A 1153433-nucleotide genomic window follows, 5' to 3' on the forward strand; every position below is an offset into this window, starting at 1 on the left:
GAAGGTTCCCTATGAGAGCACCCCAGCCCACCCCAATTTCACCCCATTCCAGCAAATTGTTACGGAGTTATAGCTTCCAAGCCACCTTTCTCCTTCCCTAGGCACTTCCCTGCAACCAATGACAGGCTTCTCTGTTCCTTTGATCCCGCAAACATGGTAGATTGCTACTGTGATTAAGCCCTTATGTGCATAAGGGCCTATGCCCTTAAGCCCTTCTTGCAAGCATCACAGAAAAGCAAAGTTATGAGACATCAGAAAGGGAACTTCACACAAAATCAGAGACACGACTTCACAGAAGTTAAGTAACGCAAACATCAGAGAAGTGCATAAACATGGAAACTACTTACTCCCACTGGCAAAAAGGAAGTGCAGCGGAGTTCTGAAGGCTCGAAAGAGTGCTCTAGCACTTCGATGTGTTGGAAAGGCAGGCTAGTTATTTTAGTTACCAAGGTTACTGAGGGCACGGCCAGGTGGAAGCCACATCCCTAGGAATGTCCTGATTATACCAAAGTTAAAGCAGAGAGATGGGCACACAGGAGCTGAACCGCAGGGGAGCTGAATTAAAGAGAAAAAAAAACCTTAAGTAAAAATATTCTTCAAAAATGCAGCTTCCCCACAGGTAAACTCCAGGGTGCTTGCAGAGTGGCCATAATGTCATCTATAATGACTTTAAGCCACAGCAGCATCTAAGTAAACCTCCCATGTAGATGGTCCCCTGGTCACAGTCTTCCCTGCTACGGTGAGAGATACTGTGTTTCTATTTAAATTATAGTAACTAGGTCATGTTCAGAGCAGACCCACTGGAATCTGTGGGACTTAACTCAATCCTGATTAACCTAAGTCCCATTGATTTCAATGGCTTTACTCTAAGTATGACTAAGTCTGGATCCAACCCATTATTTTTAAATTTGCATCTATTCACATACATCTGTCCCCTTGTATGTCCTCTTTTTTTTTTTTTTTTGGTAATGTGTAAGTGGCCACCTTGTTCTTGAAAACCCGGGGCTATTTTTGCATGTTCTACTAAAAAAGTTCACTTTATCCTGTCTCATAGTATTTGCATCACATTTGGATGTTGTTTTCAGGACAGAATGCAGAAGAGAAAGTAAATATATATTCTAGGCAATGAATCTTTTGCATTTACATTATAGACCAATAGAAGCACAAACAAATGTAAACCTCAGAAATGCTATTATTATTATTATTATTATTATTATTAACAACAACAACAACAACATTAATATTAACATTTCTATGCCGCCCTGTAGCTGAAGCTCTCTGGGTGGTTTACAAAGATCTCTCTCTTAGAGAGATCATATGTCTTTGCCCTATTGTTATAACTTCTGAATATTGACCTACACATTTCCATTTCTTCCTCTTTTGGAAATGTGGGATCCTGCAGCAGAAATCTCACCTGAAGTCTGACATTGTACTGTCCAGTAACAGATACATGTGTGATATGGGGATGCCGATAGTGTGTCAGATTTCACAGCTAAGTGGGCTTTGCTACGGAAACACAGCAAAGTACCTGGATTATGCACCAGTTACAGAAAGAAAGAAAAAATACCTGGCTCTCCTGCCACCATTCGATGTTAGCTTGTTTAATAGTTATAACTTTATCCATCTTAAAGAAGTCAGAGAATTTTAAACACAAAGCTATCCTTCCTGGGAGGGAATGGAGATACTTTTTGTAGTGTCAATATGGCACAAGACTGGGAAAACCTGCAAAAATATATCTGATGAGTGGTTTTTCTATTTTTGAAAGGAAGCAACCTCCATTACTATCCTTTGCCAAAACAGGTTTGTGTAACATGAAATGTTATCGCATGCACCTAATGCAGGTTAAGTACTTGGTAAGCTCACATACCAGGAAGTTCCACTGAACTCTGCAGGAATTATATTTGGCTCTGTTCTTCTGTGTTTGAGATGTTGCCCTGTTATTGGAAAAGAGTCATATTTTGTCTGGGATATGTTTTTAGGTTCAGTATGTACCACAATAAGATACATGGCTTTATAACTGATGAATTGAAGTTTATCTATTTATTATTTTAATATTTTTGACATTTATATACTGCCATTCTGCCAAAGCACTCATGGTGGTTTACAGCTTAAAATAATTGCTTGGAACTCTAAGAGACATGACACAAGAAGAAACAGGAGCAGGGAGGGAAAAGGGAAATAAGCAAATTCAGATATCAACTTTTACATAATGATCAGGTTGAATGGTCACTGCAAAAGACATTCTGGGAGGTTGGGGAAACCAAATAGCAGTTGGTTCCAGCTGAGCTGATGGAGGAAGACTTGCCACCTCCCCTCTCCCTAAGATACAGAGCTTCTTCACACAGAGCTTTTATCCTGCTATTGAGACTGGTTACTCACAGAAGTTTGAGGGCCCTTTAGATGATGTGAACCTCCAGGGTGTCTCCTGCACTAAATGACCATTATTCCATTTTTTAAAATGTTCAGAGATAATGAGCTATCAAATTACCCCACTTGAGTTCCCTCCGTGAAAAAGGAAAAGCCGCAATAAGGGGAGCTAGACCGATGAAACATATGGAAGATTCAGATAAGGGGGGAAGGAAGCATGTGTAAAGGGAGTCCATTGTGATCCTGCATTTAAAGAGGAAGCAGAAAGCCCCCTTTTAAATGCGGGATTTTAGGCTGGTGTAGAGATGCTCACAGCCAGGTGGAATAGCTTACCTTCAAACTGATTTAGCCGGAACAGACCAAAGAAATGTCACATCATCTCTTTTGCTGCCCCGGTAACCCACTTTGTACGTGAGATACGTCTTCCAGAACTGCTGAAGGGATGAGAGTTCCAAGTAACCTTAAGAAAATAACGTTAAGAAAACCCATGCTGAATCAGACCAAGGGTCCATCTAGTCCAGCATTCTGCACACGCAGTGGTTAACCAGCTGCCTGTGGGAAGCTCACAAGCAGGACATGAGTGCAATAGTACCCTTCCCAGGAAATGGGCCTTCTGTGATTGCAATTAGCTATGACCAAAAAAATCCTTTGGTATTTGTACTGCCTTTGGCTAAACTTAAACAAATATTTATGGATTTCCATGTCCTGTATTATAGGCAATTGTTGATATTTCTGCCAATCTGTTTGTGCCATAAGGCAGTGGGTTATGGGAGAGCAAAAGAAGTAATATGGCATCTCCTCAATGTCTCCAAAACCACAAACGTCACACTGTGCTCCAGAATCGGTCATCTAAAACTGCTGAAATCTGCGGAGTACAAAGACTTCCCTCAGTTTTAAACTTGGTAATGAAAATTAAATCGTTCTTTAACCCATGTTTGTATTTAATCATTGAGGACCAAGGTACAATCTTTGTCGAGCAAAGCTGACAACTCTTTATGGATATATGCTTCCTTCAATCTACTCCCAAATTCCACTTTGGTTGCATTACAGTAGACATTGGAAAAGTAATTAACTGGAGAACCCTAAGACTGTATCACCTGAAGTCTTCTGGTACTGCAATCATGTGACAATCATATGTACATACAGTGAAACATGCCTATTTGTAATATGTCATGATGATCTATCCCCAGGAGATCCGTTTACTTTCCTAGATGAATATTACTTCTGTGCAGGCATGTTTAATGGTTGCAGAAGCCCTAAACAATTGTGCTCTTTTGCCACTGCTGCTGAACATTTTCTTTTTTTACAACTGAGTCCAGCCAGGCACATGGTTTGTTTACTCCATTTGTTGTACAAAAATTTCACATTACTTATATAACCACACCTCAGGGCTCCAAAACAATTAAACTATGCTGCTGAAATTATACCAAATGTAAGATTTTCACTTCAGAACCTAACACGATTTGCATAGAAGAACACAACATTTCAAAGAAGTACAGCTGCGTTTTTTAATGAGGCAGAGTTATGTGATGATTTTTCTTCACAATAAATTCACATTTTATTGTTGTTCTTATTACAAGTGGGGACCTGAAAAATAAATAAATCATGATTTGTGTATTTTTGGACCTCTCACCTAACTTTTGCTATATGTGAAGTGTGTGAGATCTTCTTCTAATCTGGGATTTCTGCTTACAGTCCTTTCAGCCTTAACTGTGTTGGGATGAGTATATAGTTTCAAATCAGAGATTTTTGAAAACTGACAGTCAGTTTAGGATGTTTGTTTACAACAGGTGTTTGGAGAGAATTGTTTAGTCTTCCATCTTTTATTTATTTCATACAATTGCTTTTCTTTCACTTTATTTTGTTGCATTTGTAAATCACAGAATTTCTAAGTTTGCATGCACAATACTATTTTCATTTCTCACTTAAGTTCCTACAATTTATTTCTTAACTTTTGACAGTTGCTTCTCTCTGAATGTATACACACCTTGGGTTGGATCCAGAGGAGTATCCACACTTGGAGGAATGTGCTTCCTCTGATGCCTAATAATTGGAGGAATCTAGCCCCTTACATATGGTTTTCCAACTTATAAAGCTTTATTTTCTTCCCTTTATTCTTTCTTTAGATGTACAATGTTTCCATCTTTTTCCATTTATAATTTTTTCTCTGAATGATTTTTCATTCTTTCCTGTGGACAATTTTCTGACTTATATCACTCTGGTATATTTTTTTTCTCAGTCTCAGAAATTGGTCTGTGGTTCATTCTGATTTGGAGCCAACATCACCTGAGTGGAAGTCCACGCAATGGCACTGCTGCTTGCGCAACAGGACTTCTCCGTCCTCTCCTCCCCCCTGCAGCACCCCACGTGCCCCCTAAATCAGCTCCAGAGGGGGCCCCAACCCTAGGGGGCTTTAACTGGGAGGGGAACATCTGTTCCGCCAGAGGTCTCCCTTCTGCTGGCCGAATGGCACTATTGGATGCAACCTTCTGTTCCAACCTTCCTCTCACAAAGTCCACCATGGTTCTGAACCGTTAGTGGCATGTTTCCAAATCAACTGTCATGTTCAGCTGCCACCACCTGTCTCTAACTGTCATTTGCCTTGTTGTTTGCCTCTCACCAACATATGTTGATTCTGAGTTGAATGCTCCATTTCCTTGCATTCTGCTTGGCTTTTCTTCACCACTCCCTTGTCTTTATGGAGGGCTGCTCCCCCCAACCCCATTTCCCACTTCTTATCACCACAGTTTTGCTGCATAGCTCCAAGGTTCCCCGCTCCCCTTTCACCAAGTACCTACTCCTCTTTCCCTTTGTCTATTTTGGCATCCAGGCTGTCCAGATAAGGAGTACTCACCTTACTAATTGGAGGAATGATTATTTCTTATTATTCTTAGTAGTAGTACTAGTATTAGTATTATTTAGGAGCTCCAGATAATTATAATTTAAAACAAAGGAATAGTACAATTGCAAACATAATAAAAGAGAGGCTTTATCCACGTGATGTCTTGTCAGAAAATAAAGCAAGTCTTGAATTACAGGTGTCACCTTCCTATCTCCACTAAGCCAGGGGATAGCAGATTAATGTTCTTTGTAAAAACAGAGGACCCGGGGGGGGGGGTATGCTTAATTAATTATGCTTCTTCTTGGAGGATGCCAGAACTGATTAATGGACAGGATAAATAGCAGAACGATTCACCTCCTGCAGGTGAAAGTGGCTGCACAAAGCTGAAATCAACATTTTTGACGCTGGCTTGACTCAGCAGTTATCCCATTTCAGAAGAAAGTACGGTTGAAGATGTCAGACACCCACAGCTGTGTAAGGAGATTGTTGCCAGCCCTTTCTCCCAGTAGTGGACAAAATTCCACATTTTTGTATTTTCTCATTCAGTGTTCTCTTTTATTGTTTCAAGTTTCATTTTAAAACACGGGCTTATACGTATTCAGCCACAAGGTTTAGTGGATAAGTTGTATTCCGGTCTAAAACATCTAGATTCAAATCTCAGCTCAGCCATGGACTAGCTGCATGGCTTTGGGCAAGTTACTAGTTCTCTGCCTCATTTCCTTACCGTAACAATGGAAATTAAGGCAACAGAATTGGGGCGGGGGGGGGGGGGAGACCAAAAAAAAAAAACCCTTACACAGAAGATACTGATAGCATTTTGTAGTCCAAGACAGAGTTGTGAGTAGATCCAAGCTGTGCAATGCCCAGCTGTGGATCTCTTGCAGCTCTGATCATTACATACATTACCAGGAAGATGTAGAAGGAGCATCACATAAATCCTGAGATTAGCAGGGGAAAATGATTCTCCAGTGAGAATACTGCTTTTGTTCAATAGCTTAATACATGCAGAGCTGCAAAGCATGCTAGTCTGCAAGCCAATAATCTGGGAATGCTCAGCTTCCCAAACCTCAGAACGTACAGTCTATGCATGTGTCACCCACCAAGATATTGCCTTGTTAAAATTGTATGTCATCTGCTGGTAGATCTAAAATACAAGAGGTGTGGTAAATGAGGCATACACTGTACACACTGGCTTAGCCCAGGCCTTGACTGAGGAGGAGGAGGAGGAGGAGGAGCTGGCTGAGCCTGTGTCATGACCCCCAGCTCTTGTACCTTCCAAAGTGCAGCAAAGGATTCTGATGCAAACAAGGCACAAGCTACTTCCTTGGGGGTAGGACAGTCACTACCTTATTCATGTCCTCTGCCCCCCCCCCCGGCCAGAGGACACAGCCCTGCCATTGTTCTCTGATTCAAAGGATCAGTCCCTGGCAGAATCTCCATCTCCCCAGCCACACAGAAGTCTCAAGCTATAAAATCAGGTGAGGGCCTTTTAACAGTCCAGTAAACTCCTCCAGGAGGGGCAGAGCTGACCATACTACTTGGCAGCCTACATAAGAGCTCAGTTGACTTTAGTTCTCTGCTGAGACAACATCCTTCTATTGTTGTAATAGGAAATTGTTGTAGTTCCAGCCAGGAACCACTTGGAACTATCCAAGGTCCTACTTTTTTCCTGCCCTGATCTTGCTAACAGCTTTTGCTGAACGTCTGAAGGGACCACAGAATGGGACAGTCTGTGGCTGCTGCACTGCTGGCTGGGGAACTGGGTCCATATGATGGGTCTGAGAATGGTGGCTGGGAGCCCACTGAGCTTGGAGCTTGTATGCAGGAGAACCCAGAACCAGGGCCCTCAGAAGCACTTTCTCCTGCGCCTGAACAGTCAAGTGCCTCTAGCACTACCACTCGTGCCCAATGGCACAAGGAATGCACCAGGAGAGAGGTCATAGAGAGAACTGCACCTCTTTATTTCAGGGGGTTGGATTTTAAGAATGTCCAGTCTTCAAGCAAGGGGGTCGAGCTTGGGAGAGGTGGACTGGAAAAGAGGCTCATAAGGTCTCAGTTTACCTGCCATCTTTGCTGGCGCAGGTTGTATATTAGGAGCTGTTCACAGGGCTGCAAGCACTGCTTTCTTTTGTCTGACTTGGGTGACCATGCCTTGTGGGTACCAGCTGTAGACCACTTACCACTTACACTAAAATCAACCATGAAGGTCCACTCCGGGTTTGCCGTATTTATGAAAATTAGATCTCTAGTTTCGCATTGTTGTGGAATACGTTTCTTCTTCCCAACTAACTCCTCCACTGTCTGAACCTGTGGAAATTTCAAAAGGCTTTGCAAGGCTTTTCCTATCTAACAGACCTTTTCATTTGCTTCCCAGTCTGCACATTGTTCTGCTAAATTGATACATTTGTGAGAGTTTATCTTACGCTGTATGATGACCGTGCACGATGTTTTATATCCTTCACTTTCAGTTGCTTTGTACATAAAGTGGGTTAGGAATCCATTAAACAAATACATTTGAACATGTGACTGTTCCCTTCTTAAATGCCACCTTTCTGCTCACACCCTGCTCCTTCCATGGATCACTACCCTAAGTCATATGGCCCGTCTAGTTAATTCCTACTAGGGAGACCACAAAAGACTGTTATCATCGCATAGGAACATGGAAAACCAGCAAAATGCTCCGGGAATGTGAATGGCTCTATCATAGGCTGGATGTATAAATGTCCTCTCTAGGATTAGGATTGGGCACTTCTCATATCTTGCAGTATTCACCAAGTCATAGCTGCTAGCTGTCTACATCACTCTCGAGACAGGCTTCAGTTAGCCTGTGGTAGAGTTGTGCGTACCTCAGATGAATCTAGCTGCTGCTTGGAACTTAGTAGGCTAAGCTGCTTGTAGCTACCTTGAGATAAATGCAACTCTTTCCTCTTGGTCCTGCTACTACAGGTTTGAAAACTTAGTGCAGACACAAGGACTGCGAAACTGCTTCCTTTTAACAATATTATACTCAGAGTGAATATGACTACTCTGGAATATATAAATAAACATAATAAGTAGGAGTGAAAAGCATTAAACAAATGTGAGATAAATATGTCTGAAGGATCAAGATCTCCATATCAGGTTTTAGACATTGTCAGATTTGAAGCTGAAGTCAAATCCAGGACAGCAGGAGAATAGAGTAATCAGATGGCAGAGTACTAACGAGTTTAAGAAGCCATATTTTTAACTTGTTTCTTGTCATTTCACCCCACTCCATCTCCTCCTACTCAGTGCATTTGTCACAAATAGCTTCCCTTTCCTCTCCCCCCTTCCCAACTCAACAGTATTATACGGGCATATTTTTAATCCCCTCGTTTTTCCTCCTCTTAGGCTTCTATGACACCATCTCAAATTATTCTGAAGAAACACATCACTTGATCTCATGACAGCAGCAGTAAGCAAGCTGATATTTCTGAAGAAAGCCCCTGCAGTAAAATGCTGAACTGCTGTGGGTGACAATCTGGTGCCTTTCAAGAGAATTTACATTAGAAAAGAGAAAGCGGAAGCCCTAAAATAGCAGGAATACAATATAGCGCACACCATTTACACGTTACTCTTATCACTATGTTGATCCTTTCAGTTGCCAGTACTGAAGCTTTAACATATCCCTATCCATTCTGACTACAGGATGTTGCTATAAATCATGCCTTGAACATTATATTATTTAAAAACTATTTATTGTTATTTTATCCTGATTTCCAGACAAATACTGTCTCCTCAAGTAGCTTGGGTCAATTACAAAGAGAGAGAGAGAGAGAGAGGCGCTGTTCTTAGGCCTGCAAACTGAAGAGTGCTTCCAGATGGAGGGCTCCTGGCGCTACCAATTAGAAGGCCCTGTGCACCTACTCTGTCTCTTCTTAATGGATTTCCTGTGGTAAGAGAAGGATTGGGAAAACACAGGAGGGTTACAAGTTGAACATGACAGTGTCTGGACCCTGCATAAAATTCTGTGAATGGGGCAGGGTGATGGTGCCATAAAAGCCTCATCTGGAAGCACCCAAAGGCAAGACACAAAAGGAAAGGGAAGTGGAGGGAAAAGGTAGAGGAGCCAGATTGGTCTGACAATGCCAGAATGAAGCAGTAAGTTGTAAACCAGCCTAAGGAGCCTTTCTACACCAGGCATTTATTGTGCACTCATGATTCCTACTCACGGTAATTTGTGGGTGCTTTACATGACATCCTCCTCCTCCACGACCTCTCCCATTCTTTGCAACCATCTTAGTGGAGGGTTTGATCGGGAAAGTCCAGTACATTGGGGAATGGCGGAATGAAACCCTAGTGTAGTTCTGCAATTCCGCTATACCACAGCGGCACCTAGAGGTTGTGTAATGGAACATATAGAAAGGCAGAGAAGGAAAAAAAACTCAGGAAAAAACCATGGGTAGAAGATCTGATCTTAATCCCACAAAGAATCCAGAAGCAGGAGCTTCAGTAAAGTGGCTGGTTAAAAGCCTGATGTAGAAAAGCCCTTCTATCCAGTTGGGACGAGGCTGAACTTCCCTTGCTGGTGGTCTTGCTTGGACAGAGCTGCTGCAACTGACCCAGCAGCCCTCATGCCTTTGGCTGGTGTGGCAGAAGCCAGAATATGCTTCCCTTTGGTTTTCTTTGGCTGGTGGATGGGGCCAAGCTGGTCTCCCATTTGCTGTTACATTTTTCCTGGGAGGCAGGGGGTGCAACCTCCCAATGTCCCTCGCTTCCATGGTCAAGAGATGGGTCCATCCCTCCCTCATCTGTTTAAGTTGCTGCTCAAGATGAGTGAATGTTTCCACCTAAGTGAGACTGTAGGCAACTTGCCCAAATCCATTGGGCTTTTGTTTTGTTCTATCTTTATTGATTTTTAAAACCAAAATTTCCAAAGGAATAATGTTTAACAACAATAGCAGCACATAAAAATTATATCAACATTTCCTCTTTCTTATATCAACAAGAATGACAGGACAAAACTCCTTTTGTTGGATCAACAAGAATGGGTTGCCAATCATTATAATTTGTTGACTATTCCCAAATTATTTAAACCTCTTCTGTTGTTGCTCAAACTTAGCATAAGATCTCCCTCCCTGACTAGTTCTAACAATCCAGGTTAATTTATCTAGAACTGTAAAATCCTATAACTTAATATACCCTTCCCTAATTCTTGGGACTTGATTAGACTTCCAATGCTTTGCATATACTATGCTAGCGGTGACAATCGTGCAGTGAAGGAGTGTTTCCTTATCCTTATTTATCAACCCACTGGGCTTTTGAAAGGATGACAGATGGGTGTCTGAGTACTGGTAAATGGTCAGAAGTATACAGAATTCATAGGGTTGGTTGTCTCTTTGCATGCAGGCCATGTGGGGCAGCCTTCAGCATTGCCTCCAAGGTCTGGACAGGATGCTTTTGCACTACCTTAATGGAAGGAATCTACAACACTACAATTCCTACAACAAAGTCTCTCTGAGGGAAGTACTCCCCAGTGGAAGACCCAAAGAGTAGCCCATCCCTCCTTGTGCAGCGAGCTCAGTAGAGTTCTTTTGCTCTTTAGCCAGTGGAGGAGGATGAGTTCCCACCCTACTCCACATCTCTCTCTCCACGAGATGTCAGTGGCAGCAGTGTAGCTGACGCAGAGCACCAGAGCCATATCTTGTGCCTCAGCTCCATTGCTTAGGTGCCTTTGCATCAGGCTGTGGACAACAGCATGCATGAGTGATGTTATTCCTGCACACTGCAGGCCATGGACCTGTGGGGTGCAGTTGTGACTGAGGAGCAGGAAGACATGCAAAAAACAACTGCTTCCAGGTTCGGATCTCTTAATCTTGTCTTAGTTGGCCACAACATCCTGGAAATTTTTTTTAACCTCTTGAGTTTAAGAAGTTTCTTGTGGCATGCTGTTTAAAATCTTTGCTTTTAGGTCCCTGGTTGGCAACTCATTTAACAGAGACTACATTCTGAATTAAGCAAAGGCTTGAAGGACAACAGCCATTGGCTTCAGTCACTGACTTGCTCCTTCTTGAAAAGCGAAACAAGCAAAGGGCTCTTTAAACCCTTTATTTCCCATTTAAACAGCAGCAGATACTTTGGCAATGTTTTCCTTTTATGTACCTCAGTTGCTCACTTCCATTTGTCTTTGCCTGGACTTGAGCATGGCATTCCCCAGCTGACATGCAAAAGGGCAGAGGTGGCAGGGGTGGGGACACTTGAACAATGGCTCTGTTACTGTTCTCATATGGGATCCAGGGGTTTAAAGAACTCTCTGCCTACATGTGGGCTTGGGTGTGTGAGGAACATAGGTTGTATCCAATGTTAGGCTAACTTAAGCCCCATTTATTTCAATAGGTGTACTCTAGGACTAACACTGGACACAACCCACAATGTTTAGGGGTGGAGGTGTCCTTAGGATTAGGAGCTATGCATGGATCCAGATCAGAAGCCCCCCGCCCCCCCGAGCTATCAGTTGCCTGTTGCATCTTTAGACCCAACCATTCCAACTTGCTTTGCCTAATTAAGGTACCAATAGTTAACTAATTCCAACTATGATCTATTAGAAAATGGAGGGTACTTTGGGGAATGAGTCTCATAGGAATATGCAGACACGTAAAAACATTTCTTCAGAATGCTGCATCGTCATCACCAGTTCAGCTTGCTGCAAGATAATCTTATGAGCTAAAGCTGGAAAAATCCAGCTCTCACACCTTCTTGAACTAAGCTGAATTGAAGGCATATTCCAAGGACATATTTTCACATGTTTGTACCCACCACAACAAACAACCTAGCTTGTGCATTCAGAATACTATATCCAGAGCATGCATATACTTCATAGCTGCGAGCACTAAACCCTCTTTCCAGTTCTCTTTTTCTAATAGCTATGCATGAACACAATGCTGACGTATTACCACCAAAGAATAATTTTCACAATTGCTGCCTTTGGAGATAATGTTTCCAAAATAAGAAGCCTAGCACAGAGAAGGACAGACTGCAGATGCCAGATATTGCCTTCTCAATGAATGACAATTACCTAACATTATTTTTCTCAAGCAGGCATTCATGATGACACAAGCAGATTACTATATACGGTGACTTGAGGACAATGGGAACTAAGCTGTCAGTGGGACGTTCTTGCTCAGGCAGGTTTTTGGATATGGTCCCTACTCCGAGAGAGCACATTATCTTGCAAGATAATTGTAGGCACTTCACATTTTGACTCCCATATGGGCCTATTGGCTGTAGACAGAACCTTTTAAAAAAAACACCTTAACAGTGAAGAAGGAACAGTGCTTGCCTGAGAAACCACTTTAAACGCAGCTTCTCAGCATTGTCAGCCTCCTACGGTGAGCTACGTTGAAGAACAGCAGGTTGTGAATCTCAGACAAATGCAGAAAGCAAACGGTCTTTTTTATCTGTTATGCCTCATGCCTATTAAAAGCAGCTTAGCAGGTCAGGGAGGAACAGTGAGCAATGGCAGAGAAGTTGGTGGGGGGAAAAGACTCTATGAGGAGTGCTACCCGCAGCCAGTGATGTTTAGGACCTACCACAGAAGCTAATGGGGAATGGTAGGGATGGAAGTCACTTTGGGAGCTCAGGCTGCAAAGTGGGTGATAACCTGGAGAAATAAATAAAATGCAGGTGCAACGTAGCAGTTTCAGACAGTGTCAAGTATTCTCTGGAAAACTGCAAGTGTTCAGAGCTGCTGCTTGCTTCCTCCGTCAGCTCTTCTCTGATTTTACTGATGCAAAAATGCATATGCGTGGGGAAGGGTTGTTGAAGCAGAGGGAAGACAGCCTTTGCCCCAACCTCTGTACATTCATTTGTAAGGTGTGAAAATGCCTAAATGCATACAATTGTGGCTTTCACCACAGGGGCCAAATGTCCATTGTAGGTATGCGATCATAATGTCTGGAAAGGGTGGTGTCTGAAAGAAGCACCTTGCAAATGATGGTCCAGGCACTGTGGCCCTTCAGTTGCTGAGGAAGCACTTAACTATACCAGCCCCGGAAGACCTAACCTTATAGTAGCAATGGCAGGCAGTAGGGAGGTGACATTTCTATTCAACCTCTCTGCCTAAGCCATCTGGAGGGACAAACTTGTGGCCCTCCAGATGTTTTGGCCTACAACTCCCATGATCCCTCACCATTGGCTATGCTGGCTAGAGCTGATGGGAGTTGTAGGCCAAAACATCTGGTTGCCCACCCCTGGACTAGGCAAAGAATGTGAATTGACTATTGGAATCTTGTAAACTGGTAGCTGCAACCTCCTCACCTTATCACATGGCCCAAATCTGTAATAAGATTCCCTAACCACTAGATGGGAAATGTATAATGTGACTGTGCTTGTGGGTGATACATCATTTTATGCCATCTTCTAATAAAACTGTAGGATCATCTCCTGAATTCCTGGGCTTCATTCCTGGTCCTAATTCTCTGGTTCAAGATCAAACTCAATATGAGATTAATAACAAAACCTCACAGTTCAAATTTGGCAACCCTGTTTTCAGCACCCAGTCTTGCCAGTTCTATTCCTTTAGCTAAAAATGGTTCCAGTATCTAGGTCTTCTTGCCTTGTTCTCCTAACACCTTTTTCTAACCCACAAACCTCACTTTTCCCTTGCTGTATCATATGCTGCCATTTCCCTGCCCATTCATTTATCTGGTACTATCCTTATTGTGATCTGTGAGCAGGAAACTGAAAATCTGAGACTTCTAATATGTAAGGTGAAAAGAACTGTCTAGGGTCAAAGATGGGGAGCATGGAAAGGTGTGTGTGTGAGGGTGTGTGTGGGTGGGGGGCGATAAAAAAGGCCAGAGTCTGATAGGAAATTTCCATGAAATAATTACATCCTTGTAGTACAATATCAAGACAATTGAGAAATCTATTTATACTTTCATTTAAATAAAATAATAATACATGAAGTAAATGTCTAGTAGAGTGCATTGGACCACATTTGAAGCATAGTACTGGACTATGATTTCTGAAGTGAATGACATGTTTTGAACACATAGTTAGTGTTATATTTTTGAAACACTTTGAGTTCAGTTTTTTTTGGGTATTAAATGTTCTTACATTATTATTGGAAAATTACCACACTCTGGCAGATCTCTCTCTCTTCATACTTTTCAGTGTCCCATTGTTAGCTTTTTGTGTCTCCCCACTCCATTTTCAAGAAAATTGAGCAATAAATAATGCATTTGATGAAGGCATTTAATGTTTTCTGAGTTTTATTGATAATTGTCAAGAATATTATTTTACTAGGCTTGTTTTGGCTATTTGCCACTGACATTTACCAGTAAATGAGGTGAAATTTGGTTATTGACAAAAAGTGATTGATTAGCTTTGAGTTTTATAGTAAATGTCAGATGTCACAAGGATTGTTTAAATATTTATCAACCTGCTGTGATAAATATAATGACTTACTGGAAAATGTTGGAAGTGAGGATGAAACTTGGTCAGTAACTCTTGAGATTTACCAGCAAATGAGAAAATTTACCATGTGTGACCAAATTTGGGGAAGCTGCATAAGGGAGCAATCTGCCTGGGAATCAGGGTTCCTGCATTGAGCAGGGGGTTGGACTCGATGGTCTTGTAGGCCCCTTTCAACCCTGTGATTCTACGATTCTAGATGGCGATAGGATACGTTGGTTTCCAGGAACAGACCTTCCCCCCTCTTGCGTTGCCTTGCAGGCAGCTCAGAATGGCCCCGTGCTTGGAAGAGGAGTGCGGAGCAGCGAAAATAGGGCACTCCAGGGTGGAGAAGGCAGAAATGCCAGTACAACACATCCAACGTGTCATCTGGCATCTGCTTCCCCCATTCCGCCTTCCTGTGGCTAGGCACCCGAAATCAGCTGTCTAGGCGCAAATGCAGGGCGGCTGAAGTGTGGAGGGGATGATCCCCTCTGTGCTTCTCCAGCCCTGCATTGGATAGGCGGTCACCTCCGAGTTCACAGGTGGCTGCCTATCCCAGTAGGATTGCTCCCTAAGTTAGATACTGCCCCATCTACTTTAGTTAGCAAGCTCTTCCCAGGCAACACAATACAGATAATTTCCTGATGTTTCTCACTAGCTTCCTGAAATGTCAACATTCACGGGGTTTCTGTCACTTATTGTAATACATATATTATGGTAAATATCAGAATCTTGGTTAATACTGACATTTACAGGTAATTCATAAGATTTTAGGAGATCCAAGGAATTTTTTCCACCAATAGGATTTTGTTTTCTTTGTACAGATCCTTATGTCATATAACAAAGAACTTTTGAGGATAGCTGCTATGTAGCATAGGGGATTGCTGTTTGAGAAACACATGTCCAAAGGGCTCCCAGGAGTGTCTCATGGAACTTAAATGCTTTGGCCAGTATCCAAAGTGCTAGTTTGCCAAAATCACTTTGAAGATGATGGTACTTAGAAATTGTAATCTGAGGGGGGTGGGGGTCCTTAAATGGAATTGGACAGAGGAGATCAGCCAAAATGGAACTGTGATCTGTTTAAATATGAAAAACCTGCTATGAAAAATATAGCAAATATTTATGTTAGAAGATGAACTGACAACTTTATAAAAGAAACACACAAGAGTCCCTGAATCTAAAATGCAGTAACTTTTAAAAACAAAATCAAACTTCTAATTATATATTTTTATTTTTTATTATTATTATTAAATTTATTAATTGCCCATCTGGCTGGTCACCCAGCCACTCTGGGCGATGTACAACATACAATTAAAACAGTTTAAAACAATAAAATTCTACAATAAAAACATTTTCTAAAATACCCTAACCCACCCCAAATGCCTGCCTGAACAACAACGTTTTTAATGCATGACGGAAGCTCATTAAAGAGGGGGCATGACAGAGTTCCCTAGGGAGGGAGTTCCACAGAGTGGGGACCACCACAGAAAAGGCCCTCTCCTTCATCCCCACCAGTCTAGCTGTCCTGGCTGATGGGACAGAGAGAAGGCCATCCGAGGCTGATCTTGTTAAGCGGCCTGTCTGGTGCTGCTGGAGGCGCTTCTTAAGATAGGCTGGGCCGGAACCATATAGGGTTTTAAAGGTCAAAACCAACAATATATTTTAAACGCTCATACTTGCCAACAAGGATGGTATGTCAAAAATGTATGTTCTTCTATTGATGAAGGCTTTGAATTAAGCAATAATCACTGTGAAGGTCTGAGGCCTACAGAGGCAAGGAAAAGAAAAAAGGTCAGGCCCAGAGGTGTGGAGTTTTTGTTGGGAGGGGGTATCCCTGAGAGGGGCAGTTTCATTCCTCCGGTTAAGTTTCGGTTTCATTTCCCCAGTTAAGTTTCATTTCTTCAGGTTTTAAACAGTACTTTTGGTTTTGAGGGACTAGGGTAGAAAAGAGAGAGTCAGAAAGCCCAAAGGAGTAACAGCAGAGTCAGGAAGAGGGAGCAGAAAGAAGCCACCTGGAAAAGTCTAAGTACAGCTAGGGTAAAGGAACTTGGGTTTTGCAACTTTTATTTTTCTTAAAGCCTTTTGTATCATTCAGCTCTGTTGTGCAAATACCTTTAGGGCGCAATCCTATCGCTGCTAGAGAGCGGCTAGATGGCCATAGGATTTTTCAGTTTTCAGGAACCAACCTCTGAGCCCACGCTCCGAGGTCGATTCCCAGAAAACTGCCTCCCCTCCCCCACCCCCTTATAAGAGGCATGGTTCATTCTGGGCTCCGCGCTTGTAAGAGCAGTGTGGAGCAGGGGGAAAGGGGGCATTCCCTGGGGCAGGGATGGCAGAAACGTCATTACGAGGCTTCCTATGTGCCAGCCAGCTCCCCTCCCCGCTGCGCCACTCAGAAGTGCTGCAGCTAGACAGCCAAAATTGGCCATCTAGCCTCTAATGCAGGGCGGCCAGAACACGGAGGAGAAGATCCCCTCTGTGCTCTGCCCATCCTGTATTGGTACGATCCAATACAGTATCTATCCAATACAGTTCGAAGGTGGCCACCCATCCCCATAGGACTGCTCCCTCCATAAACAGTTTACTAGTAAACTGTTGTGGTTAAACCTGGTGTCTAGAGTGTCAATCACCCCACACCTACAGCCTAAACCCCACATTACTAAGAAGGGGAAGGTAAAAGAAAGAAGGTGGGACTCTTACGGGGGCGAGAGAGCTTTAAGGAGTTTTTCAGGGGGTCCAGATCATAAGGGGAACCCTAACAATCACATTTTATCTAAAATCCCTCTTTCTTGCTGTTTGACTGCTTTCTACTCCTGGCTACTTACTGCTTGACTTTTACATCAGATAACTTGAGTTGATAGAAAAAAATATTTTATTACATCTTAAATTTGGAGTACCAAGATTTTGAACTGTAGAAGTTTCTGTGTTAACAAACAACAACAACAACATGAAGACATCAAACCTCATAAAATTGGAGTGCTTGGGGACCTTGATGTGTCTGCTAAGCCTGAGAACTGCACTCAGACTCTGACACATTTATAGGCCTCCTCATAAAAGGCAGCTCACAATAATAAATAAAAATGTAAAATACAATAAAATCAAGTCCTGTAGAACGAGAAGGTGGCACAAAATTCAGTTATAAAACCATAAGTTAGTTTTAAAAAATAGCATTTTAAAACCAATAGCAGTGCCCAAACCTTTAAGCAGCTCATTAATTTTAAAAACTACTTACAAGAAAGCAACCTGGAATAAATGGGTTTTAAAAACTCATTAAAAAAACTGGCAGTGTTGAAGCTGTATGTACCCCGTTAGAGAGGGAGCTCCATAAGCTGAGGGCTACCACTGAAAAAGGCCTGTCTCTTGTGCCCACCAACTGAACAGACGTTACTGGTAGGTCTAGGAGCAGGGCCTCTTAATGCCCAGGCAGGTTCTTATGGGTGTAGACCAGTTTTCCTCAACCTGGTGCTTTCTATAGAGTTATACTTCAACTCCCATCAGCCTGAGCCAGCACAAGCAATTGTTGGAGTGATGGGAGTTGTAGTCCAAACATTTTGTCAAATAGCCGCTTTAAGTCACCTCTGAGCTTTGTGGATTCCGGAGAAGCTGTCCACATATTTTCAATAGTTTATTTGCAACAACAAGGCTAAAAACCAAATGCCAAAACCAAAGTTAAACTCAGAATCTTGATTCTTAGGCATTTTTAATTTTTAAAAATAGTTACAGTTGGTTGTAGTAAAATGTGGTATAGTGATTGAAAATGTTTAATGGCACCATGCAAAACCAAAATGATATATTCCTTGGTGGGGGAAGTGCCAAAATGTTTTATTAGATTTTCTGATTTAAATGTCACAGGGGAAATGGTTTTCTTTGAATATAATAACCTTTTACTCCTTACATTTTATAATAGTCAAATCAGCAAAGGCTTGCAAAAAAAACACAGTTGCAGAGAACGTAGCAACAGGGTGCACGAGGATTCACAATAACATTTTCTTGAACTTTCCAGAGTAGTTTATTGTAGCAGTGGCAAGGCAAGGAGGACATATACAGCCTCCTTTGAATAGCTGAAAATGGGTGTGTGTGTGTGTGTGTGTGTGTGTGTGCGTGTGTGTGTATTTTAAAAGTCATACTGATAGGACCTAGTCTGTTATGTAAAGGTTGTACCCAGAGAGAAGAAAAATGAGGCAACCTGTGTACATAAGGATGACCTTGTTATGTTGGGTGTAGTAACAATACGTCAGAAGGTAGAGATGCTGGAAGATGTAGAAATAAACAAGCTGGATGTATTAACTCTTGTGAACCCTGCTTAGTTCTTCAGGTTTCCCAGTGAAATTTGCATTGATTAAGGCTGCAATATGAAATAGAGTCTTTTTGGTTGGCTCTGGGTTGCAAAGGGGGTAATATTATAAATTAAGCAGCACTTGCTCTGAAAATATCCATGTCTGTAAACTCAAAAGTTCCTCCCTCCCCCAGAGCCTGCAAGGGAAATAGAAGCAGCATTTTGGATCCTAGCCCAGACAAAGGATATGAGGTAAATGATCACTGATAAATTACTAAGAAGTGAGAAAGGTAAATATTCTGAAGGTAACATTAAAGAAAGATGTTGTAGGGGAGCATAACATAATACTGTTTTCTGCTGTCCTGTTTCTCTGGTCTTCTGAATTATGCTTAATTATTTTGTTTATACATATGCCTATGGTTGTCACCTTTTAAAGAAGATGAGCAGAGATGCATAGTAGGCAGAAATCAACCAATGACATTTTTCCTGTCCTGGAGAGAGACAGCTTCACCTGTTGCATTTCTACCTGTGATGGAGATCTTAAATGTATAGAATCTCTGTCGGGAGCAGCGAGGGGATGATGACAATTGGCAATTTGATTTCACAGTTCAGGATAAACAGCCCAGGATGTTTCTGGCTTGGTGCTGTGACAAACAAGAAATAATCCTGGGAAAAGATATGCACCGCAGGGCAGGGCGGGGACACACACACAATATCCACAGCTACCAGCACAAACATTGCCACCAAGCAAATACTGCCTTAGCATTACTTACGAACTGGGCCAATGCCTGCAGACTGTCCGGAAGGAAGGTATTCAAAGAGTCTAGTAAATCTGTGTGTGTGTGTGTGTGTGTGTGTGTGTTTGTACAAGTTATGTCACCTGTGAAATGGTGGTTTGAGCTTAATGATCTACAGTGCACTGCACCAAAAAAGGCTCTCAATTCTGGACAAAATTAACTAAAAAGCAATCTAAACCTCTGGGTAATAAAAAAGGGAGTTGCTGTCAGAAGTTGAAGAATCTGCCACAGCTATTTCAGTTTGCAAGAATATCATATAGCACATGATCTCAGAGATGTGGACTTCTCAGGGGTGTCTAGAATCAAATGCCTAAGAATTAAGACCTATAACAACCTGTTGATCAAAGAAGACCTTGAAAATTCACACAGGGTTCATTTTACATCTATATAGCAGGAAAGGGAAAAGGTTTCTTTCCCCTTTTCCTTTCCGTCCGGAGTATTGTGCATGGGGGGGGGGGAGATTTTTTTTAACCTCAGGGCACCCTCTTCCCTGCAACTCTAATCTGCTCTACCAGGGTGCTTTACTATAAGCTGTTAGGAGCTGTAGAGGATTTCTACACGAGACTTTTATTGCACCGTCCTGACAGGTCATTCATGGAAGTTTGCAGGTCCTTCTATGACATCATCAACCTCCAGGGTGTCTCTCACACTTTCTAACATTTAACCTGGGTTTTCAAAGATTGGCGATAACCCCTATAAAGAAGATTAATCTGCTATATTGTCCATGTGTAATTACACAGTCCTGCTATACAACAGCACCATCTAATGGCTGTTTAATGAACCATATAGAACTTGCAGACAAATGAACTCCCCAAATCAAAGCACATTTCCACCCATGTAAAGGAGCCAATCTTAATCCCACAAAGAATTGGGAAACAAAAGCCCCAGTAAATTGTGGGATAAAAAGCCTGGTGCAGTAAAGCCCTGAGTGGGCTAATTCTTTCTTCTCTCCCGCACCTCTAGTTTTCTTTTCTTTTTTCTCAACTGATTCCTCAGCATTCTGTACATTTTGGAAGCTCCATGATTTGTTAGGCCATTTTCAAAGTTATTTGTCCTTTTAATTTACAAACTTATATGCTACTGCATACCTAAGGAGTTCCCAAGTGTGTAGAAACCACTTTATTTTTGGACACACCTGTTTTGTTTCCACACTGATAGGCACTCAAGCAACCAAGTTTGCTGTTAAATAGATGGATGAAATGCATATAGCTTGAACTCTGAAACAAGGATATCTGCTGCTCATTAGATATTGAACTAGATAAGATATTCTAGAGATGTGAAGACACAGTGATGAACAGGATAGTTTACAGGTAGAAAATAAACCAGATGATTGGCAGATTATAAGCGCAAAGGAAAAGATTTTTAAAAGACAAAGGCAAAACCAAGCACAGTTGCATATATTGATTATTTATCAGTAAAAATAAAATAATTGCCAGTCCTTCAGTCTGGAACTGGAAATGGCAGTGTTGATCAAGGAATAGGTGAATTTAGACACTACAGATTTAGGGTGGTTCAAAAGGTAATAATTGATAATAATTTGCAACTGTAAATATGGCACGCTGGAAGTAAACAGTTTTGAGAATCACTGTAGCTTCTCTGTGGCTCCGTTTGCATGTAAATGTGGCAAATTGCAGATTAATTAATCAACCTCCGATCAGCCCGACTGTAGGTTGATGCATGATGTGTGAACCTGGATGCTTTGTGTTGTTTCTGGATGAAAGAATCCAAAGTTAACCTAAGAACTAATCATGGGTTAATTATGCAAAGTGGAAGCAGCCTGCACGCGACATACAACCCAGCAAATTGTAAGTTAATGACCTGGTTTGCACATAACACTTAACCGATGGTTTATTTAGTCCACAGTTAACCCATGAGTTGTTGCCCTACACAGTGTTTATCTGGCAGATGATCAAACAAACCATAGTTTATTTTCTCATTTCTTGGGTTCTTTTGTCTCCCTCCTCCTTCACCCACTCCCTCCCTGTATCCAAAATGCCTTTGTGAAACTGTAGCACTGGCATGTAATGCGGCTGGATTTTTTTACTACTCTTGCCCGCTGCCTCTGGAGCCTGGTAAAACAACCCATGAACAACTCACGGTTCTGGGTTCACATGTAGTGACAACCCATGGTTAACAACCCAGAGTTCATAACCCAACAACATACCATGGATTCTTTTTCTGGGTTGTTCTTCATTAACAAACCATAGTTTGTTATGGTGGCTGGGTTCACACATCACAACAACCTAGAATTCAACAACCCATGGGTTAAATAAACCATGGCATTACATGCAAACCAGGAGGCTTCTGGAATGAAGGGAGGGAAAAATAGAGCAACAGAATATGATTGACCTCATCATACATAGTTTATAACTCTGATTGTTGTAATTCTTCTAGGTTTAGTAGCAATATTTGCTTAACTTTTCTGGAAATTACAGTTGGAAATGAGTATTTACTTTTCTGAAAGGTATAAACATGGCTGGACCTAAGTTTAGACTTCTGACAAAAGGCTTAAACAATATTATAAAGTTTTAAAAATGCACTCATGTCTTCAAAGGAAAAGCTGCAGATATAATGCTTCCTCAAGAAACCCATTTTAGATCTGTGATGGAGAAAATATTTAAAGATTCATGGATTGGACAACATATATGTGGTTAAAAGCAAAAGCAGAACCTTATTTTCAGAAAACATCTATTTGTTTTACATTAAACATTACTGATGACAAAATTAAATTTCCTTTAAGAGAAATCATTAATGGAAAAGAATGGATTCTTGGTTCTGAATATGCTCCCAATGAAAATCAAGCATCAGTTCACAAGCAGTTGTTGTTGTTTTAACTCAGTGGAACAATTTCAAGAGGGAACAGTCATAAATGGAGCAGAATTCATGATGGTGATACAACCTGAAAAACACAAAACAGGCAAAAAATGTGGGCTAACTGTTAATAGAAAGGTTAAAGCACTTAATAAATTTATAACTTGGAGTTAATAATGACCTTTAATAATGACCTTTAAAACCCTATATGGTTCCGGCCCAGCCTATCTTAAGGAGCACCTCCAGCAACACCAGACAGGCCGCTTAACAAGATCAGCCTCGTATGGCCTTCTCTCTGTCCCATCAGCCAGGATAGCTAGACTGGTGGGGATGAGGGAGAGGGCCTTTTCTGTGGTGGCCCCCACTCTGTGGAACTCCCACCCTAGGGAACTCCACCATGCCCCCTCTTTAATGAGCTTCCGCCGTGCATTAAAAACGTGATTGTTCAGGCAGGCATTTGGGGTGGGTTAGGGTATTTTAGAAAATGTTTTTATTGTAGAATTTTATTGTTTTAAACTGTTTTATTATATATTCTGTACATCGCCCAGAGTGGCTGGGTGACCAGCCAGATGGGCGATTAATAAATTTAATAAATTAATAAATATGGCATTATGGATAAATTCATTAGCTCAAGACTTCTTATTATGTACATGAATGCTTAAACCATTTCCCCATATTACATTTTAATGTCAAAAAATCTCATGGATAATCTGATCATTTCTCCCTCAGGGTAAGAACTTGATCTGATCATGCCCCTGTGGTTTGCAAATTTAAAATTGGGACTGGATGACAGATAGCTTTATTGTTATACCTTAATTATGCTGGGGCAAAGATACACCGCTGCTACACAGGTGAATTGGCCACTGTATCATGTGTGTGCTCAGCCCAGGATGAGAGGGGGGAAACCCACAACTTGTGAACCTTGAGAGGTCTGCCCCACTGGTGCATCTTTTGTGCCAGCGGCATATGTTGAGTTCTGCTGGTGTAGTAGGGCTTCTGCCAAACCCTAAAGCTGCTCAGCTGGTAACTAAAATATAGTATTGTGTCCTAAGTTGTCTTTTATTGCATGGTGCCCAAGCAAAGCTGGTGGGAGACGCAGAAAGTAACACTTAAAAAAAACACAACAGAATGCTGGACCTTTGGAAAACAGTGTTAGAAAAAAAATGTAGCATTACAGGCATAAGAGTAAATCAGCAGGGATACAAAACAGAACTTTATTGTGATTCTTATGTATATCACAAATCCATGACATGCTTTTAGAAGTACTACAAGAACTCAAAGATTATGGTTCAGTAGCTGTAGTTACAATGAAATATAATAAATCAGACATTGTGCCAATAATGGCACCTCCTGTCTCATTACAACAATTCAACAATAATTTAAATAGGTAAGGACCCTTAAATATTTAAGAATATCCATCCTAAGGAATTTGGAGGGAGCAACCCTGTGGCTCCTAGACATTGTCTCAGGGGCCATAGGATACTGGGGATTCCCCCCACCTCCAAGGTCAGAGACAGCTACTCCTGTCTACCATCATGGAAAGATTGCAGGAAGTGGTGCAAGACCCTATACACAATAACACCTGAATCATTTATCATATTTTTGTTAGACAGTTCAAGAACTTACTTGGCCATTGAAGAACATCCCACTTCTTTGCCTGGAGAAACTCTTGAGTAGCTTTTGCTGTAAGTTTTGGGTCATTATCCATCTGCAATATGAAGCGGAATCCTATCAGTTTGGAAGCATTCGGCTGAACCTGAGCAGAAAGTATAGCCCTATACACTTCAGAATTCATCCTGCTGCTTTTATCAGCAGTCAGGTCATCAAGAAACACCAGTGACCCAGTTCCATCAGCGGCCATACATGCCCATGCCATCACACTGTCTCCACCATGTTTGACAGATGATGTGGTATGCTTTGGATCATGAGCTGGTCCTTTCCTTCTCCATACTTTTCTCTTCCCACCATTCTGGTACAAGTTAATCTTGGTTTCATCAGTCCAAAGAATCTTATTCCAGAACTGGGCAGGCTTTTTTTAGGTGTTTGCTGGCAAAGGCTAACCTGGCTTTTCTGTTCTTGAGTGTTACCAGTGGTTTGCACCTTGTTGTGAAGCCTCTGTATTTACATTCATAAAGCCGTCTCTTGACTGTAGATGTTGACAACGACATGCCTACCTCCGCAAGAGCATTCTTGACCTAGCTAGATGTTGTGAAAGGGTTCTTCACCCCGAGCAGAATTCTGCTATTATCTACTTTAGCTGTCTTCCATGGTCTTCCAGGCCTTTTGCTGTTGCTGAGCTTGCCGGTTAATTCCTTCTTCTTCAGGATGTTCCAAACCATTGTGTTGGCCACTCCCACTGTTTTTCCTATCTCTCTGATGGGTTTATTTTGTTTCCTCAGCCTAATGATGGCCTCCTTCACTCGCATGGACACCTCTTTGGACCTCATGCTGGGAGTTCCAGTGAACAGCTACCAAATGCAAATGTAACTCTCAGAACCACCTCCAGGCCTTTTATCTGCTTGATTGGTCATGGGCTACCCAGGAAACAGGCCACACCTGGCCATGCAGCTGCTTGTCAGCCATTCATTCCATTACTTATGAGTCCCCAACGATGGGGGGGTGTATGCCACTGGCTGTACTTCCTGAATGGTTAGTGCCCCACTTTTGTCAAACCCCTTGAATTATAGCTGAAACTCCTGACTTCGCTTCCATCTGGGTGTGTTACCAGATTTTTATACAACCCATAACTATGTTACTGGGAATATATTGATGAGAATGAGGTTTCTGTCCTTCTAATTCATAATGTATTTCTTGCTGCATGAACACTCACACAACACAGCAATGGAAATCACCTTGTCCACAAAGAGGCAAAATGAATATACTATATGGATGAACTATATGGATGTCCTAATAATGGATAAACTAATGCAATAAATGTGGTCCAACAAGACAACTTTTTGAGAAAAAGGTAGCTTTTGATCATATATTTGGAGAACACTCAAACACGCATTAAGAGACCCGAGTGCTTATAGGAGATATACTTATTATTTATATTTCATTATTTGCTTTGAACAACTGGATCAATTAATATTACTAGGGATGTGCACGAGATTCAGTGAAAGCCTGAGCTGAATTTGGCCCCTTCAGACCATTTCTGGAGCTTCCCAAGGCAAAGTGGGCTTTCCTCCAAAGTGACCAGAACTGAAGCTAGACCCTTCACCAGGCTTCATTTATGATTCAGGCTTCAGAAAGGCAGACAAAAATAGTGTCTTTTGTTTTTGTTTCTCTAAATGCGGATGGGTGTGGAGGTGGTGGTGGAGGGAGTATGGTTGAGTGACTGATAGGTCCATGTTCTAATCATAGGGCACATTTTACTAAGGACTTTCCAATCACTGTGCTCTAGGAGAGGGCAAAGATGGGGCCGTGAAATGGCCATTCTCCCAATACCACCAGGCTTCACTATGAAAAAAGCCTTTCACTGGTTTTCAATCATGATGACTTGCTAGCTTCTGCAGCTATCGTTCTGAAACTTTGCAGGCTTCTTTCCCGGAGATATCTCTATGACGTGTGCCATTTTCATATAAATTGCTAATAAAACCATGGGCTTTCAAAATGTAAAGGCTGCCCTTGCACAAAAAATCCCTGCACCTATTCATCTGAATGAGCTTTTGAGGCTCAAAGCCCTTCGTATCCCTGCAAATTATATCCACTTCTGCCAAGAAATAAAAACATTAATGGCAGTTCCCTTTAAAAGACTAATAATACAAATAATATTAAGATGGGTTTGAGGTCAGCAGCATTCTACATTCTACTTGATTTACAGTACCTATTGTGCAAAACTACAAGTTGGCAAGGGAGTGGGTTGTTGCCTGGCACTGTTGCTGCGTCTGTGGTTGTGAGTTTGAATTCTGCCTCTCTCTTTTTTTAATCATGGGTTATGCAATTGGGGCCCCATCTACATGAGCCATTTACTCCAGGGCTGCTGCGATTCGAGGTCCTTCGGGACATATGACATAGTTGCCACTTCACAGCCTGACCATGGTTTTCACCAGGAAAATGCGGATTTCCAAAGATGCATTTTGCTGCAATGTCTTTTGTTTGCTGCAGGTTTCCTGCGGTTGCGAGCTGTCTGTCCCTTCCCCAAACCAACTCTGCATTTTGTGGTGGGCATATGGTAGGCATGCCTGGAGCCTGTGTCACTCTGTGATGCCCCTTCACTCCTCCCCATTCCTTCGTGGCTGCGCAGTTACAGAGGCATGGAGAAGCGTGCTCATTTCTTCAACCACTCTTTCACACACCTTCACAGCTTCGTATCCTCACAGTGGCTGCTTTGGAGTCAGTGGCCAAGGGCCAGGGGGGTCTTCAGGGAGCAGAAGGTCCAGGGCCAATTTCACTCCAGCCATCATTTTGGATTGATGGGTAGACATGTACCTCTCATGGGCACACACCTTGGCGTGTGCGAATCATTGCGAGAGTCTTGGGCTGGAGAACTGCCAAACAGTTGGCATGGTAACGAAGGAGCAGACCACCCACATTTTACCTAATGAGGAACGGACAGACACAAAAGAATCCCTAAAATAAAAAAAAGCCACTAAAACCTCAAGTGTCACACTTCCAACCTCACGTGCCTGTGCAGCTGCACATTTAAATATAATGGTTAAAAAAGGGGGGCAGTGCACTTCGCTTCAATGGCTATGTGTCAGGGCACAGTGGATTTACCCAGTGGAGAAATCCATAGTAAATTGCGCGTGTACCGCAGCAGAAGCTAATTCACAGCTGCAAAGCTGTGCAGTTACGATGGAGTGAAGGTTGAAAGCAGTGCCATGTAGATGGCCCCTGGGTCAGCCTTCCAGATGTGTTTGGCATTCCAGACATTGGCAATGTAAGTGCTGCTTTCCAGGTAGTGCCATGGACAGCTAGTGCACGTTCCCCCACCCCTCACCCCAGCATTTCCTGAGAAGATTTCAACTCCTATCATTATAGTCAGTGGTTCTGTTGATGAATATATAACCTAGTTTAAATGACTCATGGAGGAACAGAAATCCTCCTGGCAAGATAATCTCATTTGCATAATGAGTGTCAATACACTCATTATGTGAATGAGACACACAGAAATAAAGGCAAACAGGAGAACAGATAGTAAAAACTCCTTCAATTTAGCTCTCCATCTTTTGTTTTAATGGCTTCTCCCATTCCACTCTTGCAGGCTCAGTATTCCATTTCATAGGATTTAACAGCAGAATGGTCCAAGCTTAAATTCTCTGGAGTAGCGTAACACTTCAATATTTCTGGTATATACATTACTTGTTGGAAAGTAACGCTGATGATGATGATGATGATGATAAGAAGCAGCAGAGATACAACAACTTATGTAGCATAGTGGCTAAGAGATCAAGGTATAAATTTAAAAAGTCCTTGGCTTGAATCTTCCTCCTACCATTAACCCATAGCTCAGTGGCATAGCACTTCCTTTCAGTGCTATGCCACTGGGTTCACTCCTTGGGATCTCCTGGTAGGGCTGGGAAAGATCCCTGCCTGAAACCTCAGAGATCCTCTGCCATTCAGTGCAGACAATTCTGAGCTAGATGGCCTAACCAGGATCGGTCAGGATCGGTCAGCTTCCTACATTCCTAAGATGGTTTGAAGGAAGCCATGTTCCATCTTCCCCCACCGCCACTGCCACTGCCCTTTTGTAATATGGAGATAATAATACTGCTTTAACCTTGCTAGTTGGTGGTAAGGATAACAAGAATTTAATTTTTGTGAGCTGCCCAGAGAGCTTCGGCTATTGGGTGGTATAGAAATGAAATAAATAAATAAAAAAGATAGTGTGTGTGAAGTCCTTCGCATACTCAGAAGTGCTGTATAAACCTTAAGTATTAATCATTTAAGAAGTAGCAAAGAGGTGTTATGTATATAACCACCTTAATGAATAGTAAAGCAATGGTTAAGAGCACATAATTGAAACCCACAATGCTAAGAGACTATTTTTTTTCTTTTGGGGGAGGGGAAGCATTGGGTTGTATCCAATGTTAATTTAACTTAGGTCACATACTTTTCAATGGGTCTAATCTAAGAATGGCTAACACTGGATACAGCCCTATGCTTCTCTCAGAGGAAAAGCTTTTTTTTCCTCCTGGGAAGCAGAGTGACTGATTTTTAATTTCACAACCCAAATCTGAGTGTCTTTTTCATGTGACCAATACCTTTGAATTCAGGACACATGAATCCATGAAACATATTGAATTATATTAACAGTAATGCACGCTAATACTGCATACTCATACTAGCCCCTGGCAGGGGGTAACCCTCCCCCACCCCCATCTGGATTGGGTTCCCCATACCTGCATCAGGAGGAAAGCTCCCATCTGGCTTGGGCCCCCTGTGCTTACTATTTTCTCTCTTTTAAAAAACCGTCCGGGGGATTGCTAATTGCATGAAAGGTGTCAGGCTGAGTTTGTTAAAACAATCCCACCTGTGACAGATTTGATCTTTGCCCAGGGAATTTAAGAGATGAAATTTCTGTATTTAGCTTGATCATGGATCAGCAGGTAATGTATCCCATGCCATTTCCCAAGAACAATGTGGTGCCAGGAATGCAGGCTTTTCTGACTTCTGGAATGGGCTCACACACAGATAATTCAAAAGGACTCTGAGATCAAGTGCATCTTTTTATACTTTCCTTTAAAATCTCAAGTAGTTTTACATTTTTTTTTAAGAAAACATGATATAAAAGCACAGACCAAATACAAAGTGGCTGCAAGCAAAAGACATTTCAAAAACATTTAAAGTTTATTTCCAGGGGCATGCCTATTTTAGAGATCTTACCTAGTGACATTTCTTAGCTGAAGTAAATGTAGAGGTCAAGCTGAGACAGGTGTTTTGGTCCCAGTGAGGACAGATGTTGTATGTTGAAGTTCATTTGGAGTGATATATTCACTTCATATCCTTATCAGCTTTGCTGAGACACATTTCTGTAAGTTCCCAGCAACAGGATGCCATCTGGTTGTCTTCCACAGGTTTGTGGTCTTCCCAAAATATCTTATGTCATCTTTCACTTTTTTGCATCATAAGCCGAACAAGCAGTTATCCTTCCTTCCTTCTCATCGAATGCACATGTCTCCTGACTTTAGGTGGGAAACTTTGCTTTTCTCAGATTCTTTTAACTAGAGCAGTCTCCTAGGTCAGTGAAAAGTCAAAGCATGTCAGCATGAATATCTTAATATAGGAACACATTTCTCAATATTCCATTTGTGTTTTTATGAAAGTTATAAAATTATGATATGTAGAAGACCAAAATCTTCATTTAGGATTTTTTTTTTTTTTTTTGCAATGTAGCCTCTTATGCAGGTTGGTGCAAGAGCTTTGCAAGATGAGTACAAAGACTTCTGGGGAGTCAACGGAGAGCCTCATACACAACACAGGATGTAAGTCCAACTAACTCTGCAGCCAAATCGTGGTACACCAGATCAGGAGTAAATAAGTCCCAGCAAAGGAATAGATATCCTGCACAGCAAGTGTGAAACAGGATTCTATCACTCTGTCCCCACCCTCTAACTATGAGCATATGTGGGGATTTTGCCTCACAACCAGGGCAGAGGGGAAAAAATGAATAACGGGTTGTCTTCTCAGAATCCTTACAGACTTTGTACAAAGTGTTGGACAGTGGCAGAATGGCAAAGAGGGTCTGGGGACAAACCCATGTTGTGCTATGTCTGAGGGTAATCATCCTAGCACAGCAGTGCCATCCCTGTTCTAGTGGTTAGAGTGCTGGACTAGGATCAAAGAAACTCAGGTTCACATCCTCACTCAGCCATATTTCTCCATGAGTCCCTGTTCCAATGGTGCAACTCCTGATGGCAAAGACGAGACGGGCAGCTTCTTCTGAGGGTGGGCAATTCTACTGCAACTTTGCACTGAGAATAATTTGATGAGAATAACTAGTGCAGCCCAATGAGCCACCCCCAACAGAAGCTGGTTGGAAAGAGTGTAGACTGGAGCTTCCATTGAGGATCATTTGTTCAGCTGCCTCTCCCTGTCAGGCATGATTGCACTGGGTATAACTGAATGATCCAAAGATGGATTAGAATTTCCCATCCACAGAAGAAGTGGTCTGTTAGAAAAGGGGGTGCGGCTCAGTGGTCAAGTACATATTTTATATGCAGAAGACTACATGTTCACTCTCTGGCATCTCCAGGTAGAACTGGAAATACTCCTGCCTTGAAACTCTGGAGAGTAGCTGCAAGTCAGTGTCAACAATATTGGGCTAGATGGACCAATGTTCTGATTCAGTATATAAGGCAGCTTCCTATGTTCCAATGCTCCATCTTTTCATTAGGAGACACACAATCAGAACAGTGACTCAAATCTCCCCTGAGAGGAGATGGGTCATTCTTAGTGTTGCAAATGCTAAAAATAAACCTGTCCAGGTGTAAGAATAAAGTGTACCTTCAATTTTTTAAAAAATATGCTTCACCTAAATTTAGGAAACATTGCCAGTCATCTGCTGTCCCCACAGTTGATTGGGCCCTGCTTCAGTGCACACTTAGGGTTGCTTCCAAATGGATTTTCATAATGGATTTACTGTGGTAAGAAAAAAGATGGAAGAAGTTGTGGGGAAACATGGAAGGGTTATGAATGGAAGATTACATCATCTGGATCTTCATACAATTTCATGAATGAGGCAGGGTGAGAAAAGCCTTGTATTCATTTACGTATACAATGAATGAATGATGTACCCTGCATATGTAAACAAAAACATGATCACATGCATCTTACATTCAGTGTACCAAGTTTAGAAAGTAAGAAACAGTAAACCCATGGACTAAGGTGAAAAACAATTGTACACAGTCTGAATAACAATGCACAATAAACCCAGGACAAAAGAGGAAATTCAATTATACACAGTGGAGGGAGCAATCCTATGGCCGCTAGACAGCGGCTAGCTGGCCATAGGATATGCCATTTTCCGGGAACTGACTTCCCCCCAATTCTGTGCTGCCTCGTTCTCCCCATCCTCCACACTCAGAGGTGTGGCTGGGGGCATTCTGGGGTGGGGAGGGCATAGCTGCCTGTATGACACATCCAATGTGTCGTACAGCAGCCTCCCTCCCCGCTCCATGCTCCCACGGTTAGACAGCTGCAGTCGGCTGTCTAGCCAGAAAAGCAGGGCAGGAGAAGTGTGGAGGGAACGATCCCCTCCATGCTTCTCCTGCCCTGCTTTGGATAGGCGGTCGCCTCCGAGTTTGGAGGCAGCCGCCTATCTAGATAGGATTACGCCCTTAGATACCAATTCACAATCAGCCCATAGAATGGGCATCTGGTAATATACCCATTTCATAAATCTTCATCAGAAGTTGCCAAGTGATGATACAAATTCTTCTGCCATGAACTTTAAGAACAATGATAACAAATACCCATACAAAGGTTTAAGTATTGAATGACAGATACATGAATGATTGCAAGGCCAATTAAAACATATCCCCATATAAGGATTCAAAACGTTTGTACAGATGGAAATTGTGTACCTTTAAAAATTACTCCTCAAAACAAGTTTTATTAAACCAATTTCACATTGAAACTGATCAATATAAAGAAGATATCCTCCAAGGATAGTTCGAGAGTAAGTGGGCTGTGAAGAATCTGTGACTGCCTGGTATCCTAACCTTTCGTTTGTGGATGGACATCCCATTTAAATCCTTTGTTTTCAGGGTGGGAGGTTAGCACCACTGATAGGTTAGCACCACTGTTTTCATCTGTGTATTCAGGGTAGGAGGTTAGCACCACTGATACTGACCATGTGGACACCTAATTATTTACATGCTCTTGAATGTTTTCCTCCACTTACTTTTAGAGAAAGAACCATCATAAGACCATCATATAGCAACAACCAGAAGAAAAGGAGGGCTTATGGGAAGAGGAAAGCCAGGGAGGGAGGCAAGGGGGTGGCAATTCACCTTGGACTAGTGGCAAGCAGGGAGCCTCAGGCTCCTGGCCTGCTGACAGGGCTGGCCTGCCATGTGCAGCGTTTGGGAGGAGGATGGTGAGCGCTTCATGCAAAGCAGCAATCAAATTGCTGTGATTCAGTCACCAAAATTTACCGGATTAAGGCTGCAAATACTTACCTGGGAGTAAGCCCACTGAACTCAATGGAGTTGACTTCTGAGTAGACACACATGGGATTGCACTGGAAGAGCCTTTTTATTTTTTTGAATGAAGCCTCTTGAATTTTGCCAAGGAAATTAATTTATCAAGACAAAGAACAGCTTTTAACCTTTCTCATGGAAATGGACTCTTCAGCTTAGAAATGCCGGCCTGATCTGAACAAATGTATGTCAGGGTGTTACTTTCTCTCCCTCTAGTCCTCACCCACACAGCCCTCTAACCTGGGGAAAATTGTAGCCACCGTTTCCAAACATGGACTGTGTTCACAAGTATCTATCACCCTTTTCTGCCCCCCCAACCCTGTTTCTTCCAAATCTCAATAATATAGTATATAAAGCAACATATGAGGATGTCACCAGTAGATCTAGTACAACAAAGGTGAGGAAAATCCAAAATGGCAATATTCGCTATTAAATCCTGTTGCAATTTGAGCAGAAGGCTCTTCTTCAGTGAAATAATTTCAGTCATAGGAACTTAGGATGCTGTCTTATACTGAGTACCATTATACCATTGGTCCATCTAGCCTAGTATTGTCAGCACTGACTGGCAGTGGCTCTCCAGGGTTTCAGGCAAGGGTTTTTCCAGCCCTACCTGAAGATGCTGGGGACTGAACCTGGGACCTTTGGCATGCAAAGCTACAGCCCTCTCCCTGAGTCACACACACATAACCCTGAGTCACAATCCCCCCATTTTTTTCTAGGCATGTAGTTTCTGGTGAGAAAATGGGGTTTGCGTCATTTGTTAGGGTTGAAGTAGACACGATATAATCATGTTATATCCGGGTGAATGACTGGCTACGAATGACATGTTATATCCGGGTGAATGACTGGCTACGAAGGTGGTGCCGACGAGAGAGATTTGGATTCTGGGACCACGGGCTATACTTCCTGGAAGATGGGCTGTTGGCTAGGGATGGGTTGCACCTCACAAAGGCTGGGAAGAATGTGTTTGGCCACAGCATGAAGAACTTCATCAGGAGGGCTTTAAACTGAATCCTACGGGGAAGGGAGATGTAATGTTGGGGGTAACAATGGACGTAGGCGCATGCACTGCAATGGAGAGAACAGCGGTCTTCAGACACATGTAGGAAGAAAGCCAGACTATGAAGCACATGGTCTTCGATGTCTATATACTAATGCCCAGAGTATGGGAAACAAACAGAACGAACTTGAACTCTTAATACAGGAGGGAAATTATGACTTGATAGGTATAACTGAGACTTGGTGGGATGACTCTCATGACTGGAATACAGCAGTTGAAGGATATAACTTGTTCAAAAAGAACAGGAGGAACAGAAAGGGAGGCGGGGTTGCACTGTATGTGAAAAATACATATCTCTGCACAGAAATACAGGAGGAGGAGCTTGGTAGCCCCATCGAGAGCATCTGGGTTGAAATAAATGGAGCAAAGAATAAAAGGAACCTGGTGGTCGGAGTCTACTACCGGCCACCCAATCAAGGAGAAGCCAAGGATGAAACTTTTGAAAAGCAAATAGCCAATGTTTTAAGGAAGCATGATGTAGTAGTAATGGGGGACTTCAATTTCCCCGATATTTGTTGGGAGACAAATTCTGCAAAACATGGCCCCTCCAGGAAATTCCTGACTTGTGTGGCGGATAACTTCCTCCTACAGAAAGTAGAGGAAGGAACTAGAGGATCGGCTATCCTTGACTTGATCCTAACCAACAGAGATGACTTAGTGGATAAAGTAGCAGTTACAGGAACTCTGGGGGAAAGCGACCATGTTGTACTTGAGTTCTTGGTTCTAAGGGAAGCAAAAGCCGAGTGTACTCAAACGCGTACCCTGGATTTTAGGAAAGCTGATTTTAATAAACTCAGAACAATGATCAGTAAGGTCCCATGGCAAACAATGCTAGCGAGAAAAGGAGTCCAAGATGGGTGGGAACTTTTAAAAAAGGAAATTCTCAAGGCACAATCACAAACAATTCCAACAAGAAGAAAAGGTGGAAGACAACAGAAGAAGCCAATGTGGCTTCACAAAAAGCTTAGGGATGACCTGAAAACAAAAAAGGACACATATAGGAAGTGGAAAGAAGGCCAAGTAACAAAGGAAGAGTACAGGCAGGTAGCACAGAATTGCAGGGATGGCGTCAGGAAGGCTAAAGCGGAGAACGAGGTGAGGTTAGCGAGGGATGCTAAAAACAACAAAAAGGCTTTCTTCAGCTATGTGCATAGTAAAAGGCAGAGGAAAGAAATGGTTGTTCAGCTATTAAATAAGGATGGCAAAATGATAACAGATGACAAAGAAAAGGCAGAGGTGCTCAATTCCTACTTTGGCTCAGTCTTCTCCCAAAAGAGGGTCTATGACCCCCCTGGCAAAGGCGAAGTACAGGCTGAAGGGGCAGGATTGCAGCTTGAGATCGACAGGCATATGGTCAAGGAACACCTCATTACTTTGAATGAGTTCAAATCTCCAGGGCCAGATGAACTGCATCCTAGAGTAATAAAGGAACTGGCAGAAGAACTCTCAGAACCGCTGTCTATTCTCTTTGAGAAATCATGGAGGACCGGGGAAGTGCCAGATGACTGGAGGAGGGCTAACGTTGTCCCTATCTTCAAAAAGGGTAAAAAGGAGGAACCTGGGAACTACAGACCAGTCAGTCTGACATCAATCCCTGGGAAAATTCTGGAGCAGATGATAAAGGAATCCATCTGGAAGCACCTTGACAACAATGCTGTGATTACTCGAAGCCAACATGGATTTGTCAAAAACAAGTCCTGCCAGACAAATCTGATCTCATTTTTTGATCAAGTCACCTCCTTTGTAGACCGTGGGAATGCTGTAGACATCATATACCTCGACTTCAGCAAAGCTTTCGACAAAGTGCCCCATGATATCCTGATGAGCAAACTTGCTCGAAGTGGGCTAGATGAAACAATGATCTGGTGGATCCACAGTTGGCTACAGAATCGGACTCAAAGAGTGCTTATCAATGGGACCTTCTCAAGCTGGGGAGAGGTAACGAGTGGGGTACCGCAGGGCTCAGTCCTGGGCCCAGTGCTCTTCAACATTTTTATTAATGACTTGGAGGAGGAGGTGCAGGGAATGCTGATCAAATTTGCAGATGACACAAAATTGGGAGGGATAGCTAATACTTTGGAAGACAGAAACAAAATTCAAAGTGATCTGGATAGACTGGAGTGCTGGGCAGAAAACAACAGAATGGCATTTAATAGGGACAAATGCCAAGTTCTGCACCTAGGAAAAAGAAACCAAATGCACAGTTACAAGATGGGGGATACGTGGCTCAACCACACTACGAGCGAGAAGGATCTTGGAATTGTCGTCGATCACAAGCTGAATATGAGCCAACAATGTGATGTGGCTGCAAAAAAGGCAAATGCTATTTTGGGCTGCATTAATAGAAGCATCGCTTCCAAATCCCGGGAAGTACTAGTTCCCCTCTACTCAGCACTGGTTAGGCCTCATCTGGAGTACTGTGTCCAGTTCTGGGCACCACACTTTAAGAAGGATGCAGACAAGCTGGAGAGGGTTCAAAGGAGGGCAACAAAGATGATCAGGGGACTGGAAACAAAGCCCTATGAAGAGAGACTGAAATAACTGGGCATATTTAGCCTTGAGAAGAGAAGACTGAGGGGAGATATGATAGCACTCTTCAAGTACTTGAAAGGTTGTCACAGAGAAGAAGGCCAGGATCTCTTCTTGATCATCCCAGAGTGCAGGACACGGAATAATGGGCTCAAGTTACAGGAAGCCAGATTCCGGCTGAACATCAGGAAAAACTTCCTGAGTGTCAGAGCAATACGGCAATGGAACCAATTACCTGGGGAGGTGGTGGGCTCTCCCACACTGGAGGCCTTTAAGACGAGGCTGGACAGCCATTTGTCAGGGATGCTCTGACTTGGATTCCTGCATTGAGCAGGGGGTTGGACTCGATGGCCTTGTAGGCCCCTTCCAACCCTACTATTCTATGATTCTATGATTCTATGTAAGCATCCCTTGTTTGGGTTTTCTTTACTCAACAGCAGCTGCAGGGCCACCTGAGCTGAACTGGGACCCTGGTGGGGTAAAAGGTTAATGCCACCTCTCCCCACACCATGGCCCATATCTGGATTGCTCCTCTCCACATCTGCAATTTATTAAATAAAAAACAAGCGCATATGGGCCAATCGCATGATTAATGTCATGTCTAGTTTGGCCCTTACTCTCCTGAAAAAGAAGCTTGTGCTTGAAAATGTGTTGGCATTTTCCAATAAATATTGGTTTTCACCAGTTTGGTACCATGTTGGCTTGCAAACTTAAAAAAAAAAAAAACTGTTTTCTTTCAGATTCAGTTTTCTTGTGAGACTAGGGGGGAGTCTACATGGAAACAGAATGAGAAGCACTTCCGGTATTATCCAGATTTTCATGAAATCGCTTTTGGACCGTGCCAGGCACATGAAGCAAAAAATGTGGAGTAAATTACCTTAAAACCCACTACCTTAAAACCCACTTTTCACAGGTCAAACTGCAATTTAATCCACCTTAGTTTGCAGTTGGATGGGTGGAACTAGTAGAAGTGAATGACATCAACCCCACAGACGCTGCTCAGCCAATGAGAGAGGCTTGCTCCCGCCCCTCTCCATGCTCCATTGCTCAGGGAAGTTTAATGGAAGAGATGAGTAATGTTGGACAGTTTACACTACACCTCTCCCGGTCACACCCACTGACTGTGAACCGGCAATATTGAAGCCCAGGGACAGACCGACGGGTGGGCAGACAGAAGGCACCTACATCCTGCATGGAGGGAAAGGGCTGGAATTGCCTCCCTCTGCTAGCTCTCTGGAATCAGCAGTGGCAGCTTCCACTTCCCCAACCTGAACTAAGTCTCCTCCCCACAAACACACAGGAAAATCACACACATGGGGGACTGTTCTGAAGGGGAGACATGAATGAATCAGTGGCTACTATCTGTGAACGGAAAAAGCAAACGGCTGCGTTACTCTGAAGTGGCAACCCAGCGCGATTGTGTGATTGGGGAGGTTTGTTCCCAGCCCTGTCCATGCTCCCTTGCTGTATTGGCCATCCTTTCTCCTTCCCTTCTGGGTATTCCTCAGTTGTAGGTGTTCTGGACCCTGTGAAGTTGTAGGTGTATCGCAGTAATGCAACTGTGAAATACTGTGGCTGCAGGCTCCTGCTACTGGCTGTCCTTTCTCCTTCAGCTCTGTGTATTCTTTATTGTGCACTACATATAAAAGGGCTACTCCACTACTGTGAATGAAATAGCACTACTGCTATTATGAATGGGAAAAGGAGGCTACTCATTGTGAAAGCAGCCCTACTGTAAATGGGGGAAAAGAGGGAATGGGGCGGGGGAGTGGCCCCATCCCATGTCCACATCACACCAGGTCACACCCAGGATTTAATGTGGGCGGACGGAGCACGCTGCCGCAGAACCGGGACAGATGCTGCGGGATGGTGGCAGACTGGTGACAGCATCATTTGTTGCAAACAACCCCAATGCACTCTACCAACGCATCAAATCAGCCATGTAGATTGGCCCTGGATCATATGGCAAATTTATCCTTTTTAAATCAAACTTGCAAATTAAGTTACACAGCAAACAGTGTGTACTTCAAAAAATATCTAGGAATTCCCCTGAAGAGGCTCCACTGAACTGCACATGCTGTGAGCATTTGTTCATGCCTCCCCACCCACCCCAAAAATCAAACAAGTGGGTAAGGTGCTTGAGAGCATAGTGGCTCTGCAGTTGCATATGTTCATAGAGGATACCAATAACTTTGACCCATTTCGCTCTAGGTTCAGGCCTGGTTTTGGGGCAGAACTGAATTTGGTCACCAGGATAGATGACTTCCTGCAGGAGAGAGACAGAGGCAGTGTGACTCATTTGATCCCACTTGATCTTGCACTGGCTTTTGGTACTGTTGGCCATGGTATTATTCTGGCTTGTCTCCACAAGTTGGGAGCTGGTGCACTGTTTTACAGTGGCTATGATCTTACTTTGAGACAATTCCAGAAAGAAGCACTGGGTGATTGTACCTCACCACCCTGGCAGCTATGCCACAGGGTACCAGCTTGACACCATGCTATTTAGCATCTATATGAAACCACTGAGGGAAGTCATTAGGAGATTTGGGGCAGTTCTAGTTCTATGTCACATCTGAATCAGCTCAGCAGAGGCTGTGCATATTCTGAACTGGTGCCTGGATGTGGTGATAAGTTGGATGGGGGCCAACAAACAGACTCAGTCCCAACAAGACAGAGACTCTTTGGGTGGGTGGTTCCTGGGTACAGGAATTGGGGAGTTTGCCTATTCTAGATGGGGCTGCACTCTCTCTAAAAGAAAAGGTATGAAGTCTGGGGATGCTCCTGGACTCATTGTTGTCATTATAAGCCCAAGTGGCTTCTGTGACAAAGAGCTCCTTTTATCAGCTTAGGTTGGTATGCAACTACGCCCTGTTCTGGACAGGGATAGCCTGGCCATGATAGTCTATGCATTAGTAACCTCACGTTTAGATTAGTGTAAAGTGCTTCATGTGGGGCTGCTTTTGTGCTTGGTCCGGAAACTGCAGCTGGTGCAGAATGCCATGGCTAGGATGCTGAGTGGGGCACCTGGCCACATACATATTACATCAGTGTTGAAGCAACTGCACTGGGTACCTGTTAGTTACTGAGCCAGGTTCAAGGTTTGTTGCTACCATATAAAGCCCTGAACAACTTGGGACCAGATTACCTGGCAGATCACCTTTCTTGATATAGCCCCATGCAATCACTAAGATCACTGGAGTAGGCCTTGCTGGTTTAATATGACCTGAAAATTGCCATCTGGTGAGAATCTGGAACCAAGCCTCCTCTGTTGTCCTCCCCTGATATTCAGGAGGCACCAATGGTGGTGTGCTATCTCTTTATCCAGGCCTCCCCTGACTAATTCTGCTGCTAGGCTGGACACCTATGAATGTATTTATTTATTTATTTATTTATTTATTTATTCATTTCATTTCATTTCATTTCATTTCTATACCACCCAATAGCCAAAGCTCTCTGGGCAGTTCACAAAAATTAAAACCACAAAGCACAGCATAAAATAATATAAAATATGAAAGTTTAAAACCACAATATAACAGTACAACCAGATTAAAACTTAGTGGCAATGCAGAGATTTTAAATACAGATTTAAACCATCAAAGCTAAAAGACTAGGAAGTTAAAATGCTAAAATACTGGGAGAATACAAAGGTATTCAAAATTGTCAAAAAAAGAGGCAATGCATCACCAAAAGGGGGGATAAAAGAGTGGTTTGCATAAAATGTGCATATACTAATTAATATGCATAGATACAATTTAGGAATAATTAATATATTTTAAATAGAAACACAGTACTGTAGTATGGAAGTAGTCTTCCATACTGTAGTATGGAAGACTGTGACCAGGTGACTTGTGTGCCTGCTTGTTCAGTCTGTTGTTTAGGTGATAACTATTGATGGGCAAAAGTTCTTAAGGTTCTTTATTTTTAACCTGGAATTGGACAGGACAGCCCTTCAAACAGGGGATGCCTTCAGTCAATCAGTCACTCTTTATTATGATTGAATGATCAAAGTAGCACAATAATCAACATAAAATACGTTGACCAATAAAAGGAAATTATATATATATATATATATATATATATATAAAAATAAACAAACACCAAAAGATTATTGAAGTTCTAGACATTTCAGAAAAGATATATATATATATATGTGTGTGTGTGTGTGTGTGTGTGTATACACGGCGTGAATTGAGCAAATTCTTGACGGATTTTGCTTGCTGCTGCAAAAAATTGGCAACAATAAGGGTAGTGGATGCTTTTTTATCAGAGAGAAATAAAAGGACATAAAATGCATCCAAACGTCCTAGCAGTTTAGATAAAATGGGTTCAATAAAAGTTTTACGAATGTCACAATAGAAAAGACAGTACAGAAGAGGAGGGGTCACTGTTTCAGTCTCTCCTGAGTTACAGGGACACTTCCGTTCGTAGTAGGGGGTTTTACGGAAACTGCCCTCCAACGTAAAAGCTCTGTGGTACTTCTGGATTGAGAGTGCATATAAGTAATTTGCTGGTTTGTGAAGTCGAAGTGCAGTATCAATTAAAATGGAATTTGAAGTTAAACTGAAGTCAACTTGATATTCAATATCTGCTAGGATGCCTTCAACTAGAGGACTATACAGAACAGAAAAGATAAGGTTCCCAGTAACAAATCCAAAACAAACCATGTGTGAGAAATCTGACAAACTGCACTGGGACCAGTTAATTTTTTTTTTTTTTTGCAAAGTTTATAATACCTGGAAAGGGTGAGCTGAAAAAATTAGGTGAAAATAAAATGTCATTTTTGATATGGTTTTGTTAGCAAAATTTGGGGAAACATTTAACATTATACATGCAATTATTTTTTCCTTTGCAGAGGGATTATCTCACTCTTAACCCACAAATTTAGTGGGCTATTTTGCCTTTACCATCCAGTAGACTACTGAAAGAATTCAGTCACTCAGGAAACTACTTCTCAACATTATCAGTCTATGTGAACTGTTATTACAATGTGTTATGTCTACAGGAGCACCTGAGATAGACTTTTCATAATTGAAAGGGAATCACACTGAGGGTCTTTAGGCTGCTAGATATAACTTTTCTGTAGAATTGACTGCCTGATATAACTGATATTGTTGTTTTTGAAAAATTGACTGTCTACAATTGATATGGCTCTTTTGAAAAATCATTTAGCATAACTGAACCATCAAGTATTCGAAACTTTGCAAAAAATAATAATTAACTGGTCCAGTGCAGTGTTGTCAGGCTTCTTACACTTGGAGTGTTTGTTCTGAATTTAATTCATGTAGAAGATGCCTTCAAATAGAAGGCTGTCCTCTGTAAAAGAGGACACAGGGCAACCCTATCTGCTGCCCAGTTTGTTGATTGTTAGTTTTATTATTTTAAACGTTCAACTGTTTTGTATTTTAATCTTGTATTATAAACCACTATGAGATATCTTTTTAGATATGGTAAGCAGTCTAAAAATCAATTGATTAACTAACTAACTAACTAACTAACTAACTAACTAAATGCCAGTGTCAGCTGTTACCACAGATGGAATGCCAGAAAGGTTAATATTCATTTATATGCTGTCCCCATTGATAACGAAAGTACTACCCACTAACATATGTGCTTCATTTGGAAGATAATTGAAAGTATTTGAAAGTTACCCAAGTTTAAATGACTTTCTTATTGTTATTGTCCTTCAGTTTTTGTTTTGGGTTGAAACCCAACTGGTTGCAGTGAGTACATTAACCCACTTCATGAAAGATGTCTCTTATATGATTTATAAAACTGTTTCCTTCCATACTCAAAAATAAAGTGATCATGATCTTCCAAGGCCAAACAACTTGAGAATGTCTAACAATTTATCAGTGCTGAGGAAAGGGGGTGACTTTGCTAGTGGTGATCACCAGGAGATACTTTCAAGGTTGACAGGAATCTAAGGACCAAAATGTCACTAGTAGTGCAATCCAATACATGTCTACTCAGAAATAAGAAGAGTTCAATGGGTTGGGTAGAATAGATCACAGAGTACCAAAAGTAAATGGAGAGCTGTACATTTTGGGTAAGATAATAAAGGGAGAGAAGTCTCCCCCACCCCTTTCAGGACAAAACAAAAGACCATTACTGTCCAGAATGACAGCCTGCTTTTTCACCATAAGAGTAGGCCGGGGTTGCACATCCAAGGCAACCACCTGGAGTGTTGACTGAAGGCTTTTCGGCCCTGCTGCTCAAGGCCAGGCTCAGTCCTTGTTAACTGGGAAATAGATAACAGCTGAGTTGGTGGGAAAATCCTGCCTCCTCTGGGACAAGGATGGTCCACCTTGGGGCTGAGCTAGGGACTGGACAAGGGAAATCTGCCCTGAGTTGCTAGGGCTGGGCCTTAAATGAAGTTTGGGGGAGAGGCGTGGGGTTATGGACCTGCTGTCAGCTGGAAGCTGTCCTGGGAGGCCCATACCTAGGTATATGGAAGGATAGGCTAGCTAGTTCTGTTATTTTGCTTGGGGGTGCCGTACAAAGACTCTCTGTGTGTTTGGTGTTTTCTTACAGTACTCAGCTTGTAATCCCCTGTACATCCTAGTACTTCTAATTCTTCTTCTCCCCTTAACCCCTATTCCCTTTTCCTTAATAAACATTTATTCACTTCCAAGTGGGTGTGAGTCCTTCTGAGTAACCTCAGTGCTAATTTCAGTGCCTCTTGGCCAGAGACAGTGGCTACTGGGTGTCTTTTGGGGATTTGAGGCTAGGTTTGGCCAGTCCTACCTTGCATGGTCATTGGGATTAATTCCAATGATCCTTCACAATTACTTTCAAAATGAAACACATAATTCAACCATAAGAAGTCAATCCTATGCAAAGACAGAAGTTAAGCCTTGCTGGAACAGTTCCATCTCGTCCAACATTCCATTTCCTACAATGACTAGCCAGGTGCTTCTGGAAACGTTATAAATGAGATTTCAAACTACTGCTGTTTTTAGTGTTTGTAACTGGGTTATTTTATTTGAATTTTCAAAATGGTTTTAATTCTTTTGCAGGCTGCCACCTGAGTACATGAATGAATGCATGCAACAACCTTCTCATATTGCTGGTCCTCAGCATCCGATATGTAATGGTATCCTGCTTCCATGGATGTTCAGTGTAGTTATCATAGCTAATAAGTCATTGATAGGCCAATTCTCAAAAATGTATTTGTCCAATTCTTTTTTTGTTTTGTTTTAAAGGCATTTAACCTTTTTGCAGGTCACCACATGCAAATTCTATAAATGCTGTGTTGCATGAAGAAGTACTTGCATGTGGCATCACCAAGAGATATGTTAACATTGCATCATTGGCCAATGTTAACTATGGAAAAATTCATGTGACAGGAATACTGGAAATACCAGTAAGAGAGAGAGAGAGAATAAAACACTCTCTGCAGAAGAATTAATTCCGAAGAGAACGTCTCTGGTGATTTGGCATATAATCCAGTTAGGCTGTTGCTGTTGTATTTTATGAGCAGAGGCTGAAACCATTTCTTTGGTGCTGAAACAAATTAGCAAGTGTACTTACAGTTTTAACAAACTCTCCAATAATGGGAAGAGAGTCTTCCGTTCAGGAGGAGGGGCTAGATGCCATCTGTTGCTGTGCTATTTCAAGACACTACAACCCACCCAACGTATCGGTGGGTGGAAAAAACAAAACTAGCAGCCTTGCGATACTCAGCTTTTGAGAGTCTATGTTAAGCCCTCAACATATTGTCCTATTTTTATCTAGACCAGAGGTGAGCAACATGCAGCCCATGGGTGCATACAGCCCCCACCGCCCCCCAAAATATTTTTTAACCCCCAAAATGGCATCTGTAGCAGCTATGGAACACCCAGTCAAATTTAGCTTGTTTACCATAGTAGTGTTCTGTAGCACTATGGAGTAGTTTGTAGCACAGAATTTAACTTTTTTTAGGGGGGCACCCCCATGGAGTGCCCCACAAGCTTCAACTCACAGGAGGTATCTGGGGGGGGGGCAAAATCCCCCCCACCTCCTGAAGTTGCTCACTCGTTCTAGATAGAGCAGTTGTTTTACAAATTGTGTCACAGGGACCCTTATCAAGGGTTCAGTGGAATGGGAAGATTAATAATGGAGATCAAGCTTCCCTGAGACACAATTGCCCACTACTACTGATCATCCCATGGAATGCACAGCAGTAGCAGAGAGTTCTGGGGTGTTTTATATAGTGGACCAAAGGGGCTTGGGCAGTGCAAGACTCAGTCACGTCCAAGTGGGTGTATGAACTGAGAGTACACTGTAGGGGGTGTTTCCACCAGCAGTTTACTCCAAGCTGGCTGTGTGTTGAGGTCGTTAGAGATACATGACCTTGTAGCCATCCAGCAGCCACCCCGGAGCCTAACTATCAGGGAAAACCCAGATTTCCTGAGACTGCTTAAAGTCAAATTCTTTTCCTTAAGTCAGGTTCTCCTTGGTATAGTTGTTGCTTTCCCCAACCCCCACATTTTCCTCAGGTATGCGAGCCCCGCCCAGGGGTGTGCCTTTCACCATGACCCTGGTCAAGGGGTGTTTCCTGTGTGTTCCCGTCCCTACACAAACCAATTAGTGTCTCCTCAGAAGTAACTCCCACTGTGCTGAATGAGGCTTGCCCTCTGAATGCCCACATCAGATCCCCCTCAATTGACATGGCACAGTTTAAAGCCCAGTTCCCTAAGTGTGGTAAAGTGCAATCTTGAGGCTCCAATTCTCCTTTGTTCAGTTTATTGCTTTAGGAAGTAACTACTTTGACCCTTCATTATAGAGATCCTGTGGGTTCAAATGGGGGCTGATTTCCCGTCTTTGTGTTCTTCCCTCACCCCTTTTCCCAGCACAAGCATATGTGTGTCTACTCAAAAGTAACTCCCATTGGGCTCAATGAGGCTTGCTCCTGAAATGCAGGTGCATCTGGACTTTCAGGGGAAAGGAGAAAGGGGGGGAGAGGGGGTAGCCTCTCTTTTGGTTGAGCAGCCCCTGCCAGTCAGATGATGTTCACTCCAACCCTCACCAGGAGGTATGTTCTGTGAAGCGATTTTTACTGCTCTGGAGAACCTGCTCATGGAGCCCTGCACAGCAAAGATGATTCCTTTTTTAAAAATCTGGTAATCCTCCATTCACTTCTCCTTCCATTGTTGTGGAAACACAGCCTAGAACAGGTAGAACTGTTCAGAAGGTAGAACTCCAGATGTTTTGGATTTCAACTCCCATAAGTCCCTGCTAGGATGGCCAATGGTCAGGAACGCTGGAAGTTAAAGCCCAAAGTATCTGGAGATCTATCTTCTGCCCCAACGCTGCTCTAGAACATTACTCAGGTTATCTGAAAGACTGTACTCTCCCCTATGAACCTGCTCATGCCCTTCAGAGGAGGTGCTTCTCATGGTCCTGCCACCATCACAGGCTTGCCTGGTAAGAACACAGGGGAGGGCCTTCGCAGTGGCTGCCCAAGGCTCTGGAACTCCCTTCCCATGGCACCCTCCATGGTATGCTTTCGCAGGCAGGCAAAAACTTTTTTTGTTCTGGCAGGCTTTTGGGGATAGGTAGTCTGGACCTGTGAGAATATGATGGATTGATACTATTGTTTATATTGTTGCTGGCTTTTTTAAATTCTAAAATTTTATACAATTTTAATATTATTGAAGATTTAATTATATTTTTAACTTTTGTATATTTCTATACAAAAAACTGTGCAAGTTTTTAATGTTATAAAGCTGCCTTGAGTCCCAGTATTGGGGAAAAGGCGGGATATAAATAAATAAATAAACAAACAAACAAAATAATACTCAGAATTCTCAGCAACAGGCAAGGGTTGTCTGACAGATGCACAAGAGTTCCTTGGCAAACAAAGAGGTCTGTGAAAAGTGTTTCCAGAAGATAGAAAGTTTGATAATTAGAGCATTTGTAGTTGACTAATATAAACTCAGTGCAAAAAGATCTCATATGTGAACTGCTACAACACCATGATGGTCCAAAGTAAAGGTCTCAGCATCCCTATTACAGTCTTTGAGTTTCCCCCAAACAGCTGGAGAATCCATTTATTCATGCCACAAATAAATGCAAAGACATGCTTTAAGGCAGAATAATACATTTAAGACTCTGAAGCAGGAATCTCCAGCAAGGTCTGCTTGGAAGACCTTAAATATGAATGAACTATGTGGCAAACTGGTGCACATGAAATGGCTTTCAGTACTGAGCAGCCATCATACTGAGGCCTTTTAAAGTAGTTTCTGTGTGCTGGCTATAGAGTGAGCCATAGGGCCAAACTAGATGGGATGGGAGTGGCCTGTGATCGGGATCTCCCATGGTTTTGGTTTGTTTACCAATTAACAGCTCTGCATTAATTTGAGCACTGGGGAAGAGGCACTCTGGAAAAAGGTGGCTATACCGGTCTTCCTCCCCCCCGCCTTTTTTTTTGCTTTTGGAGGGGCAGATTTAAATTGGGGAACCTGATGGCAAGGAAGGAAAGAGTTAAATGCCCCCTGCCAGAACACCATCCCTCTGATCTTTAAAAGAAGCTGCCCTGGTGCTTCTAATTAGTAAAACACACACACACACACCATGACAGATCCTAATCATGGATCTCCTGTGTCATGTCTAGTTTGAATCATAGTTTGATGCAATGGTGAGTGGGATGGAAATTAATATACCTGTTAGGGTGGCAAGTGTAAGTAAGGATATTGCTATTCCCTTGATGGACAGCTGTTGTGTAGAATGGGCAGTATCTATGGCAGAAAATGCATTAGTCACGAGTCAGTTTTGTCCTCATCTCCAATTATTCATTCAGAAATTGTTTATGATGGCCAAGTTCATACTGAGAACCATGATACTGTCTTATACACACAATTAAAAATTGACTATAGCTATTATTTCACTCATGTATATTTTACCCAGAGCAACGAGCTCTGTAAGAAACGTTTTTCTTGGTTTCAAGATTTAATCAAAGATATGAAACAAATTAAATTTGACTTCTGTCATTCCTACCATCAGTCTAAATGAAAAGCTCCTCAAGATACTTTCTAAAGCACTAGACAAAATAATGTGTAATTAATTTATTATAAACGGTTAGCATATTTTTGCATCACCTTCGCATCCTTAGTGCAGCTGTGCTGATCACACACCATCCAAGACCATTGCCCTTAATGCAGGGGCCACATGTCTGCAGTGGGCAGGACCAGAGCCATCCCCCCACCATACTCCCTTTCTCTCTCTTAAGATCACCACCACCCACAGTCTCTCTTGAGATTCTTAACAGAGAAATAATACCTTGTTTTAAATGAAAATGATGGTGATGATGATCTCGAAAGTGAGGGAGGGAGGGTGGTGGTGATCTTAAAAGAAAGAGAGAGAAAGAGAGTGGAGGAAGGTGTGATGATGATCTTAAAAGATTAAGGGTTGATCCTAAAAGATAGTGACTGGGTATGCATGACATGACAACCCATCGTGGGTTGTTGCATGATACAATGGGTTGTCATGTTGTCTGAACCCAGACCGCTTTCTGCAGGGTGGCTTATTTTTGGCCAATAAGCCACCCTGACAACTCATGGCTTATTCTTAGGGTTAACCCACAATGGGTTGGTGTGTCACCCAAACCCGGCAGAGCCAGCACATCATGGGTTGCAATGATTGGGCAGTGAGCCACACTTTCTGAGCGATCTCACTCATGCCGCAGTGGCAACCCTCCACTGATGCCCAAATGGCACTTTGGAGGGGCTGTCACTCATTCACCAACCTCTTAAAAAAATGCAACAATTTTGCAGATGGGGCTGGAATACATACATACATACATACGTATTTCAGCCCCAGGAATTTGTGCATTTGCAGCACTGGAGCCTCAAAAAGAGGGGGGGGGAGCACAGATCTCCCTTAAAAGAACTTGCTGGAGACTCAGACTCAGAGAAATGTGGAATGGAAGCAGGGCACCCCCAAGTGTCAGCTCAACACTTAAAACCCCGGGGATTACCTTGCTAAGGGGGTGATCTGGCCCCCTTTTCCCGTCCTGCCAATGGCTGTCAAATTAGCCTACATGCAGTGCTGTCTTGTCAATTACCTTGTCTGTTTCATATTGCAGTTTGGTCCCTTTGACAGCTGAAACATACAAGGCAATAGGCAAGGCAGGGCTATATATATTTTTGACAGCTGCACGTGCACACCTGTACAACTATGAAAAACTGACAAAATATATAAATATAATGAAGACATTTGCACAAATTCCTGGGCCCCCCCGAAATCTAAAATATATATATTCTGGTCCCATTTGCAAAAAAAGTTGGGACCCGGAAAAATAATAATGAAAATCCAGGGAACAAAAACGGGGTCGTGATCAGAGCAGGGAGGGGGATAGGATAGGCAGACAAGACAGGTTCTGGCACAAAATCCCCTGGCATATGGAGGACCAAGGGGGAAGAAGGGGGAGAGCAACCCATGGTAAACCCAATCATCTGTTGGGATCACCATGGGTTGTTCTGTGAACAACCCACATTGCATAGCTTGGTCACCAGGGTGGGTTATCATATAATGCAAACTCACCCAGGCAGTGAGAGAGAGTGGGGTGGTGATGAGCTCCCTTTCTCATTCACACACAAATCTCTCTCTCTCTCTCTCTCTCTCTCTGTCAGTCACTCTCTCTCTCATGCGCGCGCACACACACACACCTTATCAAGGTGTTTGTCATTCTGTAACCCTATAGTTTTCCAGCATATTAATAATGAAAGTACTTATGCCAGCAAGTTGCAGATTGCTGGCATCAACAAAAAAGATACTTGTTCTTCCTCAAAATACTGTTTTCACTGGATGGTATTATTAAAATAAATAGAAATAGGAACCACTGCTTGGTATTGTGAAGGGGGAAGGAAAGTCCTTTTCCAAGCAAAGCATGCTGCAGTAGCAGTGAAGGAAAGAAAAAGCAAGGCAGGAGATTTGCCTAGGAGATTTGCCTAATAGTTGCTCTTCCTTTGTAAATCAGATCATTGCATAAATCACTTAGCTTAATAGTCACTGGGGATTTTATTTGGCTGTATGCCTTTGAGTTTTATGGAATTAACTGCCCAATCAGGGAGGTTTTCCATTCTAATTCAACTTCCTTCATAACTGCATTTTAAAAAGAGGGTGAATATGTTGCCCATAAGTGGATGATGGGTGAGGTAGATATCCTCTAATACGGGCTGTTGCATCTAGACTAGGATCTTCCGTATCTAGGATATATATTTTTAATTCCCACCACCAGTAACAATTGCCTACTTCACAGAAAACTTATGTCCTATGTCTGTTTTATTCAGACAAGCTAAGACTGATGGTGAGGCCATGTCACAATTACACTACAATTCTCCTCCCTGTTCCTGATGCACGTTTGCTCACTGTTACCCATTCCACGCACCTTCCCTTTCCCTCTGTAGCCCACCATTGACTTCCTGTCATCGTTGCTTCCCACATTACTCATACACACTCTTTCTCACATTGTGCACTCTCTGTCTCCCATCTACATTCTCTCTTGCCCATAATTCCCTCTCCTCCCACCCCATCCTCTGATACATGTGCTATTCATGGTAAATCTTCATTGCAACAATGTAATACAATATAGGATGTGTTCTTTAGCTGTCTCTCTGGTATGTTTACTAAGCAGGGGATCTTTTAATTTGCCCAGCTTTAAGAACCACCTTAGAGAAGATTTATGGAGTTGATGTTCATATTTTTGGTTGTCCATAATCAGTGAAATTCATGAGCATGAGGAATGCCAGTTTACAGTTAATTATTGAGTTGTCCTCCTTCTGCAGTGCTCTTTTAGAAGCCAAATGTATGCACCTGACACTTAGGAATTGTTTTGCAAACATTTATTAGAAGTCAGCATGTTTCTAGTCCTTACAGTTGTGGAGAAAAAACTAGAAAAGGAAACTTATATCTGTGTGTGTGGTTGTGGAGAGAGGGTGTCTGTCTTTCAGGGGAAATCATGTGTGTGTGCATGCACGCACATGCAGCCCCCAACTTTTGCCCTTTGGGGCAAAAGGTCCAATAATGTATTTGTTGTTGTTGTTGTTGTTCAGTCGTTCAGTCGTGTCCGACTCTTCGTGACCCCATGGACCATAGCACGCCAGGCCTTCCTGTCCTGCGCTCTCTCCCGGAGCGTGCTCAAGTTCATATTCATTGCATCCGTGATGCTATCTAGCCATCTCATCCTCTGCCGTCCCCTTCTCCTTTTGCCTTCAGTCTTTCCCAGCATCAGGGTCTTTTCCAGGGAGTTTTCTCTTCGCATTAGGTGGCCAAAATATTGGAGCTTCAGCTTCATTATCTGTCCTTCCAATGAGCACTCAGGGTTGATTTCCTTTAGGATGGACTGATTTGACCTCCTTGCAGTCCAGGGGACTCGTAAGAGTCTTCTCCAGCACCACAGTTCGAAAGCATCAATTCTTCGGCGCTCAGCCTTCCTTATAGTCCAGCTCTCACAGCCATACATTACTACTGGGAAAACCATAGCTTTGATTAGACGGACCTTTGTCGGCAAGGTGATGTCTCTGCTTCTTACTATGCTGTCTAGGTTTGCCATAGCTTTCCTCCCAAGGAGCAAGCGTCTTTTAATTTCATGGCTACAGTCACCGTCTGCAGTGATCTTGGATCCCAAGAAAGTAAAATCTGTCACTGCTTCCATTTCTTCCCCTTCTATATACCAGGAAGTGATGGGGCCAGATGCCATGATCTTCATTTTTTTAAAGTTGAGTTTCAAACCAGCTTTTGCACTCTCCTCTTTCACCCTCAACAAGAGGCTCTTGAGATCCTCTTCGCTTTCTGCCATTAGGGTGGTATCGTCTGCATATCGGAGGTTGTTGATAATTCTCCCGGCAATCTTAATTCCGACCTCTGATTCATCCAACCCGGCATTTCTCATGATGTACTCTGCATATAAGTTAAATAAGCAGGGTGACAATATGCAGCCTTGTCGTACTCCTTTCCCAATTTTGAACCACTCAGTTGTTCCATGTCTGGTTCTTACTGTTGCTTCTTGACCCTCGTACAGGTTTCTCAGGAGACAGGTCAGGTGGTCTGGTACTCCCATCACTTTAAGAATTTGCCACAGTTTGTTGTGATCCACACAATCAAAGGCTTTAGCGTAGTCAATGAAGCAGAAATAGACGTTTTTCTGGAATTCTCTTGCTTTCTCCATGATGCAGCGAATGTTGGCGATTTGATCTCTAGTTCCTCTGCCTCTTCTAAACCCAGCTTGTACTTCCGGTAGTTCTTGGTTCGCATACTGCTGAAGCCTAGCTTGTAGGATTTTGAGCATCACCTTGCTGGCATGTGAAATGAGCGCAATTGTGCGGTAGTTTGAACACTCTTTGGCGTTGCCCTTCTTTGGAATTGGAATGTAAACTGACCTTTTCCAGTCTTGTGGCCACTGTTGAGTGTTCCAGATTTGTTGGCATATTGAATGCAGCACTTTAACAGCATCATCTTTTAGGATTTTAAATAGCTCAGCTGGAATACTGTCATCTCCGCTAGCTTTGTTGTTACTAATGCTTCCTAAGGCCCACTTGACTTCACTCTCGAGGATGTCCGGCTCAAGTTCAGTGACCGCACTATCATTGCTATCAGAGACATTCAGATCTTTCCTGTATAGTTCTTCTGTGTATTCCTGCCACCTCTTCTTAATCTCATTTGCTTCTGTTAGGTCCCTGCCTTCTTTGTCCTTTATCATGCCCGTCTTTGCACAAAACGTTCCCTTGAGATCTCCAATTTTCTTGAAAAGATCTCTAGTCTTTCCCATTCTGTTGTTTTCCTCGATTTCTTTGCATTGTTCATTTAAGAAGGCCTTCTTGTCTCTCCTTGCTATTCTCTGGAACTCTGCATTCAGTTGGATATATCTTCCCCTTTCTCCCTTGCTTTTCGCTTCCCTTCTTTCGTGAGCTACTTGTAAAGCCTCATCAGACAGCCACTTGGCTTTCTTGCATTTCTTTTTCTTTGGGACGGATTTCGTTGCTGCCTCCTGAACAATGTTACGGACCTCCGTCCATAGTTCCTCAGGCACTCTGTCTATCAGGTCTAATCCCTGAAATCTATTCCTCACCTCCACTGTATATTCATCAGGGATATGATTTAGGTCATACCTGAACGGTTTAGTGGTTTTCCCGACGTTCTTCAATTTAAGCCGAAATTTTGCAAGAAGCAGCTCATGATCTGAGCCACAGTCAGCTCCAGGTCTTGTTTTTACTGACTGTATGGAGCTTCTCCATCTTTGGCTGCAAAGGACATAATCAATTTGATTTCGATATTGACCATCTGGTGATGTCCATGTGTAGAGTCGCCTCTTGTGCTGTTGGAAAAGAGTGTTTGCTATGATCAGCATGTTCTCTTGGCAAAACTCTATTAGCTTTTGTCCTGCTTCATTTTGTACACCAAGGCCATGCCTGCCTGTTATCCCGGTGATTTCTTGACTTCCTACTTTAGCATTCCAATCCCCTATGATGAAGAGGACATCTTTTTTTGGTGTTAGTTCTAGAAGGTGTTGTAGGTCTTCATAGAACCGATCAACCTCAGCTTCTTCGGCCTCAGTAGTTGGGGCATAGACTTGAATTACTGTGATGTTGAATGGTTTGCCTTGGATTCGTACTGAGATCATTCTATCATTTTTAAGATTGTACCCCAGTACTGCTTTTCCCACCCTTTTGTTGACTATGAGTGCTACTCCATTTCTTCTAAGGGATTCTTGCCCACAATAGTAGATATGATGGTCACCTGAATTAAATTCGCCCATGCCTGTCCATTTTAGTTCGCTGATTCCCAAGATGTCGATGTTCAATCTTGCCATCTCATGTTTGACCACCTCCAGCTTACCTTGATTCATTGATCTGACATTCCAGGTTCCTAAACAATATTGTTCTTTACAGCATCGGATTTTCTTTTCACCGCCAGACACATCCACAGCTGAGTGTCCTTTCGGGTTTGGCCCAGCCGCTTCACTCTTTCTGGCGCTACTTGGAAATACCCTCTGCTCTTCCCCAGTAGCATATTGGACACCTTCCGACCTGAGGGGCTCATCTTCCGGCGTCATCTCTTTTAGCCTTGTGATACGTTCCATGGGGTTTTCTTGGCAAGAATACTGGAGTGGGTTGCCATTTCCTTCTCCAGTGGACCACATTTTGTCAGAACTCTCTGCCATGACCTGTCCGTCTTGGGTGGCCCTGCACGGCATAGCTTATGGCTTCACTGAGTTACGCAAGCCCCTTCGCCACAACAAGGCAGTGATCCATGAAGGGGATAATGTATTTAGCCTTGACTAAATGTCATGGTGGCCAGGTCACATGATCAAACACCTGGGTTGTGGTGCATGTGTGCAGCCATTTTGAATATTCAAGCGGTGGCTTGTCATGTCATCCAAACCCAGGGACCATGGGTTCTGTGAGGATTGCCTAATCTTCACATAACCCACAGTCCCTGGGTTTGGACAACACAACAAGACACAATCCTGGTTTGAATATTCAGGATGGTTTCCATGGGTGCTGTAGCTTGTCAAGGGTTAAATAAGCCATGACAAGCCACAGTAATCATGCCAACCTGGTCTGTGTCACAAGGACACTAACCCCTAACAAGATATAACTGCCTGCCTGAGAAGAGTGTTTGTTTTGCTCTGGGAGCATGCTCCAGAAGGACAGAAAGGATGCTTACATATGTAGGGCTCCTAGTGTCAGCAGGCATTGAGTAGCTATTCTGTCTATTCTTCCTTAATGGATTTTTTTTTTTTTTTTTTTGTGGAAAGAAAAAGGATGGAAGAAGTGGGAAAACACAGGAGGACTATAAATAGAAGACAACATCATCTGTCCACCCCCCACCCCCAGTAAAATTCCATGAATGCGGCAGGGCAGTTGCACAATAAAAGCCTCATCCAGAAACACCCCAAAACACACACTTCATATAACAGAGCAACCTATGACCTTAAACCATTCCCATTGTTACAAGACACTGAAATATCCAAAGTATTATTCAGCAGTGCAGATTGCTTCTGAAATGTAAATCATATTACTGAACATATACATATATGGTGGAAAGTACTAAGCAGAACAGAGAGCTCTTAATCAGATATGATTGGATTATAAGGTAAGAGATAGTACCGAAGAGCTTGATGCAAAGGATGTTGTTCTCTTGGGATATTAGCTTACTTAGAAGCAAAATATTTTCTATATTTTGCTAATTCTTCACTTCGGATAAACTGTGGTTTAGATAAGTAAGAATGGCTAAGGAGTTCAACAGAGATGCACTGATATGCAGCTGAAAATGAGGTTTTTAGAGCTTCATAGTTGTGTGGCTATGTGTATGCTTCAGTTCTCTGCAAGACCTGAAAATAGTGCAGGTGTTACTCTTAGCCAGCTGCAACAAAAACAACTGTTGACTACTGGAACATCCTGAAAAGGATGCTTCTAAACAGGACTCTTAGGCTACAATCCTACGCACACTTACCTGGGAGTAAATCCCATTTAACTGCAAGGGGCTTACTTCTGAGTAGACATGTATAGGATTGCACCTTCAGACAGGGCTGGCCCAAGACATTTTGCTACCTGAGGCAAAGGGCAAATGGCACCCCCTTCCCTACCCCATGGGTGGCTAAATTGCTTTGGCATCTGAGATAGAATATCCCGCAAGCAATTCTTCCTGGGAGTAAAAATACAATCAATCAACCAATAAATAAATAATAACAATTTGCTGTCCTTTCATGACACCCTAAATCAGCTGCCCAAAGAGCCACCATATATGCAGCCACCAGTGCTGCATATTGATAGGGTTTGCACTGCATTCTTAAAGCGGGGAACTTTGGACAATCCTGAATTGCTACCCCAGAAGTCTGAAATGGTTGCTGTTGTTCAGTCGTTAAGTCATGTCCGACTCTTCGTGACCCTATGGACCATAGCACGCCAGGCCTTCCTGTCCTCTGCTCTCTCCCGGAGTGTGCTCAAGTTCATATTCATTGCATCGGTGATGCTATCTAGCCATCTCATCCTCTGCCGTCCCCTTCTCCTTTTGCCTTCAGTCTTTCCCAGCATCAGGGTCTTTTCCAGGGAGTTTTCTCTTCGCACTAGGTGGCCAAAATATTTGAGCTTCAGCTTCAGTATCTGTCCTTCCAATGAGCACTCAGGGTTGATTTCCTTTAGGATGGACTGATTTGACCTCCGTGCAGTCCAGGGGACTCGTAAGAGTCTTCTCCAGCACCATAGTTCGAAGGCATCAATTCTTGGGCGCTCAGCCTTCCTTATAGTCCAGCTCTCACAGCCATACATTACTACTGGAAAAACCATAGCTTTGATTACATGGACCTTATACCGCAAGGTGATGTCTCTGCTTCTTACTATGCTGTCTAGGTTTGCCATAGCTTTCCTCCCAAGGAGCAAGCGTCTTTTAATTTCATGGCTACAGTCACCGTCTGCGGTTATCTTGGAGCCCAAGAAAGTAAAATCTGTCACTGCTTCCATTTCTTCCCCTTCTATATGCCAGGAAGTGATGGGGCCAGATGCCATGATTTTCATTTTTTTTATGTTGAGTTTCAAACCAGCTTTTGCACTCTCCTCTTTCACCCTCAACAGGAGGCTCTTTAGATCTGCTTCGCTTTCTGCCATTAGGGTGGTATCGTCTGCGTATCTGAGGTTGTCGATAATTCTGACCTGTGATTCATCCAACCCGGCATTCTGTCTATCAGGTCTAATCCCTGAAATCTATTCCTCACCTCCACTAATTCATAAGGGATATGATTTAGGTCAAACCTGAATGGTTTAGTGGTTTCCCCGATGTTCTTCAATTTAAGCCAAAATTTTGCAATAAGAAGCTCATGATCTGAGCCACAGTCAGCTCCAGGTCTTGTTTTTACTGACTGTATAGAGCCTCTCCATCTTTGGCTGCAAAGTACATAATCAATCTGATTTCGATATTGACCATTTGGTGATGTCCATGTGTAGAGTTGCCTCTTCTGCTGTTGGAAAAGAGTGTTTGTTATGATCAGCGTGTTCTCTTGGCAAAACTCTATTAGCCTTTGGTGAAATGGTACCCATAACTATTTCCTGTAGTATATAACTACAGCAGGGGTTAAAACCTGCTCCTGCCTTCCAATGCCATGCCCAGAGAATGCAAAGTGACTGGAAAACGGATGGAAACTTATTTTTAAATGTCATAAAACTATTTTGTTGTATTAATATTTAACTTAAATATGCTGGTATTTGATTTATATCACCACTTTTAAAATAAAAGATTTTAAAACCTATTGGGCTATCCGTTTTCAAGCTCTTTTGCATTGATACTGCCCCCCTGCAAACCCCAAATCCTGCGGTCCTTGTGACTCCCAAACTGCAATCCTACACCCACTTACCTGGGAGTAAGCACCATTTAACTCAATGAGACTTACTTCTGAGTAGATACGTACAAGATGGACTTGGCTAGAGCATGAGTTCTCAGTGAATACTTGGACTTCGGCTCCTGCACAGCAGGAGACCTGCCTCAGCCTCTTTGCAAAGTCTTCACAAGTTTCAGGGTTGCCAGTGGGGAGCGGGTGATCCTTCAGTATAAGTCCTAAATTGTCCCTGTGTAGGATAGGAAGAACACACCTTTCAAGAGTGTTTCATCTTAGAGGAACTTACACACCACGGGAAAGATACGTGCTAGTTTCTAGGAGACATGAGAGGGGAAAGCAAACATCTCCTTAGGCCCCCTGACGTTTCCTTCCTACCCTTTGCTCTCCTGACAGCTTGCAGGGATGGCGCAGGGAACTAGAACATGAGATAAAAGGTGCAAGAAAGGCCTTTGCTGCACAGTTTGCAAACGGAGCAGAGAAAGAGGACAAGCTCGCCCGCGCCACTTCTGCCTCCTCCTCCATCCCATGAAGCGGCACCAGCAGCAAGGGGAGGTGGGGGAAACTAACAGGGCTTTCGGGCCCTGGGGAGCTTCCTCGCAGCTCTTCAGAGAAGGCCGGGGAAGGGAACGGGAGCCTGAAGCCCAGGGGAGAGGCGTGGGGGCGGCTTTTCACCCCGCCTCGGAGCCCTTCTTCCCTCCTGGAGCAGCCGGAAGCAGCGCCAGAGCCCCAGGCCCCGCTAAGGGCACAGCGCAAGGGCGGGCCCGGAGCAGGAGGGCGGCGGAGGCGGGCCCAACCCGCCGCTCCTTTCAGCGCACCGCCTCCCCCGGGCGCCTCAGTCCGCGCCACGGCAGGGCCGGCGGTGCCTTCGGAAGTTTATGGCGGCGTCGAGGTCGTGAGCTTATGAAAGTTTCTGGCAAGGGTGGGCAACCGCCACCGCTCGGGTGGGCACCCCCGCCCCCGGACCCAGCCGGGCCTGCGCCCGCCCCGGAATTGCCGCTGCTGCTTTATTTATTTATTTATTTTATTTATTTTATTTCATTTCTATACCGCCCAATAGCCGAAGCTCTCCGGGCGGTTCACAAAAATTAAAACCAAACAACACACAATAAAACAATTTAAAATATATAGAACATTAAAACCAAACTTACCAGTGCAAGATGGGACGTTGTTGTTCAGCAAGGCGCGTGGGGCGCATGTGCCTTGTTTTAAAGCGAAATGACACGCTCGGAGCCTCTGGAGAGCGCAATCTTGGTTTAAAACAAGGTATGCGTTCCCCCCCGCGCGCCTTGTTTAACAATGCAACCACGGCTGCTTCTTTTTTGCTGGTTTTGCCATATTTCGGCAGCACATTTGACAGGTGTGGCAGCGGGGGCTGCATGTAGCCCACCCCTGGGTTAAGGTTAAAGGTAAAGGTGTCCCCAACCAGTCGTGTCCGACTCTAGGATGCGGTGCTCATCCCCGTTTCTAAGCCGAAGAGCCAGTGCTTCCGTGGTCCTGTGGCCGGCATGACTGAACACCGAGGTGCACGGAACACTGTTACCTTTCCCACCGAGGCGGTGCCTATTTATCTACTTGCAATTTCTTGCTTTCGAACTGCTAGGTTGGCAGGAGCTGGGACTGAAGACGGCAGCTCACTCCGTCACGCAGCACTCGGGTCTTGAACTGCTGACCAGTCTGCAGTTCAGCGTCTTAACCACTAAGCCACTGCGGCCCCGGGTTAAGGTTACCCGGATTTAAACCAAATACCTGATATTTGCGGAGCTGAGGCTTACTGCCCTCTCACTGTGTTTAACTTCCCAGACAAATGCTAATGTTTTTAATACCATATAATGACTGCCTAATGCCCAGAAACTTGCTTTTAAATTTCAAATCAATATAACCTCAGGTTTCATATCTGGGTAAGAATGAAGGTAACCAGGCAGTGGAATTGCGATGAGTTTTCATTACAGGGTAACATGTTGCTGATCATTTCTAACATATTATTCTGAAATATTTATTAGATTTTAATTTCCTTATAATTTTCTCTCCAGTTTCCATTAGAGAAAGCTGCCTGGGGCATTTTGAGAAGCCATTTTGCCTAATGAAAGGTTAGCCGCACAAACTTAAACTTCCAACAGAGGTTGGTATTTGTTTTAGATATTAATTATCCTCAGGGGTGTGTGGTTTTTGTTTTGTTTTTCAAAAAGAAAGCAACTGACAAGTTGCACGACATGAATCTTAGTAATATTCATCCTGGATATAATTCACATTAGGAGAAAGGACATGGTCCCTATGGACTGACATTAGTAGAAATGAAAGAGTGTTGTGACGGTCTGTTGTCAGAATGAGATGCAGATGTAGTAGTTGGATTCAAAATTGCACCTGCAGTTTACATAATGTTTAGTTGTGAACACTCTATTTTGTCTTAAAGAGCTGAAAAAAATTGTTGTGAACTGCCCGGAGAGCTTCAGCTATTGGGCAATATAAAAATGTAATAAAAGAAAGAAAGAAAAACAAATAAAGTAGAATCTTCTAAGATCGATTTCCAGATTCCGACAGAACAGGGTGGTCATTTGCACATTGCCAAAAAAAAAGGAGGAAATAGGATACCAATTTGCATAGACTTAGCATTGCTAATTTATACATATAGAGGCAAATATTGGAAATAATGACTATAATTTAAATGGAAAATGCAGTTGTGACCAAGTAATCTGCATGCCTGCTCAGTCTGCTGTTCCAGTGCAGTTGATGGGCAACTTTAAGGTGTGTGTGTGTGTGTGTGTGTGTGTGAGAGAGAGAGAGAGAGAGAGTGGGTTTGCTTGATCATGGCATGGTTAACAAGCCATGGGGGCTTTTTAACCCTGCTGCATGAGATGGTTGCATGCTGGCTGGATTTCCATAATTACCCTCACTGATGTAGTCAGCAACCTTCCAATAACCCATGGACTATTGTTGGGTTATTTGAGAGTTGCTGCCCCCTCCCCACCAAACAGCAAGCCATGCCACCCAGATTTGAGCAACACAGCAAGCCACACCAGTGAGGGTAATTAGGGAAATCTTGCCAGTTCGTGACCAGCCCACACAGTGGGGGAAATAAGCCAGAGAACATAAGACTGATACATGCAACGGGGAAAGCTCTTTCAAGTTGGCCCTCAAATATCTTTTGTCCAATATTTTATTTTAAAATACAATAAAATATAAGAGGTATGCCTGTAATTACATATAAAATATGATTAGTCGCAGTGTTCTTTGTATCTAGAAATACCCCCCCCCCCCGGGTCTTGGACAATATAAGACTTGAGGAGAGAGCCTTCACCACGCCCTTAAGGCATGTAGTACGATGGTGGTTCTCTGCTCAGGGGCTGGGGTTGCAACACTGGGGCTGTTCTAGAAGCTTCCAAAATGCTTCTCTGTTTAGGTGCAAATCCCATGTGTATATCTGCACAAAAACTGTGAAGTACACACAAGCTACACAGTCCATGTACACACACTAGGCTTTTTCCTTGGCTGATAAATAAGCAACATACTCAAAAAATAAAACTCATTCCTGAGTGGGTGATTTGAAACAGTGGCTCCAAACAGCTAAAGTTAGTTATGACAGCATGGCCCTATCCCTAATTTCCACCCACTGGGTGGAATATGATTACTCCTAGCTCCCCTTGGCTTGGCACAATACAGTATTAGGCTGGGGATGGGGAGGGGTGGATTGCACCAATGGAATGATATCCTTGGGAGGCTGAAATGGGTGGGACATTTATGGTGGCAAGACTTCACTAGCACAAGGTGGGGGTGGGATAAATGGAGTCAATCCCATGCTGGGAGAACTGGGTATAGCTGGAATCTTATGCTTACTCAAGGGTTGATCACACCTCAAATGGCAGAAACCCATTACATCTGGAGAAGAGGGGGAGGTGTTTAGAAAGCCGTCCCATTGAAGTCAATGGAGAGCTGGAGCAAATCAGATCATAGGACTCTGACTACGTATGCAGCCAATTATAGCACACCCTAAAGCTATAGCTAGAGAATAGGGATCATACTGTATATCCGGATGCATGGCATGGAACTCTATTGTTCACTCACCCCACACTCCTGAGATATGAGGAGTTTGAAGGGTGCAGCACTTATCCAGGTTTAGTTTCCTTTGGGTCACCAGTAGCTTATGATTGTATGTAATATTTGATTTACAAATATGCAGGATAAGCATAAATGCTGATATTGTAAATAATATTTATTTACAAATATGCAGGATAAGCATAAATGGAGGCAGATTGCTTAAATACTCCAGCACACAGCCAGAACTCCTGCTCCATATCACATCTCCAGAGAGGCAGCTAGAATACTTCCAGAGCTTACAGCTCAGCTTCTGCACCCACCCACTTCCCTCCAGACTGTCTTACTCTCTGACCGCAAACTGCAGTTGCTGTTTAAAAAACAACGGAAGCCATGCTGGACATAAGGAAAATGCCAAAATTCATGTTAGGATAATACCTTTATTAGGACAACTCAAAGGTCACAAAGTACTGTGCAAGCTTTCGAGATCTCCCGATCTCTTCATTAGGCAAGATCTTATAAAACTGGATGGGGTGGGGAGAGGAGCAGGAAAAAGGCTGATGATGTTGAAGTCCTGAAGTCTATATGATCCTGGGAACAGACTGGCAGCTGACAAAGCACTAGCATAATTGCCACAGAACAGAGCGCTATTCCCCAGCACCACCTTTTGGAAACAGCCATCCAAGTAGCAATGGAACCACTGCAAAACATGGCCCTCAACCCATAACTCAGGCAGCTGATCCAGAAGGATACCATGGCTGGTGGTACTGAAAGCTACTGAGAGGTCTCAGAGAAGCAATAGCGTTGTACACTGTCTCTTTCTCTCAGCAAAGGTAATCCCTCAGGAAGACCAAGGCAGTTTCTGTCCCAACATCAGGACTAAAGCTGGATTTAGAAAATCAACTTCATCCAAGAGTGAGTTGATTGGTAACCACTCACTTGAGCACCTGGTCAACAAAGGGGGTATTAGCAAGTGGTCTATAGTTATCCTCCACTTAGGATAGGTTTCTTCAGGAGCAGGCTTTTATTTTGTATCTCTTCATTAGCTTTTTTTCTTCTGGCATTGTTGTGCTTTTGACTCTGTTGTGATGAGTGCATAAGACCATAACTATGTTACCCCAATATAAGTGCTGGAGTAGCAGCTGTCTGGTTAGTGGGACCCTAGAATTGCCCCATAAGTCCAATCGGAAGCTGTGTGGGACTTAACTTGAAAGCACAGTAATTTTACAGTTAACAACAGAGAGAAATTATTCTGTAACCATGGATGTTTCACATTTCAAGTGTGATACATTGCAATGTATTCCTGCTAAAATAAACAAGGGAGATTATTTCAAACACTATCCTTCCATTAAGAATGATAGATTATTTAACCAATATAACAGAAAAACAAAAAGGGTGCAGCAGGCTTGTCTGATATGGTTAGGTTAAAGTATTTCAGATGGCCTCCTGTTTTTCTGTAGAATAAAGCCTGCTTGTATTAACACATGCCAAGAGCAACTTCAGAATGTGTAGGTTTTGACATTTATATTTTTAAGATAAATAGTATTACATTTCCATATATTTTCCACTAATTTTTATTTATTTAAAATATTTATATTCCAATTCAGTACAAATCAAAGTGGCTAACAACAAGAAACAATTACTGCACCCAACAACCAGTGAATAAATAAATCCATCATAAGCTTGGACATGAAACAAATAACTAAAGCTGCCACTTTTCAACATCTGCCTAAATAAGAAAACCAAGATAGTCATGCCGATCCATGAGAAAGAAACCCCACATCCCAGTTGGGCAATACCTTTATTAATGTTGGAGGGACTCGGGCCATGAGTCACTTAACTTGAACTTGAAGGGTTAATATGTACCTGAGTCAAGTGGGAGGGGATCTCTGGGAGATGGGATTGCCTTTTCCTTGTCTCCTCCCCCTGTTCTCTATTCCTTCTTCCTACTTCCTCCCTCAAGGGGTGCTGATCATGAGGCTGACCTCAGCCAACTTACCTCGAGATTTAAGCTTGTTATATCTCAAGTAAAGTCTGTTCCTAACCCACCACTCGAGTGTGTTTTGTCTAAATCCATGGCTACTGGTTGGGGGTTGATTTGGACTACAATTAAGCCCAACTCAATGCCAGCCTTTCCCAATGTGATGCCCTCCAGATGTTTTGGACTTCACCTCCCATCAACCTCAGCCATCATGGCCAAAGGTGATGGGTGATGGGGCTTGTAATCTGAAACAACTGGAGAGCACTAGGTTGGGGAAGGTTGGTGTAGACAATCATAAAATCACTGGTCTGACAAATGATTGTTTTCACCCCTAGAAAGAGTGTTTCCCCAAAGATGGTCAGTGGAGTAACACACTCATCATTTAGATAGTAGTGGGTACTGAAGACAAATGCCCTGATCTAGACAGGAAAATCTGCATGTGGAAGCAGGTGTCCGTATGCACAGCTGATTTGCATTGGCCCCATTGAACTGGGCTGGGATATGTCTGTTGATATTGATGGATCTGTTCATCCCCACTTGGGCAACATGTTGTGGTGGATTGCTAGTTCCCTGCGACTGGAGTGCATTGAAATCTAGCACTGTAATCCTACTCACCAGAGAGTATGCCCCATTGAATTCAGTGGGGCTGACTTTCAAGTAAACACATGTATCATCATGCAATGAGAGCCAATGTACCTGATCGTACTTATATCACATGAGAACTGCCATTATCATGACGGTGTGGAACAGCCACTAATAGATCAGCTCTGGTGGATAGAATTTTCTCCTAAATTATTTATTATTTATACTGTAATTGATATATTTATTTAATTATGGGTATTTCTGTACTGCCATTTAATAAATTTCTCATGGCCATTTACAATAAAACCAATTAAAATATAATTTAGTTAAATTAACTATAAATGCCTATAAAATAACAGCTTATAAGGCAGTAAAACTCAAGCAACATAAACAGTAGCAAAATATATGTAAGAATAAAAAGCTTGGGAATTTTTTAAAAGAGTCTTTGCCTGGTGTTGAAATGATAGAAGAGTGAGTGCAAGGTGAGCCGCTCTTGGGAGAATGTTCCATAATTGTGGTGCCACCATTGAGAAAACCCTTGCCCAGTAGCTCTTCCCCTTGCCTCAGCTGGCAGGAACAGCCACAGAAGGCCTGCTACTGAATATTTTAAGTTACGGGAAGGGATGGAAACGGGAGGTTTTTCACATATTCTGGTCCTAAGCTCTGAACATCTTTAGAGGTCAAAACCAGCTCTTTGAATTGGGCCTGGAAACAATGTTTACAGAATTTCATAAGTGACACATAGACATGTCTCTCTGCCTGTAAGGAGTTTTACAGTCTAAAACCATGTCATTTCTCACTAGAGGCAACCAGATCAAGTTATGAACTTGATAACTATTATTCTCCACAGAGAGATATAGCCACATTCGGGTATAAGAGCCTTCAACCCTCAGCATACTAAATGTATTTGCATATGTGTAGCCATTGCCTTCCTCTCATCTGTTCCTGGTGATTCCAGCTATGAGGGAAATCTTTCCCCTCCTTCCACTGCACAATATGTTGCTGTGAACACAAAACCAATTTTAGAATTGGGATATTTCCCCCCTTCCAATCCTGAGTCTGTTGCTAGTTCCTTCAGTTGCCATGGTGAATGGGGTGTAAGCTACCCTTCCAGTCCAGGGAGGGAGGGGGCTGCATGAAGTGAATACTAATGTGGAAGAAACAGACAATACATTGTTTTTAACTCAATGCTGATTTGGAAATAAAAATTACTCTACCTCAGCCATTAATGAGACAAAGCAGAAAAAGTATGTTCCTAAAAGATGGAAGCCACAAAACCAAACAAACAAACAAACATCCTTGACACTTGATTAGTGATCAAAAGAAACTGAAATTGAGGGAAAGGGGTATGTGGCTAGGATAGGGAACTCAGAATCATGTGTCATGGGTTATAATTCTGCCTCTGACTTTCAGTACTATCATCAGACACACCAAAACAGGGCAAACCTCTAGAAATGTGTAAGAACATCAACAACTCAAATAGAAGCTTGTGGAGATGCAGAGAACCTAGCTGAAAATCAGGGATGCAGAGAGCCTAGCTGTTCTTATTGAGCAGAACAGTCCACCTTCTTGCTTGGCCATTTTATTTATTTGTTTTGAAGACTTATACCTTGCATTTCAGTCAAATGCTTCAGAAGGCACCTTACAGCAGGTTATAACTATACCAGCCCCTCCCCAACCCACGCCAAGCTCACATACAAGTCAGCAGACCTCTGTCCCCTGGCTGATGGCAGAGGCCAGAGTGTACTCTCCTTCTGTTCTCCAGTCCCAGGACAACTGGCATTTGGAGACAAGTTCTTTTGTGACAGGGAGGAGAAGCAAAGTTCCTTGCAGCTGCTCCTTCTCAGGCTCGTGATGGGGCCAGGCTGGTCTTCCCCTTGCTTCTCATGATATTCTTCCTCGCGGGGGTCGGGGGTCAGGGGATTCAGCCTCCCGGTGGTCTTTGGTCCTGGGCCAAAGTTAGGTACTAGAGGCCACCCCACTATTCCCCCCACCCTGATTTCAACAGCACAGTCCAAAGTGAAATGGATTTGATTGCTGTGATAGGGAATGTCCTCCTTATTGTTTATGAAGAATCGCAGCGGTAGTTAAGGCTGTGTTTGCATGGGCACAGGCATGATACAGCAACCTTGCTGAAGCTGAGCAGGTCTGAGACTGTCTGGGAACCCCTAACATAGGCTACCTTGAGTTCCATGGAAGAAAGGCAGGTTATAAATGTAATAAATAAATAATATTGCTGTACCGTGTTTGGTTTGTGCATAAATGACAAAAAGAGAGGGCCTGTTCGGAGAGGAATTAAAACAACAGTAGAATTTCTGTGACTTGTATGCTGGTCCCAGGAAAAGATTCCTTGCATCTTTGTTGGGAGGAATGTCTGACAGCAACTTGCTTGAGCAAATCTGTGCACTACCCTTATGTAAGCAATCAAGCAGCTTTATTTGCTGTGGCTGTTAAAACGATTAAAGTAAAGGTCCTAAAAACTGTCACTGTGCACATGATGAATTGATTTGATTGGCTTGCTGAGTTTCTTTGAAAAATGAATAGAGTTCACAACTACATGCAGTTAACAAAGCCTTCCCCAACATGGTGCCCTTCAGATGTTGTAGAATTCCCAGAATTCCTCACCATCAGTCATGCTGGCTAGGGCTTATGGGAGGAAGTCCAAAATATCCAGGGGATACCAGGTTGGGGAAGGCTGGCTTACATGTTACAAAAAGCAGAGGATTAGGGAACCACAACAAAAAATACAAACATTAGGCCTGATGTTTTATACTTTATATAATGCATTTTAATGGTGTTTTAATTTTTGTGAACCTCCTAGAAAGCTTCAGCGGTGGGGCAGAATGGAAATATAATGAATGAATGAAAATGAATGAATGATACTGTGGTCAAGATTAGGGCCCAAGGTTGGGGTCAGGTTGAGTAAACCTATGAAGAGACAGAGCAGGTGGGTTCTAATAAAGTAGTGGTGGAGAGCCTGTTGTTGGACTACAGCTCCCATCTTCAATGACCATTGACGTGGCTGGCTGGAGTTGGTGGAGCACAGGTTCCCCATGCCTGTATTAAAAAAATAGAAGTGAAGAGCAGAAATGGCTCCACTTTTGAGTGGGGGCGGGGGGGCTGGCAAGGTACCCTTCTCAAGTAGGCTTCCTGGCCACAGGTTTATATAGTGGCAGCAGCTGGGTCTAGAAAGCTACCCGCCATTTTATTTTCCCACAGTGCCCCAGAGTGATGCTCCATCAAGTGCTTCAGGATACTGTGGGAAATTTGAAATGGTGGGTGGCTTGCCAGACCCAGCCACTGCCATCAGATAAGCCTGGGGCTGGAGGAACAGGCAGCAGGAAAGAACAAACTAGCAGTCATAACTGGTGGGGCCAAGGGAGGTGTCAGCCAGGAGCCGCCTGTGGGTGTTGGGTGCTGATGCTGGGCTTAGGGGGAGGAACGAGGAAGACAGTAGGTTGATTCCACAGTACAGTTGGAGAAGAGAGATGTTTTTGCACCAACTTATTCCTTTCTTGGAGGAAAGGCAATCTAACTCTCCTTGCATGTCCTTATTTCTCAGATCATTGTTATACAGTTTTTGGTGGGTGTGCATACTGCTAGAAAATGTACAAGATGCTCTCACTGTCATTGTGGACTATTTGGGAAATTACCTTGTACTCTAAATGTCACATTGGGGGCCTGACATCCACTTTCCCAACAACCTTCACTAAAGTCCTGTATATGTCTGATTGCCTTCCCAATGACTGGGATTCCCCCATGTAAACTATTCTAAAAAGAAAGAGTGGTCTTTAATAGATTATTATAAATATAAACAATGTGGACTGTACCCAGCCAATGTCTTAGCTGTGTGCTTTATAGGAATTATATATTGAACACTGGAACCACAAGAGCAGAAGAATTAGAGCCATAAATTTGTTTTTCTACCTCTCCATTTGCTATAACTAGATTAATTCCCTGTTCCTTATTATAAATGCTTTGCTTATTTAAGGAAGGAAAAGAAAATTGTCTACATGGTTTATGTGACTGGTTGCAATAAATTTTCACAGCATAAATTTTCAATGTGGACATTTTTAGTATCTAGTATGAACTTGTTAACCACACACACACCCTCACATAACATTTCTTGTGTATCCATTCAATCATGTGAATGTATTTTTATGTTGAATAAAGCACTGGATATAGGAAGAATCCTTTTTATACAGAGTAGGCAAAATGTAAACTATTTGCAATCCTGCTTTTAAGATACAATCTTATTGTCAGTTATGCAATGATTTAAATGGAACCTTTCAATTAACACAAGGGTAAAGTGGCATAACCCCTTCATGGATCACTGCCTTGTTGTGGCAAAGGGGCTTGCATAACTCAGTGAAGCCATAAGCTATGCCATGCAGGGCCACCCAAGACGGACAGGTCATGGTGGAGAGTTCTGACAAAATGTGGTCCACTGGAGAAGGAAATGGCAACCCACCCCAGTATTCTTGCCAAGAAAACCCCATGGAACGTATCAGAAGGCTAAAAGATATGACGCCGGAAGATGAGCCCCTCAGGTTGGAAGGTGTCCAATATACTACTGGGGAAAAGCAGAGGGAATTTCCAAGTAGCGCCAGAAGGAGTGAAGCGGCTGGGCCAAAGCTGAAAGGACACTCAGCTGTGAATGTGTCCGGTGGTGAAAAGAAAGTCCGATGCTGTAAAGAACAATATTGTTTAGGAACCTGGAATGTCAGATCAATGAATCAAGGTAAGCTGGTGATGGTCAAACATGAGATGGCAAGACTGAACATCGACATCTTGGGAATCAGCAAACTAAAATGGACAAGCATGGGCGAATTTAATTCAGGTGACCATTATATCTACTACTGTGGGCAAGAATCCCTTAGAAGAAATGGAGGAACACTCATAGCCAACAAAAGGGTGGGAAAAGCAGTACTGGGGTACAATCTCAAAAACGATCTCAGAATGGTCTCAGTACGAATCCAAGGCAAACCATTCAACATCACAGTAATTCAAGTCTATGCCCCAACTACTGAGGCTGAAGAAGCTGAGGTTGATTGGTTCTATGAAGACCTACAACACCTTCTAGAACTAACACCAAAAAAAGATGTCCTCTTCATCATAGGGGATTGGAATGCTAAAGTAGGAAGTCAAGAAATCACCGGGATAACAGGCAGGCATGGCCTTGGTGTACAAAATGAAGCAGGACAAAAGCTAATAGAGTTTTGCCAAGAGAACATGCTGATCATAGCAAACACTCTTTTCCAACAGCACAAGAGGCGACTCTACACATGGACATCACCAGATGGTCAATATTGAAATCAGATTGATTATGTCCTTTGCAGCCAAAGATGGAGAAGCTCCATACAGTCAGTAAAAACAAGACCTGGAGCTGACTGTGGCTCAAAAAAAACAAATTTGCAACCTTCTTGTTGCGAAATTTCGGCTTAAATTGAAGAACGTCGGGAAAACCACTAAACCATTCAGGTATGACCTAAATCCTATCCTTTATGAATGTACAGTGGAGGTGAGGAATAGATTTCAGGGATTAGACCTGATAGACAGAGTGCCTGAGGAACTATGGATGGAGGTCTGTAACATTGTTCAGGAGGCAGCAACTCAATCCATCCCAAAGAAAAAGAAATGCAAGAAAGCCAAGTGGCTGTGTGATGAGCTTTACAAGTAGCTGAGGAAACAAGGGAAGCAAAAAGCAAGGGAGAAAGGGGAAGATATATCCAACTGAATGCAGAGTTCCAGAGAATAGCAAGGAGAGACAAGAAGGCCTTCTTAAATGAACAATGCAAAGAAATAGAGGAAAAGAATAGAATGGGAAAGACTAGAGATCTTTTCAAGAAAATTGGAGATCTCAAGGGAACGTTTTGTGCAAAGACAGGCATGATAAAGGACAAAGAAGACAGGGACCTAACAGAAGCAGATGAGATTAAGAAGAGGTGGAAAGAATACACAGAAGAACTATACAGGAAAGATCTGAATGTCCTTGATAGCCATGATAGTGTGGTCACTGAACTTGAGCCGGACATCCTAGAGAGTGAAGTCAAGTGGGCCTTAGGAAGCATGACTAACAACAAACCTAGCAGAGATGACAGTATTCCAGCCGAGCTATTTAAAATCCTAAAAGATGATGGTGTTGAAGTGCTGCACTCAATATGCCAACACATTTGGACCACTCAACAGTGGCCACAAGACTGGAAAAGGTCAGTTTACATCCCAATTCCAAAGAAGGGCAATGCCAAAGAGTGTTCAAACTACCATACAGTTGCGCTCATTTCACATGCCAGCAAGGTGATGCTCAAAATCCTACAAGCTAGGCTTCAGTAGCATGTGAACCGAGAACTACTGGAAGTAGAAGCTGGGTTCCCAAGAGGCAGAGGAACTAGAGATCAAATCGCCAACATTCGCTGCATCATGGAGAAAGCAAGAGAATTCCAGAAAAACGTCTATTTCTGCTTCATTGACTACGCTAAAGCCTTTGATTGTGTGGATCACAACAAACTCTGGTAAATTCTGAAAGAGATGGGAGTACTGGACCACCTTACCTGTCTCCTGAGAAACCTGTACGAGGGTCAAGAAGCAACAGTAAGAACCGGACATGGAACAACCGATTGCTTCAAAACTGGGAAAGGAGTACGACAAGGCTGTATATTGTCGCCCTGCTTATTTAATTTATATGCAGAGCACATCATGAGAAATGCTGGGGTGGATGAATCACAGGTTGGAATTAAGATTGCTGGGAGAATTATCAACAACCTCAGATACGCAGATGATACCACCCTAATGGCAGAAAGCGAAGAGGATCTAAAGAGCCTCTTATTGAGGGTGAAAGTGGAGAGTGCAAAAGCTGGTTTGAAACTCAACATTAAAAAAACTAAGATGATGGCATCTGGCCCCATCACTTCCTGGCATATAGAAGGGGAAGAAATGGAAGCAGTGACAGATTTTATTTTCTTGGGCTGCAAGATCACTGCAGATGGTGACTGTAGCCATGAAATTAAAAGACGCTTGTTCCTTGGGAGGAAAGCTATGGTAAACCTAGACAGCACAGTAAGAAGCAGAGACATCACCTTGCGGTATAAGGTCCATATAATCAAAGCTATGGTTTTCCCAGTAGTAATGTATGGCTGTGAGAGCTGAATTATAAGGAAGGCTGAGCGCCGAAGAATTGATGCTTTCGAAGTGTGGTGCTGGAGAAGACTCTTACGAGTCCCCTGGACTGCAAGGAGGTCCAATCAGTCCATCCTAAAGGAAATCAACCCTGACTGTTCATTGGAAGGACAGATACTGAAGCTGAAGCTCAAATATTTTGGCCACCTAATGCGAAGAGTGAACTCCCTGGAAAAGACCCTGATGCTGGGAAAGATTGAAGGCAAAAGGAGAAGGGGATGGCAGAGGATGAGATGGCTAGATAGCATCACCGATGCAATGAATATGAATTTGAGCACACTCCAGGAGAGTGCGGAGGACAGGAAGGCCTGGCGTGCTATGGTCCATGGGGTCACGAACAGTCAGACGTGACTTAATGACTGAACAACAAAAGTGGCATAAACTGGCATAGGATTGCAATCCTTCCTTGTCTACTCTTAAAAATGATGATTAACTGAAAAGGATGTAGTATCCTGTATCAAGTCCTACAGAAAAAGATACGTAAATAGGGGTGCCTTGTTTCAAAATAAACTTGTAGCATCTTCAGGCAGTGGAGTGCACAAGAAATGATTTTCTAGATAAAAAGTGACTAATAATACTTCACACACTCTGTAGTGCAGCAAATTCTCAAACCAAGCATTCTGGCTTGGGGGCATTTCAGCTGCTACTGTAAACAGCATGATTCATTATATCCTGCAACTCACAGCCCTCTCCTTATTTCTTTTCACCATAACTAGTCACCACCTGTATTTACTTCTCTGTCTGTCTGTCTGTCTGTCTGTCTATCTATCTATCTATCTATCTATCTATCTATCTATCTATCTTCAAATATCCATTATATTGTAAAGGAGGTACATATGAACAATAGTTCATTTAAAATGAAAATTGATGGGTTAGATCCAGGTATATGCTCACAGAATAGCTATAGTATCAGTGCCATTCTATAAAATCATCATGCACGCAGTAGGGCAGTATGCATAGATTGAAGTCTGGCCTTGAAGTAACAGTACACATATTGGTCAAAGAATGTTGCATGATACATTACACAACACTGTGCAAGAGCCTAGTGCTCATGGAACCCAGTATGCTGGATCAGGATCCCAGGATTTGTACAACATCACGCAATGGGAAAAAAGGTTGTGCTTGAGCTCAGTTAGGACAGAATCTAGAACCAACCCATTGTTATTATCTATGTCGGTCAGTAGGTATATAGCACCATCATTTGCAATAGTGCTTTATAATAGTGAAGAGGACAAGCTGCCTTGAGGAACTTATTATCTAGTATTCAGCGACAGAGGAAAGGGAGGAAAATGGAGGGATATGCAGGAAAGGAATATGCAGTTGTTTCAGTTACATATGTTGGCTGGTTATAAGCATAGTTGCATTACGGTATGGGAACTAAGGGGGTTGAGCCAAAGGCTTCATAGAAAATGCTGAACACTTAATGATTTTGCATGATCTTATACATCAGTGCTCCTACCAGACTCTACTTGGGTCTGGGGGGGGGGGGATATCCACACATGGTGTTTCTGTATGTTACATCCCTAAGTGGAACCAGTGCCATGCAGAAGCTTTTCCTGTTATATTCCCCAACCTCAGTCCCCACCCTTCTGAAGAGGACTTCTCCCATTAATCCATTCCAGGCCAGAAGATATGGCTCTACCTAGCTCCCCAGATTCAGAAGATAGTCCCCATTACAGCCTTCATCATCCCCACGCTATTGGAACCAGTGGCTACAAAACTGGGCAATGCCCCTTTAAGAAACAAACAGCTTCTCTTAGGGGTGGGGCTAGATCTACTGGCCTTTATAAGGCTTCAGAAAGCCATTGACTGTTGCTGGGTTACTCAGCTTTCACTGCTTGAGCCCTAGCTAGACTGGAGTTGTCCACGGTCCTGAAAGACCCTGCCTGGTCTAACTTTACTTCTGATTCTGTGTACCAGATCTGAGGAGACCTGATTTGACTGGACTGGATTTGAGTGATTTAACCCAACATGAACTGATGTCACTGACTTGCCTCAAGTGTGCTTTCTCACACGTAGCCCTGCCTTGTTGGTTTTGGTACCTCTGAGTGCCTTTAACTGAGCCTGACAGGACAATTCCTGGTGGCTAATGTTACATGTAAACAGGCCCCTGAATCGCATATTCATCCCTTGAATTACATAGAAAGGCTCCATTCCACTACCAGCTATACCAGACTTCACATTATTTGGGTGATCCACATAGTAAGCATATCTGTTTCTCATGCCTCCAGCATCTCCAGCTGTCACACAGGACCATTCCTTAGTGATATCCACCATCTGGTGTAACATCTCACAGCTATTAAACTTGTAGTATTGCAACATGCCTTGATAAAAACACACCAGTACTGTATAAAATACTATTTTATAGCATTCTTAAAGCCTGTAATTCTACTTAGGTTTTATTTCTTTTAAATACTTTTTGCTTTTAAATACCACTATTCTTACAATATTTTCAGTAAAATGAAATGTGAATATGAAAATATGTCATTATAGAAGGCATAATAAAATATACATTTAAACAAAAAAATCAGAATTGGAGTCAACAGAAACTGAAAGTTTGGGAATGGCCTGAAATGGAGTAGCCTTGGCTATTGGATGATATAGAATGGATGGATGGATGGATGGATGGATGGATGAATGAATGAATGAAAATCCAGTGTATGCCCAGCCACTGAGACAGCATATGCCAGGCTTCCTCATCCTCATTATTTCACTCTCCAGATGTTTTGGACTACAACTCCCATCAGCCCCAGCCAGCAGGGCTAATGGTCAGGGATGAGGGGAGTTTTGCAGGGAACCACAGTGGGGAAGCCTGGCATATGTCAAGTATACCAGATCTAATTAATCTCCATTAACTCATATAGAGAGAGATTTGTGGTTGTTGTAATCATGTTTCTTGATTATGTAAAATTATCTCTTTAGCTCATTGTGTAGCATGATTAATGTCTATCACATCCCACCTCTCTGAAAAGCTTTTTTTATTTGCAGTTTGAATATCAAAAGGAGAGGAGGCTAGTCTACATCTTGTCTTATGTGGAAGGTAAAAAATAGATAGCTTTTCCCCCTTACTCCCTCCATTACTGTATGCTGGGGTGTTGAACCTCAGGCCTATGGGCCAAATCTGGCCCATCTGAGGTCCCAATTTGGCCCTTTGGGGTTCCTCAGATGGCCATGCCCCCTTCCCCCACACCCTTTCCCGGGACCACCAATAGTTGGGTTACCCAGGAGGTCACACACACACACACCCTCCTAAAAGATGTGTGTGTGACCTCCTGGGTAACCCAGCTTTTAACACCCTCCTAAAACCACTTCTAAGGTTTAGTTACCAGCAGTAAGACCTTTAAGCTAAAATATGCTGGTATTTTAGCTCCACCCACTTTTGCTTTCAGCCAAACCCACCATTGGAATGTTACCCTCAAGAGCTTTCCAAAAGTGGATGCGGCTCTCAGGTGAATGAGGTTCAATAACCCTGTTGTACGTGATCTATAGTTTCCAGGATTATCTTTGGGGTATATTTGACAAACCCGTATTAAATAGCTTTGGGACCCTGGAATGGTCGAGGGTGTAGTTAGGTCACTTTAGACACAGGACTTAGTGGTCTCAAGCCTTCTTCCCTTTAGATGTAATGTATATTATGTCACTTGATTTATAATGTGTTAAGCCAACCCTGCCATGTTTGGGAGCCCTCCAGCTCACTTTGCTGAGTTGGGACCCTGGGCTTGTGCCCCAAAGTCCTGCTCTGATGGGACTAGGGAGGACACTTGCACATTGCTAACAAGAACAAATGCACCCTGGAATTTCCAGGTATATGAGTATGAGAGGGCAATGTTTGTGTGCACGCGCGTGCATATATCTATATGTATGTATACTGTGCACAATATCCATCCATCCATCTTATTTCCTTGTAAGTGTGTTTATGATTGCAGCCTTCCTGCTATGACCACAAATAAGAATAATACTGTGTACTTTCCTCAGATCAAGCCCCATTTAATATAGTGTGAGTTGCTTCCAAGTAAACATATGTAGGATCAGGGTGTAAATAAAATATTGCAAAGCTGAAGTCTTGTCAAAGTCAGTTTGTTCCAGGGTGAAGAATACCGTGGCTATAGAACATCAGTTCCTACATACTGTGAAATACAGATAATTGATGTCTCTAGCCCAGCCTACTTGTCTTTGACTTTTTCAACAAAGACTGCAACCTTATGCACATCTATCTGGGAATAAATGCTATTGAATACAGTGGGACTTCCTTCGCATTAAACATGACTAAGATTGGACTGTAAATATAATTAATGCTGTTTGAAGATATTTATATTAAGGGTTGTCAAATCCAGATTTCTGCATGGAAACAGTTTTTTGTACCTTAACCGATCCCAATAAACATCAAGATCCTCACAAATCTATTAAGGACATTCCACAACTTCTTTCTTTCATTGCTCAATTTCTAGGAGAGTTAACTTGCGATCGTATACCCTCTAACCTGGGAGTAAACGCCACTGAACATAATGGGACTTACTCTTGAGTAGACCTGTATAAGATCATGTTAAAACTGCAATCCTAAACACACTTACTAGGAAATAAGCCACATTGGACACAGTGGAACTTACATCTAAGTAAATATGTGCAGAATTGCACTTTTAGGAAGTTTTTGCTAGCATTTAAGCCTGTTCTGCAAGGCCGTTTAACATTTTTGGCCTTGCAGAACAGCAACAAGATATAGATGTTCCAGGATGCTGAAGTGGATTTACCTAATGGTAGACTTTTCAGAGGGATCTATATGATTCTGGAGTGAGAACCCTGATAAATAATCATTAATTTCTGTACTATCCATGGTTCCATATCATTTTAGAAAACCTGTGTTCTGAAGTAATGTAGGTAATCCTGATTGTTCGATTTTCCAAACAGGCCAGGTAAATAACTAAACATGGTGATGAATTATGGAGTGAATATGAGAAAAATAAATGGTGGCTCTTTATTCAGTACAAATATTGATAAACATGCACAAAATCAGGTAGTGGTACAGGAACAGGACATCACATTTTCTCTTCTCTTGCAAGTTTTATGTGCAAGTTGAGAATCACCCTGTCCATAATCTTTAGGGATAAATCTGCGCATTCCCTAGTTCCACTGAAGTGTTTCTTTTCAAATCCAACATATCAAATGGAAGATATGCCCATCCACTATGTAATGATTCTGTTCTTCAATAGAAATGATCTTTTGTTAGCAGTTGGCAGTGTAGCCAAACTAGTATGTTCCAGTTCTGTGGGAGAATATGCAAGATTGATAAGTCTTCATCCATGCATTGCTGATGCTCCTTGGGGTTTGAGGAGTCTGCCTTGTTGTGATTGGTATAAGCAATCAAAAGTGCTAGGAAATAGCCAAGGCATTTGGCTTCTGAGTGCTGGCACACACTCATACCAATCCTTTTGAAAAGACTCTGTTGACAGAAAACAAAGAAGAGGCATTATCTTCCAAATTCAGGGGATGATGAGGGTATAGAATAGTAGCAGGAGAGCTGCAGAGACAACAGATTGCATCATGATGTTACTGTCCAAGAGGGATTATTTAGTAGGTGTACTTGGATCATGTTCTTCATTAAGTCTAATTACAAATAGTAAGATCCACATATCCCTCCTTTTACCATGGATAAAATGTTGCATTCTTGTGTTCTTAGCTCTGGTACTGTTAGGAATTAGTTAACAGGACTTCATCAGGGATACAATCTTTAATGAACATGACAATAAACCGGTGACAATATAAATTGCAGTGATGATAGATGGATAACACAGTTTAGACTCTGTGTAATCAGAACTTTGTTTAGTGGGAGCAAGGCCAAAGAAATACCGTCCCAAGGCCAAATTAAAGTTAGTGAGCAGCCCAGCACTATAATAAGTATTGGGGTCCATTGACCCCTTACAGTTCAAATACAACTAGTACATTTGAATTAATTGTACTGGAATAAAGTCTGTCAAAGTACATTGTATAGTTTTTTTCTTAACTCCCAGCAAGTGATGCTATAACTGAACTCTGTTGTAAGGCTCCCAAAATATTCAGCAGGAAGGGAAGAGTTGTGCCAGTATGCTGTTAATTTAGTTCTTACCCCAGCTCCTGGGCTGAACTAAGTATCCTGTAGGACAGGACTCCCTGGAGATGGCTTAAGGATTTTGCAAGCAATAGGAAGAAAATAGTTTAAGCAAACAAACAAACCCAGAGGTAAGGCAACAAATGATGCTCTTCCTCATTTCTGCCCTACCGGGGTGAATCCAGCAGGATGTTGGATATGTTGGGTTAGGGTTAGGAGCACTCTGACTTCAATGGCAGGCTTGCCCTGCTCATGTATTTTGTGGATTTCTTTCTCTCCCTGTGAAAGAGGCATTGTTTTTCTGCCTCTTTTGCAGGGAGGGAAAAAATTTCAAAACAATGTCACCTTGGGGAGGGGGACTGGGTTTCTACATACCTTTTTAAGTTTGGGAGGTGGCTGAAGGATCACAGCAGTAATATATGGTTACCTCTCTGGGATTGGTTACCTAGGTTCGGGTTCATACTGCTGTTTAAACGTGTGTCCATTTTGGACAAGAATACATGGCTGCCTCTTCCACTTTGGCTATTATATTAAATATATTTTATAAAACTTGTATTTGATCATTAGGTGTTACTGCGGTGCTTGTTATATCACTATAATAGTATCTAGAGACACAGGGCAGAATCCAATGGGGTGTTTATACCCCTGTCGATTCCTTTCCACCCTCATGATTCCCTTCTGCAAGCGGTGGGTCCCGCTGATTACATTGTACTAGCGGGACCCACCACTCACACAAGGGAGATTTAGATCTTCCTAGAGGAAGCCCTGAAATGAGCTGAAATGCTTGTTCCTGGAAGGAAGCAGGTTGGTGAAGCTCCCTTATGTGAGCTCCACCAATTTGCCTTCTTCCAGAAATGAGCATTTCTGCTTGTTTTGGGTTGCCCCAGAAGTGTTAAATTGCTGCTGCAAAAGTGGTGGGGGCCACTTGTACAATTGAATTGACAGGACAAAAGAGAACTGGTGGGAGCGGATGCACCCAGTTGGATTCTGCCCATTCAAAGAAACATCAGCCATAGAACAAAGAGAGATAATGTACACTTCTGGTTCTTTTAAAATCCATTCAAGTGGTAGGGACATGTCTCTCCTGCAGGGGTGGGCAAATCTGTCAAATGCGATCTCATTCAGGTTCACTGTTGTCCAGTGCTAGGCTCATTCTGTCTGTTCCACGTTGCTGTTTTTCCTCAGTGCAGAAATGTGTATGTATTTTCATTCGCATTTTTCAAACGTATGCATTTTTTGTATGCATGTATACACTGACTAATGTGAACTTGTGCACATTTTTTGAAATGTACATATTTTTATGTGCATCTTCCCAATGTGCACATTTTCTGAATGTTTTTATTTTGTTTTGTGAAATGCATCGCAAGCTTAGCAAAGTACGGATTTCTGGCTGCATGGTGTATTTGGTTACAGGAGGTGTGGACCAGGTAATCCTGAATTACAGTTTGAACCCAATGAATCTCATCTAGCTTTCCTCCATAGTAGCTTGTTCAGGTAAAACGCCAAGCAACCATAAAGAAAACCCAGAGCAGTCCAACCATGTGAGTTCCTCATTTCACTGGGAAAGGGCTGGTCCAAAAGGTAGCAGAAGGCACTTTCAAAGATGTGAATCTGAATACAGAGGATTAAAGATCTGTGTGGAATACAACACAGACAAAACCACCTGGGTATTTTGTGTCTTGTACATTTTTACTTATAGGCACTTTTATTTAGGAACAAGGATGCATGTCTGCTATGAGGCAAGCATTTATGTATTAGACTTTCCAGATGTGTGTGCCTGTTTAGGGAGATGGCAGGTATTCTTGTTATGATTTCTTAACATGATCTTTCCCATATTAAAAGTGTGAGGTCAGTTAACTCAATAACACGGATACAATTTACAATAATAAACAAATGCAAATATGAAAATGTATGAGGTGGCACTGAAGAAGTGTGGAAAAGCCCTAGGGACAAGAAGTTACTTAAGAATACCCACAGTGAATAACCTCAAATCTATTTTGCATTGCTCATATTATAAATCATTTTCAAGAGCTCTGCACAGACTGGAAGCTTTTATCTAAGGGTTTGCATTTGTGTTCCCAGAGCTATATACACATTTCTAAGCGGAGAGAATGACATGGAAAAATGCTCAGTCTTTAGGTTTGAAATGCAATGATTAATATAAACAAGGGCTGGGTTTAGAGTCAGTTGTTCCATTAGGGTTGCCATGCATCCTACTTTATGGAGGACAGTCCCTTATTAGGACTATCAGAGGACAGTCTGCTTTTTGAAGGAATTCTCTGTTTGAAGGGCTATCCAGTCCAAGTCTGCTATAAAAATAAAGAACTATAAGAATGGAGGAAGAGCAGGACCCTTGAAGTTACCTGTCCACAGATAGCACCTGGACAGCAGACTGAGCTGGCACACAGGACACCTGGTCACAGTCTTCCCCATTATGGGGAGATGCATTGTATTTCCATTTAAATTATAGTAATGATTTCTAAATTTGCATCTATACATACAAAAATCAGCATATGCAGGTCTTATGCAAACCTGTGTCCTTTTTTGATGGTGCATTTCCTCTTCTTTTTTGAAATGCCTAAGTGGCCTCCCTAATGCCACCAGGGCAGGACTTTGGAGCTGAAGTCCAGGGCCCTATTCAACAGAATTTGCAGGATGGCTTCCAAATGCAGCAAGACCAGCTTGCTTTATTTGAAATAACTGAAGTAATACACATTATGATCTAAAGACGGGTCCCTGTAAGACCATTAAATCCAGAGTCTAAAATTACCTAACTGCATCACTATTCAGATGGCTGAACTTCGAAGCTCTGTCCACTTAAATGATTTGCCTCTGCTTTGTGTTTGTAGTGTATGCACAGATCTGTCAAAATACGATGAGGGAGAACACTGCATTGAACCAAGACACTGTGCATACTTTATCCTGTTGGCTTTTGCACTAAGACAAAATGTTTAATAAATCAGCCATATTGTGCACTGTGAGCCATAGAATTAAATGCACACCAGCTTTTTAATTGCCTGGCTCTCTGCTGAAGGCACTGCATGGCAGAACTATCTTACCACAGACATCATACTATGGAACATCTGCTGACCCTGCCTACTATGGAGGAAGACTTGCAGGAGTTCCTTTGTCTTGCCAATCTTTGTCAAGCAAAGAGTAATAAATACATTTAACAAGGGATGTCATTTTACAGTGGAGTTGGTACTAGAAAGCAGCAACATTATTTGAAACAGAAAAAACAGACACAAGTGGTATATGTTATGGGGGCAGCAATCCTATGGCCACTAGTCATCGGCCATAGGATATCTGGTTTTCCGGGAACTGACCTCAGAGCCCACGCTCCAAGGTCAGTTCCTGGAGAACTGACCTTCTTCACTTCAGCACTGCCTTGGAGGCAATGCGGAACAGCCCGGAGCTCCTCACTCTGAAGCACAGAGTGGCCAAAACGGGGTGTTCCGGGGGGCGTTCTGGGCAGGTAAGGCAGAAATGCCAGTATGACACATTGGATGTGTGATCCAGCAGCTTCCTCACCTGCTCCGCCTTCGCACAGCTAGACAGCTGCAATCGGCTGCCTAGCTGCAAATGCAGGGCAGGAGAAGCGCAGAGGGAACGATCCCCTCCATGCTTCTCCTGCCCTGCATTGGATAGGTGGTCGCCTCCAAGTTTGGAGGCAGCTGCTTATCCCCATAGGATTGCGCTCTCATATTATTTAAAGTATGGATCATGGTGTCTGACTTAAACAAGGAGTAGATCAGGGTCCCCAAACTTTTTGGACCTGTGGGAACATTTCGGAATTTGAAAAACTGCTGTGAGCATCACCACAAAAAGTCTCCCATGGAGGATGTGACATGATGGCTGCTGTGAGGGCCTGGCTAGTAAAGAGGTGTGGGGGGGAGGGGGAGGGGGAGACATAGCCAGGCTATGGGAGGTAGGGGGAAATGGAAAGAGTTGCTTCCTGGCCTGGCCAGTTTTCTTCTGTCCACAAAGACCTTTCCCCTCTGCTCTCTCTCTTGATTTCTCTCTCCACTCCCAGTCTCAAGCCTTCTTTCCCTTCCCCATCCCTTGCCTTCTTCTTTCTCTCCCTTCCTAGCTCCTAGCCTTGCTCTTTCTCTCCCACTCACCCTTTACCTTGCTGTTTCTCCTCACTTCCAGGCTCTGGCCTTGCTATTTCTCTCCATCTCTTTACCCCACTGTTTCTTCCCCTCCTAGCCTCTAGCCTCATTCTTTCTCTCCTCTCTGCCCCTTTGCCTTGCTTTCTCTTCCTGCCTACTGATCAGCAGCAGGTTCAGGAACAGGAAGAAGAACCTGGCATCCTAACATTTTTCAGTTTTTTTTATTTTTTCGAAAGGGGCAGGGAGTGAAGAGTCCTGTGGGCACCACATTGGGAACCCCGGAAGTAGACAAACTCCTGGAAGGTCAACAGGACACCTGTTAGATAATATACTGTAGTGAAGGGTGTCTCCTTAACAGCCATACTGTGCTCTAAGACCATTTACTTGGGAATATGTCCAGGTTCTTTCCATAAAAATTGTTTTCAAGTTCACATGCTTAGGACTGTGGCCTTAAAATTTATTTATTTCTTTGTTTGTTATTTGTTACACTTATATCCCATCTTTCCTCCAAGTAGTCCAAGGCAGCATGCACATAATCCTCCTCTCCTCCATTTTATCCTCACAGCAACCCTTTGAGGTAGGCTAGACTGAGAGTCAGTGACTGGCCCAAAGTCATCTAGTGGGCTTCATGGCTAATTGCGGAATAGAATCCAGGTCTCCCTAGTCTCAATCCAACACTCTAACCACTACACCACACTGGCTTTATTCATTTATTTCAGAGTGGCCAGGTGATGATCCACTACACCACACTGGCTCACATTGGTAAAGAACCTGTGGCCTTCCAGATGTTGTTGGACTTCAGCTCCCATCACCTCTAACCATTGGCCATGCTGGCTAGGGCTGATGGGAGTTGGCAAGAATGTAACAACTCTGATTCTCCAATTAAAGTAACCATAAATCGTTCTAGTGCAGGTTTAATTTCCATTAGGCAAATTCCTCCACAGAATGGCAAATTCCACTGGGCAAATTCCTCCACCCCCAGAACCTGCTGCCCAAGGGCTCTGGTTCATATGGCTGCCTGCCATACTTCAGATGGCAAAATATGAGGGTGGGGATATATGGGAGAAGGTGTGTCTTCAGGTATGCTGGCTCCAGGCCCTGCTGGGCCTTAAAAGATCAAGACCAGCACTATGAAGTGTGCCCAGAAAACAGCTAGTAGCCAGTGCAGCTCTTTGTAGATAGTCCTGATGTGCTCCCTACATCTAAGCCCCAGTCAGAACTATGGCCACAGCATTCTGGCTCAACTGTACTTTCGAAGCTATCTTCAGAGGCAGCCTCATATGAAGAATGTTTCAAGTACTGGTAGGCTATTGACCTACACATGGAGTAAGAGAGTCTCCTAATGTTAATAGTTACTGAGCACAGATACATATGAAAGAGACAGGTATCTCTGGGCCTAAGAGAACATGTGAGGTGCAATGCAGGGTGTGCGGAATCTACTTTGTTTTCTACTAGAGGTTTAGAACCTCAAGATATACCAACTGAAGCCTGGTGCAAAAGATATACACTTACAAGGGAAGTGAGGAACTTATTTATTTAGGGGTGTTTTTACTCCACTCTTCAGCTGAAAAAGGCTCCCAGGGTGGCTTACAAAGATGAATATTAAGACAGTCCCTGCCCTTGGGCTTACAATCTAAAAGACATGACACAAAAGGAAAAGGGATTGGGAGGAAGGGGGGAAGGAAAGCAAATACACCAATGGCTGATGTATAGGATCAGGTTGGTCTCCCTCCTGCGATGATGTTCATCCTGGGAGACAGGAGGTGCAGCCCCCCAGTGGCCCTTAGTTCTCTAGCTGAGGGATGAGGCCAGAGTCTGCAGTCCCAGGGAACTGTCAGTTGGAGCTGCTCAAATTAAATTGACTTAAATTAGGTGGGGGGCTGGATGACAACCTCAAGCAGCCTGCTGTAGGCTAGATGATATCAGGGTGTGTGACCTCATTCCCTGATGTCAAGGGTAGGGCCAAGACCCCCTGACATCACTTGGTCCACAGCTGAAGTGCCTGCTGGAGCTCCTCCAATTTGTACTTTGGTCAGAAAAATGGCTTTGCCTGCAATAGGGAGGCCACAGGGCAGGGCAGGCCACCGCAACCAAGATGATGGATGGATGAGCAACTGGTATTTCTATGGGGGAACCTGACTTAAACTACGGAATTTGCTACCGCAGGATGTAGTGATGGCCACCGATTTGGATGGCTTTTAAAAGGGGGTTGGACAAGTTCCTGGAGGAAAAGGCTATCAGTGGCTACTAGTCTTGATGGCTATGTGCTACCTCCAGAACCAGAGGCAGTGAGCCTGTGTACACCAGTTGCTGGGGAACATGGGTGGGAGGGTGCTGTTGAGCTCATGCCCTGCTTGTGGGTTCCTGGCTGACAGCTGGTTGGCCACTGTGTGAGCAGAATGCTGGACTGGATGGACCCTTGGTCTGATCCAGCATGGCTCTTCTTATGTTTTTATGACTTCCCAGCTAGGGAAAGCCTGTATTCAGCAAAGCCACCCTGGCTGAGGACCTGGGTGGAGGAGCTCTCCACCACCTGGAGCCTCAGCCTGCCCTGCACCTTCCCTTATTAGTGAGGACATGAAGCTGGTGAATGTGGAATGACCTCCCCTCTGAGGTACATTGGGTCTCAACACTGGCACGTTTTACGTGCTTACTGAAAATGTATCTGTTTACTTTAGCATGAACTCTTTTTGTACCAGCCTCATGATATTATTTTGTGTGTCTGTATGTTTACTTTTTGTTTGTTTGGTTAGTTTTTATTGTTCTGTACACCACTTTGGGATTTGTTTCAAACGAGAAGCGGTATATAAATATTGCTAATAAATAAAATACTGACTGACTATTGAGAGGGGGGGGGGAAGGAAGTGGAACATTCTGGAAGATGGCACAGCTGATGGCATGGTGGCTCAAACCTTCAATAGCAGCATACTACACTGCAACATGTGGTTGCAGGTGTCGCTTGTGTTTACTAATAGTTATCTCAGTTCTCTGAATGGTACTCCTTATGTAGCCAAAAGGGCACCATCTACACACAACGGCTCAAGAGGACCCAAACGTTTCAGAAGTACAAAAACAACCTTTAGAAAAGAAATCCCTTAGGAGGGACCCCCCCTCCCCGTTCCCGGCTGCCAAACAGTCTAATGAAGACTGAGCATGCTCAGTGGGCATGGAATGCTGACTGACTGTTTTTGTGGAGGGGGGGGGGAATGGAATGGAATGGCTGGAAAGCTCAGCAGAAGCTCCCACACTGCAACATTTCATTGCCAGTTCAATTTGTTAAAAAAAGAGAGTAACACTCAGCCAGATGAACCACGGATCAGACCCACTATCAGAAGGGTACTTAGGATGCTTCCTGTTTTTATAACTAAATCGTGCTGTGACATTATAGGACACAAAACTGTAATAATGGTGACCAGAAGGACAGTTAGGCAGTTATTTTATGTGTATGACAATGTTTTATTCCATACTGCCGATCCACTCTCCTTCCCCATTATGTAAATCTCAATACCCACCTCCATCCCCTCATTGTGTCACTGAGGATTCCCTTGCACTCCGAGGCCTAACACTAGGGGGCATCAGATACCTGAAATGCAGCTGTTCAGAAGAAACTGTCTGCTGGCTTGCCTGCAGTCCAGAAATCAGTGATGCCCTTGTTAGAAAGTATTTACTGTGGAGAAGAGCTCTGGGACATTTTAGATATTTACAGGAGACAAAACACTACAGCAACACAGAGCATTACCCGGTGTACAGATCCTGCCCTATGTGTGTGTGTGGAGTACAGATGGTAAGAGCTTTGCTACTGTTTTCCCATCACCTTTTGCTACCTAGTGTCCATTGAGCAATCACATTCTGTGAAATGTTGTTGCACTGTATTATACAAACCACTGAGAAAATCACATCATGAATGAAGGCTTGTATTTAATGTCACAGGCAGCTATCAATGGAGAGGTAATTCTATCACACATCCACATATGGAGACATTCATCCTTATCATTTAATTAATTGTCATATCATTTTACTCTCCAGGCCATATATTTTCCTCACAAACGGGTTCAAGCATATGTAGTTTGTGTTTCTCTCCTTTCAGATTCCTCTGCTTAGAGAAATATTATTTTAACTTCCTATCTGTATGCAAAAGCAAACAAAAATCCAACATAAGCATACATTTCTAACAGTTAATAGCGTATGACAGCCTTCTCAACCTGGTGTTATCCAGATGTTTCAGATGACAACTCCCAGCATTGTGACCATTGGCCATGCCAGCTGGAGATGATGAGAGCTGAAGTCCAAACCATCTTGTAGGGACCAGGTTGGGGGAGGCTGGCAAAAGAGCTCCTGTGCTGAATCACACCAGTTGTACAGCTACCAGGATTCTGATAGTGTCCAGCCAAGGAAATTCATGGGCAAGGCAGGATGGTGACAGAGAGATAAGTAGACAAGAGATATTTTGTCCTCCCTCTTGTATAATACTATGTGTAATACTAGAACTTGATGGCCACTTACTTAGATGACTTTAAAATGAGATTAAATAAATGGATGGATGATCATCCATTGGATGATCAATGGCCCTTAATTATGGTAAGTGGGACCTGCAACAAAATGTTGGAGTGTGGGATGCTCCAGTTCAGTGTTTGCTTCTGAAATACAGCTGTGCAACGCTGCAAATTTGACTGGCGCAGCACTGCAGTTGCAGGTGTATGTGCATGTGTGTGCACGCAGCACTGCAGTTGCAGGTGTATGTGCATGTGTGTGCACGCATAACTCTTTCCTCATGGGCCATTTTTTCCAGTCAAAATCACCTTCCAGCCGCTCTCTCATCCATGGGGGAAAACATGGGATCCCTGACCCCACGAAGCTTGGGGAAGGTGATTTTAATAGAAGAAAAGGCTCATAGGGAAAGGATTAATCATCCTCCTGCATTGCTGCTCCAGTCAAATTCATAGCTCCCTGTGGCTGCATTTCAATTTTAAAAAAAGAAAGAAAACCCACCAGGAAAGTGGAAACTATGGGACCTCCCACCTCACATCTACTTTGGCCCTAACTGGATCCTGCATGAATAAGTTTTTGTTGTTCATCTTATACTTGCTTTCTGTCAGTTTCACAGAATGACCATTTCTGACATAACCCACTGAACTGTATTCAAGCACTGCAACTTCATCTTGACACATCTGTACTGCACCTGTCTAAACCTGCAAAATTTCCAAGATATGCAAGGGTAAACTGAGAGTAAACTCTGATAAGGCCTGATCTTGAAAATATTTTGTTTCCCATTCACTGCAGCTCTGTTGCCTATAAAAAGTCAGCATTACTGTTCTAGTTGTATTATAAATCTTCACATGGCAACCTAGCACATTCCAGTGCAGAAATGCTGCAAGGGTGGAGCAGATGCCTGTAACACATCCGGCAAGTTTTAACCTTAACCATGAGAAATAACCATATTCTAAGCTGAGGAATATTGTGCAATAGATATGGTGATTATCTCATGACTTCTCTTGGAATATTAAAATGAATCTCTCTACCTTTCAATTAGTCTTATCAAAATAAAAATTTATGTGTGACATATGGAACTTAATTAATGCATTATGCTTCCCATCTGCTAGGCAATAACTTAATGACAAACCATAGAAGGGATGTATTGGGAATAAAATAAGATCAGGTCAAACTTGGCAATGTAGTGTGTGTGTGTGTGTTGGAAGGAACTGATCACTAGCATAGTTTAGCATATGAAATGTGTGGTGGAGGTGAGGAAGACCAGAATTCTTTAAAATAAAAATTTCTTCTTTTTCCAATTTGATCTGAGAAGAATGCAAGAGTTTAAAAGTTGGTTGTCTGAGTAGATGTATTATTGGTCCAATAGAGATTTGGGCCAAGCTCTGTCTCTTTAATGCTAAAATGATTAATGTTATGCATCATGACCTCCAGAAGTCCATAAAAATATTGCACTTCTGTAATCAATATAGAAAATAAATAATAACCTGATATGACAAAACTGTGTTGTTGTTTTTTAAATTGCAAATATAGTCTGCTTTGGGGGCTCTTGAATAATTTATGCTGCAATCCTATGCTGCAATCCTATTACTTGGAAGTACAACCTATCACACTCATTGGCATTTGCTTCTCGGTAAACATGCATAAGATTGGGCTGCATCCTGCTCGCTGCCAATTCTCAGCTGAACATTGCCAGATTCAGCTTGTGAATATCCTTTCTGTGATGCTGGTTCCGTTGCCTCCACATGGGCTGGAAGGTTGGAAAGCTGCTCACTACAAAAATAGTATGAAGATGGAGAATGACCACACTAGACCTAGAAGCATGTGAAGGGTTTATATGAAGACTGTGCATGTGACTGGGGGCATCTACACAGCGAGCAGCTTTCAAATGCTACGTAGTCTTCACATGTAACCACTATCAGGCATCAGATCCAGTGGCTTGCCACACAGGAACTGTGAAGTGAGATGGATCCTGGGAGAAATTGTATATGTTCAGAAGTAGAGTATAAAAGCTGTACATCAGCTGGTTTAATCAGAAGTGAACTACAATGTAATTAACAAGTACCCGCCCTCCTGGTCCCAAAGACAGGTAGACATGATCTCAAATGGTTCACATCATTCTATTTATGGGTTTGGGCAGAGCAGGACAGTAAGCTTCTGAGCTGCACAACTGGGCCAGTTTGCATGATTGCAACAAGGGAAATAAGCCACCATGGCTTATTTTCCCTCCTGCACATGCCGGCTGGATTTCCCTAATTACCCTTGCTGGTGCAGCTTGCCATGTAGTCTGAACCCAGGCGCCACAGCTTGTTTGGGGTGAGTGGGCAACAACCCTCAAATAATCCAACCACAGCTTGTTAACCACACTGCGATTGTGTGAACTGGGTCACTTTCTTCAGCAAAAAATCTGAGTTCAGGCAGGAAAAAGTGACGTGTTACTCCAACACTTGTGCCCAATGTAGATAACAGGTTCAATAAAAAGATCATTTCTATGTTTCTAGTAATCTGACTGGGTTGCTGGGCCAGATTCAGGTTCACCCTCTCCTCCACTCCTCCCTTGGATATCATCCAAGGAAAACATGAGGAGTGTGTTGTCAGTTCCCCCTGACAACGCAATTTACATTCCCCCGCCCCCCTGCCCCCAACATGCCCATATAACTCTGCCAATTGGAGGTCAACACTTCAAGCATCTGATGAATTGGGCAGCGTCCACGAAAGTTTATGCCAGAATAAATTCGTTAGTCTTTAAGATGCCACAAGACACTTTGCTGCTATTGCATTCCTGTGGACTGGCGTACGGGCTGAAGAGATTTTCTCCGGATCTAGAGAAAAATAGCTCGGTCTGTTTAATCAAACAGAAAAGCGCAGGTGGGCTGAAAAGACTGATGGGTGTGAGACTGGCCCCCCTTCCCAGCGGGAAGAAAAGCAGTGCGGGAAGGGGCCCCGCGCCCCCCTCGCCCCTCACAGCTCTCCGACGGTGCGCCACTCAGGACTGCAGGCTTTCGCGGCTGCGTTTCCCTCACAAATAAAGAATACACCGGGTGAAAGTCACACGCGACTACGCGGAACGTGCTCGTTTGGCTCCGAAGCCGCCGGCCGCATCCCGCGCCATGAACCAGGCTTGGCTGCTTCGGAGTTGGCGGGCGCCGGTGTGACTGAGATGGCAAGCCGACGCGCTCTAGGCTGGAGCCGGGCACGGAGGGAGAGGGGCGCGCGGCGGCACTGGTGGCCGAGCGGGGACAGGGCCATCGGCTCGCGACCCCTGCAACCCAGCGAGGCGCCCGCCGAAGGCACTCGCTCGCCCACCCTGCGGCTCCCCCGGCCCGCTCACCCCCCTGGACTGTGGAGGAGAGCCAAGGCTGAGGAGGAGATTTCCCCCTCGCGCCAGAATGCCGGGGGCTGGGGATCCTCGAAGCCGGGCGAGCGAGAACGAGGCAGAGCGTGGCAGGCGATCCCCCAAACGCCTCCCCCCCCTCTCCCTCCGCCCCCCCCCCGCAGCCGAGAGAAGGCAGAGCACGCCGCCGCCGCCGCCAATGCGCCAGGCTGGCGGCGCGGGAGGAGATGACGCAAAGGGCCGTGCGCTCCCCCCAAAAAAGTGCTTCTCCCGGACGAAGATGGCGGCAACTTAGCGCAGGGCCCCAAGATGAGGGTGGCCCCCGGGCGGCAGGAGGCAGCCAAATCCGCGCCGCGAGCCGGGGGGGCCCGTGCCCGGCGGGAGCCTCAGCAGCAGCCGCAGCAGCCGCAGGGCAGCGGCACCAGCGGTGCTAGCGGCAGCAGCGGCAGCAGCGAGAGCAGAGGCAGCCGCAGCGAGAGCCGCAGCAGCAGAAGCCGCCACCTCCAAAGCGGCGGCGGCGGCGGCGGCAGTAGCCGCGGCGCTCCGGCATCTCCTCGGCAGCCCCGGCGAGCCGACCAGCAGCAGCCAGCCAGGCGCCAGCGGCTCGTCTTGGGCTAGGGGGCACGGCGATCGCCCCCCCCGGCTGGCTCTCCAGGGCGCCGGGGTGGGCGGCGGAGCGCGGCATGAGGCGAAGGGCGGGAAGCGGGGGGCTGGTCGCGTTGGCGCCAAAATGGGGGCCCGCGCTCTGACCATGCCCGGGTGACAGGCAAGGAGAGGGAGGCAGGGGACGGCTACCGGCCCGGCCCGGCCCGGCCCAGCCCAGCCCAGCCCAGCCCGACGCGCAGGAGCACCACCACCATTAGCGCCGCCGCCGCCGCCGCCCCCGTCGTCGCCCTTCGCCGAGGGGGGAGCCTGGCGCCCCGCCGCCTCGTGTCCATGCCCGTGGGGCCGTCGAGCCCGGCTGCGGAGCCCCCCTCGCCGTGGAGCCGGCCGGGGCTGCGCGCTCCCGAAATATGAGCAGCTGCCCCACGGGAGGACCCGGCTCGGGCGTGTGCTTCGGCCCGCGGGAGCCCGACAAGCCCTTCGCGGACTCGGAGCGGGCACAGAAATGGCGCCTGTCGTTGGCCTCGCTGCTCTTCTTCACCGTGCTGCTCTCCGACCACCTGTGGCTCTGCGTTGAGGCCAGGCAGGTCGCTGCCGGGCGCTACCGGGACCAAGAGCGCGCGGGGCCAGGCATGGGGGGCGACGAGGGGGCGGCGGTGGCCCCCAGCAGCAGCAGCAGCAGCCCCGCGGCGTCGGCAGCCGGCCAGTGCTTCAGCCTGCTGGGCGACGCCGAGGCTGCCTGTCGCCGCCTGCAGCCCGGCGGCTCGGCCCAGGCGGAGCTCTACCTTCCCTTTTGTAATTCCTACACGCTGCGCGAGCTCTTCTCTGGGCTTTCCCGCCCGGACACTCTGAACTGCACTCTGGACCAAGGCGGCGGCGGCGGCGGCGGGGGCGCTGGGGATGGGGATCGGCTCGGCAGGGCGGAGGATTGGCTCCGTTCTTGCCGCCGCTGCGTCCTGGCTTACCAGAAGTACGATCAGCAAGCTCAGGACCGCTACCGAGAGTTCGAGCTTGTGCTCCAGAAATACCTGCAAGCGGAGGAGTACTCGGTGAAATCCGGGCCTGAAGATTGTAAGGTAGGAGCCCTGCCATGAACGTATGTGGTTGTTTTCACTTTGTTTCTGACACCACCAGCGTCACCCCCTTGGATTTACTGCTGGGATCCTTGGCCGCGGTGGTGATGCCAAGATAGATTTGACTTGGCTTTGGGGCTTTGCACGGGCTGCGATCTTCGTGGTTTGTTTTCCCCTTTCCGCCTTGGGCGCGCGGTGGGAGAGACGATCGAGGAAGGCGATCCTCCGTCCCTTGGGAGGGCAGAGCTCGCTTCGCCTCCACATGCATAAGCGGTGGACTCCTGGCTCCGCTGGCCCGCTCTGCCAGGGGCTGGAATGCGGCTTTGGCACGGGGACGTGGCTGCGTGCCAATGAGCAGGACCCGGGATGGCAAGAGGACGCGTGGGCTGGTTCTCGGGGTGGTGGTGATGGCGGGGAGAGCAGGGCAGGGCAGGGCAGGCAGAGCCATGGTAGGGAACGGGCCTCGCTCGCTTGTTTCCCGGACCTGGGAAGAGCGGCGTCATGAGTCTGGCGGCGCGCCGGTTTGCTTGCTTTGCGGGGCGAATTATCTTCAGAGTTCCTGGCCCAGAAGGGTTGATGTTACGGGGTTGGGCCATTAACTTTGGAGGCACAGCTTCTCTTGGGCTATGTGCGTGTGCGCATTGAAGAAGAGCGATCCGAAATCCTCTGTGTAATCAATGATACCCGCTTGGTTTTGCTCCCCTCCCCCGGGCCCATTTCTGGCTAACCAGCATGAACGACAAAGGACAGCTACTTAGTTGGCCGAGAACTTTCAGAACCTCTCCGAAGGACAGCCTTGTCGGCCATTTACCGTGAAAGCCCTGCATGCCGGGTTTTAAAGTGTTTCTTGGAACATAGGGAATCAAAGCTCGGTAATTATCTGGGGAGTCCTAGAGAGTGTGCTAATTGAGTCATAGAGGAAAGGAAGTGGTCCCGGGTGGCTCTTCCTCTGTACATGAGGATATTTCAAGTCAGCTGTGTTAAATCTCTGGAGTTGGGATTAGCTCCAGGCTTATTAGTTGCAGGTGGACTCTGCAGTGGACTGCGTAGGGAAAGCAGTGATGGCAGGGTCTGTCTTGCTGCTTTGTGTGTGGCTACTTTCTCATTTTGCCCTAGACACAGTTGTTTGACCTTTACACAAAGTGTTATCCCGTTGTAGTTGTTGCTGTCATGACATGTTGCTAAGTCCTATGCCCATTTATGTGGGAATAAGCCCCACTGACACCAGTGGGACTTACTTCAGAGTAAACATACAGAAATAGGGTCTGGCTTTGCAGAAAATGCTTAAAATCCAAGCAGCAGTTAAAAGACCCTGATTGTGGACACATGAAGTACATCAGATTGGTTTTAACAGGACCTACTTCCAAACAGGTGTGCTTGGGATAGTTAATTTCCTTCTGAACTGGAATCACTGCATTTTCTTTAGGGCTTATTACCCTGATTTTTTAAAAACCCAAAGAAAATCTAAAGTTTATGTGGACTGAATTTACTTTCCTAAAAAAATTAAGAGTAGTGCTTGGCAGGAGTAATTGCATATCAAGAAAACTAGTTCCACAAAGGTTTTTTTTTAACAGCAAAAAAAAAACCTTTAATTTGTTTTCAATTTTAAAAGTTTGCATTGAGTATATTACATTTATTTATAAGTAGAGTGGTCAGAATTCCAAAGCTTTTAGAACACAAAAGCATCGGTTCAGCCTTGCAATGCCTCAAATAGTACCTTTAAGAGTTTGGAAGCTTACAAGTGCTGCTTATTCAAGCAACAGGAGGAGCTGCTTAGTGTTCTGAGTCATTTTTTTTTTTCAACCACAGGCATTTTATTTGATTGGGCTATAAAGTGTGTAAAGCAGATTTTTGCAGTTGAACTGCAGCCCATAGTGTTGCTGTCCATGGTGCTGCAGATTCTTGGTGCTATCCATGGTGCTTGGTGTTATAAGAAATATAATGTAAATGCCTTCTCTGGGTCTAATGCATTAGTTATAACAATTAACCCAATTTGATATAATAACTGAGCACTTTAACATTTAATAAGATTGATGGTAACTCTGAATTGCTTAGCATGTTGGAAAGTACAAACTATAGTATCCTGACTGTATCCAGATAGATAACTATGAGATTTTGATGCCTTTGTAGTTTGAAATGTTTATCTTAGGGAAAGCATATATTATACATGGTATCATGCTATTTTACAATGTTTAGATATGATGGAATATCATTTTATTATAAAATGAACACTTAGCTATTTATTGCTGTGTCTATATCTACACATAACTTCTGGAATAATGTAAATATATTTTGGCCTTGGTGACAGTTAAGGATACATTAAATTTTGGTTCAGCTTTAGGCCTTAGTTTAGCTAGAATTTCACATCCAGTCCTATTATGCTTCATTTAATATTCAATGTGTCATAGGCTACCTTTTACTGCACATTAAAAGAGACAAACATATTGAATTTAGCCAGTCAGCATGCATTGAAACAGCAAAGCTGTTAAAGCTGTCTGTTTCTATTTCAGAGAAGAGAGCATTTCTTCCAGTTTACAATTTGTATTTGATGACAAAATCAATGATACTTACTATGCATGTTGTCTCTTGTAGCATTTGTCTTCTGTCATGTCTTTACCCCCCCACACCCCTTTTCAAGTAGCTTCAAAGAAGAATTGGTTAGCATATTAGAGAGTAGAAGTTACGGTTTACCTGTTGTCTGTCTGAACCTTTACATATATGCCTAGAATAATATTGGCTATAATAATTGGTAAAGGTAATGAATATTGGACAGTTCTGATATTATATCATTCTTACATGCAAGTCTAATTTTTCCTTTTTGTTTTTATATTGCACAATTTTTTGAATTCATGATCACTCCTTTCTTTGTGTTAAGAAATCTATGCAAAACTTTATACTGCATTAGTTACTTCATACTAGAACAGTATTTTTGCAGTCATATCTCACAGTTCCCTTCAATTAGAAATACGTTATGGATTACAGAGTATGAGTCTGCATTTTTAATTTTATGGATTTGATTAACGTAACAGTTATGTTGAAATTACTTGGATTTAGCATATGTACTGGCTTGACCAGATGATTTAAAATAGAAAAAAAATCACATGATAATATTATAGATTTTGCATTTGTACTGGATGCAAAATTATTTGGATGGATCAAAGTAACAACATAATGAGGCTTATTGTTGTTGGTTCAATTCTATTTGTCATTTTTATGAGTCTGATTGGATCTCCCAGTAGCCTGTGTGCTGATTTAAAGCCATGTGTTGTTGCTAATTCTGGCTAGCTTTGTACAGTTGTAATTGCAGTTGGACAATTTAATGTCATGCACTCATGGATTTAGTAAAGGTGAAGCATGAGAACAATTACTTGACAATTACAATTATAGTTAAGTGTAATTTAATTGAATGCCAATGGCTCTGACTTCAGTGGAAGGATGTCTTTGTAACAGCTGAGAAACTATGTTTTAATGTTTAGTATAAACACCTTTCTTAGTATTTATACATTCCATATGCTTGTAAACAAATCAGACATTTTCATATTTTCAAAACATAGTATATATATATTCAGTTTTGTTTGATTATTGAACTCACCAGTTAATGCGTACTATAGTATATAAAAGTTATTAGGCTGAGGCTAGAAAACATGGGTGAGTGGAAAATGAAGGAAGTGGAATCTAAAGACTCATTCGTGCCTTTTGAATATCTTCAGATGATATATTCAAGTCTTTCTTAAGTGAATTGTCCATATAGCAATATAGTTGTTCTGGAATAAAGCAACCTGGAAGTTTCTAAGAGAGAATTGGGTCAACTAAAGCACATGTAAGCATGTATGCTTTCAAAAAGATTTTAGTGAAGCCAGATATTTGAATATATGACTTTGAGAATTATTGCAGACATAATTTTACTTTTCTACTTTTAAAGCAGGTTTTAAGTGGTCATTTTCAATGCAATGTACTATCAGGAATGAAGATCTACTTTGGCAACATATTTGTTGTTATATTGGCCTGGTTCACACAATCGTGGCATGGTTAACAAGCCATGGGCTGTTGTTGGGTTATCTGAGGGTTGGAAATCCAGCTGGCAGGCAACTGGCACATGCAACAGGAGAAATAAGCCATGTGGCTTATTTCCCTCACTGCAGTTGTGTGAACTGGCCCAGTTGTCATGCACTATGGATTGACATCAGGTGTCCTGTGGATCCCTGCTCCTTGTGCAACTGCTAGTCAGAGAAAGGAACTGTAGACAGTTCAGCTGGAGCATTCTCACCAGAGTCCAGAGTTCTCTTGGCCTGAGAAATCAGATGATGCCAGTTGGCCAGTCTGGTAAAATAGGCTGATATAAGGTACCCAAGGCTGCTCCTTTCCTAAACTTTGGGCAACTTGTTACTGTTGGAAGCTGTGGTGCATTCGGGGCAAGACTTTGGGGCAGATGTTTAGGCCCTCACTTGGCAGAATGGGCAGGGTTGGCTTTCCACATTTGAAGTAGGTGAAATATTATCTAAAGAGGGTGCCCCCCTGTAAGACACTTAAGTCCAGAGTTTAAAATGACATAACTGAACCAGTGGATGGATGCCATCAAGTCCTCCCTATGTATCAACAGACTATTAGTCTTCTGCCAGATATTGCCCTTAAGCTATCAGCCTTCATACTTCTGCCTTCAGCCTACTAGCCTGCTTGCCTCCTGCTCAAGGTATTGAATGTGCCTTTGGGCCTGAGCACATGACATATTACAATAATCACATCTAGAAGTTTTGTTTTATGCTAACATATCAGTGTGAGAAAAATATGAAGACATTCCATTGTTTTACATTGCACCTAAAGACATTGGGCAAAGGCTCACAATGATTTTTCTTTTAATTTATTTATTGCATTTCTAATCTGCCCAATAACTAATGTTCTCTAGGTGATAAACTGTAACATGAGTTTGCCGATCGGCAGGTGGGACTAATGAGTAGTGGGTAATTTATCTAGGGAGGTAGTGGGCTCTCCTACACTGGAGGCATTCAAGATGAAGCTGGACAGCCACTTGTCAGGGATGCTCTGGCTTGGATTCCTGCACTGAGCAGGGGGTTGGACTCAATGGTCTTATAGGCCCCTTCCAACCCTACTATTCTATGATTCTAGGAGTCTCTTTTAACGTACCTTAACATTGTCCAATGTTTAAGCTGTTTCACTCCCAAATGCTTATCTCTACAATGTTTCAACGCCAGTTAGGTGACTTAACTGCTTTGCATATTTGATCTGTCTTTTTTCTTAGCACTTACCCTTGGGTACCACAGAAACAGGGGTGGGCTACTGTTTGATTGTTTGAGGAGCATACCACTAATTTTAAACAGGCTTGTGTGCCACATCCAGCAATATACCTGTGCACTAACTTGACAATATGAATTATTACCTTCAGGTATGTGAGATTTCCTCTGTCACTCTCTCTCTTTGCACATACTTATGCATGCACATTGCTTTTCTCTTGGTCAGCACTGACCTGGTTGTGACCTACACCTGAACATATGAAGCAGCGTTACATTGTCAGGTCACTGGTCACTTAGTCCAGTATAATCTTCTCAGACTGGCAATGGCTTTCCAGGGTCTCAGGTTTGAAGCTTTTCCCAGCCTTGTTACTTGAGGTACCAGGGATTAAGCCTTGGATGTTTTGTATGCAAAGCACATGCTTTGCTACTGAGTTATGGCCCCTTTTTGATGTGGATCAACTTCAAAGTGAAAGCTGCAATAGGAATTGATAGGAGAAAGATCTTCTTTGTTTACCCACTATGCTTTTACTCCTGAGAGGTAAAATCTTTTAGCAGGTCCATCCCATTTTCATTGGAAACCCTGCAGTCAACTGACATGATGTGCAGAGATGAAAGTAAATGAAAAGCAAGAATGGGTCATATTAATACAGGTTGTGAGGAAAATTCAAATGTTGAGATAGAAGGAGGCTGATTTGATTCACATGTTTGACCTTTAACTCTTTGACCCACCATTAAGATTTCTCATAGAACATAGTGAGCAATAAATCAAATTCTTAGAGAACAGCATGAGCAATTAATCAAATCCTTAAGCACAACAAGCAAATACGCTGAGATGGCAAAATGTTATTAATATCCAAGTGCAAAACACCCTTAGATCTAAGGAAAAATTTGTGATCGTTTTACTGATGAGCATTTTATTAGGATTGGTGCTGTAACACATTGGATTAATCACCTGGATTAAACAAAGCATATAGAAATAGAATTCAGTTTAAGTTAAAAATGTCAGTGCCAATGTTTTTATTTATAAACCATTGTGTCACAGTACAACCGGAATACAGTACTGATATCTTGAAAGACATATGTCACAGTTTATGTAAGGAAAGGAAAAGACTTATGATATTGTCAGATCATAGTAAAGAGAATGTAGATCTCTGGAACTTATCATTGCAGACATTGTAAACTTTGACCACCCTTGTATGAAGTGGTTATTTGGGGTTGGGGAGAAATTGGTTTGATTCACATTTTGATGCAAGCCTACCTAATTTGCATTTCCCTTACTAATATGCAAACTGTAATGCAGTTATCCTTCAGTATTCACACCTGTTAAAATTTTGTGATACAGGTCTCCAATCAAAAAATGCATAGCAAAATGTGTGTATTAGGAAAAAGTACACAAAAATATGTATATTAGTGAAAATAATGTATAAAAATGCATTAGGGGAAATTACTTTCAAAAATGCATATATTAGGCAAAATTACGTAAAACAATATGTATATTGAGAGAAATGTGCATGAAGACACATATGAATTTTCATGTGGACTTTAAAAAAATCCACAAAATGATGCAGCAACTGGACACAACAAATGTAAGACTGGAAACATGAGAGACATAAGCCCTATTTATACATTCGAAAAATGTGAGGGCTCATATAGTTCCTTCAGAACACACGAATTAGGCTTCAGAAAAAACCAAAATGTTCAGATTCATCCATCCCCTGGTTATTGATGGTGCATCCTTCCTGAAGTTACATAAAATAAGCTAGCCTCAACCAGGGTCCACAAATATTGTCAGCAGTGATGGACATCAATTTAATCCTGGCAACCAGCAGGGAAAGCCTCTAATGTACTCCACCAAAGCAGCAATGAGGCTGAAACCCATATACACTTACCTTCAAAGGAACTGGAAATAAGTCCCTTTGAATTCAGTGGGCCTTACTTCTGAGTAGACCTGCATAGGATTGCACCGGAAGTGTTTCAAAAAGCAGCTGGTAACACAGGGAGACAAAGAAGGTTTCTTCCAGAGTGGTGCCAGAAATACACTGAGTTTCAAGCTTAAGTTGATTGGTGTATTTATGCACTTTTGATCAAGTAATAGTGTTTCTTATTTGAGAAAGTATTCATTCTATTTCATTGCTTTTTCTGGGAAATTAAAAATGTATTTCTAGCAGAAGTCTAGCTGAAGTTCACTTTTGGTTCTTTTCTAAGAAAGTGTAGTGCTAAACATAGTATTAAGAAAGGCTTCCCTTTTCTTAAGTTTTAGTCATCCAAACTATGGCAACAGAAAGGTTTACTTTGCAAGCCTCCTTTGGAGCAGGGGGCATAGTCTGGATGCATGAACTTAGAAGTTCCAGTTATACTCCTTTATTTTAAAAAGGAATAGCTTGGGACTTGATAGAATGAATACCTTAATTATACCAGAAGAACTGCTATGTGTTCAGAAACAGGTATAAATGCTAACAGCTGTGCTACTGCCTGATGAGGAAGTATTGACATGTGCCTTCTGCATAAAAAGAAGGCCTTGCTTTTAAAAAAAAACGGCACATGCAAATATATTGAATTAATGAGGATGTACAATATATTGGTTGTGTTTGCATGTAACACAAAGCCAGAGGTGTTGAATCTCAGGCCCATGGACCAAATCTGGCCTGCCTGGTGTCCCAATCTGACCGTTTGGGGCTGTCTAGAAGACTATGCCCTCTTCATCTGACACCACCTGCTTTCCCCTGACTGCTCTGCTGGTCATTTGGTGGTTTCCTGGATTTTGTGTGGTTTTTTCCCATCCAAAAAGGTTGAAATTCCTCTCTGTTACTGTCAGTAAGAGCTTTAAGCTAAAACACACTGGTATGTATGGGATGGCCCTGCATCTGCAGGCTTCAGCCCTGCCCAGCAATGGAATGCAGTCCCGGAGAGCTTCTCCGAAATTGAATCTGGCCCTCAGGCTGAAAGAGGCTCATCACCCTTGCCCTAAACCATGGATTATATTAACCATGGTTTGCTGCTTTAACCATGAATATTTTGCAGACAAGCACACAAGCCACAGCTTGTTTTGCCTATTTCTGGTTTGTTTCTCTCCTGCCCATGTTACCTTCAGAGTGGTTTCATTTCCAAGTTGCTCTTGCTGGCTGCCTCTCATTCAGGGTGGGTAGCAGAACAAACAAGCTAGGGTTAAGCAATGGCTCTGGTATCAGATATTGTGACAAGCCATTAAACAAGCCACACTTCATATGCCAATAATGAACCATGGCTTCTATTTGTGGTTTGTAGCTGGTTGGATGGGTTCAGTCACAATAGCCCAATTTGCATGCAATGAGAAGCTACCATGAGTGAATTTTCCCACTGGACTTCTCATTGTGATGGTGGTCACCATTTTGAGTATTCAAGGCATGCTGTAGCTTCTCGTTACATGTGAACCCAATGAAGGTGGATTGTTGAGATGCTTGACAAGCCACCCACAACCTTAAAATAGCCCATGGCTTTTAGGTAGCTTGTCAACCACTCCGACAATCCACCCTCACTGAGCACACGTGTAGCAAGAAGCAGTGGTGTGCACTGCCACACCCTGCATATTCAAAATGGCCACCGCCGCCATGACAAGAAACCCCACAACGGAATTCATCAACAGTGGTTTCTCATCATGTGCGAACCAGGTCAGAGACAAACCAGATTTTAAACAAACTACACCATGGCTAAGTGTTATGTGCAAATGAGGCCACTGACTATGTAATATGCATTTCTTACATCTTTAGAATTTATGTAAAATATTTTTTATTTTATTTTTTAACTATAACTAGAAAAAAACCACTCACTACAAAACACCCTCACTGAAAGTAGACATTTTGAAATGTCTACATGTAAAGTCTAGTCAAGGCACATGCTTGCCTGTGTATTACATTATGGTTAGATTTCCAGATTCCTGCTTTCCTTTTTTTTTCTTAGCTACTTCAAAATAATCAAATTTAGGCCACAGCTAAGCACTTCTGAAAGTCTCATACATGAAATGCTGTACTGGTACTTGTTAATCTCATAATGCCTATTTAAAAAGTGCAATTGCACGCTAAGTAAACTATTTCAATAAAAATTGATAATAACTCATATTTATTTAATGCAGCTTAAAGAAACAACAGCCCACAATACTCGGTTAATAAAAAATGCATGAGAGGTATTTATGATCCAAGGGGAAATGAGAAATATTTTTTCACCAAGCAGTAAGCTCTAATTATAGTCATCATAATCATAAAAAGATTTTTAAAAATGCTTCCTGAATTTGGATTGTATTTTGGCTTCTTTTCAATTCTGTATGATGCATCCTGATACAAGGATTGTTTTTAGAAAATTCAGCCCAACACACCAAAGGAATATTGAGCATGCCCTCGTTGGCAGCTGTTTTTAGAGGTAGATCACTTTGAATATGTCATGTTCACCAGCCTTGACCTGCTCTGAAGAGGACTCAAAGGCAGAGGAGACTCCCCCACTTAACCTAACTCCTGCTATGCCTGTGCTTTCCAGGCCAGAGGATGTGCCCCTACCTGACTCCTCAGATGCAGAGTACACTTTCCCATTACAGCCTTCACTACCCTCACCCCGTAGGAGCCAGAGGCTACAAATCAAGTAGTAGCCCTTTAAGAAACAAACTGCTTATCTGAGTGGGTGGACCTCTTGAACTGCTGGCCTTTATAAGGCTTCAGAAAGCCTTTGACTGTTCCTGAGTCAGCAGCTTACTTTGATTGAGTCTAAGCTAACTTGGAGCTGGTCAAGGTTCTGAAGGACCCTGCCTAGTCTAACCTTGCCTCGCCATTCAGCACACCAAACCTGACCACCATCCCTTGACCTGACCTGATTGGACATGACCCGACTTACCCCGATGGAGATCTTGTGTTGACCCTCCTTTCTTGCACATGCCTTGCTGGTTTCAGCACCTCTGGGTGCCTTGAATCAAGTTGGACAGGACAGAATGGGATAGCAATTGGAAGTTCAAATCTATGCCTTGTTAATGGCTTACTAGCAAACTCATCTGCTTCTCCCCTGTCTCTTTAATGAGGAGTTATGAAGACACCAGGGCACAGGATAGGAGGGGCAGTCTGTGTAAAGTCAGTGTGCACTCCAAAATCTCTCAGGGTCAGTACCTGTGTTTGGTGTCCCTCTGTCACTGAAGTAGTTACTCTACCCATTGCCCCCCTGCATTACATAGTTGTTTGCATAGCACATTGGTCTACTTCTCTTCCTTTTTTCTTTCTCTGCACATGTCTTGCCTGTCAGGCCAAAAGGGAGTGTTCATAGGTTTTTGCAAATCACACTGGCCACTGAGAGTGGGGTGAAACCCCTCTATGACAGAAACTTGATAGGTTGACTAAGGGCCAAAGCAGACATTACTTCAAATCCATATCTAGAGGTTGTCATTTCATTTTTGCTCTAGAGTAGGCACAGGGGGCCCAATTAGGAGCCTAGCGCAGGGGGTAGGATCTAGATCAGGCCCACTGTGCCTACTCTAGAGTAAAAACGGGCAGGGAAGACTGAGCTGCTAAATATGAATTTATAGTAATATGTATTTTGGCCCTAATTGCCACACCTCTAAGATAACCTCACGTATAAATCTGTACTCACAATAAAAGACCACATATGAAAACATAGGTGAAAACTAAGATTTTTTTGTTGCTATGGCTGTGTAGCAACATCTAAAATTGCAGAGTGATGAGATGTGCATGTGAACAGGAATGCTGTGTGAATTGTCACCTCACTAGTGTATTGTGAATACTGGCTCTCATCCTGCATGGGGTAGCTGGCCTAGTGGCAATTTCCATGCAAAGTTACTAGTGTGCTGCAGTTAGTTTTGCCACTGTCATGTTTAACAAGATTGCTTTTGATCTGGTGAGTGCTACTTCTTGCCTAGTGTGAGAGTAAATTCACATTCTTATTTTTCCTGGGGTGTAGTGCTAACGGGGGGGGGGAAGCAGCTAGTAAGAGACTCATCAGGTCTGACCTGGCTAGCCGCCCTGTGAGAAGTGAGTGTGTACCACAATCTATTGTGAAAGCATCATGCACAGACGAGGGCTCTCTGAGACCCAAATGACATGATACTTTGAAAACATAGCTAGCTCTTTCTTTCTTTCTTTCTTTCTTTCTTTCTTTCTTTCTTTCTGTAAAGTAAGTGCAGGACCCCCCAATATGGACTGAGATCCTGGCATGGGGAGTAGGGGACTTTAACCTTCACCTGCCCTGATGTGGTCCCAGTCTTGATCCCCCCCCCCCGCACTTGTAATTCTCATTTCCAAAAGGTGATGCACATTTTCATTTAAGCAATGAAGCTTATTGGTGCAGGGCCCCTAGATATGGATGGGGACCACAGTGTGGAGCAAAAGGGTTAAAGCTTCCTACTCCCACAGTAGGGTCCTGATCTGAATCAGAGTAAGTAAGTAAAAAAGAAAGATGTAGCTACATCTTCAAAGTAATGTGTAGGTTGGCCATGAGGTGCAGTCTCACTTTGTGCTCTCTACCCTACTTTGCCCTTCACTTCCTTACCTCCATCATCTGCTGTCCCTTATGAAGAGAGAGAGAGAGTGGTGGCCGTGCTTGGCAGCAGGTCACTGATAGCACGTAGTGGGAGTGACAGCCAGTTTGTATGACACGACAGCCCACCATGGGTTAGTTAACCCATGTTAAGGCTGTGGTGTGTGGGGGGCATGTGCAGCTACCTTTTTGCTCCCGCTCGGGGGTTGTTGTGTCATGTGAACACAGCAATCCTCGCATAACACTAGAGCAAACCATGGGTTATAAGAGGGTTGTTTAAGCCTTGCGTAACCCATGCTCACCACGTTCACATGACATGACAACACCCAAGCAGGGGTTGGATATGCAAAATGGTGGCTGTGGGCACTGTGGCTTGTTGTGGGCTATATGGGTTATCACTCTGAACCAAGGTCAAAGTGCTTTCTTCTACTGGTAGGGCTTTCTTCTACTGTCTTTTCATCATACTACCAGTTTCTCATTAAAGATGCAAAATGTATATCTTGATGATGATCTTCATCAGTTTGCTTCATAGTCTATGATCTTAAACACATTTACCCTGGCAGCAAGTAGTTAAGAATCTATAGGACTCACTTCCAAGTAACGTGTTTAGGATCAAGGCCAGATGCAAGCCATAATTTATTAACTCGATATCAGTGCTATTAAAGTCAATGAGAAATCATAAGACACTAAAATGTTCCCAAATGTAATAGTTATTATTCTGGTTGTATTTTGGATGTTCTGCAGCAAGTTGTTTATGATAAGTATAACTTCCAGGATAAGATGTTCCTTTGAAACAAGAGTCAAAATTTAATTTGTATCTGTTATGCATTCACTTAGGAAACAAATTTTGATGTCGAGTTTCATTTTATAAGGAAGGTTTTGAACAACTAATATGTATTAAAGCAAATTAGAAATGTTAATTAAATTACTTCCCAGATTACTATGCTGGAATAATTGTGTTCTAAATATGAAACTACAAACCACCAACCTTAAATAAATGTGTTATTACAATTATCTTCCTTAAGTAGGAACTGGGGCTTGCTAATATATTCATATGACTGACTGACTGACAAAATAGCCTCTTCTGTTTATATTTTGTTTCTAAAGCAAAAACAATTAAGGGGAAGCAACAGGATTTGTTTTTCCAATTTCTATTGATGCTACTCTTTTATGGCAACTATGTTTGAGAGTTGTGAAAACTTAGTTAATGAAAAATTTGGATGGAAAGAGTGCTAAGTGGCTTGATAAAGCATTTGCTCAAAAAGGGCTCATATGCAGGAAGGCATAGTGGCAAACAAATTTTATTCACTGTTAGTGCTCATAAGCCCATATTTGGAGATTTTTTTACATTGCAAAAAGAAATAATTGTAGATCGATGTGTATCTTAGATTATCTTGGACTAAGAGTAAAAGCCTTCAGAGAATATAAATAATGACCAGATCCTAGGGTTATATCCATTGGTTGTGGAAGTGGAAGGATGCTCATGCTACTGATCTTTCTTTTCCCCTCCTTCATCCTGCAGCCCTTGTACCTCCCAAGAACCATTTCCAGAGGGTCAGGGAAAGCTTCTGGACAGTGGTGGCTGTGTCATATGGGGCTGCAGTGTGACCGGGAAATGGCCTGAAAGCGGGCAGAGAGATCTTGCTCCAGCAGGAGCTTTGGTGGCACAAGATTTCTCTGCCCAATATCAGGTGGTTTCCACTTTTCTACTATAGTCCCATACAATATAGCTCCCATTGTTCAGGAGCCCCTAAACTCTCTGGAGAGAGTTTTCAGGAGGTACAGGGGGAAGGAGGGGAAGAGAAATATCAGGTGTGAAAACTGTCTCCTCCTTGCCCAAGCATTGGATATGGTCCAAATTTACTGCACCACTATGAATGGTGGTTTCATAAGGGGTGTAACAGTATTACCCTGAGGTTCCATTATGGAATTGGGAGTCCTGGGTAGTATCCAACTGTGTCCACAAACTCAAGTAGCTCTAGCGGAGTTCCACTGAATCTTTCTGTTGTGCGAGCGGTTATCCATTATGCTTACAGGTTGTGCAAGTGGAATGCACAGCATGTTACACAAGAGCTGTGCAGAACTTGTTGCACAATGGGTTGTGCAAGCATAATGCACAACTGCTTGCACAACTACTTGCACAAGCCTAACTTTAAGCTGGATTCTCCTCTTGCACATAGTTTGGAACCTAGTTTCTATTAGCACAATAGAAATGGAATGACACAGTTGGATATTGCCCATAAAGCTGCAAACTTCTGATTCATTCAAGCCGTGCATGAGAGTTTGACCTTCATGCGAAATGTGATATTGGATGAGATTTATAGCCTGCTCCTAAGCATATTTACTCAGAAATAAGTCTCTCTGAATTCAGTGGGGCTTACTCCCAACTAATGTTCATATGTCTGGAATTGCTTCTTAACCTTACACTGTCTTGGAATGCAAATATAACTGATACCAACAGACGTTTTCTGTTGCCTTTGACACCAGCTTGCCACCAGCTGTTATAGAAAGGGAGAAGGAAAGAGCATCTAGTAGGCTGGTCAACAGTTTGTTTAGTGCTATTCAGTTGAATCCCTCCTGTGCTTCTATTCCTGAACTGGACTGCTTCATCTACCTTATCCTGTCCTTCAGTTAACTCTTTATCCAAATCTGTTGTTTACTTTGCAACCTGAACTGCCCAGTCTGCATAAGCTAGCTTCTTCGTTATTCTGCACATATGTACCTTCTTTCTCTTGATTGTTCTATGTAGGGATGTATGGATTGTTGAAAATCCATTCCATCTGTGCTTTGATGGGTTGTTAAACACCTTTCATTCTGTTGTTCGCCCATTTTTTGTTTCTGAATTTGCACAAATGCACCTTTGCACAAACACAAATGCACACATGCGAAAATGCACAAATCCCCCAAACTGCGCATTTTCACCCTTTAGCGTATGGGGGAAATGCACATTTTTGGCCATTTTAAGAAATTATTTTGTATATTTTCCTATGACAAAATTTGTGCAAAATTCAGGAAAGTTAGAAAACTGGTCCACAAGTCTGCAGAATCCACCTGACAGAGGGAAAGCTGGTTCACTGCGGAATCTGTGGGTTGGATTCATGAAAATCTGAACTCATTTGGTTCTGTTGCAGATTTCTCCAACATCCCTATATCTATGCCACCCTGCCACATTCCAGCTTATCCATTGTCATCATAAATTGCAGCTTTAATGAGATTACATGGGTTAGGGTGCAATCCTATTAAGATAGGTGGCCACCTCCAAACTTGGAGGCGACCGCCTATCCAAAGCAAGGCAGGGGATTGTTCCCTCCATGCTCCTCCTGCCCTGCTTTTTCTGCTAGACAGCTGATTGTGGCTGTCTAGCTGCAGGAGCACAGAGTGGGGAAGGAGGCTGCGGTATGACACATTGAATGTGTCGTACTGGCAGCTACGCTCTCCCCGCCCCGGAATGCCCCCAGCAACGCCCCTTTCCAGCTGCTCCATGCTCCTCTTGTGAGCACGGAGGATGGGGCTGTTCCACACTGCCTCCAAGCGTGGAAGTGGGGTGAGGTTGGTTCTCCGGGAACCGACCTCGGAGTGCAGGCTCCAAGGTCATTTCCCGGATAACAGCATATCTTATGGCTGTCTACCCACTGTCTAGTGGCCATAGGATTGCTCCCTCCCTCAGATACAAAGGAGAAAAATATAATGTATACTCATTATTTGGTGATAGTGGGTTAAAACATCACAAGAATGGAGTTGACATAAGAATATATAGTGTTTGTTGATACAAGTATGACAAAAATCAAAGCATCCTGGATCAGGGTAAACAACAGATCAACATAAAAGCTTGCATATTTCAGTATTGTCAGAGTTTTTCAGAGCAAGATTTTAATTTTGCCAGAACTGCAAATATTTAACGTGAATAATAATAACAATAACAACAACAACAACAACAATTAAATAAACAAATTTGCTTTTTGTGAATGTTGGTAGAAATTGTAATTCAAAGCAAATGAACCACAAATGAATTTCTCTACTTCTGTGTTTTATATCCACAAGAAATGATATGTACTTACTGGTGAATGTGCCCAGCAATCCTATTAATGTTTACTCAGATCTAGGTCCTATTAATTGCAATGGGACTTACTCCCAGGTAAATGCATGTAGGACTGCAGCCTGAACCAGTGAAAAGCAGGAGCTTGTTTATATCAGTACTTTATTGTAGTGTTACTATAAGCAGGACAAGAATTAAGTTTACAATATATTTTATATGCTTGTAAAGTGAAGAGCTAATGACAGGGTATGCTGATTGAGTGGAACTTTGCCACATAAAGAAAACATTCCTAGTTGAAAGCTCACAGTTTTCTGATTCTTGACCAGTGATAGTAATTTACTGTTGTCAGATTAAATGCAGTTCCTGCTCTTTGCTGCCATGTATAACCTTGGTCCTTCCCTTTTAGACTATTGATTTTTTTTCAGACATTTAATGACAAACTGTGATGCACCTCATTTGTTAAAGACATGATGGGAAATATTTATGAGGTCACAAGAATGAATTCTTCTCTTTCAAATATTGGTAGAGCTCAGAAATATGCACAGGTGGGAACACTATTTTTTAAAAGGCAAGCAAGGATATCATATCTAGAAATGGACTTGGGTGGGCACTGAAATCAGAAGTGCTCTGTATAAATCATACTTGTCCCCATTTCTCTTGTACTACATTAGATTTAACATGAAGGATAAATGTTAAATTTAATATTTCATGTTTGTTTTTTAAAACACACACCGATTATATGGATTCATGTTAAGCATTTAAAGGCAGCCAGAGATCAAAGTGAATACAGTCTCCGCTTGTTAACATATTTTAACATCCTTCTCATTTAGTAACCCCTTACAAATAAGCCACCCTTGCAGAGGTTGCTAGTTACATGGGCTTTTCCATTCAGTTGTTGAAACAAAGATGGCTGGAATAAAATTGACAGGTGGTATGACATTAACAAAGCCTTAATATCCTTTCTGACCAGATGTCAGCCTAGCAAGCTAATTACTACACTTCAACACATGGTAAAGTACAATATATGGAATATAAAAGTGGCAAGTAGTTTGAAGAACAGAGAAAACATTACATGTTAAAAGCAAGCAATTAAACCTGCTTGGAAGGAAAACCATATTACTCAAAGTACAACAATAATTTCTTAAAGTGCAGTAGTGAGCAGTTAGCTAAGTAACTCATGTAAAAGAGATCACAACAAGAAAGACAGAAGGCAATTACAGCCCCATCACAAGTCAATATTTATCTGCCAAGCTGAGGGAGCAGGTATGGATGACATAAGGAATGTTCTCAGGAAAATATTGCCCATGATCAAAGTGTTGGCTAGTTGTATTTTAATATAGCAGGGGTCTTTGGACCTGAAGTTACTTTGGGTATTCAAGTTTGTGGGGTCTACAGTTCTCCTTAGCTTTGTACAAGCCATAATTGTTAATATGGACAGGTGACAATGGAATGATTCCTCTGTAGTGCTGGTGAACGGGGATATATCTCAGTTCTTTGAGACTGATGTGGGGAGCTGCAGTTGAGTCTCTCCTTATGATGCATGCCAGATGGATTAAGAGTACACTTATACTGAAAACCTATTAAGATCTTCTGCTCTGGCCTTCCTCCAAATTTCCCCATTATCAGATATGGGTGACCAGCCAGATGGGTGATTAATAAATTATATATTTTTATATATATATATATATGACCGATGGTAATCAGGGATGGGCTTTTCATCTGTGGTGCCCCAGTTATTGAATGTGCTTCCCCCAAGAAGAATGCTTGGCACCCACTCTATTACCTTTTAGGTGCCAGCTGAAGATGTTTCTATGATTTCAGGCATTTTAATGGGTTTTTTAAAACATTTTATTAAGCAGTGGTATTTTTTAGTGAGTACCCAGTCTGCTCTTTTAATCAATTTTAATATTTTTGCTTTTATATCGTATGTTTTAAATTTCTCTGTAAACTTCCTGGGGATACATTTTATGAAGGGTGGTATACAACTAGCCTGTGTTCAATAAATAAAAAATACATAAATTTATTTAATTTTTACCCAGCTTCCTAGCAGTACTCCAGAAGCAGCTTAATTAGGGTGCAATCCTATGAATGTTTAGACAGGAAAAAAGGCTTCAGCCCCCAGCACCCCCCAATGAGCATATCTGGCTGGGGCATGCTGGGAGTTGTACGAGTTTTCTCTGTCTAAACATGCATAGGATTGCACCCTAAGAAAAGGTAAAACCAATACCCATCTTACTTCGGTATCCCTAGATGATCTTAGATCATTTTGGGAAGGGGGGAGGGAATGTTAGAAGGCATTCCTTCTCAGACCAAAGACCCTGGTCTTTTAGGACACAATCCTATGTATGTTTAGACAGAAAAAAGTCCTACAACATGGATGTTTTCCTAGGCATGTTTTCTGTCTAAACAGGCATAAGATTGTGGTCTTAGAGCTTAAGGTTAAAACGCAACACTGGCAACCAATGCAGCTGCTTTAGGACCAGTATGATACGGACCATTTGGCTTATTGTTGCAAACAACCTGAGTTATGTATTTTGGACCAGCTGAAGTTTCTGAATAATTTTCAAAGGCAGCCCACAGAAAGCTCATCACAGCAATATACTTCAGAGTTTGCTAGGGAGTACTTGATAAGAAGCAAGGACTTGGTCTTCCAGAAAAGCATGTATCTGATGCAGCAGGTATAGCTGGAAAAAAATACTCCTCGACCCAGCTGCTACTTGCATATTAAGCAGCTTTCTGGGTTGTGGAAAACTTCCAGTCTGCCTTCGAGAGGGTATCGTCATCTTCCTACTAAACTGACTGATCCACCTACCAGAAACATTTCTACTTTGTTTAGAGTGAGCTTGAATGCTCATTGCTCGCTACGAAGATTAACAGGTTCTCAGGATACAAAAAAAATTATTGTAGGAAGCCCAATGTGTTTCAGCCTTTTTCTTATTTTTAGGCCTTCTTCAGCGGAATGTAACATTAATGGTAATAAACATTACGAATAGGACAACACACATAATTAAAACATTACTAAAACACAATTTGCCACAGGGACTTATGCATGTATAACATTCTTATACACCTGCTTATATACTAAAAAAATAACGTATTAGTTCATACTTACTAGAGAAAAAAGTCTGCAGAATTTCTTCGCAAAAGATTGTCTCCTGTGTCAACCTACTGGCGACTGGAAAAGATGTTTCTCAAATCTTATCTTATACTCTTTTGTCCATTTTTCTCTGGCTGTGTCAGGTGTTTCCATGTTGATGTAATCCAGCCAAAGTCTCAAAAGTGAACTGGACTGTGGTAGCTAGGGAGTGTGTATAAATCACCCACATGTCATAAGAGTGGTAAACATTCAAAGTCTTCACTTAAACCACATGGAGAGAGTGTTCAGTCTCAAAATCCACTCATCTTCTCTCCTCAACAGATATTTTTCCTCCTTAATGTCAAGGTTATCTAGTGCCCAGAATTTTAGATCTGTGGGAGAATGCTTTTGTTGTGCAAAATGGCTTACAAGTGGGGCACCGTCTGTTGTTCTTAATGTTACCTGGTTGTTCGCTATCTTTTACAAGGTTTTACTGTTTTTCCCACATAAAGCTAAGGGCATTTACACTGGACAGCATAAACTACAAAGGCACTACTGCAGGTAGTGAAATGCTTCAAATTGTATATCTGTTGGTTGGTGGGTTTTTCAAATTCTACGATTTTGGATGTGTAGTTACAGTAGCTGCAGTGCCCACATGGGTGATGTCCCCTAAGCATGGAAGCACCTGGCAAGACATTGACTAAACTTCTGTTGGGTTCTTTACACCTACTTCTTATCAGAAAATTTCTGATATTCCTGGTTCTTTTAAAGGAAATCAGCGGATTCTCTTGGCAACCTGTGAAATATGTTGTATTATATGCCAGTATCTTTTTATGCTGCCTTGCAATTTGTTGGTAATATGGTCAAATGTTAAAGCACAGTTGACTTGGTCTGAGGATGTTCTGTTTGTATCTACTAACAGCACAGCCCATGGTCTTTTTTCTGCCTTTTTAAAGCCCCATGTTATGAGTCACAGAAACTGTCCATATGGGAAGTTATTCCTTAGGGAGCTGGGGTGTGAGTTTTAAATACGCACAAATGTCAGTGGGCTTTCTATAAGTTGTGGTGGCAAGTTGTTCCCCCTCCTTTCTCACCTTGAGATCTAAAAAGTGAACTTCCAGGGTATTAGAATGAATATCATGTTTGATGTTTTCATCCCCGGTATTTACTCACATTATGAATTGTTGTAACTCCTCCTCGCTCCCTCTCCAAATGGTAAATATATCATCAGTATACCTCAGCCATGTCAAAAGTTTTGTTGTATATTGGCCTTCAGGTGAAAAAAGTTATTTTTCATATTCTGCCATATATAAGTTGGCCACCCATAAAGCTGCCCATGGCAACCCCCTTAATTTGCCAGTAAAACCTATTATCGAATTGAAAATAATTTTGGCAAAGTGCTGTTTCTGCAAGGGAGAGAAGAAAGTGGGTAGGAGGACAGTTTTCTGTTCTCCTGTCCAATGTTTGTTGTATAACTTTTAGGGCATCTTTTTGAGGTATGTTGGTGTATAACTCCACCATTACTACTTTGTGGAATCTACTCGTCAGGAGTGGAACCACTGCAAAACAGTGCACCAACCCGCAACACTGAAAGGTGATCCACAGTACCATGAGTGGCGATATTGAAGGCCACCAAGAGATTCAGGAGAATCTATAGGGATACACATCTCTTTCTGTCTCTTCATTAATATTGCCTACTAACACAAACAAGGTAGTTTCAGTCCCAAACCCAGGCTGAAGCTGCATTGAAATGAGTCTCATGGAACTGAGGAGACAGGTAGTTAACCAGACAGCTTTAAGAAGTGAACTTCCAGCTGTTCATGTCCTCAGGATGTACTACCTGCAACTTATCCAAACAATTGGATTGACAGAGGCCAATAATCCCTTAGCTACAGATACTGTAGATACAGGCACAACTAACCTGACAGAACTGTGAGAGATCTCATCTGTAAAGTTTTTGCAAACAGGACACAGTCAGCCACCATGTTCTCTAGAAAATCTGAGTTGTCATGAGGCCACAAACTGCCCAGAACAGTTCCTCTGGATGATACTGCACATATGATTTTATATCAATTTAACTGTCAAAACTTCAAAGAATCATTGAACTCTAGTTGGGTGAAAATTCTTTGTTAGAAACCCTAGTCCCTCATCACAGAACTAGATGCAACTTTCTGTGGGGCACCATAGTCGCTGACATTTTTCAGAAACCCCTTTTCAGTGCAAATCAGGGAGAACCACTCATTGTCAATCAGCTGCTGATGGGAGATAAGAGCGTTTCCCTGAAGGGCAAAGGGGGTGGGGTGGGGCAAGAAGCCCCCAGGTCAGACTGGGGAGTTCCCATGGGTGGGAACTCCCATGGGTGGGAGTTATCTATGTGGATACAAAAATGGAAAGATGCATGACACCTGAGAGAGATAAGGGCTACTATCTTTGGAACTGTCCCTAAGAGTAGTTTGATCTACAGGAATTAGTAGCTGGTAGGGAAAGGGCTGTAGCTCAGTGGTGGAGCATATGCTTTTCTTGCAGAAGGTCCCAGGTTAAATTCCTGGCATGTCCAAATAGGGCTGGGAAATCTTGGAGAGCCACTGCCAGTCAGTGCAGATGCTAGTGATAGGTGGGGCTACTCCACTCTTTTGATATTTCAGCTTTTATCTCTCTCCTGTCTGACTCTTTCCCCCCTTCTCTCTGTCTTTGCACCACTTCCCTGCATAGGAATTAGGCTTTTTAAAAAGGTTCCATTGGCACCAGTGGAAGCTTTTTAAAGAGTCTAATGGCTGCTGGAGTGGGTGGGGACAGGGGTGAGGAGGGGACCCCACAGGCTGAATGAGGAGGCTCCATGGGCTGCAGATGGTCTGGCAGAATTTCCCCACCTATTACATAGACAATACTGGGCTATATAGACCGATAGTCTGACTTGGTATAAGGCAGCATTCTGTGTTGCCATGATGATGTTAAGTTCTGTGCCATGAAAAGCTTCACGTCCTGTTTTCTGCACAGTAACGTCTGTTAAAGGGACAAGAACGGGTTTTCTCTGGCCTGTCAGTAACACTACATAGGGGCATAGAATGAGCAGGCATGGAAAAGCGAACACACAAAATGTAATAAGGAAATCTGACAACACAGACATAGCCTAAATGTACTGTATGCACATTTACAGTCCAATGTACTGTAGCTAAATCATTTTAAACCCAGGTTCTTTGGTTGGGGACCGTTCTGTCATACTTTCAAACTGAATTATCAATTTACAGATATAGCAAATCTAGCATTTCTTTTGTTTGGGGAGTGCAGAAAAAAAATATAAAAGCAGTTTTGGAAATGACGTTGATTTAGAAAAAAAAATCCAGGCAAAGTATAACTTCTGACCTCCGTTACTGAATTTCTTCCATACCTCCCTGCTTGCGTGCTTACTTGTCTTTAAACTAACGGGGGGGGGGGGGGAGAAAGGAAAGGATACTAGATGCTACTAGGTATATCTTCAAAATAACCACAGTGTTGAGAACCAAAAACTGAAGGAAAATTTGGATGGGACTGAGGGTGGTAGAATAGATGTTGTTTGGACTGGCAGTGGTTCAAAACCCTGCTTAGCCAGAAACCTCATTCATGAGCTTACATTAGAAACTGTATCTCAGGCTGTTTTTTTTTTAAATATATGTTGTAGCCTTTAAGTGGAATTTAAGTAGAATTCACTTCATGAAGTGAAACCACTTAGCATGATGACACTTTTTGTTCAGAAACTGGATACAATTTCAATCTATTTCATGAAAATGGATTGACCAAATCTCTCCACTTAATACAACTCTTAGAACCTGCAGCAAGTGGAAGAAGTTCCCATCTCCCCTCTGTTTTAAAAATGTTTGTTGCTAATCTGGGGGTTGTTTTTTATGCAGACTGGACAGTACAGGTCATCCATTTCACAAAATGGAAGAATGGGGTTATCCACTTTAGACAAACGTGCCTTCCACTTTTTGCAATTTCTGAGAGTTGCATTAAGTTGAAACATGCTCACTTCTACACTGTACTTTACAAGCTTTGCAAGTAGGGATGTACGGATTCCCCACTATCCGTTCCAGTAGGGAATCCATGGGGGGGGAGGTGATCTGTTCCTCCCCCCAGAATCCTCACAGAGCGGCTCTGCTCCGCGAGGATTCCGCAGAGCTGAGGGCCGCCCTGTTCCGCCATCCGCATGCCCCGGATTCCCTAGTTTTTTTTGGCTCCCCAAACTTATGTAAATAATTCCGTAAGTAGCGTTGAAAAATCCTTTTCACGTGCCTGCCGTCCGTCTCCATAAGCCTCGGGTCATAGGAAAAATGCCTATTTATTTTCATTAAAAGGGTAAAGCCCTTTGCGGGGATTCTCCACATAACTTCTGGTCACCTGACCTCACCGGACCTGTCCTGACCTCACCTCACCTGAACTCACTGGACCTGACCTGACCTGACCTCCACAGACAATAAACAGAAAAGATGGAGGATTTCCATGGACTTCGCGACTCAGCCCCAGTGAAGAAAGCCTTGGGTCACAGGGAAAATGCCTATTTATTATCGTAAAAAGGGTAAAGGCGTTCGCATTCTTCTTCCATTTCCAATTTACAGATTTCTTTTCGTGATTGTTTTCATAAAATCTGCCATTTGGCAGACAAAAAAAAAAGGGGGGTCCGCGTGAGCTCTGGGCCGGGTTGACCGGGCCGCCCCATTCTGAGGAGGATTCCGAGGAGGATTTGTCAGAATTTGATCCCATTTAAAATTAGTGCGGAATTCTCCGACATCCCTATTTGCAAGCATGCTTAGTAGACCCTTGTCCTCCTGAAATGTGGGAGATTGTATTATGCCAATAAATCAATCTATTTTTCCTAACCTGTGCAATTTAAAAAAAAAACTCTGATGATAACTTCTTTAAACCAAGCCACCCTTTAATAATACTGTACTCAGTTCCAGCTTGGATCCAATACTGTACTCAGTTCCAATCTATTTTTCTGGTCCACAATTATACAAACTATGTTAGGTGAATCTTCATAGCAACTTTTGGTCCTTGTAGCAACTTTTGGAACAAAGAGGAGGTAGGAACCTCTGTCTACTTGCTACAATTTCTAAGAGTAGCATTAAATGGGGAGACATGGTCTCCCTTTCATGAAATGGACAGGAACCTCTGTCCACTTGCTAAAATTTCTGATAGTTGCATTATGTGGAGAAAAGTGGCCTTTTAATGAAATTGATTGACATTTTGTCCAGTTACTGAAATTTTGTCCAGTGTCATTATGCTAAATTAGGGGTCCCTGTGGGCACCTACAGTGGCACCCACAAAGAGGTCCCTAATGTGCTGCCCAAAGGCACCCAATTTTAAAAAAAATGTTTACATTTTTTTAAAAATCTTTTTTTATATATATGTACATTGATTTGTATGACATGCATACAACTTTCTGGCATACATAGGATTCAATAAAAGCAGACCAAATACTCAAGTATCCATTTGACGGTGGTGCCTATATGCAACCCATTCAAATATTAAAAGCGTTGTAAGGTCCTCAATCCATTGCATTATAGGAGGTGAATGTTTATCCTTCCAATGTTGTAATGTCAGTCTTTTAGCTGTCAAAAGGGCAAGAAGAATGCAGTTATGCTGACCATTTCTTAATTTCCATGAAGCGCGTAAATAATCTAAAAGATTGTGTACATCAGTGAATATTAAAGACTGTTCCAGTACAAAACATATCTGTGTAATAACCTCCCCACAAAAAGAAGCAACTACTGGACATTGCCAAAACATGTTTAAAAGAAGCATTAGCTGTATTGCATTGCCAGTAATTAGCTGAATTAGACAATCCCTTATTAAAGAGATGTTGTGGTGTCCAGTATACATGAATCGAAAGTTTTTGTTGAATAAGATGCAGCCTAAGGTCCATAGACATGACAGGTAGATGCCAAAGTGGTGATCCACTGATTAGGCATTTTGTATTGGTGCCCACAGCAGTTTCTCAAATTCCCAAATGTGCACATGGGTCCAAAAAGGTTTGGGGACCCCTGTGCTAAGTCAACCTTCCCCATCCTGCTTCTGGACTACAACTCCCATAATCTCAACACAAGCAAATGGCCATACTGGTTGGGGATGATGGGAGCTATGCTAAGTGGTTTCACAACATAAAATGGATACCTTTGGCATATATATTGCACTGTATCCTGTGTCTTTAGAACAGGGGTGGGGAACCTCAGGTTTGGGGGCCAAATCCAGCCCTCCTGTGGTCCCATTCTGGCTCCCTATGGGTCCCCAGATGGCCATGCCTACTTCCCCCCAACCTCCCCGCCCAGTTGTTTGGCTTTTGTGCAGTTTTTCCCCCCATTCTAAAGGGTTGGCATGCCTCTCCAAAGGCTTTCCTGCATTAGGATAAGTTTAGGGTAATGCAGGAAGGACATCTACATAAAAACAGTGACCAATTATTTTCATACGGTTCTATTCTGTTGATGAAGGTTTCCTTGTAGTTAGATATAATCAGCTACTAGTTTCAGTGGTTGTGGTTTATTTTGTCCCTTCCTGTTCTCATAGACCTTTACCAGTGAATTACATATTGCTGTGCAGCCTGATCCTATGCATGTTTATTCTGAAGTATGTCCCAGTATGTTCTGTAGAGTTTAGTCCCAAGTAAGTGCACTTAGGTTTGCAGGCTTATTCCTGACAAAGGATTATAAAAATTCCTTCCTGGCCTTCAAAATGATGACCAGCTAAAGCCTTGGGTAGTGATGTTCTATCAAGGGTAGATGGGGTGAATAGCCTGTCACCTGCAACTGAGTCCAGGCAATATGGGGAGAGGCCTTATATAGGCCCTTCCTATGTCTCACATGGCCAAGATATCATGGTAACCAGGATATCTTATTGCTGAAGGAGGTGGGTGGACAGCACCACCTTTCTCCAGGCCCCAAGATTATCCATTGCCCCAGCAGGCTTCTGTCCCAGGGATCGGGGAAGGAGCTCTCTTCTAGTATGTTACTCTTTTAGGCTGCTGTATTTTCCAGTTTTCATCATGAGGAACTTGTCTGTTCTCTCTCTGTCTCTCTCTCTCTCTCTCTCTCTCTCTCTCTCTCTCTTTCTCTGAACATTCCAACATTTTTATAAAATATAGTTTTTCCTTACCATAGTTTTGGGACTACAAAAGGATTATCTACCTTGAATAATGAAATGGAAGAAATTTCTGATATTGTAGTGACTAATTGTTTTGTTTATGCACAAATGGTATTTATCTCAGTTATGCTGGAAATTTCAGTGCCTTTCTATGTATAGAATAGAATTCTCCCCTGGTACTTTTATCATCTTTTTGGTGCCAGGAGAAGACCCTTTACCTTGGCCATTTAACATGAGCTATTTTGTGTTGCTGTTTTGTTTGTTGTTTTATTATGTGTTTATTGTCAACATATTTTTTCATGTGAACTATCCTGAAAAGACTTACGGAAGGGTGATATACAAATTCATTAAATAAAATGAATGAAAGAAGCAGCATATAAACCTGGTTCACACAATTAAAATAGCCCGCTGTGGGCTATTTTAAGCCATGGTGGGCTGCAGCACATACCGGCATGTGCCAGGTGGAATTTGCATATTCAGTGCCCAGCTGTGGCTTGTCATGTTGTGTGAATCTCAGCAGCGGGTCTTAACCCTTGCATAATCTGCAGCCAGCCATTGGGTTATGTGAGGATTGTTTAACCCTTGCACATGACACAACAAGCTGCGGCTGAGCGCTGAGTATTCAAAATGGCTACCTGCATGCACTGCTGCCCATCATGGCTTAAATAAGCCATGGTGGGCTGGTCGATCATGCAAATCAGGTCATAGAATCAAATCAGTGATTGAGCATCTTCTGTCTCATTGTGAATAATGAAACAAAGAATGTGAAATGAAAGATGTTGGGAGAGAGTCGGGGAAGTGTGACCCTGTTGATTCTCCTTGATCTCTCAGCAGCTTTTGATACCATCAGCCATTGTATCCTTCTGGGGCGAATATCTGAGTTGGAAGTGGGGGAATACTGTATTGCAATGGTTTCACTCCTACTTGGATGGTCAGCTCCAGAAGGTGGTACAATGCAGTACCCCCTCGACTCCCAACTCAGACATTCTCCCCAGAAGGATATGATGGTTGATGGTATCAAAAGCTGCTGAGAGATCAAGGATATTGCTCAGCCTCATGGATTTTTCAGTTTGGGTTCTGCAGGGATTGGTTCTGTCCCCCATGCTATTTAACATTTACATGAAACCACTGCATGGGGTCATCAGGAGATTTGGAGTGCATTGTTATTAGTATGCTGATAACAAGCCGCTCTGTTTGTCCTTTTCATCTTCATCAGGTGAGGCTGTGGATTGCTAGACTGGTGCCTGACTGCAACAATGGACTAGATGAGGGCTAATAAACTGAAATTCAATCCAGACAAGACTGACATGCTGTTAATAGATGGTACTTCTGACCTGCTGGAAGGTGTTCATCTTGTTCTGGATGGGGTTGCACTCCCGCTGAAAGAGCAGTTTTGTATTTTGGAGGTTCTGAAGTCATTATTGACATTTGAGGCTCAGGTGCCTTCTACCAGTTTCAGTTGGTGGCCCAGCTATGCCCTTATCTGGACAAGGATAACCTGGCTTCAGTAGCCTATGCTCTGGTAACCTCCAAGCTAGATTACGGCAGTGTGCTCTATATGTGGCTCCCCTTGAAAATTATTTGGAAGCAGCAGCTTGTGCAAAATGTGGCGGCCAGATTGATAGCATGGGCCAGAAGGTCTGAGCATATAACATAGGAACCTGCACATTTCTGATCCAAATTCAAGGTGCTGGTTTTGCCTTACTTGGCTTGGGATGAAAATATCTGATGAAGCGCCTCTCCCGGTATGAACCTATCGATACACTATGACCCTCCTCTGAGATCCTCCTCCAAGGGTGGTTCAGAGAATTGGTGACAAAGGAGAAGGTCTTCTTGGTGGTGCTCTCCCCATTGAGGACCACCTGGCAACAACATTATCATCTTTTCAGTGCTAGGTTAAGACTTTCCTCTACTGCCAGGCATTTGATGGCATATGATGGCTTTTAAAAGATGTTTATTGGGTCCTGTTATTTGTATTGTTGATTGTTTTTAACTGTTTCAAACTGTTTTAAATATTGGTATGTTAAAGGTTTTGTATAATTTCAAGAATGAAGGCCTGCTCTCTACCATGAGAATAGGCCAGGCTGTCACATCTGAGGTAACCACCTGGAGGTGTTTGTCAGCCCTGTGGTTCAAGGCCAAGCTCAGTCTGTGTTATTGGGAAAGAGATAACAGCTGTGTCTGGTGGGAAGAGCGGGCTTCTTCTGAAGTGAGGATGGTCCACCCTGGGGCTGAGCTTTGATTGGTTACATGAAGTCTGCCCTGAGTTGCTAGGGCCAGGCCTTAAATTCACATTTAAGGGATTTAAATAAGGGACTGAGGAAGAGGCAGGTCATCTTTCTTTTCTCTGGTGGCTTTTGGATGTGTTAATGCTGGAAACTATCCTGGAAGGCCCATACTATGGTATGTACAGGATAGTCTAGCTATCTCTGATATTTTGCTTGGGGGAGTGTATAAAGGCTCTCACCATTCCTGGGTGTTCTGTTTGTGCTAATCTTGTTTGTAATTTCCTGTACAACCTATCATCTCTCCCCTTCCCCAATTGTTCCTTTTCCTTCAATGAACTTTCCCCAACTTCCAAGTTGTTCTGGTGTGTTCTGCATAACTTCAGTGCCAATTTCAGTGTCTATTGGCCTGGATGGAAGGCTACTGGGTTATTGCAGGGATTGGTGGCCAGGCTTGGCCTGTCCTACCTTGCAAGATTGTTGGGACTAGTCTCAGCAATCCTTCACAATTATGTTTTAATATGTTGTGAACTTCCCAGATAGCTTTAGCTATTTGGTAGTATAAAATGGTAATAATGAAATGAAGATGCTCCCTACAAAGTTTTTTACACAGAAACAGGGCAACATATTGTCATTCCCTTATGCCAATCATCCCCTAACTGGTGCCCTCCAAATGTGTCAGACTACAACTCCTATCATCCCCAACCAGCACATCTGGAAGGCATCAGGTCAGAGAAGGTTGTCTTATGCTCTGAATTGAAAGAATTTAACCTCGTAATTGTATTTTTCCTTATATGATGTAGATATGCATGTTCTTGTTACATAATAAGAGTATTTTTAAAAGAACTCTCCTATTTGGAAAACTAGCAGGTCATGGAAAAGGTTATGCCACAGGGGCTAGCTTTCTGTGTGCAGTGAATTTTTGATGTGTGGAAGCATTCAAACATATAATCCAGCTTCTGGGGACTACACATTTTTCTTGAATGTTGGAATTGGTATTTATGCATAAGTAGTATTTCATATCATATCATTCCATGGGCCTTTGTTGAATTTTTAACATGTGCATATTTATCCCTCATTATTGTACTCACTCATGTTGGTCCCTCAGGAAGTTTTCTGTCCCTTATGTTTTGTTAACCAAAACAAAATTGAGTTATTTGTAAAAATTTCATCATCTTCCTGTTCAGCTCTTGCTTTGCAGTCCATGAGTAAGCCCTAGTACAGAGCTTGAAGGTTTGCAGCAATTACCTTGAGCTGTGCTCAGAATTGACCATTTATTTTGGTTCTTTGGTTTATTGTTATTACAGTTTGATTCTCCAAGTGAATGGAGCTCAAAGTGAATGGAGATAGTGGTAGTTGACAAGTGGCAGGCCTGGAATCATTCAGCCTCATCAGCTAAGGTTGCTTAGCTACAGCAGCTGAATCAGTGGCTTGTTCTATCCCATCTAAAGCAGGATCCTGCACTTGCTAAGTAGGACAGAGCCACCCACCTCTGCCTCACTTACTATGCAAATGTGTATTGCAGAAGACTCTAGCCTTCTAAATAAAATAGGCACAGGGTGGCATAGCCTTGATTACTGAAATTCCTGCATTGCCCTTTAGGATGCTTGGAGGAGGCCTTTCATCCTACAGTATTGTTGATAGCTTCTTCCATGCCACTGCAGGTTCTGGGGTTACATCTTTTCACTGGCAAGGTGTAAAAGTACAGGATTAAACTTTTAACAAGTTTTCACTTAAACAATAATGCCAGACCTTACATATGTAGAGAGCTGGTGTATCATAGTGGCTAAAAGACTGAGCTGTGAACTCGGAAGTTCCCAAATAAAATCTCACCTCTGCTATGAACTCATTGGGAGATTCCAGGCAAGCCTTTGTCTCTCAACTATGCCATCTAAATCTGAGGATAACAATACTGACCTATTTTGTGGGATTGTTGTAAGATAATGTCAGTGAAGTGCCTTGAACATTGTACAGTACTATGCTAAGTATTGCATAGCATATACATGCTAAGTATTGCTGTGTAACAGGCCTGGAAAAACAATATAGCATTTCTTGTGATGGGGAATGCCTCTAAGGAATGTTTAATTACACACATGCAAGTCCATCAACGCACTATTTAACTGCTGTTTGTTGTCAAATGCTAGAAAGTGTGCTTTTAAGTAGTGTTTTTCCTTTCTCTATGAGGCCCAGTTCAAATAAGCAAGCTCATGGTGAACCATTCGTATGGAACCTCTTTCAGTGTGTATCTATGTTTCTTTCATCACAGCCCTGCGACTACTTTTTGTGATCACTTTGTAGTCATATGGTGAGTTACTGGCAGATCCTATGGTGAGTGGCTATACACAATTGCAGTTTAAGTGACTTTAAAAAAAAATCATGAAGGAAAAAAGAGAAAAAGGGGGGAACCAAGAAATTACATACATTTAAAAATATAAATATTCCATGAAATACAACCATCTAACCCCCCACCCCCGGAATAACCATCTTCCAAGGAAGATGGAATTCCTTATTACCCCAAGGAATTATGCATAAGCTTCAAGAAAAGCAGACCAAATATCCGTATTTACCCATATATTTATCCATTTGTGAGTGGTGCCGATATATCACCTGTTCGAATGTTGATAACATTAGGTCATCAATCCATTGTATTATAAGACATTTGTTGTAATTATTGGAGGCACAGTAGTGCCTCCAATAGATAAGGCGTTCAGTCAAAAAAGGATTCCACCATGTTAAATGAAAATTGCGGGGGGAGTTATTCTAACTTTAATAAAATTGAAAGGGTTTCACCAATCTTCCTGAAAATCATACATGTCAGACAGAAAAGTCTATTTTACATAACCTGAAAATTTCAGGATGATTGGTTGAAGACTGAGGGAGAAAGGCTACATAACAGAAAAAATAAAATAAATACTTGATCTTACAGTTTTGGCACTGAAAACATGTGTTGGCAATGTTTTTTTGCCCATCATTTCCCAAGGGGCTGAGGTCTGTTTATGAAAACCATACATGTTTTCCTATTCCTTTTGTGCTGTAGGTGGTGGAATGGAATTTCTTTTTAAAAAATTCAGTTTACTTATTTTTAAAATAATTTTTATTGGTACAATGAATCCCTATTTCATAAGCCAGCACTTAGAACGTTGAGGATTGGGTGTGTGTGTGTGGAATAATTGCCATGTAGAGAAAAAGCAGCAGCAGCAGCTAACTGAGTCTTTGGGTAGTGTGTGTGTGTACACAGACAAGCAATCCCCTCAGTGTGACCAGATCCCACTGCTTCTGTTTACTGGACCGCATTCCCAGCTGTTTCCCAGTTCTTCCTCTGCTCCCTCCTTTCCCCTTAATAGTTTGTGTTACTAAGGCCCTTTTCTGGATTCAAGTGCTGGGAAGAGAGGCCTGAGAAGGAAGCTATGGCATAGAATGGGAGTGAAACTTTGCTTCATAAGCAGGCCTGTCTTTCCTTGAGGGTAGAAAGTTTTGTTGCCTGAAGTTTGAGAAGCAGGCAGTCATGCTGACAAAGCTGTGGTCAAGCCATGGAACTGTAAGGCCTCAGGCCTGAACCAAGCTACCAGTAGCTTTAGAGGGGCTTAGATGATGCATAATCCTCACAGGCCTCTTGATTTAACAGGATGAGTCAAAGGTCGATAGTGGCCTCAGCACATTCCATATTAATGAGCTAGAGTGTCTTATTAGGATGTGCGTGGGAAGTGAAGCTTGTTTGCCTTAAAGCTGCAGGTGTCTGTGCTGGGAAAGCTCTGGTTGTTTCCCTTCTGACCAAGCACTGTCAGCTTATGCTGGGAAAGTTGTAGATGAATGCTAAATAATGCTTGCTGTTGTCATGCTGCCCCACTGTTAACATGTATGGTATAAAACCCATTTTACCCCATGGCTCTGGGTTCAGAGAAGCTGTCTGATCCAACCATTGGGTATGCCTGTGTGCTGATAGAATTCAATAAAGTACTCCTTGTAAGTAAACCTGGATCTGATTTATCACTATCTTGGCTCCTCTAAATTAAGAGGCCTACTGCAGGGGCAATACAGGAACAATGGAGCAGTATGAGAAAAGGTTATGTTTGTTACTCCCTGTAGCGTTACTTGGGCCTACTAACATAGTGGTTTTTTTTAATAGGCCTTAGCAAGAGTTAAACTGTAGTGAAGTGGCCATGAACAGTGAAGTGGCCAAGTTTGCAGATGACACCAAATTATTTAGGGTTGTTAAAACAAAAAGGGATTGTGAAGAGCTCCAAAAGGATCTCTCCAAACTGGGAGAATGGGCATCTAAATGGCAAATGCACTTCAATGTAAACAAGTGTAAAGTGATGCATGTTGGGGCAAAAAATCCCAACTTCAAGTATAGCCAGATGGGATCTGAACTAGCAGTGACTGACCAGGAAAGAGATCTTGGGGTTGTGGTGGACACTTCAATGAAGATGTCAACCCAGTGTGCAGCCACTGTAAAAAAAAAAAAAAAAAGCAAACTCCATATTAGGCATAATTAGAAAAGGGACTGAGACTGAAACTGCCAACATCATACTGCCCCTGTACAATCTATGGTGCGACCACAGTTGGAATACTGCATCCAGTTCTGGTCACCACACCTAAAAAAAAGATATTGTAGAGCTGGAAAAGGTGCAGAAAAGGGCAACCAAAATGATCAAGGGGCTGCAGCATCTCCCCTATGAGAGAAGGTTACAACAGCTGGGATTGTTTAGCTTGGAAAAAAGGAGGGTAAGGGGAGAGATGATAGAAGTCTACAAAATTATGCATGGTATGGAGAATGTGGATAGGGAGGCATTTTTCTCCCTCTCTCAAAATACTAGAACCCAGGGTCATCCTATGAAGCTGATTGGTGGGAGAAGTAAAGGAAGTACTTCTTCTCACAGCGCATAACTAAATTATGGAATTTGCTACCATAGGAAGTAGTGATGGCCACCAGTTTGGGTAGCTTTAAAAGGGAGTTAGACAAATTCCTGGAGGAAATGGCTATCAATGGCTTCTAGTGTGGATGACTATGTGCTACCTCCAGTACCAGAGGCAGTGAGCCTATGTGCACCAGTTGCTGGGGAACATGGGTGGGAGAGTGCTGTTGCGCTCATGTCCTGCTTATGGGTTGCTGGTCAACAGCTGGTTGGCCGCTGTGTGAACAGAATGTTGGACTAGATGGACCCTTGGTCTGATCCAGCATGGCTCTTCGTATGTTCTTATATAGTGTACACATGTATTTTCTTTGTAATCTTTGCATGTTTCACATTTTACTTCTGTATAATGTTCTTATGCATTTCATTTTCTTTATAAACCATTCATATCTTAAGACTTCTCATGTGGCATAATTTCATTTATTTAACAACTTAAAAGTGTATTCACTGTTTTCCTGCTTAAGTTTTAAAATATATTTTCAAACATATTGCACTTTTAGATAGCAAGGATCTGTATTGGGACCAATGCTTTTCAACTTGGTCATAAAGAAAGTGTGGTATAGTGGTTAGAGTGTTGGACTGGAACCTGGGAGAGCTGGGTTCTAGTCCCCACTCAGCCACTCAGTGACTCTGAGCCTAGCCTACCTCACATGGTTGTTGTGAAGATGAAATGGAAGAGGAGGATGCCCATGGAAGCTGCCTTGAGTTACTTGTAAGAGGAAAAAAGGCAGGATATAAATGTAATAGTAATAATTATAAATGACCTGGAACCAGGATTAAGCAGCAAGGTGGCCAAGTTTGCTGATCACACCACATTATTTGGGGCAGTTAAAACAAAGAGGGATTGCGAAGAGCTCCAAAATAGTCATCACAGTGACAAATCCAGTTCTATGTAAACAAGTGTAAAGTGATGCACACCTGGGGCGGGGGGGATCCCGACTTCACTTGTATGCTTGTGACTGACCAAACCAGAGATCTTGGGCTTATGGTTGACAGTCTGAAGACAATGTCAACCCAGTGTGCAGCTGCTATGAAAAAAGGCATATTTCATTTATTCCAAGGCATAATTAGGAAAGAAATCGACTTGGCCGAGGGGATGGGAAAATGCTGCAAGGCACTGATGTTTCTGTAAATTCGGTCCTGTTTAAATCTCAGAACCTGCACCAAATGGATCCGAAGCACGCCAGTGGGTAACCAAGCTTAATCCCAACAGACAAACTTCACTACAGACAAAACTGTAAATTGAAATCTATTTCAGAAAAATATAAAATATAAAGAAAGTGGCATGGTGGTTATACGGACATTAGAATCTTTCTCTATAATTACAGGGAAAGAGAATGCAACAAAAATAGAAGATTAATCAAAAGAATTGCAATTGCCAAAGCTGATATTATGAACTTGGCCAATAAGATAAACGGCTTGAGCTTCTAACATTGTTATGACTCCTCCTTCCAACTTTCTCTAGTTTACTACTTGCAGTCCAAAGCTAAACTAAAACAATGTAAACTAAGAGTTAACCCTCCCATTACCTCCTCCTGCTTTCTTAAATACAAAAGCTGTGCTAAAGCATTACTAAGTTCCTGTAGGCATATGAAGAGTAGAGGTAGGAGTTAGAGTGAAAAGAAAACCCAAGACCTGGAAATAATTCTATTAACCCCCAAATCTCAAGCTTAGAAAGCACTCTATGTCCTAAACTCAGAAATAATTCTGAGTTCTATTTTCAGAAAATATCCTAAGCTCCAAAGTCTAAGTCTAAAGAGGTCCATAGTTACCCAAATCCTTGGGTCTGGTGGCACGGCAGAAAGAGTGAAGTGAAGCAGCAGCAGCAGGAACAAGAGCAACAAGAACAAGAGCAGCAAGGACCTCCCATTCCCTGGGCTTTTATACCCCTGCTCTGGTCAAAGGTGGGACCCCAAGGAGCAATGAGACAATCATCTTCCAATCAAAATGGGGTGCATGTGGTTAGAGCATTTGCTCACCAATCAGAAGCAAGGTGTCTCATCTATGATATCTCCCACAATTTCATATGTCTGGGGAACGTGTCTGACACTATTACAAACAGGTTACTTTGAAATGTCCCAAAATATGACCCAGAGTCTGCCACCTGAGCATGTTAACTTGATTGACGCATTTCTCCCTGGCATATCTTCTTTGAACTCCCGGTCATCTTTGGCCATTTTTGGTCATATCCACCTGAACACCTCCTCCCAGTTGTCGCTCATGCTCAGGGCTACACTTCCCCACCCAACTAGCATCGAGTAAGGACATTCTCTTATCAGCATGTGTACACCACGAGATGTCAAACAGTACTTTTCCTCCTCTTAGTAGGCATCTGATCATGCTTAGTTCTGCTGTTCATCTCACTTAGACACTCTGCCAGCACGTCATGGCCTTGAGCAAGCTCTGTGAAGCTGCTTGTAAAGACAGCTGCATTTCCCCCCCCCCTTTCTTCAAAGACAGCCCTGCAAAATCTTAGAGTCTCAGTGAAATAATATCATTTTAGCATAGAATCAAACTTCAAGGTCTTCTCGCCCAGGGGTCAAGAGTCTGGAATATAAAACTGGTTACGAGTCTGGGGTCTTCTATGGGCTCTTCTTGTAGGTCTCCCCAAAACACTCACTCAGGTCCTTCTACCATTCCAGATCAAATCAGCCATCTTTACTCTTTGTTAACCCTTTTAGTACCAGATTAACAGTTTCAACATACTCTTAAAGTCCCCCCCTCCCCCTGATCCATGACTTTCTGGTTCAAGTCAGGCAGATACTGTATAAGGACAGTAATTTCACGTCTTCTCAGGGCAATTTCGGCAGATTCAAACAAAGTGCAAACTTCCCAGTTACACAGGATTCTTTTTAAAGCAGAATCAGAAATATGCTGTATCATGCACTCAGAAAAAAATTCATTAATTTTTATCATAGAAGCTTCCACACTGCCAGTCACTTTTTCAAAACCACTTTTTGAGTGAGAGATATAGATTGAAATTGTATGCAAGCCTATTTATTTTTGTATTATTATTATATTATACACCACCTTTTTCCCAGTACCGGGACACAAGGCAGCTTACAAACATTAAAACATATACAATTAAAATATATGAAAATATACAAAAGTTAAAATATAATTAAACAATTAAAATTATATTAAACATTAAAATAGCATTTTAAAACAGCATTTTAGCAGCTTACCCCCAGGTTCCAACTATGTCCCAAAGGCCTGCTGGAATAAGAATTTTTTAGCCTGCCTCTGGAAACACATCAAGGAGGGAGCCATCCTAGCCTCCCTGGGAAGGGCATTCCACAGCCGTGGGGCAGCCACTGAGAAGGCTGTCTCTCGGGTCCCCACCAAACATGCCTGTGACAGTGGTGGGATTGAAAGAAGAGCCTTCCCAGAGGATCTCAGGACATGGGCAGGTTCATACGGGAGGATATGGTCTTTCAGATAACCTGGACCGGAGCCGTATAGGGCGTTATAGGTCATAGCCAGCACTCTGAATTGAGCCCAGAAACACACTGGAAGCCAATGAAGTTGTTTTAACAAGGGAGTTGTATGTATTGCAATTTATTCTGCCATTTAGCTCAAAAGTCTCTGAAGGTGACTTATAAAGATAGGAAATAAGACAGCCCCTGTCCACAGGCTTACATTATAAAAGACATAAAAGGACAGGGGATTGGGAGGGAGGAGGAAACACAGAGCCAAGATGGAGAAGCCATGTGGCATAGCTGTTTCTCATTACACATTGCATGGTGCATACAAGAACAGAATGCAAAAGGAGGACCATCAAATCAAACGTGCTATAAAGGCTTTGGACAAGTCAAGTTTACAACCCGACAAACCACATGCACACTGAACTCAAACATTAAGTGAAGATACTTCCTGCCTGCAGGCTTACAACCTAAAAAGACATGACACACAAATAAAAAAAAGTAGGGAGGGATGGGAGGGTGGAAATAGGATGCAATCCTAGACACGTTTAGGCAGAAATAAGTTCTACAGCTCCCAGCATTCCCCAGCCAGCCTATCAATAGGAATGGTGCTGCTTCTCACTCTCATCTCCCTCAGCACAACCTGCTGGAATGGATTTTTTAGGCCGCCTTTAAGGGTAGAACTTATAAGGGTAGAACTTACAGGACAAAAAATACAAAACTATAGACAATAACATTTTTTCAAAAAAATATTTTTTTATTTTTGAAATAGATTATCTTTTTCTACAAGAAAATGGTGCTGATTCTGAAGTAAATGTATTCAGCATCAGGATAGCAGAAGCAAGCTCCATTTCATTTCTGTAGTCATAGTTATGATATAATTTAAGTGAGTTTAACACTTAAGTGAGTTTAACACTGAACACATGCTCAGATTACTATTATTTTTTTAATCAGGGTTGGCAAACAGTTGTTCACCATGGATTGGTGAGGCAGGGGTGTGAACTTGTTCCTGTATTCCAAAGGCTGCTTTTCTGTGTGATTCTGAGAATATCATGTGTTATTTTAATTATGATCACTATCATTGATGTTATGGTTTGGGGTGTTTCTGTGTATGTGTGAAACGGGGGTGGGGGGGCTTGCAAAGGGTTCCTGCTGGCCTCCAAGGGATATAATTGTCATTATCATCATCACATGCAAAGGGATGCCTATACTTTCTCCTGAGCAGTACAATCCTTACTTCTTACAAGATATGCATAATCTGGAGAGCTTTAGCTATTGGGCAGCACAGAAATAAATAAATAAATAAATAATTTTGTGCTGTGCTGCTTCTGCATAGGCTTGCTCTGGTGGATGCTTTGTGATGGATTTTTGGATGCTTTCAGAACAAAAGCATGGATGTTGGGAAGCTTTCAGAACTTGTTCCTTTGTTCCAAAGGCTGCTTTTCTACGTAGCTCTGAGAGTATCACATCTTATTTTAATTATTTTCATTGTTATTACGGCTGTGTGGACTCTCTGCTCCCATTCATCATCTTAAAGCCACCTGACTCTCTGTGAAATAGGAGTTATTGCTAGAACAGGAGAATGCAGATGCAAAGGAGTACTTTTGTGTGCTTATGTGATCCCCCCACATTGCATGTTTTGTGCCTCAGTTTTCTTCTGTGGTATGGGTTGGGGATTCAAAGACTGATCCTTATCCACTGATCCCCCTTGGCTCTGCCTCTCATGACCCCTTGGCTATGCCTTTGCTGACCTGCGCTCCATCCCACCATTCAGACTGGCCACCGGCCTCCACTGTATGATAGTGGTGTTTAAAATTATGCATGGTTAGAGAAAATGGATAGGGAGACATTTTCTCTCTTTCTCATAATAGTAGAACCCAGGGTCATCCCATGAAGCTGATTGGTGGGAGATGAAGGACAGGTAAAAGAAAGTACTTCTTCGCACAGCGCATAGTTAAGCTACGGAATTCAGTGCCACAAGATATAGTGATGGTCACTAATTTGGATGGCTTTAAAGGGGCATTGGACAAATTCATGGAAGATAAGGGTATCAAGGGCTACTAGTCATGATGGCTATACCTACCTCCAGTATCAGAGTCAGTATGCCTATTTATACCAGTTGCTGGGGAACCTGGGCAGGAGGGTGCTGTTGCACTGATGTCCTGCTTGTGAGTTCCCATGGGCAGCTGGTTGGCCACTGTGTGAACAGAATGCTAGACCCTTGGTCTTATCCAGCATGGATCTTTTTATATTCATATTAGAGATAAGACCTCAATGTTCAGCATCACTATACCTCTAATTGCAGAGACAGAGAGAGAGAGAGTCAGAGAGAGAGAGACAGAGCGGTATGTGTGTGTACCTTGGGGAGACATTTGCTTTTCAAAAATCAAGGAAATTCAATCATCAAAAAACCTTGCTGGTTTAAAAAACCAGACGATAAGGCTATCTCATGTTGGTCCAAACTACAAAGCCTGGAAATTGGAAGCTAAGGCTGATGCCTTATCTGACGTGCCCCCTGACCAGTCATGATGTTGTACAATGTCGCAAACTCTGCTTGCTTACAGTTTATCCTCCATGCACCCACACTTTTCCTGGGTCTTTGAGTCCCAAATCCAGATTGGGAGGATGGTGTGCCTGGGACCAGCAAAGATGTTCCACATTGTCCTGATCCTGTATTTCCTTATGAAGCATCTGAGCCTTACTGTATTGCTAGAGGAATCGTACTGTGAGGTGACCCATTCGTGTTTGTTGCTTACACCAGTGGCTTGCAGGATGGGTTGAACAGTGAGAGGGAGCCCTCTTCTTGCACCCCTCACAATCCTTGTATTATTTTTGTGTGTCACTACAAGGTAAGCCTGTATTACATTGTAATTCGAGTTTTTTATTCTGGTTTTTCTTTGCACCACTAGGAATTACACAAAAAATCATTCAACACCACACTGAGATTTCCAGGAGCAGGCATGCTGCAAGATTTTTTGAGTTACTTTCTAATACGACATGATTGGTTGCAACAGAATAGGTTTGGAGTCTGAAAGGAAAATATTCATTCTCTAACATATTGAGATTTCCACTAGCATGCATACTGCAGGATGTACCCATGGTTGCTTTGGATCTTGAGATGCTTGGTGAAGATAAAACAATGTGGTGGTATGGTGTTGCAGATTAAAACAAGTGAGTAGTGGAAGGCTTAAACACCCTCTTCCAGCACACTACTTACTTGTTTCAGACAGCATCTTCCCAATATCACTTCACCCCAGAAAAGATGTATATGTTCAGGTTTGTCAGTTCAGTTGCCTAACTTCATATTTTATGTAAGTGTCTGTGAGTACCGTTTAGTAGGGAGAAGGCACTGTTCTACAAACATACTTCAATTTAATAAATGTAGCAACTGATTTCTGCTCAAAATCATTACGTTCCTCACCCCCACACTACCAAGTTCCACTTTTTCTTGGTGCCTCCTAATAATCTTTGAAAGAATTTCCCCCACCCTCCACCCCAACCTGCTTTGACATTTCTCACTATTACTGGCAACATCATCAGTCATTCTGTTGCTAGGAAATACAGCTACATGTACCACACCCCATTATTAGCAGTAGTACTGCTCTCAGCCCAGCTACATTTAAGGAGACACCAATCTCTCACTATAAACTCACCTAGTAAAGATTCACAGTGAGTCAACCAGACTCACAGACTAAAGGTGTGAATCACCTCACAATAGGATTCCTCTAGCAATACAGTAAGGCTCAGATTCTTCATAAGGCAATAGAGGGTCAGGACAACGTGTAGCAGCTTTGCTAGTCCTAGGCACTCCATCCTTCCAATCTGGATTTGGGACTGAAAGACCCAGGAAAAGTGTGGGTGCATGGAGGGTAAGTTGTAAGCAAGCACAATTTGTGACATTGCACAACATCATGACTGATCAGGGGGCATGTCAGATAAGGCGTTAGCCTTAGCTTCTAATTTCCCAGCTTTGTGGAGTTTGGACCAACATAATATAGGCTTATCGTCTGGTCTTTTAAACCGACAGGTTTTTTTGATGATTGAACATTAGTCTTTGGGCTATCAAAAGGGCTCAGAAAATACATTTGCACTGACCATAAGTTAACTTCCAAAAAACAGGTAAATAGTTTGAGGACGTGTACATAATTTAGTATTAAAGAGTGGTCCAATACAAAGTTCATCCATATTATGACCTCCTCCCCAAAGGAGGTGACTATTGGACATTGCCAAAACATATGGATTAAAGAAACATTAGGTGCAATACATCTCCAACAATTATGTGGATTACTCTTATTAAAAAGACATTGTGGAGTCCAGTAAACCCGAAATAAGATTTTTTGCTGAATAAGGTGTAGACTAAGATCCATAGATACTTCAGATACAGATGCCAAAATAACAATTCATTGATTAGGTAAAATAGGGCAATCCAATTCTCTATTCCATTCCTGTCTCAAACCCTGAATATCGTATTTATTTACAGATAACAAGTATTTATATCCATGAATCGTGGGGTCGATATGACTGATCAGCCTCTAGAAATGTTTCCAGTAACAATGAAGACTCTGAAGCTGTAAAAGCAGCCGGACCAAACCTAGATTCCAACAAGTGTTGCAATTGCAAATATTGCCATTCAGCCATAGCAGATAAATCATATTTAGCCTGCAAATCAGAAAATGACAAACTCATCATCTGGACCCAATAATTGATCCAGGGTAAAAATCAACTTGTCCATGTCCGCCACAAAAACATTTTCTTTCCGATTTTTAAATCTGGATTTCCCCATAAAATCAATTGAGCATGAGAAAATGGATCAAAGTGTAACTGATGTGATGTTATATGCCACATCTCTGTAACAGCCAGAACTGGGTGTGTGTGTGTATGGCCAAGATGCCAAGAACCTAATGCCATCCATTTGGAAAGAGTTCAAACAAAAGGATTTCAGAACTGACCAAGGTGGAAAATCTAATTGGACTGGAAAAAACCAAAATTTAGTACAGGACAACAGATGGGCCTGATGGCATAAAGCAAGGTCTGGAAAGTCAAACCCATCTTCTTTAGTTGGAAGTTGTATCCGTTTTAGAGATATCCATGGTGCAAAGCCCCCACCCCCATTTACAAAACAAAGCATTGAGTTTTTGGAAATATTTGCTAGGTATAAGTAAAGGAATCCCATGTAAAACATAAACAATCTGAAGTATGATATTCATCTTTAGTGTGTTAGCTTTACCCCACTAACTCAACTTTAATGATGCTCACCTATCTAAATCTCATGAAATCTCATTAATCAACTTATTCAAATTTAGTTGAAGCAATTAGGATATATCTCTGGGAATAAGTATTCCCAAACAGGTAATAAAACCTGGGAACCATTGAAATTGCTTACTAGCCAACACAGCAAAAGATGTATTATCTCCAATTGGCACCAATTAATAGTATCACCAGATAGTTCACCAAAAATATTAATCAATTTTATCAAAGCTGGAATAGATGACTCTTTTGAAATAAACAATAAAAGCTCATCCGCATAAAGAACAATTTTGAATTCTAAACCAGCATGCACAAAACTGTGAATGCTACTATTCTGTCTAATCGCACACGCCAGGGGTTCCAGACATAAATCAAATATCAACAGGGAAAGTGGACATCCTTGTCTAGTGCCTTGCCCAAGTCAAAAACCAACCATTAATCATAACTCTAGCTCTTGGGATTGAATATAATATTTTAACCCATTTCAAAAATTCTACTGGAAAACCAAAATTACCAAAACCAGTGTAGCAAGCATGCATTTCTAATGAATTTTGTCAAAGTGCCATTGCTTTCAGTGGGTGTACTCTTCGAGATCACCTTCATGCCTTACTTATGTCCTCCCAGAGGTATTTTGCTGGCCACTGTTAGACACACTACAATGGGCAAGATAAACCTTGTTCAGATCCAGGAAGGCAGTTATATTCTTCAGCTGTGTGACTGTATGTTTTTATGTCTTGAAAGGGTCCTGAATGGTCCTGGGGGAAAAAAGTCCATCCTGCCTTAGTCACTTTCCATTACACAGGCTTCTTGCCCAATGCTTGACTATAACTACAACTCTTATCATCCCTGACCATTGGCCATGCTGGTTGGTGCTCATGGGAGTTGAAGGCCAAAATATCTTGAGGGCACCAGGTGTGGGAAGGTTGAACTAGAGTGACAGCAACAGCAAGTTACTGACAAAGAATTTGTATTGTATAAATGGAGGGTTGTGTGTTGTTGGTGCATGCTTGTGTCCTCATATATTTTCATGAAAGATTAATTAAGTAAAACATTCACCTCTTTCTAGGACACTATATTCTTATCAAATCTGAGATATCTGCCCAGGTGTGCATTTGGTTCCCTGAATGATCCCACTTTTTACTTTGCAGAAAATGCAAGCCATGTATTTTCCTTTATTTCTTAGGATGTGAGTCTGCCATCCATCATCACTGGCCATATTTTTAAAAAATCAAAGCAGCTTTTATTATAAACATTGTCCAAAACACTGTCACATTTGGGTGATGTAAACCACAAACCTCGGAATGCTTTGATATGTTTTTAGAGCAGAAAAGTCTCATGGTTATAATGCATCAGCAAAATATATTTTGCCTAATAATCAATTATTATCGAAGTCTCTTACACCTCAGTATCAGTCCTCCTTCTATCAGATGAAAGGTTTTGCTGTCAGAAGAAGAATGGAGATAGTGTAATATCTACAGGTGTATCACAGTCAGCTGGCTCCTAAAGTTTGAGAGTCTTGGTGGGTTCGCACAACCATGGAGCTAAAATAAGCCCTGGTGGCTTATTTTCTCTCCCCGTGTGTGCCGGTTAGACTTTCATAGAATCATAGGGTTGGAAGGGGCCTACAAGACCACTAAGTCCAACCCCCTGCTCAGTGCAGGAAGCCTGACGCCCACGCGGTCTCCCATCCAAGTACTAACCAGGGCTGACCCTGCTTAGCTTCCGAGATCAGACGAGATCGGGTGCATCCAGCCCTTTGCTCTTTGTGAGCCACCTAATTAGCATAATTACCCTCACCAGGGTAAGGTGTCATGGCATCCAAACCTGGTGAGGGTAAGTGGCTGGGGTGGTTTACAAACCATCCTGAAACCTATGGTTTATAAACCACCCTAGCCACCCACCCTTGCTGGGTTTGGACATCATGACAACCCACACCTGGCAAGGGTAATTATGCTAATTAGGCAGCTTGAGATGGGCATGCACAGGGAGAGGCCATGGAGACTTATTTTCCCTATGTGATCATGCAAACTTGGTGTCTCTGTCCTAATATGTGGGGGACTAATCTTGGGACTACTGTGGAACAAGCAGACTGTGGATTGCAGATGGGGCTTTGAATGTCCCCACATGGATGCTAGTCCTAGGTTACCATATGTGGAGAGATTTTAGGATCAAATAAGATCCTTAAATGAGCATGGAACTAGAAATTATGACAAACATGGGGTTGCTTTTGAAAACAGCAGTGCCATATTGGATTTCTGCACCTCTGCCCATAATGCATAATTATGGAAATGTATGGTGTGATATTACCACAACTAGGTTTTTCTTTCTCTTATGACAGCCGTTAACATGGAGTGAGGGTGGGAGAAGTCATAAAGTGGTTATGTCATGTCATTTGCTTCTATCACTACAGATTATGGACTGAGGAGGTGGTAGCCATTGGGGGAAAGGGGCTGGGGTGAGAACAAGAACATTTTGGAGAGCCATTTATTATGTCTAGTTCTTTCCTGAGGTTGGAATGATAAAATGTTATCAAAGATGTATTTTTTTCTGAATAATTATTTTTCTCAAAAGTGTTTTACCAGACTCTTGTTCACCCCCCCCCACATCCCTTTCCCCCCAAATATCTTCTGCTTTTGAAACTCAATGAAAAACATTTAATACTTTTATTTTTCAAGTTGCTTTAGAGGTTTAATTTAAGGCTAATGCTTCAGGCTATTGAGGATGTCTCAGCTTCTTCTGCTTGTTCCAAAACCATGAGTCAGAGCCTGCACCAACTGCTCTGTTAGTGTCAGCTTCCAGCTCCAAACTGAAGCTGGGAGCGGTTAGTCACATATAAAAAATTCATGGGAATGGATGAGTATCCATATGGCACCTTGGAGATGTTGGGCATCTCTTTAGGCTCCAGTGCATCTGACTGAGACATTTGTAGCTCCCAGACTTTGGATGATTTTATTCTATCAAGTGTGTGTGTGTGTTTACATAGCCAGTTTACTATAACTTAATTCCCTTCATTCTTCTGAAGTCCTGGAACCCAGCTTAATTCCCAATCTGCAACATGGGTAACTTTTTAATGTTTTTGCTGTATATGTCACTCTTTCTCTTTTCAATAAATGTATAGTAGAGCAAATTTTGGCAGAGGCACTCTCGAACAACCCAGTTTGGCTTATTTACAAATTATTTAAACCACAGCGGATTACAGTGTGTGCTGGTATGTGCCAGTGGCCATTTTGAATATTCAGCACCTGTCCATAGCTTGTCATGTTGTATGAACCTGGGTGGTGAGGGTTGTGCAAGGGTTAAACAACCCTTGCATAACCCAACAACAGACTGTGGGTTATGCAAGGGTTGTTTAATCCCCACAGGCTGGGTTCATGCAACACAACAAGCCACAGCCAGCTGTTGAATATTCAGATCCCGCCTGCCATGCGGGCAGCCCAGCATAGATTAAATAAGCCATGGTGGGCTATTTTGATCGTGAGAACTGGATCACTGTGTGGTGAGAAGAGCTTTACCTACTGAAATTTGCTTCCCAATACAGCTGTTAATGGTAAAGGATCTTCCCCCTACTCTTTGTTTTCTCCTTTGTTTTACTTACTCATTTTTCCTCTTATCTCTTTGTTTCTCTCTTCCTCTTAAATATATATATATATATATATATATATATAATAATAAGAGAAAAGAATATGGTGATGGTGCCACTGGCATGACACACCTTAAGCTGAAGTACAAAACATATGTAGATTCTGAGTCAAAAACCAATGCTGTACCTCAAACCCATGCAGTAGTGGTTTTCAGGACTTTATAGTAGAGATGGGTGAGCTCTCTAAAGGTCTCCTTGGATTTTGTTGTTAATGATCTGAATTCTCCTTTAAAAATGGGAAGAAATTGGATCCATTTTTCTGAGCAAATCTGAAAGCTTGAAAAAATGCCCATCAGCTCATATCCACCAGCCCTCACTGTCCCCCAAAGCCCTCCCTGCTAGCCTCCATCTCCAAAACATCTCTCCACCGTCACTTTCCTTCCTGTCAAGCTGCAGTGGTGGCATTCAGGGAGAGGAGAGGAGGGAGATTATTCTTTTCCCTTCCCTCTCCATCACTGTGACACAGTGGGCAACAGTGTACTGGGGTATGTAAGATAACTATCTCTGTCATGGTCCTCTGACCTTTGTGTTCTGGCATGCTGCTTCCCAGCATGTCACAATGACAGAGGGTGGAAGGGAAGGGAAAAATACCTCTCCTTTCCTCTCCCTGTACTGTGCTGTGCTGACACTGCTGTTGGTGAACAGATAAGTGAAGTGAAGGTTGGCTGATGTTCTGGGGCTGGTGGGGAGGACTTTTGGGGATGGGGAAGTCTGTTGGAGAGGGCAGGAGAAAAATGCAAGGGATTTACAATTGTCCCTCTCATTTGATATGGGCTTTTGCGAACCCTTGAAGTTCTTGTCTGAGCTTGGGTTGGGAAAAATTCTCTAGCATATTTTCTGTATAGTTCATTATGTTCCCTGCTTCGAAATTATAAGTGTACTCTCTATTTACACTACAGTGGTCTATACTGTATAAAACTTATTTCCTCAGCATTTTGATAGTGTTGTTTGTCTGCAGTTCCTTATGGTCACAGGTAATATAAAAGTCTAAAGTACATTGCTCAGAGTGGATCCAAATGTTCTGGTACTGTTATTGCAGTACCTCAGTATGCAGTTGAGCTGTCCAGTGTTTTGGAGATTTTGATGGGAGAACAGTTTCAAACAAGCAATCTCTAGGTGGCTTTTGAGGGAGCACAGTCGCATGGTGAATCATTTCCCTTCTGAACATACTGTATGCATTGGCTCAAGTTTAGGCAATGCAACAGCCACCATTTCCTGCTGCAAACTGAGGGGAGCATGTGCTTTCCTAGTATTATGACCACCTTTTATTCCAGGAATGATCAATGACAGTGAGACAGAGACATGGGAGGGTACAACAAATAGGCAAGCCATGGCAACCATGGTGGGTGGCCAAATTCAGATTTAATTTAGCTGTCTGTTTCAGCACATATTTATACCTTGTGACATTTCAACAGAAAAATGTGATCTTCTTCAAAAGTGAGAGAACTTAAAACACAAACATCACATATGCTGATTTCACAGAGGTTTTCTGTGTGTTTGTTTCAGCTCAGTTGTCAGTGAAATGAACTTCTTCAGCTGAGTACTGGCACTGAAGCACATGCATTAAAGGATAACTGTAGACAAGGTACATCTGTGTGTGAAAGATAAAATGGCAGCCATGGAAGGGGGCTCATGTTTTAAGATTTATTTATTTTTTGGAGTTCAGTTATGACATTGAGCATCACTGTGCTGGCAACTGACTTGAAGTGAAAAAGGTTGAATCTCTGTAATTCATTTGAGAGTATCTTAATTCCATTGTCAAATGTCTGAGTGGTTGTTGGATTTCATAAAAGCATGATTCATATAATTACTGTATTATGATTAGCTTTATTAAAGGACTGAACATATTTTAAAGGTTTGTGACAAATGAAAAGAAAATGGAATGTGAAGAAATTGTTTTCAAGCAGAACTGCTACATTCAATATTTAAATGAACACAGACATTGTTGGGCATTCTCTCACACAAGATTAGCTCTCAATGGAAGGGTTTTCTGACTGCACTAATTCACTTGAACCACAGAATAACTGAAACTGGTATTACAAGCTAATTCCTCCCAACAAATATAGGCGGTACCTTACTATTAACTATTATACAAATTCAGAAGCCTGCCAGTTCCTCCGGCATATTTTCACTTACTTTCCACTCTGGAAATAAACATGAGACAATGCACTTTATTTTAAGAACCACTGGTAGGTAAAGTACTGGCCTTGGATTATGTCCTACTTTACACTGGCAAAAATGTGTGATGGGATTGGGTTGCAACTTGGGGTATTGCACCACAATCACCATCATCATTGGGTTCCTACAATTATAATGTAGGATTAAATATGTAGCCCAATATAGTATTGAGTTAATATTACAATATTATAATAATAGTATGGGCCATCATCATTAAGTGCAGAGTAACTGTGATTCATAGACATGTTTTTGTGGTTCAAAAATGTCCCTACTGGGATTGGATATTACTGATTTACTTGCCATCTAAAGGATATTTCACTGAGCTAGCTAATATTTGTGTAAGCCTAGGTACCTAATATTTTATATATTGGGATCTGGCATTTGACCCTGCATAGCTGGACATACTTTCTATTTTCTGTATAGCATGCTGGACAGTGTGCTAGTGCAAGCTACATATGTATAGGATCAAATATTAGGTTCAGATTCCAGCCTAACCAAGGATAGAAGTCACCTTCTGTCTGATGGAATTCCATAGCTGCTAAAGAAAAGACAAAAAAGAAGATGCTTAATTCAGTCAAGATGGAAGTGGTGTGGGTGATCAATCTGGGTGGAGATTTGTGACTAGTCTTTGATAGGATTGCACTCCCTCTGAAGGACCACATTCATAGCTTGGGGTTTTCCCTGAAGTCAGCTCTGTCTGTGGAAGCACACGTGGCGGTGGTACCTAGGACTGCCTTTTACCAGCTTAGGCTAGTACATCAGCTGCCACCATATCTGGAGAAGAAGGACCTTTTCCCAGTTACCATGCACTAGTGACATCCAAGATAGACCACATTACAGTAGTCTATGTGGGGCTGCCTTTGAAGGCATTTTGGAGACTTTAGCTGGCGCAAAATGTGGCTGCTAGAACATTGGTCTGGGGAGGTCAGTCAGAGTGTTTTACACCAATGTTGCACCAATGGCACTCATTGCTGGTGCGTTTCTGGGCTCAATTCAAAGTACTGGTGTTGACCTTTAAAGCTCTAAATGGTTGGGGCTGGATTATTTACAACTTCACCTGTTCAGACCTGCCTGCACTTTGAAATCAGTCTCAGAGGGTCTGCTTTTGTGCCTGTTGGTGAGAGCAAATAGGTTGGCAGGAAGAAGGGACAAGGTCTTTTCGGCTGTGGCCTCATGTTAGTGAAGCTCTACCCTTACCGAGATATGGTCCCATCAATTTAGGCCTTCAGTCTTTAAAGATCCATTTGTTTTAAGTTGCTTTCCTAGACAAATATTGAGCACAGCTGTTTTAAATTGCCTCTAAATTTTTTAAAAAATAATTTTAAACTATTTTAACAGAGCAGAATATTATGTTATTATTGTTACTATATAATAATAATACTTTAGTTGCTAATTTTATTATTTTGACAGACACTACTGCTGTTTTATGGTGTTTTGATAAGCTCTGAGTTTGATGATGTGTTGCATTTTATATATTGGAAACTGCCTTGTTGGAAGCTGCCTAAAAGATGGGCTAAACATTTCTTAAATAAATGAAATTATAAATATAGCTTAGTTAGCACATTAAGGGTGCAATCCTATGCATGTTTAGTCAGAAAAATGTCCTACAGCTCCCGGCATTCCCCAGTAAGCCATATTTGGACTTGTAGGAGTATTTTCTGTCTAAATATGTATAAGATTGCACTCTAAACTTGTTTCCTTAAAACGAATAATAACATATACCCGATGTCAGAGTTGGTGCTGCAAGCTGATGTATCCTAAGGTACCTGAGTATATCTTAGCATTTGCCAGTTGGAAAAATAGGAAAAAATATAAAAGTTGAAAATAGAAACCATCAAAATAGTGTAAACAAAGGGAAGATTTAATTATCTGGGGTTAGAGATAGTATGTAAACCTCAGTAGTATGTAAACCTCAGTGTTGTGTAGAAGCAGAAGAAACTAATGTTTCGAAAAAAGCTTGGAAAGTAAACACTGCTTCAATTTGTAACCAAGCATGTAACCAAGCTATAAATTTGGACATTCAATTAGACTTCATAGTAACAACTCACCAATAGTATATCATTATATTCAGTGATTGACATCTCATGCACACTGAACAAGCCCCACTGAATTCAATGGGACTTGCATAGGATTAGCCTGCATGTCATAGAAACTGTAGACCATATTATCCTGAACCCATATTTACTTATATCCTGCTCCATCCCAGTAAATAATAGATCCTCTAAAATACTAGCACCTCAAGTTTTTTCTCTAATCAGAATCAGTGTTTGAAAGAGCCATAGCTTTACATGTACATTAGTACTACAATCCAAATTCTCTAATTTCAGTGCTGTATATATTTGCCTGCTACATTTCAATACAATTGCAGTAATATATAGAAAGATATGCAGATGAAAGATGCAACGAGGAGAATAACATGAATCCCTATCATTATACTGATCATGTAAATTTCATTAAGCAGTCAGTGCTTTATCACAAGAAATCCATGAGACTAGTAATTATGTAGAGATATAAGAATGGAGAAATTTTGATATTTAGGAAGCAATATATAGAATAATAAGTAGGTTGTGTTCTCTTGGCCTCTAGGTAAATATAGGTGTTTTAATTATATTGCAGAACTATGTAACAAACTAAAAAAGGAATATTGCTGGAAGTAGTAATAATATATAAAAAAAGATCTTGGACAGTAAATAAAGTGGGCTATTACAGCCAGCCTTCTCCATTAGGTTACATTATGACTCCAGTGGCTTTTGATGGTGCCTTCCATGCTATACACTTGCCCTGGTTCCTAAATAAATCCTAAGAGATCTGCTCCTCACCACTCCTCCCACCCTGCACTGGATAGGTAGTCGCCCCCAGACTCGGAGGCGACCGCTGATCTGCATAGGATTGCTCCCTCCAAGAACAGTGTCCTTTTACTTCTTTGGAAAAAAAATCTATAAAGAAATAAACAAACAAAAATCTAACCGCCCGTGAAAGCTCCCAAAAGCTTATAATGTAGTAGAGGGCTCTCATCTATTTTATATTGCATGCACTTAATATTTATATAACTACAAAAATAAAATGTTCTGAAAGTAGTTTTCTCACTGATACCTCTATTGAATTTTAGAGTTGCACCTGCTGATGTTAATGTTCTCTCTTAATTTTAAATATGGATTCTGATTTTTGGGGGTTTCATTAAAGCCCTGGCAATGATCTCAGACAATTTTTTTCCAACTTGTAATTTGGTTAAGTTGGCTTTTCCATGTTTAGATTGTAGGGAGCCAGGTTAAATTAAAAGTTATTATCCTTTGTACTCTTGTCTAGCTGTGAACATATCGGATGCAATCCACTAAGTGATGCTGTAGTGCATTTTTCATTAATTCCAATAGGATTCTGGGGAAACCCTACTTGAAATGAACTGTGCTTGCACATCAGCCATGCCCAATGGACTGTATCCATCCTTCTCTGTTAACTGGCATAAATCATCACAGTTGTAGTGAGTGAACCAAACTTCAGCCACAAAATGTTACTGTAATGTATCTCCATCTCTGTTCCACGCCTTCTGAAAAACAAAACAACCTCAATCCAGACAATATATTACAAACTCACTGAATTATGGTTGATGTAATAACTCTACTTGGCTGTTTTAAATTATGCACATGTTTACAGATAATCCTCCTTAGACACAATGTAGTGGGAAGTTCTCCTGTGAAAGCCCATTGAAGTGAATGGAAGCTATGCAAGAGCACGACCATGTTCCTGTGTGGCTGCCATTCATTTCAGTGTGGCTTGCATAGGAGTTTTTGTGACTGGACTGAACTGCTTTAGTTCTTCACCACAATCCCTTTGTTCTTGTTTTTAGGAGGAAAATTCTTAACAGTGGAATCATATACATGTCTTCTTAGACATAAGCCCCTTCAAGTGTGTACAGGATTGCACCCTGGATGAGAAACTATGGAGCCAATTATCTGACAGTAACTTGGGGCCTCTCTTCACAGATAATTTGCTATGGATTGAGCCCATTTGGAGGTCCTTTGTGGCACATGATGTTGTGGCCAGTCCACAGCCACCCCAGAGCTTACGTGTGGGGAAGCCACATTTTTGCAGAGTATTTTTACACAGTTGTTTTTCTTTAATTTGGCTCCCCTGCAGTTCAGGTGCTGTGCTGCCCAACCCTCCACTTTAAATTTGGTATGATCGGGGATTCCTAGGAGTGTCCTTCCACCTGGCTGTGACCTCGGTGACTAGACTAACTAGCCTGCCTTTCCAGTTCAGCAAAGTGCTAGAGTGCTCTTCTGTGCCTTCAGAATTGCACTGTACTTCCTTTTCTTCCGTGGGAGTAACTAGCCTCCATTTCCAGCCTGTCCCCACTGAGAGCTGTGTTTATGCGCTTCTCTGATGCTTGTGTTGCTTCCCCACTTCTCTGATGCTTGCGTTAGTTCGCTGCTTCTCTGCATGGAGGGAAAGGGCTGGCTGGAGTTGCCTCCCTCTGCTAGCGCTGCCGCTGCCTCTGCTGGCTGCATTCTGTCCTCCCTTTCCTGCATTCTTCAGTTTTCACTGTATCGTAGTATACAGTGAAATACTGGGACTGCAGGCTCCCACTCTTGGCCGCCTCCTCTCACTAGATAGTGAGTACTTGAAACAGTGTGGCTCCAATTTTCTCAGTGGGAAAAGATGCTACAGATTCTCAAGGGAGGGGGAGCAGGCAACAGAGGCTGCAGACTGAGAAGAGGTGAAGCAGCTAGATTGCGGTATTTACTCTCCAGAAGTGCACAACTGGAGTTTTATGACTGGGCAACACAGGCTGCAGACTGTCAATGGATGAAGTGGCTAGATCCCTGCATTTACTCTCTGGAAAAGGAGAAAGGGGGTGGGAGCTGGAATGGGGCAAAATTGCGCTGATGGAGTGCTCTCATGGGGAGCCTTCAGATACTGTTGGGGATAATAACGTGGTAGCTGGGCAGGGGCAGGAAGCAAGCTCTCTTACTGGTTGAGCAGCACCTGCCGGGTTTATGACATTCAGCTTTACTCCCCCCCACCCAGCCCAGAAGTATGTTCCTTTCAAATGCTGTGTGACCCATGAAAAGCGGATTTTAAAGGTACGGCACATTTGGCTTTCCTTGCTTCATGTGTCCCTGACGGACCAAAGCCAATTCCATAAAAATCTGGATAATGCTCCGATGCGCTTCTCATTCCATTGTCGTGAAGATCCCCACTTTCGCGAGCTACAACTTTTCCTCTTCATGGGTCTCAATTAGCTTATGGCAACAAACGGATGAAGGAATTTAATAATATGGCTACATAGTGAGCCAGCTGCGTTTCAGAACTGTTATTCACTAGGAAATTGCCATTTCGACTATTGGGCGGTATAGAAATGGAATGAATGAATGAATGAATAAATAAATAAATAAAATTTTAGATCGAGGAAATTGTTAATATCTGCAGGCACAATGAAACATATTAGCATTACAGCAATTTTGAACATAAAAAGAAAAAAAAAACAGATTTATATTTTAGGTACACATCTATTTTATGTGCTTGTGCATATCACTCACAGAGCCTCCTTCAACAGACAGCACCCCCTTGCTTCATTAACTTCTCCATCCTGGCTTTCTTCAACTCTTTCTTCATTCCCGCAGTAAGCCTCCTTAGCCATACTCCTGGAATTCGTAATGTGTCATCTCATTCACATACACACAAGCACTGTTGTATGCAGAGGCTGGGATCTACCCCTCTCTCCATGATTTGCTAGGGAAAACCTCTTCTGTGTGCATGCATGGGGCAATCTTTCCTGCTAGCAACAGCTGCTTTTATCTCAGGAAGTGCTGATCTCGAGCCCCCCACCCAGATTTGAGGGGCTGCTGTCAAAATGGGTGAGTAGGAAAATCTCTGTGCATTAGCAGAATAGCACTCGTGGTGCTTTGGATCCTGGCGTACTTCTCCTGCTTAGTACTGACCAACATGCATCACTCTGATTGTATAAGTGTTAAGTGAATGGCAGCATGGGTGGGTGTAGTAGTAAAAAATGTGATTACAATGTCCTTTTCAACCTTTTAACAGCCTTCTCAAAAGTGTGGTGATTTTAGGAAAGCATTCTTCTTCTGAGGAATAGACCCTTTCCAAGAAAGTGGGGAATTATCCCTGCTAAACCTGCAGTTGCCACAGAGCCAGCATAATGTAGAGCTGCTACAATATTAATTAAGGGGAGCTAGAAGGCCAGGTCAAAGAGGATTAGGTAGTTAAGGCAGCACAGAGAGGAGAGAGCATCTGAAAGAGACCATGGGAATGGAATAGCTAGAAGGAGGGGTATTTTTCTGTAATACCTTGTATAATATGGTTGTGGTATGTTGCAATAGCATGCAGTAAATGTGTGTTTAGGATTGGGTTTGTCACACCCTGCCTGCAAATTTAAAGAGAAAAGTATCTTGAATAAAGATGTGACTTTCTTTTTAGGCCAGGGACCAGTTTTCTGTTTCTTGGCAGGCATGCAGAAACCTTATTGACTTTCTCAGCAGGATCCAATAAATCACTGAGCCTCCCTCTTGAAGGTGGTTTGCTAAATAGGAAGATTCACTTTTGGCAAGTGGAGATTGAGCAGTTTGGGGTTTCATCTTGTGGAAGAGGAGGCAAACGCAGGAAATTTATTTCTCAGCAGGGTTTAGCTAAACAACACCAGGTTGCCTCTGCAGCAGGAAAATTGTTTCTGTTTCAGCAGAAAGGCATAAATACACACAAGTGTCTACATTCTTAGCATTGCACTGCTGAGTCAATTAGGAGACCTTAGTCCCTGGCTGGTTACCCCAATATTCAAACAAGTCAGCCCAGGAAGCACGTAGAACAAACAGGCAAAAGTCAAGGTGATGGAGGTTAAACAGGCCTGTGATGAATACCTTGAACAATGGACTAATAAGGAAAGGAAATGATGTAAAGTGATTGGATGAAACTTGCTAGCTGACAGCAGTTCCAAGCAAAAAACTGTGGCTAGGATGGTGTAACAGTAGTTTTTTGTCTGGCCTATGAGGATTATGGTATAGCAACTTCTTGCAATGCTAGAGAGGGAGGAAATGTTGCTGAGATGCTATGGTTTCCATGTTTTGCTGTGACACTTCAAGAAGACACCTAATGCTGCCAGAGGGTGAGCAAGAACGTGAGTGGTGATGGCCCAGAAAGAGGGCTGGAAGAGGACTCTCTGGCTGACTGTAGCAATTGCCAGATCTAATAGGTGTTGGTGGTGGCCAGGAGTACCTTTGCACAACTTAGGCACGTGAGCCAGCTGCGCCTGATCCTGGATACTGCCGATCTCGCTATGGTGATAAATGTCTTGGTTATATCACATCTAGATTACTACAATGTGCTCTGCATAGAGCTGCCTATAAAGAGAATCTGGAAGCTGTGATTGGTCCAGAATGTGCAGGCCAGGCTGTTAATAGAGGTGGCGTAGTGGGAGCATGTGACTCCCTTTTTGAAACAACTGCACTACCTTTCAGCTTGTTTCGGGACCCAATTCAAAGTGCTGCTAATGGCTTTTAAAGACCTTCAGAGTTTGGAACCAGGTTATTTGGAAAACCACTTTCTCCTGTATGAGCCTGCCCACCTACTGAGATCTTCCATGGAGGTCCTCCTGAGCGTTCCAACATCCCAAGGAGTATGTTTAGATGGGAGAAGGAAGGGAGCCTTTTCTCTGGCTGTGCTCAGTGTTTGGAACTGCTTTCTGAGAGAGGTTTGTCTTGCTCCCTTTTTAATGGCCTTCCACGGTTGTTAAATCTGCCCTTTTTAGGAAGGCTTTAAAGCCATGATTGTTTTTCACAAAATTATTTTTAAGGTGTTGGAAGCCATCTTGTTTTCATGGCTATTTCTTAAAAACATCTTCGTATTCTTCTTGTTTTTATGGTGCTTTATTGTTGTCATTGTTTTAATTTATTGTTGTTAGCTGCCTTGAGTTCCATTTTGGAAAGGTGGGACAGAAATGTTTTAAAGAAATCAGAGCTCCTACAGCCAGTGGAAGCTTTTAAAGGCTTTTTAATTTATTCAATCAATAGTTTGAAGAATCAGGAATATGCCATGGATACATGTGCTCCGTTTCTTATTCCCTCCCTTCACCTCTTTTGAATCTTCCTTCTTCTGGTTTGTTCTAACTGTAGTTTGCCACGTTATTCAGTTTGGGTGAACTGAAATTAGTGCTAGTATGGCATTGTCTCAAAACTCTGGCCTAAAACAGTGGTTTCAAGTAGGTTTGCAAACCATGGTTTGGAATCAGTCCTGGTTAGCCTGGTGCAGATACCCTGACAAACCAGAAAGGGAGGATAGAATCCATATATGAGAGGGGAAAGAGAGTTTGAGAGGCTGTAGTACATTTTGCTCTTCCAAAGCATTATTTGGTGTCTGAATCATGCCACAGAATTGGACGTTTATGCAAGGTATAAATGCAATCTAGTTCATATTAGAATCTCATTTATAAATTGACCTTGTTTCTGAACGAGTTCTTGTTTTTCAGGCCATGAATCTCAAAATAGCAGGCATCTGATTCAACACCCACTGTTTTTTACTCCTTTTCCTTTCTTCCCTCTAAATACCCATCAAGATTTATGAGTAAATGTCTTTCAGACACATAATGAAGGCTCTATTTGTGCTGCTAAGATGTTAGCATGTGATAACAGCCTTCATAGGTAACTTCAGTAATATGACCCTTTTTCTTTTATATTTATCTTCATTCTGCATCAAAATGAGAGTGCCTGAAGGTACAAATGCCATTTTACATATCAATGATTTATTGAATAACAATGATAACCAAAAGGTAGTGAATAAAAGTAAATGATCGTAAAAGAGAAAGTTTAGCTTTTTGGATTTTAGCTGTTTTAGAACAGGAATTTTCAGCAATTCAGTGTCTGCCTACCACTGGAAAGCCTTAATACTTGTTAGAGAAAGCTTGTAAATAGCAACTTGTATTTTAGGAATCGTAAAAATATTTTCCAGGAGATAAGCTTTTTGAAATTGGGAAAGAGTTGGTTCCCCCTTGCTGTTGATGAATAAACAAAGCCCTAAACATCCTGGGACCTTCTCCCATATGACTGTGCCCATTTATTGAGGTCATTGACAGAGGCCCTACTCCGGGTGCCCCAACCAGGCACAGGGCTCTTTGTTGGTGCCATGTTTATGGAACACCCTTCCCAAACGTATTTGCTTAGTGCCATCTTTTTTTAAAACACCAGGCCAAAGTGGTGCTATTTATCAAAGTTATTGGTTGGGCTTAAATTCTTAATCTGTGGCTGTTTAATGCTCTGGTGAAGGGGTGGGCATCCTGCAGTCTGTGGCGTGAGCAGGTTTCAGAAAAAGTAAGAAAAGTGGGTTGCAAAGCAAGAGAGTGAAAAAAGGGGGTGGCAAAAAAACAGAGTTTACATTACTTGAGTTGATAGCCAGGAGTCCTAAGCGTTATTTGGAAGTTCTGAAGAAATCAGTTGCCCTTGATAAAGAGCAGAATCTCAAAATGTATTGGGAATATAAATGGTAGAGAGAGTATGAGAAAAGGGGGTGGCAGAAAGAGGGAGAGAAAAAGAGTGGCTCCACTTACTTCAGACTCTGTCACCTCTAACATGTGGCCCTCGACACATTACTTTTGAAAGAATGCAGCTTTTGACAGAAAAAAGGTCTCCCACTCCTGCTCTGGTGTTTTAAGTTAAGCTTTTTATATTTTTTTCTGTTGCTTTAATTGTACTGATTTTTGCATCCACTGTGGACACTTTATGATGGAAAGGTGGGATATAAATCTTTCAAATAAATAAATAACATTGGCACGTTTAGCAAATATTTCTGTGGGCTTATTTGCAAGACTCTATTAAACTGCATCATGGAATATTAGGAATAGAACTATCTTTTTGCTGAGATTACTGAGGAAGTTTGGTTGCTTTGATTTTTTTGAGATAATTAGGAAAGAGAAGGGGGAATCCACCCCCACTAGATAATTATCTATAAACTACAGGTTTATTTAGCAAAAGGATCAAGTAAGCAAATAATGATAATCTGAATTAGCATCTCTCAAACCTAGTTCAACTACAAGTGACTTGCATGTTTTCCTCTCTTATAGCCAGTCCTACATCATATTTGTCTTGGTGGGGCCATTGATGCCCCAGCAAAAAAGAGGACAGATATAATTAAGTAGAAATACAATAAATCTCAACATCATGGGGAAGACTGTGACCAGGTAATCGTGGGAGATTTTATGTCTGAAATGTTTATCTTTTCATTGTATTTTTTAAATATCATTGTATTTTTTAAAGAATAAATCTATCCTCAGGAGCTGTCAGGAATCTTGGAATCTGCTCATAAATCATTCGTGAAAAGTTCTACATGGACAGTGAATTCTGATAGAAAGTTTTCCACTCACATACCTTATTGGACATCATTGTAGATGTATTCTTGTGGAGAAAAATAATTTAATATGAGAGTCCCTTAGAAGGCAGGGACCTAACAGAAGCAGATGAGATTAAGAAGAGGTGGATATATACACAGAAGAACTATACAGGAAAGATCTTAATGTCCCTGATAGCCATGATAGTGCAGTCACTGAACTTGAGCCGGACATCCTCGAGAGTGAAGTCAAGTGGGCCTTAGGAAGCATGACTAACAACAAAGCTAGCGGAGATGACAGTATTCCAGCTGAGCTATTTACAATCCTAAAAGATGATGCTGTTAAAGTGCTGCACTCAATATGCCAACAAATTTGGAACACTCAACAGTGGCCACAAGACTGGAAAAGGTCAGTTTACATCCCAATTCCAAAGAAGGGCAATGCCAAAGAGTGTTCAAACTACCGTACAATTGCGCTCATTTCATATGCCAACAAGGTTATGCTCAAAATCCTACAAGCTAGGCTTCAGCAGCATGTGAACTGAGAACTACTGGAAGTACAAGCGGGGTTTCAAAGAGGCAGAGGAACTACAGATCAAATCGCCAACATTCACTGGATCATGGAGAAAGCAAGAGAATTCCAGAAAAATGTCTATTTCTGCTTCATTGACTACGCTAAAGCCTTTGATTGTGTGGATCACAACAAACTGTGGCAAATTCTTAAAGAGATGGGAGTACCAGACCACCTGACCTGTCTCCTGAGAAACCTGTACGAGGGTCAAGAAGCAGCAGTAGGAACCGGACATGGAATAACCGATTGGTTCAAAATTGGGAAAGGAGTACGACAAGGCTGTATATTGTCGCCCTGCTTATTTAACTTATATGCAGAGTACATCATGAAAAACGCTGGGTTGGATGAATCACAGGTCAGAATTAAGATTGCCAGGAGAATTATCAACAACCTCAGATACGCAGACGACACCACCCTAATGGCAGAAAGTGAAGAGGATCTCAAGAGCCTCTTGTTGAGGGTGAAAGTGGAGAGTGCAAAAGCTGGTTTGAAACTCAACATTAAAAAAACTAAGATGATGGCATCTGGCCCCATCACTTCCTGGCATATGGAAGGGGAAGAAATGGAAGCAGTGACAGATTTTATTTTCTTAGGCGCCAAGATCACTGCAGATGGTGACTGCAGCCATGAAATTAAAAGATGCTTGCTCCTTGGGAGGAAAGCTATGGCAAACCTAGACAGCATAGTAAGAAGCAGAGACATCACCTTGCCGACAAAGGTTCGTATAATCAAAGCTATGGTTTTCCCAGTAGCAACATATGGCTGTGAGAGCTGGACTATAAGGAAGGCTGAGCGCTGAGGAATTGATGCTTTCGAACTGTGGTGCTGGAGAATATGAACTTGAGCACACTCTGGGAGAGAGCGCAGGACAGAAAGGCCTGCCGTGCTATGGTCCATGGGGTCACGAAGAGTCAGACATGACTTAAGATGCTTGCTCCTTGGGAGGAAAGCTATGGCAAACCTAGACAGCATAGTAAGAAGCAGAGACATCAGCTTGCCGACAAAGGTTCGTATAATCAAAGCAGCAGGACAGGAAGCACAGGACAGGAAGGCCTGGCGTGCTATGGTCCATGGGGTCACGAAGAGTCAGACACGACTTAACGACTGAACAACAACAACCCTTAGCAAGGGCACTTTTAGAGTGCAGAAGTGAGTGGAAACCTTGACAATATAGCAACACTTCACTAGGCAAGAAAGTGACCAGTGGCACCTTCCATACTATAGCTACATAGTGCAGGAGGGTGTTCGCTGCACAGCCTAGTTTTATTTCACAAGACGGTAAAACTAACTGCATGGCATTTAGTCATGGTGGTGGGCAGGTGGGAGTTGATCTTGGAGCACCATTATACATGATCCCTTCAGCCTGTGCCTAGGTGTAGGCATGAACTGTACCCTGACAGTCTGGAGTCCAAGGGGCTGTTCACATGCTGCTCCGGTGGTGTGGCTGATTCAGGTTGACTCTGCAGCAGACAGTGCAGTGTTTGGAACCACGGCCTTTTAGATTGTTTTTGCTTTCCTGACATTTATGTGTTACATCTAATGTTCTTAGGCTTCACTGATATGCATGACATACTTTTCTCAGTTACTCAAGATAAAAACTCAAACTAAGAAAAGTGTGTGTGTGATTTCCTTTAGAAGTCAGCTTTTAAAGGGAGATTTTAGACATTTTTATTTTCAGCCCCTGCCTCTTGAAAATTTAGCTACTACCAATCTCCCTTTGAGGCTTTTGCTATCACATATATCCTGATATTAGTTTGGTGTGTTTGCCTTGTCTCCTTAGAAACCTTTCTGAATGATTTCCTGTAAAGGAAATTTATCATCCTACATTTTGGAAGATATAGCTACAGATGAATAATATTTTGACAGAATTAATCAAAAATTAAATTGCACACCTCATCTTAGTATCGCAATCTGAGTTAACCTAATATTTACTTACACTTCCTAAATACCTTTATTGCAATTATGCATTAAGTTGAGAAGGTATCAGGATTCAAGCCTGAAGCAATATGCGGGACACATTGGAGATGTCAGGGAGAGATTCAGTTTGTGCACTGTTGGAAGTCACAGCTCTACAAGAACACTAGCCGTATCAGCATGACCCTCCTGAATGCAGTTAGGATAGAACATGCCATGTGCCAAGGCTTGATATTTATAAAAGATTCTACAACAGGCCTGAGCAAGCAACAAAGTCTGAGCAACAAAGGGACTCACTTGCTCCAACTTGCCTTACCCAACCTTTGCTTTGTTTGCATTTGCTGCCAGTCTGAGCAAACATTGGCATGGCATCCACTTAACTCTGAACAGATTTGGACTGATGGACAAACTGCTTCTTGCTAGTACAAAACTGCCACCACCACCCCCATTTGAAACTTCTGTGGAGGAAGATCTTTATTTTTAGATATATGGATTCTACAAGGGATATACAAGGGATTTGTAACCGGAAAATGTAGGTTACAGATTTTGCATACAGAGCCTACACCCATTCAGCTTGTGCCTGCCTAGGCTCTGCACAGAAAGTCAGATAAACCACCTATTCCAGCACTCTGTTCACATAGTATCCAACCAGCACAGCTGCCTCTGGGAAGCCCACAGGTAGCATAAGAGTGCAGTAGCAGCATCCCACTCATGTTCCCCAGCAACTGGTATACAACTCCCCGCCCCCAACTCCACATGTTCATTCTCCTTGAACAAATTATCTATCTGTACAGAGCTTTTGAAAAAGGCATATAGTACTACTGACAGGGAAGGATGGTGTGATACTGGAGAAAAAGGAAGTGGAAATCATACACCTGGCTTTCTTCCATCTATACATACATAACTAAAGTGAGTAGAGATTAGGGAGAATTGAAAAGGCGGTCCCAATTACCTCTTATTATCCCTTGTTAAAAGGAGGAGTGGCTGGTCCCTAATTTATATTTTCATTACTTATAATTTCCTCTTGTTTTACATTGACATAGATACCTGTTAAACATGCAGACGCACATGGGAATTATAGCAATAAATGTGTGAATTTTTTTACGCATCTATTCTATTATTTCACAAGCCATGGGACTACAGACTCTGTTGCATTTCAGTGACTATCCATGGGCCTGGAAGCCAAGGGTGCTCACACTTGAAACTCTACACTTCATACTCCCTCGAGCTGGATCCATGTTTGAGAACATTGTATACTGTTTCTATAGGGGCAGTGTGTGGTTACCAGCTCTGGGTATTTCCTCACTTTTCTATCACCCTGGGAGTGAAGGTTTTAAGCAGCAGATGACATCCTAGCTGGGTGTGTGATTTGAATTTTTTCTTTTTCATTTTGTTAAATCACATTCTGGAGTTAGAACTAAACACAGATTCGTTTTACTAAGTGAATTGTACTGAATGAATGCAATACAAGTATTTGCAAATTTGAACACCAAATTCAAGACTGATGGTTTGAATTCAAAGTCTTGAAGAACCAATATTTTTAAAAATTAAATAATTAAAGAAAGGGGAAATAGTGGTACTTCATTTCCTGATTTTTAAACTGGTTCGAAGGATATTGAATGTGAAAGAGTATATTGGATATTGGAGAGAAACAGCTTTCCAGTAAACTACTCATGAAAGTGTGCTATCCCTATTGCTGTTTGCTTCCTTTTACATGAAGGGAAACTGTGGTACCTGATTTAACAGCCCAGAGTGATCTAAAGTTTTTGCATTAACACAAATGAATCCCGTTAGGGTTGCTGTCTTTCACTCATATAACTGTCAAAGAGGGAAATAATTTGCCCCAAATACAAGCACTTTTGCATGACAAAGAAAGGACCATCAGAAAATAACTACAGATGAATTGACCTGTGGCACTTTGAGTTATTAGGCTGTCACAGATGCAATTGAATCAAGATGCCTAAATGTGCTGTGTACTTTGCCCCTCCTTTCTCTTTGTTTCCTTACTATTTTCCCTTCCATCTTAAAGATGAAACTTATTTGCCTCTAATTTCCTGTATCCTTTTCCTGTCCTTCTGCTATGCTTTAAAAAACAACTGCTTCTTCTTGGAATTTCTTTTCCATTTGGCTCATTAAATGTTTTTATCTGATGCCTCATAATTCCTATAACTAGTTAACAGCAAGTGGGGGTGTAGGGGGAGAATTACCTGTACAGGCTTCTTAACAGCTGCACCTATTTTCCTATAACAAGTAAGAATAGCTTTAAGGCAGCAGAGGCTTTTGGTGATATCAATAGCTCTCTCTGGAGCTTGCCACCTTTGCCAGAGGGTGGCAGAACACTTGCCATGGCAAGCAAAAATGTGGATCCCTAATAGTGATAAAGTGAATTTACATCGGCATAACATTATTTATCAGATGTGTATACACCCTTCAATATACAATTATTAGGGCTGTTTATAAAAAAAGTTGAAAATAATATAAACTATAATAAAACATGAGCAAAGAGCAACAGTAAAATCTTTGATTAAATACTCCTTCAGCATGGAAGGCTGGGAAATGCTTGGAGTTGTAGGACTTTCTTTTGGTCTAAACATGCATAGAACTGCACCCTAAGAGCACAATCCCATGTCCCCTAGACATTGTCTGAGGGACCATGGGAATCTGCAGATGTCCCACTCCAAGGCCAGGGACAGAGCCCTGATCTTGGAGGAGGAGATCCGACTGTGGATCTCCTACCCACCCCAAGCCCTACCCAGATGCTGTGGAAAGCTCTGTGGTGGTTCCCTCTCCTGAGATCAGGACTTTGATCTTGGGAAGGGAAGAAATGGGTGTGTTAGACCAGGCCAGTAGGTGCAGAGGAGAGAGGATGTGGACCTGCTGGATCCAACGGCCTCTCAGCTTCCATCCCCATGCCCACCCCTGGCAGAGCGAGTGCATTAGCTGAGTTCTGAGGCCTGTGTAATAAAAAAATGCTCATATGGAGGACGGAGAGGTAAAAAAGGTCTCCATTGCTCCCCTCACGCTGCCAGCAAGAGCCTGGCAGGGCTTTGGTTGGACAGAGGGCTCTGAAATAGCAGCTCTCCATCATTTGGGCTGGATGCCTATAGAACTGCTCTCCAAAGTAGATACCTAGGAAGCTTCACTGGATAAGGGAGTTTACAGACAGAGCATCACAGAAGTGAATGTTCTATCGCCATTTGCCATCCTCCTAATCTCGGGATACTCAATGGAGTCCCTCTGAAGATAATCTCAGTATGTGGGCAGGTTGATGGGGATATGGACCAGTGGCTATATACAATTTCAGCATCATTGTTATGCTGGTGTTACATCACTAGTGCAGGGCATGAAAAATAGGCAGTGTTGTGGGTTTGGCAGGGGAGGAGTAAATCTTAGTGTGTGTGTGTGTATACACACACATGCACACATTTCTTACTGTAAGATTGTGCTGTAAGTCTGCAACCCTTGGCACACTTATGTGGGAGTAAACCGCATTGAACTCAGTGGGACAACAACTGAAAATAAATGCCCACAGCAGGCAGACACAGCGGTTTCTTCCACTAGTGGAGAATTTCACGGGGAGGTCATGGCGCTCCTGTTCCGTGGGCTGGAAAAAATACCACATTTTCTGCGTTTGGGGAAAACATGAGATAGGCTGGAAGAAATGGCGGGAGGTGCCTTAGACATTAATGGCATCATGTAAAGAGCCTGCAAACTTCAGAGAGAGAGAGCCATCTCAATAGCAGGATAAAAACTCCATGTGATGAACCTGTTAGTTGGACCATAGGATTGCTCTGCTTATATCTTACCCTGTAAATAAAGTAATTGCATTTCTGTTCTTTAATACATTTTTCTTAGATTTTCCTCTCATATTGTTTTCAACTATGCATTGTTACGTACTGATTGGTGCCTTCTATGCTAATTATTAGAAGTAACATTGCGATTGGTGGGTGGTGATAGAGTTGCAAGGGTCACTGTAGGAGTGGCCATCATTGTTGCTGTATTGCCACTTTTTTCTGTATTAATGTGCTTTTTATGTTTCTGGGAGGGCATAGATTCCAACACTAGGCTGGTGTATCCCTGATATATCTTACTTGGGCCATAGACTTGCTCTACTCATGTCTTACCTTGTAAATAAAGTAATTGAATTTCTCTTATTTAATACATTTTTTCTCTTAGATTTTCCTCTCAAGTGGTAGTGGTTCTCAACTAACCGGCATAATTTAGATGTACAGCTTGCACTGAAGATTTGTTTCCGATTTTTTTTTATAGCGAGCTGTAATGGAAAATTGAAGCAAAAACTAACGAGATGGATATTGGTCATACATTGTGCATCACTGAACCACCATGTGCCATGAACACTTTTGTCATTTGACTTGTTTAATGGTTTATGGAAAGGTGCTAGTAATTTTCTGGCAGAAAAGAAACATTGATGAGGATTTTTACAAATTAAGTTCTGTGTAACTAAATGAGGTGGATTACTACAATGGAGAGTATTTATTGTTTGCATTTAGGAATAAACTACAGGCAGTTTGCAGGATATAGACTTAAAAAAAGGTTTAGACTGTTGAGACATTTAGAGATCATTGCTTTATATTTTCTATTTGTGAAGATGCTGGTGTCCAGAAGAGGAAGGATTCTACAGCAAGGTTCAGTCTGTATATTCTGTGGTATTTCAAGTATGTCTAGCATCCTAATAGCAAACAAAATCTCTGAGTGTGGCTGCTAACATAGATAAAACAGCTTGAGGGAACCACAGTTTCCAGATGCATATTAAAAATATTAGAAACAAATAAAGGGAGACACCTCCCCCCGAAACAGCTCAATGAAGACTGAGCATGCTATTTTAATTTTTTTTTAATGGATAGATACTGTATTGCTTAAAGCCATAGGGCACCACAATGTACATTAGAAAAGAGGGAAAGAAAAAAACAGTCAAACAATACAATACAGTCACATGTTTGTATATACATAAATTCACACATCCAACAGAATCATCCCTACTAGGCCGTTTGGGCTTTGGCATGTGTTTTCCTTGCTGCCAAGGCAAATTTTGCTACTTGGGCAGTGGTAAAAACATCAGTGCCCAGGTAGTTAATATATTTTTTATGTATGAAGATATTTTAAAATGTTTTCAGAGGCAGAAATGAAAGCTGTCCATAGAAATTAACGGAGAAATCTAAGACTTTAATGTAGCCAGGACTGGGTACCAGTGTGTTCACCCCTACCCTCTAAAACAAAATAAAAAGTGAAACCTTATTTGTTTAAAGCCGTGCTAGTTTAAAGAAAGAAAAAACCTTTTAAAATGACCATGCTGCTCCAGGACCAGTTTGCCAGTTTAAGGCCATGTACATATATTTAAGACCACGGTGGCTTAGTGGTTAAGATGCTGAACTGCAGACTGGAAGGTCGGCAGGACAGCAGTTCAAGACCCGAGTGCTGCGTGATGGAGTGAGCTCCCGTCTTCAGTCCCAGCTCTTGCCAGCCTAGCAGTTCAAAAGCAAGACATTGCAAGTAGATAAATAGGTACCGCTTCGGTGGGAAAGGTAATAGCGTTCCGCGCACCTCAGTGTTCAGTCATGCCGGCCACATGACCACGGAAACGTCTTCGGACAGCGCTGGCTCTTCGGCTTAGAAATGGAGATGAGCACCACCCCCCAGAGTCGGACACGACTGGCTGGGGACACCTTTACCTTTACATATATTTCTATAAAGCCCCTTTTAATACCTAGGACTCTGTTCTCTGAGTACAGATGATGTCTCATTAGAAAATGATCCACGCTTAGTTCACCCAGATGTCCATTGGTTGTAGTGTAAAATGCTGATGCCAATGGAAGAAATAGAAGTTTTGTCCTTGACCTCAATAAAACAGAGCTCGCCTCATCTTTTGAGTCTTATTCCAATCATATGTCATGTTTGTTTATGCCAGCAGAGTCCCTGTTGACCTCTTCAACTTCAGAGTTGTAGAAGCAGACACATTTCTAATTTTAAACATTAATCATATTTGACATTTGATGTAGATTACGTGGGAAGCAGCATGCAAGTGCAACCCACCAAACACAGCTGCGGTGCAACCATTTATTTAAAATAATAAACTGCAATCCTTGGTTCTCTGCACTGAAATGAATGCAGTGGTTAGGTTTGCATATTCACTTCTTTGGAAGGTAAACACTAATGCAGCCTTCCCCAATCAGTTAGACTACAGCTCCCATCACCCTGACTGACATGGTCATTTGGCATGCAGGCAGGAGGTGATGGGAGTTGTAGTCCAACACTTCTGAAGGGCACCAGGTTGGGGAAGGCTGCTCTAATGAGGGAATGTTTCTTAAGATGGATGGTTCAATTGTCAGAATTTTCCTAGATCATGTTGCTTTTATAGGCACTTGCACATTTCAACTTCCATTCAGTAAGAGAAGCTGTGTCGGGTCCAGTTTACACAATTCCCTGGCACAGTTGGGCTTGCATGGTTCTCCCATTACGTATAGGAACTTTTGTGTGAAATGGTTCCTACATACTTAAACACTACTGTCAGGGACTCCAGGGCTAGAACTGGGGAATCTCATAGTCTGGGACCTAACTTAGTGAACTACTTCAAGTGTGCACAGGCCTTGGAGTCCTCTTCAAATGCAGAAGGGAATAGGTGTGTGCAGTGTCAGCCCTTGTGATTGGCAGGTAGTATGAAGCTTCTGGATTGGGCAGACCTGGAAGAAATATTAGGACTCTGGCTGCAATTCAGTCTCCAGTCTCCCAATGCTTCTGGATCATCAGCTTCCAGCTTCTTCACATCCCTCAGGCCTAATTTGGGTATGGCCATCCCTGTCCTCAGCCATGTCCTCATAGTACGTATGGATAGATCAATTGTGCAGCAGGGTTCATTTGATTCACATTCAAGGTGATCGTGTGAAGAGGAGGAGAGGTGTGTAATTTTCAGAAGGACTCATGAATATTGAGTGTTTGCAAAAACACATTTCCTGCTTAAAAAGACCAACTTTAACCATGGATCCACCACCAAAGCCTTCCTTAATACCTATGTGCATATTCTGATAACATTGTTTTATATGCCTCTCAGTCAATTTCATTTGATAGGGTGTGGGGGGAAATCTAATAAAGTATTGATGTGTTTCTCTTCCTGCCAGAATTTGTATTTTGAAATAGGCCCGCGCAGTTGATTTAAACTAGCTTTGCCTAGGAGCCTAGTGGAATAGTCTTGCAGTAGCCGTAGATAAGACAATCTGTTTGAAATAGGAAGCCAAATAATTACAAACAGAAATATATAAATTTTATTATGTAGTAAAAGAGGGAATAATGACAGAAGCAAGTTACCAATACCAACAGTGACTGATTTTCTTGATCAGTAGAGCAACCATTATTTTCCTTCCAGTTTTCATTTCATCTGCTGTTCAGCTTGAAGTGTGCACAGGAGAAATTAATACAACAGGCAGATGAAGGCAGTTTTAAAAACTACTTGTAGGCAAGGCATTTTAACTCTATTTGCCTGTGTCTGGATGCATGTACGCATGATGTGTGCACGTGCTCCATGTCATGCATATCACCCCCTAATGAGCCTTAATTGGTTTCATGAATGAGAGGAGAAAACCAGCCTTCTGGTTCTTACAGAGTTTTGCGTTATCAAGGTGCAGAAGCAGCAGCTTTCCCCAGGCCACCCTCCCCTTTCCTGAAAAGCTTTCAGGCAAAAATTGAAATATGTGAAATGGGCAATATAAAGTAATAATAGTTTGCCATTTTGAAATGCTTTATTTTAAGATTACAAGATGGTGAAACCATTGTTTTGTTTTCCTGCCCCAGCATGTCTGCTCCCCTAACAAAATCCATACTTTTCTAGTACTTAGGCCTTCTGGGTTCTTCCCTGCTCCCCCCTGTCCCAGGTGTTGTCAGTTACTCTCAAGGTAGCAGGCAATGGGTTCACACAACACTACAACCCATACCCAAGGCTGAGTATGGGTTGAGTGTGGGTTGTCGTTGAATGCTGAATTGTGGGTTGTTGTGTTGTGTGAACCCATCTGCGCTTCCAAAACATGGTTTGTAAACCATAAACAACCCACAGTTCACAACCCAACAACAATTCATGTGTTCTCTTCATGGGTTGTTTGTGGTTAATAAACCATGATTTGTCAGCATGCCTGAGTTCACACAACACAACAATCCATGGTTCAACGACAACTCACACTCAACCCATACTCAACCTTGAGTGTGAGTTGTTGTGGTGTGTGAACCCAGCCAGTGGCTGATTTCTGTGGCGTTTGATTTCACCAACCTCTGTTCTCAGGGCAGTAGAATTGCAATTCAGAACTCAGTTTGGAAGACCAGAGAAAATAAATGTATAGGGCCTGTTTCTAACACTTGCGGGATTCTGGGGCATAGTGGTGCAGAATGCTATTTCTCACTGCTTAAACTGGGAATGTGTGTGCATGCGTGTGTCTGTGTGTGCACGTGTGTGTAACAGCATGTTTTGCCCATCCCTCATGTTGGTGTGATGATTATTATAACAACGGTGGGACCTCAGAATTCTCCATTTTAAAGGATCCCATGTACCTTATTGCCCATTCAGAGGTCCTTGGGAACTTATTGGGGCTAGTTGTAATTATCTGGTGATGCTCTTCACATGCTTAAGCGCTCTCTGTTCTTACATTTTCTGTGTTCCCTACATGTTTTAGGACAATCTTTTAAAAAGAAACTGGGGCAAGGCTTAAATTGAATGTTGCTTATAACTCACAAGCACATTCATAAACATCTTTCAGAGAGGCTGCAGTATGTTACATGGGGAAATATTGGAATTTGCATGCAGAAAATTCTGAGTCCTATATCTGGGATATAGGGTGCTTCCAGATGGAAAGCTCCTAGCACTACCAATGAGAAGGCATTGTAGAACTATTCCATCTTTTCTTTCTTAACATCCTTTCTGCAGTAGGATAAAAGACAGAAGAAGTAGTGGGAAAATATGCCAGGGTTGCGAGTGGAAGCTGACATCACCAGGAACCGCCTGTAAAATTCCCTGAATAAGTCAGGGTGTTGGCACAATTAAAGCCTTATCTGGAAGAACCCACTGAATCACTGCTGGTGCCTCTCCAGAACAAAGCCAGTCTTATTAAACATCATAACCCAAGTGCTGGCATTATCAGTGTAATGGAACACAAGCTTTACCACTGGGGAAAAGCTTGTGTTCCAGCTGAATTATATTCCCTTTTCTGCCTCCACTTTCTGTTCTTGCCAGACACCCACTGTGTGAGAACTCCCAGTATTGAAGAATAAGCACTGTTTGGAGATTACTGACAGGTTGGTCAGTTCTGGGATCCTTTCCTCTTGGCAATACTGGAATCATAAAACATCATAGGTCAAGTTAGATGCTGATATTAACGGGCTTTTCTACATAGGGCTTTTAACCCACCACTATACTGAGGTGTCTACTTCCAGATTCTTTGTGGGATTAAGGTCAGGTCCTTTGCACATGTTTTTTTTCCAGGGTTTTTCTTTTTCTTTCTATATGTTCCATTACACAAACACTAGGTGGCCCTGTGGTATAGCGGAATTGCAAATACACCAGGGTCTCATGCTGCCATTCATGGAAATACCAGACTTTCCTTGTTAGAAAAACAAACACTATAATGGTTGCAAAGAACAGGAGAGGCCCTGGAGGATGACGGCGTTGTGTGAAGCACCCGCAAACTACCGTGAGTGAGGAATCACAACAGCACACAATAAATGCCTCACGTATTCTGAATATGATACTTTAACAAACATAACATAAAATTTTGTGAATGTATTGTTTCACATGGATAAAATATATGAATGAAAAGTTAATAGCAAATAGAAGATTTGGGAATGGGTTTGCTAAGTTAAAAAAAAATACAAAGTGAGCAAAACATGGCCCACATTTGGATGTCACAGTAAACAAATAAACCACAATAAGCCATGGTTTATTGTGGTGGGAATGAGCCTAGCCTTTCCCTGGCTTCACATGTTTTGCCTCCCCCTTCCTTTGGTGCAGCTGCATGGAGGAGTTCAGAACAACTGCAGCTTGTTGTTGCAGCTAAACCTGACCAACTGTGATTAATCTTACCTATGGTTTGTTTGAAACAAGCCAACCTTAAACCATGGTTTATGAAGCTGCCTTGATTCAACAATGATTGTTAAGATTAACCACCATTTGCAGTTTGGGCATAACAGTAAACTGTGGTTAATCGAAACTGGAAGCAAAAGCTTCCGATTTCCTCCTTGTGGCTGCATCGGAAGAGATGGAGGGAGGGGAGGGAGCACACAAGCATGAGGCTTGTATATGTAATGATAAACCATTATTTATCATTATGTCTGAATGCAGCACTGGAACAATATTCAGGCATCTGGAAATTACTACAACTGGCTGCAGATTAATTTCCCTGTGCTTTGAGATTTCTGAGCAGTTTTGCAACTCTTAGCCTGTGGTTTATGTTGCTGTTGCTCTGGGGGATTCTGCAGTTCACCAGTGCTTTCATTGATTAGTTTGGCCTGTTGCTGAGCTGGAGTTCTTGTGACCACCTGGGGCTGATATGGTGCAGGACAAAGCCAATTACAATTGGCCTGCCAGAAGCAGCAGATAGTCCAAATGCCTGGGTGTCATTTGGAATGTCATTTGGTGTTTTGTTTTTATTATGATCAGAACAAAAATGTTAACCTCTCCACTGTCCCACACTTACTTACACGGGATGCTTTATTGATCTACTTGTGCCTGAGCTCATTAAGCATTGCTGAACTCAATGATTAGGAGGAAAGGAGCCAAAAGCAATGAGAAGAGTAACCCATCTGACAGTAGCAAAGTGTAATAACTGCTCTGTGCCCATTCTCTGCTGCTCCCTGGAAAAAGCAACTGTTTTCTGATTGATGCCTCACAGCAAAATGAAACAACCACAGAAAATAATGGGAAGCAGGGATAAACACACTTTTTTGTGTACTAAATGTTGCATTAGAAACTTGCTCAGTATTGAGATGGTCTGAACTTTCAGAAATATTAATCAGACAGTGTGCAATTCTCTGGCAAGTTTTCCTGCATAAGACTCACTGAAATTAATGGGAGATGTGGAAGAGCACTATTTGTTTGTCTGTCTAAAAATGTCTAGACCTCCTTTACCCACAAAGCCAGATAGAGCTTTCGGTGGGGATGACTGTGGTGAGTTTTAGGGATACAAATCTAACTGAATGAATATCTAAGAGCAATATATATCTTACAGTACAATTCTGTCCATGTCTACTCAGAAGTAATTCCAACTGAGTTTAATGGGACTTACTCCCAGGAAAATGTATATAGGATTGCAGCCTTAAACACCACAGACAGAATGATGGATCTGATACCATCTGCACCCATTAACTACTATGTTGTCCATAAGAATGGTAGCGCCCTCCAGTTGTTTTGGACTTCAGCTCCCATCACCCTCAGCTAGCATGGCCAATGCTCAGGAAAGCTGGGAGTCCAAAACTTCTAGAGGCCACCAGATTGGGGAAGGCTATGATGGATAGTTGATAATGTATTTCAGAGCCAAGTCAGCAGCCTTAAGGTATCTTTGGAGTTTAGTGGGTTATAAATCTTAAATACATGTAAATAATGAAATAATGGTATACTATGTATTTTAATATATGCTTATTTATAAATATAACATTAAATAATGCAGTAAATAACACATATGGGTTAACACTATCCTGTAATTTTGCATTCCAGTACAGACTACTATAGACCATTTTTCTAAGAACATATTCTCAATCTGTCTTTCCTTAGATCCATGCCTTTCAAATCTTCTACCTTCCAAAAACACGTACCATGTCAGTTTGTCTACTGAGGAACTTTTCTATTTGCCACAAAACCCTAGTACATTGCAGAGGAATCTGGGGCATAGTCTAAGGTACATAGGACCACACTACCCCGTACTTTAATCATGCTTTTTAAAAAGTATTCATAAGTTGCCACTTTTATTTTGGATTGGGCCCTGTGCCCATTACCCTCCCCCTAGCAGCTATTTGTCCCTGAAGCTGCTGCTTTCAATAAAGGGGCAAATAGGAGTGTGTGTGTGTGTGTGTGTGTGTGGTGGCAGGACTGGTGAGTGGGGTGGGGGAAAACAATTTTTGGCAAGAAACCGATGTGATTGAAATCACATGGGGCCCCTCTGTGCAGTTGCTTTTCCTTCAGAAGAAAAGTGGCAATATTCACAGTTGTGTTTTTTTTAATGTTGAATAATGTAACATGAAGTCTGGACCTGATGTGAAGAACTGGCTGGGTTTGTTGGACCTCACCTTCATCCTGTGAATACTAAGATGTGCCCCTAGAACAAAACACAACAGTGTGGGTGTACATTGTGGGTATTATTGGTAGCAATGGACAAGCTGTCTTTTAAGGATGTGTTTTGACATTACTGATCATCTTATTGATGAACCTCTGATTAACCTCTGTGGAAACCTGGGATTCCCCAACACACATTTTGAAAACCACTGTCTTAGATGGATGAAGTTAGTCAGTTTCAGCACAGTTCCTATGTTTGTGTCCTAGTCCTTAGGTCTCTATAAAAACATTCCTCCAAAGCAGGGATTGTGGGTTTTTTTTTAAGGTTTTTTTTTGTGATTTTCAGTCTGGCTGCAATTAAAAGGCAAGTAATCAGCTCCCCATAAATTCTTCGGTTATTTAGGCTGGATAACCAGAAACACAACAAATCAGATGCCATAGCAGAATTTCTTGTCTGCTTCATAATATACATTTTCCAGTACTTCTCTAACTAAAAAGGTAAAGGTGTTGTGTCCAACTCTAGGGTGTGCTGCTCATCTCCATTTCTAAGCTGAAGAGCCAGCGCTGTTCGAAGACGCACGGTCATGTGGCCGGCATGACTGAAAACCGAGGTGCACTGGGTAGTACCAAAAGATCAGAGGTGCATTTTGGGGAGGACCTTAATGCAGAAATCAAACGCCCCACTCAGGAGAATAAGCAGAAGGGCCCCCAAATGTAGCAGGATTGGCTTGCCATATTTTAAAGTGAGTGAAGTAAAGTCCAGAGCCTAAAATTACTTAACTGTACAACTGAAAATGTTACAAAAAAGATCTTAAAGAATTGCGTCTCCAGCAAAGAAAATGATGTAGATAATGATCTGGTTAATTAACCCACGATTTGCCATGGCACATACCGGATGCGTTCCTTGGCCATTTTGAATATTCAGCTCCCAATCAGGGTGATTGGGGGTTGCTATGTGAAATTCGAACTTGGACACTATAGGTTAAACATGGGTTAAACAGCCCACAGTTAACTCACAATCATTAGGTTAAACAGCATTCTGGTTTTTTAGCTCTGTGGTTTTAAATCTGCTATTGCATTTTTAAATCTCTGCATTGCTGCTAGGTTTTATTCTGGTTGTACTTTTATACTGTAGTTTGACGTTATTATATTTTATATTGTATTTTATACTGTATTTTGTGGTTTTAATATTTGTGAACTGCTCAGAGAGCTTTGCGTACTGGGCAGTATAGAAATGTAATAAATGAATAAATAAATGATCGATCATAATCATTTATTTATTCGTTGTAAATAAACAACGATCCGGTGGATCCACAGTTGGCTACAGAATTGGACTCAAAGAGTGCTTATCAATGGAACCTTCTCCAACTGGGGAGAGGTAACGAGTGGGGTACTGCAGGGCTCAGTCCTGGGCCCAGTGGTCTTCAACATTTTTATTAATGACTTGGAGGAAGAGGTACAGGGAGTGCTGATCACATTTGCAGATGACACCAAATTGGACGGGATAGCTAATACTTTGGAAGACAGAAACAAAATTCAAAGTGGTCTGGATAGACTGGAGCACTGGGCAGAAAACAACAGATTGACATTTAATAGGGATAAATGCCAAGGTCTGCACCTAGGAAAAAGAAACCAAATGGACAGTTACAAGATGGGGGATACGTGGCTCAACAACACTACAAGCGAGAAAGATCTTGGAATTGTTGTCGATCACATGCTGAATATGAGCCAACAATGTGATGTGGCTGCAAAAAAGGCAAATGCTATTTTGGGCAGCATTAATAGAAGCATAGCTTCCAAATCCCGGGAAGTACTGGTTCCCCTCTACTCAGCACTGGTTAGGCCTAATCTGGAGTACTGTGTCCAGTTCTGGGCGCCACACTTTAAGAAGGATGCAGACAAACTGGAGAGGGTTCAGAGGAGGGCATCAAAGATGATCAGGTGACTGGAAACAAAGCCCTATGAAGAGAGACTGAAAGAACTGGGCATGTTTAGCCTTGGGAAGAGAAGACTGAGGGGAGATATGATAGCACTCTTCAAGTACTTGAAAGGTTGTCACAGAGAAAAAGGCCAGGATCTCTTCTTGATCATCCCAGAGTGCAGGACACGGAATAATGGGCTCAAGTGATAGGAAGCCAGATTCCGGCTGAACATCAGGAAATGATTAACCCATAGCATTCGGGTTCAGACATCACATAGCAGTTCCTGATCGGGGGTTATTCAAAAAGGGTGAGGAATGTGCCCGGCACACATCACGGCAAATTGTTCCACTGTTATAGGCAAACAGCCTGTGTATATCCATTTCAGTTTATAAGGGGTTAAGTGCTACTGATAGTGAATTTTTAAGAAGTCTGATACTGAATTTTGTAAGTGTGATAAAGCATCACAGTTATTGCTGGGTACATTGATCTTCAAGCCTTGAAAAATGCTAGCAGACTAACTGGCATTGAAAAGCTGTACTTAGGGCAGATGTGTTAAGTCTATTTATCATGACCAATACTGAAGGAGATCCCTTGGTGGAGTTTTCATACACTGAATTGTGGAGTAGAGTGAATAGGGTAGAGAAAGGTGGTGGTGATGCTTTATACTATCACATTGCAGTTATTCATGACTATATTTAGTCAGCAAGCTGAGTAGCAGAGATCTGCAAGTGAAAATGCCATGCAATTACTGCCTTTCAGTGTTAATTAGGGTAGGAAATTAAAATCCATGAGGATTCAAGTGAATGTTAGGTTGGCAACACAGTCTGCACTTTTACTTACCCTTTGACACAGTGCTCAATAACAGCCTCCCACTTTAAGGACAATATCTCCTGAGGACTGGGAACGACTAAACTAATGTTCTTAATTGCCTAGTGTACCACTAGTCCCAACTACCTTTTTATCTCCCCTTTGCTGCAGCTTTTTGGTATTCTTTGTTCCTTATAACCTAAGTGAAGAGCAAAGCATTCCCTGTGACTTGCCTTAATAATTGCAGCTTGTTAGTAAGTGCTTATTCATTTAAAACTTTGCTGCAATATTTTGAAACAAATTGCCAGCATTCTGGTACTGCAATTAATCTGCTTTTCAAAAAAATGTAGTAGAGAGAAGTCTTATTGCTGTGCAAAAGTACTTGAGAAGTCAAATTAGCTTTGGGATCTGACTTTGAATATGTTCTTAAAACCGTATTCCTAAGAGAACATTATTTGTTGATATCTGTGTGATACCAAAAGTCCCCTTTTTGGAACACATTATGTGTGTTTTGTCTTTTACTTTCCAATGAAAACTGTGTCTTCATTAAACTAACAAAGAATTGAAATGTTATATAGGGGGGCCGAAACTTGTACCAACAATGCATTTTGCAAACCAGTTCACTTGAAATGAAATGGTGAGATTTGTGTGGGTTAGCTTCTCTGCTGATGTCTGGGGAATCATAGGAACTGCTTGGATTAAACAGGAGTTAATGCATAATTCTCCCTTGATAGCAGGGCCCTTTTCAAAATGCTAGACCCTGAGTATATGTAAGACACTAGTTTGAAATGTTACACTACATGAGGAGCTGGGAAGAGTTTGGCTTCATCTTGTTATTTAGAAGCAATAAAAGTGTTTGACAGAAAAACACCTGACTTGAATGATAGCATTTTAACGTCTTGCTTAAGTGTAAACAGTGGAATAATGACTGACAAATGAAAATGAATGCTAATTTCCCTGGCAATGTATACAGCATTCTTACAGGAAGGATTCAAAAACACATCTGTCACCATATAGTCATATTAATGTCCAGGCAATTTGAACAGAGAATTCTTCTTGACTTAGCTGAATTCTCTGACACTAAATATATAGTGCGTTTTGTATGATAAGAGACAGTGATTCTTTTTTCTACTTCTTACATGCCTGGAAAGACTCTGGGTTCAGGGCAAATACTGCTGTGTTTCCCAAGGGAACAGAGGGAAGCATGAAAGGAGCTTAGTTGAAGCTTGGTCAGCCTGGGGACAGAGGACCAATACCCAGCAGAGAGCAAGTGGGAGATTTCATGCCTCTAGAGATGTGAATGCCTGGAAAAAACCTGAAAATATTTTGGGGGAAACCCCAGAATTTCCCCCTAAGGACTTTTAAAAAATTCTTCCAGGGGGAAAACTGGGCATTTTGGGGAAATATGATATTTTGGAGTGAGTGAAATGCTTTTTAAGATAAGGTTTTACTTACTCAGAATTCATATAAAGGTTTTATGTAAGGTATTCTCAGCACTTCTGCTGTCTGAGGCACGTGCCCCCCCGCCATTGCTGCTGCTGCATAACCCACTCACCCCCGCCCGCACCCACACACTCCTACTGCCTGCCCTCTGGCTCCAAGTATCCTCTAAGGATCTTCCAGAAGGTGGGAGGGCTCTTGAGAGAGCAGCGTTGGCTGGAGAAAGCATCCTGCACAGCTCTTCCGACAGCCACCCAGTCCCAAATGCCTGGCTCTAAAGGGTTCCTTCCTTAGAGCCTGGCATTGTGGGAGTATTGTCTCAGGATATCATGTGCAGAACAGCCAATCTCCTGGGACAACTCTCCCACATTCCCTCAGGGGAATGGAGTGGAGAAACCTCTCCAGCATTTTCAGTCACCAAGGGCAGACTTCCCTAACAAGTGCATAGTTTAGCAATCAATACAGTTTGAAGCCAGGGGAGATTAGTAGGCAGAGAGAGAGAGTTATATGCCTGCCACCTCTCTCCCCAGCTGTAGGACAGCCCCCCTCAGAGGAAAGGAGTGGGAAGCCCTCTCCCTCAGGGGACTGTAGGGGTGTACCATATAGTCCCCTGAGGGACAAGCCTAAGGGTGCCAGTGAGTATGGCTTCACTCAGACAAGGTGAGTACACTGTGCCCAACTCTGACAGCTGTTTAAGTTTGCTTGCGGCCTATCAATGTTAGAGCTAATCCCACCAGCGCAAAGCTGGGTCTGTTTGCTATCTTTGAAAATAAAATAAATACATAAATTACGCGTGGTCTTCTCTTCATCAGTCTTCTATCATTGTGGCTTGGGTAAAGCAATGCCTGGTCAGTGGGATGAACAGCTAACAGCTAAACTGAATGTCAGCACTGTGAGTCTCCTGCTCTGCTTGCAATGTGTCAATTTCCCCATGCTTAGAGTTTACCTTAGTGGTTGGGATCATGTCTAAATCTGGCAAGAGGAAGAAGATACTGGCTAAATTGTGCAATAAAGCTAATTCATAGCTTAGTGCTATGGGAACATGCCTGGGTGAGCCTGAGGCACATGCTGTCCCCTTTCCCTCTCTTCTTCTGGTAAGTCTGTGATGAGGAAACTTCACTTCCATTTACAAGTAACAGTAGTTACTCCTTTTGTCTGAACCAAGTACTGTGATTAGTGTTAGCTATGGTTTAGAGCAGGGGTGGGGAACCATTGCCCTGTCAGACCCTCCCACAGGCTGGATTATGTCAGTGGGTGAGTCCCTGTGTGTGACATCAGGAGCAGGGCTCTGCTCCTGACAGGGACTTCGGGTCCCTGGCCCAAGTGCCAGCTGGATTTTCCCCAGTAAGCACCTCAGGGAACTTGTTTCACTCTGCAGGAGGTTTTCTCAGGTGGGGAAAGTCCAGGCGGAGCAAAGCTGGCTTACAGATCCAATAATTAACCCACCGACTCCAAAAACCAAACATCCTTTCCCACAAAAGTGTTATGTTAGTAGTGTGTTTGTTTTCTTTCATGAGTAGTTGGATGCCTACATATGTATAGGTGTGAGTGCTTGATTATCTCAAGTTCCAATAAAAACTGGTATGGATTAATTAACTTCTGTTCTGATGTAATGCAAATAAAATATTTGACGCAATGGGGTGGGTGGAAATAATATGTGCAACAACACTGAAATTGTAATTTGTTTTTGCAGAAGCAGAGATGATGATTAAGATACAAAAGCAGAGAATGCAGAAAGGAGTTAAGTGCATGTTCAAAACTACTAATTTAACCCTCTTTCCTTTGTATAATTAGGAATGATTGATGTGACTCGGGGTCACATTCATCTTCATTGCAATATCTCTGGCATACTGTGTATATTTTTCCTTCATTGTGGCCTCATTTGCAAGTTGGTGTAGGCTGTGCCCAACTTTCTTGAAGCATGCCAGGTGCAATTTGGAAGCCAAGACTTTATTCTGTTTGGTGGGAAATGGATAGGGTTTTAGCATATATCAGTGTTAGTATGAATTGATTCTAGGCTCACATCTGGTGTGAGCAAGCCCAAATAGTGCTTGAAAATGAGCATTGGCTGTTGCTTGCCTTGTGTAAATTGATAAATGCATCTCTCATTGAAGAGTATGGATTAGTCTTTTTGTGTATTTGCATGCCCTTTCCAACTTACCTTATTTTCATTATGTTAAAAAATGAGCTACATGCTTTCTGGTCTCACTAAGCAAGCTCTGGCTGGTTCACTAAAGGAGATCATTAAAATGCCCTACTGGGCTCTTTATCACAAGACTCTCACAAATGTGACTGTTCAGTATGAAATCTTATTATAAACCCTGTCTGAGCACGTTCAGTGCAGTGATTAGCAGACAACAAGGAGCCTCCCTTATAGGAGTTTAATATACTTAAGCAGTGCTTTTAAAATGACAACCCCCTCCCACAGCCAAGATTTGGAAACCAACGTACAATGAACCCTGGAATTTGTTTGTATGGTTAGTTACTAACTAGTGCATGCTTGAGTGGCCACACTACAGTTTAACTGATCTTCTGTACTGTCATTTCATCAAGAATGTGAAGGAATAATGTCGTATTTAGTGTCACATTCTGTGGTGGATATCATATTTAAGGCACCTGCAACATATGCTTAGAGCTGCAGAGAGTTCAAATAAATTAGGCTTGAACATGGGAAGACATGACAGAAGTGTACAAAATTATGCATATGTGGAGAAAGTGGATGGGGAGACATTTTTCTCATAATACTAGAACCTAGGGTCATCCAATGAACCTGAATGGTGAAAGATTCAGGACAGATGAAAGGAAGTACTTCTTCAAGCAGTGCATAGTTAAGCAATGGAAGTCACTTCCACAAGATGTAGTGATGGCCACCAATTTGGATGGCTTTAAAAGGGGATTAGACCCCTGCTTGGGTGTGGGTCCTCGGTAGGTGCCCAACCATGCCTACCCTTGATGCCAGCCCTGCATTTAGCTCTCCCATGTGATGTAGCACATTGAAGTGGGCCTGTAAACACATTGGAAATGAAGCCATTTAAAACACTATTCCACTTAAAAACCACCACCACCACCACCGTGCAAACAAAAATCTAACCCTGTAAAACTGAAGTTGTGTCTATATAATGTAGCATTTGCAACAAAGCCAGTCTTCTGCAAAACAGGTGTTTAAGTACCATGGTGACTGGCATGAGGTAAATGCTGGAAGAGATACCACTGAAAAAGAAAGTCTCTACTCTTGTTTCATATACCTTTTCCAAGGTTGCTGTGATATTATGCTGTTCCCTTAAGGTATAAAGCTAATTCCTCATTCAGAACAAGTGGAAACTGGGTATGAAGAGCAGATAAATATAATTCATTCTTTGTTTGACATAGCTTCCTGAATGGAAGAAGCCAACAAAGACTATAGCTATATTTTTTCCTAGCTGTATAACCATATCATTCAGTGGAGTGGGGGAGTTGCAGTTGTTCATAAATGCTGAAAACTGTGGCCTTCCCCCCACCAGCCCTGGTTAGAATGTGCTAGTTGTAAGAATATTGAATTCAGGACCTCAGTGTTAAGGAAGAAGGTTATTTGGCAGGCTTTATATGAGTCTCTCCTAGCACAGCAGAAATCCATCTTTTCAAAAAGCATACATGGCTGTTTAAAGTGTACAATGGGAGAAAGAGAGGGCACTAAGGACCAAAAAGAAATGGAAAAGGAATGCTGAATAAAGGTTAGAATGCTTTTGTGGAAGGAACAAGTTTTAAATAACAGAAAGTTTGGGGCATCATTTGATGCACACAAAAGAAATAAGCCTAACAATTTCAATGAATGATAAACTCTGTATAGAGCACTGGTGGGTGACTTGTGGCCTTCCAGGTGTTTTGGCCTACACCTCCCAGCAGCCCCAGCCAGCATAGCCAATGGTGACAGATGATGACAGCTGTAGGCCAAAACATCTGGACAGCCACAAGTTGCCTACCCCTGTTGTAGAGTAGAGACTGGCTCTCTGTGGGACTTGATGATGATGAAATTGAGAAGTCTTTCTAGGTCAACAATCTAAATCCCAAATAAGCAGAACAGCATGGGGACAGGGTAGGGAAATACTTCAGCAACACTGAAGGCCTGACGTGCTATGGTCCATGGGGTCACAAAGAGTCGGACATGACGTAATGACTGAACAACAACAAGCGGTGTAGAACTAGTTGGCCCCATTTTGGGTAGATATAAAAATGGTCTTATGATTTTTCAGCTTTCTGTGTGACAGTCAAAATCATCATACTGGGGCCTGTTTTCCCTTTTCTATCAGTGTTCGCTAGCAAAATCTGTTGATGGTTACATATTAAATTTGACTTGGGATGGACTTGAGCCTATGTTGGTTAAGATTATTAGCATCAGGTCAGCTAATTATTGGATTTAGGATTTAGACAGCCTCTAGGGAGGGGCTGTTGAATTTCCTGTTGCCTTTTCCTTCCTGCTAGGTTTGCAATTAAAATATTAATAGGCATTGTTAACTGGAGGATGTGTGATTACCTGCCTCCTGTGCCTGATGAATAATACTTTGAATGGCACATCACCACCAGCAAGTGATAATCGAACAAACTGGCAAAACTGCCATTGGTTTTAATTGATTTAGTAATGCATCTTCTCAGAGGTGGTGCAGACCATGGTTACCAGATAAGAAATGGGCCACAGGACTGTGTCCTCCTTATCCTGCACCCCCAACTCCTTTCTATTTTGAATTCAGTATTATTACTATTTGTTGTTGTTGTCATTACTATTTTTATTCCTCACCAGGCTTAACCATGGTTAGATATTACTTTTGCAACAATGCTAGTCACTGACAGCAGTTAAGGTTACTTGTTTTGATATATTATTTATTAATTTTAATTAAAATAGTCACTGTTGTATTTCAAAACAGGTAAGAGTAAAATCAACCCCCGAAGCCTTACCTGCATCTCAATATACAACAATACATCAATAAAGAACTGATTAATGTAAACCACCACCGTTTTTGGAGGAGAAAAAGTTACACATCTCCAACAGAAATAGAAACAGAATCACATCAAACACAGTTCACACACACATAAAATACAGTGAGAGCCAAATATGCAACAAATCAATCAGAATTAGGATGCATTAACAAGATGCCCATTTACCCAGTATTTAAAACAAAAATGTGAAGCTACTTAACATTAACTGTATGTTATGTTTTATTAATGTGGCTAACGGTGCAATCCTATGCATATCTAGTTAGAAGAAAGCCCTGTAGGGCTTACTCCCAAGTAAGTGGGTGTAGGCTGCAATCCTATACTCACTTATATGGGAGTAAGTCCTATTGAACTCAGTGAGGCTTACTTCTGAATAGACATGTATAGGATTGTATTGTGAGAACACTATGCTTTCACCTCATTTTTGAGGTACATTGCAGTTCAGTTTCAGATGATACATTTACCCATATTAGCAGCATTCTGACAAAAAAGGGACCACATTTCTGGAAATCTTATGGAAATATTAAATCAGATGGATTTAAATAACTTTCAATAAAGCAATTACATGAGAAAACTAATAATTTTGTCAGAATTATTCTAATTTCTGCATGCGGGCACAAATCTTTTATGGAATTAATTGTTTCAGATCTTCTAAATCTTTACATTAATTTATTTGTTAGTAAGCAAAATATTGAAAGCTCCCCAACATACGTTAATTTGTACAAAGACACAAGCTGAATAATAAAAAGTCTGTGTACAGTGAGAGGAGAGCCTCCGCCCAATGCCAGTGCTGCATCTGGGTCCCCAGCGGTGCCAGGCAAAAAAACCTGAGGCAAGAGCAAGCAGAGAGATAAGACCAAAAACACAAACAAAACACAAACAAGACCTAAGCTATTCTAATAAAAATGGCAAAAAATCCATATATTTTTGGAAAGATCCCATGTTTCAGCTATTCCATTCTATTTCCTTCCCTCCATTTTCTTCTTATTTTTTTCCTCTGAGAGTCAATCAGCATTCTTTGCCCACTGAGCATGGTCAGTCCTCATCAGGCTGTTTTGGGATTTTCCCCACCATTTTGGTTTCCCTCCTCCATTTTGGTATATTTTTACGTGGGTGTCTGGGTAGACACATTTGTGCAACCCAGCAACATTATTATTGTTAGAGTCATCACTGATGCCTATTGGCAGCTTTCACTTTTGTCCCTGGGCACAAAACTATTTTAATAGTTCCCCAGAATGAATCATGAAGTGACCTATCTGTACATTGACCCAGTTTGCAAGTGTGGGAGTGAGCGAGAGTGCTGGTTCTCACCCACTCCCATTTTCAGTTGTTTTGTGACATGCAAACCCAGAAATTCTGGGTTGTTTAGGGGTTAATCCTGGCTTATTGATCATTGTTCTTGGCTTGTTAACTGGAAGTTGAACTGGCAAGTGGGTAGGAGGCAGCGTGCTTGCTCACCCATGTCCCCGCCAATTTCTGGGTTAAACAACCCAGGAATTGGCTGCGACATGCAAACCAAGGAGATGGTTCTTTCTACACTTTATATCTGTGTGTCTCTTTCTCCCTTTCTAGCCACCCCATTCCATTCCCACCCCCAATCAATCAATAGAATAGAATCATAGGGTTGGAAGGGGCCTACAAGACCATCGAGTCCAACCCCCTGCTCAGTGCAGGAAGCCTGACTCCCAAGCCGTCACCCATCCAAGTACTAATCAGGGCTGACCCTGCTTAGCTTCCAAGATCAGATGAGATCAGGCATGTCCAGCCCTATCTCCAATCAACAAACATTCCATCCAATTGAATCCTTATTGGGCGGCTTTTGGGGTTCCCCTTATGTGTTTTTCCCCCGTTTTGGGGGGGCATCTGAAAATTTCTGGGTCACCCTGAGTCTGCTGATACTACCCTCTTAAGTGTGTGTGGTTGCTGTTTTGCCTACAGCTCCACCAGCACAGAAAGACTTAAACCAGAAATAGAGGAAATAATATAAACTGCTAAAGATTCTAATAGTGAAGTATACTCTGTGTGACACACATTACAGCTTGGATAATTTAGATATGCTGCACAATTCTTTTACCTGAAAAAATATTTTTACTACTACAATGAATGTACCATGCAACTTTTAAAATTGATGCTTGGAGTTTGGGATAGTGTCCTATGTAAGATACTGCACCTTGGATTCTGAGCATTGAATCATCTTTTCCAAGAAGACACATAAAAGTCTACCAGCATCTGATATGCAAAAGTCTTGGAAGGGGTGGAGGAAGAAAGTCAGAGCCAAAAACAAATAGCATATATCCATTTCAGGCTACTTAATGAGCTGAGGTCAACCTCCAGGTTGAGGGCAGCACTGGCAACTGAGCAGGTGGCAAAAAATTTAAATGTTGTTGAATCTTTTAGACCTGTTATGATTGCCACTTGTTAGTTTGTTACCCTGTATAATCAGTTTTATTGAGGCTGTGATTTGTATTTTGTGTTAATGGTTGGTAGATCATAATAAATGTATTACTACTACCGATACTCATATGTGGCCAGTTCTCACATAATTTCATTATCATGATGTTATTTTGTCATTGACATGATGAAGCTAATTTGGTAATAGCAATACTATTTGAAATAATATATACAAACAGACCAAATCTAAAATGAGTAATTCTGGTGCTTGCTTCTGAAAGTGCAAATGTTTAACAATCAAGCAAACCCCAAACCCTGTTCCGATTTTTCAAACTCTTCATGAATTAAAAAAAACATGATTCCCCATTAATGAAACATTTTGATCTGATGTACATGGTTTTCCTTTTATTAATATATTGATTGACATCATTTCACTAAATATGAGCTATATTTTCACAAGAACATATTTCAAGTTTACTGGAAACGAAGTTCTGAAAATAGCATTATTAAAAACTTCATAGATCTGTGACAAAATTTAAATAGAAAAATTCTAGAGAGAACAAAAAGAGACTTGAATGAGACAAAAACAAGTTAAAAATATGGGTTGACTGGGTGTAAGGTCACACTTGTCCTTTTTCAATTGTTTTGTGATGTGCAAACCCAGAAATTCTGGGTTGTTCAAGGGTTAATTCCTGGGTTATTGATCATTGTTCCTGGGTTGCTATTTGAAAGTTGAAGTGGCAAGTGGGTGGGAGGCAGTGCACTTGCTCACTCCCATCCCCCCCAGTTTCTGGGTTAAACAACCCAGGAATTGGTCATGACATGCAAACCAGGAAGATGGTTCTTTCTACACTTTATATCTGTGTGTCTGTTTTCTCCCTTTCCAGCCACCACTTTCCATTCCAACCATCAGTCAATCAATCATCCTTTTTTGTAGTCCCTTAAGGCTTGTGGGGGAAGCTGGTAGCATTGGCAGTCAGAACCAGTCAATAAAAAATAGGACTTTGGATAGCTCCAGGTGGGTCTTGCTGGCTGGAATTTTCTCCTACTACAACAATAGAAAGCTGTCCCAGCAGGGACCTAAAACCAACTGAAGTCTTATGTAGGTTGACAAGTTCTGTAGTGTGGTCTGTTCCACCCCACTTGGAGGAGCTGACTGGACTGTTAAAGGGCCCTTGCCAGATTTTTTTAGTCTGAGATATCTGCAAAGCTGAGGAGATGGAGGCTCTCCTGGGGACTGATTCTTTGAGCCAGAGAATGATGGCAGGGCTGTGTCCTCTGTTCAGGAGGGGCTTCAATAAGACTCTGTTTTCCCCCCAAGGAAGTAGCCTGTGTCTCAGCCTTATCAGAATCCTCTGCTACATGGAAGAAGAAATCACATTCTTCTGTGGAGCATAAAACAGTGTACATGTGGGTTCCTAAGCAGTCTCCCCTCCACGCAGTGACCATCCACAGATAGGCTCAATCAATAAGGTTGCTGCAGTCAGGCCATGTACTAGGACCTATGTAGTACCTATATAGAACAGATCCTAAGTAATAATCACATGCGGTATGAAACATGATGATTGTGAAACATGAGAAAGGGAATTGTCCTCCTGAAATGGCACTCTTTGGGCAGTGTGGCAGCACTGACAGGTGGCTGCACCAGTGCTAAGTTTGAACTGGGCTGCTGGTGCCAAGGTAACAGCACAACTTGTAGCTACTCCTAGGCGCTTTGTACCAATCAATATGATTGAGTACAGACCTGCACAAAGGGCCAAGTGGTATAGTCTTCACAGTATACTTTTATCTGTTTAAGCATTTTTATCCCACTCTTCAGTCAGAAGGCTGCCAGAGGGGCTTATGAGAGTAATTAGACAGTCCCTGCCCTCAGGTTTACAATCTAAAAAGACATGAGATATAAGGAAAGGGATTGGGAGGGAGGAGGAAAAAAGTATGATGGTGATGCTTGATTCAGTTGCCCAGATGGATGGGAATATACCTATTTTGGAACCAATTGTACTCAGGTTTGCATTGCATCAATTGTCCTACTGGGCTGGTCTGTTTTCTTTCTTCTCTTCTGCAGTTTCTCTTCTTTGGAATTCAAGCTTAAACCATTTCCTCTCCCATCCCTCAGGGCAAGACGTTTCCTCAGATGCCCTTCTGTTGGCAGTTGGGGGAGGGAGGGGCCATGGCTGGCAGGTTGATGGTGGCTGCTCACCAAGTCACCTCTGCTGTTTCATCTGTCTTGGTACATACTATTGTATATATCACAACAGTATTGGTGGAAGCCAGAGATTTATACCAGGCATATGGGCCCACACAGGTCCAGATAAGGCAGTGGGTTAACCTATAAGTTCTGATCCAGAAATGCAAAACAGGCCTCCTCCTATCCCAAGAATAGCAACCTATTATGCATTACAAGTTGCTTTTTAAATTCCTCTAGCTTTAAACCATCCAGCTTGGATTTTTAACATATAGTGTGTGAAGCTGGTCTTTAGAAAAAAGTATTTGCAGATGTAAACATGCATCCATGTAAGGCACTTATGGACTGAATCTATAGTGTATTTCTGAAAAACTTATCTGAACATTTTATATGGAATGTTAACTTGTACAACCTATAAGCTCCTGGAGCTCCTACTACTGTAGACAAACCGAGGGGCAAAAGTGTGAACTTTATTAATTAAATGGATCATTTTAATATTTGTTAATCTATGTTTAGATGAAACACACATGCAAACACTTAGCTAAAAGTGTTTGCCATCTGACAAGCAAAGCTCTAAAAACTGTGGAGAATATAAAGATAAGTGACTCATAAGGTCTTTGAAAAGTCAAAGAAAATTGATATAGAAATGAAACCACAAAAGAAACGAAAATACTAAATGCCAAAGGCAATGATGAGATTGTAGGGAGGAGAAAGTTAATAAAAAGTATGAAGGATCAAAGCATAGAGAGATCAATTACAGTTTTACTCATGCAATAGTTAACTGAATTATAGTCTCAAGAAGGTGGATTCTCTTATTAACATTTTAAAATATAGTTTTATAGGTAGTAATTCTGATATGGAAACTGAAGATAAAAATGAAGATAGATCTTTACTGACAGTATATACTTGAAAAAATTCGACCTAGATATGTGTATTCTTCTAGAAAATGCATGGCCCATTTGTGGAGAAAAGTCCTCATGATTAGGTATAAGAGTCTCTATTTCTTTTACTAACTCCATTTTTGCCCAGTTGGAAATGGCTGGAACCACAGGAGGCCAGCCTTCTTGCCATTTACCAAGAATCCAGTTATAAGTTTCCCCAAGCTATCTTCTTAGGAAGATTCATCCCCCAGGTCTTGTCTGGCATGGTGGGTGGGTGGAAAACTTCCTGAGGGGGGGGGACTTCATATGCTTGCTTGGTCCCTCCCTCTAAATCTAATAGTTCCTGTCAAAAGCTGTTATGAGCTGACAAGCATGACATGGCTTTGCCCATGTGCATAGTACATACCCAGGGAGCAGTCTCTCTACCCACCTGAACATAAGAAAATCTACTCAAGTCAGTTAAAGGCAACACACCTTTCTCCATAGGAACTGATTGGTGAGCCAAACTTCAACACACACACCCTCCCCGCTCAAGCACAGGGTTCAAATTGAGGTGAATGCTGGTAGGATATCTGAGTTCTGGAATTCGGAGAGCTTTCCATCATGTCAGAATGTGAGTATGATGCTTCCTTAGTCCACCATATCATCAAGTACATGGCAAGTTTAGGTAGAACATGTTTCCTTTATGTTGTGTTTTGAACCTTCTTTTTCCCTTCCATAAGAACATAAGAGACATACTGAATCAGATCAAAGGGCTAGCTAGTCCAGAATTCTATTCACACAGTTGGGAAGCCCACAAGTAGAATGTGACTGCAATAGCACCTTCCTGCTTGTGTTGCATAGCAACTGGTATGCAGAGGCATAGTGCCTCTTATACCGGAGGTCATATATAGCCACAATGATTAGTAGCCTATCCTCCATGAATTTGTCTAATCCAATTTTAAGGCCATCAAAGTTGGTGGCCATCACTACATCTTGTACTAGCGAATTCCATAGTTTGACTATGTGCTGTGGGAAGCACTGCTTCCTTTTATCTGTCCTGAATCTCCCACCAATCAGCTTCATGGGATGACTCTGGATTCTAGTATTATGAGAGAGGGAGAAAAATGTCACCCTATCCACTTTCTCCATACTGTGCATAATTTTGTACACTTCTATCATGTTCCTCCTTTCTCGCCTTTTTTCTAAGCTAAATGGTCCTAGATGTTGTAATATTTCCTTAGAGGGGAGTTGTTCCAGCCCGTTGATTATTTTGGTTGCCCTTTTCTGTACCTCCATTGCCTTTTGTTTCCTTAATCCTAAAATAAACCATTTATTTTGAAGGGGCTTTAACTAGTGAACTTCTGTAACACTTTCTACATGGTCTCTAAAGGGGCTCACAGCAAAGGCCTTATACAGGGACAAATAACACGTATCATTTAATTTCTTAATTATCAACAATAATAATATACATATAAGAATTTTTACATAAACAACCATTCACATATCACAAAACAATAAAACAGAGCACAACCTTCCCAAAGTTCTGTCTTCCAGATTGGGTCCACAACAAAAAAAACCTCTCTGAAGCTTGATTTTTCTGCTGGCCAAAGAGGGAAATCACCCTCTTTTCATTTCACCTCAGTGTGCAGCAGACTTCTCAAAGTGGATCAGAGTCCAGGAACAAACTTTACAGACAGCCTTTTATATAATGTAAAAGAACACAGACAAGGAACTCATGGTGTTTGTGAAAATCATGACTCTTTAAAAATTTTAAAGGAAACCTCACTACTAGCCTGTCTCAAGGGTTCAGGGCCTTCCAGAGAAGAAGAAGCAAGCTTCTTCCAAACTGCATTGAGGTAACTGCCCATAATGGTGGCCACTCCTTATCTCACTCCCTTGCTGAGCATGTGCAGGAATATCCCCCCTCCAGAATTCTTAAAGGGAAATATACCAGTGGGTTACACTTGCACACTCAGGAGCTTTGCTTCCCACAAGATTAGCATTTATTCATTCTATATGGTTTTGCTGCAGGAAGAAACAGGGAGACAAGGAAAACATCTCTTGACAGTGGTGGCTGGTGGGGGTGATCATGAGGGCCAAATGAAGGCCATGATGGGACCTGGGATTTGTAGGCTGTAATGGGTCCCCTCTGCCTTCAACAGTGAACTCACACACAACATTTTTGCACACTTACTGACACGCACACATACTCAAAGAAAGCTACTTATGTACAGTGACAATACAAAAACTTTTTTTTTAACTACACTTCATAGCGGAAATTATATTCCATGCTTTCTGGGAAGCAAAAGATGAATACTTTGTGCCTGGTAGAGAATTCAAATTGTGTAAGACAATTATGTTTTTCAGGTATTTTTAAACTTTATTTTACTACATTTATATGCTGCCTCTTCAGGAGGTAAATTTCTCCCCATTTTTATCCTTATAACCATCCCCCCTTAAGCAGTTTTAAATTTAAAAAATCCAATGTGATTAAAAAACAAAACAAAAATATTTTTAATTTTTTTTAAAAAAAACTTGGATTTTTATCCACCCTTCCTGCCTGCTCTTACATTTAGGATTAACAAGCCCTAATTCCTCTTTTCCTATTCCTGTCTTTGTTTACATCCCTTTTCCTGTTCTTCTCTTTAGTTTTGATTTTAACCACTACTTTTACACTTCAGTCTGATCAAGCATGACTGCTGTTTTTTACTTTAGATTAGTACTTGGACTGAAAAAGGCCAAAGTACAGTGTCAAGGCATGGCTGTCAATGCTTGTTTCAGACAGTAAGCCTGGTCTCCATACTTCTGACCATGCTCTCTGGTATCACTTGACTCTGTAGGCATTGTTGGATGCTGCTTGGAAAACTCTGCTTTATCAACTCTGATAAAATGACATAACTTTTTCAATTCTAGCATGGCTGTGATGGAGGACAGAAGGGGGAGGGAGCAATAGATATTTCAATTCTTCTGGCAGATGTCTCTACATCCTCTCACTTTTTAGAAGGAAAGAAAGGATGGTGTTACTTTGCGGGAAGTTCTTGTGATCGGTCATTCTTGGATCAGTATGTACCGTTTTCTGGGTTTCCTTGTATTTTTAGATTTGGGTTCCATGCACCAGAACAAATTGCAGGAATCACCAGAAAACTCCCCTGCCTAGAAAAGTCAGTCTGGCACTTTAATATTCCCTTTGCAATCACAGATGAACTGAACCCAAGACAGACAGCAGCAGAACAGCTGGAGGAACATGTGGCATAATGAAACATACTGTCAGTTACCACAATTTCTTGGGAAACAGAGAGTAGAAGAAATATTGGGGGGTGTCAATAATAATTTCTATCTATGCCATCCTGTAGATAAATCTGGAACAGGCAATTTTTTAAAATAATAAAAGATGAATGCTAAATGCTATTATCTTCTGACAGCAGCTCTTGCCCATGGTGTATTAGGACAGATCTACAGTCAGGGCCAGAAATATTGGAACAAGGATAACTGTTTTGGCAGTTGGCCTCCGTACACCACCACATTGAAGTTGAAAGGAAACACACCCAGATGGGAGCGAAGTCAAGACTTTCAGCTGTAATTCAAGGGGTTGGACAAAAGTGGGGCACTAACCATTCAGGAAGTACAGCCAGTGGCATACACACACTCCCATCGTTGGTGGTTCATAAGTAATGGAACAAATGGCTGACAAGCAGCTGCATGGCCAGGTGTGGCCTGTTTCCTGGGTACCCCATGACCAATCAAGCAAATAAAAAGCCTGGAGGTGGTTCTGAGTGTGACATTTGCATTTGCTAGCTGTTCACTGGAACTCCCAACATGAGGTCCAAAGAGGTGTCCATGCGAGTGAAGGAGGCCATCATTAGGCTGAGGAAACAAAATAAACCCATCAGAGAGATAGGAAAAACAGTGGGAGTGGCCAGTACAACAGTTTGGAACATCCTGAAAAAGAAGGAATTAACTGGCAACCTCAGCAACAGCAAAAAGGCCTGGAAGACCACGGAAGACAACTAAAGTGGATGACCGCAGAATTCTGCTCATAGTGAAGAGGAACCCTTTCACAACATCTAGCCAGGTCAAGAATGCTCTTGAGGAGGTAGGCATGTCATTGTCAGCATCTATAGTCAAGAAACAGCTTTATGAATGTACAGAGGCTTCACAACAACATGCAAACCACTGGTAATGCTCAAGAACAGAAAGGCCAGATTAGCCTTTGCCAGCAAATACCTAAAAAAGCCTGCCCAGTTCTGGAATAAGATTCTTTGGACTGATGAAACCAAGATTACCTTGTACCAGAATGATGGGAAGAGAAAAGTATGGAGAAGGAAAGGACCAGCTCATGATCCAAAGCATACCACATCATCTGTCAAACATGGTGGAAGCAATGTGATGGCATGGGCATGTCTGGCTGCCAATGGAACCGGGTCACTGGTGTCTCTTGATGACCTGACTGCTGATAAAAGCAGCAGGATGAATTCTGAAGTGTATAGGGCTATACCTTCTGCTCAGATTCAGCCGAATACTGCCAAACTGATAGGACGCCGCTTCATATTGCAGATGGATCATGACCCGAAACATACAGCAAAAGCTACCCAAGAGGTTCTCAAGGCAAAGAAGTGGGATGTTCTTCAATGGCCAAGTCAGTCACCTGATCTCAACCCAATAGAGCATGCTTCTCACTTACTGAAGACAAGACTGAAGGCAGAAAGATCCACAAACAAGCAGCAGCTGAAGGCAGCTGCAGTAAATGCCTGGCAAAGCATCTTGAGGGAGGAAACTCAGCATTTGGGCATGTCCATGGGTTCCAGACTTCAGGCAGTCATTGACTGCAAAGGATTTTCATCCAGGTATTAAAGGCGATCCTTAAGTTTGAAATTATGTTGGTTTGTTCCATTACTTATGAGCCACCAAGGATGGGTGTGTGTGTATGCCACTGGCTTTCCTTCCTGAATGGTTAGTGCCCCACTTTTGTCAAAACCCTTGAATTACAGCTGAAAGTCCTGACTTCGCTCCCATCTGGGTGTGTTTCCTTTCAACTTCGATGTGGTGGTGTACAGAGGCCAACTGCCAAAACAGTTATCCTTGTTCCAGTATTTCTGGCCCTGACTGTATGTATTATGAGAAATACTGATAATGGACTGGATGAGGGCCAATAAAGTAAAACTTAGTCCAGATATAACAGAGGTAGTGGGTGGTTCTTCTGCCTGGATGAGTGAAGTTTGACCTGTTCTGGAGATGGGTGCACTCCCCCTAATGATCAGATTCTTAGTTGGGGGTACTTTTGGATCCAGCATTGTCACTGGAGGCACAGGTGGCCTTTGTGGCATGGAGCACTTCAGCTGATGTAAAATAGGGCAGTGAGATTGTTAACAGGGACTGGTCAATATGATCATATTATACCAGCGTTTTGTGATTTTCTCTGGCTTTCTCTCCATTTCTGGGCCCAGTTCAAAGTACTGGTATTAATTTTCAAAGCCCTAAACGACTTAGGGTTAAATTACCAGAAGGATCAACTCCTCCCATTTATAGGTGCCTGGATTATAGGGTCTACTTCAGAGGCCCTTTTCTGGGTCCTCCCCACCAAATTAGGTGAGATGGGTGTCACTAAGGTGAGGGCCTTTTCCACCATGGCATCCCAGCTTTAGAATGTCATCTCCAGAGAGGCTCACCTGGCACCTAAGTTGTGGTCTTTTCATTGCCAGGTGAAGACCTTTTTATTTTTTGTCTTTTAGTGTGCAATCATAACTAGATTGGCGGCCACCTCCGAACTCGAAGGCGACTGCCTATCCAAAGCAGGGCAGGAGAAGCACAGAGGGGATCGTTCCCTCCGCGCTTCTCCTGCCCTGCTTTTTTGGCTAGACATCCGATTGCGGCTGTGTAGTTGCTGGAGAACGGAGCGGGGAAGGAGGCTGCTGTATGACACATTGGATGTGTCATACACACAGCTACACTCTTCCCCACCCCGGAGTGCCCCCAATCATGCCTCTTTCTGCCTGCTCCACACTCCTCGTGCGAGTGCTGAGGACAGGGCTGTTCCGTGCTGCCTCTGAGGAAGCGCGGAAGTGGTGGGAGGTCAGTTCTCTGGGAACCAAACTTGGAGCGCGGGCTCTGAGGTCGGTTCCTGGAAAACACCATACCCTATGGCCATCTAGCCACTGTCTAGTGGCCATAGGATTGCTCCATCTGTTTTTTTTAAAATGTGTTCAACTGTTTCTTGCTCTGCTGCTGGCTTTTACTTTGTTTGTTTTAACTCTAGTTTTATGCTGTCTAAAACATTTAATGTTTTTATATTATGTTTTATTGTATTATGCTATTATATTTTATGGTTTAAAGTTTTGTTATGTCCAGACAACTTTGTCTATTGGGTGGTATAGAAATGTAATAAACAAACGATAGGACTACTTCTGAAAATGGCAGCCCTGCTCTAGGTTCTCCTCTTCTGTAATGTGTAGTTAAGCTTTCCCCATGTCCTGATGGCGTCATGTTGTATATTTCCCTGGAAGCCAGTGATAATGGATTTGAATGGCATGCAAGTATTCCCTCCCAGCCAGGACAGTCCCCCTGCAGCACTCCTCTCCATAATGTTTGACCAGATGTTAAGCTATGGCTACATAATGGTAGTACGCAAGGGAAGCTGCTGCCATCACTCCTAAAGTGAAATCCTCTGTACACAGCCTAAAGAGCGTGCACTAATATCCCCTTTAAAATAAAACGAAGCGGCTTGCACTAATGCAAGTTATTTGTCAGGCACTGTATCCTCTCAGAATATTTACAGAGATTCAGCTCTGAGCACCTTTCAAATACTTATGTGTCCTATAAGTAACTTTATGTTGTATGCAATATTTATTAGGCAACTAGGCTTAAATAAACTAAAGCAGTACTTTAGAACTTTTTTGAGTCTGGTTGAGGATTTTCAAATAATGTAGGCAAGTATTCCTTTCTAGTTCATTAATCTCTCTATGCAACTCAAGGAGGAGATTTTTAAAAAAACTTTTTTGTTAACTCAGTAAGTGAGAGATCCAACTTACATTTAACTTTGCTGTTCTTAAAATATGCCTCCTATTTGATCACATGCAATCAAAAAGCAAATTAGTAGGAATTTGTTTGAATTGCCTCATTAGATTCCAGTGTCTAGCTGTAGAAAGCATAGTTGTTTATATTGCTGCACAGTGTTCATTCAAGGTGCATTGCTGTTCAGTGCAGTTCTCAGCAATTCTCTATATGGAAAATATATGTATCAACTTCCTGCTGTTTTTATCTAGTATTAGGATTTTAAAATATGTTATTGCTAGGGAAACGTACACATCATATTGAATATATCTTTATACCAGCTACATGCATTGGTATTCAGTCAGAGATATTTATGAACAAGCTAATCTTGTAGTGTGGTAGAAATCTGCAAATTCTGATTAAACAAAACTGGAATACGTAAGGGCTGGAAAAAGGAATCATTTACTTTAGTTTCTCATTTTCAGAGTATCCTTTAAAAAGTGAATCGAACTGATCTTGATAAGGTCTTAAGCTTATTTTTCATCAATGTTTGCAAAAGTCTGGTATGTTTGCTGGAATGCAATGTTCACTTACCCTTATATTGGTTTCTTTTTGTATTTATTTTCCCAGCCTTTGAATCTGAGGTACCAGCAAAATTATGATTGGCATGGAATATATCAATTATAATGAAGTTACTGTAATAATAACACTGTGTTCATAACACTGCATACATTTCCAGTTAATGATATTGCACTGGCATTAAAGGGACATTACACTGGAGTTACAGGTAGGTAAAATGAGACAAATAAATGTGAACTCCCCAGGGTAGGAACCATTTTTAGTGCCTGTAAAGTATCATGAATGGTTACAGCGCTATAGAAGTAATTAATTATGATTATTGCTAAGTGAGTGTAGTTTGCTGAATATTTTAATGGCAGTTCAACACTCAGATAATGTTTCTGGTTAGACAAAACTTCTGAATAGCCATATTTGAAGTGCTCAGAGAACCAGTAACAATGAAGAAACCATATTCAGAATAACATTTGTTATGAGAAACTTCTCTAATAAGCAATTGTACTAGTTTCTATTTCCGATTCACAATTTTAAGAAGTCCAGTTGCTTTGGTGCCTTATTAATAAGGTACCACATCATTGTTTCCATGTTAGAGACAGGACAGTTAGGAGAGAGGAGTGTATTGGTTCATATGTAGCTGGGTTGGCTTTGTGGATGAGGCACGCCACAGAAATCCCTGATTGGCCAGCCACTCAATCAGGGAGTGATGGTGGGTAATCACATGACTAACATCCTCTGAATGACTGGCTTTTCTTATGGAGTGTCCAGCTAACAAATGATATTATCTTTGTGGTGAAGGGGACCGCTATTCAAGTCATACCTCCAGTATGTAGAAACTTTTGCTATCCCAAGTGCATATCAATAGTGATTTCCTCAAAGTTTTTTAGTTATCCCAATTTCAAGAGCATCTCCTTTAACAAAAAGCTGCTCTAGCTTTCTGTTACATACTATTATAATCAAGATTGGGGGTAATCTGTGAAAGGCCTGTGAGCCAGATCCATCTTGTTAATATTTTCTGCCTGTGCCAAATCTTTGTCCCTGTGGTTACTTATCCAGACGTTGGTTATTCCCGAGGAAGTGAGATATGCCCCCCCCCCCCCCCCCGCTTGGGGAAAAAGACTTGACAGACTGGATACACTCTGGATTTTACATTGCACAGTCCTACTCAAAATGGCTAAGTAGTATTATAGTCAATTGTTTCTGGTTGCTTCAGTCATTTCTGGTTGCTTATGGGTACACTACTTTTGCTTTTGGATACACCAACATTCTTAAGCCATCTTTCAAACTTTACACCAAATGTTTTAAAGTACTGCTTTAAAAGCACTGTATGGTTTTGGCTTAATCCTTTTCACATTTAGGAAATCTGGAAAGTATGTTTTTTGTATAGAGTTGTGGTTTAATCAGTGGAGCACCATCACAAAGAATACATTACTTCTCATCACCATGTAACTTTACTCTGGAATTTCAGGCTGATGTTTTTAAAAATTTTCATTGATTTTCTAAGATATTTTAGGGCTTACATCATTTTTATATCATTGACTTTTCCCCCCTGATTCCTTTAGGGTGAGACAAGTTCTGAAATCTCCACCTGCTCCATTATTTTTTGTAGCCAGTCGTAGGTGTTTCCCTTAGGGCCCTTGGTTGCTGACTGCATTCTGTTCTCCTGTTCAAACTGTTGGCAGGTTAAGTTCCAGAATATAAGAGAAGCAAAGTAGGCAGGAAATCAAAGTGCTACAGCACCTTTGAGATTAACTGGTTCCCTGGGACATTCACCTCATGAACAGCAGACTTGTGGCAAAGTAAACCAGTTAATCTCTAAGACGCCATAGCGCTGTTTACTGTGACAGACTAAGGGTCAAACATCATGTATTTTAGATGTACATACAGTAAAAAAGTAAAATGTGAATACAGTAAATACATAACCTCTATGTAGGAGTTGCAATCACAGGTAACCTCTACACAGGAGGAGAGGGAGCAGGGAGGGCTCTGCTAGTCCCACTCCCTATGTTGCCATTCTTTTCACCCTCTGCATATGGAGGTTGACTGGGTGAAGGGGAGAGCTGCCTCTGTCTGTGGAGGCACTCCCTGTGATTTAGAAAATTGAAGAATCAGGGTTCTATATCACAGGATGAGCTTCTGTGGAGGCTCTTTCCTGCACATAGTTGCCCTCCACATGTAGAAAGTGACGAGAACAATAATGGAGTGTGTGTTTATGTGTGGGGGGCGGATGACACACATGTACCATGTAAGTACACTAATCAGGAGCCAGGATTGCTGGTACCAGTACAGTAATCAGAAACCAGGGTTGCTACTGTGCAATATGTGAAACAGCCCTAAAACAATAGCTTTTCTGAAAATATTACAAGGTGGTACTTTTTACTGAGCTAGTGCCTTGGACCTTGAGGGAAAGAGTGGTATCGGCTGGGGACCAGTGCGGAGAGTTTGTTTCTGCCCCTCTTTCTGCAGATATATCAAGCCTCCAGCTTGCTGGAAGTGCATGCCTGCAGCACAAGCCAGAGGGCAAGAGCCAAAGGGATTATGCTGGTGTACCGCCCAACCTGCTACCGAGCAGTCACCCTGCCCAAGGTGACAGAGATAGTCTCAGACTTGGTGCTGAGGACTCCCAGGACGGTTAACCTAGGAGACCTAAACATCCATGCCACCTAAACATTGTCTAATCTGGTATAGCTCAGGACTTCATGGATGCCATGGGGCTGTCTCAACATTTCATTGGCCAAACACATGCAGCAGGTCACACTCCGGATATGGTTTTCTCAGCTGGGCAGGAAAATGGTGATACAAAAGTGGGAGATTTAACATTTACTTCATTGTCATGGTTGGATCACTACCTGTTGAGGTTTAGATTTTCAGAAGCTTTCCCCTTCTGCAAGGGGAAAGCCTAGTGGCTTCCAAAGGGCTCTGGGTTTTTTCCAGTTGGTATGACTGGTGCTGCTGTTGAAAACCTGATCACTCTATGGCAGCGGTCCCCAACCTTTTTGGCGCCAGGGACCAGTCCAATTTTTCCACGGACCAGAGATTTTTTTTTCCGCTGGTGGACTTCCAGCTGCTGGGATGCAAATGGCATCCGCATAGCGGATGCCATTTGCATCCCTATTCTTTGCAGTAATCGGCTACGTAAAGATTTACGTAGCCTATTACTTGTAGAACAGGGATGCAAATGGCATCTGCATAGTGGACGCCATTTGCGTCCCAGCGGCCGGAAGTCTGCCAGCGGCCGGAGCCAGCCGGCAGCTCCGCGGTCTTGCTGCAGAGGGGAGCTGACCGGGGCCAGCGAGGATTCCGTGGTGGGGCGGGCGGACGGACGGATGGATCCAAGGTGAGTGGGTTTTGCACACCCTGCAGCCCGGTTGCTGACAGGCCACGGACCAGTCCCAGTCCACGGCCCGGGGGTTGGGGACCCCTGCTCTATGGGATATGGAATTGACTAGGACAGTTGACATGATCATGCCCAAGCATCCTCTCCCCCTTGGCAAATCCAGATTAGCTCCTTGATACACCTTGGGACTGAGGGCAATGAAGCAGGTGGGATGTCAGCTGGAATGTAAGTGGAGATGGACTCATGTTGAATCTGACCAAACACTGGTTAGAGGTCATTATTGAGCCTATTATGTGGTGGTGAGGGTTTCAAAGAAGAAGTTATTTTTCACCTCCATTGCATCTTCACAGTGTCATTCAGCAGAACTGTTTCATGTGGTGTGGTTATTACAATCTGATCCTGAGAGGGAATTGGTCACAGCCTCAAAGCTTGCTGTGATAAATTTGCATGACACTTTTAAGATAAAATTGCTCATATTCAGCATGACTTGGTCTCCTCAATTACTGCTGTTCCATTAAATGAAGGTTTCCAGAGCACCGTCTGGTCTAGCTGTATTGGATGAGTTTCAGTTGCTGAGGCATGAGGATGCAGACAAGGTGCTTGGACACGTTTGACTGACCACTTGTATGCTCAACCCTTGCCCATCTTGGCTGGTTGGTTCTGGGATGTTGTAAATTCCTCCTTGAGAGAGGGGAGGGTATCAGCCTCCTTAAAAGAGGCAGTAATCAGGAGCAGCCTCCTTCAGGCGGCTCTTGAAGAAACCTAGAACCAGAAGTGGAGAACAACTGTAGGCCGGTTGCTAACATCCCGTTCTTGGGCAAGGTGCTCGAGCACATGGTTGCTGATCAGCTCTAGACATTCTTGGATGAAGTTGATTTTTTAGATCCATTTCCATTCCACTTTAGGCCTGGTTTGGAACAGAAACTGCCTTGAACACCATGTGGGATAACCTTTGCTGAGACAGAGATAGGGTGTGTGTGACCCTCTTGGCTCCCTCTCAGCAGCTTTTGATACCATTGACCATGATATCCTTCTGGTGTGGCTGTCTGTGTTGGGAGTTGGGGGCACTGTTTTACAGTGGTTCCATTCCTGCTTGGATGGTATCCTCCAAAAGGTGGTGCTGGGGAAGTATTGCTCTGTTCCATGGCAATTATGGAATTATTATTTCATAATTCCATAATTATTATGCCCCATGCTATTTAACATCTACATGAAACTGCTGGGGGAGGTTATCCGTGGATGTGGACTGAGATATGATTAACATGTGGATGAAAGCCAGCTGTTTCATCAAACCCAGGTGAGGCAGCAGATGTCCTAAAATATCTGAGCAGGGTAATGGACTGGATGAGGGCCAGCAAACTGAAGCTCAAACCAGACAAAATAGAGGTACGTTAGCAGGTGGTTTGTCTGCCTGGCAGACAACCTGCCCTGGAGGAGGTTGCACTCCCCCTGAAAAATCAGGTGCACAGCTTGGGGGTGCTCCTGGATCCATCACTGTCACTTGAGGCCCAGGTAGCCTCAATGGCGCCTTTCATCAGCTTAGGTTGATATACCAGCTGCGACCCTATCTGGACAGAGATAGCCTGGCAACAGTTAATCCATGCCCTGGTAACCTCCCGGTTGGATTACTGCAATTTGTTGTATGTGGGGCTACCTTTGAAGATGGTTCAGAAACTTCATTTAGTTTACTAACTAAGTTTAGTTTACTAGCTTACTAAATGGCATATGATCATGTGATGGCAGTACTTTGTCAGCTGCACCGGTTTCCAATCCATTTCCGAGCCCAATTCAGTGTTGACCTTTAAAGCTCTAAACGGTTTGGGACCAGAGTATCTGGTCCCAAAGGCATGTCTCCTCCTGCATGTATCTGCTCAGACCATTAGGTCATCTTTAGAGGCCCTCCTCTGGGTGCCGCTGCCAAAGGAAGCTAGGCAGGTGGCTGTAAGAGAGAGGGCCTTCTCAGTGATGGCACCCCATTTATGGAATACACTCTTCAAAGAGGTTCGCCTGGCACCTACGTTGTTACCTTTGTGACAGCAGGCAAAGATCTTTTTTTCTCCCAGGCATTTTAGAGACCTAGTCCTATGTTATTATGGCTGTTTTATTGATTCCTGTGCTGTTTATTGTTTTGCATTATATTGTATTTTATTCTTTTAAACATGTGCATTGTATTTTATATTTTAACTGTTCTATGGCATTTTAGTTTTTTTAACTCTTTGTAATCCACCCAGAGAACATTAGTCTTGGGTGGATTAGAAATGTAATACATAAATAAATACATGTTGGTATTGCAGGACACAAAGTAGGAGAAAGCCTTTATCCCTCCATTGCCTGTTGTTAGAATAAGTGAATATTCACACCACAGGCTGAAATATAATGTGTCCCTTAAGACACTGAACAGTGCCACTCATCATGTTTCAGCAGGACAATCAATTGCCACTTTTAATTTTAGCTGGGTATGCTATATTAATTATCTGAGTATTATTGCTGTAATGAGATAACCACAAGGTTAATCTATGTCGTGTTCAGGATAAATGCTTGATACCTACTGGTAAATGGTGGTACAAAGGCCTGAATTATTGGATGGAATGACTCAGGGCTGCTGTCTAATTACCAAGATGCTTTGCTGCAGACTTCCCCAACCTGGTGCCCTCCAGCTGTGTTGGAATACAACTCCCATCATCCCAGTGCTGGCTGGGGAGGATGACAGTCCAAGTTGTAGTCCAGCACAGCTGGAGGGCACCAGGTTGGGGAAGGCTACTTTACACCTTGCTCACTATTCCTGTCATTACACATGTTTTCCTACAATTGGGAGAAAGGGAGGACAAATATGTTTGTTACAGATGCTTGAAATGGAGATGTTGTTCTTATCCTCATGCCTTGCCAGGAATTTTCAAACTCTCTGAGACTCCTGGCATTGGCTTGGTTCAGACATAGTGCTAAATCATGGTTTAACGTTATGAGAAGGATGAGCAGGTGCAAGCATCAGGACCCTGTGTTCATCTTCCGCTTCCCATATGCGAAAGACAGTGTAAATTTCCAGTTGCAGCTTGAAAAAATAAAGTAGCTTCCCATTGTGTCGGAATGACACAGCAGTAGCTTTGTAACCATGCAGTCCTTTACCCGGAGAAGAGTTTTAGTGAGAAATTCCATTTTTAAAACAATGTAGCCACATATCCAAATATTTGCAAGCATATTGGTGGGACAGGAGGGAAAACAACAATCATACACACAGAATTCCATAGAAATCCAATAAAGTCAATCTAGCTTAGCAAGATACATATAACCTACTTGAGTAGAGTCTTGGGTTTCAGTGTATATGTAGAGCTCCTTCAAGACAGGACAGTCTGAGAGAGAGAGAGAGAGAGAGAGAGAGAGAGAGCGCACATCTGGGACTCCTGATTAAATGTTATTAGGAAGATAACAAGGAATGAGCAAACCCCCACTTTTATGGGAATCAGTAAAAGCCACCTCCTTAGCGGAGACTAACTGTTGTTTTTGTCCCAATAGTGTGTTACCCTCCATTTCTGATGTCAACTATTTAGCCGGAAAATCAGAAAATTACTTAGTGGTTGGATCCACCTTCATAATGACCCTACACTTGAATATAAAAGATCTGTCTGGTTCTAACTGGACAAACCATTGTGTGAAAAAGCTTATATTTTGGATGCATATTGTGGAACAAAAAAGTGAGATCTGGCCTATTCAGGTGTCCTGGAATGGTGCCAACTTACCAGTCACTCTAGGAGGCACTGTTGAGCTGCATCACAAGTAGGGGTTTGTTCCTGGGTGTAAACTGTAAGCTTCTTCTCCTTGCACATGAAGGAAGACGGAATCTGAGGGAGAAGCACATGAGTGTGTTGTTCTTACCTGATAGTCCTCATAATGATAAACCATGGTTTAGTGATACATCTGGACTAGTTGTTATATCAAGGTTTTATCCATACTTCTTACTGTTAGATGTCATAGATAAGAGTGAAAACAGAACCTGTAATTCAAACTCAGCCTGTATTCCATTTTCTTTGCAGAGAAGAGTGAATAGAATAGATATTCTCACATATGGAGTTCTGTTGTCTTACAGCAAGAGATGCATTACAGTGAGATAGCTGACAGATGGTATACATTAAATTTTTGATACTGACTACTTGCTGTGCATTTTTGTTGGTTTTGTTGGGGTACATTGTTTCTATTATAATATATTGTGTAGTATGATATATTGACCCATCCTGGGAATCATTCTGTGATTAAAGGGTGGGGTTGTTGTTGTTGTTGTTGTTGTTTATTCGTTCAGTCGCTTCCCACTCTTCGTGACTTCATGGACCAGCCCACGCCAGAGCTTCCTGTCGGCCATCGCCACCCCCAGCTCCCCCAAGGTCGAGTCTGTCACCTCCAGAATATCATCCATCCATCTTGTCCTTGGTCGGCCCCTCTTCCGAGGTATTTGGAAGGTGGAAGGTATTTGGCCTTCCACTTTCCCCAGCATCAGCATCTTGTCCAGGGTGTCCTGTCTTCTCATTATGTGGCCAAAGTACTTCAGTTTTGCCTTTAATATCATTCCCTCAAGTGAGCAGTCTGGCTTTATTTCCTGGAGTATGGACTGGTTTGATCTTGCAGTCCAAGGCACTCTCAGAATTTTCCTCCAGCACCACAGTTCAAAAGCATCTATCTTCCTTCGCTCAGCCTTCCTTATGTTCCAGCTCTCGCAGCCACAGGTTACTATGGGGAATACCATCGCTTTAACTATGCAGACCTTTGTTGACAGTGTGATGTCTCTGCTCTTAACTATTTTATCAAGATTTGTCATTGCTGTCCTCCCAAGAAGTAAAGGTCTTCTGATTTCCTGGCTGTAGTCAGCGTCTGAAGTAATCTTTGCGCCTAGAAATACAAAGTCTGTCACTGCCACCACTTTTTCTCCCTCTACTTGCCAGTTATCAATCCAGCTGGTTGCCATAATCCTGGTTTTTTTGAGGTTTAACTGCAACCCAGCTTTTGCACTTTCTTCTTTCACCTTCATCATAAGGTTCATCAGCTCCTCCTCCTTTCAGCCATCAAAGTGGTATCATCTGCATATCTGAGACTGTTAATGTTTCTTCCAGCGATTTTAACTCCAGCCTTGGATTCATCAAGCCCAGCATGTCACATGATGTGTTCTGCGTACGGGTTGAATAGGTAGGGTGAGAGTATACAACCCTGCCATACTCCTTTCCCAATCTTAAGCCAGTCCGTTGTTCTGTGGTCTGTTCTTACCGTTGCTACTTGGTCGTTATACAGATTCCTCAGGAGGCAGCTGATTTGGTATCCTTATACCACCAAGAACTTGCCACATTTGTTATGATTCACACAGTCAAAGACTTTAGAATAGTCGATAAAACAGAAATAGATGTTTTTCTGAAACTCCCTGGCTTTCTCCATTATCCAGCGGATATTGGCAATTTGGTCTCTAGTTCCTCTGCCTTTTCTAAACCCAGCTTGTACATGACAGTTCTTGTTCCATGAATTGCTGGAGTCTACCTTGCAAGATCTTGAGCATTACCTAACTGGCATGTGAAATAAGTGCCACTGTTCGATAGTTTGAACATTCTTTAGTGTTTCCCTTTTTTGGTATGGGGATATAAGTTGACAACTCTTTAAATAAACAAACAAACAAACATATTGTTTTATCTATATTGGAGCACTAAGGGCCAAATCAATCATGCCTTAGGCAAAATGTTTACTCATGCAAGTGTTCCAGACGCTCACCATCACATTTTAATGCGCATACCATGTACATTGGCTCATTTGTGTGCAGCATTAGCATTCCAGTGTTCATTAGCCCAGGAAGATGCATTGCCAGTGTGCTAATGCTACATGAATCGCTAATACATATGGAAATTGCATTTAAACATGACTGGACATTCATTGAATATTTACAGAGACATTGCATCATGTCTTCTTTGGTTGTAAGAGAGAAAGCATTTATAAAGCTATGTTTATCCAAGCATTTAGGGATGGTGTTTCCTTATAAAACCTTCATTGTTGTCTTGTTCACATATTTGTTAGACCCTATGTGATTGCTCCCCTGGCTATGAAAAGGCTGATTGTGATGATTGTGTAGACTTGCAGAGGTGTTGTTTTGTCCAGATGTTTTGGCCTATGACTCCTATCAGCTGTAGTCAGCATAGCCAAAGGTGAGGGATGATGGAAACTGTAGGCCAAAATATCTGAAGGGCCACTAGATGCCCAGCCCTGGTATAGAGGAATGAGTTCTATGAATGACTGTCTCCTGGTGTGTGTGTGTGTGTGTGTGTGTGTGTACCCAAGGCTGCCACAATTTGCATGCTTAAGTAAGTTTGAATGATGGCTCGTACAATAATGTAAACTATGGTGGGTATGTGCCAACAATTGGCACCTCCATGCAATCCTAGCTGGGTTGTGAGCCTTCTGGAAGTCCCACGTGCTCCTGCAGGCAATTGTGTGGAGTCCAAAAGTTGTCTGAAACAGGCCGGCATGAAAGTTCTACAAGAAAACACTCTCCCAAAACTCAAACCCGTGGATAAGCGTAGTTTTGAAATAAAGTACAGATAGCATAAAATGAGTCCTGCCTTTAAAATGCTCCATTCATGTCATTTTCTGATTTTAACAGTCATCACAAGATAGATTTTCCTTGTGTTTTATTCTCTCTTGAAATCATATTGATGGTGTGTTGATGACTTAGCTTTGCCTGGAAATAAATCATGTTACTCTTCTGGTCTATGGGAGCTCAAGAAGAAAAAGATTTTTCACATAGGATTATACTCTCAGCTGGGAAATAAACTGAAGTTTCAGGTTGGCACTGGAAAATACATTTTTTCTTTACTCGAGTGATAAAGAAATGGCATCATCCTAGTGGAGTTTTAAATGAGTTAAAACTTTTTTTCGTACAATTGCAGAAAATCAATTTCTGTCCAAGCATTTTTTGTTTATTTCTACAAGGATTTAGTTCTTTAAAACCATCAGTTCTATTTTTTTAAATGTTGTCTTAAGTAAATAAAGGGGGCCATTAATGGTTTCCACAGAAATGTCTGTCTTTTTCATTCAAGGGGTTGGGGGTGGGGTTACCAAATATTGTTTATAAAACAAGGGGCTGTGACAATTTGGCCCAGCAGACAATCATTGCAGATAGGTGAACCATTAGTGATTTTGCTGTTGTCATACATACATACTTTGAGATCTGATATATTTGAGCATTAAGGAGAACCAGTGAACTTGGACTGGACTTGGGAGAGCAAGGTTTAAATTCCTGCTCAGTTCTTAGTTTCATTGGGTGGCCTTGGCCAAGTCAGCCTCTCAACCTAGCCTACCTCAAAGGGATATATGATGATAAAGTGAGATTATCTGATTCACATATTAACATCTCCCCCATATGTATTTTATCAAATCTATATTCCCAATCTGTGTCTGGGAGATTGGGACAGAGGAATGAAAGAATATAGATTTGATAAGATAAATAAGGGGGTGTTGCAAACATGTGAAATAACTGCACAATGTTTGCCTTGAATTAGCAATATTATGTAGTTTCTACCACATGTAATTCTTATTGGGAATGCTTACAGAATACTGCCTCAAAGAACTCGTCCAGAGTGCTTTGTTTAGTTGCATCTACTAAATACAGTAGCCATAATTTTAGATAGACTAGATCATCGATCTGTAAAAGACCATCTGCTCTAACTACAGTCTGTATTCCAATGGGAGCATGAAAGTAGGGGTGGAGTTACATGTCATTAGGCAAACACCAGATTCCCAGCCCTCTTTTTGCCTTGTAATGCTACTGAGATGGGGTCATTTGCAGGGGGGGGGGTGCTTTACTGTTCCCATGTCTGTCCCCTCCAAATGACCCCCTGCTGTTTTTTTTTTAATGCTTGCCCCCTTTCAGACCAGAAGAAGCCCAGGTGTAGGGAAGAACAGCTAGGGCTATGTCCAGGAGAGAACTGACAGGCATGGGTTAAGAACCCTTGTCATGGCTGCTTATTCTCCATTGCAAATCCCTCTGCCCTTTAATTCACATTGACCAGCCAACAGGTGCTTGGAAAACATGTATTTGCTGGTATAATGTATAATTTCCTCCCTCTGTATATAACCCCCCCCCCCATCAGTTGCACAGCATTTCAGAGTCTATGATGCCCTAGGGTAACATGACACTGAAATGGTTGTTTGTTTTTAAGAGTTAATTGGTTTTGTAAAATTCCCAGTGATGATGACACCAGATCTCTTCAGGACTGCTGTTGACCCATGACGTGTTTGTGAAAATTGATATTCACAGTGTGCAGGCCAAGAGGAATAAATTAGAGCAGAGTAAGGTCCCTAGAGATTATGGTTACTGTTCAGGCATGATGAATTCTTAAGAGAATGAGGAAATGACATATTTAAAAGTACAAGGATAACCTAAGGCACTGATCTAAGTGTTCAGCGATTAGTGCTTGAGTTATGTCAGTAAACAATGACATCGCTGCACATTGCAGTATTACTGGCCAGGAGTCAGGCCACGTTTTGACATGCTATTCTTCCCATAAGAAAACTGCTTAAGGTATTATATTTGTGGTGTGGTAGCCTCCTGAAAAAATGGAACTCTGTATGTGCTGTTCCCTGTGGCTGGCCACAACCCCAAGATCTCTTTCCTGGTCAGTCACTGCTAGCTCGGATCCCATTAGGCTATACTTGAAGTTGGGATTTTTTGCCCCAACTTGCATCACTTTACACCTGCTTACATTGAACTGCATTTTCAAGCCGGATGCCCATTCTCCCAGTTTGAAGAGATCCTTTTGGAGCTCCTCACAGTCCCTTTCTGTTTTAACCAAATAATTTGGTGTCATCAGCAAACTTCGCCACCTCACTGCTCAGTCCTACTTCCAGATCATTTATGAACAGGTTGAAAAGCATTGGTCCTAATACAGATCCCTGTGGGACCCCACAATTTACTTCCCTCCATTGGGAGAATTTCCCATTTATTCCTGCTCTCTGCTTTCTGTTCTTTAACTAGTTACTGATCCGTAAGAGGGCCTGTCCTCTTAGTCCAAGACTGCTAAGTTTGCTCAGGAGTCTTTGGTGAGGGTAAAGCTCTCAAGTTAACTTCACACCAAATAAAATGCAAATACAACACAGTTTGATACATTCACAATACAGATAGTATTCCAACATCCCCTCTCTCTTAACAAAACAAGGCCCATGAGCAAATGAAAGCAGAAACACTGATACTTTGGTTGCTTGTTTGTTCTTCCCCAGATAACATGACTATGTTGTACCAAAATGTTCTGTTAATTCCAAATTTTCCAGGCCTCAAATTCTGTCTTTTTTTTTAGGTCAATCAGTTTGTTGAGGCTCAGTTTCATCTGTGGGGGTTTAATACAATTTGAGGGGTTCTCATAGCTTTAAACTGGCTTCCAGACATATGGCCATATCCTATTTTGTTTAATTCCAGAAGGGTAGCTGTGTTAGTCTGTTGCAACAAAAGAGTCTTGTTGGAACCTGAAAGATTGGTAATATAGCCAGACTAGTTTTCAAAAGTCCATGAATTATTTAGTCTTTATTCATGTTTTCATCAATCACTCAAGTGGTCTTAAACAATCATGCTACTCTTTATAGAAGAAAGTAGGAAAATGTTTAAGGTCAGCAGTCACCTTACCTCGGGGGACATAATTTTCTAACAACCCAGTATGGTCATCAACTCAGTTGACTATGAAGCATGAATTCAGTTCTTTTTCAGAGAAGTTCAACTCTACTGTTTGCTTCATCTAAACCAGTTTTTTTTTTTGGATGCATCTTTAGATTGGCTTATTGTCATTATTGTTAATTTCGTTATTACATTTCTATACTGCCCCATAGCTGAAGCTCTCTGGGTGGTTTACAGACGTTAAAACATTAAAATACCATATACAAAGTTTAAAAGCCATTTACATAAAAGCACAGAGACAATATACACAAACAACATATAACTATGTTATCGGAGAGACCGTATCCTTCCCTATGAGCCTACTCCCCTATGTGCCCTGAGATCTTCAGGAGAGGCCCTTCTCGCCTTCTTGCCACCATCACAGGCACATCTGGTGGGAATGTAGGAGAGGGCCTTCTCAGTGGCTGCTCCAAGGCTCTGAAACTCCTTTTCCAGGGAGGCGAGAGTGGCACCCTCCTTGATATGCTTTCGCGGGCATGTAAAAACTTTTTTGTTCGAGCAGGCCTTTGGGGATAACTAGTTTGGACCTGTGAGAATGTGACAGATGGATACTATATTTCTTGTTGTCTTTTAATGTTTTGATATTTTATACAATTTTGATATTATTGATGATTTAATTTTATTTTAACTTTTGTATACTTCTATTTATAGTTTTATTTATAGGTTTTAATTGTACAAGTTTTAATGTAAAGCCGCCTTGAGCCCCAGTATTGGGAAAAAGGCGGGATATAAATATAATAACAATAACAATAGAAATAGAAATAATAATAACAACAACAACAACTAAAAACAACAGTCAGTCATAACCAAAGACATATCCAGGACCGATTAACAGTCAGTTTGAACAGTCAGTCATAACTAAAGACATATCCAGGACCGATTAAAACTCATCATGAGCTGCAAAATGCCTGGGAAAAGGGATAGGTGCCGAAAACCTGGTGCCGAGAAGATAACAATGTTGGCGCCAGGCGGACCTCACTGGGGAAATCATCACTATTAACTTGCTTAACTTGGAAAATTTTCAGTTTACATCAAAAAAAATTCAGTTACCTTAGAGCAGGAGTGGGCAGAAAGTAGATCTCTAGATATTTTGAACTTCAACTCCCACCATTCCTGACTATTAGCCATGGTGGCAGGAGCTTCTGGGAGTTGAAGTTCAAAGCACCTGGAGATCTACCTTCTGTCCACCCCTGCCCTAGAGAGTGATCTAATTTAGCATCTTCATTTTACTTGTATGTAGTAAACAACAGAGTACCTCATGTTGATTTATTGACCAAATGCATCTCATGTATTTGACTTGAAATATTTGAGGTGGAAAAAATTAAAGCACATTTACAGCACAATCCTATTGAGATAGGCGGCAGCTGCCGAACTCTCCGAACTGCTTTGAACTCCTATCCAAAGCAGGGCAGGACAAGCACAGAGGGGATCGTTCCCTCCACACTTCACCCGCCCTGCTTTTTCTGCTAGACAGCCAATTGCGGCTGTCTAGTCGTGGGAGCACGGAGCGGGGAGGGAGGCTGCTGTATGACACATTGGATGTGTCGTACAGCCAGCTACGCTCTCCCTGCACGGAACGCCCCCAGCCACTCCCTTTTCCAGCTGCTCTGCGCTCCTCTTACGAGTGTGGAGGATGGGGCTGTTCTGCGCTGCCTCCAAGGCAGCGTGGAAGTTGGGGGAAGTCAGGTCTCTGGGAACCGACCTTGGAGCTCATACTCCGAGGTCGGTTCCCAGAAAACAGCATATCCTATGGCCATCTAACCGCTGTCTAGCGGCCATAGGACTGCTCCCTCCATGTGATTTAAATGTTATATGATGTCGAGATTTCTATTAGAATGCTTGTAAAAATTTTAAGACAATAGCATGTACTTCCCATACATCAAGAGTATGAAACATCAGGCCCTGGGGCCAAATCTGACCCTTTCGGGGTCCCATTCTGGCCCTCTGGGGTTCCTCAAATGCCCCTGCCCCTTCCCTCAACCCCGCACCCCTTTTTCATGACCACCATTTTTTTGGTGGTTTCTAGGCTTTTGTGCAGTTTTTCCCCATTCTAAAAACTTGAAATGCCTCTCCAAAGGCTTAGTGACTTACTGGCAGGAAGAGCTTTAAGCTACAATATGCTGGTATTTTTTGTATTTTGGCTCTGCTCCTTTTGTCTTTGGCCGCACCTCCTTTGCCTTCAGCCCCACCCACCACTGGATGTATTATTATTAGTATTATTTCATTTCTATACCACCCAATTACTGAGGCTCTTTGGGTGGTTCACAACAAAGCATCAAAATAAATACAAAATAAATACAAAAATTACAACATTCTCAACAGTATAATAAAATGTGGTCTACATTTTTTAAAGATAACAAAATTTAAAACAATTAAATAGCTGAAAACAATTTTAATTCACTATTTCAATAACAGAACTGTTCAAGACAGCTGACATAAGTGCCCCATCATATGTCATTAAATGCCTGGGTGTAGCCCCTTGGAGGAGGGGCTCAAAGGAAGGCCCCAGATGTTGATCATAGTGTCAGGGTAGGTTCATGTTGGGAGAGGCGCTCTGTTAGCTACTGTGGTCCTGAGCCATGTAAGGCTGTCTAGGTTAAAACCAGCACCTTGAATAGGGCTTGGAAGCATACAGGCAGCCAATGCTAGTGGGCCAGAATTGGTCTTACATGCTCAGACCTTCTGGCCCCAGTTATTAATCTGGCTGCCACATTTTGCTCAAGTTGCAGTGTCTGAGCAGTCTCCACATAGAGTGCATTGCAGTAATCTAATTTGGGAGATTATCAGAGCATAGATGACTGAAACTAGATTATCCTTGTCCAGATAGAGGTGTAGCTGGGCCACCAGTCGAAGCTGGGAGAAGGCACTGCGAGCCAATGTGGCCAACTGAGCCTCAAATGATAGAGATGGCTCAAGGAGGACCCCCAAGCTATGAATCTGGTCCTTCAGGGGGAGTGCAACCCCATCCAGAACAGGTTGAGCACCCTCCATCTGGTCAGATGAACCACCCACTAACACTAACAGCATCTCAGTCTTGTCTGGATTGCGCTTCTGTTAATTAGCCCTCATCCAGTCCATTGTCACAGCCAGGCACTGATTCAGCACATCCACAGCCTCACCCAATGAGGAAGAAAAGAAGTATATTTGCATATCATCAGCATACTGATGGCAACACACTCCAAAACTCTGGATGACCACACTCAGTGGCTTCATACAGATGTTAGATAGCATGGGGGACAAAATCGACTCCTGAGGAACCCCATTCTGGAGGATCCACAGGGCTGAGCAATACTCCCCAAGCACCACCTTCTGGAACCAACCATCCAAGTAGGAGTGGAGCTGCTGCAATGCAATGCCCCCTACTCCCAGCTCAGACAGTTGCCCCCAAAGGATACCATGGTCAATGGTACTGATAGCTGCTGAAAGATCCAGGAGTATCAACAGGGTCACACTCCCCTGTCTCTCTTCTGATATCATACAGGACGACCAAGGCTGTTTCCATGCCAAAACCTGGGCTGAACCCTGACTGAAATGGATCCAGATAATTGATCTCATCCAAGCGTATCTGAAGCTGGTTGGCCACTGCCTGCTCAAAGACCTTGCCTAGGAAAGGAACATTTGCCACTGGCCTAAAATTGTGAAGATCTTCCGGGTCCAGAGAGGATTTCTTCAGGAGTGGTCTCACTGCCCCTGGATGTGGCCCCGAAAGCGTCTCAAAAATTGAATTTGGCCCTTGGGATTTCCCCACCCCTGCCTTACATTGTTTAAATTTTAGGGAGGGGGAAACAGAGCTACTGTAAAACTGTTGATGTGCTAATTAATTTTAGCAACCCAAAAAGCTGTGCTTGATATGCTGACAACCAGTTATGTATTTCAACAGAGCTCAACTCTCTTCCACTATGGTTGTTGGAGCACCTTCAGTTTTGCTGTCACTACTTACTACTCCCATTTCACACTCAGGCATATATGTATTTCAGTTACATATATGTATTCTCTCACAAACTTGCTAGGGATAATCACCTGAAAAACATTAATTACAACTTTGAAACTGCTAAGCCTGACCAATACTGTATTTGTAATTGGCATCCATTCATTATTATGGAGGTGGGCTCTCCCACACTGGAGGCAAACAAGGTGAAGCTGTACAGCCATCTGTCAGGGATGCTTTGACTTCGACTCGATTGTCTAATAGGTCCCTTCCAACCCTATGATTCTATGATTACTAATGAACTTATGAAATGGAAAATTTTCAGTAAAAAAATAAAGAACTGGAAAATTTTCCACCCCTCCGTCATTTGTCTCAGAACTAGTTTACACAGAAAGCTAGCCCATGGTTTATTTAACCCATTGGTTGTTGAATTCTGTGTTATTGTGATGTTTGAACCCAGCCATGCTAACATACCATGGTTTGTTTACCATGAACGACCCAGAAAGAAAACCTATAGTTTGTTGTTGGGTTGTAAACTCTGAATTGTTTAAACCTTGGGTTGTTGTTATGTGTGAACCCAGAACCATGGGTCATTTCACCAGGCTACAGAGGCAGCAGGTAAGAGCAGTAAAATAAAAATAAAAATCCAGACACTTTACATGTCAGTACTACAGTGCTGCAAAGGCATTTGGGAAACAGGGAGGGATGGGGCAAAGGAGGAGAGGAGGGAAACAAACAACTCAGGAATTGAAAAAACAAATGATTGCTTGTTTGATTGTCTGCCAGACAAACCCTGGGCAGGGTAACACACCATGGGTTAGTGTTATGTGCAAACCGGGCCTGTGTGTGTGACAATTTTTATTAACGGTACTTGCCACCTTTGGTCTCATGCTATGCCTGAAAGAACTTGTGTTGACATTTTATATTGCAGATGCTGTTTGTTTCCTCCATTTCTCAAGGTCTTGTTAAAAAAAAAAACCATAACTGTGTTGGCTTTAAAAATATTTCCATTACTAAGTGCTAAATGATGAGAATGGTAAACTTTACAAGAATTTTCAATCAGTGTGGTTGCTTCTTTGCATTTGTTTGACCACATTGCTCTGTTTAGTCCTCTGTACTATTATATTTCATCTAAAAAAAGAGAGAAAGTTATGTATGTAGTGATGATGGCCACCAAGCTGGATGGGTTTAAAAGAAGATTAGAGAAATTCATGGAAGGCATGATATATAGTCATGATGGCTATATATTACCTCCATTATTGGAGGCAGTATGCTTCTGTATAACAGTTGCTGGGGAACACAAGCAGAAGGTGCTATTACATTTGTGGCCTGCTGTGGGCTTCCCATAGACATCTCTTTGGCCACACTGGGAAGAGAATGCAGGACTAAATAGGCCTTTGGTCTGATTCAGCGCAGCTCTTCTTACGTTCTTATTTCATCACAATTGCTTGTGGGCTTCATGGAAGCATCTCTCTGGCCACTATTAAATCCATCATAAAATTATATTAAGAGCATACTGGACTCCTGACAGATAACATCAAGCAGGAATTACGAGTAATGTTTGCTGGTGGAGATGTTCACTCACAGGTGCAATGCTCACATGTGCCATGTCATGAAAACCTTTTAGAGAAATATTTTAGAGGATTGATTTTGTGTTGAACGCTGCATGTGACTTCACAACATTACACTTGTTATTAGGATGCTTACATGCAGAACTGAATTTGGAGAGAAACCAGGAACTTTGGGTCCTCGGAGCACCAACTGTAGCCAAGCACCTGTTTCTCAGAAACTAGGAGTCCTCTCACTGTCTACATGTAGAAAAATGGATAGAAGACCAGTTCTGCCTGGAAGTTAAAGGGAAGAATTAGTCAGTGAGAGCCTATAGGTCAACCTTTCCCAACCTGTGCCCCCCAGATGTGTTGAACTACAACTCCCACAATTCCCAGCAGGCATGGCCAATACATCTGGGGGGCACCAGGTTGGGGAGGGCTGCTACAGGACAATTTATAAGCATCTAGAGCCCATTTTTATATTCTTTTGTGATTAAGAGCACAGTTCTGTACATATCTACTCAGAAGTGCCTTTGTATTCAGTGGGACTTAATCCCAGGAAAGTGGGTATAGGATTACAGCCTAAATTGTATTCATGATTCTCTTGGATAGGTGAGCTTGGAGCTCCATCCACCACCTCGCTACCTGTACTTACTCCCAGTTAGTTCTCCTTTTTTCTCCCTTCTTCCTTTTTGTCCTATCTGGTCTGTTTTTGTGTCTATTAAATTGGGGGGGGGGAATGCAATTATATGTGTTGGGATGATGGCTATGTGGGGCAGAGAGGGTGAAGGTTAAGGGCCCCCTAATAAAATACAAATAGTAAATCAAATGAAATGCTGCATTAGACAGATTTTATGTGATGGCTTACTTGTTCTTAGCAGAAGACAAAAGACCCATTTAAAGGAAAATGGGTCAGCAGCAGGTACTAGCTAGAGCTGTAAAGATACCCAGAGTCAGTGCAAAAGAAGAAGGCATTTTGAGGTTTCTGGGAGAATGTGTCAGGGTCCTTTAAAGCCCCCTCCTTTTTGTGCTGAAAGTGTTAATTTATTTACTTTTTCTTGGTGTTACTTTACATATCTTAGCTCAAGTAGTGAGGGCAGGGGTGCAGACTTTAAGTTCAGGATGGAAGAATTAAAATATCCCACTTTAGTATGTTCAAAAGTTAGTAGATGTGTAGCTCTTGACTACCAGCAGAGCAGACACAAGTAGATGCTGATACATCTCAATCAGAGGTGATGTTATGCCTATTAAAAAAAATGAAAATAGCTTAGCAGAAGTACATGGAAATATATGCCCCTAGATATAATGTCTGAATGTAAGAAGACATGGCAAAGATGGTATGTTGCTATTCTCAAGTGCTCTAATCTGTATTTGAAGCTATCACATTCTTAAGGGTGAATAGGGACCAAAATAGACATTACTTGAAATCCAAATGTAGCAGCTATCTCCCCCCACCCCCATAGACTAGGTGCAGGGACTTCTTTCCAGATCTTAAAAGCCCTCCTACCCCTCATGCTAGGGTCTTGATCTAGATCCAGCTCCCTGTATCTGCTCTGGAGTAAAAATAAAAAAAAATCCATAGCTGCTAATACAGATTTAAAGTAATTCTGTTTTGGCCCTAAGACAGTCTTTCCCAACATGGTGTCCTCCAGATGTTTTGGACGATAACTCCCAGCATTCCTGACCATTGACCACGCTGGCTGGGCTAACGGGAGTTGAAGTCCTAAACATCTGGAGGGCACCGGGTTGGGGAAGTCTGCCCTAAGAGTACCCACAGTCATCATTGCAGAACTACCTGATATCATGGTGCCATTTCCCTATGGATAAATCTCCTTTTGGCCTTAATTTTCATCTAATTGAGATAATTAAGCTGATTATTTTATGGAGAATATAACTCTTGGTAATGCTAAGGCTCAGTTTCTTTTAAAATGAGTTATCGCTTTGGAATGTTTTAATATCTTAATCTGCTGAGCTGTGATTCTCCTGATCACTCTGTTTCTGGGATATTTTATCACTCAGTCAAATTGTTTCCAAAATTAGGTTTTCCCACCTATCAAGTTTTCACCCGATCATTATATCAGGATTTGTTTTTAGTCCTGTGCTGAAAGTCAGGCTGAAGATTGCATTATTCTATCTTTCCTCCCTCTTTTCATTTTTTTTAAAAAACAAACAAAAAATAAACAAAGAACTTAAACAGATCCAGAACTGAAAGCTTCATCTTGGGTTGGATCCAAACTTAGTCATGCTTAGAGCAAACTATCAAGTTCAATGATATAAGTCAGTCATAACTAATTTAAGCCCCATTGATTTCAGTGGGTCTACTTTATGTCTTAAATATTCTTTAATGTTTATGGCCATGATCCAAAGAGCTACTGTAGGCTAGGCTTATGTTAACTTAATGGGATTTCTTACCCCTCCCCCTCCCGCCTTTGAATGGTAAACTCCCAGACCTCACCAAATTTTCTTTTGCAGCATTCTCTAGTTTTAAAAGTCTTTTGCAACAAAGGCCAGTGAGCATACCTTTTGGTGTATGGAACTTAGAGCCAAAACATTATTTTAAATGTGTGTCTAGCAGCTATGTGATCTTTACATTTTTACTCAACAGTAGTAAATCTGGATCAGCCCGTAGCATAGAGGATAGGGTGGGCTTTTAAGATCTGGATTGGGCCGCCCAGTATGGGGGGCATAGGGGGGCTTTTAAGATCTGGATCAGGCTTCCTGCACCTACTCTAGAGTAAAAATGAAAAGAAGGCATACCTGCTAGATACACATTTAAAGTAATGTCTTTTTTGGCCCTTAGGGCCAGAATACATAGGATTTTTTCCCAATTTGCCAGGAAGGGACCACTGATCTGGATTAGGATTCTAGCATGGGGATTGGGGCGTTAACCTTCTGCCTCCTGCTGTGGTACCGATCTGGATTGGGCCTCTGAAGCCTCCTGTTTTTCTGTGGTGGCAGAAGAGAAAAGCTCCACTGAAGCTAATGTACTTCTGCGAAGTGGTTTTGATAGCCGGTGTGGTGCAGTGGCTGGGGACGGGTCCATCGGAACGCGTAATGCAGCTCTGCTGCCTTCCTGTCTGTTTCAGGCCAAATTCAGTGTGCTGGTTTCAACTTTTAAAACCCTCTATGGTTCTCAAGCCACTTTCAAATATCTGAAGAAGTCTGTCCATCCTCAATGGCCAACTGTGAACATATGAGTTAGCCTTAAAAACATAAGCCTTATTCAGGTTTTCTGTATCTGAGGCTAATAAATACGTGAGGAGAGGGAGTGCAGTAGCCCTGCCCATATCGTTGTTGCATCTGTTGTCCTCTATTCATGGAGGGCAACTTTCTGAAGTGGAGAGCCTCCTATATCTGTGGAGGCACTCCATGCAATCTTGAATGCTGGAAAATCAGGGATTGAGATGGTGTGGAGAGCCTCCATAGATACAGGAGCCTATTGTCTTCAGAAAGTCCCTCTCTATGAGTAGAGGATGACAAATATGATGACTGAGAGGGGCGGGACTAGTGCACTCCCTCTCCTCACATGTTTATTAGTCCCAGATTTGTTTGTTTGTTTGTTTATTACACTTTTATACTCCCCAATAGCTGAAGCTGTCGGAGCAATCCATATAGAACACCAGAGTAGGGCTACAGTAACACTGAAATGCCACGTTTGCCACAGAAACAAACATGCTAAAGTGGACATTCTGCTAATCACATAACTGTAGTTAAGCCTCATATTTTTCTTTAGTCCAGTGTAACTGTGCATGGTCCTGATTTGGATTGGGACCAGCACACTTGGGGAGGTAAGAATTAAACTTTGCTACCACCACTGTTTGCTTCCCAAAATGCCTCTCCCCCAACCGGGGGGGTAAAAAAAGAAAGAAAGAAGTCTCAACTGGAGTCTGTGGACGCTTTTTCTTTCTTTTCTTAAACTTCCCCATAGTGGTGGGTTGGAGTGGTGGTGGAAGTCTGAGAAAAAATGGGTGGTTGTGGGGAAAAGTTTAATCTTCCCTCCCTGAGTGCAGTGGTCCCAGTTCGAACAAGGACTACTGCGCATAGTTACACTGGACTAAAGAAAACTATCAGGCTCAGCTATACCTATCCAATTAGCAGAACATGTAGTTTGGCCCCTAGATGCCTTGTCATAGAGTGCCTTCCAATTTAATAAGTGGCTAGGCATTAGGTTTTTCAGCTTTACTCAAGAGAACAGTTATCCATGATCTAATTAAGTTCTTGTCTGGATTACTGCAATGCATTATATGTGGGCTTGCCTTTGAAAATGGCCCAGAAACTTCAGCTGGTCCAACACAGGGCAGTGAGATTGTTAATGGTGACTGGCCAATGAGATCACATTACGCCAGTGCTTTTCCAGCTGCACTGACTGCCAGTCCATGTCCATGCTGGATTCAAAGTGCTGGTATTAATATTCAGAGCCCTAAACCGCTTGGGGCCAGGTGGAGGATTGGCTCCTTCCATATATACCTGTCCGGACTCTAGGTTTATCTTCAGGGGTCCTTCTCCAAGAGCCCCTGCCAAAGAAAACGAGGTGGGGCTTTTTCTGCTCTGGCACCCCGGCTGTGGAATGAGCTCCCTAGAGAGGTTTGCCCGGCACCTACATTGTACTCCTTTCGGCGCCAGGTGAAACCCTTTTTATTTTCCCAGCATTTTAGCACTCTAGTCTTTTAGCGTTGGTGTTTTAAGTCTGTATTTTAAATCCCTGAATTGCTGGTAGGTTTTATTATGGTTGTACTTTTATATTGTAGTTTTAAGTGTTCATATCTTATATTGTTTTATGCTGTACTTTGTGGTTTTAATTTTTGCGAGCTTCAGCTATTGGGTGATATAGAAATAAACACATAAAAGAGTAGTAGTTAAAGTTATGATGCTAGCAGTTAAGAATTTGAGATATCTTTTCCCAGCCTTGCTTAAAAGCACTTCATTTGCCACTTTAAACTCCTCACATTAAAGTGGAATCCTCTTGCAATAGTATGAGTGGGCACTTTTTCACGTTATGATGGCTTCAATTTAACTCGTTCCTTGGTGTTAGGGATTAAGATGGTACAATTTTTGTCCCTAAGAACAACAGGCAAAAGGCTACCATTGTTCACCCAGTCAAGATACACAGGTAGTTCTTTCATTATCATTATGCCCAGATTATGAATTTGCAGTGACAGCTTAGCCTTCATGGGCAAGGCCTTTCAGGTCATACTCACTTAATGACGATTATGGGATCATCCCTCACTTCACAGATTATGAACTTCCTATATGGGAGTCACTTCTGTGTTGGAAATTGCATGACTATAGTGCAGAAGTGGAGCTCATGTTTTGCATGCAGTAGATCCCAGGTTCCATCCCTGGCATCTCCAGTTAATGCAATCAGGTGACATATGATGTGAAAGACCTCTCCCTGAGACCCTGGGAAGCCACTTCTAGTCAGAGTAGACAATTCTGGGCTAAATGGATATAGTCTGACCTGATATAAAGCAGCTAACTATGTTCTTATGACTCCCATAAGTGTAATAATGTAAGTCAGTGCATGTGCACAAGGTATTGTCAGGGTGGAAACTGAGCCCATAGAACCCCAGAGCAGTTCTGATTCTGAGGAATCCGTGGGAGAGGAGCTCGCTCATCTCTCACAAGCACAGCAGCTGGCAGAGATTCCTCCTGCCAGCATTCCTGGGATAGATAGTGACCAGTGAAAGAGTGCTGGAGGGGGGCTTGCTGGATGCTCGGTGCAGATGCAGGGAGCGACGACAGATGGAGGGTGCCAAAAGGAGGCGCTCTGCTCATTTGGCACTCAAGCAACGGTCATGTCCCGAGGACCCAGGGAAAGAGGGAGGATCTCTCCCTAGCCCATAAGTTCAGGGTCTTCCCATGGTTCTCCTTCAAATGGGGACCAACTGCCTTACCTGGAGCTTAGGCTACTCTTTCCCCAGTGCTGTTCCTTGCTTAGTTACTAGTGATTAGTATCTGAAAGAGTCATAAAGGAATAAAGCCTTCGAAAGAACCCTTGTCGTCTGTGTCCTGAGTTGGCTTTTGGAGGGGACTGCAAGAGGTAGCTAGGGCGCTCCTGACAGCTTGGTCCCTGTTCCTCTTTTTTTCCCTCTCTCTCTGCTCCTACTGCCTCTGGAGGCTGCCATGGACTCGGCGGTGCAAGCTCTCACGCAAGAGAACCAGGCTGTTCGTGATCAAGTGGCTCAACTGACGACTGCCGTACAGAGTCTGCAAGCTGCGGTTCAACCTCCCCCACCTCCGATTCCCCCCCACCGCAAGTGCCCAGTGGCTCTGCCAGAGAAGTTTTCTGGTGAGAAAGGACTTTTTCAGATTTTCCGTGCCCAATCGGAGCTGTACATGTGCCTACGACCTGAGGATTTCCTGACAGAACAGGTTCGTGTGGGCTTTATCATTAACCTACTTTCAGGCATGGCAGCTAAACGGGCTTTGGGACTTCTTCTCGCTAATGACCCCCTGCTCCGGGACTATCAAGGTTTCATGACAGTGATGGCCAGATTTTTCGGTGACCCCCTGCACATGCAGACGGCTTCTCGGGAGATTTGCCGCCTCAGGCAGGGCAAGCACTCAGTTTCCAGGTACGCGACAACTTTTCTCTTGCTGATGCAGGATTTACAGTGGAATAATGCCACGCTGGTGGCTCAGGTTTTGGACAGTTTGAATGCACGCCTAGCCCACCTACTTTGGAGGACCTCATCCAGACCTGCCTCCAGATAGATAGTCGGCTGGAGGGGCGCCGGGAGCCGAGATTTCCCTCCTCCCATTCCCCCACGTTTCCTGCCCCCTCCCCCACCCCTGCGGTGGGGGCGGAGGAGACCTTGATGTAGCTGGGAGCTACCTGAGCCCTGCTGCCGCTGGAGGAACTAGAGTGGTGGCGCGTGGAGCACCGATGCTTTCGATGTGGAAAGCTGGGACATTTCGCCAAAACCTGCCATGCCAGACCTGCAGCCCCACTGCGTCCCCCTCCTCTCCTTCCTCCTCCTCCTCGTTCCCAGGCCTGACTAGGCTGCCCCCTAAGCCTGTTGAGGGTTTCCAGTGTGGGGGTCAGTTCCCCACCAGGTGGGTGCCTTCTGCAACCCCCCCACCCTCCCATTTGCTATTGCATGTTCACCTCCGCTCTTCCCAATGGGGTGGGGTGGAGGCCCTAGCTTTAGTAGATTCTGGGGCTATGACCAGTTTCATAGATGAAACATTTGCTCACTTCCACAAGATTCCTACCCTGCCTCTTCCTGCCCCCTTGGCAGTGGAGACCATCAATGGATGTCCTCTTTCTTCAGGCACGGTGACCCGGATTATAGCTCCGCATACTCTGCGTGCCCAGTCCCATGTTGAGCAGATTCAGTTTCACTTGGCCAAGGTTCCCCAATACCCAATCATGCTGGGTGTTTCCTGGCTCTCTAAGCATAATCCTCAGATTTCTTCGGGGCTTCAGCAGTAGGGAGCATTGCCTTCCAACTGAGGCACCAGTCCCAGCCCAGGCCTTAACCCTTTCCTCCCCCTCCTCGTCTGCTTCTGGCAGTTCTTCAGCTACCGTGATCCTCCCAGAGAAGTATGCGGCTTTTCTGGATGTTTTTGACAAGAAGGAGGCCGACCAGCCAGGTCTGCAGACCGGCGGCGCCAGCTGGGTCCGTCTCTGCAACTGGGGGACTGGGTTTGGTTGTCCACCCAGTACCTCCCCTCTCACTCGCCCAAAAAGAAGCTTGCGCCTCGCCGCATGGGGCCTTTCCAGATTACGGCCCAGATTAACCCTGTTGCTTTTTGCCTGGCTCTCCCCTCCCTCCAGGAAGATCCATCCTGTTTTTCATCGGTCCTTGCTGTCCCCCCTGGTTTCTGGCTACCCTCATCGCTCGGCTGGCTCCCCCCTGCTGCCAGTGCTGGTGGAGAGGGAGGAGGAGTTTGAGGTCGCAGAGATTCTGGACTCCCGCCTTTCTCGCGGCCGCCTGCAATATCTGTGGACTGGAAGTGGTACGGGCCAGATGAGTGATCCTGGGAACCCACGGAAAATGTGCATACTCCATTGCTGCTGAGGCATTTCCACCAGCTGTACCCCCACAAACCCGGGGCCCCAGGGGAGGAGCACGAGGGGGGGGGCCTCATGGGAGCGGGGATGATGTCAGAGTGGAAACTGAGCCCATAGAGCCCCAGAGCAGTTCTGATCCTGAGGAAGAACAGCAATCCATGGGAGAGGAGCTCACTCATCTCTCACTAGCACAGCAGCTGGCAGAGATTCCTCCTGCCAGCATTCCTGGGATAGATAGTGACCCTGTCAGTGAGAGAGTGCTGGAGGCTCGGCGCAGATGCAGGGAGTGACGACAGATGGAGGGCGCTGAAAGGAGGCACTCTGCTCGTTTGGCGCTCAAACAATGGTCGCATCCCAAGGACCCAAGGGAAAGAGGGAGGATCTCTCCTTAGCCCATAAGTTCAAAGTCTTCCCGTGGTTCTCCTTCAAACGGGCACCAACTGCCTTACCTGCAGCTTAGGCTACTCTGCTATCTTTCCCCAGTGCTGTTCCTTGCTTAGTCGCTAGTGGTTAGTATCTGAAAGAGTCATAAAGGAATAAAGCCTTGGAAAGAATCCTTGTTGTCTGTGTCCTGAGTTGGCTATTGGAGGGGACTGCAAGAGGCAGCTAGGGCGCTCCTGACAGGTGTACACACATTAAAAAACTGCAGACAAGTGTGACTTCTCCTTCTTTCCCCCCTTCCCATCTGTTTATTTTTTTGTAACATCTTGCCTGTTGAAGAGATCTGAAGATTTCAAAACCTTGCACATTTATGGTGATCTTTGGTTGGCCCAATGAAAGTGTTATACTGATCTAGATTTGTGAATTTTTCTCATTGCTACCACGGCTAACTTTGCTTTATATATGTGTGTTGGTTCATCATCACATATGAAAGTTGTATATTGCATTCACACAACTTCCTTCATAGACGCAAATTCCATGGAAGAATTTAGTATGGATCATCCCTGTATTTCCCTGCTATTTGTGATCACATATTACAACATGAAGAAACTTCTCTTCCAGCTCAGTTTAACCTTTGATTCACCCTCGAAATATGTAAGCTGATCAGAGACAGAAAAGTATTAAGAGGTTGTTATCCATGGAAAATAGATATTGTTAACATCCCTTGATCTCTAGTGGTTGCCTATTGTGAATTGTTTTTACTTACAGCCATTCCGATTTATTACCTTGTGATAAGTTTTAAACAAGAAAGGTTAATTTTTGTTCAGTTTCTTAATATAATGAACAGCCATCTGTCAAAGTACCTGTTGTAGTTCAGTTAACAACATCAGCACCTATTTTGCCTTACTGCTAGAGCTCTGCCATTATAACATTTAGATTTATAAACAGTATTGCCTTAAGTAACTAGCTCCCTTCCTCACATCAGCATTCACAACATGAATGAGATACAAAATCATTCTTAGAAATAAGCTGTTGATTGTATACAGAAAAACAAATCAGCAATGATTAAACATTGGATGCTATGCTCCCTCAGAATCACAGTGGGAAGCCATATGTGTTTGCTAAAGAAAAAAAATCTCCAAAGTGAATAATTTGCTTATGATGGCTAACTAGTACCATTTATAGCAGCTCTTTATTTCTAGTTCAAAATACGCAGTATTCATCACTCTATATCATGTATGGACAGCTCTTATTTCACAGGGGAAAACTGCAATGGCAATGTCTTAGGATACTAGGTCCATCATCTGTGTTTTGAAAATAATAAATATACCAATGCACTTGATATAATATGACTCGAACATACTGTTACTAATGGATATACGCAGAATTAATGGCTTCCAATAGTTTGTCAATAGTGGTATGACAAAAAAGTTTTCTCACTGTGAAACTTTAAGACAGGTGTTTAGTGATTGAAGCCAAGTCTGACTCTAGGTGACAGGTCCCTTGGCAATCACACACTCCAAGGCACCAGGCTAACTACTTTTTTAGTTAGCTACCAGGTTCCTTACAAATGCAAATCCTCGGAGACTGTCAGACTACAAAGGAAAACAGCTACTCCACACAATTACAAATATCAATAGAGGAGCCAAGTGGGAATCAGAGATGTTGCTGGCAGCTTGAACAAGAACTTGCCACCAGAATAACTTAGGGGGGGATGCCTCTCCCTTACAGTTGTGCCCCCCTGTGTAAGCTATCACGCATAGCCAAGTGGTGGAATGTCTGAGCTCTGCCTCTAACTTTCCCCACTTTGCTCTGCGCCGGACTCTAGCATCCCTCAGGTCACACCCTGCACTCTCCTCCTCCTCTTCCTCCTCCTCCAAGACCTGGGTTCTCACGGGGGAGGAAAGGGGAGGGCCTTCAAGGTCGAGCCATCTGCAAGCCAAGTTCCTAAGAAGAATGCCTACCTGGCCATATCTGAGCTCACTAGGGAGGAAAACTCCCCCAGTTTTGACTGTTCCCAATCTGAATCTGAGCTGCTAACTATCTCCATATGCTCAGAATAATTCCTGACATCAGATTCTTGTGAGTCCCCAAACAAGAGGTTTGCCTCTCCTAAGGCAAAGAACCTGTTCTTTCCCTGCAACTATGTGCGCTCACTTGCTTCCATGATCCTTAATCCAATATGCCCACTGGTCTCCTGAACACCAGGAAAACAATAAGAAGTGTGCATTAAGGATCATAGTGGAACAGAAGTGACTGAGGGCTTTTCTACATGAGTCATTTATTGTGTGCTCATCATTCCCTACTCACAGTTGTTTGTGGGTTCTTTAGACAGCATCGTCACTCTCCAGTTTTGCTTCTGTGTCTAAAGAGCACTTTCTGCAAGTTTTTTTTAGATCAGGGAAAGTGTGGTATTTAATTGTAAAACTGAAAGAAAACACTCTTTTTACTTGTGTATTTGCACTACTCTGCTATACTATAGTGCCACATGGAGGTTATCTAGCAGAAAAGGAAATGCTCTCCATGTAGCACTTGGATCTCAATTCTTCAATGAAACTGAAAGTAGATACAGCAAATTAACTGCCAATTAACAAACTCGATACACACTCACTGGCACCCTTCTATAGAATAATACTTGTACTTGCATTACCACAGTCCTTAATCCATCCTCCTGGGTTGTCTTTCAAGTGCTGGGAGAATAACAGTGAGAGTCGATTAGGAATTGTGCTGGGTTTGGGATTTCATTTATGGAGCTCTTCAGATTTTCATGGGCCCTAGGCAGCTGCCTGATTTTGATGGGTGTGAAGCACTACCAGTTTACTGCATGACGAAATTCATTCCACATTCATTCAAGTCATGATTCACTTTACAGCCATTTTTCAATCTCCAGTGTATTGGTTGGAACGAATATTGTTTGGTGATAACTCCCATTCATCCTGTTGTTGATAGTATCATGATTGTGCTTTTGTTCAGTGCAAGGGAAGAAAGCATCACAGCGTCTTTGGCCCCTTTAATATGTGTATAATTACCTACGCATTACGAGTTCATTATAGCTTCCAACCTCTCCTCACCTTCACCCTCCAGAGTTGGGTCCTACATTGCAGTGGGAATGTTTAGATCCTCTTTATTTGTCACTGCGATTGCTCTAGGAAAGAGGAATACCTTTGGAGGAGGTAGGTCATAGGAAGTGTATTTGAGTGTATCTAGTCTGGAGGACAAGGACTAGGCCTAGGTTAGGCTGGCTAATTTACTTATGTTGAGCAGCTGCTTTGGAAGTGAAGTGCTGCTAGCAGCCTATCTTGTTTACTTCACAGCAGGGACATAAATGTAGTTTGCTTGAAACCTTTGCTTGAAACCTTTGATATTGCCAAGGTTTTAAAAGAGATTACTTGTAGCTGCTGGTAATTACATTTGCCAGCAGTTTCCCACCTGACAATGGATTTGGGCCAGATTAAGGTTTTATCTAAATGATCTGGTCATCACAATGGGTCCTACTGCATTTAAGTTTTGCAAGATAGTCCTGCAAGTCCCAGTTCAAAGGCAATTATGTGCTATTCAGTCCACATATAAAGGCATGGTAGGAAAATAAGCATTTTGTTGTCTGCCTCTTCATTGTTTTAAAATATAAACTCCTATGTATGAGAGGCAGGATATCAAGAGAACAGGGGAACAGAATCTGACTAGTAAGCAAAGTCTAGAGAAGCCTTTTGTTAGCTGAACTTGGGCAGGGTAAAATTTTGAGGCAAATTTTGAGATAAAATGTTGAGGCAAATTCTGAAGACTTGTTGCTGGGAGTACTTGGACTATTGGACTCCTCCAGTGTTGTTGCTTTGAGACTAGTCAATTTTGGCTCCCATGTGAGTCCTTTTTTAAACACTGGCGTTAGGGAAACAACATGGTATAGGGTGAGGATAGATATGTCAAATTTCCAGAAATGTTGAAGGTGTGAAAAAAGCCCCCCACACCTGGGAGGTTTTGGGTGGCGGCGGGTTGGGGGCAAATGGTAAATGTTGCGGAAAATTTAAAAATATGTGATACTTATTTTTTACTAATCTTTACAGATCTAAAGTCACTTTGTTACTTTAGGAACCTAAGATTTATGTATAGCATGATTTGCTCGTAACATCATCATTAAAATTAAAAACTTTTAAAAGTCAACTCTGTAAATTTGAAAGTGTCTGAATAAACTATACTTTTAAATTTAATATAACAAACTTAATGACTTGGAGGAGGAGGTGCAGGGAATGCTGATCAAAATTGCAGATGGCACAAAATTGGGCGGGATAGCTAATACTTTGGAAGACAGAAACAAAATTCAAAGTGATCTGGATAGACTGGAGCGCTGGGCAGAAAACAACAGAATGACATTTAATAGGGATAAATGCCAAGTTCTGCACCTAGGAAAAAGAAACCAAATGCACAGTTACAAGATGGGGGATACGTGGCTCAACAACACTACAAGCGAGAAGGATCTTGGAATTGTTGTCGATCACAAGCTGAATATAAGCCAACAATCTGATATGGGAGGCTAGGGTTGGAATTGACTCCACCATTAGATTCATATTCCTCACAACAGTATATTGCATTTTGAATGTTGAGAAAATATTATATCCTTGCAACAGAAGTGCTTTCTTGAGGGAAGACATCTGGAATCCATACAAGAAATTCCCATTTTGTGCTGTAAATTGATAACTTTGAAAGACCACAATTATAAATTCATAATTCAGGTAGCAATCGAACATTTACCTGGAGTAAGTCGTGTTGAACTCGGTGAGTCTTACTTCTGAGTAGACATGGAAAGGATTGCCACTCCTTTATGGCAAAGGCTTCTGACACTCATTTCTATTAAAATCCTTATGTATGCTAACTTTAAGTTGTCCTGCAGAAAATAAGGGCGTCTTTATTTTAGAGAAATCAAAACTTTAATATACTTCGCAAAAATTGACCTAAATTGTGAGTGAGAACCCTGAGCTTTGGGGACAATTTCAGATGAGCTTTCTGTTTTCATTTGCCACTTTGTTGCCCCGATCCACCCGCCAACAGCATTACTTTTTTATGTGGAGCAGTTCGGCTATTTGAATTACCACAGTGAACTTGAAGCATATGTACTCTAAGACAAAAAGCATGTATGTGTCCATAAAATAAGTGATGTAAAATGAACATGCTGCATTACAACAATATTTCCTTAGATATGATTCAAATAGTTTTTTCAAGCCTCAACAGGATGCATTTGGTAAATTATCCCCAATACTTCTCTATAGCAATGTAGCTGCAGATAAAGAGCAGAAATCACACACTTATGGCATGATTATTGTTTATATTGAATATATTCTGTGAATTCCAATATTATCCTCTTTTCATCAAGATAGAATTCTCCCTTCTCCACACCCTGCTTCTTCTTTTTATAATTTTATGTTGTACAACAGTAGTGGAATCATAATTGGCTTCTAGTCTTTTGAAGCATAATTTGCTTCTAATGCAGTGATTAAAATGAAACAAACTTCAGATCAAATCTGGTTTACTAAATATAAATATAAAACAACTCGATTGTGTACTAATAAACCTTTGTCCACCACTGGATCTCTTGTTTCACAAGTAATTATCACCCATTTTTATTTCTGGCTCTAAAATAACCAACACTCTTAATTCAGGGGGTGGTAGACTTTAGACTTCTGGGATCTACTTTGTTTTTCACTAGAATACTGAGATCCATCAGGTAGAGCCAGGTGCAAAATAGTGGCTCAGGAAGGCAGACATAGAATTGTAGACTGAACTGCCTCTGAGCACACATTCAGCTCAGGGATTTCTTTGCAGTATCAGAACTGGAGCTGGCACACAAATCGTTTCACGCACAAATCTACTCCTATCCCCCCCCCCGAAGCTTTCTTGATTTCAGCAGCCTAATTCAGGGGGGAAATAAGGCTTTTTTGTTGTTGCTTTTGTTCAACCATCGGGACTCAGAATCCTTGCTGATCTGCAAATCCCCTGGAGTTCTACCTGGAGGTCCTGATCTACCTTCTGCCCATCTTTACTCTAATATGAGCCTGTTCATATTGTTCAGCAAGGATCTTGCTTTAGATACTACCTACTTATTTGTACTGTAAAATCATCTAGGCAGAGCTTAGGCCTTTTGGAGCTTGCCCTATGGGTTTTTAGAAGAATGTGCTTTTTTCATTTTGTTTGAAATATTTTCAGCTACCACCTCATTGCTATTTAATTATTAAAATGTTATATATTAAAACCATTACAAACAATTTCATGTTTGTTTCATAAGTGTGCAAAGGTTTGCTGATTTTGACTGGGTTTGGTAGTCAGCTATTGCTTTTAGTAGCCAACAAGGCCTGGCTTTCATGTTTCTTGCTCAATAGAAACAATGTAAATCTTCACAGATATTATGTTCCAACACCCCCTATCATATTTGTTGCCCTTTTCTGCATCTTTCCTGCCTCTACAGTATACTTTTTGAGATGGGGCAACCAGATCTATACACAGTGGGTTGGATCTAGACTTAATCATAGCTAGAATAGACCCAATGAGTAGATTTCAGTGGGTCTGCTCTAAGTATGACTGAATCTGACCCTGTACTTTCAATGTGGCATTCTCTAGATTTATATAAAAACATTATAACAGCTATTTATTTTCAGTCTCTTCCTTAAAAATCCATAGCATGGATTTCCACTCCCACCCCCCAAACTCCACTGTTGCTACATACTGAGTTGATATTTTTATAAAGTTGGGATTTTTTTGGGCATCACTTTACACCTGTATTGAATTTCATTTTTCATTTTGTTGCCCATTCACCCAGTTGTGGACTGTGATGCACTTCTGGAGGTCTTCACTGAGTTTTTTGCCATTCCAAATAATTTGGAGTTATCTTAAAACCTGGCTGCTGCACTGACGAGTCCTGACTCTAGATAATTTATGAATAAATTGAATAGATCCATTCATAATACAGATCCTTGGGGGACCCGATCACTTACTGCTCTTTATTGCAAAAATGCTATCTTTATTACTATCTTCTCGTTCCTGTTCTGCGAAGAGGGAGTTTGTCAGAAGCTTTTTCTAGTCCAGGCATATAACATGAACTGGATTACTTCAGTCTACATTTTGTCAACATTTCCAAAGAATTCTAAAAACGTGAGGCAGCAGGTTTTGCAAAAGCCATGTTGTTTCTTCCTCATCAGGGCTTGTCCTTATAAAGTTTAATCATTCTAGGTTTAATAATGCTTTCCACCAATTTAGCTGGGATAGAAATTAGGATAATGGGTCTGTAATTTTCTGGACCTACACCTTGTCCCTCTGGGACCCTTTAAAAAAAATAGTGTTATGCTGGCTACCCTCAGGTTCTCCAGTATGGAGAGTAGCAAGTTGCATTTTTTTGTTAGAAGATCAATAATTTTACATTTGATTTCTTGAAAAACTCTCAGGTGCATGCTGTCTGAATATGGGGTTATATCCAATGTTAGTCTGACTTAAAGTAGACCCACTGAAATGAATGGAACTTAAGTTAGATTAACATTGGATATAACCCATAGTAACCTTTCATCTACAATTTTTGTCAATTAGCCCTAGAATGTCATGTCTCATCTCCTCTATCTGGTTTAGTTCTTCAGAGGTCTTCCTCTTCCCTAAAAACGAAAAGAAAAGAAAAGCCATTCAGAGGCTGATGGTAATGCCTGTATGTCTGTGTATTAAACTGGAAAGACTCTAAGGTGGGATGGTTACCCTTTGTAGAGGAAAAGGAAACAAAACACTGCACAATGTGTAGGGCTCTGCTGTCAGTGTTATGCAGATTCCCAGCCAAAATATGTGATTCAGAATAATACATTGTGTGTTTGAAGCCAAAATTTTAATATCAGAAATAGTTAATTCTTTACTTACAGTATTAGAAGCCCATGTTTTCGTGCAAAGAAAACCTACAGAGGCCTTGGCAGACTGACACTTTTTATAGCGCCACTGATCCTTTCAGTTAAAAATGATCAAAAGGAAAGTATGACATATCTGCATTTTCTGGCATGGAAATACTGTACATTTGATTCTACTGTAGGTATTCCAGCTGGAAGATGTCTAGGTTGTGGTCGCCTGCCAGCTTACAGGTGGTATAATTCACACTCCTAATCAGCTTGGAGGAAATAACCAGGCTGCACTTTATGCTTTCAAGCAAACAAAGATGTTAAAGAAAATTGTTTTGGCTTTTTACTGCTTGTTTTACATTTATTTAAATTTATAGCCTGCCGACACTCAAAAATTGCAGTAAACTTGAAAACCATGTGAGCTTGTTCTTCTGATATGTCAACTGAGGAAAGAAATCCCAGGCTTTTTTGGCATAATAAATTGAATCACTGATCTTTGGGGGTGGAGATGGGGAGGAGACAAGTATAAATCATCCGTGCCTTGAAATGATAAATGCGGCATCCACTGTAAACATGAGATTGTACTTATTTGGGCAATTAAAAAGCTACTTAGCTTTGAGTCCCAAAATTTGCAAGTATGATAAACATAAAAACTGCTGTTATTGGATTAAACCAGTGATTGCACCTGATCCATCCTCCTGTCTCTGATAACAGTTTCATAAAAAAAGGGCCAGATAGAGAGGTAACTGTGGAGTAATTTATTCCTTCTCATTTATCTGCCATTTCTGGTAGCCAGAGGTTAGCAACACCTATATAATGCATTCCCTAAAGATTGATGAAGCTAAGCTGCACTATAAGACCTGTGATAAAGAGGCAAGAATGAACAAACTCATACTGAAAAGAAAGGATTCTGTTGTAGTATTTGACATTTTATTTCATCTATTGTTGTTTTTAAAGTACCACTGAAATATCCTAAACGTCACAGAAGTGGGTGGGCAATTGAAAGGCCTATCCCATATAATATGCAACCCTGAGGTATGACTTGAAATGACTGTTTATTTAAATCTCACCATATCATAATCAATACATTTTAACTTACCATGATGCAGTTAATCATTCCCTCTATTTCTGATGTTCAGGCTAGAGTGACAATGATTATGTAGCAAAAGTGGCACCACCCACACTCAAAAGGGGAAGTATCAGCATACTTGGGAATCCCAGAGGTTTCCAGAAGTAGAAAGGTTTTTTTAAAGGGGTAAAAAACAACAACAAGAAAACGACATATTCATGTGCTTCTTTGCAGGGGAGAGGGAAGGAGCATGGAGAAAACAAAGACAAAACCATTATTTCCTCAGGCAGAAAGGCTTTCCTGCATAAACACCCTCCCTCCTGATAAGGGAGGGCTTTGAAGGCATGTTGTGGCGAAGGGGCTTGCGTAACTCAGTGAAGCCATAAGCTATGCCGTGCAGGGCCACCCAAGACGGACAGGTCATGGCAGAGAGTTCTGACAAAATGTGGTCCACTGGAGAAGGAAATGGCAACCCACTCCAGTATTCTTGCCAAGAAAACCCCATGGAACGTATCACAAGGCTAAAAGAGATGACGCCAGAAGATGAGCCCCTCAGGTCGGAAGGTGTCCAATATGCTACTGGGGAAGAGCAGAGGGTATTTCCAAGTAGCGCCAGAAAGAGTGAAGCGGCTGGGCCAAACCTGAAAGGACACTCAGCTGTGGATGTGTCTGGCGGTGAAAAGAAAATCCGATGCTGTAAAGAACAATATTGTTTAGGAACCTGGAATGTCAGATCAATGAATCAAGGTAAGCTGGAGGTGGTCAAACATGAGATGGCAAGATTGAACATCGACATCTTGGGAATCAGCGAACTAAAATGGACAGGCATGGGCGAATTTAATTCAGGTGACCATCATATCTACTATTGTGGGCAAGAATCCCTTAGAAGAAATGGAGTAGCACTCATAGTCAACAAAAGGGTGGGAAAAGCAGTACTGGGGTACAATCTTAAAAATGATAGAATGATCTCAGTACGAATCCAAGGCAAACCATTCAACATCACAGTAATTCAAGTCTATGCCCCAACCACTGAGGCCGAAGAAGCTGAGGTTGATCGGTTCTATGAAGACCTACAACACCTTCTAGAACTAACACCAAAAAAAGATGTCCTCTTCATCATAGGGGATTGGAATGCTAAAGTAGGAAGTCAAGAAATCACCGGGATAACAGGCAGGCATGGCCTTGGTGTACAAAATGAAGCAGGACAAAAGCTAATAGAGTTTTGCCAAGAGAACATGCTGATCATAGCAAACACTCTTTTCCAACAGCACAAGAGGCGACTCTACACATGGACATCACCAGATGGTCAATATTGAAATCAAATTGATTATGTCCTTTGCAGCCAAAGATGGAGAAGCTCCATACAGTCAGTAAAAACAAGACCTGGAGCTGACTGTGGCTCAGATCATGAGCTGCTTCTTGCAAAATTTCGGCTTAAATTGAAGAACGTCGGGAAAACCACTAAACCGTTCAGGTATGACCTAAATCATATCCCTGATGAATATACAGTGGAGGTGAGGAATAGATTTCAGGGATTAGACCTGATAGACAGAGTGCCTGAGGAACTATGGACGGAGGTCCGTAACATCGTTCAGGAGGCAGCAACGAAATCCGTCCCAAAGAAAAAGAAATGCAAGAAAGCCAAGTGGCTGTCTGATGAGGCTTTACAAGTAGCTCACGAAAGAAGGGAAGCGAAAAGCAAGGGAGAAAGGGGAAGATATATCCAACTGAATGCAGAGTTCCAGAGAATAGCAAGGAGAGACAAGAAGGCCTTCTTAAATGAACAATGCAAAGAAATCGAGGAAAACAACAGAATGGGAAAGACTAGAGATCTCTTCAAGAAAATTGGAGATCTCAAGGGAACGTTTTGTGCAAAGACGGGCATGATAAAGGACAAAGAAGGCAGGGACCTAACAGAAGCAAATGAGATTAAGAAGAGGTGGCAAGAATACACAGAAGAACTATACAGGAAAGATCTGAATGTCCCTGATAGCCATGATAGTGCGGTCACTGAACTTGAGCCGGACATCCTCGAGAGTGAAGTCAAGTGGGCCTTAGGAAGCATTAGTAACAACAAAGCTAGCGGAGATGACAGTATTCCAGCCGAGCTATTTAAAATCCTAAAAGATGATGCTGTTAAAGTGCTGCATTCAATATGCCAACAAATCTGGAACACTCAACAGTGGCCACAAGACTGGAAAAGGTCAGTTTACATTCCAATTCCAAAGAAGGGCAACGCCAAAGAGTGTTCAAACTACCGCACAATTGCGCTCATTTCACATGCCAGCAAGGTGATGCTCAAAATCCTACAAGCTAGGCTTCAGCAGTATGCGAACCAAGAACTACCGGAAGTACAAGCTGGGTTTAGAAGAGGCAGAGGAACTAGAGATCAAATCGCCAAAATTCGCTGCATCATGGAGAAAGCAAGAGAATTCCAGAAAAACGTCTATTTCTGCTTCATTGACTACGCTAAAGCCTTTGATTGTGTGGATCACAACAAACTGTGGCAAATTCTTAAAGTGATGGGAGTACCAGACCACCTGACCTGTCTCCTGAGAAACCTGTACGAGGGTCAAGAAGCAACAGTAAGAACCAGACATGGAACAACCGATTGGTTCAAAATTGGGAAAGGAGTACGACAAGGCTGCATATTGTCACCCTGCTTATTTAACTTATATGCAGAGTACATCATGAGAAATGCCGGGTTGGATGAATCAGAGGTCGGAATTAAGATTGCTGGGAGAATTATCAACAACCTCCGATATGCAGACGATACCACCCTAATGGCAGAAAGCGAAGAGGATCTCAAGAGCCTCTTGTTGAGGGTGAAAGAGGAGAGTGCAAAAGCTGGTTTGAAACTCAACATTAAAAAAACGAAGATCATGGCATCTGGCCCCATCACTTCCTGGCATATAGAAGGGGAAGAAATGGAAGCAGTGACAGATTTTACTTTCTTGGGATCCAAGATCACTGCAGACGGTGACTGTAGCCATGAAATTAAAAGATGCTTGCTCTGTGGGAGGAAAGCTATGGCAAACCTAGACAGCATAGTAAGAAGCAGAGACATCACCTTGCCGACAAAGGTCCGTCTAATCAAAGCTATGGTTTTCCCAGTAGTAATGTATGGCTGTGAGAGCTGGACTATAAGGAAGGCTGAGCGCCGAAGAATTGATGCTTTCGAACTGTGGTGCTGGAGAAGACTCTTACGAGTCCCCTGGACTGCAAGGAGGTCAAATCAGTCCATCCTAAAGGAAATCAACCCTGACTGCTCATTGGAAGGACAGATAATGAAGCTGAAGCTCCAATATTTTGGCCACCTAATGCGAAGAGAAAACTCCCTGGAAAAGACCCTGATGCTGGGAAAGACTGAAGGCAAAAGGAGAAGGGGACGGCAGAGGATGAGATGGCTAGATAGCATCACGGATGCAATGAATATGAACTTGAGCACGCTCCGGGAGAGAGCGCAGGACAGGAAGGCCTGGCGTGCTATGGTCCATGGGGTCACGAAGAGTCGGATACGACTGAACAACAACAACAACAACAACAACTGATACAGTGTGAATGTACCACAAGCAATGCCTTTTCACTTGGTGTCAAAGGCATTAGAGAATGCATGTGACAGTGCAGTGGCATAGATGAATCCCTCTTTGGCTGGGGAAAGAGCAGTTTAACAGTGCTTTAGATAAAAATTAGGCTCTGTGCAGGCATGTGGGAGGGATATGCATGAACATGCATGAAACTTTCTAAGAGCTTAGTCATAGTCAGCAGCTCCCCCAAACAAAGTAAAACCTCAAAAAAAGTAAAAAACAATTATTTGCAAATTCACTCCAATTTTTCATTGAGCCTACTGTGTTTCGAATATAACATACTTTTCATCTGAGGAAGCTAAAACCAAGTAAGCGAGTATAATTTCGTCAGTCATGGGCTCCAGTCCAGCTAAAGTTAGCTGTGACTAAAGGTACGCTATATGTAGCTCTGGGATTCTTTTTTTAGATTTCTTATTTTTACACAATGCAGTTGCTGAGTTGGTTATGGGTACTGGTACCGTGTGTGTGTGTGTGTGTGTGTGTGTGTGTGTGTAAAAAGCAGCTGGCGGGCAATTCTCAGCAGAAAAATGGCAGATGGGGAAAGGCTTAGGGTGGCCACTTATGAACTGTCACAAAAGAGGAACTGCATCACCCCCCCCAAAGAACAAACGAAGACATTGGTCTGCATAATTTGCTGATACGCTGATTTATATAGGAAGGAAAGGAAAGGTTCCTCCTGTGCAAGCACCGAGTCACTGCTGACTCCTAGAGGGACACCACTTTCACTGGCAGACTATAGTGGGGTGGTTTGCCACTGCCTTCCCCAGTCATGACTAACTTTCCCCCAGGAAGCTGGGTACTCATTTTACCGACCTCGGGAGAATGGAGGGCTGAGTCGACCTGAGCCAGCTACCCGAGACCTGGCTTCCGCTGGGATCGAACTCAGGTCGTGGGGAAAGTTTGCAATACTGCTGCCTACCACTCTGCACCACATGAGGCTCTTATATTGATTTATATAGAAAGAGATGCAAATTTAGAAATAATTATTATAATTTGAATAGACATACAATACATCTCACCATGGTGTGGAAGACCTTGGCCAGGTGACCTGTGTCCTGTCTGTTCAGCCTGCTGTTTAGGTGCTGACTGCTCATGAGCAACAGTTCTTAGGGTTCTTTATCATTAAACTGGAATTGGACAGAACGACTGTAAAAGGAGGACAGTAAAAGAAGACACCTGGCCACCCTAGAAGATGGCCCTCTTTTCCTTTTGCTTGTCTTTTAAATCAAATTGCACCCTCAGCAGCTGCATTGCAGTTTGTTTTTAAACTCCTTCCTAAATGTTTAGATCCACCCTAAATCCCATTTGGTCTTTAAGTTAGTCTGAATTAACTTGTTCTTGGTTTCAATTGTCCTTAGTCATTACTAACTGTAGCTGGATCAGGGTGTGAAAGTCATATTAGAGTATTTTGGCTTGAAATGCAAAAATCCACAGATGTTTATATCATTTCTACCTCTGTTTTCTTCATTTCTATTTTATTTAAACCCACTTTGGTAGGAATTGAATTCTTGCCATCTGTTTTCAGCACAGTGGTATCTAAAATCCAGCCTTTCCAAGAGACTTCATAATAAGACTGAATCAATAATATTTATTACAATGAAATAATAGGGAGGAACACAGTTATAAGCAGTCTGTGGAGGAGGGGGAAAAAGGAAGCCATGGGAAAGAAAAGAAAGAGGAAGTCCACTCATTTCTGTAATTAATATTACATTAACTAATTTCTGAATTATGAAAGTGCAGCTGCTGCTGCAATGAACTGTAGATCAGTTAGGTGCTTCATTAGTTTCTCATGATTACTGTTATTAAAGTGAATATTAAATGAATCAGTAATGAGTGGCCCAGCCCATGTAGGCTTCCTGTACCCAGCAAACTACAGAAGGAAAAAGTTGGCATTAAATGGATGAAGTTCTAAATGGTGATAATAGTAAAATGACTTCTCAGGAAGCTGAGGAAAGCTATTCTTTCCTCAAACAACCAAAGCACATGAGAGGAAATAATGTCCCCCCCCCCCCCGGATCCATATGACAGAAAAGGGCAAGCCCTGAAAGAGAATGTCATAAGAAACCCCTTCTCAAAAGCACTGGTGAGAAGATGGATATTAATGAATTGGCAGGAAGAGGAAAAAGAACTCTTGCATGTACTCTAAAAAAAGCTTTTTGAAAATGAGACTTCATGACATGCAGTTCTAACATCTATGCATGTCAAACAGGCAAGTTTCATTTCCAACAAGAGTGTTCATGAGTAAGAGTCAAGGCAGGTGCCCCACTTCTTGGAACCATCCATCTGGGCTTTAAGCCTTGGCAGGGGAGAACTTAATGCTCTGTGCAAGTACATAGGGAACTCTGCTTGGAACATTTCCCTGTTTTCCTTTCCTATTATAACAGGAATTAGATCCTCCCACAGACTCTTGCACACTGGTGGTCCAATTTACCTGGTGCTTAGAGAGGGCCCGGTTGGTCACTCCAAAGGCTATTGTGCTGGCAGGTTGTCCTCTGTAATTTGTAGGAGCCTCAGCCTGGCTGTTGCACAGTCTCATGTGACTTGGTTCAACATAGTGGCAGTGCAGTGAAAAACTTCCTCCTTCTCTGGCTTCTTGGGAGGAGCCTATGAGGAGGAAACAGATGGAAAAATAATTTGTTGGCCTGTGAAAACTCATTGCCTCTTATTGGTTTTCAGTGGAGTTTGTATGTTAGAGCCAAAGCAGGCTACAGAGAACCCAGCTGGAGTTGGTGGAGGGGAACCATAGCAGTGGATGAGCAGATGACTAGCCTGGACTCTAAAATATTTTAGCCAGTAGCTGAAAATCAAAAGGCTTTAGCTAACTTGGAACTTTGCCAGCAGGGATAAGCCTTAAAGGCAGCACAAAGATCTGCATGAAGTAGAAAGTGCTGGGAAAAGAGACTGCAGTGGATGAAGCAAGAATGGCAGCCTACACTGGAACTAAGTGGTTTGGAGGGTAACCAGCTGCACCCTGGGTGTATGTGTAAGGAAAGCCTCCTGTAGACTTTTCTGCCCCATGTGTATCCTATAATTGCCTTAGTGGAAGAGGGTATGCCTAGAGTTGTGAACAAATGACCTCTTTAAATTCTCTATCTTACTTGTGGGTAGGGAAATTTGGGAGACAATTTCACAGAATTGATCCAGGAGGAGGAGGAATTCTCAACAGTTTCTTACAGGTAGGGCTTCCCATTGGCAGGGCTTGTAGCCCAGCTTCTTTCTTTTTTTAGTAAAGGGTTGGGAGCGGGGGGTGTTCTGTGCTGCAACAGAACTGTTCTGCAACAGTCTTGGCAGGCTGGCCCCCAATTTGCATCCACCTCAATGCCGATGGGGCAGTATTGTGTCTAGCTCCAGAGATGAGGTGGAGTTAGTGCTCTGCCAAAATCTGTGGTGTTTTTTGACCACACCTAATCACAGCTAGCCTTCCAGGCTGCCTACATGTCCTGATCTGAAAAAGCCCTGTGGGAGGAATTACCTCATGGTGCCTTAAACTGGGCTTTAGTTGAAGTGTAGGAAGCTGAGAAGGCTATAGGCTGCCAGAGAGATGATTATGCAATGAAAAATGGGACATTTGCACTCACTCCTCTGCCACTTCCTAAGTAAGGTAAGCCTAAGAAACCCAAACCCAACCCATGAGAATTTCTCTGAAATTTCTTCACCATTGAATTTCTTTTTGAAAGCAATTTCACTTCTATAAAACTGAATGAGAATGGTTAAAAAAACCCATAGAATAGTAGGGTTGGAAGGAGCCTAGAAGGCCATGGAGTCCAACCTGCTCACAGGAGATATTTTTGGCACAGCATTAGGTATGCCCATTCAGCTGACATAAACAGGAAGCCCACTATTTACAAAGGCAAAATAACATGGGAGGTCTCCCTCTCCCCGTCTGAGATAATCTCATATACATTCTCAATTTGATTGCATAGTGGAGAGGTTCAATACACATTTGGGGATATAGCTAGCTCATTTTGTGCAGCAGCATCAAAAGACTGGGATTAGCTAAGACTGTGCTAAAACTTCATCCCTCCTCCCCAAATTTCATCCTAAATTGGGGTGTTTAAGCCAGTGGAAATAAAAAGCCACTGAAGAGGGGTGCAAAATCCCTTACTCACTTTTCACTTTCCCCCAGTGCTATCACCTGTATTTTATGATAGCAGCAGCAATTGTCAGTGGCTGCCAGCTAGCAGCTGTCATCTCCCCTGAATGCTCCTTCTATGCAATGCTAGCCTATTACAGAGAGGGCTTCTGTACAGAAATGGAAACACCCATTGGTTGCACCCAGCAAGTGGTGGCTTTTGTGCTCCCCCCACACCTTTATTTCACACCTTCCTGAAAAATAGCTGCAAATGGCTCCCTCATTTTGTCTTGGTACTAGAGTGAGCATAGCCCACTTCTTCTGATGCACAGGATAAATGCAGAAAATGTATCCGAGGCCTCCTCAAGTTCAGGCATGAGCTGAGGACCACTGTTATGAAGTGACAGGAGATGGATAGAGTAATGTGGATCATTTGGATTATGTTACAGTCTAAGATGTTAGTTTATTACATTTTACGGTTAGTCCAAGATGGAGAAGGTGCATGCATTTGCAAGAGGAAAGACTAAATGAAAAGTTTGAATGGGGTGATCATATGTAAGAGGAAATCTCTTTACAGCCCTAAGTGATAGAAGAGAGGAGTTCTAAGCTGAATACACCTTGGGAGGAGCTAAAATTGTGCAAGTTTTCAAGATCCTCAGATCTCAATTTCAAACAAGATGTTATAAAAAGCAAGTGGGGTGGGGGGAAGGTGACTAGATGGTGAAATCACATTTTCTGCAAGTTTGTTGTTCAGTCGTTAAGTCGTGTCCGACTCTTCGTGACCCCATGGACCATAGCACACCAGGCCTTCCTGTCCTCCGCTCTCTCCCGGAGTGTGGAACTTTCTGCAACTCTGCAAGTTTAGACTACTCCAAAGGTGTAGTGTGGATGGAGGAGTCAGCAGGTCATTTGATGGTTACTGGAAGGTTATGCTGACCCTAGTTGCACTGGAGAAAAAGGAGGGGGGGAATCTTGGATCCTCCGTTTTGAGGAAATGAAGCCAGAAGTGCCGTTTGAAGTGCACAGGCTCCTTTTGCTAGTGGATCACAGAGAGAAATTAGTAGATGCTGTTTTAGGTAATAAAAGTCTATTGAAGCCAAATTGCGTAGCATTAGCTAGTAGCTGGAGGGGATGAACCTCAGAGATTAAAGTCCTGGCTTCTGGTGGTATAAAATCCTCTGCCTCCATTATGGAGTCCTGCTGTTGAATGGCTAAACAGATTACTCTCCAAGTCTTACCCCCCCAATGGTAGCCATGCTGACTGTAAGAAAATGTTAAAAATCCATGTTGCTGCAATACCTTTATTAGGCCAACCAAAAGATTGTGAACTGTTGGTTGGCCTAATGAAGATATTACAGTAACATGGATCTTGGAGAAATCCTTATAGCTAACATGAACTGCTTTGCTTTTTAAAAAAATAAAACATAAATGAAATCATATATGGTAAAGAAAGTCGTATATCGAGATTCAGTACGGCCCTAGACATAAACTCAAAGCTATTCATAAGAACCATCTAAGGAGACAGCAAGGAAGCAAAACCTGTGAATTATCCCATCGAATGTCAGGATCTGGAACCTGAGCCAGACAGTTTAGGGTGCAGTCCTAGGCATGGCTGGGACATTCTGGGAACTGTCGGACTTTCTCTGTCTAAACATGCATAGGATTGCACTTGTAGTAACAAGAGACTTTTTGCTCCATCTGAGCAAGATGGCCCTGATGAAACTACAGTCACTGAAATAAATACGATGCATCTGCATTAATCAAGACTGGAGATAAATACAGATGACCAACTTACTATGTGGTCAGTGTGAGGAAATGTACCTCCGTAAATGGGGTGGCCAGGTGCAAAAGCAGACAGGGCTTCTGCACATTTAATAGCCGTGTAGAAGAGAGAATTCCATGCAAACTGCACCTCCTGAAATTCCCCTTTTTACACTATTGAAGGTGCCAGAGCTCCTCTCCTCTTTTGCAGTGGGCCACCCTATTCTTGAATGTGTGGTAGAGTGCAGCAGAGAAGACAACTGTGGCTGGCTTTATAATATCCTGTGGAGGTTCTTGCTCTGTCCTTTAGTACTGACTAGTTGTCTTGCTATGGCATGAAGACCTCTCCCCACTTGCATTGCTCTGAATTTTTGTCTCTACTTTCTGGTTTTTTATTTAGGGAAGCAGTTGGTTTAATACGCTCTCGCTATCTTAAAAAGTTTATTCATGCTGATAACAGCGTTGTTACAAAGAGGTCAATCACCCCCCCCCCCTTTCGGAGTCATTCTGTTTCTCCTAGGGGGAAAATCAGGCTTAAAAAAGAAGATTCCCTTGCTTTTAAACCTCTTGTGTTTTGCTGTTAAGCCTCTGAAGCCTCTATTGTGTGCTATTTTGGATAATCCACATGTATTTTGTGCTTCTTTTTTTAGGGTTTCTGCATGTGCAACAAAAAAGTTGAACCCCCCCCCCCTAAAATAATGCTGAGTTTACACTTCGAAACCAAAGTTAATCACAGGAAGATATTCCCCACTCAGCCCCCTTACCACACAACACACAAAGAAACATAATGTAAAGGTGGTGAGGCCAAAATGCCAGCATATTTTACCTTCAAGTCCTTACTGCCAGTAACTAAGCCTTAGGAGAGGCATTTTAACCTTTTGGAATGGGGGGAAAACTGGGGAAAAGTGAGAAAGCACCGAACGATCTGCCTTTGTGGGGAAAGGGGGGCAGGGTGTGCCTGTGTGCCACAACAGAGTGTGCCACAACAGAGTGTGGCCTGTTTGAGAAGCTCTGATTCCAGTGGTGGGTGGGGCCAAAAGCAAAAAGGGGGGATACAAAAAACACCAGCATATTTTAGCTTACATCTCTTACTGCCAGTATTTAAGCCTTACAAGAGAGTGTTTTAACCTTTTATAATGGGGAAAATGTACAAAAGCTGGGAAAGCACCAAATGATCAGCATTTGGGGGAAAGGAGGGTGGGGTGCGGAGTGGCCTGTTTGGGAATCTAGGAGACTTGATTGGGCCACTAGGCGGGCCAGATTTGGCCCAAAGGCCTGAGGTTTGACACCCCTGTCTCAAAGAAACACCCCACTTAGGTAAGTGGTTAAAGGCTCAGCTCTGATTTTTGTTTTGTTAGTGATGAATGCTGTCCATGATGGTGTGAATGGGAATATGTAGCCTGAAAATGGATTGTTTTGCCTAACTGGAAAGACAAACAAACCCAAAACATTTATTGGTAATGGGGAAGAAATACTTTAGTTGAAAACAGCTACGTATCACATTGCATGTTCTTAGTATGAATGGGCCTGTGCTATAAATTTGCTTCACAAATTTGATGAGTACTCACAGACTTGATAAAAGGTCTTCAATAGTCTTCGGTATCCTGGAATATCTACCCTTGGGAATGTAGCACTCTGGAGTCTCGAAGAGGGACAGAAAGATAGGAGCAAATGCAAATTGTATTGGACAGAGATGGACAGAGTCAGGCAGAGAAAGAGCAAGTGAGTGAACTGAGGATTGACTGAAGCTGAAAAACCAGAGGTCCTGTTTCTTTCTTTTGGAATCTGATGTAGGATTAGAAATTGTGCAGTCTATTGCAGGAGACTGTTTGTTCCTGATATGTTCTGAATGTATATTTATAAATAAAATGAATATTCTAAAAAGACAATAAATGTCTCTAGTACACCCTCTCAACTAAAGGAAACTACTAGCACAGTCCTATGTATATTTACTCAGAGGTAAGCCTTACTGCGTCCATAAGAACATAAGATCAGACCAAAGGCCCACCTAGTCTAGCATCCAGTTTCCCACAGTGGACAACCAGATGCTTATGGAAAGCCCACAAGTAGGACATGAGTGTAATAGCACTCTTCCAGTGTTGTTCTCCAGCAACTGCTATGCAACATACTGCCTCTGATCTTGGAGGCAGTATATAGCCATCATGACTAATAGCCATTGATAGCCTTGTCCTCCATGAATTTGCCTAATCCCCCAATGAAGCCAGGTTGATGATCATCACTACAGCTTATGGAAGTGAATTCCATAGTTTCACTGCAGTGTTTGAAGAAGTACCTACTTTAGTCTGTCCTGAATCTCCCATCAATCAGCTTTACTGGATGACCCGGAGTCCTAGTGTTACGGGAGAATGAGAAAAACTTTGCCCCCTCCACTTTCTCCACACCATGCATACTTTTATATAACTCTACCATGTCTCCACCTTTTTTCAAAGTCCCAAACATCCTACCTTTTTATTTATATTACTAATAGTTTCTTCATCCCTCTGAAACAACTGGCCATCCTGCCCTGGTTGCTATTTTTTGCACTTTTCCAGCTCTGCAATAGCTTTTTTCAAGTGTGGCCATCACAACTGCACACAGTATTCAAAATATGGTCACACCATAAATTTGTATAAAGCAATTACAATTAGTATTCATCAATTATACTAATAATGTTTTCTGCGCCTCCTGAAGATGTTGCTATTTCGAGAGGCCTTCCCTGAGTGACTAGCTGTCGTTTATTAAGTTCAGAATCTGTTCTTTTGAAATGTTTTAATTGTTTTAATTATGGGGTTTTATTCTTTTATCTTGCCATTCACTGCTCCAAAATTTTTGATATGGAGCAATATATAAATATTATAAATAAATAAAAATAAACAAATAAATTACAATATTGGCAGTTTTATTGTATATCCTTTTCCTAATGATCCCTAACATGGAATTTGCCTTTATGTCAGCTGGGTCAATGTTTCTGTTGACCTATCTAATTGCAAGATCCCTGAGGTTATGTCCTTGTAACCATGCTTAGGACAGCAGCCTAAATCCTGTAGTGCTGCCCCCAACTTCTCATGGGTTGGGGAAGTGGGAGAGCCCTTAATAGGCATTTAAACTTAAAACATATACTACATAAAAATGCTGATTCATTGCAATGTTTTATCTCTTTAATTTTTAATGATCATTTGAAATAACTACATATTTGATGACAGTAATACTTTAAATGATATTATTAAATAAAATAATTTTAAACAAATAACATCACTTAGAGCAGTTGTCCATATATCAGTTATAATGAAGTAGAAGTGATTCATGCTGTTGTGTGTTTAAAGTACTCCTTCAATATAGAGAAATAGCCCATGGGCCTGGGGTCGGGGTGTGGGAGCCTTTTCAGTGACCAAAGATAATTTTATTTTAAGTTTAGACACAAATGTTTAACTCTAACTGATAACCAATGTTTTTGCATAAAAAGCATGTTAAATTATCAGTTCATATCTCTCTTTTACTTCATATCCATAGTTTGAAAAAGATCATATTCATAAAATTCAATTTTTTGGCAACTATCTTCAGATTCAAGCATTTATTCAACTCAGGAATTATATTACTCGGGAAAGAAAAATGGAACTTTTCTCTGCAATGTATACAGAGGCAGTGCTCAGGAAAGGATCTGGTCCTTGTTTCTATGTGTATTGCAGATGAAAGATGACATTTACATGTATGCCATTCGTAGGTCAAACGTGTATTATGTACTCTAGTAAGCTGAAAAAAATGGCTAAATGTAATAATCACCGAAACATTGATTGAATTATATAATCAGATTTAGTCGAATCAACTATATTTAATATTATTTTAAATAATATTTATGTATTTTAAAATATGTAGTGTTTGTTAATAATAAAGACAGTTGATTAGTCTGTTGGATAACTAGATCAGACTTTTGGTGATTATTATGTATCCACGCCTGAGAACAGCAAAGAAACTGTGAAACGACCCTGAACTGAAGATGATCACCCTCTAGAAACATGAAGTAATGGATTGTCTCTCTCTCTCTTTCCTTTGTCTTGTCCTTGAACAAGTCAGAAAGATCATGATGTGACTTGTGTGAGAAATATTTTATGGTTCCTCAGGGGCAGTTGTTGCTGTCAAATTCACATTTGTATTTGCAGTATGACCAGTTGGTGAAGCAAGTATTGTAAGATGCCCCAGTACTTAATAGTTTTGGGTTTCAGACAGCAAGAGAACTGGGGGCTACTCTGTGTGGTTGGTGAGTGTGTTGGACGAATTCAAAGATTATGTTTCCAGTGAGTTATTTTTTCATATGCCCAACTGAAATAAATGTTAATCTGCTCCTTCCCTTTTTCCAGTACTTGCAAATTAGAAGTTATATTGAAGGACAACTAGGGGAATATACATAGCTAGGCCTCATACTTCTTTCAATAAGTTATTGAGCTTGAACATACAGAAAGGATGATTGTCCAAAGTATATAAAATAATATTTATTAACATAGCAATCTTGGAAGAGCAGTGTAATTATATCTGTTCAAAAATTTGTAGGAATGTACTAGATGTGACTTGTAGAGAAAACTTCTATAAAATAATATATATGGGGTATTATACGCCAGCCAGAATCTCTCAGATGTCCCCAGTGGTAATACATAGGTGCTGGAGGTGTAATGGTAGAGGAACTTTTGCCCATATATGATGGCATTGTAATCCTGGTAAGGAATATTAGAAGAAGATAATAAACAGCATCAGAGAAAGTACAGGCTATGAGTTGCAATTACTCCCAACAACGATACTCCTGGGTGAGATTAAAGTTTAGATCCCTAGAGATTTAGTGGTGATGGTGAGTTATATGTTACTAGCGGAAAGGATCCTCTTAGCAAAAGCTTGGTGATCAAGATACATACTGTCTCTGGTACAATGGAAGGAGGAGATTTGGACTCCCATGGTGATGAATGAAATAACAAGTTAGATGTTGCTATGGGAGGGAAGAATGAATTCCATCCAGACTTTCCAAAAAAGTTGGATACCCTTTATCAATTATTGGAATACGTTCTGGCCAGGTGATTTAGCAATTAAAGATATACTATATATGTGTTAAGTTGAAGTATTGTAACTGGCTTGAATTAACTGTATTGGGAAACAGAATAACAAAATATGTAATGGCAGGGGGAAGCAAGTATGATAAAAGTTTGAGGAGGGAACTATGTATAGGAATCTGGTGTGCAGGATGGGCAGCACAGCTTGGATTATAACATGATTAGTGGACAGATCTTGCCACTAATAGGTCTTGAACCAGGTCTTGAACAAGGTACACTGAGTGGCTGAGGCAGAATTAATTCACCGCTACTACTCTGCTGGGTTGACCAGTTGTGAATAATGCAGACTGATCAGTCCTGACTGCCATAGCCTCAAACTGGCTGAAGGTAAACCATGATAGGATTGGCTCTCACCTTCTATATAACTTTCCAGGTTACTCTGTGGACCCAGAAGACCTCAGCTGATGCAATAACTTATTTCTAGTCCTCCCATGCTCTTCTTCCTTGCCCAATAATTGCATCTCATGAACAGCTTATTCCCTTGCCTGCTGTCAGCTTCTCTTAAAATCGTTAAATTCTGTAACGAAGTACAAAAACAAACAAACCTTGCCTTGAGTACAAATTCAGGCTAGCCCTTGAAGTCACTAACTGAACTTCTACCATCTTTCAGTTTAGATGTCTTCTGTGGTTTCAGTACAAAGTCATAAACTGACAGTATCCTAGATTCCGTTTTGGCTGTGCTTTCCTAAATTTTATATTGACCCTTGATCACACATTTTGGCTCTGATAAAATCCATCACTAATTTGCATTTATGGTTCACACAGGTATACTGCATTGCATTGTTTTGCCTTACATTCATGATGGAAGCAAGGTCATGATTGCCTTGAAAAAGCAGTTCAACCATGATTACGAGCTTTTTAACAGCTCCCTGTATTATCCTGGACTGTGTTTCCATGACAATGGAAGGAGAAGCTAATGGAGGAGTATCGGATTTTTAAAAAGGAATCAGCTTTGCTGTGAGCAGGGTTCCATGAGCAGATTCTCTGGACCAGTAAAAATCGCTTCACAGAACTTATTTCCTGGTGGGGGTGGGGGTTGGGCTGAATGTCATCTGACTGGCAGGGGCTGCTCAACCAATAAGAGAGGCTTCCCCCCTCTCCCCTCCTTTCTCCTTTCCCCCGAAAGTCCAAATGTACCTGCATTTCAGGAGTAAGCCTCATTCAACACAATGGGAGTTACTTCTGAGTAGACACACATATGCTTGTGCTGGGAAAGGGGTGAACACAAAGACGGAAACCAGCCCCCATTTTAACCCTCAGGACCTTATTGACCACAATGGGAGTTACTTCTGAGGAAGCGCTAATTGGTTTGTTGTGGGAAAGAGATGGAAACCAGCCCCCATGTTAATGCACAGGATCTCTATAAGGAAGCTGTGAAGTAGTTACTTCCTAAGGCAATGAATTGGAACCTCAAGATTGTGCTTAATTGCACTTAAGAAATTGGGCTTTAAAATGTGCCCTGTCAATTGAGGGGCTTCTCTGTAAGTTCTGTGGGCATTCAGAAGGCAAGCCTCATTCAGCACAGTGGAAGGAAACACCCCTTGACTGGGGTCATGGTGAAAAGCACATCCCTGAGCAGGGCTAGCATACCTGAGCTAAATGCGGGGGTTGGGGCACACAGCAACTAAACCGGGGAGAACCTGATGAGGAAAAGAATCAGACTTTAAACAGTCTCAGGAAATTCAGGTTTTCCCTGATAAGGGTGGCTGCTGGATGGCCATGACATCATGTAGCCCTAATGACCTCAACATGCAGCTGGCTCAGAGTAAATCGCTGGTGGAAACACTGTCCTTATGTATAAGGGTTTTTTCTCTCTCTCGGTCTTATGTACTTTAATTACTGCAGACGACTGCCTCCTTAATTTCTATGACTCGTTGCCACCCTCTCTCTCTTTCTCTCTCCCCATCAGTATGATCCCTTCCTGATCCCTTTAAATCCAGAGCAGACATGCTGTTCATTTCTGTAGTGCCTCATGGGTTAAATCTCTGGGTATGGTGTTAGGTTAATGTCTGACAAACTCCTTCAGTGCACAGAACCACTGCACCACCACGTGGGGCTTTTGTTGTTGTTGTTGTTGTTGTTGCAAACATCCGCAGTCTGTAGCAGGTGGAACAATAACCAAGCAACTCCTTTTCCCTCCCCCTCCCTCTGCTGCAGAACTGCTATCCAAATATAACCTCTTGCTGGAAAAACCACCTGACAAGTCTTCAACAGCAGTTTTGCATCTAAAGTGGCTGTTTATGTCTTCTGTATCTGTGCTTTCAGATTACAGGATGTGCAGGTTTTTACTGCTGCTCCTGCTGTTGTTCACTGCAGAAGTTGCAGCTGCTAATTCTCCCATTTGTCACATTATAGAACGGGTTCCCTACAGAGGTTTTAAACACAGATTAACTTCTCTATAGTTCCTTTTTTAATGCTCTGTCTTTTAAATAGTGCTTGAAAGACATTTTTCAAATCAGCTGTGTTGGCTGGTTGTTGGGTGTTGTTCTTTTAGGGTTTTGTCCCCTTTTTTGTTAAGGTTGATCTTAAATCTTTCCTAACATTATGAAGGTTCAGTCTGGTTTTGTTTTAATTGAAGCATATCTATTGAGGCACATTCCAGCTTTAAAAGGAGTGTAAGAAGAGCAGACCACCAAAGTGAAATGGGGTGCCTTGTGTGCATCGAGTGTGACTGTCAGAACTATGGTATCCAGCTGGCAAGAGTCAAGGGCAGCAAACACCTCTTGCTGCATAGTGGAAATCAGAATATATATTTTAATGGATGCCTTCCCTTGTCCTCAATGTAACTGATTATAAAACAAATATAAAGTATCTGAATACAACAAAACCCAATGAAATGGCTAAAATAACAACAGAAAAAAACCACCAATCCTGCAAAGTAGCTTGAGTTTTACAGCATTTATGGAGGATGCTCAAGCGTGGACTATATGGCCTGATACATTCATGCAGCTACACATAGGAGTGGCAGCTTGAAATGGAACCATGTGGGTACATGTGGTAAGCTGTAGTATAAAGTATTTTCCTGTGGTGTTTGGCCAATTTCAGCCATACCTTTGCAAATATTCTCCTTACAAAAGAGGTCCTATGTTGGCATGCTAAATCTTTTCCCAGCTGTGGTGACAGCCAATGAAATACTATTGTTTACCATGTAGAGTTTTGCCACATATAGTTCTTTTTCAAATGGCCAGCCACATATCAATTGGATCCGTATTAACTGATGTGTTTACCACATGCTTTTAAAAATATTTCTTAATGTATGACATTATATATGATTTTTCATCCCAAAAAGGGCCCCCAAGGTGACTTATGATTTAAAACATTAATTCAGAATTTTTAAACAATATTATATCAAATAGATAAAGAAAATCCATCTTTAAAAAACAGAGAGCAGAATGAATTACATTTAAAATACTTGGAAAATCACCCTGGGGCCCTTTTAAAAAATTGTTCAATGGCTTGCCAAAAACTAAACCAAGATGAAGTCAGCCTAACCACCCTAGATAGGCAGTTGCACTGTCAGGGTGCTGCCACAGAAAAGTCACTGTCCCATATTCCCACCAGCCTAGTTTCCCTTAGTGGACATAGAGCAGGGCCTCTGATGCAGATCTTAAACTACAGGTAGGTTCATATGGGAGGAGGCCATCTTTCAGGTATCTTGGGCCCAAGCCATTTAGGTCTTTAAAGTAAGAACCAGCACCTTGAATTGCACCTGGAAGCAAATGGGAAATGAGTTCAGTTGGTGCAAGACTGGTGTAATATGGTCAACAAAAGCACACACCCAGAAAGCAATCTGGCTGTTACATTTTACAGTAGCTGCAGTTTTTGAAAGCTCTTCAGGAGCAGACCAACACAGAGCGTATTGCATCAGTCTAAAGAGGAGGTGATTAAGGTGTCGGCACTGTGGCTAGATATACTTTTTCCAGGAAGGAGTACAGCTAGCGTACCAACTAAAACTAGGCAAAGGTGCTCCTTGTCATAGTGGCTACCTGGCTTTCCAGGAGCAATGTTGGATCCAGAAGCACCCCCAAGCTGCAAATCATATCCGTCAGAGGGAGAACAATCCCATCTGGAACAGGTTGTACCCCCAGTCCTGGATTAGCTTGTCTACTTGCCAACAACAGGCAACAGTACTGGATTGAGCCTCAGTTTATTTGCCCACATCCAGTGAAATGGCACCTTCGGGTTAAATATTAACTGTGATGGGGAAAGAGTGCAGGGGGAAAGGATTGACCCCCTCCACACATGCCACAGTCCCAAACTGGATTGGGGCTTCTATGACTGCTGTTTGTTTTCATATTTTTTTTAGAAAGCCTGGGAGAAATGGTTACATGGTAAATATGTCATCTTGTCTGGGTCTGAGGCCTTCGCAGGGTCTCCAAGGAAAGGAAGGTTAGGCCTGTGCATGCGAGAGACTGAGGTGGTACAGTGGATTTCATAATATAGGCGTGGGACTCCACTTTGACTCTCTTCCCCCACACCCATTATACAAATAGAAACATAGCACATCAGAGTTTTGGCTCTGCCATAGCCTTTTACCCACTGTGTTGGTTTTCTATCTGCAGGTAGTTTTTGAGATAAGGGAATATTCAAAAATAAAATCACTCCACATGCAGTTTGGAATGCTACAGTCCATTTTACCTCTTCATTTTGCTGCAGCCTTCCCCTTCAGAGATTTAGCAAATGCCTGATACACATCTAAGATTTGACCATTTGGGAGGTGAATGGGTGGGTGGGTGAGAGGAAGACTTAGACTGAAGCCTAAGTTTGGTTAGCAGCTATAGAGGCCAACAGACCACCTGTGGTGCTGAATTGCTGCACAGGTTAACAGAATTATTCTTCCCCAGTGGGGTTATTCAGAGGCCAATCTTATCTTCAGGTTCTATGCAGAGTGTAATTTGATATTATGATTCACTTGATTCAAAATTCTTTGGTGTCAAATCACAGAGCCCTCAATTTTTACATTATTAATCTTATTTGTGAAAAGTCTAATCAGAGGAGGATTAAGTTTGTAATACTAGGGGGAAGAAATACAAAAAAAAGTTGGAAAAGATGAGGAAAAATGATGTGTGTGCGTGTGTGTGTGTGTGTGAGAGAGAGAGAGAGAGTCAGTCATTTTAGTTAAAAGTAATGTCACTTCTTTAGCTTCTCATCAAAACTTGAACAACTGGTGAGCAACTCTTTATTACACCTGAGACTTCTTATGGGAAGGACTGATATGATAATTTCATCTATTTCTTTTGCACTGATATTTCACCTGTCAGAGTGAGAATGTAGCTCACTTCTCAGTGGCAAAAGATGTATCAATTCAATGAGGTGACTGCTAGAAGGCAGCAAGTAGAATCCTGTTTTCCCCAAAGTATCTGTCAATCTATCAAGTATCTCTCTCCCACTCTTGTATTCTGATATTCTATATCAGACTTCAGACTGCAAGTGGGAGATAACGTCTTAAAAATGCTCCTCCCCCCATTAAAAACTTCCCAGAAGTAAGGAAAAAGAAAAGAGAACCAGAAGAACAGGAAGAAAGATCTAGTCTAGCCCTCTTCCTGCTGTGAGAGTTTTCTGCTTTTTTGCTCTTAAAGGGGAATGTTCAAAAATTTGATTTTCCTCAGTTCTAGTCTGAAGGTGGTACAGGCCATTCTACAATCTCTGGAGTCTACCACCTTATTATGCTATGTGTGTATTGGTCCAACTTAAGATGAATTTTAAAAAGTGTTAGCAAATTCCAGTTCAAGAGGTCTAATAATTTTCATATACAGAGACAAGACCTATCTCTGTACACAAGATGATAGGAAAAAGCAACAGGAGGAATAGCTATAACCTTGTATTTGATGTGCAAACTTCCCAGAGGCGTTTTACTAGCCATTCCTGGAAACAAAATTTTGGACTAGATGAACCTGGCTGTGCTCCACAAGGCAATTCTTATGTTCTTAAGCACTGTATCGGGTAAATGCATGTGATAGCTGTGGATATCAGTGCTGCATTCAAAAACTCCCTACTCAGGATAAGGGATAGATTTAATGTAGTAATTAGCATTCTAGGCACAAATTCCCGGAAGGCTGAAAAATGGAAGTCATATACAGAATAGTTATACTTTATTAATTATTCTAACAATAAAGAATCTTTATGCTTTTCAGTGCTCTTTTCTTTTTCAGCAGAACTATAGAAGGAGGAACAAGTCACATCAGTAGTAAGAATATATTTTGTATTCAACTGATGAAGTTTTCACATAATAGTACAGTAGAAGCTACAGTCAGCCTTCAGAAAGAAGAGGACCTGTGTTGTCATTACAAAGATGCTTGGTTACGTTAAAACAAAGCACCAACAATAACAACCAACAGCACAATCCTATACATGTCTACTCAGAAGTAAACTCCATTGAGTTCAGTGAGGCTGACTCCCAGGTAAGTGGGTATAGGATTGCAGCCTAAGGGTCCTGTGGCACCTCAAAGCCTAACATTTAGGTTGTAATCCTATGTGCATTTTCCTGCGAGTAAGTTCCACTGAAGGCAGGCAGAGCAACCCTGAGTGGGCAGTGACAGGGCAGACCTACCACTTCATCCCCAGCCCTGTTGGCTTGCTCTGGCCATGGCAGAAGCGGGGGATTTGTGGTTTTGCTGGGGTTTTCAGCCTGGCGGATCTGTGTATTTACAATTTGCCCCCATTGACAGCATTGGAGGGGATTTGTTATGCCAACTCTAGGGCTGACATTGCTTACAGGTCCAAATTGGGCCTATTTGGAAGAACAGAGTGGCTTGGAATTCAACAAATCCAAAGCCAGTTCCTCCCTGTGTCACCAGTAGAATACCCTGTTTTGAGGATTTCCACAATCTGAACTGATCCATTATGAGTTTATGACTGGAGCACATATGAAATTTCTATTAGTTTGCTTTTAAGTTCAGTCTGGAAGTGTTATTCATTGCAGAAAAAGTTTGGGGTTTGTAGGCTTTCAGATTAAGAGCCTGGATCATCCCTAAATAACACCAGATTTTTGTGTTTGGTTATTAAGAAATTTCAGATTTCAAATCTACCAGAACCTAAGCTTGTAGATTGCAAGCTTGCTGTACAGTGTGAAGTTTAACGTACTACTATTAATGATAAATAGTGGCTGTAGTTCTTCACAGTCTCTGTGCATCACACATATATGGATTCTGCACCTGTAGAACTGATAAAGTTCCACTGGAACTTTCTAGAGCTGAGGTTTTTAGGCGGGAAGGCTGTCCTCCCCATCTCCTGCGCATGTCTTGGGTGGTGCTCTTACACCCCCTCCCCAAGCCACAGCATTAGAGTTTTCTCTGCAAATTGCTTTAGTAAAACAAAAGTGACTGAGCTAAGTGTCTACTTTTATTACTTCTTTGCTTATTTTTCTTTGTCTTAAATCTTTAAAATGTTTGTTGAATGTTTTCTTCATGATCTATTTGAAACCGCTCTTAACGGTGTTCAAAATGTGGCCTATGGCCCTTCAGGCCCTGTTCCGTAACTGTGCAGATTGCAGAAGCAAACTACCACTGCACTGACTGATGGGGGCAATCTTCGCCTCTTTTGTCTGGGTGAGGCCCATGTAGTAGAACATCAAGGTTCTACTAAAATAAGCAAGAAAAAATTGCTCCTCTTACCTTAATGCAGTACTTTGGGAACGAGTGTTACAGGCAACGGGCCCAGTAAAACAATCACAAGCTCATCTGGTCTCAATCTTATCAAAGCCATTCCTTATGATGGCGCTTGCAACTCCATCAAAATCAGCACCAGATCTTCCAGGCCTGTCCTGTGTAAGTTTGCTTGAAAGCTTCACTACTAAATTAAGGGCTATTCCAACCCATGAGAAGCCATGTCCATTTGCTAGTATGGGAATAAAATGTATCCTATTTTAATAGAATCTATAGAATTGCTTTTTTCTTGTAGCTCTTGCAGGTTTTTAAGTTTATGATTATTCAGGTGGATTCATTGTACCACTGCTGTACAGCAAATTAGAGATGTGGCATAATGGCTTATAAAATGTAAATGGAAAAGATAATTTTATTTGAACTTCTGAAAACCAAGTTCACCTTACACAATATTTTTTTCATATGCTTGTTCCTTTCTTAAAAACCCATTAAATAATCAGAATCAGTATTACTGTGCAGGGGGTGGTTTTCAATAAATTTCTTCCTTGTCATATTTTTTGGGATGTAGTTAATGATACACAACCATTGACTGGGGTGTATATAAGTCATGAAAGATGACAATGTTTTCTCAAAGTATGGGACTGGAGGTATTTACTACACAATGTATGTGATGGAAATTAAGTTAGGAAAAACTTTTCCTATGTGGTAATGTCTGTTTGAAACAGACATTATCAAAAAAATGTCTGTTTGAAAATCAGAGAGATTGACGAATCCTGATGATGGCTAGCTGCTAGCTCAGTCCACAGGCTACATATGGACTCTGCCATGGTTCGTCTGGCCCTCTACTGCCCTCCCCATGCCAAAAGGTGTCACTTCTTAAGTTGTAGGTACACATCCCATTGGAAATAGCTCTGGAGCCCTTATTTCCTAGTGGGAGTAGCACCTCCTAGGTTCTTCATCTTGGGGAGGGGGCCTCTCTCCAGTAAAGCTGTGTTGGGAAGGGAGTGATAATGTTATGTGGCCCCTGAGCACCTTGTTTGGAAGCACACTGTTCCCTAGGGAGACTATGGCTGGATTCGTATGATCGCGGAGGTAAACAACACACCCGTTATTTACATAATTACCTGCCCTGCAGTGTGTTGTCTGAACCTGGGGCAGGGCATGGCGGGGGTGGGTTTATACCCACCCTACAACTCATGATGTGCAGTAGGGGTTATAGGGTGGGTACAAAGCTACCCCTGCCATGCTGGATTTGCATGACATGCCAACTTGTGCTGCATTGTGGGGGATTAAGTAAACAGTGGGGTGGGGGAAGAAGCCATGATTACTTCTTTTACTACTGCAATCATGCAAACCCAGTCAATGTGTCCTACATTACAAAGGCCAGTCCTTTATTTGAAGGGTTGTCAGAGAACAGGCATCTGTTTGAAAATGTCCTCTATTTGAAGGGCTGACTGGTCCATGTCCATGTCAAGGGCTCCTTGGAGGGCTCTCAGACTAATCCAGTAGCCAAGTCCAGACACAGACAAAGGGATTCTTTTCAAAGCTTTATTCTTCTTTTACAACTTAACAGCTCTACAGGTAGCAACTAGATCTGAGCAGCAGCATCCCTATGCCCTAAGTTAGAACAGTTGGTCCCCGTTTGAAAAGCAATTACTGGCAGACCCCTGAATATAAGGACTAGGGAGAATCCCTCCCCTTTTCCCTTGGATCCTCTGGGCGCAACCGTTCTTTGAGCGCCAACCGGGCGCTACGCCTCCTTTCCGCGCTCTCCATTTGGCGCCGCTCTCTGCATCTGCGCCGCGCATCCAACCAGTCTGCTATCGGTGCTGGGTCACTCCCTGGACTGCTTTCTAATCTAGGAATGTGGGTGGGAGGAATCTCTGTCAGCTGCGGGCCCTGGGAAAAAGGGGCGCGCTCCTCTCCCAGGAGCAACTGCTCTTCCTCTGAATCAGAACTACTCTGGGATTCTATGGGCTCAGTGTCCACCCTGACAGTCCAGTTTAAAGATTGGAAGGGAGAGCATCCTAATGTGACTAAATCTGGATCCAACCCTAAATTAAGTTATTATAATTTTATGCAAATTTGTGTCCTCTTTTTTGGTGATACATAAATGGCCACTGTACTGCCCCCTCAGGCAGATGGCCATCACGGATCTAATTGAAACACTGGGCAGGTCTGCATGATCACAAAGGGAAAATAAGTCATGGTGGCTTATTTTCTTTCCCAAAACATGTTGATCACGACCTGTCTAATTAGCATAATGACCCTCTCTGGGGGCAGGTTTTCATGATGTCCAATCATGGTGAAGGTGGCTGGCTGGGATGGTTTACAAACTACCCTAAAACCCTAGAACAAGCCATGGGTTAGATGTTGGGAACTAATGGGTCTTGGTTGCAGAAAGAAGAACATTTTATCTATGACCCGAATGGAAAGTTAGGACAGTTGCTTGGAACATTATCTTCCATGTCTCTGTGCCAATAAGCCCCTCCTCCTGTGTACTTACCTACATAAAAGTTAATATGTTAAAGGTAGATGTTTGTGTTAAATCAAGTGTTTCTAATTAAACATGCAGCCACTTTCTCAGGTTTATGTATGAATCTTGCATATCCTTTTGTGTTTTGTCAGGTTTATGGAATGAATAGGCATATCGCTGTTTAGTCATCCATTCACAGTGTAACCTGCAGACACCATTAAGATTCTAGTCTCTGTTTCATCACTTGAACATTCAAAATATTAATGTGATAGTGTGGCTGTCGGGATTGTAAACCTTCAAGGCACTTTAAGATGCTTGTAGTACAAAGAAATGGAAAGCATACCAGACCACAAGGTACAGGCCTCATTACATTGCCAGAAGTCTTAGGAACATTTAGAGATAAGACTGTTCTTAACTGACTATTTGCTTTCTAACGCCCATCTATTTCCAAGTGGGGTTCAAGGCTGGACCATTCATTGATAAAGTGTGTCATTTATCCCTGGCAGGAGTATTTAGCAGCAAGATACTGTGCGCTGTCCTTATTGATGTTGCTGTAGGTCGGTTTCAATTTGGACTGGCTGGCTTTTTTATTATGTCAGGGAAAGAGATGAGATGAAAATCCAAGGCAGTTCGGAAGGGGGAAAAGCTGGTTCTCTGGAATCAAGTGTAACACATATAGAAAAGAAGTGTGTGTGTACACACGTACACACATAATGCAGATTTTCCCAGAAAGTGGAATGTCAAGATGTCATTGCCTACACTGCGCCTGTGTAATCTACTGGTATATTTTTCTTTAAGATTTCTGAGGGAATATTCTGCACATGCTCAGTAAAGGAGTGAGTTAGGGGGTGGCCATCATTTTAAGCAGTTACCAGAATTGCAGACTTGAAGATGCTTGTTTTCTCCTCCCTTAAGACAGGTTAGGAGGAAGGTTTCCTTTTGAATTTTTTTTTAAAGAGTTATGATTTTTTTTCAAACACTATGAGTTCTCCCTTGTTTGTTTATTTTATATTGTATAAAGGGCTGTTTAAGTTGTTGCTGCATTGCTGGATCCTGATCCAATTTTGAGAAGATTGTTGTGGAGCTGGAGTGAATGGAATAGCGGCTGTTTTCTTTCTTTGGCCAGAAGAAAAAAATCAAGCTTCAGAGAGAGGTTTTATTTATATTTTTGTTGTGGACTCAAGCTGGAAAAAAAAGACAGAACTTTGGGTGGGCTGTGCTCTGTTTTATTGTTCTGGTAATAAGTGTATAGTTATGCATATAAAACTATTACATGTGCATTATGATTATTTTAATTAAGATAATTAAAATATATGTTAATTGTCCCTGTACAAAGCCTTTGCTGTGAATCCCTTTAGAGACCCTGAAGAAAAAGTGTTACACCTGCACAGCTTGTGACCCATGAAACTGAACACAGACAATAGCACATACTCTTCAGTCTGCTAGTTGCTTGACAACCACATTGTTTTTTTTGCAGTAAAGCAGACAGGCAGGGTTGTGAAGCCCCTAACGGGCTGCCATACATTGGCTTGGTGGTCACAAACTGTGTAGGCCTGGGTAGAATGGTGCACCTCAGTTCACTGAAAAGTATCAACAAATTACATAGTGAAGGAATGTTTATGCAGCAGTCAGCTGTTCCGTTCTTTTGTTTTGTTAGATCAGGAGACCTCCGTGGTTTTGGAGTGAATTCCTGTTAGCTGTGGAGGTTTATAAGTATTACTTGTTGTTTTTAACAGATAACAGACTTGGCCTGGGTAGATTCAGTTTGTTGCATTTTGGGAAGCTTAAACTGCCAATGCTGATAATATTTTATTGTCTAGGCTGGCTGGCTTCTCTGGATGGGTTTGGGCCAGTTGTCTGAAAACAATTTCACAGGGGGAAAAAACTGAACACAGACATTGGTTCAAGCAGACATTCAAAATTATCATAGAAAGCCCATTTGCCAAACCTTTCAGAATCAAGTTAGAGAAGCATAACAAATCTTCCAGTGCTCAGTGGCTTGCTGCTGACGTAATGCTGAACTTTGCTTAAAGCTGGCAAGAGAGGCGACTGGGGGCATCTGAGCCCAGGAGAGGAGAGGGAGTATGCAGGCTTGTTGCCTGCTCTTGATCTCTTATCCCTGGTTGAGATTGGCAGTTTTATATCTGCACTGAACTGGCATATCAAAGAAGGGAGTAGCTTGCATCCACGCATACCCCATTTCCACTTGCTTAGTAAATAGGATTGGGCGGGGGTCAGCTGCAAGGTGTTCTTCTAATCCCCACCCAATCCCAGCCCAGTCAAAGTAGTCAGCATAGCATTACATACACTGAAGCAGCAGCTGAAACCTAGTGGGTAGCTATAGCCAGGCACCTACCTTATTTGGTGATTACCGATCAATTCCTGGCCATTGGCTAAATTGTATTCATTACTTTTATTATGCAGTATATCAGGAAGCTTATTGTCAGATCCACTACGACTATACTTGTACTGTAAAACTTGCAAGGATCAAACTTCCTCACTTAGCTAAACCTCAGTAGAGCATGATCTGACCATGACAATGGATCCAGTGTTAGGTTCCCCACTTCTGGATCACCATCCTCCTGCCCAGTAGCGAAGACCAAATCAAGAGTATGTCCTGCCACATGCATTGGTGCCAATGGCATGTTGGGAGAGACCCATGAACATAAGAACATAAGAGCCATCCTGGATCAGACCAAGGGTCCATCTAGTCCAGCATTCTGTTCACACAGTGGCCAACCAGCTGTTGACTAGGAACCCACAAGCAGGACACAAGCGCAACAGCACTTTCCTGCCCATGTTCCTCAGGAACTGGTGCACATAGGCATACTGCCTCTGGTACTAGAGTTACTGCCATGGTTGTCATGGCAGCCCTGAAGTCCTGATCTACTCCAGAAATCGTAGCCTCAGTGTGGAAGTTGAGATCACCCAGGAACAACAGCCTGTCTCAACATCAAATCTGAGACAACTTCCATCAGGTCAAGCAGGGAGACAGTTGGGCAGCCAGCTGGGTGGTGCACCAACTAAACTATCTCAAGAGTCCAACAGGCATCACCCAGACAGGAAGTCTAGAGAAGGGGATGGAACTCTTATAGATTATGGCAACTCCTCCTCTCTGAACCTCAAGTCTGTGGTAGTGTTATACCAGATACGTGAGTGGGCAAAGCTAATCCCACCCGACTCTCCCACCCGACTCTCCCACCCAGGTCTTGGTAATGCACATCAGCTTTCCTATCCATGCTCAGTTCATGGATGATAGAGATCTTATTGTGATCTGACCTGGCATTGATTAATAGCACCAGCAGACCTGAGGGCATGCTGATAGGATAACTAGACTTCGCCCAGTTGGGAGGAGGAAAACCAGATGTAGGTACAGATACTAATTGTCTGTTTCCACATATCCTTAGCTGGCCTGTTGACCCCCCAGTGCCACATCTCCCCCTGTTCATAAAGCAGTGGTGGGGAACTTCAGGTCCTGGGACAAAACTGCCCCTCCTAGGCTCCCAATACGGCCCATAGGGTTCCCCAGATGGCCACACCCCCTTTCCCTGCCCTCAGCCCCCTTTCCCCAACCACCAGTTGTTTGGTGGTTTCCCAGCTTTTGTGCAGTTTTTTCCCCATTCTAAAAGGTTGAAATGCCTCTCCTAAGGCTTCGTTACTGGCAGTAGGAGCTTAAAACTGCAATGTCTTTTTAGGTGTTTTGTATTTTTGTCCTTTTGCCTTTGGCTCTGCCCATCACTGGAATATGGCCCTGAGAGCTTCTCCAAAATTGAATTTGGCCTTCAAGCTGAAAGAGGTTCCCTACCCTGCCATAAAGCAAAGGATATAAGTTCAGTTACTTTATCGATGCAGGTGCCTAAAGCTTTAGAAAAAGAAAAGATGCCACAAGAAGCAATGTTTCTTTTACCCTTTGACATTCTTCCCTCAAGGGCTTGTTTATTGTGTTTGTAAGGTCAGAAAAAGTGATGCACAATGGGATATAACAAAGCAGAAAGCCACTCATTTCTGTTATTAGTATTTGGAATATTACTCATTATCCTCACCGCCCACCCCTGGCCCCCATGAAACAATTCTTACAGTTTTCATCAAAGATTGCAGATAACAAACAAAGCACCCTGATACAGTTAGGGGTCATGCACTTGAATGAATGAACTGAGTACAGCACATGTAGGTTCTTCCCCCATCTAGTAGGAAGCTCATGAATGGTTCCTGCCTGAAAACTAGTGATAGCATTGATGAGCTATTCCAGAAATGGAGCAGTTGGAAATGGGTTCTAGAGTCAGTCCCAGCTTTCCCTGCTTCCCAGTGAATAGCTGCTTTTCCTGTAAATCAGAGTTAGATAAATTGTGTCCTATAGGATAACATGATACTAGAGACACTTTCCTGCAGTTCACAAGCTTCCTTTGGCATCAAGAGAATCTCAGCTTTTGTATAACAGTGAAAAAGGAGTAAGTTTATAGCTATACTGACTGCAGGGATAACTTTAAATCTGTTCTGAAGAAATGTTCAAATGTCGCCCTTGCTGCCAAGTAAGGGCACCTCTGATATTCACATCAGTAATATAAAGTTTAAGGAAATTATTAAGGGAACAACTTGTTTATTGGTCTAGGAATTGAGATTCTTAAAAAGTGTATATAATGTACTAGTCCCAAGTAGTTTTGATTGTAAGAGGTGTTTTCCTTTCCAAGACACTTTCTTATACTGGTAAAAATGATTTTTTTAAATTACTTTTTTCTGAGTAAGAAATGGGTGGAATGAAGAACTCTGTCCCCCCCCCCCGATGCTTTTTTGTTGAATGAAGTATGGAAATACCTTCAGTACAAAAAGGGAAAATGGGTTTTCTGTAGTATCCTGGCTTATAGGCAATTAAGCAGTGAATCTGGAAACTATTCTAATGTATTTATTATAAGGTGCCAGATTCTGTGCATTTTAATATTAGCAGAAAACCAAAGTAGGATTGAGAACTAAGTAACAGTGGTATTAATGGTGGTTTGAGTGTGTGTAACACACTTGGGGTCTCACATAGTTTTGTTCCTTTGTTATTTTATATGTAATCTATCACTAGGAACGTAAAATTGCTGTTAGTTTAATTGGTCTGTTAGCAAAAGATTGAATCTGATACAATTGTCCATGAGTGGTTAGAGTTTTAATTTCCCCCCAAGATGTAATTTCTCAGATGGAAATTAAAGTGGTGGCCCCCACTCTGTGGAACTCCCTCCCTAGGGAACTCCGCCATGCCCCCTCTTTAGTGAGCTTCCGCCGTGCATTAAAAACGTGGTTGTTCAGGCAGGCATTTGGGGTGGGTTAGGGTATTTTAGAAAATGTTTTTATTGTAGAATTTTATTGTTTTAAACTGTTTTATTATATGCTGTACATCGCCCAGAGTGGCTGGGTGACCAGCCAGATGGGTGATTAATAAATTTAATAAATAAAATAAAAAATAAAAAATAAATAAAGCCAAATCACTGGTTTCCTTGTGGAAATAAGGGTGAAAGTATAATGTATTTCAAGAGTAAGCCATTTGTAACATTTATTAACATCTTGATATTGTTCTCTTTTTTATAAAGCCAGTTTGGGGCTTTCCTGATTGAATTTCTAAGAATATTTAACGCATGGGCATTCTAACATATGCTTGTTATATTAATGTATATGCTTGCATTGTTAGGTGTAACCAAGGTGAGTTAGGGTTAAAATAATATTTGGGAGTGAGTGAAAGGTAGGAGGAGTGTGTGTGTGTGTGTGTGTGTGCACGTGCATTCTGAGGTTTTAAAAGGAGAGAGGTGACAATTAGTGAGATAGGGCCTTAGGGATAGAGGAAACTACATCTAGTGAGTGGGGTTTGCAGAATAGGATTTAGAACGAGTATGGTAGGTAGGTTAGGGCCAAGCATAGATTGATTAATAATATATAACTCTTCTTGTATTAAATAATTTTTATTTGTTTTATTTTTAACTACAAAATCCTATTTGTTGGTTTGTCTAATTGCGGTACCATTAGAAAAACATATTTCCTTGTTACTTCTCCTGTATTGGGTAGAGGGAACCAATTAGGCATACTGGGTGTCTCGTTAACCCAGCGAGTAAAAGGGGCTGAAGCTGTGTGTGTCAGTGAGGACAATTGATCCAGCAGAGACCGACGTTCTGAGGGGGTTTTCTTCTCAGTTTTATCAGGTGTAAGCTAGAGAAGGTAGAACCCAGGGCAGGAGTACCACAGGCACCAATCTAAAGCTCCTGATGTTGAAATCTCCATGGGATATTTCCCAGCGTCTAAGGGTTATTTTATACAAAATGTAATATCTTACATAGAAGTCACTTCTGTATTAGAACAATGAGGCAAGGAGGTTGTTGCCAAGCATGTGATGGGCTGCTATACATGGCTGATGGGCTATGTTAGGGTTGGTGCTTCACAAGTTGTAGAGGACTGGTCTGCTCTATAAATTGTTACTTGACCTCTTCCTTTGTCAATTGTTGTCATCAACTCCTGTGGAACAGGCTCTGTGCTGTTGCCTCCATGGTCTTTGCCATGGAAGAAGAATAAGAGGTTAACAGTGCTAATGATGCACTCATTGGCACTAACATAGGGTGCTTGTAGATGGGCAGCTCCTTGCTTTATCAATCAAGAAGCATTGTGCAGCTGTTCTGTCTTTCCCTCCTTAATAGATTTTCTATAGTAAGAAAAAAGATGGAAGAAGCAGTGGGAAAGGGCTTGTAACAGGAGGGTTACAAACAGAGGACTGGATCCCAATAAATTCATGAACGAGGCAGGGTGATTGCATGATAAAAACCTCATCTATCTGGTAGCACTAGAGATATGAAGGCCCAGAAAAAAACTGGAAAAATTAAGAAAAAATGTTTTTTTTTTCCCTGAGGACTGTTTTTGTTTATTCCCGAAAAATTGGAAAAATTAAAAAGTTTTGGATTATGAAATATTTTCTTCTAGAATTTAAGACAAAGTATTTATATATTGTTACCCAACCTTTACTCCCCCTAAAATGATTCCTAAAAACTATTTAATAAGAACATTTTTATAAATGTTCTTATTAAATAATTATAAATTTATAATTATAAATTTTTATAAAAAGACTAGAAATGTAAGTTGTCTGGAAATAATGATACCATGGGGAAAATATGTTTTAATCCTCTTTGTAAAATTCCCAGCATAGTTAGTTATTTCATTCCTTATTAAAATTATAGATCTAAAGTATATTTTACTGATAGACATTTATGCTCAGTTTCCCAACATGTGAGTCACCATTGTGCATTCTTGACTGTAAATGTGCATTCTTGACAGCTTGAGTTTTGTTCTATAGAGTCCTGTGTTTCTGAAGCTGTAGCTATCACTTAATGTAGTTCTAATCTGTTCAGACAATAGTTACAAATTTACTGAGTTTACTTTTAAAATATAATGATAATTTTATGAGCAAACTAAGTCATACATAAAATAACATCAGGCACAGAAAGGCTGCTTTATGTTCCTAAAGCAGCCCTCCTCAACCTGATGCCCTCTGGATGTTTTGTACTACAGTGCCCAGACTTCATGACCATTGGCCATGCTGCCTGAGGCTGATGGAAGCTGACATCCAAAATATCTGGAGGGCACCAGGTTGGGGAAGGCTGTCTTAAAGCAACAACTGACTTTAAATCTGTAAAGAGTGCTAAAAAAGAAGAAGTATTGCTTATATTTAAATTTTTCCAAAATTTCCAATTCCCTCCCTCCCATTACACATTTTTTTTCCATGGCCTCAAAATTTAGGAAATTTTACATCTCTAAGTAGTACCTGTAAGTGATAGAGCTCTCACTATAATGTCATCTTTGTTGCCAAAGGATGCTGTCTTTTTGTAGTTAGTACCCAAGATTTCCCTTCCTTTGATCTCTGTGTAAATGAAGGGCAAATACCCATTCACCCACTTCCTCCCCACACACCTACTTGTGACAGTCTTTAAGAGTTTCATGAAAATGTTCATTTTTAAGGACTTGCCTTCAGCTGAGATGTGTTTAGATTTCTGAGTCAGCCTGTCACCTTTCAGGTTTTTTCCTGCCTCCCTGAAAGGTAGCTTTGTAATAAATTCTCACGGTGTGGATAAGAAAACGGTGTCAACAGAGAGTGAAAATGATTTCCCCAAGATTTCACATAAGAGAGTTAGTGAATGGTTATTGCTTCATGTAATGTTAGAACTTAAATGCAGAACATTTTTTTAAATTACATGTCAAACAGACAACCTTTGTTTCCATCACCACTGGAAGCTGTGTTGACCAGCAATCTTACCTGGTATAAAAAGAAACCTGGATACATTTATGGAAGATGGCAATATTTTGCAAAGATGGTTAGGGGTGGGCAATGCATCAACATACTTATGATGCCACTGCTTAAGAAAATAAGAGCTGTGCTGGATCAGGTGAAAAGCCTATCTAGTCCAGCATTCTGTTTCTACAATGGCTAAGCAGATGCCTATGGGAAGCCCACAAGCAGATCATGTTCCCTAGCAACCGGTATACAGAGGAATACTGCTTCTGGTAATGGAGGTAATAAATAACCATCATGACTACTAGTAGCCATAGCTAGTCTTTTCCTTCATGAATCTTTGTATATAAATGCTTCTTCACTGAAGTGTTTGTATAAAGTCATTCTTGGAGACAGAATTTTAAGGCATGATAGACTTTGGACGGTGTCAAGCTTACTTCCATTTTGCACCATTTCATTGTTGCCAGAGCAGAGATAGCCCTTCTAATGCAAGCCCTGTGTGCTGACCACTTTTCCCTTGTATGCTGATCACTCCCCCCGCCCCCCACCCTGCTCTTCTCTTGGTATCATTACAGTAGGTCTTCCCCATGTTTCAACCTCTATAAAATCACACTTACTACCTACACTAGGCTTCAACCTGTCATGAATAAGGCTTACACAATTAATGTCAAAGTGTTGCAACCTCAGGTTGTTAGCATTTCCAGAAGATATTGTGGGATTATGATTTAATATTCTATATCAGAAGTTCTATTATATAAGAGCCCTATTCCGGCATTCTCTGTCTGTGTACAGTAAATGCATGAGGAGGGGGGCATTCTAGCTCCATTGCCCCCTCATGCGTTTCCATTGCCTGATTTTCTAGTGTTCTTATCCATGTGGGGAACCCCCAAGAACAGTTTGATGGAAATACATGAGAGGGTGGAGTGCAGCACTCCCACTCCTCACATGATTACTGTACACAGAAACAAAATGCTTGAACAGGGTTAAAGTCTTTTTCAGTTAAGGATTCTGAAACCAAAATAATAATGGTGTATTTAAATGGTGCCATAGGCTTACAATGAATGCTGCATGCAATGCATCACTGGGCTTGTGCTTTCCTTATAGGCTTGATACTTGGATTCCCCACACCCGCCCAAAGCAAACAGGTTATTGAGCATCAATGAAGTTTAGCATTGCATCTGCTTGGTCTGGTGTTTGATCTGACTTGCACATTTTCCTGCTATCCTGTTTGCTTCTGATTGTAATGCTTCCCTTTTTCAAAAGCCATTTACTACCATCATCTTCATAGTATTTAAAATGAATGCAGAGCCAGTGTGGTGAAGTTGATACAGGGTTCTTGTTTTTCCTTTGGCCTGGGCTCAAATCCTCAGCCAGCCATGAATCCCACTGGATGTCCTTGGGCAAGTCATTGTCTCTCAGCCTAATCCTTTTGCCATGGCTGATGTGAGAATAAAATGAGGCAATTCTATGCGTGCTGGAAGAAGGGATACAGGATACAGCTGTACTAACTAAATAAGCATAATGGGCAAGGGACCAGACTGTTGAGCCATATTATTAGTATTGCAGGTGAGTTGTAGTGAAGATTGATGTTTGCTGTGGAAGTTTCCATAAGGGGGCGGGATGACAGTATTTCCAACCCCCCTGTTTTCCACTCTTATGTACAGTTTTCATATCTGCACTCAGCCCTTATCATCCGATATGGTGCTGCTTCGGCAGTGGGGAGGGGAATAGGGAACTGGCCACTTCACTGGGTCAGCTGGGTGAGAAAAATGCTGAAGACGGCTTCAGTTCACAGTGGGAGATAATGTGCGTGAATGAGCCTCCCATTCTGGATCAGCACTATATGTTATGTCTGTCTGCTTCCCTGAGAGATTACCACTTCACTAAGTCCTGCCAGATCCCTAGGATAGGGACTTCTGCCTTGGGGAAGGTAATGCCATCTGTAAGTCGATAACTATTGAGTTGTGTAATGGGAGATTCATAAAAGCAAACAGAAGGATCTAGCCCAGCCCACTATGGTTCAACTGCATTACAGTTTCAATCCAGTTTGTAATGGACTCACCCTGGTTCCAGTCTCCATACCACAGCCACTCCTTTCCATTTCTCACACAAACTTTACCTGGCAGTGAGTGAAGTAACATTAAGAAGACTTTGTGACTGACACTGCTGCAGCAGTTTGCCTGGCAAAAGGAACCGGGGAAACAACAACATTTTCTGTGGGTTCTTGTGTCCAGGATGTAGCCATGGCAGCACTAAAGACCTAATGGAGGCCCTGTTGCAAGGCCTCCATATTGTATGTTTTGGTGAAAGGGAAGGGGGCAGTGGGAGGGGATGTTGGGAAAGGGTTGTGCGGAGGCCTCCAGGCACCATCATGCCTTTAATGATGTCATCCAGAGAATGATAGATTCAAGTGTTGGAATTTGCTCCAGAGAATGATGGATTTTCCTTTTTTTTTTCCTTCCAAATTGAGCTGCACAAGCCACATCCATCATTAATAAAACAATGGTCCCACTCACTTTATTTGGAGCAGCATAGTTGTTCCCATGCCTCTCTGGATAATGTCTTCATCATCTGACCCCATGGTTAGCGCAGATGGTGTGTTTATGCATCATGCTCATGATGCATGCCTCTTTCAGGGGGTGTTGCCAGGAAGCAGTCACCAGCTGACATGTAAACAAGGCATTCTGGGGGGGGGATTCTCAGTTGCTACCCCCATTTATGGAACTCTTTCAGAAAGGAATTACCAGACATTATACTGGGAGTGCAGGGCTAGGAGGCTATCTGGCTAATAAAGCTCCACAAAGCTGATAAAACCTATGACCAGAATAGACAGAGAATTTTGTCTAATATAAAATTTGAAGGCAAAACTGGAATGTCCTGCTTGGGAGGAACATCTGAGGCACTTCGATAGAGGCAAAAAATGTTTCATTAAGACTAGTGACATTTCTTAGGGGAGTTCTGCACAATCCTAAAATTCTAACATTTTTATTAGTCAAGAAATAAACCAACCACACATTTAACTGGGTGAAATGAGAACCATTTCTCATTTCATTCTTATTCATGATATTAAGATACAACACTTTTCCTTAACTACTATTGAAATAATACTAAAATGTATCATTTTTTGTTTTGGGGGGGGAGAGAAGGTGAGTTGAGAATACTTGAGAGTCAAAGAGGACGAGAGATCATCAAAGAGAAGCTTTGGAGGAACAGTGGGTTAGAGTGGGCGTAAGCAGAGATGTTTCAGAAGGGAACACAACCTAAAAATAGAGATTGCAATCTTTTTTCCAATGAGCCCTGCTATGGGATAAAAAAAATACTGTGACAATAAAACAATTTGGTTTGTTTCAGACATGAAAATGTAAAAAAGTAACAGTAGGTGGACTTCAATAAAACTCATTTCCTGTTGTTTATTATTTTCCAGCCAAAGCCCATTGAAAAGTGGATTCAAACAACCATGACTTTAATTTTAAATCTTACCTGAAAGTGCTTGCAAGAGTGTGGGGAGGTGGTTAAGCCCAATGTTATTACTCCTCCACTTCCTTTCAGTGCCTCCAAATATGCCACTGCTCAAACAATGTATCCAGGGTAGGTCAGAATGGGAAACACTTTTGGTCTGAGATACCCAATGCCAATTTGAAACTGGCCAGTGGTTAGTACTGAAAATGCACTTGATGAACCTTCTCTCCCCCCTCTCTACTTGCATGCATATGCACACACATCCTATAGATACTAATGAAACTGCATACAGAGGCATGACTACTCTGTCGTGCACACACAGATGCATGGATACTGTCTTTCATTCTCTGTCACAACCACAGAGGTAACAGAATCCCAATTCCTTCTTCAGCAGGGATCTGCCCAAATGGCCCCCAGTAGGGCAGCTCTCTAGGTTCACCATTCATCCAGCCTCACCACTACACAAATCATGCTCACATTATGGTTTTACCCAGTGGAGTGACCTGTGAGAGTAATAAAGAGGGAATAATCTCCGTGATAAATGCTTCTCATGCTGAGTTCAAAATGAAACTCCTTTACAGGGAATACAAAAGGAACTTTCCTCTAAAGCTAATGATCTTTGAACTTCAATTTTTCTCTAACTGTCCAGCTTCCTGCTTATATCCCCAGAGTTTTGGTGAAATGCTGCTTTGGATTTGAAGGAGATGGTGATGGAAAACTACCAAAACTGTGACAATATAAAAGGCTAAGTACTGAACCAAGATATGCAGAAGCCCTATGTAATATATAGTGCTGACCGGTACTATTTCAAATTGCACATGAGGCATCAAATAAGTCCTACACATATAAAAGTAGCATGTCATGAAAAAGGTTCTAGGATAGCGTATCCCCTGACATATTTGTGTTACATGTATCAGAAGGGCAGCTTTTGTTGCTGGGTTTTTGTTTGGCTTTGTTTTTTCATAGGGGAGCACACAGATCTCGAGTTGTTCACTTTCAGTCTGAAATATTATATAGGCCAGCAGCAGATAACATAATCTGTTGTTTTCGGTTTGCCATGTTTAGCTAAAGATTTGGGGTTTTTAAAAATTTCTTTATATTTTTCCTCCAAGGAGCTCAGAAGTTAGCTGTATAAGAAGAGCTTGCAGGGTCAGACTGTGAGTCCGTCTAATCCTTTTCCCAACAGCGGTCTGCCAGTAGAATTTGGGAAGTCTGCAAAGCCAGCCTGCTTCTTCTGCTACTGTTGTATTGAGTGGCATATTGCCACTGAGTCTGGAGCTTTATTTAGCAATTATGGCTAATAACTGTTGAGAAATGTATCCTCTGTGACTTTGTCTAATCTTTCAAATTCATCTAAGAGCTCAGGTAGCAATAAAGACTGGTCGCCTGCCAGTCTTCATTGGTATATGAGCTCTTCCTAGTGTGTGTCCCATTGCAGCCTGGGACTGTGAATATGCACAGATTTTTCTTGTTTATTTCCTTTGGCCTTGATACGGGGATGATAGCAGTTTTTACGTGGTGGCACCACTGTTCTACTGTTGTTGTTTTACAATGGGTTGGCTCGTAATGATACGATTATTGTTTTGTAAGCGCTGCCTGATCACTCCCACCGCAAGCGGAAGTGGCTAAACAAACATTCCAGTCCATGGTTTGCTTAGCATTTCTTGTGAAACTTGAACTCTGGCTTGTGTCTCCCCAGAAAGGGCAGCATCATAAGCTGACAACAAACCATGTCAGGGGAGAGACAAGCTGGAGCTCCCCTTTCAGACATAATGCTAAGGCAGCCTGCATGAGCATGCTGCTTATAAATGCTAACCCTGTGTGGAGGAACACCCCTTCTTACTAGGCAATCCCACCACTACAGCCATCAATTGGGGAGGATCACCCCTCAACACTGGGTGGTCCCACCATTCTTTTCCACCACCACCATAAATCCACACACTTTTATTTAATATACCCCTTTTTCCTGATGTAGCTGGTCATTAGGCATGAGACAAACAGATCGGAGTTAAAGATATGAGAAACAAAGATAAGGAATATTCTATTAAAAAGGGATAAAACAAGAAGCTTATTATTTATGATTGCTGTTACTTGAAAAGCAGTGTTTGTGAAATTCATTTATTTCCGTTGTTGACATTACTATAGGATATTATATATCCTAACTTGATTGTTGATCATTTATTGGTTTTGTTGTCCAGTTTCCTTTTGGCCCCCCCCCCCCCCCGGTCTCCAGATCACTCCATGAGTTTCATAGCTGAGCAGAGATCTTGAACCAGGACTCCACAGTCTCATTCTAACCACTAAGCCATACTGTCTCTTCTCACTTTCATCTTTAACCCTTTGTCTTCAAAATGCATCTTCTCACTTGCTTTATAATGGCCAGAATATAGCTGAGTTCCTTTTTATTCATGATTTGGCTTCTGGGTCAAAAATACTTTGTTGCAATGGCTATTTTTTGTAACTCACCTGAAAGGGAGATACTTAGTTACATTTTTATTATTTGTATTTATTTTTGTTTCTTTTATCCAAATTATAGTTTCTCTTTTGATGGAGCTTCCAGCTGCACTAATCTGTGGACAAAGCCTACCATCAGAGCTCCTATAACTTTCCACCCACTGCATCTTCCAGCCTCAAAATAATATCTTTGTTACTTAATGTGACTCATTTTTATGCTAGTCTGTCCTTGCTGTAAACAAAATTGCTTAACCTTTGAATTAAACATCAGTTCATATTCACTGCACAAAAAACACATACATACATTTAGCAAAATGGTGAACAGTAAGGTAATAAAAATATTTTGTAACATTAGTAATACCAAGGTAAAAGCCTGTCCAGAATAAATGAAGTTTTTATTTTTTGTGATTATGTATTTGCATATTGGTTACCCTTCCTTTTCTGCCTCTGAAAGAAAACACGCATGCAGACATGCCAAAAAGTTGTTTTTCAAACTGAAAGTAATAAGTGGGCTGACTAGATAAAGCCGAGGGAAAGCAGTAGCTAATTTTATTGCAAAATTGGGCTTGTAATAACACGGGTCTTTGCAGAATAGTGAACAGTATTTTAGAATAGTGTTCAGCAAGTTTATATGTTGTTGGAAGGAAAATATTCCACAGACAAAATGGTCATTTCTGGCTGCAGACCTCTATACAAATATTCCCAATCCACTTTAGAGTGACAATGATGGGGTCAACTGTACAGTGTAACCACTGAGGGTGGGAGCCTATAGAATCCTGGCATTTTCCTTTTTTCTGCATGAGGGACACCCCTGCAATTCGTCAATCCCTGTCAGATAACATTATTTAATCTGAATGGATGGTTACATTATTACATTTTACCATGTTTTATTTTTTTAATCAATTTATTTCCTATGTTGAAGCCCTTCAACCTTTTGATCAAATTACAACCAAGTACAGTTGCCTATATTTTTTCTGACTAATAAACACGCGCACGCACACACACACACACTCATACACACTCTTTATATATGCTGTATAACTTGTATGTGCATTCTTTCATTAGATAGCGAGCAAAAGTACATGTTCTTCCAAACATGCACTGCAGTGCTATGTGTGATTGGATTAATTACCTCCGTGAAAGTTCACATGGCCCCAGTTCAGATCAGGACCATAAGTGCTCCAGAGTGGGGATTTAAGCTTCCCCTCCTTCTGTTTTCAGGGGGGTGGAATTTTGGGATGAAAATAGGAAGGGGGAAGCTGAAATCCCCCCTCCCAGAGCACCATGGTCCTGATCTGAATTGGGGCTGTGTGCACTTACATGGAGGTAATTAATCCAATTGTGCATAGCTCAGATATGTGTAATTGGAAGAACATATAGTTTGGCCCTTACTGTAGATGTTGCACAAACATATTGCTGATATACTAAGGATTTTAATGAGTGAATTTCTTTAGTGTTCTTCTTATATTAATATATATGTTCTTTTTGTTGCCTTTAACAAAAACCTTTACTTCAAAATAAAATTTCATTAAAAAATCTTAATAACTGCTTCAGTCAGACATTTGAAAGACCAGTTCACATATCACAGGTACTATGTGGAAGCCATTTTAGATTACTCACATGGCAGCTGTTTCTCCATATAACATGCTGTTCATGTGTAGCAGCTTGCCAAATGGATCAAGTGATTTTCACCACATTATCCCCACACACACACTCTACCCCCCTAAATCTTCCAATTGGCGTGTCACAAAGTGCTACACACTATTGGTGAGATATAAAGTGGCCTTCATATGGTTGCTGTAACTTGTATATCAGCCACAAGAAACATCATTTGTTTTATCCCCATCTCCTGAGGGTTGCCAAGCATTTTTATTGATTCTGCTGTTCTTGCTTCTATTTGGTAGCATTGAAATTGGATCACACAGGTGATCTGCTGGAGGTTTCTTGTATTTAAATGTTCTATAGTCACCTGAGCATCAGGTGGCTGAAGCAGATATATTTCCGTAATGGAGTTAGGACCAATAACTCTACTAGTCTGTTGCCTTGTATACTGCAAGGCCTCTTGTATGTCAAGTGTGTGGTAGGGATACCACTTCCTCACTGCACCGGAGACTCCAAAGCACAGCCATACGATGCCTCTTTGCTTATGCTTGGAATTGATTGGATTCTACAATCCACACTGGACTTTGGGTGGAGTGAGGGTAACAAGCATAATTGTTAATTCAGAAAGTATAAAGTAAGAGGGTCTATGATAAAGATTTAAATATAAGAATATCCAAAGCCCCATTCATGCTCCTATCAATTTTTTTTCTCACTTACATAAAATGAGTGTAAATGTCCTATAATGAAAGTTCTTTTTCTTTTTACAGATTTGTAACAAACATCTGAAGTTGTCCTTTCAGGGCGAGAATTACAGGAGAAGTCAGTCTGCAGGCTTGAGAGCAAATGCCGCATACAGATGACCTTCCAGCATTGGTCTTGGTGTTACATTTACTTGTCATGGCTTTGAATCTTTTGTAGGCCATCTCAGAGTGGCTATGGATATAACATTTGTTTGTTCCATTTAATTCCATTTCCTCTAGGCAGTTTGGTATGTATCTCCATTAGTGACAGAATAAGCATTTAGTTTTCTTTTTCCATCTAAGCTACTTCAATTAAACTATAACCCTAGCTTGTCAAAATTATCTTGGATTGTGGGGAAATGGTTACATATGTACTTCTTCCCCTGAAAGTATCTTCCCCTGAAAGTATCTTCCCCTGAAAGTATCTTCCCCTGAAATTCTTTTTGTCCAGCTTTTAATCAAATGAGTTAGTTGCTTTCCTCCTGCCACCTCAGTTTTCTTTTATGACAGAATTAGACAGCATCAAGGTTTCTGAATGATTCAGATACTAAAAGTTCAAATGTATCCACTGTGGTTACTATAGCTCGGAATGGCAGCCATTGTACACCGGAACATGAAATCTGATGGCTTACTTGGGGATAGGCTTTCTTCATTCTGAATACCTTCTGGATGCTGCCTTGGAGCCTCATCCTGTTCCTTCTGTCATCAAACATGATTTCCCCTCAAAGTCCCCATGTATCTATTGCTGTCTTTGGTCCCCTGGTCTTGTCCTAAACTTTTTGAATTCTGTAAAAATCCATATTTGGGAAATGTGAAATGAGCAAACTGAAGTGTAATACACTTATATTTTTATAATTTATCACAAGAGAGTAGAATCTTTATTTTCAGATATGCAAAATTTGATTCAGCACAAAATCTAGAGTTCCTGGTTTGTGGGTTCTCATGTATGTGTGTATGTATGATTTTTAACATTTATATAGTACACATTATTTGCTAAAAAGCCATCAAACTGGTACACAACAATTTAAAATAATAAAACCTTAAAACAACAAGAACATTAAAAACAATAAAACATTACAACATCAACTACATAATTTAAAAGGCTAAATTACAAGTCTTCACACCCTTGCTAAAAGCCAAGAAATTAGGAGTTTGTGACTTGATTCTCTGCAACTTGCAGTAGTGCATAACATTATGAGTTCTTCAGAGGCTAGGCTTTGTTCTTGCACTAAAAGATGTGCCTTACATTTTGTATTTCCAAACTAAGTTGAAGGGATTACTTTGTATTTTTGTGGAATGCTTTACCAGTATTCTGTTAATGTTTAGTGCCTCAAATATATGAATGCAGCTTGAGTCAGTCAGGAAGGTGAACAAGATAATTTTGAATGCAAATATTAAGGTGCATCATGGGGCAAGCATTTATTTATGGCATTAAAGTTTCATAGATAAATGTTTCTTCATGCTTATTTTTATAGTGTGATTGATCTATATATTTCACTCATGACTGGTTGAAGCAATTTTACTGAATCTGCCTTGATAATGATCCATGACTCTAAACATGTAATCCAGAACAACAGATTTAATGCATGCACAATGGAATAGATATTGCAAAAGAGTATGGTTGCTTTAGAGTTCATATAAGGAATCTATCTTGCTCTTGTGTTGTTTTCAAAGCCAACATAACAATAGTATTTGGTGCATAGCAGAAGTTACTTGTACAAAAGTATGACTATTTTGGAATTGGTCTATTCATGTATTATATTTGTATCCCACCCTTTCTTCAAGGAACTCAGGGCACTGTATATGCTTCTTCCTGCCCTTCCATTTTATCCTCTGTCAGCTTAGTGAGCTAGGTTAGGCTGAGAGATAGTGATTGGTCCAAGGTCACTCAAGAAGACATTCATGGCTAAATAGAGTTTTGAAACTGGGTCTCTCTATTTATTATCTGACACTCTTACTAGCTACACTGTACTGAGTTGTCATAGTGAAATATGTATTATTTATTCAGTTACATGATTTCTGAACCATGCTTCAGTATAAAGGATTGTATCCAATGGTGTCATTCCACTAGTGCAAAGCTTCTACCACTTGTAGAAACCAAAGTTCAGCCTTGCAAAAGTGTTAAATCCAATAATTTGAATACCCATTGCACAAGCCATTCTACAACCCCATTGCACAACACATTAGGATTCCATTTGGCTAGGTTTGCTCTAATCATGCTAATTGTTCCACTAGTGCTTGTAGAAGCACTAGCTCTCCTGCTGCATCATCCCAGCAAGGTCACACCTTAGGTGACAGGACACAAGGTAAGGCAGCTAACTGGTGCAGATCTGTCATAGAGCAGGTTCAGGACCCTGGACAGTGCAGCCTCAGGACCCTGGACAGTGCAGCAGGTTTTGCCCCAGATATTCTTGACTTGGATTCTAGACCATGGCCAGCAATCCTGAAACTAAGGCCAGATCTAAGTTACCCCAGCATTCACCTGAAGCAAGTGCCAGGGTTTTATGGGCTGTCCAGAGAGTTCTTCTGGAAGCTCTACCCCCTCTAGTGCTGCATCTGGCTTTTAAAGGACTAGTACCTTTTCCTGCAGTGACAGGCTTCTTCTGGGTGGTGAGGAGTGAGGATTCTGGTTGTGGAATGCCCCCCAGGGCCTTCCAAGGTCCATTCTTCAGAGTCAGGGTGCAGTGATACTTACCCAGGATTTAGTGGATGGGGTATGGAATCCAAGGTGGAGGGACTTGAGAAGCACTGGGTCTCACTCATCCTTGGAACTTGGGCTTCTCAGTCCTGGGCCATAACACTAGTGAAGCAATACTACTTCTTGGATTTTTTTTTTTTTGCAAGTATAATGTTGGATGCAACCCAAAACTCCCAGGTGGGATAACATTGATAATAAAATTACAGTTAAAACGTATTTTAAAAATCAAAGATAAAAGCAGGAAATGGTAGCCATAAAAGCAATTAAATTCAGCATAGGATCTATCACTTATGAAACATGCTGAAATTTTGGGCCAACTTTTTAAAAAGTATTTTGCTGATACCAACAGGGCACCATGACAAAAAAAGGCACTCTCTCTGGTCACCAACTGTCTAATTTTGCATATCAGGGGTGGGAGATCCAGAGGTCATCAGATGAAGAAAAGCTTTACAGCAAGGGTCCTCGGAGTGGTGTCCGTAAATGTGGTGCTCCAACATGGTGCCCATGGGCACCCGTTTTATTATTATTACTTTGTTTTTTTAATATACATACATTGATTGTATGACATGCATACAGCTTTCTAACATACATACATAGGCTTCAACGAAAGGGAACCAAATGTCCAAATAAGTATCCACTTGAAGGTGGCATCTATATCCCACCCATTCAAATACTGAAAAAGTTATAAGGTCCTCAGTCCATTGCATTATACATTCTAATGTTGTAATATCAGTCTTTTAGCTGTCAAAAGGGTGCAGAGAATCCATTCACACTGACCATTTGTTAATTTCCATGAAACAGGAAAATAGTTTAAAAGTCAGCAAATATTAAAGATTGTTCCAGTACAAAACCTATAACCTCCCCACAAAAAGAAGCAACTACTGGTCATTGCCAAAACATGTTTAAAAGAACCACTTTTAGGAGTTACCTTTTCCATCATAGTTCCCATCACCAAAATTCCCACTTCGGTGTTCTAAATTTGTTGTACGGACCATGCTATGTGCCCTGTTATGTGAGGTGTGTTCCCCATGACTGGAACTTATATACTACTACAGCATTAGCTGAAATGCTATCCAGAAAGCTATTTTCCACTGTGGCTGGAAAGGCAAAGTAGGAGGAGGTTGAAGGAGCAGTCATTTTGGGTTCTCTCTCGAGTTCAGTCAGCCTTAAATCACCTCTTTTGCCAGCATAAAATACCAGCATTCCCCCAACCTGGTGCTCTCCAGATGTGTGGGGCTAAAACTCCCATCATCTCCCAACCAGCATGGTCAATATACCCTGTATTATCAGGCCTTTCACTGTATCTCCATCCTTACTAAAACGTCCTCCAGCCCGCTGGGCTTTAAGCATCCTAAGCCATCCTATGTTTCCTAGCTAAGGTAGAAAGCATTTTAACGTTGTTCAGAAAAATTAATAGCTTCCAATCCAGTGGATGGTCAGCAGTTCTAAGGATCCTTCCTTCTCCAGCAGAACAGAAACAGAGGGGAGGGAGGAACAGAGATGGGACAAAACCTTTACACCATCTTAGAAATGACCATGGAGATTTTTGAATAATACTATTTTTATCATCCTTGTTATGCTAAAGTCTCATATCGACAGCCTGTTTGTCTCAGCAAACATCTGCTTTGACTATCAGCTTCTCTTGTCTTCAGAGAGATTTGCGTAGAGCTGGACTTTTCCACTGTTGCCTTCCATTTTAATCTATCATGGCTGCTCTGGGGTTTGCAAACTACAAAGGTCCTTTGCCACCAAACAAGGTCAATGAGATCTTCTTATCAACTAATGAGGCCTTTCTCATCCTTGTATCAATCCAGATCCCAAGGTCTCATACACAAATATCTTCTGTGTACATAAAAAAAATTGATCAGCCAGGATCTCAGCTATACAGTTTCTTTGTCTCATCAAATGTCACTCTGACCCATAGGCAGCTTTTCTGCAGGCTAATGTTATAGAGAGCCAAAGCTTTCCGCTGCTGACATCTATTCTGGTCCATCATGACTGCTCTGAGGTTTGTTAAATCTAGTGGTTGTTTGGGTCTGATAGGACCAGATCAGCCAAGTTTTGTGTATTTTAAGGGATCCTTTGGAATGATTGTATAAGTGGATATCAACTGTGGCTGCCATTAAGAATTGATATCTTACCATAAATTACATTTTATCTTGTTTAGCCAAAGTAAAATGGGATTTAAGTTGAAACATTTCCAGAGGAGGATTAACCTTCTGTCTATGAATATTTCAGGTCTGCAAAATTCTTTGTTTTTGTTTGTAGGGTAGTATAATTCAGAAACATGTCCTTGAAGCATTTCCACCATCTCTGCTTGTCTTTCAGTGAATGGCACAAGAATTTAAGTAGGAAACCACTATACCAGGAATTTATCGAGTACCAGGAATTTATAGAGCAGTCTGCAGAATAAACTCCCACAAGACTAAGAACTTCTTTAATGAAGTACTTTCTGTTGCACTTCCTGTTTGAGGGCTATTGGAACAACATGGGGAAATTCCCCTGGAAACAAAACCAGGAAGAGGCATTTTCAGTAAGAGTAAAATAATATGCAAAGTTTGTGTTTGATAAATCAAACAAGAGAAGCTGTACTGGGGACATTGTCCAGTTCTAAGCTGTCAATCAGGGTAACCTTATGAGGCTTTCATTTTTTATTTTTTTTTGGCCAGGATTCATCTTCCTGGGAACCTGAACAGAGCAAGGCAGTAACGTAGGAGTCATCAAGCCTTGCCAATAAGAACATCCAAAATATATCTAGTTTTGAAGGACTTATTAGTTCCATGATTTGAAGGACTTATACGTTCAATATGCAGGCTTTAAAAAAATGGAATCTGTGTCAGTTCCTAAGGGCTCACCACCTTCAGCATCTACTTTTGGAAATGCTGTTCTCCCTTTCTGTCTCCCTTATAAGTGTCCTTTGATTACCAGGCAGAGAAGAGGATCCCAGCCACCACTGGCAAAGACTTCTCCACCCTTCAGAAGTAAGTTTAGCCTTGTAAGCATTATGTCTTGAAAGCAATAACTCTGTAAAAACAACAACAAACCACATAGATGCTGTTGGGTTACATCAGTTGAAGTGTGCATTTGTTTAAATTTAAAGGATGTTCTCCATCTGCTGGCTATGTATGTACCAGTAGCGATTTTCCTCTTAACAACAGAGCCACATGCTGTCACTGGAAAGTCCCTGGACATTAAGGCTTTTTGAGCAGGCTGGAAGAGAGAGAGAGAGAGAGAGAGAGAGCGCACATGGCAACAGCTTCTCTCTAAGAAGTTCAGTAAAGCAGAGAGAAAGCAGTGAAGTGGAAACCTCATTTGGATCTGAAATAACTTTCCCCCCTCTTCATTGTCCATCTAGCTTCATCTCAGACTGATTGGCCTGTTCCTTCAGTAGTCTCAGATGCACAAAAGAGAGTAATAAATATACAGAGTCCTTCTCTGGTGGTGGTGGATTTGAGCTGAGGCATAGAACACATACAAAGTCAACATGCAAAGGGAAAAAGAGGAAGAAAACCTTTCCAAAAGACAATTCCCAAGGCCTGACATAATGAATAATACATCTCTTTTCTTCTTATGGAAGCTCCTAGTCAAACCTTTATTCTCTAGAATAGATCCTGTAATACTAGTGGCAGAAGAATATTTATTTCATTTCATTTCTATACTGCTCAATAGTCAAAGTTCTCCAGCAGTTCACAAAAATTAAAACCAAGAAGCACAGGATAAAACAATATAAAATATAAAAGCATTAAAACCACAGTATAACAGTACAACCAGAATAAAACCTAGCAGCAATGCAGAAGTTTAAAATACAGATTTAAAACACAAAAGCTAAAAGACTTGGAAGCTAAAATGCTAAAATGTCTGGGAGAATAAAAAAGGTCTTCACCTGGTGCTGGAAGGAGTACAACGTAGGTGCCAGGCAAACCTCTCTAGGGAGCTCATTCCACAGCTGGGGTGCCACAGCAGAAAAGGCCCTCTTCCTGGTAGCCACTTGCCTCACTTCCTTTGGCAGGGGCTCATGAAGAAGGACTGCTGAGGATGATCTTAAGGTCCGGGCAGGCACATATGGGAGGAGGCGATCCTTCAGATAACCTGGCCCCAAGCCGTTAAGGGCTTTGAATGTTAATACTGGCACTTTGAATTGGGCCTGGAAATGGACTGGCAGCCAGTGCAGCTGGGAAAATACTGACGTAATGTGATCTCATTAGCCAGTCCCTGTAAACAACCTTGCTGCCCTATTTTGGACTAGCTGAAGTTTCTGGACCATTTTCAAAGGCAGCCCCATGTATAACGCATTGCAGTAATCCAGACGGGAAGTTATCAGAGCATGGATAACTATAGCTAGGCTATCTCTGTCCAGATAAGGGCACAGTTGGTATACCAGCCTAAGATGATAAAAAGTGCTCTGTGCCAGTGAGTTCACCTGTGCCTCAAGTGGCAATTCTGGGTCCAAGACCACCCGCAAACTATGAATCTGATCCTGTAGGGGGAGTGCAACCCCCTCCAGAACAGGTTGAATATCACCTAGCCAGGCAGACAAACCACCCGCTAACAGTACCTCCGTCTTGTCTGGATTGAGTTTCAGTTTGTTGGCCCTCATCCAGTCCATTACTGTGCCCAGGCCCTGATTCAGAACAGCCACTGGGTTTGATGAGAAAGGTAGATGTCAGGGTGGAAACTGAGCCCATAGAGCCCCAGAGCTGTTCTGATTCTGAGGAGGAACAGCAATCTGTGGGAGAGGAGCTCGCTCATCTCTCACAAGCACAGCAGCTGGCAGAGATTCCTCCTGCCAGCATTCCTGGGCTAGATAGTGACCCTGGCAGTGAGAGAGCGCTGGAGGGGGGCTTGCTGGATGCTTGGTGCAGACTCAGGGAGCGACGACAGATGGAGGGCGCAGAAAGGAGGCGTAGCACTCATTTGGCGTGCAAACAGCGGTGGCTTCCCAAGGACCCAAGGGAAAGAGGGAGGATCTCTCCCTAGCCCATAAGTTCAGGGTCTTCCCGTGGTTCTCCTTCAAACGGGGACCAACTGCCTTACCTGGAGCTTAGGCTACTCTGCTATCTTTCCCCAGTGCTGTTCCTTGCTTTGGCGCTAGTGATTAGTATCTGAAAGAGTCATAAAGGAATAAAGTCTCAGAAAGAATTCCTTGTCATCTGTGTCCTGAGTTGGTTATTGGTGGGGACTGCAAGAGGCAGCTAGGGCACTCCTGACAGCAGAGTTGTGTGTCATTCGTATATTATGGCACCTCAGCCTACACCTCTGGATAACCTCCCCCAGTGGTTTCAAGTAGATATTGAACAGCATGGGGGATAAAATAGAGCCCTGTGGAACCCCATCGCACCTAGTGGTCCTCAACACCAAGTCTGAGACCACCTCCATCAGCTCAGGGTACCTTAATCTGTCCCGGGTACCCAACACAAGGTACAGACACTGAAGATCTGCACTCGAATGAGCAGGAAGCCTAGAGAGGGAGATCAAATTCCTATAGACCATGGCAGTCCTGTTCCCCCCCCCCCGATCCTTGAGTCGGTGTTGCACTGAGTACTAGGAGGGCACAGCTGGGAGAGAGTAACCCCTCCCAGTTCTGCCACCCAGGTCTCAGTAATACATACCAGGTTGGTCCCCTCATCCACAATCAAATCATGGATGAGGGAGATTTTATTTTGGACTGACCCGCCATTCAGCATCAGCACCACCAGACCCGAGGGCAAACTGGTAAGGTTGCCAAGAACCATCTGGTTGGGGGAAGAACCAGAAGAGGGGACAGCTGTAAGGCATCCTCAGCTGCCTGTTAATCCCCCAACGCCCTACCTCCCCCTACCTGTGACCACAGTTATGGTGGCACCCCCCCCCAACCCCCTGAGTTACTCAATGGACTTCCCAGGTACATATTAAAAATGTTAAAATATTAAATATAAAGCAATATAAAAGAGCAGCAGCTAGGAAGGAGCAAGTGAAGATCTGCTTGTTCTTTGAAGCTGCTGCCCTCTGCTGCTGCTATTTGCTGCTATTTGCTGGTTGTAGGTATCTCTGGAGAGGCGGTGGGTGGGTCTTCCTTGTGCTCCTCAGTGCGTCTCCAGGTGTGACACTAAGTGCACACTTAGCATCGCATTTTGCGTGATGCCGAGGCGTGTTCAGAGGCGCTGCCTCTGGCAGCCCCTGCTCTTAAATACCTGTGGAGTAGAAGAGTGGCTGGTCAGCTGATGGCAGTAGCCAGTGGGAGAGGCCTTAGCAAACAGGCTGCGAGGACAGTTCCCACCCCAAACACACAGAAGAAGGTTAACCATGGCTGTCCGAAGACATTTTTCTGGCTGAAAATACTGCCCCCTGCCCCCCGCCCAGAAATGCTCTTCAGCTAATCTCACATAGTGGAACTATGCATGATTGTTATATTTATCTCCATGTAAAGCATGCATGGTCCTAATTTGGATCAGGACCACATCACTTCAGGAGTGGGGGATCTTCTTCATTGTCTCTGTGCATCACACATATGGGTTCTGCACTTCTAGAGCTGAGACTTCAAGGCAGGAAGCCTGCCCTTCCCCACTCCTGCGCATGCTTAGGAGCAGCGCTCCTGAATTTCTCCTCATTTTTTCCACTGCCACAGCAGCTGCATCACTGAGCGCCTTCTTCTACTAAATTTCTTACCGTCTGGCTATTGAGCTTAGCTTGATGTACTTACTGGTATTGTTTCTTCTTTTCTCTATTTTGTTATCTTCTCTCTTTACAATGCTTAGCTTTTTTCTTTCTTGTAGCCTGTTACCGCCCCTGCAGCCCCTGCAGCCTATGGCCCTTTGGGCCCCTTTCCCATGTGTGGACCATGGGAGTAAGCTACCGCCAACAGACCGCCACAGTCTCTCCCTGTTTTGCTTGGGCAAAGGGCATGTGGTAGAGTCGTGTACAGATTGTCGAGAATCTGCTAAATAAACAAGCTGGAACTGCACTTCTCACCTTTGTGGGAACCCACTTCACAAACACCAGGCCCAGTAAAGCAGTCTGGAGCAGTCCCAATCCAGACTGGATCTAAGGTATTTCTCACAATGGCTCTGGCGGTCTTGGTACCCTCCTCGACAGTCCTGTCCCAGCCATAGGTTCCTACTGCCCCATCGGTGTTACCACAATCGGTATCTGCTCCTTGAGACCCATCACTGGTTCTGGGCTGCTCTGTACTGAAGAAGTCTAAATCCAAGTGCTCTTTAGCCACTGATTCAGCAGCTGAGCTGAACAAGAAGAAAAGTCAATGGTGGCCGACAGGGATGCACAGTCACAGACACCCATGCTTTCCACTGTTTCACAGGGTGATGTTGCCATTCCCAAGCAGGAATCATTTCTGTGGTGATTCCTGTGGAGAGCCAGTGTGGTGTAGTGGCTAGAGTGTTGGACTAGGAGTTGGGAGATCCGGGTTCTAGTCCCCACTCAGACAGGGAAGCTCACTGGGTGACTTTGGGCCAGTCACAGACTCTCAGCCCAACCCACCTCACAGGGTTGTTGTTGTTGTTGTGAGGATGAACTGGAGGATTGTGTAAGCCACCTTGGGTTCCTTTAGGAGGAAAAAAGGCGGGATATAAATGTAATAAATAAATAAATAAATTTCAGCCACTCGCACTACCGCTCTTGCTTTCTCCCTTCCCCATGTTGCACTTGCAACACCCCCCCATGGGTATCTCCAATGGCATCAATCCACATTAATGTTCTACACCAGAAGGAGAGATTAGGGATTAGCCCTGGTACACATCAAGAGCCACCTCAGGTTGCACCCCATCCATGACCATTATGGTACAGTTGCTCACCAGGCTCCAGAAGGGACTCACCTGACTCATACTACTCAAGACACTTTGACCTATTCCACCTGGAAAGAATGGAATGGCAAGTCTTATAGCAGGTGATACTCTCGCTCTCCATCTCACACTTTTTTGGTACAGGATAAAGGAGGTCACCAAGGAGACATTCCCCACCGAGACACTATAGAGAGCATTCATGGTACTTGAACCATACCCCACCTGGGCTCAAGGTGTTTTGCCAGACTCTGAAAGCCTCCACAACATAGACCAGTTGCCACACATGACCACAGCTCCATCACTGCAACTCTGTCCAAGCCCCTGATATTGGCAATGATAGTATCAGTGCCTTGGGCTCCAGTAGTCTCAACCACCACACTCCCAACTAGATCTCTAGTTCATGCAGTTCCTGGACAGGAAGTGACTATCCCTGGCTCACTGCCTATTCCTTGAACAGCTCCTGTCCCTCCAGCCACAACTAGTTACTGGTTCCACCAATACAAGTAGAATCCAATCCTTATGACTATTAAAATCAGAATCAGCTCCACCCTAAGACTCATCTCTGGACCAAGAAGTCAGAGGTCATTCACCACCATCACCAACAGAGGATAATTGCTTCTATACAGAACAGCTAATCTGTATGGCTACATCTTTAGGACTGTATGTCAAATGTGCAGATACCTCAGTTGATGATCCAGTAATGGATTTTGTCCAGGTTGAAACTACTGGACCTGTTGCAAAACTGATCCTTATTTCCTTTCTCAGAGCAGCAAAGGAGTCCTGGAAGTAGCCTTCCTCTGCCAATCCCCTAATGCATGGAGAATCTTTACTGCATTCAACATAATGATTGTAGTTTCCTATTTCAGCACCCACCACCGACATCTATATTACCATCACATCTGGTCATAATAAGGCCTCCTCAAAGGCTCATTCAGCCCTGACAGATGGGAAGGATGCGAACTAGATGCAATAAGATGAAAATTATTCTACCACTGCTCTGTCATTCTGCATTGCAAGGTACCAAGCCAGCATGGCCCCAAACCAGTTCTTTTTGTGGCAGAAGATGGCCTCTCTATTTGAACATCTGCCAAAAGACGAGAAAGAAATTGCCAGTCCCTTCAAGAACAAAGCTGCCGCCTTAGCCAAACAATAAGCTAACATGGCTAAACACAAAGCAGATTGCAGGGCAAAGTCTAAGGCGGTGGCCACTGCTCTATGGAGACACAAATGGCTATGATTGGCAGGCCTCACCCAAGAAGCTTGATCCTGTATACAAGTTATACTCTTTGATGAATAGCATCTATTAAAGTTAAGAACAGATGATACTATAGACCATGACTGTAAGATTCAGTGAAGAAGATGGGTGTTGGGACAGCACAACAACCTTACAACAACCATCTTGAGTACCATTTCTCTTGGTAGAGGGACGGGGTACAAATCAAATAACTAAATAAATAATAATCAAGCACTTGACCCTGGAATAGGGCTCAGTGCCAGTGTCAACTGGCTTATTCTTCTACTGACCACTTCTTTCGAAAGGCTGGATCCCAGCAGTCCAAATTATCCTTCTCTTCTACTCGATAGAGACAACAGTTGCATTGGAAACAGGATTAAGGATAGAAACAGTATCTTTGACCTGCAGAGTACTGACCCTCTGGTCTTTGGCACCAATTTAAAGAGGTATTATGACACATGGTGACACATCACTACGGACAAATATATCATTGCTATTGTACAGTATAGTTACATGATCAAATTCCATTCACCTTCCAGCTTAGGGTTCCTATGTTGTCCAGGCCCACGATGTTTGTTAAACATTACTGTCTTGACATTCAAGCAAGAATGCCTCCTTTGGACAAGCAGTGCTTTCTTCTAAACTGAGTTGGCCACCCGTTCCCTTCTCCTTCTGGTAAGTCAGCTTGTTAATCACCCATATGTGTGAGGCACAGACCTGGAAGAAAAAGGACAGGTTGCTTACCTGTAACTGTAGTTCTTCATGTGGTCATCTATGCAGTCACACAACATCCCCTCCTATTACACTACCGATGTTTCTGGTATGTAATATAATATCCTCTTGCTTTGGGGATGTTGCTGCGGCATTGCCAGAGAAACCAAGGGGAAAGGCAGAAGTGCCACCCCTAGGCATGGGCAGGAGGGGGGTATGGTGAGCTCAGCTCTGGAAGGTTCTGATGGAAGTTCTGTGCAAGCTCAGGACACCTATGCAGATGACCACTTGAAGAACTACAGTTACAGGTAAGCAACTTGTCTTTAAACTTTTTCCCCAATGGTTTTTTCCTTGGAATCTAAGGGGGTGTGTGTGTGTGTGTGTGTGTGTGTGTGTGTGTGAAAAGAAGACAAAAGTCTCAATTGAAGTCAATGGAGGCTTTTTTCCCCATTTAACCCCCCTGGGGGAAAAGTCACTCCTTCCAAAGTGCCAAGGTTCTGATCTGAACTGGGGCCATGTGTGTTTACATGAAGGTAAATAAAATGATCATGCATAGCGGAGCTATGCATGATTAGCTTAATGTCTAGATTAGTCCTTAGCACAGATTTTGACCTGAGAAAACTCTCTAGGTTTGTTGCTGTAGGATGTATGTAGGACCTGCACTCTTCACATCCACCAAGGCAGCCTCTGTCTTATTATTACAACTTGATGTCTTTTCTAAGCACAGTGGTTGCAAGCAAGAATCTAGTGTAATGTCTCTAGCATAATGAGGGGACAGCTGACACTTACCCCAGGTAAATTGCAGCTGGAGCATTTTACACACAAAAGTCTAGCACAACAGGGAAGTAGTGGTTTCTTAAAGCAACTGGAAATGAGCAGAAATGCACCTTTCCAGAACGGGGCAGGTCAGTGGAACATGCAGAAGGGAGCTCTGCTGACCTCTCCCAAACCACAAATGAGCATTTCTGCTTGTTTCTGGAGTTACTTTAGGAAGCACTAACTTCCTGTTGTGCTAGCAGTAAGTTTTGCTGGCACAATGGAATGAGTGGGAGTGCAATGGCAGTATTAGATACTGCTCTTCGTTTATTAGCAATTAGTAGTCTCATGAAACTTCTGATATTCTGTTGCACACTTGTAACCGATAGGGGCATTAATAATACAAGTAAATGCTTAAGATAAATTCAAGATTTAACCCAACACTGTGATTCCTTGTCATTATTCTTTATTTTGGTGTATTCTTGTTTTCTATAATAGAGCATCCTAAAGGGCTAAATAAGGCTTTGGGCTCTTTTTAAATATTAAAGGTTATGCTGTCAAATATCATTTGTTTTTCTTTTTGTGATGGTGAGCTACAAGTTTATAACTTAAACGGTAGGGAAATAAAGATTGCAAAGAGTTGTTCTGATATTTCTGTCAGGTATTCAGTACTAAATTATCCAAAATACATGCAAACAGAGTTAGGTCCCTGGATGCCTCTAGAAATAGTCTTTCCCCAGTGCTTAAGTGTATGAAGGGAAGAACCTCCTCCTCATTCTGTTGCATCTATGGCCTGTCTCATTTTTAGACTTACTTTACTGGTTGCCACTGTAAATCTCTTCTCCCTGAATCAGAGGCTGATGAAGACAGATCATCGCAATATATATATATATATATATATATATATATATATATATATATATTTATATATACACACACACACACACACAATACAAACATACAACTGAGAAGATAGAATTGCAAAATTAACAATTATAACAAATTAAGCCTCAAAACATTATAGAGAATAATCTCTTAATAACACCTGCTACAACTTTGCTGATTTCCATGTGTAGAGGGTGATGAAGGATGTGAAGGATGAACTTTTACATCCCTGTATTTTCTAATATGTAACTTGGCTTGTTTTCTGCTAGAGGTATGGCTGCTGTTATAAAGCAAACGTCATGTCTCTGTCCTCGCATTATTCTTTCTCCTCTGTTTCTGTCCCCTGTCAAACTTAAATTGTAAGTTCCTTGAGGACAAGGAGATGTCTCTTTTGTTTATGCTTTAAGGCATGCTGTATGGTTAAAAACCCTATATTTTCCAGACAGGCACATTTCTAAATCTGGTAAATGTGCCTTATTTTTGGTTGTATGATAGAGAGCAGTTTGCTGCTTTTCAATGGCTGTAAATATGCAGTTGAAAATGAGTCCATGCAAAATGAACATGAAAATCTACCATTAGTTCCATTAAAAAAAGAAAAGAAAAAAAGAAACATGGGGGATAACAAAACATGAGCAATTATCATCATCATGGATACTCTGCTTATGGCTTTATGGGAAAATATGTGGGAAGGGTAAATTGTTTCATAGCATAAAAATGTCTCATCATTTAAGTATCACTTTTTGACATGCTAAGGATGTGATTTTATTTTATTTTCTTGGGCTCCAAGATCACCGCAGACGGTGACTGTAGCCATGAAATTAAAAGACGCTTGCTCCTTGGAAGGAAAGCTATGGCAAACCTAGACAGCATAGTAAGAAGCAGAGACATCACCTTGCCAACAAAGGTTCATATAATCAAAGCTATGGTTTTCCCAGTAGCAATGTATGGCTGTGAGAGCTGGACTATAAGGAAGGCTGAGCGCCAAAGAACTGATGCTTTTGAACTGTGGAGCTGGAGAAGACTCTTACGAGTCCCCTGGACTGCAAGGAGGTCAAATCAGTCCATCCTAAAGGAAATCAACCCTGACTGCTCATTGGAAGGACAGATACTGAAGCTGAAGCTCAAATATTTTGGCCACCTAATGCGAAGAGAAAACTCCCTGGAAAAGACCCTGATGCTGGGAAAGATTGAAGGCAAAAGGAGAAGGGGACAGCAGAGGATGAGATGGCTAGATAGCATCACCGATGCAATGAATATGAACTTGAGCACACTCCAGGAGAGAGTGGAGGACAGGAAGGCCTGGTGTGCTATGGTCCATGGGGTCACGAGTCAGACACAACTTAACAACTGAACAGCAACAAGGATGTGATACAGTCTTAGAGCAGTCAGTTTTTAACAGGAAAGCAAAATTAGGTCAGCTCTGAAACTTTGGCGTATTATACATGAGCTTTTGCAGAATGGGTGGGTTTCTCTCAGCACAGAAGATTTGGTGGTATGTGGGCATAGGGAACGGTTGGGTTCTCTTCTGTTTTGGCTCCTGTGAAAATGTGAACTGCTTCTGAATCAGGCACACAATTAGTAGAGTTCTCTACCTTAATTTGATTGTCAGCAAGGATACGTGTGGGAGTAGCAGAGACCATAGAAACTAACTACTTTCCCTGCTTAACAACTTGGCAAGATTATGCAATGAAGAAATTAGGGGAAGTAGGAAGGTAATTTTATTTTCACTGGCTGTCCAATGTTTTAACACATTCTTTATGCAGCATACTATTTGAAATCTCTAAAGGACTTCGTGTCAAGAAATCTGTATGCCTAATAAGCTCTGAAGATGATATTGTTATTTTACTTGATTGTCTTAGAATATATTGTATAACCACAAATGGGCTCTAATATTGGAATAATGGGATGAGTGATTCCCTGCTGTGAGGTGTATAAAGCATGAGATAAATCCAGGATCTGTAACTTTATCTATCTTTTGCACTCCAAAAGGAAACAAACACATACTTTACTTTTCTCAATAGTTATTTATTAAGTGGACTCTTCTGATGTCTAAGGTAGACATTGTAGGTATGTTTTATTTCATCTGTAGTTCTTTGAAAATCAGATTTTACTTCTGCAACCCTACACACTAACCCTATGGATTGTGGTTCCTGATATCAGGTGCTGGAGGAAGAGTAAGAATGGAACTTGAATCTGCAGAAATCTTGTCTCTTATGTACATCCCTTAACAGCCAAATGTGCACCCAAAGAGTTGGCCACCATTCATTCTAACTCCATGACATGTTGAGAGGAGCAATAGGTCCTTGACCTCATGCTGCATCTAAGCAAAACTTGAGCTCTTTGGGGCTCATGTGTTTTTTCCTGCACATTTTCCCAAATGTACACGTTTTTAATTTATGCATTTTCCTCCCATTGATTAAAACATGTGCATATTTCGAAAGTACATATTCTTTCATGCACGTTATTTCAAATGTACACATTTTTCACACATTTTGTTCCATGAACCACACCGCAAGCTTGGAAATGTACAGACTTCAAATGCAAATTGCATTTGGGTCTGGCTTCCAATCTGGGCAATGTGAAATCGGTAAGTTGTGGATAAACCCCCCAAACTGGAATTAATTTCTCATACATCCCTAGCTACATCTTTAAAATTTAGCATGAGCTTAGGGACAAACAGAAGCACGTTTGACATTTTTCCCTTCTAGCTTGGAGCTTGTGAGGGGTGGTAGAACCATGCAGGCTTTCTGTCTCTGTGTTTGGCAGGCAAACGGAGCTCTGATCACCTGGCAAGCACAGAGACAAGCCAATATACCTCTGCACTCTGCCACCAGCTCAGAGTGGGCAGAAGTGTGCTAGCTTTCTCTACTGCTGCTGGACAGTTGGAGCCCCAGCAGGCACAGAGAGACGCTTCCATGCCCATGTGATTACCCTCCACCTTGGAGCTAGCTAGGGGAGGCAGAAGCTCTCTGCTCACATCCAGCAAGTGCAGAGCTAAAACCAGGGCTGACCCTACCATTAGGCAGACTGAGGTGGTTGCTTCAGGCGGCAGATGCTGGGAGGCGGCAGCAAGGTGTTGGAGGAGAGAGCTGAGTGCCAAGTGGCCTGCCCTGTGCCCCCTAAGCTAACCTCCTGCCTTCAGGGGCAGTGGAAGATGCTGTTCCATTGTCAGTGTTAAAGAAACAGTCTAACCGGCTTCTTGCGTAGAATGGGAGAGGGTGCCATCTTGTTCTTCACCTCAGTTAGCAAAATGTCTTGGGTTGGCCCTGGCTAAAACAAATCACAAGCTTTTACCCATGTCTGAGGCTGCGGGAGGGGGTGAAGATCATTTCTCCCCCTCTGCAGTACAAACAAGGCATTTTAAAACATATAAAGTGTGGGGGAAATCCCCCCCAGTCCTCACGAATGGAATCAAAATCCCCCACACTCTAAATGCCCTTTTAATTTGGCTCATCCCTGGTTTACATTTGGGGAAAACAACATGCAGATTTAGATCCTGTTTGTATTCTCTAGACTCTGTGATTTAGGATTTGCCATCCTGTCTTAAGCAAAACGTGTCCCTGTGTAACCCATATAGCTTCATTAGACCTATTACTCTGAGGAGATTCAAGGCTTTCAAGCGCTTGTGTGCAGTCTGAGGCGGGAAGCTGGGGAGGCACATGGGAGGAGAAAAAGGTTTCCAGGGCCTTTGAAGCTGTTTTGACTAAGCTGCAGGAATGGAATTCAGGGCAGCTCGGCCCACCTAGTTATTTTAAAGGGTGAGCCCTACTTACCTAGTTATTATCTTCCATTCTCTCTAATCCATATAGAGGGAGGAGCATACTTATAATTAAAAACACTCACAAATTTAGTTTAACTGCTGTTTCTAGAGTATAATACAGCTGTGAGTCAGGAACAATGTTTCCTTTAAGGCTGCCCTGCTGGGACTCTTCCCCATTCCCAGCAGTTGTGCCTTTTGAAGTAGGAGGGTTGAAGAAGCAAATGGAGGTTCAAGGTCCTGATGGAAGAAGACTTTGGCTTGGGGAAATCTATTGTCCTTTTGGACTCTCCATTTAGAGCTTTAAAAGCATGCAATCATTTGAAGGAAGCTTGAAATTTTGATCCCAGGTAGGCTTGCTACTTCTTGTAAAGTCCAAGCCAGGGGATTGGAAGCCCAGTTGGGTGGGTGGTGATGGTGAGGCCTGACACTTTACTTAATCAACAATATTAGAGCTGATTAAGGACCACATCAGACATAGGACACTAGTACTTTCCCATAGGGAAATCACGGAAGGAACCTAGTGCTGGGTCACGTCTGGCATGGTGCAAAAATGTCTGGCAGAAATCACAGTTCATTCACTACACTCAATACAAACTGAAAGGATTGTGTCCATGCATAATCTTATAGTAGATGTCACATGAACAAGTATGACAACACAGACAGTTAATGCATGGCTAAACATAGCTCTGAATGGGATATGAACAGCCTATTATGTTCCCCAGTCTGCTATTGTCTATTTTCCTTCCACAGGAGACGTCAGCCTGTTCCAGAGATTTATGCTGAGAGGGAATTTGTAAAACATTATTTCATAGTTCTAGACACTTTAGTTAAATTTTAAATGCCAAGTTTCTTTAAATTGTAATAATTTACTATTAAAATATATGTTTCATGACATCATTTTATTTATATAAATGTGTTTATTTAAAATAAAGCTTAAAATGCCCCTTTGCATTATTTTAAAACACCTTTTTTAAACACTGAGTTTAAAACACTGAGGTGGGGTGTTTCATTCCCACCTCAGTGAAAATTCTTTTTAAAAGCCCTGAGTTCTAGTATTGGGAAGAAGCCCAGCCTACCTCTTGCCATTGCATGGTGGTCTTTATACATCAGAAGAGAGGTGAATTTAATATATTTGTTTCTTCAAAATATATTAAGATCATAAATGTATACTTATACATCAAAAGAAATATTTATTTTGTTTGTTTTCCACCTGACCCTCCATCTTCCGTATGTATGAACTATGTTTCCAAACCAAACCATGAGTAAGGTTTACTATATCTTAGATTTATTTTATTTTTTTTAAAAAAATTCTTGGCCACCTTTCAGGGCAGAAGCCCTCCCAAAGCAGCTCACAGCAATAAAATACATAAAAACAGTTAAAATATTAAAAGCGATAAAAGATAATCACAATAAAAGAGTGATAAAAGCAACAATAAAAGCCGACAATAAAACCAGCAACAGTTAACAGCAGTAACGGCAACAACAGCAATCATATTAAGAGAAGGCCACAGTAAAATAATATGTTTTCAAGGCCTTTTTAAAATCCTGCAATGATGGAGCATGGCGGACCTCTGATGGCAACTTGTTCTAAAGGTGTGGGGCCACTGCAGAGAATGCCCTCCCACGTGTGGTCACCCACCTAACTACTCTCATGGGTGGGCAGATGAGAAGGGCCTCTCTGTCTGATCTTAAAGTGCAGGCAGGCTGATATGGGTGAAGACGGTCCTTCAAGTAATTTGTTTAAGGCGTTTAAACTGTTGCTTGCGAGCTGTTGCTTGTGCTGTGTATTTTTTGTAAAATTTGCAAAATGACATTATGAATTTAGGAAAGGGGTTATTTCCTCCAATGAGATACCTTGAAGGGATATTCTGATTATTAAATAATATGTCTCAAAATACTTTCTGAAATAGCCTTGCATAAGAGATTTCCAAAATGTTCCTATTGGAAACTATCTAACAACAATAACTTCAACCAATTCCAAAAGCATATTACCTCTGATATGCAAAATCTGTTGGAAATTATATTTAACTAATTATCTCAATTTGCCATGTTTTTGGAAATGTTTTCTTTCTTCTGGATACACAGTTTAGTATTGTGAAACACATTTATAAGTTGTAACGACTCCAAAGCCTTTTTGCAAGCTTTCACAATACAAAGGCAGGGGAAAAAAGTAAAGGCCATGGAGGCTACAGTGAAAATCTGTTAGCTATAAGAAAATATTAGTGACCTAATTGGGACTAACAAAGTAGCAAGAGATAAATTAGCATATCCACTTGACGTTCTGTTGGCAAGAAAACATACATACGTAAAGGGATGGCTCTAATGAGAGATGGTGAAAGAAAATAATAATAAGGAAAAAATTAAGCCAAAAACAAACATAGCTTGAGGAAGAAAGTCTGAAGTTGGCCTTGAATGTTTAAGTCTTTACAGCAGCAAAGTGCATGTAAGGCAATGCATAAACTGAGATGATTTATTATACTAAATGACCAGTGGATGAATCCGGGAGGTCTTTTTAAAAATGAAATGTCATACATGGGGAAGATGTCAGTTTCCCGTTAGGAAGCTAATAGATTTTCATAAATTTTACATGAAAAATAGCTATTCTTGGTCAGGAAAGCAGCCTTAGTAAGGCATGCAATTACTGCTTTGCCCTGTGTTTCTTAACGAATAGCAATCTACTTTTGGATACAGTCAGGGTTTCAAGATATAATGGCACTATGATTAGAGCCAAGTAAAAGCATGGAGCACAGTATCAGAGTATGAATTACCAGAGTATCATCTCCTGACCTTTACGTCATTCTGTCTTGCAAGCCTTTTAAAGCTGTGGAGGCAGAAGCATGTCTGTATGCTAACAGAGCAACAGCAATGTGCGTTGAGACATTTTAGACGTGTGCAAAATGGATCGGATTGTTAGAACTCTGTTAGAAATGGATTGGATTGTTAGAACATGTCTTGGACTATGTTAGGGGTAGGCAATATATGGTGAGGGATCATGGGAGTTGTAGGCCAAAACTACTGAAGAAGGGCCACAAGTTGCCTACCCCAGACTATATTGTTCCTGTTGCTGACACATCTGGAATGGGAAACGGTATGTTCCCGTGCATTCCTGTCACGTAACAACTGCAGTATCAAGTGGTGACATTAATGTTTAAATGAACTATCACAGATCAAAAACCACAGACAGAGCTTTCACCTCCCTTCAAAACATAGTACTTTTCAATGGAATCACTTTGCACGCTCGGCTGCAAATTATCAGATACTGACCAATCAATGGAAGAGAAACATAGTGATGCCCATGCATGAGTGCACCAGTACTTACTGGTGGACAGGCAGTGGCTTGGCTTGCATTGCTACAGATTTCACGCTGACCCATGCCAACAATATTTTAAAGCAATAGTTCATCAGCAGTCAGTGAATGAGGCTTTGGGTAAAATATTGACTTTGGATTCTTTGCTGATAAATACCCAATAATAGCAATACAATCTTTTGGATTTATCATATGCCCTTTGTATTATTAAAACTTTCCAGGTCCTGTTTGATAGTTGTAATAGGCATAACTTTAATTTTTTAAAAAAACTACAATATTCTTTTCATGACACAGCTTTGGTAAAATTATTGATTAGCACAGTACCATTTGCAGAAAAAGGATTCTCAAGCAGTCAGATTATGTAAGAAATGCCTTCAAAACATATTATGCTAATATGTATTATATTAGTATGCCAAAGCCTGAGTCACTCTGTAGACTTGGGCTGTTGACACAACTGCTCCTAAGTGTCCTTTCTAACAAGACAGGGCTCAATCAGCTTCTGGTTTACCAGGCAGCTGGGAGTGATGAAGCAGGCAGGAAGATGGCTAGAATGCTGGTGGTGTAAAACTCAATGTGAATACGACCAAACATAGGTAAGACCATACTAGCAGTGATGGTGTCAGGAGGTGCCCTAGCGGCCTCTTTCAGTAGGCTCCAATAGCCAACTCAAGACACAGACAAAAGGATTCTTTTCAAGGCTTTAATCCCTTTACAACTTAATGACTTTTTCAGATGCTAATCAGCAGCGACTAAGCAAGGAACACCAGAGTGGCCTATGCTCCAAGTAGGCAGTTGATCCTCGTTTGAAGGAGAGTCACTTGAAGACCCTGAAGTTATGGGCTAGGGAGTGATCCTCCCTCTTTCCCTTGGGTCCACGGGAGGTGGCCGTTGCTTGCGTGCCAAACAGGCGCTACGCCTCCTTTCCGCGCCCTCCATCACTCGTTGCTCTTTGCATCTGCGTCGAGCATCCAGCAAGCCCCCCTCCTGCACTTTCTCACTGCTAGGATCACTATCTCAGGAATGCTGGCAGGAGGAATCTCTGCCAGCTGCTGTGCCTGTGAGGGATGAGCTGGCTCCTCTCCCACAGATTGCTGATCCTCCTCAGAATCAGAACTGCTCTGGGGTTCTATCGGCTCAGTTTCCACCCTGACAGATGGCAACGTGGGGGTAAAGTCTTTTCTGCCATAATTGTATCCTCAGGGTGTCATCCAGCAGAACTTTTCCAAGTGGCTTGGGGCTTTCTCAAGCTTGGCGTGCAGGGTGATCACGGGACTATGCTGTGACGTGTTTGCTAAGACACTTCAAGAATGTAATTACTCACATGGGTTGCAACTTGGATGCCACAAGTTCTATTTGTGCAGTCAGTCAATGTGTCCAGTCCACTGGCTAGTCTTAGTTTGTAGGGTGGCTTTCAGTTATTGCAGCCTAAGCACATAGACAAAGTGCTTGGAGGGGATTGGCCTACCATTTCTTTGCTCGATTTTTGTCCTTCACGGTTACTGCAAGTAGGAGGGGATTGACCAGCTGGATCCTGACAGCTATTAATGCCTCTGAGAGAGAAAAGGTAGCTCTGGATGCCTTGAAAAAGCAGTCATGAGGCTGCTCTGAAAGAAAACCTCTCTGGACCCCCAGGACTGTAACAATTATCAGTTGGTCACTAATGTCCCTTTCTTGGGCAAGGCATCCGAGTAGGTGGTGGCTGCACAATTCCAGGTGGTCTTGAATGAGATTATCTGGATCCATTTCAATCTAGCTGACTTACCGGTGGTGGTCCACAATGGCAACAGAGAGGCTGCAGAATTCTGCAGATCCTGACCTCTCCCCATCCACTGGCCCGCCCCCTTTTCATCCTCCCCAACCTCCTCTGAGGTTGCTGTTGCAGCCTCGGGGGAGCAGCCCCTGTGGGTGCTTTTTGCAGCAGCTGTGAGGGGCTGGACTCAGGAGGAGGGGGAATGGCCTGATGTCAGATTCTCCCTTCCAAGGCTGTAGGAATGTCTACAGTCTTGGGAGGGGGAATCTGACATATTCTATGGTCTCTGGAATGCCCAAGGGCTATAGAATTGCTCTGCCCAGAACCTTGGAAAAAGCTGTACTTTTTCAAGAACAGAGATATATGTGGTACTCTGAGTTTTACTGTTTTCTTTCACTGATGTGTTCAAAGTCTGAAATATTTTATCTACCTATACATCTATCAACCGACTACGTAATCAATCAGTCAGTCAATATTTGTATCCCATAATGAGGAACATTACAATAAAAAATAAAAATAAAATGAAATCAGAATTAAAAAGAGAAATTCACATCTGTACTATATGTTACTGGATGAGAAGAACATCAGCAAAATATTAACAAAGAGCAGAATATAGAAAGAAAAGAGCAGAAATAAAGAAACTAAATGAATTCTTATTCCATCTTAATTTAGGTAGATGAGGAGTGGCTATATTTTATAGTAAAGATATGTATACGCCTTCAAGATTTTGCTTTTATCTACAAATCATCTTCCTTTTTTCATGTATTTTTGTATTTATGCCCAGAACTGACCTTTAAGTATGTAGTTGCTTAGAAACTATGAGAAGTGCACAAAGTTATCTTGAATATTATTGGCCTAAAGTCTAAGCCCTGACCTCACCTTTCTGAATGAACAATGTCATGAACCTTGTATAATTGCCTACAGTGCTTACAGATGAAAGTGGAGTTGATTTTAAGAAAGATATATAGCAGTAGATACCAAAGTGTCAGAGGCCATGACTGATGCTCAGAGACTGTTAATCGTAAATCTCACAGGTATTTATAACAAGATCATAAAGCATTTTGACAATAGCTCTTATTCTTTCGAGGAGTACAAACAGCCAGTATTAAGTACTTACTTGACATCTATTTAAGATATCAAAATACCTTCTTCATTGTGTTTTGAAAATTATTCTATGCTGATTGAGATTTCTTTTAAAATTCACTGTGTATTTGGATTAGGGTGGAGCTGAAAGTATACACTAAGAACATAAGAAAAGCCATGCTGAATCAGATCAAAGGTTTATGTAATCCAGCATTCAGTTCCCACAGCAGAGAACTAGATCCCCCAATGGGAAGCCAACAAGCAGTACATGAGCACAATAGCTTCCTCCTGCTTGTGTTCCCAAGCAACTGGTAATTATTATTATTATTATTATCATCATCATCATCATCATCATCATCATTTATATCCTGTCTTTCCTCCAAGGAGTCCTAGGAGGCATACACGATCTTCTTCCTCTCCAATATACCCTCACAATATCCCAGTGAGGTAAGTTAGGATGAGAGTCAGTGACTGATCCAAAGTCACCCAGTGCGTTTCATGGCTGAGTGGGGACTAGAACTTGAATCTCTCAAGTCTCAGTCCAACACACACTAATCCAGGGGTCTGCAACCTTTTTGGACCCGTAGGTACATTTGGGAATTTGAGAAAGTGCTATGGGCACCACCACAAAATGGCTCCCATGGAGGATGTGGCTAGTCACATAATAGCTGCCATGGGGGCCTGGATAGTCAAAAGTGAGCTAAAGAGGAGCAGATGAGAGAAATAGTGAGACCAGAGGCTGAAAGGGAGGAGGAAATAACAATGCAAAGTGGTAGAGAGGAAGAGCAAGGCTAGAGGTTGGGAGGGGGCAGAAAGAGAAAGTGAAGAGGTGGGGAGATAAACAGTGACTGTAGAAACTGGGAGGGAGGGGGACACAGCAAGGCAATGGGGTAGATGGGAGAGAAAGAACAAGGGAGAGAAAGGTGACTGTCTTAACATTTTCAAAGATTTTTTCTTAAAACATTTTTTTTGAAGGGGGCAGGGAAGGAAGAGCTTCATAGGTGCCATTAGAGGTCCCCTGTGGGCACCATGCTGGAGCCCTTCGTCTAAGGGCTCCAACATGTAGTGATGGGCACCACACCATAGTATGCCACACTAGCTCTGTTTGTTTATTCAGAGGGATACTGCCTCTGATACTTGAGGTAATATATAGCCCTCATGAATAGTAGCCATTGACAGCCTCATCCTCCATGGATTTATCGAACTCCCTTTTAAAGTTGTCCAGGCTGGTGCCCATCACTACATTTTCTGATAGCAAATTGCACATTTAACTATGCGCTCTGTGAAGAAGTGCTTCTGTTATCCATCCTGAATCATCACTATTCAGCTTCACTGGATGACCCCAGGTTCTAGTATTATGAGAGAAGGTGAGAAACTTCTTCCTATTCAGTTTTTCCACACCGTGCATAATTTTGAACACCTCTATCATGGCTCCCCTTACTCCCCTTTTTCTAAGCTAAAACGCCCCCAATGTTGTAATATTTTCTCATAAGGGAGTCACCACACTTCAAAAGGATATTGTAGAGCAGGAAACTTTGCAGAAAAAGGCAACCAAAATGATCAAGGGGCTCAGTTTCCAGAACTTTACACAGTATTCCAAGTGTGATCACACAACAGATTTGTACAAGGGCATCATTGATATATATAAAGACATTGTGATATTGGCTGTTTTAGTTTCAATTTCTTCCTTAATGATCTCCATCACGGAATTTGCCTTTTTCACAGCTGCCATTCACTGGATTGACATTTTCATTGAGCTATCCACCAGAACTCCAGGATCCCTTGCCTGGTAAGAAGTGCTGGCTCTAGCTTTTTGAAGGCCCTTGGGCAAGAGAGGGGCCCTTCATGGGGCCCCTCTCTGTGAGTCCACCTTCTCACCAACATTGTCAACACCTGCTATTGCTCCTCACTCTCTTTCTCATCATTGCTACCACCTGCTTGCTTGACAGGCAGAGAGCCAGCGAGCAAGTAGGCAGTGGCATCTGCTGCTCCTTCTCATCACCACTGTTTTCTGGGCCAGAGTGGGAGGCAGGTGAAGAAGCAGGTTGCAAGGGTGAAGAGAAGGAATGACTCCAGGGGCTCATGTCCATGGACCCCTGCTGGGATGTGGGCCCTTGGCAGGTGCCCAACTATGGCTACCCTTGACACTGGCCCTGCTGGTTAGTCAACACTATCTCATACCCCATCATTATATATGTGAAGTTGCAATTTCCCCCCAAATGTAAAGCAAACTTTACATTTCCTTATGTTGTATTTGCCATTTTGTTGCCCCTTTCCCCAATTTGGAGAGATCCTTTTGAAGCTCTTCGCTGTCCCTTTTTGTTTTAACCACCCTAAATGATTTGGTGTCATCAGTGAACATGGCTACCTCACTGCTCACCCATAACTCCAGATAATTTATGAGCAAGTTAAAAATCACTGGTCCCAGGACAGAATCTTTGGGGATCCAACTGTTTATATCCCTTCATTGCAAGAACTGATAATTTACTCTTATTCGCTGCTTTCTGTTCTTTAACCAGTTACCAATCCATAAGAGAACCTCTCCTCTTTTCCCATGACTGCTAAATTTGCTCAGGAGTTTTGGTGAGGGACTTCATCAAAAAGAATTTTGGAAGTCTGAGTAAACAATGTCTACTGGATTACCCTTATCCACATGCTTCCTGACACTATGAGGAAATGCCATGTGTATATCTGTTGTTGTTCTGTAATGTCTACTTTCTGTGGCCTCTGAGAATCTATAACATATCCAGGTAGGCCTGATGCCTTGCTTTGTTACTGTCAAAGGCATGTGTAGTAGTTGGTTGGTGATTTTCTGAAGTAGAAGAGAGAGAGAATAGCTTTGAATATGTTAGTTGGGGCCTGAATCAGGTAAACGTAGTTTTGATTTGCTGGGGATTCTAGCTAGTTGGAAAACAGCGGTTGGGAAATGACAGTTGAGGAGTTGACAATTAAGGAGTCAATCTGTTGAGAGTGAGGCAGAAGGTCTGCTGGTTGGTGGGTGGTGTTATAGAAGGACTAGGAGAAAGCTGAGGAGAAAGTAAATATTAGTTATCCCCTCTCTGTGGGATAACCATACGTGACTGGTGAAGGTCAGGAGTAGGAAGCAGGTGGCTGTGTTCTGCCAGGAGGCTGCCCTAAGATCTTGCCAGAAGAATGTTACACAAGCAGGCAGTAAAAACCTGGATAAACTGTCCAAGCAGTCAGCAATACAAGAGGAGGAGCTTTGGGAGTCAGAGGATGCCCAAGAGCTGAACCTGGCTATGAGTGTATTTGGCTGGGGTGGAGGTTTAGGGAATTTGGCATGAGATAAAAGAAGTCATTAAGGGCGCAATCCTATCTAGATAGGTGGCTGCCTCTGAACTTGGAGGCGACCGCCTTTCCAAACCAGGGAAGGAGAAGCACGGAGGGGATCGTTCCCTCCGCGCTTCTCTTGCCCTGCTTTTTCGGCCAGACAGCTGATTGCAGCTGTGTAGCCTCAGGAGGATGGAGCAGGGGAGGAGGCTGCTGTATGACATAGGACGTGTCATACAGGCAGCTATGCTCCCCTCGCCCCAGAACGCCCCCAACTACGCCCCTTTCTGGCCACTACACACTCCTCTTGTGAGCACGGAGGACAGGGCTGTTTCCCGTTGCCTTGGAGGCAGCGCGGAAGTCGGGGGAGGTCAGTTTTCCAGGAAACAACCTTAGTTCCCAGAAAACAGCATATCCTATGGCGCTGTCTAGCGGCCATAGGATCACTCCCTCCGAGGCTTGGAGTAGCAGCAGAAGTAGTATCTCTTGAGTCCTTAAGAATGGTCAGTAAGCAGTCTTTTGAAAATCCCAAAGTAAATATTAGTATTCTCTTACGCACAAAATATCCCTTTAATAAATTAACTTGTTTCATAGTTCATCTTGTCTGTAGTGTTGGTGGCCATCTCATGCCTAAGCCTCTTATACCAAACCACTAGAAGATTTTAAAGTATTCTAAAGGTGCAATCCTATGCAAATTTAGACAGGAAAAAGTCCCACAGCTTCCTGCATAGGATTTTTCTGTCTAAACATTCTGTTTTGTGCCCTAAGAGAATTGGTGCCAATGACAAAGGGTCAGCTTGTGGAACTCTGACTTACACTGGTAGAGGATAAGGCCCAGAAATATAAGCATTTGCTCTAAATAAGAAGCCCCATAGATGGGATTGCCCAGTGAAGGAGCAGTTTCCCCATAGATGGTGGCAATGCAGAAGAGAAAACCCCTATAGATACTCTCAACTCTTAAAAGGTTAGTGAAACAGGACTTACTTTTGCAGTAGCCATGTTGATTCTTCTTCTGCATGTAACATATCCCAAAGATTGGCCTTGGTACCAGAAGACTGGAAGGTCGCCAACATAGGCTATTTGTTAAAAAAACAGAGGAAATTGCACACCAGTTAGCTTAATGTCTGTTCCTGGAAAATTGGTGGAAATCATTATTAATGCCTTATTAATGCTTTCCACATATTTACCCGGAACAGACGTTAAGCTAACTAGCCTATAATTTCCTGTATCCTCCCTGGCTACCTTCTTTTTAAAAAAATGGCATCCCTCTGGTACATGTTTTAGGGACATGTTATTTTTCTTTTCTAGAAAAAAATTCTAGCAGCTTCAAGAAATGTCTCCACTTTTGAAAATTTCTCAGTGATTGCTTTGAACAGTTCTGCTTATTCAGGAGGAATTTTCCCACCTCTGAATTGACTTTATTTTCTCTCAGTAATGTCAGCACATAGCTATATCTGACTGGCTATGTAGTATTATGATATCCCGCTATTCTCCAGTTGGCTAGCATTACCCTCATGACTTGCCCTTGTTTTAGTCAGCTTAATTTTCCATCAATGATATTCTCACATAGACAAATTAGATTGGCTGTATAGGGTTATATAATCCCATTCATTACAGGACCTCCAGTTGACTGGGATCAACAGTGGCCACAAGACTGGAAAAGGTCAGTTTACATTCCAATCCCAAAGAAGGGCAATGCCAAAGAGTGTTCAAACTACTGTACAATTGCGCTCATTTCACATGCCAGCAAGGTGATGCTCAAAATCCTACAAGCTAGGATTCAGCAGTATGTGAACCAAGAACTACTGGAAGTACAAGCTGGGTTTCGAAGAGGCAGAGGAACTAGAGATCAAATTGCCAACATTCGCTGGATCATGAAGAAAGCAAGAGAATTCCAGAAAAACGTCTATTTCTGCTTCATTAACTACACGAAAGCCTTTGATTGTGTGGATCACAACAAACTGTGGCAAATTCTTAAAGAGATGGGAGTACCAGACCACTTTACCTGTCTCCTGAGAAACCTGTACAAGGGTCAAGAAGCAACAGTAAGAACCGGACATGGAACAACCGATTGGTTCAAAATTGGGAAAGGAGTATGACAAGGCTGCATATAGTCGCCCTGCTTATTTAACTTATATGCAGAGTACATCATGAGAAATGCCGGGTTGGATGAATCACAGGTCGGAATTAAGATTGCCGGGAGAATTATCAACAACCTCCGATATGCAGACGATACCACCCTAATGGCAGAAAGCGAAGAGGATCTAAAGAGCCTCTTGTTGAGGGTGAAAGTGGAGAGTGCAAAAGCTGGTCTGAAACTCAGCGTTAAAAAAACTAAGATCATGGCATTTGGCCCCATCACTTCCTGGCGTATAGAAGGGGAAGAAATGGAAGCAGTGACAGATCTTATTTTCTTGGGCTCCAAGTTCACCGCAGATGGTGACTGTAGCCATGAAATTAAAAGATGCTTGCTCCTTGGGAGAAAAGCTATGGCAAACCTAGACAGCATAGTAAGAAGCAGAGACATCACCTTGCCGACAAAGGTCCATCTAATCAAAGCTATGGTTCTCCCAGTAGTAACGTATGGCTGTGAGAGCTAGACTATAAGGAAGGTTGAGCACCGACGAATTGATGCTTTCGAACTGTGGTGCTGGAGAAGACTCTTACGAGTCCCCTGGACTGCAAGGAGGTCAAATCAGTCCATCCTAAAGGAAATCAACCCGGAGTGCTCATTGGAAGGACCGATACTGAAGCTGAAGCTCAAATATTTTGGCCACCTAATGCGAAGAGAAAACTCCCTGGAAAAGACCCTGATGCTGGGAAAGATTGAAGGCAAAAGGAGAAGGGGACGGCAGAGGATGAGATGGCTAGATAGCATCACCGATACAATGAATATGAACTTGAGCACACTCTGGGAGAGAGCGGAGGACAGGAAGGCCTGGCGTGCTATGGTCCATGGGGTCACGAAGAGTCGGACACAACTTAATGACTGAACAACAACAACAATTAGATAGAAAAACATAAAACATCTATATTAGAGGCAGTAGGGGGTATTACAAGAGTATGCAAAGTTTATAAAAGGTTATAAAATAAATTTTGTAAAATCAGAATGGATGGGTATCAATATGGCAAAGCTAACAAGGGACAGGATAGCCAAAGAATATAATTTCCCAGGGAAAACACCTGAAATTAAGTATCTGGGTATTAGATAATGGATGGGATGGTTGAATCGTAGGTAGTTGTTTTTAGATTGTAATGGAAAATCTTAATCAATGATCCAAGATTAACTGAACTTTTTACAGTTAAAATGAATGTCCTTCAATGCGTTTTTTCTTTCTTTACTAATTAATATCCCTTTGAATATCAGAAGAGCTACACTAAAATTCTGGCAAGATTTGCATATGGACTTTATCTGGCGAAGGAAATTACATTCTATGTGTAACCCTTGTAAGAAGGGAAAGGTACGTGTACCAATTTTTTTGTGGCATTATCATGCATGCAGACTTGCAAATTTGTCAGATGGATTAAATTCTGAAGGAGTGGAGGAATATGGACAAACTAGAACTTATCTCTGTTTGAAGGACATTGTTTGCTATCTTATAAAGGACACGCTATGCTAGAATACAGTATTCTAGAATCAATGTGTGCTGGCAATATTTGCTGTATGGGAAACATATAGAGCCAAACTCTGTCCAGGACTGTCTCCATTTACATCATACATATATAATGAGCAGATCAATCAGAAGGGAAAATTAAGGGTATGTTGTCTTGTGGGGCTCATGGATTTCATTGGTTGAAAGATTTCTGGGAAATTAATATGATTGTATCTTTTGAGTTTACAGATGTTTCTGAACTGTATACGTTCTTTCAAATATGACACATCATGGCTGAATTAGTTAGAAAATATGGTGCTTTAGAGATCCAGCAGCAATGGAGGAATTGTTCTATGCATTAGTAAAGAAAGGATTAGTTAGGAACATATATAAAACTTCTTAGTCAAGTGCAAAGTAAAGAACCTATGAATTATCAAAAGAAATGGGGAAAAGGATCTGGGTGTTCGATCACAGAAAATGTGTGGTGTTGACTAGGAGAAAACATAGGCAAACTATTAATTGCAGTAAGTTTGAAAGAGACTTGCTAGAACTTCTTTCAGCCAGAAGGCCAAATTCAATTTCAGAGAATCATTCGGGGTGTGTGTGTGTGTGTGTGTGTGTGTGTGAAAGGCACAATGTGGTGTGGCCAAAATACCAGATTATTTTGGCTTAAACCCCTTGCTGCCAGTAACTGAGCCTTAGGAGAGACATTTCAACCTTTTAAACTGGAAAAAAAAGTGCAAAAGCCAGTAAACCAGTAAATGCTCAGTAGTTGGAGGGAAAGGGGCATGGTCATCTGGATAACTCCAGAGGGCTGGACTGGGTCCCCAGGTTGCTGTATTTGACCCATGGGCCTGACGTTCTGCACCCCTGCCATAGTAAGTGTGTTTAGGGCTGCAGTCTAAATTCATGTGGCCAGAATCTGTCATGCAGTTGCTTGTTTCATCAAGGAAAAATGTACAATAGTGCTGATCTCAATTTGTGTTCCGATAGAAAAAGAAGACAAGCACTGTCTGCTTAGAGGCATGAGTTGCTCGTTATATGAGTTCAACAGCAGGTCAGTCTTGTCTCTGTAGGTTTTGCAGCAGTCAGTGTCAACTACTACAGGTTTTATTGGGCTCCTTTTCTCCTAGAGTAATAGGAATGGTTCTTGTAGCCAAACCTCTGATTAAATTTTAAAAAAGATCTATCCTGAGCTATCCATGCTTTTCAGGGTTAGACAGTAGTGGAACTGGTGGCAGAATTATGGAGGGTGTGTGTGTAAATATATTACATGAAATACAATCTAGGTATTCTCACAGCAATTTACTGTATTCTATTTTACTTAAAACTGTAGTGGGCTCTTTGGTCAGACTATGTTAGTGTAGTGAAAGCCCATGGAGAAGGTGGCATTTCAGTATTGGTTTTTACATACTTTAAGAATTACACAGAACTACATATATTGGTAAATCAAAGGAAAAAGAAACATACAATAGAAACCAAAACCAAAAATAGCCTTGTAAAATTCCAGGACCAATGAGAATTCGGTATCCATGAAATGTTGAGGATATAGACATAAAAAAATTATAGAGTAACTCATTTTATTGTCTGAAGAGGGAATTTCTGGTTTCACATTGAATGCAAATACAGGAACCTCTGTCTTTGCTACCTTTGGTTTGAGGGGACATGCTGCTATGCTAATAGCCTGGATTTTCCCACTGTTTTCTATGGCAGATCTCATCTTTGTGCTGTATGGGTCTATGAGACTGTATGACTGTAGCAATCTGTATATCTGTGGTTGAGGACGGCTGAACCGTGGAATGTTGATGGTTGACCTGCTTAACCCTGTAACAGTTTAAAGCAGGGGTGCACAACCTCTTTCAGCCAGAGGGCCAAATTCCCTTTCAGAGAATCTATCAGGGGCTGTATTCCAGTGGTGGAATGGCAGTGGCAGAAGTCAAAAGGGGAAGGACGAAACCAACAAAACATGCCATCATATTTTAGCTTAAAGCTCTTAGTGACAATACCTAGGAGAAGCATTTCAGCATTTTATAATGGGGAAAAAAACTGCACAAAAACCAGGAAACCACCAAATGATCAGTGGTTGTAGGAAAGGGGGTGGGGCCAGGGGAAGGTCAGAACCTGACTAGAAGGTCAGATTTGACCCCCTGGCTCGAGGTTCTGCTTTCCTGGTTTATATTATCATAGATGTTAGTGTGAGGGTTGAGTGGATGCGTGCCATGTGGTTAAAAATTAATGCCCAGACATTCTTGGGGTGAGGGAGTGGGGACACTGAAAGATGAAAGTGAAAAATACTCCCCCACGATTGGGGACAGGCAAATAATAAAAAAAACTTTCAGCGGGGAGGGCTTGCTGCAAAAGGTGAGGCAGCTGAAGTTTTCCCCATTTTTCTTCCCCCCCCCCAAAAAAAAGGTAAAAGGAGGGATTTCCATTACTGAAGTGGCGGCTTAACTGCCCTGAGAAGCCTGGCAGATTCCTTTGTAATTTTGGATGGTCATGATATAGCATCATTCCCTTTGGGGCATCCTGTCCCAAATTACAAAGCAATGCTGGCAGGCTGCTGAGTGCAATCAAACAAGGCCCCCCACCCTCTCTCTCTGGTAGAGAAAACTGGAGAAACCTTCAGCCACCCCATCTTTAATGTATAAAACCCACCTCCCACCTGAAAGTTTTTCAGATTTTCCCACCCCCTGAAACTTGCCAATATTCTCCCCTATTTTCACAGGGAATGAATGGTGCCAAGACAACGTGCTCGTGGGGATATTCAGGTCAGCCTTATTAAATCTCTCTTTCTCCATGCTATAATTCCCTGTCTCAGCTATATAGCACTTAAGTGTTCAGGGTCAGGGTAGGCCAATTAGTACTACATTTCAAAGCAGGGGGAAGGTTTGGGGCTGTAGAAACACTAACATTTTTGTTGCGAGTCCCCACTTATGCATATGCCAGTTCGCCAGCCTTCCATCCCAGTCCCCCAGTAGTACATATTAATCTGAAAAAGAAACAGAACCCAGAATGGGACTATGCAGATAGGAGCAGGTTTGATTTTAAATGGCCCCATCCAGGCCCAGCCCACAGTATATTGCCACCTCAAGTGAGGCGGCGCTGCTGCCACGTGCCCCCCGTCCTGCCTGCGCTTGCTCGCTCACTCGTTTTGCCAGCCAGTTGGCCCTCACTTGCTTACTTGCTCGCTTCCTCCCTGTTTCAGCTGCTGCCGCTCCCCCACCCAAGTCTCTCCTCACCCTGCCCATGCACGCCTGCCTTGGTGACTGCTTCAAGAAGCTTCAGCAAACTGCCCTTTCGCATGCTAGGTGGGAGACAGGCTGGCTTGGAGCCAGGGCCTCTCTTCCACAGAGTGGTGCCCCCCTTTCTGTTGCTGGGGGGGGGGACCTCTCATAGGAGCTCTTCAGCTGAGGCACAATGCAAGAGTGACTGGGCAGGCAGGAGTAAGTGGTCAGCTAGGCTGCTGGCTGATCGAGCAAGTGAGGGAGGCCAAGCGAGCGAGCAACCGGGAAGGCAGCAGCTGTGGCCACAGCTGAGATGGCAGAGAGGCAACGGCGAGCCCTCTTGGCTGCGGGGGGGGGGGGGAGCAGCACAATTCACCGCTCTTCCCGCTCCGCCACTGCATGACCCCATGTAATGGTATTGCTGGCCCTGGCCCCATCCTACTAGTGTATGCTTACAATAAACTGGATTGGTTGGATTCACTTTATTGAGTTGGATTCAGACTTAGTCATACTTCAAGTAGACCCTTTGAAATCAATGGGGCTTCACTTAGTTATCTAACATATATCGCACTGATTTCAATGGGTCTACTCAAAGTATGACTAAGTCTAAATCCAACCCAATAAACTGAAAGTCAGTAAACTGAATCTCAATCTAGAAAAGACACAGGTATTGTTAGTAGTTGGTTTGTCCAGATGAGTGGTATTTAACCTATTCTGGAAGGAGTTTCACTCACTCTGAAAGATCATGTTCATCGTTTGGGTATGCTCATGGATCCATCGCTGTCAGCTAGAGGCACAAGTGTGCTCAGTGGGCATGGAGTACCTTCTATGAGCTTAGGCTAGTACTCCAGCTACAACCCTACTTGGGCTAAGATAGCCTGGCTTCAGTGATCCATGCCTGGGTAACCTTCCACTAGATAACTGCAATGGATTGTGCATGGGGCTGCCTTTGAAGATAGTCCGGAAATGTTAGCTACTACAAAATATGGAGGCAAGAGTACTGACTGGAACCGAGTGCTATGATCATATTAGCTAGTATTGTATCATCTTTACTGGCTCCTGGCCCATTTTTGGCCCAATTCAAAGTGTTGGTTTTAAACTATAAAGTCCTTCATGGCTTCAAAATCCACAGTATTTGAAGGACCACCTCTTCCCATATATCCCTAACCAAGCTCTGAGATTATCTACAGAGGCTCTGCTGTGAGTGCCCTCACATGCTGAGATTTGGCAGGTGGATCGTTCGGAGTGCCTTCTCAGCATGAACCACTCTGTTGTGGAATCCCTTCCCCAGAGACGTCTACCTGGTGTCTATTTTAATGGTTTTTTGGTGCTAGGCAAAGGCCTTTTTGTTCTCACAGGCTTTCAAAATATTGTATAGGTGTGTATTGCCATGCTATGTTTTAAGGTGGTTTTAACTCTGTGCCTGTTTAAAAAAAATATAAAAAAATCTCTGCATTGCATAATGCCAGTTACAATTCTAGCTTCTGCTTTGTTTTTAAATTTATTGTTTTATTGTTATGCTGCTTTTTAATTTTAAGTATGTGGTTGTTGTTTTCATTTTATTTGTGGTGTTGTATTTTATATGTCAGCCTGGAAACAATTTGTCATAGGTTGCCTAACAAACTGAATGAAGGATGAATGAATGCGCTTTGTTCCACATGATTGCCACTTATCAAATGGGAAAAAGAAAAGCACAGCATGTGTGGACAACTTGCAGTAAGGGCAAAACCTGTCCTCCATCTCTGACAGTGTGTAGCTCAGCTCTCACTGACAAGGATCCATCTAGGATTATATTCCTAGGAGTTTTTGCAATACGCAAGGCCTCCCTCCCTTTACGCATATCTCACCTATCATAATGATGGACAGTTTTTCTAGTAATATATAACTGTTTGGACAGTTTTATAATACTGCAGGCCTTCTGACATTTTAAAGGCTATACACCAAGGTAAAGATTCCTAGAGAAACCTGGGGGCTTATGGGGTGCTAGGCATCTCTGATTTAATGGACTAATAAACTGTGTAATTATTTTCAATATGATAACTGATCTTATATAATCCAAATTAACAGAAAAATAATTGCCATCCGGTTAGGACCTTCTTTTGCTTCTCCTAATACTTTTCACTTTGTTTCAACACCACATATTTTGGAATAATAACTGGAGACATGTAGGGGTTTAAAACCAACTCCAGTCTACTTTGCTTGGCAACATCCAGCATCTTAAAAGTACATGAAGGTTTCCCTGTTATCACTCAAATCAATAATCTGGGGTGACAGCTGGAGTTGGGATATTTGGATGCTCAGAAAATTATCTCTTCCTTGAAGGGAAGACAGGCATGAACTGAAAGGATTGTTTTTTTCTTTATACTTTAGAGGGAAATTACACCAAGGTTACAATGTTTGTAATATGCATGGCTTGCTTGCCTCAACCACCTGAAGAGATAACATTTCCCTGAATAAATATAATATTTGACATGTTCTTTGTCTGACAAGCAATGTATTTTCACTGTGGTGATGTGGTATGCCTTTATCCTTCATGTGTGTTTGTGTGTTTGTTTATATGTGTGCGTGCTCGCCACAGTATAAATCTGGAAAATAAGGGACTTATCCATTAGCAGTGCTAGGTATAGGTGATCTTGCCTCAGTATAGAAGAGCGGGCTAGGTGTGATGGTGAGAGACATTCTACTTGTTTTAAAAATACTGTTTTCTACAGTCTCCTCACTTGTTTTCCAAAGTGCTGCCTGCATTATATCAGTCAAAGCCCCTCCCCTCAACCTCTTTGCGTTTAGAGACCAGGCAGAACTTTTTCTCACTGGAAAATGTTCCTCACAAAGTGTTCCTCACAGAAAAGATGGAGCTGGAATACCAGGAGGCCAGCAACGTTGTTTTAAAGCTATCACCTAGCTTGTGACCTGGAAGATTCTCTCTGGCAGTTACTGTCTTGTTTGGATTCGAAGTGAGTATCTAAGTCCAACCATGCAAGGTACCACTTTCCTTCTCATTTGGGGCAATGATCCACCTGGCAGATGGCACTTGCTTGCCCACCTGATGTGCTGTGCTTCCAGGATGTGACAACACTTTGGTAGTTATTCTTACAGCTCTCTCCGTCTTCAGTCTGTAATCTTTTAAAGACAAATAAAATCCTTAAGACAGCAACCATGGTACTGCACTGTGTTTCCTTAGCTGGGAAAATACAGCAATGGTAATGCAGCACACACTCTCGATCTCTTTCCTAGTGATGGGAGAGATGGGACAAGGGAAGGAGGAAGAGAAGGCAAGGAAGAAAGAAGTAGCATTCAGATAGGCAAGAAGAGTGGAAAGTACCATCCCCCAATCTAGAACAGTATGTGCAAGGGTGATTCAGTCTATATGCTGGGAAGCTTAACCTTCCAGTGTCTGTGTATGTGTGTGTGGGGGGGGTTGCTTGCTTTAAACCAAATAGTTTAATAAGGAAAAATAGCATGGTCTGAGCTTTGGCAACACAATAAACTGATTTTAAGGTAGCTTTTATTTTGTTGGAGATCACTAATGAAAGGCTTTTGCTTGAAATTTGGTAACACATTTTACAAAGTTTGTGTTTACCAAAGTTGTTAACTGTTAGTCAGGGCCCCTTTGGTCCCCAGACAAATATACAGTCAGGGCCAAAAATATTGGAACAAGGATAACTCTTTTGGCAGTTGGCCTCCATACACCACCACATTGAAGTTGAAAGGAAACACACCCAGATGGGAGCCAAGTCAGGACTTTCAGCTGTAATTCAAAGGGTTTGACAAAAGTGGGGCACTAACCATTCAGGAAGGAAAGCCAGTGGCATACACACACACCCATCCTTGGTGGCTCATAAGTACTGGAACAAACCAACATCATTTCAAACTTAAGGATCGCCTTTAATACCTGGATGAAAATCCTTTGAAGTCAATGACTGCCTGAAGTCTGGAACCCATGGACATGACCAAATGCTGAGTTTCCTCCCTCGAGATGCTTTGCCAGGCCTTTACTGCAGCTGCCTTCAGCTGCTGCTTGTTTGTGGGTCTTTCTGCCTTCAGTCTTGTCTTCAGTAAGTGAAAAGCATGTTCTATGGGGTTGAGATCAGGTGACTGACTTGGCCATTGAAGAACATCCCACTTCTTTGCCTTGAGAAACTCTTGGGTAGCTTTTGCTGTATGGTTTGGGTCATGATGCATCTGCAATATGAAGCGGCGTCCTATCAGTTTGGCAGCATTCGGCTGAATCTGAGCAGAAGGTATAGCCCTATACACTTCAGAATTCATCCTGCTGCTTTTATCAGCAGTCAGGTCATCAATAAACACCAGTGACGCGGTTCCATTGGCAGCCAGACATGCCCATGCCGTAACACTGCCTCCACCATGTTTGACAGATGATGTGGTATGCTTTGGATCATGAGCTGTTCCTTTCCTTCTCCATACTTTTCTCTTCCCATCATTCTGGTACAAGGTAATCTTGGTTTCATCACTCCAAAGAATCTTATTGAAGAACTGGGCAGGCTTTTTTAGGTGTTTGCTGGCAAATCTGGCCTTTCTGTTCTTGAGCGTTACCAGTGGTTTGCACCTTGTTGTGAAGCCTCTGTATTTACATTCATAAAGCCGTCTCTTGACTGTAGATGTTGACAACGACATGCCTACCTCCGCAAGAGCATTCTTGACCTGGCTAGATGTTGTGAAAGGGTTCCTCTTCACCATGAGCAGCATTCTGTGGTCATCCCCTTTAGTTGTCTTCCATGGTCTTCCAGGCCTATTGCTGTTGCTGAGCTGGCCAGCTGTTGTTGTTGTTGTTCAGTCGTTCAGTCGTGTCCAACTCTTCGTGACCCCATGGACCATAACACGCCAGGCCTTCCTGTCCTGCTCTCTCTCCCGGAGTGTGCTCAAGTTCATATTCATGGCATCGGTGATGCTATCTAGCCATCTCATCCTCTGTCGTCCCCTTCTCCTTTTGCCTTCAGTCTTTCCCAGCATCAGGGTCTTTTCCAGAGAGTTTTCTCTTCGCATTAGGTGGCCAAAATATTTGAGCTTCAGCTTCAGTATCTGTCCTTCCAATGAGCACTCCGGGTTGATTTCCTTTAGGATGGACTGATTTGACCTCCTTGCAGTCCAGGGGACTCGTAAGAGCCTTCTCCAGCACCACAGTTCGAAAGCATCAATTCTTCGGCACTCAGCCTTCCTTATAGTCCAGCTCTCACAGCCATACATTACTACTGGGAAAACCATAGCTTTGATTGAGCTGGCCAGTTAATTCCTTCTTTTTCAGGATGTTTCATAGTGTTGTGTTGGCCACTCCCAATGTTTTTGCTATCTCTCTGATGGGTTTATTTTGTTTCCTCAGCCTAATGATGGCCTCCTTCACTCACATGGACACCTCTTTGGACCTCATGCTGGGAGTTCCAGTGAACAGCTACCAAATGCAAATGTAACACTCAGAACCCCCTCCAGGCCTTTTATGTGCTTGATTGGTCATGGGGAACCCAGGACACAGGCCACTCCTGGCCATGCAGCTGCTTGTCAGCCATTCGTTCCATTACTTATGAACCACCAACGATGGGTGTGTGTGTATGCCACTGGCTGTCCTTTCTGAATGGTTAGTGCCCCACTTTTGTCAAACCCCTTGAATTACAGCTGAAAGTCCTGACTTCGCTCCCATCTGTGTGTGTTTCCTTTCAACTTCAATGTGGTGGTGTACAGAGGCCAACTGCCAAAACAGTTATCCTTGTTCCAATATTTCTGGCTCTGACTGTATATCTACCTCTAGAACAAGGGTGGGGAACCTTAGGCCTGGCAGCCAAATCTGGCCCTCCTGCAGTCCCGGTGTGGCTTTCTGGTGTTCCCCAGATGGTCTTGCCCCCTTCCCCTTTCCCCCACTAACCAATAATTTGGGGGGGTTTCTTGGCTTTTGTGCAGTTTTTTTTTTGCCCATTCTAAAAGGTTGAAACGCCTCTCCTAAGGCTTAGTTATTGGCAATGAAAGGTTTAAGCTAAAATACGCTGGTATTTCTTTTGCATTTTTGGCCTCACCCTTTTGCCCTTGGCTTCACCCGCTACTGGAATGGGGCCCCTGGGAGTTTCTCTGAAATTGAATTTAGCCCTCAAGCTGAAAAAGGTTCCCCACCCCTGCTCTACAACGTAGTCTATATAAAGCTTGATATGAAGCTCTATACCCAATGACTTGTAATTCCGCTACAACAAAGTTAATTTGTGGATACATTTGATGGGTATAGTTGAAGTTGTTTTGCTGGATACATTAGTTTTCCATGGACCGATTTCTCACTCTGTCTTTCACTGGATGCTGTCAGTAGGGGAAACAGAAGAACTTGGATGAAAGAAAAGAGACAAGCTGCAACTTTAGCTTTCCTGTAGCATCAGTCAAATGAGAAAATGACAGTGGCCTGTACAGATTATATTTATAATGCAGTTGTTAAAAGTACGGTAAATTGGCAGTTTAAACTATAGTATTTGGACCAAATCCCTGAATATAAGCTAATTATTTCTTTAGTGTTTCTTTTGCTCGAAGGCAGAACACTTGTGTAGAAATATTTTGTAGTAGGACTTTATTCATACTTGTTTTGTTACATAAACAGTCACAGCCATATTGCTTGGAAAAATTATGTTTTATTGGGCAAAATGTGGGCTAGGCTTATTCTGATGTCTAGCAAATACACAGAGGGACTGGAAGTATCTTGAATGAAATCCCCTTGACTTGTGTTTTCACCCTGGGCTTTCTCCCTGCAATGTTTAATTAGTTCTTCTTTCTCCTCTTCATGGGCATTTGCCAAAAAGAAAACACACCATTTGCATTAATACAGTGTGTATTTTTCAAAGTAAGGACATCCTCTTAATCTCATAATTCTCTTTTAAAACATTTTTATTAAAGTATTTTTAATATAGTTCTGGCTTCTCCATGTACTCAATAGGAATGTAAACCCCCCTATTTTCTCCTTTTGCATTGGGGTTTGCAAGGATGAATTATTCAATGTTTCTTCCAGAGTTCTGAAGGTGCTGAACACCACCCATGTGTTAATTAATGTGATTATTATTAGCTGTATGTCATTTGCACTGTCTGGAAATCTCTACCTTAATACATAGTGCTTGAGGTCTGTTTAATGCACTGATACATACCTCTCAAGCAAGGACTAGTTTAACAAATAGAGAAGTGTGTGCTGGAACTGATGTTTGCCCATGAGAGCCCATTTTTTTACCTTGTGAAAAACAAAATAATAATACTGCAATTCATTTTTAATTCTTCAAGCAGCCATGCAGACTCAGGCCACACATTGTAGATTGTCAGTTTTTAGTGAAAAGGAGAAACTATATAGAAAGCACATCTTTTGAGGAAATGCAAAGTAGTCATCATCAAGTGGATTTTATGAAATAATTTCACATGATTGGTCACAAAGCACATTCTCCCAAGAAATTGGAAGTTATTTATATTTAGAAACCTGAAGGCCACAAAGAGAAACACTTTTAACTTCCTCAAATGTCTGTTCATTAAGTAAGAGGCAAACTTAACAATGTTTTCTCAGCTAAATAATACTAATAGAGGTAGTGTGTTTGGTTAACAACATTGGCTTCCACAGCAACATGCCAAATACTGTCATTCACTTCTTGTAACACTTCCCCACACCCTGCCCTGCCCCAATACTTACATTTTCATGTTCTGTGGCATGAAATAGTAATCAAAATTACTGAGTAGTTTCACAGGTAAAAATAGGGTTACTCACAGTGAGAAATCTTCAACCTGATAAGAGGGATTCTTATGTGCCCTGCTTTCTCCCTAATGCTTTACTGTCCGGAAAAAGTAACTCATGGGCTGGGCAATACTGCATTTATTTGAACACAGCATCACACTTAAGCACATATGTAGGTTATGGTGCAAATTCTGAATATTTTCTAGTCAGCTATTTAGTGTTTTAAAGTCTCCAGAAAAGTTTACCAGATAGTTCTGCCACTCATCTGATCAGTATTCATTCTGTTACATCAAATTGAGCTGAACAGGGATGCATTTTCAACAACTCCAAAACACGGGGGTAGAATAATGAGTCAGGCCCAGGGCTTTTTGAAAGAAGAGCAGGACATCCTATGATAGGGATATCTGAGAAATTTGCTTTACTGAGTTTTTTTTTTAATTGATTTACCCAATTTGCACCTTGCAGACCTGAATGCAGGCCTGAACACAATTTGTGCTCAGAAATCCGTTCTCGTGGGCATTCTGAGGTCTGTTTCTACTTATTCCAGCACAGTAAGAAGAAATCTGTTTCTGGTGGCTGTTTTAATAAGGACTTCAATATTTTTCCCTTAGTGTAAATGAATAATCCAACCCCAAGCCAGGCAGAAAGAAAAAGCAGCAGGCTGTTTCACTCTCTAGGAGTCTACGGATCAGCAAAAGCTGGCCTGCTGTGCTGTGTTGCTAAAATATACCAGGAGTGCTTGAATTGGAATGTCAGAGCTGTTGGTTTTCCAGAGTTTGTTTACTGCTCATCTGCCAGAGGCCTATAATTTAAGTTCATTCTATCCAACTGGATACCCTGGAGGGAAGTTACAATTAAACACACTCACACTGTTGTAGCCTTCTGCAAAGTCCGTCATTGGACCCTGGCAGAAGGTATAATCTTCTGTGCTTGTTTTTGTCATGATTATTTGCATCATGAAATGGTAAAACATTCAGATTTTTACAGATGTCTTAAAAAGTCATGACTGCTTAATTTGTATGTTTTAAAAATGTTATAGGCTGAGTACAGAGATGCATCAGAAAAATACATTCTGGCGGTAATGCTATTCCTTGAAATGTGGTGCAAGAACTAACAAAAGACATGAGATCGACTGCAATGCTGAGTGTTGTACAAGACCTGTGGAATGCCTTGCACAAACAAAAACACGTCTCTGGATTTCAGTTTTCTTTTTCTGTTGTACCACGTCAGAAAAAAAAAAAGTACACAGAAGGGGCCTTGGGCTTGTGGAAGAGCATCACTGGATCCCACTCTATGTATATATTCTCCAGCTTCATAAAATTTTCAATTTTTAATAGCAATACAATTAATACATAAAGAAAAGTTAGGAACAAATGAAAACTGAAGTTGCTGATATTTTTTATTTGGGTTTATCAAAGATGTATATTTTTAGTTTAGAAGGGATATATAATTTAAAGCTCCCTAGGGTGTAATCAGTGTTACTTATTTCAGATTACTTTGGAGTGTCTTTTATTGTAAAATAAATGTATCTGTCAGTCCTAAATTTATGCTGGTCATTTCAGTGCAGTGATCCTGAAAACACTTACTGACATGACTCATCTATTTGAAATCAATAGATGAGTTGTCCCATTGAATTCAGATAACACTATACATGAGTACAGAGTTATTCATCAGTACAGTATGTTCTTCCCAGTTGTTGGAACCTAATTGTTTATATTTCTGAGCAACAGGTAAATTGATAAGGATGGTTAGGAATATGGCATTTCATGTGGTTATTTAGTTAGCATTATTTATTTCCCTTTTCTGCCCCTGTTTTCCTATCTTGCCATGTAGTTTGCGATTCTGTGTCCTCCCAAAGATGATTTATAACTGTAGTTACATCAGCTATGAGCTAACAGGATTTAGTACCCACATTTATCCTCTGAGGAGTCAATTTGTATGGGATATTAGATTTGTAATGATGCTGCATCTTAAAATGAAGGGGTTATACCTGGGGATGTGGTTCCTTTGCTTTTGATTGATTTCAGAGCCTACTCCATAAGCTATAAATAGGAAGGATGATGTTGGACATAGGAATATATATTTGCTTCCTGTAATAACAACAGAAAAGTGTGGGCTTGTTTTGTAATAGTGCTTTAGCAGCTTTCAGATAAATGGCCCAGGTTCAGGTGGGGTCAGCCTACAGAACATGTATTCTGTATATTTTTATGCCTAGCCAGGGAACATTACTGCTTTAAAGGACAACCTTTAAAATTAGATAGCAATGCTCAGTAGTTAAAATCATTTCACAGACTTTTATTTATTATGCTTTTAGCCCACCATTCCTCCAAGTTGCTCTGAGTGGCATTTGTGCATTCCCTATTTTATCTTGACAACAACCCTGAAAGGTAGGTTAGGGTGAGGAATAGTGACTGCCCTGAGGTCACTTTGTGAGTGAGCTTCATGGTTACTCAGGGATTTGAACCAGGTCCTAGTACAATGCTCTTAACTGCTGCACCATACTAGCTTTCCGAAATGCTAACATATGTTAAGACCGGCCCAAATCAGCAGACAGAGTCCATGAAAACTTATGCAATAATAAATTTGCCATTGTCTTTAAGGTGCCACAATACTCTTGTTCTCATTCTTCTGTAGTTTATAGCCACACTACTCAATGATCTGCTTTGGACGTACTGCTAAAACTGTAGTTAGTGTTATGTGCATGATTCCTGGCTCATGCTGTCCTCCTTCCCTCCCCTGGCGCAGCTACAAGGAGGAAATCAGAAGCTTTCATTTCTGTTTTCAATTAACCACATTTTATCATTACACCCAAAACCAAAACTGTCATATGCATCTTTCCTCTGAAGATTTTAAATAAACAAAAAACAAACCAACCAACCTTGGGAGACTGCTGAAGAATGGTGGTAGAGGTGGCTGCTTTTCTTCTCAAAATCCACCGCTCCCCCATTCTGCTTTTATCTCCATAGGAAAAGGATATGAGTACCTATCTCACATGATAGTTGTGAGAATAAAGTAGAATAACCCCATGTGTGCCATCCTGAGTTCTTTGGAAGAGGGATTGGATACTAATGTGTGGATTCATATTTTTTTAATTTTATGTTTTGTTCTTCAGCAACGCATAATTAAATTATTATTACGCAAACAAAATGCTGCTTAACTAATTGGAAGGGTGCATTTTTCCTCCCAGAAGGAAAAAAAAAAGCCTCCTTCTGCCTTATACAGGGTTACAGATGCTTAAAAGGATTTGCTTAGTCACATTTCATTCCAAATCTTGCAGGCCAGAAATGCTGCAAGAAATGTCAGCTTACGTTACCTTCCTGAACCCACTACTGTCACAGCTGATGCTTTTGTCAATATATGATAGCTGAATTGCTTTAGGAGATTATGGCCAAGGGTGAGAAAAATAAAGTCTTGTAATATTTTGCATAACTGTCTGTCATGAACTGTTTGTAACTTAGGGTAGTTGCTGCCTCTATTATTGCCTGAACTTGTTCCATTCATTTCAATAGGTGCTTAAGCACTGCTAACTTTTCTAAAGTTAGCAGTGCTTAAGCACCTATTGAAATGAATGGAACAAGTTAGCTGCAACTAAATTGTCCTACTAATCTCTATAAGACTTTAGCATGGTTTGGGGTTCTAGGACCCCCTGCATATGAAACCTGAGCAGTTTTGCCAAGCTAGGGCTTCTCCTGCAGGCACTGTGTGCCTGGCATATTCAACTTGGTCTTGATGTTGGTGGTGAGGGTGAGACCATGGTGTTATAGGCCCCTTCCAACCCTACTATTCTATGACCCCATGATGTTCTGATTCCTCTCTGCTGAACTGTGGCTGAATAGTTAGAGATATGCTCTGTGGTATGATTTGAGTTCTGGGAATTTCCTCTCTTTTGTCTCTGGCGTGACTGTTTGGGGGCCTTTTCCCCCTCCCCAGTGGTGAGGTCCAAACTCATGTTTCCTACATCCCAACTCCTTGCTTTATGGCATGAGCCAATGGAAGCTCTGTCTGGGTGTGTCCTTTTGAGTGCCTTGGCCCTTCCCGTTGGCTGCTTGTAAAAAAAAAAGTATTTCCCTCCTTGGGTGGGTCTTGATTTGAACCCTTGTCCCAAGGAGAGCTGTGTGTGCTCTCTGCAGCCATCCTGCCCAGGGAGCAAAGTGGGAGCTGTATTGTGTGGGTTCTCCTTCCTTCATGTGTTCTATTTCAAAATAGAGCTTGTAAGTAGCACCAGAGGCCTTGAACCTCTACCTGTAGGGATTCCTGCAGTCCCTGTAGGAGACTGCTGGCAGTAGCAGGCTTACTGCTGGCTGTGCCACTAAGGCTGACAGATAGAGGGCACTGTGGAGTTAGTTTGTGTGTTGTCTGGGCTGTGATGCAGGGAGGTATCCTAGAAGTATCTCCTCATTGATCTGAGTTCATTGGGGCAGGATGTGGGTATCATCAGCACAGGCCTTGACTGGTGGGGTTTGGTGATATTGCCATGCATAGGGAGGCATCCCCGCTATTTCCCTCACTGTTGGAGTTTCCTGACAGGTTGTTTTCCTTTCCCCTCCCACTGTTGGAGTTTCCTGAGCAGTGTGTTTTCCCCTTTCCCTCCCAGGCTGAGCACATGTAGGACATGGTGTCTATTCCCCCAGTGTAACGATGGGAGCTCTCACCCTCCAGTGTAATTTGTGCATGGGATTGCTCTGTGAATTACTGATTAATGGTTAATTATTTTTCTCTCCTGCATTTGCATGAAGATAATTTATTGTCCTGGCAAAAAGCATTAGTCAAGGAGTGAGGACTCCTGCATTTGCTATGGATATGCTACTGTATGAATGAGAGTGAAATACTACTGACAGAATAAGATATTCCTGTTGCAAGAGCATGCACAAATATTTATTTATGACATTTGCATTCCAAATAAATAAATGTTAAAAATGAATAAATACAATGATGCTTCCTTTTGCCCATTTCTTTTTCTGTTGCTCCCTCGCACTAAATATTGGCATCACTTGATAAACTCTAGAGATTAGGGTGGGGGAAACGAGCCACAGCCATAGTTTAGAAAGCTAGAGAAATGTAAGTTTTTTGGTAGGTATGTGTAATATACAGTGATGCAGTGTAAATTTTGAAATGTGGGTGCTTATCATGACAGTCTCCATAGCCATGCCTAAAGGAGCATCCAAAAAATGCAGGCAACAGCCATAGAACAGTGAGCTGGCAAAGGCAGTGTAATGGCTAGCATGTTGGACTTTGGCTGGAGAGAAAAGAAATTGCACCAGAAAGGAAATGACAGGGATACAACGTGGTCCCAAATAGGGATGTCAGAGAATTCCACCATGGATCTCGGTGAGGCTGAATGCCAGTGCATTCGGCCCCCCAAAATCTGTGGTGGAACGAAGGGCCCCCCCCATGAAAGGCATGCGAAATGGAGCACTTACCATTCGCTTCTTCATTATAGCCGTGGTAGGCTATGTAAATAATTATGTAGCCTATCACAGCTAATGCAGGGACGGCATTTGTGTCCCTGCAGAGGCTGTGATAGGCTACGTAAATATTTACGTAGCCTATCACTGCAAAAGATAGGGGAGCAAATGGCGTAGTGGCCGCCATTTGCGCTCCTGTCTTTTGCCGTAATATGAGCCTCGTGTGGCGCAGAGTGGTAGGTGGCAGTATTGCAACCGAAACTCTCCCCACGACCTGAGTTCGATCCCAGCGGAAGCTGGGTCCTGGGTAGCCGGCTCAGGTCGACTCAGCCTTCCATCCTTCCGAGGTCGGTAAAATGAGTACCCAGCTTGCTGGGGGAAAGGTAGTCACGACTGGGAAAGGCAATGGCAAACCACCCCACTATAGTCTGCCATGAAAACGCCAGCGAGAGCGGTGTCCCTCTAGGAGTCAGCAGTGACTTGGTGCTTGCACAGGAGGAACCTTTCCTTTCCTTTTGCCGTAATAGGCTACATAAATATTTACGTAGCCTATCACGACAAAATACAGGGACACAAATGGTGGCAGCTACGGCCACTTGTGTCCCTGTACAGCCCAGCGGTCGGATGTCTGGCTGTGGGCGGCCCCGGCTGGCGGCTCCACGGAGTCGCTGCGGAGCGGAGCCGGCCGGGGAGAATTTCGGGGGGAGGGACGGAGTGCCTCCCCCCCACTGCGAATGTCACCCTTTGAAAAGGTGACTTTCGTACATCCCTAGTCCCAAACATCATAGGACCGCCAGCACAAGATTTTCTAGATGGTTCTTTTTCCAGCATGGGGGAGAAACATTTTGGGTTGGATCCAACACTTCAGTTCTGTGGATGGAAATAGTACTATCAGTGGACACAAGAAGGGGGTAATTCCTGCCCCCCATCCCACAGCCACCTGTGTGCTCCCAAAATCTGTTGTGGGTGGCTGGAAAACCCTCCAGAGTAGATTTTCTGGTAATATGCAAGGCTGCAGGGAGGAGAAGAGAGGGAGAAAGTCCCATCGTGCTAGTGGAAGTTGACCAGTGCTGTGTTGGATCTAACCCTTTCTCTCAAAATCAGCAAACCATTTCTAGCCATTTTCATCTCCATAACAAGAAGGTCTTTTGTAGAGCTAACAGATCTTAGTTGCCAATTCTAGATCAAGCCACCCCAAAATACTTTGCATTACCCTAGGAATAGCTCACAACAAAATGTTGTTGATGAGAAAATCCTCCCCTCCGCCCCGGTATTGTGAGGATTTCAGTTAAGCTCAGAGAGAAGTCTCGGGCAGTGGGGGGTGGGGAGATTATGTCATTGTCCCTGCTAATCAAAAAGTCCCAGTGCTTCCACCCTGTGAGTTCTGGCTCCATGACACTTCTGGTAATATACAGTCAGGGCCAGAAATATTGGAACAAGGATAACTGTTTTGGCAGTTGGCCTCTGTACACCACCACATTGAAGTTGAAAGGAAACACACCCAGATGGGAGCCAAGTCAGGACTTTCAGCTGTAATTCAAGGGGTTTGACAAAAGTGGGGCACTAACTATTCAGGAAGGACAGCCAGTGGCATACACACGCCCCCCATCATTGGTGGCTAATAAGTACTGGAACAAACCAACATCATTTCAAACTTAAGGATCACCTTTAATACCTGGATGAAAATCCTTTGCAGTCAATGACTGCCTGAAGTCTGGAACCAATGGACATGACCAAATGCTGAGTTTCCTCCCTCGAGATGCTTTGCCAGGCCTTTACTGCAGCTGCCTTCAGCTGCTGCTTGTTTGTGGGTCTTTCTGCCTTCAGTCTTGTCTTCAGTAAGTGAAAAGCATGTTCTATGGGGTTGAGATCAGGTGACTGACTTGGCCATTGAAGAACATCCCACTTCTTTGCCTTGAGAAACTCTTGGGTAGCTTTTGCTGTATATTTTGGGTCATGATCCATCTGCAATATGAAGTGGCGTCCTATCAGTTTGGCAGCATTTGGCTGAATCTGAGCAGAAGGTATAGCCCTATACACTTCAGAATTCATCCTGCTGCTTTTATCAGCAGTCAGGTCATCAATAAACACCAGTGACCCGGTTCCATTGGCAGCCAGACATGCCCACGCCATAACACTGCCTCCACCATGTTTGACAGATGATGTGGTATGCTTTGGATCATGAACTGTTCCTTTCCTTCTCCATACTTTTCTCTTCCCATCATTCTGGTACAAGGTAATCTTGGTTTCATCACTCCAAAGAATCTTATTGAAGAACTGGGCAGGCTTTTTTAGGTGTTTGCTGGCAAAGGCTACTCTGGCCTTTCTGTTCTTGAACATTACCAGTGGTTTGCACCTTGTTGTGAAGCCTCTGTATTTACATTCATAAAGCCGTCTCTTGACTGTAGATGTTGACAACGACATGCCTACCTCCTCAAGAGCATTCTTGACCTGGCTAGATGACGTTGTGAAAGGGTTCCTCTTCACCATGAGCAGCATTCTGTGGTCATCCCCTTTAGATGTCTTCCGTGGTCTTCCAGGCCTTTTGCTGTTGCTGAGCTGGCCAGTTAATTCCTTCTTTTTCAGGATGTTCCAAACCATTGTGTTGGCCACTCCCACTGTTTTTGCTATCTCTCTGATGGGTCTATGTTTCCTCAGCCTAATGATGGCCTCCTTCACTCGCATGGACACCTCTTTGGACCTCATGTTGGGAGTTCCGCTGAACAGCTGCCAAATGCAAATGTAACACTCAGAACCCCCTCCAGGCCTTTTATTTGCTTGATTGGTCATGGGGTACCCAGGACACAAGCCACATCTGGCCATGCAGCTGCTTGTCAGCCATTCGTTCCATTACTTATGAACCACCAACGATGTGTATGTGTGTATGCCACTGGCTGTCCTTCCTGAATGGTTAGTGCCCCACTTTTGTCAAACCCCTTGAATTACAGCTGAAAGTCCTGACTTCGCTCCCATCTGTGTGTGTTTCCTTTCAACTTCAATGTGGTGGTGTACAGAGGCCAACTGCTAAAACAGTTATCGTTGTTCCAATATTTCTGGCCCTGATTGTATATGTTCCAATGTTTCTTGGCAGAAAAAGTGAGGATTTTATTACCGAATACACAGGGGCTCATTGTGCTTCCACTGATATATTGTCAAGAAAGCCTTATCAGAGTCCATTGCCAGACACTGACAGCCTAGGATTTTTATTTAAATAAATAAATAAATAGGACTCTGATAAGGCTTTCTTGACAATATATCAATGGAAGCACAATGAGACCCTGTGTATTCGGTAATACAATCCTCACTTTTTCTGCCAAGAAATGTTGGAACATATACAATCAGGGCCAGAAATATTGGAACAAGGATAACTGTGTCTGTGTATGTATATATATATATATATATATATGTGTGTGTGTGTGTGTGTGTATGTATGTATGTGTGTATATATGTGTGTGTGTGTATGTGTGTGTATATGTGTGTGTGTGTGTGTATATATATATATATTTTGGAGAAGTGGTTTAAATTCCAAGCCTGTAACTTGCTACTCATATTTCAGGGCTGCAAAGTAACAATGCATTATCATCCATTCGGAATGGAAATCCCATCTGCCATCATCATCATCATCATTTTATTCCCACTCAGCTCTAGCACTGATATTTTTGATTTCTGAAGAGTGGGGCTTGCACTTGTACAGCTGGAGGCCTAGATATTAGTGGGGGCCAGTCATTTTGGCAAGTGTGCCATAAATTCTAAGTATGAGACAGTGCTGCCTGCAGTGCCTTTGTGTGACTTTGCTTTTAATCAAGTGAGCTGGGGAGCAGGAAGCAGTGCAGTACAAGAGTGGTAAGCAGGAGTTCAGTTTGACCATAGGCGATAGGCTCTGGGCCTGTCTTTCCCTGTCTGGGGATGCTACAGACCCTCACCGCCTGTGGCAGTTGTGGTGCCCTCACCACAGGCTGGCCACCAGTGCAGTGCATGGTCTTTTCAGGCATTCTGATGATCACCCTTTTAGTCAAACCATCAAACATATTTATGGCCACTGGTGAAATAATACCAGAGTCACCCCTATATTTTTAAACTTTATACTGTAGCTCTTCCCATCTTCTCACATCCAGATTCTGGTGGGGAGCATCCAGACACACATGCATACAGATGACCAATGTCTGCTTTGCTTGAGCAAGTTTGAGAGAAATAAAGGCTTTGACCTGTAAATGTTGTCTGTCTTACCTTAAATGCCTTGATTTGATCCAAAGTGGATCTTGGTGGCTCGCCAACTCACTGAGAAGGACATATGGCGTCTGGTCAGGATTGGACAGATGGCCTGCCATGCATGGCCATGTCTATGGATTTCATGCTGTAAGGCCTCGGGCCTGAACCAAGCTATCAGTAGTTTTAGAGGGGCTTAGAAGATCCATAATGCTCTCTGACTTTGGTCAGTTGGCTGCTGTTTTCCCTAACAGGCCTCTTGATTTACCAGGATGAGTCAAAGGTTGATAGTAGCAGCCTCAGCACATTCCAGACTAATGAGCTAGAGAGCCTTATCAGGATGCACCTAGGAAGGGAAGTTTGTTTACCTTAAAGCCTCAGGTGTCTGTGGTGGGAAAGTTTCTGGTTGTTTTTCTTCTGAACAAGCACTGCTAGTCTATGATGGGAAAGTTGTAAACGAATGCTAATTAATGCTTGATGCTGTCATGCTGCCTCACGGCTAACGTGTATGGTATGAAACCCATTTTACCCCATGGCTCTGGGTTCAGAGAAGCTGTCTGATCCAACCATTGGCTACACCTGTGTGCTGATTGTACTCAATAAAGTATCTCCTTGTAAGTAAACCTGGATCTGATTTATCACTATCTTGGCACCTCTAAATTAAGAGTTCGAAGCCTACTGCAGGGGCAATACACATGCCTCCTGACTTTGTCAATGTAGTCATCTCTGTTCTCCCATCCATGGTTTCACTGGCACTCTGTCTTCTTCCATTGCCTTTCAATAACTGCTGGGGTTTCTATTCCATGCCTCCCATTCCTACTCAAATCCACCAGCACTCAGGACCATTTCAATATAAAGAGATAATCTCCACGTATGAAAATACATTTTTTCTACAACATGTGAAAGGCAAAGGGAGTGATACTTAGTACATGTATGCAGTGGCTACCATATCAGCTTACTTGCGATGCAAAAAAAGAAATCTTTGTCGCTTTTTATATAGTATTACCTAAAATTCATATATTCCATGGAGATTATCTAGTGGACATTGGATCCCTTGAGAAGGGCAGAGGAGGATTTCTTGGGCCTCCCTTTCAGTGGTTAGAGGTCTTGCTTACTGAGTAGTTTAACTGGGAAACTCAAAGGGAAAGTGATTGTTTTCGCACTGGTCATGCTTTAGTTAGCCAAAACAGAACAGGGACACTTTACTTCAGGCTTTTTGCCCTCTCAAGTACAGATCCCAAGAAAGGGGAAGCTGACAGGAAATTTCCAGCTGTGAAAGAAAATAAACTGGTTTTCCCAGGAGCCAAAATGTGTCTCAAGGAGGTTGTCTGAATTAGCTTCGGCCTACATATCCTGCAGCATCCTGGTTCTTCCTCCATCAAATGCCAGCCTGCTAGGACTACATACTAACTGGAAGTAGCTCCTGCTTTAATCATATTTATCCATTTAATGCTTTCTCACATCATGAGATTTGTTTCAAGGCCACCACTAGTTACCACCAGAAATGCCTGACAGAGGTGTAGGGCACTGCATGCTGAGTTGGTATACATATGGGTAGGCTGTCCTGTGGAGACAGTTTCATAGAAACATCAGTGTGGCTGCTGTATTGTGAAAATAATGGTGGCCCATAAGAGAGGGACATTTTGTTGTTTAGAGGCATTTGTTGTCCTTGACTAATATCCAATAGCAGATGGAAGGGCAGGGAGGTTATTAAGGGCCCTGCAAGGAAGGAGAAGAAGATGATAAATGATAGGTAATTTCCCACAGTAGAAAAATCATCCAAAGGGCTAAACTGTTAAGTCTATGCCTGCAATACTGTCTGAAGGATCTTTTAAGATTTCTTCTTCATTTTTTCAGTCGAGTTTAAAAATGTAGTGATATTGGCTTTTACCTCTATGATATCTCCTTTTTGTGAAGCAGTAGCATTTCACTTTCCCATTCTTATGAAAAATGTTCCCTCAAGCTTCTACTAAAAACCAATACATACATTTCAGGTGGGGTAATAGTTGCCCCCATCCCCTCAGCAATGGTTGGCAGTGCAATCTTATATATTCATATCATTTAATATATTTCTGTACCACCTCATAGCCAAAGCTATCTGAATGGTTCACAAAGATTAAAAACCATTGAAAATATATTATACAAAGTCCAAAACCTTTTACATAAAAACATATAAGCAGACAGCACATAGACAGACAACATGTATCTAAAAACAATTTTTATACATGGCTACTTAGAAGTAAGACCCATTGAGGTAATGGGGCCTACTCCAAAGTAAGTGCATATAGGGCTGTAGCCCTCCTCATAGAAACAAACCTTTTAGACTTGTTTCCTGGGGAGCCCAATAAAAAAGAGACAGGGGCACTACAGTCTGTCTCTTTATCTTTGATGATAAACACCCTGAATATGTACTTAGGATGACAGTTTTTACAGTAGAAAAATCTTTGATCACAGAGTGATATGGTTTGAGGAATAGAAGATGTGGTTCTTCTTTCTGATTTTGGCATTAAAGATGGGTTTAATCAGATTAAATCCTTGTCACTGGGTTTCCTCCTAACCTTTCTTTGATCATCTTGTGGGTGCTGAAGTATATTAGCCAAGACATGTTCTTTGAACCTAAAATGGCTTCTTCCCAAAATCATTCACTGTGCTCCTTGACAGGTCCCATTGACAAACCTAGATCTCAGTGAATGTTATGGGACGTTGAGATCTATGATTCTGCTCTGAACATCCATGTTTCAAGATTGTAGCTGGTTGGACAATAACCCTAGAGCTACATAAATTGAAGATAACTGAATGGTGTTATGAGTTTGGCAGTTTTGATTATTGATAATAGGCCTATCAATAATCAGTTAATGGATGGTCTGGAACTTCTTTTTAATGAGCACTAATATTCCTTTATTTCTATCAATCATTTTCACTGTCTTTGGAATATGATTCTCATCAGAGTTGGGGGAGGGACAAAGATACGGCTAGAAACAAGTGGCAGTCCAAGTTTGGTTGCAGAAAGTGACAGATACCAGTACGTTTAGCTATAGTGGACACAGCCTGAGAGGTCCACATTGTTACTGTCTGGGAATCTGATGCCGGATCAGCTGTTTTGCTGCCTCCTGTAAGAGTGTATTTATTTCCCTAAGTCACCAGTGCACTTGCTAATCTGTAGGAAAGTATACCCCATCATGCGGCCCCTGGACTTCTCACTGCTTAAGGAAGGGTTGTAGCTCAGTAGTAGGGCACATTCTTTGTATGCAAAAGGTCACAGATCCAAACGCTGGTTCATATTTAAAACTCTGGAGAGCTGCAGCCTGTCAGAAGGTGGAGACTGGTGGCTCCAATTTTGGTGGGGCTCTAAAGGAGCTATCCAAGGTGTTGAACCCTAGCCCCCAAATAGGTTCAGCAGCCTGGATAGCTCTTTCAGGTTTCTGGCTGGTTCTGACTAAAACCCACAATGGGTTTGCTGTCAGGGTAGACAATACTGAGCTAGATGACCAAGTGGCCTGACTTGGTATAAGGCAGTTCCCTATGTCGCTACGTGGGTGGCACTTAATAATATCACTGGTATTTATATTGCATCCATTTCCCAAGGAGCTTTATCCACATAACAGCCTTGTGGAAGTACGTTAGCCTAAAGGGATGGTGACTCCTTGATTGAGTTTTGTTGTGTGTGAGGATTTAAACTTAGGTGTGCCTGGTCCATCCATCTCAGTATACCACATTTGTTCTCTGCCATATTGACAGAATATGACATTACACTGATGTTAGTGTTTCAGCGGCATTGCTGGTGCAAATGTTTATCATCTAAGCCCTGGTCATAACTTCTGAGCTGGATGTGTGTGACCTACAAATGGACCAAGGCCTGACCTACAGTAGGCTGAGCAGTGGTTCCTTCACCATTTTTTTTTTTGTGCACTCAGCACTTATGCAGTAGAAACAGCTGATGCAAAACTCCCGGCTAGACTTCATTAGCAGGCAAATGGCAGAAAGCCAGAGAGAAAGAGAAGGAAAAAAATAAATACAAATTATAGAAGGCTGAATTTAACAGTGGGAAAACTTCTCCAGCGATGCAAGCTATCCTAAATCTAAGGATTAGGTTTTGTTATTGTATTGCTTAAATGTTTATGTGAATAAGGAGCCTAAGTACACATTGATTAACAAAGTAAATGTGAGTATTGGCCACAACCACTCTCTTTTCCTTATGGTGTTGAAAACACTCCCCTTCCCCCTTTATCATCCGTATTTCTTCATTCTCAAAATTAATTAATGATTCAGTAATTGGATAGCAACCGCATCTCAAACCTCTAGAGCTAGATAGTGGCACTCTTAGCTCTCAGCATGATTTCCCTGTGTACTAAACTACTGAGCCTGCAGCTTAAAGCTTATCTGGGCTGCAAGGTGTTCTAATGGTCCAGGCAGCTCATTGACACCCATCCCCAGCCTCTCGAAAGAGATATAGAGGTTTCTTGGTCAGGATGGTGCCAGGCCAACAGCAGGGGTAACTGTGCCTGCCTGCCTGGCACTGGCAAGAGAAAAAAGTCCTACAAGTCCCAGAGTTGTAGGACTTGTTTCTGTCTAAACATGCATTGGATTAAGCCCTTAGAAAGGGAAAAAGAAAGGGGGAATAAATGTATACCCATAATATATCTAATAGAAACCCTTTCATTTTGGTTTTTATTGTTCTAATTGTAATTTTGCCTTCGTTGGCACTTATTATTTTACGTTTTGGGTTGCCAACTAAATACAAGATTTTGTTTTTGGAGGGGGAGTATTTTGTCAGCATCTAAAATTATACTCTTGTGGTCATTTCCTCCTCCCATGTAAAGACATGGTTGAATCATAGAATAGTAGGGTTGGAAGGGGCCTATAAGACAATTGAGTCCAACCCCCTGCTCAGTGCAGGAATCCAAGTCAAAGCATCCCTGACAGATGGCTGCCACATTTCATCTTGAATGCCTCCAGTGTGGGAGAGCCCACCACCCCTCTAGGTAATTGGTTTCATTGTCGTATTGCTCTAACAGTCAGTACATTTTTCCTGATGTTCAGCTGGAATCTGGCTTCCTGTAATTTGAGCCCATTATTCCATGTTCTGCACTCTGGGATGATCAAGAAGAAATCCTGGCCTTCCTCTCTGTGACAACCTTTCAAATACTTGAAGAGTGCTATCATATGTCCTCTCAGTCTTCTCTTCTCAAGGCTAAACATGCCCAGTTCTTTCAGTCTCTCCTCATAGGGCTTTGTTCTCCTCATAGGGCTTTCCTTCCAGTCCCCTGATCATCTCTGTTGCCCCCCTCTGAACCTTTTCCAGTTTGTCTGCATCCTTCCTAAAGTGTGGTGCTTAGAACTGGACACAGTACTCAAGATGAGGTTATCCAGTGCTGAGTAGAAGGGAACTAGTACTTCACATGATTTAGAAGCTGTACGTCTATTAATGCAGCCCAAAATAGCATTTGCCTTTTTTGCAGCCACATCATATTGTTGGCTCATATTCAGCTTGTGATCGACAACAATTCCAAGATCCTTCTCGCTTGTAGTATTGTTGAGCGAAGGATTCCCCATCTTGTAACTGTACATTTGATTTCTTTTTCCTAGGTGCAGAACTTAGCATTTATCCCTATTGAATTTCATCAAGATCACTTTGAATTTTGTTTCCGCTTTCCAGGGTATTAGCTATCTAAGCATTCCCTGCACCTCCTCCTCCAAGTCCTTAATAAAAATGTTGAGGAGCACTGGGCCCAGGACTGAGCCCTGTGGTACCCTGCTTGTTACCTCTCCCCAGTTTGGGAAGATCCCATTGATAAGCACTCTTGGAGTCCAATTCTCCAACTGTGGATCCGCCTGATCGTTGTTTCATCTAGCCCACTTTGACCTAGTTTGCTCATCAGGGTATCATGGGGCACTTTGTCGAAAACTTTGCTGAAGTCAAGGTATATTATGTCCACAGCATTCCCACAGTCCACAAGGGAGGTGACTTGATCAAAAAATGAGATCAGATTCGTCTGGCAGGATTTGTTCTTGACAAATCCATGTTGGCTTCAAGTAATCACTGCACTGTTTTCAAGGTGCTTACGGATGGATTGCTTTATTAACTGCTCCAGAATTTTCCCAGGGATTGATGTCAGACTGACTGGTCCCAGGTTCCTCCTTTTTGCCCTTTTTGAAGATAGGGACAACATTAACCTTCCTCCATTCATCTGACATTTCACCCGTCCTCCATGATTTCTCAAAGATAATAGACAGTGGTTCTGTGAGTTCTTCTGCTAGTTCCTTTATTGCTTTAAGATGCAGTTCATCTGGCCCTGGAGGTTTGAACTCATTCAAAATAATTAGGTATTCCTTAATAATATGCCTATCAATCTCAAGCTGCAATTCTGCCACTTCAGCCTGTATTTCTCCTTTGCGCAGGGGGTGTGTGTGTGTCATAGACCCTCTTTCGGGAGAAGACTGAGCCAAATTGAGCACCTCTGCCTTTTCTTTGTCATTTCTTATCATTTTGCCATCCTCATTTAATAGTTGAACCACCATTTCTTTCCTCTGTCCTTTACTATGCACATATCTGAAGAAAGCCTTTTTGTTGCTTTTAGCATCCCTCACTAACCTCAGCTTGTTCTCAGCTTTAGCATTCCTGACGCCTCCCTGCAATTCTGTGCTACCTGCCATTGTACCTTGGCTTTCCTTCCACTTCCTATATGTGTTGTTTTTTGTTTTCGGGTCATCTTTAAGCTTTTTGTGAAGCCACATTGGCTTCTTCTGTTGTCTTCCACCTTTTTTTCTTGTTGGAATTGTTTGTAATTGTGCCTTGAGAATTTTCTTTCTAAAACTCCCACCCATCTTGGACTCCTTTTCTCATTAAAGTTGCTTGCCATGGGACCTTACCTATCACTGTTCGGAGTTTATTAAAATCAAGCTTTCTTAAAATCCAGGTTACGCATTTGGCTACACTCAGCTTTTGCTTCCTTTAGAACCAAGAACTCGACTATAACATGGTCACTTTCCCCCAGAGTTCCTGGTACTTTGTCCACTAAGTCATCTCTGTTGGTTAGGATCAAGTCAAGGATAGCCGATCCTCTAGTTCCTTCCTCCACTTTCTGTAGGAGGAAGTTATCAGCAACAGAAGTCGGGAATTTCTTGGGCCATATTTTGCAGAATTTGTCTCCCAACAGATATCAGGGAAATTGAAGTCCCCCATTACTAGTACATCATGCTTCCTTGAAACATTGGCTATTTGCTTTTCAAAAGTTTCATCCTCGTCCTCTCCTTGATTGGATGGTCAGGAGTACTGACCATCGTGTTCCTTTTATTCTTTGCTCCATTTATTTTAACCCAGATGCTCTCGATGGGGTTACCAAGCTCATCCTCCTGTATTTCTGTGTGGAGATATGTATTTTTAACATATAGTGTGACTCCACCTCCCTTTCCTTTCCTTCTGCTCTTTCTGAACACGTTATATCTTTCAGTTGCTGTATTCTAGTAATGGGAGTCATCCCACCAAGTTTCAGTTACACCTATCAAGTCGTAATTTCCCTCCTGTATTAAGAGTTCAAGTTCGTTCTGTTTGTTTCCCATACTCTGGGCATTAGTATATTGACATCGAAGACCATGTGCTTTATAGTCGGCCTTGCTTCCTACATGTCTTTGAAGACTGTCCTTGGGCACTATTACAGCTGTTCTCTTGTGGCGCATAAGCCTTTGGCCATTGTTACTCCCAACTTCACATCTCCTTCCCCCATAGGATTCAGTTTAAAGCCCTCCTGATGAAGTTCTTCATGCTGTGGCCAGACATGTTCTTCCCAGCCCTTATGAAGTGCAACCCATCCCTTGCCAACAGCCCATCTTCCAGGAAGTATAGCCCGTGGTCCCAGAATCCAAATCTCTTGTGTTGGCACCACCTTTGTAGCCAGTCATTCACCCAGAGTATTTTTCTTTCCCTTGCTATCCCTCTTCTAACTACTGGAAGGGTGGATGAGAAAACTATCTGGGCCCCAAAGTTCTTGAGTTTCCTTCCCAAAGCTTAAAAGTCTGGTGGGATTTCTTCATAGCTCCGTTCCCACATGGATGAGAAGGGATACCTGTCAGTGGGCTTTATGAGTATAGGCAACCCTTGAGTCATGTCTCTAATCCGTCCTCCTGGGAGACAGCATACATGGTGATTCCATGGGTCTTCGCGACATACTTGGGTTTCAATTCCACACAGCAAGGTGTCTCCCACTACTACTACTACTACTACTACTACTCTTTTCTTGTTGTTGTAGGCCTTGGTTTCATTGCCTCTGCTTGACTGACCTTCAGCCTCTTGCTCGCTTTCCTGTGGGGTCCCCTGTAATTCTTCCTCTGCAGGCTGTCCTCCAGTCTCATCCTCAAGTACGTGGAAACAGTTCCATAGTTCCACTGCCTCCACTGGTGCGGAGTGACTTCTAGTTCTTCTGCTCCTAACTGTCACTGTTTTCCAGGGAGTATCCTCTACTTCATTTTTCCTCGCCTCAGCATTTTCCTCTTCTGCCTCAGCTTGCTGTTGCTCTTCTAGCTCCTGTACTTCACTTTGCTGCTGTAGTCCCACCATTCTGTCCAAGAACTCTTCATCTTCTCTTATTCCCTTGAGAGTCGACACTCACTGCTCCAGTCCTCTTACTTTTTCTTCCAGCAGTGTAATCAACTTGCACTTGTTGCACAGGTAGGCTATGTTGATCTCAGGCAAGAAAACAAGCATTGCACACACCTTGCAGGTCACCACAACTGGAGAGTCTTTTCCTTCTGTAGCCTCTATTCTCTTTTTGTTTCTCGCTTTCTGATTGTACTGGAATAGCCTGTGCTTTGTCCTCTATTCACTGGAGGTTAACAACAGAGTCCCACTGGTATAGAAGTGTATGTTTCAAGAAAAAGAATGAGCTATAATATTATCTCAATTAGCTATATTCAGTATATATTTAATATGTGGGTTTTCTTGTTTTTTTTTTTTTTTTAAGTAAAATCGGAATGGGTAAAGGGACCAGAACTAAATTATTTTGAAGTGGTGTTTCCAGCCTTCTAGTAGCAGGAAATCATTTTAGAACATTATACAACAGCTGTTACTGCTGGTGACTAGTATGTTAATGTTTTCTTTGTGTCTCTCATGTTGCTGTCAAGCTTCTTTCACAGCATCATGTCCAAGGACCTCTGCAGTGAAAAGGAAGCAGAGTTAAGGGTTATGCAACTTCAGCCTGTTTACAAGCAAAAATGTAATTGGTAACTCAGTTCGGAATGGTCCTGTTATCCTGACCCAGAAATGTCATTGCAGAGCAGCATTTACTGCCACGGTGGAGTGGAAGTTTTGTTTTTGTTTTTTAATTTATTAAGGAGTAGACATAATTGATTGTCCTTATGGCAACTGATTAATCCCACATGCAGTGTAAAAACTGCTTGAGTTGTTGGACAAGACCACTTAAGGCCCTTATAGCTGTAACATGAAGCTTTAAAGTCAGGTTTGACTTTTGCTAATTTTAGTAAATACAATGATAGCAATTTCAGTCTTCTGTAATTAGTCAGTATAGCAAAAACTGAAGATCCCTGCTAATCAATCCCCCACCTCCCTATCCTTGTAACAAGTGAAGCAGAATATGTTGTGCAAAGCCATATATTCCTTATATTCATGAGCAGTAAATTGGTCATTTTTTTTACTGGCCACTTGTACTCATGGTTAAGGAATATTCTGCAGTATGTAATCTTAATGCTGTTTCAACCCAGTAAAGCAGACTTCTCCAACCTGGTGGCCTCCAGATGTGTTAGTCAACAGCTCCCATAACTGGCTCGGGAATTATGGGAGTTGTAGTCCAATACATCTGGAGGCTGCCTGGTTGGGGAAGGTTGCAGTAAAGAATGACTGCTTTCCACAATTGGCAGATAACCTGTATTAGATTAAATATTTTATTTTATTTAAAACATTTTTATACCACCCTTCATTCTATTTAGAATTTTAGGATGGAATACAATCAAGCTTGACCTGTTCTTAGCATGAACTGAAGATGTCCTTTTGCTGAAAGTACATTATACAAGCAACTTATTTCAGAGCTAGCATCGGAATCTTAATGAAACCACTCCAGCACAAGTGGTTTAAGCTGCAATCCTGTACCCACTTACCTGGGAGTAAGCTCCAGGCAACTAAATGGGACTTACTTCTGAGTTGATATGCATAGGATAGTGTTGCATATTGAATAATTAAGGGCGCAATCATAGAATAGTAGGGTTGGAAGGGGCCTATAAGACCATCGAGTCCAACCCCCTGCTCAATGCAGGAATTTTGCCATTAATTACAATTTTGCCATTAATTTCATGTACAGATAAATCCCATTGGCTTCAATGGGAATTACCCAGGAGTTACTAAGTAGAGAATAGAAAATGTGCGGAAAGAATGTACGTTTGTTCCATCTCTTTCTCCTTATCCAAGACTTCTTTTCCATTCTGCCTAACAATGATTTCTGTATACCTCTTACACTGTAATCCTACACCCACTTGCCTGGGAATTAAGTCCCATTGAATTCTTTGGGGCTTACTTCCAAGTAGATATCTTTAGAATCATAGAATCACAGAATAGTAGGGTTGGAAGGGGCCTACAAGGCCATCGAGTCCAACCCCTTGCTCAGTGCAGGAATCCAAGTAAGAGCTTCCCGACAGATGGCTGTCCAGCATCATCTTGAATGCCTCTAGTGTGGGAGAGCCCACCACCTCCCTACATCATTGGTTCCATTGTCATATTGCTCTAACAGTCAGGAGGTTTTTCCTGATGTTCAGCTGGAATCTGGCTTCCTGTCACTTGAGCCCATTATTCCATGTCCTGCACTCTGGGATGATCGAGAAGAGATCCTGGCCTTCCTCTCTGTGACAACCTTTCAAGTACTTGAAGAGCGCTATCATATCTCCCCTCAGTCTTCTCAAGGCTAAACATGCCCAGTTCTTTCAGTCTCTCTTCATAGGGCTTTGTTTCCAGTCCCCTGATCATCTTTGTTGCCCTCCTCTGAACCCTCTCCAGTTTGTCTGCATCCTTCTTAAAATGTGGTGCCCAGAAATGGACACAGTACTCCAGATGAGGCCTAACCAGTGCTGAGTATTGATTGCGCCGTTGATGATCATAAGCCCCTAAACTCAGAGGCTTCCAATCATCCAATGGAGGGTGGGAGCAGCTGAGGCAATATTTGTCTCCCTGTCTGCCTGCCCTGCATATTTCATTAGATGGGCTTTTTTGCCTGTCTAGTGACCGCATTTCAGAGGAGGAGTGAAAGAAGCTGACAGAGGTTCAGAATAGCTAGTATCCTGGCTTATCTGGTTTTCTCCCCTCCCTGCCTACCAGAGTGATCCCTTTTCTCCCTCTCCAAGGTTGATTTCCAACCTCGGAGGGCAGCAGTGAGGCTTTTTCCATGCTGGGTGCAAGGGAGCAGGGTGGTTCTCTGACTCCCCCTTCTGAGGTGAGAGTGTTGTCTCCAACTTCAGAGGATGGAATCCCCAGTATCCTATGGCCCCTCTGACAATGTCTAGAGGCCAAAGGATTGCTGCCTAACACAGGAATCCTGTGGTCTCCAGATGTTGTTGGATTACAGCTCCCCATAACTCTGACCATTGGCAGTACTGGCTGAGTCTAATGGAGTTCTATAATATCTGGAGGACCTGGGTTTCCCACCCATGAGTTAATGGTTTCAAATCTTCCCTGTTCTCAATGTTTGGTAGTAAATTAAAACTGATAGTGTCAGAACACAGTAAGAAGTTTATTTCACCATCTGTACTATTGTTGTTGAATAGCTTTTCAGTCTTTTGTTTTTTGAATTACTGCTCCCTTATTATACTCCATACTGTTTTAACTTTGTTGAAACCAGTACTTATGGCAAAGCAATGGAAGGACATTCTTTTGGTTTGATTAGTCCAGCTAAACATCAGAAGATTTCACTACATGGTAAGATAACTTGATTGGCCTTTCACTGTACCCAAAGCTATGTGAAGGAAATTATCATGGCATAATTACTACATTTCTGGCTTTCTTATTAGAATTTTTGAGTTGCTCATAACAGAATTTTGTGTTCTCCACACATTCAGTGCTTGTTGACTTCAGTGTGAAAGGCAGACTGGCTTGAACAGTCTGAAAGTGGATGGGATTACCAGTATATTTAGAGATCTCATTTCAAATCCTGTTCAGTTTGCAGCTCTCTGGCTCGTTTATCCTGAGTGAGAAGAATGGCATGCTATTTAATACTTTTAACTTTGCCTTCAGAAAGTTGGACATCCTTTTCTCCACTTATCTCACTCTGCAAATGGAAATTCCACTTTGACATCAGTCTTCTGCTCCTCTTTAGGTTGGCCATAATTTTGGTAACCTTGGTAACAGCAACACACTGAATTAAGAGGGCATTAGAACAAACACTTATAGCAACGAATGATTCTGTTGCTTTATATATCAGCAGATTGCACCAAAATGCCATGATATTTCCAGGAGACTGTAAAGGATTTTGAATGATCCTCTGCAAAGGATCAAGGCAAAGCCTGTCTGTTTACTTGCTCATATGTTGCTATTTCTTGCAAACATATTGTCTTGGCAGCCTTACCAAATAAAATGGAATTGTTACATTTCCTTCCCAAATTTCATTATTTTATACCATTCATTGTTGGCAAACCCCACCCGAGGGAAGGGGAGGGGATTTCCACCAACTCCCTCCTCTGTCTGCAGCCTCCCACAACATATCCCACACCATTCCCAAGGCCCACTGAATCTTCAGGAACAGATTTTGAGGGGAGTGTGGGGCTGCAGAGGGAAAGGCAAGGTAGGGAAGGTTCTGTTCCATTCGCAGAAGGGAAGTTCAAATCCAAGCCACAATGTGTGAATAAATAGATGTGTATGGAACAAATTTGTATTTGAACACATCTTACCGGGAGCTGGGATTGGTTGCAGCTCCATATTAGGTAAACATTCAGCAAAACCAGGTTTGATGCTATATAAGGTATGAAACAGTTCTGAGTTCCTCCCTGTTGTTGGCTCATGCAGTAGTGAATGGATGGGGAACCTCAGGCCTAGGAGCCAAATCTGGTCTTCTCAGGGCCCAAATCTAGCCCCTTGGGTTCCGCAGGTGGCCATGATCCCTCCCCCTGGCCCCATTTCTTTCCCCCCAGCCATGGATTGTTTGGTGGTTTCCTGGCTTTTGTACAGTTTTCCTCCCATCCTACAAGGCTGAAATGCCCCTCCAAAGGGCTACTGGTAATAAGAGCTTTCAGCTACAAAATGCTGGGGTGTTTTTTGTTTGTATTTTTGGCCCTGCCCCCCTTGCATTTGCCCCCACCTGCCACTGGAATGTGGTCCCCAAGAGCTTCCCCAAAATGGAATTCAGCCTTCAGGCCGAAAGAGGTTCCCCACACCTGCAGCGGTGGTTGTGAGGCTTTTCTTTTTCTCCCCCCGTTGTCACAAAACATTGTAGCGCAGCCTTCAGAGACAGCGTGCTCAATTTGAGTTCTTGATGTGTTTGCTCCTGCATTTTGCACAGTCAGCATATCTCAACCACATGTCTGAAAAATGAAAATGGCAGTTGCCTGCTTTAACAGATTCCTGTGAACTCAGAAGTGATTAAATGTACTGATAATCTATCCTGGCCCTTTAGCATTTAGGTGCAATATAAATAAAGAGTTTCTCCACAAGAAGCATTTTAGGCTGGAGATGGACAATATTGTTTTCGCCCCATGCCAGCCTTCCCCAAGCTGGTACCCTCCTGACATTTTTGACTTCAGCTCCCATCAGCTCAACATGTGGAGGGCACTAAGTTGGGAAACGCTGCTCTTGATGGTTAAAAGCAGTTTGAAAGACCAATAACTGCTTGCAGTGTGTACACTCATCCGACTTTTGCCTTTCATTTCAGTTGAACAGAGGTGACAGTGGGATAAAAGCCTCTTTCACACCACTTTCAACCCTCTTAACAATGATTGTCGATTTCCAGCCTTACATGGGACATTTTGTTAAAACTGCCAAAAATAAACTATGGTCTAGGTTTTTTGATCTTGTCATCCACAACTGTCATGCAGACATTATACACACACCACCCAAGGATTAAAGCATAAAGTGTGACTAATGCTAACTGGACTATTGCTAATTAATATCTATGTGCTGGCTTCTGAAAGTTTTGTGTTTCATTTTAACTAGTTCTACATCTCATCTTTTGCTGTACAATATACATACTTGTGGTTTCCATCACACTGATTTCCACCACCCCGCTCCCAAACCAGCTTTTTTTATTCAGAAAGATCACACAGCTGGCATTTTCCCAGGTGCACAGCACCTTCCAGCTTTAAGATTCAGAAAGAAAACATTGATATTCATATTCTGTTTCATTTCTCTCAGCTGGGTATTTATTTCTCCCAGATTCAATGAGATCCACAGAGAAAGGTGATGGGGAGACTGCCAGCCCACTATCCCACTCAATTCAGCAATTTCTGAGTCTGACACACACAGGCCAGCTCTAAGCTTTGTGCTTTTCCTGCCCTCCGCCAGTGTGTGCTCTCTTCCTTTGTGGTCCCCAAATGTGGCCTCCTTTTCTCTGCAGCCTGGCTGCTTCTCTTATTTCAGCCTCCCCAGTGAAGGATTCTGTTTCTTTCTTGTCATCTGTGCATTTCCTTCACTGCCCCAGATCCAGCCGTGATTATGACACCTGAGTTCTGGCCTAGTTGGCACATACAAAAAGGATAAGCACACTGCATTTCCTGGGCTATGCTCTGTGAACAGCTCTAGGCTAATAAAAGAGTCAAAACTGTGGTAAAAGCATTCAGTTGCTGGCTCCTCAGCATAATATGGTCTGGGATATTAATTAACACAAGAGAAGACACCACAAACTACATAAAAGCCTACTGCAAACTTTAAAGGGGGAGAAGACAGATAAATACTTGATATAATGCTGAGAATTTCCCCTTATTTGTACAAACATTAATCATATTTCATGTTCTTATCTTCAGTCCAGATGAATAACAGTTTGATAAGGCATATACACATAGTTTGATAACACTTCTAATAAGAGGATGGAAGAAATTGACATCTTTTTCAAGGTCACCTTTAAAACCATTTTGAAATTCTATTTCAATGCAGTAAATGCAATATAATAAATAATTTTACTGTCTCCTCCCTTCTTGCATTAAACATTAGAGGTGAATTATTTCTACAGAGTCAAAATATTCACTATTCTCTTTATCTTCAGATATGGGGGAAACTTTGTACATTTTGTAAGCAACAAAATTAAAAAGTTAGTAGTGTCCAAACTTTATAGAGCATTTTTTTCAAGATGTTATGGTTGATGGCTTCTTCAGTTTCTTTCAATGTCATTATTATTGTGTGTGTTTGTGTATCATACACACACAACATGCTCACTTATTTATTTGATTTATAGCCTACCCGTCCTCATAAAGAGCCCAGGGCAGCTAACAACCCCTATAAAAGACAGTATACCACATAAACAACAATATATACCAGTTCTGGGATCCTGTTTGTCCTATACAGCTTTGAGAAACTAGAAATATACTATTAAAAAAAAATAAATCTTACAATTGTCATGGGCATCCAGATAAAATGTTCAGATTCCCAGGGCTGATAGACATCTTGTTGTTCAAATGTGGGAATAAATCTGAAATTATCACTGGATGTGCTAATTATAAAAATAAATGCTGGCAGACACGGGGCTGTAGTGTACTGCCTTTCCAGAGCTTAGGTTTTGGGTGTAAGTAGCAGAAATCAGAGCTACCCAAGTAAGGATAGCAAAAGATTGTTACCATGCTAATAAGGGCTTTTGTGACATGTCATTCTTTGAGGATAGTCAGTTTTGAGATTTTAAAAAAATTGGTAACATTTAAGCTGTGTGTGTGTGTATGTGTGTGTGTGTATATATATATATTGTTGTTGTTGTTCAGTCGGGTCCAACTCTTCGTGACCCCATGGACCATAGCATGCCAGGCCTTCCTGTCCTGCGTTCTCTCCCAGAGCGTGCTCAAGTCCATATTCATTGCATTGGTGATGCTATCTAGCCATCTCATCCTCTGCCGTCCCCTTCTCCTTTTGCCTTCATTCTTTCCCAGCATCAGGGTCTTTTCCAGTGACTTTTCTAGTGCCTTTAGATACTAAGGGCCATGTGCAGAATTCTATGTGAACTGGAAAACTTAACTTCCCTCCTTCCAGATGTATGCTGTACACTGCACAACAATATCCAAAACCCAGGACAGTTTCAGAAATAACCAGGGCCAGCCCTACCCTAGTCAGGGTGAGGTGGCTGCCTCAGGTGGCAGATGTTGGGGGTGGTTGGGAGTGGCAGCAAGGTGTTGGAGGGCAGAGCTGTGCATGTGATATGGCCTGCCCTATACCCCCTAAGCTAGCCCTCTGTCCTCAGGTTTGGTGGAGGATGCTATCCTGTTACCAGCATTGATGTAAGATTCAACTGCTGTAATGAGTTAGAAGTTCATATGAAGGTCCCACCAAACAAGAAGCAATTAGTATGACTTTGTTTGTTTGTATATTTATTTATTTATTTCATTTCTATACCGCCCAATAGCTGAAGCTCTCTGGGTGGCTCACAAAAATTAAAACCAAACAGCACACAATAAAACAATTTAAAATATATAGAGCATTAAAACCACAATATAACAATACAACCACAATAAAACCTAGCAGCTGTGCAGGAGTTTAAAATACAGATTTAAAACAGCAAAGTTAAATGTTTAGAAAGCTAAAATGCTAAAATGCCTGGGAAAATAAAAAAGGTCTTCACCTGGCGCCGAAAGGAATACAATGTAGGTGCCAGGCGATCCTCACTAGGGAGCACATTCCAGAGCCAGGGTGCCACAGCAGAAAAAGCCCTCCTCCTAATAGCCACCTGCCTCACTTCCTTTGGCAGGGGCTCACAGAGAAGGGCTGCTGACGATGATCTTAAGGTCCAGGCAGGCACATATGGGAAGAGGCGATCCTTCAGATAACCTGGCCCCAAGCCGTCAGGGGCTTTAAATGTTAATACTACCACTTTGATTGGGCGCGGAAATGGACTGGCAGCCAGTGCAGCTGAAAAAATACCAGCGTAATATTAGCTCACAGGCCAGTCCCTGTTAACAATCTTGCTGCCCTATTTTGGACCAGCTGAAATTTCCGGACCGTTTTCAAAGGCAGCCCCACGTATAACGCATTGCAGCAATCCAGATGAGAAGTTATCAGAGCATGGATAACTGTAGCTAGGCATTACTGTGCCCAGGCCCTGATTCAGAGCAGCCACTGCCTCACCTGGTTTTGATGAGGAAGAGAGGTAGAGCTGGGTGTCATCCGCATATTGATGGCACCTCAGCCCACACCTCTGGATAACCTCCCCCAGCGGTTTCATGTAGATGTTAAACAACATAGAGGATAAAATAGAGCCCTGTGGAACCCCATGGCACAGTTGCCATGGCACAGAGCAATAATCCCCCAGCACCACCTTCTGGAGTCGGCCATCCAAGTAGGAGCGGAACCACTGCAGTGCAGTGCCTCCAACTCCTAACCCAGACAACCTATCCAGAAGGATACCATGGTCGATGGTATCGAAAGCTGTTGAGAGGTCCAGGAGAATCAACAGGGTTGCACTCCCCTGTCCCTCTCCCGGCAGCGGTCATCCCACAGGGCGACCAAGGCAGTTTCCATTCCAAAACCAGGCCTGAAGCCTGACTGAAATGGATCTAGATAATCCGTTTCATTCAACAGTGCCTGGAGCTGCCCTACAACCACCTGCTCAAGCACCTTGCCCAGGAAGGGGATGTTGGCCACTGGCCTATAATTGTTAACATCTTCTGGGTCCAGGTTAGGCTTTTTCAGGAGTGGTCTAATTACCGCCTCTTTTAAAGTGGCAGGCACCACTCCCTCTCTCAAGGAGGAATTTACAACCTCCTGGACCCAGCCGGACATCCCCTCCTTGTTTGATTTAATAAGCCATGAAGGGCAAGGGTCAAGCACACAAGTGGTCGATCGGACTTGGCCAAGCACCTTGTCCGCATCCTCAGGCCTCAGTAACTGAAACTCATCCAATAAAACCGGACCAGACGGTGCTCTGAATGCCTCTACCAATGGAACTGCATTAATCGTGGTGTCCAATTCATGACAAATCTGAGCAACTTTATCTTCAAAGCACCTTGCAAACTTATCACAGCATGCCACCGAGGGTTCCATTGTCTCTCTCCCTGGCCCAGAATGTAACAGGCCACAAACCACTCGGAAAATCTCCACTGGACGACACTGAGAAGATGCAATGCTGGTGGAAAAGAACTGTCTCTTTGCCACCCTCACCACCACAGAGTAGGCTTGATAGTGGGCTCTTACCTGTGTTTGGTCAGACTCAGCACAAGTTTTCCTCCACCTGCGTTCTAGCCATCTCCTCTGTTGCTTCATTGCCCTCAGCTCAGGTGTATACCAAGGAGCTGGCCGGGCTCTGCTCAAAGTGAGAGGGCGCTTGGGCACAATCGTGTCAACCGCCCGAGTCATCTCTGCATTCCACAGAGCGACCTGGGCTTCGACAGGAGCACCAGCCATACCAGCAGGAAAATCCCCCAGAGCCCTCTGGAATCCATTGGAATCCATTAATATCCAGGGGTGGACCATTTTAATAGGTCCCCCAAACTTGGAGAGGGGGAAGGCTGCCAGGAGTCTAAACCTCAGCAGGAAGTGAAGTGATCTGACCATGACAAAGGGACAGATGTTAATTCCTCCACTTTTTGGAGGAATTTGCCAAACATATCTTTGTAGGAACAGCTTCTGTTGGAGGCCCTTTTCCTGTTTCTTCCTGGCTCTGCCCCTTCTTCCACAGATCATCTACACACACACACCAATGTTACCTTTGTCTCTAAACTACAACGATCACTTGAACTGCCAGTCTGGTTGGCATCTGTACATGGAATGGGAGGGAGGGTGCCATCTAGTCCTTTGCCTCAGCCTCTGGCAAGAAGTGAGAAGCCTTGGTGCACATGCCCTAGCCTTTAGATGAGTCTACTCTAGAGGCTGTTGTCTTTTTCATGAAATGTTGACTCCCTTATTGAATTTCTTTCCTCTCTCTTGCTCCTGTGTATGAAACAAAGTTTAACAAAGGCATCCTCTGAAAGCAGCTGCTAACACTGTCTTCTCACAACACTGTATGTCAGTGGTTAGAAAGTGTGCACTATTAAATAATTATGTAATCAGTTAAATGATCAATTGGTTGCTCTCATTGCTGCCAAATGAGGTAATTATAGCATAGCACAATCACTCAAAATAAATTGATTGTTTTTCAGGCTTTCCTCAAGCTTCATGTACCTATAGTATTAGAACAAACCTTGCTAATTATCTTCTGCCAGTAGATACTATCTGCTGTGCACCTTTCTGAATAACGATGTGTATACCTAAGCATTTTATAATGCATATTAAAATTTTGAAACCAAGATTCTTGACATTCCTCCTGTCTTAATGTTTTAGTTACTGCCTTACTTAGGTATTCCACATAAAGCTCCATGAGTAAATTGAAATTCCAGCCCTAAGACCAGACTGATTTTGCATTCTGCAAAAGACAGGACCTTCACTCCATTGCACAAATGGCAGTATTTTTCACACTGCATGCAGCCGGAAAGGAAGAATCACCCAAGAGCCATGTAAAACAGTGGGCAATAATTAGGCCTATACAGCTTCTACTAAAGACCATGAAAAATCCATAAAAGCACTGCAAGACCCAGAACAAAATGCCATGACCATAACATTGCCTGTTGGCAGTGGTAACATTGTAGCTGTGGAGATGATTGGGGATGAAGTAAAAGATGAGATACAAAAGGAAGCTGGATTGTTGTTGTTTGTCTTTTTGAATACATTTCTGTATTTGGCTGAATCACAGTCCAGTCCACAAGACTGGTGAACTGCAAACCAGAGGAAATCAAGCAATTAATGGTAATTAATGGTATTAAATTTAGGGTTTTCCCTAAAAGGGGGCTTATACATATTTAAAATTTAAAGAAGGACACTATTAAGGACTTAGTCCCAATGCTTTTAGCGAAATTTGAGCATGTTTAACTTTTTCTGGATTGTATTTCTGTTGTGGCTTCTTTTACCCAAACTAGTGGCATAAAGGCTGCTTGAATTATCTCTGCTAGTGGCTGCTTTACAAGGGGGATTGATTTGGGCAGCATCTCACCATGGAGATCATCTGCTTCCACCACCATCATTGACATAATTTTAGGGATGTCAGAGAATTCCGCCACGGATCTTGGTGAGGCCGAATGCCAGTGCATTCGGCCCTCCGAACTCCATGGCGGAATGGTCTGCCCCCCCGCCCCCCCACGGATCCCCCCCAGGACGAGACTTACCCGGGGCGGATGTTCCGGATGGCGGCGGCGGCGGCGGCTGGTCTTCCGACTGGCTGCCGCCGCCGCCATTTGTAGTCTGTTTCCCCCCCCCCCATTCGTGATAGGCTACATAAAGACTTACATAGCCTATCACGTCTGGGTTAAAAAAACAAAACGCGTACGCAAATGGCGGCAGCTACGGCCACCGCCATTTGCGTTCCTTAGGGTAGTCATGTTAGTCTGTTGCAGCAAAAACAACAAAGAGTCCTGTTGCACCTTAAAGACTAACAATTTTATTCTGGTATGACCTTTCGTCTAAAGCAAAGCTTGGATCGTGTTCAGTGGCAGGCTTCCAGGACTTTGTTTCACCTGGACACAAAAATATTTTTACCTGATGCAATTAAAAGGTGGAATAGACAATACATTTATCCATTCAATAAGAGCTCTTGGAAGAAGGAAGTTGTTAATGATTTAAATAATTTAAATTGGGGAATTATTGTTCATGAGAAATTTGACACATCACCTAAGACTTTCAAAAAGTCCAGGCAAGTTTGGAAAATCTTTAAACTAAGTGTTTTAAAAAGGAAGTGTGCAGGGGACACAATTCTTTTGAATTTAAAATTATTAATAGGGTATTTTGAACAATCCTGTTTGATTTCAATTAACAGCTTTTGGATTGGGTACTTAAGAAGTGTTTATATTTTTTGTGGTAGTCGTAGCAGAAGTCTTACTGTTATATTATTAGATGCTATCTTTTATCCTATTATATTTCTATGTTCGTCATCTGATATTGTGTCACAGTATTAGCTTATTATTTTCTATTAAAGGATTTTTTAAAAAAAGTTTAAACGCCTTTGCTATCCTGCAACTATCAACAGTGGGGATCTTTAGCAGCCTTCAAGCATACACTTTCCATTTGTTTTTATTATTTTTCCAGTCATTCTTGTACACGCTTCTGAGACCTCCTATTCTAAATTAGAACTAGATAATAAATGTGAACCATTTTGAACACTTGAAAGCACTATAGAGCTATTATTAACTGTAGAACTATTATTAACAGTATGGCTGGCAGGGGAATGTTGGGAGCTGTACGACTTTTTTCTGTCTAAACAAGCATAGGATTGCACCCTAAGTTGTTATTATATTCTCCATTCTTGACTTGTAGAATCTTATTGCCTAATCACATGCTTTGTTAATGTCTTTGTTATTAGAATGTTACTCACCTGTAATTTTAGTTGTTTACGTGTTTGTGGGTCCAAAATTGCCTTAATTGTTCCCTCACTTGGAAATCTTGGGGAGAAACCTGGATGTTTTCTTGTGTAGAACTCCAAAGGGCTTGTGATGATGAGATAATACTTCTGTCTGGGCATTGACACAATTGCAGTAGGAAATGTAGGTTATACACAGTATCAAATCCATTGTGAATCTCTGGAGCTTGGAAGATATGTAGCATGCAAACGGAACCTGTGTATAAATCTTATTTTACATGAATGAGACTTGGCAGAACTGTGCCTTAGCAACCACCCGAGCAACAACTGGATGATCTGACACCAGGGGACTCAGCATCATATTAACATCTTGCTAGCAATGTAGGTCTGATTATTTGTAATGTATGAGAGATGGTATAACTCTTAAATATAACAATAATCAAAGCATAAGCTATTTACTTATTATGGCTTTAGGAGGATATACCCCTTGCCCAAATCTTAGCCCAGCTTACAGTTCAAAATCCTTGAAAAGTAGGAACATTTCTTAATAAATAGCCTCTTCGATCTTATTTCTGCAATTCAATAACAGAACAGTGGGAATTTGCTTTCGATTCTTCTGTCCTTCTTTCAACTTTCGTCATGAATATACAGCAGTGGGGCTCTTGAAGGCACCATAATCACAGCACTGTTCACAAACATGAAGAAGCAGATACTTTTGAATCATTCTAAGAGAATATTGTATCAGGATACAGACAAAACATGGCTTGAAATTATGATTAGAGCTTGATTTGAACTATGGCTTGTCAGGACCTTATTCTGAATGTAAGGGTTCAAGGTGGCTAACAACAGTAAAACAAAAATTACAATATAATCAAATTGCAATAGAATTTTTTTAAAAAAAGTCATAATAAGAAATACTTTTGAGCAAGTCCAGAGTGCCATTTTCCGATAACCGAGAAACTAAAGTCTATCTCCACACATTATTGAGAATGTCAGAAGGGTGTACCTTCCAAGGAGATTGGAACAACAGCACCTCCTTTTTCTTTTTTAGAATTCAACAGTCGATATGTTGCACAATTCTGAGAATACTCATGCTTGACACATGGCATAGTTGCCAGTCTTTTAACCCTCATTTCCACTTCCACTTCTTTCTACGAATAACAGAGGGAGGAAAATATGTGTTATGATGAACTCCAAGACAGACCTTCATTTTGTATTATCAGCATGTTCATCTCTAGACAGACTTGCTTTTCTGTCACACTGCAGTGAAATTTCCATTAAAGCCCACTCCTACACACTCAAGAAACTTCATGTTAATTCCTTTTGCCTTCCTAAACATTTCTAATGTATGCACATTACAAAACAAGTTTTCCTTGCAGTCGCTATTATTTCCAGCAGAATTGTGTCCAACCTGTCATCTTTTATCCAGCAGAATAGAATAATAGCACACATTTTTAAAAGTAAGCAGAGTTTCAGAGACAACAAATTATCATTGTTCAGGAGCTAAAATGATCTCTTATATGCATTGAGGTTAAAAAGAAATTTTATGATCAGTCTATTTTATTACCAATTGAAGAATTGTTTCTTTATATTCTTTACCACCTAGGCGAATGAAAAACCACCTTCATTCTTAAGTGAAAATGATCTGATTTCAACACTGTGACACTATGTAATAATAAAAGTAGTACATTCATTAAGAAACTAAACATAATCTCCTTGATAAAGAATGTATGAGATATGGGAAATATCATTTGATAGGCTGAACAAGAGAAAAGTTGCTGGAGAAATGTAGACTGGTGGGGGAGGGAAGACAAATATGGAAGGGCAAGAGAGTGAAGACATCTGAAGTTAAACAAGGTAGTATAAAGAAAGGGGAAAAACCCCCAATGAAAATAACTAAAGCAGCTAGAACACGTATGCAAAGGAGCTAAAAACAGAAGTTGAGTAGTTTTAAGAGAAGAAACAGAAGGCCAAGAAAAATGTTGCAATACTTAATGGAAGAGATAATGAACAAGAACTTTAACAGCAGAAGGAGGAAAGGTACAAATTATTAAACAATGACAAAGATGAAAACAAGATTTAGCAAGTGAAAGAATGAGGGCAATGAAAATACTCAGGTTGCAATCTTTACCTGGGAGTAAGTCCAATTGAGCCCAATGGCACTTATTTCTAAGAAGACACTCATAGGAATGTAAGCAGTCTTTCCCACCTCCTGAAGCAGCTTTGCTTTTTAAACTTTTTTTTTAAGTCATTGGGGAACTGTCAAATGCATCGGAGGAAAGAAAGCCTGGGTGATGGAGGTGGCTTTTGACCAATGTTTATAAAGCCATGTGTGCTAAGGAAGTAGTTAATAGGAAACATCATCCACTCCCAAATTAAAAGTACTTTGAGATCATCCAGTGAGAAAGAGCAAGCTTAATATGTACTGAAAGAAGTACTTCTTCACACAAAAGATAATCCTTGGAATGAATTGGCATAGATGCAAGGCCTAAATAAGACCTTACTTTAAATCTGCATATAGCAGCTACTTATTTTTCATTTTTATTCTAAGAGTAGGTATCTGTGTGCTGATCTGTGTCAGGGCCCTGTGCCCACTCTAGAGTAAAAATGATATCGCTACTAGATACAGATTTAAAGTAACATCTGTTTTGGCTTTCAGTCTAGCTCAATTCTGTGTAAAGTTAGGCACACCTAGGACTGTTGAAAGTAATGAACCTAGGTGTGCCTCATTCTTCATAGGACTGAGCTGTTGGATAAACTCACATAGGTTGTGTCGATGAGTGATTGTCCTAGTGTTAAATCTAGTGGTGGATAGACATGATTAACCTCTATTACAACATCAGCAACACAAGCCATCATGTGGAGTCAGTGTCCAGTGTCACCTGTATGATAGAATTAATGTGCAGACTGGCCCTTTGGCATCTGGCTAGCCATTGCTTTTGACAGGATGCAGAGGGATAATTTGACCAATACTAGACCCAGTAAAGCAAGTCTTGACTCTTGTGTAGTTTCTGACACTAATCTCACGTGGTGTATCTGGCAGATGGCAGTGAATATGACCAGGAAGTTAAAAGCATTTTAAGAATCATTCAAGAGTGAGTGTGTGAGAAAGACTGGAACAGGGATCAGGAAAAAGTGCGTTGCATTTGTTCTGTGCACAAATGAAGTGTTATCAGTCAGGGCTGAAGATGTGGAAGTTCCCACTTTGTGAGGAGTTTAATTAAAAGTTGGCCACTGCTGTGTTTTATTTTCTGAAAAGACCAGCCTGCTTGTGATGTGAATTAATGTCTTGTTCCAAAAGCAACCCAGCACAGTACTTTCCTTTATCAAGAACAATTAATCTTCTGGCAGCCTTTGGGGCTGGTGGTGAGATGATCAGGGGTCAATATTTTGCCATGCTAGGAAACTGGGGAGTGACAGAGCTGAATGCAGAAGGGTGCAAAGAGAAGTTGTAATAGCAGGGTAATGTGCGGGTTCTAGGAAAGAAATATAAGTAACAAGGTTTGCCTTCCTTGGATGTTTTATAAAAACAGTGCAAATCATCTGGTGGACAAAATTATAACTAATAATTCAGTCTCCTGGTATTCCATTATTTTTTAAACTGAAGGACACAGTTTTTACATATATTATTGAGCTTACTAGGATGACACTTTATGTCAGGCCTACATACTTTGTAACCCAGCAAGCAAAATGCAGCCTACTGTGTTTGGTGGTCCACCACAGGCTCAATATGCCACTCTCCCTCTGTCTCTTTTACTGCTTGCGAGGTCTGCAAAAACAGTGAACTTGCCAAGCACCTAGCAGGCCACAGTATATAGCTGGTGGGTGGCCTTGGTATGGTGCGTTACAAATTGTAGTGGCCTCCTTTATTGCTTTCTCAGGAGTGGTAGTCAGGTATCTGATACTATTCCACTCTAATTGCAAGATACAGTGCTCATAATTCCTTTCAGCATTTAATTATGGGCACACCATTGTAGCTGCAAGCATTGGGAACTGCACTGAATCCAATTAAAACAATAAATCAAAGCTAGAGTTTCTAATTGACCAGAAAGAAACACAGCATTGTCTGTTCCTGTGCCTTTAAAAGGAGTTTGATGGTGAGACATTAGCAGGTGATACTGTTTATCTCCATGCTAGGAAAGTGCTTTTAGAGGCATAGGAGCAGGCTAGGCTGGTGAAAAGAACAGTTACAGTGGCCTGTTGAAAAGTTGGCAACCCTAGGCAAAGCATCATGTAGATCACTTAGATCAGGGATATAATCTGTGCCATGGAGGCTCCTCATCTGTGCCATGGAGGCTTGAGCTCCCTCTGTGGCCCCTGCCCACTCCCCTCCCCAAGCTCCACCCCCTGGCCTAGACACTACCTGGGGAGGAGGCAAGGTGAGGAATCTCTTTGTTATCTCCAGTCACAGAACAGATTTCCCTGAGCACTACTCCCAGTGAGAGGGCAAATGCTGCACCGTGGAATTCCCTTGTTATCTCCTGTCACAGATCAGAGATAACAAGGGGATTTCCCTACTTAGCATGCCAGTTGGGAGGGGGAGTGGCGCACTAAGTGCTGCCCTTCCCGCATCATCCCCAATTGGGGGAAGGCACAGGGTGGGGGGAAGCCAGTCTCCTTCCACTATCAGATTACTGCAAAGAGGTAGAACAGGGAAATGGTATGCTGAAGAAAGGCACACATTTGCCTCTAAAGCCAATTAGCTGCAGCTGTGCTGCCTATAACGTTTCTCCATCAAACGTCAGTGTCTGTCAGTGTTCTCTATGATCATGCTTGGCTGAATTCATATAATGCAATTACTTTGGGTCATTCAATAGATTAACTCCTGTGCCAGATGTAGAATGCAGCCGTTCTTCCAGGATGATGTCTGGGTGAATATGTCTCCCTGCATGTGGATCTCCTTGTCCTAGCAAAATTATCAAGAACTTTTCTTTTCAGCCTGTCATTCACTTGCCTCTGGATGTCAGGGTGGCCAGATGTAAAAGAGGATGGGGCTGCTATACCTTTAGTAGTTGTTTAGAAGATGGAATTTCAGCAGGTGTCATTTTCAGGACAAGCTACATCTGCTGAACTGAGATTTCCCTGTTCTATACAACTGTTAAAGGTGTATCAGCCAGGGGCATTGCTAGCTTCATAAAAGTTCTGGGGCACAGGCCCATAAGACAAATTTGCATGCATATATATCCAAGTCTAAGCACACCTATATTATATATAATATGTGTGTGTGGGGTGTGTGTGTATACATGTAGTGTTCTTGCGTGTGCGTGTGTATAGATTACATACATACATAAGAAGTGTGCACTGACCCCGCCCACACACTTCAACTCAGACCCCGATTCAGCATTTTGGAAAACATCCCGCTTCTGCTTGGGCCAATTTGTAGTCGGACCACTTCAGCTAAGCACCAAACCTGAGTCAGTGTTTGGAAAAATGAGTCTTTATGCTTCCTGTTGACTACCATGGGAAATTAGAAAAAAAAAACACCTGTAACTTTTTTCTCTTGGTCAGAACTGGATGATAATTTCAGGCATAGTAGGTCCCTAGAAGGGGATTACACCTGCCCAATGTCAGAAAAATAGGTGCAGGGTTTATATTTATTACTTGGAAGAATTGAATAAAAATTTCAGGATTCATTAGGGATGTCAGAGAATTTCTCCACGAATCTCAGGAAGGCCAAATGCCAGTGCATTCGGCCCCCTGAAATTGGTGGAGAAACGGTCTGCCCCCCCCCCCCAGGACGGGACTTACCTTGCTCGAATGTCCCTGGTGGCAGTGCGGCGGCGGTGCGGCGGCGGCGGCCAGTCTTCCGACCGGCTGCTGCCGCCGCCGCCATTTCCAAGTAAAACAAACAAACAAACAAACGTGATAGGCTACGTAAAGATTTACATAGCCTATCACAGCTAGATTTTTAAAAAACACCGTGATAGGCTATGTAAATGTTTACATAGCCTATCACGGCTGACTTTGGGGGGGGGGAAGCATGTACGCAAATGGCGGCGCCCATGGGCGCCGCCATTTGCATACGTGCTTTTTTTTTTTTAAAGTCAGCCGTGATAGGCTACGTAAACATTTACGTAGCCTATCACGGCTGACTGCAGGGACGCAAATGGCGGCGGCTATGGCCGCCGCCATTTGCGTCCCGGCAGGAGACGAGGTTTCGCGGCTGGAGGGACGGGGCGCCTCCCCCCCAGCCAGAATTTCGGTGGGGAGGGACGGGGCGCCTCCCCCCCGGCCAGAATTTCAGGGGGAGGGACGGAGCGCCTCCCCCCCACCGCGAAGCAAGCTTCGGGATCAGGTAAGGGACTTTCGTCCATCCCAAGGATTCATTGCCCCATCAGAGGAGATCATGTCTGCCAAATTTCAGAATGATAGCCACAAGGGTTTTTGTGCAAGGGTGGCCTTGACATTTTGAGGTCTCCAAAATAGGGCATACTTATCTCCCTATTTTCCTTGTGGACCATAGTTCTGAAAATTACAGACAGCATAGAGTGGTTCCTAAGTAAGCAACCAGCAAAGTTTCAGAAGGATAGGTGCAGCAGTTCATGTGGAAGGGGAGTTCCCCATTTTGGGGGAGGAAATTATTTGCTTTCCCTTCCCTTCACCCCTTCCCCAATAGTGGTTTGGGTAAATTTGTATGAAAATGCACAGGTCATTATAGGTGTTCCCCAGGCAAGAAACCTGCAAAGTTTCTGAAGGATATACATGCATGCAAATTTCGAATCACTAGAATTTATTTACATTTCACCAATGTTAGTAGCAGGGGACCATGGGTGGGAAGTGCTATTGCACTTATGTCCCACTTGTGGGTTTCCTATGGGCATCTGGTTGGCCACTGTGTGAACAGAATGCTGGACTGGATGGACCTTGGTCTGATGCAGCATGGCTCTTCTTATGTTCTTAAATAGAGAGTGCCTCTGAGCATATGCAGAATGCTTTTCTTTCACTACTGAGCACTTACATTCTCCCCCTACCAATTCTGTTCCCCTCCACGCAACCATCCCTCCTCATCCTACCACCTTCCAGTAACTCTTCATAAAAACAGATGCTTTGCTTTGTGCAACTCTCCTCTACCTTCTCCTTGTTATGCACATGTTCTCATTGTATATTTCTCCCCATAACTTCATTTGTGCCAAGACTTCACCAGGATTCAGCCAATGAGTCTGTTTTCAAAACTAGGGCTAAGTTATGGAGAAACTCTGAGCATGTACTAAGTGCCTTTCCCTCACCACTGAAACTAGAGTTCATGCAACCCCCCCACACACACACACACATGACAAAACATGCATAGGACTGAGCTGAAAGGGTAGTCAAATCATTAGACAGAATTGGGTAGGCACCATATTAAGCCTGCAGTTCTATGCTCACAACTCAGGACTTATTTCTGAATAAACATGCAGAACATCAAGGTGCAAACCTCCCTGCAAAAGTAACTCATGCTGGAATCCTAGGCACACTATCCTGAGGGTAAGCCTCATTGAACATAATGGGACTTCTGTGTAGGCATACATAGGATTGCATCAATTAGCAATATTTATCTCCACTTAAAAAACAAAGCAAAACCTATTTTTATTAAAGCTTTCTGTTCCCAGGAACATAGGAAGCTGCCTTATAGATGGACCCTGGGTCCATCTAGCTCAGTATTGTTGACACTGACTGGCAGCAGCGGCTCTCCAGGGTTTCAGGGAGGATTCTTTCCTAGCCCTACCTGGAGATGCTGGAGATTGAACCCGGGACCTTCTGCATGCCAAGCATGTGCTCTACCACTGAACTACAGCCCTTCCTATTGCTGGATAATAGCAACTGACAAAACAGCCCCAGATTTGTTTCTCTGCAACCACGTGAACCCACTTTTCTCAAATACTTGAGTGAGGAGAAGGAGAAAAACAAACATTCTTGTCTGTTTGTATAAAGTCAAATACAGTTCAGAACTTCTCTTGCCACCAAAGAGAATTCTCTCTAAGAATTCCCCAAGAAGTGCTCTAGGTGGAATAAAGAAGAGAAAGAAAGAACAAGGTGATTGAAAATGCAAGTGGGATATAGAGAGAAGCCAAGTGGCTCCTTTCAGAGAGGTAGTACTTCAGAGGAATTTAGGAGGCTGTGGAGAGTTTATACGGATTGCACATACTTAAATTAACTTTATGAGGTGAAGGGGCTGAGGGCTTTCTCTAGCTTTCTTAAAACTGTAGAACCTGTTTAAAAGCCTCCGCAGTTCCTCAGTCATGATGCCACATAGTCCTAACCCTCCCTTTGGAATAATTTGAGTCCTACAGCTATTTAGGAGAAATTAAAGTGGAGGGGGAGAAAGAAGTTTGTGGAGGCTGATTGGATCCTTTGCTGTACTGAAGCTGCTGAAGTTCTGTAGAAACCAAAGGTTCCAGTAAAATCAGATGCTGTGTAAAATACCATTATTTTACATGGAGCTCTTTCTTCCCTTCCTTCTCCCTCTTCAAAATGTCATTGCAAGCAAGGTCCCAACAGTGGGCATGTAAGAGCAGAAAAGTAGGGGGAAAGAGGTTTTTTGCACCTCAAAAAAACCCTACACCAGAGATTAGGGATAGTGACCTCCTAATGGTCACTTTTAAATACCTCCTGATTAGGATCTCTAATGCCCTGTCTGGTTTACTTTTTGTTTTAGTCTTTGAGAAAAGGAAACTTTACACATGGCTAGCACAAAAGCTACTAGGCCTAACTGTCTGAAATTTGGCAGGTTCAATTAGCTTCATGGGGGCTGCCATGTCTCCAAACTCTATGCAGTTATGTGGAAACACAAAAAAATCATAGGTCTTTGCTTTGACAGATTTTCTTGAAAATAGCAAATTTTACCTGTGACTAGGGATGTATGAAACTGACTTACATTTTTTGCGGATTCTGTTCATGGTGGGGGGGAGGCATTCCGTCCCACCCCCCGGAATCCTCGATGGCAGGGGGAGGCGATCTGGTCCTCCCCCCCCCCGGAATCCTTGATGGCCGGCTGTGCTCTGCGGCGGCTCCACGGAGCAGCCGGACAGGCCCAGGCCCAGGCCAGGGCTGTCTGCAGCTGGATTTCTGGCTGTGGAGGGCTCTGGGTAACAACAACAAAAAATAACGCGTACACAAATGGCGGTGGTTATGGCCGCCGCCATTTGCGTTCCTTATTTTTTGCCGTCTTAGTCTACGTCAATATTTACGTAGACTAAGACAAAGAAAAGAAAGGGGAACGCAAATAGTGTAGTGGGCGCTATTTGCGTTCCCCTTTATTTTCTTCGTCTTAGTCTACGTAAATATTGATGTAGACTAAGACGGCGAAAAATAAGGAACGCAAATGGCGGCGGCCATAGCCACCGCCATTTGTGTACGCCGTTTTTTTAAAAAGCCAGACGTGATAGGCTACGTAAGTCTTTACGTAGCCTATCACGTCTGGGGGGGGGGAGACACAGACTGCAAATGGCAGCGGCGGTGGCCGTTTGGAAGACGAGCTGCCGCCGCCGAAGCCGCTGCTGGAGCTGCTGCCGTCCGGAACATCCGCCCCAGGTAAGTCTCATCCTGGGGAGGATCCGCAGGGGGCGGGGGGTGGCAGGCCATTCTGCGATGGATTTTGAGGGGCCGAATGCACTGGCATTCGGCCTCACCGAGATCCGTCGTGGAATTCTCTGACATCCCTACCTGTGAGTAGCACAAAAGTCACTGTACCTAATTGCCTGAAATTTGGCAGCTTCAATCAGCTCCATGGGGGCTACCAGGTCTTCAAATTTCATGTATTTGTCATACAAACTAAAAAAGGTATGGCCGTTTCTGTTTTCCAATGCAAGTCAATGGTAAAATGTTAAAAAATGGCGATTAGGACAGCTCAAAAAGATCTGGGGCCCATGCCCAGGTGCTCACCTCCATGACACCCCTGGTATCAGCCCTGTTCTCTTTTTTACCTAATGGATGCACAGTTATAGCTATAAGAACACTATCAGTTATGAGATTAATCATTTCTCAGTACAGGGAACCTGTAGCAGTTGCTAGTCTATCTGACTAATTTTTCTAGAACATGAGTCATACATGTAGCCAGTGCTGCCAACTTTTTTTCCTTCTGTCTCTGTAACAGATGCATGACAGACAGAAAGGCGGCAGGTGAAACTTCTGATTATTATATCTATGTTAGGAAAAGCTCCATCTGTTGAATTTCTAGGTGATGCAGCTGTTGAAGGAACAGGAGCCAGGGGGAGAAAAAACAGCCCTATTCTATCTTCCTAATTGAACACCATCCTGAAACAAACCAATGTAAAACTTTGGGCCTGTTCAGACATCACGCTACGCCATGATGGTTGTGGAATTTCCACTAACCATGGCATAGTGTGTCATATGGGTGGAGAAAACCATGTTCTCCATGATTAGTAAGCCTCTATCATTAATCACCACCCCTGCAAAAGGGTTAAGGAACCCCAGGGTGGCTTATTGTGTCATCTGGCGGGCTCCTTGGTGATTAAAACGGTCTCTGGAGGACTTCCAGGCCACAACCTTAGAGTCTGTTGGCTAAAGCGTCCACACTGCGGGCGATGTTCCAGCTGCTGCGGACTTACTCTATGGCTGCATGGGCATTTTGGACGCCGGAGTGGCTGCTGGGAGCCTGTTTGCACCATGGAGGATGAAAGGATGCTTGGTAACCACACCGGGAAGGTCGCCAGGTAATTAATTACAGGGGGGGGTTTACCAGAACCATTTGGAACCGCATGGTTCCTGGTCATGTGATGGGCATATGTGTTGTTGTTTCATTACCCCCCCTGTAGTTACCCTAATCACCCTCCCCCTGTCCATGTCTGAACAGGCCTTTGACTTTTCACTAGGTCATATCCTTTCCTGGAAGACTAGTGACCACTAAAGGTCATTTAGTCCACTACACCACTCGCAGCTGTATCCATTTGCCAGGCCAGCGATATGGAACCAGCCTGTGGCTCCGTGGAATTGCCGCAGAGAGAGACCGGCTTTGTAGGATTCTGGAGGGAGGCGGAGGTAAGTGGTGCCACTCCACCGCGGACTCCGGAGGCCGGATTCCTTTGAATCCAGCCTCATTGGGGTCCATGGCAGATTTCTCCGCCATCCGTACCTGTACTGTGTATTGCACTGTGCTTAACCTCAACAAAAGGCATGCTTGTTAAGGGTTGGTTACCACATGTCCTAATCAATATTGTAATCCAGAGTTAACCCAACAATTGCCCGTGGCTGCTTTTATGTGCTTTGCTATTTTCTTTGAGTTCTTTGTATATATTTAGAATGCCATTGTGTGCACACTTACCTGAGAGTAAATTCCACTAAATTCAGTTGGAGCTTACTTCAGAGTAAACAAGTTGAGGATTTATCTCTGCCCTTCAGTGTAAAAAACCCAAACATTTTAAGTGTTTTGGTTTGTGTACCACATAAAACGCAAGAAAGCATTTTTTAAATAACTATTCTAAACAAATGATAAGGCAATCCTATACATATCTACTTAGATGAAAGTCCTTAGATGAAAGAGTTCAGTGGGACTTCTGAGTAGACAAACATAGGATTGCATTATTAATAGTCTTGCATACTAGCTATATTCATTTATTTGGGGAGCAAACCTATTTCCCTTCAACAGTGTCTGAGGGGCCATAGGATATTTTGGATTGCCAAATCTGAGGCTGGAGACAGTCCTCTAGTCTAGGGGCGGGGGGGGGGGAGAATCTGCACTCCAACCCACCCGTCCCTCACAGCTGGCATGGAAAGAACCACGCAGCTGCTCTCCGAGGTTGGGAACTCAACCTTGGAGGATGAGGAAAGAGGCATTTCAGTGGGTGTGGAGGAGAGGAGTCAGGAGAGGCTAGGATACAAGGTATTCTGAGTAGGGATGTATGAAAATCCCTTACCTGAACCTGAAGCTTGATTTGCAGTGGGGGGGAGGCGCTCCGTCCCTCCCCCCGAAATTCTGGCCAAGGGGGAGGCGCCCCGTCCCTCCGGCCGCGAATCCTCCTGTCCTGCCGGGACACAAATGGCGGCGGCCATAGCCGCCGCCGTTTGCGTCCCTGCATTCAGCCGTGATAGGCTACGTAAATGTTTACGTAGCCTATCACGGTGTTTTTTAAAAATCTAGCTGTGATAGGCTACGTAAATCTTTATGTAGCCTATCATGTTTGTTTGTTGTTTTTTTAACTTGGAAATGGCGGTGGCGGCAGCTGGTCAGAAGACTGGCTTCTGCAGCCGCTGCTGCCAGGCACATTCGCACAAGGTAAGTCCCGTCCCGGGAGGGTGGCTAGGGATGGGCGAAAGTCCCTTACCTGTTCTCGTAGCTTGCTTCGCAGTGGGGGGGAGGCGCTTCGGTTCTCCCCCCGAAGTTCAGGCGAGGGGGGGGAGGCGCTCTGCCTCGCCCGGCCGAAATTCAGGCCGGGTGGGAGGCGCCCCATCCCTTGCCAGTGAAATTCAGGCCGGGTAGGAGCGCCCCGTCTACCCGGCCATGAAAAAAAAACGTAAAACACACACACACACCCGTGATAGGCTACGTAACGATTTACGCAGCCTATCATGGCTAGATTTCCAAAGTCAGCTGTGATAGGCTACGTAAATCGTTACGTAGCCTATCACGGGTGACTTTGAAAAAAAAAAGCGCATACACAAATGGCGGCTCCCATGGGAGCCGCCATTTGCATACGCGCTTCTTTTTTTTCCCCCCAAAGTCAGCCGTGATAGGCTACGTGACAATTTACGTAGCCTATCACGGCTGACTTTGGCGATCTAGCCGTGATAGGCTACGTAAATTGTTACGTAGCCTATCACGGGTGGTTTTTTTTTTTTAACGCACTTTTTTTTTTTGCAATGGCGGCGGCGGCAGCCAGTTGGGAGACCGGCCGCTGCCCCCGCCGAACCGCCGCCGGGACCCGCCGCCAAGAGGGACATTCAGCCACGGTAAGTCCCATCCCGGGGGGGGGGGCGTGGGGCTGGCGGAGAATTTCCCCAACACTTTCGGGGGGCCAAATGCCTCAGCGCTCGGCTTCCCGAAGATTCAGGGAGAAATTCTCCGCCATCCCTAGTTCTGAGGCCTCTCCAGCCTCCTTCACTCTACCTCCAAGGGCTGGAAACAATATGATTGCACCGTTATTTATTGATTAGATTTGATTTGTACTCCAGCTTTCTACCAAAAAGTGGGACTCAGTGTGGCTTACACAATTTAAATTGATTAAAACAATAAAACAATACATTAAAATTCAATAAAAACATAACAATTATAGGGGGGAAATTAATAATTAAAAACAGCACCCAACCCAACACACCCATTTACAGGCCAAAGGCCTTCTTAAGTGAAGTAATCTTTGCCTGCTGGCGGAAGGACAGCAGGTAGGGTGCAAAACTAGCTTCCCATGGGAAAGAGTTCCACAGTCTGGGAATGGCCACTGAAAAGGTACATTCTGGTTTACATTCTGAAGACACAGATCAATTCCCTTTATATACAAAAAGGGTGATTATTTTGACTTGTATCGATAACATTCCTGTGGTTATTGTGAAGTATTGAGAAGAATTTAAAAAATGCTTTTAAAAAATACGCTGCCTTTTTTCTTTTTTTCTTTTGGACAATTTGACCTTAAAGAGTTCGTCTTTGAAACTTCTCCTGGTCAATGATAAAATCTCTTCCTCCTCACACGATGAAATTTAAGACAGTGCCCTTGACTAAACTCTTCTTAAATTAGGAAATATAAAAATGTGATTGCTTTGTAAGAACCCCTGAAGGACAGAGGATAACAAAGGCAGTGTAAGCAATAGGTAATCTGTTATAAGAGGAAGTCTCCTTGATGCTGCGTAAAGGCCTCTCCCTGTTTAATCTTTGATGCAGGAGTAATTACATAACACATTTGCAAAGCTATTGAGAGGCATAAATCTTGCAGTTCATTCCCTTGTATAGCAGAATAATGACTGTCCAGTGTTTAATTTATTCAATATTTTTATTAATAACAATGTTGAATTAAGAAGTCCTTAATGGTAATTCAGCAGGGGGAAATCCTAATGGGCTGCTTTTGGAATTGTTTTGTAATGCAAATGATGTAAGTTCTTTATACCTTCCTAATCTGATCTTACTGCAGAAGTTAATGTATCCTGTTAAAGGGCCAGATTCGCTAAGCATGGGTCTTCTCTTCTGTGGATCCCCACAGTAAGTGTTGGGTATCAAGAGCCAAGTGCTATGGTAGACCATGCCTTGAAGTCTATAGAATGAGTATGTGCGTCACTGTGTGGCTTTCCTATTGATTGTGAACTGAATTGTGGGGGACTCTATAGTATATTGCATAATGCCACAAAGTGCCCATTTCCTTCAGATGAGTAAGCTGTTAAAATGGATTTATTTTGAATAATTGTTCACATTTACACATTGCTTTGGTGTTCAAAGCACTTCATATATGTGATCTCAATAATCCTTAACTGCCGGTAGGGTAAATGAGATGTATTTATTTTGAATGATGCTGTTACCCCTCAGTTTTGCTACTCCCAGAGTGGCTTACAAACATAAACATCTTGATAAAATAACAAAAAATAAACCCTATAAAAATAGCAGGCAGTAAAAAATATAAACACTTCCTTAAAACCTCGGCCAAAATATGACAGGGCTGGGAAAACAAAAAGGAGATTGGTTCCAAAAAGAAATAAGAAGAAGCGCTAGACAAAGGCATGTGTCACCCACTCCCTCCAACAGAGAAAGCTCTCCTCTTTGTTGATACATTTTAAGGTAGAGGAACCTGAAGAAGGGCTTCTTTTAGTGTGCAGGCAAGTTCAAGTGTAAGAAGGTGGCTTCTTCAAATACCCAGCACACAAACCATTGAAACACAGTGCTGCCAGTTCAAGGGAGGTTGATATATTGAATACACTGCTCTTGAGCAGTCTCAGTGAAATAAATCCATTTCAGAATAAATGGATTAAGCAACTTAATTCTAAATATCTGTGCTTCGGCTTGGAGTGTTAGGAATAATGCCTGCATGAAACTCACCCAATGTCACTTTGAGGACCAAGTCATTAATAGGAAAGACAGAGAAGAGAAAGACTTGCCCTGCACCTATTTGAAGCGATCTCTGCCATTGTTTCTGCCAGTCTTACAGTGTGGTTTTCATGCACCATTGCTTAGTGTGACTGAATAATTTATAGGCATGTCTCACTTCACTGTGTAATTCAGACTGTTGCAAGACGTCAGACTTGTGTAGATGGTTTACTAAAGGAGAACCCTGCTTGCAGCTTTCTTCTCCCCCACCCTGAAAAAAGATCTACAAAGGGAAAAAAGACAAAGGCAATATTGTACTCTCACTATATTCTGCTGCCGCCAACAAAACATGGCCTATAGTAGGCCTGTTTCAACTTCAGTGCAATGTGCCAGACGCAGGTGCTAAGCACCAGCTGCTTTAGGGTTATCTTTGGCCTACTCATTCCCTCCAGGTTTGCTTATTTAATCTGAGAAACAATAGCACTTCTACAGCGAAATGAGCCATTCACTTGCATAAATTAAACAGCATGGGAGGAAAAAAATGTGATTTATTGTACCTTGTCACATAATTCAGAACTCATTGTGATCTGTTCACAGCCACTTCATTATCCTCCTGGGATACTTAAGGAATCCCAACTTGTATATTAAAATATGAGTGTCAATCACCCAACAGTTTGATAAACATGATCTTCAGAGTGGTTAGACCCAGTTTTATTGCTTGCATTATTAATTTGTACTGCATTCTTCATACGTGTAATTAGCTTGATTGCTGAAAGGAATAGGGTAGTGAATTGTTTGAATTGTTGGGAGCTTTATTGACACAGTGTTATGCGGATGTACTGAAGAGGCTTAATCTTGTGGTTCTTGTTTTGTATTAAAGCAAATGGCTACTTATTCAAATAAGAATCTGTATTAATGTGTTTCAGTTGTAAACACAGAAAGGTTTACATCCTAGTTCTGTTGACACATGAGCTGCATTTGGGCCATGTCCAACAGCACCCAATCCTGGTAAATTTAGGCTGGAGTTCTGCTCCTTTTAAGAGTTGGGTCCTACATAGAATTAGACATCGGTCTTAACCTTACTTTGCATGAGATTGGGCTGTATAACATTTAGGGGTTCTGCCTTCAGTAGGAACAAGATTGCACCCTGAAGATAGGTTGCTTACTGTATGTGTTGGACCCTGGGAGTAAGAGCCATTGAAGTCAGTGAAGCCTGCTTCTGAGTAGACGTGTATAGGATTGCACTGTTAGTTTTTAGTGGAAATTCTGCCTAGAGCAAGAGTAGGCAACTTGAAGCCCTCCAGATGTTTTGGCCTACAACTCCCATGATCCTTCACCATTGGCTATGCTAGCTAGAGCTAATGGGAGTGGTAGGCAAAAACATCTGGAGGGTTTGAATCTAGGGTACAACCCCACACTAGGAACGGTGAGATTCCCCTGGCACAACTGAACCAATAAGCTGGAGTGTACTATGGACTAATAGCTTGGTTCCTGCATGGGCCAACCAGCCATTTTGGCCCACTCATTTCCCACCAGACCTAAATGCCCATCTCCCTCCTCCTCTTCATTCTTCCTTCATCAAGAAGTATACTATGGTTTTCATTTATTAGCTTAACAATCCTTAAGATTTTACTTTTACTTACTATATTAGAACATTTATTCTGCAATATTAGATTGTGTATAAAGGTTATAATCAATTGTTATATCTTCTTTTAATTTTTTTGGTTTTGAATTATTGTGTTTCTAGATGATTCATACATACCTGAAACACATTGGGCTTGCCACATAAACAGTCATCTTTGATCTCACTGCAGTTACTCTCTTTTTCATACTCCCCCCCCCTCTATTTTTGGTGATGCCCTTGTGCAGGGTGGTGTTGTTGTTGCCAAAGTATTCAGGCAAATTGTTTCTAATAGGATCATAAATAAAATGTGTGAAAGAAGTCATGTTTGTTGAGATACTTTTTAAAAATGAGCTGATTACTACTTTAATAACTGCTTCTTCAGGGAAGCAATGAGGTTTGAATAATGAGGTTTTCTGCCTTTTACATGGAACCATCCTCAAAGTGAATGGTGATTTGTGTTCTTGGCAAGGATATTCTCATCAGCACAATAGTTCTATTAATAAACACTTAATAAAATATACAGCTCAATATACAACATGTGTATGGTGCGTCATGTTCAACAGTTTCTCAGCTCTCAGTTCTCTGAAAATGTAATTGTAGACAACCCAAAATGGACAAGAACAGAGTCAATATCAGATACTGTGAGGCTGTCTGGAACCATTGGGTCTAGAACCAGGAACTCTCAAGCTCTGTGGGCAGCTTCCCTGGGTGATATTCTATTAGAGCTGCAAATTGGGGCATCTTCTAGAACAGTGAAGTATTCTTAGGCTCCAGACTTGCCCCATCCACTCAGGTTGGCTATTGGGCCCCCCTCCAGAGGAAAGGCTATAAAGTGCTTCCTGTTGGGTCTTAAGGGCTTCAGTTAGGAGTCCTGTAGATCATGCTCTGGCTCTTTGCTCCAGAGGGGCAGCTTGTCAGGGGAGGGAACTACAAGTAATTACAGCTGAGGAATTTACGTGCTAGTAAAAAAAAAATCTAGGGCTCGGCTAAAATTTCTCGAAGGAATTTTCTGTTAAATGTTTGAAAAAAATAATTTTTTAGCTCCTCCTGAACTGTTGGAGAATATGAGTCCTTGTCTGGTAATAGTCATCAAAATGCCCCCCCCTTCACCATCTGTGAATAGTTGGAGTATTTTGGGTGGAACTGTGGATCCAGTTTTAGAATTGTTCAGTAAGACCAAAATAATATTAAAGGAAGCAATGCACTTCACACCCCTTCCCCTTCCAGTCCTCTTCTTTGAGCCCATCACTTCTTATATTGATGAATGCGAATTAACAATAGAGTTTTGTTCCGCATTAAGTTTTCTGGCAATTCCCCTCTTTGTCCCCTTTCATGCCCACCCAGACTTTTAGTCAAAATACTTGCCACAAATTTTGCAACCTACAAATAGTATGGAAGATTTGGAGAGCCAGTTTTGCTCAACTCTAAAAAAAAAAATCCTTTGCTGGGTGACTGTCTTGGACCTGCTCAGTTGAAGACTGTAGGATCTGCTGACTTTCCTCAAACTGCGCAACATCTCTCGCTGAGGAAGGCCCTTCCTTGCACCCCCAGATATGGGCCTTCTACCTGATGTCAGCTGGCCTGCCTGCCCTCTGGCCTGAGTACCTGACAGCCCATCAGCCAATCATCGTATAGTTTTTAGGGCGTAATCCTAAGTAGATACACGGCCGCCTCCAACCTCGGAGGCAACCACCTATCCAAAGCCAGGCAGGAGAGGCACGGGTCGGATCGTTCCCTCCGCGCCTCTCCTGCCTTGCTCTTTTTCTCTAGACAGCCATTTTTGGCTGTCTAGTGGTGGTGGTGGGGGCGACTGGGAGAGGAAGCTTCTGTACAACACATAGGATGTCTTGTACATGCAGCTCTGTTCTCCCCACCCTCGAATACCCCCAGCCCCACCCCTTTTCAGTCCCTCCGCACTTGTCTTCTGAGTGCGGAGGACAGGGCTTCTCCATGTTGCCTCAGAGGCAGTGCAGACAAGGGAGGAGGTCAGATTTCCGGGAATTGATCTCAGATCGCGGGCTCCGAGATCGGTTCCCAGAAAGGAGCATATCCTATGGCCCTCTAGACAGTGTGTAGTGGCCATAGTATTGCTCCCTCCGAGCAGTTGAAAGAGTATTTGCAGTTGAAATTTAAAACAAACAACATTTCCAAAACGTCTCAATTAAAATGCTGACCTGTAGATTGTTTCAAAAGATTGGTTCGTTTGTTGTTTCTGTTCACTGGATTTTGTTATTTAGTAGGTATAAATTATGTTTTGTGTGATATTTTCTGATGATGATGATGTTTTTACTTGTTGTGTGTCTGTAAGTCACCTCGAGATGACATTGATCTGTAAGCAGCCTAAAAATCTTTTAAATAAATAAAACATTCCTTTTTTCAATCTATTTTTATTTTATTTTTATAAATGAAATAAACACTACCAACAATATAATCAGAATCTTCACTTTCCAACATTACAGTATTCTGAGAAAAAGGGAGGATAGAAAATAAATAAAACATTACTGAAGTTAACATTCAGATTAACCAATTCTGATGTGGGTTAGCACTTGCAAATGAGACTGCATTTGCAACCAAGCTCTTGGCCAAGATTCATGGAGGGCAGGTTGCAGATGCCTTTCCGTACCAAAATACTGTGGGAGTCTTAATACATGGTGTGAACAGCACACATTCCAGCTCTCCCCTGCATAACAAGATGTGTCACATATACCAGAACTTCTGGTAATAATAAATTTGGAAGCTTTTTATGTCCTCATGCTAGGAATTCTTGCTGAGGATATCCCATGCCAGGAAAGGTGTTTTTGTTTGTTTTTTTAAATGGTGGAGTGTGTGTATGTGTTTGTATGGGGGGCTGAAGCTAAGGACAGAATCCAATGGGGTGTTCTCACCCGCCCCAATTCTCTTACATCCCAGCCGATTCTCTTAACACCCTGTCAATTCCGTTGTGCAGGTCCACATAAAGGAGCTTCGTCAACCTGTCTCCTTTCAGAAACAAGCATTTCTGCTCATTTTGTGGCTTCCTCTAGGAAGCGCTACATTTCCCTTGCATAAGCAGTGGGTCCTGCTGGTGCAACAGAATTGGCAGGACCCACCCCTGGCGGAAGGTAATTGGCAGGGTGGAAGGGAATTGGTGGGGGCAGAAGTGTCCTGTTGGATTCTGCCCGAAATGCATGGCCACTGTTTTTGACAGCAGCTGTATTTTTAGCATACAGAGAGAATGCCAAAATACTTTCTTTGACAGGCTGTTTATCTCTCAAGAAAAGAAGTGGTGCACCAAATGTAAATTTTTCCTATTTTTTAAGTGGGTTTTATAGGACGTTCTCAGGAATACCCTGGAACCAAGCTTTTTGTGTAGCGTTTTTAAGTATTGCTATCACTGAACCATAATAATGACGAGAATATACAAGGAATATTCATGAATAGATTGCATGCAAGAAGTTATGCACATTTGTGGGGGGAGGGTTGTTAGTTTTTCTGTACATACAATCATAGGGTTGGAAGGGGCCTACAAGACCATTGAGTCCAACCCCCTGCTCAATGCAGGAAGCCTGATTCCCAGGCGGTCCACCATCCAAGTACTAACCAGAGCTGACCCTGCTTAGCTTTGGAGATCAGACAAGATCAAATGTCTCAGTGTGTAGGGCTTAAGTGCTTTCAATATATTTCAGTATAATGCTCAACGTGACTAAAACAAAGCAAAATAATATAACACCATTTGGTTTCGGAATTCAGCTCACTATTGGATTGCTTTCTCTATATGAATATATCTTATGAACGAATTCCCTAAGATCAGTGTGACACTGGATTTGTTTCAGCCACAAATTGTTATTTTAGCTTGTTGTCCACTAGAAAAACTGGAACGCTTAAGTGTGGCTTGGACTGTGTGTATTCTTCAGAAGTGGTCATTGTGAATGCAGCTTTGATCAGAGCACAGCCAATTAGCAGTAGCACTAGGAAACTCACAAAGAACCCTTTTAATTTCACACAAACTCTTTGTTTGAGGGTATATTTCTAAATATCCTCTTTTAAGCATAAATGGTAGAAATAGTGAGTGTAAAAAATGTATATGCACTGAGCATGCAGTGGTGTGAAAAGGGGTTTCTCTCCTGCTTTGTCTTCTAAAGACGTTACACAGCCTAAACATTGAGGGATTTCTTTTAATAATCTTGTAAATTTCTAAGCACAGGCTTGCTCTGAAATCCTTGTTAGCATTCATACTTAGTTAGACAGATGTGGTACTGTTTTTCATACCTAATATGATCAGCAGTATGGGTGGTGTGATATCAAAGGCAGCAGCAGATTATATTAATTTGTTCAGTTTAGCTTCACCTAGTGGCTTTACTATCTGGAAAGATGAATACCTGATTAAAGTTAACATTAAGGAGATCAAATGCCTTAGGATGGAATCCTATTTCTTAAAATATACTGTTAGCTAAAAATTAAATCAGCCATAGTGCATTACATTTTTGTGATTATTTAGGTTCAGAAGAAAGGATCCTCTTTTTCCCAGATGAGATCCTCTTCTTCTCACACTTTTTACTTTATAGCATGCTTTATAGCTTAGCACACTTATTCCTGTGTATTGCATAGCAAAATCTATTGTTTGGGAAGGGTTTATTGGATAAATAAACAGACAAAGTTTGCTTTTTGTTAAAGGTCTGTAACCCTTCTCCGCAAATTTTCATTAGGAGCCTCAGTAAACGCTAACTCACTTTCTACTGCACAAGATCTCATTTTCTTTTCCATTTCATTCACTTTGTGTGGGTATAGGTGAGACTTCACAGCTATCAACAGCCTAATGACACAATTAAAAAGGAGCCATATAAGTAGCTAAGGTATTTTGGCTTGGATACATAAAATCCAGGTTTGGAACTCTGCTCAGTTATGAAGTTTACTGGTTATTGTTGGGAAGGTCACTTCCTCTCACCCTAAGCTACCCCATGGAGCTGTTGTGAGACCATGTTTATTTATTTAAAATGTATGACCTGCTTTTTTTCTTTCAAAAAGATACTCAAAGCAGCTTACAACATTAAAACATACATAAATTAAAACCAAATCAATATAAGGCATTAAAAAACCATCAAAAGATATCAACATCATAAAATTGAAAAATTACATGAACAACAAACAGCGACTCAAACAACCTGAAAGTGAAGGCATAGATAAAGGAAAACAGTGTTATACTACAGGACTTAAAGCTGCTCCTTAGCTTCCATCTACCTGGTTTATTGGAACAAGACCTTCTTATTCATCAGTAGTGATCATTGCGAAGCACCCTGTTTTCTGGCTGCCCTGTGAATCTTATGGTAAGCAACTGGTTCTGCCAGAAGACAACTCAGAAATGAGGGGATGGATTAAGGTCCACATATCTATCCACTAAAGTGGTCTGTCCTACATCTGGCACTTGCTTTCTTCCTTTATTTCACATGGGTTGGGTCCTAGAGTGTCATGAAGTATTCATCTGTGGCCCAGACATGGCTGAGAGACGTACAGTTGCCAAACCTGTACCATGTTCTACCATACTACTTCCATATTGACTGGGTTCACACAATACAATAACCCACACTCAAGATTGACTAGCTGCCACAAAGTTCTACTGGTTGTAATTGAGTTGGGGAATGAATACAGAGGAAACTCTTTTGCTGTTTACAGTGGAGGATTAATCTTTCTCTAATTTTAACTTGGGAAAGCACATGCAATGAAGTTTGAATATTATCAGTAGAGCTAGTCAAAATTTGACTGCAGTTAAATTGAGCAGAAAAAAATCATGTTAAACTTAAATATTTCTTGACATAGATGGTATCCGGAGCCAGTGGATTCTGAAGTTCTGTTCCAGCTCATTCAATGACAAAATGATCTTTAAGCTATCAAATTAACTATATTATATGGTTACAGTAACAATCCTATTAGGAGTACATTGCTGCCCCAGTAAATTATACTGATGCCTGTTGGTGTTGTCATGGCTGTAATGATGATTTGGTTCACAGGTTATGCAGGTACCTTAAAGTTATACAGTGGGCAGTTATGTTGGGGGTTAGGGTTATTCTTACTTTTTCACATATAACCTTACTTTCCTTAATGTTGTATATATGCATTTCCTTTGAGTGCTCTTTAAACATCAGGTACTTTAGATTCACAGAGCTGCTTTGGTAGCCAAAAGGATCATCTTGTAATAGTGGAAGTCCTTTATTCCCCTCTCTGTGGACTCCTGAGCTAAGTGATACAATGACTCTTTTTGTGCTAATGGGGAAAAAATCAACTAATGGGAAAAATGAACATCCAACGGACCATTGGATGACAATGGAGTTAAAGGAGTACTAAAAAGAAGGACAAAGAGATTGCGGAGAAGCTGAATGAATTCTTTTCATTGGTCTTCACTGCAGAAGATATAGGCCAGATACCTCTGCTTGAACTGATGTTTTCAGGAAGGGAGTCTGAGGAACTGAGGCAAATAGCAGTGACAAAAGATGACGTTCTCAACCTTACTGATCAACTGAAAACAAATAAATCACCGGGCCCAGATGGTATCCATTGTAGAGTTCTCAAAGAACTCAAATAAGAAATTGCTGATCATCTAACTAAAATATGCAACATGTCCCTAAGATCAGCCTCTGTAGCAGAGGACTGGAAGATGGCCAATGTAACACCAGTTTTTTTAAAAGGGATCCAGGGAGCATCTGGGAAAATACAGGCCAGTCAGCTTAACATCTGTACTGCATAAATTGGTTGAAAGCATTATTAAAGTTAAAATTAGTAAGCATATAGAAGGACAAGCCCTGCTGAAAAAGAATCAGCACGGCTTCTGCAAAGGTAAGTCCCATCTCACTACCTTTTAGAGTTCTTTGAGAGTGTCAGTAGACATGTAGACAGGGATGATCTGGTAGACACTGTTTACTTGGACTTCCAAAGGCCTTTTGACGAAGACCCCTGAGCAGACTTGGCAATCATGGAATAAGAGGAGAGATTCTTCTATGGATTAGTAACTGGTTAAAGAACAGAAAGCAGAGAGTAGGAATAAATGGTAAATTCTCTCAATGGAGGTAAGTACATAGTGGGGTCCCACAGGGATCTGTATTGGGACTACTGCTTTTTAACTTGTTCATAAATGATCTGGAATTAGGAGTGAGCAGTGAAGTGGCCAAGTTTGCGGATGACACCAAATTATTTAGGGTGGTTAAAACAAAAAGGGATTGTGAAGAGCCCCAAAAGGATCTCTCCAAACTGGGAGAATGGGCATCCAAATGGCAAATGCGCTTCAATGTAAGCAAGTGTAAAGTGATGCACATTGGGGCAAAAAATCCCAACTTCAAGTATAGCCTGATGAGATCTCAGCTAGTGGTGACTGACAAAGAAAGAGATCTTGGTGGACAGCTCGATGAAAATGTTGACCCAGGGTGCAGCCACTGTAAAAAAGGCAAACTCTATGTTAGGCATAATTAGAAAAGGAACTGAGAATAAAACTGCCAATATCATACTGCCCTTATACACATCTATGGTGTGACCATACTTGGAATACTGTGTACAGTTCTGGTCACCGCACCTAAAAATGGGATAGAGCTGGAAAAATTACAGAAAAGGGCGACTAAAATGATCAAGAGGTTGGAGCATCTCCCCTATGAGGGAAGGTTACAACAGCTGGGCTTGTGTAGCTTAGAAAAAAGGAAGATAAGGGGAGATATGATTGAGGTGTACAAAATTATGCATGGTATAGAGAATGTGGATAGGGAGACTTTTTCCTCCCTCTCTCAAACTACTAGAACCTAGGGTCATCCTATGAAGCTGATTGGTGGGATATTCAGGACAGATAAAAGGAAGTACTTCTTCACACAGTACATAGTTAATTAATTACCACATGATGTAGTGATGGCCACCAACTTGGATGGCTTTAAAAGCGGGGTTAGACAAATTCCTGGAGGAGAAGGCTATTAATGGCTATTAGCCTTGATGGCTATGTGCTACCTCCAGTACCTGTACGCCAGTTGCTGGGGAACATGGGCGGGAGGGTGCTGTTGCACTTGTGTCCTGTTTGTGGTTTCCTGGTCAACAGATGGTTGGCCACTAAACTAGACACACCCAACATCTTCATATGGCAAAATATCCATCTTTACGAGCAATGACACCATCAGTTGCCTGGGTTCTCTGCTGCTGCACTTTTCCTATATCTTGTTTTATTCCGCATATACTCACCCCTTTTTTGTCTTTTTTAGCTCATATATGTCTGGCTTCTCTGGTTGCTTATTCTCTTTTTAATTCTCCCCTGATCTCTTTAAAAATTCTTAGGCCTGCCAACGACTTCTCCTTCCATAACAGTGAGGTGGGCAATCAGTGTAGTCCATGAACTTTTCCTGAATACACAAAAGGTTCTGGCAGAGAGGGAACAGGGCCATCTCCTCCAGTTTACACTTCCTAAAGCTTCTTAACAATAGTGCTAAACACTGTTTACATGTTGGATCTGGAGCGCCCCACGACCTGATTGGACGGTTCCATGCACCTTGGCATGTATAAGGATGCTATGCTTTATTTGAGTCACTGAGACTAATTTAGAAATTGTATATATGTAAGGTTAACTAGAAATTACTATATTTTTTTTTCTTTTCATGTAATTTTCTTATTTCTCCAATATGCTTCTCCTAAACGCTTTAATAAATACCTTGAATTAGAAGCCTGGAAGTGATTGAATAATTTTGCTAATGCAGGATCAGTCTGTACCATGTCTAAAGCTGCTTGGTTTCTTATAAGGAGCTGGAAGATCTAACCCTCCTCTCCCAAATCCCTCCCAGTGGGTCAGAATTCCCACATGTTCAGAGTAAGATTAATTGACGTGGGTGATAGACGATGGCAGTTCTTGATTTCAGCCTCTTCTACCTTGCAAGGAAGGTATGAGTGTATGTCTCTTCATTACATGCTCTTTTCCTCTATTAAGTGTGCTATATGGGGCAAGAGGCATAGGTGGGCCATCTCTTATTATCTATTTCTATTTTTAATAAAATCTTAATAATAAATATACTTTAAAGAAAGCATAAATTCTCTTTCTTCACAAAATCACTAAACATAAATAGAATAATGGAGATGAACCTCAGGATTGTCTCTTTAATTCCCAAACAAACCACTTTAAAGATTTTGTATCATTCTCTCCAGTTATTGGAAAACTGGGAAATGACCTCCTATAAAATGTTGGGGGGAGGGGCGGTTAAAGAGAGAATGAAAGCACATCATTCAGAAAGCAGCACATATTTCCTATTCAACCATCAAAATGACTTTTTTCTTCCACCTCTTTTTCTTAAAGAGTTACATGAAATTGGAATCATTTAAAGAAAAATCCTTGAAACAGGAAACACTTTGAAGAAAAGTGATAGTTTTCAAATAGGCTCTTGTGCTTTTGGTCTGCAAGGGAGAGAAGGGGGGGGAGCTCTTCATTTGCAATTGAAAATAAACAAAAGACAACAGCAGCTTTTCAAGTTGTAGACTGAAGGCCTGCTTAACACAAAAGGGAGCAGGCACCAAGAAAGGTGGCTGGGGACACATTGGTGCCTGTGGGCACTATGTTGTCTACCCCTGCTGTATACATTGCCCCACTTAGCAGACCTAAGTTTCATAGAAAGTATCAAGAATCAGGAGAGAAGGCTTTATTTGCTCTTCTCCAAACAGATCATTTAGAGCTGTGTTTTCAGGCTGTGTTCCAGGGAACCATGAAAAAGATTATTAGGTGTTCCTTGATAAGAATATCACTATGACCAATAAACTTCAATAGGACAATAGCCCTATTGTTGTTGTTGTCGTTCAGTCGTGTCTGACTCTTCGTGACCCCATGGACCATAGCACGCCAGGCCTTCCTGTCCTGCGCTCTCTCCCGGAGTGTGCTCAAGTTCATATTCATTGCATCGGTGATGCTATCTAGCCATCTCATCCTCTGCCGTCCCCTTCTCCTTTTGCCTTCAGTCTTTCCCAGCATCAGGGTCTTTTCCAGAGAGTTTTCTCTTCGCATTAGGTGGCCAAAATATTTGAGCTTCAGCTTCAGTATCTGTCCTTCCAATGAGCACTCAGGGTTGATTTCCTTTAGGATGGACTGATTTGACCTCCTTGCAGTCCAGGGACTCGTAAGAGTCTTCTCCAGCACCACACTTCGAAAGCATCAATTCTTCGGCGCTCAGCCTTCCTTATAGTCCAGCTTTCACAGCCATATATTACTACTGGGAAAACCATAGCTTTGATTATACGAACCTTTGTCGGCAAGGTGATGTCTCTGCTTCTTACTATGCTGTCTAGGTTGGCCATAGCTTTCCTCCCAAGGAGCAAGCGTCTTTTAATTTCATGGCTACAGTCACCGTCTGCGGTGATCTTGGAGCCCAAGAAAGTAAAATCTGTCACTGCTTCCATTTCTTCCCCTTCTATATGGCAGGAAGTAATGGGGCCAGATGCCATGATCTTAGTTTTTTTAATGTTGAGTTTCAAACCAGCTTTAATAGCCCTATTAAGTAGTTCTAAAAAATAGTAAAAGCAACATGCAAATGAGAAATGGAACTGTGCTGAATACCTCCATCCCCAATGTCCCAGGTGCCAAAGCCCCTCCCCTGGCATCCATGTGTACAGCAGGAACATCTGCAGAGAAGGGCCTACAAGCATTCAGCTGTATGCAAGGAAGCTTCCATGTAACCCTGATAGTGCAGAGTTCTAGGTTACACAGTAGCTTCTGCATGTACAACTGTATGCATGAAGACTCCCTTTCTGCAGATGTTCACACTGCATGAACAGATGATAGGATGAGGGGCTAATCTCCATACACTGGGGACAAAACTGTTTGGTGTGCCCCATTCATGTGTTGCTTTTACCACTTTTTATTTGGTGAACCGCTTTGGTAAAAGTGGTATATACATTTTATTAAATAAATAAATAAATGACTGAATAGAGCTAGAGCACTAAGTGTGCTCTAGAGCAGGGGTGAGCAGAAAGTAGATCTCCAGCTATTTTGAATGTCAGTTCCCAGCATAATGTACCATTGGCCATGTTGGCAGGGTCTTCTTGGAGTCCAAACCATCTGGAGATCTACCTTCTGCCCACACCTGCTCTAAAGCTCACTGTCATTTTGCATTGGGAAATGGAGAGGCCCACATGAACTGAGTGTGCTCCCTAGAATTTGACCAGAATCCTCACCAGTGTGCAGGGACAGGTTGTCTTTCAGGATCCTCTGACAGAAACTGGACAGAGCATCTCTACACCAGCCTAAAATCCCACCTTTAAAATGGTGGGATTTTGTGATCCGTTTTAAATGCAGGATCACAATGGACTCCCTTTACACATGCTTCCTTCCCCCCCTTCCCCCCTCCTTCTCCCCTTTATCTGAGTCTTCTGTATGTTTCATTGGTCTAGCTCCTCTTCTTGTGGCTTTTCTTTTTTGACGGAGGGAACTCGATCAGAACACAAGTGGGGTAATTCGATAGCTCATTATCTCCAATCTATTTAAAAATGGAATAAAGCTCATGGAAGTTAACAGAGTCATCTAGAGGGCCTGCAAACTTTGTGAGTGAGCTATCTCAATAGCAGGATAAAAGCTCTGTGTGAAGAAGCTCAGAGTCTCAGGATTTTCAGCCAAGTCAATGTGGAAAGTGTTCCCTGAATGAGAAATGTGAATGTGAAAGCCACTGATCCAGGGAAAAGACTTGAAAATTTGCCTTTGCATTCAAAAGTTTCATTCAGCACATTATAGATATAAATGCTATAGAAAGTAGTAAAGGCATATTTTCAAGATGTGAAAATATAAGAAAGTAGAGTATCCTCCCCAAGTGAGGTATTTCAAAAACTGAAGAGATTTTGGAATTTCTACAGAAATCACGCAGTTGTCTTCTGAGATGCTAGCTCAAAAGTTCTGCTGCCATTTGTGCTGTTCTAGTTGTCATACGAGTTTCCACTCTAGCAGCTGTGTGTCCTTGATTTAGTCATTAGGCTGCCAGCAGACAACAAGAAGGAAGGAAAAAGCAAAGGCATATTTGAAACGGTTTCATCTGTTTATGCCAAAGATCAGTCAAAATATCTATGCCTTTTGCATTGTGTTTGTGTATGATGACTGTTGGTGCTTCTGTACCAGAGCTCTTAAGCTCAGCTGGGGCATTGTGTTTTTCACAATTCACTGGAAATGAAATTAAAGCAGAGGTTTCATAAAGCACTTAATATACTGCTATTATATATTATATATATTATATCCAGCAATTCATTTCTCTGTAGCCAAGATCCTTCTATAATATCTATCAACAATTTAAGTTCCGTTTAGAAAAGGTTCTTTCTAATGCTAACTGAAAGCCTTTTGTTTAAAGTTTTAGTCCAGAGATAGGCAACATAGTGTCCTCAGACATCAGTGCACCTCTGGACGCCTTTCTTAGTGCCCACCTAGATGACCTAGCCCTCTCACTTTTTAAAAAACTAACACATTTTCTTACTGGTAGCTAGGATTGCTGTGAAATAGGTTTCTGTTGGTGCTGAAAACTGTGGATTCCAAGGAATTGTTTATTGTGCTGGGGCTCAGACCCCCATGTCTGCCTCGTACGCAGTCTTTTGGGCAGATTACTTGTCCTTTGCCATGCTTCTCATGTCTCCCATTTTGTGGGGGTGTCCAGGACAGTTTCTCAAATTGCCACATGTGGCCACAGCCCCCAAAAGGATTGCCTATCTCTGCTTTAGCCCATTATATTACTTTCTGTTGATTTAGATTGGAGGATTAGTGATGAACGACCATTGAATATTTATTTATTTATGGTATTTGTTATGCTGCCTTTAAAGAGAAAACACGCTTAAAGCAGCTTCCAAAACATAAAATAATATTTAAAAACTTGTATAAAAGCCAGCCAAAACTGAAAACATACTGGATCCAAATTTAGGTATGTGTAACTAGGTTGGCTGAAGCAGATTCCCTGCCTTCTCCTCCCCTTGGCAGCCCCTCTAGTGCCAAATATACTACACAGAGGGTTGATGGACCCTGCTGAATGGGGTAGACTGAAGTGCAGGGATAAGGGGAGGATCCCTGAAAATTAGGTGGAGTCATGCCGCACAACAGCCTACCCCATTCAGCAGGGTCCCTAACCTTCTATGTAGCATTTTGGGGGAACTAAAAGGACTACCATGGGGACAAAGGAGTGGAAAAGTCTGCTTCAGCCAACTTAGTTGCCCGTGCCTCAATCTGGATCCAACCCACAGTTAAGTAAAACACAAAACTCCAATATATATTTAGACAATAGTAGGTAAAACTATTTCAATTCAACAGCCCATAAAAACCTATCTTAAGGAAACACCAGGCAAAACAAGTCTTAAGAGCTCCTCTAAAGGCCTCTAGTGATGGGACCAGACTCACCCCAGTTGTGTTCCGCAACCATGGGACCACAGCTGAAACAGCTCACTTCCTAATGCACATCAGAATGGCCTGAGTGTGCATCAGTGTAGTGTCCTGGAATTGCCTCGTTACTTCATCTTCCCAGGAGTGTGTGTGGGGGGCACTTTAATTAATTACTTTGCTATTGATCACTAATCCCCCAGCCTTATCAACAGGAAGTAATAACCTGGATCAACAGGAAGTAATAAATCAGCTTGAACTGGAAAAGAAGTGTCAAATTAAAGGCACAGGAGCCCTAATAAGAGTGTTTGGGGCACTTTGGCTAGTTTTGGGGAAGAATAAGGGAGGCTGTTCACTGGAGAAGACTGAGGAGGAGAAGGTTTGAAAGAGGAGTTAGATATAAGAAGAAAAGAGTAGGATATTTGGAAGGGGGGATTGTGGAATGAGTTCTCAAGAACAGGGAGTGAAAAGAGCTCATCTTCTAATAATAAAAGCCATAGCAAAAGATATCAGACTTGGAGATGTTAACCCTTTGAAGATGGCTGCATGGATTAAAAGACCAGTTCGAGCTATAGTAGGCTAGGCATATGCAAGGGGACGGATTTATTAGTTGAATGTAAGAATAAAGGGCAGATGGAGAAATTACTTTTTCTCACCTCTCTAGGAAAGCAAACTCTGTAAGAAAGCTTGCCTGTCAGTGTCCGTGTTTTATGGTTGAAAAGAAGGGAGTGGTTTGGGGATTCCTTTGGTACTTCCTGAGAATGATATTAAGAGATCTTTGGAGGAGGTTCAGGTTTTGGTGGTTAGGCATCTAACTGCTAAATGTGGTAGTGAACCATGCCCCTCTCTTGCCGTTTTCTTTCACTTTAGGGGGCAGGTGCTTCCTGAGCATGTGGTTATCAGTTTTCAATTATTTAGATACAGTCCAGCATTATATTTTCCTGCACTTTGTTGTTTTCCTTGCCAAAATTTAGGTCATGTGGCAGCAGTGTGTCGAAGCCATGTGTACTGTGGAAAGTGTAGTGGAAAATATTATTTTGACCAATGTAATGGATCTCAGTCTCCAGTTTGTTGTAACTGTGGGGTTAAAACCATGTTAAGGGGTTGTAGTGTGGCTAGACAGGCTTGGGGCATTCAATCTGAGTAAATCAGAGGGTTTCTTACAAAGCTGTGGTTAGACAATATAGGACTCAGGATAAGGTGTCTGATCCTCTTGTTTTGGACTCTACTCCATCTTCTGTTCAAGAGGGAGTGGTGAGAAGAAGTGGCTAGTTGCTGACTGGATGGCTGGGAAGGTGTGGTGTAGTGGTTAGAGTGTTGGACTGAGCGCTGGGATATCCAGGTTCTGGTCCCCATTTGGCCATGAAGCTCACTGGGTGACTTTGGGCCAGTTACAGACTCTCAGCCCAACCTACCTCACAGGGTTGTTGTTGTGAGAATAAAATGGAGAGGAGGCGGATTATGTATGCTGCCTTGGGTTCCTTGGAGGAAAAAAAGTGGGATATAAATGCAATAAATAAATAAATGAGAAATAACATTTTTGTGGCATTTATGATAGAGGTTATACCTTGTACTGCCCAGACTGAAAGGAAATCAGAAAAATGGTGATCATTCTGAAAGCAGCTTAGAAATATTTAGATGTAGGCAACTTATCTATGGAGAAAATTTGTAGACTCTTAGGGCATCCTGAGGCCGTTTGTTTAGGGATTTTGAGTTGTATTGCACATAGTTTGGTGGCTCATGGCCAAGAATTAAAGTCTTTTTTATTACATTGTCAGAGTTACCTTCTATTGTCTGTATTCAGGAAACATGGCTTGTGAATGAACTGAATTTTGTGATCCCAGATTATGTTGCTATTCATAAAGATAGAGATATTGGAAGGGGTGGAGGTGTTGCACTTTTCATTAGAGAATATTTCAACTTTATGGAGTTGGAGAACCAGGAAACTTTCTTTGAATATCTCTCAGTAGATATTCCGATAACTGGTTCTGACTAAATGTTGTGGGTTTTTAATATATGTAATTCTTGTCTCCCTCATGACATTGACAGATTGGGCCATTTATTGACATCTGTGAGGGGCGCCTTTTTGTTTTGTGGGGATTTTTTATTTGGGGTAGCTTTATTTGGGGTAGCCAGAAGACTGACAGGAATGGGGTATTTCTAGAACAATTTTGTGATTAGAATGATGTGGGGGTTTTCTTAATGATGGAACTCCTTCTCAGTTTGATTTGTATAATGCCACTTTATCCTGAACAACAGAATGGGAAAGACTAGAGATCTCTTCAAGAAAATTGGAGATCTCAAGGGAACGTTTTGTGCAAAGACGGGCATGATAAAGGACAAAGAAGGCAGGGACCTAACAGAAGCAGATGAGATTAAGAAGAGGTGGCAAGAATACACAGAAGAACTATACAGGAAAGATCTGAATGTCCCTGATAGCCATGATAGTGCGGTCACTGAACTTGAGCCGGACATCCTAGAGAGTGAAGTCAAGTGGGCCTTAGGAAGCATTAGTAACAACAAAGCTAGCGGAGATGACAGTATTCCAGCCGAGCTATTTAAAATCCTAAAAGATGATGCTGTTAAAGTGCTGCATTCAATATGCCAACAAATCTGGAACACTCAACAGTGGCCACAAGACTGGAAAAGGTCAGTTTACATTCCAATTCCAAAGAAGGGCAACGCCAAAGAGTGTTCAAACTACCGCACCATTGCGCTCATTTCACATGCCAGCAAGGTGATGCTCAAAATCCTACAAGCTAGGCTTCAGCAGTATGCGAACCGAGAACTACCGGAAGTACAAGCTGGGTTTCGAAGAGGCAGAGGAACTAGAGATCAAATCGCCAACATTCGCTGCATCATGGAGAAAGCAGGAGAATTCCAGAAAAACGTCTATTTCTGCTTCATTGACTACGCTAAAGCCTTTGATTGTGTGGATCACAACAAATTGTGGCAAATTCTTAAAGTGATGGGAGTACCAGACCACCTTACCTGTCTCCTGAGAAACCTGTACGAGGGTCAAGAAGCAACAGTAAGAACCAGACATGGGACAACCGATTGGTTCAAAATTGGGAAAGGAGTACGACAAGGCTGCATATTGTCACCCTGCTTATTTAACTTATATGCAGAGTACATCATGAGAAATGCTGGGTTGGATGAATCAGAGGTCGGAATTAAGATTGCTGGGAGAATTATCAACAACCTCCGATATGCAGACGATACCACCCTAATGGCAGAAAGCGAAGAGGATCTCAAGAGCCTCTTGTTGAGGGTGAAAGAGGAGAGTGCCAAAGCTGGTTTGAAACTCAACATTAAAAAAACTAAGATCATGGCATCTGGCCCCATCACTTCCTGGCATATAGAAGGGGAAGAAATGGAAGCAGTGACAGTTTTTACTTTCTTGGGCTCCAAGATCACCGCAGACGGTGAGTGTAGCCATGAAATTAAAAGACGCTTGCTCCTTGGGAGGAAAGCTATGGCCAACCTAGACAGCATAGTAAGAAGCAGGGACTTCACCTTGCCGACAAAGGTCCGTCTAATCAAAGCTATGGTTTTCCCAGTAGTAATGTATGGCTGTGAGAGCTGGACTATAAGGAAGGCTGAGCGCCGAAGAATTGATGCTTTCGAACTGTGGTGCTGGAGAAGACTCTTACGAGTCCCCTGGACTGCAAGGAGGTCAAATCAGTCCATCCTAAAGGAAATCAACCCTGAGTGCTCAATGGAAGGACAGATACTGAAGCTGAAGCTCCAATATTTTGGCCACCTAATGCGAAGAGAAAACTCTCTGGAAAAGACCCTGATGCTGGGAAAGACTGAAGGCAAAAGGAGAAGGGGACGGCAGAGGATGAGATGGCTAGATAGCATCACCGATGCAACGAATATGAACTTGAGCACGCTCCGGGAGAGAGCGCAGGACAGGAAGGCCTGGCGTGCTATGGTCCATGGGGTCACGAAGAGTCGGACACGACTGAACGACTGAACAACAACAACAACAACTTTATCCTGTCTTGATTTAGGGATTGTGTCTAAAACCATAGCTGCTAGATGTGCTTAGATGGTGATTCAAGACACTACTATAGGTAGTGATCATTTCCCAATATTTATTTCTTACAGAACCAATATTGTTTCTGATGCTATGGATTTACCTTCCCAGAGGAATTTTCTAAAGGCTAACTGGACCAATTATGTACAGATTTTGACCAATTGTGTACAGATTTGGTCATTCCTGGGTACATAGTTCTGATGTTGAGGAATTTTCTGGTAATTTGATGTGTGGAATTATGGGAGCAGCTTTGCAGGCTATCCCCAAGAGGAATCAGCTGCAGAAAGATTGGAAAATGATTCCATGGTGAACGACTAAGTGCAGTGGGGCAGTCTGGGCAAGAAATATGGTCTTCCAGAAAGTTCAGTGTACTGCAACAGGGGAAGATTTGGCATTGTATAAACAATGTAGGGCTGTTATTGAAAAAGTGTTTTCGAATGCTAAATAGAAGAGTTAGAGGGAGCTCTGTGGGAGCCTTACTGCAGATACCTTGATTTCTTCAGTGTATAGACAGTTTAAGAAGATGAGCAGCGTACATTCCCATCAGAGAGGTATACTGGCTCTGGTGTCTGATGTTGATAAGTTCCTCACTACCAATATGGACAGAATTGAGCTTCTGGCAGATGTATTTCAGAGGATGAGTAATGAATAGAATTGGACTTTAGATTTTAGATCATTCTGGGCTAGTTTTTTTTTCCTGCATGGTACATTATTGGAAGGTTGGAGTTTGGGAGATGAAGATGCATTGAATGTATATTTTACGGACTTCCGGTTGGAACCAATGTTGCCCTCGCAGCATCCCGTGGACTCTCAAACAGCTTTTTAAAAGGTTGAAAAACCTTTTCATCTCCCACTGGAATTAAAAGGGGGGGGCAAGGCAGCATCTGGATAACATCTTGGAGAAAAGTATTCCACACGAGGCAGCGGGGCGGGGGGCTGGATTCCAAGATTATCTCCCCAGAGCTTAACCATCTCAAAAAGCTGTTCTGAAACTCCTATATAATAGGAGAAAACAGGGCTGACGTGTTCCATTGTAATATATGGATTAAGAAATATCAACAATACATGAGGGATGGTTTAAGAAATATCAACAATATTTGAGAACCTCTGAGGACCTGCAAGATTTGTTTGAGGAGAAACATGGCTATGACGAAGAGAAGAAGGGGGATTGCATCACCGCCCACTCCTCCCGTACCTCCTTGGCCAAAAGCTCCGAAAACAGGAGATATAGGGGAATTATTTACTTTGATAAAAACTTTATCTTTGCAATTTGCAGAGCAAGCCAAAAGGTTGGATTTAATCCAAAATTCCATCACCGCCCTGCAAGGAACTGTGGACTTAATTAACGCTTCCTGGCAAAAAATGGAGATGAAGGTTAACGAGCTACAAGAGCAGGTGGCAGGGAATGAAACTATGATACAAGCTTTTTTCAAAAATGTCTCCGACAGAATTTCCCAACTGGAGGCCTTCATGCGCAGTTACAATGTACGTATGATTGGGATTAAAAATCTGCCTAGTGATGTAAATTTGCCTACTTCTGTGGACAAGCTTTTGCTTGAGATACTCCCTGTGTTCTCTGATTATTTACTTGATATTGAGCAAGCATTTCATATGCCAAATGCTAAAGGGACTGACTATACGATCATAGTCCAATTTGCAAGAGTCTCCACAAAGAATTATATCCTGCATTTGGCAAGAGAGGGTGGAAGTGTTTTTTGGATACAAGATAAAGTTATGTAATTTCCAGATTACATCAAAGAGGTGGCGAATAAAAGAAGGCAATTCATCTTTGGCAAAAAATATGGCAAAACAAATATGTTTTTGTTTTGGCAAAACAAATGAAAATATGGCAAAACAAATGAACTTACAATATCACCTAAAATATCCTGCTACATTTTGCATTGTGTCTGAAGGTCAGATGAAGTTTCTACATCATGAAATGGCGGAGGCATGGCTGAACGTAAAAATGCAGGAGATCTCTGTTACAGCCCCATGAATTGGAATCTTTAAACAAGTTTTGTTAACTGCTTATGTTTAGTCTACATGATTCAGGTTAGGTCAGAAGATATCTGATTATACATATATTCATTTATTTTCTTTCATTTTTCTTCTCTTTTTTATTTTTCTTTAAATTCTTATTTTCCAAAATAGATAGATATGATATGTTGTATTTAAATATATTGTTTGATGGTGCATTGTGTGCACACATTTATATATCTAGTATAAAATATATTACTGATTGTTGTAAGGTTGCTTTTAAGCTTTATTATTATATAACATTATAATTTCACCCTTTTAAAATTATTATTACTATTATTATTATTATTATTATCATCATCATTACTATAAGATTACTTAGTAAGATTTTTGGTTGGTTGAATTGTTAAGCTTTATATTACTATTATATTTTAATTTAAGGGCAAGATATGGTTACTGGGAGTGAATTGTAGGCTTGTTGCCTTGTTATAAGATTGATGATATGATATTGAAATATAAGATTGATTATCAAACTGTAATATTGCTAATGTTATAGGTATAGTTTTTAAAATACATGGCATTTGAGGCCCGTGGGTATTGGAGTTTAAATTTAACCCTTTAAAGAGGAAGGGGAAGAGAGAAGAAAAGAGAAAAGAAAATTCTTTTCTTTTTTTCTCTTTTCCCCCCTCTTCTTTTCTTTTCTTTTCTTTTCCTTTCTTTTTCTTTTTGTCACTGTTGTGTCCTCATAAGAATATTGTATTGCTGTAAAATTGTAGTTATTTATCAGGTTGTTGGTATTGTTTATTTCACTTATAAAGACAAAATAATTAAAAAGTATTACAAAAAAAAAAAGAATGTATATTTTACTTTGTGGGAGTTGGAGAAAGCTTTGGGTTGTTGTAAGGATACTTTCCAGGTGGGGTGGGGTGAGTTACAAAATGCTAAAGCTCTTTCCTACAGAATGCTTATGTTTATTGCTTGATCTGTTTAATCTTATATAGAAGTCAGATGTTTTGCTGAAATCCTGGAAGCATACTATTGCTGTCTGCATAGGAAAGTCTGGAAACATTTTATATGCTCCTTCTTCCTATAGGCCAATAGCATTAACAGGCGTGTTCATGGCTCACTTCACACCTGGCATTTTATTCCACTACAAACCATTCCTTTTGATTCCTGATCCTTTCCGGGATTTAGACTGGCCCTGTAAACAGGCATCTCTCATAGTGCATCCCTCCACTCTATACCTTTTCTTGGATGAGCCGAGCTGCATGGAACAATCAGGACAGAAGGGAGCTGCTGGCTCCATGCCCCCTCCCTTCCCCTCATCATTGGTTCCTGTAACATGATTGATGGCTCCGTCCCATCCCTCTACTCCTCCTCAGAAGGAGGGAAGTCGGAAGTGATCTGGATAGCAGGCTATGGGACCTGATCCCCTCCTTCCTCCAAGGGAGAGTGATTCTTCTCGGTGACTTACCCCGAGGTTGCTAGCGCTGCTAGTCCTTCTCTGCTAAATATGTCACTGAGTGGTGGAATTAAATGCAGTATATTGCTTACACTACTGAGCTTGAAGGGTATACCGATTTCTGAGTTCCCAACTACAGAAGTAAGAAATCCACAAACAGGCTTGTATACAGTCAATGCACCAAGCCATCCCTAGCAGCCCCCCGCCCCAGGCGACTGCTTCATGGGAGACATCTTCATTAGAACCAACTTGCTTCCCTCCCCCCACACTGTTGTTGCTCTTCCTCCTTATTCTGGCTTCCCAACGAAAGGTTGGGCTAGGAGGTGGGCTAGGAGAAGAGAGAGTGGCTGGCTAGGTGGAAGGAAGTACTATAGAAAACCACCTCAGCATTACTGCCTCATCTAAAACAACTCCACACCCAAAAAGGAAACCATTAAAAATTACCATTCCAAGCTCTGCATGATGAATTTATTAAGGGGAGGAGAAAAGGCACTTTTAACACCCATTGAAATCCTAACTGTTGAGCCCTTCTCCTTGGCTGAGAAAGGAGACTTCCCCCAACCACCCTGGGAGGAAAAAAGCCCATCAATCTGGTGAGCAAAAGGCAGAAGAAGCAGTCAGTGAAGGCAATGGGAGGGAGAAGTTTGAAGTAAATGCATTGAAAGGGATGCACGTCTGTGCATGCTTACTCAGAAGCAAGCCACACAGATTTCAATGGCACTTACTCCCAGGAAAGGAAAGCCTTACAGCCAATGAGTTTACTCAGAAGTAAGCATTGCTGTGTTCAAGGGATCTCGGAGCCCATAGTGGAATGGGAGAGAGACAGAAATGGTCACTGGAAGCCCGGTCAGTGACCTGCCCCCCCTTCCCACCAATTTGCTGTCATGACAATGTTATTCAACACCACCCAGCAACACCCCCCTAGCACATGCCCATACAAAGCAGGACAAAGTGCTAAAGGGGAAATAAAGAACAGGGGGGAAATGGTGATTTCAGTTGCAAGCACAGAAAATGCCAGGTTTTCCCCATTCTCAGATAACATGGAAAGAGGGAGTGGAAGTTGTGAAAAAGCAGCAGGAGAACAGTGGCGTCATCTAAAGCTCCCGTGAAAACCAGTGATTAAAAAAGAATGATCCTGCTAAAAAAAACCTCAGGTGTGAAGAGAGCCCACATGGAGCTTATATCCTGCTATTGAGATTGGTTACTCACAGAAGTTTGCAGGTGCTTTAGGGGACGTCACTAACCTCCAGGATGTCTCCCACACTAAATGACCTTTATTCCATTTTTTAAAAAATCAGAGATAATGAGCTATCAAATTACAGTGCTTGAGTTCTGCTTGAGTTCCCTTGTGAAAAGAGGAAAACCCGCAATAAGAGGAGCTAGACCAATGAAACATATGGAAGACTTAGATAAGGGGGAAAGCAGGGGCGGGGGGAGAGGAAGCACGTGTAAAGGGAGTCCTCATGATCCTGCATTTATAACAGAAGCAGAAAGTCCTGTTTAAATGCAGGATTTTAGGCTGGTGTAGAGATGCTCAACATCTTGCATATGTACACTTTTGAAACAGATGTTGAATGCATGATGGTTACTCTTTTAGAGAAACATCAGTTCCTCGTGTCTGTTCAGAGTGCATTTCGTAGAGGGTGGAACACTTTTGATCATATTTTACGTTTGGAGACTGCTGTGTGGAAGAGGTTATCTTTGAAGGAATATTTAGTTTCTAACATGGATATTGAGAAGGCTTATGACATTGTATGGAAGGAAGATTGTTATATAAGTTGCATCAAGTAGGTGTATAAGGTAGGATGTTTTGGTGGATTCGTGATTTTTTTAAGAGGCAACACTCATTTTGTGTTCAGGTGGGTTCAATTTTATCTGCTTCTCATTTAGTATAGTGTAATGAGCCCTATCCTCTTTAATATAATGATTAATAATTTGCCAACAATTATTCCACCTGGTGTGGAGGTGAACTTATATGCTGATGATTGTGCCATCTGGGCACATGGAAGAAATGTTACCATGGTGGTGGTTGTTGTTCAGCCGTTTAGTCGTGTCCGACTCTTCGTGACCCCATGGACCATAGCATGCCAGGCCTTCCTGTCCTGCTCTCTCTCCCAGAGTGTGCTCAAGTCCATATTCATTGCATCGGTGATGCTATCTAGCCATCTCATCCTCTGCCGTCCCCTTCTCCTTTTGCCTTCAATCTTTCCCAGCATCAGGGTCTTTTCCAGGGAGTTTTCTCTTCGCATTAGGTGGCCAGAATATTGGAGCTTCAGCTTCAGTATCTGTCCTTCGAATGAGCAGTCAGGGTTGATTTCCTTTAGGACTGACTGATTGGACCTCCTTGCAGTCCAGGGGGACCACAGTTCGAAAGCATCGATTCTTCAGCGCTCAGCCTTCCTTATAGTCCAGCTCTCACAGCCATACGTTGCTACTGGGAAAACCATAGCTTTGATTATACGAACCTTTGTCGGCAAGGTGATGTCTCTGCTTCTTACTATGCTGTCTAGGTTTGCCATAGCTTTCCTCCCAAGGAGCAAGCATCTTTTAATTGCATGGCTACAGTCACCGTCTGTGGTGATCTTGGAGCCCAAGAAAATAAAATCTGTCACTGCTTCCATTTCTTTCCCTTCTATATGCCAGGAAGTGATGGGGCCAGATGCCATGATTTTAGTTTTTTAATGTTGAGTTTCAAACCAGCTTTTGCACTCTCCTCTTTCACCCTCAACAAGAGGCTCTTTAGATCCTCTTTGCTTTCTGCCATTAGGGTGGTATCGTCTGCATATCTGAGGTTGCTGATAATTCTCCTGGCAATCTTAATTCCGACCTGTGATTCATCCAACCCGGCGTTTCTCATGATGACCACTGCATATAAATTAAATAAGCAGGGCAACAATATACAGCCTTGTCATACTCCTTTCCCAATTTTGAACCAATCGGTTGTTCCATGTCCGGTTCTTACTGTTGCTTCTTGACCCTCGTACAGGTTTCTCAGGAGACAGGTAAGGTGGTCTGGTACTCCCATCTCTTTCAGAATTTGCCACAGTTTGTTGTGATCCACACCATCAAAGGCTTTAGCGTAGTCAATGAAGCAGAAATAGACGTTTTTCTGGAATTCTCTTGCTTTCTCCATGATCCAGCAAATGTTGGCGATTTGATCTCCAGTTGCTCTGCCTCTTTGGAACCCAGCTTGTACTTCCGGTAGTTCTCGGTTCACATACTGCTGAAGCCTAGCTTGTAGGATTTTGAGCATAACCTTACTGGCATGTGAAATGAGCGCAATTGTACGGTAGTTTGAACACTCTTTGGCATTGCCCTTCTTTGGGATTGGAATGTAAACTGACCTTTTCCAGTCTTGTGGCCATTGTTGAGTGTTCCAAATGTGTTGGCATATTGAGTGCAGTGCTTTAACAGAATCATCTTTTAGGATCTTAAAATAGCTCAGCTGGAATACTGTCATCTCCGCTAGCTTTGTTGTTAGTAATGCTTCCTAAGGCCCACTTGACTTCACTCTCGAGGATGTCTGGCTCAAGTTCAGTGACCACACTATCATGGCTATCAGGGACATTCAGACCTTTCCTGCATAGTTCTTCTGTGTATTCTTTCCACCTCTTCTTAATCTCATCTGCTTCTGTTAGGTCCCTGCCTTCTTTGTCCTTTATCATGCCCGTCTTTGCACAAAACATTCCCTCGATATCTCCGATTTTCTTGAAGAGATCTCTAGTCTTTCCCATTCTATTGTTTTCTTCAATTTCTTTGCATTGTTCATTTAAGAAGGCCTTCTTGTCTCTCCTTGCTATTCTCCAGAACTCTGCATTCAGTTGGGTATATCTTCCCCTTTCTCCCTTGCTTTTTGCTTCCCTTCTTTCCTCAGCTACTTGTAAAGCCTCCTCAGACAGCCACTTGGCTTTCTTGCATTTCTTTTTCTTTGGGATGGATTTCGTTGCTGCCTCCTGAACAATGTTACGGACCTCCGTCCATAGTTCCTCAGGCACTCTGTCTATCAGGTCTAATCCCTGAAATCTATTCCTCACCTCCACTGTACATTCATCAGGGATATGATTTAGGTCATACCTGAATGGTTTAGTGGTTTTCCCGACGTTCTTCAATTTAAGCCGAAATTTTGCAACAAGAAGATCATGATCTGAGCCACAGTCAGCTCCAGGTCTTATTTTTAGTGACTGTATAGAGCTTCTCCATCTTTGGCTGCAAAGGACATAATCAATCTGATTTTGATATTGACCATCTGGTGATGTCCCTCTGTAGAGTCGCTCGGCTGCCTTCTCCTCTCACGGACCTCCTTAAGGGCAAGAAATCTCCTTTTCATTGGACGGCATCTGCCCAACAGGCTTTCGAGGAACTTAAGAAGCTTTTCAGTTCTGAGCCAATCCTGTTACATCCCGACCCGAGGAAGCCTTTTGTAGTGCAAACTGATGCCTCTGACTTCGCGGTGGGGGCGGTGCTCTTTCAGCCAGATCAAGAGGGCGGCGGGCTGCTTCCCGCGCTCTGTCACCCCCTGGACTGCTATCTAAGCTAGGAGTGCTGGTGGGAGGAATCTCCGTCAGCTGTTGGCCCTGGGAAAGAGGAGCGCGCTCCTCTCCCAGGAGCGACTGCTCTTCCTCAGAATCAGAACTACTCTGGGATTCTATGGGCTCAGTGTCCACCCTGACAATATGCTACCTCCAGTGTCAGAGACAGTATGCCTGTGTACACCAGTTGCTGTGTAGCATGGGTGGGAGGGTGCTGTTGCACTCTTGTCCTGCTTGTGGTTTCCTGGTTGACACAATGAACTCAATGCAGGACTGGATGGACCCTTGATGTGATCCAGCAGGGCTCTTCTTATGTTGGCTGTATCTGCCCTATCGTTCATTTGTGGAAGGAATGGATCTTGATTTGACCACTTTATTATTCTTTAGAGATTGGGTATTAAAGCAAAGACCATTAGTTTTCTTTCCTATCCTGATCATCCTGGCAATGTATTTGTGGTGTGTTCGATTTGAACTCAGTTGTGCTGCATGTTGCAAAAAGGAGAACCACTGCAGAGAAGGCAAGAGAGAAGGGATTAAAATAGTACTCCCTCAAGCCACTGTATGTTATGCAGACGGAAGTGAAGTGAAGAGCTATTAATTTCACCAAAGAGTGACTTTGTCTTCTGCAGACCTTCTAATGAGCTTTGGAGATGATCCAGCTCCACAGCAGGAATCCTGAAATTGTGCCTGATGTCAGCAGAGGTTTGAAGTTTGGGAAAATAAGATCCTCCTTCTACTGCCACAGTACAATCCATGGTTGGGAAGTTATCCCACACAAAGCTATTAAAAAGTTTGGGAGATATGCTCGAGAAGCCTTCCCAACCTGGTGTCTTCCAGATGTCTTGGGCTTCGAGTCCCATCAGTCCCTGCCAGCATAGCCAATAGACAGGAATGTTGGGAGTTATAAGCCAATACATTAGGAGGCACCAAGTTGGGGGAGGCTGTGCTAGACCTCACCCAGGAGAATGTCCTGGTGGCTTCTGCCCATAAGGGCAATGTGATAATTTTCCTTAATTTCAGTAGGGCATGTGCATAATAATTTTTCTATTTGATAAGCATAATATTATACTGTCCTTGAATTGCATTTGTTAATTTCTGCCTTACTAGCTGTACTGTATGGCCAGTGATCCAAGAATTTGGAAGATTGGAAGTTTAAAGTATCAAGGGGGCTTTTGATGTTGGGTGTAGAGTGAATTTGGATTCATATTGTATACCGAATGCTATTGTGTGAGGAACTGATATAAGATGCTCAGTATTGCCCTGCTTTAAAGGTCCTATTTAAAATTTATGTGTTTAGGCCCTTCTTGATTTTTGTCTGTTTAAAAGAAACACAAGTAGAGTGATACTGTCTCCAATCCAAATAAAGTTAAATTTAGGCTTTTGAATAGAAACTCAACTTTTAAGGCCATCTGTGAAAACCTACATGCGTACACACATGGACTATATCTTCAGGACATCTTGTTTTGCAGTTATGATCTCTTAAAACTTAAGGCTACAATCCTGGGCAGCTATATGTGTTAGAGAAGTATGCATGGCAGTACTTTGACATTTTGACTGCAGCTGATCGCACAAGGCAAAACAGCTAAGCTGCTTTTCTGTTTAAAACTAGCTTGCCAAAGAGGACATAAGAAGAGACTATCTGCTTTAGACCAAAAGCCCGTCTGGCCGCGCATCTTGCTTCTCATAGTGGCCAGCCAGATGCCTTTGGAAAGCCTATAAACAGGGCATGAAGTCAGCAGCCCCCACCACCACTGCAGCAACTGACATCATCCAGCTTCCCTATAGCCAGTGTGGACAATAGTCATTGGGAAGTATCCAACACTGCCCATTGCACCTGCTTACACTATTGCCGTAGCACTAGAGGTTGCTTATGCTAGTGGCTAGTGGTACATCAATAGCATAAGTGAAGTGGCAGTGTTGGATACTGTCCATTAATAAATTATCAATTAATTTGCACAATCCCCTATAGTAGTGAACTCTATAATTTAACTCCATACCATCTATAATAGTTTTATTGACTTGTATCATGCCCCAGGCCTTAGACATCTTCTTCTTGTTGTTGTTGTTGTTAAGCACAAATGCTTAAGTCTTTCCCTTTTTTGCACCTTTTCCAGCTCTACAGTATCCTCTACAATATCCTTGAGATGGGATACCAGAACTGTACATAGTAGTCCAAATGTATCAACACCATACATATTATAAAGGCATTATGTTACTGGTAGTTTTATCTTCAGTCTTTTCCTAACATGGATTTTGCCTTTTTCACAGCTGCCTTACACTGAGTTCATAGAATCATAGAATAATAGAATAGTAGGGTTGGAAGGGGCCTACAAGGCCATCGAGTCCAACCCCCTGCTCAATGCAGGAATCCAAGTCAGAGCATCCCTGACAGATGGCTGTCCAGCCTCGTCTTGAATGCCTCCAGTGCGGGAGAGCCCACCACCTCCCTAGGTAATTGGTGCCATTGTTGTATTGCTCTAACAGTCAGGAAGTTTTTCCTGAAGTTCAGCCGGACTCTGGCTTCCTGTAACTTGAGCCCATTATTCCATGTCCTGCACTCTGGGATGATTGAGAAGAGATCCTGGCCTTCCTCTCTATGACAACCTTTCAAGTACTTGAACAGCGCTATCATATCTCCCCTCAGTCTTCTCTTCTCAAGGCTAAACATGCCCAGTTCTTTCAGTCTCTCTTCATAGGGCTTTGTTTCCAGTCCCCTGATCATCTTTGTTGCCCTCCTCTGAACCCTCTCCAGTTTGTCTGCATCCTTCTTAAAATGTGGTGCCCAGAACTGGACATAGTACTCCAGATGAGGCCTAACCAGTGCTGAGTAGAGGGGAACTAGTACTTCCCAGGATTTGGAAGCTATGCTTCTGTTAATGCTGCCCAAAAGAGCAATTGCCTTTTTTGCAGCCACATCACATTGTTGGTTCATATTCAGCTTGTGATCGACAACAATTCCAAGATCTTTCTCGCTTGTAGTGTTTTTGAGCCACGTATCCCCCATCTTGTAACTGTGCATTTGGTTTCTTTTTCCTAGGTGCAGAACTTGGCCTTTATCCCTATTAAATGTCATTCTGTAGTTTTCTGCCCAGTGCTCCTGTCTATCCACATCACTTTGAATTTTGTTTCTGTCTTCCAAAGGCTATCCCGCCCAATTTTGTGTCATCTGCAAATTTGATCAGCATTCCCTGCACCTCCTCCTCCAAGTCATTAATAAAAAGGTTGAAGAGCACTGGGCCCAGGACTGAGCCCTGCGGTACCCCACTCGTTACCTCTCCCCAGCTTGAGAAGGTCCCATTGATAAGCACTCTTTGAGTCTGATTCTGGAGCCAACTGTGGATCCACCGGATCTTTGTTTCATCTAGCCCACTTTGAGCTAGTTTGCTCATCAAGATATCATGGGGCACTTTGTCGAAAGCTTTGCTGAAGTCGAGGTATATGATGTCTACAGCATTCCCACGTTCTACAAGGGAGGTTACTTGATAAAAAAATGAGATCAGATTTGTCTGGCAGGACTTGTTTTTGACAAATCCATATTGGCTTCGAGTAATCACAGCATTGTTTTCAAGGTGCTTCCAGATGGATTGCTTTATCATCTGCTCCAGAATTTTCCCAGGGACTGATGTCAGACTGACTGGTTTGTAGTTCCCAGTTTCCTCCTTTTTAACCCTTTGTGAAGATAGGGACAACATTAGCCCTCCTCCAGTCATCTGGCACTTCCCCCATCCTCCATGATTTCTCAAAGACAATAGACAGCAGTTCTGAGAGTTCTTCTGCCAGTTCCTTTATTACTCTAGGATGCAGTTCATCTGGCCCTGGAGATTTGAACTCATTCAAAGTAATTAGGTGTTCCTTGACCATATGCCTATCGATCTCAAGCTGCAATCCTGCCCCTTCAGCCTGTACTTCGCCTTTGCCAGGGGGGTCATAGACCCTCTTTTGGGAGAAGACTGAGCCAAAGTAGGAATTGAGCACCTCTGCCTTTTCTTTGTCATCTGTTATCGTTTTGCCATCCTTATTTAACAGCTGAACAACCATTTCTTTCCTCTGCCTTTTACTATGCACGTAGCTGAAGAAAGCCTTTTTGTTGTTTTTAGCATACCCCGCTAACCTCAGCTCGTTCTCAGCTTTAGCCTTCCTGACGCCATCCCTGCAATTCTGTGCTACCTGCCTATACTCTTCCTTTGTTACTTGGCCTTCTTTCCACTTCCTATATGTGTCCTTTTTTGTTTTCAGGTCATCTCTAAGCTTCTTCTGTTGTCTTCCACCTTTTTTTCTTGTTGGAATTGTTTGTGATTGTGCCTTGAGAATTTCCTTTTTTAAAAGCTCCCACCTACCTTGGACTCCTTTTCTCGTTAGCGTCACTTGCCATGGGACCTTACTGATCATTGTTCTGAGTTTATAAAATCAGCTTTCCTAAAATCCAGGGTACGCGTTTGACTACACTCAGCTTTTGCTTCCCTTAGAACCAAGAACTCAAGTACAACATGGTTGCTTTCCCCCAGAGTTCCTGTAACTGCTACTTTATCCACTAAGTCATCTCTGTTGCTTAGGATCAAGTCAAGGATAGCTGATCCTCTAGTTCCTTCCTCTACTTTCTGTAGGAGGAAGTTATATGCCACACAAGTCAGGAATTTCCTGGAGGGGCCATGTTTTGCAGAATTTGTCTCCCAACAAATATCGGGGAAATTGAAGTCCCCCATTACTACTACATCATGCTTCCTTAAAACATTGGCTATTTGCTTTTCAAAAGTTTCATCCTCGTCTTCTCCTTGGTTGGGTGGCCGGTAGTAGACTCCGAGTTGATTGTTTTCATTGAGCTATCCATCACAATCCAAGATCTCTTCCCTTGTTAGTCACCTCCAGTCCAGACACTATCAGTGTAAAAGTAAAGGTAGGATTCCTCACCTCTCCCCTAGCATGCATTACTTTACACTTATATTGAAACTCATTTGCCATTATATTGGGCTTTTACCCAATTTGGATAGATCCTTTGCGAGCTCCTTGTTGTCTGCTTGGATTCCCACTAGTTCTGTGCCAAAAAATTCTTCCACATTTTTTTGACCATTCTCATTTAATTTGATAGAAAAGAAATTGCTTTTGAAAAGAAATTCAATGGTGAAGAAATTTCAGAGAAATTCTCATGGGTTGGGTTTGGGTTTCTTTGGCTTACCTTACTTAGGAGGTGGCCGAGGAGTGAGTGCAAATGTCCTGTTTTTCATTGTACAGTCATCTCTCTGGCAGCCTGTAGCCTGCTCATCTTCCTTCACTTCTATTAAAGCCCAGTGGAAGGCATCATGAGGTAATTTCTCCCATAGGGCCTTTTCAGATCGGGAGGTGCAGGCAGCCTGGGATGGGAGGCTGGCAGTGATCAGGTAAGCTCAAAAATGTACCTAATTAGGTAAGCACAAAAACAGAATTATAAAACACCCTGAGAATGAGACAGAACAATGGAAGCGTCTTTTATGGGTGAAGAAAACTTTCAGGAAACTGGAGGACAGATTTTGGCTCCGCACTAACTCTACCTCTTCCCTTCAGCTAGATACAGCCTGCCCCCCCTGCACGCACACACACACTTGCATTGCGGTGAATGCAAAATGGGGGCCAGTCTGCTAACACAGTTGATGCTGTTTCAATATTAAAAACATAACCCCCCTTATGATAAACTAAAGAAGCTGTGCTATAGCACCTGCCAATGGGGATCCCTACCTGTGAGAAACCGTTGAGAATTTCTCCTCCCCCTGGAGAAATTCAGTAAAATTGTCTCCCAAATTTCTCTGCCCACAGATAAGGTGGAGAATTTTGAGAGGCCGTTTGCACACAGCTCTAGTTTTTCCCATCCTGAATAATTTTGTGTCATTTAAGAACTTTGCCACCTCATTGCTCACCTTTAACCCCAGATCATTTATATACAAATTAAATAGCAGTTACATAGCCTGTTCAACTGAATGATCCAGCTGCAGTAAAAACTTTCAAAACTTATCTGGCTGTGCTCATGTGTGCTCCCCTCACCCCCTCTAACATATGGCTGTCTAGAAGTGTGACCATAATGTCTGGTAAATTGTAACATAGCATATAGACATTTGACTGTACTTCTGTATGGATATCAGTCATGACTTATGAATGAAAATAGTCTCCATTTACATTAATCTGCTGGAAACTTTCACATCCAAGGAGGATAAGGTGGTGACATGTATCACCAAATGTGAAATGTTCTTTTCTTATTCCATCTAGATCAGAGGCTCTTTAGATATTCAAGGCTTCAGGTGTCTTCTATAAATCAAATAGAATTTGAACCTCTCAAAATGAATAAAAACAGCCAACACTGCTTTCTCTTGTCTTGGGCCTGGAGTGATCAAACTTGAGAAATTGCAAAGTTTGGGAAGATGGGGAAAACCCAATCCAAGAAATTGTTAACAAATAAACACTGGCATTTGCACTGATAAGGAACAACCATGGTGAGTTCTATCAAGATCTGTGTTACTCTGCTGAGATCTGTTTTACAACTTTGAGAACAGTTGGCATAGAAGATAGAATGCCACAATGTGAACTGTGTTGAAAACACGTTGTTGTCCTGCTGCTCTTCTTTGGAAATCCTGTTGGTATGGCTTCGAATCTGACAGTGGTCTAATACAGAAGGTTACATCCTTCAGGCAATGGATCTCCACGTCGTAATCCCTTCTGCCCAGCTTTTTCATAATTCATGAAGTGAAAGAGACTAGAGCTACAATTTCTGCATTTTTGCATTGCTGCTAGGTTCTATTTGGTTATGATTTTATTTTATAGTTTTTAAACTTTTAAACTTTTAAACTTCTATATTGTATTTTATTGTGTTGTTTTTTATGGTTTTAATTGTGGTTAACCACTCAAAGGGTTTCAGCTATTGGGCAGTATAGAAATGTAATTAATTAATTAATTGCTTTAGGGCACAATCCTATGCAGATAGGCGGTCGCTTCCAAACTTGGAGGTGACCGCCTATCCAATCCAGAGCAGGAAAAGCATGGAGGGGATCGTTCCCTCCACGATCCTCCTGCTCTGCATTTTTGGCTAGACAGGAGGGCTGAGTGAGGGAGGAGGCTGCTGTATAACACATTGGATGTGTTGTACAGGCATTTCCGCCCTCCTCTGTGCTCCTCTTGTGCGTGTGGAGCACGGGGCTTTTCCATGCTGCCTCCGAGGCAGCGTGGAGGTGGGGGGCAGGTCGGTTCTCTGGGAACTGACCTTGGAGTGTGGTCTTCGAGGTCGGTTCCTGGAAAACCAGATATCCTATGGCCATCTAGCCACCATAGGATTGCTCTTTAAAGCTAGTGCTTGCCATATGCCCCAACCAGCATGGCAAATGGTCAGGAATGCTAGGAGTTATAGTCCAAAACATCTGAAGGGTACCAGGTTTGGAAAGGCTGCTATAGAGACATCTGAACTTCTTATGCCATTCTTGAATGCTCTAATTGTTCTGCACATTCCAGTCCCAGATATACTTTTGAAAAACAGACTCTAAAAGACCAGGAAGGGGGGAAAAACCAAGAATTCAGTACTCCCAAATTTTGTAGAGAATGCTGTTTGCATAGTCTGGTTGCATAGTCTGGTTCTAGTGATTCTTCCCTCTGTTTACAACCTGCTGTGTATTTAATTGGATTCACTCACTGTGAGATGGTTCCCACATAAAGTTTGTCTCCATAGGTATCCTTTTGGAAAACATTATGTTGGAATTGGTCTTCCAGGAGTATAATTCAAGAAGGCTGTTCAAGCATGACACAAAATTCCTGCTGGCTTTTGTTCACACAGTTATTCCAGATAAATCCACGTGGGTGTCCAATTTCAGGAGAAAGCTTCCCATATATATGGCCACAGAAATTATTCCAAAAATACTCACAGGAAAGTGCAGTGTATTGAGCTCATAGACTATGAATTGGAAAGGAAAGAAGACTTATCTTCTTGCTCAGCTTCAGCATTACTAAGAGAGCACCATTGCTCTTACAGATTAGGGATAATTTAACTGCGTATTTCTCCAAAGCTGCCTTTAAAAAGCCAAACTGTATTTCTAAGGCTGGAGACAGACAATAGTGTTCTCAGAGACTTAAAGGCAGTTTAAACGAGGAATCACTACTCATGGTGTGGATGCTCATCTCACTTTCACCTCTGGAAACATGTTTTTATCTTGTTTAGAAAAAAACTGTTTGAACAGAGGTGATGGAGAGACAAAAGAAATATGTGCACACCATGGCAAGTGATGCCTATCTTAAAAACAATTGTCTAGCCCTAGCCTTAAAAAGCATCAGTGGTTTTCTTAAGACATCAGATGTGTCCCCTGTAGAACTTTATATATAAAGCACCTAAATTTTCTGGGTACTGTACAAAAATGAAAAACAACAACAACACATCCATTGCCCTCACACATCCAATCTAATAGACATATACAAAAGGAAAAAGGTATGGGAAGGGAAGAAGAAAAATTAGCACATAATATGACAGTGTTCACAAGACATGCTGTTTGCTTCTTGTTCCATAACTATAGTGGGATTTTAGCCTCTCAAAACCTAAAATATAAGACATTCAGTAATCTACCTGAATTTTGCTTGGGTTGTTTGTTTTTTGTTTGTTGCTTGTTTCTTTTTTTCTTCTGGAGCAGTTTTCTCCCATTCATTCCAACAACTAATCTGACAGCCAGACCTAATCAATTATGTACCAGATAAAAGGTACATAATTGATTAGGAAATCCCAGTTGTTTTTCTCACTAGCAGCCCCATGGAGTGAGTGAGTGGGTTGAAGATCAGGGAAATTCTGCCCTTTTCTCCACTGTTGTTTCCTTAAATCTCACCACCTCCCAGTTCCTATTCTGTTCTGGAGGGTGGTGGCAGGAACAACATCTGTGCCCATGTTTTTCTCCCTGCAAAGCTAATAGGAAAGTTAAGAGGATGGGTGGATTTACATCAGGAAAGGATATGGGAGGTAATCACCCTTTCCTTGTGCACCATATCCCTGATCTTCAAAGCAGCCCTCTGTGGCTACTAATTAGCAAAACAAACCGTGGGAGAGCCTAATCATGAATTTCCCATGTCGTGACTGTTTGGTCCTGAAAAACACCTATGGGGAGAATAATTAAATGCTGACAAATGTGGTTATCAGTTTTATATCATTAATTATTGGAACTGATGTCTTAATTATAAGTCCAGCATTTCATGTGCTGCTATTTCATTGTCTCCAAAGAGTTAGGCAGAAAGTTATTAAACAATTAAAAATCTTCTATTGAATTAAAACAGACTGCATTCTCATAGGATGGAGAATGTCTACATTAGCTCAACACAACTTTGCCAAGTGCCTGACAACCCAGTTTTTGCAGTCCCAGGCAGGTAGGAAATCCAAGAGTCTTATTGAACTCCTTATAAGCTAGCATACATGCCAAGCCAAACATAGTTATGTACTGTGCTGTGTTTTTGTGAGTCACACATTGACCCAGTTCGGGTCCTGCATTCCCCACTCTTCCCCCTCTGGTGTGGCTAGGAGGCTAGGAAGCTTTTGCTTCCAATTTCAATTAAAGATAGTTTAGCATTACATCCAAACCTTAAACTGTGGTCGAACAATGGTTAGTTGAAACCAGCCAGCTTCATAACCCAGGATTTGAAGTTGGCTTGTTTCAACTACCCATAGTTCAGACTAACCACATTTTGTCAAGGTTCAGACATAGTAAGCTAGTAGTAGTAAGCTATGTTTGGTCTAAAGCAGAAGCAAAAGCTCCTGAACTTGTCCTCCCAGCTATGCCAGAGAAGGAGGGGGAGAGGTGTGCAAGTCTCAGGCTTGCCTTGGCTCATTCTTATAATGATAAACCATTGTTTATTGTTACATCCAATGTGGCCATTGTGCAGGCCTCATCTAGAAGAATTCTGCTGAAAAAAGACACCATTTCTGAAAACTAAAAATGTAGAAGGTTAAATTATTTTGAGTGGATTGCCAAGTTCTCTCCTGAGGGGCAAGTATTTCAAAAGAACAAAACATCAGACAATTAGCAATATTTTTCAAGTGGGTTTCCCAAATGCTACCCTTATACTAAAATTCAAGTTCAACATGATTTTGGAACTGATGTTTCAACATCAAGGCTTATCTCAGAGTTGAGGATTCACCATAGAGCGTGAGTCCAGCCACTTGAGGGATAATTGACTTTTAAGAACATAAGAAGAGCCCTTCTGGATCGGACCAAGAGTCTATCTAGTCCAGCATTCTGTTCACACAGTAGTCAACCAGCTGCCCATGGGAAACCCACAAGCAGGACGTGAGTGCAACAGCACCGTCGTGCCCATATTCTCCAGCAACTGGTATACATACTGGTTCTGTTACTGGCATATAGCCATCAGGACTAGTAGTACTCATCAATAGCTATATGCTACCTCCAGTATCAGAGGCAGTATGTCGATGTACCTTTAATTCCTATCGGTGTGTGTGTGTTTCCACCAGTGATTTAATCCAAGCTGGCTGTGTGTTGAGGTCGTTAGGGTGGGATACATGGCGTTGTGGCCATCCAGCAGCCTACCCGGAGGTTATTGGAAAAAATAGGTTTCCTGAGACTGCTTAAAGTCTGATTCTTTTCCTTAAGTCAGGTTCTCCTCGGTTCTCTGCATTTAGCTCGGGTATATGTTAGCCCTGCTCAGGGGTGTACCTTTCACCGTGACCGCAGTCAAATGACCACAAGCCCTCTCAATGACCACAGAAACAACAGAGAAGCCCCTCAATTGACACAGCACATTTTAAAGCCCAATTCCATAAGTGCGATTAAGTGCTATCTTAAGGCTCCGATTAATTGCCTTAGGAAGTAACTACTTCACAGCTTCCTTACAGACATCCTGTGCATTAAAATGGGGGCTGGTTTCCATCTCTGTTCCACAACAAACCCATTAGTGTCTCCTCAGAAGTAACTCCCATTGTGGTCAATGAGGTCCTGTGGATTAAAATGGGGGCTGGATTCCATCTTTGTGTTCTCCACCCCCCCCCCTTTCCTAGCACAAGCATATGTGTGTCTACTCAGAAGTAATGCCCATTATGGTCAATGAGGCTTGATCCTGAAATGTAGGTGCATCTGGGCTTTCAGGGGAAAGGAGAAGGGGGGGAAGCCTCTCTTATTTGTTGAGCAGCCCCTGCTAGTCAGATGATGTTCACTCCACCCCCCACCCCCACCAGGAAGTATGTTGCGAGCGGAGAGGGGTAGTAAAGAGACGGACGCAAGTGCTTGGATTGAAATTAGGCCACATTTATTGAAATATCTGCAAAGGGGAAAACCTAGGATGGGCACTGAACTGTGCCAGCTGCTGCTGGCACTACAATGGGTGAAAACATATACAGCCTGAGGAGTAGCGTGACAGCATCACCACCCCTCAGGCCTACCCATTATGGGGGAGGTAGACCTTCCCCTGTCACCCCCTCCTGGGCTGCAAAGCTCCTGGGTAAGTGAGGTGAGTCGGTCTCACAGCCAACCATTATCCCCCTGCCGAGCTGCAAAACCTGTTCGGGAGGCCTCAGGTGTCACCTGTCACCATAAGGCGCCTCTGAATGCTCACCATCCCTAAGCTCATTCTCCTTTGCCCGTCCTAGCCGCCACCGGGCGTGACAAGCCTATTGCTTATCAAACTCCCCCCACCTGCGCAGAAGAACTTCCAGCAGGCCCCTTTGCAGATCTGACAAAATTATGTCGATCCCAACATGAGGCAGGTGCTCACCATTCTGTCTGTAAAGCTCCCTCCTTGTCCAGATGATTTCCTGGTGAGTGATGATCCCATCACTGTACTTGTATAGCCCCAAGGCTATTCCCCATCCACTTTCTGACAGGCCCTTTCCATGGCCTTCTGGGTCAGAACATTCCACACTTCATTCTTGTGAACACACAAAATCAAATTATAGCTATCCCCAGCTCACGGTGCTGGATAACTCGGAATTGGCTAAGGCCTGCAGGATGAGGTCCTTACCTTCACGCAACCAGGCCATTTCCCCCTAAATGCAGCACCAAGACCTGTGGGGGGACATGCACCTCACATAGATGGAATAGAGTGGGGAGGGTACTCTCACTGCATACCACATCTGCGAAGCCCCCGAATATGGGCACATTGGGACAGTTGGAGCTGGGATCTACAGCTTGACCTAAGACCTTCGACCATCCCTCAACACCATGCTGTGACCACATGAGCACATGCACAGGTTCACATCCATTCCATTGATCTAAAGGAGATAAAGGAGAACAGTAAGTAACAGAAAAGAAGAGGCAATTCCCTGGCATCAAGGAAAAGCCCACACCTAAGTCCTGAAGGCCTTAGAGCGCTACCTGTCCCTGCCTTCACTTGATCCGGTGAAAAAACCAAAAGACGCAGCCGTAGGAGCAGCCCCGATGCTGAAAGAATGTGTCCTAAATCGGATTTCCTAGACTGAGAGTGCTCAATGCCAGCTTAGTAACAGTCCAAAATTGATATAGTTAAATGGGGGGAAACCATCCGAGGAAAAAGACTGGGCTATCCATCATCCCCTTTAGATGCAGGAAAGCAGCTAATGCCCTGATGGGGCATAATTCCGCTATCAGCGTAGGGAGAAAGAACACCTCTGTGCCCCTAGCTAATTAGTCAGTTTTTAAGTTTCCTGAGCCAAATCTTGACAATATCATATTGTGCTTGGGTGTCAAGTATCTCAGGGCCCAATCCATTGCATCACATCTGGATGCCCAGCCCAGCTTGGAGATTCTGAGGGCCCCAAAGAAAGCCATTAAGGCAGCCACATAAAACAATGATGCCTCGGAAGGAGAGGTGCAAATTAATGGCCATAACCTCCAGAGTCATAAAGGATATCTGGGGAAAGGGGATGCCTGGAGGCCGCAGTTGCAGGTGACATCCTGTCCCAGCCCTGGATGGCATGTAACACGCAGAAGCCTGTATCCTAGCAGCCACCAGGAGTGACAAGCCTAATGCTTAGTCACACTCCCCCCTCCTGTGCTGAAGGACTTCTCGCAGGCCCCTTAGCCAATCTAACAAAGGTTGTTGTTGCCAAATCCTGCCTATAAGGTTCCCCCCATGTCATAATAATTTCCAGATGAGAGATGATCCCATCGCTATTCTGATATAGCCCAATGCCATCTCCCAGTTCACTTTCCGATGGGCCCTTTCCATGGCCCTCAAATTCCAAACATTCCTCCAATTAATTTGAGGAAGCAAGCAGGACCAATGATCATTATCCCTGGCCAACTGTGCCGTATGACCTGGAATTGGCCAAGGCACACAGGATGAGGTCCTTGCCTTTCACACCAACCGGTCATTCCCTCCTAAATGCAGCACCAGAACCTGCAGGGGGAACATGCACCAAACCATGCTGGAATGAAGTAGGAAGGAAGCACTCTCACTGCATGCTGCGTCTGTCAAACCACTAACACATGCACACTGGAACACTCTGCTCTGGGATCTGCAGCCTGACCTATAAGCCCTCCGACCAGCCCAACACCATGCTGTGTCCAGATATGAGCACGTACGCACACGCGGGTTCACGTCCATTCCATTGATCTTACCTAAATACATGATACTCAACGAGAACCTCTTAGCATGGTCTCTGGAAGTGCCGGCATCTGGGTATTAGACGAAACGTTGGCATTGACGTTCTACCTGTCATTTATATGCCTCATAAGAAAACAGATATTACGCAAGAGGCAGTGCAAATTCAAAACTACTACCCAATCCATAACGTTCGGATTACAAGAGGACTATGTTTTAATGACATGAACAGAGGCCTGCCCTTCACACACAAGGAATTTGAGAATGGACATTAACCCTTTAATCAGCCCGCTTAAGCGATGCCATGTATATAGGGGTGTACAAGCCACACTTACCAGTCTACTCCAGGGTCTGCTGGGGGCGGGGAGGCGATCCCTCCCTCCCCCCGGAATCTTTCCTGGCCGGTTCTGCCCTGCAGTGAGTCTGCAGAGCTGCTGGCCGGGGCCGTCCACAGCCAGACTTCTGTCCACTGCCAGGCTGCGGCCGCAAATGGCGTCCGGCGTAGGGGACGCCATTTGCGTCCCTGCCCTTTGCCGTGATTGGCTATGTAAATATTTATGTAGCCTATCACAGCAAAGAGCAGGGACACAAATGGTGTAGTGGATGCCATTCGCGTCCCTGCTCTTTTTGTGATTGGCTACGTAAATATTTACGACAATCACAACAAAGGGCAGGGACGCAAAAGAACCCCCCAACCCCACAAGGCTACCGGTCTCCCTACACAGGGTTGACAATGGCTCTACCTGGGTGTCGGGCAAGATTCTCACCATGCCCTGGGAGGAAAGGTTGTCCAGAGCCCCTGAGTGGGCAGTCCACCTCCTGGTACCCCCAGGAAAGGGACCTCCTAATTTGGCAAGTATGCACAAGTGATAAAATCATAGGGTTGGAAAGGGCCTACAAGACCATTGGGTCCAAGCCCCTGCTCAGTGCAGGAAGCCTGATTCCCAGGCAGTCACCCATCCAAGTACTAACCAGGGCTGACCCTGCTTAGCTTCCAAGATTGATTCATCACATAGCTACATTGTCATTATGTAGGAGCTGACAAAAAGGCCAGACTCCCCAGGAGAGAGCCCACTGGGATTACCCTCCCTGGGGCCCTTGCATCAAACCTTAGGCCAAATGGCCCCGGAAGACTGGGCATCGGCACCGGATGTGAGACTGTGTCTGTGACAGACTCCCCAAGGGAGATCCAAGAATGGGGCTGCCATTAAAGCGGTCGGCCCTACTCCAGCCGGCGGCGTGTGAAGGAGCAGTCGCTCCTGACGAAGGACCAGCTGCAGCTGGCTCCTGAATGCTGCCGCTGTTGTTCCTATTCGCAGCTGCCGCTGCAGCAGAAACCCAGGCCAATCCCAGCCTCAGGAAGAACAGGGCTGGCTCAGTAGACAGCATCCCACTTGACCGCCGGCAGCGTGCAAAGGAGCGATCGGGCCGTCGCTGCTGCCACCCCTCCTCCCCAAGCCAATCAGGCTGTCACCGCCACTGCCCCTCCTCATCAGGCTGGAGAGCGCGTGCTAGCTGCACTTCCTCCAGCCACGCAAGCTCCCGAAAGCTGCTGCCACCAATTGCAACATGCTGCTGCGGCAGCAGTGGGAACCCTGGCCGATCCCGGCCAAAGACGAGAAGTGCCATCGATCGGGCTGTCGCCACTGCTGCCCCTCCTCTCTGAGGCAGTTGGGAGGGGCGTGGAGAGTAAAAAGGCTTCTCCGACCCTCCCCTCCCCAGAGGCGCCATGGGGGCTCTGCCAGTGGTGGCCCAGCACGTCCCCTAACCCCACCTACCTGCAATGCCCCCCCCTATGGCCAGGCAAGCTGGACATGGAGGTAGGGCATTTCTGTGAAGCAGTTTTTACTGGTCCTGAGAATCTGCTCAGGGCAAAGCCAATTCCTTTTCCGGTACTCCTCCATTAGCTTCTCCTTCTGTTGTCGTGGAAACCCAGCCCAGGTGTAGCAAGTTGTGACTTATCCTCCGCTACCCACTTCATTGAATTATTTGCTGAACTGGATGCCTGAGCTTTCCATTCTGGTTTCCCTGTATTAGAGAGCTACAGATGAAATTCATTGCCGTACTGTGAGCATTAATGTATGACTATGTCAGCTGCAATTCACTTCTCATTTCCTGCCATCCTCATCTGATAAGGCAGCTTTTACTGCAGAGGTGCAAAGGGTGACTCTCATCACCACAGGTGAAGGCTCTCCCCATCCAGAACAACTATAAGAGATGCCTGTTAAAGCATTGCAAGCACTTGGTAATGGTGAGAGAGACTGAAAGGGCTTTTAGCTGGGTTAATGAGCAATCTAATTGAGACATTGAGAAAAATGCTATCTGGAAAACTATCATGCACATGTATATGAGTCCAAATCTAAGTGGTGACATCAGCCTTGATGAGACTCGATAAACTATGAATTCGTAGTGTGAGAATCTGCAAGACTTTGACACCAAAGTGTATTGGAATTAGACCAGTACCTAATCTTTCTGTTTCATATGCAGTGGTAAGAAACACCAAGTGGCAAAAAATGTTGTGTCACAGCTCTTGGTGACCTTTTGCCAAGAATTACCTAACCTCTATAACTGTTACAATTTTTTGCTTTGTTTATTTAATGTAAAGCTAGGGCTGAGTGTTCTGACAGGGTGGCATTTCAGATTTGGGGGGAGGCAGCAAAGAGATTTTCAGCAAGTTTCAAAGGCCCACTCTTGGATATATTTAAGATTAAAATTTTAATGTAATGTATTTTAAGACCATTTGTTGTGGTTCCTTTTTGTACCCAATAATAACTATCAACACTAATTGATAGTTATTACTAGTTGTATCCCATGGTGTCATTCCATTAATACAAAACTTCTGCCACTTGCACAAACCCCATTTTCATCCTTGTTGAAGTATCAAATGCAATACTTTGATTTTGCTTGCACAAGCTGTTACACAGACTGTTGCACAAGGTGTTACACTACTCACTATTTTTCTAATTCATTATTATATTAATATCTTATGTTTTTTTCCTCTTTCAACTTTATTATGACTTCATTAAGCTAGGTGGTATTTGTGCTAGATGTTCTAGCACTTGTGAAACTGCTAGCAGAACAATGCCAACCCTTGTAATTTTTCCATTAGCATAACACCGGATATCACTCATGGTGAATTAAGAATACTTACTCTTTTTTTAATGAAATAAAGGTATGTTTGGCCTTGGCACCTATGTATGCTACATCACTCTCAGCTTAACTGTAAATGATAATAGCCACCTAGTGTGTAGAAACAGTGAATAGATCAGAAATACAGGGTTGGATCCAGATTAAGTTAGTTGAACTTAGTTCCCATTGAAATCAATTGAACATATTAATAATGGTTTAACATGAGTCCCATTGATTTAAGTGGAAACTAAGTTCAACCAAGTCTGGCTCAAATCCAAGGGTACCCTGATGCATCGTCCCATGTGGCTGGGAACTGGGGTGGATAGGGGCAAGACTGCTGCCTTTTCCACCTAACTGGCAGGCCCACATTCTGAGTTGAAAGCTAAACAAATGCAGCAGAATTCTGCATTTCTGCTGAGCTAAACAAATGCAGCAGAATTTAATTTTGTATTTGCATTTTTAAGTGTTCTGATCTAGAAGAATTATGGGCACAAACCTGGTCAAAGCTAAGTACTTCCAAGTACAATTGATCTTAACTGGAAAGATAAACACACACTTATCATACACTGAGATGGCGTTTGAATGATCCAACACCCTACCCTGGTTTATTTAAGCCAGGGTAGGTTGTAGCACATGTGTGCTGCTATTTTGAATATTCAAGCTGTGGCCACAGCATGTCATGTCATCTGAACAGGCCATGGCTTATGGTTAAACAACCCTCACACAACCCCCATGAACTTAATTCAGATGATACAACAAGCCACTGCTGCAGCTTGAGTATTCAAAAACTGCCTAGCATATACCGTTGTTCACTGTAGCTTAAACAACCCACGGTGGGCAATGATGATTGTGCGAACCAGGTCAAAATCAATGGGACATAAAAGCACTTAACTTCAGCTGGATCATGTCTCTTCTCTTCACAGCTGCAAAGCCAAATGCTTTACTGGATAAATCCTCAATAGGAAGCTAACTTCAGTATCTAGTATAAATGGTGTACAAAGTCCAATTTGTGTAAAATTGACATTGGATATATTTAAATTGTGTGCAGCACTGCTCAGATTGTTCTGCAAGAAAGGTCTAAATTGGTCTTGTGAAATCCTTTGTCTGATCTTTGCTTTAGTCCAAACCCGGGGATTATAAGTACAAAGGCTTCCATCATATTCCTTCTTTTCTCTCTCTCTCTCTCTCTCTCTCTCTCTCTCTCTCTCCCCCCATCCCCCTCGCTCTCCTTCCTCTTTGACTAGCTCATTTTCACAAAGCCTTGGCTTTCTCAGCATCTTAGACCTTAGCTACTATCTTTATGAAGGGATGTGACCGTAAATGTTAGTAATAACAAGATCTTTTAACAATGAGAGAAAATGAGAAGGGGAAAAAAGATTCACTGACCATTCTAAAATGGTTCTTTCAGGTAATAAAATATGGGGAGAATCTGTATTACTCATGCTGCTAGGAAACTGTGACCTTTGTTCGCAGCCAATATATAATCCCAATAATTGATAACCAGACTTTAGTGGCTTACCCAATCACTAATTTTCCTTTGTAGTTCTGGTGAACAATGTAGTGCTGGTGGACCATTGTGTTAGTTGTTAAAAAAAAGAGAGCAAAAGTAGCTGTGTTGGCCATAAGAAAAAGAATCCATCTTCGTGTAATACCTTTATTAGGCTGACTCAAAGGTTACAAAAAATGTGCAAGCTTTTGAGATATTGAGATGTCTTAATCAGGTAGGATGTTACAAAAAGGAATTGGGGAAAATAGGGGGAGAAAAGCTGATTTGAAATCATGGTTTGCATGGTCAGAGTCTTAAGATGAAATGCTTGAGGAGGGTTTGCAGACATTGAAAATGGACTCTACCAAGTGACGTGATCATTACAGGTTTGTTGTTGCAGTACTAATTTTATAACATTAAATTATGGTCAATGGAGACATCTTGTCTATTGTCTGTGTGAGGGAGGAGGGAATGAGAAGAAATGGTTACCAAAAGAAATGGAACAAATGGACAAAATTGATTTTATTTCTTAATAAGAACAAAACGTAGTTTAGGCTTTTTAATAGTATAGATGCAAGTAGTACTGTATCATTGCATTGTATTATGTTCAGAGCAGTGCTGAAAACAAATATTTCAATTCATATCCTTAAAAAGAAGAAGACCATTCTACAGTTTGTAGGTAGTTTCCTATAGATTAAGGAGCGAGAGATATAAATAGGGTCTGTTAATGACTGCAACAGGAAATAATAAACTTCTACACATCCCTGGCACCCTAATAAATTATCTTAATTAGGATATTTTATAAATAGAGCTGTAAAAGATATTCAGAACAGAACCAAAATTGCAGCCAGCATATGATAAGAATTGGCAATACTTTTACCTCAAAGAGGTAATTAAAGATGTACTTCTTTTAACATGTATTTGAAAATATACAGACTTGGGTATACTTATATCCCCTTATTGTCAGTCATTTCCATATTTAGGCATGTTTGTTAAACCTTTTAAAATTATCTGCTCTAGGTTTGCAATTGTTTAATTTTTGTTGGAAGTGTTTGAGAAGCAAATGAATTTCAGGAGCGTAATGGCAAGTCTGCCTCATGAGGATAGATTTAAGTATGCCACAGTTTCTGGTCCTAGTAAAAACAAAGAAACCCAGTCTCCTTAAGGTTGGCCTTTTGTGAATGAGATAGGGTTTTGGGGATGGCAGACTATCTTATGCTATCATTACAGAGAGTGAACCCAGATATCTTGTGTAGATGTCTTTAAGGGTGTGTCGTGTTAAGACAGAACATCTCTGATTTATCATGGTTAATTTTTAAACTTGCAATCTGTCCATATTCCCTTTACAACTGTAAGAGTACTGTGACAGCTATGATTGTTAACATAAGAAAAATACCGACAAATAAATCTATACTTTGGATTAGGTCAATAGCTGGATTGGCATGGATAATATTAGCTGAAGGCTCTACTGAAATTGCTGTCTTGCTTCATGCGCCCGGATAGCTTGAAGAATGATAAATCACATATACCCATCCAAGTGTGGCACCACAACAAAATGTTGCTGGGGTGGGGTGGGGGAGAGCAAATCAGGTTGGCTGTCAGCTGGTCTGATCTGCACCTTTTAAGTTTCCCTTTATAAGTCAGGAAGGCTGCTCAGAGTGGGAAAGTCTCCCCATCTTAGGAGAGCAGTTGTGCCTATATTCTCTCTCTCTGCTCCTTCCCCCCACCCATTCTTCAGCACACCTGCAATAATATGCAGTTATTTTTTCATGTTTTGGGGAGAGGGTTGCCCCCTAATTGTTTCCTGAAAAATTACTGCAAATGTTGGGGGGTCCCCCAAGCCTACTGATACATACTCTGCGTGGGTGTTGCCATTTTGACACTCATCCCTGAAGTAGGAAAATAGAGGGAACATGAGACCTGAATCAAAATGTTGCCATTTAGAGTTTTCTTGCTCACTGTTCCAGCCAGCTCCATGTCATTCTCCATGATTCTCTATACCATTCTGTTCCCACATGGTTTCCCCCCTCTCCCCCAACAGTGAGTCAGCATTCCATTCCCACTGAGCAGAGCATGTTCATTCTTCATAGGGCTATTTTGGTTCCCCCTGTGTAGGATTTTCTCTCTCTCTCAATTTCTTTCTGTATTTCTACAAACTTTGAGGTTTTCCAAAGCGTGCTGATACTCCCCTCTTGTGTGTGGATGGTGCCATTTTGAATACATAAGGACTGGCACTCACTTCTGAGCTTCCAAAATAAAGGGAATGACTATGGTTGTGCTAAGTATCAATTTATCAAAAGCCTTGTGAGTAGCAAAGGACAGGATGGTAACAGGGATCATAGTTGTACTGCTATAGTAGAAGCATTTAGCCGTCTATACTGTAGACTCTACAAACTAAATCAGAGTTGTCTATGCAGCACAAATGCAGTTTGCTCTTTTTTGATACAAAGGTTATTTCAATGTTTAATCAAGCACCCTGGTTTACTATCCTGGTTTAAGAGCGCAATAGAAAAGTATGGTGTTGAACACCTAGAGCCTTTGCCTGGAATGACAATCAGTATATTCTGGTGTTGTCTGTTTAGGATTGAGCCCACACCGTAGATGCTATTAAAAATGCTGTTAGGTGCAGGAACAGTAATAGACTGTTAAATCCTCTTAGCAATAGACAATGTCAGGATGACTTCCAACTTCAAGCTGACAAGGTTTGGTTGAGCATATTGCACACACAGATATGTAGCATTGACCTGGTTCGCACATAACGACAGCCAAGAGTATGGGTTGAGTATGGGTTCAGTATGGGTTGTTGTTGAATCATGGGTTGTCATTATGTATGAACTATTGGAAGTATCCTATAGGGGCCGTACACGCGTGGCCATCTCTGCTGGGCTTCAGTCCATGTACATGTACAACTGCAATATAGAACTTCCAGGGGCAAGCCCTGACGCAAACGAAAATGAACTGCCCCTTCCATGAACATGAGCATTTTCGTTCATGTTGGGGCTTGTCCTTGGAAGCGCTATATCACAGCCACCCATGGACATGGGCTGGTGGGGCTGTGCACACAGACCAGTAGGGCTGGCCATGCACACACAGGCCTCTATTGGATACTACCCCCCATGCTATAGTTTAACTATGAACAGCCCATAGTTCACAACCCAACAACAAACAATGGGCTCTCTTCCTTGTCTTAAATTTAAAGGTAAACCTGTGCCTGCCCCCCATATTACCTGTAAAGTTTTGAGTTTATTTCCATAGCTATATGGAATTACTGTACTGTAATTAAACAGAATTACTGCCATTCCTGCCCTAATCTAAGTAAAGACTGAGTCTCTGAGCAGTGACATTTATCATCATTCACATTTGTAGGTTTATTTATAAATAACATTGTGCCAAGCCTTCTATCCAATATATATCAGTGAAACGGTTTAGTCAAGCTGTCCAGTGTGCACTTTCATGCTGATAAAGTTCACTCAACTATGCCTTTTATAATCTGGCTGTAAGATATTTACCATAAATGGACTTCAGATCTGATTACTTTCCTTTCCAATTAGGGGCATTTTAAATGAAACACCTTGATTTCCAATTTAGGGAATGTGTTAGTTGGAAAATGCCAGCTCTCCTGTTAAAGCATCTTTGCAGGGATGGGAAATGGCTTTAACAAGTGGCATACTACAAACTCAGTTTGGAATTAAAGAAAGCAAGTAGGGACCTGCAAAACTTTGCTGAAGAGATATTTTTATTTCCAGATGCACAGTACTCAGAGTATGTCCTGTTCCCCTCCTCCCAGATCTTCTTTAAATTGTAGGAAGTAGAGATGGGTTTGCTGGAATTTCCAGATGGGGAAAAGGAATAGAGGTGAGCAGAGAGGGGCTTAATCCCTCCCCAGAATATTGGAAACTTCAAGAGGTGGGAATGACATTCCCTGTTCTCAGTCCTTGTATTCTCCACTGTGCTTTAAACATCAGGGATCTTCTGTCCCTAGTCTACCACCCAATAGCTGCAGTGCCTGACGCAAACATCCTTTCCTCCCTAAATGTGTGTGGGATGATGACCAAAAGAGACATTACTTTAAATTGTATCTAGCAGCTATGTCTTTTCCCCACCTTCCATTTTATTCTAGAGTAGACACAGGGGTCCTGATCCAGATTGGGACTCTAGACTGGGGGTAGAGGGTCTTTTAAGATTTTTTTTAAAAATTTAGAGTAAGCGCATTTATACACCCGGCTAAAATCATGCAACTTTACCAGGGCTTTCTGCTTCCGGATTCTTTGCAGGATTATGATGGGGTCCTTTACATGGTGGGCATGTGATTTGAGCTGAAAACTTTGTTTCTCAGCAATTTTCTATATGTTCCAATTATACAGTGCCATCTAGTAGCTGTATTTTAGTGCCATGACACGATTTCACACTGCCAATTTTTGCCAATAATGCCCCTTATCGCTTTATCTCCAATCTTTTTGAAAGCAGGATAAAGCTAAAAAAGCGCAGGAGATGTCCTGGAGGTTGACGATGTCTTGTAAAGGTCCTGCAAACTTCTGTAAGCAACCAATCTTGATCACGCAATATAAGTCCCATGTGGAAATAAGCTAAGTGTGGATGGCCCTGATTCAAACCGAGACCAGCATGCAATGGGAGGGGAGAATTAAACCTTTCCCTTCCACCTGTTTCCTTCCTGAAATCCCCCCACCCCACCCCCCAAAAAACCATAGGGATTTTTAAAAAATAAGCCTCCATTGACACCAATAGAGACTTTTTTTTTCTTTTTTTAATCCCTGCAAATTTGGGGAAGCAAGTGTGAGAGGAGATTTAACTCTCTTTTTCCAGTACATGCTGGACCTGATCGAAATTTGGGCTGTGTGCACTTACTCTAAGTGAAAAGAATAGGCTCAGTTATATGCTGTGCAATTAACATAACATGCAGTTTAACCCAGAGTAATCTCCTCAGAGTAATAGGTAAGCAGGGCAAGAAACAGAAACATGAAGGTTCTGGTGGTCAACACTGATGGGGAGAAGAAGCCTCCTTGCTGTTTTGGGGGAACATGTTATTCTCCTGCTTGGCCCAAATCAGAAACTTTTTATAAGAAAGGGGATAACTACAGTTTGTTCTAGGGCTATTTGCTGAATACTCTTTTAGCTAACCTTATTTTGCTTATTTGTGTTATCTGCTGAAATGTATCTAAAATTGTTGTGAACTGATCAGAGAGCTTTGGTCAGTGGGCGGAATAGAAATGTAATAAATAAATAAATAAATACCTGAAAATAACAAAGATATCCCCTCAATTTATATCATTAATGTATATCGTTCTCTATCATGACTATGAAATCCCAAAGGTTCGATCTTACTTGAGAGAAAGAGTCATTTGGAATGGAATACACGTAAAACCTGATGCGAGGACAGAGTCAACATAGTTAATTGGCTCAGCCTTCCTCCTTCTATACTAATATTTCCTCATAGATGTAATTCTAAAAAAATCAAGGCTTCTAAAATGAAGTTAAGACCAGGAAGCCCTTGTAATTATGTTCTTAACTATTGAGTGATCACTTAATTGAGTAGGAGCAATAGTATCCTGAGGATTAAATTAAAGAATGGTTGACTATTAATTATATAAACCGATTTCATGTTTATTATATTGTTTGTGAAAGGACATAGATACTTTAGGGTTCACCATTCCTATCATCACAGGTTGATTACAGTGAGAAGGCCAATTCTGACATATTATCCATATTTCTCTACCTTCTTTACACTTTGTACATGTGAATAAGCCATTCCTCTTTTTACATTTTGTACATGCAAATAAGCCATTCCTCCAACAAAAGCAGTACACAAATGAGATTATACAAAGGTGTGTGTGTGTTTTAAACCAAAACTAACAGATATGGACTAGAATCAGAATTGTAAGAAATACCTTGTGCTCACCCAGGCATCGCTGTGTGCACATTGGAGCTCCATCCATTTGTCATTATGATTTCAGCTCATTATGCCACCTTGGAAGGCACTTGAACTTTGCTGCTGGAAACAGGAATGTGTTAGAACCATGCAAAATTCAGAAAGCAGTCCTTTATTCCCAATTCCTTTATCCTCAGTTCAAATTGAGGATAATGCTTTCTCAAGGGACATGCATATTACAATTTTAAAATTAACAAAAATAAAGATATTGTTATTACCAATATAGGGTTGTATCCAATTATGTCCTCCTGCCAGCAGAATGGACATCACTGGTTCGTATTTCCACTCCCCCCTGCATGCCTGCCAAATCTGATCCTCCAGGGATCCTCCAGAGAAAATCTGGGGGATGGGATGGGGAGGAACTGCAGTGAGGTGAAGAGGGGGAGGGAAGTGCGTAATGTTGTATTTAGTCCATAATCTTGGTTGTTCTTAGATACATGTTATAACTCTTTGATACCCCTTGATGGTTATATCCAGGAGTTGTCCCTACTAACTGACATCCTTGCACATCATTTTATAACCCTTTCAGGTCTGCCTCCCAGAGTAGGGACAGCATGCCATCATGGCTCATAGTTTCTATCTTGGGGTTGTGGTGGACAGCTTGATGAAAATGCAAACCCAGTGTGCAGCCGCTGTAAAAAAGGCAAACTCCATGTTAGGCATAATTAGAAAAGGAACTGAGAATAAAACTGCCAATATCATACTGCCATTATACAAATCTGTGGTGAAGAATAAGAATACTGTGTACAGTTCTGGTCACCACACCTAAAAAAAAATATTGTAGAGCTGGAAAAGGTGCAGAGGAAGGCAACTAAAATGGTCAAGGGGCTGGAGCATCTCCCCTATGAGGGAAAGTTACAACAGCTGGGATTGTTTAGCTTGGAAAAAAGGAGGGTAAGGGGAGACATGGTAGAGGTGTACAAAATTATTCACTATGTGGAGAATGTGGATAGGGACACATTTTTCTCCCTCTGTCATAATGCTAGAACCCAGGGTCATCCCATGAAGCTGACTGGTGGGAGATTCAGGACAGATAAAAGGAAGTACTTCTTCACACAGCGCACAGTTAAGCTATGGAATTCACTACCATAAGCTGTAGTGATGGCCACCAACGTGGATGGCTTTCAAAGCGGGTTTGACAAATTCCTGGAGGAAAAGGCTATCAATGGCTACTAGTCCTGATGGCTATGTGCTGCCTCCAGTATCTGAGGCCGTATGCCTACGTACACCATTTGCTGGGGAACATGGGCAGGAGGGTGCTGTTGCACTTATGTCCTGCTTGTGGGTGCCCGATTGACAGTTGGTTGGCCACTGTATGAACAGAATGCTGGACTAGATGGACCCTTGGTCTGATCCAGCATAGCTTTTCTTATGTGCTTATGTTGTAAGCCCGTTTTGTATATTATATTATTCTGTATTAAATATATTAGGTGGTGTCTTTTTGCAGGTATGTTAAGCATTGGTATTTATGTCCTAGTGGAAAAAAAACATGGAATGAATTAATAATATCCAATTACTGAGCATACTGCTGTTCCAACCAGGAGTGCTATTAAAGTGTCTAATTAATTTTTACTAATTGGCAATCACCAGGAAAGGGAGAGCAGAAATTCACAATTTTTCATTGCCACTCTGAAAGCAGCCAGGCACAGCACCTCAGATAAAGTTTTAATTTCATAAAGGTGGCAATTATCCCTGATACTGTATGTAATATAATTCCTGATATCACAGCTGCACACTTGGTGTTCTGTTGCAGAAAACTAATGTTTACAGACACATTTTATTTTTTAAAAAGCTTTCTGATAGAAAGGTAACATTTTTATTGAACGGTTATAAGAAAAGTTGATTCTGGATTTTAAATTGTGGAAACGACTGGTGCTGCTGTTTTTATAATGTATTGCTTGTTCACTGTATGTGGAAGCTGAAAACTGTACCCTAATCTCACAACTGAAAATATGTTCCACTGGAATCCGTGAGATTTACATTCAAGTAAATCTGTTAAGATCAAGCTAGGGTGCTAGTAGATTTTGGAATTTGAGTGAAAAATTACTTGACTGTTGTTTCCATTCCAAAAGCTATCCATTCAAGAGGGGAGAATGGAAAATTCCTATTCTTCTTTGCTTTCTGTTCCGCATAAACAAAAAGAAGCAAGAAAAGTATTTTTGACATCTTTATTATAAAAGCAGTTTTAGAAATACGGTATAGATATTCTAAACAACTGTCACTGGAGATCTCTCCTGTAGCACTAGTCACTAGAGATTAAAATTTTAATTTAACTCAGCAGGATGGAAACTTTCAGCTCATGGAAACCCATAAAAATGACAGATACAAGGACTCTGATAATTAATGACAGCATGAAATTATTTGCAGAGATTACGGGGTGTATCCAGTGTTAAAGTCCTATTTATTTTAATGGATCTACTCTAAGTAGGACTAACAGTAGATACAACCCTATACAGCTGTTATCACAAGCAAGGGCTAACTTATACCAATGCGCCCCCCCCAATAATATTTTAAACAGATTTAAAAGTTATAATCTATGCTGTGTATATACACAATTTGAAAAATTGACATATGGCCATCAGAAAAGATACTTTCCAGCATATCATTTACTGTTAAATTTAAATGAAGACTATCACAGTGGCTATATAGAGAAATGGACAAAAGATGTCAATCAATTCATCCTTCATGATGTATGAAGCTTTTAGTACATGATGTATAAAGCTTTTAGTAAGCTTTAGTAAGCTTTTAGTAAGTGATAATTTTTCATGTTAGACTTACACTGTAAATAGAAGATGTTGGTTTTGTTGAAATGATAGAGGTGGTTTTATGCACATTTGGTGGTGGTGTGTAAGAGTTCAATAGTGGTAGGCATGATTATTTTGAAAACAAATCATGAAATGTTGCCTCTTTACCTAATGACCCACTAGTATTTTTTACTGAAGTATATCAAGAATATTACCCTGGCTGATTGTTGTGAAGCATTGGAAGTCACATTGGGATAGAATCATAGAATAGTAGGGTTGGAAGGGGCCTATAAGACAATCGAATCCAACCCCCTGTTCAGTGCAGGAATCCAAGTCAGAGCATCCCTAACAGATCGCTGCCCAGCTTCATCTTGAATGCCTCCAGTGTGGGAGAGCCCACTACCTCCCTAGGTAATCGGTGCCATTGTCATATTGCTCTAACAGTCAGTAAGTTTTTCCTGATGTTCAACCGGAATCTGGCTTCCTGTAACTTGAGCCTATTATTCTGTGTCCTGCACTCTGAGATGATGGAGAAGGGATCCTGGCCTTCCTCTCTGCAACAGCCTTTCAAGTACTTGAAGAGTGCTGTCATATCTTCCCTCAGTCTTCTGTTCTCAAGGGTTGTATCCAATGTTAGTCTAACTTAAGTTCCATTAATTTTAATTGGTCTACTTTAAGTAGGACTAACATTAGATGCAGCCCATATAAAACAGAATGGCTATGAGTTTATTGTAATCATTGAAGGTTTCCTTTTTAAAATTATCCAAGCTTAGCTGTAGATTTGTAGAATGCCACTCATAATATGGAAATATTTGTCTATGTCTTGTCTATCATTCTTCATACCTTTTTAATGTCACTATTATTTTTAATTGAATTGTCAAGACCAATGTATGCCACCATGGTTGATGCTTGTAGATGGCCATTGCAGCAGTAAACACTGCAAAGTGTAAAGGGAAGATTAGCATAAACATGCAGGAACACATATCTGAATAGGCCACCAGCACTTCATTTTTATTACTATGAGTTTTACTGACATAAATCAGTTAATGATGACTCCTGCAAACAATACGGAGCAAATGTACTTACCATATAAAGTGTGAACTGGCCCTTAAATGATGGAGTGCCTACAGTTTTTCCTCCTTCATCTGTCTGTTACTATATCTCATGATTACTCACATACTTTCCCTGCCAAGAAGATACTTTTCCTTACATTTGCCTCAAATGCTGTAGTGCTCTTGCACTAAGCATTTGTAATAGACCATATGCTATGTTTTATACTTACAATATGCATAAATCTTCCCAACTAAATAGTGTAAACTGTGAGATATGATATGTAATATGATTGTATTGGATTATAATCTAATGAAAAGTACAAATGATGACCCAGCAATAAACACAGCACCTGCCTGTGTGTGTATGTGTGATTGTCAAACACATCAGCAATAAATAGTATTAGCAATAAATAGTATTAGAGACCTGAGTGACTACCTTTAGAACATTAGCTCATGGGTTTATAATTCATATGAACTGTATATTCTATGGTGGCTCCATAGCTCTGTTAGTTCACAGACTAATGCTACTCCAACTTTTCTAAAGAGCCTAAAATGTTACAGCAGCACTAGACTGAAAGTTAGCATGTGTCATGATCCTGACCAGTAGTTGAGATTATTGACACAGATCCAGCTGGATTAGGAAGCCCAGTGAGCCAACCCACACAGCTGCTGAACCCAGGCTCCAAACGAGAGCATTACCACTCTTAAGACTCTCCACTGTTCAGAAAAGGGGCATAGTGTGGGAGGAGGATTCTGACTCGAGAGGGATAAAAGGCATCTGTTTAGGCCTTGGCAGAGCAAGTTATCTGCCTGGAGCTGTCCAAAGTCCTGCACTCCAACCCACCTAAGCCATGCCCTTGGGCATTCTTCGTACCCCATGAGGTCCCAGTCATGGTCTGAACAGGACAGGACTTTGTTCAAAGGTTCTATGGGGACTCTATCCATTCAAACCTGTTTGTATTTACTTGTGGGAGGGCCCACATTTAGCAAGTCAGAAACAATTTTAAAAACAGATTGGTTTCATTTTTCACCTAGTTTTACTTTACAAGCAGCACTAGATAGTTTATGAAACCTGATAAAAGAGTGCAATTTAGTGCCATTGAAATTTGAGTTTTGTCATTGACTCCAGGGAAACTGAATTGTACCCTAAAGTAACTGCGTGAAAGACAGAGAAATCATGTTACATTTGTGAAAAGCTTTCTACTTCAAGCCAAAAAGTAACTTCTGGGAGAGGGTTCCCAGCAAAAGGGCCAGCTAAAAAGAATGGACAGAATCTTTCAAGTGAGCAGGAGACCTTTGGGCATCAGAGTGTACTCATATAGTAAGATGAAAAATTCTTGGGCAACTATATGTATTGTAAGGAAGTTCTGTATTTCAAATAGTTCCCTTTTATGTAGGGAAATAAAATAATTCTTCTGTTTTACTTAGAGTTTGAAAGGAAGAAAGGGAATCCCTTATGATTAAATCAGTTTAGATATACTAGTGATTTATTAATTGCTGGGCAGTTCACATCCAGTTTCAGGGAGTAGCAGGTTCACACTCTTACAAAAGAAATGACATCATAATAGTTATTCATTTAAGTATTGGAAGGATTTTTTTTTTGGTTACTCTTGATTATGCAAACATTAAAACATTAAAATGCAATTGCAATCCAACAGAGCTTATCAAGCTCTTAACAGGCAATCATAAGATATGTTTTCCAGATGGGTTTAAAAGTAGTTAACAAACTATATAAATACAGCCTTTGGCTTGAAGTTGGTAGATGCTTTTTTTCGGAAGCCTTCAGATGATCATAACGTGTAGTCAATTTTTGGCCTTGATGTTTCTTGCCGATGTCAAGATATTTCTTCGAAGGTTTTCTTTAGGCTGCAATCATATATCCACTTCCCTGAGAGTAACTCCCATTGAACTCAATGGGATTCACTTCTGAACAGACATGTATAGGATTGTGCTGTCAGAAATGCAAAAGAAAAAAAGAAGGCGACCACTGTGTATTTAATGGATGTAAACATAAGTAAATCAGAAATTTGCAACATATAATTTCAAAGTGTAAGAGTGCATAATTAACTATCTACAGAAAACTTATCTTTATGTAGTTCCTAATGGATTTTATCAAAAACAACTTTCTATGTTGAATTTTCCTTCTACTTCGTCTAACTTTCCTAGTACTATGGAGTTTGGCTTTTGTGAGCCTTTTTAGTGGTCATATGTATATTTCTTCATTTATAGAAAAGTACATCCTTGCCTACCCAGGAACTGGGTTGAGGAGATGTATATGTGTGTTGTGGGGTGGGAGGGGGTGCCTCTCCTTCCTTCTCTTTTCTGTAAGATATGTGGGTGGAGGGAGATTGGTGAATTTTACTATGCATTCTTCTCTAGACCCCAGTTGTTTTATAACTTACTGGTCTTTATTGCCTGTGACAAATGTATACCTTCTATATCAGGGAATGAGAAACAGGAGAGAAGAGAGCTGGGCAGGGGAGGGGGGGAATCAGTAAGGGAAATTTCATGGTGTACATTCCAAAACAGCCTTTCCCAACTGATGCCCTTCAGATGTGTTGGACTGTGCTGGCTGGGGATGATTGTAGTTGTAGTCCAACATATCTGGCAGGCACTTGGTTGGGGAAATCTGCTGTAAAACAAATGAAAGGTATATAAAAAAAGAGGGAAGACATCAGGAACAAGAAGACAGAAAACTTCTAGGTTCACAAAATAATGATTTACTAGGTCCAGCATATTTTGACTGAAATCTTCCTCAAGGACACTGTTAAAGAAAATGGCTTGTGTTCTCCAGATGCTCTTTTACAAAGTAATATCTCATGTTTCCATAATGTTGTGCTAGAGTGATACTTAAGTAAACATTATGCCACCTCCATTGTTTGATCTCCTTCTCCCCCATCATGATACCAACTCTTCCTGTTTTCTTCCTATCCCTTGTTGGAATAAGGATTTTACTGGCACCATAATAGTATTGTTACACTGGTGTAAGTTCAGTATACGGTGTATCACTTTGCTGCCCTGCCACAAGAGTATTTAATAATGATCCTGTCCTGCCCAGTGAACATAATTCATGGATAGAATCACTCTGTAAGTTGTTAAGTTGGACTGAAATGCCATCTGACTCATTAGCAAATTGATGAATATTGATTTAACAAGATAGAACTTCAGAAATCATTATCATTAGTATGTAAGGCATTCTTCAAAATCCCGTTCTTCAAACAGGGTGGGAATGGTATTGCTTTTATTGCTTATTGTTTTTTATTATTTAAATTTCCTTCTTCTAGAGACTTTCAGATTACATGGTAAATTGCCATTTTGGCATATATGAACAAAGTCATATGATCATTTTTTCCTGTGTGAACATTACAAGGCAGACCAACACACCTGAACTGGTGCTCGGTTAACAGGATTTTGTACATTTTGATGCTGTTCCAAAAAGTAAACTCTTCAGTGCAGCTACTGCAATTGAAATAAACTGCTCAGTAGTTCCATTTCATTATTATAATGTAATGAGCTGAAAGCTAATATTATACAATTCTAGAGCTCATTTTTAATTTCTTATATATGAATTCATAGTCATACATTTTGTCAGGGAGGAGAACTGGGCCGAAGCAACCTATAAACACCATTAATTTAAAATAATTAATTTCAAATGCCTTTAAATATAATTGAAAAGAAAAAAATATTCCAGAGGTATTAGTTTGCTGTTCAGAAAATAAATCTTTGGTGATGATTCTATTTTTGAAAAGTTGTTATCTGTAGTATTTGTTTGAAGGAGCCATAAAGACTCAAAGGGCCAGTTCACATGGCACGACAGTCCATTGTGGGTTAACTTACTGTGAGGCGCAGTAAGTCACATCCATGCTGCCATGAAGAATATTTAAGCCAAGGCCAGCAGTTGCTGTGGCTTGTTGTGCGAACCCGGCTGGCAATGGTTATTTGAGGGTTAAAGAACCCTAACCCTAAAACAGACCATGGGTTCTACAAGGTTTGTTTAACCCTCAGCCCCTGCCAGCCAGGTCTGCATAACACAACAAGCTATAGCAAGCCCCAGCTGGGGCTTGCATATTCATAATGGTGGGTGGCATGCACCATGGCACCCCATGAGTTAATTAACTGCCATGTCATTTGAACCAGGTCAAAGTCTAGGGAAAGTATGCTTGAATTGGGTTGACTATCCATAACTGTGAATTGAATGATGGGTTCAAATATTATTGAACTCAACTTCAACAGTCCCACAGCAATATTTTTAAGACATCAGCCTCTCATTCATTAGAACAAGACTCTATTAAATGTCCTCTTTCATCTACATCTGTATGATTTTTGTCTTATTCCTCTTCCCCATTAGCAGTGTGTAACACCCCACCCCCCACCCCAAGAAGTTTCGATAGTTCTTTTGTCTTCCCTTGAAATTCTTCAGTTGTTTTGCCTGAGAAAAAACCCTCAAATGTTGCTGTAGGTGAAATTTCAGTGGCAACTCTATCCCTTGTAATATTCATACAACTCTATGAGGCAAGTTGAGATGCCTTTGTATAAGACTCAGAGCTTCACTACATGGAGCTAATGTGGGCTAAATCCCACATCCTTACCAGGGCTTCTGCTTCTGGATTTTTTGTTGGAATTATCAGTTCCTTTACATGGGCAGTCCTGTGCTTTGAAGCAGGGAATTCCTTTCTCAGCAAGTTCTATATGTTTCATTTTAGTCACTAGATGGTGCTGTAGTTATAGCGGATTTATATTTATTACTGCATTATCGCCAATCTTTTTTTTAAAAGCAGGATATAGGTCAGAAAGAGCAGGTGACCCCCTGGAAGTTGACAACATCATGTAAAGGACCCGTAGACTTCTGTGAGTGACCAATCACGAGCCTGCAATAAAAGCCTTGTGTAGAAATGCTCTCATGGTGTGAGTTCATCTTGCCCTACTGCATTCTGTTCTGACCACATTCATGCATATGCTTAGCCCTCTTCATAGCTTTTCATGTGCAAAGACTATGTATGGAGGAGAAGTAGTACCAGGTTCCCTGCTGTCACATGCCCCATTACTCATCCTGATGTCCATCTGTTGAGTGGATCATCTGCAGATTGGCACCTACACACATACCGCTGTACATACATAGGCACTCCATGTGATTGAGACCCACAATTACACAATGGTCCTGATCATGTAGAGTGAGATATCCTCCTTAATACATGGACATATGTGGGTCAGGGCCAGCAGGGCACATGATATCAGAAGCAAGTCTAACATGTGTTGACCTGCTCCCCTTCCATATGTATAACTACATGTGGAGATCAACCTGTGAAGATGGCTGCTGAAAAAGAGTAAACCAAAAAAGGTAAAAGTTCTGAGATATCATGGTGAGAAGATTTTTGACGGTTTAGGGCTGCTTAGTACAGATGAGGCTAATAACAATCGACAAGGTAAATAAAATCTATAGTGAAATATGTAAAAGCTGAGCAGGAACACTTTAGTCTTCCCTGACTAAATCTAAGGCCAAGGAGACCACTTAATATCAAATTTAAATCTGGTTATATCCTTTTCCCACACAGAGATTTACTATCCAGAGGCATTTCCCGCCATAAAGGGTCATTGAGATCAGGATTAGAACTGAAAATTAAAACTGATGGAATCCTTCAGGGCACAAACTGGCTATTGACTAGATGGATTTAAGAAGAAATGTTCTTCCTGGAAGCTAATACAATTACTATCCATTAATGGGAATCTCTCTCCTTAAGCCCTGGCCACAGTCGGAAACAGTCAGAACTCTGTGATGCTCAATGTAATGATGACTATGAACAGTTAATGTCTCCAGTCATTGTGATATGATTGTTTCATCAGTCTTAACGTTCTATATAATATGAGTTGCTGCCTAGAAGCTCTTCATAACATTGAAAGTCAAGCGCAGATTGTAAATTATTTTCCTTGATGGGAACAAGAGACTTTGTAGCATATTTGTGTATGACTTTGTATTTTCTGCACATTAAACTTGGGCTGTCAAAAGTTAGAGGTGTACCAAATGACTGTCAGGTTCATGTATATAATTTATACTGTAGAAAGTTCCCAGAGTTCACAGGGGCTTACTACCAAATTAATGTGCATCAGATTACAACCATAGTTTGCAGGAATAATCTCCTCCCCTTTTATCTCTAAGTCTAACTACCTCATTTTATCTCCTGTGTTACTATCGATCCATGTAGGTTGTTGTATTTTCAGACCTAACCACCAGGGGTTTTTTTGGGTTTTTTTTTTTTTTTACAGAACTACCTTCTTTCCATCAACAGCTGCTAAAATTAGGGGAAAGCTATGTGAACTGTTTTCTGCTTGAAAAAAATCAGCCTGTAATCCTCTCTCTCAAATATAGCTCTACAAGTGCCTCTAGTGTTCTATACATATAGCCCTTGTGCAGTGAAACAAAATGCCCTGTACAAGGAAGGAATCATAAACTAATAGTGCTGTTTAACCAGTCCTTTGTTGCAAGCCGCAATAGAGCACTTTAATTAAAGGATTAATTTTCATCCTCGCAACTGCAATTATATGCATGTTACCAATGGTCCAGGGCTAGAATTAGCTCTAGTTGCCTAAAAGAGGAAAAGCTGCACATCCAAAGTTTATTATTTATTTATTTATTTCATTTATATCCTGCCTTTTTTCCTCCTGCAAGGAACCCAAAGTTTGCATTGGGGAAAGCACCTCCTTTTCCAAACCTCCCTTCAGGTTTGTATTCTTGGTTCCCTGCATTTCCCTCTGTGCACTTTCTCCTTGGGTGACCTCATCAAATCCCATGGCTTCCAATATCACCTGTATCATAAACTGATGATACCCAGCTGTCTTTCTCTACCCCAAACCTCTTGCTCTCAATCCGATCCTACATCTCCGCTTGTCTGCCAGATATATCCATGGGGATGTTTCATTGCCATCTTTAACAACATGGCCAAGGCCAAACAACTTTCTTCCCAAGCCTCCCTCTCCTCAGTCTCTCTTCATATTCAACAACATCACCATACATCCTGTTGAACAGACATGTGGTCTTGGCTTAATCTTGCTTTCTTCTCTGTCACTCCCCACATTCAATTGCTTGCCCAGTTGGGCCTTTTCTCCCTCTGCAATAATGCAAAACCCCTCCCATTCCTCTCCAACCCCATAAATTCAGGTTCATCCTCTGGTATTTTCCTGTCTGGACTACTGTAGCCTTCTCCTCTCTGGAGTTAAGAAATTCCTTTCTCATAATGAGAACTCTGGCAGCTCACAATGCTCACCTTCAATATGAAAGTGAGCATTACACTCCCCGAGTGCTTATCTGGCTGAAGATTTAATCCAAGCTGGAGAAGAACTGCTCCCTCGCACTACCCACCTGCCACTCTTGCTGCCATGCCAGTGGTGGGGCAGGGGGAAGAGGGAAGGAAGTCTCATTTGCCTTTCCTCTCTCAGTCTGTGTTCTTCTTTCCCTCTCCTGGCATGTGGAATGCTCCAAGGGCAACATGTGCAAGTGCTCCAGGCCTCCCTGCTCATGCTGCCTTTGAAATGTGGAATGCTCTCTAGTGGTGGGAGATAAATTGAGAGAGACTCATCCTTCCACCTCACTGCAGCTGTTGGAGAAGCAGAGGGAGCAGAAGCATCACAAGAGTCCCTGCAGCATCAGGCACTGGAGGAGCATACCATCATCCATAAACGTAGAACTCTCAAGGGAAAAATATCCTCTCTCCCCTTGCCCCCCACTCCCGAGCATTCTGATTAGAGAACGTGAAGCTAGGGGAAAGACAAGTTGCCATTCAGAAGTAAATCCTCCATCATGACTGCATGTTGCTCTGACCAAAGATATCTTATAAATGGTTGAGTAACTAGTATTGCATTTTCATTAAGAAAAACTGTCCCTTTGTAAGGTTGTTTTTTTAATGGTTTCCACACCTGCAGTAGCCAAATGATTCAAATATCCATTTTGGTCAAGCCCCTGGGAAGCAAGCACCATAACACATTTTGCTGAATTAGCAGTGCAAAGCCATTCTAACAACACCACTTTTCTCTTAGAAGATATCCTTAATTGATTACACTTAAAGACCTGCAGGCATCCCAATTAAATGAATCGCCATACCAATTAAGCAGCAGTTCTTCTGATAAGTGTCATTAGGTTTATTACAGTTCTCTGAGAAATGCCCTTATTAAGACAGTTCCCCCTTTTTCTATGGTGTAAGTGTATTTGTTAAGGAGCAAAGGAGATGGTCATAACCAAGCTGGCTTGAGAGAAACTGAGTTCAGTGGACAGAAGTTTTATATGGGCTAATTGTTTTGAGAACTGGTGGTAGTTGACAAAGAAAGAAAGATAGAACACATTGGTTGCATTTGAAAGAATATAAAGTATTCAACATAGTAGGACAACATTTCAGATCCACACATGGTTTTCTTTCTTTAACCACAAGGTTATTTTTCCAGTCCTGATAGCCATGTGTTTGTGAATGATGGAGCATGGGTTCAGGTAACAGTGTAATACATATTTGGAAGCCTTGACTTTTGAAAACTTCAGTACAGACTTTGGCCTGAGAGCTGAATACTAAAGAAGGCCATCTCAGCTTCATATCAGAGTTTCTCACTTAAACTATGTCAAATGTTCAAACTAGTGATGTATGTTATATGTGAAGATTGTTCAATATTCATCTCATTTCAATCCTGTCTGGAACCACTGTTTCCTCAGGTTGCTTCTTCCTGGATTAGTCACATGGGTGATTCCACTCAATCAAGTATCATGTAATGGATGGGACGACATCATGATTTGACTATGTGATGTCACTGAGAGGCAATGGAGGCAATTGAGAATGTGAGCAACTGAGGATTAGTTAAACAGCTAAGCAAATATTTTAGCAAGGAATCCTAAAAAAACACTGAAAAAGAGAAATGACTTTCAGCATTGCAGAACAGTTTGCAAAAAATAATGTAATTTTGGCTCAGCTCTACTTACATATAAATTTGTTAACTTTTTCCAACTGTATTGTATTTTCACTGTGATTGTCAGAGCTGAACATTTTTCCCTATTCTCTGCAAAATCAATCTGGATCATGAAATGGAGAAGGGTCTATAATGCTAAAAGCTTTTGTTTCGTAGTCCTTTTTTTTTTTTTTACACTTTGAGCTTGAAGTTTTGTGATCAATATACACACTGTATTTTTTAAAAAAACAGAGTTGCAAGAGCTGAGTCCAACTCTTCTTAACCAGATCTCTGGTGTGTTGCTATAACTTATATAAATGATGCCAAATGTTATATAAGAAATGAAGCACTTTACCCTGCCAAAAACACATTGTTCAGTACATGAGTATGACTAGTACTAGTAATACAAAATGTGAAAGGGCTGCCTGAAAGAACTAGATCCTCTGGTCTTAGGGAACATAAAGAATCATAATTTTCCAATGAACAATTATGGCAAGAGAGAAAAAGTGTTTCCTTGGATACAGTGAAGGTTGGTGGCTCCAATTTCAGTGGGATTCATTGTGGATTCACAATGAATATGAATCCATTCCGGGCTTTAGTCAGAACCAGCCAGAACTCTAAAGGATCTATCCAAGGTGCTGAACCTATTTTGGTGATAGGATTTAGCACCTTGGATAGCTCCTCTAGAGTTCTGGCTTGTTCTGGCTGAAACCCACAGGATTTATGGCCTCACTGAAATTGGAGCCACCAGCCTCCACTGCTTGAATGTATCAAATCATATAGTGTGCTATATATGTAACAAAGATCCCTCATTATACAAGCTTTATATTCTTCTATGTTTAGGAAGTATATGTTCAACTGATATCTGGATGAGAATTGCTGGCTATGTAAGGAAATATGTATGGCCAAGGTTCCTCTAAACACCATGATAATTTATAAAGCTGCTATTGTTCAGATTTGAGCTTACTGCTACTATAACTTGCTGGTTTGGGAATGTTTAGAAGAACGACCATCTCATATCATTGATAATCGATCGTTACTCTTTTTCAAATACCTGCCTTCCCACTGTAATATTTCCTGGAGAGCCACTTCATTTATGATGCAAGTGACATGGTTGTAGCTTTGACAACCACTTCCATATTGTGAGAGCTCCTCATGAGGCCTGTAAAATTTGTGAATGGCTTCCCACATAGAAAGATCAGTCTTGATCACATGCAGATTCTCCAGGCTAGGAGCAGCAGCCACAGGAAGTCATGATGGTTGTGTAAAAACTGTTTACATAGTTAGACCACTTTACATTGGAAACTGATTATAAATATATTGGTGGAGGTCTTTAGGGAGTAGCTGGATAGCCATCTGTGGGGAAGCTCCTGCTCTGGATTTCCTGCATCAAGCATGGGATTTGACCAAATGGCCTACAACAGCCATCCCCAATCTGGTGACCATCAGATGTTTTGGACTACAATTCCCATAATTCCTGACCATTGGCCATGCTGGCTGGGGAGTTGAAGTCCAAAACATCTGGAGGGCACCTGGTTGAGGAAGTCTGGCCTAGAAGGCCCTCCCCAACTCTATGATTATTGGCCTAGCACCCATCCATCACACAGAAGTGAATTTCAGTGTTAGCCACACCACACACGTAACATATCGCTTAAAGATGGAGAAAAGTGAAGCTGTAAAAATGCATCTACAATTGTAATGCTTAATTTATTATTTATTATGGCAAGTTTTATTTATGTTATTTATTTACAACATTTATATACCTCTCCACATCTAAACAGATCTGGAGGGGTGAATAATAAGAGATAAGAAGAATAAAACAACATATTAGAGTTCTGTGTGCACCATTGCCTCCTAGGTGTGGACAAATATGTCAATTTTGGTTTCTCTCAGTTTCTCATTAGAAGCGCAGTCCTATGGGGATAGTGGGCTGACTCCAAACTCGGAGGTGGCCGACTATCCGATGCAGAGCGGATGGAGCACAGAGGGGATCGCCTCCTCCTCGCTCCAGCTGCCCAGCATTTGTGGTTAGACAGCTGATTCCGGCTGTCTAACTGGGGAGCTTCAGAGTGGGGGGAGGGGAGGCCAGACAGTACATAGGAAGCGTTGTAACAGCGCTTTCATGGCCTTCGTCCTTCCCCACCCCCGGGAACCCCCCCTTTTCGGCTGCTCTTCCAAGCACAGGGCCAGGGACGAGCCACACCTCTTACAAGGTGGCCAGGGTGGGGGTGGGGAGCCAGATTTCTGGGAACCAAAAAATCCAGTGGCCATCTAGATGCCATAGGAGTGCGCCCTAGTTCAATCTTAGGTTTGGTTCCTACCAAACTCTGAGAATTTTTCCAATATTAAGTTTGGTTTGTCCCAAATGTTGATTTTTTTTTAAAGTTTGCATTAAAATTTGTATGCATGTTCGTGTGCATTTCTCCTAATACATGCATTTTTGTATACATTTTGAACTAATATATGCATTTTTTGCAAGCAATTTTCCTAATATAATGTATTTTTGCATTTATTTTAACTAAGGCAGCTTGTGTGTATTTTTATTGGTGAACTTTGTTGCAAATTTCAAGGAATAACTGTTCATTTGCTATTGGTTTGAATGTGCAAAATTAGAGAAATTTGTATTAAAATGTGAACCAAGCAGTGGTGAGTAGGGATGTGAAGGCCTGGGGGCAAAAAGTTTTTTTTCCATGTTTTTCTGTGGACTGTTTTTGGGTTGTTGTTTTTTTTAAAAAATGAAGAGCTTTAGATTATGAAATATTTTCTTTTAGAATATGAGACAAAGTATTTATATATTGCTACCAAGCCTTTACTCCCCTCAAAATGATTTCTAAAAACTATGTAATAAGAACACTTTTGTAGAAAGACTAGAGATATAAAATGTCTGGAAATAATGAAGCCATGAGGAATGTTTTTTAAAAAAACACCTCTCTGTAAGATCCCCAGCATAGTTAGTTCTTTCATTCCTTATTAAAATTATTGATCTAAAGTATATTTTACTGATATACTTTTATGCTCAGTTTCCCAGCATGTGAGTAGAGTCACCATTGGGCATTCTTAACTGTAAATGTGCCTTCTTGACAGCTTGGGTTTTGTTCTATAGAGTCTTGTGTTTCTGATACTGTTTGCTATCACTTAATGTAGTTCTAATCTATTCAGACAATAATTACAAATGTACTGAGTTTACTTTTAAAAAGTTTTAAAATATAATAATAATTGTATGAGCCAACTTAGTTATATAAAAAATAACTTTAGGAACAGGAAGGCTGCTTTATGTTCCTAAAGCAGCCCTCCCTAACCTGATGTCCTCTGGATATTTTGTATTACAGTGCCCAGCCTTTCTGACCATTGGCCATGCTGCCTGAGGCTGATGGGAGTTGAAGTCCAAAATATTTGGAGGGCACCAGGTTGGGGAAGGCTGTCCTAAAGCAACAAAGTGATTTTACGTCTGTAAAGAGTGCTAAAAAAATAAATATGGCTTATTTTTCAATTCCCCCCCAAATTTCCATCCCCCCACCAAACTTCCAAACAAACAGGGGGGGTTCCCCCCCCCCATGGCCTCAAAATTTCCAGAAATTGTACATCTCTAGAGGTGAGCATTGTTTTTTCTTGAGTTATACAGCTATGTTGGAGAGCCGCCTTCTTTTTATTTGAAGTAAGGCCCTCCCATTTTTTAAATAAATTATATTTTGCAACTGTTGATTCTGTTCTTCTTGATCCCTGTTCACATGGTGTTACCCTCCTGGTTTTTGCTACTAGTAGGACATGCCTACAATTATTTTATTGTGAAGAATCTGATTAGAATGAATAATCATGCCTAGAGTAGACCCATTGATAAGTCTATTTGATTTCAGTGGGTCTACTCTAAGCATGACTAAATCTGGATCCAGTCCAGTGCATCCTGGTGTATCACCAGTTTGTGTTTATCACTTTTGTTTTGAACTTCTATTTTTTGGCTAAGAGTTGCAAACAATTCTTTTTGTAACACTGGTTGTGGCACTGCTTTTCCTTTTACTTCTTTCCTGATAAAGCAGCTTCCCCTTTACAGAAGATGCCTTTTTGGTATCAATAGGGTCCTCTAATTGCTTCCCTTTGGATTTTTCCTTTTGCAGGCAGGGGAAGAATTTAAAGTGTGTGCATGTGCAGGGCAATATTGCTTCCTGTGCTAGATGAAAACAACAAGATTTTAAAAGTATTTTTACTGTGGTTTCCATGCCATGCTGAATACATAGAGTAAAATTAGGAACAGAAGTAGTGTCTCTAGAGGAGAGTAAATTGAAAATATAATGCTAATTCTTAGTACCTTGAAGGATTTTAGAAGCCATGTTATGAAATGTTAACTATAGTATGTCACATTCAAAGATGTTATCTTTTTGCAATTTAAAACCCAGCTATATTTTTGCAATTTAAAACTCTGCTTTTCCACATCTTCGACTAGTATGTCAGCTGTACCTTTCCCTGAAGAAAGCAGGTCTGGCTACTGTCAAACTTTCCTGGTTATATACAGATTATATAAAAATATAACCAAGCTATATTTTTGCAATTTAAAACTCTGCTTTTCCACATCTTCGACTAGTATGTCAGCTGCACCTTTCCCTGAAGAAAGCAGGTCTGGCTACTGTCAAACTTTCCTTGGTTATATACAGATTAGACACATCAATTTAATGATAACTGCAGAATGTTTCAATAACTGTAAATGTTTTCTCATGATGTTAGAGTGAGCTGGGGCAGGGTGGGAAAGGGAAAGGAGAGATTGGCTGTTTGAGTCCTTTGTTAGCTTACCTAGTTTTTGAAATAAATGAAGGAGAAAAAAAGCACTCAAAAAGAAATAGCCTGCTATTTTCCATTTAAGAATGTAATAAAGGCATATTTTGAAGATGCAAAGGTACTTCAGCACGCTTTTAAAAAAAATCTCCCCATGAATCAAGTGCAGCAAAACATTTTTCATGGAGTTGTTTCCAGAAGGACTTTAAAACCAAGTAAAACAACAAAATATTAACCATAAAACAGCACAGCATCCAGCCATGACCTATGATGGTAGCCGTGACCACTGAAAGTGTGTGGAGTATTTTTAATTTGTTCTGAACTAAAATCACAGAATCGGCTTCCTGGTACCTGAAACTAACTAGATCATCTGCCTCATAGGGAATATTGTCATTACATTTGTAGCACAGGATTAGACATCTAAAAGCCTGATATGCAAGCAATTGTTCCTGATAGCCTTGGAACATGAATGTAGTTCATCATCGGGAAAGTTGCTGGCAACACACTCCAACCTTTGTCAGATGTGCTTATTTTTCATTACTTGTGACACTATGGGGTAACCTGAAGAACAAGCAGTGTGAGTACACTGGCATAATCACTGAAGAATTCTAGAAATCCTTACTTTTAATGTAGATTTCCTAACATATAGAAAAAATTAAGAAAACAAAACAGATCTTCTTATCCACTACTGTAATTATAGAAGGCTTACAACTCAGTGCATATCAGAACAGCATGATCTGGAACTCATGGGAGCAAGTAACCTAGTGATTCTCTCTAGTAGCTACAGTTAAATCAGCATTCCCCACCTTATGCCCTCCAGATGCTTTTGACTACAACTCCCAGGTGAGGTTCACCGTCCCATGAGGCAGAGTGAACCCCACCTCAGGTGGTAGAGTAGGAGGAGTGGCAAATTACGGGCTCCCCCTCCCCCACCAGGAACCCCCACACACATGGGTGTTGCTAGGTGAGTGCCATGGGGCAGGCGGGTACTCTGGAGAGCCCTGCTGGCCTCTCCCCCAGTGGCATTTGCCATGGCGGGAGAGCTGCCACTTGTCAGCACTACAGCAGGTGCTCCTGAGAACCCTGCCGGCCCCATTCTTTTGCTGTGGTAAATCCACAATGGAAGAGTGGGGCTAGCAAGGCGCTCTGGAGCAGCCACCACCCGTCCCCTGGCTCACTCTGAGAATTCTCTCAGAGCGAGCCAGCAGGCAGGGAGGCAGGCGGTCTCACTCTCTGAAGAGGTATGTCAGCTGTAAGAAACAGCTGGTGCATCTCTGCATTGGGCTGGCCAGGCCAGGCCCAAATGCCTGACTCTGATGGGACTTTCCTTGGAGCCAGGCACTGTGGAAAGGGATGTCCCTGGAGATGTCCCTGGCAATTTCCAGGGACACCTGACAAACTCCCATCATTCCTTGACTGCATAACCAGGTTGGGGAAGGCTGATGTATAGGACTGCAGTCTAACTTGCCTGGCTGCTTTCCATGTTTCCATGAGGCAGGATGTGATACAAATAAATATATAGCCAAGTATTTGAACCAATAAATATAGGTAAATGTTGGGAGGAGAGGAAAAAAGAACTAATATAAGCCCAAATGGCCAGTAGGAAAAGGGATATTTTAAAGTAGCCTTCCCCAACCTAGCACCCTCCAGATGTTTTGGCCTATAATTCCTAGGGTTCTTGACTATTGGGCATGCTAGCTGAGGATGATGGGAATTGTAATCCAAGACATCTAGTGGGCACCAAGTTGGGCAAGGCTGCATTAGATGATGTGCTCAAGCACTGCTCACTATTACTACATGCAAATATACACACAAAAAATACTGTAACAATTAAATTCATATAGATGTTAGAGTTAAATTCAAAGAGTTAAAGTCATAAGAAAGTAAGAAGAGCCTTGCTTGATCAGAACAGAGGCCTCTCTAGTTGGCCTTCCTGTTTTCCACAGTGGCCAACCAGATGCCCCAATGGGAAGCCCACAAGCAAGAAGTGAGCGCAATAGTACCCTCCTGCTCAGATTCCCCAGCACCTGGTAGGCAGAGGCATACCACCTTAGAGATAGTATTTAACCATCATGACTAGTAGCCATGATAGCCTTGTTCTCCATGAATTTGTTTAATCCCCTTTGAAAGCTGCCCAAGTTTGTAGCCATCAGTACATCACTTTATCTATGCGCTGTGTGAAGTTCTTCCTTTTACCTGTCCTGAATCTCCCACTATTCAGCTTCATGGAATGATCGCAAGTTCTGGTATGATGAGAGATGGGGGAAATCCCAGTATCTCCCCACCATTTAATATTTGTTTTGTGTCCAAAAAACACAGTTCTTTTGAGACAGAAGATAAGGGGGAGCAGAGTTCTTATTACAAAAAACAAAGATGAGCTCTAATTGCAATTACAAAGTCTAGAGTGTGTTCCTGTATTTGGGGGGTCTTCTCCAGACTCATTTCAATACAACAGTCTGGCCCCCAGGCGAAGCCTGCCCCAAACCCCTTCCTTCACAGCTGTGCTCCATTTAAAATCTCTCACCACGCTTGCAGTGCTAGCACAAACTCCTTGTCTATTATTAAAGCAATGTATTCAGTAAGGAGTATTGAAACCTTATACCCAGCACTTGAAAGATCACCATGGGGAAAGGAATATTATCAGCCTTCACGTGTTACCTTTAAATTGCATTTTAATTTCTATCATAAGAGTTCGCCTCGAAACCATTCTTTAATGTCACATGACATTGAAATCTTTTCTGTGTGCAACTCCTCCAGAGAGGCTCTGTCATTAGCAGGGGAGGATTCCCTTCAGTTATTTAGCTCAACTTTTCTTATATTAGCCTTGCTCTACTTACTTTCAGTACAATACTAACTCAGAATAGAATGTATTTATTTTGATGGTATTTTCCCAAAAAAGAGAAAAGCTTACATTCATGTTTATTACATGATTTACCCAGGGGTGTGTGTTTATGTGTGAATTAGTTACATAAGTCTTTGTTGGAGAAAAATAAAATGACTTACTAAGCATATTAGGAGTACTGGATTAATATCAGACCATTGGTCCATCTAGCTCAGGATTGTCTACCACTTCCATCATATATTGCAGAAGTGGGTTCTATTGGGTTGGATGCTGTTTTTATTGCTAGTTGTGTTTTTTAATTGTGTGTTTAATCTATTTGTTTTTATCATTGTTTTAACTAAGTTTACATTAATCTTCATTTTATTATTGCTAGCCACCTTGAGCACCATATTTTGGGTGGAAAGGTGAGTATAAATGAAATTAAATAAATAATATTTGACCATTGGCTGTGCTGGCTTTGGCTGATGGCAGTTGGAGTCCAGCAACATCTGGAGGGTTCCCCATCCCTGGTCTAGACTGTCAGTGGCTCTTCATGTTTTTAGATGGGGATCTTTCCCAGGGACTGAACCTGGAATTGTTTGCATGCAGAGCATGTGCTCTACCACTGAGCTACAACCCTTTCCCACAGAGATAAATGAAAACAACAACAACCCTGATGCTGTCCTTATTGGGTTCCATCACCATCACATTCTTCCCCATTCATCCCAAAAGGATTAAAAGTCAGGAGGTGGAATTTTTTAAGCAAGCCATTTGACACCTATTTTGGTTTCCTAGGAAAATGTTTGCCAAGATTTTCACCAGTTAGCTTTTTATTTATGCTACTTTTCTTTTTATCCAACCAATAAAGAAAAATGAAATAGTCATATTGGGCTGACTGAAAAGCTATTCTAAGGGTCAGGCATCCTGATGTGCTGTGTGTGTGTGTGTGTGTGTGTGTTTAAATGATACCACTGATCTGGTCTAATTCTTGGCATTGCTACTTTAGTGCTCTTCATTACTGATGATATTTAACTTTTTGTAATTTTATAGTGGATACGTTTTTATGTATTGTCTGATGTCATTATCCTATAGAGCTGCACTCATATACTAACTTACATGGGAGTAAGGCCCATTCAGTTAACAGGGGCTTGCTTCTAAATAGATCCTGCACTGTAATCTGCTTTGACTTTGTTTGTGAAAAAAAGGGCAGGATATTATTGTCATGCCCCTGCTGGAGGAATTCTCATCCGAGGAGTAGCTGGACCACCCAAGACAGACAATGCCAAGGAGCAACCTATGTCAGGAGATCTGGAGGAGCCAGAGGAGATCACTGCTAGTCTATCCCTGCAGGAGGAGGGAGTTCTGCCTCTGAGGAAGAGGCTGGGCAACCACCTAGCTCCCAAGAACATTGTCTCCTTAAGAGACAGGCCAATAGGGATCCTCTGAGTAGGAGTGCTTGATTACAAAGGAGGACTTCTCAGAAAGAAAGGACTGCTTGGGAGCAAGGCCATCCTCCCAAGTAGGACTTTTTGCTAGAGGGCCTTTAATGCACTGCAGCTGAGCCTGGGTGGGACTCAGAAAGCTCCAGCTCTATAAGCTTTAAGTTCTAAGGTTTATCTTAGAAAGCACTGGAACAACATTGTTCGATCAGCTCCAGTGCTCTGTTTTCTGGACCTTGCCTTGTGATTGAAATTCTTTGCTACTGATTCTTGGACTCCTCCTTGACTGTGCTTCTGGACTGTGTATTGTATCTTACTGTTTAACTGTGCTTTGACCTTTGCTTTTATCTTGACTACTCCTGCCTTTGCCTGATCCCATACTGGAATGAAACCTTTGTGCTTGACCATTTCCTTGGTTTGTTGCCTTGCCTTTTGGATTGCCCCATCATTTGCCATAGCAGGACAGTTATATAAATTAATAAAATAACTATGGATATATATTAAAGGAAATATTCCACTAAGGTAATATTTACCCTATACCTTTATAAAGTAATATAATATTTTTTGTATCAGATAATGTGAAATAAACCCATAGATAGCCTGTAGGATTAATTTATATTGGTAAGCATACAGAAGAATAAGTTAAGGAGTCATTGACTGTAGGAGAGTGTGATAGAATGGTAGGTGGAGTTAAAGTAAATGACAGGTAGGATAATCAGTTGAGAAACTCTGTTAGATAAGGGAATAAAAACAGAAAAATTAGTGGAGGTGAGGAGTTAGTGGGATATGGGGAAGAGAGAAAGGATGAGGTAAAATATGGTTAGTGGTTAGGATAGCTCTTAAAGAAGGAAGTCAGTTATATTGGACTAGGTTATCAGATATAACTATTTCTTATTCTTTTCTCAAATGATTATTTATGTTCCATAAATATTTACTGATTTAATTACTTGCCTCCTGGTCTATGCAGATTCTAGGAATAATATACACAGTTAAGCACATAGAAGGAGTGCCCTACTATGCTCTGTACCTCAGTGGTGGTGGTAGCAGTTTATTTTGGTTGTGGTTAAGGGGTCATGACTTGTTGGACAGGCTGAGTAATCTACCCACTGACTTCTAGGGCCTGGGTCTTTGTAGGAGATTCCTGGAATGTTGAGAAAAGCTTCACTATCATGAATAGAGCTGGAAAGTGTTAACTGTATTACATGAAAAAAGTCAGTGATAGTATTAGAACATAAAGTTACGGGAACATAATAAACCAGTTATTACGGAAATTAAAATACAACATCCAGAATCTAAAATAGCATCATTAAGAACATACCATTACTCATGCTACAGGTGAACAAGTCTTGTTAAGCATGCAATGTAGTTGCAAGTGATACTATAATTACACTTAGTCCAATGAATAAGTGAACCCTTTGTAACCTCAAATAGAAGTTAGGACATTCAGAAATTTGAGATTTTGAGAATGGGCTTCTACTATACTGCTATGCATACACAAAATTCTTAGAGAACAGTTCTGTTTAAGTGAAAATGCTATCTTCTATGACTGAATATATGTGTTAACTCTTTAGCATCATCCAAGGGAGTAAGAGAGAAGAGTTTTAAGATCATCAGAGGTGTAGCTCAGTAATTTTAGACCCTGGACTTAATGGTCTTGTGGGCCCTACCTTTAGATGTCCCTGTGTATTACTTCAGTTGTGAAGAACATAGCTAAAATTTCTCTTCTTTCCCCCCTCTCCAGTGCCATTCCATAGTTTACAACTGCTTCTACATTCCTGACTTGTTAGAACAGCAGCAACATCAGCAGCTACGAAACTGTTTGCCAACCCTGATTAATAAATATGAGCATGTGCAGTTTTGTATTTTAAACTCACTTAAATCATAGCATCATCTTGACCACAGGAATAAAATGGAGTTTGCTTCTGTTGCCGTCATCAACGGCCACTGTCCCGTTAGTCATTTGAGGGGCCTCTGGTCTCAAGGTTAGACTGGATGGCAATTACTTTGATAAGTAACATACAAACTCCTTTTAAGTTTACAAAAGTGAATTGGATAACAAAAAGTATGAAGTTAATCTGACTAAAAAACTATGATTTTAAATTCCTTGGGAAACCTAAAGCAAAATCCTGGAATTGTATCTTCATCCTGAAATCTTTTATCTGAGTACAAAAATATTTATTGAGTTGCTATAGTGTTACCACAAAAGGAGATCTCAAGTAGGTTAAGTTATTTTTGTCAAAGGAATGACTCTTGGGAAGGACGATGCAACTCTTGAAAAACATTTCATCTTGTCAATGGGTGCTATTGCTTTGTTTTAATACTGTGTGCAACTGGGGTTTGCACCCATTGGGGTTTATTACATCAAGATAAGACAGCTAAACAGTCAGCCATGTGTAACGGTCAATTCAATTAATTTCAGTTAATTTTACCTGCTGGGATGTTTGGTAGCAATTAAGTAAACACAGTTTAGAACTACCTCCTGCCTTGTTTGTTCTTATTATTGCTACACAGCAACCTTTTGTGACTGAGAACGCAGACTAGAGATTGTGCAACAGGGACACCTTTTTGCTCATAAGCTCAAGACAACCCCTGGATATAAATGCTGCTCCTTTTTGTAAGCAAAAACACAGAAAAGAGGATTTTGGAGGAACAGTCAGACTCCTAGTCCATGTAGCTCAGAATTATCTAGATGGAATGACAGAAGCTCTCTGAGGTTTCAGGCAGCATCCTTCCCAGACCACCTCAAGATGTCGGGGATTGAACCTGGGACTTTCTGCTTGCAAAGCATGTGCTCTACCACTGAGCCATGGTCCTTTCCCACGAAGGGATGGGAAATAAGTGATTTGGCAATGAGTATAATAGTTATTTGTGAAGGGCTGGACTGCACATGTATTTGTATATGTGGTCTTATACATGCCACTATCGTTTTCTATTCCCCACCATCTCTATAACAGCCAGTTTCCAACATTCTGTCATGCTCCAGCATTGGCAAAAAACAGTCCCAGGGTAGCGGTGTGGGGAGGGGGCCATGATGCAGCCTCTTTGCTGAAATTGAGGTCTACTTCTGGTCAGTGCCTGGATGGGAGGCCACCCTGAGACTAGACAGATAGATAGATAGATAGATAGATAGGCACACTACATTGATTTCCAAAATGGAAGAAAAGCAGGATATAAATGCACTCAACAAATAAACTAAAATATAGGAACAGCCTTGAATCTAAATGGGTAGAGTCAAAGAGGGCTGGGAGCAGGTTTACCCCAACATAGTGCTGCTAAGTGTGCATATTTTTCATTTCTGCCTTGTAAATCAATGCATTTCATCCACACCTATGGAGAAAAATAATGCAGTGCATTTAGGGGAGACAAAACCTGCCCTCCATCCCTGACAATGGGTGGCTCCTAAGCAATGACAGGGATGCTGTGGGGAAGTTCGAAGTGTGCCTGCATGCTGAGTACACAGAGATGCACAGCATTCCCTGCGGGTCACTGCAATGTGTTCACTCTTGCATATAATTCCACTTCAGCTGCTAGCCTTACTAAGGTTCTTTTCTCATTGCTGGTTGTAATCCTGAGCTCTGTAGCACTAACAGGAGTGCGACAGCTTTTGGGTTTGGGTCATGGCTAAACTGCCAGCTCCAGACCTGAGTGCTCTAGTGTGTATCAGTTTTTCAGGAAAGACAAACATGAGTCATTGTGGTGTGTGAACCCAGCCATGCTAACAAACCATGGCTTGTTAACCATGAACAACCCACCATTCACAACTCAACAACAAACCACGGGTTCTCAGCAATTAAACCACAAAATACAACATGATAAAATACAGTATAAAAGTTCAAAACTACAGTATAAAATAAAAATATAAAACCTAGAAGCAGTGCAAAGATTTAAAATACAGTAACAGATGTAAAACAACAAACTGAAAAACTAAAATGCCTGGGAAAATAAGAACGTCTTTACCTGGTGCCAAGAAAAAGCATGGTGTAGGTGCCAGGCGAGCCTCTCTGGGAAGCTCATTCTATGACCGGGCTGCCACAACAGAATAGTCTGTCTTCTTAGTAGCCACCCACTTCACTTTCTTTGATGGGGGCTCCCAGAGAAGGACCACTGAAGACAATCCTAGGGTTCAGGCAGGTTTATATGGGAGGAGATGATCCTTCAGGTAACCTGGCCCCAAGTCATTCAGGGCTTTGAACATTGGAACCAGCACTTTGAATTGGGTGGGCCGGGAAATGGACTGGCAGCTATTTGATTACAACAAATAGGTGCTTTTACATTTCAGCTAATGTGCACAGTGGTAAAAATGAATTAAAAAAATACGTTAAAGCCTTTTGGTTGTTGCTTATGTTTTCCTCTTGATATTTTTTCCTCTTGATATTTTTATGTCCAATTATCTTACATTACCTAATTCAGGGGCCCCCAACAAACTGCCCACAGGTATCATGGTGCCTGTGGGGACCTCCAACAGTGCCCATGAAGCTCACCACTCCCTGTCCCCTTCAAAAGTTTATTTTTAATTTTTAAAAACCTTGAAAAATGTTATGGCACCAGCTTCTTCTTCCTTTTCCTGAACCTGCTTTTGATTAGCCATTCAGTGGGCAAGAAAGAAAGAGTTGCTTCCTGGCCCCACCCAATCTTCCATCCACACAGACCTTTCCCCTTTGCATTCTCTCTTATCTCTCCACCCCAGCCTCTAGCCTTGCTATTTTTCTTCACCCAAGCCCTTCCCTTGCTATTTCTCTCCTTTCCTCATCCCTAGCCTTCTTTCTCTCCCTTCCTAGCCCCTAGCCTTGCTCTTTTTCTCCTCCTCCCCCTTTACATCACTGTTTCTCTCCACTCCCAGCTTCTAGTCTCACTTTTTCTCTCCCCTCTCACTTCTTTACTTTGCTATTCCCCCCCCACACACATGTGCTATTCCCCACCTCTAGCCTCACTCTTTCTCTTGCTTCTACCCCTTTGCCTTGCTATTTCCCCTCCTTCCCAGACTCAGGCCTTGTTATTTTTCTTCCTCCCACCCCCAACCTCTTTTGACTAGCTAGGCCCCCACTAGCCACATCCTCCATGGGAGCCATTTTGTGGTTGTCCCCACAGCAGTTTTTCAAATTCCCAAATGTGCCCATGGGTCCAGAAAAGTTGGGGATCCTTGGCCTAACTCATAGGCAAATAGCACAAAGAACTAAGGAAGTACTTTATGTCCCCTTAGTTGTCTGCATTGGATACAGTTAGGATCCATCCCTATAGATACATCTGTATGCCTGTCTGGGTATAAATAAATGTGTTTACAATCTGTAAATTGAATAGTGGATATGTGAGATGAATTGAACATTTCCTTAATCTACCAGTTTCCTCTCCAACGTCATTCATCTATAGTGCCAAACTTGCAGGACCGTCTGTTTGGTTGTCAAGATCGTCATCATAATTCTGAGAGCCCCCACCCTTTGAAACAAGATGGATGGCTTCCAGGGAAAGGTCCTTTCCTGTAGTGGTGCCTCTTTGATGGAACCCCCTCCCCTCTGCTTTATTCTGTTTGCTTGGCACCAGATCTAATGTTTTTTAAGTGACAGGTTAAAAAATGTTTTCCCAGGCTTTGAGTAGCCAAAGGTTTTACTGCTGCTTTTAAATCACTGGTGTGTTGCTGTTATTTTTATTGCATTTTATTTTACTTTAAAATAATGTTTTAAGCAGCCTTGGGAATTGTACATTGAAAGGGAGGGTAGAAATGTGTTAAATGAATAAAATGATCCTGACATGTTCAAAACTTTCAGAATCTAGCACACAAGATCCTTTAGGATGCATAAAATGTCCTGTGTACATAACAGGTTTTGCCCCTTTCCTTCTGAGCAAACAGCAACCCCTCCACAAACTTCTCAGAATAGTTGTAAATTTTCCCCCAAGTGTAATGTGACACAGGGGAGTTTATATATTTGGGGACAAGCCCATATATCCAGCTCTATGCTACTTAGCCCTCATCCCTAACAGAAATGATAGCTAACTATTGATAGGCATATGCATTCCTGTGCTGTTACACTTGCCTCTCCCTATACTGACTCTCCACTTTTGAAATGTAGATTGCAGGATCTCAGGGCAGGGATCTGTCTTTTCTTGCTTATATCATTCTGTAAAACAGTAGAATAATGCTTCTCTGGATTGTAGTCAAGATGAAGTAAATGAAGCCTATACTGGTAAAGTCCGGGCAAGATTCTGTCAAGTGATTTTGCTGAATATGAAGTTTGGCTTTTTGATGTGCAACTAGCAAGTATGTTTTAGGCAACCTGTGACTTACATGCCCTGTGAAACCAGGTCATGTTAATTGGATATCGGCTCTTCCATTAGCAACCAAAATCATTCATACTGATCTGCAATAATGTTCCCAAATTATCTTGGGAAATGGCAGAAAATCACTCTAACCATCTCTTTATAAGGTAATTGGGCTCCAGTGTTGATGAGTGAGTAATGGCAGAGTGCCTTTCACACTAATGCTGCCCTGTCCAGATTTCTGAGGAGCCATACATCTCCAGGCACAATTATGGAGCCATTTCATGGGACTAAGAAAAGATGGTGATGCTGTCCACTAGGTTAATGCCCTCTGAAGATGTGGATTCAAAGGAGTCACAAGAAAATTATTTGTGAAGGTTTTGAACAGTTTCTGTTTATGCACTACCATCGAATTGCTGTGTGTTTTTTCCATGACTGGTCGCTTTGGCCTCTGGAGAGATCCAAGGTGTGAAAGAGGAAGTTTGTATGTATCTCAAGATTAAAAGAGGGAGTGAATGATCTAGGACTACGTCTTTGGCATTTGCCACATTTGCTTTAGTTAATGCTGATGGTAGCATTCCTGGCTGGATTGCCCAGTAGGGTCAGCAAACATAGAATGGAAATATCTATATAGTTGGCTATTCTTAAGTAGGGATGTCATGAACGTTCGTTTCTAGCTTCGTGTTCGACAATTGTCTTGCAGTTCGGTCTCTTGAACAGGAGTTCGCGAACCCTCCCTCTCATGCGGCACTGCTTGGCTGCAGTCGAGCAATCTCCTGAAGTCTCAGGTGCTATGGCGATCCTGTTCACATGCTTTCCCTGGCTCTCGAGCGGCTCCGGCGGCTATCCCTTCTTTTTTGCACATTTGCCCCCCGATGTGCGCATCTGGATATATGCACATTTTCTGTGCCTAAAAAAAAATAAAAAATTGCGCAGTAGCCAGGGTCCTTTTGATTTTGCGCATTTACTTGATTCCATATATGTGCATTTTCTGGGCAAAAATTAATAGTGCAGCTGACAGGTCCCTTCTGTTTTTGTGCATTCAATGAATTGAAAAATGCCACAGCCACAGAGAGATCCAACATCCAGGTGTTGTGGGGGGTGGGGAGACCTCAAGGAGGGGAATAGAAAAATACCTTAACACATGCAAGTTGATAGCCACCGAGCAAGGAGGTGAGTGCTATTATGGGGCAAATCTCTCCTAGAATTTAGAATTTTACTCCAACATTTGAGAGAATATGTTCACAAGCAGAAAATACAGAAAGAAAAAGATAGTTCCTTCATTCATAAATCAATATATGCACGCATATCTTTGGGCAGTGCTTTTCAATAGGGAAATAAATAATTGTTTTACTGTGTGCTTTTTGGTTGCAATGTTCATGAACGGCAGCCCAGAGAGCTTCAGCTATTGGGAAGAACAGAAATGAAATACCTAAAAAAATAAAAACATAAATAAATAATAAAAAGGGCAGTGTGGTCTTGGTCTCTTGGTTGTGGTGGCATTTTGTGTTTGTGTTTCGGCTTGGCTGGGGTGACCACTGGGCTGTGAGAGAACCAAAAGGACAGCCCAAGAAATATGCCCATAATGGTGATACCACTGTCAGACTAGTGGGAATTATATATTATATATATCTGGAGAAATGCGAAGTTCCCTTTCCAGCTGCAGCAGGCATGGTGCTAGGCTAGGCTTTGCAGCAGGAGCCAGTGCCTCCTTCCCAGTCACGCAGACTGGAAATGCGCACAAACCTCATTTTCCGCAGTTAAGCTTCCAGCAGTTCTGTCAGTCGTGGTGAAATGAGCACAAACCTCATTTTCTATATTTCTGCTTCTTGCATTTCTGTGTGTCTGTCACAGTGTGGAAGCCATCAGAACCCCCCCCCCCAAAAAAAAAACACAAGGGTCCCGATGTCTCATAGGAAACAGCTGGAAGACCTTCATGAGTAGGAAGAATTGCCGAGCATGGCTGGAGTTTCTTGTGGCCCACTGAATGTGCAGTGCATTTTTTAAAAGCTCTCCTTTTTTTCTCATTTCTCGTTATGATTTAACTGGAGCTGTACATATCAGAGTACCATTGTGTGAGGAATTTAACCAACAACACATCCCAATTTGATAAGAGAAGACAGAAATGTGCCTTTTCTGCACAGCAAGAATTACTCCAACTCTCCTACCTATATGTTCTGAAAAGTATTCTCCTCGCCAATAACAAATAGATTGCTGCTGGAATGGGTATTTGGGTACCATGGCATCTCATAAACACACAATGCATTCCTGAAAGAAGGAAGAGTACAGGGGGCCTATGGCATTTTATCTCTCAACATGCTCTGAGAGGCAGCACTTCCAACTACCTATATTTTTACTAGGGGCAATTCCTCCACGTTTGCATGAAAAATACACTATACAATGGAGAGTGTGCATGTCTGTGTGTGTGGGGACATGCTACTTGAACACCAGTTTCCCTTGTATGGCTGGCTCTGTGATGACATCCCAGTGTAGACAGGAAAGATCGCAGGTGTGGAAAGAGAGTCCAGGACAAACCAAGGAGCACAGTTATACTAATATGGAAATAGTTCCAACCTGGCTCTTATTGCACTGGGATGAATGCAGTGACTTACACTGTACACCAGTCCCATGAAACCTGTGTCAGAAGGGGTACAGTTTAACATTCTCAAGCAGAGGTATTGCTTGCTAGGTATAGAAAAGGAAATGCACCTCTTCCATTCAGACACAGCAGCATGCACCTAAATCAGTCCCCCTCCCCCCTGCCCTTTCTACAACCAGGCATGTGAATGAATATCTGACTGATGTAGTCGATAGGCATTCAGTTGTATCCCCAGGCAGTCAGCTAAAGAGAATGAATGAGGCACTCAGTCACCTGCCCTGGCCTGTCCTTTACCATGGAAATGCATTTTTAAAACAAGGGAGAGGTGATTTTGCTTGTTGCCCTCAGTTACCAGATGAACAGTATTGCTGATTTCTGAGCGAGTGGGTCTTCCCACATTCAACCCTGTGAGGTCGGTTGGGCTGAGAGTCTGTGATTGGCCCAAACCAAAGTCACCCAGTGAGCTTCCATGGCTGAGTGGGGACTAGAAGTTCTAGAACCCGGGTCTCCTGATCCCTAGTCCAACACTCTAGCCGCTACACCACACCGGCTCTCCAAGTGATGGAGAGGAGCATGGACGTGGTGGAGGAGGCTGTGCCAGGCGAACCCAGATGAATCAGCTCTTGATGCTGCTGCTGCCCCAGGCAGCCTGAGAGATGATCGAGGCCAACTGCACCCTGAGTTTGGAAAGGGGCAAAATGAGCCCACAGAGTTATTACAGGCCAGGAGACCTCTCTCTCTCTCTCTCTCTGCACCATCAACATCATTTCTACCAGAGATCAGCTTTTAATTTCAGCAAGCCTCCTCCTAGCAGAAGCCAATGTGGCTTCATAAAAAGTTTAGAGATGACCTGAAAACAAAAAAGTACACGTATAGGAAGTGGAAGGTAAGCAAGAAAGGAAGAGTACAGGCAGGTAGCACAGAATTGCAGGGATGGTGTCAGGAAGGCTAAAGCTGAGAACGAGCTGAGGTTTTAGTTTTTGTGAACAGCGGCCCAGACATTTTCGGCTATTGGATGGAATAGAAATGAAATACCCAAATAAATAAATAAATAAATAAATAAATGGGCAGTGTGGTCTTGGTTGTGGCGGCATTTTGTGTGTTTGTGTTTCGGCTTGGCCGGGGTGACCACTGGGCTGTGAGAGAACCAAAAGGACAGCCCAAGAAATATGCCAGGAGCAGACCGACAAACCTACGTAATTCTTTCCTCCAGTGCCTCCTTCCAGTCATGCAGAATAGAAATGCGCACAAACCTCATTTTCCGCAACTATGCTTCCTGCATTTCTGTCAGTCGTGGTGAAATGCGCACAAACCTCGTTTTCCGTATTTCTGCTTCTTGCATTTCTGTGTGTCTGTTGCAGTGTGGAAACCATCAGAACCCCACCCCCCCAAACAAGGGTCCAGATATTTTATAGGAAACAGCTGGAAAACCTTCATGAGTAGGAAGAATCAGTCCCCTGCCCCCACAGCCAGGCATGAATGAATATCTGGATGTGAGTGTGACTGACGGTAGTCATAGAGATTCAGTTATCCCCAGGCAATCAGCAAAAGAGAATGAATGAGATACTCAGTCACCTGCTCCAGCCTGTCCTTTATCATGGAAATGCACTCTTAAAACAAGGGAGAGAGGTGATTTTGCTTATTGCCCTCAGTTAGCAGGTGAATACTATTGCTGATTTCTGAGCGAGGATTGAGAGAAGTGGTCAAACTGTTAGTTCAGAATTGCAGGGATGGCGTCAGGAAGGCTAAAGCTGAGAACAAACTGAGGTTAGCAAGGGATGCTAAAAGCAACAAAAAAGCTTTCTTCAGCTATGGGAATAGTAAAAGACAGAGGAAAGAAACTGTGGTTCAGCTATTAAATAAGGATGGCAAAATGATAACAGATGATGACAAAGAAAAGGCAGAGGTGCTCAATTCCTACTTTGGCTCAGTCTTCTCCCAAAAGAGGGTCTATGACCCCCCTGGCAAAGGTGAAGTACAGGCTGAAGGGGCAGGATTGCAGCTCGAGATCGATAGGCAGATGGTCAAGAAACACCTAATGACTTTGAATGAGTTCAAGGGCTGGATGAACTGCACCCTAGAGTAATAAAAGGACTGGCAGAAGAACGTCAGAACCACTGTCTATTATTTTTGAGAAATCCTGGAGGATGGGGGAATGCTGATCAAATTTGCAGGTGACAAAAATTGGGCAGGATAGCTAATACTTTGGAAGACAGAAAACAACAGAATGAAATTTAATAGGGATAAAAAGCCAAGTTCTGTAGCCTGAAGCCTACACACACACACACACACACACACACACATACACACACAAGGAAAAGTAGGGGTGGGTGGAGAGGAAGCAACAATTTGCAAGCGCCTCCTCCCAACAAACAAAAGCAATATATTTTCTTGGCTGAAGCCCTCTTGTGCAGACAGGAGTTAGTGCGCATTGCAACCCACACCTGTTATGGACCAGAAGTATTCTGTTTTCAGACACAGCAGCGCCAGCATGCACCTAAATCAGTTTGCCTCCCCGCTGCCCTTTCCACAGCCAGGCATGTGAATGAATATCTGACTGATTGTAGTCAATAGACATTCAGTTATATCCCCAGGGAGTCAGATAAAGAGAATGAATGAGGTACTCAGTCACCTGCCCCGGCCTGTCCTCTATCATGGAAATGCATTCTTAAAACAAGGGAGAGGTGATTTTGCTTGTTGCCCTCAGTTAGCAGATGAACAGTATTGCTGATTTCTGAGCAAGTGGGTCTTCCCACGTTCTACCTAATTAACCTCCTCCTCTCCATTTTATCCTCACAACAACAACCCTGTGAGGTCAGTTGGGCTGAGAGTCTGTGACTGGCCCTAAGTCACCCAGTGAGCTTCATTCCAAAAATTCCCATGTCTGCTAATCTGCGATAGCACTGAACTGACCTGACCCCTGACCCCCTTGCCCCCAGCATCTAATCGTGCATATTCTCAGACAACAAAAGCCTGAAGTGCCCCGTGCCCCGGAGGCTCCTTGTCAAATGTCAATGCATTGGCAAAACAAAGGAGAGGAGAGGTGCAGCAGGCAGAATCAATGAGTGAGTTGTAGAGATGACTCATCATGCTAATGGCTTATAGAATGAAAAAATGGTCGGATTCATTCACTACATGGAAAGATCATTGTTCAACTGGGAAGCGCAGGGACCTGCCTCATATCATCCTTCCAATTGGGAAAACGAATTAGCACATCGCAGCAATAACTCAACACTCCTCATGTTCCCTCCTCCCCAAAATCACTGCAATGGCGAACAGATGATTGAGCAATACTGTATACAAATGTTGCACAGATGTAGCTGAAAGTGCGCATTTCAGAGATTTAATTTCAGAGAAGTGCGCAAATTTGAGGGTTTGTGTGAATACATCCCCTTTTTTGCACATATGAATCACAGAGACAAAAAAAAATTGGTGAAGGCATGATTGGTTCATGGGGCAATCAACAGTGATCGTCCATCGTTTGAGTGCTTCAACGAACAGGAGGAGAGGCGAGCAGCGGGGAGTTCTCACATCCCTATTCTTAAGCTAATAAAGTAGCATTCCCCAACCTGGTGCCCTCCACATGTTTTGGACTACAACTCGCAGCATTCCTGGCCATTGGCTATGCTGGCTGGGGCTGATGGGAGTTGACATACAAAACATCTGTATGGTGCCAGGGTGGGAAAGGTTGTAATGAATATTTGAAGTTCATAAATATTACTCTGTAGAACAACTAAAATCTTTGATATTTTCTACTAATCTTCCCTTCTCATTATACAAAGACTTTTCTGGGGAAATAGATGTTTATGGCTTCATGGGGTGTGACTCACTACTGATAGCAGCTTGAAAAATGTTTTGCTATATTGATTAAGATTTATATAGATAGAGCAAGTTATATTATGTTTCTGTGTTGCTGAGGATGACATAAATCGAAGACAACACAGGCAGACATTTAGTTAGAATCTTCCATGCTCCATGATGGCTGAAAGGAGCACAAAGAAAATAAAATGGTAAAGGGCTGATCTACACATTCAGCAAAAGTGCGTTTTAGAGTTCTTTCTGTACCACATTAAAATGGATATGGGGATATACACATATTTTAATGCAGCCTGAAAATTCTCTGCACTTAGAAAATAAGCACATCAGGGAGAGGGCTAAGTTAGAACTCTTCTCCCTGATATCCAATCTTCTACATGTATAGGGTTTTTAAAAAAATTGTATTGGTGCCTTTGGCATAATACAAGTGTTTATTTTATTATGTATGGGCCATTCAAAATGTGATTCCTGAATCTACATGCTGAAGTGGTACAGTCCAGAAAGGATTTTGTTGTTGTTGTTGAGTCGTTCAGTCGTGTCCAACTCTTCGTGACCCCATGGACCATAGCACGCCAGGCCTTCCCGTCCTGCGCTCTCTCCTGGAGCATGCTCAAGTCCATATTCATTGCATCAGTGATGCTATCTAGCCATCTCATCCTCTGCCGTCCCCTTCTCCTTTTGCCTTCAATCTTTCCCAGCATCAGGGTCTTTTCCAGAGAGTTTTCTCTTCGCATTAGGTGGCCAAAATATTTGAGCTTCAGCTTCAGTATCTGTCCTTCCAATGAGCACTCAGGGTTGATTTCCTTTAAGAGTGATTTGACCTCCTTGCAGTCCAGGGGACTCGTAAGAGTCTTCTCCAGCACCACAGTTCGAAAGCATCCATTCTTCGGCGCTCAGCCTTCCTCATAGTCCAGTTCTCACAGCCATACGTTATTACTGGGAAAACCATAGCTTTGATTAGACGGACCTTTGTCGGCAAGGTGATGTCTCTGCTTCTTACTATGCTGTCTAGGTTTGCCATAGCTTTCCTCCCAAGGAGTAAGCGTCTTTTAATTTCATGGCTACAGTCACCATCTGCGGTGATCTTGGAGCCCAAGAAAATAAAATCTGTCACTGCTTCCATTTCTTCCCCTTCCATATGCCAGGAAGTGATGGGGCCAGATGCCATGATCTTCATTTTTTTAATGTTGAGTTTCAAACCAGCTTTTGCACTCTCCACTTTCACCCTCAACAAGAGGCTCTTTAGATCCTCTTCGCTTTCTGCCATTAGGGTGGTATCGTCTGCGTATCTGAGGTTGTTGATAATTCTCCCGGCAATCTTAATTCCGACCTGTGATTCATCCAACCCGGCGTTTCTCATGATATACTCTGCATATAAGTTAAATAAGCAGGGCGACAATATGCAGCCTTGTCGTACTCCTTTCCCAATTTGGAACCAATCAGTTGTTCCATGTCTGGTTCTTACTGTTGCTTCTTGACCCTCGTACAGGTTTCTCAGGAGACAGGTAAGGTGGTCTGGTACCCCCATCTCTTTCAGAATTTGCCACAGTTTGTTGTGATCCACACAATCAAAGGCTTTAGCATAGTCAATGAAGCAGAAATAGACGTTTTTCTGGAATTCTCTTGCTTTCTCCATGATTTTTATTTATTATTATTTATTATTAAATTTATTAATCGCCCATCTGGCTGGTCACACAGCCACTCTGGGCGATGTACAGCATACAATAAAACAGTTTAAAACAATAAAATTCTACAATAAAAACATTTTCTAAAATACCCTAACCCACCCCAAATGCCTGCCTGAACAACCACGTTTTTAATGCACGACAGAATCTCATTAAAGAGGGGGCATGGCGGAGTTCCCTCGGGAGGGAGTTCCACAGAGTGGGGGCCACCACAGAAAAGGCCCTCTCCCTCGTCCCCACCAGTCTAGCTGTCCTGGTTGATGGGACAGAGAGAAGGCCATCCGAGGCTGATCTTGTTAAGCGGCCTGTCTGGTGTTGCTGGAGGCGCTCCTTAAGATAGGCTGGGCAGGAACCATATAGGGTTTTAAAGGTCAAAACCAACACCTTGAATTTGGCCTGGAAAACGACTGGTAACCAGTGCAACTCCTTCAGCACTGGAGTGATGTGATCTCGCCGGCAGCTGCCTTTAATCAGGCGAGCCGCCGCGTTCTGTACCAGCTGCAGCTTCCGAACCATCTTCAAGGGTAGCCCCATGTAGAGCGCATTACAATAGTCTAAACGAGAGGAGACCAGGGAGCAGATGGTCGGGAAGGAAGGGGCGCAGCCGCCATATCAGATGGAGTTGATGCAGCGCTGTCCGGCTCACAGCTGACACCTGAGCCTCCGTGGACAGCTGGGAGTCCAAAATGACCCCCAGGCTGCGGACCTGGTCTTTCAAGGGTAGCCGTACCCCATTCAGCACCAGGTCAGCATCCCCCAGCCTCCTCTTGTCTCCCACCAAAAGTACCTCGGTCTTGTCAGGGTTCAGCTTCAGCTTATTCCTCCCCATCCAGCCACTCACCATCTCCAGACATTTGGACGGGGATTCTACGGCCAACCTTGGTGAAGATTTGAATGAGACGTAGAGCTGCGTGTCATCTGCATATTGATGACACTGCACCCCAAACCTCCTGATGATAGCCCCCAGCGGCTTCATATAGATGTTAAATAGCATCGGGGAGAGGATGGAACCCTGTGGCACCCCACAAGTGAGTGGCCACGGGTTCGAAACCTCCTGTCCCAGTGCTACCCTCTGGTACCTGCCGGAGAGGAAGGACCAGAACCACCTCAATATGGTGTCTCCAATGCCCAACCCCTCCAGGCGGTCCAGGAGGATACCGTGGTCAACGGTATCAAAAGCCGCTGAGAGGTCGAGGAGAACAAGGAAGGAGCATTCACCCCTATCCAGAGCCCTCCTCATATCATCTACCAAGGCGACCAAGGCCGCTTCTGTCCCATGCCCAAGCCTGAAGCCCGACTGAAATGGGTCTAGATAATCAGTTTCTTCCAAGTGTGCCTTCAACTGCATCACCACCACCCGCTCAATCACCTTGCCCCAAAATGGCAGATTTGAGACTGGGCGAAAGTTGTTCAGAACTTGGGGATCCAAGGAGGGCTTCTTTAAGAGCGGTCTTATCACTGCCTCCTTGAGGGCTGATGGCATCACTCCCTCCTCAAGGGAGGCGTTCACCACCGCCCTGATCCCCTCACCCAGTGATCCAGCGAATGTTGGCGATTTGATCTCTAGTTCCTCTGCCTCTTGGGAACCCAGCTTCTACTTCCGGTAGTTCTCGGTTCACATGCTACTGAAGCCTAGCTTGTAGAATTTTGAGCATAACCTTGCTGGCATGTGAAATGAGCACAATTGTACGGTAGTTCCAACACTCTTTGGCGTTGCCCTTCTTTGGAATTGGAATGTAAACTGACCTTTTCCAGTCTTGTGGCCACTGTTTAGTGTTCCAAATTTGTTGGCATATTGAGTCCAGCACTTTAACAGCATCATCTTTTAGGATTTTAAATAGCTCAGCTGGAATACTGTCATCTCCGCTAGCTTTGTTGTTAGTAATGCTTCCTAAGGCCCACTTGACTTCAATTTCGAGGATGTCCTGCTTAAGTTCAGTGACCGCACTAGCATGGCTATCAGGGACATTCAGATCTTTCCTATATAGTTCTTCTGTGTATTCTTTCCACCTCTTCTTAATCTCATCTGCTTCTGTTAGGTCCCTGCCTTCTTTGTCCTTTATCATGCCCGTCTTTGCACAAAACGTTCCCTTGAGATCTCTGATTTTCTTGAAAAGATCTCTAGTCTTTCCCATTCTATTGTTTTCCTCGATTTCTTTGCATTGTTCATTTAAGAAGGCCTTCTTGTCTCTCCTTGCTATTCTCTGGAACTCTGCATTCAGTTGGATATATCTTCCCCTTTCTCCCTTGCTTTTCGCTTCCCTTCTTTCCTCAGCTACTTGTAAAGCCTCCTCAGACCGCCACTTTGCTTGGTACAAACATCCAGGTTTTCCGTGCTAAGTTATTTGAACTCCTTACTAGCCTTGACATTGCTTTGAAGCTACATGGGTGTAGGAATAGGCTTTGGCTTTGGAATAAGGTATAGCAGTGTTATTGAGTGCGGTGCCATATGCCCTGATCTTTGGAAGAGTATTTTGCTCTCTCACATAAGTAAAATATTGGATCATTCTCCATCACAATGCCTATCAGCAAAGAAAGGCAGGGTAGATTGGGAAGACTTCACACATTATTAAAGCATTGAGTTGGATCCAGATTTAGTCATGCTTAGGGTAAGCCATTGAAATCAATTGATCTTTAGTTCCCATTGATTTCAGTGAGTTTATTTTAAACATGACTAACTCTGGATCCAACCCATGGTGATTATGATGATGTTGGCATATGTATCGCTGTGTTTTATTCTGATGGAGAATGATGCATTGCAATTGCTTTACACTACTAATTCTATTACTTTTTATGTTGTAAAATGTAGCATTTACCACTGGCTTGTCCAAAAGTGGATTTCCCAGGGGGATTGCTATTTGGTAACCCTGGTTGAAAATGTGCAAATGTGCACTTGATTTCTTAGCATTTATTTGAACTCTTTAGATCATTTGCATTTGCTGCTGGAAACCAGTCCTTGATTTGCCTGAGCTGAATACAGCCTATTCACTGAGTTTTCGATGGGCAACTACATTTGTTTCCATTCTGTCTCCTAGGAGTATTGGGTATAGATTTTTTCTATCTCAGTACAATGGATCAATTAGAAGGAATGAGCTTTCTGATCCTCCCTTTCCTTCTTTGATTCTAAGGGATGAATCAGATGTGTAATACATTCAGCACCAGGTCAACATCCCCCAGCCTCCTCTTGTCTCCCACCAAAAGTACCTCGGTCTTGTCAGGGTTCAGCTTCAGCTTATTCCTCCCCATCCAGCCACTCACCGTCTCCAGACATTTAGACAGGGATTCTACGGCCAACAATCAGATGTGTAATACATCTGATTGCCAAATTCCCTCCAAAGTTACCTTTGGGGTGGGTGTTTCTGCATGACAAGAGTACCATATGAACTATAGTTACCTGTATATACATGGGATTGCAGCAGTCCTACAGTCTCTCTGCAGCACTTGTTGGACTCATCAAGATTGCAGGAGTATTGAAATCCCAAGTAGAGATGTATGCATCCATTCATCCAGAATATCTCCATATGGGATCTAGGATGATCGCACGGAAGGAATCAGTAACATGTCTGAGCCAAGCTTATGGTTTATGTGTACATGTGAGTGTGGTGGACAATAATAGAATGTTAGTATAGCACAAGCAACTGATTTACTTGTTCTGTGGCTACATGCAGACACAAATAGAAACTTAAATGGGGAATGAAGCTGGGGCAACATTGTTTTGCAGTAATTAGCATCAGACACTGCAATGCACATTAAAGACATGGGGTTATTTTCTACTGGCAACAATATCATTTGTGTTTGATCCAAAAAGCTGCTTGCGGGAAAGATGTGTTCTATTTAATCCACTCAAATCTTTATAATACACAGTTACGCTACTAAGATTGGATATTTCTAAAACCCCAATGCTGAATATGCTGAACATAATTCACCCAAATGTAAGCACTTTTGTAACTCTCTCATTGAAATCAAGGGACATATAAATACTTAACTTTGTATTTTGCCCATTATGTGGAAGAAAACCACACTGATTTCATATAATCCTGAACCAAGATATTACAATTCCAGACTTGGGATCACTTTATTTAAGCGACTTATAAATAATAATACCAACTAATAGTACCCAAATAACATATTAATATCAATGGTAGTATAGCCAAGTTAAATAATTTTGTCATGTAGGTGAATAATTTAATGTGACGTTATGTTACTTTTAACTTCAAGAATTCTTTTTATGAAAAGTAAGAGTCTAATCCTTTGAATGAGAATCCAAGAATCTTTGGACCAAAGTCTGACAAAAAACAAAAAAGCAAAACTGAAAAAGAATTGGCTTACTGTGTACACATATAGCTTGACATACTTGCATTATTAAGTACTCATTTGGATAAAATTCAGAGAACCTTTCCACTGATTCCAGATCACTCTTTTGAATGTATTTATTTATTTGCTACATTTCTATACTGCCCAATAGCTGGAGCTGTCATACCTGAACTGAGCAGCAAGATGTAAAAAAAAGCAATTTATTTTTACACATATTGATAAGTTAGTTTTCTGCAAGCATATTGAACATGTCCACAGTGGAAATGTTTATTTATTTACATTACCATTACCTGCCATGATGCATCAGGATGGAATGAGTTTAAAAGCAAAAGAAATTAGCAGTTGTTTTTCTTGCACCTTAGAGCTGGGCTATATACCTACCAGAAAAACTCCCCTGTACACATAATGGAAGAGTGTGATGGACTGTGCAACCCCACTACATCTACAACATGATTTGTGGTATGGGTCTTACGCTCATGGAATTCATGTGATCCTTCTTTTCAACAAATAAGAGGTATAACTGTGCAAACATGTGCACTTACAGACTCACAAGTGTTGCAATGCACAAATTTTCAGATTCCCCCATCATACTAACCAAGGGCCCATTCCAATAATTGTGTTAGCTGGTCCTCATTCCTAAACATCATGGATATACACAACTCCATTCATTTTAATGAAACTTACTTGAATGTGGCATAGTGGTTTTAACCTATAAAGCCCTACATGGCTTGTGTCAGGGTGGAAACTGAGCCAATACAGCCCCAGAGCAGTTCTGATTCTGAGGAGGAACAGCAATCTGTGGGAGAGGAGCTCGCTCATCTCTCACAAGCACAGCAGCTGGCAGAGATTCCTCCTGCCAGCATTCCTGGGATAGGTAGTGACCCTGGCAGTGAGAGAGTGCTGGAGGGGGGCTTTCTGGACGCTCGGCGCAAACGCAGGGAACGACAACAGATGGAGGGTGCCGAAAGGAGGCGCTCCGCTTGTTTGGCGCTCACACAATGGTCGCGTCCCGAGGACCCAAGGAAGGATCTCTCCGTAGCCCATAAGTTCAGAGTCTTCCCGTGGTTCTCCTTCAAATGGGGACCAACTGCCTTACCTGCAGCTTAGGCTACTCTCCTAACTTTCCCCAGTGCTGTTCCTTGCTTTGGCGCTAGCGACTAGTATTCTGAAAGAGTCATAAAGGAATAAAGGAATAAAGTCTTGGAAAGAATTCCTCGTCATCTGTGTCCTGAGTTGGCTATTGGTGGGGACTGCAAGAGGCAGCTAGGGCACTCTTGACAGCTTGGTCCGCATTCCTCTTTCTTTTTCTCTCTGCTCCTACTGCCTCTGGAGGCTGCCATGGACCTGGCGGTGCAAGCTCTCGCGCAAGAGAACCAGGCTGTTCGTGATCAAGTGGCTCAACTGACGACTGCCGTACAGAGTCTGCAAGCTGCGGTTCAACCCCCACCACCTCCGATTCCCCCCCACCACAAGTGCCCGGTGGCTCTACCAGAGAAGTTTTCTGGTGAGAAAGGACTTTTTCAGATTTTCCAGGCCCAATCGGAACTGTACATGTGCCTACGACCTGAGGATTTCCTGACAGAACAGGTTCGTGTGGGCTTCTTCATTAACTGCCCAGAGAGCTTCGGCTATTGGGCAGTATAGAAATGAAATAAATAAATAAAAATAAAATAAAATAAACCTACTTTCAGGCGTGGCAGCTAAATGGGCTTTGGGACTTCTTCTCGCTAATGACTAGGGATGGCGGAGAATTTCTCCCCGAAACTTCGGGGGGCCGAGCGCCAACGTGTTCAGCCCCCCGAACAGGTTTCGGGGAGAAATTCTCCGCACCCCCCTGCCCCCCGCACCCCCCCCGGGACGGGACTTACCATTGGTGAATGTCCCTCCCGGCGGTGGGTCTGGCCAGCGGTTCGGCAGGTGTGCGTGCGGGGTGGGAGCAGCAGCCGGTCTTTTGACCGGCTGCCGCCGCCGCCATTCCAATGAAAGAAAAAGAAAAAACACGCCCCCGTGATAGGCTACGTGACGATTAACATAGCCTATCACGGCTAGATTTGCAAAGTCAGCCATGATAGGCTACGTAAATCGTCACGTAGCCTATCACGGGTGACTTAAAAAAAAAAAAAAGCACGTACGGATAATGGTGGCCCCCATAGGGAGCCGCCATTCCCATTCCTTATTTGGTCGCTGTAGTCTACGTAAAGATTTACGTAGACTACGGCGAAAATAAGGGCAACGCTATTTGATAGGCCACGTGACAATTAATGTAGCCTATCACGGCTGACTTTGCAGATCTAGCCGTGATAGGCTACGTTAATCGTCACATAGCCTATCACGGGGGCATTTTTTTTAAAAAAAACTTTGGAGTTCGCGGCCGAACGAGGCGGGAAGCCTCCCCCCTGGCCTGAATTTCGGCCGGGCGAGGCGGGAAGCCTCCCCCCTGGCCTGAATTTCGGCCGGGGCGAGGCGGGAAGCCTCCCCCCCCGGCCTGAACTTCGTGGGGGGAGCAGCGAAGCGCCTCCCCCACACCGCGAACAACCTTCGATGACAGGTAAGTGACTTTCGTCCACCCCTACTAATGACCCCCTGCTCGGGGACTATCAAGGTTTCATGACAGCGATGGCCTGTTTTTTCGGTGACCCTCTGCACACGCAGATGGCTTCTCGGGAGATTCGCCGCCTCAGGCAGGGCAAGGACTCAGTTTCCAGCTACGTGACAACTTTTTGCTTGCTGATGCAGGATTTACAGTGGAATGATGATTCAGTTCTTGTGCACAAACATGGTAGGGGCGCAGGCGGGGGAGGAGGAAGGGCGAATGAAACCACGTCTGAGGTTTGTGTCCAAAAACTCCCGCAGAGCTCGAAGCTCGGGCTCTGACATCGAATACAGCCAGCCAGCGGGGATGGTCGCCCCAGGAATGAGGTTAATGGCACAGTCAAAAGGGCGGTGGAGGGGGGAGCTGGTCAGCCTCCTTCTTGTCGAAAACATCCCGAAAAGCCGCATACTTCTCTGGGAGGATCATGGTAGCTGAAGAACTGCCAGAAGCAGATGAAAAAGCAGATTACAGTGGAATGATGACTCAGACTCAGAATGGTGGCTCAGTTTTTGGACGGTTTGAACAACGAGATCTTGGATGAGTTGGCATGCATGCCTAGCCCGCCTACTTTGGAGGACTTCATCCAGACCTGCCTCCGGATAGATAGTCAGCTGGAGGGGCGCCGGCAGACCCAGCGGGGTGCCAGGGGCTGAGATTTCCCTCCTCCCATTCCCCCCCGTTTCTTGCCCCCTCCCCCACCCCCTGCCCCTGCGGTGGGGGTGGAGGAGACCCTGATGCAGCTGGGAGCTACCCGAGCCCCACTGCCGCTGGAGGAACTAGAGCGGCAGCGCATGGAGCGCCGATGCTTTTGGTGTGGAAAGCTGGGACATTTCGCCAAAACCTGCTGTGCTAGACCCGCAGCCCCACTGCCTCCTCCTCCTCTCCTTCCTCCTCCTCCTCCTTGTCCCCAGGTCTGACTAGGCTGCCCCCCAAGCCTGTTGAGGCTCTCCAGTGTGGGGGTCGGTTCCCCACCAGGGGGGTGCCTTCCGCAACCCCGCCACCCTCCCATCTGCTATTGCATGTTCACCTCCGCTCCTTCCAGTGGGGTGAGGTGGAGGCCCTAGTTTTAGTGGACTCTGGGGCTACAACCAGTTTCATGGATGAGACGTTTGCTCTCTTCCAGAAGATTCGTACCCTGCCTTTTCCTGCCCCCTTGGCAGTGGAGACCATCGATGGGTGTCCTCTTTCTTCAGGCGTGGTGACCGGGATTACAGCTCCACTCACTCTGCGCGCCCGGTCCCACGTTGAGCAGATTCAGTTTCACTTGGCCAAGGTTCCCCAATACCCAATCATGCTAGGTGTTTCCTGGCTCTGTAAGCATAATCCTCAGATTTCTTGGGGGCTTCAGCAAGTGGAGTTTGCGTCTCCCTACTGCTGGGAGCACTGCCTCCCGACCGAGGCGCCAGTCCCAGTCCAGGCCTTAACCCTTTCTTCCCCCTCCTCATCTGCTTCTGGCAGTTCTTCAGCTACCGTGATCCTCCCAGAGAAGTATGTGGCTTTTCGGGATGTTTTCGACAAGAAGGAGGCTGACCAGCTCCCCCACCACCACCCTTTTGACTGTGCCATTAACCTCATTCCTGAGGCGACCATCCCCACTGGCCGACTGTATTTGATGTCGGAGCCTGAGCTTTGAACTCTGCGGGAGTTTTTGGACACAAACCTCAGACATGGCTTCATTCGCCCCTCCTCCTCCCCCACCTGCGCCCCTACCATGTTTGTGCGCAAGAAATTGGGCGAACTCCACCCGATGCATGACTTTGGAGCGTTGAATTTGGTCTCGATCCCCAAAAAGTACCCCCTCCCCCTCATACCAGAGATGCTGGAGCGCCTGGTGCGAGCCAGCCAGGATTTTCACAAAGTTGGACCTGCGTGGCGCCTACAATCTGATTCGCATCCGGGAGGGGGATGAGTGGAAGACCTGTTTCGGCACCCGGTACGGAGCGTATGAATACCTAGTGATGCCGTTTAGGCTCACCTGCACCCCTCCCATGTTTTTGCGTTTTATGAATGCCACCTTCCGGGACTATTTGGACACTTTCCTCATTGTGTATCTCGATGATTTACTTACATTTTCTGAGGACCCCCACGCCCATGAGCACCATGTCTCCGCCATCCTCCAGCACCTCCGCAAGCACCACCTTTATGCCAACCTGGAGAAATGTGCATTTGACCTAACCTCTTTGGACTATCTTGGCTACATTATCTCAGCTGACGGTATCAGGATAGATCCTGCAAAGGTCCAGGCTGTCCTCTCCTGGCGGGCTCCATCCACCAAGAAGGACTTGCAACGTTTTCTGGGGTTTGCTAATTTTTACAGAAAGTTCCTGCCCAGCTTTGCTCAGCTGACATCTCCTCTCACGGACCTCCTTAAGGGCAGGAAATCTCCTTTTCATTGGACGGCATCTGCCCAACAGACTTTCGAGGAACTTAAGAAGCTTTTTAGTTCTGAGCCAGTCCTGTTACATCCCAACCCGAGGAAGCCTTTTGTAGTGCAAACTGATGCCTCTGACTTTGCAGTGGGGCAGTGCTTTTTCAGCCAGATCGGGTGGGCGGCAGGCTGCAATCCTGTGCCTACCACTCCAGGAAGCTGAACATGTCTGAGAGGAATTATACCATCTGGGAGAAGGAACTGTTGGCCATCAAGTCCGCTTTGGAGACCTGGCGTCATCTTCTGGAGGGGGCACAGCACCCAGTCGAAGTTAGAACCAACCATCGCAACCTGGAACATCTTCAGACAGCCCGTGCCTTAAACCAGCGGCAGATTAGGTGGTCGCTTTTTTCCCGCCGGTTCCACCTTAAGATTTGCCATGTGAAGGCCTCCGACAACCTACAAGCAGATGCTCTTTCTCGTAAGCCGGACCTCCAGCCAGGGGGTGAGGGAAATCCCCCCCTCTGATTCTTCCCCCCCGCAGAGCCTGGTGGCAGCTGCAGTACCTCACTCTTGGGAGGAACTTATTCACTCTGAACAGGCTCAGGATGCTTTTGTCCGCACAAAAATGGAGGAATTGGGGCCTCCCCCACTCTACCCCCTTCTCTTTGTGAGGTGGCCTGCTTTACCATTCCGGCCAGGTCTATGTGCCTGCTAGACCCCTCCATGAGAAGGTCCTCCATCAGTGCCACGACTCCCCCACCACTGGGCATTTTGGCTTCACCAAGACCCTGCATGGAGTGACGCAGGATTTTTGGTGGCCTCGTGTGTGTCGGGACATCAACACCTATATCACCTCCTGCCCAACCTGCCAGCGGGTGAAGACCCCCTCAGGCAAGCCCACAGGCTTGTTTCACCCCCTGCCTACCCCCTCAGGACCTTGGAAACTGCTCTCCCTTGACTTCATCATTGACTTGCCTTGCTCACACGGTAAGACCACTATTCTGGTGGTGGTGGATTTGTTTTCTAAGATGGCCCATTTCATCCCCTGCTCTGGATTGCCCACAGCCAGGGAGATGGCAGAGCTTTTTTTGACGCATGTTTTCCAGCTCCACGAATGGCCCGAAGATCTCATTTCGGATAGGGGGGCCCAATTCACTGCCTATTTCTGGAGGGAGCTACTTGGGCTTCTCCACGTGACGCTCTGTCTTTCCTCCGCCCACCATCCACAGATGGATGGTCAGACTGAGCGCACCAATGTGACTCTGGAGCAATATTTGCATAAATATTTGCACTGTTATGTCAATTACCAGCAAGATGACTGGTTTTCCTTGCTGCCTCTCACAGAATTTGCTTATAACAATGCCTGCCATGCTTCCACCCGCCAAACTCCATTTTTTGCCAATTTTGGTTACCACCCCAAGGCTTTCCCATCCACCCTAGCTCCCTCTTCAGTGCCGGCGGCCCATGAGTTTTTAGAGGAGTTGCGAGTGGTACACCACCTCTTATGGGACTCCCTCGAGCAAGCCAAGACAGCCTACAAGGCCTCTGCGGACCGGCAGCACCAGCCAGGTCCGTCTCTGCAACTGGGGGACTGGGTTTGGTTGTCCACCCAATACCTCCCCTCTCACTCACCTGCAAAGAAGCTTGCGCCTCGCCGCACGGGGCCTTTCCAGATTACGGCCCAGATTAACCCTGTTGCTTTTTGCCTGGCTCTGCCCCCCTCCAGGAAGATCCATCCTGTTTTTCATCGGTCCTTGCTGTCCCCCCTGGTTTCTGGTGACCCTCATTGCTTGGCTGGCTCCCCCCCGCGGCCAGTGCTGGTGGAGGGGGAGGAGGAGTTTGAGGTCGTGGAGATTCTGGACTCCCACCTTTCTCGCGGCCGCCTGCAATATCTGGTAGACTGGAAGGGGTACGGGCCAGATGAGCGATCCTGGAAACCCGCGGAAAATGTGCATGCTCCGTTGCTCCTGAGGCGTTTCCACCAGCTGTACCCCCACAAACCCAGGGCCCCAGGGGAGGAGCACAAGGGGGGCCCTCATGGGAGCAGGGATGATGTCAGGGTGGAAACTGAGCCCGTAGAGCCCCAGAGCAGTTCTGAGGAAGAACAGCAATCCATGGGAGAGGAGCTCACTCATCTCTCACTAGCACAGCAGCTGGCAGGGATTCCTCCTGCCAGCATTCCTGGGATAGATAGTGACCCTGTCAGTGAGAGAGTGCTGGAGGCTCGGCGCAGACGCAGGGAGCGACAACAGATGGAGGGCGCTGAAAGGAGGCGCTCTGCTCAAACAACGGCACTCAAAGAACGGTCGCATCCCAAGGACCCAAGGGAAAGAGGGAGGATCTCTCCATAGCCCATAAGTTCAGGGTCTTCCCGTGATTCTCCTTCAAATGGGGACCAACTGCCTTACCTGGAGTTTAGGCTACTCTGCTATCTTTCCCCAGTGCTGTTCCTTGCTTTGGCGCTAGCGACTAGTATTCTGAAAGACTCATAAAGTAATAAAGGAATAAAGTCTCGGAAAGAATTCCTTGTTGTCCGTGTCCTGAGTTGGCTATTGGTGGGGACTGCAAGAGGCAGCTAGGGTTCTCCTGACAGCTTGGGACCGCAATACCTGATGGCACACCTCTCCTGAAATGAACTGGCCCATACACTACGCTCTGCATCTAAGGGCCTCCTCCAGATGCCTCCTCCAAGGGAAGCTCAGAAGGTGGCAATGAGGGAGAGAGCCTTCTCAGTGGTGGCCCCCCATATGTGGAACGAGCTCCCCAATGAGGTCCACCTGGCACCAACATTATTATCTTTTCGGCACCAGATTAAGACCTACCCCTTTTCCCAGGCATTTGGCAGCTCATGATGAGTTTTAATTGGTCCTGGATGTGTCTCTAGTTATGATTGACAGTTCAAAGTTGGTTTTAGTTATATATCATTTGTATATATTGTCTGTGTGCTTTTATGTAAATGGCTTTTAAATTTGTATATTATATTTTAATGTTTTAACTTTTGTAAACCACCCAGAAAAAGAGCTTTGGCTATGGGACCGTATAGAAATGTTAATTCTTCTTCTTCTTCTTCTTCTTATTATTATTATTATTATTATTATTATTATTATTATTATTATTCAGTTTGGGACTTTGCTCAGACAAAACCATAATAAAGAAGTAACTAGTAAAGAAGTTAGTCTGCTAAAGGATGAGTCAGAAGCAACATTTGTTCTTTCCTACATGAAGAAAACGCCAATGCCCTGGTGATGGTTCCTGGCAGCACACTTCTTGGGTGGGGTCTGTTTCCCCTAAGCAAACTGCTTGCCCTGTAAGAACAACAAAAGTGGAGCAAGAATACCAGAGACCTGAGAAGAGGATAGCAGCAGCATTTCTCTTCCCACCCCACCACCAAAAGATGAGTTACTCTCATAATCTGTTTTAAGCTTCCTCAGAGACAAACAGCACAGTATAAATCTTTACAGTAAATAAACAAGTATATGAAAGGTATGGAAGTTTGTGTTATTTTTACATCACCAGCCTATAGAAAGCATTCATAACTTTTTGCTTGTGTGCATCTGCTTGCATATCTAGTTTCTCCTCCTGAGTTGCTTCGTAGGCATGAGTTGGAAAATGCAATGGGTAGGGTGGAGTGGGGGGTGGCTACATAGACAATTATGGGGAGTTGCAACAAGGTAAACTAAGAGGATGGTGAATAGTTGAGGACTAGAATGGTGGAAGAGAATAATGGCATGGTAGAAAGGGATGATTATGCCTAGTGGGGCTATCATGGGGGAAGAGTCATCGTTCTGAGAAAAGTTATTCAAGGCAACTGCTAGCACTAGGAAAAATACTCATTAAGCAAGGACTCACCTCTTCTGTTCCCACACATTCCTACCAATCGACAAGCCTCTAATTCCAAAATAATGGCTGCATTATTTTGGAATATCATATCAGACATCATGTTTGGCAATCCTTGAGACCATGGCTTGAAGGATAGGGAGCAAACTGTCTATGCATGTCCTCCTCTCATACAGTCAACTTAGTAGAGCACTTCCTACTTTGTAAAATCAGCAAACTGTGGTTTCAGTAATCCCTCCAAACCAGGATTGCAAACTATGGATAATTTGAACAAAAAATCATAATATTGTTTTATTGTTGTCTTTGCTGTCATGTTTATAATTATTCTATACTGTGTTTATATTATATATGCATTTTAGTGTGATCCGCTTAGAGTTTTTGGTATATTAAGCAGTATAGAAATAGTATAAATAAATAATATACATAATAGGCTAACAAAGAAAACTGGATAAGTACGTTCCTTTCTGTCATATACTTCTATCAAATAGTATATTAGGAATATGACCTCTCCTCTCAGATGTCTTGTCATCTCTTTTTCCTTCCCCCAGGGGATCTTTCTCCTTTATAGTCTGAGGTGCCTTTTGAAGTTAAAGTTGTGAAGGAAAGCATTATTATAATGAGCTTGTTAGATCAAAGTGACATCCACAGTTCAGTAGCATAGCATTTGATCAGGAATACCACAAATTCACAGAAATGTTGGGTTGGGACATTCTCCAGAGAACCTAACAGCCTTAGGCTGCAATCCTATACACCCTTACCTGAGAGTAAGTCCCATTGAACTGAATGGTATTTATGTGTACATAGACATGTATAGACTAGCACTCTTGATTATGGGATTCTGTACAGATACATGCCCTGGGATAAATCCTCTCCAACTGTTTGTTCACTTGCAAGCTATTGCCTCTTCTTCCTGAGCCAGGTGCCTCAGATGGGATGGTTGTCTCGCATTTCCACCTAAATTCAAATAAGCTGTTCAAGTTCTGAATCAGTGCCTGATGTCAATAATGGACTGAATAAGGGCAAAAAAAGTAAGCATAATTCAGACAAGAAAGAAGTGCTCCTGGTTAGTTGAAAGGCAGATCAGAGAATAGGGATGCAACCTGTCTTGGGTGGAGTTATACTCCCCTTGAAACTCAGGTTTGCACCTTGGGTGTACACATAGATTCAGCCTTGAACCTGGATGCCCATTTTCAGCAATGGCCAGGAGTGCATTTGTACAGCTAAGGATAGTATACCAACTGCATCCACTCCTGGATATGTCAAACCTGGCCACAGTGACACATGCCTTAATTACATCCCATTTGGACTACTATAATGTGCTCTGTGTAAAGCTGCCTTTGGAAACTTCAAATGCTGTCATCCAAAATGCTGTGGTCAGACTGTTGACCAGGGAAGGTTAAAGGGAGCATGTGATAACCCTCATTACAACAGTTTCAGTTGACTACCGGTCCACCTCTGGACACAATTCAAAGTGCTGGTAATGATGTTTCAAGTACTACATGGCTTGAAACTAGGCTATTTGAAAGACCACATTCTCCCATATGAGCCTACCCACCCAGGTTTTAAGACCCTTGGGAGAGGCCCTTCTCTCTGTCCCACCACTATCAGAGGCATGTTTGGCAGGAGCACAAGACAGAGCCTTCTCAGTGGCTGCTCCCAGGCTCTGGAATGTTTTGCCGAGGGCTCCATCTCTGTTGTCCTTTTGCTGGCAGGCACAGGCACTTTTATTTAGGTAAGCATCTAAGCTGGTTTGTGGCTTAAATAGGTTTTAATCTGGTGAGTGCTGTTATTCCTCAATGTGTTTTACTGGATGCTTTAATGTTTTAATTATAGCTTGGTTATTTTTCCTGTATTGTATTGTTAGCCACCTTGAGCACAATTTTAGTGGACGCGTGAGATATAAATGTAACAAATAACTAAACTATACAGCTGTATGACTTCAGTCTCAGGCATCTGACTGCAGGGTGCTTCTCAGGCATCTGGCTGCAGAGTGCTTTGTTAACTTCCCCCTGTCAGAGATGGCAGTGGTAGCAAACGAGAGCATGAGAAAGCAGGAGGGTAAGATTTACAGGCTTGATTCAGCCTAACCTGCCTCCCATCCTGCTTTTTGTACTATCTGGCCTGAGAACACAAAAGCTTGCACACTCTTTTGGTTGGTCCAAATAAAGGTATTGCCTAACTGGAGTTTGGATCAATATAGTGGCTACTTGTAGTTTCACCCACACTGGCCATTAGCTATATAGTAAACACTGGTATTTTAAAGTCCTGCTAATATTAAAACCCTTCATTACCAAAAGTGTTTTATTGCTTAGTAGTCATTAGACTAGAACCTAATTTGTTTCATTTCCAGGTCTGAAGGAAACTTTGAATTAAGCCAGTGTTGAGTGCTGCAAGGAGATTAGGGCTTTGAAAGATGAATATACAAAGTGAGTAGAAAAATGTGCTTGGAACATCATAATCCTCTTTTGAAATAAGCATAATTCAGTAAATAATGGCATATGCTGTGCTCATTGCAATTTAAACCCCAATAGCAGCATATAGAATTGCTTAAATCACAGGTCTTTCAGGTTTTATACAAGTCTTTATGCATAAGAGAATGGATATATTCAGTTCTTCAAACCAATTACAATTAATACTCCTGAATTAAATTTAAAGATAGTTTGTTATTGTCAGTGGATTCTTCCTTTAGGTATTCAGCATATTGCTTTAATGGTTGAATTAAAAACACTCTGTATGAATACAAAGATTTGCCTGAATTAAGTCCTGAAGATTCTCCAAGCTAGATGATTGTGCCTTCCCACTCTGTCCTCTTGGCATGACTGTCCTGCCCCTGGTTGTCCATACATGGGCGTAATGTTTGAATAGAATGCAAATATTTCAGTGTGTGTAGGTTTTAATAGCATGATCAATGTCCCATTTATAAACTGGAGATTTTCAGTGTGATTTGGACCTATATTAGATTTTTAGTCTGAGTAGTATATATCCTATTCAAACATTACATCTATGCAACAGGTGTTGGAGTCAGCATCAGCATGGGGTAGGAAGGCACACAATCATTTCCCTGCCATGTATAGGAACAAGATCTGGGAGTGTATTATTGTTCTGGGTCATTGACCAGGTTTGCATAATCACTGCAGCCCACCATGGCTTATTTAAGCCATGGTGGGTTGCAGTGCATGCCGGTGAGCACTGTGAATATTCAAGCCACAGCGGGCAGTCGCTGTGGCTTATGACTTCTGAACCTATCAGGGGTGGGTTGTTGGCATGGTTAAACTACCCTGAATCCATGGGCTATTTTACATTGTGGGTGGTTTATTAACCACACCAGCAACCCACCTGCACTGTGGTTGGTTGCGGCGATTATGCACCAGCCTATTCTCTTTTTCTTTGCAAAGGTGGTGCTTCCCCCTTTAATTTTCCCAGCATTCTGTATTCCAAGGAAATATTACTTAAGGGTGAATCTAAAGACAAGTAGTACCTCTACATTATATCATGTAGTTGCTGTATTTCAAATATATCTGATTATAAGCTGTATTGAGGGGGTGGTGTGATGTACATTTAAGAAAGAGTTCAGTATGTTTTGCCAAAAGTACAATAATTTTGCATTTTAGATAGATAGACAGACAGATAGACCATTATAGACCCTTATTACCAGTCAAGTCACTTATGAGTTCCCTTAACCCATAATCCTGGTTGGCATATGCCTGTTATATTAATGTATGTGTTTTCATTGTTAAATGTGACACAGGTAAGATAGGGTTAACTGTGAGGATTCTGAGGTTATAAAAGGAATGAGATGACAGTTACTCAGACAGGGATTTAGGGACTGTGGAAGCAACATCTAGTTATTAAAGGGGTTTGTGTATAGGAATTTAGAAGGGGTAGAGTAGGTAGAGAAGTAAGGACCAAGAATTAATGAATAATAATAACATATAACTCTGCTTCGTGATACAAATACATCTCTTTTTTTTTTAAATACAGACTCCCATGTGTTATTTGAATTGTTATGCTACCATTATTAAATCTGTTTCCTTGTTAATTCTCCTGTAGAGGGTTGAGAGAACCAATTGAGCATACTGAGTTTCTCTGGAACCCACACAGAGAAAAAGGGCTGAAGTTTGGGTGTCAGTCGGAACAATCCAGATGATGATCCAGATGAAAGCAGGCGTTTTCTGAGGGGTTTCTTTCTCAGTTTCAAAGGTGGAGGCTTGGGGAAAAGGTGGAACCCAGGCAGGAACATCACAGCTTGCGATTCTGCATATGGGATTCCTGGAGACATTTGGCTGCTAGTTACTGCTGCAAATTGGATAGTCTGATCCAGCTAGGCTCTTCTTATGTCTTTATTCAAAGTCATTTATTCATTGCTCTGAAAATATAAATTCAGTGGTACTGCCTTGAAATAGATTGGTCAGCTGTCATAATTTAATCCTGACATTCATTTCTGAGGCATTTATCTGGCTAGTAGAAAACACTGTGTTACAGAATGTCCTTGGGTTTTTGTTTTTTTTAGCCTACCAAGACTGTACTGAAGCATCCTTCAAGCAGCACCTTTAGATCTGAAAAGCCAACAGCTTGCTTTTACACTGGCAGAATAAGGTATCCTCCATTTTTTTTTTTAAGTATCTGCACACAGAAAACTAGATATCAGGCAGAGAAGGCTAGCTCTTCTGCCTGTCACCCTGACATCTAGTTTTCGATGTAAGGAGAACTCTTTTTTTTTGGCATGGAGAGGCATTCAGCTATATCAGGACTGGATAACCTGTGGCCCTCCTGATGTTGTTGGATTCCAACTTCCATCAGCTCCAGCCAGTATAGCTGAGGGCTAGGGGTGATGGGAGTTGTAGTCTAGCAATATCTGGATTGTTGTAGTAACAGCAACACTGGCTATTAGTCATGATGGCTATATGCAATCTCCAGGATCAGATGCAGTATGCTTCTCAATACAGTTGCTGGGGAACATGAACAGGAGGGTGCTATCATGCTCTTGTCCTGCTATAGGTTTTCCATTGGCCACTGTGCAAACAGAATGGTGGACTAAATAGGCCAGAGGTAGGGAACCTGTGGCCCTCCAGATGTTTGAGACTATAACTCCCATCAGCCCCAACCAACATGGCTAATGCTCAGGGATTATGGGAGTTGTAGTCTGAAACATCTGGAGGTCCCCAGGCCTACCAGTGAGATAGGTCTTTGATCTAGCACAGCTTTTATGGAAGGCCACAGTTTCTACTATGTGAACTCCCTTCCACTGTGGCATAGTTCAAACACAGATCTACCACTCAATAAAAACTAGGTCTCAGATAGGTAAACACCAACTAATATGAATCAGTTTATTTATGTATCTACAACACATGTTATAATCAATTAGCCCCTCCTCCATGATATATCTGAGTTGTCATCTGCTGTGATCATTCTCATAACTCTTTGCATTACATTTGCCAATTGGAAATAGATGTCTTAGAAAGTTTCTTTGTAGAAAAGGAGAGTTATGGAGAAGTAGTACTTCCATGAGCAATGCAACATCAGAGCAACTAACTCTCCCTCTCACACACACACTCACCCCCCCCCCCCGAGGGAAGAGAGAGATCTTCTCTTCTGCGAATTGCAACTAGTTTGCAAAAGAGGATCACAATCTCATCTGACATCGCGCTACTCATAACAGCATAAGAAAAGACCTGCTGGATCAAAGGTTCAGCATCCTTTTTCCAACAGTGGCCAACCAGACACTTGTGGGAAGCCCACAGCGTGGCATGAAGGGAACAACCCTCTCCTGGAGTTTGCTTTCTCCCCAAACAAGCAACTGTTATTCAGAGAAATACTCTGGAATCATCTTCTGGGAGGGGTTGTCAGGTCCCTTCTTTGCAGGTCTTCAGAAAAGCTCTGAAGACCCACCTGTTTTTGCTAGCTTACCCATAATCTGTGGGCTGCAGGTTTTATTCATGTAATTTGTTTTTATAGTGTTTTATGGTATTTTATTGTATATTTATATACTTTTGTTTTTTATCCTGAACAACACCTTGAGTGGGTTTTACCCTTAAAAGTAATTCTAAATAAAACAAATAAATACTTCCTCTGAACCTGGAGGCTCTAGTTAACTATTATGGCTAATACACATTAATAGATCTGCCCTACAAAAATCCGTCTAATCCCATTTTAAAAGCTTCCAAGCCTGTGGCAGCAAGGCCCTTGCATTAAATATGCAGTTTTGTCTATTCTGAATATACAACCAATCAGTTTTACCAGAGGATGCAGTGTAGAGCACCAGATAGCCCCTACATCCCTGCTGGCTTTCTACCTGCATAACCTGGCACCGTTTTTAAGGATATATTTTTTAATCAAAAGTTAAGATTTTTATTACATGAGTTGCAAGTTTGGTAAGGATTGTTTTTAAGCTTACTGTATTGCAGCCTTCCGCTAGCTCCAGATGTGCCCTTCAAATGTGTTGGACTACAACTCCCAGCATCCCTCAGCCAACATAGGGGTAGGTGAGGACTTTACTGACTTAGCCTCCTCACCCTGTTGCCGAACTTGCAAAGTTGCTTAATAGAGTAATCCTATCCATATCTACTCAGATGTAAACCCTATTATGTTCAATGAAACTTACTTCCATGTAACCTGTGTAGATGCTTTCCCCAACCTGATGCCTTCCAGATGTGTTGGACTGCAACTTCCATCACTCCTAGCCAGCATGTGCTCTCACAAGCTACCCCTACATATATACCTCTCAACATTCCAGTCACGTAAGCAGGTTTGGTTTTGTTTTGTTTGCAAATTGCAGCTGCTTGCAAATGATAGGTGTGTTGTCAGAACTGACTATATAATTTCAGAAGGCAAACTTGCTTATTTTGGCAGTATTCTCAAAAACGGATGAGGCATTTAGCTTGAATATAACAAGAATATAAGTTGTGCTTCCTTCTAACCCCAAATAGTAGAGAGGTTGAAATGTATTTAAGGTTTATTATACTAAAATAACTATTTGTGTCAAAAACTCATAACTTAGTGAAAAAGCCAGCCATAAATAGTCCTTTCTCAGTGTATTTCACTAATAAGGAATTCAGCAGTTGTCTAGTTAATGTTTGGTTAGGAAAGCCCTGCAGTTTTCAAGAACTTGCATACTATTAATGTATCTGAACACATCTCAGTGATGGACAACCTATGGCCTTCCCGATGTTGTTGGACTACAACCACCATCATCCCTGACAATTTGCCATGCTGGGTAGGGATGATGGGAGTTGAAGACCAACATCATCTGGAAGATCACAAGTTGCCCGCCCTGGCCATATATTATAAATAATGAAATTTGATACATGAATTTGAAATATAGCAGCACAATGCACGTCCAATGGGATATATCCAATGGTGACTTTGCCTTAGGAGAAAGTACTTCCACTTATACAAGTTGAACCACTTGATTTTCGCAAATCCTCCCGCTACCCTCCAAAAGCTGCTCCTGAGAGCTTGGGGACCTTTTGGAACAGATATGGCATAAAGGACTGCAATAGGTAAACATGATGGGGAAAAAATCTCATGCCCCAGCTTGTGGAAGTGCTTTCTACCACCACTCTTGCACTGCTAAAATTTCTGGCAGCAGCAGCAGCAGCAAAAAAAAAAAAAAAAAAGGTTACCAGGAAACTACTACGGAAAGCTAAAATGGCCAAATTTAGCTTGTTTTCAAGGCAAATATGGCCATTTAGCCTTCTATAGTGGTTTGCTTCTGAAAATTGGCAGTAAATCACCAATTTTTGGCCACTGCCAAATTTGGCAGCACAATGGCAGCAGGAATGCAGCCCATGGGGTGATCCAGGGGTGGAAATGGACCCCCCGATGTTGCCCACCCTTGGCACTAAGGCAAAGCCACCATTGGACACAACCCAAATTTTAAACATTATAATTTATAATGCAATATGTGTATTATACTTCTATACCACTCAACGTAATAAAATAGAAATCAAGACTATACTGAAATTTAGTGATTTATAAATTTGGCTTATATCCAAGTTCTTGGATTTTAGTTGTGCTGTAAATCAGTCTGTTAGTCTTTACCCAATTCTGCACTGAAAATTGCCACTCTGAAATTTGTTCATTCATCTGAACGAGGGATAAGTCCAAGAGCGCTCTCTCTCTCTCTCTCTACATACACACACACACACACACACACACTACAATTAACATTACTGAGGATGATTATATCACTGGAATATCAATGCTGAAAAATTACCAACAGAAGAACTGAGTGAAAAAATGCTACTTGTTAGATCCTATAGATCGTAATTGATGGTTTTCAAGCAGTTGTGTGGGTCAGTTCCTCTAGATAAGTTCATGGCCACTTTTATATCCTGAGGCACCAGAGACAGGAATTCAAAAAGGTGGTGAAAGAGGACATGGATTTGCATATCATTTGCATATGCTAACATATGTATAGATGCAAATTTAGACATAATTACTATAATTTAAATAGAAATAGGATACATCTCAACATAGTAGGGAAGATTGTGACCAGATAACCTGTTCACCCGCTCAGTCTGCTGTCCAGGTGCTAACTGTTGGTGGGCAACTTTAAGAACCATAAGGTTCTTTATATTTAAATGTAACTTGGACAGGACAGATCTTCAAATAGAGGATGCCTTCAAATGAGGACTGTCCTCTACCGTCTCTCCAAAATAGAGGACTGTCCTCTGTACAGTAAGACACATGGCCACACTAGGAGTGCAACATGAAGAAAAGGCCCATCTATCCTTTGACACATCTGTAGGCAGGCCCAACTATAATGAAACTGTTAACTATTCTGATGTAGATTGCCTGCAGACACATGATGCCTCTGACAGCCCTTCAAATACACATGACCAACCTAGTTAGGGGTGGGTTGGATTAGGAGGAGAGGAAGCATTTGAGGTGAAATACATTGTCTATCTTTTGTTTGAAAGCACACAAGTGAATGATCAGTCTTCAAATTATCAGTGTGTTGTATATAGGGATATGCAGATTGTGTAAAATCTACTCCATCTGTGTTTTGCAGGTGGTCAGGTGTCTTGAGTTCTGTTGTCTGCCCACAACAGAGTTAGATTTTTTGTTTCTGAATTTGCGTAAATTCACATTTTACAATATGTGTATTTGCAAAAATTCACAGATGCGAAAATGCGCAAATCCCCCGAAAATGCACATTTCTACACTTTAGACTATGGGGGAAATGTCCATTTTTGGCTGGGTTTTTAAAAATGTTGTGTATTTTTGTATGAAGAAATTTGCGCAAAATTCAGGAAAATTAGAAAGACGGTCCGTGGAATCTGCCTGACAGGGGAAAAGCCAGTCAGCTGCAGAATCTGCAGGTGGATTCATGAAAATCTGAACTTATTTGATTCCATTGCAGGTTTCTCTGACATCTGTAGTTGTGTACAGAAACTGTGAGTTAACTGCACTGTTTCCTTACCTGCAGCCCTGCCTCCAGATTCCTCCCTCTCCTTCTTCTTCCATTGGTGTAGGAAAAGCCCTTGCCTGAGATCTGTGTTTTAGAACACTTCTAGGGAGCTGTAATTAATCTTGTTACATTGCCAATACTTGTGTGGAGCCAGAACCAGTAATTGAGGTTCAACAGACAACACAATGCAACACATCAGCTAGGTCTTTACGTGTGCTCCTCCTTTCACAGGACACAACTATCTGGGAGTAGGGCAGCACTGATATATTTGGGTCCATAGTGGTCCTGCAGGTGATGATAGTGACACTTTGGCTTTCAGGTGTGGTTTTAGCATGTGGAAAGACAGAAGGTCTACAACATATAATCACCTTTTTCAAGTACTAGGCCAGCCTTCCCCAATGTGGTGCCTTCCAGATGTTTTGGATTACAACTCCTATCATACCTGGCCATTGGCCATGCTGGCTGGAACTCATGGGAGTTGTAATACAAAACATCTAGATAGCATCCAGAGAGGTTGGAGGAGGTGGCACTAAGCAAAGCGCTCAAGACATTTACTTGCCTGAAGCGAAGGACAAGGTGGTATGCTTTCCCATTCCATGTATGAAAGCCAACTGAACAGGCAGTTAAATCTACCTTCAACACTGGAGGCAGAACAACACCCTCCACCATACTAGCAGGCAACAGGCTGTAGGTCATGTGACATACACACAGGTCTGTCCTCCAGCACTCTGCGGCTATTCCTCACCGTCAGCATCTGTCACTGACACAGCAGACTCACTCTGCGTCACGGTAGGGACTGGCTAGGGAGGGCGAGAAAGTGGGAGCCTTCCTCCTGCCACTTCCCCATCAACTGAGGGTCGCATTGCTGTTGCTGCTTTTTTGCTTTGGTGTGATTTCACCAAGGTTCCACTCGGGCCCCAATTCACTCATCCTTACATGCAGCAACAGGCTACACAACTGTGTGTGTGACCACCAATGTGCACTTGACTAGTGGAACAGATGGTGGTTGGTGGAAGGCGAGAAGGAAGAATAAGTTTAATCTTAAATTATACAGGAAAATGTTTTCAATAGAGATGTTGTCTTCCTGGCCCTAATGGACAGGGTATTATGTATTACTGCACAAAAGTCACTGTCTATTGTAAATGACAGAAAATGGTGAATTTATATGCAACTTAGCTCTTCCTATGTAGCTCCTTTACCTTGTACCTGAGGGAAAGTTCTCTGTAACACAAAAGCTTGCATTCTCCTCCCTAAATAAAGGTTCACTTAATAAAAGAGAGAATCTTGCCTGTTTTGTAGTTTTACATTCTTGTGATGCTCTGTACAGCACTAGTGATTATCCTTTTTTCTTCGTTGGTTATTTAAATATCTCACTGTCGCAGATAGTTTGAGAAAGTTGCAGTTCTATATCTGAGACCAGCTGATGTGATGCTACTGATGATTTGTAATTGCATTTTCATACTTTTTCTTCCCATCCTCTCATGGTTTCTTGTGGTGATAATAGAGTTCACTTGTGCACTTAAAGGGAAAGACCCTGAGCCTTGCAACAGGCTTGCCATTGCAAAAGTAGTTTGGATAGAAGTTCATTTGTCTGCTGAGTACTTGATACCATGGAACAGGAAAGGCTGTTGAACATAAATGGGACCATTTCCACACTGCCCTTTATCAGTTTCTTGCTGTATATGGATTTTGCTGTAATTATAACATGCGCTGGGTTTTAATGCATAATTAGTCTCATTAATCACTGTATTGAACCTGGTAGGCAATTTTGTGAGTTACAACAAAAATTAATCATTTCTTGCATGCATAACCGAGCTTTGAGCCTTAATGGGATCATGCAGCAGCAATCCCAAAAGCACTAATGCATTCATGGCTCAAAAGGCAGAAAAATCAGGTAGAACAAGGGAACTTTACTGCATCTGTGTAATGCATGTAAGAGAGCAGGCTAAAAGCATTACCATCTAAAATTATTCCCAAAATTCTTCATTTTATTCCCCTCCCGCCCATACTACTTAATTTTCTCAATATTCATTCTCTCGGTGATCCTTCTTTTTTCCACCCTTTCACAGCTGAGTGAAAAGGTGACAGTGTTTGGGGCCTTTTGGCTTAGTAAAAGGGCAAGTAAGTGGGGGGGATATGATATAGGTGTATAAAGTTTGTTTATTTATTGAATTTATTAAACACCTCATAAAATTTTCTCTAAGTGTTTTATAATAATAATGCTACAAATAAAATCACAATAAAATCAACAATATAAAACTAATAAACATGCCAACATAGCATAAAATATAATATCAGGTATAGGAAGTCAAACCACATTGCAGGGACTAGGATAATAAAACACACAAATACTAAAAGGTTTTAAAATACTTTAAAGATTTTAAACGTCTGGAAGAACAGGAAAGCCCTTTCTACTTAAGCATTTAAGGGAAGTTTGGCTAATATAACGATATACTTTAAAGAAGGGGTGGGTGCAGAACTTCAGATCCAGGGGCCAAATCCAAATGACAACACCCACTTCCCCTGGCCCCACCCACTTTAACTGTTTGATTGTTTCCCAGCTTTTGTACAGCCTTTTCCCCATTGTCAAGGTTGAAATACCTCTCCTAAGGCTTAATCTGAAACAGTAAGAGCTTAAGATAAAATATGCGGGGGGGGGGGTGTATTTTTGCCCCCTCTCCTTTTGTCTATGGCTTTGCCCTCTTTTGCTTATGGCCCCTTCTTCACTGGAATGCACCCCTCCACACACCCCAGAGCTTTTCTGAGATGGAGTTCAGCCCTTGGGCTGAAAGAGGTTCAACACCCTGCTTTAAATACTAGAGTATCTTTATAGAAAAACAGTTCAAATTACTTGCAGTGGCACTTTTTAAGTGTTGTTCAAGAGATCTTCCAAGCAGAACCATTTTTCTTTCTGTCATGGTTGACACCATGCTTCTCCCAGGACCTATTTTTAACCAAATAATATATACAGGAAAGTCGCTTCATTATCACGAAATTTTGTGTGCCCATACATTGTAAAAGTGACACACAGAAGGAACTGGGACACTGAAACAATAGAAGAATAGCAGCAGAAGAAAAGGGTAGGAAGAAAAGGATTAACATTCTAGGATTTGCTTGGCAACACTTTTCTGGTTGTTGTTTTCAACTATGAATTTATTCAACATGAAAACTATGATCCATATTCAACTGAAGTTAGCTGTGTACATTTAGTTGGGAGTAAGTCCTTTTGAGCTTAGTGGGACTTTCTTCCTAGCACATTTGCATATTTATTTACTTATTCATTTGGGAAAAAAATTATCCCATCCTTGCACAGCAAAACAGTGCACAGGAAGTTTGCATCATTTAAAAACAACATATTAAAAAAGTTTGAAAGTAACAATAAGAGATAACAACAACAGATAAAACCTAACTAAAATGTCAACCAGCTAAAGTAACTAGGCCGATTAAAAGCTTGTCTGAGTCTCGTGTGGCGCAGAGTGGTAGGCGGCAGTATTGCAACCGAAACTCTCCCCACAACCTGAGTTCGATCCCAGTGGATGCTGGGTCCCAGGTAGCCAGCTCAGGTCGACTCAGCCTTCTATCTTCCCGAGGTCGGTAAAATGAGTACCCAGCATGCTGGGGGAAAGGTAGTCACGACTGGGGAAGGCAATGGCAAACCACCCCGCTATAGTCTGCCATGAAAATGCCAATGCAAGCAGTGTCCCTCTAGGAGTCAGTAATGACTCGGTGCTTGCACAGAAGGAACCTTTCCTTTTTCCTGAATAAAAATGTCTTACCCAGGCAGCAGAAGACAGGAAGTTCCACCTTCTGAATGCTGCCCTCTTCAGGTGTTACTCATGTGAAGGTGGCATCATGGGGGGGATTGCTCCTTGGCCTGCCCCTAGCATCAGGCACACTGCCTGGCCTCTCCTGCAGTGAAGAAACCTATGTGCCAGCCCATATGCTTCATAATTGCAGACAAACATGTTAATGTTTGGATGAGAGGCCAGGCAGTGTCTCCAGTGCTGGTGAGGCAGGATCCCTGCTCCCCAGTCATTGACCTGGCTTGCATGACTTAAGGGTGCTTAATAAGTCATGGTGGCTTCCTAACTACCCTGCACATGTCAATTATGTGCCTACCCATATAATTCACATAATTTACATAATTATTCCTGTCAGGTGTGGCTTGTTGTGATGTCTGAACCCAGAGAGAGTGGTTGGTTGGGACAGTTAATAAACCACCCAGAAACCCTACAACAGGCGATGGGTTCTGGTTGGTTTGTTAACCATCCCAACCATGCACCCTGGCCATTTCTGGACATCCCAACAAGCTGCCCAGCGAGGGTAAATATGTCAATCGGCCAGCACACAACCAGCATGTGCTGGGCTGGGGAACCGGTGGCCCTCCAGATGTTGTTAGACTCCCATCAGCCTCAGCCAGCCTGGCCAAAGGTAAGGCATGATGAAAGTAGTTGTTCATCAACATCTCAAGGGCTGCAGGTTCTCCATCCCTGGACTAGGGAAAGTGGGGGAAGAAGGAACTTCTGTGGTACTGAGAAGGGACTCTCACCCTTAGTGAGTAGATGAGTGGATGCATGTTTAGACTCAGAAAGTCAGGGACACAAGTATTAGTGCAAGACTAACAATGGCGGAAGCTGCTGCTGCTGCACTGACATGATGTCATCTTTAAAGCACCTAGTTGTGCCCTTAATCCAGATCCAAACACTGAAGAAACTGTTAGCATAGGGATATCTTGCTCTGCTAGAAATATGTAATTAGGATTACTGATTATACCAATTAGTAATTATTAGTAGTAATATGTATACTTTTTAAAAAATATATGTATACTTGGGGGGCACGGTGGCTTAGTGGTTAAGACGCTGAACTGCAGACCGGAAGGTCGGCAGGACAGCAGTTCGAGACCCGAGTGCTGTGTGACGGAGTGAGCTCCCATCTTCAGTCCCAGCTTCTGCCAACCTAGCAGTTCGAAAGCAAGAAATTGCAAGTAGATAAATAGGTACCGCTTCAGCGGGAAAGATAACAGCGTTCCGTGCACCTCAGTGTTCAATCATGCTGGCCACATGACCACGGAAGCGTCTTCGGACAGCGCTGGCTCTTCGGCTTAGAAATGGAGATAAGCACCACACCCTAGAGTTGGACACGACTGGTTGGGGACACCTTTACCTTTACCTTTAATATATATACTTAGGATGGCTGTACCAGTGGACTGGAATAGAATGTGGTGCTAAGGATGTTCTTCTGCTGATATTACAGGCAGATGAGGCATGGTCAATATATAGAATTAGAATTACAGGCCTCTGAGTCGGAGGTTGTAGAACTCCCTCCCAAGGGAGGGTTCACTCCCTCTCTGCTGTCCTTCCATTGGCAGGCAAAGACCACTTCATTCAAGAAGGCCTTTGGCCTGGATCTGCCCGATCTCATCTGATCTCGGAAGCTAAGCAGGGTCAGCCCTGGTTACTGCTTGGATGGGAGATCGCTTCGGAATCAGGCTTCCTGCACTGAGCAGGGGGTTGGACTCAATGGTCTTGTAGGCCTCTTCCAACCCTAGGATTCTGTGATTCTGTAAGTGGGCCTGTTGGGTTGGATGCTGTTTTTATTTTTTATTCTGTGTTTCTTATGTTTTTATTGCATTTTAATCTATTTTATTGTTTTAATCAATTTTAAATTGTGCCTGTAAGCCACCTTGAGTGCCATTTTTTTGTAGAAAGGTGGGGCACAAATAAAAAAAGAATAAATATGAAGTCAGTGAAATTAAATTGGTTAAAAATCAAGACACTTTACCTTAAAAGGATTATGAGCTTGGACTCCTGACCATGTTAATCAAATCTGCCATTCCTTTAGGCAGAAATGCTTACAAGTAAAAGTTAACATTAAAACCCTTCTTCTTTCTGTCATATTAATCATGAATTCCTGTATTGTATGTGTAAGTCGCTTCAAGACTGCTTTTTGCAGTGGAAACCAATCCATAAATTTAATTAATAAGAAGAACATAAGAAGAGCCATGCTGGATCAGACCAAGGGTCTATCTTGTCCAGCATTCTGTTCACACAGTGGCCAACCAGCTGCCTATGGGAAGCCCACAAGTAGAGTGCAGTAGCTCATGTTCCCCAGCAACTGGTGTACATAGGCATACCATCTCTGATACTGGAGGTAGTGTATAGCCATCAAGACTAATAGTCATTGATGACCTTATCCTCCATGAATTTGTCTAACCCAATTTTAAAGCCATCCAGATTGATGGCTATCACTTTATCTTGTGGTAGCAAATTCCATAGTTTAATCAGCTTCATGGGATGACCCTGGGTTCTAGTACTATGAAGGTGTACTTTCTCCACACCATACGTAATTTTGTACAACCCTATCATGTCTCCCCTTACTAATTTTTTTTTGGTAAGCTAAAACAGTCCTAGACATTCTAACCTTTCTTCATAGGGGAATTTCTCCAGACCCTTTTAGTTGCCCTTTTTCCAACTCTACAATATCTATCTTTAGGTCTGGTGACCAGAACTGTACTCAGTATTCCATGTGTGGTCACACAAAAGATTTGTATGAGGGCAGTATAATATTGGCAGTTATATTTTCCTTTCCTTTCCTAATTATGCCTAGCATGGAGCATGTCTTTTTTTTTTTTACAGGAGCCACACAGTGAGTTGACATTTCCACCAAGCTGTCCACCACAACCCCAAGATCTCTTTCTTGGTCAGTCACCATTAGCTCAGATCCCATCAGCATATACATGAACTTGGGATTTTTTGCCCTACTGTGCATCACTTTAATACTTGATTACACTGAACCAGTGTAATTGATGCCCATTCTCCCAGTATGGAGAGATCCATTTGGAGCTCTTTGTAATCCTTTTTTGTTTTAACTGCCTTAAATAATTTGGTGTCATCGGCAAACTTGGCCACTTCACTGCTCATTCCCAATTCCAGATCAAAGCATTGGTCCCAATACAAATCACTGTTGGATCCCACTATTTACATCCCTCCATTAGGAGAATTTACTATCTATTCCTACTCTCTGCTTTCTGTTCTTTAACCAGTTACTTATCCATAACTGGGCCTCTCCTATTATTCCATAAGTGCTAAGTTTGCTCAGGAGTCTTTGGTGAGGGACTTTGTTAAAAGCCCACTGGAAGTCCAAGTAAACAGGATCACCCCTTTACACATGTTTATTGACCGTTTAGAACTCTAAAAGGTTAGTAAGACAGGACTTACCTTTGTGGAAGCCATGATGATTCTTTTTCAGCAGGACTTGGTTCTATTTGCTTATAATTGTATTTTTTATAATGCTTTCCACCAATTTACCCAGAACAGATGTTAAGCTAACTGGCATGTATTTTTCTGGGTCCCCTCTGGATCCCTTTTTAAAAATTGGCATTACATTGACCATTCTCCAGTCATCTGGTACAGAGACTGATCTTAGGGACATTTAACATATTTTTGTTTGAAGATCAGCAATTTCACATTTCAGTTCTTTAAGAACTCTAGGATAGATACCATCTTGGCCTGATGATTTATTAGCTTTCAGTTTGTCAATAAGGTCAAGAATGTCATCTTTTGTCATCACTATTTGTCTTGGTTCCTCAGACTCCCTTCCTATAAACATCCATTCAGGCACAAATATCTGCCCTACATCTTCTATAGTGAAGACAGATTAAAATAATTCATTCAGCTTCTCCACAACCTCCTTATCCTCCTTTAGTATTCCCTCAAGTCTGATGTCATCCAACGGTCCCAACTGCCACCCTAGCTGGTTTTCAGCTTCTGATATATTTAAAGAATTCTTTATTGTTGGCCATGATGTTATTAGTGTTGTGCTCCTTTTTTGCATCTCTTATTGTCTGCTTTCATTTCCTTTATATTCCTTTTTTTCTCCTTATTTGGCAAAGACATCCATTTTCTGAAGGAAGCATTCTTTTCTCTAATAACTTCCTTGACACTGCTCGTTAACCTTGCTGATGACCTCTTGGACTTGGTGCTACCCTTCCTGACCTGCAGGAATGCTACTATTGTGGTTTTGAGTAACCTCCAAGAATTTTGGAGAAATTTAACCCTCTTGACTTCCCCTTTCACCTTCCTTTTTACCACTCCCTTCATTTTAGAGAGGTTTCCTCTTTTGACGTCAAATATGACCATGTTGGACTTACTTGGGAAGTAGGAGAACACAAGTTGAATCGAATACTAGCATACACAGGTATGAGCTTCCAGTATCATGTTTCATTCCTTGAGTTTCTAGCCTACCTCTTCCTAAGACCTTGAGATAAGTAACAACAGTTTATGGACTGCAAACGTTAATATATGAATTAAAATTAGACCCCTAGTGGGTTAACCCTGGCTGTAAGGGTTAACCCTGTAAGCCAGCTCAAAGAGGAAAGTCTTACTAAATTTGCAAAGATATTCAGAAGGCAGAAGGCTTCTGTTCTGATGAACTTCTACTGAGAAGTAGAACACCCACTGAGAATGCCTTCTCTTTTATCCCCTTGCTGTTTGACCTTGGTGCACAGATGATATACTCAAGATGTCATATATGGCTAATCTTGAAGATCATGATGGAGCACAGGAGAGAAAGCAGTCTTTGTATTATGTAGCTCTCAAGAGGGTTATTTTATCAGTACATACTAAGTTTTGAATATGTGTGGAAAGCAATCCAAAAGGAAGGTGAACACAGTGGGAGGAAGCCCTTAAATATCCATGAAACGCTTTGGAAACTCTTCTGTGGAAATAATTAATACTGTTTGTTTTATATAGTAGTACTTTTTGATTACTTTTTTTTTAAGAGATGGGGACATGTTATGACTACAGTCCTTATTCCCATGATGTCATACTGAGTTCAGTGGGATTACTTCAAAGTAAGTGGTTTGAGGATTTTATGCCCAAGGTATGAAGCGGGGAGTTGAGACTTTATAAGAATTCTTCAGATCCAAACAGGAAGTTAGTAGCATAATAAGATCCCCTGCCTTGTGTTGAATCCACTATACTGCAGCTACCCTGTTATCACAGAGAAACATTTCCCTGCATTTAAATATTAAGATGTGTTGTCTTGCTTCTGTTTACAGTTTATTTTCAAGGCAAAATAAAAAAATGACTTTGTTCTACTTCTCTTATAAAGTTATCCTCAAGTTGTTTTCAGTAAGTACAGTATGATACATACATACATACATACCTCCCAGCTATGTATATAGTATGTAGTCCATAACAAAAATTGGAATAGTGTTATAGAGGATTAGGATCAGAAGCTGAAAGGAAAATGAACTTTAGGCAGAGATCTTAACAACACAGACTAGGTGTTTGATCATGGACATTCTAGTTATAAGGGATGGGTTCACACAACATGACAACCCACACTCAACCCATCCTCGAGGCTCAGTGTGGGTTCTCATTGAATCATAGATTGTTGTGTTGTGTGAAACAAGCCATGCTATTGTACCAGGTCAGTAAGGACAAACAGGTGAAGTCCTCTGAAGGATTAAAAAATCTAGGGTGAATGAATGAGTTTGAGAATATCATTGCTGGTGATAAGATAAAAGAGAATAGCATGGTGATAAAAGAGATAAAATAGTAGGATGAGACATGCTGGTGGGATGGGATTACCTGCTGTCTCTGAAGCAGATCAAAAAATTCCAGAATATCCTCACATATTATGGTGGGTTTTTTTTTTAATTTGTTACCTTTATATCGCACCTTTCCTCCAAGGCAGCACACGTGATCTTCCTCCTTCCATTTTATCCTCATAACAGTGCTGTGAGGTAGGTTAGGCTGAGCATCAGTGACTGGCCCAAAGTCACCCAGTGAGCTTCATGGCCAAGTGGGGACTAGAACCCCAGTCTCATGAGTCCCAGACCAACACTCTAACCACTACACCACACTAGCTCATATGCTGATCCACCTGGAAGGCAAAGGCTACATTTTATATACTCCTTTTCTTAGCATATCTGTGAATAGTATAGCAGTATGCCCTCCAAAGGGCTACCACACATTACCTTGTTTAGGTATACACCCAAGATGCTTTAAGTGCCCACTGAAATGTGAAGTTTGAATGTGGCAACATGTGTGTCATACAGGTACACTCATCAGACTGCAGTTTCCTGTTGAGTTTATGCATGGTGACAAACCTGGGTTTGTCCCTGTGTAATGTATGAAATATACTTGAGGGAATCCTTCAAAAGTGCTTAACATAATTTTGCTTATCATCATTTGAAAATACAGCCTAAGCTTCCTTAACAACAAAGAAAACTGAATAAGATTTTTCAACTGCCTTTCGTCAGCAAAGACAGCATTGTAGAACTATGGATCTGAACAGAACTCACTTCCCCAGTCATGGTCCCAGCTGTGAAATAACTTACAGAAATATGGAGAGATTCTACAAAGCTGTCATTTTGTCCTTTGCCTTCTCCCCCCTTTTTCTTTTTTGGCCTGTTAGGAAATCAAGGCCTTTTCATACTCCCATCGTAATGTATTGTGACACTAGTGTGCCAGAACAGGAAGCCCACCCGTCAGCCGTTATCATCAGACATTCACCAGCTACGTAATAATGTTTCCAGTTTGAAAAGAAGAGATTTTATTTCAACTCAGTGGGAATTGTAGGACTACAAAAGCAAGCAGAGCAGAGGTCTCATTTCATTGACAGCTGTGGGAGAGTTTTAGAGCAAACATTTTCTAACAAAAACTTATCATTGCTCAGGACTCTGTTGTGAATTGGCCTGCAAATGTCACCAGTAGTCAGCTGTTCTTTTAGACTGAACAGCATTTCAGATTGCTTTATGCTAGGAGCTAGTATGGTGTAGCGGACAAAGTATTGAACTTTGATTGGAGAGACCTGGGTTCAAATTCCCACTCTGTCAAGATGCCCACTGGCTGGCCTTGGGCAAGACACTATGCCTTAGCTGAGAGGATAATTGGGTTAATTTCCTAAACATGTGGTGATAAAGGAAATAATATGAAACTATATCAAACTGTGCCTACCATGTTGCTAATTGAATGCAAAAATAGGTAAAGTGATGGTTTATGTTAAACAAAAACCAGAAGGAAGGCACTCAAATGGAATGAAATGCAAAAAGAAAATATATTCTCAAAGGTGCTAAAGGGAAACGTCTTTAACTGAACCTAATGCATTTCAGAGACATAAGCTCTTTCATCAGGAGCAATCTACAGAAAACAATTATACAATGACCTCAGTGAATAACTCTGCATAGAAGTTTAAATGAATAAAATATTATAAATGCTTCAGAGAATAAAAGCATCATTTTATAAAAATAATAGTAAAAGTACAAACATAAAGACAGGAGGAAGGGACAACAAAAATATCATAAAAATAAACATTTATAATATTGTATTCATTTAACTTTTATGCAAAGTTATTCATAGAGGTCATTGTATGATGGCTGTTTTCTGTAGATTGCCCCTGATGAAGGAGATTTTGTCTCTGAAACACTCTTTGGGTTCAAATAAAGCAGTTTCCCTTTGGCACTTTTGAGAATACATTCTCTTTTTGCATTTCAGTGTTTTATGTTACCCTTATACAACCTTGCCCAACATGGAGCCCTCCAGATGTTTTGGACTACAACTCCCATCAGCACCAGCCTGCATAGTCAGTTGTCAAGGATAATGGAAATGATAGTATAAAGCATCTGATGGACACCAGACTGAGGAAGGCTAGCCTAATAGGATGAGGATAAACTGGATAAATTAGAACAAGGGTGAAGATGAATTGTTGACACTTGTATGGTGACAACTTCCAGAGCAGTAACCATGTAGTATCAGTATGTAACAGCAAAAAACAGCAGAGTGTCTTGGGGCACCTTAAAACTAACAAATAATGTGCTAGTCTTAAAAGGTGTCTTAAGACTCTTTGCTGAGTCATGACTGGTATGCACAAGGCTTGGAATAGTTATGCCACAAAGTTTGATGTTTTTGGAACGGCTACTGGTCTTATGAATGTGAACAAAAGGACTCTGACATGTGCTGATCTTGTTGTTCACTACCTCTTGAAAGGCCTTTGAATGGTGGGATTGAGCTAATAGGTTGTGAACTTGACTTGGAGTGTTAAAGCAATCGCAAGGAAAAACAGCAACCCCAAAAATGTCATTATGTGGTGGCTTTACCCCCCTGCTGCTATATCAAAGTGATAATTTAAATTGTCTGGCTATAGTGATCCAGGAGTCTGCTAATTGTTTCAAAAACTTGTAGGCATTAATCTGTTTGAGGAATGCCTTAAATGGGGAGGGATTTGGCATGTGAGCCAGCCCCAAGAGTTCTACATAACTCTCAAGTTTATGTATCAGTACACCAACATATATTGGTGCAAACAGACATTTCATCTTAGGAATTGTGTAGTATCTCCTTCCTGGAATCAAGAAAATAACGTCTGTAAACACTTTTCTCTAATTTATGAAAATGTTTGGTTAAATCAGTAATGGGAAAGAAAGAATTTCTTATAACATTTAAATATTTTAAAATATTAAGATAATTGTACACTGGTACTTTGGTTTATATTCCCTTCATTGAAATTTAATTCCCAATCTCTGTGGTTCACATAGTCTCCAAAGGGTCATATAAAGTTAGTGGGTTGTTAATGTTTCTAATCAAGGCAGCATTGGCTGGAGTTCTAAACTCTACTAAATGCCTCAGCCAACTTTTATTTCTCTGAGAGAGGTCAACTTCATAATGGATTCATGCTTGCATCCCTAAGTTTCTGAAAGCTGTAGTCATTCACAAAATGCTCATCAGGTAACCTCCTTTAAAATTTGAGTTGTTTGTTAAGGCTTCTAAACTTACCACCAAGTACCCTGAACAGTGCAAAATGAAATTTAAACATGAGGGTTTTTCATTCCCACCCTGCAGGTTTCACCGCTAACATTGCAAAGCATTGGCTACACAGAAAGGCAGCAGAAAGCAGTAATAGGACCTGTACAGTAAGGCTGAAACCTCAGCTCACCACGCTATTAAAGATACCAGTTTTGATGTTTGTGGAGCAAGATAAGAAATATTAGTTTCTTTCTCTATTGGACAACAAAAATATGGCGTTTCTACCATCAGGTGTAGATGATCTCGTGTAGCGCAGGGTGGTAGGCGGCAGTATTGCAACCAAAACTCTCCCCACAACCTGAGTTCGATCCCAGCAGAAGCTGGTTTTCAGGTAGCCGGCTCAGGTCGACTCAGCCTTCCATCCTTCCGAGGTCAGTAAAATGAGTACCCAGCTTGCTGGGGGAAAGGTAGTCATGACTGGGGAAGGCAATGGCAAACCACCCCGCTATAGTCTGCCATGAAAACACCAGCGAAAGCGGCGTCCCTCTAGGAGTCATTAATGACCCGGTGCTTGCACAGGAGGAACCTTTCCTTTCCGTACATGATCTAACAACAAGGCATTGCATTAGCAGGGTGACTCCTAAATGCCAGGCTTGTCTCCTGTATAAGTGTACAAACAGGCCGTTCTTTCTCCCAAAATATATTGCCATGACTTATTCAGTGTACAGATATAAACAAGTGCTTGGAGCTTATTTGTCTTGATAGCCATAGTCCAGGGGAAGAAAATGTTAGTCAATCAGGAAAGGGCTGCACTTGGCAGCATGATTTTCTGAAGACAAGTGCCCCTAGTCAGAATAGCCAACGTGCAGACAAAAAGATGGTAGTGGATGCCGAGACCAATCCTTATAACAAGGATTCTGCCAGTAGCAGATAAAACAAAACAGAAGCCTTTCCACTCCTGATGGTGGCTTATCCTGCATTGTTTTCTGCTTCTTTTTTTTGTAGATGCCTCTCGGCGGCCTCCATGATAGTGTTGGTGAGTATGCTTGTTCAATTCCAAAAGTCCTGATAATCACTGAATACTGAATCAAAGCAAGTCTTACTATTCAGCTCCTTACAAGCCTCACCATATTCCTTTTAATTCAGACACCACAACCTGCCAGAAAAGAGATCCCCTACACACACACACACACACACACATGCACAGCCTCTCTCATTCTACTGTTTTATGGCCAGAGGAGGGTGTGGGGAAAGTTTATTTCTTGACTTATCCTCATCACATTGTAAGGTCACTATAGGACGTCCTGTTGCTATTTTAGCCAAGCAGATTTTTACAAACTGTGGATTGAAGTAAACAAAAAGGCTGTTGTGTTTGAGTAGTACAAATGAAAGTATTCTAAAGCAGATGCCTTGAGCAGACTAAATCAAGACAGGGAAAGTTGCTTAATGAATACTGAGCTGAAATGGCGATGGGGTATGTGCATTTTGTGAACATTTTCACCCTCCTTTTTGGTGTCCCGTTTTGGGCTGTTTTTCCTCACCCCTTTTGCAAAAGAGTACGAAATTGTTCACAAGGGGAAAAGTATCGGGAGGAAGGGGAAATACATCCTCATTGTCAAGGCAACTAAGCCACTGTTCCCTTGCTCTGATCCAGTTGGGGCAAAATTTGGATGGAGATGTGCTTCCCAGTTCAAACACAAGGTAACAGTGAAAATTTGGATGCTATACTTCTGTCCTGCATTAGTTTCAGTGCCTCACAATGCACAGTTTTGCATGACTACACCTGGATCGTGGTGAAAGTGTTGTAGCTTAGCACTGGAAAGCAATAAAATTGCCCTCTCGGTTTTATGAGACAAGGAGAATAAACCTAGTTCTCTGGGCTGACCAAAAGTATTTCCTCTGTTTACTCTCTCTTGGAGAGAGGGCAATGGGAGGGCTTTGTTTGTCCTCGGTCTTGCATCATGAGACTAGATCAGATTGACTCTGTCGCATCGTGATATTATTCACTATGTGATCCCTGGTTGGCAGGGAGCATTAGCACTAGTGTAAATTATGGTACCCTGGTGTAAACTACCTCCAGCACAAAATAGTGTTTGCTAGTGTGACAGAAAACCCATCATGCCAGAAAACACTATTGGCATTGTACTAGACGTCACTTACACTAGTGCAATGTAATTTATGTTAACCCTAGTGCTGAATAGGATACTGCCCATTGTGAAAATTGAAAGACTATTAGAAATTGTGCTGAAGTGGCAGAAAATTAGGAAAACAGTGACTTTAAACAGGTGCACAAAGGTGTGCAAGATAGGGTTGTCATCAACCCTTTCACCACCAAACCTGAAATGGCAACTTTTGCACTGAAAATTGAATATCATAATTTCAGTGCCCCAGTAGTATTAATATGTATTGTAGAAGCGTTAATTTGTTCAGTACAGCTTAACTGCAGCATGATCAGTCTTGTCATTCCTGTGGGGCCAATTCTTTCTAAAAGCTTCAAGAAACTAGCACTTCTGTTATATGTGTGAAGCAAAATTTCAGTCAAAGCTTTTCATACATCTCATTCATTCCCTACCGCATTTTTTCTTGATTTTTTTTTTTTTATAGTGTTCAGACTAACATCATGTCTTACTAATTCCCTAGCAGCTATATTTGTCTAAAGTTACGTCATAGCAATCTCAGGGGACAGATTTACCCTTTTATCTGTTGGGTGAAGAAAGGAACCTTTCTTTTCTGTATGCTAGGGCCCAGGCAACAACTAGTTAGTTGTAGCTATTGTATTCAGATCTTCTAACGGTTCTCAGCGTGAATGTTTTTTCTTTTCTTCTGATATATAGGAGGTACAATGAAATATGAATAAAAAATTCAGACTACCATTTCCCAATGAGCAGAAAACCTGAACTTTGCTATTCTGTTTATTATTACTGCTGTTAGAGTTATCACCATTGATATTGCACAGTGATGCCCATCTAGCTGCCTATGGCCAGATCCAACCCCATCCTGAGGTTTTTGCCACCCTCCCGCCCATCTGAGAGGGGTGCCAGGCAACTGGTAGGGATGCCAGCCAGCAGCCTGGTTGGTGCCACTCTTGGACTTCCCTCCCAGTGCACCAGCAGACACACACACCCATCACATTAGGACTGGATGCTTCAGAGTCTTGGAGACTGTCATGCAGTGAAGGGCGCTTGCTAGTTATCAAGTAACTCTTTGGGTGCTGCTTCTGAATCTGATACAGCTACATGAAATGATGGGATGCCAAAGAGACCTCTGTCATATCACAGAGGCCTCTTATTATATGGCATCTGTATTTGTGTGCTGGCCAGGCAAAAGGCAGCGATGTTCTTCGGCTTCTGTCTTACCTGGCTAGAAGAGGGTGATAGAGCTAGAGGAGCAAAGGTTATGGTCAGGGATATATTAGGAAACAAGATAATCAATGTAAGTACAAGAAGTTTGTGTTGGATGGAGATAAATCCCTTTTAAAGGATATGTTTTAATTGTGTTGATGTATAATTTATAATAGTGCAACCAAATATCAAGGAAATTTTTCATAAAATCAAAGTATATATAGGTTAATTACAAGAGCCAGTGTGGTGTAGTGGCTAGAGTGTTGGGCTGGGAGCCGGGAGATCCGGGTTCTAGTCCTCACTCAGCCATGGAAACTCACTGGGTGACTTTGGGCCAGTCACAGACTCTCAGCCCAACCTACCACACAGGGTTGTTGTTGTGAGGATAAAATGGAGAGGAGGAGGATAATGTAAGCCACCTTGGGTTCCTTGCAAGAGGGAAAAAGGCGGGATATAAATGCAATAAATACATAATAATTCATTTAAGAGTAATCACCAATATCATAAGTTAATGATCTTTACAGTGTGCAATACATTAGAATATAGTACAATACAATACTGTTTATTCAGTTTTTAATAGGATAAATTGCTGCTGAGCTGCAGACTAATTTACCCAAGGTATGTTGTCCATAACACTCTTTAGTATAGGATCCAAAAGTCTTAGCCATAGTGTGTGCATGCGTGCGTGCGTGTGTGTGACTGAACAAGCCAGAACTGTTACTACTGAGATATATTTTTGGCTTTAAAATGAACAAATAGAGGCTGACAAAAGACCATATGGCTTTGTTTTTTGTGCATGTGCTTCTTGGTGTATCTGTTATAGTTCATAAATATGGAAAGCTGGTTTGAGGTCTCTAGTCAAAAAGTGGGATATACATCTAAATAAATACATAAATCTGTACCGGTTTATTCCTTTTTCTTCTCAGACTTCATGTAACCAAAGCAAATATAAGCAAAATCTAAAGTGATATGGAGAAATCGTTTAGGAAACTGTAAGTGATTTGCCATAAAAAAAATAATAAAGTAAAAAGCTTTTTCATTTTCAAGAAAATAAGAAGTAATTCAGAGTTGAAAATGTTCTAAATCAAATGGGATTTCACCTATAAAACCAATTAACTCCAGTCTCAATAGCAATGAAGCTTTTTAACAGGGCCCGTCATTTTCAGATAGGTGCTAATATACATCATGTATTTACATGTAGCACTATTTCCAACTTTCCACACTCCTGTCACTGTATTCCATTTCCCTTCCTATTCCTTCTTTGTCACAGCAATAGTGGAAACAGATGCACACCCAATCGGATTTGTAATTAATCTGAAAAAAAATGGTTTAATTGCAAACTGGCCTCTAAGCCCCTCTGAATATCCAATGATACTGAGATCTTGAAAGGTCCTTGATGCCCTTGGGCACCTTATACCCATCCCAACTTGAATCAGGCTTGTTACCAAAGAAGGGGACCAGTAGAGAGCATCTGCTTCACACTACAAAGGGCTCAGAAGGCCTTTTACTCTGAAACGGGATCTCAAAAAATGGAACTCCTGTAAATACAGTGCAGACCTGTGGATTCCTGAGTTCTGCTTTATCAAGAGAAGAGGCAAGTGTTGACTTGCAACCATCACATAACTGTATTGTGTTTTGAAATGATTTTAAAAGTTTGTAAGTTACTTTGAGCATTTTTATGGTCAGGCAATTGATAAATACAGTAAGTAAATAAGAATAATAGTTCAGGGTCAACATGCCATAGGGAATCGCCAAATCAAGGAGGGCTTATCACTACGTCTTTCAACTTTGCCTCCATTATTGATCATGGGATAACAGATTATAGGAGTTTCACACATGGTCAATAATGTGAGAAAGCTCAAGAGTGATGGGTAATAACTGCAATTATCACCTGGCTAGCTTGACTTGTGAATGCACATTGAATTCCTCAGAAACATAGTGGAACTACAATCCCTTTTAGAGAAAGAACTTTGATTTGATTCATAGCAGGAATTGAGGTAGAAATGGAGCAGAATGTTGGCTGCAAAATTTGGGAGAATTTCTGAAAAATGCCACCTCTCTTCATAATAGTCCAAAATATAGCACATTTCAGTTTGAGCATTAGCAAAGGATATGAGTGTTTTGTTTCACATATGCAGGATGAAGGCCGAATAGGCCTGTTAAGCCCATTTAGCTGAAGAGGTGAAAGCAGGGATTAGTACCCCTGCAGCTAAAAGTACTTCCTATTCCTAGGCCTTAGGGTAGAGCCATGTAGTGCCCGAATAGTGCAACACACACACACACACACACACACTCCTGCACTTGTCATAAGAAATACATTGCACAGGATTACATGTATTTTCCTTCATCCCTAACTATGATGCTTCATGGTAGAGTGGGTTCTTGTCTTTGCCAGTGCCGTTGTAGGACTTTGTCACTGTAGCAGTCCTAACAAGCATCTGGAGTGGAATCTAGGTTAGCTTTGGCTGCTGCTACAATGCCACTATTTGTATGAGTTGCTTTGTGTCCACTTCTGGACGTTCTGGGGAAAAACATTCACCTAGACAATAGACACTGTTCTACACTGGATTAAATTCTTCTACAGCACCATGCCCATTACAAAAAGAATGAGTTGTTGACAGAAATGGAGGGTAGGTCCAGAAAGGTCCTTACAATTTTCCCAATTAACAGGCACCTTCACCGCATCAGATAAGCCAGTTCTAACAATTTGGTTCACCCTGATGGCCGGAAAATGGGGAATCACATCAGTGATAATTACTATGGATAAACCTGAACCTCCCACAAGCCTCTAATCACATCTAACTTTAAACTAGATAGCACGACCTGTACAATTACAATTACAACATCAAACTGTTGGAAACACACAGACTGTTTTGTAACCATAAGGGCTCTTTATTTAGGGCACCATAGCAGAAAACAAAGCAAAATATTTTGCTTTCTGAAAATAACAGTACTAAAACAGGCAAAGGACTTGCATCCACTCAGAAACAGTGTGAAGGAATTACCATATAAGCAGATGCAACATAAGGATGCAGGGTATGCAGCTCTCCCATGCACAGGTGGTAGTGAGGTGGAGAAGGGGATGACTGTTACCTCAAGACAGATTTATTTTATTTAGCTTATTTCTAATCCACCCAATAACTAATGTTCTCTGGGCAGATTACAACCAGTTGAAAAACTAAAATGCCATTTGAAAACAGTTAAAAATATAAAATACAATACAAATATTTAAAAGAATGCAATATAATTTTCTAAGGAAATGGGGAAGAGGTGGCAGGAATTATTATCCCCAGAAACAAGCACATTTCACAAAAGTCAACAGGAAGGAGGAAATTTACCTAAGTACATTTCCCCCTATTAAATTTAATTTATATCCTACCTTTCTTCCATGTAGCTCATGGTGGTATACATAGGGCATCCAGGTGGTCTCACAGCTAGATACTGACCAGACTCAGACTTACTTAGCTTCAGAAATATTACCGTGTCATGTGCCTGCCTAATGGGTTGGGTATTGGAATATCTATGTTTTCAGTCCTGGCTGATGAAATACAAAGGGCATCACAGGAATCCATATTTAATCCAAACCCCAATAATATTGTTAGTGCGATTCCTCCTGCATCACTGTCCGTGAAAGAAGGTTTGTGCTTAAATTCTGCATCTTTGCATTTTACCTGTGAACACATTTTCCTCAAAACATCCAAGAAAGATAAAACATTAATCTTTAGGTGGTTGTTGCTATTTTCAGTGGTACACCTACTAGATTAGAAGCATTTCCATTGACAATAGGATTTATGTGCTTAATCCACCCCCATGAGAGGCCGCCAATTGAATCCAAATTCTCAGACCTGTAAATTGTCACTTTCTAGATTTGTATCAGACCACTGGATTGCTCATTAATCCATGTGAACAAAACAAAATCCCCTCCCTCACATTTGGGCCACTTTTCTGGTAGCAGTGTATATAAATGGAACATACTGATTAAAGATGCAATGCAGGAAAAAGCTGCAGCTAAACTTCACAAGATAGCTAGTATTTCATAGAGATGCACAGAATATTCTCCAATGTCAATGTTTGAAGTAGCACATTTGATGTGTTGTCCCCCTCGCAACAAATTAGCAAAATATAATCACCTTCCGAAGCATTCAGCTATTCACCTTGTTTTGATGCTGTTTGATACCTTTTTTTGTACACTTAGCTGGTACCATTTTGCTTTTTCTTCTTTGCCCTCACTGCTCTCAGACACATCCGTCCACACTCTTATCTTATTCAGTTGGCTGTGATAACCTATATGATTTTGTTTGGGTGTCCATGATATGATCAACAAAATCACACGAGTCACCACATATAACAGGATTAAAGAGCAATGTTCAACAAATGAGGCCAAAGACACTGAGGGCAAAGAAGAAAAGGAAAAGTGGCACCTAGAAGAACAGCATTGTGAATCTTCTTGTCAGGAATGCTGAAAATGAAAATCGCACACAACGTAAATGTGAGGTGCTGTCTGACATTCGTGAAAACCAACATGGAACAAGGCAAAAGCTTCCAGAGAATTAGCCACGTTACTCTGTTTTGCAGCAAAAACAACTTCTGATGAAACAGACACAAAAGCTTATGCTGTAATACATTTGTTAGTCTTTAAATTGTTACAAGACTCCTGGTTGGTTTGGGCTGAGTTCACATGTAACGCTAAGCCAAAAATTCTAGCTTAAATAAACTAGGAGATGCATGAGCAGGATCATGTAGCCCCTTCACTCCTCCTCCACTCCTTCTTTTGCACGAGCAGGGAAACTAACCAGAAAGCTTCAATTAACCAAAACTTTGTGCATACCAGAATTATGGTTAATTGCTTCCAAACAAATCGTAATTTGGAAGTCAAATTCAAACAGTGGTTTAAAGCTAGCTTACAATCCTAGCTTATTTGGAGGCAATTAAACATAGTTTCCTCTTCGCATGTAACTGGAAGCTATTTGGCTTCTTGGCTAGTTTCCCTGCTTGTGCAAAAAGAGGAGAAAAGCCAGAGAAAGGCGGCTGCATGCATCTGCATGCTACTCATGCATATCCTGGTTTAGCATTACATGTGAAAGTGGCCTTTAGGTAACAAGGTGAGTTACAAGGTAAGCTACCAGAGAAATAATTATAGAAGAACTGATGATAATGTCACTGAAGCATTATCATGAGGAAACAGAAGTTTCCTAATAGTTTTAGAGAAGAAGTTCAGAAAATAAATATCTCTATAATATGAGCAGCAATACATTTGGATATTCAGTTACACTTTAGTACTTATGCATTGCAATTCTGTGCATGTATATTAAGGAATATTATGCTGCCTCTATTGCGTCTGCAGCGTGCTGTCCCAGGAGGCTGTTCCAAGTGGTCCGGAGCCTGGTCGGTCCTGTGGCTCCGGAACCACTGGAGCATTCTAAGGCCTCCTGTGAGGCCTTGGCAAGGCACTTTGCAGATAAAATAGATCAGATTGGGTGTGTTACTCTGCACGCTGTGGATACAGTTAGTGAGCAAGAGGCGGCCTGTGGCAAACCGGTTTTGTGGGATCGGTTCCAGCTTCTTCCTCCTGATGAAGTGGACAAGGTGCTTTCATCTGTAAGGCCGACCACCTGCTTACTTGATCCTTGCCCATCGTGGCTCATTATGGGCTGCAGAGAGAGACTGGGTGAAGGGATCAGGGTGGTGGTGAATGCCTCCCTTGAGGAGGGAGTGATGCCATCAGCCCTCAAGGAGGCAGTGATAAGACCGCTCTTAAAGAAGCCCTCCTTGGATCCTCAAGTTCTGAACAACTTTTGCCCAGTCTCAAATCTGCCATTTTTGGGCAAGGTGATTGAGCGGGTGGTGGCGATGCAGTTAAAGGCACACTTGGAAGAAACTGATTATCTAGACCCATTTCAGTCGGGCTTCAGGCTTGGGCATGGGACAGAAACGGCCTTGGTCGCCTTGGTAGATGATATGAGGAGGGCTCTGGATAGGGGTGAATGCTCCTTCCTTGTTCTCCTCGACCTCTCAGCGGCTTTTGATACCATTGACCATGGTATCCTCCTGGACCGCCTGGAGGGTTTGGGCATTGGAGACACAGTATTGCGGTGGTTCCGGTCCTTCCTCTCCGGCAGGCACCAGAGGGTAGCACTGGGATAGGAGGTTTCGGACCCGTGGCCACTCACTTGTGGGGTGCCACAGGGTTCCATCCTCTCCCCGATGCTATTTAATATCTATGTGAAGCTGCTGGGGGCTATCGTCAGGAGGTTTGGGGTGCGGTGTCATCAATATGCGGATGACACGCAGCTCTACCTCTCATTCAAATCTTCACCAAGGTTGGCCATAGAATCCCTTTCCAAATGTCTGGAGATGGTGAGTGGCTGGATGGGGAGGAATAAGCTGAAGCTGAACCCTGACAAGACCGAGGTACTTTTGGTGGGAGACAAGAGGAGGCTGGGGGATGTTGACCTGGTGTTGAATGGAGTACGGCTACCCTTGAAAGACCAGGTCCGCAGCCTGGGGGTCATTTTGGACTCCCAGCTGTCCATGGAGGCTCAGGTGTCAGCTGTGAGCCGGACAGCACTGTATCAACTCCATCTGATACGGTGGCTGTGCCCCTTCCTTCCCGACCATCTGCTCCCATCGGTAGTACATGCCCTGGTCTCCTCTTGTTTAGACTACTGTAATGCGCTCTACGTGGGGTTACCCTTGAAGACGGTTCAGAAGCTGCAGCTGGTACAGAACACAGCAGCTCACCTGATTAAAGGCAGCCGCCGGCGAGATCACATCACTCCAGTGCTGAAGGAGTTGCACTGGTTACCAGTTGTTTTCCGGGCCAAATTCAGGGTGTTGGTTTTGACCTTTAAAACCCTATATGGTTCTGGCCCAGCCTATCTTAAGGAGCGCCTCCAGCAGCACCAGACAGGCCACTTAACAAGATCAGCCTCGGATGGCCTTCTCTCTGTCCCATCAGCCAGGACAGCTAGACTGGTGGGGACGAGGGAGAGGGCCTTTTCTGTGGTGGCCCCCACTCTGTGGAACTTCCTCCCTAGGGAACTCTGCCATGCCCCCTCTTTAATGAGCTTCCGTCGTGCATTAAAAACGTGGTTGTTCAGGCAGGCATTTGGGGTGGGTTAGGGTATTTAAAAAATGTTTTTACTGTAGAATTTTATTGTTTTAAACTGTTTTATTGTGTGTTGTACATCGCCCAGAGTGGCTGGGTGACCAGCCAGATGGGTGATTAATAAATTTAATAATAAATAATAAAATAAATGTCTTCTCAGAAGTAAGTTCTATTGAGTTCAGTGGAACTTACTCCCAGGTAAGTTGTACAGCTTTGGTACTTTTTTTTTTTTTTACATAAAAAGAGCATAAATATGGGCATTAACAAAAAATAAAATAATTACATTCCATACATAAAATAAGCAGGGAACAAAATTTGCAACAAAGACAATACATTCAATGATGAATAAGGCATAGCTTTGGATAATGACAGTAGAATGTAGAGCTAAGCAAGAGGATGAAATTGCAAGGCTTCAGTATATGTATATATTTTTCATACCCAGCAAGTGCCATACTGTAATTGTAGATTTAAATGTAAATGCTGCTCCATCTAATAAGAAGAGCCCTGCTGGAACAGACAAATGGTCCAGCATCCTGTTTCCCACAGTAGCTACAAGATGGTTGTTGTTGTTTATTCGGTCAGTCGCTTCCAACTCTTCATGACCTCATGGACCAGCCCACGCCAGAGCTTCCTGTTGGCCATCGCCACCCCCAGCTCCCCCAAGGTCAAGTCCGTCACCTCCAGAATACCATCCATCCACCTTGCCCTTGGTCAGCCCCTCTTCCTTTTGCCTTCCACTTTCCCTAGCATCAGCATCTTCTCCAGGGTATCCTGTCTTCTCATTATGTGGCCAAAGTACTTCAGTTTTGCCTTTAATATCCTTCCCTCAAGTGAGCAGTCTGGCTTTATTTCCTGGAGTATGGACTGGTTTGATCTTCTTGCAGTCCAAGGCACTCTCAGAATTTTCCTTCAGCACCACAGTTCACAAGCATCTATCTTCCTTCGCTCAGCCTTCCTTATGGTCCAGCTCTCGCAGCCACAGGTACTACAGGGAATACCATTGCTTTAACTATGCGGACCTTTGTCTACAAGATGGACATGATGACAATAGTTCATCAACCGATGGAATTCAGAGGCCTCTAAACCTGGAAGTTGCATATATTGGCTATTATGACTAGAAGCCATCGGTAGCCCTATCCTCTATTAATTTGTCTAATCTCCCTTTAAAGCCATCTAAGCTAGTGGCCATCACCATACCTTGTGGCAGGGAGTTCCACAAATTAATGATGGGGCTGTGTGAAGAAATGCTTCCTTATGTCTGTTCTGAATTGGAATCTTCTGCCAATTCCAAGTTCTAGTAGAGAATGGGAGAGAGACTCCTTCCAGCTGGACATGCCAGGGGGTTAGACACGGGACCTTCTGTGTGTAAGGCATGTGCTCTGCCATGGTCCCTAACTATGGTTGCTCCTCTTTCATTTGTACAATACATTAGAGTGATACCCTGACACACACACACACCCAATGTTGATGGGTGGAGGGGATTAGGATGGTGCACTAGGGTCCCTCTGCTATCCTTTAGTGGTAGAGAGGAGCACCACCCGGATGTGTGGTGGAGGATGTCCACCAGGGTGGAGGACCCTGCTGTGTCCAGGCAGGTGGACAGCTGCTGCCAACAGTTCTCCCAAAACAGGGCATTCCATGAGCAGGGTGGGCAGAAGACAGCTTTGGATTCATGGATCCAAAGTCACTCCATTCCTTCAGATAGGCCTGATCTGAACCATCAGCCAAATCAGCCCTGGAGCTGGCATAGTTAATTTCTTTCACATGGTTGTCGATGGGGGGCATGGGAGATTGGAAATGCACATCTTCTGCCCTGGCCCGCAGGGCTAACAGGGCTGGGGATGAGATGGTAGATCCACTACTCTACTCCTTCTCAGCCCTGTTTAGGATTATTTTGCTTGTTGTGTTATAGTATATTTTTATATAATGATCTGTTTCTAAACAGATGAGGTCTGGGAGTTAAGCTTACTTGGAAGAAATGATACATTTTGCCCTGTAAGACTTTATGCCTTATGTGTCTGTGAGTATGGGCTGGTATGGCTGCCAAATGGTCATGAAAAAAAACCTTGATCCTGTACGGAGGTGCTTCCAGGCAGATGGCTCCTAATGCTAATATATCAGTGTTCTTCTGCTGTAAGCTACAAGCAGAATTGCAATTGACTTGCCACACTATTGGGGGATACTGTGCATTTTCTGTGTGTATATTCCACTATATTCCATTCACACCAGTACCCTTAGCACTACTCTTCTATCTTTTTTAAGGGGCATGGTTTTGACACAGGCAATTAATTCACCAGCAGCTGAACCTATTACAGCTCAGCACACATCTACTATATCCTTTGTAGTGGGCTCCATTTTTACTGCCCATTTATTTATTTTTAATCAGTATTTTATTTAGCACTAAAGCACTTTTCCAGCTATATGAAATTAAATTACAAAAATACCATATACCCCTAATATGCTGGAGGGAGGGAGGGAGGGGAATAACCATTTCTAGTCACTGCCATCTGAGCAAGATGGTTAATGGTTGTAACCAGAAAGGGTTTTTAAATTAGCATCATAGGGGTATGGTACTATAATACCTTTTCTTTCAAGTAGCGTTATAGGTTTGTACAGAACTATCACTATACCCATATAATGCAATATAGTTTTGTTTTTGTTTTTAATTATCAAAAAAAAATCCCTTTCCAGTCACCACCATTTTAGTGATGTGGTTAATGAAAAGGTCCATTTTTAATGATTTTTTTAAAAAAATGTCAGTCTATAGGTATAGCACTAGATAACAAGTGCACTTTAACTGGTTTCGAAGGAAACCCTAGAGCACCTCCAGTAGCAGGAGCTAAACTTCACATACCTTAACTTGATTACAGGCTTAGAAGGCGTTAATTAGATTGAGCTAGGTAATTAAGCATAATCGCATTTTAAGATCTTGAAATGAATGTTTTGACATGAGTTTGACATTCAGTTTGTAACAGAATGAAGTAAAAAAAAATCTTTAAAACATTTAAAAAGCAACTGTGTAGTCTCCTAACTTGAAAGGTATTATCAGAGTGAGAACAGTGTTGCGTTTCCTGTCTGTGTACTAGTGCCACTGGGCACTGTCCTCACACTTCTTGATCTGGAGTTGCTTGCCTTGAAGTAAACTCCTCTAGCTTCATTAAAGGCTTGCAAGTAAATGGCCTAAAGTTAATCATAAACTTTGACAGTCTCTGATCCACAGACTTAAATTCTGAGAATATGGCCAGATTCAGAGAATGACAGTATGTAGGAAAGGCACTTCAGCGGATAAAATTTATCATCCAGGGGTGATAAAAATTGCATTTGCTGAAGTTCAGCACAGCCATTCTGTCACATTCCATCTTGAGGATCAGGTTCACAGTTTGGGGGAGCTCCTAGATTGCTATCGTACATGGAATTTCAGAAGTAAGTCAGTCCCTGCCTGCAAGCTTACAATTGAAAAGTCATGACACAAAAGGAAAGGGGAGTGGGAGGGAGGAAGAGAAAAACAAATTAAGGCACTAGATTCTTAGCTGCAAAGTTCAACAGGTCATGGAGCTGGATCTAAATGCAATGGAAGGGCTGCTGCTTCCTCTGAAGTCCTCAGCAGTGACAATTGGTAGCAGGAAGGTGTGTGTGGAGCGGGGGGGGGGGGGGCTCTCTGTCAGAGCTGTATCCAGACAAAATGGAGCATGCCTGAGTGCTGCTTCCTTTCCCTTGAAACTGGATACATTTGAAATGTGCTCTTGGAAAATAATGTGAAGTGTGGTTTGGATAGAAGACAAAATGAATGGAATATTAGATAGGAGTTAAGAGGGATGAGGGCTGATCCGAAGTGTGAAGAAGAGGTGATCAAATATGATAGGACACATTCTATAAAATGGTGGACTAATCCAAGATATAATTAAATGGAAGAAGGAGAAGGAGAAGAGCAAAACCTATACAGAAGTAAATTAAAGATGCTATTGTACTCATGTCCTCCTTGTGGTTTCCCACAAGTTGGTTATGTATGAATAGAATGCTGGACTGGATAGGCCTCTGGTCTGATTCAGCGTGGCTGTTCTTAAATATGGGAAAAGCATGGAGACATATTCAGATCTTAAGATGCTTGGCAAGACACAAAAGAGTGGGGATTTGTCAAAGACCAATCTATGCACTGAAACCCACAAGGAGGATTATTACAGTAAAATTGTTCTATGAGGGTTTTTTAAAGGAGGCAATTTAATTCATTTGTATGTTATCTTAATTGTCTGCTTAAGGGTATTTTTCATGGCAAAAGGCAACCTGGACATTGAAATGAGTATTAGTATTAGCATTAGTATTATTCCTCCCGAAGCAGCAAGTGCAGTGTTTGAACTGTTTTATTGTACTAAACAAATGTATGTGACAGAAAGTCCTGACATAGTTTTCCACTATAAGCTGTTAAAACATGTACACGCTTTCAGAGTCAGTGGTATGGTATGTACCATTGAAAAGAAGCACAGTACCTACTCCCTGCCAATCAATATAACCTATATAGACTGGGTTTCTTTCTGGTTCAGTTGACAAGATTTCTGGCAACTGTGTGGTCTTTTAATGTTGAATGATGACGGTGACTGCCTGAACGTTTCCAGAGAAACTTGGGACAGTTCTTGAGACTAGTTCATACATTAGACAGACTGAATGAAGACGCACAAGGGGCTTGGCACTTCTTTTTGGTCACTGTTGCTCTCAACCTAACCTCCCACACAGGTTTGTAGTGAAGATAAAATGGAGAGGAGGATCATGTATGCCACTTTGGGCTCCTTGGAGGAAAAGGCAGGATATAAATGTAACAAGCAAATAAAATAAATATGAGCAGCAGGATTTACAGCTCACACCACGAATCCCACACAATTTGTAGAGTTCATGGGTATGACCATAGGTGACGTCCCATTTCCCACAGCAAACACGACGTGCAAGTCAATCTCACTAGTTCTTGGTGATTCAGAAAAGGAAAGCTCCCTGGATTTCCACCACTTAGAGCAGGTAGAAGAGATCCTCTTATACTTTTTTGTGGCAACTCCTTTTTAAAAAAGCTGTTTCAGAAAAAAAGGAAAAAATGTGCGCAGAAGGTGAATTGGCTACTGTACACCAGGAGTCCAATCTGGATGTAACAAATTCTGTGTGTGTTATCACTGGTGAGGAGGATGCATTACTTCTGAAAGGCAGTGATATTGCCACCACACACCAAAAAATTCAATGAGTTGCATGGTAACAAGCTATCTTTCCCTTAAAAAAAAAAGTTTTTTCCCTAAACTTTTCCACATGTAAACACTGATTGACAGCAATTTGCAAGTAGTGCAGCTTTTGTATAACCAGAGCATGGGTCAGATTAAATACTCCTACTGATAAGCAACCTTATTAAAATATGTGTTCCATTTCGTTAGCTGTTGTTCTCACCAAATCCTGTCTGGGCTTGCTCCATGCTTAACACTTCCAAATCTCAAGTGGCCAAGGACTGACAACAGGAGAGCTAGATGGGCACAACAGAAAGAAAGCCACCCAGTAGCAAGCAAATTCTGTAACAATCTACAGGCACAGCAAAAGGCCCTGCTGAATCCTACACTGACTTTAATAGGAGAGCCAATATAATTGGTGAATGAATCCTTTAGGGTGCAATCCTATAGATACTTCCCTAGGAGTAGGCTCCATTGAACACAATAGGATTTACTTCTGAGTAGACCTGTATGGGATTGCACTGATATTCAATAAAGACTTGGCATTAATCAAGTCCTCAAGCCTTGAGCACAAGTGTGGTGGAGTGGGTAGTTTGTGATGAACTGGGATGGAAGAGACCCCGGGTTCTAGTCTCCACTCAGCCATGAAGCTCAGTGGTTGATTTTGGGCCAGTCACTGATTCACAGTCTAACCTAGCTGACAGGACTACTGTGAGGATAAAATGGAGAGGGGGAGGCTCATGTATACCACCTTAGGCTCCTTGGAGGAAAGCCAGAATATAAATGTAGCAAGCAAATAATAAGCAGAAGAATTCTGAACTGCTTGCTCCCCCTTAGTTACCTGTTATTTTTCACAGGGGACTGAAAGCATTGAGGACAGAATTCATTTGGCCATTCCCTCGGATCAACCTGGCTGTCTCCCGACAACTATCTTAATACAGCTTCTCTTATCAATACAGACATCCCCCATTGGCATGATGGAGTCATCTTCCATTCACATTAACTCAAAATTGGTAAAACTGGCAAACACAGAGTTCAGATATCTCACCCTCTACCATACTGTGTCCATGACGCAGCAAACAAAACAACAGAGTTGGTGGTACCCTCTCTCACTGTTTTTCAACACTTGACAACTATTTATTCTAACCAAATAATAAAATGAGAAAGCCCTCTTACTGTCCATAAAACTTAATTTACCATAACACTTAATTAAAAGGAAACTATTCAAAACATGGACCACTTATATATAGCTGTGAGGAAAGGGAAATATTTTTTTTTTAAATGAAATTGCCATCACATAGGCATTGATGGCTATCCAGGCCAGCACTCTGCAGCATGGATCGTCAGAAGTCACTTGAGTATATGTTGAGGAAATGCCTTCTTGAAAGTAGCTGATAAACAGATGGTAAAGAGAGGCACAGTGGTAAGGAATGTGTTATTGTAATTGATGATGTAGTGATGGCCACCAATTTGGATGGCTTTAAAAGGGGGTTAGACAAATTCCTGGAGGAAAAGGCTATCAATGGCAACTAGTCCTGATGGCTATGAACTACCTCCAGTACCAGAGGCAGTGAGCCTATGCACACCAGTTGCTGGGGGACATGGGTGGGAAGGTGCTGTTGTGCTCATGTCCTGCTTGTGCTTCCTGGTCGAGAGCTGGTTGGCCACTGTGTGAGCAGAATGCTGGACTAGATGGACCTTTGGTCTGATCCAACATGGCTCTTCTTATGTTCTTATATTCCTATGAGCTGAGATACATTCTTGCTTTTGTATTGCTGTGCTTACGTTGGGAGCCACTTTGAGCACATTGTGTGGAAAAGCAACTTACAAATTCAAGTGAAGTGGTGGAAGAGTGGCTGCATAGTACCCCTTTTACTTCCAGGAAGTCTTGCAATGACTAAAATAATATTGTCCTTATTTCTTGTTAGCATGCTACTGAATTTGCAGATCATTTCTTTTTAAGTCATTCTAACGTTTATCTTTCTTTTGGATGGATTCAATAAAGTATGGGTTGAATCCATACCAAATTATTTGTACTTTGGTCCTATTTAAAACAACTGTACTCAAAGATACGTAAGTTTTACTCACTTGGTCCAGCTCTAACCCTATGAAATTCAAAGTGGACAGCATGTTTATCCATCCTAGTTCAGTTATGGGCCTGCAAAAGACCTGTGTGTTGAATTCCAATATCTGATTTCAATTGATCATTCCATGCATGTAGACTTCTATGACTGGCTAATATGTTGTTAGCCTCTTGTAGACTTAATCTGTTTTGTGTGTTTTTTAAAATGTACTTTTTACATTAAACGTGCTAAAGAGAAGGGCTTGCACCAACTTGTGCCTCACTTTTCTTAGATAACTCAAAGTGGAGGTAAGTGTTGGTGGCATGAAAAACAGGGACAGCATCTGGCAGGATTACCCTCTTGTGGACGATAATGAATACTGAGACAAAAGGCCTTATATGGTGATTTTTGTTGATGTGTAGAATTTGACTAAAACATTGGGCAGGATCCACCAGGGGCTCTCCGTGTGTGGCCAGCCCTGGTACATATGTGGCCCCTACCACTGGTGGCTGCAATATAGCAAGCCCCAAAATGAGCAGAAATGCTCGTTTCTGGAAGGGGCAGGTCACATCCCTTCCAGAAATGAGCATTTTTGCTCGTCTGGGGGCTTGCCTCCGGAAGCGCCACATCATGGCCGCCAGCGGTAGAGGCCACGCATGCACCAGGGCCAGCAGAGCTGGCTTCATGTGCACCAGGACTGACGGGGCTAGCTGCATGTGGAAGGCCCCTATTGGATCCTGCCCATTGTTCCCCAGCAGAAAAATATTATCTTTCACATAAATTACTAGGATATGCTTAAAAAACTTTGCTGAAACGTAAGGAAATGAAATTTAACACAGCAAGCTTCATCCTGCAGTCCTTGTGCACTGAAGACTCTTTATAGGTACACACTTTCGTTAATGTTAGCCATCTTCTGAGGAAGAGAAGGGTCTGGAGACATGCTTTTCAAAATAATGTCTTAATGGTAATGCATAATTTCCTGTAACCTTAAAGAAACATGTTTATAACTTTAAAAAAAAATGAATTGTAAGGAGAAGGGAAGTATCCAGAAGTGGCAAGGAAGACTCTGCCTGGGAACCAGGTGTGTGTGTGTGTGTGTGTGTGTGTGTGTTTGTGCACAAAGTCCAGAGGTAGACAGTGAAGGTGGTGGAAGGTATGACTGATAGGGCCTGGTACTTGACTTGGGGGGATCTCCTCAACAACGGAAGGAGAAGTGAATGGAGCATTACCCGGATTTTTCAAGAAATCGGCTTTGGTGTGCACAGGAACCCATGAACAAGTGCACCATACCTTTAGAGATGTCAGAGAATTCCGCCACGGATCTCGGGGAGGCCGAATGCCAGTGCATTCGGCTCCCCAAAATCGGTGGTGGAATGGTCTGCCCCCCCCGCACCCCCCCCCGGGCCGAGACTTACCTGGGGCGGATCTTCCTGGCGGTGGCGGCTCCGGTGGCAATTCGGCGGTGGCAGCTGCGGCGGCCGGTCTTCCGACCGCCTGCCGCCGCCGCCATTTCCAGTTAAAAAAAAAAAAAAGATGGGATAGGCTACGTAAATGTAAAAGTGATAGGCTATGGCCGCCGCCATTTGCATCCTTGCTAGCCAGCAGCCGGATGTCCGGCTGCTGGCGGAGCCGGCCGGCGGCTCCGCAGAATCCCTGCGGAGCACAGCTGGCCGGCCAGGATTCCGGGGGGGGGGAGGAACAGAGTGCCTCCCCCCCGTCCAGGATTCCGGGGGGAGGGACAGAGCGCCTCCCCTCCCACCATCAACATAATCCACGAAAGGTAAGTGACTTTTGTACATCCCTACATACCTTTATAATTTGCTTGAGAGGAACATACTTCTGGGTGGGGTGGGGGATTGGAACTGAACATCATAGACTAGCAGGGGCTGCTCAACCAATGAGAGAGGCTTCCCTGCCCCCCGTCCAGGCTCTACACCCCTTTCTCCTTCCCCATGAAGCTCCCATTATAGGATGCTGCAAAGGATTGAAGCTGTGCATTAATTACTTCCTAACAGCAATACACCAAACATAAAAGAAATGCAGCTTCGAGATAGCGGAGTTACTCCACTTTAGGGGAGTTACTCCAATCAGCCTTTAACCCTATCAATACTTGATTTAGTTAGTTCTTTAAGGCTCCTGGAGTGCGCATTTAAGGAACAAGCCTCATTGACCACAATGGAGGTTACTTCTGAGTAGACACACAGAGGTTTGTGCTGGGAAACACAGGGGCAGGAAACATCCCTTGACCAGAGGCACAGTGAAAGACACACCCCTGGGCAGGGTGAGAATACCCAAGGTCAATGCGGAGGTTGGGGCACACAGCATCTATATTGGGGAGAACCCAACTTGAGGAAAAGAATGGGACTTTAAGCAGTCTCAGGAAATCCGGTTTTTCCACATTAAGCACCAGGGTGGCTGTGGGATGGCCACAATGTCATGTACCCTGAATTACCTCCAAACCTAGCCAGCTCACAGCAGTTCGCCCATGGAGACATCCTCTTGGATAATGGTCCTTTCTAAAACAGAAAGAGCTAGAGATCATTTCAGGCTGCTGCTGGTTTTAAAAGGAGTTTTTCATTTTGTTATTGTGGATTATGGCTGTATTTATTGTGGATCCACTGCACATTGCCCTGGCCACTTGGATAAGTGGAAGGGAAATTTATACATTTGAACAGTAAATAAAATAAAATAAAAATAGTTCCAGTCTGCTAACGGTTTGGAAAATTTGCAGAATGAGATCAAATGCATTTACCAGAAAGCTTTAGTCCTCTTCAGAAGAACCTCTTACATACTGAATAAACACGTACTGACTAGTCCAACCCCTGATGTTGCTCGGGTGACTCCATAACCACTTTGAAGTAATTTTGCTCCAAACATTTTAAAGATCATTTATGTATTTTAACAATTCAAATACGGAACATCACCAGGATATTAAGCCGGTCCTTGTAACTGCGGCATCAGCCCTTTTCAAAAGTAGGATTTAACGGAGAGTGACTCATCTTCTTTCCTCAAGTTTAACCTGAATGGCGTGTGACTAAAATCCTTAGCTTGTATGTGTGTTGTTTTTTTTTAAAGACTGGTAAACAAGACTTCACATCCTGTTTTCTGTTACTGCTGGCCTAGTCAATTTGATTGGAATATAACTGGCATTAGAAGGCCAAAGATCAAAACTCTGCAATTATTAACTCTTTTTGATTTGCACAGAATACTTTAGAAAAAGCTAACAGGTGGGGGCACTCCATCTAACATTCACTTGGCTTCAAATGTTTCTCTAAAGACTGACACTTTTATGGCCATTTTTCTGACAAAGTAACAGGATTCCATATTGTAGGGCAGGGTTATAAATCTAATATCTTGAAGCAAAAAAGAGGACTCAGTAAGACAAAATTGTTTTATCTTCTGAAATTAAATCAACTAAGGGTGCAATCCTATGTATGTTTAGACAGAAAAAAGTCCTACTGCATGGCTGACTGGGGAAACAACAAAAGCATGGCTGACTGGGGAATGCTGGGAGTTATAGGACTTTTTCTGTCTAAGCAAACATAGGATTGCACCCTAATGCAGTAAGATACTAATAAAAAATGCAGAGCAAATGAGGCAATGACTTGGTTCACATGACACAATGGCCCAACGTGGCTTAATTTATCTGTGGGGTCTGTCACATCTGGGCGCCATTTTTGCATAGTGCCCGTGAGCACCTGGCTTGCTATGGCTTGTTGTGTCATGTGAACTCAGGTATCAGGGGTTGTTTGAGGGTTAGACAACCCTCAAATAACCCTAAAACAAGCCATGGGTTATTTGAGGGTTGTCTAACCCTCAGACAACCCCTGCCTCCTGGGTTCGCAAGACATGATAGTCCCCTTGGCTAAATTAAGCCATGGTGGGTTGTCATGTTGTGTGAACCAGGTCAATGTCTTTTATTTAGCCAACAGCTTTTGAGTACACAAACTCTTCAGGTATACATTTTAAGAGCAGCATTTTAAAAAATTAGGGTCACAATCCTATGCATGTTTCAACAGAAAAAGAAGTCCTACAGCTCCCATGCTGGCTGGGGAATGCTGGGAGTTGTAGGACTTTTTTTCTGTCTAAACATTCATAGGATTGCACCTTAAGTGTACATCTTTAATAAACTCTTTAGACAATGAGATAATATGCCTGCTGTTGTTTACATCCATAGCTTTCAGACTTTGTATGTTGAGGAAGCCCTTTCCTCCTTCATCTGTATTTCTACCATGGAATCCCTGGGGTGCACAGTTGGTTCTCATTGGGCACTGACTAGGTTTCTTGTTGTATTCACTATCAGCCTGCATGAACCAAGTTCATTCTAGAACATACATTAAACTCCCCTGCAGTTGCACATTGAAAGGGAAGATTATTAGCAATCCACAGGGATGTTTTTACACTGTTACTGCTCTTCTAATTGAGAAACCACTTTGGAACCTGAGATTCCTCAGAATGGTGGCCATTCAAGCATTGCCAAAAAAGAGACGAAATGCATTACCAAAAAAAAAGGCAAAAGCAGACAGCAATTTGCATAAGATTCGCACATGCTAATTTATATGTATAGATGCACATTTAGAAATAGTTACCATCATTTAAATAGAGATACAATGCATAACACTATAGTGAGGAAGACTGTGACCACGTAACCTGTGTGCCTGATGGGTCTGCTATCCAAGTGCTAACTGGTGATGGGCAACTTCAAGGCCCCTGCTGCTCTCCGTCCTTTGATAGCCCTTCAAACAGAGGATGGCTTCAAGCAGAAGAATATCCTTTGACACCCTATCAAATATAGGGCTTTCCTCTGTAAAGTAGGACAGTGTGATGACCCCCAACCTTTCCGTACCCCCCTACTTTCTAGAAATGTCTCTGAACAAAGACCACACATAACCAGGCACCTAGAGCAGCAAATCTGCATTACTACACATCCAAGACTGATTTTTTTTCTCCCCCTTCCCCACTTTATTACCTAGCCTTATGTTAAATAGGTGCATGCAGCCTTTTGCTAAATAAGTTACCTGTATGCTTGGAAGACACAGGTGACCAACTGGCATTGATTGATCAGTTTGAATTTCCTTATCTGGCAGTTCACAAGCCCCCATAGAAATATTTTGTTTGTGAAAATTTCCTTTGTCTTTGAGCAGCTGAAAATGAGTCAAAACAAGACTAGGCTATGCTGTGAGGTCCCAGGTGGGCCTCATTCCTTCCCCACCTGCAAACTGCTTTGGTGAGTTAAGTAAGTTTTAGTTAGCTAATTCTATGTTCCATTTTATTTTAACAGTGACTGACCATTTCTGAACTTCTCTCTGCTTGGTTCTTGAATAAATATACCCAACTGGAAGCTGGACAACTCTGGAAAGGGGGCCTAACCCTTCTCCATAAGTGTAAAAGCTTAGATTGTCACATGTCCAGGATATGACTTATTAATTACATCGATGGTAGCAGTCTACCTCTGAAAAATACAACAATTGGTGCCTTGTAGCCTGTCTTACTTCACAGGGTTGGAGGTGCAGACTCCCATAAGAACATAAGAAGAGCTGTACTGGATGAGACCAAGGGTCCATCTAGCCCAGCTTTGCGTTCCCACCATGGCCAACCAGATGCCTGTGGGAAGCCCACAAGCAGGGCATGAGTCCAATAACACCCTCCCATGTATGTTCCCCAGCAACTGGCATACAGAGGCATACTGCTGCTGATACTGGAAGTAATATATAGCCATCATGATTAGAAGCCATTGATAGCCTGTCTTCCATTAATTTCTCTAATCCATTTTTAAAGCTATCCAATTTGGTGACCATCACTATATGTTGTGGTAGTGAATTCCATAGTTTAACTATGCACTGTGTGAAGAAGTACTTCCTGTTATCTGTCCTGAATCTCTCACCATTCAGCTTCATGAGATGGCCCTAGGTTCTAGTATTATGAAAGACAGAGAAAAACCTCTCCTCATCCACTTTCGCCACACCATACATAATTTTATCCACTTCTGTTTTATACACCCCATTAGTCACAGTCACCCTACGCAAAATTTTGTTCAAAAACTACTGGCTTACATGCTCTATTCAGTGTGGTGTGACCCTACACTAAAAGAATGTGCATATGAATAGCATGAGCACATGGGCAGAGCTGCAGGTGTGGGTCTTTCTCACAGAACTGGCACCCACTGAGTTCTGTAGAAAAGACCCGTGTGACTGGCCTCAACCATGTAGATGTGCTATCCTCACACATGACCTTTCGGTGCGGGATCACACAACGTTGAAACAGCTCCTGTACTGCAAGGCTTATGTGTGAAGGAGGCAGTAGTTAGTAGTCTGCAAATGTCTTTTTAACTGATTCCAGAATCTTATTCACCACTTGGATATGTAAATAAAAGGCTGAAGTGAGGTAAGGGCCTATTACTCTAGAATAATGTTATATGTAAGCAAGCCCTGTACTAATGGTATGCATTTTTATGAGAATGGGCAGCATTTTATTGTGCTGTTTTTAATAAAACCACTTCTCAGGATTGAGGATTCCTATATTACAGAAGCCGCCTGTAGGCCTACAAGAAATGTTTTGTGTATGGTGGCAACTCCATCTAGGGTTTTTTCGTTATGTCATTGCCTCATTGTGTAAGTTACTATGGAACCTATCACGTGGGAAATCTCTACATTAATGCAGCAAATTTCTAGCTGTGGCTCTCCATGTGTTAGCTAATCCATGTGGCAAGCAGCTGCTGAATGTTACAGCCTTGTAATGATTGCCCATGCTCCTGTGATCTGGGGAATCTATTATTGTAATCCACCATATGTAGGGCTGCCATTGAAGAATAAGCATCAGTTGCTGCTTGGGCAAAATGCTGTTTTCATCTGTTGGCAAAGATAGATATAGATAGATATAGGTACACACATTCCTAGGAAGCATATAATACTGATTTTAATTCAGTTGCACTGGCTGTCAGTGAGTTTTCAAGCACAACTCAAGGTGTTGCTCTTGACTTTTAAAGCATAACATGGCCTGGACACAGAGTAGTTTAGGGAGGGTCTCCCCATCCTTTAAGATTTTCTGAGGAGGCCCTGTTCTATGTCCATGGTCTGTGGGAAGGGAACTTTTGGCTACATAGAACAGGGCTTTCTCAGTGGTAAGTAAAGTAGAAAGGGTTGACCGGATGTTCAGCTATAGAAATAGTTGATGTCTTCGGGAAGGGATAGTTTTGTTTGTGAAGTTAGTTGAAGTAAAGCACTTTGTTCAGTTAATAATGCCACAGTTTACAACTCCGGAATGATTGCTTCAAGGAGGCTCACGTAGCATCATCTTTTTAATTTTAGTTTTGGTGCCAAGTTCAGTCCTTTCTTGTTCTGTATGCTGTTTCATGTTTGCAGTCTAGCTCTTGGGTTAACTTTGGCATCCTTTTTCTATTTTGGTTTTTATGACCGTGGCCATAGGAGCTTTTAGTTGCTCCCAGTTTTGAATAGTAACTGTTGTGTTTGTTATTCTTATATGGTATATGTTTTTTTATTTTTAATGGTTCTGATAGTTGTACAACACAATTGATATCAGAAAGGAAGGATAAAAAGTTAAAAATTATTATTCATTCATGTGGTATGGATGCGCATGTGCAAGCAGTGAAAAGAATAATTGCAGGGAATGGGAGGACCGTGCGTGCTTCCCATATCCCCATCAAATCCACCGTCTGTAAGCCATGTAGGTTACAGAGTCAATGAGGTGTAGACTATAGCATGTCAGACTAGGGCTAGTAGGTTCAAATTCCTACTTGCCCATAAAACTAGGTCCAAAGGCAGCCGGTAAATTTTATGGCCAAGTGGGGATTTGAACCTACTAGTCCAAGTCTGACATGCTATACTCTACACCTCTTTGACTCTGTACCTTACATGTATCAGTCTAATCTACCTTACAAGAATATTGCTAGGAAGGGGCTATGCATGTTTGGGGAAGGGCAGAATAGAAATGTAATAAGTCAACTTTGTGCTGTAGAGCAAAAGTAACTTCCATGTAGTGGGGGCTGCATGGAAACAAGGGGAGAGGCCACGTATTTCATGTGCACCAGTCCACTTGTGTTTGCAGAGGGATGAGAAAAACTGGGTTCTATTGAGACTTCCACTTGACTGGATCAAGTCCAAATTAAATAAATAATAATGCCACCTGAATGGAAACACACACATATACACCATGTGCAAGTGTTTTCTGTGGCTGCTGTCTGTGAATGTCTGAAATTGGCTTAAGGAAATGGTTGCTTTTCTCAAGCAGCCCATCTCCTTCAGCTGCCTTGCACAAGTGCCCTCACCTCGTGCCCGGCGTGGTTGGCAGGGGGGGGGGGCTGTTGCGGGGGGGAGGACGGGACAAGGGTGAAGGCGATTGGCCTTCGCCCCTGGCGTCATCAGGGGGCGGGTCGAGCTGGCCGCTATTTAGGCTGCCGCCTCTTCATTCCAGCCATTCGAGCTGGATTTTTTTGCGCCTTTTTCTGCGGCGGCAGCGGCAGCAGTCCTCGACCTACTCACCAGACCAACTTTCAGCAGTGGTGGCGGCGGCATGTGGCGGCGGCATCCAAGGGACGAGGCGGCTCCTCCTCTCGGCGGCAGCATCCTCAGCAGCGTGGTTTGTTCCTCTCCCCCATGGCACAAGCACGAGGCTTCCCCCTCGCCTCCTGCCCTTTCTCTTGACCTGCTGGTTTACGCAGCACTCCAGCCCTCCTCGGCTGTTTCGGGGCGGGAAGTCTTTTGTTCCTTGCCTGCCCCTTTTGCGCTTTCTTCCTCCCAAGGGGTGTTTTACCTTGCTGGCGCTGAGCAGCTAGGAGCTGCATTTGCCCGCCGCATAGCTGGCCAGTTTTGTGCGGGTGGGGGTCTCTGTGTGGCTTCCCGGCGCTTCCAGGTAGCCTTTAGTAAAGGGAGGGAAGGGAAAGTCTTTCCATCCCCTGGGCTTGCCTCCCCCGTTTGCCTCCCATGCCTGGGCTTGCCAACCCCCATCGGCTGTCCATTCGCTGCTACCCACAGTGGGTCACCAGCTGCTTTCTGTTTTTCCTCCAGGAGGGCACCGGGGATTTTCCCACGCACTTGAGCGCTCTGCCACCACCTGGTGGCCCATTGTGCCTGGCAGCCCCTTTGCCTTTATAAGGAAAGGGGAGGGGAAGGAAAAGGAGGGGAAAAAACAGAAAAAAAGAAAAAAAGGGTGTGTGTGAGAGGAGCTACTGAAAGGTACTTGACATTGCCTTGTGTGTTAGTAAGGTGTGATAAGATATATAATAAATAAATAATAACAATATATTGAATACTACTACCACTAATAAAAAATAATAATAATAAATTTATGATAACGTTCGGTTAGCGCATTTCTATCCCAGGGTTCCCTTCCAAGTTGGTTAGCGCATTCCAATATACAGCAATGCCGCCCAAGAAGGGTTTGGGAGGGAAAAAAGGCAAGGGCAAAGCCGCTTGCCCCCCAGCTAAAGCCCCCTGTCCCCCAGCTAAGTGCCACTTCCGTAGGGCCAATTCTTCCTCATCCGAAGATGAGGATCATGACATGGCCCTCATTCTATCCAGGCTGGAGGCTGCTGAGCGGGACTTAGGGATCCCTACATTAGCCACCCCTGCCAGGCTGGCTCCCAGGACTTCTGGTTCTAAGGTTACTAGAGGGCAAGCTCACAAAGATCTATTGCTTTCTATTTCAGAGAGGCTGGAAGCAATCAAGGCTTCCAGAGAGGTTGTCACTGGGCAAACAGCATCCACACTGGCCTCAATGCCCGTATGCTCGCTTTCGGAGCAGCCCCTGCCCGTGCAAGGGTCACCGGCACCCGTCTCACCAGCTCCAGCAGTATTGGACCACAGCCAGATCCCTGACACTGCAAACAGCCTTGGTTCAGGTGAGGTTCCAGGATCCGGGGGGTTATTGCCACCGACCGGCTGGAACCAGTTCCTGCCATATGGGTGGTTCCCCTTTACGGCAGGGATGACTTGGCCTTTTCACACACCAGCAAGGGGTATCCCGGGGTTTCCTTCACCAGGTGTACTGCCCAACTGTTTCGGCCCAGGTTACACACTCCCGGCTCAAAGCCAGGCCGCCCTGGGTGGGGCCGCCCTTGCGGTTGGCATCCCTGCATCTGCCCGACTCCACGGGGCCCCTGTCCCTGCTCCAACACCCGCTGGTGGGGTTGATGGGGAGGGAATGCCCTTGGCTCCTCCAGTTGCTGAGCCTCTTACGGGCGGCGACAGGGGGGCTCCCCAGCACGCCCCATCCGCCAATGCTGCTTGTGCAGCAGTGTGGTGTGGCCCCATATGTGAGAGCTCCGAGGAGCTGGGGGCGAGCGGCAAGGACCCTTATGCCCACGCAGAGAAAGGAGCAATCCTGACCGGGGGGACATCTACCCCCCTGGGATATCACCTATTACCTGCAACAAGAGAGAAAATACTTCGGGGAGAATTCATTGACGTCTTTTACCTGTTATTCCGAGAGACAGAAACAAAGGAGGGAGAGAAATCTAGTGATAAGGATCAGGAGAGGGTAGGGATGTATGAATCCCTTACCTTGCTCTGCTGAGGGGCATCCGCGGTGGAGGGGAGGCGCTCCATCCCTCCCCCCGGAATCTCGACAGGGGGGAGGCATTCTGTCCCTCCCCCCGGAATCCTGCCCGGCCGGCTCTGCTCAGCGGCCAAGCCACGGAGCTGCCAGCCAGCTCCGGACGCCCGCGACCGACTGGAAAAACAGGGGGAAAAACATGGCAGGGGGAAAAACCGGACGGACATCCAGCTGCTGGGCAGCCCTGCCGGGACGCAAATGGCAGCTGTCGTAGCCGCCGCCATTTGCGTCCCTGTATTGAGCCGTGATAGGCTACGTAAATATTTGCGTAGCCTATCACGGCAGGGGGAAAAACCCCAGCGTACACAAATGGCGGCAGCTACCGCCATTTGCGTATGCTGGGGTTTCCCCCCCCTGCCATGATAGGTTACGTAAATACTTATGTAGCCTATCATGGCATCCACAGGGATGCAAATGGTGTCCCTGCGTTAGCTGTGATAGGCTACATAAGTATTTACATAGCCTATCACGGCTTGAAGAGGAGGAAGTGAATGGCGGCCGCAGGATGGCCGCCATTTGCAAAGCAGCGCAGATGGGAGCAGGTAAGTGCTTCGTTTCACATGCCTTTCATGGGGTGGGGGCGGTGGGGACTTCGTCCTGCGCGCCTTTCGTGGGTTGGAGGGGCAGGGGCTTCGTTCCGCGATGGATTTCGGGGGGCCGAATGCACTGGCATTTGGCCTCACCGAGATCCATCGCGGAATTCTCTAACATCCCTAGGAGTGGGTCAGGCGTAGGAAGATGTCACTCACTTGGGCAACCTGGCTGCCCGGCTTCTTAATCTATATGGATGTCATTCAGCAAAAGCACCCAGACCGTGGTTGGGTCCTCACTAAGTATTTGGATATCATATATAGGGCCTATACTGAATATGAGGGTGGAGCTTGGCTGGCTTATGACGAATCTTTTCATATGCAGGCGGCATTTGACCCCACTTTGCGCTGGGACACCAAGGATCAGGATCTTTGGCTGCAGTTTATGACCCCTGCCAGGCCGGGTTTCAGCGATTGATCCGATAGTGGGCACTAAGCCAACGCCCGCCTCAGCCCCTAAGGCTGGAGCGGGACAGGCGGTTCAACACTGCGCTCTCTGTTGGGAGTTTGGCTCCAAGGGCGTTTGCTTCAAGAACCCATGCCGATTTTGCCATGCATGCTCCATTTGTGGGGGACAGCATGCCTTCATTGGTTGCCCAAAGGCCAAAAGTCAGCGGGGCCCAAATCGGGAATGGCAGGGCAGTAAGAAGTCCGGTGGTGGCCCACAACCTTCGCCTAAAGGGGCCCAGTCCAATTAAATTGGGGCCGCTACAGTGCCTTTTGAAGCGCTGCCCACTTTGGGATGATGCCCGCTACTTAGATGAAAGATTTTCCCTGGGTTTCAGGATTCCGTTCCTGGGCCAATGCCAGGCCCAAATTTCCCAGAATCAGAAATCTATTGCAGGTTTCGAACAGATAGTCTTAGATAAGATCAATAAGGAGGTGGCCGCAGGGTGAGTCATTGGTCCATTTGACTCCCCCCCTTTCACAGACCTCAGGGTCTTCCGTTTTGGCATTGTGCCTAAAAAGGCTGCAGGTGAATACCGGTTGATCCACAACCTGTCTTTCCCCAAGGGGGGGTCAGTGAATGACGCCATTCCAGAGCACCTATGCTCTGTTCACTACACACCGTTTGACATGGCAGTATCCATGGTGAAGGCACTGGGCCCTGGGGCCCTCATGGGGAAATGTGACATTAAATCCGCATTCCGCCTCTTGCCTATCTGCCCTGATGACTTCGACCTCTTGGGATTCTGTTTTTCTGGTCAGTTTTATGTCGACAGGGCCCTACCCATGGGATGTTCAGTGTCCTGTGCTATGTTTGAGAAGTTCAGTTCCTTCTTGGAATGGGCTCTGATTGAGAAAACTGGGTCCCATAGCGTCGTGCACTACCTTGACAACTTCCTATTTGTGGGTTCCCCTGGCATCCCACACTGCGTGTGGCTAATGCGGTAATTTTCCACCCTTGCAAATGAGCTGGGTGTACCTTTGGTGGAGGATAAGACCGAGGGCCCTTCCCCCACTATTAAGTTTTTGGGCATAGAATTAGACTCTGTGAATCAGCTGTGTAGGCTCCCGGCCGACAAACTACAGGCCCTAAAGGACAGGATTCTGCACATGTTTCATTCTAAGAAAGTCACGTTGTTGGCATTGCAGGAAGTAGTCAGGCATCTTAATTTTGCCTGTTGGGTCGTAGCCCCTGGCAGGGCCTTCCTTAGACGCCTTTGTAATGCCATGTGGGGCCTATGCTTGCCGCACCATCGCATTCGGGTATCATCAGCCATGAAAGAGGATCTTTTTGTTTGGCTGCATTTCCTTAACACATTCAGTGGTGTTTCCTTCTGGAGGAATGAGTCACTTTTGGAAGCAGAACTACAGATATATTCCGATTCATCTGGGGCCCTAGGCTTTGGGGTTGTGTTTCAGGATCGATGGTGCCACGCACGTTGGCCAGCGGAGTCGTTTGTGCTAGGTGTGGGAAAAGACCTTACCTTCTTAGAGCTCTTTCTGATATATGTTGCTGCGCACCTTGCTAATTCTGTCGTGCATTTCTGGTGCGATAACCAAGCCACTGTCCAGGTCATTAATTCTTTGTCACTGTGCAACAATAGGGTCATGGCCTTGCTTCGGGCTTTCACTCTGCAGTGCCTCTGTTTTAATATTTTATTCCGTGCACGACACATTCCCGGCATGGCTAATGCCTTGGCTGATGCATTGTAATGAAACCAGATGCAACGTTTCCAACAACTGGCCCCTTGGGCACGTGCTATTCCGGACACCATGCCAGCCGCTCTGTGGGAAGTTGGCTGGAAGAGGCAAAGAGCAGCTTACACCAGGTCAGGTAGGGAGTTTTTTTCATTCCGGGCGGCTGCACATCTTCCACAGTGCTGGCCAATACCGGTTGATCACCTACTGCAGTTTTGCGTGGATGCCCACATGTGGGGTCTAGCGGCCCGGACCATCGGAGGGAGGCTTGCTGCGCTTGCCTTCTGGTCTAAAATCAGGGGTGTGGCGGACAACACTGTGGACACCGTGTCCGGCGGATGCTTCAGGGCTGGTCCAGGGGGTCCCTGGTGCCTCCTGACCCTAGACACCCTCTGTCACCAGACATATTGATGGGCTTGTGGGATCTGTGGCCTTCCTTGTGTTAATCTTCTCATGAAGCCACTTTGTTTCATGCTGCGGCTCTTACAGCATTCTTTGGGGCATTCAAGATATCGGAGTTGGTGGTGTCTGCTAGGGGCGACCTGTCGGGACGAGCCTTGCAGTTTAATGACTTACAGTTTTCTCAGCAGGGGGCCCTTATTCAGCTTAGGAAGTCCAAGACTGACCAGGCGGGGAGGGGTGTCAGTGTGTCCCTGTTTCCAGCCCCCATGCTAGACCTCTGTCCAGTCACTGCACTGAGGGACGTTCTCAAGGTTCAAGGAAATCTGCCCAGCCCCCTTTTTTGCCATAGCGACTCCTCTCCTTTAACCAAATATTTTGGGCAGTCACACAGCGAGCATTAAAGGCATTGGGTTTGGGTGCTCTTCGCTTCAGCACACATTCCTTCTGGATTGGGACCGCCTCCACCGCTGCATCTCTGGGGTTCACATCAGACAAAGTGCAGTCGGTCAGCAGGTGGCTCTCCAAGGCGTATCGGGCATACGTGAGGCCAATGCTGGGCCTTTAGCCTGGGAGGACATTTCTGTTCATTGCTTTTGCTTGTTCTTCTAGATGGCTGGAGCGCAAGTGAACCACTAAAGGTGCTCATCTGCGGGCACAGTATGGTTTTCTGGGCTGGTTGGAGGGCCTCCTCCAGCTGCGGATCCCAGCTAGGGCTCAGCCGCTATGCCACCATTCAGTGGTTGGGCAGACGTGGGATGCGTTGGGAGCGCCTCCTGCCCACGTTATTCCAGCAAGGGCTGGTGAAGGTTCCCCCACAGATTCTAGTGCTGCACTTAGGGGGGAACGATCTAGGCCTCCTGAAAGGCAAGGCCCTGATTCTTCAAGCCTGGGAGGACTTGCGGCTGATTCAGCGTCGCTGGCTGGGAATCGCCATTATTTGGTCCAACCTGCTACCCAGAGTGGCTTGGAGGGATGGCTTGGATCCTTGTGCCATGGATAGGGCCCGTAAGAAGGTCAACAGGGAGATTGGGAACTTTCTAATCAAACAGGGTGACTGGACCATCATCCACCCTGACATTTCTCCTGCTCGGGGGATGCTCTACAGGGCGGATGGTGTTCACCTCACCGAACTAGGCAATGATGTCTTTTTGGCCGATCTGCGAAGGGGCATTTGGGAGTGTTTACTGCACAGGTGGGGGGAGAGCGAGTAAACAGAGGCTTGTCGCCCTTCTGTGGCAGCTCCGGGCGGGCACTCCGCTGGGGGAGAGGACAGGTGAGCATTCGTAGGCACCGTTTCAGGTGACTGGTAAGGCCCGAGGCTTCCAGCTCTGGGTTTTGTGGCCCCAGTCGGTAGATGCACCTCTGAGGCCAATCCTCCTCACCCACGCAGGTTCTGTGGCTCGAGGGGGGGTGACAGGGGAAGGCCTCCCAGCCCAGAACTGGGTATGTCTGATTGGCAGGCGAGGATGGAAGCCTCGTCCCAGACAATGAATGCCTCACTCTACCTGACATTTTGGTCTTTTGGTGGTGTGCCCGCTGGTGCTTTCTTCGCAGATTGTAATCTATCAATAAATGTGGACCTGTTTAATCCCAAATCAATTTGTGTCGTCTCGTCATTTCTCCCCCCCTTTCCACTCGCAACACGCAGCTGCCTATCAAAAATGAGCTGCAACTTTAACTTGAATGCCAGTGGTAAAGGGCCAACAAGCTTACTATAAATAAACAAAAGCTTTTCCTATCAAATATTGATGGGAATTGTTCCATAGGGAAGAAGAAATAGAAGGAAGACTATTTTTGTTCATCTCAAGAGTTACCTAGAGGCATGTCACTAGAAATTATTGCCTCTTCTCTTGCCTAACTGATTCCTTCAAACAGATTTACTGATGGCAGTCTTCTCAGAACTGTTAGGAGGTGTGATAACTTCCTTCTTTGTTTCTAAGAAACAAAGTTTGTTTGTTTCTTTGTTTGCCTGAGGCAGTCTGAAAAGTGGGAGAGCTATTTCCCTTGATTTCATCTTTGGCCATTGTGGACAGCTCGAATGTTAACATTCGCACATCTGGCACTTGCTGCCCTACAACATAGGTTGGTCCTCACATTTCAAGCATAAATCTTGTATTTGAACTAGGGATGGCGGAGAATTTCTCCCCGAAACTTTGGGGGGCCGAGCGCCAACGTGTTCGGCCCCCCGAACAAGTTTCAGGGAGAAATCCTCCAAACCCCCGCACCCCCCCCCCCGGGACGGGACTTACCTTCGCCAAATGTCCCTCCCGGCGGCGGGTCCGGCCAGCGGTTCGGCGGGTGTTCGAGCGGGGCGGGAGCGGCAGCCGGTCTTTCGACCGGCTGCTGCCGCCGCCATTGCAATCAAAGAAAAAAACAACAACATGCCCCCTGATAGGCTACGTGACGATTCACATAGCCTATCACGGCTAGATCTGCAAAGTCAGCCGTGATAGGCTATGTCAGTCGTCACGTAGCCTATCATGGGTGACTTAAAAAAAAAAAAATAGCACGTACGGATAATGGCGGCCCCCATAGGGAGCTGCCATTCCTGTTCCTTATTTGGTCGCTGTAGTCTACGTAAAGATTTACGTAGACTACAGCGACTAAATAAGGAACGCGAATGGCGGCTCCCTATGGGGGCCACCATTAGCGTACGCGCTTTTTTTTTTTTTTTTAAAGTCACCCGTGATAGGCTACGTGATGATTGACGTAGCCTATCACGGCTGACTTTGCAGATCTAGCCGTGATAGGCTACGTGAATCGTCACGTAGCCTATCAGGGGTGTTTTTTTTTAAAAAAAAACTTTCGCGTTCGCGGCCGGGCAAGGCGGGAAGCCTCCCCCCCGGCCTGAATTTCGGCCGGGGCGAGGCGGGAAGCCTCCCCCCCCGGCCTGAACTTTGCGGGGGGAGCAGCGAAGCGCCTCCCCCCCACTGCGAACGTCCTTCGACGACAGGTAAGGGACTTTCGTCCACCCCTAATTTGAACTACAATTCAAATACAGAATCCCCACCTGCTCCAATCTGAAGTGGCACGTCTCAGCAAGAACTGTACCACATGACACTTCTGATCATGCATTTCATCTCTCAGGGCAGTATCCAATGGTGTTATTCCACAAACTCAATAGCGCTAGCGAAGCTCCGCCAAATCTTTCCATTGTGCAAGTACACATTATTCTTGCACTAATGGCTACACAAACAGTTGTATAACTGCACTTGTGCAAAAGTAACTTTAGTTGGATTCTTCTCTTGGGCGTAGTTTGAAGCCTAGTTTCTGCTAGCGCAACAACATTTTAGTTTTTGTGAACTGCCCAGAGAGCTTCGGCTATTGGGCGGTATAGAAACAAACAAACAAACAAACAAACATTTGCGCAAGGAGAACAACAGTTGGATACTGCCCTCAGTTTTGCATTAAATGTGAAAATTGTCTTCTCTTTATGTCAGCCTTATTTTCAGATTCAAGATCTAATAAGAGCTTTTAAAAAATCATCATCATCATACTGGGCTGGTGCTGATCTAACAGGAAATATCTCTTATCCGTGCTGAAAGCATTGGAAGCAGGCACAAATATCACACACAATTTCCCACAGCCCTTCTCTTGATGGTTAAAAATCTTAGTTAAGTTGGGATGGGTTAGTCTCAAATGTTGTTAATGTTGATGCTGATTTATCCTTTAACTATAGTGTTGTTTGGAGGAGAAGTGAGCTGCAGGGAGGGAGTGTGCCATCTCAATACACACACACACCCATCTCTTAGTTGTGGTTATAAGATAAGGCCTTTACCTCTATACCAGCCCACTTACATGTGTAAACATATTACTATAATTGTTTTTTATATGTACTGCAGCTACTCCCACTTAACGCTGATGCTTCATCAAACCCAAGGAAAATATTAATCACATCCAATAATGTTACCAACATTCCTGATTCCCTGAAGTATAAACCTCATTTATTTTGTATGCTCATGATGTGAGCATTACAGTCCCCAGAGTTCTTCTCCAGCTCAGATGTCAAACCAAGGTAGATAATTACTCCTCCCACCTCCACATTCATCTGTCTCCCCTTACCCAGCAGCTGTGGGGACAGAGAGGGACATCTCTCTCCCTTGGTACCCAGAACATTGCTACTGCAGTGACCCAGATGGCATGAAAGAAGGGAGAGATATCCCTCTCTGCTTCTGCCACCACAGCTGCAGCCACTTCAGCCATGCAAGGAGATGGGGGATGCAGCCGCCAGCTACCGCAGTAGCAAGAGGTATCTTGCGTCTGGAGCAGTGCTGAGGGATCACCAGGGTTGGGATATGAAACAGACTCCATTGCACTCCTAATGAAATAATTGGGAGCACAGCAGGGTGCAAATTGGGCTTATATTGGACTCAGAAATAACTAAGTCATACTGAGTGTTTTTCCATCATTACTCATTCTTTTAAATATTTGAATTGTATTTTATATTTTTAACTGTTTGTATGGCATTTTAATCTCTTAACTGTTTGTAATCCACCCAGAGAACATTAGTTATTGGGAAGATTACAAATGTAATAAATAAATAAAAATCATGCCTTAGTCAAATGCCCTTAGTCAAAGGTAAAAGTCTAATGGATATGAGCACTGAGCTGGTATCATTGAAGTAGCTTGAGAACTGGAACTTGGATTTAACTATCTACCAGTTTCAACATGTCTCTATCCCTCATCATTATATCAATATAACCACCCTTTTCTTCCAATCAGAAAGGGGCACATTAATTCTTCACTGCAACCCTTTTGGGGCCTTTAGTGTAAAACAAAACCTGGATCCCAGATTTTCTTCTAGGCTCTTACCATAGTCAGTAATGATACAGTATCCTGGATTTTGAAAGATCAGAAGAATGTTTTAAGAACTGGATTAGGCCCTCCCTGTGACTTGATCTAATACTTCAGAAGTTAAGCTCCATCTCCAGCTTCTATTAATGGTAGATCTAATTTTCTTGTCAATATAACAATTCCCTTGATTACTTTTATGAGCATGTTCCATATTGATCTACAATAACAAGCAAGAGTCATCTCCTAATAGCTCAACATTTTCTTTTAGCAAGTAGCCTTTCTTTGTATTTGGGTTATTTCTTCTTTCTCTGCTCCAGTAACATAGGAACATAGGAGAGCACCTTATACTGGGTCTGGCCATTGGTCCATCTAGTATTGTTAATACTGAATGGCAGCAGCTCTTCAGGCAAGACATTTTCCAGCCTTACCTGGAGATAACAGGGATTGAACCTGGGACCTTCTGCATACAAATCATGTGCTCTACCACTGAGCTACAGCCATTCCCTGCCAGAGACATATCAGTGCTACAGTATTATGAGCAAGCAGGTAATTATATTCACAAAAAACACAACATTCCTGTCCAAAGTCACCTCAATCTAAGCTGGTAAAACCAGATACCAAAAAATGGCTGCATAGAAATTCATAGATTTTTTTTGCAAAATTGCATATGATTTCTCAAGAGGTGCAAAGCAAACACCTACTTAAAGCTGATACCATGTACTATCAGAAACTTCACCTGGAATGGATAGTTATGTTTACAATTGTATCAGTTCCAGGATACTGTGCTTTCACTGAAATTGTGCAGATGCTGACCGCCTGGTGTCCAAGAGAACTGCCTTTAATCTTGAAACATGGATTTCAATTGAACAAGACAGCAGTAGACAAGCAAGCAGTGAAACCAAATCAGCTGAGGTTGACATCGACCCATTAAAGGTGTTAAAGATAAGTCAGGTCCTATTCTGAAGGACTGAGTGCTCCTGGATAACAAAAGGAGGCAAGCTCAGCTTTGGCTCAAAAGGGAAAAGGCAGGACAAAATGCTGTCATCTCTCCTACAACCTCAAATTTTTTGGAAACAGAGTAGAACCTTACAAAATAGTATGGTTTGTCTATCACTACTAAATCTGAAAGTGTTTACATGGAGACTGGGGAGAGGATCAGAAGCAACCCTTCTTTAGTTTCTGAGACTTCAACAGCTCAGAATATCAAGTGTGCATGCTTCTGAAACTTCACCTATTGCACACTTTTATACCTAGTGCATTTGAAGTGAACACTTTAAAGCATAAAGTATGAGTACAACAAATACATGTCTAAATTCACATGTACACAGGCACTCTAATCTAAATACACAGGCACGCTCATCAGGGATCCAGGATTGGCTACTGTTCTTTATTGAGTGTAGCATTGTAGCAAACCTAGGATTGCTGCCTTATAATGCATGAAATGAGCCTATTTCTATGATAATAAGAATTGTGTTACTTTTTATCTATTAAAGAAGATTCTTAGGAAGCCAAAGTCTGAAACGAAGACAAGATTCTGTAGGGGGTTTACACATGTGGATAAAGAAAAGGTTCATCGTTCAGGATCTATTCTTCCACCACTACCCTAGTCAGCAACACTATTTCTGCAGTACTTTTTTTTTAGGAAACAGAAAGTTTCTATGTGACTGTTTCACTATGTGCATGTAAAATGAAAATGGTTTCTGTTAAATTCCTCACTATTAAGAGAAATCAGAATCTACTCACTTTTGTAGGCCCAACCTCAAGTGAACTTAACTGAGTAGGAAAATGAAATAAAAACACAATATAGTGAAGACTTAAAACTAACCCTTAAAATTTACCCATTACTACAGGTTCATTAGCTAGTTGTGAATCTGGAAGTACTTTATTGATCCCAGCATAGAAACTCAAAATTGCAAACATTGGGCCAGTTCGGATGACACAACAGCCTGTTGTGGTTTAATTTATGCGTGAGGCGCTGCCTGTGGCTCATGCTGTCTGCCATTATGAATATCCAAGCCCTGGCCAGGGGTTGCCATGGCTTGTCATGTTGTCTGAATCCAGGTGGCAGGGGTTATTTGAGGGTTAAACAACCCCCACATTACCCTAAAACAGACCATGGTTGGCTGTTGTGTCGTTCTAATCAGGTCATTTCCTAGTTTCTGAGTCCATAGTACTGGAGAAAATTGGGTACAACCTAAGTTTAGCTTTCCCATTGGAATCAATGGGACTTGAAAGGGTTTATCTTTTGGTGGATCATGCTTATTATTTCTTGACTGAACAAAGGAAGGCCCCCAAAATGGAACATTTGGACTTTCACTGCATCAGTTCTGCACCACTTCCTGCAATTGTCCTCCTGCAATTTGCCAATTTCCAGTTGTTCATCTCCATGTAAAATCCATGTGGATTTATTCCTGCTAACATATGGGGCTATTACCAACATTTCCTGTTTGCTGTGCTCCTGAGATGTAGACCCTGTTGTTGCCTCTGTGGATGGTGAAGAGGGTGTATTTTAGTTCTGTTCTTAAGAGCTGCAAAGCTCCCCTCTGAGTTCAGTAGGACATCTCCATGGGAACAGTCTCCTGGGTGAGGTCTTTTATTGAAAACTGTTTCTCTGCTTTTTGTTCTTTATATTTCCTTACTTCAAATCTCACCATAATGCTTACTTTAATCTATGCTAGGCTGCTTCCAGATGGTGGCTCCTAGCGCTACCCAATGATTGCTCTTCCAGTGTAAACTACAAGCAGAATTGCAATTGACTTTCCAAGCTATCAAGCATATTGCACTTTATCTATCCAGGCATCCCACGGTGTCCACACCAGTGGGTGGGATATAGCTGCTGTGGGTGGGGCATTTGAAGCTCAGCACACATTCATGATAGCCTTTGTGGTTCATGCCATTAAATATAAGGACAGTTCTGAATTTGCTAACAGTGATCCACTTTAACGGTCCTCGCTGAACAATACTGAGGTAGAACTCAGATTAATTTTTCAGCATTAATGCTTTGAAAAGATAATATGCAATGTCCAAAAGTTAAAAATGCATGAGCCCAAGTGGGGCTCATGGGCTCTGGTAGCATTTATATGTCTGTGTGATTCTGATTTTGGCATTTTTATTCTATAAAAAGACAGCACAGTCCTTCCAAGATTCATATATTTCCTTTTTTCCAGCCTTTCCACTAGTCTCTCTTGCTGAATACATCTATAGATTGTGAGGGGTTTTTTTGGCAGGGATGGATCTATTTTATTATTGTGTTTAGTATAATGTAGATCAGTTAATAAATTATTGTAACTTGCTATTATTGTTGATTAGCAGAGATACTACCAGTTATTATTAATACTATTAACTATTTGTATCTCTGTTAATATGTGAATCCAAGGTCTTGTCAGTTCATTAAAGACTAGGTAGATGATGAGGAAGGTCTCTGCTGTGAATATTTCTGGGGTTTCTGAAATCCTCTTAATCAACTGCTTAATCAGGCATAGAAAAATCTGTATTCATAACTAAAGGCTGAAGTCCTGTAACCAACTGCATGATTTCAGTGTGATTTAAGCATGCAGAATTGGGTGCAGGATACCAGCCAAAATGAGAGGCACATCTTTCAGAAACTGAACACTGGCATTCATGAACAAAATAACATGTTTGAGAGAAATCAAATTATTCCATTTATTTATATTATCACAGTTAGCTTTTATGATAATATAAATTATCATAAATATTTTAAATATTAAATATAAATCATAAAGAATTAGCACACATTTCTAAAATACCTACCCATAGCAATACATTACTTCCAATATTTCCAATAATTTGAAACCATTTATTAAATTTTATTCCATTATTCAGACAGTGTAAAACTAAAATTAACATGGTTTCACAGAAAAGCAGCCACAAAAATAGCGGCTCTTGCAACCGTGGAGGAGGGTCAGGGCAGGAAGAAAGGGAGCGCGGCGGTGGTCAGAGACGGGAGAACAGAGGAGAGACATGGATCTGTTAGATCAAGGTAGGCAACATGGTGCCTGTGGGAACCAATGTGCCTTTGGACACCTAGTACTTAGTGCTTGCCAAGGTGCCTGACTTCTCCCACCTATTTTTTAAATTAACGCAATTTCTTACTGGCAGCTGGGATTGCTATGAAATAGCTTTCTGCTGGTGCTGAAAACTGGGCTCAAAGGAGTTGTTCAGTGTGCCAGTGCTCAGACCCCACCTCTGCCTTTTACTTTACCTTACCTTTGAGAAGGTTAATTGTCCTTTGCCACACCTCCCATGGCAGTCATTTTGTGGTGTTGCCCAGAACAGTTTATCACATTGCCAAATGTGCCCATGGCACCAAAGGTTGCCAACCCCTGCACTAGATCCATGAGTGCCGCCCATCTCACTCACAGCAAGGTAAGTCAGCAAGTTGGGCTGAGAGGCCTATCTAGCCGGAAGTGATTTTAAAGGTGGAATGGGAGGTGAAAATGTGTCTGTTGTTCCACCTGTCCTGCCTCAATCTTCCTGGCAGGACTTATATTTACTACAGTGTTAACCTGAAATCTTGGAGGAACTGTAATGAAAATAGCATTTATCTCCATATTTGATAGAACTGTGAAATAGCAAAACAATTCTGGATAAAATGTTCAAAGGAGCTGGCAAGATTACAAGACAACAAATTGAGCCATCACCTGCTCATAGTTTCCTATCAATATTTGAACAAAAGAATAAAACATTGATATATAAAGAATTACTAGTGTGTGTGTGTGTGTGTGTGTGTGTGTGTTGGGGGGGGGAGGTGCAGCTTGGCTGGAAATCTCCAAAAGCTGAAAATCTAAAAATAAAATGGTCTATCAGAAACTGGAGACAAAAGCTATGGACATTAGTTCTTATGGAGAAATTCACAAGGTAAGTCAGAGCCTTGAGAAAACAAATACAAACAGATGAGTTATGATACATGGCACAGATGTATGTATGCAATAGATAGATGCAACCTGCTTGGTTGCTGCGTTTATCAGGAGTTACCTTACTGGTGGTATCCTAGATTTTGAAGGTTTGCTTCATCATGGCTTGGAATAGGGCCTTTAGTGTTGTAGTGCACTGGAACTCCCTATCACTACAAATTGGCACCAACGCTTCTGGGTTTTTGGAGGCTACTGAAAGCATACCTTTTCCAACAGGTATTCCCAGGATGGTAATCTTGTCCTATGTATGAAGACTTGTTTTGTAAAACTTGGCTTAGAAATTTCTTTAATATAAGTGATTCATAAAAATAAATAAATAAATAAATAAATAAATAAATAAATATGCACAACTAATAGATCCACAATCCTATCAGGATAGGTGGCCCCCTCCAAACTCGGAAGTGACCGCCTATCCAATGCAGGGCAGGAGAAGTGCAGAGGGGATCATCCCCTCCGCACTTCAGCTGCCCTGCATTCGTGGCTAAACAGCCAAATTCGGCTGTCTAGCCATGGGAAGTCAGAGCGGGGGCGGGCAGGCACCGGATGATGCATAGGAAGCACTGGAACGGCACTTCCACCCGCCCCAGCACACCCCCAGGAACACCATGCTTTTGCTGCTTCGCGCTCCTCTTCCGAGTGCAGAGCACAGAGCCGTTCCATGCAGCCTATGAGGCAGTGCAGGAGGGGGTGGAGGTCAGTTCTCAGGGAACCGACCTCGGAGCACAGGCTCCGAGGTTGGTTCCCAGAAACTGACCTATCCTATGGCCGTCTAGCCACTGACTAGCGGCCACAGGATTGCGCCCTAAGTTATGTTAACCTGAACAAAGATGCATTATACCTAGCACAATCACATGGAAAACTGTGAGGAGAATTATTGGATTGAATGATATGAACAAAAACTGTTCTATGAAGTTTGATATAATATAGCACTGTATATGAAAAAAAAAAAAAAAAGCTTCCTGCAAGTATGCATAATATAGTTTGCTCCCATGTTGCTGAAATTGTTAGTTTATTTAGAATTGCTAAATGTGACTTTATGGCTTTATAAAATAAAAAATAAATTTAAAGAAGGTATCATCTGTAAGATTTTGTAATATGCTACAGCCTGTACTAGAACATGCTGGAGACTCTTCAGATTAAATCTGTAAGAAAAATTCAAATTACATAGAACATGTCCCACCAGTAAAGTGAAAATGAAACAAGCTTCTTAGCTCATTTTGGATCTCGAGCACAAAGTAGTAGCAGGAGAGTACTTTTTATTCCAAAAAACATAATTCATGAGATCAAGATTTTGAAATCAATGCCTTGAAAGTACCAACTGGGAATACAGTGCAAAAGTACAACTGTTAAGGGCACTATCCTATTCGTGTTCAGACAGAAAAAAAGTCCTACAAATCCTAGCATTCCCCATCCAGCAATGCCAATACAGAATTTCTGGCCCACGCATTTTTGAGCCACATGCAAGCATCCAGACAGGGAGCACACTCTCTCTGTGTGTAACATGCCCCATAATCCTCTGCAGTGCATTGGTGTTTCTGAGCAGAAGAGTTAACCTGCATATCTTTCAGAAGTTAGAAAGTTTGAAAAACACTGTTCTAGTGCATTTGCATGAGATGATTAAAGAACTCCACTGCTGGGCGTGTTTGGGGGATGAATTTGAAGTAAGTCACGTTGACTTTGAAACTAATTTCCATCTAAGGGTACTTCCATTCACAGCCTTGAGTGTTGCAATAAATGTGCCTTGTTTTTTATTTGCAGAGCACAGTTCAAACATCTTGCCTGAAGGTTGCTATTCTGCTGCAGAAATATGTTACTACAGAGATAGCCACAATATTTTGCTCTTCCCTCGATAGCACATTCACTGCTGTTAGAATCTGAATATCCACTTACTGCAGCTTCTCTTTATAATGCTCTGATGGGTACAGTGACCTCAATATTCTCCTAATGCATGGCAGAATGTTTTTCAACAAGACTAGTCTCTCTCTATTTAACTTACCTCTTCTGAAAATATTGCATTGTTGGAACAGATGCTTCAACAATCACTTTGTAGCACTCCATCAGTATTTTGGCACCAAGGAAGCCATTAATCTATATTATGTCAAAAGCATAGCTATTTTTACATATGACACAATGTTCCCTTTGTTGTCACAAATTAGTGACTGTATATTTTGATGGTGTGTCATTTTCAAGGTGTTTCAAGCTTTAGCAAACTGAAGCACTTAAAAAGCATACTCTGATGGAAAAGCCTGCAAGCAAGCTGAAAAACACCATAATGAAGCAGTTGCCCCTTTCTTTTTCAAATATAGGCATAAATTATTAGCTTTGATCAAAGCGACAGTCTAATATAACTGGTGTGGGCCTTGCAATATCCTTCTATCAGACATTGCTCAAGCTTCTGCCAGTTCCTCTGCCCATGTAACTAATTTGCAACTTTTCCCCTGAGAAACGGGATAAAAGATGTATCCCTTACTTTCTGTCATTGTGCTGCTTCACTTGGAATGATTGTATTGTTCCAGTTTGCCAAATCAAACCCACTCTTCTTTAAACTTTTTCCTGATAAAGATCAATCACTGAGGTTGCAGTTACTAGTTTGAACAGGGAACTTAATTGATGTGGGATTATTTCTCCTTTTACAGAGATAATTTTTCTTTTTGATGAGAACTCAGTCAATGACTGGGTTCGCACAACACGATAACCCACACTCAGTGGTCGAGTATGGGTTGAGTGTGGATTGATGTTGAAGCGTGGGTTATCATATTGTCTGAACCCAGCCATGCTAACAAACCATGGCTTGTTAACTACAAACAACCCATAGTTCACAACTCAACAACAAACCATGGATTCTCAGGATTGCTTGTTCGCGAAAAATAAACCACCCTGTGGAAAACGCACTGGGTCAAAGTCAAACACATAATAGAACTGGTTCAGAGCGTGTCCCACAGCTGTAAGCTCTTCTGTTTTCACTAGCTGTTTTGTTTGATAAAGTGCTTGTGAAAAGAGAGAGAGAGATCTGAGACTGGCAGTTGTGGGCAATCCCTTCTGAATAGTTATGTGCAAGGCCAATTTAAATTTATGCTTAACATTCTGCATGACAATTCATTTGTTATAAAAGTGATTATTCTAGTGCTTCGCCAAAGTATTCCACATAGCTTTTTTCACCATTGGGGCACTGGGGGTGGTGTAGGGGTGGAAAAACATCACCTGAAGGTTGAAACAATCTTCAGGGTGTGTGTGAAATTCAAATGCGGGGGGGGGGGGCTTACCTTAATACAAGTTGGACAAGGCTTTTGTTTCTCCTCCAACTTTCTTTTACTGGGGAAAAAGCCTTTCCACAGCTTCAAGCAGGGGCCCTGAGCCACTGGGAATAATGCTGCATCATGACCTAGGACACTGGGGGTTGGAAAGCTGACAGCCACATGTGCTAAAATGATGCCCAGATTTTACAAATGTAAGCACCTTTGTATTATTTTATTTAAAAATTCCCTACCGTTTCCCTGTTAGCCAAGCCAGTGGGGGTGGGGATGCAGACAGATAGAACCATTACTACATCTGACTTGCTGCATAGCACCTCCCTAAAGGAAAGGATTCTGCCTCATGGGCAGCATGAGCAACAAAGAACACAACCCAGCGGCCCCCTAGGCAGATCCCAGAGGGATAGGATGCCATGGATCTCCTTCTCCAGATTCCCACCCCCTCCTAGACCCTCCCAGCCACCATGGAAACCTCCATGGAAACCTCCCGTTCCCAAAGTTGGGCCTCTGTTCTAACCTAGGGAAAGGGGAGAAAGGGCATGATGGGGGGGGCGTCATGGATCTACTGGATTTGGTGGCCTCTCAGTCCCTGCCCTGCTCCCAGCACAGGTGTTGTTTCAGGCTGCTCTGAGGCCTGTCTAACAAAAAACCCTTTAGGGGAGGATGGAGACACAAAAAATGCCTCCGCTGTTCCTCCTGCCCTGCCAGCAAGAGCAGGGCATTGGATACATGGTGAGCCCGTAGGACTGCGCTCAAAGTCACATTGCACTTTAGCCACTGAAAACAGCACAGCCATGCTGAAGTGTCAGCTCATCAATAAGTTTCCCATAAGAATAGCCATCTCTCCCAAGGCTATGGCAAGGGACAGACAAAACACATAAATGCACCTCAGCCAGTTACTGCGTTGTCTTGTACTGCATACTTTAAATCATATGGTATGACAATCTTGTGAAGATATGTGTTTTCTTTTCATAGATGCTGATGGTAGTTTCTCTAGAAGGTGAAACATTACATAATTTGAGGGGAATGATATATATATTTACACTATATTTACAGTGTGCACTATACTTACAGCGTACATCACTATGTTTTTTTCTTTTTTCCATGGTACCAAAAGATGCTACAATTTAATAAGTTTCTCCTGTCATGGTTATATGTAGGCTATCACTCAGCTGTTATTCATTTTAAATGAAATCCTTTTATGAAAAGAAAGCAGATGGTGCCCTTTTGCACTGTTGTCTTCTTTGACAAAACTATTATTTCTTATCAGAACTTCCTTCCCTCTATTCGCTATTTCTGTCACACATGCAAATGTATTTACAAGAAATTGCTGCCTCTGCTCAGTTTGGTCTTGAGAAAAAATGGCAACCGTACTTTATGAGGCCTGAACCTTGCATCTGTATGCAAAATGTTGAAGTCTTCTGAAACTCAGCGTCCTTGTATCATTGGGAACATGGTATTCAGTAACTGCCATGCTGAGGCTGCAATCCTTCCCCAACCTGCTGTTTTGGACTACAGTTCCCTGTATTGCTGAACACTGGCCATGCTGGCTGGGAGCTGATGTCCAAGACATTGGGAAGGCACCAGCTTGAGAAAGCCTGGTTTAAAGGTTCCATAAAGCTTGGATTTGAAGGGCTCAGATTCAAACACCTGGCTCACCTATGTTTGCTGCATGTCTTTGGGCAAGACACCATCACCTAGGGTTCATACAAATGTAACATGCCCCATCCTTTAACTCACTTCCATCCCACACCTCAACAGGCAGCCAAGCCCTTCCAACTTTAAGTGTAAATCCAACCTGAGCTTTAATCTTGATCTCAGTTATATAGGTACTAGCATTACTCAGGGGGCCCTGTTAGTCAGGGTTTGAAGCTGGTTTCAAAACCCTGGTTACCAGAAATCCTGATAAGTGTTAGCCAATTATGGTGCTGACATAAGGAGCCAAGGTGTGTGGGTGAGATTTTGGGCCTGAGAGAAAAGGGGCTGGAGTGAGGCTGTGTGCAACCCCTCAGTGCAACCCAGTCATGAAACTACCATTAAGGAATTGGCTGCATTATGTCTGAACCAGCCTATAATCTTACCTCACTCACACAGCTCAGTCTGAGGGTGCATGAGATGAGGATATCTTGTTACTAATACTGAGAACTTTGAATAAAACTGTAGAGAATACCAAATAAACAGTTATAAAGCAATTGCCCAGCCACATGTAATTTTTTTTTACTTAGGCTGTTGGCAATCCCTTTATAATAAAGGTCACAAGCCTGGGTAACAAAAGGGGGGGGGGAATTAATTCTTTGAGCACGATCTTCTGTCACAAAAGTAATCTGTTTCAGAAGTCTTCAAAAGAGGTATTTCCACTCAACTAAAAAACTTCCATTATAAAATGAAAATGTTCTTGTTTGCAGGTTCTGTCACATTATTAGATGCTTGCAATGGTTTGTTAGAGGTTATCACCAGGAATTCCTACATGTGAAGATTTGTAGCTAAATTAACTGTACCTTAGAACAGCTCAGCAACATGGTTATCACTATGAATAAACCTTTACAGGATAAGGTTTAGAATTATCATGGGGGATGGTGCAGAAATCCTCAGTACTCACAGAGTGAGCCTTGGCGTGTTGGGATTGAGCTAGGAGTTTGCATGCTAGGAGTTGGGCTAGGAATATTGGGAGTAGTGCCTTGGGGTTCTGGGCTTTCAGTCACGCAGAACCCAAGGAGAAAGCTGTGGCCTTCAGAAGCATTGGACTGCAATCCCCACCTTTCCTAGTCAGTATGGCAATGATGGGAGTTGCAGTCCAACACATCTGGATGGCACCAGGTTGGGGAAGGCTGAGCTAAATTCATACCTAACTTCTGAACTGTGTGTGGAGGGAGAGGAGGTGCCTTGGAGGTACTTCAGTCTAAATGACTGCATCTCACTTCACTCTGGCTCTGAGATTTCACTTGTCATCACCAACCCAATGTTTCAGTCCACGGGTAAAATCCAACATAGATCCTACTTATAGTTGACTCATTGAAATGAATGGGACTGAAGTTAGTCATTTGGATTTTATCCTATCTTTACAGACTAAGAACTAGAAACATTATTTTCCTTTTATTGGGGTGGTAGTGGCAGGCTATTCCTAGCTGTGCAGCAGTGCAACTCTATAATGTATATTCAGAAGTAAGTTCCATTGAGTTCAATGGGGTTACTCCCAGATAACTAGGTACTGTATATAGCCCTGATGGCTTTCAATAGAATATTATTTCTTGTTTGGAATATTGCTTCTTGTTTTACATGGAATGTTCTTTCTTATTTTATGTAATTTTAGTCTGTATTGAGATTGCTGTTTGTAACTTCCATTAGCTCCTTTGAGTGGTCCATGTTGGCTAGAAAAGCGGGAGAGAAATAGTACAAATAAAATAATCACATCAATAATGACCATAATAAAACTTGAGTTTAGAAAAGAAGTATGAAGGAAAAAAAATAACTTAATAATATTAAGTGATGGGAAGTAGAGAAGGATATGGAATATGGATTATCACCTACACTTCAAAATTTACCACTGCACTACCGTTCATGGAGATTAGGTTCCACCTGGCCTTTGGGCACCGATGATCAGGGGGAAGGGGGACAGGACTAGCGGTTTGGTGGTGGGACTTTCTTCTTGGGTTCTGCTTGGCTAGACTGTGTTTGCCTCTGACATGCTTAGCAGGCATGAAAGGATGCTTAATTCTTCCTCCTTCTGCCTGTCTGCCAGTGCTTTTCCTATGCGTCGCCTGGCCACTTTTCTCCTTGGATGGCTCCAAGGGCAGGTTTCCAAATGACGTGGTGAAAAGCAGCTAGAACCTCCTGGGGCAGGGGTATTGCAGAAGCGTAGCTGTGAGATCAAACATGCTCACTCACAACTGCTGCTTCTCCCCTGCCTTCCTGGCTCTGCTTTTGCAGTTCAGAAGCAAACAAAGGATAGTGAATCCATTTCCAACTATATCAGTATCGGTATTAATTTTATTAATAGACCACAGGCCTTAAAATTCCAAAGAGAAATACTTGATCCCATGCAATAAGGGAGAAAGAAACTCAGAATACAAGAAAGCCTGATTGAACATGTAGTGCAGCCTTCCCCAACTTGGTGCCCTCAAGATGTTTTGGATGTCAGCTCCCATCAGTCCCAGCCAGGCAGCATGGCCAGTGGCCAGGAATCCTCTGTGTTGTAGTCCAAAACATCTATAAGGAACCAGGTTGGGGAAGGCTGATCTAATTCCATCCTCAGAGCATTCCCCCCTTGTCACCTGACCCTCCCGTGAGAATAATCTCCATTCACTGTGGTACTGAATGGGAAAGGAACCAAGTAGGGAAGTCCATTTACCAGATATTAGGAATTAAAGATGGGAATAAAGTATTTGTACTTCGTATTTTTATTTATTCATTAGAGGATTTTTATTCTGTCTTCCCATCCTACAGTGCCCAAAGTAGCTTACAATAGAATCTACCCTAAAGGGCAGCAGTTCTCTTGCCTCCCAGGCCAGGGTCTTTCCTAAACCTGCTACCTAAGGTTCTTTAACTGTAGACACCAGGGCTGTGTTTCCACCAGTGATTTACTTCAACCTGGCTGCGTGGTGAGGTCTCTGTGTTTCGATGATGTCGTGGCCATTCAGCACCAGCCCTGTATTTTATCATTGAAAAGCCGCTTCTTCTGAGACTGGTTATAGTCCGACTTTTCCTGCTTACTTTGGCTCCATTCCTGACCTGTTTCCACAACCACACCAGGTCCAGTATCATAGTCCTGCCCATGGGTCATGTAGCCCAGCTCACCTGCCTGTGACCTCACCAGAAGCAGTGTGTGAAGGAGACGGGGAGATGATACTGGAGGGAGCAGTCAGGCAGAGATGAAGAGATGCACACATAAGCACCCCTGACATACCAGTGCAGTGTCCGCCCACCCTGGGTATCCCTATGAAGTTCCCAGTCAAGGTGGTAGCAAGGAAATCAGGACAGCCACAAAGACTGCTTTAAGGAGAGTCATTAAGTTAAGTCATTAAGGCACGTCCCTGGTTTAGGGGAAGAAAGGGTTTAAAGGGGGGGATGCTGCACACACAATGTTGCTTTTATGCTCCTCTTTGTTAAGGCGAAAGTGTGCTTTAAGTCTCCATTGGGGGGGTAAAAGGGGGGGGATGCTGCACACACAGCTTTGCTTTTTCGCTCCTTTGTTAAAGCAAAAGTGCACTTTATAACTCACTTCAAAGGGAAAAAAACAAAAGGGCTGGAGCAGAGCAGAAGGGGGCGAGGGAAGAGATGCACAACTAGTATATCATCCACTGGCTCTCTTCTCCAGTTGCTCCCTGTGTATTTCCCCTTTAGCGCTTTGTCCTGCTTTATGTGGGTGTATGCTAGGGGGTGTTACTTCTGAGAAAACTCATTAGCTATAAGGCTTTCCTTTCCTGGAAGTAAGTGCCATTGAAATCTGTGTGGCTTGCTTCTGAGTAGGCATGCATAGGAGTGCATTGTAAGTCTACTTAGAGTAGCAGTCTTACCCATCCCCTTCAATGCATTTACTTGGAACTTCCCCTTCCCACTGACTTCACTTACTGTTTCTTCTCCCTTTGCTCACCAGTTTGATGGGCTTTTTTCCTCCCAGGTGATGGGGAAGACTCCCTTCTCAGCCATGCAGGAGAAAGGCTTGACAGTTAGGATTTCAATGGGTATTAAAAGTGCCTTCAATTGGGAAGCCAGCCAGCCACTACTTCTTCTTCTAGCCCACCTTGCAGGGTCATTTATTCCAAAGCCAGATAAGGCTACAAAGCCTTATTCTGGCCAGAATTGGAAGCCAGAATAAGGGGGAAGAGCAACAACAGCATGGGGGGGGGGGAGCAAGCCGGGTCTAATGAAGGTGTCTCCCTGCAGCGGTCGCCTGGGGGAGTGGGGCGCTAGTGATGGGGATGCTGCAGACACGACTTTGCTTTTTCACTCCTTCATTAAAGTGAAATTGCACTTTAAGTCCTGTTTGGGGGGGGGGGTTAAAAGGGGGGAAGGCTGCACACACGGCTTTGCTTACAGGAAAAAACAAAAGGCTTGGAAGGCATGAAGAGACTGGCCAGAGTGGGAAACCGGAGTGGAGCAGAAGGGGGCGAGGGAGGGGGGAACACTGATGAGGTAATCAGACCCAACTGAGACTCCACCCAGCCATGAAGAAAATAATTTGATTAGAGCTCAGTGGAAACACCACAGAGCCCCAGGCTACAGTGATGATAAGCCCAGTCTTTAAGGGCTATGGAAACAGGAAAAGGAGAAGATGCGGTTGGGAAAACATCGTATCAAAGTTGCATTCAAAGTGAAGCTGATAGCCTGGAAACACACCCCAGGAATTTAACCTGGAAGTTCAGAAAATACTGCCCCAGGTCATTTCAGTTGTGTCCCTTCTTTGCCCATGAGATTTCAGATGACACCACTCAGAAAATCTCAGATTTCTCTCTCCAACCATAGGTTTTAGAAATGCTTTGGGATCCAAGTTCTGTACCATATGCCATATTTTGTGCTGAATAAGATCAACAGGGAATAAACAGAGATAACTAATTAGATTAGTGCAAATAATGATTAGAACCTGCCTATCCACTCATATCTAGCGCAGAAGTAGGGATGTCAGAGAATTCCACCACGGACTGAATGGGATCGAATTCCCTTCAGTCTGTGCCACGGAATCCTCTGTGGAACGGCACCACGAGGTCCTGTGGAGCTAGCAGTCATGCGGCTTTTTTTCATTGTCCACAAAGAGTCGCAAAATTTTTGTAAATAAAAACACAGTGTAGTATATTCCAATAATAAATATGTAAGTTTTTTTTTTAAATGAATTGTGCTCACTGCCTTGTTTGTGGGTGTTCTTTTAAAATTGAAATGCTCCATCTCCGTTTACTTTCAGCCAGAAAACTTCCTCTTCTTAGGGGCTTCCCAAAAGAAGGCTGTCTTAGGCATGCCTGAGCGATAAACTACTTGTTTAAAGCAGCGCTGTTTTAAAGAAAGAAAAAACCTTTTAAAATAACCATGCCAGTCCTGGAGCTTTATCTTCCTTATTTTCGGAGCGGAAAAAAGGAGGAGAATTCCGGGGGCTTGTGAACAGCGGAACGGAGCACTGGCCACAAACTGTGCAAGTCAAGCGGCATGGAAGGTACACAATTCATATATCCCTATGCAGAAGCAAAATACATTAAGCACATTGGCTCCATAGTAGATAGGCTTGTGACAAAAAGAGGGGCTGCAGCTTTCAGACATATTTTACTGTTTTTCAACCCTGGCTTAATAGATTGTCTCAAAGTGGCCTTCAGTTTTGCATGCTGACACTGAGCAAGAATCTGTGGCCGTGTTTCCAAAATTACCGGACCTGGCAGATACTCAGATCAATTTAGTACAGTCTGGTGTAGCAATTCCTTTTCTTTCAGGTCCATGATGACTATTCTTTGAAACAACTGAACCAAAAATACAGACTACAAAGTGCAGTACGTATTGGACACTGCACATGTTATTTGGAAACAAAAGTCATTAAGTGGCTGCCAGTTGTTGGCTAGATGTAAACAAAGCAAAATAAGAGCCAATGTAGCAGAAGCTAGAAAGCTAAATTTTCAGACTTCACCAAAACGTACAGTGCCATTCCGAACTGTGGTCCAGCAGCTGGAAGACTTTGTTCTAATCTTATTTTCCTATTTCAAGTGCACACTTTTGAAAATACATTCTTTAATCATATTCATTATAAATGTGAAAGCTGCACTTGACATTTCCACTTCACTAAGCCAATGCAGACAAATTGAATAGCTTCGTTACATCCCCCTTGTCTCAAGAGGGCTACTGCAGGAACAGCAAGCATGATTTGATTCATAAGAATGCTAATTGTGCAAATAACAGTTATGGGTTTGTTTGTTTGCTTTAAAAAACAAAGCAAAGCAAAATGCAGCTAAACACAGTGGACAAAATTACCATTTCATAGATTATTCTAAACCAGGAATTCCCCAGTTTTGTCACAGAGAACCTATCCATGTCAAGAAAGAAAGATACCTAAGGATAACTCTGAAAGATTCTAGCATGGAGTCATAGCCTGCTATCTCTTCCTGTTTCACCCAGACCCAAGTCTGAAGGGTGAGAGGGAACACTTACTTAACCTGCTGTTTCACACTCATTTTTACCATGCTGGGTAGGCCAAAGTCACAACCTCTTCTTCATTGGTCTTTCCATATGTTGAATAGCTTCAAAGGACCACCAGAATTTACTCCTGTTTCCACAGTCTATCTTAGATGTCCCCATATTTTTTTTCCTGCCACAGCCTCTACATGTGTACTTGTACATTCTTCAACTGTTTCTGCAATTGCAAGTGCTGCCACTACCAAGGATGGGGGGTGAACTCCTTTTGGCTGCAATTCCTTCCACCTTTCTGAGCTGCAATGCCTTTCCTCTGCAGCTCTTCTCCATCTTCCATCTTTCTTAGGTATTCCTCAAAGTATCTAAAGCAAAACAAGCATCCAGTAGAGCTCAGTCTTGTGGTAGCCATGGGGCCAGGTCAAGGCAGAGGGGAAGAATCAGGGCTACATAGACCCAATGCCCGAAGAAGAGTACAAATAATCTGGAAAAAGTCATCGTACCTTTGCATTTTTAGCCAGCAACAAATGTGAGGGAAGCCAATCTTATTAGAAGATAAGGAGTTGTGGGGAAAGTCCATCCTGGAAAATGCTCCACAGCACAATCATATTAATTTTCTATAGTCATGCTTTTTTATATACCCTGTGGAACAACCATTGACTTGTCAAATGCACCGTGGAAGAAGATAAAACAGAAATATACGATCAGATCAGGAAGGTGCCTTACGCTGAACCAGACCATTGTTCCATCTATCTCAGTACTGTCTACACCACTGATCTTCAAGTGGTGGGTCAGAATCCAATACTGGGTCGCAGCCTGATCTAAGGTGTGTCACAGCAGCAGCAGTACCATCAAAGAAATCTATAGTAGAAAGTTAAGAAGCGAGTCCCCAAATGCATGTTTAGGCTAAAGGTGGGAACCAGATCAGAAAAAGTTAAAGATTACTGGTCTATACTGACTGGCAGCAGCACTCCAGGGTCTCAGACAAGAGTCTTCTCCCAGCCAGCGATTGCAACTTGGATCTTCTGCATGCAAAGCTACAGCGGGGTCAAAAGAAAAATGTAAGTTAGGGTAAACGGGCCCCTTTTGCCTCCCTTGGCATTTATTTGTGTCTTGTTGAGGTATTCTGCCCCACACTTTAAGAATCTAGTTTCTAAACCATGGATATTTCTGTTGTATCCAAAGTGTATTCAGTCCAATACTTTTTTTTTTCTAATATAAAGATAAGTGGCAAATTTTAGGTCCTCTGTGGATTATTTAAATCCTCCCATCTTGAAATTATTGTGATATATTTCAAAAATAAGTCTCATCTTAACCAACTTCTCAGGAACAAATAATCCCCCCTCCATATTTTAAATCAATAATTTACTAAAATTTGTCATTAGCCATCACAATGATGATGATAATGAAAAATATGGAGAAAATATATAACCAAAATCTGAAGTGAAACAATGCTTTGAGAATAGATATATCATATCTTTTGGTACTATATAATTATCAGGTACATCAGGAAGAAAAACCATTTCCATTGTTACCATCTCGGCCTTCTGCAGAATTATTGAAAATCCTGTCTTTGCGCTTTCAAATGTGCAGGAAGGTAAGGAACAAGGTAGAAGAAGATATAAGGGAAGCAAGAAGTGGGAAGGAAGGGATGAGGTCAGGTTGTGTGTCAGCTGGTAAGGAGCCTGATTAACAGGTCACAGCACTTTTGTCAAAGCACTGTAGAAAGTCATGTCACAACCCACTAAATTTGTGGAAGGTATCCTTCCGTACTTGTATCACTTGCTTTCAAGGTGCCAACGCTAGGAGTTTTGCTACCCACTCATCAATGTCAGGTGGAGAGTAGGGTTTCCAGAATGTTTACGGGGAAAATATGGGAGACTTGGAGGAACTGATTTTATGGCTAGAACTGACTTTATCATCGTCATCATCACTATTGCCCAGCATTGCCTAAGTTCAATGAATAAAAACTGACATTTCTCTGAAGGTATGCAAGTTAAAATGAAGACAGCCTCTTTCACGATAGAGGAGATTTCAGTCTTGGCTAAATAAAACTGCACTATTTACAGCAACTATTTACAATTTCTACGGTTGAAATCTTTGGTGAAATCTAAGAACCATACAGATTTATTTCCCCACCCCATCCCCTGAGCGGCCTGGGTTATTAGACATTTACTAATTTTTCTTTCCACTTTATTAACAAGTTTTAAAGCTACAATGAATAGAGTAGGACCAAATTCATCCACTGTACTTTATCAAATCACTTTGCGGCGGGTGAGAAAATTGGGGAAAGAGTCTGATATATTCCCTGAAGAACTTCTGAAAAGTTTTCAAACGCCATCTCATCAAAATCGCCACTGAATTGAAACCTCAGATTTCTTGACTGAAGTTTAGGGTAGTTCTGTGTTCCTAGAAGTGAACAAGAATTAGTCTGTTGCAACACTATTGCATTATATCTCTGACATCCTGATATCACGAGGTAAGGCTGATTATACCAGTCTGGGAGTGTTTCCTCATATGGTTCTTAAAAGTAATGTAAGATCTCTCAGAAGCTACATTCATGCCAAAGTTGTAATGTCAGAATTGTAGCAGATGCATTTCATTTGTGAATTCTAGAGGTACTTCCAGAGTTTTCCCTTTTCTCCATAATGTACAAATGCTTTACTGTAAATCTCCAGGCTCTCAAGAGTATATATCTGTTTGTATAAAATGTAATATTAAAAATAGTCAGTAGTTTGGCATCAACAGATAAGTAGTCAATGGTGATTCAGGCAGAGGTGACACTGGAGGTCGTGGGAGACAGTTTTGAGAAGCTCGAGAGTGGATATTTCACTGCTCCTACTGTATCCTTCTAATATCTCCCATATCTTTCTTTTAGCAACAAAGAAACAGTCACATCATAACCTAACAAAGTTAAGGGTTTTTTCAAAGCATTTAACAATAACCTTAATACCAGCACTACGTGAATACCATAGGAGATAAAGTTGCTAATTTTAGAAAAATCTGCATTAAATAAATGTCATGCAATTTTCAGTCCCAAAGTGTCTCCACATTTCAGGAAGATTAAGTTTACATGTAACATTTTCCTGAACTGAATGAAGCTATATAGTTGCTGGATCAAAATTCCTGAATTATGGATTTGAACTATAGTACCATAACAGTCTGAAATAAGAAGCATCCATTATATTGTATAGGACTTGTGCTCAAAGCACAATTGCCTGGAAACTGTGATATTAATCAAAATGATGGACATCTGACAACCTTAACAGAAACCATCTTCTGCAGGCCTTTACAAAGTTTTCTTTTTTATTAATACAAAGAGCTGTGGGATGTGAACCTATCCAGAGACACAGAACTCTGGCATGTACTTCTTGGCCACAGTCTTTTTTCCCCCTGAGCTAACAGGAAAAAAAGCTAATACTTTTGCGCTTAGATGATGTGTAAAGCACATAAAGCATGTGGTTCCTTTTCTTTCACCAAAAAACAAAAAAACCCAGCAGCCATCAAAGCAATTATTGCTTTTTACCACATGCTTAATGCTACCTGCTTTTTGGATGTCACTACAAGCATTTTGAACATCTCTGAACTATGCAATACATAGTAGATATTTGCAGCTGTCAACCTAAAATCACTTCCCTTTGCGCCCATATTGTAGCTGATTACAGGTTACATAAATGCAAGTTTTATGGCAGCAGAGCAGAACTGATGCTGAATACTAATTTATTCATTAAAGTGTAAATGAGTAAATTATGATAGGAGATGGTTGCATGGTTTGCTCCTACTATTATTGTAAACTACACATGTATAACCCAGACTTGGTGACTACTGAAAAGTTTTGTGTAGTGTAGTTCGACCTGCCCTTACTGGCACAGTGATTAGAATAGAGCACTGAAGAAGCATCATATTATATTGTGTTGATTTCCAATCATGATCTGAGGATCAGATTGTTACCACTGAGGGTTGCTTGGAAATGAATCTGCTAAGTGAATAAGCTGTTGGGCAATATCTTGTTGATTTACATACACTATGATTCCTGAACGAATGGAATGCTGCATACAAATGAATGAGTATACAGCATACAGAGCTCATTAGGAACCTGCTTATAGGACCATCTTGTAATGCCATCTTTGATTAGTTCCATAATCAAAGTACATGTAATGCAATTGCTTTGCATGCGGTTCCAAAAGTATAAGATAGCTGTAATAGATTATCTGCTCTGTTAGATTCCATTCTTTTTTTCCCTTTTTTAAAAATACATCTCTAATTGCTTTAGAGAGTTACTTGGAATGTTATCAGGAAAAGCCCATTCTTGTGGGGTTTGTTTTTAATCCATTCATTACATTGGTCAAAAATCATGGAGTAACCTGTGGGAATATTAACCATCAATTAATGCCAATAAAGCTCTCCTTTTTTACACACAGGAACGAAGCAAGGAACAGCATGCTTTTGAGAGTGAGGAGAAGGGAATTGGGGGGGGGGGGGCAGTGGCCTTCCCTAAGCGTTTTCCTGCAGACCTAGTAAATTTTACTAAGGGTGAGGCATAATTATGAATGTAGATTCCAGAACTTTATATGAAGTTTAATACTCGTTGAATCTGGGACGCTTGTGTTGAGCCATCTCAAAGTTTTTTCCTGTGTGCCAGGTTTGTAGATGAAACCAACTTATTTGACATGGTAAAATTCAATGTAGAGTGAAAAACTTCAGAAGGACCTCTCCAAACTGCACGAATGGACAATAAATTTGCAAATAAGGTTCAGTGTAACTGTGTAAAGATGCATACGTTTGGACAGGCAAATCAGATCACTGCTTGACAAGTTTTGCACATAATGCTAATTCATTGTTTATTAGCCCATAGTTTGTTGCCCTACAAATTTGGTGTGATTTGGATCAATGACATGGGGGAAAAGGGTGTATACTTCATCCATGTCATGCCCCAATCCAAATTGCATGCTCCCACAGTGGGAGTTAGCTTCAACACAGAGCCAGACAGATTTTCTCATCCCCTCTATGTTTTCGCCTCTATGGCTAATAGTAGCTCCTGGGGGTGATTTGTATTGGGGCCACGGGGCGGGCAACAGTGTTAACTCTGTCCCCTTTGCTATCACCCTGTTCCAAATCCCTTGCCCTGCATGGCTGCTTTTAGCACACACACAAAAAGACATCCGAAATTCATTCACTCATCTCCAACCTTATGCCTAATTTAGCCCTTAGATTATTATTTTAAAGGTTAGACAAATTCATAGATGATAGGTCAGTCAAAGGCTATTATCCATGATAGGAAAATGGAATCTCCATATTATTCAGGGTCAGGGGGAATGATACAAGTTGCTGGAGGACATACAAAGAGCAGGGGAGGAGGGCTGTTGCCTTCATGCTGTTCCTGTAGGCTTCCAAGAGAGATCTGGGTGGCCATGACTGGAGACTGGATACTAGATCAGATGGACCTTTGCTTAAAACAAGGCCTTAATTAAATTCTAGGGGTTGGATCCAGACCCCATCATTCTTAATGTAAACCCATTGACTAGTCCAGCCTTAGGGATTTTTGCATCTTTCTACTAGCTGCTTCCTCTTCGCTGGGTTACAGATTTCAAAAGCAAGTTTCTGACCCCAGAGATTTGTTCACCTATCACTTATTTTTAAATTGAACTCTGCTCATTGTACCTCATGTCTTTCTGTTGCCTCCCATCAAATCCTACTTTGTCTCATCATATTCATGGGTGATGGGCACTCAAGTTGCTTAATTGTAGTGCTTTTTTCTGGTGGAACTCACTGGAACTGAGTTTTCTAATTTAAGTTCCATTTATTTCAATGGGTCTCCTCTAAGTAGGACTAACATTGGATACAACCCCCTGGATACAACAATTTTGTGGCCTACTTTGTGGCCAAAGATTGCAGATCTCCTGTACAGATTCGGCATTATATACTTTAAATGTGTGTTCTCCTCTGTCAGCTGTTTGCACTTCTAAAGTGGGAGAAAAAGAGATGTTCTCTGGCCCAGGTTTATTTAATTTTAACTCTCCACTATTTGGTGGTCAACAACATATTGCTCATATATAACAACCTGCCTGTGCATTAAGATCATCATCATCGGAAGCTCTTCTCTGTACTCCTTCCATAAGAGAAGTACATGTAACATCTTCAAAAGATAAGGCCTTCCCTATGGACTGCCGTCCTATGGGAGATCCACATGCTACCAACGATGTATTGTTTTGATGCTGGGTAAAAATCTTTTTTTCTTTTTGCACAGGCATTTTTAAAAAGACTTCCAAAATTTTTACATTTTTAGATTCAAGTTCATATCTTTTTTAGCTGGTTGATCTAGTTTTATGTGTCTCAATGTTACTTTTTGAAGTTTAGATTTCAGATTGTTTTTATTGGACTATGTTGTACTGAGTTGTATTGCTTTTAGGTTGTTTTGTGTACACCACCCTGAAATCCTTTTTGAGATGTAGGTGCAGTTTAGAACTCTAAGTAGGACTAACGTTAGATATAACCCAGGATGTCCAGCCCAATCTCATCCATGTATACTCAAAAGCAAGCCCTTCTGTGTTCAGTGGATCTTATTCATAAGTAAGTGTGCATAGGAGGGTGTCTCCACAGTTGATTTGCTATGGGCTGGCACCGTTTCAGGGTCGTTTGGGGCACATGCTGTCATGGCCATCCCGCAGCCACCCTGGAGCTTTTCAAGGAAAAACTGGATTTCCTAAGACTACTTTAAGTCCGATTCTTTTCATTAAGTTAGGTTCTCCATGGTATAGTTGTTGTATGCCCCAACCCCTACATTTACCTCTGGTATGCTAGTCCTGCCCAGGGGTCTGCCTTTCACCGTGACCCAGGTCAAAGGGTGTTTCCTGTCCCTGTGTTTCCCGTCCCTGTGTTTCCAGCACAAACCAATTAGTGTCTACTCAGATGTAACTCCCATTGTGATCAATGAGGTTTGTCTCCTGAATGCACACTTCAGAATTTACAGAGATCCCCCTCAATTGAAATAGCACATTTTAAAGCACTAATTCCCTAAAGGCTGTAAAGCGCTATCTCAAAGCTGTGATTTTCCGTTGTTTCGTTTATTGCTGTTTGGAGGTAAATTGCACCTTCAACCCTGTGCTGCATCGGGTTAGAAAGGGGGCTGGTTTCCCATCCCTGTGTTTCCCTTCCCTGTCTTTCCCAGCACAAACATATGTGTATCTGCTCAGAAGTAACTCCCATTGTGGTCAATGAGGCTTGTTCCCAAAATACACATTCCAGAAGTTAACGAGATTCCCATGCATCCAAAGAACACATATAGGAGCCTTAATGTTGAAGCTACATGTCTTTGGTGTTTGCTTCCTTGCTTTTGGGAAGTAATTAATTCACAGCTTCGATCCTTTGCAGCATCAGAAGCTTCAGCGGAAAGGAGAAAGGGGATCAGAAAGGGGGCTGGTTGGAGCCACAATGAGGGTTAACTTTCCTAAAGGCTGTGAAATGCTATGTCGAAGCTTCTTTCTCAGCTGTAAGGGAGTAATTAATGCAAAGTTTTGAAGCTTTGATGGTTTGCAGCTTTGTCAGCTGTAAAGGAGGATGGGGGGAAGTCTCTCGCATTGGGGGGGGGAGCCTCTCACATTGGTTGATCATCCCCTGCCAGATGGATGACGTTCACTCCAATCACCCCACCCAAAAGTATGCTCCTGTGAAGGACTTAGAATGGTGCAGTGTACTCATTCATGGAGCCCTGTGCGGACCAAAGCTGGTTCCTTGAAAAATCCGGGTAAGCCACCATTGGCTTCTCCTTCCATTGTCATTGAGAAACCCCCTAGGATTGCAACCTTAGTTTGGGAAAAGGCATACTGCAGCTTAAGCCCCAGAATCTGACATGCCAGAGCTCTGCTCTGGAGCTTGTGGAATTATAATATTTCACAACAACAGCAAGAACAATAATGCTTTTGAGCATATGCAGAGTGCCTTTAGTGTACCAGTAAGAAGCCAAAGCCCCTGCATGCTGTCCAGATCAGAAGGTGTGGCTTCTGGAGAATGCTAGGATTTTTAGGATTGTTTTCTGTCTAAACATGCATAGGATTGCACCCTTAGACATTTGTTTTAATCCAGGGATTCATACAGAGAACCTTCCCCATTGACATCCATAAAGAAAAAAGGTGTAACTGTCAACACTACATGAATTCTTCATGTAGAACTCAGATGGTTGACTCAGATGGAATAGAAGCCTTTGAAATGTGTGTAGCAGTCTGTTCTGCACACTTACAGCCACCCATTGCTAGGATAAATTTAGACACCTGCATCCAATGGATTATAAGAGCAATGACTTCACTGAGTTTCTGCCCCTAAAACAATTTCTAGCAGCCTTTCTTTAATAGTCAAATTATGTCCCTTTTTCTTAAACAAAATAAAAAGAGATATTCTAATCTGAAAAGAAACTTCATATGAAAATTAAATGCCAGTTAATCCTTTATAATATGCAAGAATCAAAAACTAATTTCTAAACCCGTTTACAGGAGATACCATTAAAAATTGCTGCATATAGTCATTTAAGTTAGGGCACTATTGGAATATGAGATGTCCCCGAACACCTTTAAACATCAATTTTCTACAAGTGCAGAATGCTGATGTATAGTGCGATAGTGAGATTTAACACAAAGGCTGTGATCCTGTGTAGAGCCTACTGGCGTGTATATGTAAGCTTCCTTGATTTCAGCTGAACTTATGTGTGATTCATTGTGTGTAGGATCACAGGCTGCTGCTTCTGAAGGGCATACTTCGGAAGGAGCTATGTCTGTTTGACCTGTTTTCTTTAGAACAGCATGCAGCAGGAAAGTCTTTCTTTTTGATGTGGCGTCTTACAAGCAAGTAGAAAATGAAATCTGGTGACAGTGTAGCCAAAACTGAGATGTTTTCAAAAAATGGGGGAATAGACCCATTTGTCCCAGAAGCCCTGGGCGCATCCTGCAGTCTTATCTCGTATCTACTGAGGCTAATGCAGTGATGTCTGCCTGATTCCTCCTACACTCCATCATAAGACTGTTATAAACTGCACAACCTTGTTGAAGGTTTTTAAGCAGGCATTAAAGACTATTATTCTGGCAGTTCTTCCCTTTTTAGAACTCTTGTTCCTTTTGCTGACTTTTGTATACTATTTTTAAGCAGTGTTGTTTAAAGCTGTGTTTTTTTGTTGGATTTAAAAAAAAAATGTTTTTAGTCCAAAGTTGCTTTTAGTTATATGTTGTTTGTATATATTGTCCATATGTTTTTATGTAAATGGTTTTTAAACTCTGTATATTGTATTTTAATGTTTTAACTTTTGTAAACCATCCAGAGAGCTTCAGCTATGGGGCGGTATAGAGATGATGATGATGATAATTTTAAAAAATACTTTACAGAAAACAGTCCTCTGTTTGAAGGGCTGCCCACTCTGGTTCCAATTTATTATTATTTATTACATTTATATCCCATCTTTTTTCCTCCTCAGGAACCCAAGGCATCATACATAATCCTCCTCCTCTCCATTTTATCCTCACAACAACAACCCTGTGAGGTAGGTTGGGTTAAGAGTCTGTGACTGGCCCAAAGTCACCCAGTGAGCTTCCATGGCTGGGTGGGGACTAGAACCCAGATCTTCCGGCTCCCAGTCCAAGACTCTAGCCACTACACCACACTAGCTCTCACTATGAAGAAAGAAAGAATTTTTTTTCAATTTAAAGAAAGAACCTTAAGAACTGTTGCCCATCAACAGTTAGCACCTGAAGAGCAGACTGAACAGGCAGGCACACACACAGGCCACGTGGTCACACTATGGTGAGATGTACTATATTTTTATTTAAATTACCATAATTATTTTTACATTTGCATCTATAACTATACTTTAGCTCATTCAAATTTTATGCAATGCACTGTTCACTTTTGTCCTCTCTTTTTTTTTTGATGTTGCTTTTCCTCTTTTTTGGTGATTCATGAGTGCCTACCTAGCAACAGAGCATTCCAAACTCTTGAACAGCCGAAAAATAAGTCCAATTCATGCAGGATTTTTTTGGCTGTTATTTAAATAGGTTTCCTATGTATAGCCTTCATGTAATAACTATCTTTCAGCCTACATAGTGAATCAAGACAACTGCATAACACAGGATAGTACTATATGAAGGACACTGAGGGCCAAAAGGACATAGGGAGTGACTTTGTGCATGCCAGGAAAGAAGGCGAATGCCTCTACACTATCCTCAATAAGCATGCATTAATGTTCAATTAATGTACAGACGTTTGATGAACTGCAGAAATTTTGAGAAGTATTTTCCCTCGTAGAGTGAACAAAGTCAAGGCAGATAAAGCCACATCCCTTGCCAATGATCTTCTTTTCTCTGGCAATGCAAACATTTTGCAGCAAGCATCTGCAGTGCAGCTGAGAGGCCCCTACCGTTGATCTTGACCATGGCAGGGACCTCTTTTTCTGCTTGCTGAAAGGTAATTTGAGTATTTGTGCTTGCTTACTTCAGAGCATTTCCGGAGGGAAGCTCTAGTCTATCAATAGGACCTGCAGCCTACTACATTATGGAACAGGGTCAGCAGTAGCAAAATGTAGCTCTGACTCCAGCTGGCTAGGATTTTATGGATTTTTTTTAACAGTGAGAAACTGGGCACCAATATCCAAGCACATAGCCAAAATGTGAATATTCGATCTGTGCAGTAGCTAAAGGAAAATGCTATTCAAACTGCAATGTACAAAGGTACACCAGGCCAAGAAGGCCCTTGTATCCATTTAATAAAGAATTAGAATCCTTATACCTGTCTAGATTGTGGACTGCAACATTCAGAATGCCTTACACGGTATGAAACTGCAATTTGACGGGCCCTTACCTGGGAGAAGCACAGTAAACAATCATATTGTGCTGTAATTCAGGTCCCATGAATTGGCTTCCTTTAGGGGAAGTCAGTGGATGCATGCAGCCAATAATTACTGGAGGTCCATGAATAAACACTTGGTAGGCCCGGGGTGCTGAACCTTTTTCAGCCCAAGGGCCTAATTCAATTTCAGAGAAACTCTCAGGGGCCGCATTCCAGTGGCGAGCAGGGCCAAAGGCAAAAGGAGGCAGAGCCAAAACAACAGCATATTTTAGCTTAAAGCCAGAATTAAGCCTTAGGAGAGGCATTTCAAGCTGTTAGAAGGGGGGGGGGATGACCATGTAAAAGATGGGAAACCACGAGATGATCAATTGTCAGGTGAAAGGGGATGGGGGGAAGGAGGTGGGCTTAGGGGAAGGGGGTATGGCTATCTGGAGAACCCTGGAGGGCCAGATTGGGACACCAGGTTGGGCAGACCGGGCCCATGGGCCTGAGGTTCGACACCCATGGGGTAGTCAGTAAGCTTGGTCCAAAATGACACTGTTTTGATGGCCAAAACAGCCATTGAAATGGAAGGCAATTTGCGGGGGGGGGGGGGATCAGATTGTTTCAGGGGTTTCAGCTACTTAGCTTGCCTTCTTTTCTTTCTTTTTTAAATGTTCAAGTGCAGACACATTTGTTTTTTGTTTTTTAAAGGAGGCACGGTAAGCAGAAGTCTGCCCCCCAAAAACAATTCACTGACACCTCCTCCAAAGAATGGCCCTCCCTGTTTTTTGCATCAAACTAGGGTAAGCTGGTGTTTTATATCTTCTGCATATCTAACGTTTCATAGCATAACGGTGTTCAGGAGATGTATTTATTTATCTTAGGTATTTTAGAATATTTTTGACCACCATTTATCAGGATCTCACAGCAGTTTACAAATTTAAAACAAGATCAGCACGATCAACCAATCAAGTAATAATATAGAATAATTAATAATGCAATAAGCAATCAAACACTAACCCATAAAACAGGAGCAGGGTCTAAAACATAAGAACAAAGCATGTGCACAGCAGTTAATTAGCAACAGTTCCCAAAGGCTTTCTGAAAAATAAAAGTTGTTACCAATCCCTGGAAGGACAGCAAGGAGGAGGTTGAGTGAGCCTTTCCCAGAAGGGGGTTCTAGAGAGCAAGCTGACTAGACCCTGTTTCTGGAAGGGGCGGGGGCTAGTTTAGCCTCCCCTCAAAATAGTATCTTATGCTTGGAAAGAAAGGGAAATCTTTATTAATGGAAATTATATTCCATCAAACAGAGACTGCTTCCTCAAGAAACCAGTATTCCAGCTCATCATGGGAATCTGCAAGCACCCGACAGCACATTTATTTATTTATTTATTTATTTTGTTTATTAAATTTCGTAATCACCCATCTGGCCAGTCACCCGGCTACTCTGGGCGATGCACAGCAATACAACATTTTTAAAACAATACATTAAAACATATTTCTAAAAATGCCCTAACCCACCCCAAATACCTGCCTGAACAACCACATTTTTAATGCATGGTGGAAGCTCATTAAAGAAGGGGCATGGCGAAGTTCCCTAGGGAGGGAGTTCCACAGAGTGGGGGCCACCACAGAGAATGCCCTCTCCCTCGTCCTCACCAGCCTAGCTGCCCTGGCTGATGGGAGAGAGAGAAGGCCATCCAAGGCTGATCTTGTTAAGCGGCCTGTCTGGTGTTGGTGGTGTTTTAAAGAAGAACAGGTTCAAATAAGTGTTGACTAGGCCTGATACTACATTTAATAGAAATAAATAGAGTTATTGTATTCTAAAATGAACAGTATAGAATCAGAACAAAAAAAATGTGGATTCACACCCAACTACCACCAGCTTAAGACTGCAGTAATATGTGCGCTATTCTGGGAATAAACCCCACTGAAAAACACTGGGATTTACTTTGAGTAAATAGGCATGTGACTTTCAGAGGGGGATAGATGAACTGTACAAAAAAATTAACAATGTGATGCTATGCATGTCTACTCAGAATTCAATAAGACTTAGTCCCAGGTAAATGTATAAAGGACTGAAACCCTAATCTTCTAAGATCAATAAGTACCATGGCAATGATGAGCAAGTTTGTGGTAATGAAATTGTCTATGTCTAGCTGGTTGATGAAGGAAAATGAAAGAAATCTGTATTATAGGGCCACAGTTGTGACCCTAAGGGTGAATCAGATGAATTGCATTCTACCATTATAACCAGAAACTGGAGTGGCAAAAGGTTCTACAGCTTTTACTCAGAAAATGGCTCAACAGATTGATCTGAAACTTGGCAGTGTAGTAGGAGAAGTTGGTTTGAGGATGGTCCCTGCTGATTTCGAGATAGAAAGGGTAAGAAATGGTGTGTATATAGGAGTTTAAAGTTTGATGAGTGACCTCCAGCAGTTTGACAGGTACTGTCTGTTTTCTTTCTCATAGACTTTGCGTGGGTTAAACAGCCAATTTCTCAATTTAAACAGCATATTTTGGAAAATACTTTGTTGTGTTTCATCAGGGGAAGGTCTAGAACATGCTGTGCCTGAGCAGTAGTGTAACATGTTTGTATTTTTTTTTTATTAAAAATATATATTTTCAGTGCCCATTTTATCCTACAGGACTTCATAGGGTCTGCCCCTGGGAATTGTTAAAAGCCCTAAGTTACTAAGGGCACAATCCTATGCATGTTTAGACAGAAAAAGTCCTACTGCTCCTTGTATTCCCCAGCTATCATTGCTAGGTGGGGAATGCTGGGAGTTGTAGAACTTTTTTCTATCTAACCATGCATAGGATTGTACCCTAAATTACTAAATCAGTTAAGGTTAAGAAGCTGGGAGAGAGTACGGAGCTTTATTCTACTTTAAACATAGTACTTATTTATGCAGTTATTATTATACTGCAGTGCGGGGGGGGACTTTTGGGGCCAAATTGTTTCTTGGCAAGCACACTGGGGAACATATGCCAGCAGTGGGTGGGGGCTACATCCAACTGCTGACATTTAGCCCCCTGATGTGATTACCCAAACCACATTCACACACATACACAAACCCACAATCCGCACACAAACACAACCGCAGCCCCAAACATACACACACAACCGCACACACAATGCGCAGCTGGATAGTAGAACAGCCACGTTCAGGTGCAGTCCACCACTAAAAACATGTTTGCATGGCTGACTGTGACTGAACATAAAGGTTCTGTTTTCCGCTCATGGCTTCTCTCTTTTGAGACTTCCTCCACCCCAAGAGGTAAAAAACACAATCCTGAAATGGGATACAGAATAATTCAGTGTGTGTGTGTGTGTGTGTGTGTGTGCGTGGGCACAGCTGGAGAAATACCACAAGAGAAAAGCTATGACAGCCAGATAGAACCTTCATCTTCAGATGCAAGTCTGCCTCCAAATATGATAGATTGCATCTGAATATAGAGTTTCTTTCTACTGCATAGCTGTCTTGGCTTCTGTCTGGTGGTGGCCTTCTATTAAAAAAAGAAAGAAAAAGGAATAATTGATATGTATCAAGAGGATTTACTCAAGAAGAGTCCTGCTAGATCATATTGAATTGGGTCCATGTAGTCCAGCATCCTGTTTTCCAACAGTGGGTGAGCAGATGTTTCCTGAAAGCCCTTTCACTGACCCCTCACTCCAATCAGGTGTATGATAGGCAGGTGTAGCTATACCTAGTATATGAGTAAATATACTATATATGAGGATAGTGGCAGGACCTGTGGATTCGACTGGCATTATGAGGTAAACTGAATCTGAACATGAGATTCTTCTATCTAGCTATAATTGGGACTTTAAGAAATTGCCTGGCTGGATCACACCAAAGGTCCATCAGCCAGATGCCTCTGGGAAGTCCACAAGCAGCAGGGCCTGCCTTCCCATGAAGCAGGGTGAAGTCCCTGCCTCAGGTGGCAGAGCAGGAGGAACAGCAATTTGTGCCGCTCCCCCCACCCCCACCAGGAGGGCCTGCCACTTCTGCCTCCAGCAAATGCTCCAAAGAGCCCTGCGAACTGCCCCCCCCATGGAATTTGGCACAGCAAGGAGCAGCCAACAGGACTTTCCAGAGCAGCTGTCCTCTGGAGGGCCGTGTCAGCTGAGGAAGCAGGCAGTGTGGCTCTGTACAGGCCATCTCCTGGGACACCTCTCCGATGCCTAGCTCTGAGGAAGGACACCTCATCTCAAAGCCAGGCATGGCTAGCTAGGGAATGCTGGGAGTTGTAGGACTTACTGTGTAAAAATGCATAGGATTGTCCCCAGAATCTCATGAAATGGCCTAAGTCCCACTCCTGTTAAGGTCAGAACCCAAAGTAGTCCTTAATGCTACTGCCACCAACACTCATATTCCTCTCCTGTATTCTCTTAGTTCTCCCCCTTCTATAGGGCATTTTCCATCTCATCAATTGGGGGGAGGGCTATATCGTTCCCTGAGTGTTAACCCTGTATTATACATCTCACACGTGTGAAATAGGATATCTGTATTTATATCTATCTACATCAGCCTACCCCAACATGGCGCCCTCCTGGTGTGTTGGACTACAACTCCCATCATCCCCAGCCAGCATGGCAATGACCGATCTACATCCATACTTTAGTAGAATCTCTCTTTCTCTCAGTCTGACACATTGATAATTTCAGCATTTGGACTTAGTCAGTAAAAAGTGCAAGACACGCAAATGTTAATGGTGCCAGAGTTGAAAACTTTCACATGCAAAATTAAATATGACCAAAAATCATAGAAAAAAACATTTTAACTGAAAGCATAGATTCCTAGGGGGTGTCTCCACCAGCAATTTACTCTGAGCCGGCTGGGTGTTGAGGTTATTAGGGATACATGATGTCGTGGCCATCCAGCAGCCACCCCGGAAAACTGCATTTCCTGAGTTGCTGTGTGCCCTAGCTCAGGTATGCTACCCCTGCCCAGAGGTGTGCCTTTCACCATGACCCCAATCCAGGGTGTTTCCTCCCATTGTGCTGAATGGGGCTTGCCCTCTCAATGACCACAGAAATAACAGAGAAGCCCCTCAATTGACATGGCACATATCATGTGTGATTAAGCACAGTCTCGAGGATCCAATTCATTGCCTTAGGAAGTAACTATTTCACAGCTTCCTTATAGAGATCCTGTGCATTAAAATGGAGGCTGGTTTCCATCTCTTTCCCACAACGAACCCATTAGTTTCTCCTCAGAAGTAACTCCCATTGTGGTCAATGAGGTCCTGCGGGTGAAAATGGGGGCTGGTTTCTGTCTTTGTGGTCTCTCCCCATCCTTTCCCAGCACAAGCATATGTGTGTCTACTTGGAAGTAACTCCTCAGTGAGGCTTGCTCTGAAATGCAGGAGCATTTGGACTTCCAGGGGAAAGGAGAAAGGGAGGGAGAGGGGGAGAAGTCTCTTATTGGTTGAGCAGCCCCTGCCAGTCAGATGATGTTCACTCTAACCCCCACCCCCACCAGGAAGTATGTTCTGTGAAGCGATTTTTACTGATCCAGAGAATCTGCTTGTGGATCCCTGCTCACAGCAAAGCCGATTCCTTTTAAAAAATCCGGTACTCTGCCATTAGCTTCTCCTTCCATTGTCATGGAAACACAGCCCTAGTATCTGTATCTACAACTGTGGAAGTTTTCTATAACGAGGAGGGCAGATAATCACATGGGCAAGATTTCTTAAAATAGCCGCTTTTCAGTCACACTCACAGATATGGATGGCCAAATAGGTTGACTTCTTGCTGAATAGGTTGGCCCTAACTCTTATAATAGTATCAAGCACTGTTGTGAAGACTCTTCCACTTAGCAGAGGTTACTACCAATGGCCTACTTTACAGGATTGGTGTAAGAATTACTGAACTAATGTATGCAAAATAAGGATGTACGAAAGTCACTTACCTTTTCGCAGGGGTGATTTGCGGTGGGGGGAAGGCGCTCCGCACCTCCCCCCAAAATCCTAACCTGGCTGGCTCTGCTCCGTGGCAACTCTGCGGAGCCACCGGCTGGGTACATTCGCAGGCATGTGGAGCCTCTGGATGCAAATGGCGGCGGCTCCGGCGGCTACCATTTGCGTTCCTGTTTTTGGCCGTGATAGGCTACATAAATATTTATGTAGCCTATCGCAGCGAAAGACAGGGGCGCAAATGGCAGCCGCTACCCCATTTGCCCCCCTGTTTTTTTACTGTGATAGGCTATGTAAATATTTACGTAGCCTATCACGGCAAAAAAACAGGAACGCAAATGGTAGCCGCCGGAGCCGCCGCCATTTGCATCCAGAGGCTCCACATGCCTGCGAATGTACCCAGCCGGTGGCTCCGCAGAGTTGCCACGGAGCAGAGCCAGCCAGGTTAGGATTTTGGGGGGAGGTGCGGAGCGCCTTCCCCCCACCGCAAATCACCCCTGCAAAAAGGTAAGTGACTTTCGTACATCCTTATTTTGCATACATTAGTTCAGTAATTCTTACACCACTCCTGTAATTCACGGGGTGGTGGGGCGGGGGGCTTCATTCCGCCATGGATTTCGGGGGGCTGAATGCACTAGCATTCAGCCTCACTGAGATCCATGGCGGAATTCTCTGACATCCCTAATGCAAAACACTTCAAAGACCTCAGACATAAGGCATCACAGCTCCAATTCTTCAACAGGGTTAAACGTGTCACATTAAGTGTGTCACAGAGTCCCAATTGCTCAAAAACTAGCCATAGACATATCACAGTCCACTGTCTACCTGGATGATGGCAGATAATCCAGTTCTATCAATTTGCCCTAGAAATGTTGGAAGCCCTTTCTGAGTTGGTTGTAGGCAACTCTGATGGAGGATAAGACCTGCAAAACTCCATATCATCTGATGAACATGACAAAGCTGATCTTAAAAAGCACCTCATGAAGAATGGACAGGTTGCCTTGCTTGATAGATTGTGTCTGGAGAAGCAACTCCCAGCAAGCAATAAGAAAAGGAAAGAAGTTAGGAGGAATTAGAATGGGTGGGGAACCTCAGGCCTGAGGGCCAAATCCAACCCTACTGGAGTCCCAATCCAATCCTCCAGGATTTCCCAGATGGCTACACCCCGTTTCTCCAAAGCACTGATCATCTGGTGCAGTTTTCTCCCCCATTCTGACAGGCTGAAATGCTTAGGCCAAGTTACTGGCAGTAAGAGATTTAAGCTACAGAACATTGGTATTTTTTTGTGTTTTGGTGCCACCCCTTTTGTCTTTTCGGCCCCACTCCTTTGGTCTTTGGCCCACCCACCACTGGAATGCGCCCCCAAGGGCTTCTCTGAAATTTAATTCAGCCCTTACTTTGAAAGAGGTTGCCTACCTCTGAACTAGAAGATGAAAAGGTCGTCTCGAATGGATGCTTAGGCTGACTTCTTAGCATCAATGCCCTCATGGACAGCTGTGACATCCTGGCAAAAGGTGGGACCAGAAGCCTAAGTTTTCATGACTTCCATAGATAGTCCTGTGTCTTTGTTGCCTTGCGGGAGACATTGGTAACTGCACTGGAAGCTGTGAGCAAGCTGCCTTACGAAATTGGCCAAATTAGGACTTCCCGTATTTGCAGAACAATCGTGCTCAACCTCTCTTGTTTTCTTAGCATAACTTTCTATGAGGATGCTGGCAAGCAAAAGTTCTTCCATGCTGGCCTTCAGTCCCTGGTTTAAGCTGCTAATATAAAACTCAAGCTCAAGTACACAAAAAACCATCTTTCTGGTGCCTAGTAAAGTGCTTTTTTCCCAGGCTTCTTTGCTTTTTAATGTTTTAACTTTAGTTGCTCTGTTTTATTTGGATGCTGCTTTTATCGAGTTGCTACTTTTAGTTTATTTTAATCATCTGTTGTTTGCTGTAGCTGGGCTTTAACACAACAGTCTTTTGGTTTGTTCTAGAGTGGGGTTAACTTGCCTATTGAATAACACTCTAGAGGTTTACTAGCTCTTTCCTGTATAGTCACTGGCAATGATAAAAGCTACTGGGACCCTCCCTATGACCTTTACATGTATGGCCTGAAATGCTTGCCACTTCTAGCAACTTGTAGCAACACTGAAAGGGGAGTTATGTGTACCTACCATTAACTGGGTTCCAACGATCATGGGGGTAGAAGAAGCCATCGTTCTTGGCTTCTCTGCCTGCGTGTGTGACAGTGATTTGCATAATTACCCATGATGCAATGTGGGTTGCCATGTTGTCTGGACCTGGCACAGTGCCTGGCGGGGGTAGCTTTTTACCCACACCACATGGCTTGTAGTAGGGGTCATGGCTTTGGTAAGAAGCCACTCCCACCATGCACTGCACCAGGTTCAGATGACATGGCAACCCATGCTGCATCACAATTATGCAAATTGCAGGGGCAGGGGAGAAGCCACAATGACGTCTTTTACCCCCATGATCATCTGAACACAGTCACTGTGGCTGGGTTGTGAATTGGGGAGGGAAAGTCTTCAGTACCTCTGGCTGGCACTAGATAGAAGCAGTAAGCAACTTCGTTTTTCATTCAGTTAAAGTTTTCATGGAATGTTTTGTTCCTTTTGTGTGGGATATAAATGAGGATAGTGAGTGAACTGAGAGAGTTTCTCACAATGCAGGAGAGAGCTGTAAGAGGGAGTAATTTTATTGTAGCTGAAATGGAAGAAAAGATTATTGCCCTGTAGGTTTGGGGGTATTACTCATTTATCATGTTAGAACTTTTATGTAGCTTTCTGACTTGCTGAATTGTGTACTGTGCTTTGCAAGTGCTTTGATATTGATAAAGGCAATATCAAACTGTTTTTATTGAATTTATATACATAGGTAGAAGGATCAAGTGTTGTGGCTTTTTGCTAACCCTCTTGTATCATTTGTCATGATGGAGCATGACAAATAAATCCCAGGTGGCTAGAGTCTTTGGAGCCTTCTGTAACATTGATTTGCAATGTATGGGTCCTGAATGATCCAACCATAGCTTTGGGCAATATTTGACATTCACTATAACACATCAGGGTGGCATGAAATTAGAGAAAAGGGTAAACTGCAATCTTAAACCAAAAAGCCTCAACAGAGCTTATGAAAGCAACCTGAGTGTCTTCTCCTCTTCCCAGACAAAATACATCAATTTTAAAAAGACCAGAGTATTGAAACTTTGCAACTTCTTTTGTAGGGAGAATGAAAAAGTTATTTAAATGAAAATAATGGCTCATCCATTTCATAACTTCTTTCTCCCCTGTTCTGTTGTTCTTTGTTATTATGGTAATATTCACATAGCCTATGGCTGCTTATCTGTTTTTCACACCAAGCCTCAAGACTGCAACTATTACCATCCCAAACAGAAATGTTACAAAGGACATGCTACACTTCCAAAGAACTTATGTTATAAACTCTTCTGAATCTCAAAATCAGTTCACCATTTCGCTTGAAGTTGAACGGGTATTGTTCTGCTAATATGAGTCCCAGCCCAACTTCAATTATGATGTGGTGATGGCAACAAGCTGGCCCTACCATTAGGCAGAGTGAGGCAGCTGCCTCAGGAAGCAGATCTGAGGTCTCATGAAAGGGCAGAAAATAGTTATTTAATTTGTTATTGTATTTTTACTGTCAGGGATGGAGGAGAGGTGCTTGTGGGATTTTCTGCATTATGTGCCAAAATACCTTGCCTGGCTTTGGGTACTATGTACCTTAATTTGGGTGGGTTGATCACTGCTTGCTGCTCTGCCTTAAGCAGCAAAATGTCTTGGAATTCATGGGGAATAATATCAATGGGCATTAACTATGATAGCTAAATGGATCCTCATGTACAGAGGCACTATACATCTCAATATCAGATGCTGGGGTCCAACAGCATCTTCATGCCCTGTGCATGAGCTTCCAAGGGTAACTGGCTAGCCAGCATTGGCAGAATGCTGGTCTTTATGGAAATTCATCTTAAAGCCGTGTTTATTCAATGATCAGAAAGCCTACCAGTTTAAGACCAGAGTGAAGGCTACGTCATGTTGGCTCAAGGTCCACAAAGCCAGGAAATTTGAAGCTAAGTTTGATGCCTTAATTGACATGCCCCACAATTAGTGATGAATGTCACATATTGTACTTGATTACAACTTACCCTCCTTGCACCCACACTTTTTCTTCATCTTTCAGGCCTAAATCCAGATGGGGAGAGGGAGTGCCTGGGAACAGTGAAGATGTCTCATGTTGTCGTGGCCTTATGAAGCATCTGCGGTTTACTGTATTGCTAAAGTTGAGCTTTAAAGTTGAGCCTCCTGTGAGTTGACCCATGTCAACTTACTCTGTTTTTACATCAGTAGCTGGCAGAATGGGTTAAACAGTGAAAGGGAGCCCATTTCTAGCACTATGACTAGATGCTTCATGAGGCAGTACAGGACCAGGATGATGTGGGGAGTCTTTGCTGATCAAAGAAAAGTGTGGGTTCATGGAGGGTATGTTGTAAGCAAGTGCTTGTGGCTTAATGTTCAAGTATAGCCCTGTTTTCCTTCTTCCCTCCCTTCTTTATAAAAATCTTTGCTTAAATTACTTGAAATGGTTCCATAGAAGGAAATATTGTAAACTAGTAAGTTTTCAATATCCAAATCAAATCACCACACCAAATTTACACCATATTTAAATATTTATTCCAGATCTTTGTCCAGCTGAGTTATCAGCTGTGTTACCAGTTTGAATATTCTATTTTTTTGTGGAGGAGGAAGGGAGTTTCCACCATAATATATTTAGCCATATTATATTAAGAGGAATCAAATCATCATCATCATCATGCAAACAACTGTGTTTCTCTTTCTCAAAGTCTGGTGTGACTTGTGCAGTTCCAGAATTGGTTACCAGATAGCCAACACATGCAGAATACTTGCACACCAAATGTGAAGGTGTGTGTGTGGTGGTCGTGGTGGTGGGGATGTCCATCAGTGACTAGGAGGAAAAGTGGTTCGCTTCCATGCTCATTTCACCAGATGTGTTTCAATGGTTAGTCCAGGAGTTCATACAAGATTTCCAGTGACCATTACAATAAGTTAACATTCCTTGCTTAGCACCAGTGGTGTATTGTTGTGTGCTGTTACAGTGTAAAAAGTAACAGTGATGTGCTCTGTGTTCAGAAGGTTTTGACTTTGTACTAAATGTGTCTTAAGCCTATCGCTTGGTGGTTTTGATGCAATGGCATTTGTTGGGAAGAGCGATTTCAAGCATAAATCGTCAATTAACTTTTTTGGCAGTTTATCAACATCCTAAAAGGAAGTACTATCTAGGGAATTACTTGCAGGGGCGAGGGGAATGAAAGGGGAGTTAATAATAAATTCCTTTTCCTGATCCTTTCAGATCTATTACTAGCAGGCAGACTGGAGTTGTTACAATTTATGCCTTAGTTCTGTCTCTAGAATCATTACTATGAGTGGCAGGACCAATATTTGTATTCTAGTGAGACAGGCCAATGGCCTCCAGCAATGGAGTGGGCCTTTCTTCATAATGCCATAGCTGTGAGGAATGCCATCTGCCACAGCGGGGGTGGCGGGAGAGATGTCCTCTGGCTATATATATATATATATATATATCCCTTGCTACTGCTCTGTAGAATTTGCCTCCCCACAAAAATTGATGCATTTTTCTTCTGTGTTTCCATTCTCCAGAAATTTTCTTGTGTATATTGAAAAAGGGAGTGAAAAAGTAATGGTTGGATCCTGGCAGGGTGCGTGGGTTTGGGACAACACCAGGAGCTCAGCGTCTTGCATCTTGGGCATGTTGATTTCATATATTTCAAAATTAGCTAGCACATTTTCTTCCCCAGTCCCCATTTAAGAAAAATATGTATTATAAGTATTGCAATATTCTTTTTTGTGAAAGGATTGATGGTGCTGCCACTGGGAATCCTGAGAGAAGAATCAGCTGGGCTCAAATGCCAGTCAGCCATAGAGCCCACTGGGTGAACTTGGGCCAGTCATTATCTTACAGCCTAACTTATCTCACAGGGTCACTGTGGATAAAATGTGGGGAGAGAGAGGATAACCATGTACAACACTATGAGATCCAGGAAGTGCAGAATAAAAGCAAAATAAAAACAGTAAATAGATCTGAATGTACCAGACATGCTAAGACCTGAGCCAGACATTTCTTGTTGTAAAAAACAATATTGGGGCGATTTGTTCATGATTGGATTAGATATGCTATTTTGATGTAAAGTGGTGGGAGCAGTTTTGCCATATGAAACTGACCTGGCGAAATCATTTTATGGTGACTTCAATGCCACATATTGAAGAATTGGCCATTAGGCCGTAGCAGATAAAGACAATGGGGACACTGTGATACAATTTTTGCCTTCCTTTTGTGTGTTCATTAGACATGCTTTAAAAAACACACACACCATATAATATCTGCATGCAGAAGAATAACTGAGAAGGATCACAACTCACATATGCTTTGCATGCAGAAAGTCCCAGGTTCAATTTTCATGTTGGCTGTCATGTTGGAGAGTGGGGGAAGAACTCTGCCTAAGAACATGGCAAGTCACTTCCATTCAGAGTAGACAGTACTTAGCTAAGTGGAACAATGGTCTCATAAGAAAGCATCATATTTTGCTGATATAAACAGTGATTACATAGGGCAGTATCTAATTTGACACTACCGCTGGTGTGACGGGTTTTCCAAGGAAACCCATTATGCCAACAAATGCTATTGCCATTGCTCTAGAGGTTACTTATGATAGCGCAATGTAATTTACATTAGCAGTAGTATCAAATTTGATGCTGCCCATGTAGTGTAGCTTATTTATTTAGCCATAGCTTCTGGGTAGTTCACAAAAATTAAAACCACAAAGTGTGGCATAAAACAATATAAAATATGAAAGCTATAGCAGGTGTAGGTAACACACACACCCCCTGCCACCCCTCATTGGCCCCACCATGCCTATTTTTTTTTTAGCCAGGAAAAAAGTTGAAAAGTCATGGGTTGCCACCCAAATTCAACAGCAAACCCCTACAGGGACTTACAGTGGACAAATTTTGCTTGCATTCAAGCTATATTTGCCCACTGTAAACCCCTGTAGCAGTTTGCTGCTGTGTTTTAGTTAGTGACAAACCATGACTTATTTTTAAGTCTGCCTTTTCCCCCCAAAATGCACAGTGGGATTGTGCCCTGCAGCAGGTCCAGCATGGAGAAATTGGTCCCCAGACTGCCCCAAGTTGCCTACCCCGACCGATAATGTAGTACTTATATTTATTGTAAAATAAATTACACCTTTTATATAGTAAATTGCACTTCTAATTTATAACGTAAGCTACAACCTTTTGACAAACTTGCAGGGTCCTATTTTACATATTGGGAGCCAAGGCAGGGAGAGTGACTTGCTCAAAGACACATATCCACTTTCATACCAACACAAAACAACAGGGAATCCATTCCAAACTGAATCTGCAAACCATTCAAGAGAAGTGGCAAACTGCCAACAATAATAATATTCTGCAGTGTTGTGATGAAATCCTCCTGAAGAGCCACTAGACACAAATGGCGTTCTGTTGTGGAGGCAACAGATTCAGTTCAAGCAATCTCCACCTTGCCGCTTGTCCCTGTGAAGCTGAAGTTGTATCCAACACTGGATATGGTCCCGTGTTTCTTAAATCCAAGATCCACTTTCTATCTACTGAACCTAACAGACTCCTAGTAATTTTGTGTTTGTCAACCAACCGAGGTCCATAGATGATGGAACGTATTATAGCAAATACTTCCCGGCTGAACTATTAGGCACAATCTTTTTAAAAAAATTATAAATGTGGCAATTTAGCATTCTTGTGTTAATTTCATATTTTAAAATTGCCTTAATTAGGATAATTTGTCCCTTGTAAATTGTATGCAGCATAACCCATTGTTTAGGGGATCAAAACCCACACTGCAGCTTAACAGAAGAAGAGGACTGCATTTGCAGGCTCATTCTGTGAACTAGCAGAAAGAAAAGCAGATGGTACAAAGGAGTAAGCTCCTGCAAGAAGTCTCTTCATGTGCTTTGGAGAATTATGTTAGCATATATCTGATTCCCCCCGCCCCTGTTTTAGGCATTATATCGGTCTCCCTGTCACAGGTTTTGAATGCAGAGCAGCCTCCTGCTCAAATTGAAAGATGCAGTTCAGCAGTTTGTATACACATTTCCCGTAATTATTCCAAGACCAAATACATTTTAGACTGCCAGTGTTACCATAGCTACAAATAACCTCGATGCTTTAAAGTAGAAAGAGCAGGAATCACCCAACTAGAAGAAGGCATTCCCACTAAGGATTTGTTTTAATATTTCTTGGCGCATTCAAAAGTCATATTTGCCCTTGGTTTCATCAGCCATTATCATTCATTTTACGTTAAGTAATTGGGTTTTGTCTGCCGCCTTCCCATTACCTTTTCAGATGTCTGATTAATCTTTCACTACACGTATCCTGCTGACCTTCTCAGTGCCTTGAGATTTTAGCATTGAACAAATGCAGACCTTCAGGGCTTTTGAGTTCCCTCCCCCACAAATGCTTTTAAGGTGCAATCCTATGATGTTTAGACAGAAAAAAGCCCTACAGTTCCCAGCATGCCCCAGCAAACATGGCTGGGTCAAGGGACGCTGGGAGCCGTAGGACTTTTTTCTGTCTAAACATACATAGGATTGCACCCTTAGACTGCCTTCTTTGGTCGGGTCACATGAAGAAGTGCCCCATTAATTTTTGTAGGGGTTTTTTAAACCCTGGAAAGCAAATCTTATGGCAGAGTTGAGCACTATTATAACATAAACCTGACTCCTCTAAACAATGTGACGTTCTAGGGGCATATCTACCACTTTTATTTTCCTTTGGATGAGAAAGTACTGGGGATTGATGGTATCTTTGTGCTATTTGCTTATTTAAAAATATACAAGCTGAACATAAGTGGAAGCAAACAAGCACTTCTATAAGACAGCAGATCCAGTTCTTCAGAGAGAAATCCTGCATCCCAAAGGTGCTTTTCCTTCCCCCAACTCACACCTGTTTCCACTCACACCCCTGTCTCTGTCCCCCTCCCCACCCCAAATGCCATCGGTTGTTTCTCATACATGATCTCCAAAGAACTTATCTCAGATGGATCCCCTACAGCTGAGTTGCCCATTCATTAAATATCCACAGCTACCAGAAAACATTACAGTTCTGTTGTGTCATATCTCTGGCTCCCATCTGAAGGCACCATAATGTGACGCACCTGTGTTCCCAGTAATCAGATTCAGATTGGGTTTTTTTTCCATTGCTGGAGTCAAAGTTAGTAGGAAAATACTTTTATTTTCCATATTATTATTAAACTTCACGCAAAACAGTGTTAACAGCTTTGCTACTTTGAATAATATGGTTACAGAGAGCCATAAAGAAAACATGCAGGCTGAACCTTCAGAGTCAAGAATCATCCTGTGTAAACATGTGTACTTAAGCAGACTGAACCTCTTGTACCTTGTGATCTGTGAAAGAGTATTTGGAAGACAGTGCTAAGAAACACTGCCAACCTCTTAACAATCCAGCTAAGCAAGTGATTGTCATTCTTTTTCAGAAGCTGTAGTGTGACCTGCTTTCACCTAAAAGAAAACTGCCATTCACTTGATGATTTCTGCTTATGTATCTATGCTCCTGTCCTCTGCTTTCCATTTCCATTTTGTAACTACCTTCAGCACTTAAATTTTCAGGCATGTTTCTTCTGCTCTGGAAGGTCCAGGAAGCTGGAATATCCTCCAGCTCCATTCCCTGGATTTTCACTCCCTTCCCCAACCTGGTGCTTTCCAGGTATTTTGGATTACAACTCCCAGCATTCCTGAACATTGGCTATGCTGGCTGGGGCTGATGGGAGCTAAAGCAGAAAATATCTGGAGGGCACCAGGTTGGGGAAAGCTACCCTAAGGGGCTCTATCCCTCCACGTGGTGTCCATGTGTTCTAAACCTTTAAATTCAGTAGTGTTATTATTTCATTACAAATTTCATTACTTGAGTGCATCATGTAATATATGAGTACATTATAAACTAAGGAACCACATGTAATGTGCTGCTCAAGCTTACACAAATTGAATATTTCAAAGTCATTAGTACATGACTAACTGCTTTTGCTGTTTGTCCTTTTGTCCTTATTATGAGCTTTCTGAAGATTTTGGTTGAAAGACCAATAAAACACATATTGAAAAAGGCAACTTATGTAGACTTTGACACATTAAAAAGGGGACATGAGAACTCACTGAGATTCAGGTAAAACATTAGCCCATTTTATTCTATATTTCAGAAAATCTGTGTATTATGCTTCTTAGCCAAACCTGAGAAAAATAGCCACATTAGTCTGGTTTAGCAAAGCTAATACCATTCTGATTTTTTGCTCCTAAACATTTGCATATGGAAAGGTATGCTTTAAGGAGGCTAAAAGGAGCATATTTTGTTTTTCTCACCCCTGGTCTGTGGCCATTTCTTCCTTCCTTGGCATTCTTCATTATTTATTCTGTAATCCTAGCCAAACAGGGATCCCACAAGGAAATCAATGAAAATACATAGCAAATCTGATTTTGCTAACAAAATAGCAAACAAAGCCCTCACAATTCCTTCACTCAGAATGGAGGGTGGGAACAGAAGTAATTGTTGTTGCCAAAACAGGCACCGACACTCTGTCTTGCCATGCTGCATGGGCAGTTTCATTGTCCACCAGCGCAGCATGGCAAGACAGGAAATGTAGACCCAGTTGCTGTGGCAACAGAGACATCCTCCTGGATCGCCTGGAGGGGTTGGGCTTTGGAGACACCGTATTGCGGTGGTTCCAGTCCTTCCTCTCAGGCAGGTACCAGAGGGTAGCACTGGAAGAGGAGGTTTTGGACCCGTGGCCACTCACTTGTGGGGTGCCACAGGGTTCCATCCTCTCCCCGATGCTTTTTAACATCTATGTGAAGCCGCTGGGGGCTATCATCAGGAGGTTGGGGTGCAGTGTCATCAGTATGCGGATGACACGCAGCTCTACCTCTCGTTCAAATCTTCACCAAGGTTGGCCGTAGAATCCCTGTCCAAATGTCTGGAGACGGTGAGTGGCTGGATGGGGAGGAATAAGCTGAAGCTGAACCCTGACAAGACTGAGGTACTTTTGGTGGGAGACAAGAGGAGGCTGGGGGATGTTGACCTGGTATTGAATGGGGTACGGCTACCCTTGAAAGACCAGGTCCGCAGCCTGGGGGTCATTTTGGACTCCCAGCTGTCCACGGAGTCTCAGGTGTCAGCTGTGAGCCGGAAAGCGCTGTATCAACTCCATCTGATACGGCGGCTGCGCCCCTTCCTTCCCGACCATCTGCTCCCATCGGTAGTACATGCCCCAGTCTCCTCTCGTTTAGACTACTGTAATGCGCTCTACGTGGGGTTACCCTTGAAGACGGTTCGGAAGCTGGAGCTGGTATAGAACGCGGCGGCTTGCCTGATTAAAGGCAGCCGCTGGCGAGATCACATCACTCCAGTGTTGAAGGAGTTGCACTGGTTACCAGTTGTTTTCCAGGCCAAATTCAAGGTGTTGGTTTTGACTTTTAAAACCCTATATGGTTCCGGCCCAGCCTATCTTAAGGAGCGCCTCCAGCAACACCAGACAGGCCGCTTAACAAGATCAGCCTCGGATGGCCTTCTCTCTGTCCCATCAGCCAGGACAGCTAGACTGGTGGGGACGAGGGAGAGGGCCTTTTCTGTGGTTGCCCCCACTCTGTGGAACTCCCTCCCTAAGGAACTCCGCCATGCCCCCTCTTTAATGAGCTTCCGCCGTGCATTAAAAATGTGGTTGTTCAGGCAGGCATTTGGGGTGGGTTAGGGTATTTTAGAACCCCTTCATGGATCACTGCCTTGTTGTGGCAAAGGGGCTTGCGTAACTCAGTGACGCCATAAGCTATGCCGTGCAGGGCCACCCAAGACGGACAGGTCATGGCAGAGAGTTCTGACAAAATATGGTCTACTGGAGAAGGAAATGGCAACCCACTCCAGTATTCTTGCCAAGAAAACCCCATGGAACGTATCACAAGGCTAAAAGAGATGACGCCGGAAGATGAGCCCCTCAGGTCGGAAGGTGTCCAATATACTACTGGGGAAGAGCACCGGGTATTTCCAAGTAGCGCCAGAAAGAGTGAAGCGGCTGGGCCAAAGCCGAAAGGACACTCAGCTGTGGATGTGTCTGGTGGTGAAAAGAAAATCCGATGCTGTAAAGAACAATATTGTTTAGGAACCTGGAATGTCAGATCAATGAATCAAGGTAAGCTGGAGGTGGTCAAACATGAGATGGCAAGATTGAACATCGACATCTTGGGAATCAGTGAACTCAAATGGACAGGCATGGGCGAATTTAATTCAGGTGACCATTATATCTACTACTGTGGGCAAGAATCCCTTAGAAGAAATGCAGTAGCACTCATAGTCAACAAAAGGGTGGGAAAAGCAGTACTGGGGTACAATCTCAAAAATGATAGAATGATCTCAGTACGAATCCAAGGCAAACCATTCAACATCACAGTAATTCAAGTCTATGCCCCAACCACTGAGGCTGAGAAAGCTGAGGTTGATCGGTTCTATGAAGACCTACAACACCTTCTAGAACTAACACCAAAAAAAGATGTCCTCTTCATCATAGGGGATTAGAATGCTAAAGTAGGAAGTCAAGAAATCACCGGGATAACAGGCAGGCATGGCCTTGGTGTACAAAATGAAGCAGGACAAAGGCTAATAGAGTTTTGCCAAGAGAACACGCTGATCATAGCAAACCCTCTTTTCCAACAGCACAAGAGGCGACTCTACACATGGACATCACCAAATGGTCAATATAGAAATCAGATTGATTATGTCCTTTGCAGCCAAAGATGGAGAAGCTCTATACAGTCAGTCAAAACAAGACCTGGAGCTGACTGTGGCTCAGATCATGAGCTTCTTGTTGCAAAATTTCAGCTTAAATTGAAGAATGTCAGGAAAACCACTAAACCATTCAGGTATGACCTAAATCATATCCTTTATGAATATACAGTGGAGGTGAGGAATAGATTTAAGGGATTAGACCTGTTAGACAGTGTGCCTGAGGAACTATGGACGGAGGTCCGTAACAGTGTAGTGTAGTGGTGAGAGTGATGGACTGGGAGCCGGGAGATCCGGGTTCTAGTCCCCACTTGGCCATGGAAGCTCATTGGGTGACTTTGGGCCAGTCATAGACTCTCAGCCCAACCTACCTCACAGGGTTGTTGTTGTGAGGATACAACAGAGAGGAGGAGGATAATGTAAGCCGCCTTGGGTTCCTTGCAAGAGGAAAAAAGGCGGGATATAAATGCAATAATAAATAAATAAATAAATAAAATTGTTCAGGAGGCAGCAACTCAATCCATCCCAAAGAAAAAGAAAGGCAAGAAAGCCAAGTGGCTGTATGATGAGGCTTTACAAGTAGCTGAGGAAAGAAGGGAAGCGAAAAGCAAGGGAGAAAGGGGAAGATATACCCAACTGAATGCAGAGTTCCAGAGAATAGCAAGGAGAGACAAGAAGGCCTTCTTAAATGAACACTGCAAAGAAATCGAGGAAAGCAACAGAATGGGAAAGACTAGAGATCTCTTCAAGAAAATCGGAGATCTCAAGGGAACGTTTTGTGCAAAGACGGGCATGATAAAGGACAAAGAAGGCAGGGACCTAACAGAAGCAGATGAGATTAAGAAGAGGTGGAAAGAATACACAGAAGAACTATACAGGAAAGATCTGAATGTCCCTGATAGCCATGATAGTGTGGTCACTGAACTTGAGCCGGACATCCTCGAGGGTGAAGTCAAGTGGGCCTTAGAAAGCATCACTAACAACAAAGCTAGCGGAGATGACAGTATTCCACCTGAGCTATTTAAAATCCTAAAAGATGATGCTGTTAAAGTGCTGCACACAATATGCCAACAAATTTGGAACACTCAACAATGGCTGCAAGACTGGAAAAGGTCAGTTTACATTCCAATTCCAAAGAAGGGCAACGCCAAAGAGTGTTCAAACTACCGCACAATTGCGCTCATTTCACATGCCAGCAAGGTGATGCTCAAAATCCTACAAGCTAGGCTTCAGCAGTATGTGAACCGAGAACTACCAGAAGTACAAGCTGGGTTTCAAAGAGGCAGAGGAACTAGCGATCAGATCACCAACATTCGCTGGATCATGGAGAAAGCAAGAGAATTCCAGAAAAACGTCTATTTCTGCTTCATTGACTACGCTAAAGCCTTTGATTGTGTGGATCACAACAAACTGTGGCAAATTCTTAAAGTGATGGGAGTACCAGACCATCTTACCTGTCTCCTGAGAAACCTGTATGAGGGTCAAGAAGCAACAGTAAGAACCAGACACGGAACAACTGAGTGGTTCAAAATTGGGAAAGGAGTACGACAAGGCTGCATACTGTCACCCTGCTTATTTAACTTATATGCAGAGTACATCATGAGAAACGCCGGGTTGGATGAATCACAGGTCAGAATTAAGATTGCTGGGAGAATTATCAACAACATCCGATATGCAGACGATACCACCCTAATGGCAGAAAGCGAAGAGGATCTCAAGAGCCTCTTGTTGAGGGTGAAAGTGGAGAGTGCAAAAGCTGGTTTGAAACTCAACATTAAAAAAAAGGAAGATCATGGCATCTGTCCCCATCACTTCCTGGCATATAGAAGGGGAAGAAATGGAAGCAGTGACAGATTTTACTTTCTTGGGCTCCAAGATCACCGCAGACGGTGACTGTAGCCATGAAATTAAAAGATGCTTGCTCCTTGGGAGGAAAGCTATGGCAAACCTAGACAGCATAATAAGAAGCAGAGACATCACCTTGCCGACAAAGGTCCGTCTAATCAAAGCTATGGTTTTCCCAGTAGTAATGTATGGCTGTGAGAGCTGGACTATAAGGAAGGCTGAGCGCCAAAGAATTGATGCTTTCGAACTGTGGTGCTGGAGAAGACTCTTACGAGTCCCCTGGACTGCACGGAGGTCAAATCAGTCCATCCTACAGGAAATCAAACCTGAGTGCTCATTGGAAGGACAGATACTGAAGCTGAAGCTCAAATATTTTGGCCACCTAATGCGAAGAGAAAACTCCCTGGAAAAGACCCTGATGCTGGGAAAGACTGAAGGCAAAAGGAGAAGGGGACAGCAGAGGATGAGATGGCTAGATAGCATCACCGATGCAATGAATATGAACTTGAGCACACTCCGGGAGAGAGCGCAGGACAGGAAGGCCTGGCGTGCTATGGTCCATGGGGTCACGAAGAGTCGGACACGACTGAACGACTGAACAACAAGAAGGGTATTTTAGAAAATGTTTTTATTGTAGAATTTTATTGTTTTAAACTGTTTTATTATATGTTGTACATCACCCAGAGTGGCTGAGTGACCAGCCAGATGGGCGATTAATAAATTTAATAAGTAAATAAATAAATAAATAAATGTTCACACTCCCTCTGACACCCAGTTCCTTACAGCGTATGAAGGAACACAAAATACACTAGAACAGCAGTATTTCATGTGGAGCAAAAGGGTTTTCAAAAAGAACCCTCTGTTTTGGCTTGGCACACTGCAAAACCAACAAAGAGTGCTGTGGTATCATAAATACTGACAGATGCATTGTGGCACGAGCTTTTGTAGGTAAGGGCCTGTTTCATTAGATGTCTGAAGTAGAGTTGTCGGCAGAAGCTCATGCCCCACAATAAACAATCTCAAATGTGCCATAGGACTCTTTTTGTCTAGGGGAAGAATTTGCATGGGATTAAATGTTGTGAATTTGAGATCCATGGATTTTCTTTGGGGCATAATTTCCTATTGGCCACTAATGAAAATACTCTTTCAGCAGTTAGCCAAAACGCTGGCAGTTTGGCAGGCAAAGTAAAACCTCCTGCCCATTCCCTACCTCCTTGTCAACCTGCTTTCACTTGCTTCCGTAGGACAAGACACAGACACTCAGACAGGCGGGCATAGACACACATTCAGCCTTATCTGTCAGTACAGGGAAAACAGCAGGTGTAAAATGTAGACAGCTTACAAACTATATAATGTCAAGCTAGCTGGTGCCAAAGACCTGTACTGCCACACTTAAGAACTGTTTCTGTACAACAGATATTCCAAAATAAAACCTTGGAAGAAAATGTAAGGTAGGGTATTAGAGAAAAATATAAAAGAGAACAAGAGGATATAATTATAAACTCCCCCAAAATTGATTCAGTGAATTATAAAGGCCTGTGATTTGATGGCACGATTGGCAAATCGTCATAATTACATACTGAATATATTTCAGTCTGTGATTATACGTCCTGCCTATGTTGTTTCTGCTGGTGGTGAATAGTTGTGTGCATTGGCTGCCATAAGCTCAACTGCTGATTAGCAAACTAAAAGTGGTGTGGATCTTTTTAGGCAGTGAAGCTTGCTAGGTTTTCCTGGAGTCTCTTTAAATTTCAAAGTGCTTACTGCTAGTAACTAAGCCTTAGGAAAGGCATTTCAACCTTTCAGAATGGGGGGGGGGACCTGCAAAAGCTGGAGAACTGCCAAAGGATCAGCAGTCAGGGGAAATGGGTTTGGCCAGGAAAAGCGTATGTGGACATCTGGGGATCCCTGGAGGGCCGAATTTGGCCCATGGGCCTGAAGTTCCCCACCCCTGCTTTGAAAGTTCCACAGGAGAACTGAGAGATTACGCAGCCAATCCCAGTGCCTTATCCAGTAGTAAGTAGCACAAGAAGGTGGGTGATCGCATTATCAGAATAAGCATGGGTGTGCCAGGACAATACACCCTCTGTTTCTGTGATAGCTGAAACAAAGCTATAAGTTACAGTATATCGGATCCTAAGATGTGAATGCACTGCTTCTCTTAGTTCCTGAAATTCAGCAAATGGGTGTGTAAATGATTCACATCCATTGAGGTTGACTGGGCAAGGCTATGTATAGATTTGCAGGCTCTGTGCCTTCCATCAGTAGATAGCACCATTTTGGCGTCTGTTGTTTATTGAAGTCTGACATATTTACATTATACACTGTCAGGACCATATTACACCTGTCCTGAAAGACCTGCATTGGTTGGGAATTACTTTCTGGACACAATTCAAAGTGTTGGTGTGAGCGGGTCTGGGGGTAAAGGCACCTCAAAACCTCCTTGGTCCATGGAATTCATCAAGACACAGCAGCTAGAAATATGCTTTAACTCGAAAGTTTAATAAGAAAGTCGCTCCTAGTTACAACACTGGTAGCCTTCCAACAGAAAGTAAAACAATTGGGGAATCGCTCATTCATTAGTAGAATTCTCTCCACCTTCACCTATGGCAGGGACTGACGCCAGGCAGATAAAGAATCCTCCCACAGTTTGTCTGCAAAATGCAGCACCCACAGCTGCTAAATCTTTCTCTGTTACATTCCAGTACCTTTCCCGGAAAATGCTGACTCCTCCAGTTTTGAGTGGGAAAGTCTAGTGCAGCCTTTTGGTAGCTTGCTCTTAAAGTGGCAATGAAGGCGGGGGCGGGGGAGAGCTCTTCTCTCCCTGATAGATTAGGCCACCCCTGAGGAGCAGAATTTGGCATTTGCAGGTATGCTGTTCCTCACTCTTGGCTTGCATCTCTCTCTCTGCTGTCAGGGTCTCTGTTCATCCTGCTTTTTATCCAGTGTCCGCCTGCTTCTCCCCCCCCCCATCATCCTCTTCCCCTCCTCCCACTTTCAGGTGAATCTTATCACAGTTGTTAGCCCAGGCCTTGGGCATGTGCTGGCTGGCGTTGCTATTCCTTTGGACTGCCACTGCTTGCCACTGCCCTGGCATAGCCACCAGTCTCGGGAAGGGTGAAAGGCACCTTGGCAATGCTGTGATGGGCCTGCAGGATTCTGGGTAAGAGATGGTGAGCCCCGCCAATCCCTCACAGTTGGTTTTAAGTTCCTTTAAAGGTCCTAAGTAGCTTAGCACCTGGCTATCTCAGAGACTGTCTGTCTCCCTATGAACCTGTCCGAGTACTAAAATCTGCAGGAGGGTGAGTTTTGAGGGCACTATTACCCATAAAGGCCCATTTGTTGGGCATGTGTGAAAGGGCTTTCTCCTGTATTGCTCCCAAACTATGGAATGTGCTCCCTCAAAAATTACGATTGCTCCCCCCCCCACTATCTTAGCTTTTAGAAAGGGTGTAAAGCTGCATCTTTTCAATTTAGCCCTTTAAAATGTGTAGTTCAATATTTTAACCTTTAAAAAACAATTTTTAATGTTCTTGTTTTTACTGTTTTACAGTTTTATTGTTTTAAAATGTTGTACACCACTTTGATGGCTTTTTAGCAAATAAAGCATTATATAAACACTAAAAATAAACAAAAAAACAAACAAATAATCAATCTGTTAAGCTAGGGATCAAACAAATTTTGTAAGAATGTCCCCAATCCAGCTATAGGTGCGTGTAACCAAAGTGGTAATAAATCAATTGCTGTGAATGTCCCATTCAAAACAATGGAGTACAGATAGACTGAATCCTCATCCTGATGTACATTCAGATGCTCATCTGAATGCACATCCAAATTATAGACATGGTTTCCAGTTCAGCAAATAACATATACACATAAGGCTGTGATCGCTCACGAAACTCCGTAGCAGAGTATGTTTTCTTTTTCTGGTCAGTATGTACAGTATAAATGTACATGCCATTTTTTATCCCAGACAGAAATGCATGAAAAGAAAGGCACTGTATTACACATTTTTATGACATCGAGCTTTATATTTCATTTTTGAATGACAGGTTTAGAAAGAATGCCCTGTGCAATCACAGATGGTTTGTTGTTGTTTTTAATGACCTGGGCTGGGTACACAGCAAAAAGTGGAGCTTAGTGATGGTTTTATGTATATCACTAAAAACATTTTAGAAGGCTGAAACATTTCAAGATGTTTTCTGCTCTTTAAAGTCTCACTGTGAACTCAGTGATTTTACAAAACGATTCTGCACTTTTCTAGTGAATATATGTATTTACTGTTCCAACTTCCAATATTATTTTAGTTAAGACAGCACCTTGACTTTTTAATGTTTTGAAATATATGCCATGATCCAGTTAAAGTTTAGCTGAGTCCCTCTAATTTCAGTGGGAGAGTTAAGGAATGCTTAAATCTTGCACATTGAAACCAATCACTGATGGTACCAGAAAGAAAATGATTGGAGGGCAGAGAAGAAGCAAAGTGCATTTGCGGGGGATGGGATGAGCTTTGCCCCACATGTTAGATTTCTGAAAAAGTGGAACAACATTGGGAATGAGAGTGAGCCACTTGTTGAGGGAGAAACTTGCTCCCTCTTGCTCCCCTCCCTGCCCCTTTGGGGCTACTTATGAAAGCAATAGGACTTAAAAGTGCTTACATTTGTCTAGATTGTGCCCATAATATTTAAGTCAGGAATCGGGAACCACTGGTGTACAGGCCAGATCCAGTCTGCAAGCCCTTTCCTTCCAGCCCTCCCTCTTCTCCTCAGCCCCTCACGGCCATCTCCTACCAGTAGTGTAGTGGCAAATTCAGAAGTGCAGAGTCCCTTCGTGACAGTCACAGCCACATCCCCTCACAGTCACACCCCCTTCTAAGATTATACAACTTTGTAAGATATACAGCCTTCAACTGGGATCCAAAAACAGTGCAACTGAGAGTAAGGAAGTGGTATTTCAGTTGGACTTCTGAGAAAAAAATGCAGGGGTGTTCAAATCTTTTTCACTCACTCACTCACAAACGTTTTAGGTTTTCAAAATATGATACTCTATGGAAGCTTGACCCTCTCAACTCAGCCTTCATGGACAGATCCCTTCTCATTTAAACAGCTCACTTGCACCCTCCCTTAGCGCCCCAACATTACCCATTAGCCTTCCCTAAGCTCCTTCATTATATCTTCCCCTCCCCCTCCAACAGAAAACATCCACACACCCAGCTGGATTGAACTACACACACACACACACACACACACACACACAGTGGTGTGTGTTGTAAATTTGGAAATGCAAGAGCTCATTGTGACAGTCTCCAAGGGCAGTCCAAAAATTTCAGGCGGCTGTGTCGATCCATATTAACAAACCAGTTCTAGGAGTTTTCATCTCCACCAGGGGCATGTCTTTGGTAAAGCGAATAGGTCTTAATTGCCCATTCCAGACCAAGGCATCCCAAATACTTTGCATTCCAACATGGAACAATATATTGTAGCTTGGAAAATTCATTCCCCCCACAGCTACAGTGAGGATCACAGTTAAGCTCAGAGGGAACAGGGAATTCTGAGGGGGGTGGCAGATGACATCAGAGTCCCTGCTAATGAAAAAGGGCTGGGGCTGCGTCCCTGACAGCCCTGCCTCCTACTATGTTCTACCACCATGGCTTCCCTTTCCATCTATCTTCTCCTCTACCATCTCTGCCCCACTGCAATGATCCAACAGCAGCCATGAGACACAAGCAGCAGGAGCTTAGATGCCTGATCACCATGTAACATGGCAACTAGAACATTTTTCTAAAGGACGACATGCTATGCCAGCCACCACACATTGTGGTCAGGCCTCTGAGCTCAAAGTCCCTGACTCCTGCACTCTCTCTTTCTATCTCCTGTCTTGTTCTGTCTGAGGTGGCAGCTGGATCGTTGCCCAGACAAGGCAGGCAGAGAAGGAACTGGGCGGAGAGAGCATGGGAGGCAAGCAGTGTGAGTTCAGATATCCAACCACCATGGACCATGGCAGCTAGAGCATCTTTCCAAAGACACTATGCTGCTCTAGTCACCATGCTCTATTGTCAGACCTTGTGAGTTAAACAACCCACAGTTAACCTAAGAACTAATCATAGGTTAACTGTGGGTTGATTAACCCACAGTATCCAGGTTTGCACATCACAAATCAACCTCCAATTGGACTGATTATGCGAAGTGGAAGCGGCATGTGCCACAGCAAATTGTAGATTAATTAACCCATGATTTCCCACCATTACATGCTAACCGGGTCAGTGTGTGTGTGTGTGTGTGTGTGTGCGCGCGCGCGTGAAGATCTTAACTTAAGATCATCACCACCTCATACCCTTTCTCAAAAGAGAGGAAGAGTTTGAGATGGTAATGATCTTAAGAAAGGAAGAATTTGGCGTAGCTCTGGCCATGCCCACTGCTGGCTCTTACCCAACTTGCTACCACCTTCAGCCTTGCCCACCGTGGCATGTGGCCAACAGATTAGCTTTGGGGAAATGCAGCCCTCGAGTGGGGAAATGTTCCCTACTGCCTTGTTTAAGCTAATGGTAATATTGGCATTACTGAAAATGTATCGGCAATTTCTCATTCAACATTAAGGTATATAATGAAAGTGATACTTGGAAGAATTCATTTCTATTTTAGTTCTTTCGTATCTGATGTTATTTTTCTGTGTGATCTATTTAGCATTTCTGAACCAAAGACCACTTTCTTGTCTGCTTTGTAATAGACTTATTATTAATGAGAAATCTGTTAAGTTTAAAGATAGTGTATTTTTTTCAAAGTGTTGAAGTTTCCAGATCAGTTAGTTGGTAGTGCTGATTACTTGATTTTAGGGGAAGTTGTTTTAAAATGGATACAACGTTTGAACTGAAATCTAAACAGGCACCATAGATCAGTGTTTAGTTTCACACAACAACAATATGGAAAGAAATGTAAACAAGCTTATTTAAGAACTAATGGACACTAAAGCCCTATTCATGTGTTACTCATGTGTACGGCACTTAGAGTTGAAAAAGGAGTGGGGTGCTGCTGCAGCCTCTGCCCTTGACATCACATCCCTGGGTTAGCCACACCCCTAACAATGACGTGTGAGCAGCTGCAAACTCCACACAAACAGGACACCTCAATGCATGGGTGCCCCAATCATTTAGAGCCCCAGCGTGCGAACAACTGCTCACATGTAGGGGCTCTTTTTCAAATGTCCATGCTCAGGAGTAGTGCTAGCCTGGATGTGTGATGCTGGGGTGAGGCAGCAGTATGGCCCTGCTCCTATGTCAACTCATGAGTGTCCTACATGCCACTAGCGTGTGAAGAAGGATAAGATTAAATTATTAACTCCTTAGAACTCACCACCAGGCAAGATAACCTGTGGTCCTGCTTTGCAACTTTCCAGTAAATAACTTCCTTAATTCTTGTTGTTGTGATGTATTATAATGGTATGAAAATAACTTTGCTTGTCTAGGAATCCAGCAGACAATGATGAATGTTCAGAGTACAATGAAAACCTCCATGCTCATCCCAGTTATACTCCAAGATATAATTGGAATGAGAGTGTTTGTTGACAAGATGTTTTATGTAAGGTTTAGTGTCTGTCTCTCTGGGGGGGGGGGTGTACATCTCTGTGTTTGTGCATATGTGTGTTCATAATATTAAAAGCCACCAACCTATATGATGGTCTTTTCTTTAAAAAGAAACTAAGCAATAACCATCCACAAGTATGGACAATGATTACTGCCCTATTTAGTGTTTAACTGTATTTTAATCGCATTGTTAACTATAAATTGTATTTGTAAAGATATGCAACTTGCTTGTAGAAATAAGTGGATTATGAAAAAATGCAGTATAAAGTGGAATCTTTGAGGGATCCGTTCTGGGTGCTTCTTCTTTGTTGACATAGGCAGAGGAGGCAAGAGCTGGATTATTCTCTACAGATGTAATGGAGTGTTGGGGTGCCAGGAGTAAGAGGAAACCCACACACACACCTCAGTCCCTCCAAGTTCAATGGGACTTACTCTAGATCATTGCATAGGATTGCAGACGTAGGCTGTCATGTCATGTGTTGATCACTCTGTGCAGCAATTTGTTAGGAGAGCGAGCAATCTTTAAGTTAAATTTCTTCCAACTGGTTTCCTTTATTATGCATCATCTACATTAGAATGGGGAACACTTCATTAAAGCTATTTAAAGCTATCTGTCTTACATGCACCATCTAAATTGATGAGAACAGTTTGGTTATGAATGGATGTCAGGTGCCTGAAAAAGCCTCTGAAACAAAACCACATGCTCAATTAGTAGGCTGCAGAATTAAGTGCTTGAAATGGACATCTCCTCTCCTGTTTTCTGGTCATCATTTCCTTTCACACATACTGTATACATTGACAAAAATAAATAAAATATCACAATAGGAATTAACAGCTCCGGAAGGATTCCGCTCTGGGAGGATTCCGTGGAGCCGCACACCGGCTCTGGAGCACTGGTGATACGGTAATGGCAGCTGCCTATCGCGGGAAAAAACGGCCGCAAATGGTGTAGGGGATGCCACTTGCCGCTGTAAAGCACAGAGTTTAACATAAATGCAGCCGTAAACGGCTGCATTTAGGTTAAACTCTGCACTTTACGGCCACAAGTGGCATCCCCTACGCCTTTTGCAGCTGTGTGTCTCCCAGCAATATGGTAATGGTGGCATGTGGTAATGCCGATATGGTAATGGCAGTAAGTGATCCATTCTGCCGTGGATTCCGTGGATTGCATTTGAGTCCGCAGCGGAATTCTCCAACATCCCTAATTCAGTTCCTTGCCTGGCCTGAGTTTTGAGTGCTTTGATTTCTGCACAGATACAGAAAGTGAATGAAGGTGGAAGGCAAATCCCCTTTACAGTCAGGGAGTGGCCTCCATACTGCGGTATCCACTCCACACCTCTATGCATTTGTTTCAACCCCCGAAGCAAGCCTATGCTTTTATACATGCTCATATTCAGCTTTTTTCTGCCTCAATTCTCATTGGCCCTCCTTGAAGGGAATGAGGAAATGTGCTGATCTCCTTTCATACATCTTTTTCAATTATCAGAAAGATGTGGCAGGGGATGTGAAGCAGTGGCAACCCCTCCCAGCACATACATACACACACACACACACACACACACTTGATCTCTGCTTTACTATTTTCATATTGTACATGTATAATTATTGTTGATTTTGTTGTATGTTTTAACATATTTATGTATGCTGTCAAATGTTGGTTTATTATGGAGCAGCACAGAAATGCTCTAACTAAGGGAGCAATCCTATGGCCCCTAGACAGAGTCTGGGGAGCTATAGGATATTTTGGGTTCCTGGATCTGAGGTCAGAGACAGTGCTCCGACCTCGGACCCAGGAATCTGAGCTCTCCGCCCCTCTCCCTCGCAGCCAACTCAGACAGAACTGCACAGGCTTCCTCTCTGAGCTCACAAAAGCAACCTCGAAGAGGAGGGAAAGGGGGTGTGCCGGTGGGCAGGAAGGGGAGTCCCGCTTATAATGTATCCTCAGGCCTCCACAGCCTCCTTTCCTCCTGCTCCGATGCACCCCAGCTAGATAGATGAAAATACCCATCTAGCCAGAATGCAAAGCGGGAGCAGCAGCAAGGCAAAGATCGCCTCTGATGCTCCACCTACTCTGCACTGGATGGCCGTAAGTCTCCTGAGTGTGGGGGCTTATGCCCATCCCAATAGAATTGTGCCCTAACCAATTTTGCATGGTTTGGCCTTTATTGATTCTGCCTCATCCATGACTGCCTGAACAGCTTCCATAATTCCTCTTGCTAGTTCTCTAGGGACAAGTACCCTGACAGATAGCAGGGCTGGTCCTACCATTAGGAGAGTGAAGCAGTTGCCTCAGGCAACAGATGCTGGAGGTTGCAGCAAGGTGTCAGAGGAGAGAGCTATGTCTCACAGCCGGCCCTATGCTCCCTAAGCTAGCCTGCTGCCTTCAGGTGTGGTGGAGGATGCTGTCCCATCGCCAGAGCTGAAGAAACAGTCCAGTCAGCTTTTGTACATGGAATGGGAGAGAATGCCATCTTGTTCTTTGACTCAGGCAGCAAAATGCCCTGGGCCAATCTTGATGGGGAGGGCTCCAAGCAGCCTTCAACAGACTCTCTACATTATAGTTTGGAGAAAAAGAAGCGTTAGGAGTTTCATCTGATGTTTCTTCTGCATCTCGAGTGAGAAAAAACTAATCTGTCAGAAGGCTCTTGGGGAAAGGTGGAGTCTTGTCTCGCTTGCGAAAAAGGTTTGGATAAGACTCAGGCACAGCAACTCCTGCTGCTGTTTCCCTTCTCCAAACCTCTGGAAAAGTGAAAGAAGACTCCTGTTCCATCCTTTGAGAAGAGTGGTGCTGATTTTTCTTGATTACACAGAGGTTTGGTAAGAAAAACAGAGAGAATCTCTCCCATGGTGTTCTTCCCTTTTCCAGAGCTCCACACAAGCGAGACAAAACTCCGTCTCTTTCAAACTCTCAGCGCTTGCTGGGGAGCATGGGAGAGAGGCGGAGTTTGTTGGTTTTTCCTTGTGCAATGCAGTTTGGAGAAGTTTGCTGCTATTTCTTGCCTTTTCCATCCTGCTATGCAAATGAGAAAAATCCCTGCCTCTCCCCTAAGAACCTCTGCTCATGCCAGAGGATGTGGGCATTGTTGAAGGGGGCGGTTGCTAGCTGGCTGGCTAGTAAGCCAAGCTGGTATTTGTGGACCCCCTGCTGCCTGACACATAAGACAGCAGAATAAGATTTTCCAGTCATTTGGGTATTCAAAAGTGTCAAGGCTGTTCCTGTTTATTGTGTCGCCTTTGCAGTTAATGCAGATCAAAATTTTCTTCTACAAAATCTCGCCTTCCACAAAATCTCGTTTCACTTTCTGCTTCTGAGACCAGTTTGTAAAACTCAGTCTTCCTCCCGTTATTTATTTTCCTTTGGTAAGATGTTCTTTTCTTTTAACATGTCTTGTTTTGGTAATCTTGAGTTCTTGCCTTCATGTCTGAGCACACGCTTGCCTCAGCAACAATAACTGAACTGCTTTTAATTTGCCAGTGCCTTCACACATCATGAAGGCCATGGGGAAGCATTTTTTCTGACAGAGATTAAGTTAAATAAATTATTCAGTCAGGCACACATGCTCATGTGATTGAAAGTCTCTGCAATCGCTGCAGTGCTTATGTGTGGTGGCGGTGGTGGTGGTATCCTGTTGACAATCAACACATTGCTAAGTGCACCTTTCTGTGTCCATTGTCAGTTGTTTTGACTGCCTGCTGTTACAAGACACATGCTCTTCTTTGCCATTAGATATGTTTTTAGAGTTTCCTGTAGACACTCTGTTCATTCACCGAGCAGACAGAAGCAGTGCATTTGGTTTATCCCCCCCCCAATACATTTGCCAACATAATATGGTAAAACCTAGGTAAATTTCAATGGTAATCCCGTTTTCCTCTCGATACACTTGATTTTTCCCCTTCCTGACTGCGTTACATTTCTTATTCTATTTTATTGTCTGTTATGTTTTATTTTGTGTTTTCTTTTCTCGTACTATTTACTTTGTGTTCTCTTCATACATACCAACAAATGCTTTATACAGAATAAACAGAATAAACAGAACAACCACATAATTGTTTGGATGTATTTACAATTGCACGTACTTAGTTTATGTTAACAATAAAAGTTTGAACCTTATTTTTGGATGTATGTTTCCAGGCATTTGCAGGTAATCCAGAGCTCCTCTGATGGCTTTCTGGATTTCACGCATAGGGCTGTCAGTGGCTCTGCCTCCTGTTTGATGGGATGGGCCATAGGATGGTGAACCTGGCCTTTAATTCCCACTTCTTTGGTTAAAGCAGGAGTGCACAACTTACAGCCCTCCAAGGCCTTTACTGTGGCCCACAAGTAGGAATGTATGTATTTTGTTGAATCCGTTCTGTGTGTCTTTCACAGATTGTCCGGCACCTTTCATTCTATTATCTGTTCATTGACGGAATCGGATTTCTTTTCCCCATTCAGAAAAGTACACAAAAAACTCAGCTGCGATTTATATAACCTTTGCTGGCACGTAACATTTTGCCTATTTTTCTTAGCTCAGCATACAATCAGCGAACAGAGTGCACAAAAAAAGAGTGCTACACAGCAGAGGCTGTGATCAGAGATGTATAAAATAGTGCGGATTTTTTTTAAGGCATATATATTTGCATGCTTTCCAGTAACTTCCACATTTTCGTATGACTAAGTTTGCGCACAATTCCAGAAAGTTAAAAAAAGAAGTCTGCAGAATCTGCGCAACTTGGAAGATGGAAGTCTTCTGCAGAATCTGCAGGTCAAATGCATAAAAAACATTTGAGTCCATTTTGGATTTCTCCAACATCCCTCCCCCTCCCCGCCAAGGGAACCCTGACACACACTCCACCAAATGCCTTCACTAATTTCCCCACTGTCTGTACTCTCCACTACCTCTTCCAGAGATCCTGATACATATCGCTCTCTCCTTGCCACTGCTACTAGTAGTTAGGAAAAGCAATCTTTATCAGGATCACTAGTGTTTTTATTAAGTGTTATTAGTGATTGTAAGCCCCCTTGAGTGCCATTTTTGAAGACAGGTGGGGTACAACTCAAATAAATAGGGCGTGCGCGTGTGTGCATGCTGTCCCTGATCCATGAGCCAGCACTACAGGCGGCTCTTGAGGCCAAAAAGGTTGTGCACCCTTGAGTTAAAGTATCTTAGGCACCATGGTTGGGAAATTTGGACCCACATGAGTGGCACAGAAGGCTTCCAAGTACCGCATACAGGATGCGGTTTGGCCGCATGTAATTTAGAAGGATGGACTACATGATTTGCTTGCAAAAGCTCCCTGGTTCAGTCCCTGATTCCTCTATGTAGGGCTAGGAAAGACCCTGCCTGAAACCCCAGAGAGTTTACTGAGACAATACTAAACTAGAAGGACCCTATAGTCTGGCTTAAGGCAGCTTCTTATGGCCTTTTTATTTGGAATGGTTTTTTCCAGCTGCTGAATTATCCTTTGGTCATAGAGCCGTGACTTTAATGTGCTGCATTGCTTTTACCCCCTTGTTACTGGTTTTATTTCATGCTTTTTTATCATTGTCCTTGGCGTAGTGGTAAATTATGAAGTACAGGAGGAGCTCATTACTTATTACATTTCTATACCACCCAATAGCCAAAGCAATCTGGGCAGTTCACAACAAATGAAATGACACTGTGTATACACAAACACATGCACATCTCAAAGAGCAGCAGTACATAGCGTAATTCCCAATTTATTTGCATCAGCATAGTTGCAATCTTCTGCATAGTTACCTGGGAGGCAGGTCCATTGAACTTAGTGGTATTTACTTCTGACTGCATAGGTTCAACTTCAACAAAAGCTTTTACAAAAGATCTTCAGCCAGCTGAAATGCAACCTTTACGTTTTAATTAGAACTGCAAACAATCTTGCAAAGAAGTGTTACCATTTAAACTTTTAGAGTGAAGTAGGAACCACAAAAAAGGAAAGAAGTATCTACCCTCTGCTAAATTATCTTCCTTTTTCTCTTGACTTCCTCTATGCTATTGGGCTGATTTGCATGTCACAGTAAGCCACCATGAGTTAATTAATGCATAGGGCTCATTTTGAATATGCAAGCGGTGTGTGTGTGTGTGTGTGTGTGTGCGCGCGCATGCGTGCACCACTGCTTGTTCTGTCATGTGAACCCAGGCATTATGGGTTATTTGATGGTTTGAACAACCCTGAGATAGCCCTAAAACAACCCATGACATGGGAACTGACTCAATCTGTCACAAAGAATATTAAAACTTGAAAGCCTCTTTTTCACCTCATTCACTTGTCAGCGCAAGAAGAGTCCATCAGTTACATTGGCTGTTCAGTTACAATGGATAACATCACCACTTGCTCTGAAAACAAAGCCCAAGAGCTGCACTCCATTTCTAGTATTGTTATATAGTGATTTTGTATTTTATGTTTTTAATTTACCTGTATATTACACAGAGAAATTCAGTTACTGGGCGGTCTAAAAGCATAATACATAAATAAATCAACTAACGAACAGAAAGGTAGACTGGAGGTTAGTCTTGCCTTCAGACAGGGCTGGGCGACCTGTAGCCCTCCAGATGTTGTTGGATTATAACCATTGACCATGCTGGCTGGACTGTTAAAAGTTGTTAATCCAAAATATTTGGAGAGAGCCACAGGCTCTCTGCCCCTGCCTTAAGGTCTCATTATCCCTCAGCCATCATGTATAATTAGCAGTGAGAATGATGCCCTTCAAATTTGACCTTGTCCTGTTCTTCTAAAGAGAAGAATCAAGGGGATTAATAAACTCTGGATGTACTGGCATCTTGTGCATGCTGCTCGGTTCCGTGTGCTTAAGTACTTCCCAGCCATTGGCAACATGTGCAGTGCTTGACTTGATTTTTACATTTTCATAATGGCAGAAACAAATTAATCTCGTTAGAATTAATTGGAAACTCCCATAATTTTACAGGCAAAGCTGTCAGGGAGTTGGTACTGATGAAGCTGTGTAGGAAAGTTCATTCCATGAAATGGTAAAAAAATAAAAATCCCATTTAATAATTTTTGTAGCTTATTAACATTATGAAGACAAAATGAACTGTCTTAGGCCCTTGTCTTTTGCATAGTGAAATAGCACTTCTATTTCCTGGGCTGCAATCCTATACACACTTAACCTGGGAGTAAGTCCCATTGAACTCAGTGGGGTATTCTTCTGAGTAGATGTGTATAGGAGTGCTCTGTTAGTCACTGCATCAAACAGTTGCCTTATAGTCGGTAATGAAACAGGCAGGGTTAGTGTTACTGCAGGAGGATATACAGTCAGGGCCAAAAATATTGGAATAAGGATAACTGTTTTGACAGTTGGACTCTGTACACCTCCACATTGAAATTGAAAGGAAACATACCCAGAAGATAGGAGCAAAGTCAGGACTGTCAGCTGTAATTCAAGGGGTTTGACAAAAGTGGGGCACTAACCATTCAGGAAGGACAGCCAGTGGCATACGCACACACATCGTTGGTGGCTCATAAGTAATGGAACGAATGGCTGACAAGCAGCTGCATGGCCAGGTGTGGCCTGTTTCCTGGGTACCCCATGACCAATCAAGCACATAAAAGGCCTGGAGGTGGTTCTGAGTGTTACATTTGCATTTGGCAGCTGTTCACTGGAACTCCCAACATGAGGTCCAAAGAGGTGTCCAAGTGAGTGAAGGAGGCCATCATTAGGCTGAGGAAACAAAATAAACCCATCAGAGAGATAACAAAACCAGTGGGAGTGGCCAACACAACATTTTGGAACATCCTGAAAAAGAAGGAATTAATTGGCCAGCTCAGCAACAGCAAAAGGCCTGGAAGACCATGGAAGACAACTAAAGTGGATGACGGCAGAATGCTGCTCATGGTGAAGAGGAACCCTTTCACAACATCTAGCCAGGTCAAGAACGCTCTTGCGGAGGTAGGCATGTCATTGTCAACATCTACAGTCGAGACGGCTTTATGAATGTAAATACAGAGGCTTCACAACAAGGTGCAAAACACTGGTAACACTCAAGAACAGACAGGCCAGAGTAGCTGTTGCCAGCAAACACCTAAAAAAGCCTGCCTGGTTCTGGAATAAGATTCTTTGGACTGATGAAACTTGTACCAGAATGATGGGAAGAGAAAAGTATGGAGAAGGAAAGGAACAGCTCATGATCCAAAGCATACCACATCATCATCTGTCAAACATGGTGGAGGAAGTGTTATGCCATGGGCATGTCTGGCTGCCAATTAGGGATGTACGAAAGTAACTTACCTTTTTGCAGATGTGATTCGCGGTGGGGGGGAGGTGCTCCATCCCTCCCCCCAGAATCCTTGATGGGCGGGGAGGCGATCCGGTCCTCCCCCCCAGAATCCTGCCCGGCTGGCTTCGCTCTGCAGCGGCTCCACAGAGCAGCCAGCCAGGACCATCCGCAGCTGGAGTTCCGGCCACGGACAGGCTGCTGCGGACACAAATGGCGACCGTCGTAGCGGCCACCATTTGCGTCCAGCCAGGCCGCCATGATAGATTACGTAAGTATTTACATAGCCTATCATGGCAAGCAAAAAAAACCAAAAAAAAAAAAAACAGTGTACGCAAATGGCGGCTGCTACAGTGGCCGCCATTTGCGTTCCCTATTTTTCGACGTTTTATCCTACGTAAATATTTACGTAGGCTATTACGGCGAAAAAAAAGGGAACGCAAATAGCGGCCACCATTTGCGTCCAGCCAGGCCGCCATGATAGATTACGTAAGTATTTACATAGCCTATCATGGCAAGCAAAAAAAACCAAAAAAAAAAAAAAACCCAGTGTACGCAAATGGCGGCTGCTACAGCGGCCGCCATTTGCGTTCCCTATTTTTCGACGTTTTATCCTATGTAAATATTTACGTAGGCTATTACGGCGAAAAAAAAGGGAACGCAAATAGCGCCCACTACGCTATTTGCATTCCCCTTTTCTTTTTGCCGTAATAGCTTACGTAAATATTTACGTAGGCTAAAACAGCAAAAAATAGGGAACGCAAATGGCGGCTGCTGTAGCCACCGCCATTTGCGTATGCTGGTTTTTGTTTTTGTTTTGCTTGCTGTGATAGGCTACGTAAATACTTACGTAGCCTATCACGGCAAACAGCAGATGCAAATGGCGGCTGTGGCAGCCGGTCAAAAGACCAGCCGCCACTGGAGCCACCTCTGGAGCCGCCTCCAGAACATCCGCCCCAGGTAAGCTTCATCCCGGGGGGGAATCCGTGGGGGGTGGGAGGCCGTTCCACCACGGGTTTCGGGCCGAATGCCAGTGCTTTCGGCCTCACTGAAATCTGTGGCGGAATTCTCCACCATCCCTACTGCCAATGGAACCTGGTCACTGGTGTTTATTGATGACCTGACTGCTGATAAAAGCAGCAGGATGAATTCTGAAGTGTATAGGGCTATACCTTCTGCTCATATTCAGCCGAATGCTGCCAAACTGATAGGATGCCGCTTCATATTGCAGATGAATAATGACCCAAACCATACAGCAAAAGCTACCCAAGAGTTTCTCCAGGCAAAGAAGTGGGATGTTCTTCAATGACCAAGTCAGTCACCAGATCTCAACCCAATAGAGCATGCTTTTCACTTACTGAAGACAAGACTGAAGGCAGAAAGACCCACAAACAAGCAGCAGCTGAAGGCAGCTGCAGTTAGGGGTGCACGAAAGCCACTTACCTGGTCTCGCAGCTTGCTTCGCGGTGGGGGGGAGGCGCTTCGCTGCTCCCCCCGAAGTTTGGGCCGGGGGGGGAGGCTTCCCGCCTCGCCCGGCCGAAATTCAGGCCGGGGAGGAGGCGCCTTGCCTTGCCCGGGCGCGAAATAAAAAGTTAAAAAAAAAAACGCCCCCGTGATAGGCTACGTGACGATTAACGTAGCCTATCACGGCTGACTTTGCAGATCTAGCCGTGATAGGCTACATTAATCGTCACGTAGCCTATCACAGGGGCGTGGGTTTTTTTTTTGTTTTATTGGAATGGCGGCGGTGGCAGCCGGTCGAAAGATCGGCTGCCGCCCCCTCCCCTGACGAAGACCCGACAAACCGCCGCCGGGACCCGCCGCCGGGAGGGACATTCGGGAAAGGTAAGTCCCGTCCCGGGGGGGGGGTGCGGGTGGCGGGGGGGTGCAGAGAATTTCTCCCCGAAACTTCTTCGGGGGGCCGAACACGTTGGCGCTCGGCCCCCCGAAGTTTCGGGGAGAAATTCTCCGCCAACCCTAGCTGCAGTAAAGACCTGGCAAAGCATCTTGAGGGAGGAAACTCAGCATTTGGTCATGTCCATGGGTTCCAGACTTCAGGCAGTCATTGACTGCAAAGGATTTTCATCCAGGTATTAAAGTCGATCCTTAAGTTTGAAATGATGTTGGTTTGTTCCATTACTTATGAGCCACCAATGATTGGGGGCATGTGTATGCCACTGGCTGTCCTTCCTGAATAGTTAGTGCCCCACTTTTGTCAAACCCCTTGAATTACAGCTGAAAGTCCTGACTTTGCTCCCATCTGGGTGTGTTTCCTTCCAACTTCAATGTGGTGGTGTACAGAGGCCAACTGCCCAAACAGTTATCCTTGTTCCAGTATTTCTGGCCCTGACTGTAACATGAGACATGTACTTCAGAGCCAGTATATTGTAGTGAAATAGTAGGCGACCTGTGGTCTTCTAGATGTTGGAACCCAGCTTCCATCATCCCCAACCATTGGCCATGCTGTCTGGCTGATAGAAGTTAAGAGTCCAAAACATATGGATGGCCCTAGTTTGCCACCCCTGTAGTCACTAGAATAGAGAGGTTTCCAATCTTTTTGGGTCTGTGGAAACTTGAGAGTGTCATTGGTGCTCTCACAAAATGGTTGCCATGGGGGCTTTCCCATCCATAAAATGGCTGCCATGATGTGCATGACCAATCACAAAGCAGTTTTGCAGCATGCAAACTGGTGAGACTAAAGAAAAGTAACTTTTTCACAAACCTAAGTAAAACTCATAGGTGGGATCTGAGCTCCAAAACACAAAGCCACTCTTTCAAACCCCAGTAAAGACAACACTGGAGGGCAGCCCTTCACTGTCCTGTATGCCAGCCTCCCAGGTATTTTTTTAGGCAATTTAAAAAATCTTAAGAAATAAAATAAAATTCGGTACAAGCAGGGAGCCTGGCAGGCACCAAGAGAAGGTTACATTGGAGCCCCCAGGTCTAGAATGTTGGGTTGGTTTGCTCTTCATCCCTTTACCCTATATCCCTTAGTCACAAATGAATATCTTTGTTTCACTCTCTCTCTCATTGGAGCTGAAGCATTGGTCCAGTATCTGAACCTCAGATGTAGCAACCCCAGCTACCTGGTAAAAGTCTGAGAGCATTCCAGAGGAGGCCAAGTATAAACTTACTCATGCTGGCTTGGAAAGGAACAGGGCTCATTCAGATGGCGTATAGGAGGACTGTGTATTACCTTGTGATTTCTTCCCACCCCCAGATTACTGGCCATAAGGCCTGTTCTTACACACCTCATCTATTTGTACAAATGTGCTCACAGAGTAGAAAATATGATTTATCTGAAAATAAGACCATTTCTTAGAATTTGTATGGATAAAATGTAACTGTAAAAATAAATTAAAGTAATTAAATTCAAATTACAAGTCACATTTCACTCTTATTCTTTTATGGAGAGATTGCATGGGGCTTACTATTGACTGCTTACTAAACACGCACACACACACACACACACACACACACGGATTCCTTTATTTTCAATTATTAAAGCCTGATTTTTTTCTTGCTAAAAGGATGTAATACATCCAGAAGTTAGAGGTTTGGGCAAAGTCGGATCACCTATTTGGAATTCCTTGTTCCATTTTATGCCAGAGAGGTCAGATGAGATGGTCCCTTTTGTCTTTAATATCTCTGAATTATATCCACTTCAGTCCAGAAATCATTCTCTCTTTTTGGCCTATTAGATTTCCTTTATAGGTTTTGAGACAATAGGTTCAGAAAGTAAGTACAGATGCAGGACTAGCAGTTGACTGAGGCAGACAACTTCTAGTCCAGGTTTGGGTCAACAGGTTCATTCCTCTCCGTTGGAACCTGATTAGATGGCATATCTTCTTCAGCAGAGATTGACAGCTTTTAGTCTGCTCTGTCAGAAGGATCGTAAGCCCGATGAATGAGTCTCAGTTGTTACAATAATGGCTTTTTTCCCTGTAGAGGAGAGAAAGCTGAGAGAAATTTTTGTTTAGAGCATATTATTTAAGATTGTGCTCAGAATTCCAGCATTAGGATGATCTTCCAATATTAGGATGAGTTCATACGTTCTCTATCAGTATATGGTGTCTACCAAAAGTCCAACTTCCTATAGAAAAAGTAAAGTGTGGCAGTCGGAGCCCCTTTTCAGTGACTGCCCATTCCTAACCCTGACATGAGGCAGCGTAGCGCCCACTGAGAGGCATTGTTCCCTGTCCTAGAAGATCCTGCAATATACAGGGCCTTTCTCTGGCCATCTACATAATGACAGGTATTCTACTAGAATGCTGTAACACTTGCTTAGAGAAATAAATGTTACCAACCACTTGCAAGTTATCTAAGCAACACAAGCTTAGATCTGAACTTTTCAGGGACTTTTCCAGGATGGCACAACAAGAGCAATATAAGACAGAGCTAAGCACTCAGTACATAGAATAGTATTACCTATTGGTTGTCAGGATTGCTTGTATAATCAGTGCTGTGCAGTATTTATAATGCCTTATCCTTTTCTTATGCCGCAGCACCTAGGCTGTAAACACATTTGGGAAAGAATGGATGACTACTTTAGGTTTGTTCATTACTTAAAACTTGTGGCCCTCCAAAAGTTTTGGGGTACAAATCCTATCAGCTCTAGCCAACATAGCCAATGGTGAGGGATGATGGGAGTTGTAGGTAAAAACATTTGGAGGGCCACAAGTTATCCAACCCTGGCCTAAAGGGATGGGGTTCATAGGAACATAGGAAGCTGCCTTATACTGCGTCAGTCCCTTGGTCCATCTAGCCCAGGGTTGTTGGCACTGACTGGCAGCGGCTCTCCAGGGTTTCAGGCAAGATTCTTTCCTAGCCCTACCTGGAGTTGCTGGGGATCGATCCTGGGACCTTCTGCATGCAAACTATGTGCTCTGCCACTGAACTACAGTCCCCCCCTTCAAAGTCCAAAATATAATTCACCCTTACATGGTGTTAAAGTTGTCTGCAGAAAACCTTTGCAGCAGCCTTTTCCTCCTCCTCCGCTTTTCTATTGGTGCTTTCTGTGAATGGTTATGTGATCTAGTAATTATAGTGCTGCATTGGAAGACTGGAGATTCCAGGACCTGGAATGAAGTTTTACCTCTTTCATAGACACACTGGGCCAGTTCTCACAATCACCACAGCCCACTGTGGCCTATTTAAGCCATGGCGGGTTGTGGAGCATGATAGTGGCCATTTTGAATATTCAAGCTACAGCGGGCAGGTGGTCGCTGTGGCTTATCACGCCAGGTGAACAGCCCATGGGTGATCTGAGGGTTGTTTAACTCTCGCATAAGCCACTCTCACCAGGTTCACATGATACAATAAGGCACAGTGACCAACTGGCATAGCTTGAATATTCAGAAGGGCAGGTGGCAAGCACCGCCACCCACCATGGCTTAAATAAGCCATGGTGAGTTGTGGTGAATATGTGAACCCAGTTATTGTGTGGCTTTGGGCAAATAATAGGCTCAATTTGTCATGTGTAAATTGGGCATAGCCTTCACAGAGCTATTATAAAGGCTAATGCCATCAAAGTTGTAATGCTTGTGAAGCATAGCACCAATTCTTGCCTTTGATACATTGGAGGAGCGCAGTCGCAGTGAAGCTTGATCTGTTTTCCTTATATAGGGAAGCTCACTGTGATAAAGTTTGTGAACTCTTGGCCTGGGAAATCTTGTCTCCACTCTTGCGATCTCACACAGAAAACTAAAAAAAGGAAGAAATTGAGGCTATTTTTGTGGACCCCTTTTTTTAAAGTGTAAAGACACCTCTAACACTACTGCAGCCTAGAATAGCATATTCTTTTCTTACTCACTTGTAATGGTAGAGACAAAAATAATAAAGGTGATAATTTGGCAGGATAAGCAATATTTTTGTCAGCCACATATGGAGGCTATTAGAACAAGGACACTGACTATAATGGGCAAAAAAAGGAATATGGTTACCTTATCCACCCTATGCAAGAAATTAACTTGACATATAACATATGTTCTGTCTCAGTAAATTAACTTGCAATAAATCTGACCGCTGGGAAATCATTCCTGAAAATCCTTCATAGCTCAAGTATAAATAGATTGATAGGCTGATGGAAAGGTTCAGTCAGAAGGAAATGAAGTTTCCTAATGCCAGTCAGCAGGCATGGCTTGCTGAATCCCAGAGAAACTGGACAGATAAGCATAGTGGAAATCTTTAGGGTGCAGGAATCTAACATGGTTCCCTATAGCACGCTTTGTCATAGTTGTGTTCTCTCGCCTGAATTAATTCATACCCAGAAAACATGCGTTTGAATACATCAGTCATTTGGAAGTGCAGTAAATATTTTACTTTGAATTTTCACAACCTCCCCGTTGAAGGCTAATTATGAATATTTTTGCAGTGTATTTTTCTTTCACATTGATTCCCTGGGACTGCCCCTTTTTACATCCTGGTGTGTGGTAGCCACCTACCTGTGGATAAACCCACATTGCTCTGATAACATTTGGATGTCTGAAATCATGTAAGTTCCACATCCACTCCCTTCCCAAGTGGCCCACTGAGTTGAAAAGAAGAGGAAAAGAGAGGGAGGGAGATAGGATAGCAGAAAGAGAGAAAACAGGGTGGCCCCACCCACATTTGGTCTGGCCCTAGCCAACACTCGCTTTGGCCCTGGGGCCCACTGCCATGTGGCCCCCAACAGATTACTCCCAAGGGAATGTGGCCCTCAACAAAAAATACATTGTCTACCCATGTTCTAGCTTATTCACCCCCACCACACATTGATTTCCAATGATTTCCAGAGTGGAGTGGTATCAGTCCACTGGAGAGCAGCGATCATACTACTTCAGTAACTCAGTAATGAGTTCTTAGGACAGAATAACCTTTGCAGCAATATGGGGTACAAATCCAACCCACTGTACGCTGGACATTGTTGATGGAGAAAGATGCTACAAAGGTTCAGAGCAATATTGGTTTTTATTTGGGGGGGGGGTTAAGTGTAAAGCCCTAGTTTTACTTAAATAATTCAGTAATTTTATCAATTCATTATTTTGTCATAAGGTTATCTTTGTTTTCAAGTAAAACTGAGCATGCATCAGTCTTTGTGTAGAAATAATATTAAAGCTTCTTAACAAAATATATGTCAGTTTTATTGACACACCATTAGTATTCAAGCAAAATGCAGAAGCGCAGTGGAAGACTGGTATAACAAAAGCAAATTGATACCCTGGTCTCACAGTTGGCCAAATATGCAGCAGGGGTGGAATCAAATTTAAGTTAAGACACAAAACATATCTGCAAAAGGAAGGTGGAGAGAGACTAAATATTTAACTGTTGAAGATAATACACATGCATTTTTAAATAACAGGAACAAAGTACTGTAACTATTCAATTTATTCCAGCTGCTTTAACTATACCTATGATTGTACAGAAATGGAAAACAATGTTTATGTAGTGCCTCTGTGTGTAAAAACTGCTTCCTTGCGGTTGTTGGACTTACTTTATTTTCATTTTCATGTAATGCAAGTCTGAGTGGTATCTTAACGGAAAAGATACCAAAGTTCTTTAGTGTTAGCAATGGCTATTCAGGCAAACATTTTGCAACTCCTTCTGTCTCTGACCTTGTCCCACTCCACCTCTTCTATGTTTATCACCCCCCTTCTTTTTTAATATTTAAATCTGATTGTGCACATATCCAGCTGTTGGCCGGTCTATACTGAGGCTCCTTTTTAGCTTTCCTTTTTTACATTCACCTGCCTCCTTCACATGATACCACCCACTGACAGCTTTTGAAGGGTTCTCCCTCCTTTTTCCAATTTTGCAGATTCAAATGAAAAGGAACATGAGCCTGACAGCAAAAATGTGGCATGAGTTAATGCTGATACCACACCAACAAATGTATAGAACAGTCCAGGAAGAGGGAAGCATGTATGTGCTGTAAACAACATGCAGTCCCCAAAGCTCTGGAAGTTTTATACACAGGGACAAAAAAGGACAATGCATTAAAAAAAAAGGTAAGCAGTTGAATAGAGCAGCATTAGTACAGCCTAACAAACCATACTATTGCCTCCCTGCAATTAACAATGGCTACTTAACACTCTTTTCCTCTGCTGCTAATCCCATGGTGTATAGTATAACATCATGGAGTATAATTACTAGCATGCATAGCCATTCTGTACATTATACTATAGGTTACATTGTGCTGAAAGAGGGAATATGGGCACAGCTTCCCAAGAACAGCTGTTCTTTGGAATTTTTCCAGAAGAACTTGGAACAGGAAGGAAAGGCCCACACTTCACACAAAAGTAAGTAATTGTGCTACCACACAGGCCTAACTTTGGATCACACCCCATCTGATAGAATGCTTAGTACAATACTTAATCCTGGTCTGCAAAGAATCCTCTGCTATTCCAGCAATACCTTGTCTTTCAATCAAGCAGTGATTGATTGTGAGCTGAAATAATAGATGTCCTTTCAGAGTAGAGACTAACTGAGTCCACATACTGGTGATGGTAACAGAAACATTTAACTGAAGCACCACTGAGTCCCATTTTACTGATTCTATTTGTTTTCAAAGAGCTGTAAAATAATAAGAAATTATGGAGTGCAACGTGGGAACTAGTTTATAAATCACAATACGTTTTAAAAAATAGATGTTTAGAGGAACGTTGTACAGGGAAGCAAGATTTGTTCTATGGTTGCCCCAACAGTGAATTACCCCATCATTCAAAGAACCTCAAGGCTGCATATACATTAATTATGAAGCATAAAATAAAAGTTTTACTGAAGAGAATATAGAAAATCTGTTTTTCCTCTAAGTCAAAAAGTCGCTCAGAGCATCTGAATACACAGGGAGAGAAACAGTGTATGCAAAATTATAGAGGCTGCAAGTTTAAGCATTCAGGTTATCTGATTTGAACTGATTGGCTAAGTGCTACATTAAGTCATTTTTATGAATTTACATGTTTCACTAGTGTAGCTTAAACTCTGCTTGAGGCAACTCTGTAATTACACATTTGACCCTTACTAATAGGAAATGAATGTAAAATTACATTATTTATAACTGTAGCAGCACTGTAGATAGAAAGACAATCAGTATTACACTTTATATGGAAGGTGTTCCGTAGTTCCAAGTTATTAGTGGGCAATATCAGAAGCTCAAGTTTTCTGCAATCAAGAATTTATGGGAAGAAGTGTTTGCCCAGGGTAGATTCATCTGGCAATGCTTTATTATGGTGACTGCAATTATTGTCTGAACCTGTATTGTGAATCTTCCACCACATGTAGGCTGCATCCATGATAGACATTTTAATATGTGCTGGGAGTACTTCAGGCAATTATGGGGGAAGGGGAGTCTGCCCCATGGTAACCATAAAAAAAGATAAACCACCTATGAACCTTAAATTTACCACCTGTGGGCCAAGTTAGCACTTTCTTGTAGAGAGGTGTTCGTACTGACTCTACCACAGCTATTGCATACATCTTCACTGAAGACTCACCAAAGCCTAGGCCAGATTGCTGATTCAAAACATTCTGGACAAAATGAGCTGAAGTGCTACCAGGAGTACCTCAGAATGTAGGTGGGAGAATGATAAGTTTCACCTACCTGTTAGTGAAAATATCAGGGAAAAGGACTGCCCCTTTCAAACATGTTTGTTAGAGAGCCAGACCTTATCTCCTACTTGCAAAGGTGTTCTGGGCTGATTTTTTAAATCTGCCTGTGCTTTGTATGCCTCCTTCACTAGATTTGTATGCCTCCTTCACTTGAACAGTTCCTTCAAGTCCTTTTGTACAGCTTGTAGTACATCCAGGAAAGCATCTGCTGCCAGCATATCAGTACAAGGGCATGGGTCAGGAAAATATTGAGAGTGAAACCCGTAATTTGCAAAAAAGGGAGAATGCTGCATAGAAGTGGGTTTTTTGTTTTTTGTTTTTTAGCATTGTTGTAAGTAAACTTGGCCAATGGCAACAAGGAGGGCCAATTGTCTTGTTGATAAGTGATATAACATCACAAATATTGTTCCAGGGTCTGATTTATTTGTTCTGTCTTTCTGTCTGTTTGAGGGTGATGTGCTGAGGACAGATGTACTCCAGCGTCTAAGGCCTGAAACATTGCTTTCCAGAAGTGTGCCACAAATTGGGGACCCCAGTCGGAAATGAACCGATCTGGAAGCCCATGTAATCAAAAAATTTCATGAAGTAAACACTGTCTTTCCTGCCATTGGGAGGCCAGCACAAGGTATGATGTGTGCCATTTTGGTGAAGATATCCACAGCTGCTAATATAGTAGTGTACTGTTGTGAAGATGGTAACTCTGCAATAAAGTTCAGGCTTACTGTTTCCCAAGGTCCCTCAGGTATAGGCAGGTTCTGGTTTTCCTGTGCAGTTTTTTTACCCGTAAACAGGTCTCGCAGGAGCTCAGTAACATCAAGTGTCTTCCCTCATATGTGGTCACCAGAAGTGTCTGCCTAACTGGTTGAGTGCTTTGAATAGTTCGAATTGTTCCACCGGAGGAATATCGTGACAAAGATGAAGAACATGGTAGTGATCTAAGCCCACAGGGACATATAGGCAAGAGTGTAGATCCAAAAGTCCATTTGATACATAATTTCCTTGAGGCAGGTTGTCTTCCTTTGCCAGCAGTTGGCTCTGCATTTGTACATATGCATCTTTTTGCTGATGTTGGTGGAAAATAAGCTAATCAGGGTTCTGGAGGGTAGCCGCAAAAACTCTCAGATGTAGGAGATATGTCTGGGGTGCTTGCCCCATGTCCTGTGAGTATTCAGGCTTGCAAAAAAAAGCATCAGCCAGTCAGTTTTGACTATGGGAAATATGCATAATCTGAATTGGGTGAAAAACAGGGACCACCGGATTTGGCACTGATTTAACTTCTTGGCAGTTTGAAGGTGTTGAAGATTGTGGTGGTCCTTTTGCAGCATCACAGCATACCGTGTCCCTTCCAATTAATGCTGCCAATTTTCAAAAACAGCTTTAATAGCTAGTAGCTCTTTCTCCCAGATAGTATTATTGCACTCTGAAGCAGCCAGTTTTCAGGAGAATAAGCATATGGATGGAGAGCAGGAATTTTGTCCGTGTTGATGTAAGACTGCTCCAGTAGCCACAATCAAAGCATCAGCTTCCACAATAAAAGGTTTCCTCGGGTCCAGGTACAGAAGTACTAGGACCATAGTGAACTGAGTTTTAAGCTGTTCAAAGGCAGCCTGAGTCTCAGAGGTCCACTTGAAGACCACCTGATTCCACAACAGATGTGTCAATAGAACAAGTAAGGTGGAGAAGTGGGTGATGAAGCAACAGTAGTAATTTGCAAACCCCAAGAAACATTGTACATCCTTCATGGTTTTCAGAAGAGACCATTCAAGTACATTTTGGATTTTGCCTGGATCCATCTGGATACCTTGTGGAGTGATGATGTGCCCTAGGAATTCAACTTTGATCAAGTCAAATGTGCACTTCCCCAATTTTGCATAAAGTCAGTTTTCCCAGGCCACTGCAGGACAGGATGCACGTGCTGTGTAGGAAAGTCTGGAGTAGCAGAATACACTAAGATATCCTTTAAGCAGATAAGATATGCTTTAAGCAGAATACACTAAGATATCCTTTAAGCAGATAATGACAAAGTGATACAGGATATCCCTAAAAATGTCATTCATGAGATGCTGAAATACTGCATGTGTGTTGTGAAGTTATGCAACTTCAGTTGCATAAACTGAAGGGCATGACCAGGTACTCAAGGTGCCCACAGCATATTTGGAAAGCAATTTTCCATTCATTCCCTGCCTTAATTCACACCAGGTTGTAAGCTCCGCAAAGGTCCAATTTGGTGTATACAGTGGCAGTTCTTAACCAGTCGAATAATTCTGGGATAAAGGGCCAGGGATACTGGTTCAAGATGGTGATCTTGTTGAGGGCTCTATAGTCAATACACAACTGTAACTCCAGACATTTCTTTTTGACAAATAAAACAGGTACCCAAGCACGAGAGGTGGGAGGTCAAATGAACCCACATTTTAGGTTCTTCTCCAGGAAATGCTTATGGGCTGCCAGTTCTGGTTCAGGCATGACTCTGGGACCATGACAGTGGGAGCCCCTAGTGCAATAGCTTTATCCTTTTGACCTCCATGTAAGCTTTTTCACTGCTATTTCCGTTGCCACAGTGAGCCGAAAGGGAATCGGTGACACAGTGCTCACTCAGCAGTGCCTATACAGAAGATGGCATAAAACCAGTATTCCCTCTAACCCCTCATAGCTTTGCCAGAATTTAGGACAGAACCACAGCTTCCATGGAGGCAGAAGCATCTCTGGAGCAGGTCCAGAACTTGCTACTATCCAGCTGTTTCTGGGCCAGCTCCAGAAATAAATGGAGGCCTCTTGTTTATGGTGCCTCCCTTTTTCTGCTTCAGAGGCCTTGGGTCATGCAAGTGGGAGTCTTTCGCTGGTTGCTCAGGGAGGACCCCTAGACTTCACTAGACCCTGGCCTTGCATGCTTCAGAACCCTCCAATATAGCAAGAAGGCAGAGATTTATTCCCCCTCATTGGATCAGAGAACTTGGCATCAGAGCTTAGTTGGAGAGAAGGTTTTGTATCCCATCCCCAGAGTAAAGCCCCCCCCCCAGTCTCTCTCTCTCTTTCTCTCTCTCTCTGTGTGTGTGTGTGTGTGTGTGTGGCTTCAGCAGGATCTAGATAATTGGGGTGGGTGTGGGGAATTGTATAACATTTGGGTGACCTGGGCCTGCAAATTAATTTAAGAATTTGGGGGTCTGGGTGATTTGGATTGGGAATTAACTTGTCTTGTTTTAAGTTCAAATTCTAGTAATTATTTCCAAATGTGCATATATACATATACATTAACATACAGAAATCTAATGCACATTCGCACCCTCTTTTGTCCTAGTTTCATAGAAGCGTAGAGTAGTAGGGTTGGAAGGGGCCTATAGGACCATCGAGTCCAACCCCCTGCTCAGTGCGAATCCAAGTCAAAGCATCCCTGACAGATGGCTGTCCAGCTTCATCTTGAATGCCTCTAGTGTGGGATAGCCCACTTTGTTGTTGTTCAGTCATTCAGTCGTGTCTGACTCTTCGTGACCCCATGGACCATAGCACCCTGTCCTCCGCTCTCTTGCAGAGTGTGCTCAAGTTCATATTCATTGCATCGGTGATACTATCTAGCCATCTCATCCTCTGCCGTCCCCTTCTCCTTTTGCCTTCAGTCTTTCCCAGCATCAGGGTCTTTTCCAGTGGGGATAGCCCACTACCCCCTAGGTAATTGGATCCATTGTCATATTGCTCTAACAGTCAGGAAGTTTTTCTGATGTTCAGCTGGAATCTGGCTTCCTGCAACTTGAGCCCATTATCCCATGTCCTGCACTCTGGGATGATCAAGAAGAGATCCTGGCCTTCCTCTTTGTGACAACCTTTCAAGTACTTGAAGACTGCTATCATATCTCCCCTCAGTCTTCTCTTCTCAAGGCTAAACATGCCCAGTTCTTGCAATATCTCCTTGTAGGGCTTTCTTTCCAGTCCCATGATCTTCATTGCCCTCCTCTGAACCCTCTCCAGTTTGTCTGCGTCCTTCTTAAAGTGTGGTGCCCAGAACTGGACACAGTACTCAAGAGGCCTAACCAGCGCTGAGTAGAGGGGAACTAGTACTTCCTGGGATTTGGAAGCTATGCTTCTATGAATACAGCCCAAATGAGCATTTGCCTTTTTTGCAGCCACATCACATTATTGGCTCATATTCAGCTTGTGATGGACAACAATTCCAAGATCCTTCTCGCTTGTAGTATTGTTGAGCCAAGTATCCCCCATCTTGTAACTGTGCATTTGGTTTGTTTTTCCAAGGTGCAGAACTTGGCATTTATCCCTATTAAATGTCATTCTGTTGTTTTCAGCTCAGCGCTCCAGTCTATCAAGATGACTCTGAATTTTGTTTCTGTCTTCCAAGGTATTAGCTATCCCGCCACTTTTGTTTCATCTGCAGATTTGATCAGCATTCCCTGCACCTCCTGCTCCAAGTCATTAATAAAAACGTTGAAGAGCACTGGGCCCAGGACTGAGCCCTGCAGTACCCCGCTCATTACCTCTCCCCAGTTTGAGAAGATCTCATTGATAAGCACTCTTTGAGTCTGATTCTGTAGCCAACTGTGGATCCACCGGATCGTTGTTTCATCTAGCCCACTTTGACCTAGTTTGCTCATCAGGATATCATGGGGCACTTTGTCGAAAGCTTTGCTGAGATCGAGGCATATTATGCATTCCCACAGTCCACAAAGGAGGTGACCTGATCAAAAAATGAGATCAGATTCGTCTGGCAGGATTTGTTCTTGACAAATCCATGTTGCCTTCGAGTAGTCATTTAATTGTTTTCAAGGTGCTTACAGATGGATTGCTTTTGTCAGGAGCACCCTAGCTACCTCTTGCAGTCCCCACCAATAGCCAACTCAGGACACAGATGACAAGGATTATTTCCAAGGCTTTATTCCTTTATTACTTTATGACTCTTACAGATACTAATCACTAGCGACTAAGCAAGGAACTGCACTGGGGTAGATAGCAGAGTAGCCTAAGCTCCAGGTAAGGCAGTTGGTCCCCGTTTGAAGGAGAACTGCGGGAAGACTCTGAACTTATGGGCTATGGAGAGATCCTCCCTCTAACCCTTGGGTCCTTGGGACGCGACGGTTGTTTTAGCGCCAAACGAGCTGAGTGCCTCCTTTCGGTGCCCTCCATCTGTCGCTGCTCCCTGCGTCTGCGCCGAGCATCCAGCAAGCCCCCCTCCAGCGCTCTCTCACTGCCAGGGTCACTATCTATCCCAGGAATGCTGGCAGGAGGAATCTCTGCCAGCTGCTGTGCCTGTGAGAGATGAGCGAGCTCCTCTCCCACGGATTGCTGTTCTTCCTCAGAATCAGAACTGCTCTGGGGCTCTATGGGCTCAGTTTCCACCCTGACAGCTTTATCATCTGCTCCAGAATTTTCCCAGGGATTAATGTCAGACTAACTGGTCTGTAGTTCCCAGGTTCCTCCTTTTTACTGTTTTTAAAGATAGGGACAACATTAGCCCACCTCCAGTCATCTGCCAGTTCATGTTTCAGTGGTGCATGCCTTCTCTTTTGGCAATGCATAAGTGGCCACCCTAGACATACACTCCTATCTAGTTAAGAATATGAGAACATAAGAAGAGCCATGCTGGATCAGATCAAGGGTCCACCTTGTCCAACTTTCTGTTCACACAGTGGTCAACTAGCTGACAACAGGAGACCCACAACCAAGACATGAGTGCCGCAGCATCCTCCTGCCCATGTTCTCCAGCAACTAGTGTACACAGGCATCCTGCCTGTGATACTGAAAGTAGCATATTGCTATCAGGATTAGTAGCCATTGATAGCCTTGTCTTCCATGAATTTGGCCAACCCCTTTTAAAGCCATCCAAATTGTTGGCCATCACTGCATCTTGCGGCAGTGAATTCCATAGTTTAACTATATGTGCTGTGTGAAGATGTGCTTCCTTTTATCTGTCCTGAATCTCCCACCAATCAGCTTCATGGGATGACCCAGGGTTCTAGTATTTTGAAAGAGGGAGAAAAATGTCTCCCTGTCCGCATTCTCCTAGTGTATATCATCTACCAAGGTGTCCAAAGCAGTCTTGGTGCCAAATCCATGCCTGAAGTCAAACTGAAATTAGTCTAAAACAGGGATGGAGAACTTTATTTGGGGGGCAGTGGTTGGATGATCCCCCTGATGACATTGGTCCCTGGCCAAAGCCCCTGTGGAAGCTTCTCCAACCAGCATTTTTGTCAAGGACCTGGCTTCACTGCCTGCAGGCTTTCCCCAACTGGAAGTACCAAGTGGAGGAGTGTTCCTCCACTCAGCACCTCAGTGGGGCCAGCTTTGCCTGCCCCATGCCTTCCCCTATTGGCAAGGACATGGGGTGGGCAAAGCACTTATCACATTGCTTTTATCTTTGATCAGTGATAGGAGACAACAGCAGAAATTCCTCTCCTCTGCTAGGAGGGATGGGCTTGGGGAGAGGATGGGGCAGCTACTGAGGCTCCATGGGCCATAGGTCCACAGACCTAGTCCAGAGGATCCCCACCCCTGGACTAGGTCATCTATTTGATCCCAGAACCCCTTTAGCTGAGATGTTGCAGATATTGCAATATTGCCAGCCTGCAGAATATGCTTTCAAACGTAATTGCTGAGAGAACAAACATTCTAAGAACATACTCCCATAATCAATTTAATTCTCTTCCACTTAATATAGTTCAATGTATTTATTAAAAATCAATAATTTTAATCAATACCAGTTTACTAACATTTCCTGCTGAGATATAATTTGAGTTGTATTAGTTCTGGTATACTTTTTTTTTTAAGCATGTGTTATTTACTTCAGACACACACACGCGCACGCGCGCCAATTATATAACATTACATGGTGATCAAGACTTCTTCTCAGTGCCAAATCCAAGCATTTGAGGGCCCTTGGGCAAGGCACCCTCCATGGACCCCCTCCATCAGTGAACCTCTCTTCTCAGCACCATTGTGACTAGCTGCTACTGCTCCTCATCCTCCGTCTCATCATTGTTACCACCTGCTTGCTTGGCAGGCAGAGAGCCAATGAGCAAGTAGGCAGTGGCATCTCCTGCTCCTCCTTCTCACCTCCATCATTATCTGGGCCAAAGTGAGAGGCAGGTGAACAAGCAGGCTGCAATGATGAAGACAAAGAGCAACTCCAGGGAGCTCATGCCCATGGGTCCTTGGCAGGTACCCAGCCCATGTCTACCCTTGACACCAGCCCTGCTTCCATTATTATTCATTCAGACTTGAAATGTGTACCCTATCTTGAGTCATTTTTATTTCCAGGTGAAGTTTTGTTATGTTTAGGTGTTGTTGTTTTTTAAGACAGTGTTATTGTTGTCTTATTTAGCTGAGTATTACAAAAGGATTATAGCAAAAGATGGAATGGCATCCTTGAGTTTTGTCATAGAAATTATTTGGAACAGGCTCCATCAGAAAGCTGCTTAATCCATTGCACCTAGCATCACTGCGGTTTTTCTTTTCCTCCTGCAATGTTATCCTGTCACTTAGCAATGTGCCAAGTAGCTATTTGGTCCTAGCAGGTGCCTGGCACTTCTAGCCACTGATGTACTGTCACAGCTTGGCTCCACTTTGCCGTACATTCCATCCGGACTTCACCTATCCTCTTCACAAGAGCAGTTCTGGGACTTCAAGCTGTAACTCAGACTTCTGCTATGGTCACATTTTAAAACCTCTCTATAGCAGATGCAGGTGGCAACCATCATTTTAATAGCACATCTCAAAATAGTGGACAGATGTGCAGGTGCTACAAAGAGTCAAAGCAATACAAATACAACCCTGGTTATCCAAGCCTTTAAGAGCCCCACAGACGACTGTAAATAGTCCCAAGAATACAGCACGAAGAAACTAAATTCTGTGTTCAGAAAAAAAGAACCAATTGTGTGATAGGGATGGATTTTGTAAAGCAGGCAAACTAAAGCACAGTCCGTACCACTCCTCATGAATGGTAGAAAAGTTCTTCCAAAACACATGAGACAAACGTCCTGAATGGTTTACGTTGTGTCTTCTCAAAATTATTGTAAAGGGCAGGGAGAACTGTTTAAGTGGTTTATTGAATTCTTTCCTCCAAAACATTTGTAGCTGGTATGCTGGGCATATCCTGCTCTGTATTTTTCATATTCTATAATTTACCAAGTTGTTGTCAAAGAATTGTTTAGTACAGAATTACAAGCATGGCCCAAAACAAAATGTCACGGGCTGTCCCTAGTGTGTATGTGTTAACCTGAGCCTGTGGCTGAGACAGACTGAAAAAAACGGAAGTTAGTATTAAAGAAATGGGAGCCCCTGGTCGAATGTCATGTGGAAATATTTGGTTTTTTACATTTAAAAGTGCAACCCGTCTGCATGCAAGTCAGCAGAGCATGAGACTTCTGCATGCAATGGAGCACTTGATTTGGCCTAGGAAGAGGTCTGAGCAGGCAAGTTAAGTAAATTGGCATTTGCTGCAATCTGGGGGATTTTTTGTTTGTTTATTTTGTTTTGTTTGTTTAACTGGCAGAAGAACTCTCAGAGCTACTGTCTATTATCTTTGAGAAATCATGGAGGATGGGTGAAGTGCCAGATGACTGGAGGAGGGCTAATGTTGTCCCTATCTTCAAAAGGGTAAAAAGGGGAAATCTGGGAACTACAGACCAGTCAGTCTGACATCAATCCCTGGGAAAATTCAGGAGCAGATGATAAAGCAATCCATCTGGAAGCACCTTGAAAACAATGCAGTGATTACTCAAAGCCAACATGGAATTGTCAAGAACAAATCCTGCCAGATGAATCTGATCTCATTTTTTGATCAAGTAGCCTCCCTTGTGGACCGTGGGAATGCTGTGGACATAATATACCTCGACTTCAGCAAAGCTTTCGACAAAGTGCCCCATGACATCTTGATGAGCAAACTAGCTCAAAGTGGGCTAGATGAAACAATGATCAGGTGGATTCACAGTTGGCTACAGAATATAAGATATGAGGCAGCAGTTCTCTTCTGCTAATGTTTCTATATACATGAACATGCAAAGGAAGCTTTACATATAATTTCTAACCATTATTAATTGCAGTTCTGAGCCAAAGCTTTCAGTGATGTAATTTTGATAAGGAACCCCAGGAATTAATTGGTCAAAGTAGCTTTAAAGGAATTACCTGTGGTATGCCTATCCAAGGGGGAAAATAGTTGTGTTGATTTATCACTGCCCTTGCTTTATTAGGCTACAGGAGAAAGAGGGAGATGTTTTCCCTGATGTGTTACTGTTGTAGAAAGGAAGGGGGGACTTCTTTTGAGATCCATGATCATTGTTGCTTTAGGACATGACCACAAAGCACTACCTCAGGGAAAACAAAGATGCTCACAGAAGCAACAGTGAAATTAGATAATATTTTAATCCATTAAATTAAGTGCCCACAGTTCCCTTTCAAGGTAACGTTGAACCCAGAAAATAAACCCACACCCCAGGATTGTATTAAATAAAGAGCAGACAGAAATTGGGGTAAGCTCTTCAGCGCCTGCCAACGCTTATGAAGACATCTGAGTGCTGAAATTAAAAACCACCATAAAAAGCTCACAGAGCAGCTCAATGTTTTCTCCTGATGTGTGTGTGCACACGTGCTGTTCTGTAGTGCAGGGAAATGAAGATTAATATTTCAGATCCTTAGAACCAGGGAACTGCAGTCTATGTCATAAATAAGAGAGTAGTTCTTCTTCAGGCATGATGAGGTTCTTTTCAAGAATCTATCTGCCTTTCCTGAAGTACCTTTTCAACAGCTGAGGGATGATCAGTGTTTGCCTTTACACCTCATAGAGAATATGAGAAGAGATTTATTCTGCACATGTTATTCTTTGCCACATGAAACATTTGCTGGGACTCTGCAAATATTCTTCATTGCTAATTTATTCCTTTCTAACCCAAATTCCAAACAGATTCATTAGGAGAACACAGAATGCAAACATCACAACTAAAGCTTCAGAACTCAAACCTGGATTTTAAAAAATCACATTGAAATCAGAGGGTGTTAATTGGCATGGAAGAGATTAAAATAAGGGGAAGTCTGTGCAAGACAGCAGATGCCACTGAATTCCTAGAACAAGCATATAGGGCATAAAATAGGAAGTCCCACAATTTGCAAGATCTATATAAAATGTATACATTTTGCCATGGGGATTTTTACTGATATGTTTCCCTGTAAATTTTGTCCCTGGACTTTAGCTGCAGGTTACCATCCTGTCCCCAATGTTGTTTAACATCTATATGAAGCTGCTGGGAGCGGTCATTAGGGGATTTGGAGCTAAATGCCATCAGTATGCTGATGACACGCAGCTCTATCTCCCTATGACAACTGAATCAGGAGAGGCTGTGCAATTCCTGAATCAGTGCCTAGACTCAGTGATGGGCTGGATGAGGGCCAATAAACTGAAGCTGAATCCTAGCAAGACGGAAGCCCTGTGGGTGAGTGGTTCCCGGGTCCGGGAGATAGGCTCATTGCCTGTTCTGGATGGGGTTGCACTCCCTCTGAAAGATCAGGTCCGTAGTCTGGGGGTACTCCTAGATCCATCATTGTCGCTGGAGGCCCAAGTGGTCGCGGCAGCTCGGAGTGCCTTTTACCAGCTTTGGCTGGTTCGCCAGCTACGGCCTCTCCTGGACAGGGATAGCTTGACCACGGTGGTACAGGCATTAGTAACCTCAAGACTGGATTACTGCAATGCGCTCTATGTGGGGCTGCCCTTAAGGCTGGTCCGGAAGCTGGAGCTAGTGCAGAATGCAGCAACTCGTAGGGATGGCGGAGAATTTCTCCACGAATCTTCGGGAGGCCGAGCGCCGAGGCATTCACCCCCCCGAAAGTGTTGGGGAAATTCTGCACCGGCCCCCTGCCCCCCCCCCCGGGATGGGACTTACCTTCAGCAAATGTCCCTCTCGGCGGTGGGTCCCAGCGGCGGTTCGGCAGCGGTTCGGCGGCGGTTCAGCGGGGGCGGGGGCGGTGGCCGGTCTCCCAACCGGCTGCCGCCGCTGCTGCCATTACAAAATTAAAAAGTAAAAAACAAAACAAAAACACACACCCATGATAGGCTACGTGACGATTTACGTAGCCTATCATGGCTAGATTTCCAAAGTCAGCCGTGACAGGCTACGTAAATTGTCACGTAGCCTATCACGGCTGACTTTGGAAATCTAGCCATGATAGGCTATGTAAATCGTTACGTAGCCTATGCACGGGTGTGTGTGTTTTTTTTTTACTTTAGGTTTTTTTTTTTGCAATGACCAGCTGCCGCCCGCACCGAACCGCTGCCGAACCGCCGCCGGGACCCGCTGCCCTGGTAGGGACATTCGCCAAAGGTAAGTCCCGTCCCGGGGGGGCGGAGAATTTCACCGCCGATTTCGGGGGGCCAAATGCGTTGGAGCTCGGCCCCCCGAAGATTCGGGGAGAAATTCTCCGCCATCCCTAGCTGGAATACTGTCATCTCCGCTAGGTTTGTTGTTAATAATGCTTCCTAAGGCCCACTTGACTTCACTCTCGAGGATGTCCGGCTCAAGTTCAGTGACCGCACTATCATGGCTATCAGGGACATTTAGATCTTTCCTGTATAGTTCTTTGGTGTATTCTTTCCACCTCTTCTTAATCTCATCTGCTGCTGTTAGGTCCCTGCCTTCTTTGTCCTTTATCATGCCCATCTTTGCACAAAACGTTCCCTTGAGATCTCCGATTTTCTTGAAAAGATCTCTAGTCTTTCCCATTCTATTCTTTTCCTCGATTTCTTTGCATTGTTCATTTAAGAAGGCCTTCTTGTTTCTCCTTGCTCTTCTCTGGAACTCTGCATTCAGTTGGATATATCTTCCCCTTTCTCCCTTGCTTTTCACTTCCCTTCTTTCCTCAGCTACTGGGGTGGATGTTCCGGGCGGTGGCGGCTCCGGCAGTGGCTTCGGTGGCAGTGGCTGCAGTGGCTGCAGCGGCTGGTCTTCCGACCAGCTGCCGCCGCCGCCATTTGCAGTCTTGTCGTGTTTTGTTGTTGTTGTTGTTGTTGTTTTTACAAGACGTGATAGGCTACGTAAAGATTTACATAGCCTATCATGGCTGGGTAAACAAACAAACACCAAAACCATGTATGCGAATGGCGGCGGCTACAGCCGCTGCCATTTGCATTCCTTATTTTTGGTCGTCTTAGTCTACGTAAATATTTATGTAGACTATGACGGCGAAAATAAAGGGGAACACAAATAGCGTAGCGGGCGCTATTTGCGTCCCTTTTTGATTCCCCATTTTAGCCTACATAAATATTTACGTAGGCTAAAACGGTGAATCAAAAAGGGATGCAAATAGCGCCCGCTACGCTATTTGCGTTCCCCTTTATTTTAAATATTTATGCAGACTAAGACGGCCAAAAAGAAGGAACGCAAATGGCGGCGGCCGTAGCCGCTGCCATTTGCGTACGTGGTTTTTTTCTGTTTTTTTACCCAGAGCCCTCCGCGGCCGGAAATCTGGCTGCGGACGGCTCTGGCCTGGGCCTGGCTGGCTGCTCCACGGAGCTGCTGCAGAGCACAGCCAGCCGTGGAGGATTCCAGGGGGGAGGAACAGATCACCTCCCCCCCGTCGAGGATTCCAGGGGGAGGGATGGAATGCCTCCCCCCCCCACCATCAACATAATCCACGGAAAGGTAAGTGACTTTCGTACATCCCTATTTACAGCATCGGATTTTCTTTTCACCTCCAGACACATCCACAGCTGAGTGTCCTTTTGGCTTTGGCCCAGCCGCTTCACTCTTTCTGGTGCTACTTGGAAATACCCTCTGCTCTTCCCCAGTAGTATATTGGACACCTTCCGACCTGAGGGCCTCATCTTCCAGCGTCATCTCTTTTAGCCTTGTGATACGTTCCATGGGATTTTCTTGGCAAGAATACTGGAGTGGGTTGCCATTTCCTTCTCCAGTGGACCACATTTTGTCAGAACTCTCTGCCATGACCTGTCTGTCTTGGGTGCCCCTGCATGGCATAGCTTATGGCTTCACTGAGTTACGCAAGCCTCTTCGCCACAACAAGGCAGTGATCAATGAAGGGGATACAGCTATGTAATGTTTGACCCTGGACTTAATGGTTTTACGGGAGCAGGGGGGCTTTAGGCGACTATGTGTATTACTTCAGTTTTGAAGATCTATAAGGAGCCACTGGGGGTCACCGTACAACCCCTCAGGTTTCCTGGGTTGCCCAGCAACAGTAGTCAGTCATAGGTAGGACTGGGTAAACAGAAAGAAAGGGCATCAGGACAAGGGCTCTTGAAATGATTCAAAGATTCTGAGGGAGGAGGAAGATGTTGTGCAGAAGCACAGGATAAAAGTCTGAAGGCTGAAAGCACAGGGAAGGAAAAAAGACAAAGCAGGACCAAAGAGGCTCATGAGGTGTGGCTGGAAAGAGCACCAGGCAAGGAACAAAGACCAGAAATTACAAAAAGGGGTAGCAGGAAGGGAAAGGGACCAACAAGCTTATTAGAAAATCAAGGAGCTGAGTCAGAAGACTGGCTGCTAGGAAAAGTAAAAGAGACCTTCCAGTACAGACAGCAACAGACAGGACAATACAAGATCAAAAGGACAAGCAAAGCCTTTCCCACTTCCACAGCAAACTCAGTACCAGATCATCCTGCCCTGACAGCTACTTACCTACAGCTTGCACCACTATGTAGGTATTCATTCTGATCCTGCAGCTACTTACCTATTTTGCTGTGTTGGCATTACCCATTCTGTGGGCATTTGCTCTGATTCTGCAGTTACTTAGCCATATCACCCCATGAGCCTTCATCCTGGTTCTGTATCTACTTACCAGTATTACTCTGGAGACATTCCAACTTATCCTGCAACTACTAACTTGGATGATCCTGTGCTGTAACAAGGATGAATGAAGTCTAGAGCTGTTGTACTTATATTCTCACATTGCTTCTTCTGGTGGAAAACAGAGGTGACATGTCCCCCCTGATGGAGGGGTCACCCTTTGTGACACACATACACCTAACATTTCTCCCCGCTCCCGGCCTAAGCCCCAGTGCGACCTGGCATGATCATGCCAGCTCAGATGCTGACGCTGAGCCCGTTTGTTGCTGCTCCCTTCACCTGCTGATCTCTGAATGGTCACTTGGAGGCCCTAGGCTGCGGGGCTCTGAACTTTGTCCCCGAGGTCCAGCCCTAACTGCACCACTGTCAAACTTGCTGTCAAATACACAGTCTAGGAAAGACTGTGCCATATACTATTTCTGAAAGCCCAGGTCTGTTACCTCCTTTTGTAAGGCAACACAGTTTTTGGGATTCTCTTTGAGGAAGAAAGAAAAGGAAGTCTTTGTGTTAATTCACAGTAACTTTTATTTTATAATTACCGCTTGAAGATGAGATGTATGAGATTTGAGAGGCTGCACTGAATTTTACAAACATCGACAAATTGAATTTATCCCTTCCCTGGTTTGTGTGTCTTGAGAAAGTTTGTTGCTAATGCCATTCTCTGCTGTTAATAAAGTACAAAATAGATATTCCTTTCAATGATACAAATTCGAGTGGTGTAGAAGTGTACAAGCTTTCAGGTTAGAAAGAACTCTTCATCAGGAAGAATAGAAAGAGGCACTTAAGGAAGAATGAAAAGCTAGGAGAGAGACAGCACATAAAGACACTCAAGGCAGAGACTAGAGAAGAATTAGAGAGGAATTTGGCACGTCTCCAAGACATTTATGGCTGAACACTAGAATTCTACAAATATTTGAGAAATAAAGACTACAATGAGAAAGGATAGTCATTTAAGTTATGATGTCCCTGTCTAATATAAAAATATCTCACAATATAGGAAATCAAACAGCTGTTTGGGGGGAAAGAGGAAACAAAGTAAGGCATTCAACATTTAAAAGATAGTAAAATCATTGCCCTAGAGGCATTTTAGTTGTTTAAATGGTAAGCAGCCCTTGTATTCCTTAGGCAGCTTCTTTTATATAATTTGGACCCATCTTTTCCCATTGCCTTTGTTTACAAATTTCTACCGTTCTACTGTGACTGGCAGCTAGACGTTAAACATAAATGGATATCTCTTCTAGGATGGGGACAGATGCATAGTCATCACATCTAATTGGCATTCATACTTCCTTTTTCTCATTCTTTATAAAAAGAATGTGGTGGGGGAACAGAAAGTATGAATCAACTTATTTTCCTTATAACCTTTGTCAACATGTTAAAATTTATATTGATGTATTTTAAATTAAAAAGAAATAGACTGACATTAAGATACAGCACTTGAATGTAACAACATATGCCTGAGTGGGTCATCATTCATTGGCACAAACTGAATATGTTACTCAGGCATCCTCCTTAGAAATTGGTGTAATTGCTCAAGGTTGGGATCCAAAAGTGCTCTTCCACACATGGAAGGTATCTTCCATGCACAGAAGGGCTATTTAAGAGCTCAACTATACATTATGCTAATAAAACAATTTCCCCTGAAATCCCCACCGGGGGTGGGGGGTGTTTAAAAAAGACGAACGGTTTTCATTGGTCTTTTCTGCTTAGATCAGATTTTCCACCTTGGTCACTTCTGGAATCTTCTTGTCTGGATCCTCTCTCTAAATAGATGGCATTAGGTCCTATGCATATTAGAACAGATAGGGTTCCTCCCACAATTACAGCTGTTAGAGACATGTGGAATATAATGTCACATCGTTTTGATCCATTTTTCTCATGCTAAATTGACTATATGGGGAAACCCAGATTTAAAAATGGGTAAGAAAATGTTTTTGTGGTGGACTTGGATGGATAAGTTGTTTTTACCTTGGATCTACAAGTGGGTGATGATGATGATTTTTTTTCTTTCTCAGCTTTGTATGCCAAAATATGACTTGCCTGCTACAGCTGAATGGCAGTACTTGCAACTGCGACATTTGTTAGAATCTAAGTTTGGCCCTGCTGCTTTAACAGCTTCAGAGTCTCCTTCACTATTGGAAGCACTTATCAAGGTTGATCAGTTATATCAACCCATGATCCATGTTTATAAATATTTATTATTGGTGAACAAATATGATATACAATGTCAAAAACTCTTGTTCTATGTTTATTAGACACTACAACGTCCCTGTAATAAGGGTTTATCTGAGTTGGCTAATTGTTGGAGGTGTAACACAGCTAATGCTTCTTTTAACTACATGCTTTGGCAGTGTCCAATAGCTGCCTCTTTTGGGGAGCAGGTTATTATATGGATACACTTCATATTGGAACACTCTTTAATATTTACTGATGCCCATGTCCTTTTAAACTATCTACCTGCTTCCTGAAAGTTAATGCATGGTCAGCACAAATGGATTCTCCATGTCCTTTTGATAGTTAAAAGACTGATATCGCAACATTGGAAGGATAAACACTTACCTCCTATAACGCAATGGATTGAAGACCTTACAATGCTTTCAACATTTGAGTGGGTGGTGAATAGATGCCACCTGCAAATGGACACTTACTTGAATATTTGGTCTGCTTTTGTTGAAGTTTATGTATAACGTTTAGAAAGCCATATATTCATATATACTCTCTCTCTCTCTCTCTCTCTCTCTCCATAGGCATGTATTGAAATTGATATATTCAAATTTATGTAGCTACAATCATTTTCTTTTCCTTGTTTTTGTTTTGTTTTGTTGAAATTTCACAATAAAACATTAATTTTAAAAAGTTTCCATTGGTGTCAATGGAGACTTCTTTCTTTTTTTAACCCCCTTAATGGGGTGAGATTTCAGGGAGAAAATAGGGTGGAAGGTTTAACCCTCCCATATCTTTTTCTTTCTTTTTTACTCTAGTGTAAAAGTGCACAGCCCTGATTCAGATTTAGACCACCCTCCCAGAATGCAGTGGTCTCAGTCTGAATCAGGGCCACACACTCTTACACTAAAGCTAACAACAACAACAACAACAACAACAACAACAACATGCCTCAGCTAATTAGCACAATGTGCAGTTTTGCTCTGAGGTGTTGTGCTAGAGGATTGAAGATGAAATGTTAGATTAAATCCGAAGATGTTCTTCTACTTGTGCAAGAACGTGTGCAACATGTTGCATAAGCAGAAGCCCGAGAATTGCTATTAAATGTACAGGTTGCAGAACTACTTGAACCCTTGTGGCTGCATTTATGGAACAGCAACAGTGGTTATTTTCCTTCCACTTATAGTTCTTTCAATTCCTTAATCTTTAAATTTCAAACAAATGCTGCTCTGCTTTTGATATTTGTGGTTCTGCTGCAAGTGAACAAATGTGGGCTGCTAAACTATTCAGTGCAGCATTATTACTCTAAGTTGGTTTAGATTTTGGTCAATTTATTGCATGCTCATGATTGGCCATCCACGGAGGTTTCTGGGTCCGTTACATGATGTGGTCGACATCCAGGGCCCCTCCCTCACTTTTTCAAGTTTATCCTGCTGTAAAAAACACTGGACTTAATTCAGGTCTTTTAAAAAAAATATGCAGAATCAGTAGCGTCTAATGCCACCATAGTGCTATATTTCAGCCACTAGATGGCACTGTCTAAAGGAAAACACAGGAAAAGTACTGAAACAGAAGGTTTCCATTCAAACCAAGCGGTCGCCCATGTCTGCCCATGCAATGGAGCCGATAATAATCTTGCAAAGAATCTGGGAGCAGAAAGCCCTGGTAAGGCAGCGGGATTTTCCATTAATGTGGAGAAGCCCTTAGGCAGGTACAAATATGATGGCAAAGTAGACTATAAATTACTCCGTGCAAATGGTTTACACATTTCTATCTTCAAGGAACCTAATCTGCATCAGGTTTTCTGTTGAGCATATGCCATCAATCACACAGGACTGGGACAGACCCCCTCCCCCAGTTTTGCAGGCTGTGAACGTTGGGGGAGCTATTCAGGGATTTTAGAGCATGGAAATGAAATTTGGGTTGGGGGCAAAAATCATCACTGCCACCAGGGGCTTCTCTTAGTAGCTGGTGGCCACCATTTCCCCCCAAAGCCTCAAGACAACAGTAGATGTCATTGTGAACAACTTTTGTAAACTGCTCAGAGGGCTTCAGCTGTGGGGTGGTATAGAAATGTTAATAATAATAATAATAATAATAATGGAAAACAAGAGGTTGCTCCAGTTATACTCCTCTTTCAGTCCTTTGAATTGTTCCAGTTCAGTAGGCTCAACCAACAGCTTTGGCTATTGGGAAGTAAAGAAATGTAATCAGTAAGTAAGCAAACAAACATACTGCATCATTACTTAAGTAATAAATCAATGTGCTCTACTTGCTAACCCATCTCTGTAGTTACTGGAAGAAATGCTCTCCCAGTGGGGCAGACACCACTTTATAAGTATTACATTCAGAAGGCCAATGACTACCATAACCCATAATTGACTAGCTTACCCTGGGTGTGATATACAAACCTGCCAAGGTTGACTTGGGGAGCAATCCTATGGCCGCTAGGCACTGGCTAGACAGCCATAGGACATCGTGTTGTCTGGGAACCGACCTTGGAGCCTGAGCTCCAAGGTCGGTTCCCAGAGAACTGACTAGCCACCACTTCTGCACTGCCTCAGAGGCAGCACGGAACAGCCTTGTTCTCCACGCTCGCAAGAGGAGCACGGAGCAGCCCGTCTTCTGCACTCGCAAGAGGAGTGCGGAGCGGCCAGAAAGGGGCGTAGTTGGGGATGTTCCGGGGCAGGAAGGGTGGAAATGCCTGTATGACACATCCTATTTGTTGTACAGCAGCCTTCTTCCCCACTCCGTCCTCCCGCGGCTAGACAGCCGCAGTCGGCTGTCTAGCCAAAAATGCAGGGCAGGAGAAGCACGGAGTGAACAATCTCCTCTGTGCTTCTCCTGCCCTGCTTTGGATAGGCAGTCGCCTCCAAGGTTGGAGGTGGCCACCTATCTGGATAGGATTGTGCCCTTAATCTGCTATGCCAAGGTAGGCACATCTCTGCCCCACCTTAGATACTACATTCCAGTTGGCCACTGGTACTGAAAGAAATATACCCAGGCTGCCGCTCACCAAATGCCCTCAGCTGGTAGCACCTATTGTCCTGCATCCAGATGTCTACCCTACTTGGATCTGGTTTCAATAGAAGTATAGTAGCACCTGCTGAAATGCTTGGCATCCTGACCTCCAGATGATCCAGTATATTCAAAAATTCTGAAACAACTGAAGCAGAACTTCCTGCCTTCCATTTTCTGCATCTCCAGGCTCCTCCCTGACCATGGACCATGGTGCAGGCAAAGGTAGAGGATTATCAACCCCCATACACCAGAGCTGAGGTTCATAATTATCAATCTATCTTCCAGTGTCCATTTGCAGCCACACAATGTTTCAACCACCCAAAATAACAAATGCATCACCTCTGGATTTCACTCTTTCCCAGCACTGTCTCCATAGGCCAAACCAATCAAGGAAATCAGAGGCAACCTCAACATCACTAAACACCTGTAAGACCAACTGGAAACAAGGCTGACCATCCAGGATTTTTATAGTCCATCTTCTACCTCCCTTCCACTATTTTTATTTTATTTTATTGTTTTGTTGTTGTTACACAAGTCCTACAAAATAAGGGACATTGCTCCTGCAGGTTCTGTGAAAGAAGGCTGCAGCTATTAGACTGACAGACACCTCAAGAGTGTTGGACTGGGAGCTGGGAGATCCAGGTTCTAGTCCCCACTCGGCCATGGAAGCTCACTGGGTGACTCTGGGCCAGTCACTGCCTCTCAACCCAACCTACCTCACAGGGTTGTTGTAGTGAGGATAAAATGGAGAGGAGGAGGATCATGTAAGCCGCCTTGGGTGCCTTGCAAGAGGAAAAAAGACAGGATATAAATGCAAAATAATAATAATAAATAAATAAATAAATAAATAAATAAATAAAATAGAGGAAGGGAACACACCTATTAAGTAGTTCCCCCAAAGTGGAGCTCAGCTCCACCCACATCTGCAAATAGCCCTTAACTGGGACAAAATAAGTGGGGCAACCAAGGTCACAGAACAAGCAAAGTAGCAACCAAGCTACAATGCCTGCCAGCGAGAAACCAACCACCCCAGCACCATTGTGGCCAATCAAGCCACAACTTTTGGTCCAGTCATCTACAGTCTACAGGCTCAGCAGTCTGGTTGGGTGAGGGAAGTACTGTAGCTGTGAGAGAGGTACTGTACCTAGAAGCAGAGCAAGAGAACCAGGACAAAATACAGCACATATTTAACTTGATGGGCCAAGTCAAACATATGTTTTAACTCGGCCTGCCAGTCATCCCCAGAGCATCTCTGCTCCACATCTCCACTCTAGTCTTGCTGCTTACTTGCTCTAAATGGCACTTACGGAAGTTAGGACACACATACACACACACACATAATCTCTTCCTTCCAGGCTGACAGGCGATACCCGGGGGCAGGGCTGGCCCTAGGATTAATAGCGCCCTGGGTGAGGACTGCCTTTGGTGCCCCACCCCCACAGTCAGCTTTACAGGGCCACCCAGACATTTTTTGTGGCCTGGTGCAGGTGTGATGTTGGAGGCCCTGCAGCTGCTCCCTACAAGAACCCATCCATATGTGTACAAAGCTGGGGGCTACGTATGAGAATTATTGCATGCATGGACTACATCTGCAGCTCCTCCTTTTCTTGGGAACAGATGTGCTTCATTTTTTTCTTACATGGGGATAAGAGAATAGGGATCGGGTTGTACTTCTCCCGAGTACCTCCTCCAAATTCCAAACACCTTCTGGCAGAGCTTCTTTCTGCTTCCTGGAGCTCAGTCTCACAGGTCTTCTGGTTGTGGTCTGCTTCTGGTCTTTTCCACTACTCACTCAGGAAGGATTCCTCACTTAACACCTGGCCTTACACCACTCCTATGTCTTTTTAATTTTATGATTATTTATATAGTGCTTATAGTGTTTACAGTATTTGAAGTGCTAAGTGCTCAGTAATATTACCTCAAAGTAAAGCTGCGTTCCACTGATTTTTACCTGGCACAAATGACATCAAAGTGGAAACTGAAAAGAAACATTATTTAAACCTAATTGAAGGAAGATCATTTTGTAGTTAGTACCCGAACAACCTGTAGAACCTTGGAAAAAAAGTTACAGATAGGGATGTATGAATCCCCTTACCTGCCATCCGCGGGGGGTCTGCCGGGGGTGGGGAGGTGATCCGTTACCCCCCCCCCGGAATCCTCGACGGGGGGGAAGCGATCTGTTCTGCCCCCTGGAATCCATCCAAGCTGGCTCCGCGTCGAACCTGCGGAGCCGGCCACCAGCTACACAGGGCTGGAGAAAGTTGATATGGCTGGAAGCCATTGCCATGCTGTATCTCTGTCTAAGTCAGTCCCCCAGATGCAAATGGCATAGTGGGTGCCATTTGCAGCTGTAAAGCTGGTCAATTAGCAAATGCATCCCTGTTCACGCGATAGGCTACGCAAATATTTGTGTAGCCTATCACAGCCAAAAACAGGGACACAAATGGCAGAGTGGACGCCATTTGCGGCCGTAAAGCTGGTCAATTAGCAAATGCATCCCTATTTACGCGATAGGCTACGCAAATATTTGTGTAGCCTATCACAGCTAAAAACAGGGACACAAATGGCAGAGCGGACGCCATTTGCGGCCGTAAAGCTGGTCAATTAGCTTAAATGCAGCCATAAATGGCTGCATTTAGGCTAATCGACCAGCTTTACGGCTGCAGATAGCACCCACTACACCATTTGCGTCTGTGGGACTGACTTAGACAGAGATACGGCATGGCAATGGCTGTCGGCCGTATCGACTTTCTCCAGCCTTGCAGAGCTGGCGGCTGGCTCCGCAGGTTCGACGTGGACAGGGATCCAACCCGGATGGATCCTGCGGGGAGGCAGAGGTGAGTGGTCCGTTCCGCCATGGACTCTGGGGGGCTGAATTCTAAGAATCCGGCCTCATTGGAGTCCGTGGCGGAATTCTCTGCCATCACTAGTTACAGACAGTTGCTTTTTGCCACCCTAGCTCATTGCAGACTGCACAAAAACCACTACTGAGCTCAGCTTGGTGCTCTGGGCGACCACCCAGCTTGCCCACCCCTAAGGCTGGCCCTGGCCAGAGGTCCCCAACATGGCACTCACAGGCACCTCCAATGGCACTCGTGAAGGGGTTCCCAATGTGATGCCCATGGCCACCCGCAAAACTCCCCCCTTTTTTTAATATACATGGATTTGAATATACCCATAGCGATGAATACATATGAAATGCATACAACTTTCTAGCAATTATACATAGGCTTCAGCAAAAGCAGACCAAATATCCAAATAAGTATCCAGATAAGTCTATATGCCTCTTGTTCAAATACTGAAAGTGATGTAAGGTCCTCAATCCATTGCATTATAGGTGGCGAGTATTGATCCTTCCAGTATAGTAATATCAATTACTACACTGTCAAAAAGGTGCTGAGAATCTATTTACGCTGACCATTTGTTAATTTCCATGAAGCAGGTAAATAAAAGAGTGTGTACATCAGTGAATATTAAAGACTGTTCCAGTACAAAATTAGCCAAATTAGACAATCCCTTATTAAAGAGACATTGTGGTGTCCAAAAGACACAAAAGAAAAGTTTTGCTGAATAAGTCGTAGCCTAAGACCCATAGACATGACAGATAGATGCCAAAGCATCAGTCCACTGATGAGGCATTTTCTGGTGGTGCCCACAGCAGTTTCTCAAATTCTCAAATGTGTCTATGGGTCTAAAAAAGGTTGGGGACAGTTGCCAAGAGGCTATGGTTCTTTTTTTAGGATTCAGAAACAATGAACACACTGATGGGTGAAAGCTAAATAGTTTATTAAGCAGAAACAAGCTAATAAAACAAAAAAGCAACACAAAACTGAATAATGATGGCAGCAAGAAACCACAAAGCAGGATTATAATAGTTATGCCCCTACGGTTGCTGGCAGTCTCCTTAAAAACAGCAATGAGTGCAACTCCAGTAATGGCCTGATCTCGCACAGCACCTTCGCGATTGGCCTACACGGAGATTCTACCTTCAAACTGTCTCAGCGATCTATATAGCATTGTGCTCTCATCTATCTGGCTGTACTCCAATAGCTTCCGGAATGCTTATACATACTTACAAACTAAGAAAATTATCCCTAACAATTTGCAAGCAGCCAGCCCAGTTAACCATACGGCAGACCCTGAGCTCTAGCTGAAAGTAAATAATAGCCTTTTCTCAGACAGATAGCCCGTGCTGGGGAAATAATTAATTATTATTATTATTATTAATACTAATAATAATAATAGCAGCAGCAGCTTAGAGGGCTCAGGCCCAACAGGAAGTTGAGGCATAACATGAACAATTGTTCACTTGGTGTCTAGTTTATTATCCTTCAGTTGCCAGGCAAAAGTTTTTATTGTCCAGGTCTTTTAAGTCTTTTAAATCTCACAATGCTGTTTTAGTTATTATGTGACTATATTCTTGTTTTTATCTTGTTTGTTTATATGTTTTTACTATTAACAGCTTTTTATGAAGGTTAAAAGTATTTAGGTATATACTTTGCCTAAATAAAATAAATGGCAGATGAGTCTCTTTCTCTCTTTTGGTTGGTCTTGTCCTCTAACCAAAGATAAACCCTATTTACATTGTTCCTTTTACTTGGTTTCTTCTTCTTCTTCTTCTTCTTCTTCTTCTTCTTCTTCTTCTTCTTCTTCAATTTGCCCTCGAAATTCTCTTATTCTTTGTCCAAACTATTGATTCTCTCATAGATCTGAGAGACTGTACTGCTGAATTCACAACATACAATTGTTGAAACAAAGTGCAATAAAATGAAATGTAGTTAAAGAACCAAAAACTCTATCCTGTTAAAGCTATGGAAAAGTCTTGATAGTAAAATGTATCAGTGGTAATAGAGGTTTTAGGGCGCAATCCTAACTCAGAGGCAACTGCCTATCCAATGCAGGACAGGAGAAGCACAGAGGGGATCGTTCCCTCTGCACTTCTCCTGCCCTGCATTTGCGGCTAGACAGCCAACTTCGGCTGTCTAGCCACAGGAAGGTGGAGCAGGGGAGGAGGCTGCCAGATGACACATAGGATGTGTCATACCGGCATTTCCACCTTCCCTGCCCCAGAACACCCCCCAGAATGCCCTGTTTGGCCACTCCGTGCTCCTCTGCCAAGCATGGAGCACGGGGCTGTTCCATGCTGCCTGCAAGGCAATGCGGAAGGGGGGGAAGGTTGGTTCTCTGGGAACTGACCTTGGAGCGCAGTCTCTGAGGTCGGTTCCTGGAAAACCACATATCTTATAGCCATCTCGCCGTCGACTAGCGGCCATAGGATTGCTCTCTTAAAAGTTAATTACAAAAGACATCCAGTGCACTTATTGGAGGCATAAAGGTAACTCTGGAAACAAAACATTCCTCAAAGCTGGAGGAAATGCTTGTTGAAGAATGGCATCAGGTGAATCCTTCCTTCATTGTTCTATAATGGGCGGTATCCAATGCTAACCGTATGCCTTCGCTCATTCTGTTGTGCCCATGGGACCAACCAGCCGTACAGCAAGAAGCTAGCGCTTCCTAAAGCAATCCTGGAAATGAGCTGAAATGTTAGTTTCTGGAGCAAGACAGGTTAGCGGAGCTTCCTTCTATAAGTTCCACTGCCTTGCCCATTCCACAAACGAGCATGTTGGCTTGGTTTTGGTTGCTTTAGGAACCACTAGCTTCACGTTGCAGTAGCACTGGGTGCTGCTGTAGTGCAGGCAGCGTTGGGTACTGCCTCTTGAGTTTCAATCAGGATAGCTTTAAACTGGCACACTATTTGTGTGTGCGTGTTTTGTTATTGCTAGGTAGTCTGCATGTATTTGAATGAGTAAATCCGTATGAGCAATGGCTAACTTATTTATCTCAGAGAATTAGCACTCCTAGCCTCTCACCAGCACTATTTCACCACACAGCTAATTTTCTTTCTGTAAAATATTTCCAGCCTCCTAAAATGATTGAATCCCTAGCTCCACTAGTTACAACCAAGAAAGCAGTTCCAATCCTTGCAGAGTGAACTCTTAGCATTTGTTTTGCAAGCTTCTTTCACAAACAGGATCCTGAAGGATTAACAAAGCCCTTGTTAATATTCTCTTGGCAACAGTCTTCACATAGCTTCACATTAGAGCCTGCTTTATTGACAGATAATGTTTTGAAGAACACTGAGGTTAAATAGCTATTCTTTCTTGGAGACTTTCATGGGACTTCCTCCTTGACAGCAGCAGTGCTGTGTCAAAAAAAGGTCTATAGATATTTGTTTAAAGGTTTATCATGTTTAATATGAAGAATGTTGAACTGGCACCCTGGGCATCCACATAATATTGTGTCAGCATTATGCATCCAATTTTTGATGGTACATGGACCTCTTCTTCCATCTGTCATATGGTCACCTTTCTCCCTGCACGCACACCCCTCAAATAATTCTACTTTGCTTCGTGTATCTTAGCTTACACTGCCCAGTTTGAGCTATAGGGTGCTTCCAGACAAGGTTTTTGTTTGAAATCAGTGTAAAATTCATAGATTTGTAGGGGGTTCAGATGACATTGTCTTCCACTTGTAACCCTCTCATGTTTTCCCACCACTTCCAACCTTTTTCTTTCCACAAAAAAATCTGTTAAGGAGGAAAAGATGGAATAGCTGCACAATGCCTTTGAGGTACCCTCTGTCTTGAATTGGTGCTGGAGAAGACTCTTACGAGTCCCCTGGACTGCAAGGAGGTCAAATCAGGCAATCCTAAAGGAAATCAACCCTGTGTGCTCATTGGAAGGACAGATATTGAAGCTGAAGCTCAAATATTTTGGCCACCTAATGCGAAGAGAAAACTCTCTGGAAAAGACCCTGATGCTGGGAAAGACTGAAGGCAAAAGGAGAAGGGGATGGCAGAGGATGAGATGGCTAGATAGCATCACTGATGCAATGAATATGGACTTGAGCATGCTCCGGGAGAGAGCGCAGGATAGGAAGGCCTGGCGTGCTATGGTCCATGGGGTCACGAAGAGTCGGACATGACTGAATGACTGAACAACAACAACTGTCTTGAAAGGGAGACCAGTGTGGTGTAGTTAGGGATGTCCACGGAATCCGCCATGGACTCAAATGAGGCCGAATTCCATTGAATTCGGCCCCCCAGAGTCCATGGCGGAATGGATATACTCACCTCCGCCTCTCGGACCCATGCGGACCAAATCCTCCCTCCCAGCAGCTCTGTTCGGGAAGTGATCCAGATGCAAATGGTGTCATGGACGCCATTTGCATCCCTGTATTTTTTCATGATAGGCTACGCGTTTGAATTTGCATAGATAGTTACGTAGCCTATTGTGTGAAAAAGCAGAGAGGCAAATGGTGTAGTGGACGCCATTTGCGTCCCTGCTTTTTCACACGATAGGCTACGCAACTATCTATGCAAATTCAAATGCGTAGCCTATCACGAGAAGATACAGGGATGCAAACAGCATCGCGGACGCCATTTGCGTCCAGATCACTTCCTGTTTCTGCCCAGCAGCGGTACGTATGGCAATGGCAGCCATATCGCTGGCGGAATGGAGCTGGCTGGTGGCTCTGCAGAGTCAGTGCGGAGCAGAGCCGGCTGGCAAGGATTCTAGGGGGGAGGAACGGATCCCCCCCCCCCGGGCAGACCTCCCGCAGACGGCAAGATAAGGGATTCATACATCCCTAGGTGTAGTAGTTAAAGTGTTGGACTGAGGCTCGGGAGATCCAAGTTCTAGTCCCCACTCAGCCATGATGCTCACTGGGTGAATGGGCCAGTCACCTACTCTCAGCCTAACCTACCTCACAGGATTGTTGTGATGATAAAACGGAGGAGGATAATGTAAGCTGTCTGGGGGGTTTTGGAGGGAAAATATGGATATAAATTTAGTAATAAATAAATAAATATAAATGAATGAATGAAAATTGTAAAAAAACAAAACAAAACAAAAACACCCTATGCTCCCTGCTATTCAACTCCTGGATTTTCTTGTGCTGTTCTCTAAACATTGTCTATTAAATCAGGCAATACACAGCTATTCTTATTAGGGCCAAGCTTTTCCATAAACCACTTGGCCCCCATAGAAAGGGACATCCCATTTTGGTGCTCTTTCAGAGTGATACCCAAACAGGGGAGCAACACAACTACTGTAAGGGATAGAACCTGCCACGCAATATTTGGTGAGCAAGATCCATCTCCTCTCTTGCAAAGAGAGGGAAAAGATGAGATTAGGCTTCACAGGTGGTTGCATTTGCCTCTCTTAAAGAAGTCACCATATTAAAAGAAGCAATATGAAAAACCCCATCCAATCCTCTCCCTCCCTTGGCCTCTGAGAAACAACAGGTGGTTCCTATGGTTCCATGGTTCCATCTGGCCTCTGGCGCAGCCCTCATACATATCTGTACATCCTGCCACCTCACACATTATGCAGTTAACCCACCTTACCTTATACAAGTTGTGATGCAGGCATACGGCTCTCAAACTCACTCCTCCCTCGCGTGAACAGCAACCAAAGCTCCATCAGTGCTCTTTCCTTATACACCTCATGTGCCAACTCCAGCACATGGGCTGTGACACAGGCACGAGAGTGTAAGCAGCTGAGGTGCCTCAGGTGAGAGTGCTGCCATGTCTCCCTTCTTGCTAACGCTAAGGAAAAGCCCTTTGCCCACGGGTTGTCTCTTGTGGGAGTGCATCGGTAAGTGGACCCAATGTTGCTGGCCTCTGCTCAGTTACAAACCTTTGTTGTTCAGTCGTTCAGTCATGTCCGACTCTTCGTGACCCCATGGACCATAGCACGCCAGGCCTTCCTGTCCTCCGCTCTCTCCCGGAGTGTGCTCAAGTTCATATTCATTGCATCGGTGATGCTATCTAGCCATCTCATCCTCTGCCGTCCCCTTCTCCTTTTGCCTTCAGTCTTTCCCAGCATCACGGTCTTTTCCAGAGAGTTTTCTCTTCGCATTAGGTGGCCAAAATATTTGAGCTTCAGCTTCAGTATCTGTCCTTCCAATGAGCACTCAGGGTTGATTTCCTTTAGGATTGCCTGATTTGACCTCCTTGCAGTCCAGGGGACTCGTAAGAGTCTTCTCCAGCACCACAGTTTGAAAGCATCAATTCTTCAGCGCTCAGCCTTCCTTATAGTCCAGCTCTCACAGCCATATGTTACTACTGGGAAAACCATAGCTTTGATTAGACGGACCTTTGTCGGCAAGGTGATGTCTCTGCTTCTTATTATGCTGTCTAGGTTTGCCATAGCTTTCCTCCCAAGGAGCAAGCATCTTTTAATTTCATGGGTACAGTCACCGTCTGCAGTGATCTTGGAGCCCAAGAAAGTAAAATCTGTCACTGCTTCCATTTCTTCCCCTTCTATATGCCAGGAAGTGATGGGGCCAGATGCCATGATCTTAGTTTTTTTAATGTTGAGTTTCAAACCAGCTTTTGCACTCTCCTCTTTCACCCTCAACAAGAGGCTCTTTAGATCCTCTTCGCTTTCTGCCATTAGGGTGGTATCGTCTGCATATCGGAGGTTGTTGATAATTCTCCCAGCAATGTTAATTCCGACCTGTGATTCATCCAACCCGGCGTTTCTCATGATGTACTCTGCATATAAGTTAAATAAGCAGGGTGACAATATGCAGCCTTGTCGTACTCCTTTCCCAATTTTGAACCACTCAGTTGTTCCATGTCTGGTTCTTACTGTTGCTTCTTGACCCTCGTACATGTTTCTCAGGAGACAGGTAAGGTGGTCTGGTACTCCCATCACTTTAAGAATTTGCCACAGTTTGTTGTGATCCACACAATCAAAGGCTTTAGCGTAGTCAATGAAGCAGAAATAGACGTTTTTCTGGAATTCTCTTGCTTTCTCCATGATGCAGCGAATGTTGGCGATTTGATCTCTAGTTCCTCTGCCTCTTCGAAACCCAGCTTGTACTTCCGGTAGTTCTCGGTTCGCATACTGCTGAAGCCTAGCTTTTTGAGCATCACCTTGCTGGCATGTGAAATGAACGCAATTGTGCGGTAGTTTGAACACTCTTTGGCGTTGCCCTTCTTTGGAATTGGAATGTAAACTGACTTTTTCCAGTCTTGTGGCCATTGTTGAGTGTTCCAAATTTGTTGGCATATTGAATGCAGCACTTTAACAGCATCATCTTTTAGGATTTTAAACAGCTCAGCTGGAATACTGTCATCTCCGCTAGCTTTGTTGTTACTAATGCTTCCTAAGGCCCACTTGACTTCACTCTCAAGGATGTCCGGCTCAAGTTCAGTGACCGCACTATCATGGCTATCAGAGACATTAAGATCTTTCCTGTATAGTTCTTCTGTGTATTCTTTCCACCTCTTCTTAATTTCATCTGCTTCTGTTAGGTCACTGCCTTCATTGTCCTTTATCATGCCCGTCTTTGCACAAAACGTTCCCGTGAGATCTCCGATTTTCTTGAAGAGATCTCTAGTCTTTCCCATTCTGTTGTTTTCCTCGATTTCTTTGCATTGTTCATTTAAGAAGGCCTTCTTGTCTCTCCTTGCTATTCTCTGGAACTCTGCATTCAGTTGGGTATATCTTCCCCTTTCTCCCTTGCTTTTCTCTTCCCTTCTTTCCTCAGCTACTTGTAAAGCCTCATCAGACAGCCACTTGGCTTTCTTGCTTTTCTTTTTCTTTGGGATGGATTGAGTTGCTGCCTCCTGAACAATGTTACGGACCTCTGTCCATAGTTCCTCAGGCACTCTGTCTATCAGGTCTAATCCCTGAAATCTATTCCTCACCTCCACTGTATATTCAAAAGGGATATGATTTAGGTCATACCTGAATGGTTTAGTGGTTTTCCCTACGTTCTTCAATTTCAGCTGAAATTTTGCAACAAGAAGCTCATGATCTGAGCCACAGTCAGCTCCAGGTCTTGTTTTTACTGACTGTATAGAGCTTCTCCATCTTTGGCTGCAAAGGACATAATCAATCTGATTTCGATATTGACCATCTGGTGATGTCCATGTGTAGAGTCGTCTCTTGTGCTGTTGGAAAAGAGTGTTTGCTATGATCAGCGTGTTCTCTTGGCAAAACTCTATTAGCTTTTGTCCTGCTTCATTTTGTACACCAAGGCCATGCCTGTCTGTTATCCCGGTGATTTCTTGACTTCCTACTTTAGCATTCCAATCCCCTATGATGAAGAGGACATCTTTTTTTGGTGTTAGTTCTAGAAGGTGTTGTAGGTCTTCATAGAACCGATCAACCCTAGCTTCTTCGGCATCAGTGGTTGGGGCATAGACTTGAATTACTGCGATGTTGAATGGTTTGCCTTGGATTCGTACTGAGATCATTCTGTCGTTTTTAAGATTGTACCCCAGTACTGCTTTTCCCACCCTTTTGTTGACTATGAGTGCTACTCCATTTCTTCTAAGGGATTCTTGCCCACAGTAGTAGATATGATGGTCACCTGAATTAAATTCGCCCATGCCTGTCCATTTTAGTTCGCTGATTCCCAAGATGTCGATGTTCAATCTTGCCATCTCATGTTTGACCACCTCCAGCTTACCTTGATTCATTGATCTTACATTCCAGGTTCCTAAACAATATTGTTCTTTACAGCATCAGATTTTCTTTTCACCACCAGACACATCCACAGCTGAGTGTCCTTTCGGCTTTGGCCCAGCTGCTTCACTCTTTCTGGCGCTACTTGGAAATACCCGGTGCTCTTCCCCAGTAGTATATTGGACACCTTCCGACCTGAGGGGCTCATCTTCCGGCATCATCTCTTTTAGCCTTGTGATACGTTCCATGGGGTTTTCTTGGCAAGAATACTGGAGTGGGTTGCCATTTCCTTCTCCAGTGGACCACATTTTGTCAGAACTCTCTGCCATGACCTGTCCGTCTTGGGTGGCCCTGCACAGCATAGCTTATGGCTTCACTGAGTTACGCAAGCCCCTTCGCCACAACAAGGCAGTGATCCATGAAGGGGAGTTACAAACCTGGACCCTGCTAAAAATGAATTGTGGCCAGGACAGTAATAATAGCAGAAGTTGTATTAGCACTGCTAATGAACAGCGATACTAACACTTGGCAATTTTTCAATAAGAAGCCCCAAAGGAATAAAAAGCCTTAGAATTCCTTCCACTCAAGCAGTACTAGCTGGGAAGTGCTTCATGCATCAAATATTCATTAGGAAGGAAGTGAAAAAAGAAAGGGGGAGGAGGTGAGTGAGTTTTCTTGCTGTGTATTAACATTCACATGCTCTGATCATTAGGAATTAGCATGTCACCTAGCTAGTTCCCAGCCTAGACAACGGGGATTCTGCCCGTCAATCACCTGTCCCTATAAGCACCCCAAATAACAGCATTTGAGAATCGTTTCCTAGATTAGCTGAGCTTGAAAGAATTTGGAACCTGAGCGGAAATAAGCATTGAAACACAACATCGTCTTTCCCAGTTCAGTGTATACCTGGAGAGAACTATTTCCTAAGTAGGTGTGCAGGAGTTTGCCAGCGTTAAGTCATTATTGGTAAGGGAGAGAGGAGGGCTACCAAACAGCTGATCTTAAAAGAAAATAAACTTGACTTTTTGCTTTCTCCTCCCCACCTACTGTCGTAGCATGTGGTTTCTGCAGATACAGCTGACAGCTTATTGCTGTGCTGAGTATCACAGGCCTGTCAGCACTAGATCTCTCAGCTGGCTTTGAGGCTTACAGAGATGGCACCCTCTCCACTTAAAAACAAACAAACAAACAAAAACAGCCCAAAATAGCTGCTGCCACAAGGAGAAGCAGCTCTGAGTAAAAACAAAGAGACCATCCACAGCCGCAAAAAAACAAACAGCCAACTAAGATCCGGTTACTAGATCAAAGATAGGCTGAGATTCTTCTGTGCATATTGCACAGTATTCAATACATCCTACAGCTATAAGGCTCCTTTTGTGAAGATCAATCACAAAAATAGTACATTAAGACTATAAAACCAGAACATTATTCAAAAAACTAACAGCATGATGAAAGAAGCCCACCATTGAAGCTCAATCTGTAATGTCAGTGCAATTAAACAAAGCGCTTCAGGAAAACCTGAAAAAAACCCATCATTTGTTTATGTTAACCTGGGCTACAATTAATACATATTTCTGGATGTCTCTTCCATTGTTTTGTGTTCCTAGGGTGGTAATACCATGATTGCTTAGCACTGCTGTAGCCCCATTGACTCAGCAAGTGATGAGTGACTCATTTCCTAAGACAGATTTTCAGGAAGGAGAAATTGCGTTCTATGTGATGTTCTTGTTCTGTGCCCAATAAGAAATTTTAGTCTCCAAGAATAGGCCATAGCTGGTGGGAATCAAAACAATTCAAACAGAGGCATATTCTTGCAGGTCTGCAGATGGTCCCAGGGGGAGAGGGGATTGTGCCAGTGTTAGTACACAGATACAGAACACTTTGAACGTCTTAACAAGTCAACACGTAAGCTTTACTGAATCGTCATATTCCCAAACTGGGAGTGTACTGTGTGTTCACACACTTCCTCCTTTCCTTTCTCTGCTGTTCATGTGCCCTGCTTAACACAAGACTTCCCGGATTTTCAAATCAGTTTGCTCTGATGTCATAACTGGGGTTCCCCATAAGCTAGAATTAGAAACCAGGATCAAACTGTGGTTTGTAATCTTGGTTTGTTGGGCATGCTCAAAACACAGTTGCCTAGTTTGGATGTCACATAGAAACAGTGGTTTAACAAAACAGAAAGGTTTGAGTTAAGTTAATCACGCAACAGGAGAAGGAAAATGGAGGCCAGTATGTGGGCACATGACACATTCTTGATTTGATCTCAACCCTGGCAATTTGGTCCCTTTTCCAAAATGGAAAGTTGAACTTAATGGCTTGCTCAAGATAATCCATATAATGTTTGTAGCCTCTGTGGAAAAGTCTCACAACAACAGGAAGTACTTCCTCACCTTACACATAAAATGGAATTTGCCACCACAAGCAGATGGCTTTAATTTTACATATTCATGGAGGCTTGTAGCCATGATAACAAAATGGAACTTCCATGTGCAGATATAGTGTACCTCTGATTATGAGATGCTTGGTACCAACAAAGGGATAGTAATCATCACCTTACTGTATTTGCAAGCACCCAGAGTTATCTATCCAGCTGCTATTAGGAACTGAAATTCTGGAAAAGATGGACCCTAGCCTGCTGCAGAAGGGCAATTCATAGCTTCTTATTTTTACTCTGTCAATGGCCTTTGAATCAATATGAAACAAGTACTGGATTCGGCCTAAGTGGGTTGTGCTTCCTGGAAGGAACCAGGAAGTGGTTGAGGGCAACACCAACTGTTTCTGGCCTGAGGACAGAGAGGCCACTGCCTGAGAGAGCTCAGTGGGAACTGGAAAGGCTTTGTTTAAATAAAATGACTGTTTGGAAGACAGAGGGCATTTCTACACCAGTCTAAATCCTGCATTTAAAATGGGACTTTCTGCTTCCATTTTAAATGCAGGATCACCACAGGCTCCCTTTACATGCACTTCCTTCCCCGCCCCCTTTCCCAGTATGTGTGTCTTCCATTGCCTTTCATCCATCTCACTCCTCTTCTTGCTGCTTTAACTCTTTTGATGGAGGAAACTGAAGCAGAACACAATGGGGTAATTTGATAGCTCATCTGCGATCTATTTAAAAATGGAACAAAGGCATTTAGTGCAGGAGGGTCACAGCAGAGTCACTGCATCATGTAAATAGCCCACAAACGTCCATGAAGGAGCAATTTCAATCACAGGATAAAAGCCCGATGAGAAGGAGCCCAGAGTCTGTGTGAGTCTGTGGGATGCAGTACACCAACTTTGAAATGTGATGGCAGCAGTGACTGAATCCTAGACAGAAGAATTAACAAACTGTGAGCTGACCCCGCCCCCCCAAAAACCAAGAAAGAAAGAAAATGGAGGGCCTGAAGCCACCAAGCATATTAAGCCTGTAAACTCAGAACTCCGCCCAGGCATGGAAAACCTGGAAGGAGTTTAATCTCTATGTGGACATTGTAATGGCAGATAAAGAGGAGTCTGTGAAAATGAAACTGTTTCTATATTTGATTGGAGAGACACTGTGTGCAAACATTCCCCAAGCACAACCACATAAAGAATGAAACAGTGGAAATATATACCGTTTTCATGTAGGACAAGCAATAGGGGAAGGCACTGAGGAATATTGCACGAGTTTAAGGATGCTAGCAGCCATTTGCGCTTTTGGAGATATCCAAGAGTCCTTGACAAGGGACCAGATACAGGGTGGAATACAGGATGCTCAAGTATGAGAGATTGCTGAGAGAAGCAGAGTCGACCTTAGAGAAAAGCTGGAAGATTTGCAGGGCAGCTGAGTTGTCCAAAGACAGGATTAGAGCCCTGGAATGGAACCTGTCCATATAGTACAGAAGAAAGAGAGGGAGAAATCCGATGTAAGGAAAACAGTGAACGCCATAGAGCAATGCAATACTGTGAGGGAAAACACCAAAGACAAAAGCAGAGTTGCCCAACTTATGGGGAAAAATGCCACAACTGTGACAAACTTATTTGCAATACTTTTTGGAATGGAGGAATTTCACCAGTACACATATAAAGACACAGTAGATGTCCAGACTGACTATAAACCTCTGGAAAATATGTGGAAAAAACCCTTAGTCAGTGCACCAAAGCATCTACAGTACATAATGATGCATCAGCAGAAGTATGTTTACAAATCAACTACTGCCTTGGCAGAAACCTAGCGTTAGCAGATACCCTGAGATAGGCATACCTACTAGAAGCTGCCATGGAGGGATCAGTAGAAGCTGAAGTAGAAACCATCAATATGGTACAGTACTTACCCATATCTGAGGAAAGACTGAGAGAGATTCAGCGACGAACAGAGGAAGACAAAGAACAGTTATACCTGAACCACAGAGTACATTCATCACATCTGGGAACTGAAGGATTCTATAACAGGCCAGGGAAGCACTGTACTGGCCAGGAATGAATGAGCAACTGAAGACATTCATGGGGAAATGTGAATTGTTCAAATCCTGAGAAGAATGCCAACCTAAAGAGACACTATTGTGGCATGACATTCCAGACAAACCTTGGGCAGAAGTAGTTGTGGATTTGCTTAGCTGGGCAAATAAGGAATACATGATCATTTTAGATTACTTTTCAAATTTGGGGGTGATAGACTAATCAGATATCTCTGCCAGGACAGTCATATGCAAGATAAAAGCACACTTTGCATGTTATGGGATAAGAGATACTGTGTGTTCAGATAATGGACTCCAGTTAGTTGCAGCAGAATTCCAGAATTCAGCATGGACTGGGATTTTGAACACACCACTTCATCACTTCGGTATTCTCAAAGTAATGGCAAAGAATTTGCAGTAGGAACAGCTAGTAAACTCTTGAAAAAAGCAAAAGTGGAAGGGGCAGACACATATCTAGCACTTCTAAGAACACTCCATTCTAAGGCATAACTCAAGTCAAGCGCAAAGGTTAATGAGTCAAAGAACAAAGACACTTTTACCAACAAGTAGGGGGCTTTTAGAGTCAGGGGTTACAGGAGCATCCCTTTGTGAAGAAAGGAGATAGCAGAAACACAGATAGACCCTGTATTACAGCCAACCAGAGATTTTCCAGACCTAGAGCCAGGCGACACAGCAAGACTCCAGCCCTTAATAAAACAGGACAAAGTCTGGCACAAGGCAACCGTATTTCAGCATGATAACCCATAATTGTATAAGGTACAGATGGACAGAAGACTAATACTGAGACATAACAGAAGACATCTGAGGAAAACAATAGAAGAATCAGGTGATGCCATGAATTTGAATGAGGGACAAGCATGTAACTAGCATAGGATCCTGTGGGATGAGACAAGCAGGGAATCCTTGTCATGTGCTGACCAGGGCAGAGACACACTTGAGGACAGTCCAGGGGAGATGACTTGCAGAAAAAGAGACTGAAGCAAGGGCATACCCTGCCTCTACAGGATAAATAATGAAAGCTGAAGGATGTCATCACTGAACCCAGACACACTTGAAGTGAGCAAGTTATTAAGAGACCTGAAAGATTATGTGTAAAGTTCCACTTTATTTTTCTATTTTGTTTTTTCCTTTCTCAACAGAGAAGGGATGTTGTTTCACAATATGAAAGAAGTACCCGACTCAACTTGAGTGGGTTGTGCTTACTGAGAGGAATCTGGAAGTCGTTGAGGGCAACACCAACTGTTTCTGGCCTGAGGACAGAGATGCCACTGCCTGAGAGAGCTCAATGGAAAGGGTGTTTTTAAATAAAACTTAAAACTTAGGTTTGTTTAGAGTCTGTGGGAGTGCAGTAGACCACCTTTGAAACACCTTTTATGAGCTCAAATGTGCATAGGAGGCTGTTAATGCAATTGTGAACTTCTTTGCTCTGGCACAGTCCAGTGTTATTGAAATAAATGTCCTGAAGAGAACTTAGAGGTCTTTTCCCTTTACATAGCAGCTAGTTATTTAAGGTGCAATCCTATGCATGTTTAGACAGAAAAAAAAGTTTGTAGAACTCTTTTCAGTCTAAACATGCATAGGATTGCACCCTTGGTTGGTTAATTCTGTTTCTAAGCTTGGAGTCAACTTCCTGATTTAACTCAGAACAGACTTTTCCTACTTGTGACCTATCCAGCCCACCAACCACATGTGGCAGCTCAACATGTTCTTGCTGCCTGCCTGAGCTTGCAGAAATGGTGGCTGGGGTTGTCATGCCTGTGGAAGGCTACATGGCATGGCTGATAATCATTTGGTGAACTGCAAGAGCCCTCATTCAGTCTAGCATGCCACATTTGGGCACCATTGGATGGCTGGGAAAGAACAGATCATATAACAATGAAAATCCCGAAGGAAGCTGCTCTGAGGAGCCACCAATTCAAATATTTTTAATCAGTCCAATTTGAGTTGGGGGGTGCTCACCCATCACTAAAAAGAACAGTGCTTGTTTACTGCAATAGGTAAGGCACTTCTTGTTTATTGCTCCAAACTCATATGTCTTACCAATTCTTCCTCTTACTAATTCTGCCCACCTGCAGCACCCAGATATGGCTGAACTTTGGACATAAATGTTAGATTTGTCAAGATGAAAGGAAATGTAGTTTTCATAGACAGCTACAATAGGTATTCACACATCTGTAGAATCCAGCTCTGTTACCTTCTGAGAGGAGAAATTGATCTTAGCTCCAATTTGAAGTGTGATAAAACTTTTAACATTACTTTGGCCAGAGACTGCTGCAGGACCAAAAAAGATGAATGGGCTGTACAGCAGGTGATGATAGCTCTATCATACAGTCCCCATTGCTCTAAAAATGTTGTTTCTGCCCATAGCCTCAGTGAAAGCCAATGACAGACAATAGCATAAACTTCTAATTTTACAGCAGTCTGTGAAAGACACCAAAATTTATTACACATAAGAGCATGTAGGCAATTACCTTTACTTCTATGAAGACCTTTTCAGTACTAGTTTATATTTAATGGCCCTGGCTAGCCTGAAACATGTCAATAACTGAACTATGTGGGATGGCAATGGTGGTGACAAGGAAACATCACCTATGACCTTTCTGTCCTGTGTGATTCAGTTACTGAATCACTCTGTTAACTCAGATGAACATTCTAGATCTACCATGAGATGACTTTTTTTCCATAGTCATGTCACATCTCGACCCAAACAGAACTGTGTTCTTACAAATGTTCAACTTATATTGGAATAGAGTGAATCCCAAATGTTCGTGTGAAGCCATAGTTTAACAGGGGAAGGAAAATAAAATCATATTTATTTAATGCACTTTTAGCCTCCTTTCAAGACTGCAGTCTTCCCAAGGTGGTTTACAATCTACACTTTACAATCTACACTTTAATGAAAATGCGTTCTGAAGTACTTAATGGTAATGGTAGTTATTACTAACAATGAACATTGCACCAAGCATGTGCATTCATGTGAGAAATATAATTTAATGTACTTTTTCTACTGCACCATTAGAAAGCAGTGCATCCATTTTGCAATAGCACTGTAGCTTTACCAGATAATATTCTTTTGTTTTATATCTCCACCCATGCTTTCCCTTAATGTTTAGTTTTGCAACATTTTAGCAAATTATGCACAGAGAGAGAGAAAGAGAGCTTGATCCCCACAAATGGCACCATACTGTGTGATTGTATTTGTCTATCTTGTCTTTGAAAACACCACAGAAGCAGCTAGCATTGGATATTCAAGAACTGGAGCATACAGCATTGCTATGAGAATCTCTCACACATACATACAAAACAGTTGCAGGGATACATCAACAGAAGGCTTCCTAAGATGTTCTGTTAGCCATCAGAATGGAGTGTCAGTTCCTCCTTACATCTTCATCATTCAGGCACCTCTGCATAGTATGGCTGAGTGACAAAAAATGCAGAGAGACATGAGAGGATTTGGTTCCAGTTTTGGTACAAACAGTGCATGCCTATGAAGGTTTACTCAGAAGTAAGCCTTACAGTAAGACTTATTTCTCAATTAATTTAGGACTGCAGCCAAAGACCCATTTCAGTCGGGTTTCAGGCTTGGGCGTGGGACAGAAACGGCCTTGGTCGCCTTGGTGGATGATATGAGGAGGGCTCTAGATAGGGGTGAATGCTCCTTCCTTGTTCTCCTCGACCTCTCAGCAGCTTTTGATACCGTTGACCACGGTATCCTCCTGGACCGCCTGGAGGGGTTGGACATTGGAGACACCATATTGTGGTGGTTCTGGTCCTTCCTCTCCAGCAGGTACCAGAGGGTAGCACTGGGAGAGGCAGTTTTGGACCCGTGGCCGCTCACTTGTGGGGTGCCACAGGGTTCCATCCTCTCCCCGATGCTATTTAACATCTATGTGAAGCCTCTGGGGGCTATCATCAGGAGGTTTGGGGTGCGGTGTCATCAATATGCGGATGACACGCAGCTCTACCTCTCGTTCAAATCTTCACCAAGGTTGGCCATAGAATCCCTGTCCAAATGTCTGGAGATGGTGAGTGGCTGGATGGGGAGGAATAAGCTGAAGCTGAACCCTGACAAGACTGAGGTACCTTTGGTGGGAGACAAGAGGAGGCTGGGGGATGTTGACCTGGTGTTGAATGGGGTACGGCTACCCTTGAAAGACCAGGTCCGCAGCCTGGGGGTCATTTTGGACTCCCAGCTGTCCAAGGAGGCTCAGGCGTCAGCTGTGAGCCGGACAGCGCTGTATCAACTCCATCTGATACGGCGGCTGCGCCCCTTCCTTCCCAACCATCTGCTCCCGTCGGTAGTACATGCCCTGGTTTCCTCTCGTTTAGACTACTGTAATGCACTCTACGTGGGGTTACCCTTGAAGACGGTTCAGAAGCTGCAGCTTGTACAGAACGCAGCGGCTCGCCTGATTAAAGGCAGCCGCCGGCGAGATCACATCACTCCAATGCTGAAGGAGTTGCACTGGTTACTAGTCGTTTTCCAGGCCAAATTCAAGGTGTTGGTTTTGACTTTTAAAACCCTATATGGTTCCGGCCCAGCCTATCTTAAGGAGCGCCTCCAGCAACACCAGACAGGCCGCTTAACAAGATCAGCCTTTGATGGCCTTCTCTCTGTCCCATCAGCCAGGACAGCTAGACTGGTGGGGACAAAGGAGAGGGCCTTTTCTGTGGTGGCCCCCACTCCGTGGAACTCCCTCCCTAGGGAACTCCGCCATGCCCCCTCTTTAATGAGCTTCCGCCGTGCATTAAAAACGTGGTTGTACAGGCAGACATTTGTGGTTGGTCAGGGTATTTTAGAAAACATTTTTTATTGTAGAATTTTATTGTTTAAAACTGTTTTATTATATGCTGTACATCACCCAGAGTGGCTGGGTGGCCAGCCAGATGGACGATTAATAAATTTAATAAATAAATAATAAATAAAAGGCACCAGTGACTGCAGATTCTGGCTACAGCACACTGAACTTTACAGCAGCTGGTTTGTATTTTCACTGAGAAATGTAATTTCAGTGATCAGGCTAATTAGTATGTGAATGATTCAGTGGTGATTGTCTGTGAGACCTCTAGCCCCACTGCCTTCCTAAGTCACCTACAGGACATCTTGTTTCCACATGATGTCTGTTTCCTCCATTATGTGAGCTCCATCAACCTGCCCCATTCCGGAAACTAGCGTTTCCGCTTGTTTCCGGTAGCTATCCAAAGTGCTAGATGCCAGGGAGACAATAGCCCTGTTCCAGCATTCACCAGAACGCAGGAGGGCTTAAAGTAGGTAGAGCGACAGCCCTGCCCCTACATCTCCTGGCGTGCCGGCCCCACCCCCTCAGTTCTGACCTTGTTGTATTAAATCGGCAAGAGTTGTGCGCCATTTCTTTTGTGTCACCCCTTTGGAGGCAAACCCGCCGCCCAGGGCAGCATCTCTCCCCTCTCTCTGTCCTCTTATGTCCTAATAGCCCCTGAGTCCAATGGGGCTAAAGCTGCTGGAAAAATGCTGAGTCACTGCTTCTCAGGGAAGCAGAAATTCTCTGTACAACCAAGCCTCCTGAATCAGGTCTACTCGAAGGAAGGTTCCCCAGGCACGCAGGCAAGGTGGTAAAAATTTACTCACTGTTGAGCCTAGGGCAGTTGGTCTTCCTTCTTCCCCCTCTGGCTACAGGACTGACTGCTGCTGTTGCTGCTATCCCCACCTTTATTTCTAATTTCTGCTTACGGGCAGTATTCAGTGGTGGCATCGTGCTCCTGTTGATTCTGTTGGGCAAGCAGGGTGCACTGCGTGTGCAACGGAACTTAGTGCTTCAAAAAGCAAGCCCTGAAATGAGTGGAAATGCTCACTTTCAGATTGGTACAGGTTGGTGGAGCTCCATTATGCAAGCTCCGCTGACCTGCCCTGTTCCGGAAACGAGCACTTCCGCTTGTTTCCAGTAGCTATCCAAAGCGCTCAATGTCCATTGTGCAAGTGGTGGGTCCCCATGCTGCTCGGGCAGTGTTGGATACTGCCCTTTATTTCCCTGTCTGGCAGTAGACGGGGAAAAAAAGGGATGTACAGGCTGCCCGATTATATTGGGATGTTTTCTTTTTATTTCAGCGCTCTTTTATTCCCCATGAAATTTTCTTTTATTTTGAAGTAAAGTTAAAAAAAGGCAACAAAAAGGACGTACATAATAATATAACAAGATCACGAAAGATATGAAAAAAATCCGTAATTATAATTCTTATAATAATGTTATAATTATAATTTCAGTGGTCTTATAAAAATATGAACTATGCCACCATGGCATCATTAATCACTTAAAAAAATATCATGGCAAAGATGAAGTGTTTCATAGGATTAATATGTTTTAAACCCACAGTTGTGACATTTTCAAGGTTATAGCTATATACTTACATTCTCAGTATATACCCTTAGTATCATTTATTTCTATGTTGTATCCTCATCCGTTCTGCCCTCCAAATAGAAAGGTTAACCCATTTCATAAGTCCAAGATCACTCCAACCTGAAAGTTTCTGGTTTTTCCAGGCCGTAGCACAGCCCCCCTATCTTCTTTGCAGCTATCAAGTAGAAATAGAGCAGGAAGAGAGAAATGAATCTCCCCAAACTAGAATCGTATCAGTTCGTAGAGGAAAAACACCAGGATTAGGGCAAAGGTGTCCACCCAGCCCTTATGGCAGGAGTGGATAACCTCTTTTAGCCAGAGAGCCAAATTCAATTTCAGAGAAGCTGGGCACATTCCAGTGGTGGGCGGGGCTGAAGGCCAAAGGTTGGAGCCAAAGGCATGGTCTGAAGGCACATGAGGCAGCCACCTTGCTGAAGCTAAGCAGGTCTGGGTCTGGTCAGTGCTTGGAGGGGAGACCACCTGAGGACCACATGTAGCCACCTTGAGTTCCACGATGGAAGAAAGGTGGGATATAAATGAAATTACTGCAATGCACTCTACATGGGGCTGCCTTTGAAGATGTTTCAGAGGCTGCAGCTCGTGCAAAATGCAGCCAGATTGGTAACAGGAACCAGAAGGTCTGAACATATAAGACCAACTCTGGCCCACTTGCACTGGCTGCTTGTATGTTTCCAAGCCCAATTCAAGGTGCTGGTTTTAACCTACAAAGCTTTACATGGCTTGGGATCACAATACCTGCTGGAGCACCTCTCCCGACACAAACCTACCCATACACTACGCTCAGTATCTAAGGCCCTCCTCCAGCTGCCAACTATGAGGGAAGCTTGGAAGATGGCAACAAGGGAGAGGGCCTTCTCGTGGTGGCCCCCAAATTATGGAATGATCTCCCCAACGAGGCCTGCCTGTCGCCAACATTGTTATTTTTCAGCACCAGATTAAGACCTTTGTCTTCTCCCAGGCATTTGGTAGCATATGATAAGTTTTAATCGATCCTGGAATGTCTTATGGTTATAGTTGTTTGCTTGGAGATTGTTTGTTTGAAGTTGTTTTAGATATATGTTCTTCTGTGTGTATTGTCTGTTTGTGTATTTTTTGTGTAAATGGCTTTTAATCTCTGTATATTGTATTTTTAAAATATTTTTAATCTTTGTAAACTGCCCAGAGAGCTTGGCTATTGGAAGGTATAGAAATGTAATAAATAAATAAATAATGGCAAAGGGGTGAGGATAAAAAAAAAAAACCCAGCCTATTGTAGTTCAATGCTCTAACTTCCAGTAACTAAGCCTTAGAGGGAGGGGGTGGGGACAGGGAAAAGGGGATGGTAATTTGGGGAACCCCTGGAGGACCAGAATGGGACCCTGGGCCTGAGGCTCCCCACTCCCACCTTATGGTGTGAACCAACGATATCATACACATTCTAGAGGCAGCCAGAGGCAGGGCTTGTGAAAACCAAACTGGGGAGTTTGTGAGCTTTCTGTTCTCTGTGCTAATCAAGGTTGATAGATGTCACTTACGTACCCGTGCAGTACAATCCTATACATCCTATATATGTCTACTCTGTAAGCTCCATTGAATTGTACAGGATTTACTCCCAGGTAAGCATGAATAGGATTAAACCATTTTCTAAGAAGAAGGAAATCCATATTTACACCCTGGAGTGCACCATGCCTGCTCAGGTCCAGAGTATTCCTGTTTCTGATATTTACACCCTGGAGTGCACCATGCCTGCTCAGGTCCAGAGTATTCCTGTTTCTGATATTTACACCCTGGAGTGCACCATGCCTGCTCAGGTCCAGAGTATTCCTGTTTCTGATATTTATACCCTGGAGTGCACCATGCCTGCTCAGGTCCAGAGTATTCCTGTTTCTGATATTTACACCCTGGAGTGCACCATGCCTGCTCAGGTCCAGAGTATTCCTGTTTCTGATATTTACACCCTGGAGTGCACCATGCCTGCTCAGGTCCAGAGTATTCCTGTTTCTGATATTTACACCCTGGAGTGCACCATGCCTGCTCAGGTCCAGAGTATTCCTGTTTCTGATATTTACACCCTGGAGTGCACCATGCCTGCTCAGGTCCAGAGTATTCCTGTTTCTGATATTTACACCCTGGAGTGCACCATGCCTGCTCAGGTCCAGAGTATTCCTGTTTCTGATATTTACACCCTGGAGTGCACCATGCCTGCTCAGGCCCAGAGTATTCCTGTTTCTGATATTTACACCCTGGAGTGCACCATGCCTGCTCAGGTCCAGAGGATTCCTGTTTCTGATATTTACACCCTGGAGTGCACCATGCCTGCTCAGGTCCAGAGTATTCCTGTTTCTGATATTTACACCCTGGAGTGCACCATGCCTGCTCAGGTCCAGAGTATTCCTGTTTCTGATATTTACACCCTGGAGTGCACCATGCCTGCTCAGGTCCAGAGTATTCCTGTTTCTGATATTTACACCCTGGAGTGCACCATGCCTGCTCAGGTCCAGAGTATTCCTGTTTCTGATATTTACACCCTGGAGTGCACCATGCCTGCTCAGGTCCAGAGTATTCCTGTTTCTGATCTCATCTTCCACATTTGTGAAATGGCACAAGCAAAAGACAATGGCAAAACACTTTAAGCTTGACTCTTTTTCCTAGGCAGCATCGTGGTTTTAAGCAGGAGGTGCAGAACTGCAGCACCAGGGACCAAATCTGGCCCTCCTGGGGTCCCAAAATGGCCATACACCCTTCCCTTGTATATTCCAAACAACATAATGTGCCTTTTGAAAATGAAGGTGTCTTTTAAAAAATTATTTGGATTACGAATGCATTTCCTACCTACACTTAATGCTTCAAGTCAAATACTTTCCATTTGATGTTCTTGGTCTGTATGCAGAAAGTGAATTCATGTTGGTTGGAGTTGGAATTCATTTAATATAAAATAGAGAAGTTAATACTGGTTGTCCCTAGAGAGTCCTTGGTGAGTGAATTCTTTGTAGAAGTGTCTCAGCTGCCCCTGATAAAAATAAAAGCTGCTGCAAATTGAAAAAGAGTTGTGAATGGCTGTTTTAAGTTTGTCTATATTTTATCAGGTTCTTATTGCAATAATTAATCAATGTTTCCCCTCCTGACTTTAAAAATGTGTTTTAGACAGCAATCCTATAGCCCTTAGACTACTTATGAGGGTCCATAAGATGCAGCGGATCTCACCCTCATAAGCCCCTCCCAGGTGCTGCAAAAAGCTCCGTGGCAGCTCCCTTTCCCAAGGTTGGAACTCCAACCTCAGGAAGGGAGGAAATGGTTGTGTTGGGGGCAGGGCAGTGGAGAGGAGTGGGGAGGCTGTGGATCCACTGGCCTGTCAACCCCTGTTCCCAGCAGAGAGAGCAAGTTCGGCAGGCTCAAACAGAGGACGGAGAGGCAAGAATAGCTCCTCCTGCTCGCCAGCAAGAACCTAGCAGTGCACAGGATGGATGGAGGCCTCTGATCTCGGAAGCTTCCATCCCTTGTGAGTCTATCCCATAGGATGGTTTCCTAGTCCTCAGCTTTCTTCAGCGCCCTCTTGTTTCCTAGTCCTCAGCTTTCTTCAGCACCCTCTTGTTTCCTAGTCCTCAGCTTTCTTCAGCGCCCTCTTGTTTGTATCTGTTCTTGATGTTTCCGCTATCTAGAGCAGGTATGGGGGAACGTCTAGCCCACAGGCAGGATGCAGTCCTTCGGGGGTCCCTATCCAGTTGACAGTTCACCACTCCTCCTGCTCCGCTGCCTGAGGTGGGGGACTTCACCCCACTTTGTGGGAGAGACAGCCCTGGTCAGAGCACATCATTCCAATTCTATGTCAGCTCCATTGGCTTCCCAGCTCAATTCAAAGTAGTGGCTCAGACCTAGCCTTTGAAGCTCTAAATGGCTAATGACCAGGTTACCTTATGGGCTGTCTGCTCTGCTATAGGCCTCTCTGGATATTATGATCAATTTCAGTGCCTTACTCTTAGTGCCTTCTTGAGACATTAGTTAAGGAAGCACAAGGGTCGGGACCCTTTTTGTCTCTGAAATGCTCTTCTATTTGAATATCTAGAGACTCCCTCTTTATATCTCTTTCACCAGAATGTGAAGACACTTTGGTGGACTTTTAAAGTCTATCTATAGCCACTTACCAGGGAGTATGGGAACAGACATGCATAAACATGTATAGGGGTACACATGCATACAATAGTATCTGAGTAGACATGTATAGGATTGTTCTGTTAGTTTTATTGCTGCCAGTTTTAATGTGTAATGTCTTTTAGCCTTGCTCCTTTTAGTTTCTTAGTATTGGTATTATATGTTCTTTGTTTCTTCATATCGGTATTATATGTTCTTTGTTCCTGCTTTTAAAAATTGCTAGTTGTGTTTTTATTATGTTGCTGTTTTTGTTTTGTTTTGCTGCAAGCTGCTGTGGGTCCATTGCACAAAAGGGAAAAGTGATTGATCAAATGAGATCTTGAGATTGTTTATTATTTATTTATTTACAACATTTGTATACCATTCCACATCTAAACAGATTCTGGAGTAGTGAACAACAAGAAATAAAATGAACAAAAACCAAAAAGAATGAAACATGGTATTAAAATTATTCTTTAAAAAACAGAGTGCCAATAAAATCGAGGCTGGTTAACCAAGGAAGGCTTCCTGGAAAAGAGCTGTTTTCAGGAGGTGCCAAAAACAACCCCGTGTTTGCACTTGCCTGACCTCCAGAGACAGGGAAGTTCCATAGGAAGGGAGCCACCGTACTGAACGCTCTCCTCCGGGTGGACTCCTGTCAGGCCATAGGTCCATGTGGAGCCACCAGAAACATGCTCTCTGATGAGCTCAGTAATCGGGCAGGTTGGTAAGGGAGAAGGTGCTCTCTCAGGTATCCCAGTCCCAAGTTGTTTAGGGCTTTGTACACTAGTACCAAAACCTTAAACCTGGCCTCATCGTGAATAGGCAGCCAGTGCAGTGTCCTCAGCAAAGGAGTTGCATGCTGAAAAGGGGCAGCTCCCGACAACAGCCGCGCTGCTGCATTCTGCACTAACTCCAGCTTCTAGAGCAGCCCCACATAGAGTGCATTGCAGTAATCCAGTCTTGAGGTTACTAGCACCCATTCCACTGTGGGCAAGCTATCCCTGTTCAGGAGAGGCTGTAGCTAGCGAACCAATCGAAGCCCATAAAATGCAGGTGTTCTGAAAAAGGATTTCCTCTTCCAGGGTGAGATCCCAGTTTTAAGTAATCTCAAATGCTCTTTGGTGTCTATTGTTTCTATATAATTCAAACCTATTATGATTTTATCAGAAATTATTTTATATGTAATATTGTAAGTCAATCTTGTAAATGCACTGACAGTAGTACTAGCGGGCTCTGCCCCTCTTCTAGCAGCCTAGTTTCTATGCTGGGAGAAGAGGAGGAACGGAGCACTCTGCCCTTTGTGAGCTCACTCACTCACCTGCACTGCATGCAATTCCATGCACTTACCTGCATGCTATTCCTTGTCACCTATGGCTACCAAGTGAATGCTTAAGATAAGGCTGAAATAAAACAAACACATGACACTTAGAATGATATAAGCAAAAAAGATGGCTTCCCTACCCCAAGTAGTGTGAAATAAACTTTTCCATGTTGGAGAAAGGGAGACAACCAAGAAAGAGGAGAATGGGAGAAGCAAGAATAATAAAAGATGAAGGTAGCAATTATGGCATCTTGCTTAGGTCAATCACAGAACTGTTTGTTTCTTTGCTAGCAACCACATAAGATACTCAAGGTAAGTATCACATGGGCCCCCCAAAGTTGTGAGCAAGTGGTAATATTTGTGACATACAAGTACTAACAGAGTTCACTCAACCGTTAGTCAATTCATATGCCATCTTTGTGTGTCTGGTAACTAACTATCCGGAACCTGGAATGTCAGATCAATGAATCAAGGTAAGCTGGAGGTGGTCAAACATGAGATGGCAAGATTGAACATCGACATCTTGGGAATCAGCGAACTAAAATGGACAGGCATGGGCGAATTTAATTCAGGTGACCATCATATCTACTATTGTGGGCAAGAATCCCTTAGAAGAAATGGAGTAGCACTCATAGTCAACAAAAGGGTGGGAAAAGCAGTACTGGGGTACAATCTTAAAAATGATAGAATGATCTCAGTACGAATCCAAGGCAAACCATTCAACATCACAGTAATTCAAGTCTATGCCCCAACCACTGAGGCCGAAGAAGCTGAGGTTGATCGGTTCTATGAAGACCTACAACACCTTCTAGAACTAACACCAAAAAAAGATGTCCTCTTCATCATAGGGGATTGGAATGCTAAAGTAGGAAGTCAAGAAATCACCGGGATAACAAGCAGGCATGGCCTTGGTGTACAAAATGAAGCAGGACAAAAGCTAATAGAGTTTTGCCAAGAGAACATGCTGATCATAGCAAACACTCTTTTCCAACAGCACAAGAGGCGACTCTACACATGGACATCACCAGATGGTCAATATCGAAATCAGATTGATTATGTCCTTTGCAGCCAAAGATGGAGAAGCTCCATACAGTCAGTAAAAACAAGACCTGGAGCTGACTGTGGCTCAGATCATGAGCTGCTTCTTGCAAAATTTCGGCTTAAATTGAAGAACATAGGGAAAACCACTAAACCTTTCAGGTATGACCTAAATCATATCCCTTTTGAATATACAGTGGAGGTGAGGAATAGATTTCAGTGATTAGACCTGATAGACAGAGTGCCTGAGGAACTATGGACGGAGGTCCGTAACATTGTTCAGGAGGCAGCAACGAAATCCGTCCCAAAGAAAAAGAAATGCAAGAAAGCCAAGTGGCTGTCTGATGAGGCTTTACAAGTAGCTCACGAAAGAAGGGAAGCGAAAAGCAAAGGGGAAAGGGGAAGATATACCCAACTGAATGCAGAGTTCCAGAGAATAGCAAGGAGAGACAAGAAGGCCTTCTTAAATGAAGAATGCAAAGAAATCGAGGAAAACAACAGAATGGGAAAGACTAGAGATCTCTTCAAGAAAATTGGAGATCTCAAGGGAACGTTTTGTGCAAAGATGGGCATGATAAAGGACAAAGAAGGCAGGGACCTAACAGAAGCAGATGAGATTAAGAAGAGGTGGCAAGAATACACAGAAGAACTATACAGGAAAGATCTGAATGTCCCTGATAGCCATGATAGTGTGGTCACTGAACTTGAGCCGGACATCCTCGAGAGTGAAGTCAAGTGGGCCTTAGGAAGCATTACTAACAACAAAGCTAGCGGAGATGACAGTATTCCAGCCGAGCTATTTAAAATCCTAAAAGATGATGCTGTTAAAGTGCTGCATTCAATATGCCAACAAATCTGGAACACTCAACAGTGGCCACAAGACTGGAAAAGGTCAGTTTACATTCCAATTCCAAAGAAGGGCAACGCCAAAGAGTGTTCAAACTACCGCACAATTGCACTCATTTCACATGCCAGCAAGGTGATGCTCAAAATCCTACAAGCTAGGCTTCAGCAGTATGCGAACCAAGAACTACCGGAAGTACAAGCTGGGTTTCGAAGAGGCAGAGGAACTAGAGATCAAATCGCCAACATTCGCTGCATCATGGAAAAAGCAAGAGAATTCCAGAAAAACGTCTATTTCTGCTTCATTGACTACGCTAAAGCCTTTGATTGTGTGGATCACAACAAACTGTGGCAAATTCTTAAAGTGATGGGAGTACCAATCCACCTTACCTGTCTCCTGAGAAACCTGTACGAGGGTCAAGAAGTAACAGTAAGAACCAGACATGGAACAACCGATTGGTTCAAAATTGGGAAAGGAGTACGACAAGGCTGCATATTATCAACAACCTCCGATATGCAGACAATACCACCCTAATGGCAGAAAGCGAAGAGGATCTCAAGAGCCTCTTGTTGAGGGTGAAAGAGGAGAGTGCAAAAGCTGGTTTGAAACTCAACATTAAAAAAACTAAGATCATGTCATCTGGCCCTATCACTTCCTGGCATATAGAAGGGGAAGAAATGGAAGCAGTGACAGATTTTACTTTCTTGGGCTCCAAGATCACCGCAGACGGTGACTGTAGCCATGAAATTAAAAGACGCTTGCTCCTTGGGAGGAAAGCTATGGCAAACCTAGACAGCATAGTAAGAAGCAGAGACATCACCTTGCCGACAAAGGTCCGTCTAATCAAAGCTATGGTTTTCCCAGTAGTAATGTATGGCTGTGAGAGCTGGACTATAAGGAAGGCTGAGCGCTGAAGAATTGATGCTTTCGAACTGTGGTGCTGGAGAAGACTCTTACGAGTCCTCTGGACTGCAAGGAGGTCAAATCAGTCCATCCTAAAGGAAATCAACCCTGAGTGTTCATTGGAAGGACAGATAATGAAGCTGAAGCGCCAATATTTTGGCCACCTAATGCGAAGAGAAAACTCCCTGGAAAAGACCCTGATGCTGGGAAAGACTGAAGGCAAAAGGAGAAGGGGACGGCAGAGGATGAGATGGCTAGATAGCATCACGGATGCAATGAATATGAACTTGAGCACGCTCCTGGAGAGAGCGCTGGACAGGAAGGCCTGGCGTGCTATGGTCCATGGGGTCACGAAGAGTCGGACACGACTGAACGACTGAACAACAACAACTAACTATCCACAATACAAAACTGATCTCCATGATAATCAACTGTGGTTGTGATTTCACTGGCACTGTGGCTCAAAATGCTGGTATTTATTGCTGATGTGCAAACATTCTTCGATGAAATTTTAGCAAATGCCAAACACTGATGAGATAGTGTTAAGTTAGGGTGGTTGTGATGTACTATTCTACTTTCTCTATCGTCCTTTTAACAGATCATACAATCTACTGATTAGTTTCATTATTGTATCTCATAAACCAACTGGTAAATATTTATGATCTTCAAGAAATATGCAGTAAAACTGAACAGCTCTGTTATAATCCTAAACATTCTTGTACATAACAAATAATAGGCTATCATAAAACATAGGATACTCTCAATCTCAATGGAAGCTCTGCAGACATAACATATTCCTTATAATAGCTTGATTTAATTTGGCAGATAGGAGTTAATGCAATAAATTCATCAGAGTTTAATCTTACTTGGAGACTGCAAAAATGACAGCAGAGAAACACAGATGCAATCTTTAGTTTTCCTCTTTTTTGCTTCTTCTTAAATTCAAGCTACTGTACCTGTTCTGAGGGATGGCATTTCAGTATTTTTTTTCTAGATGTCTCTGTAATACCTAAACCAAAGAGAGAAGTATAGAAGAGCACAGGAGAGTAGGGCATAGACATGTTAAATTCATAATATTAGTACCTTTTCTTGTTGTTTTAAACTCTTACCTGGGAAGGAAAATAGATAAAATACTTGGAAATGAATCTCAAAATCAGGTATCCTTAAAGCCTCATTGAAACCAGGGTAGCTCAAGCATCTAACTACACTTAAGTACCATTGATTTCATTGGGCTTCAAATATACCTGTTGTATAAAATGTGTCTAGGCACTGTGCCTTAGAAAATGCACTCTACAGCTGGAAGAAGACATATTAACCAGCACTGCCTGGTGTCCAAATACCTGCTAAACAGGAAACAAAATACCATATCCAGCTATTTAGTCAGATATATGGTAGTTATACTTGGTCAGATGTATATGTAATACAGAACCCTATTCAGGTGTGTTTACTGCTATATAAGCATGTAGTAATAAACTCTGTATCTACAATGGCCATTGCTACCTGTGTCATTTGTAGCATTCATGTTGCAGGTTGTCCACCCATTGGCTAGCCCATGGGCTTGTGTTCAGTCCATGGGCTATTTACTTCTTTTTTAAATATATCACTAAGGGTGCAACCCTATGCAGGGTTAGGCAGAAAAAGTCCTAAAACTCCCACCATTTCGCAGCATTACAGCTTTTGCAGGTCCCCATAGTATGAAACCCTGTTGCTAGGCAATGCCAGGGGCAGGGGGTGTCTGTTCAAGTAATACATAGCTGAAGAACTCTTGGCCATCTACAATAATGTATGGATCCATTCATTTTCTCTTCTGCCTTTCTCCAAACACTCAAGGCAGGTTAAAAAACAAATAAAACAGTATCACGATTTATTTTTTTAAAATAACAATCCAACAATATAAGATAAGCACATTAAAGCACATTCTGTTCCATAATGTTTTCTAAGCAACTGAATTAGGCAGCCTTTACACCGGAGAGAGATCCACAAAGTAGCACTGTTAGAGAGTTCTTGGGATTCTGGTTATAATAGAAAGAAAGTCAGGGTACACCTAAGTCCCATTAATATCAATGATATTAAAAACTATATGAAAGTGCTCAAGTTTGCAGTCCCCAATTCTATATCCTCTGGGAGTAAACATCTGAGTAGATATGCATAGGATTGCACTTTAAATCTTTGGTTATGTAAATCTGTTTTTAGATTGCACCTGTAAAATTACGGACCATTACAGTAAATGCATTTTTGGTTAACCAAAAATTGCTGCAATCCACGGGCTCTAATAATGTGTGTGGAGCCCTATGCGCATATGGGCTTCCCCACTCTCTGTTATGGGAATGGAAATATTCAGCACATGCCTTGGGAAATACAGGCATGAAGCTTTTCCCTTCCCACAGGAGAGAATAAGCACTCCATTCAGCTCTGGAACATTGTCATAGAGTTCATCTAATGTGTATTTCTTTTCACTTCCTTCGAGTCTAAGCATATGGGCAAGACTAACCCCTGCAAAACTTTCCTCAAAGACAGAAAAGATTATCAGAGCTCAAACGTCAAATTTGCTATACATAATTCAAGCTCTAGCTGAAGGCAACAACTAGTGTCCTCCGATGGAGTCTACACATCCATATACGCACCAAAAGATGCATCCAGCCAGTTCAGTAGTGACTGGATGAGAACTGTCATGTGGATGGGAATGTGCATCTGCATTGGCATGGGGCTCATGCATGGAGGCGGCCCCATGCAAATCCCACTTGCCAGATCATCTATGACTTGAATGATGATAATGATGAAGATGATGATGATGATTAACAATACAGCTTCAACCACATGTATGTTTGTTTCATGTTCTCCCCCCTCCCTCTAGAACCATGTGGTAGTTTTCAGTATATCACAGTATACAGCTTCTTTGCCTTGTTTAAAGAACCCAATTTATTTTTTGCTAAAAATCTGTCAGGCTTCTCTGCTCTGGAATCCATAAAAAACTGATTTTCTACCACTTCCACAGCCTTCCTTGGCTTTCATGGGCCGTAAGCCAAGACATATGTTTTATTGAATCGCACCCTTAGACAGTACACATTTTGGATAGGCAACAATTCTGCACTAGAGACCTATACTCAATGTGAATTCTCGAGAGGATTCTCTCTGCCCAGTGATTTGACATATAGTCCCTTTTACTGCTTTGCTTTGTCATGTTTAACAGCTAGAAATAGAGAAGAGGAGATTGTAAAAGGAGAAGGAAAATGAAAAGGAGACACGGGAGGAAAAAAAGAGTCTGAATCTTTGTATTTGGAATGTGGGTGAATTATCCTTTGAATGTTCAGTCAGTCTGATGTACAGTCGGTATACTAGATGGTCATGTTTGTATTTCAGAATCAGTTCTTGGAAGGGCTAAAAAAAAAGATGATGATGATAGAGAGGAGACAGAAAAACTGTGAACACAACATATTAATCAAGGAGCGTATCTTAATAGAAACCTAAGAGCATTGTTCCTCACATTCTCTGGGATGACTGCAATACATCATATACATTCTAATGACATTTATGTAATTTCCAGTTCTGGCTGCATTACTTAATCAGAGTTGACATTATTGCAATGTAGATCTGTAGCTAGAATAAGGACCATTTCCTTATTTTCTCATAAAGGGGCTTTCAGTATGAGTCTTAGCAATAACACAAGGATTATACTCTTCCAAAAAGGAGATGGATCTGCTCCTGGCACGGTGTAATCATAAAGCGGTACTTTGCATTAACATAGAATTTGCTATTTATGCACCAGATGATGATCCAGCCTCTTTTAAAAATAAAATATAATGTGCAGACTTTCTATCCTGCCACCACCACAGCAGTGTAATAGCCATACCTGCAATTAAGTGGTTTTCTTATTTTCCCTCTCATTTCTAATTCTTAGTAATAATTTTTCAGACCTACACAGTGACTCAAAGTTGTTATCTCGCCCCCCAGCAATACTGTGAAACAAGCTAGTATTGGCTGTAAACAGTCTTCACAGGAGTCATTTTAGGTAGAGATGGAAAGTTTCCAGAAATTTTGAAACCGTGGGGAAAAATATGTATTGTATTGTTACATTTATATCCTACCTATCTCTGGACACACACACCCCAACATATTCCTCTCCCCTGAACTTCTCATCTTCTTCCTCTCTTCAGTCTCTTGGAGTTTCAGAACTACTTAGTCTTTCCAGGCGCCTTGTTCTCCTTTGCTGCGGCTTCAAAGCAGAAGGAGCTATTCATTGCTTTTAACCTGCTTTTAACCTCTGACCTTCTCCTCCTCCCCTTTCCCCTAAAAACCACCATATTCTCCCTTTTCTGTTTTGCAGAAAGCATTCTCCAACACCCCCTGCCAAACCAACAGGAAAGCCAAATCCTCCTCCGGCCCCATGCTGTGGTAAACCAATATTTATGCCTCAAGTGCAACTTCATACCCACTTACTTGGGAGTAAACACCACCGAAATCAATGGGACATGCTTTGGAGTAGATCTATGATTGCATTGTCAGTTTCCTAGTTGTTTTTTGAGGGAGAGGAATGAAAGAGAAGGGTGGGAACTGGAAAGACCTGAAGAGACATTCCAAACTTTATGTCCTTGAATGGAGGACGGTTGGGGAGGGGGAAAGAAAAACTGATTTAACACTTTGATGTGTCACACGAAATCATCCTCACAGACATTACAGCAGTTGTACACAGTTGTGCAACTATGCAGCTGCAGTTCTTTACTGAAAATTAAAGGAACATGCTGCATTTATTCACAGCTGTGCATTTTGTAGGTATGCATTTCAAAGTAGCATCCAAAAAAGAAAAATTAATGGATTGCCATCCAGCCTGGTTGAGGACATATGGAGGACAGGTCCTATTTCCTGCCCATATAGAGCCATTCCCCGGCATGTCCCCAAGATGAAATATAAAGGCAGGGAAAAAAGGTTGTCAAAGGTCAGTGTGCAACCACTCTCAGCAATACCATTTGGAACAGCATGCTGCCTATGCACACTGAAATCAATAGTGCAGGAACACTGCGATAGACAAAAATGCCATTATGAAATGGGCCTTTGAAATACCAAAATATAGAGGTAGAAATCATGGAAGAGTTACAGTTTGGTGAGTGTGTCATGTGGTGTGCATGTGAGCCAGATGTTGCAGTAACAGGGGAAAACCCTAGGGTAGATTTGCAAGAATGTTTCTTTAATCACTATCAGCATCTGAAAGAGCCATAGCTTCTTCTTTTGGAGGGGTTTGGAAGAAGATCTTTCAACCCAAGTTTCACAAGCAGCATGCTTCGCAGACTCCCAGGTTACACTCCTGTTCCAAATATCCAAAGATGTTCTGTATTCTGTAACATTTGAAATTACTTTTCCAACATCAGGTTCTAAGAGTGTTCATTTTTGTAGGCATTCATTCAAACACAGTAGCAATGTCATCAGCTATCATCAGTATTACTGCATTTCAAGTCTTAGATCTAGATTCCCAGCAGTGTGAATTGGATAAAACTATCTTAAAATACAGCTTTCAAAAGGATTCTGCTCATTCTAAAAGAGAATATATTTCACACATTTTATTTTAATAACCCTCCCCCATTTTAATGGGAATATATATATATATATATTTCCCAGGCCTTCATCTATTTAAACTTAGGGGCTGTGTAGTGGTTAGAGTGTTGGACTGTGACTGGCTTCAAATCCCCGCTTGGCCATGAAACTCATTGGGTAACCTTGAGCCATGTTACTGTGAGCCTAAGCTACCTCACAGGACTGTTGTAAAGAGAAAATGGGGCCAGGTACACTGCCTTGAGCTCCTTGGAGGAAAGTCAGGATATAAATGTAATAAATAAATAGTGAATAAAATGAATGATGATCTCTTTGTCTATTTGTGAATCAAAATGAGTACGGCAAGAAATGCAGAAACAGTTCAGCATACCCATGTCTAGTTCATAGGAGCCTGAAAAAGGGAGGGGGGTGTACTTCTTTTGTCACAAATTCTAGTGATCAAGTGTATAAGGAAGGTATATGGAATATATGTATATATATGTATGTAATGCATGTATATGGAAGGTAACAGAACACAACTGGGAGAGAAGGGATTCTGGAGGGTAGTAAGGTAGGCTGGACTCAATATAAGCTTGCAGGAAGAAAAGGGGACAAGAGAATAAAAAGGAAAAAAATGTTACCCCTCTCTTCTCTCCCCTGCCCCCTAACACTTTGGGCCATAGTTCACTTTTGCTACATTAGTAAAATAAATGGTTTTTCGCGCCCACAGCACGTCATAGTTTATGAGCTAGGTGCCTTTGCTGCAGCAGTGAAAATACTTACGTAAGACATTTACACTCCCACACATACAGAATTCATTCCACAATTGCACTCCAGCTGATACACTCAAAAATACATGTATCTGTGAACAATCTTAGCTATAAAATGTAACTATTCATACCAGAAGATACATGTTTTTTAAACTGCAAAAAATAACAGTAAGAAAATCTACGGTGAGAAAAATATAGCTTGCCCACTCCACTTTCTAAAGACTAAAGAGCTGACTGGCAGTGCCACAGCTCCAGTAGAACATTGCATGGAGCCGGCCTGGTATCTGATCCGAGGTCATGTCTTCAGTATGCAGTCTTTCTTAGGGCTGCATCAAATGTGCCTAAAAGCTCAATCCTATGCATGTTTAGACATGCTGCGAGTTGTAGGACATGCATAGGATTGTGCCCTAGATTGTGCTGGTTTAGTCTTTGTTTGGTGACTGTTGCATCTCAGGGCTTCCTCTGAAGAGTCAATTTGTTCAAAAATTTGTTCAAAAGCTTCCCATTTTTTATTATCACATTGACTATAATGGGGTGGTTCAATTTGTTCAAAAATTTGTTCAAAAGCTTCCCATTTTTTATTATCACATTGACTGTAATGGGGTGGTTCAGTTTGTTCAAAAATTTGTTCAAAAGCTTCCCATTTTTTATTATCACATTGACTGTAATGGGGTGGTTCAATTTGTTCAAAAGCTTCCCATTTTTTATTATCACATTGACTGTAATGGGGTGGTTTTTCTTTTCATTTTAATGTTCAGAATGTTTCAGTGACTGGATGATTAATCATTTGTCTTTTCAGTTCATTTCTGAAGTGATAATGATGTGTATATACTGGATATTTTGATTCATTTAATAAAACCCTGTAGTCACATGAAAGTAGGGCAGGGAAGTTTCTCCATATGAAAATGGTGCTATTACTTATGGTAAGATGCATGCAAAACAACATGGTAGTAGATGTAGAACTCTTCTGTCTCCTATTCATTTTGTTCACGTGGTTAGTGCCAATCAGATGACTGTTGATCTTTTTAGCGGAGATGGAGAGGACTGTATGGTTGATTAAAATGGAAGCTTTGAAACCTCATAACTCAACCTTCCCCAATCTGGTGCCCTCCAGATGTTTTGGACATCAATTCCCATCAGCCCCAGCTAACACAGCCAATGGTCAAGAATGCTGGGAGTTGTAGTACAAAAAATTGCTGCTAGGTTTTACTCTGGTTTTATTCTGGTTATATTGTTATATTGTGGTTTTAATATTTTATATTGTTTTACTGTGTGCTTTTTGGTTTTAATTTTTGTGAACTGCCCAGAGAGCTTCAGCAATTGGGTGGTATAGACAATAAATAAATAAATAGATAGATAGATAGGGAACCAAGTTGGTGAAGGTTGTTGTAACTTTAGGAATACAAAGCAGATTTTTCAATGAAGGGCACATCCTTGAAATAGCTGTGAATTTTGAGGTAATCTAAACTGGCAAACTGGAAACAAAATACATACATTTTGGGTAGGAACAAAAATTATTGCAAACAGTAGGAGTTGTGTATATAAAGCCAAATATTTAAAGCTATTATAGCCAAGTTATATCCATTTTTTATTTAATGTTCCTGAAATTTGCTCAGATTACACCCCTCACTGGGATCGTTCTCCTTTCCAAATATTGTACTGATAGGCAAATAATCTATTTGCTCCCCACCCTGCCCACCTCGAAGCTTTAGCCCTCTTCAGGTGTTCAGTATGAATGCTTGAAGCGGCTCTCTTGCATGAGCGGGCAAACTCCACCCCCACTACACACTGGCAGGTGTTGACCATGTCCCGCAGCCGACATGCATCTGGTGTCAATCAGAAGAGACCCTACACACATATGGGCGCAGAGCTCCCTCCATGAGGATACAAACTCTGTCCAGGGTTTGCATGCAACCATTCCCATCTAGGGCCTCCTTCAGACTGACACCAATCACGTGTCAGCAACTAGGGCAGATCAGGCCCACTTGTGCATGAGAGCACCTTGTAAACTTAGGTTGAAAATTATGCCTGTTTGGCACTGCCAGACACCTGAAGCCAGTCTGATTCACATATTCTGGGAATGCCTCAAATTGCTCACTTCTCGCAGGACATTGTAACTCGTATCAACATCGGATGTTGGGCTGGTTTGCACAATTGCCACAGCCAAGCGTGGCTTACTTATGCCATTGTGAGTTGTGGCGCATGGTGGCCGCCCTTTGAATATTCAAGCCACAGCAGGCGGTCACCATGGCTTATTGTGTCTTGCAAGCCCCGCGAGGGTGGCTTATACGAAGACTAAGCAACCCTCGCATAACCCTAAATAGCCCATGGGTTACGCGAGGGTTGTTTAACCCTCGCATAAGCCACCCTTGTCAGGTTCACATGACATGATAAGCCATGGTGACAGCCCACCACGGCTTGAATATTCAAAATGGCTGCTGGCATGCACCATCACCCACTGTGACTTAAATAAGCCACAGTGGGCTGTGGTGGTCAGGTGAACCCAGTCATTATCTACTTCACTGACCTTTACAGCTAGTAATTTAATCCTGGGTTATATACCAGCTCTATGGGCACTCCCTAAGCATCAAGTAGAATGGAACCAGCGGGCAGCTCTGGTTGCCAAGAGGATTGTTTTTGTGAGTCTCCCTCTGTGGATGACTGGCTCAGTGACATGTTGGATCTTTGTACAAAGGAGAGGATTGCATTCAACAGATGAGCTACTCCTAACACCTTCACTTCCAGTTGGCAAGACCCTATGTCTTTGAACAATGACTCCTCACCATCTTCATCCAATTCTTAGCCTGATCTCACTGTTGCCTTTTGTCCCCTCCTTCGCCCTTCCCTGTTTCCTCTTCCTCCTCCTCCTCCTCTTCTTCATCTTCTTCTCTCATTTCCATTTCCCCCTTTTTTTTCCTTCTTAAAAGAAAAACTGCCAGGACTGGTAGCATTTTATTATTGATATTTTTATTCTATTCAGGAGTGGGGCAAAGGGCTATAAGTACTCTTTATTTGTTGTTATATACTCAGTGTTTTGTTTAGAAAATGATAACAATCCTAATGATAAAGGAAAAGGCCAGCTGTCTTATCTATTTAGCAACTCCCACCACTAATATATTGTATAATATATTGGGATCACTCAACAAAGCTGATGGGCAGCAGGACTGACAAAAGAAGTACTTTTTCACCCAGTGCTCAATCAGGTGATGGAATCCATTGCCTCAAGATGAGGTCATGGCTGCTAGTGTTTAAACATATGAAGTTGCTTTCTGTGACCCACTTCCCATGATCACCACAGCCCACCATGGCTTATTTAAGCCACGGTGGGTTGTGGTGCATACCGGTGGCCATTTTGAATATTCAAACCATGCCAGGAAGTCGCCATGGCTTATTGTGTTGCCCAAACCTGGCAAGGATGGGCTGTTGACATGGTTAACAAATCACCCATAATCTACGGGCTGTTTTAGGTTTGTGGGTATTTTGTTAACCACGCCAACAACCCACCCTCACTGGGTTGGGACGACACCATAAGCAACGGCAACAGGCCTCTGTGGCTTGAATATTCAGAATGGCCACCAACACACACCGCAACCCACCATGGCCTAAATAAGCTATGGTGGGCTACTGCAATTGTGTGAACCAGCCCTATTAGTCAGACCAACAGTTCCTCTAGACCAGGCTTCTCCAACCTGGTTCCTACTAGATGTGTTGGACTACAGTTACCATTATCACCATTCAGAAAGGTCATTGCTGACTGGGGGTGATGAAAGTTATAGTCCAGCATACCTGGAGGTTGGGGAAGGCTGGTCTAGACCCCTATTGCCTATTCTGACTAAGCAGCTCCATGTTTCAGAGACAGGGATGGGGAATGTGTGTCCCTCCAGATGTTGTTGGACTGCCTCTCCCATCCTCACCGTTGACTCTGCCAGCTAGGGCTGATGGAGTTGTAGTCCAACACCATCTGAAGGGGCACACATCCCACTCCCCTGCAGGTGTGACTCTGCACCATCTGCTAGACAGCAACATTGGGAAAGGGCTATTACCTTCATGTCCTCTTTATGGGCTTCCCAGAGACATTGTTTAGCCACTTTGGGAAATGGGATGCCTTCATGTCCTGCTTCTGGGCTTCGTAGGGGCTTCTGGCTGGCCACTGCTGGAAACAAAATGCCGGAGTGGATGGACTAACCCAGCAAGGCAATTCTCTTGTTCTCACATTGGTGCCATCTGTGCAGGGTACCAATCCAGTTTCTCCTTAGTTAGACAGAAATATGTAACATCTGCTCAGCAATGGTTACTCTTCAATAAGAATCCTGAGCAGTGGAAACATAACATGTAAACAAGGCCTCTATTGCTAGTTAGAAGGTGGAAATCCACTTCTAGGGTGGGTGAAATCATCAGCTCTCCAGTTCACATTTGTAAGTCCTTGAGAGCTAGTAACCCCCTTCCTTTGCTCCTGTACAGTCAAATTTAACAGGAATAATTCATTCAATATTTGTATTTTACCAACAGGGGAAGCATAAGAAATAAGATCAACCCAAGCACTGAAACTACAAGAGACTACATAGTTATCTGTTTCGGAAGCCTGCACAATTTTTTAAAAAAGCTTCTTTCAAAACAAAACAGTAGAAGTTTCACCTAGACTTCTGTCTTGTAAATAATTAAACATAATAACATGGAAACTCTCCTTCCGCAATTAATACTGCATTTGTAATGAGAATATTGTTTCCCTTCAAGGTACAATGACTGAAATCCAACTGAAAGTGGTAATCATAAACCACAGATTAGCAATAATGTTTTTTTCATTTTTTAGCTGGTCACCTAGCAACTTTGCCACTACCTGCTGCCTTTGCAAATAAGCTGAAGATAACGGCTTTGTGGGTAATTATAGAAATTAAACTTTTACTGACACAAATTAAAACTAGAACAGATAAAATAAAATAGGTTTAAATTGAACCAAGTTCTCTAGGAAATTACCCCCTTTCAAGCTTCCAGCTGTTGAATTTTAAGCTTTTATTCTTTTTCCTCCTCCTTTAAATTCTCATTGTGCTTTTGATGAAAGCCAGGTATGGGGGGGGGGGGAGGAAATAATCAGTTATTCTATATTGCTTTTTACAATTGCTGGTGGAAGAAATGTACTTACTAATCCCCTCAGAAATGCTTAAGTGACCATTATCCAGCAGCCTAGATAAGAATAATAATATTAAGAAATTGTAGCAGGTAATTATTTTTTCTCAGATTCTTTATTTAAATGTGCATCCTGCCCATTTCTAAAGTCTTTGGGCAGGTGAGGCATTTCAAAATAGACAAAAAACATCTTTTAAAAAATCAAATAAAATCTGCATTTTTAAATCTACAAGAATATATGTTCTATTGGCTTCATCCCCAGCTAGAAAATTCATTGGTTCATTTTATTTATTTTGAAACTTATATCCCACTTTAAAAATAAAAATAAATTCAAAGCAGCTTACCACATAAAAAGTATATAAAACACATCAAATGTAAAAAGAAATTGAAACAAAGCAACCCATTTTGAGAATGGTCTCACAAAGCTTCTGGAAAATGATCAGGCTTGGCCTTTACCAAAGCCTCCAAGGGAAGAGCATTTTGTATAGATTTCCCAAGAAGTATGCTGGGGTGTAAAGTTGTGCCTGGCAGAATATAGTGGGTCACAGAGACCCTGGCAGCAGAATATGGTGGATAATGAGAGGAGCTATGCCACAACCTGGCAAGTCAAAGAGACAGCCAGGATGGAATCTGGTCCATAAGCAATAGAATCAGATGAAAAATGGCTTGTCATAGATGCATTCACAGTTGTGAGAAGCAACTGAGACCTCCTCTCTACATACCTGTGTTTGTCAAACACAGTGGTATGCAGATGAATTATTAAAAGGGCTCCTTGGTCAATCATAAACAAGATGGTCTCAAAGGTGTATAAAAACCAAGCTATTTATGAATACAAGTATGAAGATCGACTCATACATAGGGCAAATCTGTGCATGAAAGCTTGTTATTAAAATACCAGATCAATATACTCTTGAACTGCACCATCAGAAATATTGGGTGTTGATGGGTTAGATATGGAACGCTAAACTGTTTCTAGACAACTGTTTCTAGACATGTCCTTTAAGCTTGAGAGCTGGATGTTCAAGTAATAATAATAATAATAATAATAATAATAATTTATTTATATATCATGTTTCCTAAGTAATCAAAGCATTTATTTTTAACTGCTGTAGCCTGGATTTGATCTTTAGTTGCAGGGAACCAGCACCACCTGCTGTGAATTCATAAAACTGGAACAGGCAAACCGATAACCTCTGGAAGCTCTTTCTTGTATTTTGTTCCCACTATTCAAGTATATGTATATTTTCCCAGCTTACTGATGGATTTTGCATTTTGTATTCACTTTGTTATGGAACAAGACTTTTCAAGCATAGGCGTAGCCAGAGCTGCAAAATCCTCGGCAGACAGAAATCGCAGATGCCTAAACAGGGCCTGGTGACTGGCTCAAGGACTGTAGAAGTGGGAAGAAAAAGGGTTTCTCCTCCTGCATCTGCTGTTACTTATATAGGACATGACTGCAGCATTTTCTTACTTTCCACTCCCTTCGTTTTCCAGTTACTAGTTGTGTCACAGTTCCAGTTTGGCTTGCCTTACAGCACTGTTAAGCTGAAATGGAGATAGTGGTGGCACCGAACTTCATAATAGGTTTATGGGACACAGAATATGAGTTTGCATATTCTGCCCCTGATTGATTCTAGATCTGGGTTCAGCTCCCCCCACCCCCAAACTTCAGGTCTCAGAGGCTATCCATCCACCCCACCACCACTTTTGGCCCCCTTCATTTTCCATCCAAACTCAACAGACAGTGGCCTGGTTCACACAATCACGGCAGCTGAAACAAGCCACCATGGCTTGTTGCAGCTGCCACCATGCATGCTGGGTGCGTGCCAGCCAGATTTCCCTAATTATCTACACCGGCACAGCTTGCCATATTGTCCGAACCTGGGCAGTCATGCGGACCAGGTCTTTGTCTTCTGTGAAATAGGTTTCCTTTGATGCTGAAAACTGTTGTTTCAAAAAGTTGTCTTTTCTTAGGGAGATTGGCTGATTGCTCTTAATAGCTGGCCTTCTGAATGGCTCGGAAATACCCCAAATGGGGATACCTCCACCCCCCACACATACCCCTGGCTAGAGATGTTGTAATCTAGGTTCTGTGAAGGAAACAAAGGCTGGGCTGCAGTTTGAGACAGAGGCGGAGAGAGTCAAGGAGCTGAGTTTGCACTCTGTAAGCATCTTAGGGTGCTAGCAGTCTCCCTGGAGATCTGAAGCAGGAACAGTGGGCTTTGGCTATCTGTTGGAGTATTTAAGCTGTACCTCCACCTATGCTCATCCTGTGTATTTGTGAATAAACACAAATATCACAATATGCCAGTAAGCCTGCAAGAGCCACCTTCCAAACCGGGGCAAGTGCTGCATCCCTGGAGTTTCTCACCGCTCAGCTGAGTGGGGTGCGGATAACGCTATGGGCTAGTTTGCACGATTGCCAGGCAGTTAACAAGCCATGGTGGCTTGTTAACCACGCTGCATGTGCTGGTCACATGCCAGCCAGATTTGCTTAATTACCATCACCAGCGCAGCTTACCATGAGGGTAGGTTGTTGCCGTGGTTAACAGACCACGCAGAACTAGGATTCTGGGGTTGTTTGTTAACCATGGCAGTAATGCACTCTCACCGGGTTCAGACCACATGGTAAGCCACAGCAGCGAGGGTAATTAAGTAAATCAGGCCAGCATGTGACCGGCAAGCACATTGTGGTTAACAAGTAACCATGGCTTGTTGATTGCATTGGTGATTGTGCGAACTGAGTCTATATCTTTCCTGCCGAAAGAACTGGAATTAATGGAACTATGACTGAATAAACAGTAATAGAAGGCATTTTGGAAGATAGTTTTCAGGAAATGGAAGAAAGGCAATATCCTGGCTTTACCTTAGTGACAGTCTCTTAGAATTTTATGCTGTATATTATATATATATTGATAATCCTGGCACTGTTGCTTTGGCTTGTCTTTATGTCTGATTCTTTTCTCTTCTTTCCTCCCCCCCCCCCACTTCTTCCTCTTAGACTGTCTACAAAGCCTGGCTCTGTTCCCAGTATTTTGAAGTCACACAGTCTCACTGCAACAACACAATTCCTTGCAAGCAATACTGTTTGGAGGTTCAGACAAGGTGTCCATTTATATTACCAGACAATGATGATGTCATCTATGGAGGATTATCCAGTTTCATCTGTACAGGTATGGCTGATTTCAGCTGCTGCTACTAACATCCCTTTCTGAACACAGCACTGTATGATGGGTCTAACTATATCTTCATTCCACATTCATTTCAATTACCAGAGCCCAAAGGCTTTCAAAGGTTTTAAAGCAGGTGTAGCCAAAGTATCAAAATGTAAGGGCTAAATATGGCTGAGCATCACCTTCCACCACCACCACCATGGCAGTGCTTCTACTTCTCCATCTCCATCTTTCTACAGCCCTCACAGCTGACACTGCTATTCTCTCACCATCAGAATCCACAGAAACCCCTCACTTCTTCCTCTGTATCCATGAGTCCTCCTGCACCACCACCAACTAGTCCAGAGCCCTGCAGCTAAACACGCACCACTTTCTTCTCTGTCCCAGCTAGGGATGCTGGAGAAATTTGAGATGGACCAAAATGAGTTCAGATTTTTAAGAATCCAGCCTGCGGAATCCGCTGCAGACAAGCCTCCTCAGGCTGTGCAAAGTCCATGGACTTTGGGATCTTTTCTTTTACTTTCCCAGAATTTACACAAATTTATTCATAGGAAAATACACAAGTTTCCATCCTGGAAAATATATGCAGGGAAAAGTTAAATGGAATTGGGGACAATATGCTAAATGTTATGTACTAACATAAATTATGTAAATTGTTGCGAACCCTCTTACGGAATTGTTTGCGTATTTTTCTGCATAACAGAAAAACCCCAAATCTGTGAACAGACCCCAGAGCAAACAACACCACACAATCCATGAAATACATGGGGTGGATTTCGCAAATCCAGACATCCCTAGTTCCAGCATGACTGGGAATTTTCAGAAACAAGTACATGACAAGTTTGTTCCATTTCTCCACTTTCCATGTTGTTTCTTGGGTCTAATTCCATTTTAATCCTTATATGCTCCTCCTGTCCATATTGCCTGCTCAAAAGCCATAGCTTGGCCAATACTCTTTCGGGTCCTGTCTAGACAGAGCTTCCCATGCTATTGCTTGAGCTCTGGGGTGCTAAATCATATATGCAGAATGCAAAGAAACGAGATACACTGCTGGAACAAGTACCTATTGAACGAGCTCGTCATTGTCCACCACTTGCTGCATAGCCCAATGCTGTAATCGCAGGCAGCTCCCAGCCCCTGTAGGGGAGTCATTCCTGCTCATATTGGTAGGCAGGGGTAACTATTGAATGAGTATTAGGCTCAACAGCTGATACGGCCATTAGTGTACTACTGGCTCACCAAATGAAGGTACCTACTTTTTTGAAAGTGCCACCTACCTTTACATTCTGCACTTTGAGCACACACTGCTAAAAAGGGGGGTAGATGGATCGTGTGGTTGGGGCCTTTTCACTTAAGACAGTACACCATAAGACCATAAGTTTCAAATCACACCTCACCAAGTGGGGTATACATGTGAGTCAGATCTAAACCGTACCTGTTCCACATGTAGAACGCATAGACTGCCCCCCTGTGTAACCTTGCCCAACCTACATTTCTATGATGCAACCAAAACAACTGTCCGAAAAAATCATAGAATCATAGGGTTGGAAGGGGCCTGCAAGACCATCGAGTTCAACCCCCTGCTTAATGCAGGAAGCCTGACTCCCACGCGGTCTCCCATCCAAGTACTGACCAGGGCTGACCCTGCTTAGCTTCTGAGATCAGACGAGAACAAGGGGCTCTGGTCATTTGTTCATCATCATAACATAATTAGAGAGGAGAAATTCGAGCTTTTGTAATACTGCAGGGAGACTAATTAATTATTGAATCGGAACAATCCTTTATCATACCTGCTTTTGACACTGCTATTAACTCTAATGCATGCATACAGTGTCATGGCTAATTAAATCTGTTGAATACACAGGGCAGAAGAGCTTATTCTTCACTTTTAAAGATACATAGCTAAGGTTTTAAAAAGATAGGAAGTCTCATATGCCTATACTGAGCCCAGAAAAGCCTGCATTGTCTGTGACGTAGTAGCAAGTCTTGGAATCAGCACGAACGCCACAGTCATAATACCATCCCCACCCTGAGCTACCTCAGGACTACCTCAAAAGGACTACTTCAAAAGAGATGGAAGGGGGACACACCGAGAAATCTGCTTTCCAAGGCTGGGCCCTCTTTCCCTTGTGGCTGTTTTCCTCTGTCTGACAAGAATGTCCATGTGCCTAGAACGGACTTGCCAACTGGGCAGGCAGAGTAAAGGGAAGGCAGGGAGAGTCTCACAGACCAACTTGGGTAAGCAGCCTAGATTAGAAATGATAGCTGTATCAAAGGCGAACGCATGCTAACACACAGGGCCAGCGTCAATGGTCGGCACGGACTGGCACCTGCTGAGGGCCCACACCTGGTCCTGAAGCCAGCTGACAGGAGCCTCTCAGCCTGCTCTTCCTCTTCATCATCGCAACCTGCTTCATTACCCACCTCTCACTCTAGCCCAGAGGGAGTGAGCGAGCAAGCCAGCAAACAGCAATGGTGAGAAGTAGTGGTAGCTGAACACGAGAACGTAAGAAGAGCCCTGCTGGATCAGACCAAGGGCCCATCTAGTCCAGCGTTCTGTCCACACAGCGGCCAGCCAGCTGCCCACAGGAAACCTACAAGTGGAACGTGAATGCAACAGCACCGCCCCGCCCGTGTCCCCCAGCAACTGGTGTACACAGGCGTACTGCCTCAGACACTGGAGGTAGTGTTTAGCCATCAGGACTGGCACTCCGCTTGGCAAGCAAGCCGGAAGAATGCGGAAGAGGAGCCGCTGCCACCGCCAGCGACAGTGGCAGAGAGGGAGGAGGCTGACTGAGGGAGGGGGCCCCACTGAGGGTGTCTTGCCCAACAGCTCCCAAAACCTGGAGCTGACACCGCTAATGCTTATGGTTATTTATTTATTTATTTATTTATTAAATTTATGTCCAGTTTTTCTACTACAAATGGTGTTCAAGGCAGCTAACAAGAATAAAATACAAATACAAAATGATAATCAAAAGACAAAAACCATTCAATTAAAAATGTCAATAAAATTAAAAATAAACATTAAAAAGTTGATTCTGAACAGGCATTTATTTATTTATTTGTTTGTTGCATTTATATCCCCGCCTTCCCCCCCCCAGTAACCCAAAGCAGCATACATGAACAATCCTCCTCCTCTCCATTTTATCCTCACAACAACAGCCCTGTGAGGTAGGTTGGGTTGAGAGTTTGCAACTGGCCCAAAGTCACCCAGTGAGCTTCATGGCCGAGAGAGCGGGGACTAGAACCTGGGTGTCCCAAGTCCCAGTTCAACACTCGAACCATTACACCACACTGGCATATGCTCTGAAATAATGCAAAGGTGGAAAGGGGTAAAAACCCAAAGGCACAAAAAGTAGAAGAACCTTCAGAGTGCTTTCCCTCTGGGGAAATTCTAAAATTGAAGGATACAATTTTGAAGTTACTCCTAAATTCTTAAATAAAAAACATAAGGCATGATCCAGCAGGAACGTCCTTTGTGGGAAATCACTGCCCCTACCCCGTTTTTCAGACCATGTGTGATTATACCTCAGGAACATCTGCTTCCCTTTTTTATTATTCACTTTAATATTAACATATCAACAGAACAAGTAACAATAAAAGAGGTTCTCTGATAATAAAATCAGCAGGACCCTGGTACATATAAGTGTAACTCGTAACAATTTACAGATTACTGTTGACCCTTAGTCTTTAGATATAGACATCTCCCAGGGTGATATGTTTTGCAGTTCTGATGTATGAAAGAGCCTGAAATGGTAGACTGTAGTTCTGTGTGGCTGGTCAGCAGCTGCTTTCTCTTCTTCATTCCTGCAGGTCTGAAACAGCAAAATGTGGGGCTTCTTGAACAGGCCTCAGGTCACTCTGGTTGTGCTGCTCCCTGAGAGGAACTCTCTTCGCTCTGGCTAGAATAGCCACCTGAATAAGGAAGGGGGGGGTCCTTTTGTAACTGCGCCCCCTTTTTCCTTATATGGCAACTCCATTTAAGTGAGTTGTCTGCTTTTTAACAGAGTAACAGTTAATGCCTTGAACTTTGGTGTGGGGGTTACACAAAAGTAGAACACTCTTTGTTTAACAAAAGAAGGGAGATGTCTGTTTGAAAGTAACTGCAACAATTACTCTTAAAATTCACTAGTTTTGTTTTGTGCAATCTTGGCCCCACTTATGGAAATATAAAATGGTGTCCCCATGCACCCTAACACTAGACCACCCCTTCAATAAAAACTCTTTTAACGGCCATGGATTTCAGTTTAGAGTTAAGCATAATCCTGAATCCAGCACATTTAAACTCATGGAACTTAAAAGTGCTTCTTATAACTTGGGTTGTGCCCCTATACTGTTAAGGCCACATTATTTAAACTTTTAATATATAAGCAAAGGCTAGATCTTATTTTATGCTTTGAAGTGAACATGCTTCCTAAGCGTGGTTTGCTTTCTCAAGAGTGCTGAAGGATTTAACGTGCAATCCTATGCCTGTTTACACAGAGAAATGGCCTACAACTCCCAGCATTCCCCAGCCAGCCATGCAATCTAGCCAAGGATTGCACCCTTCATGGCATGTATATGACAGCCAATGAAACACCAATGGTGATAATAATGCTGGCAAATCGAAGAAAGAGAGAGTTGTGAAGTAAAAAGCCCTCAAGCAAAATATGAGGACGCCTCATTAGCCCTACCTAGCTACTCAGGCTTTCCACACATACAAAATAATATATAAACCTAGGTCCCTATCCAGAATGTTTGTGACACTGGGGTTTAAAGGACATGGAGAATAGCTAGGGTGGCCGCTTACGCATTGCCAAAAAAGAGGAATTGCATCACCAAAAAGAGGACAAGAGGGCACCAGTTTACATAATTGTAAATTGCATATAAGTTACATTTGCATATAAGTTGAATAGAAATACACCTGTCCATGGGGGGAAGACTGTGACCAGGTGACCTGCGTGCCTGCTCAGTCTGCTGCCCAGGTGCCAACTAGTGGTGGGCCACTTCAAGGCCCCTGCTCGCCCTGGTTCTTTATCTTTGGTTCTTCTTATGGTTCTTTATCTTTGTAGCAGGCTTGGACTGGACAGCCCATCAAATAGTGGACACCCTAAAATAGAGGATTGTGCTCTGTAAAGTAGGACACCTGGCCACCCTATCCTCAAATTTTGTGAAATTGCAAAACACAAGAAACCCCTAAATGCACATAATGCATGATATTTAAAATAATTTAGGCTGCAAACACACTTCCCAGGGAGTAAATCTCATTGTTAATGTACTAAATAAATGTTAAATTTATTAAATAAATCCCCATGTTAAATTGTAACTGAAAAATAATAATTGTCATGTGTTTGTGAATCTGTTTATGGCCTTCATCCTCACTGACCAGGAGAAGAAAAATCTGGGAGCAGGTTTATCTCATACTGAGCAACTGAATAGGATACTATCCATATTTTTCCTTGCGTTCCCATAAATAAAATCCAGTCTTTGAATCTTCCCCAGCCCGCCCGTGTGTACTGATCTGCATCTGGAAGTTTCTCCCCATTCTCTCCTGTGAGAAGAGAGTTCTACTTCTTGAGCAGCTGTAATGTGCCTAATTGACCCCAGAAGGGTCCAAATGAATCAGGCCTGTGACTCAGATCAAGGCACGTACTCTTTCAATTAATCTGAAAAATCAAGAAGGTAGTCTGGAGACTTTGCTACAGTGATATGCCTGCAGCCCAGGCAATCCAAATACTGAATGAATACCAAACCAAAAAGAAGATACGAAGGAGATCACACTTTCGTTCCCTAATAATGGCACAGGTTCATCAGATGTTTTGAGAAAGAGACCTATAAAGGGCTTTTAAGGTTGAACTCCAGTCCTGGAATTTTAGCCAGTAGATTGCAGAGCAAAGGTGTCACATGTTCCTTAAAGCCAACGATCAAGACGACACAGCACGTGTGATGTACAAAGGGTTATGGAGATTTTCATTGTTGTGTTTTAAATTCTGAGAACTCTACATGGCTTACCAACTGCTTTGCTATCCTTTTGTAATTTGGAATAGGTGACTGGGGACACCTAGTGGAGAACGATGGACACTTCAAACCACGTTAAATGCAGTTATTCACGCTGGAAGCGGAACGTATATCTCTCCCACACTATAGCCGTAGCTGCTTTAACACTCATTCCCTTTCTCCAGGAAACAGTTATACTCGTATAAAAGCAATATGAGCACTGCATGTAGTGTTAATGCAGCTCAGTTAACAGTAAGAAGAATATCCCTAGTTATACGGCTTAGAAAGTCAGCTCAACCACACCAGCATTCCACATGCTTGCCTGAGGTGGGACATTCTTAAGACTCATTATGTGTCCATTTATTAAGAGGTGGCTGATGAAAGTAGCTCACCTGACACTCATCCTTGATTATATCACGGCAAGGGGAAGGTGGGTCCCAGGATTCCTTGCAAAATTGCAAGGGATGGTGGGACATACGGCTTGAGTAACACACTTGGTCTTCCTTGGATGAGGAAAAGGAGAGGAAATCCTCCTGTGCAGTGTTTAAGATTCCCTTGATAAAGACTTTTCTCAAAATATGTTGGGAACCTACCAACTGGTGAAGCTGTCTTTTTGTTTGTTTTAGACGCAGCATGCCTCAGTTTGTCCATTCATTTAGCTCCCCAACCACCTTTGCATTGCTGATCTCCCACACTGGAGGCCTTCAAGACGAGGCTGGACAGCCATTTGTCAGGGATGCTCTGACTTGGATTCCTGCATTGAGCAGGGGGTTGGACTCGATGGCCTTGTAGGCCCCTTCCAACCCTACTATTCTATGATTCTATGATTCTAAGTGCGCATTCATAAAACACAGCAGAAAACTCTTGCGTGGTCCATGAATAATCCTATCAAGATTGCCTGCTTCCAGTATCATTCCCCCCCTCCCCACATGTGTATATGAGTATTATCATATCATACTTTTAATATTGTTTTAATATTTTTAACCTTATTGACCTCTTCAAAGAGACGTGAAAGCATTACCCTGGTAAGAAGCTAGGGTCGAATGAGAGGTAATTCTTTATACCCTTTGCTTGAACAAAACAAAAATGGCAAAAGGCTTCCTATTGTTCATGTATCGCTTGCTTTTCAACAGGGATTTATCTGAGTCAGGGTTCACCAGGAATGTGCCCAAGAGAGCAATCCTAATTTGGGGAGTGGAGGGGAGGGAAACGTGAAGTGGCAGATAGTTGAGACTTGTCTTTTTTATAGGGATGGGGGAGAATTTCTCCCCGAAACTTTGGGGGGCCGAGCACCAACGCATTCGGTCCTCCAAAGGTTGTTCGGGGAGAACTTCTCCGCCCCCCCCGCCCCCCGCCCCCGGGATGGGACTTACCTTTCACGAATGTCCCTCCTGGCGGCGGGTTCCGGCGGCGGTTCGGCAGGTCGTCAGGGGTGGGGGAGGCAGCTGTTCTTTCGACCGGCTGCCGCCGCTGCCATTACAAGCAAAGTAAAAAAAAAAAAAAGCCCCTGTGATAGGCTACGTAACGATTAACGTAGCCTATCACGGCTAGATTTGCAAAGTCAGCCGTGATAGGCTACGTTAATCGTCACGTAGCCTATCACGGGTGACTTTAAAAAAAAAAAAAAAGCGCGTACGGCTAATGGCGGCCCCCATAGGGAGCCACCATTCGCGTTCCTTATTTGGTCCCTGTAGTCTACGTAAAGATTTACGTAGACTACGGCAAAAATAAGGACAACGCAAATAGCGTTGCCCTTATTTTCGCCGTAGTCTACGTAAAGATTTACGTAGACTACAGGGACCAAATAAGGAATGCGAATGGTGGCTCCCTATAGGGGCCGCCATTTGCGTATGCGCTTTTTTTTTTTCCAAAGTCACCCGTGATAGGCTACGTGACGATTAACGTAGCCTATCACAGCTGACTTTGCAGATCTAGCCGTGATAGGCTACGTTAATTGTTACGTAGCCTATCACAGGGGCGTGTTTTGTTTGTTTTTTCTTTTGAAGTTCGCGGCCGGGGAGACGGGGCGCTTCTCCCCGGCCTGAATTTCGGCCGGGCGAGGCGGGAAGCCTCCCCCCTGGCCTGAATTTCGGCCGGGCGAGGAGGGAAGCCTCCCCCCCTCAGCCTGAACTTCGGGGGGAGCAGCGAAGCGCCTCCCCCCCACCGCGAAGCAAGCTGCGAGACCAGGTAAGTGACTTTCATGCACCCCTACTTTTTTAGCCCCAGCGGACAGTAAAAAAACAAACAAAAACCACCCATTAAAACTAATTGTGGGGACTTAGCTCCAAGCTGGTGTAGCTGAGGGGTCCAATTCTAAGGCCCCTCAGGGGAACGGAGGGACTTTGGATCCAGTGGCTTCAAAGTATCCTCTGCCCTGCTCCCAGAATGCCCCCTTTTTGAGCCTACCACTGGCAGTAGAGTTTCACCTGCAGAGCTCTCCACAGGAACAGCTGGGACCCCTGGGATGAACATGCCATGCTTCCTCCCCCTTCTGCCTGCTGGCAGAGCTCCTCTCTGCCAGCAGAGGGACTTGTATGCCCTGTCCTAAACCCCACCAGTAAGCAGATTCAATTATTAGGGTTGCTCTGCCCAAGTCTGTACACATCTTGTGCATCAGAGGAATGATATCTATACAGACATGAAACTAGCAGATCCCTTTAGAAATTGGCCAGGATTTTAATATTAACAAAATAATGGAGAAGCAGAGATCATGGGAAATGTTCCAGGTTGTAGTCTCAACATTGCAATGGATGTGGATATCTGTAGGTAATCCCATTTCTCATGAAGCAAAGAGACTATATGAGAAATGAGGACTAGCACATTACAGAGTTGAAAACATGGCCTTGGAAAATGTTTTAAGAAAATGTTTTTAAGATAATAGTTTATTTGCCTTTCCAATATTTCCTGAAGGCAAAGTAGAATGTTAAAAGTACACAGCAATAAATCTAAATATCCAATTGAAATTATTTCTTAAAACGGTAAAAACAAATAACAAACAAATATAAAACAGAGCAAGCAATGTCAGGCAGTGGTGGAAAACTAACTAAAATTAAAGCTGAGCTAAAACTAAAACTTTTTGCAAACTCTTCCACCCCCTGTGAAAAGTACCCTCCCCCTTTCAGTGTCTTTTGTGGTAGCTATGTGAACATGGGCAAAAGTATTCACCCATTCAGAGGGAGGGCATTGCTTCCTACCCTCACTCTGCTTTGGCTTCCTACCTTCACTCTGCAGTTTTGCTTAGCTATGTGGCATTATCATGAAAACAGTTTAGCGGAAAGGGCAGGAAAGATTGCCCTAAATTTCAATGGCCTTTGAGATGTTACCATGTAGCCAAATATGAATGGTTATGTGTGTTTCATGGTATTATCATGCTGGCTATATGATTGGCTGGGATCACACAGTCAGCAAGATGATGATAGCATTTTAAAAAGAAAATTATGTCAAAGCAGCTGCTGAGAGAAGCTTCAAACAGGCATAAAAAAACATGAAAAAATTGCACTTGGGGAAAAGGGAACATCCCCACCGCCCTGCCACCAAAAGTCCTCCTTTCACAGAAAAAATGTTTGCTAGGAAAATTTACACATAGCACTAGTTAAATACATTTTTAAAAAAGAAAGGTTCTTAATAGATAAATGCATATGCAGATGGTTCAATACAGGCATCCCTGGGGAGAGTAGTTCATAAACTGGGTACCACAACAGAGCAGGCCCTACTAGCTGATCTCCCCTCACATATGGATGGCACCCAGAGCAGAGCCTTCCCTGCAATTCATAAGAGGATTCATTTTATTTTATGAGTTCTTGCATAATTCTCTTCCTTTTATGTACTGACCATTGACAATTTAAAAATCCCTAAACAACTTGGGACCAGGATATCTGAGAGAGTGCCTCCTTCCTTACCAACCTGCCCATTCACTGAGGTCATCAGAGGCCATGTTCCTGATGTTTTCACGTGGACATATGGCCCGAATGGAGTCCACCAGATGAACAGCCTTCTGTGTGGTGGCCCCCTTCCTCTGGAATTCCCTGCCTTTGGAGGTCAGGCAGGTGTCAACATTGTGTTGCTTCCAGCGGCTCCTGAAAACATTGTTATTTCAGGAAGCTTTCCTTGAGTGACTGGCTGCAGTTTTATCAGAACTTGGTTTATCAATACTCTGTTTCTTTTTCAAAACAGTAGGTATTTTAACATGGTTTTTATTCTTTTATCCTACCTGCTGTTCACCGCTCCAAAATCTTTGGATGTGGAGTAATATACAAATATTGTAAATAAATAAATACACACACACACACACACACACATATTTTTTAGAAATTAAAATGGGGAATATCGGGAACATGATTTAGGTGGCTTAGGGTGCAATCCTATGCATGTTTAGACAGAGAAAAGTCCTACAACTCCTAGGACTTTACTACTTGACTCTTGAACCAGGGCATGTTGCTGCATTCAGAAGATTGCTTTACCATGTAAACACGCTAATGGGAATTAACTTTCTGCTGTTTTCACCCCCTCCCCCTTTTGCAGGGCTCTATGACAACTATCCAACCAATGCAGAACCAGAATGCTGTGATGTCAGATGGGGACTCTTATCAGATAACCAATCCAAAGGGACTATAAAAACAAGTGACTCAATGTGTCACCGGACATCACTCACAGTTTCATCAGCATCAAGACTGTGTAACAGCAGACTTAAACTGTGTGTTCTTGTATTAATTCTCTTACATACAGTACTCACCGTCTCAGCAGCACAGAACTCAACAGAACTGGGCTTTGGAGGCATAACAAATTTGGAAGAAAATTCAACCAATGAGGAATAAAAGACCTGATCCATCTCCTCCCATAGGCACACAGCAGGCCCATGCATACTGCAGTCAGACACAAGAGACTGGGTCCTTTTGGCCTCTGTTCACTCCTCCAAAGGTCTTCTGAGTAAAACTCAACAGATGGCCACAATCCAAACAAGGACACATCGTATACAGCTTTTTATTGACTAAAAGGCTGTCTGGTGACTTAAATTTCTCACACCATTTTATACACTGTGTTTTAATGTTTGGAGTTTCTTTTTTTGGTTTGTTTTTGCACTTGTTAATACAGGATTTTATTTTTCGGACAGTTTCTCAGAGCTAAACTACGTCTTTTCACTGTCTTATCTATTTCTAGTCATTGTGTGTGTTCATCTGATAGTTCTGTCTTTTACGTCTTGTCAATTTCTATTAGAGGAAAGAACTGCTATGGTTCCATGGCATAACTAACTAACAGTTTTAAAAACAAAACCAGCCCCCTAAATGATTTACCCACAAAAACTGTTCTCCTTCTCCCCTCACACCTTCCCTGTCCCCCCCCCCCGTGCCCCAAAGCAGACAATGCCCGCTTGCTTTCCATCTGTGTAATCACAATGAATGGGTGCATGAATCAGATGAGCCTCTGCCACTGTTGCACAAGTCACCTGACTGGATAAACCCAAAGCGAGGAGGCTGGGGGAGGCTAGCAGAACAAAGAAGTGCTCTCCTTATAAGGTGGAATCAGACAGTGAAATTTTAATGTAAAGAAACCTATAACAAACTGTTGCTCCAATTCCCATTTTCAAAGAAGCCCAGTCCTTTCTCACTGGTCAGTTGAACAGGAGCAGCCTGATATAGAACACAGTGTGTGAAACCAGATTAAGAGCTCAGTGAGTTGACTAGATGAGAGGCCTTCACAGTGATGGTAAACGTCTGGCATTCATTGTGAATTACGATATTAATTCCTCTGCAGTCACATAACTGGCACATGTCGATATAATCTATGGGGCAAAGAGATTCAGAAAAAAACAAAGATTCCTTTTTCCTGACAAATCTAAAGAGAAAGACCTACAAGTATTTGATCCTGAGGACATCGCCTCACATTATGACTGCTGTGAGAAACACCAGTTTTCCTACAGAAAACATGTAATCTGTGGACATCACACATTATTATTCACACATTTAGCTGAAACAGCAGTGTACACCCATCTTGGAATCCCTAGCCCAACAAAGGTTCCTGGATGCATGTTTGCAGTTATTTTAAGATGTATGTACACTTGTGAATTGTGTCCACGTGGGTCTCTCCTGCAGCAATCCGATTTTGTGAAGCTGTCCTCTATCCAATAAGGGTGCTTCCAGCTGGAGGGCTCCTATTGCTAACACTCAAATGGTACTGCAAAGCTATTCCATTTTTCCTTAATGGATTATTTTCTGGTAAGAAAAAAGGTGGAAGAAGAGATGGGAAAACACAGGAAGGCTATAAATCGAAGGTTACATTGTCTGGATGCTCCGTCAAACAAGGCAGTGCAATTGTACAATGAAAAGCTTTGTCTGGAAGCACCCCCAAATGATACATGTTGTCAAAACTATCATTGGAACAAAAGGCAGACAGGGGCATGGGGGGCTGGAGTAGGAGATAGATTGATATGTTAGCACAGCTGGGGGGGGGAAACATCTCTTTTTTTTAATATAGATAAACCATTTTCATGAGTGTGCAATAAAACTTCACATATCGGGCTATGAGTAGTCAAATGGGGGGAGGGGATAATCAAATTGCCTTTTTCATTGCTTTTTGTTGTTGTTGATAGGTTCATATCACCTGCTGAGTGTATGAGAACTTGCTTTTTAAAAAGGCTTTTTAGAGTTTACACTAGAATAAATGGAAGGAAAAGTTAATAAGGGCTGTTTTTTAAAAAAAAACTTTTCATTCCTTCCTGTTCTCTAACTACACTTGGAAAGTGCACTTTAGAGCTGTTTGCTGTGTAGCTGAGAGATGAAGGAAAAAAGATAGGAAATATTCTCTTAGCTAACCAATTACCTACTTCCTAGCTATGAAAATCCATCCTCCCTGCCCTCTTTCAAGAAACATTTCTGTTCATCACTGCGGTGTTGATATGCATTTTTATTCATGTTTTATGGTTTGTGAAGTTCTGCAAAAAAAGGAAAATCCCTACTGCTTTAGGTTAAACTAATGCATTTGTTAAGATGTATAAGCTCAACTATTTTGCAAGACTTCTTGTTTTGATAGTGTTTTGCTATGACTGAGAATGAGGATCTTAAAATGACCTGTGCAAATACAAAAAAAAAAAAGCACGTAAAATACAGAATTCTTCAGCTTCAGTTTATTTCCTTACCCTTTCCCTTTCTGCCCTCCCCACTGCACATGCGCACACACAGGTATTCTATCTATGGGGCATAAAATATGGTGCTTTTTTCATGGAAGAGCACATCTTATGAATTATGCTGTACTGTGGAAATGTTCTGAAAATTGCGGGGGGCGGGAAGGAGTGAGAGAAAGCTTTAATCAATGGTAGAATGTAGATTTCAAAGTATATTGGGTCTATTGCTAAAAGTAATGCAGCAATAACTGGGCTGGCCTGCGACACTGGAGGGATAAGCTAGCATCACATGAGTAAGCAAGCACTTAGGTGAGCTCTTGTTCAACTGACCTCTTCTCTTGATCTTAAATGTAAATGGTCAGTAAACAGTTTGTTATAAACCTTGATCTACCTCTGCTGTGCAAAGGCCATTCGGCAACATCCATTTCTGTGGCATTCATCGCATCATTTTGGTTCACCCCATGAACGTAACACTCATCATTTTTCTTTTTTTGCACTGCCCCAATACAGTAGTGAGTTCTGTTCATCCCACAGTTAAAGTAGCGTCTAAAGAAGAGATGCTGGCTGTACTCAATGTGACCCTATTTTGCCTCATGACGACATGCTGGGCCAGTTTGCACATCACGATATGCCACCATGGGTTAATTAACCCATGAGACTCCGAGATGAGCATCAGCCACCATTTTGAATGTGCAAGCTGTGGTGGGCAGGCACCTTGGCTTGTTATATCGTGCAAACCCAGGTACTATAGGTTATTTGAGGGTTAAACAACCCATAGATAAGGTTATTCTAGGGTTATCCGAGGGTTGTTTAACCCTGAAATAACCCATGGTGCCCAGGTTCTCATGACAAACCACAATGCACACCTGCTACAGCTTGCATATTCAAAATGGCTGCTGGCACACGTCTTGGAGCCTTGCAGGTTAATTAACCCACCATGGCTTATCATGATGTGTGAACCGACTCAGTGCAGAAAATATCTGTCAAGAAATGATTATTTCTTCCTCCCCTTCTGTAGTTTTTAAAAAATTACTAGTGTTTTGTCAGGGGGAGATAAACACAGCTCTACCACTCCTTGGCTTCAGGCAATGGCATAAAAAGAAGAGAGCTGAGGAAAAACAGTGGAAACATTATTCACATGCTTTAAAAAGAAAAGCAAAACAATGAGTAAAACGAAACAGGAAGCACAAACCATTTTAATTAAAGATGTAATAAAATATTCCCTTCCTTTCCAAATAGGTGCCTGCAGTTACATGGTCTGTGAATTCTCTGTCACTATTTTTTTCCCTTTTCAGTCTATTTCTTTCATGGATTTTTTTAAAGGAATATCATGTTCCTGGGGAGACTGCTGCTGTGATGTATATTATCGTTTGAGCAGGGTATTTCTATTCCAGCAGTGTGGTCTGTATTTTTTCTTAGTGGCAGCTAGGAAATCACATAGACAAAAAGACTCTTTTTATGAAGTTCAGAGAAACGTAATCATGTATGATGCAAAAACCTCATCCCATCCATTCCTCATCGTAACAGTTCCTTGGCACAAACCTGAGCATGCTTGATATTGTGCACCTATTACTTTTGCTGGAATAAATTTGCATCTTGCCACTGTAACTGCCATCTTGTTCCATTTCTCCTTGTACTGTGACTTGGACATACATGATGAAGAACTGGCTTCAGAGAGATGATGCTCAAATATTTTAGCATAGTAAATGGAAAAAAAAAGATATCTATTTCGCAGTCATATAGAGCAAACTTTTCCCCAATGTGTTTATTGTTTTATTTCTGAAACAGAGAAAATTCCGGAGTTTGTGCAATATATGAATACTGCTAATCCAAATGTCATAGATCACAATCAGAGCTATATGTTATTTCCTTATTGCATTTACATTTGAGAATACATTATACTGACTTTTCCTTTCATTAAAGAGATAGAATACTTTTTTTTTGGTGCAAATACAGCTACTGAAGGCTGTCCTTCCGCACACAATTATCTATTCAGCAAAGAAGTGGGATAAAAGCTGAGAAACATAAGCAGCACAAGAGAGCTGGCAACTTAAAATGAGTCTCTGGAAGAATGAAGATGGACTTAGAGATTACCAAGAAGTATCATCATGTATAGTTTCTTAAAAGCATAGAACTACTGAAAGGTAACAGAAGCTGTTCACCCCAAAGAAGAGATGGCAAATGTAACTGGCTATATTGTGTGGTATAGCCTAATGTAGTCATATTAGAATAACAAAGGACAAATACATGTCTACCTTTTTCTCTATTTAACATGAGAGATCCTAGGAAAGTAACCTCTTCACTACATTCAGCAAGGTGGGTGGAGTTCAAAAGTGAAAAAGAACCACTAGTTCTTTAACCACTAGTTAAAATTAGGGTCTCCTGACTTACACTTTTCATGGGGTCAAGTAAGAGATCACATAAACTGGTAAGAAGAGCTACTACGCTTGATCTTAGCCAATAAGCCAAGAAGTGATAGGAATCACATAAACAAAAGCAGGTTGTAATTTCTGATTTACCAATGTTGGTGGAGTACAAGGCTCTTGCAAACAAAAGTAACCACTGAATGACTTGAAGGACTGAAAAAGGCAATGTGGTCAAAGCACCCTGGAGTTCCTGGTCTGTAATTCAGAGGTTGCTATTTCAGCATAAAAACTCTGAGTTAACAGTTTCTGAATCCTTCACTGTGTAAACAAAGCCTATTATATATCTGTAGCTTTATCCTGCATACGTTTGAGTGATAGATTGTTCTGTTGAAGTGGAATACAAAGATTCATTGCAGGTAAGGGCCAGGATCCAAAGTGTCATGAACCCAAAAGGGCTTTAGACCTGTATTTGTTGAATAGGAACACACACATCATATACAGTCAGGGCCAGAAATATTGGAACAAGGATAACTGTTTTGGCAGTTGGCCTCTGTACACCACCACATTGAAGTCGAAAGGAAGGAAACACACCCAGATGGGAGCAAAGTCAGGACTTTCAGCTGTAATTCAAGGGGTGTGACAAAAGTGGGGCACTAACCATTCAGGAAGGACAGCCAGTGGCATGCACACACCCCTATCATTGGTGTCTCATAAGTAATGGTAGGAGTGGCTGACAAGCAGCTGCATGGCCAGGTGTGGCCTGTTTTCTGGGTACCCCATGACCAATCAAGCACATAAAAGGCCTGGAGGTGTTACATTTGCATTTGGTAGCTGTTCACTGGAACTCCCAACATGAGATCCAAAGTGGTGTCCATGCAAGTGAAGGAGGCCATCATTAGGCTGAGGAAACAAAATAAACCCGTCAGAGAGATAGCAAAAACAGTGGGAGTGGCCAATATGACAGTTTGGAACATCCTGAAAAAGAAGGAATTAACTGGCCAGCTCAGCAACAGCAAAAGGCCTGGAAGACCACGGAAGACAACTAAAGTGGATGACCGCAGAATTCTGCTCATGGTGAAGAGGAACCTTTTCACAACATCTAGCCAGGTCAAGAATGCTCTTGCGGAGGTTAGCATGTCATTGTCAACATCTACAGTCAAGAGATGGCTGTATGAATGTAAATACAGAGGCTTCACAACAAGGTGCAAACCACTGGTAACGCTCAAGAACAGAAAGGCCAGATTAACCTTTGCCTGCAAACACCTAAAAAAGCCTGCCCAGTTCTGGAATAAGATTCTTTGGACTGATGAAACCAAGATTAACTTGTACCAGAATGATGGGAAGAGAAAAGTATGGAGAAGGAAAGGAACAGCTCATGATCCAAAGCATCCACATCATCTGTCAAACATGGTGGAGGCAGTGTGATGGCATGGGCATGTATGGCTGCCAATGGAACCCAGGTCACTGGTGTTTATTGATGACCTGACTGCTGATAAAAGCAGCAGGATGAATTCTGAAGTGTATAGGACTATACTTTCTGCTCAGATTCAGCCGAATGCTGCCAAACTGATAGGACGCCACTTCATATTGCAGATGGATCATGACCCAAAACATACAGCAAAAGCTACCCAAGAGGTTCTCAAGGCAAAGAAGTCGGATGTTCTTCATTGACCATGTCAGTCACCTGATCTCAACCCAATAGAGCATGCTTTTCACTTACTGAAGACAAGACTGAAGGCAGAAAGATTCACAAACAAGCAGCAGCTGAAAGCAGCTGCAGTAAAGGCCTGGCAAAGCATCTTGAGGGAGGAAACTCAGCATTTGGTCATGTCCATGGGTTCCAGACTTCAGGCAGTCATTGACTTCAAAGGATTTTCATCCAGGTATTAAAGGTGATCCTTCAGTTTGAAATGATGTTGGTTTGTTCCATTACTTATGAGCCACCAACAATGGGTGTGTGTGTATGCCACTGGCTGTACTTCCTGAATGGTTAGTGCCCCACTTTTGTCAAACCCCTTGAATTACAGCTGAAAGTCCTGACTTCACTCCCATCTGGGTGTATTTCCTTTCAACGTCAATGTGGTGGTGTACGGAGGCCAACTGCCAAAACAGTTATCCTTGTTCCAATATTTCTGGCCCTGACTGTAGTATGTTTCAAACTGATATGACATAGGGGCCTGCTGTTCAAAGGGACCATACAAAAAGGTCCTTGGGTACATCTGAAGTAGCTCCTTGAATCCTGGCCAAGTACTAATAGTGCCATTAAATGAATACAGGTACTACAACCTGCAATATGGACCCAGAGGTATGAATATGGTGAAGCTATATTAAGTAGTTACTCGCAAAAACTGCTAACATAGTCCTTAAAGGATTTTAAACAAAATGCTACTAGAACATGCAAGAGACTATTTCAGTAGTTTGAGTTTGCATACTAGTATCTTTCCCACTTACCTTTATTCAATCCCAAATGAACTGGATTCTTCTGAGTCCCACATCAGTCTATCGCACCATTGTATTGTATCTCTGGGCCAAGCCACATGACTTAACAGCAAGCCCAAGTTCTGATGATCCAGTACATACAGAGTTTCTTCTGTACCCCTGCAAAATATTTCCCATCACTGCTCATTTTTTAAAAAAATATATTTTTCTTGTAACACACACTTCCATACCAGTGGGACTCTGCTTTTAACCTCCAGTGAGTAGAGGAGCAGGCACAGGCTAGTCTAGAACAATCAGAAAGCTAGACACAAAAGGGGAAAAGAAGCTATGGAAGGACACGACTCTCCAGTGGTGGTGACCTGCAAGATGTGTGCAATGTTTGTTTTCTTGCCTGAGAACAACATGGCCTACACCTGCAACAAGTGCAAGTTCATTACGCGGCTGGAAGAAAAAGTAAGAGGACTGGAGTGGTAACTTCGACTCTCCGGGGAATAAGAGAACACGAAGTGTTCTTGGACGGAATGGTGGAACTACAACAGCAAAGTGAAGACCAGAAGCTTGAAGAGCAACAGCAAGCTGAGGCAGAAGTGGGAAATGCTGAGGTGGGGAAAAATGCAGTAGAGGATACGCCTTGGAAAAGTGTGACAGTTAGGAGAAGAAGAACTAGACGCCACTGGCACCAGTGGAGGCAGTGGAACTATGGAACCGTTTCCAGGTAGTTGAGGATGAGACTGGAGGGCAGCCTGCAGAGGAAGAATTACAAGAGAACCTGCATGAGAGCGAGCAAGAGTCTGAAGGTCAGTCAAGCAGAGGCGATAAAACCCAGGCCTACAACAACAAGAAGAGAAGAGTAGTAGTAGTAGTAGGAGGAGGAGAGTCCTTGCTGTGTGGGATCGAAACCCAAGTATGTCGTGAAGACCTGTGGACTCGCCAGGTATGCTGTCTCCCAGGAGGACGGATTAGAGATGTGACTGAAGGGTTGCCTGCACTCATAAAGCCCACTGACAGGTATCCCTTTCTTCTCATCCATGTGGGAACAAATGATACCGCCAAGCGGAGCTATGAAGAAAACACAACAGACTTTGAAGCTTTGGGAAGGAAACTCAAGAACTTTGGGGCCCAGATAGTTTTCTCATCCTTCCTTCCAGTAGTTAGAAGAGGGATAGAAAGGGAAAGAAAAATACTCCGGGTAAATGACTGGCTACGAAGGTGGTGCCGGTGCGAGAGATTTGGATTCTGGGACCATGGGCTATACTTCCTGGACGATGGGCTGTTGGCAAGGGACAGGTTGCACCTCACAAAGGCTGGTAAGAATGTGTTTGGCCACAGTATGAAGAACTTCATCAGAAGGGCTTTAAACTGAATCCTACAGGGAAGGGAGATGTAAAGTTGGGGATAACAATGGACAAAGGCTCATGCACCGCAACGGAGAGAACAGCTCTAATAGCGCCCAATAATAGTCTTCACAAACATGTAGGAAGAAAGCCAGACTATGAAGCACATGGTCTTTGATGTCTATATACTAATGCCCAGAGTATGGGAAACAAACAGAATGAACTTGAACTCTTAATATAAGAGGGAAATTATGACTTGATAGGTGTAACTGAGACTTAGTGGGATGATTCTCATGACTGCAATACAGCAATTGAAAGATATAACTTGTTCAAAAAGAACAGAAGGAACAGAAAGGGATGTGGGGTTACACTATATGTGAAAAATACATATCTCTGCACAGAAACACAGGAGGATGAGCTTGGTAGCCCCATCGAGAGCATCTGGATCAAAATAAATGGGGCAAAGAATAAAAGGAACCTGGTGGTCAGAGTCTACTACCGGCGGCCCAGTCAAGGAGAAGACAAGGATGAAACTTCTGAAAAGCAACTAGCCAATGTTTCAAGGAAGCATGATGTAGCAGTAATGGGGGACTTCAATTTCCCCAATATTTGTTGGGAGACAAATTCTGCAAAACATGGCCCCTCCAGGAAATTCCTGACTTGTGTGGCGGATAACGTCCTCCTACAGAAAGTTGAGGAAGGAACTAGAGGATTGGTTATCCTTGACTTGATCCTAACCAACAGAGATGACTTAGTGGATAAAGTGGCAGAAACTCTGGGGGAAAGCGACCATGTTATACTTGAGTTCTTGGTTCTAAGGGAAGCAAAAGGCGAGTGTAGTCAAACGCGTACCCTGGATTTTAGGAAAGCTGATTTTAACAAATTCAGGACAATGATAGGTAAGGTCCCATAGCAAGCGACTCTAATGAGAAAAGGAGTCCAAGAGTTTTTTTAAAAAGAAGTTTTTTAAAAAAGAAATTCTCAAGGCACAATTACGAACAATTCAAACAAGAAGAAAAGGTGGAAGACAACAGAAGAAGCTCATGTGGCTTCACAAAAAGCTTAGAGATGACCTGAAAACAAAAAAGGACACATATAGGAAGTGGAAGGAAGGCCAAGCAACAACGGAAGAGTACAGACAGGTAGCACAGAATTGCAGGGATGGCGTCAGGAAGGCTAAAGCTGAGAATGAGCTGAAATTAGCAAGGGATGCTAAAAGCAACAAAAAGGCTTTCTTCAGATACGTGCATAGTAAAGGACAGAGGAAAGAAATGGTGGTTCAGCTATTAAATAAGGATGGCAAAATGAGAACAGATGACAAAGAAAAGGCAGAGGTGCTCAATTCCTACTTTGGCTCAGTCTTCTCCTAAAAGTGGGTCTATGACCCCCTGGCAAAGGCGAAGTACAGGCTGAAGGGGCAGGATTGCAGCTTGAGATCGATAGGCATATGGTCAAGCAACACCTAATTACTTTGAATGAGTTCAAATCTCCAGGGCCAGATGAACTGCATCCTAGAGTAATAAAGGAACTGGCAGAAGAACTCTCAGAACCGCTGTCTATTCTCTTTGAGAAATCATGGAGGACGGGTGAAGTGCCAGATGACTGGAGGATTATTACAGTTGTGCAATATCCTTCCTTCAAGGAGCTCAGGGTAGCATCCATGAAGTCATTCAATTTTTCCTCTCAACAACTCTGGGAGATAGGTTAGGCTGAGAGATAGTAGTGGGACACTTGGGACCAAGCAGCAGTGTTTACCAACCTCTTAGACTTGCACCCCCAGACAGTTTCCAGGTTCAAAATGTTTTAAAATTACAATACTCTAGTTATCACTGCAACCACTTCAAAGAGGTGCTTAAAAATTAATACTCAATAATCAATACTTTCCCTTCTGCACTCTATGCATATATTGCTCTAGGTATAGGAGACTGAAATATCAATTTATCAGCAATATGTAGTACTAGTGTCCTACACAGCATTTAAAGTTGGTGGGTAAGTAGGTACAAAGGGTTTAAATTCATAGGCACATTTTTAAAAATTATTTTTATTTATTTATTTTATTTAATATCCTGACCTTCATCCCACAATGCACAATATGTCGGTATAAAGCCAATAAAAATGCACAACAACCAGTCAGTATCGAACATTTAATAAACATCCCCTATCAACTATCTTGTAATAATACATAGGCACACCCATCTAATCAAAAAGCCTGTTGAAAAGGATTGTTTCCACCTGACACCAAAAGCCTACCAATGTTGGTGCCGACGTTGGTCTAATCTCCAAGGGGAGAGCGTTCCACAGCCAGGGTACCCTCCGGATGTTTTGGACTACAACTCCAAGCATTCTTGACCATTGGCCGTGCTGGCTGAGGTTGATGGGTGGGCACCGGGTTGTGGATGGATGTTATAACCAAAAGTCCCCAGCAGATCTCAATTCATATGCAAGGTGATACAGGGAGAGGCCAGGTTCTAGGCCATTTAGGGCTTTATACATCAAAACCGGCACCTTGAATTGGGCTCGGTGACAAATAGGTAGCCAGTGCAACTTTTTAAGGACTGGTGTTATATAGTCTCACACAGCCAACCCATCAATAGTGAAGTGGCTGCATTTTGCACAAGTTCTAACCTCTTGACTGTCTTCAAGGGCATCCTATAGAGAACACATTACAATAGTCTAACCAGGAAGTTACCAGGGCATGAATTACTGTGGCCAGGCTATCCCTGTCCAGCAACGTAGCTGATGAGTGAGCTGTAGCTGGACAATGGCACTCTACACCACTTCAGCCACTTAGGCCTCCAGTGATGAGGTGGAATCAAGGAGTGCCCCCCAGACTATGCACCTGCTCCTTCAAGGGTTGTGGAACCCCATCCAGAGTAGGCGAGTCTCCTAATTCCCAGACCCAAGAACCACCAATCCACAGTACCTCTATGCTGCTGGAATTCAAGTTGTTTATTGGCTGTCATCCAACCCATCACTACCTCAAAGCAGTGATCAAGCACCTGCACAGTTTCACCTTGTTCCAATGGGAAGGAGAGATAGAGCTGAATGTCATCAGCATACTGACTGCACCTTGCCCCAAATCCCCTGATGTCCTCTCCCAACAGTTTCATATAGATGTTAAATAACATGGGAACAAGATGCAACCCTGCAAATGGGTTGGCTGTGGGACTCCACAGCATAACTTACAAGGGGCTATGGAAGTCCCCCGTCACTACTTTCTGAGATCGGTCCCAAAGGTAGGACCAGAACCACTGTAATATTATGCCTCTCTCTCTCAACCCACAGGGTCACTGAAGAAGTATACCATGGTCGATGGTATCAAAGGCTCCCAAGAGATCAAGGAGAATAAATAGGGTCACACTTCTCCTGTCCCTCTTACAATACAAGTTATCAAGCAATGTGACCAAAGCCATTTCAGTTCTGAAGCCAGGTTGAACTGGGTCTAGCTAATCAGCTTCTTCCAAGTACATCCAGAGTTGGCCCGCCATCACCTTCTCAAGTTCCTTGCCCCAAAAGGGGATATTTGCAACTGGGCAGAAGTTGTCACACATATTTTAACTATCAGGAAACTAAGAATTTAAACATTTTTTAAAGTTTCTAAAAGCTCTCTAGGCAGTGGTTCTCAAACTTTGTCTCTGGTGGACACTTAAATTGCTGGTGTTCTCAAAGGATCTCTTAAGAAATGTTGTTTTGTTCTACAAATGAAAGTACATACAAAACTCATATTTTAATAACCACAGGGTGGGATCCAGACTTAGGGCACAATCCTATGCATGTTTAGCCAGAAAAAGTCCTATAACTCCTAGTATTCCCCAGCCAGCCATGCTGGGAGTTGTAGGACTTTTTTTCTGTCTAAACATGCATAGGATTGCACCCTTAGTCATGCTTAGAGTAGACCTATTGGAATTAATGAGACCTAATTTAGTCATGACTAACAAGTCCCATTGATTTCAATGGGTCTACTCTAACGATGATTAAGTCTGGATCCAGCCCATAGTTCTGCATTTCTAATGTGATGGATATGCCTGTTTGGGCTACATTGTTTGTCAGTTCTAGCCACAGGACATGTTTAGCAAAGTTACCTTTAACTGATACAATTTTAGGGACAATTTAATAGACTGCGCAGTGCTGTACTATGAAAATCACAGGCCTTACACCAGGGTCTTCTTAGCCTGTTCAGTAATCCAGCCCTGATCAACACAGCCTTGATCTCTGTCATCAGAAAAAAAAAATCAAGTACAGGTATTCTTGACTGTTCCTAACCTTTCTGCAGACCCCCTGAATGGAGTTCACAGACCACCAGTGGTCTGTGGACCACAGGTAGAGAACCTCTGCTCTAGGGTCAGTACTTGTGTGAGGACTGTGAGACTGTTTCCCAGGGCCAGATTCCAGGTTTCAGGAGGCAGGCAGCTGCCCTGAGCCCATTATCCAAGAACAAAGAAAAAGAACCTGGAAATGCCTCCCAACGCAGCAGACAGCCCTAAAGGAAGCCCAGTTAACCCAATTCTCCACCCACAGAAGACTGGGGTCCTACACTTTCAGAGGAGGGGAAAAAACATGCTTCAAGCCTAGGAAAGGAATAATTCTCACCCCCTATTTCATGGGACAATAGATATTGCATGAGGAAGACAATTAAAACTGAACCAGATATGAAGGGCAGGCACTTGAGCTGGGTAACTGCATCTCGGTTTGGCAACATTATTACCTTCTAAACTGCGCATAAATGAGGGCAGGCAGGCAGACAATATTTAAAATACTTCTTTAAATGACTTGCTGGGAGGAGGGGAGGTATGACAGGCCCCTCATAGTGTGTGGCAGCACAGATATGACAAAGACAAGGCAAGACACAGCCGGTTAGAACTGTCTTCTTTGCAAGTCATACTGACAAATGCCCCACAAATGAGGTTCAGGGCAAGTTTAAATGGCATTTGTAATTTCAAGCAAACCCATGAATAGGGATTAATTAGCTTTATGGTCAAATGGAATTGGAACCCAGTTCTTCCAGAGGTAAGTCCAACACTATACCATGCTAGAACTACGTACCATCAGCTTATATTCAAGCACATCTCCAGAATCTCGTTCATTTACTCTCAGGCCCAGTTCGCTTGCAACGAGAAGCCACTGTGGTTGAATTTCTCTGCGGGGCTTCTTGATGCAGCAGTGGTTGTCATTTCAAATATTTGGGGTACAGCAGGGGAGCGCCATGGCCTCACTATGTGCGAACCCAGTGAGGATGGGTTGTTGGGGTGGTTGACGAGTCACCCATAACCCTAAAACAGCCCAAGGGTTCTCGGTGGCTCATCAACCACCCACCCTTACAGGGTTCCCACTTAATGAGGAGCCGCAGTGGCGGGGGCTCGGATTGCCAATCTGGCAGCCGTGGTTGCCTCCACCCACCGAGGCTACAGTAGCCTGTGGTGATTGGGTTGGACTCGATGGCCTTGTAGGCCCCTTCTAACCCTACTATACTATTCTATAATTGTGCAAACCAGGTGTCAGTGTCAGCGGAGAGAGTGCCCACAGGGCATGAAAGCTGGTTTTTATATCCTTTGTTGGGCACTATTCATATGTAAAGCTTTTACACATGAAAGTGCCAGTAAATAGCATGCATCAAATGTTGTTACTTCAAACCTCACTTTTGTCCACACAGGACAAATTAAGAAAAATCCTTTATTGTTCAAGATATTTTGCAAAATATTTGCGGCAACAAGCTTCATGATATGACAAAAACTTGTATGGGAAGTTACAAGCATTTGGATTTGTTCAAGAGTAGTCATTGAGTACTGGGTATTAAACCTCCCTATGAGAGTTTGAGAACAAGCCTAAAGCAGGCATGGTATCGTTGGCCAAACTGTCACCCAATATCTGAGGAAGGTGTCAGGTTCTGTGTGTGAGAGATGACTGAGGTTTCTAACTTTCCTTGTGTAAGATCTCCAAGCAGGCGTGGTATCGTTGGCCAAACTGCCACCCAATATCTGAGGAAGGTGTCAGGTTCTGTGTGTGAGAGATGACTGAGATTTCTAACTTTCCTTGTGTACAATCTCCAAGCAGGCGTGGTATCATTGGCCAAACTGCCACCCAATATCTGAGGAAGGTGTCAGGTTCTGTGTGTGAGAGATGACTGAGGTTTCTAACTTCCCTTGTGTAAGATCTCCCCGTGCTAGTACAACCTCCTGCTTAAAAATGGGGCCAAGAACTCACTCCAACAATCCAAAGAGGGATGTGTGGATTCAGTCTTGTGAACAGCACCATCCCACTTTATTTCCCTGTCACTCAGAAGCAATGAATAAGCTTTAAAACAAGAACAAGACAAGAATGAACACATATATTTACACTTAAAATTTGTTCTCTTTACATAAAACGTATTGAAAATATGTCTTTAGATCCACCGTAAAAAGTAACGGGACTATCTCCACATACTGTCCAACATACGTACTAAATACACTGAGTTCTCCATTTTCGTAGCACCATATGTGGATATTATCTATCGGTGCTACATTATTTTTGATTGGATGTGCAGCCAAACATGCATCACCTTTCACATTCTGGAGTTGGACTGGGTGGGTAGCCTTCTCCATTCAGAGTCTCATCCTGTAATAATAATGTAAGATGTATGCTTATAAAATTAGGTCCAGTTCTGCTGTTTTCCCCGAGGCAACCCCTCTTATCTCAGTCAGGCTGTGATAACAAACCTTTCCAAGGCACTTTAACAATTGCACAGTTCTGATGCCAGTGTTAAGGCTGTAATCCTATGCAAACTTTACTTGAGAGTAAGGCCCCTTGAATTTAGTGGGATGTACTTCTGAGTAAACATGCATAAAATTGTGCTGCATAATTGTTGTAATTACATTCAGTTACATAATTATCCCTCTACTATACAATAGCATTGTATTGCACACTCTTTCCTAATTTTAGAAGAGCCGCTATATATTAAGGAAGCCACCATGGCGTAGTGGTTACAGTATCTGATTAAAGCCCTATTCAGGGATTCTGAACCTGAACATGGCAAATGAGTGAGGAGAAGGAGTGCTCCTCGCATTTGTCACCCTCAACTTGTGGAGGGCAACAGTCTGACGAGGAGAGATGCCTCTATCTGTGGAGGCTTTCCACATGAGTCAGAATGCTGGAAAAACTGTTCTGGCTCATGTAGAGAGCCTCCACAGATACAGGAGGTTCTCCTCTTCAGTCTGATGTCCTGTACCTGTTGAGGGTGTCAAATATAATGAGGGAGAGGGGTGGGGCTGGATCGCTCCTTCTCCTCACATGTTTGTCCTATTCAGGTTCAAAATGACTAAATAGGGCATTGGACTGGAGAGACTGAAGTTCAAATCCCCACTCAGCCATGAAGCTTACTATGTGAACTTGGACCAGCTGCTATCTCTAAACTGCATTGACTTTCTTGGAGGAAAGGCAGGCTATAAATGCTATATTTTTTGCATTTATGGATCTGAGGTGGTTTACAATTTAAAATACTTTAAAAAATGTTATTAAAGATTTATAAAACTAGTTGTCCCAGGTCACTGGTAGAGACCCAGAGCTCCCTTGCCTGGACTTCTCTTCTTCTGCCTTCTCAGGGCACATACGTTTTTAAATCGCCTCTAAGAAAAGGCTGAGTCAACAGTTCTCTAAGGCCACTGGAGATCTCCTCAAGATCCAATGATTCAAGAGTTCCCTGGCCTGCGCTATTGTTCTGCCTTCTCCTCAAGGTCACACGGGTCTTAAGTATCAGTCTTAAAGAGCGATGCAGATAATATGGATCCCTGCAGGACCCCACAGCTCTCATGCTGTGCAGTCCAGCAGAAGCCTCCCAGTGCAGCCGACCTTGCAGGTAAAACTAGAAACACTATATTACTGTACCTCCAACACCCAAACCACAGAGCCAATCCAGTGACATACCATGGTATCAAAAGCTGTTGATCAAAGAGTATCAACAGGGTCACACTCCCCCATCTCTCTCCTGACTGGCCATCTGTTACAGTGACCAAGGCAGTTTAAGTAACAAAACCAGTCCTGGAGCTGGATTGAAATGGGTCTAGATAATCTGCTTCCTCCAAATGTACTGAGAGTTGAGCCAGCACACACTGTACAAGACCTTGCCCCAAAAGGGGTTATTAGCAATTGGGGGATAGTTAAAATCTCCCAGGTTCAAAGAGTATTTCTGAAGAAGTGGGTGCACAATAGCCTCTCTCAAGGCTATTGCTGGCACCAGCCCCTCTCACAAGGAGCCATTTAATGACCTCTTGGACTCACCCACTTGATCTCCCAGCCAGGATGAGCAAGGATGAAGAATACAGGTGGTTGGCCGCACCTCTCCAAGCATTCTGTCCACATTCTCAACTGAAATTGATCCTATGCAAGCAGACTAGATGGAGTGCTGAACACCTTCACTGGAACTGTATCAATGAAGGCATCAAGTTTATTGTAAATATGAGCAATTTTATCCTCAGAGTGCCTAACAAACTTGTCACAACAGACCTCTCAGGGTTCCACCACATCCCCATGTAGGTCTGATTTTAACAACCTATTCACCACCCAGAAACACTTTGCTGGATAGCTCCTTGAAATGTAATGGAGGTAGAAAAGTATGACTGCTTTTCTGTCAATACTGCCACAAAGTAGGCACAGTAATGTGCTCTCACTTGTATTTGGTCATAGAATCATAGAATAGTAGGGTTGGAAGGGGCCTACAAGGCCATCAAGTCCAACCCCCTGCTCAATGCAGGAATCCAAGTCAGAGCATCCCTGACGGATGGCTGTCCAGCCTCATCTTGAATGCCTCCAGTGTAGGAGAGCCCACCACCTCCCGAGGGAATTGGTGCCATTGTCGTATTGCTCTAACAGTCAGGAAGTTTTTCCTGATGTTCAGCCGGAATCTGGCTTCCTGTCACTTCAGCCCATTATTCCATGTCCTGCACTCTGGGATGATCAAGAAGAGATCCTGGCCTTCTTCTCTGTGACAACCTTTCAAGTACTTGAAGAGCGCTATCATATCTCCCCTCAGTCTTCTCTTCTCAAGGCTAAACATGCCCAGTTCTTTCAGTCTCTCTTCATAGGGCTTTGTTTCCAGTCCCCTGATCATCTTTGTTGCCCTCCTCTGAACCCTCTCCAGCTTGTCTGCATCCTTCTTAAAATGTGGTGCCCAGAACTGGACACAGTACTCCAGATGAGGCCTAACCAGTGCTGAGTAGAGGGGAACTAGTACTTCCCGGGATTTGGAAGCGATGCTTCTATGAATGCAGCCCAAAAGAGCATTTGCCTTTTTTGCAGCCACATCACATTGTTGGCTCATATTCAGCTTGTGATCTACAACAATTCCAAGATCCTTCTTGCTTGTAGTACGTATCCCCCATCTTGTAACTGTGCATTTGGTTTCCTTTTCCTAGGTGCAGAACTTGGCATTTATCCCTATTAAATGTCATTCTGTTGTTTTCTGCCTAGCCCTCCAGTCTATCCAGATCACTTTGAATTTTGTTTCTGTCTTCCGAAGTATTAGCTATCCCGCCCGATTTTGTGTCATCTGCAAATGTGATCAGCATTCCCTGCACCTCCTCCTCCAAGTTATTAATAAAAATGTTGAAGAGAACTGGGCCCAGAACTGAGCCCTGCAGTACCCCACTCATTACCTCTCCCTAGTTGGAGACGATCCCATTGATAAGCACTTTTTGAGTCCGATTCTGTAGCCAACTGTGGATCCACTGGACTGTTGTTTCATCTAGCCCACTTTGAGCTAGTTTGTTCATCAGGATATCATGGGGCACTTTGTCAAAAGCTTTGCTTTAGTCGAGGTATATTATGTCTACAGCATTCCCACAGTCCACAAGGGAGGTGACTTGATCAAAAAATGAGATCAGATTCGTCTGGCAGGATTTGTTCTTGACAAATCCATGTTGGCTTCAAGTAATCACTGCATTGTTTTCAAGGTGCTTACAGATGGATTGCTTTATCATCTGCTCCTGAATTTTCCCAGGGACTGAGATCAGACTGACTGGTCTGTAGTTCCCAGGTTCCTCCTTTTTGCCCTTTTTGAAGATAGGGACAACATTAGCCCTCCTCCAATCATCTGGCACTTCCCCCATCCTCCATGATTTCTCAAAGAGAATAGACAGCAGTTCTGAGAGTTCTTCTGCCAGTTCCTTTATTACTCTAGAGTGCAGTTCATTTGGCCCTGGAGATTTGAACTCATTCAAAGTAATTAGGTGTTCCTTGAGCCTATCGATCTCAAGCTCCAATCCTGCCCCTTCAGCCTGTACTTCACCTTTGCCAGGGGGCTCATAGACCCTCTTTTGGGAGAAGACTGAGCCAAAGTAGGAATTGAGCACCTCTGCCTTTTCTTTGTCATGTTCACTATTAAATTTACATCACCTACATTCTAGACATTATCCTGTTTCATGGCCTTAGATCTTCAGTAAAACAGGGAGTTGGTATGTCTCAATGTCACCGAGGAGGATGCTTGGGAGTGACTGTATCGATAGTTCATTCCATCTCACTATATAATAGTGAGACCTGGACCTCAACAGGAGCGCCAGGCATGTTAACCAGAAACTACCCAAGAATCCCTTGTATCCAATAAGTTTGCTGAGGTGAACCATCTTATTCAATCTATCACCCCTGCAAAGGGGAATGGCCACTATCAACCTAAGCTTCACCAGGAAGAGCCAACCATGACAAGAGGGTCACAGAGAACCCCCTTAATACCAGACCCACAGCTTCACACTCACTTGAGAACACTAGGCTGAGAGTATGCTCTGCCAAATGTATTAGGCTGATAATGTAACAGACAGCCATATGGTTGTCATGGCTGCCATGGAGTCCTGAACATCTTAAGGCATCTCCAACATGAATGCTGAAATCCCCCAAGCCAACTGCCCTGGGATTTTCCAAAAGGACATCAGAAACTACCTCAGCCAATTCGGTCTGGGAGACTGATGGACAGCAAGCTGGTTAGTACACCAACAGAATCCCTAAAGTTACAGAGGAGAAAAAACCTGTTTTTTAAGGACTTGCATTCCGGGGGAATTGAAATGCTAGACATTTTATGACTAGGCTAGGTAAGAGGATAGGATAGGTGGAGTGTAGAAGTCCTTCTTTCCATGGTACAAATAGAGAAAAGACTCAGCATTCTCTGAAGACTTACAATCCAGAATATAACCAGAAGAGAACTGCCTCTTGCCTTCTGCATGTGCATATATGCATGCACATTCAAACCATCTCTAGACACCTTCCCAAGCACTTTATATCAACACTCCCCTGAGCTGATGGGATTTTTATTCCTCTCTCACTTCCTCACATACACTGCACCAGTCATTGCTGACTGGTATCTGGTTTGGTCTTTGGGCCTATAATCAGGGATGAGTGTATTTCATGAAAAATTCAGTGTTGTAGGAATCATATTGTTTCTTTTCAAAAACCAAGAATATAGTGCACAATAACTATACTACAATGTTTTACTGCAGAAGTAGGCAAGGGAGGTTTTCCTTCTCTGTCCAGTCTTACTGCTTGGACGTCTGCTTTTCAAGGACAATAGCAGAAGGAAGTCTAGAAGCACTAACGTTTCAGAGAGTGGGGAAGGACCAGGTGACAAGTAACTGATCTTAGTACCAGTGGGCAGGAAGTCACAGGCCTACCATCCTGTATTAAATGACAGTGCAGGATTGGATGATGAAGGGCCCTGGGACAAGCAGCTCTAGATCCAATACTGTGGAAGAAGCTGTAGAGTACATGGAACCACATTGGGAGTCAATTAATCAGCACTGGGGAAATGATTCCATGTGGAAGAATGCAATGTTTCATCACATCCTTACAAATGTTTGGGAATGTGGGGTAGTAAACTGACATCTGTAGCCATTCATTCATTTACGTTTACCAAAGATGTCATGGATTTAATTCATTGAGTAGCCACCTCCTGCCTACAAACTCTGTTTCTGATTCTCTTTAGGAATGGTGAGTGGCAGACAAAGCACAGTAGCAGGTGTACCACCTACATGATGTCCAAGTTCTCCTTGTGATACACACTTTCCTTTTCTACATATGTCAAAGCATCTGTGACATGTGAGAAAGCTGATAGGAGTGCATCCTCAGTCACATGCAGGAATTCCCACCAATATGCTGAGTGATGGCAAGGAACTTCCCAACCTCCACATTTTAACTATTTTAACTACTGTAAGCAAGAGAGATGGAAGTTGTATTTTGATATTTAGTTCAAGTTCAGAAGGGCTACACAGATAACAGTAGGTTTAATTTGAAATTTCAAGATCTGATACTGTGATATTACCACCAGTAGTACAAGTCCAATGAACTGTTTAATTTTTAAAATATTTTTGGTATATTCTTATTCTGACAACAGACTCCATAAGCTGGTTTCAGGCTGGAAATATTATATTGCCAATATATGGTATTCATAGAAATCCCATTTCAAGTAACAACTTCAAACTTCCTCTCCATTAAGTTTTCTGAGTGCTATGTTGCTCAACTGAGGTCCTAAGCTTTAGCACTGACTACATTGAAAAATGGGTAAATTCCTGCTGATTTTTTCATCTTTATTACAGTATTAAATAATAATAATTGGTATTATTACTGCAGTAACATTAAGGCTGCAAACCTTGCACAGTTAACAAATTAATCAGATAAACTGATTTAAAATATTTATTCAACTAATAAGATGCCCCAATTAATCAAACAGAAGACTACTATATATGTCAATTTTTTTTTAAAAAAAATGTCAGTTTAAGACCAGGTAAGGCTATCTCATGTTGGCTCAAGCTCAATAAAGCCAGGAAACTGCTAAGGCTGATGCCTAACTGATGCGCCCCATCATCGGTGATGTTGTGCAACATCACAAATCGTGCTTGCTTACAAATTACCCTCCATGCATCCACACTTTTCCTGGGTCTTTTAGGCCCAAATCCAGATGGGCAGGATACAGTGCCTACAACCAACAAAGATACCCCACATTGTCCTGGCCCTGTTTTGCCTTATGACGCATATGAGCCTTACTGTATTGCTAGAGGAATTCCCCTGTGAATCAACCCATGTCAGTTTGTTGCTTACATCAGTAGCTGGCAGGATGAGTTAAACTGAGAGGAGCCCCCTTCTAGCACTAATGCTAGATGCTTCATAAGATAATGTTGTTTTGGAAACTGTTCTTTTAATGTAAACCATATTTTGGTCTTTTCTGTCATCATAATCAACTATGCAGCCAACAAGTTCTGTACTTGTGAATTAAAGGATTTGCACTTTTACTGTTATTCAGAAACTCTGTGAAACTGAAAGCTCACATTAGGGTGGTTTTAACAGTGGTGGTCACAGCAGTTTCTATATCTGCATTGTGAGGTGTCATCCCTGGTGCTCAACCTGCCTTGCAAACATGCATGCCATCAAACAACAGTTCAGCTCAGTAATCTTGCCCCTTATCATATATCAGATGGACAGTGAATCTTTCAAAAATATGTCAAAAGTGGCACAATTATATACACCCTTTTATATGTTCATCCTAGAGAAAAAAGTACATTTATTTTGGCACTTCCATACTGAACCCACTGCTTTACAAATGTTACATGCACCTAGGGATGTTGGAAAAATCCGCAACGGAATCAAATGAGTTTGGATTTCTATGAATCTGACCCATGTATTCCACTGTGGACTGGCTTTTCCTGAGTTTTAAGGATTCCGTGGACTTACAGACTTTTTTTTAACTTTCCGGAATTTTACACAAATTTAGTCATAGAAAAATACATAAAATAAAAAAACACCGGCTGAACATGTGCATCCCCCCCATACGCTAAAGCATAAAAATGCACATTTGGGGGGAATTTGCTTATTTGGGGGAGGATTTGAGTATTTTCTCAAGTGCAAATTTGTGCAAATGCGAATTTCTGCAAATTCAGAAAACTGGAAAAAAATCTGATTCTGTCAATGAGCAGACAACGGAACAAAAGGCGCCTGACAATCAGCAAAATGCAAATGGATCAGATTTTACAAAATCCGTACATCCCTACATGTGCCTTCACCCTTAAAATGCATATTTACTTAACAGTATTTCTCTTCTCCTCCCCACTACCCCATGGCATTCCATGCTTTACAATGTCTTCCACATTCCTGGTATGTTACAGCAAAACAAAACACACACAAAATGTTTGCCTCTCCTCATAAACCAAAAAAGAAATACTCCAGGCACATGCAGTTTCACATTTTAAACTCACTTAAATCATAGCACCATCATGACTACAGAAATAAAATAGAGTTGGCTTCTGCTGCTGCTGCTCTCATGGTAAACATACCTATTTGGGAATGAGCACCATTTTGTTGTAGAAAAGGATAATATATATTACAGTAAAAATAATAAAAAGAGCATCTGTAACCATGTAAATGCCTGGCCAGCTAGCCCCCAACTATTAAAGAAAATAAAAAGAATGCTGTGGTGACTAGTGTCAGCCCTGGTGGGCCCTGGCATGTCCATGCGGGCTCAGGTGCTGATGCAGGATCTGTCTGCCACTGTCCCCATCACCTGCTGCTTTCTAGATCATCATTTGGGGGTCGGGGGCTGCAGGACCCTGGACTTTGGCCCTGAGGTCCAGCCCTAGCTGCACCACTGAAAGACAGAAGGGGGTGTCAGAAAGAGAGAGAAATGGAAAGGGGTAGTAGAAGGAGGTTCTTTAGTTATAAAAACTTGCCTCTGAAATTGACATAATAAAAAAGCCCTATTTCTGGATATTAGGCAGGGTGAAACGAAGGCCAACATATACCATGGCCCCTTCAGGAAGAAAGGAACACTGGGAAAAGAGCATTGGGGTCTGGGTAGAAAGGTCAAATGTATACACATTTTCTACCATTTATCCCCTAACTTGCCAGCTTTCTGTGACATGGTAGCGAAAGCCCTTCTCTCTTCTCCCAGCCTATGTTCCCTCAAAAGGGGGTTCACTTTTACTTCAGCCTGAGCAGGTTGTCCCCACCCACCTCAGGCATCTGCCTTTAACAACCTTTAAGGTACTCTTACATTCTTTTAAGAGTAGTGGAGCATGTGAGATGGGCCCTTTCAGTTTTTACTTCAGTTATGTATGAGTAGCGTGATACAGACTCTGTGTAAAATAACCCAAACCATTTATTTAGTTTAAAATAAATATTTAAATTATAAAAGATTTCCTTAATATGAAGGTCTTGTTCTTGGTTACATTATGATTTAACCTCCTAACCTAGCCTAAGGCCTAAGGCCACCATCCACGACCCCCCCGCCCCATCCCCAGGAGATGCTGCTGCTAATCAAGCCAAACCCTATCTGGACTACCTACTGTCAACTGTCCCCTTTAATCGACACTCCTTCACTCCAGGAGCCCCTCCCATCCAACATTCTCAGTGACCAGTCACCCGGCACCAGGCACTCAACCAGCCATACGGTCCCATACACACTCTCCAGGCAACCTCAAATGTATGGAGAAACTATTAAACCATAAACATAGAGTTTAAATAAATAAAACCATGGGGCAGTTTCACCACAGACACCAAGTATCATATCCAAGTGTGCCAACACAATCTGCCTTCCTAAGACACAAGGAAATATGATAGTTGGATTCTCCAAAGTCCTGCAGGTCAGTATCCTTAACATCATTTATTTAATTTATTTATTTAAAATATTTCTTGGCTGCCTTTCAGGGCAGAAGCCCTCCCAAGGTGGCTTACAACAATAAAATACATTAAAAGAGTTAAAACATTAAAAGTGATAAAAACATAAAAACAGTAAAAGCCAACAATTAAAACCAACAATAAAACCAACAATGATGTTAACAGCAGCAGTAGCAGTCATATTAATAGAAGGCCAAGGTAAAATAATATGTTTTCAAGGCCTTCTTAAAAGTCTGCAGTGACGGGGCATGGGGGTCCACCGACGGCAGCTTGTTCCAAAGATGTGGGGCCACTGCAGAGAAGGCCCTCTCACGTGTGTTCACCCACCTGACTGCTCTCACAGGTGGGCAAATGAGAAGAGCCTCTCTTTCTGATCTTAAAGTGTGGGCAGGCTGATATGGGTGTAGGCGGTTCTTCAAGTAACTTGGTCCCAAACATCATCATGTTCTCCAATTCAGAACGATATGATAGTGATGTTGCCGACATTTGCATTTACCTGGCAAAGAATATGAACTTGTCCTGTGTGTCACGTTCAAGTGCATTACAAAGAAAGCAGCATTTTCAACAATAGTCAGTTGAGTGCCACGCATTAGTTAAACTTTAAATCCAACTATCTATTGTGAATATTTTCAAATATGCATGTCCTAACATTAATCATACGTAAGGCTGCAGCCCTATACATACTTACCTGGGAGTAAGTCCCAGTGAAGTCTATGGGGCTTACTTGTGAGTAAATAATCATAAGATTACATTGTTAGCCTCAGTGATGGGAAAATTAAAAATGTTCTTTACCTCTCAAGGGCACCTAAGGCTGCAATCCTATAAACACTTACCTGGGAGTAAGCCCTACTGAACTCTGTGAGTCTTACTTCTGAGGAGAGATGTATAGGATTACACTATAAAAGTCCTTAATTTTGGCTGGATCTTGACCTAGGAAAAAACGGGTTGAACTGGTACACAAGTTTTGTTGCTGCTGCTGTTGTGTTTAGAATGTCAGAGAACAAGACCCTTTTCTGGAAATACTAAAAATCACTAATTAGCAAAATAAACCTTGAGACCAGTTACCACCCCAGCTTTCCTGTGTTTTCAATAATCAGGAACAGCAACACAGAAAACAGGAAAACAAGACACACTAGTTGTGTAGACTGTCAGGAATCATATACTGATTTTGTACAACTGCACAAAGTATAATTAAGAAAAGAAAAATAAATTCTGCAGGCCTCACCTTTTGCCCAAGGGATGTTCAAAGGAACAGGGAAAGGGAGAAAAAACATAATAGGGTGTTTCCAGTAGCAGCCGTTGCAATATCCAATGTTTTGTACACAAACATTTCCCCAGAAGGTAAGCTGAAGCAGGCAAAGCACTCCGACACAGCACCTCCACCATTTCCGATGGCTTTGTAGGCCCCTTCCAACCCTACTACTCTGTGATTCCCCTGAATTAAACACAGGCCAATGCAGACATATCCCAAGCAAAGGAGTACTGATATATGACAGACTTTTCTCGCAAAGTCTGAGACTGGCCACTAGATGGCAATGCTGTTCTACCTTTCAGGCAAAAGTGCTTTCTCAGAATTAATTTGAATTTAAGTCCCGTCAACCACTTAAAAGAAACCTACCTATTAGGAAGGGGAGGCTGGTGGATCCGATTTCAGTGGGGCTAAGATTCCATTCTGGGTTTTACTTACAACCAGCCAGGAGTCTAAAGGAGCTATCCAAGCTGCTGGACCCTTTTGGGGGATAGTGCAAAGACCTGAAGTGTTAGTTTTCTATTTGCAGGATTTCTTTCTTTCTTTAAACATAGCATTCACCAGTGGTATCCCGCATGCATAGTCTTTAGTGGCATTGTCCGTTCTGCTGTATGTCTAACACAAGTCCAAGGGCAAAAGAACATGTTGCTTTTAAAGACATAGGGTGTTATTCAACGGTGTTATTCTGCAAACTCAAATAGCCCTAGTGGAGCTCTGCTGAATCAGTCTGTTGCGCAAACAGTTGCCCATTCCGCTCGCACAACCAGTTGTAAAAGCAGTTGCACTGCACAACAGATTGCCCAAGCAAAGGCACAGCTGGTTGCACAACAGGTTTTACAAGAATTATGTGCAATGGGTTGTGCAACAGCTTGCCCAAGCATAATGCACAACTGCTTGGGCAACCAGGCTTACACAAACATAAATTTAGTTGGATTCTTCTCTTGCACATAGTTCAGAACTTACTTTCCGCTTGCGCAACATCATTTGCGCTACTGCCCATCGCTAGCAGCTACATCTATTTTTACTCTAGAGCAGGGCTGCACAATCTGCAATCCAAGGGCAACATGCAGCCCTCCAGGGAAATTACTGCACCCCATCCCAGGGTGCTCCAACCTCTGCCACCACCTCCCACTACACTCCACTCCTTCCCTCAGAGATCTTAATTTCCCCATCATGGCTAATAAAGAGTGATCAGTATTAGGATTGCCAAGATGTGTGTGTCTGTGCATGTGCACATCTGTCTGTGCATGTGTGTCCATGCATATGGGGTCCTTGAGCGAGCATGACATGTAGCCCTTGGAGCCAAAAAGGTTGTGCATCCCTGTTCTAGAATAACCCTTCCCCTTCCCCCCACTGCAATCCCAATTTGTATTCTCCCCCACCCCCAACTCACCCTGTACCTATGGTATATGTATTGGATCACTATTTGGCAATATAAATTGGGGGGGGGGAATCTGGATTAGAACTGCAGTAGGGCAGAAGGGTTAAAGCCCTCCCATCTTTCTGAACTTGCTCTAAGGGGGGGGGGACATTGCTGCTAGCTACATCTTCAAAGAAATGTGTAGAGGACTTTCAGTGGGCTGATTCAAACACTGAACATGCAATCAGGTAAAGCTTTATTTCTCCTGTGTGCGACAGCTGAATCAGAGCCCATGTGTTTACTAAACGAATGCAAACAACATAAATGAATGGCTTCAAAACCTACAAGGCTATCTTCATCTGGACATTTAAAACTCTGTGTGTGCGTGTGTGCGTGTGTGCACGCGCACATAAACTTTCTTTTCTGGCAGCTGGTGTTGCTGGCTTGGCTCAAATTCTGCTGAATACTAACTGACCTTAGTATTCAATTGACTATGAATTTTATGTGGGGTTGTGCTTAATAACTGGATACTTCACATGGGCTTCGAATAGCTGAGAGCACATTATACTGGTCCTCCTCTATCCTTCATGCCTTTCTAGTGGGAACACGGACACAGTGTTGCACTGCTGCTCCCAGGCCCAGGGGTGATAGTCGACCCTCAAGAGACCACTTAACGGGGGATGCTACCACCCCATGCCATTACAGGCTGCCCATATGATGTAGCTGCACCATGCAAGGGTCAGGAAAGGCTGCTGATTCAGCAGCACTGATCATTACTACTTTGCTGGTTCTTGAGTTGTAGTCGGATTCCTGCTCCAGGATGATCAATGCCAGCTCCAGAAGGTGGTGAGGTCAGGAATTTGCTTAGGCCTTTGGATCAGCTAAAGGCCAACTCCCAAACAGCACCGCCGTTCTCATTTTGCATGGAGCACACAAGATAGTGACAGGCACCATGAGAAAATTCTGTTTGCTTGTCCTGGCTCTTTAAAGGGGTCAACTGAAGTGGCATTGACAGAGGAGCCACAAAATCCTAGGGCGGGCACTCTAGGTGGCATCGACACCACGTTTGAATGGATACTTAGTTATTTGGATATCCGGTCTGCTTTTGTTGACGCTTATGTATAATTGCTAGAAAGTTGTATTTTCACATATGTGCATTTCATATATATTCATTGTTATGGATATATACAAATCAATGAATGTATATAATTTCCGCCCCTTTTCCTTTTTTTCCTCTTCGTTCTAAAAAATAGTTTTTTGTTTTTGTTGGAATGAGCTGGCAATGAGCACAATCAGTAAGTAGATCAAGCAGCAAGTAGTTGATCTCACCATACCAAGACACTATACCAGATGAAAGGGATACATCCCAACAGGACCAGAAGGTGCCAAAAGACATCCCTAGGGTCTGCCGCAAGCATGGCATCAAAGCAGAAGCAGAGACAGACAGGACAGGCTGCAGAGTCCTCTTCTCTCAGTCTCTCTGGCTTTGATGTAACAGACCTTTCTTCATAACAGCTCCGCTCGATGAATCTGCATAGATGCAATGTTGACGAGAAAGTATTATTTCCTTGCCACTATCATCATCACAATAGCCTGCGTCCAGCTGGCTTTCTTTTGAGTCTCCCTCCATTGTCCCTCTGGCTGGGCAGCCTGCTGCTTCATTGCCCCGAGTTCCCTGGAAATCCATTGCCCCAGCAGCACGCAGAAGCCACTCACAAGCAGTTGTGTCATCTCCCAAGTCATTTTCCTACCCCAGAGATCAACCAGAGCTCTAACAGAATCACCTTCTCCCCACACTTTTGTCCCCCTTCCTCATTTTGCTTAACATCCAGCTTGATCAGAACAGAAGTCTGAAGAATTCAAAAGTTTGCTCACTATTTTGTGACACTTTTTGTTGGTCCTAACAAAGGTATTACCCTACTGTAGATTTAGTATTACCTTAGGCAGCCCTCAGCAGTGCATTATCTTAGAAGGGGAAGGCGGGAGAAAGAAAGTGCTTGCTAACTTACAAGCCAACTAAGATAAGTATTTCATGTCTATGACTTTGCTTGCCTCAGGAAAAATGTTTTATATCCCTCTTCTAATTCCAAGGTAAGGTGCTTTGAAGAATAACATTATGGCCTCCAAATCTCCCATTTGCCAAGGCCACAATTTCCCTAAAGCAAAACTTCAGAAGGAATACAGGCAGCAAGTGAGTGGAATTTAGAGAGAATGAGATAATGTCTTAAATATGATCACCTAAAGGGAACAGGAGAAATCACAATATTTCTCACATCTTCACAACGTCTAGCATGCTTCAAAAACAAATGATAGACGTTTCTCTGTCTGCCTCACTAATCTGCAATGTTAAAGGCTCGATTACAAGTGACATTATTCTTTTTTTAATTAAAAAAAAACATGCGTATGCCAGCCTCTTTAGGTTCAAAGGCAAAATGTCTGTGCAAGGACCTAATCAGGACTGGGGCTTGCCCACTCTGGTTTCCTGTCAACACTCTCCCCACTTACCGCATAGCTGCGGTTTCCCCCAAAGGTACTGTTTATGCAAACAGCCAGACAAATAAATAAAAAAGCATGCTTCATCTCCCCTCTTTTATTTGGGGTGGGTGGGGGTGCGAATAAAGTAACATGATCCCCATATGTTACGATTTTAGAAGCTTTATGTGTATCTTGATCCAACTACACACATTACGTGAGTCCAAATCAATGCATCCTTTCCCATTTTGCTTTCCTTTCAGGTTCATCACGGTCCCAAGACTTGCAAGAACAAGAAAAGTCTTTATCCATGCTGTTGTGCCCTTGGTCACGCCACTGTACTCACTGTTTGTATATTGGTGACCTGCCTGAGGAGGTGCATGTTGTCCTCATGCGTTTTCCTATAGCTGGACGGTGTCTCTTTCCGCATGTGGAGCATATTCAGTCAATAAGGCAATTGACTGGAAGCATCTCTCATTGATTTCAAGGGTCTTGCTGCCAAGCAGCTTGTTTAAGATCTTTCCTTAAAAAACACAGAGCTGGTTCATCTCTTACTTTAACGATATAGTTTGGTGAAGTGTGAGTGCCTTGAACTTCTGATTTCCTGAAATAAATGTTTGAAGTGTGATTCACATGTCTCTGCCACTGTGAGGCCCAATTCATCTGTTGCCATGAGCGTAGCAAGGAGCCAGATCCCTTGGTGCACTTGTAATGTTTTGCTGAAATAGTTCTGTGGGATTGACAGGCCCCATGGGAAGTAACTACATAAATGTACTGGCCCCCAGGGAGGTGCAGCATTGATATGGCTACTTCTCATGTGATCCATGTGATTCCTTCATCCAATGTTATAGGAGCGGTGAGGGATCCAGCTATCAGACAGCAACTCTCCCACTGCAGTATAACATACATATGGGGTCAGTGACCCCTGAGAGCCAAGTGACCACTAGAATTCGCAGACCTTATCACAGGAAATATCTAATGGTGAGCAAACTCCTCCAGACTTGATTCTGACTGGGACCAGCAGTTACAAGCAACAGTATAATGTGTTCAGAAAAGCTATTTCCTCCCCAAGATCAATAAATGGTGCCCCCCTGTCAGTCCCTAAACTCTTTCCACATGACCCCCATCTGCCCTGGTGGCTGGTGCTGCTAGGTGACAGCAGCAAGGGAGAAATACTTTCCTCTCGGCTCCCTCCATCTCCATGGTGGATCTGTGATGGTGGTGGCAAGGAGGGAGGGATATCTCTACACCCCTCCTCCTTCTCACTCTCCTGTGATAGCAGCAGGAAGAAAAGCCATTCTCTCTCTCTCTCTTTGGGCCTGTTCACACATGTATGGGAGGGAGGGTGGTTAGGGTAACTATGGCGGGGAGGTAGCAAAACCAAGACACGTGGGACTGTCACACAACCGGGAACCATGTGACACCACGTGGCTCCACTATCCCCCCCCCGCCCGGTAGTTACTTGGTGATCTTGCAGGAATGGTTAGCACATATCCTGACATCCTCGACGGCACAAATGGGCTACCAGTGGCCACTCCAGCATCCCAAATGGCTGTGCAACCATAGAGAAAGCCTGTGACAGCTAGAGCATCTCCTGCAGTGGCAGATGCTTCAGCCGGCGGACTCTATGGTTGCAGCCTAGAAGTCCTCCAGAGCCCGTTTAAAACAGCAGGGAGCCTGCCAGAGGACATGCTAAGCCACCGTAGTAAGCAAAAACAAGCCTAACCACCATAGCTTAATGTTACATGTGAGAAGGGCCTCTGTCTCAGTCTCTACCCTCCCACCTCCCTGGTGCATGCAAAACCTAATTTTCCCAGGGCACCCCATGTCCATACAAATATCAGGTGTCCTGGGAAAATTACATGTCCCAGAGTCACTTGTGCTGTGGATGGTGTGACAGCAGTGTTCCAGGCACCAGGGAGGGGGAGAATGGGAGGAGAAAGAGAGACTTCCTTCCAGTCATCTTATGATATCAAGTAGTATATAAGTAGTTTAAATAAATAAATAAATTGCACTAGCACTGCAGTCATGAGATGAGTGTGTGGGCATGTGAGTAGGAGGAAGGGAGGAGTTCTCGAGCATTACGGGTTGCTGTGATTTGTATTCCAAACCAAGGAATTATAAATGTTGGTGACATCACTAGTAATGTCCATGACTCCCACTTCATATATTATCAGAAGCGTGAGGCACTGGTTCTTCTTCTTCTAGCTGTGCAGTTAAAGTAACACATGAACTAGCTTTCAGATTTCAATTGAAAAATTCACCTTTAAAGTAATAGGCTTAGATGTTTATTTCAACTAGTCAGGCTTAGCCCTTTCCTAGCATATTAACAAACACGATTCACTAAGCTGCCCATCTTTCTGCAAGTAGATGGAGAGGAACTGGTTCCATTACATTTCATTCTAGTTTAATCCCTTGTTGTTAGGAGAAGTGGAAAATGCAATTAAATGCACTTCTAAAACTCTTCCCTGGAGTGCTGTTTACCATTTTGCCTACATTAAACAGTCTGGGTAGCATTTTGCATTCCCCTGACACCTTCACCCCCACTTATATGCTAGCTATGCGGAACCACAGAAAGAACCATTTTCAAAAGCAAAGAATCCAGCTAGCTGCACTTTATACACACACACATACAGACACACAAAGAGAGAGAGAGAGAGAGAGAGAGAGAGGCCATTAACCCATCCTCAGTGGTGGAGGGTGGGTTGTTTTGAACCATAGGTTGTTTGTAGAACCATGGGTTATTATGTTATCTGAACACAGCCAGAGTGGCTTGTTAACCATGCAGTGTTGCTTATTTTCTTGAACAAGCCACCTTGAGAAGCCATTGTTTGTTGTTGGGTTGTTCAGGTTAATTAGAAGCCACACCGCATGGTTTACAAGCCACCCTGCATTCAGACAACATGATAACCCACCCTGAGGGAAATGTGCTGCATTCAGACAACCCACAGTTCAACAAACAACCCATGGTTCAAAACAACCCACACTGAACCACTGAATGTGGGTTAGCATGTTGTGTGAATGGCCCCAATGAGAGAGACAGAGAGACAGAGAGCCATGGACTTGGTTTAGGCATAACAGCAACCCAGAGTATGGGTTGAGCATGGGTTGTTGCTGAATCATGGATAGTTGTTACATGTGAACTCTGAACTATGGTTTAACTATAGGTTGTTAACTATGAACAACCCAGAGTTCACAACCCAACAACAAGCCATGTTTTACTGTGTGCTTTTTGGTTTTAATTTTTGTGAACCGCACAGAAAGCGTCGGCTATTGGACAGTATAGTAAATAAATAAATACCCATGGGTTCTCTTCCTGGGTTGTTTGTGGTTAGCAACCCACAGTCAAACCATAGTGCAGGGTATGCAACCTATCTGGGCCCTTCCCTATTGGCTTTTTAAGCAACTGACATAGACAGTGCTAACTCATTGGCCCTTTCAGACTGAATACTTGTCCTCCCCCATGTTAGATTGCTGCTGTGATGCTGTGTGCTACTGTTAATGCAGTATGTTCTTTTAATTTATGTTTCAGATAATGAATTTTTCTATTATAATGTTTTATTTCCTGATGTTATTTTGTGTTAAATGGTTTTTAATTTGGTTGTAAGCTGCTTTGGGAGGCTTTGGGCAAAAAAAGAAGAAGCCCTGTACATTCAAATTTAAACCAATGAACAAGCTCATCTCATTGCTTGCCACAGTCCCCCTCAGCTTCCCCTTCGCTTCAGTTGGCTTTCAGAGCATGCACACTGCATTACTGTACACCTGATGACCTGCAGCTGAATACGTGAACTGACTCCACTGAAAAGCATTATGTGCGTGAGGAGATATGAACTGTGAAGTGGTATGAATGCTGTATTGTTTTCATTCTTATATGTGATGACAGCCCATTCACACATGCACATTTATCCCTTAGTGTTACAATCAACAAGTGATGCACCTGCATGTGTAAACAAGACTAATGCTAACATTAGTATTAGATAAAATAAAATTTGAAAAATGTGAGTTTGTCATGTTATTCGGGACAGGACCATCTGTTTTGCTGTGAACATGTCCCAGCTGACGGATACCTTCTCTGTTGCATATCAACAGATGCTCATTATATGGTCCAACCAGAAGATGTGTATTACAATGTCCTTGCCATTTTGAAGTTCCTCTAATAACAGTCTGAGATAAAGCACATGTTTTCTACATTTAACTAAGATCAAACAGTAATCTTCCAGGGTCTAGAAAATCTCATGGCAATGCAGAGTAGCCACTTCTATTTCTTGTTCTAATCTTTGAATATTGTAGCTCAGTCTGCCATCCCCAAGCCATCTGCTGCCATGTCGCCATGGATTTTGTCTGTCAGGTTGCCAAGCAACTCATACAGTCTGCCCACCTGATAGACTTTATTTTAATTCAGGGTTACCATTTAATCCCTTGCTTTTAGAAGATGTGAAAAATCACATTCAGTTCAACTCAGTTCTGAAAACCAGTTTCTTCTCATCATTCTCAGAAGAGGATGGGTTGAGAGGAACAAGGAGTTATTCTGAATCACAGTAGAAAAAACATTGAGGTTTAATATTGCTCTTTCTGACTTGTCTCAGCTTCCTTATTCTTGCAATAGCTTACCACACATCACTATTATATGGGGCAGAGACCTATGGGCCATTGTTTCCCCCTTTAAACTCAAAAGGCCTCATTCACATATAATGCTAAACTATGGCTTAGGTTTATAAGAAGAAGACATATTGAATGCCAGGCTAGCCAATGGAAAGGTGTGCAACATCTTTAACTTATCCTGGAAGAAGAACATGCCAATCTAGCTTGTATCACTGAGACCTGGTTGGATGAAGGAGGAACAGTGAATCTCTCCCAGATGTGTCCACCAGGTTACTGAGTACAGCACCAAGCATGGCATGAGTGACGGGGAGGGAGGGAGCCACAGGGACTCTCTGTCCCTGGCCAGACCCCCTTTCCAACAGGCTGCTGGTTCTGAGAGTCTGTACCTTGTGTTGGGAACCTGAGACAGGATTGATGTACCATCCGCTCCACTGCCCAATAGCCTCCCTACCCAAGCTGATGGAGTGGTCTTGGGTGTGATGTTCAAGACCTCAAGGCTGTTAGTCTCGGGTGACTTCAACATTCATGCCAAGGCCACCTTGTCTGGGGTGGCTTACAACTTCATGGCATCCATGACAACCATAGGCCTGTCTCATATTGGGCCCAGTGCATGTGGCAGGGCACACACTGGGCTGGTCTTCAGTTCTGGATTAGGGGATAATGATCTGTGTGTGGGGGAGCCAGTGATTACTCCATTGTCATGGACAGATCATTACCTGATGAAGTTTGACCTTCAGGCTGCCTGTAAGCTCTGCAGGGCTGGAGGACCGGTTTCCATGGCCCCCTCCTGGAGACTGGTTCAGATGATTTTCTGACATCTCTAGGATGCCAGCAATTCTGCCAGGGCCCAGGTTGCTGCTTGGAATGAGGGGATTACCCAGGCCATCAATATAATTGCTCCTAAACATTCTGGACCAAATACAAGAGCTGTATCAGCTCCTTCGTATACTGAAAAGTTGAAGGTGATGAGATGATTTGGTTGACAGCTACAGGGCAAACGGCAGAAGACTGAACACAAGTGAGAACCCATCTTCAGGCCCTATTTGTGGTGGTGACAGTGGCAAAGAAACCCTACTTCTCTGCCACCATTGTGTCCACATAGTGTCATTCAGCAGGGCTCTTTCAGGTAGTAAGGCGCATATGGGTGCAGAAGGTGGAACCATCTTGCTGTGAACAATGTGTTACATTTTGCAGATAAAATTGCTCACATCCATGCCAGTTTGTATGCCACAGTTGGAACAAGGTCAGAGATGGATGTAGCTAGGATACGGTCTAGTCCTGTTATTATGAATAGGTTTCAGCTTGTGCAACTTGAGGGTGTGGACTACTACCTGGAGCATTGAGGCCTTCTGCATGCATTCTCAATCTTTTCCCTTCTTGGCTATTGAAATCTGCTAGGGATGGGTTAGAAATATGGACCTCAGAAGTGGCAAATGCCTCTCTGAGAAAGGGCGTTGTTCCAATTGCCCTTAAGGAGGCGGAGGTTAGGCCCTTTGGGGGGGGGGAAGCAAACCTAGATTCCATGAATTGGGAACCAGTTCCCAACCTTTCCTTTCTGGGCAAGGTATTAGAGGGAGTAGTGACCTCTCAACTCCAGGTGGTCTTGGAGAGTACTAAGTATTTGGATCCATTTTAATCTAGTTTCAAGGCATGGTTTTAGGATGGAAACAGCCTTGGTCATTCTAGTGGATGACTTATGCCGGGGAATGGTTCTCCTGGACCTCTCAACAGTGTTCAATACCATCGATCATGGTATCCTTCTGGGTCACCCGGCTGGATTGGGTTTAGGAGGTACAGTATTGTAGTGGCTCTGGTTCTTCCTGGAGGGACAGTCCCAAAAGGTGGTGCTGAGGGACATTTGCTCTGCGTGGTGGCCTTTAGCATATGGGGATGCTGCAGGGCTCTATTCTGTACCCTGTGCTATTTAATATCTACATGAAACCACTGTGGAAAGTCATCCGAAGGTTTGGGCTGCAGTGTCATCAATACGCTCTCTTTTCCACCTACAAATCCCAGGGATGCTGTGGAACTTCTGAATTCCCAAGCTTGGGAATTCTCCTGGACTGGATGCTGACTGATGGTGATGGATTAGGGGTACTTTTTTACCAGCTTAGGCTGGTATGCTGGTTGTGCCACTATCTAGAGGGAGAGGACCTTATCCCAGTCATGCATGTAACATCCAAACTAGACTACTGGGACTGCCTTTGAAGATGACTCAGAAAATTCAACTGGTACAGAATGTGGCTGCTTGGGTGCTTGTTGAGGCTAGAACATCATCTCTTACTACACTGACACTGTACCAGTTGGACTGGTTATCTGTGCATTTCCAGGCCCAGTTCAAACGGCTGATTCTGACCTTTAAGGCCCTAAACAGTTTGGGACCAGATTATCTGAAGGACCGCCTTCCCCCATATGTATCTGCTCTCAACTTAAGTTTGACTTTGGAGGCTCTGCTCATTGGCCATCCACTAAGTACAGTTATATTGGCAGATAATATTTATTTATTTCTAAAATGTATAAACTGCCCCTCCTCCACAAGGAATCCCAGGGTGGTAATAGAGACAGGGCCTTTTCAGCGGTGGTCTCTAGCTTATGGAACTCCCTTCCAAGGGATGTCTGGCTGGCCCCATCAGTTCCAGCCTTCAAAAAGACCTTAGTGACCATTTGTTTCAGCTGGCTTTTAATTAAGATTTGAATTGTTACTGCTTTTAAAGTTTGGGGTTTTATTCTGCTTGTTATTTGGTTTTATAGCTATTTTTATATAACTTTACTAATGATCCAATCCTATACAAGTCCACTCAGAGGTACATTCTGTTGTGTTCAATGGAGCTTACTCCCAGGTAAATGTATAGAGGGTTGCAGCCTAAAATGCTAAGGATGCAAATAACCATATTGATCAAAATACATCAAGGGTAAATTGATTTCTTACAAACAAAAGTTTATCATATAAATGAGAACAATTAAGTTCAAATGAAGAAAGACAAATATTATGTAACAAAATGCATGAATTCCAGAACCAGAAATAAACCGTCTTAGCTAAATTAGTGTACTTCAGTTAGCAGTTAGAATTAATTTTTAAAGTTAAATTTGAATATTAGACTTGAGTTCATAATTTACCACACAGTCCTGTACATTTCTACTGACAAGTAAGTCCAGTTGAGTTCAATGGGGCCTACCCCTGTGTATGGGATTCCAGCCTTAAAGTCTTGGTTTGGCCGGAGGATGCAATGACTGGGCTTGGATGAGGCATGATGCCCATGGATGCCAGATTGCATATCTAACGCCCACTGGGGTGTTATCATTTCATGCAAACCTGCCAAGTGTGGGTAATGCGAGGATTGTTAAACAGCCCTTGCATAACCCACACTTGTAGGGGTTGCATATTCAAAATTGTAACCACACGCACCCCGTATGCACTACAGCTTCACCGTGGGTTAAATAAACCATGGTGGGCTGCTGTGTCATGCAATCAACCCCACTGTATGGGTTCCAGTATTCAGATGTATTTTTAAGCGAAGGTTCACAGAAGTAGTTGCCCGACTCTTGTCCTGTTCACTCTTTATAAGCAAACGTCACCATTTTAGTATATTACAGCAGTGCTTATTGCTGGTGGAAGAGATGGAGGGCTCAGGCCCCTTTACTTTTTATGGCAGACCTCCATAACTACTGTTTTTAGAAGTCTACAGAGGGGCCATGATTTGGCTAAAATTAAGGGGAGGGGAAATGCGAAATTTGTAGATTCATTAAACACCCTCTATCTTCTCCCCACCATATCGTGAGCACTTTATTAAACTATTCTAACTGCTGCCAATGAGCCAGAACTGGTTTCAGAACTATCTCACAGTTCTCCGAGGCTCTCAGGGTCAAACTAAATGTTATGTTAATTATGTAGCATGCCGCTCCCTGCATTTTTATATACTTGAAGGTACTGTAAGTACATGAGTCCCCAATCTAGATCAGGATTGCTGCAGGCCGAAAGGTTTAAATCCTCCCTTCCCTGCCACTTTCCTCCCCAAATCCCCACCACCACAACTGTAAAAAAAGAAGCAAAACACCTCCACTGACAAATTTCAGGAGGGAATTTCACCTCCCTACACACATGGCCATTATTCAGACCAGGGCCTCAAACACTTACTTTCAAGTCAACAAAAACAATGCAGGAGGCTGCATGTGACGCAATTAACGTAACGTATAATTTGATGGGCAAATAATTTTTGAAAGAGGTTAAAATCCCCCCCCCCCCAATTCAAGCATGTTGTTTGAAGATGTCCCATGTATAGATCTTGCTGCATACAAAGAGCTAACACATCAGGGAGAAGGCTCTTGGTGTGAAAGCTTTAGCTATATATAATTCAGCATTACCTACTGTAAGCAGATTCACGCTTATTGGCAGCGGTGTGGGAGCCTTTCCCTGTGGCTTCTCTCACTCCATTTCGGTCACCTGTGAATAAAGGAACTACATGTGAATGGGCCAATGATGTGTTTCTTTCCCCCATGGATATTATGGGGGGGAGGAATTGGCTTTAAGTGACCACTACATCACTGCCGCATCATGCATTTTAAGCCATATTCTATGCAATGGTTAACTTTTTCAGAAGGAGGGGGATTGGCAGGACTAAAGTCAACCTGAAACCCTTCTCTTCCAGGTATCCCTGCACCTTAATTCCAGATAGTGGTAGCAGTGGTGGTGGTGGTAGTAATCTAAAGGCACTCTATATATACTCAGAAGCACTGTCTCCTTCATTATAACTTCAAACCTTTTCTAAAGCTGGGCCCAAGGAAGCCCTGGTTCAGATGAAGCACTGGCTCTAAGACAGGAAAGTGGTCATCTTAACACAGAAGAAAGCTCCTGTAAAATTCTTCAGAAACCCAGGACAATGCAGAGAAGTGGACTAAGGAAAGCGAGGATTAACAACAACAACAACAACAACAACAACTTTAGTTTCAAACAAATATTGAAACTGAGACCTACCAGAATCTTTCTGGGCTGCCTGACCAAGCCTACCTTGTGTAGAAAGAAAGTGTGAGTCCTAAATACAACCTGGAATGGAGCTACTCCACATTCTAGCATGCTAGAACTTCTAGGAAATCATGGAGTGGATTTTAAAACATATAGTACCTTGTACAAACTCTTGTAGAGTCAGAATCTTGATGCTGGAACATTCACAAAACTACCAGGCCATTCACCTTTCCAAAATCCCCAGAGAAAGTCAATATACCACACCTCTGTAAAAAGGGTTTTATGACATTGGCCTATGTAAGATGTCACAGAGCTGCCTTTTTGAAAGCAAATAAATATACAGAATTTGCTCATGTCTTTATTTTTATATTTTTGTTTACAAAGATAGTGCGGAAAATATTTGCAATATCTGAAACAACAATGTGATACTATAACTCAGAGGTTTGAAGGCCGCCTTCCTATTAAGAGTTAACTTATGAACTGTTTAAGTTATTACAACCGAGAGTTGGTGTAGAAGAAGGCCCCTCTGAAAATCAATTTTTGGAGGGAAAAGAAAATGAAAGCCTGTTTGGATCAACACCCTCTTGACCTGTAATGGAAATCCTACTATATTCTTCTGTTCAGTTCTCTGCCAGTTGTATGGCTCTCGGTTATCATTCTTCCTCATGCAAGACAGCGTATAGCCAACCTGCTTGAAGGCTACCAGACAATACCATTAGGAATTCAGTCCTGTTTTTCCACAATTATTTCTACCAGTAAAAGATTCTGAAGGGTTTTTCTTAGGAGTTGGGGTGGGGGGTGTTTTTAGCAGGGAGGAGTAATGCCTGCAGTTATACTATGTTTGATTGCATTGGGAATGGCTGTGGGCTCTTTGATTACAACTTTTCACTTTCACATTGTCACAAAATGAAAAACAATGATTGAAGGATCTTGCCCCTTCAGTTTTGCTCAATATTCTCTCTTTTTTTATGTGATAGCGCCACATCTTGTTTCTTTAAAAAGCAGGGGAAGTAAGACTGGCCTTACAATGAATCAAATCAAGAGTGTTTATTTCAGACAGAAGATTCCTGAAAGGTCATCACTTTCCCACTTCCAATCCCTTTCTCTCTGTGCCATTAAAAAAATTAGCTTCAGTCCAGGGCAATGGGCCAGCTTCACTTTACCTCTTCACATCAGGTGCAAAAATATCTGTGGCAAACACCGAGGAGATGTAATGTGGATTTCTGGGCCTACCTCTTGAAGAGGCCCAGTGAGGTGTATAAACATAAAGCCTAACTGACAGACAAGAACGGTGACTATTCCTTGCTCTTCTAAAGAAGCTGAACAGTGAGAAAGAAACTGGCAAGAGCCAAAAGGTGGACAAAACAGTGATCAAGGTGGTAGGAAATGAAGACATTGCCTTTCACAGGACTGTGCACAGTGGTAGCTGTTTCCAAGGAAAACAGAGTAGTTTGCAGATGTAAAAACAAAAAACTGTCTCTGGCCCTGATTAATTGAACAAGATCCTCTTGATAACTTTGCCGGAAGACAAATACATAAATATAGAAGTGAATCACAAACATCCTTCGCCCACTTCTAATACGGGCCACGGAGTCTGTTTTACTTGCCAAGAAACATTCTAACAGCAGATATACTTGTTACGAATAGTTCTCAACACAACTAGATAGGGTGCTCTTATATATACTAAATGTTGTCTGTACGCATGTTTAAGGGGCCAAAGACTTGGCCAAAGTCTTGCTGACATTTGCAAAAATACTACAACAAACTCCTCAGTTATTATTAGCTGGGGCTGGGAGGAGAAAAGACCGTAGGAAGGTTCACACACACAAACCACCCCAGTACATTGAAAGAATGCATGAGGGGGTCATGGGCAATGGAGGCTGGTGAATCCTATTTCAGTGAGGCTGTGAATCCACTCTGGGTTTCAGTCAGAACTCTAAAGGAGCCATCCAAGGTGCTAACCCTATTTGGGGGATAGGGTTCAGCACTGGGCTCACCACCTTAGATAGCTCCTTTAGTGTTCTGATAGGTTCTGACTGAAACCCAGAGTGGATTCACAGCCCCACTGATATTGGAGCCACCAGTCTCCACTGGTCATAGGTCTGCACAGCCAAGTGCAGCCATACTCCTCAGCCACTGTTAGCTGTAGCAGAAATGTTTCCCTGCCATCCATGTGTTCAGACAGCATGGGAAAGGCCTCTCCACATGTACTGATGAATGTGTGTAGAGCTCCTCCATGTAAGGAAGAACCCTGGGACAATTAGGGTCTTCCTGACATGGAGGAGCTCTACGCATATACATTAGTACTCGTAAAGAGCCCTTTTTCACACTCACAGAATGCATGTATGGTGGGGAAGCATTTCCGCTGCAGGCGATAGCAGCTGGTGGCCACTCTTCATGGCCCCGCAACCCACCAATGCATTCTTTCAACACCGGGGGTATGTGTATGGGGTTTTTGTGTGATCCCCCTATTAACAGTGCAATCCTATGGGGCTTACTCCCAGGTAATTGGGTATAGGAATGCAGTCTGAGGATGCAATCCTATACCAACTTACCTGAGAGTAATCATCACTGAACTCAGTGGGACTTACTTCTGAATAAGACTTTATAGGATTGTCCTGTTAATGGCCAAAATGCATCTTTTTGCAGATGACAGATATTAACAGCTTATTTTTAAAATCGTCTTCATTTAAATTTCTTTTTTTGGTTTCATATAGTTGTGAATTCGTTATCGACCTGGGTTCCAAAAATACATATTTTTCCTAGCCGGTCTCCTTCTTAACAACATTAAGGTATTATTTATGCAGAAAAGTGAGATATCTTTACACTCAGTAGGATTTCATAAATTTAGCTCTCACATTTCAGAGCATCTAAAAGCTAGGATAATTCACACACAAGCAACCGAGATATTCCAAAAACATATATATATAATCACTGAATAAGAAGGGAGCAATTGTCTTTAGAAGTGGTCATCTTTCTTTTGGTAATAGCCCATGTGTCTCCAGAGGAGTTCCATTGGCTTTAATTGGAATATTTTGTAATTAAGACTGCAAGCCTTAATTACATACTGACTAGAGTATAAGCTCCATTGAATTCAATAGAAATTACTTCTGAGTAAACATGTTTAGAATTGCATCATTATGGCAGGCCTGCACAAGCCAAACATTCACAAGACTGCCAAACCACATATGGCGGCCCAACAGGAGTTCAATTAATTGTCCTGCTTTTCCTGCCTGCAAGAAGAGAGAGATTGGCAAGCACCTGGTAGGACGCAATAATGGCTGGTAGGATGCACTTGCTGTGGTGGGTTACAAATTGTACCGCCATGAATTATTCCTTGATCTTTTCCTCCATATTCTCTTTTCCGCCTCATTCCATCCTCCTCTTTCTTTATAAATCTCATTATTTCATCTGCAGTAGGCTTCTGGCATTACTCCACAGAGGGCCCAACATGACTGTGATTTTCAGTGACCCAGAACACAGCACCCACAAGCAAAAATGCAATGATTATTATTCTCACAGATGTATTTATGAAAGCAGGATTTCTGGCTCTCTTTGGTGTATTATTTTCTCAGCTGGCTCATCATGTATTTCCAAAAGAGAGGGGAAATACCCTTATCTTGTAAAGAATTACTCAAGGGTAACAGTATATTATTTTAAGGAAAGACAGTTAATTTGCACAACCAACATGAAGCAAATCTTACGAAGGGTGTTCAGAATCTATTTCCTATCCCCAGATTTTTGCCAATAACTTATTGACACTGTTTGACTTAGTCCTGTTTGTCTAAGCAGTGAGCCAACACTTTCCCCCTTTTTAACAAACTTGTGTTGCAAATCAGATGGATTACATATGTTTATTAGTTGCACCCCTTCAGAATGTGGCTACTTTAAAAAGAAGAAGCAGAACGTACTTCAGTCCCAGCAGTGTTTGAATTAGCCCAGATCAGGAAAGCATCCAAACTAGTAGCTCTGTCATGAATCCTGATTAGTTGGCAACCTACCAAGCAGAATTCATGACAAATCCTCTAGTTTTGATGCTTCCCTTGTCTGCAATAGGAATGTATAGGATATTTTTCCTCTTGATAATATGCAGAGCTTTTCCAAGGTGAGAGAATGGATGTGTATCAGGGCTGGTACTACCATTAGGCAGAGTGAAACGGCTGCCAGGCCTCAGGCGGTGGATGCTGGGGAGACAGCAGCCCACCCCCACGCCATTTGCCTGCTCCTGAGCTAGTGCCCAGCGGGGCTAATGCTTGCTTGTTGCTGATCTGGGTAGGCGGGCTGTCTCACCTAGTCACCGTCTCCCAGTACAGCACAGACACTACTGTTGGGAGAGATCCCTGACTGGGCAAGCAGACAGAGAAGCAGCCAGTCCAGGCCATGCATCATGTCATCATGCATGCATATGCATTGTTCTGGTCATGTGATGCATGCTGTGTGGCTGCTGAATTGCAGCATTTGAGAAGGTATCAAGAGTGGTCCCAAGCAAAGTGGTGATCAAGCATTCACAAAATGCTGAGGGACAGAGCTGTGTATGTCATGTGGCCTGTCCTGAGTAAGCTACTCTGCTGCCCTAAAGTGCTGTGGAGGACACTGACTTGTCATGACCTAAGATTCAATTTCCAGTCCCATCGACTACTGTACATGAAAAGGGGAGGGCGCCACTTGTCCCCCTCAGGCAACAGCATGTCTTGGTCCTGTACAAGATGGAAACCAAGATGCCAAGGAAAATATTACTGAGAATTATTGGGTTTTCCTACAGACACCATGGGCAAAACTGCAATTGCTGTCCAGCATTCTCAGAATTTCACAACTTGTATTTGGCAGTAGTCCTTTGAGGGAGAATCAATACATCAGATTGACTGTTGCTCCTGTAGTGCCCCTAGGGTGCAGTTTCATGCTGTGCATGATCCTCTACTCCACCCTCGTCCTTGTTCCCTGACAGGTCCCCAAGGGAGCTCAGCCGAGCTGGGGCCTTCTCCCTTCACCAAGGAAGATTTAGTATGCACATATTTTAAATATTTACACTGGGCCCAGAAATAACAGAATATGGATGTGAAACCTTGTGGATGCTGAGCACATTTGTTTTGTATGAAGATATTCCTGGTGTTTCTATGGCCAGAGTTTGGGATGGTTTGGACTTGCCAACAGCCCCTATGTGTGAGTGCCTTGAGAATACACAGGGCCTCCTTTCTTGCATCTGGACTGGGCTGCATTCAATGGAGGTGTCATTTGTGCAACCTGGTGCCTCCAGACCCTACAATCATGCAGCAGACACAAACAGAGGGCACACAAATACTATTTATATAAACAATAAATGCTGATGGCACTGTGCACTCCATAGCTGTTCACGGGAGGACCATTGGCAAGTGAGAATTGACCACAGAAGTGGTAAACATGGTGTGTTTTATTGGACCAAATAGTGTTCCAAGATTTCAAACAAACATATTGCAAGTATTCTGACATGTCCAGTTTTAAGTGTTGATCAGCTGGCCCTGTCTGAGAACAAAGGGATTCAAATGAGTATGTGCACATGGGCAAAAAAGTTAGGACTTCCAATATGCAGGATGATAGGGGTACCAATAGCTACAGACCCAATACATGGATGTTACACCACCATTGTAGGGCTGTTCAGACTATCTTATCTCAACATAATAAGCCAAGTTATGAGGAAACCTTTTTCCTGCACACATAGTCTCATTGTTCCTCCCTTCGTGGCATGAGCAATCAAACCAGGAAGCAATTTACCAAAATTTCCCATTAGGTCCAACCAGGAAACTATGCTTACCAGCTCTGGAACAAGCCAGGGTATTAAACCATAGTTTGAATGTTATTTGGTTAACATGCTTCCACCTTTGTAATAGATCAGCAGGCAGAGAGCTCAACGTTCAATTTAAGGGAAACCAGCTCAATCATAACATACATCCCAAATATCTTGGGGTCACACTGGATAGGACACTTTCTTATAAAGAACACCTGATGAAGACTGCTGCCAAACTGAGAAGTAGAAATAACATTCTACACAAATTATGCGGCACTAGCTGGGGCTCGACAGCGGATACGCTGAGAATGACCGCACTCAGTCTGGTTTACACAGCAGCAGAGTATTGTGCCCCAGTGTGGCTTAATAGTCCGTACTCCGTACACGAGAAAGACTGATACGCAACTACATGAGTCAATGCGCATCGTTAGTGGGACAATACGACCTACTCCCACATACCAGCTGCCTGTTTTGAACCACATACCACCTCCGGATGTAAGACAAAAGAGTGCCCTTCTTCAAGAATATCGGAAGATTACTGACAATCTCCAGCTACCAATATTAAATGACGTAACCTACTTGGAGCAAAACAGGCTAAGATCAAGACATCGAACCATTTCTACCGCTAAGGCAATTATAGAAGATGATTTTAATATCCACAACATGTGGAAACAACATTGGCTAGGAAACTGTCCTCCACAATGCCAAAGCTTGCCCTGCATCTTGGAAAAACCACCTGGATTTGACCAGCCCCATGCAATATGGACAACCTTGAACCGAATTCGCACGGGTCATGATAGATGTGCAGATGCCCTTTATAAATGGGACAAAATGACATTATCAAATTGTGATTGTGGGGCTGAAAAACAAACTATCCAACACATAATGGCAGAGTGTCAAAACCAAGCCTACAGTGGAGACTTTGCTGATTTGTAAATCTATTAGGGGGGCTTGTCTCCTTCTCTTCACACCTTTTGGCAAAACAATTATGATCTCACCACCATTACTTATGGACATGTTTGTGTGCCTTTGTCAACATGCAAAATGGTAACACACACACGGCGCACACGTAATATCAAAGGGGTGAAACTCAAAACTTTGCAAGTGCTTGAACCCAATTTGCACGGATCATGGTAGATGTGCAGATGCCCTTTATAAATGGGACAAAATAACATCATCAAATTGTGATTGTGGGGCTGAAAAACAAACTCTCCAACACATAATGACAAGAGTGTCAAAACCGAGCCTACAATGGAGACTTTGCTGATTTCCTGGCTGTGACAACTGAAGCAAAAAACTATATCTGTAACCTAGACATATGTTTGTGATCTTCCTGTCTATATTTTATATTTTATATTTATTATGCTCTATGTCTTTATTGTAACGCGATGTGAATGTGCCATTAGATAGACAGACAGACAGATAGATAGATAGATAGATAGATAGATAGATAGACAGACAGACAGATGGTTTAATAGCCTAGCTTGTTCCAAATCTGGTAGCGATAATTTCCTGGTTTGGACAAATAGGACATTATGTTATTTAGGGCACTATCCTAGGCAGGAAAATGTCCTACAACTCCCAACATTCCGCAGCTAGCTGGAGTTGTAGGTCTTTCTTTGTCTAAACATGCATAGGATGACTTATAATCATCCAAATGTGGCCACTGTCTCCTAGTGCCCGTAACACAGGTTGGCCAATTGTGGAAATCACGTTTAGTCAGTTTTAAAATTAGCCAAATTCAGAAGTATAGGATGCAGAAATTACTGTATCAGCCTTGTGATACCTTTATTCTCTTTATTCTCTGAAGCTGAGAATAGTACTACTTGTTCATCTATCACCTTATCTGTTTTCCCTACACAGTGTGCAGTAAATTCAGTAATTTATTATGGCAGTGTTTCTAAGACACAGCAAGTTCGTCATTTCATTCACCTGCAAATGATCATTCAGAGGACAGAAGACCTCAGAGATATAGTAAGGTTTGCTGTAACAAATGGTGTTCAAGAACAAAGCATAAATCATGTTTTTAGGTAGGAAAAAGTTCAGTGGTGAATCTAAACATCATATATCCTGAGGTGGAGAAAATGTTGTCACAAACTACAACTTGATGTATATGCACAAAATATTTTTACATCAAACTATTTACAGGGTTTTGTGAAACAGAGTGATCATTTCTGCAGGCCAGAATCATGCCTGCATCTGCAACCTAGTTAAACTTTGAAACTTGGCATTAAAATTTAGAATGGATTAACACAATGCAAAAGTCAAGTTATGTCTATAAAAAGTACAGTGTGAGGCCCTACCAGTAAAGATACATGTCAAAGGGGGAAACTACACATTAATACAGATGTGTGTATTGATGGACTTTTAAAATGCAAACAAACTCCAGGGGCCTGCAATTTGGCATGGATTTGAAATTTGGCATGGATTTGAAATTTGGCTGTCCAGTAAAGGTCTGAAAACACATAACATTACGTGTTTTATTTGAAGGATGATTTGGATGTGGATTTCAACATAAAGCTTAGTGCCTCTGATCACATTTTGAAATAATCTTATGAAAACACACATCAGAATTGGCTATACAGGTAATCTGGAAGTGTGCGTCTGTCCGAGAGAGATGCTAGATTCTTGCAAGGTCTTGTTCCTGCATTAATCCCATTACCTATCTGACATAGTTATTTACACCCGTGTGAGGTTACAGGGTCACCCTGCAAAAATTATTGCAAACATTGTTTCTGTAAGCATAATTGCTGTCCATGGACTACTCTATATTTAATGAGTTCTGAATGTATTATCTATCTATGTATTTATTTACTTAATGCATTTCTTAGCTGCCTTTCAAGAAATTTAGACACAAGATAGATATTAAACTCTCATTTACAGGATATAACATTGGCCCAAATTACTTACCTCTTGCTAAACTTGGAATGAGTTGAAGTACTTGTTTCCCAATAATCTTTTTTTCCAGCATAATTTCCACATCCCCATCCTAACATTCTAGAAGTGCTGTGATTCTGCCGTGGTGCTTGGATTCTGTACACAAATTCAACCTCACAATTTGTGAAAAGTATGTTTTATTCAGGTTGAGAGTTAAAGCCTGAGTTGGGCTGAGTTGAGTTAAAGCCTGAGAAATATAAAGTTGTAGTTGACTGTAGCTGATTCCCCCCCCCCACACACACAGAAAAGTTAAGGGTTTTTTTTTAGGTGCCCTTTTGAAAATGTTGCCAATTCAAAACTCCTTTTAATACTGTCAGCCCCACCACACAGATGCTAATTTTTAAAACAAATCACTGACGTTTTCAAAAGCGCTGAAAAGCCTTCTTAATTGGCTATTATAAGCAGTGATATTTTAATGAAATATCTCTGGCTTTCCATCCATTACTGGGCTTAAAAAAATCATGTACATGTCATCTGGCATGTCATCTGGTGGAGTTTTTATATTTCTCTGGCCAAATTTAGGTAAGGATATTTTCTAAAAACTTCTCTGACATTTGAAAGCCTCCCTTCCCCACATAAGCAGAATACTTTATAATGTTAGAAAGATAAGAGGGATTTAAAAACCAAGAGCCATGCCTGAAGAGTGGCTAAAAAAATACTTTGCCAAATAAATACATAAAAATTTATTAGAACCATAGCCCAAATTTTAGAAAGCTGGCAAACCTGACTCTGTTGCCATTTTTGAATATGTGTTTTGACCTGTTATCTGGTTCAAGCCCACTGTTTTATTAAAAATTGTCATCTGAAGTATGTCTAACAATCAACTGTAGCTCCAAGTACATCTGTAACATTCATTTCAAACCGTCCCTGGGTTGATAAAAGGTCTCAGTAGACCACTGTACCTTGTTGTTGTTGTGTTTTTTTTTAAACTAACGGCATAGCTTTATTCCCACTCTGCATTTGCAATTTATGTTGAGAGAAAGCGGTAGCATTTTGACAAACACCCAGTGGCACCACCTTATTACAATAAATGTTTCCTGATGGAGAATTGCTGTTACAGGTTATTATATTGCCATTTACTATTCCACTACCTTTGAAAGCACCGTAATAGAGGCAGACATGTTTTGCATGTTTATAGATATTAAACTTATACCGTTAAATCCAGCAGATCTGCTTCCTGATCTGTGCTAGACATGCACACACTAATTAGATTGATTCATTTGCCAACCTTGGTAGGATACTGCCAGTTGGGAGAGTTTCTGCTTTCCACTTCAGCAACACCAGAGTAAATTATTTCCTTGCATTTCTGTTGATCTTCAAGTAGTTCAAGTAGTTCTAAACTTTGCATCTCTGTAGGGCTTTGGCTCCCTGAATGCCTGGGATTTGAATGAGCTAGCTCCTTTGTTCCTCCTTTATTGTTATTCACTCACAAGTATGAAGGGGTCTCTCTCAATGAAGTGGGTTTTTCAGTACTGAGGTTTTAGTTGAGATAACCCATCCATTCAAGGGCATGCCCTTTGGAGAAGCCCTTCAGATTGTTTAACGAAGCAAAGAAATGGAAAAGGACTTTGTTCTTCTTATCCACATTTCAGATCCATAGCATTTAGCCACACACTAATGAATCTGATGTGCTGGGTGGGAAATACTGTAGGAGTAGCGAATGTAGCCAAGGGACAAGAGGCAATTTCTTAAATTCAGAATAGCTACTGTGTGCTCGATTTTATTTTTAAGGAATGATATGGAGTAGACTTAACAGATCTACTCCAGTTGCTTCTCCACAGTGGGGGTTTTTTGGTTTTTTTTTTGCTTTTAAAAGAAATCCAGATAGTATTGTAGGATTAATACAATTTGGGATGATTCTATATGGCTTAAAAGTTAGTCTATAAATATTTAACTCAATATAATGTATTTTCTTTACAGAAGTCCCTATCAGCCCAGGCAGTGCTGTGTACACATGGAGCTCCTACATGTGTGGTCCTGCCCCTATTGATTTAAATGGAGCATGCCAAGAAATGCATGTGGAAGACGACTGCCCCACTCAGCTAAATAAAGGGGAGAAGCTCTAGCAAGCAAGAGAATCCAAGGCACATTAGAGTTCAGACACCTGCTGGACCAGGACAGCCCAGATGCATACATACAAGCAGCACCGTGGTGGATGCGTGAAAATAACGTAGATAGAGGCTGCTTCATTCCGCAAACTGCTAGTTGTCAGTGGCTCAGGAGGGCACAGATCTAGCCATTTTTACAATGGCACCTCAACTCCCTTTTTCCAGTTTGTGTTTGCGGTGACAATCAGCACACCTGTATGTGGTATCGCCTGACTCCTATACAGTCTTGCCACCTTGCCTCTGCTTCCCCACCCCCAGCCTTGCTTTGCTTGCTTCTAGGCCCGCTCCACAAGCTGAAGCGTTACGTGTACTGGGACAGTGTGTGTGTGGCGTATTGCAGCTCCTGTTGTTGGTTTTGTGCAATGATTGTACATTTGGATGAGCAGTGATCAGCACGAGAATCAATTCAGTTAGCATCTGGCGTGTGGGTATCTCCTGTGCAGGCATGTCAGTATGCTGGTCACCTGGAAAAAGAACTTCAGCTCATAAGGAACACCTAGAATAAGGGGTGGCACTGTGGTGCCCACAGGCGCAAAGGCACCCACCAAGACCCCCACATGTGTCCGCAATCAGGAAGCGTTTCCCTACTTCTATTAAAGTCAATAGAACAAAGTCCTCTGCCCAAAAATGGTGTGTGTGTGTGTGTGTGTGTGTGTGTAGAAAAGCAAAAATCCAGAGAAGGAAAGTGAAAATCCAGAGAAGGGGGGGGGGGTCAAGAAAAGCAAAAATCCAGAGAAGGGGAGGTCAAGAAAAGTGAAAATCTAGAGAGGGGGGTCAAGAAAAGTCAACACCTAGAGGAGGGGGGGGTCAAGAAAAGCAAGAATCCAAATAAAGAGGGGTCAAGAAAAGCAAAAATTCCGAGAAGGGGGGCCAAGAAAAGCAAGAATCCAAAGAAGCGAGGTCAAGAAAAGCAAGAATCCAGGGAAGGGGGGGTCAGGGAAAATGAAAATCCAGAGGGGGGGTCAAGAAATGCAAGAATCCAGAAAAATTAAAATCCAGAGGGGGGGTCAAGAAAATTTAAAATCTAGAGAAGGGAGGCTCAAGAAAAGCAAGAATCCAAAGAAGGGGGGTCAAGAAAAGTCAACACCTAGAGAAGGGGGGGTCAAGAAAAGCAGAAATCTAGAAAGAGGGCAAGTAACCTGAGAATCCAGAAACAGGGATGATTCCAAACATTTTAACCACCACAGCAATTTGTGGCAGTGCCTGGGACACTTTTTCAAAACATCAAATGTGCCCACAGGCCTGAAAAGCTTGCCCCTGATCTAGAAGAATCCTAATCACTGATATTGTAGATGGAATGCGACGTGTGCTCCCTTCTTTTTTATTCTTTTCTGTTGTCTTGAGAATATTGGTGCTCATGAAAAATGGGAATTTCACCTATTGGTGCCCTGAATGTTAATTAGAACATATGAAAGACAAACCTCTTGACTCTGGTCCTGGAAAAGGTTCATTTTGCTTCTTCAACACATTCCTTCCCTTTTTTCATGTAGTTAAGAAGCGTTCACATAAAGTACGACAAGGTTTTGGCTTGTAACAATGACTTTGACCTATGTGTAATAAATCTCAAAGAGAAAGCCTGGTTTGGAAGGGTTTGCTGTTATAGCTGAAATGATGCTGAAGCACAGTGCTCTGAATCAGTGATAATGTAATCAGTACTCAGGTGTAAAAAGGGTTGCTACATTTAGACAAATAGCAGTTACAAACGCAGAGGAAAGAGAATATTAAGATATCCAGGCTTGAATGATAAGAAGTGCAGAGGAAGATATAAGCAAGAAATCTAAGATTTAAAAAAAAGCCATTCGAGCTCATGAGAGACAAAGAAAAATTGATTTGATATTGTGACCAAGCTGCAAGCTCAGCAGAGCAAAATTTCTATGCCTACAAATCACCGATTCAGCTGTTACTATTGCAAATGTAATGTGGGGTGCAGGAGGCAGACTCCACGTCTACCAACATACATAGGTCTGCACAGTTGAGTTAAGTCAGTACAGGAGGAGTTTCTGCTGATGAATTGATCAGTACACAAACTCAGATCAGCAAATCTGAGGTTAAAGAAATAGTTGTAACCCTATCCTATGAATGTTTCCTCAGATGTAAATACCACTGAGTATGATGCACAGTCCTATGCATGTTTACGTGGAAGTGAGAACATGTCTACTCAGAGGTAGGCCCCAGAAAATTAAATGGAACTTTCTCCCAGTCTTGAGTATGTACAGGATTGTAGTGTTAATTAGCTTAGTAAAATCAGTTCTGTCTCGAAAACATTGGTGTACATACTATATATACAACCATAGCATTCTACAGGACCTTTGTAACAGGCAACTCCACACATGGATGGGGCAAAGCTATGGTAAACATAAGGGAAAAGCTGAAGTAAGGAGTTTCTGCCACAATGGAAATATGCTCTACATCAGAGGTAGGCAGAAAGTAGATCTCCAGATGTTTTATACTTCAGCTCTCAGAAATCCCTGCCAGCATGGCCAGTGGTCAGGAATGGCCTGAATCTAGTGCTGGGAGCTAGAAGTCCGTAACCTCTGGAGATCTACTTTCTGCCCACCCCCGTTCTACATAATTCGGGGGGTCATGATGATGTTGCATTGTTAAAGCTAAGCATGTTTTGACCAGGTGAGAAGCTAAATGGAAAATCACCTGAGAATCCTATGTAAGCTGTGCTTCCTGAACAAAAGAAAATAAGATCTAAGTGTGATTAATAAAGAACAAATAATAAGCTCTGGCAAAACAAGCCACATTATTCATATGCTTTGGCATTCCTGTGACCAATGTGGATAGTTTTATCCTCCTATCAAAAAAACATTTGGAAACTGACTCCTTGAACAGAGTAGTCCAGTGGTCCCACTAGACTGGCGCAATGTCAGCATAGCATGGTCAAGATCCTGTGCTCCATGATACCTGTATTGGTGGAGCTGCAGGAGGATGTGCAATGCTTGGTGGCACATCATTGACGCCACCACTTTTGATAGCAGAATGACATGCCCCTCTGCAATCCATTTTTGGCCGCTCTGCTGGTGGAGTTATGCTGATGGTGGCTTCTCCCAGTGTAAACCTAGGCCAGCAGATATGCCTGACAATATACCAGCACAGTTCTAAGTATCTTCAAGATCTGCCAGTGCAGAATACTTAGTTGGGATCCTAAGGCTTTTTTGTTGAGCTAAACCTTCCAACCCTTTTCTGTTGAGCTACTTTTGCAACCGAAATCACCCTCCAAAGCTGCCAGTAGCTTCGGGGGCCAGGCGAGGAAGGGGGGAGACTGGCACAATACAGGTAGCTGCATTTTTACTCCAGCAAGCCTAATAGCAGCGGAGGGCAGGGGGAGAGATTTCGACTGGGGACATGGCACAGGAAAAGGGTTAAGCCCCTCACCACCACCACTTCCTCAAGCCAAGAGATTGGAGCTCCTGTCTCTCTTATAGTTTGGCTCTGTATTGTTCTGCCAAGTAGGGAGGAAATGTAGTGTGAAAAAAGCAAATGCATCTCATGAGTACTGCAGAAAGCAGGAAAGTGGTATGATGTGAAGGCAAGACAATAGAGATGACCAGCTTATCAAGTGAGCAATAAGTTAGCATTTAGCAAACCATTGTCTCTATTAACTAATTCCGATAAATGGAAAAGAGAAATCAACATTCTCCAATGGACCAAAATGACCCAAGGAGAAAAAAAACTGCATTCCTTCCTTGATAAAGCCTACTTTAACACACACACACACACACACACACAGAGAGAGAGAGAGAGAGAGAATTTTTTAAATTGCAGAGAGAAAAAACAGAGGTCAAGGAAGAAGCGAAGGCATAAGCTTTACAACCACAGATTCCATTTGCCAAATAAAGTGTTCTCATTTTAGAATGGTAGTGCACTTGTTCTCCCCCCGAAAAAAGGATTTCTTTATACTGCACATTTGTAGTTGTTTTTGTTTTTTTAAGAATCTCAGCTTTGATGCCACAGTAGCAATCTTGGATTGATTTTTTTTTTTTCCTTGTTATGGTGGCAGGCTAGATATCACCCCACCACCAACCAGGTTAATATCCTCTTATTTTGTTTATGTCTTCCTTTTAAGCTCACACTTGTAGTTACAGATCTAAAGTGATAATTTGCTTTTGTCTGTAGGCAGTACAGTCTCTTTGATAACAACAGCCAGCTGGTCTGACTCCATCTCCATCTCCTTGGATGCTCCCCCCTTCCACACACACCACTGTCAACAATTGCATGAGTATGTCTTTGAGGAGTTAATCAATAACGATGACCTTACTGAACAAATATCCCCATGTCTTGAGCTATGACTGACCAAGGATGATTATTCATTTACAAGTATCATAACTTGGTTGTTCTGAAGAACAAAAGATAGGGATTCCAATACAAAGTCAGCTCAGCATGCCTTGCTGCAACCTGAGATCTTTATTTAAAGTTTGATCATTGAACATTTCATATTTTCCACATTTTAGAACATCCACAATTCTATAAGCAGTGCATGCTTATGATGAATGTAAATAGTTTTGATAAATAGTGGAAGGAAGGAAGGAAGGAAGGAAGGAAGGAAGGAAGGAAGGAAGGAGAGGTAATTCTTGAGATATATCTATATCTAGATGTAGATAAAGATATATTGTTAGATATATATAGATATATACTAGATAGATAGATAGATAGATAGATAGATGAGAAACAGTGGCACAGTACTTTTACAAGTAAGTGTTTGTGCTTTCCCATAACAGAGATTGTGAGCAAGTATGTTGGATCAGTTGAAGATTTCAATGTATGGGTCCCGAATCAGATAGTAAAGTAGTACTCTTTTTATTTCTTTACATATATAGATTTTTCTACCGTTAGGGTAAATCGTTCTGTTATCCAAGTGTCAATTGAAAGCAAGTGTGATGACTTCCAACCCTGAAGCACCAATCAGCCAGGACTGCACGTCAGATCCACATGGCCTAACCTTCAAACAGGTCCCAGGCCAGCTAGTTGGGGTAAAAGCAATGTGTGGCCAAACAAAGGAGAAGTAGGCTACAGGATCAAATTTATGGGTATGTTTATCTCAATCCACAACTTGGACACAGCTGGACAAGTCCGCAATCTTTCTGCACAAGGCACGGCCTAATCTAAATCAGTCCTCCATTCCATCTTAAACCGTCACAAACTGCAGATGTACGTGTTTAATCATGCTGAGAAACACCTTTTTCTGTTCTCCTTCCCCTATTTATTTATTTATTTGTTACATTTATATCCCGCTTTTCCTCCAAGGAGCCCAAGGCAGTGTACATGATCCGCCTTCTCTCCATTTTATCCTCACAACAACCCTGTGAGGTAGGTTAGGCTGAGAGTCAGTGACTGGCTTCATAGCCATGCGGGGACTAGAATCTGGGTCTCCAAAGTCCCAGTCCAACACTCTAACCAATACACCACACTGACTCTCCCGTACCCTCCCCACCGAAGTAGTGTTCTGTGAACTCAAAAGTTTGCTTGCCACTCTGACATTTCAGTTGGCCCAAAGAAAAGTATTGACCTTCTGTTGCTGCTTGGATCCCTCAGAGAGTAATCACAACAAGGTGTTTGTCAAGGAAGGTGCGTGGTGTGCAAATTTAACCCTGGGTGACATTCTCAGCGACCCTGGGTCATTACAAACAGCCTCATTCCAAGTAGTTTGAAGGTTTATATCCCTTATTAATTTTTTAAAAATGTATCCGAGGTAGGAAGGTTCTCATCATCTGTATAAATATTTCATTACATTCTTATTTGAATGTCACAAAGCTTGTGTTCTCATAGATATTTGAGAGGGGATATGTAGAAGTGAAAGGAAAGTTAAGAGACAGAATGGAACGATAGGCAACACTCTTAAAATCTTTCTAGTCCCCACCCACCGACCCCACAGACACAATGAAGACATATAGAAGTTGTCAAACAACTGAAGCAATTATAATCTAAACAAATCTTTTGCCTGTATTGATTTAATATCTGAAACATAAAATAGTAAGTTTAGTTATACCCTTACTGTTATGAGGATGAAATAGGATGACCGCCACATACACCACTCTGTGCTCCCTGGAGGGAAGAAAGGCAAGTTATGTGTGTTTGTATTCTATCAGTAGACTACCTTTGCTTTATGAAAAAAGAACATTCCACCTCATTAACAATTTTGATGGGCAAAATGAGTTGAGGTCACTGCAAAAGACAAAAATTACCTGGCAATATAACATAAGAATCCTGGGGCCTAGAATGTATTGCCTTACTGTGCAGTCCTATGGTACAATTATACCAGCTATACAATGACAGTCCCTGTACTGGTAGATCTTGAAAATACATTAGTATCAGGGATGCTACATGAGTGGAGCAACAGGGTACCAAAGTAACCCTGATGTGATGCAAGTAACCCTAATGTGATGCAACCTGTCCAGTACAGGGGGCCAGAAATGGGTTGGATGTCTGCGGGGGAGCAGGAGCTAGTCAGGATCCTAAGCTTCCATAGGCCTTGGTTCCACCCCCTGACCATGCTTCATTATTACACCTGCAAAAGAGGTGGTGTAGGTTAAAACACATAGGAACCTGACTACACTATACTGACATTACTCCACTGTTAGGGTGACCGAGACAGAGCTATCATTGCCTATGGAGTACTGCCTACACACATTTTGCTTTGCAACCCACCCAGTACCAGACATTGATCTACATGAGGCAAGAGCTGAACTCTAGTATCCCTGGTCCAAGTGCCACCCTGGCCCCCTTTTTTTTTCACATAGCTATCAAAGGCTCTATCTGGATTCAAGAACTGTCTATTCATTTACTTCACCAATACTGAATAGTTATTATTGACAACATATGTCCATGATATAACAATTGATAGCTCTTGTTCCACTAGCATTCGTCCTGTTAGTATATAAAATAGTTGAGTTACAATTTTGCCATTAATTTCATGTACAGATAAATCCCATTGGCTTCAATGGGAATTATCCAGGAGTTACTAAGTAGAGAATAGAAAATGTGCAGAAAGAATGTACGTTTGTTACATCTCTTTCTCCTTATCCAAGACTTCTTTTCCATTCTGCCTAATGATGATTTCTGTATAACTCTTACACTGTAATCCTACACCCACTTGCCTGGGAATAAGTCCCATTGAATTCTTTGGGGCTCACTTCCACGTAGGTATCTTTAGAATCATAGAATCACAGAATAGTAGTGTTGGAATGGGCCTACAAGACCATCAAGTCCAACCCCCTGCTCAATGCAGGAATCCAAGTCAGAGCATCCCTGACAGATGGCTGTCCAGCATCATCTTGAATGCCTCCAGTGTGGGAGAGCCCACCACCTGCCTACGTCATTGGTTCCATTGTCGTATTGCTCTAACAGTCAGGAGGTTTTTCCTGATGTTCAGATGGAATCTGAATTCCTGTCACTTGAGCCCATTACTCCATGTCCTGCTCTCTGGGATGATTGAGAAGAGATCCTGGCCTTCCTCTCTGTGACAACCTTTCAAGTACTTGAAGAGCGCTGTCATATCTCCCCTCAGTCTTCTCTTCTCAAGGCTAAACATGCCCAGTCCTTTCAGTCTCTCTTCATAGGGCTTTGTTTCCAGTCACCTGATCATCTTTGTTGTCCTCCTCTGAACCCTCTCCAGTTTGTCTACATCCTTCTTAAAGTGCGGTGCCCAGAACTGGAGGCAGTACTCCAGATGAGGCCTAACCAGTACTGAGTAGAAAGGAGCTAGTAGTTCCCGGGATTTGGAAGCTATGCTCCTATTAATGCAGCCCCAAATAGCCTTTGACTTTTTTGCAGCCATATCACATTGTTGGCTCATATTCAGCTTGTGATCTACAACAATTCCAAGATTCTTCTCGCTTGTAGTGTTGTTGAGCCACATAACCCCCATCTTGTAACTGTGCATTTGGTTTCTTTTTCCTAGGTGCAGAACTTGGCATATTTGTTGTTGTTGTTCAGTAGTTAAGTCGTGTCCGACTCTTCGTGACCCCATGGACCATAGTACGCCAGGCCTTCCTGTCCTCCGCTCTCTCCCGGAGCGTGCTTGAGTTCATATTCATTGCATCGGTGATGCTACCTAGCCATCCCATCCTCTGCCATCCCCTTCTCCTTTTGCCTTCAATCTTTCCCAGCATCAAGGTCTTTTCCAGTAACTTTTCTCTTGGCGTTAGGTGGCCAAAATAGTTCAGCTTCAGTTACACTATCTGTCCTTCCAATGAGCACTCAGGGTTGATTTCCTTTAGGATTGACTGATTTGACCTCCTTGCAGTCCAGTGGACTCGTAAGAGTCTTCTCCAGCACCACAGTTCAAAAGCATCAATTCTTCGGCGCTCAGCCTTCCTTACAGTCCAGCTCTCACAGCCATACATTACTACTGGGAAAACCATAGCTTTGATTAGACGGACCTTTGTCGGCAAGGTGATGTCTCTGCTTCTTACTATGCTGTCTAGGTTTGCCATAGCTTTCCTCCCAAGGAGCAAGCGTCTTTTAAATTCATGGCTACAGCCACCGTCTGCGGTGGTCTTGGAGCCCAAGAAAATAAAATCTGTCACTGCTTCCATTTCTTCCCCTCCCATATGCCAGGAAGGGATGGGGCCAGATGCCATGATCTTCATTTTTTTAATGTGGAGTTTCAAACCAGCTTTTGCAGTCTCCTCTTTCACCCTCAACAAGAGGCTCTTTAGATCCTCTTCGCTTTCTGCCATTAGGGTGGTATCATTAGGCTGCGTATCTGAGGTTGTTGGTAATTCCCCTGGCAATCTTAATTCTGACCTGTGATTCATCCAACCCGGCGTTTCTCATGATGTACTCTGCATATAAATTAAATAAGCAGGGTGACAATATGCAGCCTTGTCTTACTCCTTTCCCAATTTTGAATCAATCGGTTGTTCCATGTCCGGTTCTTACTGTTGCTTCTTGACCCTCATACAGGTTTCTCAGAAGACAGGTAAGGTGGTCTGGTACTCCCATCTCTTTCAGAATTTGCCACAGTTTGTTGTGATCCACACAATCAAAGGCTTTAGCATAGTCAATGAAGCAGAAATAGACGTTTTTCTGGAATTCTCTCTGCTTTCCCCATGATCCAGCAAATGTTGGCGATTTGATCTCCAGTTTCTCTGCCTCTTCGGAACCCAGCTTGTACTTCCGGTAGTTCTCAGTTCGCATACTGCTGAAGCCTAGCTTGTAGGATTTTGAGCATAACCATGCTGGCATGTGAAATGAGCGCAATTGTATGGTAGTTTGAACACTCTTTGGCATTGCCCTTCTTTGGAATTGGAATGTAAACTGACCTTTTCCAGTCTTGTGGCCACTGCTGAGTGTTCCAAATTTGTTGGCATATTGAGTGCAGCACTTTAACAGCATCATCTTTTAGGATTTTAAATAGCTCAGCTGGAAGACTGTCATCTCCGCTAGCTTTGTTGTTAGTAATGCTTCCTAAGGCCCACTTGACTTCACTCTCTAGGATGTCCGGCTCAAGTTCAGTGACCGCACTATCATGGCTATCAGGGACATTCAGATCTTTCCTGTTCTTCTGTGTATTCTTTCCACCTCTTCTTAATCTCATCTGCTTCTGTTAGGTCCCTGCCTTCTTTGTCCTTTATTATGCCCGTCTTTGCACAAAACGTTCCCTTGAGATCTCCGATTTTCTTGAAAAGATCTCTAGTCTTTCCCATTCTATTCTTTTCCTCGATTTCTTTGCATTGTTCATTTAAGAAGGCCTTCTTGTCTCTCCTTGCTATTCTCTGGAACTCTGCATTCAGTTGGATATATCGTCCTCTTTCTCCCTTGCTTTTTGCTTCCCTTCTTTCCTCAGCTACTTGTAAAGCCTCATCAGACAGCCACTTGGCTTTCTTGCATTTCTTTTTCTTTGGGATGGATTGAGTTGCTGCCTCCTGAACAATGTTACGGACCTCCGTCCATAGTTCCTCAGGCACTCTGTCTATCAGGTCTAATCCCTTAAATCTATTCCTCACCTCCACTGTATATTCATCAGGGATATGATTTAGGTCATACCTGAATGGTTTAGTGGTTTTCCCTACATTCTTCAATTGAAGCCGAAATTTTGCAACAAGAAGCTCATGAACTGAGCCACAGTCAGCTCCAGGTCTTGTTTTTACTGACTGTATAGAGCTTCTCCATCTTTGGCTGCAAAGGACATAATCAATCTGATTTCTATATTAACCATATGGTGATGTCCATGTGTAGAGTCGCCTCTTGTGCTGTTGGAAAAGGGTGCTTGCTATGATCAGTGTGTTCTCTTGGCAAAACTCTATTAGCCTTTGTCCTGCTTCATTTTGTACACCAAGGCCATGCTTGCCTGTTATCCCAGTTATTTCTTGACTTCCTACATTGGCATTCCAATCCCCTATGATGAAAAGGGGAAAAGGACATCTTTTTTTGGTGTTAGTTCTAGAAGGTGTTGTAGGTCTTCATAGAACTGATCAACCTCAGCTTCTTCAGCTTCAGTGGTTGGGGCATAGACTTGAATTACTGTGATGTTGAATGGTTTGCCTTGGATTCATACTGAGATCATTCTATCGTTTTTGAGATTGTACCCCAGTATCGCTTTTCCCACCCTTTTATTGACTATGAGTGCTACTCCATTTCTTCTCAGGGATTCTTGCCCACATTAGTAGATATAATGGCCAACTGAATTAAATTTGCCTATGCTTGTCCATTTTAGTTCGCTGATTCCCAAGATGTCGATGTTCAATCTTGCCTTCTCATCTTTGACCACCTCCAGCTTACCTTGATTCATTGATCTTACATTCCAGGTTCCTAAACAATATTGTTGTTTACAGCATCGGACTTTCTTTTACCACCAGACACATCCACAGCTGAGTGTCCTTTCAGCTTTGGCCCAGCTGCTTCACTCTTTCTGGCGCTACTTGGAAATTCCCTCTGCTCTTCCCCAGTATTATATTGGACACCTTCCGACCTGAGGGCTCATCTTCCGGCGTCATCTCTTTTAGCCTTGTGATACGTTCCATGGGGTTTTCTTGGCAAGAATACTGGAGTGGGTTGCCATTTCCTTCTCGAGTGGACCACATCTTGTCAGAACTCTCAGCCATGACCTGTCCGTCTTGGGTGGCCCTGCACAGCATAGCTTATGGCTTCACTGAGTTATGCAAGCCCCTTCGCCACAACAAGGCAGTGATCCATGAAGGGGTGCAGAACTTGGCATATATCCCTATTAAATGTCATTATGTTGTTTTCTGCCCCGCGCTCCAGTCTATCAAGATCACTTTATATTTAGTTTCTGACTTCCAACGTATTAGCTATCCCGCCCAATTTTGTGTCATCTGCAAATTTGATCAGCATTCCCTCTACCTCATCCTCCAAGTTATTAATAAAAATGTTGAAGAGCACTGGTCCCGGGACTGAGCCTTGTGGTACCCCACTCGTTACTTCTCCCCAGTTGGAGAATGTCCCATTGATAAGCACTCTTTGAGTCTGATTCTGGAGCCAACTGTGGATCCACCTGATCGTTGTTTCATCTAGCCCACTTTGACCTAGTTTGCTCATCAGGATATCATGGGGCACTTTGTTGGAAGCTTTGCTGAAGTCGAGGTATATTATGTCCACAGCATTCCCACAGTCCACAAGGGAGGCTACTTGATCAAAAAATGAGATCAGATTCATCTGGCAGGATTTGTTCCTGACAAATCCATGTTGGCTTCGAGTAATCACTGCACTGTTTTCAAGGTGCTTACAGATAGATTGCTTTATAATCTGCTCCAGAATTTCCCCAGGGATTGATGTCAGGTTGACTGGTCTGTAGTTCCCAGGTTCCTCCTTTTTACCCTTTTTGAAGATAGGGACAATATTAGCCCTCCTCCAGTTATCTGGCACTTCACCTATCCTCCATGGTTTCTCAAAGAAAATAGACAGTGGCCCTGAGAGTTCTTCTGCCAGTTCCTTTATTTCTCTAGGGGACTGAGCCTTGTGGTACCCCACTCGTTACTTCTCCCCAGTTGGAGAATGTCCCATTGATAAGCACTCTTTGAGTCTGATTCTGGAGCCAACTGTGGATCCACCTGATCGTTGTTTCATCTAGCCCACTTTGACCTAGTTTGCTCATCAGGATATCATGGGGCACTTTGTTGGAAGCTTTGCTGAAGTCGAGGTATATTATGTCCACAGCATTCCCACAGTCCACAAGGGAGGCTACTTGATCAAAAAATGAGATCAGATTCATCTGGCAGGATTTGTTCCTGACAAATCCATGTTGGCTTCGAGTAATCACTGCACTGTTTTCAAGGTGCTTACAGATAGATTGCTTTATAATCTGCTCCAGAATTTCCCCAGGGATTGATGTCAGGTTGACTGGTCTGTAGTTCCCAGGTTCCTCCTTTTTACCCTTTTTGAAGATAGGGACAATATTAGCCCTCCTCCAGTTATCTGGCACTTCACCTATCCTCCATGGTTTCTCAAAGAAAATAGACAGTGGCCCTGAGAGTTCTTCTGCCAGTTCCTTTATTTCTCTAGGGTGTAGTTCATCTGGCTCTGGAGATTTGAACTCATTCAAAGTAGTACTGAGGTGTTCCTTGACCATCTGCCTATCGATCTCAAGCTGCAATCCTGCCCCTTCAGCCTGTACTTCGCCTTTGCCAGGGGGCTCATAGACCCTCTTTTGGGAGAGGACTGAGCCAAAGTAGGAATTGAGCACCTCTGCCTTTTCTTTGTCATCTGTTCTCATTTTGCCATCCTTATTTAATAGATGAACCACCATTTCTTTCCTCTGTCTTTTACTATGCACATAGCTGAAGAAAGCCTTTTTGTTGCTTTTAGCATCCCTCGCTAACCTCAGCTCGTTCTCAGCTTTAGTCTTCCTGACGCCATCCCTGCAATTCTGTGCTACCTGCCTGTACTCTTCCTTTGTTGCTTGGCTTTCTCTCCACTTCCTTTTCTCCTTTTCTCGTTAGAGTCACTTGTTATGGGACCTTACTTATCATTGTTCTGGTTTTATTAAAATCAGCTTTCCTAAAAGCCTGGGAACACATTTGGCTACACTCGGCTTTTGCTTCCTTCAGAACCAAGAACTCAAGTATAAGATGGTCACTTTCCCTCAGAGTTCCTGTAACTGCTGCTTTATCCACTAAGTCATCACTGTGGATTAGGATCAAGTCAAGGATAGCCAATCCCCTAGTTCCTTCCTCTACTTTCTGTAGGAGGAAGTTATCCGCCACACAAGTCAGGAATTTCCTGGAGGGGCCATGTTTTGCAGAATTTGTCTCCCAACAAATATCAGGGAAATTGAAGTCCCCCATTACTACTGTATCATGCTTCCTTGAAACATTGGCTAGTTCCTTTTCAAAAGTTTCATCCTCATCTTCTCCTTGATTGAGTGGCCGCCGGTAGTAGACTCTGACCACCAGGTTCCTTTTATTCTTTGCTCCATTTATTTTAACCCAGATGCTCACGATGGGGCTACCAAGCTCATCCTCCTGTATTTCTGTGCAGAGATATATTTTTTTCACATATAGTGCAACCCCACTTCCCTTTCTGTTCCTCCTGTTCTTTTTGAACAAGTTATATTCTTCAGTTGCTGTATTCCAGTCATGAGTGTCACCCCACTAAGTCTCAGTTACACCTATCAAGTCAAAATTTCCCTCCTGTGTTAAGAGTTCAAGTTCATTCTGTTTGTTTCTCATACTCTGAACATTAGTATATAGACATCGAAGAACATGTGCTTCATAGTCTGGCTTTCTTCCTACATGTTTGTGAAGACTATTATTGGGCGCTATTAGAGCTGTTCTCTCCGTTGCGGTGCATGAGCCTTCGTCCATTGTTACTCCCAACTTTACATCTCCCTTCCCCGTAGGATTCAGTTTAAAGCCCTCCTGATGCAGTTCTTCATGCTGTGGCCAAACGCATTCTTCCCAGCCTTTGTGAGGTGCAACCCGTCCCTTGCCAACAGTCCATCTTCCAGGAAGTATAGCCCATGGTCCCAGAATCCAAATCTCTCTCGTCAGCACCACCTTCGTAGCCAGTCATTCACCCAGAGTATTTTTCTTTCCCTTTCTATCCCTCTTCTGATTACTGGAAGGATGGATGAGAAAACTATCTGGGCCCCAAAGTTCTTGAGTTTCCTTCCCAAAGCTTCAAAGTCTGTTGTGTTTTCTTCGTAGCTCCGCTTGGCGGTATCATTTGTTCCCACATGGATGAGAAGAAAGGGATACCTGTCAGTAGGCTTTATGAGTGCAGGCAACCCTTCAGTCACATCTCTAATCCGTCCTCACAGGAGACAGCATATCTGGCAAGTCCACGGGTCTTCATGACATACTTGGGTTTCGATCCCACGTAGCAAGGAGTGTCCCACTACTACTACTCTTTTCTTGTTGTTGTAGGCCTTTGTTTCATCACCTCTGCTTGACTACCTTCAGCCTCTTGCTCACTCTCATGCAGGTTCCCCTGTAATTCTTCCTTTGCAGGCTGCCCTCCAGTCTCATCCTCAAGTACCTGGAAACGGTTCCCTAGTTCCACTGCCTCCACTGGTGCAGAATGGCTTCTAGTTCTTCTGCTCCTAACTGTCACCCTTTTCCAAGGAGTAGCCTCTACTTCATTACCTCAGGTTTGTGTTGTGAAGCATGCATGCAACCAGAAGAGCTGATGCAACTCAAATTTTTATACTTGTAAATACTTATTTTTATATTTGTTATAGGGATGAACAGAGCAGTCTATTTCTGGTCCATGGATTGGATCCAGAATTAATCATACTTGGAAAAGACCCATTGAAATCTAACTTCCCATTGATTTCAATGTGTCTAACTCTAAATATGACGATGCCTGAATCCAGCCCAATGTCAGTTTCACATGTGTTCATTCATAAGTCTATTCCTTCCCATTTCAGCATCACCCTGTGATATTCCCACCCACTGCCCAAAACCCCTGCATGAAAATCTGCATTGTTCTTGAACATATTTTTCATAAAACTAAGAATTTCTTATGCATTTTACCCCAAAATATGAATTTCTGTATGCATTTTAATGAAAAAAGCATGTTTCTAAAATGCATTTAGCTACAGTTTTTCAGTCAAGAACTGTATTACAAAATTTTAGACATGTGAAAACCGAAGGATAATTGTACTCCAATCACATATTAGTCTGGAAAGTACAAATCAGTTGGTTCACGGGGACAGCAATTCTATGGCCCCTAGACAGCATCTGGGTGGGCCATAGGATATTTTGGATTCCTGGATCTGAGACAGTGCTCTGAGCTATGAGCTGAGAATCCGCTCTCCCCTCCCCTCCCCCCCAGTGCAGAAATAGCGGTGCTGGCTGTCTCTCCGAAGTTACAAAACCGACCTTGGAGAGGGGGCAAAGGGGGCATTCTGGTGGGCGGGGAGGGGAATGGACTGGAGAAGCCAGGTTAAACTGTATCCCCAGGCCTCTCCATCCTCTCTCCCTTCTCCTACTACATGCCCCAGCTAGACAGCCAAAAAAAACATGATCTAGCTAAAATACAGAGCGGGAGGACTTCGGAGGGTAAGATTGCCTCTGCCACTCCTCCCGCTTTGCACTGGAGGGCTGTAAACTTCCATCTGCATAGGATTGCACCCTTAATCCTTAACTTCCCAAATGTATTATAAAAATAGGGATACACTGAAGGACCTTTCAATAACCCTCAGCTTTCTAACACTAGCCAGCTTTTTAAAGATAGATATATGAGACCCGAATTTCTTTGGGACTGATAACCTGTTTGGCAAAATAGGTAAACTCTTTTCTTTAGAAAAGAGTGTTTTTTAAAAAACCGAGAACATAATTCAGCCAAAATGATTTTTCAGACAATCACATTGATTTCAATGGGAGATCTTTAAATATATGTGTTACTGTCCCATGGAAATCAATCAGATTTAAAAATTGTTTATTTTGCTTGGAGCATACCCAAAGTTTCCTGTCCATTTGAAGAGCTTTTTAAAAATTACGCTTGATTTTGTTTCCCCTCTCCAAGCTGGAAATTGGACTACTTCATTTTCAAAACTGAAATAAAACAAAATTTAGAGCAATTATTATCTGTGATGGAAAATGAATTATGCATGTATGCAATCTAGTATATGTATTATATACAGAAAGAGACATTAATAATGAAAACCTCATTTCTACAAAGGGCAGATATTTTGGAGTGACAGGTTCTGCAATGGGAAAGTAATTACAACTTGTTTTTTTACCCCAAACTCATAAAAATCTAGTACTATGTAGATACCTATACACTGAACTTTGAATGGACTGAAAACCCTCTTCCAAGGCCTAAAACCATACTTTTGAGTTTTGACCGATAATGTTATGTTTTCATTACCAAAGAATATAATGGCAGTCTGCTAACGAGAAACATTTCAAATGCATATAATATCACATTTTTAATTTTTTTTTTTTAAAGTTACAATTTACCTAGATTAGATTGATGATTTAAGGGCAGAAATAATGTCCAGTTTGTATACATTTTGTATACATTTGTATACATTTCAGTGTAACTTCACTTCAAACGCAATTGGCTGGGATAAGTCATACGAAACATATTAAAACCATACTGAACAGACTTCAGCAGCTTCAATTTCTTTTATGGACACAGGTGGCTAGTTTTGAGCTATGCAGTGCAATCCTGAAGCTGGTTACTCAGGTGTAAGTTCCATGAGTTCAATGGGACAATCTCAGGTAGGGGTGCGTAGGGCCGCAGCTGCGCAACGTAGCCCTGGCATGTTTCCTTGGAAGTAAGGCCCTCTGACTTCAATGGGGCTTACTCCTGTGTAAGTGTGCACGTGGAAGTAGACATGAAGATTGAATTGCCTGGGTTCCTGGGTAACTTATTGCATGCCTTTCTGTCTACAAGTGTCTTGACTCACTATCTGCAAATGAGAAATTTCATGGCAGGTCCAGGGAATGGTCCCTGTTCTTCCAGGTAAGTGCAGGGAGGGACTGATCCCCTCTGTCATTTAGCTTGATTACTGACAGAAGGCTTCCAACTGCTTCTTCCAAGTAGCTAAGGCAGATCCTCCACAATGCTTGACCTGAATGGCAGGAGATCCATCTGATCAGGCCACTGAAGTCCCTGACATAACATTCATGTGGCACTACCTGTAGCCATAGGTTTGGTGGCTACAGTATTGCAGCCTTCCCCAACCTGATGCCTTCCAGACATGCTTGAATACAAATCCCATCATCTCCAGCCAGCACAGCAGCAAGTCATTCTGGCTGGGAATGATGGGAGTTGTAGGCCAACACATCTGAAGGTCACCAGGTTGTGGAAGACTGCTGTACTCGAACCTCCATGTGCTCCTTTGAGAGAGATTTGATTAACGGCCACATGGAACAAGGCCTTTTCACACATGACTGTGGAACTCTCCCCCAATGCAGGCCTACCAGTTTTGGAGTGACCATCGGGATTACAACGGGCAGTATCCAATGCAGCCTGCTCACAAGCAGGTCCAACACCACTTCCATTCTGCAGGTGGCCAGCCCTGCTAATTCCATTCTGCAAGCGGCACCCATCACTTGCGCAATGGAGATTTAGCACTTCCATAGGCAACCCAAAATGAGTGGAAAAGCTCATTTCTGGTCAGTGGAGCTCACATAAGGAGCTCCGCTGCCCCACCCTGTTCCAGAAACGAGCGTTCTGCTTGTTTGGGGGCTTGCCCTCAGAAGCGCTAAATCTCCGCTGCACAAGCAGTGGGTGCCGCTCATGCAATGGAATAGGTGGGGCTGGCCACTCATGGAACGGAAGCGGCGGTGGGTCCCAGTCACAGATGGGCAGCATTGGGTGTTGTCCAGTGTATTTATTCCACTAAGTCTCAGGGCAGATCAAAGTATATCTTATTCCTGCTACTGTTTAATTTGTATTCATTTTCTGATATTCTCTAATAGCATTGTTGTCTTGTTTGCATATTTCAGTTTTAAAGACTTATAGGCCTTTATCCGACTATGCAGAGGTGCAGCTGCTGGTGCTTTGCCATACAATTGGCAATTGCATCAGTCAGTGAGGTGGAAGGAAGAAGTTAGGTGGAACTGAATCCAGACCCCCTTACTCCCTCGTCCACACAGTTGGCCTGCGCTGCACTACCACCAGTTTTCTTCCAGGGTTAGACAGGAGCAACCCTAGTGGCTAAAGCAGGGGAGAAACCACATGCACAGCAGCTGTTTCTGCAGGCAGTTCCTCATTCATCCAGCCACAGTTCAGTTTGCATAAGCCTGCTTCTGTAGAGGTAGTCTTCCTAGCAGGATCAGGGCAAAAGTCTGAAATAGGGTCAGAACTCGGAAGGTGGCTTGTGAGAAAAAGGAAGTCCCATTAATTCTTACCAGAACCAACACCTTGAGCAGGCTACGTTCACACCAATGCGTAAGGTACTGCTGTTGTCTACATTTCAGGAGTATGTATGTCACTGCTGTGCAGGAAGGAGGATAATGGATGAGCCACAACTCTCCTTTCCAACCTTGCTCCTCACTACTGCTGTCTGTCATAGGCACCAAAGCCTGGCTCTTGTTCTCACCTTCCCGGTGAGTGTGGGGACTGATCGCCTGTGTCGTTTATCTTGAATACTGGAGAAGACAGCCAGCTGCTTCTTCCAAACAGTTCAGACAGATTCTCCACATTGCCTGTCATGGATGGCAGAAAGCCTGATGAGGCAACTGCCTTCCCAGATACAATTCTTGCCTTCACGTGGCACTCCTGCACTACATCAGAAACAACGGGCCACCATAGGTTTGGTTACTGTAGGGTCATTGCAACATTCCTTCCTGTTGGCAGGGAGTTCCATCAGGCCTCTGGAACTCCCTGCCAACGGAGGCCAGGTTGGTGCCCTCTTTGTTGTACTTCCACTGACAGGCCAAGAAGTTCTTATCCAGGCAGGCTTTTGGCATGTCAGCTGGTACGTTGCTGAAGCAGATTGTAACTGGCTGGGTGCTTTTCATTTCTTCTATCGGTGTTTTTTTAGTTGTTTTGTTTTATGTTATATTTTAATTAACATTCTGTTTTTAATCTGTATTGTATTATTGTTACGTACCCTGAGTGCCATTTTTGGTGGAAGGGCAGGATATAAATTTAATAAATAAACAAAATCATAAGTAAGGGCACTTGCAGAAGTTAAGTGTCCCTCCCTGCTCAAATGCTCACAAGCAAGGTCAAAGCGAGCATAGCTCTGCTTGCAGAGTTCATCATGCTCACCTCAACCCTGCCAACTTCTGTCACTTTTCTTTCTCTGCCCCAAGGGCCTGGTCAAGGGAAGGTAGGACAGCTGTGGCAGTGGTGTTGGGTACTCCTCAAGCCCAGCATTTTTTCCTGATATCAGCTAGGGTATCAAGGGATTTTCGGGACAGTACCCAATGGGGCCACTCCACCTCACTGGTTCCTTTGCAGGACCCACTGCTTGCTTAACAGGGCTTTGGTGCTTCTAAAAAATAACTCAAAATGAAAGGAAACACTCGTTTCTAGAATGGGGCAGGTCAACAGAGCTCCCACAAGGGAGCTCCGCTGACCTGTCCTGTTCCAGAAACAAGTGTTTCTGCTTGTTTTCAGGGTGGGTCCCACAAGCACACAGGTAAAATAGGATACTACCCACTGATTGGAAACTTCATCCTAAGAGGGCTTCATCACATGGATTGATGAATATCCTGTGATTGAGATTGCTCCTTCACAGAAGTTTGCGGGCTCTTTACATGACGCCGTGACCCTCCAGGGCGTCTCTTGTACTAGATGCCCTTTGTTCCATTTTTAAATAGATCGCAGATAATGAGCTATCAAATTACCACTGTGTTCCACTTCAGTTTCCTCCCTCAAAAGAGTTAAAGCGGGAAGAAGAGGAATGAGATCAATGAATGAAAGATAATGGAAGACTCAGATACGAGGAGAAAGAGCAGGGAAGCGGAGGGAGGGAAGGATGCATATGTAATGTAAAGGGAGTTAGTGGTGATCCTGCATTTAAAATGGAAGCAGAAAGCCCTGGTTTAAATGCAGGATTTTAGGCTGGTATAGAAATGCCCAGAGTGAAGACATGCCCTGCCAAATGAGGCAAGGCAGGTGGCTACAAGAGAAAGGGACTTTTCATCGGTGGCATCTCACTTGTGGAATGTCCTCCCCAGAGAAACTCACCTGGCACCTACATTGTGGTCTTTCCAGAACCAGGTAAAGACCTTTTTGTTCTCCCAGGCATTTTAAGAACTCTTTGTAGTGCTTTTTAGTATTGCATTTTGCTGCTGGTTTTAATTTGGTTATATGTGCTGAGATGGCTTTATGCTTTGCTTCTAGTTTTATCTTGTTTTCTTCTGAGCTCTTTTTATTTTTTTGTGTTAATACTTATTTGTATGTTTTTCATGTACTCTACACCATCCAGAGAAGTGGGGTAACTGGGGAGTGCCCACTGCCCCAGCCTCCCCCTGATCTGCTCCAAGGTCAGTTACTGAGTTGGAGCAGGCGAAGGGGGAGGCAGTAGCAGCGGAAGGAACTTTGTGAGTGCCTTTGAGCTTTGTGTGACTATTCACACTGAGCACTTGCAAAAAGGTTGAGCTTTGTGAGCATTTAGCTGCAAAACTTGCAAAAGCTCAGTTCCTTTCAGGGTGAGCAGAAGGATACTCACCCCTACTAGAGTCAGTACAGGCACAAAGGCATCAGTTTGGGGGTTGTGCAAGCATTGAGCATGCTGGATCAGAGGGTTAAGCCCTAAATATTTTCAACATTGCAGCAGTCACAGGGTATTTCCCCCTGTCTTCCTCTAGGTGAGTGGACATAAGTTTGAGAAACTGTTCCACTAAGGTCAATGCTGGCAGTGGCATTTCATAAGCAACATATAATCCAGTCAGAACTCCTTGAAATAGTTCTCTTCAGAGGAATTGGTTGAAAGTCATTCGTAATATATAGGGTCATTGCGAATGTTTTATTATTCAAAACTTTCTTAACTCCATGCTTTATTTTCTAGAGCATTTCTGCACTATTTTTCAGAGGAAGACAACAAATAACTCACTCCTGCAGAATTTCTGTCAATTTTCACAGCTATTTTATGCAATGAGCCAACACTTAATTGCGCTGGATGTTTGCAATATTCAAATTATTTTAAAGTGTCATTTGGTGGCAAAATAAAAAAGAGTAATGTCCTCCAGAGAAAATGTTTTCAGTTTAAGTGACATGTTTAGTGTTATCCTCTTAGTACCATTTCACACAATAATTTTTTTAAAAAATAAATCCCATTTTCTATATTTTCCCCTCAGCAAAAAATAAATGTTTAATAAATGGGAATAAAGTTAAGTCTGACTAGGGCACCTGCAACCATAAATTTTCAGTAACCAGAGAATGGTAGATTATTGGAAAATGTAATACTGCTATATCATTAAAGGAAAAAAAATCAGAGTTTTCAATTTTTCATACTGTTTCACAATATTGGTGTGAACTGATTGCATCTAAAATATGTGTTTTGACAAAAGTAATTAAAGACTGGACATTTTGAGTTACTCTAAGATTTGAAACTAACACTTGTCTCCTTTATTACTTCTCATCCATCAACTGTTTCCCACTTGGATGACCTTAAAGCTACTCCAGTGCAGTCACCTTGAAGGCAAATTCTAAAACTCTCATTAGAAGCCAGTTCTTTATTTCCTCCACAGCTTTCTTTGGCTAGAACAAGCACAGGTGAACGGACTGGGCTTTTCCCCACACCCTTCTTCATTTTTAGAGAAAGGGCTGAAGGGTCTAGCAGAAATTGGGCTCTCTAATCAATTCCATGCCTCTCAGGTGCATAATATAAGCAAATCCAAAGGCAGATTAAAAAATGCTTTACCAAGTAATTGTGATTTTCTTTAGCTACAAGAAATCACTGGGATTTGAAAGCATTGCAAAATAAGTTTTGAGCTGAATGTAATATTTAAGGGTTCACTCAAGACCCTGGAGCACTCTTGATAGTGTCCCAGTATCATGGACTAGTGACACTTTTTTCCATGTGTAGAAAAGAACCCAGGCAAAATAGTGTGCCTCACTCCTTTTCCCCCTTCCCTTGCTGTGGCCTTTTCCTCTGCTACCATGTAGAATCTTTTCTCCCTGCTCCTGTGGCTGCCTCCACCAAACCAGCCTCAAAACTCCCTGGGACACCACAAGTATCCACTTTTAGGTACGGGGATCGACTTTTAAATGTGGGTTGGGTAACCCAACAAGAAAAGAGACCACAGAGCTTCATACAACAAAGTTTAACAGTTTACTGAAAAAAAATTGTTAGAGGGGAACATTTTAACCTCTGAATGGATATACGCATACAAAAAACTGTAAAACCAATGGGGTAATATAATGAACAGGGACAAACACATCCTGCTAACCTAACTGGACTGTGTCCCTATTTTATCCAATGCCTTTCACAGCAATATCTTACTGTTATAATTCCAGCATTCTCTACAGTTCCAGCAGCTCTTTCCTTTCTCTAAAGGTTTTTTTTCTGTGTTCTTTCTGTCTAATTTTCTCTTCTGGTCATTCCAATTCTCCTCTTGGAATTTCTGCCCTTCTGTCTCAAGCTTTTATATCTAGGGACGTACGAAACCCCGCTTACCTGGCTCCGCCGGATTCCGCTGGGGGGGGGAGGCACTCTGTTCCTCCCCCCGGAATCCTCGCCGGGGGGGAGGCACTCTGTGCCTCCCCCCGGAATCCTGGCTAGCCGGTTCCGCTCCGCGGGGATTCCGCAGAGCCGCCGGCCGGCTCCGCCAGCAGCCGGACATCCGGCCGCTGGCTAGCAGGGATGCAAATGGCAGCAGCCGTAGCTGCCACCATTTGTGTCCCTGAATTCAGCTGTGATAGGCTATGTAAAGACTTACATAGCCTATCACGTCTGGGTTAAAAAAAAAAAAGCGTACGCAAATGGCGGCGGCTACAGCTGCCGCCATTTGCATTCCTTATTTTTGGCCGTCTTAATCTACATAAATATTTATGTAGACTAAGACGAAGACAAGAAACGGGAACGCAAATAGCGTAGCGGACGCTATTTGCGTTCCCCTTTATTTTCACCGTCTTAGTCTACGTAAATATTTACGTAGACTAAGACGGCGAAAATAAGGGGGAACGCAAATAGCGTCCGCTACGCTATTTGTGTTCCCCTTTCTTGTCTTCGTCTTAGTCTACGTAAATATTTATGTAGACTAAGATGGCCAAAAATAAGGAACGCAAATGGCGGCGGCCATAGCCGCCGCCATTTGCATACGCATTTGTTTTTTTAACCCAGACGTGATATGCTACACAAGTCTTTACGTAGCCTATCACGAATGGGGGGGGGGGACAGACTGCAAATGGTGGCGGGGGCAGCAGCCGATTGGAAGATCAGCTGCCGCCACAGCCGCCGCTGGAGCTGCTGCCATCCAGAACATCCGCCCCAGGTAAGTCTCGTCCCGGGGAGGATCTGTGGGGGGGCGGGGGGGCAGGCCGTTCCGCCATGGAGTTCGGGGGGCCGAATGCACTGGCATTCGGCCTCACCGAGATCCATGGAAGAATTCTCTGACATCCCTATTTATATCTTAAAAATATTCTGTTCTTCCTCTCTCCAACCAATCAGGAGGGTTGTTTCGTTATCACCTTTATCCTACATTCCTATCCCTTCCTCTGACCTCCTATTCAACCTCCTGCAACTCTCATTGTGTTGCCTTCTGTGCAGACATCATGACTCCTAAACCACATTAATGGGTGGCTAATTAATCTAATAAATAAATAAATTACCTTCTCTGTCCTTTGGTTGAACTTCCTGCCCACTTCCTTATCCCCTCTTCTTCTGCAGACACCCTGGCTCGTCGAACCTTCTGCAAATCTTTGGATTCCTGAACTAACATTCTGACTAATAATCTTTAACTAAACTTTTGACTGATACTGACCAGTATACATAGCAAAAAAGTTTTTAACCACACAGTACTTCCCACAGCATCCAAAAAACAAACTATATACAAAAATGGAAAACAGTTTTGTTCCTTCACACCCAGCTTTCTCTATCCCCCTCCCCACATGCTTCCCCTATCTATCTATCTATCTATCTATCTATCTATCTATCTACGCTTAATATCCTATGTTTCTTTATATTTTTCTTTAATTCTCTCTTTCTGGATCTATACAAAGACATGTTTTGTGCTTTATGACTAAGGCTGCAATCCTATACCCAATTACCTCTGAGTTAGCCCCACTGAGCTCAATGGGACTTCCTTCTGAGTAGACATGTATAGGATTGTGTTTTAAAGCTGTATGTTTATGAATATAATAGTTTCCAAGAAATATTGATCTCAGAAAACTATTATTCTAAATTATATGTGTAATTCTGAGTTTTAACATGTATACTTTGTTTAATCAAGACATTGCAGTAGCTGATGCAAATGCGATTAAGGCTTCTTTTAAAAACTAAAATTGCCCAAGCATGTCACTGTGGTTCAAATCAACAATGAAAATGAGATTATAAAAATGTTGCCTGAGGAATCTCCACATGTAGATCTAATGAAGTCTGAATGAACTGAAGTCAGAGTATTTGGGTGGAGTCACCATGGCTAAAGAGTGTGCCTTAAGCTCACGAAGCACAGCATATTCAGATCTGTCTGTCTCCTCTGTGTGTTTTTCTTTAGAAATTCTATAGTCCAGAGTGGATATAAACCTTTTTTTCTAAAGAAACCTAATTTCTTAACAGATCATGTTTGAGGGTGTTCCCTTCCCTCCACACCTTCAGCACAAAAGTTGGTTGGATTAATAGATGCTTTTATAGTCTCTCTTTTTCTATTGGTTTATTTCTTTAGCCAGCACTTACCTAGGAAATTGTAGGTCCTTTATACAGTAAATATAATTGCAGTTGCCCCCACATTTTCAAACAGGAATTAATATTAGGCAAGTCACGCTGTCAAGCTACAGTATGCAGTTCATCAGAATTGCTTGGTGATGGAACCTCTCCATCACCAGCTCCTGACACCTCTTTGTCTGGGCTGTACCACATTAGACTACAGGTGAGTCTCATCTGACCGAATGCTCTTCCATGCCACAAATCCCTTCTCATTAAAAACTAGAGCTCTCTTCAGACATTCTAACCATGCAGATCATATCCACAGTGGCAATCACCCTGTTTGGCACATCCAAAACAAACCTATATATATATATGCAGAGGTGTATGCATGTAGGCTTATTTGAGGTGCTGAAATGAATGCACATAGGTCAGCAGGGTGGACACTTCTGCTGTAATGACATCCCCTGCATACGTGAACGTCCATTCTACATAGCTAGAATGACTGAATAGGGCAGGGATCGGGAGCCTGTGGCCTTCTGGGTGTTGTTGGACTCAACTCCCATCAGCCCCAGCCAGCATGGGCAATGATCAGAGATGATGGGAGTTGTGGTCCAACAACATCTGGAGGGCTACAGGTTCCACACCACTGGAACAGGGCTTAGATGTCAAGGAGGACACCACCCAACTTCCGAAAAGGAAGTCATGTGAACATGCAAAGCTGCCTTATATGGAGTCAGACCGTTAATCCATCTAGATGGATGGCAGAAGCTTCTTGAATTGGCAGAAGCTTCCTAGGCTCTTTCCCAGCCATGCTTAGCAACTAAAGTTGCTGGGGGTTGAACATGGGATTGTCTGGAAGCATTCCACCATTGAGCTATGGGCCTTCGCCTGAGTAGGTCCTTCCTCAACTACCAAATGAGGAGAAGAAGAATCATGTTTCACATGTAGTCATGCTTTACATGGCATTTCATATTTGGTTCATAAAAGTGTATATATCCCAGGAGTTCTTCTGTTGCAGTTTGGCAGTTCCACCATTGAGCAAGCAGAACTATACTTAATAAATAGCTCCTTGGCTAAAACATGGAAGGACAAGGTGAGCTACTTCGTAATCCCAATGTGTTTAAAAGCTAATGAAACAGACCTTTGTATAGGCATTTCTTATGAAGAAAGGCCATCTGCAGCCAAAATACTATTAACTCACCCGTATGAATTTCTGTAAGTGCACATTATAAGCTTTTGGGAAATAGAGATGAAGTAAATTCATTTTGCTGAAAATTATTCCATACTGTGAACTACTGTTCTCGTGTGTGTGTGTGTGTGTGTGTGTGTGTAGAATTGTATCCCAATTGCTTGCAGAAATGCAGGTCATACGGTCAGTACCTGAATTAATTATCTCATCGTGACTGATTGGGGTTAGACCAAATAATGGCTTGTTAGCATTCAGCACCACCAGCAAGCTGTATTTGGCATGCCAGAGCATGGCCTGCCTTTTTGCATTTAACTCTCTCTCCCTCTCCCTCCCTCTCTCCCCCCCCCTCTCTCTCTTCTGCATGACTAGGGAATGAAATTAAAAACAGGGGGAAATGAAGATTCAGAAAATAACAGCTGTCCAGACTTTGTACATGAACACGCATCTCTCTGACTTACTAAATTTATCAGTTTTGGAGGAAGATTTCCTAGTTCATATCTAAAGTTTACTTACTGACATCAGGGATCAATTATCAAATGCCAAACTACACATTACACAGAATATCCATGATGGAACTCCTGACATCTTCATTTTATAGTAGCTGACTTTGATGAAAGCAGAAGGCTTGTGGGAAGGTCCTTTCTTCCTGTGCTGTTTTCCCAATCTAAGTTGTTGGTGTCCACCTCTAAACTACTATTATACCTGCAGTGGGAAAGACTGTACCATTTTCCTCCAATGAATGGGACTAACAACAGCTTTGGAGGGGGAGGGGATTATTTAGATGGGGAAAACAGCACAGAGGGAAACACTACATCTATCCCCTCCCCCAGTACCAACCAAATTTGAAGCCCTCCATAGCTGCTTTAAAGTAAAATAAAAATTAGTGGATCTAAGCATGAATCTATTGCATAACATATAGTTTGGACCTAAGTTTTAAAAATGCCAACCTTCACATTTTTGTCCTGTAGATCAGAAAATGCCCATAAATGGTTTGGTGTCTTGCTGACGTTTCTTACACACTAGTTTATTCATGCATTCCTCTATTTTAAATTCTTCCTATATGAAATCCTATCCAATGTAAGCTTTCTGTCAGCATCGCTAAAGTTCAGGTATGTTGGAGCCCAAGTATAGGTTATGTTAAATGCAAAGTCTGACATTGCATGATTCTTTTTAAAACTTTAAATAGCTGTGGCTCGGGCCCAATCAGGATCATGATAATGGTGAAGGGAGAGAGTTTTTTAAAATCCTTTTCTCCCACACCATCATCCTGGCTAAATAAATAAAATAAAATACCCACCCACCCCCGAAGCTGCTATTTGGCATGGGAGAGAAGCTGCCCCTTCCTTCCCATGCCGCATAGCAACTGGAGGGCAGGGATGGCAGGAAGTATTGTGCAGTGTGATGTCTGCTCTAGAGCTAACCATGATTAATGCTAACCATGATTACCTTTAATCAGGGGTTGGATACCCTGTTTCCTGGCCCTGGTTTAAAAATCAAGAATGGTTAGCACTGGTTCAGACGTAATACTGCACCATAGTTCACATTAACCAGGGAAGCATGTCCTCATTTGATAATAGGGGATGTCTAGCATTAAGTGTATACCGAGCCACAATGGGGAGAGAATGTGCCCCTGTCTTCTGTACATGAAATCTAGGGGGATAGTACACTATAATACAATACAGTGCAAAATGTATGCAGTTTGGCTTTGTTTGTATGAATAGTAATGATTCTGAAATCCATATCACTTTTTTGGTACTGAAACATGGATTAAAATGAAACAACACTAAGGCCTAATTAACTTAAATAACCAAAATCAATTTCTGTGGTGAAGCAGGGTGAGGAAAATGCCATTCCTGCCTCCACTGTCTTTGTAACAGCGTGCTTCTCTCTGCCTAATCTGTCACAGGTGGCCAGAGATCAGCACCTCCTTCTTTGTATAAACTCTTGCTGTGAAACATGATTTATTTCCGCCCAGGTTCCACAGGAACTTTTTGAAGTAGTATGTTTTACAGGGGTGTGTTTCTAAAGGTTAAATGGAAACCAGTGCTGACCATTAAACTCTTAAAACATCCCCTCTAATTATAAAGTGTGCTGGCTCGGCTGTCGCATATCCACACATTTAATAGGAGCTAAGGGAGTCTAAATTGAAAGCTACATACACTTTAGAGTGGGCTTGTATACAGCATTCTTCAGAGGAAAAAAGAGACGCTATTGATTTATTTGTATTACGCTTTTATCCTGTACGTCTTCTGAGAGGCTCAGGGTGGTGTGTATAGTTTTCCCCTACTCACTTTTTATCCTCTCACCGCAATGCTCTGAGATGGATTCAGCCTGGGCTGGCCCTACCATTAGGCAGAGTGAGGCAGCTGCCTCAGGCAGCAGATGCTGGGAGGAGAGAGCAGTGGTGAGGTTCTGGAGGACAGAGCTGTATGTACGAAGCAGTCTGCCCACACCACCTAAGTTAGCCTGCTGACCTCACGTGTGCTGGACAATGCTGTGCCATCACCAGCATTGAATTAAGATTCAGCTCCCAGGTTAGCTTCTCTATGTGGAACGGAGCGTGTGTGTCATTTTGTCCTTTGCCTCAGGCAGCAAAATGTCTTGGACCCGCCTTGAGTTGAGTGAGGCTTAGAGGTGGTAACTGACCCAAGGTCACCCAGTGAATTTTGCGGCTGAGTGGGTCTTTGAACCCATTTCTTCCTGTTTCTAATTAAACTGCAAGCTATCCTGGTCCCCTAAAGCATTTGCTACTTTTATATTACACAATCTGGATTCTGTTACCCTAAATCAATGAACTTGTCATGTGAAATAGATCCCAAAATAACATTCAGTGTATTGAGTGGAAAAGCCAGCATGGTGTAGTGGTGACAGTGTTGGACTGGGAGTCGGGAGATCTGGGTTCTAGTCCCCACTCGGCCATGGAAGGTCACTGGGTGACTTTGGCCCAATCATAGACTCTCAGCCCAACTAACCTCACAGGGTTGTTGTTGTGAGGATAAAATGGGGAGGAGGAGGATACTGGAAGCCACCTTGAGTCTCACTTCCTTGCAAGAGGAAAAAAGTAGGGATGGCGGAGAATTTCTCCCCGAAACTTCGGGGGGCCGAGTGCCAACGTGTTCGGCCCCCCGAACAAGTTTCGGGGAGAAATCCTCCGCCCCCCCCGCCCCCCGCCCCCCCCCGGGACAGGACTTACCTTCCCTGAATGTCCCTCCCGGCGGCAGGTCCGGCTGGTGGTTCGTCCGGTGTTCGAGCGGGGCGGGAGCGGCAGCCGGTCTTTCGACCGGCTGCCACCCCCACCATTGCAATGAAAGAAAAGAAAAAAAAGTCCCCTGATAGGCTACGTGACGATTCACGTAGCCTATCACGGCAAGATTTGCAAAGTCAGCCGTGATAGGCTACGTGAATCGTCACGTAGCCTATCACGGGTGACTTTAAAAAAAAAAAAAAAGCGCGTACGCGAATGGCGGCCCCCATAGGGAGCCGCCATTCGCGTTCCTTATTTAGTTGCTGTAGTCTACGTCAATGTTTACGTAGACTATGGCAAAAATAAGGGCAACGCAATAGCGTTGCCCTTATTTTCGCCGTAGTCTACGTAACCATTGACGTAGACTACAGCAACTAAATAAGGAACGCGAATGGCGGCTCCCTATGGGGGCCGCCATTCACGTACGTGCTTTTTTTTTTTTTTTAAAGTCACTCGTGATAGGCTACGTGACGATTCACGTAGCCTATCACGGCTGACTTTCCAGATCTAGCCGTGATAGGCTACGTGAATTGTCACGTAGCCTATCAGGGGACTTTTTTTTTTTTACTTTCGTGTTCGCGGCCGGGCGAGGCGGGAAGCCTCCTCCCCGGCCTGAATTTCGGCCGGGTGAGGCGGGAAGCCTCCCCCCCGGCCTGAATTTCGGCCGGGCGAGGCGGGAAGCCTCCCCCCCGGCCTGAACTTCGCGGGGGGAGCAGCGAAGCGCTCCCCCCACCGCAAAAAAGCTGCGAGAAAAGGTAAGCGACTTTCGTTCACCCCTAGAAAAGGTGGGATATAAATGCAATTAATAAATAAATAGACAAAATCTTTACTCCTACACATCAAACAGTTGTGTATTAAATAACAACACAAATAGGCATTCAAGGATTATTTTATGCATTAAAATTTTCATGCTTAAAAATGTACTGGCTGGGTTGATGCAGCACGCTAACCAACCCAATCTGGTTTGTTGAATTGTAGGTTATCATGTTGTCTGAACAGAGAACTTCTTCCACAGGGTAGGTTATCATGTCTGAATACAGCATGTTTTCTGTGGGGTTGCTTGTTAACCATGCAGTGTGGCTTGTTAACTACCCTAAACAACCCAACAACAAGTCATAGGTTCTTAAGGTGGCTTATTTGAGAAACAGAAATCACATTGCATGGCTAACAAGCTACCCTATAGAAAATGCGCTGCATTCAGACAACACAATAACCCAACCTGCGGAAAATGCACTGCATTCAGACAACACATTAGCCCAACCTGTGAAAAACATGCTGCGTTCATACAACAGAGTAACCCATGGTGGGTTACTGTGTTGTGTGAACCCAGACAGTATTTCTCCACAAACAGAAGCAACAGTAAAAAGCAAGTACTAATATAAAGAGAGAGCTGGATACATATCCAAGAAAGCCAAAGTCTATTGCAACTCAATGTCATGCAAGTTTACATGGAAGCAAGTCCCAGTGAATTAAAAAAAGACTTACTCCCAAGTACGTTTTGCAAAATTTGCACAGTGTTGCACAGTTTGGTTTTGGGAGCTGGCTTTCAATGAAACATTTGGAATTGTATATGTTGGGGCAGGGGGACTGAGAAAGATGGTGTGCAATTGGTAGAACAGAATGAGGGAAGATGAACAGGTCTGTAAGAGCAGGGAGATGTTAATGGGATCAATAGGAGCTATCAGTTGTTCAATAATAATATATTTTCAGTTCCTGGCTGTACAGATCTTGTTTTGTTTTCTGTGTGTGTGTGTGTGTGTGTGTGTGTGTGTTTAATGGAAACTGACAACTGCCTCAGACATTCAAGGAGCAACAGCCTCCCTCACCAACAACACTAAGCTACATCAGATGAGTAGGCTTTTGCACATGCATGATGCAGCCTGTAATATCAGAAGTCTCTGAAGCTGTCAGAATCATATTCTGATATTTTCACACGCAAAAGTGGTGCATTTGTAATCTCTCTTTTAAATTTTGGAACAGGAAGCCAGAATATAGTCTGAAGAGAGATGACCACTCTGTAGCTTGTCATTCTTAATAACTTGACTCCCCTCCCCCTACCCCACCCAATGCACCCACAACTTTCCCTCCTGCATCTAAAATACATTGAGTCAGAACTCTGACTTAAACCAGTCTTTCAAGTCAATAGATTAGATCCAAGCTAAGACATACTTAAAGTAGACTCAGTGAAATAAGTGGGACTGAAGTTAGTCATGTCTAACTGAAGTCCCATTAATTTTCATGGGTCTACTCTAGCCTTTCTACACAAGGCTTTTATTGTGCATTCATGATTGCTCACTCACAGTAGTGTGCAGGTCCTTACATGACATCGACATCCTCCAGGGCCTGTTCTGTGCTTTGCAATTTTTATTGCGTTTTTTTTCTTAACGGGAAAAGTTCGTTAACACCATAGAAATCTCATGCAATTGCACAATTCTGCTATACCACAGCACCACCTAGTGGCTTTATAGCGGAACATATAGCAAGGGTGAGAAAGAAAAAGCCCTGGGGGAAAAGAAGTGTAAAGGAGTCAATCTTAATCCCGCAAAGAATCCGAAAGCAGAAACCTCAGTAAAGGTGCAGGTTAAAAGCCTCATGTAGAAAAGCCCTAAGTATGACTAAGTCTGAAGCAATAATTTTTACTCTGATAATCCTTCTTCTTTAAAGTATTTAGAATTTAGACTAATGCAGGGAGCAACCGTATGGTCCCTACTCAGAGTCTGGGATGCCATAGGATAATTTGGATTCTTGGATCCAAGGTCAGAGACAGTGCTCCGACTGCAGATCCAGGAATCTGCACTCACTGCTCCCTCCTCCCACAGCCAGCATGGAAAGAATCATGTTGGCTGCCTCTCCCAGGTCACAAAGGCAACCTTGGAGAGTGGGTAAAGGATGTGTGCTGGTGGGTGGGGAGGGGAGGCAACTGAGCACACTGGGATAAAACATATCCCGAAGCTTCCCCAGCCTTCTTCCCCTCTGACAGCCCCAGCAAGATGGGCAAAAAAGCCTGTCTAGCCAAAATACAGAGTGGAAGGAGCGCGGAGGTGAAGATCCTGCTCTGCATGGGATGCCCATAAGACTCTGAGTTCAGAGGCTTATGGGCATCACCATAGGACTGTGCCCTTAGAGCAGTGCAGGGTGCTTTTACTGTGCCATCTCCCTGCCTCATTTACGGAATTTTCCAAGAGGTCCAGATGGCGTTATCTTCCAGTCATGACACTCCTGTGTCTTCTGACTGCTTCTTCTACCTTTTTCTTTACAGCAGAAAATCCACTAACGAAGGAAAGACAGAATAGCTGCACAGTGTCTTTTGAGTGGTAGAGCTAGGAACCTGCTGCCTGGAAGTATCCTTGGAGTATTTAGAATATGGAATATTTATTGTTTTAGAAACGTCTCTTTTATACAGTGTGACCACTACCCTTGAGACAAGAGACAACTCTTTACTCTGATAATCCTTCTTCTTTAGAGCAGTGTTGGATGGTGAAAATAATGAAATGTTTTATCTCCTGCTTGGTGCCCTAATGCCAGAAGACCTGGCCTACAGCAGAGATTTCACTCATCAGAAGAACAGGGGGAGGAAGGGAGAATGTGTAGGTGGGATCTCTCTTGTCTTTCCAGCACTGTAGTGGGCAGCACTCTCAGTCATAGTTTAACAGGCATTGAACCACTACCAGCAGGAGCAGTCTGAGAAGGGGGCAAGGGAACTTCCTGGCTTATTCATTCAAGGCACCATGCCAGGAGCTGGGCACTACAGTATAGGAGGAAGATGCGGGTGGGGAAAGACAGTTAACGATGAGATTTCTATCTGTTGTCTGAATCAAGCACTGTGCCATGCAATTCTGCTGATGGTATGGCTTTGTTTTCAGAGCCTCTCACAGCCAATTTCTCACTGATTTAAATGGAATTTATGCCCAGGTAAATGTATGTAGGGTTGCAGCCCAACAGTGCACTCCTATGGATGTCTACTCAGAGTTCAATGGGGCTTACGTTCCCACTGGGTAAAGGCTTACAGACTTAAGAGCCAATCTACATTACAACTTTAACTAGTTTCAAACCGGTTTATCTAAAGGGATCCTGCAGTTTCATGAGGGTACTGAGAATTCTTTGCTAGAGACCCCTGTCCCCCGCCCAAGCGGCCCCTCTTCCTAGAGCTACAGTTCCCAGAATTCCTGTATTTGGTAGCCGTAATCACTAAAAACAGGTTTGAAACCAGTTTAAAGTTGTAATGTAGATTGCCCCTTATAAATGTAGGACAGTACTTCTTTTGTAGTAGTAACAGAGTTTCCTCCTCTTGTAGGGGGGGGGGAAGCTGAACGAATTTGGCTTGTAGAAGCAGGAAAGGTCTAGGTGCTCTAAAAAGACAGGTGGCAGCCACTTTGGGAAAAGATCTTGCACACTACATGGAGGAATAATGAGCTGTGTTGGAATTGCCCTTCTTAAATTATGCGCAGTAGCACCACAAGAAAACAGAAGACCTAAGTAGAGCGAGAAAAATTAGAAAGATGCATGGACACATCAGAAGGCTTAGAAATCATGAAGGTAGGAGATGCCCTTTTACACAGAGCTTCATCTTGTCTAGACCACACACTAATCTGGATCCTATGATCCTGTGAGTAGAGTTTTACTTACAGAAAGAGTGCTCCTCTCACCCACTACTGGAAGGGATGGCGGGGATAAAGAAGTTTTTGTCAATTCTTCCAACTCACTGAGCACCCCCCCCCCATCCTCTCTTCCAGAACATTGGAGGACCTCTGGAATAGTGGTGGTGCAAGGGGCTGCAGAGAGAAGGGGGAAATCTGCAAAAAATCACCACCTCCCCCTTCTATGTGTGGGACCCTCTGCTGCAAGGATTTCTTATGTTCGCCACTTTCAGCATAGTACATCATCACCATCAGCCTTAGTACTTACTGACATAGTGTATTAGAGTGCTCAAAGCATTTCACATACTTTATCTCAGTAACTTGTAAAACAACAAATTACTCAGTGATTTGTAAAGACTGAAGCATGTGCTTAACTTTCACCAAAATCAATGGGACTTAAAGGTATTTAACTTTGGCTGGATTGCATCCAATATAATTAAATACACTGTAGTGCAAGAAGATCCTTTATTTCTGCTGTAAGCTGCATTTATTCCCCCTTGACATGGGTCCAGGTCAAGTATTATGAAATTAAGCCTTTTACAATTATCTGATGTTTATCTTTCAAGATCTCCTTAATAATTTCTGAAGGAAGTGAATGAGGTCAGTGCTGCTAAGAGAAGTGCCATGTAGGACACTATTATATCATATGCCATATAAGGGAATTGGGGTCTTATTATCAACATCAGAGAGACAATTTGGGGGTTTTTAAAAGAGGCAAAAATAAATCAATTATTAAGCCTTGAGGCATCCTTAGGGAGAAATAGTAATAAATCAGAATGATAGCCTAAACACTCAATGATTCTGCCTATTAACCAAATAAGATCAGAACCAGGCCATCATTCCTGATGAAAAGCAAAATTTAATTAGCTAATCTACCAGTGTCATTTAGTGAACCAAAAGCTTTTGAGGGGTCAATGAATCTTGCCCTCATCAGCTCATTATCTTCCATCACTAACAAGATATCATTAAGCAACTTCACAGGAGCTGCTAATGTATGATAGTGCAGGCTACTGCCACCATCATTACAGGGAAGCCACTATTTATTTTCAATTAGAAGCTTTAAAAAAATATTACATCAAAATGTACATACATGTGTATAAAGCACCCTGCTCTTTGAAGGCACATCATTTGCACTTTCACATCAGCTCATTTTTATGTTCAACTTTAGTCTTGTAAGAGCCATTAGATTCTAATCACATGAACAGAAGACAACAATAGCCTTATTCAGGCGTTTGTCAAGTGTAGCTGTGGAAGCTGGGGGCGGGCACACATACTGGCTCCACTCCCCCCCCCCCCAACATTCCCACATTGAGCAGGGAGGTCTGAAGGGCACTTGTAAGTGCAATCAAGGTTCCCAGTCATGGGAAGGGGTGTAACCATGTTCAGACCTCTCTAGACAACGTGGAAAGGTCAGGGTGGAGGGGCGGCAGTGTGTACCCTCAACGGATACAGTTACAGAACACCTGAATAGGGCTACTATTAAGTACTTTTGTAGGTATTATGTAGAAATATGTGCCTTACTCCTGTACTTTAAAAAACAACAGCACCGTTTAATTTATGGAGGCATGTAACCCAATTTTTCCTATGAATAGGATTAGGGAAGTCATCAAAGGCTATCTGAGAAGCCTCTTCTGCTTTGATTTCTAGAGAAGACAGAATTGATTTCTCTACATTACAATGATGTCATCAGGTGTCCCACAATTTTAAAGTTGTCACTTTAAAAATGTCCTGCATAGTGGCTCTGTTGTCCAAGTGCGCATTAAAAAAAAAATACAGATGGACTTCATGATAAGTACTTCAGGGTGCAGTTAGGAGACTGCATGACTGAATGCTCATCCACATCAGCAAGTCCCTGCTGTGGAAAGTTGCATGTCAGGGAGAAGAATTCTTGCCTAGCATATAGAACAGAAGGTCTGGGAATTAAGACGAATCCTTTAAAGATGGTATTTAAAAAAATATATTTTCTCCATACATTTAACAAACAGTACATCTCTGATCCTAACATCCCTGCTAACAATGGGATTGTCCAGTTCCATTCTTAAAATGAGGATAGCTCCCCTGCTACATCAGCCATCTCCAAAAATACAAAGAACTTCAGAGGAGCCCATGTTGTTCACCCTGCCCACACTGGTATCCAGTTGCCCAGGACCTCTGCTTCTGCAAACCTACTAATTGAGCCCCTAACACCCCTGGCCACATGCACAGCTCTGTTCCAGACCATGACAACAGGAAGCCATCCATACTCTCCAGTGGTGTAAGCACCACCAAATAGCTGTGGACCAATTTCCCCATTTAATCGTGACTACAAAATATGCAGTTCTTTTCCACTCATTATAATGTGTTGCCTTATGACAGGCAAATGCTAAGACAGATGTTCCATTTAGCATTTTATTTGCATGCACATTGATCTGGGTCTACAGTGTGTGAGAGTGGCAAAATAAGAGGAAAACTCAAAGGCAATTCTGCAAAGATAATTTAAAAATTAAAAATTAAATGATAATGAAACAGGATCACTGTGAAATTACAAGCCGTAATGGCATGTCTTTATATATTTTTTCATACATAAAAAGACTATCCATCACCTATGGTTAATGATTGCTGAGCATATTCTACTATGATAGCTGAACATATCAGCCCACAACAGTGCTAGAGGAAGTTTAATGACCAATTGTGGCAACAATCCACAAATTAAAGGTCCTTAATAACACATAGTGCCAGGATAAACTGTGAGGGCTCTGGAAAAAAAACCCTTTCATTCTATCATGCCAAATGATCCATGGCTTAAAGGCTCATATTTATATAGCCTATTCTAATGGGTCTGAGGGAACGATCATGGTCCCTCATGTCAATGATCCATGAATAATAGGAGTGTTGTTGGAGGAGTGTCATCTGAGGAGTGTCTGAGTCCATGCGGCACTGCTTCAGGGATGAATCGGAGCGTGTTTAGGTTTAGCAAGCATTAACGTTCCTCAGTTAGGATCTTAAACTATTTACACATTTTAAAACCACCAACTGAAGTTTATTACAATGACTAAATGGAGGGGGGGGGATGGTTTTAAAAGGCACAGATTTATTTGCTTCCATTTTGAGACAAAGTTTAGCTCTCTCAACTTTGGCCAAGTGGTCTAGAACTTATAAGCTAGGCCAATATATCTCAGTGACTGGTGATGGCTAGATGGATATTTTTAGGCCCAGTGACAGGTAGTACAGACAACTAACTGCTGTCTTCAGTATGGTAAATCTGCAGTGACAGGGCAGATCCAGGCCAAGAGTAGATCCTCCCATAAAATGTGGACGGGTCCACATTTTGGCCATATTTTAGAATCTGTATAAAAACCAGTCTCCAAAACATGCAGACATCATCTGGAAGCCTCATGTGGCTCCAGTGACGTAATCAGACATCTTCACTGGACCTAGAGCAGAGGCAGGCAACATATGGCCCCCACTGCACTACTGAATTTGGTGGCAAATTTGTGATTATTTTATGGTGGCTGTAGTGCAATGAAGCACAGTCTAATTTAGCTTGTTTGCAAGCTAAATCTGATCCTTTTGGTGCTTTGTAGCCACTAATTTAAAAATAAATAAATGTCCAGGGTCCTGCAGAATGCCGCCTGCATGGGGTGAAAATACCCAGTTGCTCACCCCTGGCTAAGACCGACCTGAACCACTCCTGACTTCAAAGTAGGGTGGCCATTTGTCCTCTTTTACATGGGACAGTCCCCTACTTGACAAGCTACCAGAGGACTGTCTTCTATCCTGAAGGTGTCCTCTGTTTGAAAGGCTGTCCACCAGTAGAACCACCAGAAAGAAGAGTTGCCCCTCAACAGCACCTGGACAGCAGACTGAGCAAGGCACACAGGTCACCTGGTCACAGTCTTCCACACTATGGTGAGATGTACAGTGTTTCTATTTAATTGTAATAATTATTTCTAAATTTGCAGCTATATATATAAATTAGCATATGCAAATGTTATGCAAATCAGTGTCCCTTTTTGTCCTCTTTTTTAGTGATGCATGTCTTCTTTGGGGGCTATTTATTTATTTATTTCTATACCGCCCAATAGCTGAAGCTCTCTGGGCAGTTCACAAAATTTACAAGTGCCTACCCTACTTCGAAGGGACCCGCTATGCCACCACCAGCACACTGTCTGTTCCTTACACTAGCGAGTAAGTAATAGAGGGTGGCAGGGAGAGTAAAATCCAGAGCAAGAGGGGTGCCAACTATAGAGAGGCCTCAGACACTGCTGCATATATGAGGTAATGTAATGTATCTGAGGTAATGTATCTGAGGTAACTGTATAATATATCTGAGGTAATGGAGCATCATGGAAACAGGGCCGTTTCTTTGAGGGGGACAAACAGGGCTTTAAAAAAATTCAACGGTGAAAATTATGAAAATCTGGTTTTGCCACCTGAAAGAATGGTGGCAGCTGCAGCAGCAGTGGGTCTCTTCTTCACAGTGGTTCCCGCCCCTGCAGATACCTGGAATGACGCCACAGGCAGCTGCAAAAACACACTTTTTTCACAACTGACTTCTTTTTAATGGGGTAACCACCATTGATCACTGCCACAGCAAGCATCCCAAAAACCATTTGGAACATTTTGACCCAACCCCCGAAATCAACAAATCCCCCCCTAATTTGGCCACACTCCTGAAAATGAGATGGTGAATTTGGGAGGGCATTCCATTTCAGACATACTTAAAGTACATCTGTATATTACCCCAGCGTTAAATAGAGCTTTGGCTATTGCGTGGTATCAAAATGTAATTAATTCATTAATCAAATAAATAATCTTAGAGACTAGGAAGACTGAATAAAAGCTACCATGTATTGCTAAAAAGCCACTGTTTATAGTTTCTTTTTTAATCCTGTAATATAGTAACATACTAGATCCACAAATAACTTCAAAAATAAACACATGTGCCCAGAAGAAGGTAGTAAGGGGGAAATCCAAGATGAAGAGAAGCAAGGGAAATGAACTTCAATACCTCCATGGAGTTTGAAATTTTAGCGAGAATATGATGCACTTAGGCTCCCTACCCTTCATTTCTGAACACATCTGATCATTGCCCACATGTACCTGTTGTTATAAAATGTATTAGAATATTTGAAAAATAACCACAACTGTTGATGTTAAAAAAGAATTTTGCCACACATCATTCTTTGATATTGGGTTGGATCCAGGATTTGATGTCTGTGGACTGAAGCTCTCCACTCAAAGAAGGTGCTTCTGCCTAATTTTCAGGCCTCCACCCACTCCCATGCACCACAGCTCACCCCATTCAGCAGGGTCCTGCAACCTTCTGGGTAGCATTTTCAGGGCATTGAGGGGGTTGGGTTGCCATGGGGGGGGGGGATATCCAATTGTGCCAGCCCTAAATCTGGATCCAACCCAAAGTGTCCCAACTTTGAAATTTGAATTAACTGCAAAACTTCATTCATTCATTCATTCATTCATTCATTCATTCATTCATTCCATTTCTATGCTGCCTAATAGCCAAAGCTCTCTGGGCAGTTTACTAAGATTAAAAACCTTTAAAATACATTATTGTGCATAAAATAAAAATAGTTTAGCTACAAACATATAAACAGAGCAGACAAACATACACACACAGATATCCAAACAATATCCCATATCCTGGTTAAAAACCTGCCAAATGCTGCGAAATGCCTGGGAGTACATATGCTGCCAAATGCATGAGAGTAGGGGAAGGTCTTAACCTGGCTCCAAAATGATAACAATGTTGGTACAAGCCAGGCCTTGCTGGGGAGTTCATTCCATAATTGTGGGGCTGCCACCAAGAAGGCCCTCTCCCTTGTTGCCACCTTCCAGCCTCCCTTTGAGGAAGCACCCGGGTGAGAGCCTTAGACGATGAGTGTAGTATATGGGGGTAGCGTCATGCCAGGAGAGGTGCTCCGTCAGGTATTGCAGTCCCAAGCCATGAAAGAGTTTATAGGTCAAAAACAGCAGCTTGAATCGGGCTCAGAAACAGACAGGCAGCCAGTGCAAGCAGGCCAGGATTGCTGCTAAGATATTGAACTTAATCAAATTGCTAGGAACTTGACTTTTACATAATTCATTCCTACTGCAAAAATTGAATATTCTCAATGCAGAATGGAGTTTTTAGTGAAACTATTTATACTCCCCGGGCATAAACTACAGTTACAGTTTATAGCTAGGGAGCATAACCCCTGATTCCAAATCAGGATTAATAAAAGGATTGTTTTGGTCCACCTTACAAATTAAAACTTTCAGATCACAAAACAAAACAAACAAACAGATCTTAGGAGCTGGGAGGTCTTTAAAGAATTTGTTCTAGTATGTATGTAGATACTGTACGAGCTTCAGTCAGATTTCTTTTCCATTTGTCACTACATTGCCTAACATTTCATAAAAATGAAAGGTTACCCAGTAACAAAAGTATTCCGGTTCACTGCATAGAAAAATGAGTGAGTATAGTTTCTTCATGAGCTAATTATAGGAAAACATTAACTCTCTCCAACAGCTTGGTGAGCTTTCAAAGTAGACCTTATTGTATGATATCAAGCTGGTAAAAATACTTGTGGATTATGTACTTTGAAAAGCCAAGGGAACTGAGCCATTTCCTGCTTGAATACAGCTGCTAATATTTCAGGTGTTCTTAAACAATGCAGTGAAATGATCCTTTCTTTTCATTACAAGAACTATAGCTCAACTTGGAGAATTTTGTTCACTGGAATGATCCTTTCTCAAATATCTAATTCTCCTATCATGCACAATTATAGAAGATTGGAAGGGAGGCTCAGGCAACCCACATTTGACTGGTGAATGGAACACATGCTATTAGCCATTGCTGTACAGTATACATGCTGCTCATGATTCAACGGCATCCTTATGTGACTACACATAAGGCCATATTTCTAATCATTTGTGGGACAAAGACAGCCCCAGATTGCAGGTTATGTGGTTGGATCTGCAAAGAAAAAAAAACCCTGATCAGGCTTTTCTGAAGAAGGGTTTTAAAGCATGAGAGAGAACATTGCTGCAAGTCACATCATGTTCAAAGAGTCATATCGAGCACTTCTTTTTTTAAAAAAATATGGATACATACATCTACAGCTTGATATTTGGCTTGGGACTTGGCTATATGAAAGACCTGCCTTCTCCCACATGAGCCTACCTGGTTTTTAAGATCTTCAGGGGCACATTTGGGGAGACAAGAGAGGGTTTTCTTGGTGCCTGCATTCAGGCTTTGGAACTCCCATCTGAGGGAAGCTAGGCTGGCTGCAAAGATTTTTATTGAGGCAGGCCTTTGGCATGTAAGCTGGTCTGTTGCTCAAAGGATTTTTAATTGTTTGGTGCTGTTTATTTCTTTGATTGACATGTTTTTAACAGTGTGTTTAATTTATTTGTTTTTATGCTATGTTTTAATTAAGTTTTTGTTAATCTGGATTTTATTGTTAGCTGCCTTGAGCACCATTTCTTGGCAGAAAGGTGGGATAGAAAATAAATGGAAAAGATAAATGGTACATCTGAGCCATTTCCAAAATTGTTTCTTTGCAACCTTTTATTAGGCTTGGCTTAGTTCCGTTTAGTCTGCGGTGGACTGTGCCAAAAGCAGCTCACTATAAACATTACATAAATATTTTAAAAATGATACTGGGGGTGGGTTGAGGAAGTATTCTCATTCCACCAAGGATGCTTCCAAATGAGGCTTTTATCATGCCATTACCTTGCTTCATTCATGGAATTTTATAAGGCATCCATATTGTCACCTTCTAATTGTAACCCTCCCGTTTTTTTTCAATGCTTATTCCAACTTCTTCCTTACCATAGAAAATCTGCGAAGGAGGAAAAGATGGAATAGCTGCACAATGCCTTCTGAGTGGTAGTGCTAGGAGTCTTCCGTCTGGAAGCACCCTAACTATTGGAAGCAGCTGTTGGCACCACCCTTGAAGCTTCCTATCTACTTTCCTTATTAATAAAGGGTTGGATTCTCCTCCTGTCTTGCTTCTGTAGTGTAAGAGTAGATGAAATACTTATTTGGCACTCCTTTGCCCACTCTGCAATGCATCCAGGAACAGTTAACAACCTGTGAGTGGTAGACAGCTGTTTCAGCATCTTGCTACTTCCCTTGTATTCTGCAACCTTGTAAGAAGACTGACGGGGGGTGGGGTGGGGTGTCATTGGCATTGCTTTAGCTGGCAGCCATACTCAAAGCAAGGGACAAGCGTCTGAAGATTTAGGATTATTGCCAGCGACATCTGGCATTATCCATATAAGGCATTTAGCTATGTTGCACCAATCAGCAAGTGTTAAAACAGACCAAATAAGGATTTGATACGGTTTGTGTTAGCAAGTTGTAGATATGGGGGGGGGGGGGGCTCTGTCTTTGAGTGGCATCACGGAACACAGAAGCTGAATGGATTTTTCAGATGTTATTTCCCTCCCCAAATTTATTTGGGGGTTCTGGGTTTGAGTGCTCCCTACCCCATAGAGAGATTAAACCTTCATAAAGAATGGGCTGGAGACCTACTCCTATTCTCTCCCCAGGTATGATCCTGGGGGAAAGTAACAACTGAACCGCCCACAGGAGTAGACCATAAATGAAATATCTAGGGCTGATGCCAAACTATTCCCTGTTTTTCAGGAACATTTTTGACAGTCTCAAAAAGAAGAGATGACAGTGAAATCCTTGGGCTTGGAAATGAACCTCAGGGCTGCGAAGTCCCTCTCAGAATCTGCCCCACAGAAGAATACCTGGCTGCCTACTCATCTCTGCTGTCTTCCCCTGCCTCAAGGGGCCATCTCACACCAGCCCCCAAATACACTCCCGCCGCCTTTCCTTTTCTCACCTTAAAGCTGGGTCAGTGAGAGCAGGAGCATAGGAGTGCAGGAAGAAGGAATGCCGCATCACACTGGCTAATAGTATGCTGGACACAGGATGCAAATCAGTGGAGACTGTGAATCCATCCTACGCTCCAGCCAGAACTTTAAAGGAGCTATTGAAGATGTTTAACCTATTTGGGGGATATGATTCAGCACCTTGGATAGCTCCTTTAGAGTTCTGCCTGGTTCTGACTGAAACCCAAATGGATTTACAGCCCCACAAAAATCAGAACCGCCAGCCCCCACTGATCCAAATGGAGATGTGGTTTTCCCAAAGTCTCCCGGAATCAAAAACACCTCGGCACAATCATCTTTGGCTGGACTGTGAACAACAGGCTTCCCATCATTTTGACTGGAAAAGACCCTGATGCTGGGAAAGACTGGAGGCAAAAGGAGACGGGGACGGCAGAGGATGAGATGGCTAGATAGCATCACCGATGCAATGAATATGGACTTGAGCACACTCCGGGAGAGAACGCAGGACAGGAAGGCCTGTCGTGCTATGGTCCATGGGGTCACGAAGAGTCGGACACGACTGAACGACTGAACAACAACAACAAGCTAAGCAAACCTTAACTTTTTTTAAAAAAAAAAAACTGTGCTCAGTTTCTGCCTTATTTTGCAGTCAATGATCCAGAAATATTAACTGGGTAGCTGATCATTTTGGCTACATCTATGATCTAGTTGTTCTTCTGAAAGCGTTCAATAAATAAACCACTTGCTGTTTTTATTAGCAAGCTACAAACATCCTCTCACAATTACCTCTGGGCAAATCAAACCAATTTTCAAATAAAACCTGTTAGTTTTTAATTGTTCAGGAAGTGAAGATTTCCACACTGGTAAATCATCATTATGCATATAAATGCCCTAGCTCCATTTGGCCAAACAATTAAATGAGTAATTATTTAAAAATGCAATGGCAAAGCTAAAGAGCTATGCATTCTATCAAAGCTAAGGACTATTTCTCTTTCACTTGGGTGCAAGGGTAAAATAGCACTTTTGAAAAATAGCATATCAGTTTCAGACTAGAGCTGCAGGAATGTTTGAATGTTTTCTCTAAATTAAAGAACAAAAACAAAACTCTTTGCATAGACCAGCATCAAGGTCCTAGCTTACTAACATGCTAATTTTGAATGTGCAGGAATTTTCTACATGAAGGAGCATTCAAACATACGATCCTCCATCTGAAGTCCGAAATGGCACAGTCCAACAACAGTTATTATAATACTTGCTTAAAGGAACATACTTTGTTAGAGATCTGGAAGTTAAACCAAAGATCTGCTCTTTCCCCAAACTTCCCCAAGACAAAACAACGGTAAATCAAGGCACAGAACCTTAGCCAAGCATTAAGGACCTTGAATAGCACCACCTAGTGGTTGGCGGGATGGCTTATATAAGAATTAAATGTCAACTTTCCCTTTCTAAGAGCTTTTCTACAAAAGGCTATTAATCCACTCTATCTACTTTTGGTTTTGTTGCAGAATTAAGATCCAAGCACTATACAAAGTGCATTTCCTTTCTTGCTTTTCTGCTATTTAACATGTAGGTGGCACTGTGCTATAGTGGAGTAGTGCAAATACACACATGAAAAAGTGTTTTCTTTTGCTTTTAGAAATACATACCACATTCTCCCTGCTCTAAAACCTCACCAAAAGTGCTCTTTAGTCACAGAAGTGAAACTGGAGGGTCACAACATCATCTAAACAACCAGTAAACAACTGTGAGTAGGGAATGATGAACACACAATAACTATCTTGTGTAGGAGAGCCCTACATTAAGCAACCAATCACATCTTTCGGAAGGTATATAATCTACCAACCAAAAAGAGGGGGAGCATATGTCACTGGTTTATGCTAGGTCAGTACTCTCTGTTGTGGGCATGTTCAGTACACATAGATGTGTGTGATGCTTGTTTATGAGCAAATTGCTGTGCATATTGGACAGTCATCTCCATGCCACTGAAAACCAAATGGCTGTTTCATATACATATATACATATTTCTTCAGACAGACAGTCAAGGAGGAGCTCATGAATTCTAGAGAAACCTCAGATTCAGTGCACATCTGCTAACTGTAGTTTGATATACAGGAATTTCATACCGGTAACATACATGGTACGTAATTTTCTTTCCCAAAGGTATATTTCCAAGATCCAAACCAGGACATAGCATGAAGAAAAGTTCAATGCTCCTGTAGTTTTCAAACATCTGTTTGAAGCAGCTTCACAAGTGAATGGCTTGATACATTGTTCAAATCTGAACTCTCTGTTATCCAAGCATCGAACCAATTTTGCTTTCAGGTGCCAGCCCTGTTTCCTGTGAAGGGAGATGGAATAAGTTGCACTTAAACTGAGATGCTAAACATGTAGCCTGCTTAATAGTTCTTGGCAATGGAATACCAGTATTATGTTTTGTGTCAGAAGAATATATGAATTAGTAAGATGATACCTGTTCTTCACTTGAGGCATTATAGGACATAGATACCTTCCTAAGCCCCTTCATGAATCGCTGCCTTGTTGTGGCGAAGGGGCTTGCGTAACTCAGTGAGGAATAGACTTAAGGGATTAGACCTGATAGATAGAGTGCCTGAGGAACTATGGATGGAGGTCCGTAACATTGTTCAGGAGGCAGCAACTCAATCCATCCCAAAGAAAAAGAAATGCAAGAAAGCAAAGTGGCTGTCTGATGAGGCTTTACAAGTAGCTGAGGAAAGAAGGGAAGTGAAAAGCAAGGGAGAAAGGGGAAGATATACCCAACTGAATGCAGAGTTCCAGAGAATAGCAAGGAGAGACAAGAAGGCCTTCTTAAATGAACAATGCAAAGAAATCGAGGAAAACAACAGAATGGGAAAGATTAGATATTGCTTCAAGAAAATCGGAGATCTCAAGGGAACGTTTTGTGCAAAGACAGGCATGATAAAGGACAAAGAAGGCAGGGACCTAACAGAAGCAGATGAGATTAAGAAGAGGTGGAAAGAATACACAGAAGAACTATACAGGAAAGATCTTAATGGCCCTGATAGCCATGATATTGCGGTCACTGAACTTGAGCCGGACATCCTAGAGAGTGAAGTCAAGTGGGCCTTAGAAAGCATTACTAACAAAAAAGCTAGCAGAGATGACAGTCTTCCAGCTGAGCTATTTGAAATCCTAAAAGATGATGCTGTTAAAGTGCTGCACTCAATATGCCAGCACATTTGGAACACTCAACAGTGGCCACAAGACTGGAAAAGGTCAGTTTACATTCCAATTCCAAAGAAGGGCAACACCAAAGAGTGTTCAAAATACCATACAATTGTGCTCATTTCACATGCCAGCATGGTTATGCTCAAAATCCTACAAGCTAGGCTTCAGCAATATGCGAACTGAGAACTACCGGAAGTACAAGCTGGGTTTTGAAGAGGCAGAGGAACTAGAGATCAAATCGCCAACTTTCGCTGGATCATGGAGAAAGCAAGAGAATTCCAGAAAAACGTCTATTTCTGCTTCATTGACTATGCTAAAGCCTTTGATGGTGTGGATCACAAAAAACTGTGGCAAATTCTGAAAGAGATGGGGGTACCAGACCACCTTACCTGTCTCCTGAGAAACATGTATGAGGGTCAAGAAGCAACAGTAAGAACCAGACATGGAACAACTGATTGGTTCAAAATTGGGAAAGGAGTACGACAAGGCTGCATATTGTCGCCCTGCTTATTTAACTTATATACAGAGTACATCATGAGAAATGCCGGGTTGGATGAATCACAGGTCAGAATTAAGATTGCCAGGAGAATTATCAACAACCTCAGATACGCAGATGATACCATCCTAATGGCAGAAAGTGAAGAGGATATAAAGAACCTCTTGCTGAGGGTGAAAGAGGAGAGTGCAAAGGCTGGTTTGAAACTCAACATTAAAAAAACAAAGATCATGGCATCTGGCCCCATCCCTTCCTGGCATATGGAAGGGGAAGAAATGGAAGCAGTGACAGATTTTATTTTCTTGGGCTCCAAGATCACCGCAGACGGTGGCTGTAGCCATGAAATTCAAAGACGCTTGCTCCTTGGGAGGAAAGCTATGGCAAACCTAGACAGCATAGTAAGAAGCAGAGACATCACCTTGCCGACAAAGGTCCATCTCATCAAAGCTATGGTTTTCCTAGTAGTAACGTATGGCTGTGAGAACTGGACTATAAGGAAGGCTGAGCGCCGAAGAATTGATGCTTTTGAACTGTGGTGCTGGAGAAGACTCTTACGGGTCCCCTGGACTGCAAGGAGGTCAAATCAGTCCATCCTAAAGGAAATCAACCCTGAGTGCTCATTGGAAGGACAGATACTGAAGCTGAAATTGAAATATTTTGGCCACCTAATGCGAAGAGAAAACTCCCTGGAAAAGACCCTGATGCTGGGAAAGACTGAAGGCAAAAGGAGAAGGGGACGGCAGAGGATGAGATGGCTAGATAGCATCACTGATGCAATGAATATGGACTTGAGCACGCTCCGGGAGAGAGCGCAGGACAGGTCAGGAAGGCCTGACGTGCTATGGTCCATGGGGTCATGAAGAGTCGGACATGACTGAACGACTGAACAACAACAACACCTCCTTAAGTCACCATTCTATTTCTGGGCCTCCTGACTTGTTGAATTCTTTTATGGCTTATATATTTGCAAAACACTATACATAGAACTGACCATTATTTAACAGCCACAGTGATTATTTTATTTTTTTACTTACAACATTTATATACCACTCCACATCAAGGCAGATTCCAGAGCAGGGAACAATAAAAGATAAAAAGATTTTTTTAAAATTATCATCTAGTCCCAGTCCTCATATCTAGTTCCCTTCTTAAACTGGACTTTTATCCTGCTCAGTTAATATTTTCAAAAAGGTGCTTTCTGCCCCAGGGGGATCTGTAACAATATTTGTTTTTTTAGATTGGTTATTAATACTATGGACTAGTCAATTCATCTTTTTCTCTGAATACATACTGGGCACAATTCTGAAACCATTTGTTTATGGGAAACCAATTCTTCCAATGTTCAACAACTTTTCCCTCCCAGAAAGTGTATGTATGTATAAAAATAAAAGCACAAATGTTACGGAGCCATGTTGACCTTCATGCATTCTTGTCACTGCTTATGGGAGAAGATTCCAAATTACAAATGCAGATGTGTAAAACTGAAGGATACATCATAAGTGTTCCCACCATTTTCCCACGTCACATTTCTAAGGCTACAATCCTAAACAGTATTACAATGAATTGAGTATAGCAGTGGGTTTTAAAGCATAGGCAGCTTGCTGTTCCTTTACAAATTGTATTATATTCAGGCATTGTGCCCTAATAAAACCTACTCTGGTAACCTCTATTGTATACAATTCATGGCAAGACCTCCCACTCTTGACTAAAACATTTTTGGGTGGTTCAGTACAAAAAACAATACTGGAATATGGGAAGATGGCCCAAATCAGTACAGTTAACTAATGCATTAAATCATGACTCCGTTGTAGTTGGGAAGCCCTTGCTGTATATGTAAAAAACAGACAAATACGGGATGGATGGATGATGTGGTTCCAATACGTGCCACCTCTCCTTGCCATTAACAGAGTCATAGTTAAAACACGTTTTTAATTTAAAAAGCTTATAGCCTGCCTACTTTTCCCAAAAGGAACTCAAGTGAAGCATATCAGTGCATATCCAATGGGGGTTGACAGAAAATTCCAACTGATCCTAGAAAAAAGGCTATTTTGCTATAGCAAACAAAATGAGTTAATGATATGTCCATTGGGGAAAAATGTAGTACTGTAATTCTAATTTCAGCAAAGCAATCTTGTAATATTTATAAGAGTTTTTAAGCTATAGAAGAGTTATGTGCAAAGATTTTCCAATAAATTTTGGTATACAAAAGCTAGAGTTATTGTACAAATCTTTTCAATTTCTGATACTTTCAAATACAATATATATACATTCTAATAATTAATATTTTGCCCTGCCTTGTATTTTATGTACATTGTTCTGAAATATGTGTGCTACATTTTACAAAATATTTCCCACATATTTTCACATTTTTTATAAATAAGCATTCAGAATAAAAATTGCAATGAGGTACAATAGGTTGGGGGAGGGTTTGTTCCGTGATCGCAGTATTTGATTTCACAGAAGGTAAATTCTATCAATCATCTTGTCCTTTGCTGTCAGGAAAACAGCTTCAAGTTTAATTCTATAAAGCAGGTAATAATAGAATGGGCAAAGAGTCAAAGCAGATCAATTAAATTAACAGCCAAAAAGAAGAAATATTTCAATGTGGATTATTCACATTAAAAAAAAGTCAGGCTCAATGTGTGCAGTGCTCTTGGTGAGAAATAATAATAATTAAAAAAATAGTCAGGGAAGTGTAGATGTGGATTAAAAGATCAACCCTGCCATTTATCATTGTGCACCCATTAATGCCAGTAGCACATGACATATTTGTCATGATCACACAACCATTGCTGCTATGCTAAATCCATTCATTTCAACAGGGCTTGCATAATCTGTTCTGTAAGCTCCATTGAAATGAATGGAGGCAGCAGTGCCTGGAAGGCTGAATAATTAGGCTAATCAGATTGCCTTGTGGTGGGTAAGAAGGTTCTAAATTTCATATTGTTACACTTCCTCCACTTCTACAAACAGTGAGAAATTCCAAGTTTGATTCCCTTTGGAAGAAGGTCACTGGACACTTATTGGCATTTTGTAATATTTGCATTTATTCACATGTTGAGCAGAAGAGGAAGTGCAGCTTAAACATTCCAACAAACAGCCAAAGTTCAACGCTCCCACATCAGCTCTTTAGAGAGCGACAGCCAGCACCCCCAAAATGCTGTTAGCTTACAATGCCCCAAACTCAGCTATCTCTGTCTTTCTCAGAGCTTTTCTGCAGGAGTCTGTTAATTGGTGGTACCTACTTTCAGTTTCGTTGCAGAACTGAGATCTGAACACTACACAAAGAGCTTTTCCTTTCCTGCTTTTCCACTACATAATCTCTAGGTGGCACTGTGGTATAGCGGAACAGCACAAATATGAAAGACGAAACCATACTTCCTTTGCTTTCACAATTAAATGCCACATTTTCCCTGTTCTAAAAAAAAAAAACTTGCTGAAAGTGCTGGTTAGACACAGAAGTGAAACTGGGTGGTCACAACATTGTCTACAGAACCTGTATACAACCGTGTGTAGAGAATGACAAGCACATAATAAATGCCTCATGTAGAAAAGCCTAATAACATTGCTAATGACAAGGCAGCAGGAGATGACGGTATCCCAGCTGAATTGTTTAAAATCTTGCAAGATGATGCTGTCAAGGTGATGCATGCCATATGCCAGCAAATTTGGAAAACACAAGAATGGCCAACAAATTGGAAAAAATCAACCTATATCCCCATACCAAAAAAGGGAAGCACCAAAGAATGTTCAAACTATCGAACAGTGGCACTTATTTCACATGCCAGTAAGGTAATGCTCAAGATCTTGCAAGGTAGACTCCAGCAATTCATGGAACGAGAACTGCCAGATGTACAAGCTGGGTTTAGAAAAGGCAGAGGAACTAGAGACCAAATTGCCAATATCCGCTGGATAATGGAGAAAGACAGGGAGTTTCAGAAAAACATCTATTTCTGTTTTATTGACTATTCTAAAGCCTTTGACTGTGTGAATCATAACAAATTGTGGCATGTTCTTGGTGGTATGGGGATACCAAGTCATCTTGTCTGCCTCCTGAGGAATCTGTATAATGACCAAGTAGGAACGGTAAGAACAGACCACGGAACAACGGACTGGTTTAAGATTGGGAAAGGAGTACGGCAGGGTTGTATACTCTCACCCTACCTATTCAACCTGTACGCAGAACACATCATGCGACGTGCTGGGCTTGATGAAGCCAAGGCTGGAGTTAAAATCGCTGGAAGAAACATTAACAATCTCAGATATGCAGATGATACCACTTTGATGGCTGAAAGCGAGGAGGAGCTGAGGAACCTCATGACGAAGATAAAAGAAGAAAGTGGAAAAGCTGGGTTGCAGTTCAACCTCAAAAAAACCAAGATTATGGCAACCAGCTTAATTGATAACTAGCAAATAGAGGGAGAAAACATGGAGGCAGTGACAGACTTTGTCTTTCTAGGCGCAAAGATTACTGCAGACGCTGACTGCAGCCAGGAAATCAGAAGACGTTTACTTCTTGGGAGGACAGCAATGACAAATCTTAATAAAATAGTTAAGAGCAGAGACATCACACTGACAACAAAGGTCTGCATAGTGAAAGCAATGGTATTCCCCATAGTAACCTATGGCTGCGAGAGCTGGACCATAAGGAAGGCTGAGGGAAAGAAGATAGATGCTTTTGAACTGTGGTGCTGGAGGAAAATTCTGAGAGTGCCTTGGACTGCAAGATCACCAGTCCATACTCCAGGAAATAAAGCCAGACTGTTCACTTGAGGGAATGATATTAAAGGCAAAACTGAAGTACTTTGGCCACATAATGAGAAGACAGGATACCCTGGAGAAGATGCTGATGCTAGGGAAAGTGGAAGGCAAAAGGAAGAGGGGCCGACCAAGGGCAAGGTGGATGGATGATATTCTGGAGGTGACGGACTCGACCTTGGGGGAGATGGGGGTGGTGACGGCCGACAGGAAGCTCTGGCGTGGGCTGGTCCATGAAGTCACAAAGAGTTAGAAGCGACTGACCGAATAAACAACAACAACAAGAAAAGCCCTCAGTCTCTCTCTAACTGCAGTCTGTCATATGGGATAACATTCCCCCAGAAACCCTATGTTTAAATGTAAAGGAGAGTGCCTATAAACTCATCTTAAGATGGTACCTAACACCTAAAAGACTGAGTTGTACATATAGAGGTAGAGATGATACATCATGGGTTATTTAGATCTAATGTTGTGAATATAATTAAGTGTGTATAGATCCATCAAGGGAAGTGAAATGAAAATCCTTATGCCATGGAGTGGTGGGACAGAAAAAAGGATACTCTTTTTCAAGATCAGATTGAATACTAGCAGAAACATCTCAACCCATAATTGTTTAGGCAGCTTAAACTTTGCATGCACAAAGGACTAACAACAATACTTTTGTGTGAAGTTTTAAAGCCCTTACAAAAGTGGTTACATTGCCTGGAGAATCATTAAATTGTACGTGAAGTATTGCCTGGGGAGCGGGGGTGGGGGGTGAGTTTAAACGTTGATTGTTGACCATCTTTTTAAAAAGAAAAATAATTTATTCTCCCCATATGGATATGTGCACGCACGCACGCGCGCGCACACACACACACACACACACACTCAGTGTAGATCAGCATCTGTCTTTCAGGCAAGCCCTGAAGCTGTGCTACATCAAGGCTTTTAAAACATAAGGTCAAGCAACTCATGTCAGGTCACATAGCCAGTGAATTCCACAGTGTTTATTTTGAATCCACACCAGGACTTTTCAGGAGGACTTGCTGTCACTGCTGGACCACAGCATCTCACTTGACTAATTCCTGAGAAATGGAACCTCCCAAATAAAGATAGAGAATATATTATGAAGCAAGCAAAAGGAACTTCACAAAACATTACCCAAAAATTCTCAGAGCTAGGATAATACATACACAATATATTTGTTAAATCAAACAATGCGAGGGCAATGAAATGACATATCCAATCTTGTCTTACTATAACGTTCTTAAAACCTACTGCTTTATAACAATAATCTGCTTCTTCAAAATGAAAAAAAAAAGCTTGTATGTGCACAGTCAATGAACTCAGCTCAGTTCACAGTCTTGGTTCTTGTGTTACCTGGGGCCTTTGCCTGGTAAATGAACAGCAAGCCTTATCCTCTCACACCGCAAGATAATGTACTGTGTGAACCAGGGTCTTGATGGAAACACCCATCTTCCAATTTCTCACCACCACACTTTACTGAGTGAGAGAAATTGCACCAATGGGCTTCAGGCGGCTGGGCATTTGTGTGGAGGCTTCAACCCATATCTTACATCTATGTGGCGTAAGGAAGGGCATGTGCTGCTCTACCATCATGTGAGGGCCCAAGGTAACATATGAACTACTAGGACATACAGGGTAGTATCCTGTTGTGCCTGTGCACTCGCGGGATCCACCATTTGTGCAACAGGGCCTTGGTGCTTCGAATAACAACAACAACAGCAAAAATAACAACAACAATAGTAATAATAATAATTTATGTAGCGCCATAAATGCACATGTCACTGTACAGAATCAAGCAATAAAACAACAAATCCCTACCACAAAGGCATACATTCTAATAATAAACAACACAAAATGAGCAAAAATGCTAGTTTGTGGAATGGGCCAGGTCAACGGAGCTCGCAGAAATGAGCACCACTGACCTGTCTTGATCTCGAAACAAGCATTTCCTCTTGTTTCTAGGGTTATTTTTAGAAGTGCCAAAGCCCCATTGTGCTAATGGTGGTCCTGCCAACACGACAGAACCAGCAAAGGCACAGCAGCCCCATTGGATACTGTCCACAATCTTCTTCAGCAGCTTATCTGACTTAGGACAGTTTCCACGTCCAGACCACGCTTGGCAATCCCCCATTTTAGAAATAATAGCTGTCAGTTTCCCCCAAAGTCTCCAAAGAGATCCATCGCCATAAGAGTAACCCTTCAGTATGGATGTATGTAAGGCCAGCCCAAGACATTTGCTGCTTGAGGCAAAGGACAAGATGGTGCAGCTGGTTCAGGCCTGACAACAGGACAGCATCCTCCACCAGGAAACAGGCTACTTTTGGGGGTGCAAGACAGGCCACCATGTGGCACCCACAGGTCTGCCCTCCAACATCTTGCTGCTGCTTTCCATGCGGCGCCCCAAGCAACTTCTGCCTAGGGCAGCTGTCTCACTCAGCCTAATGGTCGGTCTGGTTTTGGATGGATGCATAGATGGTGTCTGGTCCAGGATGGGTCTCTACTTTTTCTAAAAGCCACTCTAATAATTTTGTCTCAGTAAAGCACTGTTAATATTGTTAGGAAGCTCTATGGATCTGTTTTTTCCCTTCTGTGAAGCAAAAGTGTTTCCTGACATCTGCTCTCAATTTGTTTTTCTTCAGTTTTTGTTTGTGCCTCCTTTCTTTACAAACTGCTCTGGAATACTTGACTATTTACAGAAAGGTTATTCGCCTTTTACCTACTAAGAGATTTCAGCTTTGACCAGCAGCTGACATATTCCTCATTTCTATGTATGACAGCCTTTCTACATGAAGCATTTATTGTGCGTTTGTGATTCCTCACTCACTGTAGTTTGTTGGTGGTTTACATGATGCCATTGTCTTCTAGGGCCTCTCCTGTTCTTTGCAACCATTATAGCATATATATTTTTTCTAACAAGGAATTCTGGTATATCTGTTAATGGCAGCATGAAACTCTAGTGCATTTGCACAATTCTGCTATACCACAGTGCCACCTAGTGGTTCTGTAGTGCAACATATAGAAAGGCAGAGAAAGAAATCCTCCTCGAAAAAAACATGTGTAAAAGACCTGATCTTAATCCCACAAAGAATCTGGAAATAGAACCCTTGGTAAAGTGTCAGGTTAAAAGCCTCATGTAGAAAAGCCCATAGTTGGCATACGCCACTTAGAATACACAATCGTTTGCATAACAAGAAATCTAGGGCTAAAGCTGCAAAAGGATTATAGAAATGCAGAATGTTTTGTCCAACAAACATTTAAATAGGTAGGACACACAACTAGAAATGGGTGGGGGAGTATGGTATCTCCAAGTGTAGGGTTAAGAATTGGGTTAAGATTTGACAGATTGTTTGAAAAGATGGGGAATGTCTCGTAGCTTCTTGGAAACAAGGAGGATCCATTATTTCTGTGATTTTATTTCATTTTCTAAAATGATACCACTTTAAAAAGAAAGATGTTTCCAAATGGTGCACAAAACAAGAAAGTTAAAATACATAAAATCTGTTAAAAAATCAAAGTACAAAAGGAAAGCAGGACAGCAGTAGAATCAGTACATGAGCAGTCAAAAGCTATTTGAAATTATTCAGACACTTTGGGAAGGCTACACAGAATGTGACAAATTCCCACAAAAGGTGGGGTTGGGGAGGGCAGGGGCGGCCCTATTATTCGGTAGAGTGAGGCAGCTGCCACAGGGAGCAGATGCTGAGGGATAATCAGCAGACAGAACTGTGTGTGCCACATAGCCTGCCCTGTGCCCCCTAAACTAGCCTCCTAGCTTAGGGGCAGTGGAGGATTGTGTACCATGGCCAGCATTAAAGTAAGATGTGTCATGGCAGCAGCTCAGCTGGACTTTCAAGGACCACAGTGACACAGTCTGTACTCGCAAAAGCTTTATTCAAGACCAAGTATTGACATCGTGATGGGTCACTCCTCAACAACTGAGTGACTCTAAGTGGAGTTTCCAGCTCCCTAATATATAGGCAGTGGTAAATAACTTATGCCAAACTACATTCTTCCATGCTCCCCCCACCTGTATCTGCTATTCATCATTGTGGTTTCTCATAGAAAGCAATAATGTGTTACGCTTCTCTACTTGAAGCCTAGACATAAATTCATAAATGTGACGATGACAGACAGGAAAATGCTAGCTTGACCACAAGCTCTACAGGAAACTACAGAAACCCACAAATTACATCTTGTTATTGTCTACCTTCTCTCCAAGCAAAAGCCTTTCAAGAAGTATTCTGCCTTGCATTCTTGCCCTAATCTTATTATGGCTGAAAACTTAAAATGGAGTCTCTTTGGCCAAGACTGAATGTCCATTTCAGCCATGACAGATGTAACTGCCAGTCCAGTTGGCTTTTGCAACTCCATGTTGCCATCATGAGGCAAGAGGTGCCATCTTGTCCTTTGCCTCAGGCAGAAAAAAAGTCAGGGGTCAGCCCTGGGGTTGGGGTGAGGGTGAAGGGGAAAGCCTTTGGAACAAAACAGTCTTGATCTGATTTTTTAAAAATTGCAGCCCTGTTTTGTGCAAAAATGGGCCTGTAATTTTTTTTAAGTACCCCGTGCCCTGGAGAGATCTCTTCATCACTTAGATAATTACAGTAGGTAAGGGAGGGACAGTATTATATTCAAACCCCATGTCCTTTACATCTTCTCATGCACTCTGATTGTTGTCAATGTTGTTATTAAAATACCTATAATTTAGCTATACAGGGCCTGTTTGCATAATCACGGAGGAGGGAAATAAGCCACAGTGACTTATTTCCCCCACTGTGTATGCAGGTCATGTGCTGGGGGAATTTTCACAATTACTCTCACTGGCGCAGCTTGACGTGAGGGTGGCTTATTGCTGTGGATAACAAGCCACCCCAGAACCCTAAAACAGCACATGGGTTCTGGGTAGAGAGTATGGGAAACTCCCTCGAAAACATGTCCCGAGTGACAAACATTATAGTTAAAATGAGGCACTGGCTCCAATGTTTAGAACCAGGTGTGCAGCCTCCTGATCCACAGAGAAATGTGAACTAAGCTACTTCAGGCCTACATGTAGGGAATCCAACTTCCCTGTAAACTTTGATGGGACATTCTCCATTCTGGAAGTGAAAGGGAAATCTCACCACACACTGATTACCAATGTAAGCATGGAGCACGTACATACCAGCAATATACCGTTATGTATAATTTAACCTTCGATGTCCAGTTCCAGTTCAAAATCATAACCCTGCAACCCAGACTTTTGTCACTACACTCTATTATCACCTCGAGGCAGGGAAGCGACTGTAACATCAAGGACAGAGTGTTTCCATCTGCTCTGCCCCACCCTCCTGACTTTGGAAGCCTGAAAAACAGCTGCTGGCTGAAAGAGTTCACTGCAGGTTATTGCGTTATTGCTCTGCCCCATGCTTTTCAAAATGCACATGGAGCTAATGGGAGAGGTCATCTAGGGATGTGGTGTGGGCTGAGGTGTCACCAACATATGGATGACACCCAGCTCTCTCTCTCCTTTCCATCTAATACACATGAGGCAGTTGATGTTCTGAACCAGTGCTTGGGCAGGGTAGTGGACTTGATGAGGGTTAATAAACTGAGACTCAAACTAGATAAGAAGGAAATTGTTCGTGGGTGGTTGATCTGTCCAATTAAGGGATACTCAGCCTGTTCTGGGCCAGGTGGGAGAACCTCCAGAGGCCAGGTTAGACCTACAGGCTGGAGGTCCCCCAGCTTAGCCTGATAAAGCAACTACTCTACATAGACAAAGATAGGCTTGTGACTGTTATTCTTGTTCTGGTAACTTCTCATCTGGATTATTACAATGTATTATACATGGGGCTGCCCTTGAAAATGGTCAGGAAACTCAGTTACTTCAAAACAGGGTGGCTAGATCATTAACTGAGACTGGCCAATACAATTATATTATGCCAGTACTTTGCCATCTGATCCGGCTTCTAGTCCATTTCCAGACCCAATTCAAAGTGCTGGTTTTAAAGCCCTAAATGTCTTGGGGCCAGGTTATCTGAAGAAGCATCTCCTCCCATATTCACCTATCCAGACCCTAAGGTCGGTGTCTGAGGCCTTCCTCCAGGTGCCCCCACCTCATGAAGTGACATAGGTGGCTACAAAAGAGAGGGCTTTCTCAGTGGTGGTGCCCTGCATGTGGATGGCCCTTCTGTTTGAGTGCTTTTAGATCTTTGAACTGTTTTATTTTTGCTGCTTTTTTTACTTTACTTTATTTTACTTTACTTACCACTACAGACAAGATTGTAACTTGAAACCATATTTATGGCTTTATTGCTGAAAATTCAGGAGAAATACAAAATAAAAGAAATAGCATGGTGGTTATATAAGCATTAGAAATTCTCTCTCCAATTACAGGGAAAGAGAATGCAACAAAAACAGAAGATAAATCAAAAGAATTGTATTTGCCAAAGCTGGTACTATGAACTTGGCCAATAAGATAACGGCTTGAGCTTCTGACATTTGCTATGACTCCTCTTTCCAACCTACTCCTGTTTACTACTTGCTGTTCAAAGCTAAACGAAAACAATTCAACCTATGTGTTAACCCGCCTGTGGCCTCCTCCTGCTTCTTACTTGAATACAAAACTTATGCTGAAGCATTACTAAGTTCCTCTAGGCATAGGAAGAGTAGAGGAAGGCGTTGGAGTGAACAGAAAACTCAAAACTTGGAAATAATTCTAGTTGTCACTTCTGAAGATGGGATTCCAAATCCCCTCCTCAGATACAACCTCTAAGTCTCAAGCTTAGAAAACACTCCAAGTCCCAAACCCAGAAATCACTCCAAGTCTAAAACTCAGAAATCATTCTAAGTGCCACTCGCAGAAATCATTCTAAGTCCCAAACTCAGAAATCACTCTAAGTACCAAAGTCTAAGAATCTAAAAAGGTCCATAGTTACCTAAGTCCGTAGGTCTGGTGGCACGGCAGAAAGAAGGGAAGTGGAGCAACAGCAGTAACAAAAGACACCAACCACCCCAGAGTTCCCATTCCCTGGGCTTTTATACCCCTGCTCTGGTCAAAGGTGGGGCCCAAGGAGCAATGAGACAATCAGCCTCCAATAGGAAATGGGGTGGATGTGGTTAGAGCATTTGCTCACCAATCAGAAACAAGGTGTCCCATCTATCTCCCACAATTTCATGTGTCTGGGGAACGTGTTTGGCACTATGACAAATGGGCTACTTTGAAATGTCTCAACATATGACCCAAAGTCTGCCATCTGGGCATGCTATCTTGATTGACACATTGCTCTTTGGTATATCTTCTTTGAACTCCCGGTCATCTTTGGCCATTTTTGGTCATATCTGCCCAAACACCTCCTCCTAGTTGTTGCTCGTGCTCAGGGCTATACTTCCCCATCCAACTCGCTTTGAGTAGGGACATTCTCTTATCAGCAGGTGTATACCACAATAAGTCAAAACAGTACTTTTCCTCCTCTCAGTAGGCATCTGAGTATGCTCAGTTCTGCTGTTCATCTCATTTAGACACTCTGCCACCACGTCGTGGCCTTCAGCAAGCTCTGTGAAGCCGCTTGTAAAGACTGCTGCATTTTTTTTCCTTCTTCAAAAACAGTCCTGAAAAATCTCAGTTAGAGTCTCAGCTGGTGAAATAACATCATTTAGTATAGAATCAAACTTCATGGTCTTCTCGTCCAGAGGTCAAGACTCTGGAATACAAAGCTGCTTATGAGTCTGGGGTCTTCTAGGGGTTCTTCTTGTAGGCCTCTCCCAGATTAAATCAGCCATCTTTACTCTTTGTTAACCCTTTTCAGTACCATATTAACAGGTCTTATTTTGTACTGCCTGTTTTTCACTCTTACTGCTGCTGGTTCTATATTGTGTGGTTTTATTATCATTGTTTTATTGTGATTTTGTATCTTATGTTTTTAATTTCCCTGTACACTTCCCAGAGAACTTCAGTTATTGGGTGGTCTAAAAGTCAAACAAACAAACAAACAAACAAATGTGATAAAGTGGTGTAGAAATCCTACAATTTGTTAATTAAATTGAAAAAGCATGGTAAAAATAGTCAAGACTCCTGATGATGGTGATGGCAATATCCTTTCGAGAAAGCTAAAATTTGTCTTTGAAGGGCTCTGGAATTTACAGTGCTCAGTCTTGTATAGCTTTAGGTAGAATCAGCAACAGTGCAGGATTGTTGTTGTTGCTGTAGCTGTTGCTGTTGTTGAGTGTTAAGATGAACTTAAGTATCATGCAGCACCTAGATTGGATTGAGGGTTTTTTCCCCATCAGGGGATGTTGGAGACAGAATTTTTCTTGCAGGTTCTTGGCAGTTGCTGCTGTTTTGCACAGGACAGAACGAAGGAAGAAAAACTTTGGCTGTTTAGTATGTTCTATGTCTAAATGCCACTGCCTTCTTCAACCATCCATGGCTGAGAAAGATGAAGCGGTAGATTGGACTCCATTAAATCCGTGTGGCAGTAGAAAACACAAGATCTTCCCATGTGTCAAAGGGAAACTCCTTGGCTTCTGGGGTTGGGGGTTGAGTACGCATTGACATATCCCATTTTGCACTGTTCCTGAACCCTATGTGACAGGCAGTCTACAATTGGAAATGACATGGAGTTTTAAACTTGAGCTACAGAGTGTGAAAGATCCATGACATCTCTGCTTAGGGCAACCTATGTTTTATCTTGGAAGTTTCCAGCAGTTCCATCCCATTACTACTTTGCTTATGAGATCTGACAAGACCACTGCTTGAGGTGGTTTTGCTATAATCTTATGTACTTTAACTCAGTCTATACTGAAACCCTATATTTGCTGAGCAGTGAAGAATAGCATTGTTTAACTATTAGTAAAAACAATCTAGTTCACTTAACACGATTTCTGGTTATATGTCTTTGTTTTACATTGAGATTTTGAGCAGTAATGCTGCTTGTTTGGAACCACCACCAACTTGAGACACATGAGTAGATCTCACGTTGGCCTACCACTGCATGGTATGGCGCACCCATTTCTGTCCTATAACGTGCATTCAAACTGTATAATCTGCCCTTCCAACATACAGGAACTGGTGTCGGAACAGTGACAAAAACTTCTCAATTATTGAACTGTGCATGTGGGAGGAACAGAGGCGCTATAATTTTGACTGCCAGATACCAATGACAGGAAATACTTATTAACACCTTGCATGCGAGCTTCCTTGAAATACTTGGCTGGCCACTGTTGGAGACAGAGAAGCACAACTGATGCACCTCTGACCTGACCCAACATGGCAAGCAGTTTTTGTAACATGGTGAAATATCCAAATATGTATCTTTGAAGAGCGGCAAACCTGTCACATTTCAAAAGCCTTTCAAAATTCAACACAACCAATATCCTATCATTCTTATTCCACACCTTTGATTCAAAATAAGAGGTCCGTGAGCCTCTCACCTACCTTTTCCACTACTATGCTGCACGTAATGGCACAACTGTGGTTCCAATACTTTCCATAATAATAAAAAAATAACAGATTTTAGCTTTTGTATCCACTGCACCTGCCCTATTCTTGCCAGAAATTTTATAAAAGGGTGGCTCTTAAGTTAAACATGACTAACTGATGTCCCATTGATTTCAGTGGGTCTACTCTAAATATGGGTGTTCCTACGTTAAGCAAACCCCCCGCAAAAACACACATTCTTTCTAGAGCGTCCTGCTTTCGGTTTGTTTGTGGGATTAGGGAGGGCTTCTTTACACAGCAGCCACGTGGGTTTGAACTTAGGGAGTGCCTCCCTCCCTCTCTGGCATGTGTGCAAAGGGCGGGGGGAGTCTTGTTTTCGTAGCTTAACTTCTGCTGTACTGAAACCTCTGACTTACTTCTGAGTAGACATAAAACATAAGGCTGGGCTGTAAGTCTGCAACCCTTGGCACACATGTGGACGCAAGCCACACTGAACTCAATGGGATTTACTTCTGAGTAGACATAAGATCACCCTGTAAGTCTGCAACCCTCAGGACATTTACTTGGGAGTAAGCCCCACTGAACTTAATAGGGTGCTCTGAAACAACAGAGGATGTTGCTTCTGAGCTTGGTGGGGTGAGGGATCATATGTGTCTCCCTTCGTTGCAGGGAGGCATTTTACCCTCTTCTCCCTCCAACTGAGAAATGCAGAGGCAGGAGACGCAGTCAGCAGGCAATTCTTGCCCTCGCTCCTGTCAAGTCTTATCCTGACCGCGCCCCCAACAACTGAAAACAAACGCCCACAGCAGGCAGACACAGCGATTTCTTCCACTATTGGAGAATTTCACAGGGAGGTCATGGCGCTCCTGTTCCGTGGCCTGGAAAAAAATACCCAATTTTTTGCATTTGGGGAAAACGCAAGATAGGGTGGAGGAAATGGCGGGAGACGCCCTGGTGGGTAACAGCATCAGCTAAAGAGTCTGCAAACTTCTGAGAGAGAGCCATCTCAGTAGCAGGATAAAAGCTCCATGTGATGAACCCTATGACTAAGCCTGGATCCAACCCCCAGTCTTTAGGAAACAATATTCAACTCATTGAGAGCAAGATTAAACATGTGAATCCCAAAGTATAACCTTGAACATGTTCAGAGAAATTGCCAATTCTGGTAGTTTCTAACTAGTAAGAATCTTGAGAGGTATATGTGTGTGTTTTAGATAATGGGAAGACATTTTTTAAAAAAGGGAAGAAAAGGAAGCCAGTCTGCTGAGAAAAGCTATTTCCTGATGTGACATTTGTCTTCTCAGTGTAACTTTCTTAAGGAAAACATTTACCATAACAGCTCTCTTGCAGACCTTCTGCATGCAATCAAAAAAACACTGACAGAGCTGTACACATCAGGGATGGAATCGAAGGATTGCTGTCAAAGATGTGAAGAGCATTGTATCTCAAGTCAGATGTGTGAATGTTCTCTACCAGGAGATATTTTCATATACATCAACTGTCATCAGCCTTCCTCTACCTTTTTAGCCTTTCACCAATTTAAGGAAAGCTTATATGCCTTTTTAGGATACAAGTACATTTGGAAATGTTAATGATATAGATTCAGAGCTTGTTTGATATTGATTCAGAGCAGACCTGAGCTGCCTTTATCTGTTTGATATGGGGACCAGATAAGGCTTTGGCTAAATATTTCAAACATATGTCAGATTTGGGTCAGGCCAGGCTGCTCTTTTCACTAAGCTTGAGCCAGGCTGTGGTAAATTTCAGCTCAGTACAGAATCCTGCTCTCCAAATCACTTCTTGAAGAAACAGAGCCGAGTAATAGGAGAGTGGTTCAAAGAGAGCAGGGTAGAGGGGTGCAACTTTCAAGCTGTGCTTTGTAAGTTTCATTTTAAGTGTAGCCTCCATGTATCTTTGGGGAATGACATATGGCATGTGCTACAGATGGATAGATAATGATACATGTACAGCTGGATGTCTCTGGCATAGGTGGTCCAGCTTGTATGATGCCAGCTGGCTAGCAGCAGCTAGGTCTGTAGAATGATTTGATTACCCACAGCTGTTGCACAAAGCGGGGGGGGGGGCGGGGGAGAGGTGGAAGATGCTGTGACAAGAGGAAGCCAGAAGGGGATTGCACACTAACCCATACCTCTAGGAGGGGCCGAGTACTCATCAAGCGGTGATACATCTCGCTAGACAGGAACTTCCTTAATAAGCCGAGTCCTCATTTAAAATGATGCGTTTAAGATGAAGGTTAAGACTGGGTCTGTTTGAGCAACTTTGTGGAATAATTCACTGCAGCCAGTTCTGAATAATGTATGAAGTGAATTGTCAGCCCGCCCCCCCCCCCCGACACACACACACCTCCCCACCCTTTGAGTGGTACACAGAGCACAGCTGGCTTTTGCTTTGTGCTGTATACCATCCCTGGCTGAAACAAAGCCTAAGGATGTATAACTGCATTTATGACTTGCATTCATCCCTTTTACACTTGCCGCTCCCATTCCTCTGGTCTCTCTTGGTTTGTTATTCTTGCCTGTCTCTCTGCCCTGTCCTCCACTCTCCAAATTTAGATTGTAAGTTCCTTGGGGCATGGACCTGTCTTTTGCTGGTGTTACTGCTATCTAACTACTGTATATAGAGCTGTGGACAAATGGCCTCTCAAAATTCTCTACCCTATTTGTGGGCAGAGAAATTGGGAGGACAATTTCCCTGGATTTCTACAGCAGGAGGAGGAATTCTCAACAGTTTCTCACAGGTAGGGCTCACTGTTGGCAGGGGATGTAGCACAGCTTCTTCTTCTTTTCCTAAGCGTTTATTTTGTTTGTTTTGCGCTGCCATTGCAAAATGGCAACAGCATCAAGTGTGCTGGCAGCCCCACATTTTGCATCCTCCACAATGAAGGTGTGAGGGGAGCTGTGTTTTGTTCAGCTCCCAGGAAGTGGTGGAGCTAGTACTGTGCCAAAATCTGTCCTCCAATTTCCTGAAAGTTTTCTTCCTCCATGAAAGTTTTCTTCTGTTGCTCTGCCTCATTTTCAGGGTGTTTTATAATTTACTTTTGTGATGTTTTTGAGCTTACCTAATCACTTTGAGGTGGCCAAGGGTGCTGTGTGTGTCTTTTCTTTCTATTACACATCTCTCCATTGCTCTGTAGCCTCCCAGGCTGCCTGCAGTTCCTGATCTCAAAAAAAAAACAGTAGGAGGAAGGAATTACCTCATAATAACTTCCCCTGAGCTTTAACTGAAGTGGGGGAAGCCAAGGAGGCTACAGGCTGCCAGAGAGATGATCATACAATGAAAAGCAGGATAGCCACACGCACTCCTCGGCCATCTCAGAAGTAAGGTAAGTACAAGAACTCTGAATCCATGAGGTTTTCTCCAAAATTGTGTTCTCTTACAAATTTCTTTTTGAAATTTGAACTTCTTTTCTGTCAAATCAAATGGGAATGGTCGAAAAAAATTGTAGGAGAATTTTTTGGCACAGCACTACTATATACCATTATATAAACAATGCCACCTTCAACCAGGAATGGCCAAGATCTTCTTCCTATAGCCATGATATCTGCTCCTACCACAAGGCACATGGGTTAGTGGGATTAGGGCCTTCCTAGTGCTAAATAAGAGGTCATCCTAAAGGCTTCTGTTATAATAATGCTAAAACCTCGCAGGCATCTTCTCATGAGCAAGATGCTAGCTAGCTAGGTCTGGGAGCGGTAATGATCAGTGCCAGGATAAGACATTTTGCTGCTGGGATCGGAGTCCAAATAGACTCCATCTGGAGTCCACCCCTTACCCCTGCTAGAGCCAAGAATTTTAAAATTCTTGCTGTATCATGCCTCGCTGCCTTCATCTATTCTCCACACTTATGGTGCCACCTGAAGCAGATGACTTCAACCTCCCGCACAGGAGGCATAGAAATGCCTTTTGCCTGGCCAGCACCAATTTTGAGCTTCCATCCCAATTTTGAACTTCCCAGATGGCTGGTTCCCCTCCCTGGTATGGTGGGAGTTGCAAACACCAGAGCCGGATGCAGCTTATGGACCACCAGTTGGTCATCTCTGCCGTAGACCTTCTTTGCTTGTCTGTCAGCAGAAAGCAAAGACGATGGGAGGTTGATATCCTGTTAGCTCTGTAGGCATTTGACACATTGAGACTCAGAGGAATTTGGGATGGTTCCCAGATGCTTTGGCCACTCTGGTGAACCTGTTCCAGACTTCTCATTAGATTTTATCCCTTCAGCAAAAGAAAAAAGGTTTTCTAATGAAACCAATAAAGCAGTAAACTCCAAAATGAATTCTCTGACGGCTTGGCCACTGGGGCAACAGCTTTGCTGCGTTAACATGGTGCTGACCTAGCTAGCTGGCACAAAGTATCACTCTGAAATTCCATTAAAGAGGGAGCTGGAGGACATGAACTCAGACTGACGTTAAAGCTGCATGTGTGTCATTTAAAAGTACATTTATTCAACTCATGTATTTATTAGGGAGAACACATTTGTAAATCTATTAGGGGGGCTCGTCTCCATCTCTTCATACCTTTCGGCAAAACAATTATGATCTCACCACCATTACTTATGGCCATGTTTGTGTGCCTTTGTCAACATGCAAAATGGTAACACACACACGGCGCACACGTAATATCAAAGGGGTGAAACTCAAAACTTTGCAAGTGCTTAAGGCAGAAGCAGAGTGCTGCTGAGGAAAACATTAACTCTCCTGCATGCAAAGAGTGATGTAAAGAGGACTGGCAGACTTGATTTTGATCCTGCTATTCAGTCAGCACTAATTTAATTTGAAGGCACTGGCAGCAAGAATAATCTTTGGTCACAATGAAATTAAGTGCTTACTGACACAGTTTCAAGTACGAGGTTGATCTTTTACGGAATAATATAGTATAAAATGGACAAATTCTGGCCCTTTATTCCTGCCCCTACTCAATGGCTGATGCAAATGACAAAGGCTGCAATCTTCTTCACACTTTCTTTGGAATAAATCCAATTGAACTCAGTGAAACTTACTTCTGAGTAACCCTGCATAAGGTTGCACTGTAAGTGAGAGAAGATCTACATACAATACATACTACGGAGCTTCATGTGTGCTGTCAATTCTTTCACAGCGGGAGACATGAGGTGGGATCCAGATTTAGTCATACTTAGAGTAGGCCCATTAAAATAAATGGGACATAAGTTAATTTCAGTCCTATTGCTTTCAATAGGTCTACTCTAAGTATGACTGAGTCTGGATTCAATGCAGTACTTTTATTGTGCAATCGCCCTGCCTCATTCATAGAATTTTATAGGGAGTCCAGACAAGGTTTTATTTATTTACTTGATTTGTACCCCACCTTTCTACCAAAAATAGCACTTAATTGTGCACAGTTAAAATTGATTAAAACAATACAATAAAATACTGTAAAAATATAACAATTACAGGAAAATATTTTTTAAAAAATTAAACTTAAAACTACCACCCAACCCAATAGACCCACTGATAGGCCAAAGGCCTTCTTGAATAAAGTGGTCTTCGCTGCTGGCAGAAAAACAGTTGTCTTCCATTTATACCCCCCCCCCTCCATGTTTTCCCACCACTTCCATGCTTTTCATACCAGAAAAATTCTGTTAAGGAGGGAAAGATGGAATAGTGGCACCTGTATACACAAGAATAGTTGCTTCCATTGGTGCACTTTGGGGATGGCCACAGGCCTCAGAACTCAGAGGCTTATTGCCATCCAAAGCAGAGCAGGAGGAATGGTGGAGGTGATCTTTGCCTCTGCACCCTTCTTGCTCTGTATTTTCACCAGATGTTTTTCACCATCTAGCTGAGACATCGGAGAGGGGAAGGGAAGGACACTGAGGAGGCCTGGGGGTATGGCGTAAGCCATCCCCTCCCCTCCTTGCCCACCAGTATGCCCCCATTTCCCTTCCCTCTGAAGTTGCCTTTGTGACCTTGGAGAGGCAGCTGGCGCTGTTCTCTCCGTGCTGGCTACAAGGGGGAGGGGTGCTCAGACTCCTGGGTCCAAGCTTCAAATTTTCGAAGATCATGCCTGAATTAGAAAAAAAAACACATCACGGAGAAGCCACAATTCTTCAAAGATAACGCTTTAATTTAAAAAAAAATCCGAAGCGGGGGATAGGAGGGGGTAAAACTTAGTCTCATTTGAAGGGATAGAACAACCCCCTGCTCAGTGCAGGAAGCCTGATTCCCAGGCGGTCGCCCATCCAACTACTGATCAGGGCCGACCCTGCTTAGCTTTCGAGATCAGACAAGTGTGCGCACATCCAGCCCTTTGCTTGCTGCTGAGGAAACATTGAGTGCTGAGGAAGCTATGTGTGATCAGTAGCCGGAAGACGACATGGGGCCATAGAGAGCTGTGATTGGACAGGAGGGAAATACAAACACCACCGTATATGGACAGGCAGGGGAGGGGACTATGACCAGATACGGTAGCGAAGGTGGAAAATCAGAGCACATTAAGGGGAAACAGAAATACTGGGATATCAGGGTATTGAAAGCGGGAGCACAGAAACGGGAAATTCTGGTTCCAATTCGAGGCAGGTACTGCGTAGTGTGAAAGACGGGCGATGAAAGCTCATTGGAAGCAAAAAAACCCATAAGTGTAGATCGGCCCCAAGTCTAGCTTAAAGCTAAAGAACCATCAGAAGGAATTGCTGGGCCTTGAAGCTGCACATCAACAGGCCCTGGACAGCAGACAGAACAAGGAACCACTGGCCACCTGGTCACAATCCTCCACACTACATTGAGTTATACTAGATTTGGAAATGTTATTATATTCAGCAGTGTATAAATATTCTTAATGCAACTAAATATGTAAAGTTCTATTTAAATTATAATAATCCTTTCTAAATTTGCATATATACTTATCACTTAGCATATGATCATTATATGCAAATTATTATTATATGAGCACCCTCTTTTGTCTTCTTTTTTGGTGATATGTTTCCTATTTCTTGGTGATTCTTAAGTGGCTACTGCATTCCCAGCCCTCCTTGGGCCTGGCAACCAGACACTGCAGAGTGCCAGACATCAGAGAGGAAAGGAACTGCTCGCCTTTTCTTCATTCTGCTACTACTAGCATAGTAAGAAATGTAAGGTGGAACGGTTTAAGGTATCTCCTGTAGAAAACAACTGGGTATGCTTTTTCCCTGTTGAGGTTTGCTTATCAACTGGGCTTTTCTTTTGGTTATGGGTCAGGTGCCTGGAATGCAAAGGCCATGGCCTTTCCCTCGTCCATCCCCTCAGACGTGTTTTCAAAGCCGTGCCCACCAAAAGCCTTTAACTGCAGCCTTGAACCCACCCTGGGTTCTGCCTCCTGACTTGGAGGACTCCTCCCCTTAGGTAGCCACCCAAGAAATAGATTCGATCCCCACCCCCAGCCTTGCCAGATGTTCTTCTTTAGCTGCTCAAGCTTCAGGAAGAAAAAGAAAATCTGAGCACAGAGTCAAGGATAAACGTTCCTTAGCCTTGAAGCTCTTCTCCTTGAGGGGATCCACCTTCAGAAAATTTAGAAACTAAAATGTGTAATTCTCCACATAAGCATTTATCTCTTGTGAGTTTTTTTTTAAATGATGATGGAAGAGAAGATGAGGTGCACAGTGGATTTTTATTTGGTAGTGTTGTTTGTTTTTTGGGGGGGTTGCTTCTGAGTTGCAGCTTGCTTTATTTATAGAGACTTCAGTCTAAAAGCTGTTAAAAGTAATAAACCCTGTCTTTTTGAAGAATACAATTGTATAATTTAATCATGCCTACAGGCAGCAAAGACACAAGCAAATAATTGTGTTCATGTCATTCAAGTGTGAAATCACCAGCATGGCTTGAAATCTAATTTGAACAACCTTCTAGTGCTTGGTCCAATTTTGGACAGCTACAATTTCATTTCTCACTCCCCTACAAACAGAGTTTAATGAACTGTCCCAGAATCAGAAAACCTGTATGCTTCCCTGTTGTCATGTTTCACATTGTCTATCTTTTTACAAAACCACAAGTGTATTAATATTCCAGCAATCCTACAAGATCTGCACTCTTGTAATTGTTATATGCCTTCAGCAGATAGGTTACTTCACACTGTGGAAACTGCAGTTGAAGACACAGGGACAACAATGTGTCCTTCTGTTAAACATCCAGTAAGGGAGCAATCCTTTGGCTGCTAGTCAGTGGCTAGATGGCCAGAGGATACGTCGGTTTCTGGGAACCGACCTCAGAGCCCACACTCCAAAGTCGGTTCCCTGAAAACCGACCTTCCCCCCCGCCCACACTGCCTCATAGGCAGTGCGGAACGGCCCCACGTTTCACACTCGTAAGAGCAGCATGGAGCGGTGTAAAAGGGGCGTTCCTGGGGGCAGGGCAAGGAGTGTGAAAATGCTGGTACGACACATCCTATGTGTCGTTTGGCTGCTGCTGCCCCTGCTCTGACTTCCTGCAGCTAGACAGCTGAAATCAGCTGTCTAGCCACGAATGCAGGGCAGGAGAAGCTCAGAGGAGATGATTCCCTCCATGCTTCTCCTGTCCAGCATTGGATAGGCAGTCACCTTTGGGTTCAGAGGCGGCCGCCTATCCCCATAGGATTGTGCTCTAAAAATCAGCAGGAAAACCAGAAATGTTTTGGTATTTCGACACCCCAGTGGTACATCTGGTCCCTATGGAAATCCACACCAGTGCAAGCTAAGAATTATTACTGACTGGAGAGGAGAACTAGATTTAATGGGCTTAAGTTTCAGGAAGGTAGATCAGCTTAACATTTGGAGAAACTTCATGATGCATTTCTAAAGATGAAATAGTTACCTGGAGGAGTTATGGTCTCTCTCTCACTGAAGGTCTTTAAGTGAGGGCTGGATAGCCATCAACTGGGGATGCTTTAGCTCTGGGTTTTCTGCAGGAAGTCATTGAAGGCCTACAAAAGACCACTTCCAACTTTTATTCTTTGGGCTCCTTCACACGGATTTTTTGTGTGCGTGCATGCATGCAAGTGTCATTCTTCATTCATGGTATTTCCCACGTATAATACATGATGTAGTTGTCCTGCAACAGCTGTCCCACACCTTCCCCCTGTTTTCTCCATGATATTTCTATATGTGGAAAATGTGGTATTAATTGCAGCCACGCAACGGATCCGCTATCACCTCCCCGTGTATTGCTGACATGCTTTGCGTAGGCTGGTGTTGGGTGGTGTGGTGTTGATGTCAACTACTGACAACGATCAGGTCGGAATGTCACCCTCCCATGCCTCCCTTGATCTCTAACCTCTTTGCTGTTCCACTCCTGGGAACAACACTGGGAACTTAGGAAGTGCAGCATACCAGGGTTTCCCTAGTACAGTATGGCAGAGACTGTTCCTGCTCCAAATGCCCACAATGTTGCAACCCCTTTGCACTCAATCCCCTCTCCCAGTGTATACTCAAATGAGAGAAGTGTTACTGCTTGCTTTTGCAAGGACAATACTCACTTGAGCACATGGAGGAGGGGAGAGCAGACTTCTGAAGTTGCTAATGTACTGTGGATTGTACTGTATATAGAAATTGCTGAGGTAGGGGTTGGAAGTAGTGGAAGTGAAAAGGGGAGGCAAAGAAGTTGAAATGGAAACATTCATGCTGAGAGTGGGGAGGGGCTACCCCAGAGGGGGTGTACAATGCTGCTGATATCCAATAACATCTAGGGATGTTGGAGAAATCCTCCACGGACCCCTGAAGTCCATGGAGGATCAGATCTCCTACCTTGTCTTCCAGCGCGAAGTCCTCACCAGCAGATCCTCCCTGCCACCGGCTCCGAAGACCCAGCAATACGGCCACCATGGCCGTATCGCCGGACTGAAGACGCAAATGGCGTCTGCTATGCCATTTGCGTCCCTGCTCTTTAACGTGATAGGCTACATAAAGATTTCCCCGACAAATTGGGAGATTGGGAAATTTGTTGGGAGACAAATTCTGCAAAACATGGCCCCTCCAGGAAATTCCTGACTTGTGTGGTGGATAAATTCCTCCTACAGAAAATAGAGGAAGGAACTAGCGGATCGGCTATCCTTGACTTGATCCTAACCAACAGAGATGACTTAGTGGATAAAGTAGCAGTTACAGGAACTCTGGGGGAAAGCGACCATGTTGTACTTCAGTTCTTGGTTCTAAGGGAAGCAAAAGCCGAGTGTAGTCAAACGCATACTCTGGATTTTAGGAAAGCTGATTTTAATAAACTCAGAACAATGATCAATAAGGTCCCATGGCAAGCAACTCTAACGAGAAAAGGAGTCCAAGATAGGTGGGAGCTTTTAAAAAAGGAAATTCTCAAGGCACAATTACAAACAATTCGAACAAGAAGAAAAGGTGGAAGACAACAGAAGAAGCCCATGTGGCTTCACAAAAAGCTTAGAGATGACCTGAAAACAAAAAAGGACACATATAGGAAGTGGAAAGAAGGCCAAGCAACAACGGAAGAGTACAGGCAGGTAGCACAGAATTGCAGGGATGGCGTCAGGAAGGCTAAAGCTGAGAACGAGCTGAGGTTAGCGAGGGATGCTAAAAGCAACAAAAAGGCTTTCTTCAGCTACATGCATAGTAAAAGGCAGAGGAAAGAAATGGTGGTTCAGCTATTAAATAAGGATGGCAAAATGAGAACAGATGACAAAGAAAAGGCAGAGGTGCTCAATTCCTAATTTGGCTCAGTCTTCTCCCAAAAGAGGGTCTATGAGCCCCCTAGCAAAGGTGAAGTACAGGCTGAAGGGGCAGGATTGCAGCTTGAGATTGATAGGCAGATGGTCAAGGAACACCTAACTACTTTGAATGAGTTCAGATCTCCAGGGCCAGATGAATTGCATCCTAGGGTAATAAAGGAACTGGCAGAAGAACTCTCAGAACCACTGTCTATTCTCTTTGAGAAATCATGGAGGACGGGTGAAGTGCCAGATGACTGGAGGACAGCTAATGTTTAGGGATGTACGAAAGTCACTTACCTTTCCGCAGATTATGTTGATGGTGGGGGGGAGGCGTTCCGTCCCTCCCCCTGGAATCCTCAACAGGGGGAGAGGTGATCCATTCCTCCCCCCCACAATCCTCCACGGCCGGATGTGCTCCACGGCACCTCCACGGAGCAGCCGGCCAGGCCCAGCCCAGGCCAGAGCCGTCCACAGCCAGTTTTCTGGCTGCGGAGGGCTCTGGGAAAAAAATAACAACCGCGTACGCAATGGCGGCGGCTACAGCTGCCATTTGCGTTCCTTATTTTTGGCCGTCTTAGTCTACGTAAATATTTACGTAGACTATGAAGGCGAAAATAAAGGGAAACGCAAATAGTGTAGCGGGCGCTATTTGTGTCCCTTTTTGATTCACCATTTTAGTCTACGTAAATATTTACGTAGGCTAAAATGGCGAATCAAAAAGGGATGCAAATAGCACCCACTACGCTATTTGCATTCCCCTTTATTTTTGCCTACGTAAATATTTACGTAGACTAAGACGGCCAAAAATAAGGAACGCAAATGGCGGCGGCCGACGGCCGTAGCTGCCGCCATTTGCGTACGTGTTTTGTTTGTTTTTTACCCAGCCATGATAGGCTACATAAATCTTTACATAGCCTATCACATCTTGTAAAAAAAAAACAAAAACCACAAGACTGCAAATGGTGGCGGTGGCAGCCGGTGGGAAGACCAGCCGCCGCCGCCACCGAAGCTGCTGCCGAAGCCGCCGCTGGAGCCACCGCCACCTGGACCATCCGCCCCAGGTAAGTCTCATCCCGGGGGGGATCCGCAGGGGGGCAGGGGGCTGGCAGGCCGTTCTGCCACGGAGTTCGGGGGGCCGAATGCACTGGCATTCGGCCTCACCGAGATCCATGGCAGAATTCTCTGACATCCCTACTAATGTCCCTATCTTCAAAAAGGGCAAAAAGGAGGAACCTGGGAACTACAGACCAGTCAGTCTGACATCAATCCCTGGGATTCTGGGATTGGTGATAAAGCAATCCATCTGTAAGCACCTTGAAAACAATTCTGGAGCAGATGATAAAGCAATCCATCTGTAAGCACCTTGAAAACAATGCAGTGATTACTCGAAGCCAACATGGATTTGTCAAGAACAAATCCTGCCAGACTAATCTGATCTAATTTTTTGATCAAGTCACCTCCCTTGTGGACCATGGGAACGCTGTAGACATAATATACCTCAACTTCAGCAAACCTTTCGACAAAGTGCCCCATGATAACCTGATGAGCAAACTAGCTCAAAGTGGGCTAGATGAAACAACGATCCGGTGGATCCACAGTTGGCTACAGAATCGGACTCAAAGAGTGCTTATCAATGGGATCGTCTCCAACTAGGGAAAGTGGGGTGCCGCAGGGCTCAGTCCTGGGCCCAGTGCTCTTCAACATTTTTATTAATGATGTGGAGGAGGAGGTGCAGGGAATGCTGATCAGATTTGCAGATGACACAAAATTGGGTGGGATATAGGGGTGGATGAAAGTCACTTACCTGTCGTCGAAGCTTGTTCGCGGTGGGGGGGAGGCGCTTCGCTGCTCCCCCCGTGAAGTTCATGCCGGGGGGAGGAGGCTTCCCGCCTCACCCAGCTGAAATTCAGGCCAGGGGGGAAGCTTCCCGCCTCGCCCGGCCGCGAACTCCAAAGCTAAAAAAAAAAAAAAACGCCCCCGTGATAGGCTACGCAACGATTAACGTAGCCTATCACGGCTAGATCTGCAAAGTCAGCCGTGATAGGCTACGTTAATCGACACGTAGCCTATCACGGGTGACTTTAAAAAAAAAAGCGCGTACGCTAATGGCGGCCCCCATAGGGAGCCGCCATTCGCGTTCCTTATTTGGTCACTGTAGTCTACGTAAATCTTTACGCAGAGTACGGCGAAAATAAGGGCAACGCAAATAGCGTTGCCCTTATTTTCGCCGTAGTCTACGTAAATCTTTACGTAGACTACAGCGACCAAATAAGGAATGGGAATGGCGGCTCCCTATGGGGGCCGCCATTACCCATACGCGCTTTTTTTTTTTTTTAAAGTCACCCGTGATAGGCTACGTGTCGATTTACGTAGCCTATCACGGCTGACTTTGCAAATCTAGCCGTGATAGGCTACGTTAATCGTCACGTAGCCTATCACGGGGGCGTTTTTGTTTTTTTTTCTTTTATTGGAATGGCGGCGGCAGCAGCCGGTCGAAAGACCGGCTGCCGCTCCCGCCCCGCACGAACACCCGCCAAACCGCCGGCCAGACCCACCGCCGGGAGGGACATTCGGCAAAGGTAAGTCCCATCCCGGGGGGGGGGTGCGGGGGGGTACGGAGAATTTCTCCCCGAAACTTGTTCGGGGGGCCGAACACGTTGGCGCTCGGCCCCCCGAAGTTTTGGGGAGAAATTCTCCGCCATCCCTAGTGGGATAGCTAATACTTTGGAAGACAGAAACAAAATTCAAAGTGATCTTGATAGACTGGAGCACTAGGCAGAAAACAACAGAATGACATTTAATAGGGATAAATGCCAAGTTCTGCACCTAGGAAAAAGAAACCAAATGCACAGTTACATGGCTCAACAACACTACAAGCGAGAAGGATCTTGGAACTGTTGTTGATCACAAGCTGAATATGAGCCAACAATGTGATGTGGCTGCAAAAAAGGCAAATACTATTTGGGGCTGCATTAATAGAAGCATAGCTTCCAAATCCCGGAAGTCTGAAAGAACTGGGCATGTTTAGCCTTGAGAAGAGAAGACTGAGGGGAGATATGATAGCGCTCTTCAAGTACTTGAAAGGTTGTCACAGAGAGGAAGGCCAGGATCTCTTCTCGATCATGCCAGAGTGCAGGACGCGGAATAATGGGCTCAAGTGACAGGAAGCCAGATTCCAGCTGAACATCAGAAGAAACTCCCTGATTGTTAGAGCAATACGACAATGGCACCAATTCCTTAGGGAAGTAGTGGGCTTTCCCACACTGGAAGCATTCAAGATGAGGCTGGACAGCCATCTGTCAGGGATGCTCTGACTTGGATTCCTGCATTGAGCAGAGGGTTGGACTTGATGGCCTTGTAGGCCCCTTCCAAACCTACTATTCTATGATTCTATGACTTGAATGGCATCCACTATGCCATTTGCGTCCCTGCACTTTACCATGATAGGCTACATAAAGATTTATGTAGCCTATCATGGTAAAGTACAGGACGCAAATGTGTCGCCATTTGTGGACGAAGACCAGCTGTGGCCAGAAGTCCGGCAGCGGCTGGCCCTGGCCGGCGGCTCCGCGGACTTGCCGCAGAGTGGAGCCAGCCAGGGAGGATTCTGGGGGGAGGACCAGATTGGGTCCCCCCCTGCAGATCCCCCAGCAGACCCAGGTAAGTGGGGTTCATACACCCCCTAATAACATCCCTCCAGGCTCCACCCACCAGTGTAAATGACAGGTAGCATTATGCAGTGAAAGAAAAATAGCTGTGTAAAGAACCGATTTAAATATCGCAAAGCATCCAGAAGCAGAAGCCCTGGTGAGTTGTGGGGTAAAAAGCCTGGTGTGGTGAAGCCCTTTAAGGATGTGCCAGCTTAAATTCAAAGTTATTCCTGCTCAGACATTGTTGCTGCCATTCAATGTCTTTCATTTTCTCTTTCCCCAACAGCAGTTTTTAAATGTTTGGATGTACCATAGTTAAAACACCAATAAGAATCTGCAGTAGTACCATTGCCATACCTACTTCCTGCACCAAGCCTCTGAGAAAGCTACCCTTTCCTTTACCACCTTGAAAGCATGCTTAATTATGATGAGATTGTTTGGTATTGCTGCCTCCTGGTAGAAAAGCAATTAGCAGAGAAAAACAAAAAAAGGCTAAGCAGAATAAGCATTTACCACTCCCACATGCACACAAGGCTATCTTAGAGGGAAAAGGAGACCATACCCTTCTTTAGGGAAGAAAAGGTTAAATGATTTACTCACAAATAATCTTGTATATAAAATGCAGATACAGCATAGAGTTTCAAAAATAGTTTGTTCAGGCTAATTTGTGTTCCATTACACAAGCAGGAGTGAGAGAGAAAACATAAGCGCTCCCAGTAGTGGAAGAGGTCAGAGAGAGCGAAGGGGGGGGGGAGTAAGGGGAGGAGCAAAAGGAAGAAATCACAGGAAACCACATTTAAGGATATAGAGATCCTGAGACTAGCTGTGGTCAGAATTCCCATGAATTAACTAATTGCAACACTGCCCACTTCCAGTAGCTTGCAGATGAGGTTCCAATATTCCCAACAAATTATTCTATATACCAAACACATTATATAAATGTAAGAACTGCACATATATTATAATCTCAGTTAGTGCCCATTTTGCTCACCTGTCCAGATGGTGTCTATGGAAGGTAACTCTATCACCCCACCCTATTTAAATGCTAGATAGGAGCATATGTGCTACCGTGACCTTTTAAGAGAGCATTCCTAGTTTCTCTTATGTATACCATGTATGCACCAAATTAGGGCTGCAAAGGCCCACAGAGAAGCGCTTCCAGAGGACACCCTTTGAGTTTTGAATATTTTATCCTGCACACTTATCAAAGCCAGGCCTGTACATCTTCCACAAGTAGTGTAATATGTTTTTATTCAAGTTTGCTTTAGGTGGCTAAGGACAGAATAAAAACAAATATTTCAATGTTGCTGTTATCTGTCCAAAGCCCTTGGGACAGACTGGGCTATAATTTCAATCAATCAATCAGTCAGTCAGTCAATCAATCAAAGAAAAAGTCTGCAATCCTAAACTTGCTATTTGAAAGCAAGTTCAGCTGAAATCAGAGTGAGTTTCTCCTAAATAAATGTGTTGAGAATCTACCCTTTGCATTAATCACTGCTTTACTGTATCTACTACAGTATCATAGGGTGTACGAAACCCACTTACCATTCCGGTTGGGGGCATCTGCGGTGGGGGGGGCGATCGGTCCCTCCCCCCGGAATCCTGTCCGGCCGGCTCCGCTCCGTGGCGAGTCCACAGAGCCGCCAGCCGGGCCCATCCGCAGCCAGACTTGCGTCTGCTGCTGGGCTGCGGCCGCAAATGGCGTCCGGAATCCTCCTTGGACCGGCTCTGTGGAGCCGCCAGCTGGGGCCAGCCATAGCCAGAGTTCTGGCAGCTGCTGGGCTGCTGTGGCTGCAAATGGTGGCTGTCGTAGCGGCCACCATTTGCATGCTTGCAGGCAGCCATGATAGGCTACATATGTATTTATGTAGCCTATCACGGCAAAGAGCAGGGGAGCAAATGGCGTAGCGGCCGCCATTTGTGTCCCTGCTCTTGTGGGTGATAGGCTACATAAATATTTATGTAGCCTATCTAAAGATGTCAGAGAATTCTGCCATGGACTCCAGTGAGGCCGGATTCTAAAGAATCCGTGGCAGAACAGCCTCCCACCCCCCCCCACCCCACGGAATCCCCCTGGGATGGAGCTTACCTGGGGCTCCGGCGGCAGCGGCTGGTCTCCCAGCCGGCTGCAGCCGGGCTGCTGCGGCCGCAAATGGTGGCCATCATAGCGGCCACCATTTGCGTGTTTGCAGGCAGCCATGATAGGCTACATAAGTATTTATATAGCCTATCACGGCAAAGAGCAGGGACGCAAATGGCGGCCGCTACGCCATTTGCTCCCCTGCTCTTTGCCATGATAGGCTACGTAAATACTTATGTAGCCTATCACGGCTGCCTGCAAGCATGCAAATGGTGGCCACTACGACGGCCTCTATTTGCAGCCGCAGCAGCCCAGCAGCTGCCAGAACTCTGGCTATGGCTGGCCCCAGCTGGCGGCTCCACGGAGCCGGTCCAAGGAGGATTCCAGGGGGAGGGACGGAGCAACTCCCCCCCACCGCCGGAATGGACGGTTGAGTAAGATTCGTACTTCCCTAAGCCTATCACGAAAAGAGCAGGGACACAAATGGTGTCCCCTACACCGGATGCAATTTGCTGCCACAGTCCAGGGCAGCAGATGGACGGCAGCAGCGGATGGACCTGGACCGGTTGGCAGCAGGTAGAGTCCATCCGGGGAGGATTGGGGGGGGGAGTAGTCCGTTCCGCCATGGACTCCAGGGGGGCAGATTTTAAAGAATCTGGCCTCATTGGAGTCCATGGCGGATTTTTCCGCTATCCCTACAGGATCATAAAAAAGAAATTCAGATAACAGATTCTACATTGACTGCCAATATGAACTCTGAATGATTATTGCTTAGTGACTGTCTGGAGGAACATGATTGCTAGATTCAGAGAAGGATAAAGACGAGAACTATTTGTTCTGACATATCATTCTGACCCCTTCATGGATCACTGCCTTGTTGTGGCGAAGGGGCTTGCGTAACTCAGTGAAGCCATAAGCTATGCCGTGCAGGGCCACCCAAGACGGACAGGTCATGGCAGAGAGTTCTGACAAAATGTGGTCCACTGGAGAAGGAAATGGCAACCCACTCCAGTATTCTTGCCAAGAAAACCCCATGGAACGTATCACAAGGCTAAAAGATATGACGCCAGAAGATGAGCCCCTCAGGTCGGAAGGTGTCCAATATACTACTGGGGAAGAGCAGAGGGTATTTCCAAGTAGCGCCAGAAAGAGTGAAGTGGCTGGGCCAAGGCCAAAAGGACACTCAGCTGTGGATGTGTCTGGTAGTGAAAAGAAAATTCGATGCTGTAAAGAACAATATTGTTTAGGAACCTGGAACGTAAGATCAATGAATCAAGGTAAGCTGGGGGTGGTCAAACATGAGATGGCAAGATTGAACATTGACATCTTGGGAATCAGCAAACTAAAATGGGCAAGCATGGGCAAATTTAACTCAGGTGACCATTATATCTACTACTGTGGGCAAGAATCCCTTGGAAGAAATGGAGTAGCACTCATAGTCAATAAAAGGGTGGGAAAAGCAGTACTGGGGTACAATCTCAAAAATGATAGAATGATCTCGGTACGAATCCAAGGCAAACCATTCAACATCACAGTAATTCAAGTCTATGCCCCAACTACTGAGGCCGAAGAAGCTGAGATTGATCAGTTCTATGAAGACCTACAACACCTTCTAGAACTAACACCAAAAAAGGATGTCCTCTTCATCATAGGGGATTGGAATGCTAAAGCAGGAAGTCAAGAAATAACTGGGATAACAGGCAAGCATGGCCTTGATGTACAAAATGAAGCAGGACAAAGGCTAATAGAGTTTTGCCAAGAGAACACACTGATCATAGCAAACACTCTTTTCCAACAGCACAAGAGGCGACTGTACACATGGACATCACCAGATGGTCAATATCGAAATCAGATTGATTATGTACTTTGCAGCCAAAGATGGAGAAGCTCTATACAGTCAGTAAAAACAAGACCTGGAGTTGACTGTGGCTCAGATCATGAGCTTCGTGTTGCAAAATTTCAGCTTAAATTGAAGAACGTCAGGAAAACCACTAAACGATTCAGGTATGACCTAAATCATATCCCTGATGAATATACAGTGGAGGTGAGGAATAGATTTCAGGGATTAAACCTGATAGACAGAGTGCCTGAGGAACTATGGATGGAGGTCCGTAACACTGTTCAGGAAGCAGCAACTCAATCCATCCCAAAGAAAAAGAAATGCAAGAAAGCAAAGTGGCTGTCTGATGAGGCTTTACAAGTAGCTGAGGAAAGAAGGGAAGCGAAAAGCAAGGGAGAAAGGGGAAGATATACCCAACTGAATGCAGAGTTCCAGAGAATAGCAAGGAGAGACAAGAAGGCCTTCTTAAATGAACAATGCAAAGAAATCGAGGAAAAGAATAGAATGGGTATTCTAGAGATCTCTTCTAGAGATCTTCTCAAGAAAATTGGAGATCTCAAGGGAACGTTTTGTGCAGAGACGGGCATGATAAAGGACAAAGAAGGCAGGGACCTAACAGAAGCAGATGAGATTAAGAAGAGGTGGAAAGAATACACAGAAGAACTATACAGGAAAGATCTGAATGTCCCTGATAGCCATGATAGTGCGGTCACTGAACTTGAGCCAGACATCCTCGAGAGTGAAGTCAAGTGGGCCTTAGGAAGCATTACTAACAACAAAGCTAGCGGAGATGACAGTATTCCAGCTGAGCTATTTAAAATCCTAAAAGATGATGCTGTTAAAGTGCTGCATTCAATATGCCAACAAATTTGGAACACTCAACAGTGGCCACAAGACTGGAAAAGGGCAGTTTACATTCCAATTCCAAAGAAGGGCAATGCCAAAGAGTGTTCAAACTACCGTACAATTGCGCTCATTTCACATGCCAGCAGGGTTATGCTCAAAATCCTACAAGCTAGGCTTCAGCAGTATGTGAACCAAGAACTACCGGAAGTACAAGCGGGGTTTCGAAGACGCAGAGGAACTAGAGATCAAATCTAGGGATGGCGGAGAATTTCTCCCCAAAACTTCGGGGGGCCGAGCGCAACGTGTTCGGCCCCCCGAAGAAGTTTCGGGGAGAAATTCTCCGCACCCCCCCGCACCCCGCACCCCTCCCCCCAGGATGGGACTTACCTTTCCCGAATGTCCCTCCCGGCGGCGGGTCCCGGCGGCGGTTCATCGGGTCTTCATCAGGGGCGGTGGCGGCAGCCGGTCTTTTGACCGGCTGCCGCCGCCGCCATTCCAATAAAAGTAAAAAAAAAAAAAACGCCCCCGTGATAGGCTATGTGACGATTAACGTAGCCTATCATGGCTAGATTTGCAAAGTCAGCCGTGATAGGCTACGTAAATCGTCACGTAGCCTATCACGGGTGACTTTAAAAAAAAAAAGCCCGTACAGCTAATGGCGGCCCCCATAGGGAGCTGTCATTCACGTTCCTTATTTGGTCGCTGTAGTCTACGTAAAGATTACGTAGACTACGGCGAAAATAAGGGCAACGCTATTTGCGTTGCCCTTATTTTCGCCGTAGTCTACATAAAGATTTACGTAGACTACAGCGACCAAATAAGGAACGCGAATGGCGGCTCCCTATGGGAGCCGCCATTTGCGTACGCGCTTTTTTTTTTTTAAGTCACCCGTGATAGGCTACGTGACGATTTACGTAGCCTATCATGGCTGACTTTGCAGATCTAGCCGTGATAGGCTACGTTAATCGTCACGTAGCCTATCACGGGGGCGTTTTTTTTTTTAACTTTTTATTTTGCGGCCGGGCGAGGCAAGGCGCCTCCTCCCCGGCCTGAATTTCGGCCGGGCGAGGCGGGAAGCCTCCCCCCCAGCCTGAATTTCGGCCGGGCGAGGCGGGAAGCCTCCCCCCCCGGCCTGAACTTCGGAGGGAGAGCAGCGAAGCGCCTCGCCCCCACCGCGAAAAGCTGCGAGACCAGGTAAGTGGCTTTCGTGCACTCCTAATCAAATCGCCAACATTTGCTGGATCATGGGGAAAGCAAGAGAATTCCAGAAAAACGTCTATTTCTGCTTCATTGACTACGCTAAAGCCTTTGATTGTGTGGATCACAACAAACTGTGGCAAATTCTTAAAGAGATGGGAGTACCAGACCACCTTACCTGTCTCCTGAGAAACCTGTACGAGGGTCAAGAAGCAACAGTAAGAACCGGACATGGAACAACCGATTGGTTCCAAATTGGGAAAGGAGTACGACAAGGCTGCATATTGTCGCCCTGCTTATTTAACTTATATGCAGAGTACATCATGAGAAATGCCGGGCTGGATGAATCACAGGTCGGAATTAAGATTGCCGGGAGAATTATCAACAACCTCAGATACGCAGACGATACCACCCTAATGGCAGAAAGCAAAGAGGATCTAAAGAGCCTCTTGTTGAGGGTGAAAGTGGAGAGTGCAAAAACTCAACATTAACAAAACTAAGATCATGGCATCTGGCCCCATCACTTCCTGGCATATAGAAGGGGAAGAAATGGAAGCAGTGACAGATTTTATTTTCTTGGGCTCCAAGATCACCGCAGACGGTGACTGTAGCATAGCCATGAAATTCAAAGACGCTTGCTCCTTGGGAGGAAAGCTATGGCAAACCTAGACAGCATAGTAAGAAGCAGAGACATCACCTTGGCAACAAAGGTCCGTCTATTCAAAGCTATGGTTTTCCCAGTAGTAATGTATGGCTGTGAGAGCTGGACTATAAGGAAGGCTGAGCGCCGAAGAATGGATGCTTTCGAACTGTGGTGCTGGAGAAGACTCTTACGAGTCCCCTGGACTGCAAGGAGGTCCAATCAGTCAATCCTAAAGGAAATCAACCCTGAGTGCTCACTGGAAGGACAGATACTGAAACTGAAGCTCAAATATTTTGGCCACCTAATGCGAAGAGAAAACTCTCTGGAAAAGACCCTGATGCTGGGAAAGACTGAAGGCAAAAGGAGAAGGGGACGGCAGAGGATGAGATGGCTAGATAGCATCACCGATGCAATGAATATGGACTTGAGCACGCTCCGGGGGAGAGCGCAGGACAGGAAGGCCTGGCGTGCTATGGTCCATGGGGTCACGAAGAGTCGGACACGACTTAACGACTGAACAACAACAACAATCTTTCTGAGGAAATTGAATTCTTTCCCTGTCCCCATAGCAGTGAAATTATACTTAAACCAGTGAGATGTAAAAACTCTATAAAATACACTTTTACAGGAGCACTGGGGTCACCAGGTTATGGAAAGGGAACAGCATTCTTAATGGAAGATAAACGGCTGCTTGGATGTATTTTTTCCCCACATGTCAGATTAATCTCAGAAAGCATCTCTAAAACTAAAGTTTAAAAAGAATGTTAAGGGCAGCTTCACCTCTCAGAAACTAATAGCTATGGTTTACCACCTATGCCCTACACATGTGAACTGTTTAAAATTTTTGGCAGGAAATTTTCTTCCCGCATTTGGCAAGGTTTACTCAGTGAACCCAATGTGAGATAATCCAAAACAATTCAGGTTCAGCAAAGGTTCGGAAAATATTATAGCAAATAGAAAGCTTTGTTGGAAAGTTTCTTTTATCTTCAGATTATCAAACACACAGTTTCTAATTTGACAAATTTTTAGTGGCAAAGCATAATATCTAAACATTCCTCTTTTGTCATAACAGTTTAATCCCTTAAGAATGTGATTTAAAAGCACGGAGGAGCAAAGGTTACCACAAGATTTGCAGAAAAAGGAAACCTGCCTCAGACACCTCGCTTATAGAAGGCCATTAGATTATATAACTAAATGCTCTATATGGATTGGCACTGCCAGGTCATACGCAGTTCAGGTTCTATCAAACATGCATTGACTTCAAAGAGAATCATGCAGTAGATGGAATATAAAAGCTGCAATGTTTCATAAAAACACACACACGCAAACATTCAGCTTCTATTTTAAATCACCCAGATGGCATGGCAAGATATATAATATCTGTAGTAACAGGATGTAATTAAAGCCTATTTAATTCATATAAGCCAGCAAAATACTTTTAAGAAGTATTTACCAAAAACGTTGGAAAGAAAATGAAAGCAAAGTTAGAATGGCAAGAACAAAAGAAATGTAATTCCATACTATCTATCTATAAGCAGCCAAGGCAAAAAGGACCTAGGCCTGAACCATTTATTGCAACCACTGATAATAGGAACCAAAGTATTTCTCATCCCATTATACAAAAAAATGGGAAATCTCAGTGTTCGGGAGGAGATGCTGCTGTGGTCTATCATGATTCCAATTCCCTCTACAGCAATCTTCCAATACTGTGTGCATGTACCATGTCTTTGACTCCTGAGCTAGGAAAGGGATTCTGTCAGTGTGGCTCCCACCCTGCTGCCCAAGAGTCTGCTTAACTGAGTTGTCCTTGGAGGTTCATTGTCCTGGGGAGCTTCAATATCTATGCCAAGGCTTCTTTGTCTAGAGGACTGCATGGCCTCCAATGACAACCATGGGATATTTAGGCTTCCAGTGGCATTACAGCTTTGTGGAGGTAGGAGACTTACTAGAATGGTCCATTCCCAGAGACAGACAGATCCTACTGATGTGGCTGGGATCCCTGCTGATGCGGTGGTTGATCTCTGGAATGTGGCAATAACCTAGGTGGTGGTGTACACAGTTGCCCTGAGATGACATCACTGACCCAATAGAGTCCAGTCAGCTCCTTGGTTTACTGAGGAATTAAAAACAATGAAACAGCTTGGACAACAGCTAGAATGACAACGGCAGAAGAGTCATGATGACTTCAATTGACTGCAGGCTAGAATGAGAGTGACCACATATGAATCGCTAAGAAAGAGAAAATTATCACCACATAAATAGGACAGTGATTTGTACTATACTTGCATATGCTAATGTATAGGTATAGATGCAAATTTAGAAATTATTATTATAATTTAAATAGAAATACAACACATCTCACCACAGTGTGGAAGACAGTGACTAGGAGGCCTGTGTCCCAGCCTGGTGAACCATGCTTTCATTGATGGACGACAGTTCTTATGGTTCATTATCTTTATCTGGAATTCAACTGCACAACCCTTCAAACATCTTCACATAGAGGATGGTCCTCTGGTAGCCCTTCAAATAAAGGACTGCCCTCTGTAAAAGAGCACAATGTCCATCCCAGAACCCCTTTTAGAATCTACATTAGAGCAGTGATGGTGGCAATGTGGGCCAAGGATGGTGAGGGAGGGCTACTGGGACCTGTCCAAGTGGCAACCCCATTACCATGAAGAAAAATGGCAGCTAAATAAATTAGAGGTCATGCTTAAAGATATTGATGGAAACTTATTTCTCTATATCTACATACCTATTGTAGTGTCAATGGAGTCTTTTTTTAAAGCCACACCCCCTTCCTGGGGTGTGTGTGTGGAGGGGGCGATTTCAAGGGGGGAAAAACCCAGTGGTGGTGTGTGGTTAAACTCAACCCTCCCCTCCTGGAGTGTAATGGGCCCAGTCCAAATTGGGCTGCATGTGCTTACACTAGAGTAAAGAAAAAATAAAGAAAAATGAAAAGCTTCAGCTACACAGTACGTGGTCAGTGCAACATGTAGTTTAGCTCTTAGAAGCAGGGTCAGAGCAGGACAACAAACATTCTAAACAGTGAATTTCTGTACCAGGTACTTCTTAAGATCAGCGAGTGTGTGCTTGTGCACTTAACATAGGTGTTGTATTTGAGAGTGGAGAGATCTGCACTGACTTACATGACACACTCTTTCAAGAACTACCATTCCCAGATTTCTTTGTGACAGGATTATTTGGTACTGATGCCTCCTGTTAAAAAGGTGGTTAGCAGAGAAAAAACAAAAGCCAAACAGAATGAGCATTTACTAGTCACACATGCACACTAAAGCCTAAGAAGGGGACCACACCTTTCTTTAGTGAAGAAAGAAAACAGCTTTGCTCATAAGTATTCTTGAATATAAGATGCAGGTACACCATACGGTTTTAAACGGAGTTTGTTCAGTCTATTTTGTGCACCTTTACACAGGAAGGAACGCTAGAGCAAGACATGTGCTCCCAGCAAAGGAGGGGGGGGAAGAGGGGGAGGAAACTGTAGGTTACAGATATCCTAAGGCTAACTATACCCATGCATTAAATGCAGCACTCCTCCCTTCCTGTAACTTGCAGATGAGGTTGCAATATTCCAACACCTTGTGCCTAGGGAGAGGGAGGGATAGTTAATGGTAGGGCCAAAGTACCATATAATTGATTCAAGAGACAGTGGGAGCCAGTGGCTGCTGGTAAGATTTAGAGGTCCGGGATATATTTGAGTATATGCCTAATTTTCTCTCTCCCCACTCCCCACCCCCCACACCCAGTGCACTAGTTTTGAACCGCAAATATAGCTTGGAGGCAAGGTTTCAAGGATCATCTGCTCCCATATAAAACTGCCTATTTGTTGAGGCTCTGCTTCATTCTAATGTTCAGTGGTTAGAGGTTAGCGACTGGGACAGGGCCTTTTCTGTGGTGGTGCCTCATCAGGGCCACTCTCAGGGTACCTGCTTTATTTACCTTAAGGCACCAAGTCAAGACAACTATTGTTTTCCCAAGCTTTTGATGGATGATGATGTTTGAATCCATTTTACTATCCTCTGCTATTTTGATACTTTGGTAATGTGTTATTGTTGTCTGTATTAGATTCTTACATCTATTTTTTTAGATGTCTGCGTTTTGTATGGTGTCTTGGAGTGCAATCCTATGGGTTGCACACTCAATAGACAGAGGCCTCCAAGTTTGGAGCCTTGCCTATTCTGTGCCCTGCTGGCAAGAGCTGGGTGGGAAGAGGGTAGAGGCGATTTTGCCTCTGTTCCTCCATTTAAATTTTAAAATGCAGTTAGACAGACCTCTAGCTGACTTACCTTTCTGTGGGTGGGGTGGGGACTGGAGAGGCCATAGCATTATGCATATCCTGGCCTCTCCTGTCCCCTTCCCTCCCTGCCCACCAGCACGCCCCCTTTTCTCATCTCCAACTTCTCTTACGAGGTCACAGTTGCAACCTCGTAAGAGAAGCTTTCTGTGGAGGGCGGACAGAAGGAGGAAAGATCCACGATCGGATCTCCTCTACGCTCATAGTTCTGTCTACTGGCATAGAGAAGATCTGCACAGTATCCTATGGTGCCCAGACACTGTCTAGGGGCCATAGGATTGCTCTTGCTGAGGTTTTGTTTTTTTAATCAAAAGGTGGGGTATAAACATTTAAAATAAATATTTAAATGAGCCTGAGTTGGCTGGGGGGGGGATACACCTTTTCAGGTAGCAACCATGATGCCATTTATAACTTCGCTCCATTGATTGTGGAACAAGAGGTAAATGTGTGGCATATGGATTGTTCCCTGTGAAGCAATGACAGCTTCACCTCTTGGAGTACTTCCATATGGATCCTTTTTGCTGGAATTGCCATCCATTATCCACTCAGGTTATTTTTATGGAGTATCCAGATGACATAATTGCAAGTCCATTACATTCCAGAGTATTCTGTGTTTGTCTGCCATGTTGTTTTTTTTCAGACCTGATTTGTGGTAATTTGATTTGGGGGTTGTAGTAAAACACAACTGCAGCACTACTGAGGCTTTTAAGGGCTCCTTTGCCCTTAATAAAACATTACTGAAGAATATCCTGTGATTGGTGGGAGATTCAGGACCGATAAAATTCACACAGTGCATAGTTAACCTGTATCTGCAGAGACTCTCCACACAAGCCAGAACTCTGAAAAATCAGAAAAATGCAGGCGGGGGTGGGGGCAGTGAGTTGAAATGGAATAAGCAGCAGAGTAAAATATGCAGCCTGCTTCTGCAATAATCAGTTCGCCACCACACAGAAAGTTCACCTCAGAATCCCCTTCAACAACACTGCAAAAGATTCTGGTGTGTATGTGTGTCACAATTTCAGTTTACGTTGGGAGTAAACATGCAGAATGTATGGTTATCAAGCTAGTGAGGCAGGATGAAAGCTAGTGTCCCCAGTACAATAAGAGGGAAGGGAAATAATTCCTTGGCCTCCACAGAAATAATTTGAATACAGTTGTGTACTTCGATCCTATGTTTACTTGGAAGTAAGCCCCAATGAGTTCAATGGGGGCTTATTCCCAAGTAAGCCCCATAGAGCCTAAATTCCAAGTAAACATGCATATGTTGAGGATGTACCTGTTTGAAAACACTGAAGGTATTTCCCCCTTCCCCTTTCTATGTAAAGTCGACCACAAAGGGTATTATCCCAAAGCACCTTTAAAAATAAATTGGAGTTTAGAATTTTAACCACAAAATGGCTTGCAAAGCCTTCTTGGTATGGATTTATGCAAACCTTAATCTATAAGCACCTAATCTCCTTTAGAATCAAACAGTGGTCAAAGGGGGGAATCAAGAGGATAAACATGGCTCAGAGAGAACATTTAAGCAGAGGTAAGCTACACACGCACACATGGACGCGCGCACAGAGAGAGAGAAAGAGACCTGTCCCCAAAGCATTCCAAATGGTGCCAACACAGCTGCTTTTGCAGTCAGCCAAACCACCACCCTCCGCTGCCAAAGAGAACATTAGGGGAAGCAGCTTAGTCTTTGGGTGCTGCAATTACTCAGCCACGGTTCCAGATCTATTGTTTTCCTTTTTTTAGGCTATTCTTTCTGGAACAGATGTTTTGTTTCTGAGTTATCAGCATGGCACTGTCTCTGGAATATTAATGACTGCCAACAGCAAAAGCAAACTCCCTTCATTCTACCCTCTGCCAACATTGGCTGTCCTAAGTTCTGTTCAGTGGGATGTTTCATGTACACACACCCCTCCCACAAATGCAAAGACCTCTCCTGATTTTCCTTTGCTCTGTATGTGTCTAGAATGGGTCACTTGCATGCAGACACACTGTATGCACAGATGGGGGAAGAGGGGATATTATGGACTATCCATATATGAAAGTAACTCTGCTCTGCCGGCCTGTCCCAAAAGAAACCCTCCAAAGTCAAGGGATTGTGCATGCTTCTGCCATAGAATGGCAGAGGGCAGCACTCAGGCAGTAGCCCTGAACTGGGATGAAGACGGTTAATTGTGTTGGTTGAGGGAATTTATTTATTTACAATATTTGTATACCGCTCCATATCTAAAACAGACTTTGGAGCGGTGAACACAAAAGATAAAACAGTTAAAGTATAAAAAGATTAAAACACCACCTTAAAATCGTGCTTTTTTCAAAACAGAATAGAAACCGTGGCTGGTCAATTAAGGAATGCCTCCTGGAACAGTGCTGTTTTCGGGAGGTGCCGGAAACAACACAATGTTGGTGCCTGCCTGACCTCCAAGGGCAGGGAGTTCCAAAGAAAGGGGGCCACCACACTGAAGGCTCTTTTCCTGGTGGAGTCCAGTTGAGCCATAGGTCCATGTGGAACCACCAGGAGCACTTGCTTTCCTCAGTCAACACAAGGAGCTGCAGAGCTCTCAGTTGAATGATTGCTTCAGGAATAAAGAAAGGCCTAGTACCCCTTTCTCTACAAAACCATCATGGGATGAAATGGGAAATTTGGGCTTAGAGGCAGTGCACCCTTTGGCATGCTGATTCAGAGCCAAATCCCCCCAATGACTGGTCTGGCGTGATTGTGGCTGTATTGTTGGGAGGGGGAGAGATTTCCCCTGCACATTTTTGCAGGGTCTACACACAGTACTTTCACACAGCAGGCCCCAACGTTTTACTAAAACAACCCACTAAGAGCACTTTGCCTGTTCTTTGGGGCTCACCTTCTGAAAATGAAGCCCATCCATTCCATTCTACTCCTCTCCATTCCACTCCTGCCGGAAATGCCAAGAGACAGATTAAAAACCAAACAGATGTAGTTTCCTTTTGTCTTGGGAGAATAAATGCTGGAGCTGAATCTGTTCCAGCACTTTATATTTCTGTAAGCAAGCAATCTAATTATAAAGAAAGTTAATGCCAACATTAGTCTAGTTACCAAGAGCCTGAGCTGTAGCAAATGCCAGCAAGTGTTAGCTTTCAAATAAAGTAGTTTGCATGTTTATTTAAATTTTTAGCCCATTCCATTCTGAATGCTTAGAGCAGGTCAAGTAACCAATTTAAATACAAAAATCTGTGTAAAATAACTGTTGAGATTGGACTAAAATGAATTTTTAAAAGCCATAAAACCCAACCCCATCAAGTTAGCCCTGAGAGTAGCTACTAAAAGCCAGACCAAATAAGACATCCTTCTGAGAAGGAGAGGGAAAGCACTCAGGGGTTTTTTTTGGCGAACACGTATTATCTGCCCTCATAATCACCAGAGTAGAGGATTTCCAGTAAATCTTAGACCTCATAATGGAATATAGAGGAGGTGATAGTTACTCAGGCAATATCAGCACAATATCAGCATTTTGATTTAACAGCCATGGTGTAGTGGTAAACCAGCCTTCCCCAACCTGGTGCCCTCCAGATGTTTTGGACTATAACTCCCAGCTTCCCTGAATATTGGCTATGCTGGCTGGTGCTCATGGGAGTTGAAATCTGGGGGGCTCCAGATTGGAGAAGTCTGCATTATTATATGCACACCCAGAAACTAAAGAGCAGAGGCACACAACAAACATAATACTCCATGTATTGGAATCATAGAATAGTATACTAGGGTTGGAAGGGGCCTATAGTATCAGCTGACAGTCATAGCATAGTGAGCTGGCAAAAGGTAGCATAATGGTGAGCGTGTTGGACTTTGGAGAGACCTGGGCTCACATCATCCTGATCAACCATGAAGATCACTTGGAGCATCTCTACACCAGCCTAAAGTCCTGCATTTAAAAGAGGGCTTTCTGCTTCCGTTTTAAATGCAGGATCATAATGGACTCCCTTTACATGTGCTTCCTTCCCCCACTCCCCTTTCCCCCTCCTTCTCCCCCTTATCTGAGTCTTCCATATGTTTCATTGATCTCAATCTCTTCTTGCGGCTTTTCCTTTTTTACGGAGGGAACTCAGGCAGAACACATGCGCGGTAATTTGATACCTCATTATGTCTGATCTATTTAAAAATGGAATTAAGGTCATTTAGTGCAGGAGATGCCCTGGAGGTTAACGGCGTCATCTAAAGGACCCACAAACCTCTGTGAGTGAGCAATCTCTATAGCAGGATAAAAGCTCTTTGTGAAGAAGCCCTCAGTAACCTTGTACCTGTCACCATCTGACCCGAGCTTACCTAACAGGGTTATTTTGAGGATAAAGTGGGATAACCCATGCCCATGTATGGCACCCTGAGCTCAATAGAGGAAGGGTGGGGATAAAAATGTGAACAATATTAAAGTATCAGTGTGAGAGCCAGTGTGGCGTAGTGGCGAGAGTGTTGGACTGGGAGCCGGGAGATCCGGGTTCTAGTCCTCACTCGGTCACGGAAGCTCACTGGGTGACTTTGGGCCAGTCACAGACTCTCAGCCCAAGCTACCACACAGGGTTGTTGTTGTGAGGCTAAAATGGAGAGGAGGAGGATAATGTAAGCTGCCTTGGGTTCCTTGCGAGAGGAAAAAAAGGCGGGGTATAAATATAATAAATAAATAAATAATAAGTACCAGGCAAGGGTGTTGCTTGGCACTTAAAAGATGTGGGGCCCATTGGTATCAGTTGAATTCTTTTTTAGCTTAATTGACATGTGGAAGGGGGATTGGGGAGACCACAGGGCACAGGGAAGGGAGGATAAACCTTCCCTCCGCCACTGTGATCCCCCTGGAGATCCCTCCCTCTGCATAGCAGCTGGGCTTAAGAAAAATCTCCCATTAGCACCAACAGAAAGATATTTTGTAAGTTTAAATACCATGTTCAGTGGGGTGAGGGGCATTGCAGCATGTGGGAGGTGGAGTAAACCCTTCCCTCCCCAACTGCAATTCCCCTTGAAGATCTCCCCCCCCCCCCGCATGGCAATAAGCTGAGAAAAAACCTTCCATTTATATCAATGGAGACTTCTGTCCCTGGGGAATAGATTTGGGGCCAAGGGAAATAGATTTGGGACCAGGTCATGAAGCATCTGGCCCCATCACTTCCTGGCATATAGAAGGGGAAGAAATGGAAGCAGTGACAGATTTTACTTTCTAGGGCTCCAAGATCACCGCAGACGGTGACTGTAGCCATGAAATTAAAAGACGCTTGCTCCTTGGGAGGAAAGCTATGGCCAACCTAGACAGCATAGTAAGAAGCAGAGACATCACCTTGCCGACAAAGGTCCGTCTAATCAAAGCTATGTTTTCCCAGTAGTAATGTATGGCTGTGAGAGCTGGACTATAAGGAAGGCTGAGCGCCGAAGAATTGATGCTTTTGAACTGTGGTGCTGGAGAAGACTCTTACGGGTCCCCTGGACTGCAAGGAGGTCAAATCAGTCCATCCTAAAGGAAATCAACCCTGACTGCTCATTGGAAGGACAGATACTGAAGCTGAAGCTCAAATATTTTGGCCACCTAATGCGAAGAGAAAACTCCCTGGAAAAGACCCTGATGCTGGGAAAGAGGAGGCAAAAGGAGAAGGGGATGGCAGAGGATGAGATGGCTAGATAGCATCACCGATGCCATGAATATGAACTTGAGCATGCTCCGGGAGAGAGCGGAGGACAGGAAGGCCTGGCATGCTATGGTCCATGTGGTCACAGAGTCGGACACAACTTAACGACTGAACAACGAACATGAAGCCTAGCAATGCCCCTGGTACCAAGCAGTTCACAGCCTGTGATTTCACATGCTGGTGAGGTTCATTCTGAGCTGTGTATAGTAAAAGACTGTAGGGCAATTACATTTCTTTCTAACATATATGCAATGTAAACAGCAAACACCTTCTTGTCATTTAAAACGACACTGGAAAGGCTCTTGCCAGGTAAATGAATTAAATGGGCATGTGCGGTATTCCAACCCTCCACACTTGCAGAACTGGCAGATACTGCTCCTGAAGATAACACCATTGCTCTTGCTGTGAAAAAAGTACAGGAACTGCAAGTCCAGCAGGTGCAGCTTCCACAACATATTCCAGGTGGATGTTTTGGTGAACATCTACCTGCCAAGAGTAGGGATGGACGGAACACTTACCTTCCGTTCCGTTCTGTTTTCGCTGGGGGGGGAGGCACTCCGTCCCTCCCCCCAGAATCCTCGACGGGGGGGGAGGTGATCCGGTCCTCCCCCCCGGAATCCTGCCCGGCTGGCTCCACTCCACGGCCAAGCCACGTAGCCGCCGACCAGCTCCAGCCACCCGCAGCCCTTCAGGGACGCAAATGGCGGCTGTCATAGCCACCGCCATTTGCGTCCCTTTAGTTAGCCGTGATAGGCTACATAAATATTTATGTAGCCTATCACGGCAGGGGGGGAAAAACACCCAGCGTACGCAAATGGCAGCGGCTACGCATCCCTGCGTTAGCCGTGATAGGCTACGTAAGTATTATGTAGCCTATCACAGCTATGAAGAGGAAGCGAATGGCGGCCTCAGGATGGCCGCCATTCGCAAAGCAGCGTGGACGGGAGCAGGTAAGTGCTCCGTTTCACACGCCTTTTGTGGGTTGGTGGCGGTGGGGACTTCGTCCCGCGTGCCTTTCGTGGGTTGGGGGGGGCGGGGTCTTCGTTCCACGACAGATTTCAGGGGGCGGAATGCACTGGCATTCGGCCTCACCGAGATCCGTTGCGGAATTCTTTGACATCCCTAGCCATGAGGCTACTAAAAGCTCAGAATCTTTGCCAGGAAATATTAAACTGGCAATCCTATCACATACTTGATGAGAAAACTTAGCAAGCACACCCCCCACTCCCAGAATCATACCATAAAGATCAGGTCCCTTTCAGAAAATACAGGCTGAACAAACAGCAATGTACCAGAGAAGAGAGCGCAGCAAAACCAGCAGCTGGAATGTTTTCTAAACTGGAGTGTCCTTCCATAGCTTAAAATAAAGTGCTTGTTGTTACCAGGCAAGAATACCTCCTGCGTTCCTCATAACATTAAGATCAACTCAACCCCACACCCAGCGGGGATAGACTAATCACGGTTCTCGCTTCTGGGCAAGTGAAGCTTTTGACAGCATCATAACTTCTATCACTTGGCAGTAAGTGACTGGAAAGCAGACAAGGCTGTAAAGGAAGAGTTCAGAACTTCTCTCTCTAGTTTCTTGATACTGGAACAAGAAGGTTTCACATTTAGTGATGTGTATTTGAGTGAGAATGTGTGTGTGAGAGAAGAACATACTTCTGACACAGAATGCCATTTTTGTTGTTGTTCAGTCATTAAGTCGTGTCCAACTCTTCATGACCCCATGGACCATAGCACTCCAGGCCTTCCTGTCTTTCGCTCTCTCCCAGAGTGTGCTCAAGTTCATATTCATTGTATCGGAATGCCATTTTTACCACACATCTAACACTTTGGTTGTTTGTATCATCCTGTAAAGTGGTAAGCAGAATTTCACAACACACTGGATGTGTGTAATATAGTAATTATTAAGAATTATTTACTACAGGTACTGCTACTTTCCCCAGCAAAGTATCTCAGGTGGCCCCAGCCTTATATGACTTAGAGAAGGCAAGCTCAGGGTTGATTGGAAAACTGAAGAATAGGGGAACTCAGGGCTTCTTCACATGGGGCTTTTATCCTGCTATTGAGATTGCTCACTCACAGAGGTTTGCAGGTCCTTTTCATGATGTCATCAACCTCCAGGGCACATCCAGAAGTATTTCCTGGTTATTCCATGTTAAAAAGATCCAAGCAAAAAGGACGCATCAAAAAAACCTCGGATTGTTATGCTATTAAAACAGCCACTAGATGGCACTGTTTCATTGAGTTCTATGGAACCTTGAAAATTAAAAGCTTCCCCTCTCAGCAATCACCGGGTCGCTGTCTGGGAGCCCGCTGTAAATGTGGAAAGGCTCCACAGTGGTGGGGCTGTGGGTTTTTTCTTTACTGTAAAGGCAGCCTCAGTCTTCAGGACTGCTACTTTACCTAGCCAAATTATTTATATACCTATGCAGCCCAAACCCAAGCATATTTACTCAAAGGTGCTTCCCATAAATACTCTGATTACTATACCTTTTAGAAAGAGAAACATTTTCAAGACTCTTCCTAGAAGCAGCCGGGGGGGGGGGGGGAGAGATACACCCCCTCTAAATGGTTATGGCACTGTCAGGATACCCACACATCTGAAATATGGTGTGCATATAGCCCAGGAGAAAGTGATCACTAGAAAAGTCTAAGAATGGGATATTTTTGCACCCAACAGTGTCGACATTTGAGGCATGACATTTACCTCAAAACAGAGGCCAGCTTCCAGCACGGAGCAATGAAAATCATGTGTGGGGAAGAAGGATAGGTGGTGTAAGTTCTCTTGCCACCTCAGGCTTGGATTCAGGGGTGGGGCACTTCTAAAAGAGCCAGGAAGACATATATCTATGCTTGTAGAATGTATGCTTCATTAACTAGCATACATAAAATTGCCAACTGGCTTCTGACATTCTTCAATATAATAGGCAAGTTATCCGTTTGTTTCTTCAAGGAGCTAATCAAGACTCATAAGCTGATGATTATGTTTCAGATGCAACTTGCACTATGCAGATACCTAATAATGCTGCATTTGATCACTGTCAGCATTGGTGTCTCCAACAAGGCTGCTGGCAGGGGAGCAGATTCTGACATGCTGCCATCTGGTCCTCATGGAATCAAGTTTTCGACAAGTATCTTGTATGTTTCCAACAACTTGTTTATATCTTGATAAATTCTCCATATACTCCATCCTCCTGCCCAATAACCAAAATATAGTTGTGTTTAGGCTTGCCAAATTATTACTATCTTTATTGCTGTTTCTGAACCAACTTTCTTTTCTTTCTTTTTTGCTTAATAAAAGAACCATGAGCGGTATGAATAGTGAAACAAGTGGTTCCAAATAACTGTGTAACCTGCATCCTTGGAGTTTTAGATTAGATAAGCGTCTGTTGAATATCTATCTGCTAATGTTGCTTTTGGTAGATGAGTTCCTGCCTTAGTACAGAGAGATGGTTAAGATGATTAACTTAGGGCACCGGACCTACTGGCCTGAAATTACTCTCCATAACAGCCTTCCCCAACCTGATGCTCACCAAATGTTTTGGACTCCAGCTCTCATCACCCCCAACCAGCACAGCCAATGGGATAATGGGAGATGTAGTCCAAAACATTTGGTGGGCCAGATTGGGGAAGGAAGCTCAATAAGACGGGTTGGGAACATGAGGCCCTCAAGGCTACATGATGGACTATAACCTCCATCATCCCTGACCTTGCTGGCTAGGGATGATGGGAGCTGGAGTCTAACAACAGCTGGAGAGCCACAGGCAGTGCTGGTTCCAGGTTCTTGAGGGCCCTTGGGCAAGACACTCTCAATGGCCCCCCTACCTCAGTGTGTCTGCCTTCTGGATGCCATTGTCACAGCCCCTCCTCCCCCTCATTGCTGCCGCCTGCTTGATATGCAGAGAGCTAGTGAGCCCATGGGCAGTGTCATTTGCTGTTCCTCCTTCTCACCACCACTGCTGTCTGGGACTGAGTGAAAGGCAAGCAAACAAGCAAGTTGCAGTAGTGAAGAGAAAGAGCAAGTCCAGGGGGCTCTTGTCAGTGGGCCCCTGCTGCGGTGTGGGGCCTCAGCAGGTGTCCAACCATGCCTACCTTTTATGCCAGCCCTGTATGCAGCTATCCCACTTGATCTTTAGCAAGCCCTGTGAAGTCGGGAAGTGTGCTGTGTGCAGTGCTGGCTCCAGGTTTTGAGGGCCCTTGGGAAAGATACCGTCAATCATCCCTCTCTCTCAGTGAGTCCACTTTCTCAACACCATCGTCACCAGCTACTATTGCTCCTTATCCTTTTTTTCATCATTGCTACCACTTGCTTGCTTGACAGGTAGAGGACCAGTGAACAAGTAGGCAGTGGTTTCTACTGCTCCTCCATCTCAAGGTTGCCTGGACCAGGGCAAGAGGCAGGTAAGCAAGCAGGTTGCAGTGGTAAAGAGGAGGAGAAAGTCCAGGATGCTCTTCAGTGGGCCCCTGCTGGGCCTTCGCCAGGTGCGCAGCCATAACTACCCTTGATGTCGGCCCTGGCCACAGTTTCCCCACTCAAATAAAATGAGCTGTTAGAGAAACTATCTGCAAATTCTGTAAAAGTGGTATCTTGTATCTATGCAAGTGCTGTCCACTATAATGGTAAGTCCCAGGGAGTAGCAAAAGAGGCACTATTTTTTTTTCTTCTTGGCAGCCATTTTGAATTTCCCAAAATTCAAAAGCACCTCAGGAGGACTTTCTGGGAAGAAACAAAATGCTGGCTGCTCCTATTCTCTTCCTTCCAGAAGTTTCTTTTGCTAACCCCCAAACTACAGCCAAAACAAAACAACGTATTTTGAGGTGGGTAAAGTGGATGAGAAATGGCCCTTGACAATTCAGTACCGCCTTGCGTACATGTATGAGAAATTTGTCTTCATATATTCAGTACCTTTCTGGAAATGGCTGAGGAGATTGCTTGATTAGACCTTTATAATTACTACAGTATCTCATTTCAAATAAATCAATGTTCCTGCTAAAATTCAACACCCTGTAGGGCGTGATCACAAATGGATGTAAAATTGCAAACAAAGCTAGATTAGAAATACATGATATTTTTGTTAAGGGGATTGAAAGTATTTTGAAAGAGGGATGCTACTCATCCTGAATGTGCTCATTCTATTGTCACCTCTGCTAAAGAGGATCTTTGTTTTGTTTTAAATACCTGAACAATCGGACCAGAGACAAATGTGTGTGTGTGTGTGTGGTCATATATATCTGCAATATGACATTCAAAGCCTCTCTCAAGCCACTTTCAATTGTCTTAAAAGCTACTTGTCTGCAGACATACTTTGTAGTCCTCACTTTTATATCTGCATCTTACTTTAACTTCTCCACTTTTAGTCTTTGTTCGGTCCATTTAGAGCTGCTAGCAGAAGAATGTTTCATATCTTTGAAAACGGAGGAAATAGTTTACAAAGAAGTTAGCAGCACCTGCACAAGACTATTTTAATTATCAAAAGGCTGTCAGTCTCTTCTGAAAGGATCTCTAGTTTTGGTAGGTTTTTATACACTCACATATTGCAAATGCCTAATTTATAAGTGAAGAAGCTTCTTCTAATATGCATATTTATACAGTCAGCTTTAATCATACCACCTCCAGAAGCACAATTAGGCACGAACCTGCATGTCTAAACCCCTTCTTACTAATAACACATATCCAAATTAGGAACAAGTGATTTGGAGCCAGCATGAGCCTTCATTTTTTTTCCCAACACCTCTGTTGAATATTTTTCTATAATCAAGCATATTTTTGGTATTTTTTTCCTTGTTACTTTTTATTTTCTCACCTCTGTAATTTCAGGTTCTACCCACTTTCAGAATTAAACCGAAGAGAAATCATGTGTACTCTTCTTCTTTTACTATATTTATGACCAAGACCGCTACTAATGCAACTGAAATGCAGACACTTTCTGTACAAAAATATATCACCTCTGTTCCAGAGTTGGAAATAAACTGAATTCCCTTCTTCTGTTTCCCTGTGAGTTTTGTTATCAAAGCAAAGCTTTCCCTTCCTCATCCTGTCCATTCCTATTGTGCTTTGCTCAATGATTGGAATTCAGGATCAAATAGATAGGGACAAATGCAGCTGTTACTTGCTTGACAGAGCCAGACAAGTGCAAGTGGCTGCAGGGCCACACATTTAGCCCTGTGTCTGAGGCTGCATTGCTTTTCCCAGCCCCTCATGTGCTGAGGAATAACTTCTGCAGTGGGGGAGGGTTTTCTATCTGTGGATGTTCCGCACATGATTTAGAACCGTGGAGAATTAGGGCTATGTGGAGTTGCCATGTTCTTTTACGTCAGGAGGGGGCAACATACAGCCCCTGGGCTACATGTGCCTCCCCCACCTGATTTTGCAGCTCCCGCTGCCTCATTTCATTTGCTTCTGAAATTCAGCATCATGGTGGGAGAAAACCTGCTGTTTCCCTTTAAAACAAGATGCACGGAGAATGTGTGCCTTCTTTCAAAGCAAAGTAATGCTCCCAGAAGAGTTCATAAGTATGATTTTGTGTAAAAACAAGGTGCATCCTCCCTGCTGCGGCTGTGCTGCTGAATTCTGGCAGCAAATCTAATGGTGGGCTGGCAGGGTGCAGCCCCCAGTGGATTCCTGGTGGTGGTCGGGGAATTGGCCCTGCAAGGGTGCCGAGTCCTGCTTTAAGCGATGGTAAATGTGCACTAGGCTTCTCTCAGTGAGTGCTCAATCTGGAGAGACAGAGGGGGTCTAGCTCTTTAACCTTTTGTGTTGTCCCTTTATCGATGGTTTTTAGAAGGCTACAGAATTTATTTATGTATTATTTCATTTCATTTCATTTCATTTCTGTGCTGCCCAATAGCTGAAGTTCTCTAGGCGGTTCACAAAAATTAAAACCAAAAAGTGCAGGATAAAACAATATAAAACATGAAAGCATTACAACCACAATATAACAATACAACCAGAATATAACCCAGCAGCACTGCAGAGGTTTAAAATACAGATTTAAAACAACAAAACTAAAAGACTAGGAAGCTAAAATGCCTGGGAGAATAAAAAGGTCTTCACCTGGCGCCGGAAGGAACACAACGTAGGTGCCAGGTGAACCTCTCTAGGGAGCTTATTCCACAGCGGGGTGCCACAGCAGAAAAGGCCCCTTTCCTGGTAGCCACCCATCTCACTTCCTTTGGCAGGGACTCATGGAGAAGGACTGCTGAGGATGACCTTAGGGTCCTGGCAGGCACTTATGGGAGGAGACGATCCTTCAGATAACCTGGCCCCAAGCCATTAAGGACTTTGAATGTTAATACCGGCACTTTGAATGGGGCCTGGAAATGGACTAGCAGCCAGTGCAGCTGCAAAAGTACTGGTGTAATGTGATCTTATTGGCCGGTTCCAATCTTGCTGCCCTATTTTGGACTAGCTGAAATTTCCGGACCGTTTTCAAAGGCAGTCCCACATATAATGCATTGCAGTAATTCAGATGAGAAGTTATCAGAGCATGGATAACTGTAGCTAGGCTATCTCTGTCCAGATAAGGGCATAGTTGGTATACCAGCCTAAACTGATAAAAAAGTGCTCTATGACACTGAGTTCACTTGCGCCTCAAGTGACAGTTCTGAGTCCAAGAGCACCCCCAAACTATGAACCTGATCCTTTAGGGGGAGTGAAACCCCCTCCAGAACAGGTTGAACATTGCCTGGCTGGGCAGATGAACCACCCAAAAACAGTACCTCCATCTTGTCTGGATTGAGTTTCAGTTTATTGGCCCTCATCGAGTCCATTACCATGCCCAAGCACTGATTCAGAACAGCCACTGCCTCAGCTGGGTTTGATGAGAAAGAAAGGTAGAGCTGGGTGTCATCCGCATATTGATGGCACCTCAGCCCACACCTCCGGATAACCTCCCCCAGCGGTTTCATGTAAATGTTAAACAGCATGGGGGTTAAAATAGAGCCCTGTGGAACCCCATGGCATAATTGCCATGGCACAGAGCAATAATCCCCCAGCACCACCTTCTGGAGTCGGCCATCCAAGTAGGAGTGGAACCACTGTAGTACAGTGCCTCCAACTCCCAACCCAGACAACCTATCCAGAAGATACCATGGTCAATGGTATCGAAAGCTGCTGAAAGGTCCAGGAGAATCAACAGGGTCACACTCCCCCTGTCCCTCTTCCAGCAGAGGTCATCCCATAGGAAGACAAGACAGCTTCCGTTCCAAAACCAGGGCTGAAGCCCTATTGAAATGGCTTTAGATAATCTGTTTCATTCAAGGGTGCCTGTAGTTGTCCCTGCAACCACCTGGTCAAGCACCTTGACCAGGAAGGGGTGTTGGCCACCGGCCCATAGTTGTTAACATCCTCTGGATCCCAGTTAGGCTTTTTCAGAAGTGGGCTGATTACCGCCTCTTTTAAAGAGGCCAATACCACTCCCTCTCTCAAGGAGGAATTTACAACCTCCTGGACCCAGCCAGACATCCCCTTGTTTGATGTAATAAGCCATGAAGGGCAAGGGTCAAGCACACAAATGGTTGACTGGACTTGGCCAAGCACCTTGTCCACATCCTTGGGCCACAATAACCGAAACTCATCCAATAAAACTGGACCAGACATGCTCCAGACACCTCTGCCAGTGGAACTGCATTAGTCATGGTGTCCAATTCATGATGAATCTGAGTGGCTTTATCTTCAGAGTGCTGTGCAAACTCATTACAGTGCGCTACTGAGGGTTCGACAGTCTGTCTCCCTGGCCCAGAACATAACAGGCCATGAACCACTTGGAAAAGCTCTGCTGGACAACACTGAGAGTATGCAATGCTGGTGGGAAAGAACCATCTCTTTGCCACCCTCACTGCTACAGAGTAGGCTCGATAATGAGCTCTAACCCATGTCCAATCAGACTCAGCACAAGTTTTCCTCCATCTGCATTCTAGCCATCTCCCCTCTTGCACCATTGCCCTCAGCTCAGGAGTATACCAAGGAGTTGGCGTGGCTCTGCTCAGAGGGAGAGAGCACTTCTGCATGATCATGTCAACCACCTCATGTCATCTCTGCATTCATGTCATCTCTGCATTCCACAGAGCGACCTGGGCTTCAACAGGAGCACCAGCCATACCAGCAGGAAAATCCCTCAGAGGCCCCTCTGGAATCCACCAGAAGCCACTAGCTTCTGGGGGCGGACCATTTTAATAGGCCCCCCACCCTTGCAGAGGGGGAAGGCTGCTGAGAGTCTAAACCTCAGCAGGAAGTGATGTGACCATGACAAGGAGACGGATGTTAATTTCCCCACTTTCAGATCACCATCCTCCTGCCTAGTAGAGAAAACCAGATCAAGTGTGTGTCCTTTTACATGTGTTGGGTTGATGACATGTTGGGACAGCCCCATGGTTGTCATGGCAGCCATGAAGTCCTGAGCCGCCCCAGATACAGTGGCCTCGGCATGGAAGTTGAGATCCCCCAAGACCATCATCCTAGGGGCCCTCAACACCAAGTCGAAGACCACCTCTGTCAGCTCAGGCAGGGAGTCTGATGGGCAGCGGGGTGGGCGGTACACCAGCAGAATCCCTAATCTGTCCTGGGTACTCAACACAAGGTACAGACACTCAAGATCTGCACTCGAATGAGCAGGAAGGCTAGAGAGGGGGATTGAATTCCTATAGACCACGGCAGCCCCCCCCATCCCCAACCCTCGAGTCAGTGTTGGTGCTGCACTGAGTACCCAGGAGGGCACAGCTGGGAGAGAGTAACCCCCCTCCCAGTTCCCCCACCCAGGTCTCAGTAATACATATCAGGTCACCCCCCCTCCCATCCACAATCAAATAATGGATAAGGGAGATTTTATTTTGGACCGACCTGTCATTCAGCAGCACCACCACCAGACCCAAGGGCAAGAATGACCTCGATGTGGCTAATATTTGGAGGAATCCAGGTTAGACTGGATGAAAGCACTGCTCTCAATTGACCTGCCTTTCAGACTAATCCTAAAGTTTAGCCAGCCATAAACCCTACTGACTGTAGTGGAGCTGAAGACTATGAGCCTATACACACTAATGGGAAGTAAACCCCATTGAACTCTGTAAACATGCTTAGGAACATGTGATTAGTAAACATGCTTATGATCATGGTAAGCAAGGAAGTAGTTTAATGTTATAAGAGACAGGGGATTGGATCCAGACTGAACAACCCACAATTAACCTATGAACAATGGGTTAACTGTTATGTGTGAACTGGGTCATCTAGTATCTGGCTCTGACCACCCCATTGTGGGATTAACACATCTGTGAGGGGGGGGGAGGAGGAGAAAACTTAAAGGAAAAAGAAAACTAAGAAAAAGGAGTGAGAAAGTGACAGAGCATAACTTTCAGAAAAACTGAAAAACTCTGAAAAGGCACTATGCTATTGCAACCTCTGGTTAAAAAAGAGGTCTAGAAAGATAAGGAGTTGAGGAAGCTGCACTTGGCAGATGTAGTTATAAAATATGATATTTCTTGTAGCAATTCCCAGGAGAAAAGGGAATCCATCCAGGTTATTGTTTGTTGGGAGAGTAATCTTCTCTAAGATGAATGTTTCTCTTGGAGGCTCCCATAGATACAGAAGCATATCCATTTTAACAGCTATCAAGCAAGCGCAAAAATGAGGTTTTCATTTAAAATAACAACAATAAAAGGTTAAGAAAACCCATTGTCTCCTGGTCAGGCATATTTCCTTGACCTTGCAAGTGTTGTTAATTATGTTTAATTAACTCAGGCACTTTACCCTGATGCAATCAGTCCCAACTGCTTGGGACTTCTTTCTTGTGCCCCAGAGGAGGAAGGCAACCAGTCAATTTACTCATCTGCTCAGGGGGCAAAACACATCATGCTTCCCTGAAAAAGTTTCAAGTGTTATGTTTCCTGATGTTATGTTTCCAACAGCATTTCCATCGGAAGAGTCCTAAGGCTACACTGTGTGTGTGTGAGAGAAAGATTTTTTATTTTTATTTTACTACCATCCAGGAGCTAAAATTAAATCCACTTTCATTTAACTGAGAACAGTAAAACTTTGCTCTCCAAAACCTACTAAATATCACCCTCCCTTATTCTGAACACTTCATATAGTCCTCATTGGTGCAGTGGACATGGAGTACAGCTCTGGCATCCTTTTCAAAGAAGCCATGATGTCATTTGCTGGAGCATCAGGGTAACTGATGAACCTTCCTTGTTCAGGCAAGTAAATGAGGTGATAACAAGGCTTTCAAGTTTTATTATTGCTTGTGACAGATCAGCATAGAGGAAGTCAGAAAAGGAGGAAAATAATCAAATAGGCTGGATACATCTTTCCTTTTCTTTGATGGGATTCTTACTTCATGTTAGCAGTTTTAATGCGAACACTTCTGTGTTTGCACTTATAATTAAAAGCTAAAGGTTATTTTTCAGCTGGCTGATGTTCTTTTGTTAAAGCTCAAGTGTTTTACAAGTCGAAATTATGCAGTCAGAAGTAAACACTATTGAGTTTGATGAAGCTTACTCCCAAATAACTATGCACAGAATTGCAGATTGCTTTTTGATGCAGTGTTTAACCAGAATATTGGCACCTTTCGGAATAACTAAGAGATGGATGGATCCACCCTGCTTATCTATCTATCTATCTATCTATCTATCTATCATCTATCTTTCTATTGTCCTGGGTGTGTCAGTATGGTTTCTTTGTCAGGGGATGGCTATGAGGTCTCTCACGAAAGTAACCACTACAGTACTGATGGTCCTACAGTTGCCAAGTTAGAGCCCAGGCACCCACAGCTTTTCCTATCCATTCTGTCCCTGGTACTGTTTCCACCTCCTCCCTAGTGTTGTAGATGATGAAAAGAGTGGCAGACAATGGGGCCAGGGATGGAACAAGTGGCAGCAACTACAGTTGTTCAGACTTCAGATGGAGCTGCAATGTTAACAGAAAAAGAGGTCTTCCTGGGTTGTAACCTGGCAAACCTATATGTCTCTCCTTACATAGTGCTTTTATTAGAGCTCTGCACAAATGGCCTCTCAAAATTCCCCAGCCTGTTTGTGGGCAGAGAAACTGGGGGGACAACTTTGCTGAATTTCTCCTAGGGGAGGAGAAATTTTCCAGGGCTCGCTATTGGCAAGGGTTGTAGCGGAGCTTCTTCCTTTTTTCCTCAGGGTTTTTGGTTTACTGTACTGCTCCTGAAAGTGGCAACAGCATCCACTTTTCTGAGGCAGAATTTTGTTGCCACAGAGATTACTACATAATGACAGACAGGACACTCATGCACACTCCTCAGCCACCTCATAAGTAAGGTAAGCACAAGAACCCCAAACCCAACCCATGAGAATTTCTCCAAAATTTATCCTCCTTTGGATTTATTTTTGAAAATAATTTCTTTTCTATCAAATTGAATGAGAATGGTCAAAAAGAATGTGGGAGAAATTTTCAGCACAGTGCTAATTTTTATTACTAGTTGGACTTCTGTGCCTTTAATAAAGACAGGACAGACCTTGCATCACTTAGCCACACACTAGTCATGTCCAGGCTGGACTACTATAATGCGCTATATGTGGGGATGCCTTTGAAGATGGTTCAGAAACTCCAGCTTGTGCAGAATGCGGCCGCCCAAGTACTGATGGGGGTGAGGCAATTCAATCATATAACGCCAATACTGCACCAGCTGCACTGGTTACTGGTGCATTTCCAAGCCCAATTCAAAGTGCTGGTTTTGGGACCAAGTTACTCGGTGCACCTGGTGAATTTTTGCCTTGTGCTGTTAAATGCACAGAAAATCTACAATAAGAAAATATCCTCAAAAGGTACCTTTCTAGCAGCCAGCCCACATGGCATCGAACTCAGGGCTTGTATAACCTGTATCTCTATGTCAGTGTAATCGCTGGTTTTACAGCACTACTAGCTGAAATGAGGTCTATGCCTGCCACTTTAAGAGCTACGTTTCCCAGAAGAGAGATTGCCACTTGGCTCCTACATTAAAGACTGCTCTTCCCAATCTATAAATGGTTATTTAATTAAAGTGGAGCTAGTATGAATGTCTCTATACTTCTCACTTCAGGTACCTGAACTGTGGACTACGGACAAACCTCCACCACAGTTCCGTGATCAGTCTGGCAATCCGAGTAGATTTACATGGGCCCCAATTGGAATTTGCCTGGGCATATTTGTGTCAGACAGTGACACTGGGGCGATGGGATGGTTACCTAAATGCACGCACGCACACAGACACCCCCCCCCCCCACAAGCTTCCCAGATTGCGGCTTCTATGCTGCTGCTGCTAGCGTGAAAGCAGCAATGCTCACGGGGGTTGCTCAGGAAGGGGGAGGTTTTAGCAGTAGCAGCATGGAAGCAGTAATGCTGACCGTGTTGAGTCATGGAGGGGGGAGGAAGAGGCATAGCTTTTCCTCTTCTTCTCAACCCATGGGGATTGCTGCTTTTGCACCCCTGCTAATGGTGCAGAAACATCAATCCTGGCTGCTTCGGGGTGGATAGGGAGCTCAAGCCACCCCAACTGCTGCTTTTACCACTATCATTAGCCACTTTTCCACTGCTGGCAGCTGAGGGTCTTAGGGTGACACCAAGAAAGGTCTTGGGGGAAGCACCTATGGCCTATGGGCTGTGAGCTGTGCACCCCTGGTCTAGACCACGAGGAGCAGGCATTTAAACAAGGTGGGAGCTGTATGAAATGTTTGCAGGGTAAATGCTTTACCCGTGGTTTGTGCCATGTTGCAGTCAGTCCTACACTGATGTATGAGAAATGCACTGAGCACTTGAAATGTGCTAAGTATGATTATTATTTATGTTATTAAGCACTTTGCTGGCACAATGACAGTAGAAGTCCTGGAAATCCAGAAACACAGGCAGGGGAATGGAAGAGTTGTCAGCACTAGATTAGGGACATTTATCATGTATTACAGTTTCCTTTCCTAATGTGTTCTACAGTTTAATTCTCAATGTGCCAAGTGTTGAAGTTCACTGATATGGCTGAATACGTGCCTTCCAGTAGGGGCTTTCTGAAAGTAAAGTAACTTGTTAACATTTCTAGATCATGTTGAATCACCTCTTCCCTCCTTTCAAATTACACAGAAGCCTTGATAAACATAATGCTCTGACTGCATTTTCCCCAATTCATTCCTTTCTACGGCCTTGAAACAGCAGCATTCTCATCAGAGGCTGGAAATAATAAACACAGTAAACAACTGCAAGGAGAGCAATGATGACTCCACACTCAGATAAGGGCAAGATTTTCCCAGGGGTTACGTGGGAGAGCTTGCTGTGGGTGCAGACAGGACTGGACCACTGTCTGAGCTGCACCGGGTACTAGGAAGGAAGTCTCCAAATGGTGAGTTTACTGTGCTTCTTAAGCAGTCACATTACAAAGCAGACAGGAGAGGGCTGGTCCCTCGAAGAGCCTGCAAGAATCAATCGGAGGAAGCCTGATGCCATAGAGCTGTTTCCTGTAGACTGTGTGGGAAAACTAGCCTGAGTGCAAAGTACAGCCAACAATTAGACAATAAATTACGATAAACAGGAAAAATAGCATTTAGCTCCTGAAATCAATGGCTGGAGCTCCCAGCATTGACAAGTGAATAAAAATTTTAACAAAAAGCATTGGATTTGGGAAAGAATGGGCACGTCTTATGTGCATGGAAAAGTTTCTTTTTAGCATGAAATCAATGCTGCTACTAAGTCAAAAGATTACCCATAAACACCAGGGGGAGGAGAAGGAGAAGGAGAAGAAGAAGAGAGAAAAACTTCAAAGTAAAATTTTCTAAGTTGGTGGATAAATTATCTCCACCATAATTTGCAGTAGGGAATGGCCTACCGGGTCAAAAGAGCTTACATTTCATCTGGTGTCTTGTTAAAGATTTTCTACCAGAATAAGGACTTTGAGAAAGATAGGGAGGGGAGAGGTTCTACAATTGCCTTGATTTAAATCATTCCATTCTGTACTCCTTTTATGGGCCTGATCCCCCACATAATCTGATTCGCCCCATTGTCTAAAGAATCTTTTCTAAAACTAGAAGGATGGGCAGGTAAACCACTAGTGCTTGGGTTATAATTTAATGGGGCCAACATAACAGGTAATATTGCCTAGAGAATCACTGTGTCCTGCCAGTACAAGGAACTCAGCTGTCATAAATGCCGGCATTATGTTCAGGTATGGACCAAGCTTGCAATGCTGGACACACGCAAATGTTGCTTCTGAATGCCCTGGGCTGGCAAGGAAATTATCCAGATGAGATGAGTTCTAATGAACATCTACTTCAATGATTCATAACATTTATTTATTTAACATTTTATTATTATAAACTGTTCTATTATATACTTGTACATCTCCCAGAGTGGATGGGCGATTAATAAATTTAATAAAATAATAAATAAATAAATTTAGAGAACTCCTGGACTTTGGTATAGTTAGTTGAAGCCAATGGGACTGTATCAATGTGAAGCACCAGTGAAGCATCCCCGACCCTTTGTTTCTCTCAGTGCAATAAGCCAGCAGGTAATGAACATAAGCAAAAGGCTCCCTTAAAGCAATCTGATATTTTATAGAAAACAGATACTAGAAGCCTGCCTCTCACAGGAGTGTCAGATTAATCCACAATAAGACCAATGGCAGGACCGTTTGTGGATCCTGGGCTGTCATCCCTCGGGAAAGCCTTGTTGACAACTCATATTGATGTAAGCACTTAATAAAATTCAATTGGGGAGTAGACAGTAAGCAGCAAAATCAATGAGTGCCTATTGCACTCAGAGCTTTGTAGGAATTGCATTGATGTTGTGAAAGACTGGAAGATATACAAACACAAAAGGTGGGTTTCCCTGGTGTCTTATGGATTCTGTATAATGCTCTCCTCCATGCAGAGAAGCACTTGTACAAGCACATACTCCGTCTTTTTTTATTATTTTTTACCAAGCCTCTTTCACTTTATAAGCACCAGCAAAACCCCCAAAATGAACAGATTCGAGGGTTTTCCTTTCTTTTTTTGCTCATAAGTTATGCAGAACACGTTAGTAAAAAAAGATGTGTCACATTTTGTCCAGGGAACTCTCTTCATGGTGGAGGAACACCATACAGAGGGGGCGGGGGGAAGCCCAAATTTTAATATGTGAAGATGCAGTCCACGCATGCTTGTCAAAATTTATATCCTTGGTATAGCTCTTCTTTCAGTGAAGCATTTGAAGCACATGTTGAATTCGGAGCTGTTTGGCTATACCAAAGAGATAATGAAAGCGGAGGCATAAGTAAGTTGCACTTGTCCGATCTTGACACTCTCTGTTTTCATTTGAAAAGGGGGGGGGGAGATTTATTTAAATGTATTTATTACATTTCTATACCACCCAACAGCCGAAGCTCTCTGGGCAGTTCACAACAATTAAAATCCATTAAATGCAGCATGATAAAATACAATTTAAAAGTTTTAAAACAAAGTATAAAATAAAAACAAAAAACAAACTAAAACCTAGCAGCAGTGCAAAGATTTAAAATACAGTAACAGATTTAAAGCTGAAATATTTTGGCCACCTAATGTGAAGAGAAAACTCTCTGGAAAAGACCCTGATGCTGGGAAAGACTGAAGGCAAAAGGAGAAGGGGACAGCAGAGGATGAGATGGCTAGATAGCATCACCGATGCAATTAATATGGACCTGAGCACGCTCCGGGAGAGAGTGCAGGACAGGAAGGCCTGGTGTGCTATGGTCCACGAGGTCACGAAGAGTCGGACAAGAGTGAACGACTGAACAACAACAGATTTAAAACAACAGAAACTGAAAGACTAAAATGCCTGGGAAAATAAGATGGACTTCACCTGGCACTGGAAAGAGCACAATGTAGGTACCAGACAAGCCTCTCCGGGTAGCTCATTCCACAAAACAGAATAGTCTCTCTTCTTAGTAGCCACCAACCTTGCTTGCTTTGGTGGGGGCTCCTGAAGAAGGGCTGCTGAAGACGAATTTATAGCCCAGGCCAGTATATATAGGAGGAAATGATCCTTCAGGTAACCTGGCCCCAACCGTTTAGTGCTTTGAATGTTAGTACCAGCACTTTGAATCAGGCCCAGAAATGGACCAGCAGCCAGTGCAGATGAAAAGGTACTAGTATAATGTGATCTTATTGGCCAGACTCTGTTAGCAATCTCACTGTCCTGTTTTGGACCGGCTGAAGTTTTTGGACTGTTTTCAAAGGCAGCCTCATGTATAACGCATTACAGTAATCCAGACGAGAGGTTACCAGAGTGTGGATAACTGTGGCTAGGCTGTCTCTGTCCAGATAAGGGCGTAGTTGGTATATCAGCCAAAGCTGATAAAAGGGGCTCTGTGCCACTGAGTCCACCTGTGCCAATGCTGGATCCAAGATCACCCCCAATCTATGAACATGATCCTTTCACAGGTGCGTGTGTGTTTCCCCGGCATGGACATGTGCATTTTTTCAGAGTGGGAAAAGAGTGACCTTTGGATGAGGTTTGAAAGTGTGAGGAGAGGAAATGTAAGTCACTTGCACTTCCTCTTTCACATCTTCTTTGGAATATCCAAAATAGGTCCCTGATTAGGCAATGAATTCCTTTGCAGCAGAGACTCTAGAAGGGTTTTTAACTGGGCGGATGGGGAGTTCAAGGTCATCCATTATGAAAGTCAAACTTAAATTCAAAAAGGATCCCTATTGCACTGAAAAGACACAGTTTGTTCATATTATAGAATGAATGGTAGAAGAACTAGAAGCTCACTGTGCAGGGCTTAGCCTCTTCACTCTCAACCTCAGTGCTCTCTCCATGCATTAACGTTCAGCTCAGCTTGGCTTCTCCCTCCACTGCAAAGCTCTGCTCCAGAGGCACAGCAACAACATGCCACATTCAGTTGCTGGAATGTAGAAAATAGGGTCTGCCCTTCTCCCTCTTCTTTATCAATTAAGGGCACGATCCTATGCATGTTTAGGCAGTAAAAAAGTCCTACAACTCCCAGCATGCCCCAGCCAGCAATGCTGGCTGGGGCATGCTGGGAGATGTAGGACTTCTTTTTCTGTCTAAACATGTATAGCCTTGCACTCTAAGCCTTGATAAGCCAATTTCTCTGCCTCTGCCACACCATTCCAGGATTTCTGCTTTGGAAGAAAGGTTGTTCCTTTGCTCCATCAAAATTAAATTATTTGCTGGGTTAGATGAGCAGACTGTTAACCTAAACTGTAAACAATACAATTATATCGTCCATATATTATTTCACAAGTACTGAACCTACTTTTTCACTATAGTGGTGCGTAGTGAACTAAGACAGGCTGAAGTTTACTTTAAGTAGGGCTGTATTAGGCCGCATGTGTGTAGCATATCAGATTCCAGACCCTTGCTCATTTTTAGCCCTGCTCGTCATACTGTGCGGTGTGTTCCTCCTTAGGTCCTGGTTTGGTAAGGACCAAACTCAAAGGACAGGCTGACAAGATTACTTGTAAGAATCTATACCACTGGGATGGAGCAGGCAAAGCAAATACTTAGATGTTTGAAAAGCAATCTTGACACACAATGTTTTGTTTTAACACATGGTAGTGGTATGGTGCTAAATCCCCTGTGGACATGCTGCTGGAGGAAAGAGGGAGGCTGTACCTTTAAAATGGGAGAGAGGCCGTTGCGTGCCTTGCATGAAGACGGACCCCAGTTCCTGGCATTTTGCAGTTCAAGATATTTCAAGTATCAGGTGATGGGAAAGGACCTCTACCTGACCCAGACAGGAATATAAGGAAACACAACATGCTGAAATGCCTCAACCACCTACTGGATTTAAAGCAATATAAATACATACACATACCTCTACACTGGTGTGCTGCTCTGACATACTGAGGTCAGTAAGACTTATTCTCAAACTGGTGTGCATAGAGTTAGAACGATACAATTTGGCAATACGAGTACATGGGCACAATTTAATTTAGTTCGATCCAGAATTAGAGGCCATTGATTTCTATGGGACTTCAGTGGACATAACTGGATAGTGGCCATTAGCTTTAATTTCAACTACAACTGTTTTAAACAAAGAATGCAAATAATTTTTCAATATCTATATGGACTTACAATTTAGGTTGTTGGGTAGGAACCTTGTTGTTACTCCAATTCTGTATAGCACCTAGCACAGGGTTGGTACTAAATAATGCTTAATAATAAATATATGATCCAGTACAGTAATACTGTGATTTTTTTTTAAAAAAATAGAAATTATACTGATATTTTCAATATTTGTACAATGTCTGCTTATTGATTATGTGCACATAATTTTATTTATTTACTGAAACAATTTATATCCCATCCTTCTGATGCAAAAGAGTGACTTGCAAGTTACAATGTTTAAAAATTTCAGTTCCATAAAAACAGCAGTATAAAACAATTAACGAAGGGGATATGGTCAGCAGTGTAAACCAAGATATAAGAATGTTATTTACCACATTCAACAAAAGCTGAAATAAAACAGTATCCCGACGACTGATGAAAAACAGCGAGGGAGAAGGCAAGGCAACCCACAACAGGAGAAACCGGTGCAATGCCTCGTAGGAGCATCTCTGTTTCGGCGGCAAACACTAGCGCAGTCCCTTGTCAGAAGAGGGCAGCAAACGCCAGTGCAGGGCTGACTGAAGGGAAGGCTGCGGCCGGGCATTTGTGCAATCAGACCCTGCAAACGAAAACCTTCGAAGGAAAAAGAAATCTCGATCTGTGAAGTGGAGCCCTTGGTTCCCACTGTTTAAAATATAGTTCTCTGCATTCCTGAAAATCTATGGCAAAAGGTATTTGCATTGTGTGAATAGATAAACCAGTTCAATATTTTCAGAGACTATTTGTTAGGTAGGTTTTATTCCCACTTCCCTAGAAATATTAGATGTGTTGTTCTGGCCAGAAAGAAATCTTCACTCTTTTATACCACTGACTCTAGAGTCTGCACACGAAACAAGAGGATGTAACATCCTACCTGCTCATCGTCAAAAGGTATTGTATGTGAGTGACTGTCCCTCTTGCCTCCCGTTTCTTTATGCCTTGGCTGCAATGGGAATTGGACCAGAACTCCTCCCTCCTCTTATCCCATCCCAGCCTTCTGTCTCTAGGAGTCAATATCTGAAGCTGCAGCAAGAGAGCCAGAAAACGAAGGGAAGTGGCACAGAATACAAATCTCATTTGCCAGGTGCTGCTGCTGTTGTCATCTCCTCAGCTTTACTCCTGCTTTTACTCCAGTTTCTCTTTGCAGGTGGAGAATATGAGAGCTGTGCTGGAATCCTGCCTGCTGAGGCTGCCTCCTTCTGCTATATTTCTTGTTTTACGTTCCTTATGAGTCTCACTTGTGTTCTGACTGATCTTCCTTCCCTTTAATACAGAATGGTTTTGAGAGTCAAATCTCCTGCCTATTGTTTAATGTCCCTCAAACCTTCTTCTTTCTCTCCATCAGCTCAGCAGTGTAGTATTACCTTTATTGATCCAGCTTGTCATTATCTCTTCTTTAAATTTCTATGCATGTGGGTCAAAATGCACACATATGTTACTCCTCCACATTGTCTCCTGAGCAAAATATATGTGGCTTTTGTATAATTTTTTTTTAATATATATATATATATATAAAAAAGGACCAGAGGACCAGAAAAAAACCCAAAAAATGGAGGTTCTGGTTTTACACAGAGTGCTTAGGAATTACCCCCTTTCTCCCAGATTTGCAGTTTCAATGTACTGGACAGTGTTCCTTCCCTAAAGGACGTATGGATAAGTGTTGGGGTGATGATTTTTCCAATTATCCTGTCCTTTTTGTGGACCACTTGTTTTTCCAAGAGATTTTGGTGCATCTGAATAAAGTATTTCTTTATTCTTAAGCACACTCTGAACCAGAGGGGTCCTACTTTCTCCCTTTTCTCATTTGATGAAGCTCTTTAGTAAAGAAAAAAAATGGTTAACTTTCATCACTTTGGTAATTGTAGTTCTACCATGTTTTGTCCTTAAGGTTGATGTTGTTGTTGCATTTTCACTTTTGCCCCCACCTTTTCATTGAGTGCCATTTTTTTGTCATTGAGTGAAGACTTGTCATATGACGTGCATATGCACGTACCCTTCCAGTGATATCATTAGTCTTATCAAACTCTATCCCCCCGTCCCCAATCTTTTCTCAAAATTGCTTGGGTACTTGTCCTGAGCACGAATCTCCAAATTCTCCTTAGAATTTCATTTTAAGCAAAACTCACATCTTTGGGGATATTTACTACTTAGGGATGTCTATGTTCCCACCATAAGTAATTTCATACACTTATAGCAACTATGTTTGATTCTCTCAAAATTCCCCAAAAGTTTAATTTGAGCAGGAGCCTCAGAACTTGCCCTGAAATTTTGGCTTTGGTGAAATTCTGTGGCAACAATATTTTAAACTTTCTGCAGATAATGTATTATTGCTGTAAGTGCAATAAAAATAGTAAATATTTCAAAATAAAACAGATTCAGAAGGATTTGGTTATGTTGTTTAATGAAAGCATGTAGCATGATTGGAGGAGAGAGTGTTTAAGGGAAAATCCCTTCTGTCATGGAATGGTTTTTGTTTTTGGTACAAGGATAAACAGAAAAGTTTCTCTTTTGCTAATAAAATGTACTCAAAAAGGGGAACAATAAACACATATAACTTTTTTGGCATACTACACACAGTATTTGCATTTATTTATTTAATTTATATCCTGCCTTTCTGCCAGAAATGGTGCTCAATAGTCAAATGGTGACTAACAATAATAAGATACATATTAAAAACAAAATCTTAACTAAAACCTAAAATAAAAACAGATCCATTAAAACACAATAAAAAATGCAACAATACAAGAAATAGTCAGCACCCAACTAACTAAAAACCCTATCAGCAACAGACCAGCTTACATGCCAATGGCCTGCCTGAATAAAAATGTTTTTGCTTGCTGATGGAGGGACAACAGAGAGGGGCCAGCCTAACTTCTCTTGGAAGGGAGTTTCAGAGCCTGGGAGTTGCCATTGAGAAACCCGCTTTCACATTCCCAGTAAAAGTGCCTCTGATGGTGGCAGGACCAAAAGAAGGGTCTCCCCCAAAGATCTTATGTAAATGTAAATCTATTACATTTCAACAAAATCTAGTTGATATGAACAAAGTGTTCAATCTCTTAGTTGCAATGAACTGAATACTTTGTCTTTCTAATATCAAATATACAGAGCTATATAACCATTACAGCTCAACAGGAATTTTTGGTGTGTTTTTCTCCTTCCAAAGACTGTAATTCCCCACGCCTGCTGTAGTAGAAAGGCACTTTTAAGACTTCAGCTTTTACTGGGAAAACCTAGCTGGACACCTCCTGTTCTAAAAGAGCTGTGGGCATCTGTTCTATAGGAAGCTGAAATGATGGCTGCCCCCTCCCCTCAATAAAGAAAACAGCGATTCCTCATTTGCATGCATTAATGGACTTAAACCATTTATATTTAAAGTTGCCCATTGTCCAGCCTTGAGGCACTACTTTAAAAAAAAGCAGGGTTGACTGGCAAAAAGCAGGTCAGATGGCAACCCTAATTGGAGTGGAGGATATTAGTCATTGGGGTGCCTATAGATGCATTTCAAAACTTTGCCTTTGTTTTATGCATAGTAGGTTCTGTTTCGTAAAAGAAGATTTGCAACTTTGAACGTTCATACATACTTGACAAAGGAGTAAGCCTAATTAATCTTGCATCTAAATCTGCAGAGAGCTACAGCATTTATTAACTCTACAAAATGGCCATTTTCAATATAAAGTTTGGAAAATATATATAAAAGTACACACACACACACACACACACACACTTTTCATTCTATGGAAGGAAAACATGTTGCATTGAGATCAGCTCTGAATTTATGGATATCTGTTTTCAGCATAAGACCCTTGTTGTACATACTTCTCATGCAGCCCTTCTTTTCAGAGCTGTGCTACATTCCTTCGTTGGTGTTGCAAAGGCATGTCTATTCATATCTGTCAGCAATCTCCAAATCTAAGCATTCTAGATGCGTCCGGGAGTTCGCCAAATTGATGAGGGATATTTGAGAGTTATATTTTTGTGCATTTCAGGAAATGTCAAGGAACCCACATGAAGTTTCATTCTGTTTCTTGAACGTGCAAATCTGTAGACAAATCTTCTCATGCTACTATGTAGAAAGAATTTAAAACTAATCTAGGGAAATATCCTATGCACCAGCGAAACTCCTGAAGAAAGAGCATTCAATTCATCTTTACTTATGTTTTTCATTGAACAGTTTTCCCCATTATTACAGAAAGACTTGTAATCAATGAACTACTCAATACAACCAAGGGTTACACTAATTCACCAGTCCAATGTAAATATGTCTGAAGCTGAAATATATAATATACATTGAATTCAGTTACTTCTGAGTACACATGCATAGAATTGTGCTGTACATGAACTATATTAAAACTATACACAAAGCATCAGCACAATAAAAAGAGTTACATTATACTATAGACAAATCAATAACAAATTATAAGCTCCATTCTCTTCATTTTTTTTCTCCAGCAAAGTAAACATGTTTACTGAGCATGTTACAGTGGGATTAAAATTTGTCACTGCCACTACCCTGAATTGAATTATTTTCTTTCTTTCTTTTTTTTCCTATTTAGAGTTCAAAGGACATGTAGGACACCAAGCAGGTGATGGGAAGGGGCCTAGATTTAAGTGGCCTTAAAATAATTATTAGTTCTTGATATGTTTTCAGAACACTTGTGCTCCTCTTGGAGCTGGCAAACTCACCTTTCTTTTGTTTCTATAGCACTCCCATCACAACCAAACCTGTTTTCCAGGGTGTGTACGTGTGTCTGTTTTTGTAGTACTTGAAGAGGTATCTGCTGAAAGCCACTACAAAGGGCTTCTCCACACCAGGCTTTTTATTCTGCAACTTACCTGGGCTTCTGTTTCCGGATTCTTTGCAGGATTCAGATCAGTTCCTTACACGAGCTGACATGGGTTTTTTTTTCCTTTGTCTGCAATTCTACATGTTTCATTATACAGCCACTAGATGGCATTGTGTTATAGCAGAACTGTGCAATTTCACATGGCCATTAAAGCGGATTAACATTATTATTGCATTATCCCCGATCTTCTAAAAACTGGGATAAAGGTCAGAAAGCATGGGAGACACCCTGGAGGTTGATGATGTCATGTAAAGGACCTGCAAACTTCCATGAGTGACCAATCACAAGTGTGCAATAAAAGCCTCATGTAGAAACCCTCAAAGTCTCCAGAAAGGCAACCCAGGTTACTGAATCAAAATGTATGTTGTTGTGCCACTGTCACAGATTAGTACTGGACAGTGCAGTTGTGACATCACTATTGATACCTCCTTCCTCCTCCATGCAAGTCTGAAAAAGACATCTTAAATCATAAAGTATAGGAAAAGCTGACTAAATGAATACTTCACGTGGCCTTTTTGGAAGGGGAAAAAGTGCAAGCAAAGAGAGGCTGTAGCTCAGAAGTAGAGCACCTGCTTTGCAAGCAGAAGGTCGCAGGTTCTATCCCCAGCATCTCCAAGTAGGGCAAAGAAAGAGTCCTGCCTGAAACCCTGGAGAGCCGCTGCCAATCAGTGTTGACAATACTGGGCTAGCTGGACCAATGGTCTGACTCAGTATAAGGCAGCTTCCTGTGTTCCTAATGATATCCATTCAGCTCAGTCAGCAATGTACCACCACAGCTATTGTAGTGTGAGGAAAGAAGCCACCATTGCTCTAAAAACATGATCAAGAACCGTACAAGGTCTTAGAATCATACAAAGTTCTTCAAGAAATTATGGAGTATTACGAAGGTGCTGAGAGCAAACAAGAGACTAAAACTAATTCCACCCACCACAGAGGCTACAAGCAAACTGTGTAGGTCCCCAGAGAACCACCAGTGACACTGGAGCTGCAGGGTCTCACAGCAATAAATTGCACACAATAAGAAAAAAGGCTGCAATTCTAGCTGACAGTCGGAGGCTACCAAGAAGTTCAACAGTGACAGACAAGTGCTGCAATAACCAAGTCAACCCAGGGCAGGGCAGAACGTCCTCTCTCCTCCAACTAAATAAGAGAAAATATCTGCAGATTTACGGTTGTCCAAGGAGAGGGCAGTCTTTCAGACATTTTTTGTAGTTCTTAGCATATTTTCTATAAATAATTTACAAGCCCATCACTTCTAAATTATAGTGACCGGAATAGTTTTCTACAAAAAAAATTCCATAGTTTTCTACTATGGAATCATAGGTTTAGAAGAAATCTGAATATGTCAGGGACTCTTACACAGATCACCAGTCCAATGCCCCTGCACAATTCCAGGTGTACCAAACATAAAATTAATAGTTTTAATAGTTTTAAAAAATAAAATGTGCAGCGTTTTCCTGTTTCCTGGATATGGCTGCCTTGAAAAAGATGAAATTCCTTATACAAAATCAGGGCAGCAATCCTATATAGTCCAAGGGTGGGCAACTTGTGACCCTCCAGATGTTTTGGCCTACAACTCCCATGATCCCTAACCAACGTACCAATGGAAGGGATCATGGGAATTGTAAGCCACAAGTTGCCCACTGCTGCTATACTCACTAACATGGAATAAGTCCCACTGAAGTCAGTGGGTCTTACTTCTGAGTAGATATGTATGGGATTGTGCTGTAAGAAGAAAGGAGTCCCCCTCCCCCGCTCAAATGTTCAAAAGATACAGGCATAATTTCAAATCAATTTAGAATAAATTAACTACTATTCAGGTTCTACATTTCACAACCAGAGAGGCTGTTAAAAATTTACAAAATTTATTGAAATTATGAGATATATTCTGTATGTGCTCTATAAGGAGATTGATTCATACATTAATGCAACAGTGTAGGGCCTGGTATGGTATGGCTGCTTCCTTGTAACCTATAAAGGGAAGTTACTGTGTTTGGGCAGGTGGTCATACTTATTATTTCCCATGCCAGCAGTGTCCGGTTTGTGACTCTGAATCAAGTGCTTTTCAATAAAAGAGAATTAAATGCAATGTTGAAATGATGAATTGAAATTCATTTTTTAAGAGTGACTCACACTCTTAATTAAAAAAAAAAAAACCCACTGAACTACCTTTCAATCAACAGTTTAAAAAATCATTCTGCGACTGCTATAAAAGTGACTATTGGCTCCAATATTGTGTCTCCTTTTAATTTTAGGGTCAAACTAAATGTTCAGTAAACCCCAGTGGAGCTACTTTTTCTACTTTCCTGTAAGCATGCGTGGCCCTGATTTGGACTGGGACTATGACACTCTGTGAGAGGAGGATTTAACCACCCACCCACCTGTTTTTCACAAAATTATACACATACACACACATACACACACACACCATGTGTGAGAAAAGGGGGAAAGCCTTCACTGATGGTGGAATTTCATGAAAAAAATGAGGTGGGAAGCAACTTCAATTTTCCTCTCCCAGAGTGCCCTGGTCCCAATCCAAACTGCATAGCTCCATTCTGTGTGTTTTAATGAATGTTTAGGTTGGCCCTTAAATGATTGTTCAGTTTGCAGGGATTCTTGGTATTGACAGTGCAATCCAATACATGTCTACTCAGAAGTATGTCCCATTGAACTTTCAGTGCTGATCATGCACCTTAACTCTATTGTGCACTGCTGGTGTGAGAATCAGAGGCTTGATGTAAGTATTTCTGAGAAGCAGCTCTTCACACCAAGATACTACTGGGTATTCACTCAGTCAAATGCAATACTTGATGTCAGGGTTGGATCGGAGCCCATAGAACCCCAAAGCAGTTCTGATTCTGAGAAAGAGATAGAAACCATGGGAGAGGAACCCGCACAGTGTTCAGAGGCACCGCCGGAGGGAGAGCCCCTCCCTGATCACATTCCTGAGAGTGGTAGCTACCCTGGCGAGCAGGGGGAGGGACAACTGGAGCTTCGGCATGCTAGGCACCAGTGTAGGGACAAGCAGGAGATGGAGAGTGCCGAGAGAAGGCACTCAGCCCGCTTGGTGCGACGTCAACAGCTGCGCCCCGATTCCCCACGGGAAAGAGGTGGACTTTCGCCTCCTAGCCCTTAAGTTCAGAAGCTTCCCGCCTTTACCTCTAAATGGAGATCAACTGATTCACTAAGGTTAGAAACCCCAAGTAGGCAGCTCTCTTAAGTTTCCCTCATTAGGCTCATGCAATTAGCATCTGTAACATCATTAGGTTGAATGGAAATGAAAGCCTTGGAAAAGAGCCCTATCGTCTGTGTGTTGATTCTGGCTACTTGAAGATTTCAGAAGGCAGCAAGGGCGCTCCTGACACTTAGCATATGTGTAGTGCTGTAGAGTGTTCAAAGCTGGTGCGGCATTATAACATGGCATGGCCAGGCAAATGCCCCAATATGGCCACCACGGCTGATGCCTACCTCCACTGGGCTGGGTGGGTCCCTTTACACTTTTTCCAGTTCTGAAAGACATGCCAGGTAGCCACTGCTGCTTACAAAGAACTGCCCCACAATTTCCCCACAATGGCCATCAGCCCCAGCTCCAATGTAGTGGGATGCTGAGTTGAAGCCAATTTTGGAGGTATTCAAAGTTCAAACACCTGCCGATATCAAGAGCAGCTAATGAAGAGTTCTGGAGAACTCAAAAACATATTCACAATTTTGTGGCACTTTGGTTTGTCCCAATGCTTTTGGATTACATCCTCCAAGGAGCCCTGCCCTGAACAAATCCTTGCTTCTGCATATAGTTCTCCCCTGCTATAATGACAGGCATTTTACTACTGCTGCTGCTGCTGCTACTACTACTAGTCCAATACTAGCCACTGAGTACTCTCCTTATCTTACTCAGCTCTGCCCATTTAAAAGTTGGGAAACGAATGTCACCTCCTCTGGAGGAAATTGTATAAGTTTGACACAGTTTTTATTTCCCACCACATTTTGGCCTGACTAATAATGAAACATCAGTATTCACAGAAACATTTCTACTGCCAAATTGATCAGCCACATTGAAGAAATACATATTTTACACACAAAGGAAAATCACGTTCTTTTTCATAATTAGAGGTGCTTTCCATGCTTTAAAAAAAATTAAACCATATTTTAAAACAATTCTTAATCCTGCATCACTGAAGCCAATGGGATGATGGCTGTTACTTTAATGGGGTCAGAATTAGGTCTAACATCAGCTTCTGTCAATCGTATTCAATGTACATAATATAAGCAAGCCTCACATGAGTGATACAAATGGGCCCTGACAGTTCTATTATGCTACGAGAAGCTATGCTTGAAATATTGTACAAGATACTGACTGACAGTTGGATGGACTTCTTGAACGTTTATAGGTACACAATTAAAAAAGTCATCATTGCTTATTTCCAAATGCACTCAAGTCACATGGTTTTCATTTAATTTAGACTGGCTTTCACATGGTGGACATTCAGCGTCTGAACCAGCCCACTCGAGAAACCTAGAATCATAGAATAGTAGGGTTGGAAGGGGCCTACAAGGCCATCGAGTCCAACCCCCTGCTCAATGCAGGAATCCAAGTCAGAGCATCCCTGACAGATGGCTGTCCAGCCTAGGGATGTCAGAGAATTCCACCACAGATCTCGGTGAGGCCGAATGCCAGTGCATTCAGCCCCCTGAAATCTGTGGCGGAACGGCCTGCGCCCCCCGCCCCCCCGCAGATCCCACCCCGGGATGAGACTTACCTGGGGCGGATATTCCAGGCAGCGGCAGCTCCGGCGGCGGCGGCGGCTGGTCTTCCGACCGGCTGCCACTGCTGCCATTTGCATTCTGGAGGGTTTTTTTTGTTTTTCTTTACAAAGATGTGATAGGCTATGTAAAGATTTACATAGCCTATCATGGCTGGGTTAAAAAAAAAACAACGTGTATGCAAATGGCGGCGGCTACAGCCGCCACCATTTGTGTTTCTTATTTTTGGCTGTCTTAGTCTACGTAAATATTTACGTAGACAATTACGGTGAAAATAAAGGGGAACGCAAATAGCGTAGCGGGCGCTATTTGCGTTCCCCTTTATTTTCGCCATAATAGTCTACATAAATATTTATGTAGACTAAGACGGCCAAAAATAAGGAACGCAAATGGTGGCAGCCGTAGCTGCCGTCATTTGCGTACGTGGATTTTTTTTGTTTTACCCAGAGCCCTCCGTGGCCGGAAATCTGGCTGTGGACGGCTCTGGCCTGGGCCTGGCCAGCTGTTCCGCGGAGCTGCCGTGGAGCACAGCCGGCCGTTCAAGGAGGAACGGATCACCTCCCCCCCCTCGAGGATTCCTGGGGGAGGGATGGAACGCCTCCCCCCCACCATAAACATAATCCGCAGAAAGGTGACTTTTGTACATCCCTAGTCCAGCCTTGTCCTGAACGCCTCCAGTGTGGGAGAGCCCACCACCTCCCTAGGTAATTGGTTCCATTGTCGTATTGCTCTAACAGTCAGGAAGTTTTTCCTGATGTTCAGCCAGAATCTGGCTTCCTGTAACTTCAGCCCATTATTCCGTGTCCTGCACTCCGGGATGATCAAGAAGAGATCTGGGCCTTCCTCTCTGTGACAGCCTTTCAAGTACTTGAAGAGCACTATCGTATCTCCCTGCAGTCTTCTCTTCTCAAGGCTCAACATGCCCAGTTCTTTCAGTCTCTCCTCATAGGGCTTTGTTTCCAGTCCCCTGATCATCTTTGTTGCCCTCCTCTGAATCCTCTCCAGCTTGTCTGCATCCTTCTTAAAATGTGGTGCCCAGAACTGGACACAGTACTCCAGATGAGGCCTAACCAGTGCTGAGTAGAAGGGAACTAGTACTTCATGGGATTTGGAAGCTATACTTCCATTGATGCAGCCCAAAATAGCATTTGCCTTTTGCAGCCACATCACATTGTTGGCTCATATTCAGCTTGTGATCTACAATGATTACAAGATCCCTCTCACTTGTAGTATTGTTGAGCCAAGTATCACCCATCTTGTAACTGTGCATTTGGTTTCTTTTTCCTACATGCATAACTTGGCATTTACCCCTTTTAATATCATTCTGTTGTTTTTTGCCCAGCACTCCAGCCTATCAAGATGACTTTGAATTTTGTTTCTGTCTTCCGAGGAATTAGCTATCCCATCCAATTTTGTGTCATCTGCAAATTTGATCAGCATTCCCTGCACCTCCTCCTCCAAGTCATTAATACAAATGTTGAAGAACACTGGGCCCAGGACTGAGCCCTGCAGTACCCCACGTGTTACCTCCCCCCAGTTTGAGAAGATCCCATTCATAAGCACTCTTTGAGTCCAATTCTGTAGCCGACTGTGGATCCACCTGATCATTGTTTCAGGTAGCCCACTTTGAGCTAGTTTGCTAATCAGGCTGTCATGGGGCACTTTGTCGAAAGCTTTGCTGAAGTCGAGGTATATGATGTCTACAGCATTCCCACAGTCCACAAGGGAGGTGACTTGATCAAAAAATGAGATCAGATTCATCTGGCAGGATTTGTTCTTGACAAATCCATGTTGGCTTCGAGTAATCATCACAGCATTGTTTTCAAGGTGCTTCCAGATAGATTGCTTTATCATCTGCTCCTGAATTTTCCCAGGGATTGAGGTCAGGTTGACTGGTCTGTAGTTCCCAGGTTCCTCCTTTTGGCCCTTTTTGAAGATAGGGACAACGTTAGCCCTCCTCTAGTCATCTGGCACTTCACTCGTCCTCCATGATTTCTCAAAGAGAATACACAGTGGTTCTGAGAGTTCTTCTGTCAGTTCCTTTATTACTCTAGGGTGCAGTTCATCTGGCCCTGGAGATTTGAACTCATTCCAAGTAATTAGGTGTTCCTTGAGCCTATCGACCTAAGCTGCAATCCTGCCCCTTCAGCCTGTACTTCACCTTTGCCAGGGGGCTCATCTTTTGGGAGAAGACTGAGCCAAAGTAGGAATTGAGCACCTCTGCCTTTTCCTTGTCATCTGTTATCATTTTGCCATCCTTATGTAATTGTTGTACCACCATTTCTTTCCTCTGCCTTTTGCTATGCATGTAGCTGAAGAAAGCCTTTTTGCTGCTTTTAGCATCCCTCGCTAACCTCAGCTCGTTCTCAGCTTTAGCCTTCCTGACGCCGTCCCTGCAATTCTGTGCTACCTGCCTGTACTCTTCCTTTGTAGCTTGGCCTTCCTTCCACTTCCTGTATGTGTCCTTTTTGTTTTCAGGTCATCTCTAAGCTTTTTGTGACTCCACATTGGCTTCTTCTGTTGTCTTCCGCCTTTTTTTCCATGTTGGAAATTTTGTAATTGTGCCTTGAGAATTTCCTTTTTTAAAAACTCCTACCCATCTTGGACTCCTTTTCTCATTACAGTCGCTTGCCATGGGACCTTATTGATCATTGTTCTGAGTTTATTAAAATTGGCTTTCCTATAATCCAGGGTCCGTGTTTGGCTACACTCGGCTTTTGCTTCCTTTAGAACCACGAACTCGAGTATAACATGGACACTTTCCCCCAGAGTTCCCATAACTGCTACTTTATCCACTAAGTCATCCCTGTTGGTTAGGATCAAGTCAAGGATAGCCGATCCTCTAGTTCCTTCCTCTACTTTCTGTAGGAGGAAATTATCCACCACACAAGTCAGGAATCTCTTGAAGGGGCCATGTTTTGCAGAATTTGTCTCCCAACAAATATCAGGGAAATTGAAGTCCCCCATTACTAATATATCATGCTTCCTTGAAACCTTGGCAATTTGCTTTTCAAAAGTTTCATCCTCGTCTTCCCCTTGATTGGGTGGCCAGTAGTAGACTCTGACCACCAGGTTCCTTTTATTCTTTGCTCCATTTATTTTGACCCAGATGCTCTCGATGGGGCTACCAAGCTCATCCTCCTGTATTTCTGTGCAGAGATATGTATTTTTAACACATAGTGCAACTCTACCTCCCTTTCTGTTTCTCCTGTTCTTTTTGAACAAGTTATATCCTTCAATTGCTGTATTCCAGTCATGGGAGTCATCTCACCAAGTTTCACTTACACCAATCAAGCCAAAATTTCCCTCCTGTATTAAGAGTTCAAGTTCATTCTGTTTGTTTCCCATACTCTGGGCATTAGTGCATAGACACTGAAGACCATGTGCTTCATAGTCTGGCTTTCTTCCTACATGTTTGTGAAGACTATTATTGGGCGCTATTAGAGCTGTTCTCTCCATTGCGGTGCATGAGCCTTCATCCATTGTTACCCCCAACTTTACATCTCCCCTCCCCGTTGGATTCAGTTTAAAGCCCTCCTGATGCAGTTCTTCATGCTGTGGCCAAACACATTCTTCCCAGCTTTTGTGAGGTGCAACCCATCCCTTGCCAACAGTCCATCTTTCAGGAAGTATAGTCCATGGTCCCAGAATCCAAATCTCTCATGCCAGCACCACCTTCATAGCCAGTCATTCACCCAGAGTATTTTTCTTTCCCTTTCTGTCCCTCTTCTAACTACTGGAAGGATGGATGAGAAAACTATCTGGGCCCCAAAGTTCTTGAGTTTCCTTCCCAAAGCTTCAAAGTCTGATGTGTTTTCTTTGTAGCTCCACTTGGCGGTATCATTTGTTCCCACATGGATGAGAAGAAAGGGATACCTGTTAGTGGGCCTTATGAGTGCAGGCAACCTTTCAGTCACATCTCTAATCCATCCTCCCTGGAGACAGCATACCTGGCGAGTCCACGGGTCTTTGCGACATACTTGGGTTTTGAAATCACGCAGCGAGGAGTCTCCCGCTACTACTGCTCTTCTCTTCTTGTTGTTGTAGGCCTGGGTTTTATCGCCTCTGCTTGACTGACCTTCAGCCTCTTGCTCGCTCTCATGCAGGTTCTCTTGTAATTCCTCCTCTGCAGGCTGCCCTCCAGTCTCATCCTCAAGTACCTGGAAATAGTTCCATAGCTCCACTGCCTCCACTGGTGCAGAGTGACTTCTAGTTCTTCTGCTCCTGTCACCCTTTTCCAAGGAATATGCTCTACTTCATTTTTCCACACCTCAACATTTTCCTCTTGTGCCTCAGCTTGCTGTTGCTCTTCAAGTTTCTGTTCTTTACTTTGCTGCTGTAGTTCCACCGTTCTGTCCAAGAACTCTTCGTGTTCTCTTATTCCCTTGAGGGTTGACACTCACCACCCAAGTCGTCTTACTTTTTCTTCCAACAGCGCGATTAACTTGCACTTGTTGCATGTGTAGGCCATGGTGTTCTCAGGCAAGAAAACAAACATGGCACAAACGTTGCAGGTCACCACCACTGGTGAGTCTTTTCCTTCCATAGCCTCTATTCCCTTTTTGTGTCTAGCTTTCTGATGTAGCCTGTGCCTGGTCCTCTACTCACTGGAGGTTAAAAACACTGCCCACTGGTATGGAAGTGTGTGTTGCAAGAAAAAGTAATTTAAAAGAAAGAAAAGAAAAAACACACACCAAACAAACAAACAAAAACGTTAGGGGCCTCCCCCTTGACCTCCCCTGCTGAACTCCCCTGGCTGGCTCCTGTTGGCCAGGGGAGAAGAGGACTTGTCTTTAATTGACACACAGCCAGCCCTATGCCAATAAAAATTCTATATTGCAGGACATTTTCCTATGCCATACAGATAATTATGGCTGCAGTCTTAGACACATTTACCTCAAGAGTCAGCCCCATTGCACTCTACAGGGCTTTCTCACATAGGATTGTACTGTAAACTGCCCTGAAGTGAGCTTTCTCTTCCTGGGATATGTTGGTTGCTTGTATCAACCTGCCAAGTGGTAAGGAGAATTTTATTATATTTCAGGTACAGATGTGCATTAAAACAGTAATTTGTTTCTCACCCATGTAAAGTTTCTTGATGTGTGGACATGGTATTGCCTCTTTCACAGGTGGGTTCCTGTGCTTTATGGGTTTGCATTGCACATTCTCAAAGAACAGCATTGAAATGAGTAGGTGGCCTGCAACGCCACTTAAAAGTAGAACCAGCAGAAGGGACAGACTCCCGTCGGCTGCTTCATTTTGCAAGCAAAAGCCCTTTCCTGTACATGTTCCGCTGGAGGAGGGGGATGCTTCTAGCAAGAGAATCAGCTTGTGAAGAAGGTCTGCTGTTTGCCCTTTGCAGTGAGCAGAGCCACTTGAAAGGAGGAAGCAGCTCCCCTTGTAAAGAGAATAACCCTACTCTGTGGAGCAACAGGCTGGACCCTTCAAGGAGGGCCTAAGTGGCAGTAGATGCTGGGAGACAGGGAGCAGTAGCATACTGTTGGAGGACAAAGCTGTGTGTGTGTGTGTGTGTGTGTGTGTGTGTGTGTGTGTGTGATGCAACCTTCCCTGTGCCTACTAAGCTAGCCTGCTGGCCTGAGCCATCCTGCAGAGGATGTCCCATGTTGAAGTAAGAATCAACTGCCAGTTCAGTCCATTTTTGTACATGGAATGGTAGGAAGGGCACCATTTTGCCCTTTGCCACAGGCAGCAAAATGTCTTGGGTCGACCCCTTGTGAGCAGATCATCTGGCATGGGAAGGTGGGAGGGGGAGGGCTCCGGCCTGGTTCTTCACATGCTAGACTACAACTGTCATAATGGCATGTGGATCCACTCCTGGTTAAAGTTCCATAGGATCTCTGTCCAGGCAAAACAAGCAACTCTGTACTATCAGTTTTTCATTGGAGAGGTTTAAATCAAGGATGGGGAGCTTGATCAAAACCTGTTGCACTTTGATCAAAATCTGTTGGGGCTGTTATTCCAGCAGTGTGGGAGGGCAGAGCACAAAGTGGCTGGGTGCACAGGAAACTGCAGAAAGGAAACCTCAAGTTCCTGGTCCCAATCTACATGGCTGGTTTAGTGCAGAGCGAGAGTACATCAGGGTCATTCATGATAGATGATGCTGTCGCCAATCCACAGCCACCCTGCGGCTTCCCTGTGGAAAAGGTGCATTTTTGGAAAGTCCTTTTAGTGCATCTTTTTTCTTTAAATGCAGCTCCTGTGAGGTTCTGCTACAGTGTGCTCCATCCCCCCAGCAGCACATCTGCCCCAAACCTCACAAACCTTTCTGGGCAATGATTGAGGAACTGGTGTTTAGGGATGTACGGCCTCCCAAACACTTCAGACACCTAGGTGTCAGTGAAATTGGCAGAGAATTTGCTTGTTTCCTTGTTTGTCTGTTTTTGGCATTTATTTTCCACCTTTCTATAAAATAGGAAATGCAGTTTACAGTCAAGTAAAACAATAGACAATAATAAAACCAAACAATCCACAAAAGCAACAATAAACAAGATAAAAGATAAAAAGACAATGGCAGTGTAAAATAACTTAAAGATGGTATGCTACCAAAGCTCACTCAAATAAATCAATCTTCACTGTTTAAAAGTGAACAGTGAAGGAGCCAGGGAATCTTCCTTGGGAGGCTGTTCCAGAACTTGGGTGCCACGATTGAAAAGACCCTGGCCCCATCTACTCGGAGATGCTTTCTGAGGCGATTCAATTTAAAACCGTATGGTCATCATTTTCAATGTGCTCCCCCCATAGTACATGTTGCCAGCTAATGTGGCATATACCTGGGGAAAAACCACTGTCACCAGGTAAACATCAGCAGGAGAAACTACATTACTTGGTGCATATGTAGGCAGAGTTCCCTGACCGCAAGACATGTCATCAACAAGTATCTGGCAAAGGAGGAAATCGGGAAGGCACGGGGAGGGGGAGTAAGTGCAATTGAAGACAACGTGATTTATTTCCAAGTATGCATGTCTTATACAGAGGCTATTCACGCTGATTTTTTTTTTAAGCCATCCCCAAAGCAATTTTAAATTTCACATCCCTTTCTCAGTGACATTGCAGTAGTCCCATGGTGAAAGGTGGAGAGCTGCTCTGGTCCTGGCAGTGAATGACTGAGCAGCAGCAGCAGCAGCAATACTGCTAATAATAGCAGACACAATAATGGTGACTCCTTTCCTCTCCATGCTGTGGCCACAGCCCAGAGAAGCAAGTGGTCTAACACAGTGCATCCCTGAGCTCTCCTCTGGCTTGTGAGAAGGGAGATGGTTCTATATCCACGCCTCTCCTCCAAAGGGTCCTTTTCTTTTTATCCCCCCCCCCATCTGCAGCTCCTTGGCTGCAAAGGGGTGGAAACTTCGCAGCTACAGAGGTGTGTGTGTGGGGGGGGGGGGATAAAAAGAAAAGGTTAGCTTCCAGTGAAAGGCAGACCCTTCGGAGGAGAGAAGTTAACCCCTTCCCTGTTGAGTCCACTTTCCGCTGACCAAGATCAGGTTCTATGACGGTTCTATATCCACCCCTTCACAGGTTCATGCAATGGTGGCTGAAGAGTCGGCACGCAAGGGCCATAGCATTTCTGGGGAAATACTTCATCCTTGATCTCCTTGACATGAGGAGGTATCACCTCCTCATGTCATAGGAACTCTCAGGAAATGATGAACTGGGTCACAAGCTGCAAAGGGGTGGAGGAGCAGAGGTGCACAGACTCAGGCGAAAAAAAATAATTTTTAAAAAGGACAGCCCACTTACTGTGACACAACATCAAAACACTGTAGTGTCGGGGCACAGACATACCCCTAGCCATGCCCATGAACATGCATTTACTTTGGAGATATGGGTTACACTTGAATGGGGTACACTTGAATGGAACCCCACAGAAGCTGCGTTAAAGGGAAGATCCATCACAAAATGTCCTTCCGAAAATGTGGCTTTTATGGCAGGAAAATCTGCAGTTGCTGTGGAGAGGGGTGAATATTGTGCATTGTGTCAGTGTGTGAGGAGTAGTCACACTGCAGTAAATCGCCTATACAGATTGGGCCCCTGTCTTCAGTAGTAACCCACCATATTTCTGGGAATGAATGAAGCTGTCAGGCAGACTTACATGATGGAAATAGTTTCTTGAGATAACCTAGTTCCAGCAGGGTTTTAAAGGTTGTAAGAAGAATATAAGAAGAGCCCTGCTGGATCAGACCAAGGGTCCATCTAGTCCAGCATTCTGTTCACACAGGAGCCAACCAGCTGCCCATGGGAAACCCACAAGCAGGACATGAGTGCAACAGCACCCTCAAAATCAGTGCCTTCAACTGAGCCTGGAAACAAATTTATTTAATTAATTATTACAAGTATTTCTATGCTGCCTTTCAGGATACAAATCCGACCAAGGCAGCTTACATGTAAAATAAAAATAATAAAATCACAATAAACAGTACTGACATTTTTTAAAAGAAACATTAACATAAATAATCAGGATCCTTCCCACTTGGTGGAAGATAGCTCTGGGGGAAGGGAGAGCCCAGCTGAAGCAGGAAAAGGCGTCTGGTGTTATCTTCATCTACCTTCCGCACCCTCCTGGAATCTGCTCAGAGGGCATTGGGTGGAAAATGGCTCTGTGTGTGTTTGGGAAGGGGGGAGAGCACCTGGGGCAGGCTCTGAGGTCTTCCTTGCCTGCCTCGCTCCCTCCCAGAGTTCTTTCCACAGGGCAGTTTGCTAATTGGTGGTTGGAAGTTCTTAGGTGAAGCATTTAAAGAATGTCAAGGGCAATCAAAAGCATTTCAGTAAGACTAGCAACATTTCTCATGGGAGTTCTGCACATCTGTACTAGTGATTTTTATCAAACTGAGACACTTTGGGGACAACGAGCAGCAAAATGAGGCACATAAATATAGCAAGTAAGGAACATGAGTAAGGAACACAGATTAATAGTTAATGAATTTCATATGGGGCTTTCATTCCAAACAAATCTTGCCTATTTATAATTTCTAGAGCAAAATAGGTGATAGTGGGCACAAATCATCAAGCACTTTTGCCATTCATCTTCCATTCACGTGAACAGAACCAGTATAGGCATCCCTTTAAAATGAAAGGAAAATTAGCCACAGGACTGTTTGATGAATCACAGCTAGCAGTGCAAACAAAGAATATGATCTGCCATACTTAAGCACTTCTAAGTCTTATTGATTTCAGTGGGAGAGTTAAGAATGTGCTCAAAGCTCTCCCATTGAAATCAATGGGACTTAAAAAGTAAGAAACTTTAGCTGGATTATATGCAGGGTTGTTTATCTTTCTGTCTCTGCATTGTGCATTTTATGCCTGGGTTTGCCATCTCTCCTAAATTATCCACAATTTTCCTCTTAAAAAATGTTTGTTGGGAAGCACATTATTTTGAAAGGGATTGTTCAGAAAAATGCAATAATCATTTGAGTGGATGGTGGACAGGAGACTGTTCTTCTTTCCATACGACGAAAAAAAAAAAGGCAAAAAATGCTGTTGTGGCCAGCATGAAATAAACAGACATAGAAAAAGAGTCCAGAAATTGAAGAAACAGACCATCAATGGCATGATACTCTGTCATTAGAATGACTCTATTTACTGGGATACGTCAAATGATGGTTTTAATACACACGCGTGCGTGTGTAGCATTCATAGCATCATTTAACTGCTATATATGCGGGCTATGAAAACATTGTTTGCACACATGGAAAACGGTGTGGGTTTTCAATATCAGCCTATTAGCCCCATACTGACAAAACCACATTGTTTATGCTGGTGAAGATTTAATGTCACATGTTTAAAAAAGCCCCCATAGTACTTACAAGGAGACACAAGAAGACTATTACTAAGCAGGCACATTAAAAATCCACTCAAAAGATGGAATATTGTGTCACGGAGACTTCAAGCCAGCTGCTTTTAAAAAAAATTTCCACACAATTTCTTCCAAGTGTCCCCAGGTACAGAATCATGTGAAAAAATATAATGTAGCTGTCACCATATTAATATATTCTGCCTCAAGGTTTGTGATTGCAGGCATTCAAAAAGGTCCAGCATGACTGAGAAAATACAGCAGGGTGTGTCCATAACATCTTTCTTTAAATGTGACAATTGTTCACATGATCCTGATGGTTGGGAGGCATGTCATGGAGAGCAGAAATCAATTAACTTGCGTGTCTGAACGAGCCTGTAATTTGGTGGTATTTGTATTTGAGTTTACTTAGCTCTGTTAAACTAAGGAGAGGCAGTGCGATATAGTGGTTAGAATGTTAGACTCAGTTCTGGTCCCCACTCTGCAATGACTTTGGGCTAGTCACGGACTTTCAACCTAACCTACCTCATGGGGTTTTTAGAAGGATAAAATGGAGAGGAAAATTATATATGCCAGCTTGGGCTCCTTGGAGGAAAGGTGGGATATAAATATAACAAATAAATAAATAAAGTGAGTGCAGCAGCATAAGTAGCTTAGTATTTATGACATTTGTATTCAATATTTCCTCAGGGAGTGTATATATATTTCTACCATGTAATCCTCACAACAACCCTGTAATGTGGATTAAGCTGATAGATACTTGTTGAGCCAAGGTCACTGAGGGAACTAATTGGCTGAATCTGGTTCTCACCAGTATATACTCTACCCACTACAGCATAAGAAGTTCTCCAACATCGTAGCATTACTTCATCTTGGCCAAAGGCCTTGTCTCCTCCCCGCCCCCCACCCCCTTTGTTTGAATGAACAAGAACGGTAACGTCTGATGTGGTAAAATAGTAATGTGATATTTGATGGCATTTGATTCTTAAAACATAAGCAGCCTACAAAACAGTTTGTATTATAAGAGCCCATTATAACTGAAATAATGAAAGTTCTTTGTAAGCTGAGAGTGTCTCTTAATTTCCCAGATTTACATTGCTGGTAACCTGAGGAGCTTTTAATGAGCTCAGGAACCTCATGTATTATGTGTAGCCAATCATAGCAGTTTTGCCTTTCTAGATCACTCGTACCATGAACACAGAGCTGGGACAAAATGCTGAAGACACATACCAGTGTATCTCCACTCACTATACACTTCATTGCATCTATAGAAAATGTGTGTGTGTGTGTGTGTGTGTGTGTGTGTGAGAGAGAGAGAGAGAGAGAGAGAGAGAGAAAATGTTTGAGAGAAAAACTTTGTTCAGGAATTTGACTGAACACGTGAGAACTTAAACTCTGGCTCTGTTCCTTACGTCCCCATATACACCAGACCCCTTCCCACTCAGTCCCCAACCTCCCTGTGTTGATCAGGGAGATCTGAAGGGGTGTTGCATGTTTTCTTGCATGCAGGTAGAACACTCGGCATGATTGGGGAACCTGATAAAGCCTTTCTACACAAGGCTTTTATTGTACCCTCATGATTACTCACTCACAGTAGTGTGCAGGTCCCTTACATGTCATTATCATCCTCCAGGGCCTTTCCCATGATTTGCAATGATTATTGCAGTTTTTTTCTTAACAGGGTAAGTGTGGTATTTTTTCTGAATGTCCTCTATAATGCCATAGAAGTCTCTTGCAATTCCACTATATCACAGCACCACCTCCTGCTTGTATAATGGAACATATAGAAAGGCTCAGAAAGAAACCCCCTGGGGGGGAGAAACATGTAAAGGAGCCGATCTTAAACAGCCCATAGAGCAAACGTAAGTAAAATGCCCCTTCAGATCTTTCCTCTCAGAACACAACAAAATCAGAGACAGAGAGGGTGGGGGCCGGTGTACATGGGGACGTTGGAGGCAGGAGCGGGGTGTTCCCCCCCCACCCACAGTTTAAGCCCTTACGTGTGCAGTTGAATGCCTGAAACTGCTTCTGTGTCTGGTGCAGTGACACCATTAGGAATGGATTTGGGGGCCTAAGTCCAGGGACCCAAATGACCACCAGAGACAGCAGCAGATGATGGAGGCTGGCGGCTCAGTGGGAAACAGGCCCGGTGTCAGTGGCCGACATTAACCAGTCAGTCAACACCACTTGACGCAACATCCCTTTTGCTTTCTTTTTTTATTTTTAATATTTACAGCTGCAGTTGGACAGGCCCACGGGCAAGGCGGGATGGGTGGGTGCAGAGTCCACCAGCACATAACTGAACAATGCAAACCTCCTACTCTACATGTTTTTTAAAAAGGAAAAGGGACCCCTTCCCACTATTGCTCGGTAAGCTCGAGCAGGGGGAGCGGAGTGAGCCCGTCGGCAACAGCAGAGGGTGAGAAAGTGACAGAGTGCAGCAGGAGAGTAGCATGAGAAAGTGGTGTGGGTGTAGGGGAGAGTGGCCAAGGTGGTATGTGTGTGGAGTGGGGGCGGGGCGGGAGAGGTATTGCTCCTGCTCTGGTGTCTGAAATGTTTGGGAGGTCCTATATCCCTCAACACCGCTACAGTGTCTCAAGCATTACCTTATGCTTCAATGAATATGCATCCATTGTCTTAGCAATAAATGTAATGCCTCATCTAGAGGTTTACACACACCTCACTACTAGGGGTGTGTGTAAACCCTTAGAAATACTTCTCAGTGAGAACATTTAAGTAGAAGCTTCAAACCGTTGGCTTGTTAATTTCCTTCTCATTCAAAATCAGTTGTCATGCCTGGATTTATAAATCCTGAATATATAAAATAAATTTAAGAGAAGTTATTTCACATCGTTTGATGGAGAAATAAGTGTTGTCACTACAAAGTGAATCCTGAATCTTCTTCCCTTTTTCCTGTTCCTATACTGACAGAAATGACACTGGGCCATCCAGAATATTTTTAAAACCTAATCGTTCTGTTACAGCAGAATCCTATGCATATTTACTGTAAAGTATGTCCCATTGACTTCAGTATGGCTTACTCCCAAGTAACTGTGCATATGATTGCAGAGGTTATTTAAAATGAGCTGAAATGAATGTTCTCCTCTATGAATTTTGAACAACTCCAACTATGAGCTTTTCTACAGGAGGCTGTTAATTGGTTGTTAATCTGCTGTATCAATTTTCAGTTTCATCAAAGAACTGAGTTCTGAGCACTACATGAAGACTGTTTCCTTTTCTGCTTTTCTGCTACATAATGTCTAGATGGCACTACGGTATAGTGGAACAGCACAAATACACAAATGAAAAAAGTGTTTGCTTTCACTTTCAGAAATAAATACCACATTTTCCCTGCTCTAAAAACACACACTGAAAGCGCTCTTTAAACACAGAAGCAGAACTGGAGGGTCACAGCATCATCTAAAGAACCTGTAAACCTCTGTAAGTAGAGAGTGACGAGTGCACAATAAATGCCTCATGTAGAAAAGTGTAAAGTTTACATTTTCTGAATAATTTATGTTCAGCGTTAGTCTTTGATCCAAAGATCATGCATTATCCAAAGATCATCCATTATCCAAAGATCATGCATTAGCAGCCACTATTTGATTATATCTGATATGTACTAGCCAACATTTGATAGTAACGAACAGCTGGCATGCAATAGCAGTCAGCATTTAACAGTATCTGGCATGTACTAAAAACAACAAAGAGTCTTGTGGCACCATAAAGATTAACACATTAATTTGGCATAAGCTTTCAGTGCTTGACACTATTTGGTAGCTATTAGTATTCGACAGTACCAAATATGCAACAATCATCATTTGACAGTACCTGACGGCTTACTTGCAGTCAGTATTTGGCATTATCTGATAGATGATTTGTAACCAAATTTCAGACATTTTATATTAACTTCATTAATTCATCCAACCAATCAACATGTTTAGCTTTCAAATTCTAATGTCAAACATACAAATCCAAATTTGCTGGATTTTTATATTTTGCAATAAAATAAAATAAAATAATATTTTAAGCTCTAATTTAAATATGATAAAGACCATCCAGAGGCCACCGAACTGTACCCACATACATGCTCTATGTGGCTGGTTTCCTTAATCCGTGAAGTGGCCCATAAACATATAGCTTCTGTATGCCAGCAATCTGTAGCCCAGGTAGATGCCATGCTGGCAGGCATGTATATAGGCTGCAGGTATATATGACTGCATGTATATAGGGCAACGGAGAGCCTCTTCAACACAATACCAACCACACAGAGCGGTTTTCATGGTAACCTCCATGTGTAGTAAACTGGCTTTTCTTGTGATACCTCTTAGCTGTGCTCCCATGCCAGAATTACAGCGGCCCATTATACTGGGGAAACATTTTATTGCAGGGGTAGGCATGCTGCGAAGAGCTGCAGCACAGCATGCAAAGACCTATATCTTTTTAAAGAAGGTTGCTAAATGGTGGGTCACTGCTGTGATGTTATTGCTGCTCTCTTATCTTTCAGAGCTATAGATGAGCACTCTCATGCTTGGCTGCTATAGCAGGAAAGTATCCAGACTTTAAAGAATGAAAACATAATTTTTAAAAGTTCACAAAATGACAATGGCACTGGGTAAAGAGACATTTGTGTCACTTGTCACAAGTGTTTTCACCGCCACTGACAGTCGTTTGTGATATTCATTTGCAATGATATATCACAGGGTAATCATTAGTTTGAAATGGACATAAAATTGAAGGGAGGGGAAGATAGCATTTCCTCAGCAAACCAATGTGGTTTGAGTGCTGGGAATATGAAGTTTTCATGGGATGGCCAGAAATACAAATGCTGTATCTTCCTCCCCACATCAAGGTGCATGGGACCCAAGGCCAATCAAGTTATTTTGGAACCTGAGGCAGAAAACCCAACAAACTCCTCTTTCCCTTCCTGGCAGTGAAATTACAACAATAAATTAAATAGCTAACAATTTGATGCCTTTTCATGACACCCAGAGCTTTTCTACACAAGCCTATTAATTGCTGTATCTACTTTCAGTTTCATTGCAGAGTTGAGATCTCGGCTCTATGCAAAGAGCTTCTCCTTTCCTGCCTTTCAGCTATATAACCTCTAGGTGGCACTGTGCTATAGTGGAATAGTGCAAATACACAAGTAGAAATAATGTGCTCAGAAATAACACCCCATTTTAAAAATACCCAGGAAAGTACTCTGAAAAAACAGAAGCGAAACTAAAGGATCTAAAGAACCTGTAAATGACTGTGAGTAAGGAATCACAAACACACAATAAATGCCTCATTCAAAAATCTCCCAAAATCAATTGCTTGAGGTGGCTACCTCACTCTGCCTAATAGTAGGGCCAACATGGAACAGAAGTAGGACCCTGAGGAATGATGTGTGGATTCCATGCAACAAATGGTAACAACTATGGGATTAGTGTATGTTAAACCATAATCTGGAAAGGTTGTTTGTGTGTTTGTGTCTCTGTGTGTGTTTGCACACACAGTTAAGGTAAAAAATGTCCATTGAAGTAGCCATGTTTGTTGCAGCAAAAATAAGAGAGTACTGTAGTACAATAACAAATGTACTTTGGCATAAGCTTTGTGGACTAGAGTTCACTTTATCACTCATCAAGTGTTATTGTCAACTAAGGATAACACTGATAAAGTGGATTCTATCCATGAAGGCTTAGACTGTAATAACTTTGTTAGTCTTTGAGGTGCTACAGAATGCCTTGTTATTTGCAATGTAAAGAAATACTTGCAACCTTATCCAGTGTTAAAACCTCTTGCTATGGTTTACACCTAGTGGGTAGTAATTTCTTATGCAAGTTATTCAATTTTTCTCAACACAACAACTGAATATGGACCTGAAGCTGAATGAACCTTGTTTCCCTTTATGTAGTCCTCTCCTTTCTCCTAAAGTTCTACAAAGGAGTATTTGTTTGGATGATTATAATTCAAGCTTCTTTGATGTTCATTTACATCACACTGGGCTTTGGAAAAGAGTTCCTGCTATCTTGCAGCTGTAACCTAGGAGTTCCTTCCTTCAACCTAATAGTCCTACCAGTTAATCAAAGACTTGGTTGAGGATGAGCTCATTATCTTACAAGAGGTCAGGATGAGAAAGACCTAGAAATCCAGCAGCTTTTACTAGGAAGCAAAACTCAGTGCTTCTCTTCACAGATTTCCAGAGTAAATGAGATAAAGGGGGAAGTTTGTTTATATAGGTCACGTGTCATCTACTCAGTACACTAATAGGAGAGCAACCCCATGACAGTACTCATGTCAAAGATAAAGGACGTATTGCATTTTATGCTTTGTCCCAGTAGAAGCAGCATGTCCTCTTAACCGTGGGAAGATGATAATGGAGATGATGATAAAATCAGGGCGGAGATGTTCATAGAATCATAGAATAGTGGGGTTGGATGGGGCCTACAAGGCCATCGAGTCCAACCCCCTGCTCAATGCAGGAATCCAAGTCAGAGCATCCCTGACAGATGGCTGTCCAGCCTCGTCTTGAAGGCCTCCAGTGTGGGAGAGCCCACCACCTCCCCAGGTAATTGGTTCCATTGTTGTATTGCTCTTACAGTCAGGAAGTTTTTTCTGGAAGATGTCATCAGTGCTTCAAGAAACAAGGGGAAGACCAGGCCCCATCTTGCTAGATAGATGCACTGGCATGGATGAACAACACAAGGTGGATTAATGACATGTTTTTCACATTGATACCTGGACCTAGCAGCTGGTTCACACATGTTCATCATATGGTTCACATGTTCATAGCGATGCATCTAGTGCTGAAGAGCAGGTGTGAACAAGCAATCATAGGTCAAATATCACAGACAGAACTTGCAAAGCACCTCACATTGCCTCTGAAGAAGTCAGGAGAGCCCCATCCCTGATGGCTTTGAGGCAGGCAGTAAAAATGTTTTATTTTTTCTGGTTTTCAATGGTGTATCATTGAGATATTGAAGTTTTAATCATCTCTGACCATGTTGGCTATTCAATCTCTGTTTTTATTTCTGTTAAAATGTTTAAACATGTTATTTGTGATTTATTAGCTCTCAGTTTATTGTAAACCACTTTGGGGGTCCTTGTTAGGGCCAAAAGGTGATCTAGAAATGTGTATCTGTGCACACATTCCACTCCAGTTATCAGTGTGTCAAATACTCAAGTAATGAAGAATCAAATTATGAGCATGCATGTGTAAATCTGATCAGCCCTACCACAGAAAGCCATGGTTATTTGAAACTACAACAAGAAGTCTGAGGACCAAGCTACGTATTACATGGGAGATTTGTGACTGGATCTCCCAATACATATTTTTAAAACTTTAATGCAACCTAAGGGTTTCTGCTTTTGACTGGAGCAGTGGTTATCATTATCCCAATCTAAATCCTGTCCCTTCCCCCTGGCCTGAAGTTACCAGAGGAAACTCAGCTTCCACATAATATATAGTTTGGCTTTAGCTTGCTATCCGAAACTTCAAAACTGCCAGCCAACTATCACAGGGAGTGCCTTCTCATGGTGTGAATGAGGCTAAGTCTTTGTATGCAGCAGAGTGGCATGGAGATGAGATGGCAGAATGCTGAAGTAGAAGAAAGGACTCTATCACTTTATACTACCGGTGCGGGAATATCATAAGAACATAGAAAATGGCCTTATACTGAGTCAGACCATTAACTCATCTAGCCTAGTAATGTCAACACAGACTGGCAGAAGCTTTCCATTGCTTTTAGGCAGGGGCTTTTCCAGCCTTACCTGGGGACTGAATCTGGGAACTTCTACATTGAAGTTCCCTACACTAAAAACCCCAGACTCCCCCTACTGTAAAATTAACACCTCAGTAATCAAAAGTTTTAGCCTAGCCTTTTGTTTGCTATGCTGTCTTATTTTCAGGGAGCTTTTAATCATAACGGAGCATTCATTAATGTGATTCTCCCACCTGCATTCTGAAACAGTGAGGTCAGTTCTACCCCTTCAACCTTCACCTGCTGCCTGTGTAGACCAGGGCTGAGTTCCTCATAAATGAGAGCAAGCCAATACATGCTAACCTTAGCACATCATGAAGCCACGTGAATATGCCTAAGGGGTCAGCAAAATGTCTTTAAGGAACTTTACTTCCTAAGGAAAATTAACGTTCATGCAAAAGCCTGCAGTAGTGCATGACCAGAATGTTTGCTGTTCTCCCCCGTTGGAGGTATGAATAAATAGGAGTCCTGTATGGAGAAAAGGCTATCTGGTATGTGGCTGCAAAGAGAGACTGGATGAGCTGACTGAGCAGGCCCCAAAGAAAGTCCTGTACAGATGCAAAGCAGGCAAGGAATCCTAGGACTTCCTCAGAGCAAGGACTAAGAGCATCTCTACACCAGCCTAAAATCCTGCATTTAACACGGGACTTTCTGCTTCCATTTTAAACACAGGATCACCACTGACTCCCTTTACATGTGCTTCCTTTCCCCCCTCCCCTCCCCTCCCCCCCCCCGCCGTATCAGAGTCTTCCATTAGATCTTGTTCGTCTTCTTGCCGCTTTAACTCTTTTCACCGAAGAAGCTGAAGGAGAACACAACAGGGTAATTTGATAGCTTGTTATCTGCGATCTATTTAAAAATGGAACAAAGGGCATTTAGTGCAGGAGATGCCCTGGAGGGACATGGCAGGGTCATGGCATTATGTAAAGAGCCCACAAACTTCCTTGAAGGAGCAATCTCAATCGCAGGATAAAAACTCAGTGTGAAGGAGCCCTATGAAAGGGCAGTGGCAAGGGGACAGGTGAAGTTAAAAGTTGGCTAGAGAGCAGGTGGTACATTTATTCTTATTCTTATCAGGAATAAGACTCATGGGAATTCTGGGACACAGCACAGGACTATGGCTCTAAACTGGGGGTGCTGCAGCAGCTAACACAGGAGTTGGAACTGTATGATATGAGAAACGCATCATGTTAAGTTTGTTCCACCTGTAACATGTAATAACAGTTACCCTGTGTCATGATTTATTTATTTATTTATAATACTTTTATACCACTTAATATATTAACATCTCTAAGTGGTTCACATGAAAATACAACATAACAGTATAGAAAAAGGGTAAAAATAAATGATTGAAGTATCTTAAACTTTACAATACCATAACGATAACAATTTTAACAACAAAACGATAACCATAACGATAACAAATGATTTTGCAACAGTGGGTGTGTGGGAGGGCGGGAGGGAGATTGAGAAAGAGAGAGAGAGAGTTTATAGAGAAGGGCATAACACAGGGGTGCTGTTTTGACAACATCCCTATGTTGCTCATTACAGGTAGTTCTGTCCTAAGATGTGATATCCATAGGGATGAAGGACATTTTCTAGGGCAGGGACGGGAAACTTGTGGCCTTCCAGATGTTGTTGGACTAAAACTCCCATAATGCCTCACAATGGGCTATGGTAGCTAGAACTGATGGGAGTTGCTGTCCAACAACTTCTGGAGGGTTACAAGTTGGCCTCCCCTTTTCTAGGGCATTTCATGGCTTTGGGTGGCATCTTTTAAGTGATGGTCTTCAGTGGGCTATCAAAAACTTTCCTCCTAAGGAAAATTACACATGAAGAAGCATAGGATTCAGAAGTTGGTGGGATTACTTTTTCAGCATACAATATGAGGAGCATGATTAATGAAAGCGAGAGTGATCCTGTCCCAGAATTTTACTGCTAATCTGTAACGGTCTAAAGCCAACATGAACTTTAGTTCACTGGCAGATCCCCCCCCCCCGTATTTTATGCATTATTGCACTACATTTCAAGGAAGAAAGGTGCAGAAGCTGATGCTGAAGGAGTTGGTCAAGCAAGTACCTCCTCAGTGAACTGTCAGCTGTAAGAGGAGTGCCTTTCACCAGCTCAGGTGTATATCAAAGCCTTTGCTGTTATTGTTATCCTGATGGGCATGACGTTTGGACTGAAGAATTTGAGCAGGGCAGGAGAATGGGAGTTCCAGCATGTCAATGCAACAAAAATCTTTTATAAGAAATAATAAAGTGGTGGGAGGAAAATGTCAGTCATGTCTGATGCTGGGAGAAGCTCTGCTTGTGCCAAAGAGTGGGAGAAAATCCTGACAATTCATTATTCTGAGGCCCTGTAAAGCTGCCAACAGAATGGAAAAAACCTTTGGATTTCTTTGGACAGTCTCCTCTGAAACTTAACTGTTGGGAATTTGCAACAGCACTTGGCTTTCCAGCAAGCCATCACTTTAGTTCAATCTATCTGCCCCACTGTGCTTTTTTTTTTTCTTGCAGTACTCATCCAGTTTATTCCCTCCCCATTACTGACTCTTTCTAGGATTTGAATAGCCTCCCGAGCACTACGAAAGTTTAATATTGACACATAACATATGTGCAGGCCTCTCTGCAGTTAATGAATATCGTTGCCAGATTGAGCAGAACAGGCACTGCACCAAATTCTCTCCCTTATATAAGCATGGGAGAAGCCTTGGGGTATTAAAAAGCCCACCGTTGTAAGGGTTTAACTAATAAAAGAGACGCCATGTTTAAGTGGAATGTGGCTTCTTGGCAGTGTCTGTAACTGCATTAGAAACGCTGTGGCGCTCCACATGAGTTACTCATATCCCATCTCCATCAGCTCCTTTGACATATTTTGCGTACTGAACACTTCAGTAGCTTGGCGTGATATTGCTGCTGAAAATAGAAAGCCGCAGCTCTTCCGTCTTCCATGAGATCCAATATTGAATCAAAGGCAAGAGCTCCCAACATGAACAAAAATTTGAGAAAGGTAGAGGGTTTGACAGAGCAGTAGGTGGCCAGCCTATTTTAAATAAACAGCATCTATGTTCAGATTCAGAGCTGGTGTCTCAGGGTAACAGGGCTGCCTGAAATTTATTTTATTTTAGATGTATTTTGTCACATGGAAGCATGATGCTGAAAATAGTCTGAAGTATGTTTTCAATTAAACATGTACAGTCTATGTATTTGTACATAACAATGGAGATTAGGAAGCGGATATTCCCAGGGCCATTAATTATTTTAGACATCAGTTTTGATGTTTGATTTAAAATTATTTTATTATATTTTATACAGCACCTTGAGAAAATATTTCTGTTTTGAAAGGTGGCTTAGAAATCAATCAAATTTGTACTGAAATATTATTGTTATACAAATTACTCATGTTCATTAAATAGAACTGAAAAAAATACATCTGCATTTGACAGCAATTATACTATGGGAATGTGGCCATAGTAATTATCTACAATTGAAATGTACCACCTTAAGAACACATCTGAATAAAATGTTGATTTTTAATATAGACCACTGTGTGAAGTGAATACAGAGGGAGAAATTATTATGATATGTATACCAGAAAAATAGATGTGGAGGTCATTCTACTTATTAAAACTGTCTGAAGTTCTCTGGAATACATTCTCCTAACACAGGTAGAGAACTACATATGAGAGTTCACTGGTGGATCATTTCCTAAGGTCTACACTTAAGTGCAACTCCCCCACCCCTTGCAAGTTTGGCCCATATGACCAAACTGGAATGTTGGGCTTGAGTGCATCCATGCAGAGTTTAGCTCATGGGGCCATATGCGTATTTCATCTATGCCTAGCTCTCCGTTCAGCCACCATATTTCTTGCAATACCTTTGGCAGTCTTATGGCAAATAGGAACTAAGGGTGCTTTCATAATAGGTGCTATGTCCAGTCACATTTATGGGGCATCTACATAGCACCATCATATTATTGTCCTCCTGTGCTTTCCATGTGCTTCTTCTGTCTTTTTTTTTCATACCTCAGAAAATCTGAATTTTCTAGAAAGAAAGGAACATTAACACAATCTCCCCAGGTGTAGATGGCCTTAGCGCTACTCATCCATCCTTTTCAAGAAGCATGGTTTTGACTTGTGGGGTGACGTACCAGCTGGGTGAGCCTATTGCCATGTATGCATTTAAGCACACCTGTTAAAAAACAAACAAACACTCCCTTTCCTATTGCTGCCTTCTCTGTCATTCAGGTTGGTGCCAATCTGGTGCCCTTGTTAATTTCCCCTTGTGATCTTCACCAAAAAAACTTTTTTCTTCCTGTTTAAGTTATTGAGGTAGTCATATAGTGTTGCTTAAATTATAACAACACATTAGAACAAATTTTAAAAATAGATTTTGAAAAGGTTTTTTTAAAGATTAAAAAATGGCACATTTGGGTAAATTGACCCTCCCCCACCAAACTGCCTATGCCAAGCACAGTAGTGTGGATGAAACATAGGTTTGTACACACACAAAGAGTGCTACCACCAGGGCTAGCCAAGCAAAGGACAAGGTGGTGCCGCTCTTCATGTTTCATGTATGTGAAACAGGGATGTCATGGGCACTTGAGGCATGTATGGAGTCTAATGGACTCCCCCCCCCCGCCCCACTCAGCCTCCTGGACCATGCCCACTGAACTGTCATCCCCACTCATTGAGCTGCATGAGCCCCCAGCACTCACCAGACCCATCCACAAGCACCTGGCACCATCCATTCCCTCAGCGAGTCGCCATTTTATGAAAAAAATGACAACTTGTTCTTTTCCATAAATCTAATCTTACACAAATGGGAGCCACAAAAGAACCATTTCTGCAACATTACAGGCCTAATGTCGTGTAGATGGCCCCCTTATGGCCACCCTTTGCAAAAGATTAGATTTACAGAAAAGAACAAGTCATCTTTTTTTTTGTGAAATGGCAACGCACCGAGCGAGCGGACAGCTGCCTGACCCACTCACTGGGTGTGTGGCTGCTTGGTGAGCGGGTCCTGGTGAGCACTGGGGCTTGTGAGCTCATCCTGGGAGGTGGGTGGGGGGACTCGGTGAGTCTGTCCATCCCTAACATAAGACAACTGGACTGGCAGTTGAACTTTAATTCAACACTGGCAACAGGTCAGCATCCTCCACTGTACCTGGGGCGGCATGCTAGCTTAGGGGGTGCAGCACAGGCCATGTGGCGCTGGCACACTCAGGTCTGTCGTTTAATATCTCACTGCCCCCCCACCCCCTAGCACCTGCTGCCTCAGGCAGCTGTGAATTCGGTCTCGTTTAACCTCAGAACCTATACTAAATGGGTCCGAAGCACCCCAGTGGGTAACCAAGCTAATCCCAACAGGTAAACATCACCACAGAACATTACTACAGAAGAGATTGTAAATTGAAACTATATTTATGGCTTTATTGCAGAAAATTCAGGCAAATGCAAAATAAAGAAAATGACCTGGTGGTTATATGAGCGTTAGAAATGTTCTTTCCAATTACAGTGAAAGATAATGCAACAAAAATAGAAGATACAACCAAAGTATTGCAATTGCCAAAGCTGGTACTATGAACTTGGCCAATAAGATAATGGCTTGAGCTTCTAACATTGTTATGACTCCTCTTTCCAACTTATTCCTGTTTACTACTTGTGGTTCAAAGCAAAACGAAAACAATCTAACCTAAGTGGTAACCTTCCCATTACCTCCTTCTGCTTCTTACTTGAATACAAAAAGCTATGCTAAAGCATTACTATGTTCCTCTAGGCATAGGAAGAATAGAGGAAGGAGTTGGAGTGAACAGAAAACTCAAGACTTGGGAATAATTCCAGTTGTCACTTCTGAAGATGGGATTCCAAATCCCCTCCTTAGATATAACCTCCAAGTCCCAAACTCAGAAATCATTCTAAGTTCCAAACTCAGAAATAAGTTCTACTTTCAGAAAACATCCTAAGTTCCAAAGTCTAAGAGTCTAAAGAGGTCTATAGTTACCTAAGTCCGTGGATCTGGTGGCACGGCAGAAAGAGGGAAGTGGAGTAGTAGCAGCAGCAGCAGGAACAAAAGTACCACCCTGGAGCTCCCATTCCCTGAGCTTTTATACCCCTGCTCTGGTCAAAGGTGGGGCCTAAGGAGCAATGAAACAATCAGCATCCAATTGAAAATGGGGTGCACGTGGTTAGAGCATTTACTCACCAATCAGAAACAAGGTGTCTCATCTATCTCTCATAATTTCATGTGTCTGGGGAATGTGTCTGGCACCATTACAAATGGGCTACTTTGAAATGTCTCAACATATGACCCATCTGGGCATATTATCTTGATTGACGCATTTCTCTTTGGTATATCTTCTTTGAACTTCTGGGCATCTTTGGCCATTTTTGGTCATATCCATCCAAACACCTCCTCCTAGTTGTCGCTCGTGAATCAGGGCTACACTTCCCCCCCCAACTAGCATTGAGTAAGGACATTCTCTTATCAGCAGGTGTACACCACGAGGTGTCAAAACAATACTTTTCCTCCTCTCAGTAGGCATCTGAGCATGCCCAGTTCTGCGGTTCATCTCACTTAGACACTCTGCCAGCACATCGTGGCCTTGAGCAAGCTCTGTGAAGCCGCTTGCAAAGACAGCTGCATTTTTTTCCCTTCTTCAAAGACAGTCCTGCAAAATCTCAGTTAGAGTCTCAGTTAGTGAAATAACATCATTTAGCATAGGGTCAAACTTCACTGTCTTCTCGCCCAGGGTTCAAGAGTCTGGAATATAAAGCTGGTTACAAAACTGGGGTCTTCTAGGAGTTCTTCTTGTAGCCCTCCCCCTAATCAGATCAGCCCTCTTTACTCTTTGTTAACCCTTTTTAGTACCAGATTAACAGCAGCCACCTTACTCTGCCTAATGGTAGAGCTGGCCTTGGCTATTCCCCCACCCCCACCAAAGTGTGGGAAATCAAGTGCCATTCCATATGTAGCTCACAGTGGAAAAGCAATGGCTAGATAGTGCTAGAAGCGCCTGATCTGGATGCACCCTGAGATGTAAGCTGAGCACAGGACATCAAATTGCATTATGCCTTCAAGGTGTGCTGAAGTGCATATGGATCTGTTCAGCCTGTGTTGTCGAATCAGTTTTTGTGTGAATTGCCTGTAACTGAGATCAATTTTTATTTTCTTAGAGCATTTTTAATGAAAGAGAAATAATATTACAAAATTAAGCCATCCTTTGTTCCAGAGGTGATTCAATTAGGCTGGCTCCCTGAAATGGGTATTGTGCGCTGTGGATTTAACTGGCATTACCCTGACAACTTGGCTCAAAATCTTTTTTTGTTCCAGAAGGCATAGCCTGAAAAGCTACTAGGAATGGTGTTTAGGCCTTGGAACCATCACAGAGGTACAGGGGCTATAGAATATACTTGCGTCCTTCTTTATTAGATTACAGAGGGTTGTTCCCTGTGGTTGCAGAAAACATGCAAATGCCTGCCTGACTGCCATCCATGTCACCCCACAGCCAGCTAACCCATGAGGATACCTTTGAATTTACCGGTCAAAAGCCCTGGTGGGGAAAATGGCCCAGTCATCCAGGCCTAGCCTTCAGCTCTTTGTTCCCTGTGTTTCAAACCCTTTAGCTGCCTTGGAGTTTGGGCAACTGATGTTTATTCTTTTTTACTTGGGCATCCCTAATACTGGTGTGTCTCTGCTCTGAGAATGACCCTGGGTCTGATTGACATTTATATAATTTTTCAGTACTCTTTCCTAGTACAATTCTCTGTTCCATTCTGGTGCCAAACCCATGTTTTCAGGGCCAGAGTTTTCACCTAGAGCTTCTCTACACCAGCAATTTATTGTATGAGTGTGACTGGCCACTCATGGATGTCTGCAGGTCCACTACATGACGCCATCAACATCCAGCGCCACTCCCATGCTTTTCCAGGTTTATCCTGCTGTAAAAAACACCAGACTAAATCAGGTATTTTTAAAAAAACTGCAGAATCAGTAACATGTAATGCCACAGTAGCGCTATATTTCAGCCACTAGATGGAGCTGCCTAAAGGAAAACATAGGAAAAGTGCCAAAATTGAAAGTTTCCATTCAAACCATGTGGTCATCTGTGTCTGCCCATGTAATGGGGCCAATCGTAATCTCACAAAGAATCCGGAAGCAGAAAGCCCTGCTAAGGCAGCAGTATTTTCCATTAATGTGGAGAAGCCCCTAGAATTACCTTACTGATTTTGCCCAGAAATCTGTTTCCTTGTACATGCAGAGAGAATGCTTTACCAACCCCAGCAAAGTGCCCATTGAGTCCCAAAGCTGGGTTCCATGTGTGCAAGAATGTAATTTGACCTGTGAGGTCATGCAGCCGCTTGGCAGTTTTTGTGTGACTTGTCAACTTTGAGTCCAAGGTCAAGAAATGAGCCAAAAGTATTCAGAAGTGGCTACCAAAAAGTATTGAGCAGAAGACACAATTTCTATATCTTATTGGAAACTCTAAGGAGAAGCCCCATTAGCAGGGCTCTCCATCTAAATTTACTTTTTCACCAAATTCTGGTGGCTCCAGGGTCCCTAAAAATGGCTTAGCATCCATTTGGTCTCCTTATCATTGCCATGAGTATACTTCTATCAGAGCTACCTTTGGATCCATTATGCATTGGCTTTCCCTGGACAACCTGGTACTCAGTAGTGCCTAGGCAGCTTGAACTATTGCTCCATTTTTAAAAACTGGAACTAAAGCTGAGATCCCTAAGGATAGTCTGTGCTTTCAGCATTTTTCTAACTTTTTGAAACCAACCAGGAAATGAATTAATTTGGGTTCCCTTTCCTCTGGTCAGGTAAATATATCTGCTGCTGCTCAATTTATTTTCCTTCCTTCCTAAAGCTATCCATTTCTGCCCCCACAGTCCATCATTGTAACCACCACCCAAGCTTCCTTAGTCTTATAGCAAGGCTGTTGAACCTTAGGCCTGTGGGCCAAAGCTGGACCTCCTGGAGTCTCAATCTGGCCCTCTGGGGTTCCCAAGCTGCCCCACCCCCTTTCCCCCAACCAGCAATTGTTTGGTGGTGTCCCAGCTTGTGTATGTTTTTCCCCATTCTAAAAGGTTGAAATGCCTCCTCCAAGGCTTAGTTATGGCAGTACAACTTTAAGCTAAAATATGCTGGGATTTGGGGGATTTTGACCCTGCCTGTCTTGCATTTGGCCCTGCCCACTACTGTAATGCAGCCCCCAAGAGCTTCTTTGAAATTGAATTTAGTGCTTGGACTGAAAGAGGATCAACACCCCTGTCATATAGCTTTCCAATCTCCTGCGCTGCCATTTCCATAGCACCACCATTGCTCCTTATTTGACAAATGCTAATTTCCCCAATCTCCATCTATTAGAATTGGTATACTGGCCCATGTGCTTTTTGTTGTTGTTCAGTCGTTCAGTCGTGTCCGACTCTTCGTGACCCCATGGACCATAGCACGCCAGGCCTTCCTGTCCTCCGCTCTCTCCCGGAGCATGCTCAAGTTCATATTCATTGCATCGGTGATGCTATCTAGCCATCTCATCCTCTGCCGTCCCCTTCTCCTTTTGCCTTCAGTCCTTCCCAGCATCAGGGTCTTTTCCAGAGAGTTTTCTCTTCGCATTAGGTGGCCAAAATATTGGAGCTTCAGCTTCAGTATCTGTCTTTCCAATGAGCACTCAGGGTTGATTTCCTTTAGGATGGACTGATTTGACCTCCTTGCAGTCCAGGGGACTCGTAGGAGTCTTCTCCAGCACCACACTTCGAAAGCATCAATTCTTCGGCGCTCAGCCTTCCAACCAAGCCATTTTTCTCTTCTGTAATAAATGTGTGTTTTGGAGAGTGAAAATCAATAACAGCAACAACACAGCAACGAGTGTTGAGCTGATTTCCTCCTTTTAGAAATAGCTATTTTGCATTTTGTTAAGAGCGTAATGCGTAAACCCACCATGAGCACACTATGCCTCTGGTGAGAGGCCCTCCCTTAGACCCATGTTGGCTGTCATGTGTACACACACAAGTTGCATGTCTATGTGAATGAGGACATATGGGGTAGAATCCAACTAAAGTCCTACTTAGAATAGACCCATTGAAATGAATGGGATTTAAGTTAGTCATGGCTAACTAAATCCCACTCATTTCAATGAGTCTACTCTAACTAGGATTCCAGTTGGATTCTACCCATGGTAACAAATTTTAACGGGGGGAAAAAAATAATTCAACAAGGCAATAGTAGGGGTCAATTTTGCACTTATTTTTTTACAGTCTAATCCCAAGCCTGTGTATTTGAATGTAAGTCCTCGTGCATTCAATGGGCTTTACTTCTTAGTAAGATTAGTTAGGACTGCAGACTTTATATTCTTCTTTCATGTTCTTTTTTATCTCCTCTTTCTGGGGAATGGGCAAACAAATTTTAGAAAAATAAATATATCGTACAGCCCTGTGGGTTTCATAGGAATTTTAGAGATGGTGGGATCAGTATTTTTTTTAAACTACAGATAAATTCCAGTTTGCCTTCATCAGCCAAAACCACAACCCAGCCATGAAAATGCACATTGCACATTAGTCATACAGAGCTGTTATGAGCTAATGTTTTGGCATTTTGTGGATTTTTCAGATAAGGGGAGCTTTTCACGCTTGAACACATTTTTTGAGCCAAAAACCAAACACAACATCCCATTCAAACAAGGAAAATATCCCCTGGTTTGTATAACGCATTTCTAGCTGTCTGGGCCTGTCCTAGTGGGTGATATCAGTAAAACAAGTTATTTGGTCCTGTCCCCAGGAATAATGGCACGTTATGGAACTAGATAAATACAAGGAAGAAAGGTCTGTAACTGAATGACATTCTGAAGACAAATGTTCCATGCTCCAAAGGAAAAGGGAAGGTTTTTAAAGCATGTATAAATAATTAAAGGTAAAATGTGTATGCTGTAATTCAGGTTTTTGAAGGTGTTTTTGGCAGGGCTCCGTCACTCGATTACAGAAACCTTCGTCTATTGCTCCTGAATTTTAACTGATTAATTGACTGTATTGCATATGCAATGCAATGCAATGCAATACAACAAGTCACCACTCTTCTTAGCCCTGGCTGAGTCCGTTCACGTGCTGCATGCTGCCCCCGTGGGGATGACGTGCACTGTGCAAAACCATGGACTCCGCAGGTAGGGTTGGGCAGGCTCCCCCCTGTCCAGGTTCTCCAGGTGCCTGCCTAGCCCCTGCCCCTGCTCACTGCCCCCAATGCTGCACTCAAGCCCCCCCCCCCCCAGCTTGGTAAGCAGCCCACAACTTACCCGGACCCATCTGCCTCTGTCCCGATCGCCATATTTTTAAAAAACATGACAATCAGCAGCCCATGCCCACAGACTTATACGTAAAATAGCACCATGAATCTAGAGTATATGGGCGATCCACAGCACTTTGGGGGTATAAGTCTATGTGCCCACATAGACTTATACGCAAAAAGCACTGTGAATCACCCATATACTCTAGATTCATGGTGCTATTTTACGTATAAGTCTATGGGCATGGGCTGCCTATCACCATGTTTTTTAAGAACATGGCAATCGGGACAGAGGCAGATGGGCCCGGGTAAGTTGCGGGCTACTTACCAAATGCAGGAGTGGGGCCTGGGGACTGGTGAGTGGTGGGGAGAGCTTGATGAGTGCAGCTCATGGGGCAAAGATTTGCGAACAGAGTTGCAGACCAAAACGGGCGCCCACACCATCTCTATCTGCAGGCATTGGGAAGAATGGCCACTCCTCCCAGCACCACCAAATCCTTTTGTGTGGTGTTCCCCTGTCTCTGATACAAGACCCATGAAGCCAGGGACTCTGCCGGTGCTGGAAGAAACAGTTGCCCTGAGTCTCTGACTCAACATGGAGAAGGGAAAGGGTGGGGAGCATGGTCATGCCCACTGACATCAGCAGGCTCATGGAGGGCCCCCCCCCAACCAGTTTCGCACCCATGTTATAAAGTAATGTAAGCACACACCAAAAAGTCCCTGTTTGTCAGTCCTTGCTGGCTGACCGCAGCTGGTCGACAAACAGTGGCAATAACTCACTGACTGATAAGCCGAGTTGCAAATCTGTCCAAGGCTTGGAAAAGAGGAGGCTAGAGTGGGGGACTTTGCCAGTTCGACAAATCCAAGACGGCATGGCAGAGGGAAGTCCTTTTTCCAATCCAAGGGATTGGATCAACACAGGCATCCACAAGAGAGGCTGAGGTTCAGGGTCGAGGCTGGGCCGACGAGATCCAGCACATGGAACCGATGCTGTCCTCCAACAGCTTTGTCCCTGCCTGATTCCTGCTTTTAACAACAGTGTCGTGAAAGAGCTGGGGGCAATCAGTCCTCTGGCCTCTGGGAGCCTCTCCACCTTAAACGGACACAGGCTCGCCTTGGTTGCTCTTTTACATGAAGCCGCCTTCGCTCTGCTGGGGTCAGTGGAACTTCGCCCTCTGAATCCTCTGGAGAGGCTGCAGCCGGGCACAGCTCTTCCACAAGGGGGCTCGGGCTACTTCTGTGCTAGTCCCTTCCCCCCGGTCTGGAGCCTGCCATTCCCCTTCTTCCTCGGAGGAGTCTGGGGGAAGCATGACACTATTCTGAGAAACTTAAAATTTTGATTACATATGCAGGTGTCTCATTAAATAATTGCAATAGGTTTAATTCTCCCCTCCCCAAACTGTCTCCTACAGTTCCCTTTCCACCTCATCATTATGTAATGGTATGAAAATCTTGGTAGCCTAATATGCTTATTTCCCTTTTCTTTCCCTGATCCTTTTTCTTTTAGTATCATGTCTCTTAGATGATGAAAAAATGGGTGCACAACCCAAGGACTGCCTTCAGTGTTGGGTGGGGGGTCGAGGGGTGCCCACGTGTGCATGGGTGCACATACACCCTTGCACACAATACTTTAATTTTATATATCTACATTCATTCCAAGTCAATTCATTAAATTTATTTCTTGGTTAAACATTGTTTTCCCTCAAACACCACCCTTCCACCTCCATCACCCCTTTGTTTTCCGCTTACTCTTTCAACAGTGTGCTCTTGTCTCTCTCCTGTGAGAAGCAGCAATGGCATTGGCAGTAGCCCGCATGAGAGTCATAGAACCCTCTGACAGCAGCTCCCTCGGTGTCTCCTAGAAGTCATTCTGGCCTCCAGCACTCAGAGGGCAGGTTTTTTGAGACTGGCTCCTACAGCGTCCTGCCAGAAATGTAGGGATGGCAGAGAATTCCGCCATGGATTTCAGTGAGGCCGAATGCACTGGCATTCAGCCCCTCGAAACCCATGGCGGAACGGCCTCCCACCCCCAGCCACCCCACGGAATCCCCCCGGGACGAAGCTTACCTAGGGCGGATGTTCCAGCAGCAGCCGGTCTCTCGGCCGGCTGCTGCGGACGCAAATGGCAGCCACCGTAGCGTCCGGCCAGGCTGCTGTGATAGGCTACGTAAGTATTTACGTAGCCTATCACGGCAAAGAGCAGGGGCGCAAACGGCGGCCACTATGCCATTTGCGCCACTGCTCTTTCCGTGATAGGCTACATAAGTATTTACGTAGCCTTTGCCGTGATAGGCTACGTAAATACTTACATAGCCTATCATGGAAAGAGCAGCGGTGCAAACGGCGTAGCAGCCGCCATTTGCGCCCCTGCTCTTTGCCGTGATAGGCTACGTAAACACTTACGTAGCCTATCATGGCAGCCTGGCAGGACGCAAATGGCGGCCGCTACGGCGGTCACCATTTGCGTCCGCAGCAGCCAGCCGTGGCCAGAACTCCGGCTGCGGACGGCCCTGGCCAGCGGCTCCGCGGGGCCACTGCAGAGCAGAGCCGGCCCAGGGAGGATTCCATGGGGAGGGATGGAGCGCTTGCCCCCCATCACAAATCCAAGCTGCGAAAAGGTAAGTGACTTTCGTACATCCCTACAGAAATGGAAACAAGCTTATTTCCTCTTTGGCAGTCGCGGATGTTGTGATATGAAGTCAGGGATGGCAGCCAGGCAGGAAAAACTGTTGGGGAATGAGGACACTGACTTCAGCAGCAAAACAGGCAGAAAAATGAGCAGTAACTTTGGCTGTGAGGTGGGGTGGGACATGTGTGGCTACATGTTGTGCACCCCTGTCTTAAAATGTAAATCACCTTGAGTGCTTTCTCAGAAAGGCACTATATAAATGTAGTACATAAATAAATAATTTAAATAAATGGCATTTGACAAACCTAAGATCTTTGCACAACAATACCAGTCGTGGGCTTCATCTACATGGCGCTGATTTCATTGTTCATTCCCTCGGAGCTGCGCAGTATTAGCGCTGTGAATTAATAACTGGGGCATTAGATGGGAGGGTTAAAGCGGGCTTCCCAAGCTGGGAAGAGCAGAGCACAGAGCTGGGGAGAAGGGTGGACAACTAGCACGTAGGACTTGCTTGTGAGTAGGCATTCATAACAAACCCTGCATACACATTTATGAGGCAGGCAGGCAAGCAGGCAGGCCCTGCCTTGGGAGATGGAGCCTGCGCTAAGAGCAGAGACAGAGTGTGGAGCTGGGGAGAAGGACAGAGTGAGTAGCATGTAGTCTCTTAACGGCCCTATCAACAGGCTCCCCCCAGCCCCCACACACGCAAACACAGGCTCAGTGAAGTGCTTCTGAGTACATGTTTATGAAAATCATCCGCCCTGGCACCCACCCTTTCTCAACTGCGCAGCTGCGAATCCACAGGCATCCAGTGTTTCTCAGCTGTGTTCCTTTGTATCTGAACATCTCCACTCTCGAGCTTGACTGCTTAAAGTGGAAGGCAGCAACTTGGAACTGAAGGCAATGAGTTACTTCCCGGTAGACATGTTTGCCCCTCTGCTCTCTCCCCCCGCCCAGCCCAGGCTACTTCCCCTTCCACCAATCAGCGCCGCTTCCGCCAGCCTGCTTCTTCATGCCTCTGTAACTGCGGAGCTGCAAAGGAAGAGGGGCATCACTAACAATGCTGGGATTTCAAGCTGAGGAAGGGACAGACAGCTCAACCCCCCACAGTGAACCCGAAGCAAGCGAAAACTTCATAGCAAATGGACTCTGAGAAAACCCGGATTTCTCTGTGAAAACCATGATTGGGCTGCGAAGTAGGGACTGCATCATCTGTCGCAAAGATCTTCCCTTTGAAGCGGCACTGAGGCAAATGGCTCATGTAGATGGGGCCGTGGTATTAATGCCACAGTGCTCTGTGTCTCTCTCCTGTGAGATAAGATCAATGTAGGAATTCAGAGGATTCCTGGAATCTTACATTATATCATTTATAATTTGGATGTAGGATTCCAGAGGATATGCAGCAAGTTTTTATTTTGAATCTTGATACCTTTGTCTTGTTGGGTTTTTTTTTTAATTTTATGGGAACTATGATTGCAGAGAGCAAAACAATGAAAATGTCACAGCGCTGTATTTTTAGTGCTCAGAATCTGAAAAGGTAATCCAGCCAAAGTTGAGCACTTTTAAGTCCCATTGACTTTAATAGGGGTGGTTTTCAGCATGTGCTTAAATTTCCTCATTGAAATCAACAGGGCTCAAAGTGTTGGCAGGATCATGCTCTAAATAAACAGTATGAGCAACATGTATGTTTCCCATTATTCCTAATCCCTGCAGTGCAGGAGTCCTGACCACTTTAAACAAACCAATCAAAATGACTGTCTATTTATTTACTGAGTTTGGAAGGGGTGGGAGGCGGGAAGAGTGTGCTAGAGAAAGGTTGTGTGTGTGTCATGCTCAATTAATAGTCGAAGTTTCTTACTACAGAATAAAAGGCGTCATAAAGTGAACACTGCAGATTAACCTATCATGGATAAGCATCTGTTCATCAAGGTCCTAGAAAATGGTATACAGATCAGGTTTAAATATAATACACAAATTAGCTAAGTCCTCAACCACTCAGAATATACTTTGGTACATCAAGAAGGGAAAGAACAACCACCCAAGCTGCCTCCCACCAAATTTGGCCCAACTAGGTTTAGAACTTATTTATACATTATACCTGTTAGCCTAAGCCATGCTGGCTGGAGATGGAGTTGCACTCCCAACACATCTGGAGGGACCAGGTTCGGAAAGGGTGGCATATGCTATTGTCAACCTGACTGCACTAAAGAACCACTGAAAATATGGGTGAGCAAGAGACCAGCATGTATTTTGTGCTTTGAGCTGAAAGGCTGGAATGTGCTTCCTGCTGGTTGCAAAGAATGTGCTCTGTGCTTGGCATAAAGATAAGGGAATGGTAATTGCACACTACCCCACTGAAAACATTCCAAGAATATGGTGAAACATTTGGTTTCTGCTCAGCTAAAGCTGCTGCTGGAGAGTGTTGAACAAATACGAAGGGTGTATATATTAATCAATCATTTCATACAATCAAGGATTATAAATATTGACTGAGGTGTGCTTGGTATTTTGCATTCGTCATTGCAAGCCACAGGGGCTGGGAATACCATTGAGAGGGATCGGCATTCTGGGAAAACCCAACCAGCTTTAACTACAAATTGATTAATTCAACAAGTGTCACAACTCAACTCTGTAAAAGGTATTCATGTGTTTTTTAGCAACTCCACCCTAAAAATCAAAGCAACACATTTACCATGGGGATTGACCTCCTTGTGACAAGTTTCCCTCTCTGTCTGTGGGCTCATCTACACCAGACTTTTACTCTGGTTCTGCTCCGCCCCCAAGTCAATCATGTCAGATGATGTATACCCCTCCCCGTAGCTAATGTAGCATTTCTTGCCCTAAATCGGGGGGGGGGGGGAGTGTGGCAGGTTAGTCAAACACATCTGATCCAGTGTAGTTTGGGAGTCCATGTGACCTCAGGTGGCTTCAGTGTGGGCTGGTGGAAGCAGCTCTGATTTGCGGAAGGGAAAAGTTGCATGGGGCAGGGCCTTATGTCTACCTGGAAGTAACTCATTGCCATGGGGAAGGGAGTCAGGCCTGCTGCTTTGAAAGGACTCTGTTTTGACCCTGCACTCAATCTCTGCCTGCCCTTTTAAACATTCACTGAGTAGGGAGGGGAGCATAACAAAACTGTTATGTATGGAAATGCAAAGGTATGCAGAGCCTGAGTGATATTAAAAGTGTGGGTGGGGAGAGAGGGGGCAGACAGCAAGCCTCCTCACTTCCCTGCACCTACCCATTTGATGATGTTCAGTGCCGGTCATTTGCCCCATGCAAATGGATTTTTTAAATGTATACACTGCATTACTGGCTCCGTTTGCCCGAGGAGGACCTAACCCAATATTTAAACAGAACCACCTTAGAACTTGTTTCCATGTAGATTGGCTCTGTCTCTCTTTCAGTCACTCACACACACACACACACACACACACACGGACATCACTCAGTGGAATTCCATTCATTAATCCTGCCCATCATCTTGTGAGTTTACTCGTCCTTATGCAGGAGTCATGCCACGTGTCTACTAAACAATATGGTAGGAGTTTAGAAACTCTCTGTAGCGATGCCAGTCTCATGGCAAATGTCATGTCTGGACTACCTCTAGAATTGTATTCATGGCTTAGGCACACTGTCCCTAGTTTCACTCATGATTCCTTCTCTTCTGCTTAGCAGCTGTTGACTGTCTACAGGACCATTGCTTTGGGAGCTGCCCATACACATACCCCAGAATTCCAGCAATGGGACAAAGGTAGGAAGGGCATTCTTATTCCTACTTCAAGCCAGGGACAGGCAACCTGGTGCCCTCCAGATGTTTTGGGATACAACTCCCATCAGCCCCAGCCAGCATGCCAATGGTCAGGGAGTGTGGGGGTTGTAGTCAAAAACTTCTGGAGGGCACCAGGTTGCCTCCCCCTAGGATGTCTGCAAAACTGGCCATATGTCTAGAAGACTAAAAGAGAGAAAGAGACTAAATTGTGTAAAACTCAAAATAGTACATTTCAAAACCCAGCAGTGGCATTTATTCTCCTGTTTCTGGGGAGTGCAAAGGAAGGGAGAAATTACAGCTTTTTTCAGAGAAATTCAAAATGAAATGGAGTTCTGCCAAAGGACAGATTGGACTGGAGGACAAAAGAAGACCAAAGTTAAATATCAACCATTCAAAAGCAGCTATTTGCATGCTGGCATAACTTGGTGTAAGAACAAGAATAAAAGGAAAAATTACCCACAGATACTTATTGATTTGTGATGTAATGAGTTTGTTTTTTAAAAATAAAAATCTTAATATTGGGCAGCCAGTATGTGGTTTAGTAGAATTTATTTTTTTAAAGTATGTTTTCCCAGCTAACTGTGGGGATGGATACAATACATACCCGCATTCTCCTGAGATTTGTCTCTTGTTTACCTTACTTTGTTTAATCATCCCTGACTTACTGATTGCTGCATTCTTTTCTTGGAGGTACAGAATGATTGTTAATGTATTTGTGTTCAGAGAGGGTTGTATACCATGGTGGCTTTCCGTTCGTGCTGGGTGGGCAACTAGTGACCCTCCAGATATTGTTGGCCTACAACTCCCATCATCCCTCACCATTAGCTATGTTGGCTATGGCTGATGGGAGTTGTAGTCCAAAAACATCTGGAGGACCACAAGTTATCCCCCCTGCTTTAGTGGGAAGTGCTTCCAAGTCCGAACACCTGATGTTCACCAGTCCTACTGCCTATTGCAGTTCTCTTCACCATATAGCATTTTGTTCTGGAAGGTCTCCCAACTTTCAGGATGGGGTGGGAGGCTTATGTGGGTTGGGGGGATTTGCGAAGATTGGGTGGTCTGACTTGTGCAACTGGAAGTTCTTTCTGCTAAGGCAAAGCCTGAACTGGATACAGCCCACAGAGAGTAGTATTTCTAACAAACACTTGATATCTTTTATATTGCTTTCTTCTCTTCTTTGTACCCTGGGCTAAAACATAACCGGTTTGCTGTGTAGCACAGCCCAGGATCCATTATTTCACCTTCATCAGGAGGCATAAACCACAATAAATATGTCAATATGTGTTGATATCATGATATGACTCGTCTAGCTACCTGTGATGAAAAGCTGCCTGTGTAATAATACTTTTACTTGTGGCAAGTCTGCAGCTGCTGAATTGGCTGGTAAGCATCTTCCTATAACTACTACCAGAAGCCAGGATTGATGTTAGAAGTTTGGTATCTTCTTGGGCCATTGGAACACTGCTTGGTAACATGTAGTGTGAGTCTAAAGAAAATAGTATCAGAAATAAAAATGGATGTCTTACTTATGGGTTCTTTTTTTATACTCCTAGTGGACAGCATTCCTGAGTATTGATGCTCCTCTTTTCTTTTTTGGCTGTTGAAAACGGGTCCAACAAAATCCCTAACAACTGAGGGATCAGGCACATTGCAGTTGAAACATTGACTAGCGAACACGATATGGCAGAGGACATATTTTCAGAACAAATAAAAACAAATCAGCTTGCTTCAAGATGGAACATAAAAGAACATGTATGGCAGCTTTCCCTAACCTTGTGCCATCCAGATGTTTTGGGATTCAACTCCCAGCAGCCCCAGCCACCATGGCTAATGGTCAGGAATCCTGGTGTTATAGTCCGAAACATCTGGAGGGCACCAGCTTGGGGAAGGCTGATGTATGGGGATATAAAACTTCAGGCAGCACTTTGGAAGCCAAATGTATCCATTTTAGTGCATTGTAGCCACAGGGAGCATTAAAAGGGCCAAATTCAGTGACTCCTTGCTGCTGCTGCTGCTGCTGCTGCTGCTGCTGCTTATTATTATTATTATTTCTTCCTAGTGTGGCCTGCAAGGGTGGTCTGGGGGGTGGGAATAGCCCGCAGACCTCTTGCAGTTGCCCTCCCCTGACCTAGAGAGAGCCAGGAGCTTGGCTTTCCACCCTAATTCTGTTTTCAAAGTGAAAACTAATTGCTGAGAAGGGATATATTATTCCTGAGGTATGACTGTTGCTACAAAGCTGTTCGCTGTGTCATCTATGGTGCAGTGGCAACATGGTAATATTTCTGTCCTGTCAGTAGACAAGATCACACTTTTCACCATTCATATTAGCATCCCTCTGGTTTTTAATACTGGCATCTCCTTCTGTTGGGCCCACTGACACTAGTGTGGGAATAACCCACTTGATACAAACATTCCTGTGTTACTGGTCCAATATGGAAGAAAGACATGGGTGGTGGTGGTATCGCTTTGTGGGAGCAACCATGCCACAATAATAATGTACAAATTGCTTTAATTGTCATATATTGAAAAAAGATTGTGGCTCCCACAAGGGCCATCAATATGGGCTGTCTTGTAAAATATGAAATGCTTGGCAACAGAAATGCAAGTCAATGATGCATAAGTAGATTTATTCTCACTGAATTGGTCATATATTTTGTTCCTCACACACGTTCTAAGATTTTGACTCTCACCCATACTAAATAATCATATGTCAGAAGAATTTACTTCTTTTGAATCTACTTACCCAACACTGAACTGAAAATTTCCAATCAGTCCCCGTGAAATCATCCAGTTAAATTAGTAACAGCAAAATGTAAATCCCCCTATTATCAGATGAAAGAGTTTTTACTATCTGACAATCTACTTTTCTGCCCAGCTTATACAAACATGGGGTTTGATTCTTATTTTGAAAACAACAATGTGCTAGATGGAAATAATCCCCTTAGGTGTACACATGATCCTGATGCCTTGGGGGGGGTTAAATCAGATCGCCTCCCTCAGTAAAAAATTGATCTGGAAACTGAAGGTATTAAAACTGATTTGTTAACCCAAACTTGCCCAGTCTGATTGAATTCTTGTCACTTTCAGAGACGGTTTGTCCAACACACTAAGTGTTTAATTTATAACTGCGTGAAGATTGACCAGGCATCTCTTTTGTTCTCTAATCACTGTTTGTTTTAACCTTCATGATGTATTAATGTAATTACTCTAAGGACAGAAAAGTCTTCCCTGATCTTTAGTTCTATAGTTCATATTCAATTACAGAGTTACAGACTTGCCTCTGACTCCAACAAAGCAAATCTGATTGCATATTGTGTGGTATCATTTTGAATGCCTACTTTGTTTATCCTGTAGCTGTCAAGGCCCTGTTTTCTGTGTTTAACCCCTTCTGAAGTTCCCTCTGCTTTCAGCCATTATTGAAGCTGACCGGATAGTTTTTCTAGTTACAGTTAAGTCAGCATTCATGCATTCAGAACTTTGTTGGCTCAGTCGCGGTACTACAGATTTTCTCACACTGTCTACTTGACACTTGCAAGTCCAGTTTGTACCAACTTCTATTGTATTAAGCAAACAGCCATACTGCACTAAAATTCCACTCATTGTTCACACTACAGCTACAGGATTTTCTCCAGTTCACAGACAGCAAAACCCATTGTTGTCCCCAAACTCTCTTAAGATGGAATCTGAAAAGAAACCATATGACCCTGAACTGGATTAGCCTTCAGGAAGTCTTTAGGCTTTGGTGTTTTGTGGAAATATCCCCAGGGGGACTGGAGAAATATAAAATCTATATTTCAGAAGTAAGATCCATTCTGAGACACACTTGTTTCCCTCACATTGTGTGAAACATCGACAGCTCACTGTTCACTGTACCAGAGTGAGTGGAAGACTAAAGGGAACTGGGTATGAGAGATGAACACAATGCAATTCCAGAGTCACCAAATGAACAGAAGACATTAATCTTTGCAAATACATCAAACCCCAAATAAATTACTGTAACCATATACTCTGATGCTTCAGTGTCAAAAAAAAATAAGCCTTAAAATTCCTTTCACAGGGGAAGATCTCAATTGATGCAGCTGAAATGCATCCTTTCCCTTTCAGGATGTATCGTCATGCAAGCTTTCTTGTATTTTTGCAGTCCAGAGAGCTAACATTTTAACAGCTTACCTGTTCCCTAAAAGAAAATAAATCAGTGGCACAAAATGCAACATTTTAAAAACATTAATTCAAGCAAATTGTTTTTAAAGGCATGGGCTACAATCCAACAAGGGAGATCCACACACTTAAGCAGCCTTCCATGCCCAGTGCATGCATATGCAGGTGCACATCTGGCTGTGTGCATCTCAGTCCCCATTGCAATTCTCATCTGGGCCCCATTGCACTGGTTGGCTTTTGATGAGGTTGAAATGTACATCCAGAGCCACCAGCAAGCAGCAACTATGCACAAAACCAGACCTGGACTGCACTCAGTGTTTTCTTTTCAGTATAAGTGCAAAGCAGTGAGGAGTAACAGTAACCTTTAAAAAAAAAATTATTGGAGGGCAATATACATGGTTCTTCACCTCCCCCATTTTATCCTCACAACCACAACCCTACGGAATAGGTTAGGCTGAGTGAGAGCAACTGGCCCAAGGTTACCCAGCAAGCTCTGTGGCTGAGAGGGAATTGAATGTGGGTATCCCTAGTCCTAGTCTGGCACTCTAATCTCTACACCACACTGGAAATATAATTTCCTGTGGAGTGACTTTGTAAAGAGGAAGCACTTTACTGCTGAAGTAAATATGGCAGTGATGTGCATCTATTAAAAGACACAGAGGTGTGAACAGGGCTGGCCCAAGACATTTTGCTGCCTGAGACAAAGAGCAAGATAGTGCCCCCTCCCATTCCATGTAAGAAGCCAACTGCACTTGCAGATGAATCTGTCTTCAACACTGATGATGGGACACTGTCCTCCTCTTCACCTGAAGGCAGCAGACTGACTTACAGGTACACAGCAGGCCTCGCTGCACACAGCTCTCTCCTCCAACACCCTTCTGCTGCCTCCCAGCATCTGCCACCTGAGGTGACAGCTTCATCATGCCGAATGGTAGGGCTGGCCCCGGGTGTGAATTCACCTAAAACTCATTCATGCACCGACAGCAGTTTCTAATGTGCCATAAGGGCACTGCTAATCCAAAACAAAGGGGAGGGGGAGCACCTTTGCATACACATACACAGGCCCATACTTGATGACACCTGATGGATTAAGACTGATGCACACATAACCAATAGCCATCACATGACCAGCAGAGCCTACTCTTAATGGGCAGTATCCAGTACTGCTAGCTTGCTTGTGGGGCCTCCTGCTTGCAGAATTGGAACCTATTGGTTCCTGAAGCAATCAGAAATGAGCTGAAATGCTCATTTCAGAATGGATGCAGATCAGCAGAGTTCCTAGAAGGGAGCTCTGCTGACCAGCCTGCTTCTGGAAATGAGTGTTTCCACTCATTTCCAGGCTTCCTTCAAGAAGTGCTACTTCCCCATTGTTCAAGTGGTGGGTCCTCCTGCTTGAGTAAAGGAATCGCTGGAGGCAGAGCAGGTGGCCCGGTTGGATACTATCCGATGTCTGCAGACCCCCCCTTCCTGCCTTCATCTTGGGACTCTGAACATGCACACACTATGACTTCACCGTCAAGTCGGGGTGTTTTTCTCCCCATTCCCTCCTCCCACTAAACCTGCTTTTCGTAACATCTTGCCTCATGAAGAGATCTGGAGGTCTTGAAAGCTTGTACATTTTTGTGATCTTCAGCTTGACCTAATAAAGGCATTACACTAATATAGATTTTGAATTTTTCTTACATTCAGGCATGGCTACCTTTGGTGGCTTTTTATAAAAAGAAAAGAAAAGAAAAAGCTTAAATGACCCCATCCTTAAAAAGGGAATAACAAAATAAAAACTTTTAGTTCAAGGCTGGCATGGCTCACCTCCCCTTCAGGGGAAGTATCCCCCAGGAAGTACATTTTATTTCAATTATCTGCTTCCTTTGTGCCAGCCAAATGTAGCCAATGATCCAACGATGCATGGGGGGAGTGAGATGCAGAAGGGGGGCACATCATTTGTGTGATGTTTTGTCTTGTACTCCATGCAAATGAAGGTTTCTTGCCCCTGCAGAAGTCATTGTACGAAAGGTCGGCACTTTCCCAAATGCTCCAGATTTCCTTGGGATAGGACATAGATGAGTCCCTATTGATCTGGAGCAGGGATGGCTAACTGGTACCCTGAAAGCAAAATCTACACCACCAGCAGGTTCCATCTGACCACCTCCACCACGGGTAGCTTAGAAATGGTGCCTCTGCCAATGAGCATAGGGAAATACTGCCAGCTTGGAAGCCGCGGCATGAATGTTGCTGTTAGCTTGAGCCATGCAGCTTGCCAAGAACTCTCATGGGAAGCTGTGTTGCATGGGCACTGCTAGGAGATAAGAACATACTTGTTGTGAGACTATTTTGCTTCTGGTGTGTTACTGTAATAGGAATGAAAAAGAAAATTTTCAAAATGAGTTTTCCTTTTTCCCCCGAGAAGGAATTTTTGTTTATGAAATTGTAAGTAGCCTTTGATATCTCAAAAAGTGTTTTGGTAATTAATTGGTTAATCAGGTAGATGATTAACCTATTAAAATTAACCAGCTGACAGCCCTAATTTTAATGCTTTAAGACTGTAGTCCTATACACACCTACATGGGAGTAAGTCCAATCATACTTAACAGGACTTACTTTTCTGTAGACAAGCATAAGATTGTGCTGTAAGGAAGATTAAGTAATTAATTAATTAAAGCTACACTCTTAAACGTGCTTACTAGGGAGTGGGTACCATTGAACTCAGTGGGACTTACTTCTGAGTAAACATGTGGCTTGCATTGCAAGTGTTAAATTTAGGAGATTAAGAGGCAATGTTGTGCAGCAGATGTTGAATTTGGACTGGATACGCTACAGCTTCAAATGCCTGTTTGGCCATAAAAGTCATTTGGTGGCCTTGGCCAAGTCCCTCCCTCCCTCCCTCTCTCTCTTAGCCAGACCAACCTCACAGGGTTGTTGTGAGGATAAACTGGGATAAGCCCATATATGCTGCCCTGAGGTCCTGGGAGGAAGGGTGGGCTCCAAATATGATAAATAAATGTCTTTGTGTTATCTTGTTTTCTCTTGCTTCATTTAAAACATTTTCTGCTAAGTCAGAAGAAACTAAGCAAAGAACGATGTCGTGCAGTGGCACATGAGGGTTCCTTTCTCTTTCCTGGCATGATGAGAATTCTGAGTCCAAGGGAGAAGAGCTGCCCCTTAAGCCACAAGGAGAGTGGGGTGCCTCTGCAACTGCAACATTCAGACCTTTGATGAATCGGGGGGGGGGATGCAAAATCCAAATAACATCTGGGAAGGCAATGTTTTCCTAATTTTCCCTGAAAAGCAGTGGAAGTAGAACCACACGGTGGACTTGCCAGGAGCTTTCATCAGTATTATTTAATCCCTCTGCTTGTCATAGCTTGCAAACCTTCCAGTAAAGCTGAAAAACAATTCAAAGACTTTGCCTCATTTTCATGAAGACTAGCCCCCCCACCCCCCCGCGTGGTCCCACTTCCCGCTTTGGTTGCAAGGTTCAGTGGAGCATACCAGCCCTTTTAACCTTAGTGTTCATCACTGTATGGAGTGGGACAGCACTGCCGTTTGGAAAGCAGAAGGTCACTCCTGGCTTATTTGCTATTTGAATGCACTATAAACCTGAAAAACGTATGGGTGGATTTGTATGTGCCTGCAACATGCCCAAGTCTAATGTTTTAACCAGGGCTGGTTCTAGGTTTTTGAGCTCCCTGAGTGGGTCCTTATTAAAATGTGAAGAGTTCAACAATAAATCCATGCCCCCCTGCTGACAGCAGGGGTAGCTCCCCTTCCTCCTCTTCACCACCCAAACTGTTCCTTCCTTTTGACTGGGGAGCATAAGCGGAAGTGGCTGAATAATGCAGACTGATCCAGAAAGAGAAGAGCACCTGGCAAACTTTACTGAGTCATAAACATAAAGTTCTCTAGCTAAGCGGCCAAAAGTATAAGACAACAGGGAAAATCAGGACAGGCATCTAAACAAAACCAAACTACCACTACTACAGATGATACTGAACATGCCTGTCTTTTGGCACTGGAACTCAAAGTGGCATAGAGAGAGTTCCCAGGCAGTCTCCCATCATAGCTTGATGCAGCATTTGACTCCAGACTTTGGGTTCCTCCACACGGGGCTTTTATCCCGCAATCAAGATTGGTTACTCATGGAAGTTTGAGGGTCCTTTACATGACGTCATCATCCTCCAGGGCCTCTCCTGCTCTTTGTAATCATTATCATGGGTTTTTCCATGATGAGAAAAATCTAGTGTTTTCTCTCTATCCTGCTATATGCCACCATAGAAGCCTTCTGAAAATCTGCAATTCCACTATACCACAGCAGTGGTTCTATGATGAAACATATAGAACTTACCAAGAAAGAAAATCCCCGAAAAACAGCCTGTCTAAAGGAGCCGATCTTAATCCTGCAATGAATCCAGAAGCAGAAGCCCTGGTAAGGGTGTGGGATTTTACCCTTGTGTAGAGAAGCCCTATGTCCTGGGGCCAAGGCAAATAAGCTCCCTTTCTGTCTCCCAGTTATATATTTTTTTCTTCTGACTGCTCAAACTGCCGCTTTGGTGTATATGACAAATTGGTATCATCGGAAATAATCATGTTTATTGCCCAAAGAGCTTTGTGAAGTTCAAATGGCTTTTGCCCTCTCTTTTGCTATAAAAGTTGGCCCAGAAACAAATATCACCATAATTGGAACAGGGACTTTTGAAAGATACTGAAGCCATGAGTAGCTAAATTACTCAATACCTCTGCTTCAGATGGCTTAATATCCTATTGGAAACCTTATTTATTTTCCTAAATATCCATTGTAGGAGTTTAGCATTGTTCATACAAGTAACACTGGTGTTTTCAGTGGCCCATGAAAGCAAGAGACATGAGTTGCAAACATTAATATTGTAGCAATGACTCTTCCATTGCGCTGACCAATATGCAAGGCAAGGCTTCAGTGCTTAATAAGTATTTTTAGGAATTAAGTCTGTATAAAATAAATGGAACTTTCTCCCGTGTTTAGATTAGTGTCCACAGCAAAACATTTAAAAAGGGTTATGCTATTTAAAATAAAAGTTGAAATAGTTGGTGGTGGGGTGGTTTTTTATATTTGTAATTTTCATTAGTTTTATAAACATCTAAGGGCACAATCCTATGCATGTTTAGACAGAAAAGAGTCCTACAACTCCCAGCATGCTAGTTATGGTGGCTGGGGCATGCTAGGGATTGTAGGACTCTTTTCTGCCTAAACATGCAAAATACTATTAAAATACTAAAATACTATTTTTATACTAAAATATAATAATAATATGAATAATATTATTATTGTTAATAATATTAATATAATATTAATATAGTATTATAATATAATATTAATATAATTATATATATTAATATTAATATATATAATTATATTATATTATATGTATATATTAATATATATATATATATAAATATATTAATATTACTATAATATTAATATTAATATTATTAATAATAATAATACTATTTTTATACTAAAATACTATTTTTTTCTTTTCTTTTAAAGTCACAATGCTTTCAACCCAGGTGAAGTATTTAATCCCATTAGATATAATAGCAAGTCATAGTAAAACAAAGGGCAGGGTAGTTTGGCTCTGGACAACTAACGAAGAAAGATTTGCTTACTTATATTGAAACATTTTTCTTTGCAACCGTGAGGGTTAGAAAACTACTTTAGAAAATGAAAGCAGGGGTTCTCACAGGGCTCGCTCTACCACTAGGCAGAGTGTGGTGGTCACCTCAGGCAGCTGGTTCTGAACGTTATGAAAGGGCTGCAAATTTTTATGTAACTGAATGTTATATTTTTACTGCCAGGAAGGGGAAGAGTGCCAGAGTCTCTTGATTGGCCTTGTGTGCTGTGGTTGTGCCCTTGACTTGGAGCAAAATGCCTTGGGTTCTCAGGATCAGCGGAGGCTGGTGGCTCCAATGTCAGTGGGGCGGTAATTCGCTCTGGGTTTCTGTCAGCACCAGCCAGAACTCTAAAGGAGCTATCCAAGGTGCTGAACCTATTTGGGGGCTAGGGCTCAGCACCTTGGATAGATTCTTTAGAGTTCTGACTGTTTCTGACTGCAACCTAGGGTGGATTTATCACCCCATGACATTGGAGCCACCAGCCTCCACTGCTCATGAGGTGTACGTACAGAAGAAGAGCCCTGCCCCTGCTGAATCAGACCAAGGGTCTATCTAGTTCAGCATCCTGTCCACACAGTGGCCAGCAAGCTGCCTTTGGGAAGTCTGCAAGGAGGACAGGAGTGCAATGACCTCCTGCTCATGTTCCAGCAAATGGTATACAGAGACATACTGCCTTGGATCCTGGAGGAAAAATCCCTATATCTTGTCCACATCAGGGCGGTTGGCCTGATTCAGCACATGCAAACTGACACCTGTATGGGGTAAAAAGAAACTCTATATCTAAAATTCATTACTGCACATATGGTGATATGTGCTGGATCACATACGCATGCACACGAACCAACATATGGTAGCGTCAGCTTTGATAACCTGTATTCATCCTGATTAGCTTGTTTCCCCTCTCCTCAAAGGCCACTGGCACTATCAACGCTGACCATGTTGGCCATCTATTACACAGATATATGCGTAGTATTCATCCTCATGAGTAACATCCCTGAGTACTGATGCTCCTCTTTCAGTGCAGGAATCTGTGCGTCTGAGCCATTGATTACTGTGGTTGTCTTTTAATGTTTTAATATTTTTACATTTTTAATATCAATGATTTAATTGTATTTTAAACTTTTGTATAGTTGTATTTATATTTCTATTTATAGGTTTTAATTGTATAAGTTTTAACGTTGTAAAGCCGCCTTGAGTCCCAGTATTGGGAAAAAGGCAGGATATAAATATAATGATGATGATAATGATGACGATGCCCCCAGAATTTGGACGGCTCAACTAATGATCAAAAAACAAAATATCACCATCCTATGGATTATATATTTCATAGTCCTACACAACTTATGACCCACCATGCTGAGCACAGCCTACTAGCAATGTATGGAATCCCACTAACACTTGAAAAGCTTTCTGTTTGCTTGGGTGTGGCTGCAAATATTGGGATGTATCAAGCATGTGGCAGCTCCAGTATATGCCTGATAAATTCCATGACTGATGTCAACCAAAACATTTATGATTCACATCTTACCTTTAACATTAGCTGGCCTTTGACAACCCACCCTGTCATCAGTCTTTGAATCCCTGCCTACAATACGGGGATGGTACAAAACTTACCAAAGTGAGATGGTGTATCTGAAGTGCTTTGAATGTGCAATACTAAGGGTTGGGTCTAAGATCTGCCTTTCACAAGAGGAAGGACTAATCTCACAGAACCTTATTTTGCCTGATTTGGGGGCATCCCCTCCTTCCGCCCAACAGCACAGCTCATTCCATTCAGCAGGATCTTCGGACTTCTGTGTAGCATTTTCAGGGAACTGGAGGGGCTGCTGTGGGAAGAAGGTGGTGGGAAAGTCCACTTCCATCAGTGCAGTTGATGCAACATAAATCCGGATCCAGCTGAAAGAATGAAGGTTTCAGGGTTGTTGTTTTTCGACTCACAACACGGCAACATAATAAAAATAGCCCTTGTTTTATTAGAAGTTCAAAAGTGTTCATTACTTCAACATACAGTATACTGCCAATTATAATCAAACTTTGGAGAAAACAAGTCCAAACAGATGCAAGCCATGCATAACAAATCCCTTCTTGTTGTACCTAACCTGGTGTGTGTGCATTAATTAGTTTGTTAGGAATATATAACTGATAACAGGCAATACCAGGTCTGCCAATACTTCTTTCATTTATTATTCCAGGAACAGTATTCAAGGTGAAAGGTCAGTGGCTAAGCCTGACTAGACTATCATGCCCTGGTTTAAGGTCTTAAAAAAAATCCTTAATAAAGTCTTGTCAGGACTGTCTGTGTGTTTTGTTTTGGACTTGTGATAGAATTTCCCTTGACTCATCTCGCAGCAGCGTTCTGACTGATTCTTCAGACCTTAGCAGTGTTCACTCTATTCATCTTAGCAGTCTTCTTCAAGAGGCCAACAGCAAAAGCGAGAGCTGGTTCTAAATCCGATGGGCGTACAAAACAGACCTGAGTCAAACGATAGCTCTATCTAGATCAGAATTGTCTCTTTTGACAATATCAGCTCTCCATAGTCTCGGGCAAAGGTCTTTCCCAGCCTTGAACTCCATTTAACTGGAGACATCACAGGTTGAACTTGGGGCCTTATATTTACAAACCTTGTGCTTTACCACTGAGTGATGAACAACCTCGGAATGCATGTTGCAGAGATGATATGATTAACAAAATTTCATCAAAATCTCATCAAAATTTCCCTTCACATTAAAAATAAGCTAAGATATACAGGCCTTTTTCATAATGCACTACAGATACATGTGCAGGGAGACTTTTAGCAGTGAAATGGCAGCGCATGAAGACTGCATCATGGGCTCTTGCCAAATGTTTGAACTGGCTCTTACAAAGCACCAAAAGGTGCTGACCCAATCTCTCCCTGGCTGTTTTATTTTGAGGGAATGGGGAGGAGGCACCTGGTAGCAATTATTTGAAATGCACTCTACCTCCTTCTGGTTTGGGGGTGCATTGGCTGTGTTGTTGCTGTCCAAACAACTGTCAGGAAATTGCTATCCTTATATTACTGGGACAAAATGGCCCTGGATCGTCCTATGATAGTGTGTGAGCAAGCCTTATTTAGGGGCCAAACAGCATGTTCTACTAATCACATCTGTGCAGCTGATACTATTTTTCTTTATTTTGTGTAAGCGTGTGTGGTCCCAATCTGGATCAGGACCATGGTGCTTCAGGAGAGGAGCTTTTACACTCCCCCCACCTATTTTCTCCTGAAATTCCCTACCTATTTTCTCCTGAATTTTTAACTCACACCCCCACCCAGGGAAAACAAAAAGAAAACAATCTCCATTGATTCCAATGGGGATTTCTTCTTGTTTTACACCCCCTCCCCGGTGTGTCTGTAGGGGTAAATTTGGGAGAAAATGGGAGGGAAGCTTAAACCCTCCTCTCCTGAAGCACCATGGTCCCAATCCAGATCAGGATCACACTTGCTTACACAAAAGTAAAGAAAAATAGCAGTGTCAGCTATAGTGACGTGATTAGTAGAATGTGTACTTTGGCCCTAGAACTCCAAAATAATAACACTTACAGGGGAGGCATGGCTACGAGATCCATGTGTCTTTCAGATTTACCCTATTGTGTACAAAAAGCTGATATGAACATTCACTCACATTGCCACTCATCACATTGTCCCATTTAGCAACTTGACTTGATGTGGTTATTTATTTAGATGGACTATCTGATTTAGAATAGGAAACAATGTCCATAGATGAAGCCAGGCAGACAGACACCTCTGAACTGAAACAAAACTGATTGGGGATTACACTGTGTACTATTCTGTCTGATGAAAAGAGGAGATAATAAGGGACACCAGGATAAATGTAATGAAGAGAAACAAAACAGAGCTTCACAGGGGTTAATCCTAGCCCACTAGTGAATACAAAGGGGTTAATCTAGCCAAAAGAGGCTTTAACTAAAAAATCTAGGACCAAACTTGTTACTTTATGATCTAGTTGAACCTAATGAAAGACTCTGTTTGGAAAGGAGATTTGGATTTGGACCCAGTGGGGCAGAAGATACCTCCGTGACTTTTCTGTTGTTTTCTGCACACTAGGAGCTTTGTTGTAGTCTAATAAGTGATTTGCAAGTATCTTTATTATCTCTTGCTGGCTTTAAAAGGCCGCAACCAGACAAAAACCTGAGAAATCACACAACTTTGACATATGGGCAAAGGTTTTTATTTATCGCATTTTATGCTCCAAACTGCAAAAGGGTTCTTAATATCCCATTAAACAAATATATTGATGACAAATCACTTCAGGTACCACAAGGATTAAAGTATAAAAGTGGAAACTACAAATATTAGAAATAAAACTACACTTTCCCTGAAATGGTGTAATTATTTGAACTTTGGCCACTGTAAAAAAAAAAAAAAATTGAACTTAATGCTAGATTTTATGGGAATTCAACTAAATATTTATGGGGAGGAGAAGTCACTGCTTTGTGCAGAGAACCTGCTTTGCGTGCAGAAGGTCCCAGGTTCAATTCCCAGTTTCTCCACTTAGGACTAGAATCCTGCCTGAAACCCTGGAGAGCTGCTGCCAGTCAGTGTTGATAATACTGGAAAGAAGGACCAATGGTCTGAATCAGTTTAAGGCAGCTTCCTATGTTCCTATTGCCTGGGTTTGAAAGAAAATGAGCTTTACCATTTTTCTTTATAGGTCAGCTGTGCTTATATATTGTGGGAGTTTATATTTTCTGTCCTAATACACAAAGAGTACTGAAGTAAAGCTAATATAAAAAACAGAATGAACATCACATAAAAACCGTTAAAAGAACATGAGATCATGAAAACTAATATTCCAGTCAGATCAATGTTGTAATACCCTGTCTCCATAAAAGGCTAATACTGCTAATGCTGCACTGAATTTTCACACTCAGAAATGAAAAGTAGGGATGGATAGACACCCCAGAGTTCAGGTCCTCTGGGCACCTGCCAAGCTGCTGATGCAACTCGCGTGCCCCCGGACCCAATGGGGAGCTCGCACCATCCCTAATGAAAAGTGACTTTGGAAGGGTGCCAATAGCCCTTCCCCCAAAACTCCTCTACTCCTACTTTACTGGTCTCTTGTGAAGGGATATGTGCCCATCACAACTGTAATACGCTGCTGCGTAGGCACCACTGAAGTTTTTCTTCTTCAATGCATGATTCCAACCAATCAGGGATCACGCAGTGAATGTGAGGACATCACAGAACCATGCAGTCAATAAGATTTGGTTACCTGACAATGTAAACATGAGCAAACAGTGCTCTAAATGTGGGGACAGGGAACATATCCCTGTTGCCCAAACAAAGCTGACAATCTCTGTGCTAGTGGACTCATTGCCCGCCAGCACTATGCAGCAAGGCTTTTACCCTGATCCAGTTCTTGTCATATGCAGTTACATGCCTAGTTACAGCAGAATGTGGATGGGAATGTGCATTCAGATGTGGCAGAATTGTGTAGGAATACACATCTGAATGTGCATCCAAATATGCATATATAAATATGCACATATAAATATAAAACAGTGCAGATGGATGACATCCACATATGATGCCATCCATCTGCGCTGTATTACTTCATTGGGTTGGGTATCCTCATCCATAATCTGCCACTATTAGCCAACTGCTTAACCAGGATTGGATAAGGGAGCACTGACGAAGTTGCCTTGGCAACAGGGATGTGTCCCTCTTTCCCTCCTACACCGCTCCCACTGTGAACACTTTTATACTCTTTTGCAAAGAAGTGTGAAAGGTTTCCAGGCAGGGGGTTGCCTTCCATAAGCGTTCAAGAAAACACACCCCTTACACACACACATTGTGGCTCAGTACTAAGAATTCTTCTTCATTGACTACGCTAAAGCCTTTGATTGTGTGGATCACAACAAACTGTGGCAAATTCTTACAGTGAAGGGAGTACCAGACCACCTTACCTGTCTCCTGAGAAACCTGTACGAGGGTCAAGAAGCAACAGTAAGAACCAGACATGGAACAACCGAGTGGTTCAAAATTGGGAAAGGAGTATGACAAGGCTGCATATTGTCACCCTGCTTATTTAACTTCTATGCAGAGTACATCATGAGAAATGCCGAGTTGGATGAATCACAGGTTGGAATTAAGATTGCTGGGAGAATTATCAACAACCTCTGATATGCAGACGATACCACCCTAATGGCAGAAAGCGAAGAGGATCTAAAGAGCCTCTTCTTGAGGATGAAAGAGGAGAGTGCAAAAGCTGGTTTGAAACTCAACATTAAAAAAACTAAGATCATAGCATCTGGCCCCATCACTTCCTGGCATATAGAAGGGGAAGAAATGGAAGCAGTGACAGATTTTACTTTCTTGGGCTCCAAGATCACCGCAGACGGTGACTGTAGCCATGAAATTCAAAGACGCTTGCTCCTTGGGAGGAAAGCTATGGCAAACCTAGACAGCATAGTAAGAAGCAGAGACATCACCTTGCCGACAAAGGTCCGTCTAATCAAAGCTATGGTTTTCCCAGTAGTAATGTGTGGCTGTGAGAGCTGGACTATAAGGAAGGCTGAGCGCCGAAGAATTGATGCTTTCGAACTGTGGTGCTGGAGAAGACTCTTACGAGTCCCCTGGACTGCAAGGGGGTCAAATCAGTCAATCCTAAAGGAAATCAACCCTGACTGCTCATTGGAAGGACAGATACTGAAGCTGAAGCTCCAATATTTTGGCCACCTAATGCGAAGAGAAAACTCTCTGGAAAAGACCCTGATGCTGGGAAAGACTGAAGACAAAAGGAGAAGGGGACGGCAGAGGATGAGATGGCTAGATAGCATCACCGATGCCATGAATATGAACTTGAGCACACTCCGGGAGAGAGAGCAGGACAGGAAGGCCTGGCATGCTATGATCCATGGGGTCACAAAGAGTCGGACACGACTGAACGACTGAACAACAACAACTAAGAATTACCTTATTTAGGAGAAATTACAGACAGAGCATTATGAAATGAGCACACTTCTATTACCTCAAGTTTTCTGATAGTTTTAGGGCATTTCTACACCACCAACATATTAATCCTTTACATAATTTTAACTGACATGCTTTCATCCAAAGAATTCTCAGGGCTAAACAGTCATTATTTTAGATATATGTCTGGCAGCTACATCATTTTCATTTTTTACTTTACAGCAGATGCAGGGTCCCTCTACAGGACCCTAGTGTGGGGGAGAAGGGGGCTTTTAAGATCTGTATCAGTAGGCACCCCCTGTGCCTACTGTAGAGTAAAAATGAAAAGAAGATATAGCTGCTAGACACACATACAGGGCTGGATAGGACAACTTGGCCAGCTCATTGAAGGTTATTTAACCTACAATGTGCTGTGGTGTGTGCTGGGTGCATGCGACCGCCATTTTGAATATGCAACCTCCGATTGGGGTGATCACAGGTTGCAGTGTGTCATGCAAACCTGACCATCATGGGTTATTCAAGGGTTAAACAACTCTCACATAACCCTACTACTAACTGAGGGTTAATAACCCACGATGACCGAGCTGTTTCGTGTGAACCAGGTCCCAAAGTAATGTCTGTTTTGGACCTCAGAACTGTGGTTTGGTGAGCATGTTGAGAATTCCCTGTTAGAGAGTCCTAGCCTTCTATTACAGACTACTTTCCCCAACATTCTATGGGCAGAGGAAATAGCTGCTAAACCAGTTTAAGTCAATGATGTAACTGTAGCTGTTTCCTCAGGAACATTTAGGGATACCATAAAAGAGATGTCTAGACCTTGCTAGATTGATGCCCTGGACAAAATTGCGCCCAATAATTTTCATCTATTATCCAGTGGAAATATTTGACCTGAATCTTGTTTTCCTTCCAAACTGCCGCAGTAAATCTACATAGCATGAATGGATACTTAGGCACTGGTGCAGCAAAGTTATTTCTGACCCTGGGCTTAATGGTCTTGCGCCCCTGCTTTAGACGGCCATATATATTACTTCAGTCATAAAGCACACAACTAACATGTAACTTCTCCATACACACACACACACACACACATACACACACCATTCAGTGCTTTAGAACTGCTTCTACATTCCTGATAGACTCTATTATGCTTTGTTGTTGTTCAGTTGTTAAGTCGTGTCTGACTCTTCATGACCCCATGGACGATAGCACGACAGGCCTTCCTGTCCTCCGCTCTCTCCCGGAGCGTGCTTAAGTTCATATTCATTGCATCGGTGATGCTATCTAGCCATCTCATCCTCTGCCGTCCCCTTCTCCTTTTGCCTTCAATCTTTCCCAGCATCAGGGTCTTTTCCAGGGAGTTTTCTCTTCGCATTAGGTGGCCAAAATATTTGAGCTTCAGCTTCAGGATCTGTCTTTCCAATGAGCAGTCAGGGTTGATTTCCTTTAGGATGGACTGATTTGACCTCCGTGCAGTCCAGGGGACTTGTAAGAGTCTTCTCCAGCACCACAGTTCGAAAGCATCAATTCTTCGGCGCTCAGCCTTCCTTATAGTCCAGTTCTCACAGCCATACATTACTACTGGGAAAACCATAGCTTTGATTAGACGGACCTTTGTCAGCAAGGTGATGTCTCTGCTTCTTACTATGCTGTCTAGGTTTGCCATAGCTTTCCTCCCAAGGAGCAAACGTCTTTGAATTTCATGGCTACAGTCACCGTCTGCAGTGATCTTGGAGCCCAAGAAAGTAAAATCTGTCACTGCTTCCATTTCTTCCCCTTCTATATGCCAGGAAGTGCTGGGGCCAGATGCCATGATCTCAGTTTTTTTAATATTGAGTTTCAAACCAGCTTTTGCACTCTCCTCTTTCACCCTCAACAAGAGGCTCTTTAGATCCTCTTCGCTTTCTGCCATTAGGGTGGTATCATATGCGTATCTGAGGTTGTTGATAATTCTCCCGGCAATCTTAATTCCAACCTGTGATTCATCCAACCTGGCGTTTCTCATGATGTACTCTGCATAGAAGTTAAATAAGCAGGGCGACAATATGCTATTATGCTTTAACATAGTATAAAAGGGTTTTTTTTTTGCGAACCCTAATTTTAAAAAAGAAATACCCTGAGCATGTGCAGTTTCACATTTTAAACTCACTTACATCATATTATCATCATAACTGCAAGAATAAATTGGAGTTTGCTTCTGCTGCCCTAATGCTGGCATCTTTTACTTGGGAATAAGCACCTTCTTTGTTGTAGAAAAGGATAATATATTTTAAAATAATAAAATTAGCATCTGTAGCCATGTACATGCCCAGCCAGCTGCCCCCTGACTTTATGGTTAAAAAAATAAAAATAAGACATGATGCTGCAGCGAGCGGCATCAGCTCTGATGGGACCCAGCATGTCCATACCAGTCCAGATCTGAAGCCAGGTCTGTTTGCCACTGCCCCCATCACCTGCTGCTTTCTAGGAGCATCTCTACACCAGCCAAAAATCCCACATTTAAAAGGGGGCTTTCTGCTTTCGTTTTAAATGCAGGATCACAATGGACTCCCTTTACACACGCTTCCTTTCCCCCTCCTTTCCCCCCTTATTTGAGTCTTCCATATGTTTCATTATACAGCAGCTAGATGGCGCTGTGGTCTAGCTCCTCTTATTGCAGGTTTTCCTTTTTCAGGAGAGAACTCAAGTGGACCTCAAGCTCTGTAATTTGATAGCTCATTATCTCTGATCTTTTAAAAAATGGAGATGTAGGAGATGCCCTGGAGGTTGACGATGTCATCTAAAGGACCCGCAAACTTCCATGAGTAACCAACCCCAATAGCAGGATAAAAGCTCTGTGTGAAGAAGCTCTAGATGGTCATTTGGGGGCCTCCTGGGCTGCAGGACCCTGGATGTTGCCCCTGAAGTCCAGCCCTAGCTGTATCACAGCCCATAGTATTGTATCACTGGTTTAAGTGTATACAATTTTTATTTCTATTAACATAGTTATTTTTCTGAAAAAAATACGCAACAAAAATATCATCTCTCCTCAGTGGTCTTCTTATCTTTGCTTGCCTCATATTTTGTTGCCATAGCAATTTTATAGTGAAAAGACCCCTAGGACTTCTATAATCCCTGATGCTCTTACATAAGAGCCTGTTACCTTAGTCTTAAGCATACCTCTTTGTAAGTAAGAGCCAACTTTGAGAATGGAACTTAACATCAAAGCTTTTCAGCCTAAGAAGCGAGATGTCTTCTATGCAGGTGGTCAACTCGTTTCCCCCCAGGCCAAGTAGCAGTATATTTATGATTAATGAGGACACTTGGAAGGTCTAGTGCAGGCCCAGAATATGGTGACAGAAATCTTCTAGAAGTAGGATGAGTGATGGCGTGCCCAACTAGAGATACCATTTAGGAATGGCAGGGGAGAGCATAACACCAATATTTCTTGCCAGTTTACTGGTTCTACAATTGACTATCATTATAAAACAAGTAAACAAGCCTATGAACAAGGTACATGTAGCCAAAGTACAAAACACTTCGCTTTAAAAATTACTCTTATTTGACCTGTGTTGATAACATTGTTATCAGCGTTGTGGATAACATTGCAACACATATTTTTTTGCACTTTAATCCTGAACATATGCAAGAGCAGGCCTTTGGAAGTTGCTGAAAAAGTTTCCACACACAAACGCGAGTATCTCCCCGTTCTCCACTGAAATATAAAATGGCACCCATATGCCCATCCATGGTCTGAGCTTGTGGCAGAAGACATTCACAGCTTGCTCATGATAAAGCTACCTCACCTTTATCATGATTGGTTATTTTTATTGTATGTTTTTAATTGTGTTTTTAATTTTTATAAGTTCTTATTTTTAATCTTTATTTTATTGTTAGCCACCTTGAGCACCATTTTTTGGTATAAAGGTGGGCTATAAATAAAATAAAATATCATTTGTTTTCCTGAAGTTATATTAGCCAGTAATTGGAACACATATTAGACCCTCCTTCTGACAACATAGTTTCACTTGGATCCATTGCTCTGTGAAAGATGATCATTACATAGATGTACATAAAAGTGAGCCAAGTCAAACCTCTCTTTTCTTCATTGTAATTCCTGGAACTTCAGTGAGGATACATCTGTTTTTCCCAGAACATTCCAAAAGGTTCTGGTTAATTAAGAATTCTACAAGAGCATCCCACATACCCTCACCTGCCCCCCCCCCTGTTCTCTCTCTCTCTCTCTCATTGAGAGGGGGAAAATGCCCTGTGTGTGTGGACAAAACTGCAGAAAAGTGCTGGGTGTTGCCCCACCAATGCAATCTCTTTACATACCATTTAGCACTTTTTTTCCCCCTTTTAAACCGATGAATGAATGAGCAAAGAAAAAGCCTAGATGGCCAGATAAAAGTCGAAATGGGAAAGGACTATAATGTTAAGATGAGTTAAAAGCTCTTTCTGACCCTATCCACTAACACCATCTCCCCAACTGCTTCCCATGTGAACGTTTTGTGTTGCATTCAGTTTGCTAAAACAGAGGATGGAAGAGCTAAGCAAAGAATACATCCCGCTTCACTGGACAAAGCTAGTGTGTAAGAGGGAGTGATGGGTTAGAAGCTAATAAAAGTGACATTTTGAAGGAAAAGTTAGTCAGGCTATCGTAGGGAGGGACCATTAAAGAGAAGGGTTTCCTACTGTTATTCCTTCTCCTTTACATTTCTGCTTCTGCTTGCTTGCCCTCTTATCTGAAGGGCCTGCCTTGGGTAAGTCTTCTGCGGTTGCTACCACAAGTTAGAAAAATCTTATTAAATGCAAGAATAAAGAAAAGACTAGTTCTAATCACAACTCCCTACCAAAGAAATACAACATAGACATAAAGGATATTTCCTTCCCCATTTTCAAACTCAATTCTTTTCTCTTTTTTACAGCCCATTCTTAAAAGTTGTTCTGCTTCTATGCAGACCTGCCCATGCCACAGGAAGTTCCCCTCCTCTCCTCCCAGCAGACCTCCACATACCCCTGAAATCTGTTCTCAATGGTTGGGGAACCTCCAGAACCCATTAACTGTTTCCATTTCCAGGGCCAGTATTTTCTACCTCCAATAGAAGGTAGAAAATATTGTCCAATTTTCTCCAGATTGATCCTACTAAGTCAAATCTATTTTGTCCCCTCCATTGCCCATTCCTGTGCTGCAGCACATTGCCCTGAAATGGATCAGTTAATGGCAATGGAATGTGAGCTTGAAGCTAGGAACAACGTCTTGATGGTTACTTAAGTGAATGAGTCAATGTGGCACTCAACTCAGCCTCAGACACGGGAGCCAAAGATACATTAGCATGAAGGATGTTGTGGACCTGAATCATAAACTGATTCCTAAAGTGACCCCGTTGCAGGTAACTGGAGAAGGGGGGGGGGTGTTTCTCCACACTAAGGCTTTTTATCTCACGATTTTACTGGAGCTTCTGGATTTTTTGCGGGATTAGGATTGGCCCTTTTCATGTGCTTCCCTTCCCCACCACCATCATTTTTCCCCTCTTTATCTGAGAGTTCTATATGCTTCATTATACACTGCCACTAGATGGCGCTGTTTTTATAGCAGCACTTCTTCTTGTCACAGAGAAAATCAGACCAATTGAAAGCGGATCATTTCCATTTCAAATTAAGCCGCAGAAATGCTTGGAAAGCATGAGAGAGGCATTGGAGGTTGATGATGTCATGTAAAGGACCCACAAACTTCCATGAGTAACCAATCTCAATCACAGGATAAAAACCTCATGTGGAGAAGCCTAGAAAGGGAGAGGGCGAAAGAGAACATGCCAACTGGTCATACTGTACCTAGAATGTGACTTCTGGGATCATCAAGGTTAAGTGTAACAGATTACAGGAAGAATGGAAACTGCAATGTCCCTAGATGTCAGGGTCCAGTCACTTCTCACCTGCAAGCAACACTCTAGGCAGGCAATAAAGAGATCGGTATATACCTACCAGTGCAGAGACTGTTGCATATTTATCTGTTTATCCCATTCACTCAACTGAGGCTAAGGGAAACATACTGGTCAACTGACTCTAGCTCTACATTCACATGATGCAATGTCATAACTTTGTGAAAGTATATTGGGCACACCAGTTCCTGTTCCCAGGCTAGGCCTACATGGTTGCTTGTGTGAGTGCAGCAACTCAGGACAGAAAAATGTTTGCATGGGTGAACAATATCTGCAAGGACAACCATAATATGACATAGAGATGAAACTAATTCCTCTACTCAGTTTTCCATAGCAAATACTGATACACAACATGGACATCCAGTGAAATGTTATTTCAGTATTTGATATTCACTGATGGAGGCATTCTGACAGTACTTTACCACTGACATGAAACGATAATGTTTTAGTTATAGCTGTGTGCAAATGGCTTCTTGAAATTCTCATTCAGTTAAATACCAAATAGGATAGATAACGCATTACATCAAATATTACAAGCCTTTACACCAATAACTTAGGAAGCAGCAAAGCAAGAATATATATTAATTCTCTAGACTGCAACTATTTTTCCAATATTCAATAAAAGGTTTCCACGCCTCCATAAATGTGGGATTCTTTTGTCTACCACCTCTCAGTCTAACTACCTCAGTAATTTTCCATAATTGTGCAATTTGCCATACTTTAGTCAACCATTCTTTCCATGTAATTGGTTTTGCATTTTTTCAGTTCTTGGCAATAGCCATTTTTATTTATTTATTTATTTATTGCTTGCTTGCTTGCTTGCATTTATATCCTGCCCTTTTTCCTCCTTAAGGAACCCAAGGCAGCTTACATTATCCTCCTCCTCCTCTCCATTTTATCCTCACAACAACAACCCTGTGAGGTAGGTTGGGCTGAGAGTCTGTGACTGGCCCAAAGTCTCCCAGTGAGCTTCCATGGCCGAGTGGGGACTAGAACCCGGATCTCCTGACTCCCAGTCCAACACTCTCGCCACTACTACAACACACTGCTGCCGTGAGCAAAATAGATGTCATTGGTGGTGATCTTCTGGGATCTCAGATTGAAAGAGCTCTAATAACATTGTTTTAGGGTTATAGGCAAAGCTGTTCCTAGTTATCCTAGCTACAGCCGTCTTAACCTGTTTCCAGGAACCTTGACTTTTTGGACATATCCACCACATGTGCATATAATCAGCTAACTGCATCCCACATTTCCAACATACACAATCCATACTTTATCCTTTCTGTTTATGTTATATCTATAAAATATTCATATTTATATTCTGTATATTTAATCTAAGAGATGTTCGATACAAACAATAAGAATTCACTTTTAAATGGACACAGATTGAATTGGTCATTCATCTGGGGAAAACTACTGTGGCCTCCACTTCTTGATCTAAAGAAAGCATGTGGAGGAGGCATTATCTCATGGTGTCTTTCCCTGGGGTTTAATTGAAGTCACGAGCCCTGGCAGGCTACAGGCTGCCAGAGACAAACCCAAACGCCACTCATGATACTTTCTCCAGAATTTTGTTCTGCTTTGGACATCTTTTTTAAACTATTTATTTTTTATTAAATTGAATGGGAATATTAAAAAAAAATGTCTATTTTTTCCCACCACAGAACACACATACATAGTACAGTATGAAGGGTTTTTTACATGAGTCATTTATTGTGCTCTCATCATTCCCTACTTATTGTTATTTTTGGGTTCTTTCCATAACATTATGGCCCTCCAGTTTCATTTCTGTGTCTAAAGAGCACTTTCAGTGATTTTTTTTAGAGCTGGGAAAGTGCGGTATTATTTGTGAAAGCGAAAGAAAACACTTTTACCATTTGTGTAATTATAGTGCCAGCTAGAGGTTATGTAGTGAAAAAGCAGGAAAGGAAACACTCTTCATGTAGTGCTTGGATCTCAATGGTGTGACAAAACAGAAAGTAGATACAGTGGATTAACAGCCTCATGTAGAAAAGCTTTATTTGAAATGTAACACTGTGTAGCAGATCTGTGTATGTTGACACACAGGTATATTCCAATCATTTAGAAAGAGGGATGAAGTCTACAACGCAGGGCATGCAGGTGATGGCTGGAACATCTTCCCACTGTCCATAGCTCATTTCCTTGCACTCTTCCACCAAAGTGCTTTTTAGGGCTGCGCAGGGACTTCCTGACCCACTCTGGAGGCCAATTCAGAGCTTCCGAATTCGTCCCAACCCTCCTCGGGCCAATCCAGAGCCAGGCCAACTTGCTTCAGCCCCTGGATCCAAAGGATGATCCAGACAGCCAAAGCACCCCCCCCCCAGCCCCTGAGCCCCCTGCCCCTCTTCACCTGGGCCCGTGGGGAGCACCCGCAGCTGCAACCATCTTGGAGGGAGTTGCCATTTTCTTGGTGACTCTTCTTCTTCTGGCAAGTAAATGGCGTGTAGATTGTGGCCGTAAAGGGGCTATCTGTGCAATATTACAGGTGTAAATGGCCCATTTACGCCTGTAATATTGCATAGGTGGCACCTTTACGACTGCAATTTACGCTCCATTTACTTACTGGAAGAAGAAGAGTTGCTATGGCGACTCCCTCCAAGACAGTGAGGGCTGAAGCTGCTCCCCACGGATCTAGGTAAAGAGCAGGGGGCTTGAGTGGCTGGGTGGGCAGCTGCCCTGATCGGGCCAAAGCAGCCCGAAGTGCTTTGGGCTGCTCCCAACCTGCTCTGGAACTGGACTGCTTTGGCCCGAATCACCCTGATCCACTTTGGGGTTCGGGCCGAAGCGGTGCACAACCCTAGTGCTTTTCCCTACAGCCAAACTCTGATACCCTAAATGTGCTCATCTGGAACCCTTTTCGAGGCATAGGTCAGCGCCCCCTGTCAGACATTCTGCACAGGGAATGAAAGGGGCTTGAGAGGAAAGCTCTTGAGGAAAGAGGCTGCAGGGAGGTTGTCCATGTGTGGGGTGGGGTGGTGGTCTGCACATGCCCCTTTTACTTTCAAAGTGCAAAGCAAAGAGAACTGCCACCATCCTGATATTGCATTGCTGTCTGGAACAGCAAAGTAACATCTGATGTAGGCGAGCCCTTACTGAGGCATTTTGCAGAGCCATGTGACCCTTGCATTCACAGTGAGAGCAGTTTCAGACAGCCTTGCCATTTTTTACCCAGAAGTCTTTCAGGAAATGGCACACAATCTTATCAGCTTCCTTTCAGGCTCTGGTTGCATAGATGTAATTCCTTGTTTGTTTGTTTAGCTGCCCTCCCACTTATTTAAAACCCCAAGACATGATCTGATCAGAGTGAGGCACTTTTAAAAAGTCCCACTGATTTCAATGGGAGAGATTTCAGCATGTGCTTAATTCTCCTATTCAGATCAATGGACAGAAAAGTCCTTCCCTTTGACTGGATTGTGTCCCTGCATTTTTGAAGCTCCCACCTCAATGTGGTGCTATCACTGAAGGTCTGGATTGATATCTGGATATGGGTATGGCTGTTGACAGGGTTAGGGATGGATGTTGTGGGAGGTTAAAGGAAATGATATTGCATTGATAAGCGTGTAGGAAATAACCTGTAGATTGGATTATATTGATTTGTGGTTGCTGGATATCACATATGAATGGTATTGAATAGTGGCAGAAGACTTGTAAGTCCATGCAATGACTGGGGGGGTTGGTATGGGAGGAGAAATGGGTATGAGCCTTTCTACATGAGGCATTTATATTTTATTGTGCACTTGTGATTCTTCACTCATGGTAGTTTGTGGGTTTTTTCCACCACATCCTCCTCCTCCATGGCCCCTCACACTCTTTCCAAGCATTTCCACAGCTTTTTTTTTAATCGAGGAATTAAATTGAGGTGTTATCTGGAAATTGTGGAATGAAAGCCTAGAGTAGTTGCACAATTCTGCTATACCACTGCGCCACCTAGTGGTTGTGTAAAGGAAGATATAGAAAGGCAGAGAAAGAAAAACTCTGGGGAAAAATGTGAAAAGGAGCTGATCTTAATTCCACAAAGAATCCGGAAGCAAAAGCTTTGGTAAAGTGGTGGGTTAAAAGCCATATGTAGAAAGGCTCTGTATATGAGAGAGAGAGAGACACAGACAGAGTAGGTATGAGTTCTCTTTTACAGAGGACAGTCCTCTATTTTAAGGGCTGCCAGAGGACTATGCTCTATTTTGAAGGTGTGCTCTGTTTGAAGGTGTTGTGTATTGGGGTGTGTACTGCCCCTTTAAATGATTTTCATTTAACAAGACAATTATTAAAGTCTTGTTATTGTTAGCTAGTCTTGTGCTTTGTTTTCACTATTCAACAGAAGGGCTGTCTGGTCCAAGTCTAGTCTAAAGATAAAGAACCATCAGATGGGAGAGCTGGGCCTTGAAGTTGCCCATCAACAGTACCTGGACAGCAGACTGAGCAAAACACACAGGTTACCTGCTCACAGTCTTCCACACTATGGTGAGATGTACAGTATTTCTATTTAAATTATAATAATTATTCCTAAATTTTCATCTGCCCCTATAAATTAGCATATGCAGTTTTTATGCAAATCAATGTCCTAGTTTGTCCTCTTTTTTGGTGATGCATTTCATAAATGGCCACCCTAAAGAGACAAGACAGACAGACAGACAGACGACATGTTGGACAAGATTTGTTTTAGTTTTAGAGCATTTCTACACCAGACTTTTATTGCATGCTCGTACTTGGTCACTCATGGAAGTCTGTGGGTCATTGACACGACATCATTAACCTCCAGGGTGTCTCCTGCGCTTTCTGACCTTTAGCCCAGTTTTTAAAAGATTGGAGATAATGCAGTAATAAATGACAACCCTCTTTAATGTCCATGTAAAATTGAGTTGTTTCTCTATTATCTCCACTATATCACACAGCACCGTGTAGTGGCTGTATAATGAAGCATGTAGAACTTGCAGACAAAGGAAGTCCTGGAAAAAAAGCACATGTCAACCTGTGTAAGGAGCCCATCTTAATCCTGCAAAGAATCCAGAAGCAGAAGCCCCAGTAAGTTGTGGGATAAAAAGCATGGTATGGAGAAGCCCTTAATATTTGTATAGGAAAGAGGGCCAATCCACATACAGTGACCTAGTCCCAAAAAGAGAAACAGGGGTAAAACTGGAATATGGGTATTCTACATCAGATTTCAATCATGTAAGAAGCTTTTTTTTTCTTTTTCTTTTTAAGGCAATCAACAGGTAGCAACCCATGAATCCAAGGATTCCACACCCACCCTTTCCCTTTCATGTGCTCCACAGTGTTTCTGCAAACAAAATAATAAGGGCTTTCAGGTCCTTCAAACAAAGTGAAACATAATCCCTTCATGGAGAGTGCATCAATAAATGAATGAAGCTCCTTGCTCTGTTTGGAAGGGCAATATCTCATCTGCTTTGGGGATCTTAATAATAACCCTTATTGAGAACAAACCCAGTGGAAAGGTTTGGTTTTCCTACAACACCTGAAGCAACAAACATCTAGTGAGGAGAAACAGTTTTTGTTAGGTTTGTGTTTGAAATTTGCTTTCTCTCTTAGGCAGGGAGCTGCCAGTCAAATTCCTTCAGAAGAGAAGGGTACGTGTGAATATTTTGAAGGAAAAACTTGGGGGGGAAATGAGATGTGTAGTATGCAGAAATTAGCATGGAATTTAAAAACAAAACCAGCCTTAGAGAGATAAAAGAAGTATTTATTAGTTTCAAAATGTGTCTTTTTTATTGTGGGAAAGATGTTGGCTCATTCAATGCATGCCTGAAACTTTTAATCCAAATTAAAGCAGTGTTTGAGCACGCCAACCAGCAGTCTACAGTCTGAATTTGGCCCTCAAAGTAATTTTATGTGACCCTCCCTTTCCAGGTGGCCTTACTGATCTTTAACCCAAGTGTGCTAATTTTTTGGCCTACAGTTCTTATGAAAATAGGTACAGAGACAATACACAACGGTTCTGCAAAGTGTCACTGATGTGAAAATGCCGTATGTGTCTGGCAGTGTGGATTTAGGTAGCTCATTCTCATATTACCATATGATAACCTTTTTTGCAGAAATGTGTTGGTAAAGGAGCCAGTAATAATATTTAGCATTTATATAGTGCAAAATTCTATGCATATCCATTTAAGACTAAGTCCAACTGAGTTCACTGGGACTTACTCCTAGAGAGGTGTGTACAGAATTGCAGCCTTAGAGAGTTCAAAGTGCTTCATATACACTTCTATCTCTGTAATCCCAGACTGTGAGGTGGGCAGTTATCTTACCCCATGGGAGCTCCTCGGAGAAGGGCAGGAGAAAACTGGAATTATACAGTACAATTCATGGCTGGCTGGGGCATGCTGGGAGTTGTAGGCCATTTCTGTCTAAACATGCACAGGGTTGCACCTTTAATTAGTTAGTTGCAGGTGACAGGTATTGACTCGCCAAAGGCCACTTACTCAGGCCAAGGTAAGATTTGAACTGAGGACTTCCCACCTCAGTGCAGTAGCCACTTCACTATACCAGCTCTAACACAAGGAAAGTATGGTTGTATGAAACAACCCAATGGTTTGGATAGTGTGTATGTATATATGTATGTAAGGATGGATTACCTTTTTATCCTAGAGAAATCTTAAGGTGATGTAAAATGGGTATGATTCCATTTTATCCTCACAACAATCCTGTGGAATATGTTAGGCTAAAAGATAGTGAGTCATCCAAGGCTCTCCCTCCCGCCCCCCAGTTAGCTTCATTGGTGAGTGGGGATTGCAATCTGGGTCTTCTGGTCCATGTCTAACCATCTTCATGATGCCCTACTGGGTTGCAATGAACATAAAACTTTTCTGAGCATGTCGCAGCCATCTCCCCTGCTGGCCTATCTGTGTCAACAACACTATTCATAATCCATCAGAAAATGTTTTCCTAGACAGAGACCCAGTTTGCATGTAAGGGCAGCGAATTGTGGGTTAATTAACCCATGATTTGCCAGGTCATGTGCCACTGTCCCTTTAAACATGCAGCCTCCGATTGGCCCAATCATAGCTTGCTGCGTTATGTGCGAACCCGGACATGTGCAAACCACACTCAAAGTTAACCTACAATTAATTAACTCACTATTTGCCACCTTTACGTGTGAACCGGCCCATAGTCTCCATACTCGATTCGACATGCCTTCAAATTAGCAAATCACTGATGCTTTAATCACACTGCATCCTCATTTTGTGACACTGACACAATAGACAGGAATGCAAAATAGATTACATGCGAACCGGACCTTAGCTTGCCTTCAAAACATCTCAGTGTACGTAGCCAACAAAATCCTGAAGCAGAAATGATCAACTTGCTATTGAAGACTGAAAAGCTGATTGCTCTTAATAAAGGTGCTCTCTTGGACAGCTAGAATAAAAGCTGGCCCTCATTCAGGCAAGGTCCATTCAGATGCTGCTGTGCTTTGAAAAGTAATTGCGGCATCTGCTTCTCTGCAAGTGCTTCGAAACCAATGTGAGATTTGGGAAGATTTGCCAGCCATGCAGAGTGCCAAATGAAATGGGTTTGAAGATGAACAACTGCGCTGGAGTAGACTGACAGGTCACAAAGTGAAGGCAGAAACAGCTGGGGTTTCCTGCCCCTTGCCCCCATAGACTCTTAATGCTTAATGTATTTGCTCATAAACTCCAGGCACTTCCTGTTGTCACGGCTGGGGGATCGCCCCCCCCCCCTCTGTGGGAACTTCACTCTTAAGGAACAAATGGAATGGCTTGATATGAAGTGTCAGTCAAGCTAATTACAGGGACAGCAATTTCTTTTTCAAAAAAGAACATTAATTATGTTGCATTTCCTGTGATCATTCTAATCTGTGCAGCTCAGTTTACAATATTCTATTACTATTATTTCAGGGCACTGAAATTCTTAAGCTGGAAAAAGTGTGTGATTATAGTTTCCTTTTTGTACATCATAGTAACAGTGGCAACTATCTCTGATCTTAGGTCTAGATTTACAGCATTCTGGCAAGTATGCACTTACTAAACCATACTGAGAGCTGTGAGAAGTGTTTTCTTCCTAATGTTCGTTAATCACCAGTCAGAGAAGAGCAAAACAGTCTTCTTCTATGGAAGACACTTATTAAACTCCTGGAAAGGAAAGGGGTCGAAGACAAGAATAACGTCTACATACATGTATTCCTCAAATGTGACATGAGAAAAAATGGAGAGTAGAAGCACTATTACTCTGGGGATGCAACTATGCTTATCTCTCTAAAAGGGTTTTATGTGAGGTCTTTTACGTGGCACAAAGGAAGCCCAGCTTTTTAAACTAGCTTATTTCACATTTCACTGGTTGCGTGAATGAACTGTGAAAATTGTTTCCTGTTTTTCTAAACCATGCTAAAGGCAGAGAGACAGAGAGAGGGAGAGCCCTCCTTGGTTTCAAGAAATAACATTCCTTCCTGGGAGTTAATTTCAAATTTGTTTGAAGCAAGAGTTCCATCATGGTATGTTTGAAGTAATCTATCTCCCTTAAAACCAACAGCATTATGCAGCCAGAGTTTGTTTACAACATTCAATCTATATAAAGAGAGGAAAAAATACCAACAGGAAAACCAGCTACTCGACTCTTTTAGAAAACTTGGGAAAGTAAACTGTGTACTGCAAAGGAAGTCAGTGTGTTGGGGGAAACTTCAAGGAGACTTACTTTTGTTGGAAGTCCAACTTTCTTGACAGTAAACATTTTTTTAAATGATGGGTGAGTATCTGATTTACTGTTCCATGCTATTTTTTTCCTGCAGTAATATGAGCATGGGCAAATAACCCAAACATCCAGAATATCCCGTAAGTCTCCTGATATCTGAATCATGTGTGGCCAACCTGTGGCATCGGTTCCAAAAGTGGCAGAGGCGGCAATTCTGTGACACTCCTAGACAGGAGCAGGAGAGCCCATGAAAATGGCTGTGGCATGGAATCAGACCAGTACACCTGCCTGCTCCAGTGCTGCATGGTTTCTTCTTCCTCCATGGCTCACTGGATCAGAGCTAAAACTACACCAAGGATGTGTGTACTGTAATGCACAGCAGCGGTATTGCTTGGAGCTGGCTGTGGCACACTCGTCAAAACATTTGGCCACCACTGGTCTGAACAATAGCACTCTTTATTCCCTCTGTTTCTCTCATTCCCTCCTCTCCATCCACTGGGCAGAGGAGGAAAGGGAAAGAGAGAAGTAGAGCAAAGGAGAACAGAGAAAGAGTTGTATAGATATCTCCCATTCCCCTTCTTGCCTCCTCTGTGTTCCTTGCCTTCTCTCTCAGCTACCCTTTCCTGCCAGCTGATTGGTGATTATTTGAAGCCTCCTGGGCTGTGGAGGTCATGCCACCTCCTGTCCCTCTTCCGGCAGCGGTCATCCCACAGGGCGACCAAGGCAGTTTCTGTTCAAAAACCAGGCCTGAAGCCTGACTGAAATGGATCTAGATAATCCGTTTCATTCAAGAGTGCCTGGACTTGTCTTGCAACTGCCCACTCAAGCACCTTGCCCGGGAAGGGGATGTTGGCCACCAGTCTATAGTTGTTAATGTCCTCTGGGTCCAGGTTAGGCTTTTTCAGGAATGGCCTGATTACCACCTCTTTTAAAGAGGCCGGCACTACTCCCTTTCTCAAAGAGGAATTTACAACCTCCTGGACCCAGCCAGACATCCCCTCCTTGTTTGATGTAATAAGCTATGAAGGGCATTTAAGTGGTCGACTGCACTTGGCCAAGCACCTTGTCCACATCCTCAGGCCTCAATAACTGAAACTCATTGAATAAAACTGGACGAGATGGTGCTCTGAACACCTCTACCAATGGAACTGCATTAATCGTGGTGCCCAATTCATGACAAATCTGAGTGACTTTATCTTCAAAGTGCCATGCAAACTCATCACAGCATGCTACTGAGGGTTCCACAGTCTCTCTCCCTGGCAGTGAACCACTCAAGAAAGCTCCATTGGACGACATTGAGAGGATGCAATACTGGTGGAAAAGAACTGTCTCTTTGCCACCCTCTCTGCCACAGAGTAAGCTCGATAATGAGCTCTAACCTGTGTTTGATCAGACTCAGCACGAGTTTCTAGCTGTCTCCCCTCTTGCTTCATTGCCCTCAGCTTGGGTTATACCAAGGAGTTGGTCAGGCTCTGATCAGAGGGAGAGGGTGCTTGGGTGCGATCATGTCAAACCACCCGAGTCATCTCTGCATTCCACAGAGCGACCTGGGCTTCAACAGGACCACCAGCCATACCAGCATGAAAATCCCTCAGAGCCCTCTGGAATCCATTGGAATCCATTACCCTCTGGAGTTGGACCATTTTAATAGGGCACCTACCCTTGCAGATCCCCTTCATGGATCACTGCCTTGTTGTGGCGAAGGGGCTTGCGTAACTCAGTGAAGCCATAAGCTATGCCGTGCAGGGCCACCCAAGACGGACAGGTCATGGCGGAGAGTTCTGCCAAAATGTGGTCCGCTGGAGAAGGAAATGGCAACCCATTCCAGTATTCTTGCCAAGAAAACCCCATGGAATGTATCACAAGGCTAAAAGAGATGACGCCAGAAGATGAACCCCTCAGGTCGGAAGGTGTCCAATATACTACTGGGGAAGAGCAGAGGGAATTTCCAAGCAGCGCCAGAAAGAGTGAAGCGGCTGGGCCAAAGCCAAAAGGACACTCAGCTGTGGATGTGTCTGGAGGTGAAAAGAAAATCCGATGCTGTAAAGAACAATATTGTTTAGGAACCTGGAATGTAAGAACAATGAATCAAGGTAAGCTGGAGGTGGTCAAACAAGAGATGGCAAGATTGAACATCGACATCTTGGGAATCAACGAACTAAAATGGACAAGCATGGGCGAATTTAATTCAGGTGACCATTATATCTACTACTGTGGGCAAGAATCCCTTAGAAGAAATGGAGTAGCACTCATAGTCAATAAAAGGGTGGGAAAAGCAGTACTGGGGTACAATCTCAAAAGCGATAGAATGATCTCAGTACGAATCCAAGGCAAACCATTCAACATCACAGTAATTCAAGTCTATGCCCCAACCACTGAGGCCGAAGAAGCTGAGGTTGATCGGTTCTATGAAGACCTACAACACCTTCTAGAACTAACACCAAAAAAAGATGTCCTCTTCATCATAGGGGATTGGAATGCTAAAGTAGGAAGTCAAGAAATCACCAGGATAACAGGCAAGCATGGCCTTGGTGTACAAAATGAAGCAGGACAAAGGCTAGTTTTGCCAAGAGAACACGCTGATCATAGCAAACTCTCTTTTCCAACAGCATAAGAGGCGACTCTACATATGGACATCACCAGATGGTCAATATCGAAATCAGATTGATTATGTCCTTTGCAGCCAAAGATGGAGAAGCTGTATACAGTCAGTAAAAACAAGACCTGGAGTTGACTGTGGCTCAGATTATGAGCTTCTTATTGCAAAATTTCGGCTTAAATTGAAGAACGTCGGGAAAACCACTAAACCATTCAGGTATGACCTAAAACATATCCCTTATGAATATACAGTGGAGGTGAGGAATAGATTTAAGGGATTAGACCTGATAGACAGAGTGCCTGAGGAAGTATGGACGGAGGACCGTAACATTGTTCAGGAGGCAGCAACGAAATCCATCCCAAAGAAAAAGAAATGCAAGAAAGCCAAGTGGCTGTCTGATGAGGCTTTACAAGTAGCTGAGGAAAGAAGGGAAGTGAAAAGCAAAGGAGAAAGGGGAAGATATATCCAACTGAATGCAGAGTTCCAGAGAATAGCAAGGAGAGACAAGAAGGCCTTCTTAAATGAACAATGCAAAGAAATCGAGGAAAACAACAGAATGGGAAAGACTAGAGATCTTTTCAAGAAAATCGGAGATCTCAAGGGAACGTTTTGTGCAAAGACGGGCATGATAAAGGACAAAGAAGGCAGGGATCTAACAGAAGCAGATGAGATTAAGAAGAGGTGGAGAGAATACACAGAAGAACTATACAGGAAAGATCTTAATGTCCCTGACAGCCAGGAGAGTGCGGTCACTGAACTTGAGCCGGACATCCTAGAGAGTGAAGTCAAGTGGGCCTTAGGAAGTATGACTAACAACAAAGCTAGCGGAGATGACAGTATTCCAGCTGAGCTATTTAAAATCCTAAAAGCTGATGCTGTTAAAGTGCTGCACTCAATATGCCAACAAATTTGGAACACTCAACAGTGGCCATAAGACTGGAAAAGGTCAGTTTATATTCCAGTACCAAAGAAGGGCAATGCCAAAGAGTATTCAAAGTACCGTACAATTGCGCTCATCTCACATGCCAGCAAGGTTATGCTCAAAATCCTACAAGCTAGGCTTCAGCACTATGTGAACCAAGAACTACCGGAAGTACAAGCTGGGTTCCGAAGAGGCAGAGGAAGTAGAGATCAAATCGCCAACATTCGCTGGATCATGGAGAAAGCAAGAGAATTCCAGAAAAACATCTATTTCTGCTTCATTGACTATGCTAAAGCCTCTGATTGTGTGGATCACAACAAACTGTGGCAAATTCTGAAAGAGATGGGAGTACCAGACCACCTTACCTGTCTCCTGAGAAACCTGTACGAGGGTCAAGAAGCAACAGTAAGAACCGGACATGGAACAACCAATTGGTTCAAACTTGGGAAAGGAGTACAACAAGGCTGCATATTGTCGCTCTGCTTATTTAACTTCTATGCAGAGTACATCATGAGAAATGCCAGGTTGGATGAATCACAGGTTGGAATTAAGATTGCCAGGAGAATTATCAACAACCTCAGATATGCAGATGATACCACCATAATGGCAGAAAGTAGGGATGTATGAAAGGCACTTACCTTTCACGGATTATGTTTATGGTTGGGGGGGAGGACATCCATCCGGACATCCAGCCGCTGGCTAGCAGGGACGCAAATGGCAGTGGCCGTAGCCGCCGCCGTTTGCGTCCTTGCAGTCAGCCGTGATAGGCTACATAAATGTTTACGTAGCCTATCATGGCTGACTTAAAAAAACAACAACAACAATAACGCGCGTATGCAAATGGTGGCGGCTACAACTGCCATTTGCGTTCCTTATTTTGGCACGTCTTAGTCTACGTAAACATTTACGTAGACTAAGACGGCGAAAATAAGGGGAACGCAAATAGCATAGCGGACGCTACTCTATTTGCGTTCCCCTTATTTTCACCGTCTTAGTCTATGTAAATGTTTACGTAGGCTAAGACGTGCCAAAATAAGGAACGCAAATGGCGGTTGTAGCCGCCACCATTTGCGTACGCGCGGGTTTTTTTTTTTAAGTCAGACATGATAGGCTACGTAAGCATTTACATAGCCTATCACGTTTTTTTAAAAAAAAACCTAGCTGTGATGGGCTACGTAAATCTTTACGTAGCCTATCATGTTTTTTTTTAAAAAAAAAACTGGAAATGGCGGTGGCGGCAGCCGGTCGGAAGACCGGCCGCCGCAGCCGCCGCCGCCGCTGCACCCGCTGCCAGAGCCGCCACCACCAGGAAGATCCACCCCAGGTAAGTCTTGTCCCGGGGGGGCAGGGGGGGCAGGCCATTCCACCACCGATTTTGGGGGCTGAATACGCTGGCATTCAGCCTCCCCGAGATCCGTGGCGGAATTTTCATACATCCCTAGCAGAAAGCAAAGAGGATCTAAAGAGCCTCTTGCTGAGGGTGAAAGTGGAGAGTGCAAAAGCTGGTTTGAAACTCAACATTAAAAAAACTAGGGATGTCAGCGAATTCCGCGATGGATCTCGATGAGGCCGAATGCCAATGTACTCAGAGAGAGTGGGGTTAACAGCAGGGATAGATTAGGGATGTACGAAACTCACATTTGCTCCATCCCTCCCCACGGAATCCTTGATGGGGGGGAGGTGATCCGGTCCTCCCCCCCCCCCGGAATCCTCGATGGCCGGCTCCGCTCTGCAGCCAGGCTGCAGAGCAGCTGGCCAAGGCCGTCCACAGCCAGATTTCCGGCCACGGACGGCCTGGTGCGGATGTAAATGGGGCTGCTGTAGCGGCCGCCATTTGCGTCCAGCCAGACAACCGTGATAGGCTACGTAAGAATTTACGTAGCCTATCACGGCTAACCTCAAAAAAACAAAAACAAAAACGCAGCGTACGCAAATGGCAGCGGCTACGGCGGCCGCCATTTGCGTTCCCTATTTTTCGTCAATTTATCTTACGTAAATATTTACGTAAGATAAAATGGCAAAATAAAAGGGGAACGCAAATAGCATAGTGGATGCTATTTGCGTTCCTTTATTTTTCACCATTCTAGCCTATGTAAATATTTACGTAGATTTGCGTATGCTGCGTGTTTGTTTGGGTTTTTTTAGGTTAGCTGTGATAGGCTACGTAAATTCTTACGTAGCCTATCACGGTCCAAGGATGGCAATGGCAGCGGCAGCAGCCCTGCCATGGCAGGCCAGGAAACCAGCCGCCGCCAAATCCCCCCCAGGTAAGTGCCGTCCTGGGGGGATTCCGCAGGGGGGCGGGGGGGCAGGAGGCCATTCCGCCACGGATTCCGGGAGTCTGGATTCTAAAGAATCCAGCCTCACTGGAATCCGTGGTGGAATTCTCCGCCATCCCTAGGATAGATCAGCCAACTTTCATAAAACCTCAGAAGGCCTCTGCATGTTGCTGAGACAACAGTTCTTGAATAAATTCTAGCCAGCACAGATCTGTCCAAGGTCCTGATAGGGCCTGACCTATTGTGAACCTGCATGACTTCACTTGACCATGCTCCATCGGATGTGTCCCTCTCTTTCTAGTAAGTGCCACTGCTTTTATTGGCCTCCCCTAGGAACCTTGAGCTGGGCTAGGACAGGAGAGGGGTATGGCCAGCACATTCCCACTACCACCTCCTGTGTTCATAGAATGCATGAAGAGGCTTATATGAGTACCCCTTACATTTTTTCCTATTCTTTCTTTCCTATTAATGGAGAGGGTGTAGATAAATGTAAAGTTTTTACTGTAGTGAGTCCAATTTGGTAATAACATTTAATCTAAGCTCACCTTGCCTCTCCAGATTTGAGCTTGGCTTTTGAGTAGGGCAAGGGGATGGGATTTGGTAACTAGAGTGGAAACGCATGTAGATTGGACATAGATGCAGCCAGGTCACAGCCATAACAGTGAGAACTGGAAGGTTGACTGACCCAGGTAGCAGTTATATGACTGTTTTACCATAACCTTGTGCTAGAGGCCAATAAAAAATCTGAGGGTCAATCAGGATGTGTCCCCCTCGCCCTACCCTCATGACTGAAGATAAGGACAACCACTTGTCCTTTAAAAAAGATTTAGAAAAAATGATAATTTGTAAATTGGCAAAAGTGGATGACAACTTGGATCAGATCTGTAACTGGAGTTTTATCAGCAGGTCTGCCCATAGGCCTGTTTGCTTATGAAAGCCCCTGCTGCTGCCCCCTCCCGCTAACCCCCACTGCTGCACCTCCAAAATTTGTGGTGGTGGTGACAGAAAAATAAACAATTTACCACCACAGAGTGATAAGTAGGTCAAATTTAGCTTGTTTTCAAGCTAAATTTGACTTAAGTACAGCTCCATAGCAGGTTGCCACCAAAATTTGGCAGCAAACCACCAGCCTTTTTTGCCACGCTGAGGAGTGTGGAGGGAATTCTTTGGGGCATCAGGAGGCATGTGGCCTGCAGGGGCCCAAGGGGTATGTGAAAATGGCCCTTAGAACCCCCCATAGTTGCCCACCTCTGGTTTACAGAGTGGGACTTTTTTTCCCACGTGGAACATGAAGCCTTTGTAGTGATGCTAATTTCCAGGAGCCTGGTTAATTAATATAAGCATAAAAATATTTTTTTTCCAAATCTAGTGGGTGGTGCCAGTATTCTATCAAGAATCTAATAGCAAGCCCCCACCACAAATACTCAGCTCAAAGACCACTATATTTTTTCTTGTCTGTTTGTATTTGTATTTGGAAAATTAATATAATATATTTATTATATATATTCAAGTAGCACTTGAACTGGCCAGGTATCAAGTCAATCTGTAAAAGGTACAGCTTCCTTGACCTTCTTATGTGGCAATGAGGTAGAAGCTTTTGCCTTCAGTTCCAAATTACTTTAGATTCAGCTCCCAGAATGGTGGTACATGACAAATCAAGCCAACTATTACAGTCTGCCATCCCATCCAGCTTATAACGCAAGCTTACTGTATATCCATTGGATATAACACAAATCTAGATCATTGTGACGTAACATTGCAGAACCTTGACTAGAAGCTTGACTTCTTTGGAAGGGAATTTACATTTAATAGGAGAGCTCTAGGAGTTGCGGTTGACAAGATTAAAGGGAGAGGGCATCGGGGGAGAGCAGGCAGCTGTTGGGTGCTTCTGTGGGAAAGGAAAAACAAGCTCAACACATGCAAGAAATCAAATGTGATTGAAAACAAAGACCGGGTCACAGGTATACAATAACACACTTGGAATTACATCTTGCCTCGCTACATTCACAGCTACTGAAAAGTGATTTTAAAAATCAAATACTTTGCTGTATCAGCCTAATGTGCAGCTACCCAGAATTTTTATTTTAAAGGGAAGCTTTCAAACCTTCGCATACTGAGGTCATGACTATAATGTCATGTGTCCCATTCATTTCATGGACATAAAGGGTGGAATTCAAGAGGAAGAATATTATTCACATGAACCTTTGTAGCCAAGTCATGATTGGTGTGTGGTGGAAGCCACACAAGGAAAGATATTAGGACACTTAAACAAGACAAAATACTGAAGACAGATGACTGAAGTGTACAAAACCATGAGCAAGTTGGGAAAAGTGAGTGGGAAATCACAGTTTACCATTTGACTCAATGCTAAGAGTATTGGGAGACTTGGGGGCATCCAGTGAAATCAACAGGCAACAAAATTAAAAATAACAAGAGTTTCTCACATGGCTCAGATGCAACCTGGTGGAACTCTCAGCCACAATGAGCTGTAAATGAGCCTTTGGCGTGGATTACTTGTCTGAGTCATCTGGAGCAGTTGCCCTGGAGCAAGGGTAGGCAACCTGGTTCCTCCAGGTGTTCTGAACTACAACTCCCATCAGCCCCAGCTAGCATGGCAATGGCCAGAAATTATGGGAGTTATAGTCCAAAACATCTTGAGGGCACCAGAGTGTCTACCCCTGTTCTGGAGATACCTTAATGCGATATTCCTGCTCCCTATTTGTGGAACGCTGATATCTGCTGTCTTATCTGTTGGTAGAGGATTCTGTTTTCTGGTAAAGAACAGGGCTGGATAACCATTTCATTTCTTCTGGTTCTGCAGTTTAGTGAATTTTATTCCAGTAAAGATGATATACATGTTAGGACTATCAAAAAACTTCTAGGTACAGTGTTATTCCACCAATCATAGTGTCTACCCCCCTCCCCCAATTCTTTGGTGAACTTATTTGAAGAAGCTTGCATGGTAAGAAAAAGCTGACTGCTGGCTCAGCTGAGTCAGTTTTGTTGCCCTCCTCCAATCTTAGTCGGGGTGTGTGTGTGTGTGTGTGTGTGTGTGTAATTTCTGTCATGAAAGTATACTACAATAAAAAGGAAAAAGGGAAAAAAAGAAAAGAAACCTCTCCAATCTAGTAGAGAAACATACAAAACTTAGGCTTTTACATATATTACCAAATATCCAGAAAATAATTATATGTGAAAATAATGTGTATGCTTATATATTGTCATGATATTTTATATAAATACACTCCTCAGCTGATTTATCTGGCGATTATCCTTCTTTAAGTCTTTTGTACCATGTAAGTTTAATCAGAAAGGCCACCACCCAAACACACTTGCATCAACTGAAGATGAAAGGGGAATCTTTGAGGATTCCAAAATGAAGCTGTAGTAGTTTGTCTAATTAAATAAATACATAATTGTCACGACTAACTAATTCTAGATTTGTCTCCAAAATAATACCTTTCAAACATCCAAGAAGTGCAGCTCTAGGTGTTAAAGCAATGTTGTAACCAGTTATAGCTGTTCTGACACTTCCTACCAGAATAGTCGTACATAAGGGAGTAGGATCTACTTTTGAGAAGAAATCTGCTTCCACCATTTGACAACTACCAGAGGGCAGCTGAATGCTGGGGTTGCCCTTCAGGATGGTTCAAAGGTGAGTACCACTGTTTTCTGCCACACTGTTTTGTTTTAGGTTTGGACTCCTTCAACTGCAAGTGTAGGACTAATGGAAACGTTCATAGTACTTTAGGTATCTTTAATACTTTTTGCTGGGAAGCTGGAAGTATATGGAAGGGTACAGTGTGAGGTGGAGTCAGTATCTGGTGCTGTTAAAGCCTCTTGAAGCCCTAGTGGGGGATCTTCATGACAATGGAATGAGAAGCACATTGGAGTATTATCCGGATTTTCATGGAATTGGCTTTGGTCTATCAGGGACACACGAAGCAAGAAAAGCCAAGTGTGCCATACCTTAAAAATCCACTTTTCATAGGTCATGCAGTGCATGAAAGCAACATACTTCTGGGTTGGATCGGGGGAGTAGAACTGAACAATATCAACCTAGCAGGGGCTGCTCAACCAATGAGAGAGGCTTGTTTCACACCCCTGTCCAGGCTCCCCCCACCCCCAGCTACCATGTTATTATTGCCAACAGCATCTGAAGGCTCCCCATGAGAGCATCCCATCAGTGCAATTTCGCCCCATTCCAGCCAACAGTCAGAGAGTTAGAGCTCCCACCCCCTTTCTGATAGCATCCCTTCAGGAAGGATCACATTGACAGACTTTTCTGCTGGGGATGACAATCTCCCCTCAAGCATCAGAGAAGCGGGGACCGGGGAAGTAACAGAAGCATCAGAAAAGCAAAGTTACACAAGCATCAGTCTGCAGCCTCTGTTGCCCAGTTACAAAACCCCAGTTGTGCACTTCCAGGGAGTAAATACAGGGATCTAGCCACTTCACCCATTCTCAGTCTGCAGCCTCTGTTGCCTGCTTTCCCCCCACTGAGAATCTGTAGCATGTTTTTTCCCACTGAGAAAATTGAAGCCGCACTGTTTCAGGTATTAGCTATCTAGTGAGAGGAAGTGGCCAGAAGCAGGAGCCTGCAGCCCCAGTATTTCACTGTATCTATATGGTGATACAGTGAAAACTAAAAAAAGCAGGAGAGGAAGGAGAGGAAGTGGCCAGCAGAGGCAGAAGCTGCAGCAGCAGCGCTAGCAGAGGGAGGCAAATCCAGCCAGCTCTTTCCCTCCATGCAGAGAAGCAGCAAAGTAACACAAGCATCAGAGAAGCAAAGTTACACAAACATCAGAGAAGCAAAGTTACACAAACATCAGAGAAGCAGGGAAGCAACACAAGCATCAAAGAAGCACATAATCATAGCTCTCAATGGGGACGGGCTGGGAAATGGAGGCTACTTACTCCCACTGGTGAAAAGGAAGTACAGCGTGATTCTGAAGGTACAGAAGTGCGCTCTAGCGCTTTGATGAGTTGGAAAACCAGGCTAGTTAGTCTAGTTACCTAAGTTACCAAGATCATGGCCAGGTGAAAGGAACTCCCCTAGGGGTGACCAATCACACCAAATTTAAAGTGAAGGGATGGGCACACAGCAGCTGAACCGCAGGGGAGCTGAATTAAAGAAAAACAATGAAGTAAAAGTACTCGCCAAAAAAGCGGCTTCCCCTCAGACAAATTCTGGGGTGGCTGTGGACTGGCTATGACATCATGTGCCACAAAAGACCTCCGAATGGTCCCAATCCACAGCAAATCAGCTGTGAAGACAGGCCTTAGATCTGGCTGTTTTCTGAGGCTGGATGCAGACCAGATGGATTGTTGGCTTGATGAAGCATAGTTGTTTCTTAAATGAAATGTAGCTCTGGGTTTTTATTGGGATTTCAGAGGCTTTCTTTCACACTTCTAACCCTTTTAGAAGAGCATGAGCTATGAGTCACACACATGTGCTTATGTCCATTGGGCTTGGAATAAGGAAACTGGGAGCAGGAGGAAAATTGACAATAGGGCTTTCCCACATTTGCAGTTTTCCAAGCCAAGGAATATAAAATAATACAAAGTACAACACTCCTTAAATACTTGGCTAAAAGCCTGGCTGGGGTGGGGGACCACTTAAATGTAACATCAAGATGAGACTATGGCTAGATCTACATTAGTATTTTTTATCGGTATTGAAGTGCACTGATAACTGCTGGGGCACATTACGTATTCCATATACCGTTTTTCTACTATTATTTCCCACTTTTTATTCCGTATTATCCAAAATACCGCAACAGATGTCATTGTGTGTGCTACAAGGTATAAATGCACAAGAGGGATATAGCGTCACTATGATGGGATCATATTGATATGACACGAGGTGTAGATCTGGCCTATGAAGCTTAGAGAAGCTAGAAACAGTTATTGTTTTAGTAGGCTTTGAAATCCAAGGCTGTCAGCAATGCCACAATTAAAAATTGCAATTGAGTGGAGCATTATTTCTGTGTTTCTCTAACCCAGGGAACGAAATCCTACACTCTCCTTAACACCCCAGTGAACAGGCTTATTTAATTCTGATGGAAATGAATTGTAATTTCACTTTCAGCGGACCTAGTTCTTAATCCTTTCAGAACTGCTGAGAAAATCCTTAGCAGAAAGTTAACTCTTCACCTGGTTTGTTTATTCTCACAGTGTCATTGTAGGTCACATTGTTTGCTTGGTGCCGTTTGGTCTGAACTTATGCCTTCCTGTGCAGGAAGTCCTTAAGATTACACATTGTATTTTTATGGGTCCTTTCCAGCCTATCGCAAGCTGTTACCTGAAGACTGACACAGCTGAGAGTCTGTTCATAGATGGATTATGAAAAGCTGTGCAAGCACAAACCATAGGAAGAAATCAAAGAGTCAGATGGGGAAAGAGATCCTGCAGCAAATAAACTGAACTTCAAAAGTACAATGGAATACTTGGCTGCTAGATCAGTTGGAGATCAGATCAGGATAGTATTTGCATTCTTGTGTTACTTGAAAGGAGAGATCTGTAGCCAAACATATGGTCTGTTACTTCATATCAATATGTGAACTTCAGCCTTCCTCATCTCTGCAGATCCTTATGTTGTCTGTTAAACCTTTATTACTTATTTAGGATTCAGAGGTATTGGTAATGCAGCAGGTTATATACAGGGCTCTAAACATGGGTGTACAGCAGGGTCTTTGGTAGTCTAAGCTAGGAGGGCCATGTGTCCTTTTTTATAGAGGATCATCCTCTGTTTGAAGGCATGCTCGATTTGAAGGGCTGCCTTGTCCAATTCCAGTTTAAAGATAAAGAACCATAAGAACGGTTGTCCACCAGCCTGGATAGTAGACTGACCAGGCAGGCACGCAGGTTACCTCGTCACAGTCCTCCATACTACGGTGAGTTGTACTGTATTTCTATTTAATTTATTTCTAAATTTGCATCTATATGTAAAGGAAATTGTTATCCTCCTTTGTCCTCTTTTTTGGCAATGCATGTCCTCTTTTTTGGAAAATGCATAGCGGCCACCCTAGTCCAAAGGCAAAAAAAGGAGAGGTAAGTCTAGAGGCTGGGCTAATGTTAAGAGGTCAGTGTACAGTTATTTCACTGTGCCTGAATACAGCACATCCTGGCCAGTCTCTCCCCTCTGTCCATTGTCTCCCGTGGTCTACCTTTTTCTCTCACACTTTGCCTTCTCTTATTCTCCTCATTCTCCTGGAGCACTCCTTTCCCAATCTGCCTTCCCTAGGCTTCTTCTATTTTATTCTTTCTTTCTTTCTTTCTTTCTTTCTTTCTTTCTGACCCTCTGCCCTTTCTAGGATCAGAGTAGCTCAGCCAGGGCAGGGGAGAGGGGACTGTTTTGTCTGCATTTTTAAGTGAACCAGTCTAATTTGCACTTCCTGGACTGCACACTTCCCCAGATTTTGCAATGCCATTCTCAGCTTTAGAATTGTGTGTAAAAATGTGCATATAAGGGAAAGTTGTGTACAAAATGTGTATATTAGGGAAAGGTCACACAGAATGCATTTATTAGGGGAAATTGCATACAAAATGTGTACATTAGGGAAAGTTGCATATGAAAATGTGGTTTTTCGTGCATTTTTTAAAAGTTTGCAGACTGATGTGGAAATTGGACAGAACAGACTTATGGTCAAATACATGCAAACCTGAACTGGAAATAGACTGATTTGTCCATCCCTCAGCCAATAGTAATGCAACAAATTATCCATTCTGTTTGTGACAGGCAGGCAGCTGAGCCAACTCCTGGTAGAGGCCCCTGATTTAGCCCTTCTGTGACAGGCCAGCCACTAAATCAATCACTGCCAGTGGCTTCATCACCACCACAAAATCTCATAGTGCTTTGCATTATGGATTCCAAGGACAAAGGGGAGGGCAACTTACTCAATCCAGTATCATGGTTGTTTGGCTGTTTTCTAAATGTCACCAGTCCACAATGGCATACTCAATATGGAATCAAGACTCCAGACCATAGTTTAGAGGCAAACCCTGTCTCTCAGAGAGTATTATCAGTGATGTCACTGCAAGGCATGTTAATGGCAAAATACCATCTGGGGAAAGCTCAGCAATTGTGAACTTGGAGATCCTCTGGTTTTACCTGTGCTTTCCACAGTAACTGTTGCAATTTTACAATATCAAAAGGCATGGGAAAATATTTGTAGACCAAGCATCAGGAAGGAGCAACACCAGCTATTGTCTACAATGCCATGATACATATGGAGGAAAGGATGACTCCTAGAAAGCGTGCTTCTGAATTTGTTCCCAGTTAGAACAATACTTAGCACTTGCAGACCTGTTTTTTGTGTCTCCACAGTACTTCCTATCGTTTCAGTAATCAGGACAACAGCCCTGTAAAGAAGGTAAATATTATTATCTGCATACAGCAGGGTGGGGAAGGGAAGAAGTAGATTTGGGATGAGGGCGGGAATAAGATGAAAGTGTGCAGTTGTGGCTTGCCTACAGCCACCTACTGACGTCATGGCTCAGGTGAGATCTGAACTAGGGACTTCCACGGCTTGTGCTCTTAGCCATTCTGCTATATCAGCTCTGCTATGACCTTGCTTCAATCACATTTCAATAGCGACCACAACATATAAACCAGTGTATTTAATACCTTTTCTGATTAACAGCAAATTGAGAGGGTAAACAAACAAAAGGAGAATTTTGCATTCTACTCTCGCTTGAAGACGACGGGCATTCTGCAGAGAAACAGGAAGCATTTCTACCAGCATGTCCAAACAGATGATCTGTCTCAATAATCCATATGGCAACAGGACTGATTTAGCTCTGTCTTCCTAATTGCAGTAATTTCCCCATACAAGTCAATAGAAGAGGTGAAAATGGCTAGACTAGATGGCTGGAATTTCTTCTAGTCTGTTCAGTTTAAATTCGAAGGGAAGTTTCCCTTCAAGCACATATGTCAATATATACCATCTTTCAGGTAAAATAAAAGTTCAAAGGTGCTTTGGGAGGTGGAGAAATTTTATTATTCATCGTGGGTTTTATAGCTACTCATGTCAAACATATCATAACGTATCTACATCCTTGCACAATGCTGGATGTACTTCTCAGGCCATTGTTGGCTTTCCCCCCCAGCACCATCTTAGAAGATGAATTCCTTCCTCTGTGAGAGTGAAGATGGTGCCTACCATGTGCAGCTTTATAAGTACTTTCATTTAATTTTTGTGAACTGCCTAGAGAGCTTCAGCTATTGGGCAGTATACAAATGAATTAAATAATAAATAATAAATACATAAATAAAATAATATAAATAACATTTTAATTGGGGAATCCTTTTTAGATGCTTGAAAAGGATTTTAATTTGATTCATATAAACAAATTAGGGCACAATCCTATGCATGTTTAGGCAGAAAAAAGCTCTACATGCTGGCTGGGGAATGCTGGGAGTTGTAGGACTTTTTTCTGCCTAAACATCCATAGGATTGCACCCTTAATCAGTTAAAGTTTGCAACTCTGGTTTCTATGGTCGCCTTCAAATCTCTGATGCCGAGACTTAGCAGTGCCTAGCCAGGCACACACTCCAACTGATTATGACAGACGCATACAGACCTACAGGCACTTGGTGAGGGGCGCCTTTTATGAGAGTCTTAATGCCTAGTGATGATTGCTGTTTTAGCCCTGCACTAAGTCACACACCAGGGAAATGTGAGACTCTGCCTGAAAATCTGAGTGTAGAGCCTCTCCAAGCCAAACAATTCTCCATGGTTAAAGGCAGCTTGACTTTCGATTGTTTTCACCTGTGTATTTTCAGTCAGTGAGTCATATTAAAGATTTTTGACCGCTAGCTACCATGAAGTTCATGCAGTGTTTTGACACCGCTTTTCTGGGGCTCTTTAGCACACTGCTCCAAGTGATGGCCCTTCATATTTTGAAGCCTGGCGCAGAAAATTCAAATGGTAAAAATATAGTACTGAACGAAATAATTGACATTTTGCTGCCCTTTAAGGTTTTCTAAATCTGACACTTGGGACAAGCTGCTTCACCCTATGAAATGGTAGGGCTTGTCCTGGTGTAGATATACAAACTTGTCTGGAGAGAAAACGTCCTCTACTCCTCATCCAAGCCATTGCCCCACCTCTCCTTGTTCATAATTAGAGCTTTGAAAATTTCCCGCCCTTCTTTTTGTTTTTTGCACATGTTTGATTACCATGATCCTCCACTTCTTACCATTGGAGACATTCCAAGAGATTAAGCACTGAGCAGATTCTAGTCATGCTGGCATTTTGGAGCCCTCAAAGAGCCAGTGGCTGGATCCAGACAGGGGCCACAGTTGTGCTTGGACATTCACAAGCACACTTCAAAACAAATAAAAAACCTACTGCAAAATGGGAAAGGGGGGTGGGCTGTGTGGGTCTTGTCTCTCCAGTGATATTCCAGATATTAGTTTTAAAAAGTAAGTCTGTAGTCTTTTTACTTATAGAACTATAAGAAAAAGCATGCAGGTAGTATTCTCGCTCGTTAAGTTGTAAAATTTGTTTGCACCTTCCAGTTTTCTGGCCAATGACAGCAAAGTCACTGAGATAACTGACACGCATTAGCACTTATTTTTAAATGTCCTAAAATTAAAATGTATTTTATTAAAATCTGATACAAATAAAGCTCCAATCCTATACACACTGACCTGGAGGTAGGGATGTCAGAGAATTTCGCCATGAATCTTGGGGAGGCCGAATGCCAGCGCATTCGGCCCCCTGAAATCAGTGGCGAAACGGTCTGCCCCCCCCGCCCCCCCCAGGGACGGGACTTACCTTGGACGAATCTTCCCGGCGGCGGCGGCTCCGGTGGCGGTTCGGCGGCGGTGGCCGGTTTTCTGACCGGCTGCCGCCACCGCCATTTCCAGTAAAAAACAAAAACAAAAAAACATGATAGGCTACGTAACGATTTACGTAGCCTATCATGGCTAGATTTTAAAAAAATACTGTGATAGGCTACGTAAATGTTTACGTAGCCTATCACGGCTGATTTAAAAGAGAAAAAAAAGCGCACGTACACAAATGGCGGCTCCCATGGGCGCCGCCATTTGCGTTCCTTATTTTGACACGTCTTAGTCTACGTAAACATTTATGTAGACTAAGACAGCGAAAATAAGGGGAATGCAAATAGCGTAGACGCTACGCTATTTGCGTTCCCCTTATTTTCGCCGTCTTAGTCTACGTAAATGTTTACGTAGACTAAGATGTGTCAAAATAAGGAACGCAAATGGCGGCGCCCATGGGTGCCGCCATTTGCGTACGCGCGTTTTTTTTCTTTTAAATCAGCCGTGATAGGCTACGTAAACATTTACGTAGCCTATCACAGCTGACTGCAGGGACGCAAACGGCGGCGGCTATGGCCGCCGCCATTTGTGGACCCGGCCGGGCAGGATTCGGGGGGGGGGAGGGACAGAGCGCCTCCCCCCCTGCCAGAATTTCAGGGGGGGAGGGACGGAGCGCCTCCCCCCCTGCCAGAATTTCAGGGGGAGGGACGGAGCACCTCCCCCCCACCTCTAATCAAATTTCATTAAAAGGTAAGTGACTTTCGTACATCCCTACCTGGGGGTAACTTTCACTGAATAAATAAGGTAAGGGCACAATCCTATCCAGCTAGTCGGCAGCCTCCAAACTTGGAGGCTGCCGAGTATCCAGTGCAGGGCGGGAGGAGGGTGGAGGCTCCGTGTTCCAGCCGTCCTGCATTTTTGCTAGATGGGCAATTTCGCCCATCTAAGCAGCAGTGCCTCAGATGGGAAAGAGGCTGGAGCGGTCATAGGAAACAGCATAAGGCAGCTGCCTTGGTCTCCTCCCCTCTCCACCTTTGGGAACACCCCCTTTTCCCCATCTCTGCCTCCATTTTGTGAGCATGGAGAGGTAGCTCGCACTGTTCTCTCAATGCTGGCTGCGAGGGGGAGGGGGAGGGGGGCACAGCTCCCTGGCTCTTTGCTCAGAGTCAGGAAACTGAACTATCCTATGCCCCCCCCCCCCCCCGCAGATGCTGTCTGGTGGGCATAGGATTGCCCTCCCTGTTGCTGAGTAAATATGCATAGCATTGTGCTGAAAATTACATTAAACATTTTAGAGAACTGATATTTATGTTCTGACCATGGGGATCATTTTACAACACATTTCTGTCTATGGGTTTGCTTGCAGGCAAGGAGGAGGTTCAAAACAATACAGAAGTCTCACTTTAAAAAGTGAGACAAGCTGTACCCTGTGGGGATATCAATCTCTCCCAGTCTCCACTACCCAATCTGAGTGTTATTAGACAATTTGTTTTAGAAAGACCTTTCTTCCAGATCTGACCTTCATCTGCATTCGCACAGCGGCATTGACATGGAAATTTTCCAGCCCAGGCAGAAGAATTACACGATGACCAGCACTACACGTTCCAGCAGCAGCATGGAAATATCACAAAGCAAAAGCTCTTTCTTGCTTCTTGTGTGCAAAAGATGAACAAGTAGAATGAAGCCCACGTACAGATAACAGCATTTGCTGACATTCATCATTTGGAGGATGGATAGATGAGAATTTTGTTTCAATTTTGATCAGAATTTACCAAAATTTGCAAATTTTGGGATGGGAAGAACTCAAGAATTTTTTTGGAAAAAAATTAATTGGGAGAAGCGGAAAGTGACAGATTTGTCCTTCCAGGCCCAGGGCTTTGAGTGCTTTGTTCTTAAAAGTCTTGGTTTGAATCCCTGTGCTATGTGAGTGCTTAATCAGAGTTGCCACTTCTTTTTTCTGACAGGCTCCTCATCTGTAACAGCTATATGGCAGGCAGGTACAGCACAGTCCTCTCCATGCTGGGAATAGCTGTACCTGTTGAATCTGGCCAGTGCAGATGGGTGAGAATTTCATTGCAGTTTGGTTTTGATGATAATGTACCAAAATTTGCAAATTTCTTCATATCTGGAACAGAAAGAACATGAGATTTTTAAAAATGGAATGCAGGAGAAAGCACAACTGACAAATTTATCCATCCCCCAATTTGTCACCTTCAGTTCTCTCATTCTCCCACTCCTTGTCAGACTTTAGACTGCAGACTCCATGAAACAGAGACCTCCCTTTTTGTTCTTATGCTGTAAAACATAGATCGACAGTGCTGCATAATATGCCAATCTACATTACAACTTTAAACTGGTTTCAAACTGGTTTATCTAAAGGGATCCTGCAGTTTCATGAGGGTACTGAGAATTCTTTGCTAGAGACCCCTGCCCCCTGCCCAAGCGGCCCCTCTTCCTAAAGCTACAATTCCCAGAATTCCTGTATTTGGTAGCTGTAATCACTAAAAACAGGTTTGAAACTAGTTTAAAGTTGTAATGTAGATTGCCCCATAGTCTGGACCTCAGTGTGAACAGTACAGGAGTTAATGTTCATTAACAATAGTTAATGTCTGCAGTGGTGTAGTTGGGGAATTTTAGACTGGAAATTAATAGTCTTAAAGCCCCCTCCCCCTTTAGGTGTGTATTACTTAACTTACTTCAAAATGTGAAAAGCCAGTCCTGCTGTGTTGGGGGACCCTCCTGCTCATTCTGCTGAGTGAAACCCTGGACCTCTGCCCCAAAGTCCTGCCCTGAGAGCATCACTGAATGTATGTTTTTTAAAAAAATTCAGAAGATGCTTTTCATTTTCCTTCAGGTATAGCTTGGAGTTCTTGACAAGTCAAAACAGCCATTTTTCTCTCGGGATTGTGGTGGGGAAAATCACATTGTTTGAACTCTTTTCCATGCCCTGATAATAAATATCTTGACATTTCCTCCTCTTGCACATATTTCACCTTTGCTTTGACTCCTGGCCATCAGGTGCTCAGCACCTCCTTGTAAGAACTGATAAGCACTCAGCATCCTGTCAAACAAGGCCCCACTTAGGTAAACACAATGAATTTGAATGATATCTGTGACTTTGAACATTGGAATGAGATGCTTAGCTAAATCTCGCTAAAAAGATGGAAACTATACCATCCAAAAGTCTTTCAATTAATACGTTGAAGGCTGTTGTTCCAGAAAATGACAAAAGCCTGTATTAAAAGTATACAGCCCTGCAGACTAGAGCTAGCTAGACCTAAAATAGGATCTTCCTTCTCTCCTTTGAACTGGCTTCAAAGAGGAACTAGATAAGCAGCACTTCTTTAAGAAAGGTATTTGTGACAAAGGCCTGGGATGTAACAAGGGTAAAGGGCAATTTTGTTCAGACAGAGCCCTTTTCCTTCAGGAGAGATGGGGGGGAGATGTTTTAATTTATCCTACTGTTAGGATAAACAAACTTTGCACTCTGTTAAGGATCTTTTGAAAAGTCTGCAGCTTTATGTGCGCAAAGGCTGCCACCAATGATATATGAATTCTTCAGGGAATCACTCCTTTCTAAACATTAGTTTAGAATTAGTGCTTTAACGGCCTACAGCTCTGGTTTCTTCTCAAAGCTGAAGGAGTGTAAATATTGGTGTTGTTTATGTTTTATTATTCAATTAGCACTGAAAATAAATGGCAAGTGCATTGTTTTTAACAGGAAAATCAGGATAACCTACTTGCAGGAGGAAATGGGTACTGATTATTCAAATATGAACACTGGTGATATTAATAAAAGTTTACAAAACGACACTATCACACAGGGCCTTCTATAATGAGGTAGTCCAGGTTATGCAGTGCCATTTAATGGTATGCATTAAATGTATTTATTTAGTATTCACCAGAAAGCTGCCCTACTCTTATAGTAATCATATAATATACACTAATAGCAAACCCATTCTCTAAGTATAGATCCTTATGTTGCTAAACTGGCACTATTCATTCACAAGAGGGAGTATCAGTAAGTTTGGGGTAACTCCAACATTTGCAGAAGTACCCCCCCCCAAAAAAAAACCTTTCAGGAAAAAAAAATCCTAACAAGGGGGATGAACACCCAAAAACAGCCTGATGAGGACTGAGCATGCTCACTGGGCATGGAATGCTGAGTGACTGTTGGGCAGGGGAGGAACACTGGGGCAGAGTGGAATGGGGCAGATGGAATGAAATAACCTGGAAAAGAGAATGGCTGGCTGGCTAATATCATGGTCCACCCTAGAGGTTGATGGATGTAACTGGGTTCCAAAATGTCCTGGAGGATTTGTCAGCTGTTCTCCATTGGCCTTCTAGTCTTTCACCTGGCTGATTATTGGAATCAATAACTACCATGTTCTGCAAAACATGACCCCTACAGGAAATTCCTGACTTGTGTGGTGGATAACTTCCTCCTACAGAAAGTAGAGGAACGAACTAGAGGATCGGCTATCCTTGACTTGTTCCTAACCAACAGAGATGACTTAGTGGATAAAGTAGCAGTTACAGGAACTCTGGGGGAAAGCGACCATGTAGTACTTCAGTTCTTGGTTCTAAGGAAAGCAAAAGCCGAGTGCAAGTCAAACACGTACCCTGGATTTTAGGAAAGCTGATTTTAATAAACTCAGAACAATGATCAGTAAGGTCTCATGGCAAGCGACTCTAACGAGAAAAGGAGTCCAAGATGGGTGGGAGTTTTTAAAAAAAGAAATTCTCAAGGCACAATTACAAACAATTCCAACAAGAAGAAAAGGTGGAAGACAACAGAAGAAGCCAATGTGGCTTCACAAAAAGCTTAGAGATGATGACCTGAAAACAAAAAAGGACACATATAGGAAGTGGAAGGAAGGCCAAGCTACAAAGGAAGAGTACAGGCAGGTAGCACAGAACTGCAGGGATGGCGGCAGGAAGGCTAAAGCTGAGAATGAGCTGAGGTTAGCGAGGGATGCTAAAAACAACAAAAAGGCTTTCTTCAGCTACGTGCATAGTAAAAGGCAGAGGAAAGAAATGGTGGTTCAGCTATTAAATAAGGATGGCAAAATGAGAACAGATGACAAAGAAAAGGCAGAGGTGCTCAATTCCTACTTTGGCTCAGTCTTCTCCCAAAAGGGGGTCTATGACCCCCCTGGCAAAGGCGAAGTACAGGCTGAAGGGGCAGGATTGCAGCTTGAGGTCGATAGGCAGATGGTCAAGGAACACCTAATTTCTTTGAATGAGTTCAGATCTCCAGGGCCAGATGAACTGCATCCTAGAGGAATAAAGGGACTGGCAGAAGAACTCTCAGAACCGCTGCCTATTCTCTTTGAGAAATCATGGAGGACGGGTGAAGTGCCAGATGACTGGAGGAGGGCTAATGTTGTCCCTATCTTCAAAAAGGGTAAAAAGGAGGAACCTGGGAACTACAGACCAGTCAGTCTGACATCAATCCCTGGGAAAATTCAGGAGCAGACGATAAAGCAATCCATCTGGAAGCACCTTGAAAACAATGCAGTGATTACTCAAAGCCAACATGGATTTTTCAAGAACAAATCCTGCCAGACGAATCTGATCTCATTTTTTGATCAAGTCACCACCTCCCTTGTGGACTATGGGAATGCTGTAGACATCATATACCTCAACTTCAGCAAAGCTTTCGACAAAGTGCCCCATGATATCCTGATGAGCAAACTAGCTCAAAGTGGGCTAGATGAAACAACGGTCCAGTGGATCCACAGCTGGCTACAGAATCGGACTCAAAGAGTGCTTATCAATGGGACCTTCTCAAAATGGGGTGAGGTAACGAGTGGGGTACCACAGGGCTCAGTCCTGGGCCCAGTGCTCTTCAACATTTTTATTAATGGCGTGGAGGAGGAGGTGCAGGGAATGCTGATCCAATTTTCAGATGACACAAAATTGGGCGGGATAGCTAATACTTTGGAAGACAGAAACAAAATTCAAAGTGATCTTGATAGACTGGAGCACTGGGCAGAAAACAATAGAATGACATTTAATAAGGATAAATGCCAAATTCTGCATGTAGGAAAAAGAAACCAAATGCACAGAGTTACAAGATGGGGGATATGTGGCTTAACAACAGTACAAGCGAGAAGGATCTTGGAATTGTTGTCGATCACAAGCTGAATATGAACCAACAATGTGATGTGGCTGCAAAAAAGGCAAATGCTATTTGGGGCTGCATTCATAGAAGCATAGCTTCCAAATCCCGGGAACTACTAGTTCCCGTCTACTCAGCACTGGTTAGGCCTCATCTGGAGTACTGTGTCCAGTTCTGGGCACCACATTTTAAGAAGGATGCAGACAAGCTGGAGAGGGTTCAGAGGAGGGCAACAAAGATGATCAGGGGACTGGAAACAAAGCCCTATGAAGAGAGACTGAAAGAACTGGGCATGTTTAGCCTTGAGAAGAGAAGACTGAGGGGAGATATGATAGCGCTCTTCAAGTACTTGAAAGGTTGTCACAGACAGGAAGGCCAGCATCTCTTCTCTGTCATCCCAGAGTGCAGGACATGGAATAATTGGCTGAAGTGACAGGAAGCCAGATTCCAGCTGAACATCAGGAAAAACCTCCTGACTGTTAGAGCAATACGACAATGGAACCAATGACCTAGGGAGGTGGTGGGCTCTCCCACACTGGAGGCGTTCAGGACGAGGCTGGACAGCCATCTGTCGGGGATGCTCTGACTTGGATTCCTGCATTGAGCAGGGGGTTGGACTCATTGGCCTTGTAGGCCCCTTCCAACCCTACTATTCTATGATTCTATGAACTATCCCAGGTTCTTGACACAAACAATTGCTTGCATCACTTGGTTCCTTGAACAGATGCCATCATACAATTATGAGTTGGTTGATTACCAATAAATAGAAAATTAATCCTCACAAGACAGAGATGTTGATGGTTGGCCAATCAAACAATGTAGGGGTGAGGGTATTGGCTGTTGTTGATGGGGAAGCATAGCGTTGGGGGCAGGGTGTTCCTTAATTCTGCCCTAACACTACACTTTCAGGTGGTGGCGGTGGCCAGGAATGCTTTTTACCACATTCAGTTCAGGAGCCAGGTACAAGCCCTTGTGTCACAGTCACAGACCAGGATCTTACCATTGTCATCCGTGCAACAGAAATCTTTCATTTCAAGGGTGGGGAACCTGTGGCCCTTCAGGTGTTTTGGCCTACAGCTTCCTTGATCCCTCACCATTGCCTATGCTGGATAGGGCTGATCGGAGCTGTAGAACAAAACATCTGGAGGGCCACAAGTTGCCCATCCCTGATTTAGACTATTCCAGTGTGCTTTACATAGGGCTCTCACTTCAGCTAGTGTAGAAAGTTGCCATCTTAACAATTTCGTGGTGGCAACTTTTGAGAAATAGACCTTGGTAACCAATCAGAATGCAGTACAGGATTGGACAGGGTGCTTTCCTCCCATGCAAATGCAGCCTGGAGTTTAAGGATAGTAAAAAAAAGAGAGAGGGTGGGTGGGGGAGAAAGCCGTTTAGGCTACAATCCTATATGCATACCTGGGAGCAAATTCCACTGAATTCAATGGGGCCTACTTCTCAGCAGGTATGCATAGAATTGCACTGCTAAGAAGTTGTCAGAATAGGCATGAAAACAGGAAGTGTGAGTCACACTTCCTGCCCTCCACACAGGTTGAAGCATGTGAAGCTGCTCTCATACTTCAAACCTAGACAGGTTATTTATTTTCTAAACTAATGGGAAAAATAGACCTTTGTAATTATTTAACAACCAATAGGTTCCAACACTAAGCATTATAAAAAGCACAGAAGTGACACAGAGCTTCCAACTCACCAGCTCAGTACTACGCTCCATACTACTGAGCTCATCATTACTTTATAATCCAGGATGTATATTGTAATAAAGAACTGATTTCTATCTATGGAATGATTAAGCTGGCCCACAGGACTTAAAAGAGGCAACTGTTCTGTTGTGACTCTGTGGTACTGGTGCTAGGGATATTTATATATGTATGTATGTATTGTATTGCTATGCAACCTTTCAACGAATTGGCCCCCATGGTAGTTCACAGCTGTAAGTAAGCATGTAAGTAAGACTCACAGAAACCTGTGAGACTTACTTGCAACTAAATGCATTTCAGATTACATAGCTGGGTGTGTTAAACTGGCTAATTTCTCCAAATTCCCCAACTACTTCCCCATAAATTCCCCACCCACTTCCCCATAGTTTGTTGGGTGAAATATATGTAGATTTGCAAGTTCACCAAGCTGTAGACTGGAAAACTAGCAGCTGATTGCAAAAGGCTTGTCAACCACTGGGAAATTAGCATTATCTGAACCAAATTAGTCAAATGAAACATGATGTAGAAATCACATGCATGCTCTACCTCCCCACTCCACCCCAGGGCCTGAAAAATAAGGCATGTGAGCATACCCATACCTTACTTCACAAGGGAGGAGGAGGTTAATTGAGTGTGAGTGATGACTATGCATGTTAAAGAGCTCCATTATTCTTTTGCTGATCATTTTTTGTTTGTCTTTGGACACTGCTCTGTTGTTTTTGATCTGTGCTCTATTGTGTAGAAAAAGAGTGTAGGACATGCAGGGAAGGGCTGCAGCCCAGATGTTTCAAGCCACCCACAGATACTAGTCAATGGGCCATAAATCAATAAGGAAGAGAAAGAATTGGAAAAGAATCGGGAGGCAACCAGCAGGGGTGGCTTGAATAAATGGAACACTGCTGGTGGTATGGTACCAGTAGACTGACAGGCTGAGAATTTTCTTGGTGTAAGGCTGTGCTCCATATTGGTCCTCAATGTAAATGAGACGCATAAAGAAGGATTGCTTTGTTTGTTCAGACCCCTCATTTCACTGTCATATAACAACATCATGCAATAAATGTAAGAATTACTGGATGCTGCCTGTACATAACAGGTGCTTTCAGACGAGGCTTTTTTGGTGCAATTACCCTGCCTCACGGAATTTTACTGGGGGTGGGGGGTGAGTTCTAGACACTGTTTTCTTCCATTTATAATTCTCCCATGTTTCCCCACCACTTCTTCTGTCTTTTTTATACCACCGAAAATCTGTGAAGAAAGGGAAGGTGCAACAGCTACAACATCTTTTGACTGGTAGTGCTATGAGCTCTCCATCTGAAAACACCCAGCTTTCAGAGAAAATAAAGAATGGAGGTTCCTGTTGTCTTCTGAAAAACAAAGCAATGGCTGGTTGGCTTGCTAAGGAGGTGAACAGATGAAAGAAAGAAGAGCAAAAGAGAAAGATGTTGCAAGGAGGGTTCCAACTATACTGCTTTAAGCTTCAGCTCTGCAAAGCCAAAGTACTTCCGTTTTAGATTACACTGGATTAAAAGATAGTTCACTGGGTGGTCATAAGAGTTTTGTTCCATGGGTGTTCATGTGGCATTGGCTCAATCAAGGCAGATCCTATAGTATATGGTGTGGTCTGGAGTTATTAAGTGGCTACTGAGTGCTTTAGGATGCAATCCTATGTAGTGTATACACACTTATCTGGGAGTAAGTCCCATTGTACGTAATGGGAGTAGACACGCCCAGGATTGCACTCTCAGAGTTCCATTTGAACAAGCCTTGAGCAGGCATAATCCATCCAAAGTTAAGCACTTTTAAGCCTCATTGATTTCAATGGGAGAGATGTAACTCCACCCCCTAATTCTCCCATTGAAATCAATGAATTTTAGGAGAGTTTAGTTTTGGCTAGATCATGCTTTTACTTTCTGTGTTTCTAAAACTTAAAAATAAATCTTTTAAAAACCAATTTTTAGAAAGCCATCCCCCACTCCCGCCCCTGGGGTTGTTGCCAACGCTAACAGATACATGAATGGCATGACTCTAGAACTAACTCAACATATTCTTGCGTTTTCTGATCTCGTTATACCACCAGGCCCCATCAGGAACAATACCAGCATTATTTTTTTAATCATGGGTATGTTTCAAGAGGAGCACAGGGAGTATCTCATGCAAAAGCTTGTCCACAAAGTAGGCAAATTTACATCACTAGTCAGATTTTTAATCCCAATAATATGTACCTTGGATCTGTGCGTGAGGGCCTCCAGTTGGGAAATTCTGTCAGAGACATTTTTGAAAAATGCTTGTATCATAGTTTCATTCCCTGCCACCCAATCTTGTCACTCGTTAGCCTTCATCTCCATTTTTTGCCAAGAAGCGTTAATTAAATCCACAGCTCCTTGCAGGGCCGTGATGGAATTTTGGATTAAATCCAACCTTTTGGCTTGCTCTGCAAATTGTGAAGATAAAAGTTTTTATCAAAGTAAATGATTCCCCTATATCTTCTGTTTTTGGAGCTTTTGGCAAAGGAGGTACGGGAGGAGTGGGCGGTGATGCAATCCCCTTTCTTCTCCTCACTGTAGCCATGTTTCTCTTCAAACAAATCTTGCAGGTCCTCAGATGTTCTCAAATATTGTTGATATTTCTTAAACCATCCCTCAGGTGTTGTTGATATTTCCTAATCCATATATTACAATGGAACACGTCAACCCTGTTTTCTCCTATAAAATAGGAGTTTCAGAACAGCTTTTTGAGATGGTTAAGCTCTGGGGAGATAATCTTGGAATCCAGCCCCCACCCCCTGCTGCCTCGTGGAGAGTACTTTTCTCCAAGATGTTATCCAGATGCTGCCTTGCCCCCCCTTTTAATTCCAGGGGGGAGATGAAAAGGTTTTTCAACCTTTTAAAAAGCTGTTTGAGATAGCGTCCCGTGGAGAGTCCACGGGATGCTGCGAGGGAGACATTGGTTCCAACCGGAAGATACTCCCTGTGCCATCTGATTATTTACTTGATATTGAGCAGGCATTTTCGTGTGCCAAATGCTAAAGGGACTGACTATACGATTATAGTCCAATTTGCAAGAGTCTCCACAAAGAATTATATCCTGTGTAGGGATGTTGGAGAATTCTACCACGGACTCCTCTCCTCCCGCCACCCCCCGAAATCCCTCCCAGAACGGACCTACCTGGCAGTGGATGTGGCAGCAGCTCCATCTCCAGCTCGTCTTCCTGCTGCTGCCGGGCTGCTGCAGCCGCAAATGGTGGCTGTCGTAGCAGCCGCCATTTGTGTGCCTGCATTAGGCTGTGATAGGCTACATAAATACTTACGTAGCCTATCACGGCAAAGAGCAGGGGCGCAAATAGCGGCCGCTACACCATTTGCGCCCCCGCTCTTTGCCATAATAGGCTATGTAAGTATTTATGTAGCCTATCACGCCCTAATGCAAGGGCGCAAATGGCGGCCGCAGCAGCCCGGCAGCCGCTGGAGCTGAGGAGCGGAGCCGGCTGAGGAGGATTCCGGGGGGAGGGACAGATCACCTCCCCCTCCCCCCGTGGATACCCCAGACCGGAACAGGGTAAGGGATTCGTACATCCCTAATCCTGCGTTTGGCAAGAGAGGCTGAAAGTCTTTTTTGGAAACAAGATCAAGTTATGTTAAGAGGAGCAGATGAGGGCCATTATAACTCCATTTGACAGGACAGTAGTAACTGGTGATAATTAGAGCCTTAGTTTGGGGACATTATTCCTTACAGGATGGAGCAGCAGTGGTAGGAATGTCATAACATTCTGGTGCTATTTGGTTGTATGGCCATCCCTACACAACACATTCATTATGATAACTGATAATAACTCCAGCAGCTCTTGATAATTCTGATGTATCGCTATCAATCAGAGTTAATCTAGCACTGGTGGTACACCAGCACCATCATGCGTATGACACCAGAGTTTGATCTGCCAATTATTTTCTAGTTACATTATCAAGTATACTGAGATGCGTGTGGGATGAGCAATATGTTAGCTATGTTTTAAATGGTAACGTGGTACATGACCCTGTGCACTGTAGGACTTCGGAATGGCTTTGAGCCCATTTTTAAAAAAAGTTTTTCTGGTAAGTACTTTCCATGTCTTCCACTGAAGAAGACAAATATATATGCAATAGAACAATGTCTACAGCACTATCCATGCATTACAATCAGTGGAGAAACTCCCCACGGGAGCTGGAATGGGGCCTCACCGTGTAGCCCTGCCCTCATAGGCAGACACATGAACAGCATGAATGCCTATAGCGGGGAGGCCTTCACACAGACAGCTGTACATGCGTAGGATTCCATGTGATTTGGAACCCCATCATGCAGGATTCCAAATTGTGTGGAAGCCTACATGCACACAGCTGTATGTGTCAAGGCCTCCTGCTACAGGTGTTACCGTGGATGCCTGTGGGTGGGGCTGTGGCATGACATGGGGGGGCTGCTTGGTATGGCCCCATCCCAGCTCGCATGGTGTGTTTCACCACTTGTTGTAATGCATGAATAAGGCTTATGTAACGCTCCATTTGCAACACACTTGCACATGTGGGTTTTAGTAACAATTCAGATAAAAAGCTTTTAGCTTATTTTTAAGGTTTGAAGAGTAGAAGAGTGTAAAGATAAGTCTTAACATTTTAACTGGATGCATGTTGGATTGCCTCATGATATTTCTCACTGAAAAATGACATCTTGGGAGACCTTGTTCCCTTTAATCATCCTGACGAGGTGCACTTTGATTTTAAGCACATGGCACTTAAATTTATTTATAGGGCAATGGTAGAAGTCAAGCCACCCATTGAGAGTTAGCAGATATTAGATTTTACATAATACATTTCACTAATGGGTTTAAGTTAACAAGAGCAGAAATACTCCAGTGATTTGAGCTATTAGAAAATTATTCATTCATAACTTTTACCAAACATCTGCCTGAAGCTTCCATTAAAACTCCATATTTCCCCTCCTAACGAAAGGCTATGTGGTGACAACATTCTTCTGAAAACATCAGACTTCTGATGCATCACTAAGTGTTGTTGGCTCAAAGTTTAATTGTCTGTGTCAGAATCTTCCCCTCCCTGCCCCCCCGAAACCAAGCACTAAAATCCATCAATATGCTACAAATGATGCAACTCTTTCACCACTAACATTACAGTCTCTTAAAAAATCATTGCCATCTGCCCTGTCACAGTAATAAATGAAGCTGTTAGATTTCCATGGGACAGTCCCTTAAATTAGTGAAAGTTTGCTAGAGAGAGTTATGCACTTCAGAGCCAGATGGAGATCTCACAGCAGGCGTAGAAGTCAACAAAGTGGATAGCAGGGGGCTCCCATAAATTCACAGGATCCCTGGGCAGAGCTAAATGGATCAAGTGACAAGGAGAGTAAACCATAAGCAGCATTGTTTTAGATTACATTGTCTCCATGTACTGTAAGGGAAAGACTGATGCATTTCTTTATTTATTTGGAGAGAAAGGCTTTGTTTCTTTTTGTAGGAAATTTCTCTGTAATGTATGTAATCTATGGTGTTCTTTGTCCCTCCGACCTTAATATCCCAGAATTTCCCCTAAGACTAAATGAGATATTCTAGTCATATTCTAAAGCAAAGGTGGCGAACACATTTTAATTGGGAGGTCAAATTGCCCTCCACTGGGCTCTCTGCAGGCCAGCTGATGTCAGTGGGTGTGGCCAAACACCACTGATGTCAAGGGACATGGCCACACCCACTAACATCGCTCCTGCCCATTTTGCCTTTCCTCATGTGCTGAATATGGGGAAGCCCTATGTTATCTCTGATCTGTGATTGGAGATAACAAGAGGATTCCTCTCCTTGTCTCCTCCTCAAGCTGCTGGTGGCCTCCAGGCCAGGGGATGGGATATTGCAAGGGGAGGGCCCACTGAGGGAGCTGAAGTCTCCATAGGCTAAAGTCTAAGCAGGTCTTCAAACTTGCCTGGAAAACAAACTGCCTGGGAACTGTATGCAAACAAGCTGTTCTGAGCTCTTTGGGAAAAGAGCAGGTTAGTTGGTATAATTTAGTCATCAGTTCATTACTTAATGCTGGGTGTATAGTGAAGCTGCTTCCTGTGCTTGAGTTCATTTTTGTAATGTACCAAATCTGTCTCTTTTTTTTAAATCCTCTTGCTCTCTATTCTGAATGTTACTAGTTTTCAAAGGGTTATCATGCTGCCATTGCTTGATGTGTAATCTTGTGATCTGCCCAGAGAGCTTTCGCTATTGGACAGTATAGAAATGTAATTAAAAAATAAAAATAAAAATGTAGCCAATGTACAGTGTGCAGCATAATGCTTATGAGCTCTAATGAGCTCAGGGTGGTATACATGGTTGTCTCTCCCCCACCCCCCAGCCATTTTATCCTCACAATAACCCTGTGATGTAGGTGCGGTTGAGAGATCGTGATTGGCCTCAGGTTTTCTATTGCAGATTGGCACCAGGGGTGCAGCAACTTCTCTCCTAACAGTAGTGCCTCTCTCAAAAGGATCTTCAGGTAGTCCATTCAGTGTTGTGTCAGCTTAATCGGGGATATTACATATTAGCCTGAAGTTGCTGTACGACAATGAAGTCTGTAACCTGAACCACTGTTAAACTGATTGATTCGCATAATAAAAGCTATTTACTTGAAGGTTGACCTCTTTGTTTGACTACAAACACACCAACAAAGTTCAGCACTTGACACCCAGTGAGCTTCATGGGTAGATGGGGATTTGAACTTGGATCTCCCCAGTTATTGTCCAACACTTTCATAACTACAGTCAGGCAGAGGTGTAGTCATGCCAGGTCTCACCAGGTCATCGTCCTGGTACTTTTTCTGGAGCCCGGTCCCAGCCTACTGCTGTGGGGCAGTTAGCTGGAAGCACCGGAGAGGCTGTAGCCAGTCCTAGTGCAGCCACTGCTATTACAGGCTGCAGCTACTTCTTGCTGCCACTATCATGAAGAAGGCGCGCACAGAGCAGGAAGGGCCGCAAATAGCACTGCCCCTGCCCAGAGAGCCCGCCTGGGCAAGGCAGCCTTAGCCTGGCAAGGAGGGTGCCTCAGCCCAGCCAGCAAAGGGTCACTTTACCCTCTTGCAGCCTTCTCTCCCTCCAAGCTGGAGGAGGTGCCTGCCCATTAGACTCCTTTGCCCGGTGTTGCTGCTACCGCTGTGCCTGCACTCACATCTGAGACTGCGCCTGTCCGGTCACTTCAGTTTCGGAGAAGGAGCCATGTGGGCCAGGCTTCGAGCGCTGCCTTCTCGAAGCTGCTGCTGGAGACACTGATGCTGAGCTAGAAAGCAGTGCTCTCCTGCCTGCTGCCAGGTGGCCTCTTCAGCCTCCTTGAGCCCATGCTCCCTCAGCATGCCCAGACGGTTCTGGAGCTGCACAGCAACAGAGGACATACTAGCCAACATCAGACTCAGATAAGTTAGCTGCTCACTCAGTTTGGTGGCGGTGGTGGCCGAAAAAGGTAGTGGGGAGAGGTGGCCTAGGGAGGGCAGAGAGAAGGAGGAGGAGAGACTACAAGTGAAAAAAAAATTAAAAGAAATTTTAAAAATTAAATTAAAATGATTAAAAATACCTGGAATGAAGCCCCATTGAAATCTATAAGCCTTGCTTCTGAGTAGACATGTATGTGAGGATATATTGGTAGACCCAATGCAATGGCCACTTCTCCTGCCTCTGCACAGTCCTGGGCCAGGGCACAGAACTTCTCCTTCATGTCTCTCAGCCAGCCTTTCCCAACCTGATGCCCTCCCTGTGTTGGACTTCAAATCCTATCATCCCCCCAATGGCCAATATGCTGCCTGGAGCCAACGGGAGTTGTTGGCCAACAAATTTGGAGGGCACCAGGTTGGGAAAGTCTGCAGCCTACTGCTTTTCTTCTTGGCTGTTCCTGCAGAGGGTAAGGGCCTAAAGTGCACATTCAAAGCAACCCTGATGGCCTTTAGATAAATTTGTTAATTAAGCAGCTTTTCTCTTGTTCTCCCTCTTCCTCCTCTCCACACACATACATTTCCCCCATATAAATGGCTTTGCCCTTACTTAAGAGTTCGCCCCATGGGGCTTTCTTCTGTCCATATGTTGGGTTACTATTTTATCCGAGGTAGAAAAAAAAAATACTGTTTTTGCCCATATTTGATGTATTATTTAATTAATTGACTGGGTGTATAGCCTACTTCATCCCAAAGACTCAGGGCTGATAAGAATATGCTAATCAATCTACCTTATCTTTCCCTCTTGCTGGCCACCAAAAGACAGTTTGAATAAAACATGTTTTCTCAGCTGCTTCTGGAAGATGCACAGTCTTTGGTGTTTACCATATATGTGGTACTTTACAGAGAATCATAAGCAAAAAAGTCTCTGCCCCAGAAGCTTACAATCTAAATTTAATGTGTAATCTGAAGTTACATAGCTGTTTGATTATATAAACTATTATTATTATTATGTTCCTCTTTTTCCTCACTCCGTTTAGATATAATGTGCCTTTAGGAAGCAAGGGTGTAGAGATGTGAATGCCTAGACCCTTGTCCTCCTCTTGAAAATATGCCCCATTGTTTTGAATCTTTTATTGAAGGAACATATAAAGCTGAGTCACATACTCTTAACTGAGGTCTGTTTATGGTGGGGGGCCTCTTTATTGCATCACCCTTAAAACTCCTGATGCTTAAACTTGCTCTTGGCAGTTCTCCAAATTATACTCCAGCACCAACAGCCAGAGTCATCTAGTGCAACCCCCTATGCCCTTTCCCACAATTCCAAGGCAGAAAAGGAGAACAGGGCCACAGCAACATACCAGCTCCCTCGGTAAGTGTGTTTAGGATTGGTGCCTTTTTGTGCTTTACAATGCAGTGTGTGTGTGTGTGTGGGGGGGGGGGTTATAGCAAAGTTTCTTTTACATCTTGATGATCATGAAAAAAATGGAGGCAGATGGCTGGTACAAATGAGAAGCAAGATGATGTCTTGTTCAGCTACTGAATCACTGAATTATTACTATTCATTGTAAGAGTTGGCTTGTGCCTTTTTATTTTAGGATTCATCACACAATCCTTTGCATGTTTACTCACAAGTCAGACCCCTATGTTCAGTTGCCAATTGGGATTTCTCCTGGGTAAGTGTGCGTAGGACTGAAGCCTTAGCTGCCTTCCCAGGATCTCTGTAAATTTAATTCAAAATAAACACCCATTGGACTGCACTGCTAATTCTTGGACATTAATTTCTACAGTAAGCAGAACTGCCAAATGCAACCTGCTTTGTCAGCTACAGTTTTTGGTACAAAATGCGCGTGTGAGTGGGTGAACGAGATTTTAACACCCCTGCATTTTTTTTCTCCAAAGCCCAATTGAAATACCACTGCCTTACTCTGAGCTGCACTGTTTTTGGATCCCAGTTGAAGTACTTTAGAGCAGGTAAGGAAATATTAAGTAGTTTAATAATTGTTAATTTACATTTTTATCCTGCTTTTCCTCCACAAGCACAGCGTAGCTTAAAGTTCTTCCCCTTGCCCCATTTTATCTTTGCAGCAGCCCTAGGAGGTAGGTAAGTGATCAGTGAGCTTCATGGCAAAGTACCTTGGTCTCTCAAATCCTAGTCCCATGCTTGGCTGTCATTTCAGAATTGTTAAAACTGGAACTTCTGGAAGCTATCATTGCCTTCTTCTTGCCGAACCTCAAAAAGACGTACTCTCATCCTGCATTCATCGCTCAGCAGAACTCCAAACAAAGTAAGTGGCTGGAAGCTAATTTTTATTGTATTATCTTAGAAGCGGGTGTGGCTGTGACGATCATGAAGGGACCCTGTGCTTCTGAATTTGCTGCTACACTACTGCGGTCAGGGATGGCCCTACCATTAGGCAGAGTGAGGCATCCCGCTCAGGTGGCAGGTGCTGGTGGGTAGCAGTGGCCCCCGCCTGGCCATTCCACCTGAGCCCCTGGCCATTCCTCTCTCTTGGAAGACAGAGCTGTGTGCCACACAGCCTGTCCTGCACCCTCTCAGCTAACCTGCTGCTCTCTGGTGTGGTGGAGGCCATATCCCATTGCCAGTGTTCAAGTAAGAGCCAACTGCTAGTACGGAGCCAGCTGCAGCAGCAGTGAAGCAAGAAAGCCTACAGTGGTGATGGAGCAGCATGGGCTGGGGTCCCAACACAGATTTAAACAAGGCAACGGATGCAAATGAAGCACCTATCTGTGCAAGGCCCGGCACCATGTTTAAAGGGTTTTCAATCCATGCACCAGCCCTTAGGGAGGCAGTGTTAGTTTTTCACAGCAGTACAGATTCCTTGTGGCTTATAGACCATTGCTGTGCAGACCACATATGATACATTGGGGCCGGTTGCCGCGCTGAGTGTCATTTTCCTGGTAGAAATGTAAAAATTAAATAAACAAACAAACAAATGGAATAAGAATCCTTTAAATGGGACATCAGGCTATGTGGAACCTCATGAAGGTAAGCGTTTCATAAGTTGCCAGTGTCATTCTTTAAATCATGTCAGAGACTGAGCATTTTAGAAAACTGGGGTCATATTCTGCAGAAATTTTTTTTTACTGTGAGAGGCTGCCTTTCAGGACAAAGTATAAAGGAAAGAAAACTTGGCAACACCCCCCCGCCCGCCTGCCCCAATGTATGATACAAGTCCATCAAACAGTAATTGCTTAAATCCTTTGTTAGATGCACTTCAAAATGCCTAAGTGCTGTTGCACTACTCACTTGTTCTCAAACATGAGTTCAGTGAAGCCCCTAGACAAACTGTTCAGTGCAAATACATCCTGTATTCTGACTCTCACAAAGCCAGCGTTTGAAATTCACAGCATAATATTCACTACTGAAGCCTCACTATGACAATGGCAAACCAAGGGACAACAGCTGTGTCTGATTCTGGTGATCCAAAGCACATTCTGGAGTGAATGGAGAGACATTTTTCTCACTCTTTTATAATACTAGAACTCAAAGGTTATCCAGCAAAGTTGATTAACAGCAGACAGGAGGTTCAAAAAGAAGTATTATTTCATGTAAACTATAATTAACTTCTTGAACTCACTGCCACAAGATGTGATAATGGCAGAATTGCCAATTGATCAAGGGAGAAAAATCTGCTTGCCTGTTTTTGTTCAAGATTTTTGTTTTGCTTTCGAGCCAGTTGCCATAAAAGCACTGGACAAGGTTGCCTCCCCCGCTCATTTTTTGTGGGGGATTTTAGGCTGTACACTTAATACTTTTATGCTGGGCTCCTCTCCCACATCCACCTAAAACCACTAGCCTCTATCTCTGCACCCCTTTATACCATTGGCCTCTGCCCCTAGAATTGTACTGGCCTGGTGAGCTTACCTTGTACATGCCCCAAACTACTGGATTCTGCCCACCAACCAGCCCCCAAACCTGTTCTGGGACACACCCTAGACTCAGGTGACCCCATCCTCAGGCTTTGTCCAGCGACCAGAGTTTTCATTTGCTTTTTCATTTCAAATGTTGGCAACCCTGGGTGATAGCCAGGAGCTTACATGGCTTTCAAAAAGGAAGACAGGTACTTAGGTGGGGCTGCCAGAGGCAGCACCTCGGCATGCGCCTCGGCGTCACGCCAAGTGCACTTAGCATTGCACTTGGAGACGCATGGAGGAGCATATGAAGATCCAGCCACTGCCTCTCCAGAGACATCAGCAGCCAGAGATACCAGCAGCAAATAGCAGCCGCAGAGGGCAGCAGCTTTAAAGACCAGAAAGAAAGGGGCAAATGCAGATTTTACCTGCTCCTTTTTAGCTGCTGCTCTATTTTATATTCTTTTATACTGTTTTATATTTTACATCTTAACATTTTAATATGTGCCTGGGAAGTCCATTGAGTAACTCAGGGGATTGGGGAGGTGCCACCATAACTGTGGTCACAGATAGGGGGAGGTATAGCATTGGGGGATTAACAGGCCAGCTGAGGAGAAGAGGGGCTAGACACCTTATGGCTATCCCCTCTTCTGGTTCTTCCCCCAACCAGATGGTTCCTGGCGGCCTTACCAGCTTGCCCTCAGGTCTGGTGCTGCTGCTGCTGAATGCCAGGTCGGCCCAAAAGAGAATCTCCCTCATCCATGGTTTGATTGTGGATGAGGAGGCTGACCTGGTATGTATTACTGAGTCCTGGGTGGGGAACTGGGAGGGGTTACTCTCTCCCAGCTGTGCCCTCCTGGGTACTCAGTGCAGCATCAACACCGACTCGAGGGTTGAGGAGGGGGTGTTGCTGTCATTCAGTCCCTCTCTCCAGGCTTCCTGCTCATTCAGCCAGGCTTCCTGCTCATTCAGGTGCAGATCTTGAGTGCTTCTACCTTGTGTTGGGTAGGGTACCCGGGACAGATTAGGGATTCTGTTGGTGTACCACCCACCCTGCTGCCCATCAGACCTCCTGCCTGAGCTGACAGAGGTGGTCTCAAACTAGGTGTTGAGAACCCCTAGGATGATGGTCCTGGGGGATCTCAACTTCCATGCCAAGGCCACTGTATCTGGGGCAGCTCAAGATTTCATGGCCACCATGACAACCATGGGGCTGTCCCAACATGTCATTGGCCCAACGCATGTAAAAGGACACACGCTTGATCTGGTTTTCTCGACTGGGCAGGAGGATGGTGATCTTAAAGTGGAGGAATTAACATCTGTCCCTTTGTCATGGTCAGATCACTTCCTGTTGAGGTTTAGACTCCTGGCAGCCTTCCCCCTCTGCAAGGGTGGGGGACCTATTAAAATGGTCCGTCCCCAGAGGCTAATGGATTCCGATGGATGCCAGAGGGCTCTGGGGGATTTTCCTGCTGGTATGGCTGGTGCTCCTGTGAAAGCCCAGGTCACTCTGTGGAATGCAGAGATGACTCTGGCAGTTGACACGATTATGCCCAAGCACCCTCTCCCTCTAAGCAGAGTCCAGCCAGCTCCTTGTTATACACCTGAGCTGAGGGCAATGAAGCAAGAGGGGAGACAGCTAGAACGCAGGTGGAAGAAAACTCATGCTGAGTCTGACCGAACACAGGTAAGAGCTCACTATCAAGCCTACTCTGTGGCTGTGAGGGTGGCAAAGAGATGGTTCTTTTCCACCAGTATTGCATCTTCTCAGTGTTGTCCAGCAAAGCTTTTCCAAGTGGTTTGCAGCTTGTTACATTCTGGGCCAGGGAGAGACTGTGGAACCCTCGGTTGCACCTGTGATGAGTTTGCACGGCACTTTGAAGATAAAGTCGTTCAGATTCGCCATGAATTAGACACCACAATTAATGCAGTTCCTTTGGTAGACGCATTCAGAGCACCATCTGGTCCAGTTCTATTGGATGAGTTTCCATTATTGAGGCCCTAGGATGTGGACAAGGGGCTTGGCCAAGTCCAATTGACCACCTGTGTGCTTAACCCTTGCCCTTCATGGCTTATTAAATCAAATAAGGAGGTGATGTTTGGCTGGGTCCAAGAGGCTGTAAATTCCTCCTAGAGAGAGGGAATGGTTGTTTAGGCACTCTAGGCACTCTTGAATGACATGGATTATTTAGATCCATTTCAATCAGGCTTCAGGTCTGGTTTTGGAACAGAGACTGCCTTGGTCACCCTGTGGGATGACCTCTGCCAGGAGAGGGACACGGGAAGTTCGACCCTGTTGATTCTCCTGGACCTCTCAGTGGTTTTCGATGCCATCAACCATGGTATCCTTTTGGATAGGTTGTCTGGGTTGGGATTTGGAGGCACTGCACTGCCGTGGTTCCACTCCTACTTGGATGGCTGACTCCAGAAGGTGGTGCTGGGGGATTACTGCTCTGTGCCATGGCAATTGTGCTATGGGGTTCCACAGGGCTCTATTTTATCCCCCATGCTGTTTAACATCTATATGAAACTGCTGGGAGAGGTTATCCAGAGGTGTGGGCTGAGGTGCCATCAATATGCGGATGACACAGCTCTGCCTCTCCTTCTCATCAAACCCAGGTGAGGCAGTGGCTGTTCTGAATCAGTGCCTGGGCATGGTAATGGACTGGATGGGGGCAATAAACTGAAACTTAATCCAGACAAGACGGAGGTACTGTTAGTGGGTGGTTCATCTGCCCGGCTAGGTGATATTCAACCTGTTCTGGAGGGGGTTGCACTCCCCCTAAAGGATCACATTCATAGTTTGGGGGTGCTCTTGGATACAGAACTGTCACTTGAAGCACAGGTGAACTCAGTGGCATGGAGCGCTTTTTATCAGCTTAGGCTGGTATACCAACTATGCCCTTATCTGGACAGAGATAGCCCAGCTACAGTTATCCATGCTCTGATAACTTCTTATCTGGATTACTGCAATGCGTTATATGTGGGGCTGCCTTTGAAAATGGCGCGGAAACTTCAGCTGGTCCAAAATAGAGCAGCGGGATTCTTAACAAGGACTGGCCAAGGAGCTCATATTATGCCAGTACTTTTCCAGCTGCACTGGCTGCCAGTCCATTTCTGGGCCCGATTCAAAGTGCTGGTATTAACATTTAAAGCCCTTAACGGCTTGGGGCCAGGTTACCTGAAGGATCGCCTCCTCCCATATGTGCCTGCCCAGACCTTAAGATCATTGTCAGCAGCCCTTCTCCGTGAGCCCCTGCCAAAGGAAGTGAGGCGGGTGGCTACTAGAAGGAGGGCTTTATCTGCTGTGGCACCCCGGCTCTGGAATGAGCACCCTACTGAGGTTCGCCAGGCACCCACATTGTATTCCTTTCGGCGCCAGGTGAAGACCTTTTTATTTTCCCAGGCATTTTAGCATTTTAGCTCATTAGACTTTTAGCTTTGCTGTTTTAAATCTGTATTTTAAATCCCTGCACTGCTGCTAGGTTGTATTCTGGTTTTATTCTGGTTGTATTGTTTACTGTGGTTTTAATATTTTATATATTTTGTATTGTTTTATTGTGTGCTCTTTGGTTTTAATTTTTGTGAACCACCCAGAGAGCTTCAGCTATTGGGCAGTATAGAAATGAAATAAATAAATAAGTACACACAGTGCCCACAGGGGTGGTGACCTTTAGGTGGAGTAGTGCCTAATAAGGTTCTAGATATTGTTCCCCTTCTATCTCTCAAATTGGTGTCACTGTGCACCAATATGTCCTTGATATTATTAGTTCTTTTTTAGGCAAAGACTGGTTTCCTTTGAAAAATGGATATACCTCCCCAAATATACCAATACTTCAAAATGCTTCTTCTTATGGACAAACTAGCCTTATTATAGGTCAAACTACATGTCTACTCTCATCTTTCTGTTGCATTCCTTCTTGTTTACCCTTCGGTCTCAGAATCTCATTATGTGTAGTAGAGAGTGCTCTCTCATGTGCCTTGTGAATGACTTCAACTGAGTAACCTCTACTTTTAAAAACCCTCTTTAGTTTTGTGGCTTCTCTTTCATAGTCTTTTATCTCTGCATGGAACGTCTTTCAGCCCAAGGGCAGAATTCAATTTCAGAGAAACTCTTGGAGGCCACATTCTAGTGGTGGACAGGACTGAAGACCAAGGCGAGACAGGTAGGGCCAAAAATACAAAAATATTCTAGTTTAAAGCTCTTACTGCAAGTAACTAGGATTTAAGAGAGGCATTTAGAATGGGGAAAGCCTGCAGAAAAGCTGGGAAACCACCCACACAATCAGTGCTTGGGGGGAAAGGGTGTGCGTGGCCATCTGCAGAATCCCAGAGGACTGGATTGGACTCCAAGAAGGCTGGATTTGGCCCGCAGGCCTGAGGCTCCTGACCCCTGATGTTCCCAGAGAGTGTGCCTCTGACCACCAGGAGCTGGAGAGTGGAGACAAGCTAGCTGGGCTGATCTGCTAGCCCACCACTGGTCTAGCAGATCCCTATGAAGCAGAGGTAAAGGGGATGTGCTTTCAAGACACAGGGTTGTGTTTCCAGGGTAGAACCGCATCTGTCTTTCTAGAAATTGATCACTGCAGCAGCTTCCCTGAAGGCTGCCAGCTAAAGTGGTCTAGTACTGGTATTTAGCAAGGATTTGGTTGCCTTGAGAGGAGAGTTGACTGTGCCACATCACAGCAAAACTTGTTTTGCTCCTATCCCCCTGTCTCCTTATCTAGTTTGTTTACAGCTCCCTGTAAATGCAGGGCCTGAACCTTCTGTCTGTTACATCAGTATTAAGTCATTGTAATGCTGCAGTTCCTCTGAAAATGCATCTCATTAAAGTCATCAGGACTTACATTCGAGAAAGTATAGATATGCTGGGGCGGCAAGTATGATAAAACCAGCTGGGTTTTTTTTTGGCTTTGTCCTGCAAACAAAATCTGTCCCTCCATCTCTAGCTACCTTATCAGTGGCTCACTTCAGTGTTATTTAAAACAAATTTCCAGGCCAATAAAACCTCTCCCCTCTGCAAACGTAAATTATATTTAATATTCCTGGGAACGTGTGAGGCTGCCAAAAATTGAGGCAAGCCAGCCTTGTATGACTTCAGTCCATTCTCAGCCCTTGATTACAATTTGATTTCCTTTGGCAACGAAAAGCAAAACTATTTTCGTGAACAATGTTTTTCCTTTACCGTGTGCGAGATCCCCTTACTTGGCAGAGGGCCCATTCATTTGTAGACAACTTACCCAACCCCTGAGCAAATTGCTCAGCTCCATCCTTTAATTTTAAGCAGCACAAAGCAAGGAAAAGGGAACAGAATGCGTATTGGTCACTTGAGAGGGGTATTGTTTGAAGGCACAGGTTATCATTCGGCTTCTCTGCAATCCCTAACACCATCTTGTGTGTCTTTAACATTGGGATGTACGGCCATCCCAGGAAGCTGACAGCAATTTCACTGCTGTTGGACAACGCATGCACCGCGGGTGCTCACCTACACTTACCAGCTTATCCAAATATCACACAGTAGGATTTCAAAATGATAGATGGCTTTCCAAGTATGACAAACGAGTGCATGAATCCACAGTGAAGGGCTGAGGGGTGTGTGTGTCATAAAATGTGTTGTCCACTCCACACAGTTCCCCTTAAAAAGGCATACCAAAGGCATCCATTCACAAGCTCAGCACAAAATGTTCCCAGGCACCTTCCCCCGATCAAATCACTAAAAAGAACAGACAATTGTTTGAAAAGCTACATGCTGCATTCGGTTTTTAGTTAAGCCTCAGACTTTTAGCCACCGAAATAGTCCCTGTTGCAGTTACCCCCACAAATGTGCTGTTGAACAATGAAGGCTTTCTGCCAGGGGATTGTTTCCAAACAACAGACACATTGCATCTCTGAATATTTTCCTCCCCTCCTTCTGTGTATGCTTCACTCTAGGAAAATTTGCTGCAAGTGGAGGAAGAGATGGTACCACATAGCTCTTTTGATTCAGCTCCGAAATTTGCTCAGAATTGGCCCTGAAAGAAAAAAAAATCCAAGGTTAGGAAATTGGAGGGGAGGTGCAAAGTCGGTAGAAGATTTCAGCTTGCAGTGGTCTCCTCTCCCTCCCTACCCCATGACTTCATATCCAGCCTAAGTATATGGCACTAGGGCTGCTATTTATTTATTTATTTATTTATTTATTTATATACCGCCCAATAGCCGAAGCTCTCTTGAAGGAGGCAGCAGTGGCAGTAATACAATTTTAGAGCAGACTTCCTCAACCTGGTACTCTCCAGAGGATGGGAGTTGAAGTTCACAATATCTTGAGGGCACCAGGTTGGGGGAGGCTGTTTTAGTGAATAAGAAGGAAGGCTCCATCTTCATCAGGGACCCTCTCCCATCTTTGGAACTTCTTGCTGGAGCCTACAGGGGTTCCACATCCCCTCAGGTGGAGTTGCCCTCAAAGTTTCAGAACTAAGGCTGAGGATGTATTATGCCCTTATTCAGAGCTTTATTCCAACGGTGTTGGGTTTCATGGCCAAGGAGAATTGATATGGTATTAAGATGGCCACTTATTCATCACCATAAAAGAAGAAATACATCACCAAAAAGAGGACAAAAGATGGCACAAATTTGCATAAGGTTTGCATATGTAGATTTATAGGTGTCACTGTAAAATTAGAAATAATTGCTATAATTTAAATAGAAACACAATACTGGAGAAGACTTATGGGTTCTTTATCTTTAAACCAGACTTGGTCTCAACGAACAGAGGAGTGTCCTGGACAGCTCTTCAAACAGAGGGTTGTCCTACAGAATTCTAGCTTCACATCCACTCTGCCAAGGAGATGCAACAGTTGGGGAAATATTATGTTGAATACTTTTTCTTATACGTACAGTTTTCCCCACTCCTATTTGCTCCCACAGGGGACATATTGGCCTCCTGGGGATAAATGTCATACAGGAGGCCTGTCAATGGCAATTTGTTGGTGTTTATTTAGCACACAAACGAAGCAGGCATCATCAAAAACCCAGGGTGCAAACAAGTGTGAAGGAACCATGTTTGTTCTGGATATTTATTTAAGACAAAATGAACCCAGTCTCAACTGCCTTGGCCCAAATACTCCTGATAGATTTGACTGGCAAGTCATCTGTTTTCATTTTACATATAGAGCATCTCTATACCAGCCAAAAATCCTGCATTTAAAATGGGGCTTTCTGCTTCCATTTTAAATGGAGGATCACGAAGGACTCCCTTGACACGTGCTTCCTTCCCCCTCATTTCCTCCCTCCTTTTCTCCCTTATCTGAGTCTTCCATATGTTTCATTATGCAGCAGCTAGATGGCGCTGTGGTCTAGCTCCTCTTCTTGCGGCTTTTTCAGGAAGGAACTGAAGCTGAACTGAAGTTCTGTAATTTGATAGCTCATTATCTCCGATCTTTTAAACAATGGAATAAAGGTCATTTAGTGCGGGAGAGGCCCTGGAGGTTGACAACATCATCTAAAGGACCTGCAAATTTCTGTGAGTAACCAGTCTCAATAGCAGGATAAAAGTTCCGTGTGAAGAAGCCATGTGAAGAAGAATAGTCTGCTTCCTAATAATTCTTGCTCGGGGTGGGGATGGCAGTGGTGGTGGCGGGCATGGCTGCTAAGGGCATACGATGCTGCTGCATTGGTAAAGCTAAGCTGAGTCACCTCATAGAATAATAGAATACTAGGGTAGTTCCAGAGAATAGCAAGGAGAGACAAGAAGGCCTTCTTAAATGAACAATGCAAAGAAATCGAGGAAAACAACAGAATGGGAAAGACTAGAGATCTCTTCAAGAAAATTGGAGATCTCAAGGGAACGTTTTGTGCAAAGACGGGCATGATAAAGGACAAAGAAGGCAGGGACCTAACAGAAGCAGATGAGATTAAGAAGAGGTGGCAAGAATACACAGAAGAACTATACAGGAAAGATCTGAATGTCCCTGATAGCCATGATAGTGCGGTCACTGAACTTGAGCCGGACATCCTAGAGAGTGAAGTCAAGTGGGCCTTAGGAAGCATTAGTAACAACAAAGCTAGCGGAGATGACAGTATTCCAGCCGAGCTATTTAAAATCCTAAAAGATGATGCTGTTAAAGTGCTGCATTCAATATGCCAACAAATCTGGAACACTCAACAGTGGCCACAAGACTGGAAAAGGTCAGTTTACATTCCAATTCCAAAGAAGGGCAACGCCAAAGAGTGTTCAAACTACCGCACAATTGCGCTCATTTCACATGCCAGCAAGGTGATGCTCAAAATCCTACAAGCTAGGCTTCAGCAGTATGCGAACCGAGAACTACCGGAAGTACAAGCGGGGTTTAGAAGAGGCAGAGGAACTAGAGATCAAATCGCCAACATTCGCTGCATCATGGAGAAAGCAAGAGAATTCCAGAAAAATGTCTATTTCTGCTTCATTGACTACGCTAAAGCCTTTGATTGTGTGGATCACAACAAACTGTGGCAAATTCTTAAAGTGATGGGAGTACCAGACCACCGTACCTGTCTCCTGAGAAACCTGTACGAGGGTCAAGAAGCAACAGTAAGAACCAGATATGGAACAACCGATTGGTTCAAAAGTGGGAAAGGAGTACGACAAGGCTGCATATTGTCACCCTGCTTATTTAACTTATATGCAGAGTACATCATGAGAAACGCCGGGTTGGATGAATCAGAGGTCGGAATTAAGATTGCTGGGAGAATTATCAATAACCTCCGATATGCAGACGATACCACCCTAATGGCAGAAAGCGAAGAGGATCTCAAGAGCCTCTTGTTGAGTGTGAAAGAGGAGAGTTTAAAAGCTGGTTTGAAACTCAACATTAAAAAAACGAAGATCATGGCATCTGGCCCCATCACTTCCTGGCATATAGAAGGGGAAGAAATGGAAGCAGTGACAGATTTTACTTTCTTGGGCTCCAAGATCACCGCAGACGGTGACTGTAGCCATGAAATTAAAAGACGCTTGCTCCTTGGGAGGAAAGCTATGGCCAACCTAGACAGCATAGTAAGAAGCAGAGACATCACCTTGCCGACAAAGGTCCGTCTAATCAAAGCTATGGTTTTCCCAGTAGTAATGTATGGCTGTGAGAGCTGGACTATAAGGAAGGCTGAGCGCCGAAGAATTGATGCTTTCGAACTGTGGTGCTGGAGAAGACTCTTACGAGTCCCCTGGACTGCAAGGAGGTCAAATCAGTCCATCCTAAAGGAAATCAACCCTGAGTGCTCATTGGAAGGACAGATAATGAAGCTGAAGCTCCAATATTTTGGCCACCTAATGCGAAGAGAAAACTCCCTGGAAAAGACCCTGATGCTGGGAAAGACTGAAGGCCAAAGGAGAAGGGGACGGCAGAGGATGAGATGGCTAGATAGCATCACGGATGCAATGAATATGAACTTGAGCACACTCCGGGAGAGAGCGCAGGACAGGAAGGCCTGGCGTGCTATGGTCCATGGGGTCACGAAGAGTCGGACACGACTGAACGACTGAACAACAACAACAAGGGTTGGAAGGGGCCTACAAGGCCATCGAGTCCAACCCCCTGCTCAGTTCAGGAATCCAAGTCAGAGCATCCCTGACAGATGGCTGTCCAGCTTCATCTTGAATGCCTCCAGTTTGGGAGAGCCCACCACCTCCCTAGGTCATTGGTTCCATTGTTGTATTGCTCTCACAGTCAGGACTTTTTTCCTGATGTTCAGCCGGACTCTGGCTTCCTGTAACTTGAGCCCATTATTCCATGTCCTGCACTCTGGGATGATCGAGAAGAGATCCTGGCCTTCCTCTCTGTGACAACCTTTCAAGTACATGAAGAGCACTATCATATCTCCCCTCAGTCTTCTCTTCTCAAGGCTAAACATGCCCAGTTCTTTCAGTCTCTCTTCACAGGACTTTGTTTCCAGTCCCCTGATCATCTTTGTTGCCCTCCTCTGAACCCTTTCCAGTTTGTCTGCATCCTTCTTAAAGTGTGGTGCCCAGAACTGGACACAGTACTCCAGATGAGGCCTAACCAGTGCTGAGTAGAGGGGAACTAGTACTTCCCGGGATTTGGAAGCTATGCTTCTATGAATGCAGCCCCAAATAGCATTTGCCTTTTTTGCAGCCACATCACATTGTTGGTTCATATTCAGCTTGTGATCTACAACAGTTCCAAGATCCTTCTCACTTATAGTGTTGTTGAGCCAGGTATCACCCATCTTGTAACTGTGCATTTGGTTTCTTTTTCCTAGGTGCACAACTTGGCATTTATCCCTATTAAATGTCATTCTGTTGTTTTCTGCCCAGCGTTCCAGTCTATCCAGATCACTTTGAATTTTGTTTCTGTCTTCCAAAGTATTAGCTATCCCGCCCAATTTTGTGTCATCTGCAAATTTGATCAGCATTCCCTGCACCTCCTCCTCCAAGTCATTAATACAAATGTTGAAGAGCACTGGGCTCGGGACTGAGCCTGTGGTACCCCACTCGTTACTTCTCCCAAGTTTGAGAAGTTCCCATTGATACGCACTGTTTGATTCCGATTCTGTAGCCAACTGTGGATCCGCTGGATCATTGTTTCATCTAGCCCACTTTGAACTAGTTTGCTCATCAGGATATCATGGGGCACTTTGTCGAAAGCTTTGATGAAGTCGAGGTATATGATGTCTACAGCATTCCCATGGTCCACAAGGGAGGTGAGTGAGATCAGATTCTTCTGGCAGGATTTGTTCTTGACAAATCCATGTTGGCTTTGAGTAATCATCACTGCATTGTTTTCAAGGTGCTTCCATATGGATTGCTTTATCGTCTGCTCCTGAATTTTCCCAGGGATTGATGTCAGACTGACTGGTCTGTAGTTCCCAGGTTCCTCCTTTTTACCCTTTTTGAAGATAGGGACAACATTAGCCCTCCTCCAGTCATCTGGCACTTCCCTCGTCCTCCATGATTTCTCAAAGAGAATACACAGTGGTTCTGAGAGTTCTTCTGCCAGTTCCTTTATTCCTCTAGGATGCAGTTCATCTGGCCCTGGAGATTTGAACTCATTCAAAGTAATTAGGTGTTCGTGTTCCTTGACCATATGCCTATCGATCTCAAGCTGCAATCCTGCCCCTTCAGCCTGTACTTCGCCTTTGCCAAGGGGGTCATAGACCCTCTTTGGGGAGAAGACTGAGCCAAAGTAGGAATTGAGCACCTCTGCGTTTTCTTTGTCATCTGTTTTCATTTTGCCATACTTATTTAATAGCTGAACCACCATTTCTTTCCTCTGCTTTTTACTATGCACGTAGCTGAAGAAAGCCTTTTTGTTGTTTTTAGCATCCCTCGCTAACCTCAGCTCGTTCTCAGCTTTAGCCTTCCTGACGCCACCTCCTAGTTCTTGTCCAAATGGAAGACCACACAGGGGCCCTGTTAACCCCGCTCTGAGGCTGGCGACAGACAATAGCTTATAAGAGACTTGCGAGTGGTTTGTGAGAGGCATTGCATCCCACGATACATACAAATATTTTCTTCATCCCACTCTCTGCCTCTGGTTGAAGAGGTTTCGGAAGGTTTTGAAACAATAGCAAACCTGTTTACTAAAGTTGAAAGTGGGATGAGTATACAAACCATGACGGCAATCCCCTTTTCAGACTGCCTTCTATTGGGAGAAGAAACTCTCCTGTCTGCAGTACAAGCTTCCCAAAGAAAAAGCAGGATGTTTCTAGTTAATCAGTGTGGCTGAGGGAGAGGGATTTCAACACATAGCAGCCTCTTGCATGCGTGGCATTCATTTATTATATTTGTACAGTGGAGGCTGGTTGGTGTCTTTGATGTTAGTGGGGCGGTGAATCCACTCCGGGTTTCAGCCAGAACTCTAATGGAGCTAGCCCCACTGACATCGGAGCCACCAGCCAACACAGAGTGCATTACTTCACTTCCTTCAAAATGTGGCAATCCAGCCCTGCAGTGTTTGGGGGCCTCATGCTCATTCTGTTGAGTGTGGCCTGGGATTCCTGCCCCAAAGTCCTATCCTGGTGGCAACGCTACTGGCCCCTTGATAGGCACAGCTGCTTTGATATCCTCCACCATTGGCCTCTGCCTTCCTTAAAAATCCCTTTCAAATAACCCCTTGCCAAAAGCCACTGGCATCTAGAAGCCATTTGTATAACTTGCAATGCAAAAGCCAAATGCATCCAGCATTTTGACTCCATTGTTAATGATATTGCATCGGGGACAAAAGCATCCCAAGAATGAAATTAAATGAATAACATATGTAGAAATATATATAGCTGAGAAATCCTGTAATGAGCTTTCATTAACTTTGTTCACCTAGCCACATATTTCACCCCTCTCCATAGCTTTGACTTACTGTCAGTGGACCATGGCTAATCACAAATGCCAGATTAAGTACATTAATTATATGGAACAGTCAGCAAACTGAAGTTCCCTTTTCATCTTGAACACCCCCCACCCCCAGTGGACTGCTTTCAGATCCACTAAGCAAAAAGCAAATATTGCTTTTCCCCATAAGGGGAAGTTGCAAAGCAGCATAACTAGCAGCTGCAGTGAAGAGTGCCATCAGGTCTTCTCTTTCATATCCTACAACTGGAGCAGGGCCAGTGAGTGTGTTTCCTCACCTCACAGGCAAAATGATTCCCTTACATTTGTGACTAATGCGGCTCCATTTTCTGCACCAAATAAAAATGTTCCTGTTTGCCCAGACATTTTAAACTTTAAAATGTTAAAATTTTAAGCTCAGTCTATATTGATTTTCATTTCATTTGTTGCTGGTTGAATAGTTTTTATGCCTCTTCTCTTTGTAATGTTATTGCCATTATATCATATTGTATTTGTGTTTATGATTTTATGTACATCGCTCTGGGATCCCTTGCGGATTTTTTTTTTTTAAACCAAACTAAAATGGCAACTTTCTTTCAAAATGGTAACATTAATAATATTTATTTTAAACTTTGGCTTCCCCCCACCCCTACTCCTAAACCTGGCAAATGAACCACATCCTCATAAAAATTGTGGTCTCTCAGCTCTGCTTGAAGTTGGCATAGAGATATAACCTGTATTGTTTTCATCTGAAGGGGGTTATTTATTCATCATATTTGCATACCTCCCTTCCTTAGGAACATAGGAGGCTGCCTTAGACCAAATGAGACTATTGGTCCATCCAGCTCAGTATTGTTAACATTGACTGGCAACAGCTCTAGACTCCAGGTTTCAGGCAGGAGTTTCCTGCCCTAGCTGGAAATGCCAGGGATAGACCCTTCTACTTGCAAAGCAGGTGCTCTACCACTAAACTATGCCCCCTCCCCAAGGCAGGAAGCTCCTTCCTAAGCTCAGGGCACCACACGTGATGGCTAACCCATTTCATTTTCTCAACACCCCTATGAAATAGGTTAGGCTGAGGGGGAGTGACTGGACTACAGTCACGCATGAGCTTCATGGATGCACAGCAATTTGAACCCAGGTATTTCCAGTCTGAGTCAAATACTCGTTATACTACACCCCACTGGCTTTCCATCATAATGCTGGAACAAAGCCAGACTGTTTTATGTTAACAGAAGAGTATACATGGAAAATGCACCCTTGGCACTGCAAATAAGTCTTGCAGCCTTGGGTTGCATATTGTTGTTGTTCAGTCGTTCAGTCGTGTCCGACTCTTCGTGACCCCATGGACCATAGCACGCCAGGCCTTCCTGTCCTGCGCTCTCTCCCGGAGTGTGCTCAAGTTCATATTCATTGCATCCGTGATGCTATCTAGCCATCTCATCCTCTGCCGTCCCCTTCTCCTTTGGCCTTCAGTCTTTCCCAGCATCAGGGTCTTTTCCAGGGAGTTTTCTCTTCGCATTAGGTGGCCAAAATATTGGAGCTTCAGCTTCATTATCTGTCCTTCCAATGAGCACTCAGGGTTGATTTCCTTTAGGATGGACTGATTTGACCTCCTTGCAGTCCAGGGGACTCGTAAGAGTCTTCTCCAGCACCACAGTTCGAAAGCATCAATTCTTCGGCGCTCAGCCTTCCTTATAGTCCAGCTCTCACAGCCATACATTACTACTGGGAAAACCATAGCTTTGATTAGACGGACCTTTGTCGGCAAGGTGATGTCTCTGCTTCTTACTATGCTGTCTAGGTTGGCCATAGCTTTCCTCCCAAGGAGCAAGCGTCTTTTAATTTCATGGCTACAGTCACCGTCTGCGGTGATCTTGGAGCCCAAGAAAGTAAAATCTGTCACTGCTTCCATTTCTTCCCCTTCTATATGCCAGGAAGTGATGGGGCCAGATGCCATGATCTTCGTTTTTTTAATGTTGAGTTTCAAACCAGCTTTTAAACTCTCCTCTTTCACCCTCAACAAGAGGCTCTTGAGATCCTCTTCGCTTTCTGCCATTAGGGTGGTATCGTCTGCATATCGGAGGTTATTGATAATTCTCCCAGCAATCTTAATTCCGACCTCTGATTCATCCAACCCGGCATTTCTCATGAGGGTTGCATATAGCCTACTGTTAAAAGTGCTGTTCACTGTAGCAGGTATGACGGATCCATTCCTTGATCCTAGCCAGGATTCCAGGTGACCCTGGGTAATTGGAGGTTAGTCCATCCCACTTTGTACTAGACCAAAAGGTCTGAGGAGGAAGAATCAGGGAAAAAACTAGGGCCATGTTTCCACAACAACAGAAGGAGAAGCTAATGGAGGAATACTGGATTTTTTAAAAGGAATTCAGCTTTGCTGCGCTCTGGTCCATGCAGGGCTCCAGGAGCAGGTTCCCTGCAGCAGCAAAAATCACTTCACAGAACATACTTCCTGGTGGGGGCGGGGGTTGGAGTGAATGCCATCTGACTGACAGGGGCTGCTCAACCAATAAGAGAGGCTTCCCCCCTTCCCCCTTTTTCTCCTTTCCCCTGAAAGTCCAGATGCACCTGCATTTCAGGAGCAAGCCTCACAGAGCACAGTGGGAGTAGACATACATATGCTTGTGCTGGGAGCGTGGCGGGGGGAGAAAACAAAGATGGAAACCAGCCCCCATTTTAACCCCCTGGATCTCTATAACAACAGGTTAAAGTAGTTTCTTCCAAAGGCAATAAACCAAACAAAGAAGAATCAGGGCCTCAAGATCGCACTTTACTGCTTTAAACTGTGCCATGCCAGTTGAGGGGGATCTCTGTAAGTTCTGTGGGCATTCAGAGGCCAAGCCTAATTCAGCATAGTGGGAGGAAATGCCCCTTGACCGGGGTCATGGTGAAAGGCACATCCCTGGGCAGGGCTAGCATACCCGAGCTAAATGCAGGGGTTGGGGCACACAGCAACTATGCCAGGGAGAACCCAAGTTGAGAAAAAGACTTTAAGCAGTCTCAGGAAATCCGTTTTTCCCTGATAAGCTCCGGGGTGGCTGCTGGATGGCCATGATATCATGTATCCCTAACGACCTCAACAGGCAGCCAGCTTGGAGTAAATTGCTGGTGGAAACACCCCGTAGGTGTGGTTCCCACACAGAAGTAATGTAGGGCTGGGGGACACATGCACAAGATAAATGGTAGTCAAAGACCTACCATTAAACTAAATGGTAGTTTAATCCTTCCCTGTTAAGATCTCCTTGTGAGTCTTGTAGTATTGATTGATTTTATTCTCTGCTGCCCAATTTTTTCTTTTGTAATGTTGCTTTTGTATTTTTATAGTTTTGGGTTGTATTTTAATACTTTTAACGTAAGCAGTGGTGCAGCTAGGACAGGACCGCGGGGCCAAAGTCCAGGGCTCCACAGTGTGGGACAGGGGGTGGCAAATGACCACCCAGAGAGCAGCAGGTGATCAGGGCAGCAGGAGCAAACCCCATTTGACTTCTGTAGTCATGATGGGGCTATGATTTAAAATGCAAAGCCACACATGCTCAGAGTATTTTTTTTTTTCAATCAGGGTTGGCAAACAACTTTGTTGTTACTATTTAAATATATCAGGAATGTAGAAGTAGTTGTAAAGCATGGAATGGTTATTGGAGGCTGAAGAGAAATAGTTGTGTGCTTCACAACTGAAGTATTACACATGGCCATCTAAAGCATACACACACACCCAACATTAAGTCTCCAGTGTAAAATTACCTAGCTGCACCACTGAGTGTAGGCCACCCAGAGAACCTTAGTTATGGGTTGACATATAAATGCTGTTACTCATTCCCTTCCTGCCAATTCTTTCTTGCAAATGCTCCAAGTTATTTAAAATGGATCCCCCACCCCTACTCAAAACTTGGTGCCAAAACAAGAAGTAAGCCCAGCTTAGGGGAAAATGAACTGGGGGGTATTTGCAGGAAGAATCAGGAAGTACACGAGGGTTAAGTACCCCAACCTCTTTCCTGTTGATCATTCCCTCTAAGTGCCCACCCTGCCCCTGCTTGCATTCTCGTTAACCTGGTAAATGCAGGTTTGTGCATGTGTGTGTATTTGCCAAGATAATGTTTAGTTCAGCCCTTAAATCCCCAGGTTTGTGTTGGCCTTTGTAAGCCTCTTGCTTCGGTGTTTTGTTATACTTTTGAGGTTCTCAGCGTATGGAGACAGAATCTGCATTAGTTTGCTTACTTTCTTTTAATGACTTGAGAGACCCTGATCATCACTGGAGGAGATTTAAGTAACAGATGTGACACCAGAACATACTGTATTAGCTAAAGTTAAATGCTTTCCCAGCATACAAAATGCAGACGTAGACTAAGATACTGGCAGTTTCAATTTATTATTCATCTAGAGGTGTGTACAGATGTGATGATTTGGGGCTGAATGCCCAGGGGTATTTCAGCCAAGTGTTCTATGTCTGACTAGATGTAATGTGAGAAAAAGTGAGAAGGGGGAGTGAAATGTAACAGCTACTTGCTCTGAACATACTTATCAGTTTATTTAGCTCTGTGTTGCTGGGGGCATGCTAGAGATAACTTGTTGAGAAAACCCTAACACTTCTATGCCTCCCTATGTTTCACCTTCAAGGAGTATTTATGTTTGATGTTTCTAAAGCTTGGGGTTAATGTTGTGGGGTGGGGGAATCAAAGGAGAGAGAGTGGTTGATAAAAACCCAGGCCTTCTGAAGTGGAAAACCATGACATGAAAGCAAATGCCTCACACCTGCCCGTGCTCACCCTGCATCCTACCCAAAGACTAGTGCTTCACCTAGATAAGCTTGTGCAGGCTTTGAAAATTATTTAAACAGCAGCCATTTTGCGATCAGTTGTTGAACCATGGCACAGTATTAGCTAAGCAAGGTAGGCAGAACTTCTTTATTTCACACTTCAGTTTTCAGTGGCATCATTTATATGCCGCTGGAAACGCAATGCCACTGGAATTTATATGTCACTGGAGACATATAACCACTGCCTGTAAGAACCAAAGGAGGCCCTGGGGACCAGATATGGAACCTCCATGGGCCAGAGGTTCCGCATCTCTGTATCAAATTCAAACCAGCAACACCAACCAATTACCATCCCCCCACAAAATGGAGTATGGAAACACGACTGAACAATATATGACCCCCAAGGTCATGTTTTGCCAGCAAGGTTATGCTGAAAATCCTACAACCTAGGGTTCAGCAGTATGTGAACCAAGAACTACCGGAAGTACAAGCTGGATTCCGAAGAGGCAGAGGAACTAGAGATCAAATGGCCAACATTTGCTGGATCATGGAGAAAGCAAGAGAATTCCAGAAAAATGTCTATTTCTGCTTCATTGACTACGCTAAAGCCTTTGATTATGTGGATCACAACAAACTGTGGCAAATTCTGAAAGAGATGGGAGTACCAGACCACCTTACCTGTCTCCTGAGAAACCTGTACGAGGGTCAAGAAGCAACAGTAAGAACCGGACATGGGACAACCGATTGGTTCAAAATTGGGAAAGGAGTACGACAAGCTGCATATTGTCGCCCTGCTTATTTAACTTATATGCAGAGTACATCATGAGAAACACCGGGTTGGATGAATCACAGGTTGGAATTAAGATTGCCGGGAGAATTATCAATAACCTCAAATACGCAGACGATACCACCCTAATGGCAGAAAGCGAAGAGGATCTAAAGAGCCTCTTGCTGAGGGTGAAAGTGGAGAGTGCAAAAGCTGGTTTGAAACTCAACATTAAAACAAGATCATGGCATCTGGCCCCATCACCTCCTGGCATATAGAACGGGAAGAAAGGGAAGCAGTGACAGATTTTATTTTCTGGGGCTCCAAGATCACGGCAGACAGTGACTGTAGCCATGAAATTAAGAGACGCTTGCTCCTTGGGAGGAAAGCTATGGCAAACCTAGACAGCATAGTAAGAAGCAGAGACATCACCTTGCCGACAAAGGTCCAAATAATCAAAGCTATGGTTTTCCCAGTAGTAACATATGGCTGTGAGAGCTGGACTATAAGGAAGGCTGAGCGCCGAAGAATGGATGCTTTCGAACTGTGGTGCTGGAAGACTCTTACAAGTCCCCTGGACTGCAAGGAGGTCAAATCAGTCCATCCTAAAGGAAATCAACCCTGAGTGCTCATTGGAAGGACAGATACTGAAGCTGAAGCTCAAATATTTTGCCCTCAAATGCGAAGAGAAAACTCCCTGGAAAAGACCCTGATGCTGGGAAAGATTGAAGGCAAAAGGAGAAGGGGACGGCAGAGGATGAGATGGCTGGATAGCATCACCGATGCCATGAATATGAACTTGAGCACGCTCCGGGAGAGAGCGCGGGACAGGAAGGCCTGGCGTGCTATGGTCCATGGGGTCACGAGGAGTTGGACATGACTTAATGACTGAACAACAAAGGTCATGTTTGGTCAGACTGATATTGAAGCTGCATATCAAGGATGGTGTTGGTGAGGGAACGATTTCCTCCACTGCACCCGAGGACAACAATTTAAGGGATGCAGGCCACTTGGCACATACAACTCTGACCTCCAATATTTTGTCTCTCCCACCCCCCAGCATCTGCTGCCTGAGGCGGCCGTGTCACTTTGTTTAATGGTAGGGTCAGTCCTGTGCATGTAGGAGGAACAGAACTGCAGAGAACTAGAAGTCTTGAGGGCGTAAGTGATGAAACAAAGGAAAATGCAGATGTACCTCAATCAGATAAAGACAAACTCAAAACAGAACAGATGAATGTGTTGTTGCAACACAAAGTAATACAGAGATGCTTCACATGACCCAATCAATCTGGTCTACAGAGGCACCAACTGGGGAGGCTTTGTGAGTGTGGTCAGGGGACAGGGCTCAGTGAGGGACATAATAAGGACATCCTGTAAGAAAATCGTCCAGGGGGGAATTCCAAACCTAGCTGCAGGGCTTGTTCACAGAGGAGAGAGTGAGGTAACAGATTCCCATTCTGAGGACCTTTGCCACTTAGGTGCTTGCCTAGGAGGAAGGTCAAGCTTGCATACTAGGTAATCTCAGGAGTAAGCTTCACACAACAAAAGCAGGAGGCACATCTCTGGAAGGAATTCAATAACTGTGAAGTATCTCCACAGATGGAACTGGATTATTTGAAGTACCACCTGTGCGCATGCAAGCCTGACCAAGCTTTAACATCAGTATCTGAGGCCCAGCACTCCAGCAGTGAGAACTGTGAGATTGTCAAGGTCCAGGGACAGGACCTTTTCTGTGGTGGCCCCACATCTTTGGAATGCCCTCTCCTGGTAATTGCATATGGTCCCCATTTGCTGGCCTTAAGGAGGATTTTGATGCCTTATTCATTCCAGTCTGCCTTTGGTTAATTTTGGTGTACTGTGCTTCTAACTGAGTTTTTATCTGCTCTTGCTATGTTATTTGATGTTTTAATGATTGATATATTGAGTACTGTCGATTATTTTTATGGTTTGATTATTTATTTTGTAGTTTAAAATATGCTGTAATCTATTTTGTAAGGGTTTTACCCTGAAAATTTATAAAATAAAATCAATCAATCTACTAAGGAGGTCTTTCTTTGCACCCTAGTTTGCGGCATGTGCAGCCAAGAGAGCACACTGAGGGCATTTTCACTAAAAGCACTTTTAAAAAAACTTTCCCCACATTTGTGTAATGTGGATATGAAATCTCTGTTGGCTGTCATGTACGTTTGGATTTAAAATGACTGTCTTCTGCAGTCTGTCCCTCAGCTAAACATTCGCTTGTTTAGAAAGAGCGAGAAAGAGGCTCAATATGTGAAAATTCTTTCAGTTTTTCTTAAAGATCACAGTTAAGTGGAAATACTTTTTTTTTAGATTCACGAAACAGGCCCCTGCTGTTTTCCAAATACATTAAGCGGATGTGCTTAAGCACAGGGTATTTTGTGCTGTTTCCAGGATTCCCCCAACCTTTTTGCCATTAGGATATCCCTCCGCTCCACTCCTCTAGTGGATTCCTTAACAGCGGACTCCCCAGTAACACCATGTTCCTGCCCCACACAGTTTTTACTGTTATTAATGCAAAATTAAATTTGGCATTCCCAGCCTCCACAGCCTACAGGCCTGGGTGGAATCCAGCTCATATGGAAGCCAAAAGCAAATGGTCCACTGAGGTTGATTGCAACTTTAAATACTCAAATTATCATAACCATAAACTTTGCTTCCAGCAGAGTCCCTTGGACATGCAAGGACTATGTGAAAGGGTTAGCCAAATGTCAATCAGCTGGTTATACAGGGCCCTCTTCAGTACTGGGGGATCTCTGAGAAACTTAAAGGAAACTGCCTTCTGGGTGTAGCTTCAAAGGGTGGAGATGGACAGTGCACTAGATTCCTTTTCCCATCGGTTTCTAAATTTGTCTCTATTGTTCTTTACTTAAAAAAAAAAAAACCCTCACAAGACCTTAATACTAAAACTGGACACAGGCCAGAGAAGGGACAACAATATCTTGAGAGAGAAGCCCATGCGTTCAGCACAGGGTCATCTATATTGTCCGACTCCCATGTGCATCAGAGATTACACCAGTGAAAACAAAAGAATTACGCAACAGGAGAGCCTTGGACCGAATAAACAAAAAGAACGTGACTTGGTGTTGAAGCGCTTTCCTGTTGAAGTTGCAGCAAAGGGATAATAAAATTTCCACCCTATCTCTTCCCCCACACTAAAAAGAATAGCATTAAAGTAATCTACAGACCCATTTAGACTAGCTGAATAAGGTTGTCTTGACTTAACCAGTGCTCTTCCTTTGAACGTTCATGTAAACGCTACATCTTATTACATGTAAATGCTTCATCAGTTGTAGGGCTCCCTTGACAGGATAAAATGCTGTCTTGGTGTTAAGTATGTTCTAATTTCGGGGGTTAATCTCTCCAAGAGTTAAACTTCTCCTGCATTACTTTAGCACACATACACTCACCCCAACTAATTTCTTCACCGCTACGGGAATTTGTTGTGCTGGCGCAGCAAAGTCAGGGGGTGGGGGAAATCATTATTAACACACATCTATCAACTATACTATTTTCCTGGTAAAATGCAAGGCACAGAAGATGTGTATGATAAATCATATTGATCCCAAGTCAGTTCTAGGTAAGGATAACAGTTTTTCTACGCTAAATTGGACCAAAGGATGCATGCAAGAATGTGTTGACCCTGCCATACCATGTCGCGCTGCGTCCTCAGAGAAATCTGTTTTGTTTGTTTGTTATAAAGATGTATGCCCCACATTTTGATCCCCAAAGCAGTATAGAAGATGTTATAACAGAAAGCAATTATCTCTGGGGGGGGGAGCCAAGACAGATGTGGGGGGGCATGATATTAGACCCTCCCCACTCCCCAGCTCTCTGGTGTTCCTGCTGCCATTTTTGTGGGGGCTGCACTGAGCCATGGGGAAAGAGTTGTTGCTACACTATTGTCTACACAGAGGTTCTGGTGTTGAACCCTAGCACTGCAAAATCACCTGATCTTATGTGCAGAGCAGTGTATCACAAGATTAAACTTTTAGTTAAGAGCAATTTATGGGAGGCTACATCTTACCTATCCTAACAACACTTTGTATTATAATTAAATATGCCCTTTCCCCCATGTGAACTTTTTTCCCCCTTCTGTAACATAGGTCTAGAACTGAATTAATAATGAAATGTCAGCCTATTGATACTGAGTTATTTATGGATTTTTTCCCCAAAAAGTCATATGCAACATTTCCTCAATGATATACAATAAATATGACTATTCTTTTCCTTGCAAGTTAGGGCCATTTAGCCAAATCCTGGGATTCATAACACACAATACATAATTGACAACCCGTTTTGATTTAGGTTTTTAACCAAAAGGAGCAGGGGAGGGGGAATGCACAAGGATAATGGCCCCAATCTCAGAGGACAATGTGAAAATTACCAGAGTGTTGCTAACACTGCAATACATTTACAAGCGCGACAGTCAGACTTCTGGATAATCATATTAGCTGAATATCACAGTGAGCAAAATGAATGTTCAGTAACACTGCTGAGCAATTTTCCAGATAGTTTCATGCCTGGCATAATCTTATTTTCTTGTTTTTTATGTTTTGTATGGCTTTAGTGGGGCAGTTATCTGCTGGCGTTTGGAAGGGAACTAGTGCAACAGCTGGCCAATCTGCCCCCATTGGGGTGTTTTAATTAGGCATGCCAGTTTTTATTAGCCCATCTGAATGGAATGCCATATTTTTCATTATTTGCTTAGCACATTTGTGTACTGTGTGGAGTTTGTTTGCAAGGGCAGAATTTGAAGGAAGAGCTTCCATTACATATGTCAATTAATGCACCCGATTAATTAACTTATGACAACTGACAAAATACAGTAGTTTTTATTTGTGGAGGTAGTAGTTAAGTGACATGACATTCTTGGGAGGATTTACTCTCGGTAAGCGTGTTCTTGAAGGTATTACTATTTTTATAGCACTTTTGGTGTACTGAGTGCTTTGCATTAATTCACCCATCCTTGCAACAACACTGTGACGTAGGACATCAACTCACTTTTTACAGATGGGGGAACAGATGTGGACAAAGAGTGATATGGCCAGGGAGCTTTGTGGCTGATTATTTGAAGAACACTGGTGTTTGCAGTCCAGGCCAAACAGCCTTTCCACGGCAAAACTCTGGACCTCCCAATAATTAATAGCAGTAACAAGAATGGCTAGTGTCCAGAACACCACATGGGGAGCTTATCTATGTGAGAGACAGGGCTTTGGAATCTCCCTTTCTAATTATTCTGGCTAGCCAAACCAGCAACATATGTTTGGTCTGTATTAGTAGTTGGGCATGAGATTTAGCATGATTTGCAGTGCAATCCTATACACGTCTCCTAAGAAGTAAGTCCCAGTGAATGGGATTTATTCTCAGTCAAGTGTGAACTTAATGGGACTTCCTTCTAAGTAAACGTGCATAGGATTGCACTCTCAACACTAAGACTGACAGTATATATAACCTTAAAATTATTTTTAATAGTTTGTTAGGAAATGTTGAGGTTAATATTAACATTAAATTGATATTTTAGAAAGTCTTTAGAATACCATGCCACAGCCACTAAGCTTCTGAAAAGCTTTTACAGACTCACAAATATGTCAATCCATGGCCAGGTTAAATTGAGGTATTATTATAAGCAGTGACAGCTGTTGCATACTTCAACCCACTAAAGTGTTTGGGGTTTTTCTCCTAATGGGAGGGTTCACATATCATGCTAAGCCACCCTGCGAATAAGCTACCATGGGTTGGTTGTTTGCTTGCTAACCCAAGAGACGATTGGGGTTGCAGTGGCTTATTTCCCTCTCTGTCCTCCTCAGTCCTCCTGCTGGCTCCAGCATGTATCCCAGGTGCCTTTGTGGCAGAACTCTTTGTTTCCTCAATCTCTACCTCAGATTTTGCTGCTCTGGCCAGCTGGCTCTGTAGCCATTCCTAAAAACCCATGATGAAGCCTCCTTGCTGGATTTAGATATCACAACAAGCCACTGTGGGTATCAACAAGCCTAAAACAAGCCATGAGTTCTCTCAGGGTGGCTTGTTCCTGAAAAATAAGCCAGCCTGCAGAAATTGCATTGGGTTCGCACAACATGACAACCCACCATGGGTGATGAGCCATGGTGGGTTGTCGTGTTGTATGAACCAGGTCATTGTGTTTAGAGTAAGAATTGTAGCCAATGTTAGTCTAACTTAAGTCCCATTTATTTCGGTGGCTCTATTCTCAGTAGGACTAATGTTGGATACAACCCTATGGGCCAAATGACACATTACATTGAATGTGCAACCAACACAGGTCCACATCTCTTTCCCATGACTCCTGGTAATATTTAGTTAAAGAAGATGCATGACTTGATGTCATCATACTCAAGAGTCCACTCCTGCTTCATTGGCAGTTTTGTGAAGGGGTCAGGGAGATGCTGAATGTGATAACATCATGCCATGGGCCTGCTGTAACTAAACCTTACGAGAGGATGTGGGATAGAACCAAAATGTTTAAGGTCATGCACAGTAAATCTGTAAACCTCCTTCATAAAGAGGAGTTAGTGCAGAACTAGAAATATAACTGTCAATTTCGCTTGACTTTCTTGCATGGCAAAGTATCCATTTTAAGGAGGGGAGAATGTGTTTTTCATTATTATTTTTTGTTTGAAATGTTCTCACTTCTACCCAGCCCACCTGAAATGTTTTAACAAGGCAGCATCTTTTTGGGACTTGTACAAATGCCACTACATGAGCATTTGCCCGGCCTCAATTAGAAGGCAATTTGGGAAAGGATTATCTCAAATTGGATAACATTTTGTATAGTGTTGAGAAGAACATCCACAGCAAATTTCTGTGAATTTTATATGGTTGAAAATCAATTTGAGAAAGACAACAAATATTCAATTTAGATTTAACTAGTCATAACTGTTGTGTGGTATGTGCTGAGCATCTACAGTGCTGAGATTGAGCATTGGGCAGCCATGTGTTCTACTTTACAGAGGACAGTCCTCTAGTTGAAGGGCTGTCCAGTCCATGTCTGGTTTAAAAATAAAGAACCCATAGTCTTCTCCACTATAGTGAGAAATATTGTGTTTCTATTTAAATTATAGTAACTATTTCTAATTTTGCAGCTATATATAAATTAGCATATGCAAAGGCGTGTCCTCCTTTGGGGTGATGTGTAAGTGGCCACCTTAGTTATCACTAGGCACTGAGCAAAAAATACAATGGGCAAAATACCCTGGAAGCAGCAGACCTTTACTTTCAGATCCTAACTGTTCCAAAGCTTTCTAACTTCTTATCAGAAAACCCACTTTGCATGGCCATTCTAGATATAAAATATTGGCCTCACTTAATACCTTTTTTTAAAAGGTGCATTGACTGGTTTAGTGGAAAGAAACAACTGTTACTGAAGTTTACATATTACATCAATCAGTTAAGCACTATAATTGCCAATTCATTGTGTGAATTAATTAATGAAAGTAGGAGTGAATTACAGTACTTGTGAGACTTTGATCTGACAGATGGAAGAAATATAGGAAACTACTGGGTATCAAGCTACTATGTTGGAACTGAAAATATTTCTCCATGCTAGTCATAAGTTTAATGACTTCTTTCCCCTCCCCCCGCAATGTTGTGTTGCGCCTGACAGACCCAAATTAAAATAAATGAGCCACATCGAGACAAATCTCAGATGCACAGCGTGCCTTGGCCCACATTGTTCTAATACTGGAGAGCTATAAGCTTTGTGAATAAAATTGTTCAGCTTTCATTTTGATTTGAGAGTTTTAAGAAGGAAGTGCTATTTAATGTACCAAACAGCTTGCATTGATCTTTTATTTTATGTTAGCTAAGTGCCCATCAATATGTGACAGGTTGTATTTTTCTTTCCTTGTTCCATGTACACATGATAAGGTGACAAAATGAGGGCGCTTTTGTAAACAATGGCTGGGATCCAAGGAGTCCTGCTTAAGCAAAAGTGCGTCTGTGAGTGCATGAGTGTGTGTGTGTGTGAGGAGGCTTTGCTGCCTCCTCAAATCAAATCCTGCTCCTAAGGGTCCCCTGCCCTTCAGAGTAACTTTTCAGAGAATATGAGGGGTTGCCCTGGGAAAGAAGGCTGGAAAGCCCTTGCACTGCATGCAGCACAGGCGCAACACAACATTCTTTAAGTGCACAGGTAAAGAAGATGTTGATCATCCATATATAAGCTTTTTTCTGATCAGTGCTATACTTACTGTCTTGGATCCAGAGCAGGGTAGTTGCACTTAAGTCCCATTGAAATAAATGGGGCAAGTGCCCCATGACTTAATGTAAATCCCATTGATTTCAATGGGAGCTAGGTGCATTGATTTCAATGGGACCAGCTAGTCTTTGATAAGCAGGATGCTGGACTAGAAGGACCTCTGGTCATATCCAGCAAGGATCATTCTTATGCTGGTCTTCTTTCATCCAAATGCATATTCTTATGCTGATCACGTTACTGGGAGTTAGGTTTGGCTTTCCCCAAGTACTGCTTGAAGCAATGCAGAAATATGCAGAACCTCTTGACCAGATAGTATGGCAGGAATGTATGTACCATTACTATAACAGAGCCTTCCTCAGCCTCGTTGGACTGCAACCCCCATAATTCCCAGCCATGCTGGTTGGGAATTATGGGAATTGCAGTCCGACATATCTGGAGGGCGTCAGGTTGGGGGAAACTGCCATAGTGCACTTGAAAAGCCATGGCTGGAGTCAGGCAATAGTTTTAAGTAAGCTGAGATAAGTTTCATGGTATTCACACACACATATTTCCTTTGTCCAGTGGTTGCCTCTGGAAAAAACAGGTTTTCGTGTTTTTTAAAACAATATAAAACTTACAACACTTGTTTACCAGAAGCAAAAGTTGGATGAATGTATACACCATGAACTGTGATCTGTCTTATGAATCACCACCAAGGTGCTGAAAAAATACGCATGCACTCACATATGAGCTAAATATGTAGACAGATGCTTTATGAAACAAGTGCATCTCTTTGGTTTTTATTTTTGTGATAGAGTCATAAAAATAGTAAAAAAAATTGGCACTGTCAGTGCACAAAACTATGAAGTTCACAGCTTTAGATCAGAAGATTACACTGAAATAAAACAAATGCAAATAACATCATAACCTCAAGCTGCCTTTAAGCAAGAATATGTCTGAAATCACAAAGACTATGGAGAACTAAAGACAATGCCCTTTTGCCAGTCACAGCCTAACTATATCCTTCCTGAGGCCCTGTTTCCATTCAGACACCAGGGCTGTTTCTCAGAGCCCTGACGAGTTTGCAGACGGTCATTTACTGAGCTCTCATGTCATCAAACTTTGTTTTTCATTCCCTGGGTCCCAGGCCTTTTGTGAAACTCCCCTGCATCATTTTGGAGTGTAGAGGGGAAAACAGGAAGGCTAAAGTTCATTCTGAAATCTTAACTATGAGATGTTGCTGTGCTGTTTGTGCTAACATAAACTTCAGATACGTAGTAGTAACTTTCCATGTGCAAGGGTTCCATGTGCAACCCCATCTTCTGAATGGTTGGGAAGGGAGTAGATGGACAAGAGGAATGTCCAAAACATTCTGTTTAATCATAAACTTGGATAATTGGTGGTTGAGTAACATGCAATACACTTAACTCTGCAATCGTGCAGCCAGAGACCATGTGGTAAGCAGCAGCAGCTAGCATAATTCCGAACCCAACTGCTTTGGTGCTCCAACTTCTTGGAGATGCAGCAGTTGTTACCGAGGAGTTCAGCTTCATTGCCATCTCATGTACACCCCCAACCAGATGTTTCAGACTACAACTCCCATAAGCTTCAGCCAGCATGACCAATGAGCAGGGATTACAGGAGCTGCAGTCTAAAACATCTGGAGGGTGCCAGGATGTCTACCCCTGCCTTAACACCTTGACTTTAGGAAGCTTCACTCTACCTGTGAGAATGTGCAAAGCAAAAGTTTATGCAGGTGACACAGAGGAAGTCAGCTGTGCTGTATACTTGCTGTCCTCTTTTGGCAAATGGAGGATTTTACCTACCTACAGAGGTGTGAGAACTCCAGATATATGAAATGCCTTTCTTTATCCTGGGCGCACCTCTTTATTTAGCCAATCATAGCTCTGGCGAGGGTAAAACACCATGCCAGAAAGCTCTGTCTCTACCAGTAAATCAAATAAGGGCACAATCCTATGCATATTTAGACAGAAAAAAGTCCTTCAACTCCCAGTGTTCCCCAGCTAGCCATACTAGCTGGGGAATGCTAGGAGTTACAGCACTTTTTTCTCTCTAAACATGCGTAGGAATGAGCCCTAATAGTCATTAACACAAGTAAAGGTTAGGGACCTCCACTCAGGGTATGCACATATAAATGTTTTCACAAAGAAAGCTCAGGAACCTAGATCTTTTTTCAGTTTGGAAAGAACAAGGCTAAACTAGATCTCCTTTTATTCTTTTGGTAATGAAAAAAAAAACCCTCCCCTAAATCCAGGTTTTCAGAAGAAGAAATTCTTGGTCTTCAGAGAATTCCATTTTCATCCTGCTGCTTTGGGCTGCTAGCTATCTCTGCTTCCCACCCCCTACCTTTCTTCCCCAGTTCTCCTCCCTCCTCCTCCATTGTTATTAGTTTGCCTTTGGTATAGTTAGGACATAATCCTATGGGGATAGGCGGCTGCCTCCAAACTTGGAGGCGACTGCCTATCCAAAGCAGGGCAGGAGAAGCACAGAGGGGATCGTTCCCTCCATGCTTCTCCTGCCCTGCATTTGCGGCTAGACAGCCAATTTTGGCTGTCTAACTGTGGGAAGGCGGAGCAGGGAAGGAAGCTGTCAGACAACACATAGGATGTGTCATACCGGCATTTCCGCCTTCCCCTCCCTGGAATGCCCCGTTTTGGCCATTCTGTGCTCCTCTGCAGAACACGAAGCACAGGGCTGTTCCACACTGCCTCACAGGCAGTGTGGAAGGGCGGGGAAGGTTGGTTCTCCAGGAACCAGCCTCGGAGCATGGGCTCCAAGTTCAGTACCTGGAAAACCAGAGATCCTATGGCCATCTAGCTACTGTCTAGCAGCCATAGGATTGCTCCCCCCAGGACCTACAGGAATCCACAGCTGCATGTGTCCTCTCCTGTACTATACCTAAGGGAGCCTTGTAGAATAGAAGCTCCCAGGAACCTGGGGGGCTCCGCTTGCCCCCAGTTCTACATCGCAGGCAACTTAAGCAGCCCTGGTGGTCTGGCCCCAAGGAAGGCCTCTTGATTCACTAGCACTCTCAGAAGAACAGACCCCTTCCCTCCTTCACTCTAGGAGAGGTAATACCTGCACTCTGATTCCTTGTCTTCCTGTCTCCTGCCCAGCCACAGCTAAGCTTCCTTAAACATGGTTTGTTGTAATGCCTGAATTGAGCCAGTGCCTCAGTTTCACTGTGTTTGTTTACATTCCCAATTTTCACAGGGATGTATTGAGCAGTTAGTTTTGCAAGATGCACTGCATTGGTTTGTAAGTTATTTATGGACACTATTTAATCTATATATGGTTTGGGGAATAACCAGAGGAAGAACTTCATCAGCTGAAAAAGATAATCCAGGATGTTGCTGCCCTTGGAAGTAGTCCAAGGAAATCCTTTCTCTCCACTGCCTAGAGAATAAGAGGCCAACACAGGAAAGATTTGCCTGCGTAAGGCATTCCCTTTTTCACCTTATTTAATTTTCTTCAATTTTTTACTCTTATTAAAAAAATAATATATTTTATTCAAAAGGCCTGATATGGTTGACAGCTCTCATTAAATAACACTTAGCTTTTACAGAATACTTTAAAGTATTCACTTTACATACATTGTCTCAGGAAGAATTGCAGCAGCCCCATAAAGTGGGGCAGTATTATTATCCCCATACTGCAGACTTGTGTGCATGCCTGCTGCGGATGAGAGAGATGAGCTTGCCTGAGGCCACCTAGTAAGTTCGTGGTTGGGGTGTGATTTGAACCAGGTTCCCAGGTCAGACTCTTATGGCAGTATCCAAAGATGTCATTCCACAAACTCAAATAGCGCTAGGAGAGCTCCAGTGAATCTTTCCATAGCACAAGCAGTTGCCCAGTACACTTGTGCAACAAGTTGTGCAAGGAGTTGAGTGAGGAGTTGCACAACCAGTTGCACAATGGGCCGCACAAGAGTTATGCACAACTGGTTGCACAACAGGTCGCACAAGCATAATACGCAACCGCGCTTATGCAAATGTAACTTTAATTAGATTTTCCTCTTGCACATAGTTCAGAACCTAGTTTCCACTAGCGCAGTGTCATTTGCGCTAATGGAATGACACAGTTGGATACTGCCCAGTGGGCACAATCCTATGCATGTTTAGATAGAGAAAAGTCCCTACAACTCCCAGCATTCCCTTACCAACCATTCTGCCTGTAGTGACTGTGCTGCATTAGCGTTACTCAGCTAGCTACATTCATAGCTACCCATTTTCACTGTGAGTGGGTTGACATGACAATGATGTGAAGTTGTGGCCAGTTCTCCACTGAACTCCAAAAGCAAGGAGATAAGAATATGATTACCAGCTTACCAGGTTTCTCCCATTCTCTTAGCATTACTTAACATAGCGTTGCTTACCTATGCTGTGGTACAACTGCTAGAGAAAGCATGTGGGGTAAAAGTAAACTCCACAAAACTCCCACGACACCCTCTCTTCTGTAAAGCTGCCCCTATCCCCAAACTGTGGAGCCCTATCCTTGTCACAGCCTACTTTGAGGGCACCTCCACCCCTTTACCATCACTTATGTGTTGCACACCCCCACCCACTTCCTGCTGCCACCGCTGCCCCTACCCTTAACCAGCAGCGTTGCATGCCCCACCCTTAACCATCTTTAAGATGTTCCTATGTATGTATCGATGGATACAGCCAGTAACAAGTGCAAACAAGAGAATAAATTAACAAGAGTTTTACAAAATCGTTGAATTCCTTGAGAGGCAATCTGTTTTTGTAAAGAAATCTCCAAAGGGACTATAAGGATTGCAAGGGAAGGATCTACTGCAAGGATAGTTCACGCCAGCTAAAATTGTGGGTCAACCCTGAGTAAAAATAATTTTTGTATGCGACTAATAACGTGACAGTTGAGAATAAATTGGGATCAAAGGAGAGTATTGGAGCTTTGCAAACTGACAATTTGTCAACATGCACTCTCATAAATCTGTTAAAAATAGAACAATAATGTTGCAATAAATTAATTGCTACATGAGCTGAATGTTTTGCTCATCTTACTCCTCAGTCTTAAAACACATTTAGGGTGCAATCCTATGCATGTTTAGACAAAAAAAAAAAAAAAGTCCTAGAGCTCCCAGCATCCCTCTAGACAGCCATGCTGGCTCAGCCATGTTGGGAACTGCAAGACTTTCTGTCTAAACATGCATAGGAATACACCCTTAGAGATCTTTCAAAATAAATGTTAACAAAATTATAGAGACATTTTACATTTCTTTCCATCTTTTTTTTTCTTTAAATCCTGGACTGTGTCTTCTCCTTTTCCAAATTCAGAATGTGTATCTTCCATTTTACGAAAAGTGGTAAATGCACTATTCCCTCTTCCCAAACACACACAGAGCTATATTCATTTTGTAACAAAACCCAACATATTAGGGGTCAGGATATTACATTACTAACACTGGACTGGGACTGATTTGGCATAGCACTAATATTTTATTTATGACTTATCCGGCTTGTCCAGCATCAAGCCCAACGTGCTATACTTACAGCACTATCTTATACATGTCTATTCAGATTCAGAAGTAAGGCCCACTGAGTTCAATGGGGCTTACTTTCAGATGAATAGATATCTCTCCAAGGTATTCTCCCATCCAGGCACTGAGCAAAAGTGTCTTCCTGAAATTCCCCACCCTATTGGGGGGTGGATTTTGTCAAATAATCTCCAGGAAGCAAAATTCTCCAACAGTTTGTTGCAGGAGGGGTTTCACCATTAGCAAAGGCACAACTTCTTTATTTTTTTCTAAGGCTTTCCTAGTAGAGGCTGGCGGCTCCGATGTCAGTGGGATGGTGAATCCGCTCCGGGTTTCAGTCAGAACTCTAAAGGAGCTTGGATAGCTCCTTTAGAGTTCTGACCGGTTCTGACAAACTCAGAGCAGATTCACAACCCCACTGACAACAGCAACAGCAGAGCTCCTGTGCAAGCAGCCCAGCCACCATTTTGCATCTTCCAAAATACCCCAGAACAAGTATCATTCTGAGGCGTTGTCAGGAAAAATGATGACTGCCATAAAAATGGAACAGAATAGTCAGCAAAATGGCCCTACTGGCCAAGGGCTGGGGTGAGGAACTCTCAGAAGTGTCCCCTACAAACGTCTAAACTGAGAAATGTTGGTTCAGCAGTAGCTAGCCCCACAGCCTACCTCTACATCATTAGGTTGCCGCCTCATGCCTTTTGATCATGCCCTGAATCAACTGTATTAAACTGTATTAAAGGAGTACATTTTTATAATGCAATCCTATCCATGTCCCACTCAGAAGAAGTGCCACTGAATTCAATGACACTTCATCCCAAGTAAGTGTGTACGGGATTGCACTCGTAGAAAACTGATCTAATGGCAGAGCTGATCTTACAGTGCTTTTGATCTCTCCTTGAAAATGTCCTTTCTAGCACTTCTTCCCATGATGGAAATTCTTTGCTGGGAGAAATAAGATGTACTCTGTGAGATGGAGAGGGAAAGTCAGCCCACAAGGCCTTTACACACAGGAGGCTGGGAGAGGGCAGGTGGGAGGCGGTGTGCCTTGAAAACAACAACCAACCATCCAATTTCAGTTCAACAATGTCTGTATTTTTCTTCCTACTGGGATGGTTGGAGGTACAGCTGCCCTGTGTTTGTGTCCGTGTGCCCAGCTTTTGCTGAGGTTGACCTGAACAAATAACGCATGAAGCAAGCAATATACTGAGTGCTTAAAAAAAAAGAATTGTATAGAGGCTAAATGGAACAATGATCTCTCCTAATGCAATGTGCTCTAGCCTACCATTGTCAGGCTGGGAACACCACAGCTGCAGAGCATAAAGCCTTACTCCCTCCTCAGTGTGAGGTGGATTCCAGCAGCTGTGCCAGCCACTAACTGGGGCTGAAGGAAATGGAGACCGAGCATGAACAATGACCGAGCCCAGTGCTGCAGTGCATTGCATTAGCATGAGAATAGAGTGTGCCAAACTTGGAGTATATCTTCTTTTGACGGAGTGGCTATAAAGTTGCTCAAGAATTTTATTTGTCAAGTGGAGTCGAATCGAGGCGGCAGCATGTTTCCTTACACAAATATTGACTGGAGCCCTCGGGTTTATTTGGGTTTTTTCCTGCTGCAATATGGTAATACCCCCTCACCACTTTTCACACATTTGTTCAGACTGTTGGCACTGTGAAGTTCTTATTGTTTTCATCAATGCCATGGGAGTGATGACATGTACTCCTTCTTCCCCTCCTCCGCTTTTGTAAACTGACATGGTGTACTTCCTTGCGTAAAAGTTCTCATGAAAGGGCTTTTATATCTACAGAATTCTTGGACTTCCCCACCCCAATTAATTGTTCCCTATTGTGTTATTTCAGGGCCTGATCCTGATCCTTTTAAAAACACTCTCAAGCCTTGCGTTTTGCAAATATTTAGGCAGCACCAGCGAAAGACATTTAACTGCCTAAAACGGGGACCAGATGAACCCCCTGAAGTGGAGACCAACTCCCGCACCCCATGTACACAATAGGGCCAAGACTTTAAAAAGACTTGCTGCAGCATTCAGACAACAATTCCTGCCTTCAGGTAAACCTCTCATGGTGCTGCCTGAAGTACGTCTTTTTACCTACTGCATTGCAAGACTGGCTCTGCATTTAGGCTGCAGTGTTGAACATGCTCATGCCCTACTCAGGGCTTGCTCAAGACACTTTGCTTTCTGAGGCAGAGCAGCAAATTCTCCCATCCCCTGCTGTCAGGGTGGAGGTTCCCTAACACAGCACCCATGGGAACCTCCAGTGGTGTCCCTGAAACCTTCCACTTCCTGCCCCCTTCAAAATGTTATTTTTAACAAAAACCTTGCAAAACGTTAGCATGCTAGGATCGCCTTTCCGGTTCTGAGCCTGCTGCCGATCAGCTGTTTGGCAGGCAGGAAGACAAGGAATGAGTTGCTTCCTGGCCCTACCCAATCTTCTTGTGACCACACAGACCTTTCCCCTTTGACCTCTCTCTCTCCACTCCCAGCCTCTAGCCTTGCTATTTCTCTCCCCACAACCCCTTTCCTCACTATTTTTCTCCCTTCCCTGTCCCTTGCCTTCTTGTTTCTCTTCCTTCCTAGCCTTGCTCTTTCTCTGCCACTCACCCCTTTACCTCGCTGTTTCTCTCCCCTACTGGCTTCTAGCCTTGCTCTTTTTCTTACTATTTCTCCTCCCTCCCAGTCCCTATCCTCGCTGTCTCTCTCTCTCTCTCTCTCACCAGTCTCTCTCTCTCTCTCTCACCAGTCTCTCTCTCTCTCTCTCTCACCAGTCTCTCTCTCTCTCTCTCACCAGTCTCTCTCTCTCTCTCTCTCTCACCAGTCTCTCTCTCTCTCTCTCACCAGTCTCTCTCTCTCTCTCTCTCTCACCAGTCTCTCTCTCTCTCTCTCACCAGTCTCTCTCTCTCTCTCTCTCTCACCAGTCTCTCTCTCTCTCTCTCACCAGTCTCTCTCTCTCTCTCTCTCTCACCAGTCTCTCTCTCTCTCTCTCACCAGTCTCTCTCTCTCTCTCTCTCTCACCAGTCTCTCTCTCTCTCTCTCACCAGTCTCTCTCTCTCTCTCTCTCTCACCAGTCTCTCTCTCTCTCTCTCACCAGTCTCTCTCTCTCTCTCTCTCTCACCAGTCTCTCTCTCTCTCACACCAGTCTCTCTCTCTCTCTCTCTCACCAGTCTCTCTCTCTCTCTCTCTCTCTCTCACCAGTCTCTCTCTCTCTCTCTCTCTCTCTCTCTCTCTGTCTCTCTCTCTCTCACACACACACACACACACAATTTCTTCCTCCTCCCAGCCCCTAGCCTTGCCATTTTTCTCTGCCCCCCCCCCATCAACACACAGAGCACTTTCTGGGTGGGGGCTCTGATGGCAGAGGAGGAGGTAGGAATGCCAGGTGGGGAACAACGTGGCTGAGCCTGGAGTTGAGGTAGGGAAACTCCTTTTGGGGCTGGGGGCATCTTTTCTTTGGGACTGGGGAGGGTGTGTGTGTGTGTGTGAGAGAGAGAGAGAGAGAGAGAGGATGAGCAGAGCAATCCTATGTAGGCCTATTCAGAAGTAATTCCCACAGAGCTCCATGTAAGCATGCATAGGACCACCACTTTAAATGGGTATTTTGTTGTGCTTCTGTGGGGTAAAATATGTAGAACGGCTTTGGAGTCCAGACCCATCCTCTGCTTGTACTCAGTTTCTTGAGTGAATTACTTGTCTTTTGACTAGCCAGTCCCCTACTACAGCCATTATGTGACTAGCTGCATCCTCCATGGGAGCCTTTTTGTGGTGGTGCACACAGCAGTTTCTCAAATTCCCAAATGTGCCCATAGATCCAGAAAGGTTAGGGACTCCTAGTGTTGAGAGATTGGGTGTTTCAAGCAACGCCCCCGCAAAAACCCACATCCTTTCCGGAGCTTCCTGCTTTTGGTTTCTTAGCGGGATTAGGAAGGGCTCCTTTACGCTGCAGCCACATCGTCTGAACTGAGGGAGTGCCTTCCTTATAGAATCATAGAATAGTAGGGTTGGAAGGGGCCTACAAGGCCATTGAGTCCAACCCCTTGCTCAATGCAGGAATGCCTTCCTCCCTGGCATGTGTGCAAAAGAGCAGGGGGAGTCTTGTTTTCATAGCTTAACTTCTGCTGTACTGTTTTCTTGCAGCCCCAGGAAACGTCTGACTTACTTCTGAGTAAACATAAAATGTAAGATTGTGCTGTAAGTCTGCAACCCTTGGCACACTTATGTGGGCATAAGCCACATTGAACTCAATGGGATTTACTTCAGAGTAGACATAAGATCACCCTGTAAGTCTGCAACCCTCAGCTCACTTACTTGGGAGTAAGCCCCACTGAACTTAATAGGGTGCCCTGAAACAACAGAGGACGTTGCTTCTGAGCTTGGTGGGGTGGGGTCAGATATGTCTCCCTTCGTTGCAGGGAGGCATTTTACCCTCTTCTCCCTCCAACTGAGAAATGCCCTCTGCATTTCTCTGCAAATGCCTCCTGGAGGCAGGAGACGCAGTCGGCAGGCGATTCTTGCCCTCGCTCCTGTCAAGTCTCATCCTGACCGCGTCTCCAACAACTGAAAACAAACGCCCACAGCAGGCAGACACAGCGAATATTGGAGAATTTCACAGGGAGGTCATGGCGCTCCTGTTCTGTGGGCTGGAAAAAATACCACATTTTTTGCGTTTGGGGAAAACATGAGATAGGCTGGAGGAAATGGCAGGAGATGCCCTGGAGGGTAATGGCGTCATCTACGGAGCCCGCAGACTTCTGAGAGAGAGCCATCTCAATAGCAGGATAAAAGCTCTGTGTGATGATGAACTCCTATGAAAGAAAGACCAGCAGCCATGTTGAAGTAGACACTGAAGTGCCTCTCCCAGAGGAGATGGCCCCTCCTTTATTGAACTCCACCCCTCCTTCCTATTCTCCCTTTAACCCATAAAGAACCATATCATGACATACATAGTACCCAAGGGAAGCCATGTTATTTTGACACCTGAGGCAGAAAATCCCACAAACACCTTTCCCCTTCCTTCTCAGTAAAAGTACAGTAACAAACTAAATAACTAACCATTTGCTGTCCTTTAGGTTTTCACAACACCCCAAATCTGCTGACAGAGGCAGCCACCCCACTCTGCCTAATGGTAGGGCCAGCCCTGGCTCTACTGAACACAGTGGGACTTACTTCAGGGTAATCCTGTACAGAATTGTGCTGTTGCTAACTGCTTAATTCGGAAGCATGTGCTCTGAGTCAGTGGGAGAAAAGAGTTTTAAAAAATCCAACAACCTTGACATTGCTTGGTTGAACCCTAACCTCAAATAAGCTACGCTTGAATTCACACCTAGAATCATCATAATGTCTTTAAAATGTAATATCAATTATATTATATTCCTGACAAGATTATAAGAGTGTAGTCAGCGGTATTAGAGCAATATTGGAGATATAATGGGGAAGATGTAGATTTCTTGCAGCTTTAGTGGCAATTTAAAAACAGAAGGCACTATTGGAGAGATGCAAACTAAATTATTGGTTATACTGTTTCAGCTATCCCTTTATTAGGCTTCTTGAGATATTGTGTTATACCGAACTTCAAGCTTGGGGGATAATCTATTGATTGTTGCAAAAATAAAGCTCCCTTCATATGTCATCCTCCATGCAATCATAAACATGTGGAGGAAGAAAGCAGTGGCTGTGCCACCTGCCCCACCCACCCCATTGCATCCCTGCTGGCCCCACATTTCTACCGTCTGCATGCTGAGGTGGAGCCACCTCTATGCAAATAGGCTGGCCCCATTATTTAGGGCCCTGATCCCATAGGGCTCTAAATCACAAGGCGAGTCTACACACATGGATCAGGCTTCCCTCTTCAGATGATCCCTCAAGGTATGGGTGACGGGGGGAGGGGAGCAATAAAAATGATCCTCATCACTTATCAAAATATTACAGACAACCAGCAAATTAAGCAGTTATCTGCACTGCATGGTAAATTATTGTTTATTATTATTTAAACTACTTATGTACCGCTTGACATCATAAGATCTCTAAGTAGCTTACATGAGAAATACATAAAATACAAGATGCAATACGATATAAACACAATATAAAATAATAAATACATTCAAAACATTATAGAAACAATAACACAGAGCAGTGCAATTGCACATCAGGGAAAGCCTGAGTAAACAAGTATGTCTTCAAGAGGTTTTTAAAGTGGGAGAGCATTCCAGAAGGTGGGTGCCACTACCGAGAAGGCCTGTTTATGTGCTGTTACTGGACAACCAACAAGGCCTCCTTGGGAAAACCCAGGGGTCGATTTGGTGCATATAGGGAAAGACGGTTTACTAGGTATCCTGGTCCTGAGTTGTTTAGGACCATGAATGTCAACAAGAAAATCTTGAACATGGCTCGGCTCATCTGTATTTCCTCCTTGTAACATTAGATGCTATGACCCCTCTGACTTGGTTTAGCTGCTCTGTGGTCCCAAGAGGAGCTGGGCAGCTTTGGGAGGCAACTGAGTGCTAAGGGGGCCAAGGGAAACGTCAGATTCTCAGTTCTTAGGTCCATGAGCAATGTTTGGCAAACTAAAAACTGAAAGGTTCCAGAGACTTTGAATGAACACAGACAACACTAGTTGTTTATGTTCCATAAAAATTCTACTCTATGGTTTTCTTCCAAATATTAAATTTAAAAAAAAGATTTACTTAAAAATTTGTAACCTGCCTTTTTGCATATCTAGGCACCCATTGGTTTTGTATATTGTTTATTATCCCCCAGAATTAGTATTTCTGCTTTTAACAGGAAAATATAATTCTAAATATTCTGTTTCAGACACCTGATCTCTGCATCCATCAGGTAGGCTTTGCTTGCACAAATCGATTCAGCTTGTAAGATTAGCATTTTGGGCTTCGTAACATTGCTAGTTTTAAACAGTCCATAAAAAATGCTGAAACAGCAGCTCCTATTACCCGGCAAGTCTGAATGGTCAAAACTAGGAGAAACCAAGACATTTTTAGTAAGGGTCTGTGCTGAAGCACTGTATTCACAGTGTAACTTGTGTTGCCGTGTAACAGTAGCTCTTCCTTTGAAGTGGAAAAGCTGTAAACTTATTTAAACATGTGCATCACTTATGGAATTTACATGGTACTCAAGTAGAACATAAAAGCAAGGGGGAAAAAAACCACAGGAATATACCAAGTTGTCGAAGTTGCTGTTTCATAATGCATTTGTGGCTTCCTGTTTCATCGATAAGGGATAAGTGCAGAAACCTGAAGACGATGGAAAAAATGCTTTTTAAAGCATTGAGGTATGGCTCTTTCATATAACAGCTGGAAATGTTACCTACTCCGGGGAATGCTGAGTGTTCCAGAAGTGTCTGGGTGTTTTCTGTATCTTGAAGGACCACTTTAAGATATACAAGTACCTTTTGTGTAAGGAACTCTGTCAATCCCATGCCTGGTTTGTCAGGTGTGTAAATAGCACCCATTACTTTATTTCACATGACACTGCCACCATGTACATTCACATGGCAAACCACCACCAATCATAGTTTCCTGCTCTGGGTATCTGTGGTGAAATAGAGCCAGTTCATAGTGTCAAAAAAAACTTCTCCTACCCAGTGCGTACTGAATATCTATGATCAAGAAATCCACATGGATGTCCCCATCCACCAATATAGAGACAGTTTCCTGGCAATGATGTCTGTGATTGCAACTCCACATCTTCAGCTGCTGTAAACACAGGAGTCACATCCAGGTAACTGCAGCTACATCTTTGTGTTGGCTGGCAGAGGGTGGGGGGAGAGCAGCAAATAACACATTATGTTATACACATTTATCTCTGAGGAGAGGAGAGGTGTGATGATTATGTGGGGGAGTATTTTGCTTGGGTAACCTGGACCTTAGACATGTATGCATTTGTCTTATGTGGCTACATGCAGGATTTATGCCAATTTTTACACAGAAAAGTTACTTCCTTGCAGGAAATTCATTTTGTGTAGAGTGACCCCTATTGTGTGAGCTATTGAGGCTTGGGAAGTTTAACTCAGCTCTGCAAAACATGAAGCAGACTTTGTATGTCTTGTTCAAGATATTTTGCATCTAAAACTATAGCTCTATAAACACATATGGGCATTAATAAATGTGGTCGTCAGTGCAGAAGGATACATTATGGTTGATGGAGGACTGTCGCTGACTTGCCTTGAATTCTTGCCACCCCCACAAATATACTACTTAGGCACATTTACCTATTCTGTAATATCACCACATCATACTGTTGTACCTATCACTGGCTGCTGTCCAATAACAGGGAGAACTTAACACAGCTCCCATGTTTGGTGGCAGCCTCATGTCAAGCATTACGTCAAGAGAGTTGGTGTGGTGTGTGTTGGACTAAGACCAGGAAAGCTCAGGTTTGATTCTGTACTCAACCAGGAAGTTCACTAGGTGACCTTGGCCTAGTCACAGTCTCTCAGCCTAATCTACCTCAAAGCATTGTTGTGAGGATAAAATGGGGAGATAAAACAGATGGCATGTATGCCACCTTGAGCACCACAGAGGAAGGGTGGGACCCTTACCCATCATGGCTGATTACATCTGGCAAGGAGGAGACAGTGGATCCAGAAGGTAGTCAACTCCTCTTGTTGAGAGGGAGTTGTCCCAATTGCCTTAAATGAAGCAGTGGTGTACCCACTCCTGAATAAACCATCACTGGACCCAGAAGATCTTAATATTTATAGGCCAGTGGCAAACATTCCTTTTGGGGCATGGTGCTTGAGTATGTGCTGGCTGACCAGATCCTCGTCTCTTGGATGAGACAGATTTTCTGAGTCTATTTCAGAGTTCACGCCTGGTTACGGCATGGAAACAGTCTTGGTTGCCCTGTGGGATGACCTCTGTCAGTGTCCTGTTCTGTGCTCCCTTGAGGTTCACAGGGGTAAGCTTGTATCTTCTGATGTCAGTCAGGACAAGGCAAGATAAAGATAGGACCTTGGATAGCTCTAAATGGATTGTGCTGGCTGGCCTGGCACTCTCTTGAACTACAAGACCAGGTTGCTGCCTCAGCAGGAAGCTAAAGCCAACTGAAGCCTTATGTAGGCTGACAAGACCTGTAGTATAGTCAGCTCTGTGCCTCCTGGAGGAGCTGTCTGGACTTTTAAAGGGTCCTTGGCTGCATTTGTAGCCTGAGACATCTACAAGGCTGGGGAGAAGGAGTTTCTGCCAGGGACTCATCCTCTGAGACACAGGATGGTGGCAAGGCTGTGTCCTCTGTCTGGGAGGCCCCTGAATAAGACACTGGCTGTCCTATGCCCACAAAAGTGGCCTGTGCCTCATCCTTATCAGAATCCTGTGCTGGCATTGGACAATCCTGTTGTTCCTTCTTGACTTCTCAATGGCTTTCAGTACCATCAACCTTAGTATCCTTCTGCTTGACTCCATGGAATCTTTGCTCTTCACAAGGTTCTTTCTTGTTCCCCATGCTGTTTAACATCTACATGAAGCCACTGAGTGAGGTCACTTCGGGTTTTGGAGTGCATTGACATCGGTATGCAGATGACACACAACTCTGCTTCTCCTTTTCTTCAGGGCCAGGTGAGGCTGTGGGGGTGATGGCCTGGTGCCTTGTTGCAGTAATGGATTGGATGAGGGCTAACAAACTGAAGCTAAATCTAGACAAGACAGAGGCAGTGCTAGTGGGTGGTTCCTCAGACCAGATGAATGAGATTTTACCCATTCTAGAGCAGGTGGAACTTTCCCTGAAAGATCAGGCATGTAGCTTGGGGGGTGGGGTGGTACTCTTGGATCCATCACTGTCATTGGAGGCTCAAATGTCCTCTGTGACATGGAGCATCTTTTACCAGCTTTGGTTGGTATCCCAGCTGGTTCATATGACTCTATATCTATATCTATCTGTATCTATAGCCTAGCTGTGGTGATTCATGTCCTGGTAACCTGGTTTGAATTATTGTAATGCATTGTACATGGGGCTGCCTTTGCAGATGGTCTGGAAACTTCAGCTAGTGAAAAATATGGCTGTGAGAACAATAACTGGGGCTAGGCAGTTTGATCATACTATGCCATCCTCTCTCACCTTCACTGGCTCCCAGTTAGTTTCTGGGCCCAATTAAAAGGTATTGACTTATAAAGCTCTACACAGCTTGAAATCTTGGGACCTGATGGAACACCTCCTCTTCTGTGTAGCTGCCCATACCACCCACTAGCAGTCCCCCAGAAGCCCTTCTTCAAGTGCCCCCTCATTTGGATGCTTGGAGGGTGGCATCAAGAAAGAGGGCTTTTTTTGGTGGTGGCCCTACACCTCTGGAATGCTCTCCCAAGGGAAGTTCATCTGGTAGCTACACTGCTATATTTTTGGCACTAGATTAAGACTTTCCTGTTCTCCTAGGCTTTAAAGTATTATAGAGAGCAATCTAGGGGAGCCTAAGGTTGCAAAAACGATCTCGGAGAGGGAGTTGAGGGGGCATTCCTGTGGGTGGGGAGAGGACTGGAGTGGCCAGGAAAGAGCTCTCCTGAGGCCTCTCCAGCCTCCTCCCCACCCCAACGTACCCCAGCTAGATGGGTGAAAAAGCCCGTCTAGCTGAAAAGCAGAGCAGGAGGAGCAGCGGAGGTAACGATCGCCTCTGCCACTTCTCCCGCTCTGCACTGCATGCTCGTAAACCTCCAAGATCAAAGGTTTATGAGCAGTGGGTGCAGAAGTCATAGGATTGTGCCCTTAAAGTATTTTAAAGTATTTTAATATTTTTAGCATTTCATTCTTTTAGTCCCTGCAGTGTGGTTTTACTTCTTATGCCTGATATTATATTTTATGCTGTGTTGGCATGTTTATTTGTTTTATATTGTTGGTCATTTTATTGGGAGTTTATGTCATTGTTATCATGTTTAAATTGCAGAACACCTAGAGAAATTTATTTTGTGACATGTTTAATAGAATGAATGAATGAATGAATACAAGAAGTGTCTTAAAACAATTAGAATAAACAGCTGTGCTGTCAGTGACAGGTAAGTCCAAACAAGAGAACCAAGTATGTTCACAGGAGCAGGATTTGCAAAATAGATTACTGAAGAAATGCCTGTGTCTGCACTTTAGCATGTAAGCATTTCTGGCTAAACACTGTTCCTAATTATATTAATGGCAAAATGGTTCTTGCCAGGGCAGGCCCACAACATATTGCTGGCAGAGGCAAAGGACAAAATGGCATCCCCTCCCCATTCCATATACAAAAGCTGACGGGACTGGCACTTGACTCTTACTTCTACTTGAGTGCTGGCAAGGGGAAGGCAGCAAGCTAGTTTAGGGGATGCACATCACAACACGTGGCATACACAACTCTGTCCTCCAACAGAGGAGATGTACTAGGAGACTTTGGAGGAACAGCCAAGGAGTTGCTGTTGCTGCTGCTGCTGACCCCTAGCACCTGCCACTTGAGGCAGTTGCCTCACTCTGCCTAATGGTAGAGCCAGCCCTGGTTCTTGCTCTCAGTTGTAATGCAAGGAGAGACTTTTGTTTCTATTTAAAAATCACAATTTTTGTGTTTGAACACCGTGCTCTCCATTATAATTATTTTTCATCTTTTACAATAAAATTGATTTTTCAGGTGATCAGGGTATAAAAGGGCCTTCACGTTAGTACCAATGAATGGTGAGACACAAGTTTAAATGCTCTGACTTCTGCTCTGAACATTAAGTTAATGTACTAAGGGGGTAAAAAGAGCAAGGACTGGCTATGTCTTTTATCAAAAGCTATTTCAAAGGTTAATATAAAGTTCAAATCTTTTGTAGGCCATATTATCATTAAGATGAAATATTTAGTAGCACTGTATTTAGGGTTTTACTTTTCATAGTAACCTTTCATGTTTCATAGGTGATAGAGAATTCAGACAATAATTTAAAATGTATTTCTCATTTTTCAGGGGGTGGGGAGAAGGTCAAAATGTGCTACCATTTATCAGCATTCAACTGATTAAGCAATATTGAGGGTGCAATTTAACATCCTGAACAAATGCTATAAGTGTTTAACAACTGAGGTGTGTTGAATCTTTTACCATCAGGTCTTGAAAGCTGTAATATGATACTAGTAAATGATCAGCCTTGGCCCCTATGCCAAAGAACTGAATGAATCTTTGTCCTATAGACAACAGTAAATTATCCTTTTTTTATTGGATCGTAATCTTTCTCAGCAATAATACTGTCACCAATTATTGCTACTAATAATATGTTTCAGCCTTCTGTCCAGGATGGTTGCAAGGAGAATGGAAGGTTGCAAAGGAATTAGGGGGTTGATAACTACTATTTTCCTTTTCAGATTAAGATACTACTAATATTTAATGCTGAAATTTAAGAGAAAGTTTAATATTTGAGGAGTCATTCTAATTCTAAATCCAGCATTCATGAGCAACAGCAGTTATCCATCACAGAAGTACATGTTAAACTCACAAAACTATATTGACCACTTTTTCTGCAGGTTTGACACTTTGAAACTTGTAACTGTTCAAAACAGCACACTAAGTAGAAACCCATTCAAGGCCTCTTAAATATATGTGCTGTGATCTGGTATAGCATCAGAGAACATGGGTAATTGTGGATTAATGAATCTAGAGCATGAACAAATAATATCCCATTCTTCCTTTAGACATTCAGAGGCATTATGATTTTTGAGGTCTCTGTTATGTGACCATTGTGATGTCGGTGCTACTGCATGGTGGTAGTACCCACCACATTAGTCGTCATTGTCATTGTCGTCATCGTCATCATCGTCATCATCATCTGTGAGCAGGATACTATGTGGGTTTCTATTTCCCTGGTTCATGGAGGCTTTGTACTAGAGCTTGGTGTTTTAGCGGAGCTGTTGCTTCAGCAATGATGCAGTTCAAACTGAGGGCTTATGTAGAAACTGGAGGGTTCACCCTTTCCTAGTTCTTAGTCAGGTCCTGATCTGGCAGGTGTTTGCATGCATTTTCCCTTCCTCCCACGGAGACTGATGAACAGCTACCTAGGCACTTTGCTAGTGGCCCTGAAGCTCCTGCCTCTGTTTCTGCAGTCCCAGGGGTGATATGAGGTGTCTGGGAGCTGGTCAGGAACTCAGACAACTGAAATAGTGACCTCTGGTCCTATGGCTGTTATGTCCAGGTCTGAAGGCTCCTCCAGGTTCTTGGGGATGTGGGGGACTGCTAGTGATCCTGCTTCCCCTGCTCATCTTCCAAGGTTCCAGGTTTGGGCAACCCTGAACCCTGACAATTTCTTTTCACACTAGTATCAATCTTTCCAGGGGTTAACAATGCTGGCATGAGTTGTAACATCATTCACCATACCCCACATGATATCCCGTTTTCAGATATGGAACCAGCCTAAGCGCTTCCCACACCATAATAGTAAAGTAAGCAGAGAGATGTCCATATGGAGACACCACAATCTGCGCATGTATGCACACTAGCACTCAGGCTGGGATATTGAGTTTGCTGCAGGTACACCAGTATTTCCCATTGTAAACATGTATAGTGTGAAGACTCTTGGGGACACATGTCAGAGAGTGTTGATTGGCTGCAATTCCGCAGCATATGTCCACTCTGCATTTGGGGCAGGGGTCCCCAGAAGGGCTCCTGAGGGTGCAGGTATGTCCACAAGGCCTTTAATGGCACCTTCATGGTGATTTCTATGTATACAAGGCATCTCTGCTAACTTCCTGGTTGCTCTATTTTTTTAAGTCTATGGGCCTGGTTTCTCTATAATGTTTAGTCTATGTACCTCAACTTGCAGTTTTGACATGCCCTCCTGCTCTCTAATTGGCCAAGGTAGTAGGTTATCAACCACCATCCTTACTCTGATTCTGTGCCTGCTACGAGCAGGCATGAGCAGTGGGAAGCCATGTCGGGAGGGAAAGGTAAGTGCTACTCTTGAATGCAAACTGGCACTATGGGGATGGGACTGAGTGGGCTGGGGTCTTTTCCATCTGAGAGGGGAGCACAGGCAAAGGGAGGGCATTTCCTGCCTGCTTGCTCGCCCTCCTATCTGCATTTTTGAGGGACAGGGGGCTGGTGCTTGGTCTCCAACCCTCTATTTTTGTGTGTTGGGAGGTGTGGTGCTTGTCCTCTGTGCCCTTCTGTTTGTTTGTCGGGGGTGGGTGGGTAAAGCAATGGAATTTCCAGCCTGTTCACTCATCTGCCCACATTGCTTTACCTCCAGGCTTTTGTGTTTGGGGTGGTGGTGATGTGGGGGCATTTCCCATTCTCCCTGCCTCGTGTTTGCTGTGGCATGTGGATGTTGTTTGGTGCATGTGGGGAGCACGTGCAAAGTTAAGGATTTTGCTGCATGCTTGCTCACATGCCTGCACCAGTTTTGTTCATTGTGTGTGCTAGATTTCTGGGCTCGCTGCCCCACCCAGCCCCGTTGGTTTGTTTTGCAGTGCACAGTGTTGGAGACCTTTTATGGGGGAGGGGGGAAGCCAGAGCCTTTCCCTGCTTGCTTACCCACCCAATTCCTTTCTGTTGGTGGTGGCTGCCAGGACTGGCACTTCATGCAGTGTGGAGGTGGCATGGGCGAAGCGAGGGCATTTCCCCATTCTGTTCCCTCAATTTTGTTTCTATACACCCTACCACCCCAATTTTCCTGGTCTTCCTCTGCCCCTTCTTAGTCTGTTTTCCAGTGGCAGAGAAGCATCTCTGCTTCAGCTCTATCCTTCCACCATCACGTTTTCGGAGACTCCTCAATGACACATTTCTAGGGATGGTGGAGAATTCTGCCACGGACTCCAATGAGGCTGGATTCCGGACTCCGTGGCAGAACGGACCAACCCCCATCCGCCACCCTGCGAAGTTTGCCCGGACGGACCCTACCCGCCGCCGGCCAGGTCCGGGTCTGTCTGCTGAGACCACAACCTTCCGCTGCCGGTCTGAAGATACAAATGGCATTTGGCATAGTAGATGCCATTTGCGTCCCTGCGCTTTTTGTGATAGGCTACATAAATATTTACATAGCCTATCACAAAAAGAGCAGGGACGCAAATGGTGTCCGCTGTGCCATTTGCATCCCTGTTCTTTGCTGTGATAGGCTACGTAAAGATTTACGTAGCCTTTCATGAAAAGAGCAGGGATGCAAATGGCATCCGCTATGCCGAACGCCATTTGCGTCTGCAGACTGACAGCGGGTGAAAGTCCAGCTGTGGATGGACCCGGCCGGCGGCTCCATGGACTTGCTGTGGAACGGAGCCAGCCAGGGAGGATTCTGGGGGGAGGAACAGATCGCCTCCCCGCCGCAGACCCCCAGGCGGACTGGTGCGTGGGGTTCGTACACCCCTACACATTACTCTGTGTGCCTATGTGTGCGCGTGTGCACTCGTGATATGGACTGTCTCTCTGTGTGTAAAGTTGGTTATAGTCCATGAAAGCTTATGTGGGGTAGTAACATATTAGTAGTTTTTTTTATTTTTAATGGTGCCATGCAAGCCTTATTGTTGTTTTTAAAGTTGAGTTTCCCAGTAGGATTAAAAACAGGCACTTTTGGGGGGACCCCTGGTTTAGGGACACGTGTCTGCCCTGGACACTTTTTCCTATAGGGAAAGACTAGTGTGATCAGAGAAACGTGATTGCTCAATGAAGGGTGAAGCAGTTCTCAGAGGTAGCTTTAACTTTGCCAACCTAAGTATTGATTCAGCCATTCTAAAAAGGCAACTGGCATAGTCCTCTCGTGGGTAATACCATTCTAGCCATGGCAAACAAGATTGCCATGTAATACAGTGTGAAGCCATTTTTGTTTAAATCAGTCTGTGATAAGAATGAAAGCCCAACATTGGCTAGAACCTGTATTTGAATTACAAATGCCCCCTTTCCCATTATCTCTTCTCAATGAGCAACAATCACATGTTCACATCAATCATGCAGGAGAGATTCGAAGGGAACTTTACCCTCATGTGTGAAAAATGATGCAAACTACTGGTCAATCTATTTTGAAATTGTCCTTTGTGATATTCAAATAAGAAACACAATATTTCTATAAAATAATTAATCCCTCCTCCTCCTCCTCCTCCTTCTTCAAGAAGTGATGTTGGCATGATGAATGAGAACCAATATCTCTACCTATAAGACAAGACAAAGTCCCATAATAACCTCTCGCTGTTGTGCATGCTGTTATTCAAGTTGACTCAGCAATATTTGGACCGTAATATATACTCAAGAGAAAGTGCTTACCCTCTTCTCATCTTGAGGAAATAAAAGGATACAGTTTGACTTTGCCTAGACTCTGGGGACACTGTTACAAAGCATGGCAGAGCCAGGCTTTGCCAACTCGGCTAGATTCCACCATAATCTTGAATGTTGCCAACAGTGCTTGAACATCTGGTTGATTTCTTTCTCCTTCTATTTCTCAGTAACTTCATTGATAGACTTACTTCAAATCTCACTCATCTGGAAGTTTTAACATTACTATTACCACCTTCTAGATTTTTATTACAAAATTGAAATTTTGCAGTAAATGTTTCAGTCAAACAGAGCTCCCTAGGCCATGTGGTAGGGGAAGAATATTGTTTAGATTATTTGAATCTTTGATAACTAAGGCTGGATAATTAGCATATAGCAGATGAAGTGTAGAAACCTGAGATGACGGAATCAACAGTACAACCTCAGACTGCAAGTGGGGTGTCATTTGTTACTGTTACACAATATATTTTTTAATCTGCAGTTAGAAAGCTAGCACAGCAGGGAAAGGGCTAAGGTGGAATCTTCCCCCTGCTTTCTACTGGCAGGGTGTTTTTATGCAGGGGAGCATTCAAAACTTTCCTTCCTAAAGTCTCAGTTTGCTGTACTACTTCATTCTTTGCATTGCAGGTGTAGATCAGGCCAAAAATGGAGTGGTTGAGTTTAAACAGTTGGAAAAAGGAATACATTTTAACACTTTTAAACATCTGTTTTAAAGTGAAATAAAGCAGCTAAATTGAATTTAATAATCCCTCTTCCTTCCTCTTCTTTTGAACGGATTAGACAATACAAGAGGCCATGTGGTTCTGATCTAGCCTGGTATTTCAAAATGCAGACAAATTCATTATCTCTGGCTCATGTTCCTGAATAAATCATACTTATTCATTGTGTGTGTGTGGATGAATCTGTCAAACTATCTCCAGATTACAGTCCAGATTGCCATGTATATTGTATGTAATAGCAACAGAAACCTAAAACTGAGTAAATTTTGGTAATGTAGCATACAACCATGCCTGACCAAGCTAGGAGGATTCTCTGGCTCAGTGAGAGCACTTCCCCTGGATATATCACATCCTAATCATTTATCAAAAATACTTAGATAGAAGTTGATTCCTGGCTCATAGCCAGGTCTTTGGTAGGCTGAGCTTTACAGACCAGTCTTTGGTGTCTAAAAAGCAAAGGAACCTGCGTTAGTCCATATCCAAAATCCACAGTCAGGCAATAAGATTATTAAGACCAACAAAAATGTCACAAAATGGCAAGCAAGCTGTTGAGTTGTCCAGAACTCTTCATGAGTTATGCAAAGCAGGGGAAGAGGAAAAAACAACCCTCCTTTTTTTTTTAAGTGTCTTGATGTTGTAGCCATTGTTTCTTTGTGTCAGAATCCTAGGTGTAGCCTGAGACTTCCATAGCACCTAGCAGAGACTAATCCAAAAGTCTGCAATCTCTTCTTCATCCCATACTGGTAGTGAGTCTGGATGCAGACTTGAATCTAGATGTTACAACATCCAGCCAATTCATATGCTGCTGTTGTTTTTTCCTCTTCCCCTGTCCTCTGCTTTATTTTATTTATTACATTTATATCCCTTTTTTTTCCTCTTTAAGGAACCCAAGATGGCATACATAATCCTCTGCCTCTTCATTTTATCCTCACAACAACAACTCTGTGAGGTAGGTTGGGATGAGAGTTTGTGACTGGCCCAAAGTCATGCAGTGAGCTTCCATGGCCGAATGGGGACTAGAACCCAGATCTTCTGACTTCCAGTGCAACACTCTAGCCACTACATCACACTGGCAAAAGTTACTGCTTTGTGTAACGCCCAGCCTGATGATGAGTTCTGGAGAGCTGGAAAGCTTGCTCACTATTTTGTGACATTTTTGTTGGTCCTGATACATGTATTGCCCAACTGTGGGGGTGGAGGTGGTATCTGTTTCTTTCATATCAAAAACAAGCAAATTAAAACTAATAAAAACACTTAGAATGTTCAAGAGTGTTTGGCCATCCCCCACCCCTCCCATTATGTTTATCCAATCATATAAAATGCATTCCTACACCCATCTATGCTCTCTCTCTCTCTCGCAATGAAGTCAGATTAATCAGAAGTTTCCTTGAGAATCCTGAGGCATGTGATCGCATTTGGAACAAATTTCAGTTCTGTGGCCCTTTGTGATTATACGCCCATGCAGTACAGATTGCAGGAGTTGGTGCCACCAACAGACATCTGATGTGCAGTTGACCTTGTGGCACAGTACTGTTCATATATCAGCACCAATCAAATTCAATGCACAACTCACCTCTCACCTATAAGAGAGCTTCGGCTATTGGGCGGTATAGAAATAATTAAATAAATAAATAAATATAACTTCATGCTTAATATAAACACAATGTAAGAAATGAATGTGTGTGAAGGGTTTATTGCTTTGGGAGAAGGTGAGAAGTGATCTGCTGGATATGTGAACACGTTTACTTCCCCTTGGATGGAAATAAAAACTCTCAGGCTGCAATCCTACACCCACTACCTGGGAGTAAGCCCCATTGAACTCAGTGGAACTTACTTCTGAGTAAACAGGTGAATAAATAAATAAGATTATACTGTTAGTGGTAATTAGGGACAGGGGGAGAAATTCATTTAGTTAGCATTTTAATGCAAATTTACCTAATGTCTCACTTTCAAGCCACTATGTGAATCAAAACTCAGTTATCCTTTGAAATTCACACTTCTCTAAATTTTGCAGTGGAGTACTCTAATACAAAAGTGCATATATTAGTGAAAATAACATTACATTGCTATGTATTTCTTAGGAGAAATGTGCACAAAATGCTTATGAATTTTCAAAAGAACTTTAAACATTCTCAGAGTTTAGGATGAACTGAACTTAAGTCTGAAGCCATTCTCAGAGTTTGAGACGAACTGAACTTAAGACTGGAAAAATGAAAAAATAAGTGAAACAGAAAATGACAGATTTGTCCATCCATAGTGATAATGAATCCTACGGTTGCAGCAATTCAACAATTTCAATCAGCAGAAAGTATAAATTATACTGACATGATTATATGATCATAAGAAAATAATGTACCCCTTTATCTGTTAGTGACAAAACATGTGAGCCATTTGTGTCAAGTTAAGCCACAAGTGTAGTATTTATGCACTCACATCAAACCTTTCCAGCTTTAAGCAGATCCCCATGGGGCCTATTAACTATCCTCTTCCCCACCATCTTCATATTACACAATGTTTACTTACTCATCCTGTCCTCTGGATCTAATACCCACCATCTATGTCACTCAGAAACTTCATTTGGACCAATACTTGGGATGAAAGAGAGCCTTTGTCAGTGGGTTCACTGACTGCCCACCTAAATCACTTCGTTGAGTACTAAGCATCAGGCGACAATACCTTTTCTCCCTTATTCAGCCGAGAACTGTGTTTAATTAGGCATTTAGAAAGAGACTTAACTTGGAAGTTCTTTTTACAAATGGGTTTTCCGGCAGCTCAATGATCTGAAATACCAATTAGTTTCAGTTCATGCCCATTATCTGCACTTCATTAGAGTGCTCAATTTGGATTCTCCAGTTCTCTACCATGCCAAACAAGGGTAACTGGGAATTTCTCTCCCCCCACCCCATTCCTTTAGAACCCATTGGTAACTTAGCTTAATTTGAAGAGTTTTCTGGGGAATACATCTCCCCATTCCTCCATCATTTCATATAAGGTCAACAGACATTGCTCATGAATTTCCCATACACTTACATCCCAACCTGATTGTTGTGTCTCACCTCTGCACTGAATCACTGACCACATAAACGTATATTCCCTCAGAAGCTCTGTTATATATATAGTATTGCATGGAAGTTAGCTGTGATAGTGAAAGGGAATCTCCATATTCAGAGACAGTGTACCTCTGTGTGAAGGTTTGAGGACTACAGAGGCAAATGGAAAAATGATCAGGCTTAGAGTCCTGAGGGTTTTTTGTTGGGGCAGGGAGTAGCCCTGAGAGGAGTAGTTTCATTTGCCCAGTTAAGTTTCAGTTTCATTTGCCCAGTTAAGTTTCAGTTTCTTTCCCCAGTTAAGTTTCATTTCTTCAGGTTTCAAACAGTACTTTAGTTGTGGGGAAGGAAGGTATAAAAAGAAAGAGTTAGAAAGACGAGAGTAGTAAGAGCAGAGTCAGGGAGATCAGAGCCTGATGAGGGGGCAGGAAGAAGCAGCCTGGAGAAGTCTAAGTACAGCTAGGCTAAAGGAACTTGCATTTTGCAACTTTTATTTTCTCTTAAGGCCCTTTGTATCACTCAGCTCTATTGTGTAAATACCTTTAGTTGTAATTTGCTTGCTTTAAATTACCAGTAAACTGTTGTGGTTAAGCCCTGTGTCTAGAGTGTCATTCACCCCAGGCCTACAGCCTAAAGCCCACATTATTGGAAAGGGGAAGGTAAAAGAAGGAAGGTGGGACTCATAAGGAGACAAGAGATCCTTAACGAATTGTTCAGGGGGTCCAGGTCAATGGTGGAACCTTGACACACGGAATACTAGATACTGGGGACAACTACAGTGAAAGACTGCTGCCACCATGCCTGGCTTGTGGACTGCCTGGAAATATCTGGTTAACTGCTGTTGGGAACAAGCAGCATGTTGACTACACAGACTTTTGACCTAATCCTGCAGGGATCTCCTTATGTTCTTAAAGAATTTCCAGTTAGGTGATGCTAAAAGCTGTCCAACTAACAATAAAACCATCTTCTCCAAGTCTGTATTTTCGGGTCACCACATTTATTTTTTTGTTTTTTTAGAAGGCGATGGTGCTTGTTCTTGGTACTGACCCAATTCCTCCATCATAAACTGTAGTAGGCCATAGGAACCAAGCCAGTTATACATTTCTTGGAGCTGACAATAAACAAACTGAAATTGTTGCAGAGGATGCTGGAGTACAAAGCTTGAATTGTTTGCAAACTCTACATAATTTGGAGTACAAAGCTTGGATTGTTTGTAATCCCACAGTGCTGGCCCAAGACATTTAGCTGCCTGAAGCAGAGGCTGACTGTCATTCCCCCCCCCCTGCCCTCTGCCCAGCTAAGGCCAACACTTTAAAAAGTCTTCCTGCACCATTCAGACAGCAATTCCTATACACACATGCCCATGGTGCCTCCTGAAGCATATCACTTTACCTTGCTGCATGCCAGGGTCAATCCTGGAACTCCAGTATCTCTTGGGACATTGCAAGGGATCATGGGGATGCTTCTCCATTCAAGTCGTGCAGATGCTTGGGGTAGCAGAATATCTTGGACCAACTTTGCATAGCATTGGTGGTGTTTTTCCTTATTGGTCATGCTTCTAATAAGTACATCAGAAATGTTTTAATGCTACATGACAGACCATAGCGGTACACTGTTGCCAGAGATTAACTGTGAACATGCTCCCAATAAGAGTTTAATATTATAAATGCTATAATGTGCATGATAACTGCTTGTGGTGCCTGTATATGCCGCTGTCCCTTTACAGCTGCTAGGCATGTGAACACTTTTGATCATGGAAACAGCCTTCAGTGCACCACAGTAAACTACAACTATTGTTAATAACTACTGTGGTGCTTGGTATGTATATATATTTCCAGCAGGAGTAAATACCGGAGATAACATTATGATTGTTGTCATACCCTCCAGTGTTTCAGATAAAAAATAGGGGCATTCCTGAGTGCTCGCTTCCCATTTAGGCATGTACGAAACCACTTACCTGTTTCGTAAGTTGCCTCCGTGGGATGGGGGGAGGCGCTCTGTCCCTCCCCCGGAATCCTCCCTGGCCGGCTCCACTCTGCAGCTATTCTGCGGAGCCGCCAACTGGGTGCATCCGCAGCCGGACATTCGGCTGTGGCAGGTGTGTGGATGCAAATGGCAGCCGGTGTAGCGGCCGCCGTTTGAGTCTCTTCGCTGAGCCATGATAGGCTGCGTAAATATTTAGCCGGTGTAGCGGCTGCCATTTGCGGCTGCAGCCTGGCAGTGGCTGGAGCTGCCGCTAGAGCCGCCGCTGGAGCCGCCGCCACTGCCAGAGCCGCTGCTGGAGCCACAGCCAGGTAGGCTCCATTCTGGGGGGCTTCCGCAGGGTGGTGGGTCGGGTTGTTCCATTCCGCCACGGATTCCGGGGGGCCAAATTCACTGGAATTCAGCCTCCCTGGGATCTGTGGCGGAATTCTCTGACATCCCTATTCCCATTACATATGTCTGAAGGCTCTCCTCCACTTGCCATATGTTATGTTCAGCTATTCTAAATATAGAGGCTGTCCTGCATTGGCACCTGAAGCAGGATGTTTTAATAAACTGACCATAATAGTCTCTTTGGGGACGGGAACACCTTTTGAATGTTTAACCTCACAATGGATCTGGCTGGATGAAATTATAGTATAGCTGTAACCCAAACAGTTTCAGCAGTGTTTACGATCTGGATAGAGGATATGAAAGGGTGATTGCTGCAGTGTTCATCTACTAACAGAGGTATTTTTAAGGCATCTCCCAGAAATCTCTGCAAAAAAGGCATATATGGTGAGTCGGAGCATATGATGGTGGGGTACAGCAGGCATAAGTGAAGGCACTGATGGACTGTCTATATTTGCTCCTACAAGCAAACAAAGGAAGATCAGTTTTCACCAGTGGGAGGCTGCCCCTTCTGCTGTCATTATAAGATCAGTTTACAAAATTGTATGTATGCATCTATTTTGGCTTTGCAAGGTATGTGGTAGCAGTCAAACCATTTATATTTTGCCGTTACCCACTAAATATTACTTACATTTTGCTGTGTAGTTAGATTACTTTTCTGAGTTTATTTAGTCATGTATATTTTTCAGAACAGTGATGCTTCTTTAAAAGAAATATTCAGTGGCAGAGGCCAAGGTATGATAAAGTTTGTCATTGTTTTTCAAATTGTGGCATTAGAGTTAACACCTGCCATTGCACTCTGGACTCGTAGGGATGGACGAAAGGGACTTACCTCATCCCGCAGCTTGCTTCGCGGTGGGGGGGAGGCGCTTCGCTTCTCCCCCTGAAGTTCAGGCGAGGGGGGGAGGCGCCCTGCCTCGCCCAGTCGAAATTCAGGCCGGGGGGGAGGCGCCCCATCCCTCGCCGGCGAAATTCAGGCCAGGGAGGAGCGCCCCGTCTCCCCGGCCGTGAAAAAAAAAAATACAGAAAAACACACACACGTGATAGGCTACATGATGATTTACGTAGCCTATCACGGCTAGATTTCCAAAGTCAGCCGTGATAGGCTACGTAAATCGTCACGTAGCCTATCACGGGTGACTTTGAAAAAGAAAAAAGCGCATACGCAAATGGCGGCGCCCCATGGGCGCCGCCATTTACGTTCCTTATTTGGACAGTGGTAGTCTATGTAAAGATTTACGTAGACTACGGCGAAAATAAGGGCAACGCAAATAGCGTTCCCTTATTTTCGCTGTAGTCTACGTAAATCTTTACATAGACTACCCCTGTCCAAATAAGGAACGCAAATTTGCATACGCACTTTTTTTTTTTTTCAAAGTCACCCGTGATAGGCTACGTGACGATTTACGTAGCCTATCACGGCTGACTTTGGAAATCTAGCCGTGATAGGCTACGTAAATCGTCACGTAGCCTATCACGTGTGTGTGTTTTTTTAACTTTTTATTTTGTAATGGCAGTGGCGGCAGCCGGTTGGGAGACCAGCCGCCCCCCCCGCCGAAACGCCGCCGGGACCCGCCACCGAGAGGGACATTTGCCGACGGTAAGTCCCATCCCGGGGGGGGCGGGGGGCCAGCGGAGAATTTCCCCACCAATTTCGGGGGGCCGAATGCGTCGGCACTCGGCCTCCCGAAGATTCGTGGAGAAATTCTCCGCCATCCCTGCTCTGGAGTGTGGCCCTTAGATGAGAAACTATTTTCTTGGTTGTAGTTGCTTGCCATGAGAGCTCAGTGTCTTTTTAAAAAACTGACTATGATTTTAGCAGTCTTAATTTTAAATGATTAAGTTAATTATTTCATACTTGGCAGTTGCTATTCTATCTTGTGAAAATTAGGCAAATGGCTTCTGCTAATTCCAAGCATTTGATCATCTTCATGTCAGAAGCCATTTTAAGGGCAGGTTCAGAAAGTTGGTCCAACTTCTGACCGCAGTTGCGTCACTCAAACTTACCTGCCATTGTCTGCACCTAGGTTGTATATGTATAGAGCAAAGAGTTGTTAAGGTCAATGCATATATCATTAATCCTGCAGGGTGGCCAACATTGTTCGGAAATGTCTGAATTCTTGGCTTTATCTGCACTGCCAAAGTAAATATGGTCTGTGCCCATTTTTCCCCAAAAGCCATGAGAAAGAAACAGCTGTGTGTCTAGCCAGAATTGTTTACAAGATAAACAAGTAGTTTACTCCTTCCCACGTAATGTGAAACACATCAGAGGCTGGTTGTTATGTAGACAATACATTGAGGAAGTTAATGGAACTGGAACAAGGAAATTACTCTAACTCAGCACTTCATAAAAAGTGTAATTTATCACTAATTATAAAATGGAAACTTTTCTGATAAGTTAACAAAAGAAAATGTAGACCTTGAATTGCCGCATCAGGATAAATCAGTTCTGTCAGGTTAATATAGCTGCAAAAGCCAAGCCTTCTAAAATTACAAAAGCTGTAATCTCACTGTGCATTTCTACCTGGAACACAACCAATAAGAGGCTCGTACTTTAATGGGCCCTGACAAGACAAGCATGACATCACCTCTTAAAGTGACAGCTTTATTCATTTTACCATTGTATGGTATTGATTTCACATACAAAAACTAGGCCACTGAATGCTTTATATGCACCACACAGAGAAAGTATTTTCCAAAGATGGAATTTATCTTTTCCTCTTTCCTTTCCTCCTTGACCCCCCAGCCCATATCTCAGTAACAGGGTCTCCAACGTTTTAGGATTTTTTAAAAAAAGGCCTCACTAGCTTTCCAAAAGGCACACTAACATCAGCCTGTGGGGATATTCATATGAGAGAAGATATCTTGAGCCCAGACCAATTAGGTGATTAACAACTGGGGAAGGAAGATACACAGCTGTCAAATGTCAGGGGAACTAATCAGAGTTTTCATAATATTAACTGCACTCCACTTATATTGTACATGATTACCATACGTGTGTACTGTGGCATTGTATGTATGAATAAATATATAAATAAAAGAGTGCATCACAGTGTAGTATTGACTGACATGCTGTGATACAAGCTGGTGTGTGTACAACAGCAAATGACCAATGACACCTCCTGAAAAAAAGTGGCTTTGGGTGTGTTAAATGTGCATGCAAAGTCACCTGAAGTAATAAAATGTATTATTTATTACATTTATATCCCACCTTTTTTCCTCCTTAAGGAACCCAAGGCGGCTTACATAGTCCTCCTTCTCCTCCATTTTATCCTCACAACAACAACCCTGTGAGGTGGGTTGGGCTGAGAGTCTGTGACTGGCCTAAAGTCACCCAGTGAGCTTCCATGGCCAAGTGGGGACTAGAACCCGGATCTCCTGACTCCCAGAGTGCTCTATACCATCACTTCTTTCCAGAAACAGTTTTCAGATTCATTTTACTATCTCATGGTCTAGGACAAATAGAATAGTGAAGCAGAAACAAAAACATGCAGTTATTTTAGACACCAGAACAATGTTTTGCATTGGTATCTCCTCTAGGCTATCATTGAAAGCCATTAGTTTTTTGCCCTTTTAGAAATAATGAAAACACTGACTGTGGTTGCCACACCACAGTACATTTTATTTATTCAACTTTTATCTTGCTCATCCTCCAAGAAGCTCAAGATATATGTGGTTCTTCCCCCGCCATCCCCGAAACACAGACACGCACACAAATTTTTTAATCTTCACAATAAACTTGTGAGGTAGGTTAAGCTGAAAGACAGTGTGGCCCGAAGTCACCCAGTGAGCTTACAACTGAGTGGGGATTTGAACAGGAATCTCCTGGTCATAGTCCTAAAACCCACGAGTGGGGAATGGCCTATACTCTAGCCTGAGGTGTGTGTGTAGGCCTAGAGAAGCTCACCCTCCCCGAAGAGGCTTGCTGTGTCCCTGGCCTTTCCCTGTTGTGAAAGGTGAGGGGTGTGGGAGCTGGCTCAAGGTGCCAGGAATGCCTTGAAGGAGCAGTTCCTGGAGGCCCTATGTGCCCCTTGCTCTTCCCAACAGGAAAGGCAACTGGTGCACAGAGCTGGTCCTCGAGGAAGCTGCCACTTCAAGAAGCCTGGTAAAGAAATAAAGAAGCATTGTATAAAAAGTATATAAATAAAAAGAGTATATGACCATGAACTTCGTCAAATCCTAAATTTGTATGATTTTTATAAGCATCTCTGCACTATTGCATGCATCACTATGGTTCAATTCTAGAACATTGCACCGAGCAAGATAGTACAAAAGTGGTATGGTTAGGGTGCAGCCTTATGGACTACGACCTTGCTGCCGGGAAGCCCCTGAACTCAGAGGCTTCTGAGATTCCAATGGCCTGTTGAAGCTGGCAGGGTGGGTGGAGGGGCGGAGGCAATCTTTGCCTCCCCATCCTCCGTTCTATGCTGTTTTAGCTTGAACGGCTTTTCAGACCATCTAGCAAGGGCACTTTGGAGGGGGTGGGAAGGAGGCTCACGATAAATCACATCCTGGCCTCTCCAGTCTCCTCCCCACTCTGTCCACCAGAACGCCCCCTTCCTCTCCTCTCCAGGGTCAATCCTCCGACCTCGGCGGCAGCCTGTGTGGTTCTCTCTGGGCTAACTGTGAGAGGGTGGATCTCCAACTCCTCCTTCCGAGGCTCGGCTGCTGTCTCCCACCTCGGAAAATGTCCACTCGCCCAGGGACCATAGGATTGCTCTCTTAGAGACTGACACACAGTATGGTATGCAGGATGCATCCGATGGTGAAGTGTATGTTCCTGGTACTAGACTCTGTTTGGTAACAATATGGAAGAAATGCTATAGGAGCAATGAAAGCTAGATATATGCAACAGATTAAACAATTGACTTTTACCATTCAAACAGATTAAAGACAATTAGCAGAACTTACCAGACAAAGTCATTATTAGCGTAACACCACTCAGACTTTTTTTATATATGTAGTAAGTGCTTCCATCTAGAGTAAGTAAAACAATAAATTATGGGACAGCCAAAACTTTAATACTACAGGTAACTGAGAGATCACATCATCTCAACTGCTTAGAAAAGTGAAGTGGTTGGGGACCTCAAGAAGCGAACTCTGAGCAATTCTGTTCTTGAATACATATGAATTACCACAAAGCTGTTATCTTAATATCTTTTACAGTGCAGCTCTCTGCAAGCAGTGAAGGTGGCTTCCTGAAGCTGCTAATGCTTGCTGCTGCTTCTTTTGGCTTACTTTTAACAAGAGAGAGGGAGAGCCATGCCCATTTTAGTTCATCTTAGATTCTGTTTGATGCTGATTTTGAAAATAGCTTTACAGTTTTCCTTTCTTTATAAATACTTACGTTGCTGTCATTTTTAACCCTTATACAAGATAACAGATTTTTTTTCTCCTTCTCACCAGGATACAAAGTTTTTGATCTCCTTTGTCTCCCTCCTTGCTCATAGTCTATAAATTACAGACATGATTAAGAGATGCCATATCAAGTGTCTTGTTCAATTGTAGAGCTAAGGACAAAACTTCACTTTCACTTAAAAGAAAAGAGACATTCTATGTGGGCTACTGGGCCACGCAGTGCTCTACAGTTCCTGTAGAGCACTGTTCTTCAGTGTTCTGTCACAAAAATGTGTTTTTCAATAGAAACCAGGTACAAAGAATAAAAAAACGCGCACAGACACATGCGCACACACAAATCTGTCCTGGCTAAAACGTTTATACACTTATATGCTGTCCTCCTAGTGCAAATGCACCACTCAGGGTGCAACAAAAATCACAAGCTCATAAAAACTACAACTTAAAAAACCAATGAAAGAGTGAACAGTTAAAACCAAATGGTCTGCCTCACAAAACAAAAGCCTGCCAGAACAAACAAACAAAAGTCTTCAACAAGCAGTGAAAAAGAGTGAGGGAGTGGCCAACCATATCTTACAGGGTAAGATGTTCCAAGGCCTTCATAGAATCATAGAATGATAGAATAGTGGGGTTGGAAGGGGCCCACAAGGCCATCGAGTCCGACTCCCTGCTCAATGCAGGAATCCAAGTCAGAGCATCCCTGACAGATGGCTGTCCAGCCTCGTCTTGAACGCCTCCAGTGTGGGAGAGCCCACCACCTCCCTAGGTCATTGGTTCCATTGTCGTATTGCTCTAACAGTCAGGAGGTTTTTCCTGAAGTTCAGCCGGACTCTGGCTTCCTGTCACTTGAGCCCATTATTCCGTGTCCTGCACTCTGGCATGATCGAGACGAGATCCTGGCCTTCCTCTCTGTGACAACCTTTCAAGTACATGAAGAGCGCTATCATATCTCCCCTCAGTCTTCTCTTCTCAAGGCTAAACATGCCCAGTTCTTTCAGGCTCTCCTCATAGGGCTTTGTTTCCAGTCCCCTGATCATCTTTGTTGCCCTCCTCTGAACCCTCTCCAGTTTGTCCGCATCCTTCTTAAAGTGTGGTGCCCAGAACTGGACACAGTACTCCAGATGAGGCCTAACCAGTGCTGAGTAGAGGGGAACTAGTACTTCCCGGGATTTGGAAGCTGTGCTTCTGTGAATGCAGCCCAAAATAGTATTTGCCTTTTTTGCAGCCACATCACATTGTTGGCTCATATTCAGCTTGTGATCGACAACAATTCCAAGATCCTTCTCGCTTGTAGTGTTGTCTCTTGTCCTATCTAACTGTGTATCCACAATAGGCAAAATGCAGAGAAAGCCTCTCCTTCAGATATTAGTGGGAAGTCAGGTTAATATAAGAGGAGGCAATCCCTAAGGTATCTTGGAGCTAAGCCACTTATCAATACTGAATTGGGCCTGGAAATGTATTGGTGACCAATGCAGATTGGTGTATGTAACATGATCACACAGGAACAGAAGACCTGGGAAGCAAGAGACATCTCAACAAGTGATAAAAGAACGGACTCTGGATTCATGTATCAGATAAGTCTGCTCAAATCAGAAAAAAGGCCTTAGTAAGGAGTCCAGTAAATAGTCAATCAGTGTTCAAATACATTCCAGGTGGTTCTTGCAGACCACTCAGAAGCAAGGGATTTGGGCAGACTTCTCAATTACCTGCCTAGCAGCTGCCATTATGGCCAGAGCTATGTATGGTATGAAGGTACAAAATTCAACACTCTTGCTGAAGCTAAGCAGGTCTGAATCTGGTCAGTGTCTCGATGGAAAACTGCCGGGAACTCCAGGTATGTCATTTTGAGTTCCACTGACAAAGAAAGATGGGATATATTAGTTGGGGTAACTTGAACCCATGAAGGTTACATGGCAATAGAACAGCCTTCCCCAACCTGGTGCACTCCACATGTGTTGGATTGTGCTCCATTCTGGCTGTGGATGATGGGAGTTGTAGCCCAACACATCTGGAGTGCGCCAGGTGGGGGAAGACTCTAACAGATGCTGGGTCTTACATGATTCCTTGATAGCTGCCCCAAATGCCTTGATTACTTGCCCCAAAGTCGAGGCTTCACAACTTGTGTCCCATCCAAGCTGAACGCTGCCCGCTAACTATATTCTGGCCTTCCTGCCAGGTTCTTGACAGTTTTTGCAATCCCACACAGGCTACCACACATGGCTGATGGTTTTTGTGTTTAGTTTGGTCGCCATAAGTTATGCAGGTCTGTCCTAAATAAATAAAAGGAGCCAAATCACCATTAACAAAACAAACAGATATACTTTATATACTTTATGGGGCAGTGAATACCAGTTGTTGTTGTTGTTTTTCAGATTTCAGGGTTTGTATAGTGGGCTTTAAAATCCTAGGTTTTAGATTTGTATTAATGCATGAAAACATACATTCTACAAAAGGGGAGAAAAGCTATCTGGAAAATGCTTCCTTCAAAGCACGAAGTCCAAAAGCTCCCATACAAGCACAAGCCAAGCAACCCTAACACTTTATCATATTTAACTAACTTATGAATATTAAAAAAAACCCAACCTCATAATTTACAAAGGCGTGTTGCTGGCAATGATGAATTAAGGGGTTATGGCGTAATATACATCCATCATTGTTTGCAGCCAGCAATGCTCACCCACCCCTGTTTTGCACAATGATACATTGTTGGCAGAGGGCAAAGATAGCTGCATATTCAATTCCAAAGGTGCAGTACACCCATCTATCCTCAACTGAAAATGTTGTGTCCACAGCCACCAATTTGTTAGTTAATTCTGTATATTAATAACTACACAAATGGGGACTAATGAAAAATGTACAGGGTAAATTCTGGCAACTGGACTCAGAGGAACCACATCCTCTAATGCTAATACCCTCCCACATCTCATGATCCTTTAAGCTGCACCAGGGCAGCTTAAACCTCATGGTTTATAGGGCCTTGGCAAGGTTGCCAATGAAGATAATGATGGCAGCAAACATTCACAGCCCTTGGTTTCCATGCACTTGGGTGAAATTGGGGTTATTTGATTCCCCAACACTTTTCTACAATCCTAGGGAGTCAGTACAATCTACAGGGATCCTGTGTTACCCTGACCACATTCCCTCACCCTGGTCTAGTTCCCAACACATCTATGCACATCATAGGCACTTTACCAGCACCAGAAATGAAGGTAATGAGTTCATCAATTAGGCTGCAATCTAATCCCCACTTAGCTAGGGGTAAGCCCTATTGAACTCAACAGGACTTAGCTATAAGTAGCCATATACAGTCAGGGGCAGAAATATTGGAACAAGAATAACTGTTTTGGCAGTTGGCCTCTGTACACCACCACATTGAAGTTGAAAGGAAACACACCCAGATGGGAGCGAAGTCAGGACTTTCAGCTGTAATTCAGGGGGTTTGGCAAAAGTGGGGCACGAACCATTCAGGAAGTACAGCCAGTGGCATACACACACACCCATTGTTGGTGGCTCATAAGTAACGGAATAAACCAACATCATTTCAAACTTAAGGATCGCCTTTAATACCTGGATGAAAATCCTTTGCAGTCAATGACTGCCTGAAGTCTGGAACCCATGGACATGACCAAATGCGGAGTTTCCTCCCTCGAGATGCTTTGCCAGGCCTTTACTGCAGCTGCCTTCAGCTACTGCTTGTTTGTGGGTCTTTCTGCCTTCAGTCATGTCTTCAGTAAGTGAAAAGCATGCTCTATTGGGTTGAGATCAGGTGACTGACTTGGCCATTGAAGAACATCCCACTTCTTTGCCTGGAGAAACTCTTGGGTAGCTTTTGCTGTATGTTTTGGGTCATTATCCATCTGCAATATGAAGCGGCGTCCTATCAGTTTGGCAGCATTCGGCTGAATCTGAGCAGAAAGTATAGCCCTATACACTTCAGAATTCACCCTGCTGCTTTTATCAGCAGTCAGGTCATCAATAAACACCAGTGACCTGGTTCCATTGGCAGCCATACATGCCCATGCCATAACACTGCCTCCACCATGTTTGACAGATGATGTGGTATGCTTTGGATCATGAGCTGTTCCTTTCCTTCTCCATACTTTTCCCTTCCCATCATTCTGGTACAAGTTAATCTTGGTTTCATCAGTCCAAAGAATCTTATTCCAGAACTGGGCAGGCTTTTTTAGGTGTTTGCTGGCAAAGGCTAATCTGGCCTTTCAGTTCTTGAGCGTTACCAGTGGTTTGCACCTTATTGTGAAGCCTCTGTATTTACATTCATAAAGCCGTCTCTTGACTGTAGATGCTGACAATGACATGCCTACCTCCTCAAGAGCGTTCTTGACCTGGCTAGATGTTGTGAAAGGGTTCCTCTTCACCATGAGCAGAATTCTGCAGTCATCCACTTTAGCTGTCTTCCGTGGTCTTCCAGGCCTTTTGCTGTTGCTGAGCTTGCCAGTTAATTCCTTCTTTTTCAGGATGTTCCAAACTGTTGTGTTGGCCACTCCCACTGTTTTTGCTCTCTCTCTGATGGGTTTATTTTGTTTCCTCAGCCTAATGATGGCCTCCTTCACTCGCATGGACACCTCTTTGGACCTCATGTTGGGAGTTCCAGTGAACAGCTACCAAATGCAAATGTAACATTCAGAACCACCTCCAGGCCTTTTATCTGCTTGATTGGTCATGGGGTACCCAGGAAACAGGCCACACCTGGCCATGCAGCTGCTCGTCAGCCATTCCTTCCATTACTTATGAGCCACCAATGATGGGTGTGTGTGTCTGCCACTGGCTGTCCTTCCTGAATGGTTAGTGCCCCACTTTTGTCAAACCCCTTGCATTACACCTGAAAGTCCTGACTTTGCTCCCATCTGGGTGTGTTTCCTTTCAACTTCAATGTGGTGGTGTACAGAGGCCAACTGCCAAAACAGTTATCCTTGTTCCATTATTTCTGGCCCTGACTGTATAGGACTGCATTGCTAATCAGATATTTCCAAACTCACATCAAGTGCAGGATTTCCCCAGTACATTTGCATGGTGACTGCAAAAGTGTTGCCCGGTGGAAGTCTTACACTTTTAAAATCCTGTGCTGCCAGGACAGGGATACTACACCTTTAGAAGTTGCAGAGAACAGTAAATAAGCTTATTCCCCATTATTATTATTATTATTATTATTATTATTATTATTATTATTATTATTTTTAAATGGTAGAAGAACAATTTCTTCCCTTTTCCCAGTCTCTCTCCTTGGACATATTCTACTAGATCATGGATAAGGAACCTCCAGTGCATGAGCTGAATTCAACCTGCCAGGCCTTCCCATCCAGCCCACAGAGGCCTCCAGTGAGGCCTGCACAGCCCCCCTGCCCCCCGAGAAGGGAGAGAGGGTAGGAGAGCATCTCCCGACTGAGCGCTCCTTGAGACTGCAGCTCAGTTGGCTTCGTTCCACCTTTGCTTTTCCCAGTTGGAATAGGTAAAGGGAGTGTGGAGAGAAGCTGGCTCAAGGAGCGCTCCTTAAGATGCCAGCTAAGTGGACTTTGCCTGCCCCTCACCTTTCCCAATTAGGAATCTGATGTGTGTGTGAGAGAGAGTATGGTGCGTGTGCGTGCGAATGGGGTCCAGGCAAGCACTTTACAAGCCACGTGCCAGCAGTGAGGGTGTCCATGCCCACTTTGGGCTGTGGTCCTGCCCACAGCTGATATGTGGCTCCAGATGTGCTTTCTCAAAGCCAATTTGGTCCTCAGGCCAAAAAAGGCTCCCCATACCTGGCTAGATATTCCCTTGATGTCACCGTGGAGCCATTAAAAAGACAGACACCAACTCTGGGTGAAGACCTGGAAATAAACCCAATCTCCCGCTCACCACTGCAGTAGGAGATGCTTTGCTCTGTTTTCATCCCTGTCTCCCCACCTCCCTACCCAAGAGCTTATTCCTTTTCTCTCTCCCTCTCTCTTGCTTTACCCACTGCTTTCAGTATAATGTTACTTTGAAGCAAGCATGCTTAGGATCATAGTCTTAGCAAGAGGCTCTTTATGACAGTATCTGAGGACCCCTGCATTAAGGCACACATTGGCAAGGTACAGCGCAAGATGATTAATGCAACTTGTCTAAAACGATGCTGTACCACTCCATAGGTTATTATTTTCTAATTAATTTTTAAGATGCCATCCATGATTTTCTAAGTATTTCTCCTGCCAACCTTTCTATTAGCAGATCACTATTAGCAGACGAACCGCTTTGCTCCGTGCATCCCAAAAACGCATAACACTAAGTGCACTCATTTATTACCCATGCCTCTCTTGGCAAGTTAGACATAATGGAGTTAATACTGGAAGTGAATATGAGGTCACTGCAACCGATATTGTTCTTTATAAACTAAGGATGATGACTCAAAGGGCACACTTCCAACCTTCTTGTGGCAATGCTTCAGGGAGTTTGAAATTTTAATAACTGGAAAAGGGATAACTTTATTTATTTATTTATTTATTTATTTATTTATTCAGACAGACATATTTTGTCCCATATATCGGCCTAGTTCTACATAGAATTACATTATACATGGCAATATAATCTGACTGTAGGATTCCCCTTTTCTTAAGGGTGTGAACAACCATCCAGAAGATTGTGGTGAATCCACTGCTCCAACCTCATTTGGAGTTGATACTGACTTGTTGCCTGCCTTACCAGATGTAGTGGGGAAGGAAGGTGAAATGCCGAAAGTGGGCTGGGATGACAAATACAGATCACTGGAAGGGCATTATGGAATTCTAACAAGCATGCCATCCATATTTGTTCACTGACCATTTAAAAAAAAAAAAAGGAGGTTCTGGCAAAACATTTCACCCAGATTCATCCAGGGAAGGTGTAACCCACTTCTGACAGTGCAGCTCAGTAAGCTGGCCCTTACTCAGGAATAGACATTACAAGTGGGACCTGCAACAAAAAGTTGCAGTGTGGAGTACTCCTGTTCAGTGTGTCAGCCAGGTTATTATTTTCTAATTCATTTTTAAGATGCCATCTGTGATTCTCTATGTATTTCTTCTGCCAACCTTTCTATTAGCAGTTCACCTTCATTTGGAATACACAGTCCATGCCATCCCGCCTCCCCTGGTTTTCCATTCCCCCCTCCCCCCAAATCAACTAGCATTCCATGACCACTGAGCACACTCATATCTCACTGGGTGGGGGTGGGGAGGTCCCCTAGAGATATTTTTCTACTTCTGCAAACTTTGGGGTTCCCCCAAGCATGCTGAAATTTCGCTCTTCTTTCTCAGTGGTCCTGTTTTGGCTACAGAGCCATCATAAATCAGCACCAATAGAGTCTTGCTTTCTTGAGTCCCATGTGTGTGTGGCAGGAATGGAGGGGGAATTTAAGGAAACAAGTGGCTGGGAGGGGAAGTTTTAAATCTCCCCTACCCACATATGGTGGTCCAAAGAAAGAGAGACTAACCTGCATGCTATGGATTTAACATGTAGTTTATCCCGTAGCAGTGTATGTGTGTGGGCATTTCTACATGAGACTTTTATTGCACGCTCGTGACTGGCCACTCACAGAAGCTTGCGGATCCTTTACACAACATTGTCAACCTCCAGGACATTTCCCGCACTTCCCCCCTTTATCCCCCTTTCAAAAAGATCAGAGATAAGCTGTAGTAACCCTTAGTGGCGCCATATCAGCAGTGTAAAATGCTGCCATTGCACTATAATTCAGCCACTTGATGGCACTGTTTTATTGACAATATAGAACATTGCTGAGAAAGGAAGTTTTCAATTCCAAATCATGTGTTCACCATCTAAAGGAGCCCTTCAGAAAGCCGGAAAGACTCCAGAAGAAAGCCTTGGTAAGGATGTGGGATTTTTCCTTAATGTAGAGAAGCCCTGTGTCTGTTTGTGTAGGAATGTATGGATGTATATGGGTCCTGCAACAAAATGTTGCAGTGTGGAGTGCTCCTGTTCAGTGTTCCACCCATCCATTGAGCCATGTACTCCATTCTGGCCCCCACCCCCTCTTTCACTATTCACATATGCAAGTGGGATCTGCAACAAATAGCACAGTGTGGTGTGCTCCTGTCCAAGATGCCGGCCAGGCTCTTTTTCCAGGTACTCCAATCTATCCTCCACCCATGCTTTCCATCCCCCCGCCCCCCGACAGTCAGGATTCTGTGTCCATTGAGCATATTCAGTCCTTATTGGGCTGTTTTTGGTGCTCTCCCCTCCACCTTAAGGTACTGTTTTCTGAAGTTTTTGTTCTGCAAACTTGCTGATACTTCCTCATTGTGTGTGGATGTTGTCATTTTGGCTACATAAGAATCCACCCTCAGAGAATGAGTTCTCTGCTAATATATACAGGTTATATATATTATGATGAATGAATAACTGCCATGTACAGAGGGTTAAGAAGAGAAAAGAAAACCCAGTGTCATTCACAGAGTAAAATACAATTTAAACAAATGCAGGAAACCATTTGCCAATGTGGAAAGCTTCCAGAAAATAATTAAGAAACTTCTCATCCCTGTTACAGAAAACTATCTGTAGGACTTGAGTAAGAAAGAAACCAACACACATAGTGAAATGTCTGAGTCTGACCCACAATCAGAAGGTCCATTATTCAGTAATAAGATATGCCTATGTGTCTCTTCCTAAAACGATGCAATGTGCTACTTTAGTGCATCAAATACCAGAAGCCCACATGCAGAGGCTCTTTCCCCATGAAGCATGCCTCCAACCACATTTAATTTCACCTTTGAGATGATAGCCCAGCAAACAATTGATAATCCAGCAGTGTGATATGCTGTCTGCGTGTAATAGGTGGGAGGTGAGTAGGAGACCTGTGGATGTGCAACGACAGCTTTTGTAGTTCATCTTTCTAATTCTGGTGGCTTCCCGCTTTACTCTCTACGTCAGGAATGGGCAACTTACAGAGACTGTGGGGCTGCATTGCCCCTTGGAGTCCAGCAGGGGCCACCCCCTGTCCCCACCACCACTGTGCCTCCAAATATGCCACTAAATTTCAGAGACTTGGTGGCAGCATGGGCACAGAAAAGGCCAGAAAGGCTACATGCAGTTGGTGGGCCATGTGTTGCCCACACCTGCTCTATGTATTATATCATGAGTAACACATGTCAAGCTATTAGAAAGCGTCTGCAGGGTAAGAGGTCCAGCTTACAGGCAAAAATATTTGTTTAGGGAAACAGAAGAGAAACTAGGGGGTCTTTTAAGACTCTTAAATTATGATAAACATCCCCCCCCCAAATCTACTTCTATGGTGCTTGGAAGGGCATCCCAGGTGCCATATGATAGAGGAGATTTCACTTTCCACCGATGCAGAGGGAGCTAAACAAGCATAGAGGGATTTCTGCCCACATGAGCCCCCCTACTGTGGGAGCAGAAACTTTGGCCATCCTTGCCATTCTGCCAGGGGCAATGCAAGACCTCCTACTGTCTGAAGCAAGAGGTCATGCCACTGCCCTCTTTTCCCACCCCTTATGGTGGTGGTGATGACTGGTGGTGGCCAGTCACCTGGCTGCCCAGCCACCCCCTCCCTCCCCCTCCCTCCCCCTCCCCACAGTGATGGCAGTGGTGGTACCCTCTCTTCCCCACCCCAGTTGTGGACAACAGGGCTTCCCAGACAGTCTACTCACCCAATGTCATACTCTGAGGGGTCCTCAAAGTGAGGCATCAGGTGCCTGGCACTTCAGTGAGCCATGCCAGCATCTCTACTGCCGAGGCATTTGCTGAGGCGGGGGAGCAGCTAGCATGGCTTCCTGCCGCCCCAAGTAGGCTGATGCTTCGCTTTGAGGATCCCTCGGAGAATGGTATCAGCCTGCCACTCCACTCTGAAGAGCTGCGCGAGCTCCTTTCTTCCTGTGGAGCAGCCGCCGGCCCTACGCCTTACTCTGAGAGGTCCTCTGAGAGGTCCAAACATAGGGTGGGTGGTGCTGGCCACTCTGGAGAGCCATGCTGGCTGCTTTTGCACAGCAGGAGAGTGCCCAGCAGGCCTCTCTGGAGTGGCGGTCGGTTGCACAGTTCTGGTGGGGGCAGGGCACATGGGATCTGCCGCCCTTTGGGGTCTGCTGGCTGAAGTGGGGGATTCACCCCACTTCATGGAAGGGCCATTCTTGCATTCTGCTGTTGTTGCTGTAATGGCAAAAAGGGTGCCAAATCTAAAAGTCCAATCAGAAAATGTTCTTGAAAGCCATATAGTCCATCAAATCAGAGGCCAGACCAGTTAGTTGTTTTAGCCGGCCTACCCTTAGACATGGAAAAATATCCCCAAATAGCTGCGTGGCTGTAGAAATATCACTGTTTCTTAGACAAACCTACTTCATAGGGCTTTTATAAAAAATGAAATGGGATGCTGTCAAGGATAGGAGGAAGTGCAGGATACAAAGGGAATAAAAACAGGTAAGTATCACATGTACAGTGAATGTCTGGGGTGGGGTGGGGTGATTGTGGCAGCAAGCCCTGCCTCTAGCCTATGCATGTTCACTGTACCATCTGCACAGTCCTTATGCGCAAACAATATGCACAGCTAGGGACTCTGCAAAACAAGTTCCCCAACGGCCTGCAAAGTCTATGCACATGCTCACACACTTTGTGTATGTGTCGGGACCGTACAGAGAGCAGAGTGAATGCACAGAAGTTGGGGGTGGAGCTTGCTGGTACAGCCCCACTCCCCCATACCTGTTCACTGAACATAACAGTCATCTGAACGGTGCTTAGATCACGTTGGGCCTGTGTGTTGCCCTCTCTGTGGTTCATAGCAGCTACTGGAGGAGCAATTTGAATTGGGGCCATACCATGGAGGGAAAGGGCCTGGGTTAGGGATGTCAAGAGGAATCCATCCAGGGAATGGAGTTTTCCAAGCTTTCATCAGCTTGGTTCCCTGGACTCCAGCTCGCTTTCCCGTGAGCTGGCTCGACTCCATCCGCATCAAATGCGGCCAGCTCGCAGATTTTCTGCTGGGGGGTAGGGGTGTTCCTCATAGGGATGTGTGAAAGTCACTTACCTTTTCGAAGGGGGTGATTCGCGGTGGGGGGGAGATGCTCTGCACCTCCCCCTGAAATCCTAACCCGGCCGGCTTTGCTCCGCGGCAACTCCACGGAGCCACCGGCTGGGTGCATTCGCAGGCATGCGGAGCCTGCGGACACAAATGGCGGTGGCTATGGCGGCCGCCATTTGCGCCCGTTTTTTTTGCCGTGATAGGTTATGTAAATATTTACATAGCCTATCACGGCCTCCACAGGGACGCAAATGGCATCCCTGCATTAGCTGTGATAGGCTACATAAGTATTTATGTAGCCTATCACGGCAAAAATGGGGAAGCGAATGGTGGCCGCAGATGCGACTGCCATTCACAAAGCAGCATGAATGGCACCAGGTAAGTGCTCCGTTTCGCGTGCCTTTCGTGGGGTGGTGGGGCAGGGGGCTTCGTTCTGCTATGGATTTCGGGGGGCCAAATGCACTGGCATTCAGCCTCACTGAGATCCGTGGCAGAATTCTCTGACATCTCTAGTTCCTCATAAATAGAAAGCTCCACTAATCGTGAGCACAATTTGCGTAATTTGCACAAATTCCAGCCGTACTTTGTGCAAATTAAGTAAATTACACCTGCAATGTGCACAACTTTCTATTTCCAGGAGGGGGGAGAAAAAAGTTCCTGGATTTTGGGAAACGCCTGTGGCTTGGCTTGTGAATGCAAACTGAGCTGGGCAGGCAGCAGGGATCCATCGAGTCCCCAAAGGGCTGGATTTTCAAACGATGGACATCCTTAGCTTGAGCCAAACCAAGGGTCCTTGCAGCAAAAGATGAATTCACACATCTCTCACCTCACATTTAGTTTGTCCCTCAATTCATTGTACTTTTTAGCCAATTGTATGGTTTTTACATTGACAACAAAGACATACTCAGGCAGAGAAGAGTATGCTACTTATTAAATAAATGAGGAGAGCTTTGCATGCATCTGCAACACAGTAATGTTGCTACTTTGCTACCATATAATTCAAAATCCCCAAGTCTTGCTATTCTAAGCTAGTTGTTCTATCGTATCCCTTTATCAAATTACAGGGCGTGCCAACTTCCTCTCAAACATGCTCTTGCAAGACAATTACCTCCAGTCTACAACTGAAGTAATTCCTCATTCCAAGTATATGAAGAAAAGGATAGGGGACCAAATGCCTGTATTCTCTAGTGACAGGCCGGTCTTGCACTTGGCTTCATAGCACTGTCTGTAGCTACGGTTGTTCTTTTGGCTTTGGGGGGTTTGTTACTATGTTAGGAAAATGTGTTCGCTGGATTCAGTTGCAAACTGTCAATTTCCAGACCTTACATGGACCAGAAAGGCACAGATATTTTCTGCAGATTAGATCCCTGAAACATTTTGCGATACATCCTCAGCTGGTTTAAATCAACATGGTTACAGTGTTTTGAAAAATCAACCCTCGACTCTCAGCAGATAATAATCTGGCCTTTTATACTGCTTTGTTTTACATGCTCATTCGGCTGTATGTACCCAAAGTTTTTCTTAGTGTTTCTTTCTCAGAAGGTGGTCCCACAGAACCCCCAAACTGCTTAAGCTTCAACCAAGTTTAAAGAATTGTTTGGGGTTCTGGAAAAAAACATCTGCCATGATATATTATTATGCTTGTCTGGTTGAATTTCTTTTGCTTTGAAGAGGGGCAATACAAGATGTGTTATGCAGTTGGGGCTGGTCTAAATGACCTTTCAGGGATCCCTTACAGCCCAGTGGCTATAACTGCAAAGTGATTCGGCATCTCTTCCAACAACATAATCCTTGACACTAAGCTTTCTTTAAGTAGAGCTATCAGTGTGGGCACCTTGAGGCAATCTCTCTTAAGACCTGAAAAGGACAGCGGATAGCCCATAATATTCTGGTGATGCATTTCGTGGGAGCTAGGGATGGCCCAAGAAGGCATAAGTCATGAGCAGAGATTCTTCCACCACCACCCCACTAGACAAGGAGAGAGAGTGAGTGGGGTCTGTGCGTGTAGCAGGAAGCCAAGCTGTGCTGGAACTGAATCTGAAAAGGAAGCTGAGAGCTGACTTTGATACCGGCAGGAAATGTTATGGCATCTGATTGGGAATAGGTATCTGTTGGAGTACTAATGCTGTGAACCCGCATCATAGCCTGTGTATATCTGTAAAAAAGCCTTGTTTTTCAACTACTACCTTTGCTTTCCAAGTACACATTAGTATTGGCACAAACCACCTCCATTACCAAAACAGTTCGATCATATGCCTCTTTACTCGGAAACAGGGATGTGAAACCTCTAGCCCATGGGCCAGATTTGGCCCTCCACTCCTCCCAAGCTGGCCTGCAAAGGCCTCCTGTGAGGCCCCTCCCCCTCGAGAAGGTGTGGGAGAGCAGCTCCTGACTCAGCCAAAGGCCAGAGCAGCACTCCATGATCAGGGGGCTCAGTCTGCTTCACTCTCCTCTCTCCTTTCCCAATGGCTGAGTGAAGCTGGCCAACCAAAGACCTACTGCCTCAAGCATCTTCTTGCACCACCACTCTCCTGGGGCTTTGCTCACCCCTTGCAAATGAAGAGTGCTTTGGGCCACGCACTTCAGGCATACGGCCCCCGAGGCCCTTGCCCAAGGCCAGCTTGGCCCTCAGGCCAGAAATGTTTCCTCAGCCCTGCTCTAAAAGAAGTGCTACTGCATTAGGTGAGATTTACTTCCAAGCATGCACAGGGATGCGTTCTAAGGCTACAATATTGACAAGGGAGATATCCCTGTTGAATACCTACTGCTAAATAAACACGCAGGCTGTATAACACGAACAAAACTGCATGCCTAGGCCCATTGCCGGAGATAACTTTTGTTTCTTTAAAAACATATTTTTAAATACCCAGCTGCCTAAGAATCATCTGTAACAGTGTATATTGTTCCTAAGGATGCTTGAGGATTTTGTTCAGTCCACATTTTGAAGGGAATTGACCTGATCCGTAGCTCTCAGACCAATGTGCAGATCAGAACACAGATAACCTTCAGATTTCATACTTTGCCAAATGTTGTGAAGTAGTTCTTGGTTCTTTCAACCACATAACGTACTAAAAGGCAGACTTTAGGAAACAATGCATTTAGAAAAGTGTACTTAGAGGAAAAAATATGTTTAGATATGCATATTTTGTGAGGGAATGTACTCAAAATTATATATTTAAAAACAATTTTTGTGCGAGTTTTTACACAAATTCGTAGATATTAATTTCACTATCCCTGTGAACGTACCTCCTATTTGTGTCACAGTATTTTTACTTTTTAAATGGGATGTGAAACAATGCATGCAAACCCTGTGTCTATTAAAAGTTTGCGTATGAAGCTTTAAATATCCAAAACCATCCTTGTTTCAAAATTCATACAAAATAATTGGAATGAGACTGTCTGCCAAGTCCTGCTTGGGAAGGAAGAAACTGTAGAAGCTGTTAGTATATGAGGCACTGAAAAAAAAGAGGGCCTTCTAATGGAAATGCTGACAGACTGCTAGCCATAACTGCCTGTCTAAACACAAACATATGGTCAGGGTTTAAGGAGAATACAGTGCAACCTTTAATACAACATGCACAATCCCACAAGTTTTGTCATGCGGTACAGGTCCCTACTTTGGAGCACAAGCACAGGCTTGCTTAAACTACAAGTTTCCTGTTTCCTTAGAATAGCTGATAAAATTGTTGCAGGAACAGAAGAAGAGTTCTGCTGGATCAGACCAGAGCTCCATCTAGTTAGAGACAAACCTCCATGAACTTTTTCCCTCCCTGACTTTGCAAGGCCTCCTTCTCAGACCTCTTTCTTTCTTCTTTTTCTCTCCCAGTTAGCTTCAGGGCCCCCATTTGCCTAGCCCCGACTCTTGCAACTTCCTCAAAATCACAGTCCAACGCCTTTCACACGTCACACAGGTCCACAGCTTAGTTTTCCGTGCACAGCAGCTCTTGGTTTGGACCCCATGCAGAGTTTTGAAGCTATTTCTATCTTATAAGGGTACAACAAGAAACAGAAACAGTCCCCTCTCAGATCCCATATACAGACAGGTATTTTATCCATTTTGTTCAATGCTTTATTTATTTAATATATCTAGGACCAATTCATCTTGTATGAACTGATTGTAGAAGTGCCTTCCTATGATTACTGCAGTCATCTAATTCCCCATGATTGCTCATGTGTACACTTTTTTTTCCCTGTTCAGTAAAACCAACTTCCCTAGTTTGGAATAGACCTCTGTGTGTGTTCATTGTGATAAATCTGCCTAAGGGCATCTCTACACCAGCCTAAAATCCTGCATTTAAAACGGGGCTTTCTGCTTCCATTTTAAATGCAGGATCACAACTGACTCCCTTTACACATGCTTCCTCTCCCCCCCCCCATCCCTGTATCAGAGTCTTCCATTATCTTCCATTGATCTCACTCCTCTACTTGCCGCTTTAACTCTTCATGGAAGAAACTGAAGCGGAACACAATGGGGTAATCTGATAGCTCATTATCTGCGATCTATTTAAAACCGGAACAAAGGGCACTTAGTGCAGGAGACGCCCTGGAGGGTCACGGCGTCATTTAAAGAGCCTGCAAACTTCCGTGAAGGAGCAATCTCAGTCGCAGGATAAAAGCTCAGTGTGAAGGAGCCCTCTGACATGGCACAAGAGATGTGAAAAGTGCATGCTCTGAATGTGCATACCCTTGCTTATGTGTTCAGGGAGGACATTAGTGAGCGATGATTTACTGTGTTTTATTGGTTCTGTACCCTGCTTTGGGATTATTTTATAATGAAAAGTGGGCAATACATTTCACAAATAAATAAACTCCCATCAGGCCCAGCCAATATGGCCAGTGGTTAGGGATGATGGGAGTTGTAGCCCAACAATATTTGCAGTGCCACAGGATCCCCACCCCTGATCTAATCTACCATCCTATTTCCAACTGTGCTTCCACAAAGCTTACAAGCAACTCTTCTCTGCTGTAGCTTGTCCCCAGCATCTGGTATTCAGAAATATGCTATCTCTGAACGTGAAGTTTCTGTTTCACTATCATAACTAAATAGAGGTAGGGGAGAAATTAATTTGTTTCACATTTTAGTGTGAACGTATCTAATTTTACACTTTTAAACCAAAATGTGAACCGAACTCAAGGCGCGATCCTATCCAGTTAGTTGGCAGCCTCTGAACTTGGAGGCTGCTGAGTATCCAATTCAGGACGGAAGGAGAAGAGTGGCTCTGTGCTCCAGCCATCCTGAATTTGCTACATGGGCAAATTTTACCTGTCTAGCAGCAGCGCCTCAGAGGGGGAGGGAAGGAAGCTGGGGCAGCCATAGGGAATGGCATAACACAGCTGCCCCAGTCTCCTCCCCTCCCTGACTCTAGGAACGACCCCTTTTCCCCATCTCTGCACTCCCGTTTTCTGAGCACGGAGAGGTAGCCAGCACTGTTCTCTTCACACTGGCTACATGGGAGCAGGGAGCACGATTTCCTGACTCCAAGTTGGAGTCAGGAAACTGAACTATCCTATGCCCCCAGACACTCTCTGGGAGGCATAGGATTGCTCACCCCATTATTCTTCTAAATTCACCCTTCTCAGAATTTCACAATGGAGTTCTCCAATCTAAAAATGCATACAGCAATGAACATATCGGGAAAGTATACACAAAAATGTGTACCTTCATGAAAATAATGTTAAAAACTCATTATATTAGGAAACTTGCTTGCAAAATTTGTGTATACTAGTCAAAAGTGCACACAAAAATGCATGTATTAGGAGAACTGCACACAGAAATACATACGAATTTTTCATGCGAACTTACACATTTTTTCTTAAAGTTCAGGACAAGAAAGGAAAATGAGTAATGGAGAGAAACCAAATTGACAAATTTATCCATCCCTATGACTAAGTGCCAGTGTGGTAGTGCTTAGAATGGCACACTAAGACTGGTGGCAGGGGAGAGAGGCTGGGTTCATACCCCATCCAGCCATGAAGATTACTGGGTGATCTTGGGCCAATCACTATCTTTCAACCCTCACAGGATTGTTGTGAGATTAAAATAAGGGGAACCATGCATGCCACCTTGAAAAAAAGGTGGGATATAAATCTAATAAATAAATGTAGAACTATCCTCCATGACGATCATAACCCACAAGTGAAAATGAATGTTCTAAAATGTGTTCACAAAGCTTGAGCTACCCCTCAAACAAGCATTTCATGTCAAGGTGGGTTTTTTTTTTTTTCAAAAATCCATTTAGAATTTGTTTTCTAAGAAGACTGCATGACTGAAACACCACAACTCTAACTTCATTTTCCCTTTTCAGCACTTACTTAAAAATGAACTGCCTATTTCCCCAGTGCCGAAACAGAATGACGTTTGAAAAGTTTCTATCTGATAAGGGTACAACAAGAAACAGAAATGGTCCCATCAGACATGGTTTCCATTAGAACTTGGCAAAACATAGTCCTCTTATATTGAGAGATTAATCAGAGCTCTCATACGGTAGCAGGCCAAAGCCAAAAGGAAATTCGTAGTTATAAAGATGTGGCTTTTAAAAATAAAAGTCCATACTGTTCCTAAATGTCTTCTGCCTGGTTTGACCCATAGGAAATTTGATCTCCTTGTTAGATCATGTTCCTCATTTTCTGGGAGTGGTTCCTAAAACATTCATTTCCATCAATGAAACCAAATCGTGTTCTATTCAGGAATAGTTTGAAGAATCAAATTCAGCCATTCCACCTACCATCTGGTTTTAAAAGACAGAAAGCCTCACTCGGGCCAAAACTAATGTGCTTTCAAATATCTCCATCCACCTCTTCCTCCTACAAATAGAAAAGGGGAAGCTGGTGATGAGGGGCAGCCGACAAGAGATGGGGAGGGGCAGTGGGCAAGAGGAGAGGCCCACCCCCCTCTCTCCTTTCTTGATGCCCAGCAAAGGCATCTAATGATGTTCTATTTGCCTGAAAGCATCTAGCAAAGCAGACCTGCTCCAGGTATAAGTAGCCTGTGCAGAAGACTGTGTCAGGATGCATCCACTAGAGGAGTGCAGTATTGGGCACTGCCCCAAGTGGCAAGAGAAGAGATGTAGAAGACGGGGAATAAGTCAGGGTGGCCCTTAGGTTACCTGCCTTCTTGTTTTACTTCTGTATATTTTGACACACACAGCTTTCATGTCCTCTCCCCCACATGTTCAGGCCCCTTCAGTGCTGACATGGAAGTAATCAGCAAGGAGTCCAGATGTCTTTCAAAGAACTTGTTTACTAGAGTATCATCTAAACTCACCAGAGAAGTGGACACTTGTTTATCCAAGAGGAGAATTTATTTATTTACTTAAAATATCTTATATACTGACCTTCACTGAAATTGGTTTTAAGGTGGCTTACACAACTAACATACCAAAAATAATAAAACCTCATAATAACTAGAAGAAAAACCCAGCAAGTAAAACAGAGCAATCAGCAAGATTTTTAAAAAAATGTCTAACAGTTAAAAGCCTGCAAGAATAAAAAGGGGGTTGCCTAGCACAGGCATGGACAACCTGTGGCCCGAAGGTTGTGCAGCCCCCAGCCTAATTCCAAAAGCCATCAGCATGTGATCAGTTCAGACCACTGGCAAGAGCAAGCTGTCCCTTCACAGACAGCCTGCTGCATGGGAAGGAAGAGGGAGAGAGAGAAAAGGAGTCAGCAGAAAAAGGGTTGACCTCAATTTTGGCTCTGGTTCTGCCACCACCGACATGCGACCCCTGACAAGATTACCTGGGAAGGAATGTGGCCCTTGACAGGAAAAAGGTTGCCTGCCCTCAGCCTAGCACCTAGAAGAAAGCAATGGTGGTGCCAAGTGAGCTTCCCTCGGGAAGGCATTCCATAGATGGGACACCACAGTTGAAAAGGCCCTCTCTCTGGTTGTCACCCATGTCACCTCTAACAAGGTGGGAAGACAGATGACTAGACCTAAGACTGTCTTAGCATAAGACTATCATAGACTGGCAGAGCATTGTATCAGGCCAAGAACACTTCTGTCTCCTCAAGCATACTTGTCCATGAGATGACGCTACTCACAGCACAAGCGCCTGAGACACACTTAAAGCCTTGTGTGCTGGGGTGACTGGGACAGACTATATATTCAGATTGAGGATTATTTTTATTATTTCTAATACTGTATGTGATCTTCCTTGAACAGAGAAGGCATTAAAAGACCACAATTATCATAATTAAATGCTCATTTGAGCTGCCTTGCCTTATCAGAGTGCTTCACCTTGAGTGTCCATTTCTCTGGCAAGTTTAGATAATACAAATTCTAGTAATCAAGTTTTCTGAAAGACATCTGAACTTCAATTTTTCTTGCTGATTAATTCCACAGAAGCACTGATAGATCTTGAAGTTGCGGAGGACAGGGCATGAAAGATCTGCTTGTCAGATATGAATGTAGATTGCCCGAAGAATTTAAGGTGCCTCTGAGTCTTTCTTTCTCCAGTCGATTCCAAAGGATCCCATAGTACAGATCCAGTTCGGGTCTAGATAGGGTGTTCCCTCTGTTAGGGCCTAGGACTAACTGGTCTCTAATCTAAGATCTGCAACAGTTAGCAGAATCTTTAACACTGTGTTCAAAAGTAGTGCAATGCCAGAAATTTGTCCCACATCTTTTTCAACCATTCTCATTCAATATGATAGAAAAGAAATTGCTTTTGGAAAGAAATTCAATGGTGAAGAATATTTCAGAGAAATTCTCGTGGGTTGGTTTGGGTTTTCTTGTGCTTACCTTACTTAGAAGATGGCTGAGGACTGTGCACAAATGTCTTGTTTTTTCATTGTACACTCATCTCCCTGGCAGCTGGTAACCTCCTTAGCTTCCCACACTTCAGTTAGAGCCCAGGGGAAGACATAATTCCTCCCACAGGGCTTTTTTGGGGTCAAGAAGTGCAGGCAGCCTGGAAGGCTGCAGAGCAATGGAGAGATGCGTAATTGAAAGAAAACATACACACTGTACCGTCGGCCACCTTGCAGTGATTAAGTAAGCTCCAAAACACCACAGAAATAAATAATAAAACACACTAAGAATTAGCGTGAAAATGACAGAAGCCTCTTCCGTGGGGGAAGAAAACATTCAGGAAATTGGAAGATAGATTTTTGCTCAGCACTAGCTCCACCTTTTCCCAGGAGCTGGACACAACACTGCCCCCCTTCCACCTGCATTATGGTGGATGCAAAATGGGGGCCCGCCTACCAACACAGTTGATGCTGTTGCCACTCGCAGTGGCAGCACAAAAAAACCCTTAGGAAAAAAGAAAGAAGCTGTGCTACAGCCCCTGCCAAAGGTAAGCCCCACTGGTGAGAAACTGTTTGAGAACTTTTGCTCACCCTGAAGAAATTTGGTGAAATTGTCCCCTGCAATTTTACTTTTGCATCCAACAAATAGGATGGAGAATTTCAAAAGGCACACAGCTCGAATTCAAAGCACTGTCAGAAACACAAGCTGACCACAGACACAAGCCCTGTCTGCACACAATGATCTTAGAGTATTAAGGAGCAATCCTATGTCCCCTAGACTGTCTGGGGGACATAGGATTTTTCGGTTTCCTGGCTCCATGCTGTTAGACAGGGCTCCAAGCTCGGAGCCAGGAAACCATGCTCCCCACCCCTCCCCCTCAAAGTCAGCATGGACAGAATCATGCCAGCAGACTCTCTGCACTCAGTGAACAGAGTGCGGAGACAGGAAAGGAGGCGTTCATGGGGGCGTGGAGGGGAAGAGGCTGGGTGGCTGGTTTAGGCCTTTTCCTGTCACCACCCCAGTCTCTTTCCCTCCCTGCCCTGAAGCCTCCGCTACACTGGTGAAATTGCTGGTCTAGCTAAAATACAGCACAGAAGGAGCGATGTGCCTCCCTGTCTCCATAGGATTCTCATAAGCTTCTGAGTTCAGGGGCTTACAAGTACCCAGGGCGCAACCCGCAGGATTGCGTCCTAAATCAAGTTCATCCCACATCCAATGAAAGGACATCAGCATGATAGTATGAACCAATTTGCATGACATGAAAGCCCATCAAGTGTTAATTTACCCTCAGGGTGCTGCGGTGTGTGTCAGTTGCCATTATGAATATGCAGTCCCTGATAGGGGGTTGTCGTGTTGTGTGAACCTGGCTGGCAAGGGTTAAACAACCCTTGAATAATCCTGCGACAGACCGTAGGTTATCCAAGAGTTGTTTAACTCTTAAATAACTCCTGCCAGCCAGGTTCACACTACATGACAATGCCCGGTTGTGGGTTGCATATTCATAATAGTAGCCAGCATGCACTGCAGTTCCTTGAGGGTAAATTAACCCTTGATGGGCTCTCATGCTGTGCGAACCAGGTCTATCTATCACTTTTAAGCATATTAAGCATACATTTATGGAGTAAGTTAAGTCCTATCCAGCCCCTTAATTCCTTCCATAAGCAACTCTTATACTTAATATGGAAATTCTACATTGTTGTTTGTTGTTCAGTCGTTAAGTCGTGTCCGACTCTTCGTGACCCCATGGACCATAGCACGCCAGGCCTTCCTGTCCTCCGCTCTCTCCCGGAGTGTGCTCAAGCTCATATTCATGTAGGGATGTCAGAGAATTCCACGATGGATCTTGGTGAGGCCGAATGCCAGTGCATTCGGCCCCCCGAAATCCATCACGGAACAGCCTGCCAACCCCCCTGCCCCCCGCGGAACCCCCCCGGGACGAGACTTACCTGGGGCGGATGTTTCAGACGGCGGCAGCTCCAGCGGCTGGTCTTTTGACCAGCTGCCGCCGCCGCCATTTGCAGTCTGTGTTTTTTTCTCCCCCGCCCCCATAGACGTGATAGACTACATAAAGACTTACGTAGCCTATCACGTCTGGGTAAAAACAAACAAACAAACACGTACGCAAATGGCAGCAGCTATGGCCGCTGCCATTTGCGTTCTTTATTTTTCGCCATCTTAGTCTACGTAAATATTTACGTAGATTAAGACAAAGACAAGAAAGGGGAACGCAAATAGCGTACTGGGCGCTATTTGCGTTTCCTTTTCTTGTCTTCGTCTTAGTCTACGAAAATATTTACGTAGACTAAGACGGCGAACAATAAGGAACGCAAATGGCAGCGGCCATAGCTGCCGTCATTTGCGTACGCTTTTTTTTTTTTTACCCAGAGCCCTCTGCGGCCAGAAATCTGGCTGCAGACGGCCCTGGCCTGGGCCTGGCTGGCTGCTCCACAGAGCCGCCGCGGAGCACAGCCGGCCATTGAGGATTCCGGGGGGGGGAGGACTGGATCGCCTCCCCCCCGTCGAGGATTCCAAGGGGAGGGACGGAACGCCTCCCCCCCCCCCATGAACAGAATCCGCGAAAAGGTAAGTGACTTTCGTACATCCCTATATTCATGGTATCGGTGATGCTATCTAGCCATCTCATCATCTGCCGTCCCCTTCTCCTTTTGCCTTCAATTTTTCCCAGCATCAAGGTCTTTCCCAGAGAGTTTTCTCTTCGCATTTGGTGGCCAAAATATTTGAGCTTCAGCTTCAGTATCTGTCAATGAGCAGTCAGGGTTGATTTCCTTTAGGATGGACTGATTTGACCTCCTTGCAGTCCAGGGGACTCGTAAGAGTCTTCTCCAGCACCACAGTTCGAAAGCATCAATTCTTCGGCGCTCAGCCTTCCTTATAGTCCAGCTCTCACAGCCATACGTTGCTACTGGGAAAACCATAGCTTTGATTATACAAACCTTTGTCGGCAAGGTGATGTCTCTTCTTCTTACTGTGCTGTCTAGGTTTGCCATAGCTTTCCTCCCAAGGAGCAAGCGTCTTGTAATTTCATGGCTACAGTCACCGTCTGCGGTGATCTTGGAGCCCAAGAAAATAAAATCTGTCACTGCTTCCATTTCTTCCCCTTCTGTATGCCAGGAAGTGATGGGGCCAGATGCCATGATCTTAGTTTTTTTAATGTGGAGTTTCAAACCAGCTTTTGCACTCTCCACTTTCACCCTCAACAAGAGGCTCTTGAGATCCTCTTTGCTTTCTGCCATTAGGGTGGTATCATCTGCGTATCTAAGGTTGTTGATAATTCTCCCGGCAATCTTAATTCCGACCTGTGATTCATCCAACCCGGCGTTTCTCATGATGTACTCTGCATATAAGTTAAATACGCAGGGCAACAATATGCAGCCTTGTCGTACTCCTTTCCCAATTTTGAACCAATCGGTTGTCCCATGTCCGGTTCTTACTGTTGCTTCTTGACCCTCGTACAGGTTTCTCAGGAGACAGGTAAGGTGGTCTGGTACTCCCATCTCTTTCAGAATTTGCCACAGTTTGTTGTGATCCACACAATCAAAGGCTTTAGTGTAGTCAATGAAGCAGAAATAGACGTTTTTCTGGAATTCTCTTGCTTTCTCCATGATCCAGCAAATGTTGGCGATTTGATCTGTAGTTCCTCTGCCTCTTCGGAACCCAGTTTGTACTTCCGGTAGTTCTCGGTTCACATAGTGCTGAAGCCTAGCTTGTAGGATTTTGAGCATAACCTTGCTGGCAAAACATGACCTTGGGGGTCATATATTGCTCAGTCGTGTTTCCATACTCCATTTTGTGGGGGGATGGTAATTGGTTGGTGTTGCTGGTTTGAATTTAATACAGAGATGTGGAACCTTTGGCCCATGGAGATTCCATATCTGGTCCCCAGGGCCTCCTTGGTTCTTACAGGCAGTGGAGCATATACATGTCTCCAGTGACATATAAATTCCAGTGGCATTGAGTTTCCAGCGGCATATATATGATGCCACTGAAAACTGAAGTTCTCATACTGCTGAAGCCTAGCTTGTAGGATTTTGAGCATAACCTTGCTGCCATGTGAAATGAGCGCAATTGTACAGTAATTTGAACACTCTTTGGCATTGCCCTTCTTTGGAATTGGAATGTAAACTGACCTTTTCCAGTCTTGTGACCATTGTTGAGTGTTCCAAATTTGTTGGCATATTGAGTGCAGCACTTTAACAACATCATCTTTTAGGATTTTAAATAGCTCAGCTGGAAGACTGTCATCTCCGCTAGCTTTGTTGTTAGTCATGCTTCCTAATGCCCACTTGACTTCACTCTCTAGGATGTCCGGCTCAAGTTCAGTGACTGCACTATCATGGCTATCAGGGACATTAAGATCTTTCCTGTATAGTTCTTCTGTGTATTCTTTCCACCTCTTCTTAATCTCATCTGCTTCTGTTAGGTCCCTGCCTTCTTTGTCCTTTATCATGCCCGTCTTTGCACAAAACGTTCCCTTGAGATCTCCGATTTTCTTGAAAAGATCTCTAGTCTTTCCCATTCTATTGTTTTCCTCAATTTCTTTGCATTGTTCATTTAAGAAGGCCTTCTTGTCTCTCCTTGCTATTCTCTGGAAATCTGCATTCAGTTGGGTATATCTTCCCCTTTTTCCCTTGCTTTTCACTTTCCCTTCTTTCTTTCACTTTTCCTTGTAAAGCCTCATCTGACAGCCACTTTGCTTTCTTGCATTTCCTTTTCTTTGGGATGGATTGAGTTGCTGCCTCCTGAACAATGTTACGGACCTCCATCCATAGTTCCTCAGGCACTCTGTCTGTCAGGTCTAATCCCTTAAATCTATTCCTCACCTCCACGGTATATTCATAAGGGATATGATTTAGGTCATACCTGAATGGTTTAGTGGTTTTCCCTACGTTCTTCGATTTTAGCCAAAATTTTGCAACAAGAAGCTCATGATCTGAGCCACAGTCAGCTCCAGGTCTTGTTTTTACTGACTGTATACAGCTTCTCCATCTTTGGCTGCAAAGGACATAAGCAATCTGATTTTGATATTGACCATCTGGTGATGTCCATGTGTGGAGTCGCCTCTTGTGCTGTTGGAAAAGAGTGTTCGCTATGATCAGCGTGTTCTCTTGACAAAACTCTATTAGCCTTTGTCCTGCTTCATTTTGTACACCAAGGCCATGCTTGCCTGTTATCCCGGTGATTTCTTGACTTCCTACTTTAGCATTGCAATCCCCTATGATGAAGAGGACATCCTTTTTTGGTGTTAGTTCTAGAAGGTGTTGTAGGTCTTCATAGAACCGATCAACCTCAGCTTCTTCGGCCTCAGTGGTTGGAGCATAGACTTGAATTACTGTGATGTTGAATGGTTTGCCTTGGATTCATACTGAGATCATTCTATCGTTTTTGAGATTGTACCCCAGTATCGCTTTTCCCACCCTTTTATTGACTATGAGTGCTACTCCATTTCTTCTAAGGGATTCTTGCCTACAGTAGTAGATATAATGGTCACCTGAATTAAATTCGCCCATGCTTGTCCATTTTAGTTCGCTGATTCCCAAGATGTCGATGTTCAATCCTGCCATCTCTTGTTTGACCACCTCCAGCTTACCTTGATTCATTGATCTTACATTCCAGGTTCCTAAACAATATTGTTCTTTACAGCATCAGACTTTCTTTTCACCTCCAGACACATCCACAGCTGAGTGTCCTTTCTGCTTTGGCCCAGCCGCTTCACTCTTTCTGGCGCTACTTGGAAATTCCCTCTGCTCTTCCCCAGTAGTATATTGGACACCTTCCGACCTGAGAGGCTCATATCTCATATCCAGCGTCATATCTTTTAGCCTTGTGATACATTCCATGGGGTTTTCTTGGCAAGAATACTGGAGTGGGTTGCCATTTCCTTCTCCAGTGGACCACATTTTGTCAGAACTCTCCGCCATGACCTGTCCGTGTTGGGTGGCCCTGCACTGCATAGCTTATGGCTTCACTGAGTTACGCAAGCCCCTTCGCCACAACAAGGCAGTGATCCATGAAGGGGAAATTTTACATTGCTAGAAGCAAAATAAAAAGGACAATTATAGCTGAAAATACACACTGATACCCAAAGACAGCCCCCCCACAACCTTTTTGGGCCTGTGGGCACATTTGGGAATTTGAAACCATGCTGTGGCACCACCATAAAATGCCTAATCAGTGGATCACTGCATTTACCTCTATACCTGTCACATGTATGGATCTTAGGCTACGTCTTATTCAGCAAAAACTTTTGTTTCATCTCTATTGCACCCCACAATACCTATTTAATAAGGAATTGTCTAATTTGGCTAATTGCTGACAGTGCAATACAGCTAATGCTTCTTTTAGACATAATTTTTGGTAATGTCCAGTAGTTGCTCCGTTTTGGGAGGAGGTTATTACACAGAAAAATGTTGTACTGGAACAGTCTTTAATATTCAGTAATGTACACGCTTTTTAAAATCATTTACTAGCTTCATGGAAATTAAGAAATGGTCAGCGTAAATGGATTCTCCTTGCCCTTTTGACAGCGGAAAGACTAATATTACAACGTTGGATGGATAAACACTCACCTCATAGAATCATAGGGTTCGAAGGGGCCTACAAGACCATCGAGTCCAACCCCCTGCTCAATGCAGGAAGCCTGATTCCCAGGCGGTCTCCCATCCAAGTACTAACCAGAGCTGACCCTGCCTAGATTCCGAGATCAGACGAGCAATGGGTTGAGAACCTTACAATGCTTTGCGTATTTGAATGGTGTCATATAGATGCCACCTTCAAATGGTTACTTATTTGGATATTATCTGCTTTTGTTGAAACCCATGTGTAATTGCTAGAATGCTGTATGCATTTCATACAAATCCATGTATGTATATGGCACCACATTGAGGACCCATCTGCGAGGGCCATTGGCGGTGCCTGTGGCACTATGGCACTTGCAGGAGCCACGTTGGTGACCACTGCCCCCACATATTGATGTTTATTTTTCATTTGAATGATTCAACAAAGGATTAAAGGAGTATACTTGTTCATTGCTATTTTTTGGTTATCATCTGTTGTCCATATCTGAGAAAGTCCAAAATGCTCTTTTCATTTCAAACAGCATGCCTGTTTATACCACTACAGCCTATGTTGAGCTTGGCTTTTAAGCAGCTGCACAAAGTAAGAAAGGAAGAAAGAGAAAACAGAGAGCCTCTCTTGGTACTGAGTGGCTCACATAAGAGGAAGGCATAATAATCTGGAGAGCATTCTCCCTAACAACCGCCTTTGAGTTGTATTTGTTCACCAATAAGATGAAAGGTGTTCTTTCATTTTCTGACTCACATACACAATTGTACCAGGAAACATATATTGTACAAAAAGTATATACATCAATAGATAGATAGATAGATAGATAGATAGATAGATAGATAGATAGAACTGTCCTTCCCCAACATGGTGCCTTCCAGATGTTTTGGACTTCAACTCCCATCAGCCCTAGGCAGTATGGCCATGGTCAGGAATTCTGGGAGTTGTAGTCCAAAATGTCTGGAGGAGCCCAAGTTGGGTAAAGGCTGGTTTAAGATATTATTTCTGTATTACATGGACTTTTCATCAACTGCGGGCGGGGGAGGGGGGGAACAGTAGCAAAATCCACAGTCAGACAATATCTCTATTAGGACCAACCAAAATGATCCTTTTGGAAAGCAAAGCTTTCCTTTTGAAAGCAAGCTTTCACATTCTCCAGAACTTTTCATCAGGCTGCAAAGCAAGGGGGTGGGAGGGAGCTGGCTTGATACTGAAACCACAAAGTCAGCATTTAGTCACACTTTTTAAATGGGGTAGGCGGCAGACATGCAGTGCAATCCTATTCATGTCTTCTCAGAAGTAAGCTACATTGAATTCAATGGGTCTTACTCCCATGTAAGTGAGTATAGGATTGCAGCCTAATAGTGCAATCCTATGCACACTTACCATAAAAAAGGATAGGATTGTGCTGTTAATTGGATTAGGCCCTACAGGAGGAGTGGTTTACATTTCAGGGTGGCTTTCCTTTGAGAAGGGTAGCAGTTCTCAACAACTATGTTATGACAGTGGCATCTGCATGCAAAAGATGTATCTGTAATTGCTTACTTTTCATTTAATTTCTATATCATCCAATAGCCAAAGCTCTCTGGGTGATTCACAAAAATCAACTCCCAGATAAAGGAGCAATCCTACGGGGATAGGCGGCTGCCTCCAAACTCGGAGGCGACCACCTATCCAATGCAGGGCGGGCAGAGTGCAGAGGGGATCGTCTCCTCTGCACTCCAGCTGCCCTGCATTTGCTGCTAGACAAGATGATTTGAGCTGTCTAGCCGCAGCGCTTCGCAGCGGGGGAGGTCGCACAATGCATAGGAAGCATTGTACCGGCACTTTCACTCTCCCTGCCTCTCCCTGCCCCCAGGAATGCCCAGTTTTGCCCCGCTCCATGCTGCTCTACTGAACGCGGAGCCCAGGGATGATCTACGCCACTATGAGGGGGTGGGGAGGTGGTTTTCCTGGAACCTCAGAGCACGGGCTCTGAGGTCGGTTCTCGAAAACCAAACAATCCTATGGCCATCTAGCCGCTGTCTAGCGACCATAGGATTGTGTCCTAAGAGAGTTTCACATCTCACATATTTCAGTTCCACTTCTCAATATTTTAATTTCTCTCTTGCCTTCCACTTCACCTCATTAGCAGTAAAGCTAGTATTGTCATTTGCTAGTATGACAGGTTGCACAGTTACATCATCCAGATTATTCCATATAAGTACAATGTGCAATGCCCAAACTTGTTACTGGTGACTTTTCCCCTGACCTTTTAATGAAGCATTTCCTCCTTTTCAAATGAGTGTTTCAGTAGTTTAATGCCTCATGAGTATTTTTCCAACACATTCTAAAAGATAAAACAATTGCTTCCTACATCACCACCTGTTCTGTATGTCTACTGAAATTTTTATCCAGATGCTCTCCTGATCTCACAGATGTTAGGCTTCTCTCTTGCTTGTGGAGATGGGAAACGCCAATCAACACATGCATTTCACTAAACCCAAAGCAGCTGCAAGAAAATAAGACATACCCTAAGCAACAGTTCTGGAACTCTAAAAGATTAAAAAAGTATTAGGAACATATTTAACATATCGAAAACCCAAAGGTAGGCAATCCATTTATTAGAAACAACAAAAATGCCACAAAAGGGTGTGCAAGTTTTTGAGTTCTCCAGAACTCCTCATCAAGAAGTCTTGTTGTATTCAATAGGGTTTCCATAGAATTAGTATACCCAACATAGCATATTACATCATCCAGTATATATTTATACATTATAAAAGCATTTCCTGTAAACCCAGCTTGTAAGTCAAAGAAATGGTTTAAAATTAATCTTTAAAGATTCATGCTTAATTTATTATTTTCCACCACACACAATATTAAGCAACCAAGTTTTTTTTTCCACAGCCCCGCTGTTCCCAAAAAGATGCCTACGGGGAGACCACACAAGCAAGGCACGTGCGCAATAGCAACTTCCTACTTGTGTCCCCTAGCAACTGGAATGGAGAGGCATATTGCTTCTGATATTGGAGGTAATATAAAGCCGTCGTGACTAATACCAAAAGCTGCTTGATCTATTAAACGTTAAGGTGTGGACATCCTATGCCACCCTTTTTATTGCCCCCATGGCAGTTGCTAATATATGTGTGTTTCCCTCTTATGCAAAATCTTTCCAATGCTGTTTGCCACATTTTGAGAGAGTTCACTGGTGTTGTATTAGAAGGTTTTGGAAAAGAAAAAATAACTTGGATTGATCCCCCATTATTTAAATACAAAATTCAGCTCTTACCCAGATCTGTCAGTTAGAACTTAGAATATTCACATGCATTCCTTGATAGCACACCACCTCAGCCCATAGGGTGGTGAAGAACTCACTCCAATAAAGGGAAATCTGAGTTTCTCCAGCAGGTAACTTCCAAGTTTCAAAGATTGCCACCTGCTTTTACTTCAGTTTTTTTGTTTCATTATGCCAGTGTAGCAGCAAGTTGGCGCAACCAGTGTTTTTATACAAATCTAGGCATTCTGTGCTTTGACATCTCATTCACATCTCTATTACGATAGCCCTAACCTAAATACTGTCTTTGACTTCACTATTAATATACAAATTAATTTTGGCTTTGGCAAAAAAAGAAGTCCTCAGCAATTTTTGCATCCTATTTGCAAACCTAACCCTGTACGATGTACCCATGAGGACTAGAAACTTTTTGAAATGAAATCTATAAATTGTATTAATTTAATAAGAGTCCAATGAGTACACACAAGTGGGACGATCATCGTTATGCAGAACTTTTCTTTTTCAAAGAGAGATCCCTGTAGTGCAGTTTGCAAGTTTGCAAAAAGAGCGCAGTTCGGTGGCTAGTCCCTTTCACCGCTCCCCAGCCTGCCTGCGAGTTCTGCTCCATCCACGCACGCTTTGGCCAGTTCCAAGTTTTTCTGGACCTCTTCTTCCTGTTCCCACAACAGGCACGACTTCCGTCGCTTGCTCGGGCATTTCCGTAACACATCGCTCGTCCCGAACCCATGCGGCTTAGCGGCCCTTGCGGGTTTTCGGGTATCTCCGGAAGGGGCCGCTACAGCTGCTTCGGGCATTTCCGTAGAGGACTGCAGCGCTTTCTCTTTCTGAGGCGCGACGTCGCGGTGCATTGTGGGCGTGCGCGCTGCATTGTGGGGCAGGAGGAAGGCGGAGAATCCCCGTCTTGGAGTCGGGTGGCCGCCATCTTGTTTAGCTGCCGCTGGGCCTCGGGCCTGCTTCGGTAGAGGAGCCTGCGGGGTTATCCTGGTGCACGGTGCCGAACAGAGTGGATGCCGGGGGTGCCTTCAGGGCTGTGCTGAGGACCGCTAAGCCGGCGTTCGCGGAGCCAGGTGAGGCGCTCGGGATGGGCCGCTCCCGGTCGCGGAGTTCGTCCCACTCCAAGCGCGTCAAGAGCTCCAAGCACAACAAGAAGAACCGGAGCCGCTCGCGGTCCCGCTCTCGGGAGAAGGAGCGGGCGCGCAAGCGCTCCAAGTCGCGGGAGGGCAAGCGAAGCCGGCGGCGGGAGTCCCGCTCCAGGTCCCGCTCCAACACTGCCCCGTCCCGCCGCGACAGGGAGCGCGAACGTGACAGGGACCGAGAACGCGCCTCCTCCCCGCCCGACCGCATCGACATCTTCGGCCGCACCGTTAGCAAGCGCAGCAGCCTCGATGAGAAGCAGAAGCGGGAGGAGGAGGAGAAGAAGGCCGAGTTCGAGCGGCAGCGGAAAATGTGAGCCTTGCGGGGGGGAGGAGGGTCTGGGTGGGGAGCTTTCGCTAAAGTCCGGAGAGGCGGCGATAGAGGTGGGGTATGGTTTTCTTTCTTATCTCTGGAGAAGGTTGATGATGAAATGGGAGGGGAGTTCCTAAAAAAATCGGTTTGGCGCTTTGTGTGTGTGTGGGGGGGGGGGGGCTTCAAAGGAATAGGCAAGGCCGCTGTAGGACGTTTCTGATTTTCGTTTTAAAAAGAGAGGTTATCCAAAAGTGAAACTGGGATGGCCTGGTGCTGATGAAGGATGTAAATATTTCCTGGGGATAGGCTGTGATCCCTTGTAACACGTGTGAGGATCCTGCTTCTGACTGGCCACCTGTCTTATGTACAAACGCCCACCACCTTTCCACACACTAGCTTAATGTGACCAAAGGCCAGCCCCTTTTTGTGGTTCTCCACTCCCAATTCGCCTTTTCTAGGTAAGGCCCTTTTTCACTGACCTGTCACTTCTGTGCAGTCTCAGGCCAGTCCCAGCCCAGTCTTCCTTCATCTTTACTCTCTCAGCCCTCTTACCTCTTATACTTGAAACATACAGCTGAGCAATTACTTTCTCCGCAGAGTCTTTAGTGCTCTTACTGCACATTTAGCTCATCTGATACCTGTAATATGCAATTCTAGTCACTAAACATAGGACTGTTGTAGATTTACAAAGTGGAAATGGAGAGAACCAGGCAAGGTTTATGTGATGAAAAGTTATACAGTTGCATTGAATCGGCATTTTCCTGGAATAATTTCTTTAACTTAGTCTGTTATAATTGCAACAGTACTTTGTAGTATTCAATATCATCTTTAATTCGTAATATGGTTTACAGTATTACACATTTTAAAACAAGTACTATTGTTGTTTACGCTGTTGTTTAGTAGTGTGTTAAGTACTGACATGGAAATGAAAAGGTGCACATCATGCTTGTTCTGTGCACAGGACAAAGAATAGCTCCTAATGGAGGCCAGTATAGCCCTTGCCTCTCCATCTTGGCATCTGGCCATTGCTTGTCTTTGCTCTCAGTACATTGCAGCCAGAGCATTCAGTGTTAAGGAGGCTGCCTGTACCTCTTGTTGAAGCATTTAGTGACACGTTCCTCCCCTGGTGTGCAGGCTATGCTAAGCAGAAGCAAGTGTAGTGCTGTGAACTGGGTTTTGGTGAGGAGTAAGTTGATGAAAGCTTCAACATGAGGCACATTGTCTCCAAGCATGAAGCAAGCAGGATTGCTCCTGTGGTTATAGATTAGGAGGCTTATTAAATTTCACAGAAACAGTCAAATGTCACATGTGTGCAGATAAGCTGGGTAAACTTTTAAATTTAGTTAGAACTCTCAGTGGAATACCCTGAGGACTGGAAAAAAAATAAAAATATTTAGTATTCATGTGACTAACAATGTTTGTACTTCACGCAGTGCATAGTTAAACAATGGAATTTGCTACCACAAGATGTAATGATGGCCATCAACTTGGATGGCTTTAAAAGGGGATTAGACACATTCATGGAGGATAAGGCTGTCTGCTTCTAGTCAAGATGGCTATATATTACCACCAGTATTGGAGGCAGTATGCCTTTGTATACCTGTTGCTGGGGAGCATGAGCAGGAGGGTGCCATTGCACTGATGTCCTATTTGTGGGCCTCCCACAGGCAAGCTGGTTGGGCACTGTGTGAACAGAATGCTCAACTGGAAAGACCTTTGGTCAGATTCAGCATGGCTCTTAATATTTTCTTAGTTCAGTTAGGGTCCTGTCCCTATTATTAAGCAAATATAAATTCTCCTTATTTTATAAGCAATGTAAAATAATTACATGTTATATCGACTCAGAATTTTGAACCACAGCCATCTTACCAAGACAGTGTCCAATGGTTTACTCAAGCAAATAGCTGTGGGCAAAATCCAAGGTTATGCATTCTGCTCATGCAGTGGGAATTTCCCTTCCCATCCTTACCTTTACAGCCCCTTGCCCTCTGAATCTGCTCTGGAGGGTCCCCCAAACCTTCAGAGCAGGTTGTAGGAGTGTGGGGGTCTGCAGGGGGGATTCAATCTACCAACAGCTTCCATTCTGCTGTGAAAGAACACCATTTGATATAATCTTGTCTGTGTATGGTCTACTTGTAAATAGTGTAACACAGTACTCATGGAAGGTGCAGCAGCAGTTTCTGTAAGGGAGAATTTCTTCATCCTCAGTACACTCTAATCAGTGTATTCTGGGAATACATTCAGAAAAGTGGACCACTCTCTCATGAACAGTTATTTGCGTGAAAAAGCCAACAGATACAATGTCTGAACTGACTTTGAGCCGCTGTAATTAAAGAAACCATTAAGATCTTTCTCTCAGCCTAGAGAGACAATAGTCTTTCTAGTTTAAATTAAAGCAGTTTTAACACATTGTCTTTTGGGATTTTATTATTGTATTTCATATCTCTACATTTGTACGACTAGTTGTTCGGATTCATTTTCATAGGCCCTGTATACACACACTTCTGAGTGTTTGACAGAAAGCCTGCATCAGTCTTATGACTTGTGAAGTGTGTTGCTACATGAAATGAAATCCTTGCACTGAAAGGTCAGCTGGTATCATTTCTTAATGTGAAGTTAAAGTTTGATTTATAACTCAAACTAAAAGGTAGAATTTGAAGGTGTTTGAGGTGATCTGTTGCTACTAAATAATTAAAATCTTGGATTCGGATGATCCAAGAAGCCATAGCTGGTAGCAAATGTCAATTAGCATTTTGACATTGTACAAATCAGCGTATTATGAAAATGGTGGAACACTTAGTTTATGCAGTGGGTAGTTTAAAACTGGCTTAAAGTTAAATATGGTTTTATAAAATGACAGTAAAAAGAGTGACTAATGCCCGGAAGGGTTGTAATTCAGTGGTAGAGTACATGCTTTGCATTTGAATTGGTATATAACTAACTAACACACACACACATGTGCACACACATACACATATATACACACACACACACCCACACGGTCTCTCTCTTCAGTATCAAAATGAATAATGCCTCACATCCAGCCCCTGACATAACAAGTTTTTTTAAAGGTTCTTTGACAGTAGGCTAGGGAAGACTTCTGCTTAAGACCTTTGAGAGCTACTGTGGATCAGAGTAGACCATAGTGGGCTGTATGTAGCGAGATCTTTAAACATAAGGCAGTCCCTCATATCTTTATACTTCAGTTTCTCTTTCATTCAGAAGGATGTAATTTCCTGTATTATTTTCACTTACATATTAAGTTACTGTTGCAAGTGTTAGGGCAGTTCACTGTAAAGAATTATGAGGACTTTAGGTTAGGGATGGGCAAACCCAGACTATGTGCAACCCCATGAAGTTACATAATGAATGCAGCATACTGAACAACAAAGTCTAGTCCCCATAAGGCATGCAACATTTGCATACAACCAGCAATGATCCGTTTCCAGTTTGCACAACAGATGCCAAAGCGTGCCACAAGAAGTGCAGCACATGTGATGGCGGGCAAAAACTGCACCTCACTGTAACTTTTCCCCACATACTGCTTTGTGCATTTGTAATTTAGTGGTAAGACTCAGTTGGCATTGTGAGGAACTCCTAGGTGGTGTGCCCATAGAAGTCTAACACTAAATTTCATTTCAGCAGAACTGACACCATTGAGCAAAAATGAATCACTTTTAAATACTATTCATTTTAATTGGCAGGATTTAAGCACATACCTCTCAGTGGGACCTAAGTTTTTAAATTTGGAATTGTGCCCAATGTTTCTTACCCTCATGGTTGCAGAAACAAGACTGGAAATACGATGAGACAATTATTTGCTAAAGACTATAAACAAGTAAATACGCTCAAATTAATATTTTTGCTCTTAAGATTTCTAATGCTATATTAAGATTGAATTTCTCAATTTCATATTTCATCATAGCAGTTTAGCTACAATTACACATGTATTTTAAGCATCTGCTGGGTTTAAAGAAATGACATGCAAATTACGTTTTAACAATTAGGCAGATATTGGCCCTCTTGCCGATGATGTACTTCTCAACCTATTGCATCAAGGTCATATTTTTATCTACTAGTATAAGCCTTCTTATGGATTGACCTTAATGAAAAGTCTGCTTTTACAGTTTATCTCAAGTATATGGTCTGCTTGAAATGAGCTCTTCTGAATTGCTGTAACCATTAGGACCTACAATTTGAGATGGTAGCACATCACATCTGTATGCTTCTTATGAAATGTATTAATTTCATAAGACATTGTAGGCATTTTACAATTATACAACGTCCAACATGCTCTTCAGGATTTATCTTGACCATTTCTGAGGTTAGATTATATGTTATGTAGAAATAGAACATTAAGATTCAATAGAATAGTGCATTGTAGTTAGGGATGGCTGTCACTAGGAAATCCAACCCTTTTTAGGCTCTTTGGATTTCTCCAGAGCCGCTGGCTGGGCATCTTCCTGAAATCCAGGAACTCTTCTCAGGATTTTTCCCTTAAATTGACATTTACACAAATTGTGACTACAATTTATGTAATTTTCAGCTGTAATTTGTGCAAATTGTGACTGCAATTTGTGCAAATCATAGGCGCAGTTTGCGCAAATTAAGCATATTGCAGCTGTGTTTTGCAGCTGCGATTTACACATATGTCAATTTAAGCAGAAACTCCACCCACCCACCCCAAATCCACGAGGTGGCCTGACTTGATTTGCACTGAGTCAGGCTGGCTCATGAGTAACCGAGGTGAAGTCCAGGGGAGCGAGCTGATGAAAGCTCGGTGAACTCCCCCGTCCCCTGATGGATTCCTCCGACATCCCTAATCGTAGTATGCTTGGCATTTGCTGCATTTAAAGACTCATGCTGTTGAGGGCAGAAAGCAATACTTGATGTCAAATCCTATATTTCTACTTTAGTATATATTACTTGCACACACACCCTTGTAGAATGCTTAATATATACTTAGTATGTTGAATAACTGTGGTGTAAACTTTAATTAGACTAGTTGAAGTGACAAATTCTTAACTTGGTATTTCTGTCCTTGTAGTCGGCAACAAGAAATAGAAGAGAAGCTTATTGAAGAAGAGACAGCCCGAAGAGTAGAAGAGCTTGTAGCAAAACGAGTAGAAGAAGAACTGGAGAAACGGAAAGATGAGATTGAGCGGGAAGTTCTCCGCAGGGTGGAGGAGGCTAAGCGCATCATGGAAAAACAGTTGCTCGAAGAACTCGAGCGACAGCGACAAGCTGAACTTGCAGCACAAAAGGCTAGAGAGGTAACGCTTGGTCGTTTGGAAAGTAGAGACAGTCCATGGCAAAACTTTCAGTGTTGGGTTGTGCCTCCTGTTGCGTTCAGAAGGAGATGGAATACAGCAAATCTAATTCCCTTCTTGTATAAACTTGCATTGCTGCGAAACCTAATTTCTAACTTATTCAGAGGAGCTCACTGATCCCTAAAACAGTTACTCTCCTAAAACCTGTGCAAGGATACTTGAATTTTAATGGAACCGACCTACATATTTGAGAATTGTTTGAAACTTTTGCCATGGCTGCAGGATATACCCACAGTCCTTTCATATTGGGGGAATGGGTTTAACAATCTGTGACTATGTATCCATTTGTTTTGTTTTACCTAGACTGTAAGAGGCTTTAAGCCTTCAGTCAGGGGGGAAAAATTAAAAGCAGGGTCCAGCGCTGAACTGTAGTACCTCTCTTAAACAAATAGATTTTCTTATTCTCCCTTTAAGGCAATCATGCATTCTTCTTGAAAACACAGTGGACTAATTCTGGAACTCTGATCCCATTCACTTTCTTCACAAAAGGCTTATGCCAAATTCATGAGATCCATTTTTTCAGTGACTACTAACAACTCCTTCTTTTTCTCTAGACTAGAGAGTTATAAAAGAGCAGGTTGTCTTTGTCTGAAGTTGAGCTAAACATGTGACTTCTTCTGTCAGCAGCTGGAGCAGAAGCTGAAAATGTCTTTCTGTGAGACAGTAATTTGCTACTGGAGGTTTTAATGCTTGCCAGCACTAATCACTCCAGGATCCCAAAATTTTGAAGTTGTACTCCTTTAAAACTATATGGAAAATAGTGCTGAGTGTCAGACAACTCTCTCCATACTTTTTTCTATAAAACAATTTGACTAGGTGGGTTTAGTTGATTAGTTGATGATAGGAGAGAAGCTTCACTAAAGTATTTTTCCCTTCATAATTTTTTTGTTACGATACAGCATGTTTAAAATAAAAAGTAATTGCATGTGCTGTAAATTCAGTTTAAATTTAACGAATCAAAATTTTGGCTTTAAACAACTGCTGAATTGTTTAAAATTGCAAACAAAATGGAAAATCTTTGTGCAATTGATTTTGGCTGAAATAGTGGTTCTCTCTCCCCTCCTTCCCCAAGCCCCAAAGAGTAGATAATTATACAGCAGTTGATAACCGTCATAGTGACTGATATCATCAGGACTAAAGCACAGCATAATCTTGAATTCCTGGAGTGAAGGGTGCCAACCTGTAGTTGGTTACTAGACATAGCAAGAAGTATTTTCTTCACATACTTGCTTTGTTCCTATTAACTATATTTTTGTGCAGACCTCAGGCTAATTATAAAAATTTCCAAATATTAAAATAACTGGAATATTAATGATGGTAACTGAAATTACTTTTGAACCTTCTTGCAATCTTTTTGCTTATGGCTTGCATAACAAAGTTTCTTTAAACTTATAAAGGAAACTCAGTTTCAGATTTGATTTTCATATCATACTTTCCCTGGATTCCTGAATTCCAGTTTAAATTGTAGAAGGACAGTTTTATACTGTCTTTAAGCTTGTCACACTACAGGATGTTCAGTCCATTTGCCCAGGAAGGAAACCCATAGTTCCACGGAATATGGATTACCATTTGTACTTTACGCTAACAGTAAATGTATTTTTTTTCTTATTAATTGTTTGCTTAGGAATGTTTTACATATTTTTGTTCCTTCTTACCGTAAACATCTGCATTCCTCAGCTCAGCCTTCCTTGTATGTTGTTTCTTTATAAATGGTTGAGCTGCTGATGCAGGCATTGCCAAGCTAACAGTACAAATCATTTTAAAGAGGAAGCTGGCGCGTATGGCAGCCGAGGAGCACACTCTGCAGGACACTGGACAAGACAGTAAATATTCAACTTTTAATGCTGATTAAAGGAGTATAGGTAAAGAATACGTAGGTATACATGATTGGTGAGACAAACTATTCACTTTATTTATATTTTATATATTACTCTTTTAATTTGGTAAATACTATCCAGTTTTTGTAGTTGTCCTTGTTGATTTGTGTGATATTAAAATACTAGTAATAACTGGCTAGGATTCTCTGATTAGGGAGGGTTTAGTTGGTTGCTGTTTGGACTGGGAGGGATGATTTAAATTTAGAGCTAGAGACCAATTTTAGTGGCTGCACAGTTTGCTGTTTGAAAGACAAAGATGGTGGCTATAAAGCTGCCCCTTTAAGTCAGTTCACAGAAGGAATTCCTAGGAAGACTAGTGCAGATGGGTGAGTGAGTATTTTACTTTTCTAACATCTTACCCTGTCCTCCCCTTTAGGAGGAAGAGCGTGCAAAGCGTGAGGAGCTAGAACGAATACTAGAAGAGAATAATCGGAAAATTGCAGAAGCACAAGCTAAATTGGTAAGTAAAAGTAATGTTTAGCAAGTAATGTGCAATCCTGTGTGCACATACCTGTGAGTAAGGCCCATTGAAAATAGTGGGACTTATGTCTGAGTAAAAATGGATAGGATTGCATTGTATCAGGCGCAATATTGATAGGCAGCAATCTGGCAGAGTAAGAATTTAAGCACACTGAAATCAGTCACTTTAAGAGCATTTAACTCTATGCTGGATTGTAGCTGTGTTTGTAGGTCATTGGTCTCTTCCTTCTCGCTCCCTGAAACTGGCTCCAGAAGGTTGGGGAACTCTCCAGAGTAGTTCTGTATGGGGGCGGGGCAGTTTGAGAGCAAGCTGAACTAAAATAGCCTCTAGCGCTGTTCCACAAATGCTTGCATAAGTTCTAGTGGATGAGTTTTCAGTGGTAGGTATGTTCTATAGCAGTTTTCATGCTTGTACAAGGGTTTGTGGAAATGGAAGAATGTACTTGTATTTAGTTTCACTTTTTGTGCAGTATCCTAGTGCAAGGTGTAAAACAGCTGTTCTGCATGCAGCAAGAACATCTTTAGATGAAACCCATGGCCTTCTGTGCTTTATTAAAAAGTCTGATTTCTGAGATCTTAACCTACTCCCATCAAAGCTAGTCCCAAGGTATATAATCATGAGAGAATTGAAAGAAAGAAACTTAATTAACTTTGCAGTTTCTTTACTGCCTTTCTAGAGCATGCTGTATTTTTGTGAATGTATTTTTAACTTTTAAAAATAGCAAGTGCCTTGGACTTGTAATAGGGAAGAACCTGAAAATTACTTTTGTTTCCTTTGAGTAATAAATATAGAAAGTTGTAGAAGTGTAGCTTCATAGTATGCATGTAATCTCCAGTCATGAACATGCATGCGCAACCATTTTGTTTTCACCTAACCCTAAAGAATTTAGTGGTGTAGCATTTGGTTGGTCTTGGCTATAATATAGGATCCTTCTCCAGTGAAGTTGGAACAACATATTAGGTGAGGATTGCAAAATATACTACCTAAAATCTATTGTTTCAATGTTATAGGCTGAAGAACAATTGAAAATTGTTGAAGAACAAAGAAAAATTCATGAGGAGAGGATGAAACTAGAACAAGAGAGACAACGTCAGCAAAAGGAAGAGCAAAAAATTATCCTAGGCAAGGGAAAGTCTAGGCCAAAACTGTCATTCTCACTAAAGAGTCAGGATTAAACTTCAGCTCTGAACTCTAATGGAAAATGAAACAAACTTTGTATAGTAGCTTCATGTTGAAGTGTTTTTTTTATTTTTTTCGTGATTTTTTTTTCTTTTTGGACATCTGAAAAGTTAGCTTGTTCTACTAGGGGCTGTGCTCTGCATCTCTTATTTTAACTTCTGTTGAGTTAAATCCTTATCAGATCATTGTCTTCTTAAATAATCTATTCTCATCTGTTTTGATTCTGTGATAAAGTGGCTTGATGCAGCTCAGGTCACTTTATGAATTATGTATGGTCTGATAAGGTTTTTATTGACCCACTGATCTCAGAGTCATACTCTGATAAATATTAATGCTGGTTTTGCTGACCTTTTAAAAAAAGTTTGGCAAAAGTATTGGTAAATTCCCAAAGTGTACTGGATCCTCAGTGGTTTGTTAAATTGGTGTCTTCTGATACTATCCCACTATTGTGCTTGATGTTCCTGATACAGGTAAGGAAAACGTTGGTCAGTGTTGCTGGAGATGTGTAAGGGGAGTTCAGTATTGTCTCTGCTAGAATTGTTTTTATTCCACTGATAAAACTCAACCAGCATTCCCAATTGTGTAAATAAACCAATTTGCCAAATAAAGTGAAGTCTTAAGTTCATACGTTTAAGTAATTTTTTTTAGTGCATGCATATTTGTTAATTAACAGGAACTTATTTTCCCACAGTCAAAAATATGCTAGTATTAAGATTTCCAACATTTTTCATATTTTCAATGCCAGGCTTGCACATACAGTTGCAACTGCTACAGTTGTGCTGTTAAATAGCTGTTGCTGGCTTAATAGTGGTTTTATTTTGATGCAGCTCTTATTTCATCCATGGAATCTCTGTCCTCTTTTTTTTTTTGGCCAGGAGCCAAGGAGTTAATCTTGTGTTTTCCCAGTAGAATTATTGACTTTTGACATTCTCCTCACTTTCAAAAGCAGTGTGATAATTTGACATTATGGGGTTCTGTTTATGAATAAGTCTAAATACCTTTGGGTTTATGAAACTAGTTTTATAGGGTGAAATCCAATTCCGGTTTCCCACGGATGGAACTGCTTCAGTCAGTGCAACTAGGAGGGGAGCAATTCCTCCGTTCCTCTGCAGACCTCAGCATACCTTCAAAATCTGCTCCAGAGGGTTGGGGGGACTGCCTGGAGAAGGTTTTGGATGGGGTGGAGGCTGAGGGGGGAAGGGAGGGTAAGACTGTCCTGTTGCACAAGAAGACTTCTGCTCATGTGATGCTGGTCTTCACCCACACTTCCTCAATTTTTGCCTTTTTTTCTTTTCTTTTTTCCCACTAGAGCATAATGGACAAGTGAAAATCACTACATACAATATTTTTTAACGATCGTGACTACTGCGATCCTGAAAGTATTCACTGGCATATCTGCGTTCATAATATGGTTTATGATATTAGCCTGGGGCAATTGATATCCCATTTGAAGCACTTATTTCCTGGCATAGCACATCTTGCGTTTGATCTTTATTATAAAATTATTCTGGGTTTTCTTGTAATGGTAAAAAAGGTTAAATTGAAAGCAAGTGGTTAACATTCTAGTCCTTTCAGGCACAGAGCACTTGGATCCTGGTCACTGTTGCCAATCCCTGAATATTTTTGACATCTAGATTGAAAGATCCATCTATCATGAAGTTTGTATGGAGTTCTTTTTTCAGTTGTCATGTACTGTTTCTACTAGAACTGCAGCATCCATAGATCATTCTTAATGTTATTTCAGTAGTTGAATCAAATGGATCAAAAAATGATGGTGCCCTTTTAGTTTTGCAAGTATACAGCATCTTTTGTGTCGGGTTTTCAGAATGTGGCCCAGATCTAAAGCAGCCTCCTGTTTTGCTTGCTCAGAGTCCAGGATGAAAAGATGATGAAGAAGTTGAACAGTCAATATCTTTGAGAATGCTTGTAATAAAATAATACTACTGTAAGCATTGTGCTGTTCTTACTTCCACCTGCATTTGTGCAAAATCTAGCAAAACACCCTAGGAAATGTCAGGCTATATCAGGTCTCAATAGTTTCTATTTATTTACTTACATATATATATACACACACACACACACAGCTAAAGAGCTGTCCAGGCAGCATACAAGAATTTACAACAAAACCTTAAAACAAAAACATTAAAAGTCGTTAACATTAAAACAACAAATTATAAAAGGCTAAATTGAAGAGATGTCTTCGCACCCTTTCTAAAGGCCAAGAGTGTGAGGGCTAATCATTTGTACTTGAAGGGGCAAATTCCTTTGTTTGGGGGTACAGAGAAGAAAGCCCTTAATGTGTACCTGACAAGCAGGCTTCTGTGGGTGAAGGTGCCCTCAAAATGGCTTCTCCTGCAGAGCTTAATATCTGGGCAAGCAGTCTCTTAGATAGCCAAGTGCTAAGCTGCTACAGCTTTAAAGATTAAAATCAACAAATCTTAAATTGTTATAATACAGTAATTAAAAGCATTGGGGATCTGTTACGTTGCAAGGATTCATGGCCACAAACATCTTTGCTGCATTTGATGGGTTGGATCCAGAGTTCTGCTAAAGATGCTCTGGCCAGGAGGAAACAAGGGAGGCAATATGGGTTGCAGTGGGAGGAAAGAATCAGCAAAAAATACTTTCCTCATTCTGTCAATGGATATGATCCACTGAATCAAAAGCCTTCCATGGACTCCAGAAGCCCATGTATTTGTGGAAGGCGAGGTCTGGATCTAAACATGCATATTTTGCTAGGTGGCATCTGCTTTTCTATAGGGGATACCACAAAGAAAAACACATTTTAACCTGTGAAATAAAATGGATTTGATTAACAAAGGGCTCAGGATATGAAAAATCTCTAACACTACTGAGTGAAATTATTTCACAGAACTTTTAATATAGTTGTAGGAACTGGCGCTGGCCTGGAAGGGAAGTTCTTCACTTTCACAGCTTCTGCTAGTAAGAGAAGCAAGGCCTTGTTTGTTGCTTAGCACTTCTGAGCTTAAGACAGCATAAGAGCTTGCAGAAACAGTAGGTTTCTGTGAGCTTATAGGTGCTCTTGGATGAAAATGGTTGAACACAAATTCAAATGTCCACATCAAACAAAATGATGCAGCAATAATTGTTTGTTAACTCTGGTTTTACTGCAAACCAAACATTCCCTGTAGTTTCTTGGAACTGTATGTAAAAAATACTTTCACATCTCCAGGTGTATGGAGTTAAAACTAGAGACTATCTTGTTACATTACAAACACCTGCAATTAGGGAAATGATGCTGATAGTCTGGGCCCGTAGCACAGACGGGGCTCATTTTATTCAGCATGTTCATGAGAATGGTCTTTCTTAGTTACCTAATAAAGTGGTTGCAATGCTGCCAGCATTCTTAGCTGTGCATATACAAACATTCCATTTTCTAGATTTTTCTCACTACGTGGAAGGGTGGTGTTGACTTTAATAAAGATTCAGGAATTTGAGGCTGCTGTGGTCTGAAGAAGCTTCCCTCTAAGCAACTATCCTTTTTTTAAAAAGTGTGCACTCCTATTGAAAATGCATGGTACTAAAACTTCGTTATTTTATTCTATGTGAGGAACTTCTAAATCTTCCAAATGCTGTGCGGTATATAAGTGACAGCTTGGGTTCTGTTTTGTAGTACACTGTGCTGTGTTTTGGAAGAGTCATTCTGACATCTGACCTGTCCTTCCATTTCACTTTAAAATATAGGATGCAAATCCCCCCCCCCTTTCATTAGTTCAGCTCTTCCTCTCCTTTTACCCTGTCCTTGCTGTTAGGCCAATAAAATAAAGGGTGGGAGGGTGATGAAGCATGCTGCCAACAGTGCCTGTTTATCTTTCTCATAAATGTATCCAGTGAATATTGGTTAGATGCTTATAGTCTGTAAGGTTCCTGTAACTATTCCTAGGGAAGAAAACAACTGCCATCTTCTGATGTGTCACTGTGAAAGATTCAAAGCACATCTTCCTTGGTCTCACTGACTTGGTGGCCCCAGGAAGGCTGATAAAAAAGGGAAGTTGGGGCTAGGGGTAGTTGCTGGGAAAGGAGAAAGTGTGGAGTCAGAAGGACTGGGGTATTTTAAAAGTGCTTCCTGTTGCCGATGCTCTTCAGTTTGTTGCCTTTCCTATGTTGTGGCTGTTCTCAGCAGAAGTGGTGACCTTTCTTTTAAGTGCGGATGGCCAAAGCTTTCTCTTGGCCTGAACTAAAGCCTCTGGGTCAGATCTGCAGAGAGGTCTGCTGTAGAGCCTTTTAAACAGATTCCCTATAAACTACTCCCCAGAAGGAATTAGATTCTTTGTACCTGTGGAGCCAAACACATTGCTTCAAGAGGAACTGATCCCAACACCTAAAGGTTTCCCATATGCACAGTAGCAGCGTCTCTGTTAATGTCAAGGATAGCCCTACCTTAGATCCAGCAGAGACTCCTAGCTCTGTGTTGTGTCCAGTGTAAGCTCAATGTAAGACAGAGCGCAAAGACATTCAGTCCTAAGGGTAGTTGGCTGGAACTACGTCCTGATGATCTTGGGCTGCAGTCCTAGGCACCATCACCTGCGAGTAAGCCTCACCAAATACAGTGGGTCTGAGTAAACAACATGCATAGGAACATTCACTGCACCTCAATGTTATTTCCAAGTAAAGCATGCTTAGGAAGATTGCAGATCTATTTTTGAGAGGCTTTAAAGGCCAAAGATGTCTGCTTCTAGGTGGGCTTGGTTAGGGTCTGGCGTTTCTAACATACCTGCAGATACAGGGTTAATACGATTTCTTTGTTCCCATACTGACTAGTTTTCCAAAGCAGAAGAGAAAGGTGAATGTCATCTCAGAAGAAAATCCCTAACCACCACCTTCCCCTTGATGTGTACGTGTGTGTTTAATAAGCCCATCAAACCAGGTGCACTCAATCCTATTCCATTTACACAATAAGGAGGAGCATTCCGTGAATCCAAACCATTGGTCTAAGGGCAGCATTCAAACAAAGAATAACTCTGATGTATTTTATTTTAGGTTATACTTGGGACCCCTGATTTTATTTTAAAACAAAATGAAAGAAAGTAATTAAGGGATGCAATGAACACTCACCTAGGCGTAAGTTTCACTGGCTTTAGTGGGACTTACTTCCGAGTAAGCAAGCATGAAAACCCATTGAGAGAGAACCTTCTTTGGGGTTTTGCTCCAACTATTAGCAAAAATATAAGCCACGTGTCGTTAAATTAAAGTCACCGAGTCAAAGGTTTAGCACTCCCTCGAATCTGATACGCCGGATTCTCTTCTTTGGTCCTTGCTGTTTAACTTCGTGGGCCCAATTCCCTCGCTATTTGGAGCCCCGAAGTAAAGGCAGCAGCGATTTGTGGTGGTAGCCCCGTAACTCCATTTCCCAGGGACAACGGAAAGATCTGCGATATCCCTATTTAGACAACCGGGGAGCGCCGCAGATTGGATGTCCCCTAAGAGAAGCATCTGCCGCCCCGCCGCTGCCGAGGGCATTTCCTTGGCAGAACGACCTATTGTTTGGAGTTGCAAGTAAATGTGCATGGGAGATTGCACCTCAGGTCTTGTTTCCCAGGGGAATAGAAGGCTCCTCTGAAAATAATCAAAAACCATGTTAATAGAGTGTTAAGCTTCCAATTTTGTCTACTTAGGATTGGAATTAATAGATATCTGAGCCCGTTTTGGGGTGTGTGTGGTGTGTGGGGTGTGGGGCGGGAGGACCACTGGAGAAACTGAAGTCCCGGGTGAAGAAATCGCTCCTCCACTTCCAAAGAACGTGCTCTAGGTTCTGGCCGCACTCAAGTTTGTCCAGAGTTGGTATCAAAGGAAGATTAACATGGAAATATTTGAAATCGTCAAAGATTAAAAAGTCCCGGGAAATGGGTAGCGGCAGCGATCCTCAACACGCTTCTCCACTCTCCCCCCCCCCCCCCCGCCACATTTTCCTTGTCATTGTTAACGTGGAAGGTGTTAACATCCAAAGCTGTTTGCGATTCGGAGCAGACTAACCTCCTTCCTGGAGAGTTTTGGTCAATCTCTTTTGAGTCCACTGCACTGGAACTTCCGAGGAACCCGACGGGCTTGCTTAACAGAGAGATCCAGTGCGATCCATGGGTCGTGTGGCCCCGATCCTCTCTGCATATTTACTCGAGAGTAAAACCCACTGCGTCGTAGGGGGCTTGCGTCCAAGCAGGTGTGGCCAAGGTGGTCGTCTCTCCAAATACGGTGGCCACTTTTGCCTCTCTCCCCCACGCTCAGCCCCAGACAGCGGGGCTCCCGTGCTTGAAGCAACAGCTCCCCGACGGCCAAACATCCGCCAGGACCGGCGTCTCTTTCCATCGCTTGCATAACCATGCCGGGAAGGCTTCATCGGGCGATTTTCTGCCTGTCCTGCAGCTATTCAAGTCAGTGGTGCTCTGTAGGGGGAGAGAAGGGAAAAGATGGCAGCCCAGCTTCCATGCAAACCTGTCGAAGAGGTCCAAAACAGGCTGGTCTTAAAGATCCTTTAAAAGTTTTTTAAAAGTATTGACAAGTATTGACAAGTATGCCTGAGAGGTCCCCTAAAGAGGTTTGCTTGGAAAATGGGAATGGAATGACTTGCCCAATCAGGGATCTTCACTTGTTTTTATTTTTTATTTTTAAAGGGATCTCAACCTCAAAAGTGGCTATTTCCAGCTGCCCTTATCTCCAGCCAAGCCCCATTAGTTACGTGCTGTATTTTTAGCCACTCGGGGGGCTATTTTAGGCTTTCCATATGTGCCTTTATCCGAAGGGAGATGCCCTTCTTTGACCAGATTGACCCTGATTCCGGAGTGGGGGAGACAAACGGGACCAGAGAAGCCCTTTCCCTTTCCCTTCCCTTCCCTTCCAAGCCTCCGGGCTGGCGCTCATTTTGGAAATGCCGGTCGTTGCTCGGACTCCCCTGGTTTTCTAACCCTGTTTTCGTTTCCACCGGACAGTCAACACCACCACAGATGACCGGCAATTGGAAATTCATCCTCCCTTCGCAAGAGCAACCATTACAAATGGGTTTTATCCAGTGTGCGTCCTCTTCTTAGGGTAGACCCATTGCAATGAATAGGACTGAAGGTAGACTAACCTAGGCTACAACTCTGTGGCAGCCAAACCGCCGCGCTTCCGAACGGCGGGGGTGGGTCGGCTCACCTGATCTCGGGTGCGCTCGAAAGGCGCTAACTGGAAAAGAAAAGTTTGAAGACTGACCCGCTCGACGTGATGAAATAAGTGGCCGATGTAAATCCTCCCACCCTCCCCTTCTCTTTCTTTTCACTTTTATATTATCCGAGTCCTGCTGTTCCCAACCACTATCTCCTAGGTGTGTATTGGGCTTCTTCCCCCATTCCCTTCTCCCTTCGGGAAGCTCTTGTTGTGGCGTCGGGTCTTATCCGCATGACACCGGATTCAAAGTTTACTCAATGCCCGTTAGCAGTTTTGTGCGAGAGACAAACTAAAGGGGTGGGGGGATTTGGATCAGAGAGTCTCCAAACGCAATTAGGAAAGCCCGGGAAGAAGGGAGGCACCTCTTCGTAGACTTCGCTTCTTGTTAATTTGGACAAACGGTGCCAGACTTTCATTTGCGAAATCGGAGTCGGCCGGCTTTGGGGACGAGGTCTTTCACACGGCTTCCTCCGAAAGGAGTCTCTTTTTTTGGCTTAAAAAAAAAGACACATAAAATCCAACAAACTCCTCTACTATTTTCTGCAGTGCGCGATATTAAGAGTCTGTTTGTGGGTCGTGAAAATATTAACATACACGGTTATAGTGACTTCTTCGGGCTATTTCATTCAAATGTTAGGAAAAGGTTGCGTTTTAATAAGAGGGGCAACAAAAAATGAGTGTGGCTTTAACATTTCTTTTGTAGTTTCTTTTGTTTCCGACGGTCCAAACAATATTTGGAGAAGGATTTCAACTTCTAAAGTTGGGAAGAACAGTTTGTGGCATGGTTGCATCTATTTTAAAATAAACGTTTACAGAGAACAATCTAATCATAGTCGTATCGTGCCAAATTAGATATCACACATCCTTCAAAAACCGGAGCACAATTATTTGGTCTATCCATTACAAATTCATATCGTTTTAGATAATTCTGCGTTTCTGCCCCTCCGCTACGCAAACCCTTAAATTAAAAGAATTTATAATTCGGAGCAGATGGGGTTCATCTAGTTCTACCTGGGTTTTATCCACTGTTTTGGCTAACAGCCCCTACGATAGAAGCGACTGAAACCAGGATGTTCCATCTCTATTCCCCAGCTGGCTCAACTGCCCCGGAAGCCCCGTTAATTAAGAAAAAGAAGCCAGACGGAGAAGCCAAGAAGGGTAAAGTTGCGAGAGGATCGCAGGACGAAGTTGCACTGGGCTGCGATTCCCGCAACGGCCACTAGTGGGCGCTGTGGTTCTATGCAATTGCGCGCACAGACAGAGAGCGGGCTGCGTGGAAGGGGCGCTGCGGGGCTGCCGCGTTTCTCCGGGCCCCGCTCGGTGCGCCGCGCTCCTTCCCGGGTGCCTCCGTTGTAGCGCTCGGCTCCGCTGCAGACGCTGCCGCCGCGCCAGCTCCTCGCCAGAGAGGGTCGAGGAAGGCGCGCCCGCCGGGGGAGAGGGGCCGCGGGGTGGGTGGCGGCCAGGACGCCCTGGCGCGCCCGCAGCGACCCCGCAGGGCCGGCCTGGCGGAGAAGAGGTTCGGGGGCGGCGGCCAAGCTGGAGCTCGTGGAAAGCGAGAACGGCGCAAAGCGAGTTCAGCCCCTGGGAACCGTCCCCGTGCAAACATGGGGAGGAGGCGGCGCCTTTCGAGGCGCAGCAAGCCCCGCGCCCGCGCCCTCCGCGCCCCTCTTCCCATGTGGAATCACGCCACCGACGCCTGCCCGCGCAGAACTAAGGCCCACCGACGCCCCTGGGGGGGACTCTCGGGTAAACGGCTGCAGGATTGCGGGGGGGGTTTCTGGGGGCCGGGATCGCGCTCGAGCGGGTGAGACCCTACTCCGGACTGGCAGGCAGGCCCCGCCGAGGGGAGGCGCAAACAAGCGACGGGGGCCGGCTCACGGGGGAGGAACGTCCATCACACCCTCGGGGCGTTGAGCGCGGCAGGGGCTGCCTTCAAGCCCGCTTCCTGCTAGGCTAGGAGCCCTCAACGGGCTTCTTGCCCGCGATAAGCTGCCGCCGGAGGCTCGGCCCGGTGCATCCCGACGTCCGCTCGCGGAGGGAGCAGGGGCTGTTCCTCGGGAGCGGAGAGAGTGACCCCACGATCGCGGCAGACTTGAGGGGCGCGGAAGGTAGAATCCAGCTAAAGCCGTATTTACTTAAGAGTAAACCCACTGAAACGAACGGGGCTTAAGTTAGTCCCGACGAACGAGCCCCGTTCGTTTCAATGGGTCTGCTCTAAGTAAATAGGGCTTCAGCTGGAAGAGCCCCCTTCCGCTCCCCGTCTGTCAAAAGGCGATCGGGGTCATGATTTTTCGCGATGGCGACACTGACAAATGCTTGACTTAAAGGCGCTTGGCGGGGGGGGGGGGGATGAAATGCACCTTCACGGCCAGAAGTCCTTGGCCGGGCAGAAGCGCTGCCCTTCCCCGGCCCCACGAGCATCCGCACCACCCAGGCGGCCGCAGCGGCCGGATCACCTGCCCGCCGCCCTCCCTTTCCCCGCGCAAGTCCCGCCCCCTTCGGAACGCGGGCTCTGCGTCGAGGCGCGAGGCACGCGTAAGTGGCAGCGGCGCCACCCAACCAGCGCAAGAGCAGCCGGGGAAGGGGGGCGGCCGGGCTTATAGTCGGCGGGCGGGAGGCGGGAGCGGGGACTGGAGCCTCGCTCGCGCTCGCCTCCGGAGCTGAGGGGCGTCCGCGGCGGGAAGCCCGCGAGCCGCGGCGGAGCCAGCGCGAGCCGGAGGAGGGCGAGGAGCGCGCCGGGAGGCAGCGGACCGGGCTGCGGCTCTGCGCGGCGCCCCGCCCCGCCCGTGCGCCGCCGCCGGCTTCTCCCTGTGCGCGCCGTTGCCGTCGGCGCGGGCGCCGGGAGCCCGCCGGAGCCGCCGCGCCGGGCTCGTCCCGCAGGAGCGGGGGAGCCGCGGGCTCGCGCGCCGGGGGGAGACCGGCTTTCCCTGGGGCGGCGGCCGGGCCGGGAGCGCGATGGGGCCCCGCGGGCGCGCCGCCGGGCGGGACCTGCTGCGGCGTCTCCTCCTCCTCGTCCAGGTGGATTTATAGAGCGGGCGAAGGAAGCGCCGGCGCCGGCGCGGGGTCGGCCGTCCCCCCCTTCGCGATTTCTGGCCTTCGGGCCGCCCTCGGTCGCGGGCGAGGTGGCAGCCGGAGCGGAGCGGCGACGGGCTGAGCGACGCGCGGTTCTCTGCTGCTGCTGCTGCTGCTCCGTGGCCGCCGTCCGTTGGCGGGCGCGGCGCCGGGTGGTTCCCCCGCGCCCGCCTGCGCCCAGCTCGGGATCGCGTCTCGATGCCGGCGGCCGTGCCCTGCAGGACCTGCTAAGCCGGCAGGGCGAGCTCGTTGGCTGCCCGGGATCTGCCTCTGGTTGTGGCTCCTTCTCGGAGGGGGATTGTGGACGCCGCCGTTCTTCTTCCGGGCGCCGCGGAGTTGGCGAGCCTTTGGGGCAGGACCCGCCGGCGGCGCCCCCGACCATGGTAGCGCGCCGGGGGGGATCCCCGATCGGGAGGTGTTGCTGGGGGATCTGGGTGCTTTTGTGCCGGACGGCGCTGGCCAGCTCGCTGGTGCTGGAGCCCATCTACTGGAACTCCTCCAACTCCAAGTAAGTGCACGGGGAGCCGGACTCTCCTCGGCCCGGTGGGCGCGAGGCGGGCAGGTGGGCGAGGGCTGCCTCTCCCGCGCGCGCCGGGCCCTTTAGCCAGGCCGCACGATCTCCACCCGGGTGCGCCTTCTTGTCCGCAAAAGGGTCGGAGAGGGAGCGAGCCAGCAAATCCTCTCGGGACCCGGGAAGCGGGAGCCGCCATCGGGAGCGAACAGAGAAAGGAGCCCCCCTTCCCCGTGTGACCCGATCCAGCATTTTCTACAGTGCAGGCTGGGGAGTCCGAGGCGCTGGGCCCTTGTTACATGGTGACCAGACTCTCAGATGACTGTGTGTGCGCAGAAGCACCATGTACCTATGTACTATTACTATTATTGCCACCACCACTGCTACTACTATTTGATGCACACACCCACTGTTCCTAAATGTGTTGGTGGAATTAAATTCCATTGATATACAAGAAAAGATCACAGTGTGTGCCCGCTGTCAGGGTCCTTCTCTTGAGGTCCCCCCCTTCTCATTAAAATGAATAGGGCCCAATGGAAGGCACTTGTGCATGTATTTCTTGGGGACCAGGTGGCAGGGAATAGGGTATGCGGGATAGGGTAAGGGCGGAGGAAGTAAAGCAATCGGAGGATGCAAAATAGAAAATGGCAAGGTTGGGCCTGGTTTGTGGGGCTGGTTGAACTAGCAGAAGTTTAGACACTTTGTGATAATGGATCGGCCATAGGCAGGTCTCTCTCCTCAGGTTGAGGGCAGTGCTGTGGTGAGGGGTGTGTGTGAGAAAGTAGGGAAGGAGTGGAAGAAATCAGCTGCTCACTCAACCCAGCTCTGTAAATTCCCAACTACCTTGATGGTAGGTTTAATGAAGTCTCAGATTCTCGATTTGGTAGCAGGAACTAGGCTGATGAGTCATGAAAGAACATTGCCCAGCAGAAGGTGTGTGTGTGTGTGTTTTAATGGCATGCCTGCCTTGCACACCCATGCAGAACAAATATTGTGTGTGCGCCCAAATGGGGTCAAGATACATCCGTACACATAACTGTTGAAATGAGTTGAGAGTTTATTTAGAAAATGATGATGCAGTGAATTAGAAGGTGGTAGTAGAATTTCCACCTTGATTATAGTGGATTTAAGATAGTATCCTCTGTAGGCATGTACAACTGAAGTACGATTTTCCCTTCCCACCTAAAACTGGGATACTGAAGAGATTAGGTGAGGTCATGATCTATCAAGGTTATGGGGGGGGGGGCATACAGTATGGAAGGTCTTATGCAATGGGCACCTAATGGGAAACTTAAAGTATGCTTACAATAAGGGAAGACTCCTGATAAGAGGCAATTTAGTATTTCTGTTTCCCTTTGGAAAACATTTTGCCACAGATAAAACTTCCTCTGTTAAATTTTGAAACCCAGCAAAACCTCCTTTGACGTGGATTTCTTTATGTGTTTTTCAAAGGAGTGTAGATGAAATTCTCTCGACAGTATCAGCAGAAAGAATAATTTTTAAGGAAGCATGATAACGGTGCCTTGTTTAATGATTGCTTAGGAAACAGCTTTTGGGAAGCAACCAGATCTACTTGTCTGTAAAACGTGAGTGAGCTTGCTGGATGTGAGCAGAGTACAAGCTCTCCTATAAAACACAGTTAAATGGCTATTAAAATTCCCTTCAAATGAATAACATTGGGGAAATGGCCTATCTCACCAGTGTGAAATAGCCTTTCAGTTGGGTACTGTATATTGCTTGCAGGCTCCATGGGATCCAGCTAAAATGATGCAAGTTTGGAGTTAGATCTAGAAGCTACAGGAGTTTGCTTAAGAAATTACATTCTGACTCCATCGTTCCTTCTTCCATTCCATTATAGTTTTTTTTTTCTTGCCCTTTTCCAAGGAAAAGAAGATTTACAGGCAGGGTTGTGGCCCTTGATAACAAGCTTTAAAAAAAATGTGAAAAACAAAGAAGGGCCATTTGTTTTCATTAAAATTTTGGAACCTGGCTCATCCTTAGCAGGATCATGGCACTCTTGCTCAGCTCAGCCGTACTTTCTTCCCCTGCCTAGACAGACATACAAAGAAATTGCTGCTGTATGTGTAGAAAACAACCCCTATTTGCAGCTGGCGCTGTGGATCCAAGCTTATTACAGCTCTCTTTCAAACCCAGAAAGGGCTGGATGTTAAATGTGTGTTTAAGCAAACAAGAACATATTTAAAAGGAGCAGTTTAATTTCTCTGCTTGTGTTGGAGTGGGGAAGTTATATATACTTGTATGGCTGATAGTATAAAGTTTAGCCCTAGAGGAGATGGTGTTCTCCTGCCTCCTCCTGCAGCAGTCTAGCGATTGCTTTATTCCTACAGAGGTCACTCTTCCAATGCGTAACAGCACTCTGTGCTGTGGTCATTCTTCTTCTAGTTGCTTCCAGGCCTAACCTGCCGTCACTCTCTACCTACCTCTCCCCACCTTAGCCAAAAGCTTTCATTTTCTATCTCAAATGACTTCTTTCAGTCACCGTTTATCATGTATGTCCCCAAAGTAGCAATTTTGTTTTACTGCTTCCCTCTGTGGTGTACATTAATCTACCCCCCCCCCATATTATCAACAGCACTATGACTTTAATTAGTAGCTCACACTTTCTCCCCAACTTAACTGTAGCTCTTTCAGATAAGTGCTGTCAATTGATGCCATTTAAATTTTCTTGGATTAATCTATTCAGCCTAATCATCTTGCTGAAGAAGGCATGCGATAAGTGGCCTGTACTTTGGGCAGATCTATAAATGCATTTGTGAGTTTGTGTGGGTCTGTAGCAGCGTGTGTCTGATGATCTTCAGTTTGCGAGCATAACTTATTTCAGAGTTCATCGTTATTCTTTTCCTGAAGAATAGTGAATGATTCCTTACTAAAGAAGAGGCTGCCCTTTTGCAGACAGGTCCCCTCCCCCAAGTACTACTTCAGAGAATCGGCTGGAGTGCGAAACACACTTTCTAGGGAGTAAATTCCATAGAATACAGTGAGACTTCCTTATGAGTAACTATGCCTAGGATTGTGCTGTAAAACTGTTCCATTGATTGAAGAGATAACTACCATAATTGACATTAAGTATTTAATTCACTTACTGAAGATGAATAAATTATTTCCATTGAACATTCATAAAACTATTGTACAGAGAAACAATTAAATAAGAATTTTAGTCAGGCTCATGGTGAATATGTGATAATACTGTAGAAAAAAGTGGCCCAAATTCTTTCATGGCCTAATCGCCTAAACTGCAGTTGTTCTCTGATTCACTTTAGTGACCAGAATTAATTGTCTTGAACTCTTAACTTAATAGCTCCTTCATCAAAATGTTCCTTTTCAAAATAAAAAATAAAAATCAATAATGGATATGCTATGCAGTGTTTTGCGTAAGGGGTGCAAACATATACAGAGGTCGGAAGGAATATTTTACTTGAATGTAATTTTTGTGGTTATTTAAGACATTCTGAAAACTAGACATAAGGAGAGCATAGTAAAATAAATTTGTGCGTAACTGCAGTGACACTTACCAGCCAGGGATATTTCCCTGCCTCCACTTCAGTCAATGAAAAGAAATTACCGTATCTTGTCGCTTTTCTGGAGCCAACATGACAACTGCCCACCTTAAGACTAAAGCCCACAAGCTGCAGTTTATTAGGTGGGTTTTAGTGTGAAGGACATGAAACTTATCAATAACATCAGCTAAACTGAGGTTGCCTTCCCTATTTGTAAATGATTAGCTGGCAGAACCAACTACATACCAACAGTGGGGCTCTTTTCCTTAACAAGATGTAATTTGATGAAGGGAAAGCAAACAAATAGCTAAATAATATCTCTGATGATAACCTCTTACATGAGAAATCTGCCACAGTTAGCCTGAATAAACACTAACCTGTCAGAGACTGATAAAATGGCCTACAATTGATGGACCCTCTTTAAGCCCTCTTTCAGTGGCATAAACCAGCCTGTCTCTCATTGTTTGTTTGTGAAATTCTTTATCTTTTTTTGTAGGCAAACAAATGCACATTCACTGCTGAATGAATAGCCCCTTGAACTGTGCACCACAATTTGCGTTTGGGTTAATCTTGTCAGTTTTAATACAGAGAAGGGGGGACAAAGCACCAGGAGTGGAATTATTAGTGCCTTCACATCCCTATTCCTTGCATTTTGTCAGGATGATAAACAGTAAGTAATGGACAGTTTTGTTTCACAAGAGAATAAAGCGCCTAAAGCATAAAGAGCCTTGCTGAAATGCTGTCTTGCAACGTGTTTGGTATCCCTCCTTCTTGACAAAGATTTATTTGGGAATCCTGGAGATTTGCTCCCTAACCCTAACTATTATAGACTTACCATGGAGAAATATAGTATATCGTATATGAAGGTGTTTGAGACTGACTGTCACTGGATATGTCTCAAAATTGTTGAGCATTTCCCTGTGAAAATCTGAAAATGGAATGCTTGCGTATCTCCCCCTTGAAATGGGAGACATGTAGCATGCCCCAAAATGTTTAAGGTATTTTCCCATTAGCTAGACAGCAGGAACCTTATAATAACTTGCCTTGCAGGTTTATCTCATAATAGAGGCCTGAAACTGCATAGCAAGCCAAGACCCTTTCTTGTAGCAGTCAGGGATGTATATTTCAACTTATAGCAGGCAAGCTGTATTTAATAATAGAACCAAGCGCTTTATTTTCAGATTTCAAAACATAATTTTGCCAGATAAAGGCAAAGACTCATCGAGCGCAATCCTAGGAATGTTTACCCAGATGTAAGTCACTCTGTGTTCAGTGTGGCTTAGTTCCAGGTCCATCTGTATAGGGTTGCAGCCTTTAAACACTTTCTTCCCCTCAAAGCTTTCTGTTGAAAGACTTCAAGATCCTAACTCAGGTGATCTTTTTAAATAGCTACATGAACCTTACTGCCAATAAGGCCTGAATTTCTGATTTGGTCATTTTCAGCAGTCTGTTGTAGACACAATCGGATGGGAGCATAATTGCTATATTTATACCAGTTATCTCAAATTATGTGTATGCTTCTAAAGTAAAGCAACTTTTAGATCAGTAATTGCTATTAGATAGGCAGTGACTGAAAGTCAAGCTGAACTCAGAAAGGTTTTTCCTCTCTTTCTCTCCTCCTCCTCTGTCCTATTTTAAGAGGCATAAGCAGCCTCAATATGACACTTACAATACATTCTCTGCACATAAAACATTTCTTTAATGGGAAGCTGGTTGAAAGTTTACCCCAGGAGAATTCTCAGTGAGATGGTTTTGTGTCAGTTAGGAAATCTATTAAAGATGTTAGGATCATTTTTTGGTATTTTAAAAATAGGAATTTAGTCTTAAATGAGTCTGGTTAATTGTAACTTGATGCAAAGAAAGACAATGTTCTGAGAGGGGGCGGGGGAGATAAAAACTTTATTCCTGTGCACTCAGTCTTTGTCTTAAATTAAAAATGACTTTTTGCAAGTCATCTATCATCTTACTACATATACTTTTGTATATGTATGGTGCTGGGGATGGTGCTGGGGAGATGGTAAGTTAAGAAGAGGGACTGACTGTTTAAAATATTTTGATTAAAACATGAGGGTCCTAGTAACTATATATGGCAGGCGTAGGACTTAATACCTTTTCATATTTCCAAGTTATAGATCCCCCTAATTTGTATTTGGTAAATGTAAAGTAGACAGGAGGGGTGATAGCAAAAGACAGTCAGTAAGAACTGCTTGGGAACAAAACTCCTGTGGTTTCATTGTTTTTCTATAAAGCCAGTGCATACAAAGACATAACACTATTCAGCCCTTCACCCATGATGGAAAATGTAAACCACTGACATCGTTCCCCTTGTTTAACTTGTTTAATTCTCATTTTAAATTCAGTAGTATAGCGGCCGTGTGAACTCTGAAGATTTCTTTAGTAATCCATTTTGTAGTTCCGAATCAAAAACAAAGTGAAAAGGTCTGACACAATTTGCTTTTATTTTTAGGCAAATCAACCCTGCTCCTAGTTAATAAGGGGATTACAACCCAGACTAGGCCTTTACAGATGTAATGTAAATCAAGGGCAGGGTATAAAGAAAGTGATCCCTTTTGATTGAAGTATGGTAAAAAGGCATAGAGAAACTAGCAGCGGTAATCTGATTGTATGGCAATAAAACCACCATTTTCTGTCTTTCAGATAAAAATAATGTGGTAAATCCATGCAGCTCATAAGATGTAAAGACAGATAAAGGGGGATACCATGGCAACATATAGATTAGCTTGATGTTAGAAATGACACGTCTATGAAAGGGATGTAGAAACTAAGGGCCTTGCTTCAGGGCTGCAAGGTATTATGTGAGAACTGCAAAAAACTTGGGGGGCTGGGATTAGGAAGTATGAAAGGCCTACTTGTGGCCAGGCTGGTTAAAGCAGTAAAGAAAAGCTGCTCAGTTCTTGCTCATTGGTGGCGTTATAATATGGTAAAGGTAGATTTCATTTACTGCCTTCTTTATTGCTGAGATTTGGGCTGATTAAAACTTCAGATCTCCGCAATTGTTTGGATGTAGAAGATTTTCCTTTTTAACTCCTGGCCTAGCAGCGACAGCCATTCTGTAGGATTAGCTGCACTTGGAGTTTGTTTCCTTAATCTATTTGGGATTCAGGCAGGGACATGCTGGCAAGGAACAGAGTGGAGGAGATAGGTAGTGCTGAGGTCATCTGAAAAGAAAAGAGAAGGCTTTTGATTTCAACCATCTTTTAGACAGTGCTCTTGAGGTTGTACTTGGCAGGAGAAGCTAAAATAAACACTCCATATTGTCTTCCTCCCTTGGCCAGATTATTCTTCTAGAGAATTTTTTGTTGTTGCTTATTTCACAACCTCTGAGAAGATAAAGAAATGGAGAAATCCATCTTTAATTTTTTCAGACACCCTAAATAAGCTAAGGAGCTTAGTCCAGGTGGCAATTTATTCCGAAAAGGCTGAAAGCCAGAGCTGAACGGCATGGTGGACCTACTTGATGTTAAAACAGTTGGTCCAAACTCTTGTTTCATTAATTTCGATGGAATTAAGCCAGTTTAAAGGAAGTTTATCCCTGCTGATTTGTCATATATACTTAGGATTTGTAGTAGCTATAAAAGTAAGAAAAGAAATGATTTGGGGCTACATTCATTCTTCAGTACATCTGCTTTAACTGCTCCTTGTAAAATAACTAGACTTCTGTCCTCCTAGAGCCCTCACAGTTTGCAAAAGAGCCAGAAGGAGAAAAGAAGCCATAAGGTATTCAACTATTATTACGTACTGTGCTACCATAAAAGAAATGAGAAGTACTTGCTGTATCACCAGGCTGTTTGTATGATAGAAAAAGCAAGTTGAATTGCAAGAAAATGCAGGCTCTCTAGAGGAGTAGATCACAGGATATGTTTGGCAAAAATCCACATATTAGCACTTCCTTGCTAGCTGTAATCTTTGTGGGTTACTGTGCTTTGAGTTTTGGCATATTCTGAGAAGCTGACTGATAAAAAATTCTCCAAAATGCAGTATATTTTCCCCTCTGTGGAAGTTCTTTGAAACATTTTTGTCCCATAACTGTATTTCCAAACCCAAATTGACAAGCTGTTCCAAGTTGATATCGTTTAACAAATGCACCACAGAGAGCTGAGTATATTTGTGTAATGTATGAAGTCTTAAGCTCTGTGATGTTTTCCATCGTCCCAGCTTAACCTTCAGAAATCTATAGCAAAAGATCCATTTTGGCTGCAGATAGAATGCAAATCTCAGGGGCAGTGTCCTCTACTTTACAGGCTGGTCACATCCGAGCACCTTGCCTTCTGCATTTGACAATGATTGCTAATAGGCTATTCAGCTAAAGTATTTGCTTGTTCACAGGGAACAGGGCATGATAAATGTCCAGCAAGCTTGCGGCCTCCTTCAGCTTTTCAAATGCAGACTGGTGCATATTTATGGAAGGCAAATGACAAAAGAAGCAGCTGAATTACTCTGGCCTTATGCTTTCTGTTGGAACAAGGGTTAAAGTGATTAAAGAAATAATGCAAAAACCAGTGTCATTTGTTTGCTAACCATTATTCAACATTTAGCTTTCGAACCAACCTGTCATGTCACATTTCAGAAATGTTGCAGATAAAGCTGTGTTCATTGATACAGCATAAAGGAAGAAGAGGCAATTATTTGTGTAGTGTTTTCCTATACAGCAGTTGTCAAGCATGCTTCTGTATGTTCCCTCTTGAAACCAACAGTGGATGCAAATCTTAACATTGCACTCTACCTGTATACAGCTGTTCACATGAGGACTTGCAGTAAGCTGATCCTTGCACCTGGGAGATTGTGTTTCTGTTTACAAAGAAATTTCACAATACAGGAAACAAACCATTAGTGTGTGGTATGTGGTTCTAGTATTTTTTTTCTCAAAGCAGTGCAAGGCAGACATTGACCCAAAGAATAACTTCTGGGTGCATGCTAGGCCATCATTTTAAGGATACTGAATTATGTTCCCATTACAAGCCATATCCATGTCCTATTATGTCTCATGAAATGTTTTTGATCTTCCTGTTGTTGGTGGAAGTCTAGCTCGAACTCATGCAGCCATAGGTAGCATTCAATTTACCATGGGGGTAGCAATCCTATGGCCGCTAGTCAGCAGCTAGATGGCCATAAGATACCTGGTTTTTCGGGAACTGACCTCGGATCCTATGCTATGAAGTCAGCTCCCGGAGAACTGAGCTTCCCCACTTCCGTGCTGCCTCACAAGCAGTGCCGAGCAGCCCTGCGCTCCGAAGAGGCGTGCGGAGCAGCCAAAACGGGGCATTCTGGGGCGGGGAAGGTGGAAATGCTGGAATACCACATCCTATGTGTCGTCCGGCAGCCTCCTCCCCCACTCCGCCTTCCCGCAGCTAGACAGCCAAGATTGGCTGTCCAGACGCAAATGCAGGACAGGGGAAGTGCGGAGGGAACAGTCTCCTCCGTGCTTCTCCTGCTCTGCATTGGATAGGTGGTCGCCTCCAAGTTCAGAGGCGGCTGTCTATCCCCATAGGATTGTGCCCTTAATAGGGAAGTCTTGGCCCTAAGTAATGTGTGTATATCCAGCTGTACATATCTATGCATGTGTTTGTGCGAGACCACAACTTAGGCACTTAAATTTGGGCTCTTTTTTCCTTCTCCCCCCCCCCCCGTGCCAGTTGCTGAGTGTTCAGGAACACAAGAAGAGCTCTGCTGAATCAGACCCAAGACCTACCTAGTTCAGCATTCTGTTCCCACAGTGGCCAACCAGATGCCTTATGAGAGCCTTAACAGCTTACTATAAAGGTGTTTTTACACATCCATTGAAAGTATCGCTTACAGAAACCTTCCCCAATCTGATGCCCTCCAGGAGTGTTGGACCGCAACTCCCATAATTCCCAGCTAGCCATGTTAGTTGCAATCCAGCACATCCAGATAGAGAGCCAGGATGGGAAAGACTCCTCTACAACTTGGATCTCAATGACTTGGGTAATGATGATGTAGAAATATTAGGGAACATGTAAATGGACTATAGCATGTCATTTCGTTTATGAGGTGATATGATGGGGAATACTGTGTTTAAGTGCTCCCTCCACCCCATCTATGTTTGTGTTTGGTTAAGTCACCACAGAGGACTTAAGTTGGACAGGTTGCATTTACCTGATCTGAGACCACTTTGAGCTATCCACTCCATAAAAAGAAATACTATAATGGACACATTATTCCATCATTTCCCCAAAGATGTGTAATTTGGTCTTCAAGTCAGTTCTCATTAAAATAATTAATGAAGAGCTGTTTTTTTTAAAAAAGTTGAATCATTTTAAATCATAAAGTTTACCATTTTTAAGGGGATGAAGCAGTTTCCTGCTGAAACACATCTGTCATAGTGAATTATTTACAGCAGTCATGACAAATCTATAGAATAATGTATGTGGTATAAAGTAGCCAACTTAACTAAGTAAATGGGTGGATTTTTAAATGTTGCAGTTACATATGGGGTTGTTTATGCAAAGGTTATAGGGGGAAAGGCTGCAAATTACTGCAGGTTCTCCCTTTACAAAATAGTGGCACATAGTACCTCAAAATCTTTTGGCTTATGTCCTGTGATGAACATAGTCAGTGCAAGACAGCAAGATTTGGGGTAGTGTTTTTTGGTGTGTTTTTTTACAGTTCTTATCCAAGCATATCTGGGTGGCCACCATGGTTCTTTACATGTGAACAAAGTGTAAATATGGCAGACCTGACTGCCTAATGTGCGTCATGATATCAGCATAATGATATATTTTAAACATTAAAGTAATCCTGTACATTTTCTTCACATAGGCTCCCACCGAGAATGAACAGTAAAAGCCAATAGGCTAATTGTTCCTGACGTATGCTTAAAGTATTTATATAAAACTCCTTAAACTACAGAGTTGTCAGGGAATAGATGAAAACAAACCCATGGATTGCATCCTTTAAGATCTTTCAGTCATCAGCGTGGAGTTCTTGCTGCATTTTTAAACCTATGTTGATAAACTGAGGCAGAAGCAGTGGAGAAAAAGAGACATGTAATAGGCAACTTGAACTGTATTAAAAATTGGTGTTCCCCATAGAATTAGAAATGCACAGCCCCACACCATTATGTTTTCGCTATGGAAACTGCCAGATTGTAACCAGAGAGTGCAGAACACCCAGTCCTATAGAGCAGGGAAAGAGAACGTGTGGCTCTCCAGATGCTGTTGGGCTGCAACTGCCATCATCCTTTGCCACTGGCTAGTGCTGATAGGAACTGCAGTCCCCTCCCCAGGCAGCTTGCTATCTAAATTTTAATATGGGGGACACAGTGGAAAGGGGTGGAATGGAAGAGGCAATGGTAATAAGGGATTAATGTGCACTAATAAGGGATTAATGTGCACAGATGCAGTTTAACAAAACTCTGTGCAACTAGGGATGTGTCATATATACTAAAGTGGGCAAAATGGTACTGAGCATGCTGCTTTCAAGTCATAGGGATGCAGAAACTTCGGCTTGGTTTAGTACCCAGTCATTGTTTGTGATCGCTGCCCTCCCAGTCCTTTGGCACATGCAGAAAACTCAGGGAAGGAGGAAATGTTTTCTCAGTTCACACTGGGGAAAAGGTCTTCCTTCATTTTGGGTGGGGCTTTTACAAAAGGCAGATGACTCTCTTGCTGCTTCCATAAATCTCAACATGGTGAAAGGTCTTTCTTGCATCTAGTTACCTCAATTCACAGAGAACTCTGGGGGAAGAGATCTTTTCAGACCTTTCAAGAGATGAGAGGGTTGCTGGGCTGATGGCGGTGGTTGCCATGGCAACTGAATTTGGGGACCCTTGTTGAGTCATGCCTGTTTCTCCACCCAGTTTTTTTTTATGGAACAGGGTTTGTGCAATGCCACTTTGCAGGCGGTAGTGCCTGCAGATGTCCTAGCAGTACTGACCCACACTGCTTAGGCAGGACAGCATACTATGCTGAGCCACCCAGGACCAGCCCTACCATTGGGCAGAGTGAGGTAGGTGCCTCAGCGAGCAGGTGTCAGTGGGTGGGGAGTGGCAGCAAAATTTTGGAGGAGAGAGCTGTGTGTGCCATGTGGCCTGCCCTTAGTCCCTTAAGCTATCCTGCTGCCCCTAGGTGTAGTAGAGGATGCTGTTCCACCACTGTGTCCCATTTTGAAGTAAAATTCAACTGCCATTTTGGTGGCTTCTGTGCATAGCAGTTTGAGGGAGTGGTGGGTTCTTGTCCTTCGCCTCAGGCAGCCAGCCCTGGATCCAGCTTGCTATACCAGTAATAACATCATATATCATGATGTGCTCCTTCAGACGCGGCTGCATCTCGCTCTAAAGATGCATTTGGTGATGAAGCAGCTCATATCACCAGGCTAAAAAAAGACTCCACTCAAGCCCAGACCTCATTTCGCAACAAGCTATCATCGTCACTCTTGAATGTTAAAGTGTTCGTTGAAGCTTACCTAGTTATTGATGTGTGGCAAGTGGGATTTAAAGAATCTGGGCAGAGAATTGCATATCTGGATCTGTACATTACTGTAATGTTGACTCTCAAGTGGGTTAACTTCACTACAGGTCTGCTCTTGCTGGTGCTTGCCATCTGCTTAACTGGTGCCCAAGCAGCAGTTGATCTGTATGCTTGATTGGGTAAAAGTACCATTTGAAGTTAGGAACATCTTGATTCCTGTGTGGAGGGGGCTTTACAGTCCTTTTGCATCTTCTGTCCACACTCCAGTTGTTCCCTTCACGTTTAATTAACTTTCAGTTTTATTTCAGGAGCAGTCTGATTTAATCATTCTGCAGTGCTTAAACTTTGTCTCTCCCTCCCCTTCCTTTTTTCCTTTTCTCAGGATAGTTCTAGATTTTATTGGTGAGATGAGCAGCGAAAATCAGGCTGGCAATAACAGGGCAATTCTACGCATGTTTAGTCAGATGTAATTCCCACAGTGTCTTGTGAGGTTTACTCCCAGGAAAGTGTACTTCGGATTGCAGCCTAAAGCTGTGTAAGAGGTTTTAAAGACTTGTGTGGTGTCCATGTCTCAGAATTATTAAAATAAGTGTGATTCTGATGATTTATTTAAAGGATTGCAAACCAAATTCTTATTTATAGCCATTAAAATAGTGGAGCTACACCAACTCTTGTAGTCCTAATCTTTAGGGAGGCCATACTGATAATACACACACATGATTAAAGCTAAGCCTGTTCTTAGGTCGCTTGCTGAAGTGTAGCTATAGGAAAAAGTTTTTTTGTGGAAGCGAAAAAGAAATATGACCACATTTCATTAAACCACTTTTAACATAAATCTGAGGGCCAACACAGACATTACTTACAAACCATATCTAGCAGCTACATCTTTTTTCATTTTCACTCTAGAGTAGGCACAGGGCTCTCAATCTGGATCTTAAAAGCCCCTCTGCCCCCGTGTGTGGATCCTGATTGGACCATAGGAAGCTGCCTTATACTGAGTCAGTCCCTTGGTCCATCTAGCTCGGTATTGATACACTGACTGGCAGCGGCTCTCCGGGATTTCAGGCAGGATTCTTTCCTCGCCCTACCTAGAGATGCGGGGATTGAATCTTGGACTTTCTGCATCCAAAGCAGGTGCTGTGCCACTGAGCTACAGTCCCTCCCCTGTGACTAGTTGAGAGCATTTTTTTTAGAGATGTAGCTGCTAGATTCAAATGTAAAGAAATGTCTGTTTTGGTCCTGAGCAGGATTTTCACTAATCCTAGCTAGTGTGAAACTCTAAAAATAATTATTACCGTAACTTGGTTCATTGGATAACAACAGCTGTACATCACAGGGCTTCCGTGTTGAAGTGTGGCTTCCAAGCAGTATCACTTTATAGACTCATTTGAATCCTTTGTCATTCATTCCTGGCTTCCAGCAGTATGAGATTTAAGTATGTTCTGAGTGTTTCATATAAACATCTTTAAAGGTGTGGCCTTTAGGAATTGGATCCAGCATCCACCTTCCGTGAGAGGAAGTGCTCTGCTTGTGGAAGGTCCCGATGTCCAATTTTGCGGGATCCTCCACCCACAGCACAACTCACCTCATTAAGCAGGGTCTCCTGACTCTCTGACTGGGTTCACACAAGGTTGAACCGTGGGTTGTTGTTGAACTGTTGTGTTGTGTGAACCCAACTGCGCTAACAAACCATGGCTTATTAAGCACGAACAATCCGCAGTTCACAACCCAGCAACAAGTCATGAGTTCTCTTTGTGGGTTGTTCGTGGTTAAACCATGGTTTGTTAGTGCGGCTTGGTTCACACAACGCAGCAGCCCATATTTCAGTAACAACTCATGGCTGGGTTGTTGTGTTTGTTTGAACCCAGCCACCATGTAGCATTTTCAGGGCGCTGGAGGGGCTGCTGTGGGAAGGAGGGAGCACTTCCACTAGCATAGTTGATCCAGCGTAAATCTGGATCCAGCTATAGATGTTTTACATGTACACTGAAAAATGTAAAGTGTCTGTATGGTAAATGTGTACTCGTTTTCAAGCATGTATCATACAGGTGCACTTAGGAAGCTGGGATTAACTGCTACTCCTCAAGTGTACGCATGATAACAAAGGTTTGTATTTCTGCAGTGTGGGAAGCAGCAAAACCATGAATGGGTGCAAATCCTCAGGTCTGATCCATGCGATTGGCACCATGATGTGGTTGGCTGTACGTCAGCTGCGGGTGTCAGTGCCTAACCCAGCTCCATAGGATCCATATTGTAGGCTAGTGTGATGCCGGCATGATTGCTGTACCAACCCCTGCATAGAGGACACAGTGGTATTGTGCAGGGTTGTCTCGCACTGCACCATATTCTTGTCGGTTTCACAGATACGCTCTTGCTGCATCTTGCAACCCTTTCCATATTCTGTGCTATATCTGTAGTAAATTCACTAAATAGAAATCAGGAAGATCAAGATTGCAGGTCAGGTATATAGAGTTGGTTTTCCTTTTGTCCTTTTCCTAATGAATCTTCCTTGCATTGTTCTTTTTTTTTTTTTTAAGGCATGAATAGAATATACAGAGATTAAGTTTGAGTGGGACAAATGTTAGGAAAATCTACATATAAATTCTAAAATATAGAAAATAGACTTGGTGCTGATGCATGCATTTTCTGTGCACAATTTCAATTACTTTATGAGATCTGTACGATTAGTACTTCCCTTTGGGCACAAAACAACTTTAGTTTGCCTACTGAATGTACCATGCAGTTTTAATGTTTGAGGTTTGCTAGGTCTGTGTGTGCATGTTGGAACTATTCTCAAGAGTGCTATCATGAGGTCACTGCAAAAATGGTTTTTTGGAGGAGAAAGTGTTGGTGTGAACTGGCCTCAACTATTCACCTTGCCAGTGTGAAGAAATGGCTGCATCACAGCCCAGCTTGAAAATGGCATGTTTTAGGAAGCGTCTGCACCCCTCTGTGACCCCTGAGTAAGGGGTCACCCCTCACAAATGTTTCTCTCTCTCTCTCTCTCTCTCTCTCTCTCTCAGAATAGGGAAACTAGAATCTCCTATATTATAAGGCACAGTTGTGGCTTTAACATTCCAGCCAAAGGACAAGACATTCCACACCCTTTTTTGTTCTTGCTTTATGACTCAGAACAAGACTGTGCAGGCGCTGACAAATTGTAATTAAGAGAAAGGAGTCTCAAAACGTTTAAGGCTGCCACCTTACACTCTGGCTGACAAAGGGATTTCTGAAGAAGGGAGATGGTTCTACTGCTGGACTACCAAAATCTTGTTCTGTTTTCTGTACCAGCTTTAGCTTCTGATTTACGGTGCCCTTTAAAAAGCTAGCCCATTGGCAGATGCCAGCTGGTCTCTGTTAGCTTACTTAGAGCTGAAATTTCTGTGATTCCTGAAAGTGGTGTACACTAGGCCCATTTTGACATCTCTCCTTGTACACTAAATATCTGCATCTTTTCAAGGAAAGGATGTTTCCAGCTTCCCAGATTGCAGTCCAACAAATATACTCTCAAGTCAACAGACTTTTGTAGCAGACATAGTATGGAACTTATAGGCAAATGGATTATCTTTACATAGACAGAATAATTTTTAAAATATTTTATGCCATACCACACACCTTTAATACAGCATCAGGCTTTTCCTGTATTTTGTGGCTACAAAACAGAACACCAGTCTTTATATCAAAGAGAGTCGGCTTTCATTACAGTGAAGGTTCAATTGCACAGTGCTGTAGGCAGTGAAATTTAATATTATTGTGACTTGTTTAGTAATTTTAGGATGACAGAGGGAAATGGATTAAGTTTAAATATAAAGGTTCACGGCGCACATGGGCTTTGTCAAATGAAACCTGAGGTTACTTAGGGAGGGAGCGCTTTCTTTTTCATTGTCAGTCTGAATTAGTAGTTTGTAAATAACCAGCCCCTAGACTGGTAGATGTGTTGCCTTTAAAGAAAGAAAGAAGAAGAGGTATACAGAGAAATGGCGATGCATACAAAATTACAAGTGCAGTTGCAATTCGGAGCTGTTGAACTGGTTTTTGTCTTGTAGGCTTGCAGGGCATTAGTATTAGTTTGGGTTTCTCATCTTTCCCTGTGTGTGTGTGTGTGTGTGTGTGTTTTGCATGTATATGACCTGGCTTGAAAAATAGTAACGCACATTGAATACTCTGCACATGCTGACAGTAGCGTATGGTGCATAGTCACTTCGGTGTTCCTTTTTTTTCCCTATAACTAACAAACCAGCTTTAACTGGCAATAGGCTTCCTTTAGAACAGTAGCCTGAAATAACAGGAAAGAGCCCCAAGTGTGGATATGCATATACAATTGTAGAACACTTTGATTTAACTCTCCAGTTACTGGCTTGTTCCATAGCTACTTGTTTTTATCTTCAGTAATTACTATAATGCTTCAAAACACACTGTTTGACAGTCTATTTCTGTGTAAACCTAAGGCTCTGTTGTAGTCTTCTGTTATCTTGCTGGGATTCACAACAGTGTGTTCATGCTCAAACCTGTTCTAATGTTAAAGTGCAAAAGGGGGCAGTAAAGTGCTATCCAGAAAATGCTGTCTTTTGAAGAGCAGGGTTTTTTAATTGTAAATTCTCATTTTACTTTTGATTTGTTATCTCAATTATTCATTGGTTTATTTTAGGTGACTATTTTGTGCATTCAGTGGTTTTTAAAATGTGACTGTGTGGGTGTATCTGTGTATATAAGACTTTCCACTTTTAACAATAAATGCTGTGGCAGTGGATGTTACTTTCTTTTCCAGGTTCTTTAGCCCCAGTGTGAAATTTCTTTGTCCCCCCTCCGCAGTTCTTCCTTATACACATACTTAAGACACAGTGCTTTTGCAAAGAGCCTAACTTAGTAACACTTTTCTTGCCTTCTGTATTAACAGTGTATTCCTGTGGGGAGAAAGAAAAAAAAAGGATGGGTGGGTGGGGGAACTTTGAGACTAGGGATTGAGATCTGGAGTAGTAAAATGTGGAGTAGGGTCATGGGGTCAAGAGTTGGGCTCTTTGCCAAAGGCACATGCATGATTCATCAAGGAGTAGCAGGAATGAGCATCTAATTGCACTGCATCTGCCCACGGCTTTCTTCCCTTCTAGTAATTCTGTAGGCTAATTCATTTCTGTAAAGATACACCCCTAATTTTACTACAGATGTTTTGCCTTTTTTCTCCTCCTAAAGAACAGTTGAAGAAAATACTATCATATGATAAAACAGTGACTTCTGAAGAATTCAGCTTCTTACTGCATAGATTGGTGGTTTTTTGATGGTGGCGTGAATCCAGTGCAGTTGACAAGATTCATATTGCTAGAGATATTACCAGAGTGATAATACAATTCTAAAATAGAATATTTATACCCATAAAGCATTTTTTTCATTTAGTAGACAAAAAAGCTGTGGCACATTAGTTGCTTCTTTGTGGGAAACAAAATTGATTTAGCAAATGGATCAAAACTCTCTAGTGCTACAAGTACTTATGGCATTCCAGTAACTGCTTCCTGCATAATATTGCAAGTAAATAAATGCAATTAATATTACCATGCAAGGAGGTAATTTCTGAAAGCAGCATTTATAACTTGTAGTTTTCAGCTAAACCAGGCTGATTTTTTTTAAAGTGACCTACACACTTTCCAATTTAGTGTGTTCCTTCAGATATTGGATATCCTGCATAAAACAGCTTTGGTGTGTATGTGAGAGCAGGGCAGGTGGGGCTACTTTCTATATCTAATTTTTGTTTGGAAAAAATCCCAAGCAATAAAGGTTGCAGTGGGAAGATCATGACGTGCACTGTATTGCTGCTATTTACTGGACTCAAGTAACGTCTGAAAGTATTGCATAAAGCACAAGCCTTTGTTCATGCAACCCCTACCAGCAATGTACATTTTTAAAAATGTATTTTAGCAAGTAATCAAGGGCCTGTGTTTGCAAAACATTTACCTATCCATTGCAGCCTCTTGGATGCAAGTGAACAGATAGGACCAATTCATGTAACTGTTCTGTATGTGGAAGAGTCACCACAAAGTAATGTTACTTCTCCATATTCATGTAATAAAATGAGCTTGTGACGGCCCAACATTCTACTGCAGTAAAGCATGTATGGGCAGAAAGATCAGGATCTATAGATAGCTTTCTGGGTGAGTTGTGGTAGATTGGTAAGTGTTTCCGACTCCCAGTAGCTTTTAACAGTTGGAAGCAAAATGGCAACTAACAAAATGGCTGACCTTGTACTAGCCGCTTGTTTCTCAGCCTCAGTGTTCCTCACCTGTAAAATATGAGTATTAATTGGTTGCCTTTGACTAGCTGTTTCTGCAGCTCTGCTAGCCAGTTTTAGAGTTTTGTGTTAGAATTCCTGATTTGCAGTAACTCAGCTATAGATTAGTACATGTATGTTATCCCAGAGATATAGTTTATGGGGTGCAATAACTGATTGGCTCCACCCCCCTGATGCTCCATTTTGCATTTGGGTCCAATTGGTGGGCCTTGGGGTCCCACGAGTCTGAAGTCTGCCCACACCGCCCACCCCATTGTAGACCTCCTGTAGGAGGATGGGGAGAGAGATTGAAAACATCTTCATACAGGTCATGAAAAGTGTCTCTGAGCTCATCTCAAGTTGTTTGTGTGTCTGTGAGAATGCTCTTAACGCTGGATAAAGAACAGATCTTGGAGTGGGACGTACATTCCAGCCAGAGTAGGTACTGCATTCTCATTGCAGATGTGAGGAAATTGAAAATAAACTTTTAGTGTCACGTGTGAAAATACTGATAGAAGGAAGTGGGAGGGTGACTAGCTACAGTTACTATGGAAACTGGAAAACAGTGGGAGAGACCAAGTGCAATGTGCCCTGAACAGCTGGAGATTTTAAAGTGAGTTGGAAGAGGCACTGTGGTAGAGTTGAGGCTTGTATAGATTAAAAATTTTAGAGCAGGGGTGTTGAACCTCTTTCAGCCCAAAGGCTGAATTCCATTTCAAAGAAGCTCTCAAGGGCTGCATTCCAGTGGTGGGCAGGACCGAAGGCAAAAAGGGACTGGGCCAAAGGCAAACAAAATATCTGCATATTTTAGCTTGAAAGTGCAATCCTGTGCATGTTTAGACAGAAAAAAGGCCTACAACTGCCAGCATGCCCCAGCCAGCCATGCATAGGATTGTACCCTAAATCTCTTAGCACTAGTAACCACGCCTTGGGAGAGCCATTTCAACTTTTTAGAATGGGGGGGGGGGACTTGCAAAAGCCAGGAAACCACAAAATAGGGAAAGGGTAAGGGTTATGGCCAAGGTAAGGGGTGTGGCCACCTGGGGAACGCAGGTGGACTGGATTTGGCTCAAGGTAGGGTGGAGTTGACCTGTGGGCCTGAGGTTCAGTACTCTCCCTTAAAGTTGTGGAAGAGGCCATCCTCCAGTTGCGTGTGGTACATATCTTGTTTTTTCCTCTGTTTCATGTTTCCCCTAATTCATATGTTACATGGAGTAACATATGAAAGAGAGGAGCAGCTCACCTCTTTCACCACATGATATATCTGTATATAAATATAACACCTGGGACAAAGGCTCCACATGGATACCCAGTAGTGTGGCTACTTCACTGTCAAGAAGGGGTCATCCAAACAGGGCCTCCATGTAATTTGGTATTCATACACCAGGGTCCCAGTCTCATACATCATGTTGCCAGCATGACTGAAGTGAGGGAGCATGTGCCATTCCACCATATGAATATTCCAGGCAATGGGTGAACATGAGCCACTATTTCTGGCAAACTAGTTTTCAGAATAAAAGCAGCAAGTTTACCATTTTCTTATACTAGATACCTGTCCTCTGAAGAACAGGAGAATGGGGCATATTTGTTGCTTGTGAGAGCCATATCTAATTACAAGGGCCTTTGTGTTTCTTTGTATAATTTTCTCATCTCTGAAGAGAATGGAATGCATCAAATGGGTTGCAGTTGTAAAAAGGACTAATCATCATCCAAACTATTTAGGACTTTTTTTGCCACACAAAATGGTGGTCATGACAAGATTGTCTAGAGGAGGGCTGGGCAGTTTCGGGAGATCTGGCGGCCAATTTCAACCCCTCCCACCTTCTGGGAGTTGCACTGCAGATTATTGGCAGTATCAGCAAAACAAATTTCAGTGGCAAACTGCAGCAGTGCCCTAAAGCCCAATTTAGCTTTACAACAACGTTTAGGCAGCGGCAAACACCACAGTGACAAATTCAGGGGTAGTATAGGCCACGGTGGCTGCCTGTGGCCCATGGCCCACATGTTGCCTACCCTGGTCTAGATGCTTCTGTGGCACTCTGCCATTAATGACCGGTATTATTCTGGAAACTGCCGAAACTGCCCAGCCCTCCTCTAGACAATCTTGTCATGACCACCATTTTGTGTGGCAAAAAAAGTCCTAAATAGTTTGGATGATGATTAGTCCTTTTTACAACTGCAACCCATTTGATGCATTCCATTCTCTTCAGAGATGAGAAAATTATACAAAGAAACACAAAGGCCCTTGTAATTAGTACGAATCCAAGGCAAACCATTCAACATCACAGTAATTCAAGTCTATGCCCCAACCACTGATGCCGAAGAAGCTGAGGTTGATCGGTTCTATGAAGACCTACAACACCTTCTAGAACTCACACCAAAAAAAGATGTCCTCTTCATCATAGGGGATTGGAATGCTAAAGTAGGAAGTCAAGAAATCACTGGGATAACAGGCAAGCATGGCCTTGGTGCACAAAATGAAGCAGGACAAAAGCTAATAGAGTTTTGCCAAGAGAACACGCTGATCATAGCAAACACTCTTTTCCAACCGCACAAGAGATGACTCTACACATGGACATCACCAGATGGTCAATATCGAAATCAGATTGATTATGTCCTTTGCAGTCAAAGATGGAGAAGCTGTATACAGTCAGTAAAAACAAGACCTGGAGCTGACTGTGGCTCAGATCATGAGCTTCTTGTTGCAAAATTTCAGCTGAAATTGAAGAACGTAGGGAAAACCACTAAACCATTCAGGTATGACCTAAATCATATCCCTTATGAATATACAGTGGAGGTGAGGAATAGATTGAAGGGATTAGACCTGATAGACAGAGTGCCTGAGGAACTATGGATGGAGGTTCGTAACATTGTTCAGGAGGCAGCAACGAAATCCATCCCAAAGAAAAAGAAATGCAAGAAAGCCAAGTGGCTGTCTGGTGAGGCTTTACAAGTAGCTGAAGAAAGAAGGGAAGCGAAAAGCAAGGGAGAAAGGGGAAGATATATCCAACTGAATGCAGAGTTCCAGAGAATAGCAAGGAGAGACAAGAAGGCCTTCTTAAATGAACAATGCAAAGAAATCGAGGAAAACAACACAATGGGAAAGACTAGAGATCTCTTCAAGAAAATCGGAGATCTCAAGGGAACGTTTTGTGCAAAGACGGGCATGATAAAGGACAAAGAAGGCAGGGACCTAACAGAAGCAGATGAGATTAAGAAGAGGTGGCAAGAATACACAGAATACAGGAAAGATCTGAATGTCCCTGATAGCCATGATAGTGCGGCCACTGAACTTGAGCCGGACATCCTCGAGAGTGAAGTCAAGTGGGCCTTAGGAAGCATTACTAACAACAAAGCTAGCGGAGATGACAGTATTCCAGCTGAGCTATTTAAAATCCTAAAAGATGATGCTGTTAAAGTGCTGCATTCAATATGCCAACAAATTTGGAACACTCAACAATGGCCGCAAGACTGGAAAAGGTCAGTTTACATTCCAATTCCAAAGAAGGGCAACGCCAAAGAGTGTTCAAACTACTGCACAATTGAGCTCATTTCACATGGCAGCAAGGTGATGCTCAAAATCCTACAAGCTAGGCTTCAGCAGTATGCGAACCGAGAACTACCGGAAGTAGAAGCTGGGTTTCGAAGAGGCAGAGGAACTAGAGATCAAATCGCCAATGTTCGCTGGATCATGGAGAAAGCAAGAGAATTCCAGAAAAATGTCTATTTCTGCTTCATTGACTACGCTAAAGCCTTTGATTGTGTGGATCACAACAAACTGTGGCAAATTCTTAAAGTGATGGGAGTACCAGACCACCTTACCTGTCTCCTGAGAAACCTGTACGAGGGTCAAGAAGCAACAGTAAGAACCGGACATGGAACAACCGATTGGTTCAAAATTGGGAAAGGAGTACGACAAGGCTGCATATTGTCACCCTGCTTATTTAACTTATATGCAGAGTACATCATGAGAAACGCCGGGTTGGATGAATCACAGGTCGGAATTAAGATTGCCGGGAGAATTATCAACAACCTCCGATATGCAGACGATACCACCCTAATGGCAGAAAGTGAAGAGGATCTCAAGAGCCTTTTGTTGAGGGTGAAAGAGGAGAGTGCAAAAGCTGGTTTGAAACTCAACATTAAAAAAACGAAGATCATGGCATCTGGCCCCATCACTTCCTGGCATGTAGGAGGGGAAGAAATGGAAGCAGTGACAGATTTTACTTTCTTGGGCTCCAAGATCACCGCAGACAGTGACTGTAGCCATGAAATTACAAGACGCTTGCTCCTTGGGAGGAAAGCTATGGCCAACCTAGACAGCATAGTAAGAAGCAGAGACATCACCTTGCCGACAAATGTCCGTCTAATCAAAGCTATGGTTTTCCCAGTAGTAATGTATGGCTGTGAGAGCTGGACTATAAGGAAGGCTGAGCGCCGAAGAATGGATGCTTTCGAACTGTGGTGCTGGAGAAGACTCTTACAAGTCCCCTGGACTGCAAGGAGGTCAAATCAGTCCATCCTAAAGGAAATCAACCCTGAGTGCTCATTGGAAGGACAGATACTGAAGCTCAAGCTCCAATATTTTGGCCACCTAATGCGAAGAGAAAACTCTCTGGAAAAGACCCTGATGCTGGGAAAGACTGAAGGCAAAAGGAGAAGGGGACGACAGAGGATGAGATGGCTAGATAACATCACCGATGCAATGAATATGAACTTGAGCACACTCCGGGAGAGAGCGCAGGACAGGAAGGCCTGGCGTGCTATGGTCCATGGGGTCACGAAGAGTCGGACACGACTGAACGACTGAACAACAACAATTATTCTGGAAGTTTCTAGACCCTGCCCTTGGTAAGGGTACATTTAAGGATTCATGGCTAGGTGAAGCTGTAGCACATAGCAACAATTCCTCATCCAGTTTTCCTTCCTGTGAAATTAACAGTCTGCTTATCCTTCCCTCTCCTCATACTGTGGTATTGTATCCCTTTGTTTCATTCCAGAGCGAGAAAAGCTAGAGCATACCCTTGCACTGGAGAATATCCAGTCAATGAGCCTTAGGGGACTAAATTCAGGCTGGGGTCTGGCAGTCATATTCTGACCCTTCAGGGGAATAGTGAGCAGAGAATTTGTTTCTAAGACTAGTACAGGGAGGTTACAAGATGGGTAAGGAACTGCCTCAGCTATTCAGTCTCTGTGACCTTTGACAATTCTAGAGTGAAGTTAATATATTTCTTGGGAAGGTCTGCTAATTTCAGTGATGTCTCTCTATTGTTGGCCTTTGTTGTGAGCAGTAGTCCTGCAACTATATAGCCAGATTTGTCTCACCTACTTACTAGCATCCAGAATCTTCCATAATTAGCAGCATATCTTCAAGACAAGTGTTTCATTGAGAATGTATGGCATCCTTGCTATGTAGCTACATCTAAAGGTGTAAAATAGTCAAGGAAAGCAAGTTCTTAGTAAGTTGATATTGGTTTACAAGTTTCTCAAAAGAGGGATCTCCCACATGTGGTTTTACATAGAGTCCAGCAAATGTAAAAATGCTTGATATGGTGTTCATCTGATATCTGCATTTTCAGATGAAATAATTTTCGAGGTTTGATGCTGCTCTAGTTTAATCATTCAGTAATTTTGACCCTTACTTTTATAGAAATAGATACAAGTCCTGGGTTTATTAAGCTGAGTAACAATGACGGTTAGCAACACGAGCTGTATAAAGAAGCATAGTAATTTTAATTGCTTTCATTGTTGTGTTTTTAGTTTTTATTTATGTTTTAATTAGATTTTGATAATCTGGATTTTATGGGTAGCAGCCTTGAGCACCATTTTTTGGGCACAAAGGCAGAAATTAAATAAATGCATGGTATAAGGACGTCTTTGAAAATCTGTTATGGGGATTCAGACAGTGGTGCAGAATCTTAGGCCCAGGGACCCAATTCAGCTCTCCTGGGATCCGAGTCTGATTCTCTAGGGTTCCCCAGAAGGCCATGCCCCTTTGTCTTTCCCCCAACCACTGATTGGTGTTTTTCCAGCTTTTGTGCAGTTCTTTCCCCACTCTGATAGGTTGAAATGCCTCTCCTTAGTTACTAGATGCAAGAGCTTTAAACTAAAATATCCTTGCATTTTTAATATTTTTTGTTGCTTGGCCCCGTTCCTTTTGCCTCCAATCCTGCTCACTACTTGAATGTGGCCCCCAAATTCAGCCCTCTGGCTGAAAGAAGTTCTGCATCCCTGGTTTATGACATCTCCCTCCCCACCATGGGTACTTCTGTTGCATCAGCCTCCTGAGAAGATAGAGTGCCTCTGTGTGTTGATCTGACTTGTTATGATCAGTTTTTAATACACATATGAGCACAATAACATTTGAGAGAATAAAACTTGGAAATAAGGAGTATTCAACCCACCCGCCCCCCAATTCAATAAACAGGAAGGGAGCAAGATTCCGGCCACTGGCCATGCCATCAGTGATGTGCCTGCTGGCCATGGCCACTGGCATCCATGTGTTCAGCATAAGGCTTCTTTGTCATTGACTCCAAATGCTTAGTTCCTGGGGGACACAACCAGCAGACACTGTCCTTATGTGTTCATGGAATATACGATGAGGGTCATATTGGCACCCCTATAATGAAGCTTTCATGTAATTACAATGGTTATAAAGCTCATTGTTACTTGTGGTACCAGCATGAAGAAGGCATAGGCCTAATTAAAATACTAGCTAAAAACTGAAATACTAATTCATTAGTCAGACTGATTTCAGGTTTAAAATGCCACATTTCAGTGTGGGGTAGTGGTGAGAGTGTTGGACTGGGAGCTGGGAGATCTGGGTTGTAGTCCCCACTCGGCCATGGAAGCTCACTGGGTGACTTTGGGCCAGTCACAGACTCTCAGCCCAACCTACCTCACAGCATTATTGTTGTGAGGATAAAATGGAGAGGAGGAGGATTATGTATGCTGCCCTGGGTTCCTTGCAAGAGGAAAAAAGGTGGGATATAAATGCAATAAATAAATAAATAAATACTTTCCACTGACTTTTTAGGAGTAAAATGAGGCATTTCTTTTTTTTGCTGATTAAAAATAAGTCAAAATCTGTTTCTGGACCGTGTGTGTATCGTGTTCAAATCACTTGCCCCATTACTTTAGTACAAAAGTCGGTTATGCTTAGGCAAAAGGTGCCATCAGGCTGTGTGTCTCTTGGCTGCTGGAACGGATCCTAGTAGCCATATGCAGCTCCATATTTTCTGTCGCAGCAGCCATGAGAAGGGCGAGTAAGGCAAAGGGAGATTAAAACCAATTTTGTTCTTCAGCTCCATCTGGCCGTGTATGCCAGCCCTAAAAGTAATATGTTCTCTGTCTCACTTAACTTGCATGTGTGTGCAGGGGGTTTAACAATAGAGCGTGTGCTTATTTGTGCCCTGTTTAATTTCAATGGCTTCTTGTGTGAATAAAAATCTGCGGTGAGAGAACAGTAAAACAGCTGGAGAACTGCTTTTTATAGCTCCATGTTTTGCATTTGGATTTGGTGCTTTGCATCGCATACCTTTGCTCTCGAAGATACCCAACTGCTACAGGCATAATTAACCTACCTTTACTGTGAAGCTTCAAGCTGAACTCTTTGGAGGATGTGGCCTTGGCATCATTGGTTTGACACCAGGTGTGGGATTCAGGAGACTTTTGATCCTATGTATTAGTTACATTTCTGCTTGAACCAAAGATTTTAATTAGCTTTAGGGCTTCCATCTTATGTGCACCTTTCAAAGCATAATCAGGGAACTTGGCTGGATTATGGACATGCAAAATGTTTTAAGATAGTATGCTGCCCATACCCCCCCTCCGGGACGGTGTAAGGGCATCTGGTACCCACACAGTCATCATAAGCTAAACAAGCCACAGTGTGTACCGGGTACGATTTGCATAATCACCTGCCTGGCTGCAGGTTGTCATGTTGTCTGAATCCAGGTGGCATGGCTTGTTTGAGGGGGAAACAACCCAACAACAGCCCATGGCTTGTTAAGTGTATGATGATTGTCCAAGCCTTCAGACCTCTTAACTCAACAATAAACCAATTAAATCAGAGAATTTGGAATTAAAATGAATATATTCTTGCAATCATTCCAGTTTAATATAATACAAGGGTAGACAACCTGGTGCCCTCCAGATGATTTAAACTACAACTCCCCTAAGCCCAGACAACATGATCTGGGTTAGTCCAAAACATTTGGAGGGTGCCTACCCATGAAATAATACATTTAGAGCACAATCCTATGCATGTTTAGACGGAGAAAAGGCCTACAACTCCCAGCATGTCCCAGCCAGTATGGCTGACTGGGGCATGCGGGGAGTTGTAGGCCTTTTCTCCATCTAAACATGCATAGGATTGTGCCCTTAAGGATTTAAAATATATACACTTTCTGACTTCTTAATTTATTGTTTGTATAGTTTTATTACTATCCACAGTAAAACTCAAGACAGCCAAATCATTCTTGCCTTGTAGATGAGTACATAGTTTTTGAAGTAAAACAAGACAGAGCATGTACTATAGAAAATACACATTCATGTACAGTTTTCTTCCCATAACCTTTAAAGAATATATTTGAAAACATTTATTTGCTTACTGCTTTGCTACAATTGTTTTGAATGAAAGCCAGCAACTTTGTTAAGAGGAACCCAACACATTCATCTTACTTTTGAATGAAGATGCCCCCAAAATGGAGGTTTGGCATACCATATCAATTTTTAGGCAAATTGAGGCACATTGCTAGCTCATGACTAAGATACACCCATCTTTTGCTTACGGTACAGGCTGGGTAGCTGCTGGACTTAGTTAATCAAATACAGGATAAATGAATCCTTGTTGTAGAAATTTATTATGAAGCTTTCATATTTGTGTGTGTGTGTGAGAGAGAGAGAGAGAAAGAGAGAGAGAGAAAGTGGGGCACGAGCGTGTACTTCTGGGTTCTTTTTATACTAGCTGTTGGGTAGAGCGATTCATTAGGAAGCCATTGTTTCAGTCTTCAGAGGCATTTTCTATTAAGGAAGATCTTTACAGCAATATGGCTGGCAAGAAAGATTTAGAAAGAGGAAAAGGAGGCTTTCAGCTGTAGGTATTAGAGGGATATTGTATCCATAGCTCTAAAGACCAGCTTCCAGGCATTAATTAGAACACATGCATCTTAGGGAAAAAAAGATTACAGTGGCCTTTGTTGCTTACAGGAGTGTGTCTTCATTTTGTGGTTAAATCAATATTACAGGCAATTATTTTCCTTTTAAAATGTATTTTGTTAAGCCACTACATTAAAGTAAGGCCAGTTGCTTGACTGATAGTACCCAATTATAAGTAATTTGAAATATTTCAGATGCCCATTTGATTCTGGACTTAATGGTTTATGTAGAATTGCCCTAGTTTTAAGGATGGTGAAGCTTTGTCTGGAAGCTGCACTTGCTGTTGATTTTCTGCCTGTCCATATGGCAGACTGGGAGGGGGAGAGACCAGCCACTGCCTGTGTTACAGTTTGAAATAGAACAATAATTGAGCAGCCATCACAGACACCTATTGGATAGTGCCTGTGACATCATCGAAAAGCCCCCCCCCCCATCAAGAGGGACACATAATTTTGTAGATTAAAAAAACCACACACTTAAAAGATCCTTTCTGGATGATTGCTTCCCATTGTATTCCATGAGGACTTCTATTAGTCTACAAAGGCTTTCACTCCCTGCAGCAAGACTTTTCTGTTTGCATCTCTGCTCCTGCCCCATCTGTGTCTTTTGACCCATTATCTCTCTGCCGCAGCAGACTTGCTGATGGTAGGGAACATTCCCATGGCTCTTAAACACTTTCCGTACACAGCCTAGATGGTCTTTTATTATTTTTCAAACTGTATTTGTTCCGTTTGCCTCCCCCTCCCTTTTAAAAAGTGGCATGTTTCAGAACAGGCCTTTTATCAAATGTCTCACTTTTGCCATTTTTCCTTATTCTTTTAGATTCCATCCTGGACAAGGACTGGTACTATACCCAAAGATAGGAGACAAACTGGATATTATATGCCCAAAGGTGGACTCTAAAACTGGTGGCCAGTATGAGTACTATAAGGTCTATATGGTTGATAAAGACCAAGCAGATAGCTGCAGTATTAAAAAGGACAACACACCTCTACTCAATTGTGCCAAGCCTGATCAAGATGTTAAGTTTACCATCAAGTTTCAAGAGTTCAGCCCTAACCTCTGGGGCCTGGAATTTCAGAGAAACAAAGATTATTACATCATATGTAAGTGAACAATGACTTTTGTTTCCTCTCTTTTCTGTCTTGCTGTTTCTTAATTTATTCATTGTATTCAATCAACTAAGAAGCTTAAAGGATTTGTATTGTTTTCTTTTAAAGTATTTTCATGGCAGCTTATTAACCACCTCCCTACTGTTTTAGATCCTGTTTTTTTATTTCCAGGTTTTCGTAGAACTGTTGTGGGCTGTGTAATTTGGTAGTGATGCTAGTAATGTAATTTATGGGGAACATGGGTATCTTAATCTGGTTCCAAATGGAGGAAGCTTTCTGCTATAAATTAGCTGTGCTGTGTTCCATAGGTCAACCTTGTGGTCTAAAATATTTTACCTAAAGTCTTAAACACACATGTATTTATGGGTATCTAAGATATGATATCTGTCAGACAATGCTTGTTCAATGCTGAACAATAATGACCCTGAATTCTAATAGAATATAACTTAAAAACAACAACAATAAATTTGGTAATTAAATTCAAGCAGACAAAGAACGGGGGAAAGGAAATAGGTCAGTAAGTGAAGTAATATTTCTATATAGAAAAAATAAGGAACTCCTAAAATGGAGTAATTTTACTTTAGTAGGTAAAATTAATTCACACATTGGTCTCTTACATCCAGAAGTGGTTTTAGCTTGTACCTGTGTGGTTTTAAGTGCTTTACAGTCCTTTGGTAAAAGTTGGGCAGGTTCTGTCTATAAAGCTGCAGAAAAGCAGAACACTTCCTATATATTTAATAACTTATGCTGTGCCTTTACGCTATTGGTGTAAAGGCGGGGCATAAGTTAGGAACACTCCCCCCATGACAACAGAAATCTCCGCTAGTATAGATGTGCTGCCAGTGGAGTGGTAGAAAATGGGGCATGGCATAGGCAGGCATGGATATGCCTAGTCCAAACCCCTTTCAGTTTCCCAACATACTCATAGAAATGGCATATGCCAGCCCTGGGATTGGTGTGATTAATTCCCTCCAGTTGTAGTCAGTGGGAGGGAATAAGAAAAAACTGGAGCCTCCCTGCAACACACACTTCCTGCTCTTCCCATAACAGAACAGCAGGGCAATGGGTGTGGAGTTGCTCTGCCAGCAGATCTTTCTCTCCCCATCTCTGCCATAAATGTATGGTAGGATTTCTCTGTTTAAATGCAATTAAAACAATAAAAAATTAAAAGTGTACTTACTTGAATGTGAATTCTCTGCTGTCCTTAGGACATTCCCAAGTAAGTGGGCATATGCCATGATTGGTTCTTTCATGTTGCCTTGCTTGCTGGACCCTTGGTAGAAGTTAAACACAGCTCAGTGATTTTTTTCCCCCTATTCCTCTTACTGCATATTCATTTACACTGAATACATCTAATATTTAAAGTAACTGAGAAAAATGAGGAAATTGAATCAGATTGAAAAAAACAAATAGCAATAAAGTAAATAGCTGTCTCAAAGTTATATTCATTCTGCTTGTTTCTAGTAAATTCATTTATAAATAAAAAAACAGGGAAATAGTTTAGCAATTTCAATGTAATTAAAACATACAGCAATCAGAGAGCTGATGAAATAACGAATGTGGAATGTTTAAAAATGCAATTTGCTGATTGTAAGATCACGTTTTAAAATATTGCGGTCTTGGTAGGTGTAAATACAGAAGAGCTCAGTGCTCTAGCCTGTGACTTTTGAGAGAAGTACCAGTGAATTTTATTTTGCTTGAGTGAAAAGTACAATGTCGAAACAAGAGGCAGTTGCCAGTAGGCCTGATGAAAAAGTGCAACATAAAAATGTCTGTCTGTTCTTAAATAGCTGGTTCTGAGAATGAAATATTTCAGTTATCTAATGCTGTGGGGATTAATTCTCCACGGTAGGCCAACTGTGACATAAATGGCACCATTTTAATTATTACTTGAGAGTTATGGACACAAATGGAACTTCATGGTAGACTGTCAGCTTTGTCGTATCTGTGTCAGTAATCCCTCTGAGTAAATCCATAAGTAGGACTCATTTTCTTCATTTTTGTATAATTATTTCATTATGGCAATAAGGTATAATAGACATTACATTTCCGGGAGGATTATAGCATTCTTTAGGGGTTACAGAACTCACTGTCCCTTCAGCCTGGTGCTTCAGAAATGGTACTAGACTTCTAATATCTCAGGGAAAAAATTGCTTGGAGTAGGAACACCATGACAGAAGTCGACCCATGAATAGTCGATGGAGCCTTAAAGGACTGCTTTCAGATCACCTGTGTATATACAAACCTGAGCTGAAACCTAGTGTGGTTTCTATTTCTTCATAAAAGTCAGATATCCACATAGCAGAAATTCCCTCCACTCCTCCCCTCCACCTTTAGCTGCCCAAATGTCCTTTTATGATCCTGCTTATATTATATAGTATGTAAAAATAGTACCAACAGTAGGATTTTACTGTTTTGGTTGTAAATAGTAATGATTCTTGCCAATAAGGGCATGTTGCTGGGAGAATGGCAGGTATTGCTCCCCTTTCTGGAAAGAAAGTCCCAAAACCTATTGCAAATTATGCTTGGACCATAACAGCTATTCATGTATGATGGTTTCAACAATTCTAGGTACAATATTTTGATGTTATTTTTGTTTCATCTGAATTAGTAAATCTAATAAGTTTACATTTTGTCTATAAGCCATATCAAACCCCCAAATTAGTTATTTTGAAGATTTGGATATGAACAGGTAAACAAAGTGAAGTAAAGCTGGAAACTTCTGAGGTAAATGTAGGCATGTTTCTGTTTGTTCACCCCATTTCATTTCCTGGAGAAAGAGGATGTAGCCACCACACAGGGAGAGAGAAGGAAGATGGTGAATCAGGAAGGTACAGATAAGTAAAGTACACAGAACAGTGTCCTCCAATCTTCTGCAAATTTTGTGAGTAGGGGTGAGTACTAGGCTTGTTTGGATGTGTGCAAGCTTGTTCAGACTAATTCTTCCTAGTTCAATCCCTTTGCCAATCTCCTGCTCTAGTTTGGCAACCCTGCTTGGCTAAAACCGTCGATTTTTCAGGTTAGAAAAGCAATTGAGACTATTTTTCAACTGCTGTAGGCCTAAATCTCTCGAGGCATAGGTAAGGTAGAGGTGTATATACAGACATCAGTTGCTGTTGAAAGCATCTCCCAGTGACTTTTTGCATAGAAGCAACTTTTGGTCATGTCTTTATTAATACAGCGTTAGGCTAGCTTTAGGACAGATTATCCCATTAAAGACTCTTGTGATGTCTGGGGGAATAAAATTTGGGAGCAGGAAACACAGAATTCATTGAGCTGATTGAGACACAAGGACAGAAAAATAAGATCACTTCTTCTTTCTTCAACTTTTTACCAATCAGGATTCTGAAAGCTGGGCAATTCTTCATTCCCAAGATATATACTGGTAGAGGTGGTAGGTTATTTTGAAATTGTCCCCTTCTGATGAAATTAATGGCTCACTCCATATATATCATCTTTCTGGCAGATATGAGAATAGTGTAATCTTGTTCAGATTCAATTATCTAAAAATATATACTTGAATTATCCAGCATATCGTACGATTAAATGGCTATCTGATATTAAAAGTGTGGCAAGACCCAAAAAACTAATCCAGAAAAGTGTTCAGAGATGAAGTTATAGAGATTTGACTAGACAGGTAAGTCAGTGTCAAGCACTTGTATATTCTGGCAGGGATTATGACGGTTTAATCCAAAATTGGAGAAAAAATGTGTTCATATCAGTGCTTCAATAGAAGCCTGAGGGAAAATTCACGATGTTGTTTAATGGAAATCTGATGCCCTTTCAATGCAGAGCCTTCCATTTAGTCACATAGTCAGGAAGAAACATTACAAAATTAGCTGCCTTACAGATATTAACTGAAGGGTGGATGGATAATTTTGGTATTGTGATTTGGAGAACACTTGCAAACCATTTTGTAGAAGAACAGATTCAGATTAATCTTAGATTGTGAGAACGTTCCTGTATACACTAATGTAAACACAAGAAAATGTCATTCTTGTTTGGATGCTTGGCATGACTGATGCCAAGAACAGTAATGGTTCCTCTGGATTTTCCAGCTCAGATTCCCGGTTATATCATTGCTTAATCAAAATCCATCTCTAGGGTAGACTCCAGCTTTATTATGGCCCTGTTGATGATTTTGCTCTCACTGCTATGTTCATTTAGCACAAATTTAATCTTTGAACTACAAAGGAACCTTTGTAAGGCTGGATACATGATTTTATGTTGGCTGTTCAGTACATAGAAATAGCGATAGCAGTTGAATGAGTGCCTTAAGCATATATTATATTTGCTTCTGGTATAACATCTGAAATACAGAACCAGCGCATTATTGCCATGGTAAGATGCAGGAGTATCAGATACAAGTGTAGCCTATGTCTCTCATTGTAGGGAGATGCACAAATTCCCTGTTTGAACATTGCAACAGTAAACATACTACACAGGTACACGTGCTACTTCAGTTTAACATCTAGATCAGCTGTCTACTCTTAAGATAATCATTTGTTTTGATGCTAGCAGAATAGACTATGTCTTCCTTTCATTTTCTGCCATCCTTCCCAACTAACCCACTTTCATTGCCTTGTATAAGTATTCACCGCCCTTTGATTTTTCCACATTTTGTTCTGTTACAACCTGGAATTAAAATGGATTTGATTTACACAACATACTTAACACGTTGAAGTTGCAAAATACTGTTATTGTGACACAACAGTTAACTAAAGAAAAACAAATTGGCATTTGTTGGTTGTATTCACCCCTCTGAGTCAATACTTGATAGAAGTACCTTTGGCAGCAGTTACAGCTCTTGAGTCTTTTGGGGTAAGTCTCCACCAGCTTTGTGCATCTGGATCCTGCAATTTTTGCCCATTCTTCTTGGCAAAATTATTCAAGCGCTGTCAGGTTGGATGGGGACCGTTGGTGAACAATTTTCAAGTCTTGCCACAGTTTCTCAAAAGGATTGAGGTTTGGGCTTTGACTGGGCCATTCTGAGAGATTCAGATTCTTGTTTTTAAACCACTCCAGTGTAACTTTAGCTGTGTGTTTAGGGTCATTGTCCTGCTGGACAGTGAACTCCAGTCTCAGGTCCCTTGCAGACTGAAACAAGATTTCCTCTAGAATTGCCCTGTATTTGGATCCCTCCATCTTGCCCTCAATCCTGATCCATTTCCCAGCTGATGGAAAAACATCCCCACAACATTATGCTGCCACCACCATGCTTCACCGTGGGGATGGTGTTCTCAGGGTGATAAGCAATTTTGGCTTTGCGCCACACATAGCACTTTGCGGTAAGGTCAGAAAGTTCAATTTTGGTCACATCAGACCAGAGAACCGTTTTCAGCATGTCTGCTGTGTCGCCCACATGCCTTTTGGCAAAATCCGAACGGGATTTGATAAGGGTTTTTTTTCAGCAATGACTTTCTTCTTGCCACTCTTCCATAAAGCCCGGCTTTGTGGAGTGTCCGAGTGATAGTTGTCCCTTGGACGGTTTCTCCCCTCTCAGCTGTAGATCTCTCCAGTTCCTTCAGAGTTACCATTGGGCTCTTGGTTGCGTCTATGACTAATGCCCTCCTTACCTGGTCACTGAGTTTTGGCAGACAGCCCTCTCTAGGCTCAGTCGCAGTTGTGCCATATTCTTTCCATTTTGTATTAATGGATTTAATGGTGCTCTGGGGGATGTTCATACTTTGAGATATTTTTTTTATAATCCAACCCTGATTGGTACTTATCTAGAATGTTATCCCAGACTTGTTTTGATAGCTCCTTGGTCTTCATGATCCTGCTTGTTTAGATATGCTCCCCAACAAACTCCAGGGCTTTCCAGAAACAGGTGTATTTATTCTGAGATCATGTGACACTTGAATTGTACACAGGTGGACTCTATTCAACTAATTATGTGACTTCTGAAGGTCATTGGTTGCACCAGAGCTTATTAGGGGTGTCACAGCAAAGGGGGTACATACGTATGCAGTCCAGACTTTTCAGTTTTTTATTTCTAATAATTTTGTAAAATATGTAGATTTTTCCCCACTTTGACATTGTGTAGATCAGTGACAAGAAATCCTAATTAGATCCATTTTAATTCCAGGTTGTAACACAACAAAATGCAGAAAAGTCAAAGGGGGTGAATACTTATGCAAGGCACTGTATGTAATTGACTTCTGCTTAAAATTTAGAAAAAGAAAAAATATTATGAGCAAATACAGAATTTGCAAAAAAATATCGTATTGGATGGAATAAGCCTGTAGCTGCTGGTCCCATTGTACTTTGGGGAAACATACTTCTAATTAAGGATGCTTAGGATTAGGCTATATAGGTGTGATCAAGTTGAGCTGTAGAAAAATTATTCTGTGTCTCTTCCACATGTCAGCTCTTTACTGTTCAGCAGATGGAATTTTCAACTGGCCACAAAGTTGAGTTGTTTCCTAGTGGACAATCTTAAAATCCGGTGCTTGATGTCTCCAGTTCCCTAAGACATTAACATCGTAACTTGAGCATTTCCTAACATTGCCTCCTCTGATGGGAAAACTCACTTTTGCAAAAACAGATTTTCCCCAGTAAAAGACAGGTCTTTCTGTGGTCTGAACAGGGGTGCACGAAAGTCACTTACCTGGTCTCGCAGCTTTTCGTGGTGGGGGGGAGGCGCTTCGCTGCTCTCTGTCCGAAGTTCAGGCTGGGGGGGGAGGTTTCCCGCCTCGCCCGGCCGAAATTCAGGCCGGGGGGGAGGCTTCCCGCCTCGCCCGGCTGAAATTCAGCCCGGGGAGGAGGCGCCTCGCCCGGCCGCAAAATAAAAAGTTTTTAAAAAAATGCCCCCGTGATAGGCTACGTGACGATTAACGTAGCCTATCACAGCTGGATCTGCAAAGTCAGCCGTGATAGGCTACGTAAATCGTCACGTAGCCTATCACGGGTGACTTTAAAAAAAGAAAAAGCGCGTACGCAAATGGCGGCCCCCATAGGGAGCCGCCATTCGCGTTCCTTATTTGGTCGCTGTAGTCTACGTAAATCTTTACGTAGACTACGGCAAAAATAAGGGCAACGCAAATAGCGTTGCCCTTATTTTCGCCGTAGTCTACGTAAAGATTTACGTAGACTACAGCGACCAAATAAGGAACGCGAATGGCGGCTCCCTGTGGGGGCCGCCATTAGCCATACGCGCTTTTTTTTTTTAAAGTCACCCGTGATAGGCTACGTGACGATTTACGTAGCCTATCACGGCTGACTTTGCAGATCTAGCCGTGATAGGCTACGTTAATCGTCACGTAGCCTATCACGGGGGCGTGTTTTTTTTTTTTAGTTTTATTGGAATGGCGGCGGCGGCAGCCGGTCGAAAGATCGGCTGCTGCCCCCGCCCCTGACGAAGACCCGACGAACCACCGCCGGGACCCGCCGCCGGGAGGGACATTCGGGAAAGGTAAGTCCCGTCCCGGGGGGGTGGGTGGAGAATTTCTCCCCGAAACTTGTTCGGGGGGCTGAACACGTTGGCGCTCGGCCCCCCGAAGTTTCGGGGAGAAATTCTCCGCCAACCCTAGGTCTGAATCAAAAACTATTTTATTCATATGCCCTTTGTGTTTGCTAAGACTCATAGTAGCCTGGTGTTTTTTTTCCATCTGGTCAAGGCTCCCGACAGGAATAGAAGTAGATGGCCCACCCCAAACAAAACAGTTACTTGATCATTTTGGCTTCCTTATGCATGTATTTGCTATGTCACAGGATTTGCAGTTCTTGAAGGAGGTGTGTACTTTGCCACATGGTAAGCCTTGTATATGCTTAAGAACATAAGAAGAGCCCTGCTGGATCAGACCAAGGGTCCATCCAGTCCAGCATTCTGTTCACACAGTGGCCAACCAGCTGCCTATAGGAAAGCCACAAGCCGGACACAAGTGCAACAGGACCCTCCCGCCCATGTTCCCCAGTAACTGGTGTACATAGGTTTACTGCCTCTGAGGTAGCACATAGCCACCAGGACTAGTTGCTTATTTTTATCTGTAAGTGTTTAAGGGCACAATCTCTTTGGGATAATTGGCTGCCTCTGAATGGAGGCTCCATCCATCCAATGCAGGGTGGCTCCAGCCACCCTGCATTGGCATCTAGACTGTTAATTTTGTCTTTTCCCCTCCCTGCCCCCGGGAATGCCCCCTTTTCGCCTGCTTTGCACTGCCGGTCACGAGTGTGGAGATGAGGAAGAACCATGCTGCCTACAAGGTGGGGGGGGGGCGCGAGGAGTGCGGTTTCCTGGAGCCCTGACTCCAAGCTCAGTTCCAAGAAACTGAAAATTCCTGTGGCTGTCTAGACACTGTCTAGCAGCCATAGGATTGCCCTCCCCATGTATCTGAAATGAGAAGGTTCAGCACCTTGTCTCCCTGGGCAAATAGTAGTTAAGATTGCTGGTCTGTCTTGTTCCTTAGTTATATATATTCTCCCCATCCTGAAACAATGATTCCATGTGAACAAAGACAAGTTTAACAAAGACAAACAACAATTCCGCTTTTGGTTGCAATATAGGCATCTAACACAAACAACAGTAGTGCTCCTTCATCCCCTAACACCTGCTCAGCCCTCTCACTTAATTTCTAAAAATCCTGAATACAGTTTCTTCATGCCTTGTTTCATTTCAGTAGATTGTCGTTGTTTGGTTTTTCATAACTGCTTATTTGTTTAAAAGCAAAGAAGTTTAAATGTATAAGAATTGTAGGTTTTTTTAATATATCTTGCATTTCTTACAATACGCAATCTCCTATTTTAAAAGCCTCCTTCATGCTGTCTGTCAGCATAATACATTCTTTGCCCTCCTCCTCCTCTACATACTTGGAAAATTAAATGAATTATTTTCAACTCCTCTTACTGTAAGGTGATATGGGAAGTTCAGTTGTTTCGTCTTTAAAAGGGAATCTTGTTTAATTCAGCTCTGTTTGAATTAAATATAAATCATACAAATAAAATTACTGAAGAGGGGGAAAAGCCATCAGGATTTGCAGAGCTTCAGATTACAGTCTGAGTATGAGGCTGCTAGGCCTAATGGAGTTACAGTCCGTTGAGATTATTTTCCCAGTCCATAAGGGGCTTGTAAACTCACTAATGTGGCTATCGTAGGTTGTCTTTGTTCATATACAGTGCCATTACCTAGGCAGTGCTGGCAGTTGATCTCATTTAAAAGTAGGAAGGATACTACAGCAGGAAATCTGTTAAGTGCCACTACTTTATTCTCAGGGGTAGCAAATGAGAGAGCAAGATGGCCTTGCTTGTTAATAGGTGGGAGTTAGTGAGCAAAAAGGGAACGTTCCCTCCCCAGTGTGTACTAGATATCAAAGTAGATGGGAAATGAGGAGTGATTGCTTAGAAGGGAAGAGGAATTATTTAGGAATTGCTCAGATTGAACCACTTTTAATATTTCATAATATATGTAGTTGAATATTTCCAGCTTATTTATAGTGTTTGTTTATAGTTTTCCATGCCCCCACCCCAGTCTGCTTTGTAAATGGTTTTAACAATACCAAGGATAAAATGCCACAGAGGGCCATTTCACTGCTTAAGGAGCCTTTATGTATTCATTATGAAGATAGCATTAAATGAACTAAAATGCTTTAAACATAATAAATAACTTAAGCCACCGTGTTACGAAGGCTTACATGCAGAGGTTTAGTTTTATGTATATCAAGCATCTCTGTGACTTAAGTAGGACTACTCCCATGTGTAAAGTTAACTACTAGTGTAAAACTCTGCAAAATGAGTGCCCTAAGGCCCTTTTCCTCTTGCTGTGGGATTTGAAGAACTCTCATTAAATCAGAGGGAATCATTCGCATCCTGTTGAAGAGTAGGCCCATTAAAGAAGAGCCAGAATAAATTTAAATAAGTAACATAATACATTTTGGAACTGTGCTTAATTTTTCCTGCATAAATATCGGTAGGCAAATTACAAAAATGTATTTAATTGTACAGGTAGGACGCTAGCACCATAGCATGTATATCAGCACGATAGCAAACCCTATCTATAGGTTCCCACCTGTGATTGTATATTTATAACTTCACTCTTGATTTATTTCATGAAAGTTTAATTTTATAAAGTAAGAGAAAAGAAAGTATTGTGCCAAAAATAAATAAAATGCTTAAGTGTTGTTTTTCTTTAGGCTCTTTCAAAGCAAACACAGACATAAGAACTATGGATGGTTCTGGTTTTTCTCTTTCCATACCATGATAGCAGTGGCTGAAGAACTGGGAAGAATGCAACTGATGTTTGTTTTACAAATAATTTATCCCATTATTGTATAGGAATTAGTTTTTCCTCTGAAACTTTACTAAATTAAATAGTTGCTACCTCAAAATATCAAGAGACACTTCTGGGTAGAGGTATGTTAAATAAGCAAATGCAATCATTCTCTGTATGAAGATAAAGTATATCAATTATATTTTATCAAAATATGATGTTCTGAAAGACCTTAGCGGGATTAGATGTCTTGACTTAATCACTTCAGAATACTTGGTGCATAAGGAAAATTAGCAAAAGCAAAAAGCAGCAGGTGGATTTGAAGGATACCCCCCCCCAACTTCCCAGACTTTCAGAACTAAAAGAAGCAAAATAAAATATAGCTCTTGTTGAAGTCAATGGCCAACCCATCATTGAGCTAGATAGCATCCGTACAGCACAATGCTATGCATGTTTACTCAGAAGTATGTTTATTGGTGCTGGGAAATACCTCTAAGATAGCCTTTCAAAAACTGAATTTGTTAATTTCTACAGAGTTCAGCTAGGAAACTCATTGTATGCATTGCGAAACTGCTATAATTGTGATGTAAACTTTGGCATCTCTGATTAAATATCACCTAAGGCTGTTTGAATGTGGATGAATGTTGATCCTGATACAGAGAGATGCATGTGCAGAGCCACCCAACAAATGACCACCAATGTCTCCTTTGATAGTGCCAGGGGATGTTTCCACCAGCAATTTACTCTGAGCCAGCTGCGTGTTGAGGTCGTTAGGGATACATGATGTTGTGGCCATCCAGCAGCCACCCCGGAGCTTATCAGGACAAAACTGGATTTCCTGATACTGATTAAAGTCTGATTCTTTTCCTCAAGTCGGGTTCTCTCCAGTATCGTTCTTGTATGCCCCAACCCCCACATTTAGCTTGGGTATGCTAGCCCTGCCCAGGGGTGTGCCTTTCACTGTGACCCCAGTCAAGGGCTGTTTCCTGCCATTGTGCTGAATGAAGCTTGCCCTCTGAATGCCCACAGAAATTATAGAAACCCCCCCTCCAATTGACTTGGCACATTTAAAAGTCAAATTCCTTAAGATCTTGAGGCTCCAATTCATTGCCTTAGGAAATAACTACCTCACAGCTTCCTTATAGAGATCCTGTGCGTTAAAATGGGGCTGGTTTCTGTCTCTTTCCCACAACAAACCCATTAGTGTCTCCGCAGAAGTAACTCCCATTGTGGTCAATGAGGTCTTGTGGGTTAAAATGGGGGCCGATTTCCATCTTTGTGTTCTTCCCCTCCCTTCCCAGCACAAGCATATGTGTGTCTACTCAGAAGTAAGTCACATTGTGCAACACCAGACAGGCCACTTAACAAGATCAGCCTTGGATGGCCTTCTCTCTGTCCCATCAGCCAGGACAGCTAGACTGGTGAGGACGAGGGAGAGGGCCTTCTCTGTGGTGGCCCCCACTCTGTGGAACTCCCTTCCTAGGGAACTCCGTCATGCCCCCTCTTTAATGAGCTTCCACCACGCATTAAAAATGTGGTTGTTCAGGCAGGCATTTGGGGTGGGTTAGGGTATTTTTAGAAATATGATGTTTTTAATGTAGAATTTTATTGTTTTAAACTGTTTCTATTGTTGTACCTCGCCCAGAGTGGCTGGGTGACCAGCCGGCTGGGTGGGTGGGTGGGAGATAGATAGAGTGAGTGAGTGAGTGAGGCTTGCTCCTGACATGCAGGTGCATCTGGACTTTCAGGGGAAAGGAGAAGGGGGGGAGGGGGGAAGCCTCTCTTATTGGTTTAGCAGCCCCTGCCAGTCAGATGACTTTTGCTCCCACCCCCACCAGGAAGCATGTTCTGTGAAGCTATTTTTACTGGTCTGGAGAATCTGCTTGTGGAACCCTGCTCATAGCAAAGCCGATTCCTTTTAAAAAATCTGGTAGTCCTCCATTAGCCTCTCCTTCCATTGTCGTGGAAACACTGCCCCAGTTAGTTGAGAGGGAAGGAGGGACCTGAATCCAAGGCCACTTTCCCACCTAAATAGGGAAGAGTGAGTGAGTGAGTGTGTGTGTGTGTGTGTGAGAGAGAGAGAGAGAGAGAGAGAGATTTAGCCCCACACTTTCCCAAACAGGCAATTGATGTTGTCAGCTTTGACAGTACTGTTCATCCATTTGGCATTGAATAAGCAGTTCCCAATCTAGTGTTTGGAAGTGCTTCCACAGCTCCAAGTGGTGGATCAAGAGATCCTGTATTTGGAAGTGGACGAACACACATTTATGTTCAGTTTCCAGTATGTGGAAGACTGCTTCTGCCTGAATGCTGCCCTTGCAGATTACTTCTTCCCCACAAAGCTCAAAGTGCTTAATTCAAAGTGATTTGTGTACATTTTGTTCATATTTATTTCATTGTGTACTAGATCATCCATTATATTAATTCTCAAGACAAAGATTTCTACCTAAAATGCATAGGGATACGACAATGCGGAGTATACACTTGAAATTGGCTTGTTTGCTTGTTGAGCAAAATCAGTACATAATACACATAGGTTGTATTGTTAACAGTAGCTTCCACTACATTTTAGGAAATGTCTGAAGTATGATCCTAGTGGAACATCATGAAGGTTTAAATGTATGGTAAGGAAAGTTCTGCTGTTCTATATTGCCTTCTATCTGCAAGAAAGTTTGCCTTTATTAATTTATTGTTTGTATTCTGCCAAGGCTTCAAGGCTGATGACGCAGTATATTGATACATATTCAGTAATCCTTACAACAACACATAGGCCTGTATTGCTGTTAATGTGTGAAAAGCTGGGGTTAGAGTTCTTGCCTGCTGGGATGCAGAAAAGTGGCCAAAATTCAAAATAACATTAAAATCTGCCCTGTGAAATCAATAGTTTAGTGGTGGAAAGGGTAGATCTTAATCTAAATATGTGTATAACTCTGGGCACACACTTATTTAGTACATGGCCATAAAACCACAACTGTGTTAAACTTCTGATAGGCTTCATAACTGATCTGGAGACTTAAAAATGCCAAATTATTTTTGCGATAGAGAATAGCCAGAGGATCTAAATAGCTTTTTGTGTTGTGCAATTCAGCATACTTCTGCTTGTGCCAGAAGTAAAAGCAGGAGATGAAGGTATTCTTTTATTGAAGCAAACATGTGGAAAATTGCACTAGATTGTTATAGTAGAGAATATCTCCCCTGAAAGGAATGAGGTTCATCTGCAGGGCAAACCCTGACTGTGTCACTTCATTGGGGTTACTGCTGGACTCTCGGCGGTCACAGCAAATAACGTCATGTCCATCTAAGCCATTAGAGCCATGCGAGTGGCACATTTTCTCATCTGTAGTGTTATATTCTAAAATGTCACTAGGCATTAACTCAGTCAATGGTGATGTCCTACCACCTAGAGATGAACCCTGCCTCAAGATGATGTTTTCCACTTCAGTGCCACTCTTACAGCAATTACTGGGTCATTAATATCATTGCATGCAATTAGTGACAGTAGACTGCACAAGGAGTTTGTTATACTTTTCCACCCCCAGTAGGAACTTTTTATTCTAACCTTCCTTGAACAAGGGATTGAGTAGGAGCTTTTGAGGCGGCAGACAGGATGGGTTAGGGTGAATCTGTGAATTAGTGGACAATATCTTCCCAAATTATATCAAGACAACCTTTTTTCCATGAACAAACATGTTATCATTAGCGACAGTCCAAATGCAAACTCATTTTATTTATTTTGTTCAGTTGAATGTTTAAGAAAAGATCATAAAACAAACTAGGAATTATTTTTCCTGCCTTTCTGGGCCACTTTCCAATAGCAGACTCAAGGTTTAAGAAAAATGGTGTACAATTATAATCTGTTCTGGGATTCTTAATATATTTAGGGCACAATCATATGCATGTTTAGACAGGAAAAAAAGTCCTACAACTCCCAACATTCCCCAGCTATCATGGCTGGCTGGGGCATGTTGGGAGTTGTAGGACTTTTTTCTGTCTAAACATGGAAAGGATTGCACCCTTAAAAGAACCACACCCTTTTCTGCATGGAATTTGGCTCATCCTCTGCATCCTCGCTCCCAGTTGTAACCAAGCTTTAAGTACATGCAAAAGGAGAAGGGGACAGCAGAGGATGAGATGGCTAGATAGCATCACTGATGCAATGAATATGAACTTGAGCACGCTCCGGGAGAGAGTGCAGGACAGGAAGGCCTGGCGTGCTATGGTCCATGGGGTCACGAAGAGTCGGACATGACTGAACGACTGAACAACAACAAAATGGCATTTGCCCACATCCTTCTCTCCTTACCCTTGTGTCTCCCTCCCTGAGTTGTCTATTTTAGTATTTTAGGTTGCAAGTTCTTTAGAAGTAGGGACTTGTCTTCACTGCCTATATACTTCTGTGAAGTGCCATGTATCCTGATGGCACACGGTGTAAGTAATAGTAACTCCTACACACAGTATGGCTGGTTTCAGTGTGACAATAAAGGGCTTTCCAGATGAGAAGCTTCTCTCACTGAAGTTCTGCAAATTAGTACATCCATTGGAGAAGGATTCAAATGCCGTTTCCCAAAGCTAGTGCATTTTTAAGTGGCAAGCTCATCCTTTTCAACATGAAAGAAAAGAAATTCCTTTTGGGGAGTAAATGTGATTCTACTTCCTGTTAGTGCTTGCATTTGTGAATGCTGCTTGGACTGAGGCTGCTTGAGTCTAGGCACCTATTTCCAAATTGCCAGTGATGTTACTGGCAAACAACAGTGATGGCTCATCCTATATCTGTGCCATTGGGTGACATGCATATACATTCCTCACAGCCAGCCTGTGACTTCCTTCAACAAGGGTACTTGCATCTGCATCCATTGTGGGAAGAGAATATTTTGGTGTTAACTCTCATGGGACGCTATGTTGTAGTGTTAACACACTTCTGCTTTTTCTTCCCATCTTGAAAGGCTGTAAAAAAAAAATTCCCATGAGCCTTCCTTGGTAGGGAAAACATGCTAACTGAAACAGTTCTGTAGAAAATTCTTAACTATACTGAAACATTTAGATTCTCACTTTACCTAAACAAGTTTTTTTTTAATTTTTAGCAACTTAAGAAAACATTGATAGAGAAAAGCATTTAGGTTACCATAGGCAGGGCAAGGAGAAAACTGGCCAAGTGCTTAAACTAACAAATTGCATTGCTTTGAGCCTCCACTAGCTTTTGTGGGCCTTGCATGTCATTACTGTACCTTTATAGAAGAAAAAATAGTGGATATGCAGCTGTAGTGCCTTGTGGTGTGAGCCCCAGGTAAATTTTGTCAAATCCTGTGCTTTACTGTACAGCAGAGATGGGCAACTTGTGTTCCTCCAGAAGTTTTTGCCTACAACTCCCATCAGCCCTAGTCAGCATAGCCATTGGTGAGGGATTATGGGAGTTACTGGCCAAAATATCTGGAGGGTCAGAAGTTGCCCATCCTGTACAAGATAGAAAAGAAAAACAGACCCTTTCCTGTGGAGGGCTGCACTCAAGGGACCAAAACAAAGACCAGATGTAAATGAAGACTGGAAACTAGTAAGACCAGTGTGGATCTGGTTGATATATGCTGACGTAGAGGGAAGGGTGCCTGTTTGTGTGAGCTGTGGAACCCTTAATACTTAATTAGTGACACTAACTTTATCATCTTGCTCCTAGCATGCGCTGACCTCCCTCTATGGCCTAGCACCTCTAAATGGGGGCTGGGAGCTTCAAGAGGAAATGTTGTTGGTTGTTGGGAGACATCCAGTGCATGACTCTTCTAATGAATGCTCCACACATCTGCGTTCCACTTGTTTGAGGAGCATGACTAAAATGGTTTCCTTATCTATTGCGTGGAGGGTCTAGGCATGTACTGCTGTATACACATACAAACCTCAACTCTCAGCGTTTCTGCGATGTGTGAAGGTTGAACAGGAGGCCAGTGGATGTGAAGAGTTTGGGTGTGGAGGTCAGCTGGTGCAATCCTTCTTTGCCTTCACATAAACAGTCAATGGGTGGAGCATCTGTGAGGAGAGGGCTCAAGTCTTCATGATCACTTGTCTGTAAAGGCAAATTTGGGGGTGCTCCATTGCTTATCCCACCCCATGGGTAATCATGTAGCCTTCTATCCTAAAGAGTGAGAGAGAGAGAGAGAGAGAGAGAGAGAGAGAGTATGAAATCCTGAACCATTCCGTAGTTGTAAGTCCCAACAATTATATTTACAGGCCTCAGAAAACACACACAGGTCAGGGAGAAGAAAGGGGTTGTCAGTTGCATGGGAAGTGGGGGGAGTTTCAGGTGGGGGCGGTCCAGGCATGATGGAAGGGTACCTGAGGGCAGCCTCTTCTCGTTTGATGCTATGTGAATCCTCTGACATTTTTTAAACAGTCTTTTGCTTGGGAGGAGTGAATTGACTGATCTTCTACTTGGTGGTCATGTGTGCAAAACGTTACTTAGCAACATATGCTGCTTAAAGTAACAATAGTTGTATATTTGCGGGCTGCAAGATCTATATTTAGATCAACTTAACACTAGCGTTACAAAGATGTTTAAATCAGGGATTAAAGATAATTTACACTGAAAGTAGCCTATTGTTTTAGTTAAAGAAATAGACTTCGTCCAATCTAAATTTGTTACAGATCAACAAGCCTAGCAAGTGACGGTCTCTGTGTGCTTCGAACCCTGTCTGAGAGTTTCTTCTATATTTTCCAAGCTTGGGGATCAGAAGATTGGTTTAAAAAAAAGAAGCAGCAAATTTAATACAGTTTAATTAAAACATGGTGCTAAGATCACCACAGCTGCTTTATGTGCAGTTTCTAACTGTTCCAGCAACAAGCACCTTGATTTGTGGTTTTTCTGTCTGTGTGGGTTTGGGTGTTTTTAAAGCTGTCTTGTAAAATTAGATAACGTGTGTAAGAAGAAGTGATTACTTGATGCTTTACCAAGAAAGACATCTAATGACAGCACAAACGACTGACAGCAGCTATAGCATAGATATGCAATCCTCTGGCAACCACTTTTTTTTTTTAAGGCCATATACTCGATAATCCTGTGAATTCACATTAGATCAAGCACAGCTTTGCATCAAGAATAGTTCATATTGCTGTTACCGGATCTAAAGCTTTGGTGATTCTTTTCCCCACACCAACCCTTTGGGATCTTTTTTTGTTTGTTTTTGCTTATCTGTCTTTAAGGATAGTGTTTGGAGAAAGTTAGATAATAGCTCACATTTGCAGAATTCTTAATTTTTAAGAACCTTAATTTCTGAAATTACCACTTCAAGTAATGAGCTTTACTGTCTCTGGAGGAGTCATGAGATGGGCTTGACAGTTCTCTGGATATCACTTTGTTGTGATCCCACTGATGACAATGAGACAGAGTGGTTTGAGGATGGTAGCCAAAGCGTCTCTGTGCTTGGTCACCCAGAAAGAGATTTTTTACCTCATTGCAATTTCCTTGACTTGATAACCTGTGTTCTGGTCTTTCTTATGGAACAATATGTGCTAAACTTCAGGAATCCATAGCTCTGTGTGCATTGCACAGGGTATCTTAAGCTGAAGACTCATGAGAGGCTTCCTCCACCCCATGTTGAAAGAGGGAGTAGTGTTCATGACATGTACACATATTCCATTTTTGCCTCTAGTAAGCAGCTTCCCAAAACCTGTTTTACCAGCAACAGGAGGACACAGCAATTGTAGTACTATAGGAAGTAACACCTCTTCCCAACCCCCTTTCATCCCTTTTAAAAACTAGCGCTTGTCGCCAGCCTCAGTTCCTGGACCAAGAAGCATTACCTCTTGTTTATGTAAGGTACTAGCCTTGTTCACATGATCACAGGTTGATTAACAAGCCATGTGGCGGCTTGTTAACCACCCTGCTGATTTGGGCAGTTACCATCGCTGGGGCACAGCTTCTCAGGTTGTCTGAACCTTGTGCGAGTGCCTTGATGGGATGGTTAATGAACCACCCAGAACCCATGGCCTCACTGGGTTTGGATGACACGAGAGGCTGTGATGGTAGGGGCTTGGCAACTTGGCACCCATGGGTGCCGCAACCTACTGTGGCTAATAAGCCATGCTGGGCTGCAGTGAGCATGTGAACCAAGGTCCCTGTTTTGATATTATTTGGAGGCATGTTATTGACAGCAGTGGGGTATCTTCAGTGAACACTAGGATGTTTTGGAGGCCTGGTTGAAATAATTGCAGTTGCATTAGTCCCTAAGAAGCAATTTGTTGAATTGGACCCACCAGATGTACAGAAAGGTAATGTGCATATTTTGAGAGTAATTTCCCCCTAATCTCTAGCAGTGGCTAGAGCTTAAAAACCACCTAGTAGATAACTATAGGACAGCCTTCCCCAACCTGGTGCTCTCCAGATGTTTAGGACTACAACTCCCAGCTTTCCTGACCTGACCATTGGCCAAGCTGACTAGGGTTAATGGTAGTTGATGTCCAAAACATCTGGATGATACCAGGGTGGGGAAGGTTGCTCTAGGGTGATACAGGGCCAACTGACACCTGTGGTGTGTTCTCAGTACAGGGGGAAGGGTGGAAGATCTGTTGCCATTTTCTGATTATTGGTTTGTTTTATTTATTTGCAGGTTCATATCCCATCTCCTAACAAAGTTTCAAGGTGGTGAACAATCAAATATAGTTTGATTGAAGCAATGAAACACCATAATAAAACAATATAATAAAAACAGCAGCTGAAGAATCAATAAAACAAACCAGGAACCAGTGAAAATCCAAAGACAAATAGTGGGAACATATTTACTCAAAGGCAGATCAAAGGCCATTAAAGGACCAAGAGAACAGGTTGGGTTTTGTCTGGAACAAAAAAGATGATCATGAAGGCACACATGCTTAGGGAGGGAATTCCACAATTTCAGCACCACCACGGAAAAGATCCTCTGTCCAGTTACTATCTGCCTAATCTCAGAAGGGCTTCTGATGGAAGATCTTAATTGCTGGGCATGTTCATGTGGAGAAAGGTGCATGTTGTACCTTAAATTCCTTGCTTGTATTACCAGGATATCTGGATGACTTGGGTATTTGCAAGTTATCATTGTTGGTGGCTGCTAGGATTCATGTGGCAAGTAAAGGGAGAAGAAAAGAACCCTTTAACTAAAATGCTGGCTGGTTAAGAGTAGAATATAGTGGAAATCATCAAATTAATGGAATATGTACATTTAAGAGATGGTACTGGGGAAAGGAAAGCTTTGTGGAAGCCTAATTCCCCTATGTTAATTTTGAGAGGGGGTGGTGGTGGAAAGGGGGTGGAGAGAGAACATATGGATTCAACTATTTTCAAATCATTACCCTAACCTGAAACATATGGATTACATATATCTTTGTAAAATTATTGTAACTGTCAAGGTGTCGTGTTGTATATTTGTAAAAAGAAGGAGGTTTTATCAGGAATTTTAGCCCTCTCTTGGACTGATGCCCATGGTATTTACCCATAGTAACGTGGGCATGTATACTAAAATAACAGATAAATGTATGATCTGGTTCAGATGTAATACTAAATCAGCATCCCACAACCAGGAGACCTCCAATTGTGTTGGATTACAACTCCTATCATCCCCAGCCAGCATGGCCAGCCATACATGGCTGTGGGCTGTAGTCACAGTTCATCTGGAGGGCACCCAGTTGGGGGAGACTGTTGACTGTCCATAGGCACCAAGTTACATATGCAACCCTCACTCGGGGGTTGTCATGTCATGTGAACCCAGCAAGCGTGGGTCATGTGAGGGTTAAACAAAAACAAACTGTGGGTTATGTGAGGGTTTATTTAACCTTTGCATAACGCACACTTGCCGGGTTCACATGACACAACAACCTCCAAGAGGAGGTTGCATATTCAGAATGGTGGTTGCACGTAAACCACAGCTTCACCATGGGTTAAATAACCTGTAGTGGGTTGTTGAGTCGTGTAAATAACCCCATTGATTACATATCCTTAGCTAGGGATTGGGGGAGAAAGGCATGCCCCTTTTTGGGTACCTCCTAGCCATTCAGAAGACATGAAGATCTAGCTGTTGAGAACAGTTGGCTAGTCTCCCTAACAAAAGAGGATAATGGCAACTTTGCTAGGACTATTACGGGAGTCTCCAGTGGTACTCCTAGCCCAATAGTACTCTCCTGTTGTACATTTCCCTTGCAATCTTATAACAGTGCAATTTAAAATGAAAGGTCCATCTACATTCTGTAATGGAAGCAGGTACCGGGGCTGGAGAAACATAGCAGCTGATTACCAGTATCCCCGCTCCTGCTTTTTTCCAGTTCTACATACCCTTTTTTGCAACATTGTTCACAGGGTACTATGGATCCAATATATCATTCATATTATTTAGCCCAAATTGAATGAATTATACTACTTCAGGCCAAAGCATGTCACGTTAAATAAAAAAAATGGGGTTGTTGTTTTTGGAGTTTTGTTGTTGGAGCATCCAAAACCTAAAAATACAATTGTAGCTGATTGTTAGGATTGGTAGTTTCATTGCAATACAGTTTTCTTGCTTTTTAAAATAATGCATTCTGTTTGGAATAGGGAATGAGTCTTGATTTTGCCCTCATTTTTAATCTCCTTGTAAATGAAAGGTTGTATCTAGGCACAAATCCAGCATCTTAATTCTCCATCTGATTAGAGCAATGTTACTAACTTGATAGGTTGAAAACAGCCAAGATTCAGGCAGTGCTTAGCCTCCTGGGAGGAAGAGTAATAACTATCAAATGAAGATGTATTAAAATGTAATATCACTTCCACTCCTTGGGAACCGTATAAAAATCATAACCCAGAAAGTCTTTTTGTCTGTCTCAGTGATTTCTTTTCCTCTGCATTTAGAGTAAAATGCATGTCATTCTAAGCAGGGGTTGCACAGTTTTTGAAGCATATAATGTGAGAGATCAGACTTTCATGTATAGGACGTCCAGTGTTTTAAATGTATGATTTACCTATTGAAGGCCAAACTTGTACCTTGAGCATGTTTAGAATGTATTTTACAATTGCTCTACCCTTGCTTTCTTTATAGAATTATAATTCCAGTTAATACAAGTTGGGACACCGAGATAAATTTAATAACATTTTGGTTATGAAAGCACCTTATGCACCTTATTTACATCAGGCCTGCACAGTTCATGACACACCATGCTGACCATAGCCCAACAACAAGTATGTGGCTGGTTTATGCAGTCGTATGTGGACAGCAAAAACAGGTGGACTGCCATGTATTTTTTATTTATTAACAATACATATTCCCACATTACAACATGTCAAGGCAGCTCACAAACCATCCAAAAGCAATTGAGAAATCAAAATAATAAAAGATAAATTACATTCTAAATTACATTCTAAATTCTAAAGCAGCAGATAATATCAGTCACATTGATATTCAGCTGCTCTTGACTTGGTGGGTTGCAGGTGGGGTAGCATTGCACTAGGTAAAAATAACTGAAAACGAGATAGTTTTGTTTACAACTGGACTCCTATTTTCTGCAGTGCTAGTCTGTTACATACAGATATTTGAATATACTTCAAATTATTGTGATTTTCCGCATAGCAAGTTTATTAATAAAAATGCAGAGGTGGGAGTTTTCTAAAATGAAGCATGTCAAAATTGTCTTAAGGTGCAATCCTGTGGAAGTTTAGATGGAAAAAAAGGCCTATAACTCCCAACATGCCCCAGCCTGCATGGCTGGCTAGGGCGTGCTGGGAGTTACAGGCCTTTTTTCTGTCTAAACTTGCATAAATTACACCCTTACTCTGCTTTTAAATGTAGTCAGTGGAAACTTTACCGTTGACTTGCGTGGGGTAGAAGTGGCTCTCAGAAATCATAGAAGAGTGAGCTAAGCCTTTTCATCCATATTGTGAACCTGAGTTAATCTTATTTAGTTTTCTTTGTGATACTGGTAAATTTGGGGTAAACCATTGGTCTGTTCCTAAGTAACTTGCGGCGTTGCGTGCATGTGTGTGGAGTAGGAGGTACAGATTTTGATTAATCCCTTTTGTGTTTCATGGATTGACAGGTGTCTTTCATTCCAGCATCTGCTCATTGACGGAATCAGATTTTTAAAATCACAATTTCGTTCTACTTGAGGTAGTGCAAATTAGTGCTAATACACATGAACTAATGTGGATTAGCGCCTGAGTGCAAATTCCCTCCCCCTAGTGAAAAATTGGTCCCCACAACTCAGAAAAGGCCAGTCCACTTAAGAATCGCAAGTCCCGGATTCATAGAAATCCAAACGCATTTGAATCCAATGGGGATTTCTCCAGTGTCCCTAATGTGGAATCTCAGGCATCTAACAATTACTATGATTGTTCCATTTTTGTTGTGCCACTGATATTTTACCATGTGATGGCTGTCAACAGCTGTATGGTTGTATATGTCATCAATGTTTCCCCATTAATACAGTGGGGAAAAGTCTGTGGATAGTGTCGTTATATATTTAGTCACTAGGTGGCACTGGACTTAGTTGTATCTGGATGGAATCAGGCGTTTCCTTCAGATATGATCTATTCTTGCTTAAGTGAGAGATAACAAGTTTTTTGTGTCGCTTCCTGACCAGCATATCCTGTACGTAAGAGGTGGGCAGAAGGTAGATCGTGATCTACTGATAGATCTCTGGGTGATTTGCAGTAGATCAGTAAGGGTTTCTGACTCCCAGTTGTTTAACAGTAGCAACAACGAATCCCTGGATTCAGAATAGTAGTATTGAAAACAAATCCCTAGGCTCGAAATGTGCTCAGAGTCACTCTGCCAGTTAATTCTAGGCATATGTCTTTTTCAGCTGGCTCTTGTTTTAGTGGATTTTGGAGTTCTAGTAAAAAAAGAACAAGTAGATCCAGCAAGCCTGAATCTGCTCACTGCTACTCTAGGGCCTTTCATGACAGGATGAGAGAATGAATTGCCCAAGCCCCCTGTTGGTTCATGGCTGTGGTGAAGCTTGGCTCACTTTTTTAAAAGATAAACCTATACATTTATTAAAGCAGGGGCTGGGTACCATCTGCCAGTCCAAGGGCCAGTTCCCCCCTAGACCCACAGCAGGCTGCACTTTTGCTCCTGTGCTACTGGCAGCAAAAGAAGGGAGAATGTAGCAGTTTGCCAAAGTTCAGTGGCAAACCACTACAGAAGTTTACAGCAGACAAATGCTCTAAGCCGCCATAGCCAAAGTGCCACTTTCCTTCCTTTTTGTCTTTATTGGTGGTGGAGGGTGGTAAGGGCTGCGTGCCACCTGCATGCTATGTGTTGGCCATCCCTGATCTAGGATAAATATTAGGGAATATGGCACGGATGGGGAGCCTAAATCTTGAGAGGTGTAAATAATCTAAGGATATTCTATAGCCACTATCTGGTTTGATGTTTGCCAGTATCAGGAGCATGAAATAATATGCTCAGGCCAGTTTGCACGACATGAGGGTGGGTAATAAACCGTGGTGGTTTGTTAACCACCCTACATAATCACCCTTGCCAGGTGCAGTTTCTACCCAGAACTCATGGTCTGTTGTAGGGTTGTGGGGTGGTTTATTAACCACCCCAACAATCCACTCTCACCGTGTTCAGACAACATAGAGGCTGCGAGTGCTGCAACCCACTGCAGCTGAAGTAAGTCGCAGTGGGTTGTGGTCATTGTGCGAACCAGTTGTTACAAGCCAAGACATGTGAGTGACTGCTACAGAAAATCCAAATCGTGCCCCTCCACGGGGGTAAAAAAATATATAATGCACTAAATATTTTACCATTGTCTTTTAATGGTATAGGACATGCCAAAAGGGTGGCACCATTAAACAAATTAGGAATCCAGCCAGTGCAGGAGGAGACCAATTTTATTACTCAAAACCATAAAACTCTCAATTCATACTAGGGATGCGTGAGCAATTAGTTTGGTTTCCATTTAAGTGTGAACTTACCAAATGCACACTTCCTGAACTGGAATGTAGCTAAATATTGAAATGTGTACACTTTTGAAGGTTGCGATGCAGTTTGCAAAACAAAATGCATACTTTTGAAATAGTACATACAAGGAAAGTGTATATTTAGAATATGTTGTTGTTCAATTGTGAAGTCGTGTCCGACTCTTCATGACCCCGTGGACCATAGCACGCCAGGCCTTCCTGTCCTCCGCTCTTTCCTGGAGTGTGCTCAAGAATTCATTGCATTGGTGATGCTATCTAGCCATCTCATCCTCTGCTGTCCCCTTCTCCTTTTGCCTTCAATCTTTCCCAGCATCAGGGTCTTTTCCAGGGAGTTTTCGCATTAGGTGGCCAAAATATTTGAGCTTCAGTTTCAGTATCTGTCCTTCCAATGAGCAGTCAGGGTTGATTTCCTTTAGGATGGACTGATTTGACCTCCTTGCAGTCCAGGGGACTCGTAAGAGTCTTCTCCAGCACCACAGTTCGAAGGCATCAATTCTTCGGTGCTCGGCCTTCCTTATAGTCCAGCTCTCACAGTCATACGTTGCTACTGGGAAAACCATAGCTTTAATTATACGAATCTTTGTCAGCAAGGTGATGTCTCTGCTTCTTACTATGCTGTCTAGGTTTGCCATAGCTTTCCTCCCAAGGAGCAAGCGTCTTGTAATTTCATGGCTACAGTCACCGTCTGCGGTGATCTGATATTTGGAATATACATGTGTATATTTGGAAAATAGGTACAAAAATGCTTTATTCAATGGAAAATTCATTTGCAAATATGCATCCATTTGAAAATTACTGCACAACAATGTGTATTTGGGGGGGGAGTATACAGAAATGTATGTATTTTGAGGTAAAAATTTATTTATTTGATTATTTATTTGGGAACCTGAACAAAAGTAAGCTTGATAGATTTGCCCACCCATAATTACATCTAATTTCGAGTACAGGGTTCTTCATCAGGAGCAAGGAAAATTAGACTCCTATGATGATTTGATAAAACTAGCTCCAAAAGAAGCTACTGGCTCCTGCAGTTAATGTTCTGTAATTGGCTAATTGTCAGCACAAGGGCTTTTCACTACAAAATCAATTGCCAAATGATCTCCATTCCTCCAGACCATAACATTCTCCACTGTAAAGTATTACTGAAAATTCCAGCCAGGACTTACCAACATTCTGCGAAACCATCATTGAAACTGTGATTCTAGGAAAGCAAGGCAGGCTGGGGATCCTTAAGGAATGCAGCCGTATAATAACTCCTGTATACCCCTGGCTGCACTAGTTGTGGTTTTCATCTTCAACCTTCTATCACTATCTTTGCAGTGTCGTATGGAAGTTAAGCTGTGAAATGTTCAGACGGTTGCTGTTGCTTCCATCACAAGTTAAACAAGAAAAGTCTTTTTTTGAAGAGCAGAATGACACTGACTGCAGTCTGACTATTACATATTAATCAGAGTTAGGTAGCTAAAGGATGGTGAATTGCTTCAGCTTAGCATTAAGAAGAGCAAGGTGGCCACTGTTTATTGGCTATCTTATCTACTGAAGTTCAATTTTGGTATTTCTGTAGACTGTTGGCCAATGTACAGGCACAAGGGCAGAAACAAGGAGGTCATAAAAAAAATAGCAAAAAGATGTATTTGATTTATGTCCAAAACTGGTTCTAAGTATTGATTTTCTTTTCTCTGGGGTGATAAAAAGATCTCAACATAACAAAACTATACATCTCCATTATTTTCTGTGCCTGGAAGTGTAGATGTACACATCAGATCTATTTTTCACTGAATTACTCAAAAATGTACACAAAAAGTTAGAAAATGAAGAGGTGAAATGTGGTTGACTACTTTTGCATAAGATATGGGAAAACAAAATTAGTGGTGGAAGCCCGGGTATAAGGAAAATACAGAGAGAAATGCAAGAAGGGAAGTTCATGTAGTGAGGAATTATGTTACAACCACAAGGAGGGGGAAGTAGAACAAAAGCGAGAAGTAGATCAAAGGCGAGGAAAAAGTTCATAGTTTTTGCAGCTAGTGAGAAGATTAGAGAAAGAAAAATATCAACATGGGGCTGGGAAGACAGTGAAAGGGAGTACAGGCGTGTTAAGGAAATAGGAAATGCATATAAGGTACACTTTTTAAAAAATTCCCCAAGGAAAGATGTGGGATAACTAAAGCAAACTAAAGAAAGAGAAGACTTATGGGGCCCTATCTAAATTAGATGAAAAGGAGATTCTTCTTGGTGCCAGAAGTGCCATTTAATTGCTTTTTCTCCATGGGAACCCCCTGCAAGTACTTTCATGGCATTTCTTTTTCCTTTTCTTTAATATTTTAGTAAGTGGCCAGATGTTGTTGCATATGTATCTTGAAAGAAAGAAGGACATTGGGGTGGGGAGGAAAGTACTTAAAACCTGTTGATATCAAATTGAGTAAGGCTGCTTATATTAAAGGTTGTCTTGATATTTTTCATCAAGGCAGACAATCTGCATTACTATTTGTATTGCAGCATCTGAAAGATTGATTTCAGCTTCAAAATCCTTGTGATAGATGACTTTGATTCTAAATACCGTGGATTAACAGTGCAATCCTATACATAGCTTCTCAAAAGTAAGTTCCATTGAGTTAAGTGGGACTTACTCCCAGGTAAGTGAGTATAGGATTGTAGTCTAAGCTGGTGGGCTGCAGGTTCCATCCATCTATCATGGCCTTCAGAGCACACTCCCACACAGGGAATTCAGTTGGGAATTATAATGCTCAGGAGGAGCTATCTCCAGGCACACTCCTCTGGCAGCTTCCTTGAGCAACTGATTGCTGGCATCATCCTTCCCTTTTGAGCTGATCTGCATGTTTTCCCAGCTTTTTTGGAACATGCATTGGGCTGCGTGAGGGAAGGGGGAACTGCAATAATAGGATTGCTACAGTGGGACTTTAGGCAAGTACTGGTGTTTACCGTTAATAGGAGAGTCAGTCTCTCTCTTTTTAATGGGGATGTACTTTTTCATTCATATATCTATATCTTTTTGTTAAGGTAAGCAAGCTAAAAAATCAGAAAGGAAATACTGGTTGTGAATTACTAGAACCTTTAGATGTTCACCTTTTGTCTTTACGTCTTTACTTTGTGTGTGCGTGTGTGTGTGCGTGCTACACAAAAATCAGTTTTTGTAAACTTCAGAGTGCGTGTCTAAAGCAAACTTGGTAAATTTCCCTGCCCCTCAAGAGAAGGCAGGAAAGGAAGTGGAGGCTGAGCTCCCAATTCTGAAGAGTTTAGCCTAGTGGTCTATGAGCAGATATTGGAGTATACAAATGAACAGCTGGGAATTCTAAGTAAGAGCTGTAGCACAGTTCTCTTACAATCCATACAGCTCCATTTGTTTAATCTGTAGAACTCCAGTGGAATGCAAGTTTGTTGCTCTGCTGAGCCTGGCAGGACTTCCTTTTATTGTTGTTTCCAGCCAACTCCCAGTTTTTCCAAGGGAGTGGAGGTGTGGGTGTGGGGAACGTCTACTCTTTCAACTGGTGGCATAATAACAAGACAGTGGATTGTTCATGAAAGAAAAACGCCTGGATAAATTTGAAACCTGATAATGCATTCCAGCATTAGGTATATAACACAGCCTGTCTTGGCGGGTGTATTTGTTCTCTTGGCTGTCAACATTTCACAACTTTTTCTGGGTAAACCTGAACAACAGGAGTAAATTTGGACAGATTACATCTGTTTTCAGGTACTTTTGTGTGGCTGCACCTGGTGGTATCCTAAAATCTTTCACTTGGTGTTTTCTTTTCTTTTCTTTTTCAATCAGCAACATCCAATGGATCACTGGAAGGCTTGGATAACCAGGAGGGAGGGGTGTGCCAGACAAAAGCCATGAAGATCCTAATGAAAGTTGGACAAGGTAAAGACCATCTGTGTTGTGTGCATTTTTTCATCAAGCAGCTCGTGGGCCCCATTGAGTGCCTTAGCTTCTGAGAACAGGGTGAAACAGCATGAAATAGTGGAGTCTATTAGACCCCCTTCTTCTAGATTCTGAAAGCAAAGCCTATTTCCTGTGCCTAAGCTACTGACAAATTTTTGCTGGGAGAGAGTTAATGCAATAAGATCTCTTCACTGGAGAGCTCTTCTTGGAAGGAAAGGTCATCCATGAACAACATGTGCTCCAGTTATTCTTGCTTGTATTCTAAATATTAAAGTGCAGTTTCACAGCTCAAAATTATTTAAAACAAATGAAAAGGAGAGGGAGCCAGTGTTGCCATAGCTTGCTTGTTACAAAACCTTACTAAAAGGAGAGGTTTTTGTTCATTGTTCTTTTCTCATATACAGATAACCTACTGTGCAGAGAGAGAGAAAAGAATTATTCTTTCTAATTAGAGGTTGGGTTAGTAGTCAATCAGCTTGCTTGGCTATGCTGAAATGTCATCTGCAAAGGTTTTCCTGCCAATTTCAAGAATCCCCTTCATTTTCTGCTGATAGCCTCACAATCTAAATCTCTGAAACAACTATATAGCTTTTTTTTGCTTGCTTTAAAGGAGAAAATTACATTCTCATATCTCCTTGTACTCTTGCATAAAGGATCTTCTGTTCAAAGCCATTCATGCCTCATGAAAATTGATAACCAGCTTATAAAGCACATTATTGTTAGTTTGTAGTGAATCATTTGTGTTCTTTCAGTTCCCAATTCTGGTGGGTCCCCAAATAATGCTGCTCCAACTAAACGCCCGGAACAGGAAGCTGGTACCAACGGGAAAAGCTCCACAACAAGTCCCTTTGTAAAGGATCATGCAGGTAAACAGGAGAGCTTCTAGTTCTTGAAGGAGGTTATTTTAAAGGCTATTTTGCATACATTTTGTCCAAGACAATAGAGCAATCCTATACAGGCTGAGGGAGTGGACGGATGTTTATGATGGAGGAACTGCCACTTCCTAAACCCTGCAGGGCTTGTGCCAGCCAGGGCAAAAGATGTGGTGGGGTGGCTTTTTTCTCACTAGGTTTTTCTTTCTCTTTTACATCCTCCCCCTCCCGTTGGTTTCAGTGGGAAGGAAAATAACTACACCAGCTTCCAGGCTGGCACAGTTCCGCCCCCCCGCCCATCTGTCTCAGGGGGATGCCTCCAATCCACCCTGGGATGCCCTCTTTGTGCCCTTACCAGTTTTGGCTGTTGGTCAAGGGAGAACCTCCACAGTGGACCTCTCTTTCCCTCTGCAGAGAGGGAGATTTCCAGCATCCTATGGCTCCTGGGACATCCTCCTAAGGATCATAGCATTGCATCCTAAGATTCTATCCAATGCTGTCATAGAATCATAGAATAGTAGGGTTGGAAGGGGCCTACAAGGCCATCGAGTCCAACCCCCTGCTCAATGCAGGAATCCAAGTCAGAGCATCCCTGACAAATGGCTGTCCAGCCTCGTCTTGAAGGCCTCCAGTGTGGGAGAGCCCACCACCTCCCCAGGTAATTGGTTCCATTGCCGTATTCCATTGCCGTATCTCAGCACTAGCACTGATGACATTGCGCTAGTGTAAACTAGTGGTAGTGCAATGTCATTAGTGCTTGCTAGGTAAAGGGAAAAAGCGATTTGTGGGTGAAATTTGGAGGCACGCTTTGCTGTTGAAATTTGGTGGCAAATTGCCATTTTTCCCCTTTGCGTAGCAAGTGCTAATGACATTGTGCGAGCATTGGTTTGCGCTAGTGCTGTGACAACATCGGATACTTCCCTAAGAGTTTAATTAATAGTAAAAACATTTGCATAGTGAAAGGAAGCAAATGCATAGCAGTCTGCAAGAGGTCAAACATTATTACTTTTGCAAAAGCAAGCCTCTCTCCATTTGCATTTCAAATAAATGTAATGGTTCCATATGAGAATACTATTGATTTTTTTAAATTAATTTGATTGGTAGGAAATAGGAATTGCTCCAAATAGTTTTGCAATGGTAAGAGCTGGCTTATAAGAAAAGAGGGCTCTATGATAATTGGTTGCAGTCCAGCACATAGTTAAGCACATTTAACTCTAGTTGATTTTGGTGAGGCTTAAAGATCCTTGACTGAGGCCTGGATTGGAGCCATTGTGTTCTGACAATATTTATTGAAGATGTTTTCATTAGTACTTGATAAGGCGAAACTGCCAGGTGCTGTTACAGCGTGGGAGACATCCTGCCCTTGCTTGTCAAAGGTAGCAGTACAGGCATGGGATGCTGCAGCTAGAAGCTTGTGAGTGTATGGTTACTGAGTGGATAGTTGCCTCTGATGTCATTGGTAGCTTGCAGCTGTGCTGGGACACCATCCACTCAGGGAATCACTTGTCTGCATGGGGCTGGTTGCAGCATTTCGCATCTCCATTGGCCCCCACCCAGTGTCATTGCGGGTGGGATGGCCTATCCCTGCTCTATTGCCATGTTCTGGCAGTTGTCAGTTTTGCCTTGGCAGACTGCTTCACCAGCCACCACTGTAACATCAGCTTCTTCTCTTACTTCACTTGAACAAGAAATAATAGACTGGAGGAAGTCAGTAGGAATAATAAGAGAGTGAGGCCATTGTTCAGCTATGCTAGGTATCAGTTGACTATGCTAGGTATCAGTTGACTATACTAGGTATCAGTTGACATCAGGGTTCCCATTGGTTATTTCATGGCTTCTTATCTGTGCAACATTATTTGCTATCATGCTGATAAGTTTTTTTTAGTTGGCAGCTATTGAGTAGGCATCAACAGTTTTGTTCTGTGATTCTAAAGATACAGCGTGCAGAGTCTTTTGAACTAAATGTAGCCTTTGCAGTAATATTCTATCTTGAAATAGGCATGTAACTGCAGTGAAATTGTTTCAGATTTTCGAGAGCACCAATTTTAATTAATTAAGTTAAAATACCCTCTCACTGTGATCTGCAGGTTAGTTTACATCCTTGTTTCTGCTCTTATCGCTGCAGCTACAGTGGAATCCTGTTGTCAGCAAGCCCCCTTGCTACCAGCTATGGCCAGCACCCACAAGTGCCGGCCTCTGTAGCTCTAGCGGGCCAAGATGCTCCCCTGGCTACTGCACCAAAGGGCAGGACAGGACCCCATCTTACTCTCAGTAGGCCTGTGTAAGCTTTTTTTTTTTTTTTGTCCCAGCTGACTTGAGTTGCACCGGAGATGGAAGGCTGCTGAAATCAGCTGCTGGGCTGGGGTTTGGTATGAGGGTATCAGTTGCCCCCTCATGTCAGTGCTAGAACAGTTATGTTGAAGCCAATGAATGGCTATATTCTGCACTGGTTCATAGGACCCAGGCACAAGATAAATTGGAACAGGAAGAGGCCAAACTTCATTCTGACACTGCTTTTCCTACTTAACTGGACATACAATTTTAAAACAAAAGTATTATGTACTTGGCCCTTGAACATTTTTCATCTACCTTCAACCCTGCTTTAATTTCTTTGGATCTGTAACAAAGATGCATCTCCTGAGAGGAATAGGCACGCAATACTAGGGTTTAGTGCAAGTTAGTATCTGGAAAAGAGTGGCAGGACAGCAGCAGGTTTTGAGAATTCTTGTTCCTCTGTCTTATCCCCATTAACTGCCTTGAGCTGACCAACATCTGTTAAGACGTGGCGTGCATCAAAGGCTGCCTTGTCAGTGCCAGTCCTTGCTGCTGATGGGTGATGATAGATGGAAAGAACACAGGGTGGTTTCAGAGCAAAATAAAAGTGAGAGCAGCAGACACAATGTCTTGCTTAATAAGATGACTGACTTTGGCTGGTTGTGCCTAGTGATCTTGCAGGGTAATTGGTTTGTCAAAGTACAGTTGACAGTTAAGTCTTTCAGTACTGCAAAGTGGTGAGATCGGGTAGTGTTAATTTTGAACTTAGTTCTCTCTCTTCTCTCTTCCCCCTCCTCCACCCCCCTCCCCATACCTAATCTTATTTCTAGGTCCCAACTCAGGTGGGAACAAAGCTGGACATTCCAGTATCCTTGGTTCAGAGGTGGCCTTATTTGCAGGGATAGCTTCAGGGTCCATCATCTTCCTCATCATCATCATCACTCTGGTGGTTCTATTGTTGAAGTATCGAAGGAGACACAGGAAGCATTCGCCACAGCACACGACGACTCTGTCACTTAGTACATTAGCCACTCCAAAACGCAGTGGGAACAACAATGGGTCTGAACCCAGTGACATTATCATTCCTCTGAGGACTGCAGATAGTGTCTTTTGCCCTCACTATGAAAAAGTCAGTGGCGACTATGGACACCCAGTATACATCGTTCAAGAGATGCCCCCTCAGAGTCCAGCGAACATTTATTACAAGGTCTGATGAACACTCAGTGTGGTACCTTTTGAAACTCTCTCTCCGGTCAAATGCTATCTATGATGCATGGTGGGGTGGGGGGTTATGATGGTCCCCTGTGCTGGTTACTGGACCAGGTGCAGTGGAGGGAACAGCAAGTCCCACCCTGTTACAGAAAGCCACTTTGAGATGGACAGCTTCTCTAGTCTTTAGAATTCCTGTCTTGGTGAACAAGCATTTTACTCAGAAGCTGGAAGAATTTACATAGAAGATACCACTCCAGTTGCTGTGCATTCATCACCTTCTAAGCCATGTGCTGCAGGCATTCAGGCACATACAAAATGCCCAGGGAAGATGGAACAACTTACAGATGTTAATGGTTTTAGCCATTCTGGGAAGAAGTCTTAAGTCATCAAGTTTGAAATGCAGCCCTGTGACTTTATGTGCGCTTCTCTCTCAGTGCTTATGGATTTGTCACACAGACCTCGGCTTTTAAGTAAGACTTTTAATCATTTCCTTGCTTTTAGTCTGTCCCTGTTGCATTTTACTTCAATTGGGTAGCTTTCTGGCATCTTTCACCTGAGAATTCTTTCACTGCACACCCTGCATCACTATTGGAAAACGTTTTTGGGTTTTTTTTGCCATTCCATACTCCATCTGTTTGTAATAGCAGCCTCACTTGAATATGGATAATGCTTTGGGAGAATTTGGGCTTGCTAAGAAGGGAATCTTCCAGCCAAAAGCTAGCTTGTCAGCAGAGTCAAGAATATAAGATAAGTGGCGCATGGAGAAAGGGAGAGGGATGGGCTGATACTGCCTCTGAAATATCAATGGGACAAAGCCAGGCCATTTAGGTAGCACAGCACTTTGATATCTGGAGTTCTAAGAAGCAAGTTAGACACAGCAACATGAGCAGCTGATTAGGGCCTGCACCTGAAGGATGCCAAGGTTATTCTCAAATAGCAACTTGCAGGATAAAATAGTTCTCTCCCTCGAAGTAGGACAAAGGGTGTAAGTCAATTAACGTGCCTGGAAGACAAGACAATAGAGGACCGCTGGTGATATATTAGGGTAGGACTGCTGTGGTACTGTACCAGCAATAAGATATACAGCTTTGAACTAGCTGTAGCAAAATCTTGGTCTGCTTCAAATGACATTTGTTTTTTTAAAGCAGACTCAGCTGCTATACTTATCACATTTTATCTAATCACAGGGAAAAGTCTTGAAGAAAACAGCAACATCTGACATTTTAAAAAATTCACAAGCTTAACAGTCAAGAGGGCTATAATTCCATCACTAAAAAATGCACTCACATCTCTAAAAATTGATCAGGATTTTATTTTTCCTCCAATCAAGCCTTTTGACACTCTGGTTTCTGGCAGTGCCTCTGCGAGGTAGTCCTGTACTGGACACTACTGTTACTGGGGTATTCTCTTTCAGAGTTAAAGCACATATGGTAAACTTCTTATGGTCCATAAAGATGCAACACATTTAGACACAAGAGATGGGGGAAAGTAAGGTATGACTTTATTTATAATAGGTGTATAGAACCCAAGGGATATAAAGTAGCAGATTTTGTTATGATGATTACTAATATATATCTATATATTGAGATTGCACAGAATCTATACCAGAAGATGTGAAATTCATCTGTGGCAATGAAATCAATCTTAAATTGTCAGCATTAAAGCAAAACAATTGGGCAACTACTTCTGGGGGAAAAATACCTTCACTTCAAAAAGTATGAAGAGGAAATATTAAAATAACCAAGCCCTCTAAGCTGTCTTGCATAACCAGTAGACTAGGAAATAAAAACCCCAAAATCATGGAATTAGTATAACTACATCCTGTATTTTAACAAGATATTCTGATGTGGGTTTTTTCTTCTTCTTCTGTGTTGTGTTTTTTGTTTGTTTTTTCCCCTTGCCTTATGAGATGGAGTATTTCAGCTGGTCACAAATAGGAGAGTTTCAGTATAAAGTTTCTGCTTGAAGCATGGTTGTTGTCCTCCCTCCAACCTCTGTACCCTGGGGGAAATAAATCTACTTTTTTATGTGCTATGCAAAATAGATGTCTTTTCACATAGCCCGGTTACCATAGCAACACTTCAGTTTCTGGACTGGAAAGAAGATGTAACTACAGCATTTTAAGGTTTTCAAACCTCCACTGAGCACGTGCAAAAATGTACTGTCATAGAAATGATTACTCTCTGTATTTCCTGAACCTGAAAATGATGTTGGTCCAAGAAGGAGAGACTGAGGGGAGGGGAGAGTGGAGAAGAAGCATAGTTCTGTGGGAGGTTACCATGGTAACTAACTACAATACAGATGCAGTTCTTTCCTAAAGCCTTCCTCTCTGTGAATCCATCCATGAAAGGTTTTTTCTTGTAAGTCATTAAGATTTTATTTGGGGGAGGGGGGGGAATAGATGGACCTGTTTTTTGTTTTTGTTTTTAAACAAAAAAAAATCAAGAGTGTGTTTAGTCGGTTGGTTACATTCTGATTATGTACTAAACTTGGGGGGCTGAGAATATTGAATGAATCAATGGAGAAGAGCAACCTGCAGCCAATTGGGGTGGGGGAAAGAAGAGCCCCATGTATCTGTGTTGTGTCTTGTGCAGAAAAATGACAATCTTACCAACTGTTCCTTTAGTTGGTGTTTGGTTCAGCTTTGAAAAGTTACTGTAAATGCCTTGCTTGTGTTACCCCTTGATCACCTAACTTTTGAAATTTACACCATCATGTCTAAGAGTGAAGATGCTGTAAATAAGTTCAGATTTACTGTATATGGATTTGGGGTGTTACAGTAGCCTTATTCATCTTTTTAAATAAATATAAAATAAAAATACACATGGAAACGAGAATAAACATCTTTTCTTAACCAGATTGTGTATATAAAGCAACATTGGTTTTTTATAAAGTCTAAGAAAGATGTTTTGTATAAATCTGACTTTTGCTATGTATTTAGCTACAGCTTGTTTAAAGGCCGTGTCATTCCCCTTTGCACAGTATCCTGGAAAAGAGATAAGGTATAAAAAAGGTTGCCAAATTGCTGCATATTTGTGCTGTAATTGTGTACCATGAATATTTATTTAAGAATTCCTTTGTCCCGTTTGTAAGTAACACAGTATTATGCTTGAGTTATAAATAATTGTTTCTCTTTTTTTAAACTAGACTGTCATAGATTTGAAATCTGCTTTTTGTTCTACATTGCAGTAAGCCCCTTCCAGAAAATCAAATCTATGAAAATTCACATTCCACATCTGTTTCAAACTGAATTTGTTCTTTAAAAAAATAAAATATTTTTTTCCTATGGAAATAATGCCTTCTATGGATTGTTTTTGGTTCTTCCTCCCACCCCCACCTCAGCTCTCCCTCTCTGCCCCCACTTCAATTTTTACTATATCTGCTGGGGTGTTTGAAGATCTGATCCCCCCCCCCCCATCCCTGCAAGTAAGCTAGTAGGCTTCCATTCACTCAGGTATGTTCAGTGTGGTGAACTGGGTAGTATGGTTGGTTAGGGAGAGCAAGGTTCAAACCTGGACAGAAATACGCAGTATTGAGAACATTACTGTGTCTCAACCCTATTTCAAGGTCATTTGTGAGCAGTTAATGGAACCTTTGTAACCTTCCTTTTTCACTTGTTGGTGCACAGAGAAAAACAAACCTGTCGGAGCCAGCCCAACCCAACAGGGACTGCAGGCATAATAAAGGGACAGTGAACCACTGGCAAACTTTTAAGGAGAGACAAACTTGTCCAACCTGCCCCCAAAACCTTAGGCTAACAGGTTCTAGAGCAAGGGGCAAGTGTCTTACCCCTTAAGGTTTTTCCAAATGGTATCCCTTTCCCCTGCTATGTTTCAGTTCTGGGGTAGGAGAAAAGAGTTTCAACTGGGTGTCCTTAAGGGTTTACTCCCCCTCCCCCTTGCCCTATCATGTAAGATGCAAGGCAATGCAGCAAAACTTATTTTTGCTTGGCACAGCAAAGTAACTTGAGCTAGCCCTGGAACTAAGTAAATAATGCAGTCCATATTGTTTCACCCAGGCTAGATTCAAACATTGTCCTTTGCAGTGTGGGAGCTGTTGCGATACGGTCTGATTCCATGAAGCTATGGCATTCCTTGTCAAGAATGGCCATGAGGCCAGGGCATGATGATGGTGTAGTTAGGTTTTTCTGCTAGTGGCAGAAAAAGCCCTTTTATCTGAGCAGCTACACACACGTGTGTAATCTAGAATGGTTGAATGAATAAATTATACTCTACCTTTCCTGTTTTCCTCTGAGGCTTACAAAAGGGGCCTCTGCCAAATGGAGAGGCTTTTGTCATACTAGCATTTTATTTGGCCGCTATTGCCAGCTTTCATGGGCAGGGTGTTCACTATTCCCTGGTAATTCTCATTTACCTATGGTACAAAGACTGAATAATAAAAATGGTGGAAGAGGAAAATATATGGCAATATTGCAGCAGTGCTATGTTGTTGTAGCATATGAGACGACCCACCCACCCCCCAATCCCAGCTTCAGTGGTCAAGATTGTGTGAATACATAAAATGTTTATAGGCCATTGGTGAGAATCATGGGAATGAAATAGAAATATTCCCCACTTCATAGCTGACATAGTCTTCAAGACTGTAGCAATTTTATTTAATTTTTTGGCAAATGAGCTCCTATTTGAGTCACACTGTGGTCTAGAATTTTGACATTATTACCACTTAACTTTTTTTTTCAGGTTTGATCACATCCACAACATTGTGTGAAGAGGTCATGAATGCTGTAGGCAGTGGATTAATTGCTAAAGAAAACTCTTAGAAGCAGAAGAACTGATTAAGTAAAAGATAAAGATACGTAAAACATACCGTAATTCATACTCAACTTAATTCAACTTACTAGAACATGGTAATTCTTTAAAACAAAACCCACACATATTTTACTTTCGTTAAAATATTTGTAGGCTGCATTTTAGCATAAAAACCCTCCCAAGGTAGCTTCCAGCATATAAATCTACAATATAGTAATATATTTTAAAACCATAATACTAAAATTAATAATAAACCAACAATAACATTAATGTAACATTACCCCAGGAAAAACACAAACATACAATGAATAATTACAGCTAAAATCACATCACATATCCAACAACCCAATAAAACACTTTTAGTAGAAAGCAATAGAAAACAAATTAGGATGCTTTCAAAAGCGTGCTTGACAAACTCCAACTGGCACAGCATTCCACAAATGGTGTGAAATTTGATATGAAAATAATACTATTTCAATAACTTTTATTATATTTCTATTTAAAAAGTCTATATAATAAAACCCAAGATGACAATGCTTTATTATGATATTAAGCTGATTGTTTATGATATTAAATAAGCACACAACCTATCCTAGGTATAACTTAGGCCATCATTGTCATACAATTTGTCAAAGTTTGTCATATTCCTCACCATGGAAGGTACTATATACGGGTACACATTTTAAGCCATGTTTTCAACACAAACTCTTGTTTCATATGGGTACTTAATTTTCAGTGTTCCAGCGCCACTGTTCTGGGTCTAGCGCATGACCCATTTACATGCCACAGCAGCAATTCCTGGGTTGTTTAACCCAGGACTTGTGGTAACAAGCAGAGCACACGAGCCATTTCCATTTTCAATTAACAACTCGGGAACACCCCATTCCTGGGTTGTTTTGTGGTGACCAAACCTGGAAACTCTGGGTTGTTTATGGGTTAAACACCCCACAGTTAACCCAACAACAAACCATAGCTGATTGTTGGGTTAACGCTGTGTTGCTTTAACCCCTAAACAACCCAGACTTATGGGTTTAGATGTCACAAAAGGGGACATTCCTGGGTTGTTAACTGAAAATGGAAATGGCTCTCTGTGACGTGTGAACTGGGCCTATGTAGCACAAGATCTGCCATGAAACTACTAGAAGGTAATGGGGTAGGCAACAGGGTGCAACCAGGCACCACTGCACCCATGGACACCTTCCCCTGCGCCTGTGAACTAACCTGCTGAAACCTGCGGGTTTGAAAATGTTTTTAAAATATTTTTTTAAAAAACACACATTTGAGTGTCTGGGAGCACTTCAAAGTGAAGTGCTGCCTTCTGGAGGGTGTCTCCATGAGCGATTTACTGTGAGGTTGCTGCATTCAGAGGTAGTTCGGGGCACGTGGCATCATGGCCATCTCGCAGCCTCCCTGGAGTTTCATGCCAAAAGTTCTTCTGAGACTACTTTCAGTCCGATTGTTTTCCTTAATTCGGCTTGTCTGCGCTTCTGTTGTGGTGTGCACCACCCTCCGCATTTACTCCAGCATGATTTCCCTGGCCCCAGTGAAGGGGCGTTTCCCCAGTGTTTTCCCCACCTGTGTTTCCCCAATGTTTCTGCCATTTCAGGGCTGGCCATCAGAGTTCTCAGCTACCTCATGACATTTACTTCACCTTGCCTACCACTAAACTCTGGTGGCCATCCCCGCAAAGTACAGGTGTGGGAGAAGCCTCTAACTTTTTTTTAAAAATGCATTAAAGTGAAATAGCACTTTTGTCCAGCAATACCTACAGTCGGGCTTCAGGCTTGGGTATGGGACAGAAACGGCCTTGGTGGATGATATGAGGAGGGCTCTGGATAGTGGTGAATGTTCCTTCCTTGTTCTCCTCGACCTCTCAGCGGCTTTTGATACCGTTGACCACGGTATCCTCCTGGACCACCTGGAGGGGTTGGGCATTGGAGACACCGTATTGCAGTGGTTCCGGTCCTTCCTCGCTGGCAGGTACCAGAGGGTAGCACTGGGAGAGGAAGTTTCGGACCCGTGGCCACTCACTTGTGGGGTGCCACAGGGTTCCATCCTCTCCCTGATGCTATTTAACATCTATGTGAAGCCGCTGGGGGCTATCATCAGGAGGTTTGGGATGCAGTGTCATCAATATGCGGATGACACACAGCTCTACCTCTCGTTCAAATCTTCACCAAGGTTGGCCGTAGAATCCCTGTCCAAATGTCTGGAGATGGTGAGTGGCTGGATGGGGAGGAATAAGCTGAAGAAGAACCCTGACAAGACCGAGGTACTTTTGGTGGGAGACAAGAGGAGGCTAGGAGATGTTGACCTGGTGTTGAATGGGGTACAGCTACCCTTGTGAGATCAGGTCCACAGGCTGGGGGTCATTTTGGACTCCCAGCTGTCCATGGAGGCTCAGGTGTCAGCTGTGAGCCAGACAGCGCTGTATCAACTCCATCTGATACGGTGGCTGTGCCCCTTCCTTCCCGACCCTCTGCTCCCATCAGTAGTACATGCCCTGGTCTCCTCTTGTTTAGACTACTGTAATGTGCTCTACGTGGGGTTACCCTTGAAGACGGTTTGGAAGCTGCAGCTGGTGCAGAACACCGTGGCTCGCCTGATTAAAGGCAGCCGCCAGCGAGATCCCATCACTCCAGTGCTGAAGGAGTTGCACTGGTTACCAGTTGTTTTCCGGGCCAAATTCAAGGTGTTGGTTTTGACCTTTAAAACCCTATATGGTTCTGGCCCAGCCTATCAAGAAGTGCCTCCAGCAACACCAGACAGGCCGCTTAACAGGATCAGCCTCGGATGGCCTTCTCTCTGTCCCATCAGCCAGGACAGCTAGACTGGTGGGGAGGGAGAGGACCTTTTCTGTGGCGGCCCCCACTCTGTGGAACTCCCTCCCTAGGGAACTCCGCCATACCCCCTCTTTAATGAGCTTCCGCCGTGCATTAAAAACATGGTTGTTCAGGCAGGCATTTGGGGTGGGTTAGGGTATTTTAGAAAATGTTTTTACTGTAGAATTTTATTGTTTTAAACTGTTTTATTATATGCTTTGTACATTGCCCAGAGTGGTGACCAGCCAGATGGGCAATTGATTGATTGATTGATTGATTGATTGATTGAATAAATAACCAACCAACCAACCAACCCCCTATCTCACTATCTTGCAATTGCCAGCAAGTCCTATAGCCCCTATCTCACTATCGTGCGATAATGAGATAGGGGCTATAGGAATTGCTGGCAAATGCATGATAATGAGTTAGGGGAGGGAATGAAATAAAAACAAAATTGGCAGAATCAGGCACAAGTTGGGGAAGCAGGTGTCTCCTCCAAAGTAACTCCCATTGTGGTCAATGAGACTTGTTCCCTAAATATCGATGCTGTGTTTCTTTACTATTTGCTTTGTTGCTGACTGTAAGGAAGTAATTAATGCAAAGCTTCGAACCTTTGCATTACGTGAGCTTCAAGGGAAGGAGATGGGGTTGAGTCTGGAGGGTGGGGAGCCTCTCTTATTGGTTGAGTGGCCCCTGCCAGTCTAAGGATGTTCACTCCAAACTGCGCCCCCCAACCTGGAAGTATGTTCCTGTGAAGCTTCTTAGAATGGTGCAGTGCACTCGTTCGTGGAGCCCTGCGTGGACCAAAACTGGTTCCTTGAAAAATCCGGGTAAGCCACCATTTGCTTCTCTTTTGGTTGTTGTGGACACACACACACACACACACCCTAGGTCACTTGCCATCTTTATTCATCAGAATGCCTCTGAGCCCTACATGGACCCAAAGTCAGTCTTAGGAAGTAAGAATGATGGGAGGCTTGGGAATGGCATCAGGGAAACTGGGGAAGGGCTAAAGATGACCTAGGGAGTGGGAGAAAGCAGGAAGAGCAAGGCTGGTGTGTGTGTGTGTGAGAATATGGGAGGAGGAAGTGGGAGACTGGGGATGGGGATGGGGAAGCCAGGGGAAATGGGGTCAGTAGATGGGGTGGGGGGACCCAATGTTGGGGATGGGGTGGGTAAGTTTGAGGGGAGTAATGGCAGGGGCTTAGGGAGGCCTGTAATGTGAAAGCGGAGAGCATATATGTTTGTGAGTGTGACTTTGGGAGAGTGATTCTGAAAGAAAGAGAAATGAGTGACTGGGGTGAACAGATCTTGTGTGCTGGGAGTGTAGGGTGGGAGGGAATGTTTGTGTGTGTGCACGCGGTGACCCTGAATGAGATAGAACTGTGGATTCAAATGAGTGGGTTTGTATTTTGGGGCTCAGACTCTGCCTTGCACTCAGGTTCTTGGGCAAATTATCTGTCTTTTAGCCTCACCAGTTTGCCTTTCTGTGAAATGGGTGTTTTGTGATTGGCCAAGTCCACCTGATAGCCATTTTGTGAATGAGCATTATTCCCATGTTCATTATGTAATGGAGCCCATGACATGTTCTCAAAATTCCAAATGATCCACTGGTCCAAAAAAGTTGAAGACCCCTCAGGCTATTGGAATATGCTTCACTATTACGTCACTAAGGGCACAATCCTATGAATGTTTGGATAGGAAAAAATCCTACAACTCCCAGGATCTGGAATGCTGGGAGTTGTAGGGCATTTTTTTCTGTCTAAACATCCATAGGATTGCACCCTAAGTAATCTGGCTTGTGATGTGAGGAACACTTTTAGGATGTTAGTTTTACTGTGTCTCACAGTGCAATACTATACATGCCTACTCAGAAGTAAGTCCCACTGAGTTCAATGGGGCTTATTCCCAGGTAATTGCAATCTCATAGGAACAGATACAGTATCTACTCCTTGCATGGCCCAAGAAAATGACATGAACAGTATCCTTTCCAGTGTGTCCCCGCACTTGATGAAAGCTTAGTTCTTTCCACTGTTTTTTTGGTCTCCTGGTTTCAGAACTTATGCTGTTGTTTTTAATTGCTGTGTTTAGCTTTATGTGGTACATCAGCATTAGAAGGATGCCAGCATCATCGGCCACAATTGCCTGATCTGAGAAGCAACTTTTAGGCCTGATACAGCAGTTTGCTTTTGAGGATCTCACCATGACCATCAAATGATAGGTAACAAGAAAGCAGAAAGAATGAACTGGCCATTAGTTTGTGGATTTGCTGGAAAAACATTTTGGTTGGGATGAATTGTCATTGCTCCAGTTAGCCTCACACAACTGACATGCGCTTCCTGGATCTTCTCTGATGCTCATGATTTTTAGTGGTAGGCTCTTTCCCATAATGTCAAACACAATGGTGATATGTTGGCCACAAGTGTGGAAAATGAGTCAGTGGTATTGGTTAATGGTATCTTACTATGTCCACTGAACCAGATAGAGAACTCCTCCACCTAAGGCAAATTTTGTCCTAATTTCAGTTACTGTCAAAGCCTTAGAAAATAATTTCAGTAATAAAATGCTAATGCCTGGTTAGGTTTCCACATGTAAGAGTTTTTAAACAGAGCAGCCAGTTCATATGTAAGTTTATACTTGAGGAAACTGCTGATATCTCAGATTCCCTCAGTCACCAGAAAAGAATGGCAGCACCTAGATGAAGGTTCATAAGATACATTTTTGCAGATGTGTGAGCATTTTCATTTGACCAGCCTTGTGTAATGATACATCTATCTAGATGTTATCTATCTTTATATGTATCATAGCTATTGCTTTCATCACACATAAAGTTAGATTTTAGTGGATTTTGGATATGCTGTTGTACATATCTTCACCTATTTAAACGCTTGCTTGCTTCGGTAGCATTTTCTTCTAGGTATAGGCATATTTTTAGCTACTGTGGCCACACTATATTGTTTGAAGCCCATTCAAATCACAATCCTGTACATGTCTACTCAGAAATAAGTCTCACTGGGTTCAGTGGGGCATATTCTCAGGAACATATGTATAGGATTGTAGTCCATGGCTGAACTGAGATTTAAACCTAGGTCTCCAAAAAGAATGTGGTATTTAGTAGACCACATGATCCTCACTGTATGTTCAAGTACGTTGTATTTGCAGGTGTGATTTCAGAGATTAAGGATCCTTCTATTCAGCAAAACATTTATAGACATGTGACATTTTCAGCATGCAGTTTGTGGAATGAACCACTTTTAAACAACCTGCCTGGATCAGGGCATGTGACTGAAGTTATGTATTGGCTGACATGGGTAGTGTAATGAAAAACTGAGCACTAGTTCATTACCACTGATAAGGTGGCAAAGCTATTATATGGGCGGGGGGCTCCGAAACAAAGCAGGGCTGTTATTCAGTGGTAGAACACGGTTTGCATGTAAAAGATCTCTGCTTCAATCCTCGGCATTTCCAGGTAGATCTAAATCCCCGGAGAACCACTCCCAGTCATATTGGACAATACTAAATTAGATTGACCAATGGTCTGATGGTATAAGGCAGATTCCTATATTCCTAAGCAAGCTCCACTGAGGAACTGCAAACAGCACTGTACACCTTCCAAAAACATATCCAGCATAAAGCAAGTTGACTTATAACCCATGCTTCATAAGCTGAAGGGAAAAGATGTACTTGTATTTTAAACTGCTGCTGACATGGCACTATTAATTATCAATGAGCACAAAATCAGAATTTACTACCTCATTATGAAGCTTGTTTCTCTAGCAAGAGTCTGGGCAGAATCAATAGGCTCTAAGTGGAAGATAAAATGATAATGTACAGTTTGTGATCAACCCTGAAAGGAGTAGGAATCTATTTAAAGAAGGAAGAGGAATGAGCAGCTCACAAACGATTGAAGGAATGGTGCTTCTAAACTATGCAACATTCTGCTTTAAAGGGGGGGGGGGAAGCATGTCATTGCATCAATAAAAATGCATTTTCAGTGAGAAGCCTAAGTACCTGGTTGCTATAGCTCTTGAACATTTCTTCCTGCATTGTTTTTTTTGTATCTGTATCTTTTTCTGTGGAAGGGCTGCTGATTTGAAGACTGGATATAAAATGCGCATTAAAGGAGACTGAAAAATATAACTTGAATAGATTCATGTCTGTTAGCCAAACAGAGTATGATTGGCACATTGCGAATCGTGCACTAATAAAATTAGACACAGCATCTATCAGCGATCACCATTTTCCAACATACACTAATGACACCTTTATTGCTTCAGTCCAATGTACAAGCTTGTGTAAGCAAAGCACCCTGTGTAAGATGGGCTAATAAACTGATGCTGCAAGAACGGATGTGATCTAGTTATAGGGTTATTGGCTTTTCCTGCCTCTCCTCACGCAGGGGTCCTGTGCTGTAAACAGCTGAATGGCCGGCAGAAGCTTAGCAGGTGCAGCTTCAATCAGTATGGTGATGAAATGATCCTCAATCCAAATTTGGGCAGTTCCTCACTCATCCAGCTTCTCCCTATGCCTCATCCCACATTGTTAAATGCTCTGTTACATTTCTGTCTGTTCAAGATGCTGGAGCCCTGCTGGAAAATGGTTTACAGCCCATTCTATTAAGCATCTTTCAGAGCCTCCTCCATCATGGGAGAGATCTCTGAATTCCTAGTCCATGCATTACTCACATGAGAACACCACTAATGTAAGACCAGGGGAAAAGAGGCAGAAATTGGTGTGAACTGAACTTTGAAACTATTTCATACTCACTGGATATTGCTGGTTTGACTTCAAGTAGACCCAGGCAAGTTGTTTAATGTTATTACTTCGCTGCAGTGGTTTTCCAGCTAGGAATCTCGTTACTGTCATTTATACCCTACAGAGCTCCAAGCCTGATTGCAGTAATATGTTCCATGTGGACTGTTCAGAAACTTCAGGTGGACTAGAATGTGGCACTTCAGGGGAGGAAGATGTAGGAAGCACATTATGCCAGTATTGAAGGAGATGAGTTCCAGTGGTTGCCACTGAGTTTTGGGTGAAAATTCAAAATGCTAGTGCAGAGAAAGTTGTAATGTGATGTGGTCTGGACTCAGGTGATATCCCCCTATATGACTCCCCCCCCCCTTACTCTGGATACTTTAGATGCTAGGCTTGTGGCTACAAGGAGGACAATACCTTCTGTGGTGTCATTTTTCCTCGAGCTTTGGGGATGTTTAGAAGATGGATGAAAACCTTTAGTACTGCAGGTTACTGTAAAGATGATGCCCTGCTGTTTTGTTTTTATTGCTCTTAAAATAATCATTATGCTAACTGATTTTTTAGTAATCATTATACAGATCATAATATGATGACAGTCCTTTTGTCAGCTTCACTGGTTGCCACTGTATTTCCGGACTCAATTCAAGGTGCTGTTTATAAAGCTATAAACAGACTGGGACCAGAGTATTTTAGGAACTGCCTCTTCCCAAAAACTCACTCTATGAGCTTTTTTTGCATGAGGCATTTATTGGGTGCTCATCATTCTCTACTCATAGTTGTTTACAAGTTCTTTAGATAACATTGTAACCCTCCAGTTTTGCTTCTGTTTTTAAACAGCACTTTCAGCAAGTTTTTTTAGAGCAGGGAAATGTGGCATTATTTGTGAAATCAAAAGAAAACGTTTTTCCACTTGTGTAATTGCAGCATTCCACTATACCACAGTGCCACCTAGAGGTTATGTAGTGGAAAAGGAGGAAAAGAAATGCTCTTTATGTAGTGCTTGGATCTAAATTCTGTGACAAAACCAAAACTAGATACAGCGGATTAACACCGTTATGTAGCAAAGCTCTATACCTGAGACCCTTCTGTCTGTTTCCCCACTGACAAATGTATGATGGTTGGATATAAGGGATGGATTCTTTTTGGTGGTGCCCCCCAGATTGTGGGATAGGCTGTCAAGAGTTGTTTCCCACTTTTAGCTGAGCTTTGAAAACAATTTCATTTTAGCAGGCATTTTTTTAGTTATGGCTTTTAGTACATTTTAAATTGATTTACTGCTACCATTTTTTTCTTCCTATTGTATTGTATTTTAAACATTTGGGAGCTGCCATGAATATATCTTGATACAGAAGCATGGGATATAAACTCTAGGAACCAATAAAATAAAAATATTTCAATTTAGAATTTCTGGCTGAATGGGAATCCAGTGTAACTGTAGATCACTTACCACATGACAACTTGACAGGTTTCTCTCCTTAGAATAGATCATGTTACTGAGAATTTCAAGACAATATTCTTATATCTGAGTAACTTATTTCCTTTGTTCCTGTATATATTTCCATCCTGTTTCCATCCTCTCAGTCCCTTTAATTTTTTTCTTCTCATTTTCTCTTCTTGCAACGCTTTCCTGCCTTTTCATCACCAAGACCCTTTCCATTCCCCTTTTGGGATGTAGGACACAGGAGATCACATGGGAGATGGCTTCTGAAAAAGGGATGAGGATTAGGTTATGAGCTATTATAAATTAGCAACTGAGTTTTTCTGAATTCTTATAGTTCTTGATGAGCAGGGTTTTTTTAAACCAAGTCTTCTACTTTGGGCAATGTTTGATCTAACATTAAATATGTTCAACTGTTTCCTAAGATTTGCTTGTATGCTATAAAAGTGGCTATCCAACCAGAAGTGGTTTTTATATTGTGTTTTAAACAGTTTGGATTCTGAATAATCTAAACTTTGCATTTTTTATTTTTAGTGTTTCCCTAAGGAAGAGCAAGTAGCTCAAACTTCTCCATTTTAAACCTCACTTTATGTTTTGCAACCTTGAATTGTTATCTTCTCTTTTTTTCTTCCTTGTGCATTAATAGAAGATCTCCACTTTGGGGGAAGTTGATAAGTTTCCCTACCAGCATTCAAGTCTAAAATAGATAAATAAATAAATCATACATCACATTGGATCATCCTGCAAAGTGGTAAGGAAAATTTTACCACACTTCCTTTACTCAAGAAGAAACCTGGCAGGACAACAGTAACAATCTTCTTATCACTTAATAGAACAATACTGACAGCTTACCAAGTGATTTCATAAAAACTAAGGTAAGTTACCACTACAGCTGTCTGTATTCACCCAGTGTCTACCAGAGTGGAAACACGGTGCAACTGGGATTCCTGATCAGGAAGAGTGTTGCCATGCATACAGCTTTGGGAAGGTTCAATCTTTCTAACTTGTGAACGCGCCAACATCAGGAGTCAAGTTGCCAGAGGTGGCAAAGTCAGGGGTGGGGGCAGTAGTCCCAATCCCATTTTCCCCTCCACACATTTACTATCTGCATGGAGGGGGAACTGTGGAACAAGGCTAGTGAATGGCAGCTTAGCTCACCTTGCCAACATGCAATGAGGAAATGAGGCTATATCCTGCTCTGAGCCCTCTTGATAGGGCAGCAAAGAAATGTATTTTTAATATTGAAAAATATTTTTTCACTTTAAAAAAATAGCACATGCTTCACGTTTCTATATACAAACCCAGAGTATCCCACTGTATTCTGTATGATAGATACAGACCTGTTCAAAGAACATCTCCCCCCGCCCTCAGTCTGTGCTATGTCTTAGAATTAGGCCCTCCATATACAGATCATGGGACAATGATTAGTTTGTTTTGAATACATGACTTTGAAAGCCAAACGGAGAAAAAGATACACAGTTCAGCTCAGCTCAGCTCACCTTCAGAGTTTGCCCTGAGGAACGGTGGGGAGGTTTCTTCGTGATGACACGGGCCTGCAGCCAATCAGCCCTGTGCATGAACAAGCTACATCTGCCGAAATTCCCTCTTCTACACAACTATTAAAAGTGCAGGAGCCTTTTTTTGCATGTGGCCAATATGCTCAACTAACTTTTACTGGACACTTGTACAAACCGTTTTTAACCCCCGAGTTTGACTCTGGAAAGGAAAGATACATGTGGACTGGATGTACTGAGGGTGATTCTAAATTTGGCTCGCAGTTCTGATGAAGTTTCACCTGTCTTCACCCTGACTGTTAAAGAAGTCGGTACTCTTCAAAAGTCAATACAGATGAGAATAGAACATTTGCTGCTGTTGCAGTATCGTACGTTTGCCAGCTAGACGCCAGCAGCAGGCGTATTTATATAGCACTGGCTCTTCAGCAATAAAACCCATGTGTGGCTGTACAGGACGCCAGCCATTGGAGCCTGTGTGATTACGTACAATCCCTTTACAGCAACATACTGCGCCTCCAACTTAAACACCTATCCTCCTTCTCCCTATGTTGTCATCCTGCTTTGCAGCAGTAGGTTATTTTATTTTGTCATTTCTCACCCCTAGTGTAAATATTTTGAAGACAAAGCAGCAAGGGCTCTGTATGCCAAAAATGTACTCACACAAGCATTTACATTTTTCTGTTGCAGCTGGTAGAAACACAATGTTTGCACACTGTTCCGTTACCACAGACAGAATAAAATTAAAATTAAAATGGTTTAAAACCGACTTTCTACTGTGTAGCCTTAGAAGAGCTTTCTGTTCGTAGAATCATAGAATAGTAGGGTTGGAAGGGGCCTATAAGACCACCGAGTCTAACCCCTTGCTCAGTGCAGGAATCCAAGTCAGAGCATCCTGACAGATGGCTGTCCAGCCTCGTCTTGAACGCCTCCCGTGTGGGAGAGCCCACCACTTCCCTACATCATTGGTGCCACTGTCGTATTGCTCACATATTGCTTGGTTCTCCCAATACAACTAAATTGTTTTCCATTTCAAATGGCAAAATCGGAAATCTGACACATTTTAAATATTTCTAAATACTCGTTTCAGCCCATTACAGGGCATGTATTCTGTACCAATCTCCTATGCCAGGAATAAACAGTGCAGGTAAGGCCTGTGGGGCAATTATGGGTTTCCAGGGCTTCCCCCTCCCCCAGAAAAGCTCCTCTTCTCTCTCCAGAACACCCAGCCCCCATGCAGCTGCCAGAGAAGTCTGTCCTTACTCTATAACAGACTTCCCCAATCTGATGCTCTCCAGATGTGTTGGACATCAACTCCATCAGCCCCAGGTAGCACGGCCAATAGTCAAGAATGCTGGGAGCTGTAATATCTGGAGGGCCTGCTCCATTTTTTTAATAAGCATTTGGTTTGCTTCAATATAGCTTGTGTTCTTATATGTCAGGGACTTTCTTTTAATACGTTTTAGTATTGTTGTTATTGTTAGTATTAGTATTACAGTGTGAAAGACAGAATTTCTGCAGATGCAGATTTCTTCTGGTATAGTGCCTCAGGGGTTCGAGGAAAACAAGACCTGTAAAACAATTATTAGAAGCACAGGATGGCTGTACTCCTTCCTGTCAGACCTAGTTGGGAGACTTATGAATCCTTGATGAGGATTCTTGAGAGGCATGCACTAGGATGGGGAGATATTGGGGAAGATCAGGGTTTTCCAGAAAGTGGGAGTGCCTCCTTTTTTTTTTGGCTGACCATGTTCCTGTGCCTTTAACCACAGCCCAACTCACATAAATTTAGAAGATTAATCTTTTCCTGGTGTGGAGATAAGCAGTGGAAAAATATTCATCTCTACACCAGGAAAAGTTTCACCTAAATTTCTCTGTGTTTAGCTGCTGTTAAAGGGGGTGGGGAAAAGAGGCAGAATACCCAAAGCAAAACTAATGTGAAATTATCTGGACACTTTTAATTACTGCTTTGGTTTTGCATTTTTCTGCTGAAAAGAGCTGGTTTGACTGGTTTATCAAGTAGGGTAGCTCCTTGCCAATTAAGACAAGTTTCAGAAAAGCCTACATGTGATACGGTACTCAGTGGAAAAAGTACCCTATTGTAGGAACAGAGCGGTGGTTTTACACTGTGAAAATGAAATTTGTTCTACTGAAGTCTGAGCAGATTTAAAGAAACTTTCCTCCAGACAGGATGATTGCCAAGTGGGTAATGAAGAGGATCCTTTAGAGCTGACAGACAGTCAGCTGGGCATGCACTCATCATCATTGGACTTAAGAAGAACAGGGGGCATTGCCTGCAACTTCTTGCTTCCATTCCTTCATAGGATGATTTCAGGTTTTGGCCATCTACCCACTATTCTTTCAGCATGGTAGCATGTGTTAGGCTGCAATCCTATGCACAGTTATCTTTGAGTAAGTCCCACTGAATTCAACAGGACTTATTTCTGAAGAGATATACATAGGATTACACTGGGAGCCTGGGAGAAAGTCCCAGGGGAACATAGGATTGTTTGGTCCCCCCTCCAAGGCTTTAGACACTGCTATGACCTCAGGAGGGGGACTGTTCCAATCTCCCTCCCTTGCAACGTCGTGGAAAGAACTGCACCAGCTGCTTCCTGAGGCCGGAAATGTGGCCTCAGAGGGAAAGAAAAAGGGGGTGTTCTATTGGGCGGGGTAGGGAGAGGAGAGGAGAGTCTGGAAATGAGAAATCCTATGGCCTCTCCAGCCCTGGCCCAGGCCCAGGCGGCATATCTCTAGAGGCCCATCTAGAACAAAATTTCATAAAAGGTGGATGGAGAGGCGGAAATCACCTCCATTGCTCCTCCTGCCCTGCCAGCAGCAGCCCAGCAGGGCACTTCATACTGGGAAGCCTCCAAGATCGGAGGCTTCCTCTAAGGGGGGCTCAAACCATGGGATTTATTATGCCCAGCTTTTGTTGAGCATATTTATTAGAATCAGCTTTTGTGGGCTGGAGTCTACTTCATCTGAAGCAACATGTTTTTACATATATATCACCTCTAATATTGTGCTTATTTAGCTTTCCTAGCTCCAAACTGTGCATATTTCAATATGCACATTTTTTAAACTTCCTGTTTTATGCAGAAATGGCGGCGCTTGCCAAATGGGTTTGCAGTGAGCACTGGGGAATTCCCTGAACTCGCAGGTGGCTCGAGCGCAGGTTCGGGGGGATGAGAGCAGGGGCGCTGCTTCGGCGACTGCCTGGAGAACCCGAACTAGGGTGAGTTCTTACATCCCTACTCAGACAGATGGACAAATGACCTACAAAGAGTTCACATGATCAAAACAAGGCACTGTGCATTAAATAAACCATGGTGGCTTGTTCTGATCGTGTGAATTGGCCCAAGCATCTCCATCTTGTCTAGACTGAGTTTCAACTTATTGGCCCTCATCTAGTCCATTATCTTGCCCAAGCACTGGTTCAGAACACCCACTGCCTCATAGGTATTACAATGAAAGGAGAAATAAAGCTTCATTTTGGTGATACCTTAGCCCACATCCCCAGATACCCTCTCCCAGCAGCTTCATGTAGATGTTGAAAAGCATGGGGGATTAAAACAGAGCTCTGTGTAAGCCTGTAGAATAACCGTCCTGGGGCAGAGAAATAATTCCTCAGCAACACCTTCTAGAACTGGCTACCCAACCCAAATGGGAGCAGATACATTTTAATACAGTGCCACCCACACCCCAACTCAGACAACCTATCCAGAAGGCTACCACAGTTGGGGTTGGATCCAGATTTATACTGGATCAGCTACACTGACGAGATTGGATATCCCTGCCCCCTTCCCATGGCATCCCCTCCAGCCTCCTAAAAATGCTACACAGAGGGTCAGGAGACCATGCTGAATGAGATCAGCTGTAGTATGGGGGTGAGGGGGATCCCCCCCACCAAATGGGGTGGAAGCCCCTTCTCCTTGTGAAAGGTCCCTTCCTCTTGCAGAAGCCAGTTCCTGGATTCAAACCAAGTCATATATATAACCCTTGGCAACTGGTGATAACACTTCATGCATCTGATGAAATTGACTCTAGTTCATGAAAGCTTAAAGCATGATACAATACACGCATGAGGAGCTTTTCTACATGAGGCATTTGTTGTGCATTTGTCATCCCCTACACATGATTGTTTATGAGTTCTTTAAATGATGTCGTGACCCTCCAGTTTAGCTTCTATTTTTAAACACCACTTTCTGCATGTTTTTTTTAGAGCAGGGAAAATGGGGCATTATTTCTGATGGCAAAAGAAAGCGCGATATCCTCTTGGGTATTTCCATTATTCTGCTATACCACAGTGTCACCTAGAGGTTATGTAGCAGAAAAACAGGAACTGGAACGCTCCTCATGTAGTGCTTGGATCTCAGTTCTGTGACAAAACCAAAAGTAGATGCAGTGGATTAACAGCCTTGTGCAGAAAATGCCATAGTATATCTAAGGTTGCTAGATCACCCGGTCTAAGCCTGTTCCAATAATAGAAAAACAGTATCCAGCTTTTATGGAAAGTCTGGATAGCATTTGTTAGTCTTTAAGGTGCTACAAAACTTAGTAGATTCGACTTTATACCACTATGCCATACTGGCTGTCCTGTTTAGCTGTACAATTTAGGAATCTCCAGTCTTCACAGCTATTTCGCATTGTGTATAATACTGAAAGTATTTTACTGCAGCGAAGTGAAGTGAACATCCTACAGGAGGTTAGAAGGGAGGCTTTATTCTCTAGCACTGTGAAGGTAAGAGATGACAGCCGTGTCCCATTAGAAAGCTGATGGATTTAGCTGGAACCAATTAATAAGCTATAATGGGACAAAGGCATGGTAGGACTAAAGGATGTTTTGGTCATGGGTTAGGTATCCAGTGCTGAGGTGCTTTGCCTTGATGTCAGTTGACGTGGATGATTTAAGGCTTCCTGGAAGAAGGACAATTGTGGTTTATAAAGGCCACCCTGCTGCAAGGGGGAAGCTGTGAGTGATTAATGGCTCTGCCACAAGGGAGACAGAAGTTGGTCCAATAAAAAGTATCGCCTTACCTACTTGTATATCTCTCACAAGGGAGACAGGAATTGTTTTGCTAGTAATATCAGTAAGGAGAACTTGAAGGAAAGTTCCTCAGATGTGAGAAATGATAATGCAAACCACTTCTGCAATCTCGTGGGGGGGGGGGTTGTGTGTGTGCCTTGTCTGACACCTATCCAAAGGAATGACGCAATGACCCACATAATATAGCTGGGGTTTTCCTCTCAGTGCCTTCCATGGGAGTTTGCGAGTCATTTCCTGCACCCTGTTTTAAGGGTGTCGCCTTGTTTACTGGTCCTACTTTTATGCCTTTAGCAGTGGCCTGACACACAGAAATGTAGCTGGGTGAAGCTTTCTTGGCATGGAGGTAAAGAGTGCTTCCAGATGTCCACAGAAGTTTATGGGGGACTCCAGACAGTGGGGTCTTCCACTTGTAGTCCTCCTGTGTTTCCCCACCACTTTTTTTGGTCTTTTTCCTGAATACAGAAATTCTGTTAAGAAAGCAAAGACAAAACTACTGCACAACACCTTCTTGTTGCTAGTGCAAGAAGCCCTCCATCTGGAAGCACCTGGTGCAATGCTGAAAGAAGCTTCATCTGCTTAATTTCATCTGCTTAATTTCTGTACATCAAGCTGCTCTTCAAGGTGCAGCTTTAGGTGTGTTTTTTTAAGTTGGCAACCATATCAAAGCACCTAGGCCTTTGATAGTCCCTATGTGCACTGACAGCCAGTGTGGTTAGAGAACTGGACTAGGACTCAGGAGATCCAGGTTCTAGTCCCCACTCAGCCTGACTGACTGACTGGCTCATAAGGGCCAGTCACTGACTCTTAGCCTAACTTACCTCACAGGGTTGTTGTGAAGATAAAATGGGGAGTAGGAGGATCATGTAAGCTGCCTTAGGTTTCTTGCAAGAGGAAAAAAGGTGGGATATAAAGTATAAAATAAATAAAAAATAAATACATTCTTTGAAATAGAGAAAACATGTGAGATAGGGGGAAGGGGGAAGGAGAGGGACCATATCTCTTAAGAATATGTAAATTAAATAATCAGAGAGATAACTCCTCAGAAAGACTCACATCGACACTGGCCTGTTCCACAATACTTCTCTAGTCCCCCCCACTCTTATATTTTGCTGTCACCCTTTCGTTCTTATCCTGAACATGTCAAAATACCTATTTTTCCAAGCCAATCTGTGCACAGTTTGCATTCTAATTCAAGCTGACATTTTCTAACACGTTTCAGTATTTCACTTAGAAGAATCATAAAGTGTCAAGCATACCATCTTCTGAGTATTTTTCTCTTATCTCCACAGGCATTCATTCATGCTTCTAAACAGGATCCGTTGGTGCACTTAAAGGAATAGGGGCTGGGGGGCGATAACAAATCAAAGTGGCCTTTATTTTATTTTCTACATGTTTTAATCTCCAGAAATGAATTCTTGGACACTTTCCCTCCACTCTTCCATTAGCAGAGGTGACAATTTTCAGTTGTTCAAATCAATGTTAACGATTTTCTTAAAGACAAGGACATGACAGATGATCAGACAAATAATAAGACTTTTCTAGGCTTAAAGCAATCTGAATGTAGAAATGTAGCGTGTGTGTGATATATGTCAACAAATATACTGGCACATTTAAAAAAAATGCAACCACAATGGACTTTTCTTAAGTAATATATACCATTCGTTCTTCGAGGAGGTCACAGCAGCTGATATACGTTTCCCAGGTGGTCCCCCATCCAGGCACTGCTACAGTGCTCTGGACCAATTAGCTTCACTCATGTGTCCCCTGACCATTCACTGGGCCACTGACTCATAGAGTCAGAACTAGGGATATATGGGAAGCATAGAGGCAGGAAGCAGCAACGTAGCAAGAATTGAAGGAGTAGGACAACTACTGACGGTGTCCCCAGATCATGAGGACTAGAATTCTGGAGCACAGGGCAGTTGTGGTCCCTCCTGCAGAACCTTCCCCATTCTATATAGATTAAATGGAACGTTTACTGTGCTGACTTGGAAGGAAAAACAGAGAAGGATCTGCCCAAAAGAAAACCACTGAAGGACTACGCGGCGCCTGCAGCCAACCTGCATGGTATTAGCTGCAGCCATGGTCCCAAATAAAGATCAGTTTGAGAACCACTGCACCAATTAGCATGTGTTATATTTCCCACCATGTAGTATCAAAAGAATGAGATGAATGTATTGCTGAATACAAATGCTGTTGATCAAAACAGGAAGCTTTAATATATTCTGTTTTAGGGCGATGTAGTTGGACTAGAATGATGATCCACTGATGCTACTTTCCCAGTCCATGATTCTAAAATGGAAGCTGGCAGCTTCTTTTTTCTTTCCACCTCCAAGATAATGGCTGGTTTCCCACCCTTCCCTCCTAGTGGCAGCTTTCAGGTGAGAAATTCTCAGGCCTGACAATCCAAAGAAATGAGACAGGGTTATCCTCTTTGATGGCCTTAACATAGGACAGTTTCATCAACTGATAAAGGGATTTGATCTGTTGAGAGTCACAGGGTGACTCTGCTACCGAGTGAAGTGTTAAAAACCCATGGCTGATCCAGACAACATGCTCTTTAAAGTTAGCATGTCAGCGTAAGGTCCAGAAAGGGTTGTCAGCATTTTTTTTCCAGGGAAGGACTGTAGCAGTGCCTTGAATACTTCCCTGACAGGCAAGAAGAATTTAGCAAATGAAGTTTTTCTAGGCACCAAGACAAGGTCTAGGGAAAAGCTTAAACTGCTAATTTTCTCTCTATCAGGCACCTGCTAAGTGCACAGAAGTCCTGCATTTAAGGAGGAAAAGTTGGTACGTCTTGGCTCCATAACTCTGAGCAACAAACAGAATCTTTTAAATTAAGGTTTTCAGCCTTTCCCTGCAGTATGGGAAATGAGGCTCTGGCTTTCCATGCCAAAGGTGGCTTCATACGATGATGGACTGCATCACGGAGCGAAGGGTGCAAAGCGCTCTGGTCACAGTCTATAATGCCAAGTCATGTCTTCCTATGCTTGTGGTTATTTATGTAGCACCATAACCATAACACCCACGGACAAGAACGGTAGAGATGGCGGAGAATTTCTCCCCGAAACTTCGGGGGGCCGAGCGCCAACGTGTTCGGCCCCCCGAACAAGTTTCAGGGAGAAATTCTCCGCACCCCCCCGCACCCCGCACCCCCCCCGGGACGGGACTTACCTTTGCCGAATGTCCCTCCCGGCGGCGGGTCCGGCCGGCGGTTCGGCGGGTGTTCGTGCGGGGCGGGAGCGGCAGCCGGTCTTTTGACCGGCTGCCGCCGCCGCCGCCATTGCAATAAAAGAAAAAAAAACAAAAACGCCCCCGTGATAGGCTACGTGACGATTAACGTAGCCTATCACGGCTAGATCTGCAAAGTCAGCTGTGATAGGCTACGTTAATCGTCACGTAGCCTATCACGGGTGACTTAAAAAAAAAAAAGCGTGTACGGATAATGGCGGCCCCCATAGGGAGCCGCCATTCCCATTCCTTATTTGGTCGCTGTAGTCTACGTAAAGCTTTACGTAGACTACGGCGAAAATAAGGGCAACGCTGCGTTGCCCTTATTTTCGCCGTAGTCTACGTAAAGATTTACGTAGACTACAGCGACCAAATAAGGAACGCGAATGGCGGCTCCCTATGGGGGCCGCCATTTGCGTACGCGCTTTTTTTTTTTTTTAAGTCACCCGTGATAGGCTACGTGACGATTAACGTAGCCTATCACGGCTGACCTTGAAGATCTAGCCGTGATAGGCTACGTTAATCGTCATGTAGCCTATCACGGGGGTGTTTGTGTTTTTTTTTAAAAACTTTGGAGTTCGCGGCCAGGCGAGGCGAGGCGCCTCCTCCCCAGCCTGAATTTCGGCCGGGCGAGGCGGGAAGCCTCCCCCCCGGCCTGAATTTCGGCCGGGCGAGGCGGGAAGCCTCCCCCCCCGGCCTGAACTTCGCGGGGGGAGCAGCGAAGCGCCTCCCCCCCACCGCGAACAAGCTTCGAGGACAGGTAAGTGACTTTCGTCCACAACGGAGGCATAGGCAGACATGGCATAACCTTGAGGTTTGCAAAGCTCAAAAATCTTAGATAAAAACCCTAAGGGGGCAATCCTACCCCCCCCCCCCGAAGTGTTTTGTAATAACTCAGAGGCAGTGAATGTTGAATGAGTGACAGGAAAAACTGACAACTGAGTGGGAGGGGGCATAGAATGGAACTGCTGGAACAGGATAGAGATACACAGGGCTTTTCTACACGAGGCTGCTAATCCACTGCTTCTACTTTCGGTTTTATCACAGAATGGAGATCCGCACTACACAAGGAGCATCTCTTTCCCTGTTTTTCCAATACATAACCTCTAGGTGGCACTGTGGTATAGCAGAATAGCACAAACACACAAGAGGAAATTGCACTTTATTTCGCCAATCAGAACTAATGCCCCATTTTTCCTGCTCTAAAAAAACTCAAGGAAAGTGCTGCTTACAAACAGGAACAAAACTGGAGGGTCACATTGTTGTGTAAAGAACCTGTAATGTGGGGGATGGTCAGCACACAACAAATGCCTCATGTAGAAAATCCCATATCTACAGTTATATAAAGAATAGAAAGAACTATCTCATTCTGGATAGGTTACTTCCTGGTTCACACTGATAAGCTATTTTAAATGTCCCCAAGGGTAAAAGAGAAAGCTTCCCATAGATGTCAATGGAGAAATTAAAGAATGTAATGTAGCTTGGATTAGGAACAAGTGTGTGCACACCCACCCCCAAAAACTCAAAACAGAGGGGACCCCACCCCCAAACCCAGCCCAATGAAAACTTAGCAAGTTCAGTGGGCTCATAAAGCTTATGGAGGGTCCAAATGATGTTATCTCCCACTTGTAATCCTCCTGGGTTTTCCTACCGCTTCTTCCATCTTTTTCTTACTGCAGAAAATACAAAAATAAGGAAAAGACAGAATAGCTGCACCATGTCTTTTGATTGGTAGCGCTAGGAGCCCTCTGTCTGCAAGCACCCTCCAAGTCCAACTGCGTATTATATGCTTGTGCATATCACTGAATTCTCTTGCCATTTAGAATGGAAAAGCAGCAGGAGATGGAGGGGGTACTTTAACATTTCTCCAGCTGTTGTTTCTCTGCTCCAAATCAATCCACCCCAAAGCTCTCCCCATCCACAAAGTTCCAAAAACATCTTTGCTAGGATTACTATTTTTTCTTTTGCTCATTTTCTTTAGGTTTTTTTTTTAAAATCATGGAATTAAATTCAAAAATTATATGAACATTATAATAAAATAAAATCTTTGTTTTAAATAGCACTCTCAGCATCCTGTATGCTTTGAAATCTTTGTCCTCTCCACCACATGACCGAATCAAGATACAGAAATTATTCTTTTAAAAGAATAACTTTGTGCATTGTTAAAAACCAAGTCAAAACCTATCCAGTCCATACGTTTCCGTACTACTTGTCCCTTGAGGCAAAATTATTAGACAGTGTGTTGTACTGAACAGTTTCTTTCTCCTTAATTTTTTTAAAAGGTCTGCTGTTCTCTTTTGTTTTCACAAGTTGGCCAAGATAAAATGCAATCCACATATCTGGGTGTTCCTCTGCCTCTGACTTAACTCCCAAAGTAATCACACCAACTCATATGCAGGCCAGTTTTACAAGGCAAAGTGCTAATTGAGTGAGGCCATTGCTGCCTAAGGTTATCACTTGATTTGAGGGATGGCTGGTTTTTACTGACAAAATGATCAGTTAAAGCTTCCAGCTCCTCAGAGGTTAAGAATATGAGTATTTCAGCTAGGTCATCATTCCGATAGTGAGGGGGAAAATATCAGCTGGTTGAACTGCTGGAGCTTAACAGCCTGCCAAGGGCCAAAGTAATGTTTAGACTCCGGTATATCCATGTCAGATTCAATTCAGATAATCACAGGTCACTTTAACCCCTATAATTTATCTCCTTCAGGCTGAGCACGCATGGAGCCTTGCTCAAGAAGTTAAAATGGGGGGGGGGGGTGAGATCCTGGATTACTTCATAATTGCGACGCCTTGTTTGACTTCTAAAAGAAGAGTTTACAAAAGCTCCCTCAAAGGGAAAGCCTGAAGGTAGACTAACCCCACACAGTGGAGGTGTCATTCTGTCACAAGGGCAGGGCAGAGAGGTTACAAGAGATAATGGAATCTAAAAGGAGGGAAAACACCACATAGATGCTGCATGACTCACCAAAGGGAAAGGAAAAGAACCAGATTTTTGGAGAAAAAAATCTGTGGTGTACCATGACAATGAAGGGTTTTTTCCTCCTCAGATGGGACTAATTTAGCAATAATCTCTTATTATAATATTGGAAAACAGAAACTAAAACAAGATCAGCAGACTAGAACTGTACAATAAAAATAAATAGACTATGGGAAGTTGTCATTTTGGTCAGAAGATTATTTGGTCTGCCACTGGAGTAGAGTGACAACTAAATTATTGATGTGATACATGTGAGTGTATCTTCAAGAAACCCAATTTCTCCTGAGGGGACAATTTGTGGCCCTCCAATTGTGTTGGCCTACAACTCCCATCAGCCATAGCTAGCAGAGCCAATGGCAAGGGATCATGGGAGTTGTAGGTAAAAACATCTGGAGGACTGCAGGTTGCCCACCCCTTACTCCAGAATCTCTCTACAGGTGTGTGTCTCCTTCACTATTTGACTCACTCAGTCAGCCATGTCTAGAACAACTTTCCACAACCTGGTGCCCTCCAGAAGTGTTGGACTACAATTCCCAGCATGGTTGGCTGGTGGATGCTAGGAGTTGTAGTCCATCACATTTGGAAGGCACCAAGCTGGGGAAGGCTGGTGAACTGCTGTTTCGATAAGGTTCATCTGCCTGATTTCTGTTAGTGAAGCAGGGGAGAGGACATACACAGACAAATAATAATTTACAAAGAGCAGCAGCACAGGTTCATTCCAAAGTCTGAACAAATAGGTCTCACATCTGAATGCTTATAAGACTCAGTGTCAACTGTATTTGAGGGGGAGTTCTATAATTGGGGTGCCTATATTGAGAACACTCTCTCTCAGATTTCTGCATATCACATCCCTTGGCAAGTATGGCACTGTCAAGAGGGCATCCCTAGCAGATATAATATCCAGGCAGGTACTTGAGGGAGAAGGTGCTCCATCAACTATACAGAATTTAAGCCATGTAGGGCTTTATATGTCAACACAAGCACTTTGAACTTGGCTTGGTGGCATAGTGGCAGCCAGTGCAACTCCTTTAGAACAGGTGTAATATGTCCCTGGTATGCTGTTCCACTTAACCTAGCTGCAGTGTTTTGCACTAGCTGCAGCTTCTGGGCCAACCTCAAAGGCAGCCCCGTGTAGTGAGTGGAGTGGAGTGAACTGAAAAAATCCAATCTTGAGGTTACTATGCATGGATCACTGTGACCTGTGATGGTCAGGATAATATGTTGCATGATAAGAACACATGAAGCTGCCTTATACTGAGACAGGACATTGGTACATCCAGCTTAAGTCTGGCAGTGGCTGTCCAAGGTCTTAGAGAGAGTATAAGTCTCTTCCACCAGGCTCTGACTAATGGATCACAAGGTTCTAGTAAAAAAAAACCAAAGTAGATCCCCCAAGCTGAGGTCTTCCCACCCTGGCCTGAATCACCAAACCATGCTTCCTGCCACAATAGAAGCTGATAAGAGCTGGCCAGTTTGACTATGATGTACCCTAACTCAGTCAAAGATTTATATTAGATTTCCATTCATGCCATCCCTCACTATAATTCTATGGTATTTGCATTTGCTTTCAAGGTCTATGAAGTCTGAAGCATGTTTCATGTTGAAAGTCTTGAAAGCACTGTGTTCTCAGTGCTGCACCTAAGGCAAAATATTCAGTCAGAAAGTACATACCCATCTGCAAGTGTTTAGTAAAATTTGCCATCCTGTCTCCAGAAATGCTGTACCATTTGACTGTAGTCCAGCTTGATATACTTCAACTGTATTGAGTGTGCTTTGGGGTGGTGGTTAAGAATATATGAGTTAAGAATCTGAAGATCTCTGGATTGACACTTAGCTCACATATCAGCTAGCTGGATCCCTCCAGGCAAAAGCCCCAATCTCTCAGGGCATCTCTACATTAAGGAAAAAACCCGCCATCCTACCATTGTGGAGCCTTTCTGCGTTTACCGCGGGCTCCCAGACGGCGACCATGTGATCGCTGAGAGGGGGAGTTTTTAATTTTCAACGTTCCATAGATCTCAGTGAAAGAGCTCCATCTAGTTGCTGTTTAATACTGCAACAATGAACGTACACAGTAGGGCAAATCTGGGATTTTTAAATACCTCGTTATCTCTGGAACTTTTTAACATGGAATACCTGGGAAATACTGCTGGATATGCCCTGGAGGTTGACAACGTCATGAAAAGGACTGGCAAACTTCCATGAGTGACACACCATGAGTGCATGATAAAACCCTCGTGTGATAGCGCCCTCAGCCTCAGTTCTGTCACATGGGAATATTGCAGCAAAACAACTGGGCTGGGCTTACTTGTGACTGAAATGCATTTGGTTTATTTAGTATTGGTCCTTTTTGGTACGGTCAGGCCTTTATTACACAACAAAATTGTATTCTCCCTTATTTGTTTGATGTATGTTTCTTTATAGCACAGTAGCAGTGAAATCTTTCTTATTGTTCTGATGTATATATTTTTAACTACATAGATAAAAAAATATCCTTAGGTTTTGTTCTATTTATATTATCACCAGTAAGCCCAGTCTACTTGGTTTGCAGCTATATTTCCAAAATGTTGGGAGATATCTTCTGTTTTGGTTTGGAATGGGAATATTGGCCCACTTTCCTGGCTCATTGTAAGGATGATTAAAGGAATGTATGCAGACCATTATTCATACAAATAATGCAAGGCATAATTTAGGGTAGAAACACATGTTACAAAGAACATGGGGCTGCCACCAAAAATGGTGTGTTGAGTTTCAATATGTAACACTTTGCTGAACATAACACAGTGGCATGACGCCATTATAATATATGTATTTCTCTGCCCCTGCTAGTGGGAGGCAATTATGAGGAAAACGGGCATTTCTTTGTGGTTGTACTTGTGCCATGTATGAAAGTGCAGCATTATATTTTTCTTTTCTATTGACCAAAGGCAGACTCTTAAGAGTATAAACTGAGAGAAAGCTTGAATCTATAGATTACTTTCTGTGATATTGTCTCCTTCCTGATCACAAGTCCACATTATTTCCTTCAGTAATACAGTTTTCTTCTCAGCTTAGTTCCAGTTGTTGGAAAATTCAAATCCTTTAGAGTGGCACAAAAGGAACAATCCTATCTTCACCTCCACGTCCTGCCTGACTAATACTTGATTGACAGAATGTGGCAACTTTTTCGATTTCCAGGTAAGGGTGCTGAATTCCTTTCCTAAAAGGTCTCCACTGCGTTCTTTTTCCCACACATCCATGCAAAATATACTCATGGATAATCCTTTTGCCTGAAATATCTATCCTCTTGACAATAAGAATGCTCTTGCATCTCTCTTACAGAGGAAAAAACTGCATGGGTCCATTTGCATTTTTAAAATTGCTTTGAAGCTGATCTTTCTGTGTGCTTGTGTGTGTGCATGTTTGTATGTGCGTATGCATGCATGTGTGCCCCACACATTGAAAACCATCCATGTGTCATTTATTTGTATTTAAGTACATGGTAAATTTGAGCCAGCTCCCCAACAGTTTTGCAAAAAGAATTGGTCATGCATCAAACTGCAATTTGCATTACTGGGTGTCAAATAAAAAACCTTTAGAGCTATAAATGTTTTAAATCTAGTGCTCCATGGGGCTACACTTAAGAAATAGGTGTGACTTTTAGAATGCCTCAGTTACTTGCCCTCTAAATATTTAAACATTCAAATTTATACCAAGTTCCTGATATACGTAAGCATGACTTCCTAGTAAAATGAGTCATTTATTTATTTATTTATTTAAACACAGGGTTTGGCAACACAGCGCCCATGGGTACCCTGGCCCCTCTGCTGAGCCCCTCTGCTGAGGCATTTGTCTGAATGCATGAGGGCTTTAAGTGAGTAGAGGATCGAGGCCATGCATGCTGCTCTGCCCCTACATCACCATGTTGAATTGGCAAGATCTGAGAGTAATTTCTACTCGCTTTCACTTGAACATGAGTAGAACTCTCTGTGCAATCATGAACCCTGATAAGGCAGGGTCTGCATCTGCGATCACGTGGAGAGTTCTGCATTCAGGCAAGGACTAAACTGAAAGGGGCTGAGCCTGGAGATGTAGGGGCAGAGTAGCATGCATGCCCCTGACTCTCTCACTTAAAGCCCTCACATGTTCAGCAAAATGCCTGAACAGGGTTACAGTCTCTTCATGTTCAGATTTCCACTCCTGCTTTTTGTAAGTTCTTGCCTGATGAAGAGATCTGGAGATCTTGATAGCTTGCACATTTTTGCTGATCTTTTGCTTGACCTCAGGAAAGCATTACACTAATATGAAATCTGGATTTTTTTTTTCTTACAGTCAACATGGCTACCTTTGTTTTGTTTTTAGTTTTCCTAACTACCTGGCTTTTCCTGGTACTTTTATTTGGCATCTTGTTTTAGCAACTTCTCTGGGTATCATTTTATTCTGTAGGTGCTTCCAGATGAGGCTTTTACCAAGGCCATTGCCTTGCCTCGTTCATGGAATGTCACTGGGGCCAGGGGGCCAGACAACATCATCTTCCACTCATAACCCTTCTGTGTTTTCCCACCACTTCTTCCATCTTTTTTCTTAAACCAGAAAATCCGATAAGGAAGAATATTTAGAATACCTGCACAATGCATTCTCAATTTTAGTGCTAGGACTCCTCTGTCTGGAAGCACCCTGTGTAGATGTGCCTGAATCTTGGAGTCACAATCAGAAATCGAAAAGAGCTGCTTTTTAATCACATTTGTCCTACTTCCAAGTAGCTTAGGAAACATACCTGGAGTTCTCATTTTAGCTTCAAAACAACTCAGTGAAGTGGGCTTAGTTGAGAGACAGTGACAAGCCCAAGGTCACACAGGAAAACTTCATGCCTGAGGAGGGATTTGAACCCAGGACCTTGGAAATTGTAGGCAATTGTATGGCCTGTATGTGGACAGTGGCATGTCTTAATCCCCCCTCTTTTGAACAGCAGACCCGCACCCCCATGCCATATCACAAACAGTTTTGAAAGTCTCCTTAAGTTATCAAAAGAGCTTGCCTTGTGCCATGGTTTGGAGGAGAAAAAGAAGTTCAAAAATTGTTTGAATGGAATTAGTTGCACAGTGCTTTGGATCCTTGCTGTCCTCTGTTTTATTTCACTGCAGTTTCTTTTTTCCTTATTCCCAATCTAACTTGTGAGACCATAGGGTCACTATTAGAGAAAACTAAGGCTGACATGGTAACTTGTCAAAGGTTATCTAGTGCATATCTCTGCACTGTAAGCATCAGGCTTATGACTTTTCTCTCTATGAAGATCCAGAAATCTGGTTCTGCTGTCCTGCAATGCCCTGTAGCCAGGCCTGCAAAATCAAATTTCTGGTTGGTAGTTTCTTTTTTTGCTGTCAGTTCTGACCAAGAGTGGGAAAACATTTTATTTTCTTTCTCTGCCTTGTGCAAAGCCCAAGAGGTAGCAGGGTAACCCTAAAGCTATAAATTTATCTGTTCAGCACCTATAAAAATCCTATTAAAATACAGAGTAGAAAAGTAACGGATGCCCAGAGGAAAGCAAGAGTTATTGTAACAGCCTGTATTGTATTTAAAAAAGACATTTCTTTAAACTCTGTTGCGCAGATGTTAAACAATTAGATGCTGGTGAGTGAGATAGGATTTTTGTGAAAGAGAACTTGGAATCAGCTGTGGACAAGATTTGTCTTTACATTTTGGCTAAGAGTAATTAATTTCACTTTGTCTGTATTAGCCTGGGAGAGTTCTTTCCATGAGGCATTTGAGGAATGAGTACATTCTGTGATGCTTCTCTAATTAATTAAAGTGACTTTCCATTGGGGTTCATTCATTTATTTTCGTATTATATATTGTATCCCATTAGCATTTATTTGGAGTGTTGCAGATGGATTAATTGCCAAGGGGAAAATAACTGTGGCCAGATTCACATAAGAATATAGTAGTGTAGCTGCTAGCTGAAAAATGCAACCATGTGGAGGTTGGTTCATGTGGCAAACCAATTGTGTCAAGTGACTTTCCACACATTGAGAAAGGAGGGTTTGCGGTAGTGTAAAAGTCACTAGAAATGCATATAGAGTTGATTCATAGGAATCATTTGCCATGATCAGTTCCGAACTAACAGCTGCATTTCAAGTGCACTGGGCCTGTGTGTTGTGTGTGCGTGTGTGTGCGCGCGAGAGGGGATGGATAAAAGGGAGAAAGGTGGGACCCCAAGCTTCAGATTAATGAATTTAAAAACACCTAGGCCAAGCTCTAGTGTGTTCCAAGATAATCAGTTTATCTGCAATAGCACTCAAAACCTTGTATCATATTGAGCATCAGAAAATTGTTATAAGAATGGCCAAGAGAAGAATTCCGCAAAGCCTATTTTCTGCACGGGACTTGGTGCACCCTATCTTTTTGCCACCATATGCAATGCTTCACATTCAAGCTCTCCCAAAAATTGATTGTGCATTCAATGGGGTTGGCCACCTGTTTTGCAATGTCCTGTGCAGCAGTCTTTTACTTCTTTTTTTCCATTAAAAAATGCTCTATATGAAAAATGTGAACTAAAATCGCCATGCCTCTCTCTTTCCTTCAGGCAAAATTAAGCAGAACTAGAGCAGGCTGTGGTGGAATTAAGTTATTGAAGGGCTTTCATATAAAATGCACTCCTGCAGTGAATACCTGCACAGGAAGGCTTCTCTTCATGTGAGGCAAATGATTCCCTCGCGTGTTTTCTTTTTTGTTGAAACTGCAGGATTTCCTGAGGAAAAGCAGTTGACTAAGATTTTAACCTCTCATCCCCTTTTTGTATTTTCTTTGGCTACTTGTACAGCAGGATTCATATTCTTTTTCTTGCTTGCTTTTTTTAATTAGAGCCAATTATGTGACTTGCTGCGTGCATCTGACAGGCCATCAAACCATAATTGCTACACAAATCTTCTGATAAAAAAGGTAACTTAGAGCCACTCATCAGGCCCTCTGCTAAATCTCTTTACGTGAATCATACATGATAAAAAATATAATTTGAGGGCAAAGTACAAAGAAGCATGAAGCAGAATGTAAATGTACACAACAGAATTTAAAATGTACGAACAGATCTCTGTTTTGCAGATTTCACTGTTGGAATATGTAGGTTAAGATCTGAAGTACGTTTGTTTGTTTTGCATATTATTGTTTTCTAATACTGATGCTTTTAAATAGAACTAAAGGTTCATTCGCACAACGCCATGGGTTACTACTCCATCCCATCATTATTCTATGACAGAGTATGTGGGCTTCCATTTTGTATGCATCTCATCATTATCTCATAGACACTCAGAGCCAATTTACTGAACTCCACGGCATGTCTGTATCCATTTTGAACTTCAGCTTGTATCTGCTTCCAGCACATTGCAAGTCAGTTAGGAGAACTGTACCCAATCCATACAGACAGTACTGGGTGAGATAGTCTCACGCAGCAAAAGTTCATGTTCATATGCCTGGCAGTGAGGTGACTCAGCCATTATTACCTTCTTGAAACTGAGTTGCAATTGCAAGTATAGTCAGGGGTCAGATAGTTTTGTGGCTACTCACACAACGGAACAGCAACTGTCCTGTCCTCTGACCTAGAATGGTCATGGGAATCATCCTGTGAGAAATAAGCGCAGCTGTAGGGCGTAAAAGGCTAATTGATTATGCTGCTTGACTAGTAACCCAGAAGGTTCTGAGTTCAGCTCTCAAAAAAGCTGGAACTAGACATTATGAGAGTCATGTGGCTGCTGCTGAAAACCACAGCTCCCACATTTTGTTCTCTGGTAATGTCCAGTAATCCAAAACACAGGACTTGATGTCACCATGCTTTGGGTTTCCCCACCCCCACAAACAATAGCCAATGAAGGGGAGCTGTGGCAAGGAAACTCAGAAGATGGTGGCATCACATCATGCTTTTGGATTTCTAACCTATGGGAGAGAGAGGAGGAGAGAGCACCAGCCATGTAATTTTTGTAATGGCCCTGGATTTATTCCCCACAGACCAAAGTGTCCTTTGGTGCTAATGGAAGGGGTTTCCCCGCTCAGCTTAATTGCCTGCGTGGGGGGGGGCAGTGTTCAAGGGGGGGTTGAAGCTGGGGGTGGGAAAGGCTTTATCCTCCTTCCCACATGCTTGCAGTACCTCCAACCCTAACCCCACATGGCAATAAAAGTTAGGAAAAAATCTTTCCATTGGTGCCAACTGGGGGATTTTATTTATTTATTTATTTATTTCATTCTTATACCACCCAATAGCTGAAGCTCTCTGGGCAGTTCACAACCATTAAAACAGTAAAATATGAAACAATAAAATACAGATAAAATACAATATAGAATTTTAAAAGTTTAAAACTACAATATAAAAATAAAAAATTAAACAAGCTAGCAGCAAGACATTTAAAATACAGTACCAGATTAAAACAACTGAAAAACTAAAATGCCTGGAAGAATAAAAAGGTCTTCACCTGGCACTGAAACAAGCACAACATAGGCGCCAGGCGAACCTCTTTGGGAAACTCATTCCACAACTGGGGTGCCTCTGCAGAAAAGGCCCACTTCTTGGTAGCCACCCACCTCACTTCCTTTGGCAGGGGCTTCCGTGGGAGGACTGCTGATTTTCTCTACAATTCTCTGTCATGCGTGTGTGTGTGTGTGTGTGTGTTTCCAGGAGCTCACAGTTCTGGAGGGAAGGGTTATCCTTCCTTCCCTGTGTACTGTGGCCCCTGAAAATCCCCACTCTGCATGGCAATTAAGCTTAGAAAAAAATCCTTCCATTGATACCAATGGAAAAATTGGGCCCTAAAACTTCAGTGACTAGCAAAGCTGCTGGCTGTCTCAATCAACAGCTGGGTTATAATAGGGTTTGGCTATACTGCGGGGCTGAGAAGACAAATATAGTGGCAGATACAGTAATGGCTGCATTACTATTCTTGTATAGAGAGTACATGGCTTATTTGTATTTCACAGATTCAATGGAAAAGTATTTCTAGGTAACTTAGATTGCAACTTTATATCCGCTTACCTGGGAGTAAGTCTCAATGAACTCAATGGGACTTACTTCTGAGTAAACATGTATAGGATAACACTATAAAAAAGGTATGGTATTCCCCATCTTCCTCTATCAGTGTGTTTCGCAGGACAATCAAATTAGAACAGTACTGTTGGGGACTGGCCAAAAGAAACAAACTGAAAAGTAAACATGAAAGTGTTTAGACATAAGGATATTTTCCAGTGTTTCAGCTGATAAAATAATTAATCCTGGAAAGTAGATTAAAAGCAGTCTAAGAACATAAACAAAACTCCTCCACACAAATAAGAACTAAAAACCTCGAGATTTAGCAGCAGCAGTTTCCTAATTTTTAATGCTCACCATCACAAAGCAGCAATTGTTTATCAGTGTCTGCAGAGGAATTGTGACGTCCCTTGAATTACACTGTTATATTGATCCCTATTACTAAACACAACTAAGGCATCATCGTTAGCTTTTTGTATTGGATGTACTGGCCAGGATCCAAGAACCACATGACTAGTTGTGTACACTTAAGGGATTCTCAGGCATGAGACTACAATCAGTGCTGAAAGGCAAACCAATTTAGAATCTGGGACAAGTTTCAAAAGCAGTTTGTGAAGGGGTGATATGGCTCAACCTGAAGTCCAAAATCCCTCTGGGATATGGCTAAAGTAGCTCATTGGATTCTCAGCTGATGCTGTTATCCCTGCAACTAGGAATAGTGGGTTGTTTTTTTTTAAAGCTTCAAGCACAGGCAGATGGGGACTGTAATCTCCAATCACATTACGATCTATAGTGCCATACTGGAGTGGTGGTGAATACCTCGTCCAAATGGTTTCAAACCTTACTGAAATGTTTTCACTATATAATGGGTTGTGTCCAGTGGTCTCATTCTGCCAGCGGGGTGGACCCTCCAGAGCATATTTGGGGCACATGTGGGGGGTTGCAGAGAGGAGCAGAGGATGGGGATGTTCAATCATGCAAGAGCTGGACCCAATCCAATGACTCTACAATTGTTCAAAAGCTTCTCCTGACCTGCTTCCTCGCTTGCCATTTTTCTTATTATCTATTTTGAATCAGCCTTTCTTCTTGCCTTATGCTTAACCCTGAGGATCTAGGTTATGATGTGGCATGAACTTTCCTTAATAGATTGTGTACGGAGGGTATGATCCCTTCCACAAACATGGGATAGGAAATGCAGATGTAGGTCCTAGCCCATGGGAGAAGAAGAATCCACGGGAGAGGAATGGCAGCGTCTCTTGGCTGGAGGGTGAGTTGGAAGCTTTACTACACAGCATGAACTCACCAACTCAGCCAGGAGGCTCTGATGAGGTAGGAAAAGTGCTGGAGTGATCTCTGGTATAATGACTGACTGGGCCCTGCATTCAGGCATGGTGTTGGTTCACAGGATGTGCTCAGCCTTTATATATAGTCTGGTGACTGCAAAATTATGAACAACCCATGTATTATAATTTGGCAGCTATTAGACTATATAATAGCTGAGTGAGCCAGCATGTACACAGCAATAGCCTATTCCCTATCCTGTTGGCTATGCTTTCATATAGTTGAAGTAATTTTGCTGTATAGTTAGTGTAAGGCATTAATACTAGTGCAAGGAACTAACTAGTATAGCTAATGTTAGTAGTGTTATGATGTTCAGTTAATTCTTTATGGTTCAGATTGCTGAGTTCCCCGCTTACCAAGGAGCTGTGATTTGTGCAGGTCGCAGCAAAGGGAGAAAAGGCTGGTGAGGGGTAGCTGCTCAGCCCCGATGCCAGCACCTTCCCCGGGAGAAACCTGCTGAGCCAATCAGTGCCTTGACGGGGGCGGGGCCAAGGGGCAGATCTGCCGGAGTGAGAACTAACTCCTTTGTTCTCACTCTGGTTCAACCCGAGGCCTCTGATGTGGCCGCAGTGTTGCAGTGGCTGACTTCCCCACCCACCCACTCCGGGTAGCAATATGTCTTGCAGTGGCAGAAGCAATCACCACTTAATGGGGCTGGGAAGGAATTGTACCTGCATAGCAATCAGCATAGATGGTGCAGGGTTGTTGTTTTTTTGCTTTCCCCCTTGCAAGATTAATTCCATTGTAAATAAGCTGTTCTGGACTATCAGTAAATTCTTTGTGGATGTGTCATTCTATAATGAAGCTTCCAACTCTGAGGTTAATCTACATGAGCGATTTAGTGTGGAGGGAGAGCAGTCTGAGGTCATTTGTGACACACAACGCTGTCACCAATCTGCAGCCAACCAGCAGCTTCCCTCTCAAAAAGCTGCATTTTCAGAAAATCCTTTTACTCCGTATTTTTTACTTCAAGTGGCTCCTAGGAGGTTCAGTTGCAACGTGCCCTGTCCTTTATATTAAATCCTAGGCGTGCCTCTGTGATGTGGCTGTGACCTGGCAGTAACATGGTCAAGGGGTGGGGCCTGTCCTCCTCCCCTTCACTTTTTTGCCAGTTGAAGTAACTAGCCTGCCTTTTCAATTCATAAATGCGCTACAGCATTCTGCCATTCACATTTGTGCAGTTGTTGCTCCCTCCATTGACTTTTTTGCCACTGGGAGAACCTAGCCTGCCTTTTCAATTCATACATTTTAAAATTTAATTTGCCCTGAATAATGGTTTTCCAAGGGCGCCGGCTTGGGGATCGAATTTGCCAAAACAGCGCTTGTGGGTGCCACGTTGGGGAGGTAACTGGTTGTCTCCTCTCACATATCACTGAGCACAGAAAGGGGGGCTGCGAAGGGAAGCAAGCCTGTTCTCAATGGGCCTGTGTTTCTCATTCATAAAACTGCTACAGCGCTGTTTTGGAGCTTCAGAATTGCGTATTTGTTGCTTTCACCTGTCAAGAGTATCTAGCATTTATTTCCCATTCATAAAAGTGTGGGCAGGAGGAGGAGGTTAGTTTGTGGTTGGGAAGCAGTGGCAGTAGCCCTGCTAATGGCTGCAGTGTTTAGGGGAAACTACCACATTCCTCCTCCATGAAACTTCCCTGAGCAATGGAGCATGGAGAGGGGCGGGGATCAAGCCTGTCTCCTTGGCTGAGCAGCATCTGTGGGGAGGATGATGTTCACTTCTCCTAGTGGGACTCTGCCCACTCAGCCCCAAAATATGGTGGTCTCAAGTGCAGTTTGACCTTTAAAAAGCAGGTTTTTAGGAAGTTTACTCCACTTTTCTTGCTTTGTGTGCCGCTGATGGACCAAAGCTGATTTCATGAAAATCTGGATCATACCCCCATGCGCCTCTCATTCCGATTTTGTGTAGCTCCCCCCTAGGTTAAACATTAATAGCAATTTCATAAAGTGGACGTTTCTCTGTCTTTCATTTTGGAAAGCCCAGATAGGCTTTGAAAAATAGGATTTTATTTTATGTCATTATCCAGGCCCTTGAGACCTCACATGATAGGCATTAGGCTGGATCCATTGGTGAAGCTCGCCCGCTCCCCCACGGTGGGGATGCCTCATCTTGGGGATGTGGCACCAAGACCAGCTCAGCATGGGGGCTGTGAGCTGGCCATGTCCAGGGTGGTGGAAAGGGGTTCACATTAGCAGTCTGCGCCACGCTGAGCCCTGCCATCCACCACCAGTGCTCCTGGCATGTGGGGCAGGAAGGGGGAATCGGACAGCAGGCCAATGACAGGATCCATGCCTTATGCTGGTGCCAAGCCTATTCAAGTGAAAGTCAATAAAGCTGTGGCCAATTTATTATCCCAGCTAAGTCTGTGTGTCAGATTTGTTCCCTTCCCTTCGCCACCCAGACCCAAGTAAGCGTTGCCCATACAAATGACTTCATGAGGAGACACAGGGCTAAAATTAAATTCTTTCAGTTTTACTACATGGGTTCTCTTTGCTGATACAAATTAGGGGGGAAGTTGCATGGATACATTCATTTCTCTTTGAAACAGCGCAGAGCAGAGTTCAAGCCAGAAAGAGCCCAAGCAGAGATTCACACTTCAACATAGAGAAGTGCCGGAGGACCTGCACATCTAGCAGGATCTTGCTGGAATCAGATAGCACTGATTTAAAGATGGCACTGGGTTTGAGGCAGATTTCAAAGATAGAGGGAAGGAATGGGGTGAAAAGCTGGCATTGTTCATTTGTTTATCACCTCTTCAGAGAAGAAAATGTTTGTTTCTTTTGTTAATTCCATTTCTAAGTTACTCTAGATGTAGGCAAAGTCACCTGTATAGTAATCAGTTTCAATAGTGGTGGATGGAGAAAAACACTACTGGCAAACATCTTTTAGGGATGGCAGTGCAGAATATATCTGAGGAGGGATGAAGCACATATCTTAACCATACACTTAGAAAAGACATCCTTCTACAACACTGGTGCTGTGAGGACAGGACTTTTGGGCAAACGTGCAGGGCCCCTCTCAGCAGAATGATCAGGAGGGCCCCAAACACAGCTTGTCACATCCAGAAGTGCAGTAATACACATTACCATCTAGAGTGGGTGTGTAATGTATGAGAGAGAAATCATTAAGTCCAGAGTCTAAAATGACCTAACTGCCCATTGCACTGCAACAACCACAGTTCTCCTTAGACTAATGGCATCCAATTCTTTTGCCTTTTTTATTTCACAATGGATTTCATAGGAAGGTAATCAAAGGTTGTTCTGTTTTGAAATGTTGCTATTCAGAACTCCATTACTCCAAGAAATAAGAGGGAAAGCAGAGAGAACCATTTGATGCAGTGTTAATATCTTTAAAGGGGGAGCTAACCCACCAGTGTATGGACAGCTTAATTTATGAGCAGCTATGATGTGGAATACTTGGGAGTTCAACCTCATCCACTTCAGTCCTAAGCATATTTACTATTGCTTTCCTTGCTGTCCAGTTATTTTCCTCTTTGTGGAGTGGGAGCCCCATTAAACATATACCATCTCATCCTTTCTACACAATAGGTCAAATATTTAATAAGTCCACTTTAAAAGATTACTTTCCATTTTGTATCCTGGAGAAAGTATGACATCAGATTTCATGGTTTTATCCTACTCTACTACGTGTTCTCTGGTTGCCTTAGAAACGTAGTTGCTATGGATTACACAGTGGGAGTTGTAAGGGTCAGCAAAGATCAGAGCCCTGTCATTCTTCATTCAAAGGCAATTGTCCCTGAAAAATGTAACTTACTTCAATATTTAAGAGCCAGGCACTGATATTAAGCCAAAATGAAACTTCTGTTAAAAACCCATAATTAACCTTGTCTTCAGCTCTAGGTCACACATTAATAGCAATTTCATAAAGTGGACATTCCTCTGTCTTTCATTTTGGAAAGTCCAGATAGGCTTTAAATAACACGTCTCTTGGAAAAATACATGGATAATCGTTGCAATTTATTTTATGTCATTATCCAAGCCCTTGAGACCTCACATTCCCAGCTCCTCTCCCTGAGGTAATTGCATACATCTTGGGAATGTGTGAAATGGTGTTAATATTCAGCACACCGGGCTTTTTCAAAGGACCTGCAACCCTCAATGGTTCTCTGTGCTGATGGATTTTTGCTGACTTTGTTTTTGCTTTAGCACCAACTGTTAAAGACGCACCAACTGTTAAAGACGCAACTTTTTTTTTCCACAGGGCTACAACAAATGATGGGTTCCAGAATGTTTAATGCTTTCCTTATTTTATTTAGGCTAAAGGTGAAATGTTCTTATATAAATATGTAGTTTGTAAAACACAAATAAAATCAGTGCACAAATGGTACAAAGCTTTTCACCCCTCTCTCCAGGGTTTTAGCTATACAATTTATCTTAAGTTCTTTTATTTCCTGAGCTGTTGAGAAGATTTGGGCTCCATCTTTGAGACACAAGAATGAAATAGCAACAAAGTTACATGGAGTTTTTATGAGTTGTCCTCTCTGATGTTTTGCAGCTTGTATTGGGCTATGCAGAGTGCATGTAAATAATGCACTAACATACAAGGAGATTAAATAATGAAGAACTTCCTTAAGTTTAATTACTTCAGTCTAGCTAAACTAAACTAAGGTTTTTTTTTATTTCATTACTGCAATATTTCATTTTTAAACCAAAACGTAATAAAAAGGTTGCTTTTTTTTTTAAAGGTTCTTTGCAAGGAAGCCTGAAAAACAATACTTTGTCTCTGTCTTAAATCATAGCAGCACGTAATAACTGACAGTAAGTTTCCCAAATCTAAAAGAGTAAAAATACTTTTTAGAGATCTATAAAGACTGAGCAACTATTCACTAAGTTAAGCGGAGCTAATGTAAATCTTTTATGTTCTATGGAGCTACAGTGTTCTGGAATAAGACATGACCATTGTATTCTAAAGAGATCTGAGCATCTGGAACAAGGACTGTTCTTTAATAATCCCTACTTTTTACTATACATTTGCCTCTCACATCAAACTGGGGGAAAGAATAAACCTCTCCTTGTAAGCTCGTGTGGCGCAGAGTGGTAGGCGGCAGTATTGCAACTGAAACTCTCCCTATGACCTGAGTTCGATCCCAGCGGAAGCCGGGTCTCGGGTAGCTGGCTCAGGTTGACTCAGCCCTCCATCCTTCCGAGGTCGGTAAAATGAGTACCCAGCATGCTGGAGGAAAGGTAGTCATGACTGGGGAAGGCGATAGCAAACCACCCCGCTATAGTCTGCCATGAAAACGCCAGCATAAGCAGGCGTCCCTCTAGGGGTCAGTAATGACCCGGTGCTAGCACAGGAGGAAACTTTCCTCCTTGTAAGCATTTTAAAGAGAAAAGCCATGGATTTTTACAGAGTGTGTCCTTCATACTAAGCATCTTAGGAGCAGGCAAATGAGTCCCACAGGCCTCCCCTCCCAAACCTGGGTACAGTGCCACCGACCCAATCCCTCCCAATCAAAATCACCACTGCTACATTTCCTTGCATCATATCTAGTTGGCACTGATAGCTTCAAACCAACATGTAGCATTATCTGAGGAGAGCGGCAAGAAAAAAGTCTTGTCCATCGATCTGATATATATTGAACTGGAGGATGGGACTCTTCATAATTCTACAGGGGAGATCCTAGGGAAATAACAAGCGGTCAGGAATCAACCTTAGCGGAGGTCTGTAGCTCAGGGGTAGAGCATATGTTTTGCATGCAAAAGGTCCCAGATAGTGCTGGGAAAGACCCCTGTTCTAAAATCCTGGAGAGCTGCTGCCTACCAGTGTAGACAACCCTAAGCTAGAGGGTCCAATGATCTGACATGGCATAAAACAGCTCCCTAATTTCCCAGTGAAGATTTTGTGGAACTCCTCAAGAGCAGTTCCCTGTTAGATCCTGTAATTGTGTCACTTCCAGGATAAACAGGAGGTCAATGTTTCAAAGGCAAATGCAAAATCTAGTAAGCACAACAAGCTATAATTCCCTTTATCCGCCTGAGGTTAAGACAGCCAATCAGGCCCAGAAGTGCAATCTTAATGCTGCACTCAGTGCAGGCTCCAGGTTTTGAGGTTCCATGGGCAAGGCACCCTCAGCGAGCCCCCTCCCTCCGTGAGTCTACCTTCTCACGGCCATTGTCACCAGCTGGTATTGCTCCTCATCCTCTCTCTCATCATTGGTATTGCTTGCTTGCATGAGAAGCAGAGAGCCAGTGAGCAAGTAAGCAATGGCATCTACCACTCCTACTCTCCACCACCGATGTCTGGGCCAGAGCGAGAGGCAGCTGAACAAGCAAGTTGCAATGGTGAAGAGGAGGAACAACTCCAGGGGTCTGTTGTTAATTGACCCCTGCTGTGGTGTGGGCCCTAGGTTAGGTGGCCAACCATGCCTACCCTTGACACTAATCCTGGCTGTACTACTGAATGGTTTTGTCCACAGAGCATCAGCCGCCCTCTCAGAAGAGGAAGCCCCTCAGTCTTGCTTGCATTTTCTGCCAATTTATTTGATTTTAATTCAACATAATTATGGGTCATTAATGTAGCAGCCATATGAGCATATCTACCTCCTGAAACAGGTGTTCTCATGAAGGATGTTGCTTTTCAAGATGAACAAGCAGATCTAAAACAATATATAACTGCGTGCCAATTGTCATAAAATAGTACTTCAAAACATCCCCCTACCACCTTTTGTGTCTCGTGTGTGTGTGTGTGTGTGTGTGTGTGTTTTAAAAGCAAGCTGTGCTTTTTCAATCACTACCAATGCCACCTCTCTCACTCACTCCACTTTTTTTTCTTAAGAGTGATGGGGTGGCATTTCCTGAATGACAATAGGCCCCTAAAAAGCACAGTTTAACAAAGAGATCAAGAGGCTGTAACTGCAAGAAAGGGTTTTTTGTGTGTTTTTAAAGACCAGGGATAGGCTCCCTACTTGTGCATGCACACGCACTCGCACTTTCCCCAGTATCTCTCAACCAATAGGCTTTAAAACCAGTTAGACCACAAAACAGGCCTGCTATTTATTGCTTTCATAAACAAAGCCTGGGCCCTTGTCCTCTGCCAGCTCACTGCTGAGTGAGATAAGCAGACCTCCTACTGCTGAATTATGATCTTGCTTTCAGGCGTATGCCCCCAGGATCTATGGCAATCCCTCCAACAGCTTGAAAAATTGAAGTGCTTTAAAAGAAGAAGAGCTTGCCGGCGCTGTGACTGACAGGCAATGAAACCTTCCTGTTGCTCAGATTGGAAGAAAGGACTTTCCGTTTGGGTTTCAGCCGGTCCCCTTTTACTAAATGGTTTTGCAAACAGCTATTGAGAAACACAGAGATAACAATTTATTCATTGCCAGTTTAATTACAGGAAAGGTCCGATCTCCCCAGCACAGGAACTACTTTTTACAAAGAAGCCTGCACCAAGATACAGCATTACCAAACATTTAAGTCATTTTAATCCATAGCAGAAACACTGTTGATCCGATGGTTGCCTACGGCGGGCCTCTTTTAAATGGTCTCTTTGGGTGCAATCCTATGCATGTTGAGGCAGAAAAAAGTCCTACAGTTCCCAGCATTTGGAATGCTGGGAATTGTAGGACTTTTTCCTGTGTTTGCGCCTTTCTCGCGTTAAAATGTTCATAGATGACCTGGTATACAATTGGTAGCAAAATATGTAAATATACTTGCTTATCGAAAATGTTAGGCTACTTTCCCAATTACACTTACTTAGAAGTAAGGTCCATTGACCTCAGTGAGATTCACATTCATGTAAATGTATATGTGAGGATTTAGGTTTCTCAATCTGTATTCCAGAGTAATCCTACTGAAAATCATCATCGTGATGATCATCTTTTTGTGTGCTAATATCAGAGTACCTGGTTTGAAGATTGCAGCTTCAGATGTACTTGACCCTGGTAAGAGGAAAGCCAGCTGTTAAACCATCTTGGAGACAATACAGATAATCTCACTGATAAGCACAGACACTCTTGTACTTTCCACTGTCCCTTTGATCAATATGATTAAGATCTCGAGGTCTGCTGAATATATTGCCATGTATAAGAGAATTCTGTAACCTTTCAACAACAGCTGGCTTCTTTTTTAGATCCTCAAAAAGGCAATTAAGTATCAGTGAAAATCTTTGGTCAATAAGGTCTAAGTACAATTATTCCACAGATAGCCTACTATAAACCTACTCAACTGGATAATCTGACTGAGGCCCGGGGGGGCAGGGGGAGAAAGAGGTGAAAAAGAATTGCAGTCATGTTTTCTTATGTTTCTTCCAGTTCACTACTACAATAGCTTATCTGTTTTTCAGCACGGTAAATATTTATAAGGAGCCTATCCAAATGGATTTAACAGCTGTCTGTTCCAGCATACCCCTAGTGAGTCGCTCTCCTACTGTACTCCTGCTCTAGTCAATCACTCCAACCCCTTGAGTCAGCAAAAGTCATCACAGGCCTTCATTCATGCAAAAGGATATGAAGCAACCTGTTGCGTATTTTATTCACAGCACCAAAATGTCATGGAGAAAAAGAATTCTGATGAAGACATTTGAAAAACATAACAACAGACCATTGATGGAAATGAAAACAGGTGTAAGAAATTCAAATTAAGTGCAGTAAGAGGGACCATTTAGACAGGGGAACTGGGTTAATAGGGAGCAAATATGGAAGGTCAGATTAAATTGTTGTCTAAATAGAAGCATCTAAATAGAAGCATCTGTTAACATCCCCATTGTACTTCCACTTAAAAGTCAAGCAAAACTTAATTATCTGAGTGCTTTGGGATACCATGAATGGTACTTTTGACTTGGACTAAGTTTAAGCCTTTCTAGATCTACCTTTATTCTACTGAATAATTATCCATTGCCAACTATGCTACATCATTTATTCTTTGAACTGGTTTATCACAACTGTAAGCCCCTTATCACTACTAGGCTCTTGGGATGGACGGATCTGTCTGTTTCACTTTCTATAATATTTGCATTTTATCAAGCACAAGTCTATTCTTCCCATTTCTATATCAGTTAGCAAATGTTCTTTTAAAAAGTCTGCATGAAAATTAGTATGCATTTTTTTGCGAATGAAAATCTGTATTAATTTTTGTAGGCAATTTCCCCTGTTAAATGCATTTTTTTGCAGGCACTTTTGCCTGATATATACCTTTTGTAAGCAATTTTCTTGAATGTACAAATTTTTGTATGCATTTTTTATATCAGAATTGTATCACAAAATTTGGAGACGTGCAAAAACTGAAGGATATGGAAATTCTAGTTTGCATATTAGTTCAGAAAGTATGAGTTAGATTGGTTCGTATTAAAACAAAAGCCAAACAACCCCCCCCCCGCCCACTACTAGCATCTTTGTAGTACTACTATCATCTGTATTACTAGCATCTTTACTACTAACATCTTCATAGTACTTACTGCTAGCATCTTGGCCAGTGTCAGGCATCTTATTCAAACAGAATTTGTCACTAATCTCTCCCTACTCCCAATATGTCTCTTATATTTGAAACGTAAACCCTAGTTCGCTTGCTCACGCGTTGGGCTAAAGTGTAGAGGAGGACATGCACACACATGTAATCCCCACCCACCCCAGCACCCTGCCTGTTAAGTACCCAGTTAGATCTTCGCATGTTGAAGGTGAAGAGGGCTTTGTAAGCGCATTCAGTAGAATGTGTTTACAGAGTTCCCACTATCCTGATCCATGTCTTATCAGAGTTTCTGTTCATGGGAATGCCACGCTTTAACCCTACATGTGAAAAGGCAAATGCTTGCATAGGGATATTAGCAAGAGTCTTAAGTTTACATGGCATGAAGCTTAGTTACAACTATGGCTTTTCATGGACTGGAGACACCTCTGCACAAGGGATTTTGCATGGCTTCCCCCCCCCCCCCAAGGTAGCTATTTTTCAAGGACATGGATGGTGCTGGGTCTCGCTCCTTGTACATCTTGTAGATCTTCCATACAAAAGTCTTATGTTAAAAAAGAGTTTCAGTGATAGTTTCCGTTTCAAAATCTCTTCCAAAGCATTTTTGACCATTCAGTTCCTTTCTAATCTTACAATTACATATTCTACCAAGTGCTTATAAATAAATATACAGAACCATGAAAATATTTGCCTGGGGCAATGCCAAGAAAATGTCTGAAATTAATACAGATGCAGACAATGCTGTTTTCCTTTGGTCTTAAGAAATCAAGTGTAGAGGGTTGTGTTTTTTTTTAAATGTAAGTCTTTCAGTAGCTTCCCTTGATCCATTAAACTTAAAATAGATTAATCTCTAGGGAGAGTCAGCTTCCCAGACATGGCAATTACAGTGAAGGATAGCAAGGCAAAGACATCCATTTAATGGAAACCTGCAGACCAGTAAAGCTAACTGCATAATTCTAGCTTTCATCCTGTCCACACTGAAACCCCTGTTACATGCTGCCAGAGCCTTCAGTAGCAATACCTGTGCTCCAGGTTAAAAAGGGACCAAAAGGGAACATTCTGTTTTTACATACTCAATGCATGAATCCCCCTGCCCCCAAATCTCTGATTTAAACAGAAGACAGTAGGGGCAGCTGCTGCAGGCCTCAAACCAGAAACCCTTCAGATCAGACCCGGGTCCCCTACTCCTTGCACTATTGGCGTTTTTGCTTAGAACAGAGAACTGGAGGCAACTCGTCAGGGCTCTTGCTCAGGCTCTTTCTGGCACAAGTAATCAGATGGCCAGTCCCGTACCACTGTCTTCTGTTACAACATTACAAGAGCCATTGCACTCCCTTAGTATGGGCAACATGGTAAGGGAAGTCATCAGGTTATCTCCCTGTATTCCCAGACTACTAGTTTTATGCCGCTTGGCTGATATTTGCCTGCTTAATTATTACCTGCCTGCCACCTAACTGCGTGCCCCAAGGTACTTGCCCAGCTGGAAGCTTGCGCACCGGTCATAGAGCAGATGAATGTATAGTATATATTCATCTATGATAGGGGTGCAGAACCTCTTTCAGCCTGAGGACTGAATTCAATTTCAGAGGAGCTCTTGGGGGCTGCATTCCAGTGGTAGTGGGAGGGGCCAAAGGTAAAAGGGGCCCAAAGTACCAAAAATACCAGCATGTTTTAGCTTAAAACTCTTGCTGCCAGTGACCAGGTCTTAGGAGAAACATTTCAACCTTTTAGAATGGGGAGAAACGATGCCAACGCTAGGAAAGCACCCAATCTTCAATGGTTGGGGGAAATGGGAAGGGGCCAGGAAAAGAGGCATGATCTTCTGGGGAACACTGGAGGGCTGAATTTGGCCCCTGTGCCTGAAGCTCTGCACATCCCTGATCAATGGGGATAAAGTACTATATACTGACAGGGCAAGCCCAAAATATTTTGCTGCCTGAGGAAAAGGACAAGGTGGTCTCCACCTCCATTCCATGTACAGAAGCCAACTGGACTGGCAGCTGAATCTTCAACACTGTCAACAGGACAGTGTCCTCCATCACATCTGAGGGCAGCTGGCTAATTTAGGGGCACAGCGCAAACCACGTGGCACACACAGCTCTGTCCTCCAACAAAGGGGGGCTCAGAGGGAATGGCAGAGGAAGGCTATTGCCCCGTCCCCAGCATCTGCCACCTGAGGTAGCCACCTCACACTGCCTAATGGTATGGCCAGTTCTGATTAGATCAGTAGTTTTGCATAGAGCTGTGCGCAAATGGTCTCTTGAAATTCTCCACCTTACTTGTGGGTAGAGAAATCTGGGAGACAATCTCACCAAATTTCTCCAGGAGGAGGAGAAATTCTCAACAGTTACTCACAGGAAGGGCTCTGCATTGCAGGGGCTTGTAGCACAGCTTCTTTCTTTTTTCCTAAGGGTTTTGAGGGGTTTTGTGCTACAACAGCATCAACTGTCTTGGCGGGCTGGCCCCCAGTTTGCATCCAATGCAACGTAGGTGGGGGCTGTGTTGTGTCCAGCTCCAGGGATGAGGTGGAGTTAGTGCTCTGCCAAAATCTGTCATCGAATTTCCTGAAAGTTTTCTCCCCCTAAGCTTCCACTGTTCTGCCTCACTGAGGATGTTTTAGAATGTATGTTTGTGGTGTTTTTGAGCGTACCTAATCACAGCTAATAGGGCCGCGGTGGCTTAGTGGTTAAGAAGCTGAACTGCAGACTGGAAGGTCGGCAGGTCAGCAGTTCGAGACCCGGGTGCCGCGTGACGGAGTGAGCTCCCGTCTTCAGTCCCAGCTCCTGCCAACCTAGCAGTTCGAAAGCAAGAAATTGCAAGTAGATAAATAGGTACCGCCTCGGCGGGAAAGGTAATAGCGTTCCGTGCACCTCGGTGTTCAGTCATGCCGGCCACATGACCACGGAAGCGTCTTCGGACAGCGCTGGCTCTTCGGCTTAGAAACAGGGATGAGCACCGCACCCTAGAGTCGGACACGACTGGTTGGGGACACCTTTACCTTTAATCACAGCTAGCCTCCCAGGCTGCCTGCATGTCCTGATCTGAAAAAAACCTATGGGAGAATTACCTCATGGTGCCTTAAACTGGGCTTTAATTGAAGTGTAGGAAGCTGAGGAGGCTACAGACTGCCAAAGGGATGATTGTACAATGAAAAACAGGACATTTGTGCTCACTCCTTGGCCAACTCCTAAGCAAGGTAAGCCCAAGAAACCCAAACTCAACCCATGCGAATTTCTCTGAAATTCTTCACCATTCATTTTTTTTTTTAAAGCAATTTCTCTTCTGTCAAATTGAATGTAAATGGTCAAAAAAAATGTGGGAGAAATTTTCAGCACAGCACTAGTTTTCAACTATTTGTGACTCAGGTTCAAACTTTAACCCAACCTACAATTTCAGACCCACTGTTAATCTGCTGCTGCTGCTACATATACCATCCCCATTTCTAATTTTCTTTGTGTGTATGTTTTTCTCTATTTCTCCCCAACCCTCTTTTCTTCTGTCTGTCTGTCTGTCTGTCTGTCTGTCTGTCTATCTAAGCTGTGGCAGTTCTCCTTGTGCAATCCACCTTAGGTTAAGGCACGACCAAGTTGTGTGTGGATCATGACCCAATGCTGTAGAGGACTGAAGCAACTCTGAATGCAACATTAGTGTGGAGAGTATTAATATGCAAAGCATACCCTCCTCTCCACAGCCTTTAAGCTGTGGGGTTAATTGGAAGCAGCACAAGAAAGCTCCAAAAATAAGCAAATTCAGGGGAATAGATGTAATGTTGTATAAACAATGTTTAGTCTGACCAATTTATATGGCGTATCAAACTAAGCTGAGCTTGTCAGCAAGGGTTCCTCAGAAACTCTCAAGTAAGTGGGCACTGATTTCAAATAGTGCAAGAAATGCTCCTGCTGCTTTTATGACTGCTAGCTCAGAGATCTCAAAGCCAAATTTTACATGGCAAGTATAGATCCTTAATCAACACAACACAAAATCATTTATAATATTTAACATTTATATGCAGCTTTTTAAATACTCTGATGTTGGCAGATCAGTTTGTTTACACCTATGTTTGGCCCAATCAGTATTATTATTATTATTATTATTATTATTATTATCATCATCATCAGTAATAATAATAATAATAATAGGATGTGTGTCTTTCTGTCTTTTCATTTCTCTGTCAATACGATAGTGCCAAGACCATCAGACAACTGAAACTTAGTATGCATACTAAGGGGACCCTAGAGGTGTGCACCTCAGGGTTGTTTGCTTTTTAAGTGATATTATTATTATTATTATTATTATTATTATTATTTATTACATTTCTATACTGCCCCATAGCTGAAGCTCTCTGGGCAGTTTCCAGAAATTAAACCATTACAATACAATATACAGAGTTTAAAAGCCATTTACATAAAAGCACACAGACAATATACACAAACAACACATAAATAAAAATGACTTTGAACAGTCAGTCATAACAAAAGACACATCAAGGACCAATTAAAACTCATGTGCTGCCAAATGCCTGGGAAAATAGACATGTCTTAACCTGGCGCTGAAAAGATAAAAATGTTGGTACCAGGTGGAGCTCATCAGGGAGCTCGTTCCACAGATGGGGGGCCACCACTGAGAAGGCCCTCTCCCTCATTGCTGCCTTCCAAGCTTCCCTCGGATGAGGCACTCAGAGGAGGACCATAGATGCTGAATGTAGAGTACGGATAAGTTCATTTTGGGAGAGGCGTGCCATAATTAATTAATCAATTCATCAATCCATCAATTAGTTTAATTAATCTAAATGTGTCTATGTGTTTGAAGCCTGCAATAACATCCTTGCTCACTAGGGTCAGATTTCCCTAACCAGCACATAGTTTTGCAGTCCATACAGTCTGAAGCCAGTGGAGATTTGTAGGCTAATGGACAGAGTTATATACTGGCTGCTCCCCCCTGCTGTTGGGCTGCCCACCTCAGCAGAATAGAGTGGCTAGACCCCTCCCTCAGGGTGCTGTCAGAGTGCACTAGAGGTGTCAGGGGGCATGATGTCACTCACACAGGGTGAGCGCAACGTGTCCAACCCTGACAGCTGTGTAACTTTGCATGAAGGCGTCGCTGCATCAAACTATGGGCTATTCCAAAGCCAGGTCCATTCACTAGTTATGTATAAAGCAGTGAGTGAGGAGGCTGATAACTTCAGCAAAATGAACATACTGGTAGGGGATGCATAATTCTCATCCATCCATATTTATGTCCGTGCAGTCTGCTCCCCCGCCCCCTGGTGCTTTTCTCCTCAGTTAATCTCTGATACCGGAAGTATCCTTTGCGGAGAGAAAAGAGAGGCTTACCAGGAAGTAAGTATTAGGTGCAAGGTGGAAGCTATCAGCAAGAGAGAAGAAATAACCATTGGTGGATATCAGAAGGGTTCAGTTCCCATCACTCACGTGACCCTTTTGATCTAAACATTAGAACTCGATCTTCTGCTTTATATGTGCCTCAGTTTTAAATAAATGGATCCATCATGGCTAGTTTGGCCCTTACAATATCTAAAGCATACTTACAGCAACCCTATAGCATAGGTCTGAATTATTAGCCACATATTGCAGATTGTAAAGTGAAGGAATAGTGACAGTGCAGGGCGTCAGGAAGAGGGACAATGGTGAAGATCCTGAGGGTGGGAGATAGGGAGAAAGTTGGGGCCAAGGAGAAAGAAGATGGGGACAGAGTTGGCTGGGAAGGGAAGCTGGAACTGGTACACATCCATTTGGCTACACCTATCTTTATGGCCATGTATGCCATACATATTTCATCCATTTGTATTTCAATATCATTTCTTACCTAGCTAAACAAGCTGGCATACCAGCATATGAATCCATGGATGGAAGAAGAGTATATACATCATTCAAAAAGTCTTCCGCTTCCTTTGCAATCTTCAAAGCCTGCTATTCAACAAACAAATGACTGATGATCAAATGAACAATCTGGGCTGGAATATTTTCATCTCTTACAGGCTTTTTCTCTTCTTCAAGCCATTTGTTTAATGGCATATTTATAATGCTGCATAGCACACTCCATTGTGTATTTTATATTTAACATATTTCTTTCTTTCAGAGCCACTTAATATCATTTTCTAAATCTTTCCAACCTATTTTCTTTCCCTGCTTGTATCTTATCAATCTTTGATCCATAATAGTTTTCTCACACCTCTGTTGTTTAATCAGAATCTGTCTGGCTGAGGCAGTAGTATTGCTTCAAAGCTCTTTAATCATTGTATTGAATTAATGCAATTACACGGCTGATGCATTAGAATTCTCACCTCTGGTCTCTATATTTACAGCTCCTTTTGAGTCTTTTGTAGCCTTTTTATTCCACCATCCCAAAGGCTGGATTTCCAAACTCCAAATGCTTATCTGTTTGTAAAGTATTGCTGAACAGGACAGGCACCACAATGGTGTTTGCAACAGAATGATAAATTGCCCCAAAGCAAATGAAGTAAATGCTGCCTTATTTTCTTAACTCAGTAGAACAGATTTCATTAAAATTGAATCAGGTTATGTATTTAGAAAAAAATAACAACATTTATTGTGTTAGTGCTGACTGTACTCCTCTGATTTGAAGCACAGCTGTATGCCTAAAGCATGCCTAAGGGTGCAATCCTATGCATGTTTAGACAGAAAAAAGTCCTACAACTCCCCGCATTCCCTAGCCAGCATGCAGGATATGTATCGTTGTTAAATGACACATATCTTCCTTATTCTTTAATCTATTGTTTTATCATTAATCTAGTGTTTGATATCGGATTTTGACAATGTTTTAAATTGTTTATATTTGTACATAATTGATATAATGTTAGTTGTTTTATTGGGTCCTGATAGTTTATAGTTAATTGTTTTTAGTGAATTCAAACTGTTTCATATCCTTGTATTATGTTTTATCATGTTGCATTTTAGGGTTTAAATCTTTGCAAACCACCCAGAGAGAATTGGCTATTGGGCTGTATAGAAACTATTGAATGAATAATTGTTTCATTTAATGTGAATATATTTATGTTTATACAGTCAGGGCCAGAAATATTGGAACAAGGATAACTGTTTTGGCGGTTGCCCTCTGTATACCACCACATTGAAGTTGAAAGGAAACACACCCAGATGGGAGCGAAATCAGGACTTTCAGCTGTAATTCAAGGAGTTTGACAAAAGTGGGGCACAAACCATTCAGGAAGTACAGCCAGTGGCATACACACACACACATAGTTGGTGGCTCATAAGTAATGGAACAAATGGCTGACAAGCAGCTGCATGGCCAGGTGTGGCCTGTTTCCTGGGCACCCCATGACCAATCAAGCAGATAAAAGGCCTGGAGGTGGTTCTGAGTGTTACATTGGCATTTGGTAGCTGTTCACTGAATTCCCAACATGAGGTCCAAAGAGGTGTCCATGCGAGTGAAGGAGGCCATCATTAGGCTGAGGAAACAAAATAGACCCATCAGAGAGATAGCAAAAGCAGTGGGAGTGGCCAATACAACAGTCTGGAACATCCTGAAAAAGAAGGAATTAACTGGCCAGCTCAGCAACAGCAAAAGGCCTGGAAGACCATGGAAGACAACTAAAGTGGATGACCGCAGAATGTTGCTCATCGTGAAGAGGAACCCTTTCACAACATCTAGACAGGTCAAGAACGCTCTTGAGGAGGTAGGCATGTCATTGTCAACATCTACAGTCAAGAGACGGCTTTATGAATGTAAATACGGAGGCTTCACAACAAGGTGCAAACCACTGGTAACCCTCAAGAACTGAAAGGCCAGATTAGCCTTTGCCAGCAAACACCTAAAAAAGCCTGCCCAGTTCTGGAATAAGATTCGTTGGACTGATGAAACCAAGATTAACTTGTACCAGAATGATGGGAAGAGAAAAGTATGGAGAAGGAAAGGAACAGCTCATGATCCAAAGCATACCACATCATCTGTCAAACATGGTGGAGGCAGTGTGATGGCATGGGCATGTATGGCTGCCAATGGAACCAGATCACTGGTGTTTATTGATGACCTGACTGCTGATAAAAGCAGCAGGCTGAATTCTGAAGTGTATAGGGCTATACTTCCTGCTCAGATTCAGCCGAATGCTGCCAAACTGATAGGAAGCCGCTTATGGGTAATGGATAATGGATGCAGATAATAATGCAGATGGATAATGACCCAAAACATACAGCAAAAGCTACCCAAGAGTTTCTCCAGGCAAAGAAGTGGGATGTTCTTCAATGGCCAAGTCAGTCACCTGATCTCAACCCAATAGAGCATGCTTTTCACTTACTGAAGACAAGACTGAAGGCAGAAAGACCCACAAACAAGCAGCAGCTGAAGGCA

General features: G+C 43.0%; 3 protein-coding genes, 2 long non-coding RNA genes and 1 pseudogene across 5 annotated transcripts; 4 read left to right on the forward strand and 2 right to left on the reverse strand.

Moving 5' to 3' along the window:
• Nucleotides 1-29161: 29161 nt before the first annotated feature.
• Nucleotides 29162-57729, reverse strand: LOC146350268 (uncharacterized). The gene is made up of 4 exons (XR_014788829.1): nucleotides 57701-57729; nucleotides 56607-56781; nucleotides 30984-31090; nucleotides 29162-29686 (listed from the first exon to the last, which is right to left on the reverse strand). It is a non-coding gene; the product is annotated as an uncharacterized LOC146350268 (long non-coding RNA).
• A 31620-nt stretch (nucleotides 57730-89349) lies between these two features.
• NALF1 (NALCN channel auxiliary factor 1) lies at nucleotides 89350-658419 on the forward strand. Its single transcript, XM_084844653.1, has 3 exons — nucleotides 89350-90015; nucleotides 645199-645370; nucleotides 655871-658419. Exons 1-3 carry the CDS (start codon nucleotides 89350-89352, stop codon nucleotides 656161-656163), a joined length of 1131 nt encoding a protein of 376 aa, XP_084700779.1. The 3' UTR covers nucleotides 656164-658419.
• Nucleotides 658420-660781: 2362 nt separating this feature from the next.
• On the reverse strand, nucleotides 660782-660943 carry LOC146350270 (U2 spliceosomal RNA; annotated as a pseudogene).
• A 243430-nt stretch (nucleotides 660944-904373) lies between these two features.
• On the forward strand, nucleotides 904374-911834 carry LOC146350271 (uncharacterized). The gene is made up of 3 exons (XR_014788830.1): nucleotides 904374-904956; nucleotides 906390-906435; nucleotides 910365-911834. It is a non-coding gene; the product is annotated as an uncharacterized LOC146350271 (long non-coding RNA).
• A 105898-nt stretch (nucleotides 911835-1017732) lies between these two features.
• ARGLU1 (arginine and glutamate rich 1) lies at nucleotides 1017733-1027783 on the forward strand. Its single transcript, XM_084844655.1, has 4 exons — nucleotides 1017733-1018291; nucleotides 1023339-1023564; nucleotides 1025875-1025958; nucleotides 1026990-1027783. Exons 1-4 carry the CDS (start codon nucleotides 1017927-1017929, stop codon nucleotides 1027152-1027154), a joined length of 840 nt encoding a protein of 279 aa, XP_084700781.1. The 5' UTR covers nucleotides 1017733-1017926; the 3' UTR covers nucleotides 1027155-1027783.
• Nucleotides 1027784-1037254: 9471 nt separating this feature from the next.
• Nucleotides 1037255-1102061, forward strand: EFNB2 (ephrin B2). The gene is made up of 5 exons (XM_084844654.1): nucleotides 1037255-1037899; nucleotides 1066108-1066391; nucleotides 1094301-1094393; nucleotides 1095167-1095280; nucleotides 1098391-1102061. Exons 1-5 carry the CDS (start codon nucleotides 1037772-1037774, stop codon nucleotides 1098771-1098773), a joined length of 1002 nt encoding a protein of 333 aa, XP_084700780.1. The 5' UTR covers nucleotides 1037255-1037771; the 3' UTR covers nucleotides 1098774-1102061.
• Nucleotides 1102062-1153433: the final 51372 nt, after the last annotated feature.

The sequence above is a fragment of the Heloderma suspectum genome, chromosome 3 (assembly GCF_057233095.1).
Source record: "Heloderma suspectum isolate Gila_16-S chromosome 3, 16-S_ref, whole genome shotgun sequence".
NCBI classification, from domain to species: domain Eukaryota; kingdom Metazoa; phylum Chordata; class Lepidosauria; order Squamata; family Helodermatidae; genus Heloderma; species Heloderma suspectum.

Coding starts and splice junctions, on each gene's coding strand:
- NALF1 (XM_084844653.1), top strand. CDS start 89,350: ATGAGCAGCTGCCCCACGGGAGGACCCGGCTCGGGCGTGTGCTTCGGC. Junction 90,016..645,198: donor CCGGGCCTGAAGATTGTAAG/GTAGGAGCCCTG, acceptor TCTTCCTCTTAG/ACTGTCTACAAAGCCTGGCT. Junction 645,371..655,870: donor ATCCAGTTTCATCTGTACAG/GTATGGCTGATT, acceptor CCCCTTTTGCAG/GGCTCTATGACAACTATCCA.
- EFNB2 (XM_084844654.1), top strand. CDS start 1,037,772: ATGGTAGCGCGCCGGGGGGGATCCCCGATCGGGAGGTGTTGCTGGGGG. Junction 1,037,900..1,066,107: donor TGGAACTCCTCCAACTCCAA/GTAAGTGCACGG, acceptor TTATTCTTTTAG/ATTCCATCCTGGACAAGGAC. Junction 1,066,392..1,094,300: donor CAAAGATTATTACATCATAT/GTAAGTGAACAA, acceptor TTTTTCAATCAG/CAACATCCAATGGATCACTG.
- ARGLU1 (XM_084844655.1), top strand. CDS start 1,017,927: ATGGGCCGCTCCCGGTCGCGGAGTTCGTCCCACTCCAAGCGCGTCAAG. Junction 1,023,565..1,025,874: donor CAGCACAAAAGGCTAGAGAG/GTAACGCTTGGT, acceptor CCTCCCCTTTAG/GAGGAAGAGCGTGCAAAGCG. Junction 1,025,959..1,026,989: donor CAGAAGCACAAGCTAAATTG/GTAAGTAAAAGT, acceptor TCAATGTTATAG/GCTGAAGAACAATTGAAAAT.